General features: G+C 38.3%; 1 protein-coding gene, 3 long non-coding RNA genes and 1 pseudogene across 19 annotated transcripts; 4 read left to right on the top strand and 1 right to left on the bottom strand.

Moving 5' to 3' along the window:
* Window positions 1–50,465: 50,465 nt before the first annotated feature.
* On the top strand, window positions 50,466–174,008 carry LOC140699422 (uncharacterized). 2 transcript variants are annotated; one of them, XR_012077583.1, is made up of 5 exons: window positions 50,466–50,541; window positions 55,152–55,299; window positions 162,347–162,450; window positions 172,895–172,962; window positions 173,633–174,008. It is a non-coding gene; the product is annotated as an uncharacterized lncRNA (long non-coding RNA). The 2 variants fall into 2 exon arrangements; XR_012077584.1 differs by lacking the exon at window positions 162,347–162,450.
* Window positions 73,135–76,112, top strand: LOC116282528 (10 kDa heat shock protein, mitochondrial pseudogene; annotated as a pseudogene).
* Window positions 174,009–371,489: 197,481 nt separating the features above from the next.
* On the top strand, window positions 371,490–452,046 carry LOC140699841 (uncharacterized). Its single transcript, XR_012078089.1, has 3 exons — window positions 371,490–371,616; window positions 402,376–402,462; window positions 451,971–452,046. It is a non-coding gene; the product is annotated as an uncharacterized lncRNA (long non-coding RNA).
* A 5,755-nt stretch (window positions 452,047–457,801) lies between these two features.
* On the top strand, window positions 457,802–926,703 carry SORCS1 (sortilin related VPS10 domain containing receptor 1). Of its 12 annotated transcripts, none has more exons than XM_072971853.1 (27): window positions 457,802–458,531; window positions 631,844–631,911; window positions 709,020–709,119; window positions 753,685–753,843; window positions 770,465–770,538; window positions 795,610–795,674; window positions 812,318–812,436; window positions 814,825–814,914; window positions 822,047–822,226; window positions 830,537–830,683; window positions 839,325–839,427; window positions 839,694–839,770; window positions 841,615–841,706; window positions 842,967–843,074; window positions 844,574–844,691; window positions 846,158–846,288; window positions 849,429–849,542; window positions 863,437–863,608; window positions 878,698–878,884; window positions 883,761–883,894; window positions 886,068–886,191; window positions 891,473–891,585; window positions 895,878–896,009; window positions 905,540–905,639; window positions 921,284–921,389; window positions 921,510–921,670; window positions 926,450–926,703. In XM_072971853.1, the coding sequence occupies exons 1-27, from the start codon at window positions 457,977–457,979 to the stop codon at window positions 926,527–926,529; spliced, it is 3,609 nt and encodes a 1,202-aa protein (XP_072827954.1). In that variant the 5' UTR covers window positions 457,802–457,976; the 3' UTR covers window positions 926,530–926,703. The 12 variants fall into 12 exon arrangements, with proteins under 12 accessions (XP_072827954.1, XP_072827943.1, XP_072827944.1 ...); XM_072971842.1 differs by lacking the exon at window positions 926,450–926,703 and adding an exon at window positions 923,390–923,474; XM_072971843.1 differs by lacking the exon at window positions 926,450–926,703 and adding an exon at window positions 923,116–923,474.
* A 46,652-nt stretch (window positions 926,704–973,355) lies between these two features.
* On the bottom strand, window positions 973,356–999,820 carry LOC140699420 (uncharacterized). Of its 4 annotated transcripts, none has more exons than XR_012077578.1 (6): window positions 999,721–999,820; window positions 997,869–998,119; window positions 996,983–997,118; window positions 982,376–982,521; window positions 974,706–974,891; window positions 973,356–973,501 (listed from the first exon to the last, which is right to left on the bottom strand). It is a non-coding gene; the product is annotated as an uncharacterized lncRNA (long non-coding RNA). The 4 variants fall into 4 exon arrangements; XR_012077580.1 differs by having other exon boundaries at window positions 997,964–998,119; XR_012077581.1 differs by lacking the exon at window positions 982,376–982,521.
* Between the last annotated feature and the right edge of the window lie 103,568 nt (window positions 999,821–1,103,388).

Genomic DNA, 1,103,388 nt, shown 5'->3' with positions numbered 1-1,103,388 from the left:
GTACAGTTTCTCAAAGATGTCTCCATTTACCAATCCCTTCAATTATTTGTAGCCACTTGAGAGCAGGGTAACTGGTTGGCCCCACTTTCACTGCCAGTCATTTTTAGGAAAGATTTTTTTTTCACATTTCACAGGATCTATGGAAGAAAAATGCCATTTTGACCACAGAGATATCATTCTTTGTCCACATCACATCTCACTGATGGGTCCATTAGCCTCTGGAAATGACACCCAGGAGGGAAAATCTCCTTAGGAAAAGGGTGGGTAATTTGCTATTGACAACATTTTCCTCTGGATCAGAGCAGCTTACTTGTGATGAATATTCTAAGAAGTTCTAATAAATAAAAGTACTCTTATATTTACCATTTTGTGCCCTATGTGCCTTATTCTTCATACTCCTTTATATTTATCATCCCATTTTCTCCATCATGTAGAATCATAAGTTTTATCAGGTATTATCTCCATTTTATAGATGAGGAAACTGGACTTCACAAGGGTTAAGTGACTTGCCCTGCTTTAGTCACTCACTCCTCCCATTTATCCCCCACATGACAGCCAGAAGGACTGCGTTAGTTTCCTAGGGCTGCCCTAACAAAGTACCCAAAGTATCACTAGATAGGTGGCTTATAAAAACAGAAATTTATTATTTTATGGGAGGCGAGAGCATGAAATCAAGGTGTTGGCAGGATTGGTTCCATCTGCAGACTGTGGGGTAGGACCCATTCCAGATCTCTCTCCTTGGGATGTAGATGGCCCTCTTCATGTTCACATGATGTGTACAAGGATGTAATCCTTGTATATGAGTCTGTCTCCAAATATCCTTTTTATAAGGACATTAGTCATATTGAATTACAGCCCACCTAATGACATCATTTTAACATTAACTCTGTAAAGACCCTATCTCCACATAAAGTCTCATTCTGAGGTACTAGGGATTAATGAAAACTCCAACACATGAATTTTGGGGGAAAAAATTCAATCCCTAACAGGGAAATTCACTGAATAAGCCACTCCTCACAGGCTATGGAATAATGTGTAAGTTTCTTGTTATGAGGCACAAGTCCCTTCTTGACGTGGCCCTCATCACTGGCCTCAGTCTGTCTCTTACACTGCACAGCAGGGATTCTAGCTATGCTGAACTACTTGGTAAAAATAACTCATTTATCAAGCACTTAAGGCACTCAGCTAAGTGCTTCACATGTATGCATAATGTAAATAAATTATGCTGGTCCTCTTATTACCACCATATCATGGATTCATTTATCCATTAATTCAATCATTCATTTACTCAAAGCAGTTTTTGAATGCCTGTTATTATGAAGCTTTATTCAAGGTACTGGGATACCACTGCCAACAAAATGGGAAAAAATCCCTAGCCTCACAAACTTACATTCTAGTAGGAGAAAACAGAGTACAATAAATTAAAACACTACATAACATATTAAACAATAGGCAGTGCTGTAGAGAAAAAAATGGGACAGGGATGAAGGTGTTCCAAGAGTGAGATGCAAGTTTTAAAAATCATATGAAATAATTTTATACTTATGGAAATATTGAAAAATACTCTGCATCCAGAATCCACAAATGTCTTTCTGAAATAAATTCAAATGTATAAAGAATTTGCAGGAAAAATACAAAAAGTCATGTATCTTCTTAATTCAGAATTCCCTATCATTCATTTGTCAGAATTAGCTCACAATCTTTCCCTTCTCTCTTTCTCTGCAGTTCAATATTACACACACGATACTGTAACATCCTTCTTGCAAAATTATACTACTGGTAACCCTTAAATAATACACATTTGTTTCTTCAACAAATTAGTATTCTTCAGATTTTTTTATTAGGGTTATCTCACTAAGAACTTGGCTATGCTTTTACCTTATACATCAATATAAAAGTTCAATTAATTTTCAAATTATTGAGCACTGCATTCTGCTATTACAAATTAGATGCTAATTAATGCTCCTTTACTCGTTCATTTATTTGAAAACTTTTTCCCGTCAGGACCAATGAAAGTATGTAAATTCCATTAGCTGTTTTTGCTAACTCACTAAATAGACTGTAGAATAGAGTCATAATTTTAAAAATTATAGCTATTCAACACCTACACGTGAAAAAGTTGCAATATTCTAAAGGATACCATTAACTAGACAGTAATTAAAAATTGCAAAGAGAATGCTTCTCATCAAGATTTGTGATAATTTTAATGAATTTCTGAAATAAGATAAAACAGATTCTTGAAAGGATATGTCTAACCTTGAAATTCCATGAAATGGTGGAAATAAATATATCATTTAACATGTTTTCATATGAAGAGTATTAGAGGGAATCTAAAATGTTTGAATGTATTTAGGGTAACTAAAATTTGAATATACAATACTTGTATTTCATAGTTTTAACAAGTCTAACCTAAAGTTGTTTTTTTCCCATTTTATAGGTGGAACAACTAGGAGTTACTCCGTGATTTATGCTCCTCTAATGGGAGCTTTCCAGGAAGAGGGATACATGTAGAAATAAGCCAAAGGAATGCAGGGGGGAACAAATCCCTGCCTGGTTTGTGAGGACTGGGGAAAAGTGGTCTGAGCTGAAACCCATGAGGTAGGGAGGATGGCACATGCAGGATTTTCTAGGAAATGTTAAGAATCCAGGGCTTCAGGCATTGTGTTTTGAAAATATCACCCTTGCCACACTGAAGAACAGCTTGGAGGAGATGAATGGGTTAAAAGATTCAAGGCAATTGCAGAAGTCCTGGGGAGAAGATGATGATTATGACAATGATAGTATGGGGTGCAGAAGGGGAGAGGTCGATTGTGAGTGATTTAATAAGAAAGTGTAATGGGGCTCACTCATTTATGGCAGGGAAGGTCGATGATGAGGGAAAGAAAGATGTCAGGATGATTGTCAGGTTTTTAAAACTGCTCAACTGTGTGGAAGGTGGCAGAAGGCACTGGAGAAAGAGAAATGAGTAGATAATTTTCCACATTTGTTCTAGGATGTGAAGTGATGAACTGAGACAGTAGAAAAGGTACTGAATATACAGATATGGAGTTCAGAGATGACTGGACTGGGATTATAAGTTTGAAAGCAAAGGAAGGAACATTTTAAAAATTCAGTGTTTCTCACAGTTCTTCAGATCATGCAACTCAGAAACCCTAGCATATCTATCTCATAACTCAGTGGTTTCCAGGCTTTAATATACATCAAAATTACCTAGGTACAGTGTAGTGAGGAAGCTGAAAGCTCTAGATTCTCACTGCTTTAGTTCAAAGCAACTTGGACACTTTGTAGAATAAACTTGAGCAACTCAACCTCTGTGCCTCACTTTTTTTTTCTCTGTAAAATGGAGATAATGCTTACCTCACTGGGTTTCTCAAAGATTACATAAGAAAATAAGTTGGTTTACATAAAGCCTCTAGAACACTGAGTAACACTAAGCATCACTTAGCAGACAGTCAAAAAAGGCTGTTAGCCATTATTATCTCCCAGATAATTTATTAAAATGCACATTCACGGACCCTCAACTCTGGATTTTGATGTAAATGTCAAGTTACCGAATAGTCTGGGTACTTCCCTGTGGATTTGGTTGTGCTTGGATTTGGAAATTGAGGATAAATCGGAATTTAGTAGTTTCTGGCCAGGATTATTCTGGACCCTACCACACTTATTAAATTAGTGTCTTCATTCACAAGCCAGGAACTCTGTACTTTTAAATACACGCACACAGTCTCAGTGATGCTGATCTACAGCCATGCTTGAAAGGGATTATATTAGACATATAATTACATATCTTACAATTCTCATTTTGTCAGGGCTGGATGTCCACCAAAATGTGCAGTCCCCCTTTTTACAGCAGATATTATTTTGCTGGAAAGTGACTGGCCAGCCAGTGAGCACACTGCATGCCAGGTACAAATATATGACCAACAGATTGTAAATGGAAGTGTTGCTGCCACGGTTGGACCAAGGCTTCTAGGAAGCAGTTATGTTGTTTCCACATTCTCTTTGCCCTTTGGCTCACCTACAGAGAGAGTAACAAGCCCTAGGTGATGCTAGAGCCACAAAATGAATGGAATCTAGGGTACTGAATTGATGACAGTAGTCTGTTGTTAAGAAAAAACGATTACACAAATGAGAAAAAAAGTTTCTAACATGTTATGTTAGGGAAATACTGGCAATTACTTCTTATAGTATAGTAGTTGGTGTTACCCTAGTAACTGCTCTTGAACATGAGATTTCTCCTATAAGGTAGTATTTATCAAAAGTTCCTTGATGAATGGTATCACTCCTTTACAATCAATATGCTAGACTTTTATGATACAAAGAATAAAATGATCTCTTGTTTGGTCCTTGGAACTTAACTGTACATCTGAACAATCTCAATGTTTCAAGTGTCACTAGTCGCTTTTATTTCTTATTGATTTAGAGTACAGTTATTAGGGAAAAAGGTACAGAGAAAACTTTCACATTTTTCTTAATAGAATTTGAATATAAATTACTGACAATTGGTAGCTTTCTGTTTAGTATCACTATTCTCGTTAACTCAAGAAACAGTCTAGTTTTTTTTGTTTAGTTTTTTGTTTCTGTCTGAAAGTAAGAGATGGGTCTACATCTCTTCAGACAACCAAGTACTTGTTTTTGTAACATAAAACAATGTTGTTTGTATGTGGATCATTACTTAAAGTTATAAAAAAAAAAACACTGCCAAGCAGTGTAAACATCAATACTTCTGAATTATTATTCTTTTAAGAATGTTGCCTAAATTTACATATAGATTAAACTTAGAATTTATGAAATGTGATTTTCTTTCAATCTGATGGCTTAATGCCACTGGTGTTTTATGGATAAGGTTCCTGCACAGAATGCTCTGTTTTTCCATGGGACTGAGGACACAGAAGACTGCATTCTGGCAGACCTCATGGTATTAAATTGCAAATTGAATTTGAGATGTCAGAGAAAATATGTGTTGGAGAGCAACTGAGAGTTGGAAATCAGAACTACATGGAGTTTACACATGTTCCTGTGAAACTCATAGTAAACCTTCCTCTTCTCAAAAGGGGGTTTACAGAGAGTAGGTTTCATTATTGAGGCCGTATGTCTGGTATCAGCTTTTGATCAGCTCCAATTGAATTTATTCTCTCTATGGAGAAGACATTAATCTTTCCTGGAGGTTTATTACACACACAAACACATACACTCTTGGGTTGGGCCCTCTCTCCCACATAGCCTGACTGTGGATAAAAATGAAATCAGACCCTCAAGCTTCACCTTGATTTTCAGTGCTTCACACACTGATGACTTTGACCCACAACTTTGGTGACAGAATCTAACTTCTTTGGCAGATCCCACAACATTAAATTGCAAATTGATTTTAGGATGCAGCAGAAAGTTACTGTTTGAGATGTGGCAGAAAGTTACTGAGGACTGGAAATTAGAATGACATGGAGTTAATACACGTGACCCTAGAAATTCATAATGATCCTTGGTGCCTTCTAATGAGGATTTAGGAATAGCAGGTTTAATTATGAAGGTCATATGTTTGATATCAACCTTTGGTCAACACTGACTCAGCTTGTTCTCTTCATGGAAAAGTTCCTAGTCTCCTTTTCTGACAGTCTCTCTCTCTCTCACACTCACACTGACACACACACACACACACACACACACACACACTTCTCTCACATAGCCTGTGGTAAAAGAGAAACCAAATCTTCGTGTTTTCACATTGACTAAATGCTTTACATCCTAATGGCTTTCCCATTGTGACTTTGATGACAAACCCTAACTTTATGCCTCTTTATGATGTTATTTTTTTCCCAATGGCATGTGATGTAACACAGTTTCTTATAATGATCATGTTTTTTTCCTTGAAAAACACCACTGGAATAGAACCCACACATTCTGCTCTTTTCCTACTTCTCTCACTCCTCTGCTATATTGTTTTGTCCATTTTTCTTTCCAAATAGTTTCCTCAACTGTTAAAAGGGCATTTGTAATAAATTGGAGTATGGATCGTCTCAAATCATCTGGGTGATTAAACAATATTGTCTCTCTTTTTCTAAGTCTGCGTCTGTTACTTCTATCATTGTCACTTAACTGCTGAGAGAAGTAGGAACCAGTTTCTTTCTTACAGGGGGTACTTTTCAACCAGTGACCGGCTTAACATCCCCAAATGGACTATGGGAATAGGAGGCAGGGTTTGTGGGAAAAAGGAACAGGAATTGACCAAGTCATGCACAGCATAATTAGTAAGTAGGTTAATGAATTTTGATTATCATGTGATTTTTCAATATATGGTTTCCAGTCTAGCAGAGTCACCTCCTTAAATATTGAGATTCCTAGACTTATAGAAAGAAGATCTAGAGGTAGGGCCTGGGAAACTGCTTTAAAAACAAGATTCCCAGGTAATCCTGGCAATCATATAAGTATAAGAACCACTGACGTACTCTATATCTACTGCAGTGGTAGTTTTAAATGGGTGCAAATAAATCAAATTCTCAAAATAAATGTTTTTTCCCTTCTGATATATTAATGAAAACCCCTTTTTTCTTCCCCTAACCAAATCCATATTCAAAGCCCTATTTTGCTAGAACTCAGCAGAAGTAGCTTTCATTCTTCCCTCAGAGCCAGGACAGTGGTAAAACACAGCCCTGGAAGGTACAGAATCAAGTGTGCTTTAAACCATTACAAATTCCTCTTGCAAGTAGAAAGGTATACATTATGAATAAATAAGTTAGAAAATCAACAACCACCCAGTAAGCTCTAGAAGAAGCCTTGGGCCTCTACTCCTCAGATCCAAGAGTAGCTTATGAAATTGGCAGTTAGTCACATTTGTTGCAACCTGCCTTGGAATTATCACAAGCTCCATAAAGTTGGCATGAAATGAAAGCCTTTCCCTGTAGGAGAATATTATCTCTTACCAGTTCTAAGCCAAAAGCTACACTTTAAATATCTTATTTATTATCCCCACTTTAATATGTGTTTTAACATCTGAACGATGTGTGATTCTCTTTCATTCCCAGGGTTCATGTTGAACAGAGATGTATTATTGATTTTTGTTTTCCACTAAATTAGGAACAAGCATCACTATACTCTAAAAATATATTTTCAACTAGTATACGCACCTAAGTCACGTTGCTCATACTCACTTCTATATGCATCATTACCTTTTCCGTGCTTTGATGCACATATGTTTTTACATTCACAGCACAAATAAACACAAACGCACATCCTCACTCACTCCAGAATGTATGGCAACTGGTAGAGTGTTATAAGAAAACAAAATTTCCTACTGGACTGTCTGATACTTGGTTTTATGAAATAAAAAACTAAACTCTTATTGTGCTCAGCATCAGCCTAAGTCTCATTATGTCCTTATTTTTTCCTGAGAGTCGGTCAAAAGTCCAAGATTTGTTGTTGGTTTTCTTTGTCTAAAACAGGGAAGAAGCCTTCACCAAAATGGACCTAATGGATGGATAGTTTTGTATTTTGTCTTCCTATATTTAGTCCCTTCCACCTTTTTTTTTTTGATGCCTATCTTCCTTTCTCTAAATTCTATCAACTAATAATGTTTATTGGACATTTGGTATATTCCAGACCCTGTACTATGTTGCTTTATGCACATTGTACTTCATCCACATAACTACCCAGGAGAGGTACCTGAATTTAGAAAAGGAAATAATTTACTCAAGGTCATTTACTCAAAGTAAATGAAAGAATTCATTCATTAATTCCACCCATATTTATAGCTCATTTATTATGTGCTGCTGTCCTTGGTCCTGGGATGTGGCATTGAAATAAAGGGCACAGTCTCTGCCTCATGGAACTTTCATTCTAAGGGAGAGAAACACACATGTGCACATGCACACAAACACAAATGCATATATATGGACTATGAATATAGCATGGATAAAAAATAAAGCAACATAAAGATTAGATGCTGATGAGGGTGTTGTGTTAGTTTGGATATAGTGATCAGAGTAGGTGTTTATGAGAACGTGGCAGTGACATCTGAACTAAGGGAACTGAATGACGTGAAGAAGTGGATCATGTGGGTGTTTGGAAGAGTTGAGAATCTTAATGTAGCCAAAAAGTCCCTGTATGATTACTTCCTTGCCCTTCCCTGCAATCTCAGTGTCCCCTATTCTATCCCTTGTTCTAAGTATTCCTGAATTTCCCTGTTTCCAAATGGGCTATGCATCCTCTTAATTTAGAATTTTCACCTGTACCATTCTCTTTTTTTCCTACCAAAGTTCTTCCCTATACTTAAGTTGTGTCTGGCTGGTTTTTTGCTCCTATGCCATGAGATGTATGTCCCAGTAACATTATATTCAATGGTTGTCATTTATCTGCTTTCTATTTCCTGTTAAAGAGTATGATCCATGAAGGAAATAGACACATACCCAAAAGAACTGAAAGCAGAGTTTCAAACAGATGCTTGTACACCAGTGATAATGAGTATTATTCACAATAGCCAAAAGGTGAAAACAACCTATGCCCATCAACAGACAAATGGATAAATAAAATGTAGTAGATACATACAATGGAATATTATTTAGCCATAAAAGAAATGGAATTCTGATCTATGTTGCAACATGGATGAACCTTGAAAATATTATGGTAAGTGAAATAAACCAGATACAAACATACAAATATTTTATCAGTCCACTTTTCTTAGGCAACTAAAATAGGTAAATTCATAGAGACAGAAAGTAAAATAGAGATTACCAGGGGCGGGGGAAAGACATATGGGCAGTTACTGTTTAATAGACAGACTTTCTGTTTGGGATGGTAAAAATATTTTGGAAACAGATTAAATGGTTATATAACATTGTGAATGTACTTAATGCCACTAAATTGTACAGTTAAAATAGCTAAAATGGTAGCTAAAATTTGTATATCATAATAAAAAAGGCCATGAAGGAAGGTTCTTTATTCTTTCACCATTACACCCCTGTGTATTATCTGGTACACAGAGTAGGTGCTTAGCACACATTTTAGAATGCATGAGTCAATATTAAGTCAAGTTCTGTGCCCAGAGCCCACCCACGCTCTTAACTACTGCACTGGGGATTTTCTAAGTGTGTTATGCATGTAGCCTGCAGGCAATTTCAGGTGGAATTTGAAACGGTTTTACACAGTACAGAGCCACAATAGTACATAACACTGAATTACATCTCACAGAGAAAACATTTTCACTTACTTCTGATTCCATTTGTTTATTCCTGTGATTTTTATCAAGGAACAGGTCTCATTTTTTGCTGCTATATATATTTCAACACCTGTTACGTTGTTAATTTCTCTCTTCTTCCCTCCACCATCCTTCTCTCACCTTTTTTTTTTTTTTTTTGATAACATGAACAAGAAACTTGAAGTTCAAAGCGTCCTCTGGGCAGCAATACTTAGCTGAAATGCCATCATATAATTTGTAGTGTTGTTATTTTGCTTTTTAAATTTTAAAAGTGATACTGGCTTTTCATAGGTGGTTCTACTAAAATGTATACATTAAACTATTTTAAATGATCTGATTTAAAGAAAATATTAAGCATAATAATAATGTAGATGGATCAAGGATATTGCAGAAACGAGGAAGGTCCTGCAAGAATAACTGAGGTGAGTGAAAAGACACCCCTAACTCTGAGGCCTCTGTACATCCTTGAGCTTGGGTCTACCTTTCTCTTTGTCTGCAGCAATGTTGTTGGTATCTGCCCCTCCCTGTGTGCTCCATGCCTGCCTCTCTTTCCAGCCTATACCTTGTCTGTGGCCCCATCTTGTACCTCCACACCTTGGTGCATCTCAGACTCTATCTATGCATAACTATCATTCACATGATGCCTGGGGATAGGAGAAAGTACTGCTTTTTTCCTGTTCCAGATAGATCCCCAATGAAAAGTTCATAATTGCTTGCATTATTTACCACCTCTGACTTTTCCCCTGAAACTCCTGAAATTTCTCCCAGCCTTCTTTAATTTTTAGTGTTGATTCATAGTGAGTGGATGCTGACAGAGGTTATATGAAAATACAAAGGGATGACAACCAGTATCACAGAAGAATGTTACTTTAAGCTGAAGTGCATTTATCTACCTCACTACTCCCAACACAAGTAACACTGTCCCTCTTATGTTTTGGAATTTAGACCAAAGCACAGTTATAGAAACCACATGAGGGCAGATGGGCTTTTGTAATCTGGATGATTAACTGAGTTTTCTATTGGAAAGGAGAGTCAGGCCACTTCACTTGACATGAGGACTTTGGGAATGAGACATGATGGGGTGGGTGTGTGTTTAAGTACCATTTTGGTAATGAAAAGGCACTGTTTCTTTCTTTTTTTAACCTATGGAATCTTTTTTCCAGAACAGCTCCCCACCTTCCTTCCTTTCCTGTATTCAACAACAGGGTTTCAAGTATGGAATCTTTTTTCCAGAACAGCTCCCCACCTTCCTTCCTTTCCTGTATTCAACAACAGGGTTTCAAGTGGATTATAGAGGAATGAGAGAACTTTGGCTTATCTAAACTCTGTTTCTACCTCCATGTCATTTTTCACCGAAAGACATTATGATAAAATTATTTTAAAAAATATAAACTGCACGGAGGTTTACAAACCCAGGGCACAGCCTGTGCAGAAATGCAGAGGCAAGATAGGGGTCAGACACAAAGCACAAAGGGTCCAGACTCTGATCTTTTCCCCAAAAGACTCATTTCCATTGAGAGAAAAAATAAGTAATACACAGATGCATTCTGAATTCATCTCCAAGGAGAAGCTGTTCAAGCATCACTGCAGACAGCTTGATGCAACAGGCTCTACACTTCACAGTGATCAAGACAGTTAGAAAAGTTCTGAATGGAATAGATGCCCCCCTCTTCTCCAGCAGGAGTGCCATGATGAATGACAGAAGAGTCGGCCAGGCTGCCAGGTCTGCCCTGCTGTTTATCTGTTCAAGTTATGTTCCAGACTACATCCTTTTTACTCCTCTCCTCTCGCTCCACTTAACTGAGACAAATATATTCCTTGGCTCTGCTTTTCCCTAAATCTCAGCATTGCCACACTACACTGGACTTATGGTCCACTAATTCCAGAATTCTCTTTCCTTCAGAGATAATAAATGGAATGGAATATTCATCAACCTTACAGCATTAGGGTTGTGTCCCACTGATGTCTAATATCTTGTAATCTTGAGGTTCAATAGCTCACTTATGCATTATTTAAAACAATTTTCAGTTTGTATCTTCAATCTGTTTGAAATCTTAAGTCAGTGTTTCTGTGGGTAAAGATCGCTTTCTTTTCTTGCCACTTGCGTTATAATCATTTAGCTCTCCTGAATGGTCCTTGTGAACATCCTTTTTGTCAGGTGAAGAGATGGGAAGAATGCTGACCTCCAAGTCAGGCACCTGGGTTCTCTCCTCCTCATCAGGTCCCTGACTCCTGAGTAATCCTGGAGGATTTTCTCACTATTTTTGAATCTGTTTTTTCACGTGACAAATGGAACAATAAACTTTAACCTCCCTATATTTTTATTATTATAAGGTCCCATTTAGAAAATAAGTGTGAAAATTTATATTATTATTTAACTTGGTTCACGTTCTATACAAAATCATATTTTATAGCAATATTTTACAGTATCTGCATTAGTTACATTTATCAAAGTAGCATATGGCATAGTAAAAAAGTCTATGAATTTATTATGAAAAGCAACAATTCTTCATTCCACTGCTTCTTGCCTGTACCCCCAACTCCCTGAAAATATGTATTGTAACAATTTCTGTTTTTAAGTGTTTCGGTTGTTAACTCAGTTAACTTAGTTCTTCAGCAATATTCTTAAAATTCTGTTAATTTGTTAAACTCAGATGTATTTGTCTTTATTTTTTATAGTTTTCCATCTCATATTCTCAGAATACTTCTAATTATTTTTCTATCCCAAATTTGTGCCCTAAAGAGAAACTTAATGAAAACACAAGAATAATCTTTCCCTGTTCCTTTCCTACATCTCAGGGCTCTCCAGCATTTATGTCCCTGGCCAGAGAAAGCCCTGAGTAGGTTATTTATTCTGTGGACATACATGGAAAATCATTCATAATCCCCTTCCTAGTCAGTAATTTGCCAAGAGCACAGAAAATAGCTTGGTGCCTTACTCAGGCAAAATTTAACGGTCCTTTATCTGCAATAAGAGTTGCTTTGACAATAACATGTCTTTTCCTTTTTTGTCAGCCTCTGCCTGTAGTTTAAATAGCAGCACAATTGGACCTGAATTCCTGCAACTGTCAAAACGAATGAGATGAAGCATGAATCCATTGCTTTATTCTGCTGCATTTTGGGTTTGTTTACTAAAGCAATTATTCACAAGATGTAGCACTTTGCTTTGTTTCTCCACAGTGGTAGATGAAGACTCACTATAAATCAATACCCTCTTCTTACCTAGAATTACATAGGAAGAGAGCGCTGAAGATGACTGGAGATGTCTGCGAGGAGAGATTTCTTACAAGGAAAAGTTAAAAGGACTTCTTAGCTTGTAGTGGAAAAATCTCAGAATAAATGTTGCCAAGGAATGTAAATAGAGAACCAGTATGAAGAAAACCAATAGGATATCCCTGGTCACTGATGACTAACAACTAAAAAATAAATAATTTGGATAAATGTAAAGCTTTTTGTTGGGCACAACACTAAATTCCTAAGAATCCTATTCCACAGGACTAGTTACAAATGTTATTTTTACTGGATTACATAATAACAGTGATATGTAAAAAGAGAATAGAAATTGTAAGGTAAATTAGTTAGTTCAAAATGTTCCTTTTCTTTTACCAAATTAATAAAACCACTTTAGTGATAAAGCCCTACTTTCTTGTTGCTTTTAGAAATGATATCAGTAAACAATGGCACATAACATGCCTATACGGAAGCACATATTATAATATAATGCCATCTGGAATGTGTTTTCAGATTTTTAATACATTTTGAAATTTTATCCCCAATTTGAATCTCAAGAGACTCTGTAAAGTAATGTAGCACGTAACAGTGTTCTTACTTTATAGAAGAGGAGGAGCCTGAGACTCACAGGGTAAATAAAAGACTTGTCCAAAATCAGATGTGAGGTCAGCAGCTAAGCCTGGACTTTACCCTGATTCTCTTTAACCCTTAGACTCCTAATTCAACTAGAGGAGAAGCAAACCAGTTTCTCTTCAGTTGAAATTTTACAGAACTTAAAATTAGACTTAAAGCTTTGGTAAAAATAATTTGGGGTTAAACCTAATTAAGAAAACTAGCATTTCTGACTTCATGTTTAGCCAATCCTATATTCTTCAAATCCATGAAAGAGACCTTTCCTCCAAGAAGACTTCTATCATTCTTATTCCACTGAAATATTCCTTATATATTTTACTCCTAGTGTTGATAAGAAGATTCTGGTTGTCCCAAACTGAGCATACATATTAATAACAGCCCTTTCAGTAGGTTATAAACATAATCAGGCCTAAAATCAATTCTTGCTCTTCCGCTTAAATATGGAGATCTTCCACAATTTACCTAATTGCTCTAAACTTCAGTTTTCTTATCTATAAAACAGTAAACTAAATATATCTCTCTGTTATGATTATCTGATTTTTTTTCAGTCTGTCTCCATCAATCAGATCTATTATTGTGGACTACTAATCAGAAGATCTCAACCCTGGGCCTTAGGGCTTGACATGTGACCTGGGACAATCTAAACAGACACATAACCCCTTTGTTGTGGTAACGTGTACAAGGATGGATATGCTACCAAGAAAGACTAACCAATGCTGTTCCACAGTCCTTCTCTGGTTGTGTAATCATAGGTAGGCTGCCTCTTGCAGCTGCATTTGTCCGTCATCCTTATCATATGGGGAAAACATGTCTATGGCATAGAAAAATTAGGCTAAAGTAGAAAAAGGAAGAAAGAATGTATAAGAAGTGAATCTAATAATGCCCCATATATCCATTTCAGCAGAATCTTTGTTAAGCCTCCTCATTCAGTTATTTTTAATATCAATATTATTTTTCATTTTTGCTTAATCCACCTTGAGTTGTTAGACTTTTCTCATAACTTGAAGAGCTCTAATTAAGGACAACTTGAGAGGGTTACAGTGAGTATTAAATGAGGTAACAAATGAAAAGTGCTTAAGGAGTACAAAATCTCACACATAGGAACAACTCACTCCACTCTTACTGCTAATATTATTTTACTGAGGCTAAAGAAACAAGTAACCAGCCCAAGATCAAACAGCTAGAATGTGGCAAGCTAAGTGCTTAATTCAGGTCTACCTGACCCCAAAGTCCATATTCCAAGGTACTGGTTTGCCGCTATATTGATTTTTCTGTCATCTAGAGGCAATATTGGGTACAGAGTTGAGTGATCTTATTCTTTTCCTCATGGCCTCATCATTTTTCTTATTATTCTAGGGAGTTCATTGCTGGTGTGGCCCCATCACTAGAATAGGTTTTCTAACTTCTAAAGATCAGCTTTCTTTTCTTAGGTGGAAAAAATAGATTCTAAGTCCAGAATTACCCGTTGTGAGTGGCTGAAACTCTGGAGGTGTTGACCCATGTGTCTTCAACTTTATTCTCCATTCCATAAAACATATCCACATTTCCAAGCTCCTAAGTTCATCACCACACTCATGTCAAAAGGATTCATCTGAAAGTAATCTTCACTATACATTATTTGCCAGCCCAATCAAGTTAACTTTTAATTGCGCTGTAAGGCTGCCGTCGTGATAGAATTGCCATACATGTATTTTGGACTGTTTCGTGGCCTGCAAAAGTCTGTGATAAAAGATGTTCCTATTGGCTTTTTAATCCTGGAGGAACATAGTTAAATGTTTTTTTTTCTTAGCAGTCCTCTTCCTGCCCTACCCCAATTCTTTGCTAAGATATAGTTATGATAAAGTTTGTTTCCTTTCGGATTAAAAGTCAATAGTTTGCTGCCAAGACTGAAATGATTTTGCTGAAGTTTGTGAAGCTTAGGAGGAATGTATGTGTGTGTGTGTGTGTGTGTGTGTGTGTGTGTATGTGAATGAGAAGATGGTGCAGTGTGTGTGTCTGTGTGTGTTGTGTGTGTGTGTGCATTCCCTATGACACTTGAAAACTCATAAGCTTAGAAGCCCATGAGTGTACCTCCAATCAGTGCTAATGTCTGCCATCAGTGTGGCAGACAGACCTTAGGGTGGCTCCATGCACCCTGTATCTCATCTTGTGTCTTGCTCTCCTGTTGGCCTTGAGGAAGCAAGCTGCCACTTTGTGAACTGCCTGTAAAACGGGCCACATGGGAGGGAACCGTGGGCAACTTTTAGAAGCTGAGTGGCCTCTAGCTGACAATCAGCAAGAAACTAAAGCTCTCAGCCCTACAACCACGAGGAAATAAAGTCTGACAAAAACTTGAGTGATCCTGAAAGTGATTTCTTCTCCAATCAAGCATCCACATAAGAACACAACCTGGTGAACTCCTTGACTGCAGTCAGATAAGACCCTGTAGCAGAGTTAATAACAAAGTGGGCCTGAATTCTTGGCCCACAGAATCTATGAGACAATAACACTGTTATTTTAAGCCACTAAATTTGCAGTAATTTGTTAGGCAGCCACAGATAACTAATACAATAGACACCAAATTATAAGTCGGTTGTTATAATTTATATAATTTGTATAAAAAGGGGGTTTGCAGTCAGATCTTCTTGGTTTTGAATATTAGCTTTTACAGCCTTTACTAGCTTTGTGTGTTCTTCAGAAACTTATTCGATGTCTCTGAGCTTAGCTCAGGTCTTCTAAACTTAAGAAAAAAAAAAGGAGAAAGCGAAGGGGAAGAAAAAAAGGCATACTGTGAAATTGTGATTTATAATAAGAAATATACATCTGGTCTTTGTTCTCATTTCTGGCACATAGCTCCTAAAACCCTTGCCATTTCCAAGTGACGCGGACCATAAAAGTGTCTTTTGTTGTTAATGAGGTAACTTTTGGACCACACCTGAGGATAGGGGTGATTGCCAGGAAAACCAACCACGTGATCAGAGGGTTGGAATTTTAAGTCCTACCTTCACCTCCCATCTCTGAGGAGGGGAGAGGTGCTGAAAGTTGAATCAGTCACCAATGACCAATGACTTAATTAATTTTATCTATGTAATGAAGCCTCCATAAAAATATGAAAGGCTGGAAAGCTTCTGGGTTGGTAAACACATGGCAATTTAAGGAGAGCAGCAGCTTGGAGTGGCTGTTCTGTGCCCTTTCACCAGAACTTGCCCTATGCATCTCTTCCACTTGGCTGTTCATTGTACCCTTTTATAATAAACTGGTAATCTACCAAGCAAAATGTTTCTCTGAGTTCTATGAGCTGCTCTGGCAAACGAATTGAAACTGAAGGAGGGGACTGTTGGAACCTCCAATCTATAGCTGGTTGGTCAGAAGCACAAGTAACAAGCTGGACTTTCAAGTGGTCTCTGAAGTAGCAGCAGAGAGGAAGAGTCTTGCAGAACTGAGCTCTTGACCTGTGGGACACCCAACTGGTGTCCAAGAATTGCTTGGTGATACGTAGGGGAAGCCACACACACATTTGAATTGGGTGCTCAGACCCTGCACACAAGCTATAGTTAGTCAACTCACAGGATGGTTATAAATTTAAAAATGAGCTAATTAATATAGTAAGCTCTCAAGGAATGTTGCCTACTTTTCACCATTCGGATAATCTCTGGTTAATGGTTAATCCAATTTACCACAGTATTTAACTAATACCTTTATTTCAGCCTCATAACTAGATTATGATATCTTATCAAGAATTAGAAAATCCTTTTCTTATGCACCTTAAAATCTCTATCAAAAGCACAGCCAGCCTGGCTAGCAAATAGCTTTAAGAGTTAATTCATGAATCTACATTTGTGGTTCTGAGTATATCAACATTGTGTTTGCTGAACTTGACAAAGTGATGAATCATGTTTGTGTTTACTCTCAAACATGACTAACTGATATGCCAAGAGTTTAAATTAAAATGGATTAAAAAATCAAATTGAAAGCTGAATTTTTGCAAATACAGTTTGTTGAATTGCTGACCACTAGATGGCTCACTGATGGTCACTGACTGAGCATCACTGTTGTCTGATGAATAGAACATGGTGATTACCTCAGGAAAAAAGTAGGTTTAAAGATCTAGGTGAGATCTAAAATATAAATACTGACCAGGAAGGCTTTTCTAAAGTCCTTTTTGGTGAACCCTGAAATTTACAGTGTACAACTGATCATAAAATATGGCCACAGATTCATCCCATCCCCATACACATCCCAGTTTTTCATGTGACATTGTCAATTCCTTTCATTAAGGTGTAGAGTCTGTTTGCTCAACCTTGAAACTATACCAGCTTTTTGACTTACATTGACCAACAGACTTTTCCTGAAGTGACTTTAGGAGACTTCCAAAGCTAAGTATTAAAAGGACGTGCAGTGTCCTCCTTCATACTCTTGAACACTTCCCTGAGACTAGTACACAAAGCTGGGCTAGTCTCAGAGGATGTGAGGCCACATGGAAAATGGAGATTCCCAGCTAACTGCCTGCAACAAGTACAAGGCACCTACATCACACAATCCTTCTTGTAATGCAGCCATATTAAGTCAGACCTAGGAAAACCAACACTAGAATCATCTAGTCAACCCACAGAATCATAAACAATGTTAATAAATCATTTTTATTGTTTATATAAATAATAAAAAATCATTGCAATTTAAGTCACTGACTTTCAAGGTGATTTGCTACACAGCAAAAACTTTGAACCCTCCTCCCAAAATTTGCATGCACACACACACACATAAAACACTGAGATTCACTGCTAGTTGATGACTGGCAGATGTTTTCTATCCTACAGATGTATTTAAGACAAGAGAAAAAAACAAGCAAATAAAAAAGGAGTAAGAATCATAAACACATTTCCTGAAGTTGCTTTCATGTACGTAAAATAAATGTGAATGTTGTTTTGATGATGAAACTTGTAGTGCCTGAAACACAGTAAGGGATTACCTGGTTTCATTTTCTCCTCTGAATGCTTATGTTTCCTCATTTCCTGCTTTAATCCTGCTACCACTCCATTATAAACTTCTTTAGTTCCCAGTGACTGAATTATTTTTCCTTGTTTTTGTTTTTAACTTACACTTGTTCCCAGGAAGGGATAAGAATGTCATTCAAACACTAGTCCAAATGTCAATCATTGCAAAAGACTTATTACTCATTTTGTCTCTTCTGCATCCCTTCATTGGGGTAATATGCCTCTCTGATACAATGTGATAAAGCAGAAGGTACAGATAATCAAAGGGCCTCACTTCCCAAAAAAGGCCATTAGAAGCCTCTTTTGGGAGATAGGCTTAGATACTGGGAGGGGCAGGACTTCCATCCTTCTGAGATCACAAGCAATATGTGAACCTAGAAGGTTTATTATCTTTCCCACCAAGAGGAGAGAACCTGCAAGAGAATGAAAGTTTCCCAGAGGAAAGCAGGAGAGCGAGCAAAAGTAATATATTTGAGATGTATTTCTGTATTTTTTAACATAATGAGAATCCCTAGATTCACTTGATCTAAAAAAAAAAATTCAGTAACATAACCTAATGATTTTTTTTTTCCTTTCAACAAGCTTGAAATTAGGTTTCCATCACTCCAAGTAAAAGCCCTGTGGTTAATACAATGACAGAAACTTTTCTGGTGGACTCACATTACCTTTTAATCCTTGTCTCTTATAATTGAGGCAAAGCTACTTTAAATTAAGAGCCATTTCAGGGGGATTTTAACAGCTCACTCACATCAACAGACAGATCATTGAGGCAGAAAATAAATAAGGAAACACAGGCCTTAAAGGACACATTAGACCAGATGGACTTAACTGATATTTACAGAGCATTCCACCTGAAAGCAGCAGAATACACATTCTTTTCAAGTGCACATGGAACATTCTCCAGGATAGATCATATGCTGGCTCAAAAAGCAAGCCTCAGTAAATTAAAGAAAAGTGAAATCGTATCAAGCATCTTTTCTGATCACAAGAACAAGACATTAGAAATCAACTACAAGGGGGAAAAAACCTGCAAAACAAACATGTGGAGGCTAAACAATATGCTGCTAAACAACCAATGGATCACTGAAGAAATCAAAGGAAAAAATACCTAGAGACAAATCAAAATGAAAACACGATGATTCAAAACCTACAGTATGCAGCAAACACTGTTCTAAGAGGGATGTTTATAGCAATACAAGCTTACATCAGGAAAGAAGAAAAATCTCACATAAACAACCTAACTTTATATCTAAAACAACCAGAGAAAGAAGAGCAAAACCTAAATCAGTAGAAGGAAAGACCATAAAGATCAGAGCAGAAATAAATGAAATAGAGAATAAAAAAAAAAACAGAAAAGATCAATGAAACTAAAAGTTGGTTCTTTGAAAAGATGAACAAAATTGATAAATCTTTATACAGACTCATCAAGAAAAAGAGAGAGAAAGAGAGAGAGAGCCCAAATCAATAGTATCAGAAATTAAAAAGGAGAAATACAACCAACACAACATAAATACAAAGGATCATAAGAGGTTACTACAAGCAACTGTAACTCAGTAAAATGGATAACCTAGAAGAAATGGACAAATTCTTACAAAGGCATAATCTCCCAAGACTGAACCAGGAAGTAATAGAAAGCATGAACATATCAATTACCAGTACTGAAACTAAATCAGTAATTAAAAAGTTCCAGCAAACAAAAGTCCAGAATCAGATGGCTTTACAGAGGAATTCTACCAAACATTTAGAGAAGAGTCAACCTGTATCCTTCTTAAACAATTCCAAAAAATTGCAAAGGAATGAACATTTTAAAACTCATTCTATGAGGCCACCATCACCCTGATACCAAAACAAGACAAAGATCACACACAGAAAAAAAGAAAGAAAAGAAGATTACAGGCCAATATCATTGATGAACATAGATGCAAAAATCCCCAATAAAATACTTCCAAACTGACTCTAATAATGCATTAAAAGGATCATACACCATGATCAAGTGGGGTTTATCCCAAGGATGCAGGGATTTTTCAATATCTGCAAATAAATCAATGTGATACATCACATAACAAATTAGAGAATAAAAACCATATGATCATCTCAATAGATGCAGAAAAGCTTCTGATAAAAATTCAACAGCCACTTATGAAAAAAACTCTCTAGAAAGTGGCCAAAGAGGGAACATACCTCAATACAAAAAGGCCATATAGGACAAACTCACAGCTAATGTTATTCTTAATGGTGGAAAGCTGAAAGCATTTCCTCTAAGATCAGGAAAAAGACAAGGATGCCCACTCTCGCCACTCTTATTCAACATATTTTTGGAAGTCCTAGCCATAGCAATCAGAGAAAAGAAATAAAAGGAACCCAAATTGGAAAAGTAAACCTGTCACTATTTGCAGATGACATGATACTCACACAGAAAATCCTAAAGAGGCTACCAGAAAACTACTAGAGCTCATCAATGAATTTGGTAAAGTTGCAGGATACAAAATTAATATAGGTAAATCTGTTGTATTCCTAAACATTAACAACAAAATATCAGAAAAAGAAATTAAGAAAATAATCCCATCTATCATTGCATCAAAAAGAATAAAATATCTAGGAATAAACCTACCTAAGGAGGCAAAAGGCCTGTACTCCAAAAACTCTAAAACATGGATGAAAGAAACTGAAGATGACAAAAAAACAGATGGAAAGATATACAGTATTCTTGGATTGGAAGAATCAATATTGTTAAAATGGCAATACTACCCAAGGCAATATACAGATCCAATGCAATTCCTATCAAATTATCAATGACATTTTTCACAGAACTGGAACAATTTTTTTTAAAAATTTGAATGGAGACACAACAGACTCCAAATAGCCAAAATAATCTTGAGAAGGAAAAACAGAGCTAGAGGAATCATGCTCCCTGACTTCAAGATTATACTACAAAGCTACAGTAATCAAAATACAATGGTATTGGCACAAAAAAAAGACACATAGATAAATGGAACAGGATAGAAACCCCAGAAATAAACCGATACACTTATGGTCAATTAGTCTATGACAAAAGAGGCAAGAATACACAATGGAGAGAAGACAGTCTCTTCAATAACTGGTGTTGAAAAAACTGGGCAACTACTTGTGAAAGAATTAAATTAGAATGCACCCTAACATATAGAAAAATAAACTCAAAATAGATTAAAGACCTAAATGTAAGACCCAATACGCTAAAACTCCTGATGGAAAACACAGGCAGAACATTCTTTGACATAAATTGCAGCAGTATTTTTTGGATCTATTTCCTAGAGCAATGGAAATAAAAGCAAAAACAAACAAATGGGATCCAACTAAACTTATAACCTTTTGCACAGCAAAGGAAACTATAAACAAAATTAAAAGACAATGTATGGAATGGGAGAAAATATTTGCAAATAATACAGCTGACAAGAGATTAATTGCCAAAATATACAAACAACTCATACAACTTAATATCAGAAAAACAAACAACCCAATCAAAAAATGGGATGAAGACCTAACTAGACATTTCACCAATAAAGACATACAAGTGTCCAACAGGCACATGAAAATATGCTCAATATCACTAATGATTAGAGAAATGTAAATCAAAACTACAATGAGGTATCAACTTCATACCAGTCAGAAAGTCCATCATTTAAAAGCCCACAAATGATAAATGCTGGAAAAGGTGTGGAGAAAAGGGAACCCTCCTAGCTTACTGGTGGGAATGTAGATTGGTGCAGCCATTATGGAAAATAGCATGGTGATTCTTCAAAAAAACTAAAAATAGACTTACCATATGATCCAGCAATCCCACTCCTGGGTATATATTTGGAGGGAACTCTAATTCGAAAAGATATACACATCCCAATGTTCATAGCGGCACTATATGCAGTAGCCAAGACATGGAAGCAACCCAAACGTCCATCGACAGAGGACTAGATAAAGAAGTTGTGGTATATTTATATGATGGAATACTACTCAGCCATAAAAAGAATAAAATAATGCCATTTGCAGCAACACGAATGGACCCAGAGATGATCTTTCTAAGTGAAGTAACCCAGAAAGAGAAAGAAAAATACCACATGATATCACTCATACGTGGAATGGAATAAAAAAAAAAAAGAACACTATGAAATCATCTACCAAACAGAAACAGACTCACAGGCATAGTAAACAATCTTATGGTTACCAGGCAAAGGTGTGGGAAGGGATAAACTTGGGAGTTTGAGATTTTTCAAATGTTACCAACTATATATAAAAACAGATTTTAAAAAAGTTTCTTCTGTATGGCACAGGGAACTATGTTCAATATCTTGTAATAACCTTTAATGAAAAAGAATATAAAATGAATATATGTATGTATATGCATGACTAGGACATCGTGCTGTACACCAGAATTGACACAGTGTGACTGTACTTCCATTTAAAAAATTGAAATTAAAAATATATATATATATAATCAACAATGAACTCAATTGATTTCAAGCATTTTCTTTATCCCCTCTTCACTACAGTAAAATATCAAAGTCCTGCAAGAGAGGGTACTATTAACAAAGGAAAGATTAAACAAACCTCCCCCTGACCAAACAACTGTAACTGAAAAAAGCACCTGAGGGAATTTGATTTTACAGGGGCTCCTAGGAACTCAGTTTCCTCATGGAAGGACTGAACTTTCCAACGGACAAACTCAATAAGCCTGTACACAATAAGAATTCACAACTAGTAAGGACATTCAAGTGCTGTTTGGAAGGGGGAGTAGTGGGTGGCCAGCAACAAACACATTTGTCTTCGATTAGCACCAACAAACACTTCTGTACATTCTTCATGAGATGAGTAACTTATTTGTCTAGGGCATGTGTCAAGAAGTAGAATTGCTGAATCATACAGTGCATATATTTAAAATCTAAATTAGCCCTGCTGAACTGCCCGTCTCTGAGGCTGTCCCAAATTATATTCCAATAGTACGTATACCCAAGACTGTACCACACATGTTTGCCAAACTTGGGCCTATCAGATTGTTTACCTTTCACCAATCTGATGCCTTCCAGCTCTTAAAGGGTAACTGAACCCAGGCAGACACACAAAGGATTTGTGTCTGGTCAAAGAGGTGAAAGAGTACAAGTGGTAGGTAAGAGGAGGGAGATGCACATCAGGAAAATGAAATATGAGGAGAATGTTCTTCCCTTCAGTACTGACACTGCCTGAGGGAGGGAAGGGCAAATGCAAATCAACTCCCAGTCAGGGAGTGAACCAGGGGACACTGTAATAATCGCATATTTCCATTTTGGTTTTTTTGATCTGTTCCTAGATAGGAGCTGCTGTCTGCTTCCTGATCTGTCAGTTTCTCTGCAAGAGCATCTGGGAACCCACATTTTGGCAGAGGCTGCAAGGAATGAAAAGGAAGCAGAAACCGTCTTCTTATTTTCAAGGAGTTCCTGGCTCACAGAAATCACAGACTTGTAGCGCATGAATCTAACTTAGATCAAAGTTGTATTTTGTTGCACTGACAGTGTTTAAAGCTTGTAAAAATAGTATGTACACATTTAAAACTCAGGATATTTTAGTTACTAATTAAAACTCCAGCTTCCTTTAAAAATAGGAAGACCTGGCATCAGTGAGCTTGAATTTCTGGTCCTGTAGAGGGTCATACACTCCCACAGCCTTCCTGTTTTATTATACTCAATCTGTCTCATTCTTCGTTGTTACCAGTAGCCACTTGATATCGCAACATCTTGTCTTACCTTGTCTGAATGGATGACTTCAGGGAGGCAGTGTTAACCAGAGGAAAAGAACTGACCAGGACTCCATTTAACTTGTATAACTATCAAATCAGAAACATGCTAACAACCCTTTTAAATGTCTTGCTTCCTTGCACTTAATAGGCTTTCAGGCACCAGTAACAGAGTGTCATAGTGGAAAAGATGAAGGATAAAAATCTTGTTTAAAAGTATTACAAAAAAATGTTTGTTTTTTTTTTAATTGAGTTATCTGTGGCTTTCTTGTTTGCTGAATCCTGAACTTTTCCTGAGTTGGTATCTGCTGTGGAAATGATAGAAATACTCTCGAAGTAAAAGAAAAGGTTTCCTCAAAGGCATATACCAGGCAGTAATTAGCATTAGGTTTTCATCTGCAACCTGAGAGTACTACTTTGAAAGAATGAATGATCAGTGTGAAAATGTACATTATCAATGTCATTTCTTTCCCTCTGTTGAGATAAATTAAGCTGCCTCATGATCCACAGGAGAGATTCAATGTGTCCCCAGTACTGTACTTCAGTGTCTTCTCTCTCTGCTTCGTGTGGAGGAAGGAACTCACTATTACAGATTCTTTCATATTTTACAAAAGACGAAAACACTCTTTGGGTTGGTGATGGCCTGACACAATAGAGATCACAAACGATACAGGCTTAAAATCAAATGAAATTCTAGCATTACATATATTTTGTTGGTTATTTTTGAGAATTACAAAACAATGGGACACTGTCTCTGATCACAAGTCACTATAGGTAAATGCTTTTTTTAAAAAAAATCAAAACAAAACAAAAACAAACAAAAAAAAACAACAACAACAACATGATCTTATTGTGGCTTCTACCTTAAGTTTCCCAGGCTGAACCCTGGTCACCTTCAACCCATTGAGAGAGGAGGGTTTTTCTTTTTTTTTTAAGCTGGAGTTTTCTGCACAAATATGAGGAAGGAATTAGATAATTTGGTATTACTTGGTATTTTGGTCACAATCAAGACTGAAAATCAGTAAAAAGAGAAGGAGGTAATTGACAATGATTTATAAACAGGATTCATACTGGGCACCTGAAGAACAGTTCTGATGGGGAGAAACATGATCAGCTATATAGGAAAAAGGAGAATATTGAAGCTCTGCACATGGGCATGCTCCCCTCCCTGCAGTAGACCTTTTACCATTTCTGGATATGTGGACCAAAGGTAACAAGGATCTATAAAACAACTTCATGTCAACACATTCAACTTAACAAGAGGTTCAGAATACTGGCCTCTCCTCCACATAAACATTACTGTGATCTTCATCAGAAACTGGGACATTTAATGTCAAAAGCTTCAGAGGAAAGTTCCCCTATTTTTATTGATGAGGTCCTTGAAAATTCCCTGGGCTCTGATGCAACCCAAGAATGTATTATCCAGTTATTTATTAATTTGAGTATCCTTCCCTATTTGCTTAGGATGGCTTCTTTTGTGACCAAAGAAATCTAATGTGTATTCTACAGTCCACACAGCTTTTGAGCAGCTGCTGGGCGTTTGAATGATCGACTCCAAGATTTGGAATAGTTTCTTTCCACATCTTAAACAGTTTTAATGATACATAATTCCTCAGTTAAAAACAATACTCTGTAGATACTTGATCTGAAAAATAATATTGTCACTTTGTTAATTTATTCTTTACTAATTTTTGTTGACTTAAATCAATATATTCAATTCATTTTAAAATTTAATTTTAAATAGAAAGGCATCATATCACTCAAGAACTTTTGTTCTCATTTTCTCCACTCCCCAATTACCAATAACTACATAACTAAGTTTAAAAGATTTTCTTAAGAGTTTGAAGACTGCAGGCTTTTCGCTTTTCTTGAGGTTTTTTAGAACAGGTAAAATTATTCGAACAGCACAAGTAGGCAAATGTTGCGGTCCCTCCCTCCCACATCCACATCAGAATGGAGCTGGATCTCACACACAATTAGTTACGCAGTGTGCAGGGATTTCACAGAAGTGACTGATAACACTGGGCTTTTTTCTTTTTCAAAGATCATTTTACTCTTGGTATTAAAGTCACTGATGCCAGCTCACCAGCACACATCTGCTGTTCATTGATAGCACCATCAGGCGCTACTCACTCTGCTGTGAAAGCAACTGTATAGCCACCTCCCAAAAGATGTTTATTCTGAAATGACATACTAGAAGCTCAGACCTAATAGTGTAGGTTTGCTGAAACCAGCAAACTAATTTGCTCTTTCCCTATTCTTGAATGGACTCTCATGATGCCTTCACCTGTTCATGGCTGAAGTACATTTATTTATTATATTTGAGAAATACATAATAATGTGCTTAGAGAGAAGCTTGAGAATAAATGTGCTTATCAGCATTTTACCTGAAGCTAATGGACATATAATTCATAATCTGAATAATTTATTTAGAAGGATGATTATGAAAAGGTGGGCTGAGTTGCAGCTATCACATGACCTTTGATAGTGCTTCTCAGAAAAGCGATAACTTTAAATGTACCCATAAGTGTTACCCATTCAATTAGTAGCTCCTTGAATTATTGATCAAACACTTAAACTTACTGAAGTGTCTTGATGTCTCAGTCGTGTTGGAGGAGCCAAATTAGAGTGGTAGGATAATTAACTAGCTGAATGACCTTCAGGAAGTCGCTTGACCACACTGGACCTCATTTTTTTCATTGTTAAATAAACTATCTGCCCCATTCGGCCTCTAGGTTATTGTGACACTTAAATAAGATAAACTATATGAAAACATGTGATAAGCAGCATTTATAATATATGTTTGATATTATTCACTGTATATTTCTTTTAACATTGAAATTTGCTGAAATAGAGTGGGGTTCATTTTCTGAATTTGGAGAAAACTGATTATACATTTGTAATTGGCATAACTAGTACACTTTTATATTTTATAACCATAGATATGCAGATATTTGTAGGTATTGAGTGTTTCATGGACAAACTGTCTCATTTCAGGTTATTCTCAGTAAATGGCCACCTAAAGAGCAGTATATCTTCTGAAACTGTGAACCCTTTATAATCAGAGCCACGTTAAATATCAAAAGCATTTCTAGGAAAGCTCACCATTATTTCGGGCATCGGTCTTGAGTCTCACACTGGTTTATCATCCCAAGGGTAGAAACTATGGTATGTATGCTTTCCTTCAACATTCCAAGCAAAGAAATAGAACCATTTATATGGAAGCATAGGACATATTTGAATTGTTTCTTTGTCAAGCAAAAAGAAAATTTAAAAGTATTTGAGTTTTGTTGAATCCATTTAAAACTACCAAAGTTTCAGTCATAGACTATCAGGTTTATATGGATACTAAAGACATTGCCCCTTTGCTTCTAGGCCACACACAGTTCAAAAAAAAAATTTTTTTTTTAACAAGGAGCTCGCAGAGCCATACAACTTAGACATCTTATTTAAAGGATGAACATGTTTGAACTGAGGCATTCCATTTGACTCAAGACTTAAAAATTAACGCTATGCTTAGAAATCTGAGTGTGCCAGTATCTCATTTCTCAAAGAGTCAGAGAAGAAGCCCAGAACTAGAAAATGGGGTTTCACTGGAATGTGGGGAATGTAGCTGAAGAGCTTCAGTGTGCGGATCTTACGAGCAGAACGGAAAAGTTACAAAAGAGTGGCCTGGAACACTATGAATGATGTGACGAATCAGGCCATTCATTTCAGGATCAAAGCAGCAGTGATGAATGAGTCCGAGGAGAGCAGAAGTGCAAAGTATCACCACTAGGAACATACTGTGATCATCTTCACAGGGAAATAACTTAACCTTAATTAAGATGCAATGAATTAGGTGTGGGTGGTAGAAGAAAAGCTGGGTAACTTAAATATTTTCTTCTCTAGCCCAATTTTCATATTAAGAGCAAGGGCAGAGCTAAACAGATGTAGAGAACAGTGGATGTGAAATTGGTGAACTGGAGGGAGCCAATTCAAGGGAAGTAAACGGAGAGGGATGGCACTGCTGCTCAACTGAGTATACCACTTCACTGAGTGAGCTTTCACATTAAGATGAGTGGGCAAGCATGAGGTAGAGCAGACTGGTGTTGTACAGAATGGAAGCAGCAGAGACAGACTGGTGAGCAGCTAGCATACACTGGGCTAAGTGAGACGAGAAAGCAGTACAGAATAAGGGACAGAAGACAGTACCACCGTTCCCCAAAAGTGCTTGGTTGCAGATAGGCTGTAGACATACAAGGAGGGCAGTATGAGGCCTAGCAGAGAGCTGTTCCTGTGTGACTGAGACTTGAGAAAATTTCCAGAGGCTCGGCTACACTGGAAGACATTGAAATTGTAGCCAAAACAAAATGAAGAGACCTCACTGAGAATTTCAAGCATTTAGCTGAGACTGCAGAAAGACTAAACGAGGAGTAAAGAGCATGTTCAGAACAAGGAGGATGATTTAGGACAAAGAACGAAAGAAAAATAAAACCACAATAGCCAAGAGAAAAATTTAAAAAGGCATCAATGACAACAGATCTACTATTAATTGAACTACTCAATAAAACAATTTAAAAGCCCATTAAGAAAGGCACATTTCTGATTCCCTATAATATATAATATGTGATATGAAAAAGAAATTACTAAGCACAGGAAGAAGCAAGAATTTATGGCCTTTACTCAAGGGGAAAAATATAGCCAATTAGAAAAAGTATCCAAGATAAAGCAACTGAAATTATGTTCAAAGACTTGGAGAAAATGTGGCAATAATGAGTTAACTGACAGGGAATTCCAGCAAAAAATAAAATCTATAATTCTGTTCTCGAAAAAAAGGCACAATTTCTTTTAAAGGGAAAAAAAATCATCACTGGATGGACTAAACAACATATTTAAGACTGCAGTGGAAAGGGTCTATTAATAAGATCTATAGAAATTATCTAATTTGCAGAAGAAAAATTATTTTTAAAAATTTGAGACTTAGCAAATTGTGCAACAATATTAAGCAGTCTAGATAACTGGGTTCTCAGTAAGTTAAGAGAGAAAGAACAGCAGGAAAATTATTTGAGGAAAATAGACAGAATTTCAAATTTGATGAAAAATCAAACTACATTTCCAAAGTACACAGCCAAATCCTTGGAGTCAAAAAGGTCAAAATGAGTAAGTACAAAGATAAACTGATGAAAATCAAGGAAAAAGAGAAAATCTAAAAAGCAATCATATAGTAATGAATATATTATAGAGAAAGAAGAACAATACACCTGACAGTGAACTTTTTGTTAGAAAAAATGTATACATAGATGAGTTCTATCATATATACAAGGGGGAAATAAAACCCACTTTACACAAAATCTTTTAGAAAACAAGACTGAACAACTCCCCATTTGTTTTGTAAGGCCAGAATAGACTATTACCAAACCATGACAAAGGTGGTTATGGTAAAGAAAATTACAGACAAATATCCCTTATGAACATAGTTGTAAAGTCTTAACAAGACACTAGGAAAATAAATCTAGCAATGTATAAAAAGGATAATATATTATTACCAAGTAGAGTTTATTCCAGGAATATAAAAATCAATCAGTGAAACACACCGTATTAAGAGAATTGGGAGTGGGGCAAACAACTATACAATCATTTCAATACAAATATCAAAAAAAGTGGATCTATGATTGGATAAATTGATGAACAGATAGGGAGATCTGTGATAAAGCTCATATATTAAAAGGAGAAATTATTTACTGATTACATAAGTATTCAAATATTCTATAACTTAAGAAAAGTTTATATATACATTGTTGATAAAAGTCACTGTAAGCATTTTGGAACATAATTTTCCTTTCTTCTTTAGAATTATTTTCTAAGAATAAATCCCAAGAAATGGGATTACTAGGTTAAAAGATCTGAAAAATAAATAAGATTTTCAAGTTGATAGAATTTTTCCTATAAATATTAGTCTTTAATTCTTACACATGCCTAGTGAACTGAGCTTGTCCAACATGACTTCCCTATTTTCTGCTTGTAGAAACTGAATGTTCTAAGGGGGATTACCTGACTTGCCCAAGATCCAATCAACAGTAGGTATCAGAGGAAGATTTAGAGGAAAAGTCTTCTGGTCTCAAGATTTTTCTATGAACTGGGAAAACACATCTTTCCTTGCTATCCATTTGTTTTAAAATTATTATTGATTACTTCTGATTTTTATAGTATTTTACAGTTAGTTGTAAGATTTGGGAGAATATGTCAAGAAAGGAGAGAGAAGAAATTCATTCATTGGCTTAGATATACAATCTTTTAAGTTAAAATAAAATGTAATTATAAAACTTTGCTTTTATTGAGTACTAAAGTATTATGTTAAAGTGCTTTCAGACTCCAATTACATCACTGAAGCCTAACTAAAATCATATGATGTTTTCACCATAGAATTTAAGAAGAAAGAAGCCTGGAGAAGTGGTACAACTTCCCAATACCAGAGAGTCAGTAGGTTGCAGAATTAGGATTTAAAACAGGATAGTTGAGACACCATAGCATTTAACTTAACTCCATATTTAACATCTCCCTACTAATATAAAATAACACTGATAGTTGTGGGTTTAGCTTTTGCTCTGTTTTCTCAACTACTCATGAATAATAAAGTTCAGTATTAGAACAACCAACATGTTTTCTTCCAGTAATCCAGCTAAGTCCATAGGGTGGGCTAATGGCAAAATTTCTCATTTTTACCAAGGAGTCTAGTGTCCTGAGTGCACTTCGTTATTTAAATAACTTATCCAGTATCACTAAACATATCCCCATTCATGCAGACAATCGAGCTCTGCTTGTTCCTATATAAATAAGTTAAGGACCCCATGCTGTGGACAGATAAGCAACAGACATAGTTGCTCAGACTGTTTCAGCAGTGAATTACCATGGGATTCTACCATGACTGACAATAAGCCATCCATATTTCTTTTATGTAAAATCCTTTCCCCTTTCCTTTAGTGATAGTGAGGTTTGTAACATCACTGTTCTGTGACCTATTACAGTATTACACTACCAGTTATTCAGAGAGCAGGCTTTTATTCTTTTCTTCTTTTTTTTAAATCTCACTTCTCATTTCAGATGGCTTCCATAATTGGTTTATTAACTTTGCAGATGTTGTAGGAAAATTTTAGGATATAAGCCAATAATGGGTAACAGCAGCTAATGAAAGAAAGCTTTAGAACAGTTACTATATTATGTATGTAAATGGAGGAAGCATCGATGTTGAGCCCAGAGTATGTGATATTTTAAGAACAAGTTGATCAGTAAGATAGTAAAAAAGTACTGTTACCTTTTGGAAGATTAGGACGTAAAAGTAATGAATTTACTAACCAAGAATCAGATCTTCCTTTCAGTTCCCTTAGAGAAAAATATATGTAATTGCAATCCCTTATATTTTTATACCATTTTTCCTTTTATAAGTATTTTGACAATATTCCTAAAGGAAATAAAGAAAGGTAATATTATCCCTATATTTCTGATGAGTAAGCTGAGGTGACGTGACAACTTAAGATCACACAGCTCTCTTGTGAAGGAAGAGCCAAGATCAGACGCTCCTAAATCTAGAAACTTTCATTATGTATCATTACATCTCTTGGATGCAGAACTTCTGTGATGTACAGGAAACAGATGTTTCTTTTCCCATATAGGGCCCTTTCTAACACAAAGTTTAACAGGAAATCAAATATATTTATTTTCTGTAAATTTCTTATTTATATGACCCTACATCTCTGTAGAATGAGGGCACTAATTGGAAAAGAAAGTAATCCTGTAAATTAGGATAGGGACCAATGGGAAGACCCTGATGAAGCTGGAGGCATCAAGCCCCTAAATTCTGCTGATTCATCTTTGTTAAAGGAATAAGATTTTCCCACACCTGGTGGAAGCAGCTTCCTCGTCACCAGCAGAGGTGGCTTCCTTATTCCAAGTGGTATCAGCCTGTTCACCTACAGTAGTATTGGACTTTCTGCAGCCGTCTGAGGCAATTAACCCTGCATTCTTGAAGAAACTACAACCACTACTGAGGTAGCTGCCATGCAAGACAGTATGGATTTTCCTCTGCATCCACCCGAGTCCTCTTTGCCTCTAGAGCTATAACTAGACTCAAGTCCCAGCAGGCCTCCAAAGGTGATGTATAATGTGAGATACCATATGCAGGCATGCTACACTCCAAAAGAACCACCTCAGTTTTCTAATTGATACATAGATGTCTGGAGACCATGCATATTGACATGAACTCACCAAAATAGAGATTCTGTATTTAATGTTGTAGCTCTGGTAGTTAGAAAGGGCTCTAGCAGTCTCATTGGTTGGCTGGCTGAAGCTTGGATCAAAAAGTGGACCACTGTCAGCAAACTGGAAATGTTGGACATGTCCTGGTTGAATGAAGAGTAAGGGATGCAAAGACACAGAGAGACTGGAATGTTTAAGACCTCACTCACACTGGGAGGGTTCAGAAGACACATCTTTTACTGATATTGCAAGAAGTAAGTTTGTGAAAGGAGTCTCAGAATCCCTGCAAAGCTTTGTGATCAGTCTAGCTTTCATAATATCAGTATAATATACAAGTCCACTTATCCATGTAAATTATTCATGAAAAGTTATTAAGGATGATGCAATCTGAAGTTTACCTTGCTCAATCTAGAAGGGCTTGTGAAGAATTTGGAAAAATTCTCCAAAGAAAAAAAAATCCAAAAACTCCAAGTAATAAAAGAGTTGTATGCTTTTGTGTGCTAAGAAACTTAAATTTGGTACACATACTAAATCTCCCAATGACTTTAGTTATAGATAGGTAGTACACTAACTGTTCTGTTTCTATGTATTTCTTCACATTATCATTATGATGCCTTTACTGCCTGAAAGGAAATGCTAGAGAAAAGAATTTTATTAATTTGAACTCCACAGCTAGAGGCAAATCTAAAAAGCATACCTTCTTTTTTCATGACTCAGTTTTCAGAATATTTGCGTTGAAATTTTGTGCAAAGCAGGTGGTGAATAGTAATTCTTGCCCTCACTCTCACTCCCCATGCCTGTGCCTGCCAATTGTTTTTAGAAAATAAGGGTAGCAAATAATAAAGTCAAAATGTTCTAAAATTTCATGCCCCAGAATGAAAACAGATGACCTTTTCTTGTTTATTCAACAAACGATTTTTATGCACATTTTACAGAATGGGGTCATACAACATCTGATATTTAACCTGCTTTCTTCCTCAATGGACTATGACTGTTTTCTCCTGCAATTAATTATTCTCCTAAAACTTGATTTCTATTGGCACAATATTTTTTATTCATCATTCTTAAGTACTGATGTATAGTTGACCAATACACTCTTAGGGGAATTTAAATTTTTTAAGTTTTTCATAACTCATAATGTTTATAAGTATTTTTGTATATTTGTAGTTACATATATAAGATAATAAATTCTTATATGAAGAACTATTAGGCTAAAGTACATGAATAATTTTAGCTTTTGGAATACTGATAAATGCCTAAGTTTCTTCTCTATGACAAAGAGCAGTTATTACCAATCACAATACACACTTGTATACATTTAAAATTTGGATAGACCAAAAGTGACATTTGGTCTTATTTCTAGTTTTTACTGCTAAAAATATTTTCTTTTATCATCCTTTTTGTCAGTTAGCTCCCTTTATTTAAAAAAATACCATATATCTATCCTTAGCAAAAGAGTGAAAAACTGTTAAGTATGTTATACACTTGTAAATGACTAAAGATAAATCCTGGGTTAGCCAATCACAATTTCAGTTGGTACACATCTGACTGGAGACTGGATTCAACTCTGATACAAATTATATAATTGTTATACAAATTGGGCCAATTTCTCCCTTTATCTCTGCCTCTTAATTTTGCCACCGGGGGAAAAAATAGGGACAAGAATGAACTGGATGCTTAAATTTCATCAAGATGCCATGGAAGAAGTAAGATCATAACCCAGATACTATCATGACTTTGGTTACTTGTGAAAAGTAAATTTATACTTTTACATTTCATCATGCTACATAATAGTGATATGAGGACACTTTATTTTATGTATTAAATAAGACCCTCATGATCTTTAGCTATATTACCTGTAGCTCCCAAGTTAGCAGGAAGGAAGTGGTTTTAAAAGTTATTAAATACTTTTTATGTGCCAGGTAATATACTAAAAACTTCACACACATCTCCTCACTTAATCTCAACAAATATCTTATGGTGGGAGGTACTATAATCATCATACATGTTAGATGAGGAACTGAGGCTAACACATTTTAAATAACCTGCCCAAGAACGTGTAGTTCATACAAGTATTTGAGGTAGGAGTGAGTTTCTGAAATTTTGAATGAAACTACCATGTGATTGTACTTGTGAGTCTTAGGGAAAAAAGCACGATTTCAATTCAAAGTACTGTTAATTCTCAAATACACATAGTAAAATTAGTGGCAGGTTAATCTCTTTCCAACATCCAACATAAAGGTCATCTTTCTCCACTCTCAGTAACTGAGTTCTCAGAATGCATAAAATAAATCGAATATTACTCTAAATCAACTGTACATAGCTGTAAATCAATGACTGAAAAAAATAAAATAACCAAAAATAAGTTCTCTGAGAATGCATTACAGTGACCAGATGTCAACAAGATGGTGGACTAGGAAGTTACGGTACCTCCTTCCTCAACAAAGACACAGAAGTAACAACAATATATAGAAAAGAATACCTCTTTGAGAATTCTAGAGACAGCTGAAAAGTTACTGCACCCAAGCTATTGTAAAACCAAAAAGGGATTCCAGTGAAAAGAGGTAGAAAAATGTGCAGTGTTTGGCATGCCCATCCATGCTTCTCCCCGCTCTACAGTACTGGGAGGACCCTGGAACCCCAAATCAGGGCTCATCCTTGAGATAAAAACAAAAGCATGGACCAGACCATGCATCCAAAGTTCTGGCTTGACGGGGAGATGCTCAAGGGACTGGTTTCTGTCTCACCCATATCAGAGCACTGACTGAACTGAGTTTGGAAGCCTCTGAAAACAAATGTGAGCAGTACATTAGAGAAGGCAGATACCAGGGGGAGTAAGAGATCAGATCAGGTTAAGTTCTAGAAGCGTCAGCTGAGGTAACTGGTAAAGGTGGTCCCTTGCTGCAAAGCTACATCCAGGACTGGTCTTCATAAAAATTAGGAATGAAACAGCCTCTGTGCCCAGCCTCCTGTCTCTATTCCCTCTGCTGTGCCTAATCTTTCTCTCCATGTTGCCTCTCATCTTCTTTTTAGGCTCTCAGAGTCCTGCTTTTCTCTTCCAATAATTATTTCCTACCATATGTCATCAATTTTGCCAGATGAAATCAAAAAAAGCAAAACCCAACAAACAAACAAACAAACAAACAAACAAGAACATGCTACCCTTATAAAAATATTTCAGGAATTTTTTATCCAAGTAATGGTGTCATAACTTGAATAGACTAAAGCTCTTGTAGATACCATTATAAAACCCCTTGAGGGGTGAAAAAAAAAAACACAGAATTTCTGGAGAACAGTCAAAGTGGGGATAAAGTGGAAGGATATCAATTCGTGAAAAACAAAGTGAAAAGGGTGAGATTTTTAAGTTTGAGATTTTTTTCCTGTGAGCCTTGCTCACAGGAAATTGCATATACAGTTATGCAATTACCTTTCCCATGACTACCCATCTCAGCACTCCTCTACAAGTCTAAAGGGCTCAAAGAAAGCATGATGCTCCAATACATTCCAGGAAGAGACTGAGCTAATAAAGGAGACTACATAAAAGAGAAAATGTCTCCATTTTTGTTCATTATAATTAGATTCATCTGCTCACAGAGACATTTTCATATACTCCTAAGCCTAATATGATTTGCCTTAATGCTATAGAGTGAGTGGTAGGTGAAGCTGATAGTCAAAAATAAAATAAAAATAAAGCTCAATTGCGTATTTAAGTGGATCCTCATGACCCAGAGAGAAGTGATATGATTTTAACAGGCCATGGCTAAAAGCCATGTGTCTATAAAGAGCAAACTGAATTAAAAATTAATAATAACATACTGTTAAAGAGAAAACTACAGGCCCAAAATAGTGACACTGCACTAAAGCCCATTATACCAAAACTAGACTTAACACTGGCTTAACTGCAGTTTTGACCTTCCCCAGAAATGGAACCTTAATCAAGCAGTTTGGAATTTTCTGGTCAACACTAGTGAGGTAATTTGCCACTTGGGCTCTCTCCATTCCCGAGAATAAGCAGAGAAAAGCTGAATGATAAAGACCTCCACCAGTCCCTCCTCCCTCCAGAAAGTTCTGGCCCAAAACAACCCTTTTGTTTCTTTTGCTAGTAACTTCCTTGCCCCATCCTCCTCTCTATAAAAGCCCTCCACTTTGTACAATCCCTGGGAGTACCCTTCCAATTGCTAGGTAGGATGCTGCCGGATTCATAAATCTTTGAATAAAGCCAATTAGATCTTCACATTTATTCTGCTGAATTTTGTTTCTTTTAACAATACTAAACCTCTGCTTTTCAGTTTGGTAAGTGAGGCCACCCCTCCAGGGCATTAGAGCCTTCAATTTCTTCTCAGAGCACTCTCCCTGCTAGAGGATTCAGTTACTATTTTGACAAAGGAGCAGTGATAACAAAAGGGGGCCTCTTAAGAGGAGAGCAAGTGGGTTAAAAGCATGGGTTTTGAGACAATGCTGATCTGGGTTTAAATCCCGGTTATAGAAAGAAGTAGCAGGATGAACATGACCCTGCTTCTGAATACTCTGCAGCTCAATTTCTTCACCTTTATAATGAAGATCGTAATTCTCTGATAGGGTTGTTGTGAGGATGAAGTGATAGAAATTCTGTAGAAAGTACTAAGTAGTGCCTGATGTCTAATAAAAATTAGTAAACAGGAGGTACCTCTTCAGGCTGATGCTGTGACCTTTAATCATTCCATCCTTCTTTTTTCCATTATATTTCTGGGATTTACATGATTCTAGCCAACCTGTAAATGTTATTTCTCTGTTATGTGTAATTTCAAAGTATTCATTTCACTCTTCAAAGGAGCCTGTGTTTATATTTTACACTGTATTACAGGACAGTATCTCTTCACTCCTACTCATTTGAAGTTTCTTTTGACAGCTCAGCAGAAATGGACACTTAATTCCAGCAGTGTTTTCAACCCGCCTACCCTTAGAAATTACTATTCAAACATGTTTTGTGTGTACAGGTAAACAGGATAGAGTTTCTACATTTCCCCAGATCTCTAGTCCATCTATTCTTACAGTTCTATTCCAGGAAAATGCTTCAAGCTCCCTGTTTACCTCTGTTTGTTTAGATATCATGCAAGCCTACCACACAGCACTATAACCACACTTCACTGTAACCAGAGCAGCATTAGACAGACTTTTCTGAAGGCTTTGTTTCCTGATTAATTCTATGCCAAATTCAGAAAACAGAAGCTCCCTCACCTAACCCTGGGTGAAAATGGAGGTGTCAATCATCCTCTCCTTAGAACACAGACTTGTCTCCATGAATAACAACCAAAGGGAGGAAAATGTCTAATGGTCTGATGAAGAAGAAACAAAGCAATGGATCAGGGATGACTCCCGAGGAATAAATAATAGCTTAGGAAAAAGGAAGATGAAGGTAAAAAAGAAAGAGAAGACTCTGAATCTCTGAACATATAAAACAGTTCAGAGGTATTTTTAGTTTCTGGTCTGACATATAAACAGCTTGAAAGAGGTCACTCCTACTTTTACAACAAGAAAAAAGCTGAACAAGCTAAAAACAATAACTCTAAGATTTATCATAAAATTAAGATAACAAGGGAAAACACTGCCCTCAAAACTGGAGAGACAGGCAGATACATAGATAGACACAGCTTACTGGAACAGAATTCCAGGATCAGAAACCCACTACTTGAGCCAATAATGGTGTACAAAAACTGAAACTTTAATTAATGAATTACTAGCTCATTAAGGATGCGCTTGAGAGTTAAAAATTCCTAGTTTTAGGGAGACTCCACACTTTCCTGAGATTTACCTCCAGAAGTCCTATCAGGTTCTCCGTAAAAATCAGAAAAAAAAAAAGTCTCCTGCTTCAGGCATGAGGTTTAGGAAAACAGCCTTTTTGAAATATATCCAATACACTCTCTTTGCCTTAACGAAATCCTGCCTTTAAGGCAAAATATTTCACTAGTAGAGCCTGACCACCTTGAGTTTAACCAGAGACTAACCAATCTGAGGGGAAGGGAAATACCCAACTCCAGCCCCCTCTAATATTCCTGTCTCATTTAAAAGTTTGTGAATGTGTGAGAGAGAGAGCTGAGAAGCACTTGAGAAGGACACAATCAAGGGGCACAGGCTCACAAAATAACTGAAATGTAATCACAGGACTATAGAATGCTTCCCTTTTTCCCACATCTTACCACCATATCAACAGGGCTTCTATATAAGGAGATTACAGCTGAAAGAACTGCACATCTCAGAAATTATTTAAGAAGCCTAGAGAAATACAAAGACAACAGCAACAGAAGAAACATGAGCCTCTGAAACTTACAGCTATTGCAAACAGTAAACACAGCCTAACCTACAGTCAGATAAACATAAGACTTCTTGATAAAGGCCTATTCACCTAAGTTCATTTTACCCAATACATCATGTTCAGATTTCATTCAAAAATTAGAAAGCTTCCTAATAAACGACATAGTTTGAAGAGTCAGAACAAGTATCAGACATAGTTATGAGAGAGATTTTGAAATTATAGATCAGGAGTTCAAGATAATTGTGAGTAAGAGTAAGGACTTAACGGAAAAAGTGAACCAACAAAAGAGCAGATGAATAATGTAATCAGAGGGATGGGAACTCTGAGGAAGACTCAAAAGGAAACGCTATAAATAAAAACACTCTAACAGAAATCAAGAATGTCTTTAATGGACTTGTCAACAGGCTGGGCATGGCCAAAGAAAGAACCAGCAACCTTAAAGATGTGTCAATGAAAACCTCCATAACCAAAATCCAAACAGAAAAAAGAATGAAAAAAATGGAACAGAATATCCAAGAACTCCGGGAAAATAATAAGGTAGTATATGTGCAGTGGGAATATCAGAAGGGGAAGAAACAAAAAGTACAAAGGGAGGAGAAAGGCAGCTAACATAGCAGTATAAGGCAGGCAAGAGAATTCTGGAAATAAGCCCTAACTCTGAAGCCAGAGAGACTTGGGTTCACATCTCAGTACTGCTGCTTCCTTCTTGGTCTGTGGTCTCTTGTCAATTTACTTAACTCTGAAGAATCTATTTCTTCCAATGTAAAATTGGGGGAAAAATATTATCTTATAGGCTTTTATTAAGGGATAAAAGAGAGAGTGCACATGAAGAACTTGGCATAATATTTGAAATATAGAAATTGCTTAATAGAGCTTTGCTAATATCAGTGTTTTGAGGGCATATTCTATCATAGCTACTAGGCTAGGTTTGTTCATACTTTAATATATTTGGTCCAGTCATCATAGTTTTCTTACCCCATATTACAGATAAGAAAAGTGAATATGCAGAGAATTAAACAACTTGGTTAAGATCATGTACTGAACAAAGAGCTTGGATTAAATTTCAGATCTGTCTTATTTTAGCATGTATTCATTCTCTCCCTCACTCTTCCAATATATGTCATTCTGCATGCAATTTAAAATACATATATCTATGTTATACACAGAGTTACTCAAATATGTAAATTAAAAATGAATAAGAGCAGGAAGAACAAGCAGGAATGTTAGGACTGCATTATTTAAATATGACCATCTTCAAATGCCATATGTAGCATACTAAATTCAGGATGTGTAAACTCTGTAAAAGATTGGATTGGTAAAATGTCCCATGTTCTACTCTTTTAGAATCACTCTTCTTCTTAAGGTATAATGGAATCAGAGGGAGTCTGAGGATTCTCTACTTAGTTTTTACCTTTAGACAAATGTGCATCTAAATCTCCCGAAACAGTTGCCCCATCCTTTCCTTAGGACTGCATGTGTTCAGATCTGGACCTTTTGTCTTTCAATGCAAGCATCAGAGACTGGTCTACAATTCAAGACCATGTACAGTAATTATCCATCTTTGAGTTTCCCAATTTAGCACAAAGTCTAGCAGACAGACGATTCCATTATGAACTTGCTGAATGTGTGCTAAAAGATGTGTGTGTGTGTGTGTCTGAACACTTACGTAATCCCAAAATATTTTTTCTATTACTTTTATAATCAAGATGATTCTCTCTCTCCTTATTTCTCTCTCCACCTCCTCATCCCTTTCTTTTCCCTCTTTACTTTCAAAAAGGCCACTTATGTTGGCTCATGTTAAAGGTGGTTCACTACTTCTCTCCTCTAATGTTAACATCTGATAACTAGCTTGCAGGCTTTATGAAACCTCCTTGGAAAATCATTTCAGAATCTATTTACTCTCTTTCTTATCTCTGGCCTCAACTTACCTTTGTTTCACAACTCTATTACTTTTTTTGGTTCTAGGTACTTTTCTTTTAATTTACGTCTGCTTAGTAACAATTTGTTTTATTACAGAATTAATTTTCTTCCTTTCTCCTTCTTTCCCAAGTTTGGAGGTTAATGCTAAATCTTCCTTCCCAAGGCTTCTGTTATGTAGGTCTGCACTGTCATGGGAACAATTTTCAAAGGTTAGGGAAGAAAAACTATCTTGGCCTCAGAACAACAGGTTGAAATATACAAAAGTGGTATATCTGATTATCCTGGCTTTTGCCACACCAGTGGAATATCTTACTTACACATAAAAGATTCTAATAAGATAAGCTATTGCTCCCTATTTTGGAGAAAATATATGAAAAACTTCTGTATGAGAATAAAAAGAATGGATCAAATTATCTTGTCAAAATTCCCACTCTTTATTATACTAGATAAGCTTTTCCAATATTTTACTGAAAAGAGAATTAAAAAACTTTAAAGTGTAATTCTTCCTTCTGTTTTCATTCATTTTTATTATTCATTGTAGTTCCTTTTAGGAGGTTTCTGTATATGGACATTTGTTTGGCCCTGTTCTCCAAATTGCCCAGAGGTGGATGTGAATGAGAATATTGACAACACTATGGAAGTGACTTTGAAAAGCTATTTTGACATAAAGGAATACAGAAGAGTTCATCTGAATTGTAAAAATTGACTAAAGCTCATGAATTTCTGCTATGGTTCCTGCCCATTTAAAAAAAATCAGAATATTTTAAGCTGTATAGAATGATACAAATATAAGGGTCCTGAAAGGCCATAAAGATGAATAGCCTTTGATGGAAATGATAAATTTGTTTTAATATTCAGGGGCAAGTTTATTAATAATATGTACAGGTAACCCTTAATTTCACTCAAAGCTAGAATTTTGATGGTAGATTGTTAAAAAAAAAAAAAACAGGTCATGATTTATAATGAAAACTACCATCAAAAGATTAGAGTTAGCAGATTGATATTGATCCATTTAATGGGTAGTAGCAAACTTATTTCTTTTCATCAGGTTTGCATTTGCACATTTATCTGTTTCAGAGGCCAATCCAATAAAGCCTCTTACTTGACATTACCTTCCTGTGTCCTGCTCTATTGGCTTTAGTTGGATTAAATCCTGATTGCTGCTACAGTTTCCTGAGGGCATTGGTATACCTGCCATTGCAGAATGATTTCTTTCACAAGAACTTTTCCTTTGCCCCTTTGCACTGTGAAATGACCTGGGTTTGCAAGCAAGAAGATAACCATGGTATCTGATTGTACCACTGCACGATAACACCTGCTATGCTTAAATAACTTTCCAATTATATGACCCTATTCAATATTATGATGAGAGACCTGAATGACATTTTCCCAGTTATCTTATCCACTTCCAAGCAGAAGGTCTAATCTTTGAATGAATAGCAAAATGAATCTTTTGGTAACACAATGAAGCCCCTAATTTTGAAAAAGATGATACTGAGCTTTGGAAAGGACAAAGACTCCTAAGTTCCAATTGTATGTGATGAATCATTAAAAGTGAAACCATTTTGTGTGTGCATGCATGTTTATAATCTCCCACGCTTTAGTGAATTTGCAGCCATAAATTTGCTTCTGTTTTGTAAAAATAAAGGTTTGAAAATCTTTTCCATAAGCAGAATAAAATGGAACAATTAAATAGCTTAATGTATCTATGTCTGATTCCCTTTGCTACATTCTACCTGGACTACTTCAACACTGTTGGGCATATAGTGCACATCTGAGAGTCAGCATGGCACAGAAGTTCATAATGTAGATCTCTGAGACAGATAATCTATATTCAAATCCCAAGTTTGCCTCTAAGTGCTCTCTGTGTCTTACTGACCTTAAATGTAAAATATGAGTAAAGGCAATACTTACTTATAAAATTATTGTTAGGGTTAAGTGAAATAAAAATGTTAAAGGTTTACTCAAACATAAGTGCCAGTTATTATTAATATCCTGCCTTTACCATACTTGGCAGCCAATTGATGTTTTGCCTATAAAACAGCTTGGTAATAATTCTTTCTTCCTTAGTAGTAATTCTTTTAATTTCCTTGGGAAACTCCTCTTTAATGTGATTTTGTGATATTCAGACTCAAGGTGCTCTATCTTGCCCAAGCCAAAGGGTGAGCATGAGACCCATCCAGTCCAATCAGACCTTCATTTCAAGTAACTTAAAAACAAATGCATACCTATTTTCATTGATGTGTTATTCATATGCAATAGAGCACACAAATATTGAGTCCAGACAGGTGAATTTTTACATGTATATGAACCACTCAAAGATATGGAACCACTCAAACCTATGGAACTCTCACCTATACTACAGAAACTTGCTTCATGTCCCTTCCTAGCCAACTACTGACAAAGTAACCAGTATTCTGACTTTTAATAGCATAGGATTTTGTGTATTTTTGAAGCTTCTATGAATGTGATAATAAAATACTTGCTCTTTTATGTCATTTTTTGGCAGCAGTATGTCTGAGGTTCACCCATATTGCATGCAGTCTTTTGCTTTTAATTGCTGTGTATTACCTGATTTTAGGAATATACCATACTTTATCCATCCTATTATTGGTGAACATCTAGATTTGCAAATTTTAAATAAAAGTTACATGAGCTTTCTGGTACATATCTTTTGATGAGACAATGCATTCATTAGTACATAACCAGCAGCTGAATTTCTGAATCATGGATTATTATGTATAGAAAATTACCTTTAATAAACACTTCCAAAGGTTAAGTTATATTCCTATCATCTTTGAATGAGAATTTAAATTGTTCCATATCCCTGCCAATACTTGGTATTGTTTTTCTTTTTAATTGTTTCCATAAGTGGAAAGTAGTGATATCTCATGATTTTATTTTCCTGAGGACTATCTGAGTTATTTTCACAGGATTTTTTTGCCATTTGGATATCTTCTTTTGTGAAGTAACTGTTCAAGTATTTCCTTCAGTTTTTATTACATTGTCAATCATTTTCTTAATAACTTCTAGGAATGTGTTATATATTTTAGAAATCAGTCCATTGCTGAAACATTCACTGCACGTATCTCTTCCCAAATCATGGCTGCATTTTCACTCCTTCAATGTTGTCTTTTGAGGAATGGAAGTTCTCAGTGTTAGCTATGTCCACTTTATCTTGGCTATCCTTTAACTAATATTTTGTGTTCTATATGAGAAATACCTACTCCCAAAGTCATGAAGGTAATTTCTTATGTTGACTTCTAAAAGATTTATTGTTTTATATCTCACCTTTATATTTATGATAAATCTCAAATTAAATTTTGTGTATACTGTGTAAACCAGTATCTGTTAAAAGACGATTCCCTCTTCCCTATTAAATTACAGTGGCACCTCTGTCACAAATCAAGTGATCTCATATATTGGTTCTATTTATTGACTTGTAAAAATCATATTATATTGGGCTACTTTTCTATCGCTTAGTCTAACATTTACACCATCTTAATTACTCTAACTTTATAATTCACCTTATCATCTGGTAGTTTAAAACCCATAGTATTGAGTTCTTCTTAAAGATATCTTGGTTATTTTCATTTGTTCGTATTTTCATACAGAATTTAGTGTCTCAGTCTCTCAATTTGCATAAAATGCTAGGACTTTGGAACATTGTTTTTACTCTAAAGACCAATGAAGAGGAAGATATAACACAATATTGAGTCTTGCACATTATAAATGTAGTATATCCTTCTATGTATATTTTATTTTCTCTATATAGTTTGCAGTTTTCAGTAGAGAAGCCTTGCATATATTTTTTCTGGGTTTATTAATGGTTATATGGCTATATTAATGGTTATATGGATCTATTAAATACTCCTAGTATTTTAAAGGAAAATTTATATTTAATTTTCTATTGTTTATTGCTACTATATAAAATGCTATTGACTTTTATATAATGACCTTATGGCAAACAAATCTTTTTTCCATGTGCACATTTTTTAAAATTTATGATCTTTATACCATTTTCCTTTATACCACATTGTAGTGGCTCTGATACGCAGAAAAATGTCAGTTAAAACTGGTATGAGTAAATATACTTGCTGTGTTACTAACCTTAAAGAGAAAGTAAAACACTTCTTTTGTAATTTTAATTTGCTGAAATTTATCATGTAGAATATTAACTTTTAGTAAACATTTTTCTGCAACTATTCAGATAGTCATACATTTTTCTCCTTTATTTAATGTATTTTCAATTTATCTAGTTCATCCAAATTGTCAAATTAGAATAAACCTATTAATAATACAACTTTATGGTATATTTTGATGTCCAGATTTGAGGCATATCCTCTTTTCTATTCCTAATATTAATAATTTGTGTTTTATTATTCTAACAAGAGTTTAATAAGAACAAAAACAAGAACAAATTTTGGCTTTGTTGATTTTATTTATTTCATGTTTGCTTTCCATTTCAATATTTTTAATGCTTTTATTATTATTTAGTACCTCTAGTCCCTTGAGTTTATTTATTGTTCTTTTTATACCATGAGATAGAATATTAGATAATTTTCAGCCTAATATATTTTTAAGTATATCACTCTAAACACACTTTTAGCTATATTCAGTAGATTCTGATGCTTCACTTTTTGTTTAAAATACCTTGTAATTTTCATTGTGATGTCCTCTTTGACCCTTGCATTATTTAGAAGCATGTTTCTTAATTTGAGAGCAATTTTTTTGAGGAATTTTAATCTTGAGATGAATACCACAGGGAAGTGGTCAAAAGTGACCACACTAAGGACTGTGGCCTGATAGACTATTTTTGAATCTCTGCCATCACTATATCTTCACACCTGCCTGCCCCTGCCTTTTTTCCCTGCATTTGCCAATGCTAGTTCCTTTAAATCCATCTCATGTAAGTGATAGTATAATATTTTGAAACGAAACCTTGGCCATGTCACTGAAAGCACCTCATTAGCCCCCTATATACCAAAATATACGTTTTAAAGATTTTTCTCAAGGTGCCTTAGGAGCTGCCATCTGTAGTCAGCATAAGGTGAACAGTGGCCCCTACCTTTTCCCAAATGTACTAATTTCAACAAAGAAACTCCTCTTTTGTGAATAAAAATTCTACCTCAGGTTATTCAAATAGAAGAGTTTACCTACAGAAATAGTTTAAAAGCACAAACCCTTCTGATTAAGGATGTTTTCTTAACATGGTAAATAAGTCTGTGATGGCTTATTCTATTCTTTCCTCTCCAGCACATTTACCACACCTGCTCTATTCTTTCTCTAGCGATACTGGAATTGCTCATTGTAGTCCTATTACCTGGGAATGCCCTTTATCCTTTCCTTTCCTTGGTTAACTTTTACTAATATATGTAGACTCATTTTAAGAGGTATCTGTATGGAACTTCTCTGACACCCCAAACTGGGTTAGTTACTCCTTTTCATAATTCTATTTTATAGAATGCTTTGAGCATATCTGCACATTTTATTGATTGCTTCTTAAGTGAGTTAGGTCTTAGCCTTTGGATCTCTTTTGGTCTCTTCTCTTTCCTATCCACACCCACTCCCTCAGTGATCTCATTCACTTCCATGCCTTTTTATATCATCTGTATGATGATGATTCACAAAATTATCTCGTCTCGACATCTCCACGGAAATAGACTTGTATAATGAATTTCTTACTTATATTTTCCAACTGTATGTGTAATAGGTATCTCAATCTTGTTTAAAGTGAACTTGTTTACACCCCAACTCCAAATCTTTTCTTTATTAAACATTCCACTTTTAAGCTAATAGCAACAGCATTAGTCAAGTTGTCAGGTCAAAATCCACAAATTCATTCTTGAATACTTTCTCTTTAACACATAATATTTCATATATAATATAATCTCTTTACTTTTATCATCAAACTATACTAATATCATTCCAGTTCTAATATTTCAGTGTGATCCTCTTAAAGACTGCTCTCCAGCTAATTCAAGTATAACTCTGGACAGAATTCAAAAGAAAAAGTGACTACCAAAAACTAATAAGAGCAAATAAAAATTGGCAGATTGTTATAGGGAAGTTAAAATGAGGAGAAGTAATCAACATGGTGTTAGCTTGAGTTTATTACTTTCCCCCCACTTGTATTTCATCACAAGGGTATTCCCCAATAATGGAGCAAAGTAGCATAGTTAAAACTTCATTAGCAACCAAGCCATCTTTAAGGCCAAAAGAACCATACAAAGAAGATGATATAAGCCCTAACTGCAGTGGAGGAAAGAGCCAGAGAAGATGACACCTAATTCTATGTATGGATCCATACAATTTCAGTCTGATTACTGAAACTCACAAGCAAAGATAGCCCCAATCAGTATATAAAAGGCTTTGAAAACTGAAGTGAGATTTGGACCACTCTGGTCAATCTGAGTCTAACTAATGTGATCATCTTCTAATACAAAAACATTAACATCCTTTGGAGGATTATAATAAAACCCAGAATTTGTACAATATATTATTTACAATGTCAGACTTATTTCTCTTAGGTTAATGCCCTCAAGGTGCATTCATGTTATGGCAAATGGCATGGCAGGATTTCCCTTTTTTTATGGCTGAATTATACACATATAATTATATGTATATATTCAGCACATTATAAGGTGTAATTTTTGCCTCAAACATCAAACAATTTAGAAAATTCAAGAACAGAAGGAAAATACATCATCTGTAGCAATATTTTTCACTTTCCTTTATTTTTCCTTCTTGATAATCTATGATTCTTTCTTTTACTTGTTTATGTTTAAAGAACTTCCTTTAACCCTATTTTAAGGGCAGATTTGACCTTCTAAAAAAATTTCCAGTATGTTTCTAACTACTTTGGTTTTTGTCCAGTATCACTGAGATATAGTTGACATATACCACTGCATAAATTTAAGATGTAAAATGTGATGAATTGATACTCATATTGTGAAATATTTACAACCATAAGGTTAATTAACATATTCTTTACCCCACATAATTACCATTTTGTTGTTGTTATGAGAACACTGAATTTCCATTTTCATAGTGATTTTCAAGTATACAATATAGTGTTGTCAACTATAGTCATCATGTTGTATATTAGCTCTTCAAAACTTATTCATCTTATAACTGGAAGTTCATGCCCACTGATCAATATTTCCCCACTTCCTCCACCCATCATCCCCGGGCAACTACCATTATTCTGTTTACATGAGTTGAAATTTTTTTAATTCCACAAAAAGTTAGTTTATACAGTATTTGTCTTTCTCTGACTTATTCCACTTAGCATATTACCCTTAAGATCCATCCATGTTGTTGAAAATGGCAGGACTATATTATTTTTGATGGCTGGGAAAAACGCATGTGTGAATCACATTTTCTTTATCTATTTATTTGTTAATAGACACTTAGGTGTGACCATGTCTTGGATATTGTAAATAATGCTGCAATGAACATGCAATTGTCTCCTTGAGATAGTGATCTCATCTTCTTTAGATACATACTCAGAAATGGGATTGCTGGATATATAGTAAGTCTATTTTCAATTTTTTGAGGAATTTCCATACTATTTTCCAAAATGGTGGTACCAATTTACATTTCTACCCATAGTGCACCAGGGACCCCTTTTCTCTTCCACATCCTCACAAGCATTTGTTATGGCTTATCTCTTTATTATTGTTGTATGTTTGTTTGTTTAGAGGAGAGAAAGAGAGTTGGAAAGTTGGGCTTGATGGTTTACTTAAGAGACTCAGAGGTGCCAGGAAAGATATATGCAAAGGTAAATGTGCAGAGCTGACAGATGAAGAAAGGGCATTCTGAATGGTGTAGATGACAATGAAAAGTTGGGAGATAGAGAAGAATAAGGTTGGGCTACTTAATGGACAATTCTCTGCAGGATCCTCTTACATGGCATATGTGATGGTTCCAAGCTCAAGTTATAGACTAAATTATCATCTTGACTGGAATGGATTTTTCAGTTGGTTAAAAGAATTTAGCATTCTCAGGATTTCAGGTATTAGTGACAGAAAAGGAAATCAGGGAGAGGAGTTGAGAACAGAGGTAGTTTTTCTCTACAATGTTGTTCTCCATCCCTAACTATACCTCACCCTTCCCTTGACAGAGACAGACTGTTTTCTCCACAAAGTTAGAGTGAGGCAGTAAAGAACAAGGCTTAACAGCAGAATGATATGGAAGAGAATTGACTGGGTAGAATCATACTGGATGATCAAAACAGCAAAGCAGTGAGTTCATTCCAGTAGGCACTGACACTGCTCTTAAACTAATTTGAAAACCAACACATGATACCTCTGATTGTATTTTGTTATTTTAGGAGGAAGGAATGTCATTAGTTCAATGATACAAACTAATCCTTAAAATAAATTTAAGAGATCAATGGAGAATTAAGTAAATTTGAGTGCAAGGAAAATAATATATCAATGACTACTGTTTCTTGAGCACCTAATAATAATATACCAGTCTCTGTGCTAAGCATTTTTCAAACACAGTTTCATTTAATTTTTACAACCATCCTGTGAGAAAGCACCACCCATATTCCATAGATGAAGGCGGCTCAGAGTCTTGCTCAAGGTCACACAACTGCCAAGTGGTGGGTGACACTAAGATTCAAACCCAGGTTTCCAGATCCAATATATGATGGTGTTGTAATGCCTCTGTGTGTTTCAAATTAAAAACAAACAAAAACCCAACAACTTTTAGAAATGAGAAACAGTAAAGCACACAAACCTTTTTTGCACATATATTAACCCTTATAATCATCAACTAGATCAAGGTATCGACCATTTCGAGGAACCCAGAAAGAGTCCTCCTGCACCTTGTTAGTCAGTTCCCCCAAAGTAATGACCATCTGCCGCTACCATCATAGGCAGACAGGTTTTAGAGTAATCTAACTTTTTGGAGTTATCACCACAAAATTCCATACACTAATCTCAGCTGTAGTATTCAAAGCTGCTTTCACTCTAACTTTTCAAGCACTCACTGTAGAGACTAGCTGTTGGAAACAGCTTCATATTCAATCTCTTGCAGTATTTTAAAATTCATACTAACTTTGAAACAAAAAAAAAGTAAAATAAAAGAGGAACTCCCGGAAGTAGATTCAAAAGACTGCCATCAAACAAACCTGTCTTAGAAACACCACAGACACAAATTGCTTGACTGAAGTAATTAATGTGGCACATCCGTTTCCAATCCTGGTTTCTCATTAGGGAGTTGATGACCACCAAAGATCGCTTCAGTTTGTGGAAGGGAAGACTAGCCACGAAGGGTATGGGATAGTGATTGCTTTGCTGCATCTTACAGCACACTGAAAAAATTATGTCCAGATGGCTTCCAAAGTTGACCTACTCTTCTATGTCACAAGGAAAGGAAAAGGAAAATCGAATACTATCTAGATAGAGGCAACTCGGGGAAACGGGATTCCAAGGGCTTTAATGGGGGCTTTCCGTGCCTGGCAGACTCTCTCTTCAAACTACATTCAGTCTTGTCCAACCCTGAAGCAGCGTGACAATTTCACCCCAGGCTCTCAGGCTCGGGTTGGTTTATTTCAGCGATACTAGACAACACTATCTGCCCTCTCTCTTCTCCCTTCTCAAGACTCTTCCCCACCCCCGCCACTGAGTGCCGGTTTAGCACCTCATCCTGATTCCCACCACCGCCACCTGTGGCGTTTTAAGCAGTCTACAGATCGATTACACCTGAGCATCAGGGAGAGCATGGCGTTTCTTAAGTCCGATAACTCTAGGAGTTTTATGTCACGGGAGGTGACTGAAGTGGGGGTGTCTAAAGAAAAGTTCTGGCCCAAAGCAGGAGCGTAGGCCCCGAGGCGGGAGGTCATGACGCCAGCAGCACACCCAGGGCGACCTCACCCCTGGGGGAGAACCGACCCATCTAGGGACTCGACGACCAGTGAACTCTCTGCACTATTCCCCCCAAATGCCAACGACCCCGCCAGTAAAAGCCCCCAATGAAAAGAGGAATGTCAAACCTCAGAAAGCCGCAGGGCGAAGGCTCAACTTCTCCGCGCAGAGACGGCTCTGGTCTCCGTTCTCTCCGTTCTCTCTCTCTGGAATCCGCTGGCCACCTCCAAACTGCGGAGAGTTGCGGAGTTCCCCGTCCTATGGAAGGCACTGCGCTCCTCTGGAACTCTGCCGCCAGCGTCTGAGCTCCAAGCCGCGTTTGCCCCGCACTGCGCTGCGGTCTCGCGAGAGCAGCCCGCCCACGGGAAAGCTGGGAGCGCCCACCGCAGGGGCAGCTGGGAGCTCCTTTTATCGCTTGTCTGAGGCGGTTGTGAGGGCTGCTTTAAAATTGTGAGGTAATTCTGTTCCGTCTGTCATCTCACTTATGTTTATTAATTTTGAAAAATTAAGTTCCGATTTTCCTGGTTCTTGATAAATGAGTTACTCTTGAAATCTGAATACTTTTGAGAATTAGGTTAGAAGACCTTGGATTTACTTCAGCCTGTTTTAGTCTTCCTTTGACGTGACCTCAGCCCAGAGGGAAAGGCATACTGTTGTGGACACAACTGGGCTGCCCGTGACATGGTGACACGCGGGTTCGTAAAAGAGTTTACCAGAGATTACGTGTAAGAATAGAGTGTATTAGGGTACACTGTCACAGACAACAGCGGGCCACGCAGACGGGAAGTGCCTGTGTGAGCACCGAGGGGTGGGCCGGTTGTTGGGGACTTTAACAAGGTAGGGTCACAAGTTGCCTAAACGGCTTGTGCGCAAGTCTGTGATTGGTTGTAGGTGAGGTAAGAGGTTTAGGGTCCGTAAAGGGCTGTGGGGACTATGACTCTGATAAGGTGAGCTGAAAAAGCCAGCCTGAGCTACTGTGAGATTAGGCCATTACCTAGGGCTATTTGTTAGGGGAAACATGCCCTGTGAAGAAAGTACTTTATCTGTTAAGGGAGCATAGGCAGATGTCTGAGAGCCCAGAAATGGCAGTCATTGGACTTTGAAGGACTTCATTTGGCCCAAAACATAGCTCATTCATGCTGTATAAGTTTGGAAATCCAAGCTTCTCAAATGTTCTTCACTGACCCTGCACGGTGGGAGTGGGTGGGAGGCTTGGAGGGCAAGAAGCAGAGCAGGCTAGGGGAGTGGTTGTTACTGATCAGTAGGGATGAAAGTCCCCTCTCCATAGTTGGCCTTCTCTGATTCCATGCCTTCCCTGTCAGCAGGTGAGGGGCATTGTTACAGCCTGGCAAGTGCAGAAATTTAGACTCCCAGTCAGCGTTTGCTGTGATGAATGGGAAGGGGGTTGCAGTTTCTCTTTTCTTTCTTCCTCCCTTCCTTGCCTTTCTCCCTTTCCTTTCCTTTTTTTCTCTCTCTCTTTCATTCTCTGCTAGTTTTTGTGTGTAGTAAAGTTGTTGTCTAAAAGTTTTCTACGTTACTAGAATATGCTTCTCCTGGTCCTTCAGTTAGAGAGAAAGCTTTGCTGATGTTTTTGGTCTGTACCTATTGATGTTTTAAAGTTGCCATCTTCAACAGCTCTGCACTTTTTAGTGTCTTTTATGTTTGTGATCCACACAAAATGTCCAAAATTTTTTGTAATACTTAGCATAAAGAATAGGAAAAATATGTCTACCCTGTTTTCCCTTAAGTGACAAGGGTCAACTGTTTTTTTGATAAAGGTGCCAAGACAGTTCACTAATTTCATTTCAACAGGCAATTCATCTTTTTATTTAAAAAAAAAGTATTACGGTTGATTTACAATATTGTGTTAGTTTCAGGTGTACAGTAAGGTAATTCATGTTATATATACGTAGTTTTTTCAGATTCTTTTCCATAACCCATTACAACCCACAAAATATATTGCTATTATTTTTACGTTAGCTTATTTTAATAACTTATTTTTAAATGAGAGACATCTTATGTATATATGAACATTTATTATTTTGATTCTATTTATTTGTTTATATCAATGAGACTTTCCATTTGGTATAATTTTACTTAATCCTGTAGAACTTAGTGATTTCTTGTAATGCCAGATAAAAATGAATCTTATTTTAACACATATTTACCTGAAATTATCTTTTTTTGCATTCATTTTTAAAAGACTTTTTACTGAACATAAAATAACAAGTTAACATTTTTTCAGCTCTTTAAAATATTGCTACATTTCTTCTGATTTGTATTTTTTCTGTTGTATGGTTTCTGTTACAAAGCTAAAAGTTATTTCTTTTTTTAGAAGTAGATAATCTGCTTTAAAGCCCATCCCATGTATGTATGTTATTTTTCAACCCTAGAAGTTTCATTTATATTATTCTATGTCTTTCTTTTAATCATGTTTTCCTTTAATTTCTTGCACATATTTATAATAGCTCCTTGAAAGTCTTTGTTTGCTAATGCCACTATTTCTGTTTTTTGTGGTTTCTTTAAAATTTTTTTCTACTAGTTATAGAGCTTTTTTCGGTTTCTTTGCTCACCTAGTACTTTTTGTTGCATGTTGAACATTGTGAATACTGTTTTAGGATGGATTTTATTTATTGATTTTCTTAAGAGTGTTAGGTCTTTTGGCTAGCAGCTAAATTTCATGCTAATCAGTGTGATGTTTTAAGGCTTTTTTTTTTCATATAACCTTTAGTCTAAAGCTAATTTATCTATGCTAAAAGCATTTGAAACTTCTGGAGTCTTTTCTGAAACTCATGGGTGATTTATGGGTTGTTTCCACCCTAGCAGGTGGGACTTTAACAAGTGTACACTTCCCTTCTTGTTCTTTCTCCAGAAATTTCCCTCTATGCAGTCAGAACAGTAATTCCTAGCAAAATATTAGGCCTAATTGCAGGAGTCAACTCATTTGTCCTTCATTTATTACTTTCAGGGATTACTATCCTGGGGTTCCTGTTGTGTGATATTTATGAGTTGCTTTGTATATTTTGTCTTCTTTTATAGTTATAACAGGAAGGCAATTCAGGTTCAGTTAGTCTGACATCTCTGAAAATGAAAGTTTCCCATATCTGTACTCATCAATATTCAATATACTATGTATTTTTCTTATTATCTGTCTCTCCTATTACAGTTTCAGCTCTATGAGGGCAGGTGTTTTTTTCTCTTGTGCAAGTGAAGGTCCTAGTACATAGGAATCATATAATAAATATTTGTTGTTGACTAAGCTGCTTACTCTTTTAGGGGACAGCACTGTCAGTCAATTACCTAAAGATCCCCTATGATTACACTCAAACCTTATGGGCCAGTATCCTTTCTGAGGGAGTGGAGTCCAATCCCTTTGGCTGTTGAACACTTTGACTCTCATTCCTGATTATTTTCTCTGGAATGGAGAAAACAGTTTTAAAAATCCTGAAGATAAATTGCAACTACTAATTACCATTTGGTACATTTTCTTATATTTTAAACTCATCTTTTAAAAAGATGCTGCTGCTACCTCATCATCAGAATGATTCATTTTCCTAGGCCATGCTTTAAATATAACTGCAGCCCTCATCATTTGGTGAAATCATCTGCAACCTTTCAACTTGTAACAGCTATTTTCGGTTATACCTAACTACCACCTCCGTCCTCAACACATACATAAAGTTCTCTGCTAAAAAACTTTAGTTGTCACTCTTGGTTATGAAGCAGCTGCTTCTACCAGCCTATGTCCCTAAGCTGATTCTTTCAGCAGATACAATAACAAAAAGTCACTAATGAATGTGTTTCTATATTTATCATTATTCTTTTCTTGATTTTTCTGGGAACAATGGCAGTGAATACCAAGACTTACTTTGATTTAGGAATTTCGTTGAAGAGAGGAAAAGGAAACAATGAAGAAGGCCAGAGGTGAAGGAAGAGGACAGCTTCATTTTTACTAACTATGCTTGGGAACCATACAGTAAAGTCACCCTTGATTATTTTTTTTCAGTCTGTAAGTCTTTCAGAAGTTGTGACTGGTGGCCATCAATTCATTTAGCCTCATTTATCTGGCTATACTTATGCACCTCTAGGTGCAATAGAACTGAAATATATGGATCAGCAATTTGTGATGTCACATTTTTCAAATATTTGTTCAACTGTGTTTTATGGAGAGAGATGGAGTGCTGTGTGGGCAAGCATGTGGAGGGAGGAGGGCTTAACCTAGGGACTGGCCATCTCTCCATTATTCTGAACAGTTCAGCTCTGTCCCAGATGTGCATTCCCTTCTCAGTAGAAGAAAAAACAAAAACAAAAAATACAGCCCTCTATAAATGGCAATTGAATGGCTCTCTGTTGTTACATGAGTAGGCGTCCTGGGAATCTCAGGCCTCACCTAAAAATAAAAATAAATAAATAAAGGAAAGGTCTACACATGCATTCTTTTAAACTATTCCCAGTCCTTGTTATCTTTTCATGATATTTTTTTAACACCCAGATAATATAATGGCCCTATATACAGATATTTAGGAAAACTGCCTGGCTTTTTCAACCTCAAGATATTTATATTGATGAAAAATCACATTTATTCAATTTTTTTTATTGTTCTTTTCTTTGATTTAAAGAATTTCATCTCTTTTGTTCTTCCAGATGTACAGGTTTTAGCCTGAATGCCATAAACATTACTGAGCTGGTGATTTTTACACAAGTAGCTGTTAGCAAATGAAAACAATTACTCTATTTAGTTTCTGTTTCTTCTATTAAGGCCCTCTTGCCTTAAAAATTACTTTGATTAATTTTAGAAACCCTTACAGGTGTTCATCATATGTACCACAAAAAGATTTCTTTGTACAGTCTCCATTGAATTGCAGCACAATTTAAACACTTTAAAGGGTGTATTCAAAAGGTTTTAAACTCAGAATTTCAAAATGCAGCTATTGTAAATGGTGTTCTTACTCATGGAGGATGTCTTTCTGCATTGCTTGTGAGAGAAAGTCAATGATTCCTGATGCCTCTTACACAAATTTCTCTTATCCCTTTTGTCCCTCCCTTCCTCCTGTGTCCTTCACAGCACAGTGGAGGCCAGAGAGCTCTCAGCTTACACATCAGTGTTCACTGGAGTTGTGAGAAAGTGGGAGTTTAAAATCAGCTGGAGTTTATGGAAGCGATTGAACTAAGTTGTTCTTTTCTGGAAGTGGCACCAGCAAGTACTAAGTGAGGTAAGAAAATATTCACAAAAGGTGCTTTGGCCATGGCTGGCATTTTAAAAGTCCTGCTAGAAGACACTGTATCAAGCTCTGATATTTTTCTCATAGTACTTTCTGGGTTTTTATTTCCCCAATGATTTAATTTCCAGTGGTTAATTATGGTTAACTTATGGCAGTAAATCTAACTCACAATATGTGGAAGCTATGGCAGAGAACTTGATAGTGATTCCATTTCCTTCTTGACAGAAGTGGTCTTTTCCACAGGTAAGCCTCATAGACAAGCACACATCACTGTAATTCTAATGTGTCTTCAGGACCTTTCAACAGACCATACAAGCCACTTCTCAGGTTCCCCCTTATTATCTCACCTTCACTTTTAAATAATGCCTGTTCCACTAGGTAGCACTAAATTGGAATAACAGAGGTATTTGTGCTGCCTCAGGGATTGCCATACTATAGCTAGGACCTGTATGCCAATTTTCCTTCATATTCGGTTTACTTAATAATGGCCCCAGAGTGCAAGAGTAGTGATGCTGGCAGTTCACATATGCCAAAGAGAAGCCATGAAGTGCTTCCTTTAAGTAAAAAGTGAAAGTCCTTGACTTAGTAAGGAAAGGGAAAAAGAGTATGCTGAGGTTGCTAAGATCTATGCTAAGAATGAATCTTCTATCCATGAAATTGTGAAGAAGGAGAAAGAAATCTCTATTAGTTTTGCTGTTGCATCTCAAGCTGCAAAAGTTATGGCTATAGTGTGCAATAAGTGCTTAGTTAAGATGAAAAAGGCATTAAATTTGTACAATAAGATATTCTGGGGAGAGAGAAAGAGAATGGACATTCACATAAGCTTTATTATAGCATATTGTACTTTTTCTATATCATTAGTCATTGTTGTCAATCTCTTATTGTGCTAATTTATAAATAAAACTTTATGATAGGTATGCATATGTGTATAGGAAAAATCATAGTATATTTAGGGTACTGTCCAGTGGGGATCTTGGAACATATTCCCCATAGATAATGGGGGACTACTATAATACTAGGAAACGGGTTTTTAAGTAAAGATAGTAATGCCATAAGTTATGGGTGTTTTTACCAGTCTGGACAAAACCTTACAGATTTTACTGAAGAGAACAGTCCCACATTGTATCAGGGCTGAATCAGTCCTTTTCCCCCTGTGCTCAATTCTAAGATCCCATTATGATGTAAATGGGCTTGAATGAACTCCAACTGCATCCAAATTTCAAAAGCTAGTTCACGACTTTTCAATCTGACTATTTAAAAGTATAACCTTCAGATAAGATTCTCAATCTATCTCCCTTATAGAAATAGAAATTAATAAGAAAAAAGCAGTTATTCTCACATTCCCCTTATCACGTGAATTTATGAAATTATGCTTCTCTTCAGTGTTTAAAATAGAGGGTGCATTTCACCATAATTAAAAATACACCCCTACCTCTCTCATTCACGCTGAGAAAGAAGTCAATCCAGAAGTTTCTTACTGATGGCTTACAATTAAATGTGCAAATAATATGCTTAGAGAACATTAAAACGGGTCTAATAGGGTGGCAATTCATTTCTTTTTCAATAAATGAAAAGAAACTTTAATAGTGGCTACCTTTAATGTATTCACCATGAAGAATGAAAGCCCACACAAATATAATTTAAAAATGTAGTGCTGCCTGCAAATTTCAAAGGAAGGATTAAAAAGAGCAAAAGCTTATGTAGCAGAGCCCCAGGGCAGTGCTTTTCCCGAATATACAAACTAGATCATAAACTCCTGCTAAACATTTCCTTCTCTTTCTGGTAATCCATGTTTCTTCTCCTTTGCTAAGTTCAATGTAAATTGTTACTGTAAAACCAATAAGAGGTGTGTTTGTTCTTGTGTGCTAGTTATCAACCAACTGGGACCATTGATGGGTTTGTGGAACTCAATTTTGAAGACCGTCTTGGTTCTTTGACTCTATGAGTAACTATTTCAAAGCCCCAGTGATGTAATGATGTTAGGGTAAGATTTGGATTTTTCTGAGGTCCTCAAGCAGTGGGCCTAGCTTTATCTCTCTCTCAGCTGAATTTGGTTTTCCAGAGTTTGCTGCATGCAAATTACCCCTAGTACTAAGTAACACAGAGTTCTCCTCTCTTTTTGGGAGGAAATAAAGAGTTAATATTTGATAGCATAATGAGGGCTCAGAAAATTGGCAAAGAACCATTTACTGGGTAACGAAGAGTAAATCTTGAAGAGGTCTACTCTTGACACTGTAGCTTGAATATCTCTACCTGGCATGTTTTGTTTGTTTTTTGGTCAAGTCTTATTGCATTTTCAAATATTATTACTATAATAGAAAAAATAAATTTTTATTTATTTTTGAAATATTTCCAGGTTTTTATTCATTTATTTTTAAAAGTTTTAAATAAAAGTTGTATATATTAAGGTGTACAATATGGTGTTTTGATATATATACATATAGTGAAAGGATTACTACAATCAAGCTAATTAGCATATATATATATATCTCATCACATTTTTTGTGGGCTAATGCGCTTTTAAAAATGAAAAATGCTAAATTAGGAACTCATCCTACCTTTCATTAAAAAATCATCAAGGCTCAGGCTCCTGCCCTGGTAATTAAAGACTAATATGGAATATTCATGATAGTTATAATTCCTTCATTACCTTTGCCAATGAGTCTGTGAGTGGCTATTGATATCTGTGGATTGGTTTCCACTTAATTATTATGATCCTCCCATTAATGCTACATTTTTTTTATCCCAAAAGCTTGAGCCCTATAACTATTCATGAGTCATTTCCCTTATATGTGAGATGTAGCCCAAGATGAATTACCTTCAGTTTGATTTTATCAAGGACTTAATTTTAAAGATCACCTGCTGCACAAATAAAATAAGGGAAGCAATGAAGCTCTCATTATTGCTAAAAGTTGCATGTGTTTTTGATACAAGTTATATTTAGTCACTCTCCTTGAAGTTTTCTGTAAATTTTGGATGAGCTACCTAGCATGGGGTCGGACAAAATCACAAAGACTGCATAAAGATGTAATTAAGAGCACACTAATACATTTGAGTCGTAGTGTCTTATTTTAAATACTTTACAGTGGTTTTATTATTGCCCTTCTGTTATTTAATATTAAAGCACCTACTTGTGTAACTATGTAGTAGTATTCTTGAAGGTGTTTTCTAGGATGTCTCAGTATTTTGAATTTGAATGTCCAAAACCTAGTGTGAACTCAAAACCAACTCCTTCCTAACAGATAATTTAGTGAAATTAGACAGATAGGCTGAGACAAAAGATGTTGCAAGGAAAGAGAATGCTCTGTCGTGTAGGTAGGAATTAAACATGAGGACCTACTGGAACATCAAATCTTAAACAGTTTTGGATTTCTGGGTAGACATACGAGGGCAGAAAGGACCACTTACTTTGTAACCCTGTAAATAATATATTTCAAAGTTAAGTATGCTGTATTTTTTACCTCACTTACTTTTACTGGCAGCCTCATGTACCAAAATATATAGTAGTGCTAGTAAGCATAATAAATGATGTTTATGAGATAAATGTTAGATGCTGGTTGGTAGCAAAAGGGGAGATTTTTCATTGTATTCAAAGTAATGTTTCTTAAAAAAAAAAGGAAATAGTACATCTTATGGGATGATACACATTTATTCCAACACTTTTTTAGGACCAAGCCCACTGTGCATGATGATTGAAGGTAATGTTTTAAAGATTTGATTCTTTGTCATTTCTTGTTTCACAAATATTTTATGACACCTGAATTTCATAGCAGCAAGAATTAAGCCTCTTGCTTGGAGTTCCTGGAATTGGTGAACTATGAATGCATATGTCTGTCAAACTGTAAGATAAGAATAAAATTAAGGAAAATAAGAGATAGACTTTCAGATTCTATAAGACTATAGTATCATCTGAAGTCTCTTCCTAAGGATGGAGTTAAATTTCCCTGATGACGCGCAAGATGATGAGAGAGTTTTTTCTACTGTCTCTGATTCTTTCTAATTGTCTATAATAACCCTGAGGAGGGCAATTAGTATAGAGAAATTGGAGAACATGAAATGCCCTATTAATTACTCAAAAGTATGTAGATTTAGTTCTAGGACACATAGAGTGGGTGGGGCACCTCTTGTCATTGTTCTCACATTTTGCCTTGAACACATCGTTGTGGAGCTTTAGTGCTGAGGCACACCAAGACTTATTATATGGATTTCAATCTTCATAAGTAGCTAAGGTAAAGGATGGGGTAATAGGAACAAATATTGTTGTAATTACAGTACAAAAAAAGGAATTGTTTCCATCTCTGTCATCATCTCTCAAAAAGTCAGGAAGACTGAGCCAAAACTCTCCATAATAATAGGAGCTAGATTCTGGTGGCTAAATACTTGGCTGTAATTACTGTTTCTGACATCTGCTCTATATTTATTTGGCCAGTATCCAAAAATTAATGAGATGTAATTATGTGCCAGAGTTGTGCTAGGTCTTGGGATTATAGGAGAAAAACAAATCTAGTGTTTAAGACCTCTGGAAACAGGCAAACCTTTTAAGACACCTAAGTCATTAATAAGAGTAGTGAATATGAACAAATTATTGTATTTTCTGTACCTCATTTTTCTTTCTTAAAGATGTAAAGAAGGATAGTATCTATGTTAGTATAATGCAGTAAGTATTAAAAAATGAACATATAGCACTTACAAAAAGTGTGATTAATGTTCATGTATTGTCCAATGTCATTATATTACTGTTTCAATAAGTGTTAACTCTGTGTCAGGCACTGTACTAAGTACTGGATTATAAAAATGTATGAATCTGGTCTTTTTGTGCTTATCTGGGATAGAATCCAGAATCAAAAATGCTTCTCTGTAGAATGAGTTCCTCCATGCTGGATCACATCTGTAGGACTTTATTCTGGTGACAAGCATCTAAGTCCTAAAGGGCCTCATTGGTGAGATTATTATTGGATGTCTTAGGCTGTGAGATCCTCCTAGCTGTCTAGAAGTTTTCAGTGTATCTGCTTCCATGGAGAGCTTTACCTACTAAGTGAATGCAGGATTCTGCCCCTTACCCAACAACTCCACTGGCCAATCAGGAAAATCCTATATTCATTGTAAGATTTCTTCCCTCTAAGGTGTGGCATCTGATTTCAAAAATCTTTACATGGGGCAGGTAGACACTTACATAAAGTAAATGAAGAAAGAGGGAAAAGTTAGGTGAGGATAAATGTGTTGTATGAAATTATTTAGCCTCATGACTCAACTGTGAATTAGTATTCAGGGGTGGGGTTTTAAAGTCCATCTGGTTTTTTAGATCCTTTATCTGCCATTTATAAGCTGTTTGATGTAGGTAATTTACTGTTCTTAACCTAGGTTCCATCAGTGCAATGAAGATGATCTTAGCACCTACACCTAAGGTTATTGTGAGGTGATATACCACATTTAGTATCTGAAATAGACTCTCATAAATGAAAGCAATTAGAACACAAAGTGGATTTTAAGTGTGATTTTCCTTCTCCCCAAGGGGGAGGTTAAAATCATAGAGCATAATGCCCAAGAACTTGTAGGATGATTCCCATTGTGTCCAGATTGTTGATGGCTCCCTATTTTACAAATTTCGTGGAGCAACTACCTCTTTAGGAATCACCAGGCTTTTACAGCTCAAATTTCTTTCCTTTCTTTTTTCCTCTTCATTTTGATTCTTAATTGAATCAAATTCTAAAGATAAGGGCTTTTTTGTTTTTCAATGATTTTAACTATTAACTGCCATCCACAATGCCATCATTTCAAAATAAACGAAATAAACATTAATGAAATAATAAATATATAGAAAAATACATAGATGATAGATGTAACTGTATTAAAAAAAAACTATTAAATTCCCCATGCTTTATGCTACCTTCATCTTATGATAAACCACTAAGAGCAGAAAATGGAATTAGTAATAAGAGAGAAAAATTGTATCAAAATTGTATTAAGCTCAGGATGGCATAATAATGCACGTGTTCAAAAGAAAGCCATGTTTACAATTTTTATAAAAATTTTAAGAGAGATAATAAACTGAAAAAAATCTTGTTTCTCCACAGAACGTCTCTTTTGGTTGTTGAAATGTTGAAGTGTTAAATTCTCTCAATCCTTATGAAATGACAATTCTATAATAAAGAAGCCAGTGGTTCAGGAGGCTAATTATGTTGTTGGTTTCAGTCCAACAGTAACTTATTCTTGCAAGTTATTAGTGTATTTAAGGCCTGCTAAATCAATAATTTATTAAAATAAGCTGTGTTTTTTCTTGGTTTAGCCAAAGGATCGGGGTTATGGAGGAAAGTACATAGGTTATGAAATGTTAAATCATTTCATAAGCTTGAGTTTCTAGTTAAAGTCAAGCTAATTTGATTTAAAATTAGCAAAGCTTTAGCTTCACACAGAATTCTTAGCAAAATCATGCACTTTATGTGGGTAGTTCACATTTTGATAAGAAATTTTGTCTTGAACTAGGGTGGAAAGATGGGGAATTTAGAGAAACCATTTGCTGCCAAAATGGAATAGAAAGAGATGAGTTTTTTTATATCCCTGGCTTCTAAATGGCAGGTAGTTTTAGGCTTATTTGCCTGGGAACCATTCTTTTAATTCTCATTGGATTCTAATTTAAAGCTGCTTTTTTACTATTATATGAAATTTATCACTGGTGATGAGAACCCATCAGTAGAATCTGAATCAGTGAGAAGTATTTGTAATATGAAAGCATCATGTCCTCACTTGGAACAACCACCTCTCCCTCTAACTAATTTCTATTAATATTTGAAGAGTCAGCCCTATTGCTTACTCTTTGTGATTTTCCATGGCTATTCTCATTCCCAGTAAATTCCTATGGTAGACTCTGTTCTAACAAATTAAGTCTTTGGTTTTGTGTTAACCACAATTCTTGCTTGAAATCTCATGGATACCAAATTGTCATCCCAAATAAACTGAAAACTACTCAGTAGCAGAGAAAGCGATGCCAAATGATGAGTAAAATTGGCTTCAATTAAAGATCAGGCATCCTTGGAACTGTCTGAAGAACACTCTATTTTCTATAAATGCTGTCTGCATAAGAAATGTGACCTAATCTATGGGCCATGGTCAGGTAGACTGAAGTATATGCAGCTGAACTGAAGATTATTTGTTTCATTGGTATCCCACATAGTAACCAATTAGCTAGCTTTAGATTTAAAATAGCAAAGTTAGGGTCTGCATAACAAAACGATGATAAGGAAAACAGTGCTTGGTGATTAGGTAGTGGGGGAGCAAGTGTGCTGGAAGGTGGGAGGTGGGGAGCAGTTGTAGGGGAGCACAAGTGAGAATTACCTCTGAGTTTAAATCATATGTGCCTCCCAACCTATGGCTGAAACTGCCAACATCTGCTTCCATGAAGGCTCCAGAGGTTCCTTGGAGAGAATCTATTCTGTGGGAGAGGCAGGGTAATTCTATATAGAGCATGGGGCCCATCACTTGGCTGTGCTCCTGGTCTATTCCCTGCACAGTTCATCTCTAAGTTGAATATGAAACAAAGGTTTTCAAATTAAAAACAGGAGCAAAAACAAAATAAAACAAAGTAGAAGGGATTGTTGTACTGAAATCTTTGAAACACTTTGGGGGCATAAGCAGCATTTCTTGAATGCTGCTTTCACAAAATATGGCCCAAGAAAAGAGAGGGAATATTTCCCTTCTCAGGGTAATATGCCCTACACTCACAGTTGTGGCAGGACAAAACTGGGTGTTCTTAGGGGAAACAGCAGCACCTGGTGGGCAACTGGTAACTCACCAGGGTCCTATAGGTATTTAGGAATTCCAGGCAGCAGTAGCAGTGGGAGCCAGCAGAAAATTGGCTTGTTTGTGAGCACGTTATTCATCTTGGTGAGCCCAGATATGTTTGGCTGGGGAGAGGAAAGGATTTTCTAGAGGATTAGGAATCAGAGTCAATGAAACTTGCTTACATCATTATTACTGTAACCCCACATGCACCAGAGAGTCTGTTAAAGCATAACTAATTTTCAATCTCAGGTAAATCTTTCAAACTTTAGAAGAAGAATCAGAATAAAGGATACAAAACTCTTCTCTGAAGTATAGTTATTTATAACTTTTTAGTATGAAGTAATAAGAACTCGGTTGAGTTAGTATAGAAATTAATAATTAAATCTTCTAGATAGGCCAGAAATCATTAAAAGCGTGCAATATTTCCTGGATAATGATTCTAAACATTGATAGTACTGAGACAGTCATTATAGAGAGTGTGATAAATCAAATGGGTTGTTTTTTTTTTTTTTACATTTAGTAAGGCAAGCATCTTTTAGACTGACAAGGGAAATGAAGTAAGTACTTATGAAAAATACTCTTGCTTTTTAAGTGTGAAACTTTAGGCCAGGTACAAAGGTATTTTGGTAATTTTTCCATTAAACTTAGAAATTGAACTCTTAAGATTTTTAGAAGGAACAAAATTCTAAAATTTATTTTGAGCGATCACTGAAAAAGGCAGTTTCTATAAGTACCTGTGGGCAGAAAACGTAGCCTGAGAGATCTAGAGGTCTGGTTCCTATTTAGACAGCTGTATTCCTAATAGGATTTTCGTCATCAATAGTGTCATGAACATTTAATTGAGCACTGAGTTTATGCCAAGCACTATACTGAGTGATCTATTTATTACTTATTTGACTCTCTAAACAACCCAATGAATCCCATTGAATCCCACTTTTCAGATGAGAAAATTACACATAAATTACACATGTACACGTTCACAGATAGGATAAGTGGCAGAGCTATGATCTGATCTCAGATAATCTGACCACAGAAACTGCTTTATTAATGAGTGCTTTGTCCTGCCTCCCGACAGCTCCTGGCTATTTAAATCCAAGCAGCACTGTTATACCTACCTGAGAGGAATGGGAAAATGTATCCTTGTTTTTTATTTGCCTAGATAAGGGACCCTGCTGTTGTCTTTCAAAGGGAGTTGTAGCCAAGCTGTTTTGGGACATGCCTCATATGAAAACAAAACAAAACAAAGGGTAGTACTTCAGTCAAAACCAGTTTGTCTCCATTTGCAAAATGATCAAACACGTACTTGCATGTAACTGCAAAGCTAGGATTCCTCCTATTTGGAGCAGAATACCAATCCCTTTCATTCTCAGAGTAAAGATCAGTTACCTATTTTTTTTAATGGTCTTTCCCTTCTTGTTACTGTTCACTAGTTTGAAGGAAAATCTCTTCCTTCCTCAATGACCATCATAGTCTCCTCCCACCCTCACATCACCAACTCTCAATGTTTTTGAGACTAGCAGCCATGTTAGTTTGGTGAATTAAACTCACAGTTATACCCCAGAAACAATTTATTTAGCTTTTTTTTTTTTTAAAATCACAATCTCAAACTCAGAATCACCCATATGCAACTTCCTTCCCTCTCTGCCTCACTCCCTCTCTGGATCTTTCCTTCCATCCTTCCTTAGCCCCTTCCTTCTGAAAGGAAAATATATATCAGGCATTGTGATAGAAACTTAGGTTTTGATAAAAAGAAATTGATTTGTTTTTGCATCTGACAATATAAAAGATCAACATAGAAACTATTCTTTGAAGCAAAGAAGTTGTGTCATGGAAGCCAGAAACAGTGAAATCTTGGTAAATCAGATTGCAGTTTGTAAATACTCCCTCTCTAGAAGACAACAAGCTACCAAAATCATTGTCACTGAATGTGTAGTTGAAAAGAGAATGTATGTTTTGCTCTCATTAGCCACCTCCAGCTAAAAGTGATTAACCATGCCCAGTTTTGGAGGAAGCTGTCACATTGGAATTGACATTTGATTTGTTTCTTCTGTCTCGTAAACTCTTAACTCCTTGATATGTGTCTTTATATCTTTTTATCTGCACCCCACTCTTATTTATTATAAATACATGATAAATTTACTAGTTCAATGTAAATAGATAAGTATATATCTCTAGACTGAATAGAAAACATGTATATAGGTGGAAAGAGAGAGATGGATATAGAGATATGGATACAGATAGGGATATAAATATAAATATATCCAAGGAGCAAAATCATTACAAGCATGCCTAAACTACTATATTGCTACATGAAATCATAAAACTTTTTTTGATATCTACTTATGAGTTCATATTAATTCACTTATTTGGCCTCTCATTGCTGCTCTGCCATCCTTTTGTTCATCCTTTCTTAACTTTCTGTTTCTTTATAATTGCTGTTACAAATGTTTCCCACTATTTTTCAGTCATAAGTTCCACTTTTGATTCCCTTATTCTCACAAAATAATTCCAGTTCCTTCTCTTCTGGGATCAAGTTAAAACAGTTAAACTTCTTTTGTGTGTGCCTCAAAATCCTGCTTCTGTGTGTTAACTACCTGCTAAACTTCCTTGTGTATGCTCCTAGTCTTGTTTATTTCTGACTTCTTTGAAACCTTGTTCCAGCATTTGTCAATATTATGTCCTATATCTTCACAACTCCATTTTATTAGCCATTTCTCCACATCTGTAAACAAATTTGACTTTTGTTTTTCCTATGAAAGATTTTCTCCAATTGCATATAACCTCAAACTTTACTTTTAGCTCTCTTCTTTCCTATAGTGTATACTTTTCAGGAGAGTTTTCTAAACTATTTTCTTCTCATCCTTTTAACATGAATCCCTTAGTTTCACTTCAGGTTTTCTCCCCACTCCTCTGTGATAATTCATATGTTGAATATCACACTGTGAGCCTAAGGAAACCCCCAAGACTGTTTTATCAGAGTGCATATTGATTGGCCTTTTTGCACATGGTTTTCTTGAGATTTGCTACTATCTTGCTGACCTCCTTCTCTGACCTCTTTTCAGTCTCATCATGTGACTTCCTTCCCAATCCTGACTTCATAAGTATTTTCTCCTTTGGCTCTTTTTGTGGCAATTCTATCTGCTTTGTAATTCCAGCTAAGGTAGCTAGACGCTTTACACCCTTTTGAATATTTGGTATAAGACATTGAATTATTCTAGTGAATATTCAGTGGGATCTCATTGTGTTTCCACTGATGACTGTGACGTTGAGAACTTTTTCATGTACTTCTTTGCCAGTTTTATGAAGGAATATATAAATATTCCTTTTTGAATGGTCTTTTCAACTTTTTTCCCCCCAACTTTAATTATGTGGTTTGTTTTTCTTTGTTGATATGCATGAGTGCTGAAAGGGAGAAAAATCCTACAACCAAGAATTCTCTACCTAGTAAAGTTATTCAGAATTGAAGGACAGATAAAGAGTTTCCTAGAAAAAAACTGAAGGAGATTAGTACCAGTTAATTGTCCTTAAAAGAAATGTTAAAGGAAAGAATTGATGTCTTAAAATATGGAGTCTTCTGTTGCATTAATATGGATTATCTCTCCTTTTATTCCTATCACTTTAGTTTTGTTCATCAGTGTTTTTCTCTTTTCTCCAATGTATACATTTTTATTCCAGTGACTCCTAAGTGTTTTGTTTTCTAAATGATGAAAAATCATATATTTTGATTTAATATCCCAATTCTTACTGCTAATCTACTGGTCTATAAAGATAAATTTATATTGATTAATGACTGTTTCTTATGCCTTTACTTAATTCATTTATTAAGTTGAGGATTTTTTTGTACATTTCTTAAGGTTTTACACATACATAACTGTATCTGAAAAACATATTTTACTTGTTTTTTATCCAAACTGTATGCTTTATATTTACATACATTGCTATGGATAAACCCTCTGTACAATGTTCGAAAGATGTGAAGAAAATGAACATCCTTGCTGTATCCCCAGTCAGGGAAAAAGATTCAGTGTTTTACCATTAAGTATTATGCTGGCTGTAGGCCTCACATATGTGTACTTTATAATATCGAGGAAGTTTTTTTTTATTCCTAGAGTGCAGATATTTTTTATTATTAATATGTGTTGACATTGTCCAATGCCTTTTCTACTTCTGAGCTGGTTATATTTTTATGTAGACTTTATTATTAATGAGGTGAACTGTATTTATCTAATTATAAATATTAATTCAACTTTGCATTCCTGGGGTAGTTTCCTTGGGTTTTTTTTTTTCCATTTTTAAACAATGTTCATTTGATTTGCTACTATTTTGTTAAGGATTCTGCATTTAAATTCATGATGAATATTGGTTTGTAATTTTATTTTTTGTAATGTTCTTTTCTGATTGTGGTATTAGAATTATTCGATTATTATGGGCTCATAAAATGAGTTGAAATGCGCCTCTATCTTCTGAAATAGTTTATGTTTAATTGGTATTATTTCTTCTTTAAAATTTAATACAAAATTCTGGTGAAGCCATCCAGGCAGGGAATTGTAATTGTGGGAAGCTTTTTGAATACAAACTCAATTTCTTTAAAAAGTTTCAAGCTATTCAGATTGTGTATTTTGTGTGTCAGTTTTGAAATTAAAGCTTTGAGAGTATAACCAAGTTTTATAAAACTTTACAGTTAACAAAACATAACTCAGTTTTATGTATGTTAACTTTGTGTACACTACAAAGAAAACCAATTTTAAGATTTATTTATCTAGAAAGCCTTTATTGTACCGAATAGATATGAACACAGAAAATGCCAAATTTCCCAAGGGGAGAAAAGTGTATATAAAATGTAAAACTCCCCAGGGTTCCCAGAGATAGATAATCAATCATTGACAGAGTGCCTCCTTTGGACTGACCTCAATATGGATGTCAAGAATCATTCAAGCTGTCTATTGAGGCTTTAGCTGAGGCTGACAGAAGCACACCAAGCTAATGCGCCAGTAAGCACATCCATATGGTTGAGACCCACTCAAGTATCAGCTTAGCTAAACAACATAGAAGTGGAAAGAAAAATCTGATGCATCTGCTGCTCTTTCAAAAACCAACATGAAGTCGCTCTCCAACTACTAAGAGCATCTGACAGCAGCACTTAAATATTTTTTAAGTTTATTTGTATATTAAAAAAACTCAAGTGTAATGCATACATGATTATTGGAAATAATTTGGAAGATACAAAAAAGGAAAACAAAAACAAAAAACCTCAAAAGCCTACTTTCTGAGTTAACTCAGAATATTCACTTGAAAGTATGTTTATAATTTATCATTAGTTATCATACTATGTATTTATCATATAAAATATATTTATATAAACTATGTAGCATTTATCGTGTATAAATGTTATTTATTTTTATTAGTATGTTATCATTTTCCATTCAAGGTATACTTTTAAAAAATGTTTAATAGTAAAATATGCTATCCTATAGCTACACTGAAATATATTTAGCCATTACTTGTTTTGATTTTGATTTGCGTAAAATCTTTATATAATTCTTTGGTAGATTTTATTCTTTGGATAGATCCTATAAGATGAAATAGTGAGTCAAATGGTATGGACGTTCTTTTTTTGTTTGTTTGTTTAATCTTTTTTTAAATTCTCTCTTATTTTTTGATAGACTTTATTTTTTTAGAGCAGTTTCAGGTTTACAGCAGAATTGAGCAGAAAATACAGAGTTCCCACATAGCCCTCCCCACCACACATATATACTCCCCTACCCTCAACATCCCTCATCAGTGTGGTATATTTGGTACAATTGATGAACCAACATGGACACATTATTATCAACCAAAGTCCATAGTTTACATTAGGGTTCACTCTTGATGTTGTACGTTCTATGGGTTTTGACAAATGCATAATGACATGTAGCCACCACTATAGTATCATACAGAATAATTTCATTACCCTAAAAATCCCTTGTGCTCCATCTATTCATTCCTGTCACCCTCCCTCTCCCCAAACCCCTGGAAACCACAATCTTTTTATTGTTTATGTAGCTGTGCCTTTTCCAGAATGTCATTTGCTTGACATTGTACAGTTTGTAGCCTTTACAGACTGGCTTCTTTCATTTAGTAATATGTCTTTTTAAGTTTCTTCTATTTCTTTCATGGTTTGATCATTTTTTTTCTGCACATATACTTTTTAATTTACATATATGTACTGTTCATTGTTTCTAAGAATGTTTAGAGCTTTAGCTTTTTAAACTTACATAGTTATCAAAGGAATAAAGCCACCCACAAAATAAGAATTAACTCAAAAAGGTACATACACCCTGCTATTAATAGCAATATTATTTATAATTGCCAAAATATGGAAGCATCCTAAGTGCACATCAATAGTTGAACAGATAATGGAATACAACTCACCCATAAAAAAGAAAGATATTTTGTCATTTGCAGCCCTTCATTCACTTTTTTTTTCACTTCAAAAACCAGAATTTTATAACTGGCAGAGACATTTCCATTATATCAAAAACAATAAAACACCTAGAAATAAACTTAACCAGGGAAATTACCTATACTTTGAAAGTCAAAATGACACAAAGAAATGGAAAGATTTCTTGTGCTCTTGGATTGGAAGAATCAACACTATCAAAATGACCACACTACCCAAAGCAATCCACAGATCCAACCCAACCTTTGTCAAAATATTCGTGACATTCCTCACAGAACTAGAACAAACAATTCCAGAATTTATAAGAAAGCACAAAAGACCCTGAACAGCCAAGGCAATCTTTTGTAGGTCTCTCTCTTTTTTTTTCTCTCTCTCACTTCTTTTTGTTGTCTTTTCTTACGGTTTGATGACTAGAGAAGTTCCTTTAACATTTGTTGTAAAGCTGTTTTGGTGGTGCTGAAATCTTTTAGCTTTTGCTTATCTGTGAAGCTTTTGATTTCTCCATCAAGTCTGAATGAGAGCCTTGCTGGGTAGAGTATTCTTGATTGTAAGTTTACCCCTAGCATTACTTTAAAAATATCGTGCCCCTCCCTTCTGCTGAAAAATCAGCTAAGCTTATGGGAATTCCCTTGTATGTTTTTCTTTGCTTTTCTCTTGTTAATTTTAATATTTTCTCCTTATTCTTAATTGTTGTCAATTTGATGAGTATGTGTCTTGGTGTGTTCCTCTTTGGGTTGATTCTGTTCGGTACACTCTGTGTTTCCAGGATTTGGATGACTGTTTTCTTTCCCAAGTTGGGGAAGTGTTCAGTTATTATCTCTCCAAAAATTTTCTCAGGTCCTTTCTCTCTGTCTCCTCTTTTTGGGACCCCTATGATGCAAATATTAGAGCGCTTCATGTTGTCCCAGAGTTCTCTTAAACTATCCTCATTCCATTTAATTCTTTTTTCTTTTTTCTATTTTGAAGTAGTGATTGACACTAATCTGTCTTTTAGCTCAGTGATCTGTTCTTCTGTCTCGTTTAGTCTATTCTTGGTTCCTTCTAGTGTATTGTTCATTTCAGTGATTTTTATTCTTCAACTCTGTTTGGGTATTCTTTATATTTTCCAACTCTTTGCTAAAAACTTCACTCTGTGCATCTATACTCCTCTTGAGTTCTCTGAACATCTTGGCCATCATTACTTTAAACTCTTTCTCAGATAAATTACCTATCTCCTCAACATTTATTTCTTCTGGGATTTTATCTTGTGCCTTGGCCTAGAAGATATTCCTTTGCCACCTCATATTGTCTGTCTTTCTATGTGCTTGTGGATTCCTTTCACAGGCTTTGGGATTATTGTTTTCTTATTTCTAGTGTCTGCCCCTGGTGGATGAGGCTGGACTAGAGGCTTATGCAGGTTTCCTGGCAGGAGGAGCCAGTGCCTGCCCACTGCTGGGTGAAGCTTGGTCCTAGACCTCTGGTGGGTAGGGCTATGTCGGAGACCTTTGTGGCTCAGAAAGTCTGCTGATGGGTGGGGCTGTGCTCCCACCCTGTATGTTGTTTGGCCTGAGGCTTCCCTACAGGCTGTTGGGTGGGGCTGGGTCTTGGTGCTAATGATCCAGTTAAGATGTCAGCCTCCAGGAAAGCTCATGTAGATTAACGCTCCTGGAATGTCCTTCACAAGCTTTTATGTCCCCTGAGTGAGCTGCAGCCATCCTCCATGTCCCCAGGAGACCCTCCAAATCCAAGAGGCAGGTCTGGCTCATGTTCCTATGAAATCACTGCCTCTGCCCTTGGACCTGATGCACATGAGTTTCTGTGTACGCTCCTCAAGTGAATGGAGTTTCCATTTCCCCCAGTCCCGTGGGGCTCCCGGAGCCAAGTGCCGCTGGCCTTGAAAAGCAGATATCCTGGGGTCTCCTCTTCCCAATGCCAGGACCTGTGCTGGGGAGCCTGACATGGGGCTTAGAGCTCTCACTCCTGTGGGAGGGCCTCTGCGACTTAACAAATCTTCAGCTTCTGTATCACCCACCCAGAGGGTATGGGACCCAATTATATCGTGAGCATTCCCCTCCTACCATCTTGCTGTGGTTCCCTCTTTATACTTCTAGTTGCAGAAGATCTTTTTTGCTAGGTTCCAGTCTTTTTTCGATGGTTCTTTAGCATTCAGTTGTGGTTTCGTTGTATCCTCCAGGAGAGGCAAGCTCATGGTCCTACCACTCTGCCATCTGGACCAGAACTCCTGATATAGACTTTCTTAAGGCTACTGATAATGTATTCCTAATTTTTTTCTTACAGAGCAATGGGAATATTTAAATTCACACTATGGGTGAATGAAAGTATCATTTGCTTGCACATTGGCAAATACTTGATTTTTTAAAAAAATTTTGAACATTTGCTAGGTAAGCATGTCATTGTTTTATTAATTTTAATTTCTTCAAAAATTCACTAAATTAAACATTTAAAATAAATTTTATTCATAAACGTATTTTTCTATAAATCACATTTTTCCCTTTTCCTACTTACCTGTTGTGATTTTAGTATAATTTTTGTTAATATAAAAGCTCTTTAGAGAATGATATCAATTTTTTCTTGTGATATTTGGCAAACATTCTCTTTGGCTTTGTTTGCCTTTTAATTTAGTTCATGTGTTTTCATACGGAAAATATTTTATTTGCATTTAAGTTTTTCAATTCCTTTCTGGTTTATTTAATTGAAAGTCTTTTTAGAAAATCTCTTTTCATATTTATTAAAACTATTCACTTATATGTTGGTGTGTGTCTTACATTTTTTTTACACTCAAACTTTAATCCATCTGGAATTTATTTTGGTGTCCCAAGCCTTGCTATAATGGAATCTAACTTTCATTCTCATTAGTAAGTTTAAAACTTACTAGATTACTAGTTTAAAACTTAAGAAAGCAGAACTTAATAGGTAATGAATTTGGCCAGTGTATCTTGCATTCATACTTTCATTACTCCAAAAATATTATTGGTATTTTTCCTGTATGTTATAGGGCACACATTTCTGTCTTCAACAGTGCACTGCAATTAGTGACTAAGCATATTTCTGTTGTGCAAGGTAAAGAAGGCACTTTTCCACAGCGTGGGCTGAAGAATAATCATAGAAGAGGGAAAGAAAGAACAGTATTTGAGCTAATGAAGGAATAATAGAAAGTTTATTTTCAGAAGTGGCCTTTGAGCTTCTCTTGTAGAATGTTTAGAGCATCCCCCAAACATGCACAATATGTGATTTGAATGTCATTATGAAATTGTCAGCAAATCAAGAATGTGGAATTTTTTTAAAGAGAACTACCTTAAAGTCACATAATATTCAATATTATGAGAAATATAGTATGGTGGGGGGTCTAGTCTAGATTGTGAAGACTAAAAGTATATATCAGCCAAATTAATTATGTGAAGTTTTACCAGATCCTGTATTTAAAAGGAAACCATAAGTATACTTTTCAGACAACTGGAGATGGAAAATGGATGGAATATTTTAGGATATTAATGTTGATTTTTCATGCATAGTAGTAGTGTTGGGCTTGTGTAGGGGAATGTCTTTGATACTGAGAGATAGATTCTTCAGCATTCTTGTCCTTGAGATGCACATTTGAAAGTGTTGCTATGGATGCACCCGATCTTCAGATGATTTGGTATACTATGCCTGAGTGTAGAGACAGAAGCAGTTAGTGAATGTGGCGGTATTTCTTGTAATTATTTCCTAATTTTGTTTATTGGTCTGAAATGTTTCTGAATATATACATACATACATAACATAGGGATAATAGTTTCTACCTCATAGGCTTGTTATGAGCACTAAATGTGCTAGTCCATGTGAAGTTATTACTATATATGATAAATTATTGCTATTTAATACAGATTAGTTAATATTAAATGACAGAGAGGGGAGAGTATAGCTCAGTGGTAAAGCACATGCCTAGCATGCATGAGGTCCTGGGTTCAGTCCCCAGTACCTCCATTAAATGAATGAATGAATAAATAAATAAACCTGATTACTTCCCCCTGTTAAATAAATAAATAAATACATTTTTTTAAGTTAAAAAAAAGCCACAGAAAACTTTGCTACAAGAATATTGAGAATATATTTTCCATTGAATTATAATGATGATGATATTAATAGTAATTTAGTCCAATCCTCCACGTAATGCCTATATCTTTCTAAAGAAATTATGCTATATGGTTTCTCCATTTTTGCTTGAATGACTCAAATAAGAGTACCATATTATTTTATTATTTTTTTAAATTGAAGTATAGTCAGTTACAATGTGTCAATTTCTGGTATACAAAACAATGTCCCAGTCTTGACTATACATACACATAATCATTTTCATATTCTTTTTGACCAAAGGTTATTACAAGATATTTAATATAGTTCCCTGTGCTATACAGAAGAAACTTGTTGTTTTTCTAAATCTATTTTTTTATATAATGGCTAACATTTGCAAGTTTCAAACTCCCAAATTCATCCCTTCTCATCCCCTTCCCCCTTATTATTTTAAAAATTTTATTCTTGCACAAACCCGTATATCATGCTATTTTAAATCCCTTTTCTTTCATGTTTATCAAGAGCATTCTTCTCAGTTGAGATTATATTTTTCTTCTTAATCTCTACAAACTAATTTGTTGCTTATATTACTGATCTGGGTATTTAGATGTGTACCTCTTGTTTTCCCGCCTCTGACTACTCTAAAATACTTCACAGAATTCAGTATCATATTAATTTGAAGAATAAAGCTAAATACAATTTTAGAGCATAAAGAAAAATATAGCTTAATATGAAAGGAACAATCTATACTATGGCTGGTATTGCTCTTTAAGATTGCGCCCAATTGTAAAAGTAGTTTTCCTAAAAAGATTGAAATTTGTAGTGTGAAAAAGTCATATTCCTTTAAAGATGCATCTGACTGTACTAAACAACCCACAGTGTAAAGGAGGACTGTACTTCTTAGTGTACTTGGAATTCTAGGATTCCCTTCCTGTTTCCTAAGTGCACAGATATTTTCTGTAATAAAAATTGGCCCCAGAATAGGATTAATGTATGTGAGAGTCCCTCAAGCACAGTACCAACCATGATCCGTTCAACTTAACTTTCTACTTCCATGAGCTTTAGAAGGAAATAAATTTAATTATTCCTGAAGACAAATGTATTAATATTTAATAAAAACAAAGTCAGATGACAGTATTAGCAAAAAATAAGAAATGTATGAAAAGCCTTTCTATATCTGAATAAGATGACTGAATTAAGCAGCATTAACTCCTAGACATGAAATAAAATGTGAGCGAGAAGGAAAATTCCAGGCGGAAAAAAATGTTTGGTTATCAAGCTAAAAAGTTGAACAGATTATATGTGGAAAAGGACCACACAGCTTTATTCTCAGAAAGATTATCTTTTCAGATACTGGTAGATATGAATGTGATTAACAATGGTCTAGTAAATTAGCAACTATGTTTTCTATGAGTTACCTACTATAAGACAAAGACTATAGAATATATAGTGGACAATTTTTTCCCATCTCTGTTCCTTTACATTCTGACTCCCTTGGTATTCTCTATAGTTTACTTTCAGGTTGTTCGAAGTTGGGCCTGGCCTTTCAGATTATTCTGAACTCTTGTCATAGTATTTAATTCAGAGATTAGCATGCAAAACAAATTAGTCCACCAGGAGTTATCTCTGAGACTTGCATAATCATGTATTATATTAATCAAAACAGGCTAGGATATGTTACAGTGACAAATTAACCCTGGGCCTGGCATTTACAGCATCCTAACAAATATATATATATAGTTCATGGAGAATCCAGCTTGGTTTGGGCCACACTTTTGCTTGTGACTTCACCATATGAAACACGTGGCCTTCGTGGTCACTGCACCAGGGGAAATGGGGCTGGAAGATACAGAAAAAGGAATGTCTAAGAGCCAATCCTGAGCGGAGGTAGATCATTTCTTCCCACAGCTTATTGGCTAGAGGTCAGTCATGTGGCTCCAACAATGTGGAAATGAGCCTAGACAATGAGTTTCCTGTGTGTCTAGGAGGAAGAATTGAGGTGGTGAAAATATTTCCACCTCAGTACTCTTCCTGTAGAGGTTAATAGTCTCATAAAATATAAGCCCTTAGTAAACAGTGTCCACTTTTTCTTTTTCACTCAGTATGGAAAAAACAGTCTAAATAAAAAGCGTTGTATTGGCTTTTCCCAAGTTCACATGTCCAGAGGGCTGGACTGCGGATTTCTCCTTGCGGCAGTGGCGGGAGAGCATTTAGAAAGTTTCTTCCTCTCTTTGACCATCTATTAGTTGAGAAGAGGGCAGCTGAAACTGTAACCAAAGGAGGCATTATGCTTCCAGAAAAATCTCAAGGAAAAGTATTGCAGGTAACAGAATTGGTCTCTAAAGGAAAGGGTGGAGAGAGTCAACCAGTCAGCGTGAAAGTTGGAGCTAAAGTACTTCTCCCAGAATACAGAGGCACCAAAGTAGTTCTAGATGAAAAGGATTATTTCTTATTTAGAGATGGTGACATTCTTGGAAAATACATGGACTTAAATATCACTATTGAATTGAAGCTGCCCATTCCACTGAAGTTCTGAAATCTTTTCATCATGTAAATAATTTCCATATTTCTCTTTTATAATAAACTAATGATATCCAAACTGATGACATCTAATGTCTCTAAAATTTAGTTTCACTGTACTGATAGAAACATTTCCAAATAAAAACATATAAATGAATGGTTTTTTAAAAAAGCATTGTAATGTCCTGATTATATCATTTGAGCCTTGTGTATGACTTTATAACTGCTCACCTCCTCTTTTCTAAGTACAGTTTAAACTGGATTTCTCCTTCTTACAACCAAGAATCATCTCTAATTAAGATCTTGTAGACTATCTAGCTCAATGCTTCCTAAAATTAACTTCATTAATCAGTCAAAATCCTCAGGAAATAATTTATTAATTAAAATTTTCATTCTTAACACTATAGTGCAGCTGGCCAACTTCTACTGATCTGTCAAACTTTGTTCTAGTGTCAACTACTCAGTGAAGTGTCTTCATCACATTCTGTACACAGCTTCATCAGTTCACATAATTCTCATGGGCAGCATGGCATGGAAGATAAAAGCATAGCAACTAGAGTTAGACCCCCTAACTTAGATGTAAGTTAGATATAAATGTTGGTCCTTTATCAGCTTTGCAGCTTTGGGCATTTTCTTATCTTTTTTTGTCTTGGTCTCCACAGCTATACAATGGGTGTGATATAAAGTTATTTTAAGGCAAAAAGGAGTTAATATATATAAAGATATACAAAAGTGGCACACTTTAGGCACATTCTAATAGATGTTAGTTATTTTATTACTATAATATTATTTTATTTTTAATAGACTGTGAACTCCTCAAGAACAAAGACAGTGCTTACTAACTGAATTTTGCTGATGTTCAGAACATGCTTAGTCCTAGTGAGTACTCATTAAATTATAGTTGAAAGGGTTACATTAGTGGGACTGTATTAGTATTAGTAATTATAATAACAACTAGCATTGTTAAGCATTTACTGTGTGCCAAGCATGGTTTTAAGTGCTGTGCATGTGTTAATTCATATAATGAATAGAGGAGGCAGTATACCACTCAGGGTAATTAACTTGATATTGTAATTTTAAAACTTTGTTTTAAAATATGAGTTTACTTATTGTTGATACAAAACTTAACTTTAATGTTACTGGTTGGAAAGGTCTCCTAGGCAGCATTCCTAACAGTACTGACCCAAACTCTAGTCTTTGAACTTTGTATTACATATTCCTTACAGGGACTTTCAATGTCACTCTGAAATGGAAGAGATAAAGAGGATTTTATCTTATCTTTTAACTAGGGCCACGCCTAGAGATGTGTCTGTTATTTCCATGTTCATTTTATCATTCTGTTGGCCAAAGTTATAGCATGATTTACCATAATAAAAAAAAGGTCAAACTTCTTTTGTGATCATACAATTAAAACATCTGATAAACAGGAAATTTTAAAAATCTTTTTGAGGGGAGGCAAGATTAGCTCTCAAACACATGAGAGATAAAGATGCCTATCACTGGAAAAAGCTCCACTGAAGAAGAACTTGAATGTGTCCTGAAGGATGAGAAGTTGGATTGTTGGAAAAAAGTTTAAGTTATTCCGGGTGAGGTGACTTGTACAACTGAAGATATGAAGGAAGACTTCACCAGGACAGTTCCTATCAGATAGCTGACAGGTGTGAAAACCCAACAATAGACACAGCATGTGGTCATTACAATTACGTAGCAAGTGATGTAGGCATCCTTCTTTCCAGAGAACTCTTTTGACGTAGAACTAAGCATACTGCTGATTGCAGTTTGAGAATGGCATCATTGCATCTGGTTTTCAGATAAACAGATTCGTTATATCCGAATCCAGTCTTCTGTCCAACTTTCTATATTCCACGTAAGATGATCTAATGATCTAGTTTAGGATGATGGCAGTATTTTCTGAAAATTTCTACCTGTGGCCCCAATTCTGAATCCTGATTTTTTTTTTCCCCTACACAGTCTGGTCTTGCCTCTTCATCTAGACTATACTTGAAAATAGAGACTATTCCATATTCTAAGCACAGTGCAGCAAGCACAATAGTTTTTAAAAAAACACTTCTTTATCTTTGATTCACTAGATATTTTTGTAGATATCTGGCACTACAGTTTTTGTTTTTGTTTTTTTCTCTCTGTACAGTCTTCTAAACAGAAGCAACAACATAATCCTTGAATCCTTTCTATGTATTTTTTCTATTTTTCCATCTTTTCAACTGGATAGTGAATGAACAGAAAGCTAAATTTTGACATTTGATGTCATTGACTGGTCCCTGCAATCCATTTTATGAGGTATGGTGCATGGCTGACCATTAGTAAATGATTGATACTTCCTATCTTACCCTGTTCATACAACCACCAGTAACCCACATCCTGTTGAATATGTTGTTCTCTGATATATTATTCTTCACTCTTCTGCTACTTTTGAAGGTTACACATTGTGTCAGCTTGTGTGGGTGTCCAAGTTTGGCTTAAAATTCTAGTACCCTCTTTCTTTCAAGTTTTAAGGCATTTGGGAGAAATGTAACTGCTTCCTTGGAAAGCATCTGCCAAGTGAGGAGATTAAATAAGCAAAGAAATAGAAATGACATATCATGTAAAGCCCAATTCAGGTCCAATTGGGGTGTATCCAAGAAATATATTTCAAAAATAAGTTTCTTATCCATATTAAATTTGTATGGTATGGAGATAAATGACTCTGTATGTGAGAAAATAATTTACATGAACTAACTCTTAATATGAAACATGTTTTCTCTAAAGTTCAAAATAGTTTGGTTGACAAAAAGTCTTTAAAGAATTGCATCTTTAGGTTTCTGAATAAAGAAATCGAAATCTGCATTCCTCTATTGAGTCAATGAGGTCTGACTGAAAGCACCTGAATTGAATTTTGAGGCCACGTGTTAAAAATTTATGTTGTAGCTAGGGACTGTGTTTTGTCTTCACTAATGCAGGGGGTAAAACAAAACAAAACAACAACAACAACAAAAAACAATCAGAGTCCCAAGGAAGAGATAACAAATTGGCTAATGAGGCAGCTTTGTTGTTTTATAAAAAATAAGATTTGACTATCAACCTAAGTAGGTGGGACTAACGAGAAGCCTATAAATGCAGGGCCTCTTTAGGAGCCAGGAGATATCACTGTACTAGGTGTCTTCATTGCATCAGGGTTCAAGGTTGTAGAATTAGGCTAATGGATAAAGCAGGCAAAGAACAAGAAGAAATGTCAGGAAAGGGGCAGGATTAGATTAAAGACTTTTCAAGGGAAAAAAGAAAGGAGGTAGAAGGTTACTACTGAAGCTGGGCTTCTCCGTCTCCCTCTCTGCCCCCCTCCCCCCGCTGTATATACATATATATATTTCCAGAATTTATGATTTCTTTCAACCTTCAACTCATGACCATTTCTTTGTCCAACCATTTGTGAGTAGAGCAGCAGGGTTAGTTTCATCCACATGATATGTGCAGAAATAATAAGCCTCCACAACCTAGTCAAGAAGAAACATGTCAGGGATGCTTTCCTGATGCCACAAGTCCTCCCCTTTTGTATATAAACTATATCAAACTCAGAATTTAAGGCTGAGGATCAGTGATGAAGATACTGATCAATCAATCGAAAAACAGGTAATACTGATGTGATGATTCTAATGATAATCAGCATGATAATGGTAATGGGAGTGATCACAGTATTCAGATTTTCTTTTTTTCTCTCTCAGGCTCCATTTTAAGTAAATGTCATATAACTCATTTAATCTTCACAATAACACTTTGAAATAAATACTATTATTATCTCATATTTTATAGAAAGAAAATGAAGCCAAAAAAAGTTAATTTTTTCCTTAATTCACTAGTTGGTAGATATCAAGGAAGATGTAGTAGTGATAAAAATTTTTCAAAAGCTCTAAACTGAAATAGTTGAGACTTTGTGGAAGAAAATAACACCAACAAGCCTTGTAAATTCCTGTAGTTTTTTGGTTTTTGTTTTTTGTTCACCCCCAAAGTAGCACAGGTCTTCTCAGTGAATCTTTTTTAGAAGACAAACCATTTCAAACCCATGTCTAACAGAGGGATGGAGTTATCTGGAATCCCAGTATCTAAATTATAATGCTAGAATCTGACTAATTCTGATTTTTTTTCTTGGTGTTTTTTACCATTCAGTATAGAATGCAATTCTCACTAATTACAAAAGGATATCGGTAGTTAGTGGATTTTGCTCTCCTTCAGCTAGATTAGGTATGTATCTAAATCCCAGAAATCAAGACTGGTTGGCTTAGATACTCTGCCAGACTACCTCCTTCCATTTTTTCACTTTTTCATTTGATAACCCTGCAGTAAAGACTGAATGCAGGCATTCAGAGATTAAGTTTTATACCTTATTTGTGGTCACTGTTCCTTTGAAACTACCAAGCAGCAGCACTCCTCAGGTTACTAATTCCTTTGAAGTGTGATTCCAGAATAATATATAAATTACTGTTTTCAACATATCTCCTTTCCTGCTATTTTCTTGCTCTTGTAGATTGGCATGTTAGAGGCTAGGCTTCCTCTCACAACTATAAATATAACACCTTGACATTATTATAGATTTTACATCAATATGAAATCTGCCAAGAATGGTGCTATCCAATAAATCTGATGAAAAGAGTTAAATTTCTTTCCACATAACAGGATTGGCAATTAGATTTGATTGAAAAAATGAGTTGTTCTCACTTGCAGTAGAAGCAGCAGATCTCAAGAATTCATATATCAATAAATAGCTAATAACAGGCATTGTATATATCATTAAATAATCATAACAGTTATTCTTCTTTCAATAAGACTGGAGTACCTTGCGTATTGCAACTAAGTAAATCACTGCACTTGATGGTTTCCTGTTTTACTCTAGAAAGCAAAGACTATAAATAATGTAAGCTGTTAGCTGTCACACAACTCATATTATTAGTAGAAGGAATATTTATAGAACCCTAAGCAAACCTAACATGACAGAAAAAGGATGAAAGGAAGACAGCAAAGGCATGGATAGAAATATTAGTAGGAGAAGTAGCAAGTAATACATTAGATGAAATATAATAATACCAAACCTGATTTTGCATAAGCATTCTTCCAGTCAACTCTGTTGATGCCTGAAAGTTGACTTGTACTTCGTCAGATGTTTTTGTGGAAAACTATGTCCTGAGTTTTAGTATTATCACTTGTTGGCTGATGTGCAAAAGTCTGTTTATAAGAATAAAATGTTTGATTAAGTATTAATAGTTCTCTGAAATTGTAGTCAGATTTAACTTTTATTCAGCTGTTCATAACACTATATGGAAATAATAGTAACTTTAAGAATATGAAAGTGAAGAGCCAGAAGCATAGATTCACTTTCATTGGAAATCCAGTCTTTTTATAATTTTATTTCCTTCCTTTCATATCACATATCAACTATCTTCAAAGATGCCTTATGTTTCAACATGATTTCTGAAACTATGGAAATCATGCCTATGTTCTAGGCATAAAGGAACAAGGCAGAATGGCCTGGCTCAACTTTTTCAAGAAGCCTTTCTAGAAGTTGCATAAAACAACTTCTATTTACATTTCATAGGCCAAGACCTAAAGGAGGCTGGAAATATCGTATTAAATGGGCATATTATCATATTTAATAAGATTAGTATTATGGTTTCCTCTTCTAATAATGGCTTAATGTACTGTCTTTGACCAATGCAACCTCTAATAACCATTAAAATTATTCAAGAAAAATCATAGATAGACCGACAGACAGACAGACAGACAGATCATAGATAGGTACATGCATGCACAATATTTGAATGCAATGAAGAGCTGCCAAGGCAGTAAAGAGTTATGGGGCCAACATCTATGGAAGGAGAAAATCCTAGGATATTAACTAGGGATTTGAGGTTGCTGAGTTCCAGTTCCAGTTTTAAGTCAATGGCTGAGAAGCTAAATAAAACTTCTGACAATCTTAGGAATGGTCACAATTTTCCCAAACTAAAGCCTGATAGACCTCAGATTTTTGGTAGTGACCTCAATAAGAGTACAGAGGAATTAGATCAGGCCCTATACTAAATAAAAAACAAATTTAAATAATCTCAATTCCTAGTTGGATTAAGATTATCTGGGATTTGTAGTGCTGTTAGCCTGTCTGCATGTCAGAAACACACGTACTTTTTTTCTGGAGGAAGACAGTTCTATTTAATATCTTATGTATATAAGTTTTCATTTTAGTTTCTGGATACCAATAAAAAACTGCCTCAGCACATAAAAAGTTTGTTTCTTAACGACACTTATAATATGGATGAATCTAAGGTAAAAGAGGTTATGAGAGGAGCCTCTGAGGTACCATGTGGTGGTGGGCAACCAGATTAGGATTAGCTCTGGGGTGTCCATTTGGAGTCTGCCTTCCAGACCACACTGATATGCCTCTAAGGGTCAGACTGGTTTAATAATATTGGTCTAGACTGTTGATTTTTAATATTGGAATAAAAACCAAAAAGTATCCAAAGCAAATATAATCTGGGTGAAAATTACACTTCTTTTATATTTCTCAGACCTGAATAAATCAGTTTCTATTGCAGAGTATTTGCTTTTGCTATAGGTACTTGGGACAATTCTAGTTAGGAGGGAAAAGAAAATAAGGTTTATTAGAGATTAGTAGGACTGAATAGGCTAAATACAGGGCCAGAGGGAAAAAATAGACAGAAAGGTGTTGGTATAGTGGCTTCTGGGAATCCTGTCAGTCACATTTCCATGTCAAAAGTATTAAACTATTGCCATATGTATACATCCAAATCTTACACTCTTTCTCAACACTATCATAAATTTTCATGGTTAAAGTAATCCTAACTAGATCATTTGGACCACATAGAACATGGGATAAAATTTTGGTTTCGTTCTAAATGTCAGGGGAAGTCATTGGAAGGGGTTTTATTTAAAAGATAACTTTGGCTGTTGTGTGGAGAATGGATTTCATCAGCATGAAGGGAAGCAGGGAGACCAGCAGTAGTCTCTGTGAATGCACCCAGCCAACCACTGGGAGATAATTGTGGGTGGAACTAGTGGGTCTAAATGACTCTAATCCATGGCTTATGTCATATATGGGGTTACTTCCTCAGGCTGCATTAATTAACTGTCCTCTTGCCTAATTATTTTGGGGCAGTCATTTTCCCTGTGCAAATGATTTTTGGGAGAATACCTTTTTTTTTTTTTAAGCAGGGAGGAAGCTGAAAATCAAAAGTTCTTATGTTTATGGTCAAAAGTGATAGGAAAGACAGTAGAAATCTTTCAGCTATAAAGATAATTATCCCAAATCAAAGGCATGAAAATGCTGGCTCACTCTTATAAATGTGTTTTAAGTGTTGTAAATCACGTTAACGGTTGCAATTAGAGATGGATTTCCCCCACCTGGGAAAGCTACATGCAGTTTTCAACTACAGAGATGTCCTTTCTCTTTTGAATTCTAGACAGCCATCCTGAAAACTGTAATCTGTTTTTCTACATATTATATGTAAGAAATGTTGTCGAAGTCAACGTCTTAGTGATATAAAATGTAGGAAGAATCATCCCTTGTGCCCGAGATGTGTTTTCTGTTAGGATATTAGGCTGAAATAGTTGAATAGCAAATATTATGAAACTAATTCTGTACCTCCTTTTGATTAGTAGAAAATTGATAAGTGTCATATATCAAAAATTATTTTATAATGTAATTTTTTTTCTCCAACGCTGCTGTAGGACTTTTAAGATTATTTTTAGAAGATCTTTGCTTCTACTTTCATCACAGAATGTGAAAGAACTATGTTTTAACATTTTTTTATCTGGAGTTCTTAGTCATTCTTTATTGTAAGCCTTTGGGATGTCTTTTATTTGTAAAGTAAACTCTAAAGCGACTTTGAACAACCTCTAAGAACCATTTGGTTTAAGGACCAAGAAAAACCTTTTCCACGTTCTCATTTTATGGACTACTGATATATCTATCCATTATCAGTGCAATACTTTATGAGCGTGACTTTCATCTAGTCATTAATAAACACTGAACAGCCTTTATGTTAAGTTTCAGGCATGCAATAGCCAACAAAACTGATGGGATTCTTGCTCACAGGGAGCCTTCAGTCGAGTATGAGCAAAAGTCCATTTATCCAAGTTCCCTCGCTCTACTGAGCTCCTAGTAAGATATGAAGAAGATACCATGCTCTGTATTTGAATTTCTGTTTTATTTTTAAGATGAAAGTCTGATATTTCCTCTGTGGCTTTAGACTTGCATGTGCATTGCCTGTCGGCCAGGTGTCAAAGTCATGTCTTTGAGATATTGGCATCTAAATGGTTTTACAAGATTTTAAAAAATGAGACCCAAAGACTTTGAGTTCAAATTCTTATTCTGGCAATATTAGGCACTTAAATATATGTGTGCTAATGTACATATGTGTGTATATTTACCTATACCCTTTGTGCCTGTTCAGTAACCCCTAAAAGTGGATCAGTATGATCTATTTGCAAATGAGAGAGTAGAGACTGAGAACATAACTTGCCCTGGCCAAACAACCGGCAAGTGGTGGACCCAGGATTCAGTCTCAGGACTGCCTGCTTCAACAACGTGAATCCTCACCCTCCACTCCCCCACACCACTGTCTCTGTGGCTTCTGTCCTTTTCAGCCCCCTTCCACTTATCCTTGTGGAATAAGGAAGCTTTCACCTATTTTTCATCCGCAGACCAAAATTATACTTTTGATGCCTCAAGTTACTTTCTAGTTTTGACTTTATCTTTAGGAAAGAAAATCAAATGGGAAATTAAGCTAAGGCTAGATATTCAACTTAAATTGTATGTGTGTGTACTTCTGTGTATATAATGTTTCAAGTTATAGGACCAAAGTACACAAGCCTCAAAATTGAGAATCCAAAGATAGTGTTACAGACTAAACTGTGTTCCCCCACAGTTCATATCTTTGAGCCCTAATTCCCCATGTACCTACATTTGGAGACAGAGCCTTTAAAGAGGTAATTAAGGTTAATTAAATCATAATGATGGGGCCCTTGTCCAATAGGACTGCTGTCCTTAAAGAAGAGACACAAAGTTTGCACATGCACAGAGAAAAGGTCGCATGAGAACATACTGAGGAGGTAGCCATTTGCAAGCAAAGGAGAGAAGCCTCTGGAGAAATGAACCCTTCTGACACCTTGATATTGGACTTCCAGCCTTCAGAACTATGAGAAAATACATTTCTATTGTTTAAGCCAACTAGTCTGTGATATTTTGTTCTGGCAGCCCTGGTAGACTAATACACATAATAACACTATAAAACGAAGACAAAGAAAGAAAAAATGACAACTGTCAGAAGGATCTTAGAGAAAAGGAAGAAAAATATTGGTTTTAAGTACGAAAGAGAGATAATAAGTGGACAAAATAAAGGAGATAAAATGCCATTAAAGGCAGCAACATCATAGTTACTGGTGGTAATTAAACACTTTGATGCATACCATTTAACAAATTCCCTGTCTATGGGGTCATTCAGAGTCAAGGTTCTTCAGCTCAGGCACTCTACGTGGAGTTTAGAACTTCCACCACCCTGATGTGACTGCCAAGAGATTGTCCTAGCCTAGGTATGTGATTCATGCTCTTCCCTGGCTCTCAGCATTAGATGGTAGCCGAGCTTCCTTGTGGTGAGCAGAGGGGTCTTGAGGGGCTATTCACAAAGGTGCTCTGCCTGGAACCCCAGAGCACAATCTATCACACAAAAGAGAGATCTCTTTCTCTTGAACAGTCATCAGCCGAATCTCTTGACCAATATTTGTTAGGCCCTGGGATGCTTCTCTGATAGGTCCAGTCTCCACTAGACACCACGGTGCCAAGGCTTGAAAATCGAAAGGCTTCCCCAGTAGGGTACATGTTAGGAAGGTCAGATATCTCACTGAACAACAAGAAATTCATTTTAATACCTGCGGCTGGCTAAGGAATCACTCTAGCATATTTTAGTTACAACTTAGAAGCAGTCTTTTGACTCAACATTAATGAAGTTTCTAAATAATAAACAAACTAAGATTTATCACTTGTCCAAAGGTTGACACTGCCATTATTCTTAATTACTCCTTAACTCTCACATATTATTCACTGTGTCCTCAGAGAAGGGAATTGGGCAGAATAAATTCTTCCTGAGGTTACATCTTGAATACTTGGATATCTACCCTGGATGGTTATTTAAACTAAAGTATTTGCTGGGAAAGGTGAAAGCATGTTCTGATAGGCAGTGCACTTAAAAAAAGAAACCTTTGAGATTCTATTGGGGAGCTATCACACCCTTGAAATTGCAAATCAAAAAGACAGTTGTTCCACATTTAGCTCTGGTCTTTAGTTACAGAAAAGTGAGGGAATTGAGGAACAAGCACCTCTCTCCATCAGGATTCCAGTTGGTGTATCCTGGTGGACTGGGAGAGAAACTAAACATTCTTGTTCAGCACAGCAGTCTGCTACTCTGGAAATACCACGCTGATAGAAGTGAAAGTGTTTTACTGTGTCCCATAGTTGTAAAACATCTTGCTAATATTATTCTCCCAGAAGCCGTAACTTAGATGCCCATTTTGAATAATTGCAATATCATTAGCTTCTATGTATTGGATAGCTTACGTACACCAGGCACTGTTTTGAGTACCTTAGCATTTTGATTCATATAATCCCCACAACAGTCCTGAGAGGTAGCTGTTATCCAAATTTTACAAATGAAGAGACTAAGGCTTAGGAAGGTAAAGGTTGTGAGTTCCTTATAGATTGAACCATTGATGTTGTATCACACACATGTTGAGTGTGAAATAAAGTGGCATAATTAATTTGCTGGGATATATGATGGAAGGTACAAGAAATACTTTAATAAGGGTATTGTCAGTGGGAAAATATCAGATCTATAGATGAGGACTGACTTGTGAGACCACCACAGGTATTAAAATAGATTTCTTGTTATTCAGTGAGATATCTGACCTCTCACCACTTACCCTACTGGAGAAGCCTTTCAATTTTCAACCATTAGGAACAATACAAAAGAGATTTTATACATAGGTCAAAATACATCTTGGTTTTAAAACAGTGCTTTAGTGTTGGAATGGGCTTCCAAGGTGATTTGGTCCAATTAAATGCATTGATATCACTTATGACATCACAAGTGAATGGCCATGTAATGTTGGCTGAAATTCTCTCACATAGTTTCTTACATCACTGTCTGTTTGTAGATGATTCTGGCTGTCCACTTAAGCTGACCATATTTACCAGTATATACCTTCTGCTCTTTGGCTTTTAGCAATAACAAACAAGCCAACTTCTTCCTCCCTATAGCACCCTATATATATTTGATAATGAATCTCTTGTTAGTGTCCTGTCATCCCTTTCTTGTACCTGAAGAGATGTCTTCCTCCAATATTCTTCTTTCAGCAGTTTCCAAACCACTCACCATCTTGGTCACAGTACTTTGAAATCTGTAAGCCTTAGAAAGTTCCTTCTTAAATGCTCCCAGGAAAGCAGGGTTACTGATGTTTTGTACCCACATTTGCTACACCCTTCTCTGAGTACAATAAGAGTAATATTTCCTAAGAACAGTTCTGATTACTTACTTAAGTGTACTTACAGAATACTAGCAAATGAACCTGAATGCAAGCTTGAAGAAATGAGTGGTTTTCTGCGGCTTCCTTCAGATCATTCCCCATGTTTGGAAAGAAGTAAACTCATTTAAAACAGAAACAAAATTGTGTGATCCAGAATCATGTAACCAATTCTAACTTGCCTGAAATCCCTCCCAGAATTGGTTTCCAAATGTACCTGAACAAGGTGTGTCAGGATCCTGAAGATCCTCAGAGGTAGAGGGAGCAGAGAAATTGAAAAAGCTCCTTGTGTATATTAGGGCTTTACCTATACTCCACACCCAATGTGTCTGGATCGTCATGTTCTGAATCCACAGTATTTGGCTTAGCACCAAAGGGTAATAAATTTGTCACTTCATGGCAAATACTATCTACTGGGTTGGCAAAACAGAAAGCATAATCTTGGTAAATCTTTTGTTTGCAAAGTTGTATTTATAGTAACAGCTGTGGCAGGGTTTTTTATATACCATGTACAAACAAGGATAAAGACTCCATTTTTTTTTTTTTTATTCAGAGGCCAGGGGAACATGGGGAGAAAGAGGGGATGTCTGTGGTTTGTGCAGTAAGAAAAAGTATTGAGAAAGAAAAACTGGAAACTTGGGTTGAATGATCTAAAATCTTCTAAGGGAAAACAATGAAATATTCTATCCCTGGTGAAATTTTTATGATGTCATTCAGTCTTCCAAGGTAGCTGACAGGGACATGGGAGGTGAGTTCTGGGTAGACAATCACAGAACTAGAAGACTTGGATGATTCCTCTTTTCTATACTGTGCATTTTATTGAGCAAATTTGAATGTGTTTGGAAATTGGTCAAGTGTACATTGCTGCACAAGTATCCATAATGATGCTTAATCCAGTTAGCGAAACTCCAATGCAGATTATCTGCGTACTTCATGAATTATTATCTTCTTATGGCACCCAAAGCCCTCCAGGATGATGCTCCAAAGCACCTTCCTCTAGGGTCATGCCCACTGGGTACCTCAGGGCATCAGAACCTCAGCAATGTTTCTTCTTTGCAGTTTCCTGAACATGGTAGTCTTATTCATACCTCCAGCTTTTGTCCTTGCTGCTCTTTCACCACACAGATTACTGCATCTGATCTCCTTCTATTGAAAATTTACTTATTTTTCATAGTCAGCATCAATGATATAATGTCAATGGAGCCTTTCTTGAATTTTTAATAATTGCATGACTTATAAAGCTTCTATTAGGTAACAGGCATTGTATGAAGTGTTAAATATATTATTTTTCTTAATCTTTATATCCATCCCAGAAAATTGAGTATTATTTTTTCTATTTTAGGACTGGGACTGGAAGCTTAGAAAAGTGTTACTTGTTTGCCCCTATTGTCATCAAGCTTATAAGGGATGACTTAAACTTTGGACCTAGATCTGCAGACACAAGAATCAACACATCATTTTTGTCCTCTATCACCTTTTATTATTATCCCTCCCTCTATTTATACTTCCCCCAAAGTACTTGTGTCTCTGTTTAGTACGTATTCCAACTTTAAACATAATTCATTGTTTGCAGGTCCTTATCCTTGCTCTGCTATAAGCAGTTCTCATCTCCTCATCCTCCCTCTCAGTTGGAGAAAGAGTCATACCTAATATGTATTCATTGAATTCAAAATAAGGACCAATAGCTAAGAATTTTGCTTCTGGTTATGATGTAAAAGCCTAAATCAGAGAAACTCACATTAGTAGAAATACAAAAAGAAGTCATTTAGCTTAAAGGAAAATAATCCCAGATGAAAGATGAAGCAGGTTAACGTAAAAAGGAGGATACAAGTAGATCTAAATAAATAGAGACTATTTAAGACCATAAGAATAATGGTTTTTGAGTTTTAATATATGCTGAAGGTAGGGTTGTAAAGCCTTTTCATTGCTGGGAAAATGATAAAAGTAATAATTTATTATGTACCCTGATAAGACAAGCCTAATATGGAAGTGAATTAAAGAAATGTATAACAAGCTAACTATTAGAGGGGAAATGAAGTGATTTTTAAAATGCATAATTATTTAAAAAGAAAATAACTACAAAAAATATGTAAACATACATAGAACTAAAATTAAGATGGTAGAGTTAAGCCCCAGTGTAGTACTAATTAATTTAAAATAAAGTTTTCGAATTAAAACAAGGATAGAAAATATTTTAAAAAGCAGAAACTAAACTAGCTAAATTCTCATTTTAAGAAATACTTTTAATATGTAAGAACATAGGAAAGATGAAAATAAAAGGCAATAGAAAGACAAAAGCTACATCAAGCAAATGCCAACCAAAAAGAAAGCTAATATTGCCTAACTACTATTTAAAAAGGATATATTTATGGTCAGAAATAATTTGAGTTAAACAGAATATTTAATGATGATAAAAGGGTCAAACCAACAGAAATATGCATTCATCCTAAACCTAAATGTCCTATTAATATGTCCTGAAACGATACATAAAATGAATGGTGATGATTAGATCATAGCATTGGATTTCTCCTCCTGACTTTTTCAGTGATTTGATCATTTTTCAGCAAGTCCACAGAAGGAATTTAATTCTGAATGCTTCACATTAAAGGTGGCTTCTGTGACATTATTATTGCTATTAATAGGAATATTTTATTATATATTTATACATATGTAAATATATATGCACACACATATGTGGAAAGTGTGTGTGTGTGTAATGCAATTGAATAAGGTACTAAGGTACATAGGCCAAACAAAAGTGATCCCTATTTGCAAGAGAGTGAAACAATTTTCCCAATCTTCAACATCTTATATGACCAGATGACACACAGTATATGCAGGCCTATGCAAGCTTTATATGAGTTTCTTGGGATGATGATATTGGATTAAGATGGTCTTTTAATAATTGGATACCTTACCTTAATATTATTTTAGTTATTAATTATTGAATAGGCAACACATGTACATTGACCAAAATTCAAAAGAAAGAGGTGATACAATGAATAGTGTGCTATTTTGTTCCCAGATTAACCAGTTCTTTTCCTTGAAAACAACCACTAATGTCTTTCTTGCTTTACAAAGATATTTTACACATTCAATAATAACATTTAGTCATTATGTATATATGGAATTATTATTGATATATATGTAATATATATTATATATTCAGATATATATATGGACCAAGGGATATATGTATGTATGTCTATATGTATATGTATGTGTCTCTTTTTTTTAACTCACATTGCTTTATCATGATGGAAAGGTGACTTTTTCATTTTCCCATAATTTAAAAAATGACTTTAAACCTCTCTTCTTTCCTCCCTCCCTTTTTCCCACTTCCTTTCCCTTCCTCTTCTAAAAATACCATTAAAAGTCTCCCAGTAAGATGATTTCATTTGCTATTTTCACACAATTTCCACTTAGTTCCCATATAATTGTAGGTTTCTCAGAAAGGTTGAGAAGCTTGCCTACAAGACTAGTCTGTACACTCCCAAAGCTACCTGTGTAATGGACTTTAAACTACCTAAGATGTAGGGCTTTCCCCTAGCCTATTCAAATTTGCATATTCTCTCATCCTTGCACCCCTTCATGGAAGCAATGCTTCTCAGTGTATTTATTACATTGGTCCAGGATCTGCCCCACAGCTTGGCTTTCAGACCCCAAGAGGCCAGTATCTAAGTAAACACAGCAGAAATTCTCAATTGGCAACTGGCAGAAATTTGTCACCTACAGTGTGACCAAAAAAAGTTGGGAATAGTATGGCAGAGACTACACTGCCTTAGTGAATGAAAGCAAGCAGTGAGTAGAATTTCACTGAGAAGAAACTCTATTCATAGTTCATTTGTCTTATTTTTTCATTTTTTTTCTTAGAAATCCTCCATAGTCATTAATCAGAAATGCAGTGAGAAGGGATAAATTTGGGAGTTTGAGATTTGCAAATGATAACCACTACATATGAAAATAGACAAAAAATAAATTTGTTCTTTATAGCATAGGGAACTATATTCAATATCTTGTAATAACCTTTAATGAAAAAGAATATGAAAAGGAATATATGTATATACATGCATGACTGAGACATTATGCTGTACACCAGAAATCGACATATTGTAACTGACTGTACTTCAATTAAAAAATAAACAAAACAAAACAAAACAAAATGTAGTGAGTAATGGAAAGAAATAACCCTTTCACAAGGAGTAATCATGTTAAGCCATTCTGTTATATTTTCTTTTGGCCTTTTCTATGTTTTAAACACAATTTATTTAGTATTTATTTATAGAATATCCACTAAGTGCCTGGCATTATGCTGCATATAGTTATGACAATATTATGTGATCAATTTTAGAGACTAAGATTTTTCATTTAATTTTACAATTTAACATTTTTGTTATTACACTCTCTGTTACAAGTTGTATCTATATTTAACATAAAAATTATTGTTTTGAGAAAATGTATAGTGATTTTTTTATGCTACAGTACAGCATAATGGTGAAAATAATATTCTTTAGAACCAGAATGAACTCAAATCCTGACTCACCTCTTGATTAACAATGTAAATGGGGGCAAGATATTTCGCCATTTTTCCTCTTGGGTAAATTGAAGCCAATCTATATATATAATGTACGTAAGCATTCATCACATTGAGTTTTTGTGAACATAAGTAAGTTTTAGTGAAATTCTTCTACATCACCAGGCTGAACCTGACTCTTTGTCTTCCTTTTGGCTACATCCAAGGTACTAATCAGAGCTGAGGAAAATCATCCAACATGGATGAATGGGACCATACATTCATTGTCATCATTTGCAAGTGAACCTTCACAAGGGCTGAGCACTATTGGTAGCACCCTAGTTACAATCCCCTCAGCTTCTCACTCTCCTATTTTAATTGATGCACTGTATCCATTCCATCTTCTATCTCATAAACGACAATGCAGGAGTTGCCCATCTCGAAACACGAACTGCTCTATCAATGCTCTGGATCCTAACTTCCTTTCAGTCCTGGAGTATCTCGTCTATGTCTCATATCTTCAACTGCTGCCTCACTACTCCCCATATTTCACCAACCAGAAGAGCATGGAAAAGTCTCTTCCAGTTTTTATTAAAAACAAAGAAACCAAAGCCAAAACTAAAACCACAGCAACTACTTTCAAGCCCATATTTCCCTCCAGCTACTTCCATCTCATTTCTTATTCACCTCCTGTGAATCTCTCAAGTAAACTGTCTTCACTCTCTTATTCCTCTTTTTCACATTTCATTCCCTACTAAACCCACTTGAATATGTATGTAACCCTTTCTACTTTAGTAAAACTGCTCTCACAAAAGTCCATGATGACCTTGCCTTTTGTTAAGACAACATGCACTTCTAGATCCTCATTTTAATTAATATCTCAAGAGCATTTGATACATTTGAACATATCCTTTTAAAAAGATTGTTCCCTTGGTTCTGCTAATATCAAAAGCTCTTGGTTTTCCTCCTTTCAAGCTGCTCGATATCAGTCTTCATTTCCAACTTTTTTTTCTTACCTGTCTTTTAAATGTCTACTTTAATTTACATATTTTTCTTACTTATTTATTAGTTGCATGCAGTTCTAGGCTTAATTATAGCCCCTCAAAATTTATAAGTACTAACTCCCTGTACCTCAAATGTGGCATTAAGATAAAATGTGATCATATGAATGGGTCTTAATCCAATAACTGGTGTTGTTTTACAAGAAGAGAAATAGGAACACACATATAAATAGGCATGGAGGAAAGACAAGATGAGGACACCATGGGAAGGCAGTCATCTTTAAGCCAGGAAAAGAGGCGTCAGAAGAAATCAGCCCTACCAACATCTTGATCTTAGACTTCTAGACTCTGGAATTACGGTTGATGTTTTAGTAAGGGTTAAGCCACTTCTGGTTTGTCCTTCTTCTTCATCCAGGGACTTCCCTGACTTTTCATTCCAGTCCTGGTATATCTCTGTTTCCTCATCCCACAAAAGAACGAAGGATATTCAGTTCCGCCATTTTAATGTTTTGTAATTTGCTCTTTAGCTCCTTTCTTTGAAGCTCCAATAAGGCAAGAGTCTGAAGAAGATCCAAAATGTGTGCTTGAGGCAGGGGGCTCTCCCTCTGGTAAAGTTTTGCCTATGAAGTATTAAAAAATTAAAGGGCCTCTTAGCTCAAACTTACTGAGCATAGTCTCATGTGAAAACCAGCTGCTCTTGCAAGACTCTATCTGTGGCCAAGGGTTTTGTTTTTCTGCCAAGGGTTTAATGATTTTTTTCTGACCATTTTATTAGATCTATATGAACCAGACTTGATACTAAGTTCATGACCAAACTCTACAAAGACCCCAGTCTGCAACATGGCCAGTGATGATAGCCAACTCAACTTGGGTTCCCTTGCCTTTAGGATTTCAATTCATTTGCTCCTATTGCTTCGATGGTGCTCTGATTTCTTTAAAATATGATTTGTATAGTTTACACAGTTTCTCCTGATTGTTTCAGGGGGTACATTAGGTGACTAATACAATCTACTAAGTCTACATGGAAGCAGAATGCATATCCTAGGATACCAAAGTTTAAAGCTTCTTGGGATTTAAGTGTAGGTGCTCTTTTGCTTCTACATGTTTCCTGGATGATCTCATCTTGATGATCTCATCTTTATGAGACTTTTACATTTACTTTACCAGACCAGACCCATCTTCTGAGCTCAATATAGTCACATAAAATGGCCTCTATAGCATGCCTTTGTTGATTTTACAAAGCATCTCGAACTCTACAAATCCAAAATCAAACACCTGATTATTTCCCTCAAGTGGGACTCATGCACATTTTGGTGAACAGTAACATCGCGCAGCTTTAGTGTTTCCGTTCACTTCCCAGAAGCCTGAGTCTTCTTTAACTTCTCCCTCCCTTACACCCCCAAACTGAGACACAAGTTCATTATTTTAGCACTTAAACATTTCTTCACTCCATCCAATTTTCTACATGCATACTGCCTTCATCATTCTTGCCTCCATCATTGCCCACTTCAAATTTTGCAATAGCTACATAGTCCTTCCTGCCTCTATTCTTGCTCTTCACAATGCTAAGAAGTGTCTGTTTTGTCTGTTCAGGCTGCTATAACAGAATACTGTAGACTTGGTGGTTTACAAACAGCAGAAATTTATTTCTCACAGTTCTAGAAGATGGAAAATACAAGATCAAATTGCTGGTAGTTTTAAGCCCACTTCCTGGTTCTTACTATATTCTCATAAGGCTGAGGGCTGAAAGAGCTCTCTAGGGTCTGTCTTATAAGGGGACTAATCCCAATGACCCATGATTTAACCACCAAATGGCCCCACCTCCTAATACTATCCCTTTGGGGATTAGGTTTCAACATATGAATTTTGGAAGGGGACACACAAACATTGTCTTTATCAGTACTCATTTAATACCTCATATATAATGGTTTCCCTGCTAAAATTCATTTATGACTTGCCATTCTTCATAACAGTATATCCATAATATTTAGTAAAGGCATTAAGACCTTGTGTGATTCAGCCAGTGTCTATATAGCTAGGCTGATTAGCAACACTCTCTGCTTTACTGTGCTCCATTCACCTTCAGGTTGAGTGTTTTGGGATTTTTTTGTTATTGTTAATCCATTTAACTTCTCTCCACTTCAAAACTTTTCATATATGTTGTTACCCTGACTTAAACACTTTTCTCCTCCCTATATCACCAAGATAACTCCTACGTATTTTTTGGTTCTAAATATAAATGTCATCTTCTTGGAAGACTCTTTCATGAGTCTCCATCCTAAAATCAATATTTCTCTTTCATACATATTATACTACCCTTTGCTTCTGTATTGCACTGTCAAGAAAATGTTTCTTTTTTTTTTTAAAGGAAATTTCCAGCGTGGAAAAAAAAGAGAAAATAGTATCATAAAGCCCTACATACTCATCCACATTCAGAAACTGCCAACTTGTGGCCAATTTTGTTTCATCTCTACCTGTATACCCCCCTCCCCTCACTTTGATTAGTTTGAAATAAATTCTATAAACATTACAATATATATGTTTAAAAGATAAGAATCTCTTACAGATCATGCCATTGATCACATCTAAAAATCTACAGTATTTTACAGTATTTTCATAATACTATGAAATACCTAGTCATTATTTCTGTACTCTTGGCCCACATTCTCTCCTTTATACCAGTTTGTTTATTTGAATCAAGATTCAAACCATGAACCGGAAGACAAGAATACATTACAGCAGATCTTAAATATGTTTTTATACATGATTCTTTTATTATTTGTCTTGCCATTTATTTTTTGAAGAAATCATGAGTTATTTTCCCTGTTAATTTCTCCACACTATGGATTTTTTTAATTGTACCCTTATAATGAAATTTAACATATTCCTCTATCCTCTATATTTGTTATATTTGTAGTTAGATCTAAAAAGTTATTCATATTTGTTTTTTTAATGGAAGTATAGTCAGTTGGAATGTATGTACAGTATGTACACTATGATGTACAGCATAGTGTCACAGTCATGCATATATATATACATATATTCCTTTTCATATTCTGTTTCATTAAAGGTTATTACAAGATATTGAATATAGTTCCCTATGCTATAAAGAACAAATTTATTTTTGTCTATTTTCATATGTAGTGATTAACATTTGCAAATCTCAAATTCTCAAATTTATCCCTTCCTACCCCCTTTCCCCCAGTAACCATAAGATTGTTTACTATGTCTTCAAATCTGTTTCTGTTTTGTAGATGAGTTTCTTACTGTCTTCTTTTTTTTTCCTTTTTTTTGATTCCATATATGAGTAACATCATATGGTATTTTTCTTTCTTTTTCTGGCTTACTTCACTTAGAATGACAATCTCCAGGTCCATCCATATTGCTGCAAATGGTATTATTTTGTTCTTTTTTATCATGAGTAATATTCCATTATATAAATATACCACAACTTCTTTATCCAGTCATCTGTCGATGGACATTTAGGTAGCTTCCATGTCTTGGCTGTTGTATATAGTGCTGTTATGAACATTAGAGTGCATGATTCTTTTCGAATTAGAGTTCCCTCTGGATTCATATTCAGTTTTGATCTTTTGGGAAAACTATGACTTAGGTGGTCTCATGTGTTTTCATCAAGAGGTACATTTTTCTGTTTTTCCTTCTTCTGTGAGATCAATTTTCATTGATTGTTTTGTACAATTATTACACTAGGCTATTGCTCTATTGTATGTTCCACAAGGGCAGGAAATGTTCCTATCCTGTGCCTAGGATGTAGGCCCCCATCTGAAGGCTCTAGAGAATAAGCCATGGGCTGAACTGATAAACAAGCTGTGAGAAATGTTACGTAGCCGGCTGGATAAGAGATGGCCTATTTAATGTATCCAGTATGGATGGCGGGATAGCCAATGACAGGGAAGATCCTCAGAGGAGGACAACCTAAGACAGACACAGCTGGCTGGATAAGAGATGGCCTACTTAATGAAGTTTTGTGACGAACTTTAAAACAATCTGTCCTTGATCATGTAACATCCTGTTCTTACTGCAGGAGCCTGGAAACCTGGAATCTGGGAACCTAAATAGCTTAAGATTATTAACATTGTTATAACTTAGATGGTATGTGAGGCATCATGCGTGTCCTATATAAACCCTTTGATAAGAATCAATAAAGAGAGAACTGCTTCGCTTCTCTCCACACGGTGTTCGTGTGTACATGATATCACGCCACCAACATAGTAGGATACCTGTCACACATAATGTGTTCAATGTATCTTTAATTGACTGAGTGAATGAGAATATAGCCTGCTGTTTTAATTTATTGCATTGTCATGTAGTGTTTGCCTCCTTATGTATTTTGGGTTGCTGCAGTGACAGATCCTTTTAGGTAACTTCCTGGGCTGGACTGAAATTTTTGTAGCATTATATATCAATGAATTTTTGAATGGATGCTTTCAGTCAGCTGCAAAATTTCACATGCTATAGAGAAGTATCAGCTGATGAGGATCTCAAAGCATAGAAACTTCCACAATTTGATCACTCTTAATCTGAGAGTGGTGATCAAGAAAGTAACTCTATACACTTTTCTGCTGTAGCGTTTTTCATCCAAACTGCTCCTAATTAATCCATGCTAGTGCTGTTGTGGCTTCTAAATCTAAAAAAAAACTAGACTGGAACATCTTGAAACTAAGTTTATGATAGGAGATGTCATTTTGTCGTTAACAGTTTAATATGCTCAGTTAACTCTAATGGTGCTTTTTCCTTTCTTAATCAGACGTAAAGTATTTCTATGACTGAAGATAAAAGTAAATTTTGTGTCTTTGTTGCTTCTGTTGTTTGATCCATATGATATCAACTTAACACAAACATAATATTTTTTCAACATTTTCTTGGATATATTTTATTTTCTGCTTTTCTCTTCTTTGCCTACAAAGACAGGACCAAGTGCAAAAGAAGCCTACTACTCTGCTATTATAGGCCCATTCCACATTAAGCTGATAAATCATGTGAGCAGAAGTAATTTGTCAAACGTACATTTATTGGAACCAGAATTACTTTATGTGAAGAGATTGCTGGATCGGTTTGCAAACTCTTACTAAATAATTCATCAAATCCTGATTTGCTAGAAATATAATACAAAAGGAACACATAACAATATTAAAGTTCTCCTGTCTTATAATGGTATTTTGAAGGAAATGTGATTACTTCTCATTGCCATACCATAAATACCATTATGTTGAATTCAGTAGTCAAATATGCACAGACATATTTCAAAATAGACATAATAATCAGTGATTATATTTTATGACTACTCTTGATTTCAAAAATATTTTCGATCATACCCACAACCCCTTCCCACATCTCTCTCCTGCTGATGAAGATAAAATAATAATAATAATCCTCTTTGATAAGGACAGAACCTTTAGTTGTCTCCTGAGTTCCTAATTGAACTGCAGTTACAGAGGAACCATTTTTTACTTACCTCTGAAATGTTGTATTCAGGAATATTTTATTCTGTGTTCTGTAAAAGCCACTGGGATCTCCCTCTAACCAACCCTTGAAGTTAAAATTCATTAGTCTACCTGAAAGTTAAAGGAAAAAAAGTAAAGTACTTTCAAAAATTATTAAAATTCCTGCCACTGAGGAATAAGATAACAAATCTTTATGTTAATAACTTTGTTACATTAAACTTAAGGATTGGTGATGAGCATATATCCCCTTTGTAAAAACTCTTTGAGAAATACTTTCTCAGCTTCCCTTATAAGACTTATTTCTGAATCTCTTAAATTTTGTTCAACTTTAAATCTTATGAACTCTATAATTTACAAACTAATCATATATTTTTTTTCCTTTGGCTCTTAGGCAACTGTAAAGACAAACCTTAGCCCATTTAGCATTTCAGCATAGTTTTTTTACGTATCTTTTGGATATTTATCACCCTTAACTTGAGCTGGGATTTAGTTTGCTGAATTTGTTTGTTTGTTTTACAATCTAATATTCTGTAGTATTAGTAAAATTAGAAATGTAAATCCCATGGTATCTTATTGAACATAGTCACTGCCTTCAAACTAGTTGTAAGAATATTGTATTTTTATTCTGTGTTTCATTTCAGCTTATTCTATCAAGTCTGTGTTTTTAGAAATTTATTTTTCTGTTTATTGAGTTTGGTGTTTCAGTTTCACAATTTGTATTTTTCTTATTGCTTGATAATTCCTAGTACTTTTTGTCTGTTCTTTTGTTTTGTTTTTAAAATTACTTCAAGACTAGTCTCTTACATATTTTCTTTAGTTGTTTTGTAGTAGATTTCATTTCTTATGCTGTCTTACTTTAATTGCCTTAATTTATTGCATGCTGATGACAGCTATGATTTTCATTATTTGTCTAACATGTTTTCTATAATTCCATAAATTTTTTACTATTTCATGGATGAGAAGGACACGTCAGCTAGTTTGCTATCTTGATTCAGTTTTGTTTCATTAATCTTTGTGTTTATTCTTTCACTAATAGTACACTCTGATCACTTTAGGTTATATAAGTCTTGAAGTTGAGTAATGTCTGTCCTCCATCCTTATTATTCCTCTAAGTATTTTTTTGTTTATGTGCTTTTTGGTTTTTGCCTTTCCATATAAATTTTAGTTTGTTGACATCTACAAAATAGCTTGATGGGATTTTGATTGGGATTGAATTGAAGCCATAGATCAAGGTGGGAATAATTGAAATCCTAACAATATTAAGTCTTACAATCAATGAATATGGACTATCTCTCCATTTATTTAGCAGTTCTTTGATTTCTTCACCAGAGTTTTATGGTTTCTCACATATTTATTCTAAAATAATATTGTGTTAAATTTATTCTTAAATATTTCATTTTGGATGTTAAAGTAAATGATATTGTGTCTTTAATTTCAATTTCCAATTAGTTTTTGCTGATAAAAAGTAATGGACTTCTTAATATTAATCTTGCATCCTGTAGCCTTTCTATAAACTTTTATTAGTTTCAGTAATTATTCCTTGATTCTCTGGGATTGTCTACATAGACAGTGATGCCATCTGCCGACAGGAATAGCTGAATCTGTTCCTTTGCAATTTGTACATTGTTTATTTCCTTTTCATTTCTCATTGCATTAGCTAGGACTTTCACCTACAGTATTCATCAGAAGTGGTAAAAGAGTACATCCTTACCCTGTCCTCAGTCTTAAGAGGAAATCATATCATAAAATATGATATTAGCTGCATGTTTCTATAGATGTTATTTACACATTGAAGAAATTCCCTTCTATTCATAGTTTGTTCAAAGTTTCTATCATGAATGAGTGTGGGATTTTGTCGGTTGATTTTTCTGCATCAAATGGTATCATTATGTTTTTTCTTCTTTAGCCTGTTGAGGTGATGGATTATATTAATTTATTTTGAATTTTGAACAAGTCCTGTACACCTGTAACAAATCACACTTGGTCATAGCGCATAATTATTTTAATACATTATTAGATACAATTTGACTGTTTTCTTGAGATTTTTGCATCTATGTTTAAGAAATATTGGTATGTAATTTTTCTCTCTTGTCATGTATTTATCTATTTTTGTACTAGGATAATACTGGCATCATAGAATGAGTTAGAAAATACTGCTTTCTGCTTATATTTTTTGGAAGAGACTGTAGAGGATTTCTTAAATGTTTCTTATCAAATATTTGGTGGGATTCATCATTGAAACCATTTTATGAGAGATTATTAATTGATTAAATTTATTTAATAATTATAGATCTATTCAGATTATCAAGTTTTCCTTTTGTGAGTCTTTTTATTTTTTGCCTTTTAAGGAATTAATTTATTTTACTTGCTATCAAATTTGTGGACGTAGAGTTGCTGACAGTATTCCTTTCTTATTCTTTTAATGCCCGTGGAATAAATATTTTTATTTGGCATTCTACTATAAGGACACGCTGTCCTTTATCCATTATTTATGTTTTTGTGTATTTATTTTTGAAAATTCTCTTTCCCAATCTTAACCTTCCAACAGCCAGTCTCCTTCCAGAAGCAACCAATTTTATCACTTTTTTCTGTATCTTTTCAGAAATACTTTGTAAATAAACTAAAACTAGATGCATATTACTGTTTCTTTTCCTGCACAAATAAGCATTGCTTTGCACTTCTTTTTCATTTAACAGTAAATCTTGAGGACCATTCCATATCAGTTTATGGAGTGATTACTAATTCTTATGCATATTCTATTTTTGAATATAACATAATTTGTTTAATTAGTCCACTATGGATTGGCATTTGTTTTTAGTCAATCTTTTTTTCACAAATCGCAATACAATATACAGCCTTCCACTGATATCATTTAGAAGGAATCTTTAGGCAAATTCACTACCTTTTAATTTTGATGCATATTTGATTACATAACCTACCTTATAGAATTGCACAAGTATATACTTCTACTAGCAATAAAAAGATTGCCAGTTTCACCTGAGCCTTGACAATGTAGCATGACTTTTTTTTTTAAGTTTGGCAGTCTTATAAGTGAAAAATAGTTTTGGTATAATTTTATTTTACATGTATTTTATTTTGTGTGAAGTTGAGTATTTTTTCCCATGTTTAATGCTATTCCAATTGTATTTCTGATTAACTTTAATTATAATAATAAACATTTTTAATATTTATTTTTTATTTTAAATAAAATATTTGGCATTTTTCTTGTGGGTTTATAAGGTTTTTTCCCATATTGGGGAAATTGGGTCTTTGTTTTAAATATGAAGTTTAATTTTGTTTCCAATTTTCCATTCGTCTTTTTTCTTTGTTTATGGTTACTTTTAACATTCAAACTTACTATTATTTTTATGTTAGAATTAAACAGACTTTTCTAAGTGTGACACAAAACTCAGATGTCCAAAAATTTTAATAAATCTGATATTAAAAATAATTTAAAATACTTTTTTCATTTTTTTTTTACCAGTAATAGCTAAGCTTCATTATTCACATTTAACCTTTGGATTATTTTGAGAGTCATTCTGGTGTGACACATAATCCAAACTTCTTTGGTTTTAAATAGACACCCAGTTCTCCAACTCTAATTCATTCTAAAAAAAAAAAAAAATTCTCCCTATGCTACATACACTCTTTGTTTAAATATTATGATTGATTTGGATCCTTATAGAATTCTTCTTTCTGAAATTCTGGCCACTATACTTTCCTAAATTCTCATTCTTCCTAGAATCAAAGAGAATCTAGAGTAAACTGGATATATTAGAAGCCTCTGAATCTTTGTTTCTTGAGCTTGTCACATTGATTTTAACCCATCACTTAATGAAATTCAGTATTTGTTGGCCCTTGTCACATTGATTTTAACCCATCACTTAATGAAATTCAGTATTTGTTGGCCACTGGAACACACTGAATGTTATGGTACTTCAGTTATTTCCATAGCTACGATATCTATATGAATAAGTATGTAGGAGGACATGTATATCCCATAATTACCAAAATTATACCAAATTCTTCAATTTCAAAAGTTATTTTGGTTAGGTAAATGTATTCTTAAGATAAAAGTTAAGTCTTGGTAGAATTCAGTAAACTCTGGAATGAAGCTATTTATTCCTATTTTTAAATTCTGTCAATTCTATGAGATATATATTCAATATTTACTATGAGCAAGGCATTCTGCTTGACATTGTATGGCATACAAAGACATTTAAGACCAACTCCAGTCTTCAAGGAACTTATAGACAAGCATAGAGATAAAATAGTGGGTCAATACTTATAATAAAAATCGAGGGAAATATTCTTCTCAAGAATATACAAAGTGCTAATATTATGGGAATACACAAGAAGGAAAGATCTCAAATGATTGTGAGGGAGTTAGGCAGGAAAAGATTAATGGAAAAGGAAATATTTGAGATAGTTTCTAGTAGGTTTGGCTATCCTGTATAAAAGTCATTCTAGATTCTAACAAATCTAGAAAAAAAAGTCAGAAAGTTAAAGTGGTCAGAAAACTTCCCATACAGAAGTCTGGTTTAACTGAGACGTAGAATACCTATTAAGGAACAAGGAGAAGTGAATTTGGAAAGGTAAATTGGCACCAGATCAAGAATGGCATTTGCTCAGAATTTCTATGTAGTAGGAAACCATTAAAAGTTTGAAGAGGTAGAGGATAGCATAACCTCTACTTTAGAAAAATTAACCTAGTAGTCAGATAAGAATATTGACATAGTTTTAGTTTATTCATGAAGCATTTAAGAAACAATCACTATTTCTGCTGTAGGAAGTCAATTCCCCTGCCCTTAGGAGCTTTTAACCTCATATTTTACCTGTGTGTGATGGGTGGAAGTGGTATATGACATTGAATATGGGGAACCCTCCTAAAATCTGGCAGATACCAGGAGTACAATAATCAGTAAATGGTACCTTTGTATTTTTCTCCTGATTTTTGTATCTAACGTAACAAGAAAATACCATGTAGAAGACCTTGAAGTTTCTGTTACTCTTGGGACAGTTTTGGCAAGTGAAGATGCTTGAGGTGAAAGTTTTCATTTGTGTTGTCCATTTGAATGTGCTTCGGCCTGGTAAAAAATCATATAATATCTTTGGGCGAAAACAGGAAGAGTATGCTGGGATACTTTGTATGTTTGACTGGCTTTTTCCTGAAACTTCCTGGAAGACTTCTAGCCACTAATGCATTTTTTTTAAAATCTACTATATAAATTTAATTTGCTAAAAAGCTTATGAATAAAAAACCAAAACCACATTTTAATCAGTATTTTAAGCAGGCATAATTATATGATCTAGCCTGAAGGAGAGGGTGGAGAGATGGACCTGAATGCCTTTGACATCTTGTCTTGCACCCTCCCACACACCTTCCTCTCCTCCTTGAGGCTTCAATTTATAAAAATGTTTCCTTTACCTATGAGGGCTGTTAGACAGTCGATCATGGCTGCCTTTGAAGGCTCTGACCTCCAAAGGTCAGAGATGACATTTTAATTTAGCATCTGCACATCCATGTTCACTTCTTTTCATTTGATATCACCAGAATGGCTTTCCTGGAAAGTAGGATTTCTAACAGCTAATGTTTAATAGCTAAGCCCTTTGAGTCACAAATGGCATTTAGAGTGAGGTAGCTGGGGCTCCCATCTCTACTCCAGTCCGTGAGAGAGAGAGCCATATTTCATATTTTATCCTGCTGGAGACAGTGATTGAGAGACAGGTTGAGAGAGATTGAGAGATAGAGAGAGAGAGAGACTCTTGAGTAATAACAGATATGGAAGAAGGAAAGTTAGCAAATGCAGGTCCCCACTGGCTGGAGTTGTAAGAAGAGACATCAGGAATATAAAAAGTCAGGCTGACAAGGAAGTCAGGGAAAGGGCCCAAGATAGCAGGCCTTATCATATCTCAAACTACAGAATTTTCTACATCATTGGTCTGGTTACTGTTTTTAGCCAAAGACCAAAGACATTACCTTGCTTCCCCAGTAGTAGCAGATAGCTGTACAACAAGAACCACCACTGTCTACTAAGTGCATGATATGTGCCAGGATCTCTGTAAATTACTTTATAAGCACATGATTTAACCCTCACCATGATCCTGTATAGAACCATGACCCTATGATCCTATCGTGATCACCATGATACTTTATCAATCATGTTGAGAGAAAGGGACACTGAACCTTAGAATTTCACCCCTAATGTCTATTAGTGGTGGTGTTTGAATCCAGATTTATATTAACAGAAATGTCTTACTTCTTAAGATGTATAAATAAGATATTATTATTATTAGGCTATTTTTGAGACAACTGGAACCAAAGAAATACTTATATTTAGAGTGAATGTTTTCCATGGGAGAGAGAGGGACAGGCATTCCAGCTCTATATTTTATCCTGTCAAGAGGAGGACCTTCAGCTTGCCATTAAGTGTGACTACCCATACAATTAACCAAGCATTATTGAAGTGAACTCTGGCTTTGAAACTTAGAAATATGCTTTTGAAAGCAACTGTAGGAAAGGAAAGGCTAAAAAAAGTCAGCAGTTTTGAAGCAGAAAGAAAAAGGTTTATAAAGAAAACTATTAAAGTCATCAACTTTCCCTTGCTTAAGGTCAAAAACATACAGTATGCTGGAATACTTCTATGTTTCAAATGAGTTCCAACAATCATCCATTTTCTTGCTCTCGTCATGTCTCTGCTTGAGGTCTTTCTTTTTGATCACAGTTGTGCTAACTACTGTGAACCAATGAATAAAAGCTATGATACCTATACAAAGTGAGGGGGGTGTGGAACTATGTGGTTGGATACTGTTTTACATCATGGAAGTCAGTCTGATATAGAGACTATTGATTTATAGTTGAAGGCAAAGAAATCTGTTAGGAAAGTAAACACAAGTACAATAACCCTTCTTGAAAGGCAAAAGACTCAGAGAAAGGAGTATGCGGGAATAAGCCCCTCTCCAGTGTGTGTCTGGCCACCTCACTGAGATTAAAGTTGCATTTCCCGAAGGTTATTCTTCAAGGCAGATTAGCCTCTGTTATTTCCATAATGCATCAAGGTCCGGAAAATAACTTTTTAAACCACTTAATGAAACAAACACATGCCTAGAATTTGAATCTCATCAAAGATAGAGTCTTCAGCCAGAATACAGGTGCCTAATTCAATACAAGTATATAAAATATTTTTGAACTCCCTCAGGGTAAGTACATACAGAGTAGACATTTAATAACTATATAAATTGATGAGAGAATGGAAGGAAAAGAAGGGAAGGAGGGGGGAAATGAGCACTCTTAAGTGTCAAAATTTATAAGCATGTTCTCTAACTCTGTAGCAATCATCATGTATCAGAATTTTGATCTATGAAATGATAATAGCTGTGGGGGGAGCGTTATCCTTTGGTCTATGATGTTAATTTTGTAAGGGATTTTAGTAATCATCTATTCTTTCTCTCTGTTATCTATAGTAAGAAATCTGAAGATCAGGGAAATATAATAATTAACTAAAGTTATAACTCTGGTCAACACCAAAGCTAGAATTAAAGTGCAAATTTTGTGGTATTTTCTTAAGTAAATATTTTGACTATTATTTTGAACCCAGGGTCAAGGCCAATAAAGTTTAAATTTTATTTGCATTTCCTCCGTTTCTACTCACATTGTGTATTATCTAATTTTGTTCACTTTTGTCAAATATATATTAAGCACCTTTTGAATGCCAAATACTATGCTGGGGATTAGGATTCAGCGATGAATAAAGCAAGTGTAATCTCTGATCTCATTGAGTGAGATCTTCCAGTCTGATGGAAGCCAGATATTAACCAAGCATTAATAAGTAAAAATGGTGTTAGAAACATGGAGTTGGATTCAGCCCAAGATCTACATGTATGTGTGGGTATGAGATGTCAAGAATCCTGAACCAGTCCCAGATTCCTACTCCAACATGTATCTAAAGAATATATATTCTTTTTCAGCCTGGGGGAAGAGAAAGTATTCCCAATTATAAGTTTTCTAAAGTAAATGTCCTAAGAAAAGGGAAATGAGGTGCCTATAATCAGAAAGAAACTTGCCTAATATTTAGTCAAGCTGAGGGGAATATTAAATCCATCTTGATCATAGAATATATTGAGGAGCTGATAAAAGCTATGCGCTCTCTTCCCGAGAAAGTACACTTATGAAATAGAGTAGAAATCTTTTCTTTTACCTAAACAACATCAATTCGAATTATTGCTTTGAGCAGCTGGGTTTCTATTTTTGGGGCCAGCTGTCCTCTGGTCTAAGTCCTTCTGTTTGTATGGAGGACAGAGGGCACATGCTCAACTCTCCAGCCACAGAGATTGGTTAAGGAATGAGCAGTTGACCCAGCTGACCCAAGTTGGAGGTGTTCAGAAAAGGAAACCCTTATTTTCTATTGAACATGAAGCAGGAACAATCTAAGACTGCGTTGCTGGGTTCCATCAGGTGGAGAGTGCCCACCTGAGAGTGAACCCAGCACACAGGAAAGAAGACCTAGGAAACTGAGAGAAACAGAGTTCTAATGACATCACTGCAGCTTCTGGATCTAACTGCCCAGAGCTAGCATGGTTTTTAAGTGAAAGTGATTGCATTCCCTGTTTTTTGACTTAGACCAGTTTGAGCTGAATTTTCTGGTACTTTCTACTTGGTGAATGAGAGATAAGAATAGAAATAAGAATATTTTCTTAATCTTTTAATTTTTTGAACCATGAAAGGATATTACATAGTCAACATATTAAATATGCAAGCATGCTACTGAGCAGAACACAATATGCAGGGCACTGAGATGTGCTTGCCATCAGACTAATACGCAACTCAACCCAAAAGAAGACAGTAAGGGGCTGAGGACAGTGAACCTCTGTGCATACCTGGAGTCCACTTAAGGACATTAATCCTTTCAGATATCTTCAGGAGAATCCCTTTATTTCCTACTTTGTGCTACCAGGCAAAGCCGATTGTTCTCCCATAGAAATTCCTGGCTTTAACAGCAGTCAGCTGGGAGTGCTCAAGACTAAGATGCATTATGCTGTTGGCTGTTCCCCATGCCCAGCCCTCCTTGTGGAAAGAAACAGACAATCCAGTCCTACTTAGTTCCCAGAGCTCAATGGTCACCTGCCTGCAGCCTCCCCCTTCATTACATTCTAACAAGATATGTATCCTCTGATACAGAATAATCAGAACAGTGGTGGGTAATACTTATCAATATGCAGGTGCAGAAAAGTGAGATAGGTCCATAGAAACTTCTTCCACTTGCTTGGATGAGTCTACCTAAAACCATAAGTGGTAACTCCTTTTCTATTTCCAGGTATTGTTCCAATTCTTTTAATGTATTTTGCGAATCCATTTTAAACACTTATTTGACAAGTTCCCCACATGTGATTGGGAGCCCAGTACATGACTTAAGAGCTTTATTTTTCCGGATATGTAACATTTATTCAGCCCTTAAATGAAGCAGTATAATAAATGCATCTTTTATAGAGCCTTACATTTAGTATCCCCAGAATCTCTATAATGGAAGTACTGTTATTACCCCTATTTTAAAGAAGAGGAAATTGAGGCTCAGAAAATTTAAATGCTCATCCCAGTGCCACACAGCTAATAATTGGGAGCAGTGGGATTCAGCCCTGTGCAGGATCCTTCCAGAGTCCAAGTTTTTATTCACTAATTCTTTGATGTCTCTATGACAGTTCTAAGCATCTAGGGGCTTATATTAGTTTTATTTATTGCTGCTGTGAAAATTTACCATAAACATAGTAGCTTTTAAAGACACAAATTTATTACCTTACAACTATGAAGGTCAGAATCCAAAACTGGTCTTACTGGGCTAAAGTCAAGGTGTTGGCAGGACTGTGTTCCCAGTGGAAACTCTGGGGGAGAGAGTTCATTTCTCTAAGTTTTCCAGCTTCTGGAGTCTGCTCAAATCCCCTGTTTGTTCCCCCTTTGATTTTCAAAGCCAGCAAGAGGCAGCCCAGTCTTTGACACTTTTGCCTCCTTTTCCCACATTTTTTTCACCTTCATTGAGGTATAATTGGGAAATAAAGATAGCATATATTTGCAGTATACAATTTGATGTTTTGGTACATGTATACATTTTGAAATGATCACAACAATCAAGCTGATTAACATATCTATCAACCCATATAGTTAACACTGTGTGTGCGTGTGCTTGTGCTTGTGTGTGTCTGTTGAGAATATTTAAGGAATGCTGTAATAAAAGTCATCTGAAATACTTATTTTTAAGAGAAGTTTCTGAGGCTCTAAACTCAAACCAATCTTGTGTAGGAGAAGAAAAGAAAAAATTAACGTTGAAAATAATTCTCCAAGTGATTTTTATGCAGAAAGTCCACAGGGCACACTTTGAGAAATGTAGAGAAACACACTCAACCTTTTCCACATTGGAAGACCCTTGTGATAACTTACATGACTTAAGAGCTTTATTCAGTTCATCCTGAATACTCCAAGATAAAGCCTCCATCTCATATTCAGCCAGTTAGTGACCTTAATCCGTTTGCAACCTTAATTTCTCTTTACCAAGAACTTTAACACATTTCATAGGTTCAAGGGACTATGACAAGGAAACCTTTTGCAGGTTGTTATTCTGCCCACTTCTAGGCTCAAGACTGCAAATACTATGATCAGTTCTTACCTCCAGGGAAACCCCTGGTTCTGAAGACACAGAACATACAAAAGTTTTTCCTAGAACAAGTGTTGGTGCTCCTTGAATTACTTATTTAAAGTAACCATCCCCCCAAATACAATGACAGCATTCATTTTTCCCTAAAGTGAAAATAGTTCAAGGATGGGAGAAGTCAGTACGATGTAAAAATGTATAAAGAAAAGAAAAAAAAAGTAGAAGGTGGCAGAGGGGATTTATCCCTCTCCTCTTCGTTCCTGAGGTTTGAATCATCTGAACTGAGAATTTAATACAAGAAGGCATGATGTATAGCCATATATACAACACCAGTACCCTTCACACAGCAGATTTCCTGCCCCAGCAACTATTTGCTGCATATTCATGGAGACAAATCAAGTCCCAAGGCTACAAGTTTTCTGCAAATTCTGTGGACTGTATTTGCCTGGAAGAGGATGGCAAACAGATAGTGAGCCCCTGGAGAAATTAATCTTCCTGCCTTTTAGAGAGATGGATGTTTCTGAATAGTAGTTCCCACACTTTTGATCTAAGGCAGTATAAAGCTTGAGACGTGCAAGGGCATTCTGTACCACAAACTCCTACAGAGCTGCTAGGCCCCTGAACAGGAAGAGCTGTGAGGATCAGGACCCCCATTTCTGTCCAAGAGTGATGTAATACCATCTTGGGGCTGCCCTCTCCATTCAGCCCTGTCCATCCCGGGAGGTGCCCTACTGCTTTCCATGAATTCCTTTAATCTTGAAAATGTACCATTTTGTATTATATTCATATATATATATATATATATATATATATATATATGTATGTATATAATATATATATGTGTGTGTGTATATATATGTATATTTAGAGATAGAGATGGAGAGAGAAAAGAGACAGTGTTCTTACGGTATTTCAGACTGTGCTATGATCTTTTTATAGGAAGTCTCACTTAACATTGATAATAATCTTATGAGGTATGTTATTACTGATAGCCCCACTTTAAAGATATGGAAACTGAGGCTCCAGAAATACAAATAACTTGGCCAATGTCACAGAGATATGATGCAAAAACTGTGTTCATGCATTTGCTTTTTTTTTCCTGCTGCCGAATTTGGGCAAAATTCCTCAATATGGACAATGACTTAATGGTAGAACTACCATAATTATTACATTTGAAAGTTAAATAGGTGACTTTTATTAATTATGCTTGGACAAGAGGAATAAACTGGAATTGTCCCAGGCAAAACAGGATATGTCATTGTACTTAGAGGCTACGTTCTTTTAACCATACTCTGTATTAACATCAGACTCTATGAGCTGTAAAACTCTTCTCCTATAGTCTCTCCTTTGATCTTCATACAAACCTGCTGAGAAAGACAGAACACTAGGCTCAGTATGCTTAAGACATTCAGGCTGTTGCAGGCTCAGACAAGGACTGGGTCCCTTACTCTGAGTCAAGTGCTCTGCTGACTGTATCATACTACTTCTCTGAATCAATGTGCTTAGAGGGACATTTTCCCCATCGGTGACCAAAGGTGGAAATTACAGATTTCACAGTAGGTTTGTAAAGGAGACACTTGGGTCAGGGGAGCATCTTGTACTCCTTTAGGACAGCACCAAGGCTACCTGCCTCCTTCTAGCCAAGGCAGACCTTCTCTTTAACCTAAGTCTCACTGAATGAACTGGAGTCATGTCAGAATGGGATTGGGTTTGTAGCATTGCAGCACTCTGGATATTTGAGGATTAGGAGTTCATCTTCCTGTGACAAAGATTTATTTAAAATTTAAAATTTCCTTTAATTTTGAATTAGTTTCTTTCTGTCTAGTAAGTAAAGCTTTATATATATTATGTATATATATAATATATATGCTTGTATATATAAATATGTCTTTGTGTAGCATTAATTATATATAATTACAAATAACTTTATTATGTGATCTTATTGTCATAGAATTATTCAATCTATGTATACATCCATTCATATATCTATCCATTTATTCCTAATGAACAAAATGATGGCTAGAATAACTTTTATCAAACTAAAATACTAATATTTTCCCCCTGGTTGGGAAATGCTATTTTGAGTACTTTCTCTTTATTTTTTCTGTTTAATTTTTAATTTTTTTACATAGCTTAAAATTTTATAATGAAGATGTTCACTTTTCAAAAGATATAAAATTAAAACAAGATAACACTTAAGATTGTTTTTTAAGGCAAAAGGTTAATTCATGAAAGATCCATACCCTGCTCCCTGTGTGGATTTCTACAGTTTAAAACCCTAACCAAATCCATTCCCTGCTTCAGCTATGGTAACTGTGGCTGGCCATGACATAAGTTTCTCTGCAGAGAACAGTATTAGTTTAAGTTTGTTGTCCCAGCAAAATTATTAACAACATGCTTTCTCTCTAGAGTGTCCTTCTTTGGAAAATAAATATATGATCACTGCAGTAGGTTGGGTTCTTCAGGAGATGGACTGACAAAAGGTTTAGCATACAAGATACTTATATTGAAGTGCCCCTGTAATCACTACCTCTGGTAAAGGGTGGGGAAGAAGCAGTATTAGGCAGAAACTGAGCCTTGGCTGATCCCATGGGGAGTTCTGGAGTTAGAATGGCCCTTCTGAGTTATCCACATTGCTGAGAGGCACTGACTAGTCCTTGGATATGAGCCACCTTGAAAGATATAACTCAAGTGGGGCAGCTGTCTCCTGCTGAAGGATTTAGCGAAGCATCCCTCTGCTCACAGGACTCATAGCAGTTGGGCAACACAATCTTCAATAAAGGGAAATACGGGTGGCATCTTAGCATTGTTCTATTCTCAGAAGTATAGTTTTATGATGGCCAACCACCTCTCTGGGGACCAAATTTGTTGTCCCATTTCACTTAAATGGAGAGAAGAGTTGTTTTTAAAATGGCTACCTAATGAGACGGGATCCCAGCAGACCCAGGTAGGAGTGAGATACTTTTCCTAATGGTTCTGAGGATATGTGTGGTCATTATAGTGGTTAATAAAAGTCACTTAAGTTGTGTTAGGCTCCTTTGTTGTAAATTCTTTAGTAATTATGCTGTGTAATTGCACAAAAAGGACAAAGGCTTTCTCTGAAGTCCTTCTAGCTGAAGACTTTCTCTGCTGGAGAGAACAACCAAGGTTCTGTATCCCTATTCCTTTCTTTGGGGAAGTTAATGTTTTTAAACACACACACACACACACAAGACCAACACCATCAACACCAATATACCAACATCAATAAAAAAGTGGATTGTTGTTACCCTGATTGCTTTGGGGGTTCAGGACCCTAGAAGGAGGTTTTCTGTCTCTTTTGAAGTCACATTTTCCTTGATTGAGATATTTTCAATTAGATTCAAGGAGACATCAGATTATGGGAAAGATTCTTTCTAACTACCCTATCTCATGTCTTTTATTAAAACATGTACCTGGATTTTTCTTTTCTTTTGTTACATTCTACCTCTTTTTCTTCTCATTCTGAATTTATTCATTTTTTAATAAAAATAAACACTCTGGCCAATAATTCTAAAAAATAGAGACTATTATCACATCCATTTTAAATATGAAGACTCCTAGACTCAAAGATATTAAGTAACTTGCCCCAAGGTTATTCACCCTGAGATGGAGCTAGGGTTCAAACCAGGTCTGTCTGCCTCCAGAACTTACTCTCTTCACCATTAAAATAACTGTGTTCCATAATGAAAGAAACACAATTTTAAAATGAGCAACCTTGCAGAGTACAAGCTCTCCCTCCCTATCCTGTTTCACTGATACTTGGAAAACAGCTGATTCAGCCTGTAAAGAGTGGTTGAAATGTTAATGCTCTAGAGGAGGTTTTTGAAGGACCCAGGTTCATTCTGGGTAGTGGCAATGTGTGGGTCATCCAACTCAAAGTAATTGATGATGTAGTAATAATCAGTTCCTTTCAGGGTGGATTGTGCAGTGGTTAAAATAGGGTTTAGGGAAATATATGTTATTTAGCAAAGGATCATTAGAGCTTTAGAGAAAAATGACCAATCATTTGTTTTTAATTTCAGTTTTTTTCCTCTAGTTCTTAATTTGGACCTAGGGTTTCCTCATTAATGGTATAAATAGGATTAATGACTTCATACCAGCAGAGAACATAAAGTACTTAAGAACTCCAGCCGTATGACACATTATTGTAGTAGCAAATGGTGAGGTATTTAGCATTTATATAGTACTTTATTTGCAGTGTGCCTATTCTAATCGCATATTCACACACACATTATAATCCTAATGATCACTTTGTGCTTTTCTATTTGTTATGCTTGTATGTATTTGCAGCCATTTAAAATGTATAATATTAAGCAAAATTAATGCTCATGAAAGCTTGCAGCTGCCTGCCCTATGTGGTCTGGTGATTCATTTATTCATAAAGACTTTCCCTCCCCTGCTAAAGGTTTTAACCCAAGTCTCCCAGCCAGCTGGGTGGGCTGTTTGGGATCAGGGACTCTAAATCAGTCATCTTCTGTTGGTGGAGACTGAATGATGCCCTAGTGTTTTTTGGTTCACTGAGGGACCTCTACTGAGGGCAGCTTCTCCATTAAGAGGTCTCTATTACTGGCTGCAAATTCCATAGTCAACAATCTTTTTCAATAGGCTTAGAGTTTTCTTGGGTGCCCAAGTTCTAATTGACCAACTCCCAGATGTCAGCTGTCTAGGAAAATGCAAAGTAGTTGATGGTGCTTTTTCACACCTTTCCATTGAAGGCCATTCATGACTCTTCCAGTTTCTATGTGTTGAGTGGTTATGAAGATGATGATATACTAATATTAACAGCAATAACAGTAATAGAATAATCAGTATTACTCCAACATTTGGATAAGTTATTCTACAACTAGTGTCTTATTTACTCTTCAGAAAGCCTTTTGGATTAGTTACTAACATTACTTCCATTTTAGAGAGGAGGAAGCTGAAACTTAAAGAGTTCAAGTGACTTTCCTGTAGTCCCATATCTAGGAAGCCTTATTCTAGTATCCTGGCCCAAGCAAAATGGACTGCAAAACAACTATGGACCTTTAATTTCACTTCAAATCACTTGAGTCTCACAATCAAGAAGAGGATTTTATGCTGGTTCTTGAAACCTATGATTTGCTTTGTGCACTCAAATTGTTCTGATGCTTACAATTAAAAGTCAAGAAATTACCTTTACTGACACATTTCTCTCTGTCTCCCCATTTGTTTTTTCCTCTCATTTTTTTTCCTTTTAAGAATGATTACCACTTTCTCAGCATTGTGCTTTTCCTGTTCAGTTTAGAATTCAGATTTTTATAATTCAGCTCTTTCTACCCCACATTTTAATAGGATTTAAGTGTCTTGGGAGTATTGCTATTTAAAGACATATTTGTGATAATAAGATATTATCTGGCAAGTGGCCTCATATTTTTCTATAAAGAATATGAATTTCATTGACATTTGGGTAATTGCAACCTCTTTTTTGTCTTTCCTCTACCCTTCTACCTCTGGCTACTCTAGACTCCCCAAATCATCACTCCTCTCCCTTAAGGGGGTGATCTGGGATATATTCATACTTAGAGTGATAACTTAGTGAGGTAACTCCGTCAGGGGGATTGACATTGATATGGCTGCATGTAGATGGAAGGATGGTGTATTTAAATTAAAGAAATGCTTCTCTAGTGATAGAGTTTTAAGTAAAAGTATAATATCTTTCTAAAATATGCTTACTAGTTTTCAGACAAGATAATAAGCTTTCTCCACAATATCTCAAACTCTGATCTGTTTACTTCTATATATGGCATCTAGGACTTAACCACTGATGTCTACCTGCCTGGAGGGCCCCTGTTGACAGGAAAGTCTTTCATGTGGTGGTCAGCCAGAGGTACCACTCACTCAGCCTAAAGGCAAAGGTGACTCTGATAGAGAATTGGCTGGGATCCCCCTTCACTCCTAGGGTAACATTTTCCTCCCATTGAGGTGACAATTTACTGGACTTCTAGAGATGAGGTGGTAGAATGTGAGGGGGATTCCTAAACCCTAGCTATTGCTGAGGGAGCAATTTTCATCTGAGACTCAGGGAATCTGCAGGTGTAGCTCCTCTTAGGGCAGAACTAACTTTTCCCTTCTTCAATTCTAGTAGAAGACCAATGTGTCCTTTGTGAGGAAGGAGGGATGAAACTGCTTTTTGAGCACTTACTGTGCACTAGGCACTTTAAAACTTAAAGCCATTGCTTTTTTCTTGTTTAGAGTTGGGTGTTGAAACACTGCTTTATGAGGCAGACAGATGGAAAGACACCCTAGAGAAGTCAGTTTGTAGAGGCATTGCCATTCTTGGCTTTCTTGTGACTTTCACTGCCCAAGGACAGTTTTTAGATGGAAGCCTCCTGAACCTATCTAATCTAGAATGCTTCCACATACTTAGCTGGAAGTTACTAACTCTGATAAATTTTGCCCCTACCTTTCTCCCAAATGATATTTCTAAATTCTCAGCATGGACTTGAAGCTCTCTTTTTATTAATTACTATCCCTTTAGATCTGGAGGTAAAAGGATCACATGGTTCTGAGTTCTACTGTCATCCCCACCCCACAAAAAAAAATCAAAAGAGGACACAATGTGGCTGAGGGTTGTGTGTCACAGGCCTGTTTTATAGTGTCAACCCCTGTAAATGTTACTTGGAAAAGTTTGTGTCACTTTTAGAGCTGCTGCAACTCAGAGTCCTAGACAGCCTCCATTTGTAGCATCAAATCAGAGTGAATAAGTTCCTCAGACTCCCTATTGAGACCCAGGGAAAGATCATCCAGAGGACTGGAAGATTAACCAATCTTCCTGTCCACAATAGGAAATGAGTAAAAAAATGTCAGTGAGTGAAAAGTGTCAGTGTATTGAATTTCATAAATCTGTCTGCAACCTTAACTCTGAATGTACATGAAAGAAAGCAAATCAGTCTTTCTTTAATTTTAATTTGAATTATATACTCAGCATTATTTATAAACTACCCCCACAACTGGTAGCCACATTTATGGAAGATATGAATGTGTTTTATTTTAATTTTAACCTTCTTCTCATTCAGTGGTTTGGGTGACAAGTGGCCAAACATCAGGTTTAAAAAAAAAATCTGTAATAAATGAGTACAAACCACTTTTGATTATGCCCAATGAGTTATAACTGGTGATACTGACAACACCTTTAATTACATTGATTTTCCAATCCTGCTGAAAACATTGATGACACTTTTATTTTTCACCTATACTATTTCTCTTTAAAAAAATGATTTATACAGTGAAAAAAATGCTAGTTATATACAATTTCTACACATGTATCTATGCTGTCTTCCTGAAGGAAATGTACTTGGACATATGCCATATGCAAAAACACAAGAATAGTGGTCAATTAATGCTTACGGACTGTGTAGGACCTCCATATACTGTTGTGTAGGCTGTACATCACACAAGTGCATTCAACCAAGAGGAAAAATAGCATCTGGAATCCTGCCCATTCTCCACTTTCCAACTTGGCCAACCAAAGGAAGGGGCTTCTTTTCCTAACTTGTACAAAAACACCGTTTGAGCAGACAGAAGTCAGCTACCATGTGCCAGGAACAGACCAGACGCTCTATAAGCTGTATTATATTTAATGTGTACAAAGCTCATATAAAATATTTATTCATTTACTCATGCTAGAGATACAGGAACTAAAGCTCAGAGAAGTTAAACAGCTAGCCAGAGCCACATGGCTAGTAGGTGGAGGTGTTGGATTTCAGTTCCTGGTCTGTGCCACTGCAGAGCTATGGGCTTATTCAAGTGGGTTCTGAGGCCTCTACTGCACCTCAGAAATGGTTTCCTAGGGAAGGATGCTGTGTCATGCCTTAGATGAAGTGGGGAAAAAGGTTCCCTGTGATTATCCCAGCCAGTTATAGATTTTTTTTTCTTATTTCCCTGAATCACTCTCACAGCATCAATCACTGTGCACTGGTTCTTCAAATTAAAAAAAAAAATTACTTTACCACTCAAACTCTGCTTTCAGAATGAACACAGGTCTACTCTTCTAGTCAAGACTCATTTTGTGGCAAGAATGACAAACAAGCTCAAATGCAGAGGAGGGACCACAATGATGTCTCAAGGGAATACAAGGAAAGCTGAATGCCAAGCCTCTGGAAGATGAAGACTTGAATTTCTCTTCTTCTCATGGCTCCTATGGATCTCTTCCACTCTGTTTTCCTCATCTGCCTCCTCTGGGACTCTAATTCTTTGTTAATCTACGTTCACGTGTTCTGATACTGGGAGCCCGATGTTAACTTTGCAGCAACTCTTATATCCACCATTTAGAATTTAATTCTGAGTCCCCTGATTCAAATTCCCAACCTTGGGGATCCGATTAACTTACCCTTCTTTCTATTCTTTTGATCCTACTCAGGTATGTTTTCCTGTTACATTTAGGTATACCTAGTTTCTGTAGATATTAGGTTGAGGGAAGGGATTTAGGATTGGGGCACATAATATAACATGCCAAGTGCTGGAAGTCCACATTAGTGGGCATAGATTAGCAGTTTCCCAAAATAGATTTTATGTACTTTCTGGATTCTTGAGTTGATATTACACTTAGGAAGGCCCATTAACAGATCCAATCCATGGCAAAGGCTACAGTATATAAAATCGTATTCCAAGAATAACATTTGACAAAATAAAAGAATAGACAAATCTTAGGGTAGGAATGAAGAGACTGGAAAGGCTGTTAGATTTGGGGGGAAAGTCTGGATATGTATCTTTAGTTTTTTGGTGCCTGTACTACTCCTTAAATACTCCGGTGCCACTTGATGTCTGTGGCCAGGGGACCAATAGTTCCCTCAGTCACCTGTATATCATATCTGATGTGATGCTAAACTCTAATTCTGACCCTCTGCTTAAAACCACCTTTGACACCTAGTTCCCTCAGTTACAGATGACTCCAGATTCACTTGAGTAACCTGTTTAAATTTTAGTTCTTGGGTAGCTTTTTTGGATTGGCCATCATTTTTCAGGTGATCTTCTTTGCCCTGGCCTGGCATATTCTTAAGACGTGACTTCTCATTTGGATCCTTGAGTTCCATCCGGTCATATCTGGGCTTACCATTTTACCTTTCTTTATCTAACATGTATAGAGCATTTACTCAAATCAGACCCTATGTATAGTTCTTCTCTTGCATTAGCTCATTTGATCTTCAAAAAGACCCTCTGTGACAGCTAACTAATATCATAATCCCTATTTCATAGAGTATAAAATAAAGTTATGGAGAGATAAAATATGATATCCAAGATAACCCAGAAAGTAGGAGGATTTCATAGGATTTAAACCCAAACTCTGGAGACTATAGTCTGATGCACCACAACTACCTTCATCAGTGGCAAAATACCTGATGAGGACCCCTAACAATGACTCCTGTATGTAAGGAACAACCCACTTGTTCCTCCTGTTGTTACATGTCTAAGAGTTGCCTACCCTCTTAGACTTAATTCCTTGTGGGCCTTGGCTATTTGGAGGCACAAATCAAGTTTCAAATACTTGTCTGATGGAAGCTATGCTGTACTTCAGCTTTCATAACCATCAAAGGAAAGCTGTTACTGTGGGGGCTGTGTGTGTGTGTGTGTGTGTGGTGTATGTATGTTTGTGTGTGTGTTTTCTGCTTTAAGTCTTCTTTCCTAGGAGAAGAAGACTTGGAGTTATTTCTTTGCCCTTTAGACTGTCAATGATTAGACTCCCCCAAAGCCTAAGTTTTATTCTGAAGCAATGAGCACTTTTACATGTTAAGTGTGATTACATGGCTCATTGATCTCTTCTGGTGATTAATCTGCTTAAAGCATTTGATGATGATGATGATGATCACAATGATGATACTTTTGTGTTGACCACAATAATAATATATTATTTTTATTATTTGACCCTGCCAAAACTCTCTGAATTCCTGCTCCCATGTACATGGAGATCTGTGTGGTACAAAACCTGGCATATGTCACTTCTGTCATAAAATATTGATCCTTTTAAGCCATCTGTGTGAAGACATGTTAATAACATGCTTTTCATCATCACTGGGTGATTTAAAACAAAAACAAACAAAAAAACCAAAACAAACTTTCTTACCCCTACCTAACTGCCTCATCTTCCTAGCCAGGTGATCTGAAAACTACTCAGGCATTCTGGACTATATTGGTCAAGATGCATGAGAAGAGGAAACCAAGGATGGCTCTCGGTCACATTCTAAAAACAAAATAATGGTATAGCTGCAGCTCCTTTAAGCCAATTTCTGGAACTGAGATGAAGGAATCAGGATTATCTATACCTCCATATTCCAACACCCTTTACCTGCCCCTCTACCCCCCAACACACATACGCACGCATACATTTTTCCAAGCATCTATTGCTGCTACTCAAACATTTAGCTAGCTTGAAATGACAGCCACATAATTATAGCTCACACTTTTATGGGCCAAGGAATCAGGCAGACTTGGCTAAGTGATTCTTCTGCATCATGTGGCATTGGTAGAAGTCATTTCTGGTATATATCTGGCAGACAGTCTGGTCTAGAGGGTACATAATGGTTTAACTCATGTGTCTGGCACCTTAGAAAGGACGGCTGGAGGACTGAGCTCCATGGAACTCCAGACTGGAGAGTCCACATGTGGCCTTTCCAGCGTGGCAGTGTCAGGGCAGTTAGATGTACACGGTGTCTCAGGGCTTTGAGAGGGAGTTTGTCAATGAACAAGAAAGACTTTGTATGGTCTTACGTGACCTAGATGTGAAACTCATATAATGTCACTTCTGCCGTACACAATTGGTTGAAGCAGTTATAAATCTCTCCAGATTTCAGGACATAGACTTTGCCTCCTAATGGGAGAAATAGCAAAAAATGTGTGACTATATTTTGAAATTATCACAAACCATATAGACACATTCTTTTATTCCCCTAAATCCCAAGATCTAGATATAAACAGGAACACTGTCCCAGACAGAAAGACATCAAAGTTTACATCCTTCTCCAACTTCTTGCCTTCAGAGGTGACTTCTCTCTATCTGCTCCAGTTTCCTAACCTACAGTAAAAAAAAAAAAAAAAGCAAGGAGCATTTATAGCTCAATATTCAGTCTGGACCTGGCTCAGCTAATTTTGAAATATTCTATAATACATGGGACATTTACCATGCCAGCCTCAATGCCCTTATCCTCAGAAAGGTAATGAAAATACCCACCTTTCTTTTCTCACACATTTTTCTAAGAACAGAATGAAATAATGTATGTCAAAATGCTCAACAGCTACATGGACACTACTGTATTTATTACTGTTGTATTCATTAGATATAAATTATATAAATAGCATGCCTGGACTTTAAGAGCAATTTAAAGTGGAAGAGTGGTGGATTTCCCGTTCTTCAGCTAAAACAATCTTGACTTTCTGGAAACTGAAGAAGTAACAAAGCTACCCTTTTCACATTTACATTTCACTTAATGCTATGGGGTCTCCACTTTCCCTTCCTCAGGACTGTTTTGTCTTATTTAAAACTTGTCAGGTACTATGTGATGTCAGGGAACAGTTTATAAAGAAGCAGTTTCCCTCTGCTTATGGTTAAGTGAGTTACTTCCCTCCTTCTCTCACTATTTATTTCTTCATGCCCCCACATATCACAGGTTGAATTTCAACAGAGTCTTCCATGGTAGCTCAAAGGGATCTTGGGCCCATAGCAAACATATAGAATCGATTTTAGACCAGTGAAATGTTGCTGTTTCCCCAAATCTTAGTAACTAGCTGCTGATTATTTTGTGCATGGGACAGGATCATCTTACAGCACAGACTGGTTTATCTGAACAAGGTTCAACTGTATTCCATGAATGTGGGTTAGTAGATCAGGGAACTAGTAGGCTTTCACACAGTGTTAAGATCATGGACTTCAGAATAAGGAAAACCTGGATTTAAGTTCTGGTTCCCGCCAATTACTAGTCATATTGCCCTGCACAGTCACTAATTTTCTAAGTTGCAATTATCTTATCCAAACAAATAATGATTGGAATAATAACTTCTCACAAGATTGTTGTAGGAGTAAGTGAATATATCACTTCGTGCAGTGCCTGGCACTAAGGAAGTACCCTCGAAATCATGGCTAATATAATAACATCATTGTCCTTAGTAGATAAAATTAGTAATATTAGTATTTATATGTAATAGTTAAAGATCTTTCTCTGTCCAAGACACCCAAGTAGGTCCCACCTTTCATTTAACTCTGTATGAGCTTTGTCCTATTTAATGTTGCTTGCCCAGTTTCCCCAAGGACTTCCTGAAGGTCAGGGCTGGACTTGTAGGGAGCTGTCCCCTTCAGTGAGTCATACTGAGCACAGGAGATTGTGATTGTATTAGATTGGTGCCTGGATCAACAAGGCCAAATCTGATCATTGGCTGACTCAGAAAGCCTATCCCTCCAGAGGCATAACCTGGCTGATCTCTGCTAAGACAGGACTCATTCTCTTTAAACAACAGCTTATTCATAATTGATAAGATCCAAGGACATCTCCATCATCTACCACCCTAATTTAATGAAATATATTGTTAACTAAAACAAGGGTGCTTGAAATGGTTATTGATTTCAACTTTCATCTGGGGGAAAACTAATTTCCTTTGAAAGGGGATTTCACTGACAAAATGAGGTGAACATCCAAGCATCTCTCTTCTTGGTTCATCTGAAGCATGATGTCCTATTTGCTTAAAGCAACCAGACACTGACAACTTAAGCACTAGCAAACCAAGAAAATATTCCTTATGAGTCTTCTGGAAAAGGGGAAATGGGCAGATACCCACTCTTGTGGCTCCTAGTTGGAACCAACATCCTCCTACCATTGTCAGACTTAATGTGTTGCTGAGCAGGAAAAGAGAGGGGTTGGTTTATCTAATTGCTTCTCAACTATCATTAGAAAAAAAACATTTGATAGACCTGAGGAGAAGCAAAACGTTATAACTGAAGTGAGCACTTAGCCAAGAAACCAGTGGCTCTCTATTGCTATGTAACAAATTATCACAAGTTTAGCAGCTTAAAACAACACTCATTTAATTACTCACAGTTCTGAATGTCAGAAATTCAGACACAGTGTAACTGCGGTCTCCACTCAGGCTGAAATCAAGGTGTCATTCTGCATTCTGATCTGGAGGCACTTCTGATCCATGCAGGTTGTTGGCAGAATTCAGTTCCTTGCAGCTGAAGGACTGAGGTCCCCCTTTCTTTGTTGCCTATCAGGGGGATCCACTCTCAGTTCCTAGAGGCTACCCATGTTCCTTGATACATGGTACTTTCCATCTTCAAAACCAGCAGGAAAACGTCTCATGTGTTAAATCCCTCAAACCTCTAATGTCTGACTTTTCTTTTTGTCTCTGACTTCTAGACCCAGATTTAAGGGGGTCGTATGATTTTGTCAGGCTCACCTAGATAATCTTCTTATCTTAAAGTCAACTGGTTGAGGAACATAATTACATCCATCAAATCTCATGTCATTACCTACATTAGCGTTTGACTGGATATCTGGAAGGAGTTGTGTGTATACCAGGTATTAGGAATCTTAGAATCCTGCCTGTCACAAAAGGGCTAAGAGCTATATGAATGCCAGAGTTGGAAGGCCTCTTAAGTCATCTTAGCAGGGCAAAGAACTTTTGAAGAAATTTAGCAAGCATTTAATCTTGTGCAGAATGTCCATAAGACATTTGGTCCATAAGGCATTTGGTTCATAAGACATTTAATCCATCCTCACAGGTCTTTGATATTTGAACCTGTCCAAAACAATTTGTCATGGACCAAATATGCTCATGGATGTTTTGAATTGGACTGGATCTCAAGAACCTTTTGATGTAGACCAAATGTCTTATAGATGTTTTGGGCAGGACCAAATGTCCTGCAAGTCTTTTTTTTTTAACATTTTTATTGATTTATAATCATTTTACAATGTTGTGTCAAATTCCAGTGTTCAGCACAATTTTTCAGTCATTCATGGACATATACACACTCATTGTCGCATTTTTTTCTCTGTGATTTATCATAACATTTTGTGTATATTTCCCTGTGCTACGCAGTGTAATCTTGTTTATCTATTCTACAATTTTGAAATCCCAGTCTATCCCTTCCCACCCTCTACCCCCTGGTAACCACAAGTCTGTATTCTCTGTCCATGAGTCTTTAGATTCCACATATGAGCGAATTCATATGGTATTTTTCTTTCTCTTTCTGGCTTACTTCACTTAGAATGACATTCTCTAGGAGCATCCATGTTGCTGCAAATGGCGTTATGTTGTCGGTTTTTATGGCTGAGTAGTATTCCATTGTATAAATATACCACTTCTTCTTTATCCAGTCACCTATTGATGGACATTTAGGCTGTTTCCATGTTTTGGCTATTGTAAATAGTGCTGCTATGAACATTGGAGTGCAGGTGTCATCCTGAAGTAGATTTCCTTCTGGATACAAGCCCAGGAGTGGGATTCCTGGGTCATATGGTAAGTCTATTCCTAGTCTTTTGAGGAATCTCCACACTGTTTTCCACAGTGGCTGCACCAAACTGCATTCCCACCAGCAGTGTAGGAGGGTTCCCCTTTCTCCACAGCCTCTCCAACATTTGTCATTTTTGGATTTTTGAATGACGGCCATTCTGACTGGTGTGAGGTGATACCTCATTGTAGTTTTGATTTGCATTTCTCTGATAATTAGTGATATTGAGCATTTTTTCATGTGCTTTTTGATCATTTGTATGTCTTCCTTGGAGAATTGCTTGTTTAGGTCTTCTGCCCATTTTTGGATTGGGTTGTTTATTTTTTTCTTATTGAGTCGTATGAGCTGCTTATATATTTTGGAGATCAAGCCTTTGTCGGTTTCACTTGCAAAAATTTTCTCCCATTCCGTAGGTTTTCTTCTTGTTTTACTTCTGGTTTCCTTTGCTCTGCAGAAGCTTGTAAGTTTCATTAGGTCCCATTTGTTTATTCTTGCTTTTATTTCTTCTAGGAGAAAATTTTTGAAATGTATGTCAGATAATGTTTTGCCTATGTTTTCCTCTAGGAGGTTTATTGTATCTTGTCTTATGTTTAAGTCTTTAATCCATTTTGAGTTGATTTTTGTATATGGTGTAAGGGTGTGTTCTAGCTTCATTGTTTTATATGCTGCTGTCCAGTTTTCCCAACACCATTTGCTGAAGAGACTGTCTTTATTCCATTGTATATTCTTGCCTCCTTTGTCGAAGATTAGTTGACCAAAGGTTTGTGGGTTCATTTCTGGGTTCTCTATTCTGTTCCATTGGTCCATATGTCTGTTTTGGTACCAATACCATGCTGTCTTGATGACTGTAGCTCTATAGTATTGTCTGAAGTCTGGGAGAGTTATTCCTCCAGCCTCTTTCTTTCTCTTCAGTAATGCTTTGGCAATTCTAGGTCTTTGATGGTTCCATATAAATTTTATTGTGATTTGTTCTAGTTCTGTGAAATATGTCCTGGGTATTGGATAGGGATTGCATTAAATCTGTAGATTGCCTTGGGCAGTGTGACCATTTTAACAATATTGATTCTTCCAATCTAAGAGCATGGAATATCTTTCCATTTTTAAAGTCTCTTTAATTTCCTTCATCAATGGTTTATAGTTTTCTGTGTATAATTCTTTCACCTCCTTGGTTAGATTTATTCCCAGATATTTTATTACTTTGGGTGCTATTTTAAAGGGGATTGTTTCTTTACTTTCTTTTTCTGTTGATTTATCGTTAGTATAAAGAAATGCAACTGATTTTTGAACATTAATTTTGTAACCTGCTACCTTGCTGAATTCTTCAATCAGCTCTAGTAGCTTTTGTGTCCTGCAAGTCTTGCAGATGTATCAGCTGCAGACTTTTGGCGAATATTTTCAGTAACTACTATTTTAAAAATTCGGTAAATGCTTTTTAATTCATATGAGTAGTCGTGAAATATTTTGTATATTGAATATATGATTTAGACATTCTTTGAACAAAATGAAGTCAAGAGAATTTCCTTCAAAAGTATAATTACTTTGTGAACTAGAATGTAGGCAGCATCACAATTCAATGAACTGAGAATAACAGTATGTATAATAAATAACTATGTAATTACATATTTCACTTTCCATTATCCTATTAGGTCTTTGTTCAAAAAAAATCTGAAATAAGTGACATGAGGTGGTTTATGGTTTCTAAAAGTCTGATCCCAAAGTCAATAATAATAGATGCCTCTGGGTTAGTGAGGGAGGAGATGAACCTTAAAGACACAGATTCATGAGCTATATCCCAGAATCCACTGAATGAGAATCTCTGTTGAATCCACTGCATAAGAATCTCTGTAGGTTTAGCTTACGGACCTGCATTGTAAACAAACTTCAGAAGTAATTTTTTTGCTTTGAGAATGCCTGATATTTCTTTCCCTGTGATAAGAGCTCAATTAGTGTAATTTCTGAACGATTTTCCCTGCCCCTTTACACCCTCTACTACAAAGAATATAGAATAATATGTCTGTTGGTAAAGTTGTAAAGTTGCAAAAAATAAACAAGGCATGCCCAGCTTAACTCATTTGCTTCTCCCTGGGAGAACCTCCCTCTGGGAAGGAGGTATCTTCTGCTGTTCTCTTGGGGCAGGTTTTTTCTCCATGCTAATTGGAGAAAACTAGTGATTGGATTATAAGTCTGCTTAATTCTTTCTGCGGTTATTTGTTATTAAGTTCCTGTAATAAGCTATATCCTCTAACTTAGCCTGTTTTATAATGAAGATAATATTTTAAGTCTTATTTGCCTTACTATTTCACTTCATTGCTCAATTATTTCAGAATGCAGGTAGGGCAGAAGACTGGGTTTATTTTTATTTTTTGTCTTTTTGTTTTTTGGCCTCCCCAAATCTGTAACACCTTTTATTGGCCCTACCTTCCCTGATCAATTTCACATATCATAAAAGAGCATTCCTCCAGAAGCAGCATGTTTTACTTGATCTATTTACCTCCACCCATCCACTCCGCTTAGAGAAGCACCTACTTTGACAGTGATAACCTGATTTTTTCCCCTAGACAGAGAGTAAACTGACATTTTTTTTATAAATCATAAACTCTCTTTCCTTGCCAACTCTTCCTTCCCAGCCTAGTGTCCTTGAAATTCCTTTCTCCTTTTTTTTTTCTTAATTCTAGTATAGAATGTGTTCTTCAAGCAAGAGACGATTTTTCTTCTCCTTCAATCTTACTTTAAATCAGGAATCTCTTTATTTTTTTATGTCAAAGTAAGAGACCCTCAGAGGTCCTCAGCTGACCCTACTATAGGGGACACTGCAGCCAGAAGTTCCTTCTTAAAGGCCCAGAACGTATAAAATTTCTTCCATGGAGTTTTACTCTTTCTTTGACCAATCAACACCTTCTACTCACCTCCCAGAACATGCTACATGAAAGTTTTTTTGAAAATTAAGATTTTGTTTTTAATCACCAAATTGTGAGTTCCTAAGGACAAGAAACATGTTTTTCCCTTTTATCTTTTGAGAATCTAGCAGAATGCCAGGGAAAGAGTAGTTGTGTCACAAATGTATTTTTAACATGAAATCCTTCAGGATCTCCTACTATTATTCAAAATAATGCAAGTAATATATGCAATTGTTGAAAATATGGAAACATGAAAAAAAATATAATACCTTATCTGCTGTTGTATTTTAACACATTTAAAACTATTAGACAAATACAATTTTATAGTTAAATGAAACATTATAATACAAACATTACTCAATGTTATTATAAACATAAAAAGTAAAAATGTTAATATTCGAATTATATACCAATGGATTTACTAATGAATATTTTAACACTTCTAATTTAACTATAGACTACCCTGGACATCTTTATGTATAAAGACTTTTTGAAGTTTAGTGAAAGCATTTCCTTAGTATTTGCTCCCATAGTGGAGTAACTGGCTTAAGATTTCTACTCATCATATGATTATTTTTTATAAACTTTTACCACAGCGTTTGCAGCCACTTCATTTCCTTGCTCTTTGTTTTTTGGCCTCCCCAAATCCCTAACACCAAATTAGAGCATAGACATCTATAAGTAACCTTTGTAAGTATATAAAATTATATAAATCTTTGCAAATCTGCAGGGCAATTTATTTTGTAAAGCTTTTCTTTGAGATCAGCACTATTCTGCACAGTTCCATAAAGTTTGTACACTACACACATGCTCACACATGCTCCTGGGTAAAGAAGTAAGTAGGATTTACAGTCTATTATTGCACACATCAAGCTCTTCTCTCTGGGCTGTCTCTGCTCAATGGTGTTCCTTTTTCTAATTTGTACAGGGGCATCAAATCCTCACAAAACTATTTGCCATTCTGCAAATGGTACTTTTTCTAATTAGCACTAACACTTCTTATAGGGCAGAGAGGCCCTGACCAAGATTTTCAAGGCTAGTGGATCAAATTTGTACACTGGGTTTCCCTGATAATGTTACTTTCTGAAAAAAAGGGTGATCAACCTGTGGGGTTTAGCTTTAGGTAGGGGGCCCAGGTAAACACTGTGAAGAGCTTGGATTACAAGGATATCTAAATTTTGTTTTGTTTTGTTTTTCGATCATGGCAGTTGAATGTTTCACAGTAGATTTGTCCAGCTTTTTCTCTTATTCTGGTACATCGGAGACCTTCACTCACACCAAATCATGTTTACTACTTTCTTTATGCTGATTTTTCTCATTTTGCCCTCCTCATTTGCTTTTCTTTGTTTGTATAAATCTGCCTCGTCTTTTAAGACACAGCTGACTCTATACCTCGCTTGTTAGGAGGCAATTCTCCACAGATCTCTTGTGTTTTTTCATGCCTGTGAGCAGAGCTATTGATTGCCTTTTATCTTGGACTATATTTTCAGAGATGCTTTATAGTGAACAGTTTTGGAATATACAAATAGCAAAGAGCAGGTTTACTTATAGCCTTGGGAGACAAAGATACTACCTCCTACTGACGCAAAAGAGCCAGTTTGCTTACTACCCATTTTAAAAGATTTGTATTCCCCAAACTCAAGGTTCCCTTTCTGTACTGTGCTCCTATACTCCTATAAATATTGGGGGTTGAAGAACCAATGTAAATGCTGATTGCTGTAAGTAATAAACTGTCCATTGTCTCTGACCCAGTTTCATATCTTCTACTAGTGTCCATTAAATTCTGGCTGACCAACTCATTAGCTTGCAAGTAGGGTAAAACCAAAGATCCTTTACAGTTTTTAACATTTTTCTAGTCACTACAGTTCTTAATTATCAATGACTTTTCCTCCTTTGAATGCAAAACATCTATGTTTTTGACAATTATGTAGCAGTTAGCGTGCAGGCTCTAGAACCAGGTTGCCTTGTTTGGAAAATAGGCTCCATCACTTACTCTCCGAGAGGCCCTGGGGAAATTTCTTAAATTCTTTGTACCTCAGTTTCGTTATTTATAAAATGGTAATGACAATAGTAATGATTGCCTGGGCTTATAGTGAGGAGAAACACACTAATATGATTATCACTGCAGCACTTGGCAAGCAATTTTTTAGTTTGTTTTGTGTATATAAACTTTGGGTTGTCAAATGAACTCTAAATTATCAAGGACAGAATTTTCCTTATTTCTCTCTCTCTCTCTCTCTCTCTCTCTCTCTCTCTCTCTCTCTCTGTGTGTGTGTGTGAATGTATGTTTAACTCTCTGTTTTAATTCTTACAGATCTCTGCACAAGTCAGACTTGTTTTTAATGAATAACAATATAAATGGACAAGCAGTGATTTGACTGAGCTACAGGTTATATTACCTTCTTTTCTTTCCTCTTGACTTTCCATCTCCCTCTCTTTCTCTTTTCTTCTCTTCCTTTCTTCCTTCCTCTAATGGATTAATGTTTACTGAACACTCAGTGTATTCCAACATCTGGGGAAACAGGATTATGATCCAGACCATAGAAGCCCACATAAGCAGACCCATGGACAGATGACTGAAATGTGGTGAGAACAGTGCTATAGAGCTAAACACAGGAGGATTTTTAGTGCATGAAAGAGAACAACTGACCTGGATGAAAAGGAGAGGTTTATATACCACTAGAACTGCAGGGATAGTTGTTATGTGATTCTAGACTACAGGGTGACACATACAGTATTAAGGAATAGATGATAGATGAAATTGCTTGGAAGCAATCACCTCTTGGAGAGAAGGTCAAGTCAGCACTGACAGTGTTTTCTCCATGAAAGAGGACCCAGCCCAGGTTTATAATCTTGTTCTAATAATGCTTTCTTTATGTAGATACATATCCTAAAAGGAAGACCAAAATGAACAAGATAATCCTCTTGCAAATAATTAATATTCCCAACAATTTCCACCCTAATGAAATAAAAAATTTGGAGACATATTCACAAATGTTTTAGCTGAGTCAAATACTTTGGTTCCTTTTCAGACAAGAACCAGGCAGCAAGCTACTTGTGGCTGAATTACTAGATAATATTAAAACAAGGTAATTTAATTGCAATTAGTGTTAGAATAATTTGTTCGTAAAATGCCGGTATATGTATTTATTTCCTATAATCCATTACTTCCAGCCTAGTGCTATGTGTGCTCCATTAAATTATCAAGTACAAGGTCATTAACCTACAATTCTGCTTACCATCATGTTTTTAGATTGCATTTTGTTTGCTCTTTGGTTAGGATTAAATTTGTTAACCCTCCTAGGTCATTTATCTTTAGCTATTTAATTTCTCTGTGATCATCTAAAAGCTTTAATTATTGTTAATTAAACAGGTATGACCTACTCAGAAAACAGTTGGCTTTCCTGGAGCATCAGGTAGGGATCCAAAATTGAGTCAGCTCTCTTCAGCTTTCATTGTTCCTCATAATTGACTCCCATCATTAGTGATTCTGAAATTGTAATACATGTCTACATGTTCTGGATTATTAAAGTTTTGGTGGCCTTAACAAAAATCATTTGGCACATGGAAACATGTACACATTGCTGGCCCTTTTTTTTTTCCCTGACTCCAAGCTTAGACTTACCTTTGGTTGGTCAGGGATGATCAGTTGAGCACACAAATAAGGAATCTGGAGTTGTGGAGTGAGGTTTTTCAGGCAAGTAACTTCTCATAGGGGGAAAAAAACACCAGCACAGAATGCTTGTACCCCTAGTCAAAGCCAGTCCTCCATATATCTTTCTGAGTATACTTGCTTGAGAGGAAGTAGATAGTTCAATCCAAACCAGCCAACACTGTTGGCAGATTGACTGCTTGTTGGTAGGATTAGGGGAGAAATCCAATTTATTAACCTCCTCCTGCCAAAGTTGCAGTAAATGTTGAAATAGAGATTTTTCAGATCCATGGCCCCAGGCAAATTTCCTAACTCTCTAAGAGAAGTACTACTCCAAACACCATCTTATATAGAAGGAGAAACTGAGACCTAAAGATACAGTTACTTGCCCAATATATTTGGCCTGTAATTCAAACTTAGATTTCCAAGATTTCTGAGGCTCAATATAATACACCACATTCTATTTCCCCTTTAGCATTACCATATGCAGAGCAATCAGTATTTCAAGAAGTAGTTCAACTGTTTAAGAACTAACCATATTTTGGCTTTTTTTTTTTCACTCTATTCCACATCCTTGTTATCGTCTGCTAAACATGAGGACAAAACTAAGTAAGGCAGTCTATTTTGCATTCTGTAGTGTGTCACCGAGGTCTCCCCTTCAGGACAATGGTATTCACTAACCTTACTTCAGGGAATGTTGCTGCTGATAGATCTTAGGTGAGTTTCTTCTCAGAAAGTGCTCTTGGCCAAAGGGAGCTGCTTCACCTAGGTTTAGACCCCCTTTCTACAGCACCCATTATCTAAAGGCAGGTTGATATAGAGAAATAAAGCTCTGGCCCATGCCTCAGTTAGGGGTGTCTCTGGCTATTTAAATTCAGAACTTCTGTATAATTAGCTGAGACTTCTATTGCAACTGAATCACAGTTCAGCTTCTTCCTCTGTCTCTTCCTGTATCCCTTGCTACCATGTAGGTGTTCTTATTAAAACACAATCCAAAATAAAACACCAGCATTCCAGTCTATGTCTCAAACCCTGTTTTTCTGACTTTGACACTTGAAGTAGAAGGAGTCAGAAGAGGTCCTAGGGAGTATTCTAAAAGGGTACTTTGGAACAGGTAAGCCACCAGCAGGCCCCATCACTGATGGAAAGTGGAATGTTGGTAGTTTCTTTGCTGCCTTTACAGTATATGTATTTAACATTCACCAGGGGTGAAATGGGATGGGACAATTGTAAAAGTGAATGTGCTGGCAGGTTAAATACCTCTGGTGTTTGAGAGATTCAAAGAAAGTGGTTACTATAGGAATAATGAGACAAAATAGTTGTGGCTATGGCTGATCAATGTAATGTAGAAAGACAATGAAATGAAATGATATGCTGAGGGCAATTAATTACCAGTTTGAATATAAGGACGATTGGTTTTGCAATTAGAGGACAGGAAAAAAAAAAAAGCAACCCTAAGGATCAAGTCTGTTACTCACTTATAAGGGAAACAAAGGTCTAGAGAAGGTTGAAGTCTCAAAAATATCAGTCTGCTGTGCTGGGGCAGAGCCCTGACTAAAAGGAGTGTTGAGACTCTAAGAATTGGGCTGGGGTTATCTGGATGGGTAAACTCATAAATCTGGATCCTCACAAGTACATAAAGTACAGAAGTAGAAGACTTTTCTCTGGTAAAGGCCAGTGCACCCCTTCATTTAAAGGCAAAGATTAGTCCTCTGCCTTACAAGACAAAATAAATGCCTTTTGAGAACTGACCCTTACCATCCCTACTGGACACACAACCAACATGTAGGGTTAATCACAACACAGACTAATCAGGGAAGTCTGAGGCTACTAAAGTAGGAAATATACTTCACCCTACTGAGCTGCAGGAGTTGTAGATCCAAGCCAGCTCAAACTGGCTGTAGACAGGAAATTATATGTGGGACTGGACCGTGAGGATTCTTTCTCTAGGGACAGAAACATATTGTGGGACAAGCAGTATTTTACTGAAAAACGAGCATCATCCCAATATACAGGATTTAACACCCTAACAAGGACTCTGGGAGACAGTGTTAAGGTGCTGCTAGGGTAGCTCTTGAAAGTTTTAAGAATGTAATAGCTCATAATAATTGAAGTAGAAATGTTAGGGCCACTGCAGTAGATGTTGGAAAAAAGATTAAAAGGTTCAGAGACACGGAAATGCTAGAGTGTGTATATTACAAAGGGCCATCAAAAAAAAACTCAGCTGGTTTTGTTCTGTAAGAGGGTTAGAGGACTTTGTGTTCCAAAGAGATAAGGAATGTGCTGGTGAAAGGAGCCTCAGCATCACTGAAAAGTTCATGCTGACTGTCATCTGTTGGTTGAGGCTATGGTAGGAGAACCTATTACAGAATTTTCCTGCCTAATAGAATGGGAGGATACTAAAGTTGCAAGGACTAGGTTATGGTGTTGAAACAGTAGAAAGGTAGATGCAATGATAATAATGAGTTATGAACTCAGAATAACAGCCAGGGAAGTCTAGCTCATAGAGAGGTATGGAAGAAGTTAATAAAACATAGTATTTCTAAGAGCGAGAGGATTAGGCAGGATGAAAGAGTAATACACATTCTATACAATCAAAAGAGATCAGACACAATCAAGGGGCTAAGGGAAGACACCCTGACCATAAAACTACAATTCTTTGTCCAGTTTATGAAATTGAGTCAATTTTCATATACGTTACACATTGGTGAAGAGTTGAGTCCTCAGGAAGAAGAATCATGTAATATCACAAGTATATACAGTAATGGAGTCCCTTGTTCCCAAAGAGATTTAAGACCATAAACTTGGATGATTTTTCATCTGGGAAATGAGAATACTAAGGTTTTTTGAGGAATGATAGATGCAAGATCCAATTTGGCATTAAAGCCCAAGGAACAGAAACATAATTATGGTGCCCCTGGTAGAGTAGGATATGACCCATTCCCACTAACCATTCCCCTGGTCCTCAAATGTAAGGATGGAATGAACATGGTTGTTGGGAGGACCTTCCACTGATTCCTTAGTCTGTGGGATAAGGGTCATCATAGTGGGGTAAGCCAAGTAGACCAAGATTTTAAATTAAAAACAGTATTTTATTCCAAGTAGGGCCAAGACTAAGGTGAAGCAAGTGAGACACCTAGGGCACAACATTTGAGAAAACACTCACTTCCAAGATCATGCACCCTAGTGCTGACCCCAATACTGAGGTTAGTGACAAAGATTAATGGCATAATTAAAGACCTAAGGAATGCAGGAGAGATGGTCCCAGTTTTATATGTATTTAATGATCCCACCAAAAAACAGATGCATATGGGAAGATGCTAGTGAATTACTCTAACTCTACAAAGTAATAGCTCCAATTGCAGATGCTGTGTCAGATGAGATAACCTTTGCTAAAACAGATTGACAAAGCCTCAGATACATAGCATGAAGTCATTGATCTGGAAAATGCATTCTTCCCCATCCCTGCCAAGAAGTATCAGAAGTATTTTGCATTCATGCAGAGTAAATGAATGACAGTATACATTTACCTTTATGCCTTAGGGCTACATTTATTGTCTTTTCCTTTGATATAATATAGTTTCAAACGATTTACGCAGTCTGAACATTCTACAGAACATCATGTTGTTCTACTGTATTAATAACATTCTGTTAACCATACCAGATGAATAAGAGGTAGCAAAAATATTGGAAACTTTGGTAGACACACGCACTCCAAACTGGTAGTAAACTGTGTAAGGGTTTAGGGACCAGACACAAAACCAGAGTTTCTAGGGGTCTAGTGTTCTGGACACAACAAGATACCTGCTTCAAAATAAAGTACAAAAATTGTTTCCTGCACCTCCTACCTCTTAATAAAAATGCACAACCCAATAATCTTCCTCACATTCTGGAAGTAGCATATTTCACACTTAACAAAATTATTTAATGCATTCACCAAGTGACATAAAACTACCTGCTTTGAATGGATCCTAGAGTATATAAAGGCCCTGAATCAAATTCAGAATGTGGTATAATTTCTACCATATGATCTGTCCTATCTTTTGACATTACATTTATCTGCAATCATAAATGTTGTCATGTGGATTTTAAAGTCAGATTCAGTAAAAGAACCAGAATGTAGATACCCTATATTTCTTGAGTCAGACCACAACATTACATGACCATATGTCATAACTACTCATCATGAGCTGATTTCCCTCAGACCCAGAAATTCACAAGCTTGGACATCCTTATGTAGAAATTATATATTCAAGATCAGGCAGGAGTAAGGCACAAGTAAGCAGATCAATCAGGTTTCCCAGATACCCATGTTGTCTATCACTTTTGCTATAGTACTTCACTCTCTGCTAATATCTATGGTGACCAGTCAACAAGTAAAGAAAAGTACTGAGCTTTATTTATGGGCAAGTTAAAATGATATATTACGTCATGCTGAAGTGATTGGTAAATACATTATAGATTCACAGCAGTGAACTTGAAAGACAGAAGTGAGTATTTAGTTTTGTAAGGAAGCATTAAACTGTCTGTCCAAGTGGCTGCACCATTTTGAATTCCCACCAGCAATAAGTGAGTTTCTTGTTACTCCATGTCTTTGCCAGCATTTGGTATTGTTAGCCTTCCAGATTTTGGCCATTGTAATAGGTATGTAGTGTCATAATATACTTTTGATGAAATTATGTGGCCTGAGATGTGTTTGTGTGAACTCATGGACCAAATTGTTGGTCAGGGGGCCTAGAAGGAGAAAAAGTGGAGAATTAGAGACAAAGAAGCCTGGTGAAGAGGTCTGTGTATAGGCCTTGTAAGATGGAAAAAAAATGTTAAGATGATTATATGACAAACTAGAATCTATTTAAATGCACCCATCATAGAAAAATTACTGAACAATCAAGTAGACACAATAGTTTAGTTAGTTGATCATGCTATTGCTGGCATAAAGGCTACCTGAGTAGAGTAGCTACAGTGGCAGGAATGGAGACTACACAGGCCCAAAAGTGTGGGCTTGCACTCACCAAAGCTCATCTAGGTATCACCACTTTAACAGATGTCCAACTTAGGAACAAATGGTTAGCTCCAATATCACACCATCCCTCAAGGATATGTAATTCACTTGGTTACAATTTGATTAGATTGAATTCCTTCCTTCTTGAAAAGTGCATCAGTGACTAAATTTGACACATATTCTGGGTATGGTTTGTCAGACCTTGCCTACAGAACCTTAGCAAGCACGACTATCCAGAAATCTTACAGAGCAATGACCATTGTATGATGCTATGTCCTCTAAAGGCTGAACATAAAAATCTAGGAATTAAGGGGTGGGTGTAGAAGTGGCCCCATTATACATTAGTCCCAGTGACCCAATGGAGCATTTGTGCTTCCCATCTCTGTAACTATTTCTATAGATCTCCATGTCCCTAATAATCCTACTAACCTTACATTGTTGCTGTGAGCACACAAATGAATGAGGTAACTCCTAAAAAGTAATTTTTCATGGTGTTCAACATATAGTGAATGCTCCATGTAATGTTATTTATCATTTAGTTACTTGATTAAACAGAAATAAAATTTATATTTTCATAGTCTGAGGTTAAGCAGAGACAAAAATCTCTCTTTTCACAGTTAAATGCATATTATCTTTTAAAAGGCAAAACTTTATTCACTTAAATTTATATTTAAGTACTTAAATTTATTTGACTAAAATTCACACTAAGATGAAAATGATTAAAAGCTGAATTTGATATCATCCTCACACTTTGTTAAGGATCCAGTGTAAAAGAAGAAAACCAGTATATGAACTGAATTGCATCCTTCTAAAAAAGTTCATGTCGAAATCCTAACTCCCACTAACTCAGAATGTGGCTTTATTTGGAGACAGGGTATTGGTAGAGGTCATTAGGTTAAAGTAAGGTTATTAGGATAATCCCTAATTCAAAATGACTGGTGCCTTTATAAGAAGAGAAAATTTGGACATGGATATATACATAGGGAAGATAATGGGAAGGAACAGGGAGAAGACACTACCTCTATGCCAATAAGAGAAGCCTGGAACAGATCTTTCCGTCATGGCCTTTGCTGTGGCAGCCCTATCAAACTTAGACAATTAGGGAGGCATTTCATCTATTGGGCTTGCTCTTTCCTTAGTTTTTGATAAAAACTTTTTTTTTCCTTTTTTCCTTGTGAAGGAAACTAGGGTCATTTGATTCCTATTAGCAGTACTTTAAGAAATTAAAGCCGGGACTCATAAGGATCATACTTTTTGAAGCACAACAAAGATCTCCCTGGGTTATCAGAATTAAATATTGGACCAAGCAGGAAAATAAGGAAGAAAAAAATGTTTCCTCAGCAGAGAAAGACACTATCTTTTATCAAGTGACAGATTCCTTGATCTCTTGATATATTTATGTTGATGTTTATACAACATTAGATTGATCTATTTTTAGTATAAAATTCTTGTTTAAAAATGTTTTCACTTGTTATTCACTTGATGTGACTTATTTACCATAACCTTGGGTACTTTAGTGGAATTTCAATTAAGCAAAATGATCACAGAACCATAGAATGTAAAGGAACCAATCTGTTGTTTTGTTTTGCTTTGTTTTCTTCCAAATTGTCTTTACTCTCTTCTGACTAAGAGATGAGTAGAAAAACAAAAGATTTATCTGCCCCATGTGTTGAGCTACTCTAGTCACTTCACTTACAATTTAGATAAATGAAGCAGGTGCCATTATAACCATTTTAAAAATGGGAAAATAGGAGTTCAGAGATGCTTGAAAATTTCCAAAGCCAGTAGGTAGTAAATGGTAGAGACCCCTGGATTCCAAATCATAGTCTCCTTTCTGTCTGCGCTCAGTGGAAACTAGATGCTGCTGCCTCTGCTGTAACAGCAGGAGGCTTCAAGCTCCTATACTAACCAAACTTATTTTCTTTATTCAGGCAAACCAGCAAATAAATTACCTTTTACATTGTGAAGGAGTCATTTTGCTGCAAATTTTTGCTTTCTTCTTAAGCAAAGGGGGAAAAAAATAAAAGTATCAACTAACAATATAGAAGTAGCAATATATTCTATTTCTGTATGGGACCTTTTCCTTCTCATCATCAATAAGCAGACGTTTTTTCTTATAGATGTGAGTGAGTCAGTTTTGTGTTTTGCTTTTCTCATTAATATCGCATAATCAATGTTTATTCTTTCTTTCACTTGTTCAACCCTTTTGAGAACTTACTATAGGCCGGCTCTCTGCTAGTCCTTGGAGATGGAGAGGAACGTTAAACATGCTCTTTGCCCTTGCAAATATTACATTCTATGACATAAAAATATATGGAGACCAAAAATGACAATATAGGGAGACAAATGTTACAAGTGATACCTCTGTCTGCTTAAGTCAAGGATAATTAGGACACAATGAAGGAATATCTCCATGGCAAAAGTGGGAAGAAGTAGGGGACAGCAACTCTAAATGACTGGAATATATATAAGGTAGTGATGTCAAGTGGCACAATTAGAAAGTAAAACATGGATTAAAATCATTAAGTTGAACATCAGAGGATTTGGATTTAAACAATAAAGCAAGAACTTTAACCTCTGTTGTTTGTTTAATGTCTCCATAATGGGCAGCCATTGAAAGTAGCCATCTTTCTACACTGCTCTGTTCTGACATTACTACCAAAGGGGGCAGTAGAATGATTTACTAGATGTATAGGAATTTGATGATCTTGTTTTCAGAGCAATTTTGGATTTATGTTTGACCATAAGGTGGTATATTTTAAATTAAAATAGAGGGAATTTACGATAATTTACTAACTTTAAATGTTTTCTAGAGGGAGTGAATTGGATTACTCTTTCTTTGTCATTTTGTTCAACAGATTCTTTCCTATTCAGGTAATTTGAATCTGCATTTATCTGGCTCTAAAGTCTAAGGGCATAATAATATTGCTGCAATTCTGACATGATTTCTAGGTCTAATATTATATGGTTCTGTAGGGATACTCTTTCCTGGCCTCTCCACTCACCAAGTATGTGTTTTCATTCCCACAGTACTTGACAAATGACCTCCGTGAGGCTTGTGTACAATTTTGGCTGGACATCAGAATCACCTGGCAGTGCTTAAAAGCCCTGACACCCAATCCAAAACCTGTGACAAATTAAATCAGGATATCCGATATCTGGAGCTGGGGCCAAAGCATGTGTGTGTGTGTGTGTGTGCGTGTGTGTGTGTGTGATTTTTCAGGTTATTCTAATGCGCAGTTAAGTTTAAGAATGACTGCTTTGTCATCATCTGCATGAATTATTTATTTTGTTTTAAATTCAAACACTAGATATTCGCTCTGTACCTGCTGTGTATCTACTAGCAGAGTGTTAAGCAATGATTGGAACAGCAAAAGGGTTAATACAGGGTCTCTGTTCTCTAGGAGGTGACATTTTTAGATTAAGACCCAAGTCAAGTATATATGAATAGTCAAAAATCAATGGACATATATGTGTGGCAACTTATTACTCTGATTTATATGTCCATATATATGTGCTCTTTTCCATGAAAAAGAGTAACCACGTGTTTTAGTTTGTCCAGAGGCAATAATAGCTGACACTTGTTTCCTTGGAATAATTACTAACAACACCTCATGCACACTCATGTCCTAGTTTCACTAATAAATTATGTGATCACCCTACACATTAAATAATGAAGCAGTGGGAAATTATAGGATGGACCTGTGTTAAAGGCAAACATGATGGGAAGATGTAAAGGGACTGGCTAGGAGAGAAGGAGAAAAAAAGAGAGGGACTCGATGAGCATGTAAGCGCTCAGATTTAGGAGTGATGATGGCCAATGGAAAGACAGTTCTAGCCAGCACAAAGGAGAGTTCGAGGAGTGGATCCATCCCCAAATGTAAAAGGTTGAACACATTGAAAGTGAAAGAAGATTTACAAGGAGTTTTCCTCACGTAGGGAAAGCTACTGAAAGAGATCAGTCTTCCCTGTGTTCACTTTACCCGAGCACAGGGATCCCACAAGTAACCTCTAACTCTTTGATTTTACCTAATGCAATATGACAGCATTCTGCTCCTTCAGCCTGAGTTTATCTTCCATTTCCTTCCCCATCTTTTGTCTTGTCCCTTTTTTCTATGCTATCTTTTATTCATCCTTTGAATGTTAACTTAAATGTTTCATTTCAGGTAGACTTTCCCTAGCTTTCAGACGAGGTTACTCCCATGATAGAACAGGACTGAATCAAGACTTTGTTCTAGGAGTTGAATTGGACCAGTGCAAAAAATGCAATTCAGGATTCAAAGTTAATCTCCATTCTCATTTTTTTTCATGCCTTCTAAATGGTTTAAAGTCAGTATGGCTTCAGTTTATAGATAAGACCCCTTGTCACTGTAGAGCTTAAATTACTACTTTAAAAAAAAAAGGCAACGATTAGAATCACTTTTTATATTTAAAGCAATAAAAATTCGTTTTGCACAAGCACAGTAGCAGCTTTGGTCTCTGCTTTGTTTTTTGTTTTTATTTTTTCTCTTCCTGCAACAAATGTCTTTTGATGAGCCTGTCACTTCCCTGAGTGCCCATAGCCAACTCTGGATTTCTGTTTTGGTTTACTCAGCATCGATTGGCCCACCAAGGCTTTTAGAAGATTTTTGTATAATATGATTGTCAACCCCAAAATAATGTGATTTGTCGAGAGATTTTTCAGCCCTTCCCACTGACAATAAAATGGCCACATTTATAATATAGTGACATCAAGCAGTACTGCGTATAAAGTTGGTACAAAGTATCTGTACATGACAATTTTTCAGGATCAATAGCTCTCCCTTATAGAATCAAGACCAGTAGAGTGTCAGCTCTGTGCTCAATCCTAAGCTCCCAGCATGGATCCCTAGTCCCTGTTGAAGTTCGTGGTCTAGCTGTTCATGTTCTGCCCAGAGGCCTACATGGAGCTGTTAAAAAAAATATATGAAACTAAGATAAGTATTTCCTACTCTCTACCATACCATACTCTCTTCACTGGTCCCATGAGCAGCACTCTCCCTTATATGAAACAGCGAAGAGATGCTACATCCATAGCATCAGAGCTGTATTCTATTTATAGAAAGAAATCCATTCCCCAGCAACTTTTGCAGCCCATAAACATGTGGAGCTCCGTGTTCAGGGATAATTTCTATGTTGATGTGACCAAGGAAGCTTACTGAAATCATTGACTTCAATCTGAAACTCCCTTAGGAGTTTGAGGGACTGGCAGGCTGGAAGACTCTGTAAGCAGGTAAAATAATACTGAGTGTCATCTTTGTCACAGAACCTCTTCCTCTGGAGGCGACTGTTCCTAGGGTGTGCTAGTTGGGTGTCTTAGAAGGTAATTTAGCTTAATTCCCCTAAGCTAGTGAGTAAATCATTTATAATAAACATGTGCATGGTCCAGTGCTGTATTTAAATAGCAGAGTTAACCCAATCTTTTAGCTTCTTTTTGAATTATTTTTCCTTCTTTCCCTTCCTTCTTTCTTCTTCTCTTCCTCTTTTTATTTTACCAAATGTAAGCCTCTCATCATCCCTCTGGCTTTAGTTTTGTTTGCACTTTTAAACTGTCAGCTAAACAAATAATTGGGCAAGCAATTACTGTGCTTTGAAAATACAGATTCACTTGAAATCTAAAGCAGATAAAAGAAGATATAATATTTGGCAAAGCATGTAGTAATAATTGGTTTACTTCTTGGAAATTCTTCCCTAGAGTCGACTGTATTTAAACCTTGTCAGCATGGAGCTGAGCTTCATAGCCAGTCTTACATTATTTGTAATAATCACATCAATAGCCATTTATTTTCTGTTAACACCTATTAAAAGGATGGCACTATAGGACAGAGGGTGTGAAGATCCCCAGTCAGTTAGAAATTACAAGAGCAATAATGTGATAAAAGTGTAATTTATTTATTCATATCCATTATGCCTTCTGTATGTTGGGCAGTAACCTAAACTGGAGGATACAGGGATGTGTGACACAACACCCTGTGTCCTCCAGGAGCTCACAGACTAGAAGTGAACACAAATGCACAATTACAAAAGACATAAGTGCTATAGGGAGAGAGGGGCAGGGATGGGAATGTAACCTCATCTAAGGAAACTGGAGAAGTTTTCTGGGAAGGAGAGACCTTGGCGCTTAGATCAGAAAGAAGAATGATAAAGATTGAGAGGCACCAAGGGGTGAGGAAGGGAAAGTGTCCTAGGCAGAAGTGTAAAACACAAAGATGAAGGGGATTACAGCACAATGGGAAGCATTAAGTAGCTCAGTGTGGCAGGAGTATAGAGTTTAAGGAGAGGCAAAGGAGAGACATAGCTAAGAGCTCAGCAGGGCCAGATGATACAGACCACTAGGAGGCACTCCCTAAGCTTACTGATTGGAGATCACAATACCTTCAGGAGCTCATGGTGATGATAAATATGGACTTCCCCACAGATAACATTATTAGAATATAATATAAACAGTAATACCCATTGCCTACTTTTCTCAGCTGGTAAGTATGGAGAAGATGAAGTGAGAGTTGCAAAGGTCAAGTCTGGAGCAAAAGTGCTTTTTAGCCAAAGCTGTGCAGTTTCAGAGCATGTTTAAAAAAAAAAAAGAAAAAAGCTAAGCAGATAGTGGATAAAGTCTGACAAGAGAGAAGTGGCTACATAAAGTCAGGTGAAGTTAGAAGCACATATTGTAAAATGAAATTCCTAAGCAGGGAATCATGTAGAAAGAAGCAGTAGACAGGATCAATATTTAAGAGGACACATCTGGGCAATTCCTGACTCATGGGTTAATGCTGGTGACTAATAATATCCATGTGCCTTCTGCTTTGGAATGTTTGCTAATGTCAAAAGTTCAAGAGTGGAGGAGACAATTGGACCCCTTGATATTACTTAGTCACATTCTAGGCCATATTCTTCAACATTGGTTCACTTTGGCTCCATGCCTTTATCTCCTTAGCTTTTCTAGTGCCAGGATTTGACTGGCACAGAAACATACAGATCTGTTATTTCCTTATTTTCCATATCCTGCTATTGGAAAACATTGTGTTCTAATACAGAAAAGACAGAATGACATTTCCTTTGCCAGGATGCTTTTATCTAGAATGGAAAAATCTGATCAGTCGCTGTAGGCCCGCTGATCTAGAAAAATACAAAATTACAAATAGTAATATTTCCAGCCTGAGTTTGAGGTCCTTCCTACCATTTGCATTCCACCATGTGTAGAAATGTCTGGCTGATGGGTAGGACAGCTCGACAATTGCCTATTTATACATGGGACAAAGTTGCATCCTAGTAGAGAACTCTCAAGGAAGAGGGTAAATTCTGAGAATAAAATGGCTTTTACTAGGTAATTTACCCCTAGTCCAGCCCTGATGACTCATATCTGGATTCTAAAAAGAGGTGTGCTTTAAGCAAAAATAAAAAGATTTGCTTACAATCTATATTTTGTAAGATATTATGGAGGAAGGGACTATTCCATTGACAACTAGGTGGCAAAGTTCAGCATAAATAAAATCTCCATGCCCAGAACTTAGCCTGTTTTGTGACTTCCAAAATTCCAGGAGCTCCAGGATCGCAGCGTATCATACATCAGCTTCAGGGGCTGGCAGAAGAAGCCACGTGGTCTATACTTTGAGCTGCCAGGAGGAGAGAATTATATTCTTGAAGGTCCTGAAAGCTGTAGACCCAGTGCACAATATTGTCCTTGTGGGGAGAAGGGGTGTTTAGGCATTCAAGCAAATTCCTGGGTAGCAAAGAACAGGATGAAAGACCTGTTGTGGCAGAATTTGTTCAAGGGCATGTGAGGCTCCTGCTGAGAATTTCCAGATACAAATGAATGAAAATCAGAGAGGAGCTGACATTTTTGTCTATATCAGTGGGTGCAGACAAGATCCAAAGAAATCCTGTTGATTGCTCTGGCTCATTTTTAACACCATCCTGGTATGTTCTGGACAAATGTAGTTTCTGCATATCAAAACTATTGAATCCTTAAAATAATAACAGGATTTAAAAAAAGAAAGAAAAAAAGAATCTCTTGAAAATCTTCAGATAGAATTTAGATTAGGAAAATGTTTCTGTTTTTCTCTCTCTGTTTTGAAATGATAACCTTGTTTCTGAAAGCCATGTTTTTCTAAGACCCATATGTAAGCATATTTATTCATAAAAACACAAAATGTGAGTTATATGTGAAAAGTTTTCTTGAATGTGGGGATATGGTCTTGGTTTGAGTACTCCAGTAACCTAGTAGAGATCCCTTAACTTGTGAAAGAATCAGTCTTACTCCCTAAATATCCTCCTAAATATCCCAAGCTAGGGTAAACTGTTCATTCAAAATCACAGATAATATCAAAGTCATCTTCAAATTCTGGAAAGACAAATATCTTCCTGATGATTGAGAAGTATTTGCTATGACACAATCAGGCTTTAAAAAATGCTTCTCCATTTGTCTTCTTCCTCAGATTCCTTCTATGTCATATGTTTGATAGTGTCCCCAGATCTGGTGTCTCTTGAAGTTTTCTTTATGGCTCCCTCTTGAATGTCAAAGGATATCTGTCATGCTGTATTGAATTTTTATGATGCATTCAGAATTGTTTTATGGGTTTAAAATTTTGATAGGCCTGTCTGTGTCTAGAGACATGAAGGTAGGTAAGCCTATAAAGTTATAAAGTTTGTTTATTACTTCATTGAGAGAGTACTATTGAGAGCTAATAAGGCCCATGTACTAAGATAGATACAAGGACTATATAGGAGCATATGCATGATTTGCATTCTCAATGTTCTAGAATATAGAAGGAAGATAAAGAGATGGTTAAAATGGTGATAGGGTACTGATCAAACTCTTATAATGCAGATTTAGAGACTTGATGGATTGTAAATATAGTCAATTCCTTATTGACTATAATAGTGCATTAGGTAGGGGAAATATCACAGTGTAGTGTAAAGAAAACCATTTGAGATACTAGATTTTTTCCTATGCTTGGTGAATCTCACAGTATGTTAGGATTCAAAGGAATATAAAATGCTATCCATCTGGGACACATTTAATCGTATTTTTTTTACTTTTTTTTTTATTTGCCTAAGATTTCGATTTTTTATTTCTTTAGGTTAAGGTTAATTTTTCTCTGAGAAATAGTCCTATATTATTTAAATAGATCCGAGCATGCCTGAAAAATATACTTTCTGTCTAAGCATTGTAGATGAAAATTTGACTAGGAGAAAAATATCTGCATAGAATCAAAAATATCTCCTCACAAACTGCTTATTAAATAAAATGCAGGAAAACAGAACTTTTAAATGGGAAAAAAGTTCTGAAAGCTACCTGAATCAATTTAATATCACCAAAAATGGGACAAATCAATATTAGATGCCTCCTGATATGGTGCACTAAAAAGGACAATTATTATCAACATGGTTTTGTTGTCAAAAATGCATAATAGAAATCTATTTGTAAGTGAAACATCAAACACAAGTTAACAGATATTCTACAAAATAACTACAATATTCTCTTCAAAAACGTCAAAGGTATGAAAGACCAGGGTAGAGTGAAGAATTTTGAAGAACAAAGGAGACCTGATGGGCCATGTCAACTAAATGCTATTTGTGATCCTGGTTTATATGCTGTACCAGGAAACAAGCATATAGAAAAACAAAATTATGAAGAAAACCATTGTATTGAAGATATTTGAATATAAGCTGAATTTGAATAATTAATTATTATATAATATTACATTCCATTATTGTGCTAATTGTGCTTTGGTTATATGATAGAATTCCTTGTTTTAAGAAATCTATTCTGTTGCATTTAAAGGTAAAAGGATATATCACCAAATCTGTGTAAAGTATTTCAGAAACAATTGTCCACGTATGTGTGTATGTGAAGGAGGGGCATTGATAAAGAAAGACAGACATTGCTCTTCTGATTTCCATGGCTTTGTTATGTTTATGCTCCAAAAATAAGAAATTGAAATCCCCTCTACACCCACAAAAATTTCTTCCTGTTCTTTAAGACCAAAATATGCATATTAGTTCTCTTATTCAATTCCTAAAAAATGTTCCCTGGGGTCACCTAAATTTTGTACTAAACTTAAAACTTATTAATAAAAATAACCAGTTGTAAGTGCTTCCTTGTGCAAGGCACTATATTAAGCACTCTGCATGCTTTTTTCCACTTAATCCTCAAATAGTCCCACAAGGTATGTATAGTCATCACCCCCATATTTTGATGAGAGTATGAAATTTTAACTAAGTCACTGATGGTCGCACCACTAGCAAGTATCAAAGTCAGGCTACAAATCCAGGTTATATTCTTCCCAAATTTACTCTCTTAATCACTAAATTGTTTGATATTAAGAAGTAGACCTTGATATTTTATTCTTAAAGACATCTCCCAGCTCCTTTGGCCTGACAACAATGCCACATGACTAGTGGCACACAAGGGAAAAAGCACCAGTCTTTGGCATTGATTTTGGATATGTAATGATCTCACTGCCCCACTATTCCATGTTGGTAGGATCAGGGACTCTAAACTTCACAAGATGTTGGCCATAGACCCACACCATTTCACTATACACAGAGATGACTTGCCATCCTGAATGCCCAGGTCCTCATATCCTTCAGACTTACAAGAACTGGGATGTGACAAGAAGCATCTCCCCTCCCAGATCACCTGCCATGCATCTGACTAAACAGGGGGAACACCTGCAATATTTATGGCCAGCTTTATTCTACGTCTTTTCCTAGAGATTTGGTATCAGGAGTAGGTGCTATAAATTCAGACATAAATGTGAATAATGATGTAGAGTCCAAGGGAGAAACTCTTGTCTTTGTGTAGGTGGCTTCCTTTTCTAAATCTAAGAAATCTATTCTCATCTCTCTACTTTCTTGGCCTAACTTCTCTTCAGCTATTTAACTGAATATGTAAATCAGCTTCCTCCTTATGGTTGTTTGTGTTTGTGTTCTGTGACTAGCAGTGTTAGCTTCTGGCCAAATATGGTAGAGGATAGCCAGGACACAATAGAATTGAGATGGAGCCCTGATGAGTTCCTCCAGAACCTGGTTAGTCCTGGCTTTATCACTGATGAGTTGGGCATCTCCAGTCTTCAGATTGCACATCAGTGATAAACCAGGAGACCATACTCCTTGTTTGCTCAGGACAGTCCTTTTTTTATGCCTGTTTTCCCAGCATAGTTATTTATAGTGCTCAGTTTCACTCTCAAAAGTGTCCCCATTTGGATGATAAATTATATAATTAACCAGATATTAGAAAGAACAAATGGGTTAATATGAGGGTCAAATGGAATAATGCAACATGGAGTGGAAATTACCAGCACAGACCCTGAACCCAGATTGCTGAAGTTTGATAATAGACTTGGTGTCTTACTAGCTATGTGACAATGGACATGTTACATGATAAGTTGGGCCTCCCCATGCAGGAACTGTGGGCAGACCATGAAGTGATACACATGTATAAAACATGTACTTTCTGAGATGGTCCTTTTGTGAACATTTCTCTTGAACTTGTAGGAGTCAGGTATTAAGTTATCTTGAGTCTCATTAGTACCTAACCTCTTGTGATTAATGAAGATAAACTGATTCCTGTTAAAGTTCATGTAATCACCACATCTACTTATAGGATAATACCTGCATACACACATATATACATAGTCTCAGCTAGCTCTAGGGAAAAGGCCTACCAACGTTTTGTATGTTAAAAAAAGGATACCAAGATCCCGCTGCCGGTAGAACTTTACCTTGAAGATTCCCCCTAATAATAGGGAAGGGATTGCTCTGAATAATCTGTGCTTTCTAGCCTAGATTTCTCTGTGAGAGCGCTGGGTAGGGCACTGTCTGTAGTAGTGTTTATTCCCAGGACTGATCTTTTCCCCTTTTGACTGACCTTGTTGATTCCCCCTGTGGCCCTGTGAGATGTGGCATGTCCCCTCTTCTTGGGAACTATGAGCAACAAACTATTTTTTAATGGTAGTTGTCTCCTGACCATACCTGAATATAAAATCTACATTTTAAAACAGGTCCTGGTGTTCAGAGTCCCTCATTTGCCTGGTCTTTGACATATGACCTTGGTTCCTTACAGAGCCACATGTTCTCCCAATACACTCAGCCACAGTGATGATTTGCTTTTCCAGTGATGTGGCGTGGACTGACTCATGCCTTTAGAAAACCCCATTCACATTCACAACACATTGGCAACAGGTAAGGAAAAGCCATGATCAGCTAACAAAAATTATCTTAACGTTATTTTAGGGGCTATTTTAATATATGGAATAAAATCTCCTTGTACTATAGTTTAAAATAATTTCAGAAGGAATACCTATTATTCAACACTATTTCATAACCAATGGCTTATAATTTTTACTTTTTAAAGGACATCATATACGTTTCCTCGTTTGATCACTGCGGTAAATGCTTATTATTTCCACTTTCTAGATTAAAGAGATTAAGTTTAGAGAAGTTGTGACTCACTAGGCAGCAAAGCTAAAGTTAAAATGTGGACCCAGCCTTGTGTTCCTTCGTTCTTATCATGTTGTTTCCCATTAATGACATTACTTTTCATGGTGAGATAGAGATAATAATGATAATGAGATGAATTCAAAGTGTTTCATATCTGTAATTTTTACTTTTATTTCTGCAAATGTGGCCATTTCTTAATGCCCAAACATAAATAAGAGATCGTATTTCATGATCTAGAGAAAAGAAATTGTTCGTCCAATTTTTCCCTAGGCTTTTTCCTTCCATGCTAAGAACTATTTCTCAGTGCTGTTTTCTTAACTGTAAATAAGGTTACAAGAGGAAGTATTCAACCAAAACAATTATAATTGACTATGAACATAATCCAATAACCTCATTTCACCCACATTGTTAAGAGTTAATTGGACCTGCACATATAGCCGCCAGCTAAATATACTCTTGAATGCAAAGAGTAAATCTGATTTCCTCCCTAAACATCCCTCCGCAAAAGTGGTGTACATAAAAGGAAAAGGAGGGAGGATTCTTCAGTGTGAGTCCTGAAGTTCATCCATTTGTCCATGTGGTTCTAAGTATGTAATTCTGTCAATTCAGGAAGGAGAGAAAGAGAGGGAGAAGAGAAAGAAGAGGGTACAGGAAAAAGGAAGAGGGACTATGTATCTGTCATCTATATAACTTTTCAAGCAAAACAGGTAAACAGTGAAAAGGCATAACTTTCACACTGCAGCCAAGCTCAGACCAAATCTGAGAAGGCCTTCCCCTCTTTTCTGACGTAAACACCTAGTAAATATTGCATCTAACGTCTATATGCATTAATCTGGAGGAGATGAGGTGTATTTTGTCTGGGTACCTTTTCCCCTCCGGGCACATCAGCATAATTTTTCTCCTTAAAAACTCAAAATAAAGTAAAATCTTATTTTTGCACTCCTTACTGACTTAAAAGTGTGCCATTCAGGTTGGTAGTTACCACATCAGAGGTATTAGAAACTATGACTTTCTAGTTCCACTGCACTCTTTATTCACACTGTAGCCTGGGGCAAGTCAGGAAGCATTTTAAGCTTATATTGTTTTAGAAAGGGAGTCATAATCATACTTTTCTTTTACTAATGGAGTCATGAGTAAATATGAATAGTTTTTTTTAATGTGAAATACAGGTGTGAGAAAATATTCAATAAATGAATTAAACAAACAATAATGTAAACAAATATAAAAGAAAATTTAACTTACTTTCAAATACAAATTTTCAGTCACTCTTAGAACATAAATGATACCCTAAGAATGAATTTCCAAATGCAAATTTTCATGGTTACCTCACTAAGGAAGATCTCTCCCTTGAATGTTTTTTGGTAATACTTTGTTAATTCAGATTTTAGTTGTTGTGGTTTTTAAATACACCTCACCATAGGGACTTACCTCAGTTCAAATTGCTGATCATTTCAGTTAGTCTGAATTAATAAACTTATATGCCAGCCATTTTCGTGGTCTGAGTTGACAATCCTCAGACTTGGAATTTTGTATTGAAGTTTAGACTTCATTTTTCTTCTAGAAAATAAATTCTTTATCTTTGTAAATTTTATTAACCTCTGCTTCAGAGACATTCCTTAAATAAGAAAAAAGGAAAATAGAATACTGGATTCTTACTCCAAGCTCATTGCTAGTGGAGCAGTTACAAATTTGTTTGAGTTTATCCCTTAACAATATTATTCAATATTTATTAGCCATATATGTCTCAAGAAAGAGATCACGCCCTTGCCACTCATCATTTCTGCTTGCTTTGAGGATCTTCAGTCTCCTTTGAATAATTAGTGCTACCCTTAACTTCCACAAATTTGTTCCTATACATGTGTTTACCAAGAGTACACTCATCATTGTGCTATAAGCTGCAGGAGGCAGAATAAAGGTAATTTAAGTTGTTAGTGTACCAATAATAATCATTGTAAAATGCTTCTGGAGTTTACAGTCTGTAGGAGAGATGAACCATAAGCCCAAAATAGTTAATGAGCAATATGAGACAGTCTATGATTAAGGAAAGTGATTTGTGAATATACTTGTTGGCATTATGGGAATGGAGGAATGATAGAGTAAAATGTTTGGAGAGGACTTCTGGAGGAGGTGAGACATGAATTGAGCCTGGGGGTGGGGATGACCAGGATATAAATAGAATAAAATGTAAAAAGAGAGATTTCAGATTGAGGTTTCAAAGTTGGACTTCAGGGTCAAGCTATTGATGCCTTTGGGTAAATAAGTATAGCAGCCTACTCCTTTTTATTCTTTGCTTTAAAGGTAAATCCATGGATATCAGTGACTTGGGCTTTTTCTCATTTATGCAGCTACAGTGGCACTTGATTATTCTGTCTGATCTTTAATCCTTCTTGTTGAAATAGCAATCTACTTCTTGTAATGCTCCTCCTTAGCTCAAGCTGTATATTTTCTAAAGAAATTTTTCCACTAGAGCCCTATTGATATATACCTGCTGGCCATAGTTGATTGGGTCAGGACAGGACATTGACCTAAACTTAATAAACCAGCCGCCTATTCAAGATGTTTGATCTTGGAACAAAGGAGATCATTAGGTCAGTTTTTTCATTTACATCTGCAAGATGTGAAACTTCAAAACTCTCATCAACCATGTGTTTGGCCATGTGTTAGAAGCTCCTCTTAGGTAGGAGAGAATGAGATTGACACACAGAGAGAAATAAATGTGTGTGTGTGGGGGTCTGTGTGTGTATGTGAGAGAGAGAGAGAGAGACAGAGAGAGAAAGAGAGATAGATCATCTTGAGCACATTAATAGTTCTCTTATGTCTAAGGTCTAACCACAATCTTGTTCTTAGTTTACTTTTTTGTGCTTGCAAGTAAATAAAAAATACTAAATTATTCTTCAGTAAATGCTATGGTCTGAATGTTTGTGTCTCCCCCAAAATTCATACGTTGAAACCTTAACCTCCCAAGATGATTATATTAGGAGGTGAGGGGACTTAGAGATGCTTAGGTTATGAAGGCAGAGCCCTCATGACTGGAATTAGTGCATTTATAAAAGAGACTCCACAGAGCACCCTAGCCCCTTCTGCCAAGTGAGGATACAAGAAATCTGTCACCGGGAAGAAGGCCCTCTCCTGACCAAGCTGGCACCCTGATCTTGGACTTGCAGCCTTTATAACTCTGAGAAATACATTTCAATTGTTTATAAACCACCTAATTTATTTTCATGGCTTACATGGACTAAGAGTATTTATTATAGTGTCCTACACGGACTAAGACAGCAAATTAAAAACTGATTTGGAAATGCAGAGTTCAACCTGTGCTTGTCCATATAGCATCATTGTGCAAATGAAAATAAAGATATCCCCTCTGGTTGCCCCATAAGCACAAGGCTGATCAAATGGAGTACAGAATGCCTCACACCTCCTACTCAGCTAGCCCTTAACCTGTTGTCTTTATGCAGTAAACACCCTGTATAACCATCCACAGCAACTGTACAGAGGTACTGGATCTTTAGCTTTGACTGTAAAAATTATTTTGGTTTAATGATTCCCTTCTGTTTCCTTAATAGCCTATTAATATATTTGTTTCCAGACAAAATATCCTGGGACCAGGGACTTATACCACTTACATGGAGCTTTTAAATTTTTTTAAATTTTAGTTCCTGGTGTATAGCATAATAATTGTTACACACACACACACACACACACACAGCTTTCTAACCATCAGGAAATGGTTTGTGATCACCTTCTTTTCCCTATAAACTTTGCAATAATAGAAACAGAAGAACTTTTTTTTTCAACGAGAGTCAAGTAGCAATGGATATGAGTGAAAAATGTAGACAAAGAGCCGATTCTGTTTGCCTTTAGTTTTATGATTTGAATACAGGAAACTGTAACTTGGTTCCTGAGTTATTAATACTTTTGACAGTTTCACTAAGCTTGGGCACCAAATAATATTCCCAGAGAAATTGAAAATTTGTTTGTACACATAATATTGTAGCACCAAATGAAGTCGTAATGCAAAGAGAATGCTCACAGCAGGAATAGTTATTTCTGGGCAGGTCTAGTCATGTCCCAAGGCCTCTAAAATCAGAGGAAGTCCTCCCCAAGGCTTGGGGAAAGGCCAGGACATTATATTTGCATGTAGAGGAGAGGGCCTTAGTGGGGTCAATTCTTCAGCATAAACTATTGCACGATTTGTTAAGTATTTTTATAAAGAAGAGTATCATTTGACTTGTCAGCTCAGAGATATAAGAATTCATTTTATATATAAAGGAGATATCTTGCAGGGTAACTGAATGTGGAACTGAGGGAATGACCTTAGTATGAACAGAATAGATTTCAGCAATAGATTTAAAGATTTTGAAAAATCTCATTGGGAAGTTATCAGCTTGTGATTTATGAAGCCAATCAATCAATCAGCCAAAGTTTATATGATGGGCAGGTAGAAAATATAGTTGAAGACACAATTCCTGCCTCCTATTGAGTGTAATTTACTTCCATCCTCAGAGCAGTTGTTTGGATCCTAATTTTCTCTTATCCAGATTATAAGAGAAGCTTTCCAGTATCTCTGATCTTAATGTTGTCCCCCTGACCTCTATGGCCAGAGTTAATTTGCTCTGTCATGGGAGGCATTATATATCTCTAGAGTCCTGTTGCCTTAGTTCAAATCCTGGCTCTGTCACTCTCCAAGTATAACTTTAGTCAAGCTGCTTATCTTTTCAAGATCTTTCTTTATTCATCTGTGACATAGAAATTCAGATAGCACCTACCCTAAAGGGTTGTTATGAAGTTACAGTGGGTGCACATGTCTGTTTCTGACTTAGATTATAATCTGCTTGAATGCAGGGGACCATGTCTTCCTCAAATGCAAAATCTAGTGTAGAGCACAGTTCCTTGAAAATAGTGGGAGAGATGCCTCAGTATGATGGCAGTAAATGCTGAATTTGTGAAAGATTATACACAGACTCAGTGCTGTAGATTTTGAAAGAGACAAAAACTTCTGTGTGTCAGAGAATATGGGGAATTTTTTTTCTCTCAAAGGAGGTATAACTTGAGCTTAGCTAAAAGAATGGGTTGGGTGTAGGTAGGTGAAGAGGGCATTCTGCTACGGAGATAGAGTAATTCAGTTAAGTAATTCTTGTCATATACATTCAGTCAGCTCCCAATTAATTGGAGAGTTAGTCTAGTCTAAAAATTATTATTAAATTCAAATTGTGGTTACAATAAAATGATACAAATTTATTTAATGCAAATGTACTTAAAAATAGCACACAATATTTAGAACACATTTATTCGTTACTGATCAATCTATATACACTTTATGCATAGTCAGTGACAGTCTTAGAGTTCCAGCATAGGTCTGGGCTGTATTAACTAGGATAGGCCATTTGCTGTAACAAATAGTTCCCAAAATGCATAATAGCTCATATACTGTGGAAGAAGTACTTCTTGCTTAGGTAACAATCCAAAGAACGAGAAGCTATTGAAGCTCCAAATAAATTAAGACAAATGTAGAAAATTTCCATAATAATAATAAATGTTCTGAAAAAGAAACTCTAAACCCACTATTTGTCACTATCCATTCTCCCTCCTGCCAGCCCCTGGCAACCACTATTCTATTTTCTATATCTATGGATTTGCCTATTCTGGAATTTCAAATAAATGTAATCATATAATTTGCTGCATTTTGTGTATGATTTCTTTCAGGTAGCATAATGTTTTCAAGATTCATTCATGTTGAAGCATGAATCATTCCTTATGATTGGATAATATTTCAATGTATCATTGTAACACATTTGTTTAACATTGAACAAAATGATGAATATTTGTGATATTTCAACTTTGGGGCTATTATGAGTAATACTGTGATGAAAATTATGTACAAGTTTTTATGTTGACATGTATTTTAATTAATTTTGGGTATATACCTAAGATTGGAATTGCAAGTCATAACTTTAACTTTATTCTCTTTAACTTTATGAGAAACTTTAAATTCTTTCACAAAATTATTCACCTTTTTATATTCTGACCAGAAATATATATGCTCCAATTTCTTAAAATCCTTACTTATTATTGTACATTTTTAAATTATAGTAATAGCAGTGAGTGTGAAGTGGTATCTCATTGAAGTTTTGATATGCATCCTACTTATGACTAACAATATGACCATTTTCTTGTGCTTATTTACCATTTGTATATCTCCTTTAAAGAGCTGTCTATTCAAATTTTTTACCTTATTTTTAAGTTGTAAGAATTCTTTATATATTATGGATGATTTCCCCTGATCACTATTTGAATTACAAATGTTTTCATCTATTTCATGTATTGTCATTTGACTTTTTTGTGTGTCCTTTAAAATACAAAAGGTTTTTATTTTGATTAGGTCCACTTTATCTATTTGTTTTTCTTTTATTGGATATGCTTTTGGTGACCTTTCTAAGAAATTGTTGCCTAATGCAGTGTCACTAAGATTTAGGCCTATATTTTATTCTAAGAGTTTTATAATCTTAAGAGCTCTACATTAGGATTTTGATTAATTTAGAGCAAAGTTTTATGTGGTGTGTGGTTGGAGTCCAACATTATTCTTTTGTTTACAGCCATTCAAAGTTCCCAACACCATTTGTTGAAAAGACTATTGAATTTTTTTGGCACTTTTGTCAAAAGTCAATTGACTAAAAATGTAACAATTTACTTCTGAATGCTCAATTTTATATCTATGTTTCTATATGTCCATCCTTATGCCAGTATGACAGTATTGATTATTGTGACTTTGTATTAAATTTTGAAGTAAGGAAGTATGTCCTGCAACTTTGTTCTTCTTTTCAAAATTGTGTTGGCTATTCTTAGTCCCATTTCTATATGAATTTTAAGATTATCTTGTGAATTTCTGGGGGAGGGCAGAAAAAGGCATCCATGATTTTTATTAGCAATACATTAAATCTGTAGATAAATTTGGAGACTGTTGCCATTTTAACAATATTAAGTCTTCTAATCCAAAATATGGTATGTCTTTCCATTTATTTATGTCTAATTGCTTTTAATAAAGTATTATAAGTTATAGAATAAAAGTCTTGTGGTTTGGGTAGTGTGTCTTTCTGGGACTTTTTCCATGTCACTTAAAACTAATTTGGAGCATTCAATTGTTGACAATATTCCCTTATAATCCTTTTAATTTCTATAAGGTTGGTAGCAGTGTTTCCTATTTTGTTTCTGATTTTAGTAATAAGAATCTTTTCCATTTTTTAGTTCCTTAGTCTAGTTAACAGTTTATCACTTTTGTTGATCTTTTTGAAGAGCAAACTTTTGATTTCAATACTTTTCTATTTGTTTTTCAACTCTCTATTTTATTTTCTTCCACTCTAATCTTTATTATTCCTTTTTTTTCCCTTGATTTTAGTATGATCCTCTTTTTCTAGTTTCTTAAGGTACAAGGTAAAGTAATTGATTTTGAGTACTTTATTATTTTTAATATGTGCATTTATAACTATACATTTCTTTCTAAGTACTACTTTTGCTGCATCCAATAAGTTTTGATATGTTGTATCTTTGCTTTTGTTTATCTCAAAGTATTCTGGTTTCCCTTTTGATTTATTTTTTTAAATCTTTGGTTACAAAGGAGTGTGTTGTTTGATATCCTCGTATTTGTGAATTTTTCAAATTTCCTTTTATTTTTGATTCTTAATTACATTTCACTGTGGTTGGAGAACATACTATGTATTTTTTTGGTCTTTTGACATTTGTTGAGATTTATTTTATGGCCCAAAATAGTGTTTATCCTGAAGAATCCTGCTGTTGTTGAGTAGAGTGTCCTATAGATGCCTCTTAGGTCTAGCTTGTCTATGATATGCTCCTAGTCTTCTTTTTCCTTATTGATCATCTGTCTACATGTTCTATATACATTATTGAAAGTGGAGTATTGAAGACTGCAGTAATCCTACTAGTGTTTGCCAAAGGGTTCTCTATATGCGTTGCTGCGTATCTTCAATGCTTCGGCAGGCAGTTTACAACTGTGCCTTAGCTCTAACTTCTTGATTGCATAGAGTCTCAAGGTTATACAAAAGTGAGAGGATAAAGACTTCTCAAGTATTCTCCTACATATGTGTATAACCCTGGGCATGAGAAGAGCCCTGTATATATGTGTGGTTTCTATATTCCCAAGTGTATATCAGAGATTTCCAAAGCCTCCTTGGAGCATCTATACACCTATTTCACTAGCATTTCCCTTTATTATAATTACTTCATTTTAATTTTTTTGTGAGAGCTTATTTTGTGCCCCAACTCTTACCTCCACCTCAGGCAGATATAATATTACACAACTGACACTGATTTTTCCTTTTCCCTCTTTCTGTCTTCCTCCCTCCCTCCCTCCCTCCCTTCCTTCCTTCCTTCCTTCCTTCCTTCCTCCCTCTCTCCCTCCCTCCCTCCCTCCCTTTCTTCCCATTTTTCCCCTCACAAATATCCCTGTAGGAAAGTGGGTTGACACAGTGTGAACTCTCAGGTCAAATAAAGACAAGTGAGTGAAATTTAATAGGGCCTTCCCAGATGGATCAAATAACAGTTCTTTGGGAATGGGGCTTTGGAGGAGCTCCAACCTTGTTCTGCTCCTTCCAGGGCTGCTGAGCTCTTGGTTTTCACCATGATTATGAGGCTGTTGATTTCAAGACTACCATAGAGCTGGGGAGAAGGAGATGGATATGAAATAAAGTTTACTGTTATTACTAAAGTTCAGCCATTTCTCTCTAATGAATGTTTCTCAGATTGTAATAAGCCTTTGCTTAATTTCCAGAATTCTGAGAATTTTGATTTTCATAATTTTTGCCACTGTTTTTCATTACTTCAGGGAGGAGAGATTTTTTCAGAGGTATTTACTCTGTCATTCTTACTGATTTCACCCACATATAACTTTTATTTTTATCCCTCTGAAAATAATTCCCCCCCCCCTTAGGCTTATTTAAGTTTTTATCTTTATTTTTTTCAATGTTAGTATGATATGCCCCCTTTTGGTGATTTTCTTGATTCAGATTTTAGTTTCCTGGTTATGTAGATTAATGTTTTTAAAATAAAATTTGGGAAAAAAACCTTTCTTTCTTTCTTTCTGGTTGTTCCAATTTTTCTCTCCTTCTTGTACTCCAACTGTATGTATGTAGAAAATCTGCTATTGTTATGAATTGTTTGGTTGGTTTTAATCTTTATTTATTTTTCCATATCATTTCAATTTATGTAATTCTATAACTATGAAGTCAAATTTATTGCTCTCTCTTTCTGCTGCATCTAATCTGATGTGCTAGTGATTTTTTTTTAATTTTAAAATATGTCTTTAATTTCTGGAAATTCTGTTAGGTTACTTTTTTAATCATTCACTTCCCTCTGCATTCTACTTGTGTTTTCTCTTTAATTACTTGAGTATATTATAATAGATAGGGCAAGTTCTTCCTTACATATGCCATTCATATATCTCATTCTCAGTGGTTTTCTACTGATTGTTTTTTCTCCTTGTTATGAGCAACAATTTTTATTTCTTCTCACGTCTGGTCATTTTAAAAAAAATATTTTCTTGAAGTGTAGTTGATTTACTGTGTGCATCATAGGTTATTACAAGATATTGAATATAGTTCCCTATGCTATACAATAGGTCCTTGTTGTTTATTTATTTTATATATAAGTGGTGTGTATATGTTAATCCCAAACTCCTAATTTATTCCTCTCCCCCCACCACTTTCCCTTTCAGTAACCATAGTTTGTTTTCTATGTCTATGAGTTCATTTTGGTTTGTGGATAAGTTCATTTGTATCATTTTTTTAGATTCCATATATAAGTGATATCATATGAAATTTGTCTTTCTCTGGCTTACCTCATTTAATATGATAATCTCTAAATCCACCCATTTTGCTTCAAATAGCATTATTTTATTCTTTTTATGACTGAGTAATATTCCATTGTGTGTGTGTGTGTGTGTGTGTGTGTGTGTGTGTGTGTATGACTTCTTTTTTATCCATTCATCTATTGATGAACATTTAGGTTGCTTCCACATCTTGGCCATTGTGAATAGTGCACTATGCTAATGTTTTAAAATTTCTTCTCATGTCTAATCATTTTTGATTGATTGTTGTACATCATGAGTTTTCTGAAGTTTTGTGTTTGATTTTATTTTCTATCAGTGTTTATATATTAATGGAATTTGACTTAGAAGGCAATTAAGTTACTTGTGGAACAATTTAATATATACTAGATTAATTTTAAAGTTTTGTTAGGGTAAGTTTAGGGTAGCCTTTATTTCTGTGCTAGTTTGACACTAAAGATACTTTTCAGGTTTCTATGAAATGTGCTAGATGTTAAACAGCAACTTTCTCCCTCTGGCTGATTGGAACTTGAAAGTCTTCCAGCCTTGTGTAGAATCTAGGAATTGTTCAAGTTGCAGCTGTTTGAGAATTCTTTGCCTAGTATTGTGGATTTTCACATATGTCTCTTAGTATTTAATACAAAGCTCAAAGGGACTTGAAAGTAGATTTCTGATACTCTTTCTCTAGAATGGAATCTCTCAAAATGTTCAGCTCCTGAAATTCTACTTGCCTCAATGATCATGAATTCTAAACTCTCTCATTGTTCAACACAGCAATACTGCAAAGTTCTATTGTTACCCTCTTGACCCTCAAACTGTGATCTGCAAAATGCTTCTGGCCAGGATAATTGTAGAACTGACATTGTTAATTTCCCTCTTATCACAGATCATAGCTTTGCCAATACATGAAAACAGTTATTTCACATATTTTGTTCTGCTTTTTCAGTGTCAAGAGGATAAGTCCAGTTCCAGCTACAGAATCAAGGTTGGAATAAGAAGGTCCAGTCCCTCCTAGCCAATTTTTAATTCCTTGGTATTTTTTTCCCAAAAATACTTTATGTAATTAGCGATTTAAAAATTCACTAAAAGATTTATTAACAACAATAATAGCGAAAGCATCAGACTGGTGCTTAACCCTCCCCTCTCTCCCATCAAGCCTTCCAAAATCAGTTACTTTTCTCTCTTGCATCATCTGTTTCTTAAAACAGATTAGCCCTCAGTTGCTTGGACTTTCCTTTCAGTGTTGACACTGATTTGTTACTTTTGGTTAAGAGAATTTCTTTTGTGCATCAATGAACTGATCTTACTCTCTATACATTAATGCTACTATATTCAAGGACAAAATATCAAGCTAATTAATCACTTTAGCATGTACCAAGCCTTCTACATCAAAGAGTTCAGAAATGCTTTCAGCTGAGCAATGGCATAGCATAATGGTTAAAGATCCAGCTCTAGATTTGGAAAGACAGCTCCATCTCTGGCATTTGCAAACATTTTAGCATTCTGCAAGTTGCAAAACCCTTTTATTTTCTTTTGTATAATGGCTATAATAGGCTATAGTAATGCCTACTTCATAGTAATTTTACTGAGAAGTAAATGAGATAATATCAGTAAAGAGCTTAGCCTAGTGGATGCTGTATTTAGTACATGGTGCACACTTACATTTAATCAGTATGGTAGAGAAGTGGAAGGAGGGGGTGGAGAAAAAAGGAGTAAGAGGAAGAAGGGAAAAAAGAGCAAGGAAAAGGAGAGGAAGGGAGGGAAATATAAAGTGCCAACAACTATTAAGAAGTATTAATGAATCCTTAGGTGGGATCTTGCAAACTTAATTTTTAATAGGAGACTTTCCCTTTGCCATTGCAATGGACATTTATTCAGCTCATTGCTATTGAGCTATATAACTTTACTTCTCTACCAGAGGAAAAATTTCATCTGTCAATTACATTAGTTAAATACCTTGAAAGGTGGTAGAAGTAATTCACTAGGGGTAATATCTACCACACGAATCTGACATCTTTGTGTGGGTAGAGTTAATAATAGCCTCATTAAAAATTTAGTCACATGTAAATATATACTGTGGCCTCTGGGACTCCAACCAAAATTAAACCCCAGGAAAATGACAGTACAAAAAATAAAAGACAAGAATGCTTTCAGTAGCTCCTTTAAAAATAATCTTCAGAGAGTAAAAATCAGACAGTTTTCCCAGTCAGACTGATTATTTGGGTAGATAAATGTCATTAACTTCAGATGCATTAGAGATTTTCTTCCTCAATCTTAAGGCCCATCTTCTTTCCTTAAAAGTGCTGTTAAAGCCATAAAAAATGACACAAGGTCACCTGCTCCAACAGCCCAGATATTCTGTGGCCCTGGTAGGTGTACCCCACAACCGAGCTCAAAGGTAGATTAAGGCCAGGGATAATTATGCAGCTACATTGTTTCTGAAGCTCCCAGAAAACTTCCAAATAATTCTTCAAACTTCTCCTGACAAAGAGTCAGACACAGAACCTCTCCCGTTCCCAGAGTTCTCAGGGACTCACTTTGGCCTCTGAGTACATACATACTTGGTAACAGAATCAAGGTGTTAGATAGGTGAACAACTATGTAATAACTATGAGCATAGCAACAGCTAGCAACTCAAAGAGTTTTAGCTCTTAACATACAATCGATATTGAACACATGAATGTTGAACTGATCTAAATAATCTTCGAAAGAATATAACAACTAGGGTTATTCCACTAGCCCCACAACATATCCTAGTCAAACACCATGCTACAATTTGATGTTCTAGAACAGCGGTTCTTTTTACAATAGTTGGAATAAAATTTTCTTGGGAAAACAATCTGCTCTAAATAAAAATTTAAAGCCATGTATAGATGATATTATAGTTTAACTATTTCTCTATATTTCCTGCTGAGTAAATTGGACTGCAGCATTACACCTTTCAGATTTAGAATTACTTGTACAAAATCAGCATGCTAGCTTTGGGGTCATTTTCATCACCAACTAATTTACTTTGTTTTTCACATCACACAGATATATGTGTGTAAGTATATATGAATATATGTGTATATGTATATATGTTTATTTGTAGGTTTATATATTTATGTAAATATATATAAATATATAAACATATATCTATGTATCTGCATATATGTATCTATCTATCTAAGTACAGCAAAAAGGAGGCCAGTTTTGTTTGGAACAGGTATGTTTTTGACCACAAGTGTCTGACTTCTATATCATATTCAGAATAAAGCAATACCCACTCTAGATAGTATGTCTTAACACTGCATCTATTCTAATTCCAGAACAGACAACTTCTCATGCAGAATGTATATATTTTCTTTCATTAAATCTCTGCTGTCAACATATGCCTCACTGAAATCACCAACATCAAGAGATACTTAGGAAGAATTACATTTAGAACATGTGCTTTGGGCACAAAACAGAGTTGCTGAATGGAGAGGGAGCCAGAATTTGTTTATTGATTGTTCTGTGCATGGAAATTTACATTTATTCTTATAATAACACTGAAAGGGAGTTCATTTTATGAGTTAAGAGAGGAAGTCTCAAATACATTAAATAAATTGTCTAAGGATACTCAGCTTGTGTATTACACAGCAGAGATTCCTACCAGTTCTATATTTAACATTCTTCCATACTCCATTGCCCCAAGATAAAAACAGAAAGGAGGAGGATATGCAAGGGTATCTTTATTGTATACATCAAAACTAAATATGCACTGGACATTATTAAACAAGCAGGGAAGGAAGATTTTATTCAAGGCTATTGCAATAAGGAAAAAAGGCTAGAACTGAGTATGAACTCAACTCCACTGAAACAAAATAAACAGAACAACAACAATAAAAACAGTGGAATTTTAAGAGCTGAGGTGAAGAGGAGATCACAGGCCATCTGTATTTGTTAGCTGGCTTTACCCAAAGGAAAAGTAAACTTTCTTACATCTCCATGACAGGAGTAGTTTTACTATTTAGGTCAAGGCACCCCCAGCGGAAGTTAGGCTCTTACCCTCCCATAGAAACTTAGATAGGGGCACCATCTTCCTTGAAGATGACATTTGAAGGCTGGCTCCCAGGTGCTTGAGAAAGACATTGGATTGTAAAACTTGCAAAATGCTTTTTTAAAAGATTTACATCTCAAAGGGGTATAAAAACGGTTTATAATTTCAAGTTTTCAAAAGGAAATGCTCAAAGAAAAAAAAATAGAAGCCTAGAGGCAAGGAAAATTCTGCCCATAATACGGTCAAGCTGAGGCTAACTCTAAGGTAGACTTGGTCAGTATGAATATATTTGTGCCTAGCTTCTTGCCTCCTCTCCTTTGCCTGTTTCACCTTTATCTCTCTCCTCAGTTTCTCTCTTTGTGTACCCCTCTTTCATCTCACCATTGATAAAGGATATCATAAAAGATAACTATGACTCTAATGCAAATACGAACACTTCTAATAGCTCACTCTTTTTGCCTATTAATATTGGCAATAGTGCCCATGAAAGTCTTCTCTCTAGGCATTTCTCCCTGCCTTCTATCTCCTAAAACTGTTCCTTTCAGTGGTGCATCAAGTCCTCCAAGGCATGGGTTGTCTAAAGAATTTGTTGTTGCTCTATTTGTTACCTTTCAGTTATCTTTACATTTGCTATTGGTACTTTTTATTGTCTTTTACTCCAGTGTTCACAGAGTTAGATTTTAAATCATGTGTGATGTGTGCTTGGATTTATTTTTAGGTTTGCATCTTGCTTTTTTAACTGGAGAGTCATGGTAAAAATAAAACAGCAGCTTGGTGAAATGAGGGTCTTAAGAGTATCCTACAGACATTCTTTTTCAGCAGGTGAGTTTCTCTCATTTCCCTCATCTGTTTCTGTCTCTGTCTCTCTCTCCTTTATCATTTGAAACTCTGGTACAGCTTGTCTGAGTTCTTTATCAGGTCACGGTGAACTCACAGAGATCTTACAAGAGAGAAATCAAAGTTGAAGCTGACTAACCTGAGCAGGCTGCAGTATTGAAACTCCACACTGTTTCCATTAATCAAATAATTCCCCTGGGTAAATGCTATCCTCCTGAAAATCTAATCGTAGTAGATGGATATGTGAAAAATCAGCATACTATAAGGAATATGAGCAGTGAAATTAACTTTAGATATAACAAAATTAGAAGGAAGAATCAACATGTCAATAGCGGAGAAACCTAGATTGCTGTCTATCGAGGGATAGTGTTATCCATCTGAGTACATTAAGCAGGAGTGTATATACTGGAACACTCATGAAGAGGATGGAATCAGGGAAGCTGGCTTACAACCTAGAGATGCAGTTTGATAAATGCTATGCTGCCAGGATAAAGGGAGAAGGAAAAATGGGCATGAATGAAGGGAAGAGTCCTTCTTCAATTTCTTTTCTTTTCTTTTCTATAATATTCACTTGTAAAACAAGAATGTCAGAAAATATAAATGAAAGCACATGCTTTGTATTGTTAAAAACAAAAATTGAACTGAGTGAAATATAAATACCTAATTGGCTTTATTGATCTATTTATTAATTGAGCAGCATCCCACCTAGAAAGCAGAGAGGAGCTTGAAAGGGTTACGAAAGGAAAAGCTTTAACGTGAGAACAAGGAAGTCAGAAACAAAATAAAAATATTATTTTGGCTCAGGTAACCTACCTGTAAGTGACAGGCGGGGTCCATGTGGCAGATGACCCCATCTTCCTTTGGGGTATGAAGAGGGCCCATATTACAGATGACCTCATTGGTTGACTGGTTAAAACTACATTTGTTGTGAGTATTTTGACGGGGGTTGCATTGGATCTGTGGATTGCTTTGGGTAGTGTGTCCATTTTGATAGTGTTGATTCTTCCAATCCAAGAGCACAAGAAAATTTTACATTTCTTTGTGTCATTTTGATTTTCAGAGTATAGGTGACTTCCTTGGTTAAGTTTATTTCTAGGTATTTTGATGTTTTTATGTAGTGGAAATGTTTATGCTGGTTATAAAATTCTGGTTTTTGAAGTGGAAAAAAAAAGGGAACGAAGGGCCACAAATGGCAAAATAACCTTCTTCCTTATGGGTGAGTTGTATTCCATTACACATATATATATGCTGTATCTTCATTATCTGTTCACGTATTGATGTCCACTTAAGAGGCTTCCATATCTTGGCAATTATAAATAATGTTGCTATAAGTAGTAGGGTGTATGTATCTTTTTGAATTAATCCTTATTTTGTGGTTGGCTTTATTCCTTTGGTAACTATGTAAGTTTAAAAAGCTAAAGCTCTAAACATTCTTAGAAACAATGAATAGTACATACATGTAAATTAAAAAATAGATGTGCAGTAAAAAAAGAAAGAAAGAAATGAGCTATCAAGCCATGAAATACATGGATGAAAATTAAAAAACATACTACTAAATGAAAGAAGCCAGCCTGAAAAGTCTACAAACCATACAATTCTAACCAAATGGGATTCTGGAAAAGGCACAGCTACAGAAAAAATAAAAAGATTGTGGTTTCCAGGGGTTTGGGGAGAGGGAAGGAGGGAGGAATGAATAGATGGAGCACAGGGGATTTCTAGGGCAATGAAATTATTCTGTATGATACTATAGTGGTGGCTACATGTCATTCTGTATTTGTCAAAACCCATAGAATGTACAACATCAAGAGTGAACCCTGATGTAAACTATGGACTTTGGTTGATAATAATGTGTCCGTGTTGGTTCATCGATTGTACCAAATATGCCACACTGATGAGGGATGTTGAGGGTAGGGGAGTATATATCTGTGGGTGGGGAGGGCTTTGTGTGTACTCTCTGTATTTTCTGCTCAATTCTGCTGTGAACCTGAAACTGCTCTAAAAAAATAAAGACTATTAATTAACAACAACCAAAAATTCATTTATGGGGCAGGTTGAAACTTCAGTTAGGTTAGATATTAAGTCTCAGTTTGGTAGCATGGCCAAGCATAGTTGACTCTATTTTGGGCCTATTATTATCTTTTTAACAGTGTAGTACTTTAAAATTTTCTGTAAACAGGAAAGAGGTAGAATTGGTCTTTCTGGGATTCCTGCCTTCCAGTAATATTTCAATATATTTTTGTGAGAAATCAGTGAATGGTTCTGTTGGTGGTGAACTCAGTGAAGGAGGGGTTACAGCCTCAGTGCAAACACTTACTCATAACATTGATTCCTGTGCACACATGGCAGCCAGGGTTCCATGATCAGCACTACACTTAATATTCTTCTGATGGAATGAAGGCAGGTGAGACATTTCATTCACACAAGATGTGCCAGCAACGCCAGGGGAAAGACTGGTGAGGACCAGCCTACAGGGTTTGCAGGAATGAGACCTTTTGCTTATCAATATCCCAGTGACCTACGTTTTTACTACTACTAACATGCAAAGAAATTTGCTCTTCTCCTTTTCCTTATAATGCATTTCCAGAAAGCAAGTTGAGGAAATATTGCCTATATAGGTCATAATGAATACTTCCAGTTTCCAAGAAAACCAGCCAACAATACTGCTGAATGCTTTATTATAAAGATATATGAAAAAGGAGACAAATTGTGCCTGAGAATACAAATTGCCCAGAGTGCTAAAAATGCTAATTGAGCATTTACTTAATAAAGGCATAAAAGATATGCAGGCTGTTTTCCATTAGACATATTTTTGTTTTGCATTCTGTAATAGGACAATTTGAGTAAATGTCATCAACTTTAATTTAATAACAGATAATCCAGTTCACCTATATTTTGATGTCATAAAATATTAATGCTTAAATTGAAACTCTGTCCAGTCTTACAGTCAAAAACAGTCAGTAGGTGTGTCAGGGTAAAAGGGAACATCTGGCAACTTAAGGAAGTAGGGATCTGCTTATTCTTCTATTGTGAAAGGTAATTCATTTTTCATTTGCTCACAGTTAATCAGGATTTAAGGGAATTCTTAGAGTGAATTAATAAAATATATGAAGTCAAAACAGAAGTGAGCAAAGAAAAAGATCTAAATGGCTACTAATGACTTAATTAGGATAGACCATAACACTGTTGTTAACAAATTATTAGTTTTGATGGATAGAAGTGTGCCTAATGGATTTGGCCATTATTTTTCTCTGCTCCATACATGAGATAGTTATTGATCTCTGCCTATGATACATACTTATGATGCCTTTGTCACCAACTTTGAATAACTTAAGAGGTTAGTGGATCTTTTGACTTATTCTTTCGATGCTGTTGTCATGTGACTATCCTCCAGAAGTGCTATTTGTGAGCCTGTGGTTTTAGCTGACTTCGATACTTGGGTTCCTAGAGGGTGAAAGCAGTTGCTCAGAGTCAACTGCCCTTTACCTCTTAACTTCATTTTAAATATGCCTGCCTATTGCTCCATCTTCTCACCTATATCCTGCTCTGTTTCTACTTTATCATGCAGACATCAGGATACATGCAAAGTATTCCACTCTTTTTGTTCACACTGCAGCTCTTTGTTCCTAGATGGACTAAGACTTCTAAGCGTAGTGCCTTACACTACTAGGAATTACAAAGCTCCAATTTTCTACTATAATCACTACAAGGAAATTCAGAGAAGAATTTGTATGACACTACCTACAAGAATGCAGAACTTTCAGTCCTTTCTAGAGCAGTGTTTTTATTTAAGGAAAAAGAGAAAAAAGATAGATGAAGGAGAAACGGAGGAAAGAAGGAACGAAAAAAGAAAGGGAGGGAGGGAGGAAGGAAAGAAGAGGTTTATGTTTTTCTATTATTTGTGCTTCCTGGGTATGGCATAGTTCATAAGCAATATGCCCTCTCTATTTCCACTCCCAGCTCACCAACCAACCAAGAAGGTTAAAAAGGGTAGATATAACCACTGTGAATTGTTTACTCTGAAGGAAGTCCTCATTTTAAGGTTGAAATTAGAAAACAGATCATCTTAATGGTTGAGTATAGGTGTCATTGCTGCTTTTCAAGCTTTCTGGGAAAGCTACAAGATGACTGATGTCCCAGCTGTGACTGAGAGGCAAGAAATCTGCCTCTTCACTCTTCACCCACTATTTATAATGATTGTGACTTTATTTGATCATCTTCCTTGACTTTATGAGGTGTTGGTTTTCCATGAGGACATGCTTGATTCCCCTTGAGATCTCTGTGTTCTGACATTATTTGATGGCCTCGCTCCAACGTAGCCCAAAAAAGATTCAAGGTGGGAGAGTGGCACAGATAGTGACATATACTAAGATAGCTGATTTTATTTTTTGTGGGAATTTAATGCTAATCAATGAACTGTATCTGATTGCTGAACAAACTTTATGATAAAGCTTCTCATCCATACTCTGTGTTGCTCGTTGGTAGCCATAAGGAGTCATTATAAGCAATAAAGGTACCTGCCCCTTGGGGCAATAAAATATTTACCTATGTTGACATAAAACAAATAGAGTCCTGATACTTTTTCAGCAAAAAATGAGCTTATTTGAGAAGCAAAGAATTGCAGTTCAGGGTCTATAAACATGGGGAGCCACATGCAAGTGCCCACACAGCAAGAGACAGTGAATGCTTTTACAGAGAGGAAAAAGAAGTCAAGAGGGCTACAGTAAACAAAAAGTCCATGGCTTTTCATTGGCTGAGTCCTTGCCAAGAAAGAAGTGATGTCTTTTTTCCTTCCTGTTGGCCTGTACTATTGTCACAGGGTGTGAGAGCTCCCTCTTCTGCTCTCCCAGCTCTCTTTAATTAAGATTCCTGTTTGTTTGTTTGTTTGTTTATTTTTCATTTCTCCATATTTGATCAAGATCTTTCTCTGAAAGGACTAGTGATCAAGAGCCAGGTTTTCCAATTTCAGGAACTTTTCGTCCCTCAAAGCTAGGAAGGTCCTTTCCCTAGTGTAATGTCTCACTTTGAAGGAAACATGTATAGACTAAAAACCTATTGAAGTCCCATTTGAGTAATAAGAAGGGATAGGAGGGAAAACTCTCAGGCACTTTATATCTAAAGTTCATATGTTATGAAGATCACAGACATTAGAGATCATCTGAAACTTTGTCATTATCAATGATTTGGTGACACATTTCCAACAGACCTGATCCAGATATGTTGGGAAAGTTGTCTCATTTGGTGTCCTATACTTCAATTCAAGGAAGCTTATACTTTCATGTCACCAGATAATGTGCTGGTTGAGTCAAGATTCAGCACCTTCTTTAGGTATGTCAAATGAATCCAATAATCTATTCCTTGGATTTTGGTGGCACAAGGATTGGCTAGCAGTACCTTATACGCACCTTTCTGGTGAGGTTATAGAGAGTTCTTCTGGATATATCAACAGATGAAATCCCAACAGATAAAATCTCCAGGTTGAAAAATATAATGCTTAAGGTCTTTGCCTCCTGAGAACGCACTGTGAAAAGATTGCTCTACCAAAACACAGTTATTTTTAATACAAGCAATTGGGCTTTGTGATCTTGGAGTATCTCTCCTTTTATCAGTTGCAGTTCAGAAGAGACAGGAATCAAGGGCATTGGGCATCTTGTGACTACCTCAGACGGTGACAGCTTTCCAAAAGTTGTGGATCTGAGATTTAGAAGGACCAATGGCGATACTTTTGGCCATGATATTTAGAGAGTTTCTACCAATTTTACCAGTTGAGTTCATGAATAATACTTTCAGTGCAGTCTACTAAACCAGAGGATTGAGGGTGGTAAGTGCAGTGAAAGTATTATAAAACCAGCCCAAAAGCATCCTCTTATCAAAGAACTTGATCAGTAAAATGGATTTCTCAATCATGGAATTCAAGAGGAGTTCTCCAGGTAGAGACAATTTCTTTTCCAAAAAGACTTAAGCCACAGAGGAAGCAGTAGCCTGTCTGTAAGGGAAGTCTTCAGTCCAGTGTGAAGATACACAAACCAAAAACATTTTTATTTCCCATTTTTATTTCCATTAGACGAAAGGAGTTATATTAAATACACTTCCCAGATCTCAAGTAAATAAGGCAGTTAAAAATGTCCTTAAGGAATAGAAACAGGCTTCCCTGAGTTGCACCTTGGACAAATGAGGGAGGCTTTTTTTTTTTTTTTGTAGCCTTGTTGATGTTTCCTCAACATTGATTCATGAGTGCTATTATTTTGTCAGTAGGTTTAATATATATGCAGTGGCCAGAAATGAGAATCTTGGAGTCTCTAGTATGACTGCATTGTTACTTGGTCTGAACCACAATTTTCTCTCTTTATTAAACCAATTGTTGAATTTCCAATCTTGTCTTTCCTGTTCTGAAGCCAGTTATTGGGTTTCTGTAGCCAGTTTTTCTATGTTGTCATTTGGGGAAATATACTTTTGGACCATGATAGAAATTTGGCTGCTGTTGGTCCCAATAAGGGCAGCATTCCTTGTGGAAATGTCCACAAGGTGATTTCCCTTAGATTCCATGGGGTCAAGTTTAGAAAATGCCCCAGAATCTTAATGATAGCAAAAGTGGCAGGTAAAAGTATTTTATCCAATAATTCTTAAAGATAAGGGCCATTTTTAATTTTATTTCCACTGGAAGTAAGGAAGTCATATTACTTTCATAACATTCCAAAATCATGAGCTACTCTGAAAGCATATCCGCTATCACTATAAATACTGGCAGTTTGTTCTTGATTAAAACACAAGCCTGTGTAAGAATGTATAATTCAGCCTGTTGGATTGAAGTAGCCATATGTAAAGATGCTGCCTCAACAACATCAAAAGGAGTTGCAGCAGCATACACAGCACAATATTTGCCAGTGTTATCTTTTAAATAAGAATTATCAGTGAAACACGAGAAGTCAACATTACCCAGAGGAATTTCTTATTAGATCATCATGAGAAGTTAGGCATCAGTGTTAAGCAGTCATGAAGGACTGTAGTTCATGGAAGGAAGTACAAAGGAAAATGAGACTTTGAGGCTTCTAATCTATTTTGGAGTTTAGGCCTTGAAGAGCTTCTTTACTTGTAGGATATTGATTACTTCTAGAAAGAGGCCTTGAGGGATCTATTTGAATCTTCTTGGGAGGTGCACTGTGATTTTTGCCAACATCAGTTGGAGATTTTGCCCATAAGAAGGGTGGTAGCTGATTCAATAGAAATAAATGATCAGTGTTTCTAGAATTAGCTCTAGTACTATCAGAGAAGAAACAAAAGATATAGATGGGTCATTTTATTCACCTGGTTGGTTGCTTTTATGAGTCCCATCAAATTCTAGAATTATTTTCCCCTTTAGGGAAAAAGAAATTCTGGCTTGATACTTCTCTAAGAAGACTTGATCCAATAAATAGTTAGGGGCAGAGGAACTAAGAAGAAAAAAGTGTGTATCTCTTAAAGGGACTAAGCAAAAGGGAATAGGTTCAGAGACAGGAACTTCTTGAGATTCATTAAAGATCCCAACTTTTTGAACTATAGTATTCTGAGGCAGGAGCTGCTTTATAGTAGTAGGGTTGAGCATTGAAAGTGTAGTTCTGGCAACTGTTAGTACTGGAAGAGATTTATCCCCAATTCGGAGAAATAAACTTCAAGCCAGTCAAGCCTGCAGTTTCTTGAAGCTTCACCGCTGAGAATAAGGAGGACATTGGAAGAGGCTTTTTAAAAGGCTGAAAGTACCTGAAGCACTTACACTTACAACAATCTCTTTTTCACTGCCCTGGCTCTTTGCAATAATAGCAGAAAGCAGGAGGTTTTTGTTTTTGTTTCAGAGCCTTCATTTGCTGTCATCGAAGATTAAGAATTCTGGCCATCTTCCTTTTAGGTGACTCACCTAGAATGCAAGAGAGTTGATTTTCCAGATTAAATCTGAGTGGACATAGTTTCCCATTCCATCCTGGTCCTTTTTACTGGAAGGGAAAGGTCCCAGTTCAGCCCATTAATAAACATTGAGTTAAAAGCTACCAGGGTGGAATCATCTGAGGGAAAATCAGAATTTTATTTAATTATAATCAGAAGTAGATTGTAATAGTCATGAACAGGTTCATCACATTTTTGTGTGCAAGCCTGAATTTTACTCCAATCAACAGGCTTTGGGAAAGACCTAGTAATTGCTCAGTGAAGTCTCCTTGCACTTATCTGAGCCTGATCATATAATAAGTTAGCAGGCATCTCCCTGTTGTAATTCTGAAGAACTTTCAGGATTTTCCTAATTACCAGTTTTTATCTAGTGCTGAGCCTAGCCTTCACTAGCAAGCATATGGAGTGGCTGATGTAAATCAAAGAAACCAGATTGATAAGTTGAATGACTATATTAAATTTCTCAGCAAATTTGTGAGGATCTTCAATTACTATGGGAAAATCTTTGACTATGGCTGGCAGTTCAGCTTTAGTCCAGGGAATATAAGAAATGGAGGGTTTAGCCTCTGGATCCTAAGACGACTTAATTTTAAAGGGACAGATTCTGATAAGTTCAGAGTAAAAGGGTATGGGGAAAGTCTCAGAGAAAAAGGGAAGTTCCATGGAAGAATTAGTATGGAGGAACTGAGGGTATATAGGAGGTGTAGGCAGTATACATGGAAAGGAGGAATATGGCACCAGAGTTCGAGTCTGACCATGAGGATCTGAGGGAGAAAAACAAGCTGATACCAGAGACAGACAGAGTCTGACACAGAGAAGCCAAGGAAGAGCCTGAGGCTTCCAGAGCCATTGTTTCTATCTTTGCTTATTTGCCTCAGTTAATCTTAAAATCTTATTTTGCAGACAGGCGATTTTAGACTACTGATAACACAGAGAAGCCTCAAAATGCCCATAAAAATTGGCATTCCATTTAGTTCTAGAAATTTTTGAGCTACTGTAATCTAATTCAGTTTCAAAAAAATTAAATTTGGGGATTTCAAAAATTCTCCATAGTAGACATTGAAATTATAAATTGCTTTTGATCAGGTTGGTCCATTTAGTTAATAAAAGTGTACTTGAGGAAAGACCACAGCCTTGAAATGTAAAATAGGCTAGAGTCCCTCTGAGGGGGAAGGAAACTCACAAAATATTTAGATAACTGGAATCCATTTCTCAGAGGTTGTTTTTCTAGAGTAAAAGGACAATTTTTAAATAGCTTAAATGGTTAACAGCTCAAACAGCTCAATTCAAACAACTTGTGATACAAACAGTCTAAAGGCCTAACACTAGCCAGTTCTAAGGAAAAAGCTTGGTTACAGAGGGGCCAAACCCAAGATTTCTCAGCCAGTTTCCAAAGGAATGGGCTGATGGCTGAATTGGCACAGTTTCAGTGAAGCAGCCCTTGTTCCTAAAAGAATGGGGCTGAAAGCATCTCAGCCAGCTTTGTCTGAAACAGTCTGATTTCAAAATCAGACAAAAGTACCAAATGAGTGCTTGCATACAGAATAAGGCCTTAACCAGAAAGAAAAAAACCTTAAAAAAAGATCCCAAATAAATCCTGGAGCACTTCAGATGCAAAGGGGTGTGAGCTCAAATCCAGGAGAAACATATACCTTTGAACTCCAAAGTCAGTGAGAAAAGCAGTGAGCCCAATGGGCTCAACTGTGGGTACCACACCTGTTTGGTCACCAGCCCTGGAGCCTCTGGAGGTCTTCTCTGGTCCCTGTACAAGCCACCAAAATGTTGATCTGAAACAAGTAGACTGTCAGGTATTTCTCCAGCAAAGATGGGTTTATTCAGCGGAAAATTACTATTTGGGGTCTGCAACCATGGCAAATCATGTGGAAGTCCCCATACAGCAAGAGAAAGAGAATGCTTTTATAAAGAAGAAAAGGAAGTTGGGAGGGTTATAGTTAAGAGTTTATGGCTTTTCTTTGGCTGAGTTCTTGCAGGGAAGAAGGGGTCTTTCTTCTTCCTGTTGGGCTCTGCTATCATTGCAAGATATAAGAGATTCCCCTTCTGGTCTCCTGATTTTACTTAATTAAATTTTCTGCTTAATTTTTTATTACCCAAAATCATCACTCTCTTCTATGAAACACCATTAATCTGAAATACAAGATTCTAAAGAAAGTGAGATTCCAATTAGAAGAGATCTCCTGGTGTGAACAGGGCACTTATTAAAAATTGTTCTATAGGCTTCGAAACCTGATAGTTCAGAGCAAGGTCTGTAAAAAAAAAAGGTATAATTCCTTAATTTGTCTGCAATTTCTTCCCCTCTCCTCTCTCCTCTGTGTCCTTCATATTCTGACTCTCCTGTGATCTTTCCCAGCTTCATATACCCAGCATCCCCTACCCTATGCTTTGTCTCTGTTGTGAAGTATATACCACTGCTATTAGGAGAAATTATAACTGCTTTGGGTCTTAAAAGAGCATCTCTACTTAGTGTTTCTAACAATCTTCTGTTTCTCTTCAGCAGAATCAACATGCTTTGCCAAACTCTTCTTCTTCAGTCTTCTCCTTCAATATTCATCATCCCAGTAAAAGGTATCACTATCTAATTTGCCATCTAAGCATAGATTCCACCCCCCATTTTCTCCTTTCTCAAGTCTCTCATCTAGTTGTCACCAATAGTTGGCTTTGCCTTCAGTGTTATTTCCCAAGCTGTCAATGCCTTGTCAGCTACAGAAGTTCCCAATATATTTTTTCCAACTCAGTTGTTGCAAGATTCACAAAGCTGTTGCCTCTACTCTTGTCCCTTATCATCCATATCCCCACTGTCACTAGTACAATTTTACTAATACGCAAATAGGATGTTGTTTCTTCCTTGCCTAAAATCCCATGGTGTTTCCCTACATCTCAGAATATAAAGCTCAAACCTCTTGGTTAGAATTACATATCAGGCTCTTTATGATCTGTCAGCTTTCTCCTAAATATATGCTTGTCTTTCCCCCCAATACCCTTTGGTTCTGTGTACATTTAAAGTGTCATGCTTCCAAATGACTCTGCACTACTGTTCACACTGTTTCTTCTTAAACTGCTTCACTTACCCTTCTTCCCCTAGAAAATCAATCACGAGACCTTAGAGTAAGACTCAAATATCACCTCTTTCTCTTCCCAACTTAAGAACTAACTAGTAACTTTTCCACTGCATTTTAATTTTTACTCTTTAGTCTTAAACTATTTTCTAATCCAATATTTTTTGATGTTTCCACAGAACTGTGAACTTGGAATGGCAGGCACTATATGGAATTGATGAAATCAATTCAAAAATAAAAAAGGATAATATCACTTCTAGCCAAAAAGAGTCAGGGCCAGCCAGATTCACCGTACTGCACAAAATAACTAAAAATCTAGAAAATTAAATACATGAAACAACAGTTTTCAAGACATTGGACATCTGGGGTCAGTGATCCCTGAAAGTAAGAAAACAGACAAGGGTTACTATGATTAACAGCTTACTGCCTGGAAATAATGCCTCAGTCATGGCACACTGAGGGACCCCCAAGGAGAGGCTGGTGGTCTCCTTGAATTGAGGAGACAAAGCTAGGAATCAGGGGAGGCCATGGCAACTAGACTTCATAGAGCAGAGTACAGAGACAAGAGGCCTACACAGAGGAAAATGATCCATTAGATTTATTTTATCTTTTTAATGAATTGTTATAAAATGGCCCTCACTATCCTTGATAATATTCTTTGTTCTGAAATTTAGTTTTATAATATTTATATAGTCTATTCAGATTCAGCTTTTAAAAACTTGGTATTAGGGTGCTATATTATTTTCCATCCTTCTGCTTTTAACCCATTCCTGTCTTTATACTTCAAGTATTTTTTTCCAGCATTACTGAGATATATTTGATATATAACATTGTGTAAGTTGAGCAGAGAACAGTTTGTCAAGTTCGCATTTTTTTCTTTTCTTTTCTTTTCTTTTCTTTTTCACATTATTAGCCATTATTAGCTTTTGGGAATTGCTATCGCTTTTAGATCCTGGAACATGCAGGATGATTTTCTGACATGTTTCCTGCTGCAGTTAGGGGCTCTCTGGAGGAAATTTTGTCCCAAACTCTTGATGAAGTTACAGTGATTGGCATAAAGGGTAATGTGCTGAATAGCACCTAATAATTACCAAGCACTTACAGTATGCAAGAGCTGATGTTTAGCATTCCACATTTCATATCACCTTGGATTCTCATTACAACCTTTGAAGTTGTAAAAACGTAAATATATATATATATATATACATATGCATTTACATACATGTATATGTACACATGGATGCATATAAACCAATTATATAAAAATACATTTCTAAAATGCTAGGACTTCCAACAGCTGTTTTGCTGTGTATTTCCCAAACATGCCCCTTAAATTTACCCTCATCAAAAGAATTTATCATTCTGGCAGCCTTACATCAGAGACATATAATACAAATTCATTAAATTCACAGTGACCCCACTAAGTCAAAAGCAAAAACACACAGGTGTCTTCAGGACTCGTACCTTATATAAAACATAGATAGATTACTTGCATCATGGTAACTACATTTCTCAAAATGGGAGAGTATATGTGTGGAAAGAGAGAGAGGGGAAGACTAATAATAAATAAATTGTACTTTGTAGACACTAACTATAGATTATACTTTGTAGATACTAACTATTATATCTAAAGTAAACAACAAGCTCCTACTGTATAGCACAGGGAGCTATATTCAATACCTTATAATGGCCTATAATGAGAAATAATATGAAACAGAATATATATATATATATATATGTATAAGTGAATCACTGTGCTGTTCACCAGAAATTAACACAACATTGTAAATCAAATATACTTCAATTTAAAAAATTAAAAATAGATTATGGACTATGCTATACAAAATGAGAGAGCCCATGAACTGATTATTCAAGGTAGCCCCTAAAATATGGACACATAGGCAGATACCCATCATGTCAGCAATTACATTTTAAATGTTAAAGGTTAATAATTATATTACCTATATTTCCAGACTAAATAGGTAACTGACATGCTGTTGGCAATATCAGCTTGCTCCCTCAGTGAATTCCTATTATTTCTGCTTATGAAGGTAGTAGAAAAAGAATAATTATTACACACAAAAGAATAATTATTACAAGAATGTTTCCTTCATTGCATTTTTCTAGAAATGCTTGACAACCCTATATGTGCAACAACCACTTAACAAAATGCCATCATGAGATCCAGTTTATGAATTTAAAAAACTTCAACTAAGCCCCTGGCCACTCTGATTCATAAAATATGCAGTAAGATGTTTTGAGAAAGATTGAAAAATGGGAAAAAATATGTGCTCCCAGTTGGCAGAATATTGCTGGCATTGTAAATAATAATGAAATCTGATAACGCAATCTAGTTTGCATGTCAAAGAATAGACACTTAATTTGTTACTTCTTTAAGTTTTCTATTTCTTATGGAATAAGTTCAAGGGTGTTAAAAGTAAAGTAAATGCCTAGTGATTGTGGAGCAGCAAGTAACTGAGTTTACTTTTACAATCAGACTGAAAAGATATTTATGTAACAAGTGACATCTTTTGCTTTACCAATATAGTTTTGTTTTACTTTCAGAAGACATAAAATAAAATCAAATATTATCCAACTTACACTAATATGATCTATGTCCTTATGGCTGGAGAAAGGAAAAATATGACGAGCCATAGCATCTGGTGGCACCAAAAAGTAAACTGGTGCTTGGAGAAAAGAAAGAATAGATGTGTGTCAGAACAGCAAAGGCGCATCAATGTAAATGAAGTAAATAAAAGCAGTATTGGGCTTATAGCACATGAGGAAGTCTCGTACAGAATAAACTGAACTTTAATGCTTTATCTTCAAAAGAAGTTAGGGGAAAAAAGTAAGCTGAAGAGGCTGTACAAACTGAGTTTTTCAAGAAAATATATTTTTGACACAGTCTACAGTAAGTGTTCATTATTGGACAAATGGGTTGTACTGTATTTTATATTTATTAAATCTCATCACAATAATTTTTTCCATATTTTCACACATTGTCTGTAGTTCTGGTGATGGAAAACATGTAAGCCTGGTGTATTTTATATAACTCAATTATCTTGGTAGCTTAATGACAAATGTCATGGATAGACATTTGACTCCATACCCAAAATATAAATTTCTCAAAGCAGAGTTTATGTTACATACTTTTTAATGTAAATCAGGGTTTCTTAACTTTGGCATTATTGACATTTTGGGACTGATAATTCTTGGTTGCGGGAGGCTGTCCTACGCATTATAGTATGTTTAGCATCATCCTTGGTTTCTAACCAGTAAATGCTAGTATCATCTCTCCTCCACAGCTGTTACAACCAAAAATGTCTCCAGACATTGCCAGATATCCCCTGAGGGTCAACATTGTCCCTGGGATAAGAAACACTAATGTACACAAAATTTTAGCATAGTTTTGTAGTCAGTAGTTCAAACAGAAAGTGGAGATATATTTCGGTGAGCATTCTTTCACCTAGAGCAACAGTACAGCTTGAAGGTAGAAACTGTGTCTATGTTCTGATGGGATTCAGGATATGACACCTTGCCATATTGAAAATTTTAAGCTGAAGGAGTGAGAAAATGACAGGAGGAGGTCTCTCTGATCTTTCTCTCTACCATTCTCCCCTGAAGCAGGTCATAAGACCATCATGTGACAGGTGTCCTCCCTGTACCAGGAGGAAAGAAACATCCTTATCTCCATGACTGAGGGACACTAAGAAGAAAACACAGAACAGACCTTGCTAAGTTCCTCCCACTTTACTATACTTAGCTCATACTTTTTGTCCTATCGTATTTCTCCACAACTAGCCACTCTTCATCAAACTGAGCATAAAAACACTGTTTTAACCATTTCTTCAGGTCTTCGTTTCTTTATGAAGGCTCCCAAGTCATATAAAACTTATATTACATAAATGTATCTGCTTTTCTCCTATTATCCTGTCTTATTTAGTTTAATTTTCAGACCTAGCCAGGGACCTTAAGAAGTTTGAGGAAAACTTTTTACTCCCCTCCATTTCTTATCTGTTGTATAACCAGGGTTCAAGATCCCCGCATATTCAAGATCAGAAATTGACTTATGGATTAATGAATAAACAAGTTAACATCAGAGAAAAATTTTACCTGACAGTTGGGACTTGCTAGTTGTCTTCAAATTCCTCATGGAGATGCTCAATGGAAAAACAAAATTGTATGTACTGTGTTGAATGTTAAGGGTATTATCCCAGAGCAGTGCATGTGATTTAAGTCAGGAGAGTATAGCTCCAAATAAGGATTCAATTTTATCTCTCAATATATTTTTGCTTTTCTAGGGTAGGAATCACAAACATATCCCTTGATCACTGTTGTTTCCCTTGCTAGCTGAGTGACTGCTAAATAGTAGACTTTTTTTTTAAATTACATAACTCATAAGTGAAAAGTTTAGAACTTTTCAAATATGAAAGCAGTGAGTATCCCATCATTGGAGTTATTTTGGCACTCCCCAACTGATTACACAATGTGGATCTTATAACAAGAATGCAAGCATCAGGTAGGTATTGAACTACATGATAACTAAGTCTATTTGCCTATCCTGAACATGGTATTGTAGAATTCCATTAAATTTATGCACCTAATCTGCCTACTCTTTACACAATTGTTAGGAAAATCTGTCCCACCATCTGTAAAGCATTCTTCAAAAAACAAAGCTCCTTGTCCATGTGAGATGAGAGAGCTGGGCTTCTTATCCTGGACTATGAGATGATACTTTTTGCTAATGGTGTAGACACAAAAAAGCCCATTACTTTCTTATCCTTCCAGATCATCTCACCCTGTTACATAAAACTCAGAATTTTCAGGTTTTCCAGAACTGTGGTAGGAGGCCTCCATACTACAGGCTAACTGAATAAAATTTCCTTCCTAAATGGTAGCTGATAATCGGGTTTCTGTCAGAAAAAAATATGGTATGGAAGCCAAGCTATAGTCAATAAAACTTACATTGTTAAATGTTCCTGAAGTGTTGCCCGAAAGTGCCATACAAATGTTATATATTGTGATATGTTTACCTTCCCTTCCTCATGGATGCATTAACAGAATAAACAGAGAGCAGTAACAGCAGGGTCTTTAAGGGCCTCCTAGCTCCTGGACTACCTTTTTCTGGGGATAAAAATCACACTAGTTGAAATTCCTTTTCTGGCAGAAATATTCTTTATTGGAAGACATCTCCAGAGCAGCATTGTCTGTGGCCACAGAAGAGCCATCTTACTTTTAAAAATAGCACCTGCTGAAGTTTTCTTAATCTGCCTGGAAATGATTGTGTGCCATTTGGGCATTTGCCGGTTTATTTCATCTCTCATGCACATATTGCTCAACAGAAACATAATTTACTCTTCTCATTTTTTCTTAATTTAAAAATATTATCAGCATTTTAAAGCAAATAGAAATAATTAGTAATTTAATAATGGTTTTGGAATGCTGAAAAATCTACAAAGGAGACTGTAATAGATTATAAAAATGGTCACAATACTTTGCAATACCTTGATTAAAAGGTGGGGTTTGAATCCCCAACCCATTCTCCTGTGCTGTGGTATTTTGACTTGTCTGTGGCAAAAGTGACCTTGTGCAGGTTCATGGCTAGCCAAGGCTTCATGATGCCTTGTAGCTCCAGCTGTGGCTGCTTTTGGATCCCTGCACCCCTGTGTGAAGAAATTGAGACTCACAGGCTCCCACCATTGCTAAAGCTGACAGCCTGCCAAATGCCAGACTTGGGAGTGAGTATATCCTACTTCACCCAACTGCTAGCCAATCTGTTAGCTACAGCCCACTGACTACAGACTTACAGTAAGTCCAGCTGAGATCAACCAGAGCATTCCCAACTGACTCCTGTTATTGTGAGCTAAAAAAAGGTGGTTGTTTTAAGCTACCAAATTTTAGTATAGTTTGTTTCATAGCAAAAATAACTGCTACAGAAATTGTTTCATAGCAATAAGGTAATATGGTAACAGATTTAGATCGTGTGCCTATTTTTTAACCCCTCTTCTAGAATGCTAATTTAATCAAAGCAGCAAGCTCATCTTTCTTGCTTATGGCTGTATCACCAGAACAGTTCAGCAGGAAGAGTTAATGAATTCAATTTAGTGGCAAACACTTTCAGCATGACACTGTCTTAATTTTACAAAATTCTGTCCTCCCTTATACTCTAAGATAACTGTTATCAAGGGGCAACCTCTGTCCAAGTCAAACCAGATCTCACTCATGGGTGTAGTTTGAGTTTTCCTCTCATCCTGACATTCAACATCACACAAAGAATGGTAGCAGTCTCTCTCTCTCTCTTTCTCTCTCTCTCTTTCTCTCCCCACCCCTTCTCTTTGTCTATAAAGTAGAATTTAACATACAGTATGCCTTGCCCCAATAGCTCAACACATAATTAGCCACAGGCAACTGGTTACAACTGGTTTTAGAGTTGGGTTGCTGTCAACCATAATATCTGAAGACACTTATCTTTGGAGAAAAGAGCTTTCCCTAAGATGAAACTATGATAGTGATATAAGGCACAGCTCTCAGTTGTGTTTTAAAATAACTATGTTTATGAGCAAGAATAATATCATGCCCACTTCAAGGGATAAACTGCTCTTGAGTGGATTGTGGTTTGGGAGAAGAGAAGAGCTAGGGATTATAGTTCCTTGATTAGGTGTGGAGGATAGCAAAATATTGTCCTGACATATTCACAGAAGCAAACAGCAATCTTATAAGTTCTATAAACACAGACAAATCTGACAAGTCTTAAGCTAACATCAGATGGCTAATGTCAGTGTATACTCAGGGAAAACAAACAAACCAAGCAAAACAAAAACAATCTACACTCTAAATCAGTAGGGGAAAGAATCAAGTGTTATAACTTAAATCTTAATAAAAACTGAACTTCATACTTGATTGTTATTCATTGCAGGCCACACCATTAATTCATACTATAAATATGTTTATGTAAAAGAAATGAATACATATTTACATAAAAAAGAAAATAACATGTTTATGTTTTATTTAGTCAATAAATAAATTAACATGGGGAAATATTTTGATGGGATTGATCAGTTAGATTCTATCAGTTTCCTACAAAAATATTAGAATTTCAAAATGTTACTGATATTTTCTAATATTCTGATTAGTAAGGGTGACCGTTATGCCCTACCCCTCTAAATGTAAATTCTTAGATCAGTAGCCACTAAGAAGAAGGATTTTAAAATAAAAACTTAATTTGACTACTGTAGCAAAAGCATATATAGACAGGTTTAGAAAGAGATAATTTTTTAGCCTGTTCATCTAGCACTAATTTAATGACTAATGCCATTTAGTAATGGCAAGGATGGCAGGAGTAAGGTAGAGCAGCTAAGGGAGAAGAATAAAGAAGCTTAATTTAATTCCTCCCTCCCTTTTCTCTGTGTTGTTCAATACTAGAAACACTAGCTGGTATTTAAGTATAGATTTAAATATATATGTATATATTAATGTATATTAATAAAAATAAAATTTCAGTTCTCCAGTTGTACTAGCCACATTTCAAGGACTTGATGCCCACATGTGACTACTGCTTGCCATTTTAAACAATACAGTTATGGAACATTTTCTTCATCTCAGAGAATTCTATTGGATAACACTGTTCTAGAGCATGATTTCACCAGTCTCAAATCCCACTCAAATAAAAGCTGTATACTGTAGCCACATATGGGTGCAGTTTGTTTTAGATAAAAACTTTTGTTCATATAATTTTTAATTGAACATAGTTGATTTACAACATTGTGTTAGTTTCAGGTTACAGCGAAGTGATATGTGCATATATATATGTACCTATTTTTTTTCAGGTTCTTTTCCATTATAGGTTATTTTAAGATATTGAATATAGTTCTTGCTGCTCTACAGAAAATTCTTATTGTTTATCTATTTTATATATAGTTGTGTGTATCTGTTAATACCATATTCCTAATTTATCCATCTACCCCTTCCACTTTGGTAACCATAAATTTGTTTTCTATGTATGTGAGTCTGTTTATGTTTTGTAAATAAGGTCATTTGTATTATTAATAGTTTCCAGATTTCCGCCTAGTTAAAAATACATGTAGCAAGAGTTCTCATTGAATTTAAAGTGTTTGTGTTCATGGTGGCTCTTCAAGAAAACGTATAATATATGCATTGATTCCTAAAGTTATTTAACCTAAGAAACCTATTTTAAAGTTTTTCTCTGGGCTGTTCTTATTCAGAACTCATAGTTCTGTTGGCAACATTCAGTTTGCTTTTATCAAAAAATACCAGCTAGCAATACATAAATTCCAGCAACCCTTCTCAGAAGGCCACAGATCTTCTCTGTGCCAAGGAAAGTTGCCCATCCAAGAAGAGTTGTGTTTATGTTAATGGCAGAGCCTGCCTAGTCTCTGAAATTCTCTCTTATCCTATAGATTTAGTATGTTATTAAAATTGAACTTCACAGCAATAGGCAAACTTTCTTCGGTCATTCTAACCTAAGTAAGGGTAAGGGGAGTCATTAAAATTCACTATCATGGTCTATCAATAACAAAAGCATTCATATTGGTCCTTATGTCACAAAGAAAAGAGAGTTGTGGAAATTCAAATAGCAAGATAGGTCTTGTTATTCCCCTTTCAGTAAGCATCTAATGCTCAAGTAATTTAAATGTCTCCCTAACTTACAGAGCTAGTAAGTGGTGGAGCTGAGATGGAAGTACAGAGCCTCTAATTCCAAAGAGCCTTCCTCACCTTCTTCAGCCATAGCCCTGACTAATGCACCTGGCCCTTCTTGATGGGAGGGAAAGGAACTTTAGACTCATGCAAAGAATAAGAGATAAAATAGATCATCCTGTTAAAAAATAGTATAATAAGAGGAAAGAACAGTCATTGGACCATAATGATTCCAAAATCCAGCTGGAAACATGGTGTCTGTTCCTTGATTAAAGTTCAGTTCCACTACCTGAGAATGATTTTCTACAACTCTTGGGTCTAACTTCTTGTCCCCTGGTCCAGTTACCTGAATCATTTTAGTTGCAGTTCTCTTAAAATCTTCATGTGGTTCTTCTGAATGTTTTGGGGTTCAATACATTAGAAACCATACCTGCAAATCTTTTCAAGACAGGTTTCTCTCTGTTTGGGCTGAGAGCCTGAATGCTGAACACTCTTAAGATTCTTAAAAGCCTCTTTATCTTGTTAAGAGAGTCTGTGAAGCATGGTTTTAAATTCTTTTGAAACATTAGCAAAAGGCTTTGGTTTTAAACCTTTTAAATGTTATTTATCCTGATGACATTTTGAGAGAGGCATTTGACTTTTGGATAGGCTGGTAATGAAAATAGTTTTATTTTTGAAACCAGAAAAACCTGGCTCATTTATATTTCAAATAAATGTTGTCCATAATCTGAATAGTCCTTTGTCTATATTCTAGTTAGTTAGATAGGTAGATAGATAGATAGACAGACAGACAGACAGACAGACCTTATGATCTGTCTCTAAAAGAGACCAGATGGTACTTTCAGTGAATTGCCTAGATATCTCCTTAGCCAAACCACCAGTTCATCACATATATATTTTATATTTTCCGCTTTACTCCAGGTGGCCAAACTTTCTGCCACCACATTACAAGGGTGATTTATATATATATTCCATTACTAATTTCTTCCTTGTCCTTCCAGCCTTCATCATCAGTCTGTCTGAGCCTTTTTCAACTTGTCTGCTGCCCAGTCCAATTTCAATGCCATGTTTTATGAACTTTTGTTACAGCAACACCCCAATTCTAGGTACCAAATTCTATTCCAATAAGCTATTGCTGTGTAACAAACTACTCTAAAACTTACTGGCTTACATTATAAATGTTGTAATTCAGGACTTTGACAAGACTTGGGCTGTGTGATACTTCTGTTCACATAGAATTAATGTAGATCAATAGATTGTATTCATCTGCAGAATAAGTTAGACTGGAGTGTCTGAAATGGCTTCATTCACATTCCTTGTACAGGCATGTGGATGGCTGGAATCCTGGGCTCATATGAGAATCTCCAGCAAAACACTTATATGTTGCTGCTTCATTATGGAGGTTTCGGGTTCAGATTTCTTATTTGCTGGCTCAGCTCCCTTAGAGAGTGTTTTTAAGAGGGCTACGTGGAAGCTACAAGTCTTCTAATGACCTAGCCTCAGGTACCTCAGAACATTACTTCACCATATACATTTGGTCAAGCAAGTCATTAATACCACAGCAAATTCAATAGGAGAGAATTAGATTCTACTTCTCTATTGGAAAATTAACAAATTATTTGTCAGCCATCTTTAATCATGAAAATTTTCTTCTAGGTGTTTTTCTCCTGGCAGTGTGAAATGTGGGCTCACACTGGATAAAAATGTAAATTTTTATGTAACTTCTTGTTCTCCAGAGAATTTTTCCTTCTCTAATCTGTTTTTTCTATGAAGTCTCAGTGTTTTCCTGACTTTATACATTTGTTCAATGATTAATCAGATCCTTTATGTTACAAATGACTGAAAATCTGACTAAAACCAGATTTTCAGATACAAATTCTTTTTAAATCTTAATCTTTTTGTTTGAATTACTGAAAACATAGGCTTTTTTGAATTACTGAATACCAAAACAGGTTTTCTGACTCAAGTAATGGAAGTGACTATGGTAGCTGGCTTCAGATGATGTTTAAACTAGGGGATCAGATGTTGCCATCAGATCTCAAAATCTCCATCCTGACTCTGTATTGATTCAGCCTCAGGACTATACAAAATTTCTGTCAGATTTCTTTTAGGCCTGTATATTCCCATGTTCAAATCCAGTAGCTAAGAAACCTACATTTTCAGTAATTAAAAAAAAAAAGTCCTAGGATTAGTTCTGATTGGATCTGAACCAATCATTATGGACAGGAAAATAAAAGCAATGGGCCTAGATCACATATACTCCTGGAGCAAGTCTGTGTGTGAAGTCATCTGGATTCAAAAAGCATGAAAGTGAGACAAGTGCTTCCGCAGAAACTATCAGGTTATTTTTACTAAGAAGATAAAAACCCAACACCAAGATGCAGATACAGAAACTTTCCATCACACTTACGTTCTTCCTTCATGTGAAGAACTGTCCCTCACCATCTCCAACTATTAAATCTTACGCACCCTTGCAGGTCTGTCCACAATGCCAGTTCCTCTGTGAAATCTGTCTTGACTTATTCACCCTTTCTCTTACCTGCATTAGCTGTCCTCCTCAATTTAGGTCAAATTAAATTTTAACTTTCTCACGTTTATTTGTATAATGAACCTATTTCATAGCTGTTTTTGCACGTATCTTAAATTTTCCACAAATGTGTACCATTCCTAAAAGTAGAAACTGAATTGTAGTCATCTTTGATGCCTTTGCAGATCTTGGTCAATAACCTATATTTAACAGATACATTGTAAAGATCTATTGAATTAGATGAGTTCAGTGACTCCATGACTATAAGATAGAAATTATTATTTCATTATATATTTTTAAATTTTATAAAATACTTTAAATATCTTTTTTCTTTTTTTTCCTCCTGTGACTAGTTTAAAGTGTATCCATGTGACTGATCAAAAAAGTGTGAGATGAGATCCTCTAGATGGGTCTCTGTGTAAAATGTCTTTGCTCTTGAAAAAAAAAAATCAGAGGAGGCAGTCCCATTTCCTTGGTGAGATGTTTTCGTATCTGTGGGATACATGGAATTGTAGCAGATAATTTGTGGCCATTAGATAAGTTAGCTTGATGGATAAGGCAAACACAGGCTGGAAGAGCATAGATGAAAAGAGCAAAAGCTGTGATGATGCTGTTAAACTTCTGCAATAATAGTCTGTGAACTGCCCAACACTTCATGTGATAAATGTCTTCATTGTTTCAGCCATTTGGTGTTGGGTTGTCTATTATTTGTAGCCAAAAACATCTTTATTAATGACCAGAGTCAGGAATGGAATGGAATGTGGGTTTATTGTTTTCCAGCCCAGGGATTTTTCCAAGTGATCTTTACATTCAGTTAGAAAGAAGAACTTTGCCTGGAGCATGAAACAGTGCAATTTGTGGGTCTGGCCTAAGCTGATGGAGAACACTGTTCACCTGGATAGCCATTTCACAAATTGAATTCTTAAGAAAGAATATGCCAGGGTCTTTGGATATTTTTAAAATAACAGAACAACATTCAGAACATAGTTTCTATCCTTAACTATCTTTCATCCTTACCATATGCCTGAGAATTAACCCTTCTGACTCTTAATGCACATTTTGGCCGGTTTTTCTGTTTGTTATCTAAGCAGTGCGGGTAGGAGGTGGATCATGGCTCTCAGTTGCTTGATATATATATACAAAGTGATTGACTGATTGTGTGACTCCAGAGAAAACAAATCCCAAGAAACAGGACGAGTGGAAAATGCAAGGCAGAAAGAAAAATTTGACCAATTCTAACTCTGTCGTGAAAATATCATCCTAAATTTTACTTTGAAATATGATGAAGCCTTGTCTTAGAAGTTGGCAGTGTTTCTGTTGCTGAGTCCAAACTCGTTTTGCCCGCTGCACGACAGATCGATAAATCGAGAGATGAGGTGTTGGGGGCAAGGATTATTTGGAAAGATCAAGAAGATGGGGGACTAATGTCCTGGAGAACCATCTGACCCAAGTCAGAATTCAGGCTCCTTTTATACTATAAAGGAGAGGGAGTGTGGTTGGTTGTTGCAAATTTCATGGTGTTGGAATCATTTGTTCTTGCAGCCATCCATGTAGGTCAGGTCATGATGACCCTATAAACCTCCAAAACAAATATAATTCTCTGTTCTGCAACTTTTTATCACTGTATGAATGGAAAAGTGTTATACCTTTAAAAGGTCAGAGCCTTGAGAGTGGACTATCCTATATATTTCAGGCTGTAGGCAACATTCTTTTACAAAAAGGTGCAGAATCAGCGTGACTAAATGCAGGAAACAGAGCACAGAGTTACAGCTAATGGAACAGATCTAATATGGAGTCAGATTTGTTCTTCCCTATTACATTTCCATGTGGATGAATGAGGAGCATCTCATAAATTATGAAGTAGAAGCTGTTCCTTGTAACTCTTTCCAACTTGCCATCTTAGCATGATGATTATTTTGTGTGGGTATGCCTTTCACAGATATTTAAATCAGGAAGCAGAGAAGGGAGTCGGGGGGAAACGTGGTTGGACAACAGTAATATCTCTGTGCAAGTTTTGGCTCCTTAGAGTTGAGGTATGTTTCATAAACATGGTGCAGAATCAATTGTCACATTTTCCTAGAGAGTTGTGCCATTAAAACAAAATACAATGAAAAACCAGTCAGTGTCTTCTCATTTGTCATGATTTATTTTTCCTGTTTTATGAATTAAACACCACAGTAAAATCCACCCTGATCTCTAAGTGATGAGCAGATGAAACCGATTGTAATTTAACTTCCCCAGTTTTAAAATGTGTTTTATTTCCTGTGGGGAAACATAGCTCTGAAATTGATATTTCTTTTTTGCTTATGAGCTAATTGATTAAGGCCTTTTCAATTGATATGATTTAATAGACTCTATCTGTTTATTGTTTGTGTTGTGTTTGTAATGAATTTATTCATTAAATATTTATCAAAAGTGTACAATGTGCTGCTCATCCCACTGGATGGTGCATTAATTTTCTATGACTACTGTAACAAATTGCCAGTAACTTAGTGGCTTAAAACAAGTTTTTTCTTACAATTCTGGAGGTCAAAAGTCTAAAATGAATTTTACAGGGCTAAAATCAAGGTTTCAGCAGAGCCAGTTCCTTTTGGAGGCTCCAAAGGAGAATTGGTGTCTTGCCTCTCCCACTTCTGGAGGCTTCTGGCTTTTTTTTTATTCATTACTACATTACTCCAATCTTGTTTCTTCAGTCTCCTATGACTCTCTCTGATCTGCTGCATCCCATTTGCAAGGATTCTTGTGGTTATATCAGACTCACTTGGATAATTCAGTATAATTCCCCCATCTCAATATCTTTATATACGTAGAATCCATTTTTTTCCATATAAAGTAACCTCTATAGATTTTTGAAGATTAGGAAGTAGAAATCTTTTTAGAGGGTAGGGGGGTTGTGTTTTTCAACCAGCCACAAATGGAAAAAAAGGAGATAGCTTTCTTCTCAGGAATTATATAATCTAGTAAAGGAAATTAATACATTTAATTACAGTGCTTTATAAAAATAAATGCCAAGAGAGGAAATCCTTGGGAAATGTGTGGTCAGAAGAGAGAATGCTTATATACAGCTGAAGGCACAGGAAAGTCTTCCTGAAAGACAGTTGAGCTGAATTTGAAGAATGGAGATATTTGAAACTGGAGTGATGATAACTGAAGTGTTTTGAATACTTTCTAGGAGGAAGGACACTTTAGTAAGTGCTTTATGAATTTCTCCATTTGTTATAAGTGTCTCATAAGGTAGGGACTACTATCATTCTGTTACAGCAAATGGCTAACTGGAGATAGAGACAGGTTAAGCTATTTGCCCCAAATCATGTAGTTCATGAGTGAAAAAGCTCTGCTGCAGAAGATCCAGGCTGAGGTGATAGGAACTGTAAGGACAAGGGCACAGTGGCAAATGGAAAGTGACTTTGCTTCTTGCATCCCCTACATCTACCACAATGGCCCCTGTCATGACATAAGTCTCAAGACCCTGCCTGGGCAGGGAAGTTGGGTTGTGCAACCACAAGAAGTGTAGAAACTGGAAAAATATTGTATCCTTGTCTCTTAAAAACAGTTACTCTGCCTTTGTTTTTTTCAGTTTTTAGAAAAGTGTGTTCTAGAAGATATTCATCTCACATAACTGAAATTTTGTACTGTAATGTGACTGTAGTTAAAAATACTGTATTACATACTTGAAATTTGATTAAGTGTTCTCATTGAAAGAAAAGAAAGAAAGGAAGGAAGGAAGGGGGAGGGAAGAGTGGGGAGGGGAGGAAAAGAAAAGGATGACTGATGTGATGGATATCTTAATTAGCTTGATTATGGTAATTATTTCACAGTGTGTGTGTGTGTATATATTTTACATATATATATATGTATATATATATATACATATATATATATATATAAACATCAAGTTATATACCTCAAACATACATAATTTTTATTTGTCAGTTACACCTCGATAAAACTGGGAAAAAATGACTTCCAAGATTGGGTAGAAGAATTTGTGTCACTGAGCCATGGAGTCCCTAACATATGGGTCAAAAACATCCTCATTTTAGAGGGAAGTCCCATACCAGCCCTCCCACTAAACGGTAGGACAGTAATCCGAGAAAAAGTGAATGAAACTCACTGGCTATACCCACATAGCTATACAGAAGTGGAAAGTTGGCAACATAACTTGTATCTATGCAACCATTAAATGATGATGTGATTCTATATTTATAGACAGCAAAGGGTGTACTATGTTGTTAATTGACAAAAATAGGTTACAAGCAGTCTCATAGCATCTCAATTTTGTTTAAAAAATATGAGTACAATGTATGGGATAAATGCTGAGAGAACAAACAATGTATTAGACATGATTGTATTTGCTTGACGAGAGTGTAGATGATTTCTATTTTGTTTTCTTTTTGGTTTTCTATATGTTCTATCCCTCCTCCTCCCTTTTTTTCCAACACTGAACATGAATTTCATTAGTAGTAAAAAAGAAAATGATGTCAATAAAGACCTTTTAAAAGAGAGTTTCATATTCCCATTCCCCTCTATGTCACCCCAAATGTTACAAATATTTTATAGGATTATCTCAGGGGTGTCTCTGGGGCCTCAAGAAAACAAAGGTTCCAGGGCAAAGAAGCATGAACATGAAAATGTTTGAGGAAACAAAGAAGTTTTTGCTGCTTTACCCCTCACTGACTTGTTTCTCAGTGGGATAATTACAATGGTGAAATAGGAAGAAAAATGGTACAATTATATTTAATTAGTTCCAGTGGCTGTTGGCTATTTTAGCACTCACTTATGAATATTATTAGCAGGCAGATGAATCTTGTGTTGTAACCTGCATAAAACAGGTTTTTGTTTACTTGCTTATTTTGTTTCTGTTCCTCGTTTGTTTTCCTTTTCCTTGGCAAGCACTACCAGAGTAATGGATTAAATTACTGTTAAGCCTATTATATGAGATGTTATTTTAGCAGGGCCTATAAGACAGTAATAAAGAGAAAATTCAATAATATTGGCATGATGGAGTGAAAACTATTAATAAGGAGAAAGAGTTCATCATAGTCATTAGATTTGAATGTTGGAAAGAATCACAGTATGTTAAAGGTTGGCAAAATTGCATCCTTTAATTTCTATATGTCTTTTTTTTAGTGAATAATTAGTATAAATAATTCTAACTGGTTTTAAAAACCATGGATACTGACAAAAATAAAGGAGTAGATGATAAGAAGCAGATGGATGATTTAATTTATTTCTCAATTACAGTTGACACATCAGGCACAGAAATCTGCAAGTCATCTATTTCTTTATGGTCCATTTTGCAGCTGTGTTTATTGTCATAACAAACAAGTACATTATCCCATTAATGGAACACTGAATATTTTTTATTCCAGAAAACACATTTATACATAATGCTTCTTCTCCAAAGAAAACACAGAAAGGGGAGAATATTTGCCCAACTGAATGCAGCAGCAGAGTAGGGCTGATGTGGAGTGAAGGCTTTGAAAAATAAGATGTGGTCACAGCAAAGTTTAACCTGTTACCTTTCAGATCTACTAGTCATTGAGACAGTTTCCTTCTTAGCCACACTGTGAAATGGAGTCACACTTGTAGATCTGTATGCATTTCCCAGCTAATGTGTATTGCATCTGAGATGATGGGTAATAAACTTTACTACAGTCCATTTTAGCATCTCATCTCTCCTCAACTCAAAATGCCAGAAAGACTGGAGTAAATATCAGAGCCTACCTCTGGTGCTGTATTTAAAGTTGTAAAAGCAACATACATTGGATTAGGAACAAATAAGTCCTGTATTCTCAAGTGAACAGATGGACCATTACATTCTAACAGCTTCACCATTAGAATAGTGCAGTTGGTGGTGGGGTTGTGTTTGGGGTGGTTGCTAAAGATTGAATCTAATGATCAAGAGTCTAAATAGGTATATAAGTTTTGATCACTTACTGTTTCTTCACTTTGAATTGGGGACTCATCTGGTCTATGAGTGTTCAATGTTGGTAAGGATTATAGAAATGGACAAGCTATTATTGAAAACATACTCTTTGTTTGAACCTATAACCCATTTATTAACCCTATTAATTAGTTCCCTTGATTGTTATATCTTTGTTATCTGACCATATGGGCCACTTTAATGCAATAGTTTTATACATTGAAAATTCATACAAACCAAATTTTAGGAATATTAAATTTAGCATACATAGTCATAGAGACCTGTGTACAAATCTCAATTTTTCACATTTTAGTTTTATGACCTTATATTATTGATCTAATATCTCTGGATCTCAGTTTCCTAATCTGAAACACAGGGGTGATAAGAGTACCTATCTCATTGGATTGTGACAGTATATGAGATAATTCCTGTGAAAGCTTAAAAAAATGCCTAGCACAAAATAGGTGCTAAAATTATTGCTTTAATATTATAATATAAATGGTGACATTATTACATGTTACTGTCACATATTGTTACAATCTCTAATATATAATAAAAAGAATAAAATATTCCAGTAAAGAGGAGAAATTTATTACATGTGTTATGTATCAGCTTCCTCAGGATATAAGCTTGGAGATTTGGGTTGGATGAGTTCTGAAAGCAGACTGTTTGTATACCAGTTTAGGATATAGAAAAATTATTCATGTTTCAATAATGCATGCTAACCAAATAAAACACGACTTCAAATAGTTTGTATCTCCATATTATGCTAAGATATGATGATGTACAAACCCTTAAGTTTCAGAAGGATTGCTATTGGTTAGACTAGTGCTAAGACTTTGGTCTGATGATAAATTCAGTGCAATTCGAGAGGTAAAAGTCAATCTAGGAAAAGTGGTTTGGATGCCACATATTAGAATATCTTGTGCCTTTTTGACTATAATTCCTAAGACTCACAGATCACCACGAATGGAGAGATCCTCCTCACTAGGGTCCAGGAATAAAATAAGGACACCAGCCCCCAAAACCAGGAGAGGTCAAGGAAGCTGAGGCCCAGATGAAATTTCCAGGAATATCTTGGAGAGCTGTGGACTCCCACCGGCAGTGGAATTGTGTGCTCTTACTTTTAAGGCAATTTTGCCTAGATAGTCAGGGTCAGAAGCTCCAGCAACCACTTGGCTTACAGTTATAATTTGCAAGACATTTACCATTGAGAGCTCATCCCCTAGATATGCCATGTGAGTAAAATCATGGGCTCTCTAGACAGTGATGAGAAAGAAGAATGGCCACAGCAGCCACTGCCTCTATGGAGTCACCTTCGCAGAGGATGTTTTGTCTTTGATCAAATGGTGGGCAAAGAGAACGCAGCTCATTCCAGCTCTTCTCAGAAGTACAGTTTGTAAAACTCTGGGCTCTTTGTCTTTGTGAAGCTCAATTTTCCTGAATTTACAGCTCAACTTACTCATGAACAAGCTCAGACAATCATTTTCTTGATCCCTGCTTAGTGGGGGTGTTGCGTGAATAATGGTGACAGCTAAAGACAAGCCATCCTGGGGAACAATTGTGAGAAAGAAGGGGTGGTTGGCAGTGGTTTTCAGGAGTGTGATGGGATATGTGGGTTCTTTTAAGATGCCAATTCCATAAATCTCAGTAGGCAGCAGTTGGAAGGATAATTGTAGAAACAGAGTAGTTTTAATTTCAGGCTTAGGTCACAATTGCAGTAGAAAGTAAGTGACAAGTGGTGGCTGCTTCCCTACAGTGATTTTAAACTCATTTAAAAATTATATAACTTGGCCATCAAGTGGCAAAAAATTAAGGCTGGAACAGACGACTTCTAGTTTTCAGTCCAACGTTGCCTTCTTACACACATATCTCTATCTCAAGTAAGAGCTAGACATGAATTTTCGCATGTTTAAAAGATAAAATCTTGGAGAGAGTATTGGAAGTATCTGCATAGCAGTCCATGGGCATGCCTGTATTTTAGAACGTCACGCAAATGATTGCTTAATCCTAGCAAAGTGCACAACAAAATTTATCGTTTCTTCCTAGAAATGGATCCTCAGCCCTAAAGTATTAAATTTTGGAACCAAAATAAAAAATTTTCTGTTCGCTATCATGGTTATACGCCTATTCATTCGTTCTCTCTGAAGCAATTAGTTCAAGCAATCTTTTAGATACAGTTAGTTATGGATTTTATTAGGCTATACATAACAGAAGCTCTACTATAATGGCCTAGCAAAATAGAGATAATCAATGCTCATCACGTAACAGGAATCTAAGGTTGGGTAATCCTAGGCTTGTGCAGATGCTCAAGAAACCAGAGTCCTTCTATTTTCCTGTATGTTAGCTCATCGCTTTCCTTCTCAACTTGCAAAAAGGCTTTTCCTCCTCTTGCCTCAGTCAGCGTTCTGAATAGAAGAAAAGAGAGAACAAGAAATGGTAATGCTTGCATTAGAAAAGCAAAACATTTCCAGAAATTCCCAGTAGATATTTGCTTACATTTCCTTAGAAAGTATTATACCATTTGCCCTCTCTTACATTCAAGAAAAAAAGGGAAATTTAATATTTTAGTTAGGCATCTCAATAACCAAAAAATAAAGGTTATGTAAAAGAGAATAAAAGTAGAGGGATATTGGGAAGACAATGAGCCACGTCTACTACACCTATGATGGTCTCATGCAGAAGAGCTTCTGCTGTGGAAGAATCTAAGCCAAGAAGCAAATGTTATTCATTCATATACCCATTTACTTATTAAGCAAATGTTGATTGAGTTATTACAATAGTGGGGTTGATGGTACAAAAGTTAGATACAGTCCATCCTTTCAAGCATATTTTGGTCCAGTGAGAGGAAACAGAACTATGGATGATTGCACTGTACTGTGGTCCCTGCTGTGAGAGGAGAGCCATGGTGTAGCCAAGGAAGCAAAAAGGAAAAGCAGTCAGTCCCCAGGAAGGAGGTGACTGGCAACTTTCCAGAGGTACTCTCTAAAGAAACACCTACTCTTTACATTTCAAAAGGATGGCCTTGAATATCATGTCAATTAAGAGGTAGGAATTTTCAAAGCAGATAGTCTGCTTATTAACTATGTGATCTTGGTCAAATTGCTTAATCTTCCTAAGCATCAGTTTTCTTCTACTGTTTTTATCAAAATTCCAGGGCTAAAGAAAGATTAAGAGAGCTAGTAGTAAGTTAAATTAACTTGCACTGGTAAGTACTAAATCAGTGTTAATTGAATACAAGATTGAACGTAGATTCTACTACCATCTCCATTGTATAGCTAAGGACAGTGCAATTTTGAAAAGTACCTTTTTAACAATCTCATAGCCAATAAGTGAAAGAGCTGAGGCCCCCAACCCAAGAAATCTGACTCTACAACTCACCTGCTTCACACCTTCCTTACCTCCGCCTTGGAGTTTGAAAACATCCAAAGCATAATACAGATTACACTGTGGATTGTAATATTCACACAATTTCTGTGAAGAAAATTTGTTGGTTCTGTGAAGTCATCAAGTTAGGACATTTTGGCCTTTCTCTCCCTTCACTTCACATCCAACTAGTCTGATTCGAACAACAATGATGGAAAATACCTCCTGTGTTAAAAGCACTGTAAAAGACACAAAGAATGTGTTACATATGATGTTACCAAGTCCAAATGTGTTCTACTCATCACATGTGAGGCCAATAAATTGGAAGACAAGGTGTTGGGGCAGGAATAACGATTTTATTCACAAAGCCAGTAGACTGAGAAGATGGCAGACTAATGTCCTGGAGAACCATCTTACTCAAGTCAGAATTCAGGTTCCTTTTATATCAAAAAAGGGAGGGGCTCTGGTTGATTATTGCAACCTTCTTGGTGTCGGAATCCTTTGTTCTTGCAGCTGTCCACATAGGTCAGGTCATCATGTTCCTATAAACTCCAAGACAAATGTTACTCTTTGTTCTGCAACTTTCTTTCTCTGTATGAATGGAAAAGTGTTATACCTTTAAAGTTCAGAGCCTTGGAAAATGGGCTATCCTGTAATTTCAGGCTATAAGCAAAATTATTTTACAAAAGGTACAGAACCAGCATGACTAAGCACAGGAAACAGCACAGGTTTAAAGCTAAAGGAATAGATCTAATGTGGAGTCCAATTTGTTCTTCCCTATTACAGTGATAGCATATGTAATAGAACTCTTTAATGGAACTTTATTTTGTATGTGGAAGTATTTTCACTTTCTATGACTGTCTAGTGTATTTATAAATATCAGTTAATCTTTCCTCAAGAGCTTTCAAAAAACACTTGAGGCATTGTTTAATGAAATGTACAAATATCAAAACAAGGAGAAACCCACTAACCCAAAAATCCAAAACAACATCAACAAAGCCCAAATAAAGCTACATATAACCACCAAAGGAAATGGAAGGATTAAGTAATAACAAGTAATAATGTAGGGATGAAATCAGAAAATCTTAATTTAAGAACTCTAGGTTCATAAGATATAAAACTTGGCAATGATCTTCCTGAGAATCAAAGCAAAAAATGAAAAAGAACGTATGACAGAGTTCTTATTGCATAACAAAAGGAAGAGGTTCTTCCTGCATAATAAATGAAATGGAAGCCAAATTTTAATTTGTTTTTACTAGTTTTGAAATTACAGGAGTTTGTCATTTGACTGTATCGAAGAGTCATTTAATGGACTAATTTATAAGACTGTTAAGTTCTGGTACTTTTGAAATACAGATAACCTACTTATAAATTTTCTTGAAGAACTGTTTTAAAATAGGTGACATGTCCATAGATATGCCTAAGATCAAAAGTGATTTGATGCTAAGATACGGAGTAGACAGGGAGCCTTTTAAGGAGCACATGTGTTCTGTTGCTCTGCACTAGCAGGGATCTGTAATTGTGTTAATTCTTCAACATCAACAAGGCTCCAGCACTAGTTGAGACTTTGCAAGCAGCTGTCTGCAGAGAATAAGCTAATTACATCCTGGAGGAAGGGGCTGGACCCTTCAGCCTTGCCTTTAATTGGCATAATATCGTTTCCAAACGTCTTTTCCCTGATGCCTCCTAAGCATTTGAGAAACAAAGCTTGTTTTATGTTAATTTCAGTGAAATGAAGCAAGAAGAGAAATACAGAAACCTCTGATATAGGATCAAGTCAGACTTGTTTTCAAATAGTACTTAATTTTACCCTTTTCACCTGCACATTCCTACCATTTTAAAGTTCATATTTATTTATTTTATTCTGGTCTGTATGTGGGTGCCTGCCAAGTGCAGGGTCTCCAAGGGAGAATTCTTTTGTGAGAAGAAAAACTAGAGAATGCTGGGATGTGTTTGGAAGTATACAGCTTCTGTATTTTCTGAATGAAGCATTGGAACATCTTACCAATAAAATAGAAACAGATTTTTTTCCTTTTTTTGTGTGTGTAATGGGAGAAATGGATATTGGAGGACTTTGAAGTGATTGTATTTGGCAATCAATGGCTGGGAAGGGAAGTTAAAGAAAGTCCATGCATTCATTAAGATCATTAAACAAAAATCTCAGCTTAAAAAAAAACTCAGCTTCATATGAATAGATACAATGTTTTTCCTATTTCATTTTTAATATATTTATGAGGGAAAAGAATCTCACTTCATCACTGACAGTTCCATCAGAGCAGTTTTGACTTACAATTGGCATGCAAATGCCTGGGTAAACTTTTCAGCAGATTCATCACTATTCAGAGCCAAGGTACACTCCTGAGGGAGACAGAGCAGAATCACTGACCTGAACCTTATTAAACCCACATAATCCAGAGTTAGAAACTGCCTTTAATTGAAAGATCAGGTGAGGAGGGTGGGAAGAGGGTATATTCTTCACCATTGTTGTGGAAGTTAGGACCCAGTGGCAAACCTTGGCTCTGCTTTTGTTCTCTACTTCTCCAGAGTAGAGATCTCTACACCTTACCCAAATGTTTCTCTAACTTTATTTCAATTTCATGATAATAAAAGTGAGTTATAGTTTCCTGAAGAGTAAATTCTTGTTGTTTCATACCTGTAGCATTTCTTTTCTCACCACTGTACACATGTATCAGACAAGCAGATAGCCAGTCATACCAGTCAGAGTAAATTCAGATTGGACTACAATATCCTGAAATCCCACATATGAACTCAGGGAGTCTCACTTCCTCTATTTGAATATGGCTATACCTTGTGCATCTCCACCAGCTTTTAACATCCTAAGTGGAACAAGAACTCTTTATAAAGACTACAAGCCTACTCTATGAGGTATTTAAGGCTTATACACATAATAACCATTCAGATGTTGGTTCAACAAATAGTGATGATCTCTTTTATGAGAAAGGCATAGTGTTAGTTTCCCAAAGACTTAGAAATAGCATCTCTGTTATCATAGAGCTTATGGAATACAAGGGGTAACAGGATAATCATAACAAATGGGTTCTACCACATGGAGCATTACAAAGTAAGAGCTCACAAACCCTATTCACATACTGATTCAACCAATATTAATGATTATTACCCTGACCTGACCACTGTGCTACATTCTGCAAGTATATTAATGAATAAAACACACAAGACTTGCGTTCCTTAAACTGCTAGTGTAATGAAGGGACAGACATAAATAAACACTCAAATTATGCAATATCAAATTCTTTGAAGGAATAGTCCAGACTACTATAAAAGAGAAAAACACTGGGACATAATTTACATTGGACTTACAAGACATCCTGTCTGAAGATACGAATTTTATTCTGAACAATGGGAATGAATGAAGCAAAATGAAAAGAATGGAATTCAACCCTAGGAAGACATGATCTTGGTACATTTAAAAAACAGAAAGAAGACAAATGTGGCTAGAGTATCCTCCAAAAGAAAGTAAGTGTAGTTAAAGTTGAGGAGATAAGCAGGGGTGTTAGGGAAGAGATGGAACTTCAGTTTTGATGCACTCCAATGGAAAACATTCTTCCTGTGATGGGGTGAACAAGCTTGAACTTCTCTTACCCATACCCAGCAATGGTCTGTGGTCCCAACAGATTTCATCAGTTGTCATAATCCATACTGAGGAAATGTCCAAAGTCCTTTGGAAAAGCAAAATGTGAAATAGATTAAATCAAAATATATCTTGGAGGTCAGCTATTTGCTTACAAATCTTAATTTGCTTCCCGCATGAAGCAAAGCCCCAACTACTTACCCTGAGATGCTTTTGTTCACTTCAGTAATTGTGATGGCTGAAAGAAAGGCTGCTGGGGTTTGTGGAAGTTGACTTTTGCAATATCCAATTTTTAAAGCTCCATGTAAAAGTGCCACTAAGTTAATTCACACTTACTTTCACTGGTCACTTGAACTGTGACTGAGCATAGGACTTTACATAAACTAATTGTTTACAGTTCCCTCCATGGAAGAGTAAGTACAAGCATTAGTATTTGAATCTCGAGATTGTTAAGTCCTGGAGCTCTTTGCAAGCAACTCACTATTTCGGGGCAACATGATCTCCTCGGACTGCCTGGGGGTGAAAGGTTTTGCATTCAAAACACCAATTAAAATAGACTCTAAGACCTCATTTTCAAATAGAATTTTACAGGTCCACCATAGGGAGCAGTTTTGCTTTGAGGAGGTAAATGTGTCATCTCCATGACCGTGAATCAGCCTGGATTAATTCTGAGCTCAAGCAAGAATAAGCAGGAACCAAGACTCATTCTTTATTAACAGACATATATGCATATACATATTAATATATATAGTTTATATATATAAATAAAGTTATACGTATAATATTAAAGAATCTAGGGCATACATGGTTACAGTTATACTAACCCAGCTCTCATAGCTTCCTGGCACTCACAAGTGTTTTCCAGATGATTTAATAATCAAATGGCATGTTTTGGTGTTTAACCCCTGGCTATCATGGATGCTCGTTGATAAAGTTGGGTTATGGGAAAAGCCCTGTCCTAAGAGATAATATACTTAATTTCCTAGCTAGTTTTGGGTTAGCTTGTACTTAACATAGGTCAGTGGGACCTAGAAGAGGTAAAAGAGTATACACCAAGAGAGATCAAGTGTGGGAGAAGGTAAGACAGGAGAGGTAGGCAAAGAATTTTTGGAAGAGTTGCATGAGAGTATATTTCCCTTGTTCCCATCGATCATGGACATGTGGGAGCACACCTGTAACAGTGACAACTAGGTTGTATTCTGGAAGGCGCAGACCTGAGGATTGAAGCCAACAAGCTGAAGATGGCTAAGGAGAAAGATGGAAGCACTTGGGTTATTGATGATGCCATTGTGTTTAATAAATAAACCCTGGGAGGAACCTTTATATCTTGCTTAGTAACAAAATAAATATACTCATTCTAAGCCAGTTTTAACTGGACTATTCCATTAATTATACTGAAATATTTCTAATTCAAGTCCATTATATACTTTGTGAGTTCCTGCACCCACTGCCTTTTGTACCATGCTTTAATTCCCGGCCATGCTAGAAGGAAGGTGATCCATTCTCCTTAATTTCTAACAGGTGGAGAAAAATTTAGATGTAATAAATGAGATTGAACTGTGAAAAGCACATGGAATGACTAAATTTTGAAGCATGTAAGAATTATTTATTCTGAAATGAAAACATGCAATTTTGATTAAGGCAGATATAACATCAAGGAAAATGTGAGCACTAAAAAAAGCTGGACAGGAAACTGCTTGCCTTAGGAATGTAAGCATATTCTATCACAAAATAATAGTCTAGAACTGAGGCTAGCGGCACCCAAGGCTCATGCAATTCTGACTTTCGAGAAAGGCAAGCTCTAACACCTGTAGTTGGCCTTCTGGGTGGTCTAAGGGTAATATGCACATGGCTAAATCAGGAAGCACTATTCATTGTTTCCTGAATCTTGTCAGCAGCACTCAAAGGTTTAGGGAACATCTTTAAAGCAATAATAACCACACATCTAATTTGTGGCTTTTGTCTTGGTTTAGTTACCTGTTTGTCTCCAAACCATCCCTTGCCATGGTATTGAGATTACCTGAAAGATGGTGGTTGTTTCTCCAGCATTCTCTAATAAACAGGTATCTTCCTTGGGGTAAATTCATGCACAGCTCCAGTACTATTTGAGAATTTGAGGAATTTAAAAATGGCTCATCAGTTATCACTTGTTGATGTTTTGTTCACTAGAGAACATTTTTAATTTGTCTAATTATTTTTGAAGTTGGCTTTTGCCTCACACTGACCTCTGGGAATCTTACTGTGATCTATTCGTTGGCTGTGACTGACTATGTTGAAGATACTGTTCTAGATTATTAGTTTGATACTTAAATAGTAGAGACAGTTTCATTATTGAAATAAAATTTAAACGTGTATTTTATTTCTGAGAACACAGCCTGATTAAATGGAAATTAGGGGAGTGTACTTAGTGAACTGGTCTCCACAAGTGCACCACGTCCCCTGGGCTAGGCTGCTGTGCTTGGTGGCAGGCCTCATTGCTTAATTGCTTTCATCAGCATGTCAGGCTGAGGTTGAAAAACAAACAGCATATTTCAAAATGTCTCTTCTTTTAATTAATTATGACAGAGTAATTTGCTTCACTCTTAAACCGAGTCAGAGCTTGACAATATTTTTTTCTTAAAATGTTAAGAAGAAGTCAACAAAGGCATGGGATAAAAGTATGTGTCCTTGCACAATTTTTTAAAAAATGAGATGTCCAAATGATTTTTACAATTTTGCTGAACTTACTATTATAAACATTAGCTTGTTAAACTGACATAATCCTTATACTACATTAATGAACTATGGAAAATGAGGTCTAGATGCTGAAATCATTTGGCAATTATTCAGATAGTTGGAGTGTCTTCTCTCAGGAAGAATTCTGAAAGGTCAAGTGTCAGTGTTGGATAGAAACATTTTATACATTCATTAGTAATTGGATAATCTTGGAGTTATTTCTGATATTGGGAGTGCTAAGAATTCTTTACAGAGAATATTGAGTGAAATACTTAAATTCAACAAATATTTATTAAACCTTTATGGTGTTTTGGGGAATCATCCCTCCTGCCTCACACACAAGCCACCAATCAGTTTCAAAACTGAGATTACAGACAGGTTCCTACTCAAGAATAAAAACACCTGCCATTTACTGAGGAGTTTTAGGTTCAATGCTTAAAATCTGTGATACTCAAAACAGTCATGTAAGGAGTTAAAACAATGCCCTTTTGTGCTCAATTTGGCAGCACATATACTAAAACAATCTCCATTTTATAGCTATAGAAAATGAGAACCAAGGAATTTACAAATAATGCTCTGGAAGTGATTAAACCAGGATTCAGATAGCAACTTATTTGGTTATTTCACAACTAAGTTTTTAACCCTCTGTGCAACTCAGCATGCACACACATGTACACTATATGCAGCTCAAGGAAGATTGCTATAGGGCTGATGCAAACTACAGTGAAGGGATGGAGAAAAAAAGTGCATTCTAACTGGGTACATTACTGAGAGTCAAAGACAGTGGGTCCATTAACTTTCTCCTACCACATCGTGAAAGGTTTTGGTGACTGTCACAAAGAACAATTGAGACATGACTGTAGACTCCAAATTGAAAGCAGGAAAGCAAAGTTATGAAGTACTTCTTGTGCTCAGACAGAGATGCAACAGAAACCAACTGAAGAAGTCCAGTACAGACAGGACCAGGCATAATTCTATTAATATTTGCTTTAAAATACTTAATTTACTTCATAAATGCAGAAAATTATTTTAGAGACACACTTTATAGTTTACACTTACATATTTCTATCCCAATGGATTTTTAGAATGAATATGCTTAGCAGGAAAAATTTCATGTTCAGCTTAAGGACTTTTAAAACTCAGACATTTAGAATAATATAATCTTGTTTTTATTTTTTAAATAGTTTTGAAAGATACTATAAAGCTAGTCTGGGAAAGGAGTAAGTTGAAAAGGACAACTGTAAAAGTAAACATGACAGTAAAAAGTAAACAGCACCTACAAGAGTACTGAGCACATAGTAGGTGATAACTAAATATTTGACAAATGGTTGAATAAATGGCAGTAGCAATGTGATAAACTATTGCTTTTGTAGTATATGAACATTAACTATGGTAGAAAATTTCACTGGGAATTGGCAAAATATCAATATATTAAGATTTTATTTAAAAAATAATATCTGAAAAGATGTTCTTTTCTGAGGAAAATGGAAAGAAAAAGCATCTTGCATTTGAATTGTATACAAAAATAATAATTTTGTAAATAAGACAGAAATATTCCCAGTGGCTTGTTCCATTTTAGATTAAGATTTTGAACAAAATAATCACTATGAAATTCTTTAAAAATAATGGGTATTGCTTATTCCTACATGAGGATGGAGAAATGCTTTCTTTCTTTCAAAATGATTTTTAGATGTTTCATTTTTTTATAATTGTTTTAGAAAAAAAATCCCTTCATTTTACTTCTGTGTTCCAAAAATGAAAGTTATTTTAAAGTCTAAAGCTCTCTAGGTGAAAAATAATCTTAAAATGAATTTTTCAAGACTGTGTTTTTTTTAACCACTCATTTTAAAAACATAAAAACAAGGAGGGGTTGCTTATGAGAGATTCAAAACTTATTTTAGTGGTGACTGCTCAGTGACTCGCATAAAATAATTAGTCTTGTTTAGAACAACAGGAAGCACATAACAGAAAATATAGTCAAGATTGATTTTAAAGTAAGACAGCATGATTGCCTGCCTGGCAGAATAGCAGAAGAAAATATTCAGCCTCATCTTTGTTAAATTACTAATCTGGTTCCCTTTTTACAAAATCATTAAAGTTTGAGGCAGAAAATAGAAGTGGATGTCCAAGTCTAACTTCTCTCGCCAGCAGCCTGGACAAAGAATGAAATTACTTTTGTTTAAATGCATTATATGTACAATGGATTTATTGTAGTCCAAATAAAAGATTTATTTCTTGTCATTAAGAATAACGTTTGGTGTGAAATATATAACAAAAATTTACTTAACTTTTGCTGAATTGTGTACTATTCTCAAATCTTCAGTTAATTTTTTTTTTCTGGATGATTCATAACAAGCTAATGAATCTAGTCTATTCTATTTGCATCAGTGTTAACAACAGATGTTTGATGGAGGACTGATTATATGCAAGGCACCATGTATGTTAGGAATTGGAGCTAGGGTCTGCTGACCTACCTAACAAAAGAATGATTTGAAAAATGCAGTTCTTTTCGAAGTCTAGCAAAAGGAAAACTCTGACTTCTGCTCCAGAAAACTGAGACTTGTTGACAATGACAGAATTGGCACAGAATTGGCACTCTTCTTAGACCCCCTTAGAAGCTTTCACCCAAATTATTGTATTAGGGAAATTATTACACCCCTTTCCCCTGAGTATTTACTTTTCAAATTATTCTCAGGTCATTTTGGTATCATGGACTCTTTCTCTGTGATAGGAGTTTGGTATTTTTTCCCTAGGTTTTCTCTAGGGAGCACATAAGACAGGTTTAATGTGCAGACCATATTAGTGCATGTCCATGTTAGCATACATCTGATAATAGTCTATGTCCCATATCAGCCCACCTCAAGGTTATTAATGTTCCATTTTAGTGTATGTCCTATGATAGTGAACATCCTTGTTAGTGTATACTAGTGCACATCCCCTGTTAGCCTGTCACCTCTGTTAGTGCATACCTCAAATTTGCACATGTACCATGTTGGTGTGTATCCATGTCAATGTACACCCTATGTTAGCTTACATATCAAGTTAGCACACACCCAGGTTGGCACACACCCCAAGTAGACACACATCTTATATTAGCATACTTCCTATGTTAGTGCATACCTAATATTAGCACACGTCCCATATCAGCACACATCCTTGTTAGTGCACGTCTATGTTAATGCACACATTTCACATTTCCCCACATTTAAGAGTTGAAGTAAAGGGAATCCAAAACTGGTGTAATTTCTATGTGATGACATTTGAGGTATAGGTTTCTTCTGTATTCTCCTGCTTTCCTTGGTGAATTTTACTACATGACTGTCATCTCATGATCTGTTAAAGGCTTCTGTGCTCCAGGCCTTATGTCTGAATCCTGGCTGGAAGGGAGATGATGGAGAAGGTGTGGAAACAATAACTTTCTTCGTGTGTTTTGTTTTGTTTTGTTTTGTTGGCCAGCATTGTGTTTTATGGCCAATCTCTAACTATAAGAGAGCCCAGAAATCTAAGTTACTTTTTACAGACTCTACAATAGGAAGAGATAAGGGGAAAAGTGGATGAAAAATGGAAGCAGTGTCACCAACAGTGTCTGGTAGTGATGAGAATGTGTAAATACAGTTGACCTTGAGCACCAGGGGTGGGGTGGGAGGTTTAGGGGTGCCAGCATTCTGCAGAGTTGAAAATCCCTGTATAATGGGTAATCTGTATATGTGCCGAGTTCCTCCCCATCCTCAGGTCTGCATCTGATTCTACCAGTCACAGATCATGTAGTCTATAGTACTTACTATTGAAAAAAATCTGTGAATAAGTGGACCCACACAGTTCAAACCCGTGTTATTCAAGGGCCATCTGTACTGCCACATTTTATATGAATGCTGATAAGAATTAACACTAAAAACTCTGTGGAAGTTCTTTATAACTTAAGGATTTTCTCCCTTTTTATATCTAATGTGTTTCCCTCCAACCAAGTGGGAGAAGTTTTTTAATTAAGAAACTCAGATCTTCTGAAAATTATATCCAGTTGACAAAGTACCAGCATTCACTACTTATCATACCTATCAAGTAAATGAATTTGAATTCATTTGAATGAATGAATTTGACCTTGATTATATCCTTTTCTTATTTTATTTCAAATTGGTTTATTTCATTTTTCTAGACCTAAAGTTTGATTAGTCAATTTGGTGAATGTTATTATGTATCATTCTGTAAGATATCCTCGGTTCTGTACATTTTTCTGATAGATTACCTGATATCTGTTTCTCTCTCCAATTTTTATTCTGGCATCCCTTAATGTCTTGTGTGGTTATATGACTATACCCTGGCAGAGAAACATATATTGATGTAAGGCTGACTCTTAAGATCTCTATTACTCAAAGGAGGTGATTCTCCCTTATTATTTAATCATCTTCCTAACACGGTTCTATCTCAACACAGAAGACATAGCATATTTGTGATTGTCATCCAAGCACCTCTCTTGGTATGGTTTCAGGGACAAATGCAGTCCTTGGTCCTTCTCATTCTGTTGTCTTTCCCAAGCTCTAGGCTTGCTTTCTGTGTTAAGTGCTGGTATGTATGACCTTTGATTAAAAGTGGATTCCTTATACTCTCTCCTGTCATTAGTGTGAATATCCACAGGAATCTGAGGGTGCTGAGAAAGTAACAATGGTAGGGTTTCTTTCACTGGCTTAACCCTCTGGTGTCTTAGACTTCTTTTATGTTAAAGATACAAAGGAGAAGGACTGTTTCCTCTTTAAAAACAGCATTAATAAATGGAAAAGATCTATGAAGGGTCAAGGGATGAACTTCATGTACATCCAAACAGCTTAAAGTCTGAGCAAATACAATTTTGGTGCAGCTGGCTTTTCTTCTTAAAGGACAGCATCATATGCAAAGGGCTGGGGTGTTCAGCCCTTACTAGGCAGCCATACAGGATTCTGCAACTTATGCCTGTGGATGACAGAAGAGATGAATCAAGAGAATCAAGATGCAGGCCGACTTTTCAGTCTTCCTACCTTCATTCTCAACGCACTACTTTATTTTCCTCTTTTTCTAAAGCTCTAGCTGCAAAGAGGCCAAATGTGTAAGGAGAATATGTTTGAGAATCTCATAGGCAGAATCTAGAAGCTGAGAAGCAGAAGCATTTGTGAATATCAGAGAATCAGGTGGCCAAATGAGAGGCACCTCAGAAATCTGGAGTATCACTTAGTGCCAGGATTGGGACAGGTGTGATTTTAATTTTTAGTCATTTTCCATAAAGAATTCTCTGTGCTGAGGGAGAAAGCACTTACTTTATAGCTGCATGCAGGAAGATCATACTTCTTGCAGTGTAAGGTGGCAGTATAGAGATTTTCTTAGAAACCCGTCATGTTTTATGTGTTTGATTAATTATTCAATTTCATTGCTGAATTTTGCATCTTATTTTTTTCATTTCCTTTTTTCCTATAAAGTTCATTGTTGGGATTTAACTATAATCACTTTATAATTACTGTATTATAGCACTAATTGATGTCCCATCAAGCCATTAACAATTCTTTTTATATAAAACTCATCAAGCCTCAGTGACAATGTGGCATTCATATAGTGGCCAATTTCTCTTCTCCAGCACTTTTTCTTTTTTTTCCTAACAAATTTGAAAGTGATTTTGGATCTGATCTTAAATCCTACCCTGTTAATAATCCACAACACCCACAAAATTCTAATGGAGACTTCATTCTCAAACATAGCTTTTTCTCCTTTCATAGACAATAACTATGTTCCTCTCTCCTTCTACCAGCTTGGACTCATTATTTTTCTTTCCAAAGAATATAAAAAAGGGAGTGACAGTTTCAGAAACATGGTGCTGTTTTGTGACCTCCTTCAGGACTGGCCTCTTGTCTCCTAACATCAATCCCCATTCTTGCCACTCCACCATTAAGGCTTTACTGAAGTATGATTGTCTTTTGTATACGGGACCAGAAACCCTTTAGAGAAACAGCATGTAAAAAAGGAAGAGAGTAAGGTTCTTTTAAAGAAGATTTTCATTTTGTTTCCACCCAAACTCTACGTGAGATCCTCTGTAAGTCACCTTACCATTGTTGGACTTCAGTTTTCTCACTATAAAATTTGGAAATTGGGCAGGATAGTGGTGAAAATCCATTATGGCTGTTTTTTTATTATATCAATTCAATTTAAATATAATTATATCCTAATTGCTTAGAAGCTAAACGAGTTCCATCACTAGCTTTTATGTAAATAAAAATCCTTCTTTTTATAATTTGCTGTAGATTTAAAAATTATTTATCTATGTTGATTTTTAATTTAAATGAAACTCCCCTAGAGTTGTTTGGTGCACAACCCAAACAACTGTATGCAGTGGCCTCATTAAAAAGACAAAAATAAAATAAAAACATTAGATGCCAGTTAAACCCTTGGCAGTGATTATCAGGTACAAGATAGTCATTGATGTGAAGGGTTGAAAAGAGTAAGAAGAAGAATTTCAGGTAGATGGACAAAGTTGCTGATGTGCCGATGAGAGATATAGCAAGAGGTCAAGCTTATCCTGGAGCAGAGATGACAATCAGGTTCCATCTGGCATGCCAACTTGAGTTTATAGTAGCCAGATATTGTTTTGAAGAGGATTTTGAGGTTGCACCCAGGCAACAGAAGAGCATTCTATGAGTATTTAACAATGAGTTGAAGAGAGGAAAAGTGTCATGTTTTATCCATATTTGGCCAAGAGGTAGCTCACTGTCCCATGTCCCTTTGAATCAGGACCAGTCCCCTGAGGGGGACTTTTCAGTCCTTTTCAACAGGTGTATATACCCAATCTGACTCAGTGTAAGATCTTCAGCTGAGAAGTACATATTTGTGATAGAGAGGGTATAAAGGGGAGTAATACAGTTCAAAGGTCCTGATACTCAACCCCATTTTACTTTCTAATACTTATTTTTCTGTTCTCATGTTTAAATAGTCTATAAAGTTATAAAACATTTAAGTCTTGCAAACAAGTCTTGATCTTAGAATCCATTGATTTTCCTTGGTAACTACAGAGACAGAGAGCTCATAATCTTCTTAGTTAGACATTTTTAATGAGAGGATATCTCTTTTTGATGAGAAACCCCCATTAACTTGTCCCAGTTCTACTCCCCCACAAAACATAAAAAAAGGTCCCATTCTTTCCCTGCAGACAGCTCTTCAGGTATTTAAATGCAGTCTCTGTGTTCCTACAGTTACTTCTTCAGGTGAAGCTGCCTTAGTGCCTTAAACTTTGCCTCATTCAGTTGGTGTAGAGACACACCCATCTCTCCGCTTCAAATATACAGCAGTATATTTCAGTTCATTAAACAGGTGGCTCTGAAATTAGTACTTTAGATGTAATATGAATAACAATTAGGAAGGAGGATAGAAAATGATATTACTATTTCTTAAGATACCATGAACACTTTTCAAGACCACATCACAGTGAAAACTTATATTTGAGTTAATTGCCAACCCAATTGTCTGGGTCATTTAAAATAGCTACACCTATTTTACATCACTCAAAAATTAACTTAAAATAGTTTTAAAACTTAAATGTAAGACCTGATACCATAAAGTCCTATAATAAAACATAGCGGAAAGCTTACTGACATCTTTCTTGGCAATTATTTTTTGGATATGACAACTAACGTACAAGAAACAAAAGCAAAAATAAACAAATGGGACTGCATCAAATTAAAAAAAGCTTCTGCATAGCAAAGGAAACAATCAACAAAATGAAAAGGCAACCTATGGAAGGGGAGAAAATATTTGCAAACCATATATATGATAAGGGTTAATATCAAAATACATAAAAACTTACATGATTCAATAGCAAAAACAAATAATCTGATTTAAAAATGGACAAAGGACTAAAGGGCTTGAATAGACATTTTCCTAAAGAAGATATACAGAGGTCTAGCAGGTATATGAAAAATGTTGTGAACATCACTATTCATCAGGGAAATGCAAATCAAAACCACAAAATAGCATCTCACACCTGTTAGGATGCTTTTATCAAAGACAAGAGGTAACAAGTGTTGGTGAGGATGTGGAGAAAAGGGAACACTTGTAGGATGTTGACAGGTATGTAAATTGGTACCATATTATAGAAAACAATATGGCAATTCCTCAAAAAATTAAGAGTAGAACTACTACCATATACTCAAGCAATTCCACTTCTGGGTATACATCCAAAGAAAATGAAGTCAGTATCTCAAAGGGATATGTGCACTGCCATGTTTGTTGCAGCATTATTCACAATAGCCAAGATATGGAAGCAAAGGACAAATGGATAAGAAAATAATATGTATATATTATGAAAAAATATTCAGCCATGAGAAATAAGGAAATAAGAAAATCTTGCCATTTGTAACAATGTGGATGAAATATGTGAGATAATGGATTTGTCAATTAACCTGACTGTGATAATTGTTTCACAAAGTATATGCATCTCAAAACATCATATTGTACACTTTAAATATATACAATTTTATTTGTCAGTGATAACTCAGCAAAGCTGAAAAAACATTAGATACTGATAAAATGCATGCTTCTTAGTGAAAAATTATTTAAATGCACTGATTATTACCTCCATAGAACACCTCAGATCTCAGGTCCTGTAGTACAGCAAAGTCATCCAGTGGGGACAATGGCACCATAGTCATCAGAACCCTCGAGAAAGTCAACCTGGAAAAGACCAACTTTGTCTCAGGAGAGTGTGTGGACAAGAATTACCAAGCTGGCATGGGCTTGGCATTTTCTGAGCCTTACTAGACAGCACAAGCACCAGAGGGACCTAGGCAAGCACTCAAAATGCAGTAGAGAGATCAGTGGACAAACTCAAAAATCTTAACTTCAAAGAGGATGTCTTTTTGTACCAATTTTCCTGAAATATCTTCCCTATTGGCCTGGCTTGCCATAACTAAAGCATTCTAATCTGGTAAGACATAATTCCCATTAACACATTTTTTTGGATAAGACAGTGAATTATGTCATTTTTTGAAAAATCACACCCAAACTATTCTCCATCTTGCAGTGTTTTCAAGCTTTAGGAGATCATTTGATTTATTTCAGGACAGGGGATCATTCATACTTTTTTGGAAATGTTCTCCAACGAATATTTTAAGTCTTCCATTTTCAATTTACATTTTTAAAAAGTACTTTAATTTTAAAGTTAAAATTCAAACATAAAAAAGCTTTTATCAACACAGACATTTCTCCTGTAACAATTTTACCTCTCCAATTTTGCTTTTTGGAGGAAATTCTTTTAAATGATTTAGATATATTTATGTTGATATTTCTAAATAATTTAGGTACTTTGATATGTTTTAATTTTCTTGGTTTGTTGAGTTTCCACATTATCTACTTATATTATGTAGAATTATCACTCTTAAACACACGACTACCATCCTCTCTTTCCCATTTTCCTAAGAGAGTTGTATGAAATGTTTTACTTAAACATATAATCACTGTTTTAATTATTATATATCTGTTTATATATTATTTGTTGCTTATCTGAATAGGTACCTATATTGTTACCTATCAGCTACTCACTAAATAGATAAATATTATACAATAATCATGGGCTTCTTTGAGAAAAAGTTTAGGGTTTTATTTCTTAGAGTTAATGCTGATCATTTTTCACTTGTATAGTCTGTAATATACTTAACATCACTTACTTCTGTCACTATTAACATTTGGCAATCAGTAGTTTTACTATTGTTGATAGTTTCATTTTGTTCCCCTTTGATATGGTTAAACCTTTCAGAGAATATATTAAGTTCCTTTAAAAAAGTAATTTCCCTAGAACTTCTGTCCTGGAGTTTACATTCTCCATTGGATTGGTTACTCATTTGCCTAATTCCAGAGCTGTTATTCCCCGAACCTTGCTTCTTCCTTTTATTGGATTTATTCCCCACATTTTGTTGGGAAACAACCTCATTCACTTCTCCAGAAAGGATTCTGAGAGAAAAAAATTGAGTCATTGCATATCTCAAAGGCTTTTGTTTTATCTTCATACTTGTTTGACAGTTTGGCTGAGTGTATAATTCTAGTATAAAATCATTTTCTCTCACAATATTATTGAAGTTATGGATCTGATGTCTTTGGCTGCTGGGGCTGCTGTTGTAAAGTTTGATGACATTCTGATCTCCGTACTGTTTTAGCCACTGTAGAACCTTTCAGGGTCTCCTCTATCCCTGGTCTTCTGAAATTCCAAAGTATGTTCCTTGATCTGATTTATTTCTATTCATTGTGCTAAGCTAACAGTTAAATTTTTAAGTCTAGAAATTCATTTCATTTAGTTTTCAGAAATTTTGAAAATGTGGTAAAAATATTGTTTCCCATTTTATATTTACTGGAAACAAATTCCCATTGATTCACTCCCTTTTTGCTTATGTGAGGAACTCATGCCTCACTCCCCTCTACCCCATACCATACTTGTCCAAACTTTATGCTTTTTTTCAAGTTCTCTCCTTTTCTCCCTTCTACCCCTTCAAATTCTATTAGTCATCAGGGCTGGGCCCAAGTCCCAGAATCTCTAGTTAGGCCTCTGACAATTCTAATTTTCATGTCTATCATTTTTGAATCCTATTTTCCATACCTCACACTTTAGCACCAAGTTATATACATGGCCATAGGCATGAGGAACTCTAAAGTTTTTAGTTTTTACTAATCTCTCCCATTTAAATACCTATCTCTCTGTCAGTTTCTCGCTATACTCTGTTGTCAAAAGACTTCAGGTGATTTAAATAGCATAGAAACCATGATGATAATGTTGATAATAATCATAATAGGTTAGAACTTTAGTTTTTATAGACAGTCTAATATTGTTTCAGTCACTCTCACTTGAAATCTTCCTTCACCATTTCATCTCCCAAATGAACTATACCAGTTCTTTTCAATTTTCCCAAGGGAAAACATTATACCATTGCAAATCACTAGGATGTTTTATTGGAGGAGAAGACAAAAAGTGTTTTGAATGCTTTAAAAGAATTAAATTTAGAAAATTAAGCCCTTGATTTTTCACAGTGTCTGAAATACAAGCATGCTGCAATGAAAAGGAGCATGAATCGATTCTGATGTTCTCATTGAGCTGTGCACTTTGTTATTGTCCCTCTAACACAATATAGATGCCATAAACCATGTCAAATTAGGCAGAAGAAATTAGTTCCATTAGATGTTTTCAGTTGGATGAGACTTTTTAGGTTTCTCTGTTCCACCTTATGTGTGCATTTTATTTTAAATGTATTTTTAATCATAGCTTAAGAAAACTCATCTCACAAAATTACCAAAGTGCATTAATTTCTAAGTAATGACATATTTTAAAAATTAATCCAAATTTTTCTTAGTCAAGATCTTAAATATTGTACTTGTATTATTTTTTAAATGTATTCCATTGCATTGTAATTAGATATAGCTTTTTTAGCAGTGGAACACATGATGTGATTGCAAACTTTCCAGCTTCCATTTCCAGACACATCAGAAGAATCCATGAAATAATTTGCCAAAAACAGAGACCTTCAGGAAGCCACTTGATGAAGATGTAGGAGATTCAAACTTCTGAAGGTTAATGCAACCAAAGGCAAATTTAATCAAATGCAAGAAAGTGGGGTTGTGAGATGGGGAATAGAAGAAATTCTAATTTACATACAGTGATTTGGAGGATATATGATCTGCTGAGATAAAAATGCCAACTTCATAATTTTCATATTCATGGCAAAGCCTCACTTTCAATGCTTTGATTTCAAAGAAGTCTGCCAGGGATGAGGAAGGGGGTAGATTTTGGTATATAAGTGATAAAAAATGAAATGTCATATTTCTGTACATATATCTTCTTAAAGGCAAACCAATTGATTCACCCTGGAGAGTGTGCTCACCTTGTTTCACTAAGATGCTCACTCTCCTTTGAATCTAAGTGAATATATGAATTGTGTGCAATCAATAAAGTGCAGCAGAAAGAACACTACATGATTCTTAGGTCAATTTCAACTTTCACCTAATTTGCTGGAACATCTATCTGTCTGGTGCCTTGAACTGCCATGTAAGAAGTTTAACTACCCTGAAGCATACATGCTTTGAAGAACCCACGCCAAATAGAATTATCACATGTAAATTTTAAGGTTGGCAGTAGTAATCTTTGAATCATTTCAGCCACGTGAATGTATGTGAATTATCCCACTGATGATTCATGACCCTCCAGCTATAGGGTCATGTCCAGTCTCTGAGACTACCCACCTGAGGCCCCAGACATCATGAAAAACAGATGAAGTACCCACTGTACAATAACCAAATTCTCAACTTGAAGAATCCACAGGAATAATAAAATGGCTATTTTAATCAAATGAGTTGGAGGGGTGTTAACTTGGGTACAGGGCAGTTTGCACTAGAAAAGAAACGTGTGATTTTCAATCTGGGGCATATAAAACAACATATGTGCACTACCAGTGGACAAATAATACAATCATTTGAGTGAAACAGACTCAAATGAAGTCTTATTAAGTTTCTTATTTGCTTCCTAATTTTTGGTGGTGAGGGTGGTTGGACCTAGACGGCAAATAAACCTAGAATTGTTGGTTCCAACCATTATGTCCTTTGAGCAGAATTTCACTTTATGTATACTACTTCAAACGAGGATATGCAGAGACCTTCCTTGATACCGTTTCTCTTTATATTCATTCCTCTTAGATTTTTCCATAATTTAAAAATCCTTAGGGCAAGGGCAATAACTCAGTGGTAGAGCATGTACTTAGCATACACGAGGTCCTGGGTTCAATCTCCAGTACTTTCACTTAAAAAAAAATTCAGTTCCTAAAATTTTCTTCCACTTTACAAAGTACCTCAAAGAGTACTAAGGTACAGAACTATTGCTAAGCCCTCTGAGCATCACACATTTACAACTTACGCCACCCTTTGAAGATGTCCTTAGAAGAATTAAGATTCCAAATTGTGGTGTATGTGGATTTTATACCGTCTTCTGTCAGGAGACAGGGCCTGTAATTAAACCTTGAACTTTTACAATAATGTGTTCTGTACCAGCCCAGACCTTGATCTGCCACTGATCTGATTCCATTTTACTCTATGTCAGTGTACAGGTGGCAGAGTGCCTTTCTGCTTTTTTAGAAGCACGTTTTCCTTTGAACTTAGCAAGGATGCTTCAAGGTAAATGTGACATTCTGTCATTTTTCTTATTTTTCCAAATCACTTAGCCTTGGAGATAGAGCTGCTTTTCCAAGGTTAAACAGCTGGTCAGAAATTCAGGACTAGAACCCACACCAAAAAATTTAAGAGGTAATTTAACAAACCTCTTATTGAGAACCTTACTGGTGCCACATTTTTGGCTAGGCACTGGGATTACAGAGACTAATAATATGTCCTCTTTGTTCATGAGGACTGAAGGTGCTACAGAAAAGAGACTTTGCAATCATCATAGTAAGCGATAAAACTGAGGTCTGAACCAAGTACAATGAGATTATAAAGGAAGAAGAAAATAATTTTGAGCCCAGAGGAAAAGCTAGCATGTTTTAAACTAAGTCATTGAGGATGCAAATAATAGTATTACCTATAAGCCAGAGGGGAGCAGAGGGGCATTTAAACACGTTCAATCTCAGGGAAGAGAATGTGCAAGGACTCAAAGTGCCTGGCCTTTTGAGGAGGCAGAAGGGCATTCAGTGTAACTGGAGTGGGGTCAGAAAAATCTAGGCAGGGATATGAGCAGGAGATTATCTGGGGGTCCATTTAGACCATCACAAATAAATAGATATCAATATAAGTACATACACACACATACAGACATATGCAAATATTCATTTATTTTAAAAAGTGTACTGACTGTCAATTGGGATAAAGGCTAAGGAAAGGGACTCTTGGGAAACTGTCTGGTTTCTGTTATAGTGAGAAATTCAGCCCTACACTAACTTCACCTCTAGCCAAACTTTCATTCCCTAGTTCCACATGTCTTGAATGGAATTGTAGTGACTAGATGATGAAATTCAGGCTTGCATTTTGAACATCTCACCCTGGACCCAGAGGAACCCAGCAAAAAATTACTTATAACCATCATAAAATTATCCTCAAATGAAATATAGTCAGTGAAATATTTTCCTATATGTAACACTTTGAACACTATGTTAGTCTCTCTGTAGATGAGTATGCTGGGCAGCTAATGTCCCAGCACGTCTCTTTGGGCTGAAGTATAGGGAGGAAAATAGAAGAGGTGACAGAAGACAAGGCTGATGGTGAGTGGTCTTGCATGTCAGGTCACAACTTTTGGACTTAATTCTTCAGCCCATTGAGGAAAGTGGGGGGAAGCTCCTTGTGTGTGTGTGTGTGTGTGTGTGTGTGTACGTTGTATAGAGCCTGACCTCCTCTTAATCTGGAATTAATTTTCCAATGCCAAGTGAACAATCTGACTTATTTTAGTTACTGAGTAACTTTAGATAATTATTATAGCCAAGAAACAACCTAACAACTTATTTAAAACCTCTATGCCATGAATTAGTTGGTTTCCATTTTCTTTCAGCTTCCTTCTTAATTTTAGTTACACCTTAGTTCTTCCTTCCTAATTCTACCTCGTAAACCTAGTCTCTGCATTCGAAGCCCAGGGCTCTTTTCATAATACTATACGGATCCCAGCTTTACTTTATAATGTGGAGACAAAATGATCTTTCCCTCATTAGGTCCACAAGCAAGCCAAAATATTGTAATATCTCAAAACACTTTTTGTGGAAGGAATCACCTGAGCGACCCCAAGTCACTGTCTCACAAGTTATTGATGATCTCAGGAAATAAGGTACACAGAGAACCTAGCATAGTACACATTCAACAGACATCCCATAATAGATTCTAATGATTAATTCCTAGAAGATGATGCCAGACAAAGGTGTGTCTCAGTATAGCTCTGTTCCCACTGTGACAAGCTCAGGGGATTTAAGTTCTTCATCAGAGGGAGACTTCACTGAACAGTATACCTCTATTAGATTTAATAATTTATTTTCTTCTGAATTTTTTTCCTCCTGAAAAAAATTTTTTTAGTTATATAACATTATATAGTGTCATTTCACTCTATCAAAAATTTTGAGCACATGATTTCAGGAGTCAACTGTAAATCCAAGGACAGAGAGTAAACTTCCTCAGTTACTTCCTGAGCCTAGACTCCAGCAGTGTAGCCACCAGTGACTTGGTACATTTGAATGATATAAAGTAAATATATACAGGCCATGATTATGTGGAACTTGTTCCATAATTTTAACAAGGTCAGGTATTACCCTGGTGCCTAATACCATTTGTAGTCATTCCATTTAAGTCAGCTAAAAGAATAATCAAGTTTCAGTGAGTAAAACTATTGCCTTGGAGGATCAGAAAGTATTTTTTTCTCCCATGATGCATTATTATATAATTTTTTGAGATATCACTCTGGGGACAAGATTGCTACATTACATGAGGCTGATTTCAGATCCAAATAGTTCATACCTAAACTTCAGGGAACCTGAGAAGAGCCTCTGTAGTCTCTCTCATCTGTTTGGAAAGGAACTTGAAATTGTTTATTTTTATAGTTTCCAACCTTATTTTAGCTGCTGACATTTCTCCTTGTCTAAATCAATCCTGGACAGTAAATTCAACACAAATAGTACATAGAAGCAAGGCACTGATTAGAGATACAAATTTTCAGCCTAGGTTCTCCAGTTCCTAAATATGTGAAATTGAAAGATCATTTAACTACTCTGTGCCTCACTTATTGGGGATGGAATTAATAGCACCTGCCACAGTGTGGCTGCAAAAGTCAAAGAGGTAATTATGTAAAAATATCTTTAAAATATCATATGTATTTAAGATGTTATTAGAGCATGAAAATGAAAACATACAAGTTAGCACATTTTAAAATTAATGCATTGTGTTATAAACCAGGAGTATTCTAAAAATGTAGAGAATGAATTATTCTTGGTAGCTTATATAATGACCCTTTTCTGGACATTCCTTGTTAACTCCAAGAAATAGGATTTCATATATTTGGGGCTTGGAAATAAGAGTACATGCCTTTTCCATATGTGGGGGAGGGGAGTGTGTTCATTTGCATTCCTGTCCTAGATTTTCTTCTTTCCTCTCCTTTTCTCCAAGTTCTCCATTCTTGTTCCTTGATATTAGGACCCATGCAGTTTCTCAGGACACATAAGACACATTGTTCACAACTGCTCAGTGCAGCTGGGAATCACACACTCAGGATTTCATTAGCATGATCTGTGTCTCAGGAGTCAGAAACTTACTGTTGCAAATTCTGACCAGTCTGGCAGTTTGTTCAGTGTCTTTTCTCCCCAGTACCCTCTCTTTAAACTACACCACACAAAATGATCGCCTGAAGTGATAAAATTCCATTTGGGATCCTTATCCCTGGAGACTGACAAATATAAAATAGAACATTATAAAAGCTTCTTCCATCTTTCTTGCACATTTTGAATGGAAAACCAAGTGCTCTGTGTAGGGAGACAGAGAATTTCCTGCATATGTTCAGCAGAAATAAGAACATAGGTGGGACTTATCTGGGAACAGTAACTATAAATTTCTGTGCTACGATTTGTTTCTCTGTTTTCAAACCTATTGCACCTTGTTAGCTATTGAGGAATGGAGCAAGAGGGTGAGATACACAACCCCACAGGCTTTCTGTAGATATGATGAGAAAGCAAATTTCTTGTGCTCCAGAGGCAGCCCCAGTGCCTTCTGATGCTCCACATCTATGTACTGCCACAAAAATCAAGGGTCTCTTATATGCTTGCAAATATTCTGCTGCTCACAGCAATGCCAAGGGAGAGGTGGTGACAGCAGCATTTCTGTGTCTTGGTCTTGCCTCTCTAATTGTGATGGCTCATGAAGATACTGGCCTTAAGTCTATCTTTGGAATCAGCAGAAAACAATCGTTTTCCATTCTGAAGCAGACATGATGACTGATTGGAGTAGGTATAAAAATCACTTTCTGCTTTATGATGTGTGGATTAATGAAAGTATTAAACCATTCTAATGATAGATAAGGAAATTATTTCCACTGTAGCTGAAAGAAATAAAACTGTTCTATCTTAAATTAAAGAGGTCTAAAACTTTGCAGGCTCATCAAAAGTGCATGGGCAACAAAGAGGTACAAGTTTATAACCCATTCTGGAGTACCTTACTTTCTTAACATCCATCATTTATCTGCATCATTGCTGTTGGTGTGCTTCTCAAAAGCTTCTGGGAAAACTAATTTTTGCAGAAAAAGAATAATAAATATGGGTCAGACTAATATCTTTTTAGATAGGGAATGCAGGGATTTCCCCCCATTTTATTAGCATCCTGGACTATTAATTTTATTTCATTGACACTGTTGCGTTTGTAAGAGCAGGGTCCTAAGTTTGAATGGCATGATCTATTACTCAAAGATGAAATATGAACTTGGGAAGGACCCAGGCAATATCACTCCTGAGAAGGTCACATCTTGTGTGCATACCCCTCAGACTGGTGAGATTTGGTCAAGTTTTGTTTATAGAGTCAGCATAGGCTTGCAGAAAATAGGAATATAAAAAAGGATGTCAGAATATATGTATCAGGCATCTCCTATGCAACATTTTCACCCTCAGTCCTTCATCTAATTTCAGAAAGAGTTGTGGTCCCCAGTTTAACACAGATCTTGACCAGCTTTGCTCACATTTAACCTTAGGTCCTGGGCTACCTTCCCTTTGCTTAATGAGGTTGTGGTCCGGGAAACTGTTAGGGATGTATTTGGTATTCATGCATGCACAGTGTGAAATTTTAGTCAGTTAAGGACTCTGGATCTACCTTAGCCACTGGGCAAGGGGCTTAGAAATACATGCTTTCATCATTCATTCCCTGGGCAAGAAATTTAAAGAGCTATTTCAAATCTTTGGAGAAGGTATCCTGGGATCAATCACCCTTAACTGTGATCATATCAATAACTTGTCCTTATATTGGTTTCACTTCACTTCCCCTGTTCCTCATACCTGCTCTATGAGGTTACATTAAAAAATAAACTACCTTCTAGGAAGCCTTTATCTTGTGCTCAGCTTTTAAAAGGAACCCGTGCTAAGATGACATTTCTCTTACCCTTCTTCGAAGATGTTAATTATAGGTTACTTTCCTACCACTAATGAACCATGGAATTCTTTTTCACTCAGCCAAGGAATGGCCTTATAAACCCTTTCAGCATAAAGTACAGATAGATTTACAACTTGTTTTAATTTGGCACATATTAACCTTCCTTGCCTTATGTCCTCTTCTTCTATTTCAGTGAGGATCCAGGGTCAACATGGCCTCTGCCTTTCTTTCTGAAATCAGTTGCTTTCTATAATTGCAGGAAAAACTAGGGCCTCCACTCACCATGCAGTCCTTTCATGTGTTTCAGTGTGGATGCTGGACAGCAGGCTAGGCTACTCTTCAGCTCAGTTCTCTTTCTTACGTGTCAGCCAATGGCATTGAGTTTTCAATTTTCTGTCTCACAAAGTATCAATCACTATTGGATTTTCAGAGCCATTGGTCATAGCTGAATCTTAAATGTCAGCTCTGAAAATAACATTTTTCTACCATTTAAAAATATTACTAAAGGGTATTTGTTCCCTGACCTAGAATCAGGTCCATCTCAGCACTTACGTTCTCCCAAAGAAGCTGCATTTTTTACTTCCAGACTTTTTTTAATCTTCAAGACCTCATCATTTTTCCCCAACTTAATATCCCAAAGTTTTCCATCCCTATCTTACCAAATTAGACATCTGAGATGCTAAACCATGTCTTGATTTCTTGATTCCAATTTATTTTCTTATTTCATGTCTGAAACCCTAAAACTAAAGGATCCTTTAAATTAAAGGATGTGAGACTTGTTTCCTGAACCTAGAATGATAAACTATGACAATATTGAGGTTCTGATACCTATTTCTTCTCAATTATTTCAAAGCAATGTGAAAATGAGGTATATCTCTGAATAATTACTATGTCCTCCTCAACATCATCACACATTAAAGATTTACCATAAGTAATTGTTGAAATAAATTATTAATTGATAAATCGATATTGTCCGGAGAAGAGCCAATAATCATGAAGGATATCTTGCCAAAGAGAAATGGAGAATTTCAGACAATGGAGAAGAGAGTTGTTCCTTGATCTCACATCATGTAGGCAATTCTAAGTTCCTGAACTGGCCCTGAGAATTTTATTTAAAAAGAACCTGAAAGGAAGAGCACTTGTCCTAGTGCTATATACGTGGATGGATGCTATATGCACTTTCATCCAAATTCACGACTTCTCAGTCCATATTTTATTATAGATATTGCTGCATCTACAGTTACATGCACTGTGTAAGTCAAAACTCCTTTCTTGATCTGCTTTTGGAAAGTCTGGGAAAGAGATTGCTAATAAAATTATTTGACCATTGATCCAGAATTGCTTAGATTTAATGGTTAATTTGGCAATATGTTACATTGTGTTCTTAAGCCAATTTGTGTTATATTTCTATTACTTACAAGAAACCCAGACACTTATTCCTGAGTGGTCTGGGCCCATGATGACATGCACTTATCAGACCATAGTTGCTGAAATTGCCTGTTTACCTGGGCAGAGAAGAAGCATTAGATGTCCCAGGATATTGAGTGTCAAACAGTCTTCCATGCCCCTTGATGAAGTCGCACCCTATCTTTTGATGATCAGGGTAAATTACTAATGCCTATGTGAAAACTTTTTTCTTTCTCTGCTGAGGAAGTAGAAGTGACTTCAGCTTTTAAGGTTAGAGGAACTCATATTATGTTGCCTGGTAACCAGGGTGACCTACGATCCTAGTTTGTCTGGGACTGATGAGGATTCTGGGAGGCAGGACTTTCAGATTTAAAACCCAGATAGTCCCAGGCAAACCAGGACAAGTTGGTCACCCTACCCTTGGTCAAGGTGTTCCCTGATTAGGATTAAGGACCTCTGCATCCCTGGGGACTCAATGCACAAATGCCCCAAGTGGTTCAGGAGGAGGGTTAGGAAACAGGCCACTCCTATTGTTACCCTATAAATCCCAGATGCGTATATTCTATATATTGGAACCACAAAACCATATAATGATTATTGGTTGAAATTTTTAAATATCTCCTAACACTCACGAAATGTCAGCTCAATCTGGTGCCTTAGCTGTGCCTTCAAGAGGCAACTATTACTGTAGTTTATTCCACTAATCCTGGTGTATTAGGTCTTTTGAAGAGATTAATCTTTTGCCATAGTGTAAGAACCTTCTTATGAATTGAACTTAATGTGAACACTAGTGGATCTGAGCAATGCAAGGGATGGATGACATCAGGAACTTCCTGTGTCCTGCTTAACAGAAAACCTGCAGGAGACTACTTAACCATTTCTAATACCTGTGTAAGTCTGATAGTAAAAAGGAGTTTAAAATCCAAAGAGACATTCTGTGGCCCATGAGGACTGAAGCCATGGGTAAATATTCTCCTTTCCCATTCCTTGCATATAAAATATTGAGACTGATTCTGCATGGATTCTCACAAAATCCCTTTTGGGATCCAGCCCCATTCACTCCTAGTGGTGTTAAGCTTGACAGCACACTGTTGGATTTGCCTCCCCTCCATCCCTGTTTCACTCCTGTTCCTTGGAAATAGTCACCAGAACAAACTAGCTGCACATAGCTTTGTTTCAGACTATGATTTATAGAGTGTAGGGGTGAGGTTCAGGGATTATTAGCCTAAAACCAGTGCCTTAATACTTTGTGTAAGTCAGAACTTTTGCTTGCAGGTGATAGAAATCTAACCAATACTGGTTTAAACACACGGTATGACTCATTAGCCAAATGATTTGTTAAGTCTAGCAAGTCTGCATCCAGGGATTCAGATCCATTTTATTAGTAACTGGTCCTTTTGTTCCTTTCTGCTCTGCTTGTTTTCTGTGGTAGCTTCATTTGAACCAGGTTTCCATGCATAGTTGCCCCATGTAGCTACAGACATAGAGCAAAGTAGATTCAAGTTCAGCAGAAAAAGGTGTTTTCTTTCCCATCAACTCCAATGAAAGCCTTGAAAATGGGTCTCATGTCATTGTCTTTGATAGGCTTGGGATGTATTGTAACCTGGGATGATGGGATGCTCTGATTGATAGCTCTTGAGTTACATTTCAAACCCCTGGAGCTGCGGGGAGGGGAGACACTACATCTTTAGCCGAACAACATGGTTTGAAAATAGGAAAGGGGAGGTTTTCCAAGGAAAAATGGGGAAGCAATGACCACTAATGGGAAAATGGATGTTGGGCAGGCAAAATCCACAGGGGTCCACTACACACTCTACACACTTCAACCCTCTCATTCTTACTCCCCAGCCCATTTTCATACATAAAACTTAAGAACTTGTGTTCTCCCCCTGCCCTAACCTCTATCTCTAGAAACAGACAGCCCTCCTGTTAGGACTCCCACTTTTCTTCTGCTACTCTTCCTGGTAAACATGCATCCCTTTATAAACTCTCCATTAGTTTTTATATTGGCCTCTGTGCTCTGATGTACTGAGCATTCTCTAAGGTCTGCTGACACATCTCTGTGCTCTCTGTAAGATTGTTCATTGCCTTACAGGACCATCATTCAGGGAAAGTCACTTACTTAATCAGTATCCTTTAACACTTGGCTTTTGTGCATGTGAGAGCATTCAAACAGCAAGGGAGGCCTACCGAGGTCATCAGAACGTCACTGATGCATTTTGTCAAGTACCAGGGAGTCTCCATAATAAACAGAGTCACAGGCTGAGACATTCTGATTGCTCAATTCATCATGGAACTAACAGGACATGTGAGGTGGGGTGATGGAGAAAATACTTAGGAGATAGAGAAGAGACACGTTACTAAAAAATGTCTAGTAAAGCCTCTTATTTTTTTTATGTTTACTGCACAAGGTTAGGACTTAGAAATGGATCCATGTTTTAGGAGCTCATGCAATAATTCTATCTAGAATCTCAAGGAAAGCTGTGATCTCTGCTCACCCTGCTGCTTCTCAGCTGTGCGGTGGGGAAAACTCTGCTGTACTTTATTGGATCAGGTGCTTCTCTACCTACTCATGTCAAAGAGACTAAAAAGTATTGCCTATTGCATCTATTAAGTTGTCCATGGTTGGTGCCCTGTGCAGAGTCTACAGTGAAGGATTCAGTTCCCAGGTGTCCTAGTTAACTTTAGTGCTTGTCTTTGGGCTGCAACTAAATTGTTACTAGTTATTTCATAAAGTGGCATTGTTTTGTCACAAAATGTATGAAGTGAGAGAGCATATTTAGGTTAGTGCAAGAGGCCTTACACTATTGGAAAGCAGAATCAATGTGTATGATTTGTTCACGATAAGTTCAGAAATGTCATTTTCAAGATAAATAACACCTAACAATTAGAACATAATTTATGCATGGGCAGCTGGATGAAGTGCTCTAGAGGTTTTGCCAGGACCCCCATCACTTCTTATAGCTACAGATAGAAAATGTATCCCTAAAAGTCTTAAAATAGTATATCTTGGTTTTCTCTCTAGCTCAGTTTAGGATCTTCATTACATGGCTCTATCACAAGCATTATGTTACCATTTTTCAGACTTCCAAAGAATTTCTGTCTATCTAGGAACACATTATTCCTAAACCAGATTATGTGCACACTGACATATTTAAATATCACACACTGTATCTCTACCATGATTCAACATTTAATCTTGGCTTTGCATTGCCTATAGGTTCCAATCCATGTTCCTGGCGTATCATGTTAAAATTTTCAGCATTTTTGTCCCAATCTGACATTCCAACCATAGCTGCAATCACGCTCTGGCCATTTCCCAAATATGCTATGTTCATTGATGCCAAACTTATATTACCAATGTTTTTAGTTCAGTATGAAATGCCCTTCTCTGACCGGTGATATCCTATATTCAGTCAAGATGGTACCTTTCTGAGAAACCTTTCCAAATCCTTCAGCAGATACTAGTTCCTTCATTCTCTGTGCCTCTCAAGAAAAAGGGCCTCTTTTTAATTTGTTATTATTATTTTGCCACCAGATCTAGCTTTTATCACTGTGCTTCACATAAGTGGTATGTATTAAACTTGCCCTTCCTTCCTGTCTGGTTTTTCCCTACATTCCTTCCTCCCCTCTTAATTCATTCCTTTTGCCCTCTTATTATATATATATATATGAACATTATTTATAACTAACTACATCTACAAACACAGAACCCCTGGACTTGTCATATTTTTGTTTCAGTGGCTTGAGAACCTATGCCTTATGGAGTGTATTGACTAGTGATACAGACTGTAGTCCTTTATGACAGGATGTAGCTTTGCAATGTGGAGGGAGGCCTTCATGGGAGTTAGACCCCTACGCCCCCAGAGACTGTGAGATGGAGGACTCTCTCTTCTTTGGTAATTGTATTTCAAAGAAATGGCTCCCATATCCTTGAGAAGGACAAGTCAAACTAGCAAAAAGCTTTGGAAAGCTTTGCATCTCAAAGGGACAAACTAGGAATTTACAAGTTTTCTACAGAAAATACTCTAAGAAAAATAAAATCTCTGAGAAAATACTCTAAAGAAATTACTCTCAGTCTAGAAGAAGCTTGTCTCGAGTTTAGGGAAGCTGAGGGAAATATTAAGGTCACCTTGGTGTGGGATGACTGGGCTAGGGTAGTCTTGGATGAAACAGCTTTGGTCTGCTCCAAGTACTCCCTCATCCTCCAGCAAAGTAGCTCAAGCTTGTTCTCATGTCAGATTCAGAGGTCAGATAGTCAAAAGAGAATCAAATAAGTCCTCTAGGGTCGTAGGCTGGCATGTGGTCACTTATATTGCATTCCTTTGGCCAAATTACAGAAGGATTTTATAATGAGGCCTAAAAGTGTGGTGGGAAAAGGGAGATGTGGAAATATGCAATTCACTTTGCAAAATGCCATGGGTTGTGAAATTGGGGCATTTGGCGCTGAATTAATCAATCACAGTAGTTCTCCTTGCAGGTCTGTAATTGCAAATGGCAAAAATAAATATATTATTTTCAACCTTCTCTGAAAACCAAGACTTACTTCTCTATACTCAGGAAGACAGATTTTGTTTAAAAAAAAAGGCACATCCTGAAATTTTCTCATAACTGCTAGTGTAGAAAACACTTAGTAATCTATGGAATATATTTCAACAGTCACTAATATTTCACAGTTCAATAATATATATTAACTTAGCTGAAATTTCAAAAAAATGAATGTTATTCCCTATGCTCATAACCAGCACGTGCAATGACTATTCAACTCTGCACGTTGCAGAGAGCCTGCTAACTTGATTATTGCTTCTAAATTCCAGCTTTCTCCCTGTGGTTTCTGTCTATACTGTCTCCATCTTTATTTTCACTGGTTCAGCCCTCTTAAATAGATCTCCTAGAGGGTTTGGGCTGAAGGTTGAAACCTGTCTGTATTATTAATGTGATGCAATTCACAGGACTGATTATCTAGAGTCATTCATTATGGTAACTAAGTTATTGATACTCAATTTGAACACCTGTCAATAAAGATGTTGGACTTGGCTTTTTCTAGTTTTAACATTGGTTGTTGTTTTTTTTTCCCCTGGTATTTAGTACCTGTATGCAATTTGTCATGAAACTTTTTTGATGGAACGTTTCAGAAAACTTTATAAGTTGTTTTAAAAAAATACTTGTGGTGTGTGATAATGGAGGTGCAATATTTGGAATTACCATTGCCATTAGTTCTGTCTTTAATTCAGTGCTTTTGATTGTCTTATTATTCCTCCTCTAAGATAATCCAATAAGAGATGTACTATTATCCTTGTTTTACAGTTAACATTAAAACAAAACAAAACAGACAAAAAGCTCTGAAACTTTAAGGGAGCTTGCCCAAGTTCCCATAACTTGGAAATCATAGAATCTCTTTAGGTTTGGGTATATGTGATCAAAGACCTTGTTCTCCTCCATTCAGCTGACACTAAGAGCCAGCAGTGATTGGGGCTTTTCAGGATTCTTTACAAGATCCAAAAATATGAGAGGGACAGGTTTTCCCATTCTGGATCACTCCCACCCTGACCAGTATACCCCCACTGGTTTTTTAACACCAATCCTCTGTATCTTACCCCAGCCAATGAAAATAGTCTCAGAGACCTGATAATATTAAGATTTCAATATTTGTAATTTTAAAATATTTCCCTTACATATTTTTCAGTTTTAAGTCTTTCTCACTAAGAAGCTATTGGCCATGACCTTAATTTCTGTGCTAGAAATTACTATATATATATATATATATATATAGTATATATATATATATGTGTGTGTGTGTGTATGAATTCCCATATATACGTGAATATATATATTGTGAATTTGGAATATACCATATCTATATTCTGATTCTGAATTTTCCAAATATGAATACATTTAGTCACAGCAATCCATAAGTTAAAACCCAAAATTCAGAGTGACCAGTGTACTGATAGTCTCAACCTCCGAACAAACAGTGGAACAAGACCATGAACATTTTTTGTCTTGCACTGAACCTTTAAAAATGTAAATTAGTTATACTTACTCCTTAGCTGCATTTCTTTGCAAAAGATTGGAGCTGGTCATTTCCTTAGAGGCACCCCTAAAAGATGAGGAAAGCAAATAGTTCCATAGACAACTGCATAGGATTCGTAAATTACTCTCCAGAGACTAGAACCAGAGGGAGAACTTCTGGAAAGAATTTGCATATCTTACTCGCCTTTGTTTATTTAATGTACTTCCAAATTTCTCCTATGACCTTGGCATATATTCAAAAGACCAAATAAAATTTGGAGACTTCTGCTCATTTAGAGGAACGAAATTCAGGGAAAGTATATTTTTGGTAGCAGTCATTCTATATATTATCACAAGGGACAAGGTAAATGTAGCAGCAGACCCTATGTGTCAGAATCAAGCATATGCATAGACTGAGTGCCTAATGGGTGCCACCTCTTAAAAGCCTTGCTCTTGAGTAATTTGCTACACAAATATGGATGCATATGTGTGTGCATAATTTATTAGCTGTATGCATACTAAATAGTAAGTGCTTTAGAGACATCATCTCACACCAGCCCTATCAGGTTAGTATTATTATCTCCATTTGGTGGGTCACTAAATGATTAATTCAAATCATATAGTCTTTAAATGTATAATCAGAATATGTATATGATGAATGCAGTTTGTTAGGTGGAGTGGATGATAATGACAAAATTTGCAGTATCATTGAGAAACTAAGTATGACATAAAATGTCAGTAAATAATACAAAATATCCTGTTTTAAGCACAAAGTTGGATGTTCCCAGCTGTTAAGGAGTTTCTAAGCAAAGGGAGTTATTTTAGGGGAGGTCTAGTGGAAACAGGAAAAGGGAAGACTTTCCCAACACAGGCAACAGCACAGGCAAAGTCATTCAGGTGGAGAAATGATTTGCATCATCTATCATATACTAATATTAGGAGGACTAGACTTACGGGGAGGATGGTTAATCTGGGAAGAATCCTTCAGAAGACAATGTATCATGGACTGTTAATCTTTTGTGAACTTTCCCTTCCCCTCCCTATGATTCTGCTCTGGCCATTAACCAAGGGGCATTCACATTTCTTCCCTAGGAAAGGTTTGCCCCAAATCACATGCCTTTTAAAGACTGAAGTGAATGGACCATCTCTGTGCTCCTGAGTATAAAGGGCCACTTAGGAGCGCAGCTGCTGTAAGTCAGGGCTCTACCACCATGAGACAGAATCCGCCAGAGAGAGAACCCAAGCAGTGACCACAGAGCCAAGAATCAGAAACAGAATTCCAACGACGTAACGGAACCACCAAACACAGGCCTCCCCACAGGTATAGTTTCAATTCTCTTTTTTTTCCTTCCATGAAGGAGAATGTAATAGCTTTAACTACACTAAGCAAAAAGACTTTGGGATCACTAAACAAAAGGTAAATCAGAAGAACACTAATATTTACTATAGAACATCCAAAATGAATGTTGTTCCACTTTGTCTTATTTAGAAGTATTGAAGTGTGTTAGAAGCTGGGAAGAGATGCATTTTTCAGTAACCAAACATCATTTATTTAACTTGTGCTGCTGGTTTATTATTTCTTTTATGGGAGTAATTTCACATACTGCTGCTTTCCCATTTCTCTACTCCTTTCATCACTTCTATCCCTTCTACAGTCAGTCAGTCAGTCTATATGACTATTGTTCTTTTTCCCTTCACTTCCTCATCACTTTTCATCTCAGAAAGAGGATCTTCTAACTCTGAACAGAGTAAGTGATAGATAACCTAGAAAAATTATCTTCTTAAAGGGACTGAATTATTTTCTCTTATTCACTGAATGACATTTTGTATTCCTTATGCCACACCAAAACAAAAAGTGTTGACTTGTCTGCCTTCACATCTTAAATGGAAGTAAGCCTTATTCATTATCTCTGGTTTCTCATGGTCATAACTTATACTAATAAAACTTGATGTAATAGGTAGGATAGAGGTAAATTTGAGTTTATAATGAGGATGAACCTTTATTGTCCCCAACAGATGTTGTGCACTGGGTAGGCAGTAAATAATAAGCATCTCAGGATTCATAAAAATATAAGCTTTCTAGTAACAGATTGAAGATAGATTGGGATTAAATTTATAATAATTATATATATTTTCTTGTCAAGAAGCAGTCTCAGAAATCATCCAGGTTAGGAGGAGTTTGGATGAAGTATGTTGAGTTCCCAGTTGATAGCCATCTCTGTTCTCAAGTATCTTCGGAAATGTAGAAATATAGCTGATGGAGGCTATCACAGCTATTCAAGAGGGCAAAATGTATCTCTGAGAAAAGCTTCAGATTCAATGTGAATGGCTCTTATGTAGGATAAAACATTCAGTCACAACTTAATAATTACTGACTGACCAGGTAGATGGGTAGAGTTTAGAATGGAAGCCCAAAGATAGTAATTGAAGTTACATCTCTCCAGATTCAGACAAGACACATTCTCAATTGTGGTAAAAAGTCCCACAATGTCCTCACAAAATAACTTCTTATTACAGAAATAAATGTTAAGGTGTGTGTTTGAGAAGAAGGCATAAGAAAAAATAGATTAGTTCTTTCTTTTCCTGCCTCTAATCCATAGCATAGAGGAGGAAGAGGGAGCAGAGAAGAGAATGAGGGCGGTGGTGGAGAGAATGAGTGAATGCATGAATGAACATGGAAGAGACCTGGCAAGAAGGAAGGAAGGGAAGGCAGGAAGAAAGTTTGCAGCACATGCATCAACCATTCAGAGACCTGCAGGACAGGTATAATCAGGTTGAAATGAACATCAACAGCATCCAAGGAATAAGAATAGGAAACTGTGTGATAGGTGGCAACTTTCATCTTGGGAGCTGGAGTGTATGACAGCTAGGAGAGGGAAGTTACTGCAAAGTCAATCATCCTAGTTTTTTCTCTCAGGGTCAGGGAATGACTTAGACCTAGGGAGTTTCTTGTTCACTGCATATCCTTGGTTGCTATTGTAATCTGTTGATAGTAGCACCTTTCTCTTCCTCTCCCTCCCTCCATTCTCCTTTCTGTTTCTCTGAATTATTACATTAGATCATCTGATCTTGAGACACACATGAGGCTGGGTCAGGTGTTCAAGTTTGACACATGCTATTTATAGCTGGAAAATAAAGAAGGGAGTAAAAGACCTGCAGCAAATGATGTGGACTGGGAAAGCAGTCCAGCAGATCTGGGTGGGATGTCCTACATTATAATCTATAAATGCTGCAGCCTTACCAAATTTGTTAATTTTGCTGAAACTCAGATTCTTCATCTTTAAAATGTGAATAAATGCATTCATCTTGTGATTGTAATGAATAATGAAATACAGAAGTGCTTACCATGGTTCTTGCCATTGAACATTACAAAATCCCATAGGAATGAGGAAAACAATCCAAGATTAAATTCTTGATACTGAGGAAGAGCAAGAGGAAGTAGAGGGTCCTAGAAAGAGCTTTGGCTTAGGATGTAGTTAAAATTCTAAGCCTTAGATGTACCAACACTTTGCATTAGATATGCCATTTTAATTTTCTGAGCTTCAGTTTGCACATATGAAAATGGAAATAATCTACCTTGTGGCTTTTGTAAGGATTATTGATAATGCTCAAGAAAGAACAGCTCAATCATGAAGAAGAATAATTTACCAGAAGAGGATATGGAAAGAGTATGTGTCCTTCTTAGGCTACCTCTTGAATTAGGCTACAAAGATTGAAGTGATAATTAGTTCAGTAAAGATTATCAATTCCTGAATAGAAGATGCAGAAATTGCTTTGACATGTTAATTGAAGACTGAAGAACATCTCTCACTGTCAATGGAATTAATGTCTAAAGGTTGGAAATGGTGAAAAAAAACAGAGTAAACTGGTGAGCACCCAAAGCTGACAACTACTGATATGATCATCCTATAAAAAAGGCAAAGCAAGCATAAAAAATAAACCTATCAAATAATCACCTTAACAAGCAGTGTTTACCTCTGTCAGATTCATTCTGAGCTGTCTTCATGCAACCAGATCTCCAGAAGTTTCCAGGTCCCAGAAAACTAACTCCTTGGAACCCAGGACATGACTACATACCCTCTCTATATTCCTCATTTCCGTTTCTGTCTCTCTAAAATGTGCATGTTATAATTCCACACATAAGCAAAAACTTGCTCTGTCCAAATCATCTCCAAGTCTGCATTCAAAATACCTACCAGAGAGGGCAATATTTACTCAGCTTGTAACAGGGATCAGTGGTGTTTTCAATCACCTCCTCTAGAGGGTCAAGATCATTCTATGGTCAAGGAAAACAGTATGAGCTGGTAGATACTACAAAATACAGATAGGCAAGAGTTGCCTAAAGGGATTGGGCCACAATTTCTCACTTTACAAAGAGCACTTAGTGCATGGCTGTTTTTGTCACTCACTGGCTTTGTTCAAGAGAAGTGATGAGAAGTAGATGCAGAAGAGAAGAAATGCTCAAGTGGACCAAGTCAGAAGGGAAAATTTCAGTGGACTGTTGTTTTCCTCTGCTGGTCGGAAGAATAGAGCAATCAAGACTTTTCCATCACTCTTTCCATATTTCAGTTTCCCAGCAGGTTTACTTTACGTTAATAATTCTCTTGGAGAGTCAGATTGAGAGAAGTTTCTTATCACAACCTATTCAAATAAAGCACTAAAGCAAATGCACCAAATCCCTTTCACCTAAAAGTAAACCCAGCATTAATTCAGTAATCATCTGCATTGATGGTTAATCAGCCTTCCTGTAAGTAAAAGAATAAATTTCATGGTATTTCCCCACTCATTAAGGACAAATGCCAGATGACATTCTCTGCATTTCCCCTCCTCCACATCACAAGTTGCACAGATAAATTCTACTGTCATTTTTATGGAAGCCTCTATATGAATCTGAAACTTTTATGATATTAGCTCTTGCATTGATAAATTTCCAAAATTAGCTAATTTTAAGGTCTTGTAAATCACCACATTGGGTTAATGAAGAATGACAAGGGAATGAGTTGAAGCAGAAGCCATAGGGAATATCAGCCAATCTTTGTCCTCTTCCTGACCACCTGAGCAAGCCTCCACTCCTTCCTCCAGCTTAACTCTCTATTTGAGCTGCAATTCAGAATTATTTCAGCATAGGCTTGGAAAATTGATTATATCTTGGGTACTGGAATGGACTAATAATGATAATTAGAATATGTGTTGAAAGGATTCTGAGTTTTGTCTAGATTTAATTTGGAAAGAAAGCAAGGATTGATATTATTGACTCCTAGAATAGAAGAGACTACCTACATGTGTGCCATCCAATACACACTGCTGCATTTACCAAAAGGATCTGAAGTCTGGGGGAGTACTGTTGTTCCCACACTGGCATTAAATCATGTGGAATATGACTGACACTTAACATATGTAACTGTGCTCAATGCAATCACTGTCTCTCTCTCTCGCTCTCTCCACTAACTACCATATGAAGTAGGTACTATTATTCCTACAGATCAGGAATGATGAAATTGGGAATTTAGGCCAGACAGTCTGAGTCGGTACTCTTATATGGGCTCCAGAGTGTAGGAAATTGACACTAACTGAGACATGGATGCAGGAGAGATTTTCCTGAGCTCTATAATGTGCTCCTTCACACCCACCAGCCTCACTGCTAACTTGATTCAGATTCTTCATTGTCTCTTTTTCTTCCATAACAACCCCATGGTATAGCTACAATTACTCTTAAATATACACCTTTAGAATGGCTTGCAATCACTCAAGATAGTAACTGTTACAACCATAAATAAGGAAATATCCAACTAATCTTCCCTATAGTTAAGATATTGGCATTTGGAGAAGGGTTCAGTAAAAACGTAAATGCAAACACATTTGCAAGTTCCTATTAAGTCTCAATAATGGTATATTTCAATGAATAAAATTAAAAGGACAAGTTAAAAAAGAACTCTGGTTGCAGTGGAGTGCTGTATTAGAGTATATTTATTGTCAAATAGTATCAAATCCACTTCACTAAAGGTAAATATTTTGTGGACTCATTTGTGTTTATAATTCATTTTCTCTCACTTCTCATCTGTCAGTTATTTATGCTTTATTTTAAAGGACAACAAATTCATAAAAATTACAGTATTAGTAAAACCTTCCATCAGCCATTTCTCCTTCCCCTAAATAATTTGTGTCTAGAGAATCTGTTTCAGGTTGATTTATTTTTATCAAACCTTTGCTTGGAAAAGTCTCTTTTCTGCTTATGACCAGCACAGATAAATCTTATTCTCTTCATTCCCATACCATTGCCTAGGCAACACACACAGATGGTCAATAGTTCAGAAAAGTAGGCAACGGGCCGTGTAAACAGCCATCAAATTATTACCAGCACATCTTGGTAATGAAGCGAAAATTCTGCAGAAGAGCTGATTGCATGTGTACACCTCCATGTGATTCTCCTTGGGAAATGCAACAACTAGGCTTTCTAATACTGTGTGATTTCAGCCTATGATTAGCATGACTGCTTCACCACCCAGTCGGTGAACATCAGAGAAAGAAACCTCAGTTGGCAGAAAATGGGTTCATTTTCTGAGCCATTTTTTAGAGTCTTAAAGGTTTATCTATAAGAAATGGAGAAAGGGGATACATCACTTTGCCAAATAGAAAGCTGGAACCGTGCCTACAAACCAAACAGAAGACAGGGAAAATGTCCCCCATGACACAGGAAATAAACAAGGGCTATTACAAATATAGAGCCAGGAGCAAATCCTCTTTCTGTCATTTATGATATTTGAGACCCTGTGTAAATGTGGAGAAGGACAGAGGTCTTGGCAATGAGAAGAAATTAAGACTAGAAGTACAGTTTGATGGGGTGGATATGAGGTGGAATTGTTTTGTTATTGGCACTTTCGTATTTTTTCTTTTTAACTCATGTCCCCTCAACTACAAAAGTGAATGATGGAAAAGCCCCCAATAATTAATGCAAATAATCAAGACTACATGTTTCTGAGGAAAGAACACTAAATTATATGGATGATTAAGCAGTTCAAAGAAACAGGCAGTTCAATAGAAATATCACATGAGAACAGTGTTTATTATCAGCAGGGTGGTTCAGAATTCCTAGTAGAGACAGAGAGGCATATTCTCCTTCATAGAAGTCTGTGCTTAAACTGGTTTCTCATGCACTATATAAAATATTTTCTCCTTCTATGACATATTTATCCCTCCTTTAATCTTTTCCTTTCTACCTCTTCTGGAAAGCCCTTGTAAATTCTACCCATTTAAACCCAGTTTACAGCATAATCCTTTATCTTCCAAGATTATGATTTTGCCATTATCTTTACCAAAGTTCAGTAAATATTCGTCAAATGAATGAATAAATGAAATTAAATGAATGTGCAATGAATCATTTATTCAATAAGCAAGTATTGAGCCCAGATTATTGGCCACTGTTGATATGGAAATAAAAGATTCATCTTTGTCCTCAAGGAGCTCACAAGATTGCTCACCAGTGGAGAGTTTCCTGAGAAAGGATTTGTTTCTTCTTTCCTCTGTTTTCTGTGTGTGTCTTTAAAGCCACAAGATGACATATCTAGACTTTGAATAAATATTAATTGACTTACTCTATTTCATGCCTTATGAAAAAGGAGCCCAGTAATTTTCAGTGCAAGAGAGGTGGGATTGCCAGGTGGTGAGATGAAGCTATGTATTTAGTGGATTCCTCATGATGTCTGCTTTAAGAATGAATCGAGAGGGTTGTAGGGCTTCAAATACTCTGATTTGTTCAAGGCTGAGAGTGTTGTCTCTTTCTACCACAGAGCTAGGGAAACTCTCAGATGTAAACTCCTGAGGTCGGGGTTAGTGCCAATATGCGAGGTGGTGCTGAGGACTGAGTCATACCACCTACAGTGTGAGCAAATACTGATACCTTCCTAAGAGGGTTAATTGTCCCTTCTGGCTGCAATGTGGGGTGATGTAAAATCTGGAAAGTGGGAAGGAGCTTTGCTTTCAGTGAAATAAATCTTTAATGCTTAAGTTCTAAATTATTCCAGCATTAATAGATTCATCTGCATCACAATTCATAAGTCAGACTTGATCAACATGGAATATTCTAATCAGATATGAGCTACCATTGTGTACTCATTGCTGCGTTACAAGATATTTGAACACTAGATATATAAACATTTCTGTTTATAGTGGGTTTTTTTGTTTTTATATCTTCTATTTTTTGAGAAAGAATATATAGCAACAAAATAGAAGGCAAATGATGGATTTTTAGTCCTTCTTTACCAGTTTTTGATTTGGAAAATTTAATTAGTTTCTCTGTGCCTCTGTCACCTCATCTAGAAAATATGGATAATATTTCTGGATAATTGAGCTGAGAGTTTTTTCAGGATTCTGTGAGGACACTGTTGTGATCAACCACCATCTAAATCATTCTTTTCCTTGTATGTTGAGTCCTGAAGTCAGTTCTTCACATTGTCTTTTCTCATTAGATTGTACAATCATTGAGGCCAAGGAAAAGGTCTTATTTGCAATACACACAGCATAGCCTAGGTACTCAGTTAATGTCCTTGGGAAGGAACGGAGAGGAGAGATAATAATATATATCCATTTACTCATCCATTCAATTAACAAATACATATCAGAGAAAGTGCCATATGAATCCAGGTACTATTAGGATTTACAGCCAGTAAGACAGTGTGGTTTCAACTTCAGCTCTCCTTGTTCTCCTCTCCTGGGACAGTGGCTTCTGGGTATTATGCCCCCTTAATCATCTTCCAAAAGTCTCAGAGACCTAAAGCAGTGGAGCACACCTAAACATCTACTGAATAGGTTAAAGAAAGGGAGGACCAAACTAGGGGGAAAAGAGACTGGTTTGAAGGTGATAAAAACGTTTCCTAGCTCCTTTCTCTGAGTACCAGTTTTCTCCAACAAATGTGAGCAGGATTCCCTGATGTCTGAGAAAGAACTTCCTCTTACGCTCCAGGCTGCCCTTTATTCTGGAGATCAAGTGTTCTATATTATACATGTGTTTTATATTGTAACAAGTAAATATTTATAAACATAGAATGCAGCAGAAATAGTCTATATTTTGAAAACAGTAAGTCCTAAGTCAAGTCAGATTTCTACCACTGATAATCTGTGATCTTAAAAAAAAATTACTTAACTTCTCTGAACCTCATATCTCTTCTCCTAAATATGGGAGAATAATACATACCTCATGGTGGGTTTTGAAATAATGAATGCCAATAGCTTGGTCTGTGTGTAAGATAACAGATAAATAATAAAGACTCAAATTTTTAAGATTCTAAGATGCTGAGATTTAGACATCAAATTTGAATAAAATTCACTATTTAACAGAGTCTATTCTGCCACAATCCTAAATATGACTGTATCTGCCTTTAGTTACTTATTTATTGATGGGAAAGGGTTGAACTCATTTCAGAAACAAGGCCAAGACCTGACAACCTCCCCACCACCTAGAATCCAGTCTTGGTAGTGACCCTTGCTTCAGGATCACCTGCTGCTTTGCACTGGATGACATGGTCATGATAGGAGTGTTCTCTATAAATGGGTTTCAGGATGTCTTAGATTATTCCCACATTAGAGAGCTGTTTCTGGAGTTAGGATGTTTTGTCCTGAGATTCTTTAATCACTCATTACCCTATCTTCACAGATTTAATCTCTCTTCCAAGTGACCTGATGTTGAAGATAAATGCTTCCTGTGGTCTGAGAATTCATAATGGGGAGTTATTAATTACAGGTTAAGAAAATAAAATAGGAAATAAGGTAGCGGTTTTAAAGTTCTGAATAGAGAGGTAAAGGTTTGACCTCAACTAATTGGCTTCCTGATAAAGTTTTCCTCCAGGGGCTCTGTGAGACCTTCTATTTTAATGAGTATTTGCCAAGATTAGAGGCTTTTCTAAGCTGCTGCTACCCAGTTACCATGAAAAAAAGGCTGAAGAGTCTAAACTCTGTAATAGACTCTAAGATTTGCTAGATTCAAAAGGATATCATACCAAAAATTACACTGCAGTTGGGGGTAATTAGTTTGCCTTTCTCCAAGTTGCCACCCAAGGGATCTATTTGAATGTTATGACTGGGTAAAATTGAGACTTGGAGTGGATGGAATTTGCTCTATCAAAATTTTCTAAATTAAAGCTAAAACTTCCTGATCCCCAAATATGTTCCTCTATCTATAGCCCTACTCAGCCAGGGAATTAAGAAATTTCTGTTCTTTTTATCAATTATGGAGTGACTTCTGTTTCTATTATTTATATCATAAATTACCCTCTGATACCCTGAATCACTGAGTTAGCTATTCAAAGGCAGTCTTCTCTTTTAAGACCTCACTGTATCTTTCTAGTCAAAGAGATAGGACATGCACATGTACAATGTTACCTCATACTGATGCTGTATAAAGTACTGAAGAAAGTAGTTCTGACATCACCAGTGGCTGCTGTGATCAATGAAGATTTTCCAGAGGAAGTGGCAGTTAACCAATATTAAAATAAACAGAACTTAGATGCGTAGGGGGAAAATGAGGTAGTCCTGGGAAATATCTCTATTAACATAGAATGGTTGAAAGCACAAAATATTTGTTTCATAGTATAATGCTTTTATAAGCCTTCTATTAGGAGTTGAAATCTAATTTCATATGCCTTGAATATATCCTGGCCTTGGTGACTTGCTTATAACAAATAGAATGTGGCAAAATGATGCTACATGACTTCCTCAATGCTAGATCATGAAAGATGTTACAGCCTGAGCCTAGCTCTCTCCTTTGGAACCCTAGAGTGCCATGTAAGAACTCTGACTGCACTGAAGCTGCCATACTGGGGAGACCACATGGATAGACTAGAGAAAGATGGAGACACCTGAGAAGATCCAGCTGATTTATCCCCCAAGTCTTCAAGTCTTCCCAGTTCATCAACAGACTTGTGAATAAGGAAGTCTTCAAGATGGCTTCAACTCTAGCTGCTGCCTGTCTTTAATTCCATGAGAAACCCAAGCAAAGAATGCCTAGCTTAGTTCAGATGATCCCAAGAGCCATGAGAGATAACAGTAGTAAAATCTTGATGCTCTTACCTCTAAGTGTGGGCTACCTCATTTACACAGCAATAAATAAGTAAAACAAGCGAAAAGTATCAAGAACAGTGTGGCTGGAGAAAAAAAACATATCACCTTGGGTTATAAGAGTAAAATAAAACTGGGAAGCATGGTTAGACCAGACTAAAGGAACCTTCAATGTTGGGCTGAAAAGTTCAACCTTTTCTCTTCACAAAAGTAAAACACTTGACATCTTCAGAAGACAATTCTGGCATGTGCAAGGGTGTGCAGACCATAACTTGGACAAAAGTGATCAAGTCTGGGCAAGAAAATTATTGGAAAGCTCTAATGATTTGTAAGTAGCAATATGAAAGCCCTAAATAGAGAGGGGAGTAGTGGAAATGGAGATAAAGAGACTGATTCTAAACTCAGAGAAAGAACAATCCCACTTTAACTGCTGGCAGATCAAATGCTCCTGCCTTATTCTTGTTTTCTTACTGCTAAAGTACCTTACATATGCTGAGCACATGGTAGGCCCACAACATGTTCATGGGCAACAAAGCAATCATGGCTTAAAAAAAATATTTTGGATTAACAGAGGAAGAGCTTGGTTCTATTTTTGGCTTCACAACTTACTGATCATGTAAAAATTAAGTAAACTCCATGGGACTAATGTTCTGTTGAAAATACAATAATATTGTCTGCTTCATAAGCTTTCTGCAAGCAACTAATCTTCCTTTTAACCCTCCCCTTGGCCAATTATATCAATATCTGTGACTTCTGCTATGCTGTACAGGCAGATCCTTCCAAACATAATTCTTTAACCCCAACCTGTCCCTGTGGTCCAGACCAAAATATCCACCTGACATCTTCGTCTAGGTACCTACAGATAATTCAAATTAAACATCAAAAATAAAATTGGTCATCTCTTTATTTCAAATCCCCCACTGCAACCACAGTCTAATATATACATATATACTCTCTCAAGGGAGCCATGACTTAATCAAAAAAGAAAATTTAAGTGATGAAATCTGGCTCCAGTGAGAGACTATTAGGAGAAAAATGTTTGATTTGGGAGACTGTCTGGCACTACTTACATTTCTTCCCTCATACCCAGTTATCTCTTCTAATCAAATTAGGTGTACCCAAGTTACTTCTTGTGCTTGCATTTATTGTTTATTAAATATGAATGAATTAATGAATAGGAAGTGTGATATTCATGTAACTGATGGATTTAAGTGTCGTATGCCCCCATTCACATACTTTAGTTCACCTACAGCTAAAACAGCTACATCCCAAAACAAACAACAAAAAGTTAAATAATACATATAACTAGGATACTCAATGTTACCATAGACTGTAGATGCTTGTAATTCTAAATGTATTTCCTATTGTCTCCAGAATATCTCAATTTCTTTTACTTAGAAAACACAATGCATCTACAGTGGTATATGAATTTGAGGCTTCTCTAGAATCATAGGATGAGAACTTGAATCAAAGTTGACACACAGGATTCTGAAAAATATTAATTTGGACTTCCATTTGAAAGGAATCAGGTGACACAGTTTGGTGCATATTTTGGAACCAGAGTGTATATGGATTCTAAACAAAATATTAAAAAATTAAGTTATGATTATGTCCCCCTGCTAATATCTTAAAAAACTCAAAAAGTGATTTTGCACCCAACTGAGTTCTCTTTGCATCTCTGGACCTTTCTTTGTGATATCTCTTGTCAAGGAAAACTCTTAGCTAGATTTCAAATCAATCTTAATTAAGATTACAACTGAGATAAGAACTTCCCTCCTAGTCTAAATAATTGAACTTTTACTCAGTGCAGTCTTGATGCATTCTTTACATAATAAGGAATGTGGAGGAATCGATAGTTCTTCTTTCTAGAAATTTCTTGTAAGTCAGTGGGATGGAGAGTTTTGAAGAGTTTCTTCTGCTCTTTTTCTTTGTGGCTGCTGTTTATTTTTCTCCCCTTTTCTCTTTCTTTTTCTGTTTTTCCTTCTCTTTTTAGCAGCCTGAACTGATTTACATTTAGTAGGTTTGGAGGCAACTGGGGCAGAGCCCAGGTTTACTGAGGGTGACTGAGAAAGCTTAGGCTGATGGAAGAAGCACAAGCCAAACTCTAATCTGCATAAAAGGAGGCCAGATAGACACTACCAAAGATGCCACACATTCTGGGAGCCCAAACTGACTTCTGTCTTGCTTTTCAGATTATCGTCTATATGCAGGTTCAGCTGTCACTGTTTGTGAGGAGTAAATCATAAATACACAATAATGTCAGCTACTTCTGCACCTTAGATATACTGCAAGTGAACTTATTACTCCCCTCAGAATCCTTAAGAACTCATTCTTTAGGAGCTGATAAAAAGACTCTAGATCATAATAAAAATACACAAATTAATTTTTCTGGTAATAGGAAAAACTGATACTTATATAAACTAAATTCATTATAATAAAAATATTTTAGTGCAATTAGATGCAAAGTTTTACCAAAGAGAGCCACTTAATAACTACATTTGGAAAGTTTCATACATCTAAAAGACTAAGCATAAGCTATGGCCTCACCTACTCTAAATCACCAGAAATGCAAGAGAACATATTTTTAAAAAGCATAATGTTTCTTAAATACAAGAAAGAGAAAGCTCAGTAGATGAAAAAGATGGTGACTTCCTAATAATGGTAGAAATTGAAAGGGAATGGGTTGATACAGTGATGCCAGAGTGCCTTGCATTATATTAAACCCTCTTAAATAAAAATTTATAAAACTCTGGAAAAAAGTTATAAAAATACTGTTTGCAAGTACAAGAATGGCAAAAGCAGGAAAAAACTCAAGGCTAATTGATGTTTGAATGCAGGGAAAGGCATTGTGTGAAATCTGTGTTTTACAGATTTTATCCTTGGGGGGCACTCCACATTATTATGGCATACAGCTCATGTAGAAAACCACAGGCTTATAAGTGTGATGCAGTAGAGGAAAGAGACTACAGCTGCTGTAGTGGCTGGAATTGATAGAATAACTCAGACAAGGAAAGAGCCACAGTTGGAGCAGCCCTCAAATTTACATATGATCAACTCTCAAATCCATGGCTGCCCCCTGACTTTTACATGCATAAGGGAAACTCCCCAAAAACCAAGAGAAGGCAGTCACTGCAAAACTGAAAATGCTGAGTAGAAATTTAAACTCCTCATCACAACAGGAAAAAATAAAGGGTTTGGTGTTTGAATACTACCAACTTAGATAGGTGTCAAAATATTGGGATTTTCATTGAAACTCCAGAAAGACTAAGACTTAGGAATAAAGACTAGGTCAGAGGAATAAGAATTCACCACAAGACTAATGCAAATCTGAAGAAGAAGAAAAAAAGAAAAAACCTTACAAAGTATAAACAATGTGCATTTTCAATGTGACTAACTTAATTTATTTACTAGAGTAAAAATGAACACTTCACAGAAAGATATCAGAAGCCAGAGTCTATAATGTACCAATTCAAGTGTTCAATATACAGTCAAAACCTTCTAGGCAAGTGAGGAAACAGGAGAATTGTAGCTAAGATGGAGAGAAAAAGCAGTGAATAGGAAAAGTGTCACTATGACACAGGAGCTAAATTAGCAGAAAAGAAGGATCTCAAGGTGAAAATCAACAGACAAATTAATTACTTGTAAAAGAAGCAAGTGGAAATTCTAGGATCTCAAAGTAAATTATATGAATTAAAAAATTTACCAATAATCTTAATAGCCAATTGCAACAGCAAAAGAAAATAGGGTCAGTCACAGTGAAAACAGATCAATAGAAATTACTCAATCTGAAAAGAGTAAAAAATAGATGAACAAAACCTTAGTAATTACCAGTGACTTACCATACATGTAATAGAACCCCTAGGAGGAGTGGAAAAAGTAGTGGATTGCTTATTAACAGTTGTGATAATTATCACTTATTAAGCACTTACTGTCTTCTAGGCATTACTCTAAGTCCTTTCATTCAGAATACCACATTTAGTTTTCTTATCAACTGCATTTATTATTAGTACACCCCAGTTTTATAGATGTGTAAAATGAGACTCAGAGAACTTAAGTGGCTTTCCCAAGCTGCCACAGTGACAGGGAAACCTAAATGCCTCACTTATCTTAAGTCTGTCTGACCCCCATGCTTGTTCACATAATACACGTTGCCTTCCGTTAATAAGAATACTATGAAATAATTCAAGTATTCTAAATCCACTCTTACTATCATTTTAATGGGGGTGGTATTCTTCATCCTCTACTGGCAAACTAAGGAGGAATTGTTCCAGGTATCATCTTGTCATAGTAACATTTTACAGATTGAAAAATATAAAAGTGTAATGTTTTAGAGCCAGTTCTTACAAGCTTGGAAGACCCAATTATACATATCTCTTTCCAGGTTCATCTTTAGTCACATCAGGCTGGTAGCTTGAAATTGGCATGGTAGAACATTTACACTGCAGAGATTGGCAAGCATTACCAATTGGAGCTTTATTTCCATCCCATCCCACTTCCTCTCCCTCCCTGCACAGCCAGTTAGAAACATTTGCCAGCATACCACTGACATTTAACAACATACCACTGAGTCCTACCTTAATGGCTTGAAATAAAATCTATTTTTTCATAAACACACACACACACAAAGATAAAATTTATCTTCATGTGTAGCTGGAATCAAGAAGCATGTATTATCAATTTATTTTCTCCCTGTATATGGGCTCCACTGTCTTCTCTGCCTTTACCCCTTTCTCAGACAGACTCTTAACTCTATGATGAAAGATGGCTAGAGAAATTCTAGGAAAAATAAAAAACAAACATATCCCTCTCTTGGTCATCCCAACAAAACATCCTAAGATTAGTTATATTGGTTCCATATTGGTTCCCTAACTACCTGTGCATCCAGTTGTGCCTAAGGGAGAGGTTTAAACCTAAGTCATATGTCTCTCCCTGGAGCTGGAAGTGGGGTCAGCTCCTTCCAGAGGATACCGCTTGAGATTATAGGAGCTGTTCCTCAGAGGGAAATGAGGGCATTTTTACCAAAGAACTACATGGCTAAAATATCCCACATTCACTACAGAACTCAGCATGTACATGAATATTCTATTTTAAACTATGGTGTGGAATAGGAATCACACTGTCATTCTTAGACCAACACATGAAGTAAAGTTGATAATGTCTTTCTAAGATTATGGAGAGTTTGGGCCTTTCTACAATATGCAGGTCTTTTATGCCCACTGGAGGCATCTCTCACAAAACATCTTCCTTGTTACTGAAGTATTTGAGTAGCATTTCAACCAAATTCCTTAACGACTCAATCTTGTCCACATAGTGCGTTAAATGCTGTCCAGCTACATAGCCCATTCCCAGAGCAGTGTCAGAATGATTGGTTAAAGGATGAAAAAAAAAAAAAGACAAAAACTATTTTTCTAATGTTACAAAAGTATAAGAAAAAGAACATGAATTTAATCTTCTGTGGGTTTTTCAAACGATCTGGGATTTAGCATAAAAATATTAAATGCAATCTGAAACTTTGAGAAAGATTGTGATTCTATGTTTTAGTCTTATTTAAAATGAATGAGGCTGCCAGTTCCCATTTCAGCAACAATATTTTATGAAGCTATGCTTTGTAGATTGATCCTGCTGCACACATGGATTACCAGAGAGGTACTGCTCGGGTTTCCAGAGCAGAGGGGTAGTTCTTTGAGACACAGCTAAAGAGAGAAACAGAGACAGGTAAATCTCTGGCTTTAAGTTTGTTTTCCCCTATTTTACTTCCCCTTGCTCTTTGAATAGGGTCATATTGCTGTCACAAACACTTCCCTCTGCCTTCCATATATTTACCATCTCCTTTTGCCTAAAGTGAAGCTGGGCCACATGTTTCCAGACCAGAATCATGGGTGGGGACAAGGGATTCTATTGGCTGAATGCCTGCTATAGAAAGATGTGTGTGTTCTCTATGCTGGATCAAGAAATCACCTTTTTCTCGAAAACCCAACAGTGCAGTTTGAAATTGTCGGTTCTCAGACCTTACCATTAGGACTTTTGAATGCAGTTGCACAAATTTGCATACAATTTATCTGCAGTACATTCCCTCAACTCTCCATTTATCTAATCCTTATATTTATTACAGCTTCACATTTATTCATATTATTCCTTCTTCCATCATAGTATTGTTTTTCTCTTTTATCCATCCAATTTAAATCCTGATCACATTTTAAGACCTACCTCAAATCACCTCCTTCCTAAACCATCACCATCTATGATAGCTGATGACTGATATCCTATAGGACTTACCATCAGCATAATTCATTTTAATACTTAATCATGGAAGTTCTTCTTTCTTATGTGTATCTTATGCTTTTTTGTTTTTTTTTTTTTACGTTTTTAGAGACAAGAAGACCTTACACACCTAAACAGCTGGGTGCATGACTTTGTATTCCTCATTATAATAACTTGTATTGCCATTAGTGACCCCAATTTTTTCTTCACACATTATCACATTTCTCTAACTACTGATTTATTAATTCTCAAATTTGGTATATTTCAATATTATCTAGGAGGATTGAAAAATCAAAAGATAAAGACATGCACTCATAGGATTTATTCCTGAAGTTTCAATTCAGAAGATCCTGGATAGATTCAGGGACCTTTTGGTAAAATTAACCCATATTCTGAGGCATAAGAGGCAAAACCAAACTCTGAAAAAATGTTTATGTGGAACTTTTAACTAATTCTTTCCAAAGTGTTCCTCAGGCAATAGTAAATGCTGCCTTTTAAAAAATGAGAAAGTCTCTGCTCTCCACACAGCCACATAGCTACCCCAAATTCTAAGCATTAAAAAAAGTTAAGACTGAAAATAGAAGAGATTGCTATTGTGAATATGAAGCTTAAAGACACCTAATGAACTTATTTACAAAACAGAAACAGACTCACAGACATAGAGAACAAACTTTTGGTTGGAGAAGGTTCAGGGAGGAAGAGGGGAGAGATAAATTGGGAGTTCAGGATTTGCAGATACTAACTACTATATATAAAATAGATAAATAACAATGTCTTATTTTATAACACAGGGAACTATATTCAATATCTTTTAATAACCTATAGTGAAAAAGAATATGAAAAAGGATGTGTGTGTGTGCGTGTGTAACTGAATCACTATGTTGTTGTACACCAGAGACTAACACAACATTGTAAATCTACTATACTTCAATTAAAAAAAAAAAAAGACAGCTGCCTCTGGGCCTGGAGTTGCTGACTTAACCATGTTCCTCTCACAAGTGAATTTTCCTGATTGATAATTCATAGAGAAAAGTCATATACTTGGATGGCCAGTCAGTTGCACAACATTATCAAAATTTGCACCCATCGGCTAGAATCCCAGGCTCTCATTTGCCTAACAAATCATGTAATTTGATCCTCTCATTTTTTCCTCCCTATCAGTTGTTAATACATGGTAATAGAATGTCCAATCCCATTCACAATACAATCATTTTAAATGATGGAGGGGTCATCTCATAGGTAGAGGCTTCTTCGTATTTACCATATAAGTAGTTTTGGGGGATGGAGTAGGATGTTGAGATGTTTCAGTGGCTCATCTAAGTGCCCATCAACAGCTCTAGTGAGGTTTTCACTGGTGAAGCTCCAGAGAGTGTGGGCTAGGGAGGAACATGAGACAGAGGTGTAGCAGAATGGTTCAATAGAAATAGCCCCATGCTGGTTTCAGGAGACTTGGATCCTGGTGCCTAGTCTGTATAAAACAATGATAGCTAACTTTATTAAAGCCTTTGCTAAGAGTTTTCATTCATTTTCTCACTTGAGTTTCCCAACAACTATACATTGTCCATTTTGCAGCTAATGAAACCATGTCACAGAAGGTTAAATGATTTTGCCTAATAGTGTAGAACTTTTAATTGGTAAAACAGATTTGAAGAAGGCAGGCAGATTCTGGAAACTAGTCCAAACTACTAAATACTGTGTCACTACTTCACGTATTAGGGACCCTAAATAACTTGATTATATGCATCTATTATTTATGTGTGCATATATGCCAATTCTGGGTATTGCCTAATATTAACCTACAGTTCAAGTGGAAAAAAAAAAACATGCGTGCAAGAAAGACAAGATAAAATTAAATGCCTACAATGTCCAGACAGGTAATGTGGAGGATATAATTCCAGTTCAGATGAGTGTGAAGCATTCACCTCCAACCCACTGTGACTGTGTGGGAATGCTGATCTAAAACTGCAAGATATCTTAATGTTTTGGGGGTTTTTTTGAGATAAGTATGTGAAATATTTGACTTTAAAGAATTAGCTAAAAAGACTATTATAAATTTTTTAAATCCCTGTAAAATGCTAGCCTGAGTTCTACAAATATAGTCTTACTGATAGAATTAGCCTTTACTAGAAGACAGGAGGAAATCACTTAGCATATGAGGATCTCTGATGTCTTATCCCTAGAATGGATCTGAGTGTAGGAATTTGCCTTCAACTCTAACATATTCTATATCTTCAGATTTTATGTGAGAAATCATACTCTTGATCTTGAACAATTTACATTATGATTGAAGATATGGAAATCACATAGATAAAAAATTATTTGAAATTGTTTTGCAAAAGTTTACAGGAAGAACATATTCTCTACCTGTTAGAAGAAGTAATTGGACATAAGATATAAAAAATTTCAAAAGGAGAAGTTATAAGACAATATATAGTAATAAGGCAACTGAAACTCTAGCAATGGAAATACATTTGGCAAAATTTGGTGGAAAAAAAAGAAGCTAGGATTCTGGGAAATGGGTTTTGTCAAGATGCATAGCCATATGAGAAAGATGATTCAGCTATAGAGTTTTTAAATAGAGAAGAGGGTGAAATTTGCTCTTCATAGCTCTAAGGGTTAGAGTTAGCATGAATTTGAAGACAGGCTTTTTTTTTGTATATTTATATTTTTATTGAAGACAATTTTTGTTTTGGTAAAGAGAAGGACTTCTCTAAACTATCACATGTAAACAAGTCTGCACCAAGAAATAGCAAGTTCCTTGTCACTCAAAACATCTAAAGCAAGGCTAGAGGAACAAATAATGGGGCTGCTGAAAGAGGAATTTGAGCATTAAAAGGTGGAGTGACTATGGTACCAGTTCACAAACGTGACTACTCATCAGAATTATCAAGATTTTAAACCATGCAAACATAAGAGAGTCTGATTCAGCAGCTCTAAAGGGAGCCTAAGAACTTGTGTTTGAGGCAAGTGATGCTCAGTTAATCAGTTGTAACCACCTGCCATTGGAACCAATGGACTGTTTTCCAAAAGTTCTCCTTTAAATTTAAGACTCTAAAATAGCTTTAAAAATATTTACTTTTTATTGAGTGTACATTATGTGATGGACTATGATATTTATATTCCATTCATTATTGTTTCTAATACTTGCCTCACCCCATGGCGCTGGTTCTCTTTTATGAATGAGGTAAGTGATACTTTTTGAGGTTATGTAGTGATGGAGCAGAAAAACTACCACACTTAATGCCCAATGTGTATTGCATTGTGCTTATGAATGGAGTTCCCCTTGAAATTAAGGATTCTGGGATAGCAGAAAGGAGGTGACTCCAGGAATAGTAATACCTGTAGGAGTTTTGTGAGCAATGGCTCCTGTAGTCTTTTACCTCACACAGGGCAATTGTGATGACCAGTTTCCCAAACCACCCTGGAGCACCAAGGGCCTTCTACAGTATATGAGGAAAATTAATTCAAGGGGCAAGGATAATGAGGAAGGAAGGTGTAAATGAAGAATCTGGGGAGAAAAAAGGATTTTCCAAATGCAATGATATTTATCTGATTAATGCCTTGGCTGCCTGCCCATATTTAATGCATTCTTCACTTAGAGGCACACAGAATTTTCTCAAAAGGAGCTGATTGAGCAGGAATGTGGTGAATATATAAAGCACACTCAGTAACACAAATGCAATCAGGGTGACCAGTTTCAGAGGAGGGCAATGCCAATGGTGTTGTAAATTTCCATTTCTGATGCCTCCTCAGCTGCAGAAAGGCAGCATGGGCACTCTAATGATCAGATGGTTCTGTGTACCTCTTTTGTTTATTTTTTTCCTCCAGGATAGGACAAATAGAAATAAGAAAGTCAGTGTATTCAATCCAAAGCAGTACAAGTTTTTCCAAATTAAAATAATTCTGTATAAGTAAAGGTCAGTTAGGTCTTGGGGCTCTTTCTTTGTTAGCAAAAATCAACATTCAGTGTTGTTGCTTCCAGCTTTTTTTTTATCAAATGGGGATGCTGGCAGAATGCATCAGCATGGCCCAGTGAGGCATGCATTGCATTACCAGAATCATAAACATCTAAAGCAGGGGCCAATTATTATATATATATTCATATGAAAGAATTATAACTATATTTCAGTGTTTTAAATAACATTATTTACACTAGAGATAGTGACCCCTTTGGAAACAGCCTCGAGGCAATTGCACTGTACAATTCTGATTACTCAGGTGTTATGTTCTTCAGAAATAAAACTTCAACAACAAAGGAGATCAGATGGCCTCTGAGACATGATGACACTTCTCTTTAACCATGAATTGGTCTATGTTGACATAATCTTTGTGGCACAAAATATGTGTGAGATATCAAGAGAAACTATCTTCAGATCTTGTCAATGAATACAATCCAAGTGGTATAGAAAGAGATTAGAAGACCAAGTAGGAGTTTTTTTATAATGAGACAGTAAGAGTATTGTTGAAAAATAAACTGAAGCATATTTAAAATTTCAAGAGTTTATCTGAGCAAAAATCAATCTGAATTGGGCAGTCTCAACCAGAAGTGCTTAGAGGTGCTGCATTGATAGGAGCTAGGGAAAGGAGTTTCCTCCAAAAGAGGCAGAAGCAAATCATGGATATTATTTGATTGGCTGTAGCTTAAGCAATTGCATTATTTGGGAAAGCCTTGTTGGCTGTTTGGGACTGCTTGTCTTTAGATTGTCATTTGTTCACCTTGAGGCATTGCAGATGGGTTTTGGTTTGCTTACAAAGGCTGCCTAAAGCTGTAAAGTAACCTCAGTCTAATGTTTAATTTAACAGTATATAGTGATAGATATCTTGCTTCAGAGATAATATTTGTGCCTTTCACCATGTCAGGCAAATAGCATGTCCTCAATAAATATTTGTTGAACTGATTTGAATTTGAAATTTAATTGGACATAGAAGCTAAAAATGACTATTAGATATGGTTAGATATAGTGTCTACATCAGGGGTCAGCAAACTACTTCCCAAAGGCCAGCTGTCAGTCTTTGTAAATAAAATTATATTGGAACACAACCATGCCCCTTTGTTTACATATTGTCTATAGCTGCTTTTGTGTTACAATGGCTGAATTTGTGTACTTATAACAGACAACAAAGCCTTCAAGTATACTAGTCTAAAATATTTACTCTCTAGAACTTTATAAAATGTTTGTTTGTAATGGTGATGGTAGGGAAAAAAAACAGGTTTGAGAACTGTGAAAGGTAATGAGTTTGATCAATTGTCTTTGCAAATAACTGCTATTGCTGCAAGCAAGAAAAAAATAAAATAGAGAGTATAAAGAATAGGTTGTCTCTATATATAAGAAATATGGAAGTCTGAGATTTTTTTAAACACCCTAGACTCTAGTAAAGTGTGATCTTCATTGTGGTCTGGAAATAAGGAAAAAATAACACCCAGATGTTACAAAGGAAATGAATAATTATTATTATCACTTTTCCCACATTTTGAAACTGTTTTATGAAATATAAAAAAGAAATCTATCAGAATTGTGTATTAGTCAGAAGGCTATCAGGAAATTAAAACCTCACTAGCTATTACAAGTTTGAATTTATTACAGAATGTATAGACAGAGAAAGGGCAGGTTAGGCTCCTTTGATATGGGAAGGCAGAATGTTTATGAAGAGGCTCAAAGACTAAGAAAGACTCAGCATTTCAAAACTCTTAGCCTCACCCAAATCCATCCAACTAGTCCCACCAGTTTTCAGAATCTTACTTCATTTGTATCAATGGCTTGATTATCACTTAACAGACTCATCAAATCTGTGAATTCAGCTTATAATTCTGCAACTCAAACAAATATATTTTCAGTGTAATTATCAAGGTCATCCTTGTGGATATAAAGAATTAGAGAATCTTTTAGGAACATCAAAGATGCACTCTAATTCCTTGGTAATAATTTAAGCTAGGAGTTTAAAAGTCAGAGCTTGTAATTTTTTTTTTTGTGATCTTTCCAGTACAGCCACAAATAGCCACACTTCTCCCACAGCCCTTATAGCTACTGTTACAACCGTAGTAGTGAAGTGCTTCACAGACTGGGTCCTTCAAAGCAGCTGCTTAGTCGGCACGTCATCACATTCAGGCTTATAGTGAACCTCAGTATACCCAACTACATTCTGCCACAAATATTTTACTAGGCATACTTTACCATTTATCACTCCATAAATCTGTAACTTTATCCATCTCATTGTTAATGCCTTTAATCTAATTGCATACATTATTACACTTCACCCTAAATATTTAACTAACCAGAGTGTTAAGTGGACACTCACCAAAAGTTTACTCAAACATGTTTAAATACTTTGTCACACTGTTGACAAGTATGCAATAAAATACTACTGATTTTTAGATATTAATATTATCATGTGGTCCTGCTAAATGAATTTACTTGGTCTAACTAGCAGTTGTTTTGCAGGCTTTATAAAACTGTTCATGAAAGCGATTTATTTTTTATCCATTTTATTTTATATTCTTTATTTAGATGATTGTATTTTTTTGTGTCAATGATTTTATTTATTTATGTCAGTGATTGGAACCTCTAGTAGAATTTTAAGTAGAAGAGGAGAGAGGGAGTATATATGCTATGTTCCTAATCTTAAAGAGAAATCACTTTGTATTTCACAATTTAGTATATAATGTTAGCTGTACGTTTTTCATAGATGATTTTATTATATTGAGGAAATTCCCTTCCATTTTTAGTTTCTGTGAGTTTTTTTATAATGGGTAAAAGTTGAGCTTTTCAAATGTACTAGTGCAAATATTGAAATGATCATATGAATTCCTGCAATATGTCTTATTGTTAAGTTATTCTGGCAATTGATTCTCCTAAGTTTATTTGTTTGACAAATTCTTTAATCAATTTGTTTTTGAAAGATTTTTTTATAATTATAAAACTCTGACCAGATAGTTTTTTGTGCTTTGCTTTATCCCCTCTTTCAATACTTTAAAACTTTAAAGATGTTGCTTCTTTGTCTTCTCGTTTACCCAGGTTCTGAAAAGAGATCTATGGCAGAACATGTATTTTTTTCTTCTGTATTTTATGCTTCTTTTCTCTGGCTACATTCAAGGTTATTCCTTTACCTTTATATTTTAGTTTTACTATGATACTCCTACATGTGTGTGTGTGTGTGTCAGTTTTGTTTAGAATAGTCTGGTTTGTTTTGTTTTGTTTCCTTTCTCAAATTCCAAATAAGAATTTCTAGCTTCATGGATCTGTGGTTTGTTGTCATTTATTAATTTTGGAAAATTATTGACCATTATCATATCAAATAGTTCTTGAGCGAACATCTCTCCTTCCCCTCTATTTGGAACTCCAGTTACACATATATTAGATGTAAGATACTGTTCCATGATTATTTGCTACTTCACATTTTTTCTCCTTTTGCTTTATTTTAGATAGTTTATATTGACCTATTCCCAAATTTGCTGATTTTTCCTATGTTGTGATCAGATTATTGAAATGTTTTTTAAAGCCACCATATATATATATATATAGAGAGAGAGAGAGAGAGAGATTGGGTTTTTTTTTTTCAAATCACATATGGCTTATTTGACCCTATCAAATAACTTTATTCACAGAAGCATCCCTTACTTTACAAAGCCTCAGTCATTCATATTAAGGGGATCTACAGTGTTCAGGGAACTTAAATATAAGTAACCCAAGTAAACCAAATACAAAAAATATTCATATAAAGTTATTTACACGTAGGTCCTAGATTACCAGCTTTGTGCTAAAACAAAAAAAGAAAAGAAAAGAAAAAAGAAAAATAGATTTATTAACTAGTATTTGAAACTAACTTTGTGCTTGGGTTAAAACCTGCCTCAAACCTAAAGGCCTCACTTAAATGTTAAATCACTGCAACATACTCCCCTACTCTGATGGAAAGAGGCCCCTGGAGCACAAAATATTTCTTTAAAATATTCCTAAATAAACTCCCCTCCTCCTGTAGCCTCTCAGTGGAAAAAGGTATATATACACACACCACATTGTGTGCACATGTATGTGTGTGTGTGTGTGATTTCTAGCTTTTTTTTTTTTTTTCCTGGAGGGAAGATAATTAAGTTTAGTTATTTATTTTTTGGAGGAGGTGCTGGGGATTGAACCCAGGACCTTGTGCATTCTAAGCTTACACTCTACCACTTGAGCTATACCTTCCCCCCTGATTTCTAGCATTTTTATTGTAATCTTTTTATTGATTCCTTCTGTGGTAAGCAGAAAAATAGCACACCAAATATGTACACAATCAAACTATCGTAACTGGTGAAAATGTTATATTTCTTGGTGAAAGGGACTCAAAGATTAAAGTTGGGGCCTTAAGAAAGGAGACATATTCTGGATTTCCTAGGTAGGTCTAATCTATTCACATTAGCCCTTAAAAACAGATAACTTTGGCTGGAGGCAGAAGAAGTGAAGCAGAGGTGAAGTCAGACAGGGTCAAAGCAGGAGACAGCCTTGATATACCAATGTTTATTTGAAGATAAGAGGGGGTAATGACATGAGGAATTCAGTTGCTCTTAAAATGATGAAAAACTTCTGCCTGACAGCAAGAAAACAGAGACCTAAGTCCTACAACCACAAAGGTTTGAATTTGGCCAACAACCTACACATTGTCTAGGTAGTTTAAGCTTTCTTATTTTATTTTATCAGTGTTTTTGGCATTCAGATTGGAAATATTTTGCAAGATAATAATGAATCTTTTTTTTTACTATGGTGAATGGTATTTTTTAAAATATAAATTTTCTAAAAAATACACTTAGAGGTTGCCCTAGAGTTTAATGCATTGAATAAATTTCATTCGTAAGATTTTTAAGTATTTTTATACCACTTCACATGTTGTGGAAAGTCTGGCAGACAATGAATTCTCTCTGACTAACTTCGCTTAATAGGATCATCTCTATCCCTGCAAATGTCGTTATTTCATTCTTTTTTATGGCTGAGTAATATTCTGTTTTATGAAGTCTTTGTTCCTCCTTCATTTTTGAAACATATTTTCTTTAGGCACACAATTCTAGATTGATGTGTTGTATGTGTTGTTTTTCAATCCATCACTTTAAAGACATTTTATTTCCTTCTATCTTGCATTTTTTTCATACAAGATGTCTTCTGCCATTCTTACATGTGTTACTCTGTATGCTATGTGTCTTTTCTTCCTCTGGCTGCCTTCAAGAATTTCTATTTGACTTTTGTTTCTAGCAGTTTGAACATGATACGCCTAGATATATTGTTCTTGGCATTTATTCTGTTTGGTGTTCTCTGAGGTTCTCGGGTCTGTAGTTTGAGGTCTGCTATGATTTGGGAAATATTCTCAGCTATTATTTCTTCAAATATTCTTTCATCCCTATTTTTTTTATCTTTTCCTTCTGTGTTTCTAATTACTAGATGTTTTGTTCTGTTCCCCCCACCCTTCTGTTTTATTTCAGCTTATTTCTATTGACAAAACTTGAAGTTTGTTGATTCTTTCCTCCTCTGTGTCCAGTCTACTTACTGATGAGCCATTCAAAGGCACTGTTCATTTCTGTTATGGTGGTATTCATTTCCAGCACTGCCTTTTGGTTTCTCCTTTTTAGTTTCTATTTCACTGTTGAAACCACCTACCTGATCTCATGTATTTGTAACATTTTCATTAGAATCTTTATAATAGTAAGCATTTTATTGTTATTTTAAATTCTGTCAAATAATCATAACTTTTTGTGTTATTTATTAATTTGGTCCTGATTATTTTTTTTTTTCTTGATAAGTGCTTGTTTTCTTTCCTCTTGTGTTTTCACATTCCTTAATATAGTTAGTTCTTAAAAGCCAGGCATTGTATGCAGGATAGTTAAGACCAAGATAAACAGCTTTTATAACTGGAAATGGGTAAATTTTTTCTTTCTACTTGGTATTTAATGATGGGTTTTGATTTAGTGTAGTAGAAATTCCACTGATATTGAGATTTTTTTCTTATTGCTGTACTTACTGTCAGTGCATCACAATCTTCTTTATAGCTATACCCCTTGTTTAAAGAGGTGGCTGATTTCCAGAGGTTTCTGTTTTGTTTTGCTTTTTGTTTTCAGTGCCGATCCACCTTTAGCTGCATTGGCACTGTATCATGGGGACATATCCTGCACCATAGTCCTACTTCCATCGTGGCTGTTGTTCTGAGCCTGGAACACATTCTTGCCTCCCTCCCCTCCAGGAGAGGAATTTTTTTTCTTTTCTCTTTCCTTAGTTGTAATAGGTTTTCACCAGTGTCCTAAGTACAACAGTGTTTTTTTGCCCTTCCCCACATATATTAAGGCTTTTGTTCCCTAGAGGAGAAAGAAGAAAAGGAATCTCTCCTCTGCTTGGATTCTCGTTCCCCATATATGACTCTGTATCAAAAAGAATACTTTCTGCAATTTTTTTCCAGCCTTTTCTGTAAGTACCCTGTAGGGTTCATGGAGAAAAAAATTCAAGAAAGCCCATAAAATGTCATTTTTATTTGGGTTGTATGTTTTGTTGTAAGAACAAACATGTTGCTCTTTCTATCCCTAAGGATCTCAACTTATTTTGGAATATTAAACTCACATTGAATTCCTGGGATCCACAAGAAATGAATTAATTTTTAACAAAAATGCTTGCCATAAATTACTAGTGTTCAGTGTAACATTTGTAAGGAGTTCAATTCTGTGTTCAAGGGCAAAGTGATGGCCAAAATAATCCTTAAGATCTCTAATTTTGAATATCTGTTCTCTAGGACCACTACTGATATTAGTACTGTATACAACCAGAATGCAAGAAGAAAAAGCTAAGTTACATTGCATAATTCAACAGTGAACATTTAACTTGGGGTATTATTAAACAGGTATAGAATGATGAAAAGGCAGAAATGAGATTATGGCAACATAGAAATAATAGAAATAATAACTGCAAAAAGTAACTCTCACCCAGAAGACTAGGGGAACAAATGGAAGAAGATGTAGTTATCAAAGTCTAGAATTTCAGACAAAGGGGCCATCAGGGATAGAGCCCACACCAATAAGGGGGTTGACCCCTGGTCACTTCTGGTATTACAAACACTGAGTGAAGAGACCTGTTGGAACGGGGAATGATACTTCTCTTAAGTAAGTGTTGCTCAGTTATTGCTCAAACACAGGAGATCATAAGAGGAGTCCTGTGGATCTGGGTTCAGATTTACAAGGAGAGAGGGGTGCTAAGCCTAGCTAGAGCTAGTATCTGTGAGGGGCAAGTGAACTGGTCCTAAGACTGCTAAAAGAAGTTAGAAGCTGAAGTCAATTGCTGCTAGTGGATTAAATTCCTTTGTTGAAGGCATGCTGGTAGGGATAGCAAATAAAAGAGGAACCATGTCCTTTCTTCTCGCTTCCTCTGGAGCCTCACTTCTATTGTTGGGACATAAAATGAAGTCATATAATAGGGGAGAAATATGTTTTGCCTAATTTATTTCTAACATCATAACACGGAGTAAATAAAAGTAGGAAATTAACAGCCATAATAGCATGATAATTTTCAGTATACATGCGCTTTTGAAAAAAGCTTAATGTCACATTTGACTATATTTTGTATAAAATTTAAGAGAAATAATAAATTCAGGGAAAAGGAGAGAATAAATGGGGTGTCATTTTTTGTGCGAGAGGAAAGAGAATAAATATAAATATAGTCATGTTTTATATTTACATACAATATGGAGGTAAAAATGTGTGTCCATGTGGTTGTAGTATTCTGTAATCATAGTTAAGAAAAATTTGATACATATGTGTTTGGGGAAGAGTCCAGGTATAAATGTGCATATGTGTCTGTGTTTTCATCCATTCCATAGTAATTTGTACAGACATTTACTCTAAATCAAATCAATTCTTATTAATTTTGTAATAAAATTATCTTATTAAGTATAAGTCAAAGCAATACAATAAATAATTACATAAAATATCAAATAAACATAAAACTTAAAATTATTAGGTAATGAGAGCTTTTCAAAATGTCCTTATAAATCTTCTTTTTCTAAATGGTTTGTCTTTCATAACGAAACAGTATATGGGAACTCAAATGCATTACAGTTGGTCTGTTCAGTCATAAAAGAGTAGAGCAGTTCAAAATTTCACACTCTGTGTTTCATTATTCTTCCTGTATATTCCACAAAAATATACTGGAGATGGTGAAATACGACTCCCCCTAAAGGAAATGAAAGGAATCAGAAGTGTTTTGCAATAGTTAAATATTATATATAAACCATGTTCTCTGGAATAAAGATAAATAGAGGAAATGGGTTGTACTGGACAGGTTTTAAGAGAGATAAATAAGAAAAGAAAGCAAAGAACTAGATTTAGAAAACCAAAGTACAAATTGGCAGACAAATTCTGGACCTCTCTCAAGCTCCTGTGTCTACAAATAATTATACCACTAATTGCCAGCTAACCCAGAGCAAACACGAGGAAGAGCCACAGAAATAATTTGGAATCAAAAGCAGGCATTTATGAAAATGAGATTTATTGGGCTGATATTTGGTTGCTATACCATAGAGGACGGTGGCCTTCCCTTATCAAAAATTGTACAACCTTAAAATCAAGCTATTACCCTCGGGAAAGACTGTGCGATCCTGTTGGGGAAGCAAGAGTGAGACAAGAGGTTGAGGATAAGAGAAGTGCTATCATAATCAGGTACACCCTGCTTATGGAGGGTTAAACCTGTACAACTGACAATCCATCATTTTATCTCTGTAAGAGTGAAGAGATCTTTTATTTTGTGTTTGCGAGGAAAGTCTGACTTCAGTTAATATTGGGTTTAAAATAGCAAATCTTGGCTTTGGTGCTTTGTTGGAAATCTCTCCAGTTCCTTCAGTACCGTCTTTATTTTGGGCTGCCATGTACTGGTGCTATAGCATATACAGAACCCTTAGTGTTTCTGTCTTCATCCCAGTTACAGTTAAATCTGTAGACCCAGATCTACTCCAGAGCTCTAAGTAGACCATCTCTGCCCTAGAGTCAGAGCTAACAGTATCCTTTGATCACTAGAGCTTCTGTCTGTCAATGTTTCATCTCTGATGTCAGACACTTTTCCCCAGTTTTAAATCTGTCAGTTGCTCTAACCTAAGACCGCCACCCCTGTTCTGAAGTCTGACCTGACATGGAATCATTAGATACTATTCCTGTACCTTGGCAGGTTATAGTATGTAGAGAGAGAAAAAGAGAGAGAGAGAGAGAGAGAAGATATTAAGGAGTTAGGAAATACAAATTTGTTAACAAGTATAGAAATAAAACTCACTGGGTATAGAGTCAGAAAAGCTGACCTTGAGATCATCTTATAGATGGTAGGGGGAATGATTCAGAATAAGGCACTGGCTTCTCTAATTCTCATTTCCCTAATCTGAAAAATGGGCAGAAAGACTGAAGCAATTACAGCCTTGTCCTGAATATAAAATGTGACAAGGTATATGAAATTGCTGTAAATGTAGGGTATCTTTGATAACAATAATTTATGTGATCCCTGGTTCAGGTAGTATGATCTGTTAAAGGTTCAGAAGAGGGAGATGTTAGCCTTTAATATTATATGGGTCCTAACTAGGGGTTTCCTTTTTTCCTCATGTGTGGTATCCTATCTTTTGATTATTTTTCTATGCAGAACTAAAGTCTCCCTTTCAGCTGTTTCAAACCATAGCACAATCAGGGCAAGGTCTGAACATCCCAAAGTGTGAATCAACCAAGCACTTTTTCTTCTCTGCATTTTCAGTAGGATTCAGGCAGCTGACCCTCTCAGAACAGGCTTCAGCTACAAAGCTCAATTATGTGAAATATGCACCCTGGGGCACTTGCAGGTGCCAATGGAGGGAATTTGGGAAATTGGATTGAAGTAGTAAGGGCTGCCAATTTGCATATTCTGAGCTTCTAGAGACCAAGTCTCCCACCTAAAGGATTAATAAGAGGTAAGTGTTAGTTCCCTTGCAAGACTTGTGCTACTATCAGTTAAATTTCAATAACTAAGGACCAATCCCTTTCATGAAAATAATATTTCACTGGCTTGAATGCATGTAGAAAACCCATAGCCTTGTCTCATTGAGGCAGCTTTGCCAAAATATGACCCTCAATGAAGAAGAGACAGAAAACTATTATACAATGCTTTAAGGTTTGGCTGATTGGGCGAAGTATCCACCTTTTGTCTGAGGCTAGAATATGCTGCAAAGATGTGCCCTAGACCAGGAGGGCTGTTTCTAAACCCAATCTTAAGATGCAAATGGAGCTTTCTACGTAGACACCCTGTTATATTATTAAATCAGTAGATAATTTGTTTGAGATCTCCAGGCATATTTCTCAGATTTGTTTCTTCCTGATCACTGGTGATGTCCCTCCCGTCAATCAAAAAACAAATATAATTGCTCCTAGGCCCTCTCAATGCATAGAGTTAGGAACTATACGTACATATAAATATGTATACACAGATACATACACACTCATACAGTTATATCTATATGTATTTCTCAACATATCTGTATCTATTGATGTGTCTATATACATACCAACCTACACATACGTATACATATATATGAATGCATATACACCACCAAAAATCTATAACTATTTCTTTATCTATTTATATTAAAATCATAAGTTCGTACTGATACCACCAATTCCAACCAAATAGTGAAGAGTTCATGATGTCCTTCACCTTTTCAATACTTTTGACTTCCTTTTATGACATTGAGAAACCTGGCTCTCATTTGCTACAATGTAGTTGCTTATTTGCTTAGACCCAGAATACATAGAAAATCATTTTCAGAGTTGTGAACCCATCATTTCGTGAAAAAGAAACCCAACCAGAGCCCAACATACTTTAGAATTAATTTAGTCTTTAGCCTGAGGCATATAATCTAAATACTAAGAAGTTGAAAAGTTACCTGATTTAGTTGTTTATTTTTTTCTCTCTCCAGTGGGGTGACATTATTTCTCCAAATATAGTTTATAAAATGTGCTTCTAGTTGTACTGTGTTCTAGTAAGACTCTCATATACTTTTCTCTTTTGAGAATTTGAAACATTAACATTGTTGTAAAATTCAGTGTTCAAAATGGTATGCTCAGAGAAGCATCATTCTCCATCCTGTACTTCTGTGTTTTCATCTTTCTCATCCATGCCATAAAAGTAACTCATTTCATTAAGCTATAGTTTATACTTCCTGTGTTTTCGATATGCATAATTAAAAGATACAGGCATATTTTCTCATTTTGCCACCTTTCTTACACAAATAATAGCATACTTAATGCAATCATTTGTATTTTGACTTTTTCACTTAGTTATATATCCTGAAAATTACGCCATATCATGGAGATCTTTTTTATCCCCATTCTTTTATTCTGGCTTTATTTTACTCCATTATGTGAATATACCACGATTTACTGAACTTCTTTTCTATGTATTAGCATAGAGGTTGTGGCCAGTATTTTGCATTTTTAATCAATCAGTGTTGCAATGAATACCTCCTTACATATGAATCTTCATAATTTTGGAGGTAAATTCCTAGAAATTGGATTGTTAGGCTACAATGTGACCATAGATATATTTTTTGTTGAAAATGAAAAATTCTCCTCTATAATTTTACTGCCAAAATTTATTTCAAATAGTATCAATATGAGTATCAAATGACTGTTTCTCCACATCTTTACTGAGTATGTTGCCATATTTTTCATTCTTACCAATCTCATATATGAGAAATAGTAACCCAGTATAGTTTTATTTTGTTTTGCCATTATGAGAGGCATTAAGTATATTTTCATATCTTTATACTTTTCTTGTGAATTATCTGTGAATGTCCTTTACCCCTTTTCTATCACATTTTTGGTAATTTTTCACTCATATTCAGAGTTCTCTACATTTCAGAATATTACTTCTTCATTTATGATACTTATTGCAAATATTATCTTGTAGTTTTTCAACTGTATTTTGAATTTAGATGTAGGAAACTTTTTGCCATACAATTATTATTTTGCTATCAAATTTACTAATATTCTATTCTATTACATCTATACATGAAAAGATTTTAGATATTATAATCAACCCCATTAACTATGAGAAAATTGAACCCCAAAGAGGTTGAATTATCCAAAATCTATATATAATGTGTATATATACACACACATATTATATATATTAAATATACTAAGCCTATATATATTTAAATTTAATTACATTATATATATTAGATAACCTTAGCCATATATGTATGCATTTAAATTTATTAAGTTTCTAACTCCAATGAACTTGTGCTCTGGGAAATATATTTTAAAGAGAGTTATGAATACTTATAAAATATAGAAAAATATTGTTACTTAAATTTAATTTTGATATTATTAAAGCATGTAACAGAAGTGGTTGACCTTGTCAGGAAAGTTACTGTGACTGTTTCTAAAGGACTAAGACGTGAGCTGTGACTTAAGGAACATGTTAATTAGAAGGTGACTGAAGGGGAGTAAAGTTGTGAATCAAAAATAAGACACTGTGTCTGCAAGGAGGATGCTGATTGTAAGGAGCATAAGGCAGGCTAGTTGTTGTCACAGTGAGAAGAAGGGCAGAGTGGGGGTTGTGATGGGGCTAGAGAGATGGAGTGACTAATTGATGTGGTTCTTGAAACCAAAAAGTTTAAATCATTTAAGGGGAGGAATGGGAGATGATATGATCTTATTTTGCTTTGTAAAGCATCCAATTTATGGGTTAAAAAAAAAAAGGAATTGTTAGAGTGGACAAATTTGGATTGAGGAGACCAATTTGGAAGCTTTTGCCCCAGGCCAAGCTTTTACAGGCATGTTAATGATGGAGATCTTTTAATTCCAAATTTAATTTTGAGTTCCTGCTATACTCCAGGCCCTATGTTAGAGGCTGGAATTAGAAAGATGTAGATAGCAATAAAAATATTTGAGTTAAAATATATAATACATCTTTATAGATTGAATATGAAGTGTAAGAGTGGGTATTTTAAAGATAACACTCAAGTTTCTGGCTTGTGAAAAACAAAACATATAGTGGTTCTGAAGGCGGCCTATATTTGGAGAGGAAATTCAGGCTGGATATTTTGAGAGTTTGTGAAGATAGACAACTTTGGGAGATGTCAAAGATTCACCTGGTCAAATGAGTTCAGAGCTCAAGGATTTCTGTGCATCAGAGATGCAGGCCAGCTTATAAATTGCCTGCAGATAGATGGCGTTCGAAGGTGTCGGCATAGGTGAGATCCTCTAGGGAGAGTGACTAGAAGGAAGAAAGAGCAGAGCTTGTACTGAGCCTTGAGGGACACCAGCGTGTAATGACTGTGGGTGGAAGGGAATAAAGTTGGCAAGAGGTATAAGAGGGAAGCTAAAATAGCATGGAGCCATGGAAACTAATTGGCTGTAGTTTTTAAAGAAGCAGGGATGTATTGATTGTGACAAACACGTCTAATAAATCAAGTAGAAGAGAACAAAAACTATTCATTTGGTTTAGTGACTGAAGCCCATTCTTGACTTCAGTGATGACTGGGGAGTGAGGGAGAGGTGAGGAAGTAGAAGAGAATGGGGAAGTGTATTGTATAGAGAAAAAAGGAAGATTGGAAGCTGGATAACCTTTTCCAAGGAAAACATGCAAGTTTTCTCTGGGTCTGAGATTCAATTTTTTTGTCTCCCTTTAGTACCATGCTTTATCAAACCACGCAGTTGCAGATCTCGGGTTCTCATGGATGGTACTCTCAAAGATCAGTTAAGAGAACCCACCCAGGTTCTGAAATATACCTGAAAATCTCACACTAAGCAGATCATCTCAGGGAATAAATGCCCAGGTTGCTGTTGGAAGGGTTCCCAGGATGGGAAGATAACATTTTACAACCAACATAAGGATTTTATCTTTATTAACCAAAGTGCAACTCTGAGGAACATCTCAATATGAATAAATGATGTTTTTGCTAATGCAGCCAGCATTCAAAAGTAACAAATTTATTGCTTTATGTGGCAAGCTATAGTGACAGTTCTGTTTTCCTGAATAATCTATCTCGTTAACTGAAGCTGTGTATTTTCTTAACCTTCACTCACTTAATGCTGCCATTTGGATAAACAAACTGCTTGAAACAGACATATTCTTTATGCTCCCCCAAAACCTGCATCTCTATGACTCCTTTGGTTTTTGTTGAGTGAGTTTTATTGTGGCAAAGAGGTTACAAACTGAGACTTGTCACTTTCTGGCGGCAGTAATTCAGCATTTAATGAGCAAAACTTGTAAGTCCTGCAGAAACACAGTAGCTCAGAAGCTGATGCTGGGAGTGCAAATGGGGTTGACTTTAAAAGGGAATGAATGTTACTCAGAAATAGGAATCAGGCTGAGAAAGCATTCTCCCGAGTTTATGTGAGAAGAAACAGAAAGGAAATGCTGATGTCTGATGATTGGAAGATGTTAACCCAGCTAAAGAGGGGCAGCTGATGTCCTGGTAGTAATGTTAATAAAATAGTAATCATGATATTGACAACAGCCCTCATTTCAAGTGCCATAAACTAAGGTGTGATACAGTACACCACAGACTTTGCCAGCTCAACTCCTTTCATCATTACCTTATGGACTGTGCAAATGTCTTAACTTCTTGAAACTCCAGTTATACATTTGAAAAATGGAAATAAAATTAATGACTGAAGTCACAAAGCAAGCTTCAACGCATGGAAATAGATTTTAAATTTGGGCTCATTGTTCAAAGTCTTAACCGTTATGCCCATTATTAAACTTGTAGTAAGGATCCTTCCACACATGGCTACAAATCAACTGTGTGATTCAGTAAGGCAGAAATTAAGTGAGCAGTTTACATATGAGTTGCCCCATATGTAAAATAAGGATATTGAACTAAACAAATTATCTGATTTTGTTTCAGAGATTTATCCTTTTATCCTTTCTATTCCTAGAAATTTTTGCAGATAGGCTGCTTTTTAAATCCCAATTATTGCCACCAGGGAAAACAAAATTTAAATAATCCTTCATACCCAAGGACCAGGATGCATACATAAAGGATTGAATAGGTGAATGAATGGATGGATGGTTAAAGGTCTATGTACATGGCACTGTTTTAAGTACTGTGGGTTTAAAAGGGTATGTGAGCTCAGAGTGAGCACCAGCTCTGACATCCTTGGCCTGAGGTATTTCCTTATGTAAGAATTCTTAGGCTGGGTAGAATACTCTGATGTCATCAAAACGATCTGTTCCTAATCTTGATGCAACTAATCTCTTTATTTTTTTTTTCCATTCTGATTTCCCAATGTGCAGTGTTCCTCGAGTACACAATGTATTTTCCTGTAAATATGGCTGTTACTAGTAAAATACTGTTATATGACTATCCACAAATGTAAGTGTATTCTCATGTCTGCACTTATTTTAATGTCAGGATCTCTGGGACCAAAGAGTGTGAGCATAAAACACAACATCATAATGCATATCATATATTGGAAAACTTTATATTCAAATCAAATAAAATAGATATTTGCTTAATAATTAATATTTATTTGGCTTATTTTTTCTCCTTTTTTTAGGTGTATCTCTTATTATCAGTATGTGAAATAATTACTTAAAAATCTGGAACACATTTTTTAAACATGAAAATGTAATCAACTTAAATTTACTAACTCACCATTACATTTATATTTCTACTTTATTTTGTTTTACCATTCATCTCACTTTCCCCCTCCTTCCTTTCTTCTTACATTCTGTTGTCTTTACCTTATTCTTTTCTTCCTGAGTTATGCTGTTAAAAATTTTTGTACAATTTTTTTCAAATACATTATTTTTTTCTGTAGATGTTTTCCATTTTTCTTCTCTTATTCATTTGACAATTTTAATAGCCATTTTGTGGTCTCTTTTATATTGTTTCATTTTACTTTTGATTTATTAAAACAGATGATTGATTATATCCTATACATCCTATATGCTCCAACATGAATGAAACTTGAGGACATTACGCTAAGTGAAGTAAGCTGGTCACAAAAAGATAAATATTGTATGATTCCATTTATATGAGGTACTTAAGAGTAGTCAAAATCATACAAACAGAAAGTAGAATAGTGTTTGCCAGGGTGTGAGGTGAAAGGGAGATTGGGGTGTTATTGTTTAATAAGTAAATGGTTGAAGTTTCATAAGATGAAGAGAGTTCTGGAAATGGATGCTGGTAATGTTAGCACATTTTGTATGTGTTTAATATCACTGAACTATACACTTAAAAATGGTTAACATGGTAAATTTTATGTTTGTGCATTTTACCACAATAGAAATTTTGGGGAAAAGATGACCCTGTGGTGTTTGTTTTGTTTTCCTGTGGCTGGTCCATGCATTAATGGATTTCTAATGAGTTTTAAAATATCTTCTGCCAGGAATGTAGGAATTCATCAGTCCTAGATAAGTTTTGTGTTAATATCTCAAACAGAAATTTCAAACTCAGGCAGCTCTTGAAAATGTGAGTCACAAGTCATTTGTGGTCTAGGCCTGGGTAATGATTTTTCAAATTTTTTTTTTGTTTCTTTTTTTGGTTTTTTTATCTCCTTACGTCCAAATACTATCAGCAGTACTAGTTATTTCAGCAGCTAGTAGAATAGAGATTATTTCATCAATTTAGCAAAGAGAGAGATGAATGTCAGAAGAAAATTAACCAAGATTGTTTATAATTTGACAAGGGAAATTAAAAGTTTAGTCTTATATTTATGTTTTTCAGTTACTTCATGGTTTTACAGATCTATATATGAACTCATGACATAAGTTAAAGCTGTAGAGAGTGTATGGTAAAAAGTTTAAAAAAGTAAACAAAAAATATTAATTAGCTGAAACTTTAATTAAAATGTATTTTTAATACCTTCTAATCCAATAAATCTACCCTAGGAAATTACTGTAAGGATATAACTGGAGAAGTATATAAAGAAATATATATATATATATATATATATATATATATATACACACATATGTATTTAAATGTTCATCACAGCATTACTGATTGTATTGGAAAATCTGCAACAAATACAATACAATGATAACTAATTGGTTAAATAAATTATGCCAGCAATACACTGGAATATGATAAAGCTGTTAAAATGATGTTATATATTTATGGAGGTGGAAATTGTTCATATTTAGTTGCTGTAAAAAGTTTTAAGATGTTATTTTACAAGACTTTTTTTAAGAGAAAAATTATAGGGATAGAAAAATATGCAGAGGCTTACATATCAAAATTTACAGGAATTATTTTTAGATGGTGAGTTTCAAAATAATTTTTTTTTCTTTATGCTTATCTTGAGTATTTTAAAATTTTTGTTCAATGCATGCATAATTTTTATGCAATAAAATAATTTAAAATAATAAAATACACATCAATGAAGATTTTGGACATTTAAAGTATTTTTCTTTAGTTAGGTTTTTCTGGAATTATTGCTTGCAATTGGCTAATAATAGGATCTTGCAATTGATTTTTTTTCCAACTGAGAGCCAATTAATCAAGCTAATATCTAGCTTTTAGAATTAAAATGTGATCTTCTGAATAATTCATAAATTGGCTTTTCATGCTTCCTACTGGGGTCATGGTACCCACCTATGGGCTGTCCAAAATTGGAGAGAAAACAATGCATTCTCCTGGATGGGAGGTACAAAAGGAATGTCATGTTCATTTTCATCATGAGTCATTCTGCACCCACTCATGCTTTTTTCCTGATACAGAACAAACACTTAAGGATTCCTTCTGTGACATTCTGACTCCAAAAAGTATCCTATTTTAAGTCTGTTCTTCTAGCAAATAAGACCAGATGACATGGAAAAAATACGACTCTGGAGCATCTTATCTTCCAGAGAAAATTTCCTTACCAGAATGGAGACGCTGTGGCCTCAGGGCCCTGTGAGTAACTCTGCTTCATTTTGTGTCACTATGAGTAAAGACCTAAGTGGGAGTCATAGCTCAGCTTATACTAACTGATCTGAAAATGCTAACTGCTAAATGCTAAGTACGTAATAGAAAGCATTTAGTATGACAGTAGGTTAATTCATTAATAGAAAAACAATGCATTTAGTCAAATTGTACTAAATTGTTTGTTTTGGATTGGATTGGATTGGATTGGATTGTGTAGAACTGCACTGATTTGAAAATGTTCAATACCATGAATGTCAGTAGATTAACCTTAGAGTGAATTATTCTATAATAATGAAAACACTGGGACCTCAACATTCTTTCTCCTTACTCCCAATCTCCCTTTATTACTTTTTCTTTTATAATTTTCCTACATTCAAATTAGACAACATATGTATTAGGGCATTTATTTATCCTATCTCTGCACCTTTACTTATGCCATTTATTTTACTTTGAATGCCTTCTCTCTGCATATTGCTTATGTGCATCCTATCCTATCAAATATTGCCTCCTAGAAACTTGATTACCTTGCCTCCAGTGTATAAGCAAGAGTCCGCTTTTCAGATGAGTAGCATGTCTCAGTGCCTAGCACATATATCCAGTATAAGGTGAGACCTAAAGGTTGCTAGTTGCATTAATGAATCAATGGATAGATTCTAATACATAACATATAAGATACATCTATATGTCTCTCTCTCTATATATATATATATGTATACATAGACACACACCCCTGTATGTGGTTAGATATATAGATATAGCACATTTTTTATTGCTTATGTTTATTGAGGGCACACATTTTCTTCCTTTTTTGATGCTAAGTCATTTTAGGCCAGGGATTATGTCATTGCTATTTCTGTCCTTTGCCTCTTTTATCCCAACAATGACAGTCACAGTTCTTCATATAGATTAGGAATTCAATACAAATTGATTAAATGCAAGATTTTATATATTGATGAATAAACTTATTGCCATCATGCATGTTTTACACCACTCATATGCCAATTCTTATGTGCCATGTATTATTTGTAAGGCTTTTCCTTTTTATTGAATAGTAAATCAATTGAAGGGAGAACTTATATCTTATGCCTATTTATACATATTTCACCTTTTTCCAGTTTCTGTGTCTAAAGCTGAAGAACTCATATTATCCACTCATTGTATATTTGTTGAATAGATGTTTGCACAGACACCTTTATACCCTTTCAATCGTTTATTTATTCATTCCTTTATTTTTGCTGTGAGAGGCACATCATCTGTGCCAGACATTAATTTATTCACCACATGTTCCAAGCACTCAGCACAGCCCTGATCAGAATCAACTCTGTATGTGTGTGTGTGTATGTATACTCAGAGAGAGCTCATTATTTGCAGGGAGTGGAGGAGGTAAGTGTCATGCTTATATTTAAGAGAAAAGAGACCTCATAGCTTGCCTTCCTAATGTGATAATGACAATGATCAAATGTGTACATAGGGCCAGGCTAGAAATTGAGTTTATAGCAGGAGGGACTAGGCTACTCTGAACATAGACCCATACTTGGGGTTCCAGGACACAACCAGCTGAAATGATTGAGAAATCAGCCTTAAGGTCTCGAAAAAGCTAGAGAACTAGAAGACTATGGTCCGGACAAGATGTCTATTTGGGAAGTTCTGGCAACAGAGAGGAGCCCAGGACCAGCACTATTCAGAAGAGAAGGAAGTCAGGCATTTGGCATGTTGGAAAACTTTCTGACAGACGGCTTTGATTAACGCTTTCATTTTAAGGAGCTAGACTAAAAGAACAGCAAATCACACTTAAAGAATGTAGGAAGGAAATCATGAAGCTATCATGACATAAAAATTAAACAGTTGATACAATAAACAAAGAAAAAATTGATTCTTTGATAACAAGAATAATAACACTCCACATAAACATTTACACAAAAAATAGAAAACAGGTATCAATGTCAAGATTGAAAAATAGTAGATCATCTCATACTTATACAGATATTAGAAGTAAGAGTAAATAATATGAGCAAACATCATTACAAATGTTAAATAATTTCACAATTAAATGGGTTTTTTATTATGTAAAAGATAATGGTGTAGAGTAAATGGAAAAGGAAAAATGGAAAAAGTATGCCCTCTGTAATCACTTTGATTTAACCATTTACTGGAGATTTTAAGTATTTCAATGAGGTAAACAAAAATAAATACGAAGCATTCGTTTGGAAAAGTTTTTTTTTTAAATACTCTGTCAATTTTATCAAATGGTGAATATGCCCTTAGAGTATCTAAATAAATCTTCAGAAAAGAATACAATTAATAAACAAGTTTGGCAATGCAGTCAAGTCTATATATAGAAGTCAACTTTATTTCCACATATCAGCAATAAAGAATTATAAGAGGAAATTTTAAAAATTGGTCCCATTTTAACTGGCAACCAGTAACATCAAATACTCATGAATAAGTCTTAAAAATGTCCAAAACTCTACACAGAAAATTACAAATATTGTTAACATAAAATGCTTAAAGTTATACAAATGTATATTTTTATCTTTTACGTGGATTGGAAAAATCAGTAATGTGAAATATTCAAATTTTCTCAAAATTTTCTATAAATCCAGTGCAATCAAATGATACGTTCCATCAGGATGCTTTGAAATTATAACCTGATTCTAAAATTATTTGGAAATTCAAAATGAAAGGAAAAAACAGCCAAGACAAACTTCAGAAGAACTAACCTGGATAACTAACACTACCAGATCAAAATACTTGTTAATAAGCTACAGTGTTAGAGACAGTGTGGTACTGGACAAAGATTGAAAACTCAACAATTGGAATACAATAGAAAAATTATTAACAAGTTCACAATTAAATAGGCTTTGTATTATGTAAAAGATAGTGCTGTAGTGTAAATGGAAAAGGATAAATATTTCAATAAACGATGCTACTCAGTTGGATATCCATATTGAAAAGAATGCATATATATAGAACTCTATCTTTGAGAAGTTTTTCTAAAAAGTCAATTCCATATAGATTGCAAATTTTAATTTCAAATAAAAACTAATTTTTTTTTACAGTATAGAAGAATATTTTTGTGACCTTGGGGTTGGCAAATATTTTTTCAAAAAGAAACATAAGGAAACTATTGCTAAATTCAACTATGTTAAAATTAATAACATTTTAACTGAAAGACATTTAGAGAGAGAAGGAGAGTCTTAATAAATGTTGCTGGGTAGATTTTCCATATCTATATACACATATCTATCTATATTTATCGTTAAATATATAATGTAAATGGATATATAGAGATACATATAGAGATAGATATAACCTTGAACATTCTTTTCACCTTATATTGAAAAAATAATTTTAAATAGATGATAAATTACATTTTTTAAAAAGTGTATCTTCTAAAAAATAGAGAAATATGATCTTGGGGAAGGCAAAGTTCCCCTAAAAATAAAGCAAAAAGGACAAAGCACAAAATAAAATACTAATAATATAGACATTGTAATTAAGAACTTTTATTGATTCAACAACAGTATTAAGAGAATAAAAAAGAAAACCACAGACAGGGAGAAAAGATTTGCAGTATATTTATTTAGTAAATGACTCATTACCAGAATAGACAAATTACTCCTTCAAAGTAGTAACTTAGAGGCTAATACCGAATAGAAAATGGATAAAGTAATTGAAGCACTTCTTCACTGAATGATATGGCAAATAACCACATAAAAGGGTGTTCACATTCATAAGTCATTGTGACATGTAAATTAAAACTGTTGCCAGTGGATCCAACCAGTGTTCCAGGTTCTTGTCCTGTCCCAGAAAGAATTCAGAGACAAGACATAGAGGTTAAGAAAAGTTAAGTGAGGATTTATTAAAGGATGGATAGTACACTCTCAAGGGGAGAGTGGGCAAGCTCAAGTGAGTGCCTGCCCTGAGTTTCTTTGGCAAGTTAGTTACACAGAGTGTATAAATGAATGGGTGGAATATTCATTGAGGAGGGAAGGGCTTGGGGTCGTATTTCCTGATTATCGTCACAACTCCACCTTCCCAAAGGAAGGAGGGATTTTTGTCCTTATTTAGTCTGGATCAGAAGTGTCATGGCATCAGTGCGTGATGGGTACTTCTGACCTGCAAGGCTAATTTTATTGAAATGAGGGCATAATGAGTATAAGGTTACATTCAGACACTAAAAATTACTGCATTTTCTGACCTTTCTTTGTTGGTCTCCAGGCTAAAAGGTGTGGCCCCTTATCAGCCCAAAGATTCCTGCTTTTCTTTCTCTGCCCAGGGGCTCCGGTGCTTATATGATGTATGTTTTCCTGCATTTGACTTGTGCGCACCCTTTCTGCCCAATTCCTACCATTTTGGTCTGTGTCCCCCTTTCTCTGCTCATATCTGGCTATCTGCCTGCTCTAACAAAACTATCGTGAAATACCTGTACATGTAATAAACAAAATTACTAAAACGATAAAGATAGACGATATCAAGTATAGGTGATGTTGAAGAAGATCTAGAAACTCACTCACTTGCTGATGTGCGTGTAAATCAGTTAAAGCATGATTTAAAACATGTTGTCTTCATCAACCAAAGCAGAATATATACATATTTTATAATGCAGTGTTCCTACTCCTAGGTAGCTACTCAATAGAAATTCTGAATCTCCAAAGGTCTGCACAGAATTTCCAAAAATATTTAAATGAAGTGTGGTATATTCTTACCTTGAGATGCAAGACATCCATGAGAATGAGTGAACTATAACTGCACATAGCAATATAGGTGAATCTCACAATCAATACCAAGCAAAAAAAGCCAAAGTACATACTATGTGGTTACATATAGCAGTAATCTATAGTGTTAGAAGTTCGTTTAATAATTACTCTTCTTGGCTTTGGGAGTGGAGCAGGTGACGGATATGTAGACAAAGAAATTAAGATTTTTGATACTATGAAAATTTTATAGATTTGATTTTGGTGCTGGATTCCAAGGTTTACTTTATAAAAATTCATTTTGCTCTACATTATGATTTTCACTTTTTTGTGTGAATATAAAAAATTAACTTAAAAAATTAAGTGCACATACTACCAGGTGCTTAGAATACAGCTCCCAGTCTCACAGGGACCAGTTGAAGTATCTAGATTATATAAACTGCTGATTATAGTTGTATTAGTTTACTAGAGCTGCCATAGCATAATACCACAGACTGAGTGGCAACAGAAATTTATTTTCTCACCTGTGGAGATTGGAAGTACCAAATCAAGGTCCATCAGGATGGGTTTCTAGTGAGAACTCTCTTATAGGCTTATAGGTGGCCACCATCTGCCTGTGTCCTCACATAATCACTACTTTGTGTTCTTGTGAGGAAAGAGAGAGAGAAGGAGAGAAAGAGGCAACATCTCAGTATCTCTTCTCCCCTACCCTCATGACCTTTTAACTTTGAATACCTCTTAAAGGCCCTACATCCAAGTGCAGTCGCATTGGGAGTTGGGACTTTAATATATGAGTTTGAGGAGGACACAATTCAGTCCATAGCTCATGGTCTCTGCTCTGTGTGTGTGCGTCTCTGGTGTCTGAGTGTCCATATTTCCTCTTCTTATAAGGATATCAGTAGATTGGATTAGGGTCTACTCTAACAGCCTGGTTTTAACATAATCACCTCTTTAAAGGCCTTATCTCCAGATGTCTTCACATTCTGAGGTACTGGGAGTTAGCACTTCAACATGAATTTTGGGACAACACAGTTGCTTATAACAGCAATATAATGTGGTAAGATATGTATATAACTATATATAGTTAAAAAACTTATTTTCCCCTTGGTTTATATCTGGGCACCAGCCACACAAAATAAAGACTGCATTTCTTTTTTTTTTTTTAACATTTTTTATTGATTTATAATCATTTTACAATGTTGTGTCAAATTCCAGTGTTCAGCACAATTTTTCAGTCATTCATGGACATATACACACTCATTGTCACATTTTGTTCTCTGTGAGTTATCATAACATTTTGTGTATATTTCCCTGTGCTATACAGTGTAATTTCGTTTATCTATTCTACAATTTTAAAATCCCAGTCTATCCCTTCCCACCCTCCACCCCCCTGGTAACCACAAGTCTGTATTCTCTCTCTGTGAGTCTATTTCTGTCCTGTATTTATGCTTTGTTTTTGTTTGCTTGTTTGTTTTTGTTTTTGTTTTTTAGATTCAACATATGAGTGATCTCATATGGTATTTTTCTTTCTCTTTCTGGCTTACTTCACTTAGAATGACATTCTCCAGGAGCATCCATGTTGCTGCAAATGGCATTATGTTGTCGGTTTTTATGACTGAGTAGTATTCCATTGTATAAATATACCACACCTTCTTTATCCAGTCACCTGTTGATGGACATTTAGGCTGTTTCCATGTTTTGGCTATTGTAAATAGTGCTGCTATGAACATTGGGGTGCAGGTGTCATCCTGGAGTAGATTTCCTTCTGGATACAAGCCCAGGAGTGGGATTCCTGGGTCATATGGTAAGTCTGTTCCTAGTCTTTTGAGGAATCTCCACACTGTTTTCCACAGTGGCTGCACCAAACTGCATTCCGACCAGCAGTGTAGGAGGGTTCCCCTTTCTCCACTGCCTCTCCAGCATTTGTCATTTGTGGATTTTTGAATGACGGCCATTCTGACTAGTGTGAGGTGATACCTCATTGTAGTTTTGATTTGCATTTCTCTGATAATTAGTGATATTGAGCATTTTTTCATGTGCTTTTTGATCATTTGTATGTCTTCCTTGGAGAATTGCTTGTTTAGGTCTTCTGCCCATTTTTGGATTGAGTTGTTTATTTTTTTCTTATTGAGTTGTATGAGCTGCTTATATATTCTGGAGATCAAGCCTTTGTCGGTTTCACTTGCAAAAATTTTCTCCCATTCCGTAGGTTTTCTTCTTGTTTTACTTCTGGTTTCCTTTGCTGTGCAGAAGCTTGTAAGTTTCATTAGGTCCCATTTGTTTATTCTTGCTTTTATTTCTTCTAGGAGAAAATTTTTGAAATGTATATCAGATAATGTTTTGCCTATGTTTTCCTCTAGGAGGTTTATTGTATCTTGTCTTATGTTTAAGTCTTTAATCCATTTTGAGTTGATTTTTGTATATGGTGTAAGGGAGTGTTCTAGCTTCATTGTTTTACATGCTGCTGTCCAGTTTTCCCAACACCATTTGCTGAAGAGACTGTCTTTATTCCATTGTATATTCTTGCCTCCTTTGTCGAAGATGAGTTGACCAAAAGTTTGTGGGTTCATTTCTGGGCTCTCTATTCTGTTCCATTGGTCTATATGTCTGTTTTGGTACCAATACCATGCTGTCTTGATGACTGTAGCTCTATAGTATTGTCTGAAGTCTGGGAGAGTTATTCCTGCAGCCTCTTTCTTTCTCTTCAGTAATGCTTTGGCAATTCTAGGTCTTTGATGGTTCCATATAAATTTTATTATGATTTGTTCTAGTTCTGTGAAATATGTCCTGGGTAATTGGATAGGGATTGCATTAATTCTGTAGATTGCCTTGAGCAGTGTGACCATTTTAACAATATTGATTCTTCCAATCCAAGAGCATGGAATATCTTTCCATTTTTTAAAGAAAGACTGCATTTCTTAATCACCCTTTGCAGCTGAATGTTACTACATGTAAGATTTTGGACAATGGTATGTGTACAGGGATTACATGTAATATATTTAGAATGTAACCTTAAATGAATGAGACATCCTCTCCTTTCTTCCCTACTTGCCACTGGTTGATATATGGATGTGGCTCTGAGCTATCTTGGACCATACAGATGAGGGTAAAAAATTAGTATTGCAAGAGAATAATATAATAAATACCTGGGTCCCTGATACTGTGGAACTTCAGTTCCAGCTCTGGGCTGCTGAAGCCCAAAATGTTACATGAGAGAGAAGTGCATTTTTATGTGGAAAATAATCATCTGTTTTTTTAAATCATCTTATAGCAGCCAAACCTATTAACCTCTTACTCAACTAGAAGAGAGAGAAATCTGAGCTGGTCACGGAAAGTTCCTACTTCAAAGCAGATCCCTGCCAGTAGAATAGTTGAAGACAGATAACCTAGCAAGAGAGTTTGTGGAGAGGGAGTCAAAGGGTATTGGGTAAATATTCCTGCAGTAGCAAAAAGCCAGAATACAAGCCAAGGATATGTAGGTAATTTATGGAAGATACCAAAAGTGATATATCTAGCATGAGTTCTGAGTGTGAGTATGAATAAGTAGTGAAGGATAAGGAAAGAATGTTTAAGCAGTATCCAGTTATGAAAACCTAGGATTATAGGTGGTATTAGAGTACTTGGCTATTTTGATGAAGAATTTGATGAATACCACTTTTGCTCCATATAAATGCTGATGACTGACAAATAAGACGAATCTTAATAATAGTAATTACTTTATGATGGGCACTAGAAGTCATTAGGCCAGAACCCACTCCCAAACTTTCTCTAATCTTGTTTGGAGAGAGGAAAATATATTTCATGGTTTATGATTTAAATTCCAGGGTGTGACACATTTTTTTAAATTTCTCTAGAAAATGTTCCCAGAAGAAGTAAAATCGGATTGAGAACTTCCTTGCCTATTATTGCCTCTATTTTAACTTGAGCATTTCAGTTGAGCATGTTCAGATTTAGAACGTTTCCACTGCCAACAGGACTACAATTTGGGACAACCAGCCAAGAATCGTCCTGGAGTTGTTCTGCCCACATCTCATCAAGTTGTCAGATAGAGAAGCTCATCCTAAGGGCAGGGCTAACTTTTCAGGGAGCGCCACATGAGGGCAACAGGGTGCTTCCTTACCCAGAGAATCTGTAGCATCTGAGAGCTGATTTGTCATTTTCTCTCTCCTTAATTATTGTTATTCTTTTCCTCCTCAAGCTCTCCACATTATTTTCTTATTCTCCTCTTCTACTTCACGTTTTCTCATCTGTTCTCAACCCGCTCTATCAAAGACTTCTATCAACTGAGGCTTGTGGATGGTGGAATTTCTGATTAAGTCCAGCCTTCTGGTGTCTATGCTCCTCCCCCTGCTGAGAGTGCCCTCAGCCCTTGTCTCTGTTTGGTAGTACCCAGACTTCATGGATCAGCTGATCCCCGTTCTCATCATGAATCCTCCCCTCAGTTCTCCAGCTGGCATAGACTTCTCCCTCTTCTGAGATGCTGTGCTCCTCACTTGCCACTCACCCACCATTGCACAGACGTCATATACATCTCAAAACATACATTTGTGGAGACATATATGCCCAGCAAAGTGGCAGATGCTCAGTCAATGCTTGCTGATCAATTCAATGATGGCTGGTGAGGAAGAGAAAATGGGAAAACAGAAACATGTACTTACACAGGCTTCTTATTTCTTTCTATGCTTTCTCTGCATATTTTCTAGTTATGACTTGTCCTTCATTGTTTCTGGGCTCTCTATTTTATCTTCCCATTTTATTCTCTCACTTTCCTTATCCTTAGATAGGAGGTCACATACTTTTTCTCCTATTCCTTCTTCAAAAGACTTTCAAGGCTGTACAGTTCCTCTCTCTCTCTCTCTCTCTCCCCCTGCCTTTCTTTCTCCTCTTCCTTTTCTTTCTCACTCTCCTCTTCTGTTCAGTCACCCACACACTCTAAGTAATTCAAGTTTTATTTAGAATGAATAAAAATAAAATTGCTTCAGGGTTCAGACCATGTAGGCCAAACTTTGCCTGGAGACAATATTTACAGCTGAGTGATAAATTGGGATTGTTATCAAGGGGTTGACAGCCTGTTAACTAAAGCAAGGCTGGAAATACTGTCATAAGATTTGCTGAACATGGAAGAGTAAATACTTAATGGCTCCTGCAGTAAAAGCAAGTTGGTAAATTGCAACCAACACAATAAGAATTACTGTGGTCGGTTTGGTGATAGAGTTATAAGAAGGGTAGGCCTGCCTGTCAGAACAGGCTCTCACCTGGCCTGAAGACATGACCTCCAGGGTGAGACAAGTTTTGGCTGGGAGTCTAGGCTGCCAGTTAGCAATGCGGGGGTCTAAGACTAGTCTCCAGACAAGATGTGGCTGGGGGAATATTTCTAAAGCTATCAGAGTTTCCTGTCTCAAAGTACTGGAACTACAATACAGGTTGGGACTCAGGCACAGACAACAATGCATGGAGCTAATTTTTTAGACTGGATCATAGATTTTTGTTTTCTAGAAACCCAGAAGTCACTTATTAGATTCAGCGAATGAAAACCAAGTTCCTTCTGTGCTCAGAGATAAACTACATTTATCAGTTCCCCTTGCAGTTAGCTATGTTCCTAAGTCATGGCCAATAAAATATAGGTCAAGTCATTTATGAACCTCCAGACCTGCCCCTTAATATTCTCTCATGCATACTCCCATCCTCCAAAGCTTACCCTACCTGTGGCTTGTTAGAGAAAACTTTGAAATGGTGATCCTCAAGGCAGAAGAAGCCTGGAACCCAGAGTTACTTCTAAAGGAGAGTCATTCAAAGGAAAAATGGACAAAGGAAAAAGGTTATGCACAAAGTCACAGGGACTAAGAAAACCTTGGTCAGCCTGTAGATTGAATAAGATATCAGCATTCATTTTATGGAGACATAAACAATGCACAGAAATTAGTTTCCCATGACATATAGGATCATAAAACAGCTGAAAAGGATGAACATGGGTTGATTGTGATCTTCAAGTTTTGCCATCCTCCCCCCCTTTTTTTTAAATTTTTGTTTCTTTAAAAGTCCCTAATCATTCCTAGAAAACAAATTCCAATCTCAGTCCATGTGGTTTGGATTGGTTGATCACCCATATCCTCCATATTCAGAAGTGGCATAGAACTCAGGCCTAAATAATCAGCATATTCAACCTCTCAGTCTTCCACTTATGCATGGATTCATAACCCAAAAATGATCCAATCAAAATAAATCTTGAGACTTTCTGGCATCAACAGGTAAAAAGTCTCTCTTTCTAATGGATATATAGTTATAAGAGTGTCAGTCTGGGTAGTCAGTGGTCTCCATGAGGGAAAAGGCTTCTTGAGAATGAAGATGATACAGTAGGAAGCAAACAGAGAGGTAAGACAGCTTCATGATGACAGTACTTGAACACACACAACCAACTATTGCTGAAGTGAGGTAGCTTTGAACTTTTTATTTCTGTAAGCAAAAAATTCACTTTTCCTTTAAGAAAAGTCCATGTGGACTTTCTGAAAATCAGAACTAAAATAACTTTTTGAAATACTTTTACCTGAGTTCCTACCTAGGTTGAGTAAAGTAGTCCCAGATGAAGTTAAAAATGGGAAGAGACAGTGTGTGGAGCAGGGTATCTTCCTGTCTGGTCATCATTCAAAGGGGCAGATAGTACTGAGCTTATTACACAGAGAAACACAATAAATGTTTTTGATGAATCAGGTACATATCCCACACTAGGTAAATGATATCTGACTATAATCGTTTGATTTCTTATACAATCTTAATCATAAAATTTCCTTATGACTAGTATGACAATGTGATTTATCATCAAAAGTGAGGTTCTTTTGAGAGTGAAAGAGCTATTAATAATTACACCTGATAACATGCATAAGCTGGGACTTTTCTGGGAAAAGCTGAGCATATATTTTCCCTCTATGTAAATAAAGATTTTTGACATAAACTTATGTAGAAACCTATTTATTCAAATCCCAGAAATAGTACCCAATCCTTATTTTGTCTCTTTAGAATATAGACAACAATAAAGGGCAATGACCATAAGAAACTTTTCAGTCATTGTGATCTTCTAGAAAATAATTCTTACTCAAGTGCACAAATTCTTAACAAGGTGTTCTAAAGCTCTTTTTTTCTTATTTCTTTTCTATCTTTCTGTCTTTTTATCATTCATCTATTGATTAAGGATATATTTATTAAATCTTTAATGTTTTATTCACTGTACTGAGATGTAGACTAGTAATGGGCATTTAAAGAGAAAACGGAAAAACTGATAAAACAAGAAAGGGTTCCTATAAAGGAAGGATTTGTCACACTTGAAGAAGATGACTTAAATATTGCATGAAAGTAAATAGTAGTTAACGAAAAGAAGATTGGTGATTCCAGACATTGAAAGGCCAAAGATTTGGAATTTTGCCTTCGTATATGTAGTCAAGTCAGCAAGAAGGCTTTTAAGCATGTGAGTGATGTGTTTCTGAAGACTATATGGTGTCTAGGATACCATAAGACTGCAGTTCATGATGAAAGTCATAATAATGACCATTAACATTTACTGGGCTTCTACTATTTCGGGGCACTGTTACAGGTGCTTTACATGTTTTAACTGATATAGTCATCATACAATCCTATATGTTAGTTGTTCTTACTCCATTTTATATCAGAGGAAAACAAAGTCTTTAAAATACTAAGAAACTGTTAAAGCTCATAAAGATTATAAGCAATGTTGCTGAGATTCAAATCCAGACTCTTTTTCTTCAAACCCCACATGGACTCACTAAATTATAAGATCTTCTGAAGTGAATAGGCCTCAGCTAAGGATAATAATCTTAGGAACAATATGAAGAAACAAGATATAGGATACAACTTTGGAGTGGCAAGGCTTTGATAATCTAATCAATGTGGTTGCAAGATCCAGGAAGAAGAAAGAATTGGGGATAATTTTAAGTTTAGAACTTAGATTATTGAATGGATGGTATCAGAGAAGAGCCCCAACTTCATAAAGCAAGAAGGAATAAGACTATAAAGGACATGGATAAGCCAGCAAGCAGGCTGGCTCACAGTAGCTCCATAGGTGCAAAAAGCAGACAAAGAGACTCAATGGATCAGAGTAAGACAGGATGTTAATCAGTGCACAGCACAGCAACTAGCTGGACTTTCAGCATGGTAGCACCAGTCCCCTACCTCCAAGGCCCATAGAGTAAAGTGATGGTCCTAGATGGTGGTTACACACTCAGGGGGTTGGCACTGCAGCTGAAGAACCCAAGGCCAAGGGCCCAGTACATTTTATAGTAAGCTGTAAGTAGGACAGTCCCCAGACTCCAGGGAGTAAGTGGTAGAACTATGTCTTGGACTACTAAATTGCCTACACAACTAGCAGCAGAAATGGCTCAGGGTCAGAGGACAATTAGGCCCTGAGGTTTGGCAAACTCAGCAAGAATGGGCAAGGCCATCAGGACCATGAAAGGCAGCCTCTCCTAACAGAAAGTGATGACCTGAGTCAAGATAAGCACTATACATAGTGCCCTTTTTTAAAAGAAAGGATAATAATTTCAGTATATAGGAGAATGTGTTGAATTTGACATATTGTTAGAATGTCTAGAAAGAGCTACTTTCCTAGAACCAGTGAGAGAAGTTGGAAGGAAGACAGACATACAGGAATTTTCCATAAGTAGTTAAAGCCACGGCTCAAGGAAAAAAAATTAAATTCTTTTTTTTCTTTTTACTTAATTAACAGCATGGAGAAATGAATCCTAATTTCTCTTTCCTCTCTATGTATTTCCTATTTACCCTTCAAAGTCCAATTCAAACATGACCTCTAGAACAGTTCTTGGGACAATATTGCCATTCATTTATATTAGGGATTGGCAGACTAACTGGCAGATTGATACACTAAATACAACAAAACACATTTTTTTTTTTGAGAAATGCTTTCCAAGATCATCCCATTCCCTTATCTGAGTTCCTATGGCATATTTTGGGCCCTTGCATATAAAACCTTTTGCAACTCTTTTTGTTTTTCCCCTACATGTGTTTTGCTAGGTTGGAAGATACTTAAGGACAAGGGCTACTAAGTTAACATCTTTATATTCCCCACAGCTTCCACTGAACTGCATTGTCCAAGATTAGCACTAAATAAAGGCCTTCGTTTTGACACAAGCAGGCAGAAGCACAATACATATTTTGCGTTTGTATCTATGTTCTCCAAAAAGAAAAATGTCAAAGAAAGAGCTTTCATATTTGAACATTCAGTATGTGTCCATCACAATCCTCCTCCATTATCTACATTTTCTCATCTAATAACATTTAATCACAGCAGACCAGAAAGGCTGGCATGATTATCCCCTTTAAACAGATGATGAAACTGGGACTTGGAAAGGATATGTCATTTGTCTGAAAATATAGACAGTGAATATAAGCTAGGTTTTATGCCCTGTATACCCAATTCCAAACCCTAAGTTAAACACAAGTGTAACCTGTTTACCTTTATAATGTTACGTCTTTCTTTTAGAAAGACACAGCTCTTACCATGATTATTTCTAGAATCTAGATTTTAGGAACAAGCCTATCCTTTTGCAGGCCAGCATGTTTTCAGACCACAGCCAATGAACAAGCCTGGGGTGCAGCCAAAAATGAAGGCACTGGGTACCACAGCTGTTAGGGAAGTTCCAAGTGCTTGATCTGTGCAGCTTACACTACACAGCAATATACTGCTACATCTGCTCTCCCAAGGGTGAAGGGTCTGAGACTGATGAAGGAAGATCCACTGTGCTCCCTTCTCTTGACAAAAGTAACAAAGGAACTTGCCCAGTTCATGCTCCTATCAAGACATCATTATTGGTAGTACTCAACCATCCACCAAGTCTTTGTAAACTATATCACTGAATGGAAGTTTTCATCTCAGGCAGTTGACCTTTGTATAGCCTGCCCAGCCATTTAGGCCAGGTGACTCCATCTTTATATAGGCTTCTTTGACAGCCTCCAGGGGGCCTCCATCAGCCTGTAGTCCCATCAGCAAACCTTATGCATCTCTAATCTTTGTATATTTTTACTTGCATTTTATACTTTATTTCCTAACAATAACCAATTATAGTAAATATTAGAATGATTTATAAACAACTTAGGTCTAAGCAAACACCACAATTAACCTTCACAGAAATCTCATGAGAAACCCTGTGCCCCAATTTTTCAGATCAGAAAACTGATGCTTAGGGACTTGAAGTGACATGCACAGACTCACCTCTGACAGTAAGTGGTACCACTTAGGATGTGAATTCAGTTCATGTTAATCTGATTGCTTCTCTATAGCAAAGCTGCTTGTCAAATAACAAGGCTTTCCATTTGCTTACTGCTCTACTATTTAAAATTTCTTTCCACAGAAATAATCTGACCTCATCCTTATGGCAACCCTGACAAATAAAGGAGGCAGGCGATGTTCTCTTCTTTTATAGATAAAGAAACTAAGATGCAAAGAGTTTAAGAGATCTGTCTGAGGGAGCTTAGAAAGTAAGTGCCTGAGTCAGAACTGAAAGCTGCTCTCAAGATAGTCCCATCATTGTCTTCCCAGTACATCAGTGTATGGCCATTTATTCCAGAAAACTCCATTGTATAACTAATTGTGTCTGTCCTGTCAATGGGAAGAGGATGTGGTTGTGTAAGTTTTCAAAGGAACATGCAGTTGACTGAGAAGAGAGAGAAAAGAGTATTTAGGTGGCACAAAGATACAGCAGGTGGAAGGAAGATACCCACATTGGGCAGCCCTAGGGACCCTGGGGAGCACCTTGTAACCCATCTCCTCAATGGATGCAGCCCTGAAAAGGGGAGGTTCATAGACTTACCAAAGGCCCCGTAGCAAGACCAAAGTAGGAAGAGCTCTCCTGTGACCTTTGTGTCAATCCACTGTGACAGCTCACAGCCTTGGGATTGAGAACTGAGGAAATATTTATGACTCTGAAGAATAAGAGAGTGAGAGAAAAGGAAGAAGCACAGAGAGCTGGACCCCCCTGCAGTCACTGTAGTCCATGTCACTGCCTTAACTGCTTCATCCCCTGGCCTCTGAAACAATCTGCTTCCTGCAGAGCTCATTAATTAATGAGAAGAATGGCTTTTCAGAGAAAAACATGATAAGAAAGTGTATTTCTTTCTTTTCCTTTCTTTATTTTTTAAAATAAGACTCTGAATTCCAAATAAGCCAAGACTACAGAGAAACTTGCAAGTGAATTAAAAAAAAATCTTAGGCTACGGACCCAAAAACTTCTTAGAGGTTGAAACTTGTTTGAAGGGAGAAAAGTATCATGCGTTTTAAGAGCAGAATCATACTAAATAGATCTCTCTCTCTCCAGTTCATGCATTCTCTCTCCTTTTCTCTCCTGCTGCTTAAGGGGATAATAGGACAAGTGACTTTTCTATTACAGATGCAAATATATGTTTTAACCATGATCTGGAGATATTTGCCTGTTAATGGCTAGAAGGAAACTATGATGGAAAATGAAATTCCACTCAGGATATTTGGGCATTGCATTGGGTTTTGCAAGAAAAACCTATGAATAATTATGGAAAGGGGATTTGGGGTGAAATGCTGGGAGCAGGTATAAAAGTAGACGTGTTTGATGTCACTTTTCTTTCACTGTAGATATGACCAAATCAAACTGAATTAGAAATCCTCTATTCAGATACAGTTATTTTCCAGAAATCTGAGGTGAGAGAATAGCTTTCCTTCGTAGCATCTTGCTAGTCAACACTATGTCCAACAACAAAATTCATTTACCAATACCTACTGCATGTGATGGAATCCCAGGGACAACAAAGTGCTGAAGGGTTATATAAAGAAGTTAAAAATGTGGCTCTGAAGTCAGACCACCTGAGATCAAAGCTCATTTCTACCATCTTACTAGATATGTACTTTGGGCAACTTAACCTCTCTCTTCCTTGGTTTTGTCATAGGTTGAATTATTGCGATTATGAAACCAGATAATCCCAGCAGAACATGTAGAACAGTGGTCATCAAATAATGAAGGACTAATACATGGGCACCATCATTATTAACTATATGAAATCCTAATTCTGTGCTAAATCAATCACAATGCCAAGAAAGATTATTCTTCTGTTTTAATTTAAATGTAGTACTCAATAAATATTTATCAAATTCTTAACATGAGCTAGGTGCCAGTCTATACAATGTAGGTGACAAAAAATAAAAATGACCTTTCCTTCTCTTAAGGAGGAAGTAATACAGACAGGACAGTAAGGCATGAATATATGTTAATGAATCACAAGCAACTCTATGATCAATTGCCCAACAAATTGCATAAAAGTATGTGCTTAAAATTTGAAGACTATTTCTTTTTGTAAGTAAGTTCATTTATGAAAAAGAATATATATATATTATATATATATATGTATGTGTAACTGAATCACTATGTTGTACACCAGAAACTAACACAACATTGTAAATCAACTATATTTCTATAAAAAAAAAATCAAAAGAGAGATATTGGTGTGAACTATGGAGGAATCACTTATTGGGAAAAATGCAAATAAGAATTTATAGGATGAATATATCTGGTCAGGATGAAAAGGAGGGAAAGGACATTTCAAACCTAGGAATGAATTGAGCAGGATATCGCATTTGGAAATACAGATTTGTTTACTGTCAGTAAGTAAATCCTATAGAGTGGAGCAGATTCCTCTTGTTAGATGATTAGAGGAAAGAATAGATTAGCCTTAGAGGTATATGTTGGAATTTGGGCCTGGAGGCATGTTTAAGCACAAGCTAAGAAGAATTTCATCAAAGGAAATAATTGCTTAAGGTGGTTGGGAGATTCCCAATACCAAAGTCATTACCAGGAAGTCTTAAGTAGGATGGAAGATGGATGGATGACTTCCAAAATTTTTCTCAAGCTTAGATTCTGTGGTTTTGCTGTAGAAGTCCCACCCATATGAGTATGTTGGTCTAAAAAAATTAATTTCTGGGCCCTCTCCTCTCATTTATTCCATGGGTATGCTTCTCTCTCAGTCTAGTGGGGCATACACAGAGCTTAGAATACATGCAAACACATACATAATACTGTTGCCAAAAGATTGGCCCCTGTCCCTGACCAGCCAAATAACCCAGAGACAAAGTCTTGGAGCTTAGAAGAAAAGAGGCCATTTTATTGCTTTGCAGGGCAAAGTGGACTCACAGCAGGCTAGTGCCTTCAAAACTGTGAACCCACCTTGGAGATGGTGTGGGGTGATTATTATAGCCATAGCTCAAACATGAAAGCATTGATAACAATCAACAGAATCATTTTCTCATCAGAAGACTTAGAATGGTGACATGATGCCTCCAGGCGACCAATTTTATAGAGGTCAGTGGTTAGATCTCCTTATCTCGTAAGCACTCAAGCTGTGGTCTTCTTAGTAATTTAGGCTATTTTGTAAGGTTACAGTCCTGTGACCTTCTCCTTGGAGAAGGACTCAGAGACTAAGCTTGATTGTTACTTTCAATTACTGGAATAAAGTAGAATCAGTAAGATCAATAGCTTTAGTTTTAACAATAGGCCTGGAAGAGTGAGTAGCAACCAGTCAGTCAGGTCAGTTGACCCTTTTAAGGGCAAGCATAAGAATAAGCAATCTGTTAGCCTAAGTGCGGCCATTTTATTAATCCTCCTTCAATACTTCCAGGGTTCAGGAACACCGTGAGGAGAAAGTAATCATAAGGCAACAGATGAGAGCAGGAGAGGAAGGGAGCTATTTTATTTGGGTTTCTCAGAAGTGTTTCTTTAATAAGGTGACACCAGAGCTGAGACCTGCCGAATGTGGGGCATGCGCCAGGCCAACATTTGGGAGAAAAATGTTCTGCGCAGAGGGAATAGTAATTACAAAGACACTAGGGCACAGCATATATAATGGGCTTGAGACAGTGAGGAGGAGGATGTAGCTGGAAGGGAGGGCGTGATGGAGATGCATGAAGTCACAGCAATAGCTGGGGCCAGATTATAAAAAGGCCCGTAGACACAGTAAGGATTTGGGATTTTATTCTGAGAAGGGGAAGCCATTGATAGTTTATGAGGAGAGATGTGATATAATGTGATCAATGTTTGAATGGGATATTGCTTGACAAATAGGCTGACCATGGAGTGGGTAGGTAGGAGGAAATCAGCATGACAGTAGTGTAATACTGCAGACAAGAGAGGATAATTTAATCAAGAGCAGTCGAGGTTATCATGAAGTAATTGCACTCTGAGATATATTTTGAAATTGGTCTCTGTAATAATCATGATTTACACTTGGTTTGAGATAACGGGGAGAGTTAAGAGTGACTTTAAAGCTTTGAGCCTGAGAAAATTAAGAATGGAAAACTGAAATTGCCATTTACTGAAAGAAAAAGTATCAACAGAAATGACTTGGGATGGAAAATCAAAATTTGACTTTTGAATCTATTACGTTTGAGATACCTATAAGACATCAACTTGAGAATATCCCCTTGATTTCTCCTACTATTAAATATTTTATGAAAAAACAAGTTTATGGCAGATGGCACCTCCTGGTTGTGAACGAAAAATACTGCTAACCATGTCAGTAAACAAAGAATGCTGAAACCATCAAGTCATTAGCGGCTTCCGCCACCCCCCAGTGAAAACGCCTGCAGCCCAGCCTCTGCAGCCACTTACAATGGTGCACCCTGAGGGGACTCAGAATAAGAAAGGACAGGATACTGGCCCTAGATAGCTAGATGCTCACAAAGGAATGAATTCAATGAGCCTAAATGTTTGCTTCCTCCCACAAATAGAAAAGCACTAAATTCTTTAACTTGAGATGCCTGGTTTTCCTTAGTTAACAAGTAATCTTTTAATGTTCCAACTACCTGGTCTTTGTTGTAAAACTCTTATATATCCTAGCTCCTTTCCTGCCTCTTTGGAGCAGTTCCTCAGAGCAATCTGAGAGGCTGTCATTCTCAGCTAAGTCCTCAGAATTGTCCACCGAATAAAACAGAACTCTCAACTTTTAGGTTGTGCCTTTATTTCAGTAGACATGGTGATTTTCAAATCTCATAGTCACTTCCAGAGGTTTTCCAAACCTGGCTGCTCATGAGACACAGAAGACATTTTTCTGTTTCTTTGTCAACAGTTGGGTCACTACTTGTGTAACCATTTCTGACACAGTTTGTTTAAGCAGCCTGATGACCAAGCCTGATGACCAAGAGTCTCTGTAAAGACAAAGGACTCAGCATGCAGTTTCACTCATGACCGAGATTAATTGCAGTAACACAGTAAGGATACACAACAGACCAATAAGGGGAAAAAGTTATTTCAGGCAGCATCTAGTGTCTAAATCCATGTGCTGACTTCTTTTGCTCTCCCTAAAGAGGCCACACAGAGTACCTCTCCCCCCAGCCCTGAAATGTAGTAATAAGTATGCACCAGCTCGTCTGCTCAGGGAAGCCCATTTGAAACTCAGAGTCTGGGATTTTTATCAGGGACTGGTTACCTGGGCACAATAGCCAGCAATAACTGTTAGACTCCAGACTCCTAGAGGAAAATCAGGTGATTGTGATTGGGGTACCAGGTAGGCAAAATATTCTTATCACTTAGAGAATTTTACAAAATGCAAGTACCCAGATACCAGGCAAAGGCCAATCATGTAAGCAGATCCTTCCAAAGATTATGCTTGCTGTATTAACTCTTTCCTGACTAATTACAGATTTCAGGACAAGGACACTATCATAGCTTCAGGTAGCACAATGTAAGGAATGGGATTTAGCAAACTGCAGGTTTTTTAAAGATTTGTAACTCAGTCTGATGATCTCCCAGGTTCGGGAATCATTAATTTAAGTCACTTGCATGTCATCACAGCCCAGCCACATGGGCAACATTTCCAATGAATAAACAGAAAGTCATGGGAGACAGAGTTGGGTCCTTCTCTCTTAAGAACTAGCTGAAGTTCTAGGCAAATCACCTCACCACTCTGTTTCTTCATCTGTAAAATAATGGAGTGCGGTTAGATCATCCCCAAAGTCCCTTCCTCTCTAGTATTCTTTGAGGTCAGAGAAAGCAGTATGAAATGAAAAGATATAGGCATCTTGGCCAATACCCTTCCTCACTTCCTCCCCTACCATCCTTGAAATCCAGAAAGCAAAGCCCACACTCTCCTTCGCCTTTATCTCTGTGTGCCTGAGCTGAGGCATGCTGTAAGAGCAAAAGAAGCAAAGACTGCCTTTCACAGACTTCCTCTACACGTTAATGTCACTAGTGACAAGAAAATTTTACAGGGGAAAGAGGAAATGTACTTGTTTTGTGGGAGTGAAAGTGAGAGATTAAAACTTGAAGAACCACAAGGGCCTTTTGGGGAATTTTAAAGACGATTCTACTATAAAAACTCTACTTGATAAATCTTAGATTTCTAGGGGGAGTTCTTTCGCCTATTTTCTGTCCATAATCTTTTATGGTCTTTATAAGAAAACCGTGGCTGCATGTTACTTGTAGTAAGCAAGATGAAAAAGGAAACTAAAGTTGGTAGCTCTCTCGTAGATTTAAGAGATCTTGATGCCAAGACTCTTCCTTGACAGTGAGGAATTACAGAGGGATTGACTAGGTCTAACTAGGTCCCCCAGCCACTAGGGTGTATGTCAAGACAAAAAAATGATAACACTTGACATGTATTAAAGCCTTATTAATAGAGCAGATAGCCAATAATAATACAATATAAAGGCAAGTTCTCTTAAAACTCTCACCTTTAAAGAAAAGCACTTCTCCTTTGTTTATTCTCCCTCTCTTTTGCTATCTCAAATTCTTCTTGCCTCCTAAATCTTAACCAGTGTACAAGCGTATGTTAGTATCCCCGATCTTAAAACACTCTCTGCTAGATTAACTTTCATCACCAGTCCATTTCTGTTAGTCTTAATAGACAAAGTTTTCAAAAGAGTCTTTTAAACATGATACCATCTCAAATTTCTCACCTCTTATTCACCATTAGACCTACTATAAAATGGGAATTTTCTCTACTACTTCCACAAAAACTGCTCTCATCAAGTATATCAACAACCTCCATGTTGCTTGATCCAATATGAACTACAGTTTTCATCTTAATCTTTTGACCACATTCAGCATGCATAGTTGACGATTATTATCTCTAGCTTCTATGATACTATACTCACCCAATTTTTCTTATAACTCATGGACCATTCTGTATTAGTTATGTACACACACACAGGTGTGTGTGTGTGTGTGTGTATGTGTGTGTGTTTGTGCATGCCCATAGAAGTGTATATAGAGTAGGAACAATATGAGTAAGAGTAAATACTTAGTGTTTTCACTCAATGAATTTTTGCATACATACACATTTGTGTAACTGCCATCCAAACAAAGATATAGAATATTTTCAGAAGGTTCTCTTGCATCACTTCCAAGTCAATACACTTCTGCTCAAAGAAGTAAATACTATTCTGACTTCTGTAAACATATAACGCAGGAATCCAAATAGAAGCTAGGGATGGTGGCCCATTGGCAAGTAGTTTGCATGCCTCTGTGTGAGACACATTTTTCTAATATCCCACTGTCCAAATCAAGTAACACAGATAAGCTTAGGTTAACAGTGTAATAAAAGACTACACACCTTATTGAGAGGAAATACAAAGGCACAATAAAAAGAGATGTTTCCACTTGTGCCAAATGTACGGAGACTGAAAGAAAGAGATGTGCCTGTATATTCTCTTCATTTACCACCACATCTCGTAATGTAACATTATACCATGATGGGGATCAAGACTACTACTGTGTTTTCCAACTGGTCTTAAGTGCCGCCTAGTCCACCGACTGTAACATAGATGTTAATAAATACTTTGTTGAAGGAATGGATGACTAATGGTTGATATGTGTTTGGGTTTAAGTTTCATGACTCCCATTTGATACTTAGAGAATGGCCCTCGAGCAGGGCTTTGTAGATTTGCAGGAGAAGGAATCCAGGATAGTGTTCAGGCTACAAATAGGGGTGGTTATGACAAACAGATTAAGCTGAGGTGGCAATCTTCTACCAAATCTCCATGTTCCAAACCAAGAAAAAAACCTGTTCCTTTGTATTCTTAAAACACCTTGCTGGTGTTCTATTTGCTTGTTAGTTTTTTGCTGGAGAAATTGTTTATCATCTCTTCTGCTTTTAATTACATTTAATAAAAATGCCAACAATAATAATAGCTAATATTTGTTTAGTGCTTTCAATGTGGAAGTCATTGTATCTTTAAGTATTGCATTTAATTCTCAAAACTTTTCTATGGAGTAAATATTGTTATTCGATTTCATAGGCTAGGATACTGAGACTCAAGGAAATTAAGTAACATTTTTAAGGTATCAAAGAAAATAATGTGGTGGAACTGGGACTCAAACACAAGACTATCTGATTCCAAGCTCATTATCTTAAGCACTATGTCCTCCTGGCTCTCGTGGTTATATTTATTTGGAACTTTTAGAGTTTTTTAACTCAGTGAAGTTTATCTGCAAAAATAGGTTTTTGGGATTGTACACAATTTTAAATATCATCCAGTTAAACATCCAAAGTTTGAAACTTCTCTCCAGTACACTTGACAAGCACTCACCTGGTTATTTTTTGTAATCTCCTTGGTAATAAGGGAGTTAATGACTTTCCTAGAAAGCCCATGACATTTCTAGTGTAGAAAATGTATTTCATAATCATCTTGAGATTGAAACTCAACAGATCCTCTTGAGTTTTTAGGTATGCTAGTCTGATATCACCCATCCCAGTGCCAGCAGATTGGTAACAGAATCAAAAACAAGAATCTAATGGAGATTAAGTTGAAATGCACTCATTTTATCATTGGTAAAGCTGGGTTGGAAAATCATTTATGGTTTCCCATTAGATTTAAATTTAATTTAAATTTACCTGCCAGATCATAAGCGAGTGAAGAGACGAGGAATGGGAGATTTACTCTCTCATTGTAGGGAGAAGGAAAAAAGAGGCCAAGAACCTGATCATAAGGCTCGTTATGTGGGGCAAATGTGCTCAACAACCAAGAGAGAGAAAGAAACAGTCAGATAGATGGACCCCCCACTCCCCAGATTTCAGTTCAGTACACATTCCTTCATGTTTGAAATAATCCAGTTGATGTGAGATTCTCCCCAAAACATCCTCTCAGATTAGAAAATTCTTTCTTTCAGAAGGATCAGAAAGTGAAAGGATTGGCAAGTAAAATAAAAGTATTCTCTCAGAAATGCCAAATTTGGAGTGTGTGTGTTTGTGAGTCAGTGTGTACGTGTGTGCACACGTGTGCGATAGGGAAGCTGAAATAAAAATCTCCTCAGGAAATCATTAAGAATGAAAAGTGCTGCTCCCCTCCCTCAACAGATCCTCATATGTCATCACTTGGGAAGGAGCAGGACTCCTCTTTCAGAGCAAAACTGCAGTAAATGATAGTAAATACGGGGGGGGGGCAGGGAGTGTTATTTATTTAGATAAATGTTGTTCCAGATCTGTTTCAGAGAACATTTTTCCTGGAGTTGATCCCTGAAGAAAAGATTGTGTTCTTCTCTTGCCCTCTCATCCCTTTGGGCCTCGAAATCTTGGGCATGCAGTCATTCTGTTTGGAAATCTATAAAACCCACTGGTTTATTAAAGGATATGGCAAGTGCAACAATTGAAACAAAGCATACTAATTAAAAGTAACTATCCATCACCCATTTCCCCATGTAAAACTTTTTAGTAGGCTATGGAATTGGTGTCAGAAAACAAGCTACTACTTACTGTTGTTCAAGCTGTACATTGCACAAGGTCAGAGGATGACTTTTACCATTCTTTTCTGGTACATTTGTATAGCTATTATTCCAGTTTCCCAGCAGATGGCAATGAAGTTTCTTAAGGAGGGGGATGTCTTTGTTTGTTTTTTTTTTTTCTAATTCACCTAAATTCACCCTTTACAGATGCTATGAAAATATCACCACTCATCTCAGAGCCATGCTCTTCACTGGCACCTGAAGAAATTTTGCAAACCAAGACATGGTTCTTTTAAAATAGTAAGCTGAGTTGTATTCCTTCAGGGTTTTTTAAAGACGTAAAATTGGTGTTCCAGGAAACATTAAATTCAATTGCCCTCACATATCCCAATACCTTCAACAGGAGATGCATATTTTTTCTTTTTCTTCTTTAGACTCAAAAAAATCAGTCAGCAAACAAATGAGTTTCTTCTCTGACCTGGGACAATGCCAAACACCAGAGTTCCTTTCCCCAAGGCAGTGGGATTCATGGACCTCATTAATTTTAGGACTTCAGTTACCTGTGGATTTATAGAAGTCACCTGCTGCAGTGATTGGACAATGAGATGGCAGACAGGTTGTCTTGGTTGTAAGTCTGACTTTGTGACATGTATGATTTTGGTGTATCAGTGGCCTTCTATCTACCCCAATTATCTCATGTGGAAAACTGAGATGAGCATAGCCACCTTTCCTGTCTGTCTTAATTGTGGAGCTGAAATGCACTAAGTTGAACCAAAAATTGTGGAAGGATATTACAGACCATAATGCACTACATAAAATACAAAGGTTTTAAAACTACCATTTTAATTTTATCTTTAAGGCAAAGGTCACAAGGTCTAATCTTTAAAGGACCAATTAGGTAGTTGTACCAGCTATTAAGCTACTGATTCTCAACTTTCAGCCCACCTTTCTTTACACTATTTTGTGACGTTAGGGTCTAAAAACCACATTTTGCCTTAACAAACCTCTATAAACAGCCTACAGAGGCACTAGAGGGAGACTGGGATCCTAGAGGATGAAAGAATTTACTCTTTTCAGTTTGCTTCCTTTTCCTCTTTTATTTGCATTCCTGTTTTTGTTCTATTCCTACTGCTGCATTTCTGTTTTTATCACTGTTAGCATAATATTCCTCCACCTCAGTAACAGCAGTACCTTCCAGAACTAACAGTTCATTCCAGTTCGCAGATTGTCAAACCTTTGCAGGTTAAGTCTCATCTCACCTCCTCAAAGACACCCACACAAGCCAGTGCCCCTTTCTGCAAAAGTCCAGGCTGCAGCCTCAGAGGTCTCCTTCTCAGAGGCTGATTTTACCTTTGCAGAGTCACTCCCACAGATCTTCGAATTTAACAAGTACAATCTCTTCCCTGTCCAAAGGTAGCAATTGCTTCCTGTAATTGTATAATTTCCAGTGCCTCACTGCCTCCTGATTAATACAGAAATATAAATTAGTGAGGTAGGCTTGGTATGATTGTCATTTTTACGTATTTACACTTGATTTGCATAGTAAACATGCAATGATCTTTATTTACATAGACTTCCATCATCTTCCTCTTTTTATTGCCCACTCTTTCTTCCTCTTGTTTTATTGAAGCACGTAGCTCTCTTCATACTAGCTCAATTTACCCAAATCTGCTAATCACATGTTCAATGAATATTTCACCTTTCTCTTAACATTAGTGGAAAAATTAAGCACAACTGCAAGAAAAAAGACAACTCTCACTGGAACTCAGTATTGAGAAATAGAAATGGGGAAAGTGACAAACTAGAAGGTACATATTAAAGGTGTTGACTGACTCAGTTCCTGCTGATTGTTAGCAGGGAAGCATGTGAGCTCACATTTTCCATGAGAAGCCAGAAGTCCAAAGTTTTGTATCCTGAATTTAAATGCTCATAAGTTATTGGAAAATAATTTTAAGTATTGTGCTGGCTAACATTGTGTGGACCCAACAGTAGCCATCTGTGATCAGATCTGGCCCAGTACTTGTCAGAGTTGCTCTGCAACAGCATCCAGTCCTGTTCTGATAAGCCAAATTTTCATGCACATACTCATACTTTTGGATAATCCCATTACAGCAGACAGAGAACAAACATCCTGTAGCCAAGAAGAAAAGCCCCGTTATTAATGGAAATCGTGATCACATAGTCATGCTTTCAGATAGATTTATTAAGAAGTAAGTTATCTTTAAAATTAAAACAGGAGGAAGTTGCTATTGAAAGGTTTTGAGGAATAGAAGCTAGATTGGAAAGAAAACCCTCTAAATTACTTTTTTAAAATCACTTGAATATAATTGTCAGATATAAACCTCAGAATAGTAACAGGAAGTTCCAGACTCATGAATGGTATGTATAGCAGTTTAATTAGATTATTTTCTTATTATTGACTGTCAAGAGTTCTTTGTATAATTAGAATAACTTTCTTCATCAGATGTGTCTTTTGCAAATATTTTCTCTCAGTGTGTGTCTTGTCATTTGTTGATATTGTCCTTCACAGAACAGAAGTCCAACTTATCAATTATTTTTTTCATGGATTGTGCCTTTGGTGTTGTATGGAAAAAGTCATTGCTATTCCCAAAATCATCTAGGTTTTGTCCTGTGTATCTTCTAAAAGTTTTATAGTTTTTTGTTTTACATATATGTCTGGGATTCATTTAGAGTTAATTTTTGTGGTGAGTAAAAGATCTCTGCTTTTTTTTTTTTTAAGTGGGGATATCCAGCTTATCCAGCATCATTTTTTATAAAGACTATGTTCGTTATGTTTTCTTTTGCCTGTTTGCTAAAAATCAGTTAACTATATTTTTGTGGGTTTATTTCTGATCTCTGTTCCATTGATCTATATGTGTATTTTTTTAGCAATACCACATTGTCTTGATTAATGTAGCTTTATAGTAAGTCCTGATGTGAGGTAGTAGTGTCAGTCCTCCAGCTTGTTCTTTAATCCTCCAGCTATTTTGCGTTTTTAATCTCTCTTTTTTAATATATATAAATAATTTCTTTATTTTTTTGTTTGTTTTTCTTCTCCTTTGGGAAGACCTTTGTATACTTTGTTTGAATGATTCCATATTTTATCTTCCTTGTAAGAATCAAGTGAGACTTCTCCATTGCTTCTCCTTAAATATTGTATTTTCCAGATTCAATCTTTAGTCCCTTTCCTTCTTTCCCAACCCCCCTATCCTGAGCAATTTTATTACACTTTTCACTTTAATTAACAGCTAAGTTCTAATAAAGCCTAATGTTATGAATTGGATTCCATCCTCTTTCCTTGATTCCAGACAAATCATTCCACCTGACTGTTAGGCATCTTCAACTGGCCATCAATTAGATATCTCCACCTTGGAATTTTTGCAACAGCCCTTGCCTTTTTCCAACAAATTTTCCCTTTGTCTATTGATTTCTATCATTTTTCTTGGAGTTGAAACTATTAAACCTGAGCATTTATCTTGAATTTTCCCTCTCTCTTATCTCTCAGAGCTTATCAGTCCCCAAACTCACTCTTTTCTTCCCTCTTAGTATTTCTCAAGTCTCTCTAACCTGTTCCTATCCCCACAACTGCTATCATCTCATGTGAGGCCATAACTTCTCACCTATATTCCTGCTGCAAACTGTGAACAAGTCTCACAGGCTCAAGTCCTGCCATAAGCCAATCAATTCTCCACATCATGGCCAGAGAAATTTTACCAAAGCCCAATTATGATCCACTGTCCAGCTTCAAAATATGCATTGACTTGGTTTATAAATATTTTGTCATCTAGCCATGATTAGAAAGATAGAAAGATAGAAAGACAGCCTTCTTTCTCTATTTCCCTTTGCACCCTTTACTCCTGTGTTCATATGGTATCATTTCTATTTCACTGAACTTGCCCTTGCTCTTGAATTTCATATATCAGCTGCTTTGGAAAGCCATTCCCAACCTGTTTTCCTTCCTTCTGCTATGTATTAAGTATTCTCTTCTACCCTTCCTTCCTTTTTCAAGAAATTATTTTATTTTATTATTTATTATTTTTTATTTTTTAAATTCTTATTTTTTATTGAAGTGTAGTCAATTTACAATGTTTCAGGTATATAGCAAAGTGATTTAGTTATACATGTCCTGTTAATTTGAAAGTCTGTGGGAAGGACTCTGCAAAGGTGAAATCAACCTCTGAGAAGGATTCTTTTCCATTACAGCTCATTACAAGGAATTGAATATAGTTCCCTTTAATAGTCAATAGGTCCTTGTTGTTTACTAACAGATATGGATTACTGTCCTTCCTTCCTTTTATTCAGTGTTCAAGTTATGTATTTGCTTGCTGGCTTCTCTATTTAGACAAGGGAAAATACAAAGATTTTAACCTACATACCAAATCCAGTTAGTTTGTGGATATTGTATGAAGTTCTGTGTTGACAAGATTTCTGAAGATTTACTGGACCCACTAAGGAAAGGAATGACATGATTGGTTATTTTTATCTGCTCCATACAAGAGAGTAACAGACAACTTTTGGCATTCATTGGACTAGAAGGCATATTTATCTGAGCACTTACTATCTGTAAAGCACTGTGTTAGAACCATTATGTCTGTTATTTTATTCTTGGAATCATTGTGGAGCATAATCTTATTTTTTTAAATGTGAAGCATGAGGTTACTAAATTAGCTTCTTGTATAGGGATACACAGTAAATGGCAAAGACAAGATTAACTTCATACTACCCCCAGTGTTTCTAAATAGATTGATGGGAGTATCAGATATACATCCTGCTCTGCACCAGATACTGTAAGAATAAGGATATAAAATAAGGCATTACCCTGCCCTCAAAGATCTCATGTAAATATGACAGAAAACATGAAGAAACTGGCAGGAAAATTAAGGGCTAGGCCTTATTCTGCATCTTTGTTTGGGAAAAGCAAATGAGAGAAAGGAAGAGGAGGCATTTTATAGTTTCAAGGCTGTAATAATGGGGATATAAATGTAGGTGCTGTGAAGTCTCATGGAGAGTTCATTACCCCTTATTAAGACAAATCTTATTCCTTTTTAGAAAAGCAGACTTCCTTATGTCCATTAGGCTTTGCTATTTTTCTCATGAGTTCACCTTCTTCAGAAAAGTTAGAAAAGACAACCACCTTGTTATTGAAGCTACGATGAGGCAATGAGAATTATCACCTTTCCCATGCCCAAATGGCCTTGTAAGATACTGGAAAGAGCCTTAAATCAAAGTCATCCAGGTACAGATACAAATTCTTGTTCTGCACTCAGGAACCTTATAATTTTGTGTAAGAGCATATTCTGTATGCATCATCCATAAAATGAGGATGATAATACCTACCTTCCAGGATTTTTGTGAAGATTAAATATAATAACATGTGCAAAGTGAACAATGTGAAATGGTGAGAGCCTTGATGGTAGAAGCAATGAAAATGATGCAGCTAATGACAACAATGACAAGGGAATAATGATGATGCTACAGGTGACTTTGGTCAGGATGAAGACCTGGGCCTTCCAGCTCTAAATTCCAAATAGTACCAAGACCTGGCCAGTCTCTCCAGGCCTTGTAGGCCTCTTGTTTTCTTTAACCTCTTCCAGCATGTAAAATCTGCACCACAATATTCATTTCAGAAACACATTCATCTTGAAGAGTTAACTTCTGCTTAATGTATTCTCATACTCAGGGAAAATAACCACACTTTGAATTGTACTATATTATTTGGTAGTTCATAGATATTTTTCTTATTAAATTAATTAACATACACAGCACACCTGAAATAAATCCTGCTGCATAGTGAGTCCTGTATAAACCTTAGCTGCTATTTGTATTAATGCTATTATCAATATTATTTGTTAGTTCACTTAATTCTTGCAGCAGCACACTGGGAGGTAGGTAGAGTGGATTTTTAAATTCCAAATGAACAGATTAAGATGCCAAATCTCACAAAAGTCTGGTGATTGCTAGCATTTAGCTCTCTGCTCAAGGGCAGGGAACTTTTATGCTTAAGATGACTTCTCCCAGCACCTGGTGCTTGGCTGATCACAGAGCAGGTCCTTGGTCGATATTGTTAAATGCTTATGTAGCTGATTTACAAAGGCCATGGGAAAACATCGGTTCAACGTCTCAGTTAGGTATAAGGCAAGGATAACATCCATATTAATGTCAGAATAAGAATGAGTAACTTGATTCAAACATTTATAAACAAATAAAATGAAGGACAAACCATATACAGATGCTATATAAACTGCATGAAATCTTTGCTTGAAATCACAAGGTCTTGAGTATCCACTGACACTTCAAAGAGCCTCAAATGACTTTAATTTACTTGCTTTTGTTACTTTTAAGGAAAGTCTGAAAAGGGCTAGTGATCAATACTGTACTTAGAGAGTTGGACAAAAGAAGTAAATGCCCAGGCTCTTGACTGGGGCAAGAATGACTGAGATGACCTCAGTGATTATCACTTAACATAAGGTTCACTTATGAGCAGACCAGGGTCTTCCCCTTTATAAGATGTGGTAAAAGACGCAGAGACCTGGAAACTAGCAACTGCCTTACTCACCACAATGACTTGTTATAGTAACATATTTAACTGAGGTCAAGTTAAACAAATGCTCTAAAGTAACTTGATCCAAATGGCGAGGGAATATTTGCATTGTCACAAGGCCACCAAACTGAGGCAAGCTTTGCACTAGGTAGATGGGGCCAGGTGGGTGGGTGTCTGTGCTACACAAATAATTCAGAGAACTCCAACCTTTTTTTTTTTTACAACAATGTTCATCACTCAATGTCTAGTATTATTTTCACAGATATGCCATGATAATTTAAGATTATAACTGATGAACAGGTTTCTCCCTGTATTATTTTTACAACTCTTCTGTAAATCTAAAATTATTCAAAAACCAAATGTTTATTTTAAAATGTTACGTATCCTGTATCAGTATGACCAGGGTACAGAGGATGACTAGGATAGTCAGAGAATGTTTTCAGGAGAAGGTGATTGTTAAACTGAAAGTTGTTTTGTTTTTTAAAGAGTAGTGAAGTTGGAGCAGAGGTAGGGAAGTACATGTTTAGTAACCTAATCTTTTTCCCAGATAGTATTTCATAGCATCTTCCTATGTCACTTACTGAACCACATCATTTTTATTGGTTTTATAATAGTTTCTGGAATAGATATACACTATAGTAATTATTTCTTTATGAACATTTAGGCTATTAACATTTTTCCTTATTTTATAACCAAATCTGTAGGACACATTATTTCCACTTTTATTTTAAGTACATGTTTAATTTTATCTCAGTAAACTGTAATCTTCCTGAGGACACCAGCTGTGTTAATCTTGTTCACTCATTAGTCCCCAAAATATGGTATGACTGATACTCAATGAAACTATATTGGATAAATTCAGATGTGGCATATATAAAGAAATGGACAAGAAAAAAAACCAGCAAGACATGTAAGAAACTTACAGGTAGTTTTTTTTACAGCTAGAGTGAAAGATGGCCATTGTAGAATTTGGGGAGGCAGAGAGTAAAGTGAAGGGTTGACATTCACTCTCTAATACAATCAACAAAAATGTTTATTTTTGGACACTGTCTGTGTCATGCATTGTATGTACAAAGATAAGGAATACATATTTGCTCATCCAGGAAGTCTAAAGGATTGCAGGACCTACAATATGAAGAACTTTTCTTTCTCTTTGTCATAAGAACTATAAAAAGCTTTTGAAATATTTTAAGTATGAATCTTAGAAAGATCTTTGCATCAGCTGTATTTCTAACAGAAGCTCAGTTAGAAGTTTGTTGTAGTAGTCCAGGTAAAAATAATGAGTGCTTCCACTAAATTAGTTGTATAGAGACTGCAAAGGAGTGGCTGGAGGGGTAGCTGAGATTAGGAGGATATGATGTGGTGGCATCTCTGAGAGGAGATTCAAGAGGAAGAAGCTGGATTAAGATCAACCAGGAGGTAGCATCAGCTGTCCTCTATGACTAATTTGATGTGGAGAATGATGAGCAAAGAAATGGAATATAATTCTCAATATAATACCTTGCATCACTAGATGGGTGGAAATAGGACACAATCAGGAAGGTAAGATCAAAGACAGTGCAATCCGTTATAGGCATGGGATGAGCTATTGAAGCACGCTAAGTTAGATTTAACTCTAAGACTCCTGGGTGAAGATGTCCAGTGGGTAGTTGAGTACATTGGTTTCTGGGGAGAGACCTCTGGGCTGAAGATATGGATCTCCAATTGAACATATGAGTAAATATTGACTTGAAAAGCTGTATATCTACTCCTTCCTTTACATAAATCACTGTAAAGGAGACTACTCAGGTGGACTAAGTAGACAAGAAGAGTAATCTAGAGTTGACTCTGGAGAATATCGGCATTTAAGATGAAAAAAGAGGAACATGAGAAAGAAATGAATTTGGAAGTCATGGTCAGAGGGCTAGGAAAGGTTATTGTTAGGTGAGAACGATTTAGGAGGGTGCATTAAAGTATGGTTCAGAAAGTAGAGATAACTCCACACTACGAGGTGTGAATAAGGGGTCAATGATGATGTCCTATAAGTGATAGGATGTCCTGTTAGGAAGCTATTCATAGCCTTAATTAGAGCAATGCCAGGCACTGTGCTGATCTCTTTATAGGGAAAATTGCATTTAATTTATACAACAGGTGATGAGGCAGGTAATATAATCCTAATTTTACTGATGAAGAAATGATAGTTTAACTGACTCACAGCCACACAACTAGTTAGCAGTAAAACTCATAATTAGACCTAAGAAAGCTGAGGCTGAAAACTGCACTTTGAGTTATTAAGCTGTACTGTGCCACGCACTGACATATCTAATTATTTTCAATTTAGCACTTGACAGTTTAGAGTTTTATCTTGTCCTTCAATTTTTCATAAACACAAATATTAATTTTCCAATGCTATTCTGAAAACATCCTTAGGATTGAGACATAACATATGTCTTTATGTGGTTCTCCCAAGTTTTAGACCAAAACAAGTTACCCATAGGTGTCCTGAAAATTCCACTCAATAAATTATATTGAAGAGAAGTGAGTATTTAGGGCATTAGAGTAAAGGCAGACAAGCCAACTTGTCCTCCAATGACACAAGTGGCAGATTGAAAGGGCAGTGCAACTACTATTGACTATGATCCCTGGTTCTAAGCACTAAATCATTATACATCTCTAATGATTTATGTGTGAGATTTCCAAGGTTATTGGAGTAGGTCACACACACACAAACTTTTAATACAACCATAATGAGTTAATAATGCATACTCCATACTGAATGCATGAGAAAGCAAATTGCAGGGACTGCACAAAAGAGGTCAAACTCACATCTCTGGCGGGCAGTTCCTTTGAGCTTAGAGTCTGTAACAAACTATTATAGAAGGAGAATACTTTTCATCTTCCAGCTGATAAATAAATTACCAGTTGTTTTATATTTTAAAACATCTGAACAGCACCCCAGGGCTCTGTAAAGGCTTTATTCTCTGGTTCCATTGACATGCGAGCCATTGTCTTAATTGTGTGCATAATCCTCTTCTTAAGAGACACCGTGCATTTTGCTCCCTTCTGAAAAAGTGCGCAACATGGATATCTTTTGCATAAACCTGGCTGCCATGGTGCAATTAGAGGAGACATAAATCTTACCATCTTGATGACAGCCTGTGCTACTGAAACTAGGCAATACAGATGGCTTTGAGAAAATGGAATCTTGTATCCTTTGACAGTGTAATGATTATTCTCTGTCAGCTTATTCTACTTTTTCATAAAAATCACTTAATACTTCACAAAGATATTACTTTTGCTATCAAATATCACTTTGGAAACTTGAATAATTTAGGAACTTCTATATTAAAAATGGCTAATTCACTAAATGCATGAGATGCCATAACCTGAGAGTCTTCCCATCTTGAAAGTTTTGTTGGACTAGTTCAGTCTCAATGTAGGACACTGGGGAGAATTTGGAGGGCTGCATTAAGAGTCTACTGTCTGGTATGTGGAGCCCAGATAGTCAAAAACTCAATTGCAAAGAATTTAGGAAAGTAATGCAACTATTTTTACAAGAGAGTTTTTCTCTTTAACAATGGGCTTATATGTTATTATAAGCTTATATTTTAAATTTAAATTTAAACCCTTGTCTTTAAAGACTTTTATTTGAGCTAAAGTACACTGCCAATGGGCATTTTTTACTTTTTCAGTTGACTTTTCAAATTTATTTACATAAATTAAAATCCACTTCTTTTGGTATAGACTAATGTAAGTTTTTTACCATTGTATTCAGTCTTATATCCACCACAACAATCAAAATACAGAGCAATTCTGTCATCCCCAAATACCTTTGTTTTGGCCCTTTATAATCAACCTCCCTCTCTACCCCAACCTCCTGGCAACCAACTGAGCTGTTTTCTGTCCCTATAGTTTTGCTTTCCACTGTTGTATAAATACAGTCATAAAGTATGTAACCTGTTAAGTCTAGATTCCTTCACTTAGAATAATGCATTTGAGATTCATTCATATTATGAATGAATACTATCCCATTGTATAGTATACCATAGCTTGTTTTTTTTTTTTAGCGATGAATACTATCCCATTGTATAGTATACCATACTATTTTTTTAGCGATGAATACTATCCCATTGTATAGTATACCATAGCTTGTTTATGCTGAAAAAAGATGCATTTGTAATGGTTTGATGGCAATGATAATAATGACATATGGCATTGTGCAAATATTTATTGTGTGTCAGGCATTGTTCTAGCTCTGTCTACATACTACCTATTGGGGGAGGTCAGTTAGAAGACATGACCACTGGTTTGACCCTCGAGTTGGATCTGGACCATTAGAGGCTCCTCACCCTCCTCCTTTTCCTTGGAATGTGCCTTCCACTTGCTTTCCCCACTCTCAGAAGCTGCCCCAAGGATACAGCCTTGAGATAATAATGTGGTGATGAGACTACTTGGACTGCTCTGAACTGAGTTAAGGCCTCTAGATAAACCTTTAAGATTCTGGTGGGAGTGCATGTGTGTAGAAATCTACTTATCTTGGGGCTGCCTGAGACAAGTGTTGTAAGTCCTCTACGTTTATAAAACCTACCACCTACTGATCTGAAGTAATCTGCCTCCTTCTTTGATCTCTCCCTGCCCTCCGTATAAGGGAGTCTGTCTCAGATTATACCTAGTAAACTTCTAGGAAGGTTCATAAATCAACAATACCTCATTTAATTTCTTCATCATATGAGATAGGCAAATTAATATTCCACTCCATAAAAGACAAAAAGAAGGTAAGAATACTAAGTAACCTCCCCCAGATCACACCATTCATAAATGTCATAGCCTGTATTTGAATCTGTGCAAGCTAACTTCAGAACATATCATTGTAACCACTATCGTAACCTGATCCCCATTAATAGCTACCAATTATTGAGCATTTGCCCTTGGGCCATGGCAAGCATTTCCTTAATTAATTTTCACATGAATAAGGGTAAGTTGAGAAAAAAGAGGCTTATAGAGATTACACAACTTGCCCCAAGTCACACTGATAATATTATCTAATTTTCAAACAAATTGTGAAAACTAGGTCTCAGTACCTTTAAGGACATTCAGTTTTGATCAGTTTCTGGGCCTCGATTCGTTATTGTTTCCTCCTATGACATTGCATTTCCAGTTCATCTCAGCATGCACGGAGCCTTTTCCAGTTGGAATAATTTGTTGGGCATTGATACAAATCTTCCAGTCTTTAAGATTAGATAATAAAATATATTTGGTACAAAAGAGATCTAGTCTCTATCTTGACTTATCTCTGCCTGTGGAGAATTGAAAATTAAAAAAAAAGAAAATCTACTACCCTGATTCAAACTACATGGAGTTGACATGTGGAAAAAAATACATTCATTTCAACTTCATCTTGTTCTTAAAGATGTTAAATCATTATTCCAGAATAAAGATTAAAAATAAAATTTGCTACTACATTGCTTCTGTCATCACCTTATCATGATGTAGAATTGGAAGCAAGAATCTTCAGTAGAAATGACTAAAGGGAGGATGTGATTTTATTTTTCAACCGTATTTATAGTAATAATAATGTAATCAGCTCATATAATTAAAAAAAGGATCTTGAAGTATTTTACATATTTTAATTAACCTTCACTGTACTAAGGACATAGATACTGTATCAATTTTATTGAAGCATAGAAAACAGAAAGCAAATTTGAGGCCTTAGGGTTGAAGTCATGGCCTGCTGGTAATAAGAATATTTCCTGGTGGAGACAGATCTGTTAAATAAAAGAATAGGAAACAACAAGCAGCAAATTCTGTGACATTTCAGCGAAAATGCACCCTGCACATCCCAGCAGTCTTTTGGAGTATTAATTTCTCTATAAATTTCCATAGACAAGACATATCCTGAATACTCTTTTCTACCCTCCTTTCTGGATTCATTTATAATCCATTATTGTGGAATAGGGAGGAATGTGGGAAGTATGGAGAGCGGATCTCTTTTCTGAACAACCTTAAACATTCTGGTTAACAGTCAAATGATTCCTAGTTAGGCTTTGGACACCTGTAATTTTGAATCCCACACACATTTGGGTGATTATAGGAGCTTTGCTATGGAACAAAAGATGTGTTCTGAGGTGAGATTAGGACATGACCAGCCTTGATATGGGGCAGAGGTTATGAGACTGTTTCTAGTCCTTCATACAAGTGCTAATTATCAGCTATTTCCACATTTCAGCTCAGTATAAGGGTTATTTATTTTTTTCGTATTATTGGATCTGTCCAGAATGGGCTAGCTTATCTTGAAGGCAATGAATCAAGAAGAAAAGACTCCTGAGTTTAGTGGGTAATTTGTCTAGATGCAAAGCAGGTTTCATCTAGTTCTAAGAAACTGGAAAACTAGTTTAAACTTTAAATAATAGCTTTATTGAGGCACGATTGACATATGATAAACTACACAGACTTAAAATACATAATTTGCTAAGTTTATTTTGTCATGTTAACCATTTTAAGTGTACAGTTCAGTAGTGTTAATTATATTCACACTGTTGTGTAACAGATCTCTAAAATATTTTCATCTTGCAAAACTAAAACTCAGTATACAATAAACAACTCCCCATTCCCTTTTTCTGCCCAGGCCCTATAATATCCATTCTACTTTTTGTTTCTATGATTTTGACTACTTTAAACACATCATGTAAGTGGAATCCTACATATTTGTCTTTCTGTAATTGGTTTATTTCACTTAGTGTAGTGTCCTCAAAGTTCATCCATGTTGTAGCATGTGACAGGATTTTCTTCCTTGTTGAGGCTGAATAATATTCCATTGTTTGCATATATCACATTGTGTTTATCCATTCATCTACTGATGAGAATTTGGGTTGCTACTACCTCTTGGCTACTGTCAATATGTCGCTATAAATGTGGGGAAGGGAATATCTCTTCTAAATTCTGCTTTCAATTCTTTTGCATATATACCCAGAAGTGAGATTTCTGGATCCTATGGTAATTCTATTTAAATTTTTTTGAGCAGCTGCTATACTGTTTTCAATAGTGGTTGCACAATTTTACATTCCCACTAACAGTGCACATGGTTCCAAATTCTCCATACTCTCACCAACACTCGTTATTTTCTATTTTTTATTAAAATAGCTATCCAAATGATTGTGAGGTGTAGCTTAAATTTTTATAATTAGAAAGTTCATGAATTGAAAACCACTAAGTTTTCTTTGTTCAGATAATTTTCATTCTGTTACTAATTATAAACTTGACCTTTTACAAGCCCACTTCATTTCTCCTTGCAGTTTTTCTAAGACATTAGATCAGAATATGAATAATAATAATAATACACATCCTAAAAACAGAGTTTTGGATATTATATGTGATATATATAGATATCTAGATCTACAGATGTAGTAAGATGTAGAAAGATATAGATTTAAATATAGAAGATTATATGTGATGGGTGAGTATACATGAGTCAATCCTTATATACAATTAGATATAGTAAACAGATCTATAGTAACTTTTTTGGCAAATTTCCCTAGATGGCTGCCTTCAGTTCTCTATCTCACTCCCACTTCCCTGGGATCACCTCCCAAATTAGCTCCTTGCCTACAGTCCCTGTTACAGGGTCTGCTCCTAGGGAAGCCAGACTAATACAAGTGCCCAATCCTTCTTAATCATTCAGATACAATATTTATTAAAAGTCTGAATTAGGAGGAGTCTATTTGATGGACCTAAACAGTTCCTGGCAATGATCTTTATTTCTGATGTTACTGTTTTGATTGTTATACTCATCATATAGTGTGAAGAATGATTCATAATCCTTTAACACCCCCATCACTTCTCCTAGAAGGAGAATGATAGCTCTGTATCAAGCGCTACACCATCAGAGGTTGAGAATCTCAGAACTGGGCAAGACCAATGGCAGCACAAGGGCCATTTTCCCATGTCTATTAGCAAATATGAGGGCTGTGCTTGACAGTTTTATTAGTCCCTCTGCACTTTCTCTTCTAATCATTGGAAGATGAGTAGTGATAAAAAAAAATAAGAGTAGTAGAAATAGGAATTAATTCTGTATAGTTTTAAAGAGTTTTTGACCTTCCTGAGGCTGATTCCTGGAAAGAAGTATGTAGAGGGTGGATTTTTCTGCTCTGGCAGAGCCTGCATTAAACACTATGATCTTCTGAAAATGGGTGGGGATATAAATAAGTAGCAGTCAAAATGCACTATGGACATGAGAGTGCAGCCTCCAATTTTCTTATGAAATCCTTTCTCTTACTTATTTCTGCCTGCTCTAGTCTATCTCAGTAATCATCTGGATTCTTTGCCTGTAGGGTCAAAAATGAAAAAAAGAAGTGTGCTCCATCTTTGTCTGACAACAACTTCTGCACAACTCAAGTTCCATATCAAAGCATCTTCTCTAAGTCCTTCTGCAATTCACCCATTCTCAAGACAATATTTTTTTCTTCTTCTCCTCATATTTCCATTGCATTCTAAACTTACTTCTGCCTTCGTGACTAATATTTTATGTTAAACTCTATTTACTCTCACCTGGATTGAATCAGTTCCTAGGGGATAGAAACCAAAATTTTTTCTTCTATCCTTCTCTGGGAGCCAACATAGTACTTGACATATATGCATAGATAAAAGTTTCATTAAATCTATAAACTGTTTTATTTCAGTGACTCAGGGGAGCAGCTGATATTACTACCCACCTCCTCTGTGCTAGGCGCTATGCTAAATGCTTTATAAATTCATTTAATTTCACAAACACTCTATCCTTTTCATGTGGCTGCAAAACAAACCATCCTAAACTTAGTTGCTTAAAACAAAAGCCAGTAAGCGTCTGAAGCTGATCTTCAGAGGGCACTGCCTTGAGCATGTGCAAGGTCACCCTGGGATGACAGTGGCCTTTCTCTATCTCTTTCCCTAATTTCTTTGTTAACTTCTCCTTTTAGTATCTCACCACCGGTTAGTCTCCACTCACTCTTTGCTGGCTGATTGCTCAACTGTCATTGACAATGCCCTGGGGTACAAATTGCCCCACAGCCTGAGCCAATTAAATTTTGGTCCTTTTACTGAGCTAGTTTTTGAGACCAATCTTTGAGGTTTGTTCTGACCTGGAAACAGGCTGTTCTTAGTTGTCTCTTTCCCTGGTTCTGTCTGGGAAACTAGCTGGTTTATGGTTTAGCTTCTTGAGAACAAGAAGCTACATACCTCCTCTTATCTGCTTATCATCAAAATATCTTTTTGTTGGGAGGCAGGTGGTGGGAGGGGGTTCCCTTAGACTTGGACTGGTCCAGACTCTGTTTCAGATAAAGTGAGTTTATTTGAGGACAGCTTCTGGGCTCTCTGCCCTTATGGGCTACCCCCACGCCTGGGGAGTTCTCAGAGCTGCTGATCTGGATCTGGAAGCTCAGGAGCAGTGGTCTGCTTTTCTTGTAGGTACACCTGCTTTATGAGAAGGAAACAATGTGGGAGCCATATCTTCTGGTCTTCTCTGCTTGCCTCTTTCAGTAGGGAACCCTGGCCCTGTGAGTGAGCTGCTGGAGGGCAATTGAGGCCCTATTATTCTCAGCCTATATGCCTAATATAGCGCCTCCACTCTATTTGTGGGAGAAGGAAAGGACACATCCTTGGCTACACTCACCAGGCATCTAGCCTCTGCAATTCACAGCTGGAGGGAGGGAGGTGGATAAGAAATGATTACCCCTCTTATAGAGAAAAAAAATGGCCAAAGTCATGCCCCATGTCCCACGATGACACCATGGTGATCAGATGCTTCACAGTGAGCCAAACTGTTACCGCTGCTACTGCTCCTGTTTCTGGACCCTGACGGTGGCTCTTTGTGCTGCCGCCCTCACCTAAATGGACTCTAAAATGTTCGTGTGTTCTTGATTTTTGGCCTCACAAACTTTAGAATCAAAGTTGAGTGTAGGTGCAATTGATTTGCAGCATGTAGGTCACGTCCCCGCATCCTAGCTATGAGTTCTTGGGGGAGTCAGCATCTAGCATTTTCATCCCGATAGTGGGAATTGAAACTTGCCTTCTATCAATACTTATGAGGTTGGAAGTTCCTCACAGATAGAAAGGGAGTACAGATGCTTGTTATACATGTCTTTGGAAAGCATATGTTGAATTAACAAATAACAGAACTGGGAATAGTTACTAAGAGAGGTTATACTTAACTGTTAGACTGGATTTCCCTTAGGTCTCACCCAAAGACCAAGAATCAGATCACAATTTGCCCATCCTCATAGAAAGCCAATGAGAGAACTAACCTGAGTTCATTCTTTCCATGATTCTTTATCGTGGAAATGCCTTCTCTGTGCCAGTCACTGTGTTAAATAACTGTGTCCGTGGTAAGGACAAACAGGCATGTGCCTGCATTGATGGAGATTATATCTATAAAACAAGCATGTTAATTTTTTAAAAATGTAAATGTGTAAGTATCTTATAAGTATTAAGAATGTGTAGTTGGGATATGACCTAAGCAGAGGATTGAGGAAAAGCTTATCTGGGAGAGGAATGACTGAACAAAGATCTGAAGGATAAAGAGAAAATAATTATATGAAGGGGAAATGGAGATGGTAAATGAAAAGTATTCCTCATGACAGGGGAAAAACACTTGACAAGGTCATGCAAAGGCTGGAGCAAGGTCCCTGTGAGCAGTTATTGGATAGCAGAGGAAATTTTGTGCAATTTCAGGATGCAAATGGAGATGGGGATAAAGCAATATTGAGTTTTTGAGGGCTTATTAAGGATAGGGATTTTTATCCTAAGAACTGTGGGAAGTCATGGAGGGATTTTAAAGAGAATTATTCCTTTCATAACCATATTTGTGTTTAGAAAATGTGACTCTAGTCCCAGTCAGGAGAATGAATTGCAGGTGCAAGAGTGGTTACAGGAAATCAGCTAGGAGGCTGTGGGACCAGCGCAGATAAGGGAGGATGGTGGCTTTTCTTGGAGTGGTGGCAGTTAAGATAAAAATAAAATATCTCCACCCTAAGCTGAAGCTGAGAGTGATGCTAGAGAATAAGGGGGCAAAGGAAGACAGACACCAGCTTTGCATTCACTGGAGCCCGGGTTAATGCTATACAAGGGATGTAGTCAGAGTCCTGCCAGATCAGACATTTTTCTCAAAGTCATTATCTGCTACTATTTAAAGTAAACTATTGTCATATAAAGCAAAATATATTTAGGTTGTCTTTATTCTTCTCTAGTAAAATTTGAAGCATCAAGTCAATTCTGTAAACTTCTTTATAACTTATTTTTATCTATTTAAAAAAGTCATCTTTTAAATACTTAAGGTAAAACATTTATTTACTAGAGATAGTATTTTCTTAATCAACAACCATTTCATTAAATATCACTAGCTTTAAAATGCTCAAAAATCTGAGATCTCCCTGACAGATAATAAATTTTATTAAAGAAATATACTGTATTTAAATAAATTTACTATATTCTAAATAAATTCCTCCCAAATTATTTAAGGTGTCAGGGAGAAATTTTAGTTGGGCTGAGAAGTTCTAGTATTTATTAGTAAATATTTTTAGATGTGATCTCCTCTGGCACAAGTCAGAGAGAACTGATCCGTCATCAGGAACTGAGGCAGGATTGATTATGTGCCTTGTTTCCTGTGTAGTGTGAATGTGTGTGAACATGTGGGTATGTTTTAATTTGTGTGCCTGCATGTGGTGTGAGTATGTGTGTCTGAGCACACAGAGTGTGGCTTGTCATAAAAGAAAAGTGTGTTTCACCAACAGGTAGCCTAATGTTGAGTAATTACACATGCTTGTCTGGGTGACCAGGTGTTGTAATAAGTGGTTGTCTTTATGGCCTCCATATTTGCCCATCCTGACCCCATGCCACCTAATATCCCTCTTCAGTCTCTACCCCAGCACCCAAAATGTCTTTGTGTTAAACAGAAATACAGTTGACTCTTGAACAACATGGGTTTGAACTTTACTTAACATAGTCCACTCATACGTGGATTTTTCTTTCAACAGGTACTACTATATTTACAATCAGTAGTTGGGTGAATACATAGATACTGAACAGCAGAAAAGGAGGGCCTACTATAGTGTTATATGTGGATTTTTGACTGTGCTGGGTTGGCACCTGTAACGTTTGTGATGTTCAAGGGTCAACTGTACTCCTCAGAGGGGTGTCACAGGAAATCTGAATAAGCTCTTAAGTGCTCAATGGGATCATAATTACCAGATCTTTGGAACTTGCCATTGGTGGGGAATAAATCACAGGAACCATGAGAGTTTTGAAAGATGACATGTAAAAATGATAAATTGGGTCCCTTGGTAATTCTGAGAACTACACTGTAGTGTACCCTGAGAAATACAGGGTAGTAGACACTTGTGAGTGGATAATTATTGTGGGAAGAGATAATCCGGAACAAACTTAGCTAATTTGACAAATGTGCTTGGGACACCCTGTCACCTATCTTGATCATCTTCCCCAAAGCTTAATCATGGCTCACCCTTTTAGAAACAGATTTGTGATACTTCAGAGGACAGTGGTTCTCACAGTATGGCCTTTAGACCAGCAGCATAACCATCACAGGGAATGATATTCACCCCCCACATTTATAAGTAAAATATACTTTACTGGATATTTCACAGAGGAGAGGGTCTGAGTGCAGGGTCAGTCTGTCATCCCCGGAAGTTCCATGCTACTATTTCTGCTCTCGTCTCCTCCATCTAAGGTTATCCTGGGAGTCCAAATCCTTTTCTTTTATAAGCTGTGTTTCCCTCAATTGGCATCAGGCACTCAGAGTCTCACCTTCTACGCTTAACCTCTAACAAAAATGATCAAATAAATCAGTCTCCCACCAAAAGGGAAGCTGATGCTTGTTGTCAAGGCAAGCAATTTTCTCTGCCTGATTCCATACTCCTACCTCCTTCCCCAGATTCTATGCTACATGAGAGCCAAGACACACCCCTGTACTGTCAACAGCGTCTTTTACACTTAGTTCTGAGAATAATGTATTGAACAAGTAGATGAATAAATGCAAAGTTAATGACTGAATTAAGATAACAACATCTGCCTGTGGAGGTGACTGGAGTCTTTGGCCTGGTTATATTCTTAGTCAATAAACTCATGGGTTGACCAGCTCTATAGGGCGATCATTCAAGATAATGAGGGAAAAGGGAGCACAGTGTGCACGTAAGACAGAAAACGGTGATCAGCCAGTGGAAAGCAATGTTTACTGGGGAAATGTGAGATAAGTACAAGCTGTGGCTGTAGATGCCTCTGTCAGAAAATAGAAGGCAAAGGAATTTGGGTCCATATATAAGTAATAAGGAGGGACTACAGCTCTAGAACAGAAGAGTGACATGACATCAACGTTGGGTAGCTCTTGTAAAGTACCTCCAGTATAGCAGACATTTCCATGTACACAATTTATACCCTCAACTACCCTGTGGGTGGGAGCTTATCTGTGTTTCAAGGATAAGACAACTGAGGCTCGGAGAAGCTGGGTGATGACTTTCCCAGGGCCATAGAGCAAGTGAATGACAGAACTAAGAGCTACCCCAATCCCCACATCCAAGGCCAGTGCCCTTTAAAGAAAAATAAATTAGGCAGCCGTGTGTGAAGAGGCACAATTTTCAGAAAACAAAGTTATTAGTTCTAAGGTGGCCCTCTCTTTTATGGAGGTTGGGAGGAAATGATGGGAGGTAGCGGTGAAACTCTCAGTAGGTGAAGACTCCACACAGCAAATACTTCGAAATACTCCAGCTTTTCAGTCTGCTTTGAGTTAACTGAGCACCTTGACGTCCAAAGCAAAGAATAGTCTGTGAGTCTTTCTAAACTCTTACAGTGTCACACATCTCTGAACTGTGAATTGTGTCCTGGAGAAATCACAGGAGGGGTAGGAAAGGTGGGAAATGAATATTTCATCCCTTAATGTGAGCCAGTGATGCCTTGTCACTCCAGCCTGTTTCTATCGACTTACTGGGCTGAGTTTCTGTCCACTTGGAGGTTTCTTTATTGCCTGCTGGGCCTCTAAGGGACCTGTGGACCCAGAGTGCAATTATGAAGTCAGGGAAGGGTGAGGTGAGGGGAAAAAGCAAAAAAGAAGGGAGAAAGGAAAGAAGTCGATACGCAAGTTCTGTAACTCTTCAGTGACCTGATCCAGGCATTCATATGATCACACAGCAGGGAGACATCTCTGGCAGTCAGACATTTCTTTGGGACCCTGTGCAGGCCCCCACATCAATATGATTACAGGCAAGTATTGGCCATCCCAACAGGTCAGGCTGCCATTTTGATTCGAGGAAGGTAGGAACCACTCAAAGAGGATGTTGGACACTATCTCTGTAAGCTCTCTAGCCAAGCAGGGCTTTTGATGACAATTCCATGGGGGTTCTTTTCTTCAGTGTTCCCAGAGGCACTGCACACTCATCATTCCTGTTTACATGGAATAGATGGCTCTTTCTGTCAGCTGAATCTCTCAGCTGGAGATGAGAAATGGACGTTGCCACTTACACTGTCTTATATGAGACAGGTGCTAGGAATGGAGAATATTAGATACTATTCGAGTTTTAAGGATAGGATTAGATATTCATAGAAGCAATAAAAATAATTTGTATTCACATGATTAGTTTTATATATATTTCTCATTTACCAAGGCATTTTTATGAGCCAGACACTGGGCTAAATGATTTTTATATATTATCATTAATCTTAACCATGCATTTTTAAGTAAATGTTATGTTTTCCTATTTTCCAGTAAAAGAATTTGAGAACTAGGGAATTGAATTTACTTGTCTAAGATCACGCAGCTCATACATGGTAAAACTGGGATTAAGACTCTGGTTTGTGTCTCTGAAATGTTAACAGTATGTATTGCACCACTGTACACTGAAATCTCAATCAACAAAATATTCAGAGGTTGGTGTCACAGTGAGGGCTTTGCTTGAAAAATGGAGTGTATTCTATATTTTCTGCACCAGATCATGAGTTGTTGAAGGTTTGTTTTTGTTTTTCCATAATTTATATGTCTAATTATTTTTTCCTCAGAAAAGGCATATGTAACAGAATATTATATAGTATTTTTATCATGTGAGTCAATGAAAATTATATCAGGTTTTTTTTTTCATATTCTACTCCTTATCCCTAAAGTACTAAAAGCTATATATATCCTTCTCAGAAGGGTAGTTTTTTCCTAAAAGAGGAAGTAACCCAACATGAGTGCAAACTGGATAGTCTTGGCCTCCACAGTATAGCAGTCAAATGGTGTCATTCCAAGGATAAGAGCGTTTCTTGTTACATTTCGCTGAAAGAGAAGATCAGAAGGGTGGTAGGAGACACAACAAATTGGAAACACACAGGGCATAAGGAGGTCAGAGATCTAGCCCAAAATCTTCCACTGTCTCCCTGAGGGATCCAGTGAAGAAGATTTCTTCACTTTGGGTCTCAGTGGAGTCACATGTAGAAAGAATAGTTTATTTAATTCACATTTACATCATTTAAATGTCAGACAAAATTACTAGCAAACTTAAAACCTTATTTTAAAAAGGATAAGCATAAATAAATATGAAAATAAATGTAAAACAAAAATTATTCTCTCTAACTCTCTATGAATTCCCATTTTGTTTGTAGGGATTACCAATTGGTATAGGAATTCTTGAGACTAAATTAACTGTTAGTAAAGAAAGAAATATTATTAATACCCTCAGCTCTGAAATAGAATGGGCTACTACAGGCAGTAAATTCTGATCAGTCAACATAGGTTCTCTTTGAAATACAGCCTTGCTACTACAGAGTTCAAGTTGTTTAATAAACTTTATTCTGAACACCAGACTATTAATAAAATAAAAATAAAAGGTACTAAGTTGAAACCCAGTTGGTTACAATGACCACAGAATTTTAACAGCATGTTATGGCTTGGGATGCTAAGATCCCACAACATAATAAAACAGGATATTAAGGATGTCAAACAACAGGAAACTGGGAGAATATGAATTGGATCCCACAAAGTTCTGTTAAGACAGATAGTATTTAGATAAACACAACTATGTTTTTATATTAAAGGCAAAAATTAATTATATTATCATCTGTGTATAAAACGGAAAGAAACAAATTCTCACACCCAGACACTGAGTAGACATGGTAGTCTCAGACCATACAGCCATAGTGGAAGAATAAGAATCCTTTTGGATCGCCCCTATCCTTGAACAGACACTAAAAGTTTATTAAGGGCATTGAGCATTTAGCAGCAAAAAACATCCTCTTATAGAAGTCAGTGCCCAAAGGTCGAAGATGTAGTGTTAGTAAGTGAAAATCTGTAATGTGAGGATTCATAGGGAAGCAAATTCTTCAACATTTTTGAAGAGTTACTCATAGTCTCTTGAAAAGTTGAGGATAAGAAAACCTGTTAACCTGGCAGTTATATTTTTGAGGGTATCCCTAGAGAAACTTCCTCACATATGCACACAAAGACATCTATAAGAGTGCTCAATAATTTAAAAAATGAAGCAATCTAGATTCCTATCAATTGTGGAATGGATAAATAAATTGTAGTATGGTCATACATTGGGACACTATTCAGCAGTGAACACAACATAAGGAGAAGGGCACTATCTAAGGTTGGATTCCCGAGAAAATAGACTCCAAGCCACACATTTCACACAGGAAGTTTAGTGGGGATTGTTCTTGGGAACAACATCTGTTAGGGAATAAATGAAGCAGAATTGGGCAGAATGAGATTCTTCTGCTGTGATACAGTCATAACAAAGACCACAGTGAATCCCATGTGGAGCTCAGACAGGGGACAACTTTTCAAAGTCATCCAAAATCCAGACTTTTATACCTTAATTGACTAATCATTGTGTAGTTGCTCCTGGGGAAGTGTAACCTGGCACAAGGCAGATATCTTTGGCTAAGGTCAATTCCTGGAGAAGGCAGTCCATGGAGAGGGTTTCAACTGAGCACAACCAGCAGACAACATATCCAGTTCCTGAGGGAATGAATGGCTCAGTTCTGAGACTTCTGAAAGAGAATTTGAGAAACATGCCAGAGCATCCAGAATAGATACGCATCAGCATGATTTTATTTCCTAATATAATGTTGATGCAAAAAGCAAGTTGCATAAGAATACAGAAAAATGCAATGCAATAACTGTATAATATTTAGAAACATGAAGAAAACAATGATGTACATTGTTAGATATTCACAAATAGTAAATAAACACAAAAATATGAATGGTAATGAAAACAGCAAGTTTAATATAACAGGTACTTTTGAGTGCAAAGGGAGATGTATATAGATTTTCATTATCTAGGTGTCTAGATGATGTATTTAGTAATTCATACTATTCTTTACAAATGTCTACCTGTTTGACATATTTCATTGGGAAACATTAAAGTTTAATTTTTAAAAATAAAATTAGGATTTCTCATAAACTCATTTATCCATCCATCTATTAATTTTATGTGTATATACATACATATATGTGTGTGTGTGTGTTTAAACACACTTTTTAAACAGGGCTTAAACTCTAAAATGAGCCTCCTAAATGCTAAGAGAAACAAGAGAAGTTCAAGGCATTGCCCTTGCTCTCAAAGGGCTTTCTCTAGTTGGGGATACAAGACACATAGGAAAATTAAAATAATAATGTAAGTTTTATGTAGAGGAACCTGTATATAAAGTGAAGTAACTTTAGGCAGTAGCACATAATACAGGCTGTCTCTCAAGGACCTGGCTAAAGATAAAAGAAAACATGATTGTGAAGCAAGAATACAGGAAAAAATGAAATCCTCACTGAGTCCTTCACTTTCCCTTCCAAGATGCAGAGGAATCTATTAACTTGACAAGTGCTACTATTTGAGCCTCTGTTATTTCACACATTTCTTACAACAGCCTGAAATCCTACACAAGAGTGATTTCCATCCATCGTGTGTCCTTTGTGTAAATATCGCAACTGTCTCAGAGGCATATCAGTGATAGGAGCTGTATAATCAGTCATTATGATATCCTGTGTTAGGTAATACTTGTAGTTATCTTTCTACCTAAAGAACTATTTCTTTAAGAACATAAGGAGTCATACCAGAACATATCTTTTTCTTGACAGGAGAACCAAGTGATTTACTATAGGAAGATTCTGAGTCCTTGACAACCCGTTTTTAAGGATTGTATAGATAGGATTTACTTCCCACTTAAGGGAATGGCTATAGAACACCAGGGAGGACCTGCCAGTACTGATATCCCTTAGCTTCTGTTCTCAAATGTGAAGGCTATGTTAAAACAATACTGGCTACCTTTGGGAATTGTGCCACTGTCCTCCATGAGTTCTCTCTAAGCCCCATGCTTCATTTTAGTTGTCATTGTTTTGTTATTTAGATATGCATTGGATAATTTTGGAAGTAATAATCTCTAAAATGACTCTGATTCATGTGAAGGTGAGGGGAGGACTTACTTCTTCCTCTGTCCCCAAATAATCTAGTTTGAGATTCATAAGAGAGTTTAATGTTTTAATATTTCAGTGTTCAATAATTCTCTGAAAAACATCTGATGCCACTGAACATGTTTGAGGTTATCTCATTAAGCTTCACATATTTGTGATAGCTTCAAACCAAGCTGCTCACCCTACTTTCATTTTTACTTCATGAGAAGATTTCTTATTCTGAGTTATATTTCACTTTTTTTTACATTTTTATTTTATGACTTCCTCATAAATTATAGATGTTCACATGAGGAAACTAAAGCCTAGAGAGGTTATGGTTTTTGCCTCAGGTCACATGGTGGTCATTGCAAAACTGAATATACAACTAGGAAGCCTGGTTTGAAGCCCTCTTTACCAGCTTTTTAATCCACCTGGTGAGCATGTAATTCAGTATTACACTGAAATAGGAACCAAGAAGTGATATCAGCAAGATCTAAGAATACGAGATTTCTACCATCATCTCCCAACAAAAGCATCAATTAAAATTTTTTTTATTGAAGTATAATTGGTTTGAAATGCTGTGTTAATTTCTGGTGTACAGCATAGTGATTCATATATATATATATATGTATTAATATATACATATATACATATATATACTTTTCATATTCTTTTTCATTATAAGCTATTACAAGGTATTGAATATAGTTCCCTGTACTGTACAGTAGGACATTCTGTTTATCTATTTTACATATAGTAGTTAGTATCTGCAAATCCCAAGCTCCCAGTTTATCCCTCCATCCTCTCCTTCCACCTGGTAACCATAAGTTTATTTTCTATGTCTGTGAGCCTGTTTCTGTTTTGTAAATATGTTCATTTGTCCCATTTGTTTAGATTCCACATATAAGTGATATCATATGGTATTTTTCTTTCTCTTTCTGACTTACTTCACTTAGTATGACAATCTCAGGTCCATCCATGTTACTGCAAATGTCATCAATTTTGACAACTCATAGACAAGAGTACTTTTGTGGGAATCTGGGAGTCCAACAGGGAAGTCCCAGCACACCATTGGGGGGAAAATCAAAAATAGGTGCATCAAACAGGGTATGAAGAACAGTTTTACTTTACCTGTGTCACCCCTTCTCCAAGGTGGCACAGATCAGTGCCTAGAGAAACCTTCTCAAACTATAATTTCTCCCACAAGGGAAAGTGAGAGAATAGGGTGAGTGAGTACCTACCTGCCCTGACTGTGCAAATCACTGTCTAATATGCCAGTTCTTTTTTACCTCACCCAGATTACTGAGGAGATCAGCACAGTGGAGTTACTGAGAGATGCTGAGACTAGGGAAGAGAGACCCCACACCCTACCAATCATACTGTGGTCTCCAATAGGAAGCCTATCCATGAGCTGCTTGGAACACCTTGACTGTGGGCCTGTCCCAAATGATGCATGGGCATGCCAAATACTCTGTGTGTCTCACCTTCTCTCTCCCCAAGGCTGGATGCCAAGTACACCCCCATAGACAGTGAGAACAGGAGTCTCAAACAATAAGCTTGACTCTTCGGGCTGGAAGAATGTACACAAACTTGAGCATATCACAGCACCACCCTAGAAAAAGAAATAGGAGATTCTCAGCACACATCCTTGCTTTACAGGATTGAAAGAAAGTATACAATTTTAAGGGAAAATCCCCCAAGAGATGCAGAGTAAACACATTAGTTAAAAAAAAAATGTATGAGAGAGTCTCAGAATCCTTATCCAGTCTGCTGGTGAAAAGTATTTCTCTCCTAAAATTAATCCATTGAGACCAGAGAAGGCAATTGCTTCTTCAGCTGCAAAGGCAGCAATGCAGAATTTCAAGAAACATGGAAAGTCGAGGAAACACGGCACAAAAGGAACAAAATGATGTTCTTATCACCAGTGAAATGGAGATCTGCAAATCGCCTAGTAAATAATTCAAAATAATTGTCTCAAGGAAACTTAATGAAATACATGAGAACAAAGATAGAAAATCAACAAAATCAAAAAAGCAATACATGGACAAAATGAGAAGCTCAATAAAGATAGAAATGATAAAAAAAAAAACCTAACAGAAATCCCAGAGCTTAGACAATACAATTAATAAAATAAAAAATGCAATAGAGAGAGCATTACCAGGAGACTGGATCAGGCAGAAGAAAGACTCTATGAACTCAAAGACAAGTCATTTGAAATTATCCAGGCAGAGGAGAAAAAAGAAAAACATAACAAAAAAGAATGAAGAAAGCCTAGGGAATTTATGAGATACCTTCAACAGAGCTAACATTTATATTATGATATCCCCAGAAGATGAGAGAAACAGGCAGAAAAATCTGTTTAAAGAAATGCTGGCTGAAATTTTCCCAAATTTGGTTAGATATATGATATATGTACATCCTGTTACATGAAGATCAAAAATCTACGGAGAGGTCAACCCAAAGAAGATTTCACCTAGATATATTAAAATCAAACTGTTGAAAATGAAAGACTAAAAGGGATTTTTGAAAGCAGCAAGAGAAACACTTCCAAACTCAATTTATGAGGCAATCATTCCCATATACTAAAGCCAGACAAGGATACTACAAGAAAACTACAAGCTAATATATCTGATGATATAAATGCAAAAAGCATCAACCAAAGCACAGGCAACAAAAAGAAACAAGTGGGACTACATCAAACTAAAAAATTTCTTCACAGTAAGGGAAACAATAAAATGAAAAGACAACATACAAAGTGGGAAAAAAAATAAGTGCAAACCATATATCTGATAAGAGGTTAATATTCTAAATATATAAAGAACTCATACTACTCAATAGCAAAAAAACCCCAAATAACCCAAGCGAAAGATTGGGAAAAAACCTGAATAGATATTTTTCCAAAGAAGACATACAACTGTCAATAAGTTACATGAAAGGTACTCAACATCATTAATCATCAGGGAAGTGCTTATCAAACCCACAGTGAGGTATCACCTGATACCTGTTAAAGAGTCTATTAGATCATTTTATCTGAGGGCCATTATTAATGGTTATCAGCCAATGATAAATGATTTTCCGAACAAATGAGCCTGGGATAAGCTTAGTGAAATAATGTGAGGTACATTTCTGTTGTGCAGGAATTTTCAGAGCCTTTACAATATTAATGATTACCCTCTAAGCATAGATACAGTGGATACTGAATAAATTTTTCCAGATATATTTGATCATAGAACTCCTCCAAATATTGCTGTATCTTGCCAAACATATGTTGGAAAACACTTGTCTAAGCCAACCCTATTACTGTATAAAATGGAAAATTAAAGCATAGAGAAATGGAGTGATTTATTCAAGGTCACTCAGTCGATTAGTGAATGATACCACAGAGCAGGGAAAGAGGAAGGAAAGGCCACTTACTGAATGACATTTACCCAAATATATCTGAAAAATATGCAGCCATTTTTTTATAGCATGTGTAATGCTAATGAGAAAATGCACCCATCCATAAAACCAAATAGCAAGTAATGTGCAATACATGTGACTTTTTTTCATATTTTGAAAGATGTCCATCATCACTAAACAGCAGATGGGAAAATTCAAAAAAGATTATGGCAACAATAATACTAGTCTTTTGTTAAATACCTATTAGACATCTGGAATGCATAGGAATAGCTTAAGATTGCTAATGTGATTATCCTGTTAAAAGTACCTTATCTAACAATATGTGTGTTGCTGTTAAATTATGCTTCCTATGTTCATGGATTGTCAAAGGTGAATGGGACCTTAGGGAGCTCTTATTCTAAGCTTTTGTCATTTTTCAGAAATGGAAACTGAGACCCACTTTTGGTAAACAGCAAGGTCAAACACTAGTTTGTTGCAGCACTGGGCTGAGACCATGGGCATCAGTATTTCCACAGAATAGTGTTTCCAATCGCGTATGAGTGTGTGTAACAAAGCCAAACTACTGGAGATTGCACATAGGGTGCCACATTTAATTCTGATTAATAGTCCATTAGGTTTTTTTATGAAAGAGAATGATTCTAAAATAATATGAATTATTATTCCTTGGCTTGAACAGTCAGGGTCCCTCTTTAGTGAAGCCCAGGACTGTGGCTTTCTCCTCTGGTTAGAGTGAGAAGTGGAGGGTGGCTCCTTACTGCATTTAGGATTCATCAGCTATGAAGTGCTGTTAAGAAATATTTCCATAGAGACCTTGCTTATCCCCTTTCTAGGAAAAGAATAACTTTTTTTTCATCTAAAAATGTCATCTGTGCTGCAAAGCATAAATAAGAGCAGTAATCAGAAGAAATATGAAAATAATCTAGCTCAAAACAAAAGAATGGCAGATGGCAGATTTAGCTTCTCTTTATATATACAGTGGAGGGAATAATTGAGGTGCATTTAGTTATTCTGATTTTTGACTAGAGGGGAAATGAAGATCTAAGAGTGTTGCTCCTTAGTCACTTGAACATTTGTTTTGGGGCAGGTTAGTGTCATCATGAAAGCTCATCCTGTAAAAGGAAGAACCACACTAACTCCATTAACTTCACAATAACTAACCGCAGCTGCTTTATGACTGCATTTTACACTTAGGGAAAACCAAGTAACACAGTCCAGCACGTTTGGATTTACTTTACAAAAGATTAATTCTGTCTCCTAGAGCTTAGAAAGTTAAATTGTTTATATGTGTATATACGCTATGACATACACATTAGACATGTAACGAAGATCCAGATACCTACATGCATGTGTAAGTGCAGAGCTCATGGATTCTTCCCAGACTGAACACACCCATACAATCAGCACCCAGATCAAGAAACAGACCTTCACTAACACTAGGAACTTTTCTCTATAGTGTTCTTTTCCAATCACTGGGCCCTAATGGATAAATACTAACCTCGCCACTGACAACATGGATTAGTTTTGACCATTTTGAAATTTACATGAATGCAATTATACAATATATACTTTTGTGTGATTTCTTTTGCTCAATAGTTTGTGCAATTCGTCAATATTGTTGTATGAAACTCTAGATTATTCAATCTTAACACTTTAAATTATTTCCCTATTTATGCATTCAACTCTTGATTAGCAGTTGGGGAATTTCCAGTTTGGGGCTATTACAAGTAATGTTGCTATGTACATTCTAATTCATTTCTCCTGATATATACATATATGCATTTATTTTGGGTAAATGCCAAAGTAGAATTGTTGGGTCATCTAGAATACACACACAAACACACACACACACACACACATATAATATATATTCAATTTTTGTAGATACTTCTGAAAAGTTTTCTAAAGTGCTTGTACCAATTTATACTCCCACCAGTATTATATGAGGGTTCTGGTAGCTGCACATCTTCTACAACACTTGATATTTTTAGCTTTTATCATTTTTCCTATTTTGTTAGGTGTATAACAATATTCCTTTGTGAATTTTTTATTAAGGTTTAATTGACATATAACAGTATATTAGTTATTTGATATTGCATATTTGCATTATTGATATTTGCATATTACAAAATGATCCCACAATAAGTATAGTTCCCTGTATATACACTGTCTATATGTATGTATATGTGTATATGTATGTGTACACAGTATGCATATACACAGTATGTATAATTTGCATTTCCTATTAATTACTAAAGTTGGGCAACTTTTCCTAGGTTTTTTGGTTATTGTCCCCTTTGTGACATGCTTGTTAATGTTTTTTGCCCAATCTTTAACTGTTTCCTCTTTTCTTTATTGATTTATGAGAATTATATATATATGTGTGTGTGTAAACATATATAATGAATTCAAGTCCATGTCATAAATATGTATTATGAATATATTCTTTCTCTTTTAGGATTGCACTTTTACTCTCTCAGTAGTACCTTTTAATAAAGAGAATTTCTTAAATTTTATATAGTCCAATTTGTCATTTTTTTGAATAGCAAATTCTGTGTCTTGTTTAACACATATTTTTCTCCTCAGATATCATAAATACATTCTCCTGTGTTTTCCTCTAAAAGCCTAATATTTGTGAATGTGTGTGAGGGACCAGTGAGATACATTTTTTTTCCATAAACCAATACTGTGTGTTTATTTAAAAAATAAGATCCATTCCTCACTGTGGTCTCAACTTCTGTCATAAGTCATTTGACTGTATTTATGTGGGACTATTTTTGAATTGTTCTGTTCCCTGTTTGATTGTTTATTTTTGTTTTAGTAGAACACTATTTCATGTATTCAAGTTGTACAAGTGGGTCTTTCTATCTGGTAATATAAGTCCTCTGCCTTTCTTCTTTATTGTAAATATCCCCTGACTATTCTTGGCCATTTGTATTTACATATGAATTTTATAATCATCATGATGTGAGAAAGTAAAGCATGTGTTATTTTGATTAAGATTTAATGTGAGAAAATTAGTATTTTTAAAATATTGAGTCTTCGGATTCATAAACAGGATATTTCTCTTTGTCTTCTTTAATTTCACAGTCTTCCACCTTTCCTAGAACAATAGTTCTTACTCAACATGTCAAAGAACCAATGCAAGATTTCTGCCAATTGTTAATTATGTCCATGTCCATTACAGTTGTGCATCTGGGAAATAGAAAATGAATACTATGCTATAGTCTAAGCCAGAAATCCATTAATTATTTGACCCTTTTATGCTTTTACTTTGTCAGAGGTCCTATTCATGGTATTTTGTTTCTCTTAATATCTGAGCCCAGGATTGCAATATGACATCTCTTGAATGATCCCAGTTTTCCCAGATTTACAAATAGACAATTGTGAACTAGTAAAATGACTACCTATAACAAAGGACCTAGGTTTGCACTCCATTTATTACTTGACCTCCATATTCTCTACTTTTTTGGAGGAAGTCTGTATTAGTCAGGGTTCTCCAAAAAGCAAACCTAATAGGATATCCAAAATTTTTAGGGTTTGCCAACAGTCTGGAGATCCAGGCTGGGGACTCAGGGAAGAACCAATGCTGTAATTCAATTGTGAAGGCAGTCTGATGGCAGAATTTCTTCTTATTTAGGGGAGGTCAGCCTTTTGTTCTATTCAGGCCATAAACTGATTGGATGAAGCCCACCTGCACTAGGGAGGACCCTGTGTTTTACTCAAAGTCCACTAATTTTAACCTTAATCTCATCCAAAAACACACTCATAGAAACATCTAAAATAATTTTGACCATATATCTGGGTACTGTGTCCAGCTAAGTTGACACATAAAATTAACCATCATGGAGTTTTGTAGTATTTTATTTCCCTTTGTATCTGTAAGGCCAGACCTTGTATCTAACAGCTCCTGAAAGACCTGGGATTCCTGTTTTCTTTTATGTACAGTTAGTTGGGTAATTAAAGGAAAGTCCCTTTTTAGAAGGAATCACTGCAGTTGCAATAGCAGTGCCATTGCAGGATTTTTTTTTTTCTCTCAGTTGTTTTTGCTTCTCTTTCAAATGATATGTTCTGTGTCTGAGAACTGGCTCTGATTTGGAAACTAGGTAAGGCATCATGCCTTTTATTGGTGTGGTGGGCATTAAGCTTTCATTAATCATTTATACATATTTCTCAAGTCCTTATCAACTGCCCATCCATCTTGAACTTATCATTTTTAAGTTATCACCACAATCCATGCTAATCAGAGTCCACTGAATGTCCTCTACCATAATTATATCCACCTTACTTTTGGGGGTGAGGGAGGTGAGGGAGCTAATTAAGTTTACTTATTTATTTATTCTTAGAGGAAGTACTGGGGATTGAACCCAGGACCTCATGCATACTAAACACACACTCTACCACTGAGTTACACCTTCCCCCCTCCAACTTACTTTTGATCCTTATGTGCTATCACTGGCTTTTGCTCTTCCAGAATCCCATCAACCCCACTGATATTAGGGAGCCCAGTTTCTTAACATTACCTCCAACTGTCATCTCTGGTCTGCAAAGGATATCCGTGGCTGTTGATCACCAAGAGCAACATCTTCTTTATCAGCACATTCTTTATCACCTTAGCAGAGGGAATATCTTTGGGGGGCCTCTGGAGGAGCATAGCTATACGATGATTTTTCAAGTCTTATACATAAATCCATCATATATTCGCAACTTCTCTGAGCCTTTTAGTCTCCACCTAGACACTTAGCCAAAGCAGTTTTGGTATCTGTTCTTCATTTAATGTGGGCTACTATTTTTTCCAACCTTCTAAAAGCCATTCTAGAAACATATCAGAACCAGTTCCGTAAGTGCTAGCCTAGGTGTCAAGTCTTAAGATTCAGTCCCTATGTAGACAAGATCTACTACTAGGCATAATCTCTCAGTTCCTACCTGGATATATAACCCAGGTCTTCTTCAGTGTATTATTCCTGAATAGAACCCCCGACTCTCCTTAGCTGGTACAGTACTTCCCCACAAAGGCCATGTTGAGACTTGACCTGATATCCAGAGTTATTGTTCTGATATCCAAAAGGAAGACCCTTCAGGTTCTTTGCAGAACATTCAGACTAAACACAGGCTGTAAGTATCTAACAAATGGAAGCACACTGATTCTCCAGGCTCAGAGGCTTCAAGGGAATCTGGAGGTTCAAAGTTCACAAATCTAACCAAATATCCTCATCCCAAGTCTAAGTGTCCCACTTGCTCCCTGTCAGGGCCCTGAATTTGGCCTTCCCAAGCCTGCAAATTCAGCCTTCTCTCAGGTTCTGCTGCTTGTACAATGAAGTGCTAACCTTGGTGGTCATGACATTTTGCTCTCTGGCTGCTGGTGAGGGATAGTTTAAATGCTGCTATGTAAACCACCAGAATTTCATATATTACCTTAAATTGTTAATTGATCACATTTGTTATTTTCTCTCTTCAGTATTCCAGTGGTGCTCAGCTGCAATCACCCAGTTCTGTAGCCCTCATAATTACAATTTTCCCCATACTTCTCAAATCCTGGAGGTACTGCCCAACTCTTCTCATCTGTATCCTGCCCCAGTTCAGCAGAGATAAAAGCCTTAGCATTGTAATGCTTCCACATGTCAGTGGTTACCAACATTCCACTTTCTACTAGTAATGGGTTCCTCACTGCCAGCTGGCCAATGAGTGTGCCATCTCCAGAATCCTTTTCTTAGAAGTACCAGCTGTCTTAGGTCAGACTTTCTAACAGGAGCCCCTAAATTCAGAGCACATACTCAAGCGGTTCAGTAAGTAAATGTTCCCAGGTGAAACTAGTAAGTGAGTGGGGAAAGTACATTAGTGAAAGAGGAGAAGCCAAACTAGGATTCAACTTCAGTGGAAGCCCCATCCTCCATCTGATTTCATGAGAAGCATTAGAGTTTCCTTAACTAAGAATTCAGCCTACATTGATAAAATAAAGTTGAGCTTTTGTATTATTTACCAAGTATTTTACTGGCTGTGAGCTGCTGTGGAACAGGGAGAATAGTAAGACTCCCAGAAATCTTTAGAACTTCATAAAAACTAACTGCCCCTAGTAGCTCAAAGGCATACTCTGAAGAAAGTTGTGGGTGGAAGCCCTTAACAGGAAAGCTAACAGAAACTGGAATATGGCTGCAGAGGAGCAGTAAAGGGGATCACAATGAATCTGGGAAGAGCACCAACAGCATCTGCTATCTTTCCATAGTTTTTTCTGGCACCCAGAGAGCACTATGGCACCATAGGATCAGGTTAATACTGATGCCTGGGAATTTGCATGGCATTAAACATCTTTTACATCCATTGTCTTCCACATTTACAGTATCTAAGTAGGATAGGCAGAAGAGTCATTACCTCTTACGATTGATGAAGAAACATAGTTACAAGGTCATCAAATTTGTTAAGTGCCACAGGTAAGGCTAAAGCCAAAAGTTTGACTCCTTGCCCAAGTCTCTGGTTCTCCTATTAACAGATGTACCTAATTACACATTTGGGCATCCCTTAAACTTCTTATTCACCTGTCCAAATCAGCTTTCTCATCTATGAGTCCTTTTCACTATCCTAAGTCAATTTTGAAGAATTGATATTCTGCAGTGCACCAAATAGCAAATATTCGTGTGATCCACACTATGCTAGAAGACACAAGTGACACAGAAGAGGACAAGAGCAACTTCTTTATCTATAAAAGGCTTGTGATCTGTTATGTGTTGAATTATATCACTAAAAAAAATGTGTTAAAGACCTAAACCCCATTACCTGTGAATGCAACCTTATTTGGAAGTCGGGTCTTTGCACATTGAATCACATTAAGATAAGGTCATCAGGATGGGTCTTCATCCAGTATGACTGGTACACTTATAAGAAGACTGATATGAAAAGACAGAGATACACAGGGAGGATAATAAATGTCTGTTGTTCTAAGCCTGCCAGTATGCAGCTCTTTGTTATGGCAGCCCTTCCTAGGAAACTAATACATGAACTATTTGGAAAGACAAGAAAAACAGGCATGGTAAGACTCAGCATATGGCAGGTATGTGTAAAGAAGGAACATTAAAAGACTCATTCTAGAATACTGAATCCGCAAGTTCTGAGTTTTAACTTTATATAAATCATTTGTCCTCCATGAATCTTAAGTTCCTCATCTAAGCTGTCTTGTTCCTTCCTGGGACCTAGCACCAGGTCAAGTAAAGGAGCAGTGAAGCAATGAATAGTGAACTGTACTCCCTTCATGATTTCTGTTTTCACTTGAGGGGAGAGATTTATATTCTTACTTTCTAATGCTGGTATAAAAGCAGGTTTCTCAATATAATTTCTTTAAAAATATTTCAAAAGCAAAGATACAGAAAGCTCTCTGGAGTTGGGCTGCATTTAACTTCTCTGCAAATTTCCGGGGACTTATAGGCATTTGGTTTGCTAAGTTTCCTCACTTAACTGACAAACATTCATATACCTGGGCCATATTGAAGAGAGGACAGAGATAAGACAAGAGGGGGATATTATGATGTTTGGATGATGACAACTCACAAGGAAAAAGCCAAACCACATCAAGGAGGTTAAAACCTGTTCAGAATTTTTGGGAATCACTTATGTTACTGGTATACTGCACAAAGTTACTGTATATGAGAGAGATGTTTGGAACATAAGCCCTCCCAGAGAATAAAAAGTTCTGAATATATTCATAGCTGTCTCCCCTCAGGGTTAGGTTTTACTCCAGTGCCAGTTTGAGAGTCTTATGTCAGATAAAAGCTTTTACTCAATCTGTGATGAATTGAGATTCCAGTAGGTAGAACTCATTGAGTGAAACTGCTTCCTGCAATGATAGATGATTCATTCATTCACATCTCTGAGCTATTTAGGGGAAATTATCCATGGGATTGTATCATTAGTTTAAAAGCTGCTGCAATTGTTTTTTTTTTTTTATCAGTGTAATTTTAAAACATGATAAAGTATTACTGGGAATATATGATTTAAATGCATCTCTTTCCATATTGCTGAAGTTGAAAAATCAGAAATTTATTTTTCAGTTGTAGTCAATTGCATGGATAAGGTTGAGAAGAGTTAGTGTTCTACAAATGTCACAAGCTGTAATCCCCCCTTGTTAAGCCCTCTGTTAGAGAGCCTTTTCATGATCTGGGTACAATGAGAAAGAAAAAGGTGCCAAGTTCCATTCTTGAAAGCTACTCTATAATTGGCCTCCTGGTTATACATACTGAGTTTTTAAGTTTCATTTGGAATTTGATCTACCATTCTAAATTCCAGATGGAATTCAGATCATCCCCTGAGTTGCATATGAAATTGTTTTTGCTAATAGAATAAAAATAGAAAATCATATTCATGAAGGAAACACTAAAACACTGGGGAAATAAATGATGGGAAAGTTAAGACTTCATAGTGTATCATCTGGGTTTTCCTAATGAGAGAATTTTAAATGTCTGAAAGAAGCAAGTAAATAAATGTATAAATAAGTAAATATCCCAAAGAAGTAAATGAATGAACACTGAAAGAAAACTTAGTTGGAGCTTATTTTGTAAGCTTTCGCTTCAGATAAACAAAAGCATCTTTACTTTTTATTTGGTTTGTTTACTTTGTTTTGTTTTGCTTTCCTTGTAAGATATGATTATTGGTCTATATGGGAGAATGTGGGCATTTTTCTTCCCTAAGTTATTGCTATAATATTTAACATACAAAGTTTGTTTGTAGTAAGCAGTATATAGTTAATTTTTGCTTTTAAATAGTCTGAAAATCTAGAAACTTTCACCTGGAATAATTCACCCAATTACAGTTAATATTATTAATGACATAGTGGGTTTGTATCTTCCCTCTTTATTTTCCATTTGTCTTACATTTTCTGGTCCTCTTTTTGTTATTCATTCTTTTCTTCATTAATCATTTAAAACAGTCTATTTTATTCTATTAATGTGTTAGTTAAATTTTTATAGATACGATTGGATATATTAAAAGTGACAAAATGCAACCTTGACTGATTACAACCTAATGAAAATCAATACTTTTACTATTTGCTCTTCCTATTACAACTTTGAAATTTTTGAAAAGTATGTACCTCCATCTCATTTTTAAATTATTTTTTGGGCTATCTGCTTCTAAGTTAGAAATTATTTTCTTTCACTACTTTACTTGACTATTTTCTTACCTTGACCATATGTATTTGGAAATTAATTTGGTTTTATTTTTGTTTCTTTAGAGATAGTATCTCTTGTTGCTCTTGTGTTGCTTTTAGTATTCATTCTCTTTGGTTATCAGCATTCTTCACATGATATGCCAAAATGTGCATTGTGTTTTTTTGTTTGTAGATTTGTATCTTTTAGAATTTTAATAATTTTTCAAACATTCTGTCTTCAAATATTGTGTTCCATTTTCTTTTATCTATCTGTGACTCCACTTACAACTTTTTGTTATAGCCCCAATATTTCTTACATTCTTCTCCCCTTTCATCTCCTACATTTTATTATTCTCTGTATAACTGTATATGGGAAATTTTGTTGAAATTTGTTAATTTTGAGTCCATGAGTTTTTTGTTCAGTTATCTGATAATCCATTGACTAAATAATTGTCCCTTTTTAATCCCACTTCAATTGAAGTATAATTTATATACAATAATATTCAACAATTTAAAGTGTGTAATTCGATGGATTTTGATAAATATACACAGCCTTGTAACCATCACCTTAATCATTACATATAGAATTTCCATCACTCGAAAATATTTCCTGTGCACCTTTCAGTAATTCCTTTCCTCCTGCCAGTCTCTACCACCCAGTATGAATTTATTCACTATAGTTTTGCCTTTTCTAGAATTTTATATTAATAGAATTATGTATTTCTATTTTATTTCTGGCTTCCTTCACTTAGTATATTATATTTGAATTTTATCAATGATTTTGCTTTATGTATCAATCATTTCTTCTTTTTATTAATAGATGACAAACTGTACAGATATATAACAATCCATTCACATGCTGATGGATATTTAGGTTGCCTTCAAATTTGCCTATTATGATTAAAGCTGCTATGAACACTTATGCATGAGTCTTTGCATGGACATATGTTTTCATCCTGCTTGCAACAGTAACTAGGTAGAATGTCTGGATCATTTGGTAGTATATGTATAACTTTCAGCTTTATTGAAGTGTGATTGACAAAAATGTAATATATTTAAAGTGTGCAATGTCATGACTTCATACACGTATATATTGTGAAAGGATTCCCACAATCAAGTTAATTGACACATTCATTATCTCACATATTTACTTAAAATTTTTGGTAGGAACGCTTAAGTTCTAGTCTCTTAGCAAATTTCAATTATGCAGTACAGTATAACAAATTATATCATCTTGTTATGCATTAAATCCTCAGACCTTATTCACCTTATAGCTGAAAGTTTGTACCCTTTTACCATCCTCTCCCATTTACACAAGCCCCAACCCTTGGCAACTACCATTGTACTCTTTGTTCTTAAAAGTTTGATTTTTTTTTTTTTAGATTTCACATATAAATAATACCATGCAATAATTGTATTTCTCTGGCTTAGTTCACTTAGCATAATGCCCTACAGTTTCATCCATGTTGTCGTAAGTGGCAAAATTACCTCCTGTTTAAGGCTGAATAATATTTCATTGCATACACATATATATATATGTATAGGTATATGTAACTTTTTAAAGAAACTATCAAACGTTTCCAATATGTTTACTATGTGACATTCCATTTTCAATGTAGGAGAGTTTCAGTTTTTCCACATTCTCACTGACATTTGGTATGGTGAGGCATCTTAATTTAATGCATTCTTATATTGTGGTATTCCACTATTATTTTAATTTATAATGAATAACTATGCTAACATTTTCATATGCTTGTTTGCCACCATATATCTTCTGTAGTCTTAAAATTTGTAATTATTTGCTAATTGAATTGTTTTCTTATTATTGGGTTTTAAGAGTTCTTTACATATTCTGGATACAAGCCAGTTACTGTATTTGCAAATATTTTATCTCAGTTTGTGGCTTATATTTTCATTTCCCTAATAGTATCTTTTTGAATCCAGTTAATCAATGCTTCCTTTTAATGGATCTTGCTTATTGTTACTTTATCCAGGAAAACTTTGACTGAAACAAATATTTGTTCATGTGTTTTCATCTAGAATTTTTATACTTGTAGATTTTACACTTAGATCTATCACCCATTTAGAGATAATTTTTATATGAGTTATGGACCATGGTTTTGGGGTTTTTTTGCATATACATATCCCATTGTTCCAGGACCATTTATTGACATGACTGTTCTCTCTTTTCTGAATTGCTTCTGCGCATTTATTGAAAATCAACTGACTCTATGAGTATGAATCAATTTCTAGACTCTCTACTTTGTTTCTGCTTTGTTTTATTTATCTATTTGTCCAATATTAGTCTAACATTTGGAGGAGGGAATCATGTTGCGAATGGAAAAAGTGACATCATCAACATACTGAGGATGGAAAAGTAGAAAGAACCTAGGTTCTTTATAACATTGTTGTGATACCATATCATGCCTATAAGTATCTAACTTTAAAATTTCTAATTTGACTATAAATGCCATTATGGTTTAGGCCAATGTTATTTTTGTTAGTACATTTGTATTGTTGTTACTTATAGTCTAGAGTCCCCTAGTTTTTTTTAGGCACTATGTCTGTGGAGAATATATTATTTTATGGGATAGTAATGTGTTCAAGTTTTCTGAAGCAATGGTATGTGATATTGAGAGGAACTGCTGAGTATCTCTGGAAAGGAAGTTCAGTTGATCATAGATGCAAGAATCTTTAATTTGAAATTCTCTCACAGAAATGCTATGAGTCATACAGAAAAACAGAAACTAGATGTTGAAACTCAGATTATCCTCAAAAAAGATATCTGAGCCTCTGCTATCCTTGAAATCTCTCTGTAGTAACCTACAATAAGTATTCATATATTGAAAGACATCTAGAAATTTGGAGATATTTCTAGTAGTTTAGAATACTGCTTAGAGAGTAATTTCTATAAAGTATTTAGAGTGTTTATGATTATGAAATATGACTATGTTATCACACTTAGAAAACCTCTTAGAAGCCATTCCGAAGCTTCATTATTCTATTTGTTGCTGACAGTGAGGAAACTTAGTTTTCTAAGTGTAATTGCATTCTTAGGAATTTATGTCTGGTTTCTTACAGCTTCTTTGGTCATGAATCAGGAAACATCATCACTATTGTCACCTCTGCCCAAATTGATAATGCTGCCATTATAATTTAGGTTCAAATCACCTTCCTCTCTTTCTATATATGAGAGTAGAGTTGGAAAAACAGTGAATTCGGTGTATGTTTCTCTTCATACAAAGTAAGTTTTTAGACCTTGGTTTGTTGGAAAACTCGGCTGGCAAAGGATAGATACAAGTGTTCATTTTGAGACTCTAAAGTGAGAAGTAAATTCTAATAGGGATTCAGAAAGTGTGGTAACGTGAAAGAAGGGCCAGAAATCACTAAACAGTTGCATTTTTTAGAATAATGGTATCGGGATTGGGTAGGTGAAAATTGAGGGTTTATAAAATCCTGTGATAAGTATTATATTCTATTTCAACTCACCATTTTGCTGATTAAATTTAAAATTAACCTTAATAGAACAGAGAATTGCACATTCTTTTGAATAGATGCATTTTTTATTTTCTTGCCTAAAACAGTCTTTCTAAAGTTACACAAATAGAAGAGAACAGGAAAGAAAAGGGACATATATAATATGCAGTGAGGAGTGGGCTCCTATTTCTGTAATCCAAGAGGATGTGACCTTGGGGACCATACTGATCATTACAGTCACCACAAAAGGCCAACCAGCATGGAGCGATAAACCTGGGTCTGTTGGTTCTGTTTTTGTCTTAATTTGCCATTCTGTGAGCTACCATCAGAAGGGGGTGTTTGAGTACATGGCTTACACTAATATGGAGCAAAGGCTCTAATGATTTGAATACAAACAACAGGAACCTGGCATAATTCCCACAGAATCTGCAAGATCTACCTGTGTAAATGGACTTCCAAATCAAACAGACAACCAAATCTCAAAGTGGCGCATACACCAGTAATTCTGTACAAATGAACTGATCTCCCAGAGATGAACAGTCACCACCTATAAATCTGAGTTAATAACAACTAATAATAGAGTTTTGTGAAATAAATATGATGATATGCATAAAATAAGGTAACATATGAAATACTTACAGTGTCTGGGCCATATTATTAAGTGTTTGGGAAAGGATGTTTATAGAGAGGAGGGGAAGAAAGAGGATGCCCCATCTTAATTAGGTTTTTAATTTACTTTTATTTACATTTTTCAATTTAAGAGAAAAAGACTCCCAATGTTCTAATCCAAATAGTTACATAAATAAACATCGTATTTCCAGACTAATTTTTAAAAGAACAATTTAATGGTTTGCTTCTGTAAATATATGAGAATACAACATAATTGTATGGTATCTGTTAGACCTGTTCAGGGATAATTTCTGGGAAATATTTAAGATTGAAGGGCCAAATATTGTAGGGATTTAATGACAGAGCAGAGTAGCAGTTTCTACTATTTTCTTAATATGAGGAAAGAACTTGACTGTGCCAGAGACAAGGCAACTCAAACAGAAACAAAATGTTTGAAACGGACAGGAGAGTTATTTTTCCCCCATCTCCCCAAAAGAATGTGCACACACATACAGTGGTTCTCTGCGGCTCTCTTCTCTGGGCTCTGCACTCTTCTTCCCCCTCTAAGTCATCCCTCCTTTTCTAGGAGGGATGGCCTGTGTTGCCCCTGATAACCTTGTTCCTCCTTGCAGAAGACTGGGAATTCAGAAGACTCTTCTTTTTGAACTGTCTCTGTACCTTTAAGAGTTCCATTAAAATATTGCGGAATATATATGCATCAAATTATAATCTTTCTCATCACACAAAAGTTACATTCCCTAATATCCTGGAGACTGACCTCTCTCTAATTTGGGTTGTCCATGTGGGTATTGTGGGTCATTATGCTTAATATTACGGGTAACCCTCTAATTCTCTACCTGAGAATGTGCACGCAGCAACACTATAAACCTTTCTGAGGTCTTCACAAGGGATGTTATAGCCATGCAGTTGATATAACTTTACCCTAAGACTGAGTTTTACATGCAGTAATCAATATTTTGTCCTCACTTTGGGGCCATTTCTTATTTTGAGACCCTTTTCTCAGCTGGAAAAGTTAAAACTTTTAGTATGGTTCATTTCCACAGAAGTCTTCCTTGCTTTCCTCCATTCCATATTTGTATCCATTTTATCCATTTTTATTGTCCACAGTGAGAACTCAGGGTCTCAACACTATCAACACTTTTGCTCATTTGTACAATCTTATATAGTTCACTAAAATAATTTCAGGATTGCTTTATCCATACTACTTAAAGAAACAAACTCAAAACAAAGAGTTCAGTTAACTTCCTCCCATCCCAAAGAAACATATAGTTAAATTACTCAAATTTTGTGTTAAACAAAAGTCACTTGAATTCAATGATTTTGTTTTATTTTGTTCATTTTTCCTTGAGTATGGCTATACTGTCTATTTGAGACTGAATTGGATACGTTTGTTTTGGTATGATCTGTTTTCATTCTCTCCCCTTAATGGATTTAGTGGAATTTATTAGTTAGTTTTTTGTTTGTTTGTTTGTTTGCTTTAGAACATTAACGTATTTCCATAAATCAAAACAAACACTATGGCATCCCTTTATATAAGAGTATCCCTTTTGTATTGTATAATGTCACGCATTTCCTTATTTCTTCCACACACATCCCCCAAACTCCTTATAAGTATTAATTTCATCATTTTCTGCTTTATTCTCCATCTGTTTTTGTAAAGGTATATATTATATGTAGTTATAATTATATATAAGTATCTCCATCAATTTCTTGTATACTACATATAATTTTCTGTGTTTTGCTTTCTTCATACCAGAACTCACACCATTTTAATTTATAATTTTCTTCATTCTCAATTACAACTTCATAGTACTTCATTTGGTAAATACACCATACTTTATTTGACTGGACTTCTCAGTCTAGATGTTTAGGTATGCAATATTTGGCAATTGCAAATAATGCTGAAATTTTTCTATATGAATTTTTTTATTGATGAGAGTCTTTCTTCAGAGTGAATTCCTAGAAGAACCATTTCTGAGAGAAAATGTAAATGCATATATAGTTTTGTTAGATAATTGCCAAATTTTCTTCCCTAAGCTACACTAACATTCAAATTTTTACCCAATTGATAGTTGAGAAATGGTATCTCAATTTAGTTTTAATTTGCATTTGTACATCTTATAAATTTAAACTCCATTTTATACATTTCTTGTAAATTGACTGTTCACATCTATTGCCCACTCTTTAAGCCTATTGTTCATTTTTCTATAAGATTTTTGATATTTTTCTCAACTTTTTAAAGTTATTTTTATATTTGGGATACTAACATTTATTTTTGAGATATGTTGCAAATATTTTCTTCTAAGTTTTTATTTCTCTTTTATCTTTGCTTATAAAGATTTTCTCATGAAAAAGTTATTTTATTTTAATTTTACATAGTCAAATTTATCTATGTTTATTTTTTAGTATAGATTTTGAGTCATAGATTTTCCTTACATTTCAGTTACAAAGGAATTTAATTTTCTTATAATATTGCATAGATTCATATTTTTACTTCCCTAAATATAAGAACTATAATTTTGTGTATTTTGAACTTTTGTCATTGTCTCACATTATTTATTTTAAAGTCTATTCTTACTTCATTAATTTTAGATACAATCTTTGTCACATACTAGATTTCCAAAGGCAGTTGGGTCTTTTTCTCAAATTTCTATTCCATTCCATTTTATTATATTTCCCTGCTGAATAATTTGCCAATATCCTAATATTTACAAAGAGAGGTTTTGTATCATGTTTCAATAGTTCTTAGAGTAATTCTCTTTCCTACCTCTTCTTTTTCAGTGTTTTCTTAACTATTCTTGTATTTTTTTTTGTCCTTTTGATTTTAGAGTCAACTTTCTAGCTCCATAAAAACTTTGTTGATGATCCCCTTGGGATCACACAAAATGCATACATTTATCAGGGAAAACTAAACTTACAATGATTTTGAGAGTACTAAGAAAAACAAAATCAGTGTCTTTACACTTTTCAAGTTTACCTTTTTGTCTGTACGGGGTGTATGCATAGTTTTCTAAACAGACATTTTCAACAGGAAAAATAGTGTTATAATAGCTGATACTTAAATTCTCTTGAAGCATAAATTGTCTTTTATTTGGAAGAGGGTATCTTGATAATTGTGTTGAATAGAAGGGAACAGTGGGAGACAAAGTGTTAAGATATCAGATAGAGAAGAAATTGTACTATAGACAGAGAAGAATTCTGGAATTTGGGAATTATCCAGAACAAAGTGGAAAGAAAGATAAAATTGAGAGACAGAGGAGAGAACAGCCAAAAAAGTGGTAAAAAAAATTTTGCAAGATACAATGTCAACCGTGTTCCTTTCAAGTCCTGTCTAGAAAAAACCAGAGTCACAAAAGGGTACTGAGTTTCATGTCAAGTTATAGTTCTTAGGGAGAGAGCATTCACACAGAGAAGCAGAAATATAATGAATCATAGCACAGAACCAGAAATAATTCAGAATTGAAGTTCCATGATACTTTGTTGAAATCTTGAAAAAGAGCACATATATTCAACTGCTGGGAATTTAAATTAATTTAAATTAGTTTTAGATCACTGGATACTTAGTGACAGTGAGACCTTAAGTGACCATATGAATTACAACAATAAACAAGAAATAAAGAGCATCATATATAAGTGCTTTGACACACTAACTTTAAAAGGGGTTAAAGAATGGTATCACCCCATCATCCAGCAAGTATGAAGCTCTTAGGGATGTGTGTGTGTCAAAATACATAGGATGATGGAGAACTCTTTTTCGATTGAGGAAGGCCAACTATGCAGTGCTATAACTGACAATGGTATAATAATAGTTAATAATTTTTGAGTGATATGTGTGTATAAGTATACATATATTCATAATAACCATTTAGAATAACTACTATGGATCTGTCAAGCTTTCATATTAGGAAATTAAAATTCAGAGGGACAGAGTAACTTGCCTGAGGTCACACAGCTGGTAAATAACAGTATTCGTGTTTAAAATAATGAAATTTGATTCCAGAGTCCAAGTAACTAACCAGTATGCTAGTGCATCTCAGTCTGTTACTGTATGGCTCACAAAACTTTAGGAGAGAAATCATGACAAGTAGAGCTGATATCTGGAGGACTATGCAGATCAAAAAAAGGTGGTGGGGGGAGAGATCAAGGGTGAGCAGAATAGGCCATTCAGTGCTTCTCCTGTTCTGCAAAAAAAAAAAAAGAATACAGCCAAGAAATAAATCATATGTGTAAGTGACATTTGGTGTAATAACCCTTTGAACAGCATCTATGGCCTAGAAGGTCATCAGTTCCTATCTTTTCTCTTGTTTAAGACAAGAGTTGCTCTCTTTAGAAGAACTGAAGGAAATACATGAAAAAGAAAAGAAAAAATTTGAAAATAACATTGTAAATCCACTGCACTTCAATAAAAAATAAGAATTAAAAATAAAGTCAACTTTAAATTAGTAAAAAGAAAAAGAAAATCAGTCTTTGCAAAAACATTTATAATACCTGTTCTGTTTCACAGGGGATAAAAAGCAGGTAGTTTTTAACTTTTTTTTTTTTCAGATTTTGCCCTAGTTGGCCATTGTTAGCTCTAAAGGCACAGCCACAGGCACAGGATCTGTTAATAGTGTGGTAATTAATCCAGCCTGTATAATGTCTCATTATTTCGATGTATGCTTATTGTGCATTGCCAAGATGCAATAAAAGAAAATTAAAATAACCAAGGAGGCATAATTTATAGCATTTTTCCCCTAAAGCATGCTTTTAAATAACATTCAGTCAGAGCAGTGTCACCCGAGGCATTTGGGATTACACATTGTACTATTAATAAATAGTTTGGGTAAGATGAATTGTGTTAGTAGTAGCAATACAAGTTAGATGTATATTTCATAGTGTGAAGAAATAGCTTCCTGGGGGAGGGTGTGAACCATCCTTCATTTGTCACCACATGAACTCAAGAAGATTATGGAAAAGAGATATTAGGAAGGTATCAGATCTGTGGCGATAAGGATCAGGAGCCACCCCTCCGCAAAACTCAAGCATCCTTTGACTGAAGAGAGGATGATTGTATCAGACAATGGGGTAGGGGTGTGAATCCAGCCTCTACTTCCCTCCTGCTCTCTGCAGAGAGTCACAGTCACAAAGATCCTGTGGTAAATAAATTAGTTCTCTGTCCCTAGGGTAATTCTTAAGGTTTATGGTTCCTTACAAACATGATGGCTTCATTTAGAGTCATGTCTGGTTATCTGCTATGTGCAAACCTTATTGACCCATGTAGAAGGGAACAGCACAGAAGAGTGGAGTGATATGTGGGTAAGAAGAATGTAACAGGGACTAAAGAGGATAGGTTTTCTTTCTAGATTTGCAGAGCTAAGAAAGAAGAGGCACCTGAGAGATAGGAAAGACAACTCAGAAGACCAGTACTATGGAAACGGAGGCACAAGTCCCTCAGTGGACAGATATTAGTAGTGGATGGGTGGTAGCCAATGGACTTAATGTAGCAGGAACTGAGATAACCTGTAGAGGGGGAGTGCATAACAGTGAGGTCAGCTCAACCAAGTATAGGAGTATTTAAAAATTTTTTTGACATAATAATAAAATTGAAGGACAGTGTTCGTAAGTGTATAGCTCGGTGAATTTTTAAGCAAATGTATTTAGACCAAATATAGAATATTACTTATAGCCAGAAGCCCTGCTCAAGCTGCCTTCCAGTCACTTATCCCCTCCAAGATAAGCTCAACTTCTAACGGTAGAGATTGGTATCGCCAGCTTTGTACTTTATATACTAAAGAGGATCATGTTTTCTTTTGTGTCTGGCTTCTTTCACTCAACATTATGTTTGTAAAATACAACTCATCCCCATGATAGCATCATTCATAGATTGTTTTTTCTCGTTTTGCCTATTAAAAATGGTGCCACTATAAACCTTCTAGTTTATGTCCTTTTGTGAACTTTTTTACACTTGTCCCTTAGATTTAACTGAGTAGTATTGTTGCTTCAGAGCATATAAATATACTCAGCTTGAGTAGATACTGCCAGTTTTCAAAGTAGATATACCCTGGTCCTCAAACCATAAGTGTATGAGAATTTTGATTGAATATTCTAAGAAAAACTTGGTACTTTCCATACTTAGCATTTTAGTACTTCTGATAAGCCTTTAGTGCTATTTTATTATTATTTTAATTTGCAATTCCCTGATGATAGATGAAATTGAGCACTTTTCATAGTTGCGTTTTGATATCCTCTTTTACTATGTGCCTAATCATCTCTTCTGTTTTTTTCTACTGAACCATCTCTATATTTTTCTTATTGAATTTCAGGAGTTAATGATAAACATGATTACTCTCTCCAGTATACCCCCCAAACCTTCTTACTCCATGCACGGTGCATTTTCTCTTTTAATTAACCAATGTTCTTAATTTTAACATAGAATTTATTACTTCCTTATTATTATTTTTTAACATTTTTATTGATTTATAATCATTTTACAATGTTGTGTCAAATTCCAGTGTAGAGCACAATTTTTCAGTTATACATGAACATGTATATATTCATTGTCACATTTTTTTCTCTGTGAGCTACCATAAGATCTTGTAGATATTTCCCTGTGCTATACAGTATAATCTTGTTTATCTATTCTACAATTTTGAAATCTTAGTCTATCCCTTCCCACCCCCACCCCCTTGGCAACCACAAGTTTGTATTCTATGTCTATGAGTCTATTTCTGTTTTGTATTTATGCTTTGTTTTTTTTTTTTAAGATTCCACATATGAGTGATATCATATGGTATTTTCCTTTCTCTTTCTGGCTTACTTCACTTAGAATGACATTCTCCAGGAGCATCCATGTTGCTGCAAATGGCATTATGTTGTCGGTTTTTATGGCTGAGTAGTATTCCATTGTATAAATATACCACTTCTTCTTTATCCAGCCACCTGTTGATGGACATTTAGGCTGTTTCCATGTCTTAGCTATGGTAAATAGTGCTGCTATGAACATTGGGGTGCAGGTGTCATCCTGAAGTAGGATTCCTTCTGGATATATGCCCAGGAGCGGGATTCCTGGGTCATATGGTAAGTCTATTCCTAGTCTTTTGAGGAATCTCCATACTGTTTTCCACAGTGGCTGCACCAAACTGCATTCCCACTAGCAGTGTAGGAGGGTTCCTCTTTCTCCACAGCCTCTCCAGCATTTGTCATTTGTGGATTTTTGAATGATGGCCATTCTGACTGGTGTGAGGTGATACCTCATTGTAGTTTTGATTTGCATTTATCTGATAATTAGTGATATTGAGCATTTTTTCATGTGCCTATTGATCATTTGTATGTCTTCCTTGGAGAATTGCTTGTTTAAGTCTTTTGCCCACTTTTGAATTGGGTTGTTTGGTTGTTTCTTATTAAGTCGTATGAGCTGCTTATATATTCTGGAGATCAAGCCATTGTCAGTTTAATTTGCAAAACTTTTCTCCCATTCCATAGGGTGTCTTTTTGTTTTACTTATGGTTTGCTTTGCTGTGCAGAAGCTTGTAAGTTTCACTAGGTCCCATTTGTTTATTCTTGCTTTTATTACTTCCTTATTATTAACTCTTTGCTTATCCTATTTAAGAAAATGTAGTTGACCAAAAAATAATAGTTTTTCTCCAATGCTTCCCTTTGAAGCGCCTATCTTTCCTCCTTGATGTAGGTTTGCAACAAACCTACCAATTATTTTTGTATATTACATGAAGTATGAACCAGATTCATTTTTATCCAATATGAATATCTAATTGGCATAGCATCAGTACACAAAAGACCATTGCCTCCTATTTTTGTTTTAAGTTAGGATACCTAGTAACTGGGAGTGAGTTTCCAGAAACTTTACTCCAATCCACTATTTATCTCATCTATCCTGTGCCACAACCATGATGTATTATTTATATAGATTTTTTAAAGTCTTGATACCTGCAGTGTAAGTCCATCAGCTTTGTTCCTCTTCTAGACTTGGCAATATTTGACCTTCTACATTTCCATATAAATTTTTTAAAGAGGTGATTAATTTCTGAGAAATTTACTAGAATTTTTATCGTAATTATATTGTGTTTATGGATTAATTGGGGAAACAACCTGATATCATTCCAGTGCCTAGTCTGCCAATCTATGAACAGGAACTATTTCTAATTTTATTTTGTTCTGCTTTCATTTGTCTCATTTATGTTTTATAGTTTTCAGGGTAGATATCTTGTGCAAATATTAGGAGAGTTGTTTCTAGGTGATTGATTTTTAATACTAAATTGAAGTTGAGACTGGAATCAGCCAAATGTCTTTCAATAGGAAAATAGATAAACTTTGGTACATTTATACATAAAAGCTAATCAGAAAAGTCTACATACTGTATGATAACAGTTATATGACATCCTGAGAAAGGCAAAATTACAGCTACAGTAAAAAGATCAGTGAGTGTTAGGGGCCCATGCAGAACGGAGCAGGAGGAAAGCTTAAATAGATGAATCTCAGGGGAATTTTTAGGGTGGTGAAGCTATTCTTTATAATTCTGTAATAGCAGATGCATGACACTGTACTTGTCAACATCCGTAGAATTTAATACCACAATGATTAAACCTTAATGTATTCCAAAGTTAAATAGTCACTTCAGAGGTTGGGGATCCCATAACAGAATAAAGAAGGTGATGAAACAATGTAACTTCATTACAAATATGTGAATCAGCTTCACTGAAGAGACTGCGGGGGGGAAAGATGCTGTTCTAAGTAACTTTTAAAATTAGTAGTATCTGTATCACTAAGGGCAAAAGAAACTGGATATAATCGCCGTAGTCTAGTTGAAAAAGCTACTTCTCATGGGAGTATGATTTCACAATTTGATACCACTATATATGTTTACTGGAATTAAACAATTAATGAAATGCATCATGCATTCTCACTGCTGGAGTGGAAGTTTAAAAATAAGCAAGATGGAGAAGTTAGAATGATCCATGTGGTAATGGATAGTGTTGGAGACATCAGCATAAATTTATGTTTAGATTAACATCAGTACCTATGGTTACATATAGAAATATTTATAGATGTGGGTATATGAGTGGGTTGATATATGAGTGGGTTGGTATATACATATATTTCCTTGCTCTGTCAGCTGAGAGGACCTCAAAACAACAAGTACGCAAAGCATCCAGTACTTGATGTCTAATGCTATTCTCCAATAAAAAGAAGCAGGACTCCTAAGAGAAAAGATTTACTTTAGGGCTGGGTAGGAAGAATAAAGATAAACCTGGAGTGTCTTATAGTATCAGAAAGTGCAAAACTTCTCAAAAACACACAATGATGGTGGTATGTCAAAGGGACATAGAAGCCGACTGAAAAGGGTTTCAATGGCCAAAGGGGGAACAATTTGGGCAATAAAATAAAGTAGTACTGGATTATAACCCAAAGCATAAGACAAATAACCATGAGTCCATATGACACAAATAAATGATTGAATAAAATAATAAATAGAAGAGAAGCAAATCTCCCAAGCAGAAGAATTCCTAGTAATTTATGTATATATTCTGTCCTCTCAAGAGGTGAGCATACCTTCCTACTGTTTAAGTGTAGGCTACATATAATGACCTTCTTCCAGAAAGTACCATATGGAAAGGAGGGTGGAGAAGGGGAGAGCAGCTTTATAGTGAAGAATCTTGACAAAACTTCAGCCAGGTGATCAAGGTCAGCATCAACAGTCACAGTCATGTTAATCGTTGCTATAATCTGATGAAAAAGACCATTTAGTCTGAGTTTTTTTTTTTTCTGTCCCAAATCCATAATCCCAGGCTAATCATGAGAAAATACCATGCAATTTCCATGTGAAAGACTGAGCAGAACTCCTCAAAATTGTTAAAAGTCATACAAAAAAAAAAAAAAAAAAAGCAAGTCCAAGAACTCTCAGAGCCCAGAGAAGCCTAAGGAGAAATGACAGTTAAATGCAAAGCAATGTGCTGTCCTGGATGGGATTCTAAAACAGAAAAAAACACATTAGGTTAAAAAGAAAAAAAAAGTAAGGAAATTTGAATAATCTGTGGACTTTAGATAGTAATATCATTTTGATATCGGCTCATTATTTATAACAAATGTGCCATAGTAATGTACCAAATTAAAAATAATAGGGGAAACTGGCTGTGGGATTTACAAGAACTCTCTGTGCTATCTTCACAGGTTTTGTGTGTGTGTGTGTGTGTGTGCGCACGTGCGTATCTAAAAGTATTCTGAAATTTAAAGCTTTTTTTTAGTGAAATTAGGATCTTTTTACTTTTAATTTTTCTCATTTTTCTTTGTTTATAGGCAGTTGAATAAAATACATCAGATGTCTCTATAATGACCTTGAGTCCATTGACCTCATTAAATTCACTTATTAATTTTTTTTGATTTGTATTTGGATTTTCTTGGTACAAATATCAATCATTTGAAAATAATGACAATTTTATTTTCTCTATTTCAATCCCTATGCTTTCTCTTCCCTTTGTTTATCTTGTGACATTGGTTAGGACTTCCAGTACAGCTTGCAATTTCCTGTCCTGTAATGTCCTTGTTAGATTTTGGAATCAAAGTTATGCTGGCCTCAGAAAAAGACAGTTAGTAATTTGCCCTGCTTTTTTTTTTCTTTTTGGAAATGCCTGTTCAAGATTGATGATATCCATTTTTAAGTATTCTTTTAAATCACCAATTAATTCATATAGATTTGTAGTTTCTTCTTTAGGGAAGTATTTTATTTGAGTGACACTCTCAACTTCAATGGGCTTAAGAATCTTTGGTTTTATTCATTTTGCCATAAGATTTGGTCAAACTTCATTTTTTAAGTTTTTTTTGTTTAAATCAATTTATAAAATATATTGGCTTAAATTGTTCATAGTATAAGGGTTTTTGTTTACTTTTTCATGCTTGTAGAATTTGTAGTAATGTTCCCTTTTTAAGGGCTGGGAAAATGAAAAAGCAATAAAGAATGAACATAGATAATGTAAAGATAAATAAAACATTTAATTGAATATCTAAAACAACAAAAATGGCAAAATTTTGAGGGGATTATAACAGCATAAGCATGAGTATATTATACAATAAGAATGAAAAAATGCAAGAGAGTTAAATGTATTTGTAATATTGTAAGGTTTTCAAATTGTTTGGGATATAGTAAGAGTTCTAACAAAAGGTAAGTCTATATATATCAAAGATAGACTTTATTTCCAGGGAACCCATAAATAATAAAAATTTTAAAATCTTTGAAATAAAACAAAATAATAATAAAATATATGATTAATGCAAAAGATGAGAAAAAACAATAAATAAAATATTTTTTAAATTTCAAGATAATATACATAGCATCAAACATGCTAATATAACCATATAATCTAAATAAAGTAAGAACTCCAGTTAAGAGGAAGATTGTCAGGCTGGAAAAAAATCTGTATTTTGTATAAGTGAAAGACAACAAGTGAAGTATAATAAGTGTGAAAAAGACAGATTGAAAAGTATGAAAAATCATATAGCAATGAAGAACCAACAATAAAGTATGATGTGATTAATTAATGTCAGGAAAAGAATATGTTTTTAGAAAGATATAATAAGAGCCATAAAGAGGGATATTTGTGAGGAAAAAGATCATTCTAACAAGAAGGCATTGCAATCATACATTTCTATGCACATAATAGCAATTTCTGTGTAAGTCTCTCTTTATATATTTCTATCTGTATTGTACTTTATCAAAAATTTTCTCCTCAAAAGATACTAATAGAAAATTAAAAGATCTCTAAAAACTGTGAGAAAATATTTGCAAACTTTACACTCATATACACACACACTCACACATACATACCAACAAGAAAACAAAGAACAAAATGAAAAACTGCAAAAATTGGAACACTCACTTCACCAAATATACTCCATGGATAGAAAATAAACACAAGAAAATTCACAACTTTACTATTCAATAGGGAGATATAAAATATGATTCTGTCACACATTTATTATAATTACTAAAATTAAAGAGATTATATCAAGTCCTGTCAAGTCTGGGATGGAACTGGAATCCTCATAGTCTTCTAGATGGATTGTTAAATGGTATAAACAATTTGAAAAATTTAGGTAAACTTTAAAAATTAATATGCATGTACCATCAGAAACTGCCATTCTACCACTATATATCTACACCAAAGAAATTAGAGAATATGTCCATATAAAGACTGGTACTCCAGTGCCATTTTATTTGTAATGGCCAAAACTGGAAATAAGGTGAATGCTATCAAGAGGTGAATGGATAAACAAATCCTTATGTATATATGCAATACACTGAGCAATATTTTTAAAAAGCAATATACTAAGGAATGTTAAAATTAACTAATTATACACACAATAACATGGATGAATTTCAAAATAATGATGCTCTATGGAAATAAAAACATTATTTTTAACAAGTTTATAGAGTAAGTTAATGCACAAAAATCAATTAATTTTATATATGTTAGCATGAAGTGCTTGGAAATTGAAACTAGAAAAAGCAAAATTCTTTTTTGTAGTTGAAGTATAGTTGACTTTCAATATTATATTAGTTTCAGGTTTACAACATAGTGATTTGATGTTTTCATAGATTATACTCCATATAAAGTTATTATTAAATATTGGCAATATTCCCTGTGCAGTACACTACATCCTTATATCATATTTATTTTATATCTGGTAGTTTTTAACATCTTAATCCCCTACCCCTATCTTGTCCCTACTGCCACACCCTCCTCACTCATAACCACTTGTTTATTCGCTGAATCTGTGAGTCTGTTTCTGCTTTTTAAAATATTTGTTCATTTGTTTTATTTTTTAGATTCCACATGTAAGTAAAAACATAAGGTATTCCTCTTTCTTGGTTTGACTTATTTTACTTAGCTTAATACCTTCCAAGTACATCCTTGTTGCAAATGGCAACATGTAATTCTTTTTTATGGGTGAATAATATTCCATTGTATGTTTATGTCTGTGTGTGTGTGTATGACATATTCTTTATTCATTGACCTGTTGATGGACACATAGATTGCTTTGATATCTTGGCTATTGTAAATAATGCTGCTATGAACATTGGGGTGCATATATCTTTTTGAATTAGTGTTTTTATTTTCTTTGGTTGTATATCCAGAAGTGAAGCTCCAAACTGTTTTCCACAGTGGCTGTAGAAATATACATTTCTACCAACATTGTATTTAAATAAAGAATTATGGGTAAACAGTAATATTTAAAAATATACTTTAAAGTGAAAGACCAGAATATTTTCAGGAGATAATGACCAACAGTCCTCTAAATTTTGACTATTGTAAACAGAAAGTTTTGCTACATAAGCAGAAAACCAAGAAGACTTGAGATACATCACATAGCACTAGGTGTTACATTTAAACACAATGTAGAAAAAAACTAATCTCAAATATTTAATAATATTTATAATCAGAGTATGTAAATAGCAATTGAATGCTAGTCATAAAATTTTAGTAATGGTAGGAGCCTTAGTAATCAATCTTATCCCTCTTATAATTGTAGTCAAAATTAAAATCAGGAAAGGAAATAGGAAAGCCTAAAGTCATATTTCACCTACTTCATAATTTTACTCTTAAATAGCCCAGCTAGTTTGATTTTATTCAGTTCCCAAGGGAAAATCTTGAGCTACTGTTGTCTGATAGCTAATTACTCCCTTTGAGAACATCATATATATCACTGTTTTTGTCAGACTCTCAGCATTGATAGTGTATGCTGAGTAGGGGAGATTAAGAATGAGGAAACATAGAAGGAGGAAAGTAGAAAGTATAGGAGTAATGTTATCAGACAAATATAGGAAAATATTAATAGTAAAATCTGAATGTGAGTGAGGTGATGTTCACTGCAAAAAATGTTTGATTATTGCTGTATATTTCCAAATAAATATAGTAACACATTAGAAATGTTACTACGGTGATTGGAAGAGATATTTATAGTCAAAATTCAAATTTTATCAAAGAAAAAAATTTTGAATATCAAAAATCTTAGCCTCCAGTTGTGGAAGGGAGCTAAAGAAAAGCAAATTAAAACCTAAGAAAGTACAAAAACTGAAATGGAAATCAGTAACATAGATACAACAGATATAATGAAATGGTGTTTCTTTTTAAGTAGAGACTCAATAGATAGATCAACAAAGCCACAAGTTGGTTCCCTGTAGGGCTTAACACAATAATAAAGCCCTAGAAATTCTGATCAAGAGGAAATGGAAAGAGCAATAGAGACTGAGAATCAGAGACAGAGAGAACTAACAATAAATATCAGCAGATGACACTACAGATTCTATAGACATTGCAAATAAAATAAGATATTTTGTAGAATTATGTGCAAATAAATTTTAAAACTTAGATTAAACATACAGATTTATTTTGAGAAACAGGACAAGAAGAAATGGGAAATCTAAATAGTCCTTTATTTATTTAAAAATGCAAACCCATATTTAAATATTAAATAATTAAAAATTTTCCCTCAAAACTTCCTGGCCCAGTTGTCTTTATTGGTAAATTCTTCTGTATATTTAAGAAATAAATAACACCAATCTTATACAATCTTATACAAATGTTCAGAGAAAAAAAAGAGAAATGATTTCTCATTTCTTTGAGGTTGGCATAGGTTTGAAATCGAAACTTGATAGAGTTGTAACAGTAAAATGAAATCACAGGGTTTAATCTGGATGAACACAGATGCAGAATTACTAAATGAATTATTTAAAAAATTACTATAGTAAAAATTTAGTTAAAAATAATAGTATGTACAACAATCAAATGTGTTTTGTTTCAGCAAGGTGATAGTTAAACATTTGAAAATGGTTCAATATATTGCCCATTAAAAGAATTTTTAAAATATAAATTATCATGATTGATGGAGGGTCATTTGATAAATTTTACCACCCATTAGTGGTAAAAACTGTCAACAAGGGAAGAATAGAAAGGAGATTCTTTTCAATAGTGTACTGGATGTCCTAGCCAGTGCAGTAAGACAATAGAGTAGACAGATTAGATAGATAGATAAACAGACAAATCTGTAAATATCATAAAATAAGAAAAAAAACCCTCTCTTAATCCTTTAGTCTTAAGATTCTGTGTTGAAAATTTTTTTTAATTTACTAACGAACTATGAAAATCATAAACAAATTTAACAAAGTTTCTGAATATATATCCAACCACAAGATGAAATGAATTTCTATGTACTAGCAATCAAAAATAATAGAAAATAAAATTTTTAAATTAAATTTACCACATCATAAAAATATTTATGAATAAATCTAAGAAAATACCTCTACACTGAAAATCAGAATATATTTCTGTGAGAAATTAAAGAGAATTAAATAATTTGAGAGATAATTGATGCCCATGAATCAAAAGTCTAAACAATGTTAGTTTTTCTCAAATTTATCTGTAGATTCAAACCATTCCTCTCAAAATTATAATGGTAAATATAATTAAATAACATTTTAAAAATCTATTAAAATTGGCATGCTGGATCTGAAATTTATATGGAAATACAAAAGATCTATAAGACCCAAGACAATCTTAAAGACAAAGTTAGAGCAAACATGCTACCAGATTTCAAGGTTTATTATAAAACACAATAATTTCAGTGTTATATTGCCTTAAACAGGGACAAGTGGATGAACAGACTATAATAGAGTCACAAAATAGATCAACATATATTGGGCACTTAAATTATGACAAAAGGCATTCCTATAGTCCACTGGTAGAAAGGATGAGCTTTGCACTAAATAGTGCAGAAGCAATTACATATTCATAAGAATCATATCCTTAATTCTTAATATGCAAAATTTAATTAAAGATGAATCATAGACCTAAATATGAAAGTTACAATTGTAAATCTTCTAGAAGAAAATGCAGGATATTTTCACAACTTTAGGATTTTTTAAGCAAGCTACAAATGCACTAATTTATTGATAGATGGATAGATAGATAGATAGGAAATAAACAGAGAAATAGGTAGATAGAAAACCAGAAATGTATAGATAGATAGGTTTTAATAAAATTAAGAACACCTGTTCATCAAAGGACATCATTAAGATAGTGAAAAGGCAAGTCATAAATTTAGAGAATATATTTGATAGCAGAATATATCTGAAAAATATCTATTAACAGGATACATGAGTAATAAAAAAATCAAACAACCCAAGTAAAACATGGGAACATTTTTGCATTCTCTTCACAAGAGGATAACCAAATGGCTAATAAGTATATCGAAGAATGCTCAATATCACTAGTTATCGTGGAAATGAAAATATTAGCATAATGTGATACCACTGCAATCACACCAGATGAATAAAATAAAAATACTTAAAATACTAGTAATACTAATGCTGGCAGAAAAGCAGCTGGAAGCTTTGACTATTGCTGCAAGTGTAAATTAGTTCAACAACTTGGGAAAACTATTTTGTAGAATCTGTTAAAGCTAACCATATACCTAAAGTCCAAGATTTCCACTCCTTGGAACATACCCAAGATAAAGAAGTACATAAATCCACCAAAATATATTTTAACTTTATACATAATGGCTCAAAACTAGGAATATTACAAACATTCACTAACAGTGGAATAGGTAACTTTTTATATATTCATAAAAAGAAGAAAATACTAATGTATATGACAACATGGATGAAACTCACAAACTTTATGTTCAACTACAGAATTCAGTAACAAAATAGACATGTGATATGATTCTGCTTATATGGTGCTTAAGAACAAGTTAAAATAATCTATATGTTAGAAATTTTAGCTCAAGAAGATTACCTCTGTGGAAGTATTGATTCAAACAGATGTCAGGTGACTTTCTGGGATTCTGAAATAGTCTATACTTTGATGTTTTGTGTTTACCCAGGTGATTACATATGAAAAATGCACTGAACTATGCATCTGTAAGATTAATTGTCTTTACTGTGCATGTTCACTTCATTAAATGAAAGAAAAAAGGAAGTAGGGATGTATGAATGAAGGAAGAAAAGGTATGTTTCCTCACCTTGTACATATTAAGGACTTGACCACAGCCTTTGCAAATGACTGTCAAGGGCTTGATTTCCAGAATATACAAACAGATCATACAACTTAATAACAACAGCAAAAACAAACAAACAGCCTAATCCAAAAATGGGCAGAAGACCTCAACAAGCAATTTTCCAGTGAAGACATACAAATGGCCAGTCAGCGCATGAAAATATGCTCAGTATTGCTAATTTTTAGAGAAGTGCAAATCAAAACTACAATGAGGTATCACCTAATACCAGTCAGAATGGCCATCATTCAAAAGTCCAAATGATAAAAATTCGTTGTGGGAATGTAGTTTGTTGCAACCATTATGGAAAACAGTATGGAGATTCCTTAAAAAACCAAAATAGATTTACCATATGATCCAGCAATCTCACTCCTGGGCATATATCCAGAGGAAACTCTAATTCAAAAAGATACATGTACCCTAATATTAATAGCAGTACTATTTATTATGGTCAAGACATGGAAACAACCTAGATGTCCATCAACAGATGACTGGATTAAGAAGTTGTGATATATATATGTATATACCACAATGTGCGCGCGCTCGCGCGCGCGCGCACACACACACACACACACACACACACACACACACTGGAATACCACTCAGCCATAAAAAAGAATAAAATAATGTCATTTGCAGCAACATAGATGAACCTGGAGATTGTCATTCTAAGTGAAGTAAGCCAGAAAAAGAAAGAAAAATACCATATGATATCACTCATATGCAGAGTTTAAAAAAAAAGACACAAATGAACTTATTTACAAAATAGAAATGGACACAGAAAACACACCTATGGTTATCAGGGAGGAAAGCAAGTGGGAAGGGATAAATTGAGAGTTTGACATTTGCAGATACTAACTACTATATTTAAAACAGAGCAAATAGGCTGCCCTTGACAAATACTGAGACTTCAGGGTGATACAGTGAAATGCAGAAGTGATTTAATTTCTAACAATTCCCTGTATTAAGGTAACCTAACTGAAAGAGAAAGCAGGAAAGAAAGAAATGACAAAAAATAAAAACAGTCATATCTAAATGAAAAAATATTTGAAGGAATGTAGGGAAATTATTCATTTTTCATTTTATGCTACTACATAAAGATAATTTTAATTAAATTAAAACAAGAACTGACGCAAGATTTGCAGATTCTAAATGCAATATATAAAGTAGATATACTGTATATAGCCTATACAGTATAAACTTATTCGATATCTTGTAGTAACCTGTAATGAGAAATAATATGAAAAGGAATATATGTATGTATATGTATGACTGAAATATTATGCTGTACATCAGAAATTGACACAACATTGTAAACTGACTATACTTCAACTAAAAAAAAATGTTAAAATATTTTTTAAAAAAGAATACATGATTGGAGCCGTCCATAACAAGCTGAGTATCATGATGTCATTTTACTGAGAAGGAGGTGAACAAAATGCAGATGACCATGGAATCTACTCATTCTACCATATACATCTCAGACATGAGCTGCTAAAGGAGGATTGAAACAACTTCATAAAACTTTATCTAAGGCACCAGACTAGGATGACCCTCTGAGATGCTATCCTTTAAAACTTATTTTATACTTTGAAACAACAGCCATTATGTGGGATGGTTTCCCAAATAGGTAAAAAACATGGGTGAGAAAATCAGAAGATGGATTTAGGAATTGATTTTGCCACCATTACTGTCAGAGATACATATGGGGACTCTGTTCTCCAGTGTATTTGTTCAGTTTTCCAAGATGAGAATGCTCCTGCTAAGGAGTAAAACAAAAGTTCTGTTAAACCTGAGGCCCTAGATGCTGTTGGTCATTTGGCCTTTTACCATATTATATAAGCAGAGAAAGAAAGGAGTTCCTTTCTGGTAGTGGTAATTTTCCCAATTATCATGAGATCTGGTTGCAGCTACATAATGGATAGGAAAAGATATTATAATTTAGGGTATTCACTGGGATATATTTTGGTACTTCTATCTCCAGTAATAGCCCCAAATGGGCAATTACAATCAGAGCTTAACAAGGGCATAATAAATAGAGCAGACCTTGAGGAGATACAGGTCTGGTTTCTGCCAAAAGATAATCAATCTAGAGTAGTCAAAGGGCAGGACAAGTTTGAAGGGGATTTTAGAATGTTTGGGGGAGGAGAGGTTGCTGAATCGCAGCAGGTGCCTTAGCAGCAAGCGCAGCAGCAGAAACTGTATTCCCTGTCTCTGTCTTCAACTCTGTCTCCCTCTCTCAAATGTAATGGGCAATACATCACTAAAGTATCAGTGATGAGATGACCCAGATTTAACATGATGCTAAGCGGATGCATGGTGCAGAAAGCCGACCATAGCAGACACTGTGTTGCCCAGCATCTATGCTGTCTGAACCATGCTCTCCTCCCACTACCCTCATACGCATCTCTGTGCTTGACAGTATTTTCTGGTCACTTCTGCCAGCTCTGCTGACTTGCCACACATGCTGAACCCTTCCAGAGAGTCAGTACCATCTAGGAGTAACCCTCAACAAATGAATGGGTAGTAAGATACAAATGTTCTGTCATTCTTTGGGCAAAATAACTCTGAGATCCATGTATTACACTGGCTTCAAGCTGAAGTATTAAGCCTTGTACACCCAACAGTACCCTGCTTGACAATGCATCTTCTATTAACTGCCTCCACTTACGTATGTCATCTCCCTACTAACCTACCAATGTGTCCTAGAATCACTTCCCAAATAAAATCCTGTCAAAGTTGGCTTCTGGAAGGACGCTAAACAGAGCACTACATGCAATATTGCCTAATGTATTTTTAAACATAAGAAAAGACTATATGCCATTAAATAGGTTTCTCCTGTCTTTGGGGGGGCAACTGTTCATTAAAAAAAAAAAAGCAAAGCAGTTGGGAGGTTATAACTCAGTGGTAGGGTGAATGCTTAGCATGTATGAGGCCCTGAGTTTAATCCCCAGTACCTCCATTGAAAAATGGATAAGATAAACTGAAGTATTCACCACAAAAGAGTAAAAACAAAATTAAAATAAAATGCCTTGAAAAAATAAAACCAAAGCACTGAGCTTAGAAGATAGGGACTAAAGCTCCAGCTTTAGTTCCAGAGTGACATTAGGAAAGTCATATAACATTTCCGGATGTCATTTTCTTCCATTATGAAATGAATTATTGATGCAAAGCTTGTATTCTATAAATAAATCCTGTACATTATTCTACTGAAATCTTATGCCTTTTTTTTTTTTTGCTCCCACCCTCTTTCCTCTGTTTCTCCCAGGCACGGCCTCTGCACCACATCATTTTCAAATATATTATACAAATTGTATTTTTGTCTAGTTACTATGGTGATCGGTGCAACTCATATCCTTAGACAGGAGTGCTGAATTCTGTTCTCATCAAAAATAATACTTATTGTTCCTGTTGTATCTTTAGAGGGGTGAAGAAACCTAAGGACTGGTGAATGAATGCTGAAACCCTTTGCAGTAAGGGAAATAAAGGCACAGAAGAAAGAGTACAAGAAAGTAGCATCCTTAATATTTGGGAATAAGGTTGTACAAAGGATCAGTGAGTCTCTGTAACTCTGGAAGAATTTACCTCTTTACTTAATTTCATCAATGAGCCAATTAACTAGGTGGTGAATTTTGGCAACTGAAAGATAAAAAGATATTTGAAAGCTGTAGCGAAATTTCAGACTAGTTAGTTTTCATAGACATATTTACTGTCTCTTTAAATGTCAAATTATAGGCACACATGAATTTTCTAGTATCAGTCTCTCTGGCCCCAATTTGAAATACTTTCCCCTAACACTTCATAATGTAAATGGAACTCCTCTTCTGAGGTTATAAACTGGCAGCCCTTGGGCTGGATATGGGTTTTTTAATTAGGGTAACCAACAGTTTCAGTTTACCTGAGATGCAGGACTTTCAGTTTTAAAATTAGAACTGTCCTAGAGAAATCAGAATGAATTGATCATTCTAATTTTTTTCTTTATATTTTCTTTCTATTTTTTAAAATATACTTTTAAATCAATATCCCACATATAAAAATTTAGAAATTCTACATAGTTATTTAGAATATGAATTTCTCTTGCAAAACCATACCTGGCAACATTGAGTCTTCAAAGCATGGTATCAGTGAGTATTTAAGTAGCAGCTGTTCTTTTCATAGATGGGGCTTGACCTCTCCAGCTTGTCTCAAGGTGGTCAGGACGTTATCTTCTTTCTGATGTTATTTTTAATTCCCTTGTCCAACTTTGCCTATTTATGTTACCTGCCTTGCCCCTATATGTTTTTAAGCTCACAACCCATGTTCTTCAAATGTCTCTTTTTTTAATTTTTGCCAGAAAGTCTCATCCTCCAGCTATACTCAGAGAACACACCTTTTAAGACAATTCAGCCATGCTTTGACATACTCTAAAATCTGAGTTAATCATCTCCTCTCCTGCTTTTCCTCTCTACACATCCATAGAACATTCATCACATGATGGCTCAATGATTTATAAATATTTCTATACCTCAGGAGACCATGATACAGAGAAAGACAGACAGAAAGACACAGAGAGATTTAGAGGAAGAAAGTAACAAAGGTTTACTGTATAAATTCTCTCTAAATATAAGATTTGCAAAATGTGAGTTGAAGTAGGGAGGATATATGGAGTAAGCACTTAAAAATGAAAATAGCTCATTTAGAAAGTAACAGTTTTGCTGATGAGAATGTAAATTTGTAATGACACTGTGGATAGCAGTTTAAAAAACAGGAAAAAAAATCTATGTTCCTAATAATCCATCATTTTCACTTCTCAACATCTACCTTAGAGATACATACTTGCAACTCAAAAGGCATGCACAGTGATGCTCGTTTTAGCAGTTATTCAAATTGTGAAGATTTGGGAACAAATTAAATGACAAAAAATAGAAGAACAGTTAAATAAACTGTGGCATGTCTATTATGAAATATTATACAGAATTCAAAAAATAAGATAGATATTTACCTTCTTTTTAAAGATCTTTAAACTTAGCAATTTAAAACAGCAGAATAAAATATGCAGCACCAAAATGTCACATATACACAAGTAAAAATGAAATGATATGTGTAAGTATCTTAGGACATTTATTAAGAGTCTGGAAGGAAACACACCACCAGTATCTCTGGGATGGGAACAAGATCTTGAATGTCATCAAGGGGGCTTTAGCTATTTATCTTCTTTTTTTAAGAGGGAGAATTTAAAAATACATAAAATACAGGGGAAAAAGAAGAAATTGTAAGCATTCATATTGCTATCACTGCTCATCAACCTCTGTTAACTATTACTTTTTGCTTCCACTTTATCATCTGTAAAAATAATGCATATTTATTACAAAGATTTCAAACAATGTGGATAACCGCACATAGTTAAAATAACACCCCATATCACACAGCCCAGAAAATAAGTATATTTTATATTAAATGTATATCATTCCAAAAGTTTTCTTAAGAGTATAGACAGACAGACAGACAGACACACACACAAACACATGTATATCCAGGATTATTTTCTATGTATTCATACTGTAAATAGATGCTCTTTTTAATAAAACGTACTAATTTCAATTGTATTTAAATTAACAGAGGAGAGTAAAGCAGAGTTTAAAACATATAATGTATTAGCACTGAGATGTTATCTCCTAAATTGTAGTTTAAAGTCTAAGGAATAATAGGTTAAGGGGAAAAAATGAGGATAAAAATATAATCTGTTTCTTTAGCCTTGTGTTTCAGTTTAACGTAATATCAGTTCACTCCTACTGTGAGAGATGAGGATCATAGACTACTTGTCTTCCCTTTCACCCTCCGATATTTTAATTTGCACTGTTATTTTACACTGTCAACTTTAGCAGTCTGTTCTTTAAGGATAATTTGGCATAGTTTTACATACAAATTTATTAACTTCTTACTATCAGTCCTTTTGCACGGTGTATCCATTCCTGAGGGATTTTTTTTTTAAATACCTTACGTCACAGGATCTGATCATTAGATTTGTTTTTCTAATTCAAGAAGTACTTATGGGTATTTTATTCCCTGAGACATTTCATGTTTGAGACTGCCTGCCTATTGACTTTTTATTTGAATATTCTTGGATTAGAATTTATCTTCAGAGCATTGTTACTGTAGAGAAATCTAAAACCTACCTGATTATTTTTTTTAATCCTGTGAGTGGTTTTTTCTTTCTTTCTTTCTTTCTTTCTTTCTTTCTTTCTTTCTTTCTTTCTTTCTTTTTTTTTTTTTTTGATGTCTGAAGTGTCTTCCTTTATTCTTGATATTCAGTAGCTTAACTAGTAGCTTGAATGTTTTGCAGCAAATTTTCATGGAATATTTCATAATCTTACAATATTTAGAGATACCCTTCTCAATATCTGGACATAGTTCTTATTCAGGATATGTTTTATTAAATAGTTAAATGAGTTTTCTTTTTTATATTTACTCAAATATTTCAGTTACTCTTACATTGGAATCTGTTTATTAGTCATCAGTTTCTCAGTCATCAGTTCTTATTTTTAATTGAAGTATAGTCAGTTTACAATGTTGTGTCAATTTCTGGTGTACAGCATAATGTTTTAGTCATAGATATACATACATATATTCCTTTTCATATTATTTTTCATTACAGGTTACTACAAGATATTGAATATAGTTCCCTGTGCTATGCAGAAAAAACTTATTGTTTATCAATTTTATATATAGTATTTAGTATCTGCAAATCTTGCATCAGTTCTTGTTTTAATTTAATTAAAATTATCTTTATGTAGTAACATAAAATGAAAAAAGTGAATACTTTCTCATGTTCCTAGAAATATTTTTTCATTTAGATCTGATTGTTTTTATTTTTTGTCGTTTCTTTCCTGCTTTCTTTTTCTTTCAGTTAGGTTACCTCAATACAGGGAATCCATGGAAATTGCATCACTTCTGCATTTCACTGTATCACCCTGAAGTCTCAGTATTTGTCAGAGGCAGCCTGTTTACTTCCATTTTCACCAATTTGCAATACTCTTAAGTCAAAAAAGGTGAAACTTATAAATGTTAATTGTGTTTCTTTACTAGTAAGAATTCTCAGAATTTAGTTGACACATAAAGATTGTTTGGGATCATGGAAATCCAAGTAAGAATCAAAGTCTCACTGCAGTTCTCTCCTTCAGTCCAGAATCTTCTGTTTCTTTTATGTGCCACCTGTTTTTGGAGACTATGAATTTTAGTTCTGAAACCTAGATTCATATGAGACTCATTTGGGAAACTTTTTTAATGCAGATACCTAGGTCCTGGGTACCCAGGCATCCTTATTTTTGTTTTAATTACTTAGGATATTCCAATAAGCAGACAAGTTTAAGGACTACTATATCATTTTCTGCCTCTCTCCTTGTTTGACTGCTATTAATAATTACTTTTTAGGGAATGGAGTTACATTTTTCTCAGTTAATTGAAGGTAAGAATCTGAGACACTGTATCAATTCACTCTTTTAGTATTGAAATAGACTTCACTTTTTAAAATAAGCTCTGTATCAAATAATCTCCAATCTCAGAGTCCTATGACAAATACATGACAAATATATCCTACATGAGATGCCCAGAATAGAGGTTCCTGAGTGTGTAACTCTCCTGAGTAGTCAGAGACCACAGCTCTCCAGGTTAGGGTTCCAGCATATTCAATACATGCTTTGGAAATTGTGCTGTCATCATCCAGCTAGCAGATGAGAGAACAGAGAGATGATGGCGAAAGCACACCCACTCCTCAGTGCCACTGCCTGGAAGACACTTGATGTGAAGTGGATTAGATGCAAGGCAGTGCCCATGAGGACGAAATAGCTTTGGTGAACAACCAGCCAGGCTATGCCACACAGGCTCATTAATGTTTGTATAGTTTTCCACAGCAAATATTCATGTATTATTTGCTGTAACTAAATTTATTTTCTTAAATCAAGAGGAAATTGAATAGTTTTGAAAAAGAGACCTAGTAATAATGAGACCAGGATTCTTAGAGAAGAGAGAGTTTTATGAAGAACAGAAAAAGATAGCAGAGGGTTGGAGAGAATAAACAAACCAACCCCCAAAATGGAGAACCTAGAGTACCAAGCAGAGGAGTTAAACTGGGTGGAATTGCCAACATCAGCCATAAAATTTCTTGATAAGGGGAAGAAACATTACACATCAAACCAACATGAGTTAAAGTGCAGAAAATTGGAGAAGGTTTTTGCCAAGTTCCCCAAAGATATCAGAAAGTGTTAGTATATATTTAGAAGCCATAGCTCTTCTTGTCCCAATTTGTTCATGACTTCCTGTCAGAACAGGTTCTTTGGAATTCTGTTTTCTGTGTTTCCAAATCATTTCTTTGAACTTCAGGCACAAAATTAGAGAGGCAAGAAATTTACAGGAAAAGAAAAAGCATCCAGAAAGTAAACACCATATCCCAACAAAAGTCTCCGTGTGTGTTTGTATGTGTGTGTTTGTGTGGAAAATGCAATAATAAAACTAGATAAATAAGGGTCTATGTAACCTGGAAAGGAAGAAAGGCTTTGCTTCCTGCAGGTGTTTGGAATGGAACTATCTGCGGAAACAAAATGCCACTGACTTCTCTCCCCAACAAAAATCCCAGAGCCTCCATCTAAGAGGAAACTGGTGAGGTTGCAGTCAGCAGCTGAATAACCTCACAATCCCGTTTCCATTCTTTCCTGCTATATCCTAACGTTTCAGAAACATCAGATGGATAATTCCCTGAAATGTAATGTTATGTCCTGTAGGCTGGACCCCAGCTCTACAATTAGGATGTTGCACAAAGCTCCCTGGGAAGAGAACAGAGCTGAAATTAGAGAAGCAAGTGGTAAAGTTCTTGGAATCTCCTGCAGGTTGGGGAGTCAGGTGATCTTTTAACTCTTACGGAGAATTTTATGTCTTTCAGAATAACACTTCTTGCGAAGGAGTTCTAAGAACCCCCCTGGGCAGTGGTAAAAGGACGTGAGAAAGGGTCTGTGAAACAGAGGAGCATATAGCAAAGTGGGTGGGAGTGCTTCCATGTAGGTGGTGTGTGACTGGTCATGTGTCTGGTGTGTGTGTGAATGTATGATAGTGAAAGTAGTCAATTAGATGGTGAGGAAGGACACTTTGAATGTCATGTGATAAAAGATGAAATAGGAAAAGTACTTGAGAGGGGTCCATTTAATTTGATTTGGAGAATAAATAATCCAGAATACAGAAACTAAAGGATAATAAAATAATAGCAAGTTGTTTCACTATAACTGCACTAATACCATACAATCTGTTATTGTTTATGGATTGATATTTTGATTCATTTGCTTAAACCTGCACTTTTGTGGGATAGAGCCTATGCCCCTCATCCCCACCATCAACATGGTGGTTACCATTCAGTAAGCACAACTTGGGGGCACATTGTTCTGAAGCCCTTTTCACAATTTACTGATACAGAGTGAACACCAAAAAACAAACTGTATTGTTCTGTTTCCCTCATTTGGGGGACTGAAAACAATTAGTTTTCTTGTTGTTCCAATGCCTGGGAGAGAAATAATAAAGATCTAGAATTATGGCTGAGCATATTTCCTTTCTGGATCAGAGAACTGGAAGGAGATATTCAACAAAAAAAAGGGAGAAAAAATGAAGTAACTGTGGAGAGGGGATCAGAGTCAAAGGACATGTCAGAAATTCTGGAGGTGTCAAAACTTCTGGTGCCTATTGTTCCCAAAGCCTGGTGGAGTCCCTGACCTTGAATTCCAGGAGACTGTCCGATCTCCTAATAGGATTTTCTCTTTTTATTTAAGGTAGTTGGTATCAGGTTTCATTTGCTTAGAATCAAGCGTCCTTAATAGAATTTTCCGTGTATTTTCTAATTTGATCATCACAATATCTGTATAAGTTACATATTATTTCTGCCATTTTATTTATAGGAACTCTGAATCAGAAAGTTTAGTTGAAGAGCATAAGGTTACATAGCTACAGAATAGAAGCTCCCCTTCAGCGTGGTCTAATGCACAAAACTATGAGGAGGAGAATCAATGTATGTCTTGGGTTTGCATTTACAACAATTTCTAATGACTTTATTATCAACCCCTCAGAAGATTCCTCAGTGGTAGGTGTGGCACATATTGCTGGCTGTGCCTCTGTCTCCCAGATTAGTTTTTGCAGAATTGATTTTGGTTGGTCACGTGAAGCCACACACTGAGGAGTGACAGAGGTAGAACTGTGCCTTCCACAGAATACCCCCTGTGCAAATTATGGCCCATCATCAAAATACTGTCTAGCCCCAAATCCTTGAAAAAAAGGAAAGCTTTTTAAAAATGTCCACATATTTGCCCAACACCCATATTCTGTCCTATACCAGCCTCTATCTTCTCCTCTTTCTCTCCGTTTCACTGAGAAATGTGTCCATTCTCCCCCCAAGGCTAATCATTCTACCTAGTGTTTAAAATCTTTTTTATCCAGCCCCTTTCAGGGGTCTAGTCCTCTGGTTATCTCCTCACTCTTGTATCTTCACACACTTCTCTGAACATTTTGAAAAAACAATTAAAATACCTTTCTCATAGCCCCCTCTACCATCAAGTTTCTCCACTACCCTTCACAAAGTTCTTGAAAAATTGGTCTATGCCAGTTGTATTCACCCACTGTGATCCAGCTCCTTTCCCCTAGAATGTCACAGAAACTTCTCACTCCTCGTCAAAAAGAACTTTGTTCTGTTAAAACTCAGTGGACTCTTTTAAGCCCTCATCTTTCTTATACTCCTGCAGTTTTTAAAACTGTTGAGTTTTCTCCTTGACAAACTAATCCTTTAGGGTTATTTTTTTTTTAACTCTCCTAAATCTCTGACCATTCCCCACTATCTTCTGCAGATTTTCATCCCTTTTTCCCCTGTGTTTATCTCTTACTTCATGATGTTCTGAATGTTGTTCTCTGAAGCCACTTTCCTTGTCATTCCATAGTTGATCTGCTAGTGATTGCTTCCACTATTGTGGCTTCACTAACAAACCATATTCTAATGATTCCATAGCTTATGCCAAAATTTTAATCTCCCTTTGCTAAGTGGACATCTCTTTTTAGGTGTGTGAATAATAACTGAATACATCATTTTCCTCTACAGTAAAAATGAACACAGTTGCTCAATTCAGAAAACGAGAAGTTACTTTTGACTCCTTCCTTTGTTCATCCCCCATTTCCACACTAACATCAAATTAGGGTTTCACTCTAGTGGATGTTACCCAAATATTTTTTCATATCCAACATCATAACTCTTGTTCACTTTAGCCATGCTCTCTGACTGCATTGTGCCCATCTGTTCAGTTCTTCATCCCAAAGCTAGCAAGAGCCCAGTAATATGTAATTCTGACCCTGTCAAACATTTGCTTTATTCTCTGCAATACATTCCAATTATATTTATAATAATGTTTAATGTCTTAATGTCTGACCTCTTACTTCAAGACCAAGGATTGTGTTTGTCTTGCTCTCAGCTGTGCCCTCAAGGCCTTAGCACAGTTCTTGACACATAGTAGGGATTAGTGATACGAATAAATGCATGTTCACCCACTTTGTCTTTTGGTAAATATTCTAAGAAAATACTGCATAGTAGAAATGCTTTGGAGTCCAGAGAACTAAGTCCTAATTTCTATTCTGCCTCTAGCTTAACCATGTGACCTTGAATCACTCTGAGAATTTTGCAAACTGAGGAAACAGCTGGTCTCTAAATTTGCTAAGAATCTAACATTTTGTGATTCTGTTTGTTTGCCAATCTGCTAATTAGTCTATGTTGGAGTTTATAAATGAACAAAAGGAGAAAATTAGGGGGAAAATAAGAGTCAAATTTTACTAATGGATAGAGTCAATAAAAATAAGATGGTTTTAACCACTGCCTTCTTATTATGTGAACTTCTAGTAGTCATGTATTGAGAAAACAAAAAATGTCCCCATCCCACCTTCTCTATGAAATTGAGCATATAGAGCACTCATTCCCATTAACTGGGATGCCAAGTGTGAAATTAATTCATGTTGTCCACATAAGTCAAGGAAAAGAGAAAGAAAGCTAATGTCTAAATATTTGTTAGCTTGTAAACACCAGAATATACTATTTTAATTTCATGGAGTGACTAATTCATCCATACATTGTCATCTAAAATTATTATTCTGCCAAAATAGTTCATCAAGATAGGATAATAATACTTTTGAGGAAGTATGTGACTATGTTAATCTGGAAAATTAACCTTAATTGCTTATGTAATCTCAAAATAGTCAATGCATAGAAATTCCAAAGAGAAACTGCCTGGGCAACACCTGATAGTCAAAAATACTTAGTGAAATCATTCACCACTTGAGATTACAAAACCTTCTCTGGGAAAAAAAAGCTCAGTATGTTTTTAATGAGTCAAATTGGCCTTCTTACATTCATGGTCATTTCCTTTTCCTATCTGAGTTATGTTTATAATGTTTAATATCTACAACACTTATTTTATCCTGTTTATTCTCACTACTATTAAAAAAACCCTTAGAATATTTTACATTTTGTATTCAGTAGCAGTTAATTATCACAAATTGGCAGTGGAATACTAGGGGGTGACCTGTTATATCCTGGGTACCCTGTCACCAAAAGGAGTCAATGTATTAATAATATCATGATAAATACCTTGATAATTATGAATGATCAGAGTAACTACTCATTTGGTTGTTATGACAGATATATTTAGTATCCATATATAGAAGTAACTAAATGTTGATTGCTGCTTAGAAAAATACAAAAATTTTAAAAAGAATTAGAAATGTTATGCATCTTGACCATGAGTGATGATGTATTCAGATATTTTCTCTAAACCAAACCTCAACTTCTGAATCTTATTAGAGCATCTGTTCTTCAAACTATACACAATTCTAAAAGTATTCCCAAATAAACCAGGCAGTGAATTCTTTAGAGTTAAAAAAAAAAAACTGTAGCAGTTGAAGTTGTTATTCTTAATATAATGTGATCCTTTTATCTATTTTTTATGCTAGAGTCTGATGTCACCAATAAAATTAAGAAGATAAGGTTGTTTTCAGCATTTTCCAAATTCTCCTTTCAAAGCTACTCCTTGTGGTATCACTTTCAGACACATCACAGCCAAATCTTGCCTTCATGCTGTGTTTTGGACACCCAAAGAGAGTCCACACATGTTCCAGTCCTCTCCAATTGATGTCTGCGTGCAAAACATCTCACCATGTTCCTCCACACCAATTTTTCTAACTTTAGTTCTATGTACACTCATTGCTATCTTCTCTTAGATGGATGTCAATGGAAAAGACCTGGTGGATTTCATGGAGGGTTTTAGTTATTCTGGTTTTTTGTTTCCATCATGAGAAAAAAGTTATTGAAAATATGTTTGCCATCCTGTATGGTTCCATGCATCACTCTTTTTTTTTTTTTTACAAGAGGAGTGACTTATCTGACTAGAAAAGTCCAATCTCCTGATCTATAATTTCCTGCCTGTGCTGCATGCTTTATGGAGCAGAAAGCCCTGGGGATCTTCTTTGGCTATGTCTTTCATTTGGTGAGCAGACCAGGCTAGACCTGACTGAGTGAGTCCACCATCCACCAGGTTCTCATCATGTCACTCCATGATGATTCAGTCCATTTCAATTGGGAAAGCAATAGAAAGCCCTCCTCCCTCCTCTGGTCTAAAGTTGGGTTCTCTCCATTCCCAGTTTACTATTATTGGTGTCTCTTCTTTTTCCTCATTGATTTTTAGAACCCAGAAGTCAGGAGAGATACTCTGAGCTACTCAATATGCATAGCAAACTAAACAGACTAAACAATGTTTGCATTGGAACAGGACATTAAGCCTTAGTTATCACAATGAGAAAAACAACTTAAAAGACATTTTATTTATCATTAGTAGATCAATGTCAAAGACTTTTGAAGCTAGGAGACTTATTTGAGGTACTGTAGACACAGAAAAGCAGTTATCTCCCCATCTCTCCACTCCTAAGTTACATATTTAATATTAATCATTCCATCAGATTTTATGTCATTTTACTTTAAAACACAAACTCCGAATCCAGTGCATCTGGCTTCTAAGCCCTCTTCACCTTCCTAATAGACCAGTAACCTTGGGCATGTTACTTAAATTTTCTGTAACTCAGTTTGCGTATTTGCTACCTAGAGGTAATATTGTCAGACTCATATGATTGTTTTGAGGAGTGAATGATATAATGAATCAATGCTTACAAATTTATAGAATAATACCTAGAACATGATAAGCATTCAAATTCAGTAAGTATTTGCTATTATGATTATAATTATTATTATTTCAATGACTGTATTTTATTCCATCTCTAGCTCTCTTACTTTCTTTGTATCTTTCTCTTCCTTTCCCTCCCTCTTTTCTGCTCTCCTCAGGTTCTATCCCTCATGCTTACTGCACTATATTGGTTACATGTATTTTTTTCTCCTTGGGATGTGTTCTTTTCTGGGGTTTGGGGAGAGTTGACATTCACAGTTCACAGTCACTAATGTAGTGAAAATTAGCTGGACATTTGGAATATACTAAACAGCTTAAAGTATTGGGGACATTTAGAGGCGTTAAAGCTAATTGCTTCAACTGGAATTTCTCCAAAACAGCCATGGAAAACGCATCGTGAAGATTTTATTGACTCTAAGTGGCAAAGACCTTGATTTTATTTGTCCTCTCAATGACAACATCTCCCTTCTCTCAGTTGTCTGCCAGAAGCAGGAGAAGGCAAATTCGTCTTCTTGACAGAGATCACTTGGACCTAAAATGTCACAAAACCAATTCTTTTCAGGGCTAGCAACAACATAGAAAGTCTGTAAGAGGCCAGATGAAAGAGACTCAAAGTCTGAGTTTCCCTGACTTCTACTTCACAGCCTGCTAATTACTAGCTGTGAGGCTTGGACAAGTGAGTTACTGCTTCGGAGTCCCAGTTTCCTCATTTGAAAAATGGAAATGAAAACATCTATATGACAGGTTTGCTGTGAGCAGGAAAGGAAGTAACATCACTAATCAGCCTTGCACCAGGCCTAGATGAAGTAGGTAATCGATTACCATTACTTTTATCTACCTGATTACAAAGTCTCTCCTTATTTTTAGATTTTGACTAGAATTTTGACTAGAATCTGAGTAAATAAGTCATCTTTTTCTTATGTCAGTACTGAAACATAGAATAAGCAAACAATATTCTCAAATCTGTGGGGAAGTTCAGAAAGCTTCCTTTTCAAGTCTATAGATTCTACCACTTGTGAGATACTCTTGTACCCAGTCAATAATCAGGATATTGAATTATTATTAATTTATTTGATGGATTTTTAATACCTGCCATGGATGAGGGACTGTTCAAAGTGCTAAGTAAGACAATCAAAGTTCCTGCTTATTAAGGGTTTAGATTCTAATAATGGAGAGTCAAAATGAATAAACAAACAAATGAGATAATTACAGAAATTCTAGAGAGCTATAAACTAAATCAGGAAACTGAGAGACAATGTCTAGGTTGGGGATACAATTTTACTGATGAGTTTCTTTGATAAATGTTTGAACTCACTATTTCTAAGTGATAAGAATCCAGCTTTGGTACACCAGAAATTGACACAGCATTGTAAACTGACTATACTTCTATAAAAAAGCATGCTAAAAAAAAAAAATTCAGCTTTGAGGGAATCTCTGAGAAAAGCCTTCCAGGAAGAGAGAGCAAGTTCAAAGGTCTTGGAGGTGAGAATGAGCTTAGAATATCAAAAGAATAGAAAGAAAGCCAGTGCAGCTGTAGTACAGTGGCCTTAAGGAAGGCTCATAGGAGAGGAAATGGAAATGGGAAGCAAGAGTCCATCAGGAGAATCTTGAGATCATGAATCAGATTTGGGTTTCGTTCTGCATGCAATTTCTGTATGAAATGACTGAACACTTTTAAACAAGGAAACAACCTAATCTGGAGGCTTTTAATATTTTTGAGAAAACCTTTAGCTAAGAAGTGAAGAAAGACTCTTCCTGGAGCTGAAAGAAGCTAATAGGTATTTAACCTCAGATTCTTCATTTTAAGATGGTAGAATTGTGGCCTACCTCCAAAATATGATTTATTCAAAAGCTTACATGTTGCTACAAATAGAAACAGAAAATGAACATGGAACTTTGGTCTCTTGGCCTAATTTCTTTCCTCACTAGAACCCCAAACTCCGCTTAATATCACCCAAGTCCTCGATATTGCTTAATTACAGGAAAATAAAGCAGACAGAGTTCCTCAGGGAAGCCCTCCCAACACTCTTAGAGATTCTCCAGGAATGCCCCCATGTATCAGCCAGCACGTCTGTTCTAATCTTTCTCTCCTGCTCTGTCTCAATTTTGCCCACTTACCATGCTTATAACAGCACTAATGCCTGTGTCTGGAGTACCAGCCTCTCAGGCTCCAAAGTCCAACAGTCCTGAAGGGAATAAAGGGTTCTCTAAAGTACTGGGGAAAACTGTCCTTTCCCAGCTCTACACCGCACTTCGTCTTCTAAACTCCTCATTGACACTACTTGGGCCACCCCGTCATGGACCTCGCATTAAAATAACTCCCTCACCATCTTTCTTACCCACTCTCTCCTCAGGGACCAAATCTGGATTAACTGACTAGATAAGAGTACGCATACTCCTCTCTCCCTCTCTCCCGTGTAAACCAACCATCAAATATCTTCCTGCCCAAATCAAAACCTAACAAAACAAAACCTACGCATTTTGATTTATGCAGTTGTGTGCCCTCAGGAGTTAATTCTCCAGAGCTGGGTTTTTCAAACTGCCCAACTCTGGATCCCCTTCCAGATCACTCAAAAGTCCCTGCTAAATGAGAACTGAGGCGACATAACTGATGGAGGTTGCTGACACTGCCCAAAGTACCCCCTGCTGTGGTGTTACTGAATAAAGTTTTACTTTTTAGGTTGGTGTCTCCCCAGCTGAGGGTAACCCTGTATTTCTCTGACTTGAGCAATGCCTTTACTGCCTAGAGAATGGAGAGAAAGGGGATTTACTGCTTGAAAGACTTCTTAGTAAGTCATTGACCTCAGCAGAGATGCTATACCTTAATTTATAGAGGAAGTGATCAATCACTAGGAAGTGCAGCCTGCTCATTAAAGTGAGCCATTGGCCTCCTGCCAGCCCAGCCCACTGAACTGCAGGGTCTGGGAAAAGGGCATGTGGGACAGCCTCTCTCTGCCACTGGTCTTCAGAGGTCCCAAAGCCTATAGAGAAGCTGGGGTTTGGAAAACAGGTGTGTGGGATGATATATGAGGGGAGAGGAAGTTTATATTTCATGTGGTTACTGAAAGAAAGAAGCTTCTAGCTCTTCCTGAAAATATCAATGACCCTTATGACAGCGATCATCTGTGAGACTTGTAAACCTGAGGCTGATGGCCAAACTAAGGATTGTGAGATGTACAATGAGCATTGAGTTATTAAACACCTAAGCCTTTCCTTTTCAGACTAAGGGAAAAAGACAGGAGGAAGACTGGGGGAAACAGGAAAACAGGAGGAAGGACAGGAGGAATGAAAGAAAAAAAATTGAACACTTCAAATCAAGGAATCCAGAGAGACAGAGGAATTTGAATTTAAGAGTCATAATGTGTCTAGAATTGCTCAGCAGTCTGGCAAACTTGGCCCAAATCTAATGTCGTTCTCATTTTCAAATGTGCAGGATTTCTAAGAGATAGCTGTTCCTGGGCTTGTCATTTGTAGAAATGAAAAAAAAAAAGACAAAAAAACAAAAAACCAGACACCAGGGCAGCTGGACAGACTTTCCATGTCACACTAGCCTGACCTCCAGCTAGTTCTTTGGACCACACAGAGCCAGGTTTTGGGTCGCTGATTCTTGATGCGCAAGTCCTACAAGGCTTTGGCCAATAGGAGCAAATGAGAGATATTTACCAGGGAATTACTGTAAGAGCCTCTGTAGGTCAAATTATGAAGTAACTCCCTTCCCCCCCATAGTTTTTTTTCTTTCACTCAAGCTGTCACAGAATTCATCTACCTCTCTCCCAATACAATCTGCTCTCAGTGACATCATTTACGCTGAGATGTCAGTGGATTGTCCCTTCCTCTGTGTTTAAACCTGAAGTCTAAAAGCATTAATTGCTACAAGTAGAATTTAGTTTCAGTCTAGCCTTGTGAGGAGTCTGTAGTCATCTGGAATCCAGTGAAATCACCCTCAATGTGGTTTCTAAGATCCTAAATGATCTCTCCTCTTCCCAGGTCTGTGACCTATATTCTATTACTGTGATATTTCTCTCTCCTCTCAAACCACCATTCCATCAGCACAGGGTCTTTGTACATGTTTTTTCTTTCATCTGGAGCTCTCTTTTGCTGCTCTTCATTTAGTAAAATCCAGCTTAGCCTTTACATCTCAGCTCAAATGTCACTCTTTCATGGAAGACTTCTTTGCATCCCTAAACTGGGTCACATCTCCCTACTATTGATGCTCGAAGATCCATGCACCACTATGCTATAGCACTTATCATTTGTTTTTTACTAGTATCATTCCATCAATGGCCATCTTTCCCCCTGCACTGTGAAAAAGGAGTCTGGAGGTTTGTATATATTTTTTAGTATTGTTTTCCCAGTACTAAGTGAAAGTCTAAGGGGATAATATTCCAGACGGAAAGGAAAACTATTCTAAAGTCCCTAAGTTCTGATCAAGGTTGCCACGTCCCAGATAACAGAATAGGGAGAAATAGCAGAAGACAAGATCAAGGAGGAAGAAAGCGACATATCGTGTGGAAACCTCAGGGTCTAGTTCCAGATTTTATTCTAAGAAGATGAGAAAACATCAGAGAGGAATTTTTAGATATATATTTGTTTTGTTATACTTTTAATTTTGCAAAAATAGTATAGAATTCCTGTATACCTTTCAAGCAGCTTTCTGTAATGAAAGCAGCTTTATAAGTACATTATCAAAATCAAGCAATTGACATTGATACAGTACCACTAACCAAATTATCAGTTTTTAATATGCATTGTGTGTGTGTGTTTGTCAGTGTGTATAGTACTATGCAATCACATCACATGTATAAATTTATATAACTGTGAAGGAAAAGTCCAGCTGGGCTAACAAGCTAACTCACAAATCTAAGTGTAACAAATGTCGGATTACTGATCTGAGTTCTGCTGGGCTAACTTGTAAATCTGAGTTAATTATTGTTGGTTTGCTGATTCCCTGTTCATGTTTTTTTTTGCTAGCCAGCTGGATTTTCAAAGAGACATATCTGGCCTTGAAATGTTGGTTTCCTGCCTCCCTGCCTCTACTTTTGTGATAATGATTGTTGCTAAAGCTGTTCCATGCCTACTGGCCAAATACCCCAAGCTTGTAATTAACCATATAAAACCTCATGCACACGTCTTGGAGGTGCTCAGAGCTTCGGAGAAGAAGCCCCTCTGAGCCTGCCGGCGTAATAAATCTGAGTACTCCAACCCTCCGAGTGGTGCTTGTTTCTTGGCTGGCCTGTCATTTCCGTAAGATAACTAGCACCACAATTAAGGTATAGAAAGATTCCATCACCACAAAGAAACTACCTCATGTTACCCTTTTATAGTTGCAATTACTGCTCTTGTATCTATCACTACAATTTTGTCATTTCTAGAGTGTCATATAAATGAAGTCATATACCATGTCACTTATGCAATTGGCTATTTTTACTCACTTAATGCCCTTGTTTATGGTCATCTTGCTGATATGAAATGGACACCTGATGCAAAATTTGGTTTGAATGTCAAAATTTGATTTGGATGCCACACATTCACCAAGAGGGTATGAAAATATGTTACTCACATAATGAGGCTTTCTGGTAGGAGCAGAATATTCTCCCAACAGGTACAAAAATGTTTTGAGAAAACAAGGAGGGGCAACTATCTTTGTCTTTTATTATGATCAGGGATTGGGGCTGTAGTGAAAGCTCCCCAGTGCAGCCCAGGGCTGGTGTGGTTTGAACTTTCCACCAGAACCAAAGGAAAGAGAATTCAAGCCTTCTTATCAGCTTGCCCACATGTGGGGCAAGAGAGGAAGAGAAAGTGATGCTGCTTAAGAGACAGAGTCAAACATCAAAGGTCATGTCAGACACTTTATTACCCCTTGGGATTCATCCACACTGTTACATGTATTGATATGTTTTATTGCTGGGGAGTCTCCATTGTAGAGTTGTAATAAAGTGTATTTATACATTCACATTTTCTTTTAAAATAAAGTGTTGCTGTATACAAGATTAATGATAAACTGATTTATCAATGTTGTAATTTTGCTTGGGTTCTCACAGTTTTTTGTTTTTTTTTCTTTGAAGTTGGGCAGTTTTACTAAGTATATATAAGTTTTGGATATTCTGGGTCAATTTTTCTTAAGTATGTAATACATCTTTTAACATGTAATTTTAAACTTTTTTTTTCAGAAAAACTACTTAGCATTATAATTTTTAGTACTCTTTTTCTACACTTTGTTATTATTTGGAGTCACCTATTGTATAATGCTGTATCTTCTTACATGTGTTTAAATTTACCAGTTCCTCCCAAATCATTTTAGTTTCTCCATTTTTTTTTTTTGCTTTTCCGTTCACTCTTCTGTTTGTTCACAGTTAGTTTTAACTTACGAACTAATTATTTTTAAATTTTATTTATAAGCCTTTATTAAGATCTAAAACATATCCAAATGTTTCTAACTATGATTTACATTGCATTTAATATCTTATGCCATTTTCTTTATGTAGTTATCTTCCCTTGAAATATGCAACAATTTGAGTATCTTTTGTGGTCATGTTTTCTGGCATACTTTTACAGATGTGGAAATATCATTCTGCTACTTTTTTTCTTATATGATTTGGTATAAAATTTTATCTTAAACGTTTGATATTTCTTATGTAAGGAATCAGTTTATTCCACCCCCTCACTTTGTGGCTGTCACTTTGTACCCTCTTCTGTTTTTCTGGTGTGATGTTCAAAATGTTTTCTTGTTTCTGATGATTACTAACCCTGTTCCTCCCCTCCACTTTTATCTGGACTTTCTTTTGTCTCTGCAGTACTCCTCAGTGTAGGAATTTTCCTAACAAAGAGCATTGGATGATAGATTTTGAGAGTTAATGTAATTCAGACTGCTCAGCCCTTTTAGATGTTGTATCAATCCCCAATCCACTTTTGGAGTTGACCAAGGCCCGCCAGTTTCAGCAGCTCTTTTTAAGTTGGCCATCTGTGGTTTCCAGTGAGCATATATTTATTCATGTGATTTTGTTTGTTTGGGGGATTGTCAAGTCCATTGGATGCCTAGTTATTTTCTTTTGCTTCACTCTGTACATTTTATAACAACTATTGCGATGGATGGTGGTTTATCCTCACATTCTTGTATTATGTGGTTCATAGTAAAAAAAAAGTTTTTAAGTAGTATTAATGTAGAAATTTTCAAATTGGTTATGTTGTTTGTTAATGTCTTTATTGCCATATAGGTCCTCTATGTCATGGAGGATTTGACAGACTTTTAAGTTACGCTGTTACTTCTGTTTTCAAGAAGATCCTTGGATTATCTTATTTATTGTCTGCCTTAACCCTTTGAGCTATTTAACATTATTATTCTCATTTTATGGAGAAGGAGAAAAAGCCTTATATATTAGGCAAGTCTTCAAGATCAAACCTCTAATAAGAGAAAGAAATCAGATATGAATTTGTCTTTGTTTTTTTCAGAGTACCAACTATTAAACACCTTCATAAGCTGCTTCTAAGTGTAATTGCAGCTGACAACAGAAGGGTAACCAGGAAGTGAACAAGAGAAGAATAGGGAGAAGCTTGTTCTGTGTGGAAAGAATGGAATCGTCAGAAGCCCCGATGCTTGATTTACAAGAAACTGAAAAGATCAGCATGTCCAGAGCCTTGTGGACTAGGAGGAAATCATGAACAGAGAGATAAGAGGTGAACAGGGATAATTCAGAACATTGTAGAACATAACCAAGACATTGGATTTTATGGGAGCCCATTGAAGTTTCTTAACATGTGTGTAAAAATAATGTGAAAAAAATAATAACATGAAAGCTCAGAGGAAGGATAAATTAAGTATTATGTACCCTAGGCTTTGAATTATTCACACACTGTGAGTCCATGAGTATGGAGGATGGGCCATGTATAGAGCATTCACAGATCAGTGGAATGTTAAACAAATCTGGAATGAAAGTGGTACCCAATGTGAGGAGAAGTCATAGGAAGTAAGCTGGAGATTCGGACCATGTGAGGCCAGTACTTGCTCAGAGGATCATGGAAACTGTGGCTTTTCCATTACAACCATTGCTGTCAGGTGAAGGGTCTTTGTGGAGAGCATGAAGCCATGTTGAATAATCAAAAGAGAACAAAAGCTTTAGTTTGAATTAGGAAAACATATTTTAAAAAAGCATACATTATCTTTGCTAGTTTTCAGGACCCTGCATCAGAAGGTCCACGATACATACATGTGAAAATACTGTGACAATAACGACTTCACTTTGTTGCTTTATGTATCAGCTGTCTTTTATTGCTGCCACTGAGATTTTGTGAGTTTGGTTTGTGATGTCTTTTCATACATTATAACATTCTGTACTTCCTACATTCTTACTCAACAAAGCAAGTGCATCAGGGAGAACAGAAGAAAGGAAAATGCCTGTGATCCGGATACTATTTTTACATGCATTCAAATAAGTAAGGTTGTTAAAATGCTGGTAAATCTGTTTATATAAGACTGACTATGCAAATCACTAAAATATAAATTAAAAGAATACATAAATTAAAGCCACAGTTTCACACTCCACAGTCCCTTTAGGGTTAACAGAAATCTTACGTTTCTATTTAAACTTGACTTCTTCTATCATTGGGATAGGTGCTAGATATTTATGTAAAAACCACGTGATAATGTGATGCAGATAAGGGGACATTATTACTTTCAAGAAGGTAGTTAGTCAGCAATATTTTTGAGGACCTATTTTTAAAAAAATTCTTACATTGTATGAATTCTGAGTCATCTCACTACCACCAGTTGAGTTAAATTACTGATTCTGCCTTATGCATTTTTACATGCCCAGCTGCATTCTTGTATGGTAGTCCTGAAAAACTTGTATGCAGACTTGTATGATAGTCCTGAAAAACCCAGACATAACTGGACATCTACTCTGTGACAAGGACTGTCCTTAATGTTGGAGACTAGAGATGATGAATATGGTATATTTGCTCCTAGTGAGCAGACAGAATTATAGGCTCAAATTTGGACATTATAAGCAGCTTTAAATGAAATAAAAAACTATACATATATTATAAATAGTTTTCTCTTATATGTTTTCCTTTACCTCAAACTTCTGTGAGAACATTGACTGGGTCCTAATCAACTCAGCATCTCTCAAAGTACCTGAAACTTAATATATTTTTGTTAAAATAATCATTTTATTGGGAAGACAAAGCAAAAATACTCAAATGATATTGAAAAACATGAACATTTTTATGACGATACAATAAAAATGTAATACTGTAATTCAGAACTGAGAACAAATTTACCTGAACTCCATTTTTGAAGGCAAAATAAGAAATAGAACTCCTATTTCCTTTTTTTTCTCCTTTCAGATGTTTCTACTTTATAGGAAAGTAAGAACAAGTCCTGAAAACACTCTAGAACATTTGGAAAGAATATACAAATACACAAGAATGCAAAGTGCACCACGTGGTGGGAACAGTAGGAGGTACAGACGGCCCTTTTCTTCAGGTATTTTGCAGTAGTTTAATTTATTCTTTGGGAAGCAAGCAACCCTGGATTATGGCTAATGAGGAGAGAGGGTAGAGTTGAAGTTACACTACAGGCAGTGAGATCCAAAAAGTGAGAGCTGTTTGGTTTGAATGCATTTATATTATAAAACAGCCACAGTATTCGACCTACTGGAGCATTTTGAAAAGATTCTCCTCCTGTCATTAATAATCATAACATCTCACTGGGCATCAGAAAATCATTCCTCTCTTGCCTCAACCCTTCCATTAAAATTGATAGTTTTTGCCTTCAGATTTCTATCTTGGCGTACTTAGAGGTTTTAAACACTGTGTTAGATATTATGTATAAAATGCATTTTTTCTTTTAAATCTAAAAATGTCTTCTATTTTAGTTCATGACAACTGCTCGGAAAGACAACTGAAGTCGTTTGGATAGTGTGTTCTGCTCTACTGTCCATTTTAAAATGTCTCCAGTGTCCCTAGATAGTCTTCCTAGATAGTAAATTATCAGTTTTCTCTTCTATGGATTTTAGGCATTTCTCCATCAGGTAATTTTATTACTAACTCCCACCACGTGTTTCGAGTCTAATGGCCCTATTTTATTTCCTGCTAGTTCCAAAATAATCGTCTTGGCTCAGAATTCTATCTTCTGTGCCTCTAACCAGCTCTCATATCCAATGGGCAAAGCTATAATCGAACTTGTGAGACTCTGGGACACTGACAATAGTCATCCAGTTTTCTTTTTCCGTGAAACTACTCATCTTACCTTGGGGAAAGTTTGGACAGCCTGGCAGCAGAGAGAAGAAAGCAGAGGAAAATCCTCACTGCATTTTCTGATTCCTATGTCAGGACAGATTATACATGGGGGGACAAAAGGTTTTATGAGGTCTAAGCTACCAAAACTTTGTGAACTCTTTTAAGAAAAAATATCCAAATGTATCAATAACAGCCAGATACAAAAGTAATTATTTATTAGAATAAGAACATAGGGAGTTTTGTCTTAATGTGAGTTCAGCAAAGTCTTCAGTCCTTATATTAGATCTCTTATAGAAGTAAGTCTTGGGATGGGGAATCTAATGTAATGGATGGGAAAAATGTTATTCACTAAACAGTTTCTTAGTGGTGTGATGTTGGCTCAAGTACGTAAATATAGTCACTTGACTTTTTATAATCAAGAAAGAAAATGTGTGGCAACTGACAGAATTAGAAGAGAGTGAATAGAAAAACAAGAAATGAAGAGGCACATTAGAATATTTTTGTGTTTCCCTGATGATGCAGTGGTCAAAAAATATCTTAAGGAAAATATTTCTGATAGGTAGTTTTTAGGTTGTCTTGCTGAAAAAATGTGCAGTATAAAATGCCCCTCACTCCCCTCAACCCACCCCTACATCCCCCATGAGATCTTCAGTTCGGGCTTTTTCGCTCACTCATATACTAGAGGAAAACTAAAGGAAGCACCTTGTTTGGCTACAGAAAGTTAACATCAATAGACACAGACAAAATGTAGCTTTAATGATGCTTTACAACCAGAGTAAGTGTGAGGGTCATAGTAGGAACGAAGCAATCAAAGGGAAGAAATTCTTTTTTGTGTTCACTTGATGCAGAAGCATTTTTGTTTTACCTCTTATTATTTCTCCCTTACAGCTGAAGTAACAAAACCAAAAACTAAGATAACATGTACTTATAGGCTAGATCTTGTTCATCCCAGAGCACAAGTTCTTTGACTCCAAGTCTGGCTTTCCAAATGTGAACCAGACCACTCTTACTTTGACTGATTTACCTAATCCCTTTTCTTTCCTCTTGGAGGTAAACAGGTGTCCATAACCTGCACCAAGATCTGAGCACTGCCATTTGCTAGGTATCTGTAGACAGAACCAGCAGAAGCCACTATGGACCTAAAACAAGTAGACTGCCAGTTATTTCTCCAGCAAAAACTAAAACAAATAAACAACTTTATTTGGGGTCAACAGAGAATTGCAGTTTGGGGTCTGCAAACATGGTAAGCCACTTGCAAGTCCTTGCACAGCAAGGGAAGGAGAAGTCTTACAAAGAGGAAAAAGAAGTTGGGAGGGCTATGCTAAACAAAGAGTATGTGCTTTTCATTGGCTGGGTTGTTGTCAGGAAAGAAGAGGAGTATTTCTTCTTCCTGTTGACTCTGCTTGTCACAGTGCATGAGAGCTCCCCATTCTGGTCTCTTGATTCTATTTAATTGAGGTTTCTGTTTATCAATTTTTATACCCCAGATCATTGGACTCTCAAGGTCTGATGTCAAATTAGTGGAACCTTGGTGTGAAGACAAGAGAGCATCCTATTGCTTATTCTTTATACTCAAATTTGTTGTGGTCCTCAAGGCAGGCTTTTATCAAGTGGGGAATTGACTTGAAAGCATTAAGCATTGATGAGACCTTTCTCAATAATGCTATATGTTTCAAGTTTAATGATTAAATAAAAATAAATAAAAGGTCACATTTTCTTTGTTTTGCATTTTGCTGGCCAGAATTCATTATTACTTAAATGTCTCTCTAGATATTTCTATAATTTTTATGTACACAATAAAATGCTGAGATTTTGTCTCCTCTATCTTGGAGCCATCTCCTTCATAGCAGCTGGTAGGTAACTCACCCCAGCTGTTGTCTTTCTCACTGTCTTATAATATACTCGGGCCTAAGAGAAAGATAATTTAGGCAAGATGTGGGTTCTGACTAGGCATTGCAGCCCAGGACAAGAAATCTAGCTGTGTTTGTCAGATTCCTGGGTTAGAAAAACCCAAGTCAAACTTGGAGATGGAAACAGAGCTGGGGAAATTGGTGGATAAAGAACCAGTAGTCCTCACCTGAGATCCTTTGGTCAGTTGAAATTTTGAGGTGCCCATTTTTTATCTGTATATTAAAAAGTTAAAGTCTACAATTATTCTAAATGTGTACTGTTGAGTTCCAGAGTACATAAAATGCCAAAAAGCCACATTCACAATTATTTTCTGGCATGCCTCACTCTATCTCTAGAATCTTGATTTAATTAAGGAAACTTTGGGGTTTATCAGGTTTTCATGAGGTCATGCCATTAATGCTTCTGAGAATCCATTTATCCAGCTAAAAAAATGGAGTTGTATCACCTTAATCCTCACAGAGTTTCTTAACTAAGAACATGACAACCGCATTCTACATTTCTTTGCCCTTAGGTTGTATCTTAATGGCAGTGTCCAGAATTTGCACTTTTTCCCTAAAGTTTTATTTGAGTGGCCAAATATTTGAAATAATTAAAAAGTTTTATTGTTTTCTTTTGAATTTTGGAATGTGTGGGCTATGTATATTTCCTTTCAATTATATTTGCAAATCTTTTTTTCAAACTCACCTCATAGCTACATTTTTGATATTATGACTAAAAATCATTTAGCTGAAGATTCAAGCTTATTGATAACATCCTCTGTATTCCACATTACCTCAGGTGATAGATATACCAAATATGCTGCCACTGCATAACACGGGATGCCACTTTTCCTGCATTCTCTGAGTGTTTTCTCACTACTCTTTCCTAGTCCCAAAGACGGTATTTTAGACTTCTATTACGGCAATGTACCACTTCCGATACCATTTTCTTTATCAGTTAGCTAGTGCATAAAAATATTGCATAGTAAACCTTCCCAAATGTCAGCTTACAACAACCAACAACTGTTGTTATTTTATGGGTCTGTGCATCACCCAGAGGTAGGTTTATCTGTTCATCTAGATTGGCTCAGCCCCAGGTCGCAGGTTTGGTTTGTGTCTGCTCCATACATGTTTATTGTGAGATCCAGACTGAAGGAGGATCGCTGAAGCATAGAAACGTTGCAGGAAGATGGGGTGCAAGAGGGTGGTCATGTCCCAGGTCTCAGTCGAGTCCCTGGGATGCACCCAGCCCCACCGAGTGAGGGTCCTTGGCTTCATGCAGGAAAGAATTCAAGAGTGAGCCACAGTTGAGTAAAAGATTTATTCAGAGAGATGCACACTCCATAGACAGAGTGTAGGCTGTTTCAGGAGGCAAGAGAGAGCAGCCAGCCGATTGTTAGTCTTTATGGGCTGGGTTACTTCATATGCTAACAAGTGGGAGGACTACTTTGGGGGAAAGGGCAGGAATTCCCAGGAATTGGGCCACTGCTCACCTTTTGACCTTTTATGGCCCCTGTGGGAGTGCAATTTAACATGCTAATACATTACAATGAATGTATAATGAAGCTCAAGGTCTATTGGAGGTCAAATCATCGACCAGCTTGAACCTCAAAATCTACTGAGAGTTGAATCTTATGCCATCTTGGTGCTAACTACTGTGTCATTCTTCTAACAGTAGTGCCCTGCCCCCTTCCTTCCTGTCTCATTTGAACTGTAGAGTTCCTCTGTGCATAGGCAAGTATTACACCCAGCAACTTGGTAAAGAATATGGTTTGGAAACAGTCTCCTTCTGTCTTGGGTTGGCAAGAAGATATGGATTGTAATTCAATACCCATAATTTATTAGTGACCCAACGTTAAGCAAATTGCTTACTCTCTTCAAGGTTCAAGTGTACGGTGGAGATAATAATGCCTGCTTCATAGAGCTATTGTATTATAAGAAGATGATAATGTGCAAAGTGTTCAGCGTAGTGTCTGGCAAATAGTAAGATTTGTTTTTATCTCCCCTGCTATTTTCTTTTATCTTGCCTTATTTCAGTGGCATTACATATGGATACACTATGGATAATACACCTTTTTCAGGAGAAAATAAAGGCATTACCTCTTGACATTTTAATATCTATTGACCTTCAGTTTTATCCAAGTATTTTCTGGACTAAAACAGTTCTGTCCCTCCCCAGGAATTTCTGGCTTCTATGCTATGTCTTCATAGAATATTAGAACCAGAAAGAGCCTTAGAGTTATTCATTTTCCAGATGAAGAAACAGACAACTGAAAAGATGAGGTGGCTTGCTCAAGGTCATTCAGCTAGCAGTGGCAAAGCTGAGGTTACTCTCTATTCTAGTCCGCGGTTCACTTTGCTATCCAAACTAGTGACTGAAAATGAAGAACTTACAAGTTTCTCTGGCTAGTTACCTGCTAATTTCTTAGCTAAAACCACAACAAAAATAAACAACAAGGATAATAATAACAAAATGGAAAGTGGTCCATTTTTCCAACTTCTTCTTAGCTCCAGATTATGTGCTTATATATTAAATCTAAAGTTTCACAATCAGGAGACAGAAACACAAATAACTGTGGGTAGATTTCAGAAATCAGTATAAACTAAACGAGTTCATAGGGGCCAGCTATCTCCAAAATCCAATAATCTTTGAAGGGCCCACCATAGGCTCCAGTAAGAGAATAGAAGGGCCCTCCCAGAATCCCCCACAAATTTAGGATCCAGGAATACTCAGCAGGCAACCAACATTATGATCCAGAAACAAGTTTAATTAAAGCACAGAGCAGTGTACAGAGTTGGACCACCTGCATTGCTGAGACCTGGAATTTGTTCAAAACAGATAGAATAAAAGAGAAAAAAGAAAAAAAGAAGAAGAAATCCAATGCTTTGGTTAGCTCCAAGAGAGATATGTTGTGTTTGCTCAAATGTCTCATGAGACGATGTATGCATAAAGTAGCCAGGCCTGAAAATTTACAGCTGTGCAGTTGGGAGTTCAGATTTAGGACCAAATATATATAAAGAGAATTGGAGGATGTGCCTGGTGATTTCTAGCGCTGTAGGTGGGAATGATGCTTGCAACTTAGATGCAGAGAATGGCTATTTTCAAACTTGAGACATCTGTGGGCACCATGTTTTGTGCCATGCACAAAAGGAGCAAAGAGAATGTCTGAAGAGGCTACATTTGAAGATGGTTATTACCAGAAGCATCAAAACCACAATGCTTTGTGAGCAGAATAGGCAATGAGTGCAATAGAGTTTAAGCAAAAAGACCACTAGGACGGAGGGATGAAGGAGGGCTTCACATAGGCAGTAAGACTGGGCTAAGCTCCCCCAGGCCCTACAGATCTGGACTGAGCTCTGCACTCCCTTTCTGGTTTTCCTTTGTTGGATCTTTGGGTCCTGACCTTGGCAGTGCAATTAGGTTGTTGTGGTATCATCTTTTGCTAAATTCTCAATTGCAATTCTGAAGTTTTCTAAAAGTTGTGACCCTAACACCCTATTTCTGAGACTGCCTCATTATGTTTTCAGCTGTCACCATGCTCCTTACCAACCCAGACTTGGTGCACTAATTGTTTTTATGCTTCTGCTTACATAATTTTCCAGTTCCTGTGTCATACTAACAAAAGCCATCAAACATTATTACTCATTCTTATTTCTGCAAATATCCAAGTCGTTTTATCCCAGCAATTACTCTGAAATAGATTTCTTCTCCTGAAATTACTAGCATTGCTCCTTTTTTACACTGACACCTGCAAATGCTGAATTTTAAACTCAACAGGTGCCCTTTATTCATACCTTTAATGATTCAGCTTTTGAATGACTGAGGAATTGTTCCTACCTATAATAAGGAATCTTTTCACTCTTATAAGCCAGTCATTGTATCTACATGAATTTGAATATCAGAGTTAGCCATGTGATCCACTAACTGTAACCTGCCCTGATAGCCTCAACTTTCTTAAGATATAGACAATTGTAGTTATCCTTAGCTAGTAAATAGTATTATAACCGGTTTTTTGCTGGTAAATATTTAACAACCAACTCTCCAGGGAAAACAGTCCTGATTTCCACTATTTACTGATTCCATGGTGTAAATACTCCCACATGTCTGACATCAAGCTACATATTTGACATGACTGAACACAGAATTGGGAAGAGAAGTTCACAATCAGCTCTTTTGAACCAATATGTGCTGGTTCCAACACCACCACTGAATAAATATTATTTGACAATGCACTTTTTGCTGCAACAAAATAAAGATGTCATTATTTTTCAGTGGGTTTACAATTTGAATAAGAAAAAATAAAAGCATGCACATACAAACATGCATATACTCATAAATAATCTGATAAGGTACAAAGCACAAGGAGAAGTTTTCAGAGTACACAGTGGAAAGTAATTATTAGTATGGATATTTTAAGCATATGGAGAGTAGTATGTGTGTTTTCATGCTTTATTAAAAAAAACAGAAATCTATTACAAGGCACTCACACATGCTTAGAATATTGCTTTGATAACTGAAAAAGGCAGAAAACAAGTTTCCAGGTGGAAAATACTTTTTTAATTCAGTTCAATTATTTTGAACAGCCACCCAGAGGTCTCTGAATTTAGACAGTTGCTCCCTATTCATTCTCAGGGTTGTAATGTACAAAGCCATTTATCCAGTAAAAAATCCACATACTATATCTGAACCGGTGGTACAATAGAGCACAAAATAGACGAGGTCCCTGTTCGCCTGCCTCTTGCTGTCTAGTGGGAAAAAAGATATATCTGCATATCTACCTATGTAATTGCATGATTATACCTGCTATGGAGGGAATGTGCAGGGGGATTATGAGAGCTCATGACAGGGAAATTGATTAGAATGGGAGGAGCGGTGGTCAGAGAACTTTCCTCCAAAGATGTGATAATTATACAATAATACAAAAAATGAATGGAGCTTAATCAGGGAAAGAGGAAGGCATTGGAAGGTGCAATAAAAACCAAGGGAACTGCAGCATATAGAAACCTGCGCAGCACTGGAGGTGACACATTTTAGAAAGTTGATCATTGTGGACAGGATGAAGGGTTGATGGCCAGAGATGAAGCTGGAGAGAATGAAAAGCCAGGTCAGGCAAGGTCTGGGAATGGAGTTAAGGATTTTGAATTTTATTCCATGAGGTAAGACAGTCACTGGGCTGGGGGTTGGAGGGGAGGTGAACAGGAGAGTGATGTGCTTACAGGTGCCTTGCCTGAGCACCTCAAAAATATGATACTAAATATATATAACATGAAGCAAGTCTTGATTCCATTTAAAGCAGTTCTGCTTTCGGGGATACAAAGAAATACTCTTTGAACATCACTCCTATTTCTGGGCATCTTTTTACCAAAAAAAAAAAAAAAAAAAAAGAAAAGAAACCCTAAGAATATCATCAGATGCTTTTATCTTGTGGCACCCATCTGGAAACAATGTTCTATATTACCCTGACAGATGGGTGGGGGAAATCTGGTGGGTTTTTTTTGTGTTTTTTTTTTTTGTCTCTGGGGACAACTTCTTGAGTGCTACCTGCCAGCCTCTTGTTGTTAGTTGCAGATTAAGTTCTTTGAGAATTCAGACTTCCAAAACTGATGGACAAGAAGATGTTTTGGGGGCTGTAGTGTACAAAGCCATTTATTCAATAAAAAGTGTGTATACTATACTCTGAACCGGTGGTACAGTAGAGAGTGAAATAGACTAGTTCCCTGTTCATCTGCATTGTGCTGTCTAGTGGGGAAAAAAGATATATCTGCATATCTACCTATGCAATTGCATGGGAGGGGAGGGCAGTGATTGTGGACAAAGCAACAGATATATTCCAATTTTAGAATTTGGAGAGAGGGGTGGGGATTATAGCTCAGTGGTAAAGTATGTGCTTGGCACATGCATGAAGTCCTGGATTCAATCCCCAGTGCATCTGTTAAATGGGAAAAAAATTTTTAATTTTTTAAAAATTAAAGAGAAAAGAATTTGGAGGCAAGTTAAGCTAGCTCCTCACCACCCAGATTTCCCAAACTCTCCGGCACAAATGTTCAAACTTTAGTTGTGCAAGTTAACCTGGACAGAAGTGGAGTTTTAAATGGTTAAATATCAATTTGAAGTTAACAACCTGAGACTTGACCAAATCCATAGAAATTACCTAAATCAGCACCTTGAGGTTCATTTCACACAGAGAGACAGAGAAATTAGACAAGGGATTTGCTATTGATTCTTGGCTGCTGCTGCCTCCTCACATTCATTATGAGGGACATGTTTTATTTTTGTCTCCCTTCAACTCATCCCTTCTTACAATGTGCCCTGGTACTACCTGCCTCCTCTCTGCCCCCTACCATCAAAGGAAAACAAAACAAAACAAAACAAAACAAAACAACAAAAACACTTCCTTGCCTCACCCGATGCCACTGCTGCTTTCTTTTCTTGCTTTTTAGATTTTTATTGTTATTGATTTCTTTATGGTGGTAAAATTGAGTAAAGGGAAATTTCTCCAGAATTCAACACAAGAATATCATATCATGAACTCCCCAACAGTCAGCTCCATTATATGATTGAATTAGATCCCAGGAGAAATAGTAAGAGGGCAGTCATCTGAGTTACTTAAAACTCAACTGGTTGACATCATGGAAAATGTGCTATCAGGTATGTTAGAGCTTCTGCCAAATGGGAATGAAGAAAAAGAACATAAAAGATTCATTTTCTCCCCTCAGTTCAATTTTTCTTTAGGCTGAATTCTAGAACTCTTGCTAAAATATCTGCAGACTGAAAATGCCTTGTTTCTCTGCTACCACATGCCTTACACTAGGGAGAAAAAAAAAAATACCACCCCCCTCTTTCAATGATCAAAAAGCAGGATAGACACTTAGGTAAAAATTTTCAGACCCAAGTTCTAATTCTGGGCCAGTTCCCAATTCTATAGCAATTCTATGGAAATTCTACCAGTAAAGGTCAGGATGTAACACTTCTACAATTATCACTACTGCCAGTATACATCACTTCTTGCAATTCTTAAGTGTCATTTTTATCCACAGATGAGTAATGCTTTCATCCCACAAAAAAGCACCTATTGTCTAAATACAAGGTGTTATAGCAATTATTCTGAGTCTATTTATAGATTTCTTTCTTTGTTTTTTAATATATACCCACTGAGGAGTCTGGCTCCAGGCCAAAGTCCTAAATGATCTTTCAGCCTGGCCATTAGCAATTGCAAGGCTTTGCTGGACACAAGGCTTTCCTTGTGAGGGAAAGCTGTCCTCCCCAACCTGACTTGGTGCACTGTCAGGGCATCACAATTTTCTGCATCAAGATGTTGAGATAAATCAATGTCCCTGTTGCCTAGCACTCTAGGTCCAAGAAAAGGGGAAGTGGCTTTCTATGACAATGGTGGAAGTAAGATAGATATAGCCCTCTTTCCTCCCAAACATTTCAATAAAAAAACACCTTATTCTTAAAAGCCAATGATACCATATGCAGAGCTGTCATAGTTTATGGGGCTCTGTGGTAGGCAGAATGATGTTCCCTCTGGGGACACCCACATCCTAATCTCTAGACCCTGTAGATATGTTAGACTACATGGCCAAAAGGACTCTGCCCAGGTGATTAAACTAAGGACCTTGGAACAGGGAGATTATTCTGGGTTATCCAGGTGGGCCCAGTGTAATCTCTTAAATGTAAAAGAGGAAGGCAGACAAGGAAGTCAAACTGATGCATCAAAGGCCCTGACCCACCATTTCTAGCTTTGAAGATAGAAGGAGCAGCCAGGAACCAAGGAATATAGGTGACCCCTAGGAGCTAAAAAGGGTAAAGAAATGCATTCTTCCCTAGAACTTTCAGATAGAAATACAGCCTTGCTAACACCTGATTTTAGTTCATCGAGACCTGTGTTGCATGTCTGCTGCACAGAATTGTGAGATAATAAATGTGTGTTGTTTTAACTCACCAACTATACAGTAAAAATGTTTACAGCAGCAATAGTAAAGTAACGCAGCTCTTTCACAAATACCCTTTCATTAGATAATAAAACAGCATCATGAAGTAGATATTATTTTCTCTACTTGAAAAATTATTTCCTATTTATAAGCTTTAGGTTGTCCATTTGGGGGAAGTGATTTGCTCCATCTTGCACAGCTGGTAAGAGGCAGAGCTGGAACTCACACTCAGACACATGAATCAAATCCATGTCCTTTTCTATTCTATCCTCTGCCCTTCCCAAGTTTCTTTGGGACCTCAGCCTCCAGAAATATTCAGATAAGTTTTATTGCTGATGCTCATTGCCTCTTACCCCAATCCTCTATGTATTTCTGGACAAATAACCACACACATAAATATAGTGTTTTAATCAATACCCCAGAAGCAATTACTGCTTGTCTACTTGCAATCAATTTTAATGTGCAGGAAAACTCTCATGCAAATTCTTTTGGCTTTTATACCACTGGAATGAAGACATTAAGCCTGTACCTAATCATCACCATGATCACTTTGCAGGACTCTCCTTCAGTTTCTGACTCCTTTACCAAATCACCCTCCACTCCTACCAGGCCACAGCATATCAGGGCCTTCCCATGTGCTCTGAGAAAGCAACATATGTGGGTAGTAGCAACTTATGGTTGATTGGAGTTAACAGAAGGTCCAAGCAGTGTTTACCATTCCACAGTCATAAGCAAGAGCGTGCTATCTCCTGCAGATGACTGGTTCTTTTTGCCAAGCACAGATGACCATCAAAACCCTCAAAACCTTGGCCTAAAGGATGACAAGTATAAAAGTAGCAAAATGGTGGACATGGAATGAACATTCTGAATATTGTGAATACTGCTTAGAAAGAAAGTGTGCCTCAATGAAGAAGTTAATCAGACCTCCAGGCATCCTTCAAGGTTAAACTGCTCTTCAGGCACTCTTCATGTCTCCCCTGTCAAAAGGGTTCTGCCATGTCACCTGCCCACAGAACTTTGCCTCTCTAATTTACTATAAATCTCTTTTTTTCTGTTTAACAATTTCTGTATTATTGGCCCTGCCTTTTGATTTTTTAACAAATAATTTATCTCATAAAAAAATAACAATTACTTCTCTCAATTTTTGTCTTGTGGTTCCCTGCTCTCATGGTTCCCTGAGAAGGCTTCCCTGAGAACATTAATTCATGTTCTCACTTAATCATCACATCAACCCCAGCAGGCATATATTAATGTTCACATTTTTTCAGATGAAAAAATTGAGCTTGAGTTGTGTATCTGAAGATTACATGCACATAGACGTGGGTTTAATTCATAAGTCAGTACTTTCTACTGTGTCTGGGCAGGGTGAGAATGCATGACTGGCTTTCACAGTTGGTGACTTCTTTGAGCCACATGTGTCTGATTCCTTCCCATTTCAGAACCACAGCTAATGATGAATGAGGTCTGGGCTTAGGGAAAGCAAATGGAGGTTCATGGTCAGAATGAGAAAGAGCCCAATGAAAAGGCCAGGCAGACTGCTACACTGAGTTGTCAGTCTAAATGGTTTGAAAAGAAAGAATCTGCACCCAAAGCTAATGATATAAAAATTAGCCCAAAGAGGTAAAAGCCAAGACTGTGGCAGAAGTTAAGTAATAGAGCCTGGATTAATTCCCCAAGGTGACTGGCACTAGCATGGTATCTAATTGTAGTGAAAACTGTCTCTAATGCTCTAGAAAACAGATTAAAGTAGGTAAATAAAATAAAATATAGATAAACAAAATATAATAAAAATAAAATAAACTAAGGCTGGCCTATCCTCTGTATGGACAGAGTAGTTCTGGTGACTTGCAGGAGAATCTGGATGCTACAGAGATATTATTTTTAAATAATTTTTTCATGGATTTCAAGAAAAAATATAAGTCTACAAATGATTAATGCTAGAAAGGGTGTGGAGAAAAAGGAACCCTCCTACACTGTTCATGGGAATGTAAATTGGTGTAGCCACTATAAAGGACAGTATGGAGATTCCTTAAAACACCAAAAGTAGACTTACCATATGATCCAGCAATCCCACTCCTGGGCATACATCCAGAGAAAAATATAATTCAAAATGACACATGCACCCCAATGTTCACAGCAGTACTATATACAACATCCAAGACATGAAAACAACCCAAATGTCCATTGACAGATGACTGGATAAAAAGATGTGGGATGTGTGTGTATGAATACTACTTAGGCATTAAAATGAGTAAAATAATGCCATTTGCAGAAACATGGATGGACCTGGAGCTCATCATTCTTAAGTGAAGTAAGCCAGAAAGAGAAAGAAAAATGCCCCATATGGGGCATCACTTATATGTGGAATCTAAAAAAGATGGACACAAATGAACTTATTTGCAAAACAGAAACAGACTCACAGACATAGAGAACAAACTTATGGTTACTAGGGGGTAAAGGGGGTGGGAAGGAATAAATAGGGAATTTGAAAATTGCACCTCTTGGGGGGTGATGGAAATATTAGCTATCTTGATTGTTTGTGGTGGTGGTTTCATGGGTATTTACATCTATCAAAATTCATCAGATTGTACATCTGAAATATGTGTGGTTTACAGGACCTATGCCACAATAAAGGTGCATAAAAGAAGAAAAAATAAAGCTTAAATACTGTGTTTAACTCATAATTTTATATTTTTGATGAGGCTAAGTTTGGGGAGAGAGAAAGAGAGAGAGAGAAAGAAACAGAGAATTTAAAGTCAATGTAAGGATGTACCACTAAGTAAATAAAATGCTTAGTAAAGTTATGGCAAACTGCATAAGGCAAAAGTTCTTAAGCTCTTATGAGAGTATTGTTTAAAATAAGGAAAATCCTTTATTAATCAATATAATTGCACCATTTTCAACTAAAAGAGGCAGACGACCACACATTAAATTTAGCAATATTTCTTGTGATTGTCTTATAAGCTCACAAATGTGCTGGTTTCTTTAGTGGTTGACAAAAAAGGAGAAAGATAAAACACCTACTATCTGTCCTCAAGAAACATACAGTATGTTGTGAGGAGAAGATAAAATCCATAGAAAATTTGGCCAAAACAGATTGAGTGTGAATGTAAGAGGACCTGATGATGTATCAGAGACAGGAGGAAATGGCAAGCATGGAGTGGCCAGAGAGGTTTCATGGAATGAAGGAGGTATAGTCCAGCCTTTGAAGGCTATGTTGCATTTGCCTAAGTATGGAGGAAAGAAACAATATAGGAGGCTAAACAGTGTTATTCAGGGTAGAATGAGTAGATTGCAATTTTAGAGGTATATAGGCAAGGTGAGTAGAAGTAGGCATTAAAGAGGTAAGCTGATTTTGGGGAAAGTAATCCAGCCAAAGTTAGTGTGTCCAAGTAATTTAACCAACATAAAGGCTTGGGATTAGTCAATTGTCTACTGGGAGATTGATGTCCAGACTGACAGTGACAGAGATTTCCCCTCTCACCAACTTTTCCCTTCATGAATAATAAGGCTCAAAGCTCACCTCTTTCAAATGGTCTCTCTAAATATGAAGTCTACAGTGATGGAGGCAAAAATATTTATTCATAAACCCACTGAGAAATGGCATAGCGTATGCTATATGTCAGGCGCTATACTAGCAGATCCTGAGAATACTGAAATGTACAAAAACCCCTCTAAATAAAAAACTCACAATCTAGGAAGGAAAACAGACAAATGTCTGATTAAAATGCATTATGAAAATGATATGGGGACAGTTAAGGATAGTGTTTAAAAGTATCATATTCAAGAATTAATTAACCAATTCACCGTGGTGGAGAAAAAGAGACAGTTAAAGATGTTTGAGCAGTTACTCAAAAGACAAGTAGACATTTACAAAGTCAATGAAGTACAGAAGGGTATCAACGAAAGAGGGACTACTATATGTAAAAACAGGGAAATAAGAAAGAGAAATGTTCAGAGAATGCTAAATATTTCAGTATATTGATGTATAGGTGACATTGAACTACAAATTAAAGAATGAAGTTACCAAGACAGGCAGAGATATAGCTTACCAAAATGTAGATTAGATTAACCTTCCCAGGTTAATATGGAATAAATATAATAGAATAATCTAAAAAAGAACTATAGAATATAGAACAGTTAGAATAATATAGACAAGAACTATAGGTAACATAAACACACAAAAGCACACACAAATATATACACATATGATATATATGGTTAAATGTTTGTGTTGAAGAGCAACCAACTTAAATAGTCCCTGAGGGCCCACAGTACTTGAGATAAGGTTAATACTCAAGGTGAAGGACACATTATTCTTGAGTTTTTTCTGAGGACATTTCTGGTTGGCTTCCCAGGGAATAGAGCCCCAAGAAGTAAGTGTCAGTTTAGTGTACTGAAGAGTCTGAAGAGTCAGAGACCAAACCCCAGGCCAACAGCAGTATAAATATGAGGGACAAAGTTTTGGAGCAGAGGGAATCAGAGAGACAGAAGTCTCAAAATCTGCATACAAATATCCTCAAGTCATTGAATAACTCCCAAATTCTTCACGCAACAGGAAAGCTCCACGAAACTCAGCACAAAATGTTAGGTAGTGTGTGAAAGACCAGAGCACAGATGTCTGCTGTCACTCAGGGCTGGGGAGATGAGAGGTGGAATTCAAACACTGCCAAGAGGGGCCTTGGTAAGCACCTGGGGATTTCTGTTGAGACTCAGAAGGACTTGGCCTTAGAAATAATGACCATCCCCTAAGATTAAACACAAAACTTAACTAGATCAAGAAAGCCTAGAATCATTCTTGAAAGGATAAAGTTTATTTACCGCAACTGCCTGCCTGACAAGAAAATTTAAGCATCTTTGCAGAAAGAAAACATCATCAAGATTCTCTATTTTTTTTCATTCATGAGTCCATGGTCTAATCAATAAATTTTGATGCATGGCAAAAATAGACTGACATCAAATCAATTTAAAAAAAGGAATGAAAAATAAAAAAACAAAAGAAATCAGAATATTCAGAAAATATCTTTAAAATAATTATAATTAATACATTTAAAAGAAAAGAAAGAAGAGAATTGTGAGCAGACCTAAAACATGAAAACATATCAAACTGAAAGTATAGAAATAAAAAATTCATCAGCTAAATTAAATATTGAGTAAAATATCAGATTAGAAACATCAGAAAGCCTGTAGAAAATATCCAAGTTAAAGACTGAGACCAAAAATAATAGAAAATAGAAAAAAAAAGACTATAAAAAACACATGATATATATTAAAAAGATATACAAAATATGGAATCAGAGTATCAGGTGAAGAAAAATGTGGAAAAATATTAGCCATTTTTTTTTAACCTGACAAAATTCAGGAAACTCCAAGAATTCTAAGGAGAAGAAATACAAGAAAAGCCTCATCCAAAAAAATGATAAACAATTAAAAACCAAAGACAATGACAGTAAGTTAAGAGCCTCCAGAGGGGAGGAAAAAAGACAATTACCTTCAAAAAAACAATAATAAACTTATGGCTGTTTTAATCATGTGACTGACTAAAAACAAAAGCCAATTAAATGATGTCTTTAGAGTACTGAAAGGAAAAGAATATAGTGTGCCATCTTAGAATTCTATCCCAGGGAGAACATGTCTCAGAATAGCAGCAATTTATAGACAAGTTCAGATTCTGGAAGAATCTGTCACCCATATACTTGCCTGTAAAATATACTAAAAACTGAAAAATAGTTATCCCAGATGTAAATATGGAAGTACATTTTTTAAAAAAAGTGGGCATAGGAAAGGTAAAAATGAAGATGTCACAGATTAGGTTTTTTAGTATGTATCTAGAAAGTTCCCTGGGCTGTGTTCTTAGAATCAACAATTTTGAGGAGTAAAAGAAGCAAGATTAGGTAAAGGAATTAGGCGGCCACACAGTAACAACAAAGGCCTCAGCTAACCCTGCAGGCTCTTCTAGTCTCTTATCTTCCATCCGCTGGCTGAAGCCTGTCCCAGGAAGTGGGGGTGATCTTGGATAAGATGGCTCTCTTCAGCCAAGGGCAAATCAACTGAAGGGAAACCAAGTTGGCTGTTAGCACTACCAGCAGTTGAGTGAATGAGTGTTTCAATCCCAGAAAAGGTTAGATGTGATAGGCAGTGCGACACAATGTCTATCACAGTCCATCTCTTGGGCACTGGGACCTACAGTCTTACCCTGGAGATATGGTGGGTTCAGGCCAGACCACCTCAATAAAGTGAATACTGTAGTGAAGCAAGTCACGTGAACTTTTTGGTTTCCTAGTACACAGAAAGTTATGTTTATAGTATACTGTAGCCTATTAAGTGTGAAATAGCATTATATCTAAAAAGATCAATGTACATATCTTAATTAAAAAATATTCTATTGCTAAAAAATTGCTAATCCTCATTTGAGCCTTCAGGGAGTCATAATCTTCTTGCAATAATAACATCAAAGATCACTGATCACAAATCACCATTATAGTATAATATAATATAATATAATATAATATGGAAAAAGCTTGAAATAGTGCAAGAATTACTAAAATGTGACAGAGAGACACAAAGTGAGTGAATGCTGTTGGAAAAACTGCACCAATAGACTTGTTCTAGGCAGGGTTGCCACAAATCTTCAATTTGTGAAAAACACATATCTGCAAAGTGCATTAAAGTGAGGCACCATAGGATGAGGGGTGGCTGTACTTGTATCTTATAAGTTCTGGGAGCAGTTCCTTCAAGATTCTGGTAGGCTTTTTTTTTTTTCCTGGATGAATTGTATAAGGAGAATGTTTATGATATTAATTAAAGTCTTAAGTATTCAGCTGGTTCCTAGGCCAAAACTTACACTTACCGTCTTTATCTACCATTGATTCCCAATTCCCCTCATCCTAGGGCCTCTACTGGAATAGGTGGATTGCTGGGTGGGATGATAGACCCTCATTCCTTGCTGAGTTACCAGGACTTCCTTCTCTGGATCAGGCTGCTGTGTTTGTTCATTTGCCATCAAAGTCGGTCAAGAGATACCCATGTGGATCATTTTGACATCATACATGTTGCTCTGCGTCATTTTATAATAGTAGTCCAAGCTCCTCCTAAAGATCAGAGCCCATGATACATTATGACAGTGACTCCTTTCCTTGCCTGATGGTTTGAGAAGCTCAAAAAGTTTGGATGGCAGTTGCTGAGTGCAAGTTAAGAGCACTATTGCTTACAGAACTTACAGAACCCAATATTGGCTTTTCTGAGCAGGCACCAGGCTAGTGGGGCAGAGATCATGATAGGGACCTGAGGATTCATAGACTCCAGAATCATCCTCCATCTGCATCATGGTAATGGAAGTACCTGCCTCAGCCTCCTCCCAGGAAGAAGATAACCACACTTCCTTACTCCTCTCATCTAATTGTTAATATCAGAAAGAACTATAGAATGACAGGCAGGAAGCTGTTTTCAGTACTTGGAAGAATGCCAGAATAAGTTAACTTCTCTGACCTAAAGAGCTGCACAGGAGGGACCAATGGACGTGAGATGTTTGCCACAACAATCAGCCTCCCCTCCAAGGCTTTAGTTTTCCCCAGTGTTTCTGTGTTCCAGCTTGGCTCCCGCGGCATGATCTGCTATTTACTGATGTGCCTCGTGACTAAAGTGAAAAGAAAATCAATAAGCTGTCCTTCCAACATCTGATGCTAATGATATTTGCCTTAGGGTTCACCCACCTCCTCCGCACTGCAGGTTCCTGCTGCCTGTCTGCCAACTCCTATCACATCCTCGATGTTCTTGGTGTGCGGGGAGGAAAGGCAGGGATGCCATCAGGATGGTTTGTTTTCTCTGACTCACTGAGCATTCTCATCCTCCCTGCTTCTTGTCGCTAGCATAACTCTGGAGACAGTTGGAATAACAGCAAGAGGGCAGAATTTGGAACCTAAGGCTCTTATCTTCCAGCATCTCTTTGGGCAAGGCATTTTATCCTTTGGGGCATCAAGTCCCTTATGTCTGAAAGGAAGGAATTTGTAGAAACATTATCAGTTTCTCTTTCAGCTAAATAACTTTGTAATTGTATAATCATGGATACTTCAGGGATTTTAATTTGCCAAAGACTTGTCAAAAGGAAATAAGAATTTTACATAATCGCAAAACTTTTAAGGATGTGGTAGGCCTGGTTCATTGCTATGTCTGTCATATGGCATCTATTTGACCAGATCTGGGTTAATGACTTATGAGTGGAGTTGAGTCTTTTTAGCCAACTAATTTCATGAACATTCTATAATGAAAGCATAGAGTGAGGGTGACATGAGAGCAAATATAGAGTGAGTAACATAACATCTGAGTGGTCCTAGTTAAACCTCAGCTTCTTTGTCTATTAATTAGAGATGTTACTCAGGTCACAAGGTTTCCATAAGATGACACGATTTAATATTTATAAACCACATAGCACAGTGCCTAAGTATATTAACTGTTCAACATACCTTGCTGCTTTTCCCAGGTTTTGAATATAACCATGATTTCAAGGTCAGTAATTATGTAAATAACAAGTAATATCCATGTTGACAAAGATTAGGAAGAATGATTCTCTTCCTTCTTTCACTATTAAGTGTCATAAACAGGACCATGAAAATATTGAGTTCTAACTTCCCAGCCCTCCTACATCTAAAGTAAAACAATGGGGCCCTTAATGTTGAGATTTATCGATACCATACGAACAAATAAGGATGGACGAATGGAATCCAAAATGTTTTTATCTCCATTAAAATATATTTTACAGCTACAGGGAACATTAATAGCACTGCAGATGCCCCTACCTTGCGCTCCCTTATAGTCTCAATACCCGTCTGGGTAGCTGCTACCTTCCCTTCTCAGAGGATAGTCTATGCTAATGTTAAATCTTTTTATGAAAGTTCTGAGTTTCATAAAGTCCACTTAATCAATTTTTTCTAGTTCTTCCTTATTAGAACCTATGTAATAAAACTCTGATTTCCCAACTCTGATTTTCTGAAATTTTTCTCCTTTAATTATTTCTCATTGTATGGTTTTAGTTTACTTATATGATCCATTTTGAGTAAATTTTTGCATATAGTGTGATGTAAGGGTCAAAAGTTTATGTTTTTTTCCAAATAGATACTCAATTGTTTCAGCTGCATTTCATGAAAGGATTATTCTTTCACACATTGAATAACCTTGACATCTGACATTTTTACTGAAAATCAGTTGGTGTGTGTGTATTTCTACTTCCCGTCTCACTGTTCTATTCAATTAATCTATGTCTATTTTTGATGCAAATAAGACATTGTCTTAACTATTGTCAAGTATTGTGTTTCCTCTAGTGTTTTCCATTTCAAGATTATTTTGTATATTTGAAGCCATTTACACTTTGACAAAATACTGCAGCAAATTGTACCTTTTCTTTAATGCTGCTTAGATTTGGAAGGAGTTTGTGTTGCATCTATAGATAAATTTTGTGAGAACCGACGTTTAAACAATACTTAAGTCTTTCAATCCGTAACTATGGAATGTATCTCCATTTATTTAGGTCTTTAAAATTTACCAGAACAATATTTTGTAATTTAAAGTCTAGAAGTCAAGCACATATTGTGCTCTATTTATATCTAAGTATTTCATGTTTTGATATTAACTATAAATTTCATTGTATTAAATTTTTTCTTTTATGTTTCCATTCTTTTTTATTGAAGTATAGTTGATTTACAATGCTGTGTTAGCTTCTGGTGTACACCATAGTGATTCAGTTATATATATATATATACTCTTTTTCATATTGTTTTTCATTATAGGTAATTATAAGTTATTGAATATAGAGAACTATATTCAATAACGTGTAATATACATAAGGTTGTGTATATTCAGTAGGACCTTGTTGTTTATCTATTCCATATAGTGTCTTTATGTTTTATTTTCAAGTACTTATTGCTAAAGTATAAATAAATAAAATGTATTTGTGATTATAAAACTTGTATCAGATGACTTTGCTACATTCATATCTTAATCTAGTAGATTTTTTTTTGATAAATTCTTGGTAGATCATCTGTGAATTAAGGCAAATTGAATTCTTTCTCTCTAATATATATACATTTAGTTTACTATCCTTGTATCATTAATAACTAGGACTTCCAGTACAATACTGAATAGAAGTAGTGAGAGTATATAACTTTGTATTACTCCCAATCTTAAGCAAGTGATATTCATTCTTTTATTTTTAAGTATGATTTTAGCTGTGGGATTTCATAAATGCCATCAATTTTAGGAATTTATTTTATATTCTTTGTTTAGTTTGTATAATAAGTATATGTTGACTTTTGGTAAATGCTATTCAGCATGTATGATATAATCATGTTTTTCTCCTTTATTTTGTTAATATGGTAAATAGAATTGATTGTTGCTCAGAAGTTAAAATGACCTTACTTTCTGTTATAAATCCTATTCAGTCATTATATATAATAAATTTTTACATATTGGATTTGATTTTTTAATACTGCCTTTAAATTTTTTGTCTAAATTCATAAGGAAAATTGGTAATGTTTATTCTTTATAGTGTCTTTTTTAAAATAAGGATAAACTTAGTCCCATAAAATATGTTGGGAAATATTTCTTTCTTCTTCTTGTTCTGAAAGACTTAGTGTAGAATTCATATTATTTCTCCTTTATGTGTTTGATACAACTCACCTGTGAAGATATCTTCACCTAAAGTTTTTTTTGAAAGTTAATATATTATCAATTCAATATACTTATTATATATTGAACAATTTGTGTTTTTTGTCTTCTTCTTTTGCTAGTATTGGTCATTTGTGTTTTATGACATTTTTACATTAAAACTAAGTTTTTGATAGTAAAAGTTGGGGAGGGATAAATTAGAAGTTTGGGATTAGCAGATATAAACTACATATAAAATAGACAAATAACAAGGTCATACTGCATAGCACAGGGAACTATAGTCAATATCTGATTATAAACTATAATTAAAAAGGATGTATATATGTATACTGACGTACACTATACTGTACACCAGAAAAACTAATACAACATAGTAAATCAACTATATTTCAATTAAAAAAGAATCAAAAAACAAAATCTAAGTTGTCAAATTTATTGGCATGTCTTTCTTCATAATGTTCACTTTTTATCCTACTTAAAAAGCAGCTTTGATGTGATATACTCCATATACCATGTAATTCAGCCCTATATAATGTACAATTCAAAGTCATGTTTTTGTTTTCTTTTGTTTTGGTTTTTTACTATATTCCCAGAGCTTATCAACCAGGACAATAATCAATTTTAGAACATTTTGTCAGCCCAGAAAGAAACCCAGTACCTATTAACAATCATTCTTCATTTCTTTCTACCAACCCCTGCCCTAGGAAACCACTAATGTAATTTCTGTCCATGTGTTTTCCTGTTCTGGACATTTCACAAAAATAAATTGTGCAATATATAATGTTTCTTACTAACTTCTTTCACTTTCCATAATATTTTTAAGGTTCATCCATATGATTTTGGTAAAATCATAAAATAATCATGAAATCATTGGTAAGACCAATGTTATAAAGATTTTCCCCTATATTTTCTTCTAGGAGTTTTACCGTTTCAAGTACTATGTTTGAGTCTTTATATTTTAAGTTGATTTTTATTTATGATGTGGGCTAAGTGTCCAATTTCATTTTTTTTTTTGCATGTGGACATCCATTTTTCCCAGCATGATTTGAGGCAGACACTATCTTATCCCTATGGTGTATTTTTGATATTCTTGTGAAGTATCAGTTGACCACACATGCATGAAGTTATTTCTGGGCTCTCTATTTTGTTCCATTAATCTATATGGCTGTCTTTATGCTGATACCATGCTATTTTAGCAATTACAGCTTGTAATATATTTTGAAATCAGATGGTGTAATGCCTCCAGAATTGTTCTTATTTTTCAAGATTTCTTTTACTTTAAGGACTATTTTTGATTAAATATAAATTTTAGAGTAGTTCTTTCTACTTCTGTAAAAATATCTTTGGGATTTTATTAAGGATTGCTTTGAATTTGTAAATCACTTTGAGTAGTATAGACATGTTAATAATACAAAGTCTTCCAATACATGAACATGGGATGACTTTCCATTTGTCTGTGTCTTGCTTAGCTTCTTTCATCAACATTTATAGCTTTCAGTGTACAAGTCTTTCAGTTCCTTGGTTAGGTTTATTCTTAACTATTTTATTCTTTTTGATTATAAATGAAATTGTTTCCCTAATTCTCTTTTCAGATATTTCATTATTCATGTATAGAAACAAATAATTTTTGTATTTTGATTTTATATTCTGCCCCTTTACTGTATCTATCTATTTGTTCTAACAGTATTTTGGTGGAGTCTGTAAGGTTTTCTATATATGAGATCAAGTCATCTACAGAGGCAATTTTACTTTTCCCTTTCAGATTTTTGGTGCTTCTTGATTCTTTTTCTTGCCTAATTGCTCAAGTTAGCATTTACAGTGCTATGCTAAAGATAAGTGGCAAAGTGGGCGTCCTTGTCTTCTTCCTAATCTTAGTGGAAAAGCTTTCAGTTTTTCATTTTTGAGAATTATGCTAGCTAAGGGCTTTTCATATATGGCCTTTATTATGTTTATGTAATTTCCTATTGTGCCTAGTTTGTTAAGTTTTCATGATTAAAGGGCATTGGATGGTTCTTCTGCATTTATTGAGATGATCATGTAATTTTCATCCTTATTCTTTTAATGTGGTATATCATGTTTATTTAATTTTTATTTGTTGACCCTTCCTTGCATCCAGGGATAAATCCCAATTGGTCATGGTGTATAATCCTTTTAATGTGCTGTTGAATTTGATTTGCTGGTATTTTGCTGAGGATTTTTGCAATTATACTCATATGGAATATTGACCTGTAATTTCCTTTTTTGTAGTGTCTTTTCTAGCCTTGATATCAGGGTAATGCTAGCCTCATCAAATGCATTTTGAAGTGCTCCTTCCTCTTCAGTTTCATAAGAGTTTCAGAAGAATTACCTTTAATTCTTCTTTAAATGTTGAGTAGAATTTGCCAGTGAAGCCATCTGGCTCTGAATTTTTCTTTGTTGGGAGGTTTTTGATTACTGATTCAATCTCCTTACCAGTTATGCATCTGTATATTCTAGGAATGTATTCAGTTCTTCTAGTTATTCTTCTTTGGTGTATAATTGTTCATAGTAATCTCTTGTGATACTTTTTATTTCTGTGGCATCAGTTGTAATATCTCCAGTTTCAATTTTTGATTTTTGTGTGTGTATGTTCTTTCAGTTTTTGTCTTTGCTACTCTAACTAGGTTTGTCAGTATTTTTTTCTGTTTTTCAAAAAACCCCTCAGTTTGTTGAGGGTCATTTTTTGTTTTGTTTTCTATTCTCTATATCATTTATCTCTGATCTAATTCTTATGATTTCCTTTTTTCTACTAATTTGTCTTATTTTAATATTCTCATTTACCTTATTCCTTGAAGTGATAGTTTATTTCTATCATTCTTTTTTAGTGTAAATGTTTATCATTATGAACTTCTCTCTTAGTAATGCTTTTGCCTCATCCCATAACTTTTGGTATTTGTTTTCATTTTTATTTGTTTCAAGATATTTTCTAATTTCTCTTTTGATTTCTTCTTTGACTCATTGGTTGTTCAAAAGTGTGCTATTTAATTCCACGTGTTTTTGAATTTTTTAGTTTTTCCTTTGCTGTTGACTTCTAGATTTATTCTGTTGTGGCTAGAAAAGATTCTTAGTATGATTTCAATCTTCTTAAATTTGTTAATACTTGTTTTGTGACCTAACATATAGTGTGTTGCAGATAATGTTTTATAAGTACCTGAGAAGCATGGCTTGTTGTGCTGCTGTTGGGCTGAATATTGTGTGAATGTCTATAAGGTCTATTTGCTCAATAATGTTGTTCAAGTCTTCTGTGTTTTTGTTGATTATTATGTCTGGTTATTGTCTTCATTACTAAAAGTGAGGTATTAATGTCTCCCATTATTATTTGATTGCTATTTCTCCCTTCAGTTCCATCAATGTTTGCTTTATGTATTTAGGTGCTTTAATATTATATGCATATATATTTATAATTGTTATATTTTCCTGGTAGATTGACCCCTTTATCATATAATGACCTTTTGTATCTTTGTGACAGTATTTGACTTAATGTTTATTTTGTTTGATATAATTACAGCCATCCTGATCTCATTTAGTTACTATTTGCATGAAATATCTTTTTACATTCTTTTACTTTCAACATATGAGTCCTTAAACCCAAGGTGAGTAATATGTAGGCAGCATATAGTTGGACCCTCTTTTATTATCCATTCAGCCACTCTATATCTTTTGAATGAGAAGTTTAATCCATTTATATGCAAAGTAATTATTGATGGGGAAGTTTTTACAATAGCCATTTTGTTATTTTGTTGTTTTCTGTTTGTCTTGTAGTTCTTTTGTCACCTTTTTCCTCTATTGCCAATTTCATCTGTTTCATGTTTTGTATTGTTATACATTAATTTCTTTTTCTTTTTCTTTTGTGTAACATCTGTAAGTATATTCTTTGTGGTTACCATGGGGCTTACATAAAATACCTTATAATAGTCTATTTTATGCTGATAACTTAATTTCAATTTCATACAAAAACTCTGCAGTATTATTTTTCCACACTTTGTTATTAACAATTTGCATACTTATATTATCAATGCCACAATTTACATCTGTTTAAATTGTGCATCTGTTAACAAATTATAGATTTATTTTATTAATTTTCTCTTTTAACCTTTTCACTACAATTAAAGGTGATTTATCCACCACCATTAGAATAATGCAGTACAGGCATTTCATGGAGATACTGAGGGTTCAGTTCCAGACCATTGCAATAAAGCAAATAACATGATAAAGCAAGTCATACAAATTTTTTATTTTCCCAGAACATATAAAAGTTGTGTTACACTATATTGTAGTTTATTAAGTGTGCAATATAGTTATGTCTTTTAAAATATACATACCTTAATTTAAAAATACTTTATTGCTAAAAAACTTCTAACCATAAATGAAGCCTTCAGGGAGTCAAAAATCTTTTTAGTGGTGGAGGGACTTGCCTTAATGTTGAAGGCTGCTAACTAGTCAGAGTGATGATTGCTGAATGGTGGGATGGCTGTGACAATTTCCTATAATAAAACAACAATGACGTTTGCCACACAAACTGACTTTTCCTCTTGCTTGAACACTTAGAGGCCATTGTAAGGTTATCAGTTGACCTCATTTCAATATCATTGTGTCTCAGGGAATAGGGAGGTCCAAGGAAAGGGAGAGAAACGGAGAAATGGATGGTCAGTGGAACAGTCAGAGCACACACAACATATTTTAAGTTTGCCATCTTATATGGGGGCATTTTGTGGGTCCCCAAAATAACTACAACAGTAACATTAAAGAATACTGATCATAGAATGCCATAACAAGTATAATCATAATGCAGAAATTTGAAATATTGTGAGGATTACCAAAATGTGACATAAAGACACTGAGAAAATTAAAGCTAGTCTTGTTAGACAAATGATTCTTTGTTGACATTTATTCTTTTTGCATCTTGAATATGTCATCCCAATTCCTTCTGGCCTCTATTGTTTCTGACAAGAATTTGACTGTTAATATTATTTATGCTCTTTGTATGTGAATAATCATTTTACTCTTGCAAATTTCAACATTTTATCTTTGTCATTGACATTCAATATTTTAATTATGATGTATATGGGTGTGGATTCCTCTGTGTCTTTATTCTACTTGGAGTTCTCTGAGTTTCTTTGATTAGATTAATGTTTTCCATCAAAATTAGGAAGTTTTCAGCTATTATTTTTTGAATAATTTTTCTGTTCATTTATCTCTATCCTCTCCTTCAGGTATTTCCATGATGCATATGTTGGTGCCCTTAATGGTCACTCATATTTCTCTTAGGCTCTGTTTATTTTCCTTCATAATTTTCATTTATAGTCTTCAGATTGCATAATTTCTATGAATCTGTCCTCCTATTGATGTTTTATTTTGTCAGCCATTCTTTTATTACTTATTACCAAAATTTCCACTGTTTTCAGGAGTGACCTTAGGCACATCTCCATACTCTTTTTAAAATAAATTTAGTTCCTTTGGAGACAGTTTTGGAGCTCTCTTTTTTTTATAGACTGTTTCTTTCCTTGGGCAATTCTGCACCATACTTCAGCAGGTTAAAACAGGAAAAAGGGAAGTAGTTACATATATTTTTTGTTACTGTCTTGGCCTGAGAGCAAGCAAATATTCTAGTACCCCAACCTGCCATGAGAAATATGGATACTTCTAATTCCTTGGTGATAACAGGCACAGTTGATCAACGAGCTGTCAGGTTTGAGTATAAGTTAAGAGAATAGGACACTGAAACATCTTTCCACAGCCAGAAATATCCTTACCATCTAGCTGTCTGTCTCTTTCATTCAGCCATTCTTTAATGAGCACCTAATCTAAACCTAGTACTGATGTAGGTCCAGGGCACTACACAATGAACAAGGCACTGCTCTCAAAAAGTTCAAAACTTCAGACAGTGACTATCCTTGTGTCTAAATTGGATTTCTAGATAGGCAAACACTTAAGGCTTGATATAACAAAATATCTTAATTTCCAAACCTAACTCTTCAACTTCCTAGCTTTGGAAAATTGAAACCGAATACTTACCTTCTCTGTGTCTCAGATTCTTTACCTTTGGAAGCAGATTTAGAATGTTACATATCTTATATGGTTGTAGTGAAATTATTAACTATAAAGCCCTGGTGAATTGCCTGCCAGAATGTAGATTTTCCTTTATGACTTCTTTCTATTATCAATTGCTGCATCTCTGTAGAGTCCTATAAAGAACATGGTGAAGAGGATGGACCACTATTCAGGAAATGCTGGAGAAGCTGGAGATGAACATGACTAAGAAACAAGACTCACATGGGTTTCGGGTACAAAGCAGGTTTTCAGGCTGTGAAAAGATTTATTTCACACACGAGAGATCAGCTACAGCACTGAAAGAATGACAAATAGTTCCTTAGAAGTGGGGGCATTTTAGAATTTTTAAGGCCCTCAAGCATGGGCCTCAGAGTCCCTATTTTCTAAAAGAAGCACTCAGGTATTTGGGTATTATTTCAAAGCTCATATTGTTTTTTCTATTAGTTTTATAATGCTCTGAAATGCTTTATTGCCTGAGAATATGTCCAGCCTGTGAAGCTGGGAATTAAATTTCTAATTTACATTTTCATGAAGTCAAGGATGCATTTTTCTTCAGGAGCACATGTCAGTTACTTGCAGGAAGAATTAAATCTCAAGAGAACATGGGAATGATATGAATACTATGGATGGAAGTCACAGGCATATATATTTGTAAGAAAGGGCAACATTTTAAGAAGCCCTCTCAAGAGAAAGATCTGATTGTATCCTCTCGTGGCCAGCGTAAATACTGTAACTTCTGGAGAGACGTGCCTATCCAATGTTCTCAGATTTTAACTCCCAACCTTCAGGTTATTTGGTGTGCCAGATCATGTGGGTGTGAGAGCCTTTGTGAATCAAATTTCTTACTTCATACTCATATAAGAAAGAAAAAGGAGGTGTAGGGGGCAAAACTTGCTACCCTAAAATGTGCCTTTTTGGCATGAGGATTCTTTTAGGCTGATTATTTTTAAGAAACAGAAGATTCAAGAAGTTTTTCTTGCTACCACCTTGTTAACTTCCTAAAAGAATTTAGATAGAGGGCCTGTTCCTGGAACAGAGCTATCACCAGAGATATCTGCAAAGAATATGGCCTAGTTGTGGTGAGGGTAACTCAGCAAGACCTAGAGATCAGAGACTACTCTGTGCCCTGTTGCCTCTGCATGGCTTAGCAAGCATTTGCTTGCTGAACATTTGCTTTTCCATCTTCAAATGAATGGCCTTTCTCCCCTTTGAAGTCCCAAACCACTAACCCTCTTTGATCATAACTGAAGATGGTGTTTAATGTTGGGTTCATTTCATGAAAGTCATTTCATTTCAGAAAGTTACTGTTTCCTGAATCTCTCTCATGTATACATATTATTAAACTTTTGTTTGATTTTCTCCTATTAATCTGTCTCAGGTCAATTTATTTCTTAGACCAGCCAGAAGAACTTGAAAGTGTACAAAGAATTTCTTCCTCCCTGACAATATATTTAAGTATGTGTATATGTATATATACATACATTTACATATATTATATATGTGTGTGTGTGTATATATATAGCTATAGTTATTTTTAATATGATCCCAGCTTGTAACTGGAAGCAAATAACTCCAACTTGGAGATGATCTTCGTATCTTTATCATAAAAGAATTAATTTCTGATTCAAACTCATACATAAAATTTAAATTCCTATTTTTAAATATAACCAAGAGTGTGTCATCACCTTCCCTTAGTTCAATTTTAGACATAGTATTCTAGATTTGTAGACGTCCAGGAGTAATTGGTTTCCAACTCATGCTTTTACTTACTTTCAGTCAGCTCATGGAAAAAAATATAATGTTGATTCTAAGAAGTCTTCATTCAGCAAAGGAGAGTCTATCCATGTAGTCTGGAAATACTGGGTCAGTAATGACTCATACATATGGATTACTGTTTGCTATAGACTGAATGTTTGTGGCCCTCCCAAAATTCATATGTTGAAAACTAACCCTCAATGTGATGGTATTTGGAGATGGGGTCTTTGGAAGGTGATTTGGTCATGAGGATGGAAACATCATGAGTGGGAGCAGTGCTCTTATAAAAGAGATCACAATAGCACAGGGAACCATGTTCCATATCTTGTAGTAGCTTACTATAAAAAAGAATATGAAAATGAATATATGTATATTCATGTATGACTGAAGCATTGTGCTGTACACCAGAAATTGACACAACATTGTAAACTAACTATATCTCAATATATATTAAAAAAAAAGAGATCACAAAAACTCTCTTGCCTCTTCTGCCATGTGAGGACACAGCAAGAACAAAGAAGCAGATCTTCACCAGACACCAAATCTGCCAGCACCTTGACTTTGTATTTCCCAGCCTCTGGAACTATGAGAAACAAATTTCTGTTGTTTATAAGCCACCCAATCTACAGCATTTTGTTATAGCAACAGTTGTTAGAGCAGTAACACGTGAGAAATAAGTTGGCTTTGGGGAGTTGTTTCAACATGGGTAGTTACAGCATGTAAATGTAAATACAAAGGCTAACAATACATTTTCCCCTTGGGATTAATTTCCTTTTCTCATATAGAAATGTTCTTACGACAGGGAACATACAGATGATTTGCTTTTCTAGAGCTGAAAAATTAATCTCTGTGATGTACAGTTGTCACCTGTGATGAGTAAGAGATGTGTCCTTGAGATAGTCCTCCAAAGAGACAATCATGCTCCTGCTTTAAACGATTTTTAAGCAAATTAACGCATGTGCTTGGTAGTGGGGTTCCTCCCTTCCTGTCCCGAGTGGTAGATATAGCATTCTGATTTAAGATAGCATTTAAGACAGCATTCTGATTTAAGGCCTCTGTAATATCTTTGCTCTTCTTTTGAAAGTGTTCTTCTGAGAAGTGTAACCTGGAAAGAATTTCTTTTTGGTCTCTCTAATAGGTTTTTCCTGAGTGTGAGAGGACAGAAGGAGGGAAGTTGGCAAAGCATTTCCAGCAACCTTAGAAGTAGAATGTATGGCTACATGATCCTGGCACTCATTATCAGTTATTAATCCTCAAAATCTCAGGCATCCTTAAATGGAAAACACAGTTGTTTACCAGTGTCGTAGCAAGTCTTGTCATTATGAATCTGAGTACTGAGAGAAAAAACATGACATAATCAATACAATTTTTTAGTGAGACTTTTTAAAAGCTCATTGTCAGCAAGCAAGTGGCTTAACTGGCATATACACAAAGGAATGATACAGAATAAAATTTTTTAAACTAGAGAAACTTCTTACTGAATGATGTCTATCTAAATCATAGATTTTGAGATGCAGGATGACCGGAAAGTCATGATTTCATCAGTCAGTAAAGAAGCTTATTGAACTTAAAGATATATTGAAGAAACATAAATAAGTTTGCTGGTCTGTAAGTTACTAATCAAAGAATAATTTTCGGGCTAAAATATCATGGGATAGAAGAGAATTAATTGCTAGTCTTTTTTTTTTTTTTTTAAGAGAAGCAGGGAGAGAGACATGGAAAGAGTTGCCTACTCCACCTTGACGCCTTGGAGATCGTCGGGCTCTGAGCTCATCGACATCCAGGTATGTGACGATAATACAGGGGCCTTGACAAGGGTAAACATAGGTCTGTTTTCTGGGTGAGTTCTATACCTTTTGAAGGATTTATAAATAAACATTTTAAATATTAAATCATAAAGATGTACTATAAATTCAAATGGGCAATTTGCATGAATTTGAAAAATATGTCAATATTGCAAAAAATTTTCCTGAATGTTGTAATTTGCTTAGGTTGTGCCCCATCTTCACTTCCTTCTGCCACTTGAAAATGTCAGAAAAGCACATAGTTAAGTTGCCCTTTTTTTTTTTTTTTTTTTACCAATTTTGAGATGACAAAAAAGAGGACACCAAACAGTGAAGTGAGTTATCCAGACCATACAGCATCTATGGGCAGAGCTGGAGCAAGTGCCCCTTTGTCTTCCTCCAGGACATTTCCATTGACCCACGCAAGAATAGAGAGGCAGTCCCAGTGGTTGCTGGGCAGATCCAGGCTGTCTGACTCCACCAGATCCCACTTGCTCCAACCTTGGATAAAGAGAGATCCACTAGGTGCTCTTTCAGTGGAGAAATCAGTCCCTGGGCTATTGGTGTCCTGTCTTCGGTAGGAGTAGTGGTGTCTCATCCCTTCCATACTACCTCCATCCTCCTGGAACACTTTCCCCCTAGAATAGAGCCAATTCCCCTCCTCTCTGCATGAATTGTTTTAAAGATAATTTCTTCATTAATTTCCTCATTTATTCCTTTTTCTATAACAAATTGCTATTCATAAATTACTATGTACCAAATGCCATTCCACTCCTAAGTGTATATCCAAGAAAGAGCAGTACAAATGACCACATAAAAGACATGTGAAGAATGTTTATAGCAGCTTTATTCATAATAGTATAAACTGAAAACAACCAAAAATGTCTACCAACAAAAGACTGTACATGTTAACGGTGAGACAGCGCTATGTAATCCCACCATCATCATCATCATCATCATCGTGAGCACGCAGTCGAACGTACAAGGAAAGTAGAGTGAATCAGTCTACTACATCACACATACATTCTTCGTGAACCCCATCCCCCAAAAGAAGTCTTACTTTCCTTGATTTTGTTACACTTTTTATTGAGGAACTACTTACATGGGGGAAGGTGCACAGATCCTAAGTGGGCAGCTCAATAATTTTCATATCTATATAGAACATTTCCAGCACCCGTAAGGCTCTCTCATTCCCTTCTGGACCCAAAACACATGAAGAATTAACCACTCTTTTGACTTCCAACACCACATATTACTTTTGCCTATTCTTTAATTTCATTTATGTGGAATCATATGGTGTGTTTTCTTTTAAGGCACTGGCTGCTTTGCTTAATATTACATCTGTGTGAGTCACTTAAGTTATTGTGTTAGTTAATGGTTATTTTGCTGTGGAGCATTTCACTGTATCTATACATCATAATTTTCATTTTCATTCATTTTGGGTAGGCATTTAGGCTGATGCACATCCTCATACATCACTACATCACAGTGAAGGAGCAAGTCCATGTAATCATTCTGGGGAAAGAGCCTGCATTTCTGTGCAAACCTGTTCAGCAGAGTGCAAGTTGCAGAAAAACATACGTAAATAAACATTTAATGAAAATTTTTGTTCAAAATATCTCATCATCTTACCACATCCTACATCTCTCCACACTCTGCATCTTTCTTGTAAAAACCACATATGGACATGTTTTCTTCTCTCTCTCTCTCTTTTTTTTAATGGTGTATGTTATTATTTTTATTTATTTATTTATTTATTTTCTACATGTTTTTTACTGAGTTATAGTCAGTTTACAATGTTTTGTCAATTTCCAGTTTAGAGCACAATTTTCAGTTATATATGAACATACATGTATTCATTGTTGTGTTCTTTTTCACTGTGAGCTACCACAAGATCTTGTATATATTTCCCTGTGCTATACAGTATAATCTCGTTTATTTATTCTACATTTGCCTGTCAGTATCTACAAATTTCGAACTCCCAGTCTGTCCCTTCCCACCCCCACCACCGGCAACCACAAGTTTGTATTCTATGCCTATGAGTCTGTTTCTGTTTTGTATTTATGGTTTTTTTTTTTTTTAGATTCCACATATGAGCGCTCTTATATGATACTTTTCTTTCTCTTTCTGGCTTGCTTCACTTCGAATGACATTCTCCAGGGACATCCATGTTGCTACAAATGGCATTATGTTGGCCTTTTTTTACAGCTGAATAGTATTCCATTGTATAAATATACCACAACTTCTTTATCCAGTCATCTGTCAACGGACATTTAGGCTGTTTCCGTGTCTTGGCTATTGTAAATAATGCTGCTTTCCCCTTTTTAACACAGGATACATTGCATTTCTATATTCTTGTCAAGCAACTGAAATAAAGAGCATGGGTTCTCACCACATCTAGATCCCAGTTGTATTAATAAGCATCTTTGCAGTTTCTCATAGAGATTATATTTACCTAGTTGGGAGATCACAATAATTTCTGATACATGTAGAGTGTATTTTAGTTGACAGAGAATTTTAATATAGATCATTTCATTTGATTCTTGCAACAACTCTATAAGATGGAGAGGAGATATCATTAACTTCATTTTACAGAAATAGAAACTTATTCAATTAATATTTATTAAATGTCTACTCTGTGTCATCACTGTTCTGAATGCTGCAAATATAAAGTTGAACAAAACACACTTCCTCCCTTAAGAAATTAGTAGTCTGTTGCAGAAGGAAGATAGATATGTAAACTGAGTTAAAGTACAAAGTGGCATAGGAACCCTAAAACACCATACCATTTTATATACATGAAAATAGTAAACATTATGTTATTGTTATTATTATTAAAGAATTTTTGATAATCAACTCTACATGGGGAAATCAAAGGGAATATATATTAGATGTGAAATTTGAAGAAAGAGGAAAAATTGACCAAGAAGACCTTGAAAGAAAGGAAGAGAGGCATTTTGAATAGAAGTAACACCTATTCAAAGGTCTGGCAGCATTACATAGTTTGCAGCATCAGCCCAAGTTAAGCCAAATATTTAAAGACAAAGCTTAGGTTCAAATTCAGTGCTCTTTCTACAGTATCTTTCTCCCCTATTATAGGTGTTCAAATTCTGACTAACATACTGCCTTGAGCTTTCTAAATGAAATACTGCCTGACCAATGGCCTCTAAAATGGGTGCACAGAGCAAAATATCAGCATATTTTATTTCAAGCCATATTACATTTGGGAACAAATCACTCTGTACTGACAAATCACAACAGTTATGAACATAGTAATAACATAACAAGAATAATCAAATGCAATTGAAGTGAAAATGCAACAGTTAAATCTGGGTTTCAGCTCTTGTAATGTTCATTCAAGTTTAATGTCATTTATGATTTTCTGGAAGCTATGATAGACTGCTCCTGCAATTTGGTTTTGTTTGGCAATTTGTGTTCCCAACCGCATTCTCAAATTTTTAAGAGGAAAATCAACCCACATTCTGTCATCTGGTCATGGGAATATACAAATTAAGCTAGGGCTATAATAAAGGTTGGGTAATTTGTATTCATGCTCAATCTAGTATCATCAGGCTCAAACTGGTGTGAGTGGCTGTATAAATAACCTTTGAGAAGCAATTTGCTCAAACTTTGGTTCCTTGATTACTTCTCTGAGGTTGATCAGAGATTATAGAATCTTGTCCATTGTTGATGATCCCGTTCTGGCTGCTTTGATCATTTTAATATTCTTGGTTGGTGACAGTTTCTGTCATTGATTTTCTATTTTTTTAAAAAGGGAGGTGAAATCTAGGAAGTGAGTAGGGGCTACCAGGCTTGTTTTGAAGCTACATTTTTTAAACTGAGGTTGAAGGGCTGGAAGAAAAGATGAGGGAGTTGGTGGCACTGTTGGCCATCTCCTCATGTTGCTTATCAGTGCCACCAGTGCTTAAGTTCAGGTTTCCCTCTTTTCCACTGTAAATAGGCTGAGTTTCTGCCAATGTTATAGTTGGGTCGGCTGTGGACACATTCTGTAAATAGCCATGAAGTAAGACATTCTGGCTGTGTGACAACTTACCTCAACAAAGACTCTAACGTTATCCTACCTGGCTTCTTGTTCATTATTCTCCTGTGTACAGAAAACAGCAAAACATTTCCACTTTCTTTTCCATTTGAAGTCCGATGGACTAAAATTGGGAGCCCACTGCAGTAACTGATTTCCTAACCAACTATTTTCTCAACAAAGAAACACAGCATGAATACACTAGATGGATAAGAGGCTAAAAGTTGTTATCAAATCCATCTACTTTGACTACATGTCCTAGGAATGTACTCCTTAGCCTCTGTGCCAAGCAAGTAGTCCCAGATTTAACCAGTTGATTTCTGTGAAGGGATAGGATGGCCTCTAAAGCTCCCCCTGTTGATTCTTGGTGGAATTAACAGTGAATCCACTCTGATTCACCTATTCTGCTGTGACTTCAGATACTCTTTGCAAACTATAGCCTATAGGCTATATCCAACCAAGTACCTCTTCTACTCTGTGTGTGTGTAGTTGGTCTGTTTATTTTTTTAAGTGCACATGTAGAGTTTATTACAAGGATACAGTAGTGTTTCATGGATGCTGAACGGAAGACAAGCCTTTGAAAGGCACTCAAATGAGTCATCACTCAATAGTGAATTTCACTAACCCAATGTTTTCCTCTAGTTTTTCCTCCTTCACGTCACTGCCTATTTTTGTAAGAAAAGTTTTATTGGAACGCAGTCACATTCATTCATTTATTTCTCAATGGCAGAGTTGAATGAATGTTTATGACAGAGGCCATAGTTGGCTTGCAAAACCTAAAATGTTTGCTATTAGCCTTTCACAGGAAAAGTTTGCCAACTTCCACTCTTTTAGGAGCTTCAGGCATAATGATCTCATTCCCTTGTATTATTTACAGAAATAAAATAATAGTGGGAGTTCAAATATTATAATTTTTTCCTTGTAGTTCAAATGAATCAAAGAAATAGATATGAGTTAGCTCACTAAATTAACAATTCATCCACAGTCATGAGAAATAGAAACCAGTTATTTGTTTTACTGTTACTATTACTGTTATTGTTATTAACATACATTACATGTGAATGTCAATATGCAGAACATCTAAAAAATACCTCGTGTAATCCCCACATTGACCTTATGAATCAGATAATGGAAGCATGCCCATTTTACAGATGAGGAAATTGAAACCCAGCAATGCCGCATAACTTGCCCACAAAACACACTTCCTCAAGTACATGATAGCTAAAAAGTAGAGTGTAAGCCTTTTGGACCCAAAAGCTTATGATTTTAACTACAAAGCCAAGCAGCAAAATGAAGTGTGTTTCCTAGAGTTTCATTTGGTAACTAATTTCATTTGATCGTGTTGAATCCAACATTTATTTGAACTCCCCACTTACTCCAGTCACTATGGTAAATACTAAAGGATACAGAACCATGAGTATGACATAGATATGTTTTAGGGAGCTCAGTTTTGGTTAGCATGTGCTTCTCTTTAAAAAGTAAATACTCCATAAATAATAAAACTTCATTCTTATCTTCAGCTGAATCTTTTTTATTAGTTTGTTTTCCTCTAACTCTTAGGTAAATAAACGGGGTTCAGTGGAGTTGTCACTGTGTGTGGCTGTAGCACTTTTGGAACATCCTTAAAGAATGTAAATTTGGCTATTAGGAGGTAAAGGGATATGGTTTTGAGTTATAGAACATCACAATATTAGAGTGCTGGAGAGGAAGAAATTTTTCTCTACCCTTCTAGGTTCTTCTGGCTGGTCTAAGGATTAAATTGGCATGAGACAATAAAAAATTAAATAACATGTATACATGGGAGAAACTCAGGAAAACTAAGAAACTTGCCAAAATGACTTAAACCTTTACCTTAAATACCATCTTCAGCTAAAGACAAAAGATGATGTTGGGTGGGGGGTGGGGCGGTGGTTTGGGATTTCTAAGGGGAGGAAGGCCATTCATTTGGAGATGGCAAAGCAAATGTTTGGTAAACAAATGCTTGCTGGGCTCCACGGAGACAATAAGACACAGAATAGTCTAATCTCTGGGCCTTGTTGAGTTTTCCCCACCACAGCTAGGCTATATGCTTTGCAGATGTTTGGGGTGATGCCTCTACTCTAGAAACAGGCCATTTATCTAAATTCTTTTAGGCAATTAAGGGGGAGGTAACAATAAACACTTCCTGAGTCTTCTGTTTCTTAAAAACAATCAACCTAAATCAATCCTCCTGTCAAATTTGGGGTAGGCAATTTTGCTTTACAAAAAGAAAAAAAAAAAAAACAGAAACCTGAATATGGGTCAGGAGAAGGTTTTTGAAAGTGGAGTTAGTACCCTCAGTGTCTGGGTGAATAAAAAGATGAGAGGTAATACAAAACCAAAAAATTGAACCATGTCGACTGAAATAAATGCACAGCCTGAAAGTTGAGAGTTACATTTTATTTGGCAGACATTTCTGAGGACTTGAACCCCTTCGAGCCCGGGATAACGGCCTCTCAGATCACTCTGAGGGACTCCTCTGAACAGGTAGGGGAGGGGCTAGGATATATAGGAGCTTTACAACAAAGACCAGGTAGTTGGAACATTAAAAGATGACTTGGTAACTAAGGAAAACCAGGAATCTCAAGTTAAAGAATTTAGTGCTTTTCTATGGATAGCAGGAAGCAAACATTTGGGCTCATTGAATTCATTCCTTTGACAAGCACCTAGCTATCTAGGGCCAGTATTCTGTCCTTTCTTATTCCGAGTCCCCTCAGGGTGCACCATTGTGAGTGGCTGCAGAGGCTGGGCTGCAGGCCTGTCTTCACTGGGGTGTGGCAGAAGCCGCTGATGACTTGATGGTTTCAGCATTCTTTGTTTACTGATATGGTTTATGGTTTGCAGTACTTTTCATTCACAACCAGGAGGCGCTAAGTAGCAAAGTGGCATGTTGGGTGGTTTAATCAAATTTAAGCTAAATTGGGGGATTTGGTGAGAAGGTAAGTGAAGTGGTGATTTCCAGTATTTCTAGTCTGTGTTGCAATTTGTAGAAGGTCCAATTGATTAGAAGACTGTGTTGGGTCCTGAATCAATGAAGCATACTCGGTGAGGTAACTGAGGCAGCTGGGACCATAAGAAGGGTGACACAATGCCACCTCCAGGGTTGCCCCGGGAGAGCAGTCTCAGGAGTTGACTCCCTAGGTGATCAATCTTATTTTGGCAACTCCCCGATCTCTCTGATGTGAATATTCCTCCTCATCTCTAGTCTGTTTTATATTATCTTGGGGCACAGTCACAAGTCTATTCCATACCCCATCTCCACAAAAATGAGGCCATTTCTGAGCTTGGGACTCTCTCAAGCTTCCATATGAGAGAATGTCAAGTCAGGAAAGGGGAACATGCTTTCTTCTGCTTTTATGCTGCCAACCTTCATTTGTCCTGATGTCTTTGCCTCTAGTATCCAGGATCTAATCTGAAGATGCCAACTGAAAATAAGGGCTTTGAATCCACCAAGACTCTGTTTAAAATTAATGTTTAAAAAAAAAAGCTCTTAGTCAGAAATGGGTACAGTACTGAAGCCATCAGGAAAAATGAAGACTGACAGTTTAATTTCACTAAATACTGTAAGAGAAAGGATGTCAGCCACAATGGCTGGTGGGCCTGCTCTAGGTGATAGTGATGGACTATGCTGGAGAAAATTAATAGTTATTTTTTTAAAAACCTTTTCAAGATTTTACATGGAAAAACAGAGTGGTTCCTCTGGGTGAGGGCTTCAGGCTATATTTTGTGTCTTTCTCCCTGATTTCATTTTACCACATAGGCTAAATTGGACTTATTTATTTATGAATGCACAAAACAAACTTCCAAAATGCCTCTTCGTGTTCATCTAGCTTTGGCAACGTGCCCTCTGTGCAGCCTCAGCTCATACAGTCTTTAAGGATGATGCCTCGGCAGTGACATGTACATTTACAAAGCTCAGGACTTCTCCATTCAGATGCTTCTCAATTTAGAATCCGTCAAGCACATCAGGTGCAAGAGGTTTGACATTATTGAAATAGGCAAATAGCACATACCGTGTTCTTCCTTTTGCTTGGGGACAGGGGCAGCAACCTTGAAATTAATTGCAGAGGGTAAGATTACTCAACTAAAAAGGCATGTCCAGTATTGCATATGGAAAACAAAGACTCCATATAGTTGTGGGGGGGGGTGGATAATAAAAATAGGAATTTCAGACAACTTAAGTAAATTAGAGCATAGTAAGGAAATTAGAGTGTCTGCTGAAATAAACGCGCAGCCTAAAAGTTAAGAGTTACGTTTTATTTGGCGGGAGGACTTGAGCTGGGATGACAGCTTCTTAGATCACTCTGAGGGACTGCTCTGAAGTGGTAGGGGAGTAGCTAGGATACATAGGAGCTTTACAACAAAGACCAGGTAGTTGGAACAATAAAAGATTACTTGTTAACTAAGGAAAACCAGGAATATCAAGTTAAAGAATTTAGTGCTTTTCTATGTATGGGAGAAGCAAACATTTGGGCTCACTGAATTCATTCCTTTGACAAGCACCTAGCTATCTAGGGCCAGTATTCTGTCCTTTCTTAGAGTCTGCTTAGAGTGCACCAACGTGAGTGGCTGCAGAGGCTGGGCTGCAGGCCTGTCCCCACTGGGGGGTGGCGGCAGTCGCCAGTGACTTGGTTTCAGCATTCTCCGCTCACTGACATGCTTGCAGTATTCTCACTCACACTGCACTATTTTCGTTCACAAAAGCATAGTTAGAAGAATGAGTTTTAAGGTGGGGATGATGTGTGGAGAAAAACTATCACAGGACAAGGCCCCCAGGAAGCAAAGTCTACAGGAAATATTTGAAATGACACTCAGTTCAACACCTGTGGAAGAAGTGAAGGAAGCAGAATTTTCAAGGAAAAATTGGGTTGAGATACAGTCATAATAAAGGACTCAGTTGATCTTGTGGGGAACCCTGGACTGAGCTGTCTGTGTGCAGTACTTCCAGTTTGGGATTAGGAAATGCTGGGCTTTTATACTCCCAAGTGGACCCCAGGGAAAAGGATGTGATCTTGAGAAAGCTGTTTCTCTTCAGCCTATGAAGTGATCTTGTGGATGCTCAGATCCAAAATCTTAGTCTCCGAAAATATTGGCAGCTGAAGAAACGAGGGCTTCAGTTTTGAGATGGGAGAACTGAAGGATGCAATATAGCATCCATGGCAGCTTTTGCACGAGCTACTCAGATTCACTTCCTTCATTTATGTTCTGGCAGCCACTCCTTCAGGATTCTGGTGTCCACTTTCCCTGAAGTAAGCTTACAAGAAGAAGGGTAGTGGGACCAATGACGCCTACCACTGTGGCTCCTCTTAAGGCTGCAAATAGACTCATCACCTCTCTCTTCTGTCATCCATTCTAGATTCCCTTTTGCTTGTACAAGTGACTTACCTAGTTGGGTAACCCAGATCCTTATTCCTTAGAGCCTGAGATACTTCTCATGCTGTGGCTATTGTGCTATGATTATTGTCTATTAATTACCAACGTTGGTATCAAGAGACAACTATGTGGATTAATAGGGTAAAAATCATATTTCTCCATAACTCCAAGGTAGGAAACTATCTCAGCTTCCTTCCAATGAACAAGGTCATGAGTGCTGTCATCCTGGTGACTCTTTTCCTTGCTTACTGTTCTCTCAAATGGGCTAAAGTGGCTGGGTATCAGTCAAGGGCTATTTTTTAAAGGTTAACACACTACTGCAAATTACATGGTCTAGCTCCAGAACCCTAGAGTGATAAGCTGTGAATCTTTTATTTATGCTTATAAGAATATCCTGAGAATCTTTTCCTACCACAGTCACTTCTAATACTTAGGTCCTGCATATCCTATAGACAAAGTAGCAGGGCTGCTTGCACCAAAACCTGTTCCTCCTACAGGGCCCTTTCCTTATGCGTTTGATGTGACCTGATATGTGGCTCAGTGCAATACTCCCAGAGGTAGAAGGTGCTGCCTCAAAAAGCCAGAGAAGTCTACCAGGCATGGTGCTCCCTTCTTCATGATGAGCATTGTGAGATGCAATAGTTTGTCCTTTCCTTTGAGGTTATGTCCTGGCATGCCTCATTGGATCCCTAAATAATTCACTGATATAGCAAGTTCCTGAATATTCATGGGCTTTATCTCTCACTCTTTAAAGTGTATGTCTCTTACCAAATCCTCCAGTGAACTTGTCACTTTTTTCTTATCTGGGCTGATTAACCTGATGTCATGAATAAGTTCATTTGTGTGATGCTCAGTGGGGTGACCAGATGGCCTGGGTCCCCTCAGACTATGTAATAACATGGGGTAGTAGAGAGTAACAACCTCTGAGCTTCTCAGTGAGGCTAATTTCCAGCTCATCAGCACATGCCTTATTTACTTCTTCTTTTTTTTTTTTTGCTAAGTGGATTGTGTTTCAAGTCCTTCCAAGGAACAACATATATCTGGTGGATTTTCAAGATATATATGGCACAGAACTCTAGCAAGTCTACTTCTCTGAGTCTTTCAAGTCTTTCATCTACTTTCTCCCAGAAAAAAATCTACCATTTCTTTTACGCACAGCCAAGGGTCATTGCTTTCTCCAACTCCTGCATCAACAAACTCTCCAAAATCCAACTCCATATTCTGCTGCCCTTGATCCAATAACTTCAGAATCTTGTTCTATATATTACTATCCCAATTTCTGCCTGTATATGTTTAGTAGATCTTGCAGTTCTTTAAAAATATAGTTTCTTTCTTCCCTTAATAATCCCAGTAGTCCCTGGCTGATTTATATCTTGCATTAAGCCTAGTTATTGATTTAATAGCCAAGAGTAGAGGTTCTGTCTAGCAAGGCAAAGGCTTCTACATAATCTTCAAGTAAGAGGGGGAGTAGAGTTAACAGGGAGAAGTGATACACTTTTGCAGGCACAGATAATTGAGTGAATCTAGGGATTAACTTTTTTTTTTTTCAGTTCATCAACCTATTCCCTTTTCTCAGGATCCTATTCCTTCCCAAATAGGATCCTGACCTTGACTTAGCCGACCTATCAGGTCTGAGACCTCAAGCCTCTATGAAGCTCTATTGGTCTTATGAGTAACTCCTGAGAAATGTCTTCATCTTTTTCAGCCCTCCAGCAGCAGGAGATATGAATCTCTTTAAATGCTATCAAGAAGGTTCTCTGACTTTCATTCTTAGCTTTTAATTGCTGGTTAATTGGCCCTCAGCTTTTCATTATCTTTCTTCAAAGCATCTATCACATTGAGGAACAGTGTCCTTCTAGCGCCTAGCTCCTATTCCCCAGTATTTTTCTCAAATAATGTACATACTGTATCTGCGAGTGCATTGATTTTTACAGTACCTTCTCAGTTCATCACTAGTAAAGTTTTAAAGCTGTGCTGCTGTCTTGTTCCAGAGCCTATGTATGCTCCACATAGTACTAGTGCTGGGGACCTCACTGTCACTCTGTCAGTGGGTTCTCCAGCACCAAAAAAAATCTCATTGGAGGACCTGCTCTTTCAGACCACTCCTGGTCACAACTGTCACAGGTTTCACTCCTGTGATTCAGATTCTGAGATGGAGACCTGGGTATAGGAAATGTATAAGGGAATACTCCTGGAACCAACTCCAGTAGGGGAAGTCAAGGAAGTAAGACTGGACAGAAGAAAAAGTTGGGTTGTGAGGCAGTCACCAAAAAAAAAAAAAAAAAGAAAAAGAAAGAAAGAAAGAAAGAAAGAAAGAAAAAGAAAAATAGGCCTGAGAAAATCCTCCAAGAAACTCTGATGATCATTCAGGGTTTTCCCAAATTAGGGGAAGGGGACTGAACCTTTATATCATATCTACCGGTCATTACATGTGGATGCCCCTGGGCAGTGTGATCTAGACAAGAAGGCTACCATTAGTGAAAGATAGTCTCTGGAGGGGTCTGGGTGATGAACTGCCAGTAGCTCTCAGCCTCTGAGAGAACGGTTGCTCTGATCCTTAACGAGGCGAATACAGACACAGCTCAATATTCAACATAAGAACCAAAACAGCAATAAGAAAATGAGAACATGTTCAGCCCTGGGACTAGGGTGAGGTCAGTGAGGACTCCCAAGCAAAATTTAAGGAGGCATCAAAAAAAAAAAATCAATAACTAAAATAAATAATGTTCTAACCTAATATTTCTTAACCAAAATTAATGCAAAAACATTGATGAACAAGATATCAAAGTTTAAAAAAAAACAAGATCAGTATTAGTGATTTGTCCTTTTCCCTCAGACTCTAATATAGCTTGACACAATAGTGATGAATATGGTTGGCTTTGTTTTATTTGTTGATAATAATTCCTTAAAAATATAACTAATTGTTCATTAACCCTGGAAATAATAATGAAATCACAGCAAAAATTTGCTGAGGATCTTTTATACAAGGGATTGAGGTAGAGACCTCAGTAAAGCACAAGCTGCAATATGTGCAAGACAGGTCTTATATTCCCTATTTTACAAAGAAGGCAGAGATGATCCAAGAGATTAACAATTTTTATGCACAAGAAATACCATTTTTACACAAATCATGGCCTACGGTTTCAAATAAATCAATGTCATTATTTTACAGTCACACTGCAAACTCAGGAAATGACTGAAAAACCTTGATAAAACTTCACACCGGCTACTACAAAATATCAAATGTAAATAAGAACTTAATAAAAGTTTTTACTTGACATGCAATGTGCATAGAATCAGAATTTTTGAGGCCCCTACCAGCCCTGCTCTTGGGAGAAAAAATGCTTTGGGACCCAAGGTCCATATTAAATTCCATATTCCCAAGAATTCCCCCAAGCAACCCACACTACCATTTCTCCATCATTATGGTTACTTTCATCATGAACTTGAAACTTTTCACATTCATCAGAGCACTTTTCACAGAGTGCCAGGTGTTAGAATTAACTAAAGTGATATACCTTTTCTCCACTAGATCATGAACTCTCAGAAGGTAGAGTAATTCGTTTATCTTTGTCTTACATACAAGATAAAGGTGTTGCCAGTGATTAGGTTCTTGTCTTGTTGCAGAAAGAATTCAGAGATGAGATGCGGAGGTTAAGAAAGTAAAATGGGGATTTACTAAGGGATAGACAGTACACTCTCAAGGGGAGAGTGAGCAGACTCAGGTGAGCAGCTACCCTTTGTTTCTTTGGCACGTTGGTTACACAGAGTGTAAAAATGAATGGGCAGAATATTCATTGAGGAGGGGAGGGTTTGGAGTCTTATTCCCTGATTTTCATCCCAACTCCACCTTCCCAAAGGGAGGAAGGATTTTTGTCCTTATTTAGTCCAGATCAGAAGTATCATGGTGTTGGTGCATGATGGGTACTTCTAATCTGCAAGCCTAACTGTATCAAAATGAGGGCATAATGAGCAAAAGGTTACATTCGGAGACTGGAGAGCCCTGCCTTTTCCTACCTTTCTTTGTCGGCCTCTAGGACACTTGTCACCTCAAAATGTGTGATTTCTTATCAGCCCAGAGGTTCTGCTTCTCTTGTTTGCTCAGGGACCCCTGTTGTTTACATGACGAATAGTTCCCTGCATTTGGTCTTATACCCTTCTCCTTTTTTACCCAATTCCTTCCATTTGGCCTGCATCCCCCTTTCTCTGCTCATATCTAGCTATTTGCCTGCTCTAACAAAGGGTCAATGAATATATGTTGAAAATTATTGAAATAATTGGTGCAATATGTATGCCCCTCTCTGATTGCTGCTCATCTCTTCCTCTCTTTCTATATCTCTTTCTATCTCTGTATGCATGTTCACACACATACACACACATGTTTGGCCTGTGGTCTCTTCAGAGAAAAATAAATTAATTCCAACTTTTCTCTGTGCACTAGCTTTGGGATCTATTCAAAAAGAAGATTAGAAAGAGACAAAAAAAAAGAGAATCTGCCTTTAAGTATTTTTTAAACTAAATTAGATTTTTAAACACATAATAGACACATTATACACATCTCACTGACAGAATTAATTAAAGAATTGTGAAAGATGAAAATAGAGATTGTATGTGTGTGTATGTTTCTTACATTGGGTTCCCCAGAAACAGTTCTTGAAATGAAGAATTGTGTACAAGTGATTTATCAAGGATCTGCTCCCTGGAGAAATCAGCAAGAGAGTGGAGGATAATAGCAGGACAGGGAAGGGGAGAAAGCTAGGAAAGTCATGATTGTCAGCAACAACGTGGCATCAACCTGATCACACTGGGCCCTCTGGAACACAAATTTGTAGCTCGGTTTGCCCCATTTCCCAGCAAGGGACTTATGATTTCCTACTCCTGTCATTCAACAAGGGCTGAGATAGCAGCTTCCAAAGATTTTTGGTTTTCTGCACCTGCAGATGAAGGGTGCAGAAATTCCGTAGTAGAGAACACTTAGACTGGGAGACTCCAATAGCCCAAAGTCCGTTTTCTGAAGAAAATCACAAGGTTGATTATTTAGAAGCAAGCACATAGAAGCTGGGGGAGGGCACACAATACACTAAAATAAATACAAAACACTAGGAACAAGTCACCACCAGCACCCACTATAGTCTGCCACTAACATCCACTCCTTTCTTACATTACATTAACTCCATCCTGTGATGTAGCTTCAAGACTATGGTTGGTTACCATTTCAGAGGGAAAATTTCAAAAGAAAGTTTAGCAAGATGAACTACAGCCCCTGTTGCTGCAGTTAATCTCCGGGATGTAACTGGTATTCATACCCCTTGGCCCCCCAGATTAGCTGACCAATTCCACTTTCCATTTACATGTTGCTTGTACTTCTGTTGGTCTAGGTGACTAATCACATGGTACCATACAGACCTTAGTTACTGAGGCACCTAAACCCCAGGTTAGTGTTCCCCTTTCAGACTGTCTACTGTAATTATCCATTCAGGAAGAAACCTGGTTGAGGGAGCATGAAGAGATCCTAGATGGAGCATCTGAGGAACATATTCCCCTTACCACCTTCTTGTAGTGGCAGCCCTATTTCCTCATGATGATGAGGAGGTCAGCTACTCCCATTAGGATGGTACCTTCCTTCTTTGCTTTCTGGTCTACTGGCAGGAAGAGACCAAACTGATCAGGTAGCAGTGATCATTTTAAGCTTAGTGAGACTCATGATATGTCTCCCAGTCTAAGTGTTCTCTACTACGGAATTAGGACCTCTCCTGTACTGTCCAATATGGTAGTCCCCCAGTCACATGTGGCTACTGAGCATTTGAAATGTGTTTAGTGCAACTGAGAAACTGAATTTTTTATTTTACATAATTTTAATAAATTTGAATTGAAAGTTAAATTTAAAAAGTAAAATACTACAAATTTTTGTGCATGTGAAACACAAATGGGATAGTAGCATTTCACTCTGAGAGTGGAGCACATAAGATATTATTGTTTAGTTACAGTGTTCATTTAAGTTTTGTGTGTAATTTCCAGTATTATACATAAACACATTACCAATCTAGGTGGGATCAACAGATTCATTTAATTAGAAGTATTTTTTCCCACACAATGATACTACATTTTGATGTGCTTATTTGAATATGTTATGCAAACAGCATGAATTAAAGAGATGCCTATGTGAATTATAATTAGTAATTAAACTAAAGTACGTATTATTTTATTATAATATAATTACATTATTTGTTATGTTTTAAAAATAAATATGGATGAAATTTTGCATTTAAAATGCAGACATGCTACTAATGCAGAATACAGTGGAGGGTAGAACTACAGCAGTTTTCTTTTTTTAAAAAAGAGAGAAACTGAAAGAAAGTATGTTATAAATTTCATATTAAATGACAGTTGTAACCTTCTTAGATGGAACAAAATGATAAAGATGTTTATTCTGTGCATTTGAAAAAACTTCACATAATAAAATGAACAGTGTTAAGAGACATTCTCACCAAATACATAGTAAATTTGAGAAATTTTTTCTCAAGTCATAAAAACATCAAAATTAGTCAACTAATATCAGAATCAAATGTTCAACCACAAATTTTTAAATGATTTATAATGGAGTCTGAAATGGTAATTTTGACCAACTCTAAAGTGGTGCTGATGCTTGAACACACATACACGTGCATGCACGCACAAATTAGATGGAAAGATTATTGTTTCAGTTACAGAAATTTTGTTGAAAATCTATGAGAAGCAGACTAGGAAATATATTTCACAAAAAGAAATTTCCTCAATTGAACCACCAAACAGTTGCTCATAAAATATCTTTATGACAATATCAAAGATTAATTGATTCAAATCTGAAGAATTGCAAATACTTTCCATTAGCGTTAGGTTAGTTGTGTGACATAGAAGACATCATCTAATTTAACTGTGGGTATATTTTGCCTCAAAGGACTCCAAAATTTATAACAAAAATGTTGTCAATTTGAGGCCTAAAAAATGAACACAGAGCACAGATATGTTTAAATCTTTCACATCTGTCAAAAACATTTCAGATTGACATTAAAAATATTGCTTCACAATAAATGGTGCTACAGCTTTGTTAGGTCAAAAGTCCAGAAGTATTAGATTTTAAAATAAAAGACTACTTTCCTTATTGTGTTATTCCAATGAATGATACATATTTAAATAATTTATATAGATTTTTAATCAAACTATATGAAAAATATCATGGATACAGTTGTTAAAACTGCTCACTTTTTAAAATGCAAATGCCATAAATCATCATCCAGTTGGTAGAACTTTTATAAGAATTAAAAGAGAATGAATTTAATAGTCTTATAGCATACATAAATGCTAACTTGGTTGAGTCATGAAATAATTTTAACAAGATTCACTATGTTTATTCCAATTCAAGATTTTCTGGAAATAAAAGTAATTGTTAGTTTGGGCTACTATAACAAATACTATAGACCGGATAGTTTAAACAATAAATATTTATTTCTCAAGTACTGGAGACTGGGGTGTCTCAGATCAAGGCACAGGAAACCTGGTGTCTGGTGAGAGCCCACATTCTGGCTTGGAGACATCCAACTTCTCCTTGTATCTGGCTCTTTTCATAAGGGCATTAATCCTGTCACAAAGGCCTCACTCCCATGAACTAATCTAACCCTTATTACTTTAAAGGCCCACCTCCAAATATCACCACATTGTAGTTTGGGGTTTCAACAACTGAATTTGGGAAGGACACAAACATTAAGTCCATGGTAGTAATGTTTGCCAAATATTCACTAATCAAAGACAAAACTGGCAATGTGATTTATACTTCTTTCACTGGTATCACACTGCATAAGAAAAAGTTAAAGACTCAGTGAAAGGAAGAGCTTATTTGTGAACTACCTAATCAAGTGTGATCATTTTTGTTAAGATCAAAACTTTTCATATCAATTAAAAATATTATTTTACACATTATTCTAGTATGAATCAATGTGCAGGTTTTAACGGTAAACACCAGTGCCAGATACATGAGTTTCAAAAATTACAGAAAAAAATTTGAAGAATACTTTGTCAATAGAAGTTTAGAGTTGCTTTTCAATTTATAGTGCACCCTTTTGATTTTCAGGTTAATGATGGCAAGCTGACACAAGATTTAGTTTTATTTAACTTGCTTGGATGTAGTTTTGAAATTGATAAACTTTTACTTCAAAGCCAAATCAATTTTGTAAAAGAAAAATGAATCAATGTTGTCAGTGTGGATGCAAACACTAAAGGAAATTTTTTTTCTTTTTTTACTTGTTTACTTGATGCACTTATTGGAGACATTTTAAGTATATTAGGAACAACCTGGTTAATCTGCAGTCATCCCTCAGTATTCTTGAGGGGATTGGTTCCAAGACCCACCAAGGTTACCAGAATCTGCAGACACTCAAGTCAAATAGTCAGCACTCCATATCCAGATTCCATATCTACAGATTCAACCAACTGTGGACCTTAAACATGGTACACAATCCTTTGTTGGTTGATTCCGCAGATGCAGAACCTGCAGATAATCAGGGCCACTGTGTATTTATTGAAAAAAATCCATGTATAAGTGAACCTACACAGTTTAAACCCATGTGGTTCAAGGGTCAACTATACTTTTTCAACTTTAAATTTCATAAATTTAAATCTAGATCAATATCTCTGATGAAAATTTAGTATCCAAATTGAGATGTATTTTAGAAGTAAAATATATACCAGATATTGAAGATTTAGTGTGGAAAAAAATGAATGTAAATTATGTTGTTAGGAGCTCACTATAGAATTATTACATGTGCAAGTAATATTTTGAACATATTTGGTAAGTAAAATTTATTAATAAGCTTAATTTCACTGATTGCATTTTATCTATTAAATATGGTTATTAGATCATTTTAAATTATTTATGTGGATTGCATTATATTTCTATTGGAAAGCACTGCTCAGGTATGGGAAGCACAAATTCATTGAATAGTGTACTAGAAGAGATTGTGAACAGGTCCATTCCTATTTCCACCTATGGTTCCCAGACCCACATATTCTAATTATTGAGGATACATCATTTAAAATATATACTTCATACTGAAAGACACAACTCTACCTTATAAGGTATCATCTACAAGTTGTTGCTTTAGCTGCTACTTTAACAGTCTGTTCCAAACCTCTATGAAGACAACAGTATATGATAGGACCATGGATTTCATGGTCAGTGCCTGCCTACTGCTGCAGTTTCCTTGCCATAAAGTGATCACTTGATTTGAGGTGGTAATATCCACCGTCTGGTATTATTGATTCAAACAGCGTATGAACCCTTGGACAATGATGCTAAGCATTGCAAGCAGGAAGGCAAACATTATATACAAAATATGTGTGATCAGTATAAATAGTTGGCCTTTCCGAGGTGAAAGATGACCAACATTATTAGCTGACCCTCAACAGCTAGTTGGTCTCATCTATTGAGAGAGTACCACTCCAACTGCTCAGGGTTTGTCTTTACTGCTGACAGGCTGGATTTCCAGCAGCAATAGTACTACTCAGGCCATGCTTTTGCATCCATGTATAGCTTTCCTTTCTGCCATTATGTTTACCTCTTTCTTAGTACCTTTCTATGCCTACCTAGACATAGATATGGTTTTATATACTTATTTTTTCTGGATTGTCTGTTCTGTTATATTGAACATCAGTAGCACATTTTCTTGATAACTGTAGTTTTATAAGTTTATATAAGCCATAAAAACATTATTCCAATTTACTTTTTCGAAATTATTTGGGTTACGCTAGTTCTTTTGTAATTACACATAATTTTAGAACCAGCTTGTCAAGTTTTATTTCCTGAAGTATTGATTGGTATTTCATTTCATCTATAGATCCATTTGATGGAAATTGATATCTTTAACAATATTGAGACTTCAGATTCATGAACACAGTACATTATTTTTTTCAGGCTTTATTTTATTTTTCTCTGGATTTATTTTTGTTTTTGTACTAAGTGCACAGCCTTTGCACATATTGTATTAAATTATTCCTAAATGTTTAATATTCTGATACTAACATAAGTGGCTTTATTTTTAAAATTTTAATTTTACACCTGTTCTCTGCTACTGCCTAAACTTTAAATTGGTTCATGTGTTGATCTGTATCTTCTTAACTTGGTAAATTCACTTTTTAGTTCTAGCAATTTTTTAACAGTATTTAATAATTTTTATGTACCTCATCATGTCTAAGAATAAAGTAAATTTTACTTCTTTCTTTCTGATCTTCATGCCTTTAATTTCTTTAATTGCTTTCTTGTACTATGACTGTAAATACCACATTGAATATAAATAGTGACAGTAAATATCCCTGCCTATTCCAAAAGTTCAAGAAAGGTATTCTGTTTTCCAACAGTAAGCACAATGTTTTCTATAGGAGCTTGTCATTGTCCTTCCAGAAAGTTCCATTTTATTCCTATTTTACAGAAAGTTTTATTACAAATATGTGATGGACTTATTTTATGGCCCAGAATATAGTCTATCTTGGTGAATGTTCTGTGTGCTCATGAAAGCAGTGTGAATTGTGTTGTTTGGGGCTTGAGTGTTCTCTTATATCACATTGGTTGATTGTCCTACTGAAGACATCTATATACTTGCTGAATTTCTTTCCACTTGTTCTACCAATAACTTAGATAAGTGTTTGTCTCCAGCTATAGTTTTGTATTTGACTACTGCAGTTTTTAATTTTGTTCATGTCAGTTTCATGTTTTCTGAAGCACTGTTGTTGCACATGCACAGATTTAGACTTGTATAGCTTTTTGTTGAATTGACTCACTTATCATCATCATAGTCTTTTTATTCCTAAAAATATCCCTTGTCCTAAAGTGATCTGATAATAATATATATTTTTATCTGATAATATATATATCTGATAATAATATAACTACAGTACATAAGAAAGTACTGTGTTTTCATATTATTTTTAATCCTTTTAATTTAAACTTATCAGTCTCTTCACATTTAAAATGCTTCATTTTAAAAATTTTTTCAGTTTTATTAGGTAGAATTATTACAGTTTTACTGCACACTTACATTATTTTGCATGTATATACATATATACAATATACTGCACGTATTTTTTTAGTTTATATATATATATACTGATCATTATTTCTAAGAACAGATTAGAGCTTTAGCTTTTTAAACTTACATAGTTATCAAAGGAATAAAGCCAATCACAAAATAAGAATCAACAGAATGTGGCAATCCAGTCATAAAGGTCAGTGAAATGTGCTTACACATATTCAAGAAAGAGAGTTGGTGCTTGTTTTTTTATCAGTATAATACTATCTATCTTGTAATTAATGTGTTTAGAACTTTGATATTTAATGTAATTATTAATATAGTCAGATTTAAATCTACTCCCTTGCTATTTAACTACCTCTAGATTTTTTTTATCTTTCCTTAATTTCTTTTGGATTACTTTGTTCAGTATTTCACTTGAACTGATAAACAGTTTATCAGCTGTGCAATTTTTATCTTAAATTTTTAGTAGCTGCTGCTCTAAAGTTTCTAACATGAATGCTTAACAATCTTCAATGATGTTATACTATTTCATGTATATTTTGAAAACCTTCAAATGTAAAACTTCATGACTCTATTTGGGTGTTATTGATATAAAATTTACTTTGCATATTTTATAAATCATAAATAGTAATTATTTTTGCTTTCAATAGTCAATAACATTTTAAATTTTTAGAAAGGGACTACAGTATTTTTATTAAAGTACAGTCAATTTACAATGTTGTATTAATTTCTGGTGCACAGCATAGTGATTCAGCCATATATATTCCTTTCCATACTCTCCTTCACCATAGGCCGTTACAAGGCATTGACTACAGTTCCCTGTGCTATACAGCAGGACCTTGCTGTCTATTTTACATATAGTAGTTACTATCCACAAATCCAGAACTCCCAATCCATCCCCCTCCCACCCTCCTTGCCCCCCTGGCAACCACAGTTTTGTGTTCTATGTCTGTGAGTCTGTTTCTGCCTTGCAAATAAGTTCATTTGTCTAATTTATTTAGATTCCACATGTAAGTGATATCATATGGTATTTTTCTTTCTCTTTCTGGTTTAGTTCACTTAGTATGATGATCTGCAGGTCCATCCATGTTGCTGCAAATGGCATTATTTCATTCTTTTTTTATGGCTGAGTTGTATTCCATTATATATATACCACAACTTCTTTATCTAGTTATCTGAGGTGGACATTTAGGTTGCTTCCATGTCTTGGCTATTATAAATAGTGCTACTATGAACATTGGGGTGCCTGTATCTTTTCAAATTAGAATTTCCTCTGGGCATATGCCCAGGAGTGGGATTGCTGGATCATAGAGTAAGTCTATTTTCAGTTTTTTAAGGAATCATCATACCATTTTCCATAATGGCTACACCAAACTACATTCCCAACAACAGTGTAGGAGGGTTCTCTTTTCTCCACACCCTCTCCAGCATTTATTGTTTGTGAACTTTTTAATGATGGCTATTCTAACTGGGGTGAGGTGATACCTCATGGTAGTTTTAATTTACGTTTATCTGATAGTGACATTGAGCATTTTTTCATGTGCCTACTGGCCATTTGTTTGTCTTCTGGAGAAATGTTTGTTTAGGTCTTCTGCCCATTTTTTGATTGGGTTATTTATTTCTTTGTTATTGAGTTATATGAGCTGTTTGTATATTCTGGAAATTAACCCACACACTTACATTCAATTAATCTTCGACAAAGGAGGCAAGAATATACAATGGAGAAAAGACAGCCTCTTCAGCAAGTCATGTTGGGAAAGTTGGACAGCAGCATGTAAATCAGTGAAGTTAGAACACTCCCTCACGCCATGCAGCAAAATACATTCAAAATGGCTTAAAGACTTAAACATAAGACAAGACACTATAAACCTCCTAGAAGAAAACATAGATAAAACATTCTTCAACATAAATCTTAACAATGTTCTCCTAGGGCATTCTACTAAGGAAATAGAAATTAAAGCAAAAATAAACAAATGGGACCTAATTAAACTTATAAGCTTTTGCACAGCAAAGGAAACTGTAAATAAAACAAAAAGACAACCTACGGAATGGGATAAAATATTTGCAAACAATGTGACTGATGAGGGCTTAATAATAGTATTTTTTTTACACTTACTCACATATTAATCATTTTTATTGCCCTCATTCTTTCGTGTAAATCCAAGTTTCCATCTGTTATCATTTTCCTTCCTCTAGAAAAATTATTTAATTATTTAATTTATCTCAAGTCTACAGGTGATAAATTATCTCACCTATTTTTAAATTTAAAATGACTATCTCTTTGCCTTCATTATTGAGGGATACTTTTGCTGCATAAAGTTTGAATTATACAGAGTTTTTTCTTTCAGAATTTCTGGCTTGCTGTGTATCTAACAAATATTTTGCAGTAATTCTTATCTTTTTGCCTCTGTACTTGATAATACCTTCTTTTCTTTTCTTTTCTTTTTTTTTTTTTTTTGTCTTTTGGATGTTCTCTTTATCACTGACTTTCAGAAATGTAATTACAAGTTAGCTTGCTATGATTTTCTTTGTGTCTATCCTGCTTAGAAGTTGTTGAATTTCTTAAATTTGTGCCTTTATAATTTTCATCAAAAAATTTTTTTCTGACATTATTTCTTTGTATTTCTTTATGCCCCATTTCCAACTTCTGGGGTGCTCCAGTACCACATGTGAGGGCATGCTCTTTGGGTTACAAATAATTGCATCAGGAGTGGACATTTGAATCAACAGGGGCCAAAAAGGTTTCTCTCTTCAAAACTGAAATTCCTACGAGTTTCCTTTAAGCACTTGAACTGGAGAGACATGTAAGAAATGAGAGGGTCCCTATTGGGATATGTGCATGAAATTGCTCAGAAAACCTGTCTGCATATAGAATAAAGACAATATGCACAGGAAAATAGAGAGGAAGAACAACAGGAAAAAGGAGAGGGACAGAGTAGCAGCTTTGGTTCCTGAGGCTCCCGGATCTGACTGAAGACTTTCCTTAGGCCCAGGTACAAGATCAACACTTGGGTTCATAAAAATATCCTTGGGACCTTGCAGTGTGTTCCTCTCGTTTGCTAAGCTGGAGGAGCAGTAGAGTTGGAAAGTCATCATTTTGCAACTATCATACTAAGGATTGGATCAGGCAAGAATCATCAGTGCTTAAACTATGGGAAAGTTTTGATAAGAACTAGGATATTTGCATCAACTTAAAGGAGCTCCCCACTGAATGTTTATTACTTGTGATGAAGAAAAAATATATATTTATATATAGTACAAATGTGAGACAATTCTATGAATGAGTAATCAAAATTTACATTATCAACAAGGGAAATATGGACATGATATGCCTTAGGATATGATACCCTGAGAAAAACACAACCTCACCTATGTAGTATTCTGGTGCAGAATGCACATCCTAATTCAAATCATGAGCAAACAGGTAAACACAAAATGAGCAGTAGTTTATTAATAAAGGGAGACGATGACTGCACTTTTTTCCAAAATGTTAATGTTATTTAAAAAACAGGTTGTGGAAATGTTCCAAATTTAAAGAGGCTAAAAAAAAATTAAATGTGATACTTGACTAGAGACTATATTCTGGTTTGTAGGGGAAATAATGCTGTATAGCACATATTGGGTCAACTGATGAACTTGGAACACAAACAGTATTAGATAAAAATATGGTACTAATGTTAAATTTACTGATGCTGATAACTATTGTAGTCATGCTAAAAATTATAATCATCATTAGCAGTAGTATAATTATTGTCATGATCATTACCATTTATTGAACATACACTGTGCTAAAAGCTTTATATGCATTGTCTTTCTCAATCCTCACAAAACCCAGAGAGGAAGACAATCCAGACAATCCAGTAGACATTTGTCCTTGTAAAGATTTTCCAATGTGGATATCTCTGGGATTACAGCCAGCTGATTATTGAATCCGGACAAGTGAAGACATCTCTGTTGTGAAACGTAGTTTAATTCTGCTTGAAAACAAATTCTGTCCCTCAACCCTAAGTACATCTGGATGGAATTAATGTAACTGAGGTGAGAGGCTCATGAGGGTATACTTGCTCTCATGTGAAGTGGGGATTTGGGAGAGGGTTCACCACGCATTAACTGAAGATGTCTACTTGGTAACATAAGGAAAAAGGCAGTACAAGATGGTCATGATTTAAAATGTAGTTTAAACTGTGAGATCTGTGTGGTAACAGAGCCAGCTTTGGCACTAATCAGATTTCTTGTAAGTCCCCTTGGGTAAGTTGCTTGTCTCTTAGGGCTGAATTTTCTTTACTTCTAATTAGTAATGTGGGAAAGTTTCATCAGATGTGTGGTTCTTAACACTGGCTGAATCACCAGGGAAGCTTGACAAAGTAAAATAGTGCCAGGCCCAAGGCAAGGCAGACGGGTTAAATCATTCTCTGGAGGGTGGAGTCTGGAGATATATATATCCCCAGGTGATTTTTGTTGTTGGTGATATAATGTAATAAAGTGAACAAATCTTAAGTGTAAAGTGAATTTTAACTATGTATACATCTCTGTAATTACCTCCTGGATCAAAAACAGAGTAGAATAGTTTCACCACTCCAGAAGACCCTCTCAGGTTCTCTCTCAATCAAAAAGCCCCACCAAGGTAACCATTATGCTGATTTCTAACACCATAGATCAGTTTTACTAGTTTTTGAACTTAATATAACTGAAATCAAACAGTGTGTCCTCTTTCCTTTCTGATTTCTTTCATTCAGTATTAAGCATGTGCAATTTATCCATAATGTTCAATGTAGTTTGTTCATTTATTATTACTTCACAGTGATCCATTATATGAATATGCCACATGTTTCTAATCCATGTTATGGTTGATGGATATTTGAGTTTCTTCCAAAATCTTATATATTATAAATAGTACTGCTGTGAGCATTCTTGTGCAAGTCATTTGGAAGATAAACACACTCCCCTCCAGGGTGTGTACCTAGTAGGGGAATTGTTGGAGAATAGGGTGGCTCTTTATTTATCTTCAGTGGATACCCACAAAACATTTTTCAAAGTAGTTAAACCAGTTTAACTCCCACTAGCAATATACGAATTATCTTGTTGTTCCATATTTTTATCAATATTTGGTATTGTCAATCTTTGTAATCTGAGGCCTTCAAGTAAGTGTGTAGTTGTATGACATTGTTTTGTTGTCTCTTTCGGGTTTTTAATTTGTTTGTTCCTTTGTTTGTAACCTCACTAATGACTGGAGAATTTATCACCTTTAAGCTTATAGACCATATGGATATCCTATTTGTGAAGTTTTTGAGTTCTTTCTCTTAATTTTTAATATAACTGTCTTCTTGTGGATTTGTGAAATTTGTTATCTAGTCTAGATGCAAGAAGTTTTCAGACACACAGGTTGCAAATATCTTCATCCAGGCAGAGTCTTACTTTTTACCTTATTAATGGCGTCTTTTGATGAACAGAAGCTCTTAATTTGAATGATTGCTAACACAATTTGGGTTCCCCAGATAGTAGATTCTGAGAAAGTCTAGTGTTTGAGCTGTTTATAGACTGTCCTTTGGACCAACACCCACAGGAAGGAAGGCAGAAGGGGAGATGTCTGTTAACGATGCATGTCCTGTAATCTCCGCCAAACACAGGGAGCGTATATTACCTCTTAGGGTTTTCCTACATTTGACCAAAATGCCAGAATTTTATACCTCTTTCTAGATCGGTCCCTGACTGTAGCTGGAAAAGCATGACCTTGGACATGGGCTCTCTGTACCTGAGGCTGTCCCTAAAGTGGATTACAGCTGAACACTGTCCACTGACAGCCCTCCCAGTAGCTGGGGCAACAAGTCCTTCCTTGAAAGGGGATCTGGGTGTCATGTCTCTATGTCCACTTCAATGTCCAAATCATAAATATTTTATTTTATGGTTAGTAGTTTTTGTGGCATGTCTAAGAAATGTTTGCCTACTTCAATATTATGAAGGTTTTCTGCTATGTTTTCTTCTTGAAGTTTTTACATTAATTTTTCCTATTTAGGCCTTATACTACATTTAATTTTTATATATGTTATGGTTCAAGAGTCAAAGTTTATTTTTTTCAACATAGATATCTAATTGAACAAGCACTTATAAAATACCACTGTTATATCACTGCATTTCAGTCCTGTTTTTATTTTAACATGCATCCAGAGTTGTGAATTCATGCTAGAGATAAATTTTAAGCTCTCTTTCTGGTCTAACATTCTAGGTACAAGATAATGGGTATTAGGGTATGAATGAAAGAGAGTTATGCCATTAGTTAACCTGAAAGTGGACAATAATAAGGTATGTAACAAATAGAAGTTATGGCAACCTAATAAATTTGAAAAATGTTTCTGAGGCCAAACCAAACCTGACAAAATGGTATTTGAGTTTAGAGAAAGAAAAATGAATTGGTAATGAAGACTTGTTGGATATGTAGAAGTTAAGAAGTATAGCTGAAACACATATAAAAAAGGTAGAGAGAATACTGGTGAAGTCCTTCCAGTCTATTTAGAGATGATTAGATGCATGATAGGGACACTAATACATTTTTCCTGTGGGCATCAGAAAATGCTTCTTGGAGTGGGTAGCATTTTAATTAAGTATTTTAGTAAAGAGTGAAAAATGGAGAATATGTATAAGAGGAACTCAGAATTCAAGTTTCAGGAGCACTCGAGATAGGAGGAATTCTGTAAGCAAAGCTTTTCATTCTACCCAGGAACACTGAAGTCTGATTGGTTCTCCATCCTCTCCAGGTTATTTCAACTCTCAATGCCATTAATCTTTTTTTTAGATCCTGTCATTTTTTAAGAGTCATCTGAGTGTAATCTCCTCTAGGAAACCATGTTTTGTCAGTCTATCTTCCAAACTATCACTACTTGCTGCCATTATTTTGCCATGTCAAACCCTCACCTAGATCACCTCACATCGATCAGAATGGCCATCATTAAAAAGTCCACAAACAATAAATGCTGGAGAGGGTGTAAAGAAAAGGGAACCCTTCTACACTATATATATATATAATGGAGTGTGTGTGTGTGTGTGTGTGTGTGTGTGTGTGTGTGTGTGTGTGATGGAATACTACTCAGCCATAAAAAAGAATAAAAGAATGCCTTTTGCAGCAACATGAATGGGCCTGAAGATGATCATACTAAGTGAAGTAAGCCAGAAAGGAAAAGAAAAATACCATATGATATCATTTATATGTGAAATCTAAAGAAAAAAGTAAAAAGGACACAAATTAACTTATTCACAAAACAAGAGACAGACTCACAGACATAGAAAACAAACTTATGATTACCAGAGGGGAAGGGGAATGGAGAGTGACAAATTACAAGTTTGGGGTTTGTAAATGCTAACTACTTTATGTAAAATAGATAAACAACAAGATCCTACTGTATAGCACAGGGAACTATATTCAGCATCTTGCAATGGCATATAATGAAAAAGAATATGAAAAGGAATATATATATATGTGTAGAAATGAATCACTACGCTTTACACCAGAAATTAACACAGCATATTTTAAATTGGCTGTACTTGGCAATTAAAAAAGAAAAACCCTCACCTAGGTTGTGAGCTTTACAATGGAAAAAACCATGAATTACATAGTCCTTTATTGTCTTGTCCCCAGTGCCTGTCATATGTCCTGGATCACAATAGGCTACCAATAATTTTTTGTGAATTTGGGCTATAATTTGACAAAGATACATCAGATGGAGTCATTTCCCAGCTCAAAAGCCTAAAATGGGGCTTAGCACATAATAGGCTCTCAATATTTCTCTACTTAAGAAAAAATGAATCCTGCTCCCAACATTCTATTTTTAACACTGTGGTGGTAATCATTTTGCAATATATATGTGTATAAAATTATACAATGTACACCTTAAACTTATGCAGTGGTATATGTCAATTATATCTCATTAAAGTTGGAAAATAATAAAATAGATATTTTTTAAGTTTTAGAACAATTTTTAAAGAAAAGTGAAAATGTGTAGGAATGATAATTTGTTTAATTTATCATGTTTGTGAATTAGAGAAGTGACAGAAAAGTCAAGTTTGAGTGGTACCAAATCACAGAGGTGAAGGGGGTGGTTACCTTAAAATATCAAATCTCTACATTTGCTATTTGTCTTTGTGAGAAAAATTATGGCCCTGTAGATGAAGTGGGATAGAGTCCTAGAAATCTGTGTAATTGACTTATTTTCCAAAAGCTCATATTTCACAAAAATTATGTCTTTGTCACAAAATCATCCTGGTTTTGAGGAATGGGTTAGCTGTGGCTATGCATTTTAGCTTTTCAATTCTCCAATGCATAAACAAGCTATGTGATTTTTAAATTTAAGCCACATATTCAGAAGCTTTCACTTTCTTTAAAGAAGAGAAAATATACTTGTAACCTAAGGAAAGTAGTAAATATATCCTTCCTAGTCATGTAATCAATAAAGAAATTAAGAACATTAGCAAAAATGGTGGCTCTTGGAAGATACTTCCAATTGTTATTTTCATTTTTGCCCTTATTACTACTAATTATAACATTTTTCAGGAGTCACCAAGTAAAAAGGTCCTTAGAATTGAAGGCATAATAAGATGTAGAAAAGATACTGCTTTTGCCAGAGTTTTATGAAGCTGATATCAATCTTTTGTTTCATAAACTTCAGGCTGGTTATTACCCTAAACGCAGACCTTGGTGCATTAAAAGTGATATTGACAGGAATACAAATAAGAGGATTCCCAACCAAAGCATCCAGTGGGGCTGCAGAAGGATTGACTTCCCGCCCATGCCTGGAGAAAGGAATTCAGAAAAGGTCAGAAAGTAGTCAGACTTTGGAGATAAATTTGAGTTCAGCTGACTCAGTGAAAGGCTCAGAGGCACAGTTTTCACTGTTGTTTGTTTCTCAGTAAGAGGAGAAAGGACAAAGGTTTTCATTGAGCCTCAGGATGTAAACAGAGGGTGATGCAGTTGAAAGTGCCCAGGCCCCCAGTCATGAAATCTGGAGAGTTTTGAACCCAGGCTCTAAGAGTCATGCAACCTTGAACAAATCATTCAACTCCCCAGGCCTCAGAGAGTTTTTGGTTTGGTTTTGTTCCATTCAGTTTTTTTTCTAATATGTGAAATGACAGCACTGAAAAAACAATTTCTAAAAGCCATGAAAAATGTTCTTACATCTGTAGTTTGTAACACTTGTGAAATATCTAACCACACTACTTGACCACTCACAACCTTGAGAAGAATTAAGAGTAGATATCATTATCCTAATTTCATAACTGAGTAGAGTGAAGCTAGCCTGAGAAAAAGACTCACAACTGGCTGATGATGACTCTGGCTGTAGACTTCATAACTTCTCATAATGTGCCTTTTTCTATTCTCCTGCACAGCTATTCAACAGAGAAAATACAAGTCCCTTTTTAATTGAACATTCATATAAAGCTGAGAAATAGTTCACTTAGTCTCCTGGCAATACCCAAGTACAAAGTCTTTTGTGAAATAGCCCTGTGTTGGACTAAAACTCTATTTTTATCTAAGAAGGCAAGAATGGATAATTAAGGGTCAACAAAAAATCAGTGGAAAATGGATAATAAGGAATCAACAAAAAATCAGCCACAGGGAACTATCAAAGGCTTCTAATCAAAGAGTGAGGTAATTAAATTGTGGGAGGAAGGAATATATATTTTTATAATTATCTAAGACATTTCAAAATATGTAATATAACTACTTAAACTTTACCTTCTTCAAAAGAAGCTGAAGCTAGAAATAATACATATAAAAAAGTGTTACCAAGTAAGATATATAATTCAAGCAATAAGTGCTTTGGGCAACTGGGAAGCAGGAAGATATGTAGGAAGAAAGGCTATCACCTAAGACTTCATGGAGCAGGTGGGACTGGAGCATGATAGGAAGGACTGGGCTGGTAGATCAGAATGGTGACAGCTCCTTCAGTAATAAGTGACTTGATTTTTTTCCTTTATGAAAGAGAGCAAGCTTAGAAGTATCCAGGTAGTAGATTTCAAGTATAGTGTAGTCTGTACTAGTCTTAAAAAAAAGATTAATTAGCTGTGAGGCGCAGGGGACAAATAGATGTGTGACCATCAGGGGTTCTTCAACAGAAGGGATTCTTTTTGGGAGTTGAAGTAAATACCTACTACGTAGGAGACACTGCACTAGGCACTTCAATTCCACTTAATTGTCACAATTTTGTTCTGTTGGTATATCAGTCCTACTTTATGGATGAAGATATGCTAGTTGATAAAAGTGAAATTAATTGTCTTAGGGCACCCACTAGTAAGTGACTTAATCTCAGGCTTCTAAGACCTCAAATGCCTTCCTTGTTCAGCAGAAGATAAAAGGAAGTTCTAGTTGGAAATAACAACCGTTACCTTATTCTCTGTATCATAGGCTTCCAGGTGATTACCAAATACAAGTCCACATCCCCTTCTTCAACACAGACTAGAGGGAGGCTCTGCCATGTTCAGCATGTAGCTTTCTAGGTCATTGTGCTGGTTTTGTGGATCCCATCCTGCCAGAGGGAAAATAAAGACAACATAGGAGTAGGCACGTACATTTCTTATACAGGCTTATTTCTGGAAATGGCTGGATCACTTTGTTTACGTTTCATGAGTGAAATTCAGTCCTTGGCTACATATAATGGCAAACTGTATGTCACAGCCACCCTAGCTCACACTCTTCTTCACTGTGGTCTTCTACTTCCTGCCAAGGATGGATTTAGACAGGAAGCACTGAAGAACTATCTCTATCTCTTTAGGTCTTCATTTTTATGAAGAAACCAATTCATTTCTCACAACCCCAAGCATCTGTGTAACTTAGTCTTACAGAACTGACAATTCCCTGCTGGAGTAGGTTCTTCCGGATTTTGAGTTCTTGGGAAGAGCACTTGGAAATGGATGGGTTTTCTCTCCTCTATAACTCCCTTAAGAAAACCAGAGGTACTTGTTTTAACATTAGTGTAAGGAAATAAAGAAAGTGTTTATGTTATATAACTGAGGAATTTCTCCATTGACCACAGAATAAAAACCAAAATCCTGAACTTGACATTCAAAGTCTTTAACAGCTTTTTTTTTCCTTTCCAGTCTTATCCTCAAAATTACAATTTTTCTCTGTTCTTACTCCATGATTTCCTAACATAATAGTTTTACTCAAACTATTTCCTTTGTCTCTAGTGGTATTCACTTTTACAATTGCCATCTTTCTGAGAACCAGTTATTGGTTTTCCCAACTGGACATTCTCTCTCTCTCTCTCTCTCTCTCTCTCACTCTCACTGAACCACTGAACCCCCTACATATTTGTTGCCATATTGCTTCTCTCTTGTATTATCTTTTCTGAACCTACCTTATCACCCCTATTAAATGCTATATTTGTTCAGGGCTGAAGGAAATTGGACTTCTACAGAAGGAATTAGGGGTACAAGGCAAACTTACCTGTTTGCACATAGTCCCAGAAGACCAAGTGACTTACTGATTAAATAGGTATGTTTGAATACTAAGAAGCCTGTAAGATAATGTGTTAAAAAATATTTGAGTTCTGTTTGATTGATTCTGAGGCTACTTTATTTCACTCATTATTAATATACTAATAAAAACTCTGATTATCAAATAGGTATCATTTGTTACTATATCAGTGTCCTATTGCCACAAACATTAACTTAAAACAAAACAAACTTAATATCCTGTGGTTCTCGTGGTCAGAAGTCTGAAATGGTTCTCCATGGACTAAAATCAAGGTGCTGGCAAGACTGGCTCTAGAGGAGAATTCCTTTCCTGACTTCTCCAGTTTCTAGAGGCTGCCTGCCTTCATTAGCATGTATCTTCTTTCTCCATCTTCAAGCCAGCAGTGTATCATCTCCCAACTTCTCTCTCTGATTATGACCCCTGCTTCCATTATCAAATGCCATCTCAAGATTCTTAATTTAATCACAAAATCTCTTCTGCGTATGAGGTAACTTAACCACAGGTCTAGGGATTGGGACCTTTTTGGGGTACATTATTCTGTCTTCCATAGGTATCAACACAAATTTGTGACCTAGCTGAGAATTTGTCATCAGAAGTTTTACATCATTTCCTCCTAGAATAGGGGAGAATTGTGGGTCAAGTCTCAGGAATCTTCTCTGTCTTTGGTATCACTGGGAGAGCTTTGGGTTTGGTCCTAATATATAAAAAATAAAATAAACTTTGTGATATATTTTTAATGCTCCCAGATAAAGAAAAATAAAACAATTTTTTTATTTTAACGTGATGTTGTAAAACATTCTTCAGTTGACGACTAAAACACACTTAATCATAGTACATTTATAAAGCCACAAAATATTTACCATCCAGTGCCTAAAGCAGATGTCATATAATATAGTTGTTCCACAGTTCAGCAAATTATGAATACAAACACTCAAATTCATGCTTTCAAATATGTTGGTAAAAACAAACCTTCAAAGTTGATTTTTTTAATTTGGAAATTTTTATTTTTCATATTAAATAATACTGTTTTCTAGACACTTCTAAAATGACATGAATAAGCCTAGCTGGTAAAATTCTTTTTCAGTTAACATTCAGTCTTTTGGCTCCATTATTTCTGTATAGATAAGATGATCTAGCTGAAAACAGAATATAGAGGAAGGGTAACATCAGATTACAGAGGCTCTGACTCCACCTTACAGGATCTTTATTCTAAGAGCTATGAGAAGCCATTGAACGGTTCTCAGCAGAGGGACAACATGATTAGTTCAGATTTCAAAACCAATGTGAAAATTCTTGTGGTATAAAGGAAGGAAGGCAGAAGGAACTCCATGGTCAGAAGAAGGAAATGTAAGTAAGGGAGAATAGTAATATTCAGACAGTGTCATTTATTTTTCTGTTACTGTGTGCCAGCCATTTTGTTAAATTGCCATATCTGATCTTAAAAGAGAAGTCCACTTCAAATCAATTCCAAGTTATCTTTGACAGCCTAACCTCTTAATGGCCTTTGGAACGTCAGAGGTATTATCTTTTCAGGAAAAATAACAAAGAAAAAAAAATGGAGAAAAGGTAATCATATGTGACCAGATATTTGAAAATATGATGCTTATGTAAGTAGTCATTAATTATTTCATTCAGCATGAGCTGGAGACTAGAGCTCAGAGGCCAGCTGGTGGGCAGTCCCATGGCCTCATGGGCTAACCAGTTTCTCATTGTTGTTAAGTTCCAGACTCCCTAGTATGATGACAATTATGTGAATGCAAGTCTTTGTTATAAGAGGACCAGCTGGCAGAGTGCCACAACTCCTGCTGAGTCTCAGCCCATATGACTTATTGAGCAGAGGTCAATGGCATTATTTTCATAGAGAATGAATAGAGCATTTGCTTACCATCTAGGACATTAATGCCAATGACACCCAATAGAATCCTCAACTTCTAGCTCATTCTACAGAACTATCTATTATGTTATACAACTTAATAACTAAAAATCTTACCTACTTGTGATTTTAATCACCCTTTCATGGTTTATGAGGTGGATGTTTGGATTATAATTAGTTATGAGTACTCTCTATGTACCAAAAGCATTCTAATTAAATGTTTGAGTCTATTACTCTTAATTTCTGTCTTCCTAATTAAACTGAGCAAGCTATCTCCTGAGGATGGAGTCTCATTATTTGCCACCTCTACCATATTCATGAATCCAAACACAACTCATTATTTTTTGCTTGTCCTTTTTTTCAGTTGAAATCCCACCCAGACTTCAAGGTCATGTTACTAACAATGACACATCCTGTGTTTCTATAAGAAGAACAAAAAAATGAATAATGATCTTCTGATGGCTCTAATAGCTGTCCCCTCTGAATCCTCAAATCTTTCTGTCTCACTTGAATTATGTCACACATTACCATCTATAGAACCATTCATTCATTTTCAATGTTAAGTTAGTTAAAGGCAGAGATTTTCCCCCAACAAGTACTTACTGCAGCACATTGTAGCTGCTCAATATATTGAGTTTAACAGATCTCATGAGAGTCCTGGAGACCCCTAACTTGATGCAATGTCCTCCCATATCGTCTTGACTCTGTGGGAAAATATGCTTCTCATGTTAAAGCTGGGACAGGTCTCATTGCTGCCAAGCTAATAATAAACATGAATCTAGGCTTCTCAACTGAGAGAAAATTTTAGCTGAAATGATTCCAATCCCAAGTGTTAAAATGTGTGAAAATAGCCAAAAATAACAATGAATGTCAATTACCGTATATGAGGGATTTCTTTTTTTTTTTAATTTCTACTTTTTTAGCAGTTTTTTTTTCTTCTTCTTCTAGAAACACAAGATGAGAAGAGCAAGGCTTGCTTTTCTTTGCTGTTTGTTGTTGGTTGGTTGGTATTATTACCTGCATAAGAAAATCTTTAACGTTTTAGTGGTTGATAAGAAGAGCTTTTCATATTATGAGATATGTGTTTGTTTTGATCATGTAGTTTGATGTATGTGAGTTTGATCAGGAGACATAAAATGACAGGAGATTTAACAGGAGAGGTTTAACACAAAGAATTATTAACTGTGGTAGAAGAGTAACTATAAAAATGTAAGGAAAATCTGTCTGGTACTTTAGGGGTGAAGGAGGGTATTTATAAAATGTATAAACTTGGAAGGAGTTCAGGTCTCATAGGAGAAGGTATGTTTCAGCCCAGTGGATTGCAGAGAAGTTTCCTGGTTTGTCCAAAGAGAGCTGGCAGAGATAGGAGGTCATCAAAGCATGTAGGCTACGTGTGTGTGCATGTGTGTGTGTGTACACAGATTCACACACACATATGTGTATATCTATGTATACATGTATATATATTTATATATACATATCTATTATATATATTTATTTTTCATATTGATATTTCAAATTCCAATCCAACATAATGTGGTACATAGAAGGATTCTCCCCTTCCATGTTTGTAACTCTCTTCTCGAGCATCAAACCACAGCTCTCATTACATTCTATATATTTAGTTATTTGCTCAATCCTAGAATACATGAAAGTAGTCTCTAAACAACAAATACACCATGGATAAAAATAAACCTATTAGAGCTCTCTACTTCTGATTCTATTTCCCCCCTTCTTGGTAAAACATTTATAATTGTACAATGAAATTCACAAATATTAAGTATGAAGTTCACAAATTGTTCTAAAAGCTTACATTTTTATCATACTGGAAAATTCACTTGTGCCTCTTATCACTCAATCACACCTCCACCAACACAAACTATCTCTTCATATATTTTTTTGCCTGTGTTAGGATGCCATATAAATAAAATAATATTGCATGTACTTTCTTGTTTCTGGCTTCTTTTGCTTAATATAATGTTTAAATTTTATCTTGTTGCACATAATGGTAGCAATGCTTTTTTATTGCTGAGTATCATTCCATTATTTGAATGCACCGCAATTCATTTATATATTCTTTTGTTGATGTACACTATGTTTTTGGTTGAATAAGACCACTATAAATATTCTTGCACAATCTTTTTGTGTACATTAATTTTCTTTTATCTTGGCCAAGTACCCAGGTGTATACTCATGTTTGCCTTTATTAAAAAAACCTATTTTCTCCATTTTCACTACCACCATCAATGAATGAAAATGCCAGTTTCACCTCCTCAAAGCCAAGATCTAGTGCTGTCAGACATGTTTTTCTTTGTTTGCCATCTTAGTAGATGTGATGTGCTATTCATTTGCATTTACCTACAAAAGTGATGTTTAGTATTATTTCATGAGCTTGTTGTTCACTGGGATATGGACTGAACATTTGTATCTCCCCAAAATTCGTATGTTGAAATCTTAATTCTCATGTAACTGTATTTGGAGATGGGGCCTCTACGAAAGTAATTAAGGTTAAATGAGGTCATAAAAGTGAAGACCCGATAGGGTAAGATTAGTGTCCTTATAGGAATAGACACCAAGGAGCTCTCTCCGTGATCTCCCTCTCTCTGTCTCCGCTTCCCACATATACACACACACCCACACACATGCAGGCATGAGCTGAGGAAAGGTCAGGTGAGCACACAGTGAGAAAAAAATGGCCAACTTCAGCCCAAGGGGAGAACCCTCATCAAACACCAACCCTGCTGCCACCTTGGTCACAAACTTCCAGCCTCAGAAACTGTGCAAAAGTAAATTTCTGCTGTTTTGCCCAACCAATCTGGTTTTTTTTTTCCCCCTGGTTACAACAGCCCAAGTTGACTTATACAGGTATCTTTTTTGTGAAATATCAATTTGTTTGCCCATGTGTTTTATTTGGGATGTTTGCCTTCTTATTACTGATTTCTAGAATTACCATCATATTTCTATCTCAGATAAGTATTTTCGGATCAGAACTTAACACAGGCTGAGTTACACTGAACAATGTGCTTTCTGTACTTTACTTCATTTGAGCATCAAAACAACCCTATGAGGGAAAGCGATGTTATAGTTTCATAAGGCCTTACATAAGACTATAGGATCCAGTTGGATTAATTCCTTTCCTGACTTTTACTAATCAAAGTTATACTGATTAGGAAAGAAACTATTTTGTCTTTCTATACAATTTTTTTATTTTTAGAACTTTTCAAAATTTGCCTCATATTACATATTAACTGGTCATATATGTAGAAATATGTGTATGTGTATTTGCTGAATGTTTGTCCAAGGCATTTAATATATAATTTTTATAACATTTCTTTAGTGTTCCCCATCTCAATGGCTATATAACAAACCACCCCATAACTAAGTTAATTAAAACAACACAATGAATTCTTGTGGTTCCCTATGCTGTGGGTTTATTAGGCAATCATTTTGTTGAACTCACCCTGTAGATGCCTGGACTCCCTTGTACCATTGAAGTCAGATATGGTTTGAAATGCTGGATGGTCAAAAATGACCTCACTCACTCTCATCTGTCTCAGAGCTGGCTGTCATCTGGGCTGCCTCAGTTCTTCTCTGTGTCTCCTTGTTCTAGGATGGATCAGCTTCTATTTAGCATGAGGATCTCAGGGCAGCCTAGCAATGGGGAAAGTGCCAATATGGCCAAGCCTGAGTAAATATCTGAGAGGACCTGAGTGCACCTCTTCATGAAAAATGTGAGTTTCTCAAAGTGTACCTGCAGGATTTTAAATGATAGAGGTGACTGAGTGATGACATGGAGAGGCCAGTGCCATTGAAAAACAAATATAGTGTTAGTCACAGTTCCTCTAGAAATGAAAAGCAAGGCAACCACACAGGGTACAGAAGTAAAAACCAGTCAGTCAGGAGGCACAAAGGATTAAGAGAAGGACAAAGACCACAATGTTTATTGGGGTTTCCGTGAGTAAAGCAAGGTAGGCAGGGTAAACATGTTAGGATTCACTAGTTTGAAAAATTTCGGTGGGCTTTGGGGCATGGGAGCTGTCCATGATTGTCTGGTATCTGTCCCTGTGCTGATTTAGTGCAGTGAAGATATGGGCTTGGTGTGTGAAAGTTAGATAAAATTGGTGATTGGGGGTGTGGACTCAGGAGTAGTTGGTTTCTACATGAAAGACAGGCTGATTTACAAGTTGTTTACCATCTCTAAGAATTAGCTAGCCCAGGGAGGGGCGAACTCTCCCCAGCCATCAAGGGACCCCAAAATGTTAAAAGATGAAGAAATTGTAAGACACGGAAAATAAAAATATAATTAATACAGTGGATAAGATTTTGTGCCCACTATTTCTCTGGAAACCCCAAGCATCAGTGTTTGGAGTGGCCCACGCTGGGCAAGATTGAGGCCATTCCCCTCTACAAATAACAGTGATAGCTAATGTTTATTGAGAACTTACTGTGTGCCAGGCATGACATACCTAGTACATCATGAATTAAAAAATGATAACCATTAATTCTCACATAAATCTTGTAATACAAGCACTAGTATAATCTCCACTTTCCAGATAAGTAAACCAGGACTGTAACAAGAGCATTGTTTTCCTTTTGGATCTCAGAAGCAGAGCGTTGACGTAACCATTCTCACATTTTCAGAGTTGGCCTGTGCCAAAAAAAAAAAAAAAAAAAGCAAGTTCTTACATAAGGGGAATTGCCTACTTTTGGGAAGGACATGGCTTCCTCTAACATCTTTTTATCAACATCTTAACAGTCATGATAACAAAATACAACCTTGAAAAAATATTGAATAGAGACCATGTTTGAAGAATTTGTACTGAAATTCTGGCCTTTGTCTGACTCTAAAGCTTAAATATTTAGCCACTGAATTCCATGTTCCTAAATAAGAAGCTCTGGAGATCATTTCCCATCATTGCTCACTCTTGTGTATTATCTCCTGTATTACAGAAGGTGCATACTTCCATAGTTTAAGTAACTACAATTTAACTTCAAACTTAACTCCCTTTGCTTTATTGCGCTAAATCAGCCAAAGCTTCTCAGTCACAGACACACTCCCAACAAATTGAATGAAAAAATAAGTGTGCGTGAAAAGTGAATAAAATGATTCTGCTAGACTATTTAGTTATCTGTCTCTCTGTCTCCATCCGGATTCCTCTGTAACTCTTCCTTTTTTTGTATTTGGAAAGTAACATTTCTACACTTTTCAAATCCATTCTCCTTATTCCTTTAAGTGCAACTAATCTAGGGGGCATTTCTGAGTATCTGAGACTTATTTTTACACATGAAAGTTACATAATTTTATAAACCAACGTTATCCCAATAAAAATTTTAAAAATAAGACATTCTTTGAGAGGCCACCAGAGATGTCTTTTGGTTCCTCAGTTGTGTTCTCAGCTTGTCATTTATTTGTTTAAACACTCTACAACACTCAGAAGCAGTTACCCTACACTAAAATCCAAGTTACCATCACCATCACAGTCAACTAAAACAGCATTTTATCTCGCAAATCCCTTACTTCAGATTTTACTTTATCACAAACAAACCTAGGTAATAATTTAATTAATTATCACTAAGTGCCACGGATTACCAACATCCCATTCCTAACTCAAGAAGTACAACACTACATTCAAGGCCAAAGACACAGACAAAAGCAATTCCAAAGTCCTTTGTTTGAGGGTTTGTTTCCTGGAACCACTCATTACCACTTTCTGAATCATTCAGGCTCCAGTCAGGATATAAAACAACCCATATTAGATAACTAAAAAGGCAAAAAGAGATCTCTGAAGTATCACGGAAGTAGTATCTACCACCCCTGGGGCCTGGGAGAGCAAAAGAAAGAAGGGGGGAGAAGAGGCACCATACTCAGCTCAGACTCAGCCCTCAGAGCACAGGTAGACCAGACTGGAACTGGTACCTCAGAATCTCAGCGAAGCACTGCAAGATGGAACTCAAACCTCCAAGGGAAGTGTCCTGACATTTCCGAGGGGGCCCTTGAGGCTTAGTTTTTGTAGTGTCGGGTGCGGGGGGGAAGCAACAAGCTGAAACTAACCACCGATATCAAAACCAGCTGCCGCAGTCATGATGTATAGTTTCTGTGGTGACACAGATAGTAAGTAGCAAGTTCATTTGTTGCAATTCATTCATTGTATTAGCTTTTAACTTAACATTCATAATAAGAAAGAAATAAAATGGAAAAAAGAAAGGAAATATATTCTTCTCTCATAGACCCCATCTAGCGCCCCCTGTCAGGTCAAGCCTAACAGAAAGCAGCAGGCAAAAGAGAAATGTAATTTGCACAGCAACCCACCCCGCCAACATCACAGAGTATAAGATGGCAGGTTCTAAAGGGAGAGATACTACCTTTACAGCACCACTTACTGAATGACTCAAATAATCCTGATATCAAAATAAACCACAGGGGTTACCTAAAAACCAGAGTAAAAAGATCTACTTGGGCATTAGCTCAAAACTTAGTTAATCTGGAAATAGCTTTCGCCACTAATATGTAGAGAAGACTTTGTTGTTCTTTATGGTAACACAATTAAGAATAAAATAAGTATGTGCTTTTAAAAACTCCGTCCTAATTGAAATGAATTTTGCGGTAATAAAAATCGTGAGATTCTGGAATCGGTGACTAAGAGTATTTGCTGAATTTCTGTGCGTGAGATATTTAAGAATATACCATCTGGATAAGGAGGATGAGCTGTGGAGGAAGGAGCAGGCTCTGTGGATGACCTTTAGAATTCCCTCCCCACTCTTGGTAGCATTTTGGTATGTTTTTCTAAAAATCAATTTTCATTCCTTTTAGATTATCTTTGTCACTAGCAAAGCCTGCATTTGCATAGGGTTTTGAACTTTTTAAAAATGTTCACACTTGTAATGGTTTTATGTGGCTGCCATAACAAATTATCACAAATTTAGTGGCTTAAGCAATACTACTGTTTTCTGCAGGTCTAAAGTTGACTCGCTAGACAAAAATCAGGGCATTGGTCAGGCTATGGTCCTTTCCAGGGGCTCTGGAGGGAAATAAATTTCCTTGCCATTTTTAGCTCTAGAGACCGCCCACATTCCTTGTTTTGTGACTCCCTTTCTCCATCTAAAAAGCCAGCAACTTTGTACCTCTTTGATCATTTTTCTTTCTAGTCCTTGCTCCCTCATACCACAGCTGGTCAATGGTTATTTAATTTTAAGGATCTGTGTGATTAGATTAAACAAGCTTGGATAATCCACTCATTTCTAGGTTCTTACCTTAATCACTTTTGCCAAGTCCCCTTTCCCATGTAAATTAGTATATTCACAGTTTCCAAGGGCATTGACATCTTTGAGTGCCTTATTCTGACCACCAAAACCCTTACTGCCTTTCACAGCTTCCAGAACTCCAGTTCATAGGAATGTAAGGCAGGCATTTTATGGATAAGGCAGTTGTAACAGACAAATTAGGAAATCTGCCCAAGATCACATTTCACGCTAATTGCAAGAGCCTGAACATTTATGTAAATTTCATATGTTAATTTGTTTTTTATAACGATGTCATAGATCATAACTGTCAACATTTCAAATGATCGAGTCCAGTCTTCCATGACACAGATGAGGAATCTGAAGCCTAAAGAATGAGTGGCTTACTCTATATCACATGCTAAGGAGTGATAGACCTAGTACTTCATGTAAGTACTGGAAAGAAAAGCAGGAAATCTATATTTAGTACACTACTTTGCTCCTGTGAAATTGCTTCATATCTTTATGTACTATTTTAAACATGAAATTCATGGTCAACGTCTCTTTGGGCATCTGAACTAGGGTCCACATGTGGACTTGCTATAGAATAGGCTTCACGTGCACTGAGCTGGCTCAATTCTGGGTGGTTTTTTTGTTTTTTTTTTTGTTTTTTTTTAGAAATTTTGGACTTGAACCAAATAGTTTAAGGCTCAGTCTGTGTGTAACCAGTATGTTGAACAAGCACGACTCCTGACATAATCAAAACATAACTTTATTTTTGTCTCTTACCATCCTGCTAAAATGTGTTCAGTTGTGATAATGTTTCTCTGCCTTTGGAATGAAAACTTCAAGCCCATGATATGTTTTTTTCTTGCTTCTTTTGATTAAAATATCCTGGAGCCATTTTAAGAAACAAACTGGCCCTCATTCAGAAATGAGGATGTCCAGTTCAGGATATTAAAGCAAACTTTGGATTAGGCTGAGCATTAAAATGCTCTCCTCTTCCCAGCCTGCAGAAGCCTGCCTCCTCTGGAAGCCTGCTGTGGAAAAGAAAAACAAGGTTAACTTCTTCTGTATTTCCTTAGCTTGTGCTTTCACTGCCCTCACCCAACCTTGCTGGATCCTTTGTGACTCCTACACAGTTGGAGCAGAGTGAGGGTGGAGTGAAAAAGAAAAGTGAAGTCTTTTGTTTAAATGTAGTTTCATAAGCTGATTTTCTGCTCCCTGGGCTTGGCAACTGTTTAGAGCTGATCCTTTCTCTTTGGATGTTACTAGACACTCTTTAGAGCTTCTTTGTTGGGCTCCTCTGTTTATAGATCTCATACCTTGGGCATCATATTGTGGTCAGGGGCTTGCACTAATTTCAGTAACCCCTAGATATCCAGGGTTACCCCTTAGTTTTTTGCTACTGGAATTTGAAACTTATTCTTGAACTGTCTTGGTGTATTTATAAACTGGACCCAAGATGACTCCAGGCTGAATATTATTCCTCCACATGACCCACCTCTGACCTAAGGAAAGACCTACATATCCTTTGTACTGACAATTCTTGGGGTGCAGGTTAATTGCAAGATAACCACAAAGCAGTTCTTCCAGAACTATCTAGATTTCACTGATGGGAGTTAGACTGTAATCTCTGATCATATATTAGGTTTCCTATATTCTCAGGAATACACACCCACACACATATGCACATATTATCTAGTTGAAATTTCAAGAGTTGCAGAACAAGTTTAAAGACGTTCCTTTGAACATTTGCATATATCAGTTTGGAAAGTTACTTTGGGATTTTCCATCTCTTTACCTTGGTGCTTACTTGAAATACCACCTTGAATTAACTTTTCCATGTGATTCACTGCCAACTAATTAAAATCCATGTCCTAGAGCAGTGATTCTCAAAGTTTTGTATGCATTAGAATCCCCTATAATGTTTGTAAACTTTCTGTTTCTGATTCAGTAAGTCTCAAGTAAGGACAAATAATTTACTTTTCTAACAAGTTCCCAGGTGATGCTAATGCTGCTGGTTCTGGGGACCACATATTGAGAACCACTCTCTGCTGTAGGACAAGATGCCAAGATATCTCTGTTCTGGTAGTGTCTTAGAGTTAACATTTGGGAGATAACAGAAAATTTGTAAGTGTGAAGTTCTTATATAAGATTTAATAAATGTAACCCTTTCTCCCATCCTAGTCATATATTTAGAGTTAGGAACTTTGTTTCCAAATTGTAAGTGAATTTATATAGCAGCAGGATTAATTTTGTTTACTAATCTGCTATTTATTCAACTATTCAATGAGCATCTATTGATTACCTACATGTGCCAGGTATCATATCTCTGGGACAGTGTTTTTCAAAGTGTGGCCTCTGGACCATCAGCATGAGCTTCTTCTTTTGCATGAATCAGAGTCACCTGGAAGATTTGTTCAACGCAAATGGCTGAGTTCCACCCCCAGAGTTTCTAATCTAGTAGGTCTAGGGTGAGGCATGAGAATTTACATCTCTAACAAACTCTCAGTTGTTTCTGAACAAATGTCAGTAGACACTTCTAAACTATCTTGAAATGTTAGGCATTTCTGTTTGCTCTTTCCAGTTTTTAAAAATAAGGAAAAACAATATCTTTTTTTAAAAAGTGAAAATCCCCATCAAAATCATTTGGAAATTATTTGCCAACTGAAGAAAAAGACTTATTTTAGCAGCACAGAACATACCATCTGTAATGATGAAAAACTACAGATATACTTCACAGGCCATATATTTGCAACCTTCTCTTATTTTTCTCATTATTCTCTTTCCTCCAATAAGCTTTTTCAAAATCAAGTTGAGGGCTGTAGGTGACAGTGATGGACAAGAATTTCTCTGATCTTGTCAATAAAAATAAATCTCCTGCCTAAAAATGTCATACTCTTGTTGGCAATAACTAAAATCCAGTAAGTATTTAAAAGGGTCCTGTGGACACACAAAAACAAAAGAGCACTTGGCTCTCTTAGACTTTTGGTTATAGCCACAGTGTTAGAGCTTGAATCAGAATAATCCCCCAATTGAAAACACTGTAAAACTTAGCCAATATCCTTAAAGTACTATTTTAAAAGACACTGGAAATAAACAATGGATAGCGGACTCAAGATGCTACAACTCACACAATGAGTTGAGCTCCATATTCCCAGGGTTTTATTCCTGAGGCCATTTGCCAATCCATGCTTTGAAAATATTTTCCTAAAATGAGTAAGTCACACTGGGACAAGGAGATAGAAGCTTGAGTTTAGGGTAGACAAAGCAGCTAGGACTTTAAAAGAAGATACTGCAGATAAATGACACATATAAAGTGAGTAAAACCATATACATATAAAATCCTCTTGAGCAATTCACGATTTGCACACTGCAGGATAAAATGCATTCCTCCAAGTGTGCTTGGAGTGTTTATCAATGTTGATCATAGGATAGACCAGTAAGCAATTTTCACAAATTTTAAATAATTGAAATTACATACAAATTTTTTCTGATCACAGTGGAAGCAAACTAGAAATAAAAACAAAACAGTAATTAGAAAAACAAAAATACTTGAAAATTAAAAGTAATACTTGTTAATAGCTCATTAATCAAAGAAGAAATTAAGATGGAAATTAGAACATATTTTAAACTGAGTGATAAGGAATGAGTCATATCAAAACTTGTGGGATGCAGTTAAAGCAGTGATTAGAGGGGAAATATTTTTAAATGTGTGTGTGTATGAAAAAGGCTGGAAAAATAATAATAAACTTCTACATCAAAAGAAGAGAGAAATAATAGGAAATTAAGCACAAGGTGAGGAAAGGAGGAAAACGATGAGATAAAAGTAGAAATAAAGTAAAATATACAAAATTGATATAGCCAAATGTTTTTGACTGTTCATAAAACTAATAAAATTTTAGTAAGATTGATCAATAAAAATGAAAGGAAACAAAAATTGCCAGTATCAGGAATCAAAAGGAGGATATTAATTTAAGTCTAACAGATAAAACAATGAGTAGTAAAAGGGAACAATAGAAACAGATTTATGCTGATAGATTGAAAATCCATTGTATAAATTATTTGAAAAACACAATGTACCAAAATGAATGCAGTAAGAGATGAAAAATATAGGGAGAATATAAAAGAAGTTGTGTATGTGAATAAAATTTTCCCATGAAGTAAATACCAGGCCGAGATTACTTCAACAGTTATTTCCCCAAAAAACATAAGGAAAAAGTAAAACCAATCTCACTCAAATTCCCCCAGAATATAGGGAAAGTAGGAACACTTACCAATTTGTTTTATGAAGCCAACATAATCTTTATTTCAAAACCTGGCAAGGACATTACACAAAGAAAAATTAAAGAACAAGATACCTCATGAAAATAATTGTAAAAATCCCAAACAGAATATAAGCCGATCGAACACCAGTAAAATAGAATAATAGATAATAAAGTCAGATTAGCTTAACATTCTATAATCAATTTACAACATCAGAACAAAGGAGGAAAATATGTAACCATTTCATAAGATGCATAAAAAGCATGTAGTACAATTCAAAACTCATTGATGGTTTTTAAAAAGTCAGCCAACTGAGAATAAAAGTTTATTTAATGTGATAATGTGATTTGCAAAACAATCGCCAGTAAACAACATACTTCATAGTGATTTCTGAGCCCATTGATTTTTCTGAGTCCACTGCTACCATTTCTATTCATCCTATTTCTCTTCCTACCAAAGCAATGGGCATAAATAAATATGTATAAGATAGAAATATTTGAAGCAAAGAAATAAAGTTTAATTTGTACATGTTATCATTAGGCACACAGAAATTCTGAAAGAATAAAAATTTTTAGAATTAATAAGTAAAATTCACAAGGTCACTATATACAAAATTAATGTGAGTTAATTCTATTTCAGTATGCTAGAAAGAAAATAGTTGAAAATTAAGATAAAGAGATAATATTCACATTGCCACCAAACGCCTCCAATACTTGGGAATAAAAATATTGAAAGATGCGCAGGACTTCAACACTGAAAACTAATAAATATTGCTGAGAGGACTCAAAGAATATCTAAACTAATAAAGAGAAATAATATAATCATGGATTGGAGTAGTCAATATTTTTAAGATGTTAATTTCTCCATAATTGGTCTATAGACACAATGCAGTCCCATTAAAAAGCTCAGCATTTTTTTTAATTGACAAGATAATTCTAAAACAATCTGCAAGAACTAAATAGGGAACTTCACACCCAATATCAAGATTTATTATAAAAAGCCACAGTAATTAAAATGTATTTTTATTACTGTAGAGTTTGACAAACTGATCAATTAAGCAGAATAAAAAATTCAGAAACACAAATACACATATACTGTCACTTGATTTACAATAAACATGTCACAACAGTGCAGTGGGAAAAGGATGGTCTTTTTAATTAATGGCTGTGTGTTAACTGGTATTCATACGAAACAATACAAACTTTCACCTTACCTCACACCATACCCACAAAATTAATCACAGATTATAGAAATAAACATGATAAGTAAAATGATACAGTTTAAGGGGAAAAAAAAGAAGAATACACTCATGAACATAGAGTAAAAAACGATTTCTTAAATAAAATTAAAAGCATTAACCACAAAGAATAGTTTCGAAGTAACTGATAAATTGGATTACATAAATATTAAGAACTTCTATTCACCAAGGATTAGTATATTGTAAAAAAAAAAAAAACTTGGAACACTACATGTAAAATTATTACTATACTCTTTAAAATTTTACTTAGACAAGTATTTGTATTTAGACTACATAAATATTCCTATAAATCAATAGGAAAAAGATTGACTGCCCAATAGTTTTAAAACTGACCAAAAGCCCAGAACAAATGCTTCACAAAATAAAATATCCAAAGGCAGTAAATACTTTAAAAACTACTTAGCATTATTATTCTTCAGGAAAATGCAAATTAAATGACTATGAGTTACCTCTACACTCTCACCAGAATGGCTTAAAAAAAAGGTGTGAGTGAAGATGTGAAATAATTGAAACTCCCATACATCGCTGTTTGGAACAAACACTTAGAAAAATTCGCACTGTATAGTGAAAAACCATGCATCTTAGAACTCATTGATTCCCAAGAATATATCCTAGAGAATGTCTAGCTTATGTCTACCAAATGACATGCACAATGATGCACATAGCAGCTGTATTCCTAACAGCCAAAAGTAGAAACTACTTGAATATCTACCAACAGTATAATGAATAAGTAAATGGTTGTATGTTCATGCTATGGAATACTGCACAGGAATAAAATGGACCAATTGCTGTTACATGCTACACGGGTAATGAATCTCACAAATATAATATTGAATGATAACAGCTAGACACAGGGTACAAACTGATTTTATTAAAATATTCAAAAAGAGCAACATTAATTTATGGTTATAGAAGTCAGAACAGGCATTCTTTGTCAGAGTGTATTGTGTTGGTGTTATTGACTGTCAGGGTACAGGAAGCCTTTGGGATACAGAGAAAGGATTTATCTCTTCATCTGTGTGGTTGTGTGTGTGTGCATGTGTGTGTAACAATAAAAATCATTGAGCACTGTAGTTAAGACTTGGACACTCATGGATAGAGGTTAAATTTCAAAATGATTTTTTAAAAAATGTTAAATGCTGAAAAGCATTTCCATTGTTATTGGGCAGGGTTCTCTTCAAGCAAGCTGCAACCAATAGCAATAGGTTGGAAAATAATGAACTTTTTCAGTTGACATTTTGTTTTAAATTATTTTATTCATTGATTCAATTTTTGTCTTTGGTATAAATTTTGCTTTATATGGCACTTGTTGGTGGGTGTCTGTGATTCATTCTAGTGATGATTATCTGATGATGTTAAGAAATGCTATCAAAGATGTGAGAACCCAGCTTTGTCGTTCATTCGTTCATTCAACAAAAACTTCCTGAATGTCTACTCTGTGCCTGCATTGGCTTAGGTACTAAGGCAAAGAGATAAACATACAACATACAGGACACCTAACCTATAGGAGTTTGCAGTCTAATGGAAGAGACAAAGGAGTAAAACAGATGATCAAAGTAATAAAAACACAATGTCAGAATAGATACTAGGTGCCGAGAGAGTATAGAAAAGAGATACTGGTCACCTACATAGCACTAAAACAATAACACAGAAATATGCATTATAAGCTAATTTCCTTAAGAAGAACCCTTCAAAGGCTAATGATTAACTTCAAACATTCCCGAATAAAATGACAAGATCTAGGCTGTGATGATATAGGATATGCAGGCAGGGACCAAGAATTAGGCTACAAAAGATGGCTGGTAGGTACCTTGAGGTCATCAATTCAGGAAACCAAAATCTAGAAGTATCAGGGAGTTGGCCTAGAGATGGAGAAATGGAAATTAAAAATTTTGATGTGGGGCCTCTGCAGAAATCCAGCATTTGTATGGCAGTCATAGAGCAGCTTAACAATGAACCGAATCCCTTCTTAGATAGGGGCTCATAAGACCACCACTACGAGGACCACAGCTGGCTTTAGAGATGGACAGACCTCAGCCCCCAGAGTGACTCAGATAGGCATACCTGGTGATGGTGACTGAGCAGGTTAAGGTAGTTAAATGCGACCTAATAATAGTTCTTCATGGCAAGCAATCCTGAATCTGCATTTAGGCAACTATCTAAGCTAGTTCATATCTTAAGCCATTATATTATCTCTTCATGATAAATGCCATGTATGTGCTCTGCGATGTATTAAATAAGGGATTCCTTTGACCTCTTCTAAAGTTAAATTTTAACATTGCAAAGAATCTTTCAAGTACACTGTCAAAAATTCAGTCTGCCACCCAATCTACCACTGACTTCCCTGAAGCTTGGGAAGCTCAGGGGAAGATTCCTTGTACCACGATTTGCACAGAAGCTTGGTTTGGCAAAAACTAAGAAGGCAGTAGTTTATTCCACCCTTCCAATTTGCCTCCTAAGCCAAACTTCTACCCCTGCTGTCTACTCTTCTTGTATCTTAAAAGGTATGTCAGTCTTTAATTTTTGTTTGATTTTCAGCAGGAAACAAATTTGTTTTTTAAAAAAATGACTGGATTTTAACTTCTTGTCTTTCACTTAAGGAAGCATGTTGGAGAACAGTGTCAAATGAGTCGGTATTTGAAGTGTGAAGTAACTATAACAATAGCTAACATGTATTGAGCATTTGTTCTTTGTCACAAGGCACAGCCTCACACGAGGAAAGTGATGTTAACGTCCATCTTACAAATTAGGCAACAGGGATGCAGAAAGTCCAATGATGTTGTACAGCTGGAGTGTGACATACATAGGATTTAAAACCAGGATGTGACTTCAAAGTTTAGGATTTTAAACCCTACACTGTACTGTCTCCACACACTGGAGTCAGATAGACACAATAAACTTCAGGCTTTGATCACTTCTCTTCTCTGCCTCTTTAGTGAACGTCTGTGCTGCTACCAGAGATTAACATCCTGTCGGGGTGTCTGGACTCTTGAGGGCTGGAGTATGTCTATGCTTTGTCCAGATCAAACAGAGAAATCGTAAGTGCACAAATTCTTCAGTGTCTGCCCAAATGTGCTGCTTATTCTTTGATTTTTTTCCCCGTTTTCTTTGCACGTAACGCTTGTGTTCTGAAGGAGAAGTCCCGAAGATCGTATTTTCCAATAGCCACTGTGCATTTTATAGAGTTGTATTCTGCTGGAATATTATGCCCTAGAAATCTACTGAATTTGGCTTCCGTGCTAACCTCATTCATCTTTAGATCAGTTCTTTGGAAAAGAGACAAAAATAACCAAATATGTCTTCTTGGGATATGGGAAGCATTGGGTTATCATCTCAGTGGCCCTTAAAATTTTTGAGGTTTAGTTTTCTGTTTCTCTTGTCTTCTCTGCTCTAGTCAGTACTCCCAAAGAAACAGAAGTGAAATGTAGCTCCAGTCGAGTTCATTTCTTCCTATTTGTACTTTCAAGGAGACTGGAATCAAAAAAAGTATTATGAAGTTGGTTTTGTGATTTACTACGTCAAAGCCTTTTTCTGTTGGGCTAACAGACTAGAGGACAGGAGAGACAGAGAGATGATAGAAGTTACAGTTTCTAGATCATTTTAAGACTATAATGAATTTTTTAAATATATTCTAAGACTTTTTGGTAAAGTTTTTTTTAATCACATATTACATCTCTAAATAAACTTACTTAGTCATAGGACGTATTTCCTCTATTTCATATTAAGTATGCCTATTTAAATGGGAAAATATATATGCATATATGACTTCACACAATGACAGGGATGTCATTTCATGTTTCTCTCTTCCTATTTCATTATACAAACCATCTTTTGAAACCTGAAATGATTGTGTAAGTAATGCATAATAGCTAAACAAAAACAATCTAGATTTTAATTCATATATATACAAATTGGAGGTGGATTTGGACTAAATGGAGGGGAAAAAAAGATAACAAAATTCAGTCTAAGTTTTTTCTCTAACACTATGACCTTGGATAAATTTCTTTGTATTCTGTAAGATGCAGGCAAAAACTGCCCCCTACCTATCTTTCGGAGCTGCTGCAAGATTTATTAAACTAGGAGGAAAAAACCCAAAAACTCCTCAGAGGTCTGATGAGATAGGAGTTATATAAATACAAGGCAGCATTGTTATCTCCAAGGGATGTATGAAGTTGAATTAAATTTTACAACACCCTTAAGAGTCAAGCAGATAATCTTAGACCTATTTTTTTTTTACAGAGAAGGAGGCTTAAGCTCCTCTGTTAAAGCCACTTAGATTGGGTGTATGAGAAGAGATACAATTACTGGATTCAGAGCGAGGCCAGTATTTGTTGAAACCTGAATATATTTTAAAGGGCGGTTTGTTTTTTTAAAAATATCCCATCATCCCCTTGGCAGGCAATGAGAAGAGTCTGAGTATTATTCTCCCCAGTTTTCTTTCTGAGGTTCTTCATGAAATTGATCTGAAATGCAAGACACCTTGTCTCAATGGTATCCAAGGGGAGCCAAGTATTTTGAGAGCTATTAAAAGACATTGTTCTCATGATGAGACATATAATGTGATTTAGTGCAGCCGAAGCCAAGGTATCTATCAGACAGAGAGAGACCTAGGAAAAAGGGAAGAAGAAAATCCAATGTGACAGCTCCCGTGGTCAGTGTGGTCAGGTTCTGTGCTTAGTGAATATACGGCTATATTCATGTAACATATATGTGATTATAACCACCTATGACATTCCCCCCTACCTCCACCAAAATAAAAGCAAAAATAAATTGGAGAATAAATGTTTTCCCTTTAGCCTAAACAAACTCGCTCACTTGTTTCCAAAATTGCTTGCTCAACACTACTAAAAATGATTCAAAGTGCTAATTAGAATGCCCGGCACATAGTAAACTGTCAATAAATGTAATTATTTGGATTTGGAGTAGAAATAGTATTGCATAAAGTTGAGAACATATTAGGAATATGTTGCCTGGATTGGAGTCTTGCCTCTTGCACTAAATTGCTCTGTGATTCTGGGTAGTAGTTTAACATAACCTTTAAAGGGGGACAGTGATAGTACTTAGCTAAGATAAATTTTGGAAAAAAACAAATGAGCATGTACATGTAAAATCTTTAGCCTGGCTTCTAGCACACAGACTCATCTGATCTACAAAATGTTAACTACTGGCAGTTGTGCAGGTAGGGCTGCTACACTCCTGTCACTCTGCTAGCCAGGCATTGAAGGAAGCATTAGGGAAAGGACAGATAAAAAGGGAGACATGGCCCTTATCCATATGTAGCTCTGAGGTATTAACAAAAAACATTCAAATAAAATAATTGAAGGTTGTAATGTGCTAAGAAGGAATGAAGAGGGGACTGACAGAAAATGTGAAAGGAATTTCTTCTTAGGGAGTCAGGGAGAGTCTCTCTAAGGAAGTACATTTAGAGGGAAGATTTCAAAGAAAAGGAGTCAGCCATATGAAGTGGGGTTGGTGATGGGCATTCTGGGTAGGAACAGTATACGCGAAGGTTACAAGTTGGGAAAAGCTTGGCATGTGGGAGGAAGAGATTGTCCAGAGTTGCTGAAGAATATGGCTGAGGAGGGAAAGGCCTGTAAAATGCGATGGAGGAACAGGCAGGACCCAGTTACGCAGGCTTGATGGGCCATGGGAATAAGAGTGGGTATTCTGTTTGCAAAGGTAAGTCACCTAAGGATTTAAATAGTGGCAAGGAATTATAACTTTTAGACTTTTGAAAGACCACTTATGCTGCTTTGTAAGGCAAGGCACTCAGACTTTTCGATTATGCACAACTACTAGCATGTGACACTAAAATATGTTGATATTCTCTCTCTCTCTAAATATATATGTTAATCAGTAATTAAATACTAACAAGGCTATTTTTTCCTACACATAAATGAATCATCTTGTGGTACCATTTTGGTACTTATATCCCATTTGAAGATGACTATTGTAGAGAAAGTATGGAGCAGAGCAATCGTGGAGTAGGGAAAGTAGTGTGGAGGCTGTTGTGCTAGTCCAGGTAAGAAATGATGCTAACTTAGACTAGGTGGTGGCATATTTTTCCTATGCATAAGGGAAAAGATTCCTAATTGAGATTACAGATCTATGTTCTCTCCTGGCCCCTTTCCTAATAAATGACCCATTCTTAATGGATTATATTAATAAAACCTATTGGGTGGTTGGCTTGCAAACACCTTGAAATAGACTAGCCCACTTTCCCCCATGATTAGCCTATTTCTTGAAGTCCTCTGGAAAAGGACGATGGTTTAGGGAGTTATTGGTACTTCCCATTTCTGCTTGTTGACAAAAGCCCATGGGGATCAGAGCCATAAGAAATACAATTAATCTCTTAAAAAAAATTCCTAGAGCCCATTTCATCCACATGTGTAACCTTTTTCACAAATAGATAATTAAAATCAGGCATTCAAAAATTGCCTGCCCTCTATGAATTCTCAGCAAATGGACTTCAAATGCTTTCACTTAGGGGGATTATTGTAATAGGTGTGTTTTAAAAGATGGGCATTGTAAACTCTGTAAGGAGGAAATAGAAGTTCCACTTGTACCGATTCTTCAGGAAGAACTTCATGCTGAAACCAAAACAATCTAAATTTTGAGGCTAATAATAGACTAAAACCAGAAAATATGAATCTACTCATTTCTTTTCCATTTTGCTTTTTCAAGTCCTAGATTTGGATGGGAGTTTATCTGGCTTCTGGGTCTTTAATCTAATCTGGTTTTCCTCTCTTGGAGGAATTCTCATACACTCAGCTGGAGTAGAAAGGAGGTTAGCAGGGCATAGAAAGAAGGCATTAAGCAAACGATCTGCAAAGCTTTGAAAATCTTTCTGAAGAGAGGAAAACAGCTGTCCTGGGCTTTGACAAAGAGCACTTGCAATTAGGGAGGAAGGAGGCCCTCTGGGTCTCCTCTCCTTCATCTAGGAGCCACAATCTGCCCGTGTTCCTTTCTTAGGATGATTTGGGCTTGGTACTAAAGGAGCTTTTGGAAGAACAGTCTGTGTCTCCTTTAGTGACAACAGGGCACTCTTTTGTCCTTTTAAGTATTCAAATTTAATGACTGAGAAACCTGTCCTTGGGCATTTGCACATTTCTTGGATTGGTCAAGAGAACAATACTTTCAATTAATTTTTGCAACACACCTCTGGGTTGAAACAATATAAGAGAAATTCCTCCTGGACAGCATTAAAAAAGAGTATTATTAATTGAAGAATAATGACCACTCTGTTACTTTCAGTTGGTCTTATCAGACTCAGGATTCAGATTTTCCAGTGAGGTTACCTTTGCAAGTGTGGGAATGAATAATCGTGTAATTAGAAACTGGAAATTGGACCCTTTTTGTTGTGGCATTCATTTATTCAATCAGTAAATATTCGTGGAGTAATTTACTAGTTACCATGTGATAAGACGGTGTTATCAGGCTCGTGAAGACTACAAAGACATTTGAAAGTATTTCAACCCTTAGAAGCAAACTTCCTATATGAAAAAGGCTTGGATTTTGAGAAATTCTTTGTGATTTTCAAAGCCCATTCACCTACTATAAATCTTCATCTGAACTTCTGAATAGTAGCAGGGGAGCTAGGCTGGGCAGACATTATAATCATACAATTATAGAACTTTAGAAGCAAAAGGGATTTTAAAGATCATCTAATACAACAACTTAGTTTGAGAGCTGGGAAGCTGAGAGATTGCTACTTGCCCGAGGTCCCACAGCAAACTAACGGCAGAGCATCCAACATCCACTTCAAGTGTGTTATCAAGAATCGTAAGGCATGTGTTAGTAGCTCTAAGCTAGGCACTAATGCCACAGGGTAAATGGAGCACCATGCCTCGTTTCCTATATGGGTTTGCACACAGATATATCATAGACTCACAATGAATACTGATTGAATTAACGACAGAGAGATTTCCTACCGTGTAGGGCACTATTTCAAGTACTTAGGGCAAAATGGCACACAAGATGCACTGGTCACTTCTTGCAAGTTGCTCACAATGTGGTCTTCCTGTCCTCAGTGAGTGTGCAGTCTCTTAGGGTAGCCAAGATATATGCCCACAAAATGCAGTAAGGTCGGGTTCAAATACAGTGAGTGCTTTAGGAGGTCAAGGAAGGAATCTACGTGTGATAATTGATGGAAAAATCCCCCAGACAACACACACACACACACACACACACACACACACACACACACGATTATTTAATTGCATCATTCTGTGCTGATGCTGGGACACACAGGCTCTACTCATGGTAAGGTCAAGATGCCAACTAACTGAGATTAACAAGGGAAAGAGCAGAAGCCCACTCATCCCCATTTTCTAAACTGAAAAAGACCGGGGAGGAAAACAAACAAACAAAAGAAACAGCCACAGAGACTGACAGAAACAAAACAGGAATAGGAAGTCCCCAACACAGGGACCAGTCCGCGAGCTCCGGCTGGCCGCCCCCACAGGAGGGGCGCACGGACTCAGCGCGGAGCCCGGCGTCCGCGGGGGCGCAGAGCGCGCGGCGGCGAGGAGCGGGCGGCGGCGGCGCCGCGGGCGAGCCCAAGGGGAGGGTCGACGGCGCATCCAGTCCCCGCAGCCACCCGCGCGCAGCGCAGCTCGGGAGCGGGACGCGGCGCTTGGAGCCCTGGCAGCACCCGCCCTCCCTCCGGCGTCGCCTGCCAGCGCGCCAGCGCCCGCTCCGCCCGTGACTTCAGTTCGGCTCCACCCCCGCGTGGCGGCGGCTCGCTCGGTCCGAACCCGCGCTCGGCACCAGCCCAGCCCGAGCCAGCGGCTGCCACCTGCCCCGCGCCGCCCGCCCCCACCACGACCCAACTTGGATGGAGTTGGGGTCTTGAGCGCCTGCCCCGCACAGCTGGCCAGCGGAGAGCCCCGCGCCGCCACCCCCGGTCCGGGATTCCCTCTCCGCTCCTCTTTGCTCCCGCGATGGGAAAAGTTGGCGCCGGCGGCGGCTCCCCATCCGGGCTGAGCGCGCTACTTGCCGGCGTGGGGCTCTTGATCCTCTGCGCCCCGGGCGCCTGCGGCGGCGACTCCTGCTGTCCCCTGCGGCACCCCAGCTCGGCCCCACACTGGGCTCCGACCCCAGGGGGACTTCCTCACCAGGGCTCGCGAGGTAGAGCTCCTGCCACGCCCCTGCCCCTGCTTGGACGCCCCCTGTTCGCAGTGGCCCCCGGAGACCGAGTGCTGTCCCTGGAGCGGATCCCGGGCACCGGGACGTTGGTGGAGGTTGCTCAGCGCTCTGGCCGGAGGAGACGGAGTGGAGAAGATCAGAAGGCAGAACGGGGAGGGGGCGCGAGTAGAAGCCCCCGGGGAGTGTTAAAGGACAGAGGGCAGCAGGAGCCTGGGACTCTGGAGCGGGACCCGGACAAAGCCACTCGCTTCCGGCTGGAGGAGCTGAGACTGACCAGCACCACGTTCGCTCTGACAGGCGACTCAGCACATAATCAAGCCATGGTCCATTGGTCTGGCCACAACAGCAGCGTGAGTAGAATGGGACTGAGGGCAAAAGGGTGAAAGATGGAAGGGGTTAAAGGCCGCTGTGTGATCTGATGGAGAATCAGGGGAAATGGGGTTTCTGGACTTGAAAGATGCTGCAAACTAAAGTCTTCCCTGTTCACCTCCCCCAGGAGTTAATATCAAGTCACCTACTAGGAGACCACCCCCATCCGTTTCCCACCAGCATCATCCGAGTCCTCTCCAAACCTCTAAAAAAGCTTCATACAGGGCAGGCAGATCTCTCTTTCCGGTTTCTTCCGTCTTGTTGGTGTAGGGCAGAGCCTAAGAGGAGGAGGCAGGTGGAGGGGTTAAAGTATTATGAACGCGGAAGTGAAAGGGTTAAATTTCCAAGCAGGCTGGCATTCCCTCAAGTGACTTTCCCATTACTTGCTAGACTTGAGGATGAGTGCAAGTTAGATTAAAAAAAGTCTTTATTTGTAGGTTTTTAATTTTATTTTTATGCAGAGCTCCTAACCCCCTCTGCCCCACGAGGGAAGAGAAATTCAGTGGGTGATAAGCTGCCCTTAATGTATTCTCTATTTCTGGATGCAAGACCAAGTGGATGCAAGTTTCAGGATGGGAACTCTCCAGCATCTTCTCACAGCACCAGCCAGTGTGTTTTGAGAGCCAGGGCTTTCCAGCCTGTGAATGAGTGGTTGTTCTCTGGCTTGATCGGTCCCAGGAAGATCAGATATATCCCTGTGACAACAACTCCCTGTTCTCCCCCATTGCCTGACCTCCAGTGAAGAGCACAAATAAAGACTTAGCGCTCCCTTTATTAAGGGAAGAGGGGGATTGCTGGATTCCAGGAGGCTGACACTGGAGAGTGTGGGTGCAAGCCCATGAGCTGTAGCGAAGTCAGGGAAGGTTTTAGATTTTTGGAAAAGCTTACATATCTGGTATTTGAAGTAGCTATTCCAGTTTAAACCACACCTGGAAACTTCAAGGAGCTAAAATAGTAAAGAACAAGCTTTGATGGTAATAACTACAGATGATTTTAAAGTATGGAAACTTCTCCAGGCTGCTATCAACTAGACAAGAACGTAAAAATCAAGGATGGGTAAAACGAAAAAGAAAAAAGTCAAAGTTTCAGTGTCTGCCAGGTTATGGAGATTGTAGTATTTGTACTATGCACTGTCTGTGCAGCCTGGTACATTTCAAAATGTTTTCAGTTGTGATATAATTGCCAGAAACCTTCCCAGGGAACTGCCACTATAATGAATTGTGCTGTCAGCTTTTTAATGGAAGTTGTGAACATTTTAAAATAAGAGTCTGTCATTATGGATTCCTTGGGTACACAGGTATAAGTTGTATTAAGGCAAATCATGATAAATAGTATTTTGTATCATGTCTCTGCCCTGAGAGCATCAGCAGGGTTTTCCCTGCAATTTTGCCTTCATGACCAAGGCTATGGTTTTATGTGGTTCTCAGGATTGATTTAATCAAATAATTGAAGCCAAGATACTTGTCATTCATGTTCTAGAGACCCTTGCCTTCATTCCTGACCTTAGCCATCATATCTTTCATATCATAACCATGAAAATTAATCCCCCAATTTGAACTTGAATCTTTTTAAACTGATGACATAACTTTCACACTGCTTTAAGTGATTAACTCCAAGCTTCTAGCTTTGAGGGGAGATTTTAGACACATCAAACATATTAGATCTTGTATCAAGAAGTAAAGGACTTTGGACTCAAAATATTTCTGGCTTTTAATGTAATTCAAGCTGTGAAATATCACTTACCCATTAGACCTCTACTTTAGTTCATCTCTTGAAAGATCTTGGAAAGAGCAAGAAAAGGAGAGTACATCTTTGGCAAATTTGAAACTCAATTTAAGAAATGATGCCAAGCCCTGCCAGCCTTTTTTTTTTTTTCCCCCATTGGTGCTTATAAGCCCAGTTAGGCTTATTAGGGTCAGGTCTTGGACGGGTGACATGCAAGGAATTCTGAGATAATGTAGGCATTAGTCAAGGTGTTAAAGATAAGAGTACTCAAATCATGTAAACTAATGAGATTTCTATCCCATTAAGTCTCTCATTCTATAAGGACCCTCCCCACCTGGCATCCCTGCCCACTTACACACAAATTGGTTTTTTTTTTTCTGTGTATATGTACAGGTAGTAGAGGAAGAGAAATCATCTTTTATCAAGATCCTCCAAAACAAAGCTGTCCCAGATTCATAGGAGAGAGAAACTTTAAAATATTTTTTTGAAAGGAAGGCAGGCAGAAAGAAACTTTTCCAGGCAACTCTGTGATGTGAAAAGCAGAGTGGAGACCTAAGTTCTAGTTCTGCTTATTTGTGGTTTGATCTTGGCAAGCTGATTGCACTCTGAGTGTGAATTTCTTCATCTCTAAAAGGGGCGGGGGCAATGCCTGTCAGGTTCATTACGGAGAATTACATGACAGAATATACATAAGAGGGAATCATGACTGTAAAGTACTGTACACCTCTTTGTAACTCTCAGAGTACACTTTCCTTTCCTCCAGAGCAAGAAATCCACTAACCTAACCCTGAGGACAGCATTGGGTGGGGGGCTCTCATTTTCTTCACATTTAGATGCTGTCCCCTATAAATCCATCCCCAAAACATTCAGGGCCACTGTCTGTACACATCCTCTGAACCTGTCTCACCTTTAGCTAAAAGCCTTTGCTAAGTAGGGCTTCTGATTCCAATAACACCTGCATTAAAGGTGTAAATGTATGGTAATTACAGGCTGCCTGTCAAACTGGTGAAGAATTCTGGATCTTTCTCTCATCTCCTTCCCTTCTCCTTCCTGCCCCCTCCACTGTTGGACTTATGCAGTTGTGTAAAAGATATGACTGTTTTGCCTCATCTGTGGGTGTGATGTGATTCCTCTATACTGCAGTCTAGCCTGATGGAAACTGTCGCTAGAGTTGGTGGAACACCTGGGGGATCTTTTGGCATGAAAGGTTCTGGGTATGAATCATTTGTCATGAGCTTGGTGTCGTAAGCAAGAACATATTGTTCCTACCCTACTCATCCAAGGCATGCTGTGCCCTGATCTAAATTTATAGAGTAATTCTTAGTTCATTGAAATATATATTTGCCTATATGTATGTATGATGGGACACGTGTTTATTCCTTATTTCCAAGAAATTTCAAAATGCTACATTCAATAATCTGTTATAGTATCCCTGTAAGGTAATAGGCTGGAGTCAATTTGAATATTCCATTCACCGTCTTGTCCCTTTCTTACTAGAAACAGTGTTATAAGATTTATAAACAGAGGCTTTTACTTGACATATTTTGCTATTAGGATATTTTTAGTACTGCAGTTATTCCAGAGAATGATGATCTGGTTGGGTGTCATGAACTTCTTTGCGTTTTGTTGTTCTGAGACTTGACATTGAACTATCCATCCTTATTTGAATAAACTGAGTCCCAGCTTGAGTCAGGTTTTGGGGTAGATGCATCACATTCATCATCTCAGTTAATTTTCATAAAAATGTTGCAAGTAAGTGTTATTATTCCCATTACATAAAAGAAGAAACTGAAGCTCCAGAAAGCTCCATGACTTACTAAGAGGATGCAGCAAAGTGGGGACTGGCACCCACGGTGATTTAACTTCAAAGCCCCGCAGAATGTTTCGTCTTGTAGATGTTAAGGTAGGACAGAGAAACTCGGACCTTTTGAATCTGTATTTTAAGTCATCCTGTCTTTGGTGGATTTCAGATGATGGTGGAGGAGGACAGAGTCTTAGCTGGAAGCTCCATTCTCTTTGTAGAAAAGCAAGGACTAGAACATGTGCTTGTCACATTGCACTCCTTACCTTAAAGTAGTGATTTGGCTGTTCTCTTCTCCGCCCACCTCTTCGTCTTTAGTGAGATGTGGAATCCGCACCTGGTGATTCATTGAGCACGAGGTAATGTGCCATCATTCAGCTTTCAGTTCTGATGTTCTTCAGGAAGAGATCCCTTTTCTAAGTCAATCACAAATCTGATTTCATAGAGAGATTGCCTCTGAATGCTTGATTTGGCTATACATTGTGACATAAGATTTTTTTTCCTTTTTTTCTCAAGTAAAATGATAAAGGATTGTAGATTTCTCTAGCAAGCCCACATAGTTCCTTCTCTGATCAGGGATTTATGCTGTTAATGAATGTTACTGTGGTGTGACATGGAAGACGGTGGGTTTGGAAGCAGATCTGAATTTGAACGTTGGCTCTCCTGCTTACAAGCACTTTGCTTTGAGCAAGACACTTAAATTCTTTGAGCTTCAGCTTTCTCAACTGAAATTTGGGGATGGTATGTCTTTTTCTGGCTTTTTCCTAAAGATTTGATGTCACATAGACAAAGTGATTGGTACATAGTAAGTGCTAAATAAACGCTACTTCTAATTTTTGTAGGAAATGATTCTCTACTGGTATTAAGAAGCCTGGGTTATAGTCCTGACTGTACACAAAAATTAGATGCATAGTGATAGTCTGTTAAAACGTTGTGGCCCCAATTTTGTCCTCTGTAAAATGATGTGAATACAGTAAAGCACCACTGAAATCCATTACAGGTTGAAATTAATTTAATAGTTTTTTCGACCAACAGGTATCGTGCAACTACCCCATCTGAATAAAGTGCACTGGGATTGGTTGGGATGCAAAAATGACAAAAGATCCTATACCCTTCACCTATAAGTAAGCAAGCCTTTCATTTCACAAGATTCTTCCTCTTTCTACAGTTTATATGCACATCTATTAATAGGAAATCAAGACATCTGAGACCCAAGCAGGCATTCATTTCAATGTGGATTTGCAGCAAGATGTAGCTTATGAGGTTTATTGTATCATACCTTCATGTTAAGGCACTTGGTATCTTTGGACAAAATAACGGCTTAATGTGAAATTGGAAAGTAAAAATCTCTTAAGACATTTTAGTGGGATTTTCTAGAGTAAATTGACATGAGTGTTCTCTCTAGGAACTATAGCCACATCTCTTTAAAGAGGGACCCCGGAAACTCATAACTAGGATACCAAAGCTGATGCAATTATCTGGTTTATTCAAGAGCATAATTAATGCTCACATTTAGGGAGACATTGTCATATGGCAGCATTATGCTAAGAAGCTTCACAAATGATCATACTTTTAATCCATTGAGTCCTAATATTTGTCAGGCACTGATAATAGGAACACACGTGTAGTTATGCACAAAGATGAAAAGAAATGAAAAGAAAAGAAATGTCCTCAAAGAGCTTTAAATCTTCTTCCCAAAGGATGTTCTGAAGAGGTAGCAGAAGCTGTGTCCTTGGAGGGGATAGTGTGCTGTAGGGAGTTCAGAGGAGGGATGGGCGGCTTCTAGTTGCGGTGGTCTTCAAACTTGATTGCAAAACAAGTGCTTCAACTGAATTTTGAAATGTAGAGAAAATTTTAAGTAAGAGATGGAGATTTTTATAAGGATATTTTGAGCTGAGTGGATGATTGAGTAAAGGTCGACAGGAGAGATGGAAAAAGTCCTATCTATATCGAGGAAATTATCCTCTGTTAAATGGAAACCGTGTTTAACTAAAGTTTCAACCTTAGAAATAGTTTTTAAAATATGATTTAAGCACAAAAATGTAGACACCCATCTTCTAGTGAATTTGGCTATATTCCAAGCCCCCAAAAGACAGGAAAAGCCTGTACAATCAGGTCACTTGAAAATATAGCTGCCCTTATTTGCACATTAAGTCTCAGCTGGAGTCATCACTCTTTCATTCTTACCTTGACGTTTTTCACACGCAGTTTTCACAAAAGGGCTTTCTTTTGTTTAAGATCTTGGTCAGAAACATCACTGGCCAGGCTGCAAGGAGGGTAAATTAATTTGGCTCCCTGACGGCTTCTGTTGACTCAATGTATGTAAAATTTTTGTCCTGTCTTTGTGTATGTCTCAATTACTGTCCTATTTCTCTGCTAGAAAGGGTGGTGAGTGCATCTGTTGTGTCCTAGAAAGGAAAGTAGCCAAACAGTGTTGCTTCAGTGGCCAAACGGGATGGCAGAGAAGAGGCGTGACCCGTATGAGGAGGCTGGGCTCCACGTGGGCACAGCGATTACTCTTGAGGGATGTGCCCTCTGCTCCGATGGGATGGGTGGAATAGTCAAGTGTTTGTCAAGAAACAAAGCTGGAATCTTACTGTGCATGGCTTATAAGGAAAAAAAGAGCCTATTCTAAAGTGTAGGTGGGGGGGGGAAAGGACGTGAATGCTCTGTAGGAAGTGCTACGTGAAATTTTACACATGGATGAAAGATATTGTGTCTATTTCCATAGCGCTCCTGAATGTTGTTATACCACTGTGGATCAGTTATAGCCTGTTTCCTTTGTAGAGTGCTTCGGTTTTCAAAGATTGGAACATTGCTTCAGTTTTATTCTCAGCACAATCCCCTGAGATGGGAAAGACAAATACCATCAGCATTTCTCAAATAGGGAAAGCAAGGCATTGGTATTTAGCAGGTCAGCGAGTGGAAGAAAAGGGTCAGAAACGTTCTGTCACACTGCACGACTGATTCTTGGTTTGGAGCACTGCTGGCTTCCACGGCCAGGAGTTGGAACGCAGCTGCACCCCAGCCTCCTGGTTCACCTGGAGCCTCTGCACCTGGGTCCATAATGTGTGCCATCGTGGGACGAAGCGTGGGCATCAGCCATGGGGCTCCCGAGTTCTAGGCTCAGGTATTCAAGCTATTTGTCCTGGGCCTCAGAGCAAGTGGCCTGCTCAAAAGTCATGCTGTTGGCATTGCTTAAACTTTTAAAAAGGGACCTTCAAGAGAGATGATGGGACTTTTTGTAAGTGAGGTCTCTGGCAACGACCCGTCCTCCATATATTGTTCTGCTACTCATGGCCTTCAGAGATGAGGTTACTTATGACTGGGCTTCTTGCAGCAGAAGGTTGGGGAGATGAGGGGTTTAGCCACCTCTTCCCCTCTTTCACTGTCTTATGCCTATGAAATCTAGTGTAAAATAATATTAAGTTGGCCTCAGTCAAAGGAATCTGAGCTTCAACTATGGGGAGCAGCAGTAGTCAAACAGAAGGGGTGGCTTGTTGATTCTAAAGGATTTTATTTGCTCGAGGAGGATTATAATTGAGTTACCAGCTATTGCCTTTTCTGCTCCTTCCAACTTTTGGTGTGGGGAAAGGGGTGCGGTGGGGGAAGGGAACAAAGGAGAGTTTGCTGAACATTAGGGATATCTCTGCAGCCAGAAAAGATAAATCGATTATAACAGAAATCACTCTTAACAGCAATAGCTTAAATAACCACCAATTTAGTGAACAGCTTCCATGGAAGTATGTTCTAGGGCATCAGCACATTATTTCATTTCCTATTCACACCACCCTTACAAACTAGCTATCATTATCCTCGTTCTAAAGCTGAGGGAGTCCAGGCTTAAAGAACCTGCCCCAGGTCACCCAGCTCAAAGGTGGTGGCAGAGCTGGAATTTGATTTTTACCCCTTCAGGCTCCAGAGCTTTTTCTGTTTGATCGTGTTGCCCCTTCGTAAGAGTTTATCTCTGAGTTGCTTTGGGGAGAATGGCATAAATCAGTGTGGATGGGTGGTAGGAGAACTCTAGACAGGAGCACCTTCCTCTCAGGTAGCTTCCTTTGACGGATCACCCCATTTCAGGCCCCTGACCTAATACATTTTACTTGCTAATAAGCTGCTCGGTGATGGAGCTTGATCACAGCCCTAACCTCCATCCATCCTCGTCCCCAGGAGTGGCTCATCTGGGGTTATTAATACATGTCCTCTTATTATCCCGGGAGGATGTGTGGGGTGTGCTGTTTGGTTTCTCCCTGCTGGCTAATGACCCTGGAGTGACAATGTGGACAACTTGTACACTCTTTAAAGATGGTGCTAATAAAAATCATGTCATCAGACAACCAGCTAATTATTTGTGCCCTGCAGCCAGTGATGCCTCTAGTCGCCTTCCCCTAACCAGAGTCGCAGGGGCTACTGAGACACAACATTGTGGGCCAGTGATCCTTCCGCTCCAGGGCCTATGGTGGAGGTTAAATGAAAAAGGTCTTCCCCTATGTCAGCATTTCCCAAGATACATTCTTGATTAGAACCATTAAAAGGGAGAAAAGGCTATTTTAGGCATGGTTGTCACCCTGCTTAGAAGCCTAGCTGCAGCCCTGTTTCCCCTGTTTGCCAAATTGATGGGAGAGTTCTTAGCTGAGCAGCCATGGGCTTGCTACTTGGGCACCTAGGGCAGTGTTTCCCAGAGAGTTTGTCTTCATGGGACCAACTTTCGAATCTGCTGATGGGGACTGGAAACCTCTATGTTTCACAAACTCCGTTAGAAACTCTAAAATTTAAAAATAATTTCCCTAAAATTCATGTGTGAGTTTTGGGGGTCCATGAGCCCCTTCCATTGTCCGCACAATCTTCTATCAGTGTGCTGTATTTTACCCTGGAGAGCTGAAGCTCAAAGGTTTCATCAGCTTCTCAATGAAAACTGTGACCACAATGCTGAAGAGCTGGTGGAAGGTTCTGTAAGGCAAGGAGAGATGATTACACGGCACAGCACAGGTGCCCCAGGCAGAGTAAGATGGTGCCTTTCTGCCTGAGGGTGATGTTTCTATTGTTTCTATTGTTTCTATCACTGATTATATTCTAGGCAGTTACCTTTCCAGGATGTCCCTTTGGCCATGGGCAAAACAAGTGGCTAAAAGAGTACATTCTTTTAAATATAACATGATGTTTAATGATTTGTTTGAATTCCCACTCCACTACCTACTAAATATGTGAATTTGGGCAGTTAGCTTTATAACTCTGTGCCTTAGTTTCCTCATCTGTTAAATGGAAATAATAATGATGTAATTTCTATATGATTTCTTGATTCTTAAAGGAGACAATAGCTATAAAAAAAGCCTAAAGTGGTATCTGGCATATAATAAGCAATCTATAAAGTTTAGCTATTATCATTTTTGTCAATATTTTGTTAACATTAATACTAGTACTGATAATACTTGAGTACCACGTACTAAAGGACCTTTGTAATTTGTTGCTTATTGCTTCTGTTTCTGCGTTTATGCTGTTTCATCCTGGCTCCACTTTCTTATAATGAGGTCGGGACTTTCTTTTGCTCTGGAAAGAGTATCCCTTTCCACATCTCTTGCTGTTTGCACACTATAGTTGTAATAGGGTTCTGGACTGAATTTCCAGAATTGTGTGGGTGGGGGAGTGGTGGTTTCTAGACCAACAAGCAGTTCTGACACCAGCTCGGTGAGTACAACTCAACTCAGTTCTGACACTGTCCACCCAGAGGTAGCAGCAGATTTCACAGGTTAAGGGCTCAGTCCCACACCACTGCCCCTCCCTCACCTCCCACTTCCTAGACCAGCCTCAAGTCCAGGTTACCATCTGTGCTTCTGACCCCCAGGCTGTATAGATTGGAGGTTTCAATGACTCTCTCCTTGGGTTTGATTGATTTGCTAGAGTGGCTCACAGAACTCAGAGACACGTTTTACTAGATTACCAGTTTATTATAAAAGGATATAACTCAGGGACAGCAGGTGGAAGAGATGCTTAGGGTGAGGGAGGGGAAAGGGCACAGAGCTTCTCTGCGCCGTCTGAGCCTGCCTCTCTCCCTGAATCTCCATGTGTTCACCAGCCCTGAAGCCCTAGGAATCCTGTCTTTTGGGGGTTTTATGGAGGTTTCATTACATAAACAGGATTGATTAAATTGGTGGCCATTGGTTAAACCTCCACCCCTTCTCCCCTCCCGAGAAGTCAGGAGTTGCGGGTGGGACTGAAAGTTTCAGCTCTCTAATCACATGTTCTTTTTTTTGGGCAACTGGCCTACATCCTTAGTTGTAGTCCGAAGTCACGTCATTAACATCGCATCACAGGAAATTCCAGGGGTTTTAGGAGCTCAGTGCCAGAAATGGAATTAAGAGCAAATGTGTATTTCTTATTATAAGTCACAATATCACAACTAGCTTACTAAATAATCACTGTTTTTTTAGCTATTTTGGTAGGGAAAACTGGCTTTCGCATAGAAGAAACAACCCATGACCTTCCATGTGAGTGTTGTAGAATATTCAGCCATTACAAGATTGCTCATGTAAATAGATGTATATTATGTAAATGGGAAATGTCCCACAAAATACCAGAGAGGGGAAATAAAATAATGCATGAATAAATAATAAAATAAAAAATAGTAAAGATGTAAGGCCCATGAAGTAAAGATTTCTTCCTTTTTTTTTTTTTTTGACTGTTTTTTTTCCCATGTATATCCCAAGTCCTTAGAAATATACCTGGACTTAGAAGTGGCTGAATACTTTAAAAAATGTATTATATATTATAAAACCTAATTTTTGTAAAAAAAATCATAGAGGAAGGGTATGATTCAAAATATTTGCTTGTGATTATGATGAATGTCAGGATTGTGGGTGATTTTTTTTGTTTGTCCGTAGTTCTGGTGGTGGTGTTTCTCCATAAACATGCACTGTTCAAGTTATTTTTAAAAGTTATTTGAAAAATGGGGAAAAAGAAAAAAAGAAACAAACAAAACAAGAGAGAGCAAGCAAGTTTGTGAACTTGGCCTCATTAAAACTGAATTCCAGGCAACTGAACTAGACAAAGAGCCCACGTTCAAGTTGCCTGATTTGCTTTCAGTCACTATTGTTGGGAAAGAGCCAGTGCCCATGGTTTTTGCAAAAAGGCAAGATCACTGGGTGTCTCTCTTCCGGGTGTGCAACAGCAGGGGCTTCCAGGCCTTTTGTTTATCGTCCTCTCTGTTGATTCCAGAAAAACAGAGAGAGATCTGGAGGTAATTTCAACAACTACATCTCCTGGAAATTCTAGTCGCCACCAGTCTGCAATAAATAAGCATGCATTTCAGTTTACATCTCAGTCTCTTTCTTGATCTTGGGGGCTCCATCTCTGCATCGTATATGTGTCTACAAGTGCACATGTCATAGATGTGGGCATCCTGTGCATCTCTCTGTACATTCAAAGAAGCTTACACACTGAGGTACAATATTGATGTCTCCACTCTTAAAAGTGAAATACAATACTAGGTATTGTTGTGAGGCCATGGTAAGGATGTTTACCGATTGTGAGAGCTGAATGGAAGAAGTTCTCCAGAACAAGGAGAGAGAAAAAGAAACCCAGAGGAAGAGACAGAGAGAGACCATGGAAGCAGAGAGATGGAAAAATGAGAAGAGAAGAGGAAGAAAGAGGGGATGAGATCATGCCAGAGGTAGAGAGAGACAGAGCAAGACAGAGACAGAAGAGGTAGACAGAGAGAGAGGAGGGTAAAGACAAGGGACAAAGATCCAGTGACACCATAGGCTGAGAAAAGCAGAGAGACAAAGAAAAACAGCGTTGTACCAAAGGCATGGAGACGGAGTGAATCACAGAAAGAGAGTGAGAGGTGAAAACAAGTGAGGAAAGTGTCAGTGAGTGGAGGGAACTGGTTACCAACTCATACATAGTGCAGAGTAGAACCAAGTCCTAGTCTGACTGTGCTCTTTCTGCTTTAATGACTGCACGTCTCTGGCCTTTGGCTCTGGGGGGTGTCACACCCAGCCAGTTCCTGTCGCTAGCAGAGGCAGCCGGATCTTGCACGTGGGGCATCTCTGAGAGCCCTGTGTGCTGGTTAGCTGGATGTGGAATGGGACAGGTGCATGTGGTGCTTACGCATTTTAAAGAATCTCTTAAATCCCATTGGGAAATGGGCCTGTTGATCTGGATGGTGGAAAGGCAACTTTTAACCTTTCCTTTTAGACTCGTCCGCACTGTTTTGAATTTTTAACACAGACATGCATTTCTTTAATAATAAAAATACTAAAACATGTTTTAAGTGGCTGTTGTGTCAGCACTGTGCTGAGTGCAGAGAATACAAAGATGAATAAGATCTGATCTTTACCCTGGAGGGGGCATATTCTGGTGGAAACAGACAGACATGTAAACAGATAAATAGTTTGGGGTGGTAAGTGTATAATCGCTGTAAAAGAGTTTTGTGCAGAGTGCTAGGGGAGCAAAGACGAGTGGGGGCCAACTAATTATTTTTTCCTGAAAGTGAGAGGCAAGGCTTTAAAAGGAAGTGACATTTAAGCCAGATCTTTATACGAGATTAAGAATTTTGCAGATAGAATCGGGCTGAGCAGGAGAAAGGGCCACTCCTGCTTGTTTTAAACTCCCCAAATCTTGGGTCAACAAGCTGTGACTAGGATGCTGCTCTCTTCCTTCACCACCTCAGTGCCCAAGATATTTGCAGCAAAGGCTCCCAGTGTGTTTAAATAGCAGATTAGACTCCCCAGTTTAAAACGTCCTGCTAAGTACCGGACCTGAAACTGACCAAAGGAATCTGATTTTTCCAAAGGGAAAAATTGTTCCCTGGAATCTTTACACACCCAGTTGTGCTTGGGCAGGCACACACATTTGGGGATTGGAGAGATGCATGAACAATTTGAAAGTGTTGCTCTCTTCTCTGTTCACAGTAGAGTTTGATTAACTAAGCGATCATGGGATTTTTCCCTAGGTTATTCTTCATGTTTTAAAGAGTTAAAAGTGGGTATTTATGTCATTTTCTTGATCATGTTTCCTTAATCAATATGGGGAACTGGGTGCATTAGGATGAGTCGGATGGGCACCACTTAGGACTGCAGGATGATTATTCAAGGCAGCAATAGAATGCAGTAGAGTATTCCGCATCAGTGCTATCCAGACCTAAGTGGTTATGCCTTGCACATAGGAGACAGAACATATTTTATAAGTTTGATACAGAGAACATTCCCAAAGAATAAATGTGACTTTTAATTAGTTGTCCCCTTCTTCTCCTTCTTTTCTACAGAGAAGAAAAAAGAGAAAAAAAAATGGAAGAGGGAAGCCAATGAGAAAAGGCGCAGCCAGGGATAGAGAGAGCATGTGTTCTTAGGACCAGCTCACCAACTCATGAGTTGAAGAGACACTTCCAGGGCCTTTGAGATCCGCCCTTTCCACACACATAACTTTCAAACAGACTGAGGTTTTAGAGGATTTTACAAGATCCAGATCTGGCTTTGGGGTATTGTGATTTAGGATATCATTTTGTGCTATAGCAGTAGATTAAATAACTCAGGAATTTTATCATTTTGAGACAGAAATGACTTGAGAATGACCTTTTCAGCTGGTAATAAATAAGTCCTTAGATATATAAATGACTATCTCCAAAGCGTAGGATGAGGTCTACTGTGGTCTGAATATTTGTGTCCTTTTCATAATTCATATGTTGAACCCTAACCCCAAGCTGATGGTATTAGGAGGTAAAGCCTTCAGGAGGTAATTAGATCATGAGGATGAAACCCTTACGAATGAGGTTAGTGCCCTATAAAAGCGACCTTGGAACTCCCTTGTCCTTTCTGTTGTTAAGTACAGCAAGAAAGCATCATCTATGAACCAGGAAGTGGACCCTCACCAGGTACTGGATCTTATGACCTTTTGAGCTTAAGCTTCTTAGACTATAGGACTGTGAGAAAGAGATGTCTGTTGTTCATAAGCCACCTGGTCTATGGTATTTTCTTACAGTAGCCTGAATGGACTAAGACAAGACCTCTTCCAGTCACCTGTGTAAGTTTAATGTCCTGTGTGAGACTCTTCCCAATATTTATTTCACTTAAAGTCTTAGGGAAAGGAGAAGGGAAAAAGTTATATTTGCCTTAAAAGCTCACCAACTTTAGAAATACCTGAGTACCTCTCAACCTAAATGTAGATCTTGAAAATATCTGTAAACAAGCAACCGTGGCATTTCCTATTAGAGGTGTAGAAATTAATTTGCCTTTCTTCTGCAGGTGGTATTTGTGGTAGTTTATTTAAGGCAAGGGCTGGCAGACTAGGCCCCTGGGCCAAATCTGTCCTACCACCTGTTTCTCTATGACCCACAAGCTAAGAATGTTTTTTGCATTTTTAAATGACTGAGAAACATAAAAAGAAGAATAATACTCTGTGACATATGAAAATTACCTGATATAAAGTTTTATTGGAACACAGTCATTTATTATCCATGGCCACATTCATGCCAAACTGATAAGGTTGAGTAGTTGTGACAGAAACGGTATAACTCATAAAGTCCCAAATATTTATCCTCCAGTCTTTTACGGGAAAGGTTTGCCCCCCCCCCCCCCGATTTGGGGACTGGAGAGATTGTAAGCAGGGAGACACAATAAAGATACTGCAGTTGTCATCTGCATGCTGACTTGAGGGTGGTCCTTTGACCTTTATTTTCTTGCCTCAAAGGCATACATACACTGAGCCATTGCACACACCCAGTCACAATGTGGCCCTTTCATTCTCTGTTCCTGGCCCTTTGGTGTATCCAGTGCTTCCAAAAAGAAGAGATACCTGACTATTATGAGAAAAGATCTTATCTTATGTGCCAGGTCGCTGTCTTTAGACCCCTATCCAAGCTCTGAACAGCGTCTGGTTTGTATTCCAATTAATGGTGAGCTCATTGAAGGCCAGGCTCCATTGCATTCTTTTTTTTTTTCTTAATTGAAGTCTAGTCAGTTTACAATGTTGTGTTACCTTCTAGTTGACAGCATGGTGATTCAGTTATACATATATATATTCCTTTTCATATTTTTTTCATTGTAGGTTATTATAAGGTATTGAATATAGTTCCCTGAGCTATACTTTTGTTTTATGTAGTTAGTATCTGCAAATCCCAAACTACCAATTTAGCCCTCCCCCTCAGACCCCCAATAACCTTAAATTTGTTTTCTATTTCTGTGAGTCTGTTTCTGTTTTATAAATAAGTTGATTTGTCTCTTTTTTTTTTAGGTTCCACATATAAGTGATATCATATGGTATTTTTCTTTCTCTTCTGGCTGTCTTCACTTAGTATGACAATCTTTAGGTCCATCCATGTTGCTACGTATTTCATTTTTATATACCAATATTTGGCACATAGAGGGTGCTTAATGAGCATACTAGAAAATAAGAACACTAAAGCAGTATAGGATCATGCTATTGGCCTTTCTTAGTAGGGAAGATAGGTGGTCAGCATTTAGACACCATAATGATGGGCTCCCTGGATTTTTTCACTGCCCTGATTCCTGAAGTATAAACTATGTAGATTACCTCACCCAAATAGTTCTAATAAAATGACCTCAAAGTATAGAGAGCGAGAGAGAGGAGAGAGAGAGGTAGAGTCACAGCTTTCTCATAGAACAGGGATAGGTGTACTTCTTCATGAAGTCTGATGCTTCAGCGGCTTGGATGAGCTGGTGGCTGGTAGGGGCTGGCATTGCCTCAGTCCTGAGGGAGAAAATATTTTCATGCTCCTCATTGAAGGAGCCGGATTGAGGACCAGCCCCCACAATACAAAAGTCTCAGCAGGGCCAGCACATTTGAGAAAGGATGAGGACCTATTGCACTGTGAAAGATAAAATTGCCTTTGTGGTAATGGGCTGAACTGAGAGCATGGTGACAATGAGAAAAGAATTGTGGGCTAAAACTGTGTGTTCTTTCAGGCACATTTACCTGAAAGGGGTAACTTGAGAGTTGCTGGCTTTTCCAAGTGAGTTTGGAAATAGTAGGATTTTAATTAAAGGTGGGTGAGGACTGCTGTTTATTGAGGGGTCAGGAGATAGTTAAATGATTATAATCAGATCCTATTGGGTGTTTACAATATGCAGGCACTATTCCCAGTAATACATACATTGACAGCAATAGGAAGTAGGTACTGTCATTATCCCCATTTTGGAAAAAAGGAACTGTAAAATGGAAGGTTAAATATCACAGTGAGAGCAGAATATAGAACTGGGATTTAAATCCAGACAGTTGCAATCTAAAAACTCTCAGCTCTTGGACATTATATTCTACTGCATTTAGAATACTGTGGCATTTCGTCTTCAAGTTCAGGTTTTTCATGTATTCAGCCATTAGTCATTGAGGGCCTAATATGTGTCAGACATATACTAGGCACTGGGATGTCTTCATGATCAAACTCAGAAATAGTCCATGAGCTTAGAGCTTGGCGGTCCTTCCACTGACTCTCTGTAGGACTGGAGAGGTTATGATCCAGGACTCCTTTTGAGAGGTAGACTTTTTAGAACTCCTAAAGCATACTCATTCCTTAGGGGTTAATTGAAAAATGTAGGGAAAACATGTTTTTAAATAAGATGAACATTGTTATTTAAAGGTAGCGTGCTGGTTGTCATTGTTAAAATAATGCAAATGTGTATTCACAGAAATCTATATCTAAAGAGATATAAGCACTTAAGGTTCTCTTTATCATGGACATTGACCAATGAGTGCTTGTGTGTGTAGGTGTATGTGAAGGACACATATATATATATATTTGCACACACATCTCTGTTTCTGCTTCTATATCTCTGTCATCAGGAATACTTTACCTGTAGCTGGATGGTCTCTTTCACTGAGATCCTTGATCTATGCTTTGTTTTCAAGATTTGAGGAAAATTCTATTCTGTAAGAATCTAATAAAACCATAGGGATGCTTTTCTATGAAAAGCCAAAATGGTGCTCCAGTTGTATGATTAAGCAAACATTTTAAGTAGAGAGAAAAAAATGATAAAACTATTTCCAATCCAGTTGTAGCTGTAGCAATGAATTAAAAATAGAGCTCCAGTGAAGTTATTTAGCAAAGAATTGGGGGTCCTTTCGTCCTGCCATCCTTCCTTCTCTCACTTGGAAAATGCCCCCGTTCTATTTATGAAAGAGCCCTTGGTTTCTTTCTCCAAATCAAGGGCTGTTTACACCAGACTGTATTGGGTGCAACCTGCTATGTTTCAACCCAACAGCTAAGTTGCTTTAATTCAATCAGAACAAATTTTAATGGTCTGACCTTGATTTATTATTAAAATTACCCTATAGCCAACTTGTTTGTGCTTTTGATGGACTTCCTTATTTTTAGGTCTGCTTGCATTTTATTTATACTAAATGCTTGCAAAAGCCTGGTTTTCTAATTAAGACCTGTTCTCCATCTTTGTTAACACACTTGGTGCATTTTCCTGTACAGTGATTCAGTGTTGGACAGAGTTTCTTAAAGTGCAATATTTGAGATGTAATAGAAACAGAAAACCAGGATAGTAAATAGGTTTTGCATACTTCAGACAAGACCATATCTGCAATCTGGGATGACTGACAAAATATTTCCTTCCCAGAAGTTTCTGGGCTCTGGCCTTTCTCCAGTCTCCTCATTTTCTTTTTTAGGTGATTCAATTCAGCAACTTTCACTTCACTATTTCTGGTAATTCAAATAACTTGTACCATCAGGAAATGCCTAATGTGTTTGCCTAAGATTTTCCTACCGAACAATCTGCTTTATTCATTGCTTGCCCATGTTTTAACACCACCTACCATTCACATCAGTGTTTATCACGTTGTTTGCTGATGGATATGAGCAGAGAATTTGGAGTGTTTTTCACACCTCCCTTTTCATCCACAGGAAGACAGAGATTATCGCCACTTTGCGGAAGAGGGAGGAGATTAAATAGCACCATGTACTCTGATGGCTTAATTCTTCTTAAAAAGCACTTCAGAAAGCCTTGGCGTATTGACATAACCATTCCTTTTTTAATTTTTTCCTTTTAGAGAGGTAGTGTGGATATTTGTCACACATATATCCTTATATTCCTGTGCAAAATGCAGGCAAGTGAGTGAATGCAAAATTCCTCTCTGTCTCCTCTGTGATACTATTATTTCTCAAAAATAGTGACCACTCCACAGGTTAGAAGAAAACTGTGCTGAATAGGGAGAGGAAAGTCAAGGAATTCAGCAGGTGGAGCTGTTCCCTGTGAGATGGTGCTGAACCTGGCTTCTGCGTTGGGACTTAGCCAGCCACTGCTGAGTGCAGATGAGACCAAGGCCATGGGCTCTTACTTGTTTGGCAGAGACAAACTAGCTGCAGGATCTTGCTCTGTCTCTAAACCCAGGCAGTGTTCTACAAGAGTATGTCCTTTCATACGATGAGATAGAATCAATGTGTGCCCATATCTGTGGCTGACCATTCTGGTACTGTGGAACATCCCCGTGGTCAGTAATGTCTTACTAGGAGGAAGGAGAGGGGAGTAGTTAAAAATATGGACTGCACTGCCCCATGTTTGTTTTCTGTTTACTCACTCTGTGCCTTTTGTTGTAGCGTCAGAAATCCTACTGTATGCTTAACTTTCTGATAAGGCTGAGAATGAAGAACTAGCCTTCCTCACAAGTGGCTTACAGCCTAATGGGGTATAAATAGTTAAAATGCAATTTATTAAGTGCAAATACAGAGGTATATACAGAGAAGAATCTGGCCAGATTGAAGTAGGGTGAGGCAATGATATTAGCAAAGACTTCTGAGGAAGAGATAACATATTATGTCCTTGGTAAATAAAAAGGATAAATACAAATTTTCTGGAGAAAACATGCTCCCTTTGGGAGGATTGACACGTGTGGCAACTCACAAGCACTAGAGGGAACAGCCTGTGAAAGACACAGGATGGAAGTTGGGGGAGGGAGAGGAGGTGGGAGAAGGAGCCTAGCATCATATTATGAAGGGCCTTGAAAACCAGACTGAAGGTACCAGGGAGTGACACGACCAGCATTTCAGTTTGGAAGAATTGGCTGGATTGGATGGACAAAATATTGGAGAAAGAGAAACTGGTTAGATAGCTAATGTAAGAATTCATTCCTCCACTGGTCCCATTTGCGAGACATCGTGGGAGCAGCCAATTGCCTAACCGTGGATGTTGGTGCTGCTTCGTGATTTTTGCATGTGTTTTTTCAAGGTAACGCTACAGAAAGTAGGACCAACACACATAGCCTGCCAAAAAATAGGTGTAATCAGTAGTGATGTCTTTTGTTTGTTATATCCTTCATCCTATGCCTTTGGAATGTCAGAAGCCAGCTAGAGGGAGGCCTGGGCTTGAAGTCAGGATGCCTGGGTGTAGGGGGGCCTCTATCCCACCACAGATTTCCTGTGTGCCTAATGAAGGTCATTTTAGTTCGCTGGGGTTATTTCCTCCATTTGAGAATGAGAATGCCAGACTGGACAAGAGCATAGGTCTCATCCACTTTATAAACTTACAAACATGATCCCACCTATGATCTAGTGATGAGAAGGGTTTGAGCTGGCATTTAAGAACTAGGAGAAGAGCCACAGGTGAAACTGGAATTTAGACCAAAGTGCTAATGATTGAGAGGACTTCATAAGGACAGAGACTTTGGATTTGAACCACACAAAGACATTTTCTCAAATAGCCAATAAATACAGCTATGGGTAAATCTGCTGAGCATACAAGTGGTGTTTAATAAATATTCAGTTTTAAGCAGCTTGAGGGAAGAGATGATGACTATTTTTCTCTGGTTGCCAGGTCTAATGCAGTGCCCTTCTCACACTAGTGCTCGAGAAATGTCAGTTAATGAAGATACTTTAAAACGTCTTCTTCTGGGGTGGGTAATAGCTCAGTGGTAGAGCACATGCTTAGCATGCACAGGGTCCTGGGTTCAATCTCCGGGACCTCCATTAAAAAAATAAAATAAAATAAAATAAAATAAAATAAAATAAAATAAAATTTTCTTTGGAACGTAGCTGGACATTTTTTGCAAGAACAGCCCTTGTGGTTTCAGCTGCTTCCTGCATTGCTGTTCTCTATGCCACAAAATCTAAATTCCCACCACACTCTCCAACAGGATCCATAAAATGAGTCCCTGTTAGGAACTCTCCTAGAATCCTCATCTCCTGGGCTCACCTTTTTATATCTTTCCTCTTCCTAAACCCCTGCTGCATTTGGACACAAGAACATGGAGAATGGCCCCTGGGAGACAGCAAATGGGAGGCCTAACCCCAGATCCATGTTGCCAGAATTGAGTGGGAGAGCTTTGGAAGACTAAAGCAACTGAATTGGTTGGGACGATAATACAAGGTGCCCAATCTCTTTTCCTCATCCACCATCTTTTTTCCACTCCTTAGGGTGAAGAAGATTTAAGTGTTCTAAGGCTTCAAGACCTGTTTTCCCCCATGGTGTTCCAAGTCAGGGGGAAGGAATAGGGGTATTTTATAGAAAGGTGAGCACTGGTGTTTTTTATTGTGTGCCTTCAGGGAAATCAAGAGATGGTGCTGCAGATAGAAAAAGACACTGCTGCCTCAGCAGAGCTCCCTGAGTGCAGGACATGCCAGTGGGACTCTGTTGGGGGTGCACCTGTGTTCAGCACCAAGCCAGGCATCTGGGGAGTCATGATCAAAGGCGAAAAATCCTCTTTGCTACAGCCAGCCTTTAAAATAGACCCAATTAGGCCCTTAACTAGGAACCCAAGGGATTCCTCTGCCCCCTGCCTGTCACCATTCCACTCTACCTAGGACTTCTGCACGCACGCAGGCAAGAAATAGTGATAATAAGTTTTTTTACATTGCGTGATAAAGAATCAGAAACAATTTCGAGTCAATGATCTGAGCACTTCCTCAGAGCAAGTCTGCATCACATAACTACCACCTTCTTGAGAAATAGTCTAATAATCCCCGCTGGGCACACTGCATACTTTCTCAGCTTGTTCTGGGTTGGAGAATTGTAACGGTGCTAACAATTGGCTTTGGGAGGAAATGCTGAAGTTTATGTTTTCACCTAGAGGAGAGACTAATAATTTTAATTTGTTCTAATGTTAAATATGGTGTGTGCCCCTCCCTTCCATCATGCCCTTCTCTGCAGAAGTGGCCAAGAGAAAACTTCGTGCATGGGATGCTCAGTGCAGTTTCTTATGCCTCAATTTGAATTCATGTGGGGATTTTGCTGGACACTTTCATTTCTTCTTTTTCCATCAGTCTGATTTTGGTACTTGATCGTTGTTAACTGTTGGGTCCCTTACAAAGCAGGAAGATCTCTTAAGTCAGGCCCTCTAATGCTCTCATTTTACAGATGAAAAATCTGAGGACTGTGAAGACTGAACTAAATATGTTGTGAAAGACTTCAGACTGTGGATGCTGTTGACTTTTAAAAAGGGTTCAGAACACTGGTAGTGTGTTCTGGTGATGAAAGACTGGGCTCAGGTTCTTGGTTCTGCCACCTACTAGTTGGGCAGCATTAAATAGGTCATTTAATTTCTCCAAGACAGTTTTTTTCACCTATAAAATGAAACTAATATTAACATAACAGGGTTAATTTGGGTATTACCAGAGATCATGTATGTCAATCATTTTGTACAATGCCCTGTCCAAATTAAGTGCTATGTATGTTAGAGGTTGAGATAATGAAAGACCTTTGGGGAGGATGTAAATATGGATGTCTTGAAAACAATTTGTCACAAAGGTTGATAAGACAGCAAGCCTTTGTACTATAAGAATTTTGTACTAAAAGCAGGCCATAGACTACATTTCACTTAAAAAGCAACATTATAGGCATTTACAAAGAATATTCACAGTTTTCACTCAGTCTGTGACAACATGGTCCAATAAGAACAAATATATGTTCATTTATTGGAAAACTTAACACTTAAAAGTCAACCACAAAGAAACAAACTGCAAAAATGTTACTGTGAAATTATTGCTGATAATAAAACTGCATATGTCATGAAATTAGAGGCTTGAATTTTAACAGTTTTTAACTTTGCAAAGCACACTTTTCAAAGGCTACTTTGAAACCCTATGTTGCTGAAATCTATAGGTATGAAAGAATTGTGATGATGATGGGAGACTTAATTTCACAGTTTCTGCAAGGAAATTTTGGTTCCCAAAGCTTCAGATGTTCAGTGGATGTTCAAATAAACATAGTTTTACTCACTCTTAATTTCTTTTTCACTGGTTGGCACATGAAAATTATGAATGACCGTGGGATCAAGATTAAGATGGTTTTATTACGGGACTTAATTTGAACGTTGCTTCAACATTATTTTTGTTCATATGGAGGAGTGGATTGTAATGGTTAAGAGAATTACAAGAGGCCCACAAACCTGGGTTTGCCTCGTCTCCACTTTTTGGCAGCCAAGTGACCTTGAACAGATCACTTCAACACTCTAGGTGTTTCTCCATCTTCAGTTTCTTCAGATTCAAAATGGCGTTGATAGTGGCAACTCCACAGGAATGTTGTTGTCATAAATGAGAGAACATGCGTAAAGAAAGTACTTTGTGTTCTGTTAGGTACATGGAGGTTCTGAATACCTGCTGGTTGTTATTATTAGCTTTTTGTCTAGGCTGTTTTTATTACGTCTTGGTGACTCCAGGTTTCTCAGGAAGAACTGCATAATCACTAGAAATAGTTCAAGAAAAAGCTTGCCAAATGACTAATTTACATGGATGGATTACCTTTTGTCTTAGTGAGTATGGGTTCCATCAGAGCAGTCATTTGGTGATGAAACTGCCTAATGTGTACAAACTTCACTGATCTCTACATCTTGGTGCATGTGTGAGGATGGTGACTGTACCTTTAAGGATCCACTTTCCCTTTTTCCCTCTGTCTTTTCCTCTCTCTCTTCCTTGTCCCTCTCCTTTGTGTCCCTAGGATTTGCCAGGAGTTCACTGCTAAGTCACCAATTGATTACAGAGCCAGCCCACAGGGTCTCGGTGATAAAGTCCTTATTTCATTTGGAAAGATCTTAGAAGTATAAACAAATAATGAAGATTGTGTTTTCTTTTGGCTTTTATCCCCCAGACTTTCCGCATAAGCTAGTCTTCCATCAGTAAGGCTAAAACGGAGTGCGCACCTCTGCCTGATACCAGCTTGGTTTCTAATTTTAAAAATCGTGTTCATGTATGTCTTTTCAAAGCCAGTGACTTAAATACCCTTTTTTTAAACCTGGCATTTCTTTTTAAAGTAAGAAAGACTATCCAGATGATTTGAGCAAATGAGGATTTAATTCATCAGATTTAATCTTATTTCTGTGCTTAGATTCATAGCTTTAATCTGTAAACAAGTACATCATTAGGGAGATAGGTAATTACACAAATTAGATTGGAGAAACTTTGCCAGGGGAGATGGATTTTGTTTACCCTCATTTGTTTGGCACCAGAGGAATTTCCCACACAAAGCTACATCTTATATGGCTAGAGAAGGGGAAGTAGTGGAAAGTCTAGGAAAGGAATGCTCTTGTCCCTGGGACTAAATCTTTTATCAGTGAGCTCTTGTCCACCTACTTCATGGGGGTCAGTCTGAGGTGAAGGACAGCAGAGAGCATGGAACAAATAGAGGCACTGAGGTGTCCACTTCCCAGGAGCCTAACACATGTTTGTAGCTCAAAATGTGTTCTTTGGCTTAAGTGGATAGTCTTCTAAAAATTTAAGATGTACTCTGCACCTGTTGAAGTATAGCCATGAACCATCGATCAAATTGCCTTGGGGATCTTTACTCTTAAAAAGGAATTTCTAAGATTTAGAGAGGAGATGTTGTACTCAAAGGGTGAGTAGCCTACATGAGAGGTAAAAGGTAACTGTGAATTGATATCTCTGTCTATCTGCTCATCTTGAAAAGAGGGAACAGTAAGACTTGATGAGTGGTGTAGACCATCAACCTTGGAAGGACATTATAGGCTGCTGTGGTTACTGAGGGTTGAGGTAGGCTGGGAAGGAGAGGAGGGAGGAAATGCATTCTCTTAGTACAGATGGATCCTCGTAAAGAACAATAATACATGTGCAGAGACAGTTCGGATCTTGGAATCCAAGTGTTGTCTTTAATTGGCGTTAGGGAGCCAGTAAATACTGAAAGTAAAAAGGGACCTAAAGAAGATCACATTAAATTAAAAATGGTCAGACATGATGCTCAGAAAGGCTTGGAGGGGTGGAGGGATCATTTAGGAGGTAAAGCATTCATTCATTCATTCATTCATTCATTTTTAAAATTATTAGTTCAGTACCTACTACATGTTAGGCACCATACTAGGTGCAGGAGATTCAACTGTAACAAATCAAATATGAATTTTTCCCTGAAAAATTTTAGAAATCAAGACCTGAGACAGATGATAAAGCTTTGATTATTTTGGTGATAATGAGATTGGAAAGGCAAAAAAATAATGTTGCCTATTTTTGAACTTTATATAAATGGGACTACACTGTACGTACTGTTCTATAACTGGTTTCTTTGGTGACATTCATCCAAATCACTCTATAGAAGTAGTAGTTTGTTCATTCTTGTTGCCATATGGCAGTCCATCTTGTCACTATACCACAGTTTATCTATCCATTCTCCCAAAGATGTCTACTCGAGTACTTTACAGTTTTTGGCTAATAACTGTTGCTATGAACATTCTTGAAAATAACAGTATAGCAGAAATTTTTGATACTTTCTGTGAAAGTACATGTCAGAGGGACTTGACCTAATCTGGCAGGGCAGAAGAAACTTTTTGAGGAAGTGAAATTTGACTTAGGGGCAGTGCAGTCCAGCCAGAAGGAATGGTCTTTGCTGACATCCAGGACAGGAAGGAGATTGAGTTAAACTCTTCTAAGAGCAAGAATGTCTAGGAATGTGTGGGATCAATGTAGTGGGCCTCATTCAAGATGTTCCCAGAGCTTGTTACCCATGCAACACCCAAGGTCTACCCCATCGTCTCTGCCATTCCCACCTTCCAGGACCCTCTTCCTATACTTGGCTCCCAGCCTGGAGGAATGATGATTGAGGATTCAGGATGGTAACTACAGAATTCAGGGATTCCCAGTGGGAGACAAGGCATGAAAAGGGGCTCTGGGATGCAAGGGACCACAAAGCCCCAGGTACTTCTGTTGGTGAAATGCTTATTTTCCATAGTGGAACACTGGGCATGGTTTTGTATTAGGAGAGGTGGCTAGACTATGGTTTTAGACCTGTCTGGTGGAGTGATTTGAAGGGAATTTGTTAGATGAACTTAGATGGAACTGACTGAGTCTCTCAAATTTGTTTCACAAATGAGAAAAAGGGGAACAGGGGAGGCTTGGTGGCATGTGGGGAAGCAGTCATTGTGCACCGGGTGAGAGGACATGTGCAATGACCAAGAGAAGAATAGTATTCTGTTGGAAATTTGACCTGGCATCTTTTTCACTTGGGCGCGGGAAGAGGACAAATGGCTGAACAGCTTACGCAACAGATATCTGTTCATGAGAGGAGGTCATGTTGCAAAGAGACTGAAAACATGAACCCTGTGATCAGATAGTCTGGACTGGAATCCTGCTGCCCCAGTTTATTAGCCTAGTAATCTTGGGTGTGATGGTCAACCTATCCATAGCTCAATTACTTTGTATTTAACATGGACATGATAATAAAGGTGCTTCTGAGAATTAAATATGAGACATATGAGACATTTAGAACAGCACCTGCTACCTCTCAGCACCCTTGTAATTGTTAGATACTATTATTAGTTGGGCCCCATGCCCAACTATGAGATTGCATGCCCCTATGCATGCCCCCATGCATGTCTATGAGATTAGACAAGGCCATTCCTTCTTTGAGTCTTTATTTCTTCATCTTCACTCAAAATCTGAGATCTCTGAGGCTCCTTCTGACAATTCACATTCATGCATACGTACCATTTATGATTCTTCAAAGCTGAAATGATATAATCACATGGCCTGGAGCTGAAGTGTGTTCTGTATCTTCTTGATGTTGACAACTACAGCTCCAAATTCGTCTAGCACCACCCACCGCTTTCAAGATCTGATGGAATGCAGTCTGAACTTGATGCATTTTGTTTTCTTTGCAGGCTGTGTGGAATCATAGTTTGTGTCTGAAAAATAAAGGTTTATTGTATATATCCTATTCTCTTATTCCCTGTGGTTGTTAAGACTTCAGTAGGTCCCTCCCATGAAAAGAAGCCAGGGTTCTTTGTCCTCTCCCTTGCTCACAGGCCACTCCCATGAGAAGTCCCTGTTGAAATGCCCCTGTAAGTTTTGCATAAATGTATTTCCAGCTTCCACCTTCTTGATTTTGAGTTATCTTTTCCTTTCAGCTGTTTTTTGTTTCTTTTCTAATTTTCCCCTAGGATGTCAAGGTCTTTGCTGTTCAACAGGGGCCACAGTTTACTTTCATCTGGATGAACAGCTTGAAAGAAAAACCAGAGGTTATTTATCTGAAAGCAAGATCATGGCGAAGCATGGGAAAAAATGAGAGGGAGATTGGGATACACTTTCAGTTGCTATAACAACCATATGTAATATCTATATTTTCTTCCCTCTTTGCTTTTAGCAGCTTATCTAATCTATCTTCCGGTTTCTGATTCTAAAAGTCACCTGGGATCATTTTACAAAAGGACATATGATTTTTTTTCACAATGATTGAAAAAGAAATACAAATGCAACAATGCTTATGAAGTATTTCAGGTCTCCTACCTGCCGGGAACTTTACTGGGTGTTTAACACATGTCATTTTACTGTAATTTTCTCTTTCTTCTAGAACACTGTGGAGAATGTATTGCTTTCTGGAAACACAGTGTTAATCTGATACACTTAAAGCTGGAGCTGTGAGGAAACTCCCAATGCATGTTCTGGGTCTGTAGTTTAGAAGCAGCAACCTTATGGGTTGGCAGGTGTTGGGTGAGGATAGTCTGATCAGTGTCCTTTTGCAATTTGTCCAGTGACTCCTGTTCATCAGACAGTTAAAGTTGTGTTTAGTCACATAATTTTCTGGGGGTCTTTCTCCATTGTTGAAGGGAAACCCTGGTCTGTGTGTATGATGCTGTTACCTCTCGCAAGCGTGCTTAATCGGAAGAGAATATTGACCACTATTACACTTCAGTGCATCCCATTTTGCACCTACTCAGTGATGGGGGTGGTGAGTAGATGTAGTATACAACCTTCTGGAATTCATATTCCAGTAGGAGAGAGAGTCACATACATGAATAATGCAAAGAATCTTAAAATTGTGGTAAGTCCTAGAAGAGCTAGGCAATGTCTAAAGGAAGCTGAAGACCTTACTTTCCTCAGAATAAACTTACCATAACGAAGACTTACCTGTCATTGTAGAATAGTTCTTTCTCACTGCCCCCTTTTTGGCTAATTTGCACATGTTCAGGGAGCACCTACTATGTATGAGACTCTCTGTTCAGCACAATTTTCAGGTAAATCAAATAGGACTCTTACTCAAAGATATATTGTACATATTTACATAAATAGCCCAAGTATGATTTCCAAAGCACCTTCTCCTTTCCAAATCGCGACTGTGTTATGTGTCCTTATCTTAGGCAAAGCCACAGACGTTCAACTAATGGCCCAAGACATACAGCTGATCAGCCAGGGTTAGGTTTTTAAAGATATATATATATATATAGTCACTTCCTTTAAAAGCTTATGGGACTCCTTTATTGCAGATCTGGGTATCATAATTATCATTCCTGAGCTGACCTTTCTGATGACCGCTCCACACCCCCCTGCACGTTGTGGTACAGCTACATGAACCTACTGTGGAGTGTTGGAACGTAATTCTTAAGTGATCCACTCTCATCAGAAGTGGAGGGAGGGAAGGCTGGTGGGTAGGAGTTAATAGTATCAAGTTGAAAAGTTAGAAACAATTTTTAGTTAAATGATTGTTATTTCTCTGCAGTGAATTGTACCCATATAATCTCTTTTATTCCTTTCTCACATCTACATTCTACACCCCACTTCACTCCGTTAGAGTAGAAGTGTACTAATTACTTTGCCCGGGGCCACTAAGACCCTCTGACCCCCTTATTATTTGTAGTAGTAGTAGTCCGAGCAGCAGAACGTAGGGAGAAGACTCTCAATGACTCACACAGACATTTCAGCAATTTGTGGCAAAGGTTGTTGGAATCCACAGCTCTGAATACTTCCCCTCCTTTCAGCAGCCCTTTCTCACTTAGTGTGAAAGAGCATTGGCAGAAGCAGTTATGCTTGTTAGAAAGATAGAAGCTGACAGGAGAAGAACATTATGTAACTAGGATTGAAATCTGGGCATCCATTTATGATTTCTGTTCTTTTCAAGGCTGTGGCTCGATCTGATTTTGGTTTGCAAATTCCTGGAGTTCTGATTATGAAAGATTTTCAAACGTTTTGGTTGTATTCAGGTGCCTAGAGAAGAGAAAGAGACATAAAGATGAGTATGTAAGAAAAGCAGCAGGGCTGAGTGGAAGGGCTCTACCCACAAAGTCCTTCCTGCCGTCTAGATTTCTAACTCCTTCAAAGACATCTTATATTCCTGACAAGGCAAAAAGAAACAAAACTGCTCTAAGACTCTGTTTCCACAAGTGTGGCTGTTTTTTCAAAGCAAAGAAGCAGCCTGTGTGTCTGCTGAGGTAAGCTGTCCACCGGCTCATTTTTCTAGATTTGGTTCTTAAAATATATGGGGCAGAGGAGATAATCGCTGAAATACGGTCACACATGTGGAGTAACAACGGGGCTGTTGAAGATGATAATCTTAGAGCCTCTGGTTAATACTTTAACAGACAGACAATACTCACAATCAGCACATTGATTCTTTGAATGGAGGCAGCCACGGAAGTGCTGCTTAAAATAGTGTGTTGATTTTCACATTAAAGTAGGCCAAACTCTCTCTGTTTACAGTATTAATTTGCTTAGCAAGCCCTTTATTTCATTGACAGTAAGGAGATAAGCTCCAACCCAGCTGTGACTGAGTTATCCATCTAGCAACAAGTATTTGTTGTCTACTGTCTGTGCTAACGATTGCTGGGCACCACGGTAGATGTGGGATATAAGTACTATATATCTCTAGTTTTTAAGGCGACTGAGTCTAGAACTATGTTAGGAGAGAGCGTTAACTCTTTTAAAAAGGAAATGCTGCCTTGCAGAAGTGAACACATAGCCTAGAAAATGAGAGCAGAGAGATGGGCCCAGTGCTTTGAAGAACAAAGTGGGGCTCCTACTGGGTGTTTAAGGCCAGATAGGTTTGGGTAGGAAAAATGTGAAGATTTTCTTAAATGGGTAAAGGCTTGGATATAGGAATAAAAAAAAATGGGGTTTCCTAGAGTTTATAGCAACTTGACCCTGTGTTGAGGTGTGGATGAGGGATGGGGATAATGAAAGAGAGGATGAGGGGAGAGACAAAGGGAGAGGAAATAGGGAGAGATGGGATGGGTAGGGAAGGGACCTGACCAGTGTAGAGGGCTTTAAATGCTAGGCAAAAGGGAATTATCATCAATCCAACTCAGCTGAGTCTGAGAGGATTCATTTTTGAGGTTTTATTTTACTGCTTTCTTTTTATAGGAAAGAAATACTCATGGAAAACAAATTTTCTGTTTTTTGGTCAACAACTGTCATTGATGTTAGAGGAAGACTAGGGAGGGAGCAGATAAGGAGGACAAAGGACCTTCTCATCTTAGGTTGTGCCTCAATTGCTCAGTCTTTAAAATGGATGGGAAATAACAAATGTTTGTCCTGGTCGTGTCTTTTGTGTAGTATAGACTCTGCCTAGAAATATCCTAAATGCTGAATGTGAGGTACCTTTCCCAAGGTACCATGTCATCCCAGAGCAGGACTGAAGCCCAACCAAGTGGGTCAGCAGTTTAAAAAAATTATTTATTTATTGGGGGCAGGTAATTAGGTTTATTTATTTGTTTTTAGCAGAGGTACTGGGGATTGAACCCAAGACCTCTTGCATGCTAAGCACACACTGAGCTGTACCCTCCCACTCTGGGTCAGCCATTTTTGAAGGAGTCTCTGTTGTTGGTAGATTAGTTATAGGAGAAGAAGGTGAGACTTGGAAGAGCTCGAATTGGTCAGAGCCTTCAGCAGAACTGTGGTATGAAAGATCTTACTAAGAGACCCAGAGAAAGAGGGCATGCTAGTAACAATGGCTTTGCCAGCCAAGGGATATGCATTTAAAAAAGAGACCAAGTGCAAGATAGCTCAGAATTAGGACAGGTCATGTAAGGAGCAGGAGATAGTATATAGGGGCCTGGCAACCTCTGTGTGGTACTGGCCACAAGGAATCATCAAAAAGTGAGTTCAACTTTGGACCTTTTCCACGTAGATGAGGTATCTAGAATAGGCAAATAAATGGAGACAGAGAGTAAAACAGGGGTCACCAGCAGTGGGGAGTGGGAAGAAGGGGGGTTATTGTTTTATGAGTCCAGAGTTTCTGTTTGGGATGCCATTAACATTCCAGAAATAGATGGTGGTGATGGTTACACAACATGATGAATGTGCATAATGCCACTAAATTGCACACTTAAAAATGGTTAAAATGGTCAATTTTATGTTATATAAATTTATGTTAATCCTTTCAGGATTAACAAAATTACTACCTGTTTGAAAGGAACTGTGGAGTTCAAAGTCCATAAGGAAATCTGTTCAACTTTAAGCTGTATTAAGGGCCAAAAGAGTGGAAGTTGATATTAGACAGGCCCTCAGTCTTAAGATCTTTATATTTTTGGGCTCCTGTACTTGCCTATATGCTGCCCAAAAGCTCTTCTCATCCATGAGAGGCCACCATTATGACGCTGAATTATTCTTGCAACTACAAATAAGTTGGCCCCAGCCTCTGCTCCTCTGGGTAGATTTTGGATGGTTTTTGGTTAATCATTTAAAATATGATTTGCCTCTTAAAATTACTTAGCTTCTGTTACCGCTTGAGGAATATTTTCCATTTTCCATTTTAAAGATATTTGAAATATTGAGCTTAATTACAGAAATGCCAGTTATTTATTGCTATCCTTTCTAAAACTCTACAGCAGGGTCAATTGTTCCTTCTGCAAATAAAAACAGCCATAAGACAAGGAATCCCACTTTTTTAGGAAAAATTTAGTTTGTCCCCAAGGGCCCTTGAGTGGCTAGGTTTTCCAGATTTTCTCCCTATTGGTGGTTCTCCTGAGAGCGTTTGTGTTCTTTTAACTCACAATGAAGTCTCACCTTCAGGATTGTAAACAGTGATTGCTTCCAGTTGGATCATCTCTTATTGCATGTGAAGCTCATCCCTTCTCCGATAGTTTGGTCTCTTTTCTCTAGAATATATAGAAAACTGGAATGTATCTGAAGGCATTATTAAGTCTATTGCAGTTACAGGGGATGGAATCTCCTCTGTAATACAGACCAGCGTAATTCCATCTCCACTAAGTCAACTGACACTGACACCCACAGAAACGCCCACTTCAATAGGGCAGAGCTTTTGTGAACTTCAGAGAGAAATCAATGGTCTCTGCTGTCGAACCCAACAATAGCAATACTGCTAATGACAGGGAAACTGAAATCAATAAAGAAAAGAGATTTCAGCTAAGGCATCAAAGAGGTTATTAGGGGACAGTGAAGAAGGAGAATTAGAAGAGCAGCTGGAAAACGTCTTAAACATCTTCCTTTGAAGGGGTTTATTCAGAGAAGCCTCTTGAATGTCAGACGACAGTGCACGCCCCCATCTTGCAATTAAATGGCAAGTTGGGAAAAGTGGATAAAATATAAAAACTTAAATTGTGTTCATGGGACACATTTTCCTAATTAAGGAGTTAATCCCTCTCTACCTGGTTTCTCCCTATTGAACAAAGGCAGTTGTGTTATTGGTCAGACATGTGGCGCTGTTGGTAACAACAAAGTTATTTGTCCATTCTTCCTCCTCCTTCCTTTCTATGCCAGCCTGCACTTGAGCCCAGTCATTGTGTTTCTCCAAATGTGGAAGGAACTGGCAGCTCTTTGCTTGAGCCTGACTGATTTATTCCATGTTCTTTCGTCCCACGGCAACTAAATGCTAGTTAAATTTATTTTTGAACAAAGGTAGTCAGCCTCCGAGAGAGATTCGCTTTTAAATGAATGACAGCAGACAGTTCTAAGACCATTCATTTGCTTATATCTATTTGCTGTATCTAGACAGCTATTATCATGCATGTGGTACTTCAGGACAATTTCATCCAGTCTGCTGTCAGTAGCAACCAGCTGAAGGAGCCTGCTTCAGCCGGACTTGTGCTTGGCATCTTGAATCTGAACCACAACTTTTCATATTGCCTTGATATTTGGACAAGTTCATTCTTGGAAACTGGTGCTGGGGAAAGAGCTTCCTTATTGCTAATATTTTTTTTTGGTTTAAAGGGACTTTAAATGTATATTTTGTATTTTTCAACATCCATCTTATAAACAAGTTTGCAGAAATGAAATGTGTTCCTCCCTAGGGCGTGAGCAGTAGAAATAGTGGTATATCACTTAGGACTAAAACCCAGGAAACCTTATCAGATACTGGGATCATAATAGCTAAAGGGCAGTAAGGAGAAACGCCAGAGAACTAATGTTAATCCTCAGCATATATCAGCATCATGAAGCAAGGAGAAGACTAGGGGGAAGGCTCCATCTCCAGGTTGAAGGGATATTAGAATTAAGGAAGTCCCCGCTAGGAACCTGTGTCCTGGCAAAACAACGCTGGCCATGTTTCAGTAATCCCCTGTGTTACAAGGAGGGTTTTTGTTTGTTTGTTAGTCTGTATAAGCACATCACTTGGGTTTCTTCATTAGATTTAATCCTCACAAGTTTCTCGTTACTTCCATTTTACAGAAGAGAAAACTGAGGTTCAAGGAGGTTCAGAAACTTGGCCAAAGCCAAAGAGCTGGTAGATGGCAGAGATGGAGTCGAACGCTCACAGGCTTGATGATTCCAAAATCTTAACTACAATGCCCACTTTGCCTCTCCTCTTTGTCCATGCCCATTCACTCTTGTATTTTGCAGGCTCTGCAACTCTGAAAGGAGAATGGAACATACTGTCAGCTCTATATCCTGTTCTCCCGAAGGACACTGTGGTCTCTGGTTGCTTTTGTGTAAATTCTTTCTCATGGGGCATGATTTGGGCTAAGTTTATATTTATTTGGAAGAAAGGATTAATACCCCAGAGCAGAAAAGTAAGTGCTGTGGAATTTGTTTCATGCCCACAGAGATTTGTAAGACCTTAAACTTACCTTGAAGAGCTTACATACAATCTAGTAGAAACTTTGGAAGGAAGGGGAAGTAATGTGTGTTGAGAGCCTCCCAAGTTCCACTCACTGTCACTGTTTGACAGAACTGTTTTTATTCAGTCCTTGAAACAGCCGAAGACACTATTAGCATCCCCATGTTACATTTAGACAGGGTTCCAAGATGATACATTATTTGCCCAAGGTTACCCAGCTGGTAAGTGAGAGAGGCAAGATTTAAACCCAGGTGTGCCTGACTCCAAAACCAGTCATGATTGCCATATTCACTCGACTCCCTGTTGTGTAAGACAGGGTGCTGTCAGATTCAGAGATGGGAGTGGGTTCTACCAGGATGTGAGCATGAGGGCAAGGGAGAGAGCAGTCCACACGGGGGGAAGCATCAGTGAAGTGGTATAGAATCAGAAAGGTATGGGGTGCACGTGGAAGACACAATTAGAGCTTATTCTGTTGTTTAACATCCTCTGCTAACTTTTGGAAAACTCCTGCCATCTTGAAAATTAATCAGGCAGTAGGGAAGGTTATGCCATGTGGGAAAGAAACACAGAAAGACACACAAACACTTAAGAAAATGAACTGAAAGAAATGCCAGTTACATAGGAAGCCCTACAAACAACATGTCTGCAAAGAAACCAAAGTAATGGTGGGTCAGAACCTATGTAGGGTCAAGCAGATATGTCCTGGAGAATTTGAATTTGAAGCATGGCACTAAAAGCAGAGGGAGCTGTATGTAAGTGAATGAGCATTCATTGGTCCAAGCAACATAAGAAAAAAGAAATGTCCTAAATGGCAACATAAAATCCTGGACCAGTTGATTTCTCTTACATGGCAAGATCTGACTCATTATCAACAAGCTTCCTTGAAGAGCCAACGTACCATGGGCTTTTTTTTTTTTTTTTTTTTTTTTTTGCAATTACACATCTCCTCTGAATAATCAGCCTGTCACAGACAGGATTGAGGCTGGCATCTCGTTCGCTGCCGAAGCCACCAAAGATCTGTAAATCATGTTAACCACTGCTGGGCTCAAATGAGCCGGTGGTGGGGGGAGGAAAGGCTCCTTGCCCGTGGCGCTAAGTTGTACACTCTTCTCCTGCTGTTGCTATTTATAGTAAGCCGAGGACTTACAAGTATTCTCCCAATTTGCTCATTAGTTTCTAACAAGTCTTTTAGAGTCTTTTTTTCTGTCATGGACTGACTGTGTCCCTTCTGCTTGGAATTGATTCATTAATACCATTATGTTGAGGTCACAGATCCTCCCTCATAACTGGGAGACAGGGAAATGCCCACAATTAAAGGAGATAAAATCCACATCCATCAAAAGAAGTACTCTGGCAATGAGCAGAATGATTGTGTCCCCCTCTCCTTGGCATTTCATAATGAGGCTAGAGACAGAGAGATAGGCTCTCCGCAGACGTGCATGGAAGAGGGTCCCATGGAAGATGTCTGACTTTATCCCAGAAGCTGAAAATGCTTTTGGTCAAATTACTGGAATGCAGAAGATCCTGGGGTTCTCCTCTTAAAGGTCAATAGGAGGTCAGATTATTTTTGTTTCTTATTAAAATTTGATTACAATCTGGAGTCCAATAATTTTCGTAAAGTAGACACCTGTCTAGGTAAGATTTTTTGTGTTTGTGAACCACAGTATTCTGAGTGGTATAGGGAAATTTTGGACCATGCTGACCCTATGTCCTAGAAGTTCTAGGATGTTAGCTTTGTCTAGGCGAATAATCTAACTGTTTTGTTCAATTTCAATTTTAAAGTTTAGAAGTAGGCATCTGACAGTGTTTTTGTTGTTGTTGTTTGTTTATTTGTTTTAGAGAGGGTGAAGTGATTGTTGGTTTCCTTGGAGGAGGTCAGGTTTAAATGGAAAGGAATATTGTGACTCAAGGCAAAGACATACAAGAAGGAAAGAAAAGGGACAAGTCGGTCAAAGAGGAGATAATAAAGTCAAGCAGAGATAAATGTGACCTTAAATAGGTATTTAATCACACTGAATCATGTTTAATCATTGTATTATAGACATTTACTGACATGTTAGTTTATTGGTGAATCACCTTAGGGATGAAGGAAGAGCGTTCCAATTTAGAAGCATTGGTAGCATTTCTTCTGGGACCTGAAGCATTTCCCATAATGATAGTTTAATACAATCTTGGTCAATTACCCTTCCGTGAGAGCTGGGGCTGTGTGCCACCTTGCTGGAAATGTTAAAATCCCATTAAACTTCAGTTATTAGTAGCAGAGGGAAAAAAAAAATTAGTGATTCAATTAAGACACAAGCGACCAGATGTCTGTGGCAGTGAATTAGTTTCCCTGTTATGACCAAGAAATACTGATTTTCAAGTTGGCTAAAAGCCTGTATTCCCCCTTATTCACCATTATTGTTAGCTTCCCAGCCTTCTAGTGCTGCTCCAATTGCCAAATTTTTAGAGATTGAGCCTGTATCCAAACACATTAAGCAACTTCTTCAGTCTACAAAGACAATATAGCCACCACCAGGAAGGCAGGAGAGCAGTGACTAAGTATCTACACCCACTCCCTTTCTTTGTTTCCAGAGGAGAGATGGGGAGATACTGGGGTTTGAGATTTTGATTCTAGGGAGTAGGGAATTGCATGGCACCACCTGACTTATGTGTAGGGCACATTTGTGTAGAGCTCACTACCAGTTTCTAAGAAACAAACAAATCATGCATATCTTCAGTCTTTTTGTAAAATAAGCCACGCAGTGCAGGCTTGTTGGGGAAGGGAGAAAATCACCTCTGGAGGATGCTGAGTGTGAGGTCCCGCTTTACTGCTATCCAGTGTTGGGTAACACAGTTCATCCTTGAAAACGTCCGTTGTTGTTGCTTTCTTCCGTGAGTTGTGGAGGGGGTTCTACATATTTTCTAAGGATCCTGCTAGCAACTGTGTTCCATGGTTTTGTGAAATGGTTCTACAAACATCAGGAAAGGACAAAACACAATCAACAAACCAAAAATATACAGAAATCCTGTGTACTTTAGATTTTTTAAAGTATATTAGAAATCTGCATATTACATATGAGTGGATTTTCCCATAATGTTCATTTTTACATTGACTCTCTTGTGTCATTGCATGTCTCTGTGTGTGTGTGTGTGTGTGTGTGTGTGTGTAGGTCCCTTACCTATTACTTTTGGAGGAAATCTAGTGTGATTTTAATCATGTTGTGATACTCAGGGATGCTGCCTGAATGGAATGATTTTGGTTGGTCATTAGTTTATAATTGATTAATATGGCATTTTGGTAACAAAAATCAGGCTGATCTAGCAAGCTTGAATGAAGTTCAATAGCCATTGTCTGCATTTATTAATAAGAAGGAGATCCAGAGAGGCAGGCCCTTATGGTCTGACATGCTAAGGAAGCCCTTCCAGTGAGAGCAGGTGGGATGCTTTAAGGTGCACAACTTCCAATGGCATGGCCAAAGCAATTTTCACATTGAAGTTGCCAAATATCATTCTCATCCTTGTAAATTTCTGGTTGAGCAAATGGGTGAAGATTCCAGGCCTTTCTGGAAATAAAGAAATGGGCATTTTTTGTTTTGAGAAAGCTGGGAGGAGTGGACATTGAGGGCGAATTCAGCTCTCCATAGTTGCATTTGCTGACCAAAAAGGCTGACAGTTCCCTTGATCAGGTGGGAGAAACGCTGTATGCTTTGTGAGTTTTATACAGAGGAAATTATACATTCCATCCACTGCTTGGCTGGTTGTTTACCAGGTTTGGGTGTTTTCCTTTTCTTCATTATTAAATTTTTTTGGTACTGCCCACCACTAGTAACTACACCAGTGCTCAGATCAAACTGGCTACCAGTTGCCAGGAAAAGGCAGGTAGGGAAGAGGTGATGCTGTTAATGATACATTTACCTTCTGAAAAAGTTTCTGTGCTCAGTTATGAACACTTTGGAGCTAGCTTAACTAGTCATCAGTTTGGGAGACCTAAATTTCAAAACTCTCCAGTCTTTTAAAAATTGTAAAAAATGTATTTTACTGATTTATCATTGTATTACTTAATTCTTTTTATTTTGGTAGTGGGGAGGTAACTAGGTTTATTTATTTTTAGAGGAGGTACTGGGGATTGAACCCAGGATCTTGTGTGTGCTAAGCATGTGACCTACCACTTGAGCTATACCCTCCCCACAAAACTGACCAGTCTCGATTCTGTTTTAGGCCAGCTATCTGACAGGTTTCCCATTGCATACTTGATCCTAGCACTGGACTCAGACTTGCAGAGGGAATAAGGCTTAAGTACACTTAATAGCAGTTTTTCTCCACTGCAGTGGTCAAAACTGGGAACTCTGGCGTTGGAATGTGTCATTCATATTGAGGCTGGCTGCACGCGTCTCCCTTTTTGAGGCTGCCACGCTCAACAAGAACAATAATAATGGACCTGCCCACTAAAGTGTGCTGCTAAGTTTTCCTACGTTTTATTATTTAATCCTAACTCTAATCTTCATAGGGCAGTTTTAGTTTTGTCCCCACTTTGTAGACGAGGATACTGAGGCTGAGAAAAAGTAACATGTTCAAGTCATCTAGCCCAAAATGGTAAAGCGTAGATTTAGACCCTTATTTGCTGTCTCCAGGATCCCCACATTTAAACACAAGCTGTATCCTACAGGTAAAAGAAGATGTTCACAATTCTGAGTTAAATTAAATATAAAAAAATTAACCAGTGAAAATAACATCTTCAACACCGGACTGAGCTCAGATACTTTTTATAATCTTGGCATTCCTTTGTGATACGTTATATGTACTGAGTATGTTGCTGGTGCTAGATTCTGGTCTAAATGCTGGGGTATAGAAATGAGTTTAGACTGATTTCATAGTCCCTGCTTTCAAAGTGATCTGCCTTTTCACTTTCCAGCTATTCACTTCAAAGTTCTCTATTTGAACTGCTTTTAAGAATTAACATTCATGTAGATCTAGTCAGTTTTAGTTTCTGTTTTCCTGTTTATTGAATGGTGCCACACATTATCATTCCCATATGCACATTATGCCATCTAGTCTAAGCATTCGACATCAAGTGTGGGCAAAACTGTGACTGCAAGGACTAATTAGTTCATTTTTTACTAGGGAGATGCAACTTCATTTAGAATCTTTTACCAGGGACCCACTTCCAAGTTGGGAATTGCGTTGGCTCTTTAAACACTATGGACCTCATTCAGTTTCTTTACTTGTTTTTAAAAAAATTTTTTTTACTGGTTTGTCTCTGCCCTGTAATTTTTAGAAGTTTGAAGAAAAGTGAAAACAGAGAGGGGAAATGGTGAATGTAAAGGAATACATTTTTTCGTCTTCATGTAAAGGAATACATTTTTTCGTCTTCACTGTACATGAAATCATCACTGAGAAAGCATTGACAGCGAACAGCAGGGCTTGTCAGAATGACTGAGATTGTCTGTGCATCTCTAACAATGTCTAGAATGACATCAACAACACTGAGGATTTACTTGCCATTATTCCAACTTGAGTTTTCTTTCCTGTTCCTCTGCGTGCCCAATTCAGAGCTTATCTCCAGCTGCAAACTCAGGCTGTTAAGACAAGTGCTAAATTGGTGCCTCACTTCAGACCAGGAAAAAAGAAGATTTTTCCCTTTTTTTGTTTTTAGCTCATCAGGCGATGATAGACATCTTATAATGACACTGAGGTTTTCCTGAAGCTGTTGTCATGTTATTGTGCTGCCAGTATCAAAGCTAAAGACAATGAACTTAAAAGCTTATTTATTCAGTGAAAAACAACTAAACATTGCAGCTCTTCCTTTATGAATCATTTAAGATACTGGTCTTGTGTTCTTTCCTTCTACACACACACACACACACACACACACACACACACACACACTCAGTCTAATGCTCTATTTTTATCTATAATTAATTTGAGTTGTTTTTGCCCCACCTTTCCTGGTTTAGTGATCAGAGAAGCAGAACCCTGACATTAGAGCCAAATTCCTACTACTTTATGCTCAGCAGTTCTCTTTCTGAATGGGGAAAAAAAGAAGGAAATTGAAAACAGACTTCTGATGGTTTTACTAAAAAAAATGGAAGCAATAGTGGAGTTGACAAGGTCGGGAAAGGCAGGCACTTGGTTGTATTTGGCTTAGGGGTGAGAAAAGAGAGATGGAGATAAGGATGTAATTTGCAAGGATATTTCCTTTTATAATGTTACCTCTTTGTGCCTTCTGGAATTGACAGGGCCGGAACCAGGTTCTGCAGCCCCTCTCGAGCCTGACATGAAGTGCGGACTGACCTGGCTGCATTTACGGAGGTGTCTGGTTGCTGATCTCCGCCCCCTGGGGTCTGCCCTGTCACCCACTCATTTCTGCATGGAGATGTATTTGCTTTCATTTCTTTTTCTCCTTTTTTTTGGTTATTATACAATACTTGGGCAGATTGTTGTTGTAAAAGATAAAAACAATCGATAAAAATAGTGGTTTCCTCTGGTTCTCTCACCCTGTTCTGAAGCCACAGTCCTCTTGCCAAAGGGGTTTTTTGCAGATATGCATTTTTTTTCAGATAGTTTATATTTACTGTGCATGGAGATACATAGACAAGGAAATAAAAATACTTTTTTTTTCATTTTTAAAGTAACTGGATTCATAGTGTCTATACTATTAGGCAGTCTTATCTCTTCTTGAGATGGTATTTCTTGGACACTTGCCATGATGTTACTTAAAGAATACCATGTGATTTTTATACAGAATGGAGTTTTGTTAGGTGTTTAAATCACACTTAGCCATTTTACTATCAATGGATTTAATAGTAAGGTGATATCAGGCCCCGTCCATCCTTCTCTGTTGGGTTTTCTTGAAACAACTGAGAAGTGAGATGGGAGCTTCCCAAACCCATCTTTGTATGAATTTTGCACTGTGAACACCTAGTTCATGTAGAGCAGGGAAAATGCTTGTGTCCTATGGTCAGCTCAGCTCTGAACTCCAGCTCTTCTTACATCTGTGCATCTGATATGTCTTCTCAACATTCTACACCTTTTGGCTCCGAGGAGAGGAATTATATCCTCCCAAGTTCATGTTACATACCTGGCACCTCATGTCATCCTATGGCAATTCTGAGAAATAGATGATACTGTACCCAGTTTATAAGGGAAAGGGAAGTTCAGGGAAATGAAGTAATCTGCTGAGATGACACACACTCAGTAACTGGAACATCATAAATTTAAACATGCTGGCTCCAGGGACATCAGTGATTTCTGCTACACCATGTTACCTTTTAACTTGAACTCCATTTTCAAAGTGCTTGCTATTTTGTTCTTTATCCTGTTCATCTCTCCACGCAGACCCTGAGCAAAGCTGTTGCATCCCCATCTTCCTCTGCTCTTTTGCATAGATCAGTGCCTGCTGCCTTTGGCACTCGAGCCTTGATATCTAGCACCTAAAGCTTTTCTCGCTGTGGTCTCGCTGACAAGGAGCATGTCAAATGAAGGGATGTTCTAGGGAAATTCAATGGGTTTTCTTGAATGTAGTGAGCCTGCTTACCGCGTTTTCAGTTGTAGCAATTTGGTGCCAGTGATGCATGGCTGGTTTAAGCAAGCGTGCTTTGCCTCTCAAGTTAGTCATCTCTGGTTTCATGGAAAGAATCCTCCCTTAGAGAAATAACAGGTGGGAAAGATCTATTAGGTTATCCTCTGCATTATGAGATTGCTTACTGCTGTGAATTTGCTGGGTCTTTGCTTTATCCCTGTTTCAACTGACCCCTGAGATAAGTCTTTCGTCTCTTTCTATAAACTAATAAGTATTACTGTTGGGATTTGCTTAGTCTGAATGTCCTCTTACTTATTTTGAATCTGCCAGTCTAAATCAGACTCTCACCGTCAGAGAATAGAATGATACAGTGCACACAATCATCTCTCCCAGGCACTTGGCGATAGGCAGGTAAATTTTTTTTATTAGTTTGTTTCTTTATTCATGAATTTATACATTCAGCAAATACAAATTAAATGCCTTCTCTGTGTATAACACTATAAGAGATACCTTATGACCTATCAGTGGATTTTGTGATGGATGATGGATTTATTGATACATGATGATGCCAGGTAGCTAATATCCAGTACCTACCCTCCAGGAGTTTGCCTTCTCATTATTTCTGACACTAAATAATATTCCCTTGCAAAAGTAATGCCAAGATGAAGTAGAATTAATAACAGTGATAATAACATAGGAGATATATTACAAAGCAAGCCACGATTAAAAGCCTCGTATTTATCCTCGATGGCATGTGCTTTGTGCTCCAAACAGGCAGACGGCAGAATGAACTGGAAGAGACTGTGAAAGGCTCTACTAAGGTGGTGGCAGGTTCTGGATGGCAGTGATCAGTCTTGGATCTAAATGGCCAACTCCATGCATAAAGACTCCATTCTGTCACATTTCCCACCACTGCATTCTCTTGACTATAAATACACATATTATTTTACCTATCTGAAGATTTTTTTGACTTAATTTGTTACAAATCTACTTGTTTGGTCTTCAGGAAATGTGAAAACTACCCAGCACCTATGACGAATCACAAGAATTCTAACTTTACTGACCGGCTTTGGGACATGGGCAACTATGTTAACCTCTCTGGGGATTAAAATTTTCACTCATAAAAGAAAAAGTTTGAAAAGGATTCTGACAGTTGTTGAGCTTTTTTTCCTTGGCCAAGAATTAGGGGGTTATTTAATTTGACTGTCTCAACAGTACCTTTAGACAGGCACAATAGTCTCCATCTTACAAATAAAACAAAAATCAAGGCCAAGTGAAGACAACAGAAATTTTTCAAGGCCTCAGACATAGTAAGACATTTCTGACTCCAAATCCCATGCTTTATCACTCCTTTTAAGGGTTAAATTGGATTACTCCTATGGACTCTTGGAATGCAAACCTTGTATCAACCATGTCCCTTCTTTAAAATCAACTGTATACCTCAGCTGAGTGCATGCAATATACAAAGCAGCAAAATTCTGTAGATAAGCAATAGCAGCACCTCTAACATTTCTTTGCTGTATCTGAGTCCATCCTAATTACTTGTCGTTCATCTCTGAACCCTTCCTAACTCTTCTGCACAATTTTGAAAGTATACTTCAGAATTCACAATGAAATCTTGATATTTTGCCTTCTTCTTCTGCTTCCTGCCTTAGTAGACTTGGCTGCATCAGAGGTTTGTGTCCTACTTTCATTGTACTGGTTCTGTGCTGCGTTTCATTAGGGTGCATCGAAGTCAGGATAGATTGGTTGATCCTGCAACAACCCCAAATTGTTGGAGGCTTGAAACAGGAAAGGTTTTTTATCTTATTTATATTATATGACCAGTGTGAGTCATTTATGCAGGCTCTGCTGTGCATTTAGTTATCGCTCAGGGACCTGGGCATCAAAGAGTCCACTATTTGAAACTTCACTAATTGTTGACACTAGAGAAGAGAACCATGAAGGATCTCACATTATAATTAAATGCGCTGGTCTGGCAACTACACATGTTGCTTCCTGTAACTGCCCATTTCCCTTGTCTAGTCACATGTCCTTGTGGTGCCTACAAGTAGATGGACCAATGAAGATGAGGATGTCTAGAATATGGTTATTTTCACAAGAGAAAAATGCAGTTAATATGGCAAGTATCCTCAAAAGCTAAAAGAAAGTAGAAGCAGATAAGAACATAAAGACTGGAATAGGTATTATTTCCCTAGCCATCAGTTCATCTGTACAGTCACCCATTGGTCTGTTTATCCAATTGTATTACATAAATCTTTATAAAGTTCCCTCACAATCTTATGGAATAAGATAGAGATTTTTTTTTTTAAATCAAAGGACCTTGAATGTTAACTAAATCAGTGGAGGAAAATAATCAAGTCCAAGGATAAATTGGTCCTAGGCATGTGCATATGATTTGGTCCTATTCGATTCATGGATTATTCCCCAAATTCACTGTCAACTTTCTAGTAGCTAAATCAAGAAATATATACATGTGCTTTATAAGATTAATAGTGGTTTTTGATTGAAGAATTGTAGTTAAGGAGAAGAATCTTTATTTCTGATACTGAGAGCTGAATGCATCTTTTTCCTCAGAACTCTGCAGAAGCCATCCCCTCAAGAGATACAATAGCTTTTCTTATGCTGTTCAACATTTAGATGGATGGCTTGCGAAAGAGTGGCACTTCTTTGGGAGATAAATAAATGCAGAATAAATAGGTAGTTCTCAGGCATGTCTGATAATTTTCTCCCTAAGCTTCTTTGCCATAAACATCTGTGCCTCAAATGTTTTTTGCTGCATAAGTAATTGACCATAAGGCAATTTTGCCATAAAAGGTAAAACAACTGGTTGGCACTTTGGTTGGACAGTTTGGTTTCAACTGGTTGACAATTTGGTTTTATTTCTCCATTGACACAGTCCTCCCATTTTTACATTGCATAAATCTGAATGAGGCCAAAGTCCTTGAAGGCTCTGGATTGAACCTACATTTCCCATAGAACTTTAGTCTGTCAAGGGACATGGGACAAAACGCCACGAAGAAACAACAGTGCAGAGGCTTTTGCAATGTAATACAGAGCTTGGTTACAAATATGCATTCTAGTCTTCGGAAACTTAATGAAGCAAGATATTTTAGCAAAGGAATGAAGGAAGATATTTTAGCAAAAAAGAAAAGGTGTGATTCCTAGCAAGGAACTGAATAATCAACAAGCCAAAAAATTTATAAAATACTATGAGTGAAAGACTAAGAAGACAAGTGCTTAGGTACAATCCATAAAATAAAATCAGCCCTTGGCACAGTATTGCCGTGAATCTACACACATTTTAAATGTATGTGTCTATTTTGTATTTACAATAAAGTCTTTTCAATTTTGTTATGAAAAATGAATTTCATTATGTCTTTTTAATGTCCTTTTATTTTTGTTATTATATGTTTTATGGCAGAATTGCCCTTTGACCAATTAGTTACATAGAGGAAATATTTGCGGTGAAAATCCTCATGGCAAAGATGTTCACAGCAAAGAAACTTAAGGTGAAAATGCATAGAACCTTTCTGCAGGTCTGGTTTGAGCCGAGGAAAAGGCATTTAATGTTTATCTGTCCACAATATCCATGCAAGAAACATTTATTGAGCTTGTCATATGCTGGACATCATACTAGATTTGGTGCTCAATGTGTAGCTGAATTAATTGACTGTTTGCATGATGACTGTTGGAGAAGAGCATCTTGCCCTGGTCAATTGTGGAATGATGGTTGAATTTGTCCAGTATAAAATGATCTTAAGAGTAAGTCTCATATATATCTTCTGATTGTCCACAGTAACAGGAGAGACTATTTGGTGAGGAGCTCCTAATCCTAATTTCTCATCATCTGCATCCAACAGCAGAGGCAGACCTATCTTATCTCTTGCTATACTAGCTCTAGGCATCCAACGGTGTCCAGATGCAGCACAGCTTATGGAGGTTGTTTTTTCTGCCCTTCTGACCTAAGGATATTTTCTACTCTTCTCTCCCGTCTTTTCACCCTTCTCATGTGATGCTTCACCCATCAAGATGTGCTCTGTCCTTCCTGATTTGTACATTCTGAGCCATGACAAGACCTTTGTCTATGCTGTGTTTGCTCTCTAGACCAACTTCCCTCTATCTGCACTCTGCCTTTCATGTGTCCTTCGGATCTGAACTGAGATATCACCTCCTGTCCTCATGCTTCCCTGACTCTCTAAAGAGTTAATTTGATCCACTCCTATGTACACCCCCAGAATTCCATTCTTCGTGTAGGCTAGATATGCTAAGCATGGCATTGATCCAAAGTCTTCACTCAAAACATATTCATTGGTTGTTATTGTTAATATTATTGTTATACCTTCAAAATACATGTTGATAATTGAGAAATAAAATTAGGCTTCCTGTCCAGCATTTCTTTACCTTATAGATTTTTCTGGATACACCATTGCATTCAGGTCATTCTTGACCCTTCTAACTGTTTCTTCTTGGTTCTGTCTCCTTCACAGTTGAGGTTTTTTAACATTTGTCAGCTCCCTATTTCTTAGGTGTGGCCATTAACTCCTGACCTGCTCTTTCCAGCAACCTAGACTCAGATGTGACTCTTAAAAAGTTATTCCTTTGGATCCAAGTGAAACTTCCTCACTCTCCTGAGAGGATTTAGTGAAGGAGGGCTGAGCACAAGAAAGGGCTGTTTCATCCTGGGATCAGATAAGGTAAAGTTCTTTTGCAAAATGCCAAATCCTGGAAGGTCTTTCAGGTTTCCCTTCTGGAGTGGACATCTTTGGTTTTGGCCTGTTAAACATGCTTTTCATCTGGGACCATCATGCTTTACCCTTCCCGCTCTCAGTCCCTGTGATTATAGTAGGACAAATCCCACCCTCCAGATCCTGGGAGGCACATGAGGGGACAGCGTCCCTCTTGGCCAGAGTCAGTGGCTCAAGAGAAGGAAAGTGACCAAAACCAGACTTTCCAAGACACAGGAACTCAATGTCTAAACTGTTGTTGGAACTAATGGATAATAGGGACTTTTTTCAAATTAGGGTGTGGCTAAGCAGGCAAGATATAAACTGAATACCCGAGGGTGACAACCTGGTGAGAATTTGCTTAAGTATAATCCAACAGCAAGGGAAGCTGTGCTGAGAGGTGAAGAAAAGCTGATTTCTAACGACATGCGAGCACCTGGCGGTAGTCACGCCTGCGGATTCACTCCTTGAACTTCTCAGATGCACGAGCAGTTTGTCATCTTTGTCATTTCACCTTGACTGGGTTGGGTTTGTGTCTAAAAGGGTTCTGACTAACCCGCCGTCCATTAAAGCAGAGAAACCATGTCCGCAATATTTTTTCCAAATAGAGGAATGGATTGTGACTCAGCCCACAATGAAATGATGGCCTGTTGAGAACTTGAGTTTGCCCTGCCCTAAAGTGGTGCCCATGGCCGTGGCCACAAGTGGTCAGGAGGATTTGGTCTCTGAGTCATGCAGGAAGGAGCACAAAGGGGCATTATATGGCTAATGGATTTCTCTTCGGGATTCTCTTCCTTGCTTCCTACTGGAATGTAAAAGCCTGCACAATGCAGATGGCATATTTCATGAATACAAACAGAAGTCCAGGCAACAGATGCTTTGGGGACTGAGGGGAAAGGAGATCTCTGTATTTCTCCAACAGCAACAACTTAGATGACAAATTTCTCCCACTGAGCATATTGAACTCAGAGCAAGGAAACATGTAGTTTTCAAGCCTTAGGCGCTCAATGGTATTTAAAAGTAGGAAGATCAAAATTAGTAGTTTTGGATGAAGAGGGTTTATGAGGAGGAAACTGCGGTGAAAAAAATGAGCAGGAAAAGTGAGGCATCTTTGTGAATTTCCCAGGGCTTCTAGTTGGGCAGGACTCTAGTGTTCTATGTCTGTCTGGAGAGCATATATTAATAAACCTTAGTCGGCATCACTTCCCTCCACAGTGACAAAAGCCAAGCCAGACCAATTATTTTCACATTAAGGGCTGGGTGAGGATGGCTCCTGTTCCTCTGTTTCTTATATTGTTTTATGAAAAATGTAATGCAGAAATGATTAATTGCCAAGCAGACCCCATTCTCTTTCTGCTTGTGATCGAGTTGAATCAAAACGCCCAAATTTAAATTATGAAACTATGTCTAGGTGTCGTGATTAAAGAATTATAAAAATTACACAATACTTTCTGATCCAATTCTTCTGAGCTCACTGTGACTTTGGACAACTGCCCAGGAAGGAGTGAGGAAAAGAGAGAGGTATGGGACAGAAAAAATAAAATAGGCAGAAAATGCTTCTGTACCATTTTGGTGCTATTTCACTGAAGGGGGAAGATCACTAGCAAGCATTTGAAGACAGTATAATTTCAATTTTTGTGACCCCTCAGTAGGGTAGGCTTAATGCTAGTTAAGTACTGCGGGCAGTGATCACAGGACCTCTTTCTGCTCACAAAATGTAATGATTTTACTATATATATATATATATATTTCTTTAAAATACTTGTCCCTCTAATTGTGTGTGCATTTTTAGACTATTTAGTTGTGAAGAACTACAATTCTTAGCTCTGCATCTCATAGATATCCGCTCTGACTCCTCTGGTTTCGTGAGGCTTTTCCTTTCTTCCTCTTTTCTTTTTAGTGCCAAAGTAAAACCTTAATGAAATGCCCACTGAGACATAGGAAGCAAAATGAAACACCTTTAACAAATCCCAGTTAGATTCCCTCTTTATGTGTAACTCAAAAGAGGTGATACCATGAAAAGCATGAGGCACTTAAAGATTGCATACCACGCTGCTGCCGAAAACCAGTCTACACTTGGTACAATCTGCTTATTCCTACTGACCTGGCCTGGATCCCTAACACTTTACCCTTTCTCTCACTTTCCTTGAATTCAGAGGTCTCCTCAAATCCAACTCCAGGAAGGTGAGACGTGCAGCTTGGTTTATGTGAGAAAAGCTAGAAATTTTTCTTTCTGTACTTTAAACCCTCTCACCATATCCACAGTGTTTGAATGAAGAGTAAAATGGAATGATGAGAAGTGCCTAAAATGCAGTGACCATTATTAACCATTCATTTATTCATGCTTTACTTATTGATGCAACAAATAGAAATTATGTGAAGCATTATACTGGTCGTTAGGAGAAAATGGTGAACAAGATAAATATAGTCTCTTAAGATCTGGAAAGGAAAGCTCCCTTTCTCTGACGTCTAATCTGTGTTGAAAATGCACGTTGAATATTCCATAGCGAGAAAAAAGCTAACAGGTAGAGTCCGTGGTAAATCAATCACTGCACACTCAAAAGACTGAAGGGACCAGGTAGGTTACATATGTATACAAAGTGGGGCAGCTGAGAACTGATGGGATAGGATGGGACTGTAGGTAGCTGGAGAATGCCACACTTAAAGACATTCAAGTTATTTTTATTTCAAAGAATATTGAGTCAACGTCCTCCAAACACAAACACATATTTAGTCCATGGGAGGCTTGCTTCTGGAAACGTCATTTAATATTCTCAAATTTGAGGTTATTGCTTTTCATTCAAGAACGCATATCCATTGTTTCTCAGCAGAAAGAATTTGTATTTACTTAAGGAGAGGGGATTTTGAAGTAATATTAAGAATCGTGGCAGATAAACCTTTACTCTTAAATGGGTATTTTCCTGTTCCCTCTCTCGACTCCTCTGTAAGAGGAAGACTTTAAAACAATGTCAGAAGAGAATAATCAAGACCTAGCCCACTAACTGCCAAAGTCGTGGGTTAGAAATAGTGCTCCTCTGGGCAGTGTTCAGCTTGAATAGCTGAGGATAAGGACTCTTCCTCCACCACCGAGGATGACCTTAAGCCAACCCAACTGAAAGCTGATTTTTCAGGCTTTCTTTGAGATTCTTACTAAATGCTGTTTCTTCATGTTCCTAGAGACAGGATAGCTCTGAATCTGTCATAAAGCCTGCCCGAGAGACTATTTACTTACTTATTATTACAGTTTATAAAATGCACCCATGCTTGAAAAACTCTCATTGAAATCTATGTGAGGCAGAAACACTAAATGTTTATTAATAAACTCACATCTTAAAAACTCACAGAAGTTTCTGGAAGAAATTTTTCTTTAGTTAGCAGCTGTGGTTATGTGACTCAGAGAGAGTAAAACCTCTGAAGAGACAAACATGTCTGCGTCTCTTTGCACGTGCAGATGTGAGAGAGCTGTCGGTTATTATTATTGCAACAAAATTAGAGGTGGGATAAATAAGGAATCACATTCTATTGCAATTGCATATTTTATTGTATTTCCTCTAGGTTTTAAGATGAATGAGATCAGGAATTATGTCTGTTTTACTCATTATATCTCCTACTGCAAGTACAATGCTTGCCATATAGTATGCACTTAATACATATTTGTTTGATCCATATAGAGCAAATCAGTGAATGAGTCTAGGTTACTTTCATCTATAATGTTATTATGAATTTCTATTCTTCAGTTTTATCATATGAACCCATGGTTCTTTGATTCAACAGTTTTAAGGAAAATGTGTTTTAAATATATACAACACTGTTCAATCGTGGATTTCACAATAGTGGAAATATTTTCTACCTGCTCTGTTCAATATGGCAGCCAACAGTCACATGTGGGGTGTTAGCAGTTTGAATGTGACTAGTGTCACTGAGAAACTGAATTTTTAATTTAATTGAAGTTTAGTTTATTTAAATGTAAATAGCCACATGTGGCAAGTGGCTGCCATATTGCATAGTGCATAGACCATCCACTGACTTTAGGGACTAATTTTTTCCTATTGAATAAGGGCTCAGTGTTTGGGCATGCTTATGGAATTGGTCACATTTTAGGAGATGGACATGTAAGAATCTTGTATTTTCTCATTGTGTCTCCCTCGAAAACTTTCTCAATCAAGAGTAGATAGGATTTGAAATACTGAGAGACACATTATGTAACATGTAGCTAATAGAGGAAGAAATTATCTTGAATCAGGTTGCCTCTGAAGAACTTGTATCTGCCAATCGAGACTGAACCCAACTGTTACTTTTCTGTGAAGTCTTCCTTCTCTACTTCCTCTGGAGCTCCATAGAACTTTGTCAGTACTCCTAACACTGTATATGGCTCTACTGTAGATCATTTTCTAGGCAACTAAAACTTCTTTAATGAAATGGGAATTATATATCTTTTTTAAAATTTGTGTATAGTAGCTCACACCAGGCCTAATTCAGTACCCCACACATGGCTGGCCTTTCATGAATAGTCACTGAGTGAAAAAGAATGAAATTTGGGGTGAAAAAATCCAAATTCTAGTCCAGTTCTGAGTCTCTGACATTTACTTAGTTATCTTGAGTCTCACACTAATACCTCTATGTTTCAATTTTCTTATTTTTAAAACAGGCACATGAATACATGCATGGGTATTCATGGGTAATGAATAGCAAGTGTGACGTATGAGGATCATTCAAAAGAAAAGATACATGTATAAAGATTATCAAAAGTAGATCTACTTGTTGCCAGTCTGGGCTTCAGATTGGTATCTCCAAGGAAATGATTTCAGTTTCAGGAAGACGTTAGACCAAAGTGTTGGGAGTTAAGTCACAAGGCATTAGTTAAATTCCCCCATTCCTTATAAAATGGTGTCATCTCCAAGAACAAGGTATTAGGTGAACCCAAGCAGAGAACGTTACATTTCCTAACTTGATATTCCTCCCTGCTATAGGATACACAATCATAGGCCAGGTCTTTTACTTTTATGATGGATGAAGTTAGCCTCACAACCTCATGAGAGAGAAAAATACAACATACAGTTATTGCCTTAGACCACAGGGTCAGCTCACCAGACTGCATTAGGAAAACTGACCAGTTCTTTAGTATGGGAAACAGCTTCTGGAAAATAATGATTGTCTCTGGGCTCCTCATTTTCTGCTAAGCGACACCATGGATGTTTAAAGAAGAGCCACAGGATGAAGGGACAGGGATGGATTAACTTGAGAGGAAAGATGAAAGAACTAAATATAGACCAGTTGGCAAAGAAAGGTGTAATGATAAATACCATAACTACCTGCCAAAAGTTGTCTAACATAATGTAAAGAACAACCTGGATAGTGTGCCAGGGAAAAAAGACATTACAAAAATTGGCCACTTTGCAGCTTACCTATAATTGTTTGCCTACAACTTACACATGACCTGCACAGGAAAGAAGCCTATCACAATAATGATTTGCAGAAAATAGCTTCCTATGTTGGATTTAACAGATGTCATTGAACACCTTACTGTGTAACAGGAACAGAATGGGGCATTTTCACTTATTTTTATCTCATATCATTTTTACAACCTCTCAGTGATGTAGACTTATGTATGAGGGTCTCCTAGGAGCCAAGAGATGACACACTCAAATGGGAATAAAGGAGAGTTTAATGAAGGGATTGTTCCAGGGTTGTTTTGTAGCTAAAGGAAACCAGTAAGCAATGAGGAAACACATAGGCACTGTCAACAGTGTGCAACTATCACCTCTAGTCCTGAAGAGGCAAAGAGAGAACAGATGGGGTGAGCAGAATGGAGAGGGGGTCGTGGCAGTGTGGGAGGCAGAGAGGAGGAGAGTTGCAAGCACAGATAGAGGAACGTGGCCATCGCTAATCAGTGGACGGGCAGTAAGGTGTGAGGGATGACAGCTTTGGTCTCTTTCTCTTTCCAGGCTCAGGACTCTTGCCAGTCCCTCCCATTAGCCCAACCAGAAGCCACAGGGCCAGGGGGCCCTGTTGATACAGCCCCAGATGTCAGCATCTTATGGCCCAAAGTATGAGGAAGGAGGATGGGAGAGGATCTGGAAAGGCAAATAGAAATGATCCAACCAGTTTTTTGCCTTTATCTTCCAAAAAGGAAAATTGTGACCCAGAAGAAGTAAATGATTTACTTAATGGCATGCAACAGAGGACCTGAACCACAGGTTTCTGAGTCCAGAGTATTTGTTTCATAAGTTCTCCACTTGTTTAAAATAAAGTTCAAATAGACTGTGTTCCTGGAGTCCATCCCCTGAGCACAAAGGGTTTTATTTAGTTCTTAGACCGAAGACTATGTCCTTACACTGACCAGTCATTTTCCAGAACTTTACATTCATCACTAGTGGATATGGTGAGAGTGAGTGTGAGGTTTTCCGTCTTTGAGCAAAGATCTCAATTCTGAGGGAGGTTACTGTCTTGAAAATACATTGTTTAATATAGAGGGAGGGGCTGAGGAAAATTAGTGTGTGTGGAGATAGCATAGAAAAGTGAATGGGGAAAGTGAGAGATGGAAGATTTAACTAGGAATGGGGGTTGAGTTTCTGATTAGTTATGTTAGGAATGTGATCTTTAAAAATACTGATAATTTTAGCAAACGTTTACTGAGAGCATATGATACAGCAAGCTGTGTGCTAAAGCTCAGTCTTTATGTACATAATCTCTGTGCTCCCAGTAGTTAGCTAGTCAGCCACTTACAAAGGAGAAAGTGGAGACATTAGAGAAGTTGGCAGTCATACCACTAGTATGTGGTGATCAGAATTTGAACCTAGTCATCTAGCTTACCTCCTAGTCAGTTCCTTCGACCTCTTAACACTTTGTTAAAGCAAAGCACAAAGCTTTCAAGATCTTATTCCTCATTAAATGTGGATGAAAAATAACTTCTGTTTCTTCTGCAGTGCAACAATAACTTAGCCATATAGTATCTGCGTTTCAAGTTACTGGAACACTGGATGAAATGCAATTTGCCTAGTAGCAAATATGAGTGACTGTGTCATTTTACTATATTTTATAAGGGAGACTTAATCATTGTTCCTAGTTAGATCAAAATGGGGACTAGACAGTGAGGGTTTCAAACATACAAGAGGAAAATTCCTGGGCAAGTTGCAAAGTGTGTCTTTATTCTTGGGTTTTTATGCAAATTGAATCCCACACACCATTTGAAAAGAACTATGTTGGGGTTATACGGTTTATTATAAGCAGGGCATATACTGTTTTTCATATATGGCTTTATAATACTTTTATTTGGATCACTTTTACCATGCTCCTCAGATGAGCGGTAACTTTTTTTTATTCTTCATGATTTCAGCCCTAGACTTAGCCATTTGGTAACTTTCTAAAATTTTACTTTACTGTAAAACTCAGCACTGATAAATCACTGGCCTTACGTAGAAAGTGGATTTAAAATTTACACACTGTGACTCAGGTAGGTAGAAATATAACTTTATTTCTCCATAACTGAATATTGCTTGCTCACCCGCACCCATTTCTGTTTAAGGAAGGAATACTCACATGCCACTTGAATTTATCTCACCACTTCCCGTTTAAGGCTATCTATTGCTTTTAGGCTAAATCCAACTCTCTAGAGAAGATACTTACTCTTTCAGAGCTTTTTCCTTACCCCTTCTCTTTCTCTTTCCCCTGGGTTCATTGGGGATCTGAGTTTGAGGGTTCCATGTAGCATGATGAAGTGGAGAAGAGGCATGAGGTCAAAGTGTAACCTGTGGTTCTTGCAGATTTCCACTGAAGAATGTCACTCCTGGGTCTGACTCTGACTCTGATGCAATTGTAGATGAGATCAGTTATCCTCTGTATCTTTTTGTGTGTTATGCATTGAGATCACTCACCTGCTGGGCTAGGTTCCCATCTTAATGCTGAGTTGTGCAACGCTTTTCCGCTAAGACTGGCTTTGGCTGCCATTCAGTTCATAGCTTGGGCCATGTACTCTAACTCCTGATGACCAGCTGGTGCCTTTAGGAAAGATCTGTGTCTTACGCTGGATCAGCAGCAGTTTCCACATCTTCTTTACACCTTGGGGCTTCCCTGTGTTATGTGACACTCTGAAAGACTGCCTTCTCCCATGTTCTGGAAAGAAGTCAGGTGAGTCTCCCCTTTCCACAGATCATCAAACCTATCGATGAGACTTCTGTTGTTCCAGCAACTGCAAATTTTCTCTTTAAACAATGCAGGGACCATAATTTTATCTAACCATGTTGTTACTTGAATTCTCAGTGTTCCTCCCTCCAGGTCAGATGCTTCTCTCTGTCTCTCCTTCTCTCTCTCTCTCTCTCTCTCTGTCTGGCAAACTGCTCCTGTATCCTTCCCTACTCAGTGCCTACTACTTACTCTCTGATTCTACCAACCATTGATAAATGTAAACTTAAAAAAAAAAACACTTTTCTATTTCTTGTATCTAATCACTCCAAATCAAAATGTTTTGGCCTCTAAATCTCTTGTATAGGCTGTGACTTTGAAAAAACAACAACAAAACAAGAAGTACTTTTGGAAGCTGCAGTTGAATGACAAGTTTATTTCTCTAGTCTATGTCTCTTGTTCTCTCTTTTGAGACTGTATTGCCTCACCCTCATGGTCTATTTTTTTTTTTTAATACTCTTTTTTTTGGTTGTTGTTGGTTTTTTGGGGGGTGTGGTAAATAGGGTTTGTTTGTTTGTTTTTAACAGAAGTACTGAGGATTAAACCAAGTGGCAGAGTGCAGAGCACTTCCCCTCCCACTGAGCTATACCCTCCCCCAGTCGTGGCCTATCCTTAATGAAAAAGGACTGCTTAAGGAAAAAAATACCAAGGACACGTATAATTTGGGTAATATTTAGAAATATTAGCCAACTTTAGTAATCGATTAGAGCTGCTTAATGTCAATTTGAAAGAATACTTAATAGATAGGATTGCCAAGTGACTTAAGAGTCTCCAAGTGACTGAAAGATGTCCCTTAGTATATTAAGATTATGTATTAAGCATTCTGCAAGGAATATTTACCACATATCATTGTTTGAGGGCTGGGGATATAGGAAAGAATTAAAGAAACAAAAATATCTCCCCTCATAGTATTGATATTCCGGATAAGAAATAGAAAATATATATGTAAGCAAAATACAAATAACGTTATATAGTCATCAGTGTTGTGGGTAAAATATCGTAAGGAAGAATGGAAGGAAGTCTGGGAGAAGGAGGGCTTTTTGCAATTTTAGATAGAGTGATGAAAACTGAAAGATCTTGAGGAGGTTAAGGAGCAAGCCATGTGTACATCTGGATGGATAGTGGTCCAGGCAGAGGCAACAGCGAGTAGAAAGTTTCTAAGGCAGGAATAACCCTGCTGTGTTCAAGAAAGAGCAAGGAGATATCATATCTGGAGCAGAGTGAGTGAGGGAGAGAATAGAAATGGAGAAAGTCATAGAGTGACCTCATGGAGGCAGATTGTGTAAGGACTTGCAGGCCATCATGGGGAATGTGGCTTTGATTCTGAGGGAGATGGGGATCCAATGGAAGGTTTTAGACAAAGGATAACTTGAAAGGCTCGCTTTTTAACAGAATGTTTCTTGTTGAGAATAGGCTGGAGTAAAGGATAGAATGAAGAGATTCCATTCAGGAAGCTAGTTCAGAAACTGAAGCTGGTTAAGACCAGGGATGTGGCACTGTAGGTTGTGGAAGGTGTGCACATGTTGGGTATATATGAGGACTTTGCCCATACATTTTAGGAGCCAGTGCTGCATTATGGTTAAAACACGTGGGCTTTCTGTGGTCAGGCTGCTTGGGTTCAAGTCGTAGTTCAAGCACTTATGGACTATGGAGTCTTAGAAAATTCCACTAAAGCCTAAGGCCAATGGGGCTTTTATAAGGATTATATGGGAAATGACATGAAAAGCAACAAAAACAGTACCTTGTTCATAAAACTCAAACCATTATCTGGCATTATTATTGTCATTGTTTCTTTTATCATTGAATTAAAAAAAAGCCAAGTTGGGATCATGAAGAATTTAGGTGTTTATGTTTATGTTTTTGTTTTTCTCCCACAGCTTGTTTTCAGCCCATGAATCTGGTAATCTATTCCAGAAAAAAAAAGAAAGAAGGAAAAGAAAAGAAAAAATGATTCTCGATGCTTTCAGGATTTGTCTGGTATAGATGCTTAGAAGTAAAATACAGAACCTTATGTTTCTTGCACTTGATTCTTAAGTTGAAAGCCACACAAAGATGCAGTTGGCAGTTTATGGTTACTGAGAAAAGAGAGTATAAAATAAAATTATGATAGGTCTCTTATATCAAGTTACTAAGTTCTCAAATCAGTTCTTTGCAATATGTAGCACACATGTGGTTCCTGAGAGGGGACTCAGGAAGGATAAAAGATTTTAAGAGCCATTTGACTGGCAGGTGTATTGGATGGCATCCTTATCATGTTCGAGGCAGAGAGAATGATAACACTGAGAATCAACACTGATAGCAGTCGTGCATTTAGCATCTAAAGTGTACCAAGCCCTGTGCTACATGCATTAACTCTCAGCCTGTAATACAGATGGTAGTATTCCTACTTTCTAGATAACTGAGGCTAAACATTCCTCAGTCTCCATAGACATACAGCCATCTCCTGAAGAATTCTTGTGTCACATCCTGAACTTCATTACAGAAGTAGCTCACCTCCGTCTTGGGCAACATTCGCTTTTGAACAGTTCTTGGTATCTTACCATCTAATGGAGGATATATTTGATAGTTGTTGAGTGTTTTTTCTGAGCTCACATTTTTCTGCTGTGCCTGGCATGGCTTCCAGTCCTCCTACAGAGGAGCATATCTGAACCTTGGGTGTCTGCATGCGCTCTCTTTACCACTTTTCCATAGTTGGCTTAAGTGAAAAAATGTCTCGTCTTCCGTCATTAATCAACTCTCAATCCTGTTAAATCATGTTTGCAGCAATTCTTGGAATTCTTTTGGATTTACTGGCAGATATCTTCTAGTCCTGTCAATGCTCCCATATGCACTCAGATGCAGAGTGTGGTACCCTCTGATAGCATTCCTGGGGCTTGCTTGTACGCAAAGATAGGATGATCAGAAAGTGAGTGATGGGTCATGAAACCATGTCGCAGCTACTTGGCTGTTGGGAGATACTATAATTTTTCATTTCACCATCCAGAGAGTGGAGTGAGTTGAAGAGAATAAATTGTAGCCATGTGGACCATTTAGGCATTGAGGGAACAGGTTCCAGCTGTTTGAAGCAGGTGGGGATCTCCAGTGATTACTATATCCTCAGCATTCGAAAGCTTTTAGGCAAGGAGCTCTGAGGTAAGCATTAACTGCAAAAGGTGATTGAATCTCACTGACTTCTTTTCCACCTGGCACCTTGATGTAGCAGTGGGAGAATTAGGTCTCTGGAATTTCAAGCCCATCCTTAAACTGTTAAAGGTGACTTTAAAAGAAACACTCCATTCATCTTCCTGAGTTTATAGGACTGTCAGAAAGCCAGAGGCACAGGTTAGAAACATTGGAAGAATTATCCTCCCAGAAATGGAAATTAATGCCCCATTCTAACTTTAGACATCCCCCTCCTGTCTGTAGGAACCTTTTACATGATGAAACAATGGATTGTCATCATCAGAAGACTGATTCCATTCAAAGGGAGAAGGGGCAGTGCTTGCTCAAATCCTAAGCCATCAGTCATCATTGATGCTGTGGACTCGTAAGCAAGTGGTGAGGATTATGGGATTTATCAGGGAAGACTCAAATGGGGCTACTCACCAGCTCTAGTACACAGGCAGGAAGGGATTAGTAGAAGAGTTATGTCAGATGCAGCTGCAGGACAAGATCTGTGATGAAATGTGGTAAAGGATAGCTGTATCCACTACTTTTGTTGGTGTTTTCCCAAGTTGCATGATACCGTAAGGCTCAAGTCTTTCTCGCTTTTTCCTCCAGAAACCCCATGGAGGGGGTAGTTTTTTCCCCATATGATTGCTCTCTTTTACATCACTGGCTGTCTATCCTTTTATCATTTTACTCACCAGATTATGCATGTGTGTGTGTGTGTGTCTGTCTGTCTGTCTAGATCCAGAACAGCTCTCATCATTTCAGCTGTGAGATGTAGTGATGGGCAGGAGAGCACAGAGGGAAAAGCCTGGCTTGTGTGCCAGACTGACTTGGGTTCTGCATCCCAGCTGAGCATCTTGCCGGCTAACCTTTCTGGAACACTGCTTCATCAAAATAAAGGCTTTGTACGACATTGTAAAATGACTGTAACTCAATGAAAAATGTGAGGAAAAAAGACTTTGGTCCAAATTAAGTGTGCAGTCAATGAAGCTACTATTATTTATCATTTTACCATCTCTCTCATGCCCAGCATCTCCCAACTCCAGCTAAGCATCCAGGTTTAGTGTTGCTCTAACATGGTTGGAAAAGAATAACTAAGTGCTACTACAGCTTTAAATTTTGTAAAGTGATTGCATACTCTCATTTAATATCTTAAAATATTAGAAGATATAAATTATTATAATTGTTATCAGTCATCATCATCATTATTACTACTATTATAATTTTATAGATGAGAAAGGGAAGGTCAGCAAAGCAGTTAACCAGCCCAAATTATAAATCCAAACCACTTTGTGCTCTCTTCCTATGGGGATGATGCTGAAAAAAAGACTAGTCACACCAGGAAATACTTAATTTGTCCCCAGTTTACATGTTAACTGGACGCTGATACCCCCCATTCCATTTTCTTCTCCTGCTCCCTCCCTCATAGATTCCAGTGAGGCTCAGGCTTCTGGAGGGTTCTCTCCAGGGATGGATAGATTGTGATGGGACAGTGCTGGGAGAAATACTCCTGGTAGTCCTCATCTTCTTACAAGGAATCATGAGAGGAAGGGAGATCCAGAAGGCTTACTCTTCCCAGAGGCTTGAGCCCCTCTACGTGGAAGCCACTCTCTAATGCCACTCTGTCATTGTCCGCTGAGTTATGAAGTGAAATAAACACAGACTTAAGGGGTTTGGCAGGTCTATGGATAATGCTGTTTTCCTCGTTTCCTGCTGAGGATTTTAAGTCTGAAAAGAGCTTCAGCAATCTTAGAGTCTTTTTAAAAATTGTAAAGATGGATAGAATAAGTATTGCTAGACTCTGGTGGGTTTGTTTTAAGACTATAAGAACTTACAGTAACTTGAATCTAGTTTTGTGCCATTTTTCTGAATTCAGAGCTTTATGTGGCTAGAGATGGGGTTTGGGAAGGTATAGAGGTGACAGATAACATTGTATCCACTTTATAACTCGGAGAATTGATTTACCTTTTCTCTATAGTATGAGACTTGAATCTTGGTTTTGTTGGATGATTTTACCTCTCTACCTTATTCATTCATTCTTTCATTAATCATTTATGCAGTAACCAGTTTGAATGCCTGCTCAAGGTTTGTGATGGGGACACAACAGTGTAAAGGGAACACATTTTCTTACTCTTCAGAGGTAGATAAGTCAGTATGTGTTAGATGATATTAAAGTGCATGAATATATTTTAATTTCTGCAGATTTTTAAAGATTTTCCAAAATCTGCAGATTTTTTCAGATTTTAGATTTTCACCTGCCGGGATTAACTTAGACTGTTTTTTCCTAATACTCAGAGGGACATGACTATGTGCAGTACAAGTAGTACTTGGGTGGAGAATCACAAAAACTAGAAAATCTATGCCATTTTTTGTTTACCCAAAAAACATTCTTAGTTCAGGTCAAGTAACATTAGCTTTCCTATTTATTAGTTTATTCTATGAAAATTGTGGCTTTTTTTTAAATTTTAGCAAAGATGCCAACAAAATAAAATTAACAAGTAAAATGCTCAAAAAAATGACAAGAGTTTTCATATACGTTCATGAAAAGCATAGGAATTTGATTTGGTGGGATTATACCTATTGATGTTTTAGAGATTAGCCATTGGTTAGTACAGACAATTTTTCAGGAGTGACTTGTATATAATGAGATTCTAAATCAGATTCTTATTGCAATTTGAATTCAGATAATAGTGGCAAATAAAATTAGTAATACTAATAAATTATAGTAACATTATTAGTAATTTTCTCAAATTAGCGTCTATAAAGGAGGCACTAACTGGAAAGAATGCAGATCTCTCTCCTATAATTCAAGAAAAGGCTAAACAGGGATTTTCCAAGGAAAGGAGTAGTCCTGGTAACTCCAGGGGCTATCTTAGAAGTTGTTCATGAAATTTGATTCTAAGGCGCTGACATTGGTGTAATTTAAACTCTGCGTCTAAATTACAAATGACTAGAAGAGATGCTCTAATCATTCTGGTTTGATTCAACTGCCTATGAACTGTGCCCGGAGGGTTAGAGGCAAAAAACTGCTGATCACCAAGTAGTGAGTATACAAGCTGACTGTCTGATGAAAGGTGAATCAGACAATTGACCAATATGCCTGCTTCATTACACCTTTGGGCCTCCCCTGCTTATTTACACTGCCTCTCTTATATGTCAGAGATACCCTAGCTTACCAGTTCAGCTGTCACACAGACAACCAGAGTGCCAGTCATCCCCTACCCAACCAGAAAAAAACCCACATCCCAACTAGAGGCTGCATCCACATGACATGCAAGGAGCTGCTTCTGAAAGCTGCATGTCAGTCACTGAGTTTCCTAGGTGATGTGCTTGCCTCCCTAATGTTTAACTTGACCTTGTCTCACATTTCTGCGATCCAGAGATAAAATCGTAGATTTAACTATCACCAGTGCGTTGTGAATTCAGTCTTTGGGGGAGAGGGTGGGAACAAAACAACCTCAAATCATTTTAAAAATAAAAAATCCAGTTGGTGAGACGATGACCCAACACCCAGCAACTCATGAACTCAAGGAACCAAAGGAAAAATAGGCAGTGGCTATAAAGAAGATTTCTGCAGACAAGAATCCTTTGCTAATATTTATCTTTTGCCTCTGCTCCTCTTCGTTCCAACTTATCTGTGTCTTCATGATGAATGCAATGTTTATTTCTCAAACATGTGACTCCTTGGTGACTCTGCCTATATAAGGTTCTAGTAATCTTCCAGTTAATTCTTGTTACTTGTTATCATCTTCCACATCACTACTATTATGTGTTGAGCACATATCAAGTGCTATGAATTAGGCTTGGAGATATAGATATAGATATAGATATAGATATAGATATATATTCTTTTTTAAAAATTTTATTCCATTTAAAACAATTTGAGATCATTATTACATAGAGAGAAATTTAAGGCTATTCAGACACATTAAAATTTTGCCTACTATTACAACTAAGAAGTAATAGAACCAATGTACGTGAGTCTTTCAGGATCTCTCCATTATACTATACTGCCTTTTATTCATGAAATGAAAACACTTTTCTCCAGAAAAGCTGAACATATGGACAATGGATAAAGCTGCTTAATAAAAACAGATTGGCTAGTGCCACTATGGAATTCCATGTTTTCCAGAAAAAAATGAACTGTCCTAAGCTGCTGCTAATGCTCTAAATTTGAGGGGCAAGCCAGCCACATGGTGGCAGATTAAATGCTGTGGGCTTCTTGAATTTTTTAAATATATTTTTTATTGAAGTATAGTCAGTTTATAATGTTGTGTCAATTTCTGGTGTACAGCACAATACTTTAGTCATATAGGAACATATGTATATTCATTTTCATATTCTTTTTCACCATAGGTTACTACAAGATTTTGAATATGGTTCCCTATGCTATTCAGGATAAACTTGTTGTTTAGCTGCTTTATGTATATTAGTTAGTATCTTCAAATCTAGAGCTCCTAATTTATCCCTTCCCATCCCCTTCCCTCCCAGTAACCATAAGTTTGTCTGTGAGTCTATTTCTGTTTTGTGAACAAGTTCATTTGTCTTTTTTTTTTTTTTTAAGATTCCACATATAAGTGATATCATATGGGACTTTTCGTTCTCTTTCTGGCTTACTTCACTTAGAATAACATTCTCCAGGTCCATCTATGTTGTTGGAAATGGCATTATTTTATTATTTTTTGTGGCTGAGTAGTATTCCATTGTATAAATATACCACAACTTATTTATCCAGTCATCTGTCAATGAACGTTTAGGTTGTTTCCATGTCTTGGCTATTGTAAATAGTGCTGCTGTGAACATTGGAGTGCATGTATCTTTCTGAATTAATGTTCCCTCTGGATATATTGGGCTTCTTGAATTTTATACAGGACAGTTATTTGTCCGTACTAAGAACAAGAACAAGACTAACTTAAAGTAAAAGACAGGGATCACAGAGGAGTAAACACAAAATCCAAATTTTGTAAATCTAGTGCTCTTTCTATTGCTGGTAATATTCCTAGGAAGAATTAAATAGTGTGACTAATAGAGTGCTTTATTTCCAAACCATGCTTGTAGGTCACTTAATCCAGTTAATAACTATGATATACAGGCTATTTTAATACCCTTTTTTTTTTAACAATAAGAAAGAAAGAAAAAAAAAATGAGATTGGTTAGTTTACCTAAAGTCACATAGCTAAGTAATGAAGTCAGAATATTGAATCTAGACCTACCTGACTCCAAATTCATGGTCTTTTCACTCTGACGTATTATTTATAGTTTGATAAGTGTATTATTTGAAGAGATTAAAAATCTAGAATAAAACTTTCATAATGTCTCAACATTTTAAGCTGTTTTATATTAGTATCTCTATTTATTATAAATTGTATTCTCTTAATGAGTTTAGACATCCCCACTCACTCCCCCCCCAAATTAACCCATCTGTGTCATTAAATGCATCATCTCCTCACACTGATGGTTTGAGAGTGGATTAATTTTGCATCCATAGATTTGCATCTTGGATTTTTTGTGGTCTTGGCTGGATTTTACTATGATATACAGTGGATTAGGATTTCTGTGTGAATTGTGAAACTATTAAATGATTATATGTCTCTAGAAAGCTATGAGCTCTCCAGGTATTGTGCTTATATGAGATTATTCAGATGCTTCTCCAGTGCCTGAATTCTCGACACTGTGAAAGCAAGCTTTGAAAATCCTTATTTTGACAGCAACGGTGGAAGTGCTTTAAACCCCAAGTTACTTCCAGGCTTTGAAAGTGTTTATTCAGTCACATTCTTCTTTTGAACAATACAGCTTAGAAATTTGTTTGGTAATGGGGAAAAGGCCTTGGTTTGTTTTATTGTCAAATTCCAATTGCTTTGTGAGTGATTATAAAATGTAGAGCTACTGTCTGTAATGCAATTGCTTCAGCATAATACAAAATGCTCATTGCTGACTCCTCCTGAGAAAAACACTGTATAGCTGTTGAAACGGATTCTGCTTATACTTCTGCAGTGTTCAGCCAAGTAGAATCTTTAAGATTCATCTTCAGCATGTGACATACGTTTGGGTGTCGCCAAACTTCTGTATTTTCTGAGCTGGGAAATGGAGCAGATGCTCTCGGGAACTTGATTTACTTGCCCTATTTCTCTTCAAAAGAGCCCCTGGCATTTTTTTTCTCCCACATTTCCCCATGGTTACATCGTGCCTCCCTTATTGTGGTCTCTAATTAGGATACTGGTTGTTAGTAAATTATTTAAGAGTTTAATAAAACAAAGCATGGTGTGAGTTGTCCATAAAGGACAAACTATAAAATGAGCTTTTATCATGATTATTTCTCTGTGTTTTGGAAGTACATTTCACATTTACTTACAGAAGACTAACCATTAAACTCTGCATAATAAGTCACTCCCATTTGAGGAGACCCATGTTGAGTCAGTTCAGTTATATGTCAGTGCTGTAGCCAGCTTTTGTTTGTTGTTGTGTTCAAATGGGTTTACCTAAGAACACATCAGCCTTTCCTGAAAATCACACAATGTGGTTCTCAAAGTTTCTGAGATATGATGATTTAGAAAAGCCTAGTGAGAAGCCACCTGGAGTGACATCTCTGTCTCTGTGTGTGTCTCTCTCTCCTTTCAAATGGAAATAGGCTAACAGACTTGCCTCTTGTGTCTCTAAGACTTTATGCATCTGGAACTTGAGGTCTCTTCAATAAAACAGAGGCTTTGAGAGCTTCATGCTGCTCTAACCCTCTCATCAAGACCCGATATTGGTATCAAGGCCCAAGACTGGGTGAGATGTGAGCACACAGTTTTAGAAACTGAGCTGTAGAAAATTTACATGCCCTTGAGTTTGCATCAGGTGGAGCATTAATGTTTTAATAACTTGTAATCTGAATCTCAAGAGCCACAATACCAATGTGTTTCAGAAAGTAGGAGTCCCAAATCATTTGGAAGTTGTATTCTTTTTAGAAAAGTTCACAATATCTTTTGAATAAATTGGATTTGTGGTTTTGTAGCATTTACTTAGGCTCATTAAGGGGCAGAATTTAATTAAGAAATAAAATCAAATAATGCATTACTGTACTTTCATTTGTCTTTCAGATGAAGAGGCCAAAGAGTGTATTTGATTAGCTTGCATTTGTAATTCTCTTATAGACTATTGTTGACCATTAATAGATGAAATTACATTTCAGTTTTTCAAGTTATGTTGTTTACACCAGAAAATTCAATTCAGTATTTTCATTTTCTCCCTTCCTCTGTCTCTTCTCTCTCTCACTAACATATACACATACTGACATCTGTGGTCATTATACAAACTATGACTTAAATGAAGATTTGGCTTCTAACAATAAGAATTAATATAGTTCTTGCCCATTTACAACCTTTTTTTGCCCTACTGTTGACATTCACATTATTATTATTTTTCACAGTATTATTTTTTACAGTGTTAGATGTATACATTTAAAGAAATTCTCTTAGCTAAAATATGGGAAAGTGTATCATATTCATCTAATCCTGGATGACTTTTCTTATACTGTGTGCTTAGTAGCAGAGCAAAAGGTCACAAGCTGGAGTGCTAGTATCATGTCCAAACTCAAGATGACCTTTGCAGTCAGAATCTAAATAGAATGCCGTGAGTTGCCCCATCCCCCACAAATGATGTCTGTTAGAGTGCCCACATGCAACTCTACTTCCTTCAGCCTCTCTCTTTTAAAGTTGTAGACTCCTTGTGAAGTAAAAAGGCTTTCACTTAGGATAGTTCTGGCTTATTTTAAAGACAAAGGATAGGCTGGGAATCTTCTGAAGATGTGTAATTGGTTTGGAGGATTGCTTAAGTTCATAAAATGGTTATGAACACCACTAGGCCTTCTGAAGGTAGGGGAAGAAAAGTATGACCTGTGACACTCTTGTACATTAATTGGCTATGAGGCATAAAGGGTATTAATTGAAGTGCAAATGAAATGAGATTGGAATAATAATATGAAAAAAATAAAAACTGACAATTGAAATAAAATCACTGAAAAGTCAAATAAAAAAAAAAAACCCAACAGAACCAGAATTCTATTTTGAAGCTTGTGAATTCTAAGATTGACAGTTCTCCAAGATTTTACATCATAGGATGTTGCTTTAGACTTGAATATTCTCCTCTTCAAATATACTCACCAAAATTCCAAGTTCCCCTTAATGATGGTGGAGATGAGCCTTTCCTGTAATAATGTGAAGCTCTTTCAAATATTCAAGCATCTGACTCCCATAGTTTCCTTCTCACATCGGGAAATCAGCTCATGGACCTTATAGAACTTATTTATTAAACAAACAAACAGAAACTACTCTGTGTAGTAAAACAAAACAAAAACACTTCACCTTTGAACAAAACTATTATCTAAAATGAAAAAAAATATATGTATTTTTAAAAGGTATACCTTAAAATGCCTAAAAAATAAAATAAATTTAAAAATTAAAATAAGCTTCTCTTAAAGAGAAGTGAAACTTAAGTTCCAAACATGGGAGGCTAGTTCATTGCCACCTCAGAGCCCTTGAGGGCAGACAAGGCCCTGTCCTGACAGCTGGGAAACCACACTTTGGTAACAGGAAAATCTTTGCTCTGAGAGTTCGTGGCAGTCAGGTGTGATTAAAAAACAAACAAGCCCTGAAATTAAAGTGAAGGAAAACTGTGCAGTTCCACAACAAACTGGACCATTTAGAAGTGGCAGTGCTGCTTCAAACATGCAAAACGGGGAAACACTGCTGTCTCTTTCGGGGAATCTCTTTTTTTTTTATCAGTTTTAAACAGATTTTTTTTCTTCTCAGACATAGAAACAGAACGATATGTGTTATATCTGTGTGAGCTGAAAGATGACAAGAGGATTTTCCGACTACTTTTTCCTTGTGCAGGTAGCTTAGAGCTGTGGTTTGCTTTGTGAATTCTTTTTGGTTTTCTGGATCATGTTAACAACCCATGACCTGGGTCCTCATAGATGAGGCCAGTGATCTTTGAGTAGCTCTTGGTTTTTGTTTGTTGATGTTATTTATGTTACTCCCTTTTATTCTTTGTTTCTCTCCATCATACGTTGTTTTACTTTCTCTTTCTCTTTGTGTCTTTGTATATTTACTAGCTCTAAAAATCTGCTACATCTAGAAAGAGATGAAATAATAGCCCTAAGCAGGCAATACGTAAAATGTGATTAACTTTTCTGAATGTGACAGGGTGCTATGCACAGAGAGAAAGCCCTGAAAGCAATTGGGTTCTTAAGTCTTTCACCCACAGGAGGCTGACTTGACGTACAATAGGTGAAAACAGTTCTCAAAATGGCAGATCTCATGGGTCAGTGATAGAATGGTTTAGTACAGTGATCGGCATGCTCCAGCATTCACTGTTCACATGGTGTATGAAAAGCAGTCAAGTCAACTCTATTTCAGTGAATTATAGAACATTCCCAGTGAAGAAACACATGATGGTTTCCTCTTAGACAGTCTTACTTGGGGTCAGTCTGTAACTTGGTGACCTGAGACTTGATTCAGGAGCTGTTCTCTAACTTTAGCATGATCCACTGAGTGGTCAAGTTGTAAGATTGGCCTCCTGTAGGACACAGAGGAAAAGGTTAAAGAGGGGGTTTAGGGGTGCTTAGGACTGCAGGTTCTGAAATCAGACAGACTTGAAACTGAATCATGTCTACAGTACTTACTAGCTTTCTGACCAAGTTGATCAACCTCTCTGAACCTCTGTGGATTTATTTATAAAATGAGACTATCAATACTACTTAATATGATTGTAAGACTTAGGTGATAGGGTAAGTGTAATGCATTTAACACACTGTCTCTTAGGGAGTGTATTAGCTATAATCGTGAAGGACAAATGGGGGACTAGAGAGAAGGTTCTAGTGTGGAATAGCACCCTGGGGACCAACAGTGCCTTTTGAATTTTCTATAACATTTTATTTGAAATATGATTTTTGAAGTCATTCTGATAGGTTATGATTACTTTAGGAGGTTGTGTATTACTATTATTGTTTTAATAATTGAGTTTTAAAGATGAATAAAGAATAAAACCTTTTAAAATTTGCTTTTCTAATTATCATAGCAGCGGGGCAACTTTTAGCTCTTGCATACAAAGCGCTTCTGATTTGTTACTATGTTGATTACAGGAGTCCTTCACATGTACAGCTCTTGATAAAATGCGCTGCTTGATTACCAAGAAGGAATTGCAGTTGTCCAAGAATATATGTGTGGTGGTTTTTGTTTTTTTTGCTTTTGTTTTTGTTTTTAATTTAAGGAAGTAAGTTGTCTTGAAACTGGAGGCATTACTGGTGTTCAAAATTACTTCTGGCTAACGCTGGAAAGACATGGGTTCGAGGGAAATCATCTCATTTCACCCGTTGCCTATAGATTGCAGAAGGCATCTCCGGGAGAGATTTAGTGTCAAGGAACCTAGCAGAAAGCTCTCACTTGGCAGTGGGACGACTACGCACTGAAAAACAACATTATTGTTTAGTGTCAGCCACTCAGAAAAGCACTGGGGGTTTTGTCATTCATTGGAAGACTTTGAGGGTGCTAATAAAATACATTAGAAGCAGGTTGTTCAAAATAGTCTAAAAATGGAAAAGAATCCAAATGTTTATTGCAACAATTTTATTGCTGGGAAACACAGGCTTTACGACCAGAGTGTTTGTAATATATTCTGTTGGATCTCTGAGGAATTTCAGGCTGGTGAGAATTATTTGGATTGCATGAGCATAATTATGTTACCATTTGAGAGCTAAATCTTTCTTTGTTTTTATCATACATTTTATTTTATTAATCTTTTAGATGGGAGCAGCTCAGGAGGAAAATTGTCAGCCAGCCAAAGGCAGGAGCTGGGGTCTGTCCAAGACGTTCATTATTAGCCAGTAAATCCAGGTTTTGTGTCAGCTCTGAGTTCTTCCTTTGGCGATGTTTGCGTGGCATCTGTGCTGACTTACACGGAGTTGTCACTCCACCAAGGATGCTAGTCAGATTGGAATGAGTTTCTCTTACAGGACCTTCACAGTTTGTTTCTGGAGAATCTCTTGCCTCAAATTTTTATTACCCATTTTCTAGAATTTGAGGGCATAGCTTTTTTGGAGGGTTAATTTGCCAACATCCCAACATCCAGCAAACTTTCTCTTTCCCCATTCTTGCCTTACACCAAAATATGTAGCAAAAAATCTTTGGTAATGGTGGTTACTGGAGCAAGTGGTCCACTAACTTGATAGCTCCTTCAGGAATAAGTGCTAAGATCTGGTGGGGCATCAAGGAAAGCTGACTCACCACTCTAACCAACGTTACAGAGTGTGGCTATTTAAAAATGTGTAGTTCTTAGTTGCTTACTACCAGTGACCCAATACCTGATAGGATCTGTGTTGGCACACCTATGGAATGCTTCCAAAGAATGGTGACAATTCTATATTTAGTCAGAGGCATTATCACCTTCAGGGTATTCCCTTATGATCTCACTACCATCTTTAATCAATTAGCCTCTTGAGTGCCTTTTATGTATTTCCTGACGAATACAGTATAGTAAAATGTGGCAACTGGGCTCGGTGACTTTAAGGTGAGTTTCAGAGAGTACTCTACATAAATAAAACAATAAATGATCTTACAGTTGTTCCATGCTAAATTATGAGATGTGGGATGTTAAGCTTTGGAAACTCCGAAGAGAGGGATGCCTGGTGCTCAGTGGTGGTCCTAGAAGAATGATCCAGGACAAAGGTTTAGGCCATTCAAAATGTGAAGAGTTTCCCAAAGAGAGACAGTGGAGAAAAATGCAAAGAGCAGCTTGTGCAAGAGGATTGGGTGCTGAGGGAGTGCTAGGGAGCTGGACTGAATGGGAGAGGTGTGTCCAGACTAAAGGCATTCATTATTTGTGGAATTGTTTTCATCACCAGAGATCACTTCAGTCTGGGATCTGGGCAAGACTGTTATGCAGAAAGAATTCACATGCAAAGTCCCTCCCCCATAATTCAATGTCAAAGACAGGCTCTCCTCCCTTGGGTGATAAATTACCTTCTCCTTTCTAATCTTGTTTTGAATTCCCCGCAAGCTGAGCTAGAACTATAGTGAATTGAATTGGTATTTTTTTTTATCCCAAGCATTTCCGCTCTTCCAGGGTGGAACCCTCCCTTTTCCTGGCTGTAAATTATTTAACACAGTGGCCTTCTTCTCAGCCAAGTTAACATTGGTAGAGTGGAAGGTTTTGTTGGTGAATTAATGAAAACAGAACCAATGTCCCAAAGCATTTTAAGATAGTATTTAATGTTGTACCTCACATAGGAGAGACACTTCAAAACTTATATATTGGGCTTCCTCTAAAATTTTTAGATCCCCTTTAACTCATATAACACTTTATATTGATTGTAAGTGATCAAGGAATACCAGTTCCATTTAGCAGATGGAAACAGATGAGTTTCCCAGACATTAAGTGCTGGTTTGGAATTGCAAAAATTAGTGAAAAGCACTTATCTGATTTCCTAAATTCTCACCCTAATTCTCTTCCTAAATTCTCATCTAACTCTCTTCCCAAATGTTCCCTTCTCCCCTAATAGGCACTTTTTCTCATCTAAATCCCTTCCTTTCCCCTTGTTATATGTTGCCTACAGAGTCTATTGTCATTTTCTGGAGTCAGCAAAGGGAAGCCTAGGGTTTAAGAGGGAAAACTCTGTAGTTATGTGAAAGAAAAGCTGGGCTGGTCTAACAAGATAACTCACAAGTCTAGGAATGTGAAGGAGAGGCTGGGCCAGGCTAACAAGATAACTCACAAATCTAAGTATCGAAATACTGATCTGAGTTCTGCTGGAGTAACTTGTAAATCTAAGTTAATTAGTGTTGGTTTACTGTTCATGTTTGTTGCTAGCCAGCTGGGTTTTCAAAATACATATCTGGCTTTGGAATGTTGGTTTGCTGCCTCCCCGCCCCCACTTTTGTGATGATAATGCTGCTAAAGCTGTTCCATGCCTATTGGCCGAATACCCCAAGCTTGTACTTTACCCTATAAAACCTCATGCGCACGTCTTGGAGGTGCTCAGAGCTTCGGAGCAGAAGCCCCTCTGAGCCCGCCGGCGTAATTCATCTGAGTACTCCAACCCTCCGAGCGGTGCTTGTTTCTTGACTGGCCTGTCGTTTCCGTAACAGTCAGAGAGATCGAGTTTGAGACCTGGCTCGGTGTTTCGTATCAGTGTGGACTTGATCCGGTTATTCAGCTCCTCTGTGTTTTATTTCTCTTAACTGTAAAACACATTTATTAATGGTTCCCACATAAGACACTGTTGTAAGGATTAAATGAGGCCTGGTATGTGAAATGCTTAATACAATGCTTGTTTTATAATAATGAACACCAGCAGTTATTAACAACTGCCTGTTATGCTGGGTACAGCTAGTCTGTTTTTTATTTTATGATCATCTTTGTTTTCTATTTTCCTAAGGTTCATCTTGCACTTTTTTTCATGGAAGCATCTAGAAAATACCATCGTGAAACTATGCATGCTGATTTATAAGTCTGACAATCCTTAGGGGTAGATAAGTAGTAAATTTATAAGAATGGTATGATGTTATGGTATGGATGTTTTCAACATTTTGAAACTGAGTTTAGAATTCATACAACAGGTAACAGTCATCGTGTCACCGAATTGGAACTAAAAATATTTATTAAAACAGTATTCAATTTGGGGAATTTATTACCTCACTGAAGTGTTCAAGTGTGGTCAAGACTGGCACCATGGCCACACTACATATAGGACCTCAGAGACACCAAAGGAGAAAAACTAATAAAACATCAGAGGGGAAAAATGAAACAGGAACACGTGAAGCTCTGGCTCAGTGGAGACAGAAAGTATGAAGGAAGAGGGGAAAAACTGGGAATGAAAAAATAGGGCAGCTCCCTCTGAGGTAGAGTCATTCAGAGTAACAGATGCACGTCATCAACACACCACTTTCATCTTGAAAAAGCGTAACAGATAAAGGATATATGTCAGATGTGAGTGGCGAGGTGGACGATTTATCACAAAGGCATTAAATATAGTGAATAAACACACTAACTCTTCTCGTAATGAAAATGTTTCATTCATTGCAAAGTCCCAGACACCTCCAGTGTTGTGAGAAATGGCTTCGGGGTTAGGAGTGGAGTAACAGCTATCATTGGAACAATCAGAAAGATCAACTCCAGGAGACACCTCGAAGGGTCCACCTCATCGTGATGTTCGCTTCCATGTGAGCCCAAGTAAAATATGTACCTGTTTCCTCAAAATAGCTGCATGTGGCTTTCTCAAAAGCTCCATCACTGGACTCTTGAAGTGTGGACTCTGAGAACAGGATAAGGAATTATGCTGAGACTGAACCATGTGATTAAACAACTTTGTGTATTAATTATTAGTAAATATTTGTTGAAAGAAGGAAGTAAACTTTGTTCAAATATTGTATGTTACGCCGGGCTCAGCTAGTTTTGTGGTTATTGGGGCACTATGCTTATTGTTTAGAAGAGATTGCTAAGAGAAATATCAGGGCTGCAGACCAGACCGTTAATGTGTTAACAAGAATGTTAAAAGGGCTTCCATAGTCAAATATGTTTGGGATTTGCTGGCTTATGCAATAGTAAATAGATTTCTTGACTGTAGGACTTCAGAGAATTTAATATGCTGGTGTGCACAGTGAATCACCAAGGAGACTATGTTGCTAAGCTAATTTCACTACAGGCAAGTTGTTCAGAGTATCTCACAGTCCTGATGTTTTGCTGAACAATGTCAAAAACCTAGCCAGAGACTTCGATATTCACAATGTCATTAACGTCTGGGCGGCTGTCAGAGGCTGATGATCTGAGATGATTTGTCATTTCTTCCAGGTTAGCAGTTGGATTTCACACCCTGTACAGCAAGTCACTTAGTTCATTAGTGAGTCCAGGTATTTGCCACCTCCTCAGTTTTTCTTCCTGGTGGTGCCACCTTTTTGAAGTAATAAAGCTTTGTTTCTTTATGAAAAAAATGGCAGCAGAAGAAAGTCAGCTGATGTGGATGGTGACAATAATAAAGTGAATGTAAAGCCCTCTAAGAAAGTCTTAGCCAGAAAATGGAAATTGTGGGGATATTAAGGAAGGAAATATTGAATTGAACTGAGGCTTTTTTTTTCGAATCAGAACACATCCACCATGTTGATCTGTATAGAAACAAGAATGGTTTGAGGACAGATTTTACTGAGTTCTCCACCTAATGCAAAAGTTGCTCTCTGTATAACAAATAGAACCTTCCTGAATAGTGGAGAGGTAGATCATTTGTATGTGAAGCTATGCATAAGAAGTGTGCAACTTCAGAGACATATGAATGGAGCAATTCAGGGCTCAGAAGGAGTGTTAAGTCTTTGTGAATTTGGGGATTTCTGACAATCATGATTTACCCGGTTAGAGTATTAACCTTGCTTCTGTAGGGTGGTAATGTTTATTCAGTTCTCTGTGCCATCCTTGGTGCCAAGAACATTTACTCTAAAGAAGGCATTGATTCCACTTTGCAGATGAAGAAACTAAGGTCCAGAGAGGTCAAGGCGCTTATACCCCATCACACAGGACTGGGGATCCAAAGCAAACCCTGCCTCTTCTGAACTCTCTCCACGGCACCATGCTGCTTTCTAATAAGAAGACAGCTTTCTTAAACTAAAGTTAATTGAAGAGTCACCATTTCTGGCTTGTGACATCAAAACCTCAAGCCTTCTATTTTAATATATAAAGTTCAATATAATATGATTAGTTATAAAACTTTACTGTTTATGAAATCCCCAGTAATTATTTTGAAGATTTCTTCTAGGTGAATGTACTCAATAAGGCTGATTTTTACAGATGTATACTACCCCATTTTTGGATAACTATGCCTTAAATATCTACTGCCTCCCAAATAGTAAACAGTAAATATGATCTACCATTATCAATGGTAACAGTGACAACAATTCTGTCATAGAATGCATCTTATTTAAAAGATCTCCAAGCCCAGATTAAATGTTATCTTCTCTATGTAGCCTTCTCTGGTCGCATGTCTCCAGTCTCTAAGTGTCCATAGCACTATAAAGCATTTAATATTTCTTTATTGTTATTACAAGAGTCAGTTTGGTTAGGTAAACACAGAGGATTTGGAGTTAGAATGCCTGGAATGAAATGCTGCCTCCACCATCTATTAGCTATGTGACTTGGGCAAAGTGGCTTAAATTCTCTTGTGTTCAGTTTCCTTATCTGTGAAATGAAGATACTAAGAATATCTGCTTTATAAGCTGTTGTGACTATTCAGTTAGTTAGTACATGTTAGACACTTTGAAGAGTGACTGGCAGGTATTAATATTCAACCAACATTAGGGGTTATGGAATTCATGGCCTCACCCTCAACTGGACTGCAAGCTCCTTAAGGGTAGTGGCCAAACCTGACTCATCTCTGGTTGGCAAATTATCGGCGCTGGGTAAGGATTTGCATTCAATATGTGCATTGAGTGGATGCCTATGGAGATTTTTTCAGAGTTTTGCTGTGTTTTCTGTTGCATTTTTAAAGAACTGTAAATGTCAGGTGAATGCCTTAGAAAATTAGTTGCACCTCTTTACCCTTTTATTCATGGCCTTTCCGCCTTAGCTGATCCCATCTCTCCAAATCTTTTTCTCTGTTTAAAGTGCTATCCTTAGGGAAGAATTATATAAGAATATCTGTGCTACATGTAATTGAAGCAGTAGCTCATTGTAATTAAAAGTAATTGAGACCCTACAGTGAATGGGTTTTTGCAGGAGCACGGCGGGCATCAGCTAGACAGAGTGTCCCGGTGTTTCCTCAGCCCACTGAACTGGAGTAACCCTGCAGCCTTGGGGCACACGGAGCCTCTGTGTCAGTGTCACCGAACATCGCTGAGCGCCCTACTGGGGAAGTGACCTCTTAGACAGAGACCTGGTGTGTCCCTTCCTGGCTTTGGATAGTAGTATTGACAGAGTAGTTAAGAGCACAGGATTGACCATCTGATCTAGATGTGGCTTCTGGAGCAATACTTTAAATGTTCCTAATCTTGCTAGTTCCCTTTTTCTGTTGTTATTTTGTTTTATCTAGAAATGAGCATTATAGTAGACCTCAAGAGTTGTTACAAGTAATGCATGTGCCTTCATTTCTTCCTGTCTCTCTCATCATGCCATATTAAGTGCTCTCACTTTTTTCTCTTTCTCTTTCTATACATATATCTGTATACGTATATTTATGTCTCTCTTTCTCAATGTATATACTTATGTATGCACGCAGGGAGAGAGAGCAAGGGTGAGAGCAAGAGAGAGAAAGGGAGGGATATACATGCCATGGAGATTAAATGAAAGTGCAGGTGACTGACTAAATCACCACCCTCTTGAGCATGTAGCTGGCACTCAATGCATGATGTTAGTGTGGACGTTCTAAAGCATCTGTATAGGTCAGGTAGATAGAAGCTTGTTTAACTGATCTGAAGATCACAAAATAAATCTTGGGACTCTCACTGAGAGAATTTCGCTTGCCAGTTATCAGTTCTAAACTCACCGCTTTGTACTTGATTTTGCGAGGCTGAAACTGGACCTTCCTGAACTGCCTTCCTGCTGCCCCTGGAGGCCCCAAGTTAGGCTCTGCCCATAGAGGACGCTAAAGAAAAACTGCCAAGTTGGAGAATTAAGGACTCTCCTCAGCCTCCTTTGGGCTCGCGGTCTTCCTGTTTCCATCACTCTGGCACTTCTCTACCTGGGCCACAGGAGGGCTTCCTTGTAGCTGCAGCGGTTTTAACGATGCTCAAAGAACCTACCTTATCGTGCCGCTCAGAGACCCTGCAGGAGCCAAGATCATCTGTTCATCATAGGTCAGAGTTTCTAAGTTTGGGTAGTTTCAGCCTCTTCCCATTTCCCCCTCCGCTTTCTGCAATTATAACCCGCATGATCCTTTTCAGTTCTTTTTTTTGACAGAGTCAGTCGGTTACCTAGTTAATAGTTTTATACCTAGCGAACAATTCTTTTTAAACTCTCTCTGTCAAAATAAGTGTTGTGGTTTCTGTCTGGTGAGTGGACTGAGTGATGCCTGTGTTAGGACCAGTCTTTGTTAATAGTGCCAGAGTGAGTACCAACTGGCAAAATGCAAATTAGGTGATGGCTTGCTAAGTATAGTTCTTAGATCCAAGGGAGTAGATTAATCTGGAGGAACAGTTTTTCCAGGGCTGCTGTGCCCTTCACACTACTTAAACGAAAATATTATACATTTATCATCCGAACGTTAACGATTGTAGAGGATGTTTTCTTCCACGTAGCAAGTTCCACAAAGGTGAAAGGACTCGCTCTAACACGGGTGTCCCTGTGGGAGTTCACTAGATTCTTCCGGAGGGGTTCATACACTCTCTCACACTTGTGTGGGCAAGTTGAGTGCGTGAAAACTTTTTGAAGGAGAGGCCTTTTCTTTCCCGAAGTTTTTTTTTAAAATGGAGCCTTGACCTATAAAAACTCAAGAAATACTGTTGCAGTGGGGTTATTTGGGAAGAAAATATAGATTGATTTTTTTTAAAAAAGCCCGAGAATTATTTTGGGAATGAACATAAATAAAAATAACCACATAAAAATCTACCAGGATATTTCCTGCCCTTGAGGCTGAAGTTAGGGAGAACAGCTCCTCCTCCCTGCCAAGGTTTGTGCTCCCTCTTTTGGCAGCATGATTCTTAGCCAGATGGACTGTGATTCTGAGTCTTGCTGGTCCTTCCAGTGTGTCCGACCCCAGACTGGAAAGAGCCAAAGCAAAAGTTTACATTTTGCATCTTTGTATCATTCAGTGTTAACGCTCAGTAGATGCTAAGTGAAAATTTCCTGGTCAATAGCAAGCCTCATTTATGGGACTTTTTTTTTTTTTTTTGAGATATCTTACCTCTCCTGAAATGATCATGGAAGATTCTATTACTCTCCTTATATAGTATATATTCACAGGATAAATATATATTTAAATTTATATATTTGTGAACATATTTATATCCAAACCTAGATATGAATTAGGTTCTTGAAAATATTCAGTAATATAATCATTAAATAAGTCATAATGATAATTTTTTGAGAATTTTCCACCTATCCATGCAATCATACAAATCATGTATTATTTTCCTGTATTATTCATGCCCTATTAGAGTTGGTAGAGTGGATTGAAGAAAAGACATTTTAAAAAATGATGAGGGGAAAGTAAATTATTTGTCTTTCTTGAACTTTGATTTTGCAGCCACCAAATCTGAACACACTAGGAAGCCTTGGGGAAAATGCTTTAAGTGGAGGATAAGTGCTCAAAATGGAGGCTTTAAATTCTGCAATTCTGCTCTGTTATTTTTCATTAACTCTTATTCTCTCAGAGTGAGGAAGGAGGCAGTTAAGGGAGAGTGTAAAATGGTGCAGCCACTGGAAAAGTTAGGAAGTTCCTCAAAAAGTTAAGCATAGAGTTACTGTGTGACCCAGCAATGCCATTCCTAGGTATAGACTCCAAAGAATTGAAAACACATATTCACACACAAAAAATTCTACATCAATGTTTGTAACAGCATTATCCCTACTAACCAGAATATGGAGACACCCAAGTATCAACCAACTGGTAAATGAATAAACAAAATATAGTCCATCTATACTTTGGAATATTATTCAGCCATAAAAAGTAATGAAGTACTGATGCCTGCTACAGTATGGATGAACCTTAAAACGTTATGCTAAGTGAAAGAAACCAGACACAAAAAAGCTGCATACTGTATGATTTAATTTGAATGAACTCTCCAGAATAGGCAATTCCCTAGTGCATAGGGACAGAAAATAAATTAGTGTCTTGGAAGTGGGGAGAATGGGGAATGACTGATAAAGGGCATGTGGTTTCTTTCACAGTGATGAAAATGTTCTGAAATTAGAAAGTGATCATGGCTGCACAACTCTGTAAATACTAAAACCTTTTGCATTGCATGCTTTAAAATGGTGAGTTTTGGAATATGTTAATTATATCTCATTTAATAATTTTTTAAAAGAAGCAATTGATAAAAATTGGTCCTTCAGATTGAAGGAGCAAATCATTGCCTAAGATATGGTTTGAATTCTGTACTCTTTCCTCTTACCAACGAAGACTGATTAATCTATCTAATTTCAAAGAGATTTTTAGGGATAGACACATGATTTGAAAAATTGAATCTGCAATGGAATTCTAGAAACTTGAAAATGAGAGGGATGCAAGTGTGGTCAGCATAGACATTTTGCAGTTTTGTAACTAATTCCCCTTCCCCAGGTCAGATCCTGCCAGGGTCACACTGGAGGATCCTCTCAGCTGGGGAAGGCTGAGCTCGCCCAGAGGTGCTTATGCATTCAGTGGCTATACTTACAATGTGAAACCAAATTCAAGACACTCTTTAGATTGAGAACTCGGTTTATAGTCAGGAAGGCACAGGATCAACAACAAAATAGCAGGTATGTGCTTTGGGGACTATTGGGAATCTGCTGACAGTGTGTTCTCTCACCAGCTAAGTTTCTTATATAATCCATTATTGTTGTGTTTAGGGGATACCCCCGGTCCCCAAGAGCATAGTGAGCTTTCTAAGGAGGGAGGAAAAAAAAAAAGTCAAGCTTTAGAGTCAGACTGACTTATGCCTAAAGTAATATTTGTTCAAATACGTACTTGTTACATAACTTTTAGACAAATATTAACCACTTTTGTACTTAGATCTCGGTGATTTCTTATAGGATTTAACTGATATAGTGCATGTATGGCTTGATGATATCTTGAGGAATTAATCCATTTTTCCTTCTTGTTACCTTCTACCGCTTCACCAGATTCAAGCAAGTAGTGTGCTTACTGCTCAGTTGTCTCAGTGAGGAAATTGGTGGGAATGATGATGGATGTGGTTTACAGATCTTCCTGGCCTATCTTTCCAAAAGCCCAAGCCCAGAGTAGACTCAGGATTTGTGATCACAGGCTTCCCCAGAACAGATTAGAAAGACATTCCTCAAAGCTCCGGAGGGGAGGAGGATTACAGTTACCAAAAGCAAAACAGTCCTTGCCCTGTTCCCTGGCAGTACCTTTGTGATAGTGTGAAGCCTTCGGACAGGGAGTGAGAGATGGGAGTGTGAAGAGAGCTAGCTAAGCTGCTCTGTGCCAGGCTTGCCATGGAGGCAGGAGAGAGCTAGCTTTTCTTCTTTTGTCTTCCTTTTGACAGCTTTGTGGGATAGGGGCTTAGAACCATCGTCATCATCATTGTCAGCATCACAGCCAATGCTGAAGACAGTACTCTTAATGTGCCAGGCATTTTCTAAGCATCTTACACACGCTGCTTTATTTAATCCTCACAACTCCATGAAGTAGGCACTCTTTATTATCTCCATTTTACTAATGGGGAAAATGAGTGAGGATCACAGACATGGGGAGTGGGCTGTCCAAGGTAACACAGTGAATAATTGAGTGAACAGGCATTCAACCACAAACAATTTGATCCCAGTTGCTTTTAGGAACCATGTTACATGCCTGTCTTAACGATAAATTAATCTTGTATAAAGTAAGGAAGCTCATAGTTTTACAAAACTGTGTTTACGAACCAAATCTCACACCTGCTCTGCCTGAAAAGCACACAGCATTTCATAAATCTTATTAATATAGCTATGTGCATGCAAAAATTACACTAAGATGTTTAGAAGTGCTAGACAAATTGATACCCTGTTCCAAAGGAAATGTTTGTGACTAGCACCTTGCAGAAGGCACAAGTGTAGGAGGTCAATATGGCCTTCTCCTGGACCACTGGGCAAGAATCAGAAGATGGTCATCCAAGTGGGCCAGCCAGCAGCTGATTGCCTGGGAAAACCGACTTGCCACTTTTCTTCTGGATTCGGATCTAGGGAAACTGTCAGTTAGTAGTAGGAGAGAAGGCAGGCTATGTTAGGAGAACAGATGAGTCCATGAATGGCAGAAGCCAAGAAGAATGACCTCAAAATCCCACAGCTGAAATCCCTGCCGTGGCCTTCTCTCCAGAATGATTTTGAGTTTCTTTCTCAGCCTAGCAAAGAGGTGCGTCTAATGCAGTGTTAGAACTTTCCTGTGTGAACCCAGAACTTTTAATATTAGGACTCGCTAATGAAGTAAGCAAGATTATGTTACAGAAGGCCCAGCTATGGCCAGAAACAGGATTTTTCGTATCCCAGTGGTGATGATTCAACACCTGTCATTTCTCCTTTCCCTCTACTTATATGGTTGGGAACACACTATTTATTCTCCCCCTTTTGTTCTCTCTTAATCTGTAATAGAGGACCCAGTCCTGTTTTGGGTTTCTTCCCTAGGAAAAATTCAGCAGTATTGAGAAAATAATCAAAATGATTAAATTATTATAACAGAGTGGGCATTTGAATCATATGATGTAAGAGTCAAGACTTAATCAACAATAACTAAATGACTTTTGATCATTGAACTTCGTTTCTCTCTAGCCTTGGGTCTTTAGTGTCCAGGGCAATAAATTCATTTGTGGAGACTTGTAGCAGATGGCTGGCTTTTCACTTTCAGACTGTTGTTATCTTTGAAAAGGGAGACTAAAGATACTAAGTCATATTTACAAGTTTCCTTATGATTTACATAACACATTCTCATTTCCCTCAAAGACATTTTTATTTGGTAAAGTGACTGAAGGATAATGAATGTGGTAGCAACTTAGAGAGTAGTTTTCTGCCTGAAGGGATTTGAGGCTCTTTGGAACACAGGGTACAGAGACAACGCCAGAGTGAAATGTAGAAGCTATTTCATGGCTAAATGGCACTGGAAATATTCGTGATGCTTGGAACCCCAGGGGTGGACATATGCCCTCTCAGTTTCATACAAAATGAGAAAAGGAGTCATCTAGGCTGATTTGATGCAAACTTAAGACTTGGGGGGAGAGTCATAAAAATATTAATGACCATTAACATTTCCACTTCTCTTCAAAGAAGCAGTTTCCTTAGGGATTGAGAACTTCCTTTTTGAAGATTAAGAAATATGTTTTCATTATAATGAGAAGGTGGTGGCTGAGTTATGGATCCTGGAATCAAGCAGGTTGAATTTGAATACTGTCTCTGCAACTTGTTAGGCCTGGGGGCTTGAAAAATGAGGGAAATGTATAGAAATTTATAAAATGAGAGAAATAATAGTACCCACACTTAGAGTGTTGAGATCAAATATGATTCTGTATGAGACTATTCAGTATCGTGTTAGAAGCCTGAAGCACGCACTAAAGGTTAGCACTGATCTTTTTATTACTGCCTTTTGCTACATTCTCATGACTGAGTGAAAACATACTAGTTGGGAACACTGAATGTATGCCGAATGCTTTAGGATTTGGGGTATCGGTAGGGGAAGAAAATGCTCATTACATTATTACAGATATTTCTAGGATTTTGAAAGAAAGTGGTGTTGCCTTTATTTGGGTTCTGTACTCTGCTTTGACACAATTTAGATGATGTCCTTATGCACGAAACCTGAGACTCACTCTCTTCTTCTGTTAAATGGTAATCACTGTGAATGATACTTCATGGTTGTCTTGAAGGTGGATGGAGACTATACCAGTGGAAGCTATTTGCAAAAATAGCACTATAGAAATACTACTTCCTTTAATCTGTACCAACACCATTTGTGGACCAAGCTTACAGAGATGATGCAATTACACAAAAATATAGCAGTGTATGAGCAGGACAGATTGCTGTCAATAGGAGAAAAGGAAAGAATTCCTGTCTCCTGAGGGATGGGTAGGATCAGGAAGGTAGAGCCCACTTCTGGATAGACTGTCAACAAACACACCTTCAAAGGGAGTAAGTATGAATACAGTTCCAGCATATAAGATGCAGCTCAGTGTGCAGGAAGCTGTTGACATAAACTGGAGCTTGATAGGAGGCAGGCTGGAGGGAATGCTTCAGAAAGGAGCCACTTTACTGGCTATGGCTTCTTGCCCTGGGCACTGTTTCCTTGGGAACAGCTGGTGACTGAGCCAGAGTGAATCTGCTTCTCACCCTTTCTCTCCTTCAGGTAGAAAATGTATAGCTTTGACAGGCTGTTGAAGACCTAGAATTAATGAAGCCAAATGTGTCAATTGATTGCGGCATTCGGGGAGACAGGGGTAGGACAGATAAGACTAAATAATTTCTCATGTCCCTTCCAGTTCAGAGTTCAGGATTCTAAGATGGTAGGCTGAGCTGCTGGTCCTTATTTCATCTTGTCTATTCTTAGCACGATAATTGTTTAAATTATAAAAGAGAAATGAGTTGAACTGCTTGGGAAAGCTACAGGTAGCTGCCTAAAAGAATTTTAAACATTTGTGAACAAAAACTACTAATTAGTGGAGGGAGGGGGGGTGGAGTGGGAAGGTGATGGAGAGAGTTGGTTAATGTCTTTCAGTTCAATGAGATTCAGCAAGTATTGAATTTCGACTGAACATATAAAGCCTGATATCTTGACTGTTGGGCCCTTTCTTCATTTATTTGTAGTATTTTAAAGCTCACCCAGAATTCATTGCAACTAAAGAATTACTGTCATGAACTTGTACAAGACCGCTGTGAGTTTCCATTTTTAACTGGGAATGTAGAGAACTGAGGAAACAGTTGCAGATTTATTCAAGTACTTAACTGTGGTGTGAGAAAGCTAAGGCTTGACATCAAAATCTTACAGTCTGTATTCATATATTTATAATATGCTAATTGATGAACATACAAAGCTAAGTCCCTTTCATTAAGAATGTAAAAACAAAAACTCAAATAACCAGGCTTACTTGAGACACATGGTCAATGGGAATTTGTTATGACCATGAGTCACCATGAGATTTTGGATCGCCTTTCAAATTATCAAAAGGATATTAAGTCATGTTAAACATCTTTGAGTATCACACGTCCTTGTGTTTGAGAATTGATTTTCTGCCTATGGTACTTTTTTATTAACCAGAATTGAAAAAGCCACCAGCTTTTAAATGGTCTTTAAATGGTTTGTTCTGCATAATTTTGTCAGCTGACTGTAATGTTGGAGTATTTCCCTTCTCATAGAATTAATAATATGAAAGTGTTTAATATCCTGATTTCCTCCAAAATTTTTTATACAGTTTTATTGTAAAATGACTACAGCCTCATTTTAGAAAACATGGAAATAGGATCATATAAAGAACACAAAAGCTCCCATTTTTCCATTTATAAAAAATGACTCTTAATTTGTTGATACATTTCTTTATAACCCATACACATTAACATACACACACACATACATACATTAACATATGTGAGAAGAAACATACCCCTCCTGTCCAGCTGTCTAGTGTCTAGCTGTTACTCATATGATGAGTCTCTTGTGGTTCAAGGAAGGATCACCTGCTTCCACTGATTGTCTGATTTTATTAAAGCATATTTATTCCTATAATAATTTGAAATAAGCAGTGTGGAATTTTTCCTTGTCAGAAAGAATTATTTGAAAAAAAAAGATAAAAATCAAAACCAGAACACTACACTGAATCACAGTAAAACTCTTACTTCTTCACACATACTTACCACTGACTTCACATTTCAAGACGCAGTATCTCTGACCTTGTTGAATTTATGAGGACTGGAGAGAGAAGAGGTATTAATGTAAGGAGAAAGGAAGTGATAAAAACATGATATAAATCCAGGTGATCTGCAAATCAGTTCCCTTGTACCTGGCGAATCTACACATTTCCTTTTGCAGCAGTCTCTCTGGAGTGTTTGAACATCTGACTTGTATTTTCTTGACCCTGAAATTCAGACCTCATGTCTCAGCTAGGCTATACTAATTATTCTAAGCTATGACAGACAGGTTAGCAATAGTTTTAGCTTCCTGTGGTTGTTCTAGCATTATATCTCCCTATGTTTTCATGAGTCTTTTAATGAAGAAAATTACCGTTAGTTAGTTGTAATTATAAGCTAAATGTGTCTCCACCCCAAATTAATTTTAGCTGCATCACTCATCTGTAGTATTGTGACTGAAATAATAGAAAACAATACTATTGAGGTATTAATAAATTTAAACATGTTAATATTAATAAACATAGTCAAAGATGAAAAGAATGGCTTGATTTTTCCATCAGCTTCATAAGTTAAATTCAATATGCATTTCTTTTATGAATATTATTATTATGAGTATAAGCTCTGATAAGTAAATAAAACTACATTTAAAATTATATACGTGTAGCCTGTAAGCTGTGGTTTTAGACAGATTACTTCTCTGGGCCTCAGGTTTGTCATTGATAGATAAGAAGTGGGGGCTGCTGATACCTATGTTAAAGGGTTGTTGTCATCATTCATTGATACAATAAAATGTGAAATGCATTTAACAATGTCTGAGATAGAGTAAAAACTCAGTAAGGGTTAGCTACTAATATTATCCATTCAGATTAGCTTCTAATATTTGTTTTATATTTATTATTGACCTAACTTTATTCTGTTAATGTGTTTCTATATTGCAATGTAATCAGTATATTTGCAGATTTTAATGATTCATTCATGCATTTATTATGCCCTACTTATTTCCAAAATAACTTTAAGATATTTACATTATGTAATACAGACATAATGAAACCTTGAGTGAAATAAAACCTTGAAACTATTAAAGGGAGGAAAGGATAATTATATCAGAACCTAGATTAGGACAGCTATGATATTGGAGCCCTGGATTTTACTCTGAACCATCCATGTAAAGGCAAAAAAGAGAAGAGTGAATTATGGAACTTTTACTATCTTATACAGGGAAACATGCTGGGTTTTCAAACATCATTTTTCTCTTCTTTTTTCTAAATTGTAATGTATTGCATTGGCCTTTATGTTATTAGAAAAACCTAATGGATTGTGTCTTTATTAGTAGTTTTACTACAAATAAAGATCATGAAGGTCTTAAAGTCATGTTTTTTTGATTTTTATAAGCTGGAAATAACAATTTTAATTAGATATGTAGAATTTTGTTATGATGTCATAGTGATATTTGCTTGGGAATTTATTTACTCAATTTGTTTTTCATGTGCTAAGCATCCACTGTGGATGTGTGTGGACATGTTATTGTTTCCTTCTCCTTTGATTATTTATTTGTATACACTGATGTAGGCTATAATAGCTGGTAAAAATTCTTGTTGAGTCCTGTTAGGCTACCTGACAGTCTGAACTGTTCATTTTTATGTCTAATTTGCCTTCTGGTTATCTTTCCTTTTCTTGATGAAACTCATCACCAGCATATCTCTGATACTTGTCAGGCAAGATTACTGTTATTTTGCACTCATAGACACATCTGGGTGGAATAGAGACAGAAGATAAATTTTCTTGAGTTAACATGGAAAGAGAAAGAAGGTATAATTTGAAAAATGTCAGTACTTGATTCAGTATACATTTATTGAGCATTTTTAAGTCATTGGTTTAGGTGCTGGTGATTAAATAAAATTAACTAAAATATGATTTAAAAAAAAACTTTTTAAAAATCTGAAGGAAAAGACACCCAAACATGATATGAGGCAATAAAGAGAATGCAAAAATGAGTTATGTTCATTTTTTTCCATGTAAAAAGATATTGCCTAAGGTAGAGTGAATGTTGTGAACAAGAGATTGTGTGGTCCAATCACCACAAAGTAAAAGAAAAGGGTTGTTGGCAAAGATACTGAATTGGGAGGCTCCTCTTCATGGTGCCTTTGATCAAAGGAGGTGTTCGAGGGCTGAGGGCATGTTGGGGAGGTAAGGACAGAACGATCCCATGTGAGCAGAGGGCATAGTAGGTCTGGCAGTTTCCTTTTGCAGGTTTGGGACCCTCACTAACTACGACACTAAAAATCCTAGCAAAGAAATTCACTTCGGTGTCCACTTGATTTTCTTCAAAGGCTTTCACATCTGTTAATTGTACCCTCACAAGAACCCTCCTCAGTACTTTTATCTCAGTTTACTGATGAGGAAAAAAAAGAGGTGGGATAGATTATTAATTATTGAGAATCAGACAGAGAAAATGCACTGAAGATAATGGCAGAAGGCAGACTTTCTAAATCCTGATTGCTATTTCCATTTTCTCTCTGTTTTAACATTGGGTGTCCACGGCTCCACATGTGATTGTGTGTCTGACGCAGTCTGGCTGGGGATCTGTTAGCTAAGGTAAAGCTGTGTGCTGTCACTGAGAAGGATTCTGTGTATGAGGACAAATGATGAATTAGAGATCACTGTGTCTGTCAGAAGCATTCTTTGACCCTCATGATAATCAAATCTGAAGTACCTTGGCATTCTTAGGTACTTTGTAATTGAATGTTATTTCCTCTGGTAGAACATCTACACTTGAGTCTACGAGTAGATTACTGAGGTTTGTTTAATTTACTTTTTTTTTTTGACATCCCAAAATATACAATCAAGTGGAATCACTGACGGTGAGAGGATAGGTCAGGTGGACTTCTGAGGTCCCTTTCATTTTACCACATTCGTTATTGTCTCATCTCCAATTGGTCCAAAGATCCTTTCATAAAAAAGTTCATAGTCAAAGCACTAAACAGGCTCATCCTTTATACAGAATCCCCTGGATTCTTTACAACAGCAGGACTGCAGCTCCTTGAATCTGACATCGCCAGCGTTTCTGTGACTTTTTCTTCCCTGTCAGTTATGACCTTGCAGGAAATCTGGGCTTCTTGTTTTCCTGGGATTTTGAACATCTCTTCTGCTATCTGAGCAGTTACCAGGCAGCAGAGAGCCTCTGTCTCAACCAGAGCTGATATGCCTTTTAACTGTGAAACATACCAAAATAATTGCTTTTGTTTTAAGGTCCTTATCTTGGAATGGAAAACACTGAAAAATAAGATTGTGTGGGAAACTCCAGCCATTTCATGTCACAGTTTCAGTAAAACTAGACTGTTTGCATTTGTCACTTTTACTGAAAGAGTGTCTTTATAATGCGTGCGTGGGATTTGCTTTCGGCTTCATTGTATGGAGCCAGCTCCTTGGAGTGAAGTCCCTTGTTCTGAGCTTATTGGCTGCCCTTCCCATAACCCTAGGCTCCAAGGAGAAGACAACAAAGACAGGTTTTATGTTCTGTGTTCGAGATGATTTAGACTATGCTAAGGAATTTTTATACAGACACTAGTCATAGGAAACATATTCAGATCAATGAGAACATTAAAGTGGCTTAGTGGTTTCCCATCACAAGATGCATTCCAGGGAAGACTTTCAGCACATAAAAACAAAAACAAACAGACAAAAAACCCAGGACAGCACTATTAGTAATGTGCTTTTGTAGTTGGTGACTTCCCTAGTTAGCTCTGAAAAGTTGAAAGATTGTATTTACCCTAACACCTTGTGATATCAAAGTGTCAGATTTGCAGTGCTTTCTGTTGTACTGCTTGCAGTCTTAGACAATTGGAATCGTAAACCATAGTTCTCTGTCGACCAATACTTTAGTGATATTTAATAGTTACAGTATTTTGAGTACTGATCTTTATTTTCTAGTTCGCATGAGCCAGACACAGTTCCACCTACACTGATTCATCACCCTGTGTGGCCAGTAGTGTTATCATCCCCATTTTAACCCATAAGGATCTGGAAGCATGGAGAGGGGGATCACCTTACTTAAGACCCAACAGATAAGGAAGAGGGCTGGGGTTCAAACTCAGACATTCCAACTGAGAGTCCTTGCTCCCTGAGACAGTATATGTATAGCCCGGAACACTTTCTGAATTATCAAAGGAAATTACAGTCAATGTAATTTTATTATTAATAGTCTTAACATTCTACATTTTTGAATGCCAGTCTGTGTTGACCATTTAAATAAAAAGCCTCCATTAGCCAGATTTGTTAACCAGAAATACCTGTTTACCTGTCACATTGGATAAAAGTTGACTTTAGGCATCTTAAATATCTTCAAAATAGGGCTGATGGCCACATTTCTGTTATAGGAAGGTTGTTAATCCTTATTCTATAATAGCTGCATTGTAAGGTTCTGTGTAGTGTTTCTTTTATCAACAGCAACAAAAATGTTCTGCAAATCAAATGGGTTTCTTTTCATTTAAAGTGCTATAAACTGAATGTGTTACCCCCAAAGTCGTATGTCAAAACCTAACCCCCAAAGTGATGGTATTTGGAGGTCAGGCTACTGGGAGGTGATGAGTTCATGATGGTAAAGCCGTGATGGATAGGATTAGTTCCTTTATGAAAGAGGCTTAGAGAGTTCCTTGTGCCTTCTGACATGGCTAGAAGATGGCTGTCTATGAACAAGACAGTGGGTAGACGAATTAGTACTCGTGTGTTGATTGCAAATTGCAACATGTACTTTTAAAGTGAACTGACTACATAGAGTTTGGAATGTCAACAATGAAAACAAATCTTGTCTAAAGTTTAATATTTTTTCTATCATTGCCCTTTATTAAATGGTGGAATCGTTGGGGAAAATATGATAGAAAAGCTCGGTTCTATTAGACATTGTAAGAACCTGAATTCAGAGCAGGAGGGAAAAGAGGCAGGGAGAGATGAGGAGAGACAGACCCAGATAATGTGTAGAAACTCTAAACCTGGCTCTGGTTCAACATGAGAAAGAATTACTCTGTTCAGGTCCAGGAGTGGAGTGCCTCTGGGTCCTTGGAGGAGGTGCCACATTGGGAAAGGTGAGCCCATGATCTGCGGCTATGACTCCTAAGAGGCAGAGACGGATGATGTTTCATTATGCCTGTTCTATAAAGGACAGGCCATTATCCTATATGACTCCTTTTTCTTACAAACTTACTTACTGAGTTGTGTTTCTGTACAAGAAGCTATACATTTGCTGACTTTACAATAATTATCTCTTGAAATTGATATTTGTGTTCAAAATACTTATTTTATGGGCAGTTTTTTTTCTGGGGGATGCATCTTTTCCATGAAGTGGTTATGCACTGATTATTTGAGAAAAAAACAATATTGGTTTTATCCTTCTCTTATCTTTGGAGCCCTGATGGTATGTTTTTCCCTCTCTGTGTGTCTCCATCATGTTCTTTGGAGTTTTAATGATGACATTTAGAACAGAGGGAGGTCAGAAGTCAAGCAATTGAGCACTTGGGATGAGGACGATTAGGTTCAAGAGCTGATAAGGAGAGTTCATGGCATATGATGACAAGAAACCATCCAGGGCATGGTGAAAGAGGGACAGACAGAAAAGACATAAATAGAAAATAAAAATAAGCTGAACCAAAAATGTATCATTTGCAGGCGTATCAGTTAACTGTGGCCTCTTGGTGACGTGAACCTCCTCTGTGTGATGGGGCCGTGGGTGTTCACCATAAAACTAGAGTAAGATCTTAGGCAGAACCCCAGCTTTCTCTGTCTGCCCTAGAAGAAGTTTGGGCTAGCAGAGAGGAAATTTCACCATTGCATCAGCCAGGTGGATCAACTTACTTCCCTTATTTCTTGCCCCCTTGCCCTTTGTCACTTATAAATGAGTTGAAGGAAAGAGACAGACATTATTTTGCTTCCTATAAATCTTTGGATAGTGGTTATGTGCGAATTACATGATTGGAGATAGTTTTCTCCCGTCCTCATGAGCCACTGCAATCTGCAAACCAAAGTGTCTGGTGCCGCCGGAATACATGGTGCATTGTTCTGTTTCCCAGTAATTGGCAGAGAACAATTAAAATTCAAAGACGCTCAGTGGCAGAGAAAAGACATTATATCTGTGTCTGGCAGACTGATGGCCCATAGCTCTCCTCCCGTTCTGCCCTGAAATGTGGGGCGTGGCCCTCCCAACAAGGCAAGAGAACGAACAGAGTGTGGTTAGGTGACTTGTTCTTCCAGGACGTGGGGGCAGTTGGTAATCTCTTGAGTCCTGGCCCATTGCTTAGCTCACTGAACCGTACAAGTACATTGCCTCATCTAGGCTCTTTTATGAGCTTCTTTCCCCTTCCTGAACACATTTGGTATAATGGTTTATGGGGTGTTTGTCATGATTAAAACCCCCCAGCCGTCTGTACTCCGTACCAGCCAGTGTCCACAAGGAGCCAGTTCCACAACTCCTGACATTCTTTTCTGCCAAATGTCATAAAGAAACCACTGGTTTCCGAAATGAAATAGCTTTGTTTTTCCATGGTTAGAGCCCAAAGTGTCCAAGGGGGTGTGTAAAGAAGAATAATCTCTCAAAGTAATCCCTCATGCGCAGCTTCAGCCTTCAGAAGGGAAAAGGTAGTTACGGACCGGCTCTGACAGCAGCTCCTTGGAGGGGATGTTTCTCCTTGTTTCTGCCCTGATGTGGTTCATGCTGAGACTGGCTGTGCTCAACAGGCATCTCCTGATAGCGTCTCTATTCCTAAAGCAACTATGAGGCAACTCTAGGTATTAATTAAAAGTGTCTAGCTGTATTATTTTCCCCTGTCTCCCATCACCCTGATGGCTTCCCTCCCCTTTGAATTAAACTGTTATCACCACTATCTGGTAGAAAAAAAGCCCAGAACTTTGTATCCTGATGGTTGAGTGCTGTCACTAAGTCGAATCTTGCAAAGTGCTCTTATGCAACACTGATACTCTCAGACCAATATTCCCTGCCCTCTGTCAAAGTGTAAAATCCAAGATGAAGTTGCTTTGAACAAGTGTTTTTCTTTTTAATTATATGTTTTATATGTTATAAAAATGTACCACCCAAAGCCATCTTCATTGCAAGTAACACAGAAAATCTTTGGGTATGTATTAAGGACCCTTCTTTATACAGTCCTACCTGTAGAAATTGAACTCAGCGGCTCCTCCTTTATGTCTGTGTCCCTTCTCTATACAGATCTCTGCTTCTCTCCTGCATCCTGGCTTAACGTGAAAGAAGACCAGTGCTTGGCTGTTGTTTAGAACACAGGAGGGAGCAGGGATGCAGAGCGGGCAGCAAGATGAACCAGAAACAAATAGGAAGATACTGCTGTTTGCTCCTCAAGGTTTCTCTTAGACATCTCTCCTCATGAAGCCTTCTCTGGTCCCATGACTCAAAATCAATCCCCTTCCACTCTGTGCTGTTACACTATTTTATTTCAGGCCCCCTGTGGTCCTTAGGGCATCCTCTGTTGGATGTGAGGCAGTTGTGTTCAGGTCTGGTCTCTGACTATATGGCAGGCTCCTTCCTGGGAGTCCTAATAAGAGTAGCTAACACTTATTAGCCATGTCTCAGTGACAGGAGCTCAAGTAACCTGATCTCAATTAATCTTTATCTAGTAGGCCCTAGGAGCAGAGTCCACTATTCATTGCGTTTTAGAGATAAAACAAAGAGATGTTCAATGATTTGCTCAAGTCAGAGAGGAAATTAGTGCTGGGACTGAGTTTGACAAGGCAGAGCCCACTCTGGTCAGTGCATGGCTCCTGCCCTGTGGTTGCTGCTTGGCTGTTGATTAATGAATATCCAAGGGACTGGAGTTCTCGGCACTTAGCCCGGCCAGTTCCCTCCCTGCCCCAGGCTGTCATGTTAGTCTTTCTGCAAGGCTCTAAATGTGACATTTCCCTGTTACCCATGACTCCCAGTTAAAATCTCCCACTTTTGTGCTCAGTTCCAGCCAGACTTTCCTTCTTTCTGTTCACTGAATGAGCCCAGCTGTCTTCTGTTGCACAGGTAACATATACATGCTGATCTGTCTGCCATCTTTCCTCTTCACCTGGTTCATTTCTTCTCTACCTTCAGATCTCAGCTGAAACTTCCTTGTGCAATCCCCCAGCAAAAGCCCTCCATTCCAGGCACTCACAGTACCGTGCACCTTTTCTTTCACAAAAGTGATTACAATAGGAATTCTACATTGTCTCAGGAGCCATGGGTGGTTTTGTTCATTACTGTATCCTCATTACTTATCACAATGAAAACAGTAAAGTTGAAAATATTTAAGATGCTGTTCTCCTTTCACTTGCATCTCACCTGTTGTGAAGGTTTCTTCTTCCTGTTTCCCCTTTCTGTACCATAGCTCTTATCCTTCAACCATTTTCTGCGGAGGCATTTCAAATCAGTATCACCTAAATCAGAGGTCTTCAACACTTGATGCATTTCTAAGTCACTTAGGGAGCTTTTAAAAATTTGATAGCAGTGCCCACTTCTAGTCAATTAAATCAGAATCTGTTTGGGGTGGGTCCCAGGTAGAGGCCTTTTTTATTCCCTTAGGAGATTCTGAAGTGTGAACTACTAATTTGAATAGTGGTTGCACACTATAGGGACTCTGTATAAAAATGCTCTTTGTGCTGTAGTGGAAAAGAATCTGAAAAAAAAATGTGTATGTGTATGTATAACTGAATCGCTTTGCTGTACACCTGAAACTAACACTGTAGATCGACTACAACTTCAATAAAAAATAAGAAAGACAAAAATAAATAAATAAGTAAATAAAAAGAAATGCTCTTTGCCAAACAGGCGTGTGCATTTCCGAAATGTAGACAAGTTATCTGCAGCAGGAGGTGAACTCGTATGATTGAAGGGACTCTTACAAACTCCTGGCAGTGTTAGAAGAAACCAAAATCTTTATGAGACATGAGAGTTTCTGCTTACTTGGGTCTTTAATGAAACCTCTTTGACTTTTGAAATCATTTGATTTGCCTCAGGCAGATTTTTGCAAGCATTTTCAGTGAACTTGGCGAGAGGATTTTGTATTGCTCTCCACATGTATGTTTCAGATAGCATAGCTCTTAAAAGCTGCAAATCAACCTTCTTGTCCAATTGGAGTCACTTTTCCATTGACTAAATATGTTTTTCTGATTCAAGCAAAAAATACACAAATGGTAAAGAATAAATATTTATATTTGGTTCACTCTGAGGTTCATATTTGACTACCTCCGTAACCTCTCTGCCTGTCGGATTTCATTTATTGGTGGCAAAATGTGACCTGTAATTTTTTTTCTTTTTAAGAAATAAAGATTTTAAAGACTTCCAGTAATGTCAAAAAGTCTGCAAAAAGCTGTCTTTATTTCAATATAATATCGTAAATGTATAAAGTGGATTTCCCTGGAAGTATGCATTTTAAAACTTAAGTGGGGGGTACACATTTGGTGAAACTAATGCATTAATACTCTACTAGTGGAAATCACAATTGAAGATTTAAATAGGAGAATTTGGCTCAAGACAGGGGTTCTTAAGCGTTTGTGCGACTGATTGAGTGGCTTTTAAGTGAGGCGAAAGCAATGGGTTTTTCCTGTAGGCGTTTAATATACACGAGAAAATGTACTCTCAAGTGAGATATGTTATTACCTAATGATTTTGCCACACCTAGAAAGTAGTTGATTCCTTCTTTGTGCTGATTATGCCCTTAAAAATAATAGCGAGCCAACATGGCTTTCAGTAAAAATGCTGAGAAGGGAAGAGTTCCTTTATTTGCTGTGAGTTTTCTGTGGAGTTCTGTAGAGGGGAAAAAAAGATCGTTTTCTGCTACTATTGATTTCAAACATTTTCCTATCAATAATGTTTTAAAAAGGTCCTATTCTGCTGGAATGTAATCCACAAAATTGGATGGAAACTTTTCCCATTGTAGAATAGAAGTTGACAAGGGGTAGAAAAAGAATTCATGGGGACAAGTGGAAAGAAGACAGAAACAAATTCATGAAGGGCTGAGAGCAGATTTAGGATTTCTGTAATACTGTTCTAAAACGTGCTTCTGTGACTTTGGAGGCTGGAATTCAGTTTATGTCTTTGCATTATCCTTTAAGGAGGTGATACAAACACATACACAGACACACGTATTTACATTTATATACATTTATACCTGCCACAGTAGGGGTGTTCAGTAACCGTTACTTGAATCTGAAAATGCAGAAAACTAAGGTGACCAGCCATCCTGGCGTGTCCTGGAGGATTTCAGTTTGTATCTGTTATCATCGATAATTACTGACGGTGTACCTTTCAAAAACATCCTGGTAAATGGAAAATATATATGGTCACTTCCCTTAGAAGCAATCTGTCCAACTTCTTGGGCTTGATTGACTGAGATGTAATTGACTGGATAGGTCTTAAAATTTGAAAATGACCCTTGATTTGGGCTAGCATGTCATCCTCATGTCTGAGGTTGTCCCTAGTTTCCCAACTGCAGAGAAATGATAAACAAGTCTCTCTGTAACCAGCAGGCCTCCTCAGAGGTGGGTAAGGCCCGGAGATATTTAACAGCTCCATTAATGACCTGGAAGAGCTTGGTAAACAGCTTGCTAATGACACCTGCAGATGACACTGAATGTGTGGGTGTTGGAAGCAACAATTGAAGCATGAATTAAAAAAAGGCTCCAAGCCCAGGCAGGGACTAGAACAGAGAATTCCATTTAGGGTGACTTTGTAAAGCAGTTCTGCATCTTTGGGATTCTCAGTTTCTTCTGTAAATGTTAAATTAGTAATGTATCTGAAGATGCTTGGCACAGATGTGCAACCCAATTTGAATTGGTTGAATCAGATTTTAAGAGCAGCATCATAATACTAGAAGTCATTCTTTCTTCCACTATATCGAGTCTGATCTCTAGTAAATAAATAGGTGGACATCAAGGGATCCATGTACCCTCTGAGATAGTTTGCCAGGTATTTGGTGTGTGCCCATAAGCACTGCACCACATGGCTGGTGTCTTCCTGGGGAGGGTGTCTATAGCTCTCATCGTGTATTCCATGGTGTTACATTGAGAAGCACGTTAAGAACCTCTGTACTGGTCTGCGAGCTTCCTATAAGTTTTCTTTTCACTACTCTAGCCACGCATTGAACTTTCCATATCTTCAGCATGGGCAATTGCTGTTACTCTGGCATCCCCCAGATATTTTCGTGGCTGATAAAATTTTAGCTCTTTGAAAAGGTCTCAAGTATGACCCCATTTTCAGGCACTCCCTATCACTGTGCCTCGTTTTGTTATCCTCATGAGATTAGCTAAAGTGTGACATTTTCTTGTTTTTTATTTCTACTCATTTGTGTGCTGCCATCCATTAAACTACAAGCTCCTTGAGAAGCATGTCCTTGACTTTCTTGCTCACAGCCATGTGCCTAATACCTAAAACTGATCCATGGTAGGTCCTCAGTGGTCATTTGTGCCAGGAAGGGAGAAAGGAGGGAGGGAGGGAGGGAGGGAAGGAGAGAAGGAAAGAAGGAAGGAAATTATATCACACAGAACCTATCACATAATATATATTAGGTGGTTTAATGGATGGAAGACTGAAAGGATGCATAAATGGATAAGTGCAGCTCACAGAAATTGTTGTAAAGATGTGGAGGGAAGGATGAGGCCTGAGCAGTGGAAGGATTCACCCTGCTCCTCTTTGGCACAGTAGAGATGTTTTGCTCTCCAGCCTGCAAAACCTTTTATATTATCTAGTCCTCAGGTGGTTCTGGATGGTGTCTTTGGTTCTAAAAAGAAACTATCCAGTCACGTTTCCTCTATGTTGTAAGGATGGGCAGACCCATGTCTTGGATACACACAGGAGCTTTGGTTCAACAGCCGACAAGGTGAACTCTCGACCTACTGCATTGGTTCCAGAGTTCAGTTTAGCGGAGAGGTCCACTGAAAGCATTTTGCGACTACTTTAATTCACTGGGACTAGAATTTTCTAGGAATAAAGTTGAAATGGAGTGGCATTTTTATCAGTGGGGTTTCTGCTGTACAATCAAAATACATCCCTCAAAATCAGAAATAATGTCCTAGATTCGCTTTCTCACAGGACTCAACCTCTTCTGATTGTGGAAAGGAAATTTTTTTGTTGTTTTTTGGCTGAAGCCTATACTCCGGTTCTTAGTTGATTGATTTATATCTCACACCTGATTTTCTTTGTCAAGTGTTTAAAAGTGACCATTTTCTCTCCTGTCAGCCCTGGATAGTAAGTTACAGGATAAAAGAAAGTATCTGAGCCTTATATATAAGCATCAGCTATTGGGCCAAATCTAGCAGTATCTAAGATTCAGAAAGATTAACTAACAAATGTATTTGTTTTGGGTATAAATCTCTCCCGTAGGCTGGTTTTTAAAAGTTAGGGATTTGGCTTGATTAGACCTCTTCCCACAGGAGCATGTGCTAGTGGGCCTGGTTCTTTGAAACTTTTGGGAGAAGCGTGTGCTATTGTGATGCAGCAAACCTCATTTCATACACTAATATGCCTTATTAAATCAGCTTGAAGCCAGAATTTTAAACGGAGGCAATTGCATTTGTTTACTGATCACTCTCTCTTCATATAAGCCATTAGCCAGAGCTGGGATTTTAGCAGCATCATGTGTATGCCAAAAGTACTGGAAATTCATTTTTCCCTAAAAATCCGGATTCATTTCTAGGCTCTTGTCATTTTTACTGCATAATTAACAATAATGTTTGACACAGTCATCCTCTTGACAGATTCTAACTTGGAACATCTGGTGTTACTTAGCCAAGAGCCTGATTCTATTCTGCCAGTACAAAAGGGCTGTGATTAATTAATCATTGCCCAGCCTGAATAATACATTAAAGATAAACTTCAATGCTTAGTCCAAAACAAAGGGGGGACGTTTTCTTATGTTATAGAAGATGGACTCCCCTATTAATAGAAATGTAAAAATGAGTGAGTTTTAGCACTCACTCACCCCAGGTCCATAACTGGACATGACAGAGGCAAGGGTATCTCCTTAGATGGCTGAGGTTTTGGGACCAGCCTGCTGCCTGTCCTGCTCCTCTCTCAGGCCCGCCCCTTGGCTTTGATGCCTTTGCCTCACACCGAATGCATTCTGCTGTCTGTGTGCCAAGAAGGACTCAAGGAGAGGACAGTTCACTGAGAGTTTGGATGGTGAATTCGCTGCGGACTTCATCTCTTTCATTCTCTATAGTGCAGTCAGTGCCATCGGGGTCCCTGACACCAGTGGACACTCAGTAGGTGTTTGTTCAATTTACAAATGGGGATTCTTTTGCTGCGCCAACTAGTGGCATCATGGATCGCCAAACTAACAGTGTCTTCTTCTTTACAAAGGCTAGAAGTTGGTGTCATTTATCAGTGCATCTGTCTTTCTCTGTATGAATGTGGGTCTGTGACTCACAGCCTTTATATCCACAAACTTCTAAAACACCCAAAGTGTGTGATCGTAATTGGGTTAAATAATATAATGATCTGTTCATGATTCATGTTGCTTTTCCCCTGTTTTAAGAATCCTTTGGGGAGGCAGAGGGTTTGGCCAGTGGTTGAGCATGTGCTTAGCGTGCTTTAGGTCCCAGGTTCAATCCCCAGTATCTCTACCAAAAAGAAAGAAAGAAAAAAAAAAGGGGGGGGGGGAGATGAGGAAGTAGGCATAGAAAGATAACCTTAAAAATACAAAAAAAATTTTATAAAGAGTCCTTTCCATTGGGTTTTTCTAACACACAGTCTCCGTTTCCATCATTAAAAATGGCCTTGTTGGGTAGCTTTTCAAAATATCTCTTCCATAAAAGCTGTCTTTTGGTTTGTTGGTTGTGTCCCTTCCAAGGCCTTTCATTTAGGCCTAGTACTGGTTACTTTTGTATTCCGTCCAAAAAAATTATCTCACCTACCATCTGAACGCGTGTGAAACATTCCACTTAACTAAACTTACATTTCATTGTAAGACATTAGTTGAAACAGCTCAACTCTGAAGGTCACAGGACATTTTCCATCTTCACATGCCCCATCACGTGTTTATTTATAAGTACCTATCAGTTACTAATTCATTCAAACATACTTACTTTGCAAATATTACATCCAAGGCAAGATCCGAGGCCCTAGAGATACAGCAATGAATAAAAGAGCAGGTCCCTGCTTTCAGGGAGCTTACATCCTAACTGAAAGACGAATCATAAATTAATGTAGGGTATACTGTTTTGAGTGGTGATGAGTGCTGTGAGGAAAAGTCAGGCGAGTGAGTAGAAGGACAGTAAGATGATTTGCTCTAGTTACTTGTGTTGTTACTAAGGAGCTTACTGGGCATTACTGAGCGCCAATTATATGCAAGGCTTTGTGCTAAAAGCCCATTCCCTGTAATACAGTTTCAGTGTAATAGTGGAGATAGGAAATGCATAAAAATAGCGAAAACACAATGTGGTAAATAATCAGGCTAACCAAAGAGGTACAGATGATATCAAGAGGCTTTGAAAAAGAGAAAGGGCCCACCTGGGTAGCAGTGACTGTGAAGGCTTCTCAGAACAGGGGTATGGGAGATGCGCCCGGGTGTGGACAGGGCTCTGATCACAGAAACAGCTTCAGCAAGGACGTGACATTGGGAAAATATTGGCAATGCACTGAGGTAACACATGGTCCATTTTGGCTAGAGTGCAGGGAAAGAGTCGGAAACTGTTCAGAGAGTGGTATAAAGTTCCCTTGCCGCCAAATTTTGAAGGGCTTCAAATGCCAAAGTGAGAAATTTGAATATAAGAGCCATTTAAAAAAATAATGTATTTAAAACATGTTTCCTGATTATCAGGATAATACATTTTTGTTATGTAAAATGCAGACATTTCCTGATAATAAAGTTTCGGGCAGAAAGGTGAGTTAATCAGAGCTATGGTAACAAAATAATAACCCATCAGTGGTACATAGACAATTTCAGTGTGGAAAGAGTTGCAAAATAATCATGTAAGTTTGTCAACGTCACTGACAGTAGTTTTGTTTTCAACTGCTTGTTCTGCTGACATCTGGATTCTGTCTGAGATAAAATTGAATGCCAGATGGGCCTTTTCCAGAAACCGTATGAAATTCAAGTACATAGCTACCATCGTGGTTTAGGGACTATCTGAGAGACACCAGGTTTTCTTTACTTAATGCTCTTTCTTGTATCTTCTACTCTAAATAGTTGTCCAGAGTGTTGTGAGTCCTCAAGGAATACTGATCCTAGTTGAAGACTGCCTTTTCTGGAGGAATTTTAAACCCCAGTAATTAATACATGTATTTAGAAAGGCAAAGGGTCTTTCCCCTGGAATCAAAGTCCTTCTTTTTAGATTCTTTGCTGGGATAATAAATGTCTTCCTTCACACACCCTGATATATAAGAGACACATGTCAGTGCTCAACGTAAAGAGTTTTCATCCTTTTGCATATTTTCAGCCTCTCTTTCTGGGCTGCATGTTGACTTTTCTGGGCTCTAGTCACTTTGCCTTTGGGGCCTCTTTCTCTGTGAAAATATATTACAATTATATTTTATGACTGCATTGATATAAAGACAAATATATAATGTTATTTAGTTAAAACATTTTCTTTGAGCTAAAATTTGTATTTTTTTCTTTTGATTTTAAAATAAATGAAAACATTGCTCTCATCCCCTAAAACTAGTGTGAGCCTTAGGAAATCCATGTGCTGAGCCTAAAGGATAAGTTGTCCTTCTTCCTGTCTGTGGAGAATTGATGATAAACTAGATTGAAAACCAGTATGCATGGCTGAGCCCGAAGTTGTTTATGCCCCATAAGACTCTACAGATGTGAACTTGAAGTCTGATATCACATACTTTGAAAATACCTCCCAGTTGTACGCTAGGAACATGGGGAAAGGTCAGATTCATTTTATTGACCTTTTCACTCCAGTCAGTAATGGCAGCTGCAATCTTTTATTTGCAGTTGAATTTAGAAAACATAGGGGCCTCAGTACTTACATGAGAACCACCAGGATCAGTTCACAAGGCCCCTTTTAATTGAATTTCAGTTTTCTAGGCCCCATTTAAGGGAATCAGATTTTTTGATGCAGAATTGTGGTGTCTGAGGCATGTCAGTCTCATGGATGCTTAAACTCAGAGCCACTGTCCTACCAAACATATGCCTGGGTTGCTCTCCTCTGGTGGTTCTCCATTGCAGAATAAAGCCTGGCTCTTTAACCTGGTGTTGGCTGTCCTTCATAATACAATCCAGCATCTCTCATAGCCTATCATCTCCTTCTCTAGCTCTGCTGAAGTCCCTGAAGTGACTTCTCTTTGGGCCCCAAATCTCCTTCTTCCACAGGCTGTCAGTTTCCTCTGCATTCCGAAAGGCTCTTACCAGATGTCTCCCCCATCTCCAAAGCTTGTGTGGACCCTTTGGTGTAAAATTGCCCCCCTCCCCCGCCGTCTTTGTGCCCTGCCCACGTATCTGGCATTCCATCTGTGGTCACACGTTATTGCACTTGTTTAGTTGTGACTATCAACTTGGAAAAGAACACACAACCCAAGAGCTCTGAGTTTCAGTCTTCTAGGGGGACTTACTGAGAACGATAGCCCAGGAGACAGCCTCTCAGAGAGCTCTGAGGAACTGCTGCGGGGCTAAGGAGGAGGCCAGCATGTACGTGATTTTGGCAAAGAGGGACATGCAATCCAGAATACATCTTGGCAGAAGGTTGCTGCCAGCCATGAGCTGCTGGTCAGTCAATTGTTCTAGTGCTTTTCTAAGTATGGAAAGATGCAAGAATCCAGGTTTGTAAAAATTTCTCCTGAAAATATCTATCTATCTGAGGGCCTTTTCTTCCAGTTCTCCTAGAGTGTGGAGGGCATTATTTTTAATCTTCACCCTGAATTCTTTTCAGGGTGTACTGTAGGTCAGCAATTGCAGTGACTAATGACTCAATTCTTGTCAAACCAGATGGCAAGTGGCATACTGTAGTTCATGACTTTTCCCTTACAAGTTAGAATCCTCATTTCTTAAAAGCAGGGTTTATATTTTACTTGTTTGTTTATTTTACAAATTACAATGCTTGTTTCTTTTAGGCAGAGTACATTTCTTACTTATTTATGTTTGCTTTTAGGGTATATATACATGTGTGTATGTTTGTTTTCTTGTTTATTTATATATTTATTTACTTATATTTTTAATCCTAAAGGCTAAACACAGACTTAAGCTAATATTAGGTATGTGGGGTAGGATGTCTTGATTTCTTACTTTCTTTTTATTTATTTTTTAATAAGGACAGAGCCAACCGTGTTTTGGGTTAGATAAGACTGAGAGATTCAGAAGCAAGGGGAAAATCATCAGAAACATTTTGAAAGTAAACAGTTAGAAATGAAAGTTCCCCTTTATTATAAATGGTTCTCCAACCCAGGTCTTTTATTTTCGTCAGGAAGAGGGAGAAGAGAAAAACTAGAAAGGAACCAACATTGACTGCTGGTGATCTCTTACGTGTATGAGCAAGGGTTGGGAAGCTGATGTGGGAAAGGTGTGAGTGTTTAATTGAGAGAATATAAAAATGAACAAGCCACGTAATCCCTGCTTTTATGGAATTCATTGTCTAATGCAGACACATTAACAAAGACCCAGAGACAGAAACAAGCAGAGTTTTGGGAGGGACAGTTTAGTTCAATTCATTGAATGTTTATTGAACCAAACAAAGACACACATCTTCCCTCGGGAAGAATTTTACTCTAGTAGGTAGACAGGCATGAAATATCATATCTTACAATTAAAAATATAATTGCAAATTCTCCTAAGCATTATCGCAGTTTCCCATGGAAGGGCTGGGGCCAAAGGGGTGTGGTGGTGAAACATGAGGCTGACAAGATAAGATAGGGCCAAATTTTGGTAGTTGAGGAGGGAACCAAGGGGATGAGGGGCAATGGTGGCTTTGAAGGCCCTGATAACCTTAAGCATTTTAAGGCAGTGGAGAAAATAGATGCTTAGCAACCTTTTGGGCCACAGAAGAAAGAGAAGAAACCCACAACTAAGAAAGACTCATTAACTTGTTAATAATTTTTTTATACTTAATTGATTTTTTTAAAACTTCTGTGGAAGTATAGTTGATTTGCAATGTTGTATAAACTTCAGGTGTGCAGCACAATATTCAGTTATACATATATATATTGTTTTTCAGATTCTTTTCCATTATAGCTTATTATATGATAATGAATACAGTTCCTGTGCTATATAGTAGGTCCTTGTTGTTTATTTTATGTACAGTAGTGTGTATCTGTTAATCCAAAACTCCTAAGCTATCCCTCCCTCTATCCTTTTCCCCTTTGGCAATTATAGATTGTTATCTATGTCTGTGAGTCTATTTCCAGTTTTAAATAAGTTCATCTGTATCATATTCTTTGGGTTTCACATACAAGTGATATCATATGATGTTTGTCATTGTCTGACTTAATTCACTTAGTATGCTAATCTCTGGGTCCATCTGTGTTGCTGCAAATAGTATTGCTTCATTCTTTTTTATGGCTGAATAATATAACTGGTTAATAATTTTAAAGAAAACCAGAAAGACTTTATTGCTTTGTGTATTTGGAGAGCTGTTCTTCCTTGTAAACTCAGTGCAGCTATTTCCTGTTTCCTGTGTGTCTTCATGGAGGGGACATCATTTCATCTGGCAGGGGAGAGCATGAACCATTCAAATGGCAAAATCAATGTTTTTCAATATGAAACCCTCATGTTGAATAAAAACTTGGAACAGAAAAGACCTATTAAAGTACCCGTTCCTAAGTCTTCCTCCCTGAAGACATGGATAAAGGCTTCCTTCTCCTTAGCTGCTTTCCAGCTCTTTGCCTGGACTAGGTTTTCATGACTAAGAATCCAGAGGTCTCAGTATTTCCCTGAAAATATTTTCTGAGTGTCAAATTGACTAGTCTCACAGGATTTTTTTTCCTCTTGGGAAAGAGTTCTATGCTTAATCTAATTCTATATTTGAAGGGTGACAGAAGAGGAATTCATTAGATGCCTAGGATCTTTGGAATAATGTAAGTTGGAACATCGAGCTCAGATACTTGAACAAATAAATTTTATTTTGGGCTAGCCTCAGAATCTCTAACTTGGAGTTCATGCCCATCAGAGCGGCCTCACTGTTTAGTGGTCAAGCATCACTTCCCCACTGCTTAAGTGGAAGTCAGAGCTAAATCGGGGATTTCCTGATGAGAGCTCCACCTCTGCCTTCCCATGCCAAAGGCAGATACTGCAGACCTGTCAGACCACATTCACACTGTACTAGGATGGCCTCGAAAAGCATTCACTAAAACAAACTTAGCCTAAGAGAGAGAGTGTATTTGCCTGCCTAGGTAATCTCCGTGGCTCTTTATACCTCTAGGTGACGTGCATCTCCTCGAGATCTTTGTTTCAGAATTTGGTAAATATCAGGCCCCTTCCCGCCAGATTAGAGCTCTTATTATTACTCTTGTTCATAGTTCTTGTTTTTGTTGAGTTACTGGATAATCTTCCCTATACAATGCCAGAAACAATTATACCAGACTCACAGACAGAGAGCAGTCTATGGGCACATGTTCTAAACCACAGTGGGAGGTCTGTGGCTGTCTGGTTTGCCAGCACTTTTTATTTAGTGTGGTTGTTCCCAGCCTATTCACAGAGGATGTGCTTAAGAGTTCACTATACCTTAGGATTGGTAGCATTGTAAGTTTTGAAGACTATCGTATCTTTGCTTGAGGTGGTGCATTTTAATGTTAATGATCTTTTTTTTAATTGAAGTGTAATTGATTTACAGTATTTCAGGTGTACAGCAAAGCGATTCAGTTATACATATATGTACATTTTTTTTACATTGTAGGTTGTTATAAGAAATTGAATGTAGTTCCCTCTGTTATACTGTAGGTCCTTGTTGTTTATCTATTTTTTTCTTGAGTGAAGGTAGATTTATTCACAGAGATGCATTGAAAGGTAAGAGAAAGGCCACAAGGTGTTGGGGTTGGGTGCTCAGATTAAAAGTAGGCACACACTCCATAGACAGAACGTAGGCCGTCTCCAAAGAGGGAGAGAGAGGGGCCTTTATCTATTTTATATATAGTAGTGTGTATCTGTTAATCCCAAACACCTAATTTATCCCTCCCCGCCCTTCCCCCTTTGGTAAGGGTTAATGAATCTTTATTGTGGACTCAGACTTGATACAGGAATAGGGATTTAAATTTTAAAAAGCTTTACATTTTCCGAAAGTGCCTTAAGAGCTGTTCTTTTCTGTTTTATCAAAACCTAAAAGGTAGATGGGAAACATATTATTATTATTCCCATTTATAATAAGGAAATCGAGGCGGTGAACATTTAACTGGTCTGTTTGGGGGAACACAGAGCCCTACCCCGAAAGCCCTGTTGAACGCAGTGCCCCAGCTCAGACGTCTGAGGGCTGTGATCTCACCCCTCCTCACTTTTCACTGCAGAGCTGGATTTACATACTGGGCTTTTCAGTAAAATTCTGTTTGAATACAGGGCTAAAAATATTTGAAAACCATTGATGTATAGGAAGGAGAACTGAACCAGGAATTGGAGTGTATCTCAGGTGCAAGTGAGAAACACAAATGTGACGCAAAGGGACTCCGAACAGAGGGAAACTACGACTCCTGTAACTGCAATGCCCAGGGATAGCCCTAGCCTCACGCACCCTTGGATCCCAGGACTTGAGTCATCAGACATTCCCTTCCCAGCCTTCATCTCCACATTTCTCTAAATAACGTTTCATTCTTGGCTGGGGTCTTTCAGAAGGCGTCAGAGATAATAAGTCATGAAATGCTTAACCCACAGCAGAGGGAGAGAGCCTCTTTCCCAATGGCATTAACCAGAGTTCTGTGGCTGCCTCTCGTTGCTTTAGACAGAACCATGTGCTCTCCTGGATACATCACCTTGTAGGAATATATATGGTGAAATATATTGTATTTTTTGTGCTTTTTTCCCCTAATACAATTTACATCATACTATACTTGTTTTGAACTGACCTTTTTACTCCCACCTAACAATACATCTTAGGGATACTTTTTGTGGCTGTCAATACATGTAGATCTGTATTTTCAACTGTTAAATAGTATTATACTGAACACATATAATATCGATTGTTTAATAATTTTACCAGTAATGAGCATTTAAGCTATTTGAGTTATCTTTGTTACAGCAAATGACACTATCTTAACAACATTTTACATAGCTCTTAGGCTGCACATGAAATTATTTCTCTAGGATAGCAACCAGGAGGTAGATCTGTGGGGTTAAAAGCTATGAGCTTTCCAACTTTGTTGAGTGCTACTTGACCTCCAAAAGTTACAGTCTTATTAGTTTTTCAGGTTATAATAATGTTGCAAGTAATAGCAAATCCTTATTGAAGACTCACTCTTGGCTAGGTACTCTGCGAAGTATCTAATCTTTACAAAAGCCCTAATAGGGTCACCTATGAAATACATGCTAATATTATCATTATCATTTTGAGAATTCTAGTCACTGGCCTAAATTTAGAAAGGTTGTTTGTCTTGTCTTGATAAACTAAAGATGAACTTTATATTCTAAAGTTAGAGGGTAGTGGGTAGGGTATAGCTCAGTGGTAGAGTGCATGCCTAACATGCATGAGGTCCTGGTTTCAATTCCCAGTACCTCCATTAAAAAATAAATGGGGAGTTTGAGATTTGCAGAAACTAACTACTATATATAAAATAGATAAACAACAAGTTTATACTGAATAGCACAGGGAACTATATTCAATATATTGTAGTAACCTATATGAAAAAGAGTATGAAAAGAAACATATGTGTGTATATGTGTGACTGAAACATTATGCTGTGCACCAGGAATTGACACAATATTGTAAACTGAGTATACTTCAATAAAAAAAGGAAAGAAAAAAATAAACCTAATTACCTCCCCCCCAACAAAATAAAAATAAAATAAAACAGGAAATAAAATAAATAAATAAAAATAAAGTTAGAGGGTCTATTACTTGGACCATTCCAGCTGCTCAGGGAGGAAACTTATCCCTGAGTCTTGGGACAAAAACATTACTGAGAGAATCCACAAATGTTCCATCCCTGTGTGCAGTGTATGTGATTTGGACTCCATACTGTATTCCCACAATTATTATCTGGCATATTTAAATGTGGAGTGAAACAAAGTCAATAAAACAAAATTGCTGCTGAGCTTTTTACTGATCAGAACATTAGCTTTCCAGAGAAATTCAATGTGGCAAGGAGAAAACTGGAAAAAAATATCGGCCTTTATTTTATTTAATTTATTTTTTTAATTGATGTTTAGTCAGTTTACAATGTTATGTCAATTTCTGGTGTACAGCATAATGTTTCATAATATACATACATATATTCACTTTCATGCTTTTTCATTATAGGTTACTACTAGATATTGAATATAGTTCCTGTGCTATAAAGAAGAAACTTGTATGTCTATTTTATATTATAGTAGTTAGTATCTGCAAATCTCGAACTTCCAATTTATCCCTTCCCACCCTTTTTTCCCCATTAATAACCATAAGTTTGTTTTCTAGGTCTGTGAGTCTATTTCTATTTTGTAAATAAGTTCATTTGTGTCTTTTTAAAAATTCCACATATGAGAGGTATTATTTGGTATTTTTCTTTCTCCTGCTGGCTTACTTCACTTAGAATGCAATGTCCAGTTCTATCCAGGTTACTGCAAATGGCATTATTTTATTATTTTTAATGACTGAGTAGTATTCCATTGTATAAATTTACTACAACTTCTTTATCCAGTCATCTGTTGATGGACATTTAGGTTGTTTCCATGTCTTGGCTATTGTAACTAGTGCTGCTATGAACATTGGGATGCATGTATCTTTTAATTAGAGTAATTAGAGTTCCCTCCAGATACATGCCCAGGAGTAGGATTGCTGGATCGTATGGTAAGTCTATTTTTAGAATTTTGAGAAATCTCCATTGTTTTCCATAATGGCTGCACCAAATTACATTTCCACCAACAGTGTAGGAGGGTTCCCTTTTCTCCACACCCTCTCCAGCATTTATCGTTTGTGAAGTTTTGAATGATGGCCGTTCTGACTGGTATGAGATGATAACCTCATTGTGGTTTTGATTTGCATTTCTCTGATAATTAGTGATATTGAACATTTTTTCATATGCCTATTAGCCATTGTATATCTTCATTGAAGAATTGCTTGTTTAGGTCTTGTGCCCATTTTTGGATTGGGTTTTTTTTTTGTTATTAAGCTGTATGAGCTGTTTATATATTATAGAAATTAGTCCCTTGTCAGTCGCATCATTTGCAATTTTTTTTTCCATTCTGTAGGTTGTCTTTTTGTTTTGCTTATGGTTTCCTTTGCAGTGCAAAAGCTTGTAAGTTTAATAAGGTCCCATTTGTTTATTTTGCTTTTATTTCTATTGCCTGGGTAGACTGCCCTTGGAGAATATTGCTAGGATTTATGTCAGAGAATGTTTTGCCTGTGTTCTCTTCTAGGAGGTTTACAGTGTCTTGTCTTATGTTTAAGTCTTTAAGCCAGAAAAATATGGGCTAAAGTTTAAAGCAGCACACATATTTCATAGAGTAGGGTGTGTTTCTCTGTGGTGACACTGGCTGTTGTGTAACATGGTGAATGTGTGATGACAGTGACTTAGGAATCCTTGAAAGATGTAAGTGTATCACTTTGTCCCTAGCTTCCTGGACTCAATTGGTATTATGTAGCCTTACTTGGCTTAATCCTGTGAGGAAATGGGTTTATGTAAACTTCAGTGTGATGGTCAGATGTTCATCTCTCTTTAGCGTAGGTTGCAGTGGTGGAAGATTGTCTGGTCTCTTTAAAAATTGATCAGCTGCTGAGATCTTAGGAGGTGGTTCATTGGTAGCTACTGAGTGGCAAAGGCATGCCTTGCCTCCCACCTGAACCCAGAGGAGAGCCAGAGAAGAGAGGAGGCTGCTTCCAACTACTCCGGAAAGGATGGGCTGAGCACAGTTATTCTGAGAACCAGGAAATAATCAGACCAGATAAATTTAAGATACTTTGGCTTATGCTTGAGAATATTAAAATATTCTTGGCACCTTTCAGTTTTAGGAGTGTCTGTGGAACAAGCAAGCAGCGTTATTACAGGGCCTGAATTTTCTGTCAGTTTATAAAGAGGCTTGGTATATATATTTTCTATCCTACACTTTTTGGATTACCTTCATGTTACTTAACTTCATTGGGTTTGGTAGTTTATTCATGTTTTGCTTTTGTAAATGAGTCCTTTTTATTTTGGCATAAATTTTTGTGGTATTTATTAGCATATTTTTGCATTCTGGACACAAAGCCTATCACGTGTTAACTTTGCTATTTTCTTCTGCTATCTTCAAAAGAAGAACCAGTCTCTGCTGACCTGTTGGCAGAGATTAGAAGGTAGAGTATAACACTGAGTATTATAAATATCTTAACTGATTCAGCCAATGGGAAGCCAACTCCCCTCCCGTAGATTGTGGATATTTAGTTAGATCATATTCGTATCCATATCATTTCTCATTTCTGATGAAAGTACTAACATTCATGGCCTTTGTTACACTTGCGGTGTGTCTCCCGCCCAGGGCAAATCTTAAATGTGTATTATTCCATTTAACCATTGAACCCTCAGCACCCCAGCGGGGGGTGTTGTACTTTCACCCCGATCCCCACTTTGCCAGTTAAAGGCAGACAGGTTTAAGTAGCTCACCTGGGACCACAGTTATCAAGCAGCTGATTCAGAGCAAACCAACACCCTCTCCCCGCTGTCTGACTCTGGGATTCATCTTACTATTTTGCTGTGTGCTTACTTTCCCTTCCCTGCTGTTTTTTTTCCCCCCTACACATTTTCTACAACTTTAGGAGAAATTTCTTTTCTTTTCTTTTTTATTTTTCCATTTAGAAAAGCTTATGGAGTCTCAATTTCATACCTTTAACAAATCTTCTTTTCCCTCTATAGCTTTGTTTGGTGACATTTGGCGTAAGTGGAGAAATGGACAAATATATAAAATGTCCTCCAAACAAAACATAGAAAGTTCCTTCTTGTAAAATTTTGTTTGGGACTTGGTTTTGCCTATTAGCCTTTCCAGCTGAAGCAATTGGGACTAATGATCCTTTTCTGGTGTTTACCTCAAAGGGATATTATAAGAATTGGATGAGTCGTTTGCAGGAATAACAATACAATATTCAATATTTTGAGAACAGCACCAAATTTCCCCATGATTTTGCCTGGAAATGATTTTATCTGAGAAAAACACTGGGTTTCCCTACTCCCACAGCTCATTTATAAAATATGCCAATATTTGTTCAAGCTTCTTTGGATCCAGAGGCCAGATAGAAATGCAAGCAGATTATGGTGGTTTAATTCTTACTGAGCTGCCACTAGAGCTGCCTGCCCTTAGACTTCTCCCCTCTCCCTCTCTCTAGGAACTGGCTTACAGTGTGTGCCCCTGCACATCACAGTTGGCTACGTAATTTGTGTCGCCATGGGGACGTATTACAATCTCTGAATCTATTAGGAGGCCAGCTTGCTTTCTTTTGCTTCTAATTGAAAACATAAATGATCAGATAGAGTACTAGCAAAAAATGGAGGCTTCTTTATAAATGGAACCCTGCACAATAAGGGAGGATGATGAGGACACCACTGAAATATTTTAGAACTTGAGGTTTTTTCACAGAGAGTTTTCCTTCGCTAAAATGAGAGTTGGCTGTTCTGAGTCTAGATATTTTCATAGGAAATATTCAGGAGACGCAAAAAAGAAAGAAGTGCCCCCTAAGGAAGCCCCTGAAGTCTTAGAGCTAGAGCTCTGGCCAGTTCTAACAGCTGTCGTTCTTGCTTGTGTTGAAATCTCCACTGTGAACAGTGTGGAATCAGCTCAGAGAGAAGCAATGCCTGTCTGGGCCAAGCAACGTACGTAGCTTGATGAGGTCACCTACCGGCTGGGAGGGCTGGAGAATTTAAGCTGCCTTGTTAAGTGTCAGTAACTGCCTCCTCAGCATTGTGTGTGTGTATTTGTGTGTGTGTGTTTGTATGTGAAGTATACTGGCACTGGTTCCTTATTTCTAACTCACAAATACTCCCTGTAATTGGTATCTAAAAGCAGACTTAAAATTTAGCATTTTTTATTACGAAAGTCTCAAACACCTTTTTTCTTCATCCTGGCTAAATTAAAAATAACAAACAAAATTTGCATCCAGGGAAGGCTATTAATGTCACTCTGTCCCTAGCAGGTATAACACTATGGCACAGTGTACATATGTAGACTTAGGACCCACACTGTCTGGGTTCAAATTCTGACTCTGCCACTTCTAATAAATACGACTCGAGTTATAAAAGGGGAATATTAATTATAATGTCGATTTCATAGGAATTTTATAAGAATTAAATGAAACCATTCAGATAAAGCACTTAGAGTATCAGAGTTTTAGAAGTGTTAGCCTTTTAACTGTTAGTCTATTCTAAAACATATTGTAGGTTTAATGATCCCCAGACGTGAAATAACTTTTATTGAGGTATGAGATTTACCATTGACAGATAAAAACAGTTTAGAGAAGGAAAATCCAGAATTATAGGTGTTGTTTGCAATCAGTCAATGAATCCTGAGCCTTGTCTGTGGAAAACCTCATTGGCATTAAGCAGTATACATAGCATCCTGATCAACTTTTAATATGTTATTTATGGTAAGTATGGTTTTCACACATCTACCAAAGCCTGGTTCTGCCGGTATGATGTTGGCCGAAGGGTAGGACTCTAGGTCCCTCGGTTCAGTTGGAGGTGCTTTTTTTTTTTTTTTAAATCAGCGGGAAGGGACATTCTTGGTGGGAAGGGAAGCACCTGATTCCCTACGCTTCCCCCCCAAAAAGTGTGCATAATGATAAGTGTGAAGATTTTTCTGCTGGAAAACTTCACCAAAGCAAGATACTCTAAGACACCTTACAATAACACTGGAACAAAACTGCCCTCAAAGAAGTAGGGAGCTGGGAGATCAGCTGCAGCAATGTCTCCATCTCATGTAGAGATTGATTGGGATTAAAAAGGTGGTGGTCAATATCCTAAGCTCTTTTTTTGATATTATAAATGCCCATTTGGAATTGTACCTATAATTGTATTCTTAATTATACAGAAGAGCTAAGTCATTCAGCTTTTGGTTGATACTCTTCTAACGTGATGAGGATAACACTGGTTATTTCAAAGTGATCCAGAGGTCAGGTTAGCATTTTTATATCTTTAATTAGTAAAAACAGGTAAATGCATAACTCACTATATATTTATTAAAAAGAAAAGCAAGTGAGACATAGTTTTTATGGGGAAAAAATGTGAGAGGATTTCTAGCAGAAAAAGGGATAAGGGGTCCATGTCCTAGTAATCCATCCCCATCAGAGACATATTTCTTCCATCTTTTAGGTTTTAGATGGAGCTGGAGAAAGGCTCAGTTTTCTCCATTAGAACTGTTAGTGTTGTTTCAAATTGAAGTATGAAGGAAGGACAGGTGGCAAGCTCCCAGATGCCTCTCACGCACACCTCCTCAAGCAGACTCTGGCCTCCTCACTCGGCTCATTTCTGATACTTCCGGAGTGTGGCCAATGGAGCTGACTTAACAGCCGTGAGTTTCCCTCCTGACCTCTCCCCACCATTTCTGTTGGTGAGATCTTCTTTGCTACACAATTGAATGAAGACCTAACCAGGGTGCTTCCAGATGTGAGCAAATAAGAGATTTTTCCTGTTGCACTGGCCTGTCTATCTCTGTTCTTTCCAAGCCGTCCTGTGGATATCTCTTTCCACATGCATTTATGATACTGATTAAGTTTCCCCAACCTACTACCGATGAACTAGGGGATTAGCTGGCTTGTAATTGTATCTCACTTCTCCCGGAGCATCAGGAGTGATTAATGTACCACATGCAGCTGCTTCCCCTAACTCTGTATGTAGTTCATTATCCGGGAGGTTCACCAGCTCCGGGCTCCCTCACTTCACATGGCTGACAAGTTCTCCTGGAAACAGAATACCCACATGTACTGTAGGCAACAGAACTCAGAAAATAAGGGAATAGGGGCGAGGATTTAAGAAAAGCAGCAAAAACTTAATAAACCTCAAGGAGGGAAGAACAACCAACAATACTCCAGATGCTCTCCTTATACTGTTAATGGGAATACTCAGTCTTTCTCACCTGTACTTTTTTTGATTGTAGAATGAGAGGTTCCTTACCTTTTTAATTGTTACATGATAGTTTATTAATTAACTGAAGCGAGAGCTTAGAAATTAGCCTTTACTTTTAGATGGCAGTGCTTTTGTTCAAGCTCTCCATCTTTACCTGTTGGCTGTAGTGACCACACACTTTGGATAGCCTGTGCTGTGCCCCAGATGGCAATCCAACCATCACCGTCTTGTAGCTGTGAGACTGGGGCTCAGCGGGAAATAAGCATTGGGATGGGTGTAATGCATGATACTGATTCTTTGAACCTTGCCTCCCTTTCAAAAGAAAGATGATGAGTTTGTTCTGCTGGCAGGTTATGGTGTGGACACATTTGGTAGTGACTGTGGCAAGAAACCCTTCCAGTGGTCAAGTTTTGCTTCTAGACTGATGGCTGCAGCAGTGAGTTGGAGGGTGTGATGCAGTCTTCAGTGTGCCGAGTGAGGAGGAGATGGGAGGGAGTTAAGTGTGTTATCCCAGCCTCGTCTGATGGCCTTTATCAGTGATCCTTTCAGGTGATAACAGCTCTGTTGTCACTTCCCTTTGGCATAGACATTGTGAGAAGCACCCAGTTCACAAGACCCCTCTTTTCTGGAGACATTGCCACATATCTGTGGGGCAATGAGGGGAGGATCCCAGCAGGCTTGTTTATAGTAAGTGACTTACTTCGAACTTACAGCTGGGTGAAATCAGTTAGATTTCCCACCCCGGGAAACTGGGACTGGGACTGAGGGAGAGCAGCTATTTCTGTAATTGCTGGAAACCCTGGTTGTTTTGAGGAGGACATATTTTACCCAGCATTTGGACTAAGGAGCAGAAGAGGGGGGGAAAAATAAGTGCAGATAAGCAGAGAGATCAAGAAAAGATAGACAATAGACAGGGAGTACTCTTGGGATCTTCATAGTTTTCATGCCTGATTTCAGCCCCAAGGTTTTCAATCCATGCCATGCCCTTTAAGCATATCATAACTTTCCCTTCATCTTCTCTTTCTTGCTAAATCTAGTTTCAGCTGTTAATTGTTGCAACTCCTAGAGTCCTTGCTGATAGACACATGTCTATGCATCATATGTGTATTTATGTGTCTGGAATGGATCTCTGGGTAGCAGGTGCACAGAGAAGCAGTGAGGCTCTGCTCTTGGGTCTGACGGTTAAAAGGTCATGAATGCTGCCTCTGTGTCCAGTGGGCTCTCCTTTCTGTCTCGTTGGCACCACCAGATTGTGCATATGCTTGAGATTCTGAACATAATAGAATAACATATGGGAAAGAACGATATATCAGGGATAGTTCAGATTTCTGACTTCGGAAAGCCGAAACACAGGGTCCTAAAACAGAAAAGTTGGGAAGGGGAACCCAAGGGAAGCAGAGTAGATACAGAGTTTAGTATGAAACACAGATATGCTTTTAAGTGTCAGAGGGAAGCCCAGAGAAGATGGGCTCTAGCCGTTAAAAATAATGGCTGAAAAGTCAGGACTCAGTGTAGATTGAGTGTCATTCACATTTTGAGGCTGTTAATGCAAAGTTCTTTCCTACCATTATCACAGAAACCTTCCAAAATAGTCTGCCATTTTCAATAAGGATGGAAATAAAGTCTTTCAAGGCAGTTTGCCAAATGACATTACTCTGCATCTCCAAGCCCTAGTCATTGATCATGTCCATAGTCATCTTAGGAATCAATTGCTTTCAGATTGCTAATTTGATGAGTATTATGGGCCATGGCTAGAAAAAATGCTTTGGAAATGGGAAAAAAATCTGAAAGAGTTTGGAAAGGATCACTGGAAAGTTACTTTTAATGGAACCAAATGAGGTAACTTATCCATAAATGAAAGAAGAAACTGTTGCTGATGCCTGATCATCCTCATGACCTCTAATCATTTCAAGGATTAGGGAGAGGAGAGTTTGTTCTGTCTGTATTTTCACACAGAGGTGGGAAAACTCTGACTTTCGGTGTGATTTCATCTGTTTCAGCATCTGCTTCAGCGTAGATGATGATGCTCTCTGTGAGCTAAGCTGTCCCATTCGGAAATACACCAGTTTCTGAGCAGTTTGATAACTGTGAGCCCCCGTTTATCCTTCTCATTGTTTCTCGAAGAGCAGCGATAAGACGGAGGAGGTTCTGAGATTCAGGTGAAAGGCACAAAGATTCTTGGAAGACTCAGGGCCCCCTGTGTATCTCCATGTTGTGACATTTCTCACTCCCGGTGTGTCTCTTCTTCTCTTTTTGTGCTTGTGATTTTGCGGTTTTTTTCCTCTCTAGTTGGTTACCAGCCAATCTTTCTCCTCTCTTGTGTCATTTTCCCCCCTTATATCCATTTCTCTTTCCCTATATTTTTTAAATCTTTTCAGTTTTAAACTCAGCATAATGTGCAAATGAGTTTTGCCTTTAAAATATAATGTTCATTGAGTAATATTCAATTTAAAATAATACTCATTGAGCAAAGTTTTGTTCCTTTTCAAAATCAAGTGAGTTGGGTCATGAATAAACTTTTTCCTCAGCCTTTCCGTATCCCTCCAAATGACAATAAAATACTAATTAAACTGGCTATTTCACTTCTGTGAAATTATATTTAAAAAGTCCTATTAATATATGTCTATACCTGTTATATTTGTGATTTCCCTTTGCATAGCAGAGCTCTGGGGTTGGAAAACAGACACATGAGGTAGGGCATAGATAAAAGCAAAGAGGATTTTTGAATTGTACAGATTTTGGATTTAGATGTTGTTCAATTACTTAGTAACAGTTGTTTGACCTCAAACAAGATATTTAACCCTGTTTTCTTGTCTGTTACCCAGGGGTCAATATAATGCCTACTTCGTGGTGCAGATAGGAGGGCGAAATACTGTGTGATGTAGGTGGAGGCTTAGCTTGGGTATGTAAGCATTCTCACTGAATGATTGCCATTGTTATTGATGTTATTATTAGATTTGTGTGAAGTCACCTGGTACTAAGTATTGAATGTGGGAACTAGCAGTCCGCCAACACGAGATGTTCTTATGACTCCAAGAAGTAAGTCTTTTTTTCAAGTGGAAAACGGTTGAGGTCATTTCAGAGTCTGTACATTCTTATATGCCATGGCGTTCCTCTCCGGACCTGCATAACCCTCCGGAGCTCACCCTTGGCACCTCTCTTTTCTTCTAGCTGCACTCCAAACACACCCTCCTTCTGTCAACTCTTCATTGCCACAATGTTCCTTCCCACCTTCAGAGATGTCACAAAGCTGTTCTCTCTGCCTAGAGTGCAGTTTGTTCTAACTCAATCTCTGTTACAAGGATAGATAAAGAGCCTACCTACCAACCTAGAACTTGGATAAGAGTGGGTTAGAGACAGAATGAAGTTGTATGTGTATGTATGCATACGCTTGCACACACATACAGTGGTGTGTGCTTGGATTTGACTGATGTCTGTTCCACACCCTTAATTCTAGTGTCTATGAAATCAAGGACCTGATCAATTTACCTCCACCCGTATCCACAATACCTAGTTCTGGCCTGACACAGCATTAGAGTTCAGTGAGTATTTATTGGGCTCATTGAATGTCCCATGGAGAATCTACACAATACACTTAAAATGGAGAGGCTCTCCTTTCAGTTCTGGGGTTTTGTTGGGAATAAGCGAGCTAACATTTACTGCATGTTTACAACATACTCTGGTTTGGAGGAATTGCAGGGAGAGGGACATGAAGACTGATGTTTGCAGAAGAATTTTTGAATAGTAGTATATGGCCAGGAGACTGAGTAGGTAGATTTAGTGGGACTAACATGACTAACATGCTCCCAAATTGATAAACCCATGCCCTTGACTAGTGGAAGAGAATATTGACTACAATGCAGATGTTTTATGGTACTCACCCAGTATTACAGAAAGATGCTAATTTGCCAGTGAATGACCCAAACATCCTCCTATAAAAACAAGCATAAACTCACATCGCATCAGGATATTTGCTTTCTTGGGTCGGGTATAGCTATTGATTGAAATCCTATATGAGAGCATCTAGCATGGGGTCTGTACATCCTGTGGGCTTAATACATATTAATCTCCCCATTAGAGGAAAGTTAAGAAAATTATAGTCCTTCATTTAGCATAGTATCTTAAACTGGGCTGACTTCTAGATGTGTTATCTAGGAACTGTGAGTGTTCTTTTTCTAGAATCGCAGATCATTGAGCCAGAAAGACTTTAGAGATTATCTAGTCCAACTGATTCATTTAAATGAGCAGAGAGAAGTGGTGAGAGGTTAAGTGACTTGGGGAAGGTCACACATCTGCTTCATTGATTTAGAAGTAAGCCAGTGTAATCTGTTAAGCCCCAGCAGTGAAAAGAAGGAGAGAGAAAGAGAGAGAAAATGAGAATTGCTTGGAGGTGAGAACCTTGGGGATACACCTGCAGGGTTAGCACATGACTACCGGAGTCTCCAGTCCTATTTCCCATAGTTGGTTGGTTGGCTGGTCTCTGTAACAGTGCTTAGTTGAGTTGTAAAGGGTTTCCTGAGGATTCAGCCAACAGAGCCAACCACTCGCACAAACCAAGTTTTGCTAATTTCTCTCAAGACAATTAATTAACAGTGGTACCTTCCCCTTAATGAGCACTTGCTAAGTCCCAGGTAATGCGTTAGAACCTTTACTCTCAGTGCTTCCCTTAGTTACCACAATGGCATGATGGTCTAGATGTTTTTACAGATAAGGAAACCAAGGCTCCAAGGAAATGAACACATGGCCAACATTACAGAAATAGGAAGTGGTGCAGGAGGAAGCCTAACACAGTTCTGTCTGAATAGCAACCATTTTCGGTCCCCTGTCTGCTAATTCACATGTAGAAAGGGAGGGGAATTCAACATTTAAGGATAGTCAGGTGAGAAAATGGTTAGTGCTGCCTTCTGATACAAATTTGGCCCTCCATACCTGTGGGATACGGAACCCATGGATACAGAGGGGGCCTGCTGTGAGGGACCTGCACATCCAAGCGTTTTGGTACCCTCAGAGGAAGCCCTTGAACCAATCCCTCACAGATGCCGAGGGGTGACTGACTGTATGTTAGCCTAAACCTTGGAATTTCTTTTGAACTAGCTGAGTAGTTTTACCAGGTGAAAATACAGTGGCCCCTGATCTACCAGGCAGGAGTCAGTTGATCTAGAATGCATCTCCCTCCCCATCAATAACTGGTTATTATTTCAACTTATGAGAGTTAAAATTAAAAAGAGAGAAGTTTATTTCATTCACCAAAACTCGCTTCGTTCTTTTATTCACTTACCAGATATAGTCTGAGAACTTATTTTGTACCAGACACCAGGTGGGGAGCTGAGGATTCAAATGAATAGGTCTCTGTTCTACCCATCAAAGTGTTCATAGTCTCACTGGGGCATGACATGCAGGCCAACGAATAATTGATGCAGTGAGTTGGATACCTTGACAGAAATCCTTTTGCCACCGAGCCAGCGTGTTGCATTTAGGTCTCAGATAATTCTGTATGTAAGGAGGTGAGGCTGGGTACCTTTCCCTGCAGCAGTGGGTGATGGAAACTTCTGCGGTGCCCTTGCCCAACCTGCTAATAAATCAGGCTGGATCCACTGTGGGGCTTTCTGTGGCTGTCCTTGAGGAAAGGTGTCATGCAGCTGCTCAGGGATGAGTGTAATGCTTTATGACTTCAGCACCTGAAGTCCTATCACACAGCAAGTTCCCTGGGGATGGTGATCATACAGAGCGAATATTGCTTAGCTGGTGATAATGTCACGCTGCCACGCTGAGTTACACGGATTGCCTGATTCCTGCAGCTAAAAAACTCCTGGCTGATTAATCCCGATGCCATGTAAATAGAGTCGGTGTCAAGGAGATCGTAAATGAGAAAATGGATGCTCGGATGGGGACATTAGTGAGGAATAGAAGAGCCACCATCACCCCGCTCATCCCTCAGTCAGCCCCTGACAACATCATTATCCAGGTGAGACGAGGCACATCACTCAGCCAGGTCCTGGAAGGCTTCCAGATCTTTCTTCCCGACCCCCACCCCCAGCCCTATTTTAAACAGTTAATATTTTACAAATCATGTCACTACGCTTTCTCCTGCTTGCCATGCCTCCAGGGAGGAGTTATGGGACCACCCCAGCATAAGAAAGCCTGATAGTCAAGCACCTTAATTACTAACCAGATAAATTGGGGCATGAGTTATTCATACTGTTAAAGGACTCATTAGAGAGTTCCTTTAAGAGATGCTCTCGCATTTGACTTACAGAAATTTAATTGCTCATATAAGCTAGATTTCAGGTCTGCTGACACTTAGCTCTTTAATTGGTTTATACCCAGGGACATGCATGTCCACCCACATCAATTATCTTGTATGTTTGGTAACTTTACTGCCAATGTGAGGGGTCGGGGGAGGTGTCTCATCACACTGGGCACTGTCTCCCACTGTCATGCTTGTGTTCCTCTTGTCTTGTTCTTTGGCCCTTCCCTTCCCGTCATTCTCTCTCTCTGGGGGGAAAAAAAGCTGCTTCAAGCTTTAATCCAGTCACCCCTTCCAAATAAGTCTGTTGCTCTTCCAAATAAATCCATCACTCTGCTCATCTGAAAAAAAAAATCATATTGTTAAAGAAATTCAGGTGAATAATGTTTTTCTCCATTTTGTTAAACTTTTCATTCACAAACATTCCATTGTGTCAGTGAAGTTTAAGTCAAACTCATTGGAAAGTCTGTAGAGATCTGGAGTCATGTATCCCTTATCCCTCACCATGATGCTGGAGATTGTCTTCTTAGTGGGTGCTCACATTCCTGTGGCAGATGGTGGATTGCTAGCTTGGCACCCATGGGGTCCTGGGTGGGAGATAGGAGAGCTTTTATGTTGTATGAAGAGCAGCGGGGGGACCTCTCAAGGCTGACGTTCAGTTGACTTTCCTCAGCCATTCCAGGGCTTATCTTTTCGGGCCAGGATTATTTCAGCAATCCCCTCACTGGTCCTCCCACTTCTAGGCTCTCGCTCTTGCTTACTGCTCTTGTCAGAGGCACCTTCCTGAGGGGCTGCTTTTATCCCGCCAGAGACTCCTGTGACTTTCTGCTGCCTGTGGAATTAAGTTCCAGATCCTCAGTCTGACATCTAGGGGCCTCCAGAAATTAACCTTCCCTTCCCTCTGACTGAGTTTATCTTCCTCGAATATGCCGTGGTTTTTAGATTCCCCCTTGGAGTCCCCTTAAGACACAGAAATTAACCATTTTGTTACACTCTGTAATCAATTGGTTTTGTTTTGGGTCTAGTTTCCAGTGTATCTAATTTTCTTCATCGTCTCTACATCCAAGTATACTAAGCATTGTAACATCGATCACACATTTCTTTCACACCTTATCCCCCAGATAGCTTCTGAGAATTTATTTCAACATTAAGCTTCCACTGTAATTTCAGTCACCTGATTCAATAGAGGGGCATATCCTTGAAGGCTCCCTGAGGTTACAAGTCTTCCCAAACGTCTTAGCCACCTATCTGGGGTCTGTTTGCGCCTCAAGAACTATTTATACACATGCTGGCATTTCTTGGGTTTGATTCCTTCTTTTTAGACAGACTTTGCCATGATGACAGTTGTAACTTGGGGTTTTAACTAGAATTTTCAAGTAGGGTGTTACATGTTTAGTTTTATTTGTAGCCTAACCATTCACAGACTTCTTAAAAATAAGGTTTAACATTTTTAATCCCTTTTGCTTCCTCTCTTTGCAAGTCATTTATAACAATAAGCCCCTTACTTTTTAGATTTTAGTTTCCTGACCCCTTACACAACATCTGACAAAAGTCATTTGACATAATTAATATTATTAGTAACACACTGTGCCTTGCATTGGGTAGTTCTGTGGGCATTATTCAGTGTTATAACTCTCCAATACTGAGAAGACTAACCCTCAGCTCCAAGCAGGCCAGTGAAATCTCTGCAGATTCTTCTAACAGAGAACATCCTTCTTCTTCCTTACCTATTCAGATCCTCCCAGAATATTCAATGATACTTAGAAATGACTATATTTTAAATATGGCAAATGTCTTGCAGTTATCATTCTTTCTAAGAGACCATGTCTTTTAAAGATGCACCTTGTGAGACAGTCACCAATGAAATGGTATGACTTACTGGACTTCCTTCAAAATAATCCAAAATGGAGGTGAGAGAGTGGGCAGGGGTACAAATAAAACAAGGTGGACCATGCATTTGTCAACCTAAATAAAGAGGTAAACTGAGGCAAGCTCAGTTACCAGACATTGAATCTATTTGGGAATAGCAGAGGAATTACATTTCAGGAAATGCATGATGTAGCAAGGTACAGGGAAGTCTGCCGAGGGTTTGGGGAGGCTGTGTTCATGGTCAGGTAGTGCAAAGACTGGGGGGTCTAGCTGGGGTCTAAGCAGTAAACTCACTGGCTTGAGGATGGGGAGGGATTCTTTGTGGATGTTCATTGGTCAGGAGATAGGTCTTGGTCTTCTGTAGGTCTGGCATTTATGGAAATCAGTCAGTTCTTAAGTTCTGTTCTTCTAAAGGGGCATATGTGAGATTCTCCATTTCATATCATCTGGTTCCACTTTAGGTTGAAAACCTTTCACAGTAATTGCTGAGCCTGGGTGATAGGTACTGTGTGCTAGTAAGCACTAGTATCATAATACTAATACCTCTCAAACCTTAATGCACATAAAGCACTTGAAGATCTTGTTAAAATGCAGATTGTAATTAGGGAAATCTGGGGCTGAGCATGGAATTCTGTACAGCTGACCCTCCTCCTTATATCTGTGGGTCCCACATCCTTGGGTTCAACCAACCAAGGATCAAAAATATTCAGAATAATTCTAAGAAGTCCCAAAATGCAAAATTTGAATTTGCCATGTCCTAGCAATTACTTATATAACATTTACATTGTCTTAGGTATTAGAAGTAATCTAGAGATTGTTTAAGGTATGTGGGAGGAAGTGCATAGGTTGTGCTCAGATACTACGCTATTTATATAAGGGACTGGAGCGTCTGCAGAGTTTGGTATCTACGGGGGCAGGGAGTCCTGGAACCAATCCCCTGTGGATACCAAGGGACCACTGTATTTCTAACAAACTTTCAGGTGACACCGATGTGGCTGAAACTTTGAGCGTACTTTTGCAAGCTTTGAGAAGCAAGGTGTTATAGTATTATCTTTTTATTTATAAATATTCAATGTTTTCCAGAACAACAAATTCCTTCCATTCTTCTTTGCGTAACTCAGGTTCCATGGCTTCCTTCAGGTCTCTTCCCATTATTTCAGGACAAATTGATTTCTCCATGTTTTAAGCTTCACTGGGCCCCCTGATCTCTATTATATATTGATATATAACCAAGTACTATCTTGAATTGTTAGTTTAAATTTATGTGTTGTTGTTCTGAGACTACAAAAATTCTCATGTTACAAGCTATGCCTTCTGTCTTTTGTACCATTATACCCCCAGCACATTTTTATATAGGGTTTGATTTGAATCAAGGTAGGGGGAGTAAATGTTGCCTAAATTCTGAAGTGCTAAAATGAATACACCATTTAAAATCTCCAGAAAGATAGTTTAGGGACAGAGAGTGGCAGAAAATGAAAGAAAAGTTCTTGTTAGCCTGAGAGGGAGAGCCCTTGATCATTTCAGTTTGAGGTAAGAAGGTCAGCACTTCCTGGAAACCATAGTATGGGGGTGCAAGATATCCGTGTGGTCTGCAGCTAATGATAACACTCAGTCAGTGGTGGCTGGAATTATATGCATCATCCGATACAATGCTCACAGTAACACTGCAGGTTGTTATTCTTACCTATGTTTTCCTAAATGCAGACTTCACTCTGAACTGGAGAGGCCACTTAACCTTCCTGAATCTGAGCCACATCAGGGTTCAAACCCAGATCTCTGACCCTGGAACCCAAATCCTTTATTATTAATTAGGGTCTCACTCTACTGAAAAGTGTCTCAAGTGTGGGCTGCTGAACTCAAGGGAGGGCTACCTGGAGTGTTTCTGCTCCTGTCTCCCCATACCCTCACTTAGAATGTTAAGAGTAGGACCCAGAAATGGACATTTTATGAAGTTATTCAGGTGGGTTTGGGTACCCTTAAGTCTGAACTACTGCTGTATTGTTGTTCTGAATGATTGAGTTACATACACACAGACACACACACATTCTTCATATTAATCTAGACTGAAACTCTTTTGGCTTTAGGTGTACCCTCTGGGTCTGTTTTCCTGTCTCTACTTGCATCTCTTTTTTGTTGTGATCTTTATTAGATTTTGTATGCAAAATACTGGGCATACAACAGGCACTCAATAAATAATCAGGAATTTCTTTTATAAATTGTTTCTCCTTTTTTTTTTCAATCGTGAAAGAAGAAAGTTTAGTTACCCAAATGGAAGTTCTGTATCTTACAAGTTTGTGTGTAGTATGTTTGGAGAGCGTTAAGCGGAGAGAGGTAAGGTAGATTTAGTTGATAATTTAGGTTCCCAGGAAAAAATCTTTTGCCTGGGAAGTCGTCATGTGTTATCCAGAATTTCATAACCTCACTTTCTCTAAATCAAAAATGAGACGTTTTGCATAGTTTCCAAAATCCACTAAGACTGTTTCTAAATGTGTAGGAAAGAGAAATATGACTCAAATTCGGAGTGTTGGTTTTTCACATTGTCTGAGGGTTTAAGTACAAAAGTAAGTCCTGGAATTAATTTTAATAAGAATTCATTTAAAGTGCCTTTTGAGGAACAATGATTCCATCAGTGTTAATAGATGATATTATGTACAGAAATATTTAGGAATGCCAGAATTTAAATAGGTTTCCTCATTGAAGAATTGCATTGAGTCTTTGATAAGTTAGTATCTAAAGGACCAAAAGTTAAAATTTCTCATACATATGGACATCAGACTTTCTCCCTCTTATCTACTCCCCCCATGCATTGCAGAGAAAAGATAGTCCAGGGAACACATCCGGGCATCGGTTTTGAACAAAATCCTACAGACCAAGTCATTTTGGGTTTGTTATAATTTCATACTACAGTCCATTTACTACATGTAATTCTAACTAAGGAGTTTTTCTACCTTTCTTCCTTTTTTTTTTCCTCTAAAGTCCATTAGTGAAATCTTGAGATTAGAGGCTGTGTATTTAGTTAATGTAGACGGTAATGTCCTTTGTCCTGTTCTTATTTCTTGTAGTCATTCTTGTCTGGGCAGAGTGACTTGGATAATTTGAGGTAAAATCACTCATCTCCAATTGACTTCAACTCATGGGTCATCTCCATAGGGGACATGGGGTTACTTTCTCTGGGAAGAAGGAGCAAAATGGCCTTGGCTCATTGAATTTTAGGTCCATATTCTCAATGACTTCACTGCAGCTCTTGTTCTGCATTGACTCCCCTTGTCAGTCCAACAGATTCCTGTGTTGGAACAGCTTCCCTAAGTAGATCATAAGTTCCAGAAGGGCAGAGTCACGCCCCAATGGGCTCATCACTGCGGACCACACGCAGCACACGTCTGACAGATCCCTGCTGCTGGAACCCAACGTACAGCCCATCTGTACTTGCCTTTGGCTTTTGAGATATTCCAGTGCCACAATTTGATTGAATGGCACCTTCTTCCCTTGAGCTGTTAGGGCTTTAAAAGGGATGGCTTCTAGTAGGAGCTTACAGAGACTTATGTCTGTAGCACAGGGAAAGGAAAGGCAGGATGAATGGGCTCCCTCTCCAGCAGGCCCTGACCTCTTTGGTTCAGTCCAGACCTTTGCAATCTAATTGCGGCTTCTGATTTGGACAAGTTTAAAAAAAAAGTAATAGTAATTTTTTTCTGTGGATCACAAACTCATTCCTATGATAACCAGTCTAGCTATGAAAATGGATGGGGGAAGATTGTGGTGAGCCTGAGAATACGTGGTCCATTGACAGAGACGAGCAGGTACTACTCAACTTCAGTCCTTGTTGCCATCAAAGATTTGAGCCAAGGATTGTAAGATCTTCAAATGTTATAAAAAAATAACAATAATCATAACTAAAAACCAGTGTTTATAATGCATTTCTGAAAAGTTTGTTACTGAAAGACTATTTATAGTCTAAATCTACATTCTAAATGCACAATTTATTTACTAGTCTCAATATGTATTTATATGACACTTAAGAATTCACAAAACAGTTCTCTGTGATTATCTCATTTAGTATTTAGGATACCCGGTGAGGTGGGCAGAGATCCCCTTCATGGATGCAAAACCTGAGGTCCAGATTGGTGAAGTGAGTGACCCAAAATTATACAGCTGTTAAATTACAGAGCTGGGACTCAAACCTGGGACACCCAGTTTTTTGGTTTGCTTTTATCCACCAAACTGCTTTGTCACATTTATAAATAATTAAAATTACAATAAAAGCCTACCTTATTTTTCCTTTCCATTAAAAATATTTTTATTAAAGCATAGCACATATACATAAAATGCACAAATCATGCATTCACTGCTTAATGAATTATCGCAAAGTGACATCCCAGGAATCCCTGTCATGTCCCTGCCTTTCTCTTCAATGCTAACCATTCTTCTGACTTCTAACTCAACAGACTTGAGTGTTTTAGATTTTGCCTGTTTTTTTCATTTTATAAATAGGATTATACATTCTGTATTACTCTATGTCAGGATTCTTTTGCTCAGAATTGTGATTTTGAAATTTATTCACATTGTCCTTTCAAATAGCGGTAGTTTTCTCCTTCCACTGCTTTGTGGTATTCTGTTGTATAAATGTTCCACTGTTAACTTATCAGTTTCACCACTTATGGACATATTCATTGTTCCTGACTTTTGGTTGCTACAAATAATGCTGAAATGAACACTCTTGCACTTGTCTTTTAGTGCCCAAACATATGTATTTTTGTTGGATATATATAGAAGTGGAATTTGTGGGTTCTAGAGTAAGCACTATTTATTTTTCATAAACACTGTCAAGAGTTTTCCAAAGTAATTAAACCAATAATCGTATTCCCACCAACAGTGTAGAAGAGTTCCAGTGGCTCCACATTTCACCAGCACAATATTTCCATGTTTAATTATCTCTAGTGCACATGTTCAAGTACATAATTACGGTTTTTATTTGCACTTTCCTAAAGAATAATGAAGTTAAACATTTTTTTGAATTGTTTATTAGCCATCTGGCAGTCCTCATTTGTTAACTCCTTGTTCATGTCATCCCTCTTGTTTTCCATTAGTTAATCTTTCCTTTTGATTGAAGGGTTCTTTGTGTATTCTAGACATGAATCCTTTATCAGTTATATGTGTTCCAAATGTCTTCTCCCACTTGACACCTTCCTTTTTAACTCTGTTAATGGTTTCTTTGCATGAGTAGAGCTTTTTCATTTTGAAATAGTCAGTTTACCCTTTCTTGCATTTCTGGTTAGTACTTTGTGTGTCCTGTTTAAGGAATTTCCTTGTTTATTCCAAGGTCACAAAGATATTCTTCTATATTCTGTTCCATAAATTTTATTGTGTTGCTTTTCACATTTAGATCTATGATCCACCTAGAATTGATTGCTGGGTATGGTACAAGTTAAGGGTCAGGATTTATTTTTTCCATATAGATATATCCCGTTGACCCAGCACCATTTATTGAAAAGATCATCTTTTCCCCACTGTTCTATAGTATGACGTTGTCATAAATTGCATGTTTATCTCTACAAAAATGTTTCTGAATTATCTGTTCTTTCCAATAGATTTATCCTTTCATACTGTCTTAATTATTGTAGATTTATAGAAAATTCTAATGTCTGGTAGTTTAAGTCCTCCAAATTTTCCTTCCCGTTTATGATATCCTTGAATTTTGGACAATTGTATTTCTATCCATATTAATTTCTAATCAACTGCCAGTAGTGTATGTATGTATGTGTGTGTATATATATATATATTTTTTTTATATAAAATATATATATATATTTTAACATTTTTATTGATTTATAATCATTTTACAATGTTGTGTCAAATTCCAGTGTAGAGTACAATTTTTCAGTTATACATGAACATATATATATTCATTGTCACATTTTTTTCTCTGGGAGAAGATCTTGTGTATATTTCCCTGTGCTATACAGCATAATCTTGTTTATCTTTTCTACAATTTTGAAATCCCATCTATCCCTTCCTACCCTCCGCCCCCTTGGCAACCACAAGTCTGTATTCTATGTCTATGAGTCTATTTCTGTTTTGTATTTATGGTTTGTTTTTTTGTTTTTGTTTTTGTTTTTTTTTTTTTTGATTCCACATATGAGTGATCTCATATGGTATTTTTCTTTCTCTTTCTGGCTTACTTCACTTAGAATGACATTCTCCAGGAGCATCCATGTTGCTGCAAATGGCGTTATGTTGTCAGTTTTGTGGCTGAATAGTATTCCGTTGTATAAATACACCACTTCTTCTTTATCCAGTCATCTGTTGATGGACATTTAGGCTGTTTCCATGTCTTGGCTATTGTAAATAGTGCTGCTATGAACATTGAGGTGCAGGTGTCATCCTGAAGTAGGGTTCCCTTACTGTATGACCCAGGAATCCCGCTCCTGGGCTTATATCCAGTATATTTTTGACTTAACGTATTTTTTAGTTGAAAGCTACTCCTTTAAAAATCTTTACCAATTTTGTTACCTTCAGTCAGAAATGATAGAAATGGAACTCTCTTTCCTAATTCATGCTCTTGCTCACAGGGAGGTAATAGGGAAGATTTCATGCCAAACATCTATCTTTGTTGTTTAAGACCGTAGTTCATTCAGAGAGCCAGGGAGCCCTGAATTACGTTACTATATTATTTTAGTTATTATTTTGAAATTATTTCAAACTGTAATTATTTTCAAATATACCATATCAAGTCAATGTATTTTGATTCCAGGATAACTGTCCTTGTCCAAGCCAGGGCTGCTTCTGACTTTGACCCTTTACACTAGCTGCACCCTAGATCTAGAAATGCCTTTTCCCCAGTTACTGACATGCCTAACTCCCTCACCTTTCTGTGTACCTTCCTTAAACATCACCTTCTCAATGAAACTTATTTCTAGTTAAAATTGTAACTTCTAACCCCCTTTCCCTGCTCTGTTTTGTGTGTGTGATGGCAGTGACTCTTGTCACTTTCTGACACACTGTCTAATGTACTTCCTGATAAAGTTCCATTTGTTGTCTGTCTGTCTCTCCACAGAAGGAGATGTATTGGCTTTGTTGGCTAATATATCCCAAAGGAAGATTCCTTCCCTTGCATGTAGTCAGTGATAAACAAATATTTATAGAATGAATTGAATTGAGTGAAAAGTTTCCTTCATAAGCCTAGTCTATCTCTGCCTGTGATTTAGATGTATATGGGATGATCTAGTGATAAGGTGCGGCCTGGAGAAGTCAGTCAGTGTGCATGAGGGTTGGAGGGGCTTCTTGGAAGGAACTCATACTAATCCTAAACATGGTATTTCAATCCAATAATATATGGTTTTAATGTTTTCAGAGGAAAGATGACTGACCACATTCTAACATTGGCTTATCCTTTCCTTTAGGAATTCATGTCTGCATCCTAGAGTGAGGAAAGATTCAGGTTAGAAATAAAACGTAACTTTTTTTTTCTATAGAAATTCCTTAGAAGAGAGGTTCTCAAACTTGAGTGTCCATTAGAATCATTTGAAGGGCTCATGAAAACACAGACTGCTAGACTCTAACCCCAGTATTTATTTTTTAAATTTTGGCATGGAGCCAGGTGATTTGTATTTCTGTTGTTATTGTTGTTGTTGTTGCTGCTGTTATGTTTTTACCTTGGGAGTGGAGGCAGTCCCTGACTTTTAATTTATTTTTTATTTTTAATGGAGGTACTGGGGATTGAACCCAGAACCTCTTGCATACTAAGCATGCACTCTACCACTGAGCTATACCCATCACCCTCTTCCCCCATCCTGATTTGTATTTCTAACAAGTCCCTAGGTTGTGCAGATGCTGCTGGTCCAGGCCCTACACTTTGATGACCATGGCTATAAGATGTCAGAAAGCAGGGAAGCTGGCATTGGTACCCCCTTGGGTATGACCTTAAGCTTTTTTCCTCAAAACAAAACAAAACAAAACATTTGGCCACCCCAGTCTCTCACTTTGCTATAGAAAACTTTCCAAACAGTAATACTTAGAAGCATTTTAACAGCTCTGAAGCATCCCCTGAAATGGAGAGTGGCACCTGTGAGAGGGCTGGGCCCTGGAGCATTGAACAAAGGCCAGGGCAAGGGTAGAAGACCATGGGTGCTGCAGGATGGAAGATGCTTCTTTTCCCCCTAGTCTCTCTTTTTTTATGTTTTTCTTGCCTCCTTCCCTCCCTTCCTTCCCTCCAGTCTTTCCTTTCTTCCTTTTTTTTTTTAAATCCTTCTCTCTTTCTTTTTTTTTTTAACTCTTTTTTGGTGGGGTGGGTAATTAGCGTTATTTATTTTTCTTTTTAATGGAGGTCCTGGAGATTGAACTCAGGACCTCGTGCAGCACACACTCTATCACTGAGCAACATCCATGTCTTTTTTTTTTTTTTCTTTTTTAAATGGGCACATTTGAGCCACCTCCAAGGATGATCAGATATAACTGAGTGGACCTTGTTCATGGGGACCTGGAGATTCTAAATTAGCAGGAATCAAGAGTTACATAGGTTACGCATTTTACAGAACTTTCAGCCCTGATAAGCTTGTTAGAAACGACATCTTCAGCCATCTGGAGCCACATCCTTATAGCATGAGGTGGTCAGGCACTCTGGTGGGAGGCGGCCTGGAGGGAATTTGCAGTGTCATTACAGAGTCTATGTTTTATTTAATTCTCTCTTCCAACCACTGGCCAAAGGTAACCTACAAGCTGAGGTGATTTAGCATTCTAATAAATATCCCTAAAGAGCTCTTCACTTGGGCTTAATTACAGTGTGTAAATATGCAGACAGCCCTTTATTGACGCTAATCCTACTGCTGGTGCTGACGGAAGAGGATGGCTGTGGGATAAAGCATGGTAGTGGTTGTGGGGGGTGGCCTCTCATTAGCTGATCCAAAGTAACGGTGAGTCTCCTGCTGGCTACCTGTGATTCCAGGTGACCCTAGAACTAATCACCTTCCTCTAGGTGGCAGGTTTCATCTCAGTGTTCCATGGAGTTCCTAGCTAGATCTAAAACCTTTTCATGCCATTTACTTTAACTTCTGCCAGTCTTTTTGTTGAATTTCCATGAGGCCTGGGCTCTGGGTTAAATGCCACCTCAGGTACCCAACTTTTCCTAGAGACTTGATTCCTTGTGCATCTCCAAATATACTTAAGGCAGATGCAGTTTGGTTTTGTGAAGGGAACCTACCAGATGCTATGGGGTAGTAATTAGACTTCGTTTTGTTTATTAATTCACTATCAATTAGCTAGCTACTGTGTACCAGGTGCTCCTGTAAGCCCCTAGGGATATGGAAGTGAAAGCTTTCCTCTTATCCTTCAGAAGCTCAGTTAAGGGAGGAATCTGGACACACTGACAGATACTGGCGGTGAGATGAACAGGTATTGAGGAATTATGGAAAAGCAACAAGCATCTCAGCCCAGAAGGGGCAGATGCAAGCTTCTTAGTAGAGATCATGACTTGAGCTGCATCCTTATTATTTTGTAGGAGTGAGTTAGGGGAATGAGAGACAGGAGCATGCGAAATACAGCCAAAATGTTATAAATAAAGACATAGACATGATGAGGGATATGGGGAACTATAATATTAAGCAGATGATAGAGGAGAATATATCATAGTGAGTTAGTTAACAGTCACTCAGCTTTATGTATATAATATAGTAATAGAGTACATGGATTTTAGAAGCAAATTGCCTGGATTCAAATTCTGATTCTTCTACCAACTAGCTGTGTGATTCTGGGAAAGTAACTTAACTTTCTCTTGCCTAACTTCTTTATGTCTTAGTCATTGCATGTAATGTGGGAATAATGATACTTAGTCTTTGTCACAGAGTTATTTTGAAAGCAAAATGACTTAAAACATGGACAGTACTTAGCATAGTAAGAACTAAGTAAATATTAGTTATTAATATTATTTATTAATGTTACCAAACCAAATGTGGTTCTGCTCACCTGCCATGCAGCAAAGCCAATCTACTGATGCTGGGCTGTGGTGAAGGAGAATGCAGTATTTGTTTGCAGGACACCAAACAAGGAGAATGGGCAGTTCATGCTCAAAAGACCTGAATTTCCCAATGGCTTTTAGGGAAGGATTTTTAAAGGAACATTTGGAGTGAGGGTCATAGCTTGTGGACTTTCTTCTGATTGGTTGGTGGCGAAGTAACAGGGTGTTGCTTCAGGAGTCTTAACCATTAACCCTCTTCTGGTTCCAACAGTCTCAGATCTAGTGCTTGTGGTCAGTATGTAGTCACCATTCTCAGTGTAGATGGGGGTCTTAGTTCCTGTACAGCAACTCAAAGACATGCATCAGATTGTCACATATATCCCTTGAGGAGGAACTAGGACTCTTTATGATGAACTATTTTTTAAGCTATCATTACTTTTCTTGCTTAACTGCTTTCTTTTGTTTCTGCATTTCCTCATTTCCCTAATTAGTAGCTTGGGTCTGCTCTTTTTTAATTCAGGGAAGACCTATGAGACTAAAGCCTTTTTCTACAAATAAGGAACAGGGGACATAGAAGAGCTTTTATACCCAGGAGGGCCCCACAGCATCCTGCTTGGTTTTAATCCCCTCTTTTCTTCAATACTCCTCAGTCCTGAGAGGAACAGGGATGTAACAGGAAAGGGCATAAAATTTTGGATAGAGAGGTTAATCATAAACTCAGAAGAGGAACTTGGTTTTAGGGGAACTCGGTTTCATCCTTACTATTACTTATCATGCATTACCTCCCAACAACCCTATGAGCTGTGAGTATCTCTGGTTGGATTTTTTTTTTTTCTGAACCTGTCCAACTCCAGGACTTGGGCTTTTAATCATGCTACACTGCAGTCCACAAACCTCTGTGGTATGCCTCATATGTCTAGGCAAAAATATCAGGAACAGTCTGTGAAATGAAACTAGATTGAAAATCTAGGCTATTCTTTGAGGCCAAACCACAGTTCTGAGTATGGAAGGCAGGTGTGAAACTGAAGCCAAGTAATGTCTCCATTTGAGTCTTAGACAAAGTCACAGAGGAACCCCTGAGATCCAAACTCATCACATTAACAGGTCACTCTGCCTGCTTCTTGGATAAATCCATATGGTGGTCATGTCATCCTCGGACACTTGCTTCTAATGTTAAACATTTCCAAAAAAGGGGATGAAAGATTAAATGGCTTATGATTTATTTTACTTTTTATTTTAATTTTAGAACTGAGGACCCCCATATCTAACACAGGTGATTGTAAGGATAAAATGGTGAAATCTCAGGGTTTGAACAGATTCATATTTTCAGTCTAGTGCCTTCTAATCTGAACTACTCCGGGTATGGTGAATTAACTGGTTCTCTGTGGCATCCACTGTAGAAGGCTGGGGAGTGAGAACCCCTCATACAGGCAGTGACTTTTGGTGTTAAGGGAAGTCAAAAATAACTAAGTGGGAGTTATGTAGGGAATATTCTGTTGGGTTCTTTGTAGTATTCTGTTGTACTATCTGAAAATCTCCAACACCTCCTTGGACCAGGTTTCCAAGAGGTGGTGCTTGTCAGGATCGCCAGAGAACTGGAATTCTGCAAGAGGTCATGGATGACAGCAGGGAAAACGTTCTGGCTGTAGAGAATGAAGGAGAGTCCATGTAGCATCTAAAGGAGCAATCATCAGGTGGCTTGCAGGGTGGAAGCAAAGGCAAGGCTTTTGCAAGAGAGAAAAAGCAATTGTTTGAGGTTTGTATGGATTTCTGTCAAGGAGACAAGGGCATGCTTTTCTCTTATGCAGGAAGGTCTTATTTCTTGTAATCTGCTCTTGGTGAGTTTGATCTCTTTATTTCCTCTCAAGCTTTCCAATTAGAACCTTTGTCCCTGTAGTAGGTGGAGTTTGGAAAAGGAGTGAAAAGTGATTTGAGAAATCTGAACTGGCTAGGTTTTTCCCACTGTTGGCTGATGCTCTGTGAAAGTGAGAATGGAACTAACATAGACCCAAACGGGGAACTTCATTTTGTCTACAGCCAAAAAATGGAGAGATTGGTCAAAAGAACTGCTATTCATGGGGCACCTGTTGCCGTGACTTGGTGATTAGGGCAGAATTATGTTTTTCTTTCCTCCCCAGGTTACTCTGCTCAGCGGAGCACGTGGGAATTGCCCCTGTCAGTGCAGGCAGATCTTACAGTGCATTGTAGAATAACAAGGCTTGATTCCAGATGGTCCAGTTGACATGCATTTTCTGGTGGGGCGTCTGAAAAATCCTTGTGTTTCCGTCTCTGTTGGGGATATCTGATTTGAAAGCTCCAATGTGAGAGAAGCAAAGTTATCTGTAAGACGTGTTCGGTAGAGTGGGGAAGAAACAGCGCAGGACAGCTCTGCCTGTAGATGTGTGGTTGTCCATTGTGGGCATGAGAGCTTTATGCTCTGCCTTAGAAAAGAGATACCAGCCCATTGAGAGATACGAGCCCACCCCAAAAAAACATAGCCCTTAGGTGAACTTAGTGATTCCATCTATTCCTGCCCAACTTTCTTGATTTCCCAAGTTTTGTGCTTGGTGGCTGAGGGAAGTGCCTGGGAGAAGCTGACCCCACAGTACTTGACGTCACAGAGCTGTGAATAAACACATCTACAGGAGAGATGAGTGGAGTGATGAATGTTCCCTAACACAGGATGTTTAACTGAATGGCATTTTCTTTTCAAGAGTCATTCAGAGAAAACTAGGGGAAAAAAAAAAAAAGCCTCTGCCTTGTGAACAAGTAACTCAGCCTCAGATCAGTGGTGCATGATCAAGTATGGCTGGAATTTTCTTTCATTCTGTCCTGCAGAGCAACTGTTTGAAAATGTTTCCGGCCCAGTGGGTTTTCAGACTTACTTAGCCGAGGACCCACATTATAAATGAAACCTTTTGTGACGTCTCCTTTATTCCACCCTCCCAAAAAGATTTAAACAGCATTTCATGGAACTAATTTATAAGTTGAGGTTTACATGTGCTGATAAAATCCCTAATTCCAAACACTGAGGTTACTTTGATGAACATAGATTTTTAAAGAGGTGTGATGGGTGACTGTTGCCAATTTTAGCTATATGTTTGATACCATGGTTGTTTATGTTAGTTTAGTTTCTCAGAAATGAGAATATACTGGCTCATATCATAATAATTTTCAACAACTTAAATCTCAATCTCAAAATATACTTCAGTTTTCCTACTGGTCTTCTTTCCAAATTACATCTACTACCATCATTTAATAATTATTGGAATTTCTCAGAAGGTGAAATTCCAATTTAAAGGAAGTTGAAAAATAGATTCCTCATCAACTTAAAAAAATTTTTGGCTTGTTAGAAAATACTTTTGTGTATATTATGAGATTGTAATGTTTTTCAATCTTTTTCTTTTAAATTGTGTATATGTAGGTGCATTTCTCAGTGATTCAATTAACATCAAAGCAGGAAATTTTATTTTGCTTTGCATTCTGAGTACAAACTTTAATTTCCATTTCATTTCAGTCATTTTGTCCATAGCTGTAAACTAAGCAGTATGCTCAGTATTGCCACATTGACTTTTCTGCTTACTAAAAACTACAAGATTCACAAAAATCTTGTTACAATTTTATTCTGTTTTTGAGAGAAATAAACAAAATATAGTAATTTCTTGTCTTATTTGAAATATTCATACTTGTACCTTGCATTGATCAAAATTGCAAAGACTTCAGTGAAAAAATAAAAACTGTAACTCACTGCCCAAATAATTCTAAAATGTCTGTGATTTAGTGAACAGTAGACAATGCATTATACAGTGCAGTTTTGAGAGAAGAGGGTATCTTGAAAAGGGGTACTAGTCCTTGCAAGACACAAAGACTTCTTAAACATATGTGGCAAATAGCGTTTACAGCAGCCATGGCACTTTACAGTTTTTCTTACTGTTGTTTTCTCAACATCAATGCAAGTGTAAATACGTTTTTGCCATACTGAATCATGTTTAAAAAAACCCATCCAGATCTTTCAGGGCTTCTGTTGTATAAATATAGGATAATTTAACCAAATAACAAATCTTCCCAATAACTCCTTGCATGATCACAACTTACCAAAACAAGCAAAATGGAGAGACAGCCCCAGTGACCATTTTCAGGTAGGGCTGAATTCTTGTGATCTCGTATCCCCCAGACTTCAAGTGAATTCATCCAGTGTGTGGGATTCACTTTCTTAGCTCCATCTCTGCCCTATATTATCCAATAATGTTTTTTTTTATCATAATATGACCTATTCATCAACTACTTATTGCAATGTCAACATCAGAGATACTAATAAACTTTTTGTTTATTGTCGGCTCATTTCCCTTACATGTGATGAAGCAATTTCTGTTGAACAATACTACAACTGAATTTTCATCAACATATTTGAATTTTCTTTGTATACATTTCTTCAATAACATTTACAGGTTTAATTGTCCCTGAGAGAATCTGGGCTGTATATTTGTCTTTTGTATAACAATGACCTTGTGTCTTGCCTGGAACACTATTTTGCAAAATTGCACTGTATAAATTACATTGAAGTCTTGGACTTACATCATCTTAAAAAGTGAGAACAATGATAAATGCTTATTGTGCTATCTTTTTATGAGTGACTTAATGGAAAATATTGGGGACACGGCTATTTTAGGTATTATTGAAATTGTGACTGGCACTAATTGAAGAATCATATGATGTCAGTATCGTATAAATTGCTATTTAATTTTGAAACTGATCATGTCATTCTAAGTGAAGTAAGCCAGAAAGAGAAAGAAAAATACCATATGAGATCACTCACATGTGGAGTCTAAAAAACAAACAAACAAACAAGCAAAGCATAAATACAAAACAGAAACAGACTCATAGACATAGAATACAAACTTGTGGTTGCCAAAGGGGCGAAGGGTGGGAAGGAATAGATGGGATTTCAAAATCGTAGAATAGACAAACAAGATTATACTGTATAGCACAGGGAAATATACACAAGATCTTATGGTAGCTCCCAGAGAAAAAAATGTGACAATGAATATATATATATGTTCATGTATAACTGAAAAATTATGCTCTACACTGGAATTTGACACAACATTGTAAAATGATTATAACTAAATAAAAAATGGTAAAAAATATTTTGAAACTGATCAATGTCATCACAATCATTCTAATTTTTTAAAAGGTCCATAAATATAATGATTCATTTCTAACATGAGCAATTACTTAATCTGCAGTAAATAAATAAAATGATATCAGAATTTAGACAATATATACTAATTGTATAATAATCACTATAGGAAGACCTAAAACTTAATTTTCTCTAAGGATATGTCATGTATTAATTTGTGATGACACATTTATCAAACAGTCATGACAGACCTGAGCCTTGCATGGCACTCAGTTGTGTGTGGCTCAGATGTGCTGAAGTAGTACGTTCACTACTAACATGCTCACGTTTAATGGACCAGCACAGGTCTGATTTTTAAAATCTTCTTGAAAGACTCCTGCAGATTATTCCACTTATTTATTTCTGAGTTATCAAGCACTCTAAAACATCACAACCTAAAACCCCAACATTTATTTATTTTGGTCATGAGTCTGCAGTTTGAGCTGGGCTTGGCGGTGGTGTTGCCATGGAGTGTCAACCTGTGAGGCTCGCCTGGAGTGGAAGGATCTGTTTTCAAGACGGCTACCAGATGGTGCTGGATGTTGCCTGGGAGTGCATCCAGGGCTGTCAGCCAGGGGCCTTCCTTCTTCTCCACTGGGACCTTTCTATAGGATTTCTTGGGCTTCCTCACAGCATGGAGACTGGGCTTCAAGAGAAAATGTTTTAAGAGACAGGAAATGGAAGCCAACAGTTTGTTAAAGCCTGGTCTGGAAGATGTCACAGTATCCCTTCGGCTCAATTCTGTTGTCAGTGGATTTAGAGCCTGCGCAGATTCACAGGGCTGAGACAAAGACCTGCTTTCTTCCTGGGCATGGTGTCAAAGAACTTGTGACCATCTTCAGTCACCACACAGAGTTACCACCTTGAGAGTCAGTGACTCTTTACAAGGAGTTTCCATTAATTACACAGGGATTGCAGTTGAAGTTGTAGACTGAGGTTAACACTGGGAAAGGACTAATCCTGGAAGAAAAATGGACACTGTCTCTGAAGTGTTACAAATTTACTGTTGAGTATACAAGTTTATTTTTTAATTGTAATCATTCAGTATAATGAAATATAGTTTTAAAATGGATGAGAACATTAGAAGAAGCTAGGCTTCTGTGGAACATAATTTGAAACTTATTATTTCCATGTTCTCTTCTTTCAAAGCCCAATTCTTTTTCTTTCTCAAAGATGTTTTTCTGGGCTTTTGTCATCCTCCTGGGTTTCTTTAATTTCTTCATTACTTATATGATATAGTGTGTCCCTTATATTGATTTAATATATCATCATTCAATCATCATTCACTTAACATGTTTATTGATACCTACTATGTGCCAGTCATTGGGTACAGAGACTAACTGGGATACAGAGACACAAGGACATATGTTGGAGTTTTCTGTCTCTTTTTCTCCCCACCACTGTCCTGTCACTAGGACATAGAGCAGGGCCTATATAATTAGTTGTCAATCAGTATATGTTGAGTGAATGAATGAAAGTTTCCAGTCTTCAATGAACTGAACACCTAACAGGTGAGATAGAGTAAATCAATAATTCAAACTTGCTGTGATAATCTATTATGAAATATGCAGGGTGTTATGAACGTATAAAAAGGGGCTTCAAATCCAGCCTAAGATTACACACTACAGCCAAAAACAAATTACTACAAAATCAAGAGTAGTCAGTTGATACATTTTTCAGTCATAATAGTGCACCAATGTAATACTTACTGACTAACTAATTCTAGATCTTCATTCACGTAGTTATCATTAGGTATCAACAGATGGGTAAAAAGGAGAACTATAGCTTTATTTAATTTTAGTATCAGAAGATATCTCAGGATCTTACACTTATTTTTGCCATTTATCTTTATTTTTATGATCCAACTTCATTAAAAGATATAAAATTCCCCTATGATTATAACAGTGAAATATTCTTTTTCTTTTTTTTAACAGTGAAATATTCTTATTGAATAAACTATATATGCTATAGAAAACTATAAATAGGAAAATAAAATTACCTATAATTTCACCAAAAGTTAACTATGTCAACATACATATGATATGTACATGTATATCATATACATTTATATGAAAAAAACCAGAAAATACAATTTTGCTATCATAAGATCCATCATGCATATTGCAGTTTTTAAAATTCTTATTTATTTCAGGTAAAATTCCCTATTTAGCCTTTGCTTCATGAAATAGTTTTCAAAAAACTGTAATTTCTACTTTCTGTATTATTCCACTGTGTCAAATTTCTGTACTTTAATTTAATCAGCCTCCATTTTTAAAGTTTACATGGTGTTCAACTTCTTTTCCTGTTACACATAATGCTGTGATGAGCTTTCTTATGCACGTCTCTTCGGTCATATCTGTTATTTGTGTACAATTGTTTGCTGTGTCTGGAATTTCTTGGTAACAGCCATGACCATTCCAAGACTCTTTGTGGAGCCATATTGTTTTTCAAATGTTTTCAGTTAAGGTTCTGCTAAGTATTTGATTGGTGGGTAACTGGAGAGAGCTTCCTCAGGACCAGATCACTTGTTTTTGTTTTGTTAGATTGGTGCTTTAGCTGTCTTTAGAAACTGAATTTCTCTCTCTCTCTCACTCACTCTCACACACACACACACACACACACACACACACACAAACACATGCACGCACGCATACATAGGGGATTTATCTGTTTTATCTTCTATAAATAGCTCCACTACGGTGGAGGTGATATGCTCCACATTTTTACAGATGCTCTGCTTACATCCCAAAGTATGGACCCAGAGATGAGAAGTCCAAGGGAGACTTCCCAGAGGAGCAAACACTTGAACTAAGTCATGAAGAATAACTAGGAATTAACCAAAAAAGGGAACTGAAGGACTATTGTAGAAGCCTGTTTAGAAATCCAGACTTCTGTGTGGGGAGTTATTACACACAGTGACCGGAGGATTCTCCGTTTTAAAAATAAATATGCCGTGGATTGCTTTTTATTTGTTAATGTATTTTTTAAAGGGAGTGTAAAGAAGCACTTTATTAACTTTTTTTATGTGGTGCTCTATGAAACGTACTTTTAATGGTATCACCAGATAAGTCATTCAAGGACACTCTGTTCTTTTGTTTTGTTTTTTTTTTTTGACTATATAAAGACATTAAATTTTATTCATACAGTAGAACACACTATGGGGATTATTATGGTGAAATGCTTCTGTGTGTGTTTATAATGGACACTTATTGGAAAATTATACATTAAAAATAGATTAGAAAATAGAAGGTATAATTGAATCCTATTTCTTTTTTTGACAGATATAATTGTATATATTTAAACTGGAAAATGTGATGATTTGATATCCATAAACATTGTGGAATGCCAAGATCAAATAATTAATATATCCATCACCTCATAGAGTTAACTCTTTGTGTGTGTGTGTGTGGTGAGAATGCTTAACATGTACTCTCAGCAATTTTCTAGTATACAATACTGAAGTGTTACTTAAAGTAGATTGCCTTTTAATTGTGAGTTTCTATAGTCGTAGTATTTCCCTCTCTCTCCCTTCTTCTCCCCCTTCCTCCCTCCCTCTCTTCTTACCTTTCCCCCTTTATTCCTCCCAAATATTTAGGGTGTACTAATTACATAATGAGAGGCATGGTGGTCCTGAGTGGGAGGCAGGGTCTTCTCTGGGACATGACACAGCTGCCCTCACATCAGCCTGGAGACTCCTTCCAGAGTTACACAGATCCTGCAGATAATGTCATCACCACGAGCACTGCAGTGCAATGTGTTGGTGCATTTTTATGGCTAGGATTTTAGACCTGGAAGAGATACCAGGAAAGCATCAGATCTAATATCCTCCCCTAGGCATTTATCTAAACGATTAATATCCTTGTTTTATGAGACAGCTAAAGCAGGAAGTGAGCTTCCAGGAGAGATACAGCTATAGGTATAAATATAGAAATATGCTTTGGCTATACATACACATACAAACTTATATGCTCTTCTATTGTTACTCCATTGGAAGAATGCAATGTGCAAGTACACCTTTTGTAGAACTTCTTTTATATCAATGAGTGGGCCAAGTGATACAGTCCTAGGCTGACTTTTGTCAGAATGTCAGTCCCCTAATGGAATCTCGGTGACAACTCCCACGCTGACTAAGGCACGTTGGCAAACGGTAGGACAAAAGCATGTGGCACCTTTACACTTTGATTTGAAAATCACCCGTGTTATGTCTTATAGGATTTCAAATTAAAGGTGCTAAGTTATGGAGAGACAATAGCGGATCCTCTGGTTTGAGCTCTTGATAGACACAGATGAGATTCCCTGTGCTGAATGCAGCCTGGATTTGCAAGACACGATTATCTTAGTTTCTTTGCAGGCAAGTGCAAGAGACATACAATTCATGTGATATGGCATATTCAGGAAAGGTATGCTCTGTTTTCTTAAATTCTCCCAGGTTTTTGAAGCTATAGAAATGAGGACTCATTAGCTACAGTTTCTGCTTCAGGATATGCTATGTGGGCTGGAAAAAGTTATAAACGGCAAGAGAGTCAGGGCTTCTAACAGCCCCAAAAAGTGACTGTTTCTCATGGCTTCCTAAATTAGTCCTCAGGTAGGAGATTTCCCAGGGCCTGGGTCTGACAGGGAAATTAAAGGAGACTTGGAAGGAAGATTCACTCAGTCCATAATTATTTTTAGTTTCAATATTGTCTGACCTTACAGATTCAGAATTATTGAGAGAGAAATTAGTTTGGCTTAATGAGAAGCATGAAAAATGTAATATTTTAAATTGAAACACGGTTTTACTGCTGGAGGCTATATTCAAAACCACAAACTAATAGCTTAACACCTTTTGTGGTGATGCTTGAGGGTCTGCTTTAGTAATGAGATAAAGATGATTTTTAATTCACCCACAGCCATTCTTTTCCCTGATTCGGCATACAGACCTAGTGGTCTCTGCCTGTGCCTTTGCTCTGTAAGACATTTTTTCATAATTTCTATATTCTTAGAAAAATTTTTTTTCTGAAATCTTGAAAGTGACACATCACCGCTGTAAGAAGTCAAAGAAAAATACATTCTATGAAGGAAAACAAAATGTTAATAAATCCCTTCCCTTCCAACTCAGATCTCAAGTCTAACCACTGATAGTTGTTTGGCATGAATCATGGTGGAGCCAAGTTTAACTATACCTTCTCCAGAGCATGCAGGAGATACTTAATAAATAACTATTAAAATGACTTGAGGCGATCTCCTGCTTCTAAAGAGCCTAATTCTATCTTTTACAGTGTCGCACTTTTTTTCATTCCTTTTACTCCAAACCCAGCTCGAACCTCCACTGAAATGGCTTCTGCTGGGCTTCCCGCAGATTTGTCCCCACTCTGTTCTGCGAATGACGCTTGAGTAATGGGTCTGAAGTGTACCCTGTGCCACCTTTCCCTGACCACTGCATAAAGAAAACAGTGCATTTCCACTGTAGACAGGCATCTCTTCCCCGGTTTAACCTAACCATGTTTTTCATTTGGTTTTCTGCCTTACACTTTAAATTCCAGACAAACTAGACTTTTGAAATCTCTTGTCTGTACCTTGCCCCTTCCTGCATCTCTGCTTATGTTTCTGCTGAGTCTCAGCCTGGGTTTTAATTCAGTGTTAATTTTCAGGAGCTACTATGTTTAAGAGATTGGAGAGATGAATAAGACTTTCTTACCATCTTTTAATATGGCAGATGTTGAGATAATTATAAAAGAAACTTTAATAAAATAATCTTTCCCCCACCTCCCACTATTTGTGTCCATGCAAATAACGTCTTCTTCTAGTATTCTCCTAAAAGAATCACTGACATCTTTGTTTTCTACCCGCTCCCAAATTGATAGGGATCCTTCTCCGCTGTCCAGGTTCCCACACTTTGTATTCTGCACAGTGTAGTTATTTGTGTCCCTTTCTTATCTCCTCAATAAGATTGTAAACTCCCTGAGGACAGGGACTGTGCCATTCACTCGTGGGTCTTCTGAAGCAAGCATAGCATTGAGAATAATGTGTTATAATATGAGTATTACATATTAATTTGTATTGTTTGGTGTTGCCCATACCATCTAATTTATTAGCTTGAGGCTTACTGAAATTCAGGTTTGGAGTAAAATTGACTCTTTGAGTTAATGACCTTCCCAAGGTTGCTGCCAGTTCTTGGAGGTGGGGGAGATGGGAGTGCATTCTCAGGACCACTTGGCATCCATTTCCCAGGTGTGCACCACACATCATAAAATGCAAATCTTTCTATGGCTGCTCTAGTAACTTTGGAAAAATCGCTTATTCCCAGTCTTTGTTAGATTTGTAGACTTAACTGAAGGTTTGGCAGGAAGTGGGGAGAAAGGAGTGATGCAGGAGCACAGATTTCTTCCATGACTCCAGTGTGGTTTCTCTCTTTCCTCTCTACCACCGCCTCTCCTCCTCACCTGCTCTTTTCTAGATTGTTCCAGAAATTCCCAGCTTTCTCTCCCATGACCCAGCTGGCATCTGCTAAGATCTTTTCTTAAAAGGAAACAAATAGGACCAAACAAAACAATCCCCCCACCAAAAGAAACCCCTGAAAAACCCCAGGATCCAGATCTATTTCCAAACGAAGACGGTTTTCCTCTTCAGAGGAATTCTGGTGTCAGTTGTTAAGATAATACAATGTTCCCTCTCTTGTTACACTTGATAAATACATTTTCGTCCTATGTAAGCAAACTTCTGAGCTCAGCCTTTGGCTGAATCTGTAAGTCCTGAATTACGGAGGTGTAATCTCGAGGCTCCTGCCTGATCTGGAAACGAGAATGGCTCCAAAGTCCCTGAAGCTAAGTTATTGTTTGAAAGAGCTGAGCTTCTGCTGGTGCAAATGGAAACAGTTTGTCTTGGAAGTCAGCTTGATGTGATTTCTCTTCCGCCAAAGTGAAGAGATGGGAGAATAAATATGTACCTCGGGGTCTGGAATCCTGTTTCTGCTGTGTAATTTAAGGCCAAGGAGTGAACACATTTTCTTAAATGGAACAAATGGTGCTGTAAATGGTAATGGAAATGATGCTTCTTCACTGTTTGATGTGGCTCTGATGAGCTCCTGTTAATGAAACAGGACACAGCAGATGCAAAATGATCGAAGACAAGAGATGGGATTCCCTGTGAAATACAGACTCGAGTGCCTGGAGATCTGATCTTGGTGAAGAAAGATGATGTTTGGCTATTTGTGTTTGCATATCAGTGTGTGTGTGTGTGTGTGGTGGTGATGACAGTGCGGGTGTGTGTGTGTGTTTGGCAGTGTATGTGTCTACACTGGGATATGTACGTGATTGACAGGATGCATGTGTGTGTGCATATTTAGTGCTCTAAAGGTGCTGGGCATTACATGTGGGTTCCTGTTAACCCTGAATAGTGTAAATCTATAGCTATGGTTCGATTCAGGCTCTTAGGAAGGTATTTGAGGACCTGCCTTCATCTGCCCAAATGTGATACTTTTAAAGTTTTGTTGCTAGTTAATTCTTCAGATTTTACTTTGAGTCATTCCTTGCCAAGAATCCCAAGAATTATTCAGCACCAAAGTTCTATAGTCAGTGACAAATGAGAGAACTAAAAACCAGTACAGGGAGCTGCTTTTTAATTGCTCGTTTATTGTTTTTACCATCTGATTCTACTCTAGAGGCTGTTGGCTTTACTAACCACAGAAATTAATTTTTGCAAAGTCCAAAACTTTAGGAGCTCAATGTGTCAGAGGGGTTATTTTTAGAAGAGATGAAGTTGTTCTGTTCACTGTTTAAGATGAGGTAATGGTATGTGCATGGGGGGAAGGGAGTTTGGAAACATTTAGTGCTAATGAATAATTCAATTTGATTTACTAGAGAAATGAAAGGGGATGGCACTCTGTCCTTCTCTTAATGTAAAAAAAGATAATGGCCATTTCACTTTAACAGTATATCTCAAAGTATCTAATATAGCTTATTTTTATTCCAGGTCAAGTCATCAGCCTTTAAAAGAGGTTTAAGACTGGCTGTCATATTAAAGTACACGCTTAAAAATAAAAGGAGTCTGAGATGAAATTGTGCTCAGTTGCTCCTTTGCCCCATCCCCTACCCAGGTCTCCTTTCAAAAAAACAGAATGTATTTCTTAATTGAACATTAACGACATGAAAGTAGCCAGAGTTGGTAATCCTGGTGACAGCAAAGGCAGTGTAAATGACCTCAGTAGTTCAGGTAACCCAGCCAGCGTTATTGGTACTATTATGCTGACACTACAGAGGCATGCTTTTCAGAAGCTGAGCTGCTTCTGGTAGCTGTTATTTTGCACGGAAAGTTCTGTACCCCTTGACTCAGGCACATTTTAATAAAAGACTAATGCCATTTGCAGCAACATGGATGGACCTGGAGATTGTCATACTGTGAAATAAGCCAGAAAGAAAAACACCAAATGATAGCACTTATATGTGGAATTTAAAAAAAAGTGACAAAAATGAATATATTTACAAAACAGATACAGACTCACTGACATAGAAAACAAACTTGCAGTTACCAGAGGGGAAGGTGGGGGAGGGATAAAATGGGAGTTACGGATTTACAGATACTAGCTACTATGTATAAAAGAGATAAACAACAAGGTCCTACTCTATAGCAGAGGGAACTGTATTCAAGATCTTGTAATAACCTATAATGAAGAAGAATATGAAAAGGAATATATACATATATGTATATGTGTAACTGAATCACTATGCTGTACCTCAGACATTAACACAACATTGTAAACCAACTATATTTCAATAAAAAAAAGACACAGGAAAAAAGACTAACGAGTCATGTAAAGGCAGTGGATATGACCGTGTGTGAATGTGTTTGTTACAATGTGCTTATGAGATTTCAGGGCCTGACATCATGGATACCAGGAGGTTTTGCACATTAGGCTTCTGGTTTTTCTTCTATTTGAGAAGCCACTCATCTGCTGCATTTAGTTGAAGTCTTCTCCTAAATTAAAAGCAGACAGTGAAAGTAGCTACTGAATCCCTGACAAGTAACCAGAATAAATGGTCTCCATTGCAAAATCCATCTTTTCTCTCTCCTCCTGCGACCTGTGTAGCTGTAAACAGTGGCGATGGGCATTGGGGAAGGGAGTTCTTGGAGGGCAGTGGAGAAAGAGTGCTGTTTAGTGTGAGGGGGAGAGGTAGTTCACCACACAAAGCATCGTTTTGAATTTACTTATAGTTTTTTTTTCCTGCAGAAATGGCCAAATTATATTCTCACACTTCAAACTATGGATATATGTAAGCTTTGGGGGAAAAGCCTTTTGGAGAGCAGTGTGCATTTCTCTGACTTTTGATGCCATTTGGGAGGTTTCCTGAATAAGGGAAATCGGTCTTCGCTGTGGTTTTTCTTCAGATGACTTGGAACATGACCCCCATTTGCATGAGTGTAAAGTGCTTGGGAATGACATGAATTGGGAGAGAGATTTTTCTGCGGGCTGAGTTGGAGGATTGTTCTGTGGCCATTATGTCCTCAAAAGTATAGTCCCTCTGTGGCCAAGGAGAACAGCACTGGATCGGATTCAGAGGATCTGTGCCAGCAGTGGAGTACTAAGAGCATGGCAAAGCTTCAGGCATGGGAAGTGGGTCCGAAATTCAGAAGCAGTGACCATCAGGGGCAGGGCCGAGAGACAGAGGTGGGTGTGGGCACACTGTGAGTAGCTCATGATGGAGACTGAGAGCAAAGTCAAGGCTAGGTTCACCAGGCATTTATAACACACACACTGTGTGCCAAGCACTGTGTCAAGGATAAATATAAATAATGCATAGTTATTGCTCTCAGGATAGTTAAAATTACTGGGAAAGAGAATATCAGAGGACTATTTCATGTGGTTCAAGCTCTGTGGTCATAGCACTGTATCCAACAACATAAAGACACCGGACTATTCTGGTACAGCTCTATAAAGAAAAAAATAAGGATGTAAAAATAATTTTATACATTCCTCCTCCTCTTTCCTTTTCCCTAAATAAAAAGAAGATCCAAAAAAAGAAAGAAAGAAAGAAAGAAAGAAAAGCAATAGAAATGGAATCCCATATGCTTCTTTTGTGATTTTAAACACATTTCCTTTCATTTTTAGAAAACATGGTGGATATTCCTTTATAACTGCCATGGAGGCACTGGGCAAGGTTCCCTGCGTGGTAAAGACATTGAGTTAAAGTTCCTTATAAATTGGACTTTATCATTTTCCCAAAGTGTATCAGCACTAATCACATTATGTAGGTGACACACTCTGGTCAAATCATCCAGCATGATCATCACATTGCCTGTCTGCCATTATATCATCAAGATGCCTCATTTGTAAATGGCAAAATTGTAGCTCTGAAAACAATATGCTTCTGATTTCTTGGTACAAAGAGAGGGGGATGGTGGTGGGTTGATTCCTGGGAGAAGTTATGCATGTGACTTTAATGTGGAATTCAAACTGATTTCTAAGGATCCTGGGTTTCCAGTTTTAGCTCAAATAATTTACTGTTGTAAGAGAAAAATCAGTGCCTCAAAGGAAAACTATACATTGTCCATAGCACACCCTTCTGGTAGTTCTCTGATTCTGATTTTATGAGAGCTATTTCATAATTCTTTAAATTGGAGATAAATGATAACAATGCAAAATAATTTTTGCCTACAGACAAGCAAATTCTGCCCTGATTGTAGAATCTTCACCAACTCACCCAAGCTTCCATTTGCATATTTATTTCAACACTCTTTCAATCCATATAACTTGGTGCCATTTTGAGTTTCTTTGGCTATACCATCTTCCAGTTTCCCTTGTTATGAGTAAAAAATAAATCTGTAATTTATGTTCATTTTATATCTGTATAAGAGTCCTGATTTTACAAATTTTTGGAAAAATCTTCTCTCTCAGCATTGTAATATCATCATCATTGCTGCTGTTGTATTACTGTTGCTCCAGCTACTGCTTCTAACACAACCAATATTTGGGAGACAATGTTAGTGCCCAACTTCCATGTAACCCTGACTTTGGAAGGAAAAAAGCAATATAATGCCCCAGGAAAGTGACAATTTTATTAAATTTTATTTAACTTTCAGTAACTTTTAGTAGTTTACTTCCCCTGGGAGAGTGAAGGTGTTACTCCCCATGCCTGCACCGATGTTCCCCTCACCCCTTCTCAGTTTATAGGATAAGCTGGTGTCAGCTTCATCTGTAGTAGTTCTTGGCAGAACTTAGCAGAACATGTATACCTTGATGAATGGACCCTATTAGTTTTCCTGCCCACCGAGACGGATGTATAACTCTGAGATTCAGTACCTTTTGAATCAAATTCTTAATTCATTCCTAAGGCTGTTCTTCTCTGTTATTCTACCTTCACTTTCTAACCCCTAATATCTACCCTTCCCACATGTGTTTTATCTCTCCTTTCAGTGATTACTAATAGTCATTCTTTTGACAAGGTTTCCATTTGATTTTTATGGAATAGACTGGTAAGGGTCACCTTGCTTTCTTTCTTTCTTTTTTTTTTTTCCTTTTTTTGTTTTTTTGCTTTTTTTTTCTGTACAACTTAAAAAAATTTTTTTTTTTTTGGTGAAGTGAGGTTGATTTACAATGTTAATTTCAGGTGTACAACTAAGTTATTCAGTTTACATCCCACTCCTGGGCATACATCTGGAGAAAACTGATTTGAGAAGTTACATGCACCCCAATGTCCATAGCAACATTATTTACAATAGCCAATACATGGAAACAACCTAAATGTCCATCAACAGATGACTGGGTAAAGAAGATGTGGTATATGCACATGTATATTACATATACATGTGTAATTATATTGTGTATATGTATATACACACAATGGAATATTACTCAGCCTTAAACAGAATGAAATAATGCCATTTGCAGCAACATGAATGGACATAGAGATCACTGTACTAAGTGAAGTAAGTCAGAAAGAGAAAGACAAATATCATATGATATCACTTATATGTGGAATCTGAAAATAAAGGACACAAATTCTGTTTACAAACCCAAAACAGACTTACGGACATAGAAAACAAACTATGGTCACTTTGCTTTCCTTGCACAAAGAAAAGGTGGAGAGGAGGCGACGTGTTTTGGTGCCTGCCTCTAGGGTATGTGTCAGTGCTTAGCCAGATTGCTATCAGTGAGTTATTGCTTCTTCTTCTTACCCTTCTCCTCAAAAATATTCAGCACCATTTCAGAATATTATACTGAGTTGTTAAACCTTCACCAGTATTTTCATAGTCAAGTCTGCTAAATAGCACACTTGCCAGCAAAATTTAAATTTAAGAACTATTACTTTTACTTCAGGGCAAAAACAGCTCAGTGACATATACTTCTGTCCAAATAGTTCTCATCAGCTGTGAAAATCAAAATCACCATTTAAATTGATAGTGTTTTCAAGAAAAATGCCTTCAGAATCTTTTCCCAGAGTGTCTGTTGGCTTAAATATGGGTCAATTGGTCTAATTGTATCTTTGTCATCTTTATTTGATATTTATGTGATATTATCCTATTTTTTTAATTCCCTGATCGCTTAGAACTGAATTACATGTGGAATAATAGCATACTGGTAGAGAAGCAGATACTTGACTCTAGTATTTTTCTCTGGCTCCTATTTTATAAGCCATTCAGCATAATTCCTAAGGATTTTTGTCGTGCTGTAGTCATTTTACATAAAGAACTGACCTCAAAAGAATCAATTCTGTAGGTGGGAGAATTTCAATATCACATGGGTTCTCTGAAATTCCTTGGGACTAGACTTAATTAGAGTTTTAATGAGCCTATTTTAATAGCAAAGTGGATTTGTTTTTCTTATCAGGATCATGAATTAAGAATGTGTTTGTTTCTAATTTTCCCTTTTATATATCTTATTTCTCCTTCATATCACATCCTTGGATGAGTAAAACTTACTTGGTTGGTTATTAACCTCCAAAAGAGCATTTTTTCTCATATATACAGTCAAATAAGTGCTGATGGTTTCAGCTGTGAGCACTTGGGCATGATAATGTGTCAGATTGGCACTGATATTTGTTACAGAATGAAGAAAAATACTATCTAGTTTTTAGCATTTAGAAATTACTTGTTTTAAAAAAGGAATTCCTGGGCACTACTCTAAAAGTCAAACATTCTAAATCAAGGCTCAGCCTCCATCACTTCTTATGTCCTTGATAGTTAAACCTTTAATTTCTTTGAGCCTTGATTTTCCCATCTGTGAAATGGAAATGATAAATAGTAACAGGGATGCTTTGAGGGTTACAATGAGTATAGTTTGCTCTCAGATATAATCACAACTACCTGTACAGCTTCACGTAAAGTTGGTGTCACAAACTGAAGCAAGTGAGCAGTGCACTGTCAGAACACAGGTGTGGAGACTTCCAAAAGGGATGCATGGGAAGGTTCCGGCCCTGCGTGGGGGAGCTAAAGAGGTGCTTGCCACCTTGGCCCAGGAAATAGTGTCTAGACCTGACATGAAAGCCCTGTAAGAAATTAGCTGAATCTTAGCCTGGTACTGGGCTCTGCAATACACATCATAAAAAACCGCTTTATAGTTTTCCCATTTTGGAAAAAGCTATAGTAAACATATAGTGTTTTTTCACTCTATTATAATACATTGCTATTAAGTCCAAAATCAGCCTTTACGTTGCTGGCTTGAGCCTCTAGAGAAGAGCACTCCGGTTCCTCATTACCATGCCTAGGAGAGGTGGTCTGAGCACCGTGAATATTGGGAAGCATACACAAAGCCAGGGGCTCCTTTGTCAGTGCCAGTGCTTTTAAGCCCATGCAGACTCCAGTTCTCAAGAGATGTAGCAAGAAGAGAATTACCCACAAGCATCCAGCAGCCTACCCATTGTGATACTGTGTTGATTGCGCAGTGCTCACCTTATGTTTCCTACGCCTCTCTTCACTCTAAGTTATTGAGACAGTATTCACACTGAGTCACATTATATAGCATAGGCTATTTAATTGAGCAAAATATTTCATCTCTTTCAGGTCTGTCACTGGTAGAAGTGGAGATAAAAAGACCGAAAAGAGTAATTTACTTTTGCCATCAGACTTGGATTCTAAATGTAGAAATTAATGAGACGTTTGCATAGTTTTCAAATGAAGCTACAAAAGGAAAATGCAGAAACGATTTTGTACAACCTCAACTTCGTGCTTTTTTCTTCCCCTACCTGTCTCTCCTCTTTCTCTCTTTCTCTCCTTCTATTCTCTTTTCTCCCTATGTAGTCTTTCCTTTTCCCCCCTCTAGGGTTTTCTGTAACATACCTTGGAGTTAAAAATCTGGCTCTGCTACAGGGGTAATGATCTTTTAATCAAAGACAGATAATTATTAGTGATGTTCTAGGCTGAAAATCAAGGATTCACCTTTCCCTGGTTCTGTTGACTTTGTTCCAAAGGCATAACTACTTTTGTCAGTAGAACTGACAGATGTACATTGAGGACTCACACAGAGAAGATCAGTTCAGAGAAAATCAATGTTCCAGTTAGAATTGCCCACTACAATTAAGATCTGTGCACTCGCAAACATTTCAGCCCAGCTCACCAGTTAAATCCGGCTAAACGTGTGTTCTCATTATTTCAGGTTTGGGTTCCATATATTTGAGGAATGGAAGGGCCAGGGTGAGGGTGTCATCTCCCATCCAGCTTGTCAAACACATCGCTGTGGGGAGAGTTATTGAGGCACTTGACTTCTACAACCAGGACACGGGGAAGCTGAAATAACACTGTCGCTTGTAGGGCACGTGCTGAATAGGCATTGGTTTGGGTGGAAAGCTCTCTTGCATCCCAAGGGCCTTACATGTCAAATATAAAATGTAAGTCAAAGGCAGTGGAACATAAAATTCTGTGCTGTACCTGGTATTTGACAAATGACTAAACATAAGTCAGATTAATTAGGCTCACAGGATACTGAACAACCTTCCTTTTAATACGGTATAGGATAACCGCGCTCCCATAATCAGCGGCTCTGGATGCGACTCCCTCTAAGCAAACCTCTTCTGTCAATGCTTGTAACTATGAAACGCACAAATGAAAAGACCATCATTTATTTTGCCAAAGGATAATCTTGCTCAATTAAAAGAAGTGTCTATGAATCTTTAAATTAGAAACTCTTTTAATGGAATTACAATCATCTTTGCATTTTTAATTGGTTGTTTTCGCTTGTCCATTTTCTTTTAGGAATCAATTTACTCAGTGTCTTAAAAGCAGACTTTTTGCATTAACCATCTGTGTGTGTGCAAAATGAAGAGGATACAGGTAGAAATGAAAAGTGGCAAGTGAAGACTTAGATTCTGTCCACTCCTTCTTGAATCCTGCTATGTTTCATTGTGACCATTTGGTCCCCGTTTGTCCATGTGATCTGTGTAGTCAAACCCCATGACATTGGTAGCAGGATTCTTTCTGAAGAAAGCCTTGTTTGAAACATGAAGTAGACTTCCAAAACCGTGTAGACTGTGAGATGGATTTGAGTTTTCAGAGTAGGATGAAAGTTGGGTTCATTCAGGCCTGGACTGGATAAGGTGTAGTTTGAAGGGACCCAAAGAGACTATCTCGTCCTACTTCTTACTTCTGAGGAGATGATCTTAAAAAGAAAGCTGTATACTATTTCAGAGGTGTCTTCATTACAAGAGTATTTTTTGCAATGTTATCCTTTTGTACATGTTCAATAAATGACCTTTAGTATTAACAGGGGCATAGATGAAGCTGCATTAAGGAAGTATGTACACATCAGGAGAAGTTCTGCTTTAGAATGGGCTATGTCAGTGAAGGCATGCACGGCACCCGCTGCTTCAACTTGGAAATCCTGTGTGATAAGGGAGGGAGGGTGGTGATGGTGAATAATGGGAAAAGGCTCTGCTGGGGAAACTGCTTCATGGGTGAGCTTTAAGATGTCAGCAGTGACCTGCTGAATGGAGACAAGGAATAGAGCGGCCTTGGAGACGGGTGATAGAGAAACAGAGTGAGACAGAGTGAAGTCCCCTGCACATCAAGGTTACTGCTTACTATTAGTGAATGTGACAGAATGAGGATACTGCCATGGGAGACAGATAGCCTGAAGCGGGGTTTTAGGGAAGGCATTTGCAATATTCTAACATCGTTTAAATTAGAGAAAGAAAGCCCCTCTTAGGGATGTTTGATCCTTGTCTCCTCAGTACAAGAGTGTATTTTATAGAGTAGTCTCCTCCTCCTTGCTCAGTATACTACGGGTTTACATTATGGGACTTCTGGCTCTTTCCCCTGAGAGGTTATTACAAAGTCTAAAGATATTTCAGTGTTACAATTGTGTTAAAAAGGCACATTTTGAGACCTGATTTTATTTATTGTACAGCATTGCAAGCATTTATACTGCTAGATGAGTGCTAAATATTAAGCTTCTTTTTTTTTTTTTTTTCAACTCTACTGATACCCAGGGATCATGCAAATGTATAATTCTGGAAAAGCAGTCAAAATCTTCCTAGGACCTTCCCTTCCTTATTCTTAAAAGGATGTCCTCTTGCAGAGAATTCTAAAAAAAAAATAATAATAATTAAATGATTACCCAGTTTTCAATCCAGTGGCTCCCTGGAAATGATGGATTTCTCTCTAGAAGCAGAAAGATTTTCTTGGATGCTGAAAAGTCGAGCTGAGGGACTGGCATAACTCTCAACCCTCTATTTCCAGGTTATACTAAGCAGCCTTTCCTTAGCCAGTGGTAAGCAGAGATAATATATTTTTCACTTGCCATCTTTGTCAGTTGAGATGTGGGTACTGCCCTTCCTCTGGTACCTCTCAAAAAATAATAAAAACACACCAGTACTTTAGGTCTTGGGAGTAGGTAAATAGATCCTTTTGCCCTGTGTGAACGCGGGTGTGGTGTGACTCACATTGTATAGAATAAAAATGCTCCTCAAAGTTGACATGTGAAGTAGAGTCCACTTCTGTCCTTCCAGTTACTTCTTTCGATGGCTTAATTGGACACAATGCAGGAAATTCACTGGGCATGGAAAGAAATGGCAGATTGATGGCTTCCCATATTCTCTGTATTACACTGAGAGGATGGAACATGAGTCTAGTGAAATGGCCATATTCCAACAGTGTCCATATATTTTATTTATACATTATATATATATAATATTTATATTCATGTTTTTATTTTTATATATGTATGTATAATAAAAAATTTCCCAATTTGATTTAAAAATCTAAATATCTAAGGAGTTCAGCAAATACCACGTAGGACAGATAAGTCTGTTTAAATATGGGGCCCCTTAGTACACTCCAGTTCCTCTGTTATATAAAGTACCTTGGTAATTTCCATTAACCCAGAAATTGGTAAAAAGTTATTAGATTTTGCATTAAAATTTCTTAACAATAGTTCTTGAAAAAATTGCCAGTTTTTTTTATTAACTTGCATTCTACTTATGAACACCAAGTTAGATGTACCCTTCACAAATTGCCATCAGGGCCTTGGACAAGTTGATGGCAACAAGAATTATGCCTTTGGTTCCCCTACTGGAAAACTCCTCACAATTGCTGCTGCTTAGTAATTTTGGCTTCTATATTGTTATTGCTGCTGTGTTATATTAAGTTCTTCAATTCAGAACTTTATGATAAAGGCAGACACAAAGATGGCAGTGCACACTGTGTGAACTTAAATAAGTATTTACCAGGAGTTATTATTTATGAGAATGGCTATTAATATGGTCATAATCTGTTTCAAAGACAATGAGCACTGTTGCTTTGGGAACTCTAGTATTGATAAAAGGCAAATAAATCCTTGGAAAGCAGGATACACTTTACTTGAATGGTTGACCACATTCAGTTATTACATCACAGGGAAAAAAAGCAGTGCTGTTTTGGTGGGGTCCCCATTGGCTCATGGGAAAAAAAAGAGCCACTGTCTCTGATTTTCAGTACCCTATACATTGGATTATCCACTTCCTATAAGATAGATTACATAAGAATGTGATTGTATATATAATTATTCTGAGTTAGTGAGGCAATGCATTGTATATTGTTGCCAAAGTAAATATTAAAAGCTAGCACTAGTTTGAATATCCTTTTCTAGCACCTTTGATGTTTCATTCATTTGACCAACAGTTATAAATACTTCCGTGCCAGGATGCTAGGCACCTGTGATGTAAGATGAGTATGATACGGTCTCTGACACCAAAGAACTCTCCATAGTCTGCCTTCAGGGCTAATCAAATATTCTTTATTTGGTTAATTCCTATCCTTAAAAAAATTAACATTAGAAGAAGCAACATATTAATGGGTAAATTTTAACCAAACACTGATAATATTGCAATAATATTAAAATGCAGTTCTAGTAAGCTTACAAGCAGGCCTTTTTCTTTTCTAGAATACTTAATTGCCCTGGTTATATCTTTTACCTATAATACTTATCACTTTATGGAACCGAGAGCAAAATCAAATCCAGAAGAAACAAAAGGCAACAGAGATGTTGTCCTAGCTGAGTACCTCGAAGAGAGATTTTTCTTAACTGTTGAGCAGATAGATTTCTGAAAATGGTAATCATCTGATGAAAGAGAAGTACACCTCCCTCCCTTAAATCTAAATTTGTTTTCTTATCCTGGAAGATGGGCACAGTTCTGTGTTTACATTTCCACTTTTTGTGGACTGACTAACTGAAATTCCAAGCCTAGCTGTCTTGGCTAATGAGTATATAGTATGTTAAAAAGCATGATCCTTACCGCGGAAGGCAGAAGCACAATTTTGTTTTAATTTCTTATATCAATATTTATTTAGCTCTAGTTATATGTAGCGCTCTAGTGTTTTATGTATATTAACATGTATTTATATTATTCTTGTAAGTTAGCACCACAAGAATTATAAGCGTTATGTGATTGAGTCTAAAGATTGTATTTTCTTTGATCAGATTTTAGTAATGACCTTTCCTGTGGTTAAAAAATCCAATTCAGCCTCTTACACACAATCTAATCCAAAACTGTGTCCTAACTCTTAATTATACCTGACCACTTCCAGGTACCAAAATCCTTGCATAACTAATTACCATGCTTTGGCTAATGTATTGATGTCTGATTCTTGGTGACCTGGGATTTGAAACTCTGCACAAATGATGGAAGCCCCAGATTTGAATGGGTCTTGAGATCAGAAACTCAGGTACCCTCAGTGAATGTTTGGTGCTGATAGTCTTTTCTGAGGTTCTCACAGGAGATCCGCGAGCGTTTTACACCAAAGGGATGCAAAAGAATCATAAAGTTGGGAGCGCATTTACAGGGAAGGAAGTGACAGGAAGAACAAACAACAAAGCAAATAGTCTGTTAAGTGCCCCCTGGTGCTGTGATGAGGAGCCCTGTCCTACCTGTCTTCTCTTTGGATAACTGGTTATTTTTCTGAGCACTGCCATTTTTTTATGTGCTTCAGTCGGAAGTTAGAGACAGGGAAAATTTCGCAAAGATGACAAATCAATTATTCTTTTGAATCCTCTGAGATTATAAGTACCTAGGAGAAGTGATTACAGCATCTGCCTCTATCCTCTGCCTGTCTTGAAAGCACACTGGTTGTATGAGAAGGATCAACTGCATCTCTATAACCAAAGTTCTTTACCCAGAATTAAATAAATGAATTTCCCAAGGTTGTCCCAGGACTTTGTTTACAGCCCTTGTTCGTTAGCAGTGGCATAGATGGTGTCCCCAGCTGTCATCAGATACTCAGAGGAGTTTATAACCTACCCTTAAACCCAGGTGTAGCAAGTTCAGCATCCCCAATTTCACTAGAATTTAAATTAAATTGTTCTCCCAAGTAAAGCATTTGGACAGATTTGTAGAAGCACAGAATTACAGCAAATGTGTTCTTACAAAAACTCCTTGAGCTTCTAGTATGTAGTGAGTTTCAGCAACTTTTGACACCTGTTTATTTATTTCCTTCCTTCCTTCCTTCCTTCCTTCTTCCTTTCTTTTTTGCTTACTTAGAGGCGTGGCAGGAATGGGTATTAAGCCTCATGTCTACTGACAACAGAAACACTTTTTCTAGATCACCAGATTCCTGCAAAATAGTCTATGAATCTCTTCTGTCTGAACTGTGGACTTGATTGGTTCAAATTTCTTGATACTTGCTAAAAAATTAGTTACGATGTACCATCCTGTTTTTTTTTCCTTCTTCATAAACAAATGAAACCTTTAGTTCAAAGTTCAAGAAATCAGGCTTAAATGAAATACATTAAAGCTGTTGAGGGAATGAGTGTGGAAGGAGAAGGAAGACTTGATGACCTATTAGCAGTTGTAATTCTCCACCTTGAGTTATTGACAGCATGCGACATTACAACCTTACAAACTGCAATCTATACACAGCTTAGAAAATATGACCTTTGCATTACAATTGGTCTCACAGAGCCGTCAGCTTATTACAAACAGCTGCCACCAGCATATTTTCGTGTAGGCTACAAAAACGAGGGAATGCCTATACCCAGAGAACTAGGTACTGTTTAGACAGAGCTCAGCAAGGCCACTGAGAGGCAGACGTGATGGATGGTGATTGGCAGAAAACTTCTCAGCCAGGGTGAAAGTATTAGAAGTTTGATTGTCATTGATTTACAGTCACCAAATAGAAAGAACTAATTAGCTGAAGGTGGCTGACTTGGCACTTTTTTTGTCCACTTTTGAAACAGACAGGGACTTAGAATTCATAAACAGGACAGAGTCACTCCAGGGTATTTTTGCCCATCATTCTGCCTACACTTGTTTTTCAGGATAGGGTGCAACTAAAAGTCACCGAACTTTGATTTGAGATATGGTTTGGTTTTTACTCTCTGTCACAGATGGTAGAATGAATGTTTAGAATTCCTTGATGTGACTTTGGCAAATTAGTCATTCACAGACACACGACCATTATATGTTTGTTCTAATAGGCTACATTTGTGTATAACACCTGGAAGTGGTCTGACATACTAGCCCATCATTATGTCTTGTTCTTTTTTCTTTCTCTTTTTGGTTCAGGACATGCCTTTGTTAGGTTTTTCAAGCATCCCCATTGCATTTCTGTTGGACTACACTCAAAGTATTGCACATCACACTGGAGTCAGGAGGAATGAGTTCTATTACTGGTTCTGCCAGCAAGTGACAATGTGGACGTGAGCAATTCATGTAACTTCCCAGGGCTTCAGTTCCCCGTAATGATAATAATCACGATATTTAACATTTGAGGGACTACTTTGTGCCAGTACTATATGTATAGTATCTTAATTAATCCCCATAATAATCCTGTGACATAGGTGCTGATGTCATTCTACCCCTCCAGATGGAGGAATTTACAGAAGGTAAGTTGCCACTCGCAGGATGGTGACAGCCAGGATACCATCCTGTTGATCTGATTCCAGAGCCCAGACATTGGAATCAGGGCTCACAAACTAAGAAGCCTGCTAGGGCCACACCCGGGCTGTCAGTGAGTGATGGCATGGAGTTAGCTCAGGGGGATGGAGAGCCCATATCCTGTAAGCAGGAGCGACTGCTGCCTCCTTCCAGCTGATTTTGCTGGGTGGGAATGTAATCTGACTGTTGCCAGATCGTCTAATTGTTTTTTTTTTCAAGAGAAGCAAGAATTCCAGCTTGGTATTTAAACTCCTGATTTTGAAATGCTGGCAATTGATCCTCTCTGTTTTTTGTTTTTTAACACATGTTGAAGGCCAAGATTGTGTAGGACAAACAAAACATGTCTTGGGGCTGCCGTGGTCTGACAGTCATCTGCTGGTTTGTGATTTAAACACTACTCACCCTGCTACATTATAAAATGACAGATTTGGACTAAAGAATCTCTTAAGGGCCCCCAGCACCAAAATTCTCTAGAATTCTTTGATTAACTCCAGTTTCCTATTTCCATATGTGCATCTTTTCAAAGTGCTTTCTTCCAGCCTTTTTAGGAGAGTCTTTTCCCAGATGGCTCAACAATGAAGACCTTGTCCTATTCATGATGCTTCTGTTCTCCTCCTCTTTTTTCAAAACCTCAGCAAGTTATCTTAGGTTCTTCCTCATTTTCTCTACAGTCTCCAGTTAGTTAGGACCTCTTTTTTGCCCCTGTAATTTCTCTTCCTTTTGTTCTTTTCTTTCCTTTTGTACTCCTGCCACCCTAGTACAAACCTCCAAAATTTTACACCAGTACATTTAAATAGACTCTTAAATATCTTCTTAATGTTCAGCTACTTATTGCTTTAATCTGGGAGTGGCAAACTACAGCCTGGAGGCCAAATTTAGCCTGTTGCTTGGTTTTTTTTTTTTTTTTTGCTTGTTTGTTTTTTTGTAAATAATTTTGGGAACCCAGCCATGCTCCTTTATAGTCATACTGTCTATGATAACATTTCATGATACAACTGTGACGTTGAGTAGTTGCCACAAACATTTTGTGGCCCACAAACCTAAAATATTTATGGTCTTGTTCTTTAAGAGAAAGTTTGATGGTGCCTGCTAATCCATTTCTTATACAGATGTCAAATTTAACTTTGTATCTTCAATATTGTGTGAATCACCTGTGTGTTCAAAATCTTTACTTGCTTTCCTTATTTAAACACATGCACACAGAGACTTCTCAAGATTCCTCAACCTGGCATTAGAGGTTAGGGTCAAAAATTACCCTAGTCTTTCTTTCCAGCTGTATTTGTTAACATCGCTTGATCTCTGATTAGGCAGATTTAAAATGATGAACCACAGACAGATACCCATGCTTGCCCTAATGCAATTTTCAAGGATGTGCTGCAGCCATTCTACAGTATAATTTGTAGCCCATCACTCTTTGAACTATGATTTCAGTGCACATTTATGCTTGTAATTAAGCTAATTATTACTGAGAACGTACTATGATTCAAGGATGGCAGTAGGCTTGCACATACAAATAATTTCATTTGTCCCCAATTGACTTGTATTTTTAAACATATGTGTCTGTACATTGAGCTGCTATTCATTGACCATGTACTGAGGTTCTTTTATATCAGACCCTATCCTAGCATGAGAAATTATATTGGAAAAATTCAACAACCAGATTACAGTCTAATGAAAGAGACAGGTATACGAATAACAAAAAATGATGTGTTTAGCTACAGTAGAAACATACAGTACTAAAGGAGCACAGATGAAGCAACAAACTCTGCTCAAAGAGTATGGGATGGCTTCATGGAGGAGGTGACATTTTAGGTGGGTTTTGGAAATTGAGAAAGCCCCAGAGGGCTGAAAATTCGTAGTGGTTCAAAGAATAGCAAGTTTAGGATTATAGCATTGCAAGGAGAAGTGGCAACAGATAAAACTTAGAAAAGAGGTTATGTGCTATCTAGAATGGACCTTGGATGTCTTGGTAAAGAATAGGGAGTTAATCCAGTTGAGACAAGGGGGCCCTGAGTGTTTCTGATCAAGAGAGTGACAATCAGATTCTACCTAGTTTGTAAATTCCTGGGTGGCAGAAATTGCATTTTATGTGTCTCTTTGCCTCCCATGGGGCCTACCTGCTCTGCCTTGAACATAGTCAACATTCAATAGAGAGTTGTCCATTGATTAATTTCTTCCTGAGAGTGAAGTGTTTCTGGCTGGCTGGTAGCCAACAATATTTTGAGTTTTCTCTGAGCTTGATAAAATGCTGATGCCTAGATAGTTTTTTTTTTTTAAAGCAGCAAATGTCATTAAGGTGATGAGGAGTATCAAATTCATGACATTTCTCACTGCCTGTCACCTTCACTCTCTTAGCCAGGAATGTTGTTTTCAGCATTCAGCACATTTTTGGCAGAGTTGAAACTATCTAAAGGAAGCTGAAAGTTCATTCTTTCTTAAACTACATAAAGTAGGGATGGGAAATATCCGTTCTGTAAACTTGAGGATGACATGCTTTTGATTATCATTATTTAAGCCAGAGGGAAGTGAGATAATTCAGAAGCCTTGGATGCCATTGATAGGATAGAAGGATTTTTATCTTCCTGCAGATGGGTAAACACCAAGCCTTCTGTGGTGTGTGTAAGTGACAGGAACCCTCGGCCTGTACTAAGTGTCACAAGTTGCCAGGAGTGATGGAGACCTGCGGGCATCACAGCTTTGAGTGTCATACCTCAGGTTATGTGTATGATTATATGTATGATACTGGCTTTTAAGAAAGAAAAAAAAAGACATTACAGAATGTGTAATCTGAGATAATTTAGCCCTTTGGGAACTGTTTTTCTTTTTCCAGCAAAAACTAGGATTATGATTTCATTCTGAGAACTTCATAAAGCTGGGATGGTAAAGGGGTTCTGCCTCTGGTTTGACTGTGAGAATGCCAGGGTCGTTCTGTCCTTTGACCTGAGCCAGTTTCCCAGGCTGTGTTCCGATGCAGAGAGATTTGGTAACAGCACAGCTGTGGAAGAATAGCATCAACAACCTTGCCTTACAGACGGACACTGGTTTCAGTTTCTGGTCCCTAGGGCCACTGTATCTGGGAGGCAGTGTCCAGGGCCCACAGAGATCACCCTGCACCCCTGCTCATCTGCCTTGAAACCTCTCTTCCTGCCTCCTTTCTCATCTCCCTCACCCTCGCTGAGTGCTGGGCTGCACCACGTACACATACACCTCTCCACCCATGTATCCCATGGACACCACACTTGCATTCCTCTGGTCCCATGCAGACTTCTAGAGTGAATATTCTTCCCCTTTTTCTGGCCTCTTGGCTAAACCAAGGTCTGGATTCAATGACACCAGCTCTATGAAGTCTTTCTAGCTCCCCATCTTCCTACTAGACAGGCCTTCATAGCATTTTGTAGGATACAACCTTGAATAAAGTGGTCAGAAGCCACTTTATATATCCTCACTTCAGAGGATAGTGATCTACTCAAAGGCATAGAACTCTTTGTTTTGTTTCAATGTTGTATCCAGGACACTTAGCTTGGCCCAAAGTCATCACAATAGTAAAATAATAATAGCTATGATGTCATCCTAAATTACCCCGGGCCAGTCGTATGCAGAGAGATTTGGTAACAGCACAGCTGTTGAGTCACTTGCTAATAGATTAGCTCAAGTAGGTGCTCATTTAAACCTTCTGAATGAAAAAAAGGGCATCTTACTGAATCTCAAACCTAGCCTCCTCCAGATCCAGACAAAATTCCCTTGTGCATGGATATCACCTTTATCTGTACTGTGCCTGCCTCCTGCCAGGCACTGCCATTCAATTCTGGCAAGTGATATCTTTTCCTGGCGACAGAGTGCTAAACAGTGATTTATTGCTTGAATACACATTGCTTTCATGGAAGTGATTTGTTTAAAACAACAGTAAAGCGCTAAATAAATTATTCATGCCATGCTAATTCTTCACTTTTATGTGCTGGAGTAAGCGTCAAAATAAGCAGCCTGTGGGGCATTTTATTTTTGCCACATTAATCTTGGACAGTTTAAAGGAAAGAAAAAATAGGAGGAAATCTAAAGAAGAGGTTCCATTTTCAAGGAAATAGATTTCTTTTTTCCTACCGCCTCGTATAGCAGCCAGCAAGAAAGTTCTGGCTGAGGTGTTTCCCTTCCCCCATGGCTCTGAGTCACTTGCTGAACCCGCTGAAGGGGCCCAGTGACCCCTGCATTCCTGTTTAATATTGGGAACAGTGTAGCTTCTTTTCTCTGCAGAGAACCCTTGGCAATGGCCCAACCCCATCACAAGGCCAAGAATCTGGTTCTCTCCTGGGAGATCTGCATTTCCTAGGGCGCCCTGGGTGTTGGGTTTCACTCGTGTCTTGGTTTAGGATTAAAGGGTTAAAAGGTAAGAAAATCAGCAGAGACATACTTATCCATTTTTGCAACTAATTTCCCACGTGGAACAGAGGTATCTTTTGTTTCCAGCCTTTCTTATCCTGCTTTACTGAAGCCTCATTTCCCTCACTGGTGTGAGGGACCCTTGAGCAACTTTCGCTTGATGAAGCCCTTCGTTAGCAGAGGAGCAGATGGGTGATGGTCTTGTTATAGGTTTGGGGGAAGCCTCTCTTCTCTCTTTTTTTTTTAAATTAGGGATGAGTGTACTTTTTTTTTTTTTACATTTTTTTATTGAGTTGTAGTCATTTTACAATGTTGTGTCATCTCTGCTCTTTTCTGAGCGTGAGCTCTCCGTGTTTTATCCCTGCTGGTGAGCAAGGATAGATGTAGCTCTCTGGCCTGTGGGATAAAGAGGTCTCGGGGAGTGAGACACAAAGATGACCCCTCCACTTAGGATGATGGAACAGCTAACTCAGCCCATCCCTCAAGTCCCCCGCTCCAGATCAGAAGCCAAAAAGATCTAGGCTTAAATATGTGTGACCCAAACCCTAGCCCATCCCATCCTCTATGTGAGAATAACAAAAATCATCTCCCTGGGATGGTAGAGCGAGTTACATGACGTACCATGTGTGTAAAGCACCGGCTTGTTGTAAGAGCTTGGAAGGGTCCCATTTACATCTAGCTGGGGCTGCTCCTTTCTCTTTATTCCCAGAGTACTTAGGTTTCCAAAGCATTCAGTTCTGCCCCGGCAGCTCTGCGAGTCGAGTCTCTCCCCAGCAGTAATGTGTACTAAGGGTGGGTATCTGTTTCCTCTTTGTGCATTCTCAATGGCACTTAGAGGAACAAATACACATTGTGGTCAGTGCCTAGAAAAACAATTGGCTGGATGATAGATAGATAGATGGTAGATAACATAACAAAGACAGGCAGGCGGTAGAGCTTAGCCTCAGGCTAACTGAAAGCAAGAAGTAAGATCTTCCAAACCCTTTAAAGCTCTCCTCTTTTCCTCTCTAACAGGGCCATGCAGCGTGGTGGTTAAGAACCTGAGCTCTGGTCTCCGTTTATTTGGGTTTAAATCCCTACTTTCCTATTTATGTGCTAACTGATGTTAGGCAAATTCCTTAAACTCTCTAATCTACTATCTGAAAATAGACCATGAAAAGAAAAACAAACAAAAAGTACTGGCTTCATAGGATAGTGCAAGAAGTGTATAGATTATGTTATTCAAAATGCTTAGTAGAATGACAAAAATTGTTTCAAGTGCTCAATAAACTGATGATAATTATTCAGTTAGAAAAGGGACTTCTAATTTAATCAATAGGAAAGGGAAGATAATCAAACAAATTGACTAAGGTCACATAAGAAATTAAAATTGACTGTGTAGCCACAATCCAGCCCCCTCCTCTTCTGCCCGTAGGCCTGCACCCTGCCACCCACACAGACTTTGTCTGGCTTTGTCCGCATTGTACAGAGGAAGCAGCCTGGAAGGGCTCACAGGAGACTGTTGAAAGACCTGGCGTTCAGACTTGGGTTGCAGGTCTGCACCCTGATGTGCTTGCACCTACCCAGGGCTGTCTGTGCTTAGATAGAAGCTCACAAAATGGGAAGTGGGTGTCTCCAGTGACCTCGCCAAGCGTCAGAGATCTCACAGATCTGTGCGTCGAAGCTAACACTTCTCAATGAAAGGACAGAAAAATCGATAAACCTTTAGGCTGGATCACAGACATGTTTTACAACCACTCAGCCCTCCCCAAAGAGACCCACAGCGCTGAATTATCAGTAGCAAGTAATCCTTTAAGCAGCCCGGACTTCTAAGAGGAAATCCAAAGTGCTTGGCTTGTCATTCCTAAAACTGGAATTTCATGAAGTGGCAGTGCTGTTGGGTTGCAGTTACTCAGGAGTTTTGACCCCACTCTGTTCTAGAGGCTTGCTGCGGTAATTGCTCCTGTAACTGGAATATGCTGTTTACGCCTGGAAGATTCAGTCACCAATATAACTACAGCCAGTCAGACCAGCAACAGATACTGAAGTTCTTTAGGTCAACAGGAGAATGCTGTGTCTCAGTCCACGTGTGAGAGGGAAAGGGGCATTGGTATGATGTTGATTTGAATGTGAGTGTAGGAACCATTTCATACTTGGCTTTGTAGATCATATTATGAAATTTAAACTTTAAGATCAATGGGAGGCCAGATAAATGTTTTAAGAGTGGGGAAAGATGAGGAGATTGCTATTTTTTAAAAAAGATTGTAATGGTAGCATCACAGAAGGTGGCTTGAGAGAAGCAAGGTGAGATGCTGGCAGAGCTGTCAGAGGCATTGCACTAGACCAAACCAGGTTGATGTGAGGTTAGATGGGAGAGGTTTATAGGACTTAGTGACTCACTAGGTCTGGGGAGACTTGAGAGGGATGCGATCAAGGAAGTCTCAGAGCTTGAGAGCTTGAGCAATGACAATAGCATATATTAAGCCTGGTGACATTGAAGACAGAGTGGACTGAGATATTTGGTATGGAATGGTGTTATAGTGGGAAGAGATCTTAGAAGCATGTACTGTAACCATGGAGGAAACTGAAGCCCAGAGATGTCCATTGGCTTCCTCAATGTCCCAGTGTGTTAGCAGCAGGGCTCAGATGTAAGTCCCTATCTGCTGATTCTTAGCCCAGGACTGCTGAAATGGATAGCTCCATTGAGAAGCTTTAATAAGCATCTAATGTGGAATCCCACGTAAAGGTGGATTTATGGTGAAATTAATGAAGCTTCAGATTCAGAGCCTTCATAGGCACGGGTGCCTATGAATGCTGGGTTTCGAGGAGTTGTAGATTGTTTTAGATGGAGAGTGGAAGCTAGATTGCAATCAGAAAACATTTCTATTTCCTCATTTCTGCCAAACTGCTTAAAGATATCTCAAAAGAAAAGTATGCAAATCTTTAAGGCACTGGTAATTTGTTGTGATCTAATTTGTCATTATAATAAATATTCACTGTGAAACCTCATTAACAATTTTGCATTATTTTTCTGATAGTGAGGCCCCCAAATTGTGTGATTTTCATCTTCCCCAAACCTCTGCCTAGTCCTCCCAATTGCAGTCCACAGCCCAGCACTCCCAGCTCTCCCATCTGAGAACAGTCCTCGGTACCTAGGAACCCCGGCTTCATGCCCCAAATCAGCATATGGTTTAAGATTATTCTTTACTCTCAGAAGCTCCTTATTAAAATATTGAGTCTTCTAAAAGTATAACCTACACCATTTGTCAAAAGCGGTGATTGGAGTTAGGTGATCTTTCCAGTCCCTCCCTCCCAATTTTGTCTTAAGTTTCTCTTCAATGAGTGGCAAAATGCCATTTTTTTTCTTTTATAACCATCCACCAGCCATCTAGATGCCATTGTAGAGGATTTAGGGTTAGAATCACGTAGAAGCGTTTGGTTCTGTGACTAAATGACAAGGAATATATAAAAATCACTTAACTTCTATAGGATTTTTCCTCCAACAGAAATCTTTATTATTTATTAATGTATTTACTTGGGATTTCAAGGTGTTCTTTGAATTTCACTTTCACGCCAGCTTTTTTAAGCTTTGAATTTCCTTCTAGGCAAATTGTGCCCCACCACACTTTAGCACTCAGAAGACAGACAGAAGACCTGCTGATAGAGATGCCAGTTGTTACCGTTTAGTTATTTCTCTTCCTTCTTGGGCCCACCTTAAGACTTCCCCCTAGTAAAGGAAAATGTTTGAACTTCCCTCATTTGAACTATTTCTAGTATTTTAGTGTGTTACTCTTATTGCTTTTGTTCATTGCACTGGATGGTAAATGAGAAGAGAAAATAAAAACAAAAAAAAATTGGAAACTTATGTTCTTTTCATTCTTTATTCTGGTGTCTTCTTGAGGTTCATTGTCTGACACTTGGACCATAATATGCATATCTGTATTTATTAGCTTCCTGGGTGGTGTGTTCACCTTGAAAAATAATCTTTTCAAAAATTGGTTTAACCTCTTCAGACCCATGAATAACAGCGTAAAACCCAAGATGGAGAAGTGGAAAGGGAAAGTCTTACTTCATTTCTTTCTATCGAAGCTAAAGATAAGGACACATATGAACAGAAGGGTCCCCACATCATTAACAGGCTGTTTGCTGCTTAATGGTGTGTTCAGCTTGTGCATGGATTCTCACATAGCCAGAGTCTGAATGTTTAGGTAATGTCTATAATTCAAACAGACAGTGGTTTGAGAGCTTGGAGAGCTATCTTTCTCAGATCAGTGCCTCAGAGAAGGTAAAGGGGAATTTCTCCATTCACATCATCTGTCTCTCCCGCCTACCAAGCTCAGGTTTGTACCCTTTTACTTAAGCATATGGAAGGTTTGCTTTCTTTGTTTTCCAGATTTCCAGAGAAAAGATAATGCAAGAAATATGTTCTTATTGTTTTGCAACTCTGAATTATTCTCTGCATTATTTGTGTTTCTGTAACTAAGTAATAGGTGGCCTGATTTGAATAGGGACTAACTCAAAGGGGGATGGTTTGGATATAATCCCCATTCCCTCCTAAGCACGAGGAGAGGGATGAGGAGAATGTGATATATGGTTTGTTTCTTTAACTGTGAAACAGTGGACTTGCAGGGGACGGTCCCCGTGGGTTCCTAGCATTGCAGCGCCCCAAACCACCCCGGAGCTGCTGGCTCCTCTCCCCTACACTCTAGCCTCAGTTGCTTTCATGTCTTCAGGCTTCGCCTTTGGGTCTCTGGTTCTTTTTAATGTTTCTGTTTTACTATCCCTCTGTAGAGAGGGTTGGTCTTGAATATGCATTTTCCTCATATTTTGTGCAATCATTTAATCTTGGCACTCTTCTGGGATCACATTGGTGCTGATATCTAGCTCTTGCCTAGAAAAAACGTATTCAATGTAGCATCTCCCTACTTCTCCTGGTATAATGCAAAAGATTAAAACAGAGTATAATTTAGGGCAGAGTAATTTAAGTAAAGGAAGAACCCTATGAAATGGTCACCATTGTCCACTGGATATGAATCTATGTTTGGGAAGTTATCCTCTTTTTTTATTATTCAAAAAAGAGAAGAGAAGAAAAAACAAATAGAAATAAAGTGTCATCAGTCAGTCTGTTCGGTTTGGCATTGTAAGGTTAGTAGATTTAGGAGAGAGTACTTTTTGTATGGGTGGTAGGTTGATAGCATCCCTCATTTTGGGGAAGAGAAGAGCAAGTTGAAGACCAAAGGTTCTATTTTCAAGATTTGAATCCAAAAGCAACTTAAGTGTGGTGGATTTGACAAGCTTGAATTTGTTTGCTAAATATATGACCTGGCTCTAGGATTAGAGTTTAATAGCTTTTTATTAAAAGCATTTCTTTACTTGTTACTAACAAGAAAGAACTTGACTTTCAGCAGACAGAGGGATAGAGAGTTGCCTCCAATGAGAGCTACAGTTTTTCTCACATGCAGGCTCTTGGGACATTAGCCCACAGCTCCTGTGCCAGCCGTGACCTTATATATTTGCTACAAATGACGTCTACTGGGAAACGACTCAGAGGGTGGACATAGCAAATTTCACTAAAAAATTTTGCACTTTTCATAAGGGCTCTTCCATATGTTACAGTTTTCCCTGTGCCTAGTGTTGGTTAGGTTATCTGCATGTCCCGTTTCTGCCTGCATCCCTGTTGACTGTCTTGTCTTTTAAGTTCCCCATGGTGAGGGGTCCAGTGGCTGTTTAACACACACCACTTCACTGTCATGCAGAGGATATGATAGGAATAAACATTACATTCAATTATGTGTGGGCTTCTACAAAACATGCAGGTTATTTGGGGATTAAGGACTTTCCAGAGGCAAAAATCTACTAATTGCTTTCTGGCTGGCCCCACATCCCAAATTCATCCCACTCTTTCTACTGATTTTTCATTTCAAATTGTGCTTGTATGTGCGGGGATTGCCTCCCTCTGATGACTTCGGGTGCACGTATATAGTTGTGAGTGTGTGCGTCACACCGACCTTTCAACTTCCCTCTGGAGCTTCTTGATCTAGTTTAGCAATTATTGACTCCTCTTCCCTTTGATAACTCAAACGGAGCACAATTACACGTTCACATAAATCTTCTGAAAATGTGGATGTTATAAAACAGCCTGTTGAAATTTGCAGTTAGATGTGTGTACTTTCATTATCAGGAACCCCAGATTTGAGGACAGCCAGGTTCTGTAGTGAGTTAAGGGGAGGGCTCAGCTCCTAAAAAAGGGATTCACCAGGGTTCAAAAATTAAAAATAGAAAAACATTAAAAATGACGAATAAAAATGCTGTCGACCTGAAGTCAGAAAAAAGTTAAAACTCAAGTTTGTCTATTATAAGGAATAAAATACTCCAGTAATGTCCGGAAGAAGGCAGAGAGAGAGAGGAGTTTGTGATCGGTACCAAACTGTGTCTGACAGATAACAAGACTTCAGTACTTTGAGTTGGACATAAAGTAGGAATCCTTCGGGGGTGCTGCCTGGCCTCTGGGACTATTATACTCATGTTAATCGGTAGACCGTGGGGAGAGTTAAGCACAGTGAGTGAGAGTCTGTACCTAATGTGAGGTAAACTTGTCCCCCATTTACTAGCTGAGTAACTGAAGATACATAGCTTCTATGTGCCTCAATTTCCTCATCAGAAAAAAAAAATCAGATAATTACTTGGAATGCCCTTAATCATGAAATCTGTCAGACACACAGAGTAAGCATCCGAGAAATGCTAGGTGTTATTGATAATAGCAGCTACTTTACATATGCACAGTACCTTAACATTTGCTAAGTTTTCCCATTGCTATTGTGTTTGCTTCACACAACTCTTTGACATAGAAAAGAAAGATAATATCGTCTCCTTATTTTTCTGAAATTTATTTTTTTCAAATAAGAGAATTCAGTTCTGTATTTAAGTGGCTTATTCAAGGTCAAGCAGAGGCAGATATTGCTGGTTGTAGTAACCCATCCTCAGTTGGTCTTTGTTGGCAGAGCCCACCTCCTACCATGGAAAATGCCAAGTGAGAAGACTGGCTCCTCATTTTCTCAGTTTTTATAGCATCCACTGTGTGGGCATATGGCTGAATTCTGGTCATTGAGACTATAGGGATTTTGTTGGGAGGGCTTTTGGAGAAGTTTCCTTTCTAATTGAAAAAGCAAAACAAAAGCAGGCCTACCCTAGAGGCTCTTTATTTTCTTTGCTGGGAGTAGCTGTGTCTGCATGTGCTGCAGAGAAGTGTTACAGCCGCCTTGCAGATACAAGGGCAAGTAGCATCCAGTGCAGGTCCTGTCAGGGAGAAAATACGTGTCTTGCTTGGGTCCTTGATGACATTGTTGGGTTAACCTAGTCCTGGGACGGCATAGACTCAGGATCTCCTGTTATCTGAGATAATATGCCCATTATTTTCTGAGTCATTTAGTATTCTGTTTTTTCAGCTAAAGACATTCTGAAGGATATGGTTGCTAGACCAAGAATCAAAATCTGGTCTTCTGCTGATTCTAAAGACTTTGTCCTTTTCAGCAAAGCACATCCTAATATTAAGACCCTTCATAGTAGAGCCAAGTTTATCTCTATTCTGATATTTGTGTGTCTCTGCCCATATCTAAGCTTTAACTAAACCTGAGGACTTGCTTTCTTTTTATTGCTCAGTGAGCTTTCATATCTCTGGACCCCAATCCTCATGCTCCCTTCCCTTAGAATGTCATCTCTATAGCCTCTCAACTCCATTGGCATCATACACATCCTTTGAGATTAATGTTGAATGCCTCCTTTTGTAAGAACCTGTTCCTCATTATACTTTTCTTTCCTGCTGTCTAAAACATATGAACACTTTTCTCCTGCTGCATACCCTTTTCTTCCTGATTTGTAGCCATCTTTGTGCAATTCTGCCTCTCCACCAGACTGTGAGCCTCTAGGAGCTGGTACTGAATCTCATGCTCCCTTTGTGTCCTCATGGCATGTATTTTTTATCCTGCTTCTTAAGAATGCATAATAAATGTTTATTGAATTAAATATGAGGAATTTTAGAGCTGAAAGTTCTTTCTTTTGAACAAAGCTCTCATTTGCTGGGAATTATAGAAAGTTTCTATTCTTGGATTCATGACCCCCCTAGGATTCAGGAGATCAGTGAAATCACTGACATTATATTCATTGTTTTATGCTCATAGCTTTTATTAGATAGGATTCTTAAGGAATTAATGGCTCCTCCAAAGAATGAGAATCTCTGTTTAAGTTGGAAAGTTGACTACATGCTTTCTGAGCCAAAGACACAATCTGGAACGTGCATATGTGTAGAGAAACCACTGTTGTGAGTTTGCCTCTTTTCCCTAAAACTAGAGGGCAGAGAAAAAACCAAAACCAAAACCAAAACCAAAGCAACTGTCTGGCTGTTGAACACCCTTCTTACACTTTATTTAAGTCTGCAATCCCCATGGAAGATTGTTCTGTATCTCTTCAGGACCCTTAGAACGTTCTGTCACCATATTTACTCCCATCCACAACTTAAAAACATCCAACCTAAAGTCTTGGGCAAGCTGGTGCAGTGGGCAGTAGAGGAGGCCATTGGAGACTAGGTGATGAGGAAACAGTGGAGCCTGCGGAAGCTGGGGATGGTGGGGGAAGGATGGAGGTAGCCAGCTTCAGCCCCTGAACCAACTTGATGACATCTTCAAAGTGGTTCTGCTATTGCTCATCCAAGCCCACTTCAGGAGAGTGGTATTATGAATGTCAGCATGACTGAGTTCTGCAGAGCCTCCCCACACATTGCAAGGACAGAAATACCTGCCCAGGCTCCCCCGAATCACTAATGACTGAAAACATGACCAAAGACAATGTCTTGTTTTAGAGACTAGGACCCCTGTCACCTCCTTCATTATTCAGGATTTGGAACTATAGACCCTCAGGAATGAAAAGACTTTGGGACCTTGTAGCCAAAGTGCTCACTGTCAAGAAGTCCAAGGCCACACTTTTGTTTCCCCAGTGATTAGATTCCACTTCCACAGCTAGACTCAGAGCAAGAAGAAGAAGAAGAAGAAAAAAAGAATGAAAATCATTAATAATTGAAAAATGAGGAGACACGTCCTACTTTTCTAGGCGTTCCCAGAGATGAAGGTGAGATGAGGTGAAAGGCAATGGCCAGGCCAGGTGTCCTGGTGGAACTCCAGTCTCCCTCAGTGTCCATTAGTTCTCCCCAAGCTACCCTGAAGTCTTAGTTAAGGACGAATATAGTAAGCTTGCTAGGCAGACTCTGCCTTCAGGAAAGATTCTCATTAGCCTGCTGCTTCCAAGCAGGTTGCTACTCTTAAGCAAAAGAATTAGGAGAAGCCACTCCTGGGGGAATATGCACATTGCTTCTTAGAGGATGAAGGAATGGAACTACATTGACCCCCCAGCCCATCTTCCATCCACCTTCCGTGCTGTAAGTTAGCAAAGGGTCAAAATACTACACACTTTCCTTAGGAAAATAATGGAGAATTCCTACACTACAACTTGGGGAGTGTGAAGTAATTGTTGATTTACTGCAGTCTCACCATCAATTTATAGACCCTTGGAGACAAATGAACTTATTTACAAAACAGAAACAGACTCACAGACATAGAAAACAAACTTTACAGTTACCAGGGGGGAAAGTGGGCCGGAGGGATAAATGAGGAGTTTGGGATTAACAGATACAAACTACTACCTATAAAATAGATGAAAAAAACAGGTCCTATGGTATAGCACAGGGAACTATATTCAATATCTTATAATAGCCCATAATGAAAAATAATATGAAAAAAATATATGTATGGCTCAATCATTATGCCGTACACCAGAAGTTAACACAACATTCTAAATCAAGTATACTTCAATTAAGAAAAAAACAATTTACAGACATTTTACAAAGTATACTGTGTAGAATTGGGTTACTACGAAGGTGTTTTAGGGGTTCCTTAAATTTTTGGAGTTTCATTTCTGAATTACATTTTTATGTTAATTAAAAACAGATGCTCTTACAGTCTAAGGTGTTATGTGTCTAAATACTTGGCATGAAGGAGACATTTGATGTATTAACTTTGCCTGCTACCCTTTTAATTCATTCTAATCCATACCTAAATGTAAGGCTTGCCATGCAGTTTTGATACAACAGAAGATTTTTTTTACTGTTTTTTTGCTATTTTATACTAGAATGTTCCTATTAGTCATCCACAGTCTCCCCTTCGTATTCCATAGGTTCTGCATCCCTGAATTAAACCAACCACTATTCAAAATAGTCTGAAAAAAAATCCAAGATGTTCCAAAAACAAAATCTTGAATTTGTTAGGTGGTAATGACTATGTACATAGTATTTACATTGCATTAGGTATTACAAGTAATCTAGAGATGATTTAAAGTATATAGGAGGATGTGCATAGGTTATATGCAAATACTAGGGGATTTTATATAAGGGACTGAAGCATCCACAGATTTCGGTATCTGAGGGGGTCCTGGAACCAATCCTCTGTGGATACTGAGGGCAGCTGTACTAGTGTCTCTGTCTCTGTGATTAATTCTATTGTATAATTGTAAAGTACACAAGGAGATACTTTAATATACGTATACATTGTGTCATGATTGCTAAAGTCAAGATGTCTCTCTATCTTTTTTTTTTTTTTTTTTTTTGGTGAGAAAGCTTAAGATCTACTCTCAGCAACTTTCAAGTATATAATATTGTGTCAACTGTAGTCACCATGCTGTGCTTAGATCCTCAGAACTAATAACTGAAAGTTTGTACCCTTTGACTTACATCTCTTCTATTTCCCCCTTCTCCCAGCCCCCAACAACCAGCATTCTATTCTGTTTCTGTGAAATCATTTTTTGTTTGTATGTTTGCATATAAATGATAGAGTATTTTATTTTTCTTTATCTGGTTTATTTTACCAGAAAAAATGCCCTCCATTTCCATCTATGCTGGCACAAATGGCAAGATTTCCTTCTTTTTATGGTTGAATAATATTCTGTTGTGTGGAGTACTACATGTTCTTTGTGTAATGGTTTCTTTGTGTGATGGTTTTAACCCTTATGTACAGAGGAGTGGGTGAGAGGCTGCAGTTGGTGGAATTATTCAGTAGGAGCTTTGGCAGACTCTCGGAAGGGGGTAATTGTTGAGCTCAGATGGTGAAAATTTGACTCAGTGCTGAGGATGAAGCTGCAAACAAAACTTCTCTTCATTGAAGACCCTCATTCATCTCTGCATAGAGACTGCCATGGTTTCTGGTGCCTCCTCACCCTCCAGGGAATGAATGATTTGAAAACAGTAGCTGGGTGGATGGGCCTCAGCATCCTCTTTATACATGTAGATAAAGTGAAGTTCCCCCTGCCTCCCACCTCCACCGGCCTCCTGACCCCCACCAGAAGCTGTGTAAGCAGTAGATATGACAGGAAGGAGCCCCAGCAAAAGAACAGGACAGATGACATGTGATGAGAGCAGCTTCTAGACTGGTTGGGACATCTTCAGACACGTCACAGTGGAAAGTCCCGGAAGTAACTGGGCACTGAGGTCCTGACATGTGTAGGTTGAGTTTGTCAAACCATCAATGTTTAGATTATGGTGATTTAAAGAAAGTATTCTAAGATTTAAAGAGGAACCTTAAAAAGCTATTACTATGTGGTCACCACTAACTGTTTTCAATTAGGAATATTTTGAGATATATATTTCTATATAATGAGAACAAGATATAAGGGGAAAATGAGATGCTCATGGACATTCCATCTTGTGTGACTGTATTTATCAAAACAGCCTTGTTCTCATTGATTGGACTTACACTTAAATGCTATGCACTAAGATTCAGAATTAAATCTATACATGAGAATTGTTTACCAGATGAATAAAAATAAATGCCCATTTATATTATTTAAACACATATTATATTTCACTTGATTAATAAGTTTCAGTGATTTTTTTTTTTTTAGATTTGAAAAATACACAGAAAGGTAGCCAGTAGGACCAGAATAGTCAGACAATTGCGTTTCTCTCTCTTTCTCATCTAACTGTGGTGGTTTTGGCTGTGGTCCTTTAACAGGAGTAATTCTGTGAAATAGTATTACTAATTCACCAGAACAGAAAAACAAGCAAACAAACAGCACATCAGACCTAACATAATGACACATCACTGTCCAGGAGTAAGGTGGTAAATAATGTCTGTGGACAGGAAAGGAAAGAAAGAAGGGGAAAAGAGATTTCAAATAATCGATTGAAAACATAACTAAAGGTTAGCAGTTCTCCCTTCTTCCTCGCTCTCCTTCTGAAAACAGAAAGATTAGATTGATTCAAGCAGGTGTGCTTTGAAATGTCATAAAGGATGCCTCTCCTGGTGCAGTATTGACAAGCTGCCTGAGTGTATCACTGGCATTTTCGTTGTACTAGCCCAGCAAGAAGAGTCTGGGAGTAGATTTTCACTTCCCTGCCCGCCTGCCTGCGAATCGCTTAAACAGTTGCAGCGTGCGTGTGCGAGGGGCTTCACTCCTTCACCTGCTAGGTTAAAATGTTCCTCCTCTGGGGCTCTGATGAGTTCCCTCGTCAGATGGACAGGAGATGCACTTTGTGACCAGCTGAACGTCATTATTTAGTTGACTGCCGTCTTGTATCAAGAGAGCAATGACCTCGAAATGCTTGATGCCCACACCCCGATTTTCTTGGTGGGGGATTTATAGGCCTGTCCGGCAAAATCATCGTGCGGTGAAGCAGCGGCATCACTCTGTGTCTTCAAACGAACAGCCACCCCACTGCCGCTGATCAGCATTCCTGGGATGGCGGTGATTGAAATTTAGCACTTAGAGTGACTTAATTGGCACACAGATCTGTTAAGCATATGCCCCCACCACAGGCGCGCCATCTGACGCGCCCAAGGGGTGCCCAGTGCCTCCCACATGCTCACGTTTGGGTAAGGAAGTAAAGAAGTAAGTTTTGAACAGATCCTTGAAGGCGGTCTGTGCAGTGGTTAAAGAGGGATGGCCTTAGAGCACAGGTCCTCAGATTTCTACCTGTCTTGGGAACCTGCCAAGTTCAAGGTTCTTCAGTCCCTTGAACTTAGAATGGACCTAAGGTCCTGGAGTTCCAGTTTGCTTGCTGGGAAGAAGCAGTCAGAGTCTGCTTATTGATGCTCATGTGTTTAGTAAAGCAAGCCCTGTGCTAGCAGAGTGGAATTTGGAAGGTTCAGCATTCCTGGGTAGTTTGCTGCCTTGGAATTCCAGGTTAGAATGTTCTGTGCACACTGTGGCTAGAACTGATCCCTTGGCCTTCAGAGAAAATCTGAAAAACTGATGTCAACATCTTCTGCTGAGTTGGAAATAGCAGGACTGGGCCAACTGTTCTAGGTTATTAGTATCAGGAGAGAAATATGAACTTCAACAGAAAACGAAGCGGATCTACTAGGCTTTTTTCCTTATGGAAGGAGAGCAAGTAAGGACTGAGAACATCTGTGGTTAGGACCACGCTGCTCTGCTGAATCTTCCTGAGTCTCCTGTGCTTTTAGGTAACCAGGGGGAACCAGGTCATGGCTGTAGGTGCCAAATCTGCAGCTTTCTCCAGCGGCCGCATGGGCATGAGTTTCAGTGGATCACAGACTGCCCAGCCTCATCTGTATTTATGTTCTTTGCTGGCATCAGGCAAAATCCTGGGCTCCTTATAAATACTTCGTAAGTGTTGAGTTCTGAAAGCATTAACTAAATAGTCTGTCTATCTCTGATTGAAGTTGAAAAAAGCAACAAGTTAAAATCAGAGGAGGATTTGCTGTGGTGCTAACGAAGCTTCAGTTTCAGTGTCCCTAATTGCACTGGCCCCTTCCCAGGATGTGTTCTTTGAAGATTTGAATTCATTATGTTATATTTTGTTTGTTATGAAGGGCTCCCCAAATTTTGTAAACTTCAGGACCCCATAAAACATAGATTTGTTCCTGTTAAAATGTTGTTTCTTGGTCTTTGTGGCTGCTGTCCAATGGCTTTCCCAGAAGTTGGGGGATCAGAAGAAACAGATAAAGCGAAACCTACAGAGGAAAGAAAGGAAAGGAAGTAACATTTAAGAATCTCATGCTAATTGAACGGTAATCTGCATTTATTACCTGTTAACCCCTTTCTGAGAGATAGCATATTGAGGTTCAGAAATGCAAGGTAACCTGCCAAGTCTGGTGTAGCCTATAGGGCTGGGACCTACGTCACTGACCTTCCTCTTTCTCAACCATATGCTCAGTGACTATCTCCTTGTAGCGTGCATATCTGACCACTCTGCTAGTCTTCCCTGAAAGTGTTAAACCCACCAGAATTAGAAATGGGCAGGTAACACTTGCTGCTAGGTAACAGGAAGAAGGTTAGGGAGGGGACCTGGCTTGAGCCGTTTAAGGGAAGACACAGTCAAACCCTTCCCCCGTCAGTGTAAGCGATGCTGCAACAATTCATTCAATTATGTTAAGCGCCCATTAAAGGAATTCTAAGCCCTCCCATGGGCCATTTCAGTTCTCTGAGATTGTAATTGTCTGAGACTAACCTTGGTGCCTTCTTTTGCCTTCAGGTGATTCTCATTTTGACGAAGCTCTACGACTATAACCTGGGGAGCATCACGGAGAGCTCGCTCTGGAGGTACGGAAACCGAGATAATAATTCCTGCATTATTTAAACAGGACGCCCTCGCCTGCTCCCCCCCACCCCCTTTTCCTGCTGGGAAGGTTTCTGGTTACAGGTACCCTTTCTTCCTCCGTTTGCCCTCTGTCTCCCTTAGCCCTGGGTTGGCGTTTATATACAGGAAGCCTGGATCCTTACTGTTTGTTTTATTTTTTTTTTTTTGAAACATAGTCAGTTTACAATGTTGTCTCAATTTCTAGTGTACAGCGTAAATATTTATAGACCCCTTCTTTTGGTCACGTCAGATGTTTTTGCTAAACCGTTCACTAGGTTGTCTTCATGTATTTCAGTTCCCACAGTTCTCGCTGACCTGTGAGCTTACTGGGGCAGAAACAAAAGAATGGGGATCTTTGCAGAGGGATCAGCACCACCTCTAGGTCTGCAGAACCCAGGCAGGCCACCAGGGCAACACTATTTCCTGACTTCCCTCCCGTGGGCCTGCAGACAAAGCTGTGCACACACGTGTATACATGCCTATATCTCTGGGACTCACGTTATACTGCCTCACACATTCAGAGTGTGCAGTTAATACAAATCCTTTAGGAACAGAGTAACTCACTGGAGACCAGCCCAGAAGAAGGTCCTCAGAAACCCAGACAGCTATTTTTTCCTCCTTTTTTCCTGGAGACTACATGTTCTCTTATTTCCTTTTGTTTGTAAAGATTTGCTTCATTTATCTCTCTTCTGACTGGCTCTTCTCCACTAGCCTGTGCCATGTGCACACACCTGAACCAGTCCCTGAAATCCAGGAGGGCACCTCCTCTGATTGATCAGGCCTGGATCATGTGATGATTCCTGAGCCTTGGAGAGGATGGAGACAGATCCCAGAGATAATTAATATTCACACACACAGGTACACACTCAGAAGGGACTAAGTGAGAGTGGTTATTTATACTAATAACAGAAAGGCAAGAGCGCTCTTTGGGCAGACCAAAGCTACTGGGTGTAGACCACATAAGATCAGTGGGGGATTCCATTACCTCTCCTGAAAATGACTGGGAGAGACTGGCCACTGGCTCTCAGGCTCAGTGCTGAGGTCTGGGGAGAATGACTCTAGTCACCTGTTTGTGTCAGGTGTCCCCCCTCCCCCCCAGCACCCAGTGTAGTCAACCATGCCTGGGGAGGGAAGGTTGGTTTACATAGTAACAGTTTGGTTACAAGGTCTGCCTCTATGGGGAATGCAGTTGTCAGATAAGAGGAGGATCACAGGTTGAATAGACACCTGAAAGGAATTTGCCGCCCCCCACAAGAAGACATTCATTAAATTTCATTTTTACCTGACGTCTGCTTTCCAGTAAGCCTGACACTGTGTGCAAGAAGCCCCAAATAAATTGTCCTGTGTATCAGAAGAACCCTGGTAGACCAAAGAAAAGGCTTGATTCTGTTCTTTTATTTGTCGTCAGGCATTTCAGTGATTGAACTCCTTCCTCAACTAGAGGAGATCGGTTATGTAGAATTTCTGTCCCAAGGAAATTATGTAACTGAATTAAAGTGTGGGGAGTTTGGTAGGAGCCTCAAAAAGTATAGTTATTTGTTGCATGAAGGGCCTGACACCTGCTGTATTGTTTAAATTCAGTACCTTTTTGTCAGCATCTTTGTGACTGAGTAAGTTTATGCTTTGGTGGATTTCTCTAATGTATGTATATGTATGAAAGTAAAAGTCAGCTTTTATTCTGCAGTGCATCTGCCATAGAAAGTGTCCTCGGCATATTAAAAAATGAAAAGATACGCAGTTCTGTCTCAATGGGACAGAGTCATTGCAGCCATGACTCTCAACCTGAGGAGTCGTGGGGAGGGCTTGTTGGAGGAATGTGAGGAACCACTTTTTCTGAACTGTTGAAGCTCATGTTTAGCAGGCTTCTTTCTCTCTGATGGGGCATTAGGGCTGATACCCCAGTCTAGGAAGAATGTTTCTGATTTGAAGGGAGAGGTTAGTGAAATAAAAGTGGCATCATGTGCCAGTCTTATCAGAACCCCTTTCTGAGGGAGCAGCCTCCATGGGCTTAAGCTTGGAAAGGTGTGGCAAGAATGACCTGCTGACTTTTCACTCTTAGAATCAATTTCAATCTCAGAATCAGTTTCACTGTATATATGTGTATAAATACATGTACACACAAACACACATATATACATACACACATATATACTCACACACACCCATATAAACATGCATATATATGTATCATATACACACATACACATATAATATACCTACACATATTTTGCTTTTCTAATACGCCCACAATAGTCATTTGCCATATATGTCATTTCATTTTTTTTTACATTTTTTATTGATTCATAATCATTTTACAGTGTTGTGTCAAATTCCAGTGTTCAGCACAATTTTTCAGTCATTCATGGACACATATATGTCATTTCATACATGCCATATGCGGCAAATGATGACTGTGGGTGTTCTATACTATTGCAAATGCTCATTTTAATACTTTGATAAAAGAGCACATACTTTAATGAAAATACAATTTAGAAAAGAGGGAAGGAGAAAGCAAAATATTTAGAAATCTTCGCAAGTGCTTTTCAGGGCTGCATTTTTGAGTGACTTATGGTGCCCGTATTTGGCGTTTAGGGAACCTTTAGCGGGTATTAACATAGAGGAAGAGAGAGACAGTCCTGGATGGGTCAAGGATGGGACCAGGAGGAGCGGTCCTCATGGTTCTGTGTCATCGGGTTCAGCCCTGCTTGAAGGAGACGAGGCTGCTAAGTGTTGACTCACTCTCTCCTGCACCAGTTTGTATTTTCCTCTCAGAAAACCTGCCTGTGACAACAATCGGAGGCTTACTAGGGGCACAGGCCAGTTTTTATAGATTCTCTTGGGCCCCGCAGCTCTGAGTGCAGGACTTAGCACAGAGACAGTTCTCAGTAAGTACCTGCTTTTGGACAGAGCCGTGGATACTGCGGTATTATCCCTACTGCATGGTCATTAGCATAGAATTCTCTTTGTCACTCATTTATTCAACACCGAGCTATTTATTAACTCCTTTACGCCTTAGCTTGTTCTTGTCTAGGGAAGGGAAGGTGGGTGAGAACATAGATCCACCGCATATAGGCTCTGCCTTCCAGGGATTCATTGTTTAAAGGGACAGAGATCTGTGGGCAGTTAAAACAAGAGAGGACTGGACAGGCATGCAACCTGCCTTATGTGATATACTGAATAAGGTACTTATGAAGCACCCAGAACTGCCAGATCCCAGAGGATGTGAAGCCTAATGTCAATAGACACACCGGCGTACAGCGGTGAAGTGTTGTAATAAAGACACAAGGATAGCGTTGCTTCTTTACTTTGCTCCTGTGTATACTGTCTCTTCTTAGCTAAACTTTACGTCCTTAAACTGAGCACTATGCTGGTTTCATGGAAACAGCAAGGATGCTGTTTATAATGAAAATCATGACAACAATAATAAAAGCTAATTTTGATTGAGCACGCACTATGTGTCAGGCACAATGCTAAGTGCTTGACACACCTTATGCATCCTTCCAATTCATTCTTACAAGGTGCTAAGGTCACACAGTTTGTAAATAATAGGCCACACATTTCCAGGCGTGTTAGTGAATAAACTTCAGTCGTTTCACTGCTGATTGATCTTCTAGAGTCCCATCTGCTTCTGGTGGCTCTTGCCATACATAAGCAAACAACATTTTAATCATATATATATAATATATATGATTATTATATATGTATATTAACAATATGGTTTTCAAAGCACTGTGACATTTTTAGCAGTATTTGCCCTATTCCAGAAAAGTCCTGGGCAACGGGGAAATGGCCTCTTGTCCAGCAAATAGATCCATGCACTTTTCCATTGAGCCTGTATTCTTCACAACTTTTAGCCGCTGAATAGTCCAAAGTGGCAGTCGCCTTTGGGGCGCCAGAGTAGGAGGGAGGCCAAGAGGCAACTGACCTTGCAGTGGTGTTTGAGCCTTAAACCTCGCTGCATCGACAGACCCTGGCTGACAGAGTGAGAAACCGCTCTACCAAATTAATGAGCCTTTGCTCCCTGTTGGTCTTGTCATTGATTACACCTTAATCCTGGAGCAAGTTGTTGATTTTGTTTTGTTTTGTGTTGTCCATTCACCCAGGGAGTCACACTGGGAGGAAAGGGGGATGATCTGACACAGAACAATTAACTACACCTCAGAATCTTCTCTGCCTTACAGTGGATTAAGCTTTGAGATTTGGTCGAGCTGGTGTTTTTACCATCTGGCAGCGAGATAAGCAGAAAGGTTGAGATAAATAAAATGTCAAAATCTAGATACAGTATCTCTGAGAAGAAATATATTAATCTTTTCCCCTCTGTGCCAGGGTAATCAGCACTCTGCTGAGAGGCTTAGCCGGTGGGAAGCCCTGGGCAATTCTGGGAGGGCTAAAGGCCTGTTCTCTTAAAGGGACACACAGCCTGCCGTGTGTCTGTCGTTGAGCTTGCTAGCCATGTGAATTTTCAGATTCACATGAAACACGAGCTTTGGAACAGATCTCCAAAGTTATGCACTTCTCAGGTAGCAATGCCTGCTGTGAGGGGACAAAGGAACGCCATGGTTAAAGTGGAGAGAATGCGCTAGGCTGTCTAGGTGGTTCTGTACTGGGGCCAGCTCTGTGTCCTTATCACCGGAGTCACCTTGTCTCTTCGTCGGTGTTCCTCATGGCCATTATCAAGAGCAGCTTCCCAGTGGAGTCTTAGTGGAGAGGATGGCTGTGGTGCACCTTGAGGCTGCTTCTGTATGGGGTTGGCTACAGCCTGGACTTTCTAGAGAGCTCCAGGCTTTCAGGCTGACGGACGCTGACCTGAAGATGGTGACTCTCGCCAACCCTGTGCGGGATTCCCATTAGCTAGACATCTCTCCCTTCCCACCTTTCAGCGGAGAAGCAGAGGGCGGCTTGGATAAGATTGTTAGTCCCAGTTTTGAAAGATGTTTTGCCATGCAATCCAGCTTTCAGTTAACTACAAATACAAAGACCGAGAACTGGGATAGCCACCCTAAAAAAAAAGAAGGGGAAGGGGAAGGAGGAGGAGGAGGAGATGGAGGAGGAGGAGGAGGAGGAGATGGAGGAGGAGGAGGAGAAGAAAGCTAGAGGGTGCTAATCTCCCTGCAAGAGGACTCTTCGTGTTACGCATATCCAGTGATGATGTTTATCCCTGTGATTGCATGTGTTCAGTGCCTCCCCATTGGCCCCCGGGAGAGAGCCAAGCTCCCCAACAGGCAGGATCAGGGGTCCTTTGAGTTTTATACTTCCCACCCCCATATTTGTGTCATACAAAGCTGCTTGTGGGTCCTGGACTTACAAATTCATTATATTGAATCTTATTATTTAAAAACTTTTTCTAAAAAAGAAGATATGCTCACTATAATGTGCCAAACAATGCAGAGGCAAAGAAGAAAAAATGTTAGTAGTCTTTACTTCCCACACAGATCCAGCTTCCCTGAAGTCAGTGATGCTAAGAGTATTGGGGGATACTGTCCATATTGTTAGGATCCAACTCAAAAATACTAACAGATACATATGTATGTCAGGACCACTTTTTTGTTTGTTTAAAGAAACAGGAGTAAATATTCATAGGACTGTGACAACCTGTTATTGTCACTTAAGAATGAGTCTTGGGTATCTGTCCAGATGAGTACATTTTACAAAAATGGGTCAGGTTTATGAGCACCAAATAATGTGGATGTTGTATACTAAATTTAACAACTGCACGCTTAATTAACTTGCATAGTGCTTCTTGTGTGCCAGGAAGTGTTCTCAGTGCTTTTTATTGTCAGAGCTGGTTCCTGAGTGTGTTCTCTTAACACCAAGCTACACTGCCTCTCCCCGAGCTTTTTATTGGATCATGATCTAATTTTCACAATATTCGCTGTTACATACAGTGCTTCAGTAAACGCGTCTGTAAACGTGTTCTTACATTTTGGTGATTTTCTCTCTGGGAAGTACTGTGGAGTCCTAAAGGTGATGTTGCTGTATCAAAACCAAATGCATTTACAATGTCAGTAGATACCTGAGATTACTTTCTGAGATGGTTGGAATAATTCACCTACCCACAAGCAGTAGCAGACTGTACGTTTCCCTATGATTTCACTCACCCACACTGGGTATTTTTAATACTTAAACTTTTGCTGGTCTGTTGGATGAAAATGGTGTCTTGATCACAGTGTTGTTTTAAGGGCTGTTTCCCCAACTCCTAGTGATACGGAGCATCTTTTTATGTTTATTGGTCTGTGGCACTGTTGACCCCCTGTCTCCTTGCCCCATCCAATCGAAGGTGATTGTTCCTTCCTCAGTAACCCTGTAGTGTCTTATGTATCTTTGTCTTATAGTGGTTATCTATTTGGTTCCGTTTAACGAATATCTAATAGCCCTCTATTCTACACTAGGCACTGTGCTAGGTAGACACTGGGAATAAAGATATGAGGAAGAAATTGTTCATTCCCTGCAAAAACTCAAAACCTTGTGAAGGGCATACACTCCATGGGTGATTGTAGAAGTGTGGCAACTGCAGTGTAAAAGTAATGCACAAGCTATCATCCACGTCTGTCTGTTTCCACACTGGCTTGGAAACTCAAAGACTGCGACCGTGTCTTAGTTATTGCTGTTTGCAGGCCCCTAAAATAGAACATAGTGCATAGTAAGTATCAATTTTTTTTTAAATTTTTGCTTCAGAATAGTATATTAAGTAATGGTTTAGGGTTTCTGAAAGTCAGGTCTGTCTCTTACGCTTAAATAATGCTAAATTTTGAACTCATGCCTCCTGTATAGGAAATGCTGTTTTGTTTACTGTGCTGCATGATCTTGTGAAATACCATTGCACTGCACTCAGGGAGTAAGAACACAGCCAGGGCCAAGTGTGCAAAGCCTGGATTCAAGTAGGGGAATCCACTTACGTTCACAGAGCACCATGCATGCATGTTAGCCCGCTTGTTTTTGTCAAAGTCTTTCTGTACACCACCCAGAAGGCTGTTTCCACAAGGGTCTGGCTGAGCCGTCTCAGAGACTCTGCAGACCTTCCTGAGTCTCTGAGGGTCTGGCCTCAGAAAGCATCTTTACTCTCCTCCTTTGCTGCAGTGATTGGCTGTGCTGGGTTCTCCGCTTCTCGTTTTAGCAAATAGCAGATGAGATACACACAAAAGCAGTCATTGCCTTGAAGGTCTAGTAACTTTGTCAATATGACCCCAGGAAACAATAAAGACAAATTTACTAGAGAAAAAACAAAACAAAACAAACAAAAATGGAGCAACTGGCATCCCAATATCCAACCTGGTTATAGATTCAGGAAGTGATTAGAGTGTCAATTCTGGTTTTGCTACTTTGCCATGGAACCCCACGTGGTGGACTCTTACATCCCTGGGGTCCCTTGAGATTTGGATCACCGCCATCCAATTGGAGCCCAGTGCATCCATATCCTCGTAATCTCCCAAAGGGCTTTTCTCCTCACTGGATGCTTTGGTCTGTCCTTTGAAGTCAAAACTTGAGCTTATTATTAATAAGTAATTAAACCATGGAGATTAAACGCTGTCTGGGTATAGAGCTCTGTCCTGGGCACAAAGAAGGTCAAAAGATACCCAGGACAGAATTTAATTCTTGCCTTCTCCCAACATACAGTCTCATTCAGTCAACATGACTAGCTCCTCCTCATATTTTAAGTCTCAGCCTGAATATCACCTTATTTTTAAAAAGCCATTTATATCCACCTTATTAAAAAGAGGTCTCTTGTTTCTTTCTACTATAGCTCTTTGTTTATTTCATTCACAGCACGTGTCATGATCCATGATTCTGTTTATTACTCGTTTATTGGCTGATGCCACCACTAGACTGTAAGCTCCCTGAGGGCAGAGATATTGTGTATCTCACTTTCTGTTGTATCTCAAATGCCCAGGAAAGTGCCTGGCACATAGACGTTCAAGTGAGATTTGTCAAATTAATTGAATGTGTAAATAAATATGTGCCTGGAATCATGGTAAATGGTGTGTATCCGGATACAAATAAGATCTGATTGTTGCCCTTAAGGAATTCACAGTCTGATGGGAGAGAGAGACAATAAAGAAGAGATTATATTAGTATGTTAAGTATCATAATAGAGGTACTGTAATATGCCCTGGGTCAGGGAAGGGAAAGCTTCCTGGAGGAAAGGATACCTGATCTGAATCCTGAAGAACAAGTAGGAATCACACTAGTAAAGGAGGCTAATTGTGTATTTACTCAGTACGTACTGTATTCCAGGCTCCTCTCTGTGCTGAGAGCAGGGTGTACTGAGGAAACTATATAAGATTGCAACACAATCTGTGTAAGGACAGGGAACTTGGAGATGACTTTGGAAAGATAGAATGGGGCAGTTCATATTCTTCTGTGCTTAATTATTCTGACATCGTAGATGAAGCAATGCACCACTGAAAGGCTTGGGGCAAGAGAAAAACTTGATGAAATGTGAATTTTAGAAAAAAATTATCTTGGTGTTGTGTTGAGAATTGACTCGGAAAAAAACAGAGCTGGTGACCGTGAGAACAGTAGTCAGTGAGATAAGAAGGAATGAGAAGGCGCTGACTTTTCTTAGGGCATGAAGGAATGGAGAATGGGATATGGGGTGTGGTGGTGGTGATGCCAATAAATCTTATAAAGTAAAAATGAACAGGACCAGTTGGATGAGCGAGAAGGTGAAAGAGACATTTCTGCAATAACTTTCCTGCTTTCGTCTTGGATGTCCAGTGAATTGCAAGGTTATTTACGTCTGCTCGACCGACATCTACTGAGCACTTACCCCTAGTGACTGAGAAAAGGATATGGAGACAACTCTTTCAAAGAAGAAGCCATGAAGGGACATAAAGGAAGAAATATGATTTTGTGTAAAAGAGGTCATAGAATAAAGGAATATCTTTCTTTCTTTGAGGATAACCCTGATCGTGTGTTATGGGGACTAAAACAGTGGAAAGAGATTGAAAATGTAGAACTTAGGAGGGACTAAAACTGGTAGAGGATTGAGTGGCAGAGAGGGTATGGATTTAGAGCTTATATGGGGGATGAGCCAGCCCTGGTAGATCAAGGTGGGTGTGGAGTGGGCGGAAGAGGAGTGTCTCTTTCACCAAGAAGGGAAGCCAGAGTAGAGCTGGCCTGAGACAAAGATCAGGTTTCCTGGGAGACCGGGAATGGAGGATGCTCCTGCCGTTTGGGTGTCTGGTGAGTGGTAATGAACTTGAGAGGCTTGAGGGTTTGAAGGAGCTGCAGAGGAGACCTGAGGAGGGACAACTTAGGGACATGTAGGTGCTGTGCTGGGCAGTGCTGAGAACCCCACCAAGGTTAAGACTGGGGTTAGCAGGGCTGTGCCTCCACCCCAGAGAGCCGTGTGTACTACTCAAGAGGCAGCTGGCTACAGAGTTCCAGAGACGCACTGGAGAAGGACAAGAGTGAGGGGTTGGGGAGGGGAAGTGGTAGATGAGGGGATCTGTGCTAAACAGAGAAGAAAGTGAAGGTGGGGATTGAGGGAGGACAAAGAGTGAAACAGCAGGACCCCCAATCCAAGCCGGTGTTAAATGTCTAAAGAACACTTAAGAAATACTATCCAGAAGAGAGTGACTTTTTATAACATTAAACTTAGAACAGATCTAGCCCCCAGGAGACTCTGGGAAAAGGAACTGGTCAGAGCAAGAGGAGTTAATCAGAAAAGCCTTTTATTAAAGCTGCTGTTAAGAAATCCACTCAGCTCAGTAGGAGGAGGAGCTGTTTCCCTGCAAGCATGTGGAACAGCTGAATCTGCTTGTCAGGTCCCCCACGGTCCTGAGATATTCGTGACAGCGCACCTCCGCATCTTGAGGGAACACCCAGCAGCCCTCTCTGATCTGGTTATGATAGATTTTCTCCAAGTGGCCACTAACTCCAAGGCTAAGACTTGTGGACCACATCTGGTAGTCACCACGATGTCTTTGTCAAGAGAGAGGGGCCAGCCCGATGTCACCGTGAGGTGATGTTGGTTTCCTTTCTGGTCACTTTTTTTCCTCTTACCACAATTTGCTCTGGAGCCCATGCCAAACTTTTGCTTATTTTCTTACCTCAAAAGAAAAAGGAAAAAGACCCTGGTTCTTGTCCTACCTGAAAGATAAGATTACAGTCAGAAGACAGTGTGTTGTGTAGTGAAAGATTTTAAAGAATTTATTTAGAAAAGGAAAAGTACACCTCCAAGAACAGGAGGCGGGCTGATCCAAGGGGGAAAAGCGGTGGTCTTTGTTCGCCCTTTTTCTTACACCCTCGCTTAGAGGTGGTCTCTGGATTGATTGACGGCTCTTGCCCCTGGAATGACATCTTTGCGCATGTCCTTAACCGTGGTGTACACAGAAAATCCCACGGTGGGTGGGGTAAACCTCAATGTTAATTATATTACAACGAGCATTGGGTCATGTCCCGTTAAGTCCTTACTACCAAGCAGTTGTGGCTGTCTGGTTCTAACCAGTTTCTTGCTGGCACTCATCTAGAGGAAGTAGAGCCCCTTTATGCTGGAGGCAGGCACACCGCCATCTTCCAGACCATCCTCCCTCTCCTCCACCAATCTGCCAAGTGCCCCCACTTACCTAACTACCTAACACTTTTATATTTCCAAGTATAATTTTTGGAGTTTAATTTTCTGGACTCTCAATTGACCTTTTCGGTCTTTCTCTTGATAGGTATTTATTTTCCTTGACTTTGATCACTCCTCTTAGTAAAATTCTCAATAAAAGCTGATCATCTTATGTTCCAGCCTTGGTGAACTACTTGTAGGTTCTGTCAAACACCATGTGCCCTCAGAAGGCCATTCCATAAACAAAATGGGCTTGGGCGGTGTATGCCTGGGCATAAATCCAGGCTCTGCCCACTGACCAGCTCTGAGATGAAGGGGAGGTTCTTAATCTCTCTGTTTCATGTCCTCATCCATCAAAAAAGGGCCTTACTAATAGTATTTATCTCATATAATTATAGTGACATTTATGTTAAATGTACATCACCTACTAAACACACAATAAATAATACAAAACAAACAAACAAAAAACCTTGGATCTTGTACTTCTGTGGTCTTGTTCTTTGCTTAGAATGCCTTTTCCCTACCATTCTATTTGTCTAATTGATAATAATGATAGCCATTTATCCTGATGATTTCCTATGTGCTAAGCACCACTCTAAGCGCTTTATACGTATCAAATATAAATTAATCCTCTCAGTACCCTCTGAGTTTGGTACTATGTTGTACCTATTTCGCAGATGAGAAAACTTGTGCCCAGGGTCACAAGGATACTAAGCAGTAGAGAAGAGCTCAGAATGCAGGCAGTCTGGCTCCAGAGCCCAGACTTTGAACCCCACATGGACCATCTCTTGTGTGTTCCCTTTACTGACCATTGGTTGTTTGGCAGAACCTGCAAGTAGTTCACTATGGCTGTGACCCTTACCTGATCACACAGCATAAGTCACTGCTCACGTGCTCTTTCTGCTTTCCTTTTTGATGTCTTACTTTGAATCATTAGCACTTTCTGTGTATTTATTCCCCTTACAGGAACCATCTTGAAGGTTGTCTGTTATCTTATTCATCTTTGTATCTCCAGCACCAAGTACAGCTCTTGGCCTGTAGTAGGTGTTCAGTAAAAGAAACACCAGGATAATATATTAGGGAAAGATTTTTTTTTTTAAAGTTCTGTGTCTTCTTTGGATTTAATTAGTTGATGCAAAGCTTTCCCCATACTGTGTATCACAAGTAATCAGAGGATAACAGAAGGTAGTTTACTCAAATGTCAGGTCTTGCTCTCATCCGTTGTCATTGCACATGTAGGAGGTGACAAATATTAATTTGATTTCAGCATGTGGATTGCCACTGTCATGCTGCCTGTCTGTAATGATGCTTCTCTGAGTGTTGGACATGGGTATGATGGTGAAGTGGAGATGGATTTAATTCTGATTAGTATCCCCTGGTTTCTTTCACTTTGGCTAGTATTGGAGGGTTGTTTAAAAACAAATGTAAATTTGGACCCATCTGAATTCCTAACCTTGAGCACTGCACATTTTGCTGTCACCAGAGAATTAATTTTCCATAGAGGGATATGGGCCCCCATTCAGACCAGGCTCGACTCTGAGCAAAGACCAGGGAAGCCATATCCATGACACTGGTATCCGAGGGTGGAGGCTTTTGCTCTGTGTCTGTAGGACAGAGGGGTGACAGCAGCATTCCTGGAGAGTTTTAGAGAACCCTTTTTCTTATTTCAGGTGAAGTTCCCGAAATATAGTTCATCCATAAATCAAGCTGGGGCATTTTCGGCTCCGTTCTTCTCTTTCCGAAGGGAAATGCTGTGCTGAAGAGTTATTCCCCAGCACGGCTTTATTTCTTTCTCCTGCTGGGATGTATTAGCAAGGTCATCACCTTTGGTTTATTGGCTTCAAACAATCTGTGATTGCAGAGGATTATGACTTCTTAGCTTGCAGAAGCAGGAGATGCAATCAATTCATGAAAGGCCCAGGCCTGATTTTTTTTTTCTTATAAAAAAATGTATATTTATTTCTGCCAGCATTTCTGGGGACCGAGACTTAAAAGAAAGAATTTATCATTGAATGTCCTGCTTCATTGCTTCTTTCAAATAAGAACATTAAGTCAGGCCAATGTGAACTCAGCTCTAACTCTGGGTTTGAAAGCAATAAGATGACTTCACAGAAATCTGTCTTCCTCAACTCTAAACTCTATTTTATTTATTTATATTTTGGAGGCGGAGGTAATTAGATTTCTTTCTTTCTTTCTTTGTTGTTTAATGGAGATACTGGGGATTGAACCCAGGACCTCGTGCATGCTAAACATGTGCTCCATCACTGAGCTATACCCTCCCCCCTCTAAATCGAATTAATTGAGAAATGTATGCTCATTGCAGGATGCCAAACACATACCCTTTGAAAGAACTAGGAACTTGGATTAGTGATACCTACTAGTTGATAAATAAGTTCTCTTTGGTAGGGCAAGACTTTTTTTTGTCTGAAAATCCTTAGAACTTGGTTAATATTTATTGTGATATCAGTTTTCTGACTTACACTGATTTCACTTCCAACTTCCTGGATTACCCTTTCTCACTTTTCTATTGCCTTTCTCCTAGTTGGGAATCTATCACTTCTGACCTCAAAGAAGTGTCAGAATTAAAAGTCTCCTCTTCGTTCTTCATCAAATGGAGTATTCCCCCTTTCGTGGTTGCCAAAAACAATTGCAAAGACCTGTCTCTTCAGAACTTAAACAAAAATGTTTTAACATGGAGATTGTACTTGTACCAGGCTGCAGTGGGTCCGAGCCTGCAGTAGCCTTGGCAAATAGAGATAAGTGCTTCTAGTTCCTGCTACACTCTTGATAGACATTTGGCCTCTGAGTTTCCCTTCTTGGCAGCTCTGCAGAGGTCAGGGCCTGATGCTCTGAGACTGAGATGACCCATGGTCTGTGTACTGTCTCTACCCACCACCCTTTTTGGTGGGGTCAGTTTCACAGTATCTATAAAACTGGAAGCCGCTTAGTCAAAAAAAGACCATGCTTACTTATTCATTGGGCAGCCTAAGCACATGATCCAATTACTCCTTCAGTCACCAGGAAGCATGTGGGATGAGGGGTGTGTGTGGTGGTGAAGTCAACTACTATCTGGACTCCAGGCAGCAGGAAAGGTGGCCATCCTGGCTGGTTCAGCTTCACTGGCCAGCATGGACGCTTGCAGTACAACATTGATGTGCCACCGTTGCTCTTGGGTACTAATTCATTTGTGTTCCTCATCTTCTCCAGATATAACTCTAAAAGATATATTCAGAATGAAAATTAGGGCCATTTCTCTTATTCCAAAGACCGCCTGTAGAGGGGCAAAGGTCAAGGTGCAGGTACCATTCCAATTTATAATGACAGACATCCTGCTGATGGGTATGTGGTGTGTGAGACCCAGAAATAGGCCTCGAGGACTAGAGAAGAGCAAGATTGTGGATTTTGGTTCCTCTTCCCTGCACTTCCTAGGCCTGCTTTTTTCATCAATTTGACACTTCTTACTACCCATTGTCCCTGTAGCCATTGGAAATAATGCTGCCCTTCCTTTCTTTATGGATTCTTTACCTTTATGGAAAAATAGAGTTGAAATGGTTACTTAATCCATTCAAGTATTAGTTAATTCTACCCTTTCAGGTCCTCATTTTCCTCATCTGATAAACTGGGTGGATAACAGTTCAGCATTTCAGATTCAAGAGATCACACGTGTCTATTTTAAGATTAGATTGTGTTTCCATGGTATTTAATCAAGGGCAGAAATTAATCAAACCACAGGGTGGTCACAAAGTGACCTGTGACTACTGTGATTTTGTCTGTGTAGGACCGTGGCCTGCCATATCTGAGGAGTCTACTATTTTGATTTTCCACAGTGCTTTGGAAGTTGAGCCTTGCATCATATTCAAGAACAATCTTTGTACTTGATGCTTCCTTTTAAGAGAATGCAGATATCATTTTCCTCTGGGGCTTAAGTCAGACCTGTCATCATCAAGGCCACGTCTGATCTATGGAGGAAATCAGTTCAGTAAATCCTGGAACAATAGCTCTGCTTGCAGATTCCCAGTGTCCACGAAAGCCTAATCTCCTACAAATACACCTCATACAGGTTTATTGTGAGGAATAATGCATCTGAAGCTCCAGATTCATGGTAGGGTCTCCTCACGTGTGTGGTCCCTCTATTAACAGCATTTTCCGTACATTCTTCTTTTCTTGAAGCCTGAGGGTATTAGTATCAATCCCCTGAAAGATACCCTGGGTCTGAGAGAGAACCTGCTGTCAGATCAGCTAACCAGATGGAAGCTCCTGTTGTGGATTTGAGTGTCTCTTCATTACATTTCTTCTCAGTTGTGGGCCGTTCGCTGGGCACAGAGTCTGGGGGAGAGACTTAGTTGCCAACCTGTTGTTTTGCCTAAGACAATCGTGTAACTAGTACCCACAAGATGCCAGTCAGGATCCAAATGCAAAGGAGAAAAAGCTCATTGAAGTGCCTACGTCACAACTCATGGCTTGGGGCTGAGTCAAAACTTAGAAAAGAAAGGGATGGCCTATTATGTACAAAATAAATAATCTACAAGGATATATTGTAAAACAGAGGGAATATAGCCAGTATTTTATAATAACTCTAAGTGGAGTATCACCTTTAGAAATTGTGTGTCATTATGTTGTACACATGTAACTTATATAGTATTGTACATCATTTATACTTTCATTAAAGTAAAACTCCCTATAAATAGGGATACCAAGGCTTAAAAGCAAAATGACTTATAGAAAGTCACACAGCTGGTCAAGTGGCAGAGCTGGACCCCTAAACCAGCTCGCCTACATTCACCTCCCCCCCCAAAAATTGAGATTTTCAGCCATGAATTAGTATTTAAGAATAGTTAGCTTCCTGTACCATCCTGCAAAGATCACTCTTGCAAATTTTCAGGAGATAGCAAAGAAGAGTTAACATTTAGATGTGCTCTAATCAGATGGTGATAGGCGTGTATATTCAAAAGGATGGAGCATATAGGCTGCTGGTTCTTAACTTTAATTCTGAAGTTTCAAAGTGCCTTCTAGAAGAGTTAGAAATTCTAAATGAAAATTGAATGTGTTTCATATCCTTGAATTTTGCTCAAACTTTTGCAAATATAATCAAAATATTAAATCTATTAGAGAGAGAACTACTTTGGTTCACCTTTGAAAAATAAATAAAATGTCTTGGTCATGTTGGAGGGTTGGTATGAGCATTCCCTGTGTTCTGATCTTAGCACTGTCACTAATCATGTGATCTTCAGCAAATTGTTCTATTTCATAGAGTCTTGGGCTCCTCATTTATAAGAAGAAACGTTTGCACTACACGGACTCTGATTTTAACCTAGCTTTAACATTCATATTTCTAAGAATTGTCACCCCAGATATTTGCCTTGTTCATTGCTGATGGCCTCATATATTTTGGTATACTATTGAGAAAACATTAGTACCCCTATTTCTCCTAGGATTTTTTTTTTTCTTAACATATTTCCATCACAACTCATTACTAGCTGATTAGAGGAAGACAGGCAAGTAAACTCCTTCTGGTTTTGCAGGTTGGAAGCCTTATATTCCCTGACCACTAAATTAGAGAACCCACATGCCAAGTTAAAACAATAGAAAACAGAATTACTTACAGAATGAATCACCTTCTGTCTTTGAACTTTAATTTCCATACCACATATTGGGGATAATAATAATTCTATTAATTAGTTACTGTAAAGATTAAATACATTTTTTAAAGAACTTGCCTGGCATATTTTAAGTTATAAGCAGTAGACACATACTGAAACTTAGGTCTTCAATTATAAAGGAAAAGAGGAAAAAAAGTTAGTGATCATTTCCTGAAAAACCTGTGTGAGCCTCAGGTCCCTCATTTGTAAAATGGGTATTTCAAGAATTCTTTCCTTAGTTAAGGTTGCTATAAACATCTGGTAACCAGATATCATGATGGTCCCCATACTCTGCAATTTGTAAAGTGCTGTGTGGGTGTTAGTAACCTTTAGTTGGAAGTGGGAGCAGGGAAAACTTGACCTTTGTGCCTTCCTCCATCATGTCAGAGGGCACCCTAGATGCAACTGTACAAGTACCATTGTAATTCACTGACTTCTAGAGCATTAGTGTTTAGTTCTCAACTTTCCTGCCTTGTACCACTAGGGCAGAGAACAATGTCTGTCCCATGGTGAGTACTCATAAGTATCTCTTTAATGAATTTGTGAACTAATAAGTCACTGATTTTATTTTAGTTTCTATCCTATTGATCATATGCCTGGCAATATGCTAAGTATATTTCATACTTAGTGGCTCTTAATCCTGGTCACATCAGAATCTCCTGCAGAGCTTTTAAAAATATTGTATGTATGGTCCCACCCAGAACAAATTGAATCAGAATCTCTGGGACTGAGCCTGGGACATAGCTACCCGAGTGATTTTAATGTATGAGAGACACATAGAATCAATGAACTCTTCATCCATTGTTTTCCTGGGATTTGCTTGACTGGGCTGCTTGCTAATTTTGCCAATCACTTACTTCTGGGCATCCAAGTTGCAGGGAACATGTTCTCCCATCTTGCCATTTGTCATGGCTAAAATTTTCTACATTAACAAGGATGCAAACTTATTATCCACATTAAGAGTGTAATCTCTTTTTGCGTGTAGTTCTGAAACACAGTCGTGCTGTCCATGCAAATCGTAAACTTAGATCCCTTTGTACTGTGAAAGAAAACATGCCAATCAGGATGGAGAAAATTAATGTTGACTAGGATGACGGATATGTTGTAAATTGCAGAGGCCTGGGTCTCAGACTGGTTTCAGAATCAAACTATTAGTAATTGCTTTATAACATTATGAGATGAAGAAGCAGTGCCTGGAAGGTGGTTTGAATTGGAGACTAATTCCTATGTTAAATATTTAGTTTGCAACCATATTGGGACAAAACCAGCTAAATATTGCCATTGCCACTAGGGGCAGTGCTCACCTTGAAGGTACTTCTGATTCTACAAGGGCAGAGCATACAGGCTCATTTTGTGGGTTTGTTGAGGATGTCCTTAGAGTAAAACCTTGTCTGGATTCTTTCGAATGATACTGTTTTGTTTCTCATGAATGGTTAACACCTTCATTCTTCTTTAGTTCCTAGTCCCACTAAAGTGTCAGTTTGTCCAAGAAGCAAATATAAGTCATGCCAAAGACAGGCATATACACACGCGGTGAGGACTAGGGGGAAAGAGCTATCACTCTAAGGCAACAACATATACCTTTGCTTTGTCACCCAGTGACAAAGTGAAATAACAACCCAAGATTCCAGTAATAACACAGGGCGACAGGAGTGCTGTGAGGTGCTTCAAGGAAGGATGATTAGATGCCAAATGCATGGTATCAGGGGAGCTATCTGCAGCCAAATGTGAAGTTATTTTTACTCAAGGCAGTGATTTCTACTCTGTTTTTAAAACCCTCAGGGCATCTCCAGGTATTTCAAAAAATGTCATACAATTCTCAAAAATAATAATATACTTGTTGAGCATATTAATATCATAGTATGCTTTAGGCACTGGGTATGGAGGTGGGTGAAGTCATAGAGCATCACTGCTCCAAAAATGAGTGATGGACACCTGATCAGCCTGAGACATCGTTTCCCCATGAGAACGCTCCCGGAGTGTAACTATCAGTGTCCCCATGTCCTGTGCTTTCTGGAGCCTCCTGGAAGCCTGCAAGTCTTTGCCTAATCCTTCTGTTCTGGAAGAATCTACATATTTTTTCCCCAGACATTTTTTTCCTATTTCATTGGCACCTGTGCCCCGGATTTGCAGTGTATTTATCCCCTATCACCCTTCTGTTTCTCTTTTTCGCTCTTACCTTTGATCCCAGAACTGTTTTAAAAATAATGGATGAAAGTTAATAAATGGCATAGCAGGCAGGAAAAAAATGAGAGTGTGGTGGGCTCATTTTGATAGACTCTCCTGTCTGCAGGTAATTTACCAGGGCAGAGTGCTGACATACACAGCCCCACAAGAAGGACTTATCCCCGGTCTTAAGCCAAAATCATTCTTGAAAGTTTCCATTATTCATAAGGCGTGATCCATGAAAACTGCAGGAGGCTGTCCCATGATGATGCCTCTGAGCCAGTGGCTCTCGGGTTCAGGAGTTAGAAACAAGCAAACATCTGCATTTGGGCACTTGGGGAGATTGCCAGCTTTCAGAGAAAGAACTTTGCACTGGAGTCCAGCATGGTGAAATCGAGTTTTCTGCCCTTATTACCAGTATTTCCCCAACCCCCTTCCACGCTCTCCCCAGTGAGTTCTGAGAGTCTGCTCTTGCAGCTGCTTTTAGTTCCAGCGCCTCGAATGTATTTCATCACTTTTCTGTCTTGCCTCCGTTGTAAACCCTTTGATGACAGGACAACGTTTCTTTGTTTGTCCCCCGCCTACTGGAGTGCCTGGCACATTAAGTAGGCTCATTAAAATTAATTAAATGACTGAGTGACTGAACGAATGAATGAATGAATAAAAATCTAAAAGAATATTTCTGGAATTCTCCAGGTAGGATCTAAGTGCAGTCTCTTCCCAAGTATTATTAAACCCTCAGAGTCACTAGGAGGGGAAAGGTGGGACAAGGATTTCCAAGTCTTCTCAAAATTAGGAAAGAAATCAGACAGTATTAATTTTCTCAGGATTCTACTCCCCACTGTGTGACTTTTCCAGAATCACAAACCTGCAGTTTGAGAGGATCCCAAGCCAGCATATCTGCATTAATGCACCTCGCAGCCAATTCCACCACGGTTTGACTCTGGGAAATTCTGATTGCAAAGCTCTGTCGAAATCTGCCGAGACTGACCTGTCTTTGAAAGGCAGATTCCCTCACATCTGTCCTCGGTTCCTAAGGCTTTTGAGCAGAGGTCTTGGAAGTGTTAGGACACTAGGCTGCCTGGACTTTTGGTAGAAATTTCATTTCAAAGCCGTACCTGATTAACAGGGAGATTAAAACAAACAAAACAAAACAAAACAAAACAAAACAAGAGTCCTGACTCCCGAGGACCCACTATGTCTTCCCAGATTCTTTTAAGAAAAAACAAAACAAGATGCACTTGATCCAAGCACGTGACATACAGGGCGCGCTCTCCTGTACTGACACGGTGCCTGTGAGCTGTGTATTTTCTTTAATGCAAAGACAATAATTTATAATGAGCTGCACAGATGCACACATGCATGCATAAACCTACACGTGCCAGCTTCTGCATATTCCCAGTGGCAAAATGAGGCAAGATGAGCAGAGGGTTCTGCAAATAATTTGTATTCAGTTATACAACAGCCATGCCACTTACTTTGCAGAGTAAGCTGATGGCTGTTTACTCTCAGCATAATGACTCTGTTAGGAGTGACCTTTCCTGGTGATTTTCTAGCCAATCAGTCTTAACCCTTTAATTGATTAATTTTCTTAAGCAAAAGAGGCCCTTCCTCCCCTTTTCTCTTAGCCATCATTCATTTTACACCATACTCAAAATGATTAGTTTAGGAATTTTAATGACTGTACACCATTTATTTTCATCTTTCTGGCTGGGATTTCAGCAAATGAGTGTTCTGATATCTAGCATGTGTGTGTGCGCGCATGTGTGCGTGCCTGTGTGTGTACCTTCAAAAGTGTGTGTGGTCATTTGTTTGTTATAGACTCTTGCTGACTACTCCAAAATTCAGCCAAGAATAGCAGCTTAAGTGACAAAGTTTAACTTTCCCTACACTCAGGACACTAAAACAATGGAGAGAAATTAAACCAGAAAGCCTGCCTTTCTTGTGTGATCTGCTTTTGCAGAAGCTGATTAGGACTCTGATCTGTCTCATTTTGGCTTCATTATCGGAGAGAGGGAAAGAGGAAGAAAGAGCCAGTACCTTTTCTTTTATAAAAAGACCATTTTCATAGGGAGGGAAAATAAACACAAGCCATATCTCAGTGGAGCTCAGTTTTCACTAATGGGCCAAGTCACATCTTTTTCTATTCTAATATCTCAAATCTTCTTTCTTTCTCTTTTTAAAAAATAGGATTTGAATTATTCTGTTAACTGCTACAGAGAGACCTACATATCATGTATAGTGGAAAGGAGGTGGAAAATGGTTGAGCAATTTTAGAACTTTTTAGAAATCTTTTGTTCTGGAAAAAAATTGTTCTCTTCTGATCTTCAGTATAATCCGCTTCCTAAGTTCTTCCTCTAAGACTAAGCCACCCTTGAACATGAAGCAGCTCTTAACCATTGAAGCATGTTCGTGGAGACAACATGACACAGAAGGAGCCATTGATTTCTCACCCTTCCTGTGGATGTTTTAATGTGTCTTGTCATCAGAATACCTTAACAGCATCCTTTAATTAGATGTAACTGCAAGTCAAAAATATTTAAACATACATACACATACACTCACTGTGGAAAAGCATTTGAAAAATATAGAAAGTTTACTTGCTAAGAGAAAAAGCAAAAGTGAGAAAAACTAGATGTAGGGGTGGGTGGATGGGAGCTGTCATCCCTGCCCTCCCCTGTAGGGAGAGCTTTCCTTGTTCTTACTGCTCTGCCTCCTCCCAGGAGAATGGAATATCTCTGCCCATAGTCCCTTCAAATGCCAGATCACATGCTCAAATGGGACCCCTGGGTCTGGAGGGCCCAGGACCTGGACTGGACAGAGTACTCTCTCTCCCATCTACATACTTAGCTCAGAAGAGACTTGGCCATCTATTATTTTGCTTTTATGTTCTCCTCTTAGTTATTGGATAGATAAACTCTGTTATGACTGACCTAGGCATTAGTCATTGTCTCTTGAGTATATATCTCTCCCTTGGAGATTTTTTGGGAAGAGTGGTTATGGTTTAAGACCCTTGAGCTAATATCATTGTAATACTACTGAATTATTTAATAATTATTTTACATCCGAGTTAGCTGTTAAATCTGTGCCTGTTTATACGTCTACGTGAGATTTTACTGTCTACTTTTGTATCCTGTCTTCTTTGCTAATGTTTTATTTTATTAGTTTTAACCATATGAGATTCCCAATTTTGACTATTTTCTTAACTAAAGTAGAGTTGATTTATAATATTGTATTAGTTTCAGATGTATGCAAAGTGATTCAGTTGTATTTTAAGTATATATATGTTTCAGATTATTTTCCATTTTAGGTCATTACAAGATTTTGACTATAGTTCTTTGTGTTATGCAGTAAATCCTTGTTGCTTATCTGCTTTCTGTATAGTATTTTGTATTTGTTAATCCTATACTCCTAATTTACCCCTCCCACCCTCCCTTTCCCTTTTTGAACTACAGGATGATTCTGTTATTGACCCTCTTGTAGCAGGTGGACTCCAGCTAGATCCTTCCCTTGCCTGGCACTGTTTGCACCAATTGAAAGAGATCAGGTTTGGCAAAGCAGAGCAGAAACTTTTTCATTGATCAAGGAATGGAGAAGGGAGAGCTTGTGCTCTAAAGACCCCTTCTCCCCAAAGGGAGGAAAAGTGGGAGACTTTTAGCGGGGTAAAAGGCAGGTGTGTCCTCAAACTGGGGAAAAGGGCAGAGAGTTCCAGGAACAGCTAGGGCATGTGCAGTCCCTCAGGCTCCCTGGCACACAACAGTGATTCTGCCTAGCAAGGTACAAGTCCGCCTCTTTGGGCAGAGATCTTTGCAAGGTGATGAAGTAAAGGGACTTTCAGACACTCTAGGTTTGCTCTGCACTGGCTCTGCTCCTACAGTGAGGCTGGACCAGTTGAGGGCAGTTGGTTGTCACGTTTCCTTTGTGGTGTCACTGATAAACGTCTTTGACAGATTTCAGGTGTTTTGGAACAAGAAAAGAAATAGGTTACAGCAGAGGTCTTCCATCTCCCTGGGATATGTATGGGCAGCAGTTCAATCTGATGATGATAGTGAGTGCTCAATAAAAGATTACTTTACCATTTGCTAAGCACTTCACCCAGATCATCTCGTTCAATTCCCCAAACAACCCTCTCGGGTAATCACAGTTGATCCTTAAACAACATGGGCATGAGGGGTACCGACCCACCACACACTCAAAAATCCACTATAACTTACAGTCGACCCTCTGCATACATAGTTTCTCAGTACGTGTGGTTCCTCTGTATCTGTGATTCCACATCCAAGGATTCAACCGGCCACAGATCGTGTAGTACTGTAGTATTTGCTATTGAAAAAAAAATATGCTTATAAGTGGACTGGTGCACTTCAAACCTGTGTTGTTCAAAGGCCAACTGCACTTTTTTTATTCCCCACTTTTTAGATGGGACAATTAGGGCTCGGAAAGGTAAAATGACTAATTCAGTGTTAAATGGCTGGTAAGGAGGCAAACTAGTATTAAAACTTATCTCTCTTGAACTTCAGAGGTTTTTTATTCAAGACACATAAATTATTTTTAAAATGCACATTCTTAATGGCTGCATCATAGCTCATTACATGGATTTACTTTAGTATTTTTATCTTAAAATATCAAGTCCCATGATTAACATTTACATTGTTTCTATTCTCTCATTACTATAAAGAATGCTGTAGTGAGCATAACTCTTAGTACACATATAACTATATGCTTTAGCTGGGATTAAATGCATCTGCCACCTCTCCATCTACCTCTGTGGTCTCCATAGGTGGTTAATATCCAATATGAACCTTGAGATTTACCAATAATGAAGTTACTGTCTTTTTTTACAGTCATTTTTCACTTGCGAAGTGTTTTTAGAATCTTTTTTAATAGCGGAGCCCTAGTAATGTGTTTATATAAAACACTGGGTTTGTGTACAAATTTCTAGAAACATACTATTTTGGAGAGTCTGATATATCTATGATGGTAACAGCTTCTTCCCATCAAGGAAATCTTAACAAAATCATTGGCTTCACTTTTGCACCAAACATACTATCCCTTGGGCTCTACTATTACCCCAAAGATGGAGAGCAATTGTTTTTCATTGTGTTGTTTGGCTGAGAAGGAGCAATTTCATCATAAAAATACAGAAATAGACTTGAAGCAATTATATGTGAAATGCTGCATGATCAAATTTCAAGTTCTCTAGACATAAAAGGAAAAACTAATTGGCCTGTAACTTTCTTATTTCTTCTCACATACAATTGTCCAGTGGAGGGAACAGTGAGGGGGTGGAAATTACTATTCAAGGTTGGAGAGACCTGGCTCTTGGCCTGGGGGTCTCAACTGGGTAAGTATCTGTACGCAAGCTTGAGGCCATCCAGAGGGGCTACTTAAGAGCATTTGTATTTCAAGCCAATTTCATGCTAAGCAGGGAGCCGGTGTAATTTGGGTGTTAAGCTTCTGCTGCCGGAACTGCCAGTTAAGTGTGGTGGTGATCCCATCCAGGGGTCCAAAAGCAGAAGGTGAAAGCCATGCCTCGTGGAAACTCATCATGCAGAGGGGACAGCACGAGTGGCAGCCGGCCAGCAAAGGGCCTTGGGCAGAACCTGAGGCTGCTCTGGCTGCAGAGGAAGACAGGATAGGGGAAGGGACCTTTGTGCTACATGAAGGAAAATGATAGAGAAGACAATCATTTATCTAGGATTGTGAGGCTTTGCCTGCTCCAGATTAGCAATACTGCCAGAGTTTTGATATTTTGTTTCCCAAAGACTCAGTGACTACTAAAGGATATTTTTAGTGTATTCTAGATGGTGTGCACTATAGGATCGAAGAGTACAAGTATAACTTTAAAAATATAGTATTTGAAGTAGATATGTTTTAGAAGGTATGTGTGTATTTCTTTAGTATAAATGTCTTGCAAGTGAGCAAAGGAATTGTCGTTTTGCATAAATCAGAACATCTGAAGTTTGTTGAAAGCAGAACAAACATTAATAAAAACCCTAGGTATTTATGAAAGTTACACAAGGAATATATTTGCTTGTCTGTTCTTATAGAATAAAAAAGTGAATTCACACTACAATCATGTTCACTGAAAACACAAAAACAAAACAAAACAAAATGTAGTTAAATGTAAACAATTTTTCAAATGAGTGTGGGATTCCTTCTCATCTGTCTCTGGGGGATATCCGGGGGCAGCATTAACCTCTGCAGAAATAGAGAGGGTTTAGGCAACTCTTTTGACAGCGTCCTTATATTAAATATGAAATAATGTGCATATAACAGTGAGATTTGTGGGATTTTCATAGTATGAATACATGTCAGAGCTTTTGTTAGTTTGGTTTAATTTTGTTTGGCTTTATTTTATTTTTTACCAGATTGGGCAGTTTTACCACATCCAGTAGGCTAAAACTTGCCTTTAAATCACTGAACAGTTTGTCAAACACAGTCATCATGCATTTCTCACTAGAACGCATTGTTTTTGATAGAAAATAGATAATCTAAAAAGCCTTTGTCAAAAGAATGAGAAGTCACAGACTGAGAGAAAATAGTTGCAAAAAACATCTGACGACGGAGTGTTGTCCAAAATATACAAAGCGAGGTTAAAACTCACCGATAAGAAACCAACCCACTTTTAAAAAATGGGCAAAAGGTATGAAGAGACACCTCCCAGATGGCAAATAAGTATATGAGAAGATGTCCATAATCATACATTATAAGGGAATTGCAAATTAAAGCAACAATATTTCACTACACAGTTTTTAGAATGGCTAAAATCCAAAACACTGATGAAACCAAATGCTGGGGAGGATGTGAGGTAACAGGGACTCTCATTCATTGCTGTTGGGAATGCAAAATGGTACAGCCACTTTGGAAGACAGTTCAGAAGTTGTTTTACAAAACTAAACATAACTTTACCATATGATTCAGCAGTCTTGCTCCTCAGTAATTACCCAAATAACTTGAAAATTTATCTCCACAAAAAACAAAACGAAACAAACAAAAAAAAACTCTGCACATGGATGTTTATAGCAGCTTCATATATAACTGCCAAAACTTGGATGCCACCAAGATATCCTTTGTGGGTAAAGGAATAAATAAACTGTGGTGTTTGCAGACAGTGGTCTGTGATTCACTGTTGGAAAGAAATGAGCTGCCACATTACGGAAAGACATGGAGGCACCTTAACTGCACATTACAGAGTGAAAGCAGCCAATCTGGAAAGGCTCTGTGACATTCCGGAAGGTACTGAGGAGATGATACCAGTCAGTGGTCGCCGGGATCTTGGGAGGGGGAGAGAAGTGGACAGGTGGAATATAGGGGATATTTTTAGGGCAGTGAAACTATTCTGTAAGCTACTACAATAGTGGATACATGCCATTATACACATTTGTCAAAACCCATACGACATACAACACCGAGAGTGAATCCTAATGTGCACTCGGGCTTTGAGTGATGATGGTGTGTCAGTGTAGGTTCATCCATTATAACAGATTTACCACGCTGATGCGGATGTTAATAGTGAAGAAAACTGTAAGTGTTTGGAGGTCAAGGGCACATGGGAACTCTGTGTACTTTCTGGTTAATTTTGCAAGGAATCTAAAACCTCCCTTTAAGAAAGCCTATTAAAAAAAAGAACTTATGAAGCCTTGGAACCATTCTCTTATTAGACTGTCTCAATGTTTTGACTTTCTGATTGACAGTTTTGTCTGTCTGTGTTGTTTGTTTACTCCTATAAGCCCTTCTGCGGGGAACTGGGGATCTGTGCGGGTGACCGAACCTGCTGGAGTCAGACTGTTGAGTTGAAGCTAAGCGGTCTCACCCCCGACATCTCAGCAGGCAACCTTATCGTACCTTCCTCTGTTGAGGTTCTGCTTTAGTGCTCAGTGACAGTTGTATGTTGAGTCCATGACATGTGGAACCTGCCCAGAGGAAATCAAAACTTTGTCCCTGGCACAATATGAAAGTGACAAAGTAGCTTAGCCCTTTCATTTTTTTCTTAAGCCCTAGTGTTCACCACCTGAGACCAGTCTGCTCAATAAGACTGTCCATATACAAGTGGCATTTTCCAATTCTTGACCTTTTTATGTATTTCTTAGTGTCTTCCACTTCCGGGACTTCAAAAGTTCAGCAGATCAGAGGGGATTTCTCAACTCGGTGTAAGATACAGCACACAGGAAAGCAATTTCTTAGATTTCCCTTATGGGAGTAAGGTGCTTGAATTGTGTGAGGTAGGACCCTAGAGGGAGCTTTTCTGGAAACCCAGGCCACACAGAAAGAAAGAAGCATTGTTCCGACTGAATTTGTAATGGGCAAAGGAGGGATGTTGGCCCACTTAGCTGGTCTGCCTTCCTGGGCCCCAAACCCTTGGTGTTAATACCCACAGTTTTAGGTACATGCAGTTTCTACTGAGTCTGTACGTGCAGTTCCTACCGAGGTGCCAACGCGACAGATTCCAAGGTTAAGTGTGAGATGGGCCCTTGCTTCCCTCTTCAACTGCTGCCTCCTGTGTACTGACTGACAAGGCAATGATTGTTGTAACCTGTTTTAGTAACATTTGCACCCTTCAATCAAACAGAGGAGTTGAGTAAAGGACATAAAAACAGGACGGGAGGGTGAGACCATTTTGTAAGGTGGCTGTCCTTACAGAGAATTCCAGAGAAACTGCAGCTCCTACTCCGCGTCTACCTTTCTCTCCCCAGTGGTCTTTGTTCCCTGGAACCCTGTGGCGATGGGGGTAACGTGGTGAGAGTGTAAAACTCCTTTTTTGAGAAGTGATAGTGTAGCCTCCAAGGAAAGAGGAGGAATTTGTCACCCGCTCCCTGAAATGTATCTAATATCATGAACAGCCTATGGGAGGAAACATACCGTTTTAAATGTGATTATACCTGAAACTTGGTAACACGCTAAACTGATGATGTACAGTGTGAGGCTGGAGCCATATTTAGCATGACTGTGTCATTTAGCTTCCAAATTGGGACACTTTAGAGAGAGGACACTATGACTAATCATGTTAAAATAACAGGAATAAATTGAGATTTGTCCTGAACAAACCAGGACAGGTATGGTCATTCTCCCCATATTCTGCTGCTCCTAATCTATGGGGGGAAAAAAAAGAGGTTTTTATTTTGTTTTGTTTTTTACTGGAGGTGAGATCTAAAATCATATCCTGCTTTGGCTTGTGCCTGAACCAAGTAGCTCAGGGAATTTAGTGTTTATTTGCTTCATGCTTGATGGCATTGTGGGTCACACACACCCCTATCAGAATCCAGACAAGGTACTTAAACCAAGGTTTCAGATTATACAGCAATATGTATCTCCCTCGGAATCCGTACGTGCTCCTTGTTTGAGGTCCTAGCAGATTTCTTTTCCCAGGCAGACCCTGCTCAGGAGTAAGAGAGAAAAAAATGATCACAAGTAGCAGGAGAGAGGAGAGGGAGCCAGTAGAATTAGGTGTGGTCCTTACAAGAGTCGGTGGGATCAGGGTGGGAAGCATATAAGACTTAAAATCAGAAGACTTGAATGTAAATGAGTCACCCTGGTACTTAATATGTGAGATTTAGCACATACTGAACTTGCCCAGTGAAAAGGGCATTGTCGTCCTACCATCCCCTCTTTATAAAAAATGTGTTTAACTGGACCATATTCTAGAGGACATGAAAATATATTCTATATTATACAACTTTCAAGGCAGTCATTATGAAAGTTCCTGTTAGTTCTTCTCATTTACCACTAAAATTAAATGTCAAAGTTTTTTCAGCCTTACCTCTTCCTCTCTCTGCATCTGAGCCCAGATATTGAAACTTCTGGTAAGGAGATAATTACATGTTTTCTTGTCTCAGTCACAGATTTTAGACCACCTAATACGCTATTCTCTGTCTCTTTCACTGTTTGATGAAATAATGTATGTGAGGGTGCACAGCAAATGGCCAGGTTCAACCAATCAAAATCAATCAATCAAAAGATATTCATTATTAAGCAGTCACTTTGCCCAGGTCCTCTTGGGTCTGGCAGAAGGCACTGCAATAAAACAGGTGCAGATTCTTACCCCTCAGGAGTGTGATGTAGACAGGAAGATGAAAACAACAACAACAACAACAAAGTTACAATGATGTAAACTTAATTGGTGAGTTCAGGGAACAGGCAACAAGGTATAAGTTCACCTAGTGTTCCAAGGGTGTTCAAATGAGTTGCAGCTATTGAGAAAACAATGACTAAGGCAGAAGTTACATAGGTTCCTGGCCAGTTTGGCTCCAGTTCCCAGCACTTGAAGTCAGCACCACTCAGAGGAGCTGTCGCGTATTTTTAGATATTTGTTCTACTCCTTGGCTAGACTGGAGCAATTCCACCGAGTTTGAGGGACTCTAGAACCCAGAGGTTGCCAAGTCAGTTTGCAATCCATTAATCAACACTGATTGAGTTAAGCATTTAACCCGGAGGTTCTCAGCAGGGTCCTGGGGTGGGTTTTGCTCTCAGAGGCACATTTTTGGTTGTTATGACTGAGGTTTGATGGTTGCTACTGGCATCTAGGGTGTGGAGGCCAAAGATGTGTCTGAGCATCCTACAGCACACAGGGCAGAACCTCAGATCCAAAAATTATTGGATTCATATGTCAAATAATGCCAAAGTCAACAAACCCTGGCCTAACCTAACTGTGGGGTTAGCTCTCTGGGGGATACAAAACAAGCAAGAAACATGATCTCTACCCTCAAGTGATTTAGAGCCTTGATTCAGAGGCCAGAGCAGTATACCCGTCCACTAGTTGAACTGATTCCACATCCAGAGATATTTATGGAGCACTTACTATGTGCCCGGGACTCTGAGATTTTAGGATTATTTGTAGTTGTGGTTGTACCTCTTCTCAAGAGGCTTAGAATTTACTGAGGAGGACATATGTTAAAAAGGAAAACACACAAAATTCACTGGGTAATGGGATAAATCATATTTGGAAGGGAAGATCAGTGTTGCCCTGAGAAAGAATGATGAAGACTTTCTTACGGTTTGGTGATCAGGAGAAACCTTGTAAGAACATGGTATTTGAGCTGAGAAAGTGAAGGAAGAGAGCGGTAAGCAGAGGTAACCACGTGCCCAGGCTCTGGGGCATGAAAAACCTTTTGATTTTGAGTGATTTGTATCGGGGGGGATGTGCCAGTATGTACAGATGGGGTGTAGTCAAGCCAGGAACCTGGTAAGAATTCTGAGAAGATAGAAATAAATAGGGATAAGAGTCACCAGAGTAGGAGAGGATGCACAGGCAATGATTTAGAGAGAGAAGTAAGCATGCCTGCTTCATAAAGGGAAACAGAAGAAAATGGGCTGGCTGGGTTCACACAGGACAAGAGAGTAATAAAATGTGATTTTCACCAGAGTGCTTTTAAAATGGGCTCTTTCTATGGTGACACTGTATGTGAGTGATAGAAAAGCGGGAAATTTTACAAAAAGTAGATCCTTCTTTGTAAAGTGATTGGCAGGGGCAACTTTATGCTAAGAGATCTTTAGGCTGGGAAAAATCATACAGTGAGAAGCAAGGACCTGGACCTGGAAGGGCTGATGGTGCTGTGGGAAAAAAATGCAACTTATTGCTATCAGCAACTGTCCACTTCATTCACTCAGTAAGTATGTTTGAGTGCCTTTGATGGACTAGACCCTGGAAACATATTGGTGAACAAAATCGGAAAATGGTTTCAGCTTGCAGGGAGTTTACATTTTATTGGGAGAGACATCACTGAAATCAACAAGGATAAGGATTCATATAGAGTTCAGTACTGAGAGGAACTGATATTTGTCCTTATAAAAACCTGTGAATAGAGGGTTCTAGCTAGACAGTAGTGACAGGGAAGACTTTTCAGAGAAAGTGGTGAGCAAGAGGCATGTAGAAACTGACCAGGTGAAGTGGGATGAAAGAGAAGGATGTGAAGACTTGACATGTGGAGGGAAGAATCATGGCAAGGAAGAAGAAGGGAAGGAACTTCAATGTGACCTGAAGGGAGCAGGGTCAGGGGAAGTAGGGTGTGAGATGAGACCAAGCTGGTAGGGAGGAGTAGGAACGAGGGAGGGAGGATGGGGGTGGAGTCTGACAGGAAGGAGGAAAAGGGGGCAAATAGGCATTTTGGAAAGTTCAGCAGAAAATGCTGCTCAATAATGTAGGAAAACATTGCAGAAAATCAGGAGAGGGATAGTGCATGAGTTAAGGTCACATTGGTGGGAATGCATTCGCTTGTTCCTCTTCAAGAAATGCTCAGGGAATGAAAGATAAGACTTGGGGATAGACCAGTAAAAGAAGATGGGAGTGTCAAGGATGAAGGCTAGATGCCTGGAGTGCCAATGAGATAGGTAATGATACCATTTGCTGAGAGAGGAAACTCTGAAACAGGACCCTTTTCGGGGAAGAAGACCCCAAGTTCAGTGTTAGAAGAGTTGATTTTGAGGTGTGTTTGAGACATCCAAGAGGAGCTATCAGATGCAGGTCTGGAACTCAGGGAAGAGTCTGGGCTGCTGATAAGCAACCACCCTGCTCCTGCTTCATTAAAAGCTGACACTCTTCCTCTGTAGAGGCTGGTACCTTGCTCCCATCACAGTTCACGTCTGTTCATCTGCAGGCTTGAAAATGGATGCAGCCCACCACCCCTGTCAGCTGGCAGCACCACTAATCGGGAACTAAGCAAGCAGCCAGAGAGAGTTTAAATTGAAGATCAGTGTTGAGCTTGTGCTGATGGGGAGAAAGAAAGTGAAGGGTGAGAAATCGGATTTGCCAGTGCGAAGTGAGGGCACGTCCACTGCATGTAGTTTGGAGAGAAGAGCGCTGGGCTTTGACACCAGCCATTTATATGAGCCCTGAAGTAGCTGATTGACACTCTGCTGTCTCATGAGCTAACTGGATGATAAGATGATACTTTAGAAAGAGATCTTCAAAGTTATCTAGATCAGTCCATGCCTGTTAGAGTTGAGGAATCTGAGGTCTGGAGGGGATGAATGACTTATCCAAGTTCACCCCATTTATTAGTGGCAGAGCCTGGCTACCGTCTATTTCCAGGTTATTTCACTGTTGTACTTGGCTCTGTCCCCCAGAATTTTGATTGTGGAGGGAGTGACATGCAGTATTATTTCACTGCCTTGCACTGTGACTATGTATAGATGTTAATCAGACAGCCCTAGGCCCCTTTAGTAAGGGGAGCATGCTTTGTGGCTTTTCGCTTGTACCCACTTATAAATCACCCTGCTAAAATCCACAGTAGCTTGGATAATGATATGAACCTTAACTACAAATTTAGCAGCCTGTTACAACATCCAGCCATTTTAGTTTATCACTGTACTAAGGAGAGAAAGGGGAAAAAATCCAGAACAAGAAACAAGCTAATAAATTTGTTTTTAAAACCAGCATCTTTTTTCCTCCCCCCCAGGAAATATTGTAAATTCTGAGCATTTATGATTTGCTGGAGGAAAAGCAAGCTCAATGTTAAAAGCGTTTTTAATAGCCTTTGATTTACTTTTTCCGCTTATTAGGATGATTGATGACAATGTTTTGAAGCCAATCACAGACTTGGGAGAGGTGGGAGTTCATCGCCGTCTTCCTCTGATTGGATGTGTGTGGGGGTTGGTTTGGTTTTGGGAGGACTTAGAAGCTTCAGAGGGACTCAACCTGCATTTCCTTTTCTCTTTAAGTGGCCTTTTGTCCCCTAAAAAAATAGGGTTTTGACACAAGCACATTTCTTAGGCATCTGTCCCTCAAAATGCCCAGTTCCAGTAGCCACCCTGCTGAGGGGAAATAGAGTGGCTTGCTCTGGGGGCTTCACCCCGCTTTCAAGATTTACAGGAAGAATTATCCTTCTATGTTAAGTCATGAACTCAGACCAGAACGGGCGCTCCATCTGAAATGCCTCAAAGTCCTACTGAAAAGCAAACCAGGCGGTAGAAGCAGTAACTGGCTTGGGTTTCCATTTGTTCAGGCCATAATAACTGCCTCCCCTGCGCAGCACCCAGCAGGGTGAACTGTGAAACCCCTCTCTCCTTAATGGAGAGAATTAAGTTGCGTTTCACTCTGTGCTCATTCTCCGAATCCCCAATGGCCCGCATCACAGAGAAGGCAGGAGAAGTGGGCTTTTGAGTTGGAAATACTGTCACTGCTACATGAAAATCCATGAAGTCAGTTCCTGAGCCTTTCCTTACAAGACATTTAGATGAAGAATCATTGTATTTCAGTTCCAGCAACATTTTTCTTCACGCTAAATCCAGCCACAGTGTTCATCAATTTGTTTAATAACGCCTGGGGAGCCTTTGGTTCCAGCGTTGAATAATGAATGTTCCAAGTGCCCACTGCTTTAAATACTTTCTAAATCTGTGTTCCCTTCTGTGCAAAAGGCAAATTGACAGGAAGGATACTCTCTTTTTCTCATTCTAAAGAGAAGTGACATAGAGGAGTTTCTTTTGGTTGTGACATCTGGCCAAGGAAAAGATACTTTAGAAATACAATTCCTGCTTTTTTTTTTTTTCTTTTTTACTGCCCAGGGGCATTGCCTTTGTAGCAGAGGCTCACAATCTGACTATGAATACCCTATATGAAGCTTAAAAAAAAATCAGTAATGCAGGTCCTATACCTGAATGGCTGGGGTAGAATCCAGGTGAGGTGTGTATTTTTAAAGCTCATATAGTTCAATTCTACTTGTGCATCCAGAGTGGAGACCCGCAAAAAGGATTACACTGCCAAAAAAGGAGGATGCAGCTCTCTAATTAATGTAGTCACAGAGCGCAGTGGTCCTAAACTTTTGTGGACTTAGATGCTCTGGGAAGCCTGTGGAAATGCAAATTCAAATCAGAGACTGATTCCTATAGGTGGAGGTGAGGAACAGAATCTACAATTTAGAAAGATCTTGTGCAAGAAGTAAAAGATCATCGAATGAGAAAAAGTGGCCCTGACTGACTGTCCAAGATTGTTGCTATTGTGTTTTGCTCGTCTTTCGTTTCTTGTGTAGGTGCTCTAACTTACAGGATTTGGTCAAATTAAGCACATGAAGTGGATTTCACTTCTACCTCTCTCCACACTCAGTAGGTGCCGTCTCAGCCTGACCATGCTTTACCTTAAGCAGTGGTTACCAAACAGGCTTTATATCCAAAGAACTTATAATATAAACATGATGCCTGAGCGCCTTCCTTCAACAATGATCCTAATTAAATTGGTTTGGGATGGGGCTCAGATCGGTTATTTTGAAAAAGTTTTCCTGTGTGATTCTGATGTGCCACCGGGATTGAGGGGTGCTGGCCTAGAGAAAGGTGCAAAGCCACAGGATTCCTGGGACTGGCAGAGAAATGCCAAGTGCTGTGCTGTGTCTGCAGCACTGACAGTGGGAGAGGGGTCAGGTGCTCGGTCTGTGGGGACGGCACTGCCCGACACTGAGGGCGGGATCCGGGCTCCCTGCTTCTGATGGCGTGAAGCTCGTCTGTTGTTGGAATAGGGCTGAGTCTGTGTGACTGAAAGAAAAAAAAATATCAAGAGGAGAAAAAAAGACGTTTTCAGGTTTTATTCTCATTACTGGACTCTGAGGGTGATGTGGATAATTTGGACCACTTTAACAGGGCATCCCAGTGTGGCGCTGGCCAGGGTGCACTCCCTCCTAGAATGGCAAGTGACACACCAACCAGAGATCTTGTGGATGAAAGAAACTCTCTTCCCTTTGAACAGCCAGCTGTTCAGTTGTTGAAGTTAAATCTACAGATAACTTCGACAGCAACATCTAGTTATTGGATATCCACTGAAGCTGAGCACCATCCACTCACACAGGGATTCACAGTTTACGAAGCAATTTCACATACATTTTCTTCCTTGACCTTTACAAGACATCAGTGAACTGGACCAAATGAGGCAAATGGGGCTTAGAGAGTTTAAATGACCTTCCGAGGGCGCGCATCAATAATATATTGGACAATATCACAGGGCAATAATTCAAGTCTTATAATTTCTCTATCATAGTTGGAACACGGATGAACGTATTTAATTTGCAGATACTAACTACTAAATATAAAACAGATAAACAAGTTTCCACTGTATAGCACAGGAACTATATTTAATATCTTGTAGTAACCTATAATGCAAAAGAAAGTTAAAAGGAATACATGTATGTATATAGATGACTAAAGCATTATTCTTTACACCAGAAATTGACACATTGTAAACTGACTATATTTCAATTTAAAAAATGTTAGTTTTCACTGCTTATTTTATGCCTATTAAGCAATGATTAATAGCACATGAGAACTCTAATTTTATTGTTAGTGTCATAGATCAGGCCTCAAAAAAATAGTTGAGTTGATTTAAAGAAGAAAAAAAGTGAAGTAAATAATAGCATATGTTGTGATCCAGGGATCAGGTAGAACCCCGGTGGTGACACACACATGACCATAATGGGGGCAATACTGCTCCTGTCATCTCATCGCTGTATGTGTATATATGTTCAATTGATAGTCATCACCTGATAGGTTAAACAGAGAAAAAGAATGCAGTGTGAAAACAACTTTCTGGAGCTTCGTTTGCCTTCCGTGGGAGACACTTATATTAATTGATGTCATTGGTAGTAAGATCCATCTGCATACCACATATTTCTTGTAGTGACTGATGGGGAACAAAGATGGGATGAGGACTGATGTGTGATTCTCTCAGATGAACACCAGTGAGAGTTTACTCTGTGCCAGGTAACTGACAGTCATCTTTCCTGCATCATCTCATTTATTCCTTATACAACCCCACAGTTCAGTATTGTCGTTAGCCACATTTTACGCATAGACTGAGGCACTGAGTTGTGAAGTAGCTTACCCCAGATGTCACACTCATAGAAAATCAGTCTCCTCATATCAAGAGCCCAATTTACAACTGCTTACCTTCACCTCTACCACATTACAGACATTTTCCATATGCAAAGGGGAACAAAATCAGATATAAGTTTGAAGGTGGGGGCTACAGAGAACAAAATCTTCAGCAGAATATATTTAGAAAAATTTTGCTTTGCTAAAGTGGAATGATATGGCTAAAAAAAAAAACTCTATTAAATATGTGGGAGTGATTGGAAATGGCTAGAGAACTTTTAAAGTCATTTTCCCTGCTGTGATGTAAACATGGATTCCTCCCCACTGTGCCGAGCTCTGGAGACTTAACTCTTCCCCCAAATCAGCAACTGCACCACAGCAGTACCTGCAAATATATTGTGCAGATAGATATTTTTGAGTCTCTTTGTGTGTGGGGGCTGTATTGTGGAGGGGTGTGTATGCAGAGCTATCAAGGAAAGGGGACTGAATTTCACGGATTAGAGGGAAAGAAACAGCCACCGGATGTAATAAGTCAGAGAGATGAAGAAACCAGCTTGGAGCTGGATTAATTTTGAAAATTAAACATTCTGAGAATGCATTGAAATCTTAGGAAGGATGTGGGATAAAGAGAGTAGGCTGTTAACTGGGGTAGACAAGCACTTTCCACCACCCCCTACTTGTACAGTGGTGCGCAGTTACTAGCAAAGGCGTATCTAAGTGCTGTTTGGCAAAGGTGAAGTGGGTAATGTGTATGTGGATTTCAGAGTGGAGAGGATGTCCTGGTCTGGGGGTAAAGGATCTCTCTCTGTAACCGTGTGTGTGTCTATTTCTCTCCCTCATCCTCCATTCCAGAAAGTATCATCTCTCCCCTTCTCTTACTGTCATTTTGTATTCTCCTACTCTATACCTACAGCCACTTTGCCAGGAAAAAGATGGTGACTTCTGACAAAAAGAAATGCATTCTCTTCACCCCAGTGAAATCAGCCAGGGTCTTCAGCATGAGAGTGATGGATTGAGGGCAAGCAAGGCAACCAGGCAGCCGGGCAGCCAGCAGAAAATTGAATGTAGTCCTCAAAGACCATGTTCTGTGGATGTTCAAAAGGCTGTGTCAGACCTTCCCCCTGAAACACCAAGTTGGGTAGCATCCTCCATCCAGAGAAGGGAGGGGGTGGGGACAGCATGCAGCTGCGCGCTTGGTGGCTGTTGTATGATTGGCTTAGGTGCACCATCTTGGGAAAAGCTGACCCTGGAAGACAGGCATATGTTTCTTTCAGAGCATCTGAAGGAGGCAAGGAAGACAGAGTGGATGCATATACCATTAAAAAAAAAATGGAGTAAATGGATGTTTAAAGATGGAGGGACAAAGCTGGATAGTGGAGTCTGAAGATTCCTAGAGCAGACAGGTATGGTTTCCATAGACGCAGGCTGGTATGGCTCTTAAAGTCATCCGTGAACCACCTGGGAGCTGACTGGGAGGAGCAGAGCGGTGCAGCACACTTACCTGGGATGGCTTGTATTGCCTCATCTGGAGCAGTTTTATTTCCATGTCCCTTGGATATTCAGCATGTGGTGTGTGTAAGGGTTAGTGGCCCTTTGGAAAGGAATGGGCAGCGCTTCCCACTGAGGATGCATCCAGCTGGGTGTTGGAGGGAACAAACTCACCCACACAGTGAAATTCTTCAGCTGTGCAGCTGATGCAGAAAACCCTCCCCACATCAACCATGCCTGCCCAGAGAAGGGGCGAAATTGGACACTGGGATAAAAAAGAATCAGTGCTAAGTGTTCCTGGAAGCCCACTGTATTGATAGGCAAGTTACGCTGGCTTCAAGTTTGACACCTAAATTCTCCATAGTTGTGTGTTCATGAAACATCTTAGCACAACCCGGTGGTTAAAAACACCTACCCCATGTGTTAGACATTTCCGAGACCATTGGGAGGTTAGGACAAGGGCGTGAGCTCACAAGTCATAACAACCCACAGAACTGTTGGCTGACAACGCTGGGGAAAATGCAAATATTTAGGTGTGACTATGTGTGTGTGTGTGTGTGTGTGTATACATATATATATACACACACATAAATATATAGGCTGTCATGCTGGGTATGGGGGGAGGGAGGGCAGAGGTACAAATAGAGATATATACATATATGCATATAAATCATGGATTTCTGACCACTAAAGGGAGACCTCCACCCAAGAAAGTGGTTGGATAAGAAGTCAAGGCAGGGGAACCACAGTGGTCTGTGGCTAATTCAGCTTCCCTGGGAAATTTGGAACCAGCACAGTGCATACAGTATGAGTAGAGTTTCTGACTTTACTTATGGGTACCCTTATTTTATTTTTGTTATCAAAATGGGAATACCTTTATCACTTTTCAGATATCAGAGTAATGTTTACCTTTTAAATATTAGAACATTATGAAAGCATGTGAAATCTACTGTAATCCCAGCAGCCTACCAATTATTTAATAATTTGTACATATATGGTTCTTCACTTGTATATATGTAGACACAGCTGGATAACGTTTAATCATAATATATTTGATCTATAGCCTTTATTTTTTCTCTCAGATCAGTGTATACTAATCCTATTTCCATGTCAATAAAAATCAGTCTACATAATTATTTAAACAGGTGATGATATTTACTTAATGAATATATCAAACAATATTTATCAGTGCTTCTATCATTGGATTTTAGGCTTTCTGATGGCTTACTATGGTATGTAATACTGGGATAAAATCCTTTGACCTCATTATTTCACTGCTAAGAAGAAATAATGAGGAAATCCTGCAAAGATTCATTCAAAATGTTGTGAACAATTTCTCCCCAGAATAGTGGCACTGAATATGCACCTATAGTAAGTTCTCTGAGTGCCTGTTTCCCCACTCACCTGGCAGAAATGGGTATCGCCATTCTATTTCAATCTTTGTTAATATGCTGGCTTGGCAAGAAGGTGTGGTGAAAGAGCATTGGGGTTGGGGGGTGGCCTGTGTGACGTTTATAGTGTCAGGAGGCTGATTCTTTTATATTAGGGCAAGTTGGTCACTTGGCACATCCCTCAATCACATCCAGCCCCTTCCTCATGGGATTACAGGTGAATATTGTGCACTCTATTCATTAGAGATGCTTTGGGATCCAAGCCAAACTTTGAATTTCCATGCTCTGGCTCTCAGGCTTATATTTAAACTAGGCTCACTTGTTATTATTACTTACAGTTGTTGAACCTAAATGTTTCCCAAAAGGAGGGAAAGGTGTTGATATGATATAGATGCAATTGGATCTATAAAAGGATAGAAATTGACTAAGGGATAAACTCAGAGATAACACAGAGAGTTTGCAATAGGTTATAGGAGGGACTGATAATAAATTGTGAGACTGTCTTAAAGCATTCTAGAGCTCTCTAACTCCAAAATTCAGTGTTTCCAGGATTGATGGTGGAGCTGGCTAGTGTTTGATATAATTCATTCTTTTGACACACACATGTGCACCGATGCTTACATTACAGAGAAAGAAAGTGAGAATCAGAAAAGTGGAGTAATTTGACCAAAGTTACTCAATGAATTATTGGAAAACCAGAGCCCTGAAACCCTAGGCTTATTTGCCTTTTGTTCCATTTTCCTTGATAACTGGCCATTTTAATTATGAAATTACTTGGAGTGAAAATAACATATATATTTTTAAGTCACTTACAAATTAGCCTTACACTAATAGCCTTTGTTGGGGCAAGAGGGAGATAGGAAAGGACTAACATCATGTTAACTTTTAATAATCTTGCCCTGTAATTCTGGTAAGGTTTTAAAATTTTTCTTCATTAAATTTTGATAATAATCTGTTTTCTTAGAAATGTATTTATTTGTCCTAGACTTTCATATATTTCAACATCAAATCTAATAGAGGACTTTATATATTGTCTTGAATGCAATGTATTCATCTTTTCTTTCTCTAATTTTATTTATTTATTTTTCTATTAATAAATTCACCAGATTCATATATTGGTACTTAATAATATGTTTCCCTAAGAAGCAGCTCCTGGATTTATTGAGCAATTTTAATTTTTTTTTCTTTTTTTCTCTTCTCTAAGTCATCCTTTTCTGCCTTTATTTTTATTATTTTCCTCCCCCTGCTTTCATAATGATTGTGGTTATTTTTCTACCTTCTTAAATTTAATATATTTTTTTACTTACATTTTAGCTAATTATTAAATCATTTGAGGTTAAACATTTATTTTATCTGAGTAGAGCTGTATTATATCCAAGTTTTTGATAGTGGTGTTTGTATTTTCATTATTTTCTAATTAGTCTATAATTGTCATTTTTATTCCTCTTTCAGTAGTTCTTTTTGGAGAGTGCTTTTGATTTCCCAGTGTAACATTGCTTTTATTTAAAAATGTGTTTAACTTTACTGTGTAGAGCTAGCAAATGATGTGGCCAATACAGAAGTCATGGGTCCCAGCTTTCTGCTTTATTGTCTAAATACAAGTTGGCCAACAACGGTCTGTCAGTTGGACCCATCTCCCATATGTGGGAAAGTTAGGAAGACTTTCTCCAAACTTGGTGTGGCTTAACTGTAATCTTACTTTCCTACCTCTGTTGCCTCTTATTTTCCTGGGATTTCATAGGTTTGTCCAAAGTAGGGGAGGGAGATCTGGATGCCATTAAAACCCTGAAGTTGTGTCAGAAACAGTTAATGATCTATTTCAAGTCTCAGTGTCGATACCCAGGATGCTTGCCCTCCACTGACTCCTCACCAGCCCAGGGGGGTGATTTGTCTTGTCACTAAACTCCTGTGGTCCTTTGGTGCATCCTTCTCTTTGTCACTTTGTACTTTCCTCTTCCTGGGGCTGAGATATTGATGTGTGGATCCCTTCTCTTCTAGTAGCAGATAAGCGTCTAGAAGGCCATGATGGGTTCTTATGTCTTAATATAGACTCGATCATATGCCATGCACAGAGAAAGCACTAAATGAAAGTGTTTTGAGTAAATGTTGAGACCAAGTTTAAATTTTAAACTTGATACAAATCTGCTTGGTTTGGACAATTCAGTGACCTCCTATGGTGGGATTAGGCAGAGCTGTACCATTACTGCATGGAGGATTTCCCTGGTGTCAGCTATTGGAATTATTCCGGAAGTTTAAAGGAGTTGGATGATGTCCGTGATTCCAGTAGCAAATATATGAACTTAGGCAATCTCAATTAACTTCTCTCTGCTTCATCCGTAAGTAAAAGGAGGCCATGCTTTCCTAGAGCTGAGAATCCTGATTTCTAGACTCAGAGTCAGGGCTTGGGAAAGAAGGGTGATGTTTCTAAATTATTAAGAGAGAAATAATGGCACTGATGCAAAACCTATCACTTGTCTCAGACAGCAGTAAACAGGCAAATGACACTATCTAGCCCTATGCTTATAACCATGGACATAAATTATTAGAATTATGAATCTCTCCAGTCCAGTCCATAAAACGAAATCAAACAAATGACGAAAGGAAACCTTTCGCAAGCTAATGAGAAGTCTCATAGTACGTAGGATTTGATTTCTTTGTCCCACTGAGAATGTTGTTATTAATGTAACTTAAAGATAATTAAAAATACATTTGGTTTAGTTGTTGCTTTCCCTTCAAAAATCTTTGGTTTCCTTGTCTCTGGGAAAGTCCTGCTGAGTCAGTTTGATCTTCCAAAATAAACAATGTTCATTAATTTGCAGAATTTTAGGCAAAATCGTTAAGAGAGGATAGCACGGGAGGTCAACACAGAACCAAGTCACAACAGGATTGTCTTGGCTAGTATGTGTTTATTTTCCAACAGTTATTCTGCTACAGCTCTTGGAGATGACAAGAAGCAGGTGGCACTCATAGTGAACCTCATTTTTCTCAATTCAGGAAAGCGGTTTATTACTAGATGCGTAACATTGGCTCTGCTGCTTTGTATTCTTGTCAGTTGCCACCCTAATTGAAATTGCAGAAACACACGTCTTCACGGGGTCCATGAGCCCCTGGAATCAGCACATGTCCATTAACCACAAGACTCTCCAATGGTGGATGTTGGAACTGGAAACATTAAAATGGATAAGGAAAGGAGGTATGCTCCACACAGATTCAGAGGCTGGATTAGACAAAGGGAACGCTACATAAATTAGTATTTTTATTTCACCTTCTAGTATTTATTCTTGATTCAATGCTTAGTCTTCCATTAGGCAGGAAAAAACCACCCAGAGATTGACTTCCCAGATATTGCCAATTGGTATTTTTAAATAACTTCACATAAATATAAAAATCAGGCATGTGTTTTGAAGAAAGTTTGGAAAATTCATAAGTAAACAAGAAAATGTCACTCATAATCTCATTACCAATTTTAACAGTTATGAATCACCTGATGTTTTCTACCTGTCTTTTTTTCTAGGTTTATTAACATTAAAAAAATAAGTTCATACCATATATAAAATGATAAAGCCTGCATCTTTAAAATTTTTATATGTTACTTTCTATGCCATTTTGTAGCTTTCAAAACCTCGAATTTTAATGTTAATTTTAAGTATTCTAACATATGGTTGAATCGTAGTTTATTTATTTATTTGGTTGTCATTTAGGTGATTTCTTTTTATTGGCTATTATAAATAATTTTGTGGTGATTTTCAGGACATATTTTTGTTTCATGTACATAAGTGGGTGTTGTATGCTTAAGGTAAATCTGTAAGGAAAAAATACTGGATTAAAGGTTAGGGAATATTTTTAAAAATTACTGCATCAAATTATAGTCTATATTAAGGCTTCTATTATAAAATGTCAAATTAATTTTCAAATATGTTCTACCAATTTATACTCCCACTGACATTATACACAGTGCCCATTTTTACTAGTTACAGAAGCATTGTACATTATCTTATTTGAATCTTTGCTTATTTTTAACAGAATGGTAAAGTTTCATTTTTAAAACTTTGTGTATCTGTGATTGCTTAGGAAGTTGAACATTTTAATAGGTTCTCCTCCCTGTCTTTCACATTGTAGATAAATTTCTGTGTCTTACATTCATTTCTACCTTGAGTGGTTTTCATAGATGAAAACAATCTGTAGGAATGTATTTTGCTTTGTATGTTTCATGGGGCTGCTCCCTGGTTATTGTGGATGAATCCCTCGTATCCTAGGTGATCACAGTGATCACGGCAGCACTGTTCCCAAGACTCTTGTAAGTGACCTCTCTGTATGATCCTAATGTTCTCTTAGGGAAGGAGTTTAGTTTTCAACTCTCCAGAATTACCAGGCTCAGCCATTTTGGGTCCTGGGCTTCTCCACGCATTAGGCTTTTGGATGGAGGGCACCATCAGCAACTGGTGTGTAAGCTTTTTAATTAAAGATGCTCACAGGACCAGTAGAAGAACTAAGCTGATGGGGGAAGACCCCTCAAGCAGCCCTCCTTAAGGTAGATTGTCCTTTCAAATGCATGCACTAAATTTAAGTGAAGCTTAACCTCTTTGTACCTCAGTTTCCTCATATGCGTAATAAAGATAATATTAGTTTTCTACTTCATAGAATTATACAACTGTTTTTAAACCTAAAAAGATATAGTATCAGATACTGTCTTAGTTGTGTTCCCCTAGAAACAGACTTTGACAGTGGGATACTAGTACAAGTCATTTCTTTGCAGATGACTCCTGGAAACAAAATTTGGAGAGTAGGGAAGTGAGACAGGCATTGGAATCATCCAATAAAGGGCAGGTTATCAAGCCAGTCAACCCTGTGGGCGACTGGAGCTTCATCTCATTGGAGAAGCCGGGAGTCGGCATAGAACTGACACCCCTGAGTTGTCTGATATATAAGAGGTGAGGGAATTACATTATTTATAGACCAAATCTTATCAGTCTGATTGAGGGCTGCTGCAGGGAGTGTTCATCCTCTGTCACCTCCTGCCTGCTTCTGAATCCCTGGTGAGGAAGGGGAGATCCTGCAACCAGAGAAAAGCCACAGGCAGTTGGAAGTAGGGCTATTAATACACTATAGTGGTGAGGCCAAGGGGATGTGGGTAGAGAAATGGCAGCTTTGCTATTATTCCACTACCAGAGGGGCTAAAGTTCCCTGGAAAGTCTATAACCTGAACATTACCGTGATCATCATGGCCTAACTCAAAAAACAAGCAATATAACTTCTGATTTCAATTCTGGTGTCAGTAAATATTATTGCCAGACACAGTGAAAGCCACTGGGCATATCATGACTAAGACATGATTTCTGAACTCAAGTAGCTCACAATTTTGTTATTGGAAACGGGGGAGTAAGCCAGCAAATAGTATGAGAAACACACACTGTTTCAAATGCAAAAACAAGATGCAATGAAAATTCATAGGAGAGACAACTGTGAGAGCTCATGAGGGGAAGCCGTGGCTATTCACTCTGTGGTTTAGGGAGGTACAGAGAGTGATTCAGTAGAGGTGATTTTTGACCTTATTGATATATGAGTGGGTGATAGCCTTGCAAAGAAGGAAGGGATGGACATCCCAGAGAGAAGACTCTATATGGTATATGAGCCAAAATGTGTAGTAATGAGTAAAGATGGCTTAGCCTGGGTTTTAAAGTAGTTCTGTATACCTGGAAGGAGGGGTTCATTTGGTCAGGTGGTAATTACGGTAGAGTCTTGAGAGCCATGCTGGTGCCAGGTCATAGAAGACCTTGTGAAAGAAGGAAGTTGTGAGGACCTTGTGAAAGCCTTTGGAAAGACTTTACACAGACAGCTCTTTGTCTTTAGGAAGATACTTCCCATGTAGAAATGTGATCTTGAAAGCAAGGGGACTAGTTCACGGGCAACTATAAAAGTGTTGGCAAAAAATATAGTAAGCTCTGGTGGTAGAATGGATTTAAGTAGGCAGGTGGATCAAAAGGATGTGAGGTAGGCTGTGAAGGCTGACAGAAAGATGAGTGAGAGGGAGCAGCCCTAGATGATTTTCAGAATTTCAGACCAAGCAATTGACTATGTGGCTATGCCGCTCATTTGTGGATATTGGAGAGAGAGATTGACAGTTTAGGGGCGGGAGACCCAGATGATGTAATAGGGCAGGGTGTTTCTTACTTATCTTTCTTTCGTGTCCACCATTCCTTCCCTCCCTCTTTCCTCATCAGTGCCTAGTTGAATCTTCAGTTCTAATAGGGTATATTTCACTTTTCTTGCCAAACCCCCATTATTAAATACCTGGAGCTCAGTGTGAAATCCATACAGGGAACTTCATGGCTGCATCTTGGGTTCATGTGTAGACTGAAAGGAAGAGCAAATGGTTTGGGATAGGGTTGGTTTATAATTACTACAGAAAACAACAACAACATGATTTGGTCATGGAGGCTCCTCTCAGCAGTACTAGTACCTACCAGTAGGACTTTAGTTGGACACTTCACCACCTGGAAAGATTGTTGTGAGAACTGAATGACATAAGAAGTAAAAATCTGCCTGGTAAGCTCTTGAGGACTATGCAAATATAAAGCAATTAATCTATAATTAAGGAAAAATAATTCAGTAAAAAGTCATCACTACTCTGACAAGAGTAGTCAAAACCAGACAGTGGGTCCCTTACTTATGAACTAGGGATAGAGTATAAATAATTGTGCTTTAAGATTTGTAGGGGAAAAATGATAATAAACAGAAAGGTGGAAATGAATGACCTAGAATAGAGCACAAAACTATCAGAATGATAAATAAAATCAGGACCGATTTCTTTGGGAGAAAATAAGGAAGGGAAGACAAAGAGAATAAGAAGAATGACGTAATCAGGCTTTCAGCCCCGTGTGTCTTTCACTCCCGCACAGGTCTGGCTGTGGCTCCTGTCAACCACACCACCTACATCTCAGCATTGTGACTAGATCTGCACCCTGAGAACTCGCTCCCCTACACGTGCAGAAAAGTTTATCTTCTGATCTGTGATGACGGCCATGTGTTTGACACTGGGACACAGCTTCCTGTGCCAAAGAGATTGTGGAATTACTGGTCTCTCTTGAATAAACAGAGGAAGAAGAGTGTAGATGTGGGCAGTTAACGAGTCTCTAATCTACCTGTTAAACTCCTGCCTAGAAAGCCCAACGGAAGGACAGAAATCCTGCTGAAGAAATTGGCTGTCAGACATCTGATTAGCGGGCTCAGTAGTGTAGGTGGGTTTATTTTAAGTGTTTGGGACATCGTTGGCCAGAAAAGCAGCTGATCAGTGTGAATTTAAAGAAACCTAAAGAGCAAAATGACACAACTAGAGCTGGAAACATGGAGACATTTTCAAAATCCTTCCATTAAAGAATCAAGGGTGTGAGAGGCTCTCACAGGGCTCTGGGAGCTTGTTGAGGTAGCCGTCACAGTGTTGCTGTTTTCAAGTTCTCTGTGAAAATAAATATTGTCAGGCAGTGTTTCCTCTTTGCAAGCAATGGGGACTAACTCTGGCTCATTTAATTGAAGGAGTTTTCTTGCAGGATAACTGGTGCTTATAGAATCAATAGGGGTGAAGTCCCAGCTTAGGAGTAGGTGTTGGCCAAGCTAGCACCAGAGAGCTGGAAGCAGGAACTTCAGTAACCATCAGGTCAGCATACTGATAGCAGATGTTCAAACTCCGACTGTCTCTTCCATTCTTACATTTCTTACTTAAAGTTCAAAATCCCAGGTATATCCCATTGGCTGAGCTTTGGCCACAGGTTCCTTCTGTGGCTCTACAGAGTGGAAGGGAAAGGATTCTGACCCCTTTGAATTCTACAGGGAGAAGCAGACACCTATTCTAAACACTCAACCCAAGATTCTTCCCAGTGGTGGAGAGGCAATTCCCTGTAAGGGAATTTGGGTGTTAGAATGTAGGGGTGGATTTTGAGTCTCTCTCTCTCTCTCTCTCTCTCTCACACACACACACACACACACACACACGAAGGCAAGTTTCCAGTGTGGAAGTAGTATGGAAATGGTAGAAAAGTCAAACAACAAAATTTATTTTTTAATGATGAGATTGTCAAATATTAGGATTTCAGGCCAAGGGGTAATGAATAGGAAATGTGTATCCCTATTTATGCAGAATATAGCTTAAAGGTAAACTGAAAGATTGACAGAGGGTCTAGAAAAGCAACAGCAGGTCAATTACGGGCAATTAGATATCCTCCAAAACCTTCTGACATTTCTGGGCTTGGGCACATAGATAAAGTAGTATTGGGGCATGACCAGTGGAAATAGAGTAAGGAGGGTGTCAGAATACCTGAGCCTGTGACCTGGAGTCATTTCCCTTCTGTCCGTGAACTCAAGGACATAAATCCAGCTCTAGAATCTGTTCTGGGTGGGTGATGTAGTTGGGAAAAGTTTCCAGAGAATGTAGATCCAGCATGTCTACCCAGTTCATTTTTAATCTTTAAAAAAATTGTGTTAAAAAACACAATATAAAATTTACCATCTTAACCATTTTTAAGTGTATAGTCATTAGTGTTAAATATATTCATATTACTATAAAGCAGATCTCCAGAATTTTTTCATCTTGTATATCTGAAACTTTTTACCCATTAAACAATGACTATACTTCCCCCCTTCCCCACAACTTCTGGTAACCACCTCATTACTTTCTGCTTCTATGAATCTGACTACTTCAGATTTCTCAAATAAATGGAATCACGTAGAATCTGTCTTTTTGTGACTAGATTATTTCACTTAGGGAAATGTCCTCATAGTCCATTCATTTTGTAGCATATCACAATTTCCTTCCTTTTCCATTGAATATATATCACATTTGTTGAGGCATTTATCCATTGGTGGACATTTGGGTTGCTTCAACCACTTGGCTGTTGTGGATAGTATTCTAAGAACCTGGGTGTGCAAATATCTCCTTGAGATTCTGCCTTCAGTTGTGTTGGACGTATACCCCGAAGTGGGATTGCAGGATCATTGTAATCATCAATCATGAAAATTCCATATAATTCTCTTTAAATCATCATGGTAGTTCTATTTTCAGTTTTTTGAGGAGCCTCCATACTGTTTTCCATAGTGGTTGTACTATCTTATAAGTCCATCAACAGTGCACAAGAATTGCAATTTCTTCACTTCTTTGCCAGCTTTATTTTTATGTTTTGAAGAAAAACGATTCCACCTAAAAGTCACAGACTGTGTGGAAGCATTAGTGTCTGGAGTAGGAGGGATCCCTAAAATGCTGTTTCCCATCATTTCACGGGAGCCCCCAGAGGTTTCAAAAACCCCGCTCCAAAGGGATGGTGCAGAGTAAGCCCAGAGGGACTTGAGGAAGGTAATCGAGAGATCATCTAACTTTGGGGTCTTTACTACACTGAAATGATAAATGAACTAAGATGAGTACAGTCTAAAAGCATAGACCAAGTTTACCTGGATATCCCTGTTAGGAATATTCCCACCTGACATCTGGATTATATCTCTTATGAGAAAAGCTAGTATGTTGGAGTACTTACCCACATGTAGGTATTTCTCCTGGTAGCCATATGAAACACATACTCTGATTATCCCCATCCTGTGGGTTGAGGGAGCTGAGGCTTGTGGGAAAACAACTTGCCCCAAACTACACTGAGTGTCTGTGAAACCAGCGGGAGTTCTTAACTCTTCTCCCAGGGTTTGGGATTCTTCATAATGTCAGTGACATGATACAATAACAAGTCACTTTTTGTTTTATCTGTTTAGAAAGCTTTGTTTTGCTAGTATTACATATATATCAAAAGTAGGTATAACTTTGAAACTGATGACTTTTCTTGGTGGAAAAAGTCTGATTGACAGCTCCCTCAGTTCCTGTTCTCCCTCATAAACTACACAGGTTTCTGCTACACAATCTTTGTAATCCCACCTGGGAGATCTCCGGTGTTGCTGTGATCAGTCTTGGGGTTATTTTTGAAAGTTCATTCCTTTAAAGGACCTGACCGGTGATCACCACATGCCGTTTAATAATGGTGGTCTCTCCAGCCCGTATAATGTCTTTAGAATGTTCTCAAAATGGATTGAAACTAGTGACTTAAAACAGAACAGCAACCTCCTTCCCCCACCTTCACCACACAGGCCTCCCCATTCTCTCTACACTCACACCACACATGTGCACACACACACTGCACATGTGTGTGCACACACACACACCCCACTGACTCCCCACATGCTGGCAGATTTTCCCAATTTGCTATTCAGAAAGTTATATTAACTGTGAAAGTAAAATATGTCACATGACCAAATGTTAGATAAAAATGAATTTGCCACCTGCTGCTTCACTCCTGCCCCTCTGGAAAATAAAAGGAATTGAATTTGCTGAGAAATCCCTCCGACTTATATTTTTTTTCCCTTTTAAGATGCTCCATATGTCAGGGAGAGAGCCACAGCTGTAATCAGTAGTTGAAAGTCCATCTCTGTAATTAATGAAGAACTTCTATGCAAAGAAAAGCTCCATTTTATAAGATAAACTTCCTGTTTACTTGCAAACTCATGTTTTATGTCAGAACTGATGATGTATTCAACCTCACGCTACACCGGCCTGAGGAGCTGGGAAGATCGTTACCCAGTTTTGAAGACTATAAAGTGTTGAGTGAAAATGTTTAGTTTGTCATTTGAGCTAAACTCTCCCTTCGCGCTTCCTTTTATTCTTTTCCACTTACATTTTCTTTTTTCTCTGTAATTCTTCTAGGAAAAGAAAAAAAAAGGAAATTACCTTTCCTGGGCCTTGGAAATTATCTGCAGCATTTTCTACTTATTTTCACTATACTAGATGTAGCATGTGACAACAGCATCTTTTAATTTTAAGACTATTAGGGATGTTCACAACTTTGGAGGCGAAAGATTATATTGCGTTAATTTCATTCATTTGTTTCATTCATTGCATCCATAATTATTGAATGTAGTATGGCTAAGGCATTGTGCTGGGTGTGGGTAATATGCTAATGATCAGAAGTATGTATATCTTTTGCCCTCATAGAGCTTCTAGGCAAATGGGGGAGGAAAAAATATACAGATAAGTAGCTTTAAATGAATATATCTTTATATAATCTGAGCAAAAGTAAATATTTTAGATAAAAAGAAGTTATTTCTTACCCATTTTGTTGATTTTATACATTATAATTTTTTGAAGTATGTATTGAATGTGACCAAATTGAGTATCCGATGACAAAAGCTTTATCCTTTGAACCAGGCTCTGAGGAAGAGGAAGAGAAAAGCTCCATCCTTGGGTGAAGTTAGGGAAATGGTAGTTGATAAAGTTTTCAAATGGATCTTTTTTTTCCTCCTGTGAGTCTGTAAAGAGAGTTTTAGAAATAATTTTTAAATTATGTTTAGGACCCCCCCTAAAATGTTCATTTAAAACACAGAGTTTGTAGATAATATATGGGGTATAATTTATCTAAAGCACTTTGGAATGTTAATGCTACACCCTACGAACTCTAGAAGGGTAAGAACTATCCTTATTTATATTTACATCTTGCCTGAAGGAGACTCCATGAAAGACTGTGGAATAGTTGGAATGGGTGCACGTATAAATGAATGAGTAAATGGATGGATGAATCATGGGCTTTGATAAAGTCCCAACATATGTTCCTACAACCTTTATTATTTAAGTTTAAAGGCTTTGAACCGTGAGAACACTTCAGTAAATGCTGGCACAGAGTAGTGAAATGTGCTAGGTGTTCTACAGAGCATAAGAATCATAGAGTCCCTGAGCCTTCCCAGTTAATACCGCACTGTGATTAACTGAAGGAATTGTCTAGGGACCATCTGAAATGGGTAAACAGTCACTTCTGTTTAAAATAAGTCAAACTCTAGGTGACTTAGAATAAAAGGTTGTTTTCGAATCAGAGAACTAGCATGCAGTTGCAATCCTATCTGAACTGTTGTTTCATTCTAGGGCCACCAAGGAGAGTTGGTGACCCATTGACAGGTATCCCAGGTGCTTTGACTACAGGGGAAATCTTGGTCCATTTTATTCAATTTCACATCTGCAGATTAGCCTAGCAGCAAACTTGTTTAAAGTATAAAATGCTTGGAGACTTTACTCACAGATATGGAGAAGGCTTTGTGTCAAGCATAATCAGGGTCTTGTGCAAAATGTCGTCTGGCATAGAATGCTAGTTTTGAAGTGAATTGGTCAGAATTAAGGCTGTGTTGATGCTTAGCACCTTGGAAGAGCTGCAATGGAAGGAAAGGTTTATCTCTGCCCAAAAGGAAATGAAAGAGCAGTACCTCTCTTAAGTCAGCTAGTCATGGGAGTAGACTGTCAACAAAGCTAGAGGTCTTTTAATTCTTCTTTATGTCTTTAAAAAAGAGTGGATGGATGGGTTTGTCTAGTTGAAGCCCTAAATTAAGACAAAAGTCTGTGATGTTGATTCTTTTTTCATCTCTTTTAATCTATTATTCTGTGTAATTGTCAAAAAGGAAATCATTGTATTCAATTTAAAGATCCAAATTGAAACTTCTGATGACTTGAGTATAATGATGAGTAAAGGGAACTCTAAATTCAAATCTGTTTACTCATTCATATATTAGGCACCTACTGCACACAAGCCTTATTGTTTATTCTGATCAGTATATCAATTTATGCTAACTTGTTTATTTCTGATCCAAAAATACTTTTTCTTTAAATTTCTAAGGGACCACTGGTTAATAGCACAATTTACCAGGTGCACTGTACAGACAGCTTCCTACCCCCTCCAGACCAATCATCAGCTTGATTAATTAATTTAATCAAACACTCCAGTGTGACAGTTCATCCTAATTAGCTAATAATATTCTATTTCTCAGCACGCTTGGGACCTGGATATTTTTGTTGTGTAAAGTAACACAGTCACGATATTGCATTTCTGTTCTTGAAGGCCTGAGGGCTACCCAGGGGTGGGATGAGTTCAGAAGGTGTGCTCCACTGAGAGTGAGTGTTGGCAGCGATAAGTGAGTGGGCCATGGGGTCCACCCTTAAGTGAACAGGCTGTGGAGACCAGGCCAAAGTTCACAATAGCTTGCACCTGGTAAAAGGTAAATGTACGCATGTGCCAGTAGCATACACACTACGCATGCGCCAGTTATGTAAGCCTTATGACCAAAGAAGTAAAGGTACGCATGCGCTAGTAGTAGTATGTAGGCAGTATGAACAAAGACTAACAATGCGCATGTGTGGGCAAAATAGATACGAGCAGGGCAAGTGCGCCACGCGGGTGTGCGCCATCTTGTTGAAGTAGGAGGTGTGGCCGCCGCCGCTGCCACCGCTGCCGCCGCCGCTGCCCGCGGCACGCACCACTCGCCTATAATGCAGTAAAGTGCTGTTTCGCTCCATGTCAGCTCCTCAAACAGTCTGTTTTGCGGTATGGCGGCTCCTCGTGCATTTTTCCTGTGGGGCAGCTCACCTTGAATCCCTCTTCAGTCCCCACTTGTCTGATAGTGAGTTAGAGAAAATGGATCGCAAATAATTCTAAAAGAAGACGCCTTGAGTCTGGAACACGGGCTAAGTGCTGGCTGTTTTGCTGAAGCAGTCATGGTGACTAGGGTGTGGCATTGATGCCCCGAACTCAGTTCCAGAGGACAACTTACTCAGCCCCCACTGAGATATGGACCCAAGATTCTACTTTAAGCATAGTTGTCTAGAGAAGAAAAAAAGTCACTTGTGTAACCACAAATGGTGCCAGTAACAGGCATTCTTTTGGGGTTCACAGTACAACAAATGGGACCAGTAACTACACTCTTCCCACCTTAAACCAAGAGTGGATTTTGTTCGTGTCAAAGCTACTGGTGAGTAGAATTCAGAAAAATTGTTGCGTTTCTGTTAAGCATTCTCCCCTGGTAGCCCACTGATTTGTTTGACCGTCTTGTGTTCCTTTGTCTCCCTAAGATGCCATTTAGAAATGTTTTCCCATCACTAATACCTCTCAGGGCTGATTTTACATACTCATTGCCAGCGATCACATTTTAATTACATGGGCCTTTGTTTTGTTTTCTCCTTTTTAATAAGGTTCTGCTAAGGAAACCTTCCCCTTTCTGGGCCTAATCAGGTTGTCAGATCAATTAAGGTAATTGACAGCAGGTTTATCACTTTTCCTTAATCAGGAGTGTAGCCATTTTATTAGAGGAAAACAATCCCCAGATGATTTAGAGATAAGAAAAAAAGATTTAATCTGTGTAAATAGAGGGAAAAAGAAAGTCAACCTAAAATGTCAGAGTTCTGAATTAAGAGAGAGATGGACGGGAAACAGAGTCAAGGGTCTTGAGAACCAGCCTTCACTGAAGAATGAAGCAGTGGTCCCCAGAACTGAATGTGCATCAGAATTACCTTCAGGGATTATTGAAAAATTCAGTAGGTATTTGGGAGAGCCCCCAAATCCGTATTTTGCCCAACACCCCAGATGATTCACCCCAGAAGGTAGTTCTTCGCACAGTACATTTTGAAAAGAAGCATTAGTACAAAGCTGTTGGAAGAGCAGAGACTATCACTGCCAAGCTAGACCTGGGACAGTGCTTCTGTTGTTTTAATATGCACACAAGTCACCTGGGGCTCTCTTTCACTAGGTACGCATTCTCACTGAGACTCAACTGCTCACCAGCTCGCAGGTGGTGATGTCGTTGCTGCTTGGCATTTAAAGATGCAAGGCCCTTGAACCTTGGCCTATGCCTTTTGATTCCTCAGCGTTGTGTCCAAAGGAGAGTTGGCAGGGGCAGTGGCCATGTTGTCTGCCCACTAGAGCTACTAAAGCTCATAAGGCAAGGAAGTTGTGCTTTCTGCCAATGTCTGAGTGGTCTGGGGAACCGAAGAATGGGGCTTAGTCCCAGGATGCCTTGGCCTCCTGTCTCAGAAAGTAACATCTTGACTTTCTCCATCATCCTCTGCAGCTATAGAAGGATTATGTCTAATTTCTGAATACATAAAATAAAGGCCCCTTTTTAAAAATCTCCCATTGAAAGAAAATGTTTATTGGAATGACCTTGAAGTTGTGCAAATAATCATTCTCTGGTACTTCTTGTGGCACTTAGGCCTCTTTAAAAACAGCTCCTTGGAATCTTAAATACGTTTAAATTTCCTCAGATGCCTTCACATCTGTGGTAATTAATTTCTTAAAAATGAGTTCTGTTTCGTTCCTCCAGTGCCTAATACAATGCTTGAAGTAAGGTCTAGGGCATGGGTTCTTCTGTCTTTAGGAGCTTGCAGTCTAATTGAGGAGAAAGAACATCATTGCCTGCTTTGTATCACTGGCTTTGTTTTTTGCATGCAAATAGCACATTCAGTCCAGTGGAAAGTAGGTTGTCTCTGTCTGAGGTAGTCATTGAAGTGACACTGGGTTGATCATGGAATAAAAACCTGTGAAGTTGGCAAAGGAAAATATTGCCACCCTCATTTTATGTAATGTCACCAGGGCTAAGTGATTTCCCAAGAGTAAAACTAGGATTGAAAACTTTTATTAAAGAAATTCTTACGAGTAAAGGGAACTCTAAATTCAAACCTGTTTACTCATTCATATATTAGGCACTTAGTGCATACAGGCCTTATTATTCACTCTTATTTTATTGGTCATCTATGACCTGTGAGTTCTCAGCAAAACCCTGACACCACCTCTGTGGTCAACAGGGAGGTCTTGATTACTTCCCCTGTGTCGCTCATGGCCTCTATCTTTTGACTTCCTGTCAGTGCTGTTTCTACCATGAAACACAAGTGGGGCTCAAATCTCCTTAACATACAGGGACCAGCCTCAAGTACCTTCTAATTGTGGAGCTGGCCTCCGGCAGCTTGATCTTATCAAGAAGGAGGCTTTAGCTCTTTATTAGGCCACTAATCTTTTATTTTTTTCATTCACTCTATAAAATATGTACTACCTCAAACCAACTTCTGAAGAATGGAGAAGTGCTTGTGTTCCATGCATTTTCCTCTAAGATTCCAAAAAAACATTCTTGAATTCTATTGCTCTGATCTTAATGACACCATGGAAGGCGGGAAGGAGCCAGCATTGTCCCCATTTATAGTTGATAAAACAAAGGGCCAAAGAGTTGGGAATTTGCTTCAGGTCACCCATGAAGGTCAGTGATAGAGGAAAAACTAGAAGCCAGTCCTGTTGACACATAGTTTGTGGCTTTTTCTACTAGCCACTCCATTTCCAGGTATAGTGTATCAGTATGAGAGAGAAATAACACGAAAACACAGGGTATTCAGAAAATTGCCAGCACTTTAGGAAACAATACATTTGTAATGAAAATTATAGTCATTTAAACATTACAGACTGTAGCTTCAGAAAGTAAATCTCTGAAGTGCTCAATACTAGATTCTGTTTCTTTTTAGAGTGATTCTGTAATTCACATATGAGACTATTTTGTAATCCAATTATTTGTCCTACTGCTACTAATTACCACTTATTGAAAGCCTACTATGTGCCAAGCACTTTGTGTCTTTTTCTTTATTGGGAAGTTATATTTTAATCTAGAGTCTCTTGACTGTGCCACAGTAATAACATTTTTCATTTTCCTATAACCCTTTAATCTATCTAAGATTAGTGAATGTCTGGTGTGATTTTACCATTTTAATTTCTCTTCTTTTTAGCCCAAAATACAGATCATGGTGTGAATTATTGCTGAAATGAAATTGTGGCATTACCTCAAAATAGGATCAATCAACACATTTCTGATTTAATTTTCAATTTAACTTAGTCACCACTTCTATAGTTTTAACAATATATTTAGTTTCCTTGAATTTATTGAAATAGCACAATCATGATCAATTCTTAATCAATATTGATCAATAGTCATTTATTAGCATTAATGCATTAATGCTCTCTCATGTGGCTGATTTGTGTGTCCATTGGTAATCAATTTGTAACACTTGTTGTAACTGATACTTTACTTTATATCAGAAGCCTTCAACCCTTTGGTCTTTGCAGACCACTGTGTTTTAAGGTTAGCCTCTGAAACCTTGGCCTTTCCTACATCCCTGGTTATCCCTTTCTGAACGTTCTCTTTAGTGCCTGACATAGCTCTCGATACATGATAGCTTAATAAGTAATGGCTGGTTATGGAAGCCAACTACTCCAGTCCTGGCTTTGCTCAGTTACTTGTATTGTCCAGTAACGCTGAGCTTCCCTGTCATGCTTTAAGAGTAGGTGCTTCCCCTTCAACCTGTCTTTATTTGAGGGCATCGTGGTTCTAGATTCTGGAAAGAGAATGAATCTGCTACATAATCTCTTTATGCTTGGAAGTCAGTACATTTAGTTCACTTCTAATGAATGATACCTGCAGAGCAGCTCCTAGGATCTTTAATAGCATCCATTCCTCTTTCATGACCAGCCTGGTGAGGCTGAGTTGCAATGAGCTGAACAGATCAATAGTAATCACAGGGTACTTGGGAAAGACAGCCTCCTCTATAATCTTGGGACAGCTTCGTCAATGTTGCCACTCACACCAAGATGAGGGGTGTGTGTGTGTGTGTGTGTGTGTGTAGAGAACTTGGTTTTAATGATTTTTAAGAAACTAATCTCCCCCATGGCTCCCACCACCTTATCTTCTTCGTTATCAGAATATAAGGATGTAAATGAGGCAGTGAGCATTTCTGCTTCCCCTGCTCTGAGGCTGCCCTTCACTTCTTTGCCCCAGCAATGCTCAGAGATAGACTTTTTAATTCTTGGATTTGCCAGAACAATGAATGCAGTCTTTTTGTAAGACCTGCCAAATCTCAGTCCTTTGCTGTTGACCTCGTGGTCAAAAATGATCTTTAGATGTTTGGCCATGAGTCTTTTTCTTTGGAGTGAAGTAGGGACCATTTAATAATTGAGGGCCAAAAAGCAGGACATCTAGTCCTGTTTTCTCTGAGGAAATTGAAAAGTATACTTTTTCTTTCTCTTTTCTCTAAGCTCCCCCTTAAAATTTTTTATTATCTTTTCAAACAAAATAATTCATGTATGAGGTACAAAATCAGAAAATATAGAGAAGCAAAAGGAAAAAAAAAAACCCACAGTATAATCACTATAGCACCGTTTAGATTGACTGTTTTTGATATTCTTTCTGTTCCATAAACCTTTCCCCAGAAATCCAAAACATAGATTTTCTTTACTCCAAAGCACAAATTGTCTTCAGCATAACATGGGAACCAGGATTTTTTCAAACTTCATTCTTGATGATGAGTACATGTTAATTTCCAATTGTTCAAAGGTGCTTTGTATCCCCAGAGAGATTCATAAGCTTTGATAAGGGTTTAAAATCTCTCTCTACTTCTTTCCTCAATAATACATGCTCAAATGCTTGTGGCATTGAACTGATTTTAATTATCCAGTAAGATTATGTTTTGTTTTGTTTTTCCGTTACCATGCTGAGATAGCTTTTTAGTATGGAAAAAAAAATTCCTAAGTCCTGAATGAATAAACTTTCAGGTCTTCTTTAAGAAAAAAGTTCTCAGCCTCTGTTGTTTTCTTGGGTGGTTTTCCTAATTGACAACCAGGGGTGATATTCAGCATTGAAAGTGTTTGTACTCCAGACAAGTAGAGGAAAATTTAATTTGTCTGGTATGGGCTTTAACTGACAAATGTTAGAAATTGACCTTTTCAACAGAAATTTACTTGGAAGTCCTAAGTGAAGCTCTGCTTTAAGCTAAATTTGTCACCAAGACATGATTAAATTCTCTTAAATGTAGCTCAATTGCACAGATTATTAATGGGAATTGAAATCTCCCTAAATGGTAGCCATAAATTTCTAAGAGGGAAAGAAGGAGAATTGTGAAGGTTAAGGTGGCTCATTCACCAAGTGGATAATCTTATGTTATCTTGGAGCTCTATTTGAGGGGAAGAAAGGTGTTTATTCCACAGCAGGCTGTGGCTCAAGCCTTCAGAGTCTTGTATAAAGGGGTGAAACACTGAGTTTTTCATGTCACTGGAATCCAAGGGCCCCACATGTCATTGCATGTGGTTGGAAGGCCATACATGTTTAGAATGAGAGAAAGGAGAAGAGAGGAAGACAGAATGAGGGGTGAAGGAGTTAAGTTTTGATAACCTTCCTAGATGCTAAGTGCTCACAGATTTCAGGAGAAGAAACAACATTATAAAGATATGGCCTGAGAAATGACTGATGTTCTCAGCAGGGAAAATAACAATGTATTGGCTCAGAACTCCAGCTACGGTTGCATTATGAAGTTTGAGCGAGGCTTTGTGCCTTGATTAGAGATGCCAACACATAAAAACAGTGAACAAACCAGGTTCTTCCTGCTGTGACACTGTATAAAGGGTCAGTTTACCTGTGCAAGGTCAGAAACATTGTAATTTTCTTTACATGGTGAGTCACAGAATCTTAAGTCAGAGCTGTAAGTAGAGCTGGCAACAGGGATGCACCCACGACCATTGGTTACTAATTATTTTTTTTATGCACATTAGCTCCTGTGTTCCCTATTTAATCTTTGAACATGACAGAATCTGCAAGGTGAACTGAAAACTCTTTCAAAGGGAAAATTTTAAAAAATGTGAAGGTGTTATTAACATGGCTGATAATATATTCTTAACTTATGAACCTCACCTCTCATTCAGAGGTACTCTTAGGGCTTATAACATCTTATGTAGATCAGACACATATCTCAGGTTGTCGGCAAGTGGCTCTTCTAAAATCAAATCAAATTGAAAGACATCTGCTTACTCTGAAATGTCAATGACTTTACACAGCTATCAAGAGGAGCAGGCTGGGTGGATATCTCCCAAGCATGCTTGAGACACCTTATGTCAAACCTCTTCTGGGTCTTTCAGCAATTATTTCTACGCATCACCTGGTTTTTTTGGGCCAAGTGATATAAATTCTAATGTATGCGTGGTGACGGCAGTTCAGTATAGTCGGAATGGAACTTGAGTCTATGAAGGTTTTGCTATTTTTTTTTTTTTTGGTTTGTTTTTAAATTTAGTCATTCAACCTCAGCAGCCATCAAGGGGTCATTTGTACAGAGCTTCAAATCCAACCACAGGCTATATCTCCCTACAATGTAATTTGATGTTTATCCTATTCTTATTAAAATTCTTTCGAAAAGCTCTTTGTCAGAAGAACCTCTGCTTTTTTCTTTTGTCTTTTTTCTTTGCTATCTCCCTCTCCCCCATTAGAGAGAGAGTGAGTGAGAGAGAGGGAGAGTGAGTGTGTGTGTGTGTGTGTGTGTAATCTCAAGATAAACAGCAAAGGGTCAGTAACTAGTAATTCTGGTCTAAAGAATCTAGAACAGGGTCAGCAAGCTGTGGCCGAAGTCTGACTACCACTTGCTTTCATGAATAAAGGTGTACTGGAACACAGCCACATCCATCTTTTTTATGTTGTCTGACTGCTTTTCTGCTACAATTACAGAGCTGAATAATTGTAAGAGAGACCCTAGATTTAGTGGCTCATATTAAGTATCTGGCAACGTACAGAAAAAAGGTTGTCAAACCCTGATCTAGACTGTATTCCCAACAGTTTGCCCAGGTTGGTAGAACCAGGTGAATTGTAGCCATCCTGCAGGCATCTTGTTAAAGATGAGAATGGTACATAGACAACCCAGGAGCAACCACAGTAAATACAGAGGCAGAAAATTTAGGCATTTCTGCCTCCGTTGAGCATCTGAAAGGGATAGTAACTTAGATTTCACTTTAGGTGAACTTGCCCTCAGTGATCCCAGAGGGAAATGGACCAGTTCATCTTCATTTATACGTTCAACATATGTCTAGGACCTGTGTTCAGCATATGTTGCTTGAATGAATACAGACATATCAAAGGGCAGTTGGTACTATAATTAATACCAAACCAACGGGAATTGATAGAATACGAAGTAAGAAATCTATTCTAGAAGTGGTGAGTTAGTCGAGTGGCAGGAAATTTTCATCTTTTCCGCTCTTGCTGTTAAGCTTGTTGACCTTTGAGTAACCAAGCTGTCTCATTTTAATTTTTTTCCTTCTCCATAAGTACATGTTGGGATAGATAATAGGTTTTAGTTTCATTAGGTGGGGTTTGAGGAAGGCACTCCTGGTATCAGTGATGTTCCCAGAACAAATGACTAAGAGATGCTAATGAATTTCCTTTTCTGGCCTTTAAAAAATAATGGGATGCAAGCTCTTCTTTCTGAAAAGGTTAAAGACCAGGGGTGGGGATTAGTCAACTTAGAATCTATTTATCACTTTTGGAACTTTTGTTTCTAACAGGGAGCAGACAGAAGAATAGATATTTATTAAATAGCTACAATGTGTCAAAATCATAATAGTTCTTTTAATCTTCACCACAGCTAAGCATTAGGTACTATTGTTCTTTTGCAGAGAAAGTAAAAATGAGGGGAGATGGAGAATTATCAGTAGCACCCTGTGAGTGAGCCAGCCAGGACATGAGTGAACGTATAGCTGTCTTCTTCCAAGTCCAGGTTCTTTCCGCTGGACCGTTGTAGTCTTTCTGTTTGAAGGTACTTGCTTTCTCTTGTACTTTTTGAAGGGATTTACTCTGCTTTTGAAAGTGAGGCTACTGCTTGGTTCCTAGAGTAGTAGCTGATTCTGCGTACTGGCCCAAAGAGGAATGCTGATATTGTTCCCACTTTCTTTCTTCTGCTTTTTTGCTTTTGTTTGTTTGTTGGTCTATACTTTGTTCATCCTATGGAGTTTCAGACACTCTCAATCTTTTCTATGAATAGGTTGTTCTAAGTTTAGGAAGCTTATTAAGTTGTAGGTTCCTGAGCATTTCTAGGACCTGTTGGATTAGAAGCTCTGGGGAAGAGACCCAGGACTCTTGAGTTTTTATTAGACTCCCTTCCTCCACCTTCCATCATAAATGTCAGGCAGACTGTCCTAGAGAGTTGGTTCTTTAATGCCCTTCAATGACATAGGATTTAGAGCCTCCTCAGCTTAGAAAAATCTCATAATTATGTTTTTAGACATTTTTTTAACACAAAAAGATTATTTTTATAGTCCTTTAGTTCCAAGGCTAGCCTTTGGCTCATAATATTTTTAACAATATTGTGAAGTGCAATTGCTCTTTGTATGATTTGCTGTCAGGAAGAACAGAGCACACTTGTGTAACAAGTAAAATGGAGCCTTGTACACAAAGACTTCATCTTGGACTATCATTGGAGCCTGATCAATATCTGTCCTGGGTTCCAAATAAGGACAGTGGCTCCACTTTGCATTCCAACCACCCTAGCTACCAACTGCCTAGCTCTTTAATTATTACTCCTATCAGAACTGTCTCACATGAAATTGTATTGTATTTGTATTGCTGCCTAGCAAATTACTGTAAATTTAACCCCAGAAAAAGCATCCATGTATATACATATGCTCACAGTTCTGTAGCTCAGAAGTTCAAGTGAACCCTGCTGCTTTGCTGTTCAGAGTTTCACATGGCTGAAATTCAGGCGTCCACTGGCTGGGCTCCCATGTAGTGGCGCGGGAGAAATGTTCTCTTCCGTGCTCCTGAAACTGTAGGTCTGAGGCCACTGTTTCTTTGGTGGCTGTCATCTGGGCCTGTTCTCTGCTCCCTGAGACCACTCACATCTCTTCTCACATGACCGTCTCCATCTTCAACCCAGCATCATTGCCAGGAGTCAGTCCCTCTCACAGGTGCTCCTGACTTACTCTTCTGTTTATTTCCTTCTGCCTTCAAGAGCACACATGATATTGTGTCTGCCCAGATAATCCAAGATCATCTCCCCATTTAAAGATCAACTGATTAATAATCTCAGTTATAAATGTGAAATCCCCTTTGTCCGATAATCTCACGTATCTGTTAGGAAAGGACATCTTTGAAGGAGGAGGCAATATTCTGCCTACCACGCTCACCTATGCACATCATTCAGTGTAAATAAAAGTAGAGATAAAAGAAATATAATGGATGCATTATAAGCTGTATTTTAATATGTCATTGTTCATACAATACACTGTTAGAAGTAAAATTATTAGAAAGAAGAGTTACGATGAAGGTAGTGAGTAGGGTTGGCAGCCCAGGTTCCACGAGGTCCTTATGAGATTTTTAGAAATAATGAGCATCCCTTGGTAAAGTTCTCAAAGAAAAAAAAATGAAATCTTCCCTCGAGTTACTTGGAGTCATACTTTGTAAAATTTCGTATATATTAGTAATGGGAAAAAATTATGCTTATATGTAAAATAGAATTTGGCTTTAGAGATACTTTTGTACTCCATGAAAACCTAATGGGGCATTTGAGAATTGTGTGTGATGACACCTGGCATCCCTCAGCCTTCTGCTCTAGACACCCTCAGTCATGACGACAATACTAACACATCCCGTGCATTTCCGTAGAGTCCCCTAGGGGATGGTGGCACCCCAGCTGAAAAGTACTGGGAAGAAAGCTCACAGATAGTGATTGGTTGAATCTCGATATTTAAAAGAAACCCTGTCTGTTCTTGGACTGCTCATAAAGGTTAAATAACTGCCCCAAAACAAATCCCTAGGTTACATATGACTTGCCTGTGTCTACCACAGGGCCATGCATAGGTAGGGAGTAAGGGTCAGGGAGACCTGACATCTTCAGTTCATTTGTGGGCACTGTGTTGGGATTGTCTAAGACAGAGGTTATGAATATGGACTTTGGAGTCAGTCAGAGTGACATTTGAAACCAGATTCTGCCCCTTGTGTGAACTTGGCCAAGTTCTCGCAGTTCTTAGAGCCTTGTTTTTGCCATCTCTCAAGTACAGAAGTCTGTAAGAATACCTGGCCAGGTGCTCTAGAAGAAGCCCCTGCTTTGTTCAGTCATGCCCATCCCACTGCGTCTCTTCTCTGCACCACAGCATCACAGAAAGTTCTGCACAGGACACTTGATTCATCTTTGGGGGGTGGGGCTTGTTGAACCTGTACACTTGTTGTGTTCCCAGAGGGACTAGACTCTCCCAGAATCTGCATATTCCCTGGTTCTTCTCCAGAATTCTAATCCAACAGGTCCCAGAAGTCTGTCATGACAAGTAGGTCGAATATTTATTTTATTTTCCACTGTTGACAAAACATTTTCTTTTTTACAGAGGGCTGTGCCCGTTTTTTTGAATAGAGAGTTCTGCCTTTTCAGAAGCAGACCGACAATTGGATTTTCTCCTCAAGCCCATGAAGCAGCTTGAGTTTTGTTCCCTGAATTTTAGAGAAGATTGTATATTAATAATTTGTATTAAAACCCCAGCTGTGGCAAAAAGAAAAGTCCTCTCTCTAGGTTTTCAAACACATTCTAAAGCAAATAAGGATTGAAATGCCTTTGGAAGCATGAAAATAGTAGCTGATTCTCATTAATCTCATCACTGTCAGAAACATTAATTACTTAAGGCCGCATGCTCGGCGCTGTGCAAAGGAACCTGTCTGCATCCGTGGAAATATCACTCTAGGAAAACCTCTTAACTGTATGGAAACATCACATCTTCAGGTACCAGGATGGGAAGACAGATTAGGTTGGTGTTCACGGTGGTGGTATTTCCAAGAGATACAGACATTACCTGGTGAAGTGGAGGGAAGTTGAGCTCACAGCTAACCCCGTAAATGATACTCAGTAAGAAGTCACTGAGGATTGAGTGACTTAAGTGAGGAGTCTTGGAGATGCCTTTCCTAAGGCGATCTCTGAACAGGATTTTGGTAGATCCTACTTCATTTTGAGAAAATTAGGCTCGTGTGCCCTGATGTGGAAGTGCCAGGGCATCCTGCCTGTCATTCCTCTGCCACCCCTCTGTGTGGCTGAGACACAAAATCTACATTACTGACCATTTTTCTTCTGGGAAGCAGCCAGAGAGCTCATTCTCTTGAGCACTGTGCTGACATTAATCTCTGGCTGCATGCTTTCATTTTACTTCCTGTAAAAATCCATCTGGAGATCCTGTGCTTAACCTAAGGTTAGATGTCAGGGACACAAAATACCGATTCTTATTTTAAATCACAATTGTTGCTATAAATAGCAAACTTAATAACCTGGTAAATCCCTGGGATGCAAAGTGATGGATGAGCTTCTGCTGATTAAAAAAAAAAAAATCCACAATGCTAAAACTATGGCTCAAGTTGAAGTTAACAATGATAATAAAGCATAACTAATACACTGCTGAATTATTCATGATTACAGAAACTACACCCTCAATGTCAAGCCACACTCCTTGGAGTGTACTGTAACCAGAACATCTCTGAAATTGTCTAGTCCTAAGTGGAAGGGAAGCACCAGGGGTTGAATCAGGATTGTGCTAAAGAAGAGTGTAAGTTGAAGAAATTGCTGAGTTATACCTAGAACATGTTATACATAGTGAATTGAAATTATTATGAAATATTAATAGAAAAAATTGTAGATTACTATGTTTGGGTGCACTTGATAACTTGATGGTAGCTTACAAGTATTCCTCACTTTTCAGTTTTTCAGTGAAGCTCAGGAATGACTCCTGGCCTGAGTGCCTCATCCAGGCCATTCTTACCACCCAGCTGGACCCTCTGCTTTTTCCATTTTCTAGTTTATTCTCCACCAAGTAGCCAAAGTGATCTTTTAAAAAATGTTGTTGATTTCTGACTTGGCTTTGGCCAAATCCCTCCTCTGCCCATAATCTCACACTGGAGGAAATCTAAACCTCTTACCCTATACTCCTTAAATGATATAGCCCTTGTCAATTTTTCTGTATTCATCCCCCTCTAAGCTCTAAGCATACAATTTTCTTGTGGTTTCTTGGATATACCTTAAAGCCTTAGCACTATGTTTCTTCTAATTCCAATGTACACTTATATGAGGTCTTCCAAGGCCATCCAATCTACAGCGGTGGCCACACTGTCAGTTTTAACAAGACCCTCTTTTGTTTTCATCCGAGTACTTAATGCAAACAAGAAAATAACAGATAGTCTTAATGGTGGGATTGATTGTCTCTTATGCTAAAATGAAGGCTCTGTGAGACCAGAATCCTTGCTTGTTTTATCAGATATCTTATCCCCAGTATCCAGAACAGTGTCTGTTATATATTGTCCTCAGTTCACCTGGTTTGTTGAGTGATGAGCTCAGTTGTACACACACTTTAGTATAAAAGCATTATATATACTTTTTTCCCTGCATTTAATTTTACTAGTTTAGTTGGCTGGACTAGAATCATTGTTTTCTTTGTCTAGTAGGTGACTAAACGTTCACTGATCTGATTCATTCCCCTCTCTCAGGATACATCCCGCAATGCAGATAGCCTAAAATTTTGAGACAAGAACCATTTCAGGCACTATGTTGACTTATTCTGGGGTCCAGACAGGGTTTTCTGTGATTATGCAAATCTTTTGGCTCTCAGATGCAGTGAGCTCATTGTTTATTAGTAAATATTTATAAAGCACTCTGTATTGACTGTTTCCCAACCAGATTGATTAGTGATTCCTCCCAGCAACCTTGTGAGGTCAATCATCATTATTAAAGAACAGCCCAGAGAGGCTGGGCAGCTTGCCCAAGGTCACTCAGCAGGTCTTTGGCAAAGCCTGCATTGGCAACTTCAGAGCCCATTACTGTGACAAGTCCTGGCATTTACTCCTCTTGAAAGGGTGACCCCTAATCGCTTTTCTTGTAAGGTAGGCATATAAACACTAAATGTTCTAAAGTGAGAGAAATGTGAAGGCCTTGAGTTGAAGGAGTTATTGGTGCAATTAGAAACTGGAGCCAGATATTGAAAATTGAAGATGCTGCTCAATGGAGGTGAATTGGAGGACATACTATTTTTGAGAAAATGAGAGAAATGGAATTTGAAAAATAGGACTGTAAAAAGCAGGGATGTATGTAGAAAATCAATTTGGGTGGCCTTGGGAGATGAACAATAATAAGTTATAGGCCCAAAAGCTTTTAGAAGAGTCTGGATCACGGTATCAGAAACAAGTCCTGTTCAGAAATAAGTTTAGTTCTCTAAAATAATATGCCACCAACTCACCTGGATTAGGCAGTGCTTCCTGATGTTTTGTGAGGATGAAATCTGGTTTACATAGTATTTCAGCCTTTGAAGCCCAGTGTACAAATTTCAGTCCCCATTGTGATCAACATGTCCTACTGAATATCCTCCAGGGATGTATACGAAGAAAAATGATCTCAGTTTTAAGAAATCATGTTGCATCTCACTTTCCATTATTTGTTTCTGTTTTTTCACTTCCTTTATGATATAAGGTAAGTAGTTCTTGAATAAATGGCACTACATACTGAAATTAAAAAAAAAAGACAAGTTCTAAGTGGGTGAACTGTTACGTCCTATATAATTTTTGTCCTTTGGGCTTTCAGATTTTATCTCTTAACTCTGTTCCTTGGAAGCAGATTTTCCTGAACTAACCATCAACCACAGTAATAACTGCTTACGGTGATAAGTGCTTACTCAACGCCAAGTGTTTTCCAGGAAGCAGCTCACTGAACCCTTCTAACAATCCCATGAGACAGATAGCATTTTGATCCTTATTTTACAGACAGGGAAACTGAGTTCTACGTGCCAATCTAGAAACTTCACTTTATTAAAACCGTAGTGAGATCAAGCTCTTCCACTTCTCAGAACCTTCCAAAGGCTGAACGTGGCCTGCAAGGCTCAGTGTGGTCCGGGTGCTATTACCTTGGAGAGGGACCAGCCTCGCTCCTCCTTGCTAATGTCCTTGGCTCCAGGCATGGTCATCTCCTGGATCACCCTCACCTTGGACCTAACTCAGTGTCCTTGCGCTTGCTTTTCTCTCTGCCTGTAACACTCTTTCTCAACATATGCAGCACCCCCACCCCCTTATACCATCCAGACCGATCCTCTCTGACTGTGCTGTGTAACGTAACACACCCCATCTTCACTCTCTGTCCTCTTTACTTTCCTAGGTGTTTACAAAAGGCCTTTACTTTCGTGGTATTTACTGTCACCTGGAAAATTATTTATATATTTGTTTATGTATCTCTAATCTGTCTCTTTTTGCTAGAATGTAAGCTCTACAGGAACAGCAATTTTTTTGCTTTTTTCTCCTTTCTCTGTTTTGTTGCCCATGCCCAGAACAAGGCCTGGAACATGGGAGACACAGCACAAATAATTGTCGGATGAGTGAGTGAATGGACCATTACACTGTATCACAGCACTGTTTTTCTGATAATTAGATTAACTGCGTATTGTGTCTGGTCAGGAAGAATCGAAGCCTTGGACTTCCTGGTGAATGTTTTGCAGCATCTGTTACCGAATATTCTGGTGCCACCAGTGCCCCAGAAAGATGCAAGCCAAAGGAGGTCTGAGTGTTTTCGTTTCTATTTGTGTTCAGCTTGAAGCATCTAAGAATGCAGGGAAGGGACTATGGTAAGGTTTTGGATGGGACTGCCGACTTTTCCTGGACTACTTGCTTTTTAAATACAATTGGAAAAGCTGAGGGAAGTGGGACCTGGCAGTTCTCCTGTGACTTGTGAACAAGTGTCCGTGTGGCCTAGAGGGGCGTGTAGGTTAGAGCTCCAGCTCCACTTGGCTGGACCGTCAGACTCTCTGTGAAGGGATATTGCCTGTGGGTCGGTTAGATATCACTGCACGCAGACGGGCAGGGGCGAAGGTCAATGGCTGAAGTGTTTCTGGGCTTTTCTCTTCCAAATCTTCATTCCAGGAGGGATACTGGAGTACGTTCTCCATAAGCACGGTGTATCATTTCTGATTTTTAATATCCACTTTGATTGACTGTCGTCCTTCATCCAGTCCCTTTCCCAGCTGTAACCACAGTTTTCAGTCTGATGTGACCCTGAGTGTGGTTGTGCATAGTTTCTTATACAGCTATGCCTCTGGTTTTTTTTAAATTTATCGGTTTTGTTTTGGAGGAGAATTAAGTTTTCCATACGTAGAATCATGTTTCTTTCATATAGCATTCATTAGTTCTAAGATGGCCAAGCTTTATATATTTTTTTTCTCTGATGAGATAAAGGTACTTTGGTGTGTTTGATAACCTGTAATTCTGAGAAATGACTTAACACAACCATCAGAAAACCTGGGTTCTCATCATGGCTTTATCTCAGCTAAATGCTTGACTTACTTTACACTGAGTCTCAGCTTCTTTATCTGCAGAATCATAAGGTCAGACTTACTCTATTGTGTGGAAACGATTGATTTCAAGAGGTTGTGTGAAAGTGTTAAAAAGTTACTGAAAGAGGGTAAACTAGAGTGTGTGTGGGGGTGGGCTGGAGTGGAGGACAGGGTTTCAGTGAGTCTAACTCCATGTGTCTACTGTATAATTAGAGGAGGCCTTAAACTCCCCACTACTTTAATTTTGAAAAAAATGAAAACATTGAACAGAAATGAGATTATCTCTAAGACCTTACTGAAGCTCTACCATTTTAGAATTTTTAACTTTCCTCAAATAATAGGTCAGGACCCCCCAATACATGGTGATTATTTAAGATATTGCTATGATAGGCAATAATGAAAAAAAATGTTTTCTGACCAGGCTCAATCATTTCATCCTTAAAGAAGCTAGGCAGAGAACAGATCATATGTAACAGATAAAGAAGATATACCTCCACCTTGATGCTCCAACTCCTGGTTGTCTCATACAATCTGGGGATGATATTTATCTCTAAGCCCCAGCCTAGGCTTCACTGTGATTATAGAGTTCCCCCAGACTCCTCCTGCTACAGGAATTCTTGAATGTTACAGTCACATCTAGAGATCAGATGGTCCAGCCCTCTCCAATTACATGTGAGGAAGTAATTTACTCATTTTCCAACTTCACTTCACTTCTGGAAAATTAAAGGTAGCAAAAGCTCGGTTGCACACCATCATGGTTCCCACCATTTAAGAAAAATTAACAAGATGACCTTATATCATGACACCCAGAGAACAGCCTCTATAATTTAGGATAATTGATTCATTTTAATATCAGGGAATCAGGTAAATCCCATTGTCACCACTAGATGATCAGCTGCTTATGCTTCCAAAATACAGATTTTATCATTTTTATTTGTATGTGCTAATGGAAAGGCCAGGAAGACTGAGTAGCATTGTCTTCATTGGATAAATATTTTACTTATTTTTGAATATTTCCAGGTGAGACAGTGTTGGTGCTCCTTTAGCCAACCAGAGTACAGGGTGAGAGGAAAGTGAAGCAGTCTGGCAGAAATAGCACATCACAATAAGCAGCTGCAGGTTAAATTCATTTTCCTGTAAAAATGCTAACACAAGGGCTCTGTATGTCATTTCGTGTCTGGTACTGTACATTCTTCACAAGTAGGGGAAAGGCTGCAGTAGTCTCTAGACTACATCAATGCCTTTGGAGTCTTGGTTTATTAGATACTTGGGCTAAGGGCCCTTATTCAGCTAGAAAGTTGATTTAGGATGATAACTGGCAGATATTACAAACAGCTGTGGTTCATCCTTTCGGATGAGAGTGATTTAACTTCTGGGAGCTCCATTGGAAAATTCCAGGCAAACTATTCCATCTTTCCAAAGAGCACAAGACTTGAATGGATGAGTCACCTTGTCTCTGTAGGAAGCTGGCCTTGGAGACTAACTGTCTGAGTTTGAATCCAGGTCCCACTCATCGATGCTGATTGGTATTGGCAAGTTGTTCTTTCAGTCTTGATCTCTATGTCTATAAAATTCTGTTAAATGTGGACCATACTAGTACTTAACTCTTTGGGTGTTATGAGAATTAAATGAGGTAATCTTTGCAAAGTTAGCTAGCAAAGTTAGCCCAAGCTGTGGTATGTTTTAAGCATTGAGTGAATGCCCACTATTATTATTCATAAACTATTTGGCACAATCAATTATGAGTGCAGGGTAATGTAGCCTATGAAGATGTAACCTCAGCATGATAATGGAAACTGTGTGTTGGAGCAAAAATGCCTGAAGGACTAGGGTCGTATCGAAAGAGTGAACCCTTGGAGGAGGGTATAGCTCAGGGGTAGAGTGCATGCTTAGCATGCTTGAGGTCCTGAGTTCAATTCCCAGTACTTCTGTTAAAATAAACTAATAAAATAAACCTAATTATTCCCCTCCCTAAAAAGAGTCAATGCAGAAAGGAATAAAGAATAATTAGAATAATAAAAAGAGAGAACCCTTTACATTGCTGAGCAGACATGCCTTTCTCCTCCTAGATTTATCTTTACCTCTGTAATTGATAAATGCATAGTATGTTTTGCATTGCTGTATTTATGTATATTATTTTAATGTTAATGCATAGAACATTTTACATACACATTTGTATGTGTGCTTCCTTAAGTAAGCCCCTAATTTCTCTTATATTTATGCCTCAGAATTACCAGATGACTCAGACTCAGCAGGGAACCCTGAAGTTTTCTTGCTCCCTCACCCTGCAAAAAGAAATGCAAAAAAACACATGTGAAATTTCTCAAATTATATCTTCTGATAAATTTCAGGGTGGTGCCTTCAGTTCAATCAGACACATTGTTTGAGCACCTTTTTGGATTGTAAGGAGAAGCTAAAGTGTTGAGGAGAGAGACAGACAGAAGAGGAAGCATAAATTGCTGAAAAGCAGATGACTGTCAGGTGAGGGGAGTAGACCCAGACAAGGGTAACACATGGAAGAAAATAAAAAGCGACATAAGAGAGGTTCAGAGGAGTTACATGGGGTTTAAAGGAGAGAGTCATTCCATTCGGCAGAGGGATGTGAGAAAGCTCCATGAAGGAAGGGGTATGTGAGTCCAGCCAGGAAGTACATAAATGAATTTTGATAAGTGGAAAGAAGGGTGAAAGGATAAATATAAACTAGTCCTGCCTTCGGAGTACATAGTCTATTAGCAGAGAAAACTGTGAGCACTGATAATTTCGGTGTAACGTGTAAGAGTCTGGGATATCGCAGAAGGGATAAAGGCTGCTGGTCAGCTGGCGTTGTCTGGAGAGAAATCGCAGGGAAAGTGACTGTGAAGTGGACTCTTGATCGATGACAAGGGATGTGTGTCCTCTGCCCTCCCCACCCCCACCAGCTTGTCTCTGTAGCGGTGGATATTGTATTTGCAGAGACATGGTGGCAAGAGGGAGGGGGCATCTGTGACGAGGAACCAGTAGTAGTGTCACCTGGGCTGCTGCATCAGGACCTGCCACTGCAGAGATGGCAGCAACCCGCCCGCCCCGGAGAGGGAGGGCGCAGACGTGGACAGCCAGGGACAGACAGTCCTGCGTGTGTGTGCAAGTGTGTGGGTGTGCGAGTGCGTGTGTGTGTGAGTGCGCGGGTGAGTGTGTGTGCATGTGTGCGTGCTCACGCGTGTCAGAAGGATCTCTTGGGCATCACCTGGTAAGAAAAATACTCTTCCCTGTGCCTGCTCCCCCAAAACTGAACAGAGACTTCTGTCTAAATTACTCTACCCTCCCTTTCTTAAGCAACATAGTCAGAGACCTGGGTATCAGTACCAACTGTGGTTACTTTTATACTCAAAAAATGAACTGAAAGAAATTTCAGAGGTAAAGGTAACCCCTATCTTTAATGTTAACTGTAATATAGATCAATTTACTTACTGCAGAAATGTATGTGGGTGGCGATTCTTGTGTTTGAGATTTGCCACTTTCCCACAGAGCAGCATGCAGATCAAAATCGGATACATTTCACGTTTCTCTTAGCTGCCCGGTGTGACTAGAAGCATCAAGAACACATGCAATAATCCAAAGAAAGGAAGAACAATGCCACAGAAAGACCAGAGGAATGAGAGAGGACACATAGGGACTTCCCCTTACATTTGAAAAATAAACACCTTTTAATTACAAGTGAAATTCGTTTCAAATTCTGTGACACGTGACAGAGTGGAACTATCTGTCTAGCACATTGACATGCCTTCCCCTAATCCTGCTGTTTAACCCCCTTTGCTCTAATTCTGCAGGTTAATCTGTAAAGCTCAGGGAATCCAAGAAACAAGAGGAGAGCTGGTTCGGTTCACGGTGCATCTTAATGTCTCAGCAGCACATTTAAATTATATGTTTAGGCTGACAGGCAAACGTATTTCAGGGCAGAATCCTTAGAAAGCAGGAGACAATTTCCTTCAGCTCCACGTCATTGTTTGATGTAGATTGCCTATTATATTCTCGGGGTATTATGAAAAATGGATTGGGAGATATTTTCTTGACAGTGGGTAGACTAATGGAATCTGGTGACTGTATTTAAAATGTGCAGGGGTTTGTTATAACATGGTAATAGAAATATCAATTGCACTGACAGGTTAAAAAAAAAGCTGTCAATGAATGATAATGAAGTTATTTAAATGTCGACTCACTCGCAAACATTTTCCAAACCCTAAATTATTCTTACTGCTTTAACCTCATGCATCCTAAGTTACTCAGGAGCAGAGCCTGAGATGCAGCCAGTGCACCTTTGCCTTCGGAAAGTATTTTTAGGCCGCCAAATGCACCAGGAACAATGGAAGTGGCTGCTCTTAATGATTGTAGGAAAGAAACAAATGACGGAAGCCGCAGCTGCTTGATTTAGGGGTAAATGCTGTTCCATTTTCAGGAATCTCATTTAAGCTGATTTGAGTGATGCCTTGATGCTAGTCCCCAAGCTTCCCTCTAGAGCTTGAGTCCTGGGTTTGTGACTTTGGCAAATGTCATGGTGTGTCTGGGAGAGAGGATCTTCCCTCTCTGGGGCTTGGAGGTGGAGGAGGGGGTCAGGTTATTTAGATACTTTCTAAAGCTTGGCTCATCTTTGATTCAAAGAGTGTGTCCACCCGGCTTCATGAATTCATTTGCCTTCTGGAGGCAAAAGGCATCTGCTGTGCACCAGCATTGTTCTGGGGACTTGGGGGCCAACAAGGATATGAGCTACCCTTATGGTACTTAAGAGTAGTCAGGAAGTAGATGCCTGGCAGAGGTTCTCCAGTAAAAAGTAGAGAAGCACAGAACGTGCTCACCACCCAAGTCCCACTTCATCCTGCGCAGCTGATTGAATCTGCTCACGGCAGGGACTGCAGTGGTTCTTGTTAGACCATGTGAGCCTCTTGGTTTTGCCTTAGTAGGAGTCCAGTGGGCCACACACAAGAAGAGCAGGCATCTGTGAAGCCTGCCACTCAGCCAGGAACAGTTGGGCTTCCCAAGTGTCTGGGGCACTCTTTTTAGGGTGAAGAAGACAGCAGCATACAAAACAGACATCTTTCCTCTTCTCGAGGTGCTTACATTCTGGTGGGGGATGGAACATGCTGGGAGAGTGAGAGGAGTCACTATTTCATTCAGCACTAGTGGGGTACGGAAAGAAGTGAGGGGCATCTGTCAGGGTGTCTGGGGAAAGAGCTTTCCAAGGACAGAGAATAACAAGGCTGGAGTGGGCAGGGATGGGGAGGAGGCAGAAAAAGGAGAGTAACTGAGAAATGGGCATCTCACAATTATATTGCAAACCTATTCGATACAGAAGTAAATGTGACTTTGTCTAGAGCAAGTCTGAAGTTTGTGGTGGAGAGCAGGACAGTTAGCAAGTGCCTGAATCCAGTTCTGTTTGGCTTCAAGTACTTGCTCTTTCTCTGAGACTGTGACATCTTGGTAATCTTCACGAGACATCATCAGATCATTAACAAGTTGACGCACTCACTTTGTCCATATGCCTAGCCTCCCCAGGAGCCAGGGTGGACCAGATCCAAGACTGGCTTTCTCTTCCTCTTACTTACATCACTGTGAGAGTTTCTGCTTGTACTTTTCTTCAAATGGATCCTCCCTGGCAGGCCCTGTCTTTACAAAGTAAGTGAAGCTAGGTTTTGGCCTACACCACCAGGAACTTATAACGATTTCAGTTCCTATTAGTTTTACCAAGAAATGCAAAACTAGATTTTGTAAATGCATTTACTTTTCCTCTTGTAGCTTTTGAGAGAAACAGTGCAGCCTGGGGTTAGGGATGCCCAGTCTGGAGTGGCAGCCTGATTGGGGGCTGTACCTCCAAGTTCTGTGGCTTTAATTAAGCAGGTTGGTTTTCTATCTAGGTCTTCCTGGTCTCTGCATGTGACTAATATCAGTGTCCATCTCATGGGATTCTGTATGAGCTGAGGTCACATGGTAAGCATTCAATAAAGGTTCATTTTTATTATCTGGTAAGTTTCTTAAGCATAATAGTCTACTCAACGATGGATTTCTGGGACAATTGTTATAGAAGCAGAGTGCAGGATCTTTAACTGTCAAATTCCCATTCTTAGCCTTACCTCTGTGATCCAAGCCCCACACAAAATGACTAGCGCATCTCCTTTAAAATATGAGAGGCTATAGATAAATAAGTTTCTTCTATATAGCACAGAGAACTATACTCAATATCTTATTGTAACCTATAATGAAAAAGAATATGAAAATGAATATACATATGTATATGTATGACTGAAACATTATGCTATATACCAGAAATGGACATAACATTGTAAACTGACTATACTTCAATAAAAAATAATAAAAAGTAAAATATGATAGGCTAAATGTGATTACATTTTAAAATGGTAATAGCTTCATGAATGTCTTAGTTTCTGAGCAAACTAACGCTAACTCATTTTCAGCGGTTGAGATTTTCCTGGAAGGTGCATGTAATGGGTTTGAGTAAGTGCTGGGCAAAGAATACAAAAAATCATCAAGAAAAAAGAATGAGGGATAAAATGAATAACAAAAGCTGTCATTTGTAGATTGTTTATTACATACCAGCCATTGTACTCAGTGCTTTTTATGGATTAATTTAGTTTACAAATGATTCTGTGCTTATTTATTATCTCATTTGATGGTATAAGATTATAGTAGAGGAAATCCAATCACACGTTTTATTTCTGCCACTCCTTGTGGAAACTAGCCATGCCTTGAGTTGGTCCCTTCTTTCAGTTTGATAGGAGACTTTGTCATCTTAAAGAGATCACAGGGTTTTGGAAGGCAGGTGCCATGCCTTGAATGTGGTATCTCCACCCCTCCAAGAAACTCATCTCTGTTCTATGTATATAGTAAATTCTTAAGTAACGAAATACTTCAAATGTTCTGAACATATTTAAGATATGTTTGTAAAAAAGTAGAGTAGGGATTAAGGATCAAAAGCAAGAACCTATAATTCTTGATTTAATCATTTGCTGTTTATTTTCCTGGAATGCTTAGTTTTTAAGCTAAGTCTAGCCCAAGTCTAGATGTTGACAGAAGCTATGTTTTTCTTCTGTAGATAAGTCAACTTATAAACAAAACCTGAAAAAAATGTGTGCTTTGGAATGTTTTAAAAAAATGGTACCAGTTGCAAATTCAAGGCTGCTTATATTGCATCTTAAGTACGTCTTTCTATGATACGTATTTTTTAAGATTACTTCCTCTTTTTTGACTTTGCAACAGCAGTCACTTTATGGTTAGCAAAACTGGCATTTTCTCTTTGCAAATTTAATTTGTTTTAAATATTTTTATTGCTCCCCTTTCCTTATGAAACCAAGATCCATAATCTTTCTTTAGCCTTTTTTTTTTTCTTTTTTTTTTTGCCTTTGATATGGTTTTCCAAAGTATATTGTTCAGGACACTAATCTCATTAGATACCTCTCAAGAATGAATCCTATAATCAAATATGTTTTGAAAATGCTTCATGAAATATGCATGTAAGAGGTTCACAGTGTATATTAGAATAATAAAATTTATATATGTATATAAGAATAATAAAATTTATAAGTTCTAAAGTAAAGGAACATTAAATTTTGCCTAATCAAGCATTTCCTAACTTTTTTTTTTTTGATCTTGAATAACACTCCTCTCCCCCATATCTAAGGATGATACTTAAAATATTTAACAGCTAGTTCACTGGCTCAAAAGCCAGCCTGCTGCTCTGCTATCTGTCCCTCCTTTGCTCTTTCAGAGCCCACATCCCAGGGAGACTGAATTTCCCACATTTGGCCATGCAGGCATAACTAGGACAATATGTTAGCTGTGAAGGGGAGTTTGCAGATGGGCACCAGGAGTTGCCTTCCAGGGTTCAGTGCCTCCACCAAGGTCACTGCCTCCTCCACGGGGGCTCAGGTGTAGCCTGATTGGCATAGGAAGTGACCAGTCAGAACAGGTGCTGGAACAAGTTTCTTGAGGACCTCTGATGTGCCAGCCCTCAAGCTTTTGGTTGCTGGGACTGTGAGGAGATCTGGGAGTTCTCCAAGGAGAGGCCATGGTGGTGAGGCTGATGGAAGTAGCTACTCGGAGAGCTTGGTGCAGCCCTGTTTACCAGCTGGCTTGGAAGTGTTGAGTAGGTTCACTCCTGTATCATTGTACCAGTGTATCAAAGCTGATTGTTGGTTTTACCCATGACACGGGTCAGCACTCTGTCTAATTCTGGTTCTGTGGGACAACCATGGACAATTGCTAGTCTATGCCATTTTGGGTGTTGGAAGTGCATCCTTTTTTTTTTTCTCATTCTACCTATTGATTATTATAATGGCATAACATTTAAACATGTAGTTTTGTTGGAATGGAGAATTGACAAATTGTAATTCACTTTTTGAGCTTTAAGAAATAAAGGGACAAAAAATAGCACATAAAGTAATGACGGATACTTTGAAGGATCTGTATTGGTGATTTTTATAAGAGAAAAGTACCCAATAACATATTGTAAGCTCTCTGGAAAAAAAAGTTGTTAATGTCAGTCTGAACTAGTCACTCCATTACCATCTTGCCACATCGGGATTTCAGTTAAATACACACACACACACACACACACACACACATACATATAAATATAGGGTTTGCCCTTGTCATATGTTTTTTTGAATGTAAAAATATTCATTGAGTAGCTCAAGGATCAAGTTAATAGAAATCATAAGAAACTAATTATTATGTCCTTATGGATTAACCCTACTTCTCTAGCCTCCTTTCCCATTACCCCACTGGAAAACTAAACCATTCTGTCATCTCCAACATAGTCCTACTGATTTCCACCTATCACCAGGCAAATTTATTAATGTACAAATATTTGCACATTTCATCTTCTTCCCATCACCGCCGCATAGATTTTGTATCTATTTTTTGTTGTTGTTCTTGAACTTGTATTGTTCCAAATACTAAACAGAAAAAGTTATCCAATAAAAGGAGCTAGTGAAATTTTGGAGATAAGCAAGTCTTAGAAGAGAACGTTGACCCAGTAAGGCCAGGGTAAAATGGAAAAAACAAATGATCAAACACCAAGATTGGACTGAGTAAAGAAAGAAGTCTCAGATATTTCTTAGAAAGTAGGAGGAAATTTCACATCAACATGAGTTTAAGGAGAAAAAAAGATGAATGTGGAAGGAGAATTTAAAGCCTTTTGTGCTTCATAAATAAGATCTTCTGTCAAAGAGTTTTGGGATGTTCTTCAAATATTCTTGGCTATCAGCCAGTGTTTGGGCTAGAGCACAGACTGGTCCTGAAGAAAGCCAGTTATATGTTTGGGTTCTCTCATCCACTTTCTTCAAATACAGATAGTATTTCCTACTGTACATGGTTGTAATGATGATCTAATAAGATTGATCATCTGAAATAGATAATAGACTTACATGGAGAAGGTGATTAGGGCCTATTTATTCAGTCTGAATAATAAGTTCTTGACCAATGTTAAGAAAAGATGAGAGAATTTCCAAAAAAATTGCAGGGTCACTGCCAAGAAGTAATATACTCTCAGCCTCAGATTGCTTAACACTGGAAAAGGCCACTGAGTAGAATTGTGAAATTTCACTTATTATTAAGACATTTTCTTATTCTTAAATAATGGGAAAAGACAGAATGACCTTTGGAGGGACTGACCTGCCATATATTCTATGACTCATGAAACAAAAAACAGTTTGTACATAAATCAGGAGAACCTGCTTTTCCACTGTGCCAAGGATAAAGCAGAAGTTTGGAAATGTCAAATCTAAGTAAAAGCTCATTATTTCTTTGGCCAATTTAAGCGACACCCTCATTCTTAATCTTAAAATTAAACACATTCTTTATGCAATGCACGTACGTTAAGGAGCAGTGGAGAGATGGAGTTTTAATTTTTACCAATTCAATTTAAATGCAAATGTTAACCACTCACATGATGCTGCTGTGTACATAATTAAGCATCATTATATACTACATGAATCATTTAGAAACCTCTGGAGGGCTATCCTACTATGTAAAACATACATTATACTGACAAGCAGGCAAATGACGTATACATCTGTCCTCATTAATGCTCCTTTTGAATTATAGGTCAACTGATTATGGGACAACCTATGAGAAGCTGAATGATAAAGTTGGGTTGAAAACAATTTTAAGCTACCTCTACGTGTGTCCTACCAACAAGCGTAAGGTAAGGAATGCATATTCAGCATGCTATTTATTCATGGTGTGACTTCTGTCTTGGCTGGCTCTCTGAGCCACCTAAAAATCCATTACAGGTAAGCTTTAAGAGATGTAGAGATGAGTTGATGGATGTTAAGGTGGTAAAATGTCTGACACATCGTAATTTTCAGATCAGCAGCTGTGAATGTAGGAGGGAGCCGGGTAGATATATCATTAGCATTTCCACAAGGCACTACAGGGAATGAGTCTTGTTATTGGATGTTTGGACTCTTGTAAGGGGTCTGACCGATCAGTGACAAGAATCAGAGTCTTGATAAAACAAAAGGTGGGGTTTTCGTAAGATGTCCCTCTGTTTTCCCTTGACATGGAATAAATAGATTGGCTAGAATTGAAGTGAATGCCTTGTCCTACAGCAGGTTGGAGGTTTCATTTCTAAAATTTGTTCAGCCTGCACACAGATGTCAGGGGTGGAGACACTGCTGGAAGGAACCTTGGAGATCATGATGTACCACACCCTAATTTTACAAATAAGAACGCTAAGGTTCAAAGAAAAGAAATGGCTTGTCTCCATCACAGAGTTACGGACACAGTTGGGACTAGAATTCAGGTTCCTTATTGGCAGGCATTCTGTTTCCACTACATTATACTCCTCCTATGCAGAGGGTTTATCTAATCTTCAGAGAAAGATGGTACTTTCTTAGGAAGAAAATGTTTGCTGTTAAATGAGAAAGACCTGTCTCAGGAGGAGAGTAGTGCTATATTCATTATTGGTTTCAAAGATCTGCACTATCAAATTCTGGATTCTGACATATACTCTGTAAGCATTATATATGCCTTATATAAATGGATAATGATATCCATCAGGAAATAGAAAAGTGCTGTTCATTAATGTGTCCTAAGCCATATTCTCATATGATGGTAACACTGACATCCGGGCTCTTGTTTTAGATCTGTCAGTAGGTACGGTTAGTGACCGTGGGTAGGTTCTGCATTTTCTTGTCTGGCCTGTGGAAGGTGGATTAGTACATCGCTAACCAGTTATCCTCAACTCTGGCTGTATATTCAAAGCACTAATTGTCCTCCAGTGGGCAAGCCTCAGGCCCACCCCTGTTGCTCTGGTGTAGGGTTCAGGGAGCTATATCTGGAGTAGGCTCCCACGTGCTTCTGGTATGTATCTGGGGTTAAGAACCACTGATGTAGAGTGTCATGTTTCTTCTGGCCCTAAACATCTCAAGTTCTTCAGTAGAAGTGGCATAATTTCCCAGCTGTGCATGGACTCTGGAGTTAGATGGCTTGAGTGAAAACCCAGCTAAACCAATTAACAAGTGCATAACTATGGTGACTTACTTAATCTCTCGAAGCACAGTGTCATCAAATTTAAATGGGAATAATTGTAGTACCTACCTCATAAGGGAATTTGTTAGGATTATAGGAACTAAGGCATTTTAAGTGTTTAGCACAGAATAGGTAAGTCTTAATCAATGTTTTTCTCTCCACTTTATTCTCCTTTTCTCATCTTCCTTCTCCTCCTCCTTCATGTAATTACTATAAGTAATAGTAGTGATTATCCTGTATAAATAGCAGTCTTCAGTGGAACTTTCCTCACTGATAGAAATGGTCCTCTACGCTGTCCAGTACTGTGGACACTAACCACTGAGGGCTATTGAGTACTTGAGATATAGCTAGTGTGAGTGACAAACTGAATTTTACATTTCATTTAATTTTAATTAATTTGAATGTAAATAGCCACATGAGGCTGGTGGCCGCAGGATTGGACAGCACAGTTCAATAATGTCAACCTCACAGATTTAGTGATTTACCCTTTAGCGTTACTGTCTTCTCCTTAGGCTGATTACGGTCCGTCAACAATTAGATCTACACAATTTTGATCTGTTGTATACAGCCCTAAGTTGAGGAGCTGAACTTACATCCTTTATTTTTATAATGAGATTTAGTTATGTTTGTTGGCTTTGGATCGATTCTTGTAATCCCTATTGATTTTTCCTCTAGTTCACATTTTTAGTAAATTTTATTTAACAATCAACAAACTGTAGGCACCAGAGGGTGTAAAAAGAAATAAGCAGCTTTCCACCCTCAAGGATCCCTTTTCTGGTGGGAAAAGCACTCTGAATTTTTGTGATTGAGAAATCTCTGACTCTGCTTCCACCTTGCAGGTGACTTTGGGTGAGTCATTTACATTTTCCCATTTGTAAGGTGAGATAGACAAAAACAAAGGAATTTGTAGCCGGAAGACACCTTCAAATTGTTCTCATCTAGTGATAGTCTCTGTTTCATTGATGCCATTAGAAAGGAATATGATTTTTAAAAATAAGATGTCAAATATTGAAGTGAGCATAGGTTTTTCTGTAGCAGCAGAATATGTAGTGGTGACACCTTGAAGGAGACTTCAAGATTCTTAGCAGGAGCAGGACTTGAAGAGTGAGACTCTCAAGTCCAGATGTAGCACCCAACACTGGAAGCAATGCTTACACATGATACAGAAAAGAGCCCTACCCTCGAATTCACTCATGTCAATCAGTGCATCAGTATCAACCAAGCTGCATACTTAATCTATAGTTATCTTCAGGACTTTAAAAAAGGACATTTGGCCATGGACACGTGGCTGAAATTAAGACTTGGCTGATCCTTTTTCCAGAGAAAAGGAAGCCATTACCCATGACTCGTAAGAACAGCTTTGTCTGCACAGGCTACTTTCCAGAAACAGAGGCAGGTGTGAGCTGTTTAAATCACAGTGTTTATGGGTGAACCTAAGAGAAGGGATCTTTTCCTCCACAGATAAATGAGGCCTTCAGGGTCACTTTCTGAGATGCTGATAGATTTAAGAAATATTGGAGGACGATGAAGGTCTTTACAATGCTGCGAAAATCAATAAAGTTGACATAGCAGTATATTTGTGTTCAGTTTTTCTACTTATGAGCTGAATTTATCACCATGAAATATGTACTTCCCCCCCGCAAAGGGACATACTTGAACCAAAGAGATAGTACCTGCCCAACATTTTAATGTGTGAATATATTTTCCCCAATCAATGAGAGTTTATGTTACAAAAAGAAGGAAGAAGAAGAGAAAAAATTTCTGAGGCTCCATTAATTATGCAGGACAAAGGCATTCACGTTTGCTCCAGTTCTCCTAGGACTTCTGCGTCCTCCGGTGAAAAGGCGGACTCCTTTAAAGGGTTGTATTAATTCTTTTTGGTCTCTGGGGTGCTGTCTGGCAAGTTAACATCTTTGGTACCAGATACTTCTCTCTCCTTTTCACATCAGTGAGAGCAACTGGAATAAAACTGACATCAGGGTAACTGTCTTGCATTCCCAGAAACCTGTTTTGCCTTTGCGTTCTTGCTATTTTTAGTGGCTTGCGAGGACAAGCACAGTTCCTCAGTCAACACGTCTCCAACAGCGGGCATCATGCCCTGGCTTTGCGGGCAGCTTGTTAGGGGCACTACTGGGATCAGAGTCCAGAACAAAACAGGCCCTTATTTACAGTTTAAATTGATGATCATCCATTGGCTGTTGCTCTGCAAGCCTGCTGTAAATTACAGCCGCTTTCCTTGAAGACATCTGTTACAGTAAAAACTGTAATCTCATCATAGGTCAGTCTAGGAAATTTTGACTAACTAAGAGACATAGAAAGCTGGCTCCCAGGTATTACAGTAGTTCAATATACTCTTTTTTGAAGGAATACTACACCTGGCCTCTGATATGTGAGGTAGGCTCAAAAGAGCAAGGATGAATGGATCCTAGTGCCTGAGGAGAGGCAGGCTATCCGTCACTATGGCTATGGCTCCAAGAAAAAGCTCTCCCCCACCTCTGGGTCATGATAAATCCCAAGGCTTGTAGGTTTCTGCAGTAGTTTATTGGCTACATACATATAATCTTCAATGAGAAAAGATGATTTAACTTGCACCTGAAATGAACATCTGGGATGCAGAGAGTGATGGGAAGAACAAATACAAATGTATCAAAGAAAAAAAATCAATGCTGAAATCTCAGTCTTACTCTTAAATTCTCACCGAGTGTGTTTGTTTTCTGACTGAAGAGAAAACTTCTTTATACTCTGCATGTATCTATCAGCGCGCATTCCCATCACCCCCAACTAACCTTAGCTCTTCTCCCTTCACGTGGTCTTGTACAACATCTTCAAGGATTAAAGAATACAAAATCCCAAGTGGAATTCATTGGAGGAGAGAAGAAGAAAAAGAGTGTTTTGTTTTTTTTGAACTCTGAACAGCCAATTCATTTAGTTGTTCTGTCCGTGTACTCTCTATACGCTGTGCTCCTAGCGAAGAAAAAAACCTAGATGTTATTTGTTCTTTATATTTCCTGTGTCCCCCTCATACCCCAGTTCCTTCTCCTTTCAGTGTTATCACCACCTAATTAATATTGTTCCTACTGAGAGAGCCTTCCAAGACTTTCATCCTATAAATAGGATCCTGGCTCCTCAGAACACATTGATCATTTTTGTGGGTCTCTTGGTACCTGTCAACATTAAACACTGTTTGCATTTTCTCCAGATGTTTAGGTTTTAATTACTCTACTGTATGTGGTTCTTTCTCGATAAGTGTATGATTATTGAGTCCTTGCTTCTTCTCTTTGTATCCTGGGCATGCTTAATACCTCTTGTCATTTGCTTGGGTGGTCTGTATCATGTATGTGACTTTTGGGGACAGGGAAGAAGTGTGGCTGATAGTGTCCACCAACTCCTCTTAAGAAAAATTATGGAATCATTAAATCAGAGCCTTAAAAATGTTGGAAGTTTTCAGATTCTGCTTTTGCATTTAACAAATAGGGAAACTGAATGCTGAAAGATTAGTGTCTTGCCGAAGGTTGCATTCAACTGGCGAATGAATAGCTAAGATCATTAGACCTTTAAAGTCAACCCCAAATTTCACCTATCCCATAAAATCAAATCAATTCCACTGAGATTTTCTCACTCCCCCAATCTCCCAGGCATTTGCCTGTTTTTTCTAGCACTTTTCTCTTCTAATTATACTTGCTTTTTGACCCTGTCTAGCCCTCCTTTTAGAACACAGCATCCTAGATGGGATAAAGTGCCTTGATCAGCTATTATCTCAAACATGCCGAGCCAGGGTCTTGGGGTTCAGTCAGTGTCCAACACATAGATAAGGATTTTAATTGAACGTAGGTTGGGGTTTGGACTCCTAGGCTGAAACTTGAAAAGAAAAAGTCAGTGTGACACTAGCTTTGATTCATTTATTTTCTTTAATTATAAAATTAATTATTTCAAGTGAATAAACAAGGATAGTAAAAAAAAAAATATCCCTGTAGGTTATAGTCATTTCTAGGCCATAGTGTATAATTTTATCTTTTCTAGCCAAGAAGTGCATGATTAATATTTAAAATGGTACGACTTTGCATAGCACTCACTCGACATTATCTGCCGAGGCCAAGGGGAGCTAGTGTATTGTATAATACATCAAAAGGGGCGCATGACATTTCCCTTGACGGGCAGGCAAAACTTGCTCTTTCCTCCCTCACTCTTTTATCTGGCCCTTTGTACACAAGATCATGCATTTGCCTCTAATCTTTTGAAAAAATAGCATATGTTTCATTCATAAAGAAATACAACACATGAACTCAGAGACAGTGCAAGTGGCATTCCCAGACTTCAGTAGAAGTGACTTTTTCAGCAAACGGCTGCTTCCTTTCCTGCACTTAACCTGGGCAGTGACGGCTAAAGGGAGAAATCATCTCCTTTGATCCTTCCTGGAAACAGCTGAGTGTCTATACTATTTCATTCCATCAAGCATTGTTCCTTTCTTTTCTTGAGCATTCAGAAATCAAATCAAATCCAAGAAAGCATACTGCATCTACATTTTACCACCCTCTGGGTGATTTTTCGACAGTCCTCCAAGCCCCTGGCTTTCAAACAAGCTGTAGAATAGTAAGTGCAAAGTGCTCTGTTTGAAACAGGGACAGAGTTCAGGAACAGTGCCCACTAGCAGACTCCCTCGTCACCCCAGTGTGGCCCTGGGGAGCCCTGTGGGACTCTTGGGCAACACAGAACACAGTTGGAAAAAAACCAAAAAACACTGATCTAAGTCATTCCATTTCTGTACATGGAATTACTCCTGAAATAACCATGTACCTCATACTATTTTACATAAGTCAAAGCACCTATGATAACATTCGTAGATTAAAAAAACTAATCAAGCCACAGTCTTCAATTTTAGCACAGTATGTTAGGTACCTAGTTGACTTTTACTGAATCATATCTGTGTCTCTCTAACACTAACGTTAAAAAAAGAGAAGACATTCAGAATGTGCCTGGTTTGTCAGAACATGTCAGATTAACTAGTAATTCACTTTTATTTCAAGCAGCTTTAAGTAGCACTAAGTATTTTGTTGTTGTTGTTGGAAAGAAGGTTCTTGCATAATTAACATCACATATTTTGTTATTCCTCATTTGTAAGATGTTGTGTCTATCACATATAATAAGCATCTGATACATTAAATATTAATCATGAATTGCTGATCTAAAAAGAAACAACTCAGTTATCTCTGTATAAGGATGAAGTTTATGCGATGTTGACATTATAATTCAGAGTTTTAATAGCCATATTTGTGTTTTAAAAATATACAGGTAATAGCTGAATTGCTTTGCTATATACATAAAACTAACATTGTAAACCAACTACACTTCAATAAAAAACAAAATGAAAAAAAAAAAGAAGAAGTACAGGTAGCTAGCTAGCTGTCAAGTAGGTAGACTGGTGATAAGCAGATCCCCAGATCAACCTTTTCTAAATTAAGACAACGTCCTCTAGTTGATGTCAGGTGGTATTTCTTTCCCAAACAGGGAACAATAGAACTCTGTCATTTGGTGTTATTTCTATTCAGCAAATGAAGTTAATCAAGGTAGAGAGAGCCTGAGTTAGTCTCAAAATATTATGAAGTAAGATTGATCTGGAAACTGCATGTTTCTTACACCACTGAGTGGGTCTCAGAAGGTAGGTTGCCTCTATGGCCAAGTGGAGAGAAGTTCTCAAAAATGAAAGAAAGCCTGTAGCAGAGGCTGATCATTCTTCAAATATGCCTCATAGACTATCTGCTTAACCTTCTTTGGGGGAGCAGATCTTTTTTATTGAGTTATCCACCTCTTTGTTTATTTATTTTTGTCTCATCATCTGTCCTCATTAAAACTCGAGTTCTCTGAGGTCTGCCTGGCCTCATGTTAAATGCCCATCCATTACCCTTTTATGAAGGTCAAATGCATTATTTCAGGTTGGTTCCAAGTTACGCTCATCTGTGGAAAATGGTCAGAAGTCTTTTCAACATTCTGGTCTGTTTGCTTCCAGCATACTCCCTGTGGTTTCTCAGGGGTTTCCATCATTCAGTGTTTGACACACTGTATCTAGAACATTTGTTTCTAGTGAGTAGCCGTGCTGCTCTCGTGATAGATGGAGATGAATGCTGGCCGCTACAGGAAACGTGCCGTATTTCCTCGGGTGGGGATGTTTCACTGCAGTATAACAGATTTGCTCTGAGCTTTCTCTTGGTCCTGTCAGGACAAACAGAGTCAGCGTCGATGAATCTTTAATAAAACCACTTTTTTCTTCCCTGGAGAAATTAAGAGAATACCTCTGGCCTCAGGGGCTAAATTGTTTCCGTTTAAACATTCCTTTTTCTGACCTGACCTTCTTCTTGACCAGATCTTCTTTTGATGGTTTTTCTCTAGGCACCCACCTCCCATTCTACTAGGTCCCTGGCTGCTAGTGTGTTTCTCCTTCCATAGCCATCCTAGTCAACGACTTAGAATAACTTTTGCAGGACAAAATACCATAGCTTGTAGGTGACTACATGGGCTTAGATCTTCATCGGTAAAACGGCCTGCAGTCTGATGACTGCGATGGAGCAGTCTCTTCTTTGCTTACTTGGGGCTGTGTGTGCTTGTTTGGGGACTAGAATACTAAATATCTCTGGGATTGACAGCAACTGTCACCAGGAAATGAGCAGGCCTTGAGTGGAGAAAAGGATGATGTGGATGAGCCAGAAAATAAAGGACGGGGAGAAAAATAAAACACCCTGAATACACAGTATCTCACAGGTAAGAGGAGAAAAGGTGCGAGAGGACAGGCACAGATGTTAAGCTAAGAGGGAAGACAGCAGAGATCACTACAAAGCATTCAGAGTAACCAAATGGTGATGAGAGAAAGCTAATACAAAGAGCACAGTGAAGACAGAAGGTTAAAGAAAAAGAAATAATAAAAGCATAATTTTTTCCAGTAGGAGGTTAAGAATCTCTTGAGATCACTCAGAGAGAAGAGTGCTGGCTAATTTACCAGGAACTTATTAAGGCTTTCAGAGGGAGTGCAATTTACCTTTCTCTCTCAGTTCTTCCTGAGTGCTTTCAAAGGGGGAAAAGATGTTGATGGCTGTGGGCAAAATTGGTTTTGCCAGGAAGAAGCACCCAGTTATGACTCAAGTGTGGAGGAGCGGCAGGCCTGGATGTGGGCTCCCCAGCTCCCCAGCAGCAGATTGAAATATCCTGGCTACTGCCTGTACTTACAGGATTTTTGTCCTTTTCTTGCTGTCTCTCCCGGCTCCTCCCCCATTCCTCTATGGAATGGCCTCCTCTGTTTATGTGTACATCTTAAAGAGTTTCTGCACTTGTCAGGTGCACAACTCAGCATCTATTTGCAGTCACTGTGGAGCCACACTTGGCCATTTGAGGGCCGTCATTGTGAATTTTTGCCTGGTGGAGTCATTACTTGTGGTGTAGTGGTTAATCTAATGGGCCCTGGAGCCAGTCGGCCTGCCTTTAAATTCCAGCGAAGCCACAGACTAGGTGTGTGCCCTTAGCCGACGTTTCATTTGTTGGTTTGTTTGTTATACAGTGTCCTCATCTCTACAATAAAATAAAACGATTGTGTCAATATCAAGAGGTAGTTATGAGAAGAGGTAAAGCAAAAAAGAAGTGCCTGACATACAGCAGGTATTCAGGTATTCTCATTGTTATCATCTTTATCCGTTTCTTACTATATGGCCATGCCTTATGCTATCATTTGTCAACTCAGTGAGAATTATTAAATGCTTATTTTGTGCCAGATCTTTTTTAAGAACTAGGAAGTAGAATAGAAATAAAGACGTTGTCTTTGCTCTTAAAGATTGTGCAGTCTGGCAGAGGAGATGAATGTATAAACAGTCCACTACAGGACTGAAGTTATGTGTCATAATAGCTAAGTACATAGAACTCTGTTTGGGGGCACTCAAAGAAGGCTTTGCAGAGAACAGATATTTGTCAAAAGTGAGGGAAAAAGAAGATGAAAAGTGTCTTTCAGTGTATGTGTTGTGAGAAACCACTGTTGACAGACCACAGTGCATACATAGCATTGATTGATTTGCCAATATAAATGAAAAAGTATGTGCCTATTTTGACTATTTGTACCTATTTTAACATATTAATTTCTATTTATATCTGACTGTACTGACTAATTAGACACAAGTAGAAGTCCTCATGCCAATTGAATTATAATTCTAACATAATAATTTAAATTTTAAAATTCTTATAAATCTTCCTATCTTTATAAAATAAATAAGCAGGCAGTGGCAACATTATTAACAATTAATACCAAAAAAATTTACCTTATTATAGAGTTGATATATTCAGCATTTATCTTAAGTAACATTTGGTCATCCAGAACTATTGAAGAGATTTGGAGGTGCAATTTTAAGAAATCAATTGACACGTATTTTATTGAACACTGGCTTGTGCCCAGTGCTTTGCAAACACATTGGTAAATAATATACATATATATTTATGTGTATAGAAAAGTGTGACTCTTGCATTGCCCTTTTAGAGTTTACTTTCCCTCTATAGGGATGCAATTAAAGAATAGTACAAGACAGAAGATGATGGATGTACAGTACAGTACAGATGACAAAGGCTCTAAGAATTTGGAGAGAACTGTCACCTGGGATAGTCAGGAAGACAGCATGAGAGGGCTTTGATTGATCAATGAAGCAAACCAGTATGACACAGGATCATGACATTCACAAAAATACGTATGTGTAATTTAGTTCAATCAACATTTATTGAGTGCTAGTTGTAGAGATACAAATGTGCATAAAACGACCCAGTCTACTAAGTCTGCTAAGACAAGGAGATTAAAGTGAGAGGTACGCAGGTAGGGATGAGCATGGCATTTACATTAATAATGGGTATGGTACCTTTCACTGCCTGAAATACGAATAATCTGATTAGCATATATGTCCTACTCTTTTGCATCCTAAAAGTGCTCCTCTGACAGAATATTCACCCTAATTGTTGATTTAAACAATCCAGTCCCATTAAACTTACTGAACACTTAGGAGAGCGTCCAGATCAGGGCAGTAGGTAACAGGGGGAAATGAGAAGAATGGAGTGAAACATGGCAATAAGAGAGGCAGTGTAAGCAGTCAAGGAGGATTAGTCAGGTCCTCCTGATTTGGTGGGTCAGTGTGCACTTCTGGTGTTTCAGTAACTTGTAGTTCATCTTTTTCTCCCACTACTTTCTAAAAGGGACCTAAATTCTCTTGAAAGAACAGCTATGACTTAATAAATGCTGATGTTTTCTCTTTCAATAAACCCGGATTTCACTAGGATGACTGTAGCTCTAGGAGCCAAATCACCCATCCAGCTGGACTCAGATAATTATAGTGTTTGAATTCCAGGAAAAGAGCTGAAGGTAAGCTAGGGAAAAAGACATTGCATCTCATGAAGGCACTTGTCTGATATTGGAGGCAGTTTGCTTTCTTTTGAATTTAAGTTATGTGGTTGGTTTGTGTGTGGCTACCTCTTACGCTTTATGAATGCATTATTTAACCAACACATTTACATATTTCCTCAACTGGCTAATGCTGTCTTTGTTCCATGGGCCCAAGCCCTTTGTGCCTCCATTTGGAAGTGCATTACTGACATTTACAAACTCCCACAGAGGACTCAGTCAGTTACCACCAGAGATGCCCATTGTTCCAAGACAGCTGACCTTTACCCCTGGGCACCAATGAAAATCTCTTGCTTCTTACCGCTGCAGTGCTTGCTGTAATTCTGGCTCTGTGCCTGGTGTCACTGGTGGGATGCATTCTTCTTAGCTTTCTTCTTTTTCTTTCCAAAACAATAAGAGCCTGACCTGAGAATGGAAACATATGTTTTCTCTGGAAGAAAAAGGGGCAGACCACAAGACTTAACAAGTTTTCAGTTAAATCACCTTTTTTTCTTTGTCGACACAAATGAAGACCTTACATAAATATAATAATTAGGCAAAAATTGGGACATTGCCTGCAGGTATATCCCAGATTCACATATTGGCAGAGCATGCCAGTTACTTCAGGATAGTGATTTGTTGTTAATTGCAGGGCCATTCTGCCCCAGGCAGAGCTGGCCTGCTCCGTGGCAGACTGACAGAAGGACTGAAACTCCCGAGTGTGGAAGTCAGGCACGGAGTCCTCTGCGCGTCAAATTATATGTTATTACCACAAGGCTAGGATGGTAGCCTTTTAGGTAAACTTAAGTTCCTCTCTTTAAGGGAATTTGAGATCAGGGCATCTAGAGCCAGAAGTAGTCTGAGATCACAGATACTTATCGTGAGAAGATCAGTATCACTGGCAGACCAGAAGCCTTAAGACGTACTAATTTAGAGAAATAAACTTGATGATGTATTCAGAAATATATCGTCTCCTTTATAACTCTTGCTACTCTTTACTTCTGTTTCCCCCGTCTCCTGTTATGAGGCAGATATGCTGCTGCTGACATTTTAATGAGGTTTGAGCCAAATTCCACCAGCCCACTTATTTTGGTAGAAGTTGTTATATGTAAACACAGTGGCCTAGGAAAAGTCTCTCTGTATTCAGATTAAGACAAGAAGTCCCAATTTGCTAAAAGTAAATGGAGCTTGAAATTTGCCTTTCCCTGTTTAGTTTAAAATTCCAGATCTAAGCATTAAAGCTGGACAAGTGCGGTCCTCTTCTTGTAGAAATAGCCTCTTCCTCCCACCCTCTCCCTACACTGTTAGGACGAACCACCAGACTGAGAAAATGGAATTAATTCTTTGATCTGCAGAGAAAACAGTTCCTGCAGTTATATTATCCTCCCCCTCTTCCTCCTGTCCTCACTGTTTGAAATTTTATAGATTCATGAAGATTATATTGTATGAGGGCTTAAAGTTTCCCGGGAAAGCACTTCACTTTTCCCACCCCATGGGTCTTGGTAGAGCCTGGGAGTGTAGCATGGTGAGTGGGGATCATCTGGCTCCCTGGAGATGCATGCCAGCCTCCCATTTCCCAGCAACCAATGGGAGCTAGTTAAGCTCATATGATGAAGCCCAGAAGATTATCAAACTCAAACCATTTGGCTCCACTTATTACAAAGCAGAGTTTCGCCCATGGTTCATTATGTTCCTCGTGTATAAACCCAACTCAGGGGAATTACAAAGAACTCTGAAATAAATATGCAGCAGAGAGAGGTATTGAAATTGGATATTACCTGTTTACAACTGCTTTATTTGTTTCTGCTTTCCCTCCTTTCTTCTTTTCTTTTTTCCTTCCATCTTCCTTTCATTCATTCTCTCCCAAAGCTCATTTATATGAAAGAGGGAGTGATGAGACCACCTTATATATTTAAAATAGAATATATTTCATAAGTTTTACATAAATGTGTGTGTGCATGTGTGTATAATCGTCTCATCCTTACACAAACTCAGTGAGGTGGGCAGGAAAGGTTATGATATTTTAGCCCTGAGACCTAGTTAGCAGCTGGTGGTCTTTAGGTAGAACCCAGTCTTCGCATTTCTGTTCTGTTTCTTCTCTTTCAGTTTGCCATTCTCCAAACGTTGCTCCGGTTTCCTGTCTGGGAAGCGTACTTTTTGCTAGTGTTCTTGAGGCTAAGTGCTGATTCCTCTATAGACCTTTCCTAAATTTCGTGTTTTAAATATGAATTATATAATCCCAGATAAAATGCAAAGCACAGAGAAAATGTAAAGGCAAACCATATGTCACATTTTAAGTCAGCTTGTATAAAATCCAGCCTCTTGCTTATCATTTCTTGGTAATAGCCTCGACAGCTTTACAGGATAAGCCTGATGTTTGTAAAATCTGAAAAAGACTCCATGCAGAATCCCAAGGAAACCTCATTTTAGCGCCAGGTCCCAGTACTGGCGCCCAGGAAGAACTCAGTCAACGCTTGCTGATAAAAAAAAAATGAATACATTGATGAATAGATAAATGAATAAATAAAAGGAAGTTCGAGAATATTTTTTTCTCAATATTTCTTAGATTAGAGCTACTAACAATAATCGGGATAGACCTGCTATGGCAGGAGGACAGGCAGTGACCCTCACTGTACTTTTCCCCTGTCACGACAGTCCTGTAACTGGCACTGTTCCTCGCCCTGGCTCTGAGCTTCCCTGGGGGCCCAGTAGGCTGCCTCTGTTTACTCGCAATATGTATTTGTGTCCTCTGGGTTGTTGTTTTCCACTGGAGAGAATGCAGATCAGAAATGTACCTCTCCCAGCATCACATTTGTGGCCTGTGACATGCAGAGCAAGACAACTGGACAATGTTTGGTACAGGATCTCCTTAGAGGTGGAGTCCATTGTCCTGAGTGATGCTGCTTGGAGAAATCACAACTGAGAAATGGTCCTCTGTCACTACAGGCACACAGTGCCCTGGACTTGTTCTTCCCCTTGTGACCTCATCATCGCCTTTAATCTTTGAGATACTGTACATCATTGAGTCTCTAGGCACACACTTTTTTTTTGCAGGAACTACCACTTCCTCTCAATTCCTTGGAAAAGAGATCCTCTTCTTCTAAGCAATTTCCTGTAGCAGCAGTGGGGAAGAAAAAAAAATGTGCTTTTCTAGGATTAAACATGTAGGCCCTAGTGAATAAACCTCTTGAATATCCCCACCCAATTTTTTTTTCTACATCAAATGTATAAAGGAAACAATGAAAACTATGAGAGGGAGAAATACAATGGGAAGTATTAAAGAGGATGCCTTGTTTAAGCCAGATCTGAATGGGAACCAGAAACCTCCCTTTGCCTCTTAAGTTAGGTGGTATTTGAAGTAACCCAGACTCACACTTTCAGAGAAGTAGCAGGACAACCATGGTTCATGCTTCTCAAGTCTGTGATTATAATAAACTCTACACTGTCAGATATGCATACGTGAAATGAACTGCGAATATTCCACACATGATGATCGTTGATGCAGAAATGAAACAAAACAAAACTTCAGAAACCGGGTAAGTGCCCTAAACTCCGTTTTAACATTGAGAAAACTAAGGCTCAGAGAGTGGGCCGTCCAGATGATATAGCTCGTAACCTCACAAGGACTCGGCAACGTGGAAATTTCCCTAAGCTTCTTGGCTACCATTCATCTTCCCTGTATATTAACTAAGGAGTATAATCTCCCTAGGGCCACAGTTATTTCTTTTAATGGTGCATGTGAGATACTCACTTCTGCTCAGTGAAGCAAGCAGGAACGGTAATTCTGTTTTTCAGCCACTTATAGAAGAATGCAGTAGCTTGAATGTTCTGAAACCTTTGGATTTCTCTCTACATGTGAAAATACTTAAAGATAGGTCCACCTGACTTTCAGAGATCCAGGGAATGGTGGTCAAGTTAGTACTGAGGTTCTTAAATCTCAGCCTAGAGAGGAGTCATCTAGAGAGTTTGTTCAAAATGGAGATGCTGACAGCCTGTTTCTCAGAAATTCTGGGTCAGAAGCTCTGAGAATCTGCATTTTAAGTGGGTACCACCTCCCCCATCCCCCCATATGCACCTGAGGCCACACATTCCTGAACAAAGATGAGCTGTACTGACAGTAACGAATCATTTTTCAAGGAATCTCTTGGTTTCATTTTTCTCGATAAAATAAGTAGGTAGAACTCTTGGTGTTGGTGACATGAGTATAAAACATTTGTTATGTGTTTGGAGTCACCTGCCCTCTACTGGCCAATGGAAGATTTGATGTGAAATAACTATTTTTCTCCATTTGTCCCGTTGACAGGAAAACTGGGTTTCTGGATTCCTTATTCCCCTCGCAGGGAGACAGCATATTATGCATTTGACCACTGGGTGGGATCAAGGTCTAGAGCAGGCAGGTACACTCAGGGCATCTAAGGAAGGGGTTAAGCCACAGTCTTCAGGAGTGGATTAGGGAGGCAGGTGGTGCAGACTGCGAATTACCCTTCTGCTCTTTTTCCTAGGAGTGAAGTAAGGGCTAGAAGAAATCATTCTTTGTTGCTCCATGGCCTAGAGCTGCTTACTAGCAATTTAACTTTGCAAAGGTGTGGGAGGCTACTTTTACAGTGTTTTCAAAGACATTTGATAAGCTCAGGGAGGGGGGCTTCTTGAAATTTTCTTTTTTGAGCGTTCCACTCCATTATTCCAGAGTTCTAATTTCATATCCTTTGCGCAGCAAGTGGCTCTGTCCTGGTATGAAACACAGGCAGCCCACACAGGCTTATTAGGTACAAACTGCTATTCAAAGGTCCGATGAGAGTGGAATATGAAAAAAAAATGCAGTTTTTTTTTTGAAAAACAGATTTGGGAATCAATTCTAACACGTGTTGTGGTCTGCAAGATGAGGGAAGAGAGGGATTGTCATTGTTTTGAGTTTGGGCCAGTGAGGGGGGAATTTTAAGGAAGCATGGATATGTGAGCTTTCACCTATCACTGAACTTGAACATTCCCCACCTTACAAAAGAAAGACAGTTGGTAGTGAGCATGGATGCTTTTTATTTCATGTTTATGAAGTCTCCCCTCTCCCATCCACAAACACTAGATAAGTGAAATAAAACAAACAAAAATAAACAAAAACAAAGGAAGAAAATGACTCCTGTTTGAAAAGAGACATACATAAATGCACAGAGAGGGTTCTCTCAACTTTAGTCCAGAGCCAGGTAGGTGCTCAGATCAGCCTACCAAACAGATCCTGGAAATTTTGTTCATCGTGAAGGGGAGTTTATGAAGGTGGTAAGATGAATGGAAGAATAAATGGATTGGATCCCACCAGATGCTCCTTTTCTAGTCCCTTCCTTTGTACTTAGCAGCTCAGCCCTCCTCTGACCCAGCACTGCCAAAGCTTAGCTGTCACTCATCTCTGTTGTGCAGTTTGGCTGTCATGTCTTTCAAGTTCCCGCAGTGACTAGTCAATTGAACAGGGCTGGCCCGGGGATCCTGGCAAGATGAGAGGGTCTTTCCAGGAGACCAGTGAAGACTGGATCCCGCTGTCTTCTCAGAAGGGCAGCCTGGCTATGGAGCCTCTCGGCCAAGAGAAGAGTGAGTTTCCCATCCCTAACACCTTCTGTCTCTGTGCCAAGGCCGAAGTCAAGCTTCATTTCAGATGTCCAGGAATTTAGAGCAGCTCTTTAGTCTGGGAGGTTGTTTCTTTTTGTTTTGTTTTTTATGTTTTTAAAAAATGGTATACCTTTATAGCCCCCCCCCCATAAAAAGAAAGGGAGGGAGGAAATATGCCTTGGCTAGGAAAATAAATATGTAAAGATGGAATCTGAGTGTGATGACTTGGCTTGAATCTCACATCTTGTTTTCTTTACAACTGGCAGTAAAACACAAAACTGCTTTAAAACCCTCTCAGCTTTTCTCTGAACAAGTTCAATATCCTTTTTATTTCCCTTTACTCTTCCGGTTTAGTTCTAAAGTTTTGTAGGAAAACAAGAAGAAGCCATGTGACTACTGTGTGTGGCAGCGGGAAAGGGGCTGCAAGCACCTGGGGATGCTTCGTCCTACCTGCATTGAGATGGATGCTGAAGCATGGTTGGTTAAGAGCGTGGCTCCTGGAGGCAGCCAGCCTCAGCGGCACCGGTGTGTGTGCTTGGGGACATAGTCCTCTGTGCGATGGGGAAGATCACATGGATGAGGGGCATGGCAACATGAAATGAAACAACATACACTGTATACCTGAAACGAATAAAATAGTGTAAATCAACTCTACTTCAAAAAAAGACAAAGAGAAAGAAACAACACAAAAAACACAGGATGAATATCCTTGAGTACCTTGTACTAGACACAAATTTTCTTTCAAGGTACCAGTTTTTGTTTTTGTTTTTGTTTTTTCTTTTTATGAACTCAAAATCCATTGGACATTTTATTCTGATGTGCCCTTTGTAGGAAAACTCAAAGTACAGTTGCAAAGTAGGAGATTTCTTTTTCCCCCGTAGAAATCATCTGTACCTGCTGTTGCAGGGAGCTTTTGCTACATGGAGAAGATGGTTCTATTTTAGGGAATTATGACCAGTGGGACCAGTCTTGGAGAAAAGGAAGCCCAGAGGAGTTTGAGCCATTTGTTCTGAGATACATAGCAGGTGGTTTTATTTCAGAACCAGTAGTAGAATCCCGAACATCTTATTCCATCTGGAAAATGGACAAAGTACTAATTTTCCTGTCTCTCAAGATTATTAACAGTAAAATGCAATCATGTATGAAAAGATATTTAGATATTTGAAAAATAAGGAATAAATGTACAAGATCAATGTTTTAATAGTTATTTCCAAGATAACTTTTTGGGAAAATGTGACCATGAGAAGAAAGGTGAGCTTTATATGGTAAAGGCTTTAGTTGAGGTATGGACAAACACGTGTATGGGGGAAAAAAAGAAGTACAAAGCATATTCTGGGAGGATTACACCTTGCAGGTTTTTTTTTTTTTGAGGGGTGGGGCACTCAGTTTTTGCAAAATTGTAAAAGGAAAGCGCTACCTACAGTGCAGAGGGAATTTCAGAAAGGAAACAAGATTCCTAACTAGGATGAAGGCAGCAGAGTCTTCTGATTTTAATTACCACTTTCATTAGCAAAGGACATCATTTATCACTTTGCTGTAAATATACTCTCGTCTGATGCACATGCAAAGCAACATGGTTTTGGGTACCACTGTTTCTTCATATGAATAGAGTTAATAACAGGTATCCTGTTCGCTCATCTATTATATGGTGGCGAGGAACAGAAAATCACAAACACAGAGGGGTGCATATTTATTGAGCTGAGTTAAATAGTCTAATACTGCATTAGTACCATGATGAGGAAACTTGGGCGAATGTAGGATTAATCCTTACAGGATAGGCTTTTGAAGGACTCTTTGAAAGAGAAAAGTTTGGAGCTGGATCTTGGAAACAGGGAAAATTTCAAGAATGCTTTGACATCGTAAGCTAACGGGGGAATCATTGCAGATGACAAAGGAGGCTGTGGGGATTTGTCTAGCCATGCATATTCTACAGATGACTGTGCTCCGGAAACTCTGTTTTGACTCCAAAGTAGTTGGAGCTCAGCAGCTGGTATCTGATGGGCAGAGGAACCCAAGAAGACGACATGGGAAAAGGCTTTTGTCACAAACTGCCTGGTGGAATCCAATTACTTGGAATGGAATCTGGCCAGGGCAATTGCTGTTAATATCACTACCCTTGCAGAAAGTTTCCAGGGAGGCTTAATGACTCTGGGTAGTCAGGACCTCATTTTACATCTCAGTGAAAAGCCTGCAAAACCACAGCCAGAAATCACCAGCCAAGAGAAATCACTATTCTTGTATAGATCTGCAAACTCAACATCTGAGATCTGCCAACTTAACATCTGAGCCCAGAGGGGAGGGACAGGCAATAGAACCTTTGGACTTTTGAGGCAGAGATGGCAACCAGAGCCCAGTGCTTTCAGTGAAACAGTTTCTTATAGCATGTCTTAAGTGCCATTGAAACGGAAGTTTACATCTTCAAAAGGGACAGCCTCTTATTCGAGTGTTGTGGTTTTGTCTCTATCCAGACATAAACATTAGGAGGAGAAGATCTTTTTCTGTCCAGCCCCACATCCTCCCAACTGATGGAATCCCTCTCTCCCTTGCCTCTTGCTTTCCTTCCTTCTTTCTCCAAAGCAGATCGTCATGTTAGCAAAAAACCTCTGATGGTGTCATTGACCTACATTACACTACAAGCACAGCAGCTACAGAAGTAATCTAAAGAGAAAGATGAGAAAGAAAAGGAAAGCTCTTTGGTTCCCCTGAATTAATCTCATTGTGCTAAATTTCCAAGAGAAAGATGGTAAACATATGTGCTTGTCTCCCATGCCTTTATTGATATTCTGTGCAGGACCATGGAAATTAAAAGACAGTGTCTCAGCTCCGCTTATAGCATGATAGTAAGTGAGTGGGACAGGATGTTGAAAAGAGCCAAGCAATTATGCATCTGTCATGGGTAATAGGGGAGGTGGAGTTTCCTTCTTTATTTAAAAGGCTTCGTCTCTCATCAAATGGGCGCTAGTCCCACAGGACTTTGCTTGCTGTATAATTTATAGTTTCAGTATTGCTCTGAATACCCTAGAGTAGAGTTTGCTCCATCAAACACTGTTTTCTCTCTTTCCTTTAGATTATTGTGATATGCAAAAAATATATATATCTCCTGGAAAAAAAGAAGAAATGCTATATCCAAATGCCATATGGGCATGTAAATCAGTTCTCTGATGGCATGATTCACTACTGGGGACTCTGAATGACAGGCCAGTCAGCAGGCTGAGTGGCCTTGGGCAACTTGTCTAATCTTCCTGGCATGTAGGAATAAAATAGTTAGCATGGTAGGATTTTCTTTTTTTAAAGAGTTAAATGGATAGTAACCTTAAGATCTCATGTAAATGCCACAGGGTCCTTAGTAATTAACACATTCTACTTCCTTTGATGCCTACTGCTATCTGCTTTCTTTACGTGAACTTTACTTTGTAAAACTAAGTAGTAATTTGCAGCTGCTGGCTTTCTGCATGGGAGCCCTGAAGGTAATAGATTCTAAGCCTTACCTCTTCAAGGAGGTAAGTTAATCCTTTAAAATCTCCACAGTTAGTTCTTTATCATCCTTATCAGGCTTTCCAGTACTTGTTTGATGATATCTTTTGATCTAACCATTTGATTAGTTATCTTTAAATACAGTTTTCATCCAATCTGTAGCCATGATGTTCACCAGCAAGTGAGCACAGCGAGTGAACTTAAATGCTATCTATTGCGATAAAAATCCTTTTCAAGTCCTTTGGAACGCCTGGGGAGTGATAAATCTGTAGTGCCTTGGAAGGCTTAAAAGGTCATGACAATTGGATCCTAAGGTTGATACAAATAGTTTTGAAATCCAAGTTCTTATATTTATAGTTTGCTCATAATCTTCAGGCATCAGTGAAAGTTCATTCTGGAAATACTGAATAACCAAGATCTAGTTTGCAAAAATAAATATAAATGAATACCCTTTTCTTGGAGCACTTTTATCCTATATAATGGGTTATCTCTCTTTAGAAATAGTGATATGCTTTCCCAGAACATCTGCTTTAATTCTGAGTACACCTCTGTGCTGTAGGGTTACTGTAATATGAGATGTTCATTAAAATATTCACCTATTTCAGTATTATTTGTGGGTCCACCATGCTAGGGGATTTTAGGGCTCTATTTAAGTGAATTTTCTAGATAGGTGAAGCTTATCTTCAGAAGACGATAGTGCCTTTCCTCCTTTTATTTTACTTAAAAATATTTCAAAATTATATTATATACTCACCTTCCTTATTAAACAAAGTATTCTATATTTGTTATTTCGTTCATTATATGAAGTTTAAATGTTATTCTTTGCAATGATTGTGGTATGTAAGTGATATCTATCTTCTTTATTGATTGAATGAATTTTTAAAAATTGTGGGTAGCCTTTTCTTGCTTTTGTTTATTCTGCAGAAGATTTGTTCTTGGATAAATGCTTTCTTAAAGCTACATTCTTAAGGTTTTCATTTTGCTGCTTTTAATAAGGAATTTTCAAACCTGAAACAGGAAAGAAAAAAGGTTTTTATAAAGACTTAAATTGAAACAATTATGTTTTGATGGGGTGCTTATTAAAATGAAGGACTTCTGTGAACTGTTTAACTGGTGCCTTTCTTACTAACCAGTAGCATCTCCCTAACGAGGAGGCTCGTTCTTCCCAAATGCCATATATTTTCCCTGCCTGGCTTTCAGTTCCCACTTTCAGATGATGGCATTTGTTTATCATCAGTGCATCACTGTTAAACTCTAGCTTGATCCACACAAGTTTCTAGGATGCAGCTTTACTGGAGTAATAGCTGTACCTGAAGTTCCATGTAGGATCTTCAGAGTAGAGTAACTAGTATATCTGAAGCAGAGAAGAAATGGGTACCTTCTGGGTGCAAAATAAAAAGAACACGGAATCATCTTGCTGCACCTACTTCTATCCCTTATTTCACCCCCATAATGGATGACAGAGCCCCACAGAAAGCAGTCTGACATTCCTCAGTTGGCTAAGAGCCTTCTGTTGAAGGAGGAACATGGCCCAAAGTCACACTACATGCTTCTACTGATGACACAGGGCCAGCTGACTTGATGCAGTCCCAGCTCTGGGGTGGGGATGTTCACTGTGGGCTTGAAAGGGCAGTGTAAAATGTATCTGAAGAAGGGAGACACATCCCAACATGGGTTTTCAAATTGCTTTCAGGCCACTCGACTCTATTTGTCAAGGTTTTATGGTCCGGTGCCAAGCTCCCAGCTCTGTCCAGTCAAGGCCACGCTCTGTAATTGATTCAGACATCACTCTTTGAACATCTGCTCTACGTGAGATGACAGTCTAGATGTGGATAAGGTGGGCAGGACACATCTCCATAGTTGGCAATCGAGTGAAAAATGCATATTATATTACACAGTAAATACTTCATCTCTAATGTTATGACATGTAGAAGGAAGGGTTCCTTAAATAACAGCTCATGAGCACTTGACCCAGATGTAAGGTTGGTTGAGGGTTAGGAAAGGCATTCCTAGGGTAGTGATATCTAAGTGGTATTAAGAAAATAAAGAGGAACCAGTTTATTCTTAGTGGGGGGAATAGGGGAAAACATCAGGCTGAGGAGACAGCAGTGAGAAAGAGCATCCAGAAGCTTCCAGAAGGTTCCAGAGAGCAACTTAGAGCTGTGGATGGAGAAATAGAGCTATACAAGGTAGGAGTCAGATCATAAAAGGTTTTGTATGCCATGCTGAGGAGTTTAAATATTATGCTGAAAGTGACATAAATGCATTGGAAATTTTAGGCAGAAAATGGGCATGATCAGTTATCTAGTCTGGAGAGTCTGACTGGGGCAGGAAGGAGGCAGTACAAAGATTTAGGGGCTTGAGACCAGCCTCTGAAAGAGAGGGTACATATCATTCCCCTAGGCAGCTGACATCGAGAGAAATAACAGAGCAGATGTTACCTACTACCTAGTGGAAACGCTGGGTCTATATTATCCACCATGGATGAGACAGGAAGAAATACCTCTAATGGACTGGAATCAAGGAGTTGATGAAAAGAATATAAGTTCAAGTATATTGAAATATGAAATTTGAGATTCTGGAAAACCAGGAATAAAATCGCCATTATATCCATAAAGTCCTGGTGTAGAAAGCTCAGAGGTGGGCAGGACGTTCACCCTGAAGAATTTCAAGACGTCCCACTTTCATCTGTTGCCCTTCGGAGATTCTGAGATGAAGACCCTTTCCCACTGCTAAAAACTCTTTTTGCTTAACATTTACTCAGACTTCTGTGGGAGGATTTTGCTTTGGTGATTTAAACACAACAGTCCTCTGAGTCTGGGAATAGTATCACCTGACCTTAGATTTCAGAAAGATTTCAGGGATATCTGTGGATGTTTTGCTTTCCTGGAACAGAATTTTTCAGGATTTGTCGGTGCTTGTGTAGCTAGTGTAGCTAGCGTAGCTAGCGTACCTTTCTTCATCTCTTGTCCCAGGTGACATTCGGAAGGATGTGGGCTGGGTCCATGACATCACTGACCTAGAAGTTTCTCCTTCCCAAACATTGTCTCCAGGTGTCCAGATTCCAAAACATAACCCTCCCTTGTTTGTTCTGAAAAACAACACTTCACTATACATTTTCCCCTGGAGCATGAGATTAATTATTTCCATACACACAGCTGTTAATTATGTATCCAAACTGCAACTGATGTGGCAACTTGCTGAATTAGTCCCTGGGCACACTGTCTTTTCTGAATAAGAAGAGATTTTCTTTGATGCAGCAATAATGAGAAGCAGTTTTCTACTCTCTCTCCCCCATCAATTTGTCTGAATAACCAGCATGCCTTTCCCAGCTTCCTCTTTCTAACAAAAAACACCAGGTTTCTAAACGCCCTCCTTTTTTTTTTTGATGCAGTCCCCACAAATTGGCCCCATATCCTCCTCAAATTTAACCTGTAAGATAGGCTGATTGTTAAATGGTTGCATGTCAGTTTCACTCACAGGAATCATCTGTACAATAGATGTTTGGAGATTTTGATATGAAAAATGTCCTTGTAGAAATCAACTGTAATAGGAAACTTTCTCCAGTAATTCTCTGCTGCAAGCTGAGATCGGGAGCTGGGAAGAGGATGCACAGTCATCTGTCTCACTGCATCCCTTGGCTGTACAGTTCCGACAGATACTGCATTCAGAGCCTCTTTTATCAGTGGTTCATAACTTTCAGAGAATGTTCTCCTCTTCCTACCTTATTCGCATCAATCAATAAACAATATACCAGCTGGAGAGAAGCCAAGATGTGTCATTGAGATAATGAGGCCTAAAGAGCTGATAGATGTTGGGGAAGAGATACTGAGCATTACCAGTACCCAGAACAGCTTGACTAACAACCTTCAGCCATTGCTTTCAAGAGGACAGAATCTCATCACTTAAATGTACAAAGTGTTTGTGAGAGCGAAAACCACTGGCATCAGGATCGTATGTGTTTCTGTGTGTGCATGTATAGGTGAATGCTTATAGCCTATTTTTGCATATTTCCCCACTATTCAATATTTTCCAAAGAAGTATGTGTTCCTTTTATAACATACTTTGTTGTAAAGGCATGAGTATTTACAGGAATGATAATGTGTCATTATCAATCTGTTTTACCAAGACTATGACTCTCATTCTAGAACCATGATTCTCACCTATTGGCTCATTGGTTAAGTGTCTCCTTTTATTCTTTTTTTTTTGAACTTTTTTTTATTGAGTTATAGTCATTTTACAATGTTGTGTAAGTGTCTCCTTTTAGATTTTGTAAGCTAGGTAATTTCACTTTGGTGAACAGAGGTCTGGGCCCAAGGTCTGTGTACCAGGTTGGTTTCCATTTAGTGTTGCAGACAGTGAGGCCATCATGTGTGATCAAAGCAGTGGCCCAGTCGTCCTAATCAGAGGAAACAAGATCATCCCTGAATGAAGACTTGTTCTTTCCTTCCTGTGTCATCTGAATTTATGCCAGCTTTCCCCACAGTTTTTTTATTGTATAAAGTCAAGTTTTGCTGAGCATTTAGCTCATTGTACTTGCTTTTCTCTATAGACAATGCCTCTCTGAAGACAAGCTTATCATCTCTCTCTCGTAATACTTTCTATGACTACCGAATCTTCAAACCTGTCTTCTAACCCTGCACTTGTACAGTATCTACACCCTGTTTGAACTTTGTCTTTAATTTCAGGATGCTTAATTTCTGTTTGAGAAGATACAACATGTACTCAGGAGATGAACCAATGATACAAGGCATTACAAGTCCGTGGCTTAGACATATGTATCCCTTATGTGCCTGAGTGGCTTGAACTTTGAATGTGATCCATAAATGCTTATAAATTCAAGATGAGGCTGTCTGGCATAATGGGTGAAAAAGTTAACACTGCTTACTTTATTTTATTTTTTTTAATTGAAGAATAGTCAGTTTACAATGTTGTGTCAATTTCTGGTTGACAGCATGTTTCAGTCATACATATACATACTCATTTTCATATGCTTTTTCATCGTAGATTACTACAAGATATTAAATACACTTCCCTGTGCTATACAGAAGAAACTTGCTGTGTATCTATTTTACATACAGTAGTTAGAATCTGCAAATCTCGAACTCCCAGTTTTTCCCTCCACTTCTTTCCCCTCTGGTAACCATAAGTTTATTTTCTATGTCTCTGAGTCTGTTTCTGTTTTGTAACTAAGTTCATTTGTGTCTTTTTTCTTTTTTAGATTCCACATATAAGTGATATGATATGGTATTTTTCTTTATCCTTCTGGCTTACTTGATGCTGCTTACTTTAAATCTTCGTTTGGCCACTTATTCTCTGTGTGATCTCAGGCTGGTCACTTAATCTCTGTGTCTCAGTATATTAATCTGTAAAATGGTAATATAAATAGTGGCTGAGTGATAGAATTATAAGTCTACATGAATGAGTTCATATTTGTATGGCTCTTAGAATGGGTCCTAGCACATAGTAAGAGCTATTAAATAACAGTGCTATATGAATTAATAAAAATGTCAAAGTAATAGTTTGATTATGGTTAATACATAAAGCACAGGGATTTAGTTTAATGCCCCCTGGGCAATGCTATTTACAGACTCTCTCCCTCTCTTCTCCTCTTTCCTTTCTTCCCTGTTCTTCTTTCTTCCTGTTTTTCTTTTTCTTTTCTTATATTGTCTTAACTGCTCTCCCTAAAATTATGAACAGTGACACATTTGCAGTGTAATAATATGTGCATGTTTAGTGCTCTTCTAAACACTTACTGATTTAATTAGTGAAGAAATTATCCTAAGATTAAAAAAAAAAAATCCCTGTCCACTTCATTACCAAATATTGTTTAACAACTTACTATGTAAGAGGAAGTAGAGGAAGATGACGGATTCCATGTCTGGCGTGGATACTCCGATCTGGTAGAGAAGACACGCAAATAAAGCAACAACAGTAACAACACTGAGTACCCGGCCTGGGGAGATAGCATTTCACCCAGTGTGCTTTTGAAGGACAGAGGAAAGTCACCTCATCCAGCCTGCTGAGGACTGGGGAGACTTCCTGTTTCTTCGTAAGATGGACCTGTAACCTGTGTACTTTCTGGCCCCTCAGTCTGTGCTGTCAGTGGTTCATTGGTGAGCTACAGCACATAGATACAGCAAAATCTTGATGATGGTTTTGTTTACAATCCTAAAAATGTTCTGGAAGACGAGATACCAGCCTTTAGGGAGTCTTGCATTCATATGTTGGCTTCATGTAAGTATGATTTAGGGGATACTTTTTTACCTTCAGATGTTTCATGGAGGTGAGCAGTTACTTCAATGGCACGTGAGTCCTACTTGTGTGTTTAATTATTTACTAATAGACCAGCATTTCTTGCTTGAGAGATCGGAGCCATAGCCTAGAGCTAAAGTGTTAGAAAAGGCCACTCGTTCTAGGTTGATTACAACTAAGAACATATCTAATTGCAATGATGCATCCAAATCAGGAGTTCAGTCTGTCTAAGTTGCAGCAAAATAGGGAAGACAGGCATTCTGATTCCCTGGAATAGGGCTTGATTTATCCCTTTCGCCAAATGCTGTTTGTGGAAATGCACATCATCACTCTGCCTTCAGTCATACAGATCTTTTCCCGAATCCAAGAATCTTAGTCTTCCCCGCAGAAAATAGAAGAATAAAGTGACAGAAGGCAGCTCCCCTTTTAGGACTCTTAAGAGACAGTAACTCATATTTCAAAAGTATGGTCGAGTAAACTTTTTATGTCAGATAGCTTTATTTTGTGACCTACCTGCACCCACCGCTCCTTAAAATAGATGCATATATGTATTTATTTATTAGGAGGATTGTGTGATTAGCTTTACTTTCTACATCCTCACGCCACCCTGGGGATGTGCTGTTCCCTCAGTGTCTGGACTGCTCAGTCAGAGTCCCAGCCTGCAAAAGCCGTCAGCTGGGAGTGGCTGGCCGCATGGGCTGGAAGGTGCTAAAAGCAAATTGGCCATCTGTCTGGGGCTGGTGTAGACGCATAACAGAGATGATTCGGGATAATACTCAGATTGATGTTTTACCCCAAGGGTGGTTGGAGGGGTTTTTGTTTTGCATGTGTTTCAGCAGACCTGGTTTAAAAATTCATGGATGCACCTGGTTGTTTGTTCCTCTCCTCTGTTTTTCACATATTCTGGCACAGCCAAAACCCTCCTCAGGAAGAAACTTATTTGCAAAAGGGTTATATACAGAGCTTAGAAGAAAATCTGTGCAGTTTTCAGGAAACTCGCCTAAGTATAGGTGCCGTGAACTGAAAAGATGGCGTGTTGTTGTTCAGGTCGAGATTTCCAAAAGTTAGCAGCATCGAAGAGTCTACTTCTCAGTCTTAGAGCAGAACATCCTTTAGCCAAGTGATACATTTGACAAATGGAAATGTGGGTTTGGATCCTATTGTGCACGAATTCCAAGATGCTCTGAGGTGTTTGATGCACTAGATACAAAGAGAAGCAGAGCAAAATGGTACTGTTTTTCCCAGTAGATAATCTTAGTGAATCTGTGAGAGTAAAGATGATGGATCAGCGAGAAAAACAGTTTTTATTTGATCAGAGAAAGGTGCTATCTCGTCGATGTGAGATACATTCTTGGTTCGAAGTGAGAACTCTAGTTCAGCGCTGGATGAGCCAAATTAAATTTGGTTCAGATCCAGGGAACTCAGTTTCAGATCAGCTAATCCGTGATAGTTTCTATTTCCCAAACTTCTTTGTCTTTCTCTCTACTTTCTTTCCTTTAGAAAAGGGAAGAAAGATATTTAGCCTCAAGGCTGAGATTTAATAAACAAAGTGACCTTTACATTTTAGCTCAAAGAAGTAAATATAATCTTACAGGTATCAGTGGCAGCTGAGCCTGGATGGGGTGGGATGCATTATGCTTATAATGCAGCACTGGAGGAATTTACCTTCGGGGGAAAAACAAATTTGATAAAGGGACTGGTGAGAAACGCTATGTGTCAAGAAGATGTACATCTTCTTAAAAATTTGAGATCTTAGATTTAGAAACACCTTGAAGTTTCAAAAATTTAAGGTTTCCATTTAGCATAAACTTTCTTTCTGCTGGCCTTCTTACCATAGGTTTGATTTCAGAAAATGCAAACTGCCAGTATGTAAGTTAAGAAATTATTCACTTGCCATAAAGAAACAGTACAGACTGCTTTTAAATAACAGGTATTCCTTGCACAGTCTGTTAAATAAGGGCAAAACTTAAGACTCAAATGCCAGAATCTAGTGCCACAAAAAGATCAACTGAAGATGAAGAATGATGTTTTTGGAAAAGGTAATATTATTTATGAGTATAAGGGATTTGATTCACTAAAATCTAATTGGCCTATTACCTCTCTGGAATATATCTTTCACCCCAGAATAGTTTGTAATGTTGGGACTGAAAGAGACACTAGAGGCTATCTGTTCCAACCTAGTGTTTTAAGATTATGAAATATGAGCTCAGAGAGGTTGCCTTTCCTGATGTTCCAGAACCAGCCAGTGGCAACCCATTACCCATTTCACTGCACACTTCCTTTCCTCTTGGCTGTCGAATGATGCACTCACTTTACAGAACATTTCCCTTTGGAACATAGGACTTCTTTCCTTGTCCTGTACGGGTGATACGTTTTAACACAATCATATCGGATAACTTGAGTACGTGGAGCAAGCATCTTGCTTCCCATAAATGCCGAAGGTAACAGAAAAGACAACATGATACTAAGTATTCAAAATAGATGTGGATTTGGTCAAGTCTTTTCCAACAAGAAGAGTCATCAGAGCCAGAGCTTCCTCCTACACTTGTAATCAACACAGCATCACCTGATCTGTTCCTCAGTGTTCTCATTCTTACTGTTTTGTGTCTGGTTCTCACTGAAAATTTTAAAGTAGTGAGATTGACCTAAAGCCACAGAAAGCCTCAAGCCAGTTGTAAGAGTGAACTAACAAGTGTTACGTGTCTTTTGTGAGCCAGCAATGTAGACCGTCGATTGGTAGTTCCTAAAGTGTGTTCCTCAGAGCCCTAGTTTTCTAGAAGCTTCATGAACACAACCAGATGGTGTCATCAGATACCTTCAGCAAATGTTAAAAAGTATCTCCCTTTTTGCTTCAGAATGTACTTTTCAGAGACTTCAGTAAGTCAAATAAACCTTTAAAATTTTTTCCTTATTCTAGGATTCCTCAGGTTTATATGATATTCTAACTATTAATCTTGCTTAGAAAATGCTATGCTCCTTGCTTTGGTTCTGTTTGATCTTAGTAAACACCTAATCTGTGAAACGGATGTCTAGCCTGATTTCATAGCCATGCAAATAAGGAATCAGACTTACTAATTGATTTCCCAAGGTCACAAGACTAGTAGTAAGAACTGGGACTTGAAATCAAGTCCGTGTTATCTTCTAGAGGAGTCTCAATTCAAATACCTATTGGCTTGAGCAGGTCATTGGAGATATGACTAGGGATTCTTTGAGCACGGACACTTTATTTAAAAAAAAAAAAGTGAGACAACATATGAATGGGGGAAGTAAGGAATAACCGCAGTGTCTAATGTGATCTCTCAATCTGTCTTTTGATGTCCTGTTTTGAATAGCAACAAGGATGCAGAACTTCTCTTTTATTTTAGCTCTGAATGTATGCTGCATTTTGTTATTTTATTAATGACAGAAGCCAACTAGCCTAGCTTTTACTGCTAAGAAGATGACAGAGGATAATGTGGATGATGGTAAACTGGAAAGCATCTGACCTCACTCTAGGAGACAGCAGCTCTAAGGCTCTTGTTGATGATGACCATATGGGAATATGGTTCCAGTGAACCTGGACATTATTGGAAAATTGGCCAATGAACAGTGCTCTTGGGGCTTACGTTAGCTACATTACACAGAACTTGGGTGCTGGTATGCGTCAGCCTGTGAACCGTGGAGTTTTAGCCTCTGCATTTCACTGCACTACTTGCCAAGGAGGGGAAAAAAAAAGTCTCTCACTGAAATGATTCTTTGTAGCCTTATGGTTTGCTTTGTGGCAATTCCACATGCTGTGGCTTGAGGAATTTGTTGAACATTGAAAAGGCACATGTGCTCATTTACATTGGCAAGTGTTAAATTGGGGAGGCATATGTTTTCTTTATTCTATCTCCTGTTAGATCCTTGGAGAGTGTTGGTGATGAGATTCCAGTGAAACTTCCCAAGTGATGTGCTTCGGAAAAATCTTTTTTTCAGAATCTCCAGTACTTATAACTTTGGCTGGAAAGAACTATAAAGTATGTTTGGCATCCCACTGGATTGGAATCCTTAAATTCCAATTAGAAGGTGCATTGGACCACAGAGATGAATTCTGAGCATGAAAAAAAAAGTCCCCAGCTTTAGGGATACTTTCATCTGGTCTAAGATTGTCTGTTGTGTTCCTGACACTTCTCTTAGCTGAACCATTGCAGCCACCTCTTAAGTGAGCTTCCTGCTTCCATATTCTCTTCTCTTTAACTCAGCTTCTGTATTACCTCCAAAGTGATCATTCTCCATGAGCTATATTCCTCTTATTTCCTGATTTAAGATCTTTTTTTTAAACTGAAGTATAGTCAGTTTATGATGTGTCAATTTCTAGTTTCTAGCATAATGTTTCAGTCTTACATATATATATATATATATATATATATATACACATATTCATTTTAATATTCTTTTTCATTATAGGTTACTACAATATATTGAATGTAGTTCCCTCCGCTATAGAGAAGAAACTTGTTTATCTATTTTATATATCGTAGTTCATATCTGCAAATCACAAATTCTCAATTTATCCCTTCCCACCCTCTTTCCTCCCAGTAACCATAAGTTTGTTTACTATGTCTCTGAGTCTGTTTCTGTTTTGTAAACAAGTTCATCAGTTGTCTTTTTTTTTTGATTCCACATATAAGTGATATCATGTGATACTTTTCTTTCTCTTTCTGGCTCACTTTACTTAGAATAATGATCTCTAGGTCCATCCAAGTTGTTGCAGATGACATTATTTTATTCCTTTTTATGGCTGAGTAGTATTCCATTGTGTATGTGTGTGTGTATGTGCACATATGAGTGTGTGTGTGTATATACATACACTACAACTTCTTTATCCAGGCATCTGTTGAGGGACATTTAGATTGTTTCCATGACTTGGCTATTGTATATAGTGCTTTAAGATCTTGAATTTGTGTGTATGGCTCAGAATAAATAGAATCTCTTGCAATTTAAGTCAAAACCCTTTTGCATGGCTAGTAAAGCTCTTTTTAACTTGACTGTAGACCACTTTACTTAACATTGGCCATCCTGAGGAACTTGCTATTACCTGAACATGGAATGCATGTTCACACTTCCCTGTCCTTGCCTAGCTTAACTCCTGGGCCATGAAATCCTTTCCGGCCCTTCTATCAAATACCTACACATCCTTCAATCCATTGTAGCATCAGGTGTCCTGTGGCTCCTTCCCTCATTCCCACAACCAGAAAATAAAAGCGCTTCTTTGTGTTCTCACAGTACTTTGCATGTGTCAGTACCTTTGCAACTGGACTTTCCCCACTGAATTATGTCTGATTTCCATGTCAGAGCCAACTGCAGAAGAATGCAGTCTAGGAAGGCATTCACTGTCTCATTTATAGTTTAATCCCCAGTCCTAAGTACAATAGATATCACTTGGTGCCTAAATTATAGCAAAAAGAAAGAGAGAGAGGGAGAGAGAGGGAGCGAGAGAGAGGGAACAAATGGTTGAATGGTGAACATCTGGGCTAGGGTGGAGTGAAAAATTTTTTCTCAAAAAATCCCTTATATTTTAGAAATGATTTTTTTCTATTTGTTATTGAAATACCTGCAGACAGTTTCTAAGAATTTTAATTGTTTTGAGTATTTCCATATTTTTGATAAAATATCCCATAGACAAGACAGACTCTACAAGGTCCCATTTAGTGCCTCTCTTATGAAATGAATGTACATTCTACCAAAGAAGGAAAATTGATTAGTTTACATTTTCTCTCATATTTTAGACAAATTTAAATACATTGATTAATAACCACTTTGAGCCCAGGCTCACTGGTTGGAAGCCCTGCTTATTTTGTGGTCTGATGTTTAGAATGCAGACCTGGGAAGCAAATTCTTGGGTGTGAGCCATACAAATGCCAAAAATGCTCTGAAATTGTCTTGGAGAAATTATCATGTCCCTCCTTACCTAGTTTCACTCCCTTGAGGTTTGCTTCAATTTCCAGTTGGAATATCTTAATTAATGTTTGTAAAGTGCTGTGTAATGCTTGAATGAAAATATCACATATATATAAAATCTTAAATAGTAGCTTAACAAATTTGCAGAGTTTTGGTGCAGTGAAATATTTTTTAACATCTTACAACTTATGATAAATAGATGACAAGAAAGGTTTGCCCATGAATTGATGATACAGTCAAAATGGAGAAACAATGTTTTTCTGCAACTCATTTATTCAGGGAACACAATTACTGAAGTGCTGTGCAGTTTAGAGTTTCTAATCTCTTAATTGTCTTTAACTTGAAATGCTCACCTGGGATCCCCATGTGTATGTGTTTAATATGCTCAGAATGATACTTTATTGCTTTTTTCTAGAAGCTTAGATGAAGATTGAAAATATGCATAAGTAGATTGTTATAAATAGACTCAAGTAGGAATGGCAATTTATATAAATCAATAAGAAAAAGGGAAACAATCATGATTTAAAATGTAGAAAATATATGAACCGGTGAGTGATCTACCGAATGAGAATATTCAAATGACAAATGCACCTGACAAAAGGAAGAAAGGGAGAAAGGAAAGAGAATTTCACTATCATTAGTAACGCATGTGTCTTGAAACAAAATATACTTTTTTTCCCTAGTCAGCTTAGAAAACATTATAAAAAGAGAGGGAGGAAAAAAACAACAGTTTCAGTGATAGGTATTTCCCAGGTCCCTGCCAAGGAACCAGGAATTAATATTCTCTTTTTCTGAAAGACATTTGGTAGTATGTGTCAAAGGGGGTAACAAAATTCCCGTTCTTTGATCCATATTCTACTTTGAGGGAATAACTTGAAAAAATAATAATTGATGTACAAAAGTATTAACATACATTAGGTCATGAGATTATATTAGTGAAATTTGAAAATCTTCTTATGAGGGATTAATTGCATAGTGGTATATCTGTATAATCAAATTCTAAGTAGACAATTAAAAAATGATAATACTGAAGAATATTTCATAGCCTGGAAGATGTTTGCAGTGTAAAGTGGAGAAAGGTTTAAAGGCAAAAAGTATCACGTGGCACTGTCTCTTGCTGTTGTAAATGAGTCTCTCTCTCTTTCTCCACCCCCCCAACCCCTCTGTGGCGTGTGTTGGTGTATATGGGTGTATGTGTGTTTGTCTGTCTCTCTGTCTTCCCCATGTTTATCTATGTGTGTATATCTATATATGCATAGAGACAAAGATTGAAAAAGCAAACTTCAAAATAGACACCAGAAATTGACACATTATAACTGACTATACTTCAGTAAAAAAAAAAAAAAATAAATGTTAGTGACAATTATCTCTGTGGAGTGATGTTTGAATGATTTTTCTTTTCTTGTTTCTCAGTACTTTGGGGAGGGCATTTTTCAAAATTTTCTGCAATGAACATGTTAATTCTTACTCATTAAAAAATACTAAATTTTAAAGCAAGTTAAATGAATAATTTAAAAGAAACAGAATTATTGTATCACTGGCACATTTACATTTAGCAAAAACCAAACACTTGCAAAGTAGCTTAAAACCTGCATCCCTGTCACTAGGCACAGTCTGTCTTCATCCTTTTATTCTGAATTAAAGGAAGTAGATTCAGTACCAGCTGTTTGCGAATTGAGAAGGGTCCAGTTTGGAGAGTCTCCCCAGCGGCAAGATGATACTGCACACTGACACAGTTCAGGTGTGGCCTTCAGAGGAAAAGATGATGATCAGTGTGGGCTCTAAGAATGACCCTGCCAGTCTCATGGGCTGGTCCTCACAAGTGTGACTCTAGAATGTCTAAGAACAGGCAAGTAGCCATCATGGTTTTACAGGCAAGGCCTCATGTGGTGGTCAAGATACTCGAGTGAGGTTTCTAGAAAACATTCATTGATTTTAGAACAGGGTTAACTGTGAGAATCTGTTTTTAATTTAATAAGAAGATGTCATCAGAAGAGTTACTTAGATTGAAGGTGGAAAAGGGGTTCTATTATATTAGTAGGAGCCTGTCTGACAGTGGACAAGTGTGGGGGTGACAGGTGGGATATGGAGAATGATTTGAACCCAGGAAACTATTTCATATTCACTGGAGACCTCAGTGCACCTCCATAGTTCCAGAAAGCATTACTATATTATAGTAAAATGAATAAATTGAGATGTATTGTCACAACTCTGAATTTCAGGGAATGGTAAATGATATCTGGTATATTCTATCCTGGGAGGTGTGGATCTCTCTGTGGGAGAGTTTGAGGCTCTCCTGTATAAAACATAGATGTCATTTACATTTAAGTATTACACAGCACTTTTTTCTTTTACTAAACATGGTCACTTTTTAAAATTTACTCAGTTATCTGGAAAATTCACTTTTGGGAAAAAGTCTCTGAAGATTTCAGATAAAGAATTCTTCCTCTCAGTAGAAAGTATTGTGTTTTATCCAAACCATACATTTCTGCATGTCACTAGTAATATTTATGATGGTACAACAGGGGTAAACCAGGACTGTACAGATAAAAATATGACGTGTGTTCACTCTTTCTGTGATCCATTCAGGGAAAACTAAAGTGTCTGTGAACTGTCTCTCATATGATCAAAGCAGCTCTTAAGTCAAAATCAATCAGCTTTGTAAATGATGCTATCTTTATGGGCGTGTTCAACCCATTATGAATATGAATCTCAATAGGAAAATGCTCTTAAAGAGTCACAAAGTAGAATGGAACTTTTTTAATTGGATTTCATGGTAGCACCTTGATTAGTTATCGCCCTGATTATTAAAGGTGCTAACCTCTGAGCAATTGTGGTGACTAGATAGTAAAAGATGTTGGCCTGGATAGATAAAAGATCATGTTGTTTGCAAAAGTTCTATGAAGGCGAAACTTTTTTTCTTTGTGTGAACACTTTTTTGGAAATTCTTTTATTCCTTTTGAATCAGGGTGCTGAGAAATACCATTGAACTCAAGAGGTCTGGTTCTGTGGTTATTTTCTTAAAGTGGATTCCCCATTGGTAGTAACTTGGGGCAGCTGAGTGTTTTATAGGTTTGGTGTAGTAGCAAAAGGAATTGAACTACGCAGCAGCATGCATATAAAATAAAAAACATAAAATAAAAATTGTAAATGCTTTTACATGAGTCTGTGCATGATAAAAATTGAACTTGCTATATGTTTCTGGGACACATTTAGTGTACAGCCATTCACCCTCAGACCCAAATGGCCTTTTGTTGTTTTTGCTGGTCCAAGGCTACCTAAAAAGTCCATCAGTTTATTTTAAGACCCAAGAGAACAATAAATATTCTGTTTCCAATTGCTAGATTCTGTTGTAATTGATATTGGTGCTTTTGTGGTGAACATAAAGGGATAAGAACTGGTTTTACTAGAAATCCATTTTTTATAGTATGAGACCCTTAATTAAATGATAGGATTGCAATGCCTGGATATGGGCTCTCTTATTGAAGAGTCAGTTATGCATACTTTAATGAACACTTAACAGACCTATTTTTCTATAATTCAATCTGGGTGATTTATGTACCCTGAAAATCCACAGACAGGAATTTCTTGACCTTGGGTCTCTTGGTGTCTCTGAGACTAACAATAAAATTCATTTAGGCTTCAATAAATATTCACCTTGAACTGATATCAGGTTGAGAATTTATAGCCTTCAAGAATTTAAGGTAATGGTTATTTCACAGCCAAAACCCAATGAAAAACCTGATAACCTCAAATTATTTATATTCCAGATATATTATGGTTATAAGAAGACTTTAAATTCATATTGAATATAGTAATAATATTTTGTCACATCCCCCTTCTTTTAACCATCAGTGACATATTGTACAGAAAATAGTTGTGGACCTGTGTCTCCAAGATGGCTGCCATCAATTATGCCATCCTCTGTGTCAGTATGTCTGTCCCCCCTTGAGAGGAGAGTCTGTTTTTCTCCTCCATTTAAATCGACTTCGGAATTAGTGATGTGTTCTGTCAGTAGAATCTGGCACCATGGATGTCCGGAACTTCTGAGGACATGCTGCTTCCGCCCGAGTCCCTTGAGATGCTTGCTCTTGGGACACTCACACTGGAACCAGCCACCAATTAAGAAATCCAACAACCATGAAACTGTGATGCTATGTGAAGTTCAAGCCACATGAAAAGGATCTGGAACGTGGGATGCAATGCAGAGAAAGAGAGAGGCTAAGACCAAATACATGAAGGAAGAAGCCATCTTAGAAGGGGGACCTTCAGTTCCAGCCACCGCAGTTGACCTCATGTGGATTTGAGACTGACTGCCACCTGAGCACTTTCAGAATTCCTGAGCACCAAAACCTTGAACAACATAAATGGTTGTCTTAAACCACTCCTCTGATGTAGTTTGTGGCACAGCAATAAATAAGTGGAAGAGAGGTCCTTTTCTCTTGATATCCCATAGGAGTTCTGCTATTTTGAGATGGAATTAGTCCAAGATATAGAACTGCTGAGAAAACGCAATCATGGGGGAAAAATCATCTTAAAACATCGCACCGCTGTATTGCCTGTTCTGACGGAAGGGGAAGAAGAAATGAGAGCAGAGAGAGAAACAGCAGCAGGATGTAATTATGCTTGGGGCCGGCTGATTAAGCACATTCGCCCTGTTCTGCCTCTCAAAAACAACTTGAGATGATCAGTGTCTGTCATTAAATAATTAAGGAACTCAGAAGAAAATTTACATGAAATGGATCGCCTTGTTAACTGGAGGCACCTCTTCCCGGATGGTCCCCTCCAGCCCCATCTTCCTGAGAGCAGCAGTGGAGCCACAGAGGCCAGTCTCACTTCACTAATCTGCAAATCCTATTGGAGAGAAACCCCTGGTGTTCTCCATCGCCTTGTCAGAAAAGCTTTAGTAGCCAAATACATTAGCAAGGTCTCATGTGGCTGAGACCTCATTAATCTTCCCCAATGCACCCGAGTGTATTTGTCCGTTTACCATGAAGCATTAATATACGTAAGTAAAATTAAAACATATTCCTGTATAACGATACAAGTACAGCAAAGGATGAAGAATGTGAGTACGTTCTGTTCACTGATTTTCAGAATGAATTCATTCCTATGGGCTCTTCCTTTCATTTTCCTGACTTTCAACTTGACATTTATTCAGACTCTAAAATCAAATGCCCAACTTAGAGATTTTACCCAAAATGGTGTGTCCCTCACCTAAATCAATGTTAAAATATACTGATAGCTTCTCTTTCCCGCTCTTTCTCCTCAGCTCCTCTCCTTTATCATGTTAGTGGAATAAAGAGATTTCTTCTCATTAAATGAACATCATTTCTTGTAAAGTCTCCCACGAGCAAAGATGAATGTCCGTTTCTCCCAGCATCACGGCTCCCTCTGATGGCAGCTAACACTTTAAAATGATGTAACCTTTTGGCATTCATAGATCTTGGGGGATTTAAGACAGAAGTTACTCTGGGACTTGTAATGACCATGGAAGTGAGTTCTGACTGAGTTTGAGCAGAGGCTATGGATAATGCTGGGGTTTTTAAGGCAGCTCAAATATTCTCAAGGTATTTAACCAGTCTCCATAGTGACTGCAATAATAAAAACGTCTTTCAAATTCGCACATCATTCTTTTCTTTTCAAATACCATTTTTTAAAAGCCAGATGACACAATTCTAAGTATTAATGAATATTCCATATTCCCTACTATCCCCTTAGCATGATAATAGTGATTTCTCCAGCAAAATGAGGTTTTTTTTTTTAAATGCCAGTTAGACATAGGATTCTGTTTATTAGGGAAACAATCACATTGTGATGATTCTTACTGGTTTTAGCATACTTTTTTTTTGCGAACAAGCTTGTAGGGAAATGTTTGTTCCTTACCTGTAATGTATCATCAAGTTAAAACTTTTTGACCATTTCTGTCATTTTTTTTTCTCACCAATACTAATGAGGAGACAAAATCAGTCTTATGGAGGAGTGATGCTAGATGAATAAAGAAAAGGAGACCAGGGACATGGTGAAAAGTCTGAATGTGGACTAGGACTCGGTATCTTGATTCCACAGATTTATATTTAAAGTCTCCCCTCCCCAAATTATCTTTATTTCTTCAGAAATACCTTACCCATCTTCTTGTTATTGAATCTCCATTATCTATTTCCTAGTGCCTTACTGCCCCCACCTTTTTCCCATCTAGGCAATATTTTTATGAGGTATTTGTAATACAAGGTTTATCTCTTTCTCTTTCTTTTTTAGAATTCAACTATCATATTTTATCAGAACATACAGTACTAAATGTGACATTGTATGTCAAATAATTGCAGTAACATTTGCACACAACTCAACATTGCTTGCACAAAGATGATCTTATTTGATCCATAGGCAAACATGTGCAATGTACCCTGTAGAGAGCTTGACCACTGATTATGTGACCTTGAGCAAATTACCTCCTTCCTCAAAGCCTCACTTCCTAATCCATCAAATGGACATACTATCTATCTGAAGTATTTTAATAATTTAGTAAAGTAATATATTTTAAAGGTTTAGAGAGTGCTGGTACACAGCAGATGCTCAATAAATGTAAACATTTTTTATATCACTACCCTCAATGATGAAACTGAGGCTCAAAAAAAAAAGATTATATGAGTGGAGAGCTCTTTAAAATGGTGTGACAGATACGGCAGACATGAAACTCAAATCCATTTTTGGAGTCTGGCCCATGGCATATTTTGATTCTAGTGGTGTATTTATGGTTTGTTTTTCCTCCTTCTTCTCAGGCATGAATGGGATTCACTAAATTCAGCTTTCTCTTTTCTGAAGAAGTGCACAGATTTAGGATTTGATCATGGCTCTTCTTGGGGAAAACAAGTGTCTGGTTCAGAGCCTCACGCTCAGCCCTGCAGATCAACCTGCCCTTGTGTACATAGAGGGTCACAGTGATGGGAGCAGAGTCTTTTCAGTTTGAGATTCTCTAAGTTAACTCAGAGGAGAATGTTGTGTTCAGTAGTCTGAAGAGAAATCAGAAGCCATCTTCGATAAGCTTTCTTTCTTGAATTATCTTCCAAGGAGTGTTACCCATGTGGTATCATTCCTGGTGAATCTTACTCTTCTATGTACCCTAGTGGATTTGGTAAGAGGAGTATTGAATGAATGATCATTATGGTTGCATAACAAGTAATAGGTCAGGTCTTCTGACGAGGCTATGAAGAGAAGTGTGAGGGACTGAAATTGTTTGATACACTTCTTGAAAATACTTTTTTCTCCTTGAAAATTTAAAGTCTTTGAGCCCTAATTTAAAAAAAATAGTTTAAAAGTAACTTTATAACATAAAATACAAAAGTTTCCCTGTAATTTCATTGAAGCAGTCTTTAGGTCATAAGTAAATGGTCTATTGCCCAAACATTCTCTTAGTATTGTTGAATGACCCTACTTTGTGTTAATGACTGTGGGTGGAGCATTAGGTGAGCTTCACTGAGTTCGGAGGAGAGGGTGAGAGTGGGACTTAAGAGTGATTGCACACTGGGTCCATCTTTCTACAGACTCTTTTCTCTCAGTGTTTACTTGATTGAACCTTTTTTAAAAAATCACTGTCCTCTCTTTTTCTCACTATTGTTTGTACTTCATTGATTTCCTTTCATGAATCATTCTGGGATCCTGGGTAACTCTCCCTAATGGTGTCCTCCAAACAGTTGCCAGTTGATAAGCACTTACTGTTCTCACCCTGAACGCATCTGGGAAGGATAATTGCTCCTCTCGAGAGGTGAATGGGCAGCTTTTCCACCCAAGTTGGTCAGCCAGTTGTTTGCTTGCTCTGATTACATTTTGCTTACTTTGTTTTTTTATTAAACATATTGGAGCCAGAGGTTTGAAAATAGCCTCTTATACACTGAATATAAAGTGGTTCCATAACTAGAGTACCCAATTGCTACTGTTGCTGTTTGTCATTGTCATTATGGAAAATATTTATTAGGCACCTGAGGTATGGGTATCTGAGTTAAGCCTTGAGCAAAACAAGAGAGATATCCCCAGTACACGACCTCTTCTTGATTCCAGCCTGTGAATGACAAGGAGTAGACAAATGAGCAAACAAATGACGAACGACATGTAAAATAAATACTCTTTGCTTTAGGATCAAAGAAATGGTGGGGAAACAGTATATGCCTAGAGGTGGTGAAGCTGCCTATTATTAACTCCACCCTGTCTAAACAGGTACATAATGGAATTCCACAAGCAACACACCTGGAAAAAGAATCTGGAAAACTAAATAGAAGGAGCATTCTTCTGGGAGAAATGTCCTGAGTAGATACCTAGAAGGATCAGAAAGCTGCCAGGCAGCCGTTTGTAGAATTAGATTGTGTAGTCATATGTTGATTCTGGAGCAGGTCAAAGAGAATGGCAACGCATTTAGTTTTTGACCATGTTGAGCTTTCAGAAGGAATAATAACAAAAAAAAAAAAAGGAGAAGTGACATATTTGAAATCTATGAATTGCATTTCATGTTCATTGGTCACTGCTAGGAAAAGCAAATAAAGTTTTTCCTTCTCTTGAAGTGGATGATGAGCCATTGCTTGGAGTCGGGTGGTGGGAGCCTGTGTCCCCGTTATTGACTTTCTATGGAAAACAGTTCATCTGCAAGTGCAGTCACTGCAGCTTCTGCACACCCTGCAGGGCATGAGTAAAGGAGTTCTAATCACCCCTGGGCTGATCTGAACAGAGAATAATTACCTTCCTGGTAAAGACAGACTCTTCCCCTTGTCCTTACACTCTGTTTCCAAGTAAAACAGCAGGAATTTGTTAACGAGGACTCGGATGCTCAGTGTCACAGGGCTCAGTGAAATGCATTGTAGCAGAAGGTAGGGACAAAGAGGACTCACTCATTTGTTCATTAGTTTGTTCTTCTACAAAGATGTATGGACCTGCTATGGACCAAGCTTCATGCTAGGCAAACAAGCCCTCCTTTTAGAGAGCTCACTTCAGGAATCCTGCTAAGTTTGGAGGCACGCCTTTTATAAAGACCTTTTAAAGTTCTGTCATTCAGATCGTATTCCAGAATGCAAAGGGTTAAACCATTTATTCAAAGTCCTATGAAGAGCCAAAAGCAGGTAAAGAACCAGTGCAAACCAGCAAAAAAAAAGGGATCACTGAACACATTTAAGGAATGTAGTTTATTATTTTTTGAGGCGTATTCACTGACTTGAAATTACTATTTTGATATTTCCTAGTAGAATACTTTTTGAGAAGATAGGACTTTATTTATAAATGATGTCATTTATGTATAAAGATTGGATCACGCTTATTATTTACATTGTATCTTTTTTCTCAAATGGGCTAAACATTTTCTGTTTAGATCTTACTTTAAAATCTGTGTTTATTAATATGTTTACTTTTAATAACCTACAAATGACAGCAAACTTTAACTCATTTGAAACAAAATTATTAAAGAATTTAAATTTGAAGACTGAAATCGTAAGATTGCATTTATTCAATTAATAATTCATGAAGTATTCACTACGTTTCAACCACTGTACCATTTGTAACCTAATTGTGGTGAAGGTTGTGATGAAGTAATTGAAATACATTGTACACAGTGGTGTGTATTAGTGTATGTAATTGTGTGTGTGTGTGATTCAGGTGGAAATGAATATAGACCATAATATTAAGTGAAAAGAAAAGCAGCAAAAAAAACTCCATGAAATGATCTGTAGCTTTGAATAAAGAAATAGAAGGGGGTTTAACTCGTCAAAAGGGTAGAATCATAAACAGTTTGTTTTTCTTTTATTTTGATTTTATTTTTTTTATTAGTTTTTTTGGGGGTGGGGGAGGGAGATAATTAGGTTTATTGATTTATTTGTTTTTAGAGGAGGTACTGGGGATTGAACCTAGGACCTTAAGAATGCTAAGCATGTGCTCTACCACTTGAGCTATATCCTCCCCTGCTTTTATTTTGGGTTCTGTTAGCAGTCTTACAGCATTGTTTTTGCAATAAAAATGGCTAAACAAAAGTGGATCCAGACTGACCTGTTTGCTTTGAGTGGATTGGAGCAGAGATTTGAAAGAGGAATCACTGAAAGTTTTGTGTAATATAGATACATCTTCAGGGGGAATTTTCTGACGTCTTCTATAATTTCCAAAATGTCAGATTCCCAAATAGAGGGTTTTAGGTGAAGACTATATAGAGATGGTGAGATTTTGGTCTACATAGTTTTAGTACTCAGAAGAAAAGCCAAAGAATCCAGGAATTTTATTTATTCAATATTAAATATCCATATGTTTGAAAATATTTACATTATTCTGCCTTCCCCATCCATTATTATTTGGATGTGGAATATCATATACAGTCTGATGACTTAGAGCATTATTATCAGAAATATTTTAAATAAATGATAAATAAAAATCAGCTTGATTTGAGGATGTTCTCTAGGCCCAGGGTTTTTATTTTGGTTAAGAAGTCTGCCAGGAGGAGCAGGTGGTGAGTCTGCACTTGTGAGAAGAAAGTAAAACATACTCTGGTTTACAGGGAAATAGAAAATCAGAGGGGGGAGAAATTCACTTTGCCTGAGACAATAGATGCTCTGTAAAATTGAGCCTCCTTCTGTTATCGTGGAGATTACTTTTTGGCAGTGGTGTAAAAGGTGGTTGTATATTATTGTTAATTGTGGCTGGAGACACAAAGCAATATGATCATTTGATGACTTATTTGTTATTTGGAAAATGGCAGCTTTTATGTGCCAGTAAATATGAAATCACCTGGAAATATGCTTGTGAATTTAGAAGCCATCTGACCATCCTTGCTTAATATGTACAATAGACTTTAATTAAACCATGCAAGTTTGTAGTTAGCAGATTACCTGATGGTTCCGCATCAGCCTCTCAAAGAGGGAGCTCTGTCTGCTTGGTGAATGCACGACAGAGAAACTTACATCTTTGTCAGAATTGATGGTCGGTGGACTGTGGCCTCACCAGAATGTGGAATAAGAGGCAATTAGTCTCCAATTTCATGTGTGTTCTCCATCCTGGCCAGAGTGCGGCTGACAGCCACAGCCACCACGGCCATTTCTCCTCTCCCAAGAAGAGCAGGCTGAAGGAAGAGCAAGGAGCCTTCAATGCCAGCTAACATAAACGCAGTTCAGGCTGAGTGCGTCTGGTGCGCGAGCCTCAGGTGCCATTTGCAGTGACAGGACGCTACTTTGGAAGCTGACACTTAACTATTCTGAGGTTTTAATATGATTGCCTCCAGAAGCTTGAGAAAGCCTTGTGTTTGCCTGGCACTTGGCTCTTTTATGACATGGCTCTAGTTTGTTTTTGTTTTTTTTTTTTTCCCCTCCCTTTCTCTCTCTTCTTTTCCTGAAATGGCTGCATCCTCAGCCGGTAATCTTTAAACCCCAGGCTGCAGTGATTTGTCTTCATACGGCCACACTTTAAGCACGTCGTTCATGCTTCTCTGAACCAGACTCAGAAAGTGCCAATTAATAAGTTGATAGGGAAGAAGTCAATGGGTAGCATTAAGGCCACCTGTCTAGAGGCATAGGTGCGCACTTTGCCTGCACAAAAGGCAACCTGCGGAGAGTTGGGAATAAGGTGCTTTATCACACATACCCAGAGGCAGAAAACGAGATTAACCATCCCAACGAGAGAGCACAAACCCTCTGCAGCTGTGAATTTTTACACGCGTGTAGCATATTCTCTTGTCGGTGGGCTGCAGGTTGAGAAGGGCGTCTACCTACTCTTTCCACGGCCCTTCCATTCGTGAGATGCTCAGACTGTTCTGGGCATCTTTCTAAATCCACAGGCCTACTCTGAAAACTTGTTCCATTCATTCCATTAACTTGCATTCATTCATTTGACAAATATCGACTGAGTATATAACATATGCTGAACCTCCTTCTAACTGCTGGGAGTACACCTGGTAGAGAAATACGAGCTATTACTATTCTCACGGGGTTTGTGTTCTAGAGGGGGGTACATAGGCAATAAATAAGTAGGTAAACTACTTCATAGATTAGCAGGTGTTGAAAGAACCTTTGTAAAATACCCCTGAGGCTTTTGAATGCCCAGCTTTTGACTCGAGACTCAGAAAATCAGGCTAAAGGCAGGATGAAAAGAGATATTGTTGATGTGAACAAGAGGGTTTGTGGTAGGAGAGAAAAAACAGTGGACTCCATCCTCTTTTTGTTTCTGTCTACATTTCGTATGAAAGACTGAAAAGTCTTGCTCTATTACCCCCCAAAATGGAGACTAGACGAGACTCAGTAAGGAGAGTTGAGGTTAGGGGAATAATGGGAAGCATTTCAGATTAAGGAAGTAACCTTGGGGAAACACCAAGGTGCCCTATAGAAGGGAAGAAGATACACTCCTCTATTTCCTCCTCCTCCCTTTCAACCTGCCCTGCTTCTTTAATTTCTTAGTGAAGACAGTTCCATGGCATTGGTCCAAGGGGTAGGAGAGCCAACGTGATGGAGTCAAGGTCTTTGTTTAGCCAAGCGTTCTTTGCCTGCTCCCTTCTCCTCCCTTGTCAGAAATGTAGCTATTTTTAAGCTCGGTAAATCTGCAAACTTAACTTTCTGTTGTTTTTCTTTCCCAAACAATTCTCTGCTGCAGATCATGTTGCTCACAGACCCAGAGATTGAGAGCAGTTTACTGATCAGCTCAGATGAAGGGGCAACCTATCAAAAGTACCGGCTGAACTTTTACATCCAGAGCTTGCTTTTCCATCCCAAGCAAGAGGACTGGATTCTGGCATACAGCCAAGACCAAAAGGTGAGCCTCGTAACCTTGTTCGAGACAACAGCACATGGTTGTCCCAGGGAAAAACCGCTACTTAATCATCTCTGCATTTCTTCTCAGTGGTCACCTTTGTTCTGTGCAGTAGCCTGAACTCTGTGTCTCTGGGGCGAGGGGCAGCAACGTGGACCTCAGAGGGGCTTGCTTGAGCTGTGTAAGCATCTGAAACAGCATACAAAGGAAAAGCCAAACACTGAGGAAGACATTGTGGGGAAGCAGTTCTCAACCTGAAAGCTTCAACCCATAAAGAGCCCCTAACTTCCATGGCATTTAAGACAGTGTTTTGTGTAGGTGGAGATGTGAGCATTTTTTGGAATAAGGGTCCCGTGGCTTTTACCAGACCCTGTAAAGAGTAGGTGGATGCCCTTCAAGTTGGCCCTGAAAAGGTTAGGAACATTAGTGATTTGCTAAAATAGTGAGAGAAATGGCCAGAGAGCAATAATAATGTACATAGATAACATTATTCTGAATCAGGTAATCTCAGGACTTTTCTTCTCTTGGCAGCTGGGTCGAAGAAAGGTCCACTTTATTTTGTTGTTGTTGTTAAACGGATGTACTATTTTTTTCACATTTAAATTTTACTAAACACTGAGCTCAGCCTATACTGGCCCTGAGTTCAGATTTTTGAAATAAAGGTAAGTGCACAGCTTTAAGAGTTCCATGTATTAAACACTGCACAATATATTCAACAATTAGAAAAACAAATCTTTGGGGGAGGGTCTTATAACTATATACCTTTATACGTTTAGTAAACAAGGATAGGGACAAGCCCTGTAATTTGAGGAAAAACCCATTCAGGACAGAGAGATCCTTGGGAAAGTTCCACTTTTTAAGAAAACATTGAATGAAGTTATGCTATTATGTCTGTTAGTGTGTGTGTGTGTGTGTGTGTGTGTGTGAGTGCACGTGTTCATACATGATATGTGTATGTATTTTATGGGGTAAGTGCTACAGAATATGTCATGTACAGATACATTGTAAAATACATATAGTTCCTGCTTTTAAGGAACTTGCGTTTTCAGGTGAAATATAAGGCAAACAACAGCAAATACAATCAGAGTAAAATTAAAAGAAATAAAACATGCACAGGCACATGCAGGAGAGCTTCTAGCCATAAAAGCTGAAAGGAAAATAGGTAAAAATATTAAAATGTTCTTTGTGAAATGCATGTTTCAGTGAGGTCACTCTGAGAATTCTCCTTAGAGAAATTATATATTACAAAGTACATATATTCAACGAAATCCTGGGCTTACTTGAGTGAGGAGGCTATTGTAGGATTTTATCTGTTTGGGTGGGGTTCTTCTTCCTCTAGGGAGGGGAATCGTATAGGAAACTTTCCAAAGTCTACAGACAGGAGTATTTTTGAGGAAGCAAATTAAAATTCTTAGGATTAGAGTTTTATTCATGCTGCCCTTGCTGCCAAATAAAATGCACATTAAGCCTAAAAATAGAAAAGATTTACAATTAGTATTTTTTTCCTCCTGAGCAGCCCGGCTACCCTTTCAGCAGAATGTACAATTTCATTCCTGGAGTCAAGCCACAGTGCATCTGGTGCAGGCTGGTGCAGTTACCAGAGGCACAGCTGAGCGGCTCGGGACACAGAGTATTAGTCATTTAATCCACTGGGTTTTTGTATTTTACTTGACAGTTGGTTAATTTTCCCCTGGATGCCAGAGGCACAGTGAGGGCCAGATTTACCTGGCTAAGTGAAAACTATGCATCTTTGAAGTTATGCTGGAGGGAAGGCCCCAAAACGTAACCCTTTAGGTGCCAGCCCTTCAGACGGTGGCTCCGGCACGAGCACTGTGGCAGAGTGGGTGTCCCTGGGGGAGTCAGGGCATGTGGGGTTATGGCCCCAACTCATCACGTATAGGAGCAGTACTTGGTGTTGGCTTTCTTTGCCTTAAAATCTCTTTTCATGGATAATTACAATTGCAGGTGCGCTTCCAATGAGATTGAAAAAACCAACCAAACAACAAAAACAAATACTAGGTACCATGTCTGGTTTCGGTGCTCAGTATCGTGCACTGTTGGTATAAAATAACTACACCAAGGGGTATCCAATTTATCTAGGGAAAGAGGATAAAAATGCATGAGTTCATTAGTAGTGTTAGAGGGGCCAAAAGGCAGATAGATCCCTCACTCACACGCAATACCTACCCAGTCAAAGGAGCTGATGGCCTGTGTGAAACTGGCAGCCTGAAGTTTAGGAGATGGAGGTCTTATAAAATGACTTCACCTAGATCTTGATGAATATGTCATCTCTCTGTTGGGGAGGAGGGCCACATTTTACATAAGAGGAATGTCATAAACAATGATATGAAGTTGTAAAGTTAGAAAACCTATGTTAACAGGATTGTGAATGTATCTTTTTGGCTGAAACTGAAATTTGGGAAAGCTAATTATACATGTACTCCTGGAACCTACTTTTGAGTTTTTGGGACTGCTTTGACTGTTAGGCAAAATAATTTTTGTTTTCCCAATTAGGAGCCTTTTGAACATTTTAGTCAGTGGAATTGTATGTCCAGAGCTATAGATTACAAGGATTAATCTGCTTGCACATTAGGATGCACTGTGATAATATGAGGCCAAAACCAAGAAGACCAATTAGGAAGATATCACAGTAGTCCTGGTCTGGACCAAGAAATGTCTTTTGTGACCATAGACCAAATGAATTCTACCATCTCAGAGGCAGAAGAAGCTTTAACACTCTGCTCTGTGTGTAGCTAACAAATCAAGAATCTGAGAAGTTAATGAATTTTCCCAAAGGGAAAAACCACTCATTGGTATCACATGTCTAAGTTCAGCCACTGGAATAAAACCTTATGTGAAATTTATTAGGGCTTTCTACTCAATTGATGGTGATTTCTGGAGATTAGCAAAGGGACAGAAGCCAGCCTTTTTACTAAGCTCTCTGTTTCTCTGGAAGAGAATGAAGGATAAATCTTCCTGAGGGGAAAAAAGTTGTGGCTAACCTACTAATATGAGTCGAGGTTGGAGAAGAACTGCATATCTCAGGGCTTGGATCACAGAACGAGCAGCGTGGGGCCTTAGCAGGGAGGGGTGCAGGCTCCAGCCATCAGATGAGCCATTAGCTGGTGGCATTGGCCAGAAGTCAAGTGGCGGGGTCTCGGCCACTCATGTGGCTCAGTGATATGGAAATAATAGCTGGCAATCACCTATGAATCACAGAGCTTTTAACGCTGATGAGTTGCCGCAATGGGTGCCAAGGTGGGGCTCATGCTGGTGTTGGCGGCCAGTGACTGTGTTTGCCTGGGAAATGGGAACATGCATTCTTTCGCATAAGTAACGCTCATCAGCGTTTCAGTGACAGTCACCGCTGCAGAACCCCTAGCTGAGATGGTGCTGCCGTGCTAGGATTCCCTCTGCTGGATGCTGTTTTCCACACGCCTGTGGTGAACAAAATCCCCAGGCAGAAAGTGCTGTTAGGAAGTATCGCACTGAGGTGTCAGCTCCCACTGAGCTCGCCTGTGAACAGTGTCTCCATCTCTTCTCTCTTCCCTTGTTTGCTGTCCTGTCTTCTCAGGCACATGCTCCCTCCTTTGAATACACAGCTGCCGTTACTTTTCCCTGCCATTGTGTTTTCTCACCTTCACTGAGACCTGGGGGCCCTGAGGACAGGGTCTGGGTCTCTGGCTCGCAGGAGAGAGCCCATGTGGGCTGCGGCGTTCTGCTCTGACCGCATTTCATGTTGCGTGTCTGAATTCTCAATGGAGGCTCTTTTGACGTGAGCTTTTAAAGAGTTTGGTTGAGCAGATTGTCCTTTCTGGCTCAAGATAGAGTTTTACTGGCCATCAGTTCCGTAGGAAGCCAGATTAAAAGAAGAAAAAAATCCTTTAATCAGAGAGACATGTATATGGCCAAGTGCCCTCCAAATTCATAAAATCAGGATATTTTGCTCTTTTAGCCTTTTTTTCTTAGAGAAAAATCTACCTATGAAATGTCTCGGTAGTCACCAAGAGGTCAGAGCTTTCTTGAAGCGGCATGTGGCTCTCCCACCACCACGAGAATGACTGAAGAGAAAAGGTTTGGAGGCTTTTTCCCTTTGAAGTTCTGTAGGAAGTAGCTTGACTTCTTAGGAAGCCCGGTTGGGGGACTTACAGGGTATAGACGCAAGCGCTAGACTCCTTGGCCTCTCAAAGGTCTACGTGAGGGTGTGCCCTTGGAAAGCCTCCAGAATTTCCAGAAAAATAAGCATTATGGACATTATGGAAATGTCATGCCCTGTGGGCAGAGGCATACCTGCCACGTACAGTCAAATGCCTTTGGCTTCTCACAAAACAGCAGTGACTCACTATGGACGCTATGGAGACTTCCAGGCCATTCGTTACGGGAGCACCAACAGCTCACTTTCCTGGACTGACCTACCTTTTATTTCTGTAATTAAGCAGTAGGCAGACCGAACATTCTGCGTGTTCCTCTCGTTTCTTTGCATCTGGAGACCCAGCAGCCAGGAGCACAGAGAGAGTGCTTCCTTTTCTTGCTGGTTTTCCCTCCACTTTCTCGCTTCCGTGCAGGCTTAGTTACAGCCTCCCAAGGAAGGCCTAGCAGCAGGCCGAGTCTGCCAGATTACATCTTTATTTTAATTTGGCAATAAACTAGTGTACAAACTGTGCTATAAAACATCGCCTCCAACAGCATCTCTCAGTCTGTCTTAAACACCTCACTAAACATGATGTGTTGGGAAACATGGGAAATGAGAGAAAACAAAGCGCAGATGTGACTGAACGAAACGAAAAAAAAAAAACCAAAAACCCAGGGGAAAAGTGTAAGGCTAGGTACATGCCTCAGCTCTGCGGAGCACCCTGGGGTGCGGGGCTCGTGGCCTCTGTTCGGGGCGGCCCCGTGGAGAGATCTATACCAGGGAGAGTCTGCAAGGCTGTGAAACTGACGCGGATGCTCCTGGGGCTCAGACTGCCTAGGAGCTTGGAAGGAGAGGCCCCCTTGCTGGGCTTCCCCGGGCTGCCAAGGCCTCTTCCTCAGGCAGCTCTGCAGATGCACCTGCTGCCTCTGACCACAAGCAGGAGGAACTACTTTCCTCCATTCCTCCACAGTGGGCTTCTTCTCCCCACCCTGTGGATGCCCAAGTCCTTCTAGGCCATGAACTCAGTTCCTGCACAGACAAGCAGGACATCTAACTGAACAGAGCAGCTGGGTCTAAGCCACGGGAGACTGGAGAACAGGTGTTTATTCACAGAGGTGGGTGGGGTGGGGTGGGTGGGGCTGTTGGTAAGCTCCAGCCTGCTGGTCTGGCTGTTGAGGGTGGCTGGTCCAATGTTCAGACCTTCTCCAGTTTTTTAAGAGAAGTAATCCTGCTTTATTTGAAATGTGGTACTTTCTTATTTGTAAGTGTCTATAACTAACTTGAAAATTTAAAACAGAAAGCTGTGCAGGGCAAGTAAACCTCATCTGTTGCCTTGTAGTTGTCCCCAAGTCATTTTTTTTCCCCTCATTTTTCTGACTTCCCCATCATCTTTGTTTTTCTCCTGTTCATGGATCTCCCTGTCAGTTTTCTTTTGGGAGACATTAAATTGTTTTGTGAATTTTTAAAAAATGCATCTAAATGAGTGATCTGTGGAGGGAAGATAAAACCTTTAGGACAGTTTAGTGGGCCACCCTTCATTTTGTGGCAGTTCTAGAATGTTCTTGGGTTTATATCACCTCCCTGATTCTGGAGCTTGGTGAGTCAGCAGTCCACGTAATACCACGTGGGGACCTGCATGATCTCTGTTCTCCTCTATATTCCAAAGTATCACTGCTTATGAAAGAAAGAAATCTGAAGCCTTGCACTTTGGCCTCAACTTCAGTATTTTGGTAAATATGTGTAAGATACACTTAAAACCGAAACATGGGTTTAAAGGAAGAGAACGTGTTTTGATAAGGAGACCCTTTGCATATATATAATTGAAACCCTGAGTATTAACAGTGGCATTCTCTGTTTACATGAAGGCTGAGTATGAGTTAAAATCATATATGGATAGAAAAGGAAAAGTATCCTGCCGATGTGTTGGGCACAGACAGTGGAACTTGAGTGACTTGCATAAAGGTATTTAGAAAAAAAGAACTACTTTTAGTTCTCTCTCTCCCTTCTTTCTACCAGTCCTGCAATTTTATTTAAAGTTTCATATCCATTCTTAATTTTTAAAAAGTCCACAACTTCTTTATTTCTTTTTAATCTTTCCTACTTTCCTGACTGAGCCCTAACAGAGGGCCATTACCCGTCATGGCTGCTTTGAATGCCAGGAATTCTCTGGGAAATAATGATGACTTGATAAGGGAAGAGATGTCAGCATTTTCTAAAACTCAGTCACGTTGGTTTCTCACCAGTGATAGACAACACAGCAAGCAAGTTAAGAACATCAGCTCTCTACGCTGTCAGGCCCTGTAAATGGCTGTGTGACCTTCAGTGGTTACTTAACTTTATAGTTTCTCCAGCCGAGAAGTGGAAGTCCTAGCAATACCTGACTCCCAGGGCTGTGTGAGGATGCTGAGATAACGTGGTGAAGCACCTAAGGCAGAGCCTGGCACATAGCAAGCATCACATAGATGGCAGCCGATGTACTATTCAAAGACCTGGGAGGTAGCCACCTGCTGTGTTATAACCAGATTTAGACACAGGGCTACCTTAACAGGAATCCAGTGTCCTCCCAGTCCCTGAAGTTATAGATACTTTCAACAGTGTTGAATATCCTCTTAGTCAATCACTAAAAGGTACTATTGAACCAGAATGGATGGAGCAAGCAAGAGCCGATACCTGGTACTCAGAAAATATTATTGATTATAATAAATCAAGTAAGTCAGTAAGCCATTAAATATTAAAGTATTTGTCTTCACAGTATCTCTTATTTGTTTTTTTTTTAACAGACCCAGCAGCCCCTTAATGTCAAAAGGGCAAGACTGAAATAAAAGAAAAACAAATCTTTCAAATTAAACCCACTGGGGATATTCAAACGATCTCTGCACAAGCACAAACACTTAGGAAACTAGTATCTACCTAATGCCATCACATTTCCCAAAGGCACTGTATTAAGTAAAGAGGCACTCAGTTATTTGTAAGAAATATGTTGAACATTGTATACCATGCTGCTTTGGCAAGATTTCCATGTGCTTGAAAGTTCCCAATGTCAGAGCTGATTTCTAATCTCATGAATATGTAAATAACTCAAGTATCCAAGCACAAAACTGGCAATTAAGAGTGGAAACCAGGAAGCTTGCTAAATGTCGGCCCCAATGCTTGTTTATACAACAAATTGTCAAACTGAAATGCCATCATATGTAAACGAGGAAGGCCCCTGTTCACCTTAGATACCTTGTTTAACCAGGTTGTTTCAGTTGCTACCTGCAACAGTTTGATCTACCTCTTCCCAATGATTTGAATGAAATGAGCTGCACAAATAAGGAGAAATGGACAGTTTAAAATGAGTGATAGGGGTTAAGGTCTGGACAGACGTAATTATGCTATTTGGTAGCTATTTAAGCTTTGAAAATTACATTTTTTGCTTTTGCAACTGTATAGCTCGCTCTTTTGATCTGTTCGACCCACCAACACTTGTCTGAAAGGATTAAGATGCCTCCTTAATCCAGGCATCAGTCTGGGAGAGTTGGAAGGACATTTGACATCCTAAGAGGGCATGGATCTCTTTCTTAAATGAGCTCAAGGGATATCCAGAAGAAAACCTATCTCTAAGAGTGGCCCTTTAGAAATCTAGTAATGCTAAAATTTTCCTGTATTCTTCCTTGTCAAGAGTGGTTGCAACTAACAGTGTTGCCAAGGAGGGGAGTCTTTTGGGGAGGAGGAAGTCTTGGCTTTGTAAATAGACACATTTTGTGAATTTATGACTCTGATTTTCATATTTAAAATTTTTTTAAAATGTTATCTTTTCCAACTTCCTCTCTTCATGTAACAGGCTATTATAAGTCCACATTACAAAGGGCACATTCTCTGGTTCAGGAGCCCCAGAGGCCCAGCCAGGATCTCACAGCTGGCAAGAGGAAGACAAACCAGAAGTTAGGTACCCTCCTAAAATTACCAGGTCTCATTACTGAGCTATATCCTTAATATCAAATATGATCCGATGGAAAGTCACAAATGCCGATCTCCAAGGCTCTCACTCTCCTGACTTGCTAAATTCCAATGCCTGCTTGATAATGACAGGCATGATAAGAAATGACAGGCATGGTAAGAAAATGTCCCAGAACAAGAAGACTTGTGGTCCAAAGCCAAACAGCCTCAGCTACTCCAAGAAAGGCCATGCTAAGCGTATTCGACCTCAGAAGCAGGGACTCAGTAGCCTTGCCTGTAATCTTTCCTTGCTTCCTGAAAGTCTAAAAGAAAAAAGCAGTCAACTGCTTCTCCCTGCCATTCCTCCCTTCCTGAGGGGTCTGTGGACAGCTAAGCCTGGAGGCAATAATTAGCAGCAGAAAGAGGAGAGAGTGAGAGCTGGCATTGACCGTTCACAGCAGGCGCTCTGCTAGGCTTTCACATCATGTGCTCAGCTTTACTCTTACACTAAACACTCAGCCTTTGGAGCATCTGAGGCTCCAAGAGGTTGAGAAAGTTTCCCAAGGTGATTGGTAGAGCCAGGGGTCTAACCCAAGTTTGACTCTCTTCACACTCAGTCCTCACTGCACCAAAACACTTGTCTCCCTAGAAAAGCCATTGTGATTTTTTTTTAATTTAATTGCCAATTTTTTTATGCTTTTATCTAACTATCTTCCCCCTGTGCAACCTACCATGGGACCTGTTCCCTCTGACCAATGCTGTAGTACCCATTTCAAGAGCTGAATTTCTTTTTTAAGATTCCACATATAAGTGATGTCATATGGTATATTTCTCTTTCTGGCTTACTTTGCTTAGGATGACGATCTCCAGGTCCATCCATGTTGCTGCAAATGGCATTATTTTATTTTATTCTTTTTTATGCCTGAATAGCATTTTGTAATTTGATACATTGTAACTGACTATACTCCAATTTAAAAAATTTGTTTTAAAAAGAACTGAGTTTCATAGGAGAGGGGATCTGTTGTTTGCAGAACACACAGCAGAGGAAGGGAGAAGAGGGCACCTGAGAACAAGAGAGGAATTGCCTCTGGCTGCGTCCCAGGCAGCCAGCAGCCCCTTGTGATTCACCAGACCAGCTTGTGACACAGGTGTTGTGACCCCTGCACATCTGCTCCTCCAGCCTCACACAGGCTCTAGTCCCCGGGGTCTGTGTGTAAAATCTCCCCCTACTCAGGCAAAATGATGGGAGCTTTCAAAAGTGACCCTCTCTGCAAATCGGTGCAGCCATTGTGGAAAGAGTATGAAGATTCCTTAAAAAATAGAGTTACCGTATGATCCAGCAGTCCCACTCCTAGCCATATATCAAGGAAAGACCAAAACTCCAATTTGAAAAAATTACATGCACTCCAATGTTCATAGCAGCACTATTTATAATAGTCAAGACATGGGAGCAACCTAAATGTCCAGCAATAGATAAATGGCTAAAGAAGATGTACATATATATTTTATATATATATATGCACAATGGACTAATATTCAGCCATAAAATAGAATGAAATAATGCCATTTGCAGCAACATGGACGATCTAGAGATTATTGTACTAAGTGAGGTCAGGCAGAGAAAGACAGACACCATATGATATCACTTACGTGTACAATCTAAAAAAAAAATACAAATCAACTTATTTACAAAACACAAACAGATTCACAGACATAGAAAGCAAACTTATGGTTACCAAAGGGAAAAGCAGAGGGAGTTATAAATTAGGAGTGTGGGATTAACAGATGCACACTGCTATATATAAAATAGACAACAAGGACTTACTGTATAGCACAGGGAACTATATTCAATATCTTGTAATAACCTATAATGGAAAAGATCTGAAAAAGAATATATATATGTATATATAAACACACACACATATAGTGCTTCCCTTATGTATATATATGCAAATATATATATGTATAATTGAATCATTTTGCTGTGTACCTGAAACTAACAGAATATTGTAAATCAACTGTATTTCAACTAAAAAAAAGTTACTCTCTCTTTTGCTCTACTTCTGGTCAAGTATTTTTCTTTTTTTCTCTTTAAATTTTATTCTGTTTATTGTTGTTATTATTACTGTTATTCCCTTTCCTCCTTCCCAGACCCGGAGTCCCTGGCTCATCCAGGTACTCATCTCTTCCCTGCCTTGTTGCAGTCACCTTCTAACTGGTGTCTCTCTCCTCCGTTCCATCTGCACACAGCTAATGGATCCTTCTTATGGAGGCACAGCTCCAATTCTGTCCCAAGTGACAATTTTCTCCCCTGCCTATTTTTCTGTCTCAGAATTGCTGAGCCTTATCATCTTTGCATTTGAATAATGGTATGACGACATGGTTATTGAGGGCTACTCAGTTTTCTTTTCATCAGTGTCTTGATGTTGGGGGTTTTGTGATATAGGTCCTTATCTGAGCTTCTAATTATTTCATATATCTTATTGTTATTTCTACATCTGTATTCTAGAATATTTAAGGCTAAGATTCCATGTTACAATTTTCCTAAGTACCTCCAAATCTGGGTGAACAGGAAGTATCCACAAGTTGAACTGGTCCATTGTCACATATTGACCATTTCTTCCCAGCCAGCCCCAGTTCCATACACCTGATCCTCCAAGCCTGCCTCAAAGTGCCAAATACAACTGTGGGGCTTGTGACCGACTTCGGTGACAGCTAGGGAATGGCCAGTGACAGGTTTGATAAATCCAGCCTGGGGAGAGATTGATGGAACCTGTGATGTGTCATTATTCCTGCTCACTTGTCATCAGCAGAGCCTGGAAGCTCAGCCTTGGTGCTCTCGTCTTTAGACCTTGTTGCTATTTGGATCTTGTCTCCATTAGCTTCCCACACGTTTGGGTAGGATTATAGCCATCCATCCTGCTTCAGGGCTCTGTTTATAACCTCTGCTCCTAGATCACACAGTCTTTTATGCAACCCTGCCAAACTGGGTCTCTTGCGGTTAACAAAAGAAGAGCTAAAACACCACTTTACTCAGTGCTGGCTCTGTTTATTTGCTCAGACTGACCCATTTGCCCTGGAACACTCTTTCTTCGAATCTTCATATTAAAAATTTTTACTGTATTCTCAGTCCCACCTTGGCAGCTTTGGAAAATTCCTCACTTTCTCTTATATAAGCCACTGGACAAAATATAACACATTGCTCTACATTGTGATACCGCGAGAAGCTGGCTTGGAGGAACGTACATGTATCAGGGACAGGGAGCTGGTCTGGGATGGTCATCCTGGCTCACTCACTATCTATCCCTGTACCCACCAGCCAAGAAAAAGACTCGTGTCCGCACTTATGAAGTTTTAGGTCTCTCACAATGTGTTTTTTTCTAAGGGTGAGTCCTGATCTCTCCCATGCTGTGCACCCAGAGCATCAGAGCATGTCTCCAAAGACTGAGGATTTCTTTCGACTGATTTTCTTTCTTCTGTTGAGGCTGGTGGAAGACAGAGCTGGATATTTGCAGTGCCTCAGGTCTGGCATTGGAAATTCATTAGAAGTCCACCAGGTACCATCTCTTTCTTGCCGATAAGAATGCAGTAACAGCAGTGAGAAGTGGAGAATCATGAGGTAGATGAGTGCAGGCCATCCCCAGGGCGTTATTAGGAGGAGGCAAATCAAACAGAACCAGCAGGGTTTTCTGCCAGCCTTTTCAAGAAGTGTAGTTTGCAAGCCTCCTGCCTCTAAAATGTTAAGGGCAGAGAAACAAAGAGGAGGGAGCAGGCAACCTTGAAAAGAGCCGACCTCAGAAAGTGTTCCTCCAACAAGGAAGCCTCTCCGGGAGCCTGTGTGGAGGAGACCCAAGGACCTGCCTCCAGACGGGAAAGTTGCCACAGGGAGCTTTGTGGTGAAAGCATCCAATCCCATCAACCAAAGACCTAAACATGCTATCACTCTTAGCTTCTACCAAATTATGTTCTTGCACTGATTTCCTAGCTGCAAAAGAAAATTCTTGATGTGTACCTGTCTGTCGGTCTGTAAAGAGAGGCTGCATTGATCCCATGTGGAACTATTGAGAAGACTTTCCAGGGATGGCAATGCCTGCAGACATTTGCATCAACACAAGAAAGCCGAATTTCTTTTCAAAGAAAGATGCTACTCTGCTAGGGATGCAACCAAAATGAGAATGGTAAGAGGACAGGAAACGCAGGTTGGAAACAGCCGTTCTCATACCCTACTTCTCAGCCCATCTGAATCTGCTGTAGATTACAGATACTGAGCCCAGTCAGTGTCTCTCACTCTTGCCCACCCACAATCTAGTTGTCGCCCTGTGGCCTCCCTCTTTGCTCTCCCTCGGAGCCTGTGCCCCTCAGCCAACTTGCAGCTCTACAGACCTCCTGAAGAAGGCGCCAGAGATGACTGTACCATGGTTTGAAAGCTCATAACAAAAGCAACCCTTGAAATCTCATCCTTTGCAATTAACTGTATTTTCATCCTCACTCTTCTTATAGCAGACAAAAACAAACCAATGTGAGAAATGTCAGTCAAGCAAACAAACAAAAAATAGAAGAAGAAAGAAAGAGAAACTCTTCTGGGGAGAAACACAGCAGGATAAAGTGTAGGTCTCAGGCAGCCCCAGACCAGTGTCAGGATGGAGGGAAGGGTTGGGTTCTGGGGATGCTAATAGGACTTGAGTGTAGATGAGCCATAGGCTTGTGCTCATTAAATTGTATTTACTGAGATGGGGACATCGTCTTGGATAGTTTAGAATGATTCTAGATGAGAAGGATTTTCTGTCTGGCATTCCAGCCCCGCATCCCTTTCTAAAGAATCTACTTCTTCCATTTTTCCCCCAGTACTTTGTTCCAGAGTTAGCGAAACAAAATAAAACTAAACCCCTCCAAGAATTGCATTTGGGGGTTCATGACAGGAGGTTAGTAGATGAGTGTTGCTCTCCTAAAACTAGTTCAAATACTCTTTCTCCCTGGCTCTTTCTCTTGGCATTGCTAGAGAAGGCTGCCGCTGCTTCTCTGATGTGACAGATAGTAATGACAGTTCTCAGTTCTGTGTTCTGACAGTCAAAAGAAACCTTGGAACCAGAGACAGGGAAGAGAATAAATCCTATTTAGGTGCTGCCAACACCATGAATTTTATTAAAGGACGTTGACTCCTTCTACACAGAAAGCCTTCCGCTGGCAGCTGAGACGGTCACTGGGTAAAAAAAGGTGTGGATGGCGTGCTCTTCTTGGTGAAGGAAAACTTGGCTGCCAGACTCTGCAGGTTTAATTAACACATTAACTCGGGCGTCTGTGAGTTGTTTTCTCCTTTTCTTTGTATAGCATCAGGCTGGACAATTAACTTCTTAAGAAAGTTAAGAGAACTTGTTTGAAGAGAAAATGTTTGAAGCAGTAGGTGGAAAACACAGAGCAGCTCTGTCTGGGGGTGAATATACAAGACCTCGCCTGCAAATCCTTGGGAGTTTCAAATTTACTGATATTTATACTTTTGTTTGGTTTAGGTGTAGACCTCTGACTACGGATCCATGAAGGTCAAACCTGTCCCTCTGCTAAATTACCTCTGTCTATCCTTTGAGAAACCTGAGCGTTTTACTAGGTAGTCCATCACTAGGGAATTTGCATGGTGCGAAATCAATGCTTTCCTTCCCCTGCTTGCTCATCTCCTGTGTGCTCGGCACTGTATAGATAAGGAAGAATGGGACTGCAGGCCTTTAAAAACTTTGTGATCTCATCAAAGAGGCATGGAGTGATCTCAGATGTTTTAGATAGGAAGGGATTTCTGCCTTGCATTGATAAAAGGCTCTCTTGAAAGGCTACTAAGAAAGTTAAATATAAATATGTGGACTGTAGTTTGACAGCATCTCTTGTACCATGGTTCTTTGGAAAGGAGGCCACTGGGAAATCTCAGTGTATAGGAGAGGGTTCATAGAAAAGGTGTCCTCTGATCTGGACCTAAAAAGCAGACTGACATTGAGGTTAGGCAAGTCTTGAAGCCACCTCTGTCACAGTGGGTAGCACCAGTGAAGGCATGGCAGGGGGCCTGTGCCCCGGTGTGAATGGAAAGGTGAGAAGGCGGGTCCACTGACTCTAAAGGATACCTTTTAAGATAGGAAACTATAAAGGATGTCACTGAGCTGAATAAGAGAGGCTTGGTTTATTGGATTGTTTGGTGTACCCACTGCTTGAGGGCCTCAGGATGCTCACAAATAACAAAGCATCCCTTTGAAGAGGATAAAAACAAATATCGTGGGACCTACCTGACTGGTCCACAGGTTCTGAATCCAAGCCTAAGGTGATCAATTAAAAAAGACATAGAGGAAAAAAAATACATACACACAGATGTCAGCATCCAACAATTCCTCTCCAAGACGAATTCCGTGTGAAGGCAGAGATGACAGTCCCTTGGTGTAACCATAGGAGGGCTCACGATTTATATGTGATTTTCAGGATGTATGTAAGTCCAGCCCTCACACAGAATTTTTATTATTTCAAAGCACCTTGATGATCTTACATTTGTGTGTCTTTGTATATAAATATAGATATTAACATACATTTATAAATAGATCCAGACACACACAGTGGTGTGAGCTCTGTTCCCTTTAAGCTCATAGAAAGCAGTGCAACTCTGGGTTTGAAGGGAAAAAAAAAGAAAAAAGATGGAGCACGGGGAGAGGGAGAAGCAGACAGCCTCAGATCAGGTGCTTGCTGTTGTCATCCAAGTCTGAATATTAAGTTGCAAGGTGTTGAGGACAGACTAGGGAACAAGAAGCAGGACAGTAATCCTCTGGCTACTTGGGTTCTGAATTAAGAGGGCGGGCGGGCGCAGTTCCATCTTCTGTTACCTCTGCAAGGGGGTGGTCTCTCCAACTCTCCTTGGCATTCTTAGAATGAATCAAGCAAGAAATGTACCCCAGAAATCTTTCTCCCCCACGCATGATGGGGCAGAGAAAAATAATAAGACTTGAAAGAAAAAGTCACATTTTCTTCTTGGCCAGTTGCCCAAATACTGTGTAGTTGGAGCCAAGCGAGCTGTTCGCTTTGGTAGCCAAATATTTCAGCTTTTTTTTTTTTTTGGACTTCAGGATATGTTTTGAGCCAATGGACACAATATCTTAGCAAGCTCTTCCAAGTGTTAATAAATACTCACTTGAGCTGACATCTTTCTTGGACATGCTTGGTACATTTGCAGCCTTGGTGAGTCACTTGGTGAGTCATTTGACCCTTCACTGAGTGCTCAGGCTGGAGAGAGAGGACAACCATGGTACTTAGTACAGAGTGACTCACCATCCATTCACTGTGGGATCTGGCAAATGCAGTAGTGGATGACTGGGATGTGAGTGGGTTACAGACCAGGCACATAGCTGAAGGGAGATGTTCCAAATGATTTTCAAATCAGCAGCCAAATGTCCATGGGGACCAGAATGCTGAGAGCAACAGGAATCTCTGAGTTGCCAAAAGAGGGTTCCATGGTGCTATAAAAATTACTGGAGAGGAACAGGGATATGGAGCAAGCCAGGAATGAAGAACAAGAAATAAGACAAGAAAAACCTTGGAGGAGTTGGAGTATGTGGAGGGTTAGACCCTGTCTTATGAGCAGTGTTTCTTTGCAGTTGCCCTTGGAGAATACTGAAGCAGTGTAGCAAGTGGACTTGAAATCTTACCAGCTGTATAACCATTCAAAAAGTGACCCTAACAACTTCATCTATCACAGGGATGGTGTGTGGGTTAAATGAAATAATGCATGAGAAGCACTTGGATCATAGTAAGAGCTTAGTCCACATGCGCTGCTGTTAGAGCCTGAAGTTCCTCTGCTTCCTGTTTAAAAAACCAGCACTGACTCCTCTCGCCTGCGGGATCAGTCCTGGGCTAACTGGCCATTCAAAGCCTTTTTCAAGTTGCCCTCGTCGCTTTCAGCTAAGTGTTTTTGATAAGCCAGGCTTATTCATAGACTGTCCCTACATATCTCACCCTTGACCCACGCACGTGTTTCCCTTTGTGAGTAGTGCCTGACCCATTTTTGTCAGTTTGAATTCTGTCCTTCATCAGGATCCCGACTGCATCTCCACACATCTCGCCAGCTTCCCTGATTGACTCCTGAGTCTCCTTCCTTTGCATTCCTTTATCACTGGTGGCTGCAGGCCTTTCTCATTATTTCATCAGGTTTGGGTTATACTTTCGGCTTTTTGAGAGCCAGGTCTAGATTTGGTACTTCTTTGTATCCCAGACAACAACCTACGTGTGCAAGGGCAAGTCATACAGCTCACCAGGCAGAGTGGTGTAGGAATCCCAGTTTACTCTAAAGTTTAATGTACGTGTTTCCAGCAAATCCCTGATCTTTGTGAGCTTCAGTTTGCTCAGCTGTAAAATGGGGATATTAGTGTCTGCCTTGCAGAACATATGTGGAGAGTAGAGATGTCACGTGGCGCACTCACCTGGCATATGACGGGTGCTTAATAAATGGTAGGTATTTATTATTATTATTATTATTAATCATTAATCCAGTGAACTGATGTCTGTGAATTCGGTGTACCATAGAGTCAGGTGCTGAATAATTTCTCTTCTCTACAGTTGTACAGCTCTGCTGAATTTGGGAGAAGGTGGCAACTTATCCAGGAAGGGGTCGTGCCAAACAGGTTCTACTGGTAAGTCTCATTTTATTTTGTAGCACATTAACATACCATCTGGTTAAATGAGCATTGGAATCTTCTGCTCACCCTGAGCTCTCACATATGGTCTGTTCTTATCCCGATATACACACATCCCCCTAGGGCAGGAGGTGACATTGGAGTGGTGAACATTTTTTTTTAACATTTTTTATTGATTTATAATCATTTTACAATGTTATGTCAAATTCCAGTGTTCAGCACAATTTTTCATTCATGGACATATACACACTCATTGTCACATTTTTTTCTCTGTGATTTATCATAACATTTTGTGTAGGGAGTGGTGAACATTTTAAGAGAGTGTTAAAGCAGTGTCACAAATTACTTAACAAACCCAACACAGAGCATTGAGATTTATGAACAACAAGGGCTTTGTAACTGGAGTTTGGTTGTATTTGGATGACACTTTGAGACAGACACTTAAAAAACATTTTGATAGTAATTTTTATTACTAAAAGCACTATACACACACATATTGTGTGTTCAAATAAAGGTTTTCAGTGTAGATCCTATTTATTCTAAAAGCAGATTCTCTTCTGTTCCTGATTTCAAGTCTTCCAGACATTCTCATCATCTTATGGGATGCAGCCAGTGTTCTTTGTTTCTTACTTATCCTTCCATAAGTGTTTTATGAGTTACTAAACATATATAAATATAAATATCAATCATTGTTTTTTCTTAGTCAGCTTGGACTTCAATGACAAAATATCACAGATTGGGTAGCTTAAACAACACGAGAAGGAAGGAGGCGTAGAAATTATTAGTATTAGTATTAGTATTAGTATTAGTATTAGTATTAGTATTAGTATTAGTATTATTAGTATTACTGCTGCTACTACTACATCTTTTACCACCTGAGCCCATCCCCCCGATAAAACTAGAGGTGGTCCCCCTCCCTGGGTGACTCCGACTGAAAAGAAGGGACAATGCAAGTTTCTTCTAGTTTTTGAGTTTCTAAGGGCCTAGATCTTGGCAAAGTAAGAACAAAGTACAAAGTATTCTAGTGTAATTTTGACATTACTTATCAATCCCTTTTGAATTTACAGTCTAACTTCTGTACAAGATGTAATTCTGCCTGACCTTAAGTTACCTAATTTGCCTGTAGAAAAAGCTGCAGACAAATTGTTTCCCGGCTTTTGCTAGTATAAACAGTGCTCTATAGAACTAGCTCGGACCAGAGTTTGAGTATCTCTTGTTCACATCATTCAGAATCACTGGGGCAATGCCCTTTTAGAAGCCAGTGAGCTTCCTGTAACTAGGATAGTGAAAGTCATCTCCCCTTTACTCTTCATGAAATTACACTGCCTCTCATCAGCCTTGGGACTTCCATGTACCTATAGCTCCCCACCACCACGCCAATTTTCTCACTTCTAAGAGGAATGCATTTTTATCTTTCTCATTTTCAAGCACTGCCCTAAGATTCCTGTGGGAGTTGAAAGCCAGAGAACAGCATTAGATAAATCTCCTTCCACTAGTGAAACTGCCTGGAAAAGGGAAAGATGAGTCATTTGCAAACAAACTGGCTCAAAGATAATACATAGAGATTTCTATATGGAAGGACATCCTTCTTCCCAATCACAGAGACATCCATAACTATTGAGGGTTTCTGGTACGTAGAAGGTACTCACCTCTTCACTGCTGTTCCCACTCAGGAATGTCTTGAGCTTTGGTGTCTAAATGGGCCTCTCCCTTCTTCGGAAATTCAGCTCTAGGTACCGCTGCATCTTCCTTCTCTCATCAGCCTTTCTTCTCTCCCTCGCTTACTCATTTTGTCCCTTATTCATGAGACACTTTGCACATTCATGTGTTTTACCTATAAATTCTAATGTCACTTTTTGAAAACAGGGTCCATGTCTTTTTTTTTCTTCATTTTCTGCTTTACTGGGGATTATATGTGCATAGAAAGGCCTCAGAGAATAAATAAATAAATGAAGGGCTGAAATAAACTAATGCGGTTCCCCCTAATTTAACCTGGAAATGGAGCTGGTGCTTTACCAATGAGAAAGTGTGAGGAACACATCTTTCCTCAAGTGTTGCTTCCAGGTGGCTGAAAATATCTGCATGTGGACCTGGCTATAGAAGGTATAAAGTCACAATTCATGGAGGACTGGGTGGAAATTTGTTCCAACCAGTAGAAGCAAAGAAAAACATTGACTAAAATGATAAGACAGGGAAAAAGAACTGAGATGGGAGCATCTCCCATCTTAAGTGGTGCAGGGTACACAGTATTTTCTAGCTCACTAAGGTCTTATTTATGTTCTGCATTGTGAGGTGAGCAGATCCCACCATTACTTTGGCTGGTAGTAATTGAAACTTTTCTTACCTATTCTTGGAATGGGGGTCTTCGATCTGTAAGCCTGATTAGCAAAACCCTTATAACGGTCGTATCATTATCTTTATAAAATCTTTGCACATGATTGTGTATTGATTCTAATCAATCTGTTCATTAAATGAAATAAATGGTACCCCTCCTTCTGCCTTTGGGAACAGAGAGGCACAGTTTCTCTGTTCAAGCCCTGACATTGTGATAAGCATTATTCAAATGTAAGCTATTTAATCCTCAGAGCAATTTTATGAAGTAAGCCTTGCATTATCATCCATAACAGATTAGAAATCTATGGCATGGAGAGGTTAAGTAATTGAGCCGAGGGCACACAGGTGCAAAGTGGCAGAGTCAAGATTCAGATGCAGGAGATCTAGCTTCAAAGCCCAGGAGCTACTAACTCGGTGGACTCCATTGCCTTTGCCTCTTGGAATTTTTTTCTGGGCTAGCGCTGTAAGCCCTGGAAATCCAGCCCATTCAGGCAGATGAGTAGAGAAAACCCAAGAGTCTTTTGGCCACCATGCTTGTGTGTGTCTCTCTCCAACTGGGCTTGGCAGATGGCCCCCTTGAGATCTTTAAGCTCAGTTGGTTTTTCCAGAGAAGGCATGAGACCTTGTAAATTGCACGGTGCACATGACTGTTGATGAAATCTCTTGGTCTCTGGCCACATGGTCTGTATTTTCTGACTCTGAGCAACTTCCTGAGGCTGGCAGAAAAGGTGTCAATCAAAGCAATATATTTTGGACTCACTCCTGGAAATCAGTTGCTTCAAATTACATAACAACATAGGGCTATCTAGGATTATTCCACAAGCTTAATTGAAAGACTCTCTCTTTAATCATTTTTGCTTGAAGCCTGGCTGTGGGAGTGTAGAGGGAACTTCTCTAGTGCTAAATTGAATTGATGAGTGACCCTGGGTAATAACATAGCATTTCCCATGGAGAAAAATGAAGATGAATTCCTCTCTCTCCCTCATCATCTAGTACACTTAAGAAGTGTCTTGATTTGGGGTGGCAGTAGTAATGCCACCCCTGGAAGTAATCGATGACAATTGTAAAACTATTATGGAATGTAAGAGCTGATCCTTCTGTTCATGGTGGTTGCTGCTAGCACTAGCATCCAGACATAAATACGAACTTTCTTCTAAGGAGTTTAAATTGCTTCCAGAACCAATTTACATGTTTAGGGCATCTTACAAAACACATCTTAGCACAATATTGCCCTTAATAGAATAGGTGTCATTTTATTTAACTAACATTTATAGCAGGTATGTTCTTTACTAGGTCAGAAATCAATTATGCTGGGAGGCAGTACAGCCTGGAGGTTAAGGGGCTCAGAGATACTGAGGTGTGAATTGTAGCTTTGCCATTTACTAAGTAGGAGGTCATAGGAAAGTTAACTTCCGTGTGCCTCAATTTTTTTCCTCTGTAAAATGAAGACAATTAATACCTACTTGATTAAATATGTTTCTTGTGATTTGGTTACATGCCTGCCACCATTGACTAATAGTACTGATGTTATTAATTGGAGCTGACTTTTTACATCTGTTAGTTTTATTTCCCCCATTTATTGTCAGGTTGGCTTTCCCCATCTGTAGAAGTGATGGACATCATCAGATTTAGTCCTTACAATCTAACAATTTAGAAGCTCCATAAAACTAGTCTGTCTCTTTCCTCATATTTCCAGTGATTGAATCTGAGTGCTCTGGCTTGGATCAGGGCTATATAAGGTGGTTCACTACTCATATAGGTCAGACACATATCTTCTCTGGGAACTGTGATAGGAGATAGTGTTGGGTCCCAGTCAACTGCATGGGTTAAGGCTGGAGAAGAGTAGATTCCAAAAAAGAAAAAAAAATGGATTCTGTTAGCATGAAAAGGGAGAATAAATTTTCATTAGGAAAAAAAAAAACAGAGATGGGAAGACTGAGTTTCTGCAAGAGAAAGTTCCATGATAGGGATCTGTATTTGTTAAGTAACTACAACTGTCTGGGCACATGACAAATCATGCCATTTGATACTCAGCAAGATTGTGAGGTAGGGATTCTTATTCTCATTTTGATGAACTATAAAAGTAATATAGTTTATTCAATATAATATGTAATACAGCCAAGTTTTGAAACTTGATGTGTCTGGGTCCATGGCCCTTGCTTCCAATAGTAAAGATTAGCCCAAAACTCAAGACTTATTTTCTACCTGTATCCCTCCATAATAACTGTTAGTTTAAAATTCAGTAGATAAAAGCCAAGGTGTTGCATTTGACTTTGAAGAAGAACATGGAATAGGGGGCCAGTGGTACCCAAATGCCTTGAATAAGTGAAGCTCCTGTGTAAAGTCAAGCTCACTACCAGAGGTTGATGAATGTGGTTTGTTGGGATCTGATTCAAATTGAGGACTAAGCAATGGAAGGCAGTTTTCATTATAAACCACTCAGCGATCTATTGTCTGTGCAAAAGACAAGGCAATCTTCCCTTAATTAAAGTAGGTTCAGACTTACCTTATTGCTTATGTTGTTCTGACATACAGGGGGCTGACTGGCTGGCAACAGGGACAGCTGAATGACGGTTACATATTTTCTGTGCCTGATTCACACATGGAAAATTAGGAGTCAGTTCAACAATGAACCTTTTGTTATTCTGGAATGCCAGCCTTGTTTCAGTGATGTCCCTCAGGGGGCGTATGACAGCTGAATTATACAGCAGGGAGATACAGGAATACTTCCAGCTCCATACCCAGTGTGTTTGAGCAAGTTTACACATTCTCATTGATTCCTGTGGTTCAGTGGCAGTCAATATGAATGACTTCCCATTCCACATCTTTGACAAGTCCCATTTGTTGAGTACTTAGGTGTGCCAAGCTTTGTGCTGAGTGCTTTGCATATTTTGTTTTAAGCAATCCTCAAATCAATGATGTGAAATGATTTCTTGATCAAAATTATTTTTCAAGATGTGATACTAGATGTGATAGAAGAAAGCAACCTGTTTCATTAAAAAAAAAAAAAGTGACATTGGCTCACAGGTCTGGAAAGTCAGAAAGCCTTTCTTATCTCAACTCTGCTTGGTCCAGAGGCTCGTTGAAGCCATCAGCTCTTGATTGCTCCCCATCATCAGCTCCTCTCTCCTCTGTGTGAGCTTTGCTCTCAGGGAGACTGCCTTCCTGGTGGTCTCTAACAGCTTATAGCCTCCCAGATTCGCCCTAATCGAAAAGAAAATACCTTCTTGCTTGATGCTCCAGCTCCATATTTAATCTTCGGATTAAATCTTAAGGCCGCTGATTACGTAACATGCTCATCACGCCTAGACGTGTGAGTAGAAGCAATCCCAGTAAACCATGTGGACAGAAAGTAAGGAATGGTGGTGCCCCCGGAAAAGACTGGGGAATTTTCCCAAAGGAAGGGAGAAGTTAAGTGGGAAGGCATCAACAAGAGGTGGTTGTTGATGACAGATGTTTTAATTCCCATTTTTAGATGAGAAATAAATAGGAAGACAAATAAGAAAACCACTTCCTAGAGAGGTTAAATAATTTTGCCTAATGTCACAAGTTCGTAAGTTACGGTGATGAAATTTAAACCAAGGGATGCTTTTCTGGCTAAGGAGCCTGTGCTATTTAAGCATCATAGTATATTCTCTCTAGTGTATGTTTGCAACCCGGTCTGCTAGGGACCAGTCAAGCCTGGCTTGCGCTCTGGCTTTCCGTGGAGCTTCTTGGAGGACCTGACTCCGCAGAGCTCATTTCTTACTCAGAACTGTGTGCTGGCAGATCCTTCCTGTTGGGCTCATATCCCTTGGGCCCTGCCTGCACCCAGTCATTAAAGTCGCCTCTGTCCCTTACCTAGCCTATTGTCCGTACCCAGAGGCCTCTCGTCTACCTCAGGCATAAGAGGCAGATCCATAAGCCTTTGCTGATGTATCTGGCGTCGGTCAGAAAACACTCCAGGACTTAAAATAGTTTCTCTCTCTGATTCTGACTCAGGTCACTACTACTCATCATCTAGTCCTTGTTGAATACTGCTGCTAAGCCAATTTCAGGGTTTTATTTTGCCTTGTTAGTTTGATGGTTTGTTTTATATTTACCAGTTCACCATGACCCTCCTTTGTCTTCCTTCAGATATATTGGCATTCAACCCAGCATCTCCAAGACTTCTAAGTCACTCATCCCACAGGGACTTTGAGGATGTGACATGAGATGACTAACTCTTTTCCCTTTCCCCACATGGGTTTAATGGATTCAATAACAAGAAAATTCTCTCTACTTTTCCATTTCCAGGTTCTGGTTCTGCAAACTGGAAATGGGGTGAAGTCTAATGATTTTACAAAAAATTAAAATATAATTTAACATATAAAAATGCTATCACAATAACTTGAAAATGTGACACTATTAGTATTAGATTTGATAGGGTGTATGGCTATTTTTTGAAGATATTCTGCCTCATTCTTCACCCATCTATGAAGCTAGTCATTGTCTGCACAGAGCATCTTAAAAAAGATCACTCACTTTCAATTTTATATAAGCTGGCAGTGGAACACCTCACCTTTCAAAATCAGCTTTTTCTGTAGGCTTCCATATTTCTCTATCCCCTCTATCCCAGCCTTACCACCTTAGAGTCATAGTCAACTCTGTTCTCTTACTCACCTTCTCTTAAATTTGGGGGTTTCCAAGTCCCATCCGTTCTACCTCCATGAAGTTATACCTGTCCTCCTCCTCTTCCATTCTCCCTAGCATCACACTGGTTCAGCAACGCCCTCCCTCTCACTGGGTAAAAAGCCCCTCCATCTGTCGCCTCACATCATACTTCTGCCTGAGGAATCATGTAAGCGTTTCTCTGATCAAGTGTTTGTGTCATTCCTCATTGCTTACAACATGGAATTGAAAAGAGTAAGAATATAACTGGGTTCTTGCAAACCTGGGCTCAAATACACATTTTCTGACCCAGCCACCCTGCTCCCAATTCTGTGTGCTCATTTCCACAAGTCCAGGTAAGTAATTCTAAGCACTGATTTGTCTCTTGACCAGTCTGTAGTTCTTATCTCTGGGACTAAACTGTTTGTATTTGTTTGTTTTCAACAGTGATTGATTTTTAGCGCCTACTATGTATCAGGACAGTTTTGGTCTTTAAATACAGAAATAATGTGTGAGAGTCTTTGTCATTATTAGGATTACAATATTGGACTTTTATGGTCTTACACTGATGCCTGCCTCTACCATGGGGCCTTTGTTGATCCTTGCTTCTTGTTTTTCTAGGCAAGAAGAATCTCTTTCTTTGAATTTAGATGTGGTTATGTCACATATAAAGTGTCATGTGTTATAGCATGCATTGTATTACAGGTCTGCATATACAGTTGGTTCAAAGAGCACAGGCTTAGAGTCAGCAAGTCCAGCTTTGAATCTGAGCATCACTGTCTCCCTGCCTGGGTGATCCTGAGAAGCTCCTTCGTCTGCCCAGGCTTCAATTTCCTTTTTCCAAGGCTTATTTTGAGAATCAAAAAATGGCACACTGTCATAATTATTATTAAGTAACTTTGTACTTCATATGTTCTCCATATCTATCTATCTTCTTATTTCCTCATTTCCCTCTCCTGCTGGAAGATAAGTTTCTTAGGGACCAAGACTGTCTTTAACATATTTCTGTCTTGTGTACAGTAGTCCACAGACACACACAGGCACACATACACACAAAGTAGTGAAATTCGTCAAATACACACAGACATGTGTATACATGAACATAAACCTCCAAATTGAAACACATCTTGAATGGACTTCATTTGTTAAATCAGGAAACCATAACAGATGACTTGTCTTTCCTTCTAACCTGAATAAGTTAGACTTCTAAACCACTGAAGCCATCAAAGCATGTGTTGAAGCAGGGGTGGAATTCCAGACCAGTAAAAGCAACACTTTTCTATGCAGTAGGTTATTCATTAACTCAACAGGCTGTCCTAAGGAGTAATGAGAGCCACGTTAGCAGAGGAGTTTAAGCAAAAGAAAGAGTGACTTCATCCTAGACTCCTGTCCCAAGGAGTCGTGCCACAGAATATTGCCAGATGCTCTACACACTTCAGAATCTGGAATTCAGGAGAACTCACAACCCTCCTTTCTTTGAAGTATGGACTTTATTCGTACTTCTCTTTTACTCCTCATCCTCCCAGACTGGTTCTCCTCTGGTTCTGAGCCACTGTGCTCTAAGCTGAACCGTGTGTGTGGCTTTGGGTAAGGAGCAGGGAGAAGTGGCAGAAAATCATTCCTGAGATCACATACCAAGAGCTTCGCTGGGGCATTTCTGATACCTGCACTAGGAGTGCTGGATAAGAGGGTTTTCACTATCCTTCAGAGGCCTGGTGTTTTATCTCTTTTCCTGTTAATGAGCTTCACTTGAGTGCTATTTCCCAACCCACTTGTACGTTCCTCCACTTCTGAATCTCTTCCTATGATTAGCAAGTTTGCCCTCCAAATTAAGTTAAATTTCCCCTGCTACAGTGTGAGCCCATCACTTTTCTCATGACCTTTGTTCACTAATGGCCATCATTGATTCCTATCCTCCTTACCGTGATGATTTCCTGTCTCCTCTATCACTGAGCAGCTGTGATTCGGTCATTTCTCTAGATTTCCAGTAAGAAATCTTATGATGGCAGAGTGCAAGAGATGGCAGTGAATAAAAGTGTAATAGAGGGGGGAAAATCCTAATTATGGCTCCCTAATTTAGACTGATATTAAAAAATATTGACTTATGTCCTAGTGATCATACCTCACTTAGTCTTCAAATTCAGGAGTCTCTGGGTTTATCTACTGTCTGCGTTTGTGTTGTTTCTCTTGCTCAGTCAGTCATTGTCCACCTTTGGGTGTTCGCTTTAGTCAATGAGAGATGGTGTTTGGTGTTTAAGAGTGAAAGTTCTGGAGTCAGAATGCCTTTGTTAGAATCCTGTTTTCAAGGAGGGTAACGATGAGCTATTAACTTCTTTAAGCCTTATGATCTTTATCTGCATAATGATCATCACAATAGTGTCTTCTTCATATACTTACTGTGAGGATTAAAATAAGATTCCAGGTAAACCCTAAACACATTATACATGATGGATAAATATTAACTGTTATTTAAAAGAAGGATAGGGACAAGTGGGATATTAACGACTTTCTGAAATGTGCCATCTCGTTTTGGCACTCAATTTAATCATTTACATTTTCCATGGGAATTTTGAATGTGTGCATGTGTTTTACTTTTTTGTTGCCCCAGAATGAGGAACAGTGGGTCAAGAATCAGTTTACTGTTTTATTTTGTAGCTTCTCAGTTATCTGAAAACTTTTATATTACCCAATTCATTTAATTTACCTCAGTTGAGTAATTTCCAGAGCCAACTCCTGGCCATGAAGATAGGGGAAACCGTTCCTGCCCTCAAGGCGCTTGCAGCTGCTGAGGTGGGATCGCATAGGGATCCCCTCCAGAAGTACATGGAAGGATATTGTCCATGCACAGCTGTCCATCTGCGAACTTGCAGCCAAGCATCTGGCTCGGAGTGTAAGATTGTAAGACTGGCAGTCTTGAAGAAAAACTGGACATGTACTTGGAAGAGAAGAGCAGGGGGCAAACTAGAACCTACCAGCACTTGTGCCCTGCCTCCCTCACCTCCAACCAGAAGGACTTTCAGGTCAAAATGGCCACTGCTTCTCTCCTGCCTTCCGGATCTCACAAACATGTCCTTTCAGTCAGCTCTAACGTGATACCATGCAGAGACTCTGGAGAACATAGTTGCAGCTTCACCAAGTGGATCCAGTGCAAAATCACCACGGTCTACCTCTTGAAAACTTGGAGCCTGTGCACATCATTTTAAACCATATATAACTTCCAAAGGAAAGCAAAACCAATCTTATAGTAACATATAGTGAAAAAGAATAGATGTATGTATGTGGATGACTGAAGCATTATGCTGCACACCAGAAATCAACACAACATTGTAAACTGACTATACTTCAATTTAAAAAAATGGTTAAAATTAAAAAAAATTCTTCTGAGAAGTCAAAAAACAATTGTGTCTACCTAGCATGATGGAACCCTCATACAGTTTAAAACATGATAAGTATCTCTCCAAAAAGATGAAAAAACTGCCCATGTCACTTTATCTATCCTTGGGCAATATTCCTGTTCTAGGGACTCATACTTCCCCTTTATGTATTCTGTAATTTAAATACCAACATGTAAGGTCAGCCACTATTAACACATCTTGTGTTAAAAGAGAGGAGTGGAGAAGAGGAAGAAGAAAGGAAAAGATTTACACATACAGACACATACACAAATGTGTTTGTATTAGATTAGATTGAGTGGGTCTCTAGGGACTGGTTCCTAAGGAAAGAGATTTGTCTGTTAATAGGCCAAAGAGGGGAAGAAATCGACCAAAAGCTAGGATAGTGAAGTGCCTGCACCTGTACCTGGTGTCTTCAAATCTAAAATTTCATTGAGTGAGGATGCACCTTTATCTTGTGTATTTGTTAGAATAATTCTGCCAATTAAATGTTACCATTTCAGTGATTGTAAGACACCTACTGATTTAAGAGATGTTAAAATAAGAAAAAAATGAGCATTTTGAAATTGATGAAATGGGTGCACAATAAATATTTGTTGAATGAGCGAAAAATGAGGAATGAATATTAGAGATGAGGCAACGACTGTTTTTTTTTTTTCAAATCACAGGTTAGATAGAGTTGTCTAGATAGATAACTAATGAGATATGGAATGGTAAATTCTAGACAGGGGAATAGTGAAGACGCAGAACCTGACTCATTTGACTGGGCAGAAATGAAACACAAAACAGGCCAAGGAAAATGTTAAAACCAACTGTAAGACTGCTGAATCCTTGTAGATGACTAGCCCCAATGTGTTTATGCATCAGAGTCTCAGGATTCTTAGAAAACTTAGGGACCACCACATCTGACTTATGTCTTGCAGGAATCACTGCTGCAAAATTCCAAATAAACGTCTGAAAACAACCTTTTGGATTGGAATGGAACTTTGTCTGTCTATCAGGATCTATCTTTCTACCTAGAGGAAATGGACTAGTCTGACTCTTTTTTATCGTTGGCTCTGGCCCTTGAAACATTAACACCTCTAAACAGAATGATTCCATAATTTAGAGGAAGCTGTCAAGGTTTTCACAGGCATGCATGGCAAGATGTGCCCTGGGGTAGGGGACAGAACCTGCTGCAGCATCTGTGAGATTTATGGTAAAGGGTTTTACACGAGTGCTGAAGTTTAAGGCAGATAAATCCCAGAAGACAAATACCACCAATAATTGAATTACAAAGCCATTATCATGTGCTGAACAGAGCAACTTTATGACTCTATTGTGACAAGATGAAACTTGTTAGAATATTTATGCGCCTGGGATGGCTTCTGCATCACCAACCCCGAGAATGAACTAGCTCTTCCGTGTGCCTCCTACGAGCAGTCAGCCTTCCTGAGGAATTCAGTAGCCAAGGAAAACAAGATGCTTAAGAGAGAGGAATCCAAAAGAGCACACAGCCAAACCTCACATTTGACCTTGAATTTCAACAGCTCCCGGGCCCAATATATTTATGTTGTCAGCTGAAATCAGTCTCTTCCCACAGTAAGAGGTGGCCCTAGAATACGTAACGACTCTGGTTACAACCCGCTTTGTTTTCTACTTCTGAGCAAATGGAGAGTAAAAACATCCAGTAATAAGAGCCTTTTTTTTCCAATCTTAACATTTCTTTGAAAAATAATATAACTTCATTTTTTGTGATTGTCAAAATGCATGAATTATAAACTCTTGACCACGGAAATGAAACAGTAGTTTGCCTGCGTTGTAGGATGAAGTGACAACATGACCAGCCCATTTCATGTGATGACAACGATTTAGTGAAAACAGATTGTGTGCCTGTTTATAGCAGCTTTGCTATAACTGAGTGTATGCTTGTGAGGGTGGGGTATAGTTTTCGCCCCCTAACTTTTTATTTTGATGTAATTTTAGAGTTATGGAAGAACTGTAAAGAAGTTTAGAATTACACAAGAATTACAAAGAAAAGGTATTCATAACTAAGAGATTAACATTGACTTAATACCAGCAGCTGAACTGGAGACTTTATTTGGATCTCTCTCCAGGTTATTACTAATGTCCTTTCGAGCAATCTAGGATCCAGACAAGGCTCCTGCATCGCATTTATTTGTCATATCATTTTTAGCCTCCTCAAATCTCCTGTCTTTCCTTGTCTTTGATGACCTGGACGGTTGTGAAGTGTGCTAATCAGGTATTTTGTAGACTGTCCCTCAGATTGGGTTAGCCTGATATTTTCTTGTGATTACAGGGTTATATATGGTTGGGAAGAAAATCACAGAAGCAATGTGCCCCTCTCAACGACACCACATCAAGGAGCACAGGGTATCAGTATGTCCTGTTACCAGTGATGTTAACCTTGATCACTTGATTGAAGTGGTGTCTGCCGGGTTCTCCATTGCAGACTTTCTGTTTTCCCTGTTCCATACTCTTTGTTAGAAGCAAGTCCCTGAGTCTAGTTTCCACCCAGGAAAGGAGAACCAAGCTCCAACTCCTGGCAGAAGGAATATCAAAAACTTTGTGAACATGTGTTAAAATCACCATGATAATTAAATACGATGAGAGGGCTACTTTGAGACTGTTACTTTTGCTCACTAATTCTAGTATTCATCAGTTAGTTTTGCCTGCATCCATTATTCCTGTGGTATTCTAGTGGAAATTTTCCATATCGATCATCTCTTATATACACATTCATTGGAATTCTTCTGTGAGAAATAATTGTCCTATTTGACCATTTACTTATTTATAGCATTATTTAGTCACTCAGCCCATGAGGTGACCAGAAAAGACAGTGAATCAGCCCAGTTCTGGATTATGTTTTGTTATTTCTTCACCTCAGGAGTCTCTGTGCCTTGGCTCTGAACCCGAGATCTAATAATCCCTGTTAGGTATTAATGTGCCATTAAAGTGCCACCTGCTAATTCAGGGCAAGGCCTTTCTGCCTAGCAAAGTTCTTTTCAAAGGGACATTTTAGGGTCTGACCAGGATGAAGAACTCAGGAAATGCTTTTTCCCAGAGATGCGTTCATTTTATTGGCCGTGGTGGTGGGAATTCCCCCCCCAGTAGACCTGGGCTCTCCCACTCTGTTCAGTTGGGCATCTCACACCATCTTTACCTTAAGGAGGGTGACTTGGGGTTATTGCACACACACACATGCACACGCACACGCCACACACTCTTCCCTTTTTCCATCTCTCTTCTATCCTAGGCATGGGAAAATGCAGGCTTTCTGCTTTTCCCCAAAAAACAAAACTCAACAAACTTCTATAAAGTGTACTGACCTCTGTTGTTCAACAGTGATTTTAATTCCTAAAACAAACTATGCAGGTTACAAATTGACCAATTGAAAAATACAGGGAAATGCAGTACAAGAAATGGGTAAATATCCTAATCAGTTAAGTACTCTTATAAATCAAAAACCTGGATGAAAACAAGTCTATAGGTATATCAAGTAATTCATGAAATAAAAGAAAAAGGCAATTAAAATAAAAATAATTTAATCTCACATTCAGATATTTACCTATAGAGATAATCAGTACGGCATCCTGTGTAGACCAACCAATACCCTGTGGTCAGAATATTAGTTAAGTAATTTATAGACTATCACACAAATGTCAGAACAGTGCGTTCCAATATTATATTAAGTTATGTCAACAGTATGATGCAAAAATTGTTTAGGGAAAGAAAAAGGAATGCCTACACAAACATCTGGAAAGTACTAAAGGATCGACCACAAAGTGTTTAGGTGGCTATTTCTAGGTGGTAGGATTGGGTTAATGCTTTCTTTTTCTTTTTATATTTTGGTACACTTTTCATTATATTTTAAATGAGCACATATTACTTCTACAATTAGATTTTTTAAAGCAATGTTATTTAAATAATAATAATAAAACAGTCAAGCATTTTCCCAAGGGGAGGGATGGTGGCAGACGACCATCAGGAGGGCATTCTGAGCCATGGGGAATAGCCCCAGACGATGCAGTCTCATCTCTTCCTCCTCCTCCTCCTCCGCTCCCCTGTTGTCATCCTGTCATGTCTCCAACCCTTTCATCTACCCTTTCTACCCTTCTTTTTCTCCCTGTCTCCTTTCTCACTCCTTTCTCTGCCTGTTCTCTCTTCCTCCTCCCCTGCCTGCCCTCCTTTCTAACTTCCCCTCCCCCTCCTCATCCCCCTCCCTACTTCCCTTTCTATCTCCCTGAGATGTTTTCATCCACAGTGGAATACTCATTTTTGAAGGCAAATTAAAAGTTTTTGTTGTTGTCATCGTTCATTTTCCATCATCATATTGGTTTCCTTGGCCAAGCAGTTAATGGGAGTTCAAAAGCAAACTAGCACAGCATTCAAAATATTTTCACAGGATATCACTTCTGTCTTTGCCCAGTTTCACGTCCCTCCCTTGCATTCAGAACTCTAGAAATGCTCTGTAAATAAACACAGTACTACGGAAGACAGCTGCCATTTGACACCCCAGGAATTTGTGTCTCTGCAGTGAAGATAAATTGAATCACCTCCTGTATCTACCCCACTTCTAGCCTTGCTCCCCTCCCAGTTTTACTGACCAGATCACTTTCCCTTTTCCACTGAGGGCCAGTAGCCTCTCAGGGTACTTTTTCAGAGGTACCAGCACCAGCAACAAAGCAAGAGCATGATTTTGTGCAAAATAAGCTGGCAGAGTATAGAGAAGCTACTCAGGGATGGTTAGATCAGCCTTATTGGAGGACCAGGGACCTGACAGTCCAGGGTGGAGACTGATGCTGTGTTTCTGAGAAGGGTCAAAATGTGTTAGTTGTTTTGCAAGTAACGACAGAGATGCCACCTTCAAACTGAAGCCCTGATACTTGAGGTTCTAAACTAAACTTAATATCCATTCTGTTTCCAATCTCTGGGACATGGGACCCTCTCATATATGCCTAGGCCCTTGCTACCTTAATCCTCAATATGTATGTCTTAGTTCATGCCAGCTGCTGCAACAAAGTACTACATACTACATGGCTTATAAAGGGCAGAAATTTATCTCTCACAGTTTTGGAGACTGAAAGTCCAAGATCAGGGTGCCAGCATGGTAGGGTTTTGATGAAGATCGTCTTCCAGATGGCAGGCAGCTGTGTCCCCCGTTCTGTGCGTTGCAGTCATCTGCGGGGGGACAGCCAGAAGCAGAGGCATCCGTCCGGTGGAAAGGATGGGGAGCTTCTCTGTTCTCCTGTATAAGGGAACTAATCCGATTCATGAGGGCTGCACCCTCATGACCTCATCACCCCTCCAATACCGCCTCACCTCCTGATGCCATCACCTTGGAGGTTAGGTTTAAACATGTGAATTTGGGGGAGACACACTCAGATCACAGCAATATTTAAACCTTGGAGGATGTCAGAATGTCTGAAGTGTTCCCCATTATTTATTTCTCTTTATCTTTTTAGTGTAAGACACACACACATTACCTTCTAAGTTAACCCTGATTTTTTCTGAGACACAAAGGGGTGAAAAGAAAAGGAATTCTCTTTTTTGTTTGTTTTTTATGAGAAGAATCACTGGAGCAAGTCAAGAACTGGGTTAGTAGTTTTAACCTGACACTGTTGGACAAGGTATTTGCTCTCTTGAAAACTCAGCTTCCTTCATTGTGACCTACAGTGTTTGGACTAGTTCATCTCTAACAGACTTTTCATCTCTGAAGGAGCCCTTAATTCATACTGTTAACAGTAGTGGTGGCTGAGCGTACTCCTTGCACTCTTCACAGCATTTACTGTTCAGTATTCTTATTAGCAACCTTTCTATAGATGGTATGTGGTGTTGTCAAGAAATTAGAAAGCCTCGATTCCAATCTGATTGTGTCATTTATTAGCTGTGTGACCTTAGGCAAGTAAATTGCTTTCAGGGTTAACCTTAGGCAAGTAAATTGCTTTCAGGGTTTTGAGGTTTCTCTTACCTCATCATTATTTTTCCGGCATTTGTGTTATATGTGAATTTTCTAGACACACAATATGTATTCTTATCCAAGTTGTTGACAATTGATGAGCAGGACACCAACAAGGGCACAGCCTCGTAGGGCCTGTGTGACATCAGCCCCTCACTTAACAGATGGACATCAGCTATTGATCAACACTATTTGACAATAGTCTTTTTTGATGTAGTTAAAGCCCCATATATATATTTTTCCTATATAACTTTGAAGAAATGATATATATAATATACACCTCCTATATTATATATTTATACACTCCCTGTCTTCTCTACTGAAACATTATATAAACATATGTATTTTATCCTACATAACTTTTCAAGAAATGATATATATAATATACACCTGATTTATATCTATATATCCCCCTGTCTTCTCTATTGAAATGTAAATTTCATGAGGTGCAAGGATTTTCCTGTTTCATTTACTGCTAAACCCTCAGAACCTAGAACTAACATTAACATACTGTTGGTATTCAGTAAATATTTGTTGAATTCATTCATTCATTCAAAAATTTAATTGAAGATTCGCTGTCTGCCCTGCTGAATGTTAAGTGTTAAGGATGCCCCAGGAATGCTCAGTCTAGAGCAGTGGTCTCCATGGTGAGTTACCTGCAGCCAGCACCCACCTCAAGATGACTCATTGAAATGTGGGGAGAAAATATTGGAATTTCTGACTTTCTTTTTGCTTCTATTTAGATTTCTGTTGTGTGTATATTTTCTGAAGTTAATATGTAAGTACTCTGGTGCATTTCCACAACTTACTACTAATAGCATGAAGTATTGAGTATGTGCCCAATTTTTCCCCCTTTTCTCATGTGTTCAAAACGAAAAATTTAGAGGTTGCTGCCCTTGGGATTCTCTTATGGAATATAGTTTCTCTGGGTCAGATTGTCTCCAGCAGCAAAATTCTCAGGTTCCAATTCCTTTGCACTCATGTTTGTTCTGCCTTCTAGTCTGAAGTTCGCTGTCCTCAACAGATACGGAAGTTCTCTCTTCTCTCTGTCTTCTGTTGATATGGTCCCTCCAGTCCCAGTCAGGACTTTCACATCCTCCTCCTCTCATTCTGTTTAAGATCAGCACACACACCTACCTCCTGGTGTCCCTCACATTTTTTTTCCTGTTATACTTTCACAGCTTTAGCTTTCCAGGCATGCTTAGTAAGATGGTATCAGAGTTGTAAGTATTCTGAAATGTAAGAAAATTCCCCATCTCTTCCTCATCCAGACTTCCCTTATCTCTTCTCTCTATCCCTTTGTGATTTGCACACATTGTTTGCATCCCCTCTTAGTCTTTGTTTTCCTGACTGTAGGCATTTTTTTATTAATAGTATAGGTTTATTAATATTAAAAGTAATGCATAAATATATCCTCCAGTAATGTTTTTAAATTACTGATAAGTATAATGTTCACTTTGTCTATTACCCCCAATTTTAAAACCTCTTAGAAGCGGCTACCATTATGAAATTTTTTAATGGAGGTACTGGGGATCTTGAACCCAGGACCTCATGCATGCTGAGCACATGCTCTACCACTGAACTATTCCCCTCCCCAATTATGAATTTTGAATATGTATTTCCAGTAGCATTTTTTCCTTTTATGTGCTTTTTTTGCTTTGGGTTAATCAGTAGACAATAGTTAGATAAATTGGGTATTTTCATTTAACATATTGCAATAAAGTAGTTAGAGATCTCTCTCATTAATTTTGTGTTCGGGCATGGAACAGTCTTCAAGATATATTATTGAATAAAATTAAGTTGCTGAAAACACAGAGGGTATGATAGCACTACAGTTTAAAAAGATAAAAAGAAGCCTTATTAAAAAAATATTGCGAGCTCCTCTTTTACCTCGATCCCAAACTCTTTGATGATTTTAAATATATTTCTCTGCATCTCATTGGCACTGTGTTTTCTGTTTGGGGATCAGGCTGGTGATCTGCTCAGGTTCCCTGGTGTCTCTAGATCTCTTCATCTGAATTCAGGAGAGAACAAAGACAAAGATGGGGGGGGCATCAAAATGGGGAAGTAAGGAGGAATCAGGAAATGCAACTAGTGGTGTAAGAAGCAAAATCATTGCATTACAAATAGGGAAAATGGGGAAGGAGAGGGAAGCCCTGTAGCAAGATGATTTGTCTTGACCAGTTTAGACCCGGTTATGTCTCTGTCTGGAGAGACATGCTGTCTGTTACCAATCATTTTCATTGCTCTTTCAACTTCTAGCTTTATTTCTCCCCAGCACTTTGTGCAACAAACATCCTCACCTCCCATGACCCTCCTGAGCTTTATTTTATGTCTTCCCTCTTTCTGGGTCAAACACCCCATTTCTCGCTTTGTTCTCCTACACACACACTTTCTCTCTTTGTCTGTCTGTCTTTTTCTCTCCCCTACATTTTGTTGTAGATGTCATATAACTGAACTGTCAGGCTCTGGCTTGGGGCGTAAGGATGATAAAATGCAAAATTTAATGAGCCTAAGGATTCTGGCCATGCTGATCTCAGCAGCCATTATGCACTCGAGAAACTTAGCATCATTTTTACTTATCTGTCTGTCTATTTATTTGTTAGTTGTAGTAGCTACCTTTGTTTCTGGGAAACCAGTGTAACAGTATGGAGACCAGAAGAAAGCCAGCAAGGGTGTTTCTGAGGCTTAAGGGAGAGGTTAACATGCCACCTTCAGGCTGCTTTTTTTTTTTTTTTTTAGCTCATTTTCCCCACGTGGGCAGGAGCTGAGACCTCAGGCTAAGCTACTTTGTTCAAGAGAGTTAAAGTTGCAGCATTAAGCAGGACTTTCCTGACAGTGTTTGTCCTGAGAGCGTAACTGTAGCATTAGCGAAGGGGAAAGCCTTGACTGCCGAAGAGGAAATCAGAGTGTCCAGCTGCTAATACATGCCAGCACTTCTCTCTAACAGACAGGACCCCTGGCTTCTGTGGGCTTCATCTGTGAGAGAGCCTGTGGGAACGTGAATGTTCATCTCAAATGAACAGGAGGAGGGCAGGTGTTTCCCCAGTGTCCGCTCCTCTGCACATCCCTCCTCATTCCTCTGGAGGCTGTTAGCTGCAAATCTAAATCTGAATAAATGGGTGCTATCCCATCCTGGTGTTGATTTTTTAATACTTGCTCTGTGGTTATCTATATCAGGACATTTTGTGGTTCCGCAGCATTTATTGAGCAGTATATTAAGCCAGTATAAACGCAGACAAAATGCCAGGAGAATGATAAACTAGTGACATTTTTGAGTTTCTTTGTAGAAAATGTCGACAGAGGCTGCAATGGGCTGATTACATTTCAGAAGGGTGATGTTGAGCTGCTAACAGCCCGTGCACTAGATCAGAGAGTGTTCCCATTGCATCCTTGATGGTGATAATTCTTAGACTTTATTCTAGAATGGCTCCTCGATATGAACACCAGCTTAAGATACTGGAAGGATAGAGGCATGAGGCTGCCTTTGTCTTGTTTGTATCAACGGAGCTGGATGCAGCATGACCTGAGAGCTCTCACCCTGTACTCTTCCCTAGGCAGGGAGACTTACGCAGGATAGATGGAGACACAAGTGCCTCTTCTCAGTTATTTATACACTTCAGTGCCTGACTTTCTTCATTGGCCTCCCATGGCTTTTAGCACCAAATACAAAACCTTAGCATGGTGCTCACAGTGCCTAAATTTTCATTTTATCTTCTGCTCTGCTCTGAGAACATTAGATCTACCATGTTGGCTAACGAGTAAATGCCTATATAGATCATCCTGTCTCTGTCCTTTTTACTTGATCTTTATCTCCGAAGAGAATGTTCTTCCACCCTGTCTGTCCATCGATCAAACTATTGCGTATCCTTTAAGATTCAATGCATCTACTCTAAAGTCTTCCTGGACCCTCATTTCTGCTGTGTTTTCAGATACCACCTAGAATATTAGAATCCTTGTTTCATTGGATCACTGTCTCCTCCATTGCTCTAAAGCTCGTATGGGGTTTTGGGGCAGGAAGGTGTAGCTCAGTGGTAGAGTGTGTGCTTAGCTTATACAAGGTCCTGGGTTCAATCCCCAGTACCTCCATTTTAAAAAGCAGTAAAATAAAATATAAAAATAAATAAATAAACCTAATCCCCTTCCCCAAGAAAAATAAATTTAAAATTTTTTAAATTTGAGAGAAAAAAAAAAGCTTGTATGTGCAGGGAATCTGTAGCCCTTGTTTTTATTATATAATAGAACATTGGAATGTTTCACTGAACAAATAAGTGATTTTATTTATCCATATAGTTGATCTCAGAGCTACTGACTCTTATTTGGTCTGTTGATTTATGATGATAAATCATTTCTGCTAATGGGATACCCATAATATCCCAAGAAGCTTTTATTACCAACATTAATTTTAATTTTCCTGTAAGGATGAATATTCCCCACCTACCTTCCTCAGTAAGAAAGGGAAAGAAGAGAAGAAAGAAGTCAGCTTTATACCTGAGCCCTTGCTGTGTGCCAGGAAAATGCTAGGTGCTTTAAGATGTATATTCTAGGAAAACTTATTTTAGTCTCATTTTATCCTTAAAAAATAAAATAAAAGCACAGAGATGTTAAGTAACTTACCCAATGTTGCATACAGATACATTGATAAATGCTAATGTGGCTGATCACGTACTTCTCCAAAAGCATTCAATAAAACTCACGTTGAATAAATATATGTGCCATCCACAGTACCTGACACAGAAATACAGGAAGGCTTGAGCTTGGCTGTTAATAAGAGGGATAGACAGATGAGTCACACTTGAAATATGGTCTGATATATGCTATGCAAAAGTACGTGCACCGTTCTGGAAGTCTCAGAAGGGAAAACCAACTTAGCTTAAGTGGCATCCCCACTGAGAAGACTGTTTTCAGCTTCACTCATCTGTGTTTGAGCCACAGACTGTAAGAATTAAGAAGGCAGAGGAAGGGTAAGAGGTTACTCCAGGCAGAGGCCCCAGTACATACAGGAACATAAAAATGTTCCTTTCCTTCCGTGAAATTCAGCTCAAGAAGGGAATTCATTTTCCCAATTAGTCGTAAAGGCAATATAAAGATACACAAGATACAGCCACCTATTTTCTTTTTGTATGATTAAAGGATCTGGTCCCAAATTTTCCTTCTCACTTTTATAGAGAGATTCTTTCTGAGTCCCAGAATTGAGCAATCCAATATATTGAATTTTATACTAAGTATTGACCAGTGTAAAATTTTCTACATATTTATTGAGGCAATATTCTTTTCTCCACTCTCATATGCACAGAGAATGCAGTGATTAAAAAAAAAAATGGAACAGCACCTGCCTTTGGGGAGCTCGGTGAAGGAAGAGCAGCATTTATGCAGAGAGATCCAGCAGATCATTATGAACCATGGCAGGGATGTGTACAGGGCAATCTGGAAGCATAAAGCAAAGATGCCCAAAGCTGAAGTCAGAGTTACCTACATGATTGGATTGAGATACTTGAAGCCACTCCGAAGATCTCACTCTAAAAATACGACCATCAGGAGAACATTTTGGATTAAATTTTATGTGTATGCTGCTCTCCTTTGATTAAGTATTTTTTTAGCTTTATTGAAGTATAGCTGACAATTAGGATTATAATATACTTCAAGTGGACAACGTGATGATTTGATATACATATACATTGTGAAAGGATTTCCATAATCAAGTTAACACATCCATCACCTCACATATTTACCTTTTTTTGTGTGTGTAAGAACACTTAAGTTCAACTGTGTTAGCAAATTGCAATTGTACAGTACAGTTTTATCAATTATTGTCACCGTGTTATGCACTAGATCCTCAGACCTTATTCATCTTATAACTGAAAGTTTGTATACTATTTACCATTCCTTCCCTATTTCCCCATCCCCCCAGCCCTTGGCAACCGCTTATCATCATCATCATCATCATCATCATCATCATCATCATGAAGCCCAATAGTTGGTCTTAAAACACACACGAAACCATTAATCATCACAGTTTCAACTAAAATGTATAAATGGGCTAGAAAATGATACTTTGCAGGTCATCTGCAGAGATGTACTTCTGCAAGGAGTGACGGCACCGTTCAAACCAGCACCTCTGAGACATTTAACATCATTTGGCTTCAGCTCTTGAGAACTTACCAGTGCCACAAAGTAAAAGCAGTGATAATTCTTTATAATCTGCGACCGCAGATCTAGAGGCAGCCTTAGGCCTCCAGGAAGAAGGACGAGCACGTCAGCAAATAAAAACGCTTGGAAGCACTGTGGTCTGACTTTGAAGTTTGACGTTGTTGTTGCGTTGTTGTACTATACACGGGAAAGACTGTAGGCGGGGGGAGGGAGTCGGTTAGCCACAGTAGACTTCGGAAAGACTAAGGACTCTGTTTTAACCCTGTGTCTTTTCATTAATTGATAAGCGGGAAATGTCCCTTGAAACAACAGTTCCTGCCTTTAGAGATAATAAAAGATCTTAAGAGACTACTGCTATTATTGATTTGGGGTCATGCACACGTGGAAAGATCCAAGTGTATGCAAGATAATCATTTTGCCTCCCATTGGCAGTAACCACAGGCCAAGCAGATCAGGTTTGCATGCCAATTGCAGCAGTGTGTGTCTGGATGCCAGCCTTCTCCTGGGAATCATAAGTACTAGTCACTTCAAAGAAGAGACTTGCAGCAGGTAGGGTGGGAGGTGAACAGCATGTTACTACCTACTAATAATTTGCCAAACCCAGTTACCTGCTGAGCTTTCTAGTTTGAGGGTCGTCAGGACTATGTCTTTTTTTTTTTTTAATAATGTTCATGACTGTGGCCTTGTCAGTCGGGGTCACCTGTGAGGCCCATCAATGCTTCATTTGGGAAGTAGAGAGCCACCATCCCGGACAAGCAGTCGCTACAGTGTTTGATTGAAATGACGGTGAAAGTGTCACCATCCACCTGTGTTCAGGTTCTAACCAGATGATACATCCAAGTGCATGCCCCCTGTCTCTTTGGGGGAAATTATAAAACCCTGGTGAGGACATTTCTGCTTCCCGGGAGAAGAAGAAAGCAGAGTTTAGAGTTTCACGCATAGGCTCTGAATTTCAGGCCGTGTATCAATCAAAGAATAGCTACTGACAGTGATAATAAAGGGGCCTTAAGGAGACTTCTTAAGATGAAGAGGGACTAGGCTAACCTAGGCTTCACACTCTGAGTTGGGAAGATGAGTTCAAATAAAAAGATTTCTGGGAATGCCCGCAGGATGATGATTAACTTACGTATTTCAAAGAGCTGGGATACCATGAGATACCCTCTCTCTATCTTCCTGCCTTCCTTTCTTTCCTTTCTTCCTTCATTCCTTCAATATTTGATTATCTATTATATTATAGCTCAGACATTTTTTTCATATATACACATGAATATAATGTGTATAAAACAAAGCTCCTCCAAGGGCTCTCAGTTGGTATGGGAGGGGAGGAGGGGCTGCTTTTACAAGGGGAAAGATACAAAAGTAATTCTTTATAACAAACTGTTACAGGATTTATGTAAAAGGAGAAATATTTGTTGGTAGGGAGAGAGCAATTTTCCCAATATTGCTGGGAAAAAATTAATGGAGGGAGTGACTTTTCAGAGGTGTCTTAACATAAGAGTCAAAGAAGATGAGGTGACACTGGAGAAAAGGGCTTTTCGGACTGAAGCAAAAAACACACAGAGGTTTAGAGAGGGCTGACAAAAGGAAGGAGGCGTTTTCAGGGAGTGGTGACTCTTCCCGTGTGGCAGGAGATGGGGCGGCAAAAGCAAGATGGGTCTTGGGTACCACACTGGGTTCTGAACGTAATGAGCGCTAGTAACATCTGCCCTTTCTCAAATGGACTTGAGGGCAGGGCTGGGTGGCTCGGGGCAGGCAGAGGGAGACTACTGTTAAGGCATGTTACTGTTTTCCACATGGAAATGGAACAGATTAAATGAAAGTTCTGCAAATGCTGATGAAAAAAACTCTAGACAGTCCTGAGTTTAATTAATCTTGCTGTGTGAAAGTCTCAGAGATGCAGTATAATTGCCCATATTATTTCTATAACAGAATAATTATTTTATCTTTAATTTAGCTCACTGCAAGATAAGACTAAATAATATGTGCCTTCAAGACATTCTAAATAGACTTGTGTTTTACTTACACATATGGTTTCTGGCACATATCATAAAGTTAAGTGCATCTGCATTGCTCCCCTGCCATACAGGTTCAGTAATACAGAGAAGGATGGTCACTCTGGGGTATTCTGGCCACTGCATTAGTTGCGTTATGTGTTTTGTTCATAGGGTAGCGTACTAGGTAGTTCTGCAAATTGCAAATGAAAAAATGAATTTAGATCAGTTTGCTATGTAAATCACTGTTCAAATCACCCAGCTGAAGCAGCCTGCCTGGCATCTGCCTGATAAGTCTTGCAAGTTTAATATACTGTCGGTGAGATTGTTACAGGAGGACACATATGACATGCATGGGACTGATTTGCAAGTCTGAGCTAATAACACACGATATCCTTTCCAGAGTTAAGCCTGGCCTTCATCAAATAAAGATTTCATTATCATCTTTATTTGAAATGGGAATTTTGCTGTCAGGCTATATAAATAAATACAGTAGCTGTATTCCAAGGGCTGTGGCTTTAGAATCCCGTGGGTGTTACTCGCCTGTGGGCTTAGCTGAGCATCTCTATGGCACGTGGGACGTCATTAACGTTGATGTTTTTCCATTGTTTAGGTCTGTGATGGGGTTGAACAAGGAACCAGATCTTGTGCATCTCGAGGCCAGAACTGTGGATGGTCGTAAGTAAATCAACTTTTCCGTAATGTTAATAGTAACACTCGTTTTCTTAATCTGCCATGAACTGCATCCGTGTTCAGGGAAATCACAGTGGCGATAATCTAAGTCGTTTGGACTTGAGGACTTCTTTGGTCCTTAGTAACCTAGAATTATCTTAATAATTCTTGACAACTGTCATTCAATGAAGGAGTTTTTCTTCTCAGGTGATGAGAAAATTCCAAAACTCTCTATTTCTAAAGTAAACACTTGTTATTGTGCAGTCGCTGCCATTTTGTTTTGATCTTTTCTTTCAGTTTCCTTATTTTATCAGATAATCAATCATCCAGGCAATGCCTCACTGTCTCATTTGGAGATTCACAAGGCACTTGGGTAGAATGGGGAAAACAGATTGATCCCATGTGTCTCCATCATATGCAGTGGAAGGGAAAAGTCTGTTGCTGGTTCTGTACAGCTCTAGTTAGGTTGGCTGCATTTCTTGGGGACATTGTGGCTTTTGCATATATAGAGAGGAAAGTTGCAGGTCCAGAATCCACACCCATGTCTGAATGACTTGAAAATTCTCCTCACTAATTGTATGATCTTGAAAAAGTTACATAAACTCTTTATGCCATTGTTTCTTCAATGTAAATTAAGTAAGTTAATAATATTGATCCCTGTAGTAGCTAATACTTACTGAGCACTTACCCTATACCAAGAATTACGCTAAAGGCTTTCTCTACTTTCTTTATCACAATTAATCCTCACAATTACTTGCAGGTCATTTTTCCTATTTTACACATGAGGAAACCAAGGCATAGAAAGCTTAAGTAATGCATTTAAACAACAATGACATGAATTTCCTCCCCTTTCTTTGGTCCTGAGGATCTCCAGAAGGGAGATGCATCCCATGGGGGCACTACTAGGTGCAAGATGGGCTGCAGGTGAAAGGGATAAAGGAAAAGAGAAAAGGGGGGAAGTATAGAAGAAAAATGGATGAAGAGAGAAAAGCCAGACAAAAAGAAAGAGATCTCCAGTGTAGGGAAGAGGAAGAGAATGGACTCTTCAGTTACAGCTGAGCAGTGAGGCTGGTGGAGGTTGTTCAGCACTGAGCCAGAGAGTAATGATCTCATTGTTCAGACCTGTTTCAGAAATACCACTCACGATTCGAAAACTTCAACATCACCAACACTGTGCCTGTCTTCTTGTCCGCAGCTCTTCTGATGCAAAGGCAGGAAATACCCATCGTTTACCAGCTTCCAGCTAAAGAAGCTGGTCACACCTGCCATCCAAACTCTCCAGAAACCACAGCCACTCCATTACTAACACTCCCTGGGAAATTTTTTGTGTTCTTTCCCCTTTGGGGGTAATGAATATATTCTCCAGCAGAATCAGTGGGGGACAAACCAGGATCCAAGCTGACCGTCTCCTTTCTCCTTTATAATCTCGGGACATAGAGTAATCTCAACAGTTCAGAGCATCTTTCCCATGTCTTTAGCGGGCTCTCTCTGGTGGTGACCAGAGCTAATACTATTATCTTGGGTGCCAAGGTCCAGTTCTCATTACATAAGAGCTGGAACAGCCTTTTCCTTAGGTGGAAGTTGCCATGTTGTCTGTTTAAAGCTTTGTTTTACTTCCCGTTGCTCTAATAATAGAGAACAAAGTTCTCACCTTACCTGACTCCTCATTGTACTTTGCGCTCCCCTCATTCCTCGCCTTCAGGCCTTTGGGTTTGCTTTCAATTCTCGTGGCGTGCAAGGTTCTGTGTCTCCCTACTAATTCTAATACCTGCTGTTTCCTCTGCTTGGAATACCTTTTTTCTTCCCCCTTCCCAACCAGTTCAGTGTAACTCATCCCTGGGGAATCATTCAGGTCTCAGGTTAAGTATCCATTTTTTTCTTTTTAACTTTTAGTTTTTAAATAATTTTAGACTCACACAGATGTGGCAAAAAAAAAAAAATGGTGCAGAGTTCCCTGTATCTCTCATCCAGCTTCCCCCAACAGTAACATCAGTATAACTGCAGAACCCTTATCAAAACCAGGGGAAGCATCCATTTCTTAAGGAAGTCTTTCTTGAACTCGGAATTTAAACCAGTCGATTTTGTTTGCTTTCATCCACCTCTATTATTTTTCTTTATTGTGTTCATCTTAGCTTGAAATTGCATTCCATTTACATGATTATTTGATTACAACTTTTCCTCTGCACCAGCCTTTAATAAGTTCTATGAATGCAGGGATCAAGGATATCTTTGTTCAGTATTGCATGCCCAGCCCATGCCACAGTGTCTACATGTAGATGGAGCTTAATAGATATTTACTGAATGAATGAATGCATAGTTGACCAGTTGTCAGAGTTACCAGCTGGCTACTTAACCTCACTTCCTAGGTTGTCTGAAAATTTTAGAGCATTGCATCTCAAATTTTAACATGCATCCGACCCACCTAGGGATCTTGTTAAAATGTGGATTCTGATTCAGTAGGGGCCCAAGAGTCTGCATTCCTAACAAGCTCCCAGGTGAAGCCGATGCCACTGGTCTGTGGAACACGCTTACAATAATAAAGTCCCACACCGAAAAACTAATGACAGAGCTTTAGGGTCTGTCTCCCATGACTACACCCTTTGTTTACGAAGCTCTGCATGGAATTGGTAGCATCCCAGACGGCTTTTATTTTCAAGCTGTGGGGATGCTGCTGCTTTCTGGCTTGTGGCGTCTAACCCACATAACCCGAATCCTGAAAACAACAAGGCCATCGCTTTCCCTGATCCACACGTTTTCTCTCACCCAGCGCTATTCCCGTGCTCCCTGCAGGCATGAAGGCTGATATGCCGGACTGTCAGCTCAGGCTCAGCTTTCACAAGGCATGAAATGTATCAGTTCTAATTTTATTTATTTTATTTCACTTTTTTGCAAAGGCAGCATCTTCAGGAACTATCCGAGAGTGAAAATTCAATAAAGGGATTTAATTTGAAAAGTTATCCCTGTCAAAACATAACAGAAAAAAAAAAGACCTACCCATTGAAATAAAGGATCTAAGCATAACGCCTGCCCTGAGTATCAAAAAAAAAAAAAAAAGATTTTCTTGGTGTCATATTTCCTCTGTAAGTCTGTCTCTCTCTCTCTCTCTCCAAAAGAGTCAGTAACCATAGCTTCAGGTCAAAGACACAGAAAGGAGGACGAAGGAAAGCAAGAACACAGAGAGGTCAGTGTAGCAAGTTATTAGCAAATATACTGAGAGTGTATTTATCAAAATCAGACTCCAGGCTGGTCAGTTGCTCTAAGAATTCCAGTATCTCCATGGTATTCCTCTCCCCATTCTGTGATTGGGGTCCCTCTTGGTTCTCCATTCCTTCATTACTGCTTAGTACAAAATTTAAATATATAGTACCTGTTGTTTATATTCTAGGTCATACGTCTAGTAGGCTGTATGCCAAAATAATATATATATATATATTTTTTAACTTTGAACAAGTAATTTTTTAAAAAATTTTAATGGGTTTAGGCATTTCATAGCCAACACATTGAGCATGTGACATAGGAAAAAATCCCTTCTTGCTTATTTTTCTCATCCCCACGGGGTGAGTTGAGTTGCAAATGCTTATCTGGGTGTGTTACTTGAAGTTTACTTTTAGTCTCATTTCACATCTCCCTAGATTACAATTTTATAATTAATTCGGTTTCAGTTGAAGTCTCCATATTTGAGGGCAGGTGAACTCTGGAAAGCTCTTGCTTTACAAGGGTCTGTGAGCGACACAGACATTTCCTGTCAACTGAGCTCTGAAATCTGGGTGTTATAGTTTACAGCCGTGACAAGGGTGTTATTCTTTCCTGTATCATCTCTCTGCCTTGAGAAGCAAGCTGGAAAGAGCAACGTCACTTACAGTCAATCACAGGAAGTATTATTGGAACATTTTGAACATATTTATAGGGTGTGGCATTTGTTATTGGCCCCAGCATCCAACCGAGGACAAACTGACAGGTCCTCAGCCTAGAAACAAAGATTTTACTGTTTAAACAACAACAACAAAAAAGATTTTACTGTTTAAATACCGTGTGTGTGTGTGTGAATTGCACACACATTTTACACACCTGATACATTAAAACTGCTACCCAGTATATTGAAATAGTAAAAAGGAAATCTACATTCTATTGATCTACCTAATATCAGTACACGTGTGTGTGTGGTTGTAATGTATGTAGTTAGAGAGAAAATGTCAACCAAACTGTTGACATTGTTGAAAAGCCTTGTGAAAACCTCTGTCTTACTTAATCTTGGTTCTAAGTACAAAACATAGCTCAGGGCCTGGCTCATTTAGTGTGTGTTGACTGAATAAATAAATATCTGTGCATGTCACTGTATGGGCACATCTTTTTTTAAGTTTTTATTTATTTATGTGTGTATGTATTTATTTATTTATTTTGCATTCTTTTTTTGTTGAAGTATAAATTCTGTATCTTGTAGTAGCCTATCATGAAAAAGAATATGAAAATGAATATATGTATGTGTATGACTGAAACACGCTGTACACCAGAAATTGACACGACATAATAAACTGACCATACTTCAATAAAAAATAATGCAAAAAAAAAAAAGTACGTCTTCTTGAAGAAGGACCTTGAACCATAGGGTGTGCAGAGTCCCATAGTGAGGATCATGAGAAACTCACTGACTCCCTAAAATTGTATGCCATGTAGTATGTATATGTGAGTTGGAGGAAAGGGACATAACTTTTATCAGAATTCTTAGCATGATAATTACATGCGGATGCACAGTTTTCTATTTATGCTCATCTGTTAGCATCATCTTGTGAGAGAAGCTACAGTACCAAGTTTGAGCTTTATTGCTTCTCCTTTTCACTTTGAAATGAAAGGCCTGGCCAGTGACCTGAATGTTTCTGTACTGGTGATGACCCGTGCTAGCAGGGACAGGGAACGGGACAATTACTGGGCTCTGTGTCTATTTGCATGGGTAACTAACCTTGTAACAAGTTGCCAAAGGACTGATCTCTTTCACTGGGGAAAAACAACCTTGGCCCTTTAACTAGCTGTGAAAATGAGTGTCCCCAAACTCTGAAATGAGCCTCAAGCCAGCATTTAAAAGCCGAGATAAAAATTAAAGGAAACTCACAACTTTGTATAACGACCATCCCACTAATTCTGCTTGTGGGTGAGAACTAGACCTCTCATTTCTACTTATGGTTTTCTACCCCTCCCATCAGTTTCCATATTGACTGGCATGCATATCAGTGCTGGGATAAGGCCAGCACTGCTGAAATACTGGGAGAGGTGATGGAGACCTCAGTTCTCGTCAGTCCTTGGCATATCAGCCATGAGGTGGTGTGAGTTTATACTCTAAGCCGTAATGACTTTTATACCAACAGCGGGAGCAATGACCACCATAAAAGGGATAAGCAGTACTCCAGCCATCAAGTGGAAAGTGGAATCCACTTCCTGACCTTCCTTCCCATTCCCAAGACTTGTGTTTTTTTAAATATTTCTTCTATATTATTTAAGAAATTGTTTGGGCTTCTACAGATAAGCATGTATGTATATAGACAGACATCCACACTCAGATGTTCATGTTGTAAACTTGTTATGCCAGGTTCAGCGTGGGGCGAATACGATAGCGAGTTAAAAATCTTTCCATATCAGCACATATAAATTTACCTACTTCATGGCTGATCACTATGTAAGAACCCCCCATTATACAGTATCAACTGTAATTCTGTTAATCACTATCTCATTAACGGACATGTAGATGTCTGGCTGTTTCAAACAGTGCGGATACCTTCACATATGCACATATTCCTTATTTGGTTAGTAAGCATTCAAACGTGTCTGAGCAGCAAGCACTGCTGAAAGCAAAGTTACCCATGGGAAATCCCTGGGTCTGAGAGTACATACCTTTGAAATTCCCGTAGATGTGGTCACATTGCCCTCTGAAATAGTTGTATCATTGCAGACTTTCTGGATATGAGAATGTCTGTGTTTGCAAGCCCTCAATAGTCCAGGACACTAGGAAAGATCTTTTTAAACATAACCCATCTGATGAGCAGAAACATGGCATATCCTTATTGTTTTCATTTGCATTTACTTAATTAGGAGTGGGGTTAAGAATTTTTATTTTTCTTGGCTATTTGTACTTCCTCCTTCAAAAGATCTCAAATCTCTTTAATGTTCTAGAGAAGAGCAATACTCCGGCATTTTTGTGCAAATCTAAAAAATATCAAAGTTGCCAGCCCTGTTCTAGCCAAAGTCCCACCACGGTACACCAGTTGGCATTATTAGACCCCATGTTTCATAACCTTCATCTGCCTTCTTTGTCCATCAGTTAATGTATTAATAGCTTCTAGGGTGGGGCCTGGGAGGAGGTTGGAAGTTTCCATTTCTGGTCACCTTCAGATTCTGATAGCTCCCCACCATTCCCCACCATGTTTACCAAGTGCGTTCTCACCTCTCTTCCCCTGTCCCCGGATCAAGCATCCCAGCTTAGCCAGCCCAGCGACACCTGGCACTTTGTCTTTCTAACACTGTCTTTCCGACCCCATTTTTCATACTGCAAACATCTCTTGACTTCAGTGACTATTGATTTCAACTTGGCCTCTCTGATTTAACAGCCTAAAGACAGCTCTGAAAACCGGCCAGAAAAGCATGAAATGAGATAACACAGGCCTCCCCACACAGCAGTGAAAAACCTGACAGGGACCGTGCAGTAATGGGCTCAGCTGGGCAGCTTTCAGACTGGGCCCTTTGTATCCATTATGTGCCACTTCCCTGCATCCCGCGAGCCGCCCACTTGTGAGGAGCTCTGTGCCCTTACCTCCCACCCCGAGGATGAGAGCGCAGAAGTCCGCGAGAGAGATTTGCCATTCCCAGGTCTTAACTCTGGGACAGAGGACTGGGTATCTCCTGGGTCCTCAGGCTCCCCCAGGACTCAGTAGCACCAGCCCATATAGCACATATGTGGGGCAGTTTCTAGCGCTTTGAAAAATTCCTCATACTTCTGACTCCTGCTTTAAAACAAAAACAAAAGGTAGCATCATAAAGATCTCGGTGCTTACTCATTCCTCCCTTTACGCTGCCCTCAAGCAACAGGGATGTTCTCAAGCAACGAGGCTGCTAGTAACGTGCATTAGGTTCCTATTATTTGGCGAGTGCTGCTGCACTGGATACTTTTTTAGCTGCGTTACTTACAAGAGCTCTTGCAAACAGGTCGTATTGTTATCTTCCTAACTTTATGAGGAAGCTATGAGGCTTACAGTGATTAAATATTTTTGCCATTACATCAGGACTAAAAGTTGAAGCCAGGTTGGGTTCAAACTGGACCTATTTATTGTTCATGCATTTGAAAAATATTGTTGGACATCTGTGGTATGCCTGGTGCTCTTCTAGGCATGAATGAAGAATAGTAGGGGACGTTGCAAAGGCCCTGCTCTCATAGAGCTTACCTTCTAGATAGGGAGACAGATTATAAACAAATGCATATTGCAGGTGGTGGTAAGTTCTAGGAAGCAAAACAAAGCAGAGTCTAGACAGAGACTGATTGAGGAGAGGGAGTGATCAAAGAAGGAATCTCTGTTAAAGTGGCATTTGGTATTTCAGGCAAAGTCCTTATGGAAGTAAGGGCAAGAGCTGGGTCTGCCGGGTGGAACTGCATTGCAGACAAATGGAACAGCATGTGTAAAGGAGTATGGGCATGCTTGGCCTGGCTGAAGTGTAGCAAGGGGTGAAGTGACTGGAATATAGAGAGGGCCAGCAATGTGTCATCTCTTTCTGTTTATCCTACTGTGAAAGGCAGAGGGTGTGCCTTATTGATCTTTATTGAGCATTTTTCATGTTCCAAGTATGATATTCAGTATTGAGAGTGATAAAAATAGAAGTTAGTAAGTAAAGAAATAATGGACTGAATATACCCATGTGTCTTGGAGGCTGTCCTTTGAAATGACCCTCTGTCCTGGACTTTTTTTTTTTTTAATGAAGTATAGTTGATTTGCAATGTTGTGTTAGTTTCTGGTTTACAGAAAACATGAATTTATATACATATATATATACACACAACATGTATATACATATATATATATATATGTGTATATATATATATTCTTTTTCAGATTCTTTTCCTTAATAGGTTCTTACACGGTATTGAAGATAGTTCCCTAATTTATCCCTCCCCCCCTTTACCTCTGGTAACCTTAAGTTTGTTTTTTATGTCTGTGAGTCTGTTTTCTGTTTTGTAAAGAAGTTCGTTTATATCATATAACATATGTCATATAACATACAACATATATAGTAATTAATCATAGAACACATGAATACATATAAGTAGATATTGTACATCCCTCCCCCCAAAAAGCCCTGGAGAGGACATTCTGTGTACTTTCTCCCTCATGCACAAAGCTGCTTTCACTCCTTCCTTCCTTCCCTCCCTCCTTTCCACTTTCATTCCTATTTTCTTTCTTTGTTACTATTTGCCCTTTTCACTGTCTCTGTCCCTCTCCCTTTCCCACCCTGCCTCCTTTCTTTGTATACTCAGTTTGGAAAGTTACCGGAACGAATGTGCTTCTCAGTTTTCCATGGCTGGGTGTGACCTTGTGGCTAACTTTGTGCCTTTTCTCAGCTTAAACTGGAGTGCTAGCCTGGCTTTCCCACAAAACAGCCAGCTGGCCTTCCCCAAGCCTGTCTCTCATTGTCTCTCATGCCCCTGTGCTCCAGCCTAGTGCTCCCTCAACTCTGTAAGATGCAAAGTGACATAAATGCAGAGTCACAGGAGAAGCCCAGGCACAGAGTGGACCATCCATGGAGAGAGATGAAGGTTAGATGCCCCTCACCTGGACCTCTCCTAGGACACACTCACCCCACTGCATCATCACTGGAGAGTGACTTTCTTTATTTCTCTTAAAGTACTCTGCCCTCGTGTTCTCTCTCATGCCCCCAATTCCTAGCCCTGTGCTTGACAAAAATATATGATCCCAGAACTTTCCCTGTAGTGATCATGGCCTCCAGAATGTCCGAAAGCTAACAATACAAGGCACCTTTTTAGAAAGTTAACACTGGACCAAGATCAAGAGATTTGCTAGAAGAAAGCAACGCAGCCTTATTGTTGTGCAGGGTCTCCCTCTTGCTGGGGTGAAGTTTCAGATCCAAGCTCTATCTCTCAGGTGCTGTGTGACTCTGAGAAGATCATTTACCCAACTAGGCTTCAGACTTTTCTCTATATAATGGGGATTATTAGGATTTTAGAACCACAAAAGGACGCTAAAAATCAGGCTGTTGGCTTCAAGATCTGATACGGCTTTACTGTCCTTGACCCACTGAAACCCGTTTCCTTCTCACTCCTGCCCAAAGCTCTGCGATGTTGCTAGCAAGTTTGTGTCTTCAGCATTTCTGGGTTCTGGGCACCAAGGTGGCTTCCATGCCCTCCTCGAAGTCCTGGTTATTTTTCAGTTCTCTCCTGGCCACTGCTTCACACTGCCTGCCCAGAATATTTATTATCTATTAACTATACACTGAGAATATTTTTCATGGTGTTTTAAAAAAACCCCATTTTAACACAAACCAAAAAGTGAATATAAAGAAAGACACAGTCTCAGGTAGAAATGTCTGTAGGACCTCACAGCTGGGTTCCATGAGATACGGTAAGTGGGGCTGGTGAGGGGAGGGGCAGCAGCACTGGGGGGCGGTGGCACTGGGGGGCTGCGATCACAGCCCCAACTCCCACTAAGCACAGTCCAGCTGGACATAGTCCCTTTCAGGTTCTTCTTCATTATAGGTTATTACAAGCTATAAAATATAGTTCCCTTTGCTAGGCAAGAGGTCCTTATTGTTTATCTAATTTCTGTATAGTAGTTTGTATCTCCTGATCCCAAACTCCTAATTTATCCCTTCCCCTCTTTCCCCTTTAGTGACCATAAGTTTGTTTTCTATGTCTGTGAGTCTGTTTCTGTTTTATAAATAAGTTCCATTTATGTCATTTTTTTAGATTCCACATGTAAGAGATATCATGTGATATTTGTCTATCTGTGACTTCACTTAGAATGACTGTCTCCAGGTTCATCCATGTTGCTGCAAATGGCATGATTTCATGCTTTTTATGGCTGAGTAGTAGACCATTGTGTGTGTGTGTGTGTGTGTGTGTGTATGCCACAACTTCTTTATCCAGTCGTCTGTTGATGGACACTTAGGTTGCTTCCATGTCTTGGCTATTGTAAATAGTGCTGCTATGAATATTGGGGTGCACATATCTTTTCTAATTAGAGTTTTCTCTGGATATACGCCCAGGAGTGGGATTGCTGGATCATATGATAAATCTATTTTTAGTTTTTTAAGGGATCAACAGACTGTTTTCCATAATGGCTGCCCTAAACTACATTCCCACCAACAGTGTAGGAGGGTTCCCTTTTCTCCACAACCTCTCCAGCACTTACCGTTTGTCAAGCCTGGCCTTTAAAAGGTAGCTTGCTTTCTCTGGAGCAGCGCAGATTTGGGGTGGGGGGGGGATTGCAGTATTCCAAGCAGCAGCTGTTGCAGAAGGTGAGGGTGCTTCAAAAGAGCAGCACAGTGTCCTAATTACCTGTGGCAAGGAAAACATCTGTGTGGGAAAAGTAATGAAATTAATTCTGAAGTCTCGCAGTTGCGTACATTAATTGACGTTAATTAATGCCAAATTACAAGACGCTTCCTATGGAATCACATCATACACTCACCAGAATTGAATATGGAAAGAGTTCATCATACTTAATGCTATTACAGCAAGCCCCAAGGGGAATAAGAGTGATTGGTCCCTCATTATGAAGTGCAGCCAGTTTCTTTCTGTTTCCATTAGAAGAGGAAAGAGAACACACCAGAGTACTTTACCAGAGGCAGGAGGCTTGGAATTGATCATTTCCCCTTCAGCTTGTAAATTTCACTTTGAACCCCTTCGAGCGAGACATGGACTCAAGACCTCTTCCTGGGGCTTTTCTTAGGTCACTCAGTTGTGCATTTTGTAATTCTCAGCCCGAGAACCGTTCATTGCACAGCTCTCTGCCTCAGTATGTGGCGTGGGGAATGGAGGAAGGTAGAACTAGCAGGGGAATTAGAGATGGTTCTCTAATTCTCAGAAGTAGCATCCCACAAGCCCACGGTGACCCCCAGCCCCTTCCCTTGGCTGAGAGGTGCTGACCAGAGATTTGCACACCCGTTATCTGCCTCTCTCACTTCACTGCCTCTGTCCTAGTGTTGACGTTTTGTATATATCTCTTGCTCATTTTTCCATGCAAACATACATATATAGCTATCTATATATACCACTTGCACAAAATAGGGTCCATATGCACATATTTTGGTAACCTACTTTTAAAAAATTTTTGTTTTGGAATAATTTTAGATAAGCAGACAAGTTACCAAGATAATGCAGCTTTACCCAGCTTCCCCTAAAGTTAACATCTTACACAACCATGCTCTATTTTTCAAAACTTAGAAATTAATGCTGATACAACATTATTAATTGGTAAGCTGTTTTTATGATATAAAATATATTAAGCATTTCTCTAAATCCTCATGTATTCTCTAGCAGCAAGATTTTAAAAGCAAAGTATGCATGTTCCATAGTCTTTTTAGTTTTTCCTCTGTTGTTGACCATTTTCTTTTCTCCTACTTTTTAAATTATAAACAACTCTGTTGAGTATCAAAGTAGCTAAAGTTGTGCATAGATCATTATTTCTTCAAGTAGAATTCTCAGAAATGAACCTGGGGTCAAAAGACATTTTAAAAAATACTGATCCATATTGCCAATTTATGCCACACACAAAAAAATAAATGTACAGGTTTTTTTTTTTTTCTAGGTGTGTCCATTGATACTTACAAGCTAAAGCATACTTAATAAATATTGGTCCCAAACTTGCTGGGGTTTCTCATGCAACATAATGGAAATAAACCAGATTTGGAATAAGGCCAACCCAGTTTGAAACCCTATATGCCATTTCTATAATCTCTTTGAATTTTATTCTCTTTATCTGCAAAATCAGTTGATAAATTATACTTTCATAGTATTGTGGAGATTAAATTTCTTAGTAAGTAAATGTGAACATGCTTTAGAGTACCTGGCACATAGATGTTCAACAAATATTAGTTTCCCTGCTCTTTTAATTTCTCCCCAAATCCCTCATATTCATAATTTCTGTATAATTGAGTTATAAGTATGAAAAGTTTATTTTAATATTTTCCATCTTATGCTTGTTCAGGGATCTTTTAAGAAGAAGTTGAGGTCTTCAGAAGGAAACTGTTAGACACCAGCACAAATAAAACAAGCACTGTGTATTCATCCAGAAGTCCTTATTAGGTGGCAGCCTTAGAAATTCTAATTGGAAGTTATTTGTAATTTGAAGCCCGAGACTTCCTAATCAGGAACTTTTGATTCATTTGTTTTCATTCATTATCTCACATAACAAGGGCAGCTCCAGGTTCAGTACAATTAGTAACTCAATGATGTCTTCAGGGAACTGCTCCATTCCATCTCTTTGCCATACTCATTATGTAAGCTTAACTGTAAGACTCCTTCATAGACAAGAAGGCTAGGGCAGTCCCAAACATCACATTGAGACATAGTGTTGTCCATAGCTGAAGAGGGTCTTCCGCTGTGCCTCCCTGAAGTCCCTCGAAAGATCTCTTTCACTTCTTATTTACTAGAACTGGGTTTAAATGTCCTCTCCTAGATTGTCATTCTAAGTGAAGTAAGCCAGAAAGAGAAAGAAAGAAAAATACCATATGATATCACTTATATTTGGAATCTAAAAAAAAAAAAAAAGACAAATGAACTTACAAAACAGAAACAGACTCACAGACATAGAAAACAAACTAATGGTTACCAGGGGGGGAAAGGAGTGGGAAGAGATAAATTGGGAGTTCGAGATTTTCAGATACTAACTACTATACGTAAAATAGATAAACAATAAGTTTATACTGTATAGCACAGGGAATCATATTCAATATCTTGTAGTAACCTATAATGAAAAAGAATATGAACACAACTATATGCGTATATATATACACACACATATATATATGACTGAACTATTGTGCTGTACACCAGAAATTGACACAACATTGTAAATTGCCTATACTTCAATAAAGAAAAAAAAAGTCCTCTCCTAAAGCAAACAATGGCTAAAGGAGGAGAAAGACTTTGAGTGTAGACCAAGAGGATTCTTCCCTACGTATCAGAACTTCTGAGTCACATGGAAGATAGATGAGCCAACAGATCCAGTATTGGCTTTTGAGGCAAAGAGACAGTAAGCAATGCATATTGGACAGGTCACCAACAGTACCTGATAGAGAAATGTACTCAAATTCAGTTTTTTTAAGGACCTACAGTGTGTCCTAAAGTGATATAGTTGTGAAATGCAGAAAAAAAGAGAAAACAGGAACATTATAGTTGATAGTAACAACTTTGAGTTTCAAAACATTTAGATTATACATCATTTCAGTTAATTCTTAGAGCCAAACTACAAGATAGTTGGCATTGACATCCTCATTTAATGGATGGAGGTAGCAAGACTCAGGAAGATGAAGTGATTTCCCTTGAATTATGCAGCTAGTAAGTGCCCACACCAGAACTCAAGCCCAGGTCTCAGAGTTGCCAATCTCCATTTCTATGACCCTAAGTTACCTTTTGAAAAACCAAAGTCAACTACAAGCTGTAAAAGGTTCTGGTGGAGTGTGAAATTGTGAGATAAACATTTTGTGTGTTATAGGGAGGACCGTTCTGGAAGGGATGAGTCCCAGAAGTTCTCTTCAAGGAGAAACATTATGACTTATGCCCTAAAATGGAACTGAAAGAATGTCTTAAAAAAGGAGACAGGGAAGGGAGAGGAGAAAACTCTTCTTTAGCTTCTCTTTGGAGTTAGTTTCACCAGGTCTAGATGGGTTAAAGTCCTTGAGAGCTATCCCCATCCCCACACATGGCAGCAAAACAAAGGGACAAAGGAAGATTGCCGATAAAGCTCCCCTCCCTCCCTCTCCTTAGAGCTTATCAGCAACTTCATCAGCCATTGGTCAGTTGGAGCAAATGTGCATGCCGCCCCCTAGTGACACTGCGTGTAGAATACAGGCTTACCCAAGTTCTAAGTGAAGTAAGCCAGAAAGAGAAAAATATCATATGATATCACTCATATGTGGAATCTAAAAAAAAAAAAAAAAGAAAAAAGAGGACACTGGTGAACTCATCTACAAACGAAACAGACTCACAGACATAGTAGACAGTCTTATGGTTGCTTGGGAAAAGGGAGTGGGAAGGGATAAATTTAGGAGTTTGAGATTTGCAAAGGTCAACCACTATATATAAAAATAGATAAAAAACAAATTTCTTCTGTACAGCACAGGGAACTATATTCAATATCTTGTAATAACCTTTAATGAAAAAGAATATGGAAGTGAATATGTATATATACATATGCATGACCAAGCTATTATTCTGTACACCAGAAATTGCCACATTGTAACTGACTATACTTCAATTAAAAAAGAAAAGGAAAAAATAGTGCTAGAAATTTCCTTAAGGGAAGTTGTTAGAGAATTCTTACATCCAAGTCACCATACGATTCCCTACTCCCATTTCCTGTGATAATCATGTCCTGAGTTTTTCATTTGGAAGAGTGAATTTCTTCATACATCTCCGATATCCTAAAGTCAAAGTCACCTGTTCACTAAGCATCAAAAAAGGTAAAATAAATTCCTTTTTCATTCACTTTTTCCAGTAAAATGACATGTTCAAAGGAATATTTATTTGTTGCATACTATGTGCCAGGAATGGTGTTAGAATCTGGAGGTGTAGCAGGGAACAGCAAAAAAAAAAGAGGTCTCCATCCGCATAGAGGTTGTATACTGATGGAGGGAGGGGCAGAATAAATCGTGAACAAGGTGGTTTTAGATTGTGATAAATTCCATGAAGGGAATTAATGGGATGGAGTGTTATTGAAAGTAATCGTGGAAGACCCTCAGAAGTACCAGTAAGCTGAAATGTAGACCTGCTTTGAGAACAACCTGCAGAAAACCATTTTAGGCAGAGGGAATACAAATGAAAAGCCTCTGACATGGTAGGACATTTGGCCAAATTTTTGAACATGAAGTAGGTCAGGTTGCTGCAGGAAAAACGAAGGAGGGCCGTATCTCAGGCTTCAGTTGAGCCCCTGGGATGTGCCCTGCCAAGTGTGGGTCCTTGGCTTCGCACAGGAAAGAATTCAAGAGTGAGCCACAGTTGAGTAAAGGTAGATTTATTTAGAGATACATCAAAAGGCAGGAGAAGGGCCACGAGGTGTGGGGGTTGGGCGCTCAGATTAGAGTAAAAGTAGGTACACACTCCATAGACAGAGTACAGGCTGTCTCTCCAAAGAGGGAAAAGAGAGGGGCAGTGGCCGAGAGGCACCATGTTGCCAGTTTTTATGGGCTCAGTGGCTTCATATAGTAACAAGTGGAAGGACCAGAGTAACTAGTCTGGGGAAGGGGCTGGGATTCCCAGGAAGTTGGCCATTTCCCACTCTTTGGCTTTTTGTGGCTAGCCTTGGGACTGCCGTGGGCCTGTGGGCATGTTATCCACCATGTTAATATATTGCAGTGGGCGTATAATGAACCCCAAGGTCTCCTGGAAGTTAAATCTCCCACCATCTTGAGCCTCAAGGCCTACTAGAGGTTGAATCTTTCACCATTTTGATGTTAATTGCTGTAGCATTCCTTGAATGGCTGTGCCCTGCCCCCTTCCTGTCTCAAGATTAGAAGAATCACAAGGAGAGAAGAGATTAGTTTGAGGAGAGGTTGAAGCGGTGGTGGTGGAAGGTTTGCATTTATTCTAAATGCAAGGAGCCAAAGGCAGTTTTAAGTAAGGAAGTGACATCTGATTAGTAGAGAGAGCATAATAGTTATGGTTGAAAAACAGAAACAGCCTCCTGATTACAAAATGCTTCCAGCAATAGGGATCAAATCTCTGTAAGAATTATTATTACTGCTATGTTTATCATCTGCTGTAAAGTCTTCAGGTGAGATGCAGAGTCTCAATTTACTCATCTATAAAGTGAGAGCAAATTTTTTGAGTCAGGAATCTCCTCTCAGCTCTGTTTTACTTCCAGTCACTGGTCGAAGAAAAATCTTTATCCTGACAGTGAAACCTCATTATTTATAACACGAGCACTTCTAGCATGAGGTGATTGATGACTGCATGTATGTGTGTGTTTCCCTACTTATCAGAGGTCAGAGTGTGGAGGTGAAGCCTATTAATGAGAAAAAAAAAACACTATGAAAGCACAAGTATTTTTTAATATTTTTAAAATTGAAGTATAGTCGGTTTACAACGTGGTGTTAATTTCTGGTTAAAAGCACAAGTAGTATTGCCAACTTCTGAAAATATTTTCCTTTGGGTTTGGAAGGAAGCATTTTGATTAATGGAAATTTAGTATTGTAGGGTGACAAGGGCTGGTGGAGGCACTGGGATATTGTGATGGTGGTGTTGATAACAAGTGAGTAAAATAATAACGGTAATTTTAATAATAATAATAACAGTAATTTAGTTAATAGAAAATGTGAGGTTTGTTTAAAGAATTGGAGATAGCAAGAGAATAGAAAATGCCCACTCTGGCTTTAGTACAGTGTGTGTATATCACCCCACCCCCATTTTTTTCTGTTTTGTTGTTTTTTTTTTTCAGATTCACAATACCTGACTTGCCGAATGCACAACTGCACAGACGCCAACAGACATAAACCCTTCCCGGGCTACATTGACCCAGACTCTTTGATTGTCCAGGATGATTACGTATTTGTTCAGGTAGGAAAGATCCACCTCCACTGACTGTCTCAAAGGTATTTCCCTTCCTGGCTCCTGTCCATAATGCAGCCCCTTTTGCCTGCTTACAATCCTTTAAAAGCAAAAAAGAAAGAAAAAAAAAGCACTTTATTTTTTAATAAAAGGAACATTACCAAGTGTCAGCTTTTCTACTAACATAATAGTAGTTAGTTCCCTGGGGCAGTGCTTGGAGGGCCACGTCTATGTGGGGTCCTTGAGGCATTGCTTCGAGCACTGGGGTTGTCTCCAGGTCACTCTCTTCAGCTGCCTCCCAGAGAAGCTCCCTTGGGTCACCAGCAGGACCCAGCACATGTGTCAGTCTCTTCTTGTCAGAACTGTCAGCCACAGACCCTCCTCCTAGGGCCCGCCTTAAAAATAGAGTCAGGCCCTAACAGGCGGCTGTGGGAGGCAGAGACCAGGTGGAGGTGGGGCGTAATCAGCCATTATTGTCAGACCCAGACTGTGATTAAGATCGAGAGAATTTAGATGAGATGTATTCAGACAGTTTGTTCACCTCCAGAGACAGTGGGGAACAATTTGAGAAGCTGAGGGCTCATGAGTGCTCAGAAGAGAGAGGGAGCAGGTATGCTTTGCTTCTTTTCAGCACCTAAGGAAAAAATTACACTTGTTTGGACAAAGCATTTAAAAATTCAGTTAATGTTTTCCATGTTAAAGGTGATGAAGGTCCGATTGCTAAATAGTTTATATACATGTATATAATTTTACCATGATTGAGACACATTCCAGACATATTATATTTATTTGGATAAGAAATAATGATTTACAATATTTAATCCCATGTATTGGGAAGCAGATGTTTAAAATACTTAATAGCCTAGGTGCTTTTTAAAATATTTCACAATCACACACACAACCTTTTTTCTTCAGGAAAACGGATAATGAGTTATTCAGATGACTTCAGCATCAAATTATCAAGTGACATTAAAATGGGAAATTGTTACAGACGTTGGTTCTTTCTATAACTCATTTCTCCATCAGTGTTGCCTCCAGGGTCCCTTCCTGTTTCCCAGTAACAGTTTATAATCCACATATATGACTTACAAATGAGGATCAATTCTGCATTTAGAGTTTCCTACATTTTCTGCCCTGGCCACTATGAACACGATCCTGTAACCCCATCACTTGGACTAAGAGGTGGTCTGGCCACGTAATAGTGAATAGGAGAACGTTCCAGTCACATCTGTATGTGTCTGATGAGCATTCACCCAGAGCATTTGTTGACATTCTGAGTATGCCAACTCCAGCTGACATTCAGACTCCAGATATTTATATGGGTTAAGAGTGGCAACACGAATTCATAGAAACAGAGAGTTGAATGGTGGTTTCTAAGGGAAGGGGTTAGGGAAATGGGGAGAGGTTGGTCAAAGGATGTACATTTCTAGCTATAAGATGATTAAGTTCTGGGGGTGTAATATACAGCATGGTGAATGTACTGTATGATGTGCTTGAAAGCTGTTAAGAGATTAGATCTGAAATTTTATCACCACACACACACACACACACACACGCAAACAGTCTTAAGTGAGAGGATAGAGGTGTTAACTAACCTTATATGTGGCAATCATTTCACAATATATACATCTCAAATTATCATATTGTACACTTTAAACCTGCATATGTTATATATCAATAATATCTCAGTAAAGCTGGGGAAAGAAAGAATGGCTGCAAAGGAGACAGAGATAGGCAGTGCGTCCCTGAGTTGGAGAACACACTGCTCCTCCCCCACCTCAGACCCCAGGGTTCACTGGGCGCTATGTCTGGGACAGACCTGGGGGAGGAAGGCCACAGTTCTCTTCTGGGAAGCCCAGGTCTGGAACGATTTGGAGCCACGACCCTGGCTTGGCTTTTTGTCTAACATTGCTGTGTGTGGGAATGACATGCTCACAGCCATCAACGTGGCAGCACCAAACTGGATTTCAGCACCCAAAATGGGAGGCTCCAGTTCTGCCACTGTGACCCTGACCGCTTCCTTCTGATTGGCTTGGGGAACCCGTGCGTGTGGCCACAGGCTTGGGGCTATACAGCTGAGCTGCTGAGGGACATTGATCCAATGGACCCTGAGGCTTGTATCATTTAAAAGAAAAATAACTAAAAATGTTTCCTGGCTTCTGAGCCACAGTACAGATTGAAGAATTGTATTTTTGTCCAGTGGATTCAGTTGGGACTTGAGCAACACACATACACTGTCTAAGTTGTTTTTGAACTGAATGCCAGTTCTTTGCACTTGCCCACCATAGTGCTCGACGCTGTTGTGTTGGCAGCTGCCCCCTTCCATTCAGCACTGCCCTTCGATGACCTGTAGCTATTGTGGGAGCTCCTCTGACAACCTCTGTGTTTTCCCTCCAGCTGACATCAGGAGGACGGCCACATTACTACGTGTCCTACCGAAGGAACGCGTTTGCCCAGATGAAGCTGCCCAAGTACGCTCTGCCCAAGGTATGGCCTGCACCAGTTTCTCCATTTACAGTATTAACTCTGACTTGCCTGTTCCCGCCTCCACTCTTTCCCAAGGACCCTCTCCATCTCTCATGGTCCTTTCTTTCTTTTCATCCCCATTTCTGTTTCTCAAGTTCACTTCTTTCCCTTTTTCATTGCCAGTCTCATTATCTTCCTTTCTCTTTCAGTGGTCCCTTCCCCAACCCCACCCCTTCACCTGGATTTCTTGCTACAAGAACATCTGGGTTTAAACTGATACCTGATTTGCTTTTGCTTTTCAATAGTAAAGATTTTCAAGCAGTATGTATTGATTTTCTAGCAAGACAGAAGCTGTGCTTTGGATACATGGTGTATCAGTGCAAAAGGAATGACGCATTCATACCCCATTTTGTTGTTACTAATTACAGAAAGGTGATGCAGCTATATAACGTCCGTCCTTTGCTTCCCCTCTCAGTGGAACTTATGCGATCAATTGTCCTTTGGGTTTGGAGACACAGCTAATTTTTTAGATTTTCCCAAAGACTTACTCCTTTGAAAATAGTGGCCAACAAAAGTTTTTAGACTCCCCACTGCTGACATCCCAGGCTGTCTCATAAACACATGAACACTGAAGAACTGTGTTAATATGGAGCACCACCTAGTGGAGGTGAAACTGACTTGGGAGTGCAGAGCTGTGGATTTGAGGTCTTGTTACCTCTGTGATGTGTTTTAAGTGCTCAGAAATCCTTAACATAAACGGGGGTGTCTTTACTTTTTTAAACTTTTTCAATTGACATACAGTGACATAATATTGTATTAGCTTCAGGTGTACAGCACAGCAAGTCAGTATTTTTATAGATTATATTCCACTTAAAGATATTACAAAATAATGACTATATTTCCCTGTGCTATACAGTATAACTTTGTTACTTATTTATTTTATACATATTAATTTGTGTCTCTTAATCCTATACTCCTGTTTCACCCCGGCCCCTTCCCTCTTCCTCACTGGTAACCACTAGTTTGTTCTCTGTATCTGTGAGTCTTTTTCTGTTTTGTTATATACATTTGTTTGTTTTATTTTTTTAGATTCCACATATAAGTGATAACAAGAGTATTTGTCTTTCTCTGTCTGACTTATTTCACTAAGCATATTACTCCCTAGGTCCATCCATGTTGTCACAAATGGCAAGATTTTATTCTTTTTAATGACTGAATAATATGCCATTGATATTCCATATCTTCTTTATCCATTCTTCTGCTGATAGGCACTTAGGTTGCCTCTATATCTTGGCAGTTATAAATAATACTGCTATGAATTTTGGGTATCTTTTTGAATTAGTGTTTTTGTTTTCTTTGGATATATACCCAGCAGTGGAATTGCTGGATCATGTGGTAGTTCTATTTTTAGTTTTTTGAGGCACCTCCAGATTGTTTTCCATAGTGGCTGCACCAATTTGCAATCCCACCAACAGTGTACTAGGTTCTCTTTTCTCTACATCCTTACCAACATTTGTTGTTTGTAGACTTTTTGATATAGCCATTCTGACGGGAGAGATGTGCCTTGATCATAGGACAGGGGAGATGTGTGTGGCTGTAAGATGGGGACAGGGTAGGTTTAAATATAGTTACAGTTCAGCTTTGAAATCCTTGGTTGAACAGAGAATGTGAATAACTTTTTTGATTGAGTTTTTATTACTCTTTGCCTGTATTTTTATCAATGACTTTGTAGCATGCTGTCTTGGGCCAACACCAGTTATCTGCCCAGGAAATCCATGATAGATACAGCCTAAGGCACTGCAGGTCTCCTCTCCCAGGAGAGCCAGTGGTGTCCAATGGCTCTGGCTTCTCCAGGCGGAATTCTCCTTCCGGGCCATCACTCTGCCCCTAACCCTAGCAGCGTGAAAGGTGAGCTGTAGACCTCAGCCCATTAGAGACAGTAACACACATTAAATTATGCTATTAATTCCAAGGAATGATATCTGTGTTAGTAGTTACTGTTTTCAGCTGCTGAGAGACTAACGACAGTGGTAATTGCCCAGAACGATATGCGTGTGCCTGTATCAGTTTAAATGCTCTTTGCTCTTGATTTGGCTTAAAATATTTTTGGAAAAGACAAACACAACATTGGGGTTGTGCCTTAGATGTGAATTGGGTAAAGTCAGTATATAAAAGGAAAACTGAGTGTTGTTAAAATGACCCTTGATAATCTTTCAGGCAGGTCTGTGAGGGAGATGATCACGTTACCTGGGTAAGTCCAGCAGAGCTGGGTTGTTTTTTTTTTCCCCTTGAGCACTGAAATAAATTGCTATTTCTTTGACCAACAAATTAAATAGTTGGTTTGCAAGATTTACACCTCTAAAAAAAAAAAAGGAATTAATACTCAATGCAGGAAGATGCTTCTGTTCAAGAGGCATGTGGGAATTGAAGCCAGGTTAGGAAACAGCAGATTCTAGTCACTCATCTCGTGCTTACTCTTGGGACTGACCTTTTTGAATGGAATAAGTTTCAGCCAAACCAAATGCTGTTTGCTGCAGAATTGAGGCTTGAACTCAAGCTCCTGACTCCCAACCTGGTGTTCCTCCTATTACACTTTTCTACTATTGAAATAAATTAATAGATTCTGTTGTTAAAAGGGAGCAGTGCCCTCCCAACCCCCACAAATGTTGATATACCCAGGGGTATCCAGAGAAACAGTCCCACTGACCTAAGCAGCCCTAGACGTGGTAGCTGAAAACCAAAGAAGCCTCTTTGGCGCCTTGACTAGAGTATTAGGAAACACATACTTTGCATTGCTTGTTCATAGCCATCACACAGATCACTGTTGACAGTTGCCCCCAGTGGCGTCTCGCCAATCTGGAAGGAAATGTTTTACTTTGAGCCTGAATCGGCTGTCTGTCCCCTCCCCCTCTTTCCCAGATGAGCATGTCCCATTACTCAGTCTCATCTGAGGTCTGCAGTGATTAATTTAGCTTGTCCTCGGAAAAATAGGAGCCACTATAGCAAATGGATATATTATTTGGTCCAAGCTGGTGTTTATTATTTAAGGCAATGAGATGCCTTATTACAATCCCATTACGTCTTCAAAGCGAAGCCCCAGCTTGGGTGGAGTGATCCTGGCAAAGTGCGTATATTTCACGGCCCGTATCAAAGTGGGGCTGCTGCGTCTGGGAAGGAACAAAGCTTCATACCGACTAAAGGAATTGAGACAAACCAGCACTTTCATGCTCAAATTTTCTTTAATCATCCCCTGCCATTGTATCAGGTCCTGAAAGATCGTGGTTACTCTGAGAGGTGTTTAAAAAAATTTTTTTTTTACTTTAATGATAACGTAATGGTACAGATCACCAGAGAGGGAGATGAAGGGGGGTTTGTAATATCACTATTACCATGAAGAGCATGAGGCCCTCGAGACAGGGAGACCTAGTGACAGTTTTCTTCCCTTCATGTACTTGGAGCTTATTTTGAGCTACTCAAGTGAGATTAATGAGGCAATACATATGAAAGTGCTTTGAGCATTTTGGAGGACAGATGCTCTATAAAAGCAAGGTAATATTATTATTAGTATGGATCTAGTTGTCCGGGTGGTAGAAGATCGATGTGAACTGGGGTGGGGGTGGTGGAAAGGCTGCTTGATTCACAGCAAGAGACCCTATTTCCAGACCTCAATCTGTCACTCACCTGCTTGAACCTTGGGCTGGTTTATCAGGTTCTTTCTCTTTATTAATTTATTTATCATTTTTCAAATTACAGAGCTTTGATTCCCAACATTTCCTCAGATGTGTTAATAAAATGTGCTTAGAGATGCTTCATGAAGACTTGGTTCTATGATCAGTAAGTTTAAAAAAGAAATGAACTGCATTCTACGTAGAGAAGCTTGCTGGTATGTTGACGCCTCAAGGATGTCCTGTGAGCAGCAAAGCTGTATAATTCAGCATTAATCAAAACATTTTACAAAAGGGCCCATTAAAAAAATATATTAAAATCCAGCAATGGATGTCCTGCAGAACAAACATTGGGAAACACTCTGGAAGATCTCAAAGTTCACTTCTTGGCCTAAAGTTTTGTGTCTCAGTAAAGACTTTCAATATAAAGTGCCATTTGGGGAGAAGTAACATATTTTCCTGATACAGAAGGAAGTAGGCAAGAAGTAAAAGAAGAGAAGGCATTGCAGTAGTCAAACATTTCAACTAAAAATTTAAGATCAATATCATTTTTAAACAGTCTGGTCCATGTAATTAGACTATGTGGAGAAAGAGATCTGCCCTTGGCCCTTGTCTAGAGATGGCCATTTTAACCTGTTTTTATTATGTGACTAGTTCTCTAAGTGACTTAAACACTTGATACATCTGTGTTTTCTGTTTCACACCAACCAAGGAAAGGTTTGAGTGAGCTGGGATAGTACAGATGACTTACTCTAGCCCCTAGGATCATTTAATGTGTTGTCTGTCGTGACCCTGATCTCCAAGGTTCACCAGGGCACTAATTTATTCCCAAGATACTGAGGTGGTAATTAATTATACAGGGACCAGGCTAGTGTTGAAATATTGTAACTGGAATTCAGGGATGATGCTACATCCTGCTGACAAGGAAGGAAACGTGAACTGGGAGGAGCTGTTTGAGGGTTCTAATGCTAGGGTGAGGATTTTGATCTTTGCCCTATAGGAAATGGGGAGCCACGGAAGGCTTGGGCCTCAGTGGGTGAACGGCTCTTGGGCTACCTCCCACAGCTAATTCCCTCCATTAGAAGAAAAAAATAAATTGAATAAACCACTTTTTTTTTAAGTATATTAGTTAGTACCCTAATATTTACAGTGAACAGAAAGGCCAAACCAACCTTGCTTAATCAACAAAGGGGATTTAGGTGTTTACGTAACTGAAAATAGCTCACAAGTATGGAGCAGTTGCTAAGTTCCAGGCACTATTTTAAGTGCTTAACACTTACAAGCTGATTTAATCCTCACAAGTCCATGAAGGGCACACTCTTATCTCTGTTTTGCAGGTCGAGATTCTAAGGCATAAAGTTCTGTTCACTCAGCTAAGGTATAGAGCCAGGATTTGAACTCAAGTAGTTTTGCTTTCAAAGACCGTTCTTTTAACCATGTTGTTTACTGTCCTACTAAGCAAGTTTACAGATAGGCAGGCTTCTTAGATGCCCACATTCAAAGACTCAAAGAATGTCAAGAAATTCAGACCATCTCTCTCTACCTTTTAAGCCTGTATTTTCAGGATTGCCTTACTCTCTGCCTCCAAGAGATGTCTCCATCAGATCTAGACTTTATTTTTACTCTGACTGCTTACAAACTAATCCAAATAAGACATGATTCTAATAATTCTAATAATTCTAGAATCACATCTTATTGATTTTGCTTGGGTTGTATACCCATCACACATCCAATCACTATCATCGAGAAATTGAATTTTCTGAATGCTGGGCCTGTGAAATCACTTCTGGTGCTGAGGGTGGGAGAAAGTAACAAAGACTGAGTACAGGTAGGAGACTTGTCTGAGAGGGATAAGGATGTTTTCAAAGAATTTGAAGCCACAATTGCCAGGAGAAATGGAAACAGGCACTGGGAGGATATAAGCTATGGCCGACTTTTATACCAGACCTTGGTTTGCATTATCGACCACGTTGAATTCATGAGCTGGAGTCATTTTTTACCTCCCCACTCTGGATTATTTTCTGCAAAAACCTTATCAAACTCTAGAGTACGGCAGATAAGTTCTGAGAAGGGGTCAGGAATATGAAGCCCTTTGGATAACGACTTCTTCCTTCTGGGATCATATGAGTTCACTATGATCGAAGCTTAGCAGGACTAAGAGGCTCGTCCCTATGTTTGTAAAGCAGAGTCACAGCTGAGTTGCTGTTTGATTGATGACAGAACATGAGCATATATTATGAGAAGTTTAGGTGAGAAGTTAGGTAGAATTTTCCAGACCTGGAATCATTGCCAGGGAAGACTGACAGATCTCCTGAAGCTTTTCAGGAATGGAGGGTGATCTATCTGGAAAGATTTGGGCACTAAGCTTCAAAACACCAGGAATCTTTCCAGACTGTCCTTCTACCTTTAGGTTTTTGAGTAATTCTGTTTTTGTTTTGTTTTGACTTTTGATTTTTGAAAGTGATGCTCATGTGTACCACCTTGGCAGGAGGGGAAGGAGGCTACCAAGAGCAGTGAGCTGGCATTCCTGAAAGGAGATGGCAGGCCTTGGTCTGAGACAGCAAACTCTGATGTGTGTCAGCTTCTCCAAGCACTCACTTCTCCGAGTTCTGAACAGGGAGCAGAAAGGATTTAGAATCTCCACCTCAGGGATGCCTGCTCACTGCCTCCATGTTACCTCTGCCTTCTTTCTATTTTCTAGGACAACCGGAGTCTGAAAACATCATGAATTGTGCAGACTGTTTTTCCCTTCTTTTATTTAAGGTTACCTGCTGAACTTTTCAGAGTGGAGGTTTCAATAATCTAAGTCCTTGAACACCCATTAACCTGAGGATGAGTGCTCTGGGGTTCTCATATGAACATTTTCCCTCTGGAGCTTCTGTGGTTTGCTGAGCATTAGGGCAGTGCTTTGCAAACTTTAATGTAAATATTAATCATCCATGGACTTTATTAAAATACAGATTTCTATTCAGTAGGTGAGGCCTGAGGTTCTGTGTGTCTAACAGATTTATAGGTGATGCCAGTTGCTAGTCCATGGACCACTCTGCGAGATGCAGGGCTTGTCTGTTTTCTCTCTGCTCCTCCAGTATTTCCTCATATTTGCCCCTTATATGCCTTCTGAGCATGTACTGTGTTGGTGCTTGGCAAATATATCAGACTTGCTTGATTCTCCAAAGTCATGCATATTTGGGAAATCATTCTTCAAATTATCTAATGAGGCAATTAAATGATAACTGAGCTGCCAAGCATCTCTCTGTCCTATTTTCTCATGACCTTACTACCTCACCTCATAAGTGACAAAGGGAATAGTGATTAACGCTTAACTGATTATTATTTCACAAATAGGCAAAAGGAAAATCTCTTGTCCTCCCTCACAGCGCCTCGGTGCCTATTCTGGGATCCCTCATCCGACTCCACGCTCTTTGGACGCATGCCAGGCAAACTTATGAAACTCTTCTTCCTTGTCCCTTCCCTGGGTCTCTCCTCAGGACATGCACGTCATCAGCACAGATGAGAACCAAGTGTTTGCGGCGGTCCAGGAATGGAACCAGAACGACACATACAACCTCTACATCTCAGACACCCGTGGTGTCTACTTCACCTTGGCCTTGGAGAATGTCCAGAGCAGCCGAGGCCCCGAGGGCAACATCATGATCGACCTCTATGAGGTATGTCACAAGGCACGTGCAGTCTCGAGCCACCGGAGGGCCGGGACTGGCCGTGGAGGGCCCAACGTTGGCTGTTTCCTCAGCCATTTTAATTGCTGGCTCCATATGTGGCCTTGTTCCATTTGGGAACAGGAGGGAGTTGCAGAGCATTTTTATTGGTTAATTTGCAGTTCACAAAACAGCTCAGGGAGGGATTCTCTGCTGACCAAGTCCACAGGCCATGAAGCCCCGGAGACCTTGAAGTGTCTGGGGAGACAGTCTGATAATTAAAGAGTTTGAACAAGTGTGGTCCTAGTATGAAATTCGAAAATAGTCTTAAAGGGCTAATAGAGTGTCGAGGCAGTGGGCAGCGCTCCCTCAGGTCTCTCTAAGGAAAGAACCAAGGGGATGTCTTCGCTTTGCTTCAGAAGACACTCGCTTGGGCTTTAAGACCTTTCTGACTACATAACCTCCGCTGGCTAATTGCCATCTTCTCAGCGGCCTAGTGCACAAGGTAAGATTACTAGGTCTTTCTTTTCCTAAAGGCAGACACAAAGCAGAGTTTACCAGGTTTCCCTAAGGAAACTCTGACCCTGTGTTTCTCAGAATGACCAAGGTTCAAAATAAAATCAAACACTGGATCAGTTAGCTTTCATGGCAGACACCAACACTTCCATGGCCATTTAAAGCACAGCCCAGGAAAAAGAAAGCTGCTATTTGGTGATGGATGTTAACCATTTGTCAGGCCGGTGCTGTAAAGGGTTTATAATGGGTTGTAATGAGCCATTAAAAAACATATTCAGAATTTGGGAAGTGCAATCATATACCTGGATTCTATCCAGAAAAACTCAGCGCTGGTTCAGATATGTTCAGTGGTAATGACGCTATCGTTTGATTGAGTATAAGTCTGGAGAGCAGAGGTTGTTTGTATCACGAAAAGTGCAATTCCTTTTAATGCTGTTTATATTCCTTCATCTTCAGAAGTTCTTGGGAATTTTCTTTTCGTATCTAAATGGCTCTGTATGTATAAAGACATGCTAACAACTGTATGCCCAACTCAGAGCTCAAGTGTTTGTCACGGCAATTACAGTAGACTAGCATAGGGCACAGTTTGTGTGCATATATTTAGAAAAACACACTGCAGACTTTGTTCTGCACTCACAAGTTTCTTCCCCTTCATTTCCTGCCCAAGTTCCAGATAAATATAGCATCATACATCTCAGCCTCACACTGAACATGTATTCTGGAAAACATTTACATATTCTGGTGATTTCATTTCGAATTCATGTTGGATAAAACTGTGATGTAGAGTCTACATTTTGGAGTCAGGCTGGCTGAGTTTAAATCCTGGCCCTACCACACGTACGTATTCTTGAGACAAATCCAACACCTTCTGAGGCTCAGTTTCCTTGTTTAAAATAAGGAGATACACATGGTACCTACTTGATAGGATTTATCTGAGGATTAAAGAAGTTAATCCTCTTAAAGTACTGTGAACAGTGCATGAAATACAGCGATACTCAACAAATTACAGATAGCATAATTAATATTATATTCCAATGAGTTTAAGCCCCAGTACAGTGTTCTCTCATTACAGTCTTAAATGCGTAAATGTCCAACGAACATATTTCTGCTATTTTGTATCTGTACTTCTTCCCCTATTGCAATTAGCATGGCTGTGTGACATCTTTTAACACCAACTCATTGTCTTCTTATAAACAAGCGTAAACTGTCACATTTCTTTCTTCTTTTGCAAATGTCTTATAAACATTTAAACTTTGTGTGTTTTGCTGACATGCCATGTGTTCTCTTGCCTTGATCCAGCACTTACAATGGAAATATCTTGCTTTGTGTAGCAGTCAAATCAGCTGTCCCAGATTAATCACTCAGTTTGCCTCCCCGGTCTAGGCTCTGTCCTTGCTCTCTTGAAAACATTTTCTGATTTTCAGGTTGCATTTTTCCTTCCTGATTATCGTCTCCCCTCTTTTCAAGTCAATGTGGAGAAGTTTCTCTGGATAATTTTGTTTTCTGCCAAAATAGACTGTTTTAATTAGTCCCTTGGTGATGGAAAAGATGACAGATTTGGACAGGAATAACTTTTCCCTGTCCTGTTATCTGCAACTGTTTTCATGAATGGTTTTCTGAATTCAAACATCACTAACAGGTAGGGAGTGAGAAGAGGAAACAGAGTGACCTCTGGACGTGGCAAACCATTGTTTTGGTTTATCCTTAGGTTTTCCCTTTGTGTCTCTCTTGCAGTTGACTGTCTGTAGGGAAACTGCTAGCTCTTGTTATGATCACTTTGAGCAGTGGTGTGACTGCATTATGTAAAGATGCCCTGCATCCCACATCCTGGGCCAGGGAAGAAGAGTCTTTGTTTCATTAGCCTGGAGGTTCACAGTAACTTGAATTGAAATTGATGTGATCAGAACGACAGTGCTGTATCTGCTGATTACCTAGGTAGAAGGAATATTGGCGGACACGGAACCTGGCACAAACGTTCCTTCAATCTGATTGTTCTGCCTCGCAGAAAGTTGAAAGCCATCCAGCATGAATTTCCCAGTAGAATTGAAATGAATGTTGAGTGGTTGGAGATAAATGGAAAGTAAGAAAATCCATAGATGAATTAATAAGGAGGAGAGAGGAGCAATATGCAAGGTGGGGGTGACAGAGGTAGAATACATGGCGCACACGTCTGCTGTCATCGGGGGTGACGGGAGGGCTATGTGCTTTCCTTTGCTTCTATGTGTCAACTGCCTGCTGTTCTCATGTGCTCTTTACACTATGTGGGCAGAGGCGAGCTGTGGACTGTGATGAGCCTGTGTATCAGGATACGCATTGTCAATGAGTCTGTGGGAAATGCAGAGGGAAGCACAATTCTCATTAAAATCAATCATTTTGTTCACCCACATCTTGAAACCTTATGGCAGATAAGGTTCTCTACACCAGAATGATATGTGTGCATGTGATGAGATAGGGAAATGTTGGGGACAAAGAGTCGAGGGCCCATCTTATGCAGTTCTGTAATTCTGAAATACCACAATTTCAGAATTTCCCCTAATGTGACTTGGCCATTGAACATGGAGTCCATTCTGAAGAGTCAAGACTTGTGAGCAGGAAAGTTGGATACAGAGCAAAATACAAGGTGGTGATTTTTATTGATGAAAGATCATAATAAGCAGTTAGTATTCAGGATACCATTATGTGCCAGATACTTTATTTTAAAACTTTCATAATTATCTTATTCAATCTATATATTAACTTTATGATGCAGGGACTATCTTCTCTCCTATTTCAAACATAAGTAAATAGAGGCAGAGAAAATGCAGTCTTTTTTTACAAGGTTACAAAGCTTGGTAAGTGGCAGAATGAGGACCTGAATCCTAGGGTATGCAAATGCTTAACTGGAAACTATGCTGTGTCTCAGGAAAGATCAGGATTTAGGCTTGTTATTTGATTAATAACCCTAATTTGGTTAACGACCCTAAGACAGGTGCACGATAACGAGTATTAGGCTTTATCTAGCAGTCTAAGAAAATGGACGGGAAGAAGAAAAGGGAGGAAGAGCTGACAGAAACAGAATCAGCAGGTAATTTCTCTGGATCTAGTCACCATCTTCTGACCCAAGTCCTGAGCCTGCAGTTACAGGTATGAACTGGCCAGTTTTGTCTAGTGGTTGTATTTGGGCAACACTATCTTAGAAACAAGTGTCCTAAAATTTGGTCATTCCTGAATAGCACACGTTCTCCAGTGGCACCATGTGCAATGGGAAACAGAAGACAGCATGCCCGATGGTGGCCAGAGCAAAAGAGATGTGATGAGTGTGTCTGAGACGTGTGATTCCTAGTGTATGCGTCTGGCATGGATGATGAGAGGGAGTCTGACAGCTTTGGGCAAGATCGTCTCTCCTCTGGGAAGGGGATATTAATTACTGATGATGAAGAGCGCTTTGGCTTAATGGGCAATGACAGTCCACCCCAGCCACACTGAAAGGGTTGTGTTGGGTGTAGCCACCTGGCTGATAAATTCAGAAAGCACAGAATGTATGCATACATGATTGAGGCACAGAGGGCATCAAGAAAGACGTAACCAATGACCAGCATGTGTTCCGTTACACACAGGGTGTTCCAGACGTTATGGTACCTCTTGTCTCTTTAAAAGAGAAAGCTTAGAAGTTTTGATGTTGTAGCTTACATTCTGATGCTTGGGGAAAGACTCTTACAATCCAGCGTAAGAGGTAAGGAAGAAGAATTGCTCTCCCATCCAGGACAGATTTATTATAGGACACAGAATGTACCATCTCATAATTTAAGGCTATTCTCTCCCTGGGCAGGTCAGTACTGCCTGACGAAGGCAACAGGGAAGGAAAGAACACTTCGACTTCCCTGATAGCACAGATACCCATGGTCCCTGCTGAGTATCTAATTCTCCTGGCTGGGATCCTCTCTTTAGAACAGAAAAACATCCTAGCTCCAAAGCTCGAGGAAGTCATGGTCCAACTATGGTCTCTTTCTTGCCACATAGTTGATTCATATTTTTTTTAAATTCTCTTCAAATTTTGATACTGTAGATTTGTCACTTAAATCTGAGACAGAGAGGGTGGGAGGAATCCATTCCCAATCAGCATCAGAGGCAGGAATAAGCAAAAACCCCAGTGCAAGGGTCTTCCCAATTTGGCTTTCATATGAGTTGTATGACAGATTGAAACAGAAGAACACCCTCTAGGGGTAAATTTTTTTTTTAAATACAAAACAATGAACAAAAACCCCCCAGGTGTCTGAGGTTCTTTAAATCAGTCTAGGTCTCAGCACCTAAAGGTGAATGTTAAAAAAACAAGCAGACAAACAAACAAAAACAGATGTTTGGAGCTCTTTCTTTAAATCATCAAAGAAATCTAAGTCCCAGTACCTAGCACATTCTAACTCAAAAAAAAAAAATCTGCTGGATGAATGTATAGTTACTTAGACATTCTAGGTGCTATATTCCCAGTGCTTAGAAGAATGCATGAGAAGTAGTTATGTGTTCAAAAAATACTAATTGAACAATTATTGAGTACATGTACTGAAGAATGAATAAAAGGCAGTTTCCTGTAAGTATAATATCTATATATGATATTTCTATCAGGATACACTAGGATGAGACAGAAGTTTGAAGAAACGGTATGGCCAAAAGGTGGAGTGTGGGGGCTGCAGACAGACTGACTTGAAGTCCGGTCCTGAGGTTCCCTAGGGAATGACCTTAGGCAAGTGAATGGCCACATCCAGACTTTGGTTTTTACACGTGCGGAGTGGGGACACATGAGTCTACCACGCAGGACGCGGGGAGAGCCTGATGTGCTCATGCTGGCAAAGCATTTCCTGTAGACCCTGACGCTTCTCAAGTTCTCGATAAACGAGGGGCAGTGTTACTGTTCTGTCTTCTCATGCAGAATTCTTACTACCTGTGTTATTCAAAACAAAAATAGGGCTTCTGGTACAAAATGACTTTCTAATTACTAATTTTCATGAAGGAATATGGTGGATTGAATGATAACCAAAGGTTATACAAGAGTGGGAGACCACAGAGTGAGAGCTGACACGAGGAAGAATTCATGGGTGGTAAGGAGCACAGGGAGGGAGCACCAGAGACGTTTCCAGAAAGACAGATGCTCTTACGTGGTTGGTGAGAGTCAAGGTGTAAGTATCCTCTCTATGAGAGATGAGTTAGGGGACAGAGAAGAAGAATGGGGTCAGTCAAGATAAAGAAGAGGTTCTCGTTTCTGGATAAAGGCTTGGGCCTTGAGGGATGCATAGGATGTTGAGATGCCATCCTTCAGGTGAGCAAGTGAGTATACTGATGTGCTCTGTGTTGTCTAAGGTTTGAACTATTAACACTTCATATTTAAAAATCTAGTCGAAATGGTATTTTGGCTTATATGATATTAGAGAACAAGGGATTTTCACGGATTAGGGCCCTTGGCGGAAAGAGGAAAATAAGCAGACCCTCTCCAGCTCTGTCCCCTGCTGTCACACGTTTCCTCAACTTTTCCAATTTTTTACTCCTCAAGATAAAGCTGAAGGCCCGGCTGCCAGAGATGAGTTATAAAGTGCAGGCTCTCCACTCAAGTGGCATTTGATAATGCCAGGCAGTTGGGGGCCAGTAAAGTCACCACTTCCGCACATCAAATGAACCAGCTTCTAAACACGCATAACCCTGCTCTGACACCAGAGAAGGGAGAGGACGGTGGGGGGGGGAATGGGCAGGGGAATGACCAGAATAGGTAATATTTTTATCCCTTCTCTCCGTATTGTCAATTTCTAGAGTGTTGAATGGTTAAGACAGTGCCGTCTGTCATGTTGGGTTCTGCTGTGGAGGGAACACAGGTATGACTGCGGGAAAATTCTGGTTGATGAAATTTAATCTTTAAAGAATTGGCAGTTTAGTCATTTAAATATGTAACAGCCTCTGGAACATATGCAGAACCAGTATGGGGTTCCCTTGTGAGTAGTCCTGATGGAGCTGGTGTAGTGAATGACTAAATATTATTTGTAATTAACATACCATTGCATGTTACTGAGGTAGAGTCCTCCTGGAAATGTGTGTCTTCCTCGTTTGTTGAGGCTCAACAATGCATAAGAAAGTGGTCTGGCTGCTGTCAGTGGCCCCACATGAGGCTTATTTTCCTGAGTTTCAAAGTATTCCTCCCAGCAACTCATTTATACCACTTATTTGCTTAACAGACTTCTTGTTCCAAAAGAGTGCAAAGTTGGCCCCACTCTAAGTTACCCCAGATGCCCAATTAGCAGGTACAAACTAATGAGGTTTGACTGTGTCAAAAGCAAAGGCGAAACATGCTGGTTCTCTTGATTGAAACCCAGCCTCTTTGAATTGACAAATTCAGAGATGCATTTGTTGAAAAAAAGTTGAAAGTGAAACTGATTTGGATGTGAAGCCCGATTCTCTGTTATCTTAAGCAATTAAATTTTGTTTATGCCTCTGTTTCCTCATCCGTAGAATCGAGACAATAGCTGTTAACGCAGGTTTATAGTAAATATTGGAGGTTTTATTTATACAGTACTGGGTATAGTGGTTTGTATGTGGCAAGGATTGATGCTGTTTTTTCATTCTTCTGCTTAAAATTTTTCGTATTATAATATAAAGGGCCTGAGTTAAGTTAAATGGGTTCACATATGCTTACTAGCTTACTCCCGGTCTATTCTCAGAAAGCTACTTAATCTCAGTTTCTGTTCCTTCATCCTCAGAGTGTAGCTAATGGCAAGTGTATCTCCTGGTTTTTGTGAGCATTAAATGAAATAGCCTATGCATGGTGTTGGAATCCACTATGCAACACATTTCAGACCCTTTTCTCACTGCCCTCACGTTTTCCTAGGTTGTCTTGTCAAGCAGAGTCAAATATGTACAATGTGTTTAATAAATTCTAAAACACATGAAAAATACAATGCACAATGAATCATTTATTACTGCACAGTTTTGTTAACTTACCAGTTGTTAATCACTTTCCTAAGGTATAAAAGAGAGAAGGAAATTATATTTTCAGAGTCAAATAACTTATAAGGACTGTTTCTATGGGAATGACATTATTATAGGAACAGAGGAGGGATTCTTTGACAATTTAGGGAATCCACTGCTTCTTTAAGTTTAAAAGCTGTTCTCTTTTGCTCAATGTATTTTGGTAGCTTAATAGAGAAATCTTTTACAGAGGAGAAAAAAAAATGTAATACTAACTGGATCATGAGCTTTTCCTGACCTCTTTCTATTGCTCACGGCTGTAGATAGCGCAGTGACTTAAGTCATTAAGAGCAGAGGCACAGAGCTGTGGGTTAACATCCCAGGCCCACCGCTTACTATCTGTATAACTCTAGGCAGTGTGACCTTGGGCAGTCACTCTACCTGGGTGAGCCTCAGTTTCCTCATTTGTGAAATAGAATAAGTGAAACTGACCCAAAAAGACTGTTACAAGGATTAAGTGAGATAAATTAAGACCGTGTGTACTACACCTAAAATAAAATAAAAGTAGCCCCTATTTATTTATTATTTGCCAAGCACAGATCCAACAGCACAGAATTTATCTCTAGGCAACTGCAAGCTACTACCAATCTACCTTAGGGGAAATAAGAAACCTCTCTCAAACTTGCATGAGGACCCCCATACCACAAGGGGCATTTCTGTCCCACTGTCCAGCGGCTCATTATACATAAGCACTACCCTCACCCTCTTTGCTCCCAGATAAGTGCTCACGGCTTAATTTGACAGTCTGTTTTTTTTTTTTAAGTAAACAAATATATTTCTTCTCCAATTGATGTATTTTTCAGCCATGTCAATTTTTCCCAGGTAGCAGGGATAAAGGGAATGTTCTTGGCTAACAAGAAGATTGACAACCAAGTGAAGACTTTCATCACGTACAACAAAGGCAGAGACTGGCGTTTGCTGCAGGCACCGGACACAGACCTAAGAGGGGACCCTGTGCACTGCTTGCTGGTAAGTCTTCGTATCGGGGCAGGATGCTCCACACGGTGAGGGCTGGAGATGGAGGTTAAACAAACAGATGAATGTGGTCTCAGGGTTTTTTGCGCAATTGATAAACAAGGGGACAGGCAAGGGTGTGAAGGCAGTGTGTAGAAAAGAGTCACAGCACTGCCTTTTGTGATGGACCAAAACCATAAGAGAACATAAGCTTCTTGCTCTCTTCCAAGGGTCTTCGGTTGCAGCCCAACTTCTGATGAGGACCTCAAATTGTAGTTTAAGGGAGAATGTCATAGTTTTCATCGATAGTGGGGAAATACGCTCTTACTCTCCCATGAATAATCTGTTATAAACCAAATGATACATAAATTCAGCTGTAAAGTCGATGAACTAAATGCAGAATTGTGTAGGTGTATTTTCCAATGGAGATGTTTATTCATATTGTCAGAGAAATGTATGCCTCAAACAAAGGTAAGAACCACAGATTTAAATCCTGAGTTGGTACTCTTTATAATATGTTCCATTCCTTTATATCATTGGATAAAGCTGGTGTTGGCAAGCTATGGCCTGTGGGGCAAGGTTGGCCCACTGCTTGCTTTTTTAAATAAAGTTTTATTGGAACATAGTCATGCTTACTCATTTCTATATTGTCTAAGGCTGCTTTTGGTCTCTGATGGCAGAATTAAGTAGTCATGACAGGGACTGTATAGTCCATCAAGCCTAAGATATTTACTCTCTGGCCCTTAAAAAATAAAGTTTGTTGACCCTGGCTTTGAAGTATGACTTTTAAAAAGTTGCCTAACATTTGGGCAATAGATAGAATTTATTTATGTGTTTGATGATATCCAAGAGAGGGATCAAAGACGTGTCATGTCTTCAAGGAGTTTGCTATCTCCTTGAGAGATGGCATTAATAAATTAATGAAAATTTAATAAATGAAATATTAACATGTTAATAAATGAAAAGTTATGGGGTCACATTTTAGTGGTTCTGATGCCTGCCCTGTACTTGACACATGAATAGATTCTGGGTAAATGAAGAAGGCGGGGAGGGTGAGGTTAACTATAAAACAAAATATAGTTCAATGCTAAATTCTAAAAAACAGTTCTGAAGTTGTATTTCAGTTCATGAAAGGGTGAGACTAGTATGTAAAGCTAGAGGAGAGATCTTTTAGTTTTAGCAAGAAGGGCTTGATATGTACAAGCCCATCATACAATCCCAGCTTTCATGTTACCCACACTCAGCGTGCTTCCTCCTGTCCCAGGAAGTCTGAGCAGTCACTCTGCAGGTTCCTCATACGGCTGTCAGTGCATCACCCTCCTCCTCGAGAAGATGCCAGCAGCCATAGCTTGACCTTATTAGTTGCAGAGGCTATCACAGTTGTCAGCATGCATCAGGGAAGGAGTCTGAAATTCACCCTCCCACTCAGTTTCCATCCTTATTTACTGGGAACTCACAGGGGAAAGGGAAGCCGATGGCAGTGAGTGCACAAAGCCAGCTACAGAGTAGGTAAATGCAACAGTTATTTACTGAGCGCTTACTCTGTGCAAGACATGGTTCAGCCTCCTTTTAGAAACATGCTCAACTTTCTCGATCAGCTATTTTAAGTGATACTTTGTCGAAGATGCATGGGATGCACGAGTGCCTTGATGAGGTCCTCCATCCCAACATGTGCTTTGGTGATTGAATGTCCATGAGAGAGCATTAACCATGTCACTGAAAGAGCCTTTCCTGGGTGATCTGGCAGCATAAATGGACCACTAGAAACGTCTCTTACACAAAGCGCTTAGCGAGGTGTTCCCTGCTGCACCCCCAGACCAGTGTTAGGAAGTCTTACTGCTGTGCCTCCAAGATGGAAGTGCAGTATCAGCTCACATCCCCATCTCCACTGGGACCGTCCTCATGCAAGTCACCATCATTCCTCACTTCCCCTACAGTGACAGGCTGTTCTTCCTGTCTCTACCTGGCAATCTCTTCTCTACACAGCAGCCAGTGCAATCTTTAAAAAAAAATCCAATTTTATTGAGGTAAAGCACACAACATAAAAGTACCCATTTTAAGAGTACAGTGATAAATTTTGACAAATGTACAGACCCCTGTACCCACTATCACAGTCAAAATAGAACATTTTCATCACCCTAAAAAGGTGCTTTGTGTCCCTTTACAGTCAGCATCCACACCCTTGGCTCTAGAAAACCACTGCTCTGCTTTTTTTCGTAATAGATTAGATTGCCCTTTTCTAAAATTGTATGTAAATGGTATCAATTTGAGCTTTCAAAATTCAGATCTTGTCCCTTCTTTCCTTAAACCTCCTAATGACTTTCTAATTCAGGTGGAATAAAATTCAAATGCTTAACCCTGGCCCACAAGATTCCATCTGGTCCAGCTTCTATCTCCTTCTCCTGCCTAGGCTCCAGATTCTCTCTCCTTCCTTCCTTGCACATCGGCCGTGGTGGGGGAAGAGGGCACCCATTTCCATACTATTAGCTCACCAAGTTTGTTTGTGTCTCAGGCTCTGCATTTGTCATTATGTTATGGATCTGGGTTCTTAGACTCTTTAATCAATAGAAATTGGTAAGAGGCCCAACAAGAAATTCAGGCAAGGCTTTGTTGTGGTTCATGGTGCAGCACAAGGGAGGAAAAACAAGTAACAGGTGCCCTTGCTTGCTTCTCAAGGAGGGGTGAGCTGGTCCCTTAAATGGGGTGAGAGTAGGAGCAGATTGATGCATCAAAAGGTGTCTTAGGTGGTCTGTCCATCCCTTTGGTGGTACTGGGTGCAGGGATCATGCTCAGTACCCTGCTTTTGCACCTGGCAACTCAGAAGAGGTGGTTTGGTTTGGCTTTTTTGTGCCTCATTGTTCATAATTGCCCCAACTGTGCAAGCATGTAATTTTCAGTCCCTTATAGTTTCTTTGTATCCTGTTGCTTGAAGAGACGTTTGTCCAGGTGCAAGCACTCCAGTGAAGGGTCCCAGGTCCCAGCCTGCTCATTTATATCTCTTAAAATGCTCTTCTAACCTTTTTTTTTTTTTTTGGCATTCAGCTCTTTGCTTAATTACCTTAATCTTAGAGACCTTCCTTGAGCATTCTCAAAAGTTGCACTTGGTCCAACCTTTTTTTATTCATGACCTTTCTCACTTTCTGAAGTCAGCACATGCATTAGTTGACTTTCTGGTCCATCTTCCCCTGCAAATTATGAGCTCCATGGGCATAGGGACTGTGGCTATCCTTTTGGTCATCCCACAGAATCAGCTCAAGAATCATACTTGATATGTGGTAGGTGCTCAGCACGTATGTTGTTGAGGGTGTTGTGTTTGTTTGAAGCAGACATGCCAAGGACAGATGTTTCAGTTTCCTATCTGGACTTCAGTGGAAGCCTTTCCTTGCCATTGACAGTCACACTGAAGGATTTGTCATCATCGCCACTTTCTGAAGCTCATGGGCACAAGTTGACCCCAAAGTTGACAAAATCAGTAGGCTCATTCAGATTGAGCAAAGATGAGTTAATGAGATCCAGATGTATGGTACCCAAGAGTCTTTTGGCCTTCCTCCCTCATTAACCCTATTGTTTAATGTAGTTTTAATCTAAGCTCTAGAAAACAGGCAGCAGGATGAGGAGGTGAAATGGCAAAAGGAAGAAGAGACCAAAATCATTTTATAAAAATTTGCCCAAAGCACAAAATGGGAAAGAAAATCTTTTAGCTACCAGAGACTCAGACTGTTAAAAACCTTCTTTGGGCTTGGGAGCTGGTAGCAGAGGGGAGATAAAAAGTGATTTTAGATTGTGAGTACTTGGAAAGTGACAGTGTCACTGAAAGCACAGCCTAGTGATTAGAAGAGAGATTTTTCTCCAGCAGGGCTGTTACAAATGTGGAACAAGTTCAAAATTACAGCCCCAAATGGAATGTTCCTGGCAAAATGTATTCTATAGAAATAAGACATCCAGGGTAATTTGGGGCTGTATTTTTAGGACCCTTAGACTGATTGCCTCTAGGGTTCAGCTGGGATTTCCTTCCTCTGAAGACAGCATTGTACAATTAGATGGGGGTGTTACAGGTCATGGTCCACCTGCCTTCAAAGCCTCAGGATTGGGCTCCCAAGAGGCACGCTGTGAGCTGAGCCTGTAACAAATCCTAGGGCCCCTTAGGGAAAGCATGGTGTTTCATGGAGAGAGGCCGTGACGTCTTTATGGATTCAGTTGGCAGTGTTCTACTGGAGCTAAGCAGCCAGCTACCTCAGGAGACTCTCGACTCTGCTTCCTGCTCCTTTGCGCTGGTTGTGACTCTCCAGGTTCTGCTGTATTAAGTGGGGCTCAATGCCCCAGATCCAGCCAGTTGGCCCAGGGGCCTCCCTCCCTCTGCCATTGACTCTTTACTAAAAATCAAGTGAATTCCATGGTCCAACTCAGGGTCAGAAACAGCACAAATGTGTGTGTGCAAGGGTGGGTTTGGGGATACATTCAGGCAATTTACCTGCTGCCTTATTGTTTATGAAAGCTCTGATCTGGCTTTTCACTACCTATGGGTAAAGGTACCATGAAGATGAGACGTAAATTCTGTAAGTTCAGAGGTTAGGGGGAAAGAGGAATTGGAATGAGAAGCTGGTTGACTCGCAGATAATCTAACAGGTTTCTTTAAAATGTATTTTTTATTGAAGTATAGTCAGTTTACAATGTTGTGTCAATTTTTGGTGTACAGCACAATGCTTCAGTCATATAGGAACATACATTTTTTTTCATGTTAAATCTAACAGTTTTTAAAGTTGATTTCTTTCAGAGGAGGGGGAAATCCTGTATCATTTAGTACTTTTCCATCGACCTGTGCTAGGAAGACCATAGCTAGTTCATGGATCAGTTGAATTTAATGGGCATTTCCTGAACACTTGCAATGGCCAAATGATGTTGCTGGTTAAAGTAAGACATAAAAAAGTAAGGCAAAAGAAAGGTAATTGGAGCCTAGAGGTCCACAGTGGGCTTCAAGAGTTTGTGAACTCCTTGAATTTATATACAAACTCTGTGTGTGCTTCCTTTGGGTACTTTTTCTTGGGAAAGAGTCCTCAATATGTATGAGATTCTCAAACTCTGTCCCTGACCCTGAAAAGATTAAAGACTAAGGATCTAGTTGCTCCTAGTACTGACCAACTGATGATACTCCCCACCGTGAGACAGACCATATGTGGGTAGGGACAACAGGCAGCTTCCAAACAGAGATGCTGGTCCCTCCATTCTCTGTAAGTCAGCTACTAGGTCACAGTGGTACTGGTGTACGGTTCTAGATTTTCTTAATATGGAAAGATACGGGAAACAGAGAAATATCTTTGGGATTATCTATGCTTTGACTCTTCTGAATTGGAGCTAACTCTGGAAATGTTCAGATATTCAGTATATGTTTGCTAATGGGAGAAAAGAAGACAGAAAGGGAAAGGTGGGCCAAGAGCCTCCTGCCTGGGAAAAATGTGCCTGTGAATTGAGAGACTTGTCTTGTGTTTTTCAGGAGTTTGCAGGGGCTTGACAGACGTTATAAGCAAATCTTTCTGTTAATCTTTAGTGTTTTTTTGACAAATATCCAAAACTGTTCAGGTACAAAAGTTTAAGTTAAAAAAGTGAAAATGAATCACTTAACATCATAGGTCTTCGAACATTGATGTAGACTATATAACTTCCTTGAAAAAATGGAGGAAAGAAAGAAAAAAAAAGACCGAATACTTCCCTTGTACCAGCTGGGGGCAATCCAGTACTACAAATGTGAGAGAGGAGGAAAGAAGTGCCTGAAAAAGATTGTTTCTAATGTTGCTGCTACTGCATGAACTGGTGTCTTTTCTTCCCAAATTAATTTATCTCAGGTCTCTGATAGCCATAGCAACAGAGCAGTGCTGAGCTGACCAATTGAAAAATGCCCTCTTTCTTTTGTAATGACCAGTGCACTGTCTCAAATTACCCTTGACTCAGGTGGCAACTTAGCGTCTCAGCCCTCCAGACTGCTGGGTGATGAAGCATGTGGCTGGTGGCTGGCTTAATATTGCAGGCTGGATGCCCCTTGGCCAGGGATGTCCTGCTCTATTGGGTGGTGCAAAAGTCCCTCCGTTAAGCCCATCTGTCTAGGTGTAATCCCCAAGGAGACCGCTTTCTAGAATGCCATGGGGATCGTCACATTGCTCTGATGGATGTGGTGTATACGTAAGTCCACATACTCCTGGCGTTGTTCTGAGTAAAACAGTAAAGTCAGGCCTTTCATGTCCTAACTTGAAAGCAATGCTTGATATTTCGTGTGTTTATTGACTGTCTTTCGTAGATTCTATGCGAGGTTTTGCGGAAGATGCAACGTAGTGCTTGATGTTTTCTCTTTATTTACAGAGCATATCTCTTAGGGGGATAAAACTGTGCATTTCTCGGATAGATGATCCAGGATTGTGCATGGTAAAATAAATTTGTAAGCCAGAGAATGCGAGATCCTGATAGGCTGCTGTTGTCAGGGAAATTCTCTTGGAAAACTGGTTTGATCCCTCTGCTTTATCCTGTCTCAGCACCTGCCTGAGTGTTGCAAAACACTTTTCTGGGTCCTCTGCAACATACAATACCCGCTCTTGGTTTTCTGTTGGACAAAAGGAAGCCAAGTTTTGGGGTCTGATTGGTTTTTTTATAGGGGTGATCTTCCTTAGTCTTATGGAACATGATAGAGTAGAAATTCCTTTTTTGAAAGGTTTCCATGAAACTTCCGTGTAAAACCCACAATGTGTTGCCGTCATCATTCCTTCCAAGTTTACTCTCTCTGTTCGCAGTGAGGAAAAGTCCCTATTGTGATTCGCCATTCTGTTTCACCAGTATCTTGGCTGCTTTTATTCCTGAGTTTCATTTTTAGTTTGTCATTCACGCTCTCCCACATAAATGCAATCATTGCATCTCTGTAACTTGCTGAATCTCTGCTGGCTGAGACTCACAGAGCAGAATGAAAGTAATAACAGAGATACATTGGTGATTCCAAAAACTCAAGTCGATAAGATTAGAAAATAATCTGCCCAGCAAACGAAAAGAGCTGTGGGTTCAGACACAAACTAGTAGTTTTTGACAACTCAGTACAAGAACTATTTTAAATGAAATTTGTATAAGGTTTATTATCCTGTTTTTGAAAACCGTTGATATATTAATCAGAGAACTTGATCAAGATTTTTATGCACAGACAAGTCCCTTCAATTTTCACTTAAATGGTTATTACTAGTGCATTTTGTTTATAAGGATGACTTCTATGTTGAATAACACTGAGTCTGATGATACCCTAACACAGATGCTGTGTCAGTTGATTGGTGAATGTTAGGGCTGCTTCACGTTTCACACAGCTTCTTCTATAGAACTGAGACCAAGGTCTCAAATGGCTGAGAGATGCCAAGTGTTGTAATAACCTATAATGAAAAATAATATGAAAAAGAATATATGTAATATAAAAAACTGAATCACTATGCTAAATATCAGAAACTAATGTAACATTGTAAATCACCTATACTTCAATTAAACAAAAACATTGATGGATCAAGAAGATGGTGTGTATATATGTATATATGCACACACATACAGTGGAATATTACTCAGCCATAGAGAAGATGAAATCTTGCCATTTGCAACATGGATGGACCCTGAGGGTATTATGCTAAGTGAAATAAGTCAGATGGAAAAAGAAAAACACTGCATGATTTCACTCATATATGAAATATATAAGAAAATAAATAAATGAACAAAACAAAACAAACAAAAACAAACACATAGATACAGAGAACAAAGTAGTAGTTACCAGAGGGGAAGGGCTGGGAGGAGGGGGAAATTGGAAAAGGGGATCAACTTCATGGTAATGGATGGAAACTAAGTTTTTGGTGGTAAACATAAGTAGACGTGTAATGTTGTACATATGAAACTTATGTAATGTTACAAGCCAACCTTACCTCAATAAAAATTTTTAATTAAAAAAGAAAAAGATGCCAAGTGACCTCTTCAAAGTCCTCCCAACCTGACCAAACTTTCCTATCCCATTTATATCCCATTTTTCCTCTGTGGTCTTACCTGCCATATCACAGCTCCCCTCTTCCTCTTCTTTTCTTTGTGACTGATGCTACTCAGGCCTGAAATGTCCTTTATCCTCCTGACCATCTCCTCTGCAGTTCATATCCTCCCCATCTTTGCCTCAGGCACCATTTTCTCCTTGAAACCTCCCCTGATCCAAAGTTGGACATAGTCTTGTCATCCTCTAGAATTTCATATTTTGTCTGTACTGATCTGATGGCTATTAAAATAGTCTCTCTTTATGGTAAGCCATAGAAGATCTTAAATTATGTACTCCGTAGTGGCAGGGACCAAACTTTAGTCACTGTAACTCTTTCATAAGCTACACCTAGTGTTTTATGGATAAAGTACAAAAGTGTCTGTTGAATGGCCAAATGGCAATTCTATCAGTAGATTATACTTACAGTGAAGAGGCTCTTTCCTTCATCAACTTGGCAGCTGTCTTATGCTTAGTGGACATCGGATATTTGTGCAATGAAAGATGGATGAATGGGTGGGTTCATGAATGGATGGATAGATGGTTGCATAAATGGATGGATACTCTGCATCTGAGCTTTAAATGACCATTTAGATTACCTGCTTTTATGACCCTCATTTCTCCTCTTCTCAGCCCTATTGCTCACTACACCTTCACCTTAAGGTCTCTGAGAATCCCTACACATCAGGGATCATTGCCAGCCGAGACACAGCTCCCAGCATCATCGTGGCTTCAGGTAAGAAGCTTGCTTGGCTTGTTCGCTGCTATAAATTGTGTTTATTTTAAAGAGCTAGCTATCTGTGCTTGGAACTTAATGAGCAAGCTAAAAATATTTTTGAAAGGCACCCAAACCATTGACCCCGAAGCAAGTATGCTGGAAAACCCTGCTCAGATATAATGTTTACAGTGTATATCCATCTCAGGCAACGCGCACCACTAATGTAGCCTCTCATTAGCTTTTGTAGAAAATTCCCTTCACTGAGGGTGATGTGCTGTCTCTAGGTAACATCGGTTCGGAGTTGTCAGACAGCGACATCAGCATGTTTGTCTCTTCAGATGCCGGGAACACTTGGAGGCAGGTAAGAGAGTGTCCTGGGTCAGGTCACTAAGGTTAAATGATGTACAAATGGTCCCACTTGACTCAGTGCCGGGAACTTACTCAGCCACACGTAAATCCTGAATCTTGTTAAAGTATTGATTTTCCTTTTTATTTTATGAAAGGCTTTAAAAAATTGAGTTTAGCAAACATTTACGATATTTGATTTCTTTGATAAAAAGAACCTTTTTTCAGAGCCTTTCTGTAGGAAAGTTTATAAGTAACAGTGAAACCAAATTAGATATGACTAAATTTTTTTCCATAAAAGAAAGCTAGAAGTCTAAAGAGTTTATTATGTGAGGGACACGGAACCTGGAAGGTAGATTATCTCCCTAACACTAAGCTGTCTCCATCAATTCCCCTTGCCTTGAAGTCAGAATAGGAAAGAGTGCAGTGATATAGAAATAGCCGTTACCCAGGTGATGTGCTGTGATGTTTAAAGCTCATGTGCAGAAGACAGAGTAATAACCATCAGGGTGCATATGTAAGGGAAAGTAGAAAAGGAATCGCTTTAAACCAATGCATTTAGCTTAAATGTTTCCTCTTTCTTCTGAATGAAAATTAGATGCTCTCAGCTTATAAAACAGGCACTTAATGAGGTTTAGCAATCATAACAAGATGTGTGCCTAATGCACGGTTGTTACACTTCAATAAATATGTTTTAATAAGCCACTGACATTTAATTATCATACAATAACTAGCACCATAAATTGAAATCTAATGCACAGGTAATCACGCAGCAGTGAGAACAGTCCACTTTAAGTTTTAGACAGAGATGTCCACGTTATGGTCTAGTTACCACTTCCAAGCTTCAGGCCCTTCCATAGATCTGTACTGTGATTCTCATGTTTTGAGGAGAGTGGGGCAGGAGAGAAACTTGCTTAAGAAAACTCAGGCCTTTTGCCTTCGAGGTACGTAGAAACGTGGACTGTTAAGCTTTCTATGGAGAATAGTTAGAAAACCAGAGTCTCGGGTTTTTTTCCTTCTAACACCCCAAACAAAGCCAAGAAGTCTCTCCTATAGCCCTGGGATACATCTTGGGTATAAGAAGTAAACAAAGGGGAAAACATGATGTCTATGCTGTAACCACAGGCAAGGCTCTACTAGCGGTGTGACTGTGAGAAAACAGCACACGTCTTATATGGAGAGGACTGAGAAATTGTTTTCAGCCTGTCTGCCTTTGACCTCAGATTTGTCTCTCCACATCTGGAGAAAGACCCAGTAACACACATGATTCCATTTCGGTCAGAACTGCTTTATGACTTGTTAGAGAGCCCGAGTCGGACAAGAACAGCTGTCCTCTGTAATACTTGGAAACTTCGGAATAACTACATGTGGAAAGGACACTGAAATGCTGCACGTCCCAGCACCACCAGTTACCATCTGCATGGTCCTAAGCAAGTCACCACGTCTCCCTAAACCTTAGTTTTCTCATCAATAAAAATGAGAATGTTGGAGCAAACTATCTCTGAGGTTTCTTGCATCTAAAGACGTTACCCAGTATGACTGTTGCCCAATATTCTGGCATCCTCATAAATGGGAATCAGTAGAACTTACCACAAAAAGATAGGAATATAAATATGAGTATAAAACTCTTTAAATTATTTAAATTTCCTTTGTGGTGCACCTAGAATCATTGTGTGTAACGCCAATCGTACATACAGCCCACCTTGGGAATCATTGTTCATAACTATGTCTGACCAAAGCATTGGCGAACCCAGTTCTGTCGTGGGGAGGTCTTTCTTCTCAGATGAAGACTAATTGTCTGAACCCTGGGTGTGTGTGGATGTGGGTGTGTGTCCCTGTGTATGTCTTCTCCTCTTCCAGATCTTTGAAGAAGAGCACAGTGTTTTGTATCTGGATCAAGGCGGAGTCCTGGTTGCTATGAAGCACACATCTCTCCCGATTCGACATCTCTGGTAAAGGCACCTACTTCCCCCGAGTCATGCGCCTGACGGTTCCGCCCGGCTGAGACCAGTCTGGAAGACAGGCTATGACTGTGGCTGTGCTTGTAGTAAATCATCAAGCTCTACTAGAGTACAACTTACTCCTTTGCTTTATTAAAGTGAAAAGCAAGCAGGGAGAGGGAGGGAGGGAGAGAGAGCTTGATTCTGCCCCTTAGAGAGGAATTACATGATTTTCAAATGCGACAGTCCCCCCAACCAGTGCCCCCAGACCATATTCTTTCAGCCCAGTCATGGGTAGAATGGTGTGTTAAGGATAATCGCTGAATAGCTTAACCTCTTGCAGCTGCCCTTCCCAAATAGCGTGTCCTGGAGTTCAATATTTACACTCACTGTGTGTGCATTCCACACAGAGATCAGCAGTTTATGGCACTTCTGCTCTGGTCTCATTTCTCCTGACCCCACTTCCTCATCTTCCTTTCTGGGAGGCGATACTCTGCAGCTCTACCTGTAGGACTTCCACAGATGGCCTAACTTCCAGAAGGGTTTCTGATAGACTCCTTCATCTGTGTTTTTGACAGTGGCTCTTTCCACATATGTGCTTGTTCAAAGTCAAAAACTTGATTTTTCCCACCACTGTTGATTACTTTGGTGACTGAAGGGAAAGCTGCAGAGATAAGAGAACTAGAGGCTTAGCTTGGGGGAAGGCATCCTAGAGAAAGGCAGAGCAAAGGAAACATCCTGTGTGACCATCAGAGAGCTAGAGTTCTTACCTACTTTCAAGAGCCTGTCTTTCTGCACCTGTTCACTCAGTAAATCAGTCAGGATTTATGACAGTGTAAGAGGGATACCACTAATGGTTTCATCACATAGAAGTGGCTGGCTCAAGTCCCTCCCAGTAGGTCTCATAAGGCCATTGCGCTCAGAATCACCGTAAGGCTTGCTGTTGGATTGTAGTGAGGTTTGAGAGAGGGTCACACTAAGATCTAAGATCTGATGAAATATCCAAATTAAAAATAAAATTCCATCAAAGACTTATTATCATTCCCGTTTCATGCAGCTCTCCCCTGATTGATGTTATAACACATCTGGGTCCCAAGTCACGTGGCTGTCTCTCTCCCTTCTGTTGTAATTAAGAACGTGTATTCCTATAAAAGGCTCACTTTGACAATGCCCCAGGTACTTCTGAAATGTATTCTCTCCTGGCTGATAGCATCTTGTCTTTGAAAGGATTTTCTTCTGAGATCCGATGACTGCTGTTTTTTCTGTTGTTAGGTTGAGTTTTGATGAAGGGAGATCTTGGAGCAAATACAGTTTCACATCTATTCCACTTTTTGTGGATGGGGTTCTGGGTGAGCCTGGGGAAGAGACTCTAATCATGACGTAAGTGAAAAACTACGATGTCTTCTAGTCTTAATAAAAATCCAGAAACATGTTTTTAGCTAAGCCTGTTCACCTTGCTACTGTCAGGTGTGAAGTCGCCAGCAAAGGCAGTACGTCTTCATGATTCTTCCCCAGCAAAGAGAAAAGAAAAGTACGGCCATCTGTCTTTACTAGCTGTTAGGAGACCCACACTGAGGGCTGTCAGCACAGCGGTGCAGCCTGTTTCTTCCTATAGGGAATGGGCTCAGAGAAATTAGAAGTGATTATTTCCATAGAAAATAAAGCTATCAATTGAAAACTTTAATAATAAACACATTCGATAGACAGAAAACCACAGGCATATAAGAATGATTCCACTTTAAGGCGGAACACAGAGCTTGATCAAAACCCCACAAAAGATTCTATTTTTCCCTGGCTCTTTACCTAACCCAATTGTGAGGCATTATTAGGGAAACCAGGAGAACAGTCTGTTCTTGTGAAATTGCATTTATGCTCCTTCTCATCTGGAAAGTGATGATCATTAATTTGTGAAAGACTTGATTAATGGCTTGCCTGCCTGTGGGTTTCAAAACATGAGCTTTGAATTTGAAATACGAAGCTGATTTTTTTTCCCTTCTCCTGGAAAATTGGACGTGGGAAACAGAGGGAAGGTTTTTACAACAGTTGTTTCTGTTGGCAATGAAAATTTCAAAATCAAGGTGAATAGTTGGTACATTTTCTAATTTTTTCTCCCCTACTCCTTTTTTTTTTTAAACAATAGAAAAGATCAACAGAAATGTAATATGCCTCATAGCTGCACTTTTGCCTGTGGTAAACATAGCTAGAATAGCAATGTATTCTATAATTTGTCTTTATTCAATTTTTATATTTGCAAAACACATATAGAAAAAGAAAAGCTGACAGAAAAGACTACCTTGCGGCTTTTATTCGCATCTGCAATAGGTGATTCAAACACTGCGTTAAATAGCAGAGTCCCTCTGAGTAAGGAGAGTAGCGTGCACAGGGTGGGAAATAGTTATAACTCCTCAGCCTTGCTGCCCACTTTCCCCTGGGACTGGTGGGAAGGTGAAACAGCCTGGAAACCATGGGAACCATGTACATTGAAAGGAGAACCTAGAAGGATAACTTTGGGCCACCTAGAATGCAGCATTTGAGATTGTTTCCTCAGTCTTTTCCTTTTTGGTCAACCATTCTTTTACAACATACAGAAGTGGGCTTTTAAGTCAAACAGCCTGGCATTTGACTCTACCAGTTCTTCATGAATGGACTCTGGTTTTTGTGGGCTAGCAAAACCCTTTGCGCCTCAGTTTACCCAAATGTGAAGTAGAGGCAGTGATAGCATCCTCCCCAGACATGTGTTTTACAGATCAAATGATATGACCATTGTGATGGGCTTAGCATTGTGTTAATCTTAGAGTAGACACTTGGCGTGTGGTAGCTGTGGTTATAACTGTCGGCGTTGCTGTTGTGATTATCTGTTATCATCATGAACTCTGCAGAGTGTTTGGACACTTCAGCCACCGCTCTGAATGGCAGCTGGTTAAAGTGGACTACAAGTCCATTTTTGATAGACGGTGCGCCGAGGAGGACTACAGACCCTGGCAGCTGCACAGCCAGGTAGGAGGAGAGAGCTGAGGCTGAGTCCTGGGTGGGAGGCCTGGAGAGTGAGGGGGGAAAGCTAGTCATTAAAGCCCGGGAGTCGGAGTTCTGTAGGCTAATATGTCCACGGAGTGCTTTCTTCCGTGTGTTGCATTCCACAGCAGTGAACAAACTCAACATGTATAGCTTGTTGTAAAATCATTTCTGTTTTTATTGTCCTGGGATATAATGAGATAAAATTCAAATGTGCTTGGCTTAGACTTACGACTCAAAATGAAATACCAACTCAGCACGGAGATCCAAATGTAATTTATCTGAGCGTGTCATCTGGTTGCTGGGAGGTGGGGGGCAGGGTGAGGAAAGGGTCTTTAATTTTATTTAGCAGTGCAAACGACCATAAAATAGCAACGTCATGCCGGGTGAGCGGTGCCAGCAAGAGCCTTCCTCCCCACTGCTGTGATGCCCCAGGATTAGGTAGCGCTTCTGACCTCCTTCCGAGGCACTTGTGTATAAGAACGCAGAATTATGAATAGGAAAACTTCCTTCATCCTGGCCCCTCTGCTGTTCAGCTCATATATAAAGCCTTGGCTAAAAGCATCTCTCCTCCTTTGATTGCCCAAGCCATAAGTCATTGTGCAGGCCTCTCAGAGAACGTATCGGAGGGTCTTCCTGAAAACCATCACCATATTCCGGCTGTGACATGTCACATACCCCAAACCTATACTAAGGAATATGCTTATGTGTAGGTGTGTAATGCAGACTGTTAGAGTGAGTTTGCTCAAACAAGACAGTTAGCTTAGATGAAACTGTTTTTGTCCTCCAGACGCATACACAGAGCTGGGTCTGACCATGGGGGCTGCAAGAGCTAGGATGACCCACTGTCCTTGGAGGCTCAACAATAAAGTGATCATTCACTTAGGTTGCTGGCATTTTGGGTGCCCCTGCATCGTGATGTACAAAGCTTTTACTTAGTTTGTGGAGAAACACTGCATTTAGTTCTCTTGCTTGTCTGGTAGACGGACGTAAAATCAGTGCTATAACGTTGTGTGGGCAGAGGCATAATAAATCGGAGCGAAATTGACCTTTTTATTTGTTAACAATACTCTTCTTTCATATGCTTATGAATGACCTAAATCTTTAATGACAGAAATATTGAACTTACTTAGTACAGATTTCTTGGCAATATACTCGTTACAGGCCGAGTCTTAGTTATCTGTGTGTCCTTCATAGCATTGGGCCTAAAATCTTGCCAAGTCAAGGTTTACTGAATACATAGAGTTCAGGACTCTCAACGCTTCTTAGGATTACCTGCATCATCACGTTCTATAATAGGGCTCTTGACACTGAAAATGCTGTTAGCACAAAGCAGACGATGTGAGTCCAGATAACTAAGGTTTGAGGACATCTCCCTGGACTGTCGTGATGTGGACTAGGGAAAGTCCAAGCTATGTGCCCAACTGCATGAGATTCTTGTCTCCTTACAGGGGGAAGCATGCATCATGGGGGCGAAAAGAATATATAAGAAGAGGAAATCAGAGCGGAAATGTATGCAAGGAAAATATGCGGGAGCTATGGAGTCCGAACCCTGTGTCTGCACAGAGGCTGATTTTGACTGGTGAGCTTGGGCTGTTATCCCATGGAATCATCCAGTATATCAAACCCACATGGGCTTCCGTGAAAATTTAGATTTGAAATAATAGTAACATGCACAGAGCCAAGTGACAAGCCTCATGTTCTTGTGAAATTGCCACCTGGGGACATCACGGCTTACTAGCTATGTACCTGTGAATGTGGAAAAGGGAGTTTCTTTGGACTTAAGGAGGATTCAGAAGATGGCTGGTAGTTAACTTCACATATTTGACAGAGCTCAGGACAAAAGGAGAGAGCAGTTCTGCCCTGAGCTGATTCGGACAGCAACACTGAGAACAATCAGTGGACTTTTCGGAGAGCAAACATATTTGTGCTCAAGATTGAAAAGACTTTGTAGACTCGAGGTTCCTGGTAGTGGAACAATGGCGTTGTCAGGCAGTGAATTTTCTCTACCTGCAGGTTTTCAATCAGTGAGTAGCTGACGATTGCCTGTGAGAGCTGTGGAAGTCTTTTCTGAATCCAGGGCAGGGGTGGATTCAGTGGCATTGCAATCTATGGTTTTGTGGACCTAGCGGTAAGAGAGCCTTCTCCCTCTAGCAGGATTAACCCGGTTTAAACTGGAAAAGTACTGAGGCATATGGAAGGCATAAATACATGCACCTGCCACAGCATTCTTTCTGGAGCATTCGTGAAGTAGAAAGCTAGCTGTAGGGTGAGTGATGTTGTGGTTCTAGTTTTGGCATTTGGATGAGGTTGAAATATGATTGAGGTTGGGTAGGTAGTCACCCCCTTGATCATGTCCATCTCTTTTTGTTCCTTTTCCTTTTTGTCCTTCTGCTTTTTATAAATGTATTTATTCTGGTTTAGAGAAAGCAGTTGCTAAATATGTATATTAGTGTTAAACAATTGAAACTTGGCCAGCATAAGAACCAAAACCATTCATTTAACAATATTAGGTATGGGGCGATCATAGGTCACATACCTAATCAAAATATCAGTGATTGGGTTGAGATACTGTGTACATACACGTCACATATCTTAGAAAAAGAAAGCCATCTCTCATGGTTGGCATCTAGGAACATTCTCGAAATCAATAGTACTGGGCAGGCCTAGCAAGTTGGCAGACTGCACTCAGATGGATAACCCAGGGCTGTTCTTCTCTTGTTGATATAGAAAGCAAGCCAAGAGCCAGTCCTGTATCTTTCTGGGCTGAGCCAGAGGCCATCCAGAGCTTCCGTTCCACAGGGGCTCACAAGGAATTCTGCAGAGGCCTCCCCAGCCTTGACCTCTGTTTCAGTCAGCGCAGCGTTGTTACAATGACAAAAGTATTTTATCCACGTCTTAACCTTTCAGGACTGACATCCTGAAATACATTCACAGGGAAAACTTTCATGGAATTTTTAAGTCATTCATCACATCTCTCTTTCTGAAGCCTGACTGTTCCTCCTTCATTCACTCTATTCAAGGAAGATTTGGCTTTAAAAGGATTAACTATCTTAGTGGTTTAACTTTGGCCGTACCAGTCATTCTCTGGCAGAGAGCAAATTTATTTCCTCAAAGAAAACCAAAGAGAAAAAATAAGTCCCGATTCCCCGATTTCTCCTGGAAACATTTGTTCCTTTGGGAATTTTTTCTACAAGGTTCCAGGGTAAGCTAGTCTTTTCTTGTTGGTATTGTCATTTATTTATCTTTTTAATTTTAAGCTAGTCTAGAATGAAGAGAACACAGGGTAAGGAAAGCATTTCAGTTTCCCCCTCCTCCCACTCTCACTGCCCCTCAGTCTCAGCCCGATTCTTGCATTCATTTGTGGTTGGAATCTGCTACTCATCCGACTACTAAAATGTAAGCAGAGAAGCAGGAAATGAGCATGAAAGAGGCCATTGTCAGCCTATCTGGTCAAATGGGACTTTTGTAACTGCATGATTTCTGAAAAGATTTTGGAAAGCACACCATGACCTTATTAGTTTCCACCAGTAGCTGGAGCTTCAGTGGTTCCCCTGGACCGTAGCATAATGAAAGGTGGTTGTCACTGAATGTTCTTTCTTGGCTTCACTCTCCCCTGGACACCCTCCCTGTCCTGACCCCACTACCAGATGACCGTGCCAGTCATTCTCCAGCATTTGGGAAATAATTTCCTGAAATGAACCCTGGGTGTCCTGTAGACAGTGTTTCTGAAGTCTTCCTACACCTGCTGGTTTGAACCAGCACCAAATCTATCTGGTTTGTGCAGAATTCTCAGCGCCAGCTGCCTGGTAACAGGCCCCTCAGTAAGCCTGGTTCTCCCTTCCCAGCCTTCACATGCCAGCATCTCACCTCCAGGACCCAGATGGGCCAGTTCGTACTAATGCTTGCTCATTGCTGTCTGCGATTTGTCTGTGCATGTGGAGGTGCAATTTGTTGCCAACCTCCGCGCCCAGGTTCATCTTCAGAAGCCAAAATATCAGGCCACTCAGAGGCTCCTGGAGGCAAGAATGAGAGGAGGCTGAGAGAAATGTTTTTAACTAATTTCAAACCAGAGAGAAGATTTAAAGCAGTGAGTCCCAGCTGGCATTGTTAACTGAGCAGGACAGAGCTTTTCCTTGGGGGAATGCTTGCATCACTCTTGAAGGACATTTCTTTCTCTGCTCTGACTTTGAAGCAGCTGGCTCGTGCACAGAGAGACCGGACTCAGCTCTCCTTGGTAGATCCAGATGTCTTGGAAGAGCACCCCAAAGACATCCCCAGCAATGAGGATTGTGCCACGTGTGGCTGAGTTAAACTCTTCAGTGAAGCTTTCCACTGAGTGTTGGACTTCCACCACGAGAGCTTTCTCTGGGTCCAGACACCATCAGTGTTGTGTCTCCTCATAATGAGAACAACATCTGCTCTCTCAGTTTAAAGGTGTTTGATTGGAATTATTGGCTATTGAGCCTTCATCTCTACACACGTACTTCTGTTGTCTCCAAGTTAGCATTTCTCAAAATGGGTTCTGTAGAATATTTCCATGGGTAGTTGATAGAATATTCAATGAGTAAAAAGGTTCCATTTTTGAAAAGGCATTGATTCAGGGAATGTCTGGTTTTTGACTAATTGACTAGGGTAGAAGTTGCCTGTGAACTCACATGAAATTATCGTCAGTAATGTTGCCACCTACTGAAAGGTTCCTCTTGGCTCTTTCCCCGACAGTGACTATGGTTACGAGCGACACAGCAATGGTCAGTGCCTGCCTGCATTTTGGTTCAATCCATCTTCTCTGTCGAAGGACTGCAGCTTGGGACAGAGTTACCTCAACAGTACTGGGTGAGTGTCCTAAGCCGTGGCCTTAGGAGGTCAGCTTCTGCTGCTTTTCAGCATGTGTTAAACTTACAGAATAACTTCTGATCAAAGACCAGGCCTGTTTCATTACAGCACCATTTATTTGCTTTTTTTCATTTTAATAATGCAGTGCAAATTTTTTTTCTTTTTTTCTTTAACATTTTTTATTGATTTATAATCATTTTACAATGTTGTGTCAAATTCCAGTGTAGAGCACAATTTTTCAGTTATACATGAACATATATATGTTCATTGTCACATTTTTTTCTCTGTGAGCTACCATAAGATCTTGTGTATATTTCCCTGTGCTATACAGTATAATCTTGTTTATCTATTCTACAGTTTTGAAATCCCATCTATCCCTTCCCACCCTCCGCCCCCTTGGCCAAATTTTCTTTAATAGTGCAAATTTCATCTGAGAGTAAGACCCCAGTTGCGCATAAAGAAATGAAACAGGTTCCTTGGATGAAGGTGGCAGTGATGATAATACATAAATTTCTTCATTTTTGTATACTTTATTTCAGAACTACCTTTTACCCTCATGACATCCCTTTGTGGAAAGCCAAATGAATATTTCCTATGTGTATTTCCTGTTCTATAGATACAGAACCTAGAGTCAGAAAAGAAGTTTATTGACTTTTCAAGAACAAACTAGTGCTACTAGGAATGCGTTTCATTTTCTCTGTGTACAGTCTTAACACACTTAAGGCATGCATTCTGATCTTTATAAATCTGGAATCAGGTTTTAAAATTTTGTGCTTAATGTTTTTTGTTGCAGGGCGTATCCAGTATTATTTTTTAAATACCATAAAAGGGAAAACAGTCCATGATTTTCTCACAATTATAACTGATACTTATAGATTTAGAAAATCTATTTGGGACTTATTTGGATTTTCATTCAAACAATCTATAAAAAGACATTTTTGAGCTATTTGGGGAAATGGAATATGATCTGTTGATTAGTGATGTATTAATCAGGGCTTTCCAGAGATACGCGTTTCTAACTCTAATTGGAGATGTATATGTGTATATAAAGAGATTCCTTATAAGGAATTGGATCACCTGACTATGGAGATGAGCAAGTCCAGATCCTGACATCTGTAGGGTGAGCTGGGAAACTGGAGACCCTGGAAAATGGATGATTTGTTCCCAGTCTGAAGGCTGATGGTGAACCAGGAGGGCTGATGGTATAGTTCCTGTCTGAAGGCCAGTAGGTTCAAAACTCAGGAAGAGCTGATGTTCCCATCTGAGTGTGAAGACAGGGAAAAAGTCAATGTCCAGTTTGAAGGCAATCAGGCTGGACAGATTTTCTCTTTTTCAGAAGAGGATTAGCCTTTTTGTTCTACTTAGGCCTTCAACAGATTGGATGAGGCCCACCCACCTTAAGGAGGGCAATTTGCTTTATTTAGTCTACTGATTTAAATCCAAAACCCTCATCCTTCACCCTTCAGAGAAGCACCCAGAATAATGTTTGACCAAATATCTGGGCTCGTTCAAATTGACATACAGAATTAAACATCCCAAGTGATACTAGGTTATATCTAAATCTAAATATTTATATTATATTTATTAACTAAATATATTACATATTTAGGTGTGGTACTGATATTTTGGCTAGGTGGGAAGAAAAGAAACCTTACCTTTTAGAGATATATGATGTATGACATTTGTTTGAAAATGCTAAAAAAAAGGGGGTAGGTATTAATAAATTTTGAAGATAAGTTGATGAGTGTGTGGGTATTTATTATACTAATTTCTTTCATTTATGCATATTTGAGGATTCTGACATTGAAAAGTTTAAAATAGAGGTAAGGAAATAAGGAAGGAAGGAGGGCAGGGGAAGGGGTGAAAGTAGGGGAGGAGGGGTGGCATAGGCACCTCACCAATATGCCAGCACTACTTGATTGCTCTTTGCCTTTCTTTTTCCCTCCCTCCCTCTCTCTCTCTCTCTTTGTTTTTCTTTTCTTTTCTTTCTTTTTTAATTGAACTATAGTCAGTTTACATTGTTGTGTTAATTTCTAGTGTGCAGCATAGTGATTCAGTTTTATATATATAAAAATTTTATAAATATATATATATAACTGAATCACTATGCTGCACACTAGAAATATATACACACATATATAACTTTTGTTGTTTATCTATTCTATATATAGTAGTTAGTATCTGCAAATCTCAAACTCCCAATTTATCCCTTCCCACCCCCTTTCGCCCCTGGTAACCACAAGTTTGTTCTTCTATGTCTGTGAGTCTGTCTATGTTTTGTAAATAAGTTCATTTGTGTCCTTTTTTTTTTAAGATTCCACATAATAGTGATATCATATGGTATTTTTCTTTCTCTTTCTGGCTTACTTTACTTAGTATGATGAGGTCCAGGTCCATTCATGTTGCTACAAATGGCATTATTTCATTCTTTTTTATGGTTGAGTAGTATTCCATTGTATATATACATATATATATATATATATATATATATATATATATATTGTGTGTGTATGTATGTATATATATACCACAACTACTTTATCCAGTCATGCTCTTTGCATTTCTCATACCATCTGCCATACAGAAGTGAAGACATCCATGTTTCCATTTACGTTCTTTTGCATTTGAAATTTTAAGTTTTCTACTAGATGTATTGTTCTGTTTGCCTTTTTCATTCCAAAATATATCTTAAACACCTTTCCAAGTCAGAGTGTATAAGGTTCCTTGCCATCTAATTTCCTTTAACTCCCTAGTTTTCAAGAACCTGGAATTATGCAGTCATCCCTTTTGTGGACAATTTGGTCATTTCCTATTTTTTGCCACTATAAACAATGCTGCAGTTGCATCCTCATAGCATAATAATTGCTGTTAAAACCCTACAACAGTAGTTAGAGTCTCTTTTGGCAATCGAAGGTGTTTCTCCTAGCTCCTAAAGCAAAGTCTACCCAGTCAGCTGGTTACTTCTTAGCCCTGAATATCCAGGCATCACCAGATGTCTCCCCTATACGGGAACACCAGCCTCCTGCTCACATGCTGCCTGTGTGTCCCACACAGGAGAGATTCAGTTGTGTTAACTGCCATCCTCCTTTAAAGGATAAACACCAATGGATTCTGTAAGGGAATGCTAAGAGGAGGGGTAGGTAGGATTCCTCAAATTAATAAACTAAGGCAGGTTATTTCAGGCAGAAAAAAGAAGAGGTGATCCAGGTGAAAAGGGCAAAGGGCACCCTGGTAGTTTCCTCAAGGACAAGCCCTGATGTCAGTGCCCAGAAGTCTGTAGAATTAAGGAGCTCCTGTGCCCTCTAAGTCTTGCCAGTGCCAGTTTGAACCCATCCACGGGCATCTCGGGTTGTCAGTACAAAATCCATATTAGCTTCAAGCTGGGATGAAGTGCGAGGAATCATAAGGGCAGGGTTGGCCTGAAAGTTAATGCCTCAGTACCTTTTACTCCCCAGGCACCTCTCTTGCCTCACCCAAACCCTCACAGCAGAGCACACGCGGCAGTCATGCGCTCAGAGCCGGGACGGAACAAGTCTAAACAACCGCCCCTTGTCAGTCGAGCTTAACAGGCAGTCCTGCCAGCAGTCCCTTCCTGAGAGTTCAGCCAAAAACATGCACTTAAACCGTCCTTTTATTTTTTTCAAGCCTCACTTTATGAATAGTTCTGGTTGCTCTCACAGTCAGCTTATTACCCTGTATATCTGTGTTCTCAGGTTCACTCACGTCACTGTGATGGAAACATTCGAGCATCGGTTATTATTATGCCCAATAGAAATGCTGTTTTGAGGAGATGCCAGAAGTGTTTTCAGCTTCCCTGTGCAGAAGCGAATGGTGTGCAGTCTTTGTTTCCATTCTCAGCAAGATCTTAGAAAAGATAGTTGGAATAAGAGCCGAAATGGTTGCAGAAAGTCCCTCCGGGCGGCTGAAGCCACCAGTCCTTAGTGCTTGGTCCAGTGGCATCAGGTTTCCAGTGTTCACACCACAGGGCAGCTTGTGAGCACGGTTCTGCCACGTTCTCCCTGCCTCTTTCGCCCTTTGTTTACACACCTTCCACAAGCCGTTCCGTTGGGGGCCAGCTGGCTGGTACTGGGGCCTCAGCCTGTTGTTTACAGGGCGTGGACTCTAATGGGGGTTGTGTTATTTGGTGAGAAACAGTGATTTTGGAATGAAACAAGTAAAAGTTCTAATCCAACTTCTGCTGTTTACTATTGTCTTTAGGAAGTGACTTCCTTTCTTTGAGCCTTAGTTTCCTAACGTATAAAATTTTGCTATTTGCTCTCGTGTTTGATTAAATACAATATTGTATGTGAAGCGTGCAGCACGATGCCTGGCAGATAGTAGTCACTGTCCAAAGTGCAGACACCGTCATCAGTGGTCATCATCCCAGGGCTCCTCTGGAGTGAAAGTAAAAAGCTGAGGAAAGCTTCCTTTATTGTGTGTCTATAGTCGGACATTGTCTGATATTTAATAGTCATGGCGATACTGAGATCTAGGATGCAGTTAATCTAAGCCTCTGTTTTCTCATCTGTAATAATAACTCACATCTGAAATAATAACTCACATAGGCTCATAAAGTCACACAATTAGGAACCACCCTACACCCAAACACATGCCTGTCCCTCAGTACCACTCAAGGCAGATAACACATTTACCTGACTAGTAAATGAGTTCTTTTCTCTTCAAATAAGGTGAAATCAGTGTTCATTTGTATATCATCTTGTGTCTAGTGCTGAAATAACCCTCCACTCATTGCTTTTTGTTTCTCCACTGATGACTATAAATATCTCAGTTTGCATATACACAAGCACCAGCCTATTTCATTGCATTTATATATGGTTAAATCTTGTTTGTACTGTTTTGGATCCAGGGAACATGACACAAATTTAAGTTTCTAAATTAACTAGAACATTGTTTGTTGCATGCCAACCGTAAAAGAGTCTGTAAATATAAAATAAAGTGGGCATTGGGCCAATTTACTCTAAGAAACCAAGATAATCTTCTCAAGGGACAGATTTCTTTTTGCTATTAAGCTAGAGATATTTCAAGATGCGTTTTTTTAAAAAAAAATGTCTATAGAAATTTCTATCTGTGGAGTTTCTTTAGAGGAGCCATTAATCCCTTCTAGAAGAATATAAATGAACAGTGACAGCCATTATTGTTCCTCAGGGTTCGTTTCTCAATAGTCAATGGGGATATTTACTCAGAAAACTTTTAAAAAGATGTTTAAAATAGTATTAATTCAGTATCTATATAAGAACATTTAGTGGGTCCAGGAAAAAGTATATACACATGAATTCTAGCAAAATAGTAATTTCCATCCTGTCAACATACATTTAGAATGATTCAAAAATGCTTTCTATAAACATATTCCTCTCTACATCAGCCATGAAAACACTCAGATGCTGGCCATCCTGCCACTGCTGTGGAGTTGCTAGTTCCAGGGTCTTCAGGGGACTGTCAGTGTGCATCATAGAGAAGAATTAGTCCTAAATGTGGTACTTATGTTTCAAGTCCACAGAAAGGAAATCGCTTGCGTTATTTACAGACTCAACACTGCAGGGGCCCACGCAGCCATTTTCTTGGAAAGTACCATGTGGTCTCATAGCAGACAGGCCATAATTGTTGCTGCAAAGTTGATTCCTCAGAATGTCTTTCTTAGGTGTGTTTTCCCGTATTTATTATAAAATGGCATTAAGGTTGGAAATGAAAAAGGTGAACATCATTGTATGTGGAGATCTGATTCCCCAGATCGCCATCCATGCCCACGTTAATGGTATTGGCACTAATGATCTTCATCCAGGTGGTATGGCATCTTGGCAGGAGAGCACCAAACTCAGTCCAGAGGCTCATAAACACTCCTTGTCTCTCATGTGACCTTGGAAAGCCTTCTAAACTGTATCTCCTTTTTTTTTTTTTATGTGCAAAACAGAGGGATCGTATTGAATGATCTTTGAGATCCCTTCAGGCTCTGACATGTCCATGACCAATTTGAAATGATTCATTATTCAGATGCTTTGAGCTGCAGGTGTTTAAAAGTAGGGAAATTTTCCTTATATAACGTAGTGGTCCAGTTAGTTGACTTTGGTAGTGGATTCCATGAGCCATTCTCATGATTTTTTTTTTATTGCAGTCTGGTTGATTTACAACGTTGTGTTAATTTCTGATATACAGTGTAATGATTCATTATATTCCTTTTCATATTCTTTTTCATTTAGGTCATTACAGGTGTTGAATATAGTTTTGTGTGCTATGCAGTAGGACCTTGTTGTTTATTTATTTTATATATAGTAATTAGTATCTACAAATCCCAAGCTCCTAATTTGTCCCTCCCCACTCCCTTTCTCCACCCCTGGTAACCGTAAGTTTGTTTTCTATGTCTGAGTCTGTCTCTGTTGTGTAAATAAATTCATTTGTGTCCCTTTTTTTTTTTCAGATTCCACATATAAGTGATATCATATGGTATTTTTCTTTCTCTTTCTGGCCTACTTCACATAGTATGATAATCTCCAGGTCCATCCATGTTGCTGCAAGTGGCATTGACCTAATTAAACTTACAAGCTTTTGCACAACAAAGGAAACCATAAAGAAAACAAAAAGACAGCCTACGGAATAGGAGAAAATATTTGCAAATGATGCAGCTGGCAAAGACTTAATTTCCAGAATATACAGACAGTCCATACAACTCAATAACAACAACAACAAAAAAAAGCCCAATCAAAAACTGGGCAGATCTAAACAAATTCTTCTCCAATGAAGACATACAATTGGCCAGTACATGAAAAAATGTTCGGTATCTCTAATTATCAGAGAAATGCACATCAAAATGACAATGAGGTATCACCTCACACCAGTCAGAATGGCCATCATTAAAAAGTCTACAAATAATAAATGCTGGAGAGGGTGTGGAGTAAAGGGAACCATTCTCATGATTCTTGATAGCAAGACATTTAGTTTGGCTATATATCCCACCTCATCAAGTTGGCATTCAAAATGAAGTTGAATTCTACTTACTGTTCAAATTAAATAACTTGTGCTTCCATCCTACTTAACGCAAGAAAAGTTTTCTTCCCTCCACCTAGTCTTCTGTCCGAGGACAGTCCCCTAACCAAAGGTGCACTTACTCAGTTTAAGGGGAAATTCCTGAGACCTATTGCCTTGAGGAGAGAGAGTGCCTGTTAATTTCTGGTGTACAGCATAGTGAGTCATTTATACATATTCCTTTTCATATTCTTTCTCATTTAAGCCATTACAAGGAGATTTAGGAGACTAAGCACATTTGAGAACATGGAACTCTGTTCTTCTGAATGTTAGTGTTCTGGCTACTACCTAGGATTGTTGGTGAAATATGGGCACATTGGGTCTAGAAAGATTTTTGAATCTTAGCCATACACTCTACCCAGAACTAGCTCCCTTCTCTATCCCCAAGGCTTTCCCCATTTCTTGTTTAAAGTCAAGTGTCCTTGTAAAAAGGCAGTTTTCCCTTGAAAACAAAGACACATAGTATAATCCAAGAAATTAAACCATAAATAAGGGACACTAGAGCTCAGTAACAGTAAGACCTACCTTGGTACAAGAAGACCTAGAGTTCCAGCTCATTCTGGGTCATTACGTGTAATAAGTACTGTTAAAAAGGGAAGAGACAACATCACAGGAAAATATAATTTCTACACTGATTTGTAAAGAATGAAGAGAAGCTTGACAGGAATGAAGACCAGCCCAGACAGAAGACATGGAGACTTCAGCCTGGCCTGAGCTCGGGAAGCACGTTGGTCAGTAGAAAGAGCCGAAGCTTAAAACATGCGTTGAGGACAGATCATGGATGTCTACTTTAAACCTGAACTTTGCCCTTTATGAATAAGCCATAGGAAGTTTTGAACAATTTTAAAGAAGAAATCGATGTGGTCTGATTTGATCTTAAGATAATCTTGGCAGTAAGCGTGTGGCTTCTGTTTTCAGGGAACTTGCTGTATAATAGCAACTTAATATTTAATACTTTGAATTCTAGCTTTTTAGTGCCTTTTGATATTCTAATATTTGTTAAGGTCTTGCAGTATGCCAGATTCTATGCTAAGTCCTTATGAATGCACTATCTCACTTAATCCTCCCAATAACTTTAGGACAAGATGCTGTATGTATCCCTATTTTACGGGAAGAGAACCCAAACATTAGAGTCTGTGTAAATTGCCTGAGTTTATGTAATGAGTAAGAGCCTGAATTTAAACTCGGGCAGTTTGGTTCCACAACACTTGTTTTAATCACCAGGGCAGTGATCTTTAAACCTGACTGCACACTAGAATCACCAGGGGAACTGCAAACAAAAACAAAAGCACACTTTTAAGTGAAGTAAGCCAGAAATAGAAAGAAAAATGACATATGATACCACTTATATGTGGAATCCAAAAAAAAAAAAAGCCACAAATGAACTTATGTACAAAACAGAAACAGACTCACAGACATAGAGAACAAACTTATGGTTACCAGAGGGTAAAGGTGGTGGGAAGGGATAAGTTGGGAGTTCAAAAATTGTACGTCTTGAGGAGTGATGGAAACGTTAGCTATCTTGATTGTGATGGTGGTTTCTTGGGTGTATACATTTATCAAAATTCATCAAATCGTACTTCTGAAATATGTATAGTTTACTGTACAGGAACCATACCAAAACCAAGGTGTTAAAAAAATTTTTTTTTTTTAAAACCACACTGATGCCCAGAATTCTCAATTCAACCATAGTTTCTGGGGGAGGGTCTTGACATCGCAGACAGGGTTGTGGCCAATGACAGTAGACGCACTGTCACCTTAACATACGCTGAATAGTCACAAACATCTATACCAAACATCTGTACCAAAATAGTAAGTTAAAAGAACTACTGAATAGCAAAATCACAGGATATGAAGACTTTCAAATGCTTTTTTCCTGTTTCACTCTCACAAAGGAAAACTATGGCCTTCATCTTTCTCAAGACTGGCAGACAGCACAGAAGCAAAATCAAAGAAGGTAGGGGTAAAAAGGAAAAGGTGACAGGAGTATCAAGAAGGGAGGGGAGAGAGTAGCTGAAATTGGGGGTGTTGAACTAATAAGACACTGGCTATTGATGAGCTGTCGGTAATATCAAAGGCATATTTGCAGAGTGTTTCCTTTAGTAATTGTGCAAAGACCCCCTTGCCGTTACAAAGCACTTTTCTTCTTGGCAGGTTGAAGAGTGTTTTACCAACTAAATGCAACCCAGTAGTATTCAGAGCTTAGGTCCAACATAATCATAAGTTGCCTTATTATTGTGGAGGTAGCAGCCCCATTTAATAACATATTAAATGTATTATTCATTTATGTAACTCAGACCCAGGGACAGCTGCTGGGATGAAAATAGAACCATTCTGTAATGCAAAAAGCAGGTGTGTGCTTCCTTGAGTAAATGAACTCTGCACAATTTTCTTTAAATTTCGGGGACAGTTCTGGTAGGGCTAATGGGATGCCATTTTCATCCAGGAAATAAAATGGTTTCAGAATGGTTTTTAATGAGCATTTAAAAAAAATTACCAACAGTCTTCTCCATGGCAGAATCCCAGGGGGCTGGATTCATGCTTTAGATTTAAGCAGAACTTCTGTTGCTGCAGGATTCAGGAAAGCCTGTGGGGATGATTGGTCAGAACAGCGGCAAACAAAAGGAGTGTTCTCTAGCTGATGCTGCCGGTGGTAACGGTGAGCCCTTGCCTCTAGAGCTGCTCGCCAAGATAGAGTCGCAGGTGCGCTTCAATGCTAAGTGATTAAAAAGCATAACCTGCCTTTAATTTGCATGGTGCCTTGCCTCTGAAACACGCAGGGAGTTTCTAGGATGCCATAATCACTGTGTCACATTGCTGGTCATTTTTTTGCTACCATTGCTGGTACCAGAAAGTCACCATTCTCCAGTGTCAGTATCTTTTTTTTTCTTCTTTCCTATATGCCCTTATTTTCTTTTGAATCAGCATACAGTTGTAAGCACCTACAAGAACTTATAAAAATATCAGATGGAGTGATGTTCAGAATACCCAGCCATGGCCATAACTCATCAGAATGAGTAGGGATCTTAGTGCAGGAGCAGCGTTTGGGAGGCTCCCTGATGTGCTAGGTGTTAACCCATTAGTTTCTGGATTGCTAGGAGAAGCAGGGACTCCAAGGGTAGGAGTCAACATAGCCGATGGGTGAGGTGCTTGAAGGGTTTGGGGTAGTGGTGATACCCAACTGCTAGGCAGATATTTCAGCATTCAAACTTGTACGTCATCCCAGTGTGGATCTCCTGATTTGTCAGCCTTACATGTCTGTGGTACAAGGATGCCCTCAAGAAGTTTTAAGTCCACAGTCACACTCAGGAAGAAAATCATACAAGACATAAATGATTCCATTATCAAGAAGATTATAAGAATTCCTAGAAGAGTTTAGAGGACAGATAGCTCACTCCATTCAAAGAGGCAGTACAATATAGTGGTAAAGAGTACATGTATTCTAGAGACAAATTATCTAGAGTCCTGACTGTGTGATCTTAAGAAAACTAGTTAAGTTCTATGAATCTTAATTTCTTCATCTGTATATTGAGAATAATATGTCTTTCTTATTTGGGATATTTTGAAGGTAAATCATGTTAAGAACTTAGCACAATGACTAGAACATATTAAGCACTCTCTAAATATGAACTTACTATTTTGCTACCATAGTCAGGAAAAGACAGGAGATAAGCTGTCACTTTAAATGTGGTAAGTTTTAGGCAGCTGACAGAGCATTCAGGAGGGCATAGAAGCAAAAAGAACAAAAGAGAAGAAGTACTTTCAAGAGGATTGAAAAGAGAAGTTTGGCTAGCACAGAATGAGCTTGTTGGGGAGACAAAGTCAAGAAGAGTAGAACAAAGTTAGCTTGTGGAGGGCTTCATGCAGGGAGATTAGAGGTTTTGTGACTTATGCTATGGAACTTAGAGTCCCCATGAAGGTTGTGAGCAGGTAGGATGAATACTAATGTTAACTAAAAATAATTGACAACATTTCAGTTTTTGATTTGCATTCCCCCGATGATTAGCAGTATTGAGCGTCTTTTCATGTGTCTGTTGGCCATTTGCATGTCCTCATTGGAAAAATGTCTATTCAGTTCTTCTGCCCACTGTTTAACCTGGTTGTTTGGTTTTATTTGATGTTGAGTTGTATGAGCTGTTTATATATATTGGATATTAATCCCTTATTGGTCATGTCATTTGCAAATATTTCCTCCCATTCAGTATGTTGTCTTTACGTTCAATTGATGGTTTTCGTTGCTGTAAAAAGGCTTTTAAGTTTAATTAGGTCCCATTTGTTTATTTTTGCTTTCATTTCCTTTACTTTAGGAATTGAATCCAAAAAAATACTGCTGTGATTTATGTCAAAGAATGTTCTGCCTATGTTTTCCTCTAGGAGTTTTATGGTATCCAGTCTTACGCTTAGGTTTTTACTCCATTTTGAGGTTAGTTTTGTATATATTATTAGAGAATGAGATGTCATCTCACACCTGTTAGAATGGCTATGATCAAAAAGAACACAAATAGCAAATGTTGGCAAGGACATGGAGAAAAGGAAACCCTCCTAAACTGTTGGTAGGAATGTAAATTGGTACAGCCACTGTGGAAAACAGTATGGAGGTTTCATAGAACTACCACGTGATGTAGCAATTCCACTCCTGGGAATATATCTAAAAAAAAAAACAAAAACACTAATTCATAAAGATACATGCACCCCTATGTTCACAGAGGCTTTATTTACAATTGCTAAGATATGGAAGCAACCTAAGTGTCCATCAACAAATGAATGGATAAAGAAGGTGTGTGTGTGTGTGTGTAAGAGAGAGAGAGAGAGAGAGAGAGAGAGAGAGAGAAATATTACTCGGCCATAAAAAAGAGTGAAATTTTGCCATTTGCAACAACATGGATGAACTTGGAGGGCATTATGCTAAGTAAAATAAGTCAGAGAAATATAAGTATTGTATGATATTATTTATATGTAGAAACTAAAAAATACAACAAACTTGTGAATATAGCAAAAAAGAAGCAGACTCACAGGTATCGAGAACAAACTAAGGGTTACCAGTGGGGAAGAGGGGGATAATGTGGGGGTGGAGAAGTGGGAAGTACAAACTACTGGGTGGAAGGTAGACTACAAGGATGCATTGCACAACATGGGGAATATAGCCAATATTTTGTGATAATTGTAAATGGAAAGCAACATTTAAAAGTTGATTAAAAAATAAAAATTAAAACTTGGTAGCATTACATAAGCCCTTGGTAATTGTCAGGGTGCTTTTAAGTATTTTGTGTACATTAATCCATTTAATCCTCACAACTACCCTAGGAGGTGAGTTTACTATTAATAATTGGCCTTGTAGTGATCTACAGTGTTCAAAGCACTTTCCCAGAGGGTAGGTATGTAATTTGATTTTCTCAACCATACTTTTAGGTAGTCAGTCTTGAGACTTAGGAACAGAGAAAGGACTTTGGTTAGATTTGAAGGGGTTGGAAAACAATAGTCTACAGGCCTGCACACTACCAGTTTTTGTAAATAAAACTTTCTTGGGAACCAGTTGCGTTCATTCTTTTATGCATTGTCTATATCTGCTTTTATGTTACAACCAAAGAGTTGTACTTGTGACAAAAACTGTAGAACCTGCAAAGCTAAAACATTTATTTACTGCCTGGCATTTTATATAAGAAGTTGCCAACTCCTAATTTAAAATAGTGGAAAGACTTTGGACTTTGATTACTTCCATTTTGGGCTCAACCAGCACCTCTAAGCAAGTAGACTTGAGAAGACAAATATATGAACACATAAAGTGGTTGCTGTAGACTGCACACAAAAAAAGATGATGAATAGGTAACATTGAAACTCAAAAGCCTTAACGGTTAGTTATTCCAAACCTATAGATTCTAGTTTATCATGAATCTGATAAATTATATAAGATAAATTTGTAGGATAATTACTTTTGTTTCTATTAGAGCTAAAACAAGAAGAAAAAGCAAAGGAGTAGGAAGAATTTACTCAATCTGCAGACCAAAGTCTCCTTAATGTGAGGTTTCAGTAGTTGAGGCCCTATACTACTCCTCATGGAATATTGAGTAGAAGCTATCAAATTTAGCCAGCTTTCTGCACTGTACGATTACTACAGCATCCTGCTGGGGCCATTTCAATGGTGGCGTTTTTTTCATTCACTTTTATTTTTTACTGATAACGGAGATATTTGGGCCCTGCCCCTCTAGCTATCTTTCTCATCCTGGCCCCACGCAACTGTGCTGCACAACACCCCTCACCCTCTGCTTCCACCTCCCTTCCTCCTAGATGAACCCCAGGTCCTCACCTTGCCTGGTTATGTGTGTAAAGTTAATGGTTTCTGATGTGACCATCATGTGTTAAGTGTGGCTCTGTAAATTTGGCATCCGTGGTATAGAACGTTTAGTCACATAATGCGTAATCATCTCTCCTTTCTTTGAATTGCACATCCTTCACAGTATATATTATTCATTCTAACCTTTAATTATATAGCCTTTGAAGTGTCTCCTAGGTTATCCATGTATGTCTTTTCATCCAGATTATAAACTTAGTGCTGGCAAGGAGGGACCATGTCTTCTGGTCTACTGTGCATTTTCCATGGCTCCAAAGTGAAATGATTTGATTTGTTGACTGACTAAATGAATAATTGCAGTAAATTAAAATGCTAATAATAGATGCAGTGTGTTACTGTGACGATTTGTCTCTCTGCTGGGTACTTTCCATGAATGAACTATAATCTTCAGAGCAATATGAACGGTAGTTATGTCCTCAGGGCTAGACAGGAGGTCCGGCTCAAAAAATTGGGAGTGATCCAAATTATAATGATCTGGATTAAATTGGAGCTTTTTTTCCCATTTAGATATAGAAAGGTGGTTTCTAATAACTGCACTGATGGAGTGAGGGAGCGGTACACTGCCAAGCCACAGAAGTGCCCAGGGAAGGCCCCACGGGGGCTCCGGATCGTCACCGCCGATGGAAAGTTGACAGCGGAACAAGGCCACAATGTTACCCTCATGGTGCAGCTGGAAGAGGTAGCATCAGTTCCCGTCTCCCTTCCACCCTCCAGAGCTGGTGACGTTTCCTAAGAAATCACGGTTCGGCTTATATGTCGTTTTGGTTTTGTTTACATATACATTTTTAAATTTTAAATTTTGTTTAAAAATTTTATTCTACATTTAGTTCCTTGGTTTTTATGGTGGTGGCTATCATTTCGGCTTCTTAGACACATTTCTTCAATTATTTTTATTTCACTGTAAGTCGTTCATCTCTCAATGTCTCACGTCTTAGGGATTCTGTTTGGATTTAACCTTGCATTATTGGCACTTTTAGCAAAATGTTTTCTTAGAACACATTAGCAATATTCCTGGAATAACTTAACACACACACAAACTGAACTAACCTAAAATCTGCTAAAAACTTTTCTTTTTCAAAGGCAGCATACTGGTCCTATATATAGCATCAAGGCCAATGTAAACATCATTGAGTATAATTTCTTTAGCAGTTGAGAGGTTTATTTTTTTTTGATAGCACCTCAAGGATGTCATTATAAGCATCAATTATTATTTGCCAAACTATGGTTGTCTGGAATTTCTGATTATTTAGATGGTAAGATAAGGTGACATTTTTATTATGCATATCAGTGTGTACACAGGCATGTTTGTCATCTTGTCAATGAGGAAGATGGTCTCTAAAGGATGAGCACTTCTGTTAAATGATCTCAGTTATTACATCAGGCAGTCCTCCCATCAACCATGTTTTCTGCCTACCTAAAATATGGCCAACACTGTAACAGACCTGGTGAACACAAAGGGATTTAAAAAGTTCATAATAATGCCAGGATTAAGATACACAACATTAACGTCCCCCCTTCTATTCTGATAGCCCAGTGGCTCTCAGTCTTTAACATGTGTAAGAATTACCTGATGAATTACCAGGTTGAAACAGTGTTCCGGGCTCCATCTCCAAAGATTCTGATGCCTTAGGTTGAGGTAAAACCCAAGAGTATGTATTTCTAACAAGGTCATAGGTTATGCATTATGCTTCAAGTGAAAAAAAAAAAAAAGAAGAAACAAGGGCAAAGTCAAGAGGGATAGACCAGTCTGGGTGGCTCTAGAGTGTGACTTGGCGGGAGAAGATGAAGCAGTTAGGACTACATTGTCAGGTTTGCTAAAAAAAAAAAAACTTAGTATTTTAATTCCAAAGGAAAAACAACTGTGAACTAATGATCTTGAAACTCTGGCTCAGATGCTGCTGATGCTTTTAGTCCAAGACCATTAAGAAAACCACCGCTCTAACTGAAGGCTCTTTCCTACTATCTCTTTAGTATGCCTTTTACTCATACCCAATCTTCCAAACACTAAGGTTCCCCGAAGTTCTTTAGTGGGAACTAGAAAGATACAGGCCAATTTAGACCAATTGGAGTTACTCGCATTTCAGGGAAATAAATCTTTGGGGACTTCTACCTGAGGCTATGACAGACTAGCTTGCTGCAAACCAAATATGTATGTATCTATCTAGAAAGAGAGTGGAAAAGAAAGGGACACACAGACAGACACACAGAAGGGAGAAGATGGGTATGAAAAAACTATCGTGACAATGATAATATAGTATGTGGAGAGAATTAAATGGAGTTAAAGTGATTTAAGTTCCAGGAAATGTTTGTGAAGAAGTAAAAGTACTAATTTATATGAGATACCAACATGTTGAGAATGTGTTCAGAATATTTAGGGTAACAACTGAAAAACAGTATGATAATACTGAGCTATCAAGCTATCAACAGGGGAACTGGACTAATAATAAAAGTGCCTCATTAATCCAAAATAAGGGAAACGGGAGAGAAAAATGAACAAACTACAGCTGAGACAAAAAGAACAAATTCTAAAGTGGTATATATAGACCCATATATTATCAGTAATTACATAAAATAAATAATTAGTAATTTTTACGACTTGCTTAAGAAATCTAACCCGAGATTGTGAAGGTATCACACTACAAGTTTTTTCTTTAGTTTTCACATTTAAGCCTATGATCCATCGTGAATAAAATTGTTCTAGGCAAGGGTAAATAAAGGTTTATGCACCCAGCACCATTGAAAGATAGTTATTTTCACACTGAATTACTATATGGTCAATTGATTTCTGACAAAATAATATACATATATGTATATATAAACATATAACTTTGACAAGTGAGACACTGTGGAACAGTAGATAAATTATAATCTTTTCAATAAATGATGCTGCAACATTGAATACAGGGGAATACATGAATCTTGACCCCCTCATAACACACAAAAGTAATTTTAACTGGACTGTCCATCTCATTTTGCAAGATAAAACTAGTGTTTAAAGGAAAACACAAGAGTATCTTCATGACCTTGGGTTAGGAAAATATTTTTTAAACAGGAAGCAAAACTTGCTGTATTTAAAAAGATGGTTTAATCAGACTACATTAAAATTAAGAATTTTTTTTCTTCAGAAGACACTTTTTAAAAAAATTAAAAGGTAAGTTCTAGAGGGGAAGAAGTTATGTGCAATACATTCTTTTAATAAGAGACTTCGACCCAGAAAACTATAAATAAATCTACAAATCAATAAGAAAAATTCCAGCAACCCAACAGAAAATACACAAATGACTTAAATATCTCAAAGAGGATGACCAAATAGCCAATCGGTACACAAATGACTTAAATATCTCAAAGAGGATGACCAAATAGCCAATCGGGAATAGCATATGAAAAAATTCTCAACATCACTACTCATCAAGAAATGCAGCTTAAAACTATAATAAGTTATTACTGTGCACCCATCAGAATATTTATATTTTAAAAGACTGATAATATCAGGTGGTGTTGTTGGGGCACCTGGTCCATCCTCCAATACTGTTGGGAGTAGAAATGGGCACTTTGGAGCCCAGTTTGACATTAACTACTACAGCTGAATATATGTGCAGCCTGAGGATCAGCATTTCCACTCCTCCGTTACACTCATCAGGAATGCATGCAAATATACACAAGAATACATGGGAAATGATGTGCATAGTAGAGGAATTCCCAAGAGCTCAAAAGTGAAAATGAGCATTCATCAGCATTAGCATGGGGAAATAAATTACAGTATACTTATAAAATGGAATACCATACAACAATTAAAAAGAGCAGACTATTGCTACATACAAAATTGGAATGAGTCTTGTCTCTAATACTGAGCTAAGGAAAGAAGACTGAAAAAAATGCATATTATATGAGTCTACTTAATTCAACTGCCAAAAATAAGCAAAGCTAATTGATGGTGATAGAAGTAAGAAAAATTGGAGGGGGTGGCAGGGAAGATTTTGGGGGTACTGGCAATTTTAAATTTCTTGGTGATTAATGAATGCATCTACTTTGTAAAATTCAAAATCATATTTAATGATATGCATATTTTTCTTGATGTATATTACATTCAACAAAACCTTACTTAAAAATCATTTCTGAAGTTCCAATAAAATAGAGTACTTTGTCTTTAGGTCTTTAAAAAAATAAGAAAAAAGAAAGCTGTTAGGGAGGGGCTCATTTTCAGGGCCAGTCCTATACCCTGTGGTGAATGTGAGTCCCTTTCTCAGAGACATAGGGAAGCCGGTTATGACACTCAGGAGAATGCCTTCTTTTGAAGCAGCAGATGTTAATGCTGGAGCAGTCTTCAAAATAAAGATTTTTGTTTTATTTCAAAGAACACAGGAGAGCAAGTTCTGAAACAAGAGATCAGCCCTAGTCAGCTCCAACTTTTGTACACCCTCCAGGGACAGAAGCCTGACTCCCATCTGTTCAGCTTTGCTTTCCACGTAACTAGGATTATCAAGGCGCCTCAAACTTGGCTGAGTGGGAACAGACTGGGGAATCTGGTTCTAAGATCTGTAAATTCATGCCTTCTGGGCCCAAAAAGGGAAAAACAAATCACAAGTCAGTTCATTCCACTTGAGTGGGCAAAGCTACAGCGGCAGGGATGAATCTGCTGCCTTCAGCTGTCAGATGTGGCCCCTTCATGCTCTGCATCCTCGTGCAGAGCACTGAGCGATAGGGACTGTCCCCACATGGGGAGGCCCTGGAGACCTCGCATTTGATTGTGGGATTCTGGGCTAATGACTCACTAGCTTTCCTTACAGAAACCACCTCAAGTTCTCCGTTAATCTCTGGACTGTATGCATAGGCATGGCTGACGCATGTGGTGAGCGATGCAGAATACAGACTAGTGGAGTGGCTCAGAGGAGCAGGGGAGCACTGAAATTTGACCCAGTAATAAGTCAGATATCCAGCATTTATTGAGCACTAACTGTGGTCGAGTTTGTGAGTGCTTTCATGGATTGCTTCATTTAGATCCCACGGCAGCCGTGTGCCATTAGGTATTACCATTATCATTGTCACTTACAGATGGTACAGCTGAGGCACAGAGAGGCAGGGTAACTCACCTGAGATCACACAGCCACTAAGTAGTTGAGCCAGGAGTCAAATCCAGGTTCTGTGGTATCCTGCCTTTCTACTGCTTCTCTATGATGGAAAGGATATTTTCTGAAAAAGAACATCATGTGGTTCCTAAGGCTCCCTGGAAACACTTGGCTAGGGGTAGGGAGTAAGAAGGATCAAGGAGTAGAAAGAACAGGCAAAATTATTTACGCCCAAGCCAGTCTGGACTGTGCTACTGCTGTATTCTTAGACACTAGTCAATATAGAAACCATGATTTTCCTCTTGGATTTTCTGAGAATGTTTGTGGCTTGAGATCAGTTTGTTGAAAACCCCTTACCAGAGAGAGAGCCTGAATCCTCTCTGGGGTGTCCCTCTTTTTGCAAAACTGTGCATTTACTGAATACCTACATTGTATCTGCTGTTGTTTTATCCTTTCTAAAGAATGCTGGAAAATGGAGGATACGAATGCCATACCCAAGGACTTTAACATCCGTGTGTACCAAACTCCTCCAGAGTCTTGGGTATGAATTAGACTATATTTTTAAGTAAGTCTAAAAAACAAACAGCCCTGATAGGTACCACTCTTAAAATATGGGGTCTCTATATCCTCCTCAAAATTTCTGTGAGTCCACTTCTCATCTGAATTTGTTGCTCCAAAATTTACTTTGAATAGAGTGTCTATTGACACTCATACCTCGTGTCAATTCTTTATAACAGTAGGAATATTAATGCTGTGCTTCTGATGCCCCTAAGACAACAAGTCCTCCAGGTGCCAAAGGGACCAAGAGGTCCCTGCTGCATTTTGATATGACATTGCAGTGCGATTCTTGAGATGTGGGCAGAAGACTCTCCAAGGCAGTATAATATTTCATCATTTGGGCACCAATGATCATGCTTCTGTGTCTCATGGGTTATTACTGGCTCAGCTTTCTCTATAGACTTGTTTGCTGCCTACGGGGCTACAATGGGCTCAGAACAGGTGCAGCCCCCCATTTTCTGTCCCCAGTTATTTGCATACAAAACCCTCCATGTGGACTCCCTCTCCTATGCATATCAACTAAAAGCATTAGAGATCTGAGGAGTCAACTGTTTCATTAACTGCTTAAATATATGTGTTTATTTGTTCAGCAAATATTTTACTGAGTTCCATTTTTATGCCATGTCCTTTTCATTTATGAGTAGACATATTTCAGTTTGTGGATCTACATGTTTTGACTTAACTAGGACCTCCACTGTATGAAGATTTAAATACAAATCGAAACACACAAAACAGAAAAGACTAAATATTTTGTATTCATTCAAAACAGAAAGAAAAATTAATTACCGAACCTTACTGTAATGATTTCTTTTTGGCATCTCCCAATAATTGGTAAATATTATTAAGGTAAGAATCATGCCATGCCTGGTTGCATTTCTGGCCTCTCTGCTTACCATGCTTGGCGTATTGCTAGGAACTCAATAAATGTGTGTAGATTTGTATAGGCTTCCCCAAAGAGTGTAGATATAAAGCCTAAACTTAAAAGAAAAAGGCTCTTAAAATTTGAATAACATCCCAAACATGTTAAAGTCTCCATCTGAAATCTCAGTCCCTTCCTTTATTCTGTATGAGTGAATGTCCTAATTCTAACATAAGAATTTCAGTGGAAACCTTGCTAAAACCAGAGCAAAGAAGAGAACTTCTTATTGACTGAAGGTAATCAAAGGCTAGGTATACTGATGCAAGCTTGTAACTCCATGTACCGTAGTATGTGCCTGAGCCAAAATTTTGCAGATTTGACAAATGCAAGAAATGGAATCCCTTTCTGTAAATAGCATATGAGGCTACCCTCCACATCTAGGTGACAAAATGACTCCATAACACAACTTCCTCCAACTTCCACAGCTTGGTTCCTCAGAGAACCACATAATTCTGTTGAAGACGATGAAAAGCCCCTGTTTTGAGGAACCCCATCCCTGCTGCTTTGAAGGTTCTCTCCAAATATACCACAAAGGATCTTCATTAGAAGTAACAAGGCAAAGGAGCCTGTCTTGCTTTCATCCCAGAATCACTCATTGTGGCAGATCGAGGAACACATGCACACTCACAATCACGCTCTGCATTTATGCATCATTGTTTTCTTAAGGACAAAGAATATTGATCTAGAGACCAACCAAGAAGAGAGAGAAAAGGACTCCATGAACTTGTATCTAAGAAGCCAAACATTTTCCAATGGCACCTGGATTTTAGGAAGCTGATGGAAAGTGTTTTGCAGTGAGACACAGCATCCAATGAGAAGTGGCATCTCTCTGTCCGGAGACTTGCTTAAGATGGATGTCCTCTGGACCACTAATGAGCACCTAATGAGTCTATAGACTTTCAGTGCGACAATTCGGCTTTCTAGAGAAATCCACTGTGAGAACCTGAAGGCACAGGATGGATGGAAAAGGGCCTAATCAGTCTTAAGAACTCGACAAAACTGATTTGGAAGGCATTCATTTGAGAGGACTGCTGGGCTGCAGTAGTGTCTGCCTGTTACGGGAGATAATTAAATCTGTTTTAAACAGCTGTAAGAATAAAGAGATGCAATTCGCTGCATAATTTAAGACTTTTAAATTAAATCTGAGGCAAGGGACTAAACTTAAAAACTTTGATCCGTAGCTCATTGTTTTAATACTTCAATTTACATACAAAGACTGGAACTTAATAAGGAAAATTCATAATTATAACTTCTTCTGTGAGATTTCACTCCAAAACGTGAAGGCTGTGTGCATTAAATGGATTTCAACGTGCTGTAATTTCACATACATCGAAAGACTTACGGCAGCTGAAAAGTAACCACAAGGTAATGACACTTCGTAAATATTGCAGGCTGCTGCCAGCCATCCGATGGGGTAGAGGAGATGACTTGTAATACAGTTTTTTGTGTGTGTGTGTGAGACACTCATCTGTTGAATTGATCAAAGAATTTGACCTACTTTTTTCAGCTGGGAGAAAAAGTGGGGCTCTTAGAGATGGCACAGGGAGTTAGCAGGTAGTGGTAAATCCAGGCAGGTGTCACTTTCTAAGCCAGCCCCGATCTGGCTCAGAAGGTTCAGCTGTTTTCTTCTTCCGCACAAGGAAACAGGAGCTGGCTGCAAGGAGCCGTGGTGATTTAAGAGGTTTTCTCATGTATTATTCCTTACTCCATTCAGCTTTGTTCCCTGTGACTCTAGCAAGGAAACTGAGCCACTTCATTTCTTCTCCCTTTTGGCTTCGGGTTAAAAAGGAAAGGAGGAAATGAGGCAGGCAACACAGGTTGTCTTTAGCCACAGGCTGGGTGCCTGAAGTTCAGACTCCATTCTCTCTGTCTCAATACTAGTTCACACGTGTTGGGGCTTTGCTGATCTTTTTAGGGTTTCAGAGCATAGCTGTTTGCAGAGAACTTCAGTCTGCCTTGACGAGCAAAGAGAGATACTTGGCTCATTACTGAGAGTTCCAGTACAGTGAGCATCCGCAGGGCAGGAGTCAGGAAGCCTTCAGTTTCGCTTTTCAATCTTTCAACCTGTCTGCTTCCGGCCATTCCAACACTGATGACCACCGCTCCTTGAATCAGGGCTCCACCAAATCACACAATTCTTGCCCAAGCGCATGACTTCCTCGGGTTTCTGGCTTTGCACTCTGCCCTTCGGCATTCCATGGCTCTCTCTCTTACCAGCTCATTCCTCAGCGTAATCCACCCTTAACGTGCAGTGAAAAGTCTCCATCGTGTAACAACAGCACTGGGATGAATTCTGCATCCTCCCCTGAGAGCGGAGATTATTTCAGCAGCTGGAAGGGATGTTGGCATATACATGTGGATGTCCAATAATGTCACTTACAGGAAGAGTAGAATTAAAAAATTGCAGGTTACTAGGACTAGAAATGACAACTAGAAAGAATCACCATCATTCTGCCCATATTTAATTTATAGGTAAAGAATTGAAGGTCCCAGTGTGAAATATATGTCAAAGGGCATTTAACCGAGGATTCTAACTCCCATGTCACCCCCTGCCTTCTGTAGGGCACCTCTTCCACATATAGTGCCTCTGTAGACCTCCGTAAAGTCACTTAGATCTCATAACAACCTAGTAACTTGGCAAAGTGATGAAGTGACATCCAGGGCAAGAAAGCATGTCCCCATTTCATAGACTGGATTTTATGACTTGATTAAGTCCACCAAGTGATGCTTGATTGAAAAGTTTTGAAAGCTATTTTAAAATGTCAAGAACATAACAGAAAACAGGGCATGTGCAGCTGCCTTTTGTCCTCGCCTGCTGCTGTCCTGTGCCAGAAGGACTCGGTTTTCTGTTATAAAGTGGTGGGTCCAACCTAACCTCAGCGGTTGGTTCCTGTTTATAGTCATCTCACTCTTGGTGGAACACTCATATCACCAGGGTTCTTCACAAATGCACTTTGTAGCTTCTGTGGTATTTTTTAGAGCCTGGCATGGTACACTGGGCTCCCCTTACATCACTATTTAATGTAGAATTTGATCTGTGCTGGCATCCTTTTAAAGAGTGTCAGTGACTGAAGCTGACAGGCACGCTCTGGCTTCACACATGAGTCAATCCATTCTTCAGCACCCAGCTGGGAGTGAGCATGGGTGGGTAGTTTGAGTGCCTCCTGTGAACGAGAAGTAGTGCTGAACCTGGAGTCAAGAAGAGCTTGGTTCAAACTAATCTTGTGACTCCAGGCAAATTTTACCTGTCTTTTAGGCGTGAGTCTTAGTGCTGAAGATTCATTGAAAAACTATATAGAGAACAGTTGTTATTATTTCTGGACAGTAAACTTTTTTTTTAAATTGAAGTACAGTCAGTTGACAATGTTGTATCGATGGGACCGTAAGCTTTTGAGGAATGTTCTCTCTCTCTGCCCTTAGGGACCGTCAGTGGGGGTGCTAGGACCGTCTTAACGGGCACAATTCACATAAGAAGTCACACGCCAGAGTTCAGTCTCACTGAGTAAGCAGCAGGGGGTTAGCACTTCTCTCCATGAACACACGTCCACCAGCTGACACACCTCTTGTTTGGAGCCAGAACACATTGTAGCACAGTGATCTCCTTCTCTGCTTCTTGTTGAGACCTCGCCGATCTGAGTCTGAAGTCTCAACAAGAAACTGACCTGAGTCTCAGACCCTGGGATAGAACTTGCAGGGCAGAGGTGGTTTATTCTTATCCCACACTCCCCACCCCACCTAAATACCTTCAACCATAAGAAGAATGGGCTGAAATGTCTGATTTTTGCTCTGGCATTCAATGCTGCTTAGTGATATTTTTGTTTAAATATTGTGGTCAAAAGAACATACAGTAACAGCGGAAATCCAAGACTATCGCTGGCTGTATCCCATCACCAACCTAACCAATGTCTGTGTTCCCTCCTGGTTATTTCCTCTACACTTAATCAATATTTAAATGTCAGCAGTAACAGCAGGGATAGGATGTTGTGTTTTACGATGTTTCTTGTGTGATCTCATACCCTACCCCTCCTTTTAAATTTGGTGTAATCTCTCTTTCCCTTCACTTACTCCTTCTCCCTTTTAATCCTGCTGCCCTTCCTCTGCCTCTCACTCTGCTTCATCCCTGGGGTAGTCAGTGTTAACAGGCTGGGCTATTTCTACCACCACCTTTATGCTCACATAAACACATGTAGGCTTATAGTAGGTATACTGGGTTATTTTATGCATTAAAAAATAAGTTATACTATAGGCATTTTTCATCAATGCCGTTTTCACTGCATGAACTTTAAGGTCCCTTCCAAGACTGAATTTCAGTAAAGCCTGAGTCAGGTGGGCTCTCGAGCTTTGCAGGAACCAGCCTCTGACATATGAGTCCAGTGTCTACCTGCGGTGGGTCCCTGGTGCCTTCAGGAGCGCCTCGGAGTCTCATTTCTGGACCGAGGCTGTCAGTGTTGAGTTACTGTAGTATTTGTTTCTCCCATTTTTCACTGAAGCCGTGTTATAGAAACTGATGGGTTCACCCACCTGTCATTGCTCAGGTTAATCTTGGCTTCATTGCAGCCATCTGATACATTTGTTTTTCTATTATAGAAGTCAGAGCTGGCCTTGGAGAATCCCCGTATGAATTTCACGGGGCTTTCGTGCCTTGCTTGGGCACTTCTTTTGTGCTGGTATTCTCAGTTCTGTGTCTATATTCAGGCATGTGACTAGATGGTGTTAGGACTAAAGAACTTTAGATGATAGTCTCAGTATTTCCCAGACTACGTTATGTTTCAGGAATGATGACTTGTCATTTTCTAGATTGAAGTACCTCCCGATTATACGCAGTTTTTTCCCTGACTGCTGATTAGGAATACCTCTTGTTTCCTGCATCCTCTGTCTTCTGTGTGGCCTGAACATGATGCTGCTTCACCAGAGGAAGATCAGGGTGGTGTATGGAATTCATGACAACCTATCTTTCTACTTACAAGCAAGAGTGTTGTTTGAGGGAAATGTCAAAGCCAGGAATGGAGTCTAACAAGAAAAGAAAGCAGGGCTTACCTTTGTTAGGGCCTTTCTCTCACTCTGAAAGCCATTACAAGTGACTTCCAATTAAAGTCACTCAGCAAGGACTGAGATGCATGGACAGAGGTAAACCCCAGATCATCTTAAACCTGTCTGCACTGCAGTTCTCCTGGTATAGCAAGTAGAAGTAACGTCTGCCCCTGCTCTCTCCCAGAAGTCCTAACAGCCAAATGAGATAATATAAAAGAAAGCACTTTTTAGATTCCACATTTAAGTGACCTCATATAGTATTTTTTCTTTCTCTGTTTGACTTACTTCGTTTAGTATGATAATCTCTAGGTCCATCCGTGTTGCTGCAAATGTCATTATTCCATTCTTTTTTATGGCTGAGTAATATTCCAGTGTGTGTGTGTGTGTGTGTGTGTGTGTGTGTGTGTGTGTGTGTGTGTGTGTGTGTATACACACCACATCTTCTTTATCCATTCATCTGTCGATGGACATTTAGGTTGCTTCCATGTCTTGGCTATTGTATATGATGCTGCTGTTAACATAAGGGTGCATGTATTTTTTCAAACTTAGAGTTTTCTCCAGATATAAGCCCAGGGGTGGGATTGCTGTATTATATGGTAAGTCTGTTTTCAGTTTTTTATGGAATCTCTGTAAACTTCAATTAAAAAAAAGCACTTTGATGAATATACATGTTAGACATGTACAACATTTGAAATTTCTTTCTTTTTTTCAAATTTCAATATGTGTTGAACAGAACAGACTCATCTGCAAGCACTGTTATGTACTGAGGTTGTAGCCATTAAAGACACATCTCAGCCCTTTATACAAACTACCTTCAAATTATCCAGATGCTTAGTTTTTTAGAGAAGATAACTGACCTTGACTAAGCATATTGTGGGACTTCTGTGATTGTGCACCAGTCACTAATAGTGAGTGTAGTTCTTCTGTTCCTGGTTTTATTGATGTACCTATAGGACTTAAAACCTAAAACATCCTGAAAAACTTTCACCATCCTACCAAAATGGACTAGGAATGGTGTCAGCTTATACTGTGCTCTATTCAGATGATTTAAGTCATAATAAAACCTAATGTCCAACAGTCTGAACCGAGGACCACAACCTCTGGTGCAGCCCCACATCCGCTGTGAACCTTCTCAAACCACAGCAGGACCGAGCATCTTCCCCAGAGGCCCTGAGCCAGGAGGTGGGTCTTGGATAATAGCTGAGCATCAGCTTCTTTTCTTTTAATTCTGTAAGAGATGTTGATATCAAAGACTAAGATTCACTGATTTCAAACTCCAGTATTAAACCACGGAAGTTAATTTTGGCAGGTAGGTGAATGTAATTTCCTGTTGCAACTCATATATCAATCTACCATTGTCTCCCCTGAACTGTCCCCTAATCGGCTTCCCAGAATACTTGGGCCTCCTTCCAATGCATCCTTCATATTGTAGCCAGAATGATCATTTTTAATTAAAATTATTATCATATCATCTTCCCTCAAACCCCTGCTTAAAATACTTTAATGTCTTCCCATTGCTTTTAGAAGAAAGATCAAAGTCAGAAACTTGGCCCACAAGTCCTAAAATGTCATTTTCTCCCCTCCAGTCTAATTTTACATGATCCTATGGTGTCTGTATTGACAGCTTCTTTTAACTGTGCCATCTTCCTTCTGCCACAGGGGCCTTGCACATTCGGTTCCCTCTGTCTCCATTACCTGGACTCCTCACCTCCATCTCACTCACTCATGTCTTTTGTTTGGTCAATCTTTTTTTTCCCTTTAGGTCTTCTCAGCTCAGTTATCACTTCTTCTGGGAAGTCTTTCTTGAAGTTCTCAACTGGGTCAGACTTTCAGCTCTCTATCTCTTCCTATCGTATAAGCTTACAACACCAGGCACCTCTCTTTCGTATTATCCCCAATAATAACTTTTTATTTATTTGTGCGATTATTAAAGTCCATCTGTCTCACCAATAATCTTTTTGCTCATGAAAGCCCAGACCACATCTGTTTTGTTTGGGTGGTTATAACTTACTTAATAGTGTTTTCCCATTTAGTGCCTGACACAAGATGGACACTCAATAAATCTCTGTCGGTTGTTTGAATGAATAAACGACCAGAAGGCCCACTAAAGCAGGGCAGGCATGCCTAATCAAGGTGGTCTCGGACTTAGGCTCTCTTTCCTTTGCCCTGTCTTTTGTTCTCTAAAAGGAGTTGATATCCCTGTCTGGGATGGTAATTGCAGCCCAGGGAAGTCAGAGGCTGATGACAGATGAGCCCCAAAGTGATGCAGTTACAGCTGTGTTAGACTTTCTGAACACCTGAGAGCCCCTGAGGCAGTGGCACAGGATCCAGGTTGTTCCACTGGCGTGGACAGAGCTGCACAGCGAGGATGAAACCTTGCTCCTTCAGCTGTCAGACTTACCCCTTGATGCTCTTGAATCCAAGTCAGGGCACCAAGCCCGGAGGTTCCAAGGTGGGCTCTTCATGCCCAAACCTAGGGTTGGCTGGCAGCCACTCTGCTGAAAACCCAGGAAGCCTGGGAGGAAACTGACCAGAAACAGAATGAGAACTTGATCAGTCCAATTTGGTTGTCCAAATGCAGAGCCAGTCAGCAAGACTGGTTTGACATTTATATTTATTAGTGAAGGGAATTCAAGCAGTTGCACAACGTCTGGGCTTGTGGATATTTGTTTTGTAATTTTGAATAGTTTCTTTTTCCTCCCCTGGGGGAGGATTTTTGCCCATGGTCTTCCTGAGAGTTGGCTGCCGTGCCCCCCCCCCCACACACAATGCTTGGCTGCGCAGAGATCAGAATAGGTCATGTAGATGCATAGGGTTCGAACTGCTTTTCCTTTCCCTGTAAATTAATCTTTTAAATGTCAGCATTTTAAACTTGCCCTTTTCAAAAAATATGATACCGTGTGAACCTTACTTAATTGAAAATACATTTCTAGTTCAAAGGTTTTTTGTTTTCTCCTCCCCCTCCCCCTCCCACAAAAAAAGGGACAGACTAACAAAACAAACAAAAATCCTGTTAAAGGATGGGCTGTATGTGAGGGAAGCTGGTTTTTATCAATTCTTCTAAGAAACTTTGTTAAGAATCTCAACTAATTCCACAGACTATTTTTTGTTTTTACATGTCAGGGATTCTATAAAGCAGACTATCTTCCCCTGCCTACCTGTGGGAAATGTGGAATCATACGATTCCAATCAACCTTTAGAAGAAGATATAGCGGGTCTTTTACAGCTGCTTTGTTTTTATAGTCATTCGTGTTGGTATCAGTTTTTACAGGTTACTGATTACTCATATGTCTTTTGTAACAGGCCTTTGAGTTAAGACAGTAAGGTGTTAATATGCCTAATTCACAGATTAGGTAACTGAGGCCAAAGGCAGCTGAATGACTTGCATGAAGTCATCCAGCTGGTTAATGGCACAGTAGGATTTGAGCCTGGAGGAGATGTCAGTGCTTTACCCACCTATGACACGTGAAACCAAGTCCAGAGCGAGAGATTCAGATCCCCAAACTACCACTAACTAGCTGTAGTGACCTTGAGCAAATGGTTAAACCTTTCTAGACATTTGCTTCCTCGTCTGTAAAACGAACAAACGTTGCCTGCTTTTCTCCCCAGACTAAGATTCTGTGAAGAATAGAATGAAATAATTTTGACAGTACAAAATGCTGAAAAAGAAGAATTAACCATCATTATCTAAAATAATAATAAGGTTGAGTCCGATATCCTATCAGGAAGGAAGCAAGGTGTCTCCTATCCTTCCTCCGATGTGGTTAGGGGAGCAGAAAAAAAGGGATTCAGGGGTCCTAAACACATGGGCAGAGGTCCCTGACCATGTCAGGTAGGCTGAATTTTTAAAACTGTGTATGTCCACCTTTCTGTAATTCATGTGGATGATAAGACCAAAAACACAGCCTTCAGAGGAACTGAATATCGAATTGGTGCTGATCAGCAAACACTTAATTTTCCAAACCTTGAAACTTTTGGTAGTCAGTGCCCTTCAGATTTGGAGAGCATCCATCTTACTAAACTCCTGTCTGCCAAGAAGTGTCCTGGGAATTCTGTCACACACATTCTCCCAGCTGTAGGAGGGAGCTGGGGCTGCCGTTTTCCCTGAGCCCGGGACCGGGACAAGCCCCAGCCCCTGGAACAGAAGCAGCCAAGCACCGACTCCCCTTCCTTTGATGTTGGGCTGTCTTCCAGGGTGACGTCCAGAGGACCCTCATCCAAGTGGACTTCGGGGATGGCATCGCAATGTCCTATGTCAACCTCAGCTCCATGGAAGATGGGATCAAGCACGTCTATCACAACGTGGGCATTTTCCGAGTGACCGTGCAGGTGGACAACAGCCTGGGGTCTGACAGCGCCGTCCTGTACTTACATGTAACTTGTATGTTATTACTGTTGTTGGTTTATGACCTATTTTAAATATTGTGTCCCTTTAAAGTACATCCCCAAATTTTTGATCTAGAAGAGGCTCCCTAGTTACCTTTTAGCCAAAGGGGAAAGGAGAGTAAGAGGACCAAGTCGGGAGAGAGTCAGAAGAAACCAGGGAGTGGTTTTGAATCATCTGGGCTCTGGGTGGCTTCAGGTGGTTGTCGCGCTGGCTGTGCCTCTCCAGGTGCCTCTGAGAGACCACACCTATGTCTGTCTGAGCAGCTTGCCGATTGAATATGAATTTGTGGGGTTTTTCTGGGTTTTTGGTCAGAAATGTTTGAGAACAACCCACATTAGCACAGGAGATGGAATTTCTCCCCCTCTGACTACTTTTTCTCTTCCCATGTTATATAGCTCACTGTTAACAATTCTTTTACACTTTTGTTCCTTTCTTTTTTTTAAGTGTGTTTCCTGCACTTTGATCTGTGATGACTTGGTCTTTTAAGGAGAAGGTGGTATGGAGGGAAAGAGGGTCGGCAATGTTAAGGAAGCTGCCTTAAAAAATAGTTGCAAGAACTGTTAAGGTTTTTCCCCGGTGAGGAATTCAAAGATGCCCTAATGAGACAAAGGTTGACTCCTAAGCCACGTTTGGTAAATATGTTCGCCCTGAATACCTCTTACGCTAGGTGTGTGCATGTCCCCAAACAGGCATACGGACTTGCTTTGATTGCTAGAGAAATGGTTTACTTTTAAATGAAAGTTAGCTCCTTTCTGTGAATGGTCATGTTCAGATTTCAGTTTCTAGACCAGGAGCATGAAGGCCGGGCAGTACTCCATGCCTCTCACGTGACCCTTGCCCACTGAACCAAACAGCCCACAAGGTACCAAGCTGAATCTCTTGTTGCGCTGCTGCTGCTGCTGTGGTCCATTGGGAGAACAAGACTGTTGAAGGGTCCCCAAGAGATTGACTGTTACTGAGGTTTCCTGCTCTATCAGTCATTCTTTTTTTAAAAAAAAAAAACTTGTTTGTATTTAGGTGGGGAAGGAAATTAAGTTTATTTATATATTCATTTTTTTTAAAATGGAGATACTGGGGATTGAACCCTGGACCTCGTGCATGCTAAGCACACACCTAACCACTGAGCTGTACCTTCCCCCTTATCAGTCATTCTTGGTCCCCGTCTCCTGTACTCTCTGGACCGAGATGCCTCAAAGAGACGCACCTGTCCTCCTTTGGGTTTAAACTAAGTTCTATAGGATTCCTGGTATGCCAACTCCACGTCCGCTTTTCACCTAATGATTTTGAGCTCTTCCTGTTTACCAGGCTTTGTGCTAATAAACAGGTCCTTTATGTATGTAAGCTTCCTTTTCAAAACAGCCCTAGGAAGCAGGCACTATTAGAAACCACACTTTACAAAACACAGTGAGGCTCAGAGAGCCTAAGTCGCCCGTCAGAATCTGCAGGGCTGCTGTCTGGCAGAACCAGGCTTCAGACTCGCGTCCACCTGTGTCAGGAATCCCAGCTTCTGATGACTAAGTTGTTGTCAGCTCCATGTTGGTTTGGGGTTAGTGGAACCAAGTCTCCATTGGCCCTCGTTCCCCTCCGCGTCTTTGCCGACCACCCTGAAGGAATGGGAACACTTAGATCAGAGGCAGTGTACTTGCTGCACAACTACCTAGGTTCCAGAAAGTTTCACAGGCTCTCGTCCTGCTGACGGCCAGCCCTAAGGTGTCCTAGATAGACTTTCTGGAGTCGCCTCTTATTAAGAGAGGCTCCTTCCCTGTACATCAGTCGTCATGCAGGCAAAAGTGATGCTATCCTAGGAGTAATCATATTTTAAAAACTTGTCACAAACACTGGTTATTAGTAATGAAAGTGACTTGCAACACAGATAATAGTACGTTTGCTGAGAATGACCTCCCTTGCAGTTTACCTTTTTCCACAGCTTATCCTGTAAGGGGCTTTTTGTTGGCGACCTCCTCTCCTTAAGAATTACAGTCGTTGTATTCCATATCCCATCTGTGTATTAAACAGCCCCGTACGCTAACCACGTGTAAACAGTGGTTTAAAATTCAGCAGTGGGTTTGCGTCAGTGTCTCAGGGTCTCCCGTAGAGTCATCCACAGCTTCCGGCCCTGGTGGCCTGGTGGCCTCTTCCCCGCCCTTGCGGGCTACCTCCCTACCCTAGCCCTCTCCCACGTGTACTGAATCCTGGAAAGGAAGACGGGACACAGCTTGCCTGGGCTCAAGATTAAGGGTTGCTGAAGCCAAGGCTTTAGAAAAAAAGGCGCTGCTTTGTTCGCTTGCAGTCGCTTCATCTCATTAATCCGGTTGAATGGCTAAACGATTTTGACCTTAACCTCAAAGGCAGATGATTTGTAGTGGAAAGTTTTGCGTTCTGGTTTTAATTTTGACAGATGCTTCTTGGGTCCAGCAGTTGGATAAGCAAGCCTCACATCATAGGACTCCTTCCTCAGCCTGGCCTTGGGGTCAGGAATTAACTTTCTGTACTAAGTATATGAAATCGGGATTATTTTTCAAGTTTTCATCAGCGCACCTACATCTGAAAACCATGGCCTCGGCAGGTTCTGACCCGTTTGCTAGGGCTTCTCTCCTGAAGGACCCGTTGTGCTTTACTCTGCATAGAACGTCTAGGCTTATTCTCACACCTCTGCCGTGATGGGCAGCCTCTGGCCTTCCTTTCAGGCAGGGCAAACGAGGATTAGAGAAGTGCTGTGATTTGACCATAATTTTACACTAAGAGGAAGTTGCAGTAAAACCATAATTGACTTACACTCCTCAAAATCGAAGCTTGGCCGTTTTCAGTGCCACCTTGCCAGCATCTGGAAGGGATCTCTGGCTTTGTGGGCAAGACAAAAATAAGCAGTGGACTGAGCTGGGACTTGTGAGGTTCAGATGCTGGCCTGAACTCCTGGCCAAGTCACTCCATTTCTCTGAAACTAGTCTTTCTCCCCAGTCATGTGAGGAATATGCATCTTGCTTCCCAAAGGTTCTGTTGTGCAACTGCCGCTGGGCCCTGTCCACTAGCCCAGCTTGATTTCCCATCATCACAGTGTAGCACGTGCATTTGTGCTTAGTGACTTCTGAGTAGCAACTCTCAGTTCTGTTTGCCAAGCCTGCCCTCCACCCACTCAACCCATCCCCCTCCCCTGGCCCAGGGCTCTTCCAGAAAGCCCCACACTTGTCTTGAGCACACTGCCTCCACTTCCCCGTTCAGAAAGGTGCTTTGATTCTAAATCAGAGGTTCTTAAATAGTGGTTTGCAAAAGGTCATCAGAAACGAGTGGAGAGAATGTTCCTGCTGTAAGGTTTCCAGGCTTGGGCCGCTCTCACGGGGCAGCTGGGTACTCTGCTGTACCCTGGCAGTTGAGAATTCCTGGGGGAATGTATTCACTGTGCTCTGCTAGTCTGCAAACTAATGAGACACGTGATGCAGCCAGGATGGCCTTCTGCTTGAGGGGGCTGAGAACTGAGAGGACGTGTAGATTTCTGCTCAGAAAGCCACCCTATCTCAGCCACTCTCGCAAAAATAAATAAATAAATAAATAAAATAAATCACTGAATATTGTGCAACCTTGGAGAATGGGAGGTGAAAAAAAGATGAGGGGGGATTTTCTGATACTTCCCAAACCTCTCTCCTCAACCATCCCCTTACTTAGAAAGCCCTTTGCAGATGCCTTTCTGTCCCCATCTCAGAGTAAAATGATCAGTTTCCTGAAAACCTGTGTAGCTTGCAACTGCTCACATGATCATTATGTTGGCCAGCAAATGCCAGACCTGGGTTTTGTGAAGTGTGGTTAATGAGCCTCCTGCCCTGGAATTTCATGGTAAAAAGGTAGTGTCCTGGGCCCCACCCTGGACCTACTGAATTAGGATTTTCTCATTTTGAATTTCTTTTTATTTCTTCTAGTGGATTTTTTTTAACATTTCAGACAGACAGCAGTATGATACAAACACAATATTTAATGAGGTGGTCAGAGGAATGAACACACACACACACACACACACGGTCACACAGACATCAGTTGTTTCCCACAGCACAGGAAGACCAAATGAGAAGAGAAGGGAAACTCAGTTCACAGGAGTCAGTTCCCCACTTCTCTCTGCCACCTTGGGAGGATTCAAAAGGTGGAATGCAGCGCCACCTGCTGTCCTTTCTATGCATTGCAGGCACCTGTCCGAAGACGCAGCATCTGCCAGCCTGCTCTGCTCTCAGCTTAGTGTGGGCAGCCCGCTGGGGGCCTCAGGGCTGGAGTTTCACTCCAAGGCTCCGTTAGAGCAGATCATACCCCCTGTGCAGAAAAGATAGGCTTTGGGGCAGCAGGAACCAGATATATGGAACACTTACTAAGTAAAATGAACACAAGAGGAGGTGGCGGTCTGAAAGCTAAATTCCACACATCTGTTTGAACGTCTGATGTATATCCGTGCAAGAAGGAACTCACATGAACACACGTGGACATTCTTCAGCGCCTAAGGTGCCCTGCTAAGTGTCCTGAATGTCCGTTAGATCTCCACAGCAGCTGGTCCTGCCACTCCTCACACCTGACGAGCCACCTCCTCCTCCTCGAGGCCTTGGCACTTGCTCTCCCTTCACCTGGCTCTTCCCCAGCCGGTCCCTGGTGCATCTGCATGTTATTCAGGTCGCTGCCCCGATGCCACTGCCTCTGGGAAATGGAAAATGTCAAGACACAATTGTTCACAGTATATCATTTCCTCCTGAGTAGGGACAGTACCCAAGTACTTCCCCCTGGGAATACGACTGATGGTTTGGCGGCTTCCAGAAAGAGTGGATTCTCTTCAGAGCTGGGAAGGCGAGCAGAGAGAGCTCCTCCCTCTCCATGCCTCCTCTCTCTTCTTGTGCCTCAGGTCCCCTGGAGCATGTGCACCTGTCTCTGCCCTTCGTCACCACAAAGAACAAAGAGGTCAACGCGACGGCAGTGCTGTGGCCCAGCCAAGTGGGCACCCTCACTTACGTGTGGTGGTACGGGAACAACACAGAGGTGGGTCGCCTTCCATGCAGGGTCTGGGCAGCTCCACTCAAACTGGTTGAAGCCAAATGGAGAATGAAATGGCTTCTGTAACTCAAGAGTCGCGGGTTTGTCGCGGCTTCGGGGACCGCAGGCTCTGAGCGTTCTGCTCACGCCGTCAGTGCGCCCTCCCTGTCCCCCCCTCACCGCTGCACGCCCCCTCTTACCTCTGCCTCCCTCTGAGGCAGTGTCTTCTCCAGCTGGGCTTGACTCTGCGGCGACCCTCAGCAGAAGCCTGGGCTTTCTGCTCTCACAGCTCTGCAGAGACAACCAGCTCTTTCCCAAAAGTTCTGACAGGAGTCCCAGACGGGTAATATCGACCAGGCCTTGATCACGGTGCCGGGGGAAGAAATGGAGCTGTTGACATCAACCTCCCTGGGACCACGTGGGCCAGGAGAAGGGAGGGAGCAGCCTTCAAAAGGAAAAGAGGCCAACGGACACCAGACAGGCAACCATGGGTGTCCATGGCAGCCCTGCCTGCACGTGGCCCCCTCACCCTGGATCAGACTTGGCCTCTTTTTCCCCTCAGCTTTTGTCCCTCTGTTTCCCCTAAACCTCCCCTGTGATCAAAGTCAGCAGCCATTTCAAGACCACCAGTAGGGACCTTAAACCTCACCTCCTTTCAGTCCTCATTTTATAGAGGAGAAAAGAGATGAGGACCCAGCCTCTTTCCGCTGTGTCACACAGGCCAGGTCCAAGGCCTTCTCACACTGCATGGATTTTTCTGCCCCCAACGCCGGGCTGCACACTCTGCTTCAGCTGGGAACACACGCCAGTCTCAGAAGTTAGAATTTGCTCGCTGATGTCAGGGAGGGCCGTAGGGCTGGGCCCCGAAGCATCCCTCCGCAGAGGGCTGTGGGCCCCACGGCTCTGGGCCAGAAGACCTGCCCATCCTCAGCAGCATTGCTTTCACCCGGGACGTGGCGCGTCAAAGCAGTGCCTCTTCCGTGAGGACGAGTCTTTTTCTGCCCCAGAGCTGCGTTTGGGCTTTAACTGAATGGCTTCGCACAGTCTCAGGGAGGAGACCTCTCCTGACACCGGGCCTGCTGTCGACCTCGCGGTCGGAGGGACCGCTCACCTCTACCGCGGCTGACAGACGTCAGCAGGAAAGGAGCCCTTTTGTGTTTTTTCTGAAACAGCGCATGTTAATTGGGCCCAGACTGGGCCCACTACCCGCAGTGGAAGAGGAGAAATCTGTGTTACTTGCCTGAAAGCTGGACTCTAGTGCTGGGAGGTGACAGTGCTGAACAACTTGCTTTTTTTTTTAGCTTTTGCAGAAAAACAAATTCTCAACTGATTACACTGAGTAGATTTCTTATGCTGTGCTTCAGTCTTCCCTCTGCTACACAGGGAGTTAAATGAATTTTTATTTTAAAACTAATTAAGGAAAGACAGAAAGGCAGTGTTTGTCGGGGCGAGTCGGGGGAGGCCAGCAGACCAGTAACCCTCTCCTCCAGGACCCCGGGTCCAGTTGCATTACAGGCGCTGCTCCAGATCTTTCTGGGGCTTTTTCTCTTTTTTGAGTCCTCAAACCACTCTCCACTTAGTACCTGCTTCCATTCCATAGCAGATCCTTCCAGGAAACCGCTGACAGGACCTCTCAGAGGACGCCAAGCCATACAAGGCCATGCCTGGCTTAACTGGTGGTGTTTTGGTGTCCACGGTGGTTGTATTCCATTGTAATTGTATTTAAAAATGGTACACACTGAAGATAAGTAACTGGAAGCTTATGGACTTTCAGTGACTACTGCTTCAATCTGGATGAATATGAACCCCCTGTTTTGGTCTGATTTTCATGTCACCTTGGATTGAGGGATCTGCTCGATATGAGTAGGTTATCAACAGAGGGAGCTCCATCCCACCCAGCCAGGCGAGACCAATTGATCTCCCCAGCCCTGAATCAGGATGCCAGAAAGTAGGTGTCAAATTCACAAGGAATCAGTAGGGTTTCTTAGGGTCATGCCTCAGAGAGCCCCCTTCTGGTCTGGACCTGAGGTGATGGAGGCGCAGATGAAGGCAGCTGCACTGGGGGGCACCAGAAAGAGCCTCCTCTGATTTCAGTAGCTTGTTGGTGGCTCAGGTCTACTGCCAGTCTCCTCTGTAACGGAGTAGCTTTCCCCTCACTCTGTGCCCTCATGTATTTCAGCCCCTGATCACCTTGGAGGGAAGCATATCATTCAGGTTTACCTCCGAAGGGATGAACACCATCACGGTGCAGGTCTCAGCTGGGAATGCCATCCTGCAAGACACCAAGACCATCGCGGTGTATGGTGAGCGCTCCTTCTTTGCTGCTCCAGTGTTGCCCTGGTGCTCAGATGAGAGGGTTTGGTACCTCGGTGCTGGAGGCCATCCTGGCTTACCACCTCTACCCAGAGAACAGAGGGTCATGGTTGAGAAAGAGCTGAGTCAAGTCTGATCTCCTCCTTTGGGGAAAATAGGGTTCACCAGCAAAATAATGGTCACAAAACTCCAGGAGGGTTTCCTGCTTTGTTTTTCCAGGCTGGCTCTAGTGTCCCTAGAGCGACCACACACTCATCTACCTTAAGGAAGAGTGAGTTTCATTATGTATAAGGCTGATTCATCCCAGTTGGTATTTTGATGGTATTTAAATAGCTCAAACCCACTATAAAATAAAATGGTTAATACTGAGACTTTTTTTAAGTTCAACTTTGAATCTTGATCATGGAGAAAAATCTGCCAATGTCTAAGGGCTCTGAAATCTCTTCCATAAATACATATCATTTAAAAAAAAACACTCTGCTCATTTAAAAGTGATGGAAGAGTCATCACAAGCACATGCCACACATCATCATAGACTAGGTATGAGTTTGAACAAACAGCTGTACAGAACAGTCTTATAATCAATTGGGGAAATTGAATATAGTGAGATTATTACAGGGGATGAGCATTTACTGATGGAAAGGTGGAATCATTGATGGAAAATAAGAGATTTTTTTTAAAAGTTTATACAAATGGAGCTCATCTGGGCAATTTTTTTTCTGCATAGAGAGATAGATGGATCTGCACTTAAGTGCTTTGGTGGATGGTGAAAATGGGAACTTTTATTGTTAATATGAAAGTGGTACAAATGCATCACAGAAGATTAAAACTTAAAAAGCAAGAATTTAAAAGCAGCTAAATAGGGAAATAAATGATGTACAGAGAGAGAGAGAGCAAGAGGGAGGATTGAAGGGAGCAAGGGAGGAAAGGTGAGACGAAGATTGAGAGGGACCAAGAGAGAGAGACACAGTAGCTGGTGGTCCAAGTGATATCAATTGCCCCAGACCCAGAATTAATCGATTCTGAAGCAGATTCTGTTTATCATTTCTCATCTTGCCAACTTGACCTTCAAATTCAGAAAGTCATTTGTAAGCATCTTTGAACATGTCTGAAGACACTATTCCTTGCATGGCTACCTGATAGATTTCATCACGTTTCCTCCCCACCCTCTTCCTGAAGGGGCTTGATAAGCCCGAGTTGTAAGTGAAGGTGAACCAGGGCTCTGGTTTTCCTACAAGGTCCCATCAGTGAGGTGACCTCTTAGCCAGGTGCCCCAAATGGAGGAGAAATAAATGCCTTTATTTCTCTTTCTTTCCCCATCCCCTGTCTGTGCTCTGGGAATGCATTTAATCCTCACGACAGCCCTCGTGTCGGGTAGCTGATACAATTACTCTCGTTTTTTTCAGGGAGATAAATCTTTTCGCAGCTAGTAAGTGGTGGAGCTGGGCTTCCCACCCCGCCCATCCAGACCCCAGGCCTGTGCTCTGAAATTACCCTGTATAACTGACTCTCGTGTCTTTTCCACCTAATGGTCTTTTTCCTCTCTCCCTCCTGGATGTCACTGGTATCACTAATGGGCACTGACCCATTAGTCCAACCGATGTCCTCTTGGTTAAGTGTATCAGCTACCTCCTCATCAGAACCATGGAGAGAACTTTAAATCTAGAAGTTCTTTGGACTTACCTGGTCCAACCCATTATGTCACAATGAGGAAATTGTGGCCCCAAAGTGGGAAATCACTGGCTTAAAGTCAATCTGCTGTTCTGTAACAGATCTAATAATAATAATGGTGATGGTAGTGGTCAAAATTAACATAGACAAAGCCCTTACCAGCATCTGTTCTAAGCACTTGATACATATGATCTGTTTGATTGAATCCTGTGAACAAATTTAAAAGAAACATGCTATGATTATCCCTGTTTTACAGGTGAGAAAATGTAAGTATAACGGACAAACAGAGCCAAAGAATTCTGAATCCAGAGGGAATGTGACTAATCACCTTATATCCCCTGCTATGCTTAGTTCTTCCTCCTCCCAAAATCTTTCTAAAGGCATTGTCCCAGAGAGGGTTACTTTCCATCAAATGGGTGATCTTCATTAAAAACTGGCCTCTTCATTAAAAGCTTGAGCCAGCAAAGTGGTCTCCCCCTCCTCTAACCAAATTCCTGAGCCATCAGGCACTTTAATTCATCTTAAATTGGATGAGTTGTCCAGAGTTTCATATATAATTAGAAAATTTTATCACAGGTGCGACCTATTAAAGGAAAATTGCATTACAGGAAATTAAACAGGCAAGACTGAACTCAGTGGAAACAAATGGCAGGAGTTCTAGACTCGGATGAGCTAGTGCAAGGGGCTGGAGGACTTTCAGTGGGAGTATCAGTGCATTAGACCACATGTGTTTGCTGATTGGTGCTTAGGGAATTTAGGCTTCTACCCTCTTAGAGGCAGAAGTTCTGTCTTTTTTTTTTTTATATGTTTGTAAATGGAGGTACTGGGGATTGAATGTGAGACCTCTTCCACACTAAGCATGCGCTCTATGAGCTGAGCTATATCCTCCCCACCCCTTCCCATCTTTCTTGATGATACCATTTCAGAGATGACTCTCAGGTCCTTGAGAAAGGCATTCCTGGGTTGCAGAAGATTTCCATCTCCAAGGTGCCTGCAGGGAAGAATTTACAGTTGCAGGTTTTCTAAAGTCAGTGCTCTAAGAAAAGGGAGGTCAGGTCCCGCCCTCCAGAAGAACCCGGCCTGAAGTTTAATTAAGCTGAGGGGAACTTTGAGACCCTAATGGTCAGACTGAAGGAGGTATCATATTCGAGAAGCTAACTGAGGGAAGATCACTACCCGAAGCCACACAGTAGACTGAGGAAAGAAAATTTAGACTGCACGGTTTTCCTTAGTTTGTTTCAGGGCTCAGGTTTGCCTTTAAATACGAAGAGCAAAATGTAAATGTGTAGAATTCCTCTCCTTCAGCAGCTGCAAGACATACATGTGTTACTGCTGTTTACCGTGTTCAGTCCTCCCACACACATGCCCTATTTGTTGAATAAACTTACGGATAACATGTCTCTGCCCTGCTGGTTAGCCGTCTGAGTAATCAGGGAGAGAGCCGTGCCATTTTTCTCATTTGTGTCTTTTTATTAAGATAAATATCTCTTGTAGATGAAGTCTCCACAGTTTGGTTAAGAGGTTTGGGGAAAGTGAAAATGACATACACGTACATGTTCAAAGTGAAAAGTTAGAACCCAGTGGGTAATTCCTTGGTGCTGCCATTTACCAGGCTACTAATTAACATGCATTTCATTATTCTTCATCGGAAGCGAAGCGGTGATATTCACATAGGTGGCTAGTGACTCATAAATTAGTCAGACTGAAAAATACGTCTTTGGCATAGGCTGGCTGACTGCCTCAAATCCACGCCTTGCAGTGTGACAGTCCCCCAGGCCTGCCCGGGGGAAGGCTTTAGCATGGCTAGGACCTGCACAGGTGGGTTTTGTGTTTCCTACATGTGTAATCGGCCTTGCTGATGTCTCTAAACCCCTTCTGAAACACAAGGACATGCTTAAAAAAAGAAATGTTTATTATTGAATAATAAAGTGCAAAAATTACAGGGGGCCTCCACTGATATTTATGCATTTACTTGTCCAACAAAAAAGTATTAATTAAGTGACTCATGGTCATTGAAAACCTACCATGAACTGGTCCCAAAGGGGCAGGAACACAATATCCCAGTCCTCATTGAACTTACATTCCAGTGTGGGAGGCAGACAAGAAAAACAAAATAATTTAGGGCATCGGTAGAGCTCAGTGGTAGAGTGCATGCTTAGCATGCACAAGGTCCTAGGTTCAATTCCCAGTACTTCCATTAAAAAAAAAGTTTTAAATTAAAGTAATAACAATTTAAATAGCAAGCAGTATGAAGGAGACGAATAGGGTCATATGATAAAGGGTATTAGAGTTGGTGAAAGGGAGGATACCTGAGATTGCTGGTGTGAAATGCTTCTCCCAGGAGAGACGAAGGCTGAAAAGGAGCCAAACAGGCTGTCGTCTGGGGAAGTGGAGGCATGCTAATATGAGAAGGAACACGGCAGAGTGAGAAACATGGGGAAGGATGGGGTCATGGGGTGCAGGGAACCCTGTGGGACACTAGGCAGGAGAGAAAGTCAGTGCTGGATTGTGTGGGACTATGAAGGCCGTGGTAGGAGTCTTAATCTTCTTCTAAGTACAATGTGAAGCCACCAGCAGATTCCAGGGGAGCGACGTGATCTGAGTGTACCATATGCCAAATGCTGTGCTGAGTTAAGACCCTCAGGGCTGTGCTCTGAAACCCATGACCGTGGTAGGACCTCGGCCAGGCCATCCAGCCAGTGGCTGAGTGCAGTAGGAATACTAAGGGGAACCCTTTCCTGGGACACTGGGCTCCTCCGGCTGACTTTGGCCCAGAGAATTGCCATGAGCCTGGCTGAACCTATCCCCGCCTCTCCCACTACGTGCCATGTATGCATCGCCGTCAGACGGTGCTCCGAGCTCCTCCGTTTTTCTGCCTCATATTCTCTTCTAGACAATTCTCCTCACAGATTCATTACTGTTATCATTCCATTTCCTTCCTGGAGGACCGAGACGAACTCAGGGGCTTCAGAGACAACTAATAAAATCCTTTAATTAAAGAGCTTTAAATTAAAGAGCACACAAAAACATAGACTGATGACAATCATGATTATGTAATACAGTATGCAATTATAATTACATAAATGTAATTGTGTATAATAGTTGTCATTATTAGATAATGATATTGAAAGTATATGCAAAACACAGCCATGCCCTAAAAAAGAAAACTAAAACATACTGGAGGAGGGTATTCGGTCAATAAATGCTCAAATTAGAGCTTGCGTGTTGGGTGTGGGGAAAGTGGGAAGGGTTGAGTATTCCAGGCAAGAGGCAGTATGTGCAAAGGCCCGGGGACATAAACCTACTATGCGCTGAGGGCACTCCAGGCGTGCACGGTTAAGTGTCCAGGAATGTAGAGGCTGGAACTGGGGACCGTGGACAAGGGCTGTGGAGCTGAGCATGGGCCAGAGCCGAGTGCTTTGCTCTGGAAAATGGGCTGGGAGGTAAGAAGGGTGGGATACTGAATTCTCCCTGTACTAAAGTCTCTCCAGTGAGTATGGAAGAAAAGGACCTTCCATGAGGGCTCGGCATAAAATGTAAAGTGGAACAGACTTCTTGAGAGACCTGACTTTTAGTAATCACACTACTGTGTCTCCCCAGAGGAATTCCGATCTCTCCGCCTGTCTTTTTCTCCAAACCTGGACGACTACAATCCGGACATCCCTGAGTGGAGAAGGGACATCAGCCGTGTCATCAAAAGGTCCCTGGTGGAGGTGAGTGCAGACAGTCCCTCCTCTCACCCAGGCACACTCCCTCCTGTCCCTGCAGAGCCTCAGGGAGAGGGGGCCCTTGTGCAGACATGACAGGAAAGGGCAGGAGGCCACGGGAAGTCAGGCACACCTGTCCGATACCCGCATGGCTGAGCCCCACACGTGCAGACACATCACAGGTGCTATGCAGGGAGGGAAGTTCAATAAACACAGGGTCCTCACCCTTTGTGAATCTTGTTCTGCTTAGAGAATGTGACTGTGGAAATACGTGATAGTCATATGGCAGGTTCATGATTCGCCATGGGTACGTGTAAGATCAGCTGTGGTCATACTACTGAAGGGCACAGTGTGGCTACAGCTAGTAAGAGCGGCCTGGGTTCCAGCCCCACAGACAGCGGGCACAGCAGCACGGAAAGCCCTCAGCACGGGAGGGCTGGCCAGCTTACAGTGTCCCAGTCCTTTCAACAGCATTTCTCTCCTGCAACAGCCCCCAGAGGAAAGGATTATGGTCCTCATTTTGCAGATTAAGCAACTGAAATTCAAAGAGGTTAAGCAACTTGCTTCATGTCTCACAGCCTGATAATTGATGAAGCCACAAAATTGAAGGATCTGAATCCAATGTCTGGGTTTTGACATACGAGGCACAGCCCCGCTCCGATCTTGGGAGAGTAACAAGGTGATGTGGTTCTCCTTCACCGAGCAAGCGTCACCAGCAGTGTGAGGAGACACCTTCGTTTAGGCCCGTTTCCCCCGGCACACTCCGCTTTAATGAACGACCAAAGGAGTGGGGTACCTGCTCATGTTGCTGCTTGGATTTATGTCACAAACCCAGAAAATCAGAGACGAGAGACTTTTCCCTAAGGTACATTCTTAGACCAAAGGAAAAGTCAGTTTGGGATTTGTTATACATCCTTTCCTGCACCAAACATATGGTGCCTCATGACAGATAAAAGCATTCAGATAACCCCTGTTCAGAAAACAGATCTCACGTCCAGCCTTTGGGCAAAGAGCTGGCCTTCCCCTATTCGGACCATTATCTTTGTTGGTATTTACTTGGGACTTGGAATATTCCAGAAACGCTTCTCAGTGTTTTGCATTTTTAACACATTTAATCACAAAAAAAGCCTAGCTTATGATGTCGATAGTATGATTTGTCCCATTTTACAGGTGAGGAAACTGAACTTAGATAACTTGCCCAAGATCTTACAGTTAAAAATCAGGCCCTGATATGAGACCATTAAGTTTGGATCTCAATTTGGTAGTTTTCTAACCACTCCACTCCACTGCCACCCCTTCCCTTGCCTTGTTACGTGGAGGAACAGGGGTAAGCGGAATCATGGGGTGAAGAAGGGGTATCTTCATGTGCCTCTGGGTAAATGCAATCTCTGTTTTCTTAAGGACTCTCAGCATCCATGATGTTAAGGGTGACTAAACATTGTGACCACCAGGGGGCGCAATCACCAGATTACATGCCCAACTGGAACAGGCCCTCCTGCCCTTGGAGCTGTTTGTCCCTGGAGTGACAACGGCTCTCTCTCCTCTGCTGTCCAGGAGAGATTGCTTATCCCCTTCAATGATCCCACAGCCCACCTCCTTCAGTCTACAGCGGTCTAGGTCCATGTCTCTGTAGACGACCTAAGCAGCTGTCCAATGTCCCCAGGTGATTTATCAACCAGGCCTTAGCTCTGCAGTGATGTTTTCTAGGCTGATTTCTCTTCACCTTTATTGTCTAAGGATCGGATGCCCTGGGCCTCCACCTTTCCACCAGCTGCCCAGTAGGCCAGAAATGACTGCTCATTAATATTCCCAGACTGCCACGTAGCATAGTCAGCTAAATTCAGAACAAACGGGTTGGCTCAACATCCCGCAGGACAAGGTGGGATGGGGTGGAGGGAGTTTTGAAGACTCCTTGGTTACCCAATCTGGAGAGGCAGCTGAGCCAGGCCCTGGTTCCTAGCCTCCCACCGTGTCTTTGAGATCAGTAGTTACACTTGGCCGCTTCCTCATGCCCTGAAGTACCGTATTGCCAAAGGTCCCCTAAAAAACCCTGTAAGAGGTGCAGCTGGGGGTCAACTTATTTGTAGCTTTCTTCCTATTCATTCTGTGACAGAATCTGATAGAAAATCAGTTGCATTTTCCTTATCCACTGGGCTTTTTTCTATTGACATTTTGCAACGGAATCTTTAAAAGAATGTCATTTTTGTCAATGATGGTAGTGGTTTAGACATAATCTTTGAGGTTAAAATCTGGGAGGGCCATGAAACGGTGTGGGGTCAGCGGTGACGGGAGCTGCTGTGTAAGTTCAGGAGAAGGAAGGCAGGAGAGCACTGGTTACGAACAGAGGCTTTATGGTCAGACCAAGGTTCCAAACTAAGTGTCACCACTCACTACCCGGGTGGCCTTCCTCCATCAACTGTCTGTCCTGTAGCTGAGACAGATGCACCACCCAGATCCCCATTCAGGGAGAGAAGGTTATCTCAGCTGCCAGAAGTGTTGTGAGCAGAGACTTCAGCTGCCTTGCCCCACATCGTGTTCCTTTCCAGAGTGGTTCATGTCCAATGATGCAGTTACATAAAGGCCTGGCCACTCAGTTCAACCTCAGATAAATCTGAAGGACCCTTGTCACTTACTTGAAGTTCTTCTGAGACTGTGGTTGGCCTTCCTCATAGCCCAACTGTTCCTTGCCTTCACTCCTATACGTGTTGAACCCAGGAAATGTCCCCTAGTAAACACCCCACACGCTAAACTCAGAGCCAACTTCCTGAGAACTCCCAACCTGTGATACATCTTCACTTGCCAAGAGAGGCGTAACAGTACTTGTTCCAAGGAGTCATTGTGGGGGATTGCAGTATATTATATCAAGAAGTTGCTTAGCGCAATGACAGGCACATGGTAAGGACCCAATAAATGGAAATTTCTTGCTATTTCAGAAAAGGTATAAATACAGATTTCAGAAACCAACAATTACCTAATTGGGAAATGATGAAACACATACTGAAATAAGTGGACTTTAAGGGGACTCATGAAGGATCAGTAATGTTCTAGCAGCAGATGTGTGGAGAAGATGTTCTGGGGGAGACAGCATGCACAAAAACATTTGCAAGCAAAGGCTGGAATATTGAGAAATTGTACATGATTCTGTTCGGCTGAGCGTAAGGTGACTGTGTGAGTTGTGGGTGATTAACTTAGGGAGGAAAGATGGGACTCTATTGCAGAAGGCTTTGAACATATATTTAATCCAGTTGGCAGTGGGAACTTGTGCATGAATTTGAACATGGAAACACAACGTGAGTTGGACTGTAGGAAGATAAATCTGGAGGAAGGAGCCTGTCCCTGCACATGGGGAGGCTATTGTAAAACTTGAGGGGAGAAAGTGTAAAGGCTGAATTGAGGTCTTAATTAGGGGAGGGGGACATTTAAACAGACAGGAACTAACAGGATCATTAGTGTGGAGGGTGACTTGTCGAGACCTTATGGACTAATTAGACAGGACACGGAAAGGATGTGAGTGGAAGGCTTCCAGCTAGGGTGTCTGGGAAGAGTGACTCCGGTCATCCACAGGCAGAATGAAGACTTGGGGGATGAATATGAGAAATTCTTTTTCTGCCATATTTGTTAGAAGTCCTAGTAAAACAATCAAGTAATGTTCTGACTGGCTGCTGGAGAGAAGCCATAGATTCTAGAACCATCTAGAGAGTGGCTCAGGAAAGAGGGCGTTCTTGAGTGATAGCTATAATTTTAACAGAAGATTCAGCGGGCCAGAGTGAAAGGCTCAGAGTACTTTCTGGAATGGGCCAATCATCCAGGTCTGACGCTGTGGAGAAGTCAGCAGGTGCCTGAGGGTTGCGGGGTGGGGCAGTTCTGTCAGGTCAGGTTCTGTCACTACGCCCAGTCAATTCGGACATTAAGTCTGGTGCCATGAGGAGGGAGGAAGCTAGGTTGGCAAGTGTTCAGGCACGAAGAGCAGAAGATACAAGTAATCAAGGGCTTTCTCACTGGCACGGTCCACTTACTTTCACAAGGCAAGTGCTGTTGTTATTCCCATTTTTTATTTGAGGGGATGTAGACACAGGTCTCACAGGGATGGAGGTGGCACCAGACCTCAGAGTCTGACTTGTAGCGTGGTGCTGTCTCTCCATCCCTTCCTGCCTGGTGCGCCCAGGACCCAGCTTTCACACTGCACCTCCAGTCCCTTGTGCCTTCTCACCCCTCCCCCCAGCTCCCAAAAGAATCCTTGGTCCCTTGTCATCACCTTTCCTGCAGGACTCAGGTGCACCTCTGTGTCTCTCCCTCAGGCCACGGGGGTTCCAGGCCAGCACATCTTGGTGGCGGTGCTCCCTGGCTTACCTACCGCTGCTGAACTCTTTGTCCTGCCCTATCAGGATCCGACAGGAGAAAACAAGAGGTCACCCGAGGACCTGGAGCAGGTGAGTCCCAGTGATATTTCAGCTTCTCCCAGCAGTCTGAGCCACAGCTCTGCTAGGATCTGACCACACAGCAGCTCTGGGGCATCTCCACCTGAGAGCCAGGCCACCAGCTGTTTGCGGCATCTTTGACTCTTTGGTCCTCCATTGGGAAACATAATCTGGTGATTGGAATTACAGCTTCACCAAAAAACACATGCCAGGGTGTGTGTTGTTGTACTATCCATGCTATGGGCTACTCTACAGTGTTTACAGTGGATGAGATAAATCTGTGTGTGTCATGATGTGACAAACTATCCAAGATATTAAGGGGGGGGGGAGTGGAGCAAGAGGCTGAACAACACATAGAAGTTAAACCCATGTATATCTTACTTTACGTACTTTCATCACAGGAGTGAGTTGAGAATTAGATGACATGATGTCTTTCTGAAAAGGTACAGCTGTTATACAAATCATGGATCCTCTGTGTCACCACCATACTAAGATGACCTGATCTGAGTTTATAATGAATGAGTAATTTGGGCTCTGAGCACCTCTCCTGGCTATATGGGGTCCACCTTCTCCTCATCTCTACCACCTCTGGAGTATTAGAGTATCTGTGTGTGTGTGTGTGTGTGTTTCTCTCTCTCCTACTCCTTTACATCTTTGTACCTCCCTTTCTTCCTTTTAACTTCAAAAGGTTCTCTAATCTCTGCAGTGAGGATTATAATGATGATGATGTTCATTATGATGATGGTGATGGTGATGATGATGATGATGATGGTGATGATGATGGTGGTTATGATGATGGTGATGATGATGATGATGATGATGGTGATGATGATGGTGGTTATGATGATGGTGATGATGATGATGATGATGATGGTGATGATGATGATGATGATGGTGATAATGATGTTGGTGATGATGGTGATGGTAACGATTTTATTGTTGTTTGTATTCTTTACCCATTCAGTTAAAATGATCAGTCTGGGTCTGGATACCCCATTAGAAACTACATGATTTTGGTTTCTCAATTCTTTCTGGCAGATAGATTAAAAATAGGATTCCTCTCAGACACTAAGTAAATATTGGCTTTTTCCCTTCCAGTACTTGGAGCTTTTCAGTTTACTTAGAATAAACCCATAATCTAGTCCCATGATCTCCAGTCTTCCAAGATGGCTCGGGAACCTCCTATAACAGCCTTACTAACAGCAACCCCAAACTGCAGCATGGCCTACTTGCTTGCACACACCCTCCTTTCAACTGCCGCTTTTTCACTTGGTAGAAGACTCACCTCTATAATTGTCAAGGAGAGCCCCATTGAACCCCATTTCCTAGTGAACTGCAATTAAAGGTTGGGCAGCAGGTAACCCATCAGATTTGCATCTGACTTCGCTCAGCCCTGGCACTCAGCTTCCCATCAGAGTCTACAAGTTATCTTCTGCACCTGCAATTCAGTGGAAGAAGGAATGGATTAGCTCTTACCACAACACTGCTGATGAGACCTCGTGGGGAGGTAGGCCGCTCTTGAGGGCCTCTAGGTGTGAACATTTACAGTTGTTCCTCCTCTGGAAATCTTATGGATCACCCATGAAATCCAGATCATAGTCTTCTCAATATGGAAGAGTCTAAATTTAGAGCCAGCTAATTTCCTGGGTACCATGTCATCCTTGCATTTCTCATACTTTTCATTTTTCCTCTAAAATGTATTTTCTAGATATTTTCTTGAGGGGAAGTATAGAAAGAAGAGGAGTGTGTTCTGTGAAACTTCTTTTGCTTGTTTGGGGATGTGTCTTGCTTTGACTGCTTTCCCTAGAGCTCTTCTTTCGCTTTGTTCTGTCTTGTCTGAGTGGCTCCTCCAGAGACATCCTCAGAAAGTTGAGTGATTGTTCCTTAGCCAGGTATCAGGTATTGATGAACCATTTAATTAATTAGAGATCTAAAAGCAGCAGATTTGACTTGTTTGAAGGGTGTTGGACTTAGCATTTGGTCCACATGTAAGGAGTCGAGCCGTTTTATTAGAAAGAGTACAGGTTTGGAGAAATATAAACTGGGTTTCTAGTTTTAGCACTCATATTTATTGTGTATATTTTATTGATAAGGAAAACTAGGACCAGGAAAGGTAAATAATTTAGCCAAAGTCCACAATCTGTAATACCCATTTCATAGGGTATTTGAGAGATTTTTAAAGAAATGATACAGCAAAGCCCTTGGCCTGTCGTAGATACTCAATAAGTAGTAAGTAGATGATGGTTACATGCATGGATATTTTGTGATAGGAAGACGGTACATGGGAAATGCAAACAAATTAGGCCCGTTAAAGACCAGTGTAATCAAGGGCATGCATTGGAAGAAAGAGGATGGTGACAATAAGGAGAAGAAGATGAATGAATGAAATTGCACAAGAGAACACAGACCACAAGAAATAGAAAGAAGGTATATGAATGACTGTGCTGGAGTGAGGCTGATTCATCTAAGTTAGGTCTAAGTTATCATGCAGATTTATGGCATTAAGGGAAAACAAAGTACCAGGCAAAAGATTGTAACTCTGGTTAAGGAAATTGCCAGTGTACAGCCTTATCCAGGAATCACACTAAATAGAATGACCAAACAAATGCCAGACCAAGCACATAAGAAATCAGTGTCTTAAATACTGTGTGATATCACTTACACGTGGAATCTGAAAACACAACAAACTAGGCAGTAAAACAGAAAAGAAGGAGACTCACAGATACAGAGAACAAACTAGTGGTTCCCAGGGGGCAGAGGATGGAATTATATAAAATCATATTTGTGAAACTTTTGAAAATTGTAAAACACTACAGAATGTAAAGAATCTTTCATTCAATAAAAAACTTAAAATAAGACACTAGATTAGTTCAGAGTTTACTGTGGATCCTTCTGGCAGTGACATTAGTGCATAGGCTATATTAAAGGCAAGTAGAGAAATCTAAATACATCAGCAGGCTTTCCTACCGGTGACAGTTTCCCAATAGAAACTGGTACCTCTCAACCCTCCGTAGTGATGGACAGGTACATCCAGACCCACTGGTAAGGAGATGAACTGGATCAGCAGATTAAGGCTCCCATCTTCAACAGTTTACCTATGACCACTCCCTAGAGACTAATTGTGAGGCAAACTGCTCAATGTAAGTTGCTGCCCAGAGAGGGGGTTTACTGTGCATAGAGTGAGTACATTCTTACTTACAGAAATAAGTAAATAAAATAAAATCTATAAATCTATCTCCAATTAAGGAGAGTATCATTACTGCCATTGATAAATTTAGTGGTAAAATCAAAATGAAACTGAGGCACATGTCAAGAACCTGTGAAACAGGGGCTGCCCATGGAAATCCTGTTGTTTTTGTCCTAAGTGTGGTCCTTTAATCCCTCTCTCTGACTCAGTCGCTTTAAACTAAAGGAATTCAGTTACTGCAACTGACTCTCAAGTCTCGTGGTCCTCGTGTTCTACCACGCTACGGACTTGGATTTGGATACCACTTGGCTTCTGTAGGCCCCCCAAATGCCTGGGCTGCGGCACCAGGAAAAGAGCAACAGACATTTTGCTTTGTTTTGAGGTTTTGTGTGTGTGTGTGTGTGTGTGTTTTCCTGATGCAATGAACATACTCAGTTCAAACAAATTTAAGGAGAAATGTGAAGTTATGAGCTTATTTAGTTGGGAAGTCCAAGGATGCAGTTTACAGGCATGGATGAACTCAGAGCCAAAGTGTCACCAGATTACTCCCCTGTCTTCTACTCTCCCCCTGTCTCCATCTCTTTTCATTGCTACCATATGGGAAGTCTGCCTGAGAATGAAACCAACGTGTAAAAAGACAAGAATGGCCACAGGAAGCCACAGTTTTTTATTTAGTCAATTTATCAACCCCATTCAAAAGACACTGCCTCTCCCCTGTTTGCACCCCAGGAGCCCAGGTTGACAGTTCTCACTGGCTCGACTCGGGGGGAAGTGGGCGTCTCTTAACTAGCCTGTAGTCAGACAGATATAGCTCTGTCAGTGACAACTCAGATGTTTTATACCCTCCCTGGATCAGGGGTTTAAGGAGTCCCTTGTAAATCAAATGGGCTGAGAATAAAGAAGGATATGGTTCTTTAAAGTAAAATGTGGGGGAGAGAGAAGGAATGGGAGGCAAGCAAAAGCAACTGACTTCTTTTGTAATAAATTACACAGAAATTTCAACTGAATGCAAAGTAAAGCCAAACAACAGCAGAAAGGAGCCCCTTCCTTTGAAGGCTGCTCTGAATCCCGATGGAACTTGGGAAGAGCTGACTTTATTCTCTTTCTTAATTCTCTGGCTCCTTTTTTGTAAAGATACAGCAGAGAACTCCCAGCAGGGGAACAAGTGGGACCCTGGCCAGATGGACCCCGAAGACTGGGAAGGCAGGACCCCAGCAAAGGGCTCTTGGCTCTCCTCCCTCAGCATTTTCTAACAGCATCCCCAGGGGAGCAGGGATTCTGGCTTAGATTGAACTATCTTGTCTGTGAAATAAATTGAAAATTTCTCACAGTGAGAAGTACTTGACCTTGTTATCAGAATAACGTGGGCTGGGTTAATCAAGTGACCTCTGTCTGGGAGGGTTGTACCACTCTTGATTTCAGATCTTCAGAGAGTGAGAAAAGGCTCACTTGCCCTTAGCTGGCCTCATCAGAGATAGCACACCCTGCTTCCCTGAGACAGCTGCTCAGGTATGGAGCAAACCACCCTCCTCCATCACTGTACTTCCTGGCTTCTCTCTGGGTCCTTGGAGGTGAGCAGATTTGTATCTGGCTCTCCTGGAAGGAAGAACGACCATCATGTTCTGTTTGTGATGCTGTGCTGGGGAGATAGGGAGCCTACATGTTGTCCTGCTGAATTCTTAAAGGGCATGAACACATTAAAAGAAACAAAAAGACTATGGACAAAATGTCAACCACCAACAATGAATTTCCTCCTCGGTTGTTTGTGTTATCATATACATTTGACAGATGCAGAATCCAAAATCCAGGGAAAAGAAAAGGTACCTCTGGAAATGGAACAGTCTATTGGCAGCATTTTTTAGGAATTCAAGGTTCATTATGAAATGTAATGAATGATCTCAGATTATTTTCTGTATACTCATGTAGTCTGCCCTGTCCAGAATTTTTTAAGGGAGGAATTGAACTTTGGAAGTACTTTGGAGTTCACCAGAAAGGTCATTAAAACAGGGAACTATAACTGAAAGTAGAATAGATAAGAGTTGGATCAAAGGAATATGGCAGAAGGAGAAAGAGAGTAACTTAGAGCTGGTGATGGGGAATCCAAGAAAGGAAGTGAATATGGACAAAGTATTTCTTCATTATGTCAGCCAGGAAAAACTTCTCATGCACTTCCGTCAAGCTGATTCTTTGGTGCTGACAAAGAAGAGAATTGTTAAGTAGAATTTATGTTTCGCTTCATTGTTTCCTCCATGTTTTAATCCAGAAATTATGCTATGTGAGTTAGGAAAGGTCTTCCTCTGTTGATTCCAAAAGTAGTATCATTCAACTACTATTTGAAGGGGCCTTAGTAAATTAATAGAACCAGGCTTGATGGACTAGGTCAGTTCCAAGGTCACCCCAAGCAATTCTCCAGCTAACCATGGTACCAGAGTTCTTTTTGTGTTCAGTAGGTTTTGCATTCCTCTGAGCAACCTCAGAGGTAAGCATTAGTTGTTTGGCCCCATGTAGCTTTGCCATCAGTAAATCCGCCAAAGCCCATTGTGAATTTGTAGTTCACTTAGTACCACTTCTTTGAGTTTCATGTTTCATAAGTTACCAACTGCTCTGTCATCCTCGTGTCTCTTTTTTTGTGTGTTTCAATGTTTGACACTTCCATTCTGATAATCTGAGAGTATTTTCCTGTATTGGTTTCATTAAAAATTACTTAAATGTTAAATATGTTCTTGGTGTGGTAATCATCCCTTCAGTTGACCAAGTCTGTCCAGCTCTCTGCCTTCTGGGAACAGGGTAGGATTGTACCCATGAGTCTTTTTTGTAGGCAGAGCCATGTGACTCATTCTAGCCAGTGAGTTGAGAGCAAAAGTGCTACGTCACTTTTAGGCTGAAGTATTCAAATGCTGGTTGCAGAAACTTGCGATGATTCCCTCCTATGACACTGTGTGTGTTTGAGGGGCTGCTCCGCCAGCCTGTGTCCCTGTGTGACTACAACGAGCACAGCTCTATTGCCTACCTGCCACCGATGTGGAATGTAAGCAAGGCTATAATTCCACTATTTCACGTCCTCGAGATTTTAACATTGTCACTTCAGTCTGACCTAGCTTGTCCTGATTACTACATTTAAATTTCCTATTTTGTGAAGACAGTGAGGAGAATTGAGGTTTTCTCTATACCAGGTCCCTTCCACTACCTCCTTTTGATGGTATCTTTCCAAGTATTTGTATTGAGTTCCCGCTATCTTTTTAAGTGGTCCTTCAGAGAAAGTGTGGGTTGCATTTGAATCACAGACATATATATTCCACCAAACAGGCAGATATGGAGAATAATATGTTGTTTCTTTGGTCATGATTATTTAGTGGAAGGAGAATAGAAAACGAAGAGGGATGACAGCACAAAGAAGAAATGAAATTTGCTAAGACAACACACTTTCAGTGGCCAGGAAAAGACAAAGAGGTTCAACTTGCTCCAGGAGGGCCAGTCTCCCAGCAATCACACGTCATTTCATTTGAGTCTTCACGACGCAAGCTTGTTCTCTTCAGTTAGGCTGCTCTGTAGTTGCCATTTATTCTACTGTTTTCAAAGCTGAAGACTCCCAAACATTACAAAATATATTAACAGGTGGGCAGAACAGGGCAGTCCTGAGCTCGGGTTAGGAATCGTGTCTTCAGGTGGCTCATATTGGTCAGCTGACTTGGGACTGGTGTTATAAGATGTGTGCCCTGCAGTTGGACAGAGAGTGACGCAGAATTAACGAAATGTTGCATTTTTTTGAACTTCCGAAACCTGCTGGGCTGGACCTCCTTCCACATATCTTTTGCTTTCTCTTTTTGTCAGCTGGCTTGAAGAAGATGTTTTCCATTGAAATGCCCTAGGATTAGGAGTCAAACAAAATTGAATTCTAGTCTCAGCCCTTCAAATATTAACTGGGTAAACTTAGGAATGTTGTTTAAGCGCCATGTTCCTTTCGGTGGAGATACCAACACTAACACCTGAGATATGCTGTGTTAGGAAAAAATAGTCAGAAATACGCAATTTTGACAATATAAAGTGTTCAATGCATAGATAGTACACTTACAAATATACAGAACAATTCACGGACCAAGGAAGACAATACAGGATAAACACTTATACAGGTGGCATGGGAAACCTTGAAAATACTGTCAAAATCTGTCAGTAGTTCCATACTCATTTATTTGAATGGAGAAGTACATGGTTCTAATCGAGATTATTCTTGTATGCAATGTAAATTTCATTTAGTTTTGTTTCTGTGCATAAGTTCTTTCCCACAAAGTATGTTGTTTTTATTGCATGTCCTTTGATGCAAGTTAAGTACATGAAACATATTTCCGCTACCAGATTATTTTTGCATACCCACTTAATTTTGTAAATGATATAGATAAAGCCAATGAAGCAATGCTATAAACCAGACCAATCTGGGAAGTTAATTATTTTCACAAGGGACTCTCCTGGAGATTATAAATTAAAAGTACGTTGTTCTGATGAACACTATTTTCTGGTTTGCTTATTATATCTTTCTTGAGAAAGAAACATTCTCAGGGAGAAGAAATAAATACCACTGCAACTGATTGAAAGAAAGAAGTCTTTCTCTTGCAAATACATAGTTCCCTTCTGTCCACATGATGGACCCTGCAAAATAGGGCAAATCCTTAATTACTTCAGATAAATGTTTCCTGTTTGATTTAAAATATCTTTTAGGCAAATATAAGTATGTATATATGTGCACATATGTATGCATATGTATATAAACATATATATTTCATGCATACATAATTATATATCTGTATTTCACATATATACACACGTTTCTTTGTGTTTATGTTTATTTCATAGCCAAACCATTTCTGATTAACCTCTACTAAAAATCCAGTGTCAGATTCTAAAAAAGATCTTACCTATTGAATGATAAGAATGAGAACAGGAATTTGTGCATTTCAACACTTTACAGAACACAGAGGAAAACCATTCTACACGGTCTGTGTTAGATATCGGCTCTTCAAATAAATGTGGAGCACTCAGGAAGGTTCCCGATGCCCAGGAAAAAGAGCAGTTTGTATAGAGTGAATAAAGTTGTCTTCGACATAATTTTATCACCACCTTGTTTTTCCGCGTGGTTTGCCAAGTGGAAACATTTGAGAGGTGAGCTTGAACCCATCCCAGGTGCTCAACCACAGGTCACTGACGGTCATCCCAAGTTCCTGTTATTAAGCAAAGAAGTTCATCTGCAGGGCAGTTCAGTTCCATTACCGAACCGGGGCCTCTGAAAGGGACCCTCTGTTTCAAAACAAAGCCATCAGGACCTGGTTAATTAATAAAAGGATCAAAGGTGTCCTTTTGGTAACTCAGTGGACTAAATGAAACTCCATGAATATAAAAGGAAAAATAATTTAAGAATTTAACTAGCAGAACAATGTTCAGAAAGCATCTAACTAGACTTAAATAGCATATTAAATACAATATTCCATTGATGACTAGAATATTAAAAATGAATCCAGGAGACCAGATAATAGGCAGACGCTTTTCTCTGATAGCTTTTCACAAATTACTGAAAAGGCTGAGCAAAAGAGGAAATTGAGCTGGGTTTTCTCCTTTAAACATGTGAACAGTTTTACCTTGTCTATAAAACCTCACCTTATATGTTTCTACCCAAAATCAGGTCCTTTGTCCCTTGATGGGATTAAATATTTCATGGCCCAGAATTCCATGGGTCTGCACGTACACACGTGTGAGCCTGCGGAGTGGTTTCAGGGTCATAAGCATGAAAAAAGGGTCAGCCAATGCGTTACTTAGTTGTGGTTACACTGTGTTTCAAATGAATAATTTATCATTTTAGGAGAACAATCTTTATCATCAATAAATATCCATGAAGTATCTATTCTGGGAAAGCCACAGAGTATGTTTTGGGGAAGGGGATAGAAAGAGGAATAAGATGGAGTCTCCTATCAAGAAGTAAAATAGATGGTCATGAATCTCACCAGAATGTGTAAAGTGTACACATTTACTTCTTGTAAGTCCTTGTGTATAACAAATGCTCTCTCAAAAAACCAGAGGTGATTTTTCTAAGCTAATAGCAGGATAATTTTTTGAGAGTAGAAATTATCTGATTTTCTAGGTTTGTCCTGTTTTGTAACAATTTGGATGTAAAGTCAAGTCATGCTTTGAGAAGAATTATATCTGCATATTCTGGACCAAAACCTCGAAATCACAGAAAACGTGTTTATGTAATTCACAAGTATGATATTGGGGTGTCTTAGTAAATACGGTAAATATTGCTCAGCAAGTTTGTTTACAGTTGGTGTGACAGTCTTGGTGGCACTCACTCTGACACGTCTTCTTTCAGATATCAGAACTGCTGATTCACAAGCTCAATCAGAACTTGGTGCACTTTGAGCTGAAGCCCGGGGTCCAAGTCCTTGTCCATGCAGCCCACCTGACAGCAGGTCAGTTTTCCCGTCCCTGGGTTCTGGCTGGCGGCTCAAGCAAAGGGGGGATTCAGTTTGTTGTTTCCGCATCAGGACTAGATGGCGCCACTGCTAATCAGAAAAAGGGCATCAACCTTTGGAGGTTCCCTCGCTTGGCACTTTTGCCTTAATGGTGGACCCCCAAGGCAACAGAATAAGGTGATTTTTCCTACTTAGTCCCTAGCAAAAACCGTGAGTGCGTCATTTAGATAAACACCCCTCAAGTAATAGCATGCTTCCTCTTACAGGAATCTTGAAAATAAAGTTGACCGTATCAACAACTTTTTTCTGGTCTTTCTGCAAAACCTTATTTTTAAATCATTCATGTTACAAAGAATTTTCTTTCTTTTGGTTTTGGGCTAGAGTAGCACACTGGGAAGAGCTGGGCCTTAGGAGCTGCCCAGGGCCGCAGCCGGGGCCTGTCCAGCCTCAGGTTGGTCGGAATCTTACAGATTAATTAATGTCATCGAACTTCTGTCTCTTCACCTATACGAGGTAATGGGGAAAATCTTCTTCCTGAGTCTACATAGACATCTCAGTAATAATTCCAGAAATCCTAAGCACATAGAAATATCATTGTGTTATATTAATAAACTAACGCTATTTACTGAGTACTTATTTTTGCAGAGTACTGTGCTGATACTGCATAGAGTATAAAGGCCAATAGAAAATGGTATTTGTTCTCAAAAAAACATGTAATCTGGTGGTGGTGTTCCAAAGTCTGGTGGTGGCAGTGGTGGTAGTGCTGGGGGTGGGGAAATGGGCAGTGGTGGGATATCTCAAGGAATGAAATGCAGAGAGGCAATAGAACATTTTTAAGCCCATGGACTTTGGAATTTTGCAGCTAGACCATTGGTTTCAATCTTGGCTCCATCACTTACTTACTCCATAGACCTTGAGAGGAGGCCTAATTTGTCTGTGCCTTAGAGACTCCAGGAGCACCTAGGACAATGGAGTTGTGTAAGGACTAAGTTAATTCAGGTAAATGCACTTAGAGTCACGCCTGCTGCATAGGAAGGTGTTATTTTTCTTTTTTTATTTTTAACAAAATTTTAGAGGAAAATTTAAAGCAAAGATAAATTGTGCCCAGTCAGAATGATACAGGAAAGCTTCATGGAGGAGGTGATTTTTGGGAAGAACCTGGAAAAACGGGTAAGATTGAACTCAAGAGATTACATGCCAAGCACCAAAGCACCAAGGAAGGAACATGAAAGCCTTCTGGGCTTTGGGGATGCTGAATAAGTGGGGACAAAGAGCAGGTGTTTCCAACTCCATTCTCAGGTTTCCTGGAGGTTCCTGGAGGTGTGCCTAGATCTAGAGGAAGGCCTAGCAGGTTGGCCACTGGCCTCTTTTCTGCTTGGAGTCTGTCTTTTTTCTTTCTTAGGATTCCATAAAATGGTTTTTTTTCCCTAAAAAAAAGAAACCAAAACAAATTCTGCCTTAAAGAAACAAATATTTACAAGTCAGTGTCGTAAGCATGGGATGTGGAGATGGAGTGTGGGAATGTGCCATGCTGAGAAGTCTGCACTCCTTTGGTGGGGCTCTGCGGAGCAGAGGTGTGATAGATTCAGAGTGTTGCTCGAGGAAGATGACTCTTAAGTGTAAGAAGGATTGAGTAGGGCCGATTTGCTATTCTGCAGCTTGTCATCCTAATTCATCCAACCAACAGGCATTTATTGAGTGCCTATCTACTCTGAGCCAAGGAGTGTTCTCAGCATGGGCTAGAGTCTCTGCCTTCAGGAAGCTTCCATCACAGGGGAAAGCCGGGCATGGAGCACGTTAACAAATGCCACTTTCTGAATCACACTGATGATGAAAATATCCTGAAGAAAATAAGAAAGTGTAAGGGAATAGAAAACGATGAAGCCTAAGGTCTCAGCAAAGGCTGCCAGCTTATTTTAGAGCATGCGGTTATCAAGTCTGGCTGGTTCCCACCGAGAGGGCTGGCCTTTGGTCTTTGGTGAATGGTGGTGACACATGGCAGTGACACACAGCTGACTGAATTGGAAAACAAAGTCCAGAAACATCTGTGTAGTCAGCCTGATGGCCAAACTGCTGACACACTTTATCAAGTGAGTAGAAAGTTAACTACTTGACATTGGTTGAAATAGGTGTGCTGATTGATTTCATCTCTTTAGACAGTCCAGCCTGTTTAGCCTCAACCTTGTCATCCTCTCCTGGGATGACTAGAGCTGCTTACTCCCTTTGAGTTCAGAGGTTAAAAGCAACCTAGCCTGATACTCCACACTGAACTCTGGGTTTGAAGGGATGTGGACCAACTAGTCCAACCCTTTGCAGCATCCTCAGCTGCTAAATGAATGCTATCTTCAGGCAGCATACTTTGCTGTAGAGTAGCCTGATTTATGAGAAAACACTCCCCACGGGCCTCTGTTAAGAAGGGGAGCATCAGAGGTCAAGCCGGGCAGAGAACTAACTCCACTCTCTAATTCTGGCGCAACTGGCATTTCTTACCTTTTTTCCCCCCTATATCTCTCTTCTATCAGTTATTTTATGTGCCTGGTTTTTATTTAACTGGTTGTCATAGCATACTCCAAAGATGGTTCAGATTAGCTTACTGAATTTGAACCTTCTTTTAAATGATACTTAAGGATGCCTTCCTGTGATGACATCTGGTTTAGAGCCAGGATCAAGCTGAAATACAAGGAACGAAAACATGGCTAATTAGCTGAAACTGGTTTGGCCAGTGGCTTGGCCAGGGAAACCCATCTGTAGCCAAGGTGTCTGCAGATCTGTAGTTCCACGTGGGAATGAAAGGCCATTCCTGAGAACCTGGGAAAAATTAATGCCATCGGAATAAGATCCAGATGGCAAGAAATAATGCAAAGTCAGGAAGATCTGGAAGATTTATCCAATTAGTATTCACACTTCATGCCATAGCTGGGAGCAGTACTCAGAACCATGGGAGGAGGGACTGGAAAAGCGAGGTATGTTACTGGGAGCTCAGGTAAGCACCCTGAGATTTGAAGGAGAGATCCCCGAAACATTGATATGTACTATGCGAAGTTCCCAGGGGAACAAAATAAAACTGCATTTTGAGCCAAAAGCCCAAACTCAGACTGAGCCAATTTGGAGAAAGTGAGAAAATTCTTTGGCTTCCAATTTTGGGGGCTGTTTCGGGTTCTTCTCTGTTCAGTCTGATAGTAGGGCCTTTTGGGGGTGTAATTCGAAATCTGATCACCTGGCGTTATTGACCTTCCTGTGATGACTGGCTCAGTGACTGGAGTAAACGTAGACTTATATGTAAATAATCAACTCCAATTTGAAGAGGAAAGGAAGAGAATGCCATGGGCTTACATGATAACTGAGTCTTGGAAATCTGACTGTATTGATTTTAGCCGTGCTTGTCATAATGGTATTAAAACTGGCAGTATCCACAGGTGCAAAATCACTCTCAGCCAGTTTTTCTTTCTTTTTCTATTGAAGTATAGTTGATTCACAATGTTGTGTTAATTTCTGGTGTACATCATATTCAGTTATATATATATATATATATATATATATATATATATATATACACACACACACACACATATTCCTTTTCATATTCTTTTTTTCGTTACAGGTTATTACAGGTTATATTGTAGGTTACGAATATAGCTCCCTGAGCTATACAGTAGGACCTTGTTGTTTATCTGTTTTATTTTATATATAGTAGTTAGTATCTGCAAATCCCCAGCTCCCAATTGATCCCTCCTCACACCCTTTCTTCCCTGGTAACCGTAAGTTTGTTTTCTATGTCTGTGAGGCTGTCTCTGCTTTGTAAATAAGTTCATTTGTGTCCTATTTTTGAGGCCACAAATAAGTGATCTCATACAGTATTTTTCTTTCTCTTTCTGGCTTACTTCCCTTAGAATGACAATCTCCAGGTCCATCCACTTTCCTGCAAATTCAGCCAGTCTTTCATATACAAAAGGCAAAGCTTGTGTTAAGGCTGGCACTTCAGTAATTGTGACGAGAGATCAGTTTCCCATTTGAGGTTGTTCCTAAGTTAGCTCTAACTACCTGATCTTTTTTTTTTAAACTGTAAGAACAGGGTAGTAGACTATGTTGCCAAGACAGTGGAGGGAATTCTCCTTTCACACACAGAGAACTTGGCACGTTGAGTAGGGGATCAGTGGATGGAGACAGTGGCCATTTCTTTTATTAAGTTGAAATTAACATGTTTCATTCATATCAGGATGGCTAAGAAGAGAAGGAGGGAGATATCTGGGAGAAAGAAGAAACAGTGAGGAGAGAATTTGATGCAGAACTTCCACCTCAACTGCTTTTCCCTTCCTCGCATTCCTGCTGCAGGGAGGAGAAAATTAAAATACAATTTAAAAGAAGGGGAAAAAGACCACTGTTTGCAACATTTCGTGTCTCATAAGCAGGATTGCTAATACCTTCCCAGGGACCATTCCAGCATGCTGCTGCATTCCATTAATTGCTCAGCAGATGTTCAGCAACCTTCTTTTAAAAATGTTTGAGCCAGAGGATGTTGCTGGTGGGAGAGGCAATGCATAATTGGGTTTGTCTCCAAGGAGAAAGAACTGTCTCCTTTCAGGAATTTACTAGCCTTACTTTGTGTTTCACATTCAGTTCCCTGTTTGCTTTTATGGGAACACAGGGTAAGCATTTCCAGATACCTGGACGTCATTAGAGACTGGATTTTGTTTGTTTCCCCCACGTGTTCTATTTGGGAATTCATTAACTTTGGTATCTAAGCTGAGCTAAACTTTGAACGCTGTCCTTGTTTTGTTCTTAGCTCTTCCCGTGCTTCTCAGTTCCTGTGCAATTTCTCTTGAGGGTCTAACCACTCCTGACAGCTATGTTTCTGAAACCTTCATATAGAAAGGAAAGAGTTCAGATTGTATGAGAATAAGAAGAGGATGAAAAATTAGAGGGAAAGCCACAGCCAGAGCAGCTCTTTTTGGCTTTTAAGACCTCGTGGCAGCTGGCAGCCATGCTTAGCAGACAAAAGGATTAGAAATCAGTCAAGCTGGGGGCTGGACTGGAAAGATTGGTGCTTTGACTAAAGTGTACTTCTGCTCGTGGTATCCCTGATTGGATTATTTCTCCCCCTTCTCTACTTTTCTACATCTCTTAAGTCTCTTTGTGTTTTAAGACTCAGCTCAATGCCTACATTTGCATGGTATCTTTCTAGAGACCTTTACCTCATCAAAACTCACATGGACTTTTCCATCCTTCTCTGTCTCATCATCATCATCATCATCATCATCATTATCATCATCATGTCTCCTATTAAATTTCCTACAGACACAGTTCACCATACTTTACATTGTCTCCATCACTGTACCTCGCAGAAAACTTGCCCATATCATGTGGTCTATAAATAATGGCTTTTATAAATAATTAGATATGTAATTAATTTGTAACCTGTAGAGATGTTCAAAATTCCATCCTTTCGGTTAACGTTTGGATTCAGTTTATTCAACTGTGAACCTATCTGCATGACATTCTACTTCTTTCCAAATAACTGGTGAGTGGAACCTTGCATTCATTTATGCAGTGAGCACCCAGGGAAAATCCATCTCTGTGCTTGCTGTGTGTCAGGTATCCTTTTAAGATGTATGATAATTGTGGTTATACATGTTGTGGGGAATGGGTAGACTGAAGGAAAATTAGAGTTCTGTGCCCCAGAACAGGAGGTCCTAGAGACGGTGGGAGAGGGACTGGCCAGAGGGATGTTCCTAAAAGAGAGTGAAGCAGGTTTAACGTATTGGCCCTGATTTTACTGCTCTGGTCGCTGACGTTGTTTCTAGTATCATAGAACAGCCTTACTTCCTGACAGAGCTCAGAGTCTCACACCTTCGATTGCGCTATTCTTACCTTATCAAACAACCCAGACCATCTTCACATCCTTTGTGCCATCTCCCTTGAGTTCTCTTTTGTCCATGCTTTTACCCTAGCTCTCATTAATTGACTGATTGATTGATTGAGCTATAACACAGGGATATGTGATACTCGGATTAATTCAGGGAGAGGTTTTCCAGCAAGACTCACAGGAAGGCTCGGAACCTGTCGTGGAGCCCTTGGTCTCTGTGGGGACTTGGGGTAGAACAAACCTGAGCTGTTAAGAAAATATCCCTAAAAGGCCAGTAGTTTTCTCATTGCTCCTAGTAACTTGGAACTTATTCAGGGGCATGAGTCCATTTCAGATTCACCATCTTACGTCCCACACGACTCTCTTCCTCACTTTGCAATGATTCCTATAAAACTGTGGTTCATCTGGGGATGAGATGAACCAGGACCCTCACTCAGTCCACCGGCCAGACCTGAGCCCCAAGTACTAAGTACAGGAGGCTTTCCTAATTCTAAATGAAGAGGATGAAAAATATCCCATGCAGAAGGTTCAATAAAAATGAGCCTTAATGTTGAATAGGAGTTCACCAAAAGAGAGAAAATGAGCTTGCCCCATTGAGGGGCTGTGTTGAGCAGAAACACAGCCAGGTGGCACTGTATGGTTTATATGTAAAGTGATGCATGTTTGACATGGGTTGGAGCATCTAGGCACACCCTCGAATATTCCTAATTGGTTTATTTACTGAAGGTAAAATTATGAGCAGAGGAGAGAGGGATACAACTCAGGGAATGCAAATACGCCGTGATTTGATACGTCATTTGTATGATAGGCTTTGTCCATCATCCATGCATGCTGTGAGAAAACTCATTGATGCATGTTTAAGATTATGAAGTCTGATGCATGTGGAAAAGGGAAAAATGAGCAGACAAAAGGATTTTTTTTGAGACAATAGGTTTGAGCAACAGTCAATAAATCCTTTCTCTTTGCACAAAGTATTTACCCATTTTACAAGAATTTTTCAACCCAGGTAGCAAGAGATGGGAACTTAGTAGACAGAGTTGGAAACCTAAGAGTAGGAGCCTCTTTTTTAGTTGCCAAGAAGAGAAATCTCATGGTTATGTTGGATTTGGTGTCATAAAACATACAAATGAAAAACCTTAATCAGAAGCTGGAAATAAGAGGTTGACACTCGGGTGAGAAGACCAGGACCAGATTGTGCATTAAACTGTGAGCTTTAGTATCTAACTCCTATATATGAAATAGATAAACAACAACTTTCTACTCTATAGTACAGGGAACTATGTTCAATATCTTATAGTAACCTACAATGAAAAGGAATATGAAAAGAAATACATGTATGTATCTGCATGACTGAAACATTATGCTGTACACCAGAAATTGACGCAGCACTGTAAACTGACTATACTTCAATTAAAAACAAAATTAAAAACCTGTGAGCTCTAACTGATCACCTTTTAGTAGATTACCTGGTGAAGGGAATCTGCTGATAGGTGATAAATTAAAGCCCTCATGGCTGGTACAAATATTTCAAGCTACATCAAACTCTGTATCTTTGTTCCTATGATGGCCCATGGTAATGAGTAAATTCAGAGATTGTATTTATATTTGGAAGTGGAAGTGGAGGGGTGGGGTAAGCAGCTTAAAAACATGTTGATTCTATTTTGCTAGAATAGATGAGAGCAACCACGAGGGTAGAAGTTAAAGACTGAGAAGCAAAAGGCAACAGTACATTTTATCTGAGAACACAACACCTAACTAGATGGAGCCACCCAAAATTACACACAACAGCACTTAGGGTTTTTTTTTTTTTTTTGCAGTTCACAGGAGTTATTTATTAGGGAAATAAACTAAAACTTGCATGGTAGGACTTCTAACAGGGGGACTAGAAGAGCTGGTGCTGATTGGTTCCCTCAAAACATCTGGGGTACATGTCACCCTGTTCCATGGTTGGATAATCTCTTTATAACCCATGCAGGCAATCCGTGCTCTAAAGCAGTTGTTCTTAAGTGTGACTATACATCACAGTTACCAAGGGAGTGTCCTAAAAGCAGAGATTCTTCAGGCTTCACTGTGCACACCTGGATCAGAATCCCAAGGAGGGATATCCAGGAATCAGCATTTTTACCGAGTTCCCCAAGTGATACTTACGCAGCCAGACCTTTCATCAGTCTCAACAACTACTTTTATAGAACATTCTACAGACAGAAATCCATCTGCCTAACAAGGAACGTTATACATCTATCTCCAGCGGTAAATCTGATTTGCAGCTCAGGGCATCCATTAAAACAGAGGCATGCATTAAAAAAGAAGAGCCCTTGATATTATTAAGTGTGGGAGGAGATCAGTAATAAACATTAAAATCTAATTCCTCGGCATAGTTGGAGCCAACTTAATTGGCAGAATGGGTAGACGACAGTAGGAGAAGGGGGAAAATGAAGCCTGTCTCTGAGTGGGGGATATACGCTATCCATAATCTAGATGAATGGCAGAGGCCAGCCAAGAGCCGTGGCCAGGAAGCGGTTGAAAAATGATTAAAGTGTGAACGAGAATGTTAGTGGCAGATGTAATTGAAGAGCCATGAGTTTTATGGAAGTTAAACAAATGATATTATCTAGGTGTTATTAATCTGGTAGTGTGAGCAGAAAATGGTACATCCGCATCTCGCTGTATTTCTGCACCTGTTAGAGAACCAGGGTGCTCTTCTACCCTTCACTTTCCAGGGGGTCACTGCCCTTCTGGATTTTTCTGATGATAAAAAATGTGAAAGGTTAATACTTCTCAGAGGAAGAGCCTCAAATCTCAGGTTTAATTAAAAAAAAAACTTTTTTAATACCCAGACACTGCTCTCAACCCCTCCTGTCTGTCTGGCAGTTGTCTTGTGTAAGCTATTATGTTTAGGAAAACTGTCCTTTGTCAAGGGTATGTGTGGGTTTTAATAAAACTGTTATCTTTTGCTGTCTTGGCCTCCATGGCTGCTGCTGACTCGTTCAATTTCTTCTTCAGGTGTAATAAAAAGATATTATCACCGAGATATTAGAGAATTAATATTTCCAGGCATCAGTTGCTACCTCTGGACATGTTATGAGTAAATGTCGGATGGGATAAGGCACTCAGAATTTCAGTCCAGGTCAGGATACACCATGAATTCTGCCCAACAGTTTACACTGAGAAAGACCCTTTCCACTTGAAGGCAGAATTTTTAGCCTGAATCCAGAAACTTTAGAAAACACAATATAATCTAAGCCACATCATTATAGATGCAGATGCCACACTGTGAGGTTGTGGAGTTTGGAACTGTAAAGTGAAATAAATTGTTGCAATAACATTTTCCATTTAGGGATGGAATTAGTACTAGTGAAATTCTTCCACAGCCAATAAATTTTTCTGTCTCTTTAGTCTCTGGTCACCTTATTATCTACACAGTTACCATTTACAAGTCTTTTGTGAGTAAAATCATGCCAGTAGTATTTCTCCTTCCTTCGGTTTTTATTTCACCAAATAATTATTTTCCTCTACAAATTATTAAGCTGTTTCACCGACACGTGGACCCAGCGGTTTTTGATAGTTACTAGGCCGTTACGGTGTGATAATAAGTAATAACAGGTGCCAGCGCAGCAAACGTAACCCTCTCCCCAGTGTGGCTGAATGCATGTGATGCTTTCGTAAACATACCAGAGACCAGAAACGAAGTTGCTCTTCAGCGTCTCACAGACTATTTCTTCACCATTTTTTTCTAAGATTTCCTGGGCCCATGCAAGGGCATAACATGACTATTGGGTGACTGGCCTGAGCTGGCCAGGCCTGTGGATGAACCTAGACTTCCTTGGGCAGAGAATGGCCAGGGGACAGTGGTCAGATGAACAGTTCAGAAACAGGTACAAACATGTATCAGGTTGGAAATAAGCATTAGGATGCAGGAGGTATAGTTCCCCCTGGAGAAGAAGGCAAGGCAGAGAGTCCAGAGAAATTGGCAGGAAGAAAGTAAGTCAGGAGGACACACAGAAAACACAGAGAAGATACCAGAATCTAGGACAAGCTACCTTTTAGACACCAAGTTTCTAATACCAAGACTGCCAGGCCCTGACTGCTGTGTCTACTTAAGTTTTAATAGCATTCCCTTTCATTCTTAAAGTGTCTTGGTTTAGAAAAGAACATGTATGGTCACCTTACTTATACCCTGCCACCCTGCCACTGGGGACAGAAATCCATACCAAGAATTGCATAATGTAGAGCCCAACAGTAAAAATTACTAATTAGATGTTTAACCAGCTGGAAGAGAAGCGTTTTGAAGAGAGAAGGTATTAGTAAGCTGTTGCTGTGTAACAAACCACCCTGAAATTCAGTGGCTTAACAGTAATCATTTATTGTTACATATGAGTCAATGGATCAGCTCAGTAGTTTTTCTGATTTTGTCTATGCTTATTGGGTATCTCCAGTCAGCTATGGATTCTTGGGCTGGGAGCTCCACTGATCTTGACTGGAATGCCCTCATGTTAGGGGTTGGCTGGCTGTGAGTCTCAGTTGGAATAAGTAAGCTTTCCTCCACGTGGTCTCTCATCCTTCAGCTAGCTTCCCTGAACAAGCCCAGGGAATGATAGGATTACAAGAGAGAGTAGAAATACACATGGCCTTGAAGCTCACAACTGACACACCATCACTTGTGCTAGATTTTATTGCCAAATCAAGTTCCACTGCTAGTCCAGACTCAAGAGGGTGAGGAAACATTTCATGTCTTGGTAGGATAAGCTTCAGATTCAAGTTGCTCAAGGCTTGGGCAGAGAATGAAGTAGAGAATTGATCCAATAATGCAATTAATCTACATGAAGCTGACCACTCTCTTAGGAGAGACTGGAGATGCTTTTAGGTAGTTTAGAAAATTCTCCTGGAATCATCCCAAGATTGAGTACTATTAGCAATCAAGGGGTGTGTTGTTTTGTTTTGGTGACCCAGAGAGTATAAAGATCAGGCAGACTCTAAAGATAAGGACTGATGTTTTATGAGCGACAGTAGGAGGGGCTTACCACACAGTACTCTAAAACTAGTATGCATAATAATGACTTGTGTAGCTTGTTATGTACAGAGATTTCTAGGACTCAATCTCAGAGACTATTTTTTCTCAAGTGAATCCTAGGAAACTGTATTTTCACAAGCTCTCCAGGTGATTCTGATTCAGGTGGTCTGGATATTATACTTTGAGAAATACTTTACATAGTAAGTGGGATTCCTCATTAACTTGCCACCCTGAAAACCAAAAGGCATCCTCCTCTTCCTGTCTATCAGTCATGGTGGTAAGTTTGGTCTTTGAGGTACCCATGGTTGTCATTACTTGGTCAAGTGACGTCAACTCCCTGTGACTGGATGTCCCTAAAAACTCATCTTCAGTTTAAAACCGGTAACCATGCTTCAGTAGTCCTTACAGCCTCCCCTGAGCATCCCTGTCCAGTCTGGCCTGCGAGATCATGGCTGTATCTCAATAGGGTATAGCAATCATTATTAAGACTGTTACGATTGGGTTTGGATTTGAAAGGGAGGGAAGGGCTATTGGTGAAGTGAGGGTGCTCTGTCATAAAGGCCTGTCAACCCTTTCTGTGGTCTAGATAAACATGAATGTTGTGATATTCAAGGCATGTAAGTAAAGGCTGGCTTGGGTCCACTTGGAGGCAGGAGAGGAAAAATAAAATCAAGGTATGGCAAACTTGAACCTGCTGTTGTGACTTCTTGACAGCACTTTTGGATCAGAAATGCCGTACGAGTCCAAAGTCCCAGGGTCACAGAGCAGGTAGAAGTTCAAGGAAGTCCCTTGGACAGAATGAGAGTCGGAATAGACAGCAGTGAGGGTGTCTGCAGGACCTCACCAGGTGATGCCCACACATTGTTGATCCTAACACTTGGAAATGACAGAACAGGGCAAGGCTGCGGCGCCCCCTAGGTGTGTCGTGCAGGTCCCGTGTCCGCAGAGGGGCTGTGCTCTAATGAATCTGTGACGCTCCATGGTAAAGTCATGCGAATTTCTTTCCTGAAGAACTGCTGTGAACCTTCGTATACTGAATCTTCAAGACAGGAAGGCCAGGTATACCGTTTCCGAAAATTATTTGACCATGAAATTCTGGTCATCTTTCAGGGCTTGTTCTCTGTACACTTTCAGAAATAGGATAGCAAGGACAGGATGGTGTTAAAACTGCTGGGAGTGTCCCACGTGCCAGACACCAGGCCAGTGCTTTATAAATCACATCTTATTCTATTCTCACAACTTTCTAAAACAAGCACTAGTTTTATCTCTGTTTTGCAGAGGAGGAAATGGAGGTTCAGTTTAAGTTATTTAGCTTATAAGCAGCCGAGTAGGAATCTGATTTCAAAAAGGGACCATATCAGTTCCTTCACCCCAAATGTGGAATTTTGGGTTCACATTCCTCTCTCATACACAACGTGGGACCATTTGCTTGGCACTCACTTTTCACCAGAAGACTCCGGTTATTTTTGTAAGCATCGTTATTATTATAAGCAGTCCAGGTTTCATGAACAGAACAGAATGATCCAGTGCATTTCTGCAGGATTGTGGAAACGGATGTGTGCAACAGCAGATGCAGGATTGTCGAGTCCCCTGCAGTACAGCTATGCCCGTGCTTTCCCACGTGTGTGTGTGAACAGTGGCAAATAAACCACCCAATACTTACCTCTTCTCCCTTGTCTAGGCTGCAATCAGAGAGGGGTTAATTTATGCTAATTCCACACAACAAACAAAAGCTCCTCTATCACAAGTTTTCATTCCTCACCAAAACACATGCAAACCCACTGAAGTACTGAGCAAATGTGCATCTGAGGCTGTGTGGAGCAATCACCGTCCCGTCTACAGTCCGGCAAAGATCAACAAGCCACCACGGAACCCAGAGGGCAGTGGTCCTCAGTCTCTCACAGCTGCTGCCTGCTCACCTGCCACTGAGAAGCGGCTAAGTGATGCAGAGACGAGGAGGGGGCACAGATAGCACACATTTTAGAACTTGGGATCCAGAAGCTCCTTTTCCCAAAATAACATGCTAATTCCTTAACAGTGTTAATGTGGCTTGTTTACAAATGATGATTTGAGTGGGAATGGTTTAGAATGGAAAGATTTAAACTTGTGATGGAGAGAGAGGAGGAGGAGGAAGGGAAGAGAAAGGAAATAAATAGAGTCCATGTGTGTGCTGGCTTTCTGTGCAGTGAGAGCCTGGCTGGAGCGATTTTCTCTCTTTAGTTTTCCATTTATTTCCAGTGCCAGTCCTTGCCAGCAGCCTTAGTATGCTTCCTGGTTGCTGCACAAAACTGATACTCTGCTTATTCTGAAAGAGCATTCGGCTGGGAATTAGAAGTTCAGCTAATCAAGCTAACCTGCCTGTAACCATCCCAGCAATCTGAGGCTCCTCTCTGTCTCCCTTTGTTCCCTGTCAGATTAAGGGTTTGCATTAGAAAAGTACCTTTACAATAGCTTTCCATTATTATCTCCGTCAGTGTGATGACGGTATTGTGATAATGTCAGGAGAAAAAGGGAGGGTGAGAGAGACCTTCTCTTTTAGAGTCATAGATAAAATTATATGATAGCTGAGATTTGCTTCAAAATAATCCAGTGTTGTGTTTGTGGAGACTGAATGGGGGTAGAAATAAAATAACATTGTGGGTTGGGAGTTGTTGAAGGGTGGTGGGTGCATGAGGCTTCATGTCTCCGTACACAAAGCACCCATGTATGCACACACGTGCAAACATATGTGCATGTGCTTGTCATCAACGTCTGAGTATGTGACCTATGATTCTAACTGGTCGTTTGAAAACGTAATGATATTTTAACTCTGTCATGTGTCAATTTGCTTCTAGTGCTATACTTTCATCCTTAATCCCGTTCTCAGAACTATCTTTTTGAATTTCTGATAGCTCCTGCTGAAATTAGCCCTGGCTTGAGGTATATAGAAAATATGTGGGGGGGGGGGAGCAGGGGGAGATGGCTTGGTTTGTCTTTCGTTTACTGGTCCATCTTTTGGAACGACAGTAGCCAGGGAGACCCTCGCTGTTCCTGCCAGCTCAGAGGAGGTCATCCCCCTGCCTTCCATTGCGGAAGGTCAGCTGTGATGATGCCTGTGACAAATGGAAGGCCTTCTCTCCCCCGCGACTTCCTGCCAGTTGTGCTGTGAGTTTTGAAGTATTTCTGGCTCCTTTGCTGAGGGCGCTGTGTTTGCCCAAGTGAATGAGTGAGACCTTTGTTTTCCCATTTCAAGCTGAAAACTCGTTTGCCGTGGGTGCTTCTCTCCGTGACCCCTCCCGTCTTCTCACACACTCACGCTTCACAGCCCAAGCGCTGCTTCACTTACAGAGGAGAGGACACCACAGAGCTTGCTTCATTTTCGTGCTTTCCAAAAGCTGATTCCACTAAGACAACTAAGCCTGTTTTCTGAGAAAGAAGGCTTGCCTTTTGTTTTTCCCCCAAACCGGCACATAGAATAGGATTTCCAGTAGTGAAAAGTGGCTGGGATGTAATCCTTCAAAATCCGGACAGAGCAGAAGCAGCATTGGGTCTTGTCTGAAACCATCAGCATTATAGTCACCTATTCTTGAATGTCTGTACCTGGGTGACAAGAACTCTGCCCTCTTGACTCTCAACAGAGAAAAGCTGCAGAAAATGGTGCTTAAAGGTCACCTGCCTTTCTGGGTATCAGGCTTTGCTTAATTTGATGGAAGGTAAAGGTCAGTATCCAGGCTTCAAAGGGGTATGTGTGGCTTGCCTTTTATGCTGGAGCTATGCTCTGTTTGCAAAATGTCAGTTTTTGAGAGGGTGGAAATGAATTGCAAACAAAGTCATTAAGTACAAAAGACTTGACCCTGAGATAGGGGAGGGACTGGAATAGAGGTGCAGAGAGATGAGCTGCACTCGAAGAGCAAAGTCAAAAAGTTGGGGAGGGAGAAGCTTTCATGGATGCAAAGGTATCTATCTGGTCCGAGAGGAGAAATCACTGCCTCTGAGAGGCTGGCGCCTCCCGGCATGAGCCGAGCTGTCTTGACTTTGGCAAGTTACTGAGACAACGCTGGCTAGCACACCCCTCCTCCAGCATTGGAGCGGCGGCCCTTGTAGAATAGTCACTTAGCCATCAGCTTCCTGTGTGCAAGAAATATAAGCGTGCCCCGTTATTCTCCAGTCCTTTCTCTCACACGACACCTGCTGGGGTCAGAGTGAGAGGGAGCAATATCTCTGGTGGTGGTTTTTCTGGTTTTCTGCATGGCTTGGTGGGGAAAGCTTGCATTTAAAGTATAGGAAAATTTAATAGTTCTATTATTATAAATATTGATTAAAAATAATAATAGTGGTAGCAGTAAAATCAAATACTTCTCTAAAAGCCCTACTGTGTATGTGTCCAGTGCTGTTATGTGTGCTTTATATACATCGCCTCATTCGATCTTCACAAAAACCCAGTGAGATAGGTACTTTTATTCCCCTTGTCACCCCAGACGACGGCATATGAAGGTCAAGTAACGGGCCCAGAAGCTGACAGCCAGCACGTGGTAGAGCAGGCCTTGAATCCAGGCAGTCTGACTCCAGAGTCCGTGCTTTAAATTGCTCCACTGCACTCCCTAAACAGGCCCGCTGGAGCATTCTGGGGCCTGGGATCAGCCCCGGTGCATCCACGGATCGAGCTGTGTGACGTGCATCTTGTGTGTTCGTCCCACGTGGTTCACCCAGAGGCACAGTGCAAGCTCGTCCCAGAGTCACGCGTGCTCATCTGTCTGCTCATGACCACGCCTCTGCTTTCTCCCTCAGCCCCGCTGGTGGACCTCACCCCGACCCACAGTGGATCGGCCATGCTGATGCTGCTGTCCGTGGTGTTTGTGGGGCTGGCCGTGTTCGTCATCTACAAGTTTAAAAGGTGCGTGTCCCTCCGTCCACATCTCCCGCCTCCCTTCTCCCTGACAGGTTCAGAAGCATTTGTCACAGTGGTGTATTTGTCCCGTGTGCCCAGCAGTGATGGTTTCTGTTAATGTTTTAGGAAGATCCCGGGGATTAATGTTTATGCCCAGATGCACAATGAGAAAGAACGAGAGATGGTCAGTCGAGTCAGTCACCCTGAAAGCAGGCCCTATGTCCCTCAGACTGAACTCAGGCGGCCTGGCCAGCTGGTAGATGAGAAGGTGGAATCTCAGCTCATAGGTAAATGATGCCCGGTAGCCGTCTGCCGTTCACCCTGAGTAGTCAATGGCTGGCTCTCTCTCTAACCCCTTTCTGGCTTGACATAACCCCTTTCTCTGCTCTAACACCCCTCAGAGAACAGCTGTGACGCCTCCTTCCCTGCTTCCTCCCATTGGAAAGAGAAAAAAAAAGCCTTGTTCCTATCCTTTTTTTCTCTCTCTCTCATGAGTTTATTCCTCTTTTTGCAGAAACTTGCTAAAACATTGGGCTTCGAAATGTTCATGGGAAAGAGCAGAGCATTTGCTCTGACAATAGCCAAGAAGGTCAGGCTCAGAGGCTGGCTCTTGCGGCCTGGAGGGCTGGGCAGGGCTTGAGGGCCAGAGTATATAATGACCAGAACGAGCTACAGCAGCCACATTGTTCCAGAACCTTCGCAGGGGGGTGACAGGCTAATCACCCTGTTTTGTTTTGTTTTTTTAATCTCGTAGATATCTCAAAACTGTCCCCCAGGAAACAGGGAACCTGAGAATTTTGAGGGCAAGAGGCATAGAGTTTGCAGAACATCTCAGGAGTGGGGCCTCCTGAGACAGACCACTGGAGGGTTAGGCTGTTACAGAGCAGATGGGCAGATTTCTTCCTCCTTTTCACCTGTGCCCTCCCCGAAGTCTTAAAATGGATTTCTGAGTAATTCTATAGCGCTCACTCTCTGCCGGAGAAGTAAGCGTGGGAATCCAACAGCTAGGTGGGGAGAGTCTCAAGGGGAGGTGCTAAGTCCTACTATTTATTGGAGAGGAAATTCTCCAGGAAATTAGATAAACCATGGAGCCACCACTGGGATCCATTTCTCTCCTCCCTTCCTCCTGTCTGGCCTTAGAGTTGCAGCTGTAAATGTTCTTACCTAGACCCTGCATTGCTGACTCTGGTGGATAAATTATTATGTATAAGCATTCATGCTTCAATCTGATATGATAGCCCAACCACCTAGAAAGCCTTCGCCTGTGATTTTTAATCTGCTACCTTAATGGGAATAGAACCCTCTCTTTAAATGGACATGGGGAAGTTCTGTGACTGTATTAAGGAGAAATTTCAATGCAGTGCCTGGCCTGTGTCGGAGGTAATAATAACAGCCCCCACATCCGGTGTGCGGTATTCACAGCGTGCTTCCTTTTTGTTGGGGAAACAGGTGGTGAATGAGTAATTGGTTTGGGTTAAAAAGGAAAAGGCTTTTCTGTTTTCAAGTCCAGAGAAGCATTCACCCTATTTACTTCTAAAGCTTCTAAGTGCATCCGGGTGGGCTATTTGGTTTCAACTGCATTTCCACGGGGTCTGAAGCACAGCCGCTGTTTCCTTGGTTAAAGTAGCGATGCCTGCTTGGGCAGGAACGTCGCCTGGCACGTTGCAATGTCTCTGACACCTTTCTGCTTCCAGTGTCGTTAAATGAGTAAGTGTTACACGTTTTCTCTTAGGAGAGTAGCTTTACCCTTCCCTCCCTCCCCTTCTACTCAACCTGGTGACTCATCTCTACGATTGCAAAGAGCAAGACCAGCCACTCCACCTTCAACGCCAAAGCGGGGATCTGCTGGGGCTCAATTTGCAATTTAAGGAAAACCCCCAAAGGCCACAGGCGACCTGCTGATCAGGAAAGAATTTCGCTCTTGTCAAGTGCAACCTTCTTCATGACCACTAACTCTATGTTTTTTTTTTCTTTCCTTTTGTTGTTCTGTTTTCCTATTTTGCCAGGAAGTATTTCCATAGTTGCTGAGAATCAAAGCACAAAAGAAATCCCTACCTATGTAAATGTTTGAATGGAGGACGCCAGTAAAAACAAAAACAAACAAAACAAAAATCAAATAAAAAAACAATCAAAATCCAAACAAACAAACAAACTAAACACTCACTGCATCGGGACTTTTTAATTCTTCAGACACAGACAACAAGGGTTTTTAGCTTTAAGCCTGTGCATGTGGACAGTCCCTTGAGAACACGCTCGGAGGGGCAGTGTATAGGTGCTCTATTTTCATGGAAAAATACTCCCCTCCCCTTTTCTTCTCTCTCTTTTTTCTGATCGGTCGTGTTTGTAGAAAATTCCTAACATATACAGGCCAAGGACATCTGCATGTATTTTTGGAAACATTCTTGGCTCTAGATTTAACAGCTATTTTAGCACTACCGGCTGATGGGTGGATTAGCCACTCCGGCTCTTTTCACAAGACACACAGACATGCACAGGAGTTTGAAACCCTGAGCTGTTTCTCTATTCCACTTTCCTCGTTGCCGTTCTCCCTTCTGAGTTATCTTGGGTAGCTCTGTTGGCCGGCAGCGACCCCAGGGCTGCCTTCTCCATTCTGTGAGGCCACAGGCCCAGAGAGGCGAGTTGAAGTTCCAGGTAGGCAGGGAGAATAGGGAAGGAAGGAGGGGGGCAGGCGTGCCAGAAGTGGACCCGTGTTTCCTGTTTGCCACTTCCCATCACAACTGCTTCCCCTTGTAGCTTTCCCAACTCCTGCCCTAACTTAGGTGGAGAACAGAATCCCGGTTACCTGCATTGCATTCTGACCTTCCCGTCTGTCTGTTCTCCACGTGTGTTGTCATGGTCTGTTGATGTCTTGGTATCCCTTCCTTCCAGTCCCCAAGTTATCCTTCACTGCGCCTACTTTTTCTTCCCAAACACGTTGCTAGATTCTGGACATTTCATCCTGACGCTCCCTAAACACTGGCCCAGCCTTGGCCAACCCTGCCTTGGCCACCGGATGTTTCTGACCTGTCAGCTCTGTACACGCCCACGCATGCAGCCTCCATAGCCCTGACCACGCTGCACCCTGCCCCGCGGGGCTCAGCTTCCTGTGTTTTTTGATCTCTTCCTGTAGAACCCGCCTCCGCAAATATCCTGCCCTTTTCCCACCTGGAAAAACATATAATGTGTGTGAAAGAGTTGAGATACGCAAACCAATTCAAACCTGGCCCCGTATCTTAGAAGAGAAAGCGTACTGATGAATAGTGGTATTTTCACACCTTGACAAAAATCTCCTGCAGTCATATTCCAGAAGATTCTTGTGAGAAATGTTTTGAACGTGTTACTTATGTGGCAGGACAGTTTCCTCCTGTGATGGTTGCTCTTACCCAGTATTTCCTCTCTCACAGTGGAGTGAAAATATTTGTAAAATAAAACTGATTTGAACCAGAAGAAGCAGCAGGTTCATGGCTGTAATGTTTAAGAGTGTCAAAAAGTCTGAGACAAGATGGAGGTCTTATCTTATATGAGGATGGGATTGTGATCACGCAGGGTGATCCTCGACTTTTTACATGTGTGCTCTCTGATCTCTGAGCATCACGGTGTCAGCAAAGGAAAAAGGAATAAGCAGAAAGGGGAGGAGTAAGCTGACTCAAGCAGGTTGGCTCAGAGCAGGAGGAAATCCCAGTTTTCCCAGAGCAATCATGAAAGAAGACCCAGAGTAAGAGGGAAACAAAAGTATGTCCAGCAGAAGCCGTTGGAGTATTATGGACTGGACAAAGCCTACTCCAAAATACAGGAGAAGGTGGCTTCAAAAAGCCACTCAGAGTGTAGCCTCCTTCTTGGCCTTGTCCCCAGGCCAACAACAGGATATAACAGGGCCCTGGGGACAGTGGGGGTATCCTAAAGACCCTGACGACCCCTGTCCTTGTGTAGGTAGGGGAAGAATAGCAAAGCTTCAGTTAGAAGTCAATCAAGCAGAAGATTTTTATGGTTGAAGACGCCCGGTATGAATCGGGGACACGGATTATGCCTGAGGCAGCTGTCTGTAGAGCTCAGTTGATCCCCAACCTGTGGGGCTTCCTACCCCACGGGAAACATCCTCACTCATCCTCTTCCGTGCAAGCCTCCCAAACTTAAATCTGGAAGACAAAGTGTTTGGAAACCTAAAGAGGAGTCCTCAGAACAGCACAGGGAGTCCTCAGAGTTGCAGATCAATTAATTTTAATTGGATAAATATGAAAAAGGGAATAACACTATCCAGCACAGTGCCTTGCCTCGAGTAAGTGTTAAGAAAATCATTTGTTGAGAGAATAAATGCATGAACATGACAGAAGACATAGAAAAGGATGGGCTTGGAAGTCCTAATTAAAACTAGAGGTGGACATGAGACGCCTGGCATCTCGGAAGGTGACCAGGGATGGTCAGTGCTAGATGCAGCATCTCCAGGGCCCTCAGGTGCCTCTTCTCAGAGCTCCCTCCCACCTGTAGGAGATTAGTACAGCAAAGTACTGCTTGTGGAGACCTCTTGGTCTCATGGTACAGCTCTGTGGTTCTCAAAGTGCAGTACCTGGACCAGCAGTTTCGGCATCACCTCCAGCTTGTTAAAAATGCAGATTTTGCCCCCCCCCCCTGCCCCCGACCTCCTGAGTCAGAAACGCTGGAGTTCGGGCCCAGTAATCTGTGTTCAGAAGCTCTCCCAGTGATTGTGATATACGTTAAAGTTTGAGAAATGCTTAGTAGGCCATTCCAGCTCAATCCCGAAGAGAAGGCGGTAGTGAGAGCCTGCAAGTGGGAGGGACCCAAGAGCCTACCTCCTCGCTAACAGCAGGCGCAAACCCAGTGAGGAGTTCGGTGGGCTTGAGGCCAGAGGAGCGGGTAGTGAGGGATGGATGTGGAAGGTAAGATTCAGGGCAAGCTGCAAATCTGATACTGCAACGTTTTTCCAAAATCCCGGAAGGCAAACTGTGCATGCTCTTCCCCTGAACTCCCCAGCCAACATTTTCTCCTTTGCCTTACCTTTAATTGGATCCACTGTCCAAAATGCAGAGGTTGGCTTTGCTTTTTTTCAGAAGTTCCAAACAGCAACTTTGAGAGCAGTGGGGTACTTGGCAGCTGTTCTGTGTTTTCCAGGATTCCAACTGAGCATTGAAATTCCCTCATTTGCCAACTTATTTTTATAGGAAGCCAATTAAAAAGAGAAAAAGAAAGTTTTCTTATAGTATCGGAACTACTTCTAATTTTAAAATGACTTTTTGATGTATTTTTTTGTTATATACTCTGTAGTGTAATGTATAATTGCTCTTGTTTATTGCTTTTACAATCATATTTATTAAACAGATAATGTCTCTAAAGCCTGTGCCTCAGAATGTTTATTTTACCCCAAACCTCGGTGTCCAGTCCAGATACAAAGTGGTGAGTCTCTTCATAAAGGGTGTGTGTTCTGCTACCTGACTTCTACCTGCATTTCATTTGACAGTATAATGTCTGTTGTTTTACTGTTACTTTATTCTATTTAAAAATCACTCCAAACTGGTTACATTGGAATGAGTAACATGCTCACTCTTGTTCGTTCAGAATGAGAAGTTACTGATATGGAACAGACCCATTCAAACTTGCTCATAAGCTTGTAAGTAACCAAAGGACCAAACTTGCATATAATGAACTGAAACTTAGGGAGCGGGAAGGGCTCAAATGATAGAGTAACAATGGCTTTGATCTTGGAATCAAGAGACTGGGGTTCTCCTTCCAGCTCTACCAGCTGTGTGACCTTGAGCAAAGCGTTTTAAATACAAAAGCTTTAGTGCCCTCATGCATATAATTTGAAGGAAAAGGACACCTTCCAGCTCTGGTATTCTGAGTGGGTGAGTCATTCCCCAGAGTCCCAAATAGCTGATTTAAACTTGGTGGAAAATAAAAAGGTGGACTGGGATCCTTTCAGCCCGGTGGCATCTGTTCTTGGGCAAGGTTCTGTCCTTCTGTTAGGTTGAAACATTTGTACAAGCACAGAACTCTCCTTAGCCTTTTCGAAGGCCTTCCAGGCTCAGAACAGCATTGCCTCGTTAGCACGGTCTCAGCCTGCCTGAGAATTTCTGTTGTTTTTTCGGTGGCCTTTCACCTTTCCATTCCCATAGGCTGAATCTTGCTTTTAACCTACATTATTTTCCAGGCAAGAGCCATACTCCTTTTCTCCATCAGAAGCAGCTTATCTCCCGTGTCAGTGAGGGCCCTGGCAGTCAGACAAAACTCATCCCTGGAGATTTCAAACAGAGGGGTTTTAATACAAGGAATTTGTTACTTGAGTAACTGAAGAGTCAAGATACCAAATAGGGGAAGGTGACATAACTCCAAGATTAGCATCAACAGAAACCTCTACCTTCCCTGGGCTGGAAGGACAAAGGGATTCCCAGAGCCCGGGACCAGGACCACCAGCTGGAAGCTGAAGTCGTGGAGGACGTGTCTGGCCTGAGCTGGAGCCCCAGAGGAGACAGGGGCATAGCCAGCAATGCTGCCCGAGGAGAGGTGTGGGGAGCTTGCTCTGGGCCTCCCATCTCCAGCCAAAGCCACCGCAAGCCAGTGGGCAGCGGAGCCTGGGAAATGTAGTTTTCTGAAATACTAGGGAGAGCAGGAGCGGTGGGAGTCGGCTTGAGAACCCAGACGGGTCATAGGCACAGCGCCTCTTGCCAGTTCTGCCCACGTCAAATCCAACAAATCTCCAACCCCAAGGCACTCATTAAACAGTAGGTGCTCCTTTCTCTGTGACATCCTCTCACATATAATCCTTTAAACAACATATATTTAAACACCATTTAAAATTGGTATTATGTTTACGTATGTCGCTTCCTTCCTCTCCAAATTCTGTGCTCATTTAGGGGAGCAGCTACTTTTCATTTCACTCATTCAGCCTCTAGCTGACAGCACCGGACACGACCATTAGAGGGCGCTAGATCAATGTTTTCTGAAACCCAACCCTGGGTTTTCAGTTCAGTGTTGCCAGCAAGTCCATTTCATTTAGCAGTGATCTTTGAGGTGCCCTCTCGGGTCCGACTCCCTTTACCCAGCTAGCTCCTCTTACTACATCTTCAGCTGGTGTTTGTCAGGAATCGGCACGTACGCGCGCTTCTTCTCTGTCACCACTCCAGCTGCTGTATTCAGGGAGCTATTCTTAGATATTAATTTAAGTGAAATAATTGCAGTTTAGGGGGGAAAAAACTGGCTAGAAAGTAGCATGAAAAACAAAGGCCTCAGTCTGGTTTCTGAATCATTCTGTAATTTGTTTCCGTATTTCTTAGGGGTTAATAGTATTTGGCAAATGCATGTTAGGCTGATGCTTTCATAGTGGGGGGAATCCCAGAATAATTCCAGATGGACATAGATAAGGAAATAGTGGCTATAGTGTTCATGTTAAACGCATGAAAAGGGTTCTTTGGTTTACAGCATACAAATGATTATTAATCCGTATGTGGTACAGACTTTTTAGGTGGTAATGCATTTGTTAACAAGGCAGATATTGTTAGGTAAAAAATAAGATAAACATAGCAGGGAGCAGAGTGACTGGGGATAGGGGTGGGAGAGTAGGGAGTTGGTCCCTGGCTGCTCTGAGCTCTGAACCCTGTAAAGGACCCGGCCATTCAGAGACACATACATTATTAAATGGTTAAGAAATACACAAAGAACACTTGAAATTCAAGACGTGATGTTTGCTTGTGAAAGTGGGCACTGGAGCACTTACAGTTTTTGGTTGTTATAAAAGGGCAGAAGGAGAGTTATCTGAAGTCCGGCAGAAAGTTGTGCTACCAAATGGCTCTTAACACAAGAGGCAAGTGGAGGTCACTGGTAGATGTTTGGTGTGTGTGCGCGTGTGTGTTCTGTGTGCTTTTACACTGCCGAATTCATCTGGGTGTAGTTTTCTGTGTTCACTTCCTGTTTCTCATTGGCAAAATCACACATAAACAAACACAAAATTTGCGTTATCCTTAAAGCCTTCTCTAACATATCAAACACACCAGGAAAAAAAAAATACATCTTCAAAAACAGTTGTCTAGCATAACTGACAGTAATGCAGATGTTAGTTTAAAAGTAATTTGAATGTACTGGTAGGAGGAAGATGTTAAACTTGACAACGGAGGGAAAAGAAAAGAAAATAGTGCCACCCCTCCTCCTCCTACCCCCTCCGGTCATCAGCCTGAGGACTTCTGCTGTGGAGACAGGCAGCCGCCCCCCGCCCCCCCAGACCCCAGAGCATCCGAGTTCCCACCAACCCCAACAACTCATATTTAAAATAGGACTTTGGCCCAAAGAATCTTAAATTATGATCAAAGCTCTTTGTTAAAGAAGACGATAGTATGGAAAGGTATTTATAAGGTATTTCATAAAAAGTGAAATAGATTTTTGTAAAGCTTTAAAATATTTTAAAATGGGGGAAGAGTACAGTGTGATTGGTTTAGCATGCACAAGGTCCTGGGTTCAATCCCCGGTACCTCCATTAAAAATATATAAAGTAAATAAATCTAATTACTCCCCCCCCAAAAAAACCCCAAAATAAAAAATAAGTTTACATTATCTAGATAATAAAAATACTCTATGAACAATACTAGGATGCATGTATAGATATCTTGATAAAATCTTCCTACCAATGTAAACATTAAAAATAATTCCATGAACAGTATTTATAAATTAATTAGTTAACAATATATCATATATCCATATAGTAAAGTAGAATGTTTCCAGTAAAAATTATTTTTCTAAAGAATATTTAACGGCCTGAGAAAATTCTCATGTGATGTTAAAGAAAGCAGAATTTAAGACTTCATGTAGTATGAAAATAATTTGTACAGAAAATAAATAAGGACAGACTGAAAGATTGACATATAGGAACACTACTTATTTCTAACTTATAAAACACCAGGTTTTTAGAATTTTCTTATATCTTTGTACAGTTTCTGTGTTTTTCTAAAATGAACATATATCACTGGTACAGTAAAAAAAAACACAAAACCCTATTTTAAATAGAATTTACAAGAAATATGAAGTAAATCCAAAGTATGTTTATTATATTAATTATATAATTATTATGACTAGTTCTCTAATGTAATATGTAAAGTTTACAGAAAAGTTCAAAATTGTTGACAACATATACTTAAATATCTTTAATAAATTAAAAAGTTTCTCTAGATAAAAAGACACTCATTTTTGTCAATTTATATTCATATTGAGATGAAAACATTTTGCTATTATTATACGTGTGATTTAATTCATGAAATTTCACATTTAAAAATTTTAAACTGTAACTTTACTAATTGTGTGTATGTGTGTATTATACATGGATATACACACATGCATACACATGCACATGATTAATGAAATTTTACAATACAAATATAATGTAAATTTGTACATTATTTAGGTATACTCACAGGTACACAGAAATAAACCCACTCACCTAAACACATGAGGTAACAGTAGTTAGTTATGAGCCATAAACATATAAAACGTGTCCTTTTAACGAGTCTACTAATTGTTCAGCCAGCAGCTGTTCACTCTCCCATCTTCTGGCCATAAGAGGAGGGTGCCAACCTTATTTAGTAATAGTACCAACATATACACACACGCAGAATTGACAAATGGCTGGGACTGGCTTAGCCAAGTGTCCACCAAGTAACTGGGGTAGGATGTTCTCATTCGCCAAGGCTTGGGCACAGAGGGAACACTGACAGCCAGAGGTGTAAGCAAACCGAATTCATTGTGTGAAGTCCAGATCCAAGCACTGACCTGGTGTGAGTATAGATGAACTCTAAGTCCAAAGCGCCAAAGGTTTTTGTGACTCTAATTCCCAATCCAACAGTTCAGAGTTAGGAATGAAAAGTATAGAATAAGGAAGTTGGGAGTGGAAAATATATTAATGGTAATAAAAATAATAAATTAGCTAGCATTTGGGGACATCACTTATGTGCCAATATTTAAGGCCCGGGACACTCACCGTGTTTCATCCACTGGAGTTCCCAAAGAATAGTTTTGCTCTTTTATACTTGGGGAAAGCGGGGCTCAGGAAAGTGAAATGATCACAGGGTAGCAGATGTGTATGACTTCAAAACGTTTGCTTTTCCTTCTGTGCTGTTTTTCTTCCTAAAAGATAAGTAATGTTTCAGACTCATCTGTATAGTTCATAGGTGCCTGGTTAATTGATGGTCTGGGCTGAGTCAGGGGTTGGATCAAGACTGAAAGACTGGATGGGTCTGGGGTTTGGGGAGCTGAGAAGCACCACTGGATCTGTTCCCAATCAAAGCCTCTGGTGTGCTGGGTTCAGTAAGAAGAAGTTGCTCAGTGCAGTGAGGACCGTTTTCTGAATCCCTCAGTGTGCTGCATTTCAGAAGTCTTAAGACAGGCAGACACAGTCCTCTTTAGTGGTGCTCTTGGCCAAGGTACTGTCTAGAAGGATGTCCAGAAAATACTCAGTTCTTCCTTCTCACTCTGTAGAGCTTTCCCCTTGTTGGGATGGAATAGATGACCGTGGGGATTTAGGGAATTAAATCTCTGGGCATTCGGGGAGGGAACGTGGCAAACATAAGTTGGTAAAATGGAAAATGGATTTCTCTCAGGCCTGTGTACTTTTTTTTTTTTTGGACAAACTGCTAGACAAGCAAGCACAAGGGAAGTAATTTATATGAGATGAGATTTTTTTTTTCCCCATAGGAATAATCTGAAAATACTTTCAGGGTATCTACAAGGGCGAGTAACTCTTGAATTCTTTTTTCTTTTTTTTTAATATGGTAGACAAACAAATCAGAAAGTCATTTGGTCTACCAAGTATAGCAGTCCTAATTTCTAGCTATATTTCCAAATGTGCTGTAAGTATTATTTCTTCTTTTCAGCCTCGATTTTATGCAGCATGTTACAAGGATGTCGGGGCTATGGACAGGAGGATGCAAAGGATTTGATGGAAATAAGGGGCAATGAGCTGTAAGAGGAGAGGAGATAAAGGTGGTGATGGGTGGTACCTTTGCTCTGGTATAAGGGAAAAGTGATTTAAAACATGCTAATACTTCAAGGTAGTATGTTTATTTAATAATGCGGAAACCTCAGTCTGGAAAGTTTAAGTCCCATGTCCAAGGTCACATAGCCAGTGGGGTAGTAAAGTCCGAATTTCAACCCAGGACTCCTAATGGACATGCCAGCTCTTCTCTCCACTCTACCAGCCCTCCCCTCCAGCCGTCCTACAGGTAAGCCACAGATAGGAGATGGTTTAAACAAGAAAACTGCATGTTCACGCAGTTGCCTGCTCCAGATACAGTTGTGGGACTTTACACAAGGAGAAGAGGTACCTTTCTTTTGAAAGCACACAACAAATCCTGTCTCAGCCCTTGCTATTGAGCTGCACAAATAGAGACTTGGACCTTTAGGCCTTACTTGATGTGGTACACGGGGAAGGTGGGCCATCTAAGCACCCCCAGAGGAAAGAACTGGTATTTGCTGCTAACTTCGGTAAACAAGTGGATATAGAGCTAGTGTTTTCCAAATACCAGCACCAGGAAATCTGAAAGCCAGCGGCTCACACAGCGCCCGCAGCGCTGCGTGCAGGCTGTACGCGCAGACGTGGCTCAGCCCACGGGAGCTTGGGCCCCTTACTGAGTCTCGTGCCTCTTAATGCGGTGTTTTCTCAGTGTAGTGTCCTCATTGCAGGGCAGGGCCTTCCAGCCCCACTTTAGCCCGGGGAGTGGAAAATGGTAACTCAGAACAAAGCCTTGTGGCTCTACTATATATGAGCACGTTTGACCAAGAGTGTTTTTGTTTTTGTTTTTAACTGATGAGAGTCCACAATTTTATGGCAAATAGGAAAAACTGGTTGATTTGGGACAAACTGCTCTGTCATGATGCATCATGAGACTTACGTGGGAAAGAAGAAGAGAGCAAGACTGGAAAGGACTGGGGAGGCAGGACCGACCAGGTGAGTGGCTGCTTCTTCAATTTAATGTCGTATCCAAAGAGGCGTAAAAATGTCGATTGTGTTTGCCCCAGTTCCAGAGGTGAAAATGTCACCTAAAGAGTCTAATCAGTGATTATATCAGAAGTCGGGCTGGTGGCTGTAATCCAGGTGACCCCCGGATGTCCTCAGTCGCCAGTATCAGTCTTGTAAATAAGACTCTGCTGAGGCCGATCTGGCCCTGCAGGACAGGGGATGGCAGGAACAAATCAGGGCATCTGGCTTCAGCTGAAGTGGCTTGTTAGCAAGACAGAGCAGGGGTCTGGAGTCCATGCAGGGAAACTGAAGAAAAGGCCAAATACCGAGGTCTGAGCCCTGCGGTGGAGGGAGCAGAATAGCTGGGATTTGGTAAAATTCCCCCAGGCACACCAGGCCCACAGCTGAAAGCATCCCAGCTCCTCCCAGACTGCAGAAGTGAGCGGGCGACTCCTGAGGTACCCTTCAGTCCTGTAGCGCTGGTTCTAGGACAGTATGGATTCTGCTTCCTCCAGACCTTCTGGGAAAGGACTGTCTGGTAATTTCAGAGCTCCTTGGACAGTTTCTCAGAAAGTGACATGAAGAACCAGCCAAATGAGAGTGACTGGCTCAGATAGATTTGTCTGCTCAGATGGAGTCTTTCCCCCAGCTTTCTCCACACTATACCCCTTCCTTTGCCATCAGCACTGATCTGGGTCCTAACTCTGTACAGTTTTAGGAGACAGCACACGAAGCCAGTGTAGATGTAACCAACTTTCCTTGAACTCTTTTGCAGGGAAAACTTTTCAGCAAACAAGCAGGTCTGCGTGCTCTGTGTATGTGCAGAGGTGCTCTTTTTGGTGTAACGTGTGGTAGGCAGTTTCTGGGAGCAAAACAAGAGCAATGCCAGATGGCTTATTAGGTATGTTTCAGTGGTCCACGCTGCAGAATTTCATAGGCATTACAAGTGGGACTGCCCTCCATCCACTCGTGGGAAGCAGGAAGAAAGGAACTACACCTGAGTCCAGATTTTCAGGGCTCAGGGAATCTCTCCGTTAAGAAGCCAAGTTTGCCAAAACTGCCTTGCTAGAATTAGACTCAGAACTCCAGAGCAGAGGGGAAATTAGAAATTATTCTCTTGAGTGTTTTGTGAGCACTGATTAGGTGCTGGGCAGCAGGCTAGACTTGACTTAGCCAGGCACCTCATTTGACTGAGGTATTTTCTCGTGACCACATAGCTGAGTTAGAGCAGAGCAAAGTCTCTTGCATCCAGATTAAATCCTTTCCTGCACCAAGTTGTTACCTTCCATTCTTTGCTCGGTGATAGCTTCCCCCACCCCCATCCTTGCAGAACACAAACAAGAGCCTCTGAATGAATAGAAAAGGATCAGGGAGAGGTGAGAAAAATGACTGCCACAAACCCAGAATTTGAGGGTGTATCATGGCCCTGGATCCTTGCAAAATAAAGCACTTGTTCCTTCGTTTATTCATCTAATCAGCCATTTATTCAACAAACACGATCTGAATGGGCACCAAATCACAGTCTCCAAAGTGTGTAGCTTTGAAGAAGCAGTCTAGTCCTCAACTAGTAATTTAAAAAAAAAGAAAATCTAACCTTTATTTGTATCTTTCAAGAAATGTCATTGGGCATATGATTCATAACTCTGGCAGTAACTTCCAAAAGCCCTTTCCACACGTCCCAGCTTTCGCCTTCTCACAATTGCTTTGGAATCTCTCACAGCCAACTCTTTAACTTTTTCTTTATTGGAGTTCCTTATTGTGTAAATCAACTTAGATTTCTGTTTAAATCCAATCTCGGACCATGTCTCCACTCCTTCCCTGAATTCTGCATTCCACAATTTCTCTTTCAGAAGGTGATTAAGGGAAAAGGAGAACACTTAGACTTGAATAAATCTTGTCTGAGAATTATATCTATTAATAAGTTACCTAAGAATTAATAGGAGGAAGTAGATTCAATACAATCTGACAATATGTTAAACATGAGAAACAAGAGATAAAGAGAAATTAAACATTAGTATGAAACTTAGGGCCCACAGAGTAAGAATGCTATTTGAAAAAGGATCTCAGTAAAGATAACGATTTCAGATTTAGAAACCTTGCATATCAGAGGCAGTAAAGACCCACAGAAGGCAGTGGTGAGGGGTAGGTACCAGCAGATAGTATAAGGAAATTGAGACATTAAAAGAAGTAGAAAAAATCCCAGACACCCAATCCTCCTCAATGTACAAAAACACTCTAAATACATCATTAGTTCCTGGAAGGTGTCTTTATGAACAAAAGGGTATGGTAATGATGGTAATCCTGTGTCAGAAATATGCATTTGAATTATTTTCAGTCTCTTTTTGTGGGGAAGAGTGTGGCAAGTGTAGTATATTTTTGAAAAATTCGTTGATAATTATTTTAAAAGATGTTGGCATTTAAAGAGATATGGTTCTCTTATTTTAAAATGGAAATAAGAAAACCTCACTTGCGTGTACCCTAATGCCCCAGTGATTCCACATAAATAAACTAAATGAGGTGAAAACCTTCTATATTTCAATCATTCTAAAGTAACCAGCAAATCTAGAGGTTTGATTTGTAGATTGTCTTTTGGTAATGACTGGTCATCCTCAGTTTTTCATCTCAGGTTTAACCCACTTCTCACCAGCGCCAGCTACTAAGAAACTGTCCTAGCCATGCTAGTGAATAGGATTACTAAACTGGCTTTCTGTTGATGAGCTTGAAGTCCCTAATATCAGAGTCTCCATTCACAAGTCACTAGTGGATTTTCCTGCACCAAAATCAGTGCACTGGTGTGAATGTGACTCTTGGAGTTAGATCTGGATCAATGCCCTGGCTTCTCCTTGATTCTGTGGGCATGGACAAGTGTTACTTTTCCTTTTTTTTTTTTTTTATTTTGCCTTTCTCTCCTCTCCTTTCTTTTCTTTGATCCTTTTTCTCCTTAAATCCAATTGTATAAAATAAACAGCAACTTTAGATAGTGAACGTTGCCAACTGAAAAAAAAGCACAATATAAGAGTTGTGAATTAAGTTTTATTTGGGGCAAAATGTGGACTATCACCTGGGAGACACCCTCTCAGATAGCTCTAAGGAGCCGCTCTCAGTGGAAGGCAGGGAAGGTCAGTATTATATATGATTTTAGAGAAGAGGGGTGCTGTCAAGCACACATTTTGGCAGAGGCTTGCTGCTGGTCACAGGAAGCAGATGTCACCATTAATGATTTTAGTGCTTTTCTAGATATGAGAGGATGCAAGAAATTGGGCTCATAATCTTCTCCTGAAAATATCTAACTCTCTGAATGGCTGTTCTGCCAGTTTTCCCAAGGACGGAGTGCCTCTTTCCTGATCTCTGCCCTAAACTCCTTTCAGGGTGCATTGCAGGTCAGTGACTGAAGTGGCTAGTGACTTCATTCTTATAGAACCAGATGGCAAGTGACAAATTTTAGTTGGCAATATATAGTTTAAAAATATGATCTATGGAAAGTATTTAGTGTAGAGTCTGGTGTGTACTAAGAACTCAGCAAATGCTGTCCAGGAATTCTAGTGGTGGTAAGGAATTCTAGTACAAGACAATGATACAAATGTTCCTGTATCTGGTTATTTAAGGTAAGAGATGATAAGCATGACTTAAATGCAGTAGCATCATCATAGTAGTTAAGGTTCCCAAAAAACAGAACAAATAGGATGTATTCACAGAGAGATTTATTTTGAAGGGCTCATGAGATAATGGGGGCTGGCAGGTCTGAAATCCACAGGGCAGACCTGCGGGCTGGGAATTCTGATGAGTAGATGTTACAGTCTTGACTCACAAGGCAGTCTGGAAGCACAATTCCTTCTTCCTCTGGGGAGCTCAATCTTCTCTCTAAATGCTTTCAACTTATTGGATGAGGCCCACCCACACTATGGCAGTATGATCTGCTGTACTCAAAGTCAAAATATTCATCACATCTAAAAGATATTTTCATGTAGTCTTTGAGACTGTGCTTTGAGACCAGTTGACTAAACAACTGGTCACTGTAGCTAAGCTGACAGTAATTATCACGTCATCAGTGTAACTTCCTGGAATCTGGGCTTGTCTGGCAGTGAAGTTACTGACTTGTCCCTTTTATTCATCTTTCTCTCTCTGCATCCTTGTCAAGTCACTTATTTCTCTGAGACTCAGACTTATGCCATAGAAGATACTGTCCTTCCAGTTTCTCATGTCCTTTCCAGATGGCCAGTGGGATTGCCTCCATGTAGGAATATTGCTAGAGGGTCACTCTCTGTCTAAGGAATGTCACATGAATATGTGACAGTCCTGAAGAAGCAAATGTGACTTTGTTTTTTTGTCCTTGCAGCTATCAAACTAGTGGAGCTTGGCACCTCAGGAGATTAGAAGCCTGTACAAGTCGGTGCCCACTTTAAGGGTACATCACATGGCTGGCTCATGTCTGACTACACTATTCTCATAGGACGACAGTTGACCAAAAACAGGCTTTAATTAATTCATATAAATAAATTAAGATAATTTAAATGAACACTGTGCATTCAGGGCTTGAGACATCCCCATGGTGGACCGAAAAGCACCAGGGAGAAGTCCAAAGTGCGCCCTTCCTGTAGCAGCTTCTGGTACATGAGGACTGAACTAGAGGGCTTTTTTTCCTCACTAAAATTAAAGATACTGGCTGTTTTTGCACAAGCCCACTATCCACAGGGTGAAAGCATGAAGAACAGCACTTAAGCAAGGAGAAAAGGAAAAGACAGAAAATAAAGATTAAAAAAACTGAAAGCAAGGACAAGGAAAAAGAGAAGAAAAGAGAGAAATTTTTCTGGGCACCTGACACATGAAATCATCCCGTCATCAACACCACAAAGATATGGCTCCGCGTACGGTGAGAAGCATTTGGAGGGCAACAGGGGAAGCCCACCACTTCTCTTCCCATCACTTCGTGGACCTCCCAGGTGGAGATGCTGAGACGGAGAGGGTGTGCGTTGGGTATTTTGCTTTCTAAGAAACCAAGACGCTGAAGTGAATTTCACAACAAGTCTAAGTGGAGGAGCCATAGGATTAGAAAACGACTAACCGAAGAGAACAAAAAGGTGTTTGTATCTACGGTCAGACTGAGACTAGAACAGTTCTCTAACATCAGGGAGGTTGGAACACATGTCATGACCAAGCAGGAGGCAGGGCAGTGGACTTTCAGACCACAGGGTGCTCCATAAATTAGCAGCTCTGTGGGAACCGGGCCCAAGCCAAAGGCAAAGGAGGCTAAGGGCAGAGAAAAGAGGACAGAGTCACACCCCTGACCAAACAAAACAACGATTCCAGTGTCTTTAACTACAGAAGGACCGACGACCTGAAGTGTGTTCTAATCCTCATCTTCCTTCTCAATTCTCTCCTTCTGCTGTACTTAAGAGAAGCATAAATGTCTGGATTTCTTTAAGGAAGAGAGTTTGAAAAGATGGTGAAGTTAAAAGTCTCTGTGGTCACCGCAACAAAGCTGCTACACTCCTCTTTAGGAATAGGAATGGGACAGGAGATAGAGTGTGTCATACAGAGAATGGATAACATTCTCAATTGGCTGAAACATCCACTGTAATAGAGAGTATTCTGGGATGTAAAGCTGAAGAGATGCCTTGGTGATATATTGTAGGGTGTCTTGAAGACCAGACTGAAAAACACGGGACTTTATCTATTAGAAAGTTCATTTCCGAAGCCTTTGGAAATTTTTAGCACTGACAGGGCATAATCAGAACTCTGCCTTTAAAGTTGTCTTTGGAGCAGGGTGCGAGATAGGTGATATATTCGTTATCTATTGCTGCAGAAGACATGACCCCCAAACTTACAGTTTAAAACGATAAATTTATATTATCTCACAGTGTCCAAGGGGCAAGAATCCAGGAGTGAGTTAGCCAGGCGATTCGGAATCAGGGTTCCTCAGAAGGGGCTGGTCAAGTTGTTATCCAGGACTGTAACCGTATGAGGATTTGAGTGGGCTGGAGGAGACCCACAACATAGCTGTCTCCTGGCTCTCACAGAAATTGTTAGATTCTCAACACACAGCTGCCTGCTGTGTGCCTGCTGTCCCCACGACATCACGGCTGGCTTCCCCTAGAGTCAATAATCCAAGGGAAGGTGAGAGAAGAGGAAGCCGGGCGCTTTTAGTGACCTAGAGATCCTCACACGGTCACTTCTGCTCTATTCTGTTTATTATAAGTGGGTCACTAAGTCCAGCTTCCACTCAAGGGGAGAGTAATGAGGCTCTACTTCTTGAATGGAGAGATTGCAAAGAATTTAAGTAAAACCAGCCTATATCGTTTAACATCAGGAAGTTCTGCCTTCCACTTGGTGCCTCCCATCTCAACAGGTATTTGGGATAGGAAAACCAATTATAAGTTTAGTGCAATGGTGACAAGGACCAAACAAGCAGATTTTAGCTAAAGCAGTGTGATGAAAAGAAATGTCAGGGCAACATATGTGAGATACATTAGGAAGAAATATTTTAGGAAGATGTGCTGTAAATTAGATGTAAACAGTGAGGTAGGAAAAAAAAAAGGCTATTCAAAATTTCCTATTTATAAATGACCTGTGGTCAGACATGGTAGGTGGAACTGGTCTGATGATGATGTCATACACAAAAATAAGGACGTCAGAGGATGAACTAAGGAAAGATGAGGAGATCATGAGTTTGCTTTTGGAAAGGTTGAGATTATGATGATATTGGTCCTACCATGTGTTAACACGAGCTGGCTGTTGACATACTAACCTAGAACTGAACTGTGAAGTCTGGGAAAGAGGGGTTGATGTGGCCATCCTCTGCGCTGAGCTGTAGGATAAACCAGACAACGAATGGGTTGGCCAAGGGTGAAAGAGTGAAGCAGGCTCAGTTTAGACTCAGGAGGCATAGTTACATATGAGTTAAGAGGGGAAGAAACAGAACTGTTGAAACGGACCAGGAAAAGAGTTTGGAATCACCTGGGACCCAAGAGCTAGCAGTATTGTGGGAGGAAAGGGAAGGTGGAGTCGATTTACACTGTGAAAAGCTGTGAAGGTCAGGAAGAATGTGGATTGTGGGGATAACTGCGATTGGAAAGTAAGCCGTCTGTGACCGCTAATGGAGGGTTGTCAGTGGGATGGAAAGTGAGGCAAAACCCCCGGGGTATGGTGTTGAGTGATGAGTAGAAAACTTCAGGGGTGTGCTGAAAAAGGTTTAAAAACTGGCTCTCTGGGGTGGGGCCAGATTTGTGGCACTGCTGGATTTCATGGTGGAAATACTTTCATCATAGCCATTTATAAGCTGTCAATGATTTAATCCTTGCCCCCAAGATTCCTAAAAATTCAACAGTTGGTTGGTATGAACCTGTATGAGCTGGTTGCCATACATCACTGGGAGAACTGAAAGATGAGTTGGTGTATACGAGGCATTCTTTTGAATGTTTTGGAAATGAACATGGCCGCTTCCATGTGTTCCCTACAAATGTGGAAAGGCAAGACATCCTCTCAGAAAGCTTCCAGGAATCCTCATAGTATCCAGAGGACAGAGGAAATCTCTGGTTCCATTCTCTGTGCCTCCTTCTACCCATGTTCTGTGGGCGCCTTGGAGGTCACAGGGCCACCTGGAGTTGACCTTCCCTTAGTCTTCTCCCTTCTTCCTTTTCATCACTCTTTCTCTAGGACCTCACCTCACATCAGCTACTTTTTTCCATTACGGATCTTTTGCCTGAACACTATCATTCTTTATGGATGAAGTACCAAAAAATATAAGCAAACATCTTATTTTCTAACATCTGTCATAGCAGAATTTTGGTATGTCGTGCTAAAGCCATCTTCGACACCAGGGATCAGAACAGTGAGGAATAAAGGGACAAAGGAAGGAGGAGAAGCATGTCCTCCCACACTTAGAATATGTAAAATGAGACTTCACGGTAAAAGATGAGCTACCCACTGCCTCCCTCTGCCGGGACCCTGGTATTTCCCACCATCACTGTGACCTTGGTCAGCTGTGCCCTTGATCCTGAGCTGCCACCCCTCCACCAAGAAGCCCAACAAAGACAATACAAAGGCAAGGGCTCTCTTCCCATCTGTAAGCCTTTCTCCTGTGCCAGAGGATAATGTGCTTGCTGGAGACTTTTGAAGAAACTCAGTGCCAGCGTTGATTCATAATGTACATTCTTCCAACCCTCAAATTACCAGACTTGAAAGCTGTGTGATTTTAAAGCAAATTGATCAAGACCACCACTGTTAATAAAATGCACAGCTACAGTCTGTATATTAACTATGATCTTGGAGGAAATACACTTGGGTATCCCACACCAGTGTTTTTGCACTGGAGCTTAGAATTCTCTCTCTCTCTCTTTTTTTAATGAAACTTTATTGTGATGATTAACCTGCAGAAATTTTAATTATCCTTTCAATGCTTGAATGTTCCAGCCAGAGAGGTGCCAGAAGAATCCCCCTGCTAATTAAATCCAACAGAATATTTCCTTCACCTGGAGACAGAGAAGTGCTTCTTGTTTGTCACATCCCTTTCAGCCAAATAACCACTTAACTAATCTCAAATTGAATATCTTCTTTAAGATGTTGAATTATCCTTTCTCTCCAGAGAAAGATTTCTTACCCTCCTGACTGGGGGAAAGGGGAAAAAAACAAAAATAAAACATGTTTCTTCATATCACTGAGTAGATTTAAATCTGGGAGGATGAAAAAGCTGACATTTTGAAGCAAAAGAGCAGTAGTGGAAGGTAGGAATGGCTCCCGTTACCGCATACAAGTCCTCGTCCTGAGTTCACAAGAAAGAAAAGAGGGGTTGGATTTTTCCCTCTTTACTGTGACTCTTCTTCCTGAGGACTCTACATTATGGCTTCAGTAATCATGACTAAGTCACCAAATAATGCCCTGGAGCTCTAGGCCATGGGAAGGGCAGAGTGACCTGGACACCAGCGTATCACGAGAGGGAAAGACGGTCAGATCTGGCTCGGTCACTTGCTAGCTTTGTGACCATCATCATTCACGTAAATGCACTGAATTCCAGTTCACGTGACATCTGAGACGTGTCTGAAATAGTGCCTGACTTTCCACCATTTAGGGCTCTTTTAATTGAAATAGTCTCAATAAAAGCATGTTACGAAATTAACTTGTACCATGTTATTTCTCTGCTCGTACCATGAAATGCTCGTTATTCCACTCGGATGGAAACCCCACGTCCTTTCAGTGATCTACATCTGACCGTGCGCTGCTGCTCTGACCTCGGCTCCCACTCCTCCCTCTGGTTCTTTTGCTGCCCCAGCCCTGCTACTCCTTAGAGAAGTACTTTCCTGCCGTCGCCCTCTGTGCTCATGGCTGCCTCTCTTGGCATGTCCTTCCCCTAGTTTTCTGCAGGACTTGTCCTTTCCCCTAAATCTCAGTAGAGCCTTTTGAAATTTCAACACTTCACTGCTGCTGGCACTTCCTGTGTCTCATGTAAACATCTGTGATGATGAATTTGATGTGTTAACTTGGTGTCTTGGGAGGAGGTTAACATGTAAATTGGTGAACTTTGAGTAAACAGATCACCCTCTATAATATGGGTGGGCCTCTTCCAATAAGCTGAAAGCCTGAATAGAATAAAAAGATTGAGCAAGAGACAGTTCTCCACTAGACTGCCTTTGGGGAGAAACGGCATCACCAAGTTTCCTGGGTCTCCAGGCTGCCTTTGTTCAGACTGGTCTTGAACCATCAGCTCGCCTGGGTCTCCAGGCTGCTGGCTCACCCTGCGGATTTTAGACACCAGCTTCCGTAATTGTCTGTGCCAATTCCTTACAATAAATTACTCTCCTCTCTCTCTGTCTCTCTATGTGTGTGTATATATATGCATATACTATTGGTACATAGATACCTCCTATTGGCTCTGTTTCTTTGAAGAACCCTAATATAATATCAAATTAACAAGTGTCAAATATCTTATTTAACTGATAAGTTCACTGTTGAACCACGAAGATGTTGTGATGGCATCAAATGGAAATGGTTTCTGTGAGTCAGGAGTCCATGTGTGGCTTCGTTGGATCTTCTGTTTAGTGTCTCACCAGGCTACATTCAAGGGGTTGGTCAGGGCGAGGTTATCATACGGAATAACAGCTGGGGAAGAACCTGTTTCCAAATTGACTCATCTTGTTGGCAGAATTCTCTTCCTGTGGTCAGGGAACTGAGGACCCTGGCTTCCTGCTGGATGGCAGCTAGAGGCGTCCTCAGCTCCTAGAGGCTCCACACAGTTCCTGGAGACTGACTGCAGTTCCTGGCCAGGTGGGTTTCAATAATATGGCCACTTACTTTATCAAGCCAGCAAGGAGAACCTCTAGAATAGTCAGCCAGCAAGACAGAGACTTCTATAACATACAGTAATCGTGCAAGTGACACTCTGCCACCTTGTCACAGACACCAGTCAGAGGAGGGGGTTTTGTGCAGGGCTTGGATGCCAAAGGCGTGGATCAGTGTGGTGTACCTTGAAGTCTGTCCCCCATGTAGTCAAGGTCAATCAAAGGCTCAGGCTCATGTAGAATCATAAAATCCCCAGAGAGTCCACTGGTAAAACCCAACATCTCATTGGAAGAGCGCCTAATAATCTTTTTGTTCATTTCAGTGTCTTCTGTGAATTTTCTAAAATTCTTCTCTGCTTTATTTTGTCTTGGGACTTACAGCTTTGTAAATTACAACCATAAAAACAGAAATAAGACAAATGAGTACAGTATACCATATGTGTCCTTCGTCACTGGAAAGTGAGCCCCGTGAGGGCAGCCTCTGTCCCTTGCTCACGGCTGTATCGCAGCGTCTGGAACGGGGGTCACTAGGTATGCAGTGATGTTTGGGGAAGGAACCAATGAATGGTTATGCTGTTTTATAAGGGGTGTTGAGGAACGTTAAGACATGCTGCGAAGAACACTGGGTTAGAATCCTGAAACGTGGGAGTGAGAACTGCTCTTAAACTGATTTCTAGCCTATCAGCTGCCCTGGCCAAAGCCCCTTTCCCTCAGATGTAAGCAGAAATGAGAAAAACTGTATAACAAGGCTTTTGTAAAAATGAAGTAAATAAAATTGAGGTATCTGGTTTTATCTCTGACATGCAAAGAGCTTAGAAGTTAGCCTTCCCCTTTTTACAACAAGAAAAAAAACTAAACAAACTGGAAAAAAAAAAAAAAGGCTTTTCTTGGACCATCAGAGAACTGCGGTCATAGGGCAAACTGCCACTACAAATCCTGAAGAAACAGATGAATCCCCAGAGTCCTACCTGAAAGATGTGACTGGAAGCAGAACCCATTGGAGCCGTAAACTGGTGGGAACACACTAGTGGTAACTCATGCGGAGACTCTGGATTAGCATGACAACAAGAAACTCCTGCCCGAGGTCCTCAGTTTTGAGGGTCTCCAAACTTCACTGAATTTTACCTCCAGGAAATGTATCAGGCTCTCATGGTAAAGAACCAAGGAGGACACTCTGATGGCTTTGCTAGGGTTAGGGAAAAGTAATCCCTGGGGGAAAAAACATCCAGAACTTTCTCCATAACAAAAGCTCAGTCTCCAGAGGAGACTACTTCACCAGAATCTTAACTGGCCTGGATTGAGGGGGAGCTCTCCAACTCCAGACATCTCTAGTTTTCTTCTTCACCTAAGCAGGGGAGGGCAATGCTAAGCAAGGCTTGTGAAGCTCACAGTGCAGGGACACAAACCCACAACAAGACTGAAACAAGATTACTGAGCTGGGAGTCCCATCCCCCACCCCTTACCGTTAACACCAATGGGGCTCCAGCTTAGTAAGGGTGGACTACAGCTCAAAGAGCTGCAAAAACAGACTCTGTCTAAGGAAGGGCTCTGAGGCTAAGCCCAGAGACAGCAAAGACCAAAGGAACACAACACCAGGGACCCTAGATGTGAACAGACACCTCAACAAAGAATATACACAAACAGGAGAGAAACATATGAGATGTTCAACGTCCTACATCATCAGAGAAATGTAAGTTAGACAATGAGAGACAACTTTTCACCTATTAGAATGCCTCCATTCCAAAAGGCTGGCAGCACCAAATGCTGGTGAGGTTACAGAGCAACAGGAATGCTTGCTTATTGCTGGTGGGAATGCAAAATAGTACCACTCCTTGGAAATCTGTTGTTTTTTTCAAAGCCCAACATAGTCTTACCATATGTCCAACAATCAGGCTTTGAGGTATGAACCCAAATGAGTTGAAAACATGTCTACACAAAACCCTGCACACAAATGGTTATCGTGGCTTTATTCATAATTATCAAAAACAGGGTGCTAGGGAAGAGGAGGGAGGTTTGAATAGGGTGGTGAAACTATTTTGTATGATACTGAGATTGTGAATACATAACATTATGCATTTCAAAACCACTGAACTTTAGGAAAAATGAACCTAATATATGCAGATTTTAAAAAATCATGTAGGAGTTCAGAAGAATCCTAGGACGGAATGCAGCATGTAAAGTGAATTAAATTTATTCTTAGGTAAATTATCATCTTTTTGCTAATGAAAGAAGATATGGTGAGAGAGAGAGAAAAAAGGAAATTGTTGCTTGCCTAGCGAGCTGTAGGTCCTTCACTTGTGAACACAGTTGGTCACCGCAGTCATCCTCTCCATTGGTCCTTAATGTATCTTCACTTTACAGATCAGAAGTTTGATGCTCAGGGAAGCCTAGCCAGTCCCCTAGAGTTGCACACTGAATACGACCAGGGCTGTTGATTTTGAAGTGGGTAACTCCTAGACTCCGAGCTTTCCCCTTCTCATATTTGGGGCATAGACGTATTTTCAGTGACTTGGAAGAAACGGTTTTTGTTGTTTTATAAGACATGTGCCCATTTTAAACTTAAATTTGAATATTAACATTCTACACTATTTTTCTCCTACAAAACTCTTACATTCTCTCAATATCATTTTTTTCCATACATTTCTTCCCAACCCCCTACCCCCTACCCCCCAAAACAGAACGGCGAACAATGGAGAAATGGAAATGTAGGCACTAGCTTTGAAAATAAGTAGTGAGACATCAAAGCGGAAAGTGCACATTTGAGGGCAGATGAAAAGAGGCAGCGATGCTGATGGGATCCATTTGGGAGAGGACAAAGGGAATGAGTTCCAGCGGCAGAGCTCCACCTCAGCACGTTATCCATCAGTGCCCAAGAATGAGCCAAGCAAAGTTCCAGTGTGGCCAGGCCCTTTCCTGGTAGCCATGGAGCTGGTACTGATGGTGGGACTATTCTGCCTAACTGGACTGCCTATTTTTCCTACCAGGTCTACTAGCCCCTGGTTTTCAAACTAAAAGAAAAGGATGTATGACTTTCTCTAGCCTCTAGTCAGTAGCATTTTGCTACCAGAGCAATCATAGAAGTGTGTGCAATTTCCATAAGTAGTGACTTTCACCATTGTTTTCCAGTATCAGCAGGGAACAGCCGCATGGCACCTCAGGATAGACATGAAGTGACATTCCCTGACCTGGAGCACTGAGGCTCTTAGAAGCCAGAGAAGATGTACATAGACAGAGACACATCTCTTGCTCCCTGATTTTCAGAACTGCCTTGCTTTTCTCCAGCTTGTGAGGGAGAGAAGGGAAGAACACTTTGGAGGAAAGGAGACGATGTTTTGGGGTTTGGTTTTGTTTCGTTTGTTTTATTCGTCTTTCATTTAGGAGGATCGTCTTTGCCTGGAAAGAGCCTTTACTCCTCCTTACTTCCCTCTACAGCGTGGGGCTGACATTTACTGAGAACCTCCTCTGTGCCTTGTGGTAGGTGTTTTATGTGTGCTGGATGACTTGATTCTCATAGTAACCCAGTGAGGTACAGTCTATTATGAAGCCATTTTACACGAGAAAAAGACGAGTCACAAAGAGGTGGCACACTTAAAGTCATACAGCTAGTTCGTGATGATTCAAACGCCAGCAGCTGACAATTTAACACTTGTAATCACAGCACCAGAATCGCATAGGACCAGACAAGCCCCATCCCTACCACTGTGAGATTGCTTAAATCACTTTGCTACCTGAGATAACCATCATGTCTTTTGTTCTTAATTTATTTACTTCTTGTTTTTCATTTATGAGAAAAACCCATCAAAGCCAATAGGCAAACTCAAGTTATGTCCCAAGCACTCTACCTGCTCATGGCTCTCTTTCCTTTGGACTTTGAAATAGCAATTATCAGTTCCTACTATTCCCAGAGATATAAGAAAGCAAAACATGTTCATCTTAAATATGCAAAGCATTTAATGGAAACATCCAGCACATTAAAGACTATGTAGTAGACTCGGTGTACTCATGTCAGGGTTCCTCTAACCCTTGACATGGAAGGCAGTGTTTAGGTCATGCCTGCAATAGAAATTCTGGAAGTTCTGGCAGAGAGAGGGTGTTTGATACAGAGGGTCTGAGATACAGAGACATCTTAAGAGATGTAGTGTTTGTTTTTTTTTTAATATTTGATTTCTTTCTTGCATGTTATTTTTGGAAGTGGGAAGTTGGTTTTGAAATAAAAGAAAAATTTAATATATCTTTTTAAGAACATGCACTCAGAGTTTCACTTTCATGAGAAGGGGCATAAAAACAAAGAAACAAACAAATGAAACACCCAGACACTACCACTAGTATGTACTTCACTTAGAACCTTGAATGTCCAGGCTCAGGAATGATGCAATTGAGCCAGGGATGGTAAGGGAGACAGATCTTAAACACCAACTACTTAATGAGCATCTCTTACATTCCAGGGATTTTGCTGCATGATAATAAGTCACAAAGGAGATCAAAGCCTTCTGAGGGCCCTCTGGGAATTTGCGAACAGTTTGGGGCATGAGATAGAAACATACGAAATAAGGAGAAAGAGCTATGGAATTAATGTAGCATGGTATAGTATTATTTTCAGATCACTTTCTGTTGTCAATGACAGAATGCTAGCTCAAATTGACTTAGACACAAATAGGGGATTTTGAATCCCTGGACTTTGCACAGGCAAATCCTGTGGTTCAGAAAGTGTCACCTGGAAATTACCTCTATTTCTCGGTTCTACTTCACTCTGTATCTCTAGAATGACCCCTAGAATCTCATCTTTTTTTTTTTCAGCTTAGTAACTGCAGCTGAAGGAGTACATCTTTCTCGATAATCCCAGAAAATCTGAGTCTAGTAAGGTAAGCCTAGCTTGGGTTACGTGCAATCCTTGAATCCATCTCTGTGGCCAATAGAAATTCTCAAATTGACAAGGCCTAGGTTGTTTGCCTACCTTCAACTGGAGTGGGTCAGCATCCTCCAAACCACATGAATGAGGACTGGGAGTTCCTGAGATGAAAATCAGATACTCTGTCTAGATGAAGGAGCGATGGATGCTGCACGGGCATAATGACAGAATCCTCTCCTTTCACTGCAGAACCATAGTATCTATTTTCATGTGGCCCTACTTGGCGATATTCAGGCTTGTCCCAGTAACATTAGCCTCACAAGGTGTGCTTAATTTGTAGATGACATGGGGGTTTTCTTTGGCCTGAGTCTAGTGTGCAGCCTTTTTTCAGAGACAGTTGGCTGACTTCCAGCCCAGGACGTTAACTTTTAAATTACTCTCAGTCAGCTTCCAAGTTCAAGTCAAGATGTTGATTTTAATCCCATGTAAAAACCTCTAAATCCCTGGCCACTGTAGTAGCAACAGTAGCATATGTATTTTCTGCAGACCTAGCTGCCTCAGATTGATGGCTAAATTAGAGCCTTATTTTTGGAGCCCCTCCCAATGGTCCTGATTCCTTTTTTTCCCTGTCTCCCACACAAAAGAGTTCTGAAATAAGGTTTGATTTGACATATTCGTTGATAAGAAGATCTAGTGTTGAAGCCAACAGAATGAAAACATTGTTATGAGATCTGGAAGAGACCTCTATTTTTGCTTATTGCTTCAGCTGCCTTTATTATATACATCTATTGTCATTTTTTTAAAAATTTGGTTAAAAAATACAGTATTTACCATCTTAGCTATTTTTAAGTATACAATATAGCAGTATAACAGTTCTCAAAAATGTTTTCATTTTGCAAAACTGAAACTCTATGCCCACTGAACAACAACTCCCCTTTTCTCCCCTTCCCCCAGCCTCTGGAAACCACTCTTCTACTTTCTAGAGTCTTTTCTTATAAGAGAAATAATCCCTAATCATATGAGAAATAATTGAGGGGCCAGGAATGCTTAATTTGGACTTAGAGTATGCCCAGGAGACTTGAGAGCCATTCGCATGCATCAAATACATGCCATGCATGTCTTCTAAATAGACTGCTTCAAATCTGATTTGGACGCAGGTAGGATGTGAATGATTTAGAACAAATAATAAACTCCGGATTATTCCAGTGGCTGGCATAAGAGTCAGGTGTTGGAAAATATAAGAAGAAAGAATTTGAAACAACATAAGAACGCTTTTTGTAACAGAACTGTCTTATCATGGGATAAGATTCCTTTGGGGGGACGAAGTTCCACACCACTACAGATGTTCAAATATAAGCTGTTAATAAAACAAAAGAATTTTCTAAAAGGTCATCAGATACCAGACAAGGATTAACTTAAATGTTCCCTTTATTCTCGTCAAACTATGAAATTTTTGTATGGCTTTGGAAAAGAGATAAGACTATAGTTTATTTGCTATTTAGCATGACATAAATACAAAATTCAGTGTTTTATTTGGGGTCTAGCAAGCTGAATATTCAAACTCTCTTGTGAACATATTCAACCATAGATAGTATACTGTATCAAAATTTAAAATACATTTGGTAGGTAAGGGGCTTTCTTCCATTCCTGGCCATAATATAGTATAAAAACTGCCATAAGCAACTATAAAACTGGGCAAAATACATTAACAGACCATATTCATACATTGAACACTAGGAAATACTGGCATATGATACATGAGAGAAGGGAAGTAAATGAAGTGAGTGCTGCAGTTTCCCCTGCAAAATACATAGGGACAGTTTCTGAACCTTGGCTGCAGGGAAGGGCAAATGAATAGGGCCTGGTGACCTTGCTGAATGGAGGAGATAGAGGTCAGCATTCAAGGAGACAGCTGCATCTGCAAGTGCACATACAACTCTGGAAAAGAGAGCAAGAGAAAAAAAATCTAGAAATCTGCACAAGTATCCTTTGGAATTATTGCTGAGTAATAAGCAACCCTCATATAGGATGAAACTACAAAGATGAACAAATAAGAATCACAGAGTGTTAAGATGAACTAGACTCAAATCTCACAGAGGGTAAAGAGATGTTCAGGCTTCCACCAGCCAGAATGGAGAGTTCATTGTGATGCCCCAGAGCACTATGTGAATTCTCTAGAAATTTCATGCTATAGAAGTAAGGCTGCACCATCCTAGAATGAAGGCTTTTATAGATCTATACCCACCTAAAAAACGTTTAAATCACTTCATGCATGGATCACATGGATCCACAAATATCTAATTGCTTGATAGAACAAATCTCTTTAATGGAAGACAACCAAATCTAGACTCATCAATGCAACAGTCACAAAAATTAAACTATAACCAAACATGCCAAAGACAGATAAATGCATTTCATAACCGGGAGAAAGATCAGTTATTAAAAACAGATTCATCAAAGAAGAAATAAATAAATGGAGAGATATTCCATGATCATGAATAAGAAGACTCAATAGTGTCAAGATGTCAGTGCTTTGCAGCTTGATCTATAGATTCAAAGCAATCCCAATAAAAATCTCAGCAAGCTGTTTTGTGGATGCTGACAAACTTATTTTAAAGTTTATATGGAGAGGCAAAAGACCCAAGATAGCCAACATTATATTGAAGGAGAAGAAAAAAGCTGGAGGACTGACACTACCTGACTTCAAGACTTAGTATAAAGCTATGGTAATCAAAACAGTGTGATATTGATGAAAAGAATAAGCAAATAGATCAATGGAACAGAACAGAGGGCTAATAAGTAGACCCACATAAATATAGTCAACTGACCTTTAACAAAGGAGCAACAATAGTAAAATGGAGCAAAGACAGTTTTTTTTTAACAAATGGTATGGAAATAACTGGACATCCATGTGTAAAAACATAACACTAGATGTCCTTCACAAAAATTAACTCACAATGGATTATAGATCTAAAAGTAAAAACCAAAAATTGTAAAAGTCCTAGAAGATAATGTAAGAAAAAAAACTTTGATGACCTTGGATATTGTGATGACTTTTTAGATATAACACCTAAGGCATGATCCATAAAAGAAATAATTGATAAGCTGGACTTCATTAATATTAAAAACTTCTGCTCTGCAAAAGATAATGTCATGAGAAGGAGAACATAAGCCACAGAATGGGGAAAATATTTGCATAAGACACATCTGATAAAGGACTGTTATCCAAAATATACAAAGGATGCTTTAAACTCAACAATAAGAAAACAAACAACCCACTGAAAACCTGGGTCAAAGATCTTAGTAGATACCTCACCAAAGAAGATAAACAGATGATAAATAAATACATGAAAAGATGCTCTACATAATGCATCACCAGGGAAATGCAAATTAAAATGAAATATCACTACACACTTACCTGAATGGCTAAAATCTAGAACAACAGCATAGACTGGAAAGGATGTGGAGCAACAATAACTCTCTTTCTTTGCTGATGGCGATGCAACATGGCACAGTCACTTTGGAAGACAACTTGATGGTTTCTGAAAGAACTACACCTGTTTTACCACGTGATCCAGCAGTCACTCCTTAATATTTACTGAAAGGAGTTGAAAACTTATGTTCATACAAAAACCCTACACAGGGATGTTTATAGTAGCTTTATGCATCATTGCCAAAACCAAGGAGCAGAAGATTTTTAGAATCATGAAAATACTATATATGATAACATACTGATGGATCCATGTTGTTCTACATTGACCTAAACCCACAGACTGTACAACACAAAAGGTCACCTGTAACGTAAACTATGGATTTGGGGTAATAATGATGTGTTGATGTAAATCCATCACCTGTAACAAACATCACTTTGGTGGTGAGGCTGATAATGGGAGGTTTTAAATGTGTAGGGGTAGGTGGTATATGGGAAATCTTTATCTTCCTCTCAACTTTGCTGTGACAGCATGAAATTACAAAAGATTAGAAATGGCAGAGAAAATATAATCAAACTTGAATAAGGAGCAAAATAATTTATCCAAAATGACACATGAGACAAAAAGAAAACCGAAAGAAGAACATTGCCCCAGTGACCTATGGAATACCAGTTGTACAGCACACATGTCATTTGTGCCACAGGGGGAAAAAAAAGAGCAAGGGGCAGAAAAATATTTGAAGAAACAATGACCAAATTTTTCAAGTTTGATGAAAACTAAAAACACACAGATTCTAAAAACCACACCAAAGGACATCATAATCAAATGGATAAAAACCAATGACAAAGGGAAAATATCGTAAAAGCACCAGGAGATCAAAAGACAAATGAAATACTGAAGAACAAAGGTCAGAATTACCACAGAGAAAAAGGACACATCAAAAGTAGAACAAGGATGGTAATTTCTTGAGATGTCTTATTATAAATTATGCAAGTCAGCAGATAATGGAGCATAATTGTAAAGTACTTGTGAGGAAAAGCTGATAACCTAGAGTTCTAACATCCAGCTAAAAACAAATTCTTCAAAAATTAAGGTGAGATGAGAAATCCTCAGCTAACAAATGCTGAAAGAATTTTATGCCTGCAGATTTATACTATGGGGAATATTTAAAGAGTTCTCCAGGTAGAAGGAATAACACCAGAGAGACTGGATTTACATAAATAAATGAAGATCACCACAAATGATAAATGTAGAGGACATTTTCCCACATTTTAAGTGTCTTTAAAAGATAATTAACTATTAAAACAGCAGCATCAATTTATTATGGGGTTTACTCTCTATATATTATTTTGTTTTTCATACTAGTCCTCTGACCTTTAATATCACTGCTGGCGAATCCTCTAGAGCAAGTTTCCAAGGTGTAGTATGAAATTTACTGATGATAAGTGCACAATTGTGGATGCTACATAGATGACTTTTTAAAAACTTAATATGTGTTTGTTTTCATAGACATTATAAAATATATAAGTAGAACATAAATTTCTATAATTTCATAGATGATATTTTTCCAGGCAAGGCTTGAGAAGGATGCTGAGTCGAAAATGGAGATGTAAGTAAAAATTTTAATTAATATATGGGGACCACAGGTGCGGCAAAAGTCATCAAGGTGATAACGGAAATGCTTGGATTTTGTGGGTGGGAGAAACTACTTCAAGACACACTAGGATGATTTATCACCCTAGCCTAAGGACTCTGAATTTTAGCGTTGTGTTACCCTCTGCACCTCCTTTCCCCCCCTCCTCCTTACAAACACAAACAACCCCCAACTCATTGGCCAGGACCTCAGACACACACCCGCATACACTTCTAATGTAAACCTTCCAGCTGGCCAGTGTTGTAATGAGTGAAATGACTTACAGGTGAACCTAATGGACTCCAGCCCTCCAAGCTGACCCCCTGACTCTCCCAGGTACCAAAGTCTGTGGTTTATCAAGAGGAGGCTCCAGCACATGGATTTCAGGGTGTTTGGGGGTGATTTATGAGCTTACAAACCAGGTCATGAGTAGGAAATAAGTGCCATTTATCAGCTCTCCAGAGTCAATGGCAGACGGAGTAAGAGCCGGCTCCAAGGCCTAATAAGCAAACAACTCTCACCTGCCGAGGAGGGGGCAGGGAACAGGACTCACCTACAGCCAGAAACAGAGACTTCATCTTATTTCTCATCAAATACTACTTTTGCCAAGTAATATTTTTCAATTCCAGTTGGGAAAAAAAAAGGGCATGTCAAAATTAATGTCAAGAGTTGATGTTACGAATAAAAAATTGTGCCAAATTAGCACTTCAGATTTAATTTGATATGTAGCTTGCTGCCGAGGAACTTGAAACGTTTGCAGTTGTTGGGAAATAGTTACAAATGGCAAACAGCTTCCTCCATCACCTTCTGCTCCTCTCCTCCCCTCTCTCCATAGCATCTCCTCTGGGAGAGGCAGCTACAGGCTCTGGGTGTGTGTCGGAGAGGGGTGGGGACAAAGATAGCTGTCGCAAGGACCTGGGGTCACTATAGGAAATTGTTAGAGTGTTTCTAATTTGCATTTCATATGAAGGATTTTCAGGTCGAGGTTTTAAATAGAAACTACTTAAATTCAGATCAGTATGTTAGAATTCACATTCTTTGAGACATAAAAGATTTTGGAAAAAAATCAGCCTATCTTCATAACCTGCTCTAGCCAAGAACTTGTAAGGACAACGTTGTACGGCATTTGTCTCAAATTTGTTTTAACTTTTTAAATTCTCTTTTTAACAATCAAGTTAAAGTTAACTGAACTTTTTGCTTTTTGTTTTTGTTGAGCACTATTCTGAAACAGGCTGATTTATGTCACATGGAACTTAATTTCTTTTCCTTTATCCCCCGCATTCTGACTCCACATCAAATGACTCTTTGATAACGTCAACTTAATTGTATGAACTTGAACCACCGAAATGGGGCTTCCGTTTTTCTGAAGTGTGTTACCCCAAAAGGTAGATACCCTGGTTCTTTCATACCTGAAACACAAGTTTGCAGTCGGGAGATGGCGCCTTATGTAGAGAAACATTTTAAAAGATTTATTTAAAAAGAAAGGAAAAGTATACCCACCAAGAACGGGAGGCGGGCTGATCTAAGGGAGGAAAAAGCGGCGGGTTTTGTTTCCCTTTCTCTTACATCTTCGCTTAGAGGTGGTCTTTTAATTGATTGACGGCTTCCCCTGGAATGCTTAGTCATGTTTGGCCCCTTTGCGCATGTCCTTACCCGTGATATATACAGAAAAGCCCACGGGGGCTGGAGGAAGGGGAACCTAAACGGCAACGTTAATGAGACTACAGTGGACATTGGTCGGGTCCCGTTAGGTCCTTTCTGCTACCGTGCAGCCGTGGCTGTCCGGTTTTAACCAGTATTTTTGCTGGCACTCATTTAGAAGACGTCAAGTCCGTTTATGCTGGAGGTGAGCATACCTCCCTCTTCCGGACCATCCTCCCTCTTGTTGCTGAAAGATCGCCTCCGTCCCTGACGAGCCAAAGAAGACAGTGACTACCAGGAATTCTGGTCCTTCCTGCTTTCACTCGCAGGCCAGGATACTTCCCATGGCACGCCTCTTCGCCTCACACCGCAGGGCTGGAGTCTGTATTCCAGAGAAGGCGCGGCTCTGTTCCCTCTAGAAAGGATATCTTGAATGTTTGGTGAGCACACTTGGCCTCAGAGAAACTCCTGAAATTTTAATGTGTTTTCTTGTCAATCAAACAGATGTCCAGACTCCTGTTGTGCTTCTGTGCCCTGGAGCTTAACTGCCTTCAGCATTGCTGGTATGAGGTTGTCCTTTCTTAATGGGCCGCCACGGACCGAGTGAGAGCTGAATCCTGGCTGCCTAGTACCCCTGTGAAAAGGGAAGGAGTCCCCACTGGCAGGGAGACAATGCACATATCAGACCGTTGTGGTGGCAGAAGATCCAACAAGTGAAATATTCAGAGGAAGCTGAGGCAGAGGCCACACCCCAGGAGCCAGGTAAGTCACCTGTTCATTCATTACTTTATACAACAAATGTTATGGGCCACCTTCTATGTGAATGCACTCTACTAGAATCTGGAGAATATACAATCAATAGCTCATCTATTCTTATTCTAGAAACTGAATTAGGAAGCCTCACCTAAAAAACTTCTAGAAGAGAAGCTATCACAAATAGAAAAAGTTAGTGCTGAGAACCAAATGCGAGGCCCAGGGTAAAAATGTATAATTTCCACACAGTGCAGGAGTTATTAGGGCTCTGGTTATGACAAATTGCAACACTAACTGACAGATCTTGTTCACTTATTATGTGTCAAGCACGTGTATTAGCTTATTTAAATTCTTAAAGTGGACTATGTATTTCCCTGTTTAAGGACGCAGGTGCTACACCTTGGTAAGTTTTAACTAACTAGCCCAAACTCACACAGCTATGAATTACTGGGGCCAGGAGTCAACTCCAGGGATTTTAATTAACAGCCAAACTCCGACAAACGAAGCCTGCATGGAAGACATGACAGTGAACCAAAGATTGAGATCTGAGTTGATGAGAATGAAAGAGAAGGACCAATCACTGGGAGGAGTAGGTAGAAGCGGCAGAGACCTCCATGGTTTCAGAAGCTTATAATTTATGCCCAAATGACGTCTGTTGGGATCACATAATTGGCATGCTGATGGTACACTGTGGCAGGGCCAATCCTAACACACATCTGATTGTTTACTTCTTTCTAGTTTTAGGAGGCAGAGTTTTATTTTCATGATTACTCTGATTTGGGAGAATATTCCATATTTTTAAATAAAATTTAATTTCAGTTAGAAATTATGATAATGGCAAAATTCATAAAATTTATTTTTTTATATTAGGGTATATTATGAAATGTGAAGTGTGATTTTTTTTTAACTTTTATAATATTTATTAGTGCTGTTTTCCAAGCTACCAGATATGCTCATGAACTATTATGACTTTATAAAGAAACCGTTTTAATAAACACTACTAGTAAACCCTTTGTTTATAAAAAGTAGAAAATAGCAAAACTCTTCCTGTAGCAATAAATTACCCCTCCAAAAAAAATATACCCGTAGGAAACTACTTTGTTTCATCCTATCTAACCATTGGCCTTACATGATTTTAAGTTTAATAAATATTTGATAGCATGAAAACAAAAGGGTGGTTGTTTGGAATACTGTGAACTGGCTGCGCAGAAATAGATACATCCCATATCAAGACAGATGAGTTAACAGGGTTACTATCCGTTTGCTACTTCAACTAGAACAAAAGAAAGACAAGCCTGTTGAATCACTACACTTTTACTCCTTTGCCCTGGGCTCTGAATGATACCACTGATCAGACCCTCTGACTAAGGAAAATCAGTGTGAAAAGAAAAAAAGGAAAAAAAATTAGATCTTTCCTCCAAAAAAAAGATGCTCTTCATCAAAAAGTAACACAAAACAAATCAGTGTTGTCATTTTTGAAGAGTAATTCTTGTGCTGTACAATAGAAGACAGAAATGAAATGAGTTACGTAGCTGAAACTAGAGATCAACTCGTCTTACAGGTGAATAGAGCTCTATTCTTCTTCTGCATGGTGTGTGATATGTTTTATTTTGAAATTTGATACAGCAATCTAGCCCCTTCTTCAAAGATGTGAAGCCTAGGTTGAGTCAAAGATTTGCCCAGGCAATGTGGATGTTAGTGACAAAAGTAAGCCGGACTAGAGCTCTTCTGGATTCTTTCTGGTCAAACTATATGTTCTTTCTAATTAATAGAAATAGTAGATGTGTGTGTCACCCACATTATTGGATGTCTCTTATTTTAAGGAAGTTTTCTTCCAAATCACCACTTCCATTCTTTACAATCAAAATGTATATTTGCTAAGTATTTCTGTCTTCTTACACCCAAGAGTTCCTTGAACATTAGGATCATGTGTTAACCATCTCGGTGTTTTTCACAGCCTCCAGTATACACCAAGGTCCTTTGCAAGGATGTCCCGCTTTAAAAGGTTGAATGAATAAATGTATGTGTGATACTGAAGCAGAGAGGTAGCAGGATGCAGTTAATCACACTAGGGTTAAAAGATAAACCTAGCTCGGTTATCTACCTTTTGTAGAATTTAGGGCAAGCTGCCTCACTTTTTAAATTTTTCGAATTTTCTTTTTTTTTTAATTTGTAAAAGGGAGGTCCTAATAGAACTTAATCTCACAAGATTCTATGAGAATTGAAATGGATTAATACATGGGAAATGCTTGGTACCATCTGTGGTATTAGTAGGGTTTTAATTAATTGTTACTATTATCTAAGCCTACTCATGTTTAAAAAAACAAGGGTCAAAAAGTCTTGTGTTGCCATAGTCGGTTACTAACAAGTTTGAAGAGTTAATGTTTTCCTTGAGTCAAAAGCCCACTTCTCTCCAAAACAGCCGTTTGAATTCAGCACTCGGCTAAAAGGTGAGGCAAGCGTTAACTCACAGAGGAGTGCAGTGTGTGCACTGAAAACGCAGCCCTGAGTTTTCCGTAGCCTAGCGTGTATGAGGTAATTTGATGTTTGATTCTCCTGTTACTAACGCAGGAGTGATGATTCTTGTAACTTTGTGTCCTTCCGCCCCCGCCGCGGCTCAGCTTCAGGGGGATGGTTGGCAGTGACGTGGTACTGAGCTGATGACACCGACCAGCTTCCCTCCTTGTAGCTCTGAGTGTCTGCTTTGTGTTCAGATCAGTGAGAAGAAGGCCTCACAGCTCCTCAGAATGACATATACATCGGCAGTAATTACTTTCGGAAAACGAAAAAGGAATTAAAATCAGAGCCTGAGTGTAGAAGGGGGTGGCAGGTTTTTGGAAAAGTGTATTGGCAATTTGAAGCATGAATAATTAATTCTGTCTTGAGATTAAGTTCAGTCTGTGTTTATGATCTGCTGAAAAAAAAAAAACAACCTCTAATGGGTTCTAAATAAATTCAGTATCAATTTAAACTATTAGAGGAAGTTAAATCAAAATAATTAGGATATTAAAATACTTTGTGCATTTCCAATCACTGCCTTATTGAGGCTCTGGACCTTTTCCAAGGAACAATAATAGCATGAATATATTAGGATGTTTGCTTCCCTTAGAATGTGACTGCTCATGTAAAGATGATTGGGTGGGGGGAGGGTTGTAGCATGCACAAGGTCCTAAGTTCAATCCCCAGTACCTCCATTAAAAGTAATAATAATAAATAAATAAGCCTAATTACCCCCCCGGAAAAAAATCCCCCCTCAAATAAAATACAGTTAAAAAATTATTTTTAAAAAGATGATTGAAAACTTGCAGGAGACAGAAAGCCAGACTGATGTGTTGATACGTTCAAGGGAGTAGGTGCTATATACACGATGAATTATTTTGTAGCTATAGATTGAAAACAGCATAGTGACAGTTTACTGCTAAGATAGTTGAACTTGATTATTCCTTATTTGCAGTAATTGCTTCATTACATACTGTAGTAAGGATGGCATTATTTTTGTGACATTTTCAATTACTATAGAATGAGTTGGTAAAATCTGAATAAGATTAAGGTGAATTCCAGTGGAACGCAGAGCTTGGTCATCTGTTTATTTTGCTTATGGCTATCAGTTCTTGCTGTAATTTAATTGGAGATCAAGGATTTGCCCTCTGTGGTACTCTTTTAGGCTTACCCCCACCCTGCTTATTCGTGCTGGGAGCACAGTAAGCATGGAAATTAGAACAAATGCGAAGAATTTTGGGATGTATTTTGCCCTTTTTCTGAAGCAACTGCTTATTTATTTATAAATAGTTTTGGTGAATCTATTTAGTGACAGCCATGGTGCAATGCCCATCAACATTCAGAGAACCCTCTGGGTTTAATTATTTTAGGGTTTAGAGGAATTGGTCTGTGAGTGATTTCCCTGAATTATTTCAATTTTTTTATTGTTGTTGTTTCTTTGTTTGTTTCTTTTCTCCTAAGCATTATTCAGCTCACCTACATTTAGGTTTGTATTTTGAAAAATATTACTAATTAGTCCAACATAAATACGATTTGATATCGAAGCACTGGCTACCAGAGCGCCAGACTCTTACTGTGGCAATTTAGTCCTTGCTTTCCTATTTTTTCCCAGAGGGAGAGAGAAGGAGAGAAGACAGACTTTCAGGGCAATTTAATGGATCCTCTATCTCCAGCAGATCATGAAGTATAATTCCTGGTTATGGTTCAAATGACCCAGCAAAACAGTAGTAGTTTGAGCACCAAGCAGATCAATGAAACTATAAACAAAATTTAACAAGCAATTGCTAATTATTCTTAGTAAAATTGTGAAAATGTTTATGTATCCTAATGAAAATGAATAATGGATACTTAATTCCCCCTCCCTCCCCCTCTCTGTATATATATATATATATATATATATATATATACATACACACACTCCATATATATATTTTTTTCCCTTGCTTGAAATACCCTTCCCAGTTTGTAATGTTAATGGAAGTGCACTGTTTCTCTGCCTCATTAGAAAGGGGTTGTTAAGCTTTCAAAACAGAAATCTTTATATATTCTAAAATAGAGCTGAGCATCAGCAATTGGAAAATTGTATCTTTAAAGGCTTTGTCTCACTTCAGAGGATTCAATAGGAAAGAGCGCGAGGATTTTTTTTTGAGTCAGTTTTCATAATAATTCTAATAGAGAAACTGTCTGCATTGTCGGACTGTGCCACTCATCTGTGTCACTTTCTTCCTTCGGGGGGTCTCCCTATGCTTTAATTCCTCATGTGCACAATAAAGCTAAAATCATCCTCTTTCAGTCTCCCTCAGGATGTGGGTGAACAGTGTGTGAGAGAAGCTAGAAAGGTTGTCAAGGGGAAGGTAGGTCAGTGAGGTGGGGAAGCATTGAGTTTGGGGCCAGATAGTCCTGTGTTTTCTTGCTGACACCATGACTGACCTCAGACAAGTAGCTGTATTTCACTGAGCCTCCATTCCCTCACTTGTAGAATAAGTAAATTAATAATATCTACTCTGGAAGTTTCTTTTAAGAGCAATAATGTATGTCGTGTCTATTACAGCACGTGGTAAATAACGTGCACTCAGTAAACACTGGCCAGTGGTAGTACAGACAGCCAAGGTCACAGTTGTTGCAATAGTAACTTTACCATCCAATGGCTGTGTCATTTTGCTGTAGGTGATCATTAACCATCTATTCATAAATTTTATTATTTTTTAAAATTTCAGAGTCTTTTAAAACAAGTGCGAGCCAGATAGCTTGGATGAGTGTCTTAGAGGAGGTGTGATGTGAGGAATTCAGACGCCCGGTCAGGGATGCAGAAAGCACTGTGGAGCTGGAACACCTGAGAACACATGTCCTAACTAAATCAGCCTGGCACTACTTGCTTCTAGCTGATTTTCCTCTTTAGCAAACAAAGATCTCAGTGTTAGCCAAGCTTTTTTCCCAGGAAAATCCAGAAATCTGAATAACACAAAATATCCCCCTTTAAATGCTGGCAACAAACTAAAAACTACTGTGCATACAACAGTGTCAGGCTGAACACAACGTGATTGCAGGACAGATTTAGCCTGTGGACACAATTTGAAACCTCTTATCAAGATAAGAGACAGCAATACAGTTAATATTTATACAGCATATACCGTATGCTCAGTGGACAAACTTTCGTACTTTACATCTAGGAGCATACTTAAGCCTTCCAATGATGCTGTAAAATAGGTATTAGTAACCAGTTTGATTATCATCAAGTCCATTTCACAGATGAAGAAACCCAAGAAAAACAGAAGTTAAGTAACTTGCGCAAGGTCTGTCAGTTCCTTAGCAACAGAACCGAGATTTGAACCTATGTAATCTGACTGCAAAGGTTTTTGCATTCAGCCTTGGAGTTTACAGACTAAAGTAAGGAGTTTTTTTATTTATAGGAATCATTTATTAATGGGATCTTTAAAGACAAATTTCTGTAGGACTTAAATTTCGCTGTAGGCATACATCATTCAGTGATATTTATTGAATATGTTCAAAATGCAGAGCCTTGAATAAGGAGCCATGATGGAGATGAAGATGTATAAACCGTGGACCTTGTCTTCAAAGTTCTTTTAGTTAGTAGGAGAGGAAATGTGTAGCTAGCAAAGTATCATGATATATGGAGGTGGAGGGGGCCCCCGGGGATGTTTCTAAAGGTTTTTTGGTATTAAAAGGGGGATTTATTAGCAGTTAATGGATGGCTTGTTAGACATGGTGGCATTTTACCTACATCCTGAAATATAGGTTATATTTCAATGCACAGATATGAGAATACTAGGGGGTCAGTGAAAGCAAAGATTTTATGGCAGCAGAAGCTACATTTTAGCAAATATAAGGAATAACCCAGTTACTCTATAATCAGAAGTTGTAGAGGATTAGAGGAAGATGAATGTGGAAGGACACATGGAGGCTAAGGTGTGCCTGCTTAAGTGTTGTTTTCTCCCTGCTGTCATTATTAGTCTGTTCCCTGATCATCACAGACACACCCCCAAACAAACTTAACAGCAACAAACTAACATGAAGTTTCCATAAGAGCCAAAAATATATCAAAGAATTCAGCACAGTCCGTTTTTGAAATGATTCACTCCTAGCACCTCACAACAGAATTGTGAACAATCAAAAATGGAGTCATAAAGAATCTCCTTTCCTTGCTTCATTTATAAAATACACACTATAGGAGATAGAGATATTTCAGAATGAGACCACTGAAGGGAAGACATATTTTAGCAAAAGGGAAGGAGGTTAGGAATGGCCGTGAGTTCGTGCTGAAAATGGGCCACTACCTCCACTGAATTATAATTCTCACTCCATACGGGAGTGGCACAGACTTACTGTAATCTGTCGCAAGCACAATACCCTTGTTAGGTGGTCAATGTCGTTTCAAAACTTCTTATACGTGTTAACTTCTTGAGTAGAGTATTCATGCTTAATGGTTACCACTATGTATATAGAGGTGGTTCTTTTCCTTTTTCTGATATTTAACAATTTATTATTTTTAAAATAGAAAAGCAATTTCAGGTCTAAACTGACGTGAAGCTACCCTGACCCAATAAGCAATGCTTAACAGAAGTAAATGAAGACTGCGAGGCAAGGTTCTCTTTCATTTTGGCTCTTAAATCTCCTTGTTAAATCATCTCTTCACATAAACACGTGTATAGAGTGTTCAGCTCAGGACAGGGCAGGGGAACCTCTCTGTGCACTTGGCTATGATAACAATATTGCTTGTTACTATTTCTGCCAGCAGCAGCAGATCTCCTTTAGGCTGCATTGGAAAACCTGTACTCTAAATTTATCTTGGTCATTAACCTCTCCCAAGATGGTGCTGGAGTCACGAAGTCTGACAAGGCAGAGTTTGGACAATGCCCAGTGGCAGGCCATTGAATTTCAGCACCGATCACTGGGAATCTATTTATTTGCTGCCAAAGCCTTTAATTTGCTGTGTTAAATCACAACTGTAAAAATTGTCAACCCAGTTTTCCCCATCAAATATAAAACGTTAAAACACAAATTACATTTTTAAAGCACTTGTTTCTTATTTTTTCTTCTTTGCTTTCTATATTATTTTCCCTGGGGGTGGGGTGGGGAAGTGGTTCAAGATGGACCTGTCTTTGAAGTTATTTTAATTTTTATTCTATCTAGTCCTTTCCTGGACTCATTTAATCTGCTTGATTTTTAAGTCATGATTATATCCTCCAGATACCAATTCATGACATCCTTCCAAAGAATTGTTCATTAAACTCTAATTTTTACCTTCTAATGCTGGCTTTTTAGCTAATGAAATCTGCAGTAATTATAAATATCCATCTTGCAAAACCTCAGAATTATTGGCATTTATATAGAAAGTCAAGCAATGAGAGAATGATATTAACATTGAAGCTAGTGCTTTCCTTTTCATTTCGATGAAGTGAAGTTAGTGTGTGTGTGTGTGTGTATATATATATATATATATATAGTTATGCATATTTAAATAAAAGAATCTCGTTTAGCTTCTTTCAATATTTTTACACTGTCATTAGAACTCTCTTGAATGGTACCCAGGGGAGACCACATCTAATTTAAACTTCATGGCAGGGAAGACATCAGGAAACTTCAGATTCATTATTTAGCTTAATGATCTGAAAAGATTGGGGAAAGTTTCTGTGATATTGGGCTCTGATCTATCCAAGGTGCCCTGTAGTGATAGCTTTACCTCATTTTTTATGAGCTATCAGATGAAATTTTATCAAAAAAGACAAATCATTTCTGAAAAGTTGGAATGCTCCCCTAGCTCACGAGTTTAAGCTTTGCGTAAGCAGAATAAGCTCTAAATTTCCTTGACACTAACAATGAAAGAGCAAGAAAATGCATCCTGATTTGACAGCAGTGAATCTGCAGCGAGCCCCATGCTAATCTGTGTCCAGTCTGTACAGTCCAGAGTGAAGATCAGGTGATTGATGTGGAAAGTCCACAAAATACGAGCTCCACTGAAGTCGACTGTCTCTTGGAGGGGAAAATGGACATATTAGGTTGTAGTAGAAAAAGGACGGACTTTCCCCAAGGGTCTTGGGTTAGAAGGTGGCAAAACTGTGATTCAAATCCAGGTCTGTTTGATGCTGAATTTAAATAATGTATGTGAGCCTCCATTTCATTATCTGCAGAATGAGAATAATAAAGCCTCCTTCAGTAGTACTGATCCAAAGGTTAGATAAGCGTTAGCCACTATTTATTGAATGCTTTCTATATGCCAGTTTACTGTTTTCATTTAATACCAATTGTGCCCTGAGGACTAGAACGGAAAATTAGTTACTGTCCTTTAGTGATTGAATAAAGCCCATTGCCCACTGGAACAAAGCATAAAATGAAGCCCATTGTTCACAAGCAGATAGGCTTCAGTTTCTTCCCCTTAGGCTGGTGCTTCAGACTAATGCAAATATATACTTCATATAACTTCCTTGGAGATAATTGAATGGGAAATAAACACTTCTGGGCCCCTGCGCTGAACTTCAGCTTTGGGAGGGCAACTGAACTGACGTCAGCATTGAAGAATAATTCTGATAAAAATACTTTTTATTCTTCTAGCATAAAATGAGAGAAGACTTCACTAGATTGATGGACTTCCTCTTATTCCCACACCAGACTTAATTTCAAATACCTTGGCTAAATCTGAATGTTTTCTAGCCAGTATTTTATGAGGGATTATACTGACTGACCTCTTTGAATCTCACTGCAAGGAGTCCTTAGTCTTCGCAGACTGAGTAAATCTTTCATATTATCTGCTTATTTATTTCTGTTTTAGTTTTAACGGAAAAAATGATCATTTTCTTAGGACTTTCCATACAATGTGTCATATTCATAGTGAGTCAAAATGTATTGTTTTAGGACCACCAACCCATAAGGTTTTGGAGGTTCAGTGTTGCTTTTCATCATTTCTTTATGTAGAGTTTACAGCCAGCACTGTATTTTTTTGTGTGAGCATATATAATACTATACATATAGTATTAACATATAGTTAGTTAATTGGTGTGCATTCAGAAATCTGGAGAACAAAAATAAAGAAGTAATTTGTTCTTTGTCTTGCTTTCCAAGTTCTTAGAGATGATTCAGGAAGACATGATTAAGTTGGCAGAGAGTAAATAAAATTTAGACATAAAAAGTACAATGTATTATTAAAAGCAACAGTTTTCACTTAATAAATGATTACTATGTGCCAAGCACTGCACATTTATTATTACATAGAAAAATCACATAGGATCTTCACCAAATTTCAACAAGATAGATACAATTAGTCTCTTTCTAAAGGGAAGAGACAGATTGTGAATGATCACATGGCTTTAAGGCCTCTTGCCAGGTTTATGGTAGAGGTAAGACTGGAACCAGTTGAAGCCCAAGGTCTATCCACAGTTGTAGACCGTCTTCTACACACGGAGAAAAGTCAAACCCAAAGCCAAGAAGAAATCAGTATAAAATGAGATTAGCTAGAGGAAATGTGTATTCTCTCTTGGCATCAATATATGTGCCTGTTCTGGTGTGCAAGCTCCTATGATGCTATAGCTCTTTGAAAAACAAGGTATTTAATTTAATATGTTTCGATGCTGATAGTGGAATGATGCATTTTGCATAAATATTAAGGCCCTTGGAGGTCTATGGATTACGGATATGAATTCATTTATTGGGTAAAGTAAAAGTATGTCTGCACTTAGGGGACATATTAAACGGAGAGGCCATTGAAATCCTAAGGTTTAACACTTTGTTTTACAATCAAAGAACTGAAATTCGCAGTGTTCAATTCTGTGGACACATTTTAGGAGGGGAATTGAAAAACTAGAATGTGTTTAAACAAACACATGATACTTAACATTTCAGAGAAACATTATAGTATTTTTTATTTAGTGTATTCTATCCATTCACCCATCCCTTCCACACGCATTTACTCTATGACTCTGCCTTAGAGGTCTGTGCATATATTGCAAAGCCAAGCAGCATGGAGCTTACAGTCTGCCCAGTACTGAAAAAGCCCTAAGCGTTGAGTCAAAAAAGTGGGTTCTAGTCAATCAACAATCATGTGACCATGGCAACCAATTTAAACTCTCTAAGTTAACCTTGCAGCAGACACTGTTTCGTTATCGTCTGTTATCGTCTGTCCCTAAAGCCATTTTCCTCCTCTTTTCTCTTCAGCAGAAGACTGATTTTGTTCAGGTGTCAAGCTGGGCAATGCCCTTGGGGGAAGGTTAACTCCTGGTCCAGCTCCAGAGGACAAATCATTTTGATTTCTGCCAGTCATGATAGTCTCACTCTCCACTCTCAGCCATTGGTTTAGGGAAGGACATGTGACCTATGGCTGCCCAGCCAGAAATAGGGAGATGTGGCTGAGTGCATTCTGGGAAATATTTCCCATCCCAATGAAAGCAGAAAGGTTCCAAAGGAGAGAGATTTTTCCCCTTTTATTCTTAGTCTTCCTGTGTCAAAGGCTATCAGGTGCATATGATATTGGCTGTAGCCACCTTGGAAACATGAATGGAGTTACTGCTAATCAACATGTATTAACAGAAAGATAGAAATTGTCAGGGTCACCTCACAACCTCAGCCTATCCATTTATATTACCTGGCTTTACTGTTCTTCTTAGTTACCACTACATGCTTGAACATTCACAAGTGTGTATACATGTGTATATATATAGGTATACAGTATATATGTGGGTGTATGTACATATATTTCCAATTGTCACTTACTTCCAAACCCAAACACAATTGGAATAAAAGTTCAAGAGAATACCAATTATTTCGTGCACGGCTGAATCCCCAGTGCAATAAATGAATGAATGACTCTCTGACAACATTCCTGAGTTGCTTTACGTGCCTCTAGATTTCTTATAATATAAAATGAAAAAATCCTATAATTTAAATGGCCTTTTTATCCAAGTGTTATGTACTGACAAAATATTGTAATTTATATGATATATAACTCAGACTATTCTAAACCTATGAAACTTTGTATATGGTATCCTGTTGATTTAGTTCACATAGTTTTAACATTAGTAAAGTTGGAATATCTTTCCATACTAGTAATTTCTACTTGTATTCTCCTTGTATTAATTACCTACTTATTCCCATTGTATAAATCAAGGAATTGTTTAAAAAGGACATATTGAAGGATGCTATCTAAAAATAATTTATCTTAATTTGTAGTAATTTATTACTATAGTTAATCAATAAAAATTCTTGTGCTGGGCAGTGGGGAGGTTTGTGAAATGGCTCATTCCCTTGGATGCTAGCATTTGTGTGCGCCTTTTGTGTTTTGTTTGTCTTGTATTTCTGTCTTTAAAAAAATGGGGACAGTTTCAACTATCCCTAAAGTCTTCTGAGGCACATTTTGGATAAGTGACCTGAAAACAGCTGTGAACTAAGAGGAAGATGATGTTAAAAATATATATATACACACACAATAGAGTTAAATACTGTTCTTGTCCTCAAGATGTGTGTCCTCAAGCTGAAAATCAAGCTGAACACACATATAATATAAAAATCAACAAATGAAATAAATACTCAGTGCTGCCTCAAATATATAAAGAGATATCGTAATGGTTATAAATGTACTCCCTGGCCATCTGTATATGTTCAGGTTTGTGCTTGTCTCTCTACGTTGTAATTACTTGTTTACATGTTGATCTTCCCACTAGAACACAGTAATTTAAGGAGCTGGACCTTTATTTTACTAATACTTGGATCTCTGGCAGCTGGTAACTTTGTATCTCAAAGACAGAATGGTATTTAAAAAGACAAAAGTAAGGGAGGGAGTAGCTCAGTGGTAGAGCATGTGCTTAGTATGCATGAGGTCCTAGGTTCAATCCTTAGTACCTCCATTAAAATAAATAAGTAAAAAAACCTTATTACCTTACCCCCAATTTTTTTAATTAAAAAAAATTAATAAAAAGACCGAAAGGAACAAAGAGTATCTGCAGCTTGGAGAACTGGATGACGTAAACCACAGACAGGGATGGTTGTTGAATGGTTATGGATTGGTAAGGTATGAGCACTACAGCAAGGAAAGGATAAAGTTAGGGGAAAGAGAATGGTAGGAAGTAAAGTTCATAGACTGTAGGTGGTGGGAACCCTTGAAAGTCAAGACAAGAAGTTGAAATTCACAGGTATTGCCGTAGGGAATGAAGAGCTTTGGGCAGTGGAGTGAGATGGTGGAGACAATCACCAAGTGTGGGGGTTGGGCAGAGAGGTGCAGAATGAACAGGAAGACCAGCTGGACAGATCTGTGTGTCACTGCTGTCAGCAACGCAGCAGTGACATAATGACTTCCAGTAATCTGATTCCACCATCCATGGTCCATCCTACAAAGGCTGGTAAATTAATGAAAGTAGATATTTGCAACTCTCTTGCACTCTCAAAATTGGAGGATCCATTCATTCATTTATTCAATATACATTTCTTGAACATTTGTCATGTAACAGAGACCGTACAGTTTGGGAGGATTCTAACGTTCAGTGGCTGATTAGGGCTATGGAGCTGAAGCACTCTGTCCCAAATGTTCAGTTCAAATTTCTAATTTTACCTATAAAATTTTTGAGCAAAGGACCCTTCCTTGTGTAATGTCTTAGAGTTGTTAATGCTTTTTATGCCATGGCACCGAACTCAGTTGTATTATACCGTCATGGCACAATTTTGGGGGTTCCATCTGACAGCATTGTAGACATGAATGTTTGCTAAAGCAACAGTATTATCCTAGACATTCAGTCTTCTAAGAATGAAAAAACTCCACTTGTAATTGCATATTAAAAACTGCAGAAATAGGGCTGAGCAGAGAAGCTTAAAATATGCATCATTTTGCTACTGCTGTTGGTTTCACTCTGCTAATGACATGAAATTATATCCCAAAGGTCAGTATTAATCACTGTGTTGACTTCTTCTGGAGTAGGTAGACTGCTATACATTCAAGAATTTCAAGGAAAAGGAATGTAAGCCTACAGTCGTTAGCACACAACTAAGGGAAGAACAAATCCATCTGAGGCTGTCTGGCCTTTGTTGGCCTTGTGACTCCACGTTTCTAGGGATGCTGTTGCCTTGATTTGCAAATGTAAACATGACAGGAAAAGCTGACTGTTTAAAGAATAAGTCATAAGACAGAGGGTATCTATAGTATGCTAATGTGAGCATATAAAATTGACAAGACTATTCCAGCTGAGAGGAAACATGAGATCACCATAAGTGGTAGAATTTTGCTGTGGTTATTGTCTGTTGTGTTCACCTACAAGAACTCCACTTTCCTCTAATTCTTCCTGATTTTCATAAGGTCACAAGTAAATTACATTTGCCTTAATATGTGCCTTTTCTGCTTTTTTCCTACACAGTTTATATATCATTTATAAAATCAGGAAAAAAGTTATAAAAATGTCATTCAATTCAAAGTTATTAAGGTCTCCAAGGGGCATCCTACATGCTTACGAATTCATGCTTATTTTTATTTGTTTTGCTTCTGTTTCTCTTTTGTTTCGTTATCTTGTGCTGAGGCCATCAAACCCTTGTTAATATGTCATGTCATGTCTTTTCTTTTTCTGGTTCATGTTTTGCTCATGCTAACGTCCATATTCCACATTCTCCAACACAGGAGACCAAGAGAGATGCTATTTTATTCCCCTGCTTTTGATTTATTGTGTTACCCAGATTACAGAGCAGAGCTACCTCATCTTCTCAGTGCTTTCCTGAAGTTCAGTAACACAGTTCTTTTGTTTTTACTAATTTGAAGACTTCTAACCAATCTACTCAACTGTCAGACAAAACTTCGTGAACACTGGGCTTTAAAGCTTTAAGTGATCAGTACCCTTCTCTACTCAAGATCACTTCCTCTTCATTATTTTATTTTTCTTGGACCAGTTTAGTGCTCCTCAACTCTCCTGTCTCTGGAGATAAGTCATTTCTCAAAGGGCTACTGGATCCACTATATAAATGGTTTTCTGGAGGACTTGTCTCACCCATCTTCAGACATGATAGGGTAAATCAGAAGCCATGAAAAAATACAATTTAGCTTTCAGCTTCGAAGCATCCACATATACAGGTGCACTATTATTAGTTCATGTATTTTACTATTTTTTTTCACTGTGTACAAGTATCCACATGTAGATAAATTGCAATTGCAGTATTGTCACAGAGACCCTGAATAGTACTTTGTCATATATTAAGCATTTAATGGTTAATTATAAACAGAATGAAGATCACATTAGATCAGAGCTATTTTCAACTTTAAAATTTTAATAATTTAAATATTTAATGAGTGTATTTATGACTTGAGTCTGATTATCTTGGTATATACCTCCTTTGAAGTTGCTGTAGTTAGTATCTTCTTACCTAAGCAGGGACTAGGGAGAACCCAGAGTGGTGGAAGTAGAGGCATTTCCTTGCTGGTACTTGAGTCTAGTCTAGGCTGTGAGGGAGGAGCGTATCTACAACATTCCAGTACAGCATGCAGTCTCAAAAGTAGGAGGATGAGCCATTATATAGTAGGTCAAACTCAGACTCTATCCTTGATAGAATTAGTTGCGTTGGCATCACATAACTGCAATGTCCGTGTTAAAATAGTCCATATATTCTCGAATAGCCACAATTTCAGAATTATGGAAACTTTGTATTCCTTTGAAATTATTTTAATTTAAAAATTGAGAGTGAGGCTGAAGGCGCAACTTGTTAGATGCTATAACCAGCACTCAGTGACCCACAGTGTGGGCCTGATTTATTATGCAAATAAAGAGCCAGAATAATATATTCTGTTTAATCATGCAGGAAATGTTTTTTGTTTGATGGAGTGTCCAGGCACACAAATGAATATTCTATGAATCTAAAATCTACTTCAAAAAGGAAGGTATTTATATGGGGTTGTAAGAACAAGGTGCCAAAGCTGTGATTTACAGAATATGCTTGGTTGATGTTAGAAAACAGTTTGTCTTTAAACAACTGAATTTTATAATGAGAAAATTACCAGAAGCTTTTAGCTACTCAGGTTATTTAAGGGAAAGATGAATTCATCCATTATGAGCTATATAAAACCCATTGATTACTTGACTTGATTACTTAAACCTTACGGCCTGAGAATCTTGTCTGACTGATATATCCCCTCTTCACCCAGAATTTATTATTGAAGAATGATTTTATGATACTGCAGCATTTCAGGTAAGCACTGTTCCCTCAACAAACATGAGGAGATAATTCACACAGGCAAATGATAATATATTTAGAGGCTAGCAGTGTTTCTTGGTAGGTGTTAACCATTTCCACACCAAGGCCAAAACCCACATCTCAAGTCTAAAACCTGAAAACAGAGCGAGAACCATGACAAACTATGTTTCTAGCATTTTTCCACCTTTCAGCAAAAATTCCTTTTTTAATAGATGGACTAATACACATATCAGAAAAGAGTAATTCAGAAAATGTTGAGTATGTGAATCATTTCCAGGATTTTGTTGATGTGGGTTCCTTGGAGAGGCGAAAATAAATATTGTAAAGTTAACTTCCTCCTTTATGTTAACCTTTAAGGTAGTACTGTATCTGTATCTTACACATGAGAAATCTTCAGAGAAGTTAAGTCACTTTTTTAGTGACATTCAGCTGAGAAATAGCAGGGTTAGGGTTTCAGAATGGATTCTCCTTCCTTTTTACATGCCCTTAGAGAGGGAGCATCTGTGATTTTTAGACCTGATTTTTAAAAACTATAAGAAGAGTATCATGGTAAGAATTATATACAGGAAACAATCACCTAGAATATAAAAATTGTAGTCATATATTGTTAAAATGCAGGCATACTGTGAACTCATATCATATAAAGGCTATCTTCTAGTTCATTTCAAAAATCAGACCAGTGATTATGACTAAGTTAATGAAGACTGTAATATTCATGGCAATTATCTAAAATGCAAACTGAATAGACTTCTTCCAGATTCTCTGCTCTCTCTCCAAACCATGAGAGATTGATGAATTCTTTCAAGAAGAAAATTGGGGGGCTTTTTTTTTTTAAAGAACAGAAAAAGATACAATTTACACTCAAACTGGCAAATTTTAAAGTTGTGTGATTTGTAATATCTGAAGAAAGCCAAGGCCAAGATTAACTTATGATATTCTTAAAATTATGATGACCATCTGCCTTCCAGTATCTAAACCAGTCTCTAAAAAGTGCTTCTCATTACTGAAGTAATAATAATGCAGAATGTTGTGTAAATTGTGTTTATACGACTGCTGCATTTTAAATAGACTTTGATGCTTCAGGGCCTTCCTTAGGAAAGAATGTTCCACCATATCTTGAAATAATTCTCGCTGTTTACTGTATCCTTTCTTGTCATATCCTTTATTCTTTCTTTATTTTTTGTAATTCTCCCATAAGACAGTTAAATACAGACATAATTTTTGCTTTTAAAAGTTTGTCTATTTCTGCTACTCTATTCCTAATGAAATTGTATATTTCTTCTGATTTGATCGTTAGTTACCATGAGGACAAATGAGCTACTTTGTTCTACGTGATGGGGAGTTTTCTGGTTCTGTGGTTCAGGGAAGAAGAGGATCAGATTTCACAAAATCCCCTGCATGGTTGTGTTTAAGAAGAGCAGGACTGAGAAATAGATCCTCTGATGATCTTTGCCCAAGTGGCTTTTGCTCTTACCTTCTGTTCTGTAGCTGTACTATTATAAGCATATCCTTCTTTCCAGGGTACTCCGTGTGCCCTCCTGGGGCAGCACCAGATTTTGGGAAACAAAAGCCCACAATTGGGGCTTGTACAAGGATCCAGTGTTTGGTCAAACTAGTGTAGCGTTACTGAATGCGATTTCATGTGCCCGCTGCACAGGGAGGCCAAACAAACCAAAACGTCTCAGTTTGGAGTAGAGAGAGGTTTGCTGCAGGTCCAAGCAAGGAAAACGGGTGGCTTATGCTCAAGAGACTCGAACCCCTGATGGTTTTGGGGAGAAGTTTTTAATGGGCAAAATTTGGGGTGAGGGCTGCAGGGTGTGTGACTTTCTTTTGATTGGTTGGTGGTGAGGTAATGGGGCGTGTCCCAGGAATCGTGTGCTTAGCCTCAAGTTACCTTCCTCCACCTGGGTGGGCGCCTTAGTTCCTGCAGAAAAACTCAAAAAACATTATTATGCATATTCCTTCATGAGGAACCAGGGCCTTGCCCCATCTCTGCACTATGATTTCTTGACTGCTCCTCCTCTATTTCTGCTTTCCCTCCCTTCCCTGATTAGCAAAACTGTTCGAATCTGCCTTTTGGAACTCAGGGAAGGTCTAGGAGGCTGAATGAAGCCTATTTCCAAACAAGAGATGGAGGCATGGAAAGGATTTGTACCCAGGAGGGCCCCACCAGGTCCTGCTTGGTCTCGGTACTGCTGAACCTCAGCCATTGGACTGGGATGTCTCTGAAAGCAGTGCGCACTGATGTTTTGCTTTTGTATTTCCAGCGCCCAGCACATGGTAGGAAATCAGGACATTTATGTTGACAATGAGACTGGCAGCCCCACTTCTTCCCTCTCTACATCCAGGTGTGCTCATACCACCAGTTTGTGACCCCTTATGCTTAAATTAAGGGACTGGAAACGTCTTTGGAGTGATAACCAGACTGCTTGAGGGAGCTCTTTGGAGAACAAACACCCCAATTTGGGGTAATTCTGTGTGTTGTCAAAGACACAAATTTGGTGGAGGTGTGGTGGAAGGAATAACAGAGGAAGAAATCAACTACAGTGGATTCTTTAACAGATGTAAGAGCACAATAGGAAGGAATAGCCAGAAACTTAAAAGGTACTTGAAATACTTTTGAGACAGAAATGAAAGGGGGCAGGGCACAGCCTTTCAAGGAATGACAGCAATTAACACCCAAATGGTGGAAGATTCAACTCCCAGTTGGCCTTGAGGATTAAGATGGTGGGAGGTTTGACTTCTAGTAGACCTTGAGCTTCATTATATGCCCAGTGTAACATATTAGCATGATAAATAACATGCCCACAGGCACCTTGACAGTACCAAGGCTAATGCAAAAGGCCAAAGAGTGGGCGCTGGCCCAACCCCTGGGAATCCCAGCCCCTGGCCCAGGGTAGTTGGAATGGTCCCACCTGTAGCCATATGAAGCTACCAAGCCCATAAAAACTGGAAACACCATGCCTGGCTGCCCTTTTTTGCTCTCTCCTCTTCAGAGGTGGCCCGCACTCATCTATGGAGTGTACCTACTTTTACTTTAACCTGAGCACCCAACTCCCACATCTCTTTCCTTGCCATTTGAAACAGTCTACACTACATGCAGTATGTATTTCTCTAAACAAATCTACCTTTATTCAACTGTGGCTCGCACTTGAATTCTTAACTGAGTGAAGCCAAGGACTCACAGTTGGTGGGGCACGTCCCAGGATCTCAACTGAGGTCTGGGACTTGGCCCTCCTCACGCCCCACATCCATTTTTCCTGCATCACTTTCAGATGACTTCACAGTGTTCTGAAGGGCCCATACTGTGAATCCTATAAAGAATAGTAAATAAGACAAACAGTTTTGTTGGGAGTTTGAAGCTTCTGGTTAATCACATTCATTTCCCCTCCAAGTTCCAAATCAGTGGAGCCAGCTTCACGTCTGCCCATTTTGATTAAAGAACATAGCAGGAATGTAACAGAATAGATTTCCTAACATACCTTCTCTCCTCTCCCAGTTTAAGATTCGGGGGGGCAGATTGCATCTGTAGAGCACACACTTACAGAGCTGGCCGCATGGACCTTAGTGGCCAACCCTATACTTTATCAAGCACAGAAAGGCCAAGATTCCAAGATTCAAATGGCACAGTCAGCCTTTACCGTATCAGTTCTGCCTAAGAGAGAAATAAGGACCAATGGCTCTAGTACTTGTGGGGCCTCACCAAACAAATAAACAATCACCCCTACTCAGTGGGGCAGCAGCTAGTAAGAGAGGAAGGAAGGGGTAGTAGGTTCTTTCTTCCCATTACATCTGAGCAAAAGAAGGCCCTCATGTAGAGTTTGGAGGGAATTGAGAGGAAGGAAGTGATTTCTGTTTAACATGATTTTCTCTATTACCTTTGTGGCCTCCCCTCCCTTATCAGTGACATAGGGTTCAAGTCTCTGTTAGCTTTTAGCATGATTTCTCTCTGGCTACCATAACCCACTCTGATGACACCAGGCAGTAAACTCCAGCCCTTGGTTATTCCGTAGTCTGGATAGTCTTTCTAGTAGTCTCCTTCCCTACGCCCTGTAAAGTTGGGTGAAAGTATTTCTTATGAGCTGAAAGTATGAAAACTCTAGAAAAATCCTCTTCAAAGATTAATCCTTCTTTGGATCTTTTTTCATAATTCACATAGTCCACCATATTGGCATAAAATTGGGAGAACACAAGCTACAGAATTTCATCTTAGTAGTGTTTGGGTAGTTCCTATCTCTCACTCACACACATCCAGCCAAAAAATTGTGATTGCATGATTTGTAAACCTTTCCCTATGAATGTGGACTGGAGATTGTGTGTGTGTGTGTGTGTGTGTGTGGAGGGGAGCTGTTCAAGAATCACTCTTTATCATGTGACGCACAGGACAGCAGCAGCTACAATTACAAGCCGATTAGGTAGGTAACCGACAACACAAATGCCCTAAAGCTGTGTTCCACTTGTTTCCATTGTGTTTAATGTGAGTGGCATTCTGCATTTCTCACCAAGTGAGGCTTCTAATCAAGGCACAAATGATCTTCTAATTAATTGTCTTTGATCCTCTGGAATAAAATGTGGTTTTGTTTAGGGAAATCGGGTAGGTGGTGGAAGCATCCTAGCCTTTACCATAGGGCTTCTTCCTCTTTGCAATAGCTTTGTCATCAGAGCCAGAAAATTAGTGCTTGTACATTGTGAGCCTCATGTAATCCCTGAGTCCATCATGCCAGAATCTTTACCACGCAGGCATATTATAAAATTCTAAATTATGACTTCTCATTTTGTATCCCGAGGCTTTGACTGTCATCACAGATTGTAAAAGCATTCCCTAGCCAGTGATTCTCAAGTCTGACTGCACATTATAATCAACTGAGAGGCTTTTAAAAACCACAAATGCCCAAACTCCTGTTCCAGAACAACGTAATAAGTAGGACCCATGATAGGTGATTCTAATATCCACCAGAGCTGGGAATCGCTGACAGAGACCAAAGGGCAGCAGTATTTTTCTGTAAAGGGGAAATATCATAGGCTGGGTCACATCCACTCAACTCTGTTACAAGTACACAACCCTGCCATGAAAGAAGCCATCAACAATATGTAAACAAATGGGTCTGGCCGCGTCCCAGTAAAACTTTATTTAAAACTATGATACTGTGATTTATAATAAGAAATATATATTTGGTCCTGGTCTTGTTTCTGGCACAGAGCTCCTAAAATCCTTGGAGTTGCCTAAATGAAGAGAGCACTAGGGGGTCGTTCAAGTTACTGATGTGAGTTTTGGACCACACCCAAGGATGGGGCTTGTTTCTAAGAGAACCAACCACATGATTACAGGGTAGGCCCTTTCAGTCCCACCCCCCTGATTTCCGGGGAGGGGAGAAGCACTGGGGTAAAAGTGATGGTCAGTGATTTAATCAGCCATGCCTGTGTAATGAAGTCTCTACAAAAGCCCATGAGGACAGGGTTAGGAGAGTTTCTGGGTTGGTGAAAATATGGAGGTTGGGGGAAATATACAACACTTAAGAGTGTGGAAGCTCTGTGCTGTTTCCCCACACCTCACCCATACATCTCTTCCAATCTGGCTGTTCCTGATCCATATCCTTTTATAATAAATTGGTAATCTAATAAGTAAAATGTTTCTCTAAGTTCTGTGAGATGCTCTAGCAAAAATAATTGAGCCTGAGAAGGGGAATCCTTGGAACCTCCAATCTGTAGCCAGTTGGTCAGAAGCCCAGGTGACAATAACCTAACTTTTGACTGCCGTCTGAGTGTGTGTGTGTTTACAGGGTGTGGTGGAGGGCAGTCTTCTGGGACTGAGCCCTTAACCTATAGAATCTGGTGCTATCTCTAGGTAGATGGTGTCAGAATTGAGTTAAACTGTAGGACACCCACCTGGTGCCACAGAGAATTGATTGGTGCAGGGTACCTTCCCCCAACACACACACACACGTTGTAATTGGGTCCCAGAACTGTTTCAAGTAACCAAGGCAACAAGCCACATTTGGCCTGACCTTAAGGATTTGGATTAGCAACTCATTAATCCTGATTTTAGCCTCAGAATTCAGTAATTTAATAAATGAGCACCCAGTGCTGTGTATTCATGGACAGCAGAATAAAAACAGCATGAGTTTTATATAAAGTAAAATATATCTGGGTTCCCAATCTGGCTTGCACTACCACTCCTTGCTGTATAAAAATATGGGGCTGTCATTTAACGTATTAAGATGCACCTTCCTCTCTTTGAAAACAGGAATAACAATGCTTAACTCAAGGGACTCTGGTGCTGCTGGATTTCTCATGAAAATCCAGTCATTTTGCTAGCTAATAATACCTCATATTTACTGAGCATTTACCAGCCACAGTTCTAATCATTTTATATTCGTCAACATACACTCCTTTGAAAAAGAAAGATGAAAACGGCACAGACTTGTCTTCAATGACTTGTCACTGCATTCGAGAAAAAAACATATTCATCAGTCGCTACATTGCAAGAGGGAACGTGGTCAAGTGGTAAACGCTAAAGGACTTGCAACAATATATTAAATCTTGAGGGTGGAGAGATCACACACACAGATGGGTTAGTTAAAATCTTCAGAAAAAGCAGCTGGTAACAGATGCTCGTAGCTGAAGGCTGGGTATAACTTCAATTTGCAGACCTCGGAGGAGTAGAAGGAAGAGTGTAGGAAAAAAAAAAGGCGTGGACCTGGGAAAGCATGGGCTGTGTTTAGAGATGGAGGCTTGTCGTTCGAATTGTACTAATGCAGTAGAAGGTGTTAATGTAAGAAAGCTTATTTATTTTTTTTAATATCAAAATACTGCCTTTAATTGTACACATTTACATATTGGTATTAATAGAAGTATATAGATTTTTGTGTTTTTTTTTTATACCTAAGTGGCATTGGGTATTTATACTTTTATTTTTTATAATATTTTACTTTGTATTTTTTCCTTTTTATGTAAACATTTTTTATTGAGGTATAATAATCATATAGTGAAATGAAGTATACACTGAAGTGTATAGTTTGATCAGTTTTAAAACACTCATTCATTGATGTAAATCATGCCTCTATCAAGATACAGACTATTTCCATCACTCAGAAAGCTGAATTGTGCTTTATCCAAGCTCAGCCCTCTTACCGTCACACCACACCAGAAGCACGTGCTTTTGTGGGCTACAGTCTTAGATCAGCTCCGCCTGTTGTGGAACTTCATTTCAATGGCACCAATCAATAGCTTATATTCTTTTGTATCTGAATTATTTTTCTCAGAAAAATGTTTGGGAGATTTATCCGTGTGTAACAGTGGATAATCCTCCATTTTATAATCATATCACACTTTTTTTTGCTACCATTTTACACTATCATTAACAGAGCATGAAAATTCTAGTTTTCATATCAAATATAAACAGTCTTTTAAATTTCAGCCATTCTAGCAGGGAATGTATGGTTTTGTGTTATGATTTTAACATCATCTTAACAAGTTAACCTCTCCGTAATCATTTCAACTAGCAATTCCTCTAAATGCTCAGCCAGAAACCTTGGTGTCATTCCTGACTCCTTTCCTTCTCTCACCCCTCACTTCTGATGTATCACAACTCCTGTCAACTCTTCCTTCAGAATATCTCTATCATTCACCCACTGGGAAAGTTAGAGTGAACATTCAGGGCTCTGATTTCCAGGTTAGGTAGTGGAATTTAATATAAATCAGTAGAGAAGTATTTAAGGTTTTTAGAGGTAAGTGTTATGCTTTGATCTTTGATTTAGAAAGATTAATCTGACAAAGGAGGGAGGGAACTGTGGTCTTGTTCCTTTATTATTCTCATTAAGGAGAGCTGTAATGATTAAATGACTTAATATAAGTAAAGCTCTTAGAGCATTTATCTGGCCAAGAGTAAGTACTATGTAACTGCTGGGAATTATTATTGTCCCATAAAGAATACTGAAACATTATCCAGCCTTTTCCTTATTTATTTATTTGTTTTTTTGGTGTGTCTAGTTTAACATTGCTCTAGAAGGAAATTATAGATGTACGTGCATCTTAAACGTTCTTGACTGATTATAAGACAGTGTCAAAACATGGAAATAAGGCAGAGGAGGTGGTGAGAAGCTCGCCAGTGTCATACCGGTGCATCAACCAGCCTGTCCCTAGATTATTAAATTTAGACCTAATAAAACCTTTGCAAATGGAGCCACAAGATCCTTCAAGCAAGGGAAGAACCCATGTGCCTGGAAGTGCAGCAGTGGAATGTTCCATAGATTCAAAAAGGAGAGAGGAAACCAGAACTTAATTAAGCTTTCCAGCTACGAAGTTATGAGAATCTTAATCATCATGGTGGGAGCAGAAATGTAAAGAACACAGATTCAAGAGTCTTGCTGAGTCTACTTCATTGTTCAGAAGTAGAGGATGATTGAATGGGAAGAAATAAGGAAAAAGTCTAGATCAATATTTTCTAAACAGTGATGTCATAAGCAAAACTTGGGAGGTCTCAAGGAGGAGACAGTTTGTGGTGAAATTGTGGCTGATTTGTGGTAGATGCAATCTGACCATGTTCTGTTGGAGTTACTCTGAAAAGAGCCTTCCTGCAGACAGTTGTAAATGTGGAAATTAATCAAAGCCAAATACGAAATAAACAGGACAACTCTGAAATGATGAGCAGAGAATTCCTACTACCCCTTCCTTCCCTGTTGGCTCAAGATTTGGTCAGGGCAAGGCAGATGGTGAGGGATTCACTTGACCGTGCACAAGGCCTAATTCACTCCAGCAAATCACCCATCAGTTCTAGCTACCTGCCTGGGGTAAGGTTTTTCTCAACCTGTCTCCATTTAGGGGAGAGTTCTACTTAATACTTGTTTGAGCAGATCTGTTTCATAGTAAGTGAGTTAATGTTTCTTGTTTTCTCATTTCATGATTGATATATTTGATACTTTAATTTAGTCAAGGAGAATGAACACCAAAAATTTGAAGAAGTCAAAACAGTTATTAACGCAGGAAAATGCACAAAAGGCCCTCACAGCAATCTGCGCCTTTTCCCAGGGAACTGTGGGCTTACCAGTGATGGTCTACTATTTAGTACTGGCTGAAGGCCTCATAAGAAACAGTGTATATGAGTGAAGGCTGAAGGTGTTGAGAGCGATGTTCAAGGGTAATTGAGGGTCAGGAAAAATTTCTGAGATGAATATTTGCACAAGCAAATTCTTTTTAGTGTGTAATGTATACCACCCTCCAGTAGAGAAGACTATAAAGAGACGGGTGAGTTAGGAAGCTCTTGAAATGGGACATGAGATTGTGAATAATGGAAAAATATGTGAAAGACTGCAGAAATCGCATTGGTCATGTTTAGCAAATGATCAGATGAAAGGGACAGTGAGAAACATAAATCAAAGGTGGCCACAGTTTTTAAAGCTGTGTGGCTGATGAATGATGGTACAATTAATCCCAGGAAAACTGATAGGAGATATGATTTTGTTCTTTGTTCTGGAGCAGGAAGACCTTTGAACATGAATGTTAGATCATCGATTAAGGACATTTAGAGAAAGGGGAGATGATTATGAAGTAAAGAGTAGAGAAAGAACAGCTTGGGTTGCTCTTTGGGTTTGACTTCAACAGAAGAAGGAGATGTCTTTGTTTTACTGATGTGTTCAGTGACCACTTTTTTAAGTCTAACTTCTAGGAAGTGTCATTACAAGAGACAGAGCATCTGTGGTGAGTCTGCCTCGCTGGGAACACCACATACATCCTTGATGGGTCACTGATTCCAGATCACCAAGGGCAGGATTGGGCAGTGTGTTCACGCAAGGAGTGGAAGCTACCAGAAAACTGTAGGCTCCTTATTCAATGCATATACCACCTCTGAATATTGAGTGCTTCTTTTTTTTAAATAGTTTTGATTTTTCTTCTCAGGCAACCTAAGACTCCTCACAACATGCTTGCCATTTTTGTTGTTGCAAAAAAAATATTTGTTAGTATCACTGTAGTAGTTCAAGAAAAGCTCAGGTGTTCCTCCCTTCTCAAAAATATCTGTAAGGGCCAACCCTCCTCTATTTTTACTTTCCTGTTTTATTGAAAAATGTGTTTTTGTTGTTGTTGGGAGAAGCTGCCTTTTTTTTTTTTTTTTTTTTTTTTTTTAGCTAAGCTTTGTTGTACACCCACAAATAACCTAGCAACTGCAGTGGCTACCGACATTAGATTATAGTTCTATTAATTGTAAGATGATGCTCCTTATTATGACCTTTATTTTTAGGGTGAATGAACTAAATCCTCCACTGCCTTTGGCTACAACCCCACAACCCTTCCCCCCTAAAAGAAGAGAGTTACGCCAAAACAAAGCAAAAACACAAAAAAGCAGTTGAACTCATGAATTCTCATGCAACCAGTTTCACACAACTAAATTGGTAATCAGTTGGAATAAATTCAAGTGGTATTGTTACTTTAACATTTTTGGCCTGTAATTTATTTTGTAGCCTTACAATGAGCCACTTCTCAGTTACAGTAATAAAGCTGATGCGGGTATATAGTCCCTCTTTTTTTTTGCAGTTATACTCAGTTTGATTTCATTCTCTGGCGGTTTTGAAAAATCATCCTTCCAATGAATGATGTCAGAATCTTTATCCCCACAGTCTACCTCAACCACAGCTTATACCAATGTCTCTTTACCAGTGGCTGTTGATCTAGTTACTCTTAAAATAACTAATTGTTTAATTGAACTAACCAGACTGTGTTGGGAGCTTAAGGCACTTTTATGCTTCCCAAGGAGGATTTATTATCAAGTTAAAAAAAACCCATTCTATTCGATAGTAACAAATACCTTCTGTTAGCTTCACTCCTTTTTTTTTCTTTTTTTTAAACTGTCAGTATTAGTGTCTGGTAGGTTTCCAGTTCAGTAACAGTTTCTAGTTCTGCTATCACTCAAAACATGCACATCCTTACTTAGCTGTATCTTTATCCTGTTCCCTTGAAAAAAGAAGAGAAAGAAAAAAAGTTGCTTTCAGATTCTATGATGAAACAAATGGCTTCCTGAAGAGGCAGATTAAGTAAAGCCCATCTCTGTTCCGTTGCAACTAGCGAGGCACCTTCTCACCAGTAATTATTATGTGGCAGCTTTCATTTCAGAAGGTACCAATAAATGGAATCACACCAATCCATCTCTAACACTACTGGCTGGCACTTCAATGAAAATAAGGGAAATTGCAGGTGCAAAACAAATCCTGTGTCTGAAACAAAACAAACGAAGCATAGCTGGTCCCTAAGAGGGTTTTTATCAGCACAAACAGTATCAGTTTAGCTACTATGAGTCACAGAATTAGAAATAAAAAAGTTCTTGTTCTTGGTAAGTGTGCTATAAAAACAGAACATACCGCCACATACCAGGTGTTGCTGGTGACCATTTAAAAAAAAATAGGTTCTCTCTTAGAAAATGTCTTTGTTCACTTGAGGCTAATGTTATCTCATCAGGAATAACACACTCATAATTAATTTCTTATGACAACTCAGCGTTTCCTACTCTTAATTGAATGCAACCCAACTCAAAGGGGGTTAAGCAAAAGGGAATTTCTTGCACAACTTCCCTTCTCAAAATCATGTTCCTGAAAAGCCCATAATTGGAGTTGGCTTTATGCACAGCTACATTCAGGGCCTCAAGTAATGTCATTGGAGTTTAGTCTATTTCTCTCCACCTATTAGTTCTGTCCTCTTCTTAATGCTGTTTTCTTAGGCTCCCAGATTGCAGTGGTGTAATAGGTCCAGGTTTTTAATCTTAGCCAGTAATGCTCACATCTGGATTTCACTGATGGATTTCAGGCCATCTCTGAATCAGTTACTCCCCCTGAGTGACATGGAGTGTATCTGATTGACCAGGTGTGGGTCACTGTCAAAACTTGGGGTGAGAGTACAAGAAGGATGGTTTCCTGTTGGAAAATCAGGGTGAGGTTACTGGTCTAGGGGTGAAGGGATGCCAGATCCACACAAACAATGTCAAAAATCTACCAGCCTTTGAAATGTTTTAACTAGTGGCTTTCCTTGACTTCCTTTGTGAAGAAAGCCCCTTTTATTCCTTGGGCAGAGCAAGTCCCTCACCACCTGGCATTTTCAAAGCACTCAAAGATGTCTTGACCACAGCTTCTCGTACACTGTCACATCATTATCACTGACATTGCTGTTTCCTTGGACGTCTTTCCCTTCCACAGAAGTGTAAGGTTTTTGAAGGCAGAGAAAAAGTAGCCTTTTCCCTTATGTATGAACTTCAGCAGTGCCCCCATGGTAGAGTCTCAACACACATTCGCAAATGCTTCCTTAGATCTTATGTATTCAAACCATTGGCCTTCCTTTTTTTCAGCAAGTCCAGGTTTTCTTCCTCTGAGAAGACTGTTCCAATGGTTTTTAGTTTTCCTCTCTATTTTCTAAAATAAAGATGTTTTCTAAAATTTTATTGATGAATTCGACACATCAGGGAAACAATGTTATCTTCTTCATAAAGTCTTTCTTAAGCACCCTGGTCTTTGTAGATACCTGTTGATTAAGTGTGTGAATTAATCACATCCTTTCTTGCCATTTTAACAACATGTTAAGTGTTTTTATATAATGTCTATTTGTCTGTATTGAAATACCATCTTACCTTATATTCTTCTGTAGCTCTTCAGAGCCATTATATGAAGGTTTGGTTAATATATGGTGTATTGAAAAGTGTGAAACAAAAAATTGAAAGGAAAAATTTATTGTCAAGTGTAAGATGGCTGAAAACACCTCAACTAAGTAGATAACGTTTTGTGATATCAACTAAAATACCAACAGTCAGATCTGTCTGAAGGTGAGCACAGGTGACATTTCTTCATTTCCTGATTTTCTAGCACAGACATGTTTTCTTTATGTAATTAGAAAAAAAGGTAGGTTTTAAAAAAATTCCAAAGGGAGTATTTTTGTTTTTTATTATTCATGTTTACTCTCTTATTATAATTTTGTCAATATCAATTATTCTGTTATGTGTATGTGTGTGTGTGTGTACATTTGTGTATGAGAGATCACATAAAATTTTTAAATGTAAACTACAAATTCGGAATTAGTGGTATTTTAAATTAATAATGGCTATGTACTCTTGGGTTTACTATTGTATTAATTCTCATATGAAATTTAATAAGTAATGATTCCTTTGCGTGTATTTCTCCAAAGATAAAGGATAGCCTTTAAGTAATATAGTGATTATTGTAAAACATTATATCATAACTCAGTGGAGAAATAGAAGAACTAAAAATAGGATGGTATTTTCCTCAGCTCTGGGCTAAATGTTAGGCAAGAAAGGGGTCACAGTTAACTTGTGCTATGCATGTCTGATGTGTCTCAAATGCCCCATATTCTTCCATTTTGATTAAAGAGAGACCCACAAGCCTTAGCCTTTCACATGTTTTAAGAGGAAAACATTTTTATTCTATTGCTTTTATGTCCTATTTATTTTCTTGGTTGACTAAAGAAACAAATAGGAGAATCAAAGGATTACATTCAAATTTTCCTGGGTCAGCATTCAGTTAAGATTCCTAGAGTTTTGTGATATGTACTATAAGAAAGACAGTTTATAGATGACAGTGTTAACGGTATGTGTTTCAACCTAACTGCCTTGTCTATATGAATGTATTTATGTGATTTATACAATCATGGAAAAAAAGGACTGATTGTCTATATTAGTTACTTGGCTCCAAGTATATGAACAATACATAGTAATTGACATCAGAGATTTTAAAATTCCAACTGATACAATAGAGTTTGTCATGTGCAATCATGGTGGGTTCAAGAGACACTGTTGGCTGTATTGGGGTTCAGTGGACAATTGACTCTTGAGTTAGGTCAAAGGGTCCAAGAAGAGTTTACTGGTGGCCAAAGGCAGGAGGAAAGATATGTAAAGGGTGAGGGATATCATTTTCCAATAGCACATCGGTGCGAGAACTGTACTCATTAGCATAACTCTGATCACAATTAATGCTCTACAGTTAACAAAGTAAAATTAAAATTATTTGACATTGGTCATTGGCTTTTTGAAAAATGTCTACTAAATATAATTTTTGTTGTAACAGGTGTTAAAAGTCTTGTTTCACTGTTGTTTACCAATGAATCTGTCTTAATATATCTTGAAACATCTTAAATTTATGAATATAAAATCACAAATAATCATTAAACTATTCTTAATTTTAATTAGCTATAGCAGATAAATATGCTTTTAAATGATACGACAATTACCACAATTTGTTTAAATATAATTTTAAATACATGGGTTAGCATTTAAGATTTGGATGGGCATTTTGTAATGTAACCTGCAAATGTAATGTTTTGCTCATTTCTGATTCTGGCAGTTTTTTTTAATGGGCAGACTTGGAGATACATTACTGGTTTAGGATTTGTCCTAAGATTATAAAACCTGGTTTAGCTACTATCTAAGCTAAGATCGAAAAGGGATCATATCTTCACTCTGGATGTATCCTTCCATGTGGATGGATATCAGTTAGTACAATACCTCTCACTTCTCTTTGCCTCATTACCCAGTGTGTCCACAGGAGATGGAGAGAGAACTGACTGGTGAGGTTGAAGGGAAACTTGGTATGTGTAACCCAGCATCTTTCTCTTCACCCTATTAGGGCAATATACTCAGTGAAATGCTCTCTCTTCTGCTCTCCATGCCATGTTCCATATAGGGGTCAGCCTTTGACCTGGGAGGGGCAGAAGATACCCTGTCCAGGGCTACCTGACACTAAGTGACTTGCTGTTTGGTTCTGAAGGTCTTTGTTAGGTTGGTCATTTGCTTACAGATAGATATGGCTACTTGCCCAGAGATGATGATCAGATTTATCAGTAATAAAAATATTTATGGTCCCTATATGATTGACTTTCTTATAACAATAGTTAGTTCAGAACTCTGCTAGAAACAGGGGAGCTTCTATTTGGGATCCTTAAACCCTACCAGTGGAATTGGCCTAAAGGATCTGTCTTACTCTATAGTCTCACAGGGGCAGACCCTGAGACAAAGATTAGAGAGCAAAAAGTTTAGCAGGTAAATGAGGGACATGAGAAAGAAAAGTGAAGATAAATAAAGGGCATGGAACTAAGCCAGTTTCCAAGATGACCACTTGGAGCTTTCTCCATTTGAGGAACTCTGGAAACAGTGAAGACCATGGTCCCAGAGTGATCCCACCCCAGAAGTGAGGAAATTGGACTATTCATACACCAACTTCCATCAGTCATTATTTGGGAGTGCTTCTTGATGGGCGTTGACTCCTGACCTTCAAGCCAGCAGTGCACTGCCCAGAGAGGCTCTGTAGCCACAAAGAGAGATGCATGCAAAGATATTCACGTGCTGGCAATTGAAATTCTAGCCCGTGTACACTGGAATTGAAAAGGGTAATGTGATATGTGGGGGGCCCAACAGGGTTTTCTCTACAGCTGGACATGAAGGCTTTTTGTTAGGGTCAACTGTATCGTGGACATAGGACCCCTAAAGTAAAACAGGATCGTGATAGCTCTGATACTGAGATCTCTTGAAAACTGTCCGTTTATGTGACTAATAGGTATGTTAAACTTGATTACAATATTGAGTCTCTGTTTAAAAAATACAATATATGAAATTTGGAGACCTGTGTAAAGTCAAGTTGATGTCCCTAGTTAGCTCACACTGAATGCTTGCCAGGTATCAGTCATAGTATTACTTCTCCTCCACGCTTCCGTATTCAGACCTAAGCACTCTGAGAGGCAGCCCTCCAGTGTTACCTCTACACGCCGCTGTGGTACAGTTGAGATCAGAGAGATTTTGAACTCTAGCAGAACTGGATTCAAATTCTAGTTCCACTGTGGAATAGCTACTCTTTCTGGGCAAGTTGTTTGAAGTCATTGACCTTCAGGGTCCCAACCTATGTAATACAGATAATATTAAACACCTAACAGATCTGACGGTTAAATGTACATACATACAGTACCAGCAGAAAGCCTGGCATGTAGTAGACATTCAGCAAAATACGAGTTTTCAGCCACATGAGGAAATGGAGTATCAGAAAGGTAGGCTTTTAAAGATCATATAAGTAGTAAGTGTTGGAGCTAAAATTAAATCCAGACTACTGACACTATATACAGATGTCATTCCACAACATCAGTTGTCAATAAAAATCTGTGTCTTTGCTTTTTCTCTCATAGGTGCCTTTCCATTGATTACTATAATTATGGGCCCTGAAGCATAAAACCAAGACCTCCCATTGAAATCTATTATCATCCAATATATGTTTCAGAAATTTTAATTGCTAATTAAGTGATTTCAGCACAGACTTTATATTTGAATCTTAGCTTTATTTGAAGTGCTGTTCTGCTCTAAGCACCTTGCAGTGGAGCTGGCATATATTTAACCCCATCAGTAACACTTGCATTTTATTAAAATGGTGTAGCGAGGAATCTGGGCTCTGAAACTAGACCATTTGGGTTTGGATCCTATTCTCCCATGTGCTAGCTGCTTGTGTAACTCAATATCCTCATTGACAGAATATGCAGATTCCTTTCACCGTAGAGTTACTATAAAGATCGAATGAGTGAATACATATATGGTGCTTAAAATGATGACTGTTTCCATAGTAAATGCTTAATACGTGTTAGTTGTTATTTGGGAGAAAATCTTCCTAAAATGCTATGTGATATACCATAAAATACCATAAAATTAATCCATAAATAAATGCGGGGTTAGAAAACTTGACTGGGAATTTAAGTCCTTGGATTGGTAATTGAGAAGAAAGAAAGAAGAAGATAATTAGGACTAGAAATGAGTCTTTAATAGTCAAGAGAAACCTATGCAGACAAAGGACAAGATGGAAAGTACAACCAAAAGAACTCAGAACCATCCCTGTATTGGCGTAATATTTCCACAAACCTCAAGTCAGGAGCAGGGTGGTTGGTATGATTATTTAGTGGTCAGTAATTTGTTTTTAGTGGAAACAAAAGCAGATAATTAATTAAATGGGTACTTATGAGATGATATCAGATGTGACCAAGAGCAAAAATACTCTTTGTGACAGATCTGATAACATATTTACCACCTACTCCCAAGGTGGTATATATTGTGAATAAAGGTTAGTCCCAGGAAGGAACGAGCCACATCACCAGGAAGTGTATGTCCAGTGGGCCTCAAATGATAGAAGTGGAGCCTGGGTCAGGAGATGGTGAGGCGAAGTTTCCCACCTTGTTTGGAATTACCATCTCCTTTCTGTCCCGTTATTTCACCTGTTCAATTCTGCAACAGCAATGAATATGCACCTGGGGATTTCCTTTGTTTCTTTGCTCCAGTGACGAGTTCCTTTAGTGTATCCAGGCCAACCTGGAACCTGTGAAATTTCTTCCCACTGACACATGTCACTTAACAGGTCTAGAGCTGGGGATCTCTGTCACAGAATGTTTGGGGAGCCTCATAATGGCTCAGAACGTTCAGAGACAGAACCAGTTGGCAGGCTACCACAGCCATGGAACTCCGAGGACCTCTGAGGGCAGTTGTCTAATGCTGGAAGCCAGCCTAAGAACATCTTATCTTGGAATCCATCACATTGTTACATGAGCTGAATTTATTGCAATGTGTATGGGTACTGGGGGAACATGGAGGGTACTTTGAGAGCTCGTCATAGAGAAGACCTGGGTCAGTCTGGGAAGGAACATAAACTGGCCTGCAGGAGGGAGAGTGAAATATGAACATGTCAGAGGTGGAACGCTAAAGCAGGAAGTCTCTTTTGGTATTTGAGAAGTTAGTAGAACTTTGGTTCGGCTCTATGAGGTTAGCCTGTAGGTAAGTCTAGTCATCAGACTGCCAGAGAATAGAGGTCAACAGACCTCTGCAGCCAAGTTTAGAAGAAAATTCTGCATTCTGCTCACCCACTGGCTAGTGAAATTTATGCTCTCCCCTAAAGCAGTGCTTCCAAAAACATCTTCTGAGTGGGATGTGTCTTGCGTACCTCAGGAAGTAGGTGAGAGGGCATCATGGAGATCATAAGAGAAGCAATCAGATGATGCTAAGGCCTGTAAATCCAAGCTTGATCATCTCCTAACTCTTTTGGGGGGGCACACTTTTTAAAAAATGATGGTGCATTTATTTTATGTTAATTCACAATGAAAATGCACCATACTGAATAAGCCACTCACTTTTATTTGTCTCTTGTGCTCTACTATCACTTCCTAGTAATACCATCTTCTTTTGTCTACTGCTTAATGCCATCTATCATCTATCACTTATCATTTAATGCCAATCTCTTGGGAATCAGAAGGGTCAGTTATAAAAAGACCCAAATGAAATCATGGATTTATATGCACTTTCTTTGTGATTGCAGATGAAAATGCAATCACAGTGGAAAAGACTGAAGGAGGATGAGAAGAGAGAAGCTATGAATGTCAGAATCTGTCCGAACAGGTGCACTTATAATGGAAATGGCAGCTTTCTGGGAGGAACCCACATCCATAACCAAAGCATTTGTGTGTAGAACATAACTGTAGTTCTGGAGTTTTTGGCTTTTCATCTCTTTGTATCCCTAGTGTGGCTTAAATGACAGGTACTTGAACCTCGATAAGTAATCAGCTATTACTTATCCACCATCACATAGTAAATTCAAGATAGCCACACACCTGCAGAGTAGCCAAAACCATGTGGAAATGTTATGTTTAAGAGGGAAAAACTATTCCACTGAATTAGCTTCTCTGTCAGGGTAAGGTCTCTGGCCAGTCCACGGGACCAAAATGTTCAGGCACAAATTTTAAGTGTAGAGCATTTAAGCCATAAACTTTTTTTGTGTGTGTGGATTTAATGAGGTTATCAAGTATAGAAAGTCTTTTGAGTGGAGTCCAAGCAGATTCAGTAAGAAGAGAACAGGGAAGTGTTTATGATACTGGGGTAGTACCATGATGACTTCTGAATGGGTATAATCAACAGAAACAGTCAAAACTGGTAATCTGGGGAAGGAACAAAGTGTGTTTTATCTCGCGTTTCAATCATCTTCCATCACGTCTGCCCTACAGCTGAGGCACCAGCCAGGCCCATGCCATCCAGAGTCAGCTATGTTTGGGAAAATCAGTTTGTTGAGATTACTGTAACTAGAAGGTGGCATGATCTGTGCAGAAGAATTCATGACCCAATTTATACATTGCTTTGTTCCAAAATGTGGTTGTAACTCGGTTTTTGCTAATTCTTAGTACATTTTCTTCAGAATGATAGTTCTTTTGTCAGGCCAGGACCCCTAACTGATTTAACTTAACAGTGCATCTGTGCTCATATAATGCTGATTTGAGGTTGAGTCTCTGAATCAAGGCAGTGAAAGAAGAGGAAGAGGAGGAGGAAGAGGAGGAGGAAGAGGAGGTGAAAGGAAAGGAGGAGGAAGGTGGGAAGCAAATAAAGTGAAAGCACATAGAGACAGAGAGCACAGTTTCTCCCCAGCTCTCTCACCTTCGACTTCTCTCCCCAGGCTTTTATATGTCCCTAAGCCTCCCACTGTGACTGCCACCCTTGCCTGCCTCTAATCCCAAAATGCCTTCTGCTTCAGGAGTTTACACCCCTCCCATGTTCCATCTCCTTGGCACTTCTGGTCTAACCTATTTGTGAAAGAAAAGTAAACTGAACAAATGTACACTGAACTCAGAACTACTGATGAAATGAGAACTTTTCCAAAGGCACTTCTGTTTTCCAAAAACTATTTAAGCCAAAGTATATTTAATTAATAGAATTTCGAATGGTTTGAGGATAAGTGAGGAGGGAAGACATTTTAAGACTTGGAGTCCTAGAAAATATACAGACCAGTGGTTCTCAGCAGACTGTTCATAAGCTAGCTGTCTTTTCTTTGCTTTACCCAAAGAGTCTCTAACATTTCTAAGGATTTTCAAGAGAACCTCTATGTTATTTCTAAAACTTTCTCTTTTTTCTCCTGCTGAAATATTACTGCCATTGAAGGTGGGACTGTTAAGTCATCTTTGTTTCCCTTCCCTCCATTTTCCAGTCTCTACCTAACAATAAGTATTCAACATCCAGTAATCTTCAAATGTGTAATGCATTTTCTCTACTTCCCTTCTAAGGGTCAACACATTAAAAAATATTTTTTCTATTGTCTTTTAAAGAAAGAAAGCACAGCTTTTCTTTTCCTCCTAAAAATAGAAAGTCATGGTTGCATTTATTTGTGATGCAAAATGAAAGCCTCCCATGGAAGTATAAACAGACATATAGATCTGCTTCTATAACCCGGACCATTTTTCCTCGATGTGGAGTTGAGACAGCTGAAAATCCATCCCAAAACTGAAACCAAATTTATCTCCTCTTCATGTTAATAGGAACTTTGTGAACAGGTCTCTTTTAAATAATAAAATACATCAAATTTTTGAAGAGCTCACTGTCAGTCTTATGATATTTTATATAGGAGAGGCTAGGATGAAAAGGAAGACTTCCAGTCATAGGAAAGATCTGTGGCCTGAAATGACATTGGAGGGATTCAGTCAAGAAGAAGATGAAAATAATAAAAATAATCAAAACCCCACTGTGTATCAGCATGTGGTCCAATAGGCAACCAACTCAGCAAGATGAGGATTAGCATAAGGTAATGAGACCAGAATTGAGGCCCTAGAAAACCGAAAAGAGAGTCATGAAGAGATTCTTTACCTAGGCAAGATAGATCAAGGTAGAACAGGAAAGAAAAGAGAGAATTCCTGTCAATCAGACACCATATTCTCTTAGAATTGGCCCCCATCCGTACTGCTGAATAGACGTCTCTGAGGCAGGAGTATCACAAAAGCCAAGATATTTCATAGATTTTTCTCTGAGTGTCAAGATGCTTTTTTTCTTATATGACTCCAACAACTTAGGAAGACTGTGAATTAAAAAAAAAAGATGAAGTAAATTTCATTTGCGAATGGATCAGTAGCTGTGCCGAGTTGTCAGTTTTAAAACCTGTGAGGAAAGATGGAAGACATCGGCTTCACAATTACTGGAATTTGGGCGACATCACTGAGTGCTAATTGCTTCCTCACAATTGAAGAAGGGGTTTGTGAACATTGATTTAGTTGGATTTAACACTCTGTCCACAAGCAGGTAAATGGAAGTGAGGTGTTCTAGAAAGGAGGTGCTACTAAGAGAAGCAGATCGTTGTTCGTGGTGGGACTCCATAAAATAGGCATGAAGAGGTTAAAACAGGCGTGAAGAGGCGAGGGACAATTAGAAGCCAGTAACGAGTCATGTCCCAGGGGAAAAATGGGAATTTATAATGTGCTTTCAAGATCTTAATGAGGAATTTATAGGTATTTCAAGCCAAGTATGATTGTTTTCCTTTCCTTTAAAAACACATTGACTTTACATGGTTCTTTGAATATTCTTTCCAAATTTTCTCTTTGCTCATCAATTTCCATAATAATGTAAGACATCCATGGCCATGGTCAAAGCAGAGAGTATGAGATTTTCAGAGTCTTGTCTTTTTCAGTGGAGACACTGAACCATGGTACACTTTATTTCAAGGAAGAAAATGTGTTAAGTGGTCTTAATTTTGTTCCTAGAGTGATTATAGATCATTTTGCAGTGGGTCCATCAGGTTTTCTTGGGCTTATCTTAGCATGCAATCATATTTGGAATAATAGGAGAACTTTACAGTACCCTCTGTGCAAGGCTTAGCAGCAGAGATGAGGAAATGAAGTCAAGAGGGAAGCTCTTTTCATTATCAGAGTATCTCACACTTCATGTAGTTTTCTTTTCTTATTTTTGAGAATGAGGCATTTGGGAAAATTCATGATATCATGTGTGTGCAGTTCTTGCACTGGGATAAACGTGCAAGGCAGACTTCTGGCGGCTATCTCTGAGAGGCACTAAAGAGCTGCTCAGAATGTCCCCCAAAATTTCACAGGCTGGATGAAACATGCTGAGGTAATCTGGGGCTCTATGTGCCTTTGCAGGTTTGCATATTTATAGATTGTGAGTAGTATGCCCTTTACTCATATGAGCCCAGGGTGGAATCATCATTCTCTCCAGCTTTCAGCATGTGGTGAGAGTAAGAAGGCTTGTCTTCCTCCCTCCCTGCCTCCCTTCCTTTCTCCCTTCCCTCTTTCCTTCCTCCTTCCCTCCCTTTCTCTTTTTTTCCTTCTTTCCTTCCTGCCTGCCTCCCTCCCTGCATCAGGCATCAGATGACATAAGAAATCAAAGGCACTCTAGATCAGATAATCTGGGAATTGAGGTAGTACATTATTTTGAATGCTTTTGTTGAAGGCAATGGAGACTAACAAGGTTGAATGTTACTGGAGCCCTGGGATTCTGGAAAACAGCAAATTTAAGAAATCCTCTAACCCTTTTATGTCCTGGATAAACAGCTTCCTACAAAGAACCAGATACAGACCTTCTCAATTCCCTTCTTTTTGCCTCCTAAATGATTCAAATACCGATCAGTTGGAACAAAATGTTTTTTTAATAAAATTTAATTTTTTACCTTCCCCTAGGCCCCTGAACTTTGAGTTTTCCTCAGCCTGAGCCTACAAACAACTTCTCCTTCACAGCCCTCAGGGAACAGGCTGGTCTCTGATCCATCAAACCACTTTCACCCCACTTCTCTAACCTATTTTTTTCTAAACTTGTTTATTCCTCTCTGTATAAGAAAACTCTCTGTCCAGCCTGTGAGAGCCCTTGCATATCTTAAGGTCTGAGCACGCTCCTGATTGGAACAGTCCACCTTTCCCTATTGTAATAGACACCTCTCTACCCTCCCCTCCTGCCCGTGTAATAATCTTCTTGAATAAAGTCTCTCCTTACTAAGTCTGGATTTTTTTAATTTGACAGATAAAGTCAAAAGGCAATAAAGGATAGGCAGCTCAAGGACATAAAGTAACTAATGAATAAATAGGTCTCGGAAAGGACAGTCTAGGTAGAGATAAAACTTGATGGAGAGTTGGTGTAGATATCCACAGTTGGAGCTGATCACTTCTATACATTTCTTGCCCTTTTATTCCTCTCAAGAGACACATTCCAGGGACAGAGAGTTAACATTACCTAACTTGGGTCAACAAAGAGCATGCTGGGCTCCCTGATTGGAAGTCCCACCAATACTATATACAGTGGAGGAAGAGTGACTCCTTGAATAGCTATGATCTTGTTCCAAGAAAGGAGAAAAATGTTGGGGAGGTAAAGATGACAATGGTTTAAGATAGGTATGATCCTTACCTGGGGAGCTTGGCATATTATTTTTCAAACTGAAATAGAGTATATGAGGGAATTACAGATTTGGGTATCCATATAATTGTGGCTCTATGCCAAGAATTTTCATGGCTAATCTGCAAAGTAGTCACTTGGTGTCACTTTGATATATATGTTTCTGTTCTTTGTCAAACAGATATAAAATATTAACAATTATAGCTGTGTAATATAAAGCTCTCTATATACTTATATTATCTCAGGAGCCCAGCCTGTGCCCCAGTTGAAGGAGAGATCATAACTATGCAGTTGACTTTTTGTATCTAGCATATAATCCATGCAGCTACATAAAAGAGATACAATGTCCTTAAAGATTTCCTGACAACTTTCAGCTTTGTATGCAACTGTGCAGAATTATTTCTCTCTGGCCTTGCATTTTCTCTCATTTATTTTGGCAGTGTACAGGCATGGGCTAAATTGTGAGCGCTTTCCCCCACCAAAATGCGAATTACATTTCGAATATATTTCAAACTAAGCTAGAGTTTGGTTTGTAGGTCGAAGCCTTGTTCTTTTAGTCAAAAAGCAAGACACTTCAAGAGATTGCCTCTGTGTGAGAGGGAGAGAGTGAAAGTTTTTCATTTAACTTTAACAGTGATTTTTAGGGGTAGATTGTCACTAAGACTTGTTTAGAAATCACGTACATATTTTTAATGTAGGGCAGTTGCTAGAGCTGTTATGGAGCTAAGCCTGCTAGTTAATTTCATGTTAGACCTGAAATGAAATTGGCAAGGTAAGTGTCCTTCACTTCTAAGGTATATTATGGCAGCAGAAGTCAGGGTTCAGCTTGGCGATTCACAGACCATATGAATCATCTCAGATTGAGCTAATAGAAGGCAGTTGAGTCAGGAATCATTTGGATTCATTGCTCAGACATAGCACTCAGTAAGCTGATTGACAGAGCCATAAGGAAAATAAACCAACAAAACAAACAAACTACCACCACTGCCAAATCCCTGTGGGAAGACCTAGAGGAGAAAGGACAATTAGGGTTAGAAAAATGTCACATTTACTTCTGGAGCTTCTAGAAAATGGAAAGTACCACTCATATTCATAACAGAGACTCAGTAAACTTGCATACTGATTAGAGCAGACTTCCATATCTGCAAAAGCAATCTTACTGTGCCTCATTCTTCAAGTAGACTTTGGAACTAGCATTCTTGGTTTAAATGCTGGTTCCACCATTTGCTACTTGTATTACTTCAGACGAGTTACTGAAATTCTCTGTCTGAGATTTGCACCTGGAAAATGGGAATAAAAACAGTAGCTATTTCATCGTCTGTTTCTGAGCAAACTAAATATATCAATATATTCTAGAATGCTTAAGAAATGTCTGCCACGTAGTAACTTCTAAGTGCTGGCTGTTCTTATTACTATTATTGTTAGTTATTCCATGGGTACCCACAGATAACAATAATTGTTTGCCTTGGGAAAGTCTGTTACTCTGAGTTTCCATGCAATATTTTAACCATTGATCTCTATGTGATTATTTCTAGTTCACAGGAATGCTTCAAAATATGACGTCATGTAACACAACACTATGAGTAAGCAGGTGAGATTATTTTCCATTTTATGGTTGAGATAATGGAGGCCTGGAGAGATTAATTGACTTGCCCTAAGTTATTTGTACCGTCATGATTTAAACACAATGTTTGTGGTACTTAGTCCTTATACTTTCTACCATGATTTCCAGAATCTCCCTAAACATCAAGATGCTTATAGAGTTTCTGCCTTGTTGAAGCTTTGAAATTAGTGAGTAGGAAGTCATTCATTAAATCTCTTTCCCTCTCTCTCTCTCACTTGCTCACTCTTGCTCTCTCTTCCTGATTCCGTGGTAGCTATGGGACTATATAGCATTATTGGGTTATAGTCTATTTAAGTCCGTTTGAGCAGGAGGCCTTGATATATTGCTGAGAGCATTGCACCCAAGCGTTTCTGCTCCTCTGGTTTATAGAGAGCCACTTATTTTCATATATGTGCCAAAGTGATGATTTTGCTAATTGGGGTCATCTGATCGGGAGATGAAGCCAGAGCATGACTCAGGCACCTGCCCTGGGATGGAACCAGCTGGAGATCTTTAAGAAACTTGTTCAGACTAATTTCTGATGTCGTGGTATTTCTTAATAGCATGAACTACAATGCCAAAGCCTTCTGCAATGGTTTATTAACCTGTCAGAGGCGTATCTATGAATAATAATGAAGTCAAGCAGGGAGTATTACCTTGCAGCTGAAAGACTGCGTTCAAGAGATGTTACTGCCCTCAATTCCATCCCTTAGAATGTAATCAAATGCAGCAGTAGCACACTTCCTACCCCCACGCTTCCTTGCTGCCTTGCATCCCCCGACAACTCATCACCTGTGTCCAACAAATAAATAAATAGTAGCATTAGATTATCAGCAATAACTTGTTACAAGAAAGGAACGATTCCTTTCATTCCCCGACAGCACAGATATGCTCTCTGTCAGCAGGAATTTCAAGCACAGTATCAGTTACCCTGGCAGAACAAGCTCAGATTGACAGGAAATGTCGCACATCAGCTTCTCAAGGCTCTATGAAAGCTTTTGTGTATCATTATTCACCTTTAACTAAAATACAGCTAAAGCTGACACTCAGGTTTGTAATGAGATGAGCATCACTGATGTTTTCTGTATATCAAGACAGGAAACACATTCAGAAAACTCCCAGAGAAGAGGAGCCATCATTTTTAATAGGAAATAGCAAGTCATCGGGTACTAATTGGTATCTACTTTATTCAGCCCTTGGCGAGACTCTGCGTGGGAGCCTTGGAATAAGTAAATGAAACAGAGTTACCTTTTAGTAATCTGACTTCTCTGGGGAGGTAAAATGTATATGCTGGAGATAATTCTTACAAAATCATAAAGGAACTGAATGCTACATTGACACATACTCAGGAGTGTGTGTGGATGATAAAAGGAATACATGTTTTGAATAATCAGGAAGGGGCAGCTATCTTGGAGGAACAAGTATGGTCTAGAGGAGAGATTAAATCAATTCCACCTGACCACCTACCACAGAGACGCTACGTGCTAACCGTGGTGCTTATATTGGCTGGGGGAAGGGTCAGAGTATCATCAGGGGGAATACCTCAGTCAGTGGAATTAGAGGTTCCAATGTTTCACTTTCCTGTAATAGATGTATACATTGAGGCAGGTAAAATGATATACGGTGGACAGCTGTACCTTCCTTTCACGTTGGTCATGGCCACGTGACTTGGCAAATGCGCTGTAATGGGAGCAGAAGCTTGACACGTGCCCTTGAGGTTCAGCTCGCTCTCTCGTGGCCTTTGATCTGCTACATAAAGCAGGTTGCTGAAGTATTCCTTTTTCTACCCCGACCTGAAAGGGAATGTGTGTGGAGCTAGATCCAAGCCAAGCACTCAGGACCCCGTTATCCTGAAGCATAGTTCCCCAGCAGAGCTCAGATTAGTTCCACTCATTTGTTTTTAACCTGCAGATTAGAGCAGGAGAATAAATGCTTCCTGTTATAAGCTGCTAAGATATTGCAGTCTTTTGCTGCACAGCAAATGCTAAATTAAGGTTGCCTTTCCATAAATTTTAACCTAAAGGGGAGATTATGGCTTGTGTTCAAGTAACTATAGTATTTAGTAAATAGGATGAGTGTCTTGAAAGAAGTGTAAAGTATTTTGGGGAGCTGGGGTCACAGAGGAGGTAGGAAGGCTCAGGTTTACAAAGACTTCTTGAAAGTGACAGCAGGACCCTTGAAGGAAAGGTGGGCTTTGAGCAGATTGTGAAGGGGCAAGCGAAGGATGGAGAAGGGTCCATAGTGTAAGCACCTGACAGTTGTTTTTTTCATTGCAACCCACGTGGTGGACATTAAGCCTTTGATGAGGCATCCACTTCAAAGACAGCTGTTAGAAATAAACTAGTTACCAGATAGCAACACTAGATGAAGGGCCAGGATGTCCCACCCCGGAAGTGCTGCCCAGGAAGATCCGCCCCAGAAGTCCTGCGCCGGAAGTTCCCTTTATTTCCGCGATCTCTGGCTGACTTCGTAAGAGACCGTGTTTGCTTCTCGCTTTTATGTTTTAAATTCCCCGCAAAAAGGGAACCTGTGAAACCCTGGGCCCCGATAAAATCAGAACCCGAGGCCTGCATCTCCCTTTCTCTACCTGCGACCTTGCTGTGTGGCCCTAGGCGTGCCGTGTACCCTCCAGGACTTGTGAGTAATAAGCTTTGCTTTTTGCTTTTTTTTCTTCGAAGTTCCGTGATGGTTTTTCTTGCTGAGGTGTGTCTTACAGTCATAATAAGAACCACAAGGGATTGTCGAGTTACAACATTGGCTCCAAAAAGGGAAATGTTTGTGGGGGCTCTGCTCCGGCCCAGGTGAGTTGGCCCCAGGCATTTCTAGCCAACGGCATCACTATGGAAAGGCTAAGACCGTGGCGCAAAACAGTATCGCAGTTTAGAAAGTGGAAGACACTAGGAGAAGAAGGAAGCGTATATACGTGGGGTGGTGGTGTTAATTTCTGTTGCTGAACCAGATCTTTTGCCCAACGTGCTGCAAGCCAAACGCTGAAACGCTGAGGTTGGCAGTGGAGAAGAGGTATATTCACAAGACAGCAAGCAATGGGATGGGAGAACGAATTTCAAATCTGCTTCCACTGACAGGGTTTCGAGATGTTTAGGGGATGAAGAGACGGTGGTCTGAGGCATGGGGAAAGGTGATTGGAGTTAAGAAAATTGAGGTAATTGGAGTTCTGAGCAGGTGCAGCTAAGCTACGTGCTTCTTCATGGGACGCATGTTCAGAAAATGGCAAAGTTTGTGTGTTCTGAGGGTGGAGTTTTTGGCCCTGTGACGTCAGAAGTTCACCATCTGAACACTTGGGTGCCAGTGGAGGGTTAGTGGTCTGTATTGCGGGCGTCCAAGGCATGGCAGTTTCACGGATTCGGGCAGACGGTAGTTATCTCTAACTTGCCTTTATTGTGGAGCGGTGTACACAGGTTCCAATAGCGGTGGCAGCGGTGGTGAAAAGTCCCGGGTGCCTTACATAGCAAGGCAAACAAAGCCGGCATCTATCCAGCTGTGACCTATAGGCTAACCAGTGCACTTGTGTGGAGCAAGTTTACATTACCTAACAATGCATGGGTACTGCGCGTGCGGGATAATACTGCTGAGTCATGGGGCGCCGGCACTGGCTGTCCAGGGAGGGAGCCTGGCGGACTCCGTTTTCCCTGCATGGTCCCAACCAGTCTTAACCGGCGGGGGCTCAAACTGGACAGCAGCTGACTTCCAAGTTCCTGAAAAACAACCTGGGTAAACATCTTAAGACTCCTAAATCAGAGATAGTATCTGTAGAAGTGGTGAGAGGGTCTTGTAACTTACTGTTTAGGCTACGTGATGCTTAGAGGAGATACAAGTTTCATAAAAACTATTAAAGCCAGCTTGATCAGGGAAGGCAGGTTACAGCTGATTATTAAGCAAATTATAGTTTAACGGGTCTAACTGATGATTACCCCTGGTTTCATGGCTGCCATAACAAATTAGCACAGATTTAGTGGCTTAAAGCGATACCCATTTCTCATCTCGTTGTTGTGTAGGCAGAAGTCTGGATGCGGTGTCATTTAGCTAGGTACTCTGCTTGGCGTCTCACAAGCCCATAGCAAAGTGTTGGCAGAGCTGTGCTTCTTTCTGGAGGTGCTGGGCATCCACGTTCGGGCTTACTCAGGCTGTTGGCCAGATTCCACTCCTTGCAGCTGTAGGACTGAGGGCCCCGTTTCCTTGCTGACTGTGAGCTGGGGCTGATCTGCTCTTAGTGGCTGCTTGGGTTCCTTTCATGCTTTGCGTGCTGTCTCCCTCCACAGCAGTGGTGGGGTCTGCGGGTGGAGCCAGCCTCCTGCTTCCTAGTATTTCCTCCTTCCTCTTTTATTATCTCTCTCTGACTCTTTTGCTTTTCTGTTCTGCTTGTAAGGGCTCATAAGATTACACTGTACCCACCCAGATGATCAAGAATACTTTCCCTATTTTAAAAATCAGCTAAGTAGTAATTTTAATTCCATCTTCAAAGCCTTTTCACAGTAGTACCTAGGTTAGTGTTATTTAATAACCAGAGGACATAAATTGAGGGTGGGTGAGGGGACTTCTTTAGAATTTCTACCTACCACCAGTGATGCATAAGAAAATTAGTTCTGTGAATAAAAAGGAGGAAACAGGTTAAGTGAGTATCGAGAGATAAGTGTGGAGAAATAGATCAGGGCTTGAAGTTGGAAAGCTTTATGTGCCACGATGAAAGTAACAGGGAGCAATGAAAGTTTCCGGGGCAGAGCAGTCATGAAATGAGAATTACACATTACGATAAGTGACCGCAGAACATCGGCAGTGCATTTTGTTTGGAAGGAGTTGCAGAAAAGAGTAATTCCAGGTTACAGGTTATTACCATTGTGCATGGTCATTTTAAAAAGATTGAATTTTGGTTTTAGTAGTAAATAGAGCAAGAGGAACAGATATAAAAGCCCACCAAGATCAAATCTAAGACTTTGGCCCCTGAGTAATTAGAATGGAAATTAGGAGAGGAGGGAAGGTTCAGGGATATCTGTGATTTCAGGCATCAGTGATTAGAAAGAAAGGGATGCCATTAACTGAAATAGGGAACACAAGGCATGAGAAGAAGGTGAAGTTTCATTTGGATGGTTTCTGAGAGGAGTTTCCCAGGAGGTAGTTGGAAATAAGGTAATCAGGGCTAGAGACACGGATTTGGCAGCCCTCTGCAAAGAGACGTGCCAAAGTTTGGAAGCACTTAAGACCAGTGAGAGAGATCTGTGAGGCGATGTGGAGGGAGCGAAATGAGAGGTTGAGAACAAATGTTGAGGAGCGTCTACGTCTTGTGAGTAGGAACAGGAGGAGATTCTAGTGAGGGACACTGAGAAAGGCGTAGAAAAAGTCATAGAAAAGATGCCCGGAAATCCCAGTGCCACAAAAAGTGAACGTGAAGGAATTTCAGGAGGGAAGTGATGGATAATGACATAAACTGAAGAAAGATGAGTTAATTCACATCTCTGGCAAGCAACAGGCATTTACCAGAAACCAGTTTGTTCTAACAGATGGAAAGAAAGATCTCATGTGCATGATGATCTCAGGGCTGCAGAAAACACACATAGCTGTGTTTTTAACAGTACCCTTCGTTTGCAGAAAACTGCTAAGTGTTGCCCACTAAGAATCTCCGATAAGGAAATGTCTCTTGGCTTCAAAAATACCTAGATAATTCAGTGGTGAGGAAACAAATTACAAATTCCTTTTCCTTAGATTTTTAGAGGATCAGTTTTTCCTAAAAAGCATTGTTTCAGCAGCCAGATAGAACCAGTGATCTTTTCCCGAAAAGAACATTTTCAGCTTGGAGTGGCATGTTTTTGACATGTCTCAGGTTAGTGTTTGTCAGATATTTCTGATGTAAAGAGAAGAAAAAACAACCAAAGTGATTCTTAATTGGTTACTAGCAGCCGACGAGAAAGCACACAAGTCCTCTTCCAAATCGTACAAATCTCTGAAGTACCACCCACCCACACTTGAACATGTTCCTGAAAAAAATGCTTCTGAACAAAAATTAAAATTGCAGTGCCCTAGCTACCAAATGTAACAGGGAAAACAATTATCCACATTCTTATTTGTGCCTAATTTGAGCATACATATTTTTTATAACAGAATTACTAAATGAAGTAGCTGTTGTTATTTGTTTGTTTTTCACTGGAGTTTGCAATCGAACATGAATTCTGTGCTATTTAGTGAAAGCACGGTCTTCAGCTTGACTCTCCCAGGCTGCAACAGACATATGCATGGCCACTTACCTGTCTAATAGATTCTAACAAAACTCTGCTTTTGTTTGGGTCATCTGCTCTCAAGCATGGCCATATGTCTCAGCCCTCAGGAATTTCATTCTTTCCCTGTGAGTGGCTTGGGAATGGGTATATATGATACACTTCTGGCCAAAGGCAGGCAAGGGAAAGTCTTCTGGGGACACCAGTGGGAAAGCTTGCCCAACTTGTGATAAGAGACAAAAGAAAGAAATTGTCCCTTTTCCCTTGCTGGAAATTTTTATGCCTGACAATTCTCTCTAGAGTTGTGGAAGCCATTTGGTGACCCTCAGAGCAAAACCAGTGAGCTGAAAATGGCTCAGGGTGGAGATGAATGGTGTACATGTCCTTGACATTGTTGAGCAGTTGAATGAACCACGTCGGAGCTGCCCTACCTTGGAATTTCTTAGGAGCTATTTTCCCGAATATTAAGGACGTTCTGAATTGGATTTTGTGTCATCTTAAGTGTATCAACTGATATCTGCCTTCCCAGTCTCTCCAAGAAGACGATAGGATATGCTTAAGGAGTCAGCAGGATGGAATAGGCAGAAGATCTGAAAGTCTAGGTCATGGAATCCTTTCAGCACTGGTCTGTGGAATAATATTCTGCATTTGTAGTGAACTAAAAGCAGAGGAAAAAAGCCCTGTCATTTCTTGTTGACATAAAAGCTTCTCAGATCAACTTGAAAATGCAGAAGTATAGGGAAAAACTCTGAAAATGAAAGTACAGTAGGATGACTAACAGGTGTTATTCAAATCACATGTCAGCGATTGAATCAAGCAGGGTCTAGATTGCTGTTGTGATTCAAAGCAGAAGGTTCTGGGTACAGAGTTGACAGCAAAGGGGCCAGAGTAGAATGAGTATGCAAACATCAAAACAGTGAATAATAAAACTTTATAAACTTGTGCGATTTCAACCAATTCATTGAGCTGTACTTTGACCAGAAACCAGAGATCTTAGCATAAGCTTCTCACATGCTTAATTGGGGTAAGTTGTAGTTTAGCACACACTTAGACACGTTATTAATCTTTCTGAAGATAGCTTTCACCTGAACAAGTAGTGTAAATTAGAAATTGTCTCAAAGATGTGCCATTTTTTTTTGATGCAAGCAGAACCAGATGATTGGATATAATTACTGGCTAAAATATAATTGCCAAGTAACTATGCTTCTGATACACTTCTAAGACTTTCCTGAGGAGTCGAGAGACTATGTATTCTTGGACATAAAGTCAGTAGAGAATGCATATGAAAAGCACTTACTTCCATCAGTTTTATGTTGAAACACCACAAAAGGAAACCTCACATCACAGATCTAGGGAAAAGGACAAATGAAACACTGTATAGCACTGATATCAGGGTGCAAGTTAAGAGAAGTAATAAGCAATCCTTTTATGAGCCTAATGAATGGTCAGGGAAAATTTTACATTGCGTCAATTTAAATTTTTTTTTTTTTTGACAGGGCTTACGTTGAAGTTTAGAACTCAGATGATAGTCTCTTTACCTTTAGAAGTTTACTTACTACCTTGCTGAAGGCAGGGAATAAAGAAGTCAAACTTGTGTGTGCACATGAGTGTGTGTTTGTGCTGCTGTGTCAGGAAAAAGTGAAGCTTTTTTGGTTTAGGGTAAAGTAGGTCTTCAGCTTTGACCAACACATTTTACTCACGTGCAGGGGTTGTGGACAGTGTAGATTTAGGGAGCTGTGGGTTCGTCACCAGTTGTGGGTTCTGGCCAGGAGAAGTCCCACCGAGATGAAATGAATTACTTGAGACTCTGGAAAAGGTCAAGAGAGTGAGAGGGAGTTGGGAGCCAACTCCACGAACCTCTCAAATGCCCCCACATTTATTGTGTACAATCAAAGAAGAAATCACTGACAGTTGTGTGATGGAATGCAGGAATTTAGGAAAAGACAGGGTGGGATCGAGATTGTAGAGTTTGGCTCAAGGTGAGAAGACCCTTTATGTTTTGGTAAATCATGTTCATGTTGGCATCAGCTGGCATCAGCGAGCCTTAGAGCTTATCAGGGCGGAACGTCTGAGAAGCAGCTGCTTGACATTTTTCTTGGACTCAGGTGGCTGTGCCTGTCTTAGGTTGCCCTCCCCTGGGGATCTTACCCATCATTGGCTAACCAGCCTTCTCACCTCTGAGTCTGCAGCTTTTTATAATTTGTTTACCATTCCAGCCCAAGACTCATTCCTTTGGGGGCCTGCAGTTTACCTTTAGGGAAGTCATGGGCAGAGGGGAACAAGATACATTCTTATAGATATGTTAAAGCAGACCGCCAGCCCCGCCAGTTCCTTGCTTTGGGGATAGAAGACTAACGGCAGGCCCAGCGCTTATAGCTGAGGGCCTGGGTTGTTGCTTTGCAATGGGCAGAGTGCTATCTAAAACCTCAACTATGCAAGCAAGGCAGTTACTAAGCACATTTGCTCTTCTTTAAGGAGACAAGCAGCTGGGGTCTGTTACAATTTGTTAACCCCATCATGGGCTCCCACAGGGAGCATATTAATTAGGCTGCTTTTGATGAGGTCACAGAAAGAATAACTCAAAATAGACAAGAAATGCAGAGATAGGATGAGGTTCTAAGACATCTAATTAAAGATTCATGTTCTTTCCACAGTTTTGTTCTGCATTCCTTAGGAAGTTGGCTTTGTCCTTGAGGCCACTCCACAAAAACAACCAGAATCCCACTGACCATGACTTGAAAATCTACTGAATGCATTTTCCTATTTAAGCTTTAAAATTCTGATTTGCTTTACCCAAATATATTGTGGGGTGAGGGGAGGCTCATATGCCTTTAAAATCTGCAATCTCCTTCAGAACATTGGAACCAAGATACAGTGCTGACATTTTTAATTCTGAGGAATTCTGGTTTCTCATAAGAAGATATGGTTGGTACAAATGGTAGACTAAACGTGAACTTAATAGCACTTTAATGTGAGTGAGCAAAGAATTCACAAAAAGATAATGGAAAAAGTTAAATTCATTCAAATAGTTATAAAATAGTCACATGAATTTAAGATCTCTGAAGTTACGATTATAGTTTGAAAAACTTGCAATATCAGGAAGTTAGGACTTTTGTTTACCCACTAACACAATGGCCAGAAAAACCTTTCAACTCCATAGTTCAAATTTTCATGCCGGATTATCCAAGCAGACAGTTTAATAAATGTAGCCATGGGTAAAGGCCTGGAAAATAGAGGATGTTAGCATGCTTTTGGCTCACACAATGATGATGACAATTAATCACAATTTTTTATACTGTGTTGTATTAAAAAAAATTCACATGCTGCTATGAATATTTGGAATGGCCTCTGGATGAATTTTGATTCAAGGAAACAAATTTAAAAACCTAGAGGTATTCATCCACAGATACATTTTGACAAACTATCACTGATGATTTTAAACAACAAACAGGCTCCATTTTCACGGTTTATGAAGAGGGTACTTGAGCGTCTCATGGAGCCAGTCAATCTAGAAATGCCCAGAGAACAGCTGTTCCAACAGAATTTTGGCTCATTGGGTTTCTGTCAAAACTCAGAGCTACAAATAGTGCTCTGAAGATAGGAGTCGAGGGAAAGCTTCAAGAATGAAAATGATTTTAAAGCTCAAAATACCTCACATTGACTTTGGTGCAGAAGGTGTGTGTGAGAGAGAGTTTTTTATTCTTAACTCATTCAGAGTCCTTTATAGAATCTGCAACTTCTATCAAAAGTCTTCTCATTAGGAAGTCTGATTTTTTTTTTTTAATCTTGAAGGAGGTGGAGTGGGTGGAGGAACCCATCAAAAGTAGATTGAGGCAGTATATACAGTGGTTAAGCATTTGGGCTTTAAAACCAGGCTACCCAGGGTTGAATTCCAGTAGTGTTGCTACTGGTAGTATGATCTTGGGCAGGTGGCCTAAGCCCTCTGCATCTTGGAGCAAAGTGAGACTGGCGATCGTGCCACTTCCTAGAGGAGTTATGAGGGTTAAGAGAATAATATACAAAGAACAGTCCCTGGTGCATAGTAAATACTCAGTACCATTCAACGGCTCTTTTAATTTAGTTTATTGCTAAGAAGTTCCTTTGCTTGCTATACTCGGCTAAGTCCTATTTTTATCTCTTTGCTTTTTTAATATAGATAACATTCAGGTCTTTAGAACTACTCAGATCATCAAGACATACAAGTTTTAGCAGTCTTGATGACATTTCAGCCTTAAGTGGGTAGGAGTCCCTGCATCACTCTGGAGAGCTCTCCAGCATTCTACATCGGGGGATAAAGATACCTCTTTGAGCGTGAGAAGGACCAGCTTGCTGCGGTAGAGTTGGGCAAAAGTTCTTCAAGTAGTTGTGAAGTCTTTGCGTGAGGAGCCAATATGTTATTTGATAGGCTTTCATTTTTCATCAGAGTTATATTTATTCCTAAAGACATTTTCAATTCCTGAAGGACCACTCATTTTACTTTGGACATGTAGCCAGAGAGGTTGTTAGAGCACTCAATTCTCTTACGTTCTCTGGATATAAAACCCCTTTTGGATAGTATCACTGACTTGGAATAAATACTAAGTGTTTTGTTAACATGCTAAAACTACTAAACCACAAGAGACAGGGAGCCCTCCAGGGCCTGTGATCTCTCTTAGCATTCTTCTTCATGGCTGAATCTTTCATCCAGGGAATAGATCGGATTCTTCTGGTACCTTTTAAAGATAGAAAATTTTCAGGGTGTTTGAGGGATGCAAACTTGGGTAGTTTGACCAACTCAAGATCAGATTTCTTTTTTTTTTTTCTTTTTTTGAGGTGGTACTATGTGAACAAATGCTCTTACATATTTATTTCCAGTTCTTTTTAGTGAGGCTGAGAGTAAATTTATATAAAAACAGTTCTGACTATGGTTATCTTCCGGAAAGATACTTTTATATAGCTGTTTAGAAATGGGAGGTATTAGCTGGCATTAATTACCTGATTTTTTCACAAACTTCGTGTCTTCAGCTCTTTTTTATTTCAAGAAGATTTAATAAAATATCTTTGGGTGAATTTCTCAGTCAAAGCCCTCATGAAATGGAATTAATGAAGCTCAAATTTTTAGAAAGGGTTTTGTATTGAATTAGAGGTAGGAGAAATGACGTAATCAGTCTGCACAAAGAAAAGTGAAGGTGTGTGACAAGGAGGAAATCGTGTAGCTAGAATGACTAATGAGCTTGCTCTTGCTTTAAATTATAACATTATGCCTTGAAAAGGGGTAAAAAAAAACTTACAGTTGTATTGCTTTATCTTTTGATGTTATTGATTCCATTGTAAGACCTACAGCAGTTACTCTCAGATCTTTGTGTTCATAAGAATCACTTCTGATGCTGATTAAAACGGCAAGTTTCTTTGTTCCACCTAAGAGCTACTAAATGAGGAATCTGAATTTTATGCACAATAAAGTTTGAGATAAGTGGCATAAAGTATCCCTGTCTTCTCCCCCACTTTTGCTTGTTGTCAAATTTGCTTTTGCTAAATCTAACTGGAATCTTCACGTCACATTTCTCTTTTTTAATCCCCCAAGCTTTACTGAGATAAAATTGACAAATAAAATTGTATCTATTTAAAGCATACAAAGTGGTGATTTGATATATGTACACATTGTGAAATGATTACTACAATTAGGTTAATTGTCACGTTCATCACCTCACATAATTACCTGTTTGTGTATGTATGTATGTGTGTGGTGAGAATGCTTAATACTTAATGCTTAATACTCAGAAAATTTAAAGTATTCAGTATCACACTAACTATGGTCATCATGCCATATACTAGAGCTTCAGAAATTATCCATCTTACAGCTGAAGGCGTCTACCCTCTTAGCAACATCTCTCCATTTCTCCCACTCCTCAGCCCCTGGTAAGTACCATTCTATTGTCTATTTCTAAGAATTAGGCTTTGTTTTACTCTTTTTTAGATTCTATATATAAGTGAGATCATACAGTATTCTTTCTCTGGCTTATTTCATTTAGCATAATGTCTTCCAGGTTCATCCATGTCATTGACAATAATAGGATTTCTCTTTTTCTACAGACTGAACAGTATTCCATTATAATGCATATAACCATGTCTTCTTTAGGCATTCATCTGTTAACAGACATTTGGGTTGTTTCCACATCTTGGCTATTGTGAATAATGCTGCAGTGAACATTGGGGTGCAGGTATCTCTTCAAGACCTTGATTTCAATTCCTTTGGATAACCCGTAAGTGAAATTGCTGGATCATACATTAGTTTTATATTTAACTTTTGGCAGGAACCGCCATACTGCTTTCCCTAATGGCAGTACCAGTCTACATTCCTACCAGCAGTGCACAAGAGTTCCCTTTTCTTCTCATCCTCATCAACGCTTTCTATTTGTTGTCTTTCTTAAAAAAAATAAACTCCCTTTTAAAAGGTATGAGGTGATAGTTCCCTGTGGTTTTGATTTGTATTTCCCTGATGATTAGCGATGCAGAACACCTTTCTGTATACTTAGTGACCATTCGTATGTCTTCTTTGGGAAAATTGAGGTCCTTTGTCCACTTAAAAAATCATATTTGTATTTTTGTTTGCTATAGAGTTTTATGTTATATGAGTTTCTTACATGTTTTGGATATTAACCAGATATTTGGTTTGCAGATACTTTCACACATTCTGTAGGTTGCCTTTTCATCTTGTTGATTGTTCCCTTTGCTGTGAAGAAGCTTTTTAGTTTGATGTAGTCCCACTTGTTCTCTGCTTTTCTTTGCTTACGGTGTCATATCCAGAAAAATCATTTTCAAGACAAATGTCAGTGAGTTTTTCCTTATATTTTCTTCTGGGGAGTTGTACGGTTTTAGGTCTTAAATTTAAGTATTTAATCCATTTCAAGTTAATTTTGGGAAGTGGTGTAAGATAAGGTTTCATTGTCATTTTTTTGCATATGAATGTCCAGTTTCCCCAAGACCATTTATTGAAGAGACCCTCTTTTCCTGAGTGTGGATTTTTGGCACCTATGTCACAGAGTAGTTGACTGTATATGTGTGGGTCTATTTCTGGGCTCTCTATTCTGTTCCATTGGCCTATGTATCTGTTTTTAATGTCAGTACCATATTGTTTTGATTAATACAGCCTTGTTATATAGTTTGAAATCAGGAAATGTGATGCCTTCAACTTTGTTCTTCTGGCTTAAGTTTGCTTTGGCTATTTAGAGTTGTGGTTACTAAAGGGGAGAGGGAAGCAAGGAGATGAAAATTAGGGGTATGGGATTAACAGATACAAACTACTATATATAAAGTAGGTAAGTAACAAGGACACACTGTATAGCACAGGAAACTTTACCTGTTATCTTGTAGTAACCCATAATGGAATATAATCTGTAAAAATACTGAATCACTATGCCATATACCTGAAACTAACACAATACCATAAACTGACTATACTTTAATTAAAAAAAAAAGATAGCACCACAGGCAATTTTGAAATGTTCTTTACCCAGAACAGGGGGTGTTTGGGAGGATGGGAAAGCAGTATAGGGTGGGGAGAGTCATTTCCAGTGAAGTCATGTTTTGGGAGATAACACCTATTAGGTAATGCTGGAGATGAGTCTAGAGAAAGATGAAAACTTTTGGGTGTTATGTTTAGGACCTTGGACTTTGGAAGGTAGACAAGAGGCTCTTTGTTAGGCACACTCACGTCAGAGGTGGTACACAATTGCAGTGTAATAGTGTCAAGCGGTAGAACATTTTGCCCTTCAAGTCAGTCTGCTGTTGAGGAAATAAGACAATTCTTGCTCCTGTTGTAGATAAGGGCTAACCTGTTTTTGAAGTAATCACTCATAGTCTCATCTCTGAAAGAAACAGGTAATATGTGGTATTTACCTTAGCTGGACCTTCATGCAGTTGGTGTAGAGACTTCATAGCATGCACTAGTGATGCTGCAGTACAGAATGTCTACCAGCACAGCCCAGTCAATGGGTTAAGGGGACCTATTCTGCATAGAGACAATAGAGCATGATGGTTAGGGATTTAGAGTGTGCATTCAGATGCCCAAATCTGAGCCCTGCCACCTTCTACCCGTGTGACCTTTGGTAATTTACTTCATCTCTTGAAACCTCTATATGTATTTTTTTTAAAGTGTGGATGAAAATACACCTCATTCTCAACAGTACTAAGAATTAAATGAGGTAACACACTATAATGAGTTGAATTGTGCCACCCACCCTCCTCCAAAAAAGATACACTGAGGACTTAAGCCTCTCAGAATATATCACCTTAGAATGTGCCCTTATTTGAAAACAGAGTTTTTACAGAGGTAATCGAGTTAAAATGAGTTCATTAGGGTGGACCTCAATCTAATATGGCTGGTATCCTTATAAAAAGGCAGAGTTTGGACACAGAGACAGACACATAAGGGATAACAAACTGTGAATGAAGGCAGATCGGGGCAAAGTATCTTCCAGCCAAGGAGCACTGAGGGTTGCTCTCAAACCAGCAGAAGCTAAGGAGGGAGGCGTGAAACAAATTCTTCCTTACACCTCTGAGGGAGCCATCCTTACTGACACCTTGATCTTGGACTTCTAGTCTCCAGGACTGTGACACAAAATGTTTCTGTTATCAGCCATCTAGTTTGTGGCATATTGTTACAGCAACTCTAGCAAACAGATACCTGCACATAAACTGCCTGGCACATAGTAGGTGCTCAACGATTATTAGATTTTCTCATTGTCAATACTGTTTTGTCACAGTCTCGGCTTTCTTCTCAGACCTGCTTTGTCCAACATTGGTTATTTGCTGAGTGCACATTGTTCTTTGAGTCAAGGGCAGGAGAACCAGAGGTACAATGCAATGTGTGTACCACACATACCTCCTATGTATCTAGACAGAACCATTCTGGAAGCATGGAACCAGTTATTGACCAGTCCAAGGTAGGGCTGGAATGGTGACAGCAGAGAAGAACAAGGACTTCAGAGATGAACACACTATACATGGCATCTTGAGAAATTGCAAGCTAATCAAGTCAAACAAAACAACAAACACAAACACCAAAACAACTTAATCATTTGATTTTGGAGGAGGGGGAAATTGAGCATCTACTGATAAGAAAAGGGTCTGCTTACCTGGTAGGTGCGTATCTTTATTTCTCCCTGAAATTATCTATTTCTTATATAGGATTGGCCATAACTTAAGATAGCTATAAGGAGAAGAAAAAGAACAAATAAAAAAAATAGGAAAAAAGGGGAGAAGAGGAGGAGGAGAAAGAAAAAGAGAAGTGAATGGGGAGGTCAGGCCTGTATAAATGGAGACTCTTCTACTGTTAAGAAGGCACTTGAAGAGAATTTCTCACAAAGATGGAAACTTTGTCAGTGCAGTTTCTTCTCTAGGAGGGACTCTTGCTTCAAGGTTTGTGAGCCCATTCTTTCTGAGCTTAACAGGGCTCTGACTACACACCTGACCAATAGAAAAGGGAAAAGGAAGAGAAAATGGGAGTATGTGTGTGTGGTGGTGGGGGGATATGGAGGAATGATGAAAAGAGAAAGTAAGGGAACAGAGAAAACAAGTCGAAAAATACAAGAATTGATAAGTAAGATTATACTGTATAGCACAGGGAAATATACAAGATCTTATGGTAGCTCACAGTGGAAAAAAATGTGACAATGAATATATGTATGTTCATGTATAACTGAAAAATTGTGCTCTACAGTGGAATTTGACACAATATTGTAAAATGACTGTAACTCAAAAAAAAAAAAAGGAAAGGAAAAGAAAAGAATAGGCAGTCATTGTGACTAAGTCCCCAGATTTTATACATCAGCTCTGTGATTTTGGACAAATTACTAACCTCTCTTAAGATTTTGCTTCCTCATTTATGAAATGAAATTAATAATACCACCTATCTCCTTGAGTTATTATGAGGGTTAAGTTAGCTCATATGCAAAACATATTTTTTTTATTATTACTGTGCTGGGTATTCATCGAGATGAGATGATTAAATTGTGGTGCATCTAAATCTATGGCATCACTAAAAAATGCCTGGTAGAGCTTCACGTGCCAATCAGGCAGTATGTCCAATATCAATAGTTAAGTATAAAAAACAAACTTGAGGGGGAAGGGTATAGCTCAAGTGGTAGAGTGCATGCTCAGCACCCAAGAGATCCTGGGTTCAATCCCCAGTACCTCCTCCAGGTGGAAATCAATGAAGAAAACTAATTACCTCCCCCTCACAAAACAATACAAGCCAAAAAACAAACTTTCAAAGATAGTTCACAGTATCTGCCCATTTGCCTGAAAAACAGTAAATTTTATCGAATATTTGTGTATATACAGATCATTTCTGGAAGAATGATGAAATTGGTTTTGTTTCCTCTATGAAAGTCATCTGGAATACCATAGATCTTGAGAAGAGTTACATGTGACTGTATTCCTCTTTGTTCTGTTTAAAATTTTACTATTTTCACATTTATTTAAATTAAAACAAAATTAAAAGAAAAAAATGAGCTCCTGTCCTATAGGTTGAGAAGATTAAATGAGATACACACACACACATACATATATATTTATATTGTTCCTGGCTATTAAAAAGCCCCCACAAACATCATAATTATTACTATAGTTGTTCTTCAATATCTGCAGAATACTGTGTCCAGGATGCTCTGTGAATACCAAAATCCATGAATTCTGAAGTGTCTTATATAAAATGGCATAGTATTTGCATATACCCTGATATGTCCTCGCATATACTTAACATCATCTTTAGATCACTTGTACTGAATACAATGTAAATGCTATGTAAATAGTTGCCAGCATGCATCAAATTCAAGTTTTGTTTTGAGGAACTTTCTGGGAAGTTTGTTTGTTTGTTAGTTTGTTTTTTTAATACTTTTGATCCATGGTTGGTTGAATCCAGTTTTGCCAGAGCACCCATTTTCATTGTTACAGGGTTAGTTAGAGCTTCGAGATTTGGGTCTCCCCATGCTCCCCATGAGAGTCTCCACTAATGGGGTTTCCTGGCTCCTGAAATGTCTCCTATGCGGAGCTGTGATCCCACTCCATGTTTGGGTAAACTCTTTCAGTTTAACGGGGAAATCCCAGAAGAGGAATGTATGCTTTGGCCCTGAGTTTACATGTGAATTTTGGTCCTCCAAACTAGAATGTCAAAAGGAGGCAGATTCCGTAAAGGCTTGGTTTGTTGCTATTACACAACCCTAGCAAAACCAGAATCATTATAGATAGTTTGAAAGTGTTTAACTTCTGCACTGGATACAGTTCTGTTTTTTCCCCTCGTGTTAAATTAGAGCAGAAAAATGAGTCTTAAGAGGGCAATCCTTAGCCAGATGGCTAACTTAGGTTTTTGATCCTCCATAGACACCTTTTATTTAAGGATTTATTCAAGGAGCTACTGTGAGTCAATCTATATTGCACTTAATTTCAGCAGACTGGTGCTAGTAAACCTGTTTTGTTTTGCTTCTGCTGTACCTGGACCAACAAGAACCTAACTTTAATTGGTGATTTGTGGGAAACCAACTAGACAAGAGCTCATTAGTGGGTAAGCTGGTAACTCTGAGGCCATCCACTGTAAATGAGTTGAGAAAGTTGCCTTCCACTGAAAACTTGCTGTCATGGTACAATCTAACATCATGACATGTAAAAACAGAAACCCTTAACAGTGAGGATAATACTTTGTTTTTTCTTAAATGTCTATGCTGTGTACAGATAAATGCACTGCTGCAGTAGACCTGGGTGTGGCCATGACATCTGTCCCTTCTCACTGGGAGGATCTCTATCTTGGGAAGACACTACCCTAAGAACACGAGAGACCCAGGGAAGAGTAATAATTCTAGCTTTCTTTCCCTGGTGCCTTGGATTCTTCTTTAATTATGCTGTAGTTTTTAGTTGGTTAATTGTATTTGCCAGTTTGTACATTTCATGGCAAATAGGTACATTTACACTAAATGAGCTTCCTATCAATTGTTGTTGGTGAGACACTCAAGGCATTGCGTTACCTTGGAACCAGAGCAAAGAATAATGGGTTTGGTTTCTCCCTCAAGTTATGTTGGGAAATAGATGTGGTGGCAAGATAACGGTTAGATTTAATTTTCTTAAGGTTGTACAACTCAGATAACCTGAACTGTTTCCTAGGTAAGTCTGTTTATGCCCTTAAGTGTCAGCTAGAAGGTGAAACCTCAAGTTCCTAAAACTGCAGCTTCAGACTTGCTTAGTTCAATGCTCCTCTAAGAATCATATTTTCATGCATTTATTCATGTATGCATGTTTGCTTTCAACCCACATTTATTGAGTACTTACCAGGTTCCAGGGGCTGGTTGAGAACCTGGAGGTAAAAATCTGAATGACAGCACAAAATCTAGTATGAAGGATCTTCGGTTTAGGAAACACAAGTAAATAGATGATTCTACAACACTGTCTGAATAGTAAATGATGTTTTAGGAATATAGGGGAGGGGCACCTCATTTAGACTGGGATGGGTGATGGGTGAGGGAAAGTTTCCAGGAAAAATTGACATCTGAATAGAGTCTCAAAAGATAAGTGGATGGCTATATAAGGAGTTGTTCATATTTACTTTCTTGAGGCTTAGGATTACTTCTTACTACTTACAAGGATGTGGTGAAATTAAAATCCAATGAAAAAACTCATAAGAGAAAAACGTCTATTGCTGTAAAGAAAACATTGGATGTAGAGTACTTGACAGAGGAGAATCTGTCATGAGACTCTGGGTATAAAGGGAATATGAGAACAGCAAACCTGAGGGTTTTTTTTTTATTGCAGTATAGCTGATTTACAATACTGTGTTACTTTCAGATGTGCAGTGTCGTGATTTGGTTATACATATGTATATATGTGTTTATCTATACTCTGTAGTTCTTATCCTTTATAGGTTATTACAAGATACTGAATATAGTTACCTGTGCTATACAGTAGGACCTTGTTATATATCTATTTTATATATAGTAGTGGCAACACTCCTGAGTTTTAACTTTCCCTGGGGCATAAGGATTAACTTTTAGTGACCAGAAGAATCACTTGGGATGCTTTATAAAAATAATGATGTCTGGGTTCTCTCTTCCATGAATTCTCACTTAGTAGATTTGGAGGGAGGCCCAGGAGTATGAATTTGTAGCAGGTCACCCAGGCAGGTACAGGGTTGCCCTCCCCTGAATTTGTACCACACCCAGCCTGTCTTACAGCCTTCTACCAGCACACCCACTTGAGACTGGCATTTTCAAAAAGAATGCTTTTAAATACCAAGCAACCACAGAAAAGGCATAAAATAAAAGAGTCACACAGTTAAGCTTCAGCAGCACACGGTCCTGCTACTACTCTAAGTACCATGTAGGCTTCAGACTTCAAACAGCTTTACGAGGCTGTTCTTGGAATTCTTTCCCACCAAGCAAATTTCCCCGTGAGACAGCTCACGACTTCTTTCCTGCACCTCAAAGTCTGTCACTTACTCATTTGAACATAAACATAAAGATGTATTTACTTTCAACTTTACTGCCCACCCGGAGTCCTTCAGCTCCATTTGGGTTTCCTACTGAAAGGCATGCCCACATCCTTAGCTGAGTACAAAGGATGTGTTAATAACTCAGCTCGGTGACTCTATTCACTGTATGCAGTGAGGGGCCTTTGTCGAATCCTTTCTAATGATAGTGTCACAGGTTAGAGATTCCTTCACTGTGAGATCATCGTGCTTGTGACAAAGCATTTGTGTGTGTACACCATGCCAGGCATTTGCATGTTGTGCCATTGATTTTGTTGAAGACTGAATGAAGAAATACAGTAACTGTGAGTCATTCAGAGGCACCCGTGTCTCAGGATACTGATATATGGTATTTAGGGAGACGAATGTGGTCTCTTAACCCAAATCTTGCATCTGACATCAGGAAGAGTGACTTTGTCAAGGTGGTATTTCATGAACTCACTGAAGTTAAGAAGTTAGCTTACGTTGTTAGCTTACTTCTTGTGATCTCTTCAGAGATGATTGACTAACGGGGCTTTGTTGGAATGGTAACTAGGCTACGGTCTTTCACTTTGAGAAATCAGAAGTGTCAAAGTGAAATTATGATAGAGGTAATTTGAAGATACATTCGTTTCACAAACATTTAAGAGTGCTCTGCCTTGAGATTTAAAAATAGAAGAGTAAAATGTCCACTAAGAGCTCGTAAGTGGACCATATTTACATAATACAGCAATAACCACACTTGATTAAAAAGAAAAAGCTGCATTTCTGCTGCTACATATAAACTTGTAGATCTTTTGGACTAAGCCTCAGGCATTGAATGAGGACCTTTCTTCAGAGTAAGTGGGTCTGGAGAAGTATTTCAGTGATGTAAGATCTAAATTGAAAATGCAATTATTAAATTAAAGTCTGGGATTATGCTGAAAAGTTCCCAGCTGCGCAACCCAAACTCAAGAGACTAGAGTAGGAAGATTTATCATTTAAATTTGACACAAAGTCTTCAAGACAACACACACTTCTATTCTTGAAAATTCGGATCTCCGATAGGGACAGTGCAGTGGGGGCAAAGCCTACCACAGGGCCACGTGCTGCCTTGTCTCTCTTATGTTTCCCTTTGATGCGTCAGAGACTGTATTCCAGAGATGAATCAGATGGGCTCCTTCTCCCGAGAAGGCTGCTCAATTAGGAGACTGTGATAACCTTTGACAAAGAAAGATGAAATGCTGATGAGCCAACACAGGAATTAACATTTAAAAATTGCCTCTGTACCAGCTGACAGTATTGGTAACAACAACAGTAATTATCTTCGTTATTTCAGAAAGCTGTTGGTCTCAGAGTGGGTGTGGAAAGTTAAACAGGAGGATGAACTTCCTCTTTTTGATTGACATTTTGGAGGCAATTCTTTATTTCCCTTCTCAGCCTAGATTTAGAGAAAAAAAAATGTTTGAACAATCATAAGCAAAGTCCAAAAATACATGAATTCTATTAAAATAAAAGAGCCAGCCTAATTCAGAGTATTTAGTTATTGCCAAATTACTCTTTCTCTCTCCACAGATGCATGGAAAACATTTAAGTTATTTGGAAAAGCAAAATAATAATAAATTGCATGTCTTTTCGTCAGCATGAAAATATTAATATAGTCTCAAAAGTAATTCAGCATTATTCACTGAGGATTTTTTTTGTGTAAACACTGAAAACAGTAATAGGTTTAGGAGTCAGTGAGTCAATAAGACAGATGTGATCTCTGCCCTCATGAAACTTACATTCCATTTTCCCTGGATCTCTTCACATGTCCATCTCTGGTTCCTCTCCGGACAGTCTTATCAGCCTCTTGGCTTTAAGATCAACTACAAACTGTTGGCTCCCAGATTATCCTCCATCTGGACCTGCCCCTTGACCTTCAGATTCCTGTATCTGACTCCTTGATTGACATCTTTAATGGGGCGGTTATTCGTTATCTCAAATTAACCGTCTAAAATGGAACCTCTGTTCCTCTCTCTCCACTCGTGTCTCTGTCAGTGTGTTCTTCCCTCCCCTTCTCCATCTGCAGAATGCTAATTTCATTCTTCTGGCTGATCTTGCTAAGAAGCTTGGGGTTATCTGTAACCATTTATATTCATTCTCTCTCTCATTGTCATATATTTCTTAGACCCGATCTACGACATACTCTATAATGATAGCCATGAAATACATTCCCATTTCCATAGCTTCTAAATATTATCTCTACCACTACGCTGTACTCAGCCACCAAGTTTTCTTATCTGAAATATTGTAATCACTACTGATTGGTCTCAGCTTCCAGTGTTGACCCTTACAGCCTGTTTTCCGTAGAGCAGACAGAAGGGACATTTTAAAAAATGTTAGATCTTGATACTTCCCTGCTCAGAACCCGCTAGTGATTATCCATCTTATTCTGGGTGAAAAGCAAAGCCCCAGTAATGACCTCCTGCATGGCCTGCCCACATCCCTCCAACTCTATCATGTCCACATCCTTTTTGCTTCCTGTCCACATCCTTCCACTCCAAGCACATTTTCTCCCCCCAGATTTTGTATTTGGTCTTCACTTTGCTTGGTATGTTCTTCCCTGCAAACACTTGGCATAACCCTTCTTTCATTTTATTTAACTTTTTAAAAATTTTTTTTTTACATTTTATTTAACTCTTTAAATTGCACTTTATTAGACTGGTCTTTCCTGACCCAGCTCTCACATTCACACTCTGTCTTCTATCTTTAAATGTTTCTTAGCATTTCTCATACTTGTTTTTTTTTCTAACATTTTTTATTGATTTATAATCATTTTACAATGTTGTGTCAAATTCCAGTGTTCAGCACAATTTTCAGCCATTCATGGACATATACACACTCATTGTCACATTTTTTTCTGAGTTATCATAACATTTTGTGTATATTTCCCTGTGCTATACAGTGTAATCTTGTTCATTCTACAATTTTGAAATCCCAGTCTATCCCTTCCCACCCTCCACCCCCCGCATTTCTCATACTTCTAATCACCTGTAATTACAGCTGATCCTCCATTATTTGAAGATTCCATATTTGTGAATTCTCCTACTTGCTGAAATTTATTTATGACCTCCAGTCAATACCTCCAGCATTTTCATGGCCATTCAAAGACAGGTGCGAAATGGTGAAAAATCGCAGAGCCAATGCAGCCGTTCCTTACTGAGGCTGAACAGGGTGACGCTCTGTCTTCTTACTTCAGCTCTTGTACTATAAATGTGTCCTTTTTGCATTCTGTTATGGCCACATTTTCCTCATTCTTGTTCTTTTTGTTATCGATTTTGCTGTGTGGAACAGCTTAAGTGGGTCCTAGTGTTCTTAAGTGTGAGACGGCTCGGATGTACCTTACAGAGGAAGTACCTGTATTAGATAAGCTTTGTTCAGGCATGTATTCAAGTGTTGTTGGCCCTAAGTTCAGTGTTGATGAATCAGCAACATATATTAAATTAGGTGTCTTTACATAGAAACACACATAAAGCAAGGTTATGCATTAGTTGTTTGATGAAGGTGTTTAGACTGGGTACCTAACACCTATTTCCTGCAGGATCAGTGGTTCAGTATTCACTGATTCAGTGCTTGTGGTGACTTCATGGAACATAACTACTGTGGAGAATGAGAACTGATTGCATTTTGTTTTTCTGTTCCTTTATTCCCATCCCCAATAAAACATTAACTTAGAAGAACAAGGATTTCATGTTCACTATTGTGTATCTCATGCTTAGAACACTGAGACATAATAGGTGCTGAATAAATATTTAATGATGTCTTGAAAGGAAGAAAGATAATTCTGTTGTGTGAGAAACACAATATGTTAGTGTTGCGATAGTGCAATAAGCTAGTAAAAACTGAATAAAAGATGCAGGTTGTGATTCAGTCTCTGGAGGTGCTGAGCAGGGTGATGAGGGGAAGGGGCAGGCAGGGCTGCTGTCATTCGATCTGAGACCTAAACGGGAAGGGTAAGCTCGCCTTGAGAAGCACTGAATAAAGAGCATTTGGGCACAGAGAATAAGAAGTGCAGACACACAGTGAAAGGGATGGCTGCAAACATTTAAGAATAAAATGAGATGAGGGCAGTGAGAGCAACTGGGAGAAGGAAAGAACGGAAGAAGCAGGCTGAGGCCAGACCAGGAAACTGTTGTGTGTTTTCGATATCCTAAGAGAACTAGGAATCCATTGAAAGATTTTATGCAATGTGAGTTGATAAATCTGATTTACCCTCCAAAGCAAAGAAAGATCAAGGAGAGACTGATTGGTTAGTGAACTAATGGGCCCAAGTTTTAGTTGCCAGATATTCTGTAATTTCCAATCAGCTGTCTGGGATGGTGTCTTAGCTGGTTCCGGGGCCTGTACTGGCTGCTGTCGGGCTGCTAGTTTGATTTCTTACAAGAAGACTTGGAGAAGCTGCATGGGAATGTACACTGGACAGCATTGAACTTTGATCAAAGAACTGTTATTATTCTCCATTTGGGAAGGCCTTCTTCTTGAAACAATTGTGCAGATACTGAAGAAAACAAAGAGAGACACTGGAGAAGTGAAACACTTTCATGGTCAGAATGATCTGTCAAATGAACTGTGGTGACCTGGAAGTCAGGGAGGGGCAAACATTGTAACCAGACTTCTTCAGTTTTATTAGGGATGATGTATTTTAAAATTCTGGACAGTGCTCAGCCCTCAGAGTGTGCTGAATTTTTGATAGTTTCGAAGTGCATATGTAAGAAAAAGAACTTTGCCTTCATAATATATGTCTCTATAAAACAGTTACTTAGGAATAAATGAGTTTGAATTTTGTTTGGTTAGCTGGTGGTTGTTACTGTTGATACAATGTCTAAGCCATAAAGGATCTCAGAGATCATGCTACTCACTTCATTACTGCTAGAAAAGTTACCAGGATTAGGATTGTCTAAAAAGTTTAACTTACATGAAGAAATCTGATTTCTAGTGGTCTCTGAGATCACTATGTTGAGAAGCATGCTGATGCAGAATCTGACCTCGAAGAGTACTATGATCAACCACTAATGTCTACTCTAGGGTTAGGAGAGGGTAACTATGTCATGTGCCAAAATTTGTTCATGCCTAAAGTAAGCTATCCTGGGAAAATAATTTCTGCTGGAGCAGTATGATGTACTGAAATGAGCGCAGGAATAATATCAGACAGATCTGGCTTCAGATCCTTGTTACATCATTTCTAACTGCATGTGCTTTCATAAGGGACATAACCATCACTACTTGTCTCTATCCAAGAAGGGTAATAACATCTGTCTACCATGGGGTTCAAACAAAAATACTGAATGTAAGTGCATAGCATATGGTTGTAACTTGATAAACATTAGCTCTCTTTAAATCCCCATTTCCTACTATCACTGGGGAAGACTGTTTATTTCAAGGACTCAATGGTCATTTTTAGCAAGATGCTCCCTTTATCCCTTTTTGTTTATGGACCATCCTTAAAACTAAAGGCTTACATCTGCTATCACCTTCCTTCATGGATTAACATTCCATCCCTCCCTAGAACCTCTCACTCAGTTCATATAATCTGTTTATTATTGTTCAATACACCTCTCATTAGTGTTGAAATCAAGAGACATCCACTTTGTGTCCATTCTGGTCCCCTTCGTATACTTCTAAGAGCTCTCCTATTAACGGCCCCTCAGTTTTTATCAAAAGAGAGGACTTCGATAAGTATAAAATATCAAAAACTTAATTCTTTGTTTCTTGAAGAGATATCTGTACTTTGAAATGGTACAGATAGAAATGAGAAAAAAAACTATTAGAATAAAGATACAATTATTAAATATAAGTATTTTAGGTGTTAGGAAAGAAATCATATGTACTATAAATTTGGGGTAGACCATGGCTGATCCTATATTCCATCATTCAGCATGTTTTTGTTGAATGCTTCCTGTGCACCAGGTGTGGACTAAGCACTGTAATTCTAGAAAGGAGACTGCCCTTTGTAATTATTAAGGGATAGAGAAAATGGGCAAGACTCAGATTCTGTTTCGTATTTGGCCAGTGGTTATCACAAAACTTAAATGGTAAGTATTACGAAAGTACTAAGGTCTGGAAAATCACTTTTATCTGCAAAAATGATCAGAGACAGCTTCATGGCAATGGCTGCATTTGAAATCTGCCTTAATGAATGGAAGGATCTAAATAGGGATTAAATTAGAACGGAAAGAAGTTTATATAGACATAGTAGTAACTTACGAAAATGTGCCAGATATGTTCAGGAAATGATAGTATGACTGGATTTAGGGTGTGCGTATGTACAGAACAGGCTTGGGCTCGATTACAGAGGGTTTTAGATGTTAGGCGTTGGTGTTTGTGGTTGATTTTTAAAAATAGTAGAGAACCATTGATTAATTTTGAAGAAGGATAACTGTTAATAAAATAGTGTTTCAAGAAAAAAAATCTGGGATTTATATATAAATTGCCCCGGAGTCGGAAATAATAGACTAGGAATATCCCTTAAGGATGAGAAAGGAACATGTAGGACCTGAGTTAAGATAGGGTTAGAATGTAAATGTGAATTATACTGGGAAGGGAGACTAAATGAGATTTATGAATTATACTTATTTGCATAAATAATTTAGATCTATACTTACATATTAAAGTAAGGCTTGGAGTGAATGTGCGTGTACCTTTTACTCGGATGTGGGACAACCACATTGGAAATGCATTCCTAACAAATTAAAACAGCAACAGCAAAACTTGTTGACATTTAAGATTTTCAATGTGGTTGAATTGTGAATAAAAAAAAATCTGCTTCCCATCTCTGAAATAGTACATTAAATTTATGTTACAGAGAAGGAGTGAAAAAAGCCATTAGTCATCCATGCAAAATACGTGTGTCAAGAGAATGTGCATTGGATGCCATTTTATCACATTTTCTCTACCCAGTGTTAGGTCAAGGTAAATGATTTATCAGCTCGTGCTAAATTGCCAATTCTTAGATAATGTATACCTCCAACTCAGATCATTTGAAAGGATTTATCTCCCTTGGAACACTACATACAAAGTGGCATTGTTTTTCTTCTGTGACTTTGCTTGCAGAGGAGACATTAAATACACAAAACTATCGATTTTCTTGTTTCACAAATGCTTCCAAAGCCTTAACTTGACCTTATCCAACCAAGGGCGACCATTTTACATTTGTCAGTGATCACATGCAGTTTCAGAACACTTTACTCCAGCTGACTCTGTTTTCTCTTGCCTTTTGCGGATGATCAGGACTTAAGTTTAGACTGAAAGCAGAAAGGAGAGTATGAGAAACAGCATCAGACATCTAGAACCATTTATCTATAGATTTCTGCAAGATTTTATACTAGATTTTATACTATACTTCAAATCTATGAACACTGTATGTGCTTTTATCTTGATCATCTTTAATTTATAAGTAGTTTATAATTTTCAGCATGCTAATCCTGTACATATTTTCTTAGATTTATAACAAAGTATTTTATTTTGAAGTTATTTGAAGTGGCATTGTCTATTACATATAGGTATAAATCATGCATTGATTGTGTACAGAGATGTAATTGATTTTGTATGTTGACCTTGCAGCTTGTGACCTTGCTAATCTCACTTATTAGTTGTAGGAATTTCTTTTTGGTAGATTTGTTGGAAATTTTTCAGTAGGCAGTAATGTCATCTGTGAATAGGGACGCATTTCTTCCTTTCCAATTTGTATTTTTTAAATTAATTTACATTAAACAGTACAATATTGTGTATTGTTTATTTTTCTTGACTTATTGTTAAGCTAGGATTTCTAATATGTTGATTAGGAACAATGAGAGAGGACTTTCTTGCCTTCATATTAATACGAGAGGAAAAACATTAAGAATCAAGTATGATAGCTATAGGTTTCATTCTCACATAGATGGACTTGATTTTTTTTTTTAGAAATTTCATTTATAGTTTGCACATTTGTATCATAAAGTGATATTTGATTTTGTTCAATGCTTTTTATGAGTCAGTTGACATAGTCTAATGAAAAAACTTCATGACCATCAGTATGATGTATTACATGATTTTTCAAATGTTGAGTAAGTCTTGCATTTTTGGATAAAACCTCCTTGGTTGTATTTTTGTATGTTGCCAAATTTAATTCACTTATATTTTATTGAGGACTTTGGCAACTATTTTCATTAGATTCATTCTCCTGTAGTATTATTTTCTTGTACCATTTTGTCTGGTTTTAATATCATTAATTCTGGCTTCATTATATGAGTAGGGAGTGGTCCCTTTTAGATTTTCTGGAAGAGTTTATGTCAAGCAGATGTAATTTCTTAGTGATTGGTAGAATGCACCAGTGAAACAATCTGGACCTAAAGATTTCTACTTGAGAAGGATTTTAACTATGAATTCAATGTATTTAATAATTAAAAGTCTATTTAGGTTATCTATTTTATCTTGAGTGAGTTTGGGCAATTTGTGATTTTCAAGGCATTTGGTCATTTTATCTGTATTTTCAACTTTATACACAGAGTTTTTGTAGTAGTCCCTCATCATGGTTTTAATACTTAGAGGGTCTGTAGTAATAGTCTCTCTTTCAATCCTGATATGAGTCATTTATGTTCTTTTTTTTTTTCTTGCTCATTCTTGCTTGGAATTTACCAACTTTATCGATCCTTTCAAGAACATTGTTTTTCAATTTTCGGTTTTATTACTTTCTACTCTCTGTTGATTCTTTTCTTCTGCTAGCTTTGGGTTTATTTTGCTCTTTTGTTTCTCTTACTTCTTAAGTGGAATCTGAGACTTTTCTTTGAAAACTATTTTTTTTTGTTCTCCTAGATTTACTGGTATATACAATACCCCAATAGAGCAGCAAATAGAAATTGTATATATTTAAGTTGTACAGCCTGTTTGAAATATGTCTGCATTGTTAAGTGATCATCATAATTAATCTAGTTAACATATCCATCACCTCAAATAGTCGCTGTGTCTGTGTGTTGAGAACACTTAAGATTTACCCTCTTTTCAAATTTCAGTTATACAGTCTAGTATTAACCATGGTCACCATGCTGGACATTAGTAACCTACAACTCTTTCATCTTGTGTAACTGAAACTTCCTACCCTTTGACCTACATCTCCTCATTTCCCTCACCTCTTTTTCAATACAAGCTGTATTGCTATAAATTCCCTGTGTGCACTACTTTAGTGCCATCTCACAAAATTTGATATGTTGTGCTTTCATGTTTGTTCAGTTAAATGTTTTCTCATTTCCTTCAACTTTCTTACTGACCTAGGGTTATTGAGATGTATGTTGTTTAATTTCAGATGTAATCTTTTTGTAATTGATTACTAGGTGAATTCCATTATAGTCAGAAAACATATTGTATGATTTCAAGTTTTTGCAGTTGTTAAGGTTTATTTTGTGGCCCAGAACATGCTCTATTTTGGTGAATGTTTCATGTGCACTTGGAAACAATGTGTATTCTACCATTGTTGATTGGAGTGTTCTATAAATGCCAATTAAATCCAGTTGGTTGATGTTGCTTAGTTCTATGTCTTTGTTGACTTTCTTATCTATAAGTTCCATTATTGGGAAAGAAGTGTTGAACTCTCCAACTATAGATTTGTCTATTTCACCCTTCAGTTTTTTTCAATTTTTGAAAATCTGTTATTAGGTGACATTGTTACATCTTTTTGGAGGACTGACATTTTTATCATCATGCAGTGTTTCTCTTTATCCCCTTTAATTTCCGTTGTTCTAAAACCTACCTTGTCTGGTCCACTCCGGCTATCTCCTTGCTTTAAATTGTACCATTTATTTTTCTCATTTACTATTTATAAGGTAAATATTTAAGGCTATGTTTTTGACTTCTGCTTTAATTGTTCTGAGACATTGTTTTCCTTTTTGCAATTACAATCCTTATTAAAGTTAGAGATATTATTTTCTTTTATCTGATTTAATTTTAATTATATTGAATATTATTTTGAAAATGACATTTCTATTTCTATTTTGGAAAATCAATATTTTATCTTTTGATAAATGTGTGGTCAGTTTTAGTACATGTTTCACAGATATTTGTAACAATAACATTTTCTATTTCAGGATTTATATATTTAGCAGATATCACACTATTTGTCCATTTTCCCCTTCTGTAATATAAGTTTTTGACGGGCCCATGGCTTCTTAGAAAAAAGACAATGTGTTCAGCCTCCATGCAACTATATGATGAAATTCTGGCCAGTGGGATGTCAGCATGTCATCTATCAACCTCTAGGGATTTTCTTCATAGATGTCATGCATTGCTAGCCTGTTTCCCAGTTTTTCCATTCTACAGCTTGAAATATACATACAATGGCTGGAATTCTATCTTGGATTGTGTAAGAATGAGGGTAACTCTTTTATCATAGTGGAGTAGAAAAACCAGAGGAAATGTGGCTCCCTGAAAACTGAAACAAAAACACATACCAGGCCTGGGTTGATCAACTAAATATATATTTTTTAATGTAATTGAGACTTTTATTTTGCTTAAAGTACTATTGTTCTAGGTTTTTTGTTACCTACCTGAACCTAATTCCAATTGCATCCTTATTTTGTTTTCCAATGTCTTTATTTTTAGTATATTTGACATGTTATGGTGCTAGGCATCACTGCCTTTAGTAACTTGATGAATTTGTCTGCAGTTTTTATGGGGCATCTGTGGCTGTTTCCCTCTTTTTCCTTCACTTACTTATGAATGGGCATCTTATGTCTTGTCCATAATAATTAGCTCTTCATCACAAATCACTTAAAATACACTCCTTGTTCTCTCGTTTAACTCTGCCAGCTCCATTTTCATCTCCTTTAGTCTCTGTCTGGGATTTCGCCTTTGTCATCATTGAATGTTATAATTTTTGGATTTTTTGATATTCTTTACTAGCTTAACATGGTTTCCTAGACTGCTTATTTTTAAGCGAGAAGAGGAGGAGTTTGCTCAGAGGAAGTACCATGACTTTAAAGTCAGACAACTTTACCTGTGGCACTCACAAATGAACTGTGATAAATCAAGGACAAACTTAAGAAGGGACTGTATCCACCGTGTCTTAAAGACCTAGAAGAATAGTTTTGGATGAGTTACTTTATTACTTTGCAGTAAAACATGTGCATCTTGTGACCTATGAATATTTCAGTTTCTTCATAGGGCAATTACATTCAGCTGAGGTCTTTATTTTTTTCCCCGTCAACTCACTTTTAAAGTTTCACAAATGTTTTCTTTATTTGTGCTCAACCACTATTCAAGTCTGTGGGCTAGGGATCAGCACTGTGCCAATATCTAGTGAGGGGAACAAATAGCTAAACTCATAAATCCCTCAAACTTCCCAATGGTTAAAGTAATTGACTCTGAATACCAAAAATGTTAGCCCATTCTAGGGAGAGATCCACCTTTCCAACTCACCCTGTAGGTAAATCTTTTGGATTGTAGATAGGAGACTATGACTCTGAAAGAAATGAGGAATTCAGTGCTATCATCACACACAATACCAATACCAGCTTTGTGAAGATTCCAGTTGAAAGATAATCTTACACTTCTGCTTGACTTGAGCACAAATGGAAAAAAAATTAGATGATTTATATGTTGAAATATTATTGATCACAGTTTTGCCATTTCTCCTTAAAGGGTCTGTATCAGTATTCCATGGCTGCTGTAAGAGTTCACCACAAACTGGATAGCTTAAAAACAATAGAAATTTATGATCTCAAAGTTTTGAGGCTAGAAGTCCAGGATCAATGTATTAGAAGGACTGGCTCCTTCTGGAGGCTCTGAGGGACTGACCATTCCATGCCTGCATCCTGTGCTGGTGGCTGGCAACCCTTGGTTTTCCTTGGTTGTAGCAACATAACTTTGGCCTCCATCTTCACATGACTTTGCCCTCTGTGTATCCCTGCATCTCAAGTTTCCTTGTGCTTTTCTCTTATAAGAACACCTAAATCAGGATGATCTCATCCTAAGATCCTTAGTAACATCTGCAAAGATACTTTTTCCAAACAAAAATCACATTTACAGATTTTGGAGGTTAGTCCATAGGCATAACTTTTTTGAGGATCACTATTCAACCCATTCAGTGTGCCTCATGTATTTTGGTTATTTGTATTTAGGTTATTGATATTCAAGGGATTCATTTTCACATTCAGAAGAAGTCATAGGACAGGAACAGGATACGTTCCATACAACCAAGGCGGGGAAGGTTCAAGTTGGAGCACTCGTAGCAGGGAAGAGATGCTCTCTAAACACAGACCTCACACGGTGTGTTACAAGCTTCTGAATACTGCCACTCCTATTGTACAGAGTGAATATGGGAATTACATTTCACGCAAAGGAACTGCTTTACACAAAATCATTATTTTCACTGTAGGATTTCCATGTAACATTCAAAAATAGCTGTTGATTAAAAACAGGTAAGGGTACACTTGGGTAAAATAAGCGTGCAAGGTCTGAATGATACACCATCTAAGGTGTTAATGGGTTTTGTTGAAAAACTTACTGAACCACTGCTGATGGTTATTTATGAAAATTTGCTGAGAACTGGGAAATGACAGAATTGAATGCCAACATTGTATCCATTTTCCAAGATAGAAAGAACTGCTATCATGGTAATTATGGTTCAGTGAATGTAACTTGAATTCTTCAATAATGGGACAACTATTAAAAAGAACCTGTAAAAATCTCTCAAAGGTAACAAAATCATGAACAATAAATAGGATTGGTTTATAAGGAAAAAGAATTGTGACAGATGGAATTTAATAGCTTTTTGATAGGATTACCAAATTAATAGACTATGGAAAGGAAGTGATTGTAATATGTTTTTATTTTATTTTATGTGATAGTCTCTAGTGAAATTTACATCAGCTCAAATTTGCTGGAAAATGAGTAGTGCTTGTGGGTTGAAAAACTACTTAAGGTCTGAAACAGTGAAAAATCAACAGCAAAATACCTAGTTAAATATCTAGTTTGGGAATGAGTAGGCTATTCTGATCCATTTGAGTTTAAAATAAAGCTGAATTTTAATAACTCATTTGAGATCTCAATTTTGTTGGTAGAAACTTGTATCAGTTTAGAAGAATGAAACATAACACATTTATGCATGTCAATGAGACTAGCACACGATAGCCATTTTTCCTTTTTTTTTTAACTTAAAGAGAAATAGGAAAGTGATAAGAATTTGAAAGTAAAGTGATCTAGCTTTAGGTAAAGGTAAGACTTGATTTGAACTTGGGCTTCAGGTTGGCTCTGAATGCTGCATTCTGAGAGGCTCTCAGAAGTTTGTAGTCCTTCATTTCTTAAAGAGAGATTTTTAAAAGATATTTCCTTGTTTTAGAGTATTTGATTCTTAAGAGTTTCCCTTGGGACTGTTTGATCCACTATAGAGTAAAGAGGTTTTTAAGTTTGAAAGGAAATGAACTATACTGATACGAGTTAGGGGTTTGAGTAGGAGACATGGTGAAAGAGGATCATAGACCTGAAGAATTGGAATTGAGAAAGAATTGTGTCAAAAGTATTGCATAAAAGATAGTGTAGCATTAAGCATAATGTTCACGAAGTAGTTTAAATGACATTATAAAATTGGAAGATAAGTTACTTAAAAATCAAAATGCAAAGGTTTATATTAGCATGTGTTTAGCTATGTAAACAGTATGCAGAAAAAAGTGAAGGAGGTAATTTAAAATTAGTCATTATTACTGTGTGTTAGGATTGTGAATGATCTTTTTGTGTGCTGACTTTTTCAAATTTTCTACAATAAAAATGCAATACAGCATTAATCAACTTTCTGAAAGAACGTTATTTTATATGTACCAATGAAGTTCCTTTGGAACAGGACATAAAATCAAGGGAGTTATGAGCAAGCAATTTTTAAGTATTTATTATGTGTTAAAAATGTGACAGGAGCTTTATGTACATCATTTCCTTTAATCTTTAAAACAATCTTTTGAGATAGATGTCCATTCTAATTGTCCCTTTGCAATATGGCTTTGGGTTGTGGTTAACACTTTGATTGAAAGTTGCCAAATGAATAAATCAAAGACAGTTTAGAAAAGAGGAGAATGATTAAAGAGCTTCAGGTGCTGATTTATGATGTGAGACAGAGTTTGTAGAGAGTTCTGTCAGGCATAAATGTGGTCAAAAAGAGATAAAGGAAGGACATAAAATGACACAATTATTTAAAGAGCATAGAGCAGGTAAAATTGGTGGAAGGTATTGAATTATCATGGGATACTGAAGCGTAAAAAAATTTCACTCTGGAGTCATATCTGATTCTAATGAGGGCTATAATTTAAACAAATATTTGGTATTTTAAAATTAATACTTGTCAGCAAAGCTTTTGCTTTGTAGTATCAAGAGAAGTTGGACAAAGTCTAAGAACAGGTGTGAAATACAGAAATCAGAGTAATTTCTATTGGGGCACTGATTAAAAAAGGGAAAGAGCCCCTAATAATGGATCAAGGAAATGGATGCTAAACCCATTAGAAGATAACCTGATAGGGACCATTATAAATGATGCATCAGACTGACTATACCTAAGCCTATTTATCAGGTTTAAGGTCACAAAAAAGAGAGTCAATGAAAAATTACAGGTCAGTGGTTGAAATGCAATAGATAACATACTAAACCACCTATGAAGTGTTGTTGCCAACAAAAGTAAAAACAAAACAAAATCCCAAACAACCCTAAATCTAATCATGCTTCTAGATTTTCAGTTCCTAGACCATTCAGTTCCAAGCAACATAGAAAGAAAGAGCTTGGGGATGGAAATCAGAAAAATCCACAAAATAGCAGAGAACAAAAATCCAATTTCTTTTAACATGTCAATTGTAAGGAAATAAAAAGCAAGAAGAGAAACATACTGATTAAAAGATAAGTAAGAGGGAAAATATCAATTGCTGGTAAGAATGTGAAGCAACAGGAACTCTCATTCATTGTTGATGGAATTCAGAATGTTACTTCCATTTTGGAAGACAGTTTGCCTTTTTCTTACAAAGCTAGATAAAGTCTTACTATATGATGCAGTGATTGTGCTAATGGGTATTTGCTCAACTGACTTGAAAATACCCACACACATCAAACCGCAAGCAATCTTAATAGTGGCTTTATTTATAATTGCCAAAAACTGAAAGTAATCAAGATGTCCTTCAGGAGGCAAATGCATAAACAAACTCTGGTACATCTATGCAATGAAGTATTCAGCGATAATAAATGAGCTATCAAGTTATGAAATGACTTGGATGAATAGTAGATGCATATTTCTGAATAAAGGGAGGTAGTCTAAAAAAGTTATATACCGTATGATTCAGATTATCTTACATCCTGGAAAAAGTGAACACTGTAGGGCAGTTAAAAATAAAAAAAATCAGTGTTGTCAGGAATTTGAGAGGAGGAAGGAGGGAGGGTTGAACAGGTGAAACAGACGTTTTAGGTTGGCCAAGCTCTTCTGTATGATACCATATGTGCGTGATGACAGTATGCATTAGTCAAAGCTCATTGAAATTTATATTGCAACATACACAAGTTTAAAAAACCACTTAGGAAGTGGGAGAATTGCATGATGAACTTTAAAATGTGAAACAATCTAACTTTATTACAAATGAATGAAACAGCTCACTGTAGGGGGTGGGGAAAAATGGTGCTAACCTAAGTAACTTTGGAAATTAATGGAGCTTGTAAACTTAACAAATTTGATGCTAAAATACATGTACACTGTAACTAAGAAGATCTGAAGTGTGGACTTTAGCTGAACATAGTACTATATCAATATTGGTTTATTAATTACAACAAACGTACCATAGTAATGCAAAATATTAATACTAGGGGAAACTGACATATGGTAACATTTGTACTATTTTTCTCAAATTTTCTGTATACCTAAAACAGTTCAAAAATAAAGTTTACTAAAAAATTTTAAAAGGCAGTCAAAGATAATTATACTAAATCCGTGATACCTCTCTGGATTGTGATTTAAAGAAACCAATTATATGAAAAAAATAAGACGAAATTTCAAAAGTGACTGGATATTTGATGATATTGCAGAATTATTTTGAATTGTTTTAAGTATGATAATGATATTTTGGATTTTATTAGTAAAAGACAATTTCTATTTTTTAAAGCATTATATCCAGAAGTATTCAGAGTAGAAATGACATGATAACCCAACTGGGAAGGAGGAAAGGAGAAATAGGAAGTTGGCACAAAACAAGACTGATCATATGTTGATACCTGTTAGAAGTTGTTGATGGGTTTTGGGAGTTTACACTCTTCCACTTCTGCATATATTTTACATGTTTTAGAATTGAAAAAAGTCTTTTTTAAAAAAAAGCCTGAGAAACACAAACGTGAAAAAAAAAATAGAAGAAGAATCAGGGGAACCTGAAAAGCCACTGCAGTGGATTTCAGGGCACATGGTACAAATATAGTTTGAGTTTCATTCTTAACTTCCTCAACATCAGATAGTGTTATGTCCAAAATGGTTGTAGCTGTCTAGAAATAAATATACTGCTCACATTTAGGATGATTTCTGAGGGCAAAGGGAAGGTTAGTCTCTGGAAAATGTTTGATTTGACCAGTTTTGAACCATTTTATCAAAAGCATTTTTGTCTCAAACATCCATCGCACTGGTCTAACAACTGACTTAGACACAATACATTGAAATAGTTCATGAAAATGGGTGGGATAAAAGCTTTTGTTTTATGAGCTTAATGTTTTTTTTTTTTTTACAAGAACAGGTGTTTTTTGGGGGGGAGTTCTTTTAACTTTCTTATTCATCTATGCTTAAATATCTGTGTATTATATATATATATATATAATAAAATATAATATAATGTGTCTGTATATGGAATAGAAGTCCTTTTCTCTAAAAATCCACTATAGTGGGTGATCATTTAAAAACTGCTTTATGCAAATTTGAAAGATAGTAGTGACTACTACTTACACCCAAAGTAAATCCATAGATGCCCTTAATATTATGAAAATAGCTTTGTTTTCATTTGGGAATAGAGCTATAGGGAATGTGGTATGACTAATTATGACTAGTTGATTTTTTTTTTCTTTTTCACACCTGAAATATTTTGCTAAATGTTAGGGAGGATATGGCCAGAGTAGGAGGAAGGGCTGAAGTTTTGGCAAAATGCAAGTCATCATCATGACAGTCAGTTGATCACAAATATATTCTAATCATTCACTTGAAAACAGATACTGTATTACCTTACTGTAGGCAGAAGGTAAGGTTTATTCATTGAAATCTGTCCAATGACATCTACTAATATATAAAAATATTGCTTATGCTGTGTAATTCTAGAGCTACTAAGTACTTAATTTTTTTCTCTCTATATATAATGTCTATCTCTATTTATTAATCTCTGTAGAAGTTTACTTCTTGGATTGGAAGCAATTTTCTCAAGGTCACATAGCTAATTAGTAGCAAAAAGAAACTAAAATCCCAGTCATCTTTCTACTAAATTTCAATGTCTCTATTGAGCTTTGAATATCTTTACTGTACCCTTGTACTGTGATACCTTTTAAAGAACAAGCATCATGTAGAATTTTTTTTATTTCACAACAGGGCATGTGTTTTTGTACCTGTGTTCACATGTATGTGTCTATGTATGTGTGTATTTGCTTTGCAAAAATATGACAGAAAAAGAAGATGGAAAAATGCTAGCAAAGAGACAAAACCTGAATACTGAATAAATGTCAAATTTACTCGCACTGAGGCTATAGATACAATTTCACCTTTGGCTAGTATCTCCGTCAGTAACTGGTCAGAAAATTGTGCTTAGAGTTGTCCACCATAATAAACATGAAAACATCTTCATAAATTTGTTATCTAACTCCAAGATTTAGAACACTAAATGCTGGCATTCAATCCTCTCTTGGCCTCCATTTTTAGGATCACTTAATACAACTCCTCAGCATAAAACACATTCAGTGTTTTTCAAATACGTCTTAACATTTTATTCTTCTGTTTGTCAGTTATAAATACTTCCCTTCACACTCCCTCCTTTCACCAGTAGTTCTACTCTGATGTCTCTTTTGAGCACACCTTAGAGCTACCCCTACGCTTACATATTATAGAAGATTTCTCTGCCTTCATAAGCTCCCCATGACTTTTTCCTTTTTCTGAATCCCTCAACCAGTAACTCATACTAACAAATGTAAGGCTTTCCAGACTGCTGGCAATATGTGGACTAAAACTAAGTATTAGGTATCTTTGTATAACAAAGCCCAAAGTAGATGTGATATAAATGTGAGTTAGTAAACAATACACATTTTTTTTCCAAGACAGAATGGTGCATCCTAAACCCCAAATGGTTAGTTGGTGAACAAGAAAAAGAAGCAAGATCATGAGCCTAGAGCAGTCATTTCTAAAACCCATGAATCATGGATCAGCCAAGAGGACTGCATCATAATCACGCTGAGAGCTTAAACAAAATATTCAGAGCAGCACCCCAGAGGGTCTGATGCTGATTTGTGGATGTGTCCCAGAATTCACAAGTGTAGCCCAGGAGGGTTAGCACTGAGGAAGGTATCTGTGTTCATATAAAATTGATATTTTCTGGCTTTAGGCAGAGGTTTTCCACCGTAGCTGCACATCACCTGGGATACCTTCAAATCAAGCTCATGCCAGGACCTCACCTCTAGAGATGTGGGTGTAATTAGATGATGCCCTGGTATTAGCATTTCCAGAAGCTCCCTAAGTGGTTCTCATGTGCAGCCAGGATTGAGAACCACTGAAAGGACACCCTTTTTACCTTCAGTTCATGAAAACCACTTGAAATACATCACTCTGACCTCTAATTTAAGTCATTCCCCATGCTTTTTCTTTTCTTTTTTTCTTAACGCCACCCCACTTTCCACTCAAACCATCGGATTCTTCTTTCTGGAGTAATTTTTCCCCCACTTAGTTTTTAAGAATTTGTATTTGATGAAAATGCCTAGTGGAACAGGTTTACCTCTGAAGGCTGCCTGCAGGGTGAGGAAAGTGGATTGTGAGGTTTTTACAACACAATTCCACCATCCTATTTATCTTCTCAATGAGCAAAGGAGCTTACAAAATCTTTAAAAAATGCTTTATATTATCAAGATAACTGCCTGTACTTACACAGTAGTATGAACTAATTTTGTTCATTTCAAGGTCATCATTAAAGGTAGCTTTGAGAATTAAAAAGGAAAACAAACACCTATGGGTCATGTTGCCTCTTTCCTGTTTCACCCCCTCAGTCCACGAATGCCTTTTTCCCACCTGAGACCTTCATGCTTGCTTTTCTGAGAATTTATCACTTTTGCCAGAGTTGAGATTTGGCTTGGGAAGTGTTTTGATGCTAGGTCAAAAGCAGCAACAAATGTTTGCTTTTGAATCGTTCTGCTCTCAATTTGAAACAGGTATGTGATGTGTAGTTTAACCTTTCAGAATGAAAGTGAATAAAATATGTATAATTTTTTAAGTGAGCTAGGTACCTGGGGGAATTTCTGCACCCTTTGCCTCCTTACAGATACATACAGTTGACAGGTATGACTCCACTCATTCCTAGTATATCACAAGTTCACGTGTTTTCAGCCTCAGATAATTGCAGTTGAAAAAAGTGAGAGGGAATGTTCTATTTTGGCCTTCAATTAATTGGGTCCTCAAGGCATCAGGGGCTGAGCCTACTAGTTTTAGAAGCAAAAGAAGTCATACCCGGAATACAAAGACATGTAGATGCATATGACCTAATGGGAGATTACAATTTGGTTGCTCTTTCATTTGGCTTCTGTCTAGGGGTTGTATTTGTATTCCTCTTGCAGGGGTTTTTGATGCAAGGGTTATGGTCTGACCAATGGGAGCCCAGTGATAAAATTAGTTTCAGCAGGTTGAAACCAATTAATTGGCTGTTATTGTAGTGATATTCCTGAAGGAATCAATGTATATTAGTTATTGCAGCACATAATGAGTCCCAGAAAATGTATCCCTTATTTTAAGGTTTATTTTGATGTCTCCCTTGTTGAATAGCTTTTTAGATCTTTAGGCTTTTGGAATGAGTTTTTGAATTTGAAAGTAGCCATAGAGCAGTGTGATAGACAGACCTTAGGGTCACATCCAACTCTCCTTGCCTTTGGGGCACCCTTGTGTGTGCCCCTCCCCCTGAGTGTAGGCAGGACCTCTGGCTTTTCTCTAACCAATAGACTGACAAAAGTGATGGGTTGTCACCCTTCTGATTAGTTTTTTATATGGCAAATATGATGGGCTGTTACTTCCAGTTTACATTATGTTACGTAAGACTCCATCTTAGCAGATTGAGATGTGGGTTTCATGAAGTAAGTGTCCATGTTGGAAAAGCCCCACATGGCAAGAAACAATACTTTTAGGAACTGTGAGTGGCCTCTAGGACTTGAGGATGTCTTCCAGCGAACAATCAGCAAAAAGCTTGGATTCATCAGTCAGTCATACAACCACAAGGAAATGAATTTGCCAACAACATAAATGAGTTTGAAGCTGATTATTCCCCAATCAAGTTGTCAGATGAGAACACAGCCCGTATGATCTGTTGCTAATAGCTTTGTAAGATTCAAAGCAGAGGACTGAGATAAGCCATGTCCAGACTTGTGACCTATAGAAACTGAAAAAGAATAAATGTGTTTTGTTTGAAATCACTAAATTTGTAGTAATTGATTAGCAGCAGTAGAAGATTAATATACAAAGTGACCCTCTGGAGCCTTTTAAACTAGTAAATTATCCTAGCTGGCATTTGCTTACCTGAACTACGTAATTAAGAAATTGCGATTTTAATCATCAGCAACATGGATGAACCTAGAGATTATCATATTAAGTGAAGTAAGTCAGAGAAAGACAAATATCATATGATATCACTTATATGTGGAGTCTAAAAGAAGTGACACAAACAAACTTATTTACAAACCAGAAATAAACTCATAGACGTAGAAAACAAACTATGGTTACCAAAAGGGAAAAGGGTATGGGGGAGAGATAAAATTGGAGTCTGGGATTAACATATCCACACTACTATATATAAAAAAGATAAAGAACAAGGCCCTGCTGTATAGCACAGGGAGGTATACTCAATATCTTGTAATAACCTTTAATGGAAAAGAATCTGAAAAAGAATATATATATAAAATTGAATCACATTGCTCTGCACCCAAAACTAACACAATGTAAATCAATTATCCTTCAATTAAAAAAATAAAAGGAATTACAATTTAAATCTGCCACAACATCACTATCTTCTGAGTTGGCAATGACCATTATTAAAATTGAGAACTTTCATTTCTAGTAGACATCAAACTTGGGGTAAAAAACACAATTTTTCTGTTATGTTCTTACCTGTTCTCACTATAACACATTGGCATAATGTGATTCTTTTTTGCTGTTTGTTTTCATAAATCTTCATCATAGGGAGTAGAGAATAATCTTCATTTCTCATCAATGAAAGTATTGTTTTCCATTTGACATTTCCATGGACCACTTTTGAAAATTAACAAGGACTTCATTGCAGAAGCTAGGCTTCTGGGGCTTAATAATTTATTTGCTTGTTATTCACTGTTGGATTGTTACAGCTCAAGGCAGGTGACTCAATCTTTAAAGTAGGACAAGGATATAATGCATTTCCAATCAGTGGCTGGAAGGAGGGTTGTAGCCTACATAATGTAAAATTCCGTTAGGCACAGTGGTTGGTATAGAAGAGGTCTGCACTGTTGCATAGAGATGTAGATTTCCTGAGTGTTAGGAAGACATTACTCCATTACTTTGTCCAATCATATTTTTCTGTTTGTTTTGCCAATCTTAAAAATATAATTTATGGCAGATCTGTAATAAACAAGTCTTAGGTTTGTTTTATTTGAGAATAACTTAATTTCACCTTCATATTTAAAGAGTAGTTATGCCTGATATGGAATCCTTAGTTGACAGTCTTTTAAAATTTTTTAAATTTATTTTTTAGCGGTTTGACTATGTTGCTTCACTGGTCTCCATGATTTTTGATATTAAATCAGTTGTTAACCTTATTGACAAGCCATTGTAAACAGAGAGATACTTCTCTTTTGCTACTTTAAAGATTATTTCTTTGTCCGTGTCTTTGACAGTTTGATTATGTTGTGTCTAGGTGTGGATATCGTTGAGTTATCCTACTTGGTATTTGTTGAACCTCTTTGCTATGTATATTAATGTTATTCATATATTAACTCTATAGTTTATAGTTGGTTCTTTTCAGAGTAATTTCTAACTATTTTTGACATTATCTATTTGGTTAGGTTTCATTTTCATATGTCTCTTCAGTTCTTTAGACATGGTTTCATATAGGGCTTTATACATGTTTTATATACCTGATTTAAAGACTTCGTCTAGTGAATCCATGTATTAGCTTCCCCAAGTTCAGTTTCTGTTGATTGCTGTATTTCTGTCTCTATAAGGCATATTATTTCTTTGCATGACTTACAAGTTTTGAAAAATGGACACTTTAGATAATATAATGTGACAACTAGAAATAAAATTCTTCTCATTTTCCGGTGTTTATTATTTGTTATTGTGTGTTTAGTGAGTTTTCTGAATTAATTATGTAAACTCTGTACTCTTATGTGTGGCCACTAAATGTGCGGTTAGCTTAGCAGTCAATTAATTGAACAGGTATTTCTCTTGATGCCTGGAACCACTAAGTCTCTCAGTCTTTGTTGAGGGCTTCATGTGTCTGTGGTGTTTCAACACTCAGCCAGGCAGTTTACAACTCCATGTTACCCTTCAGTTTCTACTTGCTCAGAGACTCAAGTTTAGCCAGAAGGGAGAAGTTAGAGCCTTCTCAGGTCTTGCCTGAGCAAAAGCACTACCTTATACATGGCCTCCTAGGTTCCAAGAATTATTTTTGAGCTTTTCAAATCCATTTATGAATATCTCATTCTTCAGTTTTCTTAAGCTTTTTGGTAGCCAATTATGTGTCCTGTTGTATAGTACTTCAGGCAGCCACAGTGTTCAACAGTTGTCTCTGGTTTTCAATAAATGCCTTGGGAAAGAGGCTTTTTATACTGTATGTGCTAAGTCAGGTCAAATAACATCAGCTTTGCAAATGTGGGCTTTCTGGCCGGTAACAGACAGGTCAAGTAATGAGAATTCCCTGGCAATTGGGCTTTGAGGGGGCTCTAACCTCGTTCTACCTCTTCTAGGTTGTTTTTGTTGTTGTTGTTTTGTTTTGTTTTAACTGACTGTGGACTATCAGTTTTCAAGGATACTGCAGATCTGAAAAAGGGGACCTGGGAATATTGCAAGTTAAATTGTCACAAATCTTGGAGTCCATACTGAGAATCAGCTATTTTTACTGAGTAAGCATTCCCCAGATGGCTGCAAACCTTTGGTTAATTTCCAGAGTCCTAAAAAAGTTTCGATTCTGACTATTTTTGTTCTTGTTCTTGTTCTTGTTGCTTTTATGGAAGAGATAATTTGGCTTGAATTTGATCCTTACTCCACCAGTTTTGCTGACATCTGCACCATTAAATGGAGCTGTTTATATAAGCTTTCACAAGCTTATTATGATTTTTTCACAAGGTGTTTTAAATAATTATAGTATATTCTAGAGATGATAATTTTGACAGAGATAGAGAGGTTTCTATAGGTACATAACCTTCCACTAAATTACTGTCATTGTGAGCTCTTTAATTTTAGTTTGTGACAGTGTCAAAACATCTCTGTAGGCTGTCTGCCTTTTTTTTTCTGTTGAGTTGCAGGAGCTTTTTATATATTTAGGATATGTATCCTTTTTGTTTTATATGTAATTGTTTGCTTGACCATTAAAATTGTGTATTAGTTTAAGGTTTTCCAGAGAAATATAATAGAATGTGTGTATATATAGTAAGATACTTATTTTAAGGAATTGGCTCATGTGACTATGGAGGCTGGCAAGTCAAAAATTTGCAGGTTGGGCTGGCAGCCTAGATGCCCAGGAATATGTGGTGCGGTTCAAGTCTGAATGCCATCTGTTAGCAGAATTCCCTGTAGCTCAGGGGAGGTCAGTCGTTTGTTCTGTTCAGACCTTCGACTACTGGGATGAGGCTCACTCATGTTATGGAGGGTAATCTGCTTTACCCAAAGTCCACTGATTTAAATGTTAATCTCATCTAAAAACACCCCCACAGAAGCATCCAGAATCATATTTGACCACACATCTGAACACAATGCCCCAGCCAAATTGACAAGTAAAATTAAATATCATGGATGTTTATATCATTTGACCTTTCTGTCATAGTAAAGTCCCTTCCTATAAATACTGCTCACGTGATTAACATTTAAAATTTTAATCTGAGTGTGATTTACTGACGTGGATAAAGTGAGGCCTAGATACAGTTTTATAATTTTTAGGCAGTTAGGCAGTTTCTTTAGCATCAGGTGGTAAGCAGAATAAATGCCACCCCGTGATGTTCACATACTAATCTCCTGAACTAGTAAATACGTTATCTTAAATGGCAAAAAGAATGTTCCACATGGAATTAAGTTACTGATCTTGAGATGGAGTGTAACCCTGGGTTATATGAATGGGTCTAGTGTAATCACAAGACTCCAGATAAAAGGGAGGCAAAAGGTCAAATTCAGAGATGGTGATACAATGACAGAAACACAGTTTGGAGAAATATACCTTAAAGATGGAAGTACAGGCCATGAACCAAGTAACGCAGGAACCACTTAGAAGCTGGAAAAGGATGGGAAATGGATTCCTAGAGCCTCCAAAAGGCTCATTGCCCTGCAGACACCTTGATGTTAACCTATTGAGACTGAGTGTGGACTCCTGACCTCCAGAAATGCAAGAGAATGCATTTGCATTCTTTTAGGCCACTAAATTTATGGTTATTTGTTAAAAAAGCAGTAGGAAACTAATACACACCATTTATTGAATAATTCATCATTTTCATTACCGATTTGATATTTGGAATTTATCATGACTCGTCCAGGGATAACATTTAGCAAATGACAAACTGGTATGTTTTAATCGTAAATCATGTTGCCTTTTAGCTTTCCATCTCAGAGGCCTAACTATCAGGCCTTTGCCACAAGTAAGGAGTAAGTAGGTATTTGACTTCTTTAGCAAAACGATCAGTGTCCTCAGCAAGACAACCAGAGACACTCCCGAATTTCTTTTACCTACAGAGAACAAAGCCCAGACGCAGTTTTCATGTTTCTCTTCTCTTGGGGAAGAAGCATCCCTCCACCTAGGATAGCTAGGCACGCTCTTGCTGCCAAACCCTAGAGTAATAGGCCACAAGGACCTCAGAGGAAAATTAACCTTTTCTATCCCAGACGGGATTAAAAGGAAGGAGGGGAGAAGAAAGCAGTAGGAAGAGAGGTGCTCACACATGAATCCTGTCTACTTCTCTAGGGGTGAGTGGAGGGGAAGACCAGTGGCACAGGTGCGTTCTTTCACCTCTTGGGAAAACGTCTCTGCATAGTTCCCCCAGCTAACGTGAGACCCAACTAGAGCTAAGGGAAGGATACTGCACAGTGAGGAGAGTGGATTTAATAGTCTGCACTTGTGAGCCTTCCTAGGCCTCCATGTATTTTAACAGAGATTTGAGGGTCAGTAGATCTGCGTTGATGGTCATCACACTCATCACAGTAGTGGTGACAGCCTAGGCCAGAGGATAGGAAGAGAACATCCCAGGCTCCAGAAGTTCTTGATGGCAGGTTGAGCGGAGGGAAGCGTCTTGAGCAGGTAGGGTCCACTAGGTTAGGGAAGGCCTACTGAGTAGGCTCAGGAACTGAGAAAAATTAGGCCACGTGTTTATCAGCTACTACTGGGTCTGAGCTGCCATGTTTCTCAAGTGGATCATCGCAGTAGACTTCGAATTGGTTTCCCTGTTTCTGCTTTTTATCCTCTTATGTTTATTCTCCATATGTCAGCCAATATTTATTAACTCTATGCTCAAAACCCTCCAAACCCAGTGAGATGCTTTTTCTATCTCACTCAGAGTAAAAGCCAAGGTCTGATATGACCTAACCTCCTGACATCTTTCGTACCTCATCCTCTATCACTTGCCCTCTCAGTCATTCCTCTTCTGTTCCTCTGGCCTCCTTTGTTTTCTCTCTAACATGCTAAGTATACTCCCACCCCAGGGCCTTTGCACTTGCATTTCCCTTTCCTAGAATATCCTTCCAGACATATACATGACTCATGCTTTCATTTCCTTCCAATCTCTACTCAAATATCACCTTATTAGAGAGTTATCTCCCTGTGACTTTAATATAAAATAGCACACATGTGACAACTGACTTTCCACATCCCTTTTCCTGCTTCATTTTTCTTCTCATGTACTGTCACCTGACATGGTATATTTGTTCCATTATTATTTTTTGTCTTTTCCCACGAGAATATGGGAAGAACAATGTCCAGGGCATGGTGGAGACTCCATACATATTTGCTGATTTCAGTGAATTAATTAGCCGCAACCAACAGAACTTGGATGGAGAGGTGAGTTTACGTGTGTCCTTTAATATTAAAGAATAAAGTACAGCCATTTGAGATACCTCTGTTTTTGAGTTAAATATCATGTAGAAGCAAGGGCCACATCTATGCATTTCTAAATTTTGGCCTTGTACTCAATATTTAGTCAATAGTTTTCTATTAATGACAGAGAGAAGAACATATTATAAATTCTACCTTAACCTCAGAGAGGTCAAAAACAAAAGAGCTCTGTCATTTTTGTACAGCAGGAATGTTCATGCCATCTCATTGTTATTACAAACCTTCTGTAAGTTTCGTTCTCCCAAGAGTACTGCATGGCTGATTCCTTCCTCTCACGTTACTTTCTTTTGCCTCTGGTATGATTAAGAATTGCATGAAAATTAATAGGAATCATGAAGTACATTTTTTTTCCATGAAAATTACTTAGGTCTGTAAACATTTAAATGCTGTGATCTGATCCCATCCCCAAATCACCCAAAATATGTTTACAAATAAAACAGTGATTAGCTATTCTTTAGTATATTGGAAAATCCATAGTAACTCTTTCTTTTTCCCAAAGCACTGATGCTGTAAGTCATGTAAGTAAATGATGCTGTGAGGGATAAGGCCACCTAAAACAGACTGTTCCTCCTGAGTCCTCAGAACCCCAGTTTATTGACTGGACCCAGAGGGTCTTCAAACAAGTGATGTTTGAAAATGGTTTCTCAACTATTTGAATCTAATGGAATTATAGATACAAAGAACGGTTTTAAGGAGAAATGCCACATGTGACAGTAAGAGCTACTTAATCTGTTTCTGTCTTTGTTTGCCCATCAGTCTCTCTCTAAATAGCATAGTTGTTCAAGACCAGAGCAGATTTGCAGATGAATAGTGTGTAATGGAAGGCTCAGCATGGGACATATTTTTTTTAAATCTGGTCTAGCTCAAGCTGGAAAGCATGTGTGCTGGGTTGGAAAGAGTCTTGATCTAAGAAGAGGGGGACCAAGTGTTCCATTTCAATTAAATCACTAACTGTGGCTTTCCAAATGCCTGTGGGCTTCAAGTTCTTTTTGAGCAAAACAGTGGGGTTGGATGAATGACACTAGGGGCCCGTTGTGATGCTGACGTATCATAAGGCTGTTAAATTCCAAAGAGTTGGCCCTCTGATGAACTCATATTTCAAAAGAATTGTGCTGCTTGGATTAACTTTCATTTGAGGAGGGAGTGTTGAGGCCTGTGAAGGAACTTGACCTATTTGGGGTTACTATCTTATCCTTAGGAGGAGATGGTGACAGTTTGCCAAAGTGGACCTGGTGATAAATTCTTCTGATTCAACCACATACGGCCTCTGAAGTCCACCTAAAGTCCTCTTCTTTCTGAACAACTGCATGACATCAGAATTCTGCATGACTTCAAAGCTTCAACCAAATGGATTCTCACTTTCAAAATATACTCCCCAATTTAAAAAATCTGCCCAAAATAGCATTTAAAAATTACGTGCCAATATTTTCTCTCACTAAGAAATTAAATAATAGAGAAATATATTCATTTTTTAAAAATTTCATCAAGTGCCTAGTTTTGAGGTAAAATTACAGGTTTGAGTATCGAATGACATCATTTTACAACAGTGAATACTGTGATTTGTAAGATCAGGTTCTTGCTGCTTTTGTCCTGCTAACAGCAGATTCCTAAAGTTCCATGAATTAAATTCAAATATATTTCTGGGAATATGATGATAAAAAGAAGAATAATGACCGTAGACTGATGAATTTATTGAGGGCGGTTTGTTCCACTTAGCTTTAGATTGTCAGCATCTACTGTTAAAAGCATTGGATTTCAATTTGTAACATATTAGATGTATCTTTAAAACAAATGAGCTTTGGAGACTATCAATGTCTTACATAAGCCCCTGCGTACTAACTTCTATACCACATTTTGCCTACAACATATTTCTTCTCTGAAATGTTTAAACAACTTTCTGAACTCCGCATGATTCAGATCATGACTTTCTTGAGCCATAAAAGTATTGGCCCTAACAACGTAATGTATCTCTCCAACCAAAGTGAGCCAGAAATGTTCTGCACTGTTCCGTATCTAATTCCAGGAAACAATCTTTTCAGTTGTCCAGAATGTAATATTGTCTAAGAGAATTCAATGAGGATTATTTTATGCTTGTGCAATATTGCTTCAGAATAAGAACAGATGATACATCTGTGTATAAAAGTTACTTTTCCAAAGGCACCCTTAATTCTAAAATCCAATTAAAATGCCCCTTTTAGAAGCCCCTTGGAACTGGGAAAATAATAAATCAAAGGCTCTCAAGTATATAACATTTATCCAGCTTCTCTGCATAGATTTTGCCAAGTCACGATCCTCAAGAAATAGTATTTCAGAAGAGAGCTCTGCAAACCTAGGGAGGATGTAAGTCAAGAAAGGCAGATCCAGTGCAGGATCTAGCTGGCTAAAAATAGGAGGAAAGGTTATGCATTTTCCTCTTCAGGTAAAAATATTTTTAGAGGAGTATTTTCTGAAGAAAGGAGTTCTGTATCCTGGCAACTTAGGGATGGCAGAATAAATTAAGGAGAGGACGAGCAGGGCATTGGTCGCAGTAAATGACTTTTCTGTGTCTGCAGTGCCATCTCTGCTTGGACCCGTCATGCTCGGTGTGAAAAGCATTTAGTTAGACTCGAAGTTCTTCTGTGGCAGGTGCTGGACAGAATAACATACTATTTTGATGCTAAAGAAAAAGAGAGTTACATTTTGGTGGGTTGTGAGGAAGAGGTGAATTCTCACCAGAGGCGGAAACTTGGATCAGTTAAGATGGGAACTCTAAATAACTTGGCCTTTCTCTTTCTGCATGTGTTCGTTTGCTAGGCTACCATTGGCACCAAACCAAACGTGGGTCCACTTGCCCACACGAGATAAAGCCAATCTTCTGACACTGGCTGTGGTGAAGGAAACTGCGGTGTTTATTGTAAGGCACCAGACAAAGCGTCTGGGACAGCTAGTGCTCAGAAAGCCTAAACTCTCTGGTGGGTCTCAGGAAATATTTTTTTTAATTCTTATTTTTTATTGAAGTGTAGTTGATTTACAATGTTAGTTTCTGGTGTACAGCAAAGTGATTTAATTATACATATACATACATATATTTTTTCGGTTTCTTTTTCTTTACGGTTAAATATTGAGTATAGTTCCCTGTGCGATACAGTAGGTCCTTATTGTTTATTTTATATGTAGTTATGTGCGTCTAGGAAATCATTTTTAAAAGCCAAGTGAGGGAGGGGAGTCTCAAGGTCTGTTAGATTGGTTCATGCAAAATTCTGATTGGTTGATGGTGAGGTAATAGGGCAGTATCACAGGGGTTCACACTGTCATTCCTCAGGCTCCAGTAGGTCTGGGGACTGTGTGCTCATGGTCATCAAGTAGGTAACATCTTCCATTTGATGCGTAAAGGAACTCAGGAAATGTGCATCAGATACTGTGATCTAGGTACTTCAGAGAGGAGCTACAGCAGAAGACATGAGGGGAGGAGGGGTCTGTCCCAGGAAGGCCCATTGGGTCCTACTTGATTACACCAAAACAAAATACCACTGGCTTGGTGACTTAAACAACAGGCATTTATTTTCGTACAGTTGTGGAGGCCACAAATCCAAGATGAAGGTGTTCGCGGGCTTGGTTTCTCCTGAGGTCTCTCTCCTGGGCTTGCAGACGGCCACCTCCTCGCTGTGTCTTCACGTGCCCTTTCCTCTGTGCGTGTGCATTCCTGGGGTCTTACCTCCTCTTAGGAGAACAGCAGTCCTACTGGAGTAGGGCCCCAGCATAATGGCCTCATTTTACCTTAATCATGTCTGTAAAGACTGTATTTCTAAATACAGTCACATTCTGAGGTACTGGGGATTAGGGCTTCAACAGATTAATTTTGGGGGAAGGGACACATTTGTGCCCCTCACCCTGCACAAGAGGTGAAAAATGCAGATTTGTTGTAAACACTTAAAAGGAGATAATGACCTACGCTTGAGATTCAGTTAAGAATGCTGAAAAGACTTTTTTAGAATGCCTGCAATAGCCACTTACACCAGGAAACCACTAGAATGTAAGTCTGGAACAGGGACCAGCCTTGTTCAGTTTGTGGTCTTCAAAGAACTGTGGTCCCTGGAGAGTTGCCATTCTGGGACATTCTCATCCCATGGTCAGCATGGTCTCACTTGCCAGACTCCCTAAGAGCAGAGTACTCTTGATCTCCCAGTCTCCACATTTGCTTCATACAGTACACTCCAATGTCTCTGCCTCTAGAAACCTCAAGCATCAACCAGACAGGACCAGAATAACTCCTCCAGGTATAGCCATCCAGTAGTCGCATTCCTTCTTCCTAACACACACGGTAATTGTAAATACAAGTTTTCACATAGTTTTTAATTCAATGTTTGCCTTTTCTATCATACTGTGAGAGTCTTGTTGACAACTGTACACCTGGTACAACATCTATGATATAACAGATGCTCAGTGATTATGTTCTGAACTAATGAATGAATGAAAATTCAGGTAGTGTCTGAGTCTCTTGCAGTGTGCTCAGTATCACGGTTTTCCTGTGAGAACTCTGCTGTGTGATTCCCAGCCTCAAGGAACGGGAAACCTGGAAGACAAAGCAAAATTAATGAAATAAAATTGAATGCTTGGATGTATGGTGCTGATGAAATGACCATGGGGGAGAAAATATAAAACAAGCAAAGTTTCCTGAAGTAGGTGGGATGTGAACTGGGCTTGGAAGGACAAGTTACGACTAGAGAAGGAATGGAGGAGGGTTAAGCTTAGATAAGGGCACAAGAGTTAAGACAATCTGTGGGACTTAGCCAGGCAACTGTGTTTGCTTTCATTTTTTGAGATTAAGCCCTATCTGCATTTCTGAAATAAAAGCCCTTCAAAAAAAAAAGTGGCCACACTTGGTGATTCTTTCCCATCACCATCATTACTAGGCAGACAACAGTCACTTTTTTTTTTGACAAATTATACACACACACCCCCACCCTAAAAGTGGGATTGAAGGAAAAGAAACTTGATCCTTGATGGTAATGAATCCTAAACTTCTAGATGAAATGGCACCAGAAGGATAAAACTTTCAAGTCTGTTTCAAACTGAAAGCCAATTGGCAAAGTTTCTCCAAATTAGCTATTATGTTACTGGTTTTCTTTCCTGGGCAAATCAATCCATACATAAAAATAAAAGAAAATTAACCTAAAACTAATGCAAATTAAAACATGTGAAAAAGCTCCAGAGAAGCTCATGCTAGAAAAACTCCAGAGAAGTTTTTGCTAGGAAAAGAGGAAAGAAGAGAGCAGAGAAGAGTAACAATGTCACTACCAGTCTTGACAAGGATAGACTAAGATCCATAAGAGCAGGGGCTGACTGGGTCCTTTCAATTCAGCATCACCTCCCACAGTCTACCAAAGTGCTTCGCACATATTGATGCTTAATAGATATTTTATATGTCAGTATGAATATATGTATAATGAATTTACCATCTGATAACATTAAATCTCTGTGTCAATAAATGCTTTCTGGTAATTTGATCCATCAGGAGCACAAGTAGGATTCAAGGGGGAAGATTCGGGCAAGGATCAAAGTTGGTAATTCCAGGTAGCCTGGAACTGAGATCTAGATCTCAGACAACTGAAGAGAGAAATTAACATGGGATCCTGGGGTAAGATTAATATTTCAGATGTAACTTCATGGAGGCACACGCAGTCAGACTGGGGAAAATCAGACAATCTGGGGATGAAGGCTGAAATTCCACCAACACTCAGTCAGAGGGCATTTGAGCTAAAAGCCTCTAATCCATTGGCTGTTTTTTTTTTTTTCTCCTGTGTGGCTCCACATATTCTTCCTTTATGCAACTCTCTATAATTGTAGGTGATCCTAGTTCTTAGGGGAAAAAAGTCATACTTGAAGTTGGTGTCTGTAGCTCAGTAAGACAATTCTGCTTTACCATTTAAAGCATCTGTTCTTTTGGGTGGAGGAGGGTTGTACCATCCTAAAATTTAGGCATCTTCCTTATGAGGCGGTTCTACTAATGGGCCTGCTGTTCAGACCACAAAAAAGGAGTGGAAATAAAAAGAATATAAGGATTTTTTTCCTTTCTAAATTAAGCCCACCAGGACTCTAAGAAACAAAAATTTTGAAATAATCATATCCCAAATCTCCTTCTCTGTTCTTTCCATCTCCCTGCCCTTAGACTGACCTGAGCCACCATTATCTCTGACTGGGACCACAGCAGAAGCTTTCTTGTAAGTCTCCTACTTTCAGTCTTACTCCCTGCTAATCTTTTTGTTCACACTCCAATCAAAATCATCTTATAATACAAATTTCATGATGTCTGTCCTCTAGTAAAAATCCTTAAATAATTTCAAATTTCTTTGAAAGGAAAGACAAAAAGTCCATGATGGTGTACTTGGCAGCCCTGGAGATTACCTGCTGATAATCACACCTTTTCAGTGCTCTCCCACACTAAATGAGGTTGACCTGTGTAACAGGATTTTGTGGAAATGACACATCATGATTTCTGAGGCTAGGTCATAAAATACATTCTGGCTTCTGCCTTATTCCTTTATTCCCTCTTGAATCTGGAGGGAGGAAGCTATCAGGTCTTGAGGACATTCAGGTTGCTACATGGAGCAGTTTATGAATGAGGAAGAGCTGCCAACAACCTGTGCTTACTTCCCAAGTATGTCTGAGCCACCTTGTTAGTGGAGGCACTAACTCCACTCAAGCATCCAGATGCCTACAGCCTGGATGAAATGTTGACTGCAGCCTCTTCAGATACTTTGAGCCAGAACCACCAAGCTCACCAACTCCCATATTTCTGACCTCCATAAAATGTATGAGATAATACATATATATATTGTCTTAAGTTGCTAAGTTTTGCAATAGTTTGTTGTTCTGTAGTGTATAAGTCACATACATGTCCTAGAAGAACTCAAATCATCTCTTTCATATCTCCTCCTTTTATGTTCATTAGGTACCACACTCCCCCTGACACACAAAGCTTCAACCATGCTGTTCTTCATTCAAATCCTGGAACCCACCATGTTCCTTGTTGACTCAAAGCCATTGCTTGTGTATTTCCCATCTTCAGTTGACCAGATAACTCAGCTTCTACTTTTGTTTCAATTTAACTTCTTTAGAACTTTTCCTGACTCTTCCGACTAAGCAAGATTCCTCCCTACAGACTATACATATTTTTTTTATAGCATTACAATTTTATTTTAAATACTTAGGGAAATATTTGTATATTTTGTCTCTCCCACTAGACAAGAAGTTCTGCGAGCTCAGGAGCTGTGACTGTCTTGCTCACTGTGTCCCTGGTACCTGGTGTAGTATTTCACATTAAATAATCATTAAATTTTTTTTTGTTAAAAAATGAAATAAGAGGAAAGCAAAGCTTCCTTGATTTGTGAGTAAAAGGTATAGTTATTGATACTAATTGATTAGAATTATAATATGCAAAGAACTCTTACAATATATTTTAAAAGTCAAATGATGCAATAGAAAAATGGACAAGGAAGTGCATAGAAAATTTACAAAAGGATTGTGCTTCCAGCTGATTATTTTATTTCAGACAAATTCTCTCACTAAGAACAAGGGTAAAAGCTAAAGAGAATATTAAAAATGAATATTTTTGAAAGAATGAGAGAGTTACCAAAGACATGGATAATTTGATGGGGCAATATTTAGAAGACAACAAAGGAATTCAAAAGAAATAAGGTTGATCTTTGGTGCTGGCTTTTCTCCTTGAGATAATTTCTAAGTGTTGGTTATCTCTGCCATTTTTGAAAATAAAAATCAGAGCTAAGAAACTGAGCAGAGCTTTAAATAATCTTACAGTATCTAGGAGAAAGAAACATGGAATTCATGGCCTGCCAAGGAGGAAGGGCCCTAATAATTAACATAGGCTTGGTACCCTGATGTGCTACATCCGAAGAATAGAAATAGAAAGCCCTTCAAGGACTTTGAAGAATTTTAAATGCTGCTTAAGACAGTGGGCCTCTGGCCGAGTTACATATCTAGGAGCAAATTAAATTCATCCAGAAACTTGAAATTATACTTCACAAATTTTTTAAAAGAATTTATTTTTACAACAGTTTTATGTACACAGGATAATTAAGAAGGTAGAGAGATTACTCACACATGCATTGACTTCCTCGTTTTCAGCATCTCCCCGAAAGAGGTACTTACGTTACAGCTGATGACTAGACATTGATTGACGCACCATGATCACCCGAAGTCCATGGTTTACATTACAGTTCAGTCTTGATGTTGTTCATTCTGTGGGTTTGGAAAATGTGTAATGGCACAGACCCACCAGTATAGTATTGTAAAGAGTATTTTCACAGACCTCAAATTCCTCTGTGCTCATCCTAATTATCGTTCTCTCCTCCCAATCCCTGGAAATTATCTTTTTATTGTCTCTGTAGTTTTGCCTTTTTCAAAATGTCATATAGTTGGAACCAGGCAGTGTGTAGTCTTTGTCTTCTTCCACTTAGTAAGATGCATTCAAGTTTCCTCCACATTTTTTCATAGTTTGATAGGTCATTTATTTTTTACTCCTGATAATACTCCATTGACTGGATGTACCACCATTTATTTATACATTTACCTATACATTTACCAAGATGAAGGACATCTTGGTTCCTTCCAAGTTTTGACAATTACGGTAAAACTGCTATAGACATCAGTGTGTAGGTTTTTGTGGAGACATAATCTATCAACCCCTTTGGGTAAACACCGAGGAGCATGACTGCTGAATGATAGCAAGAGCGTACTTAGTTTTGTAAGGAACTGCTGAACTGTCTTCCAAAGTGCCTTTATCATTTTATACTCCTGCCAATAATGAATGAGAGTTCCTATTGCTCTAAATCCTCATCAGCATTTCGTGTTGTCAGTGTTACAGATTTTGGCCATTCTAATTGGTATGCTGTGATATCTCACTGTTATTTTTATTTGCATTTCCCTGATAATATATGAGGTGGAGCATCTTTATATATACTTATTTGTCATCTGTATATCTTTGGCAAGATGTCTGTTAAGATATTTGGTCCACTTTTTAATCTGGCTATTTGCTTTCTTACTATTGGGTTTTAAGGATTCCTTGTCTATTTTAGAAAACAGTCCTTTCTCAGATGTGTCTTTTGCAATTACTTTTTTTCCATTCTGTAGTGTGTTGTCATTCTTTTGACATTGTCTTTCACAGAGAGAATTTTTTCATTTTAATGAAATACATTTTATCAGTTATTTCTTCTGTGGATTGTGCCTTTTATGTTGTATCTAAAAAAATTACAAGGTCCTGGGCTCAACCCCCAGCACCTCCATTAAAAGAAATAAATCATTGCCATACCCAGGGTCATGTAGATTTTCTCCTATGTTTTCTCCTAGGAGTTGTACATTTTATATTTAAGTCTTTTTTTTTAATTGAAGTACAGTCAGCTTACAATGTTGTGTCAATTTCTGGTGTACAGCATAATGTTTGTTATACATATACATACCTGTATTTGTTTTCATATTCTTTTTCATTATAGGTTACTAGAAAATATTGGATATAGTTCCCTGTGCAATACAGTGGTAACTTGTTGTGTATCTATTTTATATACAGTAGTTAGTATCCGCAGATTTCAAACTCCCAATTTATCCCTTCCCACCCCCTTTCCCTCCTGGTAACCACAAGTTTGTTTTCTATGCCTGTGAGTCTGTTTCTGTTTTGTAAATAAGTTCATTTGTGTCTTAATTTTTTTCAGTTCCACATATGAGTGATCTCATATGGTATTTTTCTTTCTCTTTCTGGCTTACTTCACTTAAGATGACATTCTCCAGGTCCATCCATATTGCTGCAAATGGCATTATTTTATCTTTTTTTTTTTTACCATTGAGAAGTATTCCATTGTATAAATATACCACAACTTCTTTATCCAGTCATCTGTTGATGGACATTTATGTTTCTTCCATGTAGAAACATTGCTTATTGTAAATAGTGTTGCTATGAACATGGGGGCATGTATCTTTTTGAATTAGGGTATATACCCAGGAGTGAGATTGCTGGATCATTGGGTCTGTGGTATTGAGGAGGAATTACAGAGAGATTAAGGGTACTGAGTTTGAGTAGAAAAGGGAGAAGATACAAGCAAAAGAAAGAATGAAAAGAGAAGGATAAATACACATGTAAGAAGTGTCACAGAACGAATGGTTGCTACCTTAGACTGATGGAATTTGAGGTCATTTTTACTTTATTTTCCATACTTTATTTCATTTGCCTTTTCAAAATGAGCCTACAATGTCTACGTAAACAGGAAAACATAACAAATGTGATTTCAATGGAATGGGAAAAGTTTTTAAAAGAAAATTTTATGATTGAGAATCTAAAAATGTTCTTGTCCAAATTGAAGCAAAAATCTCATACTTGAAGGAGCTATAAAGAATTTCAAAAGGTGACCAGCTTGAAAACAAAATTTATGTAATTTAAAAAAATTGCTGTTGGACCACAGCTACTTTAGGAGATATTTATTAAGGAAAATAACTAACTAGGGGGAGAAAAGGTATAACCATGAAAGCTCTTTTATCTAAAGCTTTCTATTTTGAATATATGCATTATCTGTCCAAGGAGCCAACCCAGTGTTGAGTGTAAGATGCCTTCGCTCTTTTTTCTTCCTTTGAGTAATGAAACTATTAGAAGCCACAATAAAGACTATGCGTAATGCCTGGTGAAATGGTGAGCTGGGGATTAAAGAACAATCATAATTTGCTAATTTTTCTAAAATGCATTTAAAAATCCTTTCCCATTAATCTTTGTGATACATAAAGAAGGGAGGCAGGCTGGCAAAGTTTCAGTGACTGAAAATGATGCTGGTGGCCTTGTGCAAAATCTGATTACAGCTTTGATGATTGATAGGTTGCCATTAGCACTGAAAGGGAAAAAGCCTAGAAAATGAACCGAGTAAATCAAGCCAAATCTTTCTAGTTTATAGTGAACACTTAGACATGATTCAAAAATGTTTTAACCAAGATTTCATTTTCTGTAAATATATGTTGCCTTCGCATATGAAGTATTCATTCCAGTGACTTTTTCTGAGCTACACTTTAATCTTGACTTCAAGAAAGTCCAGCTTGCTCTGCCACCTTCCCCAGGCTTCAAGGCTGGTGTGATTTACTTAAGTGACAGTGTACCACTCTATTTGTATACCTGTTTTCATTTGGCAGCTCCTAAGGAAGGCATGTTGCTCTTGCTGCAGAGATGGGGATACTGGGAAAATTGAAAAGGATACTAAAGCAAGGAATCTACCTTTTGCTTGGAAACTTCCTTGCGTTTGCTAAATGCCCTGTGTCAGTGTGACATAGGACAAGCTGTTACAGCTCATTAGTCTGAGCATTAGTGCATTGATTGTACATTCACACCACTCCGTAGCATCATGGACCAGAAGAGAGACACATGACACAGGCACTATTGTAGCAAATTTCCAATAATCAGTCAGAGGAATTATGAATAGTTACAGAAAAACATTTGTATATTTAAATATGATCCTTGCATGTATATGAGATACTTCATATTGTTTGGAAATATTGAATGGCCAACCATGTCTTTATTAAACATAACAAACCAACATTTACTGTATGCCAGATCATAACAACCGACTAAATGTCATCATTATGAGCACTTATTATATATGCCAGCATGGTAAAATCAGTATTTATAGAGTACCTTCAGTGTGTAAGACTGTAAGCTCTTTGAAGGTAAAGGCTATGTCTGCATTGTTTATCTATGAGTTTAATAGAATGCTTCCTACAGAGTAGTTACGCTTCATGCAAATGTTTTTTTAATGACTGAACATATTAAGCTGTACAATTCTTACTTGTCAGTCTTCCTTCCCCCAAATTTATGATTAGGTGTTTTTATTGATCTTGTTTTAAATAAGTTGAAACTGAGACATAGAAAGGATTATTAACACTCCATGAATAATCCAATTAGTGACTTAGAGTATTGTTTTCAAGATGATTTGAAAACTTGAGGGTATAGATAATCACTAGGAAATTTTAAGAGAAGTGAAGTGGCCAAAAAAGAGGTGTTCTAAGAATAAACTCTAGGAATGGGTCCATGAATCTCTTTGACTTTCAATATACTTGGTATAGTTCTCTGTTTTTCAAGTTACTGAGAGTCGTCTGCATTTATTTTCTGTTGCTGCTATAACAAACTACCACATGCTCGGTGACTTAAAACAACAGGAATTTATTACCTTAAGGTTCTGAAGGTCAGAAGAACAAGATGGGTTTCACTAGGCTAAAATTTAAGCATTGACAGCACTGTGTTCCTTCTGGAGACTCTAGAAGAGAACCTGTTGCCTTGTCTTCCAGCTTCCAGAGGTCATGCACTTTCTTTGGCTCATGATGTCTCTTCCATTTTCAAAGACAGCAGTAGCCAGTTGAGTCTCACATAGCATCTCTCTGACTCTAGCTTCCATCATCACATCTCTTCCTCTGACTCTTCCTCCCACTTTCACTTAGAAGGACTCTTGTAATTGCCTTGGGCCCTCTCAGGTAATCCAGAATAATCTCTTATCTCAAGATTTTTTTTGGCTAGACAACAACTGAACAATCCCTTTTGCTATGTAAGGTCACATATTCACAGGGACAAGGGATTAAAACCTGGACATCTTTGGGGAGGGTCATGATTCTACCTACCACATGGTCCATAAAGAGAATTGAAAGAAGTTGGGAAAACATCTTAGAGGCTTTATTGGACATTCCTCAAGAGGTTAGTCAATCAGCACTGTTAATGCGAAGTAACATAATATTAAAATAGTTCAATGAGACGTATTTTGAGTAAAATTAAATGCTAGCTTACTGAGTGCAGTTTTGCCCATTTGGGGTTCTAGATTATAGGTAGAGATGTAAACTATTGATGAAGTCTCATGTTGTCATGGACCTGAGGAAATCACTGTGGAAGAATGGTTTTGTGCATTTTATTTCATACACAAAGGTGTTTACACTTGTGAAAATGGTAGGGCTCCACTTTCTTCTCTTCTAAAGGAGACACTCAGAGCTATATGCACATGTGTGGTTAGACCCTTATGACAGCTCAGATCATCTTGATTTCTCTACAAGAATTTCTGGAGTGCATTAAAACTAGACTGTAGAGATGTCTGTGTAATCACCTTGCAGCCATTATTTTAGTCCCCCAAAGCAGACTGTTCAGCTAAGTCAGGTGACTTTTCCTCAACATGATTTTCATTACATTACTTTCCTGTTCAGATTCTTCAGTTTCTGTTACAGGCTTACTCAGACTTGCATTCAACATTCTCCTTAGACTGATCCCAGACGAATGTTTGAACTTTCACTGCTCTCTTAAGGGAGCTTTTGTTTTTCTTTGCTTTACATTTTATGCCACATGTACTAAGGGATCTCAGTAGATGCTCTGGAGCAAAAGGCACATCCATAGAAAGATCTCTGGACTTCTTTTTCCCACTTCGATCAGAAGTGTTGTCTAGTTTACACATTGGGTTTCATTAGAAGTTTACTGTTAAGTAAAAATTTCCAAAGGACTGTTGGGGGAATTAATTATAATGCTTATTGTCTATGAACAGTTTATTCAGCCACATAACACCCCTTACTGATGAGCAAACATCTCACACATGAGAACTGTTTACATTTTGCTTCTGTTTTTTCCCTGCTCCTAGGTGAGTGTTCCCTATTCAGAACCTCTGCCTTTAAGTTTCATCTTCCGCACAAGACTGTCCATGATCACTTCAATACAGAGTGATCTCTTCCTCTGGAACCCTAAGTATGACACTTAATCATATCTTTATGGTCTGGTGTTTGTTATCTCCTCAGTGCTATGCATATGGCTTGGCATGCAGCAGATACAGAAGTCCTCGGTACATGATGGAAAGAAAGAAAGAAGGAAGATGCACAGAAGGAAAGGCAGAAGGAAGAAAGGAATTTGATATTGTGTACATTGTGCTAAAGTGTCATTGACCTTTCATTTTTTTGGTTTAACTTTTCATATGCAAATGAAAATCTACCCAGCTGCTTCAAAGGAAAAGAGAGAAGACAGCAGGTTAACACTTAACCAAATGCTCTATGATACTCTAGGTGCACTATATATTATCCTGTTTAATAGCAATCGGGGGAAATTTCACCAAAGAGGAAACTGAAGCTGGGCTAGTTACGCAGCATTCCTCACATCACACTGCAGTGCTTGAATCTGAATCTGAGTGTGTGACTTCTTACGGCTCTCCCGAAGCTAGTCATTGCTTTCTGAATCTCAGAATGTCTGGCAGGAAGCAAAGACTCATTTCTTTTTTATGAATAAATAAATGAATTATTGTATGCTTTGTTAAAGAAGGAGGCATTCGTGCCTTTTGATAAACTACTATACTTCTGCCACCATCACCACCACTACCACCATCCCCACTGCTTTACTGTTAAGAGCTCAGACGTTAGGACCGTCTTGCCTCTGTTTCAGTTTTAATTCTACCACGTATAAGCTGGGTATCAAAATCAAGTTACTCAGGCTTCTTCTGTGCCTCAGTCTTTCCATTTGTTACTGAAGGAAAATAATTGCACTCACTTCAGAAGGTTATCAGGAGGATGAAATGCAGTCAGCTCAGTTCCTAGACCATGATAACAAGGAACATTCACTGAGCAGTGATTACTACCACCTTGTCCACCAACATTTATTGGGTTTTTAATAAATGCCGGCCATGGTGCTTAATTCTCACTATAAATCTTCTAATAGCCCCATAAACTAAGTCCTGTTACTGTTCCCCTTCATAGATGAGGAAACTGAAGTTTTGAATAGAAATTGGTTGCCCAAGATCACTCAGCCAGTAAATGAAAGAGATGGGCTCAAACCCAAGCCTGTCTGATTCCCCTAATCTAAATTACTCCATCTCTGCTGAAGATTCGGCTTCTGTCTCACTGTGCTTTGGGGCCTTTCTCTGTCATCTGTGTACAGACCTTGCCCAGTATGTGCTGTCTCTTTCGTTATGTTCCCTATTGTCCTGATTCACTGTGCGTTGGCTGTGCCCACTGAGTGTCCCTAAGGCTCACCTATTTTGTTTTCAGATCTGAGAGGTTCCACCGAATTGGGAAGGTTATTGGTTATTGTTATTGCTCTTCTTGATTCTCATTCTTTTGGTTTGTATCAGCTGTTTTATACACACACACACACACACACACACACACCTCTTTCTACTCTGGGTTACATGAGAAAATTATCTGTTATCAACATGCGATGACATCAGTCAGCATCATGGATTTCTCTAAGTATCTTCATGGCTCAGGGGCTATCCTTGCCTAAAATAAGGCTCCCAGGAGAACCTCCCAGGAGAGTCCTATTTAATTTTCTCTAGCAAATGCAACTTCCTGTAAGTAATGTTAGTGGGGTCTATGGGCCAAGTATGTTAATCTATTACCCAGAAATTGCTTCAGGCTAAAATGGGCTGATTTCCACTACTGTAGAACACTTGTGATCTCCTCAAGATTCACCCAGTGATATAGGTATAAAGCAAAATATCTGAGCTAGGAGGCTGTCCATTCAGAGTTGAAGCAGTGAACTCGCTTACCTGTCTTAATGCCCTCTTTTATCCAAAGTAAGGAGCGAATCCATGGACTGTTTTACTGATGCCTGAGGCAAACAAGGCAGGTGTTGTGTAGGTTGCCTGCTGTGTGCAATTCATTCATTTTTGTGCACTTAGTTTTTCCCACGAGTACGGGGCTAGAATTTTGGAATAAAAATAAATACAGATTTTCAAGGGAATTGGAATCCTGTAATAACAGATACGATGCTATATGACCTAGCATACATTTTCTCGCTTATAATAGTCTCATAATAGTCTTGAAAAAAAACAAATGATTATTTCAATTCTTACACATGAACGATGACAGGCTGAGAAAGCTTAATATGCGATATTTCAATTAAGGACTATTTGAGTCTTCAGTTCATCCATCTTATACTGTGTCGCTGCCTCTGCCAGGGACCACTGAAACCTCTGGGACCTTTGTGTAGCATAGTGCTTAAGATGGCAACTTTGGCATCAGACAGATCATAGTTAAGGTACCAGCTCTGCCACCTGTAGCTGTTATGACTCCGTGTGTGTGTATATTAGCGTGTGTGCTTACACACATATGCAATATATTACACATACACCTACATTTTAGGGTTACCATGAGAATTAAATAAGATATTGTATTAAGCCTGCTATAAACCTAGCACATAGTAGTAGATCTTTGTTAAATGGCAGCTACCATTATGTTACTAGTAATAAAGGGAGTTTCTGTTGCATTGTCGTGGTTATAGTAAGGAAAACCTTGCTGTGCAGTGTAGCTCCATTTTTCCAGAGAAATAAGAAGAAGAAATGGAATTAGCTGGTGGGTAAACTGCCATTAACAGAAATGAGAAAATTCCACCCTTTCCTCCTCAATCCTTCTGGTTTTATTATTTTTTAATAGAAAGATACTTTAAAAAATGATAAAAACAAAGCACATTCTCATCATGTATGGCTAGTTGACTTGGGGAATAATTTTTGAATATTAAATGGGAAGCATTAAAATATTGGTGAAGTTCCATTACAATGCTGTGCAATTATTTCAATGAAATGAGTCATGGGAACCCGGGAGGGAAATGCACTGCCTTCTTGCCCTTGTGTGACTTTGTGGCTCATTTTCCCTAAGAAAGAGGAAATACCACCCCAGTAGTACTCCTGGGGAGCTTGAGTAAATGCAGGGACAATACTGACCTCCTTTGCCTCAGTGATTCATAAATGTAATTTCTGACTTGGAGACCGGGCATGAAATACAGCTATTCATTCACTATTTCAGCAAGTCCTTAGTGTGCTCCTCTCTGCAGCCCCTTTCATCACATGGGAACTGTAGTCTTGAATGAAGCCCTTCTTGTGTCCCTCATTCAGTATAGGTCACATTTGCACTCACCTGTCATGTGTTTATGATATATATGTGAGTAATCTAAGGTCATACAAAGTACTGTTACAATTCTGCAGAAAAGTTAAGGCATGTGAGAAGAGCAAAAGAAAATACAAAAATTGGTTCATATTAACTATTTTGTACTGGTGAGATGATGGGAAGTTTTTGGTGTGTAGGTTTGCTTGTGTGTATGGGTTTCTCTCTTCCATCATTTACAGTATCATTAAACCTCCTAGGCCATAATGTTGTCTCTGCTGGGACTCTTAAAAAGTCATCTTCAACTGAGTTTTACTAGCTCTGCTTTATACATATGATGTCATTTAACCTTCATTACTCATTATTTTTTAAGTTTTCATTGCCCGCTCATTCCCAAGGTGATTCATTCAGTCTCCTGGCTTTAAATGCCATCTATTTGCTGGTGACTCCCCAATTTAATTTCTAGCTGTGACCTCTCCCTTGATCTCCATACATAAAAATCCAGTTGCAGATTTCACATCTTCTATCGAATGTTTAATATCCATCTTGATAGTAAAATGTCTCAAACAAAACTTCTGATGCAATCCTGACAAACATACCTCACCATTTTTTTTAAACAAACTTCTCCTTTCTGTAAAATTTCAATTACCACTTTTCAGTGTAAAAAACAAAAACAGACAAACAAAAAACCCCAGAATATCCTTGATGTACATAACCAATCACAAAGCTTTACAAGCTTTATTTTCAAAATATATCCCTGTCTGACCATTTCTAGTGTTACCACCCTAATTCAAGCCAACCTTCTCTTTGACCTGGCTGGCTATGTTGGTCTCTAATCTGCTTTCTCTGTTTCTTCCCTGGCCTTCCTCAGGTCAGTTTTCCATGTTAATAATCAGGGTAGCATTTAAGAAACAAATAAATCAGATCCTGTTACTTATGTTCTCAGAACCGTTCAGTGGTGTCCCATCACATTCAGAATAAAATTCTTACCTTGACTTAATAAGACTCTTATTGGTTACACATTCCATCCTTTTTAAAAAAATATTTTTATTGAAATATAGTCAGTTTCCACTGTTGTGTCAACTTCTGGTGTACAGCACAATGCTTCAGTCATATATAGGAACATGTGTAAATTTGTTTTCATATTCTTTTACACCATAAGTTACTACAAGATATTGAATATAGTTCCCTGCGCTTTATCTATTTTATATATAGTAGTTAGTATCTGCAAATCTCAAACTCCCAATTTATTCCTTCCCATCCCCTTCCACTCTGGTAACCATAATTTGGTTTTCTATGTCTGTGAGTCTGTTTCTGTTTTGTAAATAAGTTCATTTGTCTTATTTTTTTAGATTCCACATATAAGTGATATCATATGATATTTTTCTTTCTCTTTCTGGCTTACTTCACTTAGAATGACATTCTCCAAATCCACCCATGTTGCTGCAAATGGCATTACTTTATTCTCTTTTATGGCTGAGTAGTATTCCATTGTATAAATATACCACAGCTTCTTTATCCAGTCATTTGTTGATGGACATTTAGGTTGTTTCCATGTCTTGGCTATTGTAAATAGTGCTGCTATGAACACATTCCGTCCTTGACCATGTCTCCTTCCCTCCTCCCTTGTCCCTCCTCCCCACTCCCTCCTTCCCATTCCCTCTTCCCCCTCCTCTTCTCCCTGTCCCCTCCTCTCCTCCCCTTCTCCTCCTCTCCTGTCTTCTCCCTCCTCCCCACTCCCCTCCTTCTCCCTGCTCCTCACTCACATTGCTTCAGCCACACTGGCCATCTCATGGTTTCTCGGGCACTTAACACTTGTTTTCCACTCAGCAACTTGCTATTCTCCTGAATGGAACAGTACTCCCCTACATCTTTATATGACTCACTCCTTCATTTCATTTACAACTTTTTAAAATGTTTCCTCCTTGAAGAATCTTCACCTGACTAACACAGCTAGAATACCCACCTCCTTTGTCCACTACCCATCTACTCGTTACCATTCTTTATCTATACCAGGAATTTTACACACATATATTCATCCATGTAAACACACACATATTCATATACTAATTTATTATTTGAATTACTCAGTATATTTCCTTTGTATGTTTTTCTTATAAAACTCTTTCTCCCTTCAAGATTGTAAACACTTCCAGATCTGAGCGCATGCCACAATCTGTACCTACTGCAGGGATCAGCACATAATAATTACTCAATAGATCCTTGTCAGATTGAATGGAATCAATATAGGGCCCTTCACATTTATTACTCATTTGCTTGTATTGATTTTTAAATTCACTAAAAGATTAAATAGTCCATCTTCACAGGTACATACAAAGTGTTAAAATAGTTTAGAAAAGAAATAGAGCTTTCTGTTGAAAGCCAGTCTTCACTTGGAGGATTCAGGATTCACAATGGCAGTTTACATGGGTAACAACCTTTTAAGGTAGATACTGAATAGATATTTTTATGGCCAACTTTGAGTTAAAGAAATTGAAAATCTACATTGATTTTAATATCATAAAAATGAATACTAGAGATTAGCTAACTCCACTTAGCTTTTCTTAGCTGCAGTTTATCTCTAACAGAAATCTCAAAGTCCTTTTAGACTCGTAGTGGGCAATGCCAAAAAGATGAAGGATTGGCAATGTTGAAGTAAAAAAATTATGTTTCCCTCCTATATGTTTTAGGGTTTTTCCATGAGTCTGTCTTGTCTTTTGTTCTTGGAAAGGCACCATGCTGTAGGGTGGGGGACCTGGAAGTGAGAATACTGTGGATTACTATGTGTTCATCAAGACATCCACACTGACATCACAGAGCAAGTTTCAATTAATAGATGTTGGTGGCAGTGCCAACTATTACGTCAGTTCCTTTTTCCCCATGTTTCTTCCAAGGTGTCAGGTTTCATCATAATATTTAATTATAATATACTGTAATGCACCTGCTTTGGTATAAATGTAGTTAAAGCAACATTCCTTTTTTGGATATATTGTTTATCTTGTTTTACCCATTCTGACCACAAGAGCCATGTCTAAAATAGCCAGGTAGGATGTACCAGTTTCATTGAGTTACTTATCTTTGACACTGTCTGAAAGTGATCTGAGGTTCAGAACTCCATGCAAGTAACAGGAAGATGGCTTGAGACTGAATGAATCCGCACTTTGGAATCAGTGCCTAGACTGTGCTACATCATTCATACTAGCACGAGTGAATGCGGCGACTCTGAGTGGTGTACAGAGGGATACTGCTTTTTTATTCTTCCCAGGTAGCTGGTGAAATCTCTTAGCTGGGGATGGCTGAGGAAAGCCTCTGTTTTGATAGAACTTGAATTTCTACTTAATTCCTTCTTCATGGCCCATGTCTAAGCACCAGGCAGGCCACACTGAGCTTTGACTTCCTCATACTTTCTAATGATTTTCAGGAGATTCTTGCCATTGCTTAACGATATACTTATTCAAAATTCACTGTAAGCCTTGGGCATGTTTTGGTTACAAACTACAAAAATCTACTCAAAATGCTTAGACCACAGAATTTACTACAAGGATATAGGACTTTCTCCCAGAATCCTTACTAAGGGAGTGGAATCAAGTCTCAGGGAGATCTAATACCTGAGGCTGTAAACCTCTTAAGAATCAAAGCAGATTTAAAGAAAGGTCTCTCTTTCTAGACACCCAACTACATCACTGCTTTTTTTCAGCATTTCTTCTTCATTCTTCAATTCCTGATTTTGTAGATCTTAACTCAAATGACTAGCAGAAAATCAATTCTGATTTAAATAAACAGGACAAAGTGGATTGACCACCTTGGGTGAGATAACCACCTCTGCATGAATCAGCACGGTAAAGACTGTGAGAACGTATAGCCTACAGCCCATTGCTTAGGTTGAGCAGAGGCAAGTTTCACAGGAGGGAATCTGGGGGCTAGGCAGACACTGCAGAAGGTGCATCTCCTGGAAAGTGTTACCTATCAGTAGATTTGCAAGGAGGCTTCGCTGAACTGCAATAAATTAACATTTAGTCCTGCATGTTGCTTTGTATTTATGGGGGAAGGCTTTGCTCTGTGTGTGCCATCCAGCTTCCTACCTTTCTCTTTGCTTTGAATGTTCGTTGTTCCCTTATCAGCATCCTCTGGCTCTGCATGGTCAATGTTTACACCTCTTCTGTCCTTTATTGAACAAACATTCTTTGGTTGTTCATGGCTGATATCTCTGTTACAGAAATAATGGACTTACCTCAAATGAATGCTTGTTTTTCCTGCTTATAGGCAAATGCCCAGGACTGATGGAGAAAAAACATAGTGATGTTTACTTTATGTTTATTCCCTATCTCGAAAGTAGACATAGCTCTCTCCAGCAATCCGACTATACATGTCAATTATGTGTATTTTCCCATTCTCCAAAGACTATGTACACCCTGATTGACTCTCCTCAACCCTCCTCTATTTCAGCAATCCCGTATCTTCAGCTGATAACTTCTCTCATAGTTTACTGAGCTAATAGAAACAGTTGGTACTTCCTCATGTTTCCAATGTCGTATTTACCAACTGACCTGCATTTCTACTCATTCTGACCACCCTTACCTTATAATGGCTTGATGTGGCATAGCTCCTAGACACAGCTGGCACTTCCACAGGGACTCCTGAATCAGTCTTCTCCTGCTCAAAAGCTTTGCTCCTGCTTTATACCCACTCTCCCCAGCGTCATGTTTCTCCCTGCCTTTTGGATAATTTCCCATCACGATGGAAGTCTGTCCACATTTTTACTATCTAACATGCATTCTGTTGGCTCTGCTGCACTTCCTCTTGCCAACAACCTATTTTTTCTATTCTTTGTCATGAGATTCTTAAAAGTGTGATGTATAGTTGCTGTTTCCACTTAATATCTTGCATTCTTTTATCAGCCCATCATAATTGTGCTTCTGTCCCTACCACTCCGTTGAGACCATTTTGGTCAAACTTATCAATGATGTCCATGTTGTTAATCCAGTGGTTACTTCTCGATTCTTAAGTTCTCAAAAGCACTAAACATGGCTGATTATTCCACAGTTATTCAAACATTCTTCTCTTGGCTTCTGTAGCAGACACGCTCCTGTCTTTTCTCCTGCTTTGGTGGTTACTTGTTCCTGGTCTGCTTTGCTAACTGATCCTCCTCTGCTCAACTTTTCAATGTTGCATTGATCCATGGTTCAACCCTGGGCCCCCTTCTCTTCCTAAAACGAATCGCTCTTCCAGGGTGAACTTCCTGCCTACGAATACCATGTATATGCCCTTCACCTTCAAATGCACTACTCACAGTGACCTCTTCCCACATCCCTACATCAGTATGTAATTACTTACTATACTACTGAGATTTCTAATAGATGTATCAAACAAGAGATATGAGCTAGAATTCTTGACTGCTGCCTATCTTCCCTCTACTCATCCTGTAGCCTTTCTCACCCAAGTAAATATTGAAACCACCCACTCACTTGCTTATACCAACCATCTAAGAGCAATCTCTAGCTTGTATTTCACTCCTCTTTCCAAATACACTGCTCAGTTGTTTTGACTCTTCTTTTGAATCACACCAGGTAATCAGGCATGCACCGACTTCTCTGTCTCTACCCCTGTCGTTCTCAAGTCACCATCCTATCTTGCCTGGACTTCTTTAATAGATACTTGGCTTTCAATTTTTTTAAATACAGATATTTTGTATTTGTATTTTGTATTTATCTGTTCCATGTTGTGTTTTAAAAAATTTACAAATAATGACTTTCTGCTGAAAATAAAACCCTCCCATGGAACTTTGAAGTTTAATCTAATCCCTTACTCTGATTTACAAAGTTCTACAGGATCAGGCCTCTGACCAGCTCTCTGAAATCATTTCATACCAGTCTTTCCCAAGTTTATTTTGCAATCAAGAGAAACAACACACACACAGTGTTTTCTGTGTTTTCAACACACCAGTCTTGCTCATATTTCTGGGTCTGTCTTAGTTGGTTCTAGCTTCTATAACAAAACATTAGAGACTGGGTGGCTTAAACAGTAATTATTTCTTAATGTTCTGGATGCTGGAAAGTCTAGGATCAAGGTAACAGCAGACATGGTGTCTGGTGAGGGCCTGCTTCTTGGCTTGCACGTAGCTGAGTTCTTGTTGCATCCTCACATGGTGGCTCTCTGGCCTCTTCGTATCCCATTCACAAGAGCCCACTCTCATGACCCGATCATCTTCCAAACGCCCTGCCCCTAAATACCATCACTTTGGGGATTAGGAATTCAACATGTGAATTCTGGGGGAACACAACCAGGCCATGGCAGGGGCTTTGCACTAGGTGTTCTGGGATGCTCTTCCCCTTTATTCATGCCTGGCTACCTTTCTTTTTTTATTTTTTTTTTTAATTTTTAATAGACTTTATTCTTTCAGAGCAGTTTCAGGTTCACAACAGAATTGAGCAGAAAATATGGAGTGGTACCTTTCTTGTCATTTAGATTTCTACATTACTATTGCCTTCTGAAAATGCCTCCTTAGGCCCTCCAGTCCCTTTCTCACATATTACACTGTTTTCATCACCTGCAGATCACTTAATCTTTTGAGACTGAAACAGCATCAGTTTTAGGTTGTATGCTTGATAAATGTTTGTTGTTGCTATTTTTTGCACAACACTATTGACATTTCGTAGGCCATGGATTTGTTTATTTTGTTTTTTAAAGAAGTTAAGAGCAACATCTAATTTGATTCGAATTATAGTAATTAAGACACAATACAACTGAAACAACAGTGAAACTGAAAATAAAGCAAATAGAAGATTGAACCCTAAATTGAGTGTTTTCAGAGGCGGCATGTAATTAACCAAAGTGAAATAAATATGCTTTTGAGAAAATTGGGTGGAGATGAGACTCCATAATGATTATAGTTCTTAGGGTCCTGTTTTTACATCTTATTAAAAATAACCTTTTTTTTTTAATACTGGAAGATTGTCTTTGTCTTCTATTGCCCATGGACTTCCAACGTTCTGTGGTACGTTCTTTGTTGGAAGATTGAAACCAGACTGGTACTTTGTTCTTTTGCCTCATGTCTGGCCCTAATAGCAGCCCAGGCAGGTGGCTTTTGGGGGTTATGGTCAAAACACTGAATGATCTGGGGAAGTCACCAGGCAACATAATGGGAAACTCAAACAGTGAGCTGTGGTTCTCCAAAGAATTGTTCTTTCTTTTACCCAATATGCTCATGAGTGTTTCTTTCAAGAATTAGTCAAATGAATATGATGTGAGATAATTAGATCATTTCCGTATCTATAGATTTAAATACCATAAAATAGTTATTTTCCACCTATAGCAGAGATACATCATTTATATTGTTCTGTATATTGTTTATATTATAATTCTTCACTTCTCTTCTGATAACAACATTTCAGCTCTCTCTTGAGGAACCACCCTGTTACCCCACTTTGGATTTACAGGCTTTCTGTGGAGTCTGCCAAGTTACCAGCTAGAGGATTTGGTGTGGTTTTGAGTCTGGCCAATTAGAATATCACACGCTCATGACTGTAGTGATTGCTTCAGTGCTAGACAGATAATCAGAGTCAATAAAATGAAATGGGACTTTTATTGGGATTGCTGAGGGAAAAGTGCTCTTTTCTGTTTTTCTCATCTTTGTCATGAAAGAATGGAGGCTGGATCTGCTGCCCCAGAGAGAGTGAGGGTGCAGGTGAACAGCCCCAGTGGGCAGAGAGGGATCAGGTCATGATACCCAGCAGGCCCCACTCCTGGCCCTATTCATTGTGGGATGTAGTGCATTTCCATATTGAGCCATGTTTTCTGTTATCTGGCACTGAAAGTGCTTCTCTTGAAATATTCAATTTAGGGTTCATTTTTCTGTTTCCTGATATTTTTGTCATCTTCTCTGCCTTCCTTTATAAATTGGACTCAAGGTAAACATTTACTGTCCTGCTCATTTTGATGCCACAATAACTTGTGTTAATTTCCAAGTTGTATTTGTAGTTGTAATTGTGGTAATTTGGCCATGTCACACTACACTTTTAAGGGCACTGAACATAGAGAAAATACTTATTAAATAAAGGTACATTATTGTGAATTATGTTTTTATACTACTCTGTTTGGATATCATGGCGTTATATCTTGAAGAGAGCAACAAAGAAGCTTGAAAACCAGGTCTTGTCATCACAGACTTTGGTTTCCGGCTGGGAAGACAGGATTGTTTATGTGAGGCAGTTCAGTATGGGAAATTACTTAGTTGTCAGAATGAGAGGTACCACTGAGGTTGGTGGTTCAAAAAAGGGCTAAATGAATATAGTTTGGGGTGTGCAGAGAATTTGTGGAAGATTAGAGACTTGAATTAGACCTTAAAGGTTAGATAGGCTATGTATAGTTGGAGAATCTTCAAGAGACATTTTGTGGCCATACTACCCAAAGCAATCTACAGATTTAATGTGATCCCTATCAAATTACCCAGGGCATTTTTCAAAGACCTAGAACAAATAAATCCTAAAATTTATATGGAGTCACAAAAGACCTAGAATTGCCAAAGCACTACTGAAGAAAAAGAACAAAGCTGGAGGAATAACCCTCCCAGACTTCAGATAATACTACAGAGCTACAGTAGTCAACCAGTGTGGTATTGGCACTAAAACAGAATGGAGATCAATAAAACAGAATAGAGGGCCCAGAAACAAACCCTCTCATATATGGTCAGTTAATCTTCAACAAAGGAGGTAAGAATATACGATGGAGAAAAGACAATTTCTTCAGCAAGTGCTGTTGGGAAAGCTGGACAGTCATATGTAAACCAATGAAGTTAGAGCACTCCCTCACATCATACACAGAAATAAACTCAAAATGGCTTAAAGACTTAAACACAAGACAAGATACTATTAACTTCCTAGAAGAAAACAAGCAAAACAGTCTCTGACATAAATCTCAGCAGTATTCTCCTAGGGCAGTCTACCCAGGCAACAGAAATAAAAGCAAAAAGTAACAAATGGGACCTAATTAAGCTTATAAGCTTTTGCACAGCAAAGGAAAGTATAAGCAGAAGAAAAAGACAACCAACAGAAGGGGAGAAAATATTTGCAAATGATGAGACTGACAAAGGTTTAATTTCCAGAGTATATGAACAGCTCATACAACTTAAAAAAGCAACCCAATCCAAAAATGGGCAGAAGACCTAAACAAGCAATTCTCCAGTGAAGACATACAAATGGCCAATAGGCACGTGAAAAAAATGCTCAATATCGTTAATTATCAGAGAAATGTAAATCAAAGCTACAATGAGGTATCACCTCACACGAGTCAGAATGGCCATCATTCAGAAAGTCCACAAACAATAAATTCTGGAGAGGCTGTGAAGAAAAGAGAACCCTCCTACAGTGTCAGTGGGAATGTAGTTTGTTGCAGCCATTATAGAAACGGTATGGAGATTCCTCAAAAAACTAAAAATAGACTTACCATATGATCCAGCAATCCCACTCCTGGAATATATCCAGAGGGAACTCTAATTTGAAAAAGATACATGTACCCCAATGTTCGTAGCGGCACTATTTACAATATCCAAGACATGGAAACAACCTAAATGTCCACCAACAGATGACTGGATAAAGACATTGTATTATATTTATACCATGAACTACTGCTCAGCTATAAAAAAAAAAAGGATAAAATAATGCCATTTGTACCAGCATGGATGGACCTGGAGATTGTCATTCTAAGTAAAGTAAGCCAGAAAGAGAAAAAAATACCATATGATATCACTCATATGTGGAATCTTAAGAAAAAAAAACAAAACACACAAATGAGCTTATTTACAAAACAGACACAGACTCACAGACATAGAAAACAAACTTAGGGCTACCAGAAAGGAAAGGGGATGGGAAGAGATAAATTGGGAGTTCAAGATTTGCAGATACTAACTACTATGTATAAAATAAATAAACAACAAGTTTCTACTGTATAGCATGGGGAACTATGTTTTATATCCTATAGTAACCTATAGTGAAAAAGAACATGAAAATGAATATTTTGTATATATATGTAGGACTGAAACATTATGCTGTACACCAGAAATTGACACAACATTGTAAAGGGACTATACTTCAATTAAAAAATAAGAGACATTTTGGTGAGGGGCAAATAGCGAAACCTTGTTGCCTTTGGAGAACAAGGAGGCCAATGTGACTGAAACAGAAGGTGCCCCTAAATAATATGAGCTATTCTTACCAGAAAGTGCCAAATTAGTCATTTGAAGAATGTGCCTTTGTCAAATCTCAAAACGAACCTACATTAGAAGGCCTTATTTACAGTTTGTGGTCCAGAAAATTGAGGATTTGTGCAGCTATGTGACTTGCCTGGATCCAGCTTAAATGTGGTGGAGCATGTGCTTTTGAAGGTTTCCCAGGCAAAGATGCCAGCTCAGAGAGAGCCTCTGATACCAATCTGAGGAGTCTGCTGAGAATTCTCTGGAGGGTCTTTCAGGATTTTTCTTGTTGCTCATATAGTGAGGTTTTTAAGTAGAACTGGGATTTTGGTGCAAATTGAAATAACATAAGTAATAAAGCATCTTCATTTGGGTCCGTGATGCCACTCCAATAAGAAAGCCTCTCATAGTCGGAAGAAGGCTTCTTTTGCTTTATTTTATCCCAGTTTCTCTCAGAGCATCCCTGGATCTGTTCCCTAGCTTGTTCCCACAGGTTAAAGTGAAATTAGAATCGAAACAGGAAGGTTAAAGGCTGTTTTTCATTAGATGTATTTAAAGTCTGTTTGTAAATTTTCTGACAGCTGCAAAGTGGCTTTTTGACGTGTCCAGTAATTGAAATTATTTTCTAATGCAAGTCTTGTCATACATCATTAAGATAATCCTCCTACCTCTAGGCCAGTTTAGGAGGGGCTCAGACATTTGGACTGCCCTGCTGAATAAATCTAATTTGTTTACAGCTATCAGAAATGCAACATTAGCTTTGGTGATTCCAGAGTGACTGCTACATTCAGATGTTCAGAGCCCTGGCAGCTTTGGAGCTGTTTTGCGGAATCTGTCCTTGTCGTGGTTACCAGGGTGTGGGAATGCTAGTCTCTTGTTACTTATTTTAGGACTTAACCTTTTCCCCCGAGGTCTATGTCTCTGTCTCTCACCATTAAATTCAGAAATGGAGAATTGCCCACAATGCTGTCTGCTGTAGCCCTGGTACCAGTGTCGTTGCCTGTAGAAACCCTCTCTCAGCCTTGCTTTGATTTTCCTGATTATTTCCATTATCTGTTGCTGCTGTCATAGCAGCACTTTGCTCTCGTGCATTCATGGCAGTTCTGAGGAATCAGTAGGCTGAAAACACATTGTTTGATTTCCGTTCAATTTTATTAGGAATCCTGATTACATAAACCCTTATCAGTATAAACATACTCGAATTAAGGCAGAGGCAGAAGCCAGGGATAGAGGGACTATGTCAGATGCCAAAAGCAGGCATCACAGTACTCATTTGAAGAAGTCCAAATCTCAGAAGAGTAGAGGCGATCGCCACAACAGACAAGTCAGAATAAAGCCAAGGTGAAGCCAGAGCTGAAGAGTAAAAGTAATTCAGGAAAAAGCTAGAAAGCCAGTGTGGATTAAAAACCAGCACACACCAGGCGTTTTCATCAGGAGCAAAGCCACAGCACTGGGCTAGAAATCTCCTGGGCTGGGCCCCGATGCCACTGGCTTTCATTTTCGCTTGTACAGTTCATCTGTTCCACATTCAAAAGCTTCCACTTCCAGAAGTTCTTTAAGACACCAAATGATGTACAGCGCCCTTGATTGGGAACTGATGCAGGGTGCTTTGCATATATTACCTCTAATCCTCATAAGAACTCTCAAGGTAAGTATTTTCACTTCGGTTTTACTGATGAGGCATTTATAACTCAGAGTCATTTAGTAAATCTATCTGGGGTTATATAGTTTACTGGATGGCAGACCCAGGATTCATACCCAGTTGTATCTGAATCCAAAGTTGGTTTGTTTTTTTTTCCGAACTCTCTTACCCTGCTTACCTTCTATCTAATGAAGTTCCAGGTTAGAATGTCACCTCCCCAGTTGGATTCAAAGCTAGTCACAAGCATATCTATTTTATGTATAGTAGTTTATATCTGTTAATCCTGTATTTCTAATTTTTCCTTCCCCCATGCCCTCTCCACTTTGGTAACCATAAGTTTGTTTCTATGTCTATGAGTCTGTTTTGTATATGGATTCATAGGGAATTATTCCCAATACTTTGTAATAACCTATCATGGAAAATAATCTGTGAACAAATAAAAAAGTTGAATCACTATGCTGTACACCTGAAACTAATGCAATGTTGTAAATCAACTATACGTCCATAAAAAATAAAATTTTTAAATTAAAAAACTACACCTGAACAGAAGACAAAGAGAAAAAAGATGTAGAGTTCTAGTAATTAAATTTATTATCTTTTCAGATTAGCTGAATAACTTTGCAAAGTCATTCATCCCAGTGTTGCCAAAACCATCACGCTTGATTCCTAGGCTAGTATTCTGCCCCTAGACCTTAATTTCTTTGGGTCATGCCACGGAGTGTTGAGGCTTTGTGAATTTGGAGTCCTTGCCATTTACATTCTCTCCTCTGTCTTCGCTGACAGCCTGCACCTACACTTTGAATCTGGAAATACATTCACTGATGGAGCAAGCACTTTGACCTTATTCAGGTTCAAGGGAGGTTGCCTTCTAAAAAAATATCCCTGTAGGAATGACTTCAAATTAGGGAGGTCATAAATGAACGCCTGGTGTCAAAACTGATCCATCATACATGAACAGGCAGCATGTGATTACATTTTTTGGTCGTTGTTGATGCGAGGTAGTAATAAATTCCTTTAGCCTCAAGGGATTTGTTGCAGCTTGAGTTCTGCCATGGAAAATTTCATCAGTCTAGTAGCAATGAAGTACTACTCTCAAAGAGGTGTGCAAATGATTTCTGATACTGAGAAAACAACCCACAGATCTTGTCATTTGCATGGAAATTAGTTGAAGCCTTAGAGCTGGGGACTTGGTTTTGTTTTGGACATCGTTGAAAAAGGGAGGACACTTATAAGATGCCAGATACCAAATAATTTAATATTTTCATGAAATCAATGGTAATTTTAAAACTAAGAAAAGTAAAAGTGATACAGTTCTCAGTTTTGCTGTTTTATTCCATCCACCACACTGCCACCTAAATGATGTTTCTAAAACAGTAGTTCTCAGGGTGTGGTTCTCAGAGCACCAGCATCAAGTGCTTTAGTATTACCTGTGAACTTGTTAGAAATGAAATTCTCAAGATGCACCCTTAATCTATTGAGTTAGATGGCCAGGAATTTGTGTCTCCTCAAGCTTTCCGGGTGATTGTGACGCTACTAAAGTTTGAAAACCAGTGCCCTAAAATCTAGACCTCTTTGTGTCTGCTGGATGTATTCATCAGGACCAAGCTGTTTGCACATGTCAGGAACTCAACCTAAGTTTAAACCAAGAGGAGTTACATTGGCTCCCATGTCTGGAAAGTCAAAAGATACAGCTCACTGCCCTAGAATTCAAATGTTATCATCATAGCATTGTTTCTCTCCAGCTTCTGGGTCAGTTTTCCTCAAGGCTGTTTTCTTTATAGGCAGCTTCTTTATATGTAAAGAGAGACAGTGGTAGCTCGAGGCTTATGTAATACTCATGGACCTTCTTTCTTAGAGCTTCAGTGAGAGTGCCAGGGGAACTGGCCTCTCCTGGGCCACTTGCCACCCCTGAAGAAATGATCAATGTGGCCTATTAGATGGAGTATTTTGATCAATCAGATCTGGGCTGTGTGCCAGTGAGCAGCAACAGTACCACCTGAACCACATCTACTAAGTTCATTTTCCCAAAGGAAGAAACGAGAAATAACAACAAAAGGAACAAAAGTTCATTATGAAATCATTCCCTTACATGATTGTGGATTGAGTTCTCCCTCCCGACAGATTCATCCGTTGAAATCCTAACCCCCTATAACTCAGCATGTGAGCTTACCTGGAAACAGTGACATTGCAGACGCGATTGGTTTAGTTGAGGCCATTCTGGAGTAGGGTGAGCCTCTCATCCCACATGACTGATGTCCTTATAAAAGGGGAAAGTTTGGACAGGGACACACACAGCGAGACATCAGCTCAGCAAACTGAAGTTATGCTGCCACAAGCCGAGGAGCTATCAGAAGCCAGGAGAGAGGCCCGCGTCCTTGAGTGCAGCGCCCTTCAGAGACTGCAGTGAGCACTGTCTGTGCTCTGGGTCTTGGATATGGAGCATAAGGCCTGGCAGGGGAAGCCTTTGTAACTGCCTATGGTCAGGCCAGAAAAAAATCACACTTGGTTTTGTTTTTTTTTTTTTTAACCAGGAGCCAGGTTCCTTGGATACCATTACTACTCCAGAGTAGAGGAGGCAAAATAAGAGAACAGTGCAGTTTGAGCTCAGTGAAGGTCATTGCCATGGCCACCAGAAGGAACGCTGTCAGGCCGGGAGAGAGCATGGTGGGAGGAGCAAGCCCTCCAGTGTCCTTTCCCGTCTTCTCCTGCTTACTCCCCTGCCCCCACTGGCTCAGTCCAGTGGACGGGCATGGGGTGAGGGAGCTGGGGTGATGCAGCTCTGAGTTGCCGGCCGCCCACAGTACAAATCAGAGAACGGCAGGGAGTGGGGAAGAAAAGATGCATGATCAGCACTCCCATCTTTGGGAAAAAAATGCCTATGCTTGGATCACATCTGTAGAGATTCTGATTTAATTGATTAGAAAGAGGCTTAGGCCCTTGTGCATGTTTTCTGAAGTTTTTACATGAAATCTAACTGATGCAAATAAGTTCACAAAATCTAAGGCTCAATGAATTATCATAAAATGAATACACACCCCCATGTAACAACCACGCAGACCAGGAGACAGCATGATTGGCATTCTAGGTCCTCTGCAAGCCATCATGTGCTAACTTGCCCTCAAAGGGCAGCACCCTGCTGGTTGCTGGTACCACAGATCAGTTTACTTGGTTTCTGAACTTTGTATCCATGGAATCATATAGTTGACATTCTTCTATGTCATCTTTCTTTCATGCAAGTAGAACCCATTGCATCTAGGTGTCTGTCCTGGTTCTGATAGAACAGAGCTTGGCGCACGGTGGCCAGTGTGGTCTACCTGCGATGCCCGTCCTTACCAGGGCAGAGGGCCCTGCGGGACTCTTTCAAGGGGAGAGGCACTTCGTGTTTGGGATCTTAACTAAATCAGGGTTCCCATTTTGCAGTTTTCTGGCTGTGAGCTGTCACTGGTAGGTGACAGTTAGCTCTACTTGTGTAACAGCATTAAATAGATGTATCTTGGTAGAATTGATCCTGTTATTTACTCCTTCAGGCCAGATACAGTATAGCCTATGTCAGGGATTCAAAGTCTGTGTTGATATCTCTAAGATGGGATGGGTAGACTGATGCATGGAAAACAGCTCACTGTATCAGGCGGTATAAGATTTATATGAAAGGAAAGCTACTGATTTCAGAGGCACTATATGTTCTTGAAAAGATTTTACTTTCAGAAGAGCAGAATGAACTTTTTTTTTTAATTGAAGTATGGTCGATTTACAGTGTTGCATTAGTCTCTGGTGTACAGCATGGTGATTCAGTTATATATACACACACATACATTCTTTTTCATATTCTTTTTCATTATGGTTACTATAAGAAATTTAATACAGTTTTCTTTTTCATTATGGTTACTACAAGAAATAGTTCCCTGTGCTATACAATAGGACCTTGTTGTTTATTATTTTATATTTAGTAGTTACTCTTCAGGGTTAGAGGTGGAAAGGCATTTTCTATTTTATGGTGAGAACAAGTTGTGTAAGTGATTTGAGTGCAAGGCGTGGGGTTAATGGTTACTAGTTGATGACTAGCAGATTGAAATGAGGAGTAATGTGATTTTTGAGGGAAACAAAAGGTGTCACATAAATGCAGAACTGGGATAATGATTTCTAGTCATACAGGGTAGATATTTAGACCTTAACAGATTCTAGACTCCACCTGTATACTAAAAAATGTGACAAAGGATACAGAAGTTCTATTATAAAGAAAGATGGCTTATGAATACACACACACATACTAAGCATGAAGAATGGGACTATTATATGACTCCATCTAGCCATATTTAATTTCAATGATGGACATTAATTTTAGGTTTTAAATCTAAATATATCTTAATTGACTTTTTTTTTTCCTTTTTTGACCAAGTCAGTGTTGTGTAACTAGGGCCATGATGTCCAGCTCAGTGGCTAAAATCCTGCTAGTCCCTTTTTGCAGATAGCAAATGTATTTAGAACTTAGCTTGATGAGAACGATTTGTGACAGGGACTTCTCTAGGGGTATTCTTATCTTTTTTCAAGAGAGGAATATTTATGAAATGCAATCTGCTCTGTGTACAGAATTCTGAATAAATACCAGCCTTGCAATTGCATGAAGACTTCGTAGACACAGGCAATTCCTTCCTGATAGAGTCCCTTGATGTAGCAAAGGGTCACCAGACCCTTTGCTTACGTGGTTGCTCCTAAGCTGTTTTGTTTTAATTATACATAAAATCATGCTAATGTAGTGAATTTCCTCTGATGCTCTGACTACAAAACTGAATTGCTAACACTTTAACAGGGAGCAGTGAATCTTGAGATTGTTTTGAATGATAAAATTTGCTATAAATCTTTCTTAAAGCAACTCTTTTTTTCCCAGAAATTATTCTTAATTTGACGGCTATGTGCCATATACTTCTAAGTCTTAAAAACTTTCTCTGACTTTAAAACTCTTTTGAGAATCGTTATTTTGAGAAAACCCCCTAATTTTATAACTAATGTGATGTTCACCATTCTCTTACCAAGGAAAATGTTGCATTATTGACAAAAAAAAAAGTCTCTAACGCTTGAAATGATTCTAAGGGGCTTTGAAGGCAGTCACACTCTCCCAAGTCTCCTTTTTGCCTGCCAACCATGACACTCACATTGAGGCCTGGGAAAGTGAAGTTGGAAGAGATTTGGAAGGCTTGTATGAAGGGAGGTAAGTCTATCAATTAAAGGATTGTTTCTAATACACACAATCTGAGAGGCAGTAGTGACTTTTAATGAACAGTTTCCCCCATCAAAGTAAGGATGAGGTGCTAAGGTCTTCTGTGTCCAAGACGTTAGGATATGACAACTTCCAAAATTTGTAAGATGCTTGATGAAGAGTAGAAATGATGAAGACTAGAAAATTATAATGTCTATAGAGCGGTGTTCCCCAAACACCCGTATTTGGCCCATGACAAGTCTGTGGTGCTGCTTTCACTGGCCTGTAAGCAAAGTGAGAATGTTGTCAGTTCTTCTTAATGCTGTTATCATTAATTTTAAACATTTTTCTTTATGATTTCCCTCTCCTACTTTTTTGGTTTTAAAATTATTAATTTCTGTGGCATATCATGTTGGTCCTTGGTGGGTGTATTGTTGCTTTTTTTTTTTTTTAATTCTACCTGAAAATGTTTTAAAAGCAGATGACTTCATGTTGGGTGCCATTCACAAAAAAGAGATACGTTCTATAAGTCTCAAAAGACTTAAAAGCTGCTGTTTTACGGACTCTGTTCTGGATTATCAGAAATATAAAAATGAATGGGGGACTCTATATTTCCACTCTGTAGACTGTAACATGCAAGTACATTGTAGGCCAAAGCATTCGTGAAGTGTATTTCCAAGTCGTATTCTCAATCGATGACTTAGATAGGGTACCATCTTTCCTTTGGTCAGTGTTCTCTTTGAGGGAAGGGGTCCCAGGAATATTTCTGATAGTTTCACACTTGTCCTTATCCACACCTAGACTGCACAAGGAGGAGTTATGTATTGGTCTGGTTTTTGTCTGATGTGAATACTGTATATGGATGTACCTGGCTGTCTCAGGCTCTGCACTCCATGTGGCCTGAGTGCTAAGAGCATCCTGTCCCAGTGTGGATCTGACCATCACTCCCTTGCCCCTCTCCTTCTGTGGCTGTCTACCCAAGTGTTTGCTGGAGTATGACAACACCCGAGGTCGTTTTCAGGTCAGTGGGGAAGGAGGCCTCTTCCATAGGGTTGGAGCTAGACTTAGAATGTAGTATCATGATACATAGCTCTTCTACTCTGTGGTAACACTGTTTCTTGTTTCTTGTTTATATAGCCCTCTTGTGAAAATTGAGGGTAGAGAGGCATTTTGGGACGAGACTTGGGTATTTCTAGATTTTATGGCTATGATTCTACCAAACTGAAACTGAGGTCAGATTAAGAAGTTATACACCCCAGTCTGATGACAAATGTCAACTCAGCTCTTTTTCTCAAAGCAAGCATTTCTATAAAACTCCAGAACAGGGTTCTGAGATTATTAATGGCTGGTTTTGTGCTGGCTTTCCCTTAGGAAACCCTTTCCTTACTCCATTCATCTGTTTATAGTCTCCCTCCATTAGTTTACCATTTACTTAATACTCTTGATTCTGATAGGATATGTTATACTTCATTGCAAGTTTTTTTTTTGAGATTTATGTGTCTTCTAAATAAATTGTTGGGTATGAGGGCTAAATTTCATTTATCTTTGAATCTCCTGCCTGACATGTGGTAAACATTCACTGAAATGTGTTGAATGAGGACAGAAAGAAATAAATCAGTAATTTAATTTCGTCAAGACTTACTACCACGAAATTGAAATATTTAAGTATATCAGCAGATATAATCACCTTGTCCTAAAAGTTCAGTTCCTTCTAATTCTAGTCCTATGAGCTGGGGATAGGAGCTTTCTTTTCCAATTCTTGTAGGTTCATAGATTGAGTTTTTTTTTTTTTTAGTTTGAGATTCTCTGGAATAGCTGTAAAATTGTCAGTCATTTCCTTTGAGTCAGACTGTCACCAGTACTTCCTCTTGTCCTTATGATGACTATATATGACTGACTTTTTTTGCATTTCAGAGCAGTGTGATACACAGCAACTGAAATAAATTTACACCTTCATTTGATGTGACTTTATTTGGTAGTAACAGCAAGTTCTTCTGCCAGTGCATAGGCTGATTGACATTACCCAGGAACCTAGAATTTCACAGTGTATTTTCATCTCTATTATAAGCTTTGCTAACCGTAGAGTTTCTTTTTTCTTTTCTTTTTTTCTTCTTCTTTTTTTTTCCCCAGCACATCTGTTTACCTTATAAAGGCATTCTTTATAGCTTGAAGCAGTCCCATGTGGATCATTTTTCTGAGACAAATACCCCAGCATACAGAGCAACTGTTTTCTCTTTTTAGTGTCTATAAATATCTGTGTTATACTTTTTAAATGTACTGCAAGTAAGAGGAAGAAATCTGGAACTAGTTACCTTTTTGTCATCAGTAACTACAGGTTTATTCACACAGAATGGAAGGGTAGTATGTTCTTTCAATTTTTGATAATCTATTTTATTTATTTCTGCTATATTTACTAGTGCTACAATTTATTGAAGTTTAGTTGGTTTAAGACAGTCAGCCTTGTTACTTTTTTCTTTTTCTTTGATGCATCAGCCCTTCGTAGTTAATTTCATAGGTTTGCTACCTTCTTATAAACCCATACATAAACTATGTGAAGTTACCTTTCTGTGCCCTAGTTTCCTTGCCTATAAGATGAAGATCTCAATTAAAATTTCCTCCAATTCTAATACATTATGAATCTGTGACTATCTGTGTTTTCCGCAATAATCCCAACTAGTTAATTTAGGATCTTGATTCTTTTATGTGTTGTATTCACAACACCTTCAGGTTTGTGTCCTTGCAAATTGGATAAATATGGGCTCTAATACCTTCAGTGAAGCCACTGACAAAAATATTGAGTAGGATAGCCTGGGAGCCAGGCTCAGTGGGGAGTCCATTCGTTAGTCTCTGCCCTTTGGACATGGTAGTTCAGTCAATTGCAAATCTACTAAATTTTCCTAGTTTTAAATTCATTTTCATAGTTTACAAACAGATACGAAGAAAGGATTTTCAAATGCTTTTACTGCAGTCCAGCTGGACCCCGTGTACATCAGTGTCTGACTTAACTCTCTTTCCTCTCTGTAACAAGTGGTGGGGATCAGTTTGCTACGGCTCATTTTCAGTTACTCATGTACTTAACAAACCCATTCATTTTTCCTCTTAATACTCACAGACTACTCCATTATAACGTCATTCCAGAAGTCTCCCTGGAAATTACCTAAAGCTTAGCAGTCAGAAGTTTGCAAAATTTGCCTGATTGATTTTGAGTCCTTCAGAGACATAAGCCCATCTCCAGTACTCCCCCCCCCAATTGTTCCCATTCTATTTGAGTCTTCCAAGAATCTGGATGAAACTTAGACAGCTTACGCATTTCCCTCAGCATCCCAGGATACTGTCCTTCTAAAGCTGAGCCTGGAATTGTAACAGTTTCTTTCAGTCTCTTCACCTACCTTAGACTTCTGAAACCATTTACCATAATTACTTGCATATACTTTTCTTCACTGGAGAAGGAAGAAAATGTAGGAGTTGTATAGTTCAAGTGTATTTTTATCAACAACCAGCATTTCAACAATTGATTCTTTCTGAGGCTCTCATTTCCTTAATCCCTTTTGCAAAGTGGCTTTCGTTTTGCTGACAGTGATCTTTATGGTTTATCATGATACCCTTCCTTCTAACATTTATTTGAGCTCACTGCAGACATTTTACACAACCACCCTGGTTTCCCTTTTCTGTCCCACTGAGGTGCTTTACAGCTGCATGGGTAGAATAATATTTCTTAGAGCCTCACAGTCCTCTCCATCCAACTTCCTTCCAGAATGAAATGCCATGAAATCATTCCTATGACCTGAATATTAACAAATTTGCCTACTTAAAAATCCATGCTGATCGTTTGATAGTAGGGCTCACATCCTTATATCCTTACTAGAGCCTAGTAAGTAAAATTAATTGTGAATAAAATTATTAATTTTAATAAAATTAATAATTTTAATTTTATTCACAATTGTTATTTCAACATCCATTCATAATTTGTCACTTAGATTTAATATGTGTGTATAAATAGATATGTATTTTAGATATATATATATATTTATTTAGGCTGGGGTCTCAGTTTCCGTACATTAAACTTTCTCAACTTTAGCACTTTCAAATTTTGGGCAGGATAAAATTTTTGATTGTGTGGTGTCCTGTGCATTGTAGGGTGTTTAGAAGCATCCTTGGTTTCTGTATATTAGAAGTTAGAAGCACCTCTCCTAAGTATGATAATGCTTCCATAAAATATTTTTTCCTCTTATCTTTTATCTTTAAATATCTTTTTTTAAATTACACTTCTGCCCTCTGATGAATGGATTATGTAGCAAATGTATACATTAAATACACAGCCTCTTAACCTCTCTTCAGGGCAAAATTAGAATTTTAAGTTGTTATAAGATATATTTGCCTTCAAAAAGTATGGGTTTTTGAAGAGTTAAATAGTGAAAAACAGTACTAACAATATGAATAAAGGTGAAATGAAGAGTTAATATAATAATATGAAAATGTGAATAACATACATATATCCTTTGGTGTGATATGAATGGAGTTAATCAAGAAGGTAGGAAAAAAAATAAGGAAGGTAGGACTTCAGACATTAAAGGAAACGTTAGGATCAAATGGGGAGTCAGAGAGAGCAGGAAAGTCACAAATGCTGAAACTGTGAGCAAAAGCACAAAATTCTAGAAAGAAAAATATTTGGAGGAGGTGTGCATTGTTTATTTCCCAGTTCAGTTGGAGAAAAAGTCTTACGAGAAGTGATAAACATTTTATTGGGTAATAGTTTAGTTTTCTTTAGCTGCTATAACACATTATCACAAACTTAGAGACTTAGAATAACACACGTTTGTGCTTTTAACAATTCTTACTTCACTCAATATTATAATCTCGAGGTCCATCCATGTTGCTGCAAATGGCATTATTGTTATTTTTTGAAGTATTTACTATGAATTTTTTTTAACTAGAGTACAGTCAGTTACAGTGTGTCAGGTTCTGGTGTGCAGCACAATGTCCCAGTCATGCATCTACTCACATATATTTGTTTTCATATTTTTCATTAAAAGTTACTACAAGATATTGAATATAGTTTCTTGTGCTATACAGAAGTAACTTGTTTTTTAATCTATTTTTATATATAGTAGCTAACATTTGCAAATCTAAAACTCCCAAATTTATCCCTTCCCACTCCCTTTCCCTGGCAACCATTGTTTACTATGTCTGCAAGTCTACTTCTGTTGTGAATGAATTCATAGTGTCCTTTTAATTTTTGTAGAAGATTCTACATATAAGAGATATCATATGGTATTTTTCTTTCTCTTTTTGGCTTACTTCACTTAGAATGATGATCTCTAGGTCCATCCATGTTGCTGCAAATGGCATTATTTTATTCTTTCTTATGGCTGAGCAGTAGTCCATGGTATAAATATACTACAGCTTCTTTATCCAGTCATCTGTCGATGGACATTCAGGTTGCTTCCATGTCTTGGTTATTGTAAATAGTGCTGCCGTGAGCATTGGGTTGCATGTATCTTTCTGAATTAGAGTTCCTTCCAGATATTATACCCAGGAATGGGATTGCTGGATCATATGGTAAGTCTATTTTTAGTTTTTTGAGAAATCTCCATACTGTTTTCCATAATGGCTGCACCAATCTACATTCCCACCAGCAGTGTAGGAGGGTTCCCATTTCTCCATACCCTCTCCAGCATTTATGATTCATGGACTTTTGAATGATGGCCATTCTGACTGATGTGAGGTGATACCTCATTGTAGTTTTGATTTGTATTTTTCTATTAGTGATATTGAACATTTTTTCATGTGCCTTTTGGCCATTTGTATGTCTTCATTGGACAGTTGCTTGTTTAGGTCTTCTGCCCATTTTTGGATTGGTTTTTTTTTTGTTGTTATTAAGTTGTATGAACTGTTTATATATTCTGGAAATTAAGCCTTTATCAGTCACATCATTTGCAAATATTTTCTCCCATTCCATAGGTTGTAGTTTTTTTTTTATGGTTTCCTTTACTGTACAAAAGTGTGTAAGTTTAATTAGGTCCCATTCATTAATTTTTGCTTTTATTTTTATTGCCTGGGTAGACGGCACATGGCATTATTTAATTCTTTTTTATGGCTGAGTAATATTCCACTGTATATATACCACATCTTCTTTATCCCATCATCACAACCAGCCATCTTTTATGCTGTGTCCTCACATAGAAAAAGTGGTGAAGGGGCTCTCTAGGGTCTCTTTTATAAATGCTCTGATTTAATTCATTTATAAGGATTCTACCCTCATGACCCAAGCACTTCCCAAAGACCACACCTTCCAGTAACATCACACTGGGGATTAGGTATTCAGCATAAGAATTTTGGGAAACACAGTCTCTAGCATGGGTCCAGGAAGTAGAAGAACCACAGCCACAATAAGTAACGAGTTTAAAACTGAGGCAGAACTTGCCTCAGCCAGAAATCCTTTCAAATTCTGCCTCTTGCAGTAAGAGTCAATAATTCACTTTTCCAATTCAAGTTAACCTTGGGCTCAAGCTCTCATGATTAGCATTTTCCTCCCAGACTCGTGGGACCTGGCACTCTGCTGATAGGAGAATCAGAATATTGGATGCAGAGTATACTTAATGATCAGCAGTTTTCAAACCTGCATTGCAATCTCCTGGGGACAAAGTTAAATATGTATTCTCAGACCTGTGCAACCTATGTGTCAGAAACTCCACTTGGAACAATCAGGGAGTCTGTATTTTTAAACAAGCTCCCCATACAATGTCCATTAAAGAGACTGGCACAGATCAATGGGCTGACTGTGGAAATGACAGACATGTATCCTTATTACACAGAGGGAAATTGAGGTCTAAGGTATTTTCCCCAAAGTCACATTTAAAGAAGTCCTCAGCCTAAGTGTCTGCAATCTAATCACTGGTACATGACAGTTTGGAGTCTAGGAAGAAAGACCCTGACACATAATCTTCCGGACCATGAAAGTTTCAGGCACAAGAAAAACTTTTCTCCTTTGCCCCAGAGAGTTTTCGACTTGGCGTGACAAATAGCAAAAACTAAAATGTGTCACTCAAAGAGCTGATGTTATATGCCTGTGTAGATATATGCTTTCATTGGTTCCAAAGCATATAAGGACAATTTCTTGCTTTCATCATGAAGAATGTCAAGCCACCTGATCTAAAAACTCCTGGCCTCCTGGTTTCCTCCCTACCTCTTTTTTTGCAAATAGGTCTACTGTGCTTTGAATGTTAGGCATTCAAGACTTTCTTTGGCCTGTAATGCATTCTCTGAAATCATTTCAGTGAATGGGGAGTTGATTAGGATGAGGCATTTGAAATGTCAAAGGTCGTTCAGGAACATTAACAGATGTGCTCAGAAATAATGAAAACTGAAGCAGATCTTCAGAAATCCTTGAAAACCACCTTAGTTATTCAGCTTTTCATTTTCTATTTTTCCCTTTGTATTAGACAATGTAAGTAATGTGGATAAACCCATGAGGAAATACAATTTAAAAAAACTATCAAACTTAAGTTCTAATTACACATTTTGTTTAATGCCTCTGTCTTCCCCCTTAACTTTGCATGTAATGGCTAGAACACTTCTTACACCATTTTGATTTTGCACTTGAGGACTTATGGTAATGTCAGTTCTTTAGGGAACCACTGATTCCCCTTATTCAACAAATACATACTCTGCCCGTATGTGGCAGAGAGACACTACGATGGCCCCCGTGATCTTGACCTCTTGATGCTCGTGCCATTGTGTGATCCCCTTTGCTTGAATGTGGGCAGACCCTATGACTTGCTTCTAAAACCATAGAATATAGAGAAGGTGAGGGAATGTAAGTGACTGTGTATGTGATTATGTCTCATAAAATACTTGTGTCCATCTTGCTGGAATCTTTCTCACCCTGTGAGAAAGCAAGTGGCCACTTTTGGGGGAACCTTACATGACAAGGACCTGTGGGCAGTCCCTAGAATGAGAGCTGTCTGTTCTTGTTGAACAGCCAGCAATAAAGTAAAGCCCTCTTTCTACAGCTGCAAGGAAGTAAATTTTGCCAACATGAGTGTCGTCTCACATACTGCCAGTGCTGTGGCTGCCAGTGGTGTCCTGTTGGTCCTTCCCAAAGAAATGGATGGAAACTTAAACAGCAATGTTCCCCAAGAAGAATTATTTCTGTTACATGTAATATGCAATTTGTTGACCTCAAAAGAATTGCTTTACAGATTGTTCTGGAATTGGAAAAGACAAATTAGACATCCCTCAACATCACTAGTGAAAAATGAGCTTTTTGACATGTTAACTAAAGTCTTCAAATACATGATGTTTTAAAGAATGAATCTTTAATAGAGTATAATTGAATGCAGAGAATTACGTACTTCTTTTTGCTTATTTTTATAACTGTCTTTTGTAGAAATAATTCTTTATAATCAGGGAAGTAACTATATTGTTTTTATTTTTTGAAAAATGGTGTTAATTCTTAAAATATTTTGATTAAAAAAAAAGAGATGGAATGTATGTCAGACCACAGCTAACATCATGCTCAATGGTGAAAAGTTGAAAACGTTTTCATTAAGATAAGGAAAAAGACAAATATGCCTACTTCTGCCACATCTATTTAACATAGTACTAGAAGTTCTAACTGGAGCAATTAGGCAAAAACAAACAAAAAATAAATAAATTAAAGGCATCCAAATCAGAAAGGAAGAAGTAAAATTGTCTTTGCAAATAAAATGACCTTATGTAAAAAAATTCTAAAGATACCATCAAAAAAAATCTGTTAAAACTAATAAATTCAATAACTTGCAGGACACAAAATCAGTATACAAACATTAGTTGCATTTTTATGCACTTAGACTATGCAAAAAATATGAAAAGGTCTTCAACATCACTAATCAACAAATAGATGCAAATCAAAACCACAATGAGACATTGTCTCACACCTGTTAAGTTAGCTATTATTAAAAAAATAAAAGTTACAAGGTGTTGGTGAGGATATGGAGAAAAGGAAACCCTGGTGCACTATTGGTGGGAATGTAACTGGTATAGCCTTTAGGGAAAACAGTATGGAGTTTCTACAAAAAATTAAAAATAAAACTAACCTATGATCCAGCAATCCCACTTCTAAGTTTCTATCCAAAGAAATTGAAATAAGAATCTCAAAGAGATCAGTGCATTTCCATGTTCATTGCACAGTTATTCACAATAGCCCATATATGGAAACAACCTCCATGTCCATGGACAGATGAATGCATAAAGAAAATATGGCATATACATACAATGAAATAGAAACAAACCTTAAAAAAGATATTCTGTCTTTTGTGATAGTACGGATGAACTTGGAGGAAATGCTGAGTGAAGTAAACACTTAGAAAGGCAAATGTTGTATGATCTCTTGTATATGTGGAATCTAAAATAGTCAAAATCATGTAAATAGACTGTAGAATCCTGGTTGCCATGCTGTGGGGAGAGGGAAAAGGGAGGTGCTGGTAGAATGGTACAAAGCTTTGGTTCTGCAAGGTAACAGAGCTCTGGGGGTCTACTATATAGTATATATGTATATACACAGCATGGTATAGTAGACCTCCAGAACTTAGCTTATAACTAGCAATACTGTATTGTATACTTAAAATTTAAGATGATAGATATTCTGTTAAGTGCTTACTACATACGCACAACAACAGCAACAAAAGTAAAGTAGATGGGAAGAAACTTTGGGAAGTGATGGACATGTCTATGGCTTTGATGATGGTGATGGTTTCATGGGTATATACTTTTCCCTAAACTCATTGAGTTGCATACATTAAATACATACAGCTTTTTTCCTGTTAATCATACTTCATTAGGGATTTAAAAAAAGAAGAATTATCAACTAAGAATTCTTCATCCAGTGAAATTATCAGGGGTAAAAGGAATAAAAACATTCTCACACAAAGGAAAACTAAGAAAATTTGTTGCCAGAAAATCTATTCTTAAAAGTAGCTAAAGGAGAGAAATAAAGAATCACCTTATGGACGTTAGTCAGAACTAGCAGTGTACCTCAACTAGATGCTAACACTCTGTGAAACGTAGTTGAAATGTGTAACCAAAAAAATGGGGGAAAAAAAAGGAAAGCTTCTTGTCCTCTATTACCACATCAGAGTTCTTCACAAAACAATAATATTCTTTAGCCTCTTCTATTGCAAATATATTCTTCAGCTAGTGATTTTTCTTTTGGTTTTGTCTTTTTTTCCTATTAATTACAAAAATATGCTACACTTTCATGCAGCTAGATTTTTCTTTTTCAGTTTTGTATTTAGAACATGTGTATCCATTGGAAAATGAGATAGATGGATGTACATCTATATGTTCTCCAATCATTTGAGTTTTATTGTTTCCATTTTGTATTTTTAATTAGTCTTCATTTCTGTGTATGGTGTGAAGTAGAGAAATTGATTTTATTTTCTCAAATTAATAAACTGTCCTAAAAAAACTTAATAAATGCAAACAACCTTCCTTCCTGTATGTTTAAAAAAAACCCATATTTTTAATATGCTAAATTCCTTTCTGGGAAATTTAATTTATCTTTCACTGATCTGTTTAACACTAGTGTCAGTATTTTTTTTTGCATTTGAAAACACAATAAACTTTTTATAATTCTGTTTCAAAGCAGCCTTGTTTAGCCTGAATATTTAGTTTTCATATGGATTTTGATACATTTACTATTTCATAGACCCTGTGAATTTATTTTTTAAAAATTTAGTCCCAGTAATCTTAGATAGGTGATTTAGTAAATGACATTTTTCCTGTGTGTGTCTGTGTGTGTGTGTGTGTGTGTGTACATTTTTAAACAGATTACTGGAATTGGATATGAAAACTATTACCATATGATTATCATGTGACAGTCACCATAAAGCATCCTCATTGACTCTAAGGTGACTTTTTTCTTAATTGTTTTTTGATTCTTGTGATACATCTTTATTTCAAAGTATCTCTTCTTTTGGATTCTAAGTGCTCTGTTTTTTGTTTTTATCTTGAAGAATGCTGCATACACTGTATCATTTTTTTCTGTTGATGATTTACCAGTTTGAGTAGAGTTGAAACAAAAGCAAAGGTTCTTGATCTTGTTCCAACGCTATGTGAAGAGATCTTTAATTTCTTCTAAGTTGATTACACAGGGAATGGTCACATAGAGTCCTGCTACAAGGTCTAAATAGAACAATGTGGTGGTGGTGAGTAGAGCATTATGGGGTTCTTTAATTTGCACAAAGTCAAGATTTTTATCTTGTTTATCTTACTGTCCAAATTTGTGCTGTTGGAAATAAATGGAGACTTGTTATGTTTTATTGTGTATTCAGTCATCTAGAGGCTCAGGTGGTTGGAGAGGAGGAGGAAGCTGGAATTAAGGACACTCACATCAAGAGACCACACTAAACCATGGGTTTGGTGAACTCAATATATCTGATAGCCATTCTTTGCATATTATATGATTCTGTCTCATCTCTTTTACTATGTATTCTAGACTAGATTCCTGCCTGATCAGGATACATCTCGATCCCTGCTGACATTTTACTTGATGTAACCTCAAAAGCCCTCCATATTTCCACTGGAGATTCTTTGAAGTGTTGTTTAGTAAGCAGTTATACTACGAGAGCTTCTAATTGTTGGTTGCCTGTCTCTTCCGTGGCTACCCTCCACTCTTGCCTCTCCCTTCTAAACTAGAGTGTATTCATGGGTTTTGTCTGATCCTTCCCCATAATTTTACCAACTTTGGATTACTTTCCAGAAAGACTACATGTGAATACACTCTTGAGATCAAGAATACTGAATGACTGATACTGCATCATACCACCTGGAAAAAGCAGTGTCTGCAAATGTAATGAGATTTTCAAATTTTAATCACTTTTTATTTTCCTTATGCTGCGTAATACCCCTGGAACCAGGCTTAAAGAGATGTGAAGCTACTGTCTCTTTTGTGGGAGTGATGGGGAGTGCGGTTCCTTTTTGTACTAATGTTATCTACAGTTTTACTTATTTACAAAGCAGTGATCATTCTATCCATACTGATTTGCATTCTAAACATGTGTTTTTTGTCACTTGCTTTAAAAAAGTAATCATATACAGGAGACATGTTTGCAACATGTGGTCATATTCTCAGTGGCCAGTGTTGATTGGAACTTGAAAGGACAGATGACTTGGGGTTAGCATCCATTTGTAAGTTGATTATTTAAATTACCTATTGAGAATTTGAGCTGAGAATAAAGATCAGAGTCAGGCAATAGTGGAGGGGGAGAAAAAAGGAAGAAAAAAGGAGAAAGATTTGCTATCAACATTTCATAGGGGAAAAATGGTGTTAACAAAAGTATGTGGAAAGAACATAATCTTGAAATAAAAATGCATTAAAATGAGCATTCTTGATATAATGAAAAACTCTATACCTTGCTTAATTTTCCTTATTTCACAGTGATCTGTTAATAACTTCAACTCGTATAGAAGTAAGCTCTTAAGGCTAATGTTTTCTTACTCATGTTCTGTCTGGATGATCTATCCATTTTTGTAAGTGGAGTATAGAAGTCTCCCACTATTGTTATATTGCAGTAAATGTCTCCATGTAAGTGTTTTAATATTTGCTTTATGTATTTTGGTGCTCCTGTGTTAGGTGCATAAATATTTACAAATGTTATATCTTCGTATTGGATTGACCCCTTTATGATTATGTAAAACCTGTATTTGTTTTTCTTAGTCTTTTGTTAAAGTCTATTTTTTCTAGTATACATGTAGCTACCCTAGTTTTCTTTTGACTTATATTTGCATGAAACAGTTTTTTCTGTCCCTTCATTTTCAACCTGGGTACATCCTTACATCTGCAGTGAGTCTCCTGTAGGCAGCATATAGATGGATTTTTTTTTTAATTCAGCCACTTCATGTCTTTGGCAAATTTAGTCCATTTATATTTAAAGTAATTATCAATAGGTATGTAGTTATTACCATTTTGTTCATTGTTTTCTGGTGGTTTTTATAATTTTTCTCTGTTCCTTTCTTCTTATCTTACTTTCTTCCCTTGTGGTTTAAGAACTTTTCTATTGTATTATGCATAGATTTCTTTTGCATTATCTTGTGTGTAGCTACTATAGGTTATTGTTTTGTGTTTACTATGAGGCTCATATATAACATATGTATATATATATATAGAGAGAGAGCGCACACGCTATGTTTGAATGTATTCTAAAACTTTTTTCCTCCCCCTCTAGGTTTTATGTTTTTAATGTCACATTTGACATCTTTTATGTTGTGTATCCCTTAACTAATTGTTTTAGCTACAGTTATTTTTACTACTTTTGTCTGTTAACCTTTATACTTGCTTTATAAGTGATTGATTCACTAACTTTACTGTATATTTACCTTTACTGGGGAGATTTTTACTTCCATGTGTTTTCTTGTTACAAATTAGTGCTCTTTTCTTTTCAGCTTTACCTTCAGTATCTCTTATTAGGCCACTTTAGTGTTTTTGAACTCTTAGCTTTTGCTTGTCAGAAAAACTGTTTCTCTTTTAATTCTGAATGATAACCTTGCTGGGTAGAGTATTCTTGGTTAGAAGTTCTTTTTTTTTTCCTTTTTTCTTTTTTGCCTTCCAGCATTTGAGTATTTCATGCCACTCTCTAATGGCCTATGAAATTTTTTTCTTAGAAATAGTCTTATGGGGGTTTCCTTCAATATAACAAATTCTTTTCTCTTGCTGTGTTTAAGACTATCTCTTTAAATTTAGGCATTTTAGTTACATTGCTTCTTGGTGCGTGGCTTTTTGGGTTTATCTTGCTGGGAACTCTCTGGGCTTCCTGCATCTGGATGTCTGTTTCCTTCCCTAGGCTAGTAAAGTTTTCAGCCATTATTTTTACAAATAAGTTTTCTGCCCCTTTCTCTCTCTCTACTTCCCTGTCCTCCAGATCACTGACCATTTATTTTGCTACATCTACTCTGCTGTTGAAACCCCTCTACTGTATTTTTCAGATCAGTTATTCTTCAGTTATATGACTTCTGTTTGGTAGTTTATTATAATTTCTATCTCTTTAATGATGTCCTCATTGTGCTCATTCATTCATTCTTCTAAGTGTGGTGAGCATCTTTATGACCATTGCTTTGAACTCTTTATAAGTACTTTACAGGAACTCAGGTAAATCATGCATCTCTGTTTCTTTAAAGGTTTTTTTTTTTTCCTCTCTCCTGGGGCTTTATCTTGTTCTTTTGTTTGGAACATACTCTTCCTTATTTTGCTTGAGTCTATCTATGTTTGTGTCAATGTATTAGGTAGTGAAACAGCTCTCTCTCCTAGTCTTGGAGGAATGACTTCGTATAGGAGATGAAACTTGTTATTTAATCTTGCCCTAGGCTTGGTTGTTTCTCAAACATTTGTGGTTATCTAAGCAGCCTGACTTATTTTTGATAAGTCCTAGTTGTTGAGGTTGTGTCGAGACCTGTGAGTGTTCCAGAGGGAGAGATCTCAGTCAACACCGAGTTTCAGGCTGATTGGAAGCTAGATCCTCAGGCAGCAGGTTTTAAGATATGCAAATCATATAGTCCTGTGGGACTGCAGTTACATTCTGACTGTTTCAGACCCAGAAGTGCAAACCTGCCAGCCACCAGAACCCTGCAGGGGCATCTCCTGCGTGGGCTGCGTGTGCCTGGTGTCACAGGAGTGACTCGGTGACAGTGTGTGCTCACTGGTGCGAGCAGATTAGAGGAAAAGTGCAAAGATGATGCCCCCAGTGCCAGCGCTAGCAAGGTAGAGTGAGAGGGCAAGAGTGGTGCCTACCAGTGCCACTGTTTCCAGAGAGAGCCCCAACAGACTCCTACACCCAGCTGCAGATGCTTTAAGATGAGCAAATGAATCTTCTTTACACATGGTCTAAGCACTTTTCAAACTGCTGCTTTTGTGCTGGGTCCTGGGACAAGTGAGTCTGCGTGTGAGCTTTTTGAGAGTGGACTCTCTGTTACCTATAACCCTCCTGTTCTCCTAGGCATAAACTCCATTGGTTTTAAAAGCCAGATGTTTCAGGGTCTGGTCTCTCTGGTGCTGGTCCCAGGGGTTCGGGTGCCTGATGTGGGGCAACAGACCCCTTTCTCCTCTGGGATAAGCTCCATATTTGTATTTGATTCCGCCCAATTGTGGGTCGCCATGTTGGGACTGGGGGTTTTGGTGAGACCTTGTCTCAGCCTCTCCTACCTGACTCAGTGTGGTGCTCTTATCCTTTGTTGTAGAGAAGCTGTTCTGCTAGTTTTTAGATCTTTTTCAGAGTGAGTTGTTCCATATGCAGCTGTATATTTGTTGTGCTCGTGGGAGAAGGTGCATTTTCAAGATCTTCCTACACTAACATCTTGAACCACCCCTCCCTCATTGAACTGCTTTTTTAAAAAAAATTAATCAAACCTCAGCAGGCAACAGATAGAAGAAAAGCCATTTGATGTCAGATCAGTAGCAATGTGCCCAGCACACAATAAGCAGCACAGATGTTTATCTGGAAGGGCCATGAAATTGGAAAATGAAAACTTGGAAGAAAGCTATTGTGTTCCAAACCCTCTCCAATACCATGTCGTAAACAGGCAGGACAGCCTCCAGTGGGTAGCATGAATACCTGATTCTCTTACGATTTTCTAATAATAGAGGATGCACAAAGTGCTTGTGCTCTGCACTAAAGCCTCGAGTCAGATGTCTTTTTTTTTTCTGAGTTTTACATTCAACATTTTATTGTGTCTCTCATGCCTTATATGATGAGAGTCCAAACTGAATCTCACAATCCTCTTATTCCCTTTAAAAATGTAGAGTTTAAAACATTTTAGTGTCTCGAGTATCTTATGTTACAGTCACCCTACAGAAAACCATTTTTCCCCTGAATAGTTGTAAGGTTTTAAAAAATGCTTTTGCTTTTATTGATGAGCTAGCATTTTGTATTCCAGTTTCTTCAGAGTCTGTTCTTGACTCGGCAATCAGAAAAAAATATTTGAGTTGTCACTTGGCCCCATGGACATGAATAAAATCTGCTCAAAGTCAGATTTCTATTTCCTATATGGAAACAGGCCCACCTCCATACTGGTAAGGCCTGGGGAACAAGGACATTTTGGGGAGAGACTGTTCCATCTAATGCCCGCCTCTTTAATTCCCTTCCATGGTTCCAACCTGCACTGTGGAGAGCCAAGATGTTTGTGGATATCTCAGACGATGAGTCCCAGTTCTGCCAGACAATGGCTTCTTGAAAAGAGCTACCCCTTGGATAACTCCTAGAACTTAAAGTTATGCGTATCAGTGACATGTTCAGCTTTTAGGAGGATAGACTGAAGAAAGGGACTATGTGCCGCAGGAAGTGCGGATTTCTGGAGACTTGAGTACTGGGAGGACAGCACATGTGGGCTCCAGTGGGGCTTATTTCTTTTGCCCCACAGACTCCTCCTCCTGTGGGAGGGACATAGCTAGAAGGGTGCTGTAGTGGGAACCTCTGCAGCATAAGGCCTAGGACAGCGACCCAGTTGCCCAAGTCTAAAGTTGTACTGAATGTATATTCCTTTGTAACACAAGGAAAAGGAAATGAATTATGGTCATTCCTACTCGAATGTAGGTGAGTGTCCACATTGTACGTGTTGATCAACATCATGTCAATATCACCCCCATCATTCTATATTTACATGTTTTTTATTTGTGGGGGACACTGCCCCAAGGTGACCCCCAAATGATCCTCACCTTTGTATAATTCCCTTTCCTTGAGAATGGATGGGCTCTGTAATTTACTTCTAACCAACAGAACATTGCATAGGTGATGAGATATCACTGGTTATGTTACATAGCTAAGATGATGAGATGCTTACATAAGACAGTCTTGGGAGGCTGCAGAGAGAGAGACTCTCCTGCTGGTCTTAAAGAAGCAAGCTACCAGGTTGTGAACTGCCTATAGAGGGGACCACGTGGCAAGGAACTGGGTAAGCCCTTATGAGGGTCTCATTCTTAAACCTGCAAAGAACTAAATTTGGCCGATAACTACATGAGCTTGGAAGATGACCACCTGCTCCAAAAAAAGATCAGACTGGCTGACACTCACTGCAGCTTTGTAAAGCCCTGAGTAGAGAACTCATATATGCCGAAACCAGAACCCTGACACTGACAAGACAGTGTGTGTTGGTTGAAGCTACCAGGTTTTAGTAACTTCTTATACAACATAAGGAAATTAATACACCAGTTCTTTCGAGTTTAGGCATTTATTTTTTCTAGTCTTTCTTGTGTTTAGTCTATCATACAGGTTTTATGGTCTGTTAATCACTCTGTTCTTGTGCATATACCCTCATTGTGTTGGCATTGGATAACATCCTTTAGGAATGCCAAATTCCTTGTATTGCTTGCAGAATTTTTTTTAAATTTACCTTTTTGATTTACTACAACTGAACGAAGATCATGTTCAAAGACACTAAAATTTTTGAAGACCTTGCTCATGATTTGTCCCATTTACTTTCTTATCTGTTCTTCAAGTGCATACTCATTGCCCTGATATCTTCCCAGTTTCTTACTTTGCCCCTTGACACTGGCAGAAATACTTTCTCCTCTTCTTTTGATATATAAACCACTTTCTTTGACCTCCTAATTTTGAGATTTCTACTTTTGTTTGTTTGTTTTGGGGGGAGGTAATTAGGTTTATTTATTTTAGTGCAGGCACTTCAGATTGAACCCCAGACCCTGTGCGTGCTAGGCATGCCCTCCACCACTGAGCTATACTCTCCCTTCTAAGGTTTCTATTTTTGACTTAGTTCTGTACTTAACAACTGTATATGAGCTCTTTCTTTCCTAATTAAATTACATTTTCCTAGAGTGGAGGGAGAGGCAGGGGCAAAAATAAAATTATTCACGTTTATATGGCCTGTCCTTAAATCCAACAGTGCCTTGCTCTAAGCCTTGGGTAGAGTGGGTTCTCCTTGCTTACTTGTGTATGTAAGTGAAAGTGATGTTGTTGAATTGTATAGTTTTCAGCCCAACACTCCTCAAGAGGATAACTCACTTTTTCTTTGGAATCTAGCAAAACGTATCAGATGATGCATGTCTCGTTAAGGCTTAGGTGATCTTTTACATCCTGAAATAGACAACAACTTATTGTTAGACTTGGGGACTTTAATTCAGCAAATCCTCATTTGTTTGGAAATTTGGGTGCAATTAAAAATAGCAGCCTTAAAGCACAGTTGAAGTGAATGATATGATTTGATTTATAATGTGTGTATGAAAAATACAGGTATTTTTAGGACAGATAAAGGCTGAAATCTCCTGGGAGTCTAAGGAATAGCTTCTGTTTCTGCTCCATTTCTCTCCTTCGCTGGCAAGAGCCAAATGGAGCCTCCTGTGGGTTCTTGTCATTCTTGGTTGAAGCCCTAAATATCGGGCAACCATCCCCACACGCAAGGTAAAAGGAAGAATTGAGACAATAATCAGGGTAATTCAGGCAGTGTGTGTGCTTAGGGTTTGGCTGACCCAGAATGGAATGAGTGCTCTGGATAAATGGACTTCACACTGCTTTTGGTTTTATAACTAGAGGCAGCTTAAAACCTCTGCCCTATTGTATCTCTGAAAGTAAAGCCTATGTCTCTTTATGAAAAGTGTCCAGCTTGCTTTAAAGATCAACCTACTTAAAAAGCTTATAAACCTCAGCCATACTTGAACATTTTCCATTAAGATGTAGACATTCACTTCAATAATACTGATAATCTCAGATTTGAGCAGTTACAAAGAAATAGTTTAGGGGCTCAAATCTCTCGTCACAATGGGGAGAAATTACCAGAGATGCTATGTGTAGAGGAAATAATGTTATAATCAATTTGACTTAAAGTTTTAACAGCCTTCTTTCTTTGGATTAAGTGTGCCATTAATAGTTTGGTGGAAAGCGTGTCTTGTTCTAGTTTTCTGTGCAGAAGAGGTAGGAGAAATGGCAGCTGATTCCAGATCCCACTGCCTCCTTTTATATAACAGATATGTTTACTCTTTGTGATGTTGATTGGAACATCCATCCTGGGATTAATGGGGACAGTTTAAGCAAGTTTTCTCTGTAGTAGTTCCTTAGAAGCTAAAGGGAATATTCAGAAAGACCTACTGTGATATCCTCATTTGATTTTAATACACATTTGCTTCATCTGGTCAACATGTTGCCAGTAGATGTAACTGGTTTCCAAGTTCTTGTCCCATCCCAGAAAGAATGCAGAGACAATGCAGTGGTTAAAAAAGTTAAGCAAGGATTTATTAAGGGATAGATAGCACACTCTCAAGGGGAGAGCAGGCAGGCTCAGGTGAGCGGTTGCCCTGAGTTTCTTTGGAAAGCTGGTTACATAGGGTATAAAAATGAATGAGCAGAATATGCATTAGGGAGGGAAGGGTCTGGGGTTGTGTTCCCTGATTTTTATCCCAACTCCACCTTCCCACAGGGAGGAAGGATATTTGTCCTTATTTAGTCTAAATCGGAAGTGTCACGGTGTCAGTGCATGATGGGTACTTCTAATCTGCAAGGCTAATTTTATTGAAATGAGGGCATAATGAGCAAAAGGTTACATTCAGACACTGGAAATTCCTGCCTTTTTTCACCTTTCTTTGTTGGCCTCTAGGCCACTTGTCACCCCAAAAGTTGTGACCACTTATCAGCCCAGAGGTTCCTGCTTTTCTTTTTCTGCCCAGGGACCCCTGCTGCTTGGCATGATGCTGCTCAATTCCTGCCATTTGGCCTGCATCCGCCTTTCTCTGCTCATATCTAGCTATCTGCCTGCTCTAACAAACAGAACAACTTGCAAAGGCAGAGTCCATGGAGTTCATGTATAGAGTCAGCAAATGGAAAATTTCTTAGCCGAAATAGTTGTTTAATGTAGGAAGGAGGGAAAGATTACCCAAGATCTATTTATAATTAGCATTTAAAGAAAATTTTTATTTTATTGAGTTATAGTCAGTTTACAGTGTTGTGTCAATTTCTACAATGAGCATTTAGTAATTCTAACAGAATGTCAGGTGTCTAAACTGGCATCAGATAAGAAACAACAGGTAAATCTTGCTGACCCATCTCTCTCAGAATCACTGTGAATTTCTTCTCTCTGATTTTGGATGTAATTATTGATCAAATTTGAGACCCTAGTATAAAGTTTTTAGTTTTATTTTAGTTTTCCAGTTTTCTTTTAATGTAAAAACGGATTCTCTTTGGTTATCTAACTTCCATGAGAACTGCTTCCTACATTTAGTTTTCAGGAAATTTCTCTTGTTCCTTAAAAAAAAATTGCTACTTCATTGCAAATCAGAAACATTTAAAAGAATATAAAGACTTTAACTATATCCACCCACTGACTCCAACAGTTCTATTTCTTGCAAGCTACAGAGGAGAGAAAATTGGGCCCCACTTGCCTATGATAAAATTGATACCACTCTTTACTTACCTAGAAGCTTAATGCCTTTATCTTCATAGAAAATAAAGTAAAACTGTTTTTTTCTAGAGCACTTAAAAAAATTCTCAGCGTTTCACTTATGTCCTTCTATCTTTCAAATTAAGAAAAAAACACATCCCATTTAACTCTATCTATTGAAAATGGATTATGAGTTACTTCTAATAGTACATAGAACAGTCAATCAGTTAAAGGAAATAAAACAGAGAGATTGAATTAGGAGATGGAGGTTGAGATTCCTGTGTGAAAACATTGGTAATCATTGACTGGCCAGTTGGTTGACTGATTAATCTTGGAACATATTTATTGAGCATCTGTGTCCCAAGCATGAGGCCAACCCCTAAGGACTCACTAGTGCATATTATTAGACGTGGTCAGTACCTGCCTTTCCCAACTTCTGGTCTGATGGATTAGAAAGATATTCACAATGTATTTTTTAAATAAGTAGATAATTATGAACTGAGATAAAAATTATGAAGGAAAGAAACACCACTCTTCAACAAATTACTTACAAAAGAACTTGGCTTTCCTAAGAAAAGTATACTTGTGATATTAGTAAGTGATGAGTAAATAAGGAAGGGAGTGATGGAAGAGGACTGGTTGCTGCCAGAGTGGTTTGGACAAAGGCATATGAGTTGTAGGAGAAGCTCACAGTGGTTGAGAGAAGGGTGTGGGGAGACTGTTGGGGAGGGGTGAGCAAGAACTTTGCTTTGCAGGCTGTGTTAAGGGTTTTGACTTGATCTTATGTACAACAGAAAGTCTTTGCACAATTGTAAGGAAAGGTTACCATAATTAGCTCTAAGCTTTGACAGTTAAAAACTTTGAGATGAAAACTTCCATAGTATTCCAGAATCTACTTTTGAGTTCTTGACCAATATTTGCTAGAGACGATGCTTACTCTCCTATCCAGTGAATGTATATGTTGTCGTATGGAATTGATTTGTGCCAAAAATTGAACTGTGCTCTCACGGTTTATAAGAAGAGTTCTAAGAGAGATAGAAAAAATGATAAATTTCCCGATTTTCTTTTATATACTGCCTATGTCAATATAAGTTTGGAATTTTGTACATGTTATTTTATTTCTGTTTTTCTTCATTTTAATCTAAGTTATAATAGCATCTGATAAGGGCTAAATATTTATGTGACAGTTTTCTAGCTTTGTATCAAATTGATAAACCTAAAGTTGTTACCAGTAACATCAGCATATTTATTTTATTTTTTAAGCTTTTCGTAAGAAGGACAAAATACAATGAATTATTCATACAGTTGCATATGTTGGTCGTGATTGTGGCAAATACACTCTTAAGGTAGCCCTGATAATCTGTTTCCTGGTATTCATGCTATTACGTGATCCTCTACCCCTGAGTGTGAACAACATCTCTGATTTTCTTTTAACTGGTAGAAGATGGCAAAAGTGATAGGATGTGCATGATTATTTGTACTATTGTGACTAAATGATTACGTTACATAAAACTGTAGTGTTCCTCTTGCTGGAGTCTCTCCCTCCCTTGCTCCCTTTGAGGAAGCAAGTGGCTATGTTGGGAAATCCTACATTGCAAGGAACTGTGAGTGACACCGTGGCCTCCAGTTAATAGTCAGCAAGACACTGAAGCCCCCAGTTCCACAACTGCAAAAGACTCAATTCTGTCAACAACATGAGTGAGCTTGGAAAGCAAAAACTGCCCCACGTGAGCCTCAGATAAAACTACAACCCTGTATCAGGTAGCCTTTACCGAAGCTTTGTGAAACCCTGAGGAGGGGGTCCAGCTTAGCCAAATTTGGATTCTTGATACAAACACACTGAGATAATGAATGTGTGTTGTTTTAAGCTGCTAGTTTTGTGGCCATACTGTCATGCAGCAATGGATAACTAATACAAGGATGAGGATACTGTATGTGGTAGAAAATATCACCACCCGACAGATAAAGTGTTACTGGTCAGTAGATGCGTGGAAGAATGAATTCAACCTGAGAAACTTGATTTAGGAGTATCCATGCATTTCTCTGAAAGAGTTTGTGCACAAGAAAATCAATTGTATGAATACAGAAGACTAGTTGCCTGTTAACTTGGGCAAATCAGTTTCCCTGGTCTTAACCTTTTTCATCTCTAGAAAGAGAATATTTGCACTATTTACATGAAGGATTAGTGTAAGATTATATTGAGATCATTGAAATTAAATAATTGTTAGGTTTGTGCTTGTACAGTACTTTCACATATAATACACGAAAGCCAATGACAATTGTAAAATGCTAGTTTTCTAAGTGGAAGTATTAATATAGTGTTAGTAAGTTCTCTACTTTCTGTGACCTTCTATTAATTATATGTCCAACTTGGACAGATTCTCCACTTAAAGTTCTTGATTTTCTCTCTTGGTTTCAGGTAAGAAGAGATTGGTTGTTAATGACTTTAGTAACACATTGTGGCCCTTCATTTTAGCAAAGGTAGGTGGATTATTCCAGGTTTAAATTACAGGAATTCACGTGGATGAGTTACCTACTTACCCGTAAACTCTGTTCTTGGGTGTGATACCACTGGAAATTCTCTTTTGTGAAAATTCAACATGTCCCATTTGTTCACGCCTTGTCATTAATATCCGCTTTCACATTTGCAGGCTTGTCACAAAAAATGAATTTATTTTCAATCCTTTACTATTTGTACAAATGCCGCTGTCACTGAAGGGTGAAGATATAGACAGAATTTAAATGCATAACATCACAGATGTTTTTTAAAAACTCTTATATTAATGCAGTTCACAGCACAATTAACATAAATAATATTATTCTTAGTCCACTGGTTCCCCAAAGCATTAAGTTGCAAAAGCAGATAATGGGGAAAAAGGATTCTCAGTATGGTTAGGAAAAAAAAGTCAGCAACTGGGTGCAAAATGTGGTTCAGCTGCTCCTGTAAAGTTAATAATAACAATTTTAAAAAGAAGATGTAAATTATGAGAGACCTTTTTATTGTTGTTGTGTTTTCCCTATTGGCTGCTTTTTCAGCTCATCAAGTACCCTTGCTGTCTGGGTGAGCTGTCTGTGATGTCTCCATTGCGCTGATTTTCTTTTTATGTCAATGACCAGCTCACACGGGAAGAACTAAGCCTCGTAAGCCTCGTAAACAAAAGTTCATCATTTCACAAAGCAAGGAGAGTGGGAAAGCACTGCGTTTAAATTACGAAGTGTCCTTGATAACTGTGGTACTTAGAAATTGATCATTTTGGATTTCACATTGACTGAATATGAAATGTGTCCCTTGTAGAGCCGGTTAGGAGCAGGAAAGAACATAAGCACACAATTACTGGGTTAAACATCTTGACTGTATCTGTAAGACTTCGCTGTCCCTGTAAACGGGAACTTATCACAAAAGAAATACATCTTCTTTTTTAACGTAGATTTCTTACTTCCCTAAAGGTAGTTTTTTTTTTTATTAGAAAGCAACACGATTCAGGTAGCTATGGAGAAGTAATAGAAAGGAAACCTTAGCTAACACAGTTCTTACCATGTGCCAGGCTCTATTCTGTTGTTTCTACGTGAGTTACCCGCTTCATTCCTTATTACCAATCCCATCAGGCTTGTAGTCTTACTATCTACATTTGACAGGTGAGGAATGTGAGACAATGAGAGATTGCGCAGCTGAACCAAGGGCCGGAGAATTGGGATCCAAACCCATGGAGTGCGTGCGCCGGGAATCAGAGAGACAGGTAAATCGCAACCTGAGCTAATCGTGAATCTGTGATGTTGGGAGAAGTGAAACTGATGTCTGACTCTGCCACCGGGTAAAGGTCTCCTTAGCTCCTTCTTAGGGAGACACTGCATTTCCAAGTAGAGCTTCTGCAATCCAGGAACGATGTGGCCAGGACTCAGCTTCTTTCCTTGGATTTTGGGACACCAGGAGGGAGAATGTATATATTGCAACAGCGATTTCCTAAAGCCCCTCCCAGGAGTCTCCTGTCTTCCTTTCTACCCCAGTTATTTTTTTCCTTTCTTTGTATTCATTTATTTATTTTTTAATTGAAGTATAGTTGATTTACATTATTGTGTTAATTTCTGGTGTACAGCATAGTGATTCATTTATATACATATCTTCCTTTTCATATTCTTTCTCATTATGAGCCATTACAAAGTATTAAATATAGTTTCCTGTGCTACACAGCAGGACCTTGTTGTTTTTCTATTTTTATATATAGTAGTTAATATCTGCAAATCCCAAACTCCTATTTTATCCCTCCCCACCCACCCCATAACTGTAATTTTGTTTTCTATGTCTGTAAGTCTGTCTCTGTTTCGCAAATAAGTTTGTGTCCTTTTTAAAAATTAAGATGCTACGTATAAGTGATACCATATTCTACCCGAATTCTTGAAATGTTAAGACGCTAGGGGAGGGAGAAGGGTATTGAGAAAGCCAAGCCAAAATTCTTCTTCCTGTGCAAAGGTGGGGAGATAGCCTGCAGTGGTCACTCATTACTAGCCTTTGGTTACAACGTTATTGTCATATGTTTAAAGGAAGTGATGATCATATGTATTTTGAAGACTTCCAGGTTTGCGTGTTAGATGTGAGAGCTTGACCAGCTGGCATTAGAAACAAAAATGCACAGGCTTAAAGTGGCTTTATAGCTTTTTTTTTTCATATTACACAATTCTTTCAAGTTGAACTAATGCTGTTATAATTAGTAAGCAGTGATGAATGTAAAAATGGACAAGATTTCTAATAGATGGATTGAAGCTTGTCTGCCCAACTATCAAGATAGGTTGGTTTAGACAGTAAAGCCTGCTCTGTTGTACTGATGTTTATTTATAGACGGTTTTAAGAGGTTCTGTGTAAGACACATTGGTTACTAATACCATTTTACTGGGTAAGAGTGCTTCAGTAAGTTTGGAAATGAGGTACATTTCCATCCTTACTTGTAAGTGATTTAGATGAACATCTCCTGAGCAGGCATATTCATTTTACCTGTATGCCTCATATCATGACTTTAATCCAGAAACCAGAAACATGGCAGAAAGGTCACCAGTAGTCAAAGTGTACAAGGCAGCTTGATTCTGTTGCTTTATCCAAGAAAAATGCAACTTGCAACCAGTCTCTTAACTTTCACCAATAAGAAATTTATATTTGGTTAAATCCACATCAAAATGAAATACAGTTTCAGAAGTCCAGCATTCAAATCATGGTTCACTGTTTTTCATATTATCTTACAAGTTAATTGTCTTTTATAGATCTTAAAATATATTCCCAAAGACAGAAGAAAACCATTAAGGTCCAGAATCTCCAGGGCATTATATAAGAATCTAGTGGGTATACTTTTTATATATGTTACTTTACTTAATCTAAACTTAAAACAGTTCTAGACAAAGGATCATCCTCATTTTCAAGTTAAGAAACTAAAGTCTTGCCAATCACATATAAAGAAAGGATGGTATGTTATGCTCCACCTCAAATATTGATACATTACTTGGATAAATTCTTTATCCATGTTTAGATAATTACCTGTTAGCTAGATATATTTTTGGATTCTTCTGCATGTAAGATTTGTCTATTTTCTCCTGTTTTGTTTCAGCGTTTATTTATATCAGTATTACTTATGGGTATTTATTTTACATTTTGGGCTATATCCAATACTAGTTAATTTTTTGTTGTTGCTTTGAGTCTGAAATCCGTGTGTTTACAAGACCATGCTCCCTCTAAAGCCTCTAGGGAAGGATTCTTTCCTACCCTTCCAGCTTTTAATAATCCTCGGTATTCAGTGATTTGTGGCAGCATTACTCCAGTCTTTGCCTTTGTCTTCATCTGGCCACCTTCCCTCTGTTTCTATACCTGTGTCTCTTCCCTTCTTATAAGGACGTGTCATACTGGATTAGGGACCTCCCTGATGACCTCATCTTAACTTAATTACATCTGCAAAAACTCTAGTTCGAAATAGAGTCACAGATAATGTGGTGGTGGGGGGCACATTTAGGACATAACTTTTTTGAAGGGACACAATTCAACCCATAACAATCAGCACAGTGCTTTCAGAATTGTTAAACCTTATCCCTTTTAGAAACAACTTGCTCAGCTAGAGTACATTTCTTATGTACAGTTTCTTTTACCTTTAGCCTTACATAATCCACTCATTTCCTTAATTAGACCACCACCTTCCCCTCCATCCTCTTCAATGTGGTTAATTCATACATTTAAAATTATGTATTTGCTTATTTTATATATTAAAGTATGCTTGAAATATGATATTAGTGTCCCATGTACACATAGTGATTTGATATTTTTTTAAATTACAAAATGACCACCCTTATAAGTCTAGTTACCAACTGTCAACCATACAAAGTTATTATAGTATTATTGACAATATATTCTATTCTTTGTATTACATTTCCGTGACTTTTATAAGTGGAAGTTTGTGTCAATTAATCCCCTTCACCAATTTTACCCATCCCTCCGATCTGCCTCCTCTCTGGCCACCACCAGTTTGTTCTCTGTGTCTATGAGTCTGTTTCTGTTTTGGTCTTAGAATACGTTTTTAATGCAGTGCTATTATTTTTTTCATATTTTGCATTCCATACCCAGATACCCCAACTTCATAAATAATTTGTTTAGATTTTGCATACATTAGGGT

The sequence above is a fragment of the Vicugna pacos genome, chromosome 11 (genome assembly GCF_048564905.1).
Source record: "Vicugna pacos chromosome 11, VicPac4, whole genome shotgun sequence".
Taxonomy (NCBI): domain Eukaryota; kingdom Metazoa; phylum Chordata; class Mammalia; order Artiodactyla; family Camelidae; genus Vicugna; species Vicugna pacos.
The sequence above is the reverse complement of the archived record's forward strand: the minus strand, read 5'-3'. Positions and strand labels throughout refer to the sequence as shown.

Bases quoted from the DNA above. Each gene is read 5' to 3' on its own strand.
- SORCS1 (XM_072971853.1), top strand. From the start codon at position 457,977: ATGGGAAAAGTTGGCGCCGGCGGCGGCTCCCCATCCGGGCTGAGCGCG. The intron at 822,227-830,536 runs GTATGTCACAAG...AATTTTTCCCAG, and splicing joins TCATGATCGACCTCTATGAG to GTAGCAGGGATAAAGGGAAT. The intron at 846,289-849,428 runs GTGAGCTTGGGC...TTTCCCCGACAG, and splicing joins ACAGAGGCTGATTTTGACTG to TGACTATGGTTACGAGCGAC.